Here is an 896,682-nt window from a genome sequence, read left to right on the forward strand (position 1 = left end):
GGCAGGGAGATTGATAAAGAATTCCATTAAACGAAATCATCTTTTAAAAGCAGAAGTCTTTTAAAACTGATTGTACTTATTCAACATCTGGATGCTTTCTTTCATACCATACCTACTTGAAATTTGGTAGTTATGCTCAGTAGATGGCATCACCAAACCTTTAAAAAGATAGAAGCTGTCATTACTCTGTGCAATTTGGGACAAAAGTACATTTCTTTCTTCATTCCATTACGATTCCCGGATACTCCATTGCTAGCTACCACATTGATTATTTTGTAAAGTATCACAGAATAATAGTAATAAGAGGAGAGAAAAGAGCAAGTAAATTACTTGTCCTTCTGTCTGTAAATGGAAGATTACTTCTCTCAGTCATTTTTCTGAATTTGTCCTGCCTGGGGGATCCACGCTACAACGCTATTCTGATTTATCTGGGTGTAAGCCCTACTGGACTTAGTGGGACTTACTTCTGAGTAGACACATATAGGATTGTGCTGTCAGATGCTTGATGCCCCACTTTCCCCCTTGGATTATTTCATAGTTCTTGCTAGAAAGTCCTTCCCCTGCCCCCAAGGTTCAGTTTCCCAGTGCTTGTGTTTTCTATTGTGCTTGCTGCTGATGTAAATGTTGCCATGCACATATGGTGCCCAAATTAACACATCTATGCAATAAAAATAAAATGGCAATGTCTGGAGAATGAAGAGAGGCTGGATAAAATAGCTGTCGTAATTTGCATGTTTAGATTTGTGACTCTGTGGTGCGTTTTACAGCCAACCCGTGACAAGCTGATTTTCCCGGCCTGCCTTATCTGTGTTATGCCATGATAGTCTTGCCTAGCTGTGTTTTATGCTTCTTTTCTACCAGTCCTCAACTGAAAAAGAAAGGGTCAGGGAAGGTAATACATCCTGCCCACAGGGCTGAATAAAGCCAGGCTGACAGAACCAGAAATGGCCCAGGATATTCCGCCAACTGAGGCAGAAAATCCAAATAGGTCTCCCTTCTCCTTCAACACACCACTAATATAAGGATCGATCCCCTGTGTAAACTTACTTTAAATCAACTGTGTTCCTGTTCAATTTTTTACTTTAAATATTTCTTAGTTGCCTTGGAGGCAAGCCTTTCCAAGGGGGCATACAATACATTTAAGAATAATACAGTAAGACCGCGTAATAATGACTAAACAGCAGCAAAGGAACAACACAGCTACTGAATGTTTTTAGGCACCCCAATATATAGGACATCACTTGTTTCCATGGCATTGTAATCATAGTCATTTGCTATAAGGTTTATTTATTTATTCCCTGTTTCATACTCAGGCAAATCTTCACAGGTTTATCAGGAACATTTTTTTAATTAAAAAAATTAGCATTTCCAACCCTGGGCTAAGCTCACTTAGAATGTGTGACATCATATGGTGTGTTTTTCCCCAATTGGCAATGTAAATCAATGATGAATGTAGTTATATAATAGCAAAACTGAGGAGGGGGAGCCTTGATTCTACCAGAGGTAGAACATACAGGGCCACTCCCTGCCAAACTCCAAAGTAGGTCAGATGTACATTAACTGTTGCTGCATATGAAACTTGCAACATCTGAAATATTATTATTATTATTATTATTATTATTATTATTTGTTATTTAGACCCCCCAATCTGGCTGGGTTTCCCCAGTGACTCTGGGCGGCTCACAGCATATATCAGAACAAACTAAAACATCAAGCATCCAAACTTCCCAATACAAGGCTGCCTTCAGATGTCTTCTAAAAGGTATATGGTTGTTTATTTCATTGACATCTGATGGGAGGGTGTTCCACAGGGAGGGTGCCACTACCAAGAAGGCCCTCTGCCTGGTTCCCTGTAACCTCACTTCTCGCAGTGAGGGAAATAGGGAGCGGGACCTCAGTGTTGAGGCTGAACAATGGGAGTATACTCCCAGGAGAGTATACTCCTTCAGATGTACTGGGCCAAGGCTGTTTAGGGCTTTCAAGGTCAGCACCAGCACTTAGAATTGTGCTCGGAAACATACTGGGAGCCAATGTAGGTCTTTCAGGACCAATGTTATATTGTCCCGGCGGCCCCTCCCAGTCACCAGTCTAGCTGCCACATTCTCCCAGTCACCAGTCTAGCTGCCACATTCTGGTTTAGTTGTAGTTTCTGGGTCACCTTCAAAGGTAGCCCCATGTAGAGCGCATTGCAGTAGTCCAAGCGGGAGATAACCAGAGCATGCACCACTCTGGCAAGACAGTCCGCGGGAAGGTAGGGTCTCAGCCAGCGTACCAGATGGAGCTGGTAGACAGCTGCCCTGGACACAGAATTAACCTGCGCCTCCATGGACAGCTGTGAGTCCAAAATGACTCCCAGGCTGCGCACCTGGTCCTTCAGGGGCACAGTTGTCCCATTCAGGACCAGGGAGTCCCTAGGGAGTCATATAACAACAGCAAATCAAGCCCTGGGGGCTGTCATTACCTGAATTAAAGACTGTATGATACAGCGTAGTGTTTCTGTTACATCAAAACACGTGTAGGAACACAAAAGCTGCTGTAATCGGATCTCTGAAGACCTTGATGACTGTTCTGGTAAGTAAAGGAAAGTGACATTTTAAACAGCAGTTGTGGCAGTGTTAAAAGCCTTAAAGTGTTACATTAAAAATAGCAGGTATGCGCTGACAAATACAGTGGGAGATTTCAGTTTCCCTCAAGACTCCTGAAGCAGCATTTGTGTGTGTTTACATTGGAAGCACTACGTATGCTATTTTAATAGTGGAATAACAGGAATGGTGGGGATGATCTTCAGTGTGCCAACTGTGACAGAAGCAGGAGGCTAGGAGAACTTGCTTATGCTCTTCCTTGCAGAACTGCCTTGCAAGGTAGGCCAGTTGTGACTCACTATCTGATAATGCTGCCATTACACTCCCTAGTAACCCCTACAACTCCCAGGCAGGGTGAATTCTTTGAAGTGAAAGCAATTGCTTCTAAAGGGACTCTGAAATAGTGCACCCTGCACTTCTCAGCCAAATCCCTCAAGAACATCAGGGCTTGCATCCAGCTGCCTTTCGCACTGGGATGTTCAGTGCACACACGGGAGATTATGAGAATCCTAGAGTTTAAACACACTTCAGACGCCAACAGCAAAATTATATGAAATTTTATGAAGAGTAAAAGAGAGAGAGAGAGAAGAGAAGGCAGATTACAAAGCTGGATTTATTAAATAAAAGGAACCTGTAGGTTTAAACATATCTAACCTTGCCTTAGTTAAATATAGGATTCTGATCTCCCCATGAGCAATGCAGCCTGGGTGGTCAGTTGCAGTTTTCTGATGGCCAACAAGGGGTGAGGGACCCTGATGTCTGGGATGAGGACTGCATAACAACAGCTTTTAAGGGTTTTCTGCCCACATTAGGTTGAGTCATAGGCAGCAGCTTTTCAGCCAATCAGATCCCAGTTGACTTTTGCTCAGTACACACCTTCAGGGAAGTTGGAGGGCTGCCATGGCTGACCCCTTTTGGTATCTGGGGAGATGGTTATCAGTGGTGTAAATTGCAATTGAGATTCCTTCCTCTTCCTGTCATACAGAACCTAGGCTGTGTTTATGGGTTGGGAACTTTGTGGGAGGACATACCTGACTCCTTCAGGTGAAATGGACAGCAAGATGACACAACCAGTTACTTAGATTTCAACATCTACAATATAAGGGTGTTACAGAGCACCCTGTCTATAAAGCATTTGTAATAGCATTTGGCAATAAAGCTCTACTAGGACATTAGTGGGAAGGGGTGTAGCTCAGCAGTAGAGGAACTGCTCTGCATGCAGAAGCTCCAGAGTTCAATCCCTGGCATCTCTAGGTAAGGCCAGGAATGTCCGCTGACTGAAACCCTAGAGAACTGCTGCCAGTCAGTGTAGGCAAAGCTGAGCTAAATGGAGCAATGGTCTAACTCTGTCTGAGGCAGTTTCCTGTGTAGCTCCTGTTCTTCAGTGGATGAACATTAGGGTTTATTTGTGATTGGAAGTTGGGACAGGGGTCTTCTAGCTGTAATCTGTATCATCCTTATTTTCCCCATTCCCTTTTTTGTGACAAACCTTGTGGCTCTTTTTAGGAAACACTGTACTTTGATAGGACACACTTCTACAAACTGAACCATCTAAAAGGTACAGGGCTTCACTCAGAAACTCTGGACATCCAGCTGAAGAAAAACATCCCAACAGAGGATGCTGAGACATCTATCTGAGACAGAGTTCTGCATAACTTGAAAATAGCATTTTTATCATGGACTGACTCGAAGGATGATATTCAGCTATGTTTTACTCAGGGTAGACCCACTGAAATAAATGAAGATGACTAAGGTCATTTAAATGGGTCTTCTTAGAGTAAGGCTTAAATGACTACCACTCTAATAAAGGAAATATTTTTCTGAACCAATATATGTTTAATAATACTAATACTAGGCCTACAGCTATAAAACATGGAGCAAACGCTTCACAACATGGGCACAATTGTTTTATTTCTCATCTTCAAGACTGGTTCAAGACTTGGAGAGCCTGTGTGGTGTAGTGGTGTAGTTGTTAAGAGCAGTGGACTCGTAATCTGGTGAACCAGGTTTGCTTCCCCGCTCCTCGACATGCAGCTGCTGGGTGACCTTGGGCTAGTCACACTTCTCTGAAGTCTCTTAGCTTCCCTCACCTCACAGAGTGTTTGTTGTGGGGGAGGAAGGGAAAGGAGATTGCTAGCCGCTTTGAGACTCCTTAGGATAGTGATAAAGCGGGATATCAAATCCAAACTCTTCTTCTCCTTCCCCCTTCTGCCACACTAGCCAGGTTATGGCTTTCCCCCACATGAACAAAGGGTGTAGCCACAAAATTTGCTACACCTTTGTAAAGCCTTCTGGGCCAACTTCTTAGTTTGCATAAGGAAGAAGGCATGCCAGAAGCAACACATATATGATGGCCTAAGATATTTTGTTGTCTAGATCAGAGCCCAATTCCCTGGCCAGAATTAGAACGTTTGGTCTTCACTTCACTAGGCAGACATAAATTCCTGCCTTCATCCATCCTTCCCCCCCATTCCAATGCCATGGTGCCATCAGAAGCATGTCTTTATACCCTGCTATGTGGCAAGGGTAGCCTTGGCAATATGAACACCTGACCTACTTCTTCTAATATGGCATGCACTGTTTGGATTTGCTACCCTGGCAACTGCCCAGTCTCTGCCTTTGTGCTTTTCTTATCTTCACTACGAATTATATCATGATGTACACTAATATTGCACAAAGAAGAATGAAGGACAGACTTCCCTATTCCCTGACATCTCTCTCTCTCTCTCTCTCTCTCTCTCTCTCTCTCTGTGTGTGTGTGTGTGTGTGTTAGACAGAGAGGGATCCAGGATCCACATAGATTGCTTCACTGTAACAGAGATGCTTGTTTCTCCTTTGAAAAGCAGAACCAGAAAACGAAAACGAATGGCATAGCTATGGACTTGCAAAGTCAACTTATTGATTTTTATATGAGTCTCTAGAGACATTAGACTGGCAGAAAGATGTCATATCAAACACAGTGCTCATAGGTCTCTTAGACTGGCATGTTTCCACATTTCTTTATGTATCAGGAATGGCTGTGCTGTGGTTTTGCTGACCTAAAACGTAAGGCAGCGTTTTCTGAATAGAGGCATTTCTGTATTGTGCTTGGTGTGGATTCAAGGAGTTAAGGAATAACACATGGACAAGGTATAAATTGGGTCAGTTCCAGTATCTGCAGTGTTATTCCCGAATAACACTCTTTGTAAGACAGTTAAAATTCTTATTATTGTTTATTATTTCTAGGGTCTGCCCACACTGAGCTTTTTAAAATTAATTAAATGGGAAAACCTTCTGTAGATAAAGGTTCGGCACACCAGATCAGCCGGACTTGTGCCGCCACAAGGCAACTTGTGATAGATGACATGTTTACAGTTAGGCGGATTTCTCCCACTGGAGAGCCTGATTGCTCAGAAAATGTAGCCAGCAGGGCTTAAATGCTATGTTATGCAGGTCTTTTAATGACCCATCAGGTGGGTCTATTCAGAAAAGAGCCCAAGGAAGTGAAACAGTCTTAAGAATCTCAAATCCAAGACTACAACATCTGCTTTCAATTCTAGATCCTCCCCCCTTTCTCTCCGAAGAAAGGCCTTATGCAACTCTAGCCATTGCTCATGAAAAAGTAGCTGCAACAGACGTGGAGAAAGAATATTCTTGCCATTACATAAGTTGCATGGTCTCTATTGGATTGCATTAGTAGTCATCGCTATATGGCTTCTTATGTCCTCTTAAGGCAGGTGTGGGAAGCCTTTGGCCCTCCAGATGCTGATGAACTACAACTCCTATTGATCCCAGCAAGCATGGCCAATGGCCAGGGATGATGGGAGTTGTAGCTGTAGCAACTTCAGAAGGGCCAAAGATTCCCCACACCCATCCCAGGCATTAAAACCAAAGAAGCAAAATAGGTTTGCATGACAGAAATCCTTGGAAATACGTAACACAGCAGTTACGCCCCATTGCCTCAAAACGTAAGAATGGAAGGAAAGCCCTGCTGGATCAGACCAAAAACCTATCTAGTCCAGCATCCTACTTCCTGCAGTGGCCCACCAGGTGCATCTGTGAAGCCCACAAGCATGGCACAAAGGCAACATTCCTGTCCTCCCCACTTGCGATTCGTAGCAGCTGCTACACAGAGGCATAGTGCTTCTGACAGGGTAGGTACAACATAGCTATTGTGGCTAGCAGCCACTGATAGCTTCATCTTCCCTAAACTTATATAATCCCTCTTTTGGTGTGCTCCCTGCATCTTGTGGGAGCAAATTTCTTAGTTTAACCACATGATGGTCACCGACTTGGATAGCTTTAAAAGAGGATTTGACAAATTCACGGAGGAGAAGGCTCCCAATGGCTACTAGTCATGATGGAGGCTAAGTCTCTGACGACTGGTTGCTGGAGACAGAGGCAGGTTTAGGGCAGCGTGACTGGTTCCACCACATTGGGATTCCTGCATTGCAGGGAGTTGGGACTAGATGACCCTGAGGGTGCCTTCTAACTCTACAATTCTATGATAATGTTTGGATTACTATTCAGGATTAGCGCGGCTTAACCGGAGGCAGAACAATTGGTAAACCTGCTTGATGAGTAAGAGGGATTTCAGCAACCCCATCTCTGGCCCCTGTTAGAAAGAGGTTACTGCAATTCAGTCTATAAAAATTGTATGCTCTGCAGGAATTATTATCATTATTCATTATTATCAACACCACCACGCCTCTGCTCCCATAAAGTGAAAATGTATGACTTCAAGTTTAAGAGTTCATTTCTGAAGATACTGTGTCCCAAACACACCCTCTAAATTGAAATTAAGGAAGCAATTTATGTTGGAGTTATGTTCCGGGGGTTCACACATAGAGGAAGTTACATGGAGGTGAATATTTTATTTATTATTGTTATATTTCTATCCCACCTTTAATTCAAGGAGCTCAAGGTGACAGGTGTATATGGTGCTTCCTCTCCCCATTTTACTCGCAACCCAACCCTCTGAGACGGGTTAGGCTGAGAGACTCTGACTGGCCCAAAGTCACCCAGTAAGCTTCATGGCTGAGTGGGGACTAGAACCCCAGGGTCTCCCAGGTCTTAGTCCAACATTCTAACCACTACACCACACAGGCAATGTGCATGTTCATCTCCCACACTCTCACCAGAACCATGTTTAAATAAACTGCCTTGTCATGTTTGGCCTTGTGCTGCTGCTATCTGCACAGGAAGCCAATGCAAGTGTTCTGAGCCCATGGTTCTTCCTGCTCTGAGAGATCTCATTCTTGCAGGCCTTCCTACAGGCCCGCGGCAGGTAAGGTGGATGCATGCTTTAAGACAAGGCACTGCTTGTGATCAATGCTGTACATAAGCTGTGCTAAAAAGTGTCTACAAAATTTTATTTTTGCCTGTCTGTCCCAGGCATGAAGTACTCAGCTCAAAGCTTCAAGGCCCTAGATGGTTCTGTTTCCAGGTTTGCACCCAGCAGACAGAGGTGGTTAGGTTCCTGAGTACATTCCTTTTTATTACGAATAACACCTATAGAAACACAACTGTTCCCCAGCCATTGCCTAGCAGCAGCTATTCCATTAAGCTCCAGAGCAGAAGGAAGGAACGGATGCAGACCTACAGTATTCTATTGCCTCTGTTGAGATTATCAGATGCCTTTGGCCCTCCATCAACTGTTTCATAGCAGCTGATTTGGCTACCTGATCTGTTTCCATCCCACTTCACAATCTGGTGCCTGAGCTTGCCTTTGTTTTCACCTTGTCCTCCCTCCTGGTCCCCTTTTCCTCATTTGCCATGTCTTCTGGATTGTAAACATGAGGGCAGGGGCTTCCTACAGATTTGTAACGCCCCCAGGAGCCTTTTCTAGTCCTTCCCACTAAACTCTTGTCATATGTTGTCACTCCAATCCCTGCCAAAATATTATGAATGTTGCATGCACACACAAAATTAGTCTGGAATTAATTGAGAACGTATGCTAATTTGCGCAATATATTATTCATCGTGTATCATTTGCCATTATAATATAACACTTTTGTGCACATAGCCAAATTTGATCCATAAAACCTAGCTGAGAATATATGGAATCTTTCTATCTTGGGCTTGAGTCAAATCCTTAATATCCTTTTAATACAGTTTTAGGTGAATTATTTATTACGCTGATACTTTCATTGATGATCCCAGGCAACTTCCTCCAAAGTCAGTGGGGCTTTTGAGTGCAAATCAATAGCAGCATTTAAAGGTAATACTGTCATCCTTTGATGCATTGCATGTAAATCAATTCAAAACTAATTTAGATATAATTTAGATACTACAGCCTTTAAACTTTGTGTAAAACAGTTTTGTGTCTTTTAAAAAGAAAAGGAAATTGCAGTAGGTTGCTGAGGTTTTAGAGTATAATGGTGTTCAAGAATATACCTAGGGAAATGCTATTTTTGTCAACGTAGAAATTAGATTTCTGTACAATTTTCTGTAGAGAATACAATTTTGGCATTTTTTTGGTCATTTTTGTTTTATTCCTTATGGGGATACAGTTATGAGCCATACTTTAGAGCAAATGTATGGAACAGCGTTCAAGGAATTGTACAGTAACAAACAGCATTACATGGACCAAATCCTATGCCTCGATATTAAGGCTCTTTGGAGGTGTCAGTTAATTTATTAAGAAACTGAATTATTTTCACCAATAAAAAATACACCTAAAAACAACTGGTAGTCATGAATTGGCAGAACCTCTGCATTCGAACTGATGAGGTTAAACAAATGCTAACATCTGTCAGGTATAAATTTATGTGGCATTTTAAGGGCCAAGGTTCTGCAAGTTTCTTCTCCTCCCCCTGCACCATACATTTCCCCCTCTTTCAGCTAAAGCTTGGGTCTAGTGACTGGGAAGTGGGTTTAGAAAGAAAGATGTTACTATGCTTGGCCTAAATCCAGCACACAGCTAAGTGTTTCAGGCTTAAAGCCATGAAATCAATGGCTTTAAGTGTGCCCAGCCCTCTGTTAGATTAGGACATAGTTTCCTATGAGATCTTCATTAATGCTAAAATTCAGTGCATTTGTGCTGGGGGAAAATAGTTGTGGGTTTTGTAAGACGGCGTTGAAAACCAAACATACTATTTCTCTCTATATAACTCTCACAGTTATCATGTAACCGCTGTAGGATTGCTGCTTTTCCCAAAAAGGACAGGGGTATCGTGTGATATCCATTGCTCTTTTATGCAAGTTAATTCAGAGATGTGGAAACTTGCACTATTACTACAAGTCTCCTCACACTATTCATACTGTATATTGTACCTCCTAGATTCTCTTGGTCCAAATACAGTTTCAGCCTTTTAAACGTCAATATAAAAGGAAGTGCATCTCCCTTTTTCACGATGAAAAAAGACTTAACATTGAGTAACGTACAATCCTGAAATAATAGTACACACTTTGCTGAGATGGGAGATTTTAGGATAAATTTGTGGATTCGATTACAGTATTTCCGATTTTATCCAGCAGATTTTATTTTCACTTCCTTGTGAGGCGAGCTTTCCTGTCCTTTAATGAACCAGGACATTTAACAAAGAAGCCACCAAATTTTATGGGCACTGTCATATAAGACTGAAATCTGTCATACTAATTGCTAACATATGTCCTTTTAAATGTGTTTGTGGGAGGGATGTTATTGGTTTTGGTTTGGTTTGGTTCTTGTTCTTATTCTTATTATGCATTTTGTGTTCTCATTTTGTGTTTTTATGTTGTTAACCACCCTGTGATCTTCGGATGAAGGGCGGTATGCAAATTTAATAAACAACAACAGATTCTGATTACTTCTGCCCTCTAACATTACTGTTGCAATCCTATACCCACTTACCAGGAATAAGTCCCATTGAACTTGGTAGGGCTCAGCTTCCAAGTAAACATATAGGATTGCACTCTAGCCATTGTAGATCAATAGAAATGCATGATAGTAAAGGAAACTGTTTTCCATGGTCAATCCATCTGCTCTAGCCTATGTGGCTAAAGTAGCTGAGGCTGATGACAGCACCAGGTTAACAAAGGCTGAGATAAATTACAGTACCTTCTAAGTTAAAACAAAAAACTTGAAGCATCAAAACCCTGTAAAATGTTAACAGTCCTAGAAAGATTATTTTAAATGTTTGCCACCTTTATGCCTTTGAAATCTAGCCAGTGTCCAAGTAATGTCTTGTTTGCAATCACTCTCATTAAGCTAATAAAAAAAATATTTTCTCAATAGCTAGTCTGAGTGATCAAAAATAAAAGAGCGAAGCAATAAGGTTAACAAGTCAACGAGCCACTTCGTATTTGCAGTCTGTAGCTCCCTACATACAGTGTGCAAGAAGATTTAAGAATGTATGTCTTTTCCCCTCCCGCCCACCTTACAGTGCCCTAGGCACAAATGGTTCGTTTACAAGAATCATATCAATTTTAATAAGCCATTGTCTTATTTTATTGAAAGTGAGTCAGGGAGAAGGTCAATACAGCAAAAATGTGGGTGGGTGAGTTGGAATCTCCCGGTATAAAATCTTAAGGACATTAACTCACAACAGAGGAGTTTGTCTTATTTATTATTCAAGGTCGTTGACCAAGATTTACCTCCAAATAGAAACTGCTTCTAGCAGGGTTGGCCTATCCATGAGGTGGACTGAGGCAGCCACCGAGGGCATCCTGCCTGCCCCCGCTGGAGAAGCGAGAAGTGGCAGCTTCTGGGTTCCGGTGAGGCCTTGCAAGATTTTGACGGAAGCCACTGCTGCTTCTCCTTACTACTCTGGTCGCACCATGGGCGCTGCCATGCCACCACTGGAAAAGAAAAGTGGCTGCAGCAGCGGCTTCTGGTGAGGTTTTGCAGGGCTCTCGCAAGAGTTGAATCAGAATCCTTGCATATATTGTCTCACATCTTATCTGCAGCACCATAGGACAATTGCAGAAAGCAAACTGTAACAGGACACTGACTTTCTGAAAACTGAATCTGTGTTTGGTACAAAAAGGGTTTCAAACACCTAATCTGCACACCTCAACTACTGTTCCTGCTAACCTGCTCTGTTTCAAAATACAACACTGACGAACAGAAATTCAGCCCTAGTCACCCCCAAGTTAGGATGTAGACACATAAAAATAATTTTACAGTTGGAAGAGAATTTAGGAGTTGGGTGGAAACCAAATTACATCAGTACAGAGGCCCCAATAAAACAAACTGCATAAGCCTCTGGGTACAAAAACACAGAAGAGGCTTACGATCAGATAAGAGTCAATCCCACTGTTATCATTTCTGCATCCCTTTTCAGTGTAGAAAAGCCCTTCATAATTCTTCTTACTTTTCACAGAAATCCAGTAAAATAGGTTGAGATACAGTGATGTCAATGCCCCAAACTACCCATTAAGATTCATAGCTGAATCTTGCCCTGGCAAGTGGCAGAAGAAATATACCCGCATCTCTTTTTTTCCTCACCAGGTGCAGATTCCTCCCCGGGGGTGGTTGAAGAGACCTTTATTATATCAATTTGGCTAGCCTCAAGATGACTTTACTCATGATTTATTTAATGAAGCGAATACCTTTATCTCAACTCAAGAGAAGCCTCAATATTAATAAATGAGAGGCTAACTGAGCACACCGTAGCCAATGTCCATCAGTGCAGTTCACTACCAGATGGATCCCAGCTTAGCTTTCAGTTAGGTAAAATGAGGACACAACAGAATTGAATTAGGAATCATGCACGCAGCCCTAATCACAACCAGGGCAGTGGCAGCTTATGAGATCAGCCCTGGCTGGCCAGATGCCCAAAGTGTCATGACCCTCCTATGGTCCCTGTGAAAGAAGAGCATCTTCTGGGCCTGTCTGGCATCATGGGGGAGGAGAGGGGAGGCCACAAAGACTGACAGCTTTCCTTTTGAACTATAATTGTTTCATTATAACTGTTAAACATCTTCCCTATGACAAATTAAATTGCTGCATGAAACGGTGCCAATCAGCATAAGTAAATTACATTTTCAATTATTATGCTCCAAGAGTTGTGCTACACAGAAGCTGCTTATCGGGAGATTATGCTTCCCCTTTGCTCCTTGTTGTGGCAGAGGGGCCATTTCATCAATATCCACTGGGAGACCACTGGTGTCAATGGAAACAAGGAGCATGGTATTCACGCCAACCATGCTCAAGTTTGTGGTGACTTCCAGCACCTTTTTCTAGAAAAATAGCACTGGTTACTAGGGGTTCAGATGCCTGATGGAAGTTGAAATGGCATAATGGTGTGTTTTGAACTGGAAGAAAGATTCATTGGAGGAAAAGGACAAAGAAAGGAGCTAAAGGCACTCTGACAACTTTTGTTAAATATCTGGTGCCCCATCTTTGTCTTAACCTTACTGAAATAAGGTTGTATTCCTGAGATGAAAAACGTACTACAGTGCAAAAAAGGGTACTGTGTTATAGTACACTGGAAATATAACCCCCAGGTCCAGTCTACAGTGGGTGGCATTGTAGTATTCAAATGCATTCTTTGAAGGTATGTTTGCTAGTTCAGGGCTCCCAAGGCTACTATTGGCTTACCATCTAGAGCACAGCAAGTAAAAGGTACTGGTCTAAAGCCAAATCAGAATGCAAATCTTCCAGTATCTATTCCAGGCTTGACCAATCCAAAGGTTTCATACAACTTCCCAATTACTGGAGCTAGTATTGCCCATCCCTAGACAGGCAAAATCTCACCCTAATATTAATTTGCATGGGAAAAAGTCTCATTCAGCAAAAGTCCCACTTACCCTGGCTACCAGTCCTTTAATTAGTTGCTTCCTTCTCTTACTTAAATCAGACTTGTAATTAGTCAATTTCTGTTCCTTGCTGGGGTCTGTGTACAGCTTTAATTACTCATTTCCTCTTTACAGCCAAAGCAACTATTTGGTTTTTTTAAATAATGATTGCATTTGTGGAACTACAATAATAACAAATAAAATTTAGAAACTAACAAGGAATTGGCCTGGCTGCAATAATGATTAAAGGGCTGATTCAGGAATGCCATGGTCACAAGTGAAAGGAAACAGCTACTTAAAAAGTCAGTAGCTTCCGCTATTTTTATTGTTGTTTTGGTTGCATTCGAAATTGTATTTCTTATATTTAACTTATTGTGAGCCACCTTAAGATAGGATATGCCTGTAAAGTTGAGATATAAATTTCATAATAAACATGGAAAACAGTGGAATGCTAAGTTTGGGCATCAACAATGTTCATATTGTTGGTAAAAATTATTCCATGTGTATGATGGATACAGTATCTGATTTGTGCAATCCATTGTCCCTATGGTTCCTTACTGTTTCTGTTTCTCTAGTCTCTTTTTCTTTCTGTAATACTGTTTGTTTTGTCATAAAATCAATAAGAAACAAACCCTCAATGTGCCACCAGGGCACTGTTCTAGCAGTGACTTTTTAGCTCAGCATAAGCCAACATGGTGCCCTCCATGTTGTTGGATTTCAGCTCCCATCAACCCCAGCTAGCATGCCCAAGTCATGAATGATGGGAGTTGTAGTTAACAACATCTGAAAGGTTATCCCAATCTCAGCTGTGCTGCACCACCACCATTGCTCTTACGGTCAGTGATGGTTCTATGCTTTGTCTGTCCAGATGACCAGAGGCTGGGCTACTATATATACTCATCTCACCTGCTCCAGAATCTGACCCCCAGACCACTTTAAGCCCCTGCATCTGCTTCTGACCCCTTGATCCTTGTTTGCAGAACCTGACCGCACCACTTGCCTCTGGGCCTTGACAACAGGCCATTCATCATTGAGGAACATTTCACCACCCATGACCCCTAAACAATACTTGGCAGTGCTACTGTCTATAGTCACCATTAGGATCACTTCCATGTGTTTGCTTTACAACAGAATATGAAATGATATGCCATGTGTGACATACAAAGCTTACAATGTTAATTTATAAGATCCATAATGAAATCCTGGCTTTTGAAGTAGCTACAGCTCTCCCTTTCCTCAAGATTCCCAAATATAAAAGCAAAAAAAAAAAGTTATTTCTCAGCAAGTTTTGAACGTGTGTGCTTGTGAGGTGCTATTAATCGTGATTCATTTTAAAATAGCCATGGGCTAGTCATCTTCACCCCCAAGGTAACTTTTCACATCCTCTGCAATGATAAAGCATTTCATCAGTTTGGTGGGGAAAGCAAAACACTACCCACAGACTTGCAACCTCATATCATCCTTGCCTTGTGGAACAGTGAAAATCCCACAACATCCTTATCCACAATGTGTTATTCAAAGCAACATTAAAAGTCATTGAAGTGTCAGTTGGTGATTTCATCATGTGTCAAGCCTCCTACTTGTGAATGATTCATCTTACTTGTCGCAAAAAGGGGAAGGGAGGAGGAAAAGTCAGAAACTTCAGATTTGGTTAGCATTGTTCCGATAGCTTAATGTTCCAAACAAATGAGCATATAGAACCAGTGTTGGTTTGTGAAGTGAAGTTTTAATACACAGTAACATTTAAAAGCAAAAAGCATTTTAAAGCAGTTTTTTAATAAATGCAAGCGGCAATACAATGCTAAGGTTGGCTTGCTCTATAGCAAAAGCACAGAGGCCAAATGTTATCAGTCTGAATGTTGTAATTCAGGTGTCCCCGTCTCCTGCACTTAAATGGGGGTTACGTTCCCAGACTCTGTATATATATGTGAAACTGCATAAAGTGGGGAGGGTGCTGTTGAGAGAGGCTGGGAAGTGGCTCTCTTGGCAGATCCCATCCAACCCACCCACCTTCCCTGGGGGGGGGGGATGCACCCTTGCGTGTGCACACATACCCTGCCTGCCTCCAGTAGCCATTAAGTTGAGCTGGGGATCAATGGGTGGCTCTTAGTGCCCAGAGCTGCTGTGGACCTCTTGGCACTCTCCTTGTTGGTCTTGGAAATTGATGGTGGTGGTTTCTTTTTATCTAGTTTCTCCCCCACTCCCCCCCCCCCAAATAATGTTGTTGCCTGCTTGTAGAGCAGCAAGGGAGAGGGCAATGGCAATCAGAGGGACTCTCAGAACCTTCCCCAGGAGCAAAACTGACATTCGAGCGAAGGAGGGATGGGCAGGCGGGCAGAGGCATGGAGCACTCCCTACACAACAGCTCTGAAAACATTGTAGACCAAAGAAAAAACTTTAGGGCTTTTTAGAGTAATTAGTTGTGCTTGCTGAAATTAAACATATGATGTGGTTTATAGCTATCCTTACATTTAGGAATCCTATACTCACAAATGTGAACTGAGAAAGATTGTCATGCTGAGCACTGAAATCTATGGGTCAAATAATGCACTCAGGATAATGATGTTAGTTCCATTTACCAGTCAGCAGATTCTGCTTAAGATACTTCAGAGCCCCACTCATGTAGTTCACATAATCTACAGCACTGCAGAAATGTACTGTATCTTGGTCAAGATGACATCTATGTATCCCAAGGCTGTAGCGTTGCTCGTTTACATTTCTTGGCCATGCATCTTTAAAAAAATCTGGTGGATAGGTTTTAGTGGAATTGTGCAATTGGGTCAATAGCACAAGAGAAAAGATTTTATCAATCTTGAAACTGAAACTGAATCTCTTGAGCTTGTGATCTTTCACCTTTAAACCTAAGTGAGAGTAAAGATTAGCAGGTGAGACAGAAGTAAAACATAATTATTTGTCAACAGATAAGCATGTTAATAGCTTACAGTTGGTGCACATTCCATTTCTTTACATGACTTTAGAGTTTATAACAACCCAGTCAGCTGTAAAATTCAACCTTTGAGGTCTACGAAGCTGTGACAAAAGGAAGACAAATAACAGGACAATGAAATCTTGCTCTTTGTCCCTTTTTTCCAGAGAAAGAGATGAGGTTAAGAAAATAATTCTTTTCTAAATTTGGTCTTGTCAGCTGGAGCGATGGCCTTGGAACTGCAACAGCTAGAAGAAAAAGATACTTGCCATACACCTTTGGCCTATATTTTGGTTAAACAAGAACACCAAAGGTGTTGGCAACAGCCAATGAAAATACAGTGGCACACTGACTGAGCAGCTACTATTTATTCAGAGAGTTATATGCGTAGCTGCACTGAAGGTCACAATTCTAGAAGCCTGTTCATAATGTTGACGCTGCACTGACATGGTCAAAGCACCATATCAGGTACCTGTTTGCTCTAGTTGTTTAAATAGAGCTTACTCTAAAGTAAATCCTATGTAAAACATTTAGGCCTGAGAGTAAGCCTCACTGTGTTCAGTGGGATTTACTTCTGAGTAAAACAGGGTCAGCATTGGATATTTTACTGCAGAAGGTGGAACAGCAGATGCTGACCTCCCAACAGCTCCCAAGAGGGAGCAGGGAAGGCAGAGGGAGGGTTATCACAGTGCGAACTTACTAGCAAGAATGCCAGATTGACTCCACTGGTGTATTAATTGTACCGCACTGATCTCACCACCTTGCCTCTCCCCACCCTGTGAGCAGCAGTGAGTAAAGTGTTTGGAGGTTAGGTAAGCACTGCTTATCATGCAATCGGTTACTGGCTACATACTACCAAAGACCACTCACGCTCTCCTGTTACCTGAGGCAGGAAATCCCAGCAATGCTTCCTACCTCTTGAGAAGTAAAAATACAATATTAATAAATTAATGAACAGTTTGCTGTCATATCGTTTTAGGCTGAAACTAGTAGGATCTATTTCCAAAACACCTCACACTTAAGGTTGTTTCTCCCTTGCAATCCAGTCTTTGTTCTGGAAGTGACGTAGCTGCACCTGCAAGTTGCAGAATATTAGCTACAACTGAAGATTTATACTTGGGGATGCATGCATGACTTTGTGAGACAAGGAAAGAAATGATTGAAAATAAAATACATTGGAAGCTTAGCAGAGCAATCCCAACCATGTCTACTCAGAAGTAAGTCCTGTTGAAGTGAATGTGACTTACTCCCAGGTAAGTGGATTTAGGGTTGCAACCTTAAAAGAACTTATATCACAAACCCCCCCCCCCCCCGTGTTAAATCAGTAATGATAAAGCCTGGTATAATTTAAATATGTTTCTTTTAATCTACACATTTGTCGCATGAATCACTTATGCTTGCCCTGCTTCACAATTTAATTTGTTATGAGAAACAGAACAATCTGTGCACATTTTTGTTGACACCTAGAAAGTGCTAGATTCAGTAGGCACAGTAAATATATCAAGTTGCCTTACACTGAGTCATACCTGTGATCCGCACCTGTGATCCTGTCTTCACCAATGAGGGGGAACATTTTTTTTCTGCTACGGTGCTGCAGTCCCTTGACAGTAATCTGCCAGGGGGTGCATGTGGGCAGGGGCATGGAGGGGTGAAATACAAAAGTGGTCTGGTCTTACCTCTTTTCCCCAACTTCTCCCTTTCTCTCCTCACCCAGTGGACTGCTGGGAGAAGGTAAAGATCCTTCTTGCCAGAGGTCTGACAACTTTCAGAAGGTCTCATCACTCCTCTTCCCATCATTCCTCCATCTGCTTTGGTTCCTCAGGGCACTCTCCATGGGACTCCTTAAACTGCAAGGCATGAGGCATGTGAACCCAGAATTCTCACATGTTGCTTCCAGCCATTTCATGTGTCATGTGCAAATTGAAAATAGTGGCCTTGCTGGTGAGATAGGCTCTTTGTCATTTTATGGTGTAGGCAAAACCTGCACACCAGCCCTGGCAGGTTATGGGTACCAACCCCTATGAACGGAAAACTCTATGGACAGCCTTCTCCCTGCAATATACATCCCCTTATTATGCACACCCTCTAGTGCAAAATTAAAATAAGTTAAGAATAAATGTGGAAGAGGTAGCAGAAATAGTATGAAGGTGGGGAGGATAATTTACACAACAAGCAAAATCACCTAGTAAAGGCATTCCTAAACTAGGCAGCAGATGCAGTATAGCATTTATGAGTATTTTGATGGAAGCTTCTTGCACATAAATAACAAAAATAATGAAGGAAAAGCTAGAAGGTTTTTTTACTTGATGTGTTAGTTTTCCACATGCAAGGAAGTTGTTGCTGTTGATTTTTAATTGGAGTTAACGGGAAAAAACACACACACCATACTTCCCCACCTGTCACTGTATAAACTAGGAAGGACTCTACCACATGAATTAACTAACTATGTTATCTGGCTAAAAGATGGGAAGAATTCACAAGAAAACAGGTATTTTCAGGGGCACTGTTTAAAGCTTGCCGCAGCAGACACAACATACCAGGAAGTCAATTGACTCAGCACCTTTCAAATGGGAGGCCAGCCAACTTGCGCAATGCCTTTTGCTGTCCAATAGAGGAACAAATAAGTTATCTTTCAGACAAGACCATTTGCATCCTTTCAAGACCACATGAATGGATCGCCTTCCCAGCAGCAAGTACATGTTCTATTCCTCCTCTATACTTTGTTCATTAGAATAAACTTGCTAACTCACTTTTGAGGCCTACCACAATTAGTCTCTCTAATTGGCTTATGGAGAGTGCTGCATGAATGTATCAGGCTTTTTACTTAAATTGTTTGTTTTATTAAAGTCTTCATATGGATGACTGATCACAAGAAAAACGTGTTTTTCCAAGTCTGCTTATTAGGAAGAGAGGAGTGCAGAATACTGATCAGATCATTCCCGAAACAGAGCGCTAGTGCCTGCCTCTTCCAAAGTATAAAGCTGGGATCAAGAGGGTACACATACACCAATTTTTTTCCATGCATCGTGGACAAAATTAACCTTCTAACATGTTAAAAGCAGTTTACGATTCCACTGACCTAGCACAAATAGATTTCAATTAAATCACAGCTTTTTATTAAAGACAACAGTAAGATGCATTTGACAATGTCACCAGCTTAATCCAAAAGCAATCAAATGTTAAAATGGTAGCATAAAAATCTTGTAAAATTAGAAGCCCTGGGGGAAATAAAGTTAAGAAGCCTTTTAAGAAGACAAATGAAGGAGGTGCCAGGCCTATATTCTCCAGGGGAAACTGGGGTGTCCCAAACAAGAAGGCCCAGTCGCTGTCTGATGAAGGGATACTTGGAGGGGGACTTCTGAAGGTATTTAATTTGGAAGTAGGTATCCCTTTCCAAGGTTGCAGACAGCTCTTAAAGCAAGCCTCAGTGCGTGGAATTGTGTCTGAAATTGGCCTGCGAGTTAGTGCAGCCCTTTAAGCATCACTGAAATGTCTTCTCAATGACTAGCCCCTGAAGCGAATTGCAGTTTGAGAGCAGTCTTCAAAGGTAGTCCCTCATATAACTTACAGCTTAGAAAACTCCTTAACAGTTTTCTGTAGCAATTAATACCTTAATCATTTCTAGACCGGAGTATTGGAATGCTCTCTCTCTTTAGGGCTGCTTCTGAATAGCCTGGAAACTGCAACAGGTAAAAAATGTGTCTGCTGGGGGATTGACTGCTGCAGGGCAAATAAAGCATATAACAAGGGTTGCCATATGTCCAGAATTCCCCAAACATAGCTGGGATTCGGTTGTCAGAAACGGGGATTCAGTTGCCAGAAAAATCTGGACGTATATATTTTGGCAGATTTCATTTAAAAAAGGACACATTCTACTCATGTAAAAACACATTGATTCCCGGACCGTCCGCGGGCTGGATTTAGAAGGCGATTGGACCAGATCCGACCCGCCGGGCCTTAGTTTGCCTACCCATGCCATGCTTTAAGTCCTAAATGGTCTAGAGACGCAGGATACCTTAAAGAACACCTACTACGCTATGAAACTAATCACATGGTGAAATCTTAATTGGAGACCTGGCTTAGTGTACCCACTGTTTAAAGTGTGGCTGGTGGTAATGTGAGACAGGGCCTTCTTTGTGGTGATGCTGAAGCTATGATATTCCTTCCCTAAGGAAGTTCTGAGTAGACATGCATAGGATTGATTTGTTTGGAACAAGGCCTATAAATGGACCCGCAAGATGAATTAGACCATGATAAAGAAAGCAAGAGGCCAAGTAAGTGCCAAACTTATGGTTTATAGCAGGAAGAGACTAAAATGATCCTTTACTGACTGCCATATTTATTAAAGGTGTTTTTGCTATCCATACCAATTTTATTTAATTGTTTTATCTGAGATTGCTACTATGGAGCGTGTTAAAACTGGTAGCAAAAAGCCCTGGAAACTTATACATAAATACATTCATTAAAATATGCCCTTTCCACTGGCCTGCCTGATACAAGCTAAACACACACACAATATGATACAGCAGGGTTTCCTACAGCATTAGAGAAAGGCGGAGGGCTATGACCTTAGAATACCTTGGAGACATGTTGAGCAAGTTTTCTATAAACCAGGCTTATTGTCCTGAGGTAACACCGGCTGGAAACCCAAGCTGTAGTCTCCCAACAACTACTTAGCAACCAGCAAGAGGTATTTTCTGTCCAGCTTGTAATTTAGATAAATGCTCTTTTTATTGCTGCTTTTTAAAAGGCAATGTAATCCCTATTTTCCCAAGAAAAAGCCTGCCTCTAGAATGTGGCCCTTTTGGGTTTTCCCCTTCTAGGAAAAGCACATCCTTCTTAGACGATTTTCTCTCTCCTCCTCCAGTCAAATAAGACCCATTCTCTGCCTGGGCCACGGTGTGATCCTATGCATGCTTCGTTCCAACTGGAGAGATGAGGGGCGGGGGCTCAGGCTGCACATATGGATACCTGTCAGTTTCCCATGGCAACTCCATACCAACGCCCCCCACCCCACCCTATTATGAACTTTTTCAATTTTTTCCTCAGTTCCTCCATATGCTATCGATGATTCTTAGGTTGCATTTCCTGCCCTTGATCTCCTCCTCTGCGCCCGCGCTGGCCTGGCCTCCTCTTTTTTCCATAGCCATCCAATCGAACAGCCCACAACTCCCTCGCCCCTTCTGTCTCCAGCATCCCCTTTACTTAAATCGCATGGACGCAATACGAAATATAAAACGAGAGAGAGAGAGAGAGAGACACTCTCTCTCTATATATATATATACACACACATATACAGTATATACATACATATGCATATACATATATATATATATATGTATACATATATACACACACATGCATATGCATATACATATGCATATGCATTATGTATATTAACCAGGCAGCCCCGTCTCCCCTTGCCTGGCGCCTCCTCGCCGAAGCCACGACCTCGCCGCAAGCGCAGCCGGACTCGTCACGGCGCCGCACGCGCGCAAGAGCCGCCTCCGCTTGCGCCCAGGCTTGGCACCGAAAGGGGCGGGGCGGGAGGTGAAAGAAAGGTGCCTCGAGGACAATCCCTCTCCCGGCGCCCAATCAGGCCATCCCTGCCGCAGCTGCGCGCGCCGCCCAGCCTGGGACTTGTAGTTTCTCCCTGCAATTATTGTAGCCATTTTGTGGTGAGGGGACTACAACTTTTCCGGAGACCAAGGGCGATTCGAACGCACCCGTGCGCGGAGCTGCTGCTGCTTCTGCTTCTCCTCCTCCTCCTGCTTCTCCCCCTCCTCTTTCTCCTTCTCCCTCTCCTCCTCCTCCTTGCTTCCTCCCCTCCCGGGCACGCGAGGCAGAGCCCCCCCCCCCCCCAAGGACCGCGACCCGGGCCCTTTGCGCACGGAGAGCGGGAGATGTAGCCGGACGAGGAGGTCGCATTTGCTCGCCAGGCGAAGGGGGAGGGAGGGCAAGGGAGGACAATTAAAGAGCTTTGCAGACATAGAAAGGAGAAGAGCTGGCGGCGGAGCGTGTCGCGGACGCAGGGATTGTCCTCAAATTCTGCACCGGGATTCCTCGCCCCGGCGGCATCAGCTGCGCTCGGCGTCTCCGGCTGGAGAGCGGCCCCCGGGTGGGTGAGGGCGGAAGGACGACCGGGGCACGGCTGCCCAACGGCACGGCACGGCTGGGCTTGGAGCTGCGGGGATGCAGCCGGAGTGATCTCTTTGCGGCTGGGACCACGTTAAGAATTGAGGCGAAGCCCTAACCCTTCTCTCTCTCTCTCTCTGCCGCCCCCTCTCCCTCATTCCCTCCCGCCCCCCTCACTCCGGTCTGCCTGCCTGCCTGTCTATCTATATACATAATATAATATTTTTTAAAAATCGGGCCATTTAAAGTTGCTGCTGGAGAGCTAGCTGCTCTCATTGGTGGGGCGGAGGGGGAAACTGAAGAAGCAGACTCCTACGGGGTGTGTGCGCGTGCGTGTGTGTGAGTGCAGCCTTCAGTGCTGCTGGAGTTGTCTGTGCTGCAGCAGTAGAAACGTGACTTCCAACATTAAAAAAAATACCTTCCCCTTTCAAATCTTTTCTCCGCTCTTCAAGATGTAAACTACGCCTCGGACACTACGGGCCTACGGATCGCTTTGGTGGCCTGGGAAAAAGAAAAAGAGGACATCAAGGGCGGTTTTGTGTGTCTGTAGGGTGTAAAATTTCCATTATGAATCTCTAAAGTGATTTTTCTTTTTTTGGTGGTTTGCTCTACATTTGTATTTTTTCTTCTTTTTTGACCCCACCACCCAACATATTGGATTTATTGCAAGGAGGATTGTATTGTGTGCGAAGAAAATCGGATTACAAGAAACCACTACAAACAAGAAACAAAAAAAGGGATTTTTTTTTCCTCCAAATTGGTTGCGGCTTTTAATTCATGAAGCAATTTCCCCCATTTGCAATCAGAATCTGGATATCAGAATGAGCAAAGAAAGACCCAAGAGGAATATAATTCAAAAGAAATACGTAAGTGGTTATACCGGATCATTTATCTCTTTGATTTTTTTGGAAATGTTCATGAATGTCAAGTTTACAGCTAGCGGTGGCTTTAAAGAATATCTAGAAATGTTGGCTTTTCGTCCGCTGGGAATTGGGGGGGGGGCGGGAATTCTCAAAAGCCTCTTTTAACTGTAAAGCGGGTTTAAAAACGAGATTCGTGTAGCGATACCTCAAGTGAATAAATGTATTGACCTCAAATGACACAATCATAATCTAGTTTTAGAAGATGAAAGACACGGTGCTTGGGGGGCTGCTGCGATAATGCAACTAAACTGCTTTCTCAAGCGGATTTACTAATATTTCACTTTGCATGCAAATGATCACATTATTATAACATATATTTAGGGGTTTGAGAAGGCACTGTGGTTGTTCGGCGAGACTGTTAACTTGAAATCTAATATCTGGTTATGGCGTGCTTGCTTCTACTCCCCCATCAAATCTCGTGTATGTGATCGTTGGCTTATCTAGCTTGCAATAGAACCAAGCCAGTTGGGGATCATGTTACAAGGAATGTATTTGCAAGGCCTGACTTTAATATTCGGGGAAATGGCTTGGAGTTTTGTTAATTTGGTGTGGGCTCACGGAGACATTGGTTTACCGTTCAGAAAGATGCTTTGAAATTTGAAGAGCCAACGATCTAGCTAATGGTGTGTGCCTTCGTATCGTGTAGTCAGTCACGGGATAACCTTTTCCAATTGTAGAAATGTGTAGAAATTGCTGAGACGGTGCCTTTTTTTCTTGGCTCTAGCCATGGTTTGATTGGGATGGGGAGTTATTTTAAGTTTGCAGCAACAGAGTGGATTAGTCAGATGTGCAGGCAGTCCTAATGGTGGTTTAAAAACAAAAACAAATGCGGCTTTTACTCTGGTTAGAATACCTTTCTTGAATATAAGTGGCTCAAGATGACAAAAAGTTGCTTACAGTATAGTGTGTTTATCGTTTGTAAGCAGAACATTTGTTATGGGGCGCCTGTGACCTGATGGTGGGGGTGTTCTTTTGACTTCCCCATTGATTTTAATAAATAAATAAAGTCACAGTAGACTTCGACAGAGTTTTTCCTCCTATTTTTGACGTCTGGAAAGGTATTTTTTTGAGAAACGTGACTCCAGATAACAATGGGTAACTTTTAAGAAAATTCGCCAACGAACTTGCGAATTAGAAATACATCCGCATTGCAGAGGAACTGAGAATCTGAAGCAAAAGTATTTTTGTCCAAAAGGGATTGTTTCTGTAGGAAGCCCCCTGATGAACACGCGACTTGTGACTTGTGCCTTGCGCACGTTTCCAGTGCAGCGAAACAAAGCAGGAAAAGGGGTGGGGAATTCGCGGCGTGTTTTCCTTTTTCCAAGCCAAAATCTGTTTTTAGTTACTCTTACGTCTGCACGACTGAACAATGCAACTCTATCGCGTTCATGAGGCTTGCTGTGGAAAAAGAAGTGGTGCCACTCCTCTCTCTCCAGGACCTGTTTGGAAAGACACGCTATACTGGAAAAGCCAGACAGCGTTTCGTGTGTTCACACAAGTTCCAGGCTTGTCATGTTACGAGAGCGGGGTGGCGGGGAGGGAGAGAGAGAGAAGAGGGCAGGCTAGTGGGGAAAGCGAGACCCGGGAGGCTCATTTGGCCATGGCAGTGAATCGCGGCCGCAGACAGCAGTCATGGCTGCTGCTGCTACTGCTGCTGCGGCCCTCGGCGGCGCGTGCTGCTCCTGGTTGCATCCGTCCTCTCTCCGGCGGCAGCAACAGGTTAAGCGGGATGTCAGCGCGAGCCCCCGGGTTTCCGGCCACTCAGCTCAGCCCAGCCGGGGCCAGGTTCTTGTTGTGCTCGTGACGTCACAAAAGGAAGGGCCTGGGCTCGCCGAAAAAATCTCCCGTCTCCTCAGCGTCCCGAATGCCCCGCCCACCGGTCTGACGTCATGCGCGAGACCCTGTGCGGGCGGACGGATGAGGGAAAGCGGGCTGCTGAGGGGACGGGCCGCTTTGCCAGAGGGGGCGGCAGCAGCGAAGGGCGGCTGCGGAACCCGTGGTGGCACCGCTGGCTTAGGCCTCCCTGGCGAGGTGAGCAGGTGTAGCAAGTATTCACATACCTCTGACGTGTCCCTCCGCCTCACCTGCCTACCAGGCTGTCTGAACTGGGCCGGTTATTCTGCTTTCTCCCTGCAGACTTTCTGGTGAAAGGAGGATGGCTGACCCCATTTCCTTTTGCACGGATGCTGTGAGGAAAGCCCACTCTCCTGTGCTCACCTTTCTCAAAAGTAAGGTGCTTGCACCTTCCACTATCGCATAAATAGCATGTAGTGGCAGTAGCTGATTCTTCCTCCCGAGTTATGGGCCTGCTGGAATTTTTTGGGTGCATGGTCCTACCATTTTTGTTAGGTGCCCCCTGGGACGGATTGAAATGCCAGTTCACCTGGCTGGCTTTCAACCTCCCATCTTAGTCAGCCTTTTCCTATGGCCTTCTTGTCCCAAGCACTTAACATTGAGTCCTTCGTTGCTAGGCCACTAAAAGGGAGAAATTCATGGAGTACTGTATGCCAAACAGTTTGCTTGAAAAGCGTTATGAAAGACTGCTAGAATGTTTTGCCCACATCCACTCCTCAGTTCAAGAATTCTAAAAAGACATGTAACTCACTTGCATCACTGTCTCGAACATCATAATATTCCTGTGTAACCAGTGTGTGGATTGAATCTAGTCATTCAGTTGATCTTTCAGTGGGAGAAATCACTGATGAGGAATTCCAGTATAGAATTAATGTATTTCAGCTTGAACAATGGTCCACCTAGTGTCTATATTGCCTCTGTTGCTGACTGGCTTATGACAGAGTAAGTATAGACTTGAAGTGGAAGTTTAATGTATCAGTGACTCAAATTCTGTAAAGCTAGATAGTGCTGGAACTCACCAGAGCTATTTTGTCAAATGAAAATGTTTCCTGTTGATGCAGAAATTAGAAAGTACAGTATAGCTGTGTACTGTATAGAGATTTTCACCATTCATCAAGAGCCTTTTGAAAAACGCTATATAGTGATCCCCCCACCCTTAGCATGTATTTTAAATGTGAATACAGGCATCAACAAAGATGCTTCTCGCATGATTTGCTGGTTTTACAATGGCAATAAGCAGTATGCTTCAATTTGTAGTGCATTAATAGATTTGTAATAACCCATAAACACAATACATGGGTGTATTTCACTTTCGTTATTTTTTTTCTGTCAAATTTCTCTTGAATTAATTAGCTGCATTAATTAGTTCATTATGGTGGTCTGCTGTGCTCTATTTCCTAAGTATTTTCCCACATGAAGTAGTCTAATTTTGGCTTAAACTTGAAGGAACCAATATCCTCACTTGCATACAGAGAACTTTGTAGTTCTTCAACAATATTGAAGTTCTAAACCTGACTTTCATAGATGCCAATTCCTGTATTGTTCTTGAAGATGATTAACCAACTGTTTTAAATTCACCATTGTACCTACAGCTGAAGAAAGCATCTTCTCTGGGAAGTCAGCACATTGTAGTGAACAAGGCACTACACTCTGCCCTGGGAGACCTGTGTTCAAATGACGGTTCAGCCATGAAGCTCACTATGCAACTTTAGGTTGCAATTTATCAGTCAAACCTACTTCATAAAGTTGTGGATTTGGAGGAGAGCTGTGAGCTCCTTGGATGAAAGACAAGCCTACAGATGTTTTAAAAATAATTAATAAATTAAAATGCACACAGTTGGCTGATTCTATGAGCCACTGTGCCAGCAAATATGTAATACTAGTGCTGTAACTTGATGGATGTAGCCATTAGAATTCCTGCAGGAGTTGTTGCAGGGCTATGTATTTTACAAATAGGATGCAGGAACAGAGGACTCATTTTAAAATTATGTCTGTGGCAGAATTTGAACCCAAGGCCAATCTGTCACGTCATGGTCTGCTAGACGAAACATGTTCTTGTATTGTATGATATTTTCTTGCCTCTGCAGAGGTGGTTGTGGAGGATCCATCTGTGTACAGTGATGGTCAGATCCTGAGTAGCTGGGGTTTATGACACTGTTCAAGTTTAGTGGAGTTCTTAAGATATTTTATAAATCTTGTTAATTTAATGTGGTGTTATTTAATGGCATGGGAGCAGAAGACATTTCGCATGAGAGTCGCATGTCTTGCAGAATGTTAAAGCACTAAAAATATGTACTGGAATGTGCTTTGAATTTAGCCTAGAACCATCAGCCGTATCATTTCTGTGGCTGAAGAGTGGAATTCATCTCTGGTTGGCACTTGAGCCACTCCTGCTAAGTGAGATCAAGGCTATTTTCCTTATTGTGGTGGCATCCACTGAGGAAGGAGAATTGTTCACTCTTTGGCTACTGAATGTGATTTATATCCGTTTATGAGCTGTCTTTTTTATTGTTTGGAAGCTAAGCCTAGGGTTTCACTCTTTGAAGGGGCTGGACTTCTGAGAATATACCCATGCTCCAGGGCTTGTACTGTATTCTAGTAGCATTCCTGGTACAAATTGATGTGCTTAGCAAATCCCTAAATAGCTTGAGCCATACATAACTTGTAACTACTTATTATATCCTATTGCAATTCCTAAGATTGCCAGGAGTATTTTCTTTAGTATACCATGATTGCCTTGGGCTTGAACATCAAAGACAGCCTTCTCCAACTTGGTGTAGTGACTGGAGTGGTGGATTTAGCCTGAGTTCAAATCCTCATTCAGCTGTGGCATTTGGTAATCACACTTTCTCAGCTTCATTTCACTCCCCTGTGTAATGGAAATAACAAAAGTCCAAAAGAGATCTGCACATCCAACATAGATCTTCCCATTTATTCATGTACAGTAGTCATTCCAAGGATGCTGACTGCTTCACTTTTGACTTTTACAAAGCCATTTCTGGTGCAAATGTGGGACAGGGTGCCGTATCCATATCTGTGTGGTGTCTCCCAGCCCTGGGAATCCTCAAAGTAGTGGAGAATTCTCCAGATTGGGAAGTGACCATACTAAGTTCTAGTTCAGTGGTTTTCAGCTATGTTTAAGAGGCTTATTGGGGGTTCAGGGTTCCACAATAAGCAAATATGAACTGGTAGACTCTGGGTGGGGCCCCAACTCACCCTGAACAGCTAAAAGGCTTCTGGGAGGCCATTGGGACAGCTCTTGGTTTGCGGTCCCTGGCTAAAATGTTTTAAAATGTTTCTAATTTTGGTTCCTCTGTTTAGCTTTTGTCAGGTTGGTGTTAGTTAAATGTTTAGTTGGAGTTGTTGGTTACTGTATTTTAATTTGATTATAACTGTAAACTGTGTGTTGTTGTTTTTTATTGATTTATTGGTCTGTTTGTTGCTTGTATAGGATATTTTGTTTTTCTAATGTTTGATGTTTTGTTGTGTTTTTATATGTGTTGTAAGCCACTCGGAGTGGCTGGAGAAACCCAGCCAGATGGGTGGGATATAGATTAAAAATTATTATTATTATTATTATTATTATTATTATTATTATTATTATTATTATTATTATTATACAAACCTCTGAGAGCTTGCCTGCTACTACTCATCTTCCCATTGCTTGTGCACTAGGCCTAGGAGAGTGTTGGATGCTATCTAGGTTGCACTGTTGATTCTTTTAGGACAGTGGTGAGGCCCAGCAGGCTTTGAAAGCATCCTGTCACAGGCAACTCCTCCCTCCCCCAAACACTTTCCAGAAACTTCTATAACATACAGGAATTCCTTAGCAGACATGTTTGTATGGAAAAGGGTTCCTTGAAGCGAGAATGTTTTGAATGCCACAGCTGCAGAAAACTGACGGATCATTCCTTTTGTTAGAAATTACCCCCCTCACACACCCCGCAACTGGAAATGTTGCCATTTAGGAATCAAGCTATTCCTTTAGCTAGCCATTTCAAAATCTCAGTCAGTGGCAGCAAGTCAAAAGTACTATAAATGGGTCATTTTTTTTAGTGTTTTTGGGGCCTCCTTGCTGCTTCCATTGGTCACAGTCCAACACAAAGGCACACTTTATGCATGCCTAACTCAGCATTGAATTGTAGCCCATAAGTTTTGCTGGTCTACTGATTTCTTCAAATGTAAACAGGCTTTTCGCTAGCAGATTTGCAGATAAGAATCTGCGGTACATTTGAACTGCAAAAACAATTCTTTGCTTTGTCATACAGACTACACACACACACACACACACACACACACACTCTACAGTGCTACCTGTATGGCATAGACTTTCCATTAGCTTCACAGGCCATTCTACACCATGCAAAAGTTTGTTTTTCTGCCTTGCAAGATGTGCAGCACATTCCCATACATGTTTACATAGAAGTAAATTGCACTGAATTCAATAAGTTTTATTCCCAGGAAAGTGTGCTTAGTATTACAGTTTAAGGCAAAAGATTTTGCTGTTAGGTATCTGTCTTTAAATCAGGCAAACTGTTCTTTTAGAATCAACAAGAGTTCTGACATTAACAATATTTGTCATATGCACCTGGTGGTACAAAAACTGCCTGAGAAGGGAAGGAGTTTTGTAGCCAATTCCACCTCTATTATCTTGAGCAGGCATCAAATCGGGTGCTATTTAATTCTGGGAACTGCTCCTAATTTTAATTGACCCATCTGCTGGCATCTTCTTAAAACTGTAATGAAATTTCCCAGGCTGTATTTTTGAGGAGGAGCTGAACTTTGCTTTAGACAATCTAACCTGCATCTATTTTTAAGGTACTTTTGATGGTCAGAATTTGGACTTCTATATATATTGGTGTTGAGCTACATCATGTATTGAATTTGGCATTGGAAGTTGAGGCTTTCAGATGTGCAAAGCAGCAAGCATAACTTTTCAGTCCAATGTATGTGCCAAGACAATTAACTTTGTTGAACTGCAGCTGAGGAAAATTTTTTAGGACTGCTCATATTTCTGTGTCAGAAATACAGAACTCCAAGCCAAGTTTCAGTTCAAAAAATTCCTACTCAAATTAAGACAATCCTCTCTGTAGTTTTAAGGTTGGTCAGTAGTTAGGCCCAGAACGTTCAAGTGCTTTTTGGAGTGGCATTGAATAATTATGAAAATGTATATTACTTTTTACCTCAGAAGGAAGATAATACTTGTGTTTGTGAAGCTGAAGCTGTAGTTGTCTGGGGATCAATGGTATTCATTCTACATAAGCTGCGATGGTGAAAGTTTCATTGTTTCTGAGAGGCGTTGAGGCAGTAATTTGTTGCCCAAAATGTGATTTAGGTGTGATTTAGAGCAATCTTATCTAATATTTGGAGGTTAGCTTGTTTTTAATCTGTATCTTGCAAGTATATATTGTTGAATTGCAGCTTGCTTCTTTGTGGCCTGTGTTACACAATCAAATGAAGTGAGGAAAGATCTAGAATGACTACTTAATTATTGGCTTAAAAATAAATGCGAGTTAGAGATAGATAAGAGAGGCAGGGCCAGAAAGTGACCTTGCTGCTCCATCCTGCCCCACAGCCCCCTGAGCTCCCTCTCCAAATGTTTCTTCTTCAGGGTAGGGGGACTCTGCTGAAGGCACTGAGGGGGAATTGCTGAAAAACTAGGCCAGAGGCGCCTTATGCGCCTCAACACTTAATCCATAACCATATTGCTTTAATATACATTTTTTGCTATTTAAGTTACACTTGTATATAGCACACTTTAGCACTTGGGAAATGCAGCTCATATTTTATGAATAAATAGTATCTCATTAGGACTTTGCGATCCATCTGTAAAAATGCATCTAGCGAGTAAGTTTGATGTTGCTCTGTGTTGCTTACTGTCTCACAATTCAGTCCTACACATATCTGCTGAGAAGCAAGTCCTGTTGAGTTCAGTGGGGCTTGCTCCCACATGTGTGGGGTGCAATATTGTGGTCTACATTGACAATGTTTACAAAGGAAAGTTACATCAGAAAGGCAGGGATGCAATGTGACTTAATCAGTTTCTGTGACACCTTAAAATAATTACCATTTTTATTGTGGCATAAGCTTTCTTGGACTAGAACTCACTTACCTGTAACTGCACCAAAATTGTTACTCTTTATAGTGTCAGGACTCGTGTCGAGCTTCCTGCAGTGAGTTAACATGGCTACCTGCCCATGACTTGGTGCTTGTCATCCAGTATACCAGGGCTAGCCACTGTAGTATCCTCCACATGCTGTTGGACTCCAACTCCAACTACATCAGCTGGGGCTGATGGGAATTATAGTCCAACAGCATCTGGAGGGCACTGCCTGGATTACAAATTCAGCTATATAGATCATATTGGTTATATCAGGCAGGGCCAAACTTAGCCCTCTAGCTGTTTTGGGACTACAATTCCCATCATCCCTCACTACTGGCCCTGTTAGCTAGGGATGATGGGAGTTGTAGTCCCAAAACAGCTGGAGGGCCAAGTTTGGTCATGCCTGGGTTACATGGTCTCTTTTAAATCATTGCATTGGAGCCAGAGATCCTATGATTGACTTACTCATGAAGCCTCCTGTGAATGAAAGTGGGTGGGAGGTGATTTTAACTGATTCCCCCCTTGATCCATTGGAATTTCCAGAAATCTGCTCTGAACAGTTGGAGGGCCCTCTGGGAAGAGTATGGAAGCTAGCGTAGGAGAAGGGGAAATTGGCACTGTTATTTTTGCTACATTTCCCAGACATGCTAATTCACATATTTTATAGTAATTGAATATAAAATTATTTTTCCAGGAATGTCTGGTGATTACTGTTGAAGGCTTCATATTAAGTTTAATTATCTGTTTGAGTTTTCTCAGTTTAATTTTTATAAACTTGTTACAGCTAAAAGTCTTCACTTGTTGATTTTATAAGAGAAGGAAGGACTGGAAATCAGAGTTTGATATTGCATATTGGTGGAACTCTGATTTATAGTTCTGAATTTCCCCCCTACAAACCATAGTTTCCCAGTTCAGAAGTAACTGTTGCAAATCAAGAGTTGCACAAAAAACAAGAAACAAGGACATTGTTAATCCATACAAGCAGGGAGTGGCAGGGTGAGTGCATAAACACAGGACTCATGGTACTTCTGAACTGACTTGAATGAGGTCATAGCGACTACAGCATCAAGTGACAACTTGAATGTGTGCAAAATGCTGTTGCAGATCAAGCACAGCTCACAATATGGTGGAGAGCCTACCCCCCCCACCCCTTTGTCTTTTTTACAGGCCAGTTGCCTATTCTCATCCTGTGCTTTCTGTAGAATGCAAGACAACACTTTCCCCCCCTATGATAGGCAGAAAGGGAACCAGTTAACCACAAAACAGAAGGTGTGGTTACTGCATATTTTGTGCTACCTCAGAACTCCTAGAGAATAAGGCCGGATCTCTGGCCTATTGACAAACACACAGCTTTTTGCTGGTTGCTGTTAACACATTCAGCACACAATCCATCAAGTGATGTTTGTGCATGTGCAAATCAGTCCACAGTCTGAGTAATGGATTGCTTTTGAGTAACGGAGTGCTTTTCCCCCCTAAAAAGATATTTAGGGGTGCTGTCATTTTGACTCAAGAAAATCACCGGGAAAGGAAATGAAGCCACCATTGGATTCACAAAATGTTTAGGGGTATGTGTCTCCCTGCATCCCCCCAGAAAAAAGCACTGCCTATATAATTGCCTATATTTCCATTTATTTATTTTTAATCCTGTAGTTTTCCTCCCTCTGCTAGGGTCAGTTTCATTTATAGTGCTATAAATGTAGCAGTCTACTGTTTGCATGGCTTGTGTTCCAATGCAATTTCAGCTCTAAATCCTTCACTGGTCTCCTAGTGGTCAGGGATTCTTCTTAAATTGCGGTGACCAGAACTGGACACAGTACTCCAGGTGTGGTCTGACCAAGGCAGAATAGAGAGGTATTACTACTTCCATCGATCTGGACAATATACTTCTATTGGTTCAGCCTAGAATAGCATTAACTTCTTCTTCTTCTTTTTTTGCTGCTGCTGCATCACACTGTTGACTCATGTTATGCTAGGGGTCTACTGAGATTCCTAGATTCTTTTCACATTTACTACTGGCAAGCCTAAGAACACCTAAAGCCAGCCTACTGCTTTGCAATGATGGGGCATAAATGGAACAAAACAATCATTTTACCAGAAATGGCAACACTGATTGTTCAACCCACATTCTTCAGAGGCAAAAAAAAAAGAAGAAGAAGAAGAAGAAAAAAGAGGATCTCCTGGCTTGTTTGTTGTAGAGGCAAAAGCATTCAGTAATTGAATGTTTTGAGACGTTTTGTATTCTTATATCGGGAATTAACTGTATTTCCTCTCTCCATAAGATATATTTCTCTTTGAATTTCCCTTTAAAGAGTATGTCCAGACAAGGAATATCCTGACCACAATCCCTGGTTTACCCGATGTCTTTTAAAGTTATAGCTAAATTACAAAGATATCTCAGATGTGGGTTTGAACTTCCTTCCATTCCATCTGCCACAAGCCTCCCTATTTTGTGGCTCTTTGCCTTGTTCCCCCCCTCCCCACCCCCAGCCAAGAAAGAAAAAAAGGTAAAGAAAAGTTGTATCTGAAAAAAAGCTCTGGAAGATTAGCAGATCTAATAGCTTAAATATTAAAATCTTTATTCATAATACCACTGCATTTATGTTTCATGTGTGCCTCAGATCCTGTTAATAATGGAAGGTCCCCTGAGTCCATAGTTCCTAGGAGATTCAGCCGAATTCAAACCCTGCATGTAGTACATCTGGATGTTATAGAAAACAGGTTGATGGATATAACCCAGCAGGGTTGCTCTTGCCTTATTACCTGCTAGATATCCTAATGATGCTAAAGCTTTCTGTTCTCTCCTCCCTTCTCCAAAACATGCACATAAGACAAACATAATGCCAATAATGTCTTAGTTAAATGGCAGTTTAGTCTTAAATACACTTACCAGGGAGTAGGCCTCTTTGAGCATAGTGACCCTTGCTTCTAAGTAAACATGCCTAGGATTGTACTATATTTTTCTGAGTTGCAGGAAGTTCATGCGGAGTCTGAGGCCCCACACACAAACAATTGAAGTTTACTTCTTAGAAACAAAAAAATTGCAGCAGTTGCTAGATAACCTGAAGGCGTGAAATGGCTAGAATTGGTCACCATGCTGTGAATTGACATGGAGATTGCCTCTTTTTGCACTTTCAGGCAAGAAACCTCTAATTGTGAGCCAAGGTGAGGTGCTTTTAAGACATTTCCTTACCAAGAGGAGACTAGTGCTAGCCATTTAATTTTTTTAAATTGGCTCCTCAAGCAAGTTACAGTCCACAGAGTGTACATTACGTTAGGGATATAATATAGGTGAAAGGTGGTTTTTTTTCAGTTTTTGCCTTCTGGTTACCGGCAGTTGATGTCTGATCCAGGTTCCAGTCTCTTCCACAGGGAGGAGGAAACTGCAGGTGGACTCATTGACTGGCTAATGTCAAAAGATGCCAACCCACAGAAAAAAGCCTTGAGATCTCCAGTGCAATTGCCTGAACTTGCTCTAAGCCTGCCTTTATAAGCACAGAGGGTTCCATTAAGCCATTGCCGTGTGATTTCTCAGGACCAAGTACATTTAGATTTAATGTACCTGGCTCAGGACACTTCTCTGTTTAATCAAGCGGCTGCTTATTTTGGCTGATTTTTAAGGTGCTGTTTGTTAATTGTGACATTTACTCAGCCCCACATGGGTTAGCCAGTTCCTGATTATCATTCCATGTTAAAACTGTTGAAGGAGCCGCTGCGACTCCTAGCAGAGACTCCAGGGGCGGAAACCTTGGTGTGAACAGGCTGCAGCAGGCTAAGGTCCCAGCTATGCATTACATGCACATGTGTGTTAACCAAAACCTGACAGCTGCTTCCTCGGAAAGCGGTTATGGGGCTGGATGTGTTTTGAGTTGAGAGAGCAGTCTTTTGGGGCCAGAGGAAGGCCGAGGTGCTTAACCCGTATATATCTGGAAGGAAAGGGTTTCTTACACGCATTGGCGCAAGCCATGCAGTTCTTCCTTCAATTGCTTGTTGCAGCCCCTCTCCACGAGAAGCAAAACGTTTTGTTTATTCATTCATGGCAACCTACATCCATCCCTCCATCTGTGCACAAGGGAGAGTTTTGGCGAGTAGTGATATTTCAGGTATAATGCAGAATAAGATGGAGGATTCAGCTGCAGAAGCCTTAAAAATGCTGGGAATCCCCTGTCAACCCTTTCCATGTATGCCAAGAATGGAAATTTCTTACTTATATAGCACACTAAATGATAATCTTTCTTGCTGAATGCTGCTGCTTGGCTTTTGGGGGTGACAGTTGCAATGGGGGGGTGGTGGGAATATCTTGGAAATCTGTTTCATATAGAAGTGACCTTTATCAAGAGGTTTTTCCGGCCTGTTTTTTCATGTTTCTTGTCTTCGGAAAACTGGGATCTGTCTATCTATACCTCTCTTTTCAGTTGATCATTCTGCTGAGATGGCCAGCTTTGTCTTTCATATCCTTGCAACGTGAAACTTGTAATCAGCCCAGGCCGCGCTATCAAATTTGTTTTTAAATATATTAAAAATGCTTACAAGAGCTAATTTTGTAGGGTGTAGTTCTCACTCTGAATGTCATGTGGAATATTTTGCAATAATGCCTAGGTTAACAATGATAGTCTTGCTGTATTGTGGAGAAAAAAGAAGGCTTCTGTTCAAACCCAGCTGGATTTCAGGCTTAATTCATTGCTCTATGGTGGGATCTCCACAGCTGCTATGGGGGCCTTTACAAATGCAAAAAAGCTGTCAGTGTTTGTTTTATCCAGTGCATAAGCGATGAGGCCAAGTTGAGGAATCCATTCCAACATGCAGTGTACATGCTGTAGGCGTTGTTTTTATAGCATTGCTGTTTTATTTTGAACTTTAAAATAACTTGACACGCAAGGGGTTTGAGGGTGGGTTGGGGGAAACAGTCTTGGGATGGGGAAAAATACAATTTAAACAACCTCTGTCATTTTCTTTCTTTTCTTTTTCTTTTTAGGATAACCACCCAGCACAATTAATTTTCAGTTAATGGTTGTAAGCGGACATGAAATTATTTGGGAAGATTCCGAAATTAGTATCATGCTTGAAATCAGTGAAGGGCTGTTTTTAGTCATATATTGGTTTCCCTCATTTTATTAGTCTTCCTAATGTGGGTGTGGGCGTGAGAGAAAGAAAGAAAGAAAGAAAGAAAGAAAGAAAGAAAGAAAGAAAGAAAAGGCCTAAAGTGATGAAGCTGTCATAGCTTCCTCCTCCTCCAGGAATCCTGGGACTTCTGTGAGCAGGTTAATTTACCTCTAGCAGAATTATTAGTGTCTTCAAAAACGTTATAATCCCTTGAGAGAATTGAAGACAGTGAAAGATTTTTAGGCCACATATGCCTTGAGCTGTAGTAGGTCTTTCTATAGTAGTGACTAAGGCCACACAGGCAGAAGCAACAGAGGTGTATTGGCACTTTTATTTTTTGGTTGTACAGTTAAATTTCTCTCTCTGTAAAATAAAACTGAATGCAGTTTGTTTTGCTTTCAAGTGGATACAATACTTCATCCCAGTGACATTGGTGTCGACGTTGTTTTTTCTTTTAGAAATCCATCTGAGTACTTCTTTCTCTACTTTCCCTTCTGTTTGCCAAATACTAAGTAGAACTCCTTCCAGCCAATTAAAGAATAACATTGATTCATTTCACACATTGCTGCTTAACAATGCAAGTCATGGCATTTCACTTGGGGCTGAGATTTTTTTTTGCCTCCGTTTGACATCCAGTTCTTTTTAGCTCCAAAAATACTGGGACTCTTGCCTGGAGTTCTCTGCACCATGTGCCAGGCTAATGTGTCATATATTTACAATATCATTCCTTGCCCATTTCCTAGGTCCCCCCCCCCCATCAGTCTTTCTCCAGCTATTAATATATATCAGTTTTTATTTTTAATTTGCACCTACAGTGGTAACTGCAGGCCATGGTCCAGGTGTGGACAATCATGTGGTATTTCCCCCATCCATAGCTTATCACAGTTTTGGATTTCATTGCCTATAATCCTGTCTTTAAAACTGGATCATAGTTTTGACATAGTTTGTAGGTTGTAAAATGGAAAATAAGCCTCCAGATGTTGAAAATTACAGCCCGAGAGTGCAATCCAGGGAAAGTAAGATACATCTAAGTGTGCAATCCTGCATCCTGTTACATGGCTTAAATCCCATTGAAATTTTAAGCAACCTACCTCTGTGTGTAGGATTGCAGCTTCCAAATCCACTGAGGTCTGAGTGGGTCAAGTATTGAATTGTATACGCCTGTTTTCTCTGGGTTGTACCACCAGCCTCAGCTATTCATGTTTCTTCAAATCCCAATAAAATCAATACGTGTTGGGATAATTTTATCTTTACTTTGGGGTGGAAACTGTGTGGTGTGGGTTTATGGTTTAGGAAAAATGTTTGCAGCTTCTGCCCAAGGGAAAGTTACCTCCATATGAATTTCCTCAAGGGTAACTGGAATGGTGTGGGCAAATCGCTGTGAACTTGGACTAGTAAGGAATGGCGTTCCCTGCAAAATGAGCACTGACACAATCTGAGTAACATCATATGTGACAGAGTCTCAGAATGACTCTGGGAGACTTTAAAAACAACAACATAGGATCTGACATAAGTTTCGTTTTAATGTTTATGCTCAATGAAGGCAATGTAGTTCAAGGAGTCTGTTGACTTCTAAGAATTTCTAACTAGTCTTCTCCACCTCCACCCTTGAAAATGGCTGAAAGGCGTGGGAAACACATTGTTCAGTGGTGACTGACTTGTACTACGTGGTGCTTAATTTCTTTTTGTGTTGACATTTTAAAAACAACAACAGTGTTTTAAAAATGCATTTGTGGATACAGTACAGGCAATTGACGAAGTGCTTACTTGACACCTACTCCTGCTGGCTAGAATGGGAATTTTGCTTGATTTCCAGGAATATACTTCTGCCGCAGCCACTTCTGTCCTCTTACCTTGTGGCTTTTCGTGGTGCCATCTGTGATATTAATGGTTTGAAGGGGGTGTGAAGTGTTTGTTCAATCAGGAGTCAGTGGGAGTTATTTACAGGGAAGCTGGAATCTGTAAAAATGGCTGGTTTCCTTACGAGATGTTTGCCTTTATAGGACCCCCCCCCCCAATCCCCACTCAGGGAGCTGACCAGTTCATTTAGGCGTACCTGTGACTGATGGTTTCAAAGTCAAATATTACAAGGATGTGAACTGAACACGCTCATTGTTTTTGTTTCACTCTGAGTTTTATCACTAAGTTGAATAGATCAGGATTTCCCCGCTTGGGTTATTGTGGGCAGAGGGAGCCCGTTTCAAAATTTCCATGTGAATTTGTGGCATTTAGGGCAGCCCCTTGAACTGGGGAATAATCAAAACATAGGTTTTATATGTCTGGAAAGACAGGCTGGACATCTGGTGACATTAGTGTATTACAGTTGTTAGACTTAGAAGTATATTTGTTCTAGAGCAGCTGGTGACTGCAATAAAGACTCTCACCAGTTTTAAAGGGTTTGCAATGTTGAGGCTCTGCTGGTGCAACAGGGTTCCTCTCCTGACCCCTCTGGGTGCCCTCAAAAAGGTGGAGGAGAGGAAACGGAAGTCCTGTTGTGCCAACAGAACTAAGTGCATGGAGCATTGGGTGCAACTCTAGATGTATGTCCTGCCCTTCCTCCCTAGGGAGTCCATGATGGCGGACAGCACAAACAACAACAACAACAACAACAACCCTTTTAAACTAAAAACGTTTTTATGCTTCTGCTTTTTTAAAACCCCTAATGACAGAAATATTGATATGTTTCTGGAACGATGTCTTCAGTAGGACACAGTTCTTTACCTTGTCCCATCTTGGCATCTGTTGGAAGTATCCCTACTTCTTGTGCAGGTTGAGAAGGTTTCCTTCCACCAGCAAGAGGAGGAAGAAAAGCCTCTTTAAATTAACACATGGGTAAGAAAGGGCATGACACACCCTGCTTTGTCCTTGCATGCATCAGGGTGTGTCAGCAGATACTAGGGGTGTGCTGTCTTGCGGGCAGGTGAAGTGCAAGGAGTGAAAGGTAAGCAAGAGGTGGAAGGCAAGGCTTGGCAACACCTACTTTATTCACGCCCCAGAAACTAAGCTATATAGCAGTGGAGTTAAAAGAGCAGAACATGGTGAATTTGGATAATTATGGTTTTTATATCCTGCGGTGGTTTCTGTAACTCCTAGTTTATTGTAAATGTGCAGGGACTTCCAAGAGGTATGTGGACTGGGCTCTTGATTGTAACAAAAACACATTTTCATTCCTTTTCATGCCTCCTTCAAATAAGCCACAAACAAGTAAAATTAATTTAATTAACCACTTAATTCTGACAGTCATATGTTTCAGCTGAATCTCCCTCTGATTGCAGGTCTGCCTTTTATGCTTTCAAAGCACTGGATGAAAAACTGATTTTTGTTTCATGTGGCATTAAAAATTCCTAACAAAGTTAGTTCTAAATTAGGATGAAAAATGGATATACTTCCTGTTGGGGGGGGGGGAGGCACAAAAAAAGCACTTATCTTTTCATCTTTAAAGAGATAGTCATAGCAATAGATTTCTGCTGTTTCTGAACTACTTTTAATGGCATGTCTTTTATGTTTACTCCCGACTTATTTTTGTTCATGTGTGCTAACTCAGAAGGTCGGTTACACCTCCAAAAAACACACACTGTTTTGAGATAACAGTGATATTTTCTTAACCAACTCTTTCAAAAATATTAAAGTTCACAATTGACTAACTGTATTTGTAATTGCTCTGCATGCGTTTACATTGTTAGGAGGAATGGCAGCCAAGGTTAGTTTCCATTAGTACAAGGAGGGAGAAGCCAGTGGCAATGAGGGACTGGAATGAACACAGGCCTTGCTGAAGGGACAAGTTTAACATTAGTCTCAGCCACTGAGCTGCAAGCTCCTTTTGGTGAACCTTGTTCATTGGTCCCAATAGAGCATTGGGCACTGGCAGGAAGCTGCCTTGTATCAAATCAGACCATGGGTCAATCGAACTCAAAGTCAGTCTATTCCATGCTTTCTGGCTGCAGTTCTCCAGGGTTTCAGATGGAAGTCTTTCCCAGCTCAACCTGGAGATGCCAGAAATTGAAGTTGGGACCCTTTTGCATACAAGGGTTTGCATACAGTGTTCTGTCACTGAGCTATGACCCTTCTCCAAGATGCTTGCCTTTTTGCTGCCCATCTCTGACTCTTCTGTACAGGGGGACCAAAATTGGGCCCAGCCTAGCTTCTTTCTCTAGTCTGGAGGAAGGTTGGTGTGACTATATTGTGTGAGTGAGTTGAAGAGGAGAGTAGACTGTGCCTCTCCTTACTTTTTAAAAAAACATTAATAGAACCACAAAACAGAAATGGAAAGGTAGAGACTTTCAGAACTTGGAGTCAAGTATAATTAAAAGCCAAGGAAGTTCTGGTTAAGGGTGCTTCATCTTTTTTTGTATGTTTTTTTTTGGGGGGGGGAGACACATCCTCTTCAAACATGAAATTTAGCTGTTTAGACTCTCAGATGAAAAACGCAAGCAGTTGTGTACATGCATTAAAGAAGTCTTTAATTTTGGCGTGTCCACCTGTATTAGTCCACAGGCTGCCTTAATGAGCTCAGTCTGGAGGTGTGTGCTGATGTCTTCAGTTGACAGTTCTGCTACGAGGGAGAGAACATTAACTTCGGTTGTGTGATCCCCCCCTCCAAATGTCATGTTATGACAAATGAAGTAATGCTCATAACTAAGCACCCAAAAGTTCAAAGGAGCACAAAGGGTCTGAATTAAGCTATGAGTACCGGACGGACAGCATCTACAACAAAACTAAATAAAGGCAAGAATCCATTCACTTTTGTCGCTGGAGTCAGTCAGCGCCTCCCCCCCCCCCCCCGCCAGGTGGGGAAAGGACTGCAAGGCAGATACCAGGTCCCTCAGGGCTTACAGCAATCCTGCTGCACATCAACTCTTCTGTTTCAATCACATGAAATCTCTTTCCATTTTACTGCATGCTAAAAGCAGCACTGGTTTTTTTAAATTATTTTTGTTTTATTAGGAGCTGTTGCTTTTTGTGTAAGCATTAGATGATAGTCAGCGGGTTTGTTTTCCTCAGCATATGTGTCCTCCCCCCTTTTCTTTTTGGAAAGTCTTTACCCGTCATGCTGGCTTCTGTTCTCTCTCTTTTTTTGTTTGCTCGTGTTCTTTTTGTTAATGGAATGTGTTTTCTGCCCCCACCCTTGAATACCGTATGCGGGGTGTCATTTTGAATTCGTTTTACAAAGTGATTATACAGAAACTTTTCAAATAAGAAAAGCACATGTTCTTAGAAAGCAGCAGCAGCAGCAGCACCTGTCCTGTTTCATTGCTCAAGCAATCTAGCCAGCAAGATGCCATTTGATGCCTGTGATATCCAAGCTCTATTGATGTGACTTAATTTCATGGGCGTTTGAGTTCCAATTTTCAGGTCTCCCATGTCCTCCTTAGCACCCTGGCTTAAGGCTGCCCAGGCCACACTGTCCCATCAGAGCAAGTAAGCTAATGACAGTCAAAGGCGTTATGCCCCCCTGTCTGACTGTGATATCAGGGAATCAGCCAGTGGTAGGGCAGGCAGGCAGACAAGACAAGGCTGAAGCTGAAGGGGCTGTTGCAGGAGTGGATACATCAGAGGAAGGGGTCTTTGGGGAGAATGGAAAATGCAGTACTTATGGGTCCTTGGCTAGTATCTAAATAAACTGTCCAGCTCTTTTTACTTTTAAACTGCATTTATTGAATTAAATTAAAAATGCTGTCTTTTGACAGAATATCTAGAGCAGCTCATTCAGTAAAGCATGAGACTCTCTTAATCTGAGGATTGGGGGTTTAAATCCTACGTTGGGGGGTTGGACTAGATGAGCCCTGTGACTCCTTTCAACGCTACGATTCTAAAACTAAGAGTGCTTAAGTAGGACTGTGAAACCATTTTAATAAGATGTAAGGTGTGCCTGTTTCAGAAGCCAACTATACTGCCAAAATTGTGCATCAGCACGTAATTTCACTGTAAGTGTTTCTCTCCTTCCTAAACAAAATCTAAACTGTCACATCACCTGCATTTTACTCTTCTGTATGATACATGCTAAATGTACTTTCTTAAGTAATAATATTTTCCGTTTTATCTTTGACTGTTGGCTTTTATGAGCTGATGTGAACATGGTGTTTTGCATGGTCAGTTTCATTATGCAGAACTATGTGGGACTGGCATTTTCTAAAAGGCTGTCATTTCCAGAGGATGATGGCTCTGTTCATGCATTAAGCCAGATGATAATAATAAAAATCAGTTAGCATGCCAAATCATGGCTTGCTGAACTCATAATTTAGAACCCAGACAATGGTTTGAGTTTATTAACAAACAGGCAAACCATGGTTTGTCTCATGTTTTAATGGTTTCTTATTCTATTTGTCTAATTTCATTTTCTGTTGTGTTAGCACCTTAGTTTTTAGCTATGATGTCCCCCAAAGGTGGTACAGCAGCTACAACTGGCTAAATGAATATATGTACCTTTTGTTTTGGGAGCGTTGTTTTTTTAAAGATCATTAAATCTGAACTATTCCGGCTATTAAACCATGATTTCGTACACTGAGGATGAACGTTGTGTTTTTTTCTTGGGTACCTTAATGAAAGACAGCTAGTGTTTTGTTAAACCAAGGTCAGAATTCAACACTCAAACCCTGATCAATGAAGCTCCTTTGCACCAGTCACTGTCTCTCAGCCTAACCTACCTCTCAAAGTTGTTGTGAGGATAAATGGTGAGCAGAGGAACCATGCATACCATCTTGAACTTTGGCCTTGAGGAAAGTTGGGATAGAAATGTAATAATAAGCAAAATTGGGGAAAGGACGGAATGGGAGACTGTGGTTGAATGAACCATGACTGATGTGCTGAAGCAAGATTTGTAGTCGGAAGTGGAAATATAAAGCAGCATAGAAATTCAACCCTCTTCTGTTTGTGACCCGCAGCAGTTGCTATTTGGAGGCAGTGGTTCTGATTTATTAGACTCCTTATACAGTATCTGAATCAGGCTAGTGAACATTCTGTTGTCATCCAGAGCTGATACACTGCTGCTGTAGAATTCCAGTTTTCCATTTGTATCACTGCCTTTGGATCGTGTGACTGGTACCAGAGAGAGAGTTTGACTTTCTGCTCTGTAGTGTGAGGTTCTAGAAGTCAAATAACATAATGCAGTCAATTTCTCTTATTACTTCTCTCAGCTTCAGAGAAAGAAAAGTCTATTGTGCTTCATGTATTTAACATTGCATCACATCTGTCAGCAATTTAGACTTAGACAGTGGCAACACCATCTTCCTGACATCAGCTTACTTAATACTGCTTAGAAAAGAAAAATACAGAACCAGGTTATTTCTGGTGAAATGCAAAACACACCTTTAAAGCATGCTATGTGCACATTAGGCTGTGTGCAAATAAGGTGGGATGTCGACAGCTACATCGAGGAGAATAAATAACTGACTAAAAGGAAGCCTTTGGGATTTTCATTTTTGTTTTTCTGTCCATAGTGACATGGAACGGTTTGCAAGTAACAGTGCTGTGGCGTTGGCTGTTGACTTTGCATGGAAGTCGGTGCAGCTTAAGTCAGTGTAGAGTTGTTGAGCTGTCGACTTTATTATCCACTTAATCCCAACCTTAACTTTCCGAGAGTGTTCAAAATTTGTCAGGTGCCAGGCCCATTTTGCACTTGGCTATAGACCATTTGCGACCAAGTGAAGGTGCCCAGTCGCCAGGATGGCACCTGACATCCCTACCATCTGGAGGGGCATGCCTGAGGATCCTTGGATCTTGCCTGCTTTCACATACAAACAGCACATCTTGTAGAATTCTCTCTGTGATATTTTATCTGTACAATCTAAACAAATTTCAGGAATGAAAAGGTGGTATTGAAAAATATCACTTTCGAACCGTCTGGCTCTAAAATGGTGACCAGACATTCCGTCCGGGTGACTGTAACCCTGGTTTAAGGAGCCATTTGGCACCTAGTTTATATATCTGAGTTTCTAATACTGCTTTCCAACATCAGTGCTAGGTAGAAGTGTGGCTGCATGACAGTGGATCTTTGTGTTAAGAGCAGCACACCAGAAGTTTTCAGTGTATGGGTTTATTGGGATTTATCTAATGATTCATGTGGTGCTGAATCATGGGTTCACCTTTTGGATTCTGGCTTAGTCCTGTGGGTATGTGTGTTTATGTATGCACAAGTAAGCTTGTTGCTGCACAATCATTTTAAAAGTTTTCTATGCATCCTGAGGGTGTAACGGGGTAATAAACCAACAGTGCTGTTTTATCAAAACGAGAGCAATTACGTTTGGCAGCAGATGTTTTTTGAAGCCAACTTTTGTATTTTTATGGTGTGTCACCTCCCTTTGTAAAAACATATTTTCCTATCCTGACGATTGTGTAAGGGTTCTTTGTTCTACCACCAGGCATAAAGGCCAGCCCAAGGATTTCGGGTAGGATTTAGTGAGATGATGATTGATTTATACCCACTGTTAAGCATGACTAGTTTTCACTTCATTTCTTAATTTACCCTACCCTGCTTAGCACCTTTTGGGCCTTGTGCATTTCCATTATCAAGAACATACCATAACAGACACTGACAGCTTGCTTCAGTGGTGTAGACCTCACTGAAAACGTGCCAAAGGGCAACAGCTAATGTGCATCTTATCAGTGCATGTAATCAAGGGCCAGAGGGGCACAGCTAACTTCAATATTATGAACAGAACTGCTTCTTGCTTCCATTAACTTGCACAAGGGCATACTATGGTTGCTGAATACATTAGCTACTGTAAATGTTCTCAGTTCAATGTACTATCCTTGAAATATTCAAACCTTGACTCAAGCTGGAAATATTTGTTGTTGTTGTTAATAAATAAATAGCAACAGCCACCAAGAAGAACCCCTTGTCTCCTGGGTATTTTCTGAAAGGTGGCAATGGCAGCCTGAGATAGCATTTCATTTGTCCAGCAGCCAAGCTAGCATCGGTCATGGACAAGAGCAGGGTGGGGAAGCCATGTGATTAGTTCTGGGTATATCACACTAGAGATTCTACGGTGTGTTCTGAAGTGTAACACACTGGATCAATATGATTAGCCCCTAGATCAAAGTGCTTAGATCAGCCTTGCCCAACCCGATTCCCTCAATATGTTTTTTTAACAATAGCTCCCATCTTTTCTGACTGTTGGATATGCTGGCTGGGACTGATGGGAGTGTTATAGTCCCAATGTGGGAACCAGTTGGGTGAAGGCTGCCTTATCGCGTGGTTGTTGTGAAGATAAAATGCGGGGTAGAATCATGTACAGCCAACTCTCAGCTTACGCACATTTGACGTGCACAAATTTAGCTTTACGTGCTCTGCCTGGGGGGGGGGGGAAGGGTGTGTGTGGACGTCCACAAATAAAACTGTTGGCAATCCCACCCACCATTGCACTCACCCTGGGAAAGTGTTTGGAAGTTCAGGGAGAGTATGCTTTAACCGTCTGTGATTTTAGCGTTACGCGTCATTTCCGGAACGTGTAAGTTGAAAGTCAACTGTATACCAGCTTGAGCTCCTTGGAGAGAAGGCAGTCCACAAATGTGACAAACATATAAACAAGTGGGACTGCCGGGGGCAAGAGAGGCAGCCTTGCTGTAATCTCTTAAATATGCAGCCGCTGCCTGGCCCTCGTGTTTTAATCCAGCCTTTTCATTTTGTATTACGGAATAATAGAATAATGTGCTGTTGCTCCTGCTAGCACTTTAGCTGTAATAAAAAGAGAGTAAAAAATCAATGACTAGGGTATGAACTGCCAGAATTAATATTAGCATCATATCAAAAGTGATAATGTAGCTGTTCCCTAGATTTGTTTGCATTTAAGCTAAAGCTGGGCCAAGCCGAGAGATTGATTTCTCATCACTGCTAACTCCAGTTCCAAAAACGCTGTTTCCCTTTTCCTCTCATGCTATTGTAATAACACATTGAGTTCAAAGAGTCTGGGGAGAGCCCTGTCTGGTGAGAAACGCCTGTGACTCAGTGAGGTGCCCTTGGGGGGGATGTTAGTGAGGTTTAGCATCCTTTTCGGTGGCATGATCTGGTGTTAGTGACAAAGCCTGGAATGCTTTGACCTGAGATTGTGCTGCAGTTTTGAGTGGCGATGCAGGGGGAAGGCAAGAACCTTTGGAGCAACTCTTTGGTGGGAAGAATCTGGCCTGCCATCTGCAGCTGGTTAACTCTGCTGCCTGACATCTGGATTTGTTTCAGGATTTGTAGACATGATTTTGGAATGTACTGGATTTGTGTCTAGGACGCTGCTGCATTAAAATGATAAATTCAGAAATATTTAATGGCTTGTGTCATATGGGAACCAGGCAGGGGGATGCGGTATATAAATTTGTAAGCGCACACGTAGATAAAAGGATATATTTGGAAGCGGTTTGGTGTTGCGTCTCCAAATAATAATATTTGGAGAGGCCACGCTAGTCAGTACTTTAAAGGGAACCTTTACTGTGTGTAATAAAGAAGCCTGCAGCAGTCGTGATCTCCATTACAGTTGTGATCAATATGCATGCTTTTTCTTCCCAGTGCACTGCATCCTGTTTTGGCTCATCTAGTCCCTAGCCTCTCTCTGAAGTGTCCTGGGTGGGAGACTAGATAATAGTCTCTGAACCCTGTCTTGTGAAGCAGAAATAACCTGTTGTAATTTGTAAAAATGTGCACTATTTCTCCAGACGCATAAAATGTGTTTGAGCTGTAAGGCTCTATAAACATCGAGTCAGTCAGCCTTTCCCCCTTGTGGTTTGTGTGCCATCATCAAGAATTGCTCAATCTCTTCAGAGCCTACAAATGTTTGCATAGCCTTGTTGCTCAGGTATGTATTTTTTTTTTTATCTATCTCATGGAAGCCTTAAGCGAGAAGAATGCTTTCTAGAAATCCTTGATTACAGTAGACTGCTACCCAATATCTTGTATTAGGGTCTGATTAGGTGGCCTTCTGTTCCTCTGTTTCCAATATTTCCTAACTGAGCAAATATCCAAGGTGCAGGGAAGATGTGGCGACAGACTGCGTGCTTATATATGTTATGAATTCAGTCACCAATGAGTGCCCTCCCCTATCTAGCAAGAACCCAAGTACAGTGCTTGCTTTGGGAACAGAAGACACCCCCCCCACACACACATCTTTTTCTCTGCTTTCCTGCGGGATTTTTGCATTAGGCAGCAGCAGCAAGATGTTTCATGCATGCTCTGCTGAGGCCTGGTGCCAAGGGTAAATGTATCTCCCTTTTCCAAGTTCTCTGCACGTGCTGCGGACAATGGGTCTGTGTCTACTGCAGATAATGGATTATATAGCAGAGTTCATGCTAGTGCACTTGGCTTCATTTAAAATGCAAAGCAGCTTTGGGAAGTGCTAGAGAGGAGATGTGGCCCAGGATGACTCCATTCAGGATGCACATGAACACTCTCTGCACCTACATGCAGCCCATCTGCTGCTGCTTTGTTCTTTGCTTCATGTGAGTGGCCAAACAAGCCACAGTTAACCATAGTTTTCTGTTATGTGTGAACTGGGAACTGTGGTTAATGGCTTCCAAACAAGCCAGGATTTGAACGCCAACTTTAAAAATCAGGATTTAATTCCGCAAACATAGTTAGCTTGTGTGGCTTGTTTTGTTTGTTTATGGCTTTCTCCCTTCCAGCCAGCTCCCCCCCCCCCCCTGCAAATAAAATCACCTTTCTTTTTTACACCTTGGAGTTCCAGATGCATGAACATGAGAGTGAAGCATCACCACCTATGCCCTGAAAACTTCAGCCTTCCAAGACTGCTTTGCATTTTTTTTAAAAAAAAATACCCCAAAGGAACTTGAATAATGACAAATTCACTGTTTCCTGGTAAATTACAATGTTGGGTTTTGTTGACGCTGGGAAATTGTTGTTTGGGGGCTGTGTGATTTTTTTGGAGGAAACCTCATGTACATTTAATAAGCCAGGCCTTTATAGAATAGGTAATTAGCAAGATAGTTTGGGCTAGTTTTAGTCCTTCCTACAATATATTCAGTATGCCTTTGTTGATGTGTATCTGTAAATGCCTGGAAGTTGTATGTGAGCATGTGAGTCAACTCTCTCCAAAGCCGATACATGGGACATGTGAAAGTTCTCTAGCCAGGATGGTTATGTGAATTAAATATTATATATGTGCCTCATAGTCCTTTGGCAATTAAATATAAACAGATGGGGCTGTATAACTATGAAGGAATACATTATTGCCTCTGCTAGATTTTGCCCTTAAGTCTGGTTGACAAAAAAGGCTACCTTTAAATAAACAATGGATTTGAAATCTTACGAACCTTTCTGGCATAAGGTAATGTACCTTGCAACACAATGGATCAGTTTTCTTCCCTCCCCTTCATAGACGTTCTTCTCTCTGCCAAGAAGCAAAGCTTTTGCATCTCTTTCAGACTTGGCAGTTAAATGAAGGTGGTGCGCTCGGGAGGAAGTGGCTACAGGAAGGTTGTGCGTGGTGGTGTGTGAGAATCTGCCAAAGGTGACCCAGCTGTACGGCTATTTTTGGCTAATTTGATGCACTTAGTTGGAGCCTGCGTTTTAATTAAAGGGGAAAGGTATATTTAATGATCATTAAAGCTCCCGTTAAAAAGTCTGCTCCTTGCTTTAAGTAATAGGAATGGTGGTGGAAAAAAGGAAGACAAGAGGTGGCCAACTAATCCTGACTTTTGTCTTTTTACCCAGAATGCACGGGGGTACCCTTGGCTTTGTTCTTTTGAGGATTTAATGCGCACTTTGAGTAAGTTGGGTGTGTTATTACAGTCCACCTACCCCATTAGTTTTGGCTTTTGTGCTCTGTGATAGAAGATGGTGCTAGCAGAAGTATTCAGTTGAAGCAGGGGTGAGCAGAATCTGTAGATGTACACAGAGAGGCCGGGTTGGGGGGCGGCGGTCACATTTATGATAACCAGGTGCAGTTCTTAAAGTTAGCTTGCATTTATATGGGCACATTCTATGGTATACAGCTACCTTCCGCAACCCTGTTTCCTTCAAGATTTTTTTCTGGACTATGTAATGCTGCTGTGTAGTATTGTAATTAGAGCTGAGTCACAATGACTTCTGCCATCAGTTTCCAGGCTCTAAATTTGGAGAGAAAGCATCTTGGTGCTTGAGGGGGGGGGCACAAATTGCTGGGGAGGAGGGGAGATTTGAGCAGAAGTGAAGTTTCCCCTTCAGTGTCAGTGGTGATCGCACCTGCTGCTTCAAGCTGCCATTTCCCCCATTTCCTTGCCTATTGGATACCAGTGTGAGGGCAGAAAATATTTTCCCTTGGTCAGCTTTTACCAGAACAGTCAAAATCTGTTTTCTGCAGCATGACGAAGCCAAATCCAAGGGCCGGGCAATGTTTCTGCTGTCAGAATAGTCCGAGAAAACTTTTCATCTGAGCCTTAACCATAATGCATTCACGTGCACCACAAAAGGACTGAGGATAGCATTTGCTGAAATTTAAAGTGGAGTGTATCATTTGATTAGAACGTCATTGTTTTTCAGAGCTTCCTTCCATCCAAACTTGGCATGCATTGGGAACTGATTGGGTCCCTCAGTATGAGAATCAGTAATTGCTTTGAATGACAGTTTGGCAACTACTTGGTGGTCTTCCCCTTGCGTTGTGGAGCCACAGGAGTTGAGTGTGTGTTTTCAGCAAAGCCCAACAGACCTGGCCAGAGGATGAGTCAATGCGAAATGGGTTCCCTGGAGCTGGAAAGTTTAGAAAACTACTGGATTAGAACATGAGCTTTGGCTGCAAAACAAGCTGGGAAAATGTAGAGCTTTTTTTTTTAAAAAGTGCTAGTAAATATTGCCTGCCTATCCTCCTTATTACTGTACTGTTCCGTCAGTTGCCCTCGGATTACAAACGCCCTTTTTTGTATTAGGTGATTTGGCAAACATTCTTATGCCCTCTGACATGAGGATAGACAACTCAAAGCACACAGAGTAACACTGTTAAAAGCTTATTTTTTATTTTATTTAAAAAGGGGGCCATTAACAGCTTAAGCAAATAAACAAACTAAACTGGTCTGTCTGTCTGGCAGACAAGGCTATTCATAGAATCCTAATCCCCCTTAATTAATATACTTTCGAAAAACGGTCCTCATAAGGCCCCTTTTCTCTGTGGAATCGAATGCCTCTGGTCTCTGAGGGAATGAAACGAAAAGCAAGAATAATTCAATTTTGGAAAACGACTAACGAGAGTAAAACTTGATAGCCTTAGTTGAACATGAAACGCAAACTAGTACAGAATGTTTACTTTTAAATATTACAGTTAAATGACTGGAATTGTATTCTGATAAATAACTTGCTCTAGGGCTGAATTGTATTTGAGCAGCTTCCACACAGAAGGGTGAGGTTATTCGTTCAGTAGCCCACCGAATGCTACAATTCCAAGAAAGCAATGCTTTCTGGGAGACTTTAAAAAGCCCACAGTGTGCTGTGGGAGGATTGTTTGCCTGAGCCATCTGCACATTATATTATTGACCTCTGCCCATATGGAACCTGAAACATAGCCTAATGGATTTCCTGGCATCCCCCCCCCCCACTTTTCTATTTTTCCTCCTTTTTTATTAATAAAAAAAGAGAGAGACTGCTTTCATATGATAGCTGGGGTGCTAACCAGACGTTTACTTCCTGGCGCAAGAATGTCTTTTTTAAAAAGAAACAACAGCCCAAACTCTAGGTACTTTCAGCAGTTGGGGGACTCTTTCTGATGTTCACCAAGATTACATTTGCGACTGTTGCTTCTTCTGACGGATTCCTAGAAATTAGCTCGGAATTCATTACATCAGTTTCTGCACAGTTCTTTGTTGATGGTGGCACTTATCGGGGGCATGTTTTGTGCTTCAGTGGCCAAATTTGCATGTGATGCTAAACCATGTGCATGATCCCCAGGCTCACATTCTCCTCCTCACAGCACTTTGAATTGGCCACAAGTTAGATTGGAAGCTTTTGCTTCCATCTTCAACTAACTACAATTTCTCATTGGCTCCAAACCCAAACTGTGGTTAGGGTTAAAAGGTAAAGGTAAAGGACCCCTGACAGTTAAGTCCAGTCGCAGACGACTCTGGGGTTGCGACGCTCATCTTACTTTACAGGCTGAGGGAGCTGGCATTTGTCCACAGACAGTTTTTCTGGGTCATGTGGCCAGCATAACAAAACCACTTCTGGCAAAACCAGAACAGAGCATGAAAACGCAGTTTACCTTCCTGCCGGAGCGGTACCTATTTATCTACTTTCACTTTGGGGCATGCTTTCGAACTGCTAGGATGGCAGGAGCTGGGACTGAGCAACGGGAGCTCACCCTGTTGCGGGGATTCAAACCGCCGATCTTCTGATTGGCAAGCTCAGGAGGCTCAGTGGTTTAGACCACAGCGTCACCCGTGTCCTACGTGGTTAGGGTTAACTATGGTTTATTGAAACAAGCCAGCCAACATCAATCAGTGACTACCAATCTTGGCTTGCTTCAGTAAACTACAGTAAAGTTAACACTAGCCACAGTTCCCAGTTTAGACATAACTAATAACCACAGTTAGTTCAAAATGGGAGCAAGACCTTCTGATTTCTTCCAGAGGAGACGAGGGGCATGCACAAGCCTGAGATTTGTAACCATAATACAGAAATGATGCTTTATTACTATCTGTTAATGTAGACAAATGTACATTTCGGGCCTATGTTAGAGGCAAAGTACAGTTTGCTGCACGAAGCAAGGCAGCTTTTTTTTTAAAGCACTCTGACCAAAATGTCACCATGTAAATTAGAAATGTCATTAAAATGGCAGTTGGTTGTTAACAGCATTTAATTTAAAAAGTTTTACTTCTGCTGGACTCCAGCCATCAATTCTAGCTATTTATCTCCAAGATCACTATAGGAACTGTATGCACTTTTTCGGGTTGAAATTTAGCCCACGAATAAAATTAATGGTCAGCTGCATTTTGTCGCATGCTGAAAATTAACAGAGACAAGCTCTCAAAACTAAGTATCAGTAGTGAAGTCAGATTGGTTAACCCTTTTAACAACTTTTAATTTAGGAGAAGTCAAACGCTGTTATGACTGACAACAGTCTGGGTTCTTCCTCCATATTATGTTCATTGTTATTGCTTAAAGATAGAAACAGTTGAGATTGTGGAAATGGAACCAGGGCACAATAGCACTGAAAAATCACTGGTGTTTGTTTTTTTAAAAAAAAATAAACATAAAGTACGGATGCATAGCTTTCTCAGAGATACAGCACTGGGTACGTGTTAATTGGAGCTGTTTTTCCATCAGGTCTCATCCCTAAAATCTGTTTTCAACATGGTGGCTAAAATCTAGAAGTAGGCAATCAATAAAGAAATACTTCTGAGCTTGTGCAGAGTGCCTTCTCCCTTCTCTGTTGCAGCAAATCAGGATAATGCAGCACCTTGGGCATCTTCTCTTCAATAGTGTTGCTCTCAGACAGATTTGAGTCTCAGGCTGCCACCTCTTTTGAAATTATGTGGTTGATGCGATGTTCTGGCCTCTTCCTAGTTGCTCAGAAGGGATTAATGGGTGGGAGTGAGTGTGGAAATTCTCAGTGAAGTCTTGCACATTTCCCCTCTTTGCTCTATCCTCCCTTTCATCTTCCACCTTCTCATTTGCACTGCAATTTCAAGTGGCTTCCACAACCACCCCTCCTCTCCTCATAGGTCTCTCTCAATTTTCTTGCCACCCTGGCTTTTTTCTGTGTCTTGCCTCTCCATTTCGGCTTCCTGGCTTTTTCTTGCTTGCTTTGGATTTATTCCTTTTTTTTTTAACTTCAAAGGGACATGCTCTTTCCCACCCCTCCTCTGACTGCCTTCTGATTCTTCCTCATCCTCAGAGCTCAACTCGCCCAGCAGGAAATGAGTTTGATGGATACTGAGGTTGCACTGCTTAGTGTTCCATTCTTGTTAAAAAAGAAAAGAAAATGCCCCTCTCTTTCAGCTCTGCTTGATGTGAGAGTTGTTGATTAGTTGGTTTTTAAAAGGGGGTGGGACTGGTGAAGGACGTTTTTTAAAACCTGCCAGCTTTTAATGGTGGCTTAAAACATTTGCGCTCTGGAGTCTAGCAAGTGCAGGCTTATAAGCCAGGAAGTTTGCTTCTTTTACATGCAGGAAATGCACAGAAGATGCATCAAGAGTCCTTTCCCTTCTAACTTTTGAACCTGGAATGCTGGCCTACCAGATGATGGCTGCCCAGTGGTACAGCATCCACAGAAGATCCCTAGTTCATTCTGTGGCATTTCCAGGAACGGCTGGGAATGTTCCCTATCTGAAAACCTGAAGACCCAACAATGGATGGGGCAGACGATATAAACCAGATACCTATGCTTGTGTGCAGATGAAAGATGCATGGTGGCAATGGCCATCTCAGAAGTGGTATTCACACACACTCTCTCTTGTCAGGCTCTTGCTGCCAAGCACAGGGTGGTATTCCCTCCCCCCCCCCCCCCATTCAACTTGCAGAAAGGAAAGTGGGGTGGGCAGCTCCCAAGAACTTGTGTTCTTGTAATAGTGAGGCAGCCTGCTCTATCATGCTTCCTGGTAAAGCCTGCCAAAGCGTAAATGTGCTGTGTTTAGATTTGGCCCTTGCATTCAGTCTGTGTTGAAGAGTTGGTATGGGCTGGGTTTTTTTCCCTGCTGCAGGAGTGTTCTGTTTAAATTTAATGGGGATTGATATGCCCTTCAGCATAATAAGAACTGAGCAATTTGCATGGAGAGCAATCATGACTGTAATCTGAAACAGGTGTTTTCTCTGGCCTTGCAACTACAACTCAGAGCTTGTATTTTTTATTATCTGGAAGCTTCTCCAATATCTCCTATGTCTGTGGTGAGATAGCCAAAAGTGGTTGTGTACTTTGTTTCTGATTATAGGATCTTTACATGGTTTCTGCACTGTTTCCATTTATTATTTAAATCAGTAGTGTTGGAACACAAAACTAGTCTCTCTCCCCCCCCCCCCACTGCTTTATGCAAAAATAGAAATGAAATTAACCTCATGTTAATGTGTTTTTCCTCCTATCTCTCTGCATTTCCAGAACAAACTCCTTATTTCTGCTTACAACTGCTGGCATTTCCATTTATAAATGTGGTAGCAAATGTGCTGTGTTGCTGTTGTTGTTTAAAAAGCAACACACTTTTGTGTAAGCTTTCAAAAACTTTTGAATGTTTTCCGCAATAGCTAAAAGCACGTATGAAGACCTTTTAGTTTAATTACTACATTTTTTCTTCTTTTTTTGTCCCAAAAGAATTTGACAGAGTCCAGAAACCATTGTAATTTGATATTAATGCATAACAGCAAAGTAAATGTACGAGTATTAATGATTACATGATATTTTATGTTCCGGTTTTTGTGTGTGTGTAGCAAAGAGTGGTGTTTCATATTTCAATTAATGTTTTGTGAATGTGTTTCCTTGTTTTTCCCCTCCCCCTCCCCCAGCTTTTTGGCTTCCACTCATTTGCTTTCTAATAATGAAAGCTTCCCTTTCAAGTCCCACAGAATTGTCTAAATGAGCTGAACGAAAGCCATGCCCGGAATTCCTTTTGACAATAACACTGTGCCTGTAAGATAGTTTTGATCCCTGCTCACTGAGCAAGAATTGGGGCAGGTGTTGGGGATGGGGATGCGCTGAAGGAGGCGGAGGGGATTGCGTGGCTTGGCAATCCTGGATTGCCTGCAAATTGTGTCACTTTTGATTAACTGACCCATTGGTTGCAGAGCTCTGGATTCAGCAGTCATCTCCGGAGAGGTTTTGGTTCTGCTCGGGACTTGTGGAGGTATAAAATTAAATACACCAGTGATTCGGGCACTCAATATACCAGACTCTCTCCTCTTCTGAAACTGCTTGCTGAACAGGAGAGTAATGACAAATATTTTACAAAGGCAGATAGTTCATTTTAACCCCGTTCCATTTCAACTTATGAGTGAAATTTATGAGCCAATTATGAGATGGTGGAGTCTGTTTGAACGGCTAATCAGCCCCATGTTCTCCTCATAGCAACATCCCCCTTTAAACTGGGGAAAAACAGGCCCCCTTCTAGTTCCCTTGTTCAAAGGTTACATAGGATCATATAACCACATGGGAGTCTAGCAGTGCCTCCTGTAATTAACAGCACAAGGTCCACATTCTCAGCCTGGAGACTGTTTTAAGCAAAGGTTAATGCTGCCCAGGCCTGCTAGGAAATGTACTGCTTAATAAACTCTTCTGCAAATGACAGAAATGCATAGGCATAACAAACAGAACATCGGTGATTTATAAAAAACAACCCCTAGTATTCATTATGCTGTATGCAGTTTCCAGATCTGCGGGACTACCACCAACTTGGTCTACGCTATTCCTAGCAGTTGCTGGACTATAACAAGAATTGAATTTTCATGATGGGGGCAGGGAAAGTAGGGTGTGAAATTGGATTAAAGCCTATAAATGTAGATTGCATTTTGAATGCTGCCTTTCTTGCACCCCACCCAACTTCCCTTTCTGAACTTTTGTGAACACATGGAGCTCTAATTGCAAGGAGGCAAGAACAGAAACGTTTTGTGCTGCTGGTATGGCAGATATGTTCTGTTGGTGCCCAAATAAGATAATTTTAATCGTCTCGCTCCAGTCACGACTTCAAGGCTATCACTTTCATAATAAGCTTTCAGATGGAGAGGAAAGTATCACCTCCAACCTCTTAAACGAATGCAACCCTAGATTGCTGATGTGCAGTTGTTCAGGAACAGAGAAGTTTGGTCTCGGTCTTACCTCTCTGTGTGTCTTTTATTTAATGGCATTTTGGTGGCATGCCAAGTTGCAGAGTATTTAATCTTTGTACTAGAAGTTTCATCCATACTGTGTACTATAGGCTTGTAAGGGCAGAGCTAAGTCTGCTATAGGAAATTTCGGTGTAATTATCCCAATGACTATGAGACTTGGCATTGATACCAAGGCTAGGCATTTTTAGTTTAATGTAGCTACTTGGTCCTCTCCAAATATTACATTTTAAACAGTATATGTGTTGGAAGCTGCCCAGAGTGACTGGGGCAACCCAGCCAGATGGATGCGGGTATAAATAATAAAATTAATATTGTTATCATCAGTGGTGATGGGGAAATCAAAACGTCCAGTTGAGATTGCATAGGGGTTAAATGGAGGCTAGCTTTGATGTTTCTTATGTAAAAATAGCTATGGAATTTTGTTGCACCAGGCAAGATTTTGGCCACCAGTTTAGAAGGCCTTAAAAGAGAATTACCCAAATTCATGGAGGATAAGCCTTTCTGTGGCTACTGTGCCTGTGTTCCACCTTGCTGAGGATCACAAGTGGGAGAGTGTCATTATGCTCACACCTTGCTTAGTGGATGACTTATTTGGAATCTAGTTGGCTACAAGAAACTGGGCTGGAAAAGCTTTTCCTCTGATCTAGCAGGGCTCTTTTATGTTCTAGACTATTTTAGATGCTTTCAACCGGAACTTGTTTCCTGTGGGCTGTATTAACTTCTTGGCCTCATTTCAGGCAGCTCATTGATATGGGTTGATGCACACAGGAGGGAAATAGAGTGGGAGGGAAATAGAGTGGGAGAGAGAAAGTTAGGCAGTATTGCAAACTCTGTCCATTTTCAGCTCTGGACCCCCCTCCCCCACCAGTGTGCTTTGTCACATGCGTTGAATGGTCATTGCTCATGGGTTTATATATGCAGGAAGTGGTGCTTATCAGCCGGGTTGCGCATGACTTGTGTCACGTTTCGTGTCTATGGGGATGCTCTGGGAAGAGGGTTTATGAGTGACTGAGCCAGCTCATAAAGAGTCTGAGCTTGTAAGGGAAACAGGTGTGTAGGGTGGTGGTTGCCAGATTGTATCTGCATAGAGGAGACAAAGTAATTATGAAGTTTGTGTGGTTAGCATTAAAAAAGTGTAGATTAGCATCTTCACACTTCACAGTAGGAAACCACCTTAAGGCAAGAGACCAGAGAACACCATTTCCTTATGATGCAGTCATCTTGGGACTCTTGCTCCACAATCCATCTTTGTCTAATCCTCTTTTAAAGTCATCCAAGTTGGTGGCTATCACTGCCTCCTATGGGAGTCAGTGCCATTATTTTAATAATGTGCTTTATGAAGAAGTCCTTTATTTTATCCATCCTGAATCTCTCAGTGTTCTACTTCATTGGATGTCCACAATATTATGAAGGGGGTAGAAAAATTTCCCTGTTCACTTTCTTCATACCATGAATACCGTATTTACTCAAATCTAATGCTCACCTTTTTTGGCAAAAATGTCACAAAAATTAAGGTGCACATTAAATGCGATGGGACATTTATACATTCACCAGTAAATACTTTTTTTGGTTTCAAGGTTCTGAAAATTGAGGTGCGTATTAGATTCGCAATGGAACATTAGACTCAAGTAAATACGGTAATTTTATAAATATCAATCATCTCACCTCTGACATCTCTTACTAGTAAATTCCTGAGACAGGGCTTGCCCTTAGAGAAGCCATGCTGCTCTGCTTCAGCAAGGCCTGTTCTTCTATATGTTAGGTTGTTTTGTCTTTAACAATACTTTCCACCAATTTTCCAGGGACTGATGTTAAGCTTCTAATCCCCTATCTCTGCTGGCATAAGCATTTCATAAGAACTGGCAAGGTTATGTCTTTGAAACTTCCAGAAATGTGTTTCTGTTTTTCTCCACTGCTGAGGATGCATTGCTTGTATGATGCATTGTTTTGGTTTTGTGTAATTTTAAAAAGATCTTGTTGTTATGTGATGTTAGCTGATCTGAGGAACCATTGTTGTTGGCACACACATTTAAAACAAAAATGATGATTATGTGATTAAGGAATACATGGTGATTCTCTCCCCCACCCCCCGTGAAAACTGTGGCTTCAGCTTATTAGTTTTTCCTGTCGTATGCTTTTGATGGTCTTGTAGACCTTTCTGTACAGCAACAGTTATCCAATGGGAAGCCTGAAGGAAATCCAACTTCAGCTTTGCATATGCTCTGATGTAACAATCAAGGGGTTGAATACGGTTGAAGGAGAGGCATACAAGTTTTTAATTAGGGACTGATTCTAAGTTTCTTGATTATGTTTAAGGCATGTTGTGCTCACAGTCGCACATGCTACACAGTGTTCGAAATTCTCAAGGCACGTTTTGCTACTGGCGCAGGTCCAATCGCATACTTGGAGATTTCTGGGAGCCCCATTGGCGACCACAGTTTTAAAACCTCTGCCTTATTCCATAATTAATATCATTTCCATTTCCACTGTGTGTTCGCATCCTTCTTGCATACTGGGACAAGTGGTTTGTAGTAAGAGCAAGCTATAGCCAAGCAGTGTAGTTGAGATCATTTTGAGAATTGTAGCATTGGAAGGGACACTGAGGGCCATCTAGTTCAACCCCCTGGCGAAAAGGCATCCCATTGTGGCAGCCATAACCTAGATCTAAGGTGCAATCTGGTGCCTAGCTTATATATCTTAAGTTTCCAACACTGATGCTGCATATCTCACGGAAAGTTATGGATGCAGCATCTAAGGTTGCTTGGGCAGCATGTGTTAACTAGCCTGTGGTCAGAATAGGAGGTGGGTGGGGGACCTCAAGCCCAAATGGAGCTGGCTCTCAGATCTGTCCCCTCTCCAGGCCCCACACCTTGCGGTCCCTGTTTCGTATCCTCTCTGTTTTTGCCTGGCTGGAATGTGTCTTTGAACTCTGGATAATGTATCTTGCTTGTCTGAATGGTGGATAGAGGAATGTGTGCTTGTGCGTGTGTGTAAAAACTACCCTGCCAATTTTATATTTTTTGCCTTCGGCCCTATGTACCCTCACTGGCATGTGCCCTTTGGAAGATTGTTCCGAAAAGAACACAGCCCTCGGGTTCTGTATCTTTGAATTATGGACTACTTCTGTTGGGTACAGTACATATGATCTGTGTGGGTAATTGCAGAATTGACTGCTGATAGCCATTCCAAATTATTGCTGTTTAGAACCTGATGCAGGACTGTATGAGCAAGACCAAGGAGTTCAGTTAAACTTCAGTTTAATAACTCAAAAAAAAGAAAAGAAAAGAAACTTTGGTATCTTATTTTTGAACAGACTCTTAAGATTCTGTGCTGCTGCTTGTATTTCTAGATTTATCTTCATTTGTTAAAACAAATGTCTGAGGCTGATTGTTATACAACTTATTTAATAATTTTTATAGAGGATGAATGTTCTTAAAATGAGGGTCAGGAAGGTGCTGTGAAATGAGCTTAAAGGTCACAAGGTTGGATAGTGGAGGAAGAAATCAGATTGAAGCTAACACATGATGAACCTGATGGGTGGGATCTACATGGTGGTGTTGTGCTCGTGTTATTTTGACCCAGCTGGTATCTGTACCAAAGGTAGAAGAGAAGAAGCAATTCCTTCTATCTCTCCTGCCCCCTTGGATGTAGAGAGTTGGGAGACCATCCAGAACAGGGTGCAAATGGGCAATGCAAGGGGAAGGTGGAATGAGCAAAAAGCATCTTTCATGAGTGCAAGGGCACCAACTGGATCCCCCCCCCAAGTTATTTTATAAGGCTTTGCAACCAAGTATTGTGTTTTTGCTGTCAACTGTTAAACTGCTTCTTCTTGCAACATTTAAAGAATTGTTCTGAAATAAAGCTATTTTTTTTAGCGCATTCCTGATAAAAGCAGTTGTAATAAATGTTGTTTTAAAAGTTTGAGATTGTGGGCAGCAAAAAGTTTTTCTCGGAAGTGCTACTCTTCATCCTTCCAGTTTTGAGGGTAAAAATGCTTAAAATAAAATAAAACTTAAGCTTGCAATTCCATTGAAGTCAGTGGAACAGTAGGATTCTGATTTAAGTGTGGTTGTAGCCTTATCCCATTTCCCATGTAGGGAATTGCCACTTATTCCAGATGTATTTTCTTGTGAATCATCATGAACAGAATTCATCCAAATGTATCATTTGAAGAAATATCTAAAATAAGTATTCATATAATGCAGATTCTTTGTATGCCTTCTGTCTTCTCTTGTTGTTTGCTCTGTATTTGTATGACACATTTCCTTGTATTGTTTATGACAATTATTATTTCCTTACAAGTACTACAATTCCTTGGAGATTTGCCTAGCCAACTATTGTGCTCTTTTAACCCAGCTACTGAAAAATGCAAGTTGAGTTGACCATGAAATTAGCAGGTCATTTTGGGAATTTAAATGAAGGCTATTGGCAGCCTGCAAATGACTGTTCTGCCCAGTTTGGGATCTTCAGCTTTTGCTGCCATCGGCTGCATTTATTCCCTTACTTCTTTTCTAAGGATTAACTCATAATAAAATTCAGGCTTCCCATGTGAATGATTCTCACAAGCTTGTATATCTAGTTTGCTGAAATGTCATTCTTATTATTGCGCTTTCAACATAGGTTGGACGATAAAGTTAATACCAAAGAAGATTGTGGTTACCTTTTATATATGCCATGATTAGTATAAGTTTGTATATAAAATTGCATGCATGGCTTTTTTAAAAGCAGAGTTTTATGCCACTTTAAAATCTAGCAAGTTTATTGTTGCATAAGTTGTTATCAGCTAGTGTCAGCTTCTATCAAATGCATGAGGATACCAGAGAGTTTTCCTATCTTAAGGCAGCTATATGGATCTGTGCCTCTCGGGCCTTTTCACCAAGACAACTCACAAACAGATTTTTGTGTCTGTCTTGAAACCTGCATCTGGGTGTTAACTACTGATGCTGAAGTAAACTCTCCCGGCTCTTTGTGCACTATTTAACAGAGGGAGGCTGCAGTTCTCTGCATCCTTACTTGGGAGTAAGTGCCATTAAACTTAGTTGTACTTACAAGCAAGCATGCAAAGGATTGCCCTGTTAACCTTACGCTTTCGTGCCAAAAGGTGCAGGGGGTCACAAATTTTACTTGACAATGGACCAGACTTTCCCAACCTGATTTGGAAGCTGTTTTGGATTACCAGTGTTAGAAACTCAGATATAGAAGCCAGGATCCAAAAGGCTCCTTAAACCAGGGTTACAGTCACTGAAAGTAAATGCCTAGTTCCCATTTTGGGGCCAGATGTCTCGAAAGTCATATTTTTCAATATGACTTTTTGGTTCCTGAAGTTCATTCTGATTGTGCGGATAAAATCTAATGGATAGAATTCTACAGGATGTGTTGCTAGTGTGTGAAAACAGTCAAGATCCAAGGATCCCCAGGTATCCACTCCGGATTGTGTTGACGTCATGTGCCATGCTGGTGCCCAGGTATCTTCACTTGGTTGCAAGCGGCTGATAGCTAGGTGCAAAATGTGCTTGGCGAATTTCGAATGCTTGATTGATATAGTGGTTTTGCCCATTTATAAATATTATTCCTCTTCAAATCCTAGGGTACTTTTGGGAATGGGTGGGTGAGGATTACTTTACTTCCACAATTCAATGAATACATGTACAAACTAAGAAGCAGGAAACATCTCTCAATACACCATGTGTCATTATGGACTGGCAGTAGTTGGTTGGCTAGCATATAAACAACTTACTATTTTTTCACATTGTTCCTTAAAAGAATGGAAGGCAAATGAAAACAGACAATAAATGAAACAACACTATTTTTTCCTAGCCAGCAAATGTATGGCTGCACTTTGAATCAAAATGTATGCATGGTCTTTCTGGTTGCAGGGTGCTCTTTAACAAATTGAGTTTTGTGTTTCTATCCCTTGGAAATTTCTGTCCAAATAAGTTGAAAGATTGGAGAAAACACAAACATTTTATTCCTTTATTTTATCTTATTTTATATGGCATACAGTCATTCATTTCCTGGTTTGCTGGAACTGCTCTATATGTTTGTATTCTCATTTGTACATTTGTTTGTTTGTTTTTTAAAAAAAACACCCAGAATTTATCTTGTTTAAAAAAAGGGGGGAGGAGGGAAGCTGGGAAACAATAAACTTCGGAGCGAAAGCAGTTGCGAGTCAGAGCTGCATCAGCATATACGGTACACTATATTCTGGCTCTCACTGCTGTGTTTAAAGCACATCTGAAAATATTCTGCAAACCTGTCCCTCATAGTTACTGATATAATTTTTTGGATCTGGGGCAGATATTTCTTAAAATGCTTTTTCTTTTGGCGGTCGACGTTTATTGCTTTTTCTGTGGATGTTAATTATTATATATTGTGGTGTTTTTTTAAAAAAAAATCCTTGCTTGTAAGGTACTCGCAGACTATTTCTTGATATTTAGAAAATAAATAAAATAGAGCGAAAACCAGTATTCCTAACTTGTGTAAAGTTGCTCTCTCTCCACTTTAAAAAAACGAATTCTAGGCTGTGTGCTTCTTTTAAAGGAGAGCTTGTACTTCTTGAGCATCCCAGGGCGGAGGAAAAGCCATGTTGCTCTTCCCCTGCTTTGCAAACATTAATAGCCATTTGATAAGGTCAGTGCAGAGTAAAGTGGCTATTTGTTCTGTTTGTTTTTTAAAGCTTCAAGAATGAGACAAGTGTCGAAAGGTCAAATGTAACAAACAAAAGTAGTCCCTGGTGGGATGAGCAAATTGTGTAACCACTCTTTTTATGCCCTTTTGGAAACGTCTCCCTCAGATATTTTAGCGTGGTTTTCCCCCCCCTGGCAGTGTTGATTTCTCCAGACTATTCGTCTTTCAAAGCTTTCAGGTGGTCTTCAGGATCTCTGGAATCAGGGTGGCATTGCTAAAGGTTTCTTGTCTTAACTACATACAGAAGGGTTTGGGGTGGGCAGTTCGACGTCCCTCTTGACCATAAAGCTTTTTCTTTTTAAGTCAGGCCGTCCTTCAAATGACAGAAGACACAACACGGCTTGACACATATCAGAATTGATATGGGTCATCCGCATGAGCCTCTCTGTTGAATATGAAACTGATAATGGTTGGGTTGGTTCTTACGTCAATTATGGAGCAAAATATGTTATCTGGGATCCAGAGAGCAGTGTTAGATAAATTCAAGGACTTGGGAATGCCAGGAGTGAGTTCTCTAGACTACAATTGCATTGTAAAAATCGTTGCTGAACTTTGTCTTTTTCTTTTAATGCTAGTTTATTTTGATGTCCTCACTGCATGTTTACAAATCAGCTCTTTTTAAGCAAAGTTTTTAATTAGGGTACCATAAGTAATTGGTTCTCCTTGTAACTTCCTTCTGATGTTGGGAAATGAAAGGTTTATGCCTCTCCCACCCTTTCAGCCTTTGTTATTAACTTGTTTCATGTACAGTTGATGTGGGATCAAGTGGCTAGAACTTAAAGGTAAAGGTAAAGGTACCCCTGCCCGTACGGGCCAGTCGTGTCCGACTCTAGGGTTGTGCGCCTATCTCACTTAAGAGGCCGGGGGCCAGCGCTGTCCGGAGACACTTCTGGGTCACGTGGCCAGTGTGACGAAGCTGCTCTGGCGAGCCAGCACCAGCGCAGCACACGGAAACGCCTTTTACCTTCCCGCTAGAAAGCGGTCCCTATTTATCTACTTGCACTTAGGGGTGCTTTCGAACTGCTAGGTGGGCAGGAGCTGGGACTGAAAGGCGGGAGCTCACCCTGCCACGGGGATTCGAACCGCCGACCATGTGATTGGCAAGCCCTAGGCGCTGAGGTTTTACCCACAGCGCTACCCAGGCTAGAACTTACTACCAAATAAAAAATTTAAAAGTAGATATAAGGGCTTGCCGTGAATTTTCTCAGTTCATGCAGTAGCCAAGTAGTTGAACCAGCTGGTGTTGCCTTGCTAGTGGGGAGTGAATTTGAGTGAGAGTTAGGGCCCCTTTTGAGCATTAAATCCTCCAAAGGAAAAAAAATAAACATTGAGGATTTAAAGCATACCACTGGGCCTCAACTCTGGGCAAAACGACTCTTCCAAAAGCTGTTCTCATTTATCATTAGCCACCAGGTGGCTTAATTGACACTTAGAGAGAAATTGGAGATCACATTTCTTCTTGAAACTGTGTGCTTCCATTGGTTTAAGAATTCCAGCCTCCTTGTTCTTTCTTCTACAAGGAAACTCCCTATCTTCCCCATGTTTTCTCCCAACTGTCTGTCTGTCTAACCAATCAAATGTTGATGTCATAATATGCTTCGAACAGTTTGAGCCCACTAATACGAATATTGCTGATTTCTTGAGAAATTTCTGTTCCTTTTTCTGATAACTTTCAAGTCCTTGTTTCTAATTAAATTTGTTGATAGTAGGCTCCATGAGTTTGGCTCTACATTTATTATGTGGTGTATGGAACTGGTTGAAGCAAAAGCTGAAGAGGTTGGCCCAATAGCTTTCTTGAGAAGGAAAGTTTTTGTAATATTCAGAGAACGGAGAGCAAGTGTATAGGACTTGCTGAAGGCATCTAGAATAGGATATGTGAGATATGTACTTTGTTGTTGCTGCTGAAACTACTCAGCTAAAGTGTACTTCTGTCAAAGGCATTCTTGGTAATAGGATTTATTTAACAAATTTCCTCCACTGTGTAAACTTTTAAAATGTCATTAAGTATTTTACTCTAGGAGTCTAGGAATTTCTTCCTTCTTAAAAATGTATTGTGGCTGGACTCCGAGGAACAATAAATGGAGCTCTTTTCATTTCAGTCTGGCAGATAGTCTGAAGAAGCCTTCCTAATCCTCTTTCTCTCTGTTATACACGGCTACGTCTAGAAATATAAATGCTTTTGAGATGGCCTGTCATCCAAAGAAACATTAAACATTTTGTGTATTTGTTTCCCTCCTGAAATGTATTTACCTCACTTCTGGAATAACAAGGAATAAAGAGTACTCCAGTGTGCTTTGGCATTTCACAGGGATGCTGTAGGAACATAAATAGTACGTAAGGTATGCAAGGAGGTCAGGGATAGGAGATGGAGACGGAGCATAAAGCTGCAGGCCTAAACTTTCAGAAGGGCCTTGCCAGATTGATTTCATTGAGAGCGGAGGTATAAGATTGGTTCTGAATCCGCATCTTGCACAGTAATGCGGGGTTGGCAACTTCTTCAAACGGTTCTGCTCTTGTGCCTAAAGCACACAGGTTGGTTTAGCAAAGCTGTTCCTGGAATGGAGGTAAAGTGATGGGAAATGCTTCACCACCCTAATTTTTGCATCTGCTTGCTTTCATAATGCACACGAGTGAGTCCAATAGAAAAACTGGCCGCCCAGCTTATCAAGCAAATCTGTGCGCATTTACAAGTTCATGTTACCAAGCGGCAACAGTGCTAACTGACAACTTAATGATTATATAAAACACTTTACTCTTTTAATTCTTATTTGTGACAGAATACTGTCACAATACTTTGGCCCTCCAGATGTTGCTCAGCGACTCCCATCATCTGCTAGAAGCATCTGATGGGCAAGAGGTTCCCTACTCATGGGAATAGACTTAAAAAGAATATGCCATCCCCTCAGAGATGTTGGAAAACAAAAAAGTTTATAACTGAAAATATTACGGTGTAGCCATTATCAGGACTAAGTAAAATTTTAAATATCACAAGGAAAACAAGATTTCTTGTTTCCTACAAAAAAGTAAAAGAGACTTTTGATGATGAATATTAAATAACTATCTCAGTATTGGATGCCACACTAATATTGCCAGTAGTTATTTTAATCTTATTTGTCACATTAGCGACAGATTAATAACACTTAGAAATGTTTTTTTAAGGATAGAATTCCTTTGCTTCCCCTCCACATGTGCTACATAACTTGAGCACTATTTGCAGGCCACATGATGGCTTTTAATAAAATGCTTGGCAAGCAACAACCCAAACAAGAAGACTTAGTACCACTGCAAATAAAGCTGCTATTCCCCCCCCCCCCATTCCTGCTATATTTATGTAAAAGGGAGTGGGGCAGATTAAATGTTTCCTCATGCATGTATTTCATTGTGCGACACAATATACAAACCAGTGCTTGTTAAAGCTAGTGATTCTCCGTAGTTTTCCAAAATGGATGCTCTCCAAGTGATGCAGACTAGCAAAAAGGGCAGGCCTGTTTGCTAATGTTACAAAAGCAATGGAAAATTGTACAATTGTACTATTCTGTAATACAGTTTACTACTGTTTCTTTATAAATTATTACATGCTTTGCAAAGTACAACATCCCCTACTATAATAATAATAATAATAATAATAATAATAATAATAATAGTAATAGTAATAATGTATGTCAGAACCAAATGGGAGAATACCATTCAGACCTCAGCCCTACCACAAAACCATTTAAACAAGAATGACCAGTATAAGTTGCCTCGGTGTGTGGTCTGTAGAGTTATAGTAGCTTTTGTTTAACTTATGCCGCACACACACTATGCAGAGCACCCTTTTAAAAATGCCCTGTTGAAAGAGGATTGGAAGCAAACGGACAGTCTGTTTATTACACAGTTTGTAATGTACCCAAACAACTTCATTTCTCTCTCTTTGCGGTTGTGACTTGTCATTTCTATTTGGCAAATCCTAATAATGACAAGACAGAAAGCAGCTATTATTGGCTTTTTTCTGAGCCTGATCAACGATAGCATAAATTAGGTGTCCGTTCTTTACGCTGGCACTGCATAAATCAATTTTTGCTTAATTAGGGACTGGCTGTATTGGTTTATCTTCAGAAATGTTGGAACCTTCTGTACAGTCTTATCTTTACCCATTTTGATGTGAGGAGTAAGGTGCATTTTCAGTAGACTTTTTTCCCTTTATCGCCAGGGGAGTCACAGAAGCACAAGTATTTTCCTGTTCATGCACAGAAAAAAACAACAATTGTTTTGTTGAAAATGTTAATTTTTTTGCCTGTGTTTCGGTCAGAAAGACTCAAGGCAGCTAACAGCAAAATATAATAAAGCAGCAATTAGAAACATGAAAACCCGCGTCAGGAATGAAACTATAACGAATAAAGATCTGATAAAGAAGCAGGTCCATTAGCAAGAAACCAAAATGCATGCTGAAATAATCACTTATTCTCTGCATGCTGACAGGAAAGTAGAGATGGTGTTGGATGAACTCCTTTGGGAGGGTTCTCCAGAGGTAGGTTATGGTAGATGAAAATGCCTTGGGGTCAGCAACCTTTTTCAGCCGTGGGCCGGTCCACCGTCCCCCAGACTATGTGGTGGGCCAGACTATATTTTTTTTGGGGGGGGGGGGGAATGAACAAATTCCTATGCCACAAATAACCCAGAGATGCATTTTAAATACAAGCACATTCTGCTCATGTAAAAACACCAGGGAGGCCCCACAAATAACCCAAAGATGCATTTTAATAAAAGCACACATTCTACTCATGTAGAAACACGCTGATTCCCGGACCATCCGCGGGCCGGATTGAGAAGGCAATTGGGCCGCATCCGGCCCCTGGGCTTTAGGTTGCCTACCCCTGCTCCAGTACGTGCATGCTGCACCTGAGATGCTGGGGGGTACGCAGATCAGGCCATTTGATAAGGTCATAGGGAAGGAGGTAGTCCCAGACCACTTAGAGCAGGATTGGGACCCTATATCTCCCCAGCTGTTTCCTTCCATGATACAGCTCCCATTATTGAGAGCCAGTGTGGTGTAGTGGTTAAGAGCAGTAGCCATGTAATCTGGGTAACCGGGTTCGCGTCTCCGCTCCTCCACATGCAGCTGCTGGGTGACCTTGGGCCAGTCACAGTCTCTCAGCCCCACTCACCTCACAGAGTGTTTGTTGTGGGGGAGGAAGGGAAAGGAGAATGTTAGCCGCTTTGAGACTCCTTAAAGGGAGTGAAAGGCGGGATATCAAATCCAAACTCTTCTTCTTCTTCTTCTACAGCTCCCATTATTCCTGACCATTGACTAAGGTGGCTGAAACTCATGACTGAAACGCCTTATTTTAAGGTGGTTGCTGCTGCCCACAGTGTCAATGAATACTTGTATTTTAACTTTCAGTCAAGCTGCAGATTTGTTAAAAAGTGTTTTATTTTAGATTAATTGCCCAACAGCACAAGCTTTTAAACACAAAATGCTTCTTTCCATTGTGGGTTGATAAATATCCCAGCTAGATTATATTCTGATTTGCCATATATGGTGTTACTTAAATTTAAAGGAATGTTTATTCCTGTCACTCTGAAAAGCACCCGATTTTTCTTATTCAGGCCCCGGGAATCGGCAGCTATTCTTAATTAAAAGACCTAGTTAGTTATTTAAAGAGTGGTGTTTGGGGGCACTTTATCCATGTTTTGTCCTTTGCCACAAAGGAACTATCAGCCTGAGGGGATTCTGTTGCTTCCCTGCTGTAGCTCTGTGGAGTTGACATTGATTCTGAAGACCTGTAATCACCATTGTTCGCAGCCTTCTCTTGTTTTATCTCCAACCAAGTTTTCATTTTTCAGGAAGGTGGGGCACAGAACCCAATGGGAAAGCTTCGTATTTTAAAGTTGCACCCTTCTTTTAGGTTTTGATTTTGACGTGCATTTCACAAGTCTGTAAAGCTATGCCTGAGCTCACTTGCTCCTTGACTATGAAGCCTTTACCGTTAACAAGGCACCAATGCACTTGGCCCTCAAAACACTGTGGCACCAAAAACATTTGTTGTTGTCGTTTAGTCATGTCCGACTCTTCGTGACCCCATGGACCAGAGCACGCCAGGCACTCCTGTCTTCCACTGCCTCCTGCAGTTTGGTCAAACTCATGCTGGTTGCTTCGAGAACACTGTCCAACCATCTCGTCCTCTGTCGTCCCCTTCTCCTTGTGCCCTCAATCTTTTCCAACATCAGGGTCTTTTCCAGGGAATCTTCTCTTCTCATGAGGTGGTCAAAGTATTAGAGCCTCAGCTTCACGATCTGTCCTTCCAGTGAGCACTCAGGGCTAATTTCCTTAAGAATGGAGAGGTTTGATCTTCTTGCAGTCCATGGGACTCTCAAGAGTCTCCTCCAGCACCATAACTCAAAAACATCAATTCTTTGGCGATCAGCCTTCTTTATGATCCACCTCTCACTTCCATACATCACTACTGCGAAAACCATAGCTTTAACTATACGGACCTTGGTCGGCAAGGTGATGTCTCTACCAAAAACATACTAGCTGGTAATTTGTGATTTAGGTAAATATTAACTTTCTTTGTCTTATTGTCATTGCATTTCCATGGGTTTACCAGTTCAGATCTCATTGTAGGGATGCAAGGGCATTGCTAGGTCCTACTTAAAAGACTTTGGGCACGAGGCCATGATGATACAACTTTGTCTCTGGGCAAACAAAGCTGATGGGTTACAGGAGGTCTGGGGCTGGACAAGTGCAAAAGGCATGGGGCTCTGGCCGCATAGGCCACCCTTTTAACAGTGTCCCTAGTGGGAAGAGTCAATTTCAAGTACTCAGGGGCATAATTCACAGCAGTGTCCAAAGGCTTGCTTTTGTGTGTCCAAAATATTAAATAAGGGGTGGGGAGGAGACTGCTTGTGTGTATGCTGAGAGCCATTTATTGTGGTTACACTTTTATTCCTCATAATAACTGTAACAGTGTTATCAAAACAGGTCAAAACAGTCACCCTTTCCCCGCCCTCTTTTGTAAACTGCACTTGTAAAATAGTTTTATGGGTGAGAATTTCCCAGACAGCAGGCAGTGAGATAATGGAGTCCTACCCCGATTTTTACAGGCTCTAGCTACTATCTCATTTTAAGTCTTTAGGAGACACTTCCTTTTGCCAGACTTGCTGGAGTATTTTTCTTCCTGGCCATTACTGTGGCAAGAGAAGCCCCCCTTTTTAAAAGCTTGTTGCATTCCCTTATTTCTGCTTCCAAGCAAATGTTTTCTCTTTTGCCCTTGTAAAAAACACCAGAGCTGCATTTGGACATCTTTCTGCCTGAACTGTAAATATCCCGCCAGTTTTGTGTAATGGGTTTTTACATTGTATGAGCTAAAGACTGTTGAGTTATAATTTTTGCTCATAAGTGAATGGAAAAAATATTTATTTGCACAATGCTACAGCTTTCATTATCCTCCTAGCAAAAAGTCCTTAAGCAGATCTGTGTGCTAACTAGATTAATCCAAAAGACATCAAAGTATATTTATCTTGCTGTAAGCAGCAGGGGGTATCTGTATGAATGAAGCTATGTACATAGGTGTTAACTTTGCTTTCCTGTTTTTACTCCCACCAGCTGAATGGTGTAAGTAGAAGTGGAGACGGCTTTACTGTGCCAGCACCATTTCTGGTCTATCAAGTTTATTTAATGGGACGTCAGTTTAAAGATGTGTGTGCTCTATAAAATTGTTGCTATTATAAAGCAATGGAATAAACCTGGGTCACATGCCAGCTATTTACTGATTCTCCCATTCCTAGCAGAAAATAAGCTGTGGCAGGTCAAAATGTCAAAAATAAAAGGAGATTATGAAGTCGTGAGTTCCTTTCAGCCGAATGTTTAGAAATGTAGCACTGTGAAACAAGACTCTGAATGATAGCAACAAGACTCTCTTTGATGACCAGTTGGAAACACAACACAAAAAAAGCAAAATACCCAACAAATTCACATTCTTGGTCCTGGTGGATTGAGTTCTATATCATCCGGCATAAGTTCTCACTGAAAGAAATTGGGAATTGTGGAAGAGATGGTTGGGTTCCCATGGGTCAGATTTTTTTGTCTCTCACTTCATTACCTTTAATGCCATCCCAAATATTCTGCCTGAGGCCATCATTGCCTTCCCTCTGCTGGTCCATATTTTGCCATACATGTGTGCCTGAGAAGGTGGAATAGTTAGTAGCAAATCCGGTGTTTTCATTCCACTTCAGTGACTACTTGGCATAATTTAAATACCGTATTTTTTGTTCTATAAGACTCACTTTTTCCCTCCTAAAAAGTAAGGGGAAATGTGTCTGCGTCTTATGGAGTGAATGCAGGCTGCACAGCTATCCCAGAAACCAGAAGATCAAGAGGGATTGCTGCTTTCACTGCACAGCGATCCCTCTTGCTGGTCTGGCTTCTGAGATTCAGAATATTTTTTTTCTTGTTTTCCTCCTCCAAAAATTAGGTGCGTCTTGTGGTCTGGTGCGTCTTATAGAGCGAAAAATACGGTAGGTTTCACTGACAATGGCAACAATCCATGTCCTATTTGAAAATAATATAAAATACATTAATAAATGTGTAAACTGGAGTGGGATAGAATATGCAGGCTTTAATCAAGCAAAATGTAAGCACATTGATCCTATTGACTGGACAGGTTTTACACATGTGCACTCTCTCTCTCTCTCTCTCTCACTCTCTCTCTCTCTCTCTCTCTCACACACACACACACACACACCCTGCCCCCCCCCCCTGATACTGCTAGCATTTAAAGTGCTTAATTTTAGCTGAATCAAGTTCATAGTGTAATTTGTTTTGATATTTACCTGATCCCCATTGCTGCTCATGTGAGAAAATCAGAAATGCAGTGTTAGAGATTTGGGGTAGACCCTAAAATTAATAAATACTAGGATTTTGGGTGATAGGAAGGGGATTCCTGGGCTGCCTTAGGCAAGCCAGTCTGGCTGGCTGAAGGAAGAGCAGAGCTGTTAGCATTGCAATAGAGAGCCATTGAGGGTCCTCAACAACTCTTTGTCCCAGGTGTGAGCAGAGACTGGAGATATGGAAGGTTGCCAGGGTAGCTGCTCGGGGGAAGGGCATAGGGCTTTTGAGAAGAAGCAAGGGGGAGATCCATCTTGTCTAAAGAAAGGACTGCCTGCACTGCTGTGGACCATGCTGTAAGATCTTGACCGCCTCCATGCAGATGGAAGGTGTAAATAGGTGAATAAATCTTATTTCTTAAAGCATGACAGCCTCCAATGTGTCTTCTATTCTCAAAAGGGACACAGACACTTTGTGGGCACCTGAGATCCCATGCGCTGTTGCAACGGTTTGGCAGCGAGAGGGACAGGTGCCAGGCTTTTGTAAAAGCAGCTTTTGTGAAGGACCTACAATTCCAAATCTAATTGGGGAGGGTGTGTGTGGATTGGGAAGGATGAGAACAATGGTGACATTTCCGGTAGCAACAGTAAGTTTAGATTTTGTGACTCATACCACAATAATTGCTAACTAAACCTACAATTTGTGGTGATTGCTGATTTAGCTTTGCCCAGTGTGAGCACTCTTAAAGTCTACAAGGCAGATATTTCTGAATGTGTGCCTGTCTGGATGATATAAAAATCCGTACATACACCAGTAATCAGTTGACTTGACAATATTTTGTGCTGAGAAGTTGGTGAGAAATCTAAGCAATTGCAGTGAGTATGCTGCAGTTTTGCTTCTCATTTTAAAGAGATGCTATTTGTGATTATCAACTGGGTTTTTTGGTATTTCTGAGTAAGAAAGAGGAAAAGCTAGGGGAGTCCAACAAAATGAGGTCCTGTGGTATTTTATGCATTGTGATTTGCTGTTATATTTATTGATTGTAGATTAGTAATTCTTTATTGTAATTGATAGGTATAAACTGTTTAATTATTATTTGCTGATGTTTAATTTTACTGTTTTCTATTAGATTCTAATGGATCATTGAATATTGCTTTTTTGATATAAGTTATTTATTTTAAAGTTATTGTGACTTTTTAATATTGGATCAGATTGTTACTATTAATGTTTGATGATGATGATGATATGTGTTGGAAGATGCACACTTTGGCTGTGGCAACCCAACCAGATGGGTGGGGTATAAATAATAAAAATTATTATTATTAGTCAAGGGTAGATAAATGGTCTGGAGGTACATAGTTCTATAACATCATTGGGGCTAAGCTGGTGTGAAAGCTCATTGGGGATAAGTAGTTAATAATGGGAAAATGGTGAGCCAAGAAAGAGTGAAGGACCACCTTTCCCTGCTGCTTTTCTGTGCCCAGTCTTCACCAGAAGTAGTCTTTTAAAAGCCAGAATAGCTGTTGGACCACCATTGCATGCATCTGCATATACAGTGGAACCTTGGTTGTCGAACATAATCCATTCTGGAAGACTGTTCAACTTCTGAAACATTTGACAACTGAGGCACAATTGCCAGTTGGCAAAACTCATTGCAGAAATGGAGAAACGCGCCTCGGAAGCCGTTCGATTTCTGAAGCGTGTTCAAAAACGGAAGCATTTGCTTCTGGGTTGTCAGCATTTGAAAGCCTAAATGTTTGACTTTCAAAGCTTTCAACAACCAAGGTTCCACTGTAATGGGTATGGGGTGGCCACTTACACATCACCAAGAAAGGAAATGCACCTCCAAAACAAAAGGGACATAGATTTGCATAAAAGTTGGACATGCTAATTTATAAGTATGAATGCAAATTTAGAAAGAATTATAAATTCAAGACTCTTAAAAATGCAAGACTGTGACCCGTGAGAGACCTGTGTGCTTGCTCAGTTTGTTATCCAGATGTACTTACTGCGGATGGGCAACTTCAAGACTCCTGCTCTTGTCTTACAATTCTTTGTGTTTTAACTGGACTTGGACCAGATAAACATTCAAATAAGAGACTGTCCTCTATAACACAGGGCATATGGCATCTCTAAATATGTCGATTGGCCTAAATCCAAGAGCTAGTTCTTTAATTCTAAGAGAAAAGTAACTTCTTTCTGGTTATAGAGCAAGAAGAGTTCTGGTACTGTTGTCAATAAACTTCAAAACAAAAAGGTTTCTCTCTTTTTGGCTGGGGTTGCCTTACATTTGTGAGAGCCATTAGCAAAACAAATGTTTCCTATGTACATAGGAAGCATACCTTTAAAATTAAATACAGCCCTTGCTTCTGGCTTTTTCAGACTTGGAGGAAAATTGTATGTAGAGATAATATTCAATTCAAGGTATCTGATTCGGTGCTACAGTTTGCACTTTTAGGGATATTTTCTGAAAGCATATTGTTACAAGCAGAGATCCACAAAGCAGTTAAGGGGGATTGAGAGAAGCTGTTTTGCAGAAAAAGCTGTGCTTAACAGGTTTGGGAATCAGTCTGTATGTGCATGTTAAGATGTCTTCTTATATCTTTCTGCTGTATCGAAGTGTTTCTGAGATGTCAGTAAAATACGAAGTTATTTCACAGGCAAAAATAATACAGTGAAAAATTCACACATCATTTTGCTATTTTGCTTTTGCTCTGGGTTCTGTTTCGGCATTGACAATGAATTTATAGCAGAAATGGAGGTGCATATTTGGAATAAGCATGTTGTTTGTGGTGTTTTTGTTGTTGCTAATATTGTTCCCAGAGGAAACTCAAGAACACTGAGAAATCAGTTTGGCACCCCAGTATTTAGGCCAGCATCTTGCATTGGCAGGGTAATGTCATGTTTTGTGGTGCTGTGCTGGCACAGCAGTTGGCATGCCCTGGCCTATCCATTTATTTACTGGCACAGTAGGTGTGAAGATCAAGCCTTTAGTATATTGTATTTGAACTGGCTTTTTCTATATGCAGTCCTGCTGTTTAGATAATGGCTTGGATTTTTAAATGTCTGAGGAAGAAATGAAACCATGCATATGGCTATAAATATGCGCATCTAGGAAATGAGTGATGAAAACCATCACAGGAGAGTTTCCTGTAAACATGAAGGTTTGCACCTTGAACATTTCAGCATTCAAGACCAAAAGGATTGCTGCACTTCTTTGGTTTTGTTCTGCAGGATTGACAGAACGATTAAGATTTTGACTTATATTATTATGTGTTCTCACATAGGACATCCACAAGATCACTAATAGATAAAGAAATATGAATTTACATCCCACAACAGTTTGTAAGAAATTGGAAATTGCTACTGTACACTATATGGTCATTTACTTCACTAATACTAAGTAATAATATAAAAGCCACTGTTTTGCTGTCATGCATGAATTCAGTTTCTAAGCTCTCTGAACATGTGTGTCTGCCATAAAAACAGCTAGGTATTGTGGCACTTTCAAGACTTAACACATTCATTTTACCATGAGCATTCATGGACTAGTCCACATGTAGTTAAGTAGATTACCAGTGCCTAGATGTCTGTGTTATCATTTCTACTGCTTTTGGAATGGTCACTGTAATAATTTTAAGCTTTAACTTAATTGTCACTGTCTGTAGTCTTTGCACACAAACTCACACACCAGTACCATCTTTTTCGTCTTTAAGGTATCACAAGACTCAATGTTTTTGCCATAGCTGTCAACTTACAGATTTGAAAATAAGGGACCAGCAGCCTTGAAAATAAGGGACCAGCAGCCAAAATAAGGGGCCTGCGGCCTCACCTGTTCCAGGCACTCCAGTCTTCCTGTCCTCCTGCAGTCTGGTCAAACTCATGCTGGTAGCTTCGAGAACACTGTCCAACCAACTTTGTAACCAGAGGTTCAACTGAATAGAATCTGAATCACATGCACCACAAGGCCTATGCAGCCTCAACTTAAGATGGCTCCCCGGCCTGGCTTTGCACTGCAAAGTTTGCAGCAGCACATGCAACAACATGGCATCCAGCATTCAAAAAACCCCTCAGCTTGCATTAACTAGCCACACACAAGGCATGCAAGCTCCACCCCCCCCCAGTTGTTCTTAGACTTCTTATTGGGTGAGCAACACAGCCAAGCAACACAATTGGAGCCTCCCTCCTCCCTGGCCGGCAGGGAGGGAGGGAGAGGAGCTGCTTCCTTTGAAATTTAAGGAACATCATTTAAGGGACATTTAAGGGACATCTATCAATAAGGGACAGCAGCGGGGGCATGGCACTGGAATAAGGGACTCTCCCTTCAAATAAGGGACACTTGCCAGCTATGGTTTTTGCTGCAGCAGACTTACGGTACACAGCTACAGCCCTGGAAGCGCCCATTCATAGTTACATTTTAAAAATAAATAAATATTGGAAGCAATTTGCTGTAATTGCATTTTCTTCTACTAAATGCAAAATAAAAGCTGCTGAGTTTGTGACATAAATGAAAGTGACCGTAAATGTCAGACAGCAGAATTCAAAGACATGGGAGAGAAACTGCATATAGAGCAAGTTCTTGGAACATCCGCTGCACTTAGCAAATACTCATGTTTTGAGTCTTCCTCCTTCCCAAAAGTGACTTAAAATTAGAATATCTGACTTGGAAAAACTCTGTCCTAGTGTGCTTCTGGGAAGTAGAGAATGGTTACAGGAACCACAGCCTCATGAATGTAGGTGTAAACAAACCTTTCCTTTCAACACAAGGCTTTTTGGATAAATTACTTGAAGAACTGGGAAGGCGGAAGCACTTGGTCCTGTCCGTGCATTTAAATCCCCTTCTGCAAGCAAGCCTGCCTCCTGATTATAAACTCATAAACTTGTAGTACCTTCATTAGAAGCAATAGACTTTAAAAGGGGAGCTAAGGAGGAAGCAATGTCTGCTGGGATTCCTAAATTGCTCAGGATGTTGTAAACACAAGTGCCTTTGTTTGATCTTGTGCTGGTTGGGGAATGAGAGATGCAGCAAGTTTGACCAGAGGATGTTAAGAGGCAAGTAGCTAAAATCAGCAAGCCTCCAACTCCTCTTCTGTTCCCTGGCCCCCTTGCTTCCCTCCACCCACAGCCTCCTGTTTCCACTTCTTCTTGCTTGCAGCTGGCCTAATTAAGAAGGTGTAAGGAAGCAACCCAGACAGGGCTTCCCTTTTAGCTTTTATGGGCTAACTAGAAAAATGCTTTTCTTTTTTAAAAAAAGTCTGTAATTAAAGAAAAAAGCTTATTTTCATCACAAGACAGAGTTAGACAACTCTTAGAGACAGAGGGCCTTTTTGCTTTTGCTTCTTTTTCTGACTTGCGGTACCTGTTCTCCTTGTGGCCTTGTGCATTTTGGGAGAAGAAACTGTGCCAGTTATTTCTAGACAGAGGATTTTCTTTCAGTGCATATGCTTTTCAGTTGCAAAAGTCATGGAGGCCACCCATATTCAATAGTAAAGAGGGGAAGGCTGCAGTTCTAAGCATATTTAGTTAGAAGCAAGGTCTATATTGAAACCAGTGGGGAGTGCAAGAAAATCGATGTACAATCACAATGTTGTATTGTTTTTCATGTTTTTTGTGCGCTACAAATAAAATACGTGCAGTGTGCATAGGAAGTTGTTCATATGTTTTTCAAATTATAGTCGGGCCCCTGACATTGTTTGAGGGACAGTGAACCAGCCCCCTGTTTTAAAAGTTTGGGGACCCCTGAGTTAAAATATAACATGCTTAAAAAATGCTGTTCTGGTTATATCCAGCAGTTTTACATTAGGCATTTTTATTATGCTCACTTGTATAATAATCTAGGTTAGGGGTTATTACTAGGTGACTCAGAGACCAAATCCTTTGCTGTTTGGGCCTCTGGCATGTACCCAATCCCGTTGTAGGAAAAGTAACATGAGAGGGGTGGATGCAAGACTCTGGAGTATTCCCTAAACCCCTCTGTGCTGCACCAACTTAATGCAATGCAGTAGCACCAGACGAATCAAAAGCAGCATAGTAGAGCCTTGTGTACTGCTTCTGAAACGGCCCACGGTCCCTGCCTGTCCCTCTTATCTTCTGCTACCCATGCAGAGTGAGCCAGGGTCACATCTAGGTGTTGGCATGCAGATCTCTTTCCTGTTCCTTAACTCTGACTCTGGAGTGTCTCAAGGAGGGTTGTGTGCTCTGTTGCATCTTTTCCTCGTGGCTATTTCCTCAATACTGCTAGCAAGGGTTACCAAGTGTTTGAAGCTGGTTTCAAATTGTAATAAACAAAATCTGCCCTTATTCCCTTATGGGGGGACGGGACACAAGAGCCCTTATAGAGTCCTTTGTAGGTTCTCCATTGGTAGGAGAAAATAACAGAGGCCAACCAGAGAATACTGAGAAGCAAAGCAGCTAGTAAGCCTGATCTTTATTGAACTGTTGCAACAGGGTGCTCCCCTCACACACAGGAAAGGAGGAGGACTCAGAACAAAGGTGTGCGTGCCCTTGTATAGACATTTTAAATTGCCCGCCCTGGAGTCCAAGACCACCACTAGGAACATCATACATACATCACAGAAAAGGTGGTCTACAACAGAAATCTGAGTGTGTTGTTTATCTCCTGTCTGGCAGGTTACCTGTTAATGGTCACTTGATTGGATACCCTGGGGAGCCTGGCTAGTCTTTTGTAATGATAAACACTTAGTTCCTGAGCCAGGTCACAGGCTCACCCTATTCATACACAGACATACCCTTAAGACAGGATTTGTGAACAAAAAGACAATGAGGAGGCTTTTCCATTTTCCTTCGACCTTGCAGAGAAATATTTGAGGTCAATTTGGGAGGGACAAAATGGTTTCAGGACTTTTTCTGTGGGGTTTCAGACATGTGGTCCACATATCTATGTAAGTGCTTGGTTGGTACATTTATTATATATATAAGACCTTAATTTTTTTATTTCAAAATCCTGGATGAGGAACAAAAGCTTATTAGCTAAAGGCTAATATTGATGCAGATGTAGGGAAAGATGGGGAAAATTCACTCCAAAAGGAACATCAATCTCATGGCCTGCTCAGTGTTCCTTTAACTGTGAGAAGTAATATATCTGTATTGGATGAAGTCCAAGGGGATATCGGTGACAGTGAGTGTTCATGTGAGAGATGTTTTATGTAGTGGATGACAATTAGCTGGCTTCTGAGAGGGGAAGAGTGGATCTCTATTTAAGTTCTTAGAGCATAATTAATTAATTCCCATTCCATGCTAAGTCTGCATGCTTCAAAATTATCTTTCCTTAAAGGAGTGTGATAAATAATAAAAGAACAATAAAAGAATAAAACATGCATTTTGGTCACTTTTGTTGCATTTAATGTTTTCCAACCTTGTAAAGAAGGAAAAGAACCGATCCTAAGTGAAATTGGGGATATGAAGGGAATGTTACATAAATGTGAAAAAATACTTTTGAACCATTAAGCAGAGAATATATAATGGATGTTTATTTTATTTTTAATGGTGGCGCTTGTGTTTTATAGCTGTTGAATTTTCTCCCCAATGGCCTGCATTATGGTGCAGTTACTAAACGAGATACAACCATGTAGCTAACATTTCCTGCTTTAGTTTAATCAGAATTCCATCTTGAGTTCCTGGTTTAAACCACCACACCAAAGAAAATGCTGGAAACAGCCACTGAATTTTTTTCCCCTTTTGGCAATTGGCCATGTGAATGCTTTCATTTCCTAGTTTCTCTGGATAAAAGTCCTAGTGGTATTTATTTTTTTTAAAAAAAGATTAGATCTCAAGTGCAGAATATCCCCATTAAATGTACCATAGAAAGTATGTGAAAAATCTTCCTTTCCTTGTTATCTGGGTGTTTTGGACAAAAAGAGTAGAAACTGGTGATATTTTGCTGATTTGGGATATACTGTCCTGCATTTTGCAGTAGATGGGCAATGGTTAAAGTTTAGCAAAGAAGAAACACATTTTTTCCTTTTCCAAAAAGCATATAAAAGAAGTAGGAGAAGTCTCCCAGTCCTTGTGAGCGATGGCAAGAATACTTGAAAGCACAATTAGGTGGGGAACCTCGGTTCCAGACATCAAATTTGGTCCCCCAACCCTCTCTGTCTGGCCCCAAGGACTCTTTCAAGACCAGACCCCCTCTACGGGTGTTTTTGCCTTTATGGAATATGTCCTTGTTCCTGGTTGGAGGATAGAGAGGTATCTGTGTAGAAACTAGCCTCCTGTACAAAAGTAAGATTTAAATACATTTGCTCTGACCACTTTTGCCTCTGGAAGGTTGATTCTTCCTAGATTGAAAGAAAGTACACAGACTCATATGGAGTGGGTAGGATGTTCCTATAAATATGGTTGGAACAAGTGGAAAATGGAAATGGTTTTGTCACCTAAAGCGTTAATGGAAAAGTTTCAATTATTTTATCCTAAAAATGTGCATGTTAGCGGTCTAAATTGTGTACTTGACGACTTTTGTGTATGATATTAATTTTAGAATAAAAGGGAGTGGTGGTGGTATGTTTTTTTGAAGGGCCTCTGAAGCCAGGCAGAAAGTACCCTTGTGGATTTCCTTTAATCTGATTAAAATGATGTGAAATGAATGCCTTGTGAGGAAATGATGTTTATTTCCGTCGCTTGTGCTCTTTGTTTCCATAACTTACGACGCTTGACTGGAACCTTGACAGAGGAGGGGAGCGGAGACTCTGCCAACCATATCCTCTTGGTAAACTGATCCTCTGTCTCAAACCCCCACCCCCGGCAGCAAATGCTGAGGAAAATCTTACCACACATTTCCACCTGGTCAGAAAATCTGGAGAAGCCGTGGCATGATAGCAGATTTCCTCACTGCATGGCAGGATGTTACCAAGTATAGGGAAATGGCTGTTCTCATTTTTGTTTTGTCGACTCCCCCCCCCCCCCCCCCGTTCCCCATTTATGCCTTGTTGTTGTATCTGCCTGCAACCTCTGATTTATATGTCTGGCTGCTTACAGTTACTGCAGGGAGGGCAGAGAAATCTCTGCGGGGCATATCAGCTGGCAGTGACCGCGCAGCAAAACTGTAGTGTGGGAGCCGTTCCGAGGCCTAGCGATGTCGGCCGTTACGGTTTTGTGGAGCTCTTTCTTTTTCTTTCAGAAGCCGAAGAGCTAAGCATGATGTGCTGAAATAAATTCTGTTATGATGATGACAGCACATTCTTGAAGGACTTAACTGAAAACCACAGTTATGTGTCTGTGTCTCTCTCTCCCCCCCCACCCCTTTTTTGTATAAGCAGATTAGTTAATGGCTGCCTTCTCCTCAGCGGAGGCTTTTCATCCTTTTAAATACCAGGGCTAAACTGAATTTAATCTGTCCAGATTCTGTGAAGGTCAGGCTATATAATTTTAACTTGCTCTTGCGTTGGGAAAGTCTGCCTGACCTTGTGGGGTAGCGGTGTGAACTGAGATCATCTTTTTGCAGAGAGCAGAGGTTTGTTCCCATTATTCTCTCCCTCCCCCCCCCCTTTCCCTTTAGAGGCTTATTGTGCCGCATTGTAGTTGGCGCTTGCCTCCCTCCTCCTGCTCAGCCAACCGCCCACCTTCCATTTGATGATATTAGCGCTTTTATGCACCTCATTAAATATTCAAGTTTGAAAGTGGCAATGTGGAAGGGGAAGTAGGATATGTGCACTTTCTGTTCCCAGTTAAGATACCATGGAGCGACTTAAATGGGCAATAAAACCCTTCTCTTGTCAGGCCTTGCTGAAAGGGGATGCAGTGAAATTTAATCTCAATACCCTCTTATTCCAGGACTCTTACTATAAAGGAGAATTTGAGCAAGAACCCCCGCCCCCCCGCCAGTCAAGCATTAAACTGATTGTATTACGAGTAGATAATCTTTTTTCCCTTTTCCTCTTTCCTTTATAGTAGCCTCTTCCTCCTCGATACGTCCAAGTAACGTTGCTCCCCATTGTGACTGGCTAAACTGAACCTTTGTCTGACTGTTACTTATTTCAAATTTTTTTTAAGTTCACCATCTGGTTTTGAACCCAATTTAGACTGGAGTGTTTTTTCAATTATTTTCCGCTTGTGTGGTCAGAAGGTAATTTGGTCTATCGAGAAGTACATTTTGAAAGGTTTTCTTTCCTTAATGCCACTTGGTGCAAAATGGGCATGAGGACTAGAATAGTTCATTGATCCACTTGTGTGGCCATCTGTTGATAAGGCACCACGGCTGGAATGCGGACTAGGCCACTACAGCAGAGTACGCAAAGTACACAAGGCTTCTGTTGCGTTTCGTTCTTCCAATACTCGCTGTTTATATATGCATTTTGAGGCTTGGCTCAAACTGCAAGTTTAAGTATATATTTAAAAGCAAGCATGTTTGCTAGGTTTTTTCCCTTGCCCTCCACAATTTTTGTAAGACTGCAAGCAAATTGAAAAAAAAGTTAAGTTTAACCTATTGAGTAAATGGCAGCCATTTACCATATATGTATGATAAATAGATTTCTCAAGCAAGAAGCTTTTTTGTTTTTGTTTTGATATGATGCCATAGCAGGCATGTTGTGTATGTGAGACGAGGGAAATGTGTCTTTTAAAGGTAGTGGCTCTTTTAAGAAGCTGGATGTTTATCCGTAGTTCTTATGAACCCAGTATTTTTTTAAAAACCGATTTTAAAAACCTGCTTTCTGGTCAATCCAATACACTTCTTTAATCATTAAGTAATAGATAATAAAAGTGTGTGTGTGTGTGTGTGTGTAGATTAATTAATTTACCATGGCTAGTAGCTGTGCCGGCTGTGAGCAACCTTCAGTATTGGAGGCAGTTTGCCTTTGTATTCCAGTTGGTGGGGAGAGTGCTGTTATGCTCATGTGCTGCTTGCGGACTTCCCCAATGCATCTGGTTGAACACTGCGAAAATGGGATACTAGACTTTTGCAAAACCATAGTTCTGATTTTATTGTTCTTAAAAAACACTTCACTTGATAGCAAGCAATGGAAGGATTGAAGGAGATTTTGACAGGTACATTGAGGGGAACAAGGGGAGGTATGGCAGGTGACTTGACTGTAAGAGAGGTTTCACTATAGAACAGGTCATCATCCCTGTTCATTGACTGGGCTTGCTGGGCCTGGTTGGAGTAGTGGGATGTCTCCTGTAATAAAGTAAACCTTCTGGCATCATACTGATATTGATGCAAGGGGAGGTTTTGGCTTGGTTTTGTAGCTATAAATTTGCTTTGATTGCTGGAAGAGTGGCAGATCCTCCTCTTTCCTTCTCTGTCTTTAGTTAAGTCACAAAGCAGCATATTCTGTGAGGCAGCTGAAGCAAGCTGCCAAAATAGACAGAAGCGTCAGCCTTGTTTGGTGGCCCTGGGCCACTACCCTAATGATCACCACAGGGCTACCTTGCTTGCTATTGAAGCTATTATTTTCCAACATCTCTTCCCTTCTACTTCTTTACTACTGTACTTGTTTACAAATGTCATTTTGGAATCTGGATACGGTGGTTGTATTGAAGATTATATTTCTGCTATTCTGAACCTGATTCCATTTTATAGAGAAAGCAGTACAAAGAAACACATCCTCTGACATAATGAAAACAACACGGATCAAACTGAAAACTGAAAACAGGAGACGGGGGGGGTTGTAACTCACATTAGGAAAATGGCACCGGGGGGGGGGCTTAGAAGCTGCCTCCACCTCCGCTAAAGCCACAGTCCAGACCCAAATTGTGCTCCACTTATACCAGGTTATCTCCATTTTAATTCACATTACCTTGCATCGTCTAGAACTGTGCACAAATGGCCTCTTGAAATTCTCCACCCTATTTGTGGGCAGAGAAGTTGGGAGGACCATCTCACCAAACATATCCAGAGTGGGTAGGAATTGATATATCACTTAAGGCAGCAGAGTTACTACCATAGGTATTCACTTAGTTCCAAACATTAGACTCAGTCTGTTGAAGCTCAAATAGCTTTAAAAATAATACTTCTCTATCTCTCTCACTGCCCATCAGAATTTCTTTTTCAGAATTAAATTTTACTCAATTTTCCTGCAAAATTGCCAGTGTGAGTTATATGCAATTATACTAGGGAGTGAAGGTGGGGAGCCAGGACTGGGAAAAAATCCCACATGAACATTTAAATATTTTGATGCTGGTGCCTAGGAATTTGAAAAGCAGGCATGCCTCCGAGATATTGCATGTTCAGTTCCAGACCACCGCAATAAAGCAAATATCTCAGTAAAGCAAGTCACACAAATGTTTTGGTTTCTCGGTGCATATAAAAGTTATGTTTACACTATGCTGTTGTAGTGTATTAAGCCAGGTCCCCCTGGCTTCAGGGGTGGGAGAGGAAAAAAACCCAGCTCCAGCCCTAGCCAGCTCCCATTTCCGTGGCCAGAAGATGAGCAGGGAAAGGAGACTTCCTTTCCCTGAAAGTGGCTGAGCTGCCTGCAGCTGCACCCGTGTCCTCATAAGGAGCAATATCTGCGGAGCGCAATGAAGTGAGGTATGTCTGTACTTCTTCACTGCCAGATTGGCACATCAGAATGTGATATTTCTTTTCTAGATGTGTGAGGCTCATGTATTGAATCTAAAACGTGTGTGTCCCCCCCTCCCCCCAAGATAGCACATTGTATGTTTTATGTGAGGGAATTTCTTTTTGGAAATTTTGGATTTCTGCATTAAAGGCGTTCTTACCGTTTTTAAAATTCAGCTCCGTTGTGTAGCAGTGGCTGTCTCCAGTGTGATTTATTTTTCTTGGCCTTCGTTACATGAGCACTTATAAAGCACTGCTGGATGGAAAGGGAGAGAAAAAAGTGTGTGTTGGAGGGAGAGATTAACAGTGTCCAGATGGCAATTAAATTTACAACTGAGTTTTGGGGAACACAAACTTGGAGGAATGAGCTAATTGGAATAATGTAAACATGGATAAAAGAACAAAGCCTGGATTCTAGAAAAAAATAATTTATAGGATGGCTCATTTGTGTTCAAATTGTAGTTGAGCGAGAGTTGACTGTTACATTTTCATAATGTAAGTTTCATGTTGTGTAATGGTCCAGATGTAGTAGAGAGATAGTGATGGTTTGAAGATTGTGCAATTTAAAAGCCAGTAAGAATCCCTTAAAAAAAGGTAAAGGACCCCTGACAGTTAAGTCCAGTCGCGAACGATTCTGGGGTTGTGACGCTCATCTTGCTTTACTGGTTGAGGGAGCCGGCGTTTGTCCACAGACAGTTTTTCTGGATCATGCGGCCAGCATGACTAAACCACTTCTGGCAAAACCAGAGCAGCACACGGAAACGCCGTTTACCTTCCCGCCGGAGCAGTACCTATTTATCTACTTGCACTTTGACGTTCTTTCGAACTGCTAGATTGACAGGAGCTGGGACCGAGCAACGGGAGCTCACCCCGTCGCAGAGATTCGAACCGCCGACCTTCCGATCGTCAAGCCCTAGTCTCAGTGGTTTAGACCACAGCGCCACCCACATCCCTATAAGAATCCCTTATGATGGCATTTATTGCTTTGTGTAGGTTTAGAAGGCAAAGTGAGGTTACTGGCCTGTTTGTTGTTTTAAGCAGTAAGTGGAGTTTCAGGTGAATTGTGAATTAAATTTTGAGGAGTTATGTAACTTTTTACAAAATGTGTGGGTTTTGTCTTCTTTTTTTGTCCATTAGGTAGCAGATGTTTCTCGTGGTGTTCGTTTTCACTATCTCTGTCAGGAGCAGGATCTGCTTAACATCAGAGGTTTAGATTAATGTACATTGATCTTGGCAGGAACAATATAAACTCATCGTGCCTACTAATGCAATAACAGAACTGCAAATTGTTGAATTCACAAAGCGATTAATTAATAAATCAGAACTCGGCATAACCCCTGAGGCGGTTTGCAACAATAATGTAGTCTCGCGTATACAAAATGGGTACTGCTTTCATATCGGACAAAAAGATACTTGTTTTTAAACAAGCAATATTTAAAAGTGTCCATTTTTCAACCTCAGGTGCTTGATCTGATGTGACAGTTGTCAGTAGTAGAGACAAGAGAGACTTCCTCTTGCATTTTGACCCTGATAATGATGTTGCTTTCATAACTAGTGCGGGATTTTCAGAAATAGGTTAAAAGCTTCTCTGTGCCAGAAGGCTACTGCAGGGCTTCTGCCAAGGTGAAGCAGTTCTTGATGTGTATCTGACTTGAATGCTCTGCTGTGAAGACATCTGGGAACGAATTGGCATTGGTGTGCTATAAATCTGGCTTGGCACTTTTGAAAGGCAGACTTCCTTTCTTTGGCCTATCGTGATACTAGGCTATGCATAGTTTTGAAACCAACAATCAAACGTCAACCCCAAGACTCTGATATCATGGTTCTTCTGTTTAGGAAAAGCCAGATAGTCACTGTGCTTATCTTGTTTGTCTGCTGTAGTTCTCCATCCTATTCCCACCATCCTCAAAAAAGTATAATAGATGATCTGTAAAAAAGCAAAAACTGGTAGCTTGTGCAGTTGCATCAGGGGATTGTTGGGTTGTTGTGGTTTTGGAAATACAAATCCGCATTTATTCAAGGAGAATTAGAAGATGAAATAATCTAGGAAGGCATTCAACAAATAAAGCCTGTCTTCAGGGCTACACAGGAGTAGCAAGGGTGCCAGCTACCAGTTACTTAGCTATTCTGCCCTCTGTGTCTCCTGGCTTCATTTGCAGACTCGTGTGTGTATGTGTGTGTGTGTGTGTGTTTTAGTCCAAACCCCTGCAATGCAATGTCCTGTACAGGAATCAAACCTGCAACCTTGGTATTATGAGCACCTTGCTCCAACCAGCAGAGCTATTCATATTTTGCCAAACACTGGTACTTTTGTATCTTTGTGTCCTTTTGGGTGTCCTATTTTGGGTCTGTCTTTGCCTTATCACCTGCGATGTTACAGCAGGCCTTTGGCTGCCTGATGTTGTGATTTGCCACTCCATATTTTCTTGTTAATAAGTAATAGAACATGGAGGATGCTGTGTTTAGTAACAACTACATGGTTCTAGTCAATTACTTAGGAATTCTGCCTCTGCCTAGATTATTGGAAGTGAATCTTCTTGCAGGGGTCACCAACCTGTTTTAGCTCATTGGCACATGTGGGTTTTTAATCAGGTGCTGCGGGGGCCTCTCCCTCTGCCCCTTACCCCAGATCAGATTGCCCCCTAAGAGACAGAGAGTGGACATGCCCCCACAAACTTCACTTTTCCAAGGAATCTTGAGTAAAAGTCAGATTCAGTAGAATTAATCTAGTTTTGCAGAACACACAGAGGTGAAAGAGGAAGTGAGAGAAAGTGTCACAATGTCAGCTTCCTCCTCCTGCTGCTTTATGCACTCTGTGTACCACATGACCAAGGGGGCATTGTGTGTGCATGGGGGAGAGAGATAAACCACAGATTTGTGGGTACTAGGGGAAGACCTCAAGAATAATTTTCCACACTTCACCCAACAGAATATATTTGAGTTTCCAAACTTAGGAATTTTTTGTTCTAATGGCAACTAATAGAAAAGAAGAAAATATTTTTTATTCAAATTTATATTAGCATCAACGTAATAAAAAACCAAAACCATGATATCCATAAATGAATTCCAATATGAAAGCAATTGTCTAAATAGCAATAAACTGCAACACTGTAACTGCAGGGTCTAAATCACTAGGTAGGCAGGCAGCTAAATACTATAACATTTGACTTAACTGTGATAAAATGTTTGACTTGTGCATTAAAAGTTATTTATTCCAATTTCTGCTCCATTATTTTTCAAATGGGTAGTGGAAGGTCATTAAATCACTTTTTGTGTTGCTTTGTTGTAAGTACTTGCATCTCTCTGCTCTTTGTAGCTTTCAGAATCTGGTTCCAATTAGAGTGATGATGGCATGGCAAGCAGATTAACATGCTTTTGTTGCAACCAGCCCCCCTCCCCTTACTTCTTTGCTAGCCTGCTTCCTGACAGATTTTTTTTTATGCTGCACCTGTATAGAGCACGGTGTGAAAAGGCTGCAAGTCTCTGCTTTGTAATGTTGAATTAAATCTTTAAAAGTTGAAGGTGCAGTGTGAACCTGGGTGAGTTCCTTGTGAATTCCATTTCCAATATTTATTCTTGGGAGCATTGGCTCAAACTTTCATCGCCTGTGGTTGTTTTAGATACTTAATATATATTGCTACCACATTACTATTATTAACCTTTTTCTCACAAGAGGGGACCAACCTCAGTGGTGTTGGGATTATCCAGGTATGTTTCCATCACAAGCTAGGAACAGTGTATGTTTCCATCACAAGCTAGGAACAGACCTGATTCTGTCTCACCGCTTTGCATCCTGGTGCTTACGACTCCTTCCTGTGGCACAGTGCTCGTAGTTTTCTTCTCAATGGAATATTGGGGGGGGGGGGGAGAAGGCTTGTGGTGATAATAGCTGATTTTGGTCATGTGATCAGTAGTGGATGGTGCTTTAGACTAAGGTTTTGTACCTGAGGTACAAACAACGAAGCCTCCCCTCTCACACTTACACACCCTTCACCATTCATCTATTCTTCTGAAAGTTTATAAAAGACAAGCAAAGGGGAACTCGAACCATTCTTTCACTTTATCAGTGTTTTTGATCATGTATATGAGTTCCGAAAATGAGGTGATCAAGTGGACTGGTAAAGAACATGGAAGGTATTTATTTGCTTGGGAATAAATTCCTATTAACTTAGCGGATCTTTCTTCTGAGTAAATGTGCATATGGTTGCGCTGTAAGACTTATGATCATGCTGTGTGTTATATTCATTCCTTCATTTAATTTCCCTTTCAGTGAGAGCTGAGTTGGGATTAAAGCTATTCTGGAGCTTGCTGTATTGAGCAGCTGTAGCAGTGGCTAAAAGAGTGTGAGCTCCAATTAAGAACTCCCATTGCAAACTTCCCCCTCCCGGCATATAAGGAACACTCTAAATAGCTATAGCAAAGCCACTGTCCTTTAGACCCTGCCTCTGATTAGTAGTATGTATACATATGATTGTGTGTGTGTGTGTGTGTGTGTGTGACAAAATTTATACACCACTTGACTGTAAAAAAATAAACTTTGTCAAAACAGATTAAAACACATCAACACCTACATATCTGGAGGGGCTTTCCTGGGCAAAAACATTTTTAGCAGGCACCAGAAAGAGTTCAGTGAAGGCACCTGCCTGGTGCCAGTAGTTCCAAAGTGTGGATGTTTCCCACATTTTGTGTAGTCTTATCTGTCTTGCAGGGCTCTTGTAAGGAATTACTGAGAACAGCTTGGATCCTGAGAAGTTCCTTCTCATTGCAGCCCATTCTGTTCTCTAAAAGCCACTCCCAACACGATTGGGGGCCCCGCCAATGTGGAATGTAGCTTGCAATAGTGGTGGCGTTGCAACTGGAGGGGGGCAGTGGCTGGAAACTTGCACCACTGCAAGTGCCTTTCTGCTTATTCAGCTGGCGTCCTATATTGAAAGTGGTCCAATATGTACAAAGCCTTTTTAAACCCTCAAAAATGTTGTATAAAGCTTTAAGTAATATTATATGATACTAGGTAAGTTAGCATTGTAAGACTGATAAAGCTAAAGATCTTACAAAATGGTGTTGAAGAAATTGCTGTTTAAGCAAAGATGAAGCCAGTTTTATAATACTTAATGTTCTCCAGTGGCTTTGCTTTTTAAAGAAACCAATCACAATCACACACTCTTATTTTCATGGCCTAACAAAGCAATGCCAACAACTTGCATAGAATTGAGGTTTGCAAAGGAAGACCTCCAGAGCTATAGGATATTTGGTACATTATTTTCTAAATTGTCCACCTCATAGAGTGGCTTGTTTTATTAGGAGTGCTTTAGGGAGGAATGCTTTTGATATTACGTTGTCAGATCATTATAAATATCCTGCTACTTTGAGTCATATTTGTTTGCTTGCTTATTTGTTTGTTACTTCTATACTCCGCCTTTCCATAAAACGCATCGGGTGGCTAACAGCAATAAAATCCACAATGGAGAATGATTAATGCACATAACTTAGTAAGCAATAATACAATGAAAACGGTATGAAATCAGATAAGAGCAGATAAAATGGTTTTAAAAGACAGTTTTAAACACACACACAAATTTAAAATACAGATTAAAACAGGATAGCAATGAACAAATTAGCTCAGTAGGCCAAATGCTTGTTTAAATAAGGTTTTGCCTGCCAGTGGACTGCCATCAAAAGGCGTCCCTTTTTGCTGGAAGGATGATCACATTTAAGGTTGTGTGGACTGATTGCTGTGGAGATAATGTTCACATTATTGATAATTTAAATTTTATTTTCTCTGTTTATATGCCATCTTTCCTCCAAGGAGCTCAAGGAAGCATACATGGTTCTCCTCAACCTCTCTATATTAACCCCACAGCAAACTCTGTAAGCTGGGCTAGGCTGAAAGATGGTGAGTGACCCAACTTAACCCTGTGAGCTTCATGGCCAAATTGAGATTTGAACCTAGGTCTCCCTGTCTCCAGGGTAACTCTAACCTCTGCATCACATGGGCTTTCTAGTTTATCTTGATGAAGGCCATCTGTTTAAAACTTAGTTATTCTGAGAATCCAAAAACTAGGAATCTCACACTCACTTTGATCAAAACACCAAGTTCCAACATCAGTTTACTAGAGGGATGGAATGAAAGCATGCCTCTCTCTTTAAAATCATTACCAATATGAATAATATTATCACTTAACTTGCCCAAAATTATGTATTTGTTTCCAATTCAAATTCCAGCATGCTAATTCTTATGGCAGTGCTGCATATATAACTTTCCCAGAACTAAAGGGCTAGATTGGCAGTTTGCCAGGAGCCTTAGGCTTTCATTGAATTTGCATATAAATTTACACAGGATTTTAATTGGAGATAAATGCACGTCTTTTATTTATAGAGCACATAAGTGTACATAGTTCCATACATGGGGTGGGGTGGGGAGAAGGGAAGGCAAAAACCTGCTTTTAAGTACCAATGGATTAATAGTAAAGGAGGCCCTAACCAATACAATCTGAATCAAACAAAGGGTCCTAACAAACCAAATATTTTTCTTTTTGTAAAAATTGATTATTTGACTCTACCTAGCTTGTGCTTTTGTAATTTGGATGGTGGCCCTCCACTCTCCAGTAAAGAACTGACAATTTGAGCCAGGAATCTCATCCGCCAAGAAATAAGTTATTCAGATCCTGGCAAAAATAATATAGGCTGAACTCTTTGTTTGTGAACTGTGTTGCAGAGCAAGATTGCTTGTTATGCAAACTTTTCTGTTTATTGTATGACGCAGGGCTGGTGCTAAATTTCATGGGCCCTTGGCAGGATGCAACCAATGCAACACTACTCTCCCCCGTCTCCTGGACATGGGGGGTTGTTGGTGTCACTTTAGAATGGGAGCCAAGCTCAGCTCCCATCCATAGTCATCTCCCGCCATCTTAACTTACCCAAAATGCAATGCCCCAGCCTATAGATCAATGTAATCTAGATTTTGTAGGTACATATAGATCTATAGGCCAGGATACTGCATAAATGTCCATGGCAGGCAGGCACTTCAAATGTGGGCTCATTTACCACCCACCCACCACAACAGTGGCCATCCAGGGGTCCAGCAGGGAGGGTGGCCAGTGGCAGCATGGCTGGGTCAAGCCTGTGAGGGGCCTTTCTGAGCCCCTGGGCCCTTTAGCCAGTGCCTGATTTGGTCAATCATTGGCACTGTGCCTTGAATGCTGACATTTTGTGCTGAGAGATGGATCTTGCTTCAGTTTCTCAAGCACTTATTACACCAAGCCCAGATTGCCACAATGCTTTCTACATAGGGCTGCATTTGAAGACTGCTGGGAGATTTAGAATGGTACAAAATGCAGCTGGTAGGATCCTCGTAAGAGCAAGGTTGTCAACTCATATAATGCTGATTCTGTACCAGGGTAGCTTACAGGATATACTTGGCTGACCTAAAGCATTTCAGCAGGAAATCTCCCTGCCCCCAGGAGTCAGCTTGCATAATACCTAAGACTTGTCAAGTTATTCTTTCACCTGTAGCAAAAAAAATCCTGCTGGCTCTGGTCTCCATCCTCCTGGCAGTAAAAATACAACAATACGTTAAGTGACTAACAACGTGCTACTCTTTTCATGATGCTCAAAACCACCATCTCACTCTGTGTATATAGGTAGGGTTGTTCTTGAATCTGCTTTGCATGTTGTCAACACCAGGCTGGTGGTTTAGCTCTAACCAGACTAATCAAAGTTTGTCCTATGGTTTATGACTCATGGTTTGTGTGTGGCAGAAACCATGAGGCTGGGTTTAGGCAACATTCTAAGGCAAATCATGGCTTAACTTAGTGCTGTGCACCAGCAGAACAATTGGGAAGAACTGAAGTAGCCAAAATCTCCTCTCTGAAAGCCTGCACACTCATGCTAAACCATGATTTGGCTCAGCATAATGTTCAAGCCAGCCAGACCTGCATAAAACAGATTCCTGCACAGCTATGATCATAATGCTATTGTATTTGGTGTTTTCAGAAGGCAGTATCAGCTAGTCTGTCATTCTATGTAGATATGTACCTGCAGCTTGAAAGAACACTTCTGATGAGGTGCAGTCTGCAAAAGCTTGTTCCATAATAAATGTGTTAGTCTAGAAATTGCTGCAAGACATTTTTTTTAAATTAAGTAAACTGTAATGCCTTCTTATTTTATGTTGCCTTGTTCGTGTCCAGATTAGATGAAGCTGAAACTCTTTTCTTTTAGTGGTAGTGGTTAAATAATTATCATGAGTTATCCACATTTAACTTATTATATGTAACATATTGGACCCTCTGAGAAATAAACCAGACAGTACATTTTTTCTTGTAGTTACAGTTTATCCTTTCATCTTTTATTATTACATTAATCACTGCACCAATAAAATGATTACATATAATCCATATAATGGATTTTTGGAATATTGGCGTTTTAAGCTAATTTTGTTTAACTGGATTTGACATGAAACAAGTCTGCAATCTTGCATGTCAGTTTGGCAGTCAAAGGCTTATTTATCCTGATTAGGGAGACATCTCAGATGAATAACTATTTTTTCTATAAACAAAAGGTATTGAACAGGAGACTCTAAATTTAGATGAGGGCTTATGTTCTGGGGAAAGTTCATAAAGCCAAAATTGTGTATAGTCAAAACACATTGGGTTCAGCAATGGGTGGGATTGCCAAAGTTTTTTTTTATGGATAAGCCCTGTGTGTTTGGGAGAGATAGCCCAAAAGCTTCCTAACTACCTAGTTTCCACCTACCTAGTACACGTGGTGATCTAAAAGTGTTTTGTCCTTGTTGTTATCTTTGATCTTTTCTAACACAGAAGTGTTAGAATTTCAGATTGCTCAGGTTGTTGGGATGCCTGGATGTTGCTAGGACCTGTTTTGGCAAAATATTTTGTCATACCTGGTGTTCAGCATTTATTGTGTGTGCTTTCAGTCTTCCACTAGTTCCGCTGCGGCTAGCACAGTGCTTCACGTTTGGAAAGATTTCTCATATGCCTCAGGGAGGCCTCTTTTTTCCTTTTCCCCTTGACTTCACGTGTGCGTCTGTGTGTTTTCCATAATGTTGCCACTTACTGAACAATTTTATGTACAGTTCAGAAATGTGTACTGCAAGTTTGTTAAAAAAAAAGTAATTCATTCCAGAAGTGGAAAGAAATAGCTAGAAATACATTAAAGTTAAAGTATTCTTTCCCCAAGGGGCTTTAATAGCTGTTGATGTAATTATTTCTCTATTTTGCCTCTGTATTACATGTATCTTTTGTCACAAGGCAGATTGCTTCCATTATGTACCAGATTCCTGAAATGTTTTTGTCTTTCGCCCTATGCTAAATGATCTAATGTTTCTGTAACCTTACACACTGTTATTTTCAAGGGGCTATTTTTAGCTTCTCATTATTGGACCTCACCAGTGTATCATAGTGGAGCTATATTGTGGTGGAGCTTAATAAAAAAAAAAGTCTATTCCCTAGTCAGAGGTGGGGGTTTTAGATTTTCTTTCTTTCTTTTGAAAGGCACAGGAGCTAAATCTTAGAAAGATATGTTGGTGCTAAACCATACATTAGTGAGAATTGTTAAATAAAATGATTTTAAGGATTGCATTTCTGTGGCCTCAGTTACAGCAGAGGGCAAAGAAAATGCTTTAAAAAACCCCAATCCTTTTTATTTTAATATTTCTGTAGATTGAAATAAATTCTTGAGCTCTTTAAGTCCTCTGAGATTCTGAAGAAATTGCAGCTGCATAAAGATGAGAAGCAGCTGTTGATGGAAAGAAAAACAGACTTAAAAGTCTAAAGTAGTTAATCAGATCACTTTCCATATTTTGAATTTCGGCTTTCAGGAAATTACCCCCTAGTACACCCTCCTCCTTTCAGGTTGGCTGTATAGTAATATAAATATGATACTAATCAACATGGGCTCCATCCCTGGAGATAGCCATGAAAATATAGATCTCACCAAAAGAATGTAACCATTTGAAGAAGAAAGCAAACTACCCCAAAACTTGCCACTAAACAGATAGACAGTTCAAATAATTCTAGTGAGCCAGTCTCTGAGTCTATATTCTTAATACTCTTACCAGCACAGGACTTGATAACATTCTCACACCTGAAAGTTATGCTCCTTCTTGGTTCTGTTGTGATAACCCATAGAGAGTTATTCTCCTCATTATGTAGCAACCCATAGATTTGGAGATTGAAAGCAGGAAAACATCCCCCTTCTTGAATTTACTCTCATGTCTCATTGTAGGGTTGCCTATTTTACTTGCATCTTTTTTCTCTCTCCCACCACACACCCTTTCTAAAATATGTGTGCATTTCAAATATCCCTCCCCATTTTTCCTGAGTTTTGCATGGGGGAACCCAAGCTGTTGTGCCCATCCCAATCCCAAATTCAGGAATGTTGTAACATTGTTTGTTGACAGTTGTACTGTTTCATTGCAACTAAGGATTGAAAAGGTAGCTTGCCCTGCCCTGTGATAGTCTCTCTCCCCCCCCACCCCGCCAACCTGCAGTGTCTTTAGAACCGAGAAGCATGTTTTGACAACGAGTGGTGTGTGCAAGCTTAATATGATTTATTTCGTATATTTACATACTGCGTAATTCTAAGACCATCTCTAAGCAGTTAAATAACACACACACACACACACACACACACACACACACACACACACAAAAGCACAGCCATGTAACCGAAAAACTGGGGCGGGGGGGGGGGAGGATAAAGTCCCAAAAGCAAAAAAGAGAGGGGGGGGAATACCACACATAGCAGCACATTTGGAAAACATCTTAAGAGGGATCCCTTCTCCCTTTACCCTCCTTCTTGCAAAGGCACACGCTGACTCGCACTCACACAGACAAATCACCCCCAGATTCCCCGGCTACATAAACACAAACCATGCACTGTCCACTGCTCATTCAGCACTGGGAGATGGGGAAGAAGAGGGCACTTTGTGTGAAGCCAAAATAACAGTGCAGCATCGCGTGACTTTCTTTATGGCCCTTCTGGCCTTTAAAAGACAAGGGAGAATGGAGACAGCTGTGTTTGCAGCCACATGCTGTGCAGTGTTTCCAGGTTTGCCAGTCCTAGGTTATGGGGGGGGGGGTCGGAGGAGGTCAACACTCTGTAATTTTTATTGGTTTCAATCAGCATGGCCGTAATCAAACTGTCACGATATATGTTGACAATCTTCAGGAGATGTTAAAACACAAGTACAGGGAAGCTGCCAATTCACATTAATATCTCTGCAGTTAGCCCCCCTTGTTGTCAACATACTTCTTTCTCTGCTTCCGAACTGTTGCTACAAATTTGTCAGCTGTATGTATGATACACTTCCCTTGATAAGAGGCGTGTGTGGGACCATTGGCATTAGGCATGCCTAGCAGCAAGTTCAAAATAAAGGTTTTTTGTCATCGTCATCGTCGTTGGTTCGCATGCCACCTTTCCATAGCTAAACCATGCTCAAGGCGGCTTGCAACATCAAAAGAATCTGTACAATGTAACAAAATGTAACAAAATCTAAGTAGTCATGACAGATAAATGGAAATGTCACAAAGGGGATACAATAATCCCCTCATCATTCATAGTAAGGTCTATCAGTAAAGATTCAGAAACGTAACGCGCCAACAATTAAACCTCTCCAAAATTAAATATTGAGCCCAACAAATTGTTGTTGTGCTGTTGTTTAGTCGTTTAGTCGTGTCCGACTCTTCATGACCCCGTGGACCAGAGCATGCCAGGCACTCCTGTCTTCCACTGCCTCCCGCAGTTTGGTCAGACTCGTGCTGGTAGCTTCGAGAACACTGTCCAGCTATCTTGTCCTCTGTTGTCCCCTTCTCCTTGTGGCCTCCATCTTTTCCAACATCAGGGTCTTTTCCAGGGAGTCTTCTCTTCTCATGAGGTGGCCAAAGTTTTGGAGCCTCAGCTCCACGGCCCAACAAATAAGCAATACCCTACTCTCATAGTTTCTAGGCACCCTGAGCAGCAGGTTCTGCAGAATTCAGAGTAAAACCAGCATTTCAGCAGCTCCTGAAAGGCCAGCTCCATCTGTCCTCCTCTTCCCTCATCTGTCGCATGGCAGCAGTCATTCCATCAGGCTGTGTCAGTGGCAGAGATGGGAAGCGGCACTCATTCCATCAGCTCTGCGTAGAGACGAACACTTCTCCCCCTGAACTCTTTGTTGCAGCTTGTCATTATAAGAACTACTATTTAAGCTTAAGAATTGGTGCCTGCGTTTGCATTTTCCCTCTACCTTCCTTATCCTCTCCCCCCCTTTTGTGTTGTGTCTGTTGGCAAGGACATATTTTGTTTTGACTGATTGTATGTTAGCTATTATGGGAGGCTTTGGGCTGAAAAGTGGGTTACAAGTGCTCCAAATAAATAAAAAGTAACTCATAACTGTTGACTTGAGGGCAAATGGCACTCACCACTGCGAACTAGATAAATGGCAAATTGCAAGGTTAAGGTATGTGCTTTGTAGCACTGTGACCGTCAAGAAAGCATAATTGTGCAGTAGGGAGGAACTTATTATTATTAGTTGTTAGTTATTAATCTGCCCTTCAGCTGGTTCCAGTGTGGATTACAATAATTTAAAATTCAGAATTAAAAACAGTTACCTGTGAAGTTGCTTATTAATCCTCAAGAAAACACCTTTTAAACTTCTGGTGACCTTTTAAAGATAAAAACCTGATTTTAAATAAAACTATACAGGCTATTATTGTAATATTATATATCTCAACCTTAAGTTATCACTGAGCAGGAAGCAGATTGTCAGCATTTAGATATGTTTAACCTAGTTTTGGAGGAGAAGTCTATCAATGTCTTCAGTGTTACAATGGTTACATGCTACCTCTAGGATTTACCTTGCTGGGGAACAACAGTGTGATGAAACTATTGCCCTCATGTCTGCTTCTGGGTGTCCCCAGAGACATTTGGTTGACCGTTATGGAAGAACAGGATGCTGTACTATCATGATGATTGTGGAAAAGAGTTGCCTAAGCAGTTTTTTTTTTTTTTTTGGTCTTAGTGTAAAAGGAGCCAAAGTCATGAAAATGTCACATGGCTCCTTTGCTTATAGGAAAAGGATGGGACAATAAATTAGGAAGTTCTAGGGTCTGCTGTTAAACCTTTTCTAAGCACAGCAGATTTGGAGTATTTATTCTCTTTCTTGTAAAGCAACACTCCCAAGTTTTGAAGCAGTAATGTTTTGGACACTGAACAGTTTACTGATAGGAAGAGAGTTCTTTTCTATTTCTAGCAAAGTAAGCAAAGCTGGGATTTGGCACTGTCAACTATATAGTTTTGCCAAACATTTATGTATTGCTTTTGGCATCCCCTTCTGATATAGTAGGAGTTCTGGAGGAGAAGTGAATAAGAGGAAGGATACCATGAAAGGAAATTGAACACCCCCTGCCCCCAGTTCATATTGTCTGTATAAAATGCACAAAGGAACAAAGGAAATCAAATGGTCAACAGTCTTCTACTTCCACTCTGGTTTTCATCTCCACTTTCCTCCCCCTTCCTTAAGTCTCTTTTTCCTTTGTGTTTATCTGTCAACAGAATGAAGTTTATAAAGTGTATCCCTATCAGCAATAATTCATTTCCATTTACTGATATATTTTAAGAGACCCAGGAAGTCTCTCTCTTTTGTATCCAGAAATAATGCCCACTGTTCTGAGTGGGGTTATTTGTTGTTTAGTCATTTGGTAGTGTCCGACTCTTCATGACCCCATGGACCAGAGCAAGCCAGGCACTCCTGTCTTCCACTGCCTTCTGCAGTTTGGTCAAACTCATGTTAATAGCTTCGAGTGGGGTTATATGGGGGTTTAATTACACAGGTATTAACTTTGATGGGTATCAGGTAATCACACAGTTTATCAGAAATTTAGAATTGTGAGGTAACTCTTGACATAAGAAATTTGTTGAGAAGCTGTTCCCATGGTGAAATTGCCAAATATAGCATATACATAGTATTATGCATACCATTTGTGCTGCCATATAGTTCACCAAACATCAGGACTGTTTTTAAAATTGCACTCCTACTGTACCTATATTCAAGCAAGTAAATCAGTTTATGAATGCTTTCCACATTTACTTTATTTCAGACCAAATACAGTACCAAATCAAGCTCACACTGTAAGAATGTTAACACCCTCTGGCCAGCAGCATAGCAAGCCACTAGGGTGCCCGTGGCGGGTGGGCAAGCCTTGTGTGTGTGCCCTGCCCATGGAGGCAGACGTCCCTCCTGGCGCATCGCCCCATGCTCCATTTTCCAGCAGCACTGGGCCCACTGGAGGGAGACCATGGCTGAGTGGCAGGTGGCGGCTGGGGCGCCCTGCAAGCTGCACGGCACCTACGTTCCGCCGTTGGGCCACCCTCTGGAAGCTGCCACCCAGTGTGGATTGCCCTCCCCACCCCCCTTAACTCTGCTACCGCCTCTGGCAGCTTATCACTTTGAGAAAGTTTATGTTTTAAATGCTTCTAGAACTTGATCCTTATGTGATTTTAAAGTTCATTCTTTGTATGTGCTTGTTTAATATAATGACCTGACTCACATCTAACACTAAGCCATGCTTTGTTTGATTGCCTCTGGAAGAGCTAATAGTTTAAATTTGTTGTTTAATGATATGATTATAGGATGGTTCCCTGTTCTGGTGCCAATCATGTAGGGTAGCTTGGTAGCCCTAAGGAATCTGCCCTAGCCCTTTCTCTTTGCAGCTACCACCTGTGTATGACTCACCTTGGGCCAGTGGCACAGGGCTCCTACAGCCTTACAGTGGTCTCCTCAAGAGTAGGGGAAGAACCAGCTGAATTACAACGGTCAAATTGAACTAAATAGTTGCACTAGCAGCCAACTCTTTCTGCCAGGTAGTGTGGGATAGCAGCCATGGCATCTTGGTGGCCTTGTAAACACAACACAAGCATAAATGGGCCTGGTTTGTTAACAGCTGAACAACAGGTGTCTGGGTACTTTGACTGGGATAACCAATGTCAAAAGTGTTGGAGCATAGAATAGGGAATAAAGACAGGTGTACATGACTTTGGCCCGAATAAATGTGAAGGGTTGAGTAGATTTATCTTTCTGCAAGCTTCTTGTAATGTTCTAGTAGGAAGTGAAGAAGCCATAACTGTGGATCTTTATATAACTTTATTATTTAGAACGGAGGGGGAGGAAGTGGTGTATTTCAGTGAAATATGGACATGTTTCCCCTTTTAGTGAATTATGAAAGGATATTGAGAAACATGTGTCTCTGAGGAGTGGGGGTCCCCCCTACACTTCTGGAAACTTGATGTATGCAGCATGAGTGTTGGGTTTTTTTTCCAGATGGGAAGAAAGTGCCCTGTCCTTAGTGAGGCTTGTTTTGTCTTCAGCCTATTCAGGCAGCATTCTTCCTCCCCCTTTAGGGATTTCCTGCTGTGAATCTCCCCCCCCCCCCAGGTGAAAAACCTGCACTTCTGCCCAAAATTGATTCTGAAGACTGCCAGGAAGAGTTTGTGCACTGTGGTGTAGCAGGATTGCCAGAGCGTTCAGGTTTAGAAGTGTTTCATATTTAGGGTGTTTTCTCCTGCAGAGTGATGAAGACTCGCTGTTGCAATATGTACCAAAAAGAAGAATTAAAATAAAGCTATTACACTAATACTGCAGTGGTTTGGAAACTGCAAATGTGGCTATAATGGCACTCTTAAACCATTACGCCTTGGTTGCCTCTTGAGCTTCTTCAAATGCCTCCTTAGATTACTCTGGGAGATTGTGGGGACCAGGGGCTATTTAAATGAAATGTTAAACACATAGCCGTTTCTCTTAGGTTGCTCTTTTACTTTAAAATAACAGCCGCAAGGAGGTCCTGAATTGGCACAGAAGATAGCTATCTATGTATTGACCTGCTTATGAACTTCCCTGGAGCATCTGCCTGCCTTCCTAATATAGGGCGATGGAGTCCTGGGCTCATTGGTTCCTTGGTCTAATCTAGTGTGGCAGTTCATCTCTTGATATGTAGGCACCTATTTCAATTCTCCCCCCCCCCCCCCACATTTTAACAGTGTTTAAATACATCCAGCATAGGTCTGGATTGCAGCCCAAGGGTTACTGCTTTGCAAAGTTCATTAAAAACGTTGTGACCTAATTGGCATTTGGTCAACATGCTATGTATGCCATATGATATTGTTGTTTCCTAGCAGGCATCCTAAGCATTAAGTGATGCTGTGGGCCACTGGATAAGATGGTTGGACTTCAACCTGAGAGATCAAGGTTTTAGTCCTAGTTCATCATGGAATGAGGGAATGATTTTCACTTCTTGAACAAACTGAAAATAAAACGGAAGAGCAACCTCTCTCCGAGCTAGAGTGAGGTTTAACACTCAAGGTAGAGAGAGTACTTTTGCAAGATTGAAGCTTCCTGTTCATTGGGTACATTGTCAGAATTCATAAGCTCTGAAGTATATGATTTTTATGAAATTCAGCATTCTCTAATTTATAAACACACACTAAAAAAAGTGGAAGGCTTGTGGTTTTTCAAGAACACTAATATCAAAATTGAAGGCAACACTGTGTTCTTCACAGCCGGTTTAAACTTGTTTGCAGTTGCGTCTTGTTTTCAGACTACATGTCTGACAGGTTTGGAATAAGAGGTACTATTATGTTGGTTCTTCAACACACTCAAAATTAGTACATTTTAAGTCTAATTTAAACCTACTTTCTAATTAGTCTAATTTTGTGTGCAGTTGAGAAGTTTGTCAATACGCGAGGAAAGCTTATAAATATGCAGTCGTAACACAATATCATATCGCCATTTTAAAAACTTTAGTACAAGCCTACTGTCAACATGAGGTTGAATGAATTCCCTTACATCAAATTGTATTTGCTGTCTCCTCACGTACAGCACAGTCAATTGATGGCATGCCTCTTGAAAGGTAGCATACACCTTCCACTCTTTTCTTTTTGTACTTCCGGTGACATCAGATTGTTTGGGGCAAGGTCTTCCAGGAAACTGTAGAAGAGTAGATATTGTTCACAGAATTCCTTTTGCCAAGTTACTCTACATTCTGTGGTAAAAATATCACACTCACCACTGAATGTCGCTAGACTTGTACCATCAAGTACAAAAAGAAAAGAGTGGAAGGATCTGTGTTGAGGCTGGAATTAGGGGTGAATAGCAACGACATTCAGTGGTGAGTATGACAACCTCAGCTTTAGTCAGTTCCTTCTAGGCCAGGTGGCGAAAGGCCTGCAAGGCAGGAAGCAGGTCTTCCGTGTCTCACAGCCAAGATTAAGACTAAATGAGACAGAAGCCACTTTTTGATACCTGCAAAACTGTTCAAAGTATGTTTAGTGGATTACTCACCCTTATTAATTGATCCTGTTTGCATTGTTGCCATGGACCTACAGTTTTATGATTTGGTTGGCGGGGGGAAGTGTTTTGAGAAGGGGTGCTAACTTGAATTAAATATTGGGGCAGCCAGGTAAGCCCCTCCCCACATAATCAATCACATTATGCAGCACGCACACACACACACACCATTTGAATGGCAATGCCCATTAACTTTGAGGGCCCTCAATTTGGGGGTGGCGCCAGCGAAGGGACCTTGGTCCCTATGAGTTGGCTCTTATGGTTTTGAGAATCTAATTTATCCACTCTTACTGAGTTTAATTTTGAATACCCAAAGGCAATGACCACTTAGAAGGCAAATGTTTGATTTTGACCACACAACTTTAAAGACTTTGAAGAAAATGTTTGCACTATAAACTTCCAGCTAATAAACTTGTAGTTGGATAAGATGTGCCTTGTGTAAGTACTTTACACAGTAAAATCTAGTATCCTATCTGAGAACAAGACTGCATGCTCACTAGAACCTTAACACAAAGCATTTTCTCTCTTGCTGGCTAACCTAAATCTCTTTTTGCCCAGCTAATGGTATTCCATTTGTGTTGACCATCACTGTGCTTAATCCACAGAATTGTGTTTTTCTATTCTGGAAAATATAAAACAGGGCACAGATTGTATGAAATCCTCCTTTTACTGTGAAGTTACAATCCCAGGGTATTTTTGTTCAATTCCTACCTTAATAGCCTTTTCTTCTGTCATGTTATTTAGCAGCACACTGTACTTTGGCATGTTAGCAAAATACTGTTGTGTTGCAGTGCGACCTGTGAGCTCCTCATGGCATAATGTTCAACTGCTTTGATGTTTCAAAGAGTCTGTTAAATAGAAATTAAATGATGCTCTCCTACTTGCCCCACACTTTACTATTGCCATGGTCTTGCAAGTTTTGTTTTCAAAGGTGCAGCCATGTCTTCTTCAAACAACAGCGACTCGGCAAAATTCAAGACTGCAGCATTTTTGGCTATCCAAAGTAGACTTAGAAAACTGTGACGTGAGATACCTGTGATTAGCGAAAATATCTTTGTAGAGATGATGTTAAAGTGGCTCACAAGTATAGGAGATGTGGTTTGTATGCCGTTGGTTTCAGGTTCAATGCCTGGCATTTCCAGGTAAGACTGAGAAGAGCTGTGCTTAAAACCTCGAAAAGCCACTTCCAGTCAGTATAGCTAGCAGTGAGCCAGATGGATCAGTGATCTGACATTGTATAAAGCAGTATCGTCTGTTGCTAGGGGAGACTGCATCTGAGGAGAAGGTTGAGAAGAGAGTGTAGACCAAACAGTCTGCTGCTGATTCAACTGATCATTGTTATCAGGGGGAAACCAAGGAAGAGAAACCTGAAAACAGAAAAACTAAACCACGTGAAAGCAAAGCATTAAGTGCAGTATTATGACCTAGGACAATAAAACAAGATGATGCAGCCATCCATAAAATAACAGTTATATTGGAAATAGCACATTAATGAAACCCCCCATTAATAGCAAATTAAATTCAAATACAGGAAGAAAAGTCCACTTGGTGGGACAGCCATGCAGATAACCTATTACTCTAAAAATCTTGCGAGTTCTCGGTGGGCCAAATTATTGCAAGCAGTATTTTTATCAAGGACAGGGGACATACCGTGTTGCATGTGATAACCTCTATGCTGTGTCATAATAAAAAGTAGTGCATAATAGCCATGAAATAGCTTAATCAATGGTGGTGTCAAAATAATGTCAAGGAACCTTTACTTAAAAACAGTGGGTGGTATTCTACTAACTTGTTCCTTCAGTGCAAAGATTTCCGCTTGCATAATGGAACTCCCCCTCCCCAAACCACTTCGGCAAGATTGGGTGAACCCCCAAAACCGGTTTAAGGGGTGAGTGGGGAGAGTAGGGAGAAAGTTCCATTGCACAGACAAAAATACTTGCACTGATGGAACGAGTTAGCTAGCTGCTGCTCGGTGAACACATGCTTTGATGTGAGCAGCACTGAAATGAATAAAGAATTATTTGTTTAGCGTACATGGTGACAGATACTTTGGGGAAAGTGTTGAAACCAGAGTTAGATTAGCAATCTTTAGAAAAGTCGGTGATACTGTGGGTGATAGTATTGGTAAATATTGCATTACTCATTTGAAGTTACTGAAAATACTTGTGTTGCTCTATTACAATCGTTCCATCAATTTCAAGTATTTCTGCTTGCTAGACAGAACCATTTCCCCTGTCCTGCTCCCATGCTGCTCTGGGGAGGGAGAGGTGTTCTCTCTCTCTCTCTCTCTCTCTCTCTCTCACACACACACACACACACACACAAACACACACACACACACACACACACACACAGAGAGAGAGAGAGAGAGCCAGTTTCAGAGAGAGGCACAGATGCCCCATTGGTCTAACAGGACGTTGCATTTGTTGTGACTGGGGCATGTATTTATTTGAATCTAGCCCTCTGTCCAGATGCACAATAAAGAAACGTTGCACAGGGTCTTGATTATCCTCAGAGTAATAAAAGCCCTTCAGTCAGCAATGGAATGAAGCATTGCCTCTATATTTTAACAGATCTTATAGATCTACATTGAGCCATAAACATGGATGTCATACAGCACATGTGCATATGTTGACTATTATATTAGATGTCTGACATAACCCCACCCTCAAAGAGCAGACTTGGCAGCTGTTCAGTTGATTTTGTTTGGCTAAAGCCTCTGTCAGTGGCTAGATACCCAGACGGTCAGAACTGTGCTTTGTAGTAATTGTGGGGTTTTTTGCTGCATTTTTAAAGAAACAAAGGTTGCTGTTTTCAAGGTATGTTGGCAGTATTCAATCTTAAGATATAGAAAGTCACATGAATTATTTTATTCAATTTATTTATTTAGATGATCAGGCCCTCTTGATTATTTTTTGTGTGGCTCGATTGGCGGATTTACACCTAGGTTTTCATCTCTATGGCATAGGATGGTTTGGGGGCAGGTTACCTTGCCGGCATGTGTAAAATAGAGCATTGTGGACACACGCTAAATATTTTGAAATGCTTTGCATGCATTCCAGGTTGATTAAGGATGGGGGCGATGGGGTTTATAAATAAACATATCTGCAAACGCAATCTTCACAGGGATTGTGCCAATTTTCCTGAAGATCACTTGCTTGTCCCAAAGTGGCAGAGCAGTTGTGGTGCAAAACCCCCAGCAGTGATGGCAACATCTCCCCCCACCTTTCTGTTTGCATCTTCTCTGGGAAATGCTCCCCACCTCCCTTAACACTTCATGTTCAGTACTGTTATAGAGAAAACAGTTACTTGGCATACCCTCAAAATGTGTAAAAGGTAGGACCTTTCAGTTACTGTGCTTTTATTTTTGTGGACAAACCAGGCATGATTCAAATCCTTGTGCACAGCAGTTTCCTTTTCCTTTTGTTTGAAATGAAATGTACGCTTGGAGATTCCCTGTTTGTGGAGGTAGAAAGGAATGGGAAAGCCCCTGTAGGTGTGGGACTCTGCTTCTGAAACACATTTGGTGTGGGCGTGTATTATCTATATCTACACACACACATGCTCACAGAGCTGCTTTCTTTCTGGATGATTAATTCATTAGATTTCAAAATAACAATTCAATTAGCTGGTGCATTAGGGAAGTTGCTGAACTCAAGCTACTGTCTCCAGAGGAGAAACCTTTCAATTTTAATCCTTTTCCCTTGATGAATGGGGAAATGTCAACACCAGTTAGTCTGGATTTACTGTTTGGGTTAAGGATTTTTTTTTTACAGTAACTCGCTTGAAAAACCTACAAGAAAACCACTGGCATTGTGTGCCTTATTTTATAAATATCGGGCGCACATTAACTAAAGCAGCCTCTTCACCTAAGCCTCATTCTGGAGAGCTACAGTCTACAGTCTCTCTTGGATATGCAGTCTGCCCTTTTATTTGAATAGAGGGTTCCAGTCTGTGCATGTAGGAACATATAAAGATGCCTTATTCCGAGTGAGACCAAGTTATTAAATACATGCTGTCGATTCCTGACTGACAGCTGCTGTTCATGTTCTTAGGCAGCGCTCTTTCCCAGCCTTGCTACTTAAGCTCTTTTAACTGGAGGGCCCCAACACTGGAGGAAATTTTATACATGCAGAGGATGTACTTGACCTATAAGATTCTTCCCACATGTTTCTCTGTGTGTATGGATTAGGAGTGTCTGTTGAAATGAATGAACAAGCTTCTATAGTTGTTGCTTCTCCCGGTGTTCTTCATATGCACCAGGATGTGGCTCTACAGCTGTAAAACTAATTATAGTAACAGTTGAGCATGGGTAGGACAACCGTGTTTCTTCTCCAGCAAATAGAAGGTTTAAGTTCCACTCCTAGTGTCAAAACGAACGGCACAAGACCTTTTGACTGCATTGTAAACATTTATATCATTGTATTCTGCAAATGTTAAGGAACTGGTTCCTTCTTGCTATAAATAACAGTATATAACAGAGGAGCTAAAGACCATGTGAGAAAGGGATTTGGGAGACTTCTCAAAGTCCTTGTATTTGGTCATCTACCTAGAGTAAACATCCTTTAATGTCAGTAGTTGTGAAAATAAAGGAAATTCATTTAAGACTTTACATTTATATTGTACTTTACACCACTACAACTAAAACCATATATAACAAAACCCACCTCCCCTAAGATAGAGGAACTATGAGGTTATTTGGTACCCACATACATATGTGGTGGACCTGCCCAATCAAGCAGAGTTTCTGGAATCAAATGTTTGCAAACTGCAGAGCAGTCATGGGGTGGACTGTGAATGCTGTGCTGGAAATTGCTTCATTGTCAGAGGCCCACTTTGCACATAACACTAAGTTAAACCGTGTCTCAGTATTAACCAATAAAACAGCAGTATAGAAACATATACAAGTAAATTAAACAGAAATTCAGAAATTACTCAAACATGTAGGGCGGGGTCCAATCTTTTGCGTCAGGGAAAGCTGGTGCAAAAAGATATGCCTTCACAAGACATCTGAAGCAATGGATGGTTGCTGCTTTATGCATGGCAGAGTTGAGGGCATCCCACAGTACAGAGGCAACAACAGGAAATGCTTGTTTTGGGGTCACCACCCTCTGATACTGTCTAGGGTGCAGTGCCACAAGTAACATTTCTGCAAATGATCTAAGGATAGAGAGGGATGTGTGTGTAGTAGCTAGCCTACTATACAACAGGTAGATTTCAGAATGGCATAGCTGGAGAACAACAGCAAAGAGGAGCAAAGAGGCCACGATCCAGTCTCCCCAAACCTGGTTGTTTGTGTGGTGTGTGAACCATTCCGATGTAAATTATGTACTCTGAATACGCTAAAAAGCATTTCACGAATTCTAAGTATTATTTTTAGAAGTGGTAGTGAGAATAAGGGGAGGGGGGAAATCCCACTGGGCACATGCAAGACCTTGGGCATGCCTGAGCAGCACTGCAGATTCCAGCCATGATACATCCATTCATCTAAGGAAAGGCAGCAACTGCTTTAGGCATGTCCAAAATGTGTGTGACTGCACACACATCCTTTGCACCAAACCCAGTCGTGACCCAAAAACATCATCAAAAGGCGGGGGTGTGTGTCTGCAGGCTTTCAATGGGTGTTCCGATTATATGCGACTTCAATAAGCACACAGTGCCTCAAAATGTAATCCCTGCACAAATAGGTCACTGCTTGTAATGTAGCTTTTGAATGTAGATGCTTCCTTTTGTTCCAGCTGTGGATGTACTCTCACCCACAGGTAAGAGACTCCAGTTACATTTAAAAATGGCTTTGTGGGAGGGGAGCAGAGCTTGTTCTTCTTTAATCCCAAAGGTTAGGTTTTTCACATGCAGTGCAGCTTTTCCTGTCAGGTTTAGCATGGAAGGCTGGAAGCATTTTCCCTCTCTGGTACTTCTAGTTCGGTGTGTGGGAGGGCCCTTTGGAGACTGCACTAATATAAATGCTCATTTATTCAGTAAGCGCTGTGCTCAGCCTATTCAGAGAGGTGATTACAAACGCTCATTTTATTTTTGTTTAATTTTTGTCAGGGGTGATTCTGCTGTCTGAAGACCTGGCACGAGAAATGGGGTCAGGAGGTGTTTGCTTGGGAAGTCTCTAGGAACAGAACTGGAAACTTGCCAGACAACACTGAGTCATAATATACATGCTCCAAGCTATCGCAGTACCTTATGAACTCACTCTTCAAATAAAATAATCACTGTTGTCAAGCTGTATACATACAATAAAACAAATAGCCTAGCTTCTCCTCTAGAGGTTCTTTGCTACATTGGACTCTGGCTCCTGTTTGCTGAAGGCTAGTCTTAACCTAAAATCTGCTGGTGTGTTTAACAGGAGGAAACTAAGGCAGAAACTCGTGGTCTTTTATGTCAAGTTAGCACAACACAGAAGCATGGTGCCAGAGCAACATACAAAGTTTAAAATACATTGTCACCAGCCTGATTTCTGGCATGCACAACAGAACACCACCTTGAAGATCTCAACTGGCAGACAGTATCATACAATTGGAGAATTGTAGAGTTGGAATGGACCACGAGGGTCATCTAGTCCAAATCCCCTGCAATGCAGGAATCTTTTCCCAAACATGAGGCACGGACCCACAACTCTGAGATTCAGAGTCTCGTGCTTTACTGACTCAGCCATTTAGGGTTTTAAAAGTCAGAACCAGCGCTTTGAATCGGGCTGGACACGAATCAGAAGTCAGTGCAAGAATGATGTGAAGAGTGCAAATGATGTGAAGATGCCTGGCAGAAATATGGGAATGAACTCTGCTTAGCAGTACTTGAGTGTGAAAACATACTATTAGAAGTGTGTGTGTGTGAAAATAGTAGGTGTTTGGATGGTGGAGTTAATTAAAATTACATTTAAATATATAAGGCTTTCAAAGTGACATACAGGAAAACAAAGCAAAATGAAAACACACACCACAATCCCACCCCCACCCCACCCCCCAAAAAAACACCTCAGTGATAAAACAGGAAAATTGCATTTCGGATCTAGAGTGGGAGCTAGATTAGCTGAACTTGCTTGTATTTTCCAGATCTGATATTACATAGATTTACACCACCAGGAATTATATCATCTTAGCAGCTGTATTTTCCAGTATCTACAGAAGGGGAACCAGAAATAATCTCCTTCTAATTCAACTTTTAAATGACAAATTGTCCACAACCAAGGCAAACTGTATGTCAGAAATACCTTTCACTTGAGTCTCCTTTTCAGTGTCCTCTGTGTTAGACTGATGACGGCGATGTCCCAGAAGATGGATTGTACCTTTCGTAGGTCACTAGCTCTGCTGCTCAGTGTGTGCCAGGAATAATTTAAAAATTAATCCTATCAGCAGAATTCACTCTGTCAGTGAAAGAATACAAACGGCTGCATTTTCTCTCTTCACGTCCTAATTAATTAGATTTTAGGCTAGTTAATTAAATTGTAGGTTTCTTGCTTTCTGCTAGAATTCTACGTGAAACACATCTTAGATAAGCATGCATTCTTTTTTCAGATACCGAAAAGAAAAAATCGCTTTCACTGATGTGTAATCATGATTGCAAACTTTTATGAAGACCCTGTCCATATAACGTTGCTAATCTCCCTTTGCTTCGTCCTCATCTCCCTGTGCCTCTGCAGTATTTAGATTGCAAGCATGTGAGCAGGGTCTTGTCGTTAGTTTTCATTTTTGTGTGTGAAGCGCCTGAAGCATTACACAGCTTTAATAGGAGCAGATATGTGCTTTTTGCGGGGGGGGGGGGGACAGAACGACTCATCTTTGAGCTTATTTCAGGTTAATAGCAAAAGTGGTGTGTTGTGCTCTTTCAGCCGAGAAGTAGAAATTATGAAAAGTATTGTGTATGCTTTGTTTTCATTGTTTTGTTTTTGCATGTGGTGTGTATATCTGGGCGTACACACACACACACACACACACACACACACATACATACATACAAACAAGCAAGCAGTAGTTGCACACTGGGTCAAACAAGGTACACCTCATGTTTCCAATTTCTTAACCGTGAATAAGGGATTGGGAGCAAGTTCCAGCATCATGTATCACCCTTCCATGGCCTTTCGCTGACTTAATCATGCCAAGCATTTCCTAACAGAAATGGACATTTCCTATTTTGATTGATTTATATAAGTGCTAACTTTAATTATTAGTTAACACTAAGACTTACTGGCGTGGTTCGCATAACTTGGTTAGCCAAGCTCTGACTTCAGACTACTGGCCATCTGCTCCTCCAGTCTTTTTTTTACTTCTGTGCACACTAACCACCTCAAAATTAGCGAGGAGAGAGTTTAACCAGAAGCCTGGGTTTGGACAACACACAAAATTTGACTTAGCTCAGTGCAGCAATAAAATATGTGAAATACCCTATTAACATGTCTCATATGGATGTGACCAAGTTGTGACTCTGATTATCATTAGATTTTGAAAACCTTGGACCTGACACTTAGGTTATTTCAACAACAAGGCAACCACCACAACAACAAACCTTCCAATTCCGTGACTCCTAACACTGGGCAGCTTTAATCCAGTTTCCCAAGGACTGATGTGATGTGGGGTGGAACTGCAAGGTGGGCTTCTCGTGTGGTGCTCTGGGGCTTCTTCTATGCCACCGCTGTAATAGAAGTTGCTCTATAGCCCAGTGGTTAGAACACAGGCCTTGTAAGCCAGGGGTGCCAAGTTCGATCCTTGCTGGGACCTGAGTGGTTTTTCCCCTTCCTCTTTTGGGAACAGCTGGGATAGCTCAGTCAGTAGAGCGAGAGACTCTTAATCTCAGAGTCAGGGGTTCAAGAGCCAATGCTGGGCAGAAAATTCCTGCATTGTAGGGGTTGGACTAGATGACCCTCATGGTCCCTTGCAGATCTGCAATCCTCTGATTCTAAGTAGTGGGCATTTGTGGTTTAATTCTTTAGTTTCTATTGCATACTTTATGAATATTCAAGGTTATTTGCTGGGAAGGGATTGTCTTTCAGATACCATTTTTGTCGTTATTTTCCCCATTTCCGTGCTCGTGATGAACCTACTGGTGGGGGCTGGCTGCGTGCAAGAAAATAAGAAACGTTCTAATTTTTGTTTGGGCATGCTTGCCTTGAGAACGCTTCCACAGATGCTGTCGTTCTGGCTCAAATGTGCATATGCTTCATGTTCAAAGGAATCTTAGGCATAATTTTCTCCTGTTACTGTGCAGTAGTGTTTCCCCAGTGTATAATGATCGTCTTCTGCCAAATTGCTAACTTGCTTTGCTATCACTACTATTTTGCTGCCTGTTTTCCTTTTCAGGCAGTCAAGTAATCTGTCACAGAACTGAAAGCAAACATTTGGGCTCAGTGATCAGAGGATTGCTTTCAGCCTTAAGTATCCAGGATGTATCTCGCTCAAAATAGGGTTTTGTTTTTGTTAAAAAAATGTTGCAGTCTTATTGACCATACTTGTCATGCAGCGTGTAAACTTTCTTACCCTCTGGAATGGATTATTGATACTGGTGTTTGGATTTCTTACTGAACTGTGTTAGTGAATTGGCTCATGTTTTCCGAAATGAAGGTCATCCAAAAAACTCTAATTTTCTCACTTGGCTGTGGTGCAGCCCTTGAGAAACTCTAGGGCAAAGAACTGTTTTCAAAAAACATGTTGGCAGAATGGGGAAATTGGAACACAGGAAACATGATAGCAAAAGATTAGTATTTTATATGGATTGTATCCAGCTAAATTCAGTTCAGAATATGCCCATTGAAGTTAACGGGCCTGTTAGTCTACTCCCCCCCTTTTTAAAATTTATTTAATAATTTGACAATAATTATGAATAATCAACAAAACCCTGCTCCAAAAAATACTTTGCATCACAATATTATGCAAGTACGTATGAATTAACATAAAATTACAGCCTTATTCTTACAAAACCTAAAGACCTATTTGAACTTGCTTTTGCAGAGATAATTATTGGTAATATTGTAGAAGGCAATCAGTTTCCCCAGAATTTATGTCTGCATTTACTTGCAGTTGTTGTTATTAGATAAGAAGGGTTTTTTTTGGCCATCATAGCCAAATCCCCAAGTTTGTTAAACCATTCTTTCCAGGGAGGCAGTAATGTAACATGTTTTCAGCCAATAACATCCTTGCAGATGTTAACAAATCGGGTGGAATTCAGTGTTGCGCTATTACAATTGTTCTGTCTACGCAAGCATTGCAGTTTGCCAGATAGAACAACCCCCCTCCCCATGTGCTGCCCCAGGGGTTCTCCCACACAAACCCAGCCAATTTCAGGAGGTGCAGGAACACATGGGGGGCGGCAGAAGTGAAGCGGGGGGGGGGGAAGCCCCATTGCGCAAGAGGGTGTTCTTGGCAGGGCTGCCACTGATGGGGTTCATTGGGTGAATTCCGCCCATAGGGGCGTTTAAGTTTGTTATCGTCCTTCTTTTTGGTGGTGATAAGGGAACCTCATATTTCAATGTTTCTGTAATTATTCTAATAATCATCTTCCAGTATTTTTGTGCTCAACTAAATGTCTGCCACATATGGTAAAATGTTCCATTCTCCTTTTTGCACCTCCAGCAAATTTTGAATATGACTTATTTATTGCTCTCTTCTATTAAAAATTAAAGCCAAGAAAACAGAAGTCTTACATTTTTGCGTGTTTCATTTTATTTGCTTATTTCTTCAAAAGAATGTTTTTTTAATCCCATCCATTATCCTATATACCTTACAGTGGTATTTTGTCTTCACAACAACCCCAAAAGTTTGTTTTTTGAAAAAGCTGAAAACTCATTTTGGCAGCCAGAATAACGTACATGTGCATGTTTTGAAATATTAAGTAAAATGTCTCGTTTCTTTTTTTTCTTGTCCTATTAGGATGATAGTGATGGGATTCCATGGTCGGAGGAGAGGGTGGTACGAAAAGTCCTTTACTTATCCCTAAAGGAATTCAAGAATGCGCAGAAGAGGCAGCATGGGGATGGCATCAATGGGAGTCTCAAAGGCGTGAATGGTAAGTCTCTTGGCGGATCGTCTTTGCTCCAGCTCTGTGTGCTATGTTTGGGAGTCACAGCAGAAGTTTCTTGGAGCCTGCTTTCCCCCTTCTGTTTCCCTGTTATGTGTCACATCATACAACTGTGTGAGCAGTCAGTTCATTGAGGGGGAAGGAACTTGCTTTCCATGTTTCTGGCAACCTCTTTTGGAAGCCTGTTTCTTCCTGAGCAAGATCACGTCTATGTAGTCTAGCATTGCAGTCTCTCACCATGATCGAAAGACTAATGGAGAATTGATGTACCGGTTTTATGATGAAGAGAAGTGCACTGGTTTGGAAACTCGTGGAAGCAGCGGAGTGGTAAAATTGTTTTTGTTGCATGGAGAAGTGATACAGATGACTGTCTTCTTGCTGCAGTGGTCATACATTTGCATAACTTAAATAACTTGCATAACTAAAATGCCCGTCTATATTTGCTCATGTTTGTGTATTGCATAGGCAATCGTTAAAAAATTACCCTTTTCAAATTAGTTGAGCCTCATGCAGAATATTCTGGAGCATTCTTTTAACAAATATTTTCACTAAACGAAAGGAGGAGAAATGTCACTGTATACCTTCTTATTTAGCTTTCGTTTGACAACCACAGCAGTTACTTCCAACCTATCTAGAGTATTTCCCAAATGTCTGCATAACTGCATGCTTACCAGCATATTACAACAGCAGCTGGCTGCTTGTGTAGTTTTCCTTGTGCTTGTACGTTGCATCATTTCTGATGCGTCATATTTCAGCACTTACTCATTGAGAACTTGGGTGTTTGTTAATAAAGATACAAGGATGTGAGCTGTTTATCTACAGAAGATCTACTGCGCGGTCAATTTATAGCATCTCACATCTGAAAAAGAAACTCCCTCAGTTTTCTCATAAATACCAATCTGAAAGATAGTCACGTTTTAGCAGCAAACCATACCAATTTTCCTGGGCAAGTACACACAACAGCTTCAGCTTTCTATATGGCTCTGCTTCGTTGATCTTCCGTCAAACAGTTTCTTTAAGGAAGGTTTCTTATTCCATTGTGTGTGTTTTTACTCTGTAGTCTACAGGGAGCAGAAAAGGCCTTGAAGGCGTAATGCACAACAACTGTATGTTGGGAAGCTTTGAGGGAGTGCCAGGTTACAGAGCATGACTGAGATTTTATAGTGTCTGGTTTCTTCCAAGTAAACTTGATGAAAAGCGGGTTAACCCAGTTTTCATTCTCAGAACAGCTCACACACAAGGGAGTACACATCTACATCAAGAACTGAACTCTGAAAATACAAACTGCACCAGTGAAACACAATGGGTCTGGCCTTGAAGTGTTACTAACTGGCAAAATGTAGGAAGGTTTTCTTAATTTGCATAACTTTGCTAATTCTGCATGATTTCAGCTACAATCCTGTACTCACTTAACGTGAAAATAGGTTCTCTTGAACTCAGTGGTATTTACATCTAAAAAGACATACATAGATTGCAGAGTTAGAATTACTTTAAAGGTAAAGGTAAAGGACCCCTGACAGTTAAATCCAGTTGCGGACAACTCTGGGCTTGTGGTGCTCATCTTGCTTTACAGGCCGAGGGAGCGGGCGTTTGTCCGCAGACAGTTTTTCTGGGTCATGTGGCCAGCATGACTAAGCCGCTTCTGGCACAACGGAACACCGAAACCAGAGCAGCGCACAGAAACGCCATTTACCTTCCCACCAGAGCGGTACCTATTTATATACTTGCACTTTTTTTTGGCGTGCTTTCGAACCTCTAGGTTGGCAGGAGCTGGAACCGAGCAACGGGAGCTCACCCTGTCACGGGGATTTGAACCGCCAACCCTTCTGATCGGCAAGCCCAAGAGGCCCAGTGGTATAAACCACAGCGCCACCTGTGTCCCTATAGAATTACTTTAGACTTCTGTGAATAGAATTGCACTATCAGTCTGAACCCTTATGAAGCAGAGAGGTTTTTTTTAAGGAATAGTATTGTGGGGGAAATTTGATGAGTGAGGTAGAGTATGTGTTGCTGTATGTCCAGAGGAATGTGATACAAGGCCTTGAACAGCAACATAACACACAGTCTATTTACCCCATGGAAGAACAGTGGAGCCTTTGACAGACACTGGCTGAAATCCTGTGCACAGAATCTCAGGACTGTAAACACATGTATTAAAATCATTTGCTCCCAACTTCCCAATGCCTGATGAAACAAGAACATGTTCACTTTGTGACGAAAAGCTAGCAGTGAGGGGGCGCAGTCATATTTCTAGTGGGAAGGAATTGTATAACCAGGGTGCCACAGCAGACAAGGCTCTATCTTGGGTCACTGCATATTGCAGTCATAGGAAGGACCATGAGGAAGACCACTCTCACAGATCTTAAGGGTCCGAGGTGCCAAATGTTGAGAGAGGTACTCCTTTGATTATGCATGCCCCAAACCATATAGCACTTTATAAACTAATGTCAAAATTTTAATTGGGCCCAGTAGCAAATCAGCAGCTGGTCCAGTTCCTCAAGAATTCATGCCATTGCAGTTCACAATGCCGCTCAGTAGCCTGGTGGCCACATTCTACACCAATTTCAGTTCTTCACTATCTTCAAGGGTAGCTGCATGTAGAGCACATAAAGGGATGGTCTTTATACAAGGTGCTTAGTGAAGATTTTGCCATTTTCTTTCGACAACAGAAACTTGAGATGAATTAATTAAAAACAAGGAAATAGGCCCTTGACGAAGGCATTTTGGGCCAAAACACGTTGGGGCCATTGTATAAATAATTGTATAAACTCATCAGTTTTTTGGTGCATGTGAGATTCATTTCTCTTTTTGAAACATCAAACCATGGTTTGGCATTATGTCTCAACAAAACCCATGTCATCTTCTCAGCTGTAGGGATTTAGAAGGATGAAATTTAATAAACAGATGAGTTAACTTAGCTACATATTTTCTTTACTAGGTATTTGCTTTGTTGCCTCTGGATATTCACAGGGTATAGAATGACCACTGTCCTGTTTCTACAATGTGCCTTTGTTCGTTTTGTTTCTGTTCCACCATGTGGGAACACTAAAATCAGAAGGGGATATTTTTGTGTGATGTCAGGAAACCCTTTGTAGCATTCAGTGGGAGTCTTTCTCACTCTGGGAAACAGGATAACACATCAGCAAGCCCAAGGGAACATGTGCTGTAATTTTGAATGTTACTATCTGGTATTTCAGCAACGGTTTTAATAAGCCTAGGCCTTGGGTTTGAGATCGTGATAATCAGTTTTTCAGAGGTCTCTTTGAAAGAGAGAATCTCATTCTCACGGGAAATAGCTTTCTTTCTAATGCTGCTTTAGACATGAAATAGACTGCTGTAAAATTGAAGTATAGAATGTAACCATCCTTGGCTTTTATTCATGAGGCTGTATTTTGTATCCTTCAGCAAAGTTGCACATAAAACAAGGCATTTTTCCTTAAAACGAAAAACTGCTCTTGAAAACACATGGGCATCACTTGAGTAAACAACAAAAATACTTAGATAACGGGCATAGATATTACCCACATTAATTTCCTTGTGCTCTCTACGTTCATCTTATGAAAGACATTGACAAACCATGGTTTGTACAAGCCATGGTTTTAGTCCACAACCCATGACTTGAGCTTTCAAATAACTGGCAAACTGCAAGCCACGGTTTAGAGTTGGCTAGCTGGGGTTTTTGTTTTGTTTTTGTTTTTTGGCCTGTTTAGTTCTCCTTTCTGTAGATTTAGTGGCACCTAGAAGTGGGATAACAACTGCAGCTATGCTTTGCTAATTCAGGCATTTGGCCAAAATCGAAGTTAATAGAAACTGTAGTTTGCAGACCACTTCAAACCATAGTTTCTGAGGGTTTCACATAGAGGATATGTTTTGGTTTTTCTTTCTTGTGCTCAACATCTAACCTTATGGAGCTGGACATATCTGTCCCATTCTCCTCTATATACCGGTAATTTGTGAGAAAACAATTGTCTTCCCATTTGTTAAATTCTCATTAGTCTTATGAGGTCCAGTGTTGTGATCTGCCATTTGGTGTTGCAGTTTGGCCCTATAGGTAGAGGGCCATTTTGTGACAATACTAAAGCTGTGCTGTGCAGTTCTGCACACCTCTGGCTAGCAGCTAGTGAATAATTTATTTTATTTTAATTTATTTTGTCATGGGGGTACTGTCAGTTAGATATAAGCCTACGTATGCTAGCAATGCATTTTGACATGGAGACAATGATGACTGGCAAAATAATTTCAGAGTGACTCCACTACTGTATTAGTATTATTTTATTATTTATTAAATTTGTTACTTGCTTTATCTTGCCCAAGGCAACTCAAAGTGTCTTACAACCACACTACCCTCCTTCCCCAGTATCCTCCTTCCCCTCCCAGAAAGATCTTACACCAACATTTTTCTCAAATTGGCAATAGTAAAAATGCTGACATGTAATGTGAGGCAAATAGCATTTTGTCTTGTAATCTCACTGAATTTTTCCATGCAGAGAAAAGGTAGCTTATATAAGTCATGGTTGGATTTCTGGGTGGCCACCACACTAATGATTACAAACAACTTCTGAGTGTGCTTGTGGGGTTCTTGGTTATGTGCAAATATGCCATGATATGGTGCTGAAACCCAAAGAACCATCTGTGCTGCTTTCAAAACTTCCAGTTAAATATTATCCATTTTTCTATACACCAGTTTTCATTCAGGGTACTTTGTTTCCTGAAAGGATATTAAAATGTAATTATTTGGAGAGCGTTTCATTTATTTTTAAGATGAGCTAGTGGGATATAAAAATACTCAAAGGCTTAAGCAATAATACTACCCACATTTCAAACTTTCAATCTCAAGTTTATGACCTAAAGCCAGGGATAAAAGATTTCACACAAGTCTTCACTTTTTATTAAATGGGAACAACCATAGATAGACTATTCCAGTTTTGAAATGAAAGCTTTTAAATGTATAGAATTCTAACAGAAGTCTCATTTACCTCAGTTTTTAATTACTGTATCTAGGAAATTCAGGAATAATAAACAGACATTTATAAATGTGGGTTTTATAGCAAGGCTCTAAGGGATGTTATCACAGGTTTTTGGTTTCTGATCTTTTCTTTTTCTTTTTGTGGGTAATATGCAGACTGAATGCACACCTCCAAGCCACTTTCAGAAGATTGCTGCACTAAGCAGCAGTGAATATAGTACTATGGTGGTCCAGGAAAGGGTTTTAAGAAGCACATTTAACATAACAGTAGGAAGAAACTTACTGGATAAAGGCTGGGGGAGACTTACTGAAGCATATAGAAATTGCATGATAGAAGCCAGAGGAAGAAGTGGGAACAGGGGACAGAATGAATTGATATACAGGCTGGCCTGGACAAGAAAGAAAGATTGTGTGGATTCATATTCCGTTAATTAAATAAACAATCTTATTACAGTGTTAGAACTTATTACAATTCTAGCCCACCCTCCTTCAGCTTTGGGCAGCACCCATTGTGTTGCTTCATGAGAAAAAGTGGCAGGACAACAAAGTGACTTCTTCCTGTCACCTAAAGGTATATATCCATATGTACCCCTCGGGTTGTGAATGTTCAGGTAAAGGTAAAGGGACCCCTGACAATTAAGTCCAGTCGGGAATGACTCTGGGGTTGCGGCGCTCATCTCACTTTAAAGGCCGAGGGAGCCAGCGTCTGTCCGCTTCTGCAGGCAGTTTTTCCGGGTCATGTGGCCAGCATGACTAAGCCGCTTCTGGCGAAACCAGAGGAGTGCACGGACACACCGTTTACCTTCCCGCCGGAGCGGTACCTATTTATCTACTTGCACTTTGACGTGCTTTCAAACTGAATGTTCAGACTTCTCCTCAAACTAATTGCAGGAACATTTGTGTCACTTTGTAGTGAGCAAAAAGCTGTGGAGTTTTTCTCCTCCCTCCTTTTAAAAGCAAGCAATCAGTTTTCTAATTGCCCCCCACCCCACCCATTAAAACTAAGTTTTAGTGAATTCTAGTAGATTAAATATTAATATGTAACTTCATATCAGGGGCCCGGGATAACAGAGAAAAAGATGGGCCAGATCCCCTTTCCAAAAAAAACCTTCAGCCCTGGGCTACAAGGGCAGTCCTGGTTAGTGCCTGGGTTAACTTTAATGCAGGAGAAGGAAGGAAGAAGAGTTTGGATTTGATATCCTGCTTTATCACCACCCGAAGGAGTCTCAAAGCGGCTAACATCCTCCTTTCCCTTCCTCCCCCACAAACAGTCTGTGAGGTGAGTGGGGCTGAGAGACTTCAGAGAAGTGTGACCAGCCCAAGGTCACCCACATGTGGAGGAGCGGGGAAGCGAACCCGGTTCACCAGATTATGAGTCTACAGCTCTTAACTACAACACCACACTGGGGACAGACTGTGAGCCTCTCTCATGCTCATCATCTCCTAACCATGATGAGGACATTGGAAACCTTAAAAGTAAATCTTCATTGTTGCACTATGGGTGTGGGATAGTACCACATAAGGTCCACATGACTTTTCACCCACCACTAGGCAGCCTGTGAACCACTCCCACCCCCCACAGTTGCCTCACTGCCAAAGAAAGATGCATGCTTACGCTGACTAAGAGGAGAACTCTTTTTATCCTGATGGCCCCATTCCCTCTTGGGCAACCATCTTGGGGCCACATGCCCATTGTGGGTGAGGCCAGAATTGCATGTGGATGACACAACAGATGTGACTCTTCCTTTTGTAAGAGACTCTAGATGTGTGATGAGAGATAAGGACTAAGGAGAATTCTGAGGGCTGCATGGAGAGAGCTTGAAGGCCACACAAGGCCCTTCTTCCTGAAGTTCCCCACCGCATGGACAAAACAATTCTTGACAAGCATACCAATCAATAAAGGCCAAAGATGCTCAGAGTGATGGTTAGAGAGAGTGGTTCGATTCCTAGCCACTTGGAATGTGGGCTCGTCTCTTCACCCTGCTTACTATCTCCCCTTGCTGACTGGGCTGATGCAGAGGAACAACCGGAAGAGTGCAACAGCTTGGGACATATGAGCGATGATGGGCTGCATTGACAGAGTGCAAAGCGGCTGTTCTTTTTTGTCTGCAAGGAAGACTCACATTTTGCAGCTAAGTAGGGATGGTAATGTACTCCGCAGCATCTGCAGATCTTTATGGTTCTGTTTTCCTGCTTGTACTCTCCGACATATGTACTTGTATCTCTTATTGCAGGAAGAGTCCCAAGGTAACCTTGATTCAAAAAGAACAGGTGCGGGAATGAGAAGTCTAGACTCTAAATGAATAATTTTGTTGACTTTTATGGTTTTTGGCTGCCTTCCATTCTCTTATCCTGACAGTGACTTCTATAAGCTTGTCAGGTTCTGGTGCTTTTTGGGCAGATTTAAATAATCTTTGGTACCCCATTTACTGGAGAACACATGCATAGCTATCTATTTCCCCATAAGGAATTTGCTTTCCTGACTAGTCTCAGCAAGAGGAGCTTGTGGACCTTTGCTTGACATGTGATGCTTATTTTCAAGCTTGGCTCTTTGTCCTAGAACCCTAATATAAGGAAGCACCTGAACCCTAATGTTGTAGTTTGTTGAGTGGAAGGACCCTAACAAGTTTACTTTGCCTGCCCAGCATCCGTCTGAGTCCCAAGTTTGTGGTTGAAAACCTTAACACTATGCTGGGGACAAAAGTTGTCTGGTTGCTGTTCTGAGACAGAGGCACCTGACTGTGATGTTTCTCATTATTGCTAACATTGGCTCCTCATATTTGAATATTCACTCTTTGCAGACCACAGCCAACCAGCTCTGCTTTCAGATGAAAATACTAATAGCAAGCGAGGAAACCAGTCATAGCAAACTTTCACCCCACTTTGTAGTCCGCATGAATGTCTAGTCTCAAAAAGGAAGTCTCTTCATTGGTGTTCAATGACTGTAGTGCCAGCTGTCACTTTTGGTTGGACTGAACTTAATTTGGGTTCTGCTTGTTTTGATAGTAAGGCTCTGCTGCCTTTTCTCAATGGACAGGACTAGAGGTTGGTGTTTTAGTCTCATCTAGTGTTCCCCAAACTTGCGTCTCCAGCTGATTTCAGACTACAATTCCCATCACCCTTGACCACTGGTCTTGCTAGCTAGGGATGATGAGAGTTGTAGTCCAAAAACACCAGGAGACCCCAGTTTGGGAAACACTGGTCCCCATAAGGGAATAAGCACACTTTTATGTGTCCATCTTAACAGTGTTCTTGTAGCTCCAGGGTTTTTAATAATGCTAGAAATAAACGGTTGCGGCAACAGCAATGTGATGTAGTGGATGGAGAGTTAGTGTCAAATCCCTTCTCAGCTACGTTTCTCACTGGTGATGTGGGGCCAGCTGCTCCCTCTCAGCCTAACCTACCTCACAAACATTTGGGTGAAGCCTGATTTCCACATTGCTAGCCTTTGGGAAAGTCCATATTCACATTACATGAACACCGATCACCGGTTGTGTTTAAGTTCAGCTACCGTGTGTGTCTCAAGTTATAGTTGTGAGAAAGAGCATTGATATCCTCTTGAAAGAAGTGCTGCTAAGTATATGGAAATATGTACACATGTGAGGAATGGCAGCTATTGATGTGAGAAATGCTGCTGTTTTACATAATTTAACTGCAAACAGTAATCTAGGGATTCACTCTTCTCAATATCTAAGTTGCATGTACAGTGGTACCTTGGGTTAAGTACTTAATTCGTTCTGGAGGTCCGTTCTTAACCTGAAACTGTTCTTAACCTGAAGCACCACTTTAGCTAATGGGGCCTCCTGCTGCCCCCGTGCCACCGCACGATTTCTGTTCTCATCCTGAAGCAAAGTTCTTAGCCTGAAGCACTATTTCTGGGTTAGCGGAGTCTGTAACCTGAAGCGTATTTAACCCAAGGTACCACTGTACTGAATCTCCCGCATGACAGGCAGGCTCAGATTTCTTTCCTATTGCTTTATTGCGTTTAAGAGCTTTTCCTTTCTGCTCCTTCTCTTCATTTTGAAGTCCATAACCAGCATTCCTGATGCGTACAGTTCCACCATCTTTGATTGTTCCAAGTATGCAGCGCAACATGGAATTTGACATATTGGGCAGGAAATGGTTGCTCAGTCTTTTGCTGCAGGCATAACTCTCTCTGGCAGTAGCTTGGTGGGATCCCTTCTTCCTGTATAAAGTATCATTTTTCAGGTTTAAGATCCTTCCTTGCTTCTGAAGTTAGGAAGTATAAATGAAAGCAAATGGAAAAAATGGTCAGAACTTGGGTTTTATGTGTATTCATTTTACTTACTTGAGTTTATATGTATCCCACATCCTCTGTGCTGGATAAAGCCCCCTTAAGCATCTCCCAAAATGCACATGAACATAAAATTATATCTAAACCAATAAAAAGGCAAGACAATAAAAACTAATAGATCATGCTTAATTTTTAACATTTGGGAACAGCATTCCTAACTCTTTACTCTTGGGTCAATTTATATTTTATTGAAAATAAATTTTACTCTGACCTCTAAAGTTAGGGTGAAATCTGTGCAATTTCACACATTTATATTTTGAGGCATTCAGAGTGAGAGCATCAAGGAAGCACATAAGGTTTCCTTCTTAAATACTGTAAGTTAAGTGTTTTTGTTTGGGGTGTAAATAAATTATTCATTAGGCTTTCAATTTGGTCTGATTTTTCCTTTGTCTTTCATTGTCAGCAGATTATTCCATGTGTTATACAGTGTAATTTCCCCCAAGATGTTTATATTTTGAAGTAAAATTAATTACTCCCGATCGGAGTTCTGCAGGCAATTACGAAGGTGCTTTTGTACAAGCCAAGCAGAGCTTGTAGGAGTAGAATGTATCTGGATACAGCTGGGGGGGGGGGGAGTGTTTGGTTTTTGTTTTGAATTGCTGTGCTTAGCAGAGGATTAAATCTATTGTCAGATAATGCTTGCTCTGGAGGGTCAGCACCCCATTACTGGGTCATGTGTTACCGCTGTAAGAGGCCTCTTCAGAGCATGTGTCACATTGGAAAAAAATATTTCTTGAGTCTGTCTGGAGGGCTGCCCACGCTTCAGGCAAAAGCCATGAAGGGCTGTTCTGAATGACATGCATTACAATATCAAATGAGGTTGCACAATTGGAAATATGCCACAGCTTTTTGCTTTCCATAGTCAGATATTTGAGCTCCCTGCAGGAGCATCTATGCAGCCATGCTGCTACGCATAGAGACATGCAGGCCTCTCAGTGAAGGGAAGCATTTTCTGTTTCCCTGCCATCTTAATTCATTCAAAACACTTACCAGCTATCTTGCAGTCGCTTCTCTCTCTGATTCTAGGTTTGCGTTTTCTTTTCTTCTTAAAAAAATAGCTTTCAGATTTACTTTGCTGTTCCTTTATTTCTTTTACACTGAATTCTTCAAGTCATTGATTCCAAAATGGTATCTTTTTCTTCAGTTGAAATTGTTTATTGTCACATTTTGCTTTCAAAGCTGTAAAAAGTAACTGCTTCAAACCGGTTTTGGACGATACATTGTTGTATCTGTTTGATGCCCCTTGTGCTTTTCCCCAAAGAGATCCTGTGTGTTTTGCCTGTTGTGCTAAATCTGCCTTCCTTGGTACACTGGTACCTCAGATTACATATGCTTCAGGTTACATACGCTTCAGGTTACAGACTCCGCTAACCGAGAAATAGTGCTTCAGGTTAAGAACTTTGCTTCAGGATGAGAACAGAAATTGTGCTCCAGCGGCACGGCAGCAGCAGGAGGCCCTATTAGCTAAAGTGGTGCTTCAGGTTAAGAACAGTTTCAGGTTAAGAACAGACGTCCGTAACGATTTAAGTACTTAACCCGAGGTACCACTGTACAGGCATACTTCAGAGATATTGTGGGTTTGGTTCCAGACCACCATAAATCAAATATCGCAATGGAGTGAGTCACACAATTTTTTTTGTCTCTCAGTGCATATAAAAGTTTTGTTTGCACTATACTGTAGTCCATTAAGTGTGCCAATGGCATCATCTTTTTAAAAACAAAAAACATTTGCACCCGCATCCTCTTAAGGAACCTCAGGAGCTGCTTTGCGGTGGGGACAGGCTCCTGCAGCCTCATCTCCAACCCAGCAGCAGTTCCTCCAGTCCTTCAATTTGTAAAAATCACAGTATCTGTGACGCACAATAAAGCAAGGTATGCCTGTACTTACCGGTATCCTGCACAGACCAAACAAAAAATTGTGTACAGTACTATATGCTTAGCAGGAAGGTAAACGGCGTTCCGTGTGCTGCGCTGGCTCGCCAGATGCAGCTTGTCATGCTGGCCACGTGACCCGGAGGTGTCTCTGGACAGCGCTGGCTCCCGGCCTCTAGAGTGAGATGAGCGCACAACCCTAGAGTCTGGCAAGACTGGCCCGTACGGGCAGGGGTACCTTTACCTTTACCTTTACCTTTACTATATGCTTAACTCCTGGTGAGAGCAACCTCAGAAGATCCCAGCCTCTATTACAGAGGTCTTTTCATTGACGTTGATATCTGAGGCCTACTTTAGAGGCTGGCTGAGGATACAGTGTGCCTGAATGAATGAATTTATTGAAAATACTACCCACAGTGAATTTCTAGAAGACAAATGCAGCACCCCATTGCCTCTGACATATCAAAGCTTTTTAGGCTGTCCATGATGCTTTGGATTGCAATATGAAATCATAGTAAGAAATGATTATTTCACAGTTTTGCTGTTTTCCAGATGGAACTGGGGGGTGGCAACCTAGCTCTACATAAAAATGATTGTTGATTTCTTTCTCTTTATTTTACTCATTTCTGTAGTATTTGAAATGGTATTTTCCCACTTCATTCCTCTTCCCAGGGGCGGAGGGGACAAAGTAATACATATTACCATATTGGTGTGGGAGTTGCTTGCCTCTTACCAGTCTGGTAACATGTTCATGAAGGAGGCCATGTGTGTGGGTCAGTGACATGGTTCTTTAGCATATACGTTCCTGGAGTGGTGTGAGAAGAAGCCACAAAAGATGCATCTTTCATGCGGTAATACATTGAAAAAAACAACCTTAGTCTGTTTATCTAAGAGAGGAAACTTAAAAAAAGAAATTAACACAAAGGCTGTCTTAAAGAGAACTGAGCTTGAAAGGCTAAATTAATCTGTAGAGTTCATCAGTTCATTGATAAATAGGACAGTTTTTAGGAGAAGAGAAGGCTAAGGAGTAAACCCTGCGCAAATCTGACATGAAGTCCCTAAGATGGTTGGATAAACACCTCCATCCAGCCAAGATGGTGCCAAACATATTGCTCTACAGTGGTACCTCGCAAGACGAATGCCTCGGAAGACGAAAAACTCGCAAGACGAAAGAGTTTTTCGTTTTCTGAGTTGCTTCGCAAGACGGATTTCCCTATGGGCTTGTTTCGCAAGACGAAACATCTTGCGCCTTTTTTTAAAAACCGCCAATGCATTCCTATGGGAAACCGTCAATACACAGTGGTGCTTCACAAGACGAAAAAATTCACAAGACGAAAAAACTCGCAGAACGAATTAATTTCGTCTTGCGAGGCACCACTGTACTTTCCTTTGGACCACATCAGTGAGGCCGAGGGGGGGGGGGGGTCTTGTCATACTTCGTAGGCTTGTGCCATGGGGAAGTCACTGCAGTGCTGCTAACACAGGGATTTGACTTCATCCCCAAAGTCCACTGCCTCTTGAGACAGACAGATGCCAACAATCAAAATAGTGTGTTGTTCTGGAGCTGGCTCTGGAGATGTGGTTTGTGCAAGGATTCATTTAAACGAATGGGAAATGTTTTAGTGGGGCTTATTCAGAAGAAGTACTTTAACGTACTTTCATTAATTTAAGTAGTGCTCCACCAACTGAGCTCTACGTTTAATTAATAGTTTACTTAATTGTAGCTTAAGGGCTGGCCCTATCATTAGGCAGAGTGAGCCAGCCACCTCAGGTGGCAAATGCTGGGGGCAAGAAGCAATAGGTAACCCCTAGCATTTGTCACTTGAGTTGGCCAGCACAGTCTGCCTAATTATAAGGCACAACTGAACGTGCCTTGAATCGTACTTTGTACCTCCCACTCCAAACTTGAGAATCCTGCACTTTCCCTTAGGTATGATGGACAACACTGTCCCATTTTCACTGTGGAATTAAGATTCGGTTGCCAGTACTCTCATCTTCTGTATGTGGAATGTGTGTGCCATCTTGTTCTCCATCTCAGGAAACAAAATGTCTCAGGTTAGCCATGTGAGGCTGAGAGACCAGATACTATGGCACTGTGCTTTGATAATAATGATAATTTTTAAAAGGTCCGCTGGACACAAAATGGCTGCTTGGAACGGTATCATTGCAGCAGCTACTGTGTGGGGAACTGTTCCTATGGAGCAGCTTGCCATGAGAACTGGCCCCCAATGTGTGTCGTTTGTACTCATGCCACTGCTCAAAATTCCCGTTCGTGTTCAATAGCCGCACAGAGAAAACTGCACGGCAGCAGCTCATTCATGTCTCAAGCCAGTACACACAAAAGAAAGCATTGCACAAAGTGACCAAGCTGTGATGGTTATTCCAAGTGAAATGGGCCTCAAAGATCTGGACAAAATGTTAATTTTCAGGCTGAGACAGGAAAAGGAGGAATTGGTTTAGCAAATGTACCTATCAGTGTTCAGTTGGAGCTTATACACCGAAGTAATGCGAAATGAAACATGCCCCCGGTTGCTTGACTTTGTAACTAGTTTGGATCAGGATGAATGTAATCAGAAGGGCAATGTAGGTTTCCTTCAACTGCATGATTAAGCCAATTCCGTTTTGCTGATCTCTTCCTTTTGACAGCCTCACAAAACCAGCCTGTGCTGCAATGTCATGCATGCTTAGCTTCCATAGTAATGATGTGTATCTACATATATAAAATCACTCTTCTGTCCATTTACAAAGACTGTAAAAGCTATGGACTAATACTTTTTGGCGTGACAGCAACAGAAAAGCATATGCATGTGCTAGGATTATCAATTTAATGCCCAGTAGCTTGTCATATGTAAAAGCCAGTGGTTACTCATGTGATGGCCACAAGGACAGTCACATTTGTGACAGCCACATTTCTGTTTTAAAAGAAAACCAGTCCATTTTAAAATAATTTTAGACTAGTGTCCTAAATTGGAATCCTTTACAACTTCAAGCCTTTTCCCCACTGTACTCAAGATAGTACATGAGTACAACAAATAAGGACTGAGCATAGCAGATATCACATCACAATGAAAGACTCTAAAATATGAGACAGGTTAAGCTTTTAAGTCCTCTTCAGGAACTCCGGTTAAACAAACACATGAGGGGGAGCTGCAGGGACAAATGTTTTTGCTCCACCCCACATCGTCATTCTTTCCCCCAAAATAACTTGGAGGTCGCTTGTCTGAAGCAGGGAGGTTTCTGTACTCATGGAAGTTCCCTGAGTATTTGTCCCTCTCTTTGTTATCAGCCCAAAGGTAACAGAAGACAACATGAGAAATAGGTACTTTGGTTGACATTGTTGCAGACCAAATAAGAGGTTGAGATTTTGGCACAGATCGTTGTGTTGTCTTCTCAAAATGGCTTTCTAGGAAAGCTTCTTGCTGACCAGGGTTGTGATGTTAGGGGTTGTAATGCTGTTGTCAGGTAGACCGATTTGATTTTTTTTAAAGGTTCTTAAAATGGTGTGAAGCTGAGGTCCAGAAATACGCCCTTGTAAAGAACAATGGAGCGCTACATATACTATTGCAGTGCAGTTCGGCAGAGGAGCTACAATCTGCCTGGCTGGTGTTACACAAATTGGTGTAAGCTATTCACATTATGTTGAAGGTTGTTAATATAATATATTATATTATGTATCTGGCATACAATTAAGTCATTTAACTATGTTTGACTTGTATGCACTGATCAGTATTAATGGTACATAGCAGTAACTCTTGTCTGCTCCTTGTGAACTAGATAACAGAGGTGAAAACATTGGCGCATCTATTTCCCTCTTCCTATCTCATCGCAGCCTGATAAATTGAAGTGTGCAGAAATCATTACTGAGTTTCTTCCATTATCTAAGAGAGAATAGAAACCCTCCTGCATTTTGTGAGCTGTACAATGAATATATGTAGTGATTTCCCCCCCTGAAAGGCCTCTTTGGGGGGGGGGGAGTGTTCCATTTTCAAAAGGAACTTCTTTTAACTATTATTTTGAATTCTCTTGCATTGTGCCCCTTAGTCAGATTGTTCCACTGATGGGGTCCCAAAGGTTATCTTTTAGCTGTTAAGTAGTTCATTTCCCCCCTTTAAATCCTCAGCATCCCATGCCATAGAAATTATATCTTATGATTCCAGTTATATCAGCATAAATCTTGCCCTTTTGTGTACTGAAAAAGGAAATGTAAAACTAAAGTAATTGTAAAAGCTGCTCTTTAAATATATTGTCCTTTGCATATATTTGTAGCATAGACTTAATTAGCCTGCAATGGCTTTATTTTTGTTGTGTGTGTGAGACTATGACACATGATGTTTGGGGGGGGGCTGTGTGTGGGACTATGGCATGTACGATGGGTGTGACTGCCTCTGTATGTATGTATGTGGCTGCGTGTGTGAGAGGCAAGAGCATCCATTAGTACAATACAGTAAAAGGAAATTTTAAATAACTCTTTTTTAGAAAATGTGCATCTGAAGATTGACAGTGCGATCCTAAATGGGGCTGAAGGAGTGTGAAGTGGTGGTTCATCCGCCACTTCCAAAACCCTGCTGGTTCCTGCCTGTGCAGACGTAGAGCGCGCGCGCACACACACACACACACACACACACACATTTTGTATTTTTGAATTTCCAATGGAGGGAACTTAGTTGCACTGCTGACAGGCTGCCATAAAAGGGGAGCCTGATCCTAGTGCCTCCCCAATGAACAAAGGGGCCTTGGTTCTAGTAGGACCAAGGTTGCCTCTGTTGCACCTGTGGAACTCCCTGTTTGGGTGCCTTTTGCCAGTGAGACATCCATTAGTGGTAGCCCTACGCCCACAGAGCTACTGTGGGCATGATGAGAGTCCCTATAGTGGTCATGGTCCTCTTTTCACTGGCAGAGAACCACCCCTGCACAGTGTTCTAACCCTCTCCAGCCAGTAGATCTGTAAGTTAGGTTTGCTCTGCCCAGATCAGTTTTCATTTATTTGGTAGAACCAAATGATAAAAGTATTCTGGGACTGTATTATTTCAGGCTGCAGAGGGAGGAGTTTCATGCATGTGGCTGCTTGTGTCATGGTGCGGCTTCGTCGTGATAAGATAGGCCAGGGGTCAGCAAACTTTTTCAGCCGTGGGCCGGTCTACTGTCCTTCAGACCTTGTGGTGGGCCAAACTATATATATTTTTTTGGGGGGGGGGGGAATGAATGAATTCCTATGCCCCACAAATAACCCAGAGATGCATTTTAAATAAAAGCACACATTCTACTCATGTAAAAACACGCTGATTCCTGAACCATCTGCGGGCCAGATTGAGAAGTTGATTGGGCCTAAGGCTCCCGGGCCTTAGGTTGCCTACCCCTGGGATAGGCTACACACAAGTACTTGACTTACGATCAATGCAACTATTAAGGACCCAGTAGCCCTCTTTCGATGACCCAACTATGGCATTTCCTTCCTAGGGAGGCATGCCAGAGCACTTTCCTCTGTTCCATAAGGTGTCTTGTGAAAAGCTCAATTGCCAAAGCAGCTGTATGGTTTAATCCAGGGGTTTTCAACCTTTCTGAGTCCACGGCTCCCTTGACCAACTACCTTCTTTCTGCGGCATCCTTGTGGGGCTCAGGAGCCCAGTTATGTCACCTCTTGCCTGCAGAGCTGGCAGCCTCTCACCCTTTTTCAAACACCCTCCCTTGTGGCTTCCTCTCCCCTCTCCTTGGGAGTCCGCTGGGCAGCTGCTGCTGCTGTTCCTGGTCTCTGAGCTGCCCGCCCCAAAGAAAAGTGGCTCCTCACACTGCCCCACAGGGGCCTGGGACTTGTCTGACCATTGCCAACAGCAAGGTCTGGTGGACTGGCTGGGCTCCCTCGCCTGCTTGCTTGCATACTTTGAGGCTGCCTCAGCTCCTGGCAACCAGCACCCCCTGGCCAGCCCCAGAGGCACCATTCACCTGCGGAGCCTGTAGCCAGGGCTGCTGCAGCAAACAGCTGTGCAAGCCTTTGGGAAGCAGAGACACGCAATAGGGCATAAGAGGAGGGAAGGAAGGAAAGGACAGAGGCCAATGTTGCCTGCAGCACCCCGACCCATCATTCAAGACAGCTCAGGGTGCCACGGTTGAAAAGCCACTGGTTTAATCTGCCATGAACCTCCTTTTAAGAAGAAAGGCAGAATATAATTTCGTAAGTATAATACACCCAACTTGAGATAAAATTTGAATTCTGGTCTCGGGTTGCTTTTAACAGTGAGAGGCAAGAATGTTTTTATTTTGCAGACTGACGTGAGCGGAAAATGAGAATAGCTGCATGTCACAGGATTATTTTTACCACATAGCTAGCTGTATGGAGGAGTATATTTGGTACCTTCATTGTCTTGAGACCCCCCCCCCCAATCCTCTTGCTATAACTCTTGCACTTTCCTATACAGTCAGCATTCCCTTCTCTGTCTGTGGAGGTGAGGAAGAGAGAGGTAGTCGTTCAAACTGACTTCAAGGTTGTTTTGTTTAACGTTGGCTACTTTGCATGGGCTACCTTTTAAAAACAACAAAAAACCAACCCTCTCCTCTTAGTTTGGTTTTGGTTTTTTTGGTATGAATTATATCCTGCATGTAAATCACAAGATGGGCATGTACAGAGCACGTGAAGCAGTATAATTGAATGACCAGAGAATCTTTTTTAATATATTGAAAGCAAGCATCCTCCTTCAGACCTGGATGCTCAAAGGAAATAATAAAAGCAGATGCTTGCTGCGCAGCCTCATTCTGCAGACACCATGCTAATTAAATTATGGCTAGGCAATGCTGAGGGATTCGAGTTACAGAGTTCCTCTGGAGACAAAGCAGTAAATGAGAAGTTTATGTTGCCTCTGGCAATAGAACAATGGGGCAAGCAAGGCATTTTCCACGCTTTGGTAACATTTGGGTCTCACCCTAGGAAGACCTACAACAAAACACAAATAGTTAACTTTTCTGAGATGGAAATTCCCGTTCAGTGGTTTCTAAGTGACAAATTTGTTTGATTTACTGAGGATACGAATTTGAAGTGGAGTGAAAGCTGTTTTCTAAACACAAGTGAGTGAGAAGGCAACAGGACTCTTTCCTTGACTTCATACACTTCACATGGTTGGGTTTCGAGTGTGGCAGTTCTCCAGAACAAATATTACTCTTGAAAAATATATATGCAGTTCTGTCATAATAGTTACCTAACTAACTAGAGCGCCTCAGTTATATGCTTGATCCAGACTTCCCTGGAGTTTGGTAATTCTAAATTTAATCAACAGAATTAAAAAAAAAAACCCACCCCGCACATAATACAAAAGGAAATAATTAGTTAATGTCAAATGCCTATGTAGGATACTGCCAGGAAGACAAAATTAGCTTTTTAGGTTCACTGAAGATATTTCCAAATATTACTCTGCTTCATGAAGAGTTTGGTGTAATGGGCTACAGTGGGTTTGGTGTAATTTTTAAATGTTGAGCAAGGTAAGTTTTAGTGAAAGGGGAGGGGCTTTGAATATGGGGCAGTTGATTTATTTGCATTAGGAATCCACTTTACAGTCCAGTTAGTGAAGACAAATCAAAATTACTTTTGTGCAAAACTTGGCTCTTTTTATTTTTGCTTTGCAACTCTTTACACCGCAGAGTATCAATCTTCCTTTATTTTTCTCAGTAGGGAAATTTGTTTCTTTTTTTAGAAGGGTTTTTAAAATGGATTTGTAGCCAATATGCATGAGCTTTCACTCAGAAAGAACTGTACTCTACTGTCTTCTAAAATAAATGACTTGCAAGTAAGACTTTGAGGGAAAAGTAGGTAGTTGGATAGAGCCCTTGAGTTAGGTTACTTGCTAGAACTATAGCCAGAAGTTTCAAAATACCCAAATTGAATAAGAAATAATGTTTTCTCTGTTTACTCAGAATTGATAAGTGACACTGAATTAATTGAAAATGGCAGCTGCCCCCAAACCATATTTGGTGGGTAAAATTTAACTTTTGAATTTATTTACATTGTGGGGGGATTCACAGGTTATACTCCTATTTATGATTAAATACTACTTTACAAAACTCAGAATAATATCTCACCAGTTGCAGATTGTGGGTTGAAATCTGAAGGTTGCTTGTGAAGGAAGCACTGGAGAGAGCTTCATTTGGCTTTATATCAGTCTGTAAATGCACCCTAATTGTGATCCCATTGATCCACCTGGTGTGTCCTGGGCAAATGTTGTAGCTGCCTAAAAGCTGGCAGGCCTACATTTTTTGTGCCTCACCCTCTTTCAACAGAAACTTAACCATATTGCCAAACAGGATGGCATCATCAATTGTAATATAGTGTTGGCAAAAGTTCATCCGCTTGCCACATTGTAATGCTGTATCTTTTGCAATATGTTTGTGTGTGTGTGTGTGTGTGTGTGTGTGTGTGCATATGCACATCATTGTGTATTTTGGAACTGTGGAGAACAGAATGGTATTTTCCAAGATCTGAATCAAATTGCAAGGATTACGTATTCAAAAATTCTTAGTTAAATTAAGTATGTCATATCTTAGACTGGTGGTGGTGGTTTTTTTAAAAAGATCTTTGGTGCAGTCTCTGCCACAAGTTTAATATGCCCATAAATGTTTAATGGTTTTAATGTGACTTAGCAAACTGTTATTTAACTGCTATTCACTCAGTCTAGAGTCAAATCTTACACTGTTACTTCTGCGTGAGAGCACAATCTTTTGTTCATGCCATGGTTAGGGTTGCTACCCAGCTGGTTTGTTTTATGCCCTGGCCCCATTTATTTTTAATAGCCTATTATTTAAGGACTAGTTAAAACAGAGAGGGAGAGAGACAGGACAATTTAAAATCCATGTGATACTTGATCTATAAAACTTAATTGTGTCTTTAACCCTAAATAGATCCAACTAAGTCCCACTATAAAACCCAGAGATGTATTTCACAATGAGTTCAATGTATTGTAAAATATGAACTTTTATTAAGAATTAATGCAGGGGGACAATAATTAAGAAATGCCATATAGGGTCTTTAACAGCTTTAGCTCCTGATACAGTGCCAGAGAAGCCTGCGGTACTTTAACTCTACACTCTTTTCAGTACAAAAATAGACAAAAAGACAACCTACTGAAAGGTTAAAACTTACTTATCTTAAGTTCTGCATCAACATAAATATGAGCGCCCCCGCCCGCGCCCCCTGGCTGCTAAATGGTTTAAGGTCATTTGGTTCCTCATCACCTTGGGTATGCAGTAGCCTGGTTCATTTTGTTTACAGTGTTGTTGTTCATAGTTAATCCATTTTGTCCTTCTTAATTACAGGACTGCTCAGTAATGGCCAGTCTAAAGGATTACGACCTGGGTCTGAGCACCTAGAGAACGAGAAGGACGATGCCTCGCAAGTGTCCTCAACTAGCAACGATATTGGTTCTTCAGATTTTGAAGAAGGGCCATCAAGGAAAAGGTAAGATTCTCTTAAATTCCAATAGTCTAGCGGAATATAGTCTGATAAATGAAGTCTGAAAAAAGGTGCAGTTCATGCTAAAGTATCTTAGTATGCCAGTGTAGTGCAGTGGATGCTATATGTAAGGATGTAGACCTGTCAGAAGTTGGTTCAAATCCCTGCTTAGCCATAGTCTCATTGCATGGCCTTGAGAAACTCATTAACCTCACAACCTTGCTTTCTCAGACATAAAAAAGGGATCTGTCTGAAAGAGTTGTTGTGAAAACAGACAAGATCAAGACCAAAGAGGACTCGGGTTGTTAACATTGTTGTATGTTTCTTTATTATCTTCTTTCCCTTTCTTTTTTACAATGGATGCATCTTACATTTCATACGGTTGTGAAAACAGTTCCCATGTCCTGATCTCATCAGCTTAAGATCCATTTGAAGCAATTGCCCCTTGTAAGGCTTTCTGTGGTTAGGTTTCATTTTTGCAGCGGTTGATTGGTTAAACGAAACATTCAGTCATACTATTTATTCAGATCTGTAAAGGTAATTGTCCTTGTCACTGTATAGTTTACATACAAATAATGTAATTTCACGAGAGAGAACCGTTAGTGTCAACACGTTTGATTTACATGGAATGGAGCCAAAGGACAATAGTTTAAAAGGCATAGATAATCAGAAAGTGCTGCCTGTATTCTGGGGGCTCATTATAGAGATGCTGGTTATTGTCAGTAGGGGGGCTACTCTGATATAATAGTGTAACGATTTTGCTCCTGTCTCATAGAAGTCTGTAAAGAAATCCTTGTTGACTCTCATTACACTGGAGTCTGAACCACTCCCTATCCTTTCAACAATGTGAACTAAAATGGAGCACCTTTCCCCACCAATTTCTTGTAGAAAATATGCCGAATGTGTGGAGTGGGTTATGAGGATTTTGTTTCTTGTATTAAATTGCATGACTGGGAAGAGATGAATTACTTTTAAAAAGAAAGAAAGTAAAAGCTATGCTGCAGCCTTAAAGCAAGATTACCTGAAAACACAAAGAATTTTCTGAAGGATTTTCTTAGGTTTTCCATATTGCCTTCATTCAGTTTCTTAAGACTAGGTCTGTTCTTCTTTTTTAATATTTATATTTTATTTAACCTTTTCAGTGAGGAAAGAAATGAATGAAAGAAAGAAAACAAAATACTTGAAATGGTGATACAATGTTATGGGTGTATAAGTAATACAATTATTCCAACAAATGTGACATTATTAACAAGACATCATACTTTTTATAAATGGAATCCAAATATCCTTATATTTATCCATACACAATCTGCATCTAAAAGCAATCTGTTCATATGGTACAGGAGTTGTCATGCCTTCTATCCATTGATTGAAGGGAGCCATGGTATTATCTTTCCAATGAATCAATATCAAGTCTTTTGGCAGAAGTAAAGGCGCAAAGAGTCGATCTACGCTGACACATTGTCAAACCCAATATAGTTGGTATATAGTTTAACATAATATTACCATCTGAAAAAAAATTCCCCCCAAAGTAGTATTTATGCATCCTGGTACTTTCCCCCCAAAATTTGTAAGCATCAAACATTTCATAAACGTAAGTTTCAAATAAGCATTTTCCTTATTACATCTCCAGCAACATGTTGTCATAGACAGTCCCTTTCTGTACAAACATAGCAGAGTCCAATAAATTCTAAATATTATTTTTTGTTGTATAAAACATAGTTTATAATCTAATGACACATTTGTTACAAAAGCTAAAACGTTGTCCCACTGCTTAGGTAAAATAGGAACCTCCAATTCTTTATATTCCATTCGCTTCTCAGATATGGTGCATTTCATTCATTTCTCTAGCTGTAGGAACCCAAATACATTTGTAGTTGTGTATAGTAGGGTGTGCCCATGCATGCATGTGAGTGTGTATGACAGAGATAGAAATTACCAAACGTAGTGCTACAAAGCATTTAAACAAACAAAAGAGGCTTGATACATTGAAACACCAGATACATCTAAAATAAAAAAATAAACATGGTAAAATATACCTTCTGAGCTTATTTTCTCATTCCAATACCATTTCCTTTTTAGTCAATTCTTTTCTGCATTTCCATTCAGCAGTTCATTTTCCCTGAGGCTTGCTGGTGCTATCAGTTGTTAAGATAAATAGTTGCTAACTCACACAGAAAGTCAAGGTTGCTGTATTGGCCCATAAGAAAAAGAAAACCACATTTGTGCAGTTCCCTTTTAGGCCAGCTAAATATTACAAAATGGTGTGCAAACCTTTGAGTTCTCCAGACCCCTTCATCAGACTAGATAGTAAACAAAGCAATTTTACCAACAGCCAATATTATATCTCCAGTTCTGTTGCGTAAGTGGTTCTTTATTAACAGAGCCCTTGCTACTAGGGAAACCCATTTTTTGTTGCTAGTGCTTGAGTTCTTAAGAAGGGAATTAGCAGTGTGGCAGAAATGCTCTTCCAGGCCCAAAAATGCTGTTTGGAAAACAGGATTGATATATATAACAACCTCAAAAACCAAATCAGCATCAGATAAGTTGGGAAAGATTTCTCAACTCATGTGCAACTGAATATATCAAACCTTACAACCACAAAATACCAAAACCAAAAACATTAAAAAATAGATAAATAAATGTTTATATATAATAAACACCTATTCATAACAAATGCCAAACACATTTAAACCAAATAGATTTTTGAATTTGTGTCTTTAAGTGTTCTTTTGAATTTAGATTGGGTATTATGTAAAGATTTTTTTAGTGCTGCTCAATCTTGCCTTCTGCATGAGTATAGTTTTTCTGTGGTCACACCACTTTTCCGTTGTTGTATTATTTGGCACATTATGAGAGTCTTGGTTTATTTTGTCCATATGTGTATAGGATAATTTGTGCTTGATTCCATTGCACCACTGAAGAAGGCCAATGTTTGGTTGAAACAGGTGTGGTGTCTGTTATACAGCGTCTATCACATATAAACACTACTATGAAGTTTATTTTTTATTCATCTAAGTATTTGCTTTTAAATTGTTAGGTTATAAAGCTTCATATATTCAGTTGCACAGTATTTGAGAAGCCCTTTTACATAGTAGATTTGTGTTTGCTGCTGTTTTAAAAAACAGCAGGGCCCCAAATAAAGCAAAACCTGACCATCTCACTTTTAATCTCTAATGGGTTCAGAACTTGTACACTGTACTGAGATAGTGAACAAGGGAATGTGCCTAAAACACTCTGGAAATCCTCCTTCAACCCTTCCCTTTTTTACACACCAGTGGCATTTCTCATCAAGTATATACGATTTTGCTTTTGAATACCTTCCCTTCCTTCTCAAATGTCATGAATGACTCTTTCCCCACCCCCCTTTTGGGGTATATTTGTGTGCATCCAAAAATATGGTATGGGCATACTTTGTTTTATTGTGCTTCGCTTTATCGCGCTTCACAGATACTGCTTCTTACAAGGCCACGGGTGCAGCTGCAGGCTGCTTCCAGGAGAAGGCAACCCTGCCCCCCCCCACCTCTGCCCATCTTCCGGCCATGGGATTGAAGCTGGCTAGTTTTCCCCTTCCCACCCCTGCAGCAAGTGGGGCCTGGCTTAATAGACCTACAGTATAGTGTAAACATAACTTTTATATGGGAAGCAAAAAAAAAAATTGTGTGACTTGTTTTCTTGTGACATTTGCTTTATTGAGTTGGTCTGGAAACGTACCTTCAGTATCTCTGAGGTGTGCCTGTATATAGATTTTGTAATTTTATTCTCAAGATTGCCTGTATTTTATATTTATCTACATTTTAGGAAGTTTTGCCCCCTAGTGGTTAAAATTTTCCTGTTCATCTCTGAAGCAAGGCTGGATGGCGTGCTGCCAGTTGAAATATGCATTTAATCAAGAGCATGCCAAACTTAGGCTATCAATGATTCTCTCACTCCCATAACTAGCATATGCATTGGTTTTGGTTTTCTACTAATGCCACATGTGCTGTATGTCTTGTTGCTATGCACACTGGAACAAATCATAAGCTTTGCGCAGATAATGAAGCAAAGACCTTTGAGGTCCTTGTTGAGTAGTAAATCAGGCTTGGGAGACGATAGAATCTTGCTCCTAATTAAATTGGCACCTAACTTCAGCCGCTGGAGGCTATTTCATATACTTCAGTGCTACTCCATAGGACTTCTCCTACAAACCAATCCCCTGAGGAGAATAGTTATGCTGGAAATAGTTACATCCATGTCTGCTCAGGAGATTGTAAGTTGCATATGCATTGCATGCTAACATCCAGGAGCGAAAAATAATGTCAGCAGCATTAGTCTGGGATGAAAATAGTGGACTGTCTTACAGGATTGTTGTAAGGATAACTATGTATGTGATGTGCTTTTTGAGCACTTCGAGGAAAAGCTGTGCCCAAACAGTAATAATTCTTAAGAAAATTATGTTCTGGGCACTGGAAATATTAAGCATTTTATTTGCCTTCTATGTTAGACTGACGCACGGCATTTAATGAGTTTTTGGATAGCTACTCATTTTACAGGGCAGATGTTTAGTTTGAATCGGTGTTTCAAGGGAAATTGGATTCCTGCACCAAAAGCTTTGTTTGGCGGTATAAAGGTTTCACGCCACTTGCTCTCTTCTAGGAGAGGTCAGTACACAGGAATTTGTTCCTGATCCACCAGAAAGAGCAGGAACATCAGAGCAGAGCTCGTCCCTGTCTCAGAAGGACCTTCATTCGATCATGGGGCAGGCATTTAGAGGACTGCTTTCAGCCATTTGCTATTTCAATATCAGACTTCATCCCGTTAAAAGATGGTCTCCTGATTCACACGTCCTGCTCTGTTCCCAAGTAGAAAACAAATGTTCTTTTAAGTGACCTCTCTGGTCAGCAAACCATTCCAGGTGGCTCTTGCATGGCAGTAATGATCATCCCTGCACAGTAGCACCTCTGATCGGTGGCAGCATATTGGAGGACAATATAATTCCACTTTGTTGATGTAGGCCAGGCATGTCCAAAGTCCGTTTTGGGGGACTAATCTGGCCCACTGGTCGGTTTAATCCGGCCCCTGTGGCAGTTTATTTCCTGGGGTAAAATCATAAAAAAAGCTCAACAACTCTTCAGTCTTTAAAAAAGGTCAACAATTTTTGTTGGCCCTTTGGTTGGCCCTCACAGCCCTTCACTTCATCAAATCTGTCCCTCTTTGAAAAAAGTTTGGACACCACTCATGTAGGCTGATTTGGGAATGTCTAAATGCTATGATGCAGGCCTGTAACGTAATATGGACACAGGACAGTCCTGGAGATAAGTGCTAATAATATTTTCAGCGCCTCCCTCACATCTTCTATTTATCCTGTGGCAGCTTGCCTAGAAGAAATTACTACTAACAGAGGGTGAATGGCTTAGTCAGGTGCAATGATGGAGGCAAGCCATTCCTGGGAGTTTGGTTTCCTTCATTTCCTTGCAGCTTAATGTTGTCCACCAGTAGAACATCTTTATTTTCCGGATATCAAAGTACTTTATGAGCTGTTAAACCTCACTATAAACCCTGTAGGGATTACATATACAACCGAGGGATTGTTCTATCAAATCTTCAAATGTCAGTCTTCAGCTGTGCAGGTATGGTGCTTAGAAAATATTCAAACTCAAAAGACTTCTCTACAGTCAAAATAATGATTAGGAGTCTTCCTCGAGGACAATTTGTCTTTGTAGTTGAACAAAGATTGCTCACTTCAGCACTTTGAATACCTACAGCATGAGCTATAAAGTGGTTTAATCCTTTATAAGTGTTTGTCTGGCATTGTTGACCAGGAATGTAGCAAATTATAAACAACCAAGTGTGTAAATAATAGGCCTTCGTTCATTTGGTTTGTAGGGTGGATAAGGCTACATAAAATATCTCATGTAATGTTGAGAATCACCCCCTCTCTCCGTTTGTGTTTTGGGGAGGGGGGAGGGATGTACAGTTGATCACATTTTCATTAGGAGTCACTTAAATTTAAAACTTAGATTTAATTGGTTTTAACATGCCTGGGGCATTATTACTGAATTACTAGACAGTAATTCATAATATTTTTTCCCATCAAAAGATGGAAACTCCATGCAGAAATGGGGCCATTTAGGGATTGTACTGAATTCTTCTCCTCAAAGTACAGTACAGTACTTTCCTGTTTCATTCCAGCCAACAAAACTCTCTCTCTCTCCCTCTCTCTCTCTCTCCCTCTCCCCTCCCTCTCCCTCCCCCCTCCCCTCCCCCTGGAAACTATATTAGCACTTTTAAAATGCATTTAATATTTGCATATCAATTAGAAATGTGCTACTGATTAAAAACAGCAATAAAGCATTTTCCAGCAATGTTACAGGAATTACTAAAAATAAAAGCAGCTAAAACTAAAAGCACACATCTTCAAGACAGGCCCAAACTTATTTGTTTATTTGAAATCTGTTAATAAAATAAAAGCTATTCCTCAAAGTAAGGGCATGAGTAAATCTTACCTTAGAAATATTTGTGGTATGTGAATATTAGATTAGGTTGAGATCTCTAAAAATCTTGTAGCAAACCATTTAATCTAAAAGAAATAAATGATAAGAGATTGTCAAGGACCAGGATCCAGCATATCATTATATTTAACAGTTGGTGCCCTTCTTACCATGAACTATGAATCCCTAAGTTAGGGATGGGGAAGCTGTGGCCCTCCATAAGTTGTTGGACTCAAAGTCCCATCTTCCTCCCCCAGCATGGCCAGTGGTCATGATGAGAGACGTAGTCCAACAACATCTGCAGAGCTACACGTTCCTCATCTCTGCCCTAAGTGAATAACTCTTCCATGGCTAAACAGATTGCACCAGTGCTACACAGTTTGTGAGTTGTTGAGCTGAACGTAATGTGCTGAACGCAAAGGTTGCATACAGCAGCCCACCAGGAGCTTGATGGGTCTCTAGTTTTGGAAGCCTGACCAGGGCTGCAAAGCTGGGGTGGGGAATGTTGAAGCACCTAGCACACTGCACTGAATGGCTGGTTGCCCACATCTGCAGCTCGGTAGAATACAGCTTAGTTGTGTGTTGTTGTTTCGTCATCTTAGTCGTGTTTGACTCTCCCTGACCCCATGAACCAGAGCATGCCTTGGAAACTCTCACTTTCTTCTCAAAGCTTCTCCTTCTTATGTCCATGGAGTTTTCTTGGCAAAATACTGGAGTAGTTTGCCAGTTCCTTCTCCAGCTTAGTTGTGTAGCGCTCTCTTAATCATGTATGAAAAGAGCATTTCAGTCCAACACTGTGCTTCTGCACCCAAAGGTCAGACCATCTGTAGTACCCATATGCAGCTGAAATTACAGGGTTCAAATCACAGCATGGCAGAAAAAGAGAGCAGAGTAGCAGCCACATTTGGACTCAAACTTGCCAGTGTTGGATATCTAATGTGTTTCAGGAGGTGGTACCTTCATGCACTACTAAATGTTTTCTCCACACCTCTAAAGAAGCAGAAGATCAGGAGTGCCTTTAAGCAACAGCACCATTCCCTCAGAAATGTGCCGTCCTCCACATTTCTGGGTCATGAATACCAACTCCCAGACAAGCCTTAACCCCAGCACATCTCTGTTTACAAATTAAGCACTGAAAGCAGAGTGTAATACTTAATACTCTCATTAGCTGAGTCAGCTTGGCAGGGAGCCTCCACTCCTGTTTTTTTTTGTCTTCAAAGTCTGCAGTTCTTTTCATCAGTCTCACTTTACTTGTAAATGTCTACAGTGGACTCGGCCATACAGCTGCACATAAAATGTTTTAAGTGTGTTGGAAAGTACAGTATACAAATGTGACACTAGAGGGCAATGGTGAGCTATGGCAAATTCACTATGTTTTTCAAAACATTTTTAAAAATGCATTTTCACAGCATTTTTTAATATGTTTGCAGATTCCACCAGTGTTCATAGTTGGCAAAGACGTACTACTTTTGACCTTTAGCTGTAGTGTCCATCTGTCCTCACTATGATGTTTTTGTTTATTAAACTGTCTATACCGCCCTTCATCTGAGGATCCCAGGCCAGTTTACAATCTAAAAGCCCCCAAATACATACCATGTTAACCTAAAGATATGTGACAAAGATGTCAAGTGCCTCCCTGGGGAGGGCATTCCACAAGCAGGGAGCCACTGCAGAAAAGGCCCAATCTCAGCCACACCCAATCTGGCTGAGCACTCTGACCATTGCACCACACTGCCTATTTACTTGGAGGCTTGAGTCTCACCTTTAAAAGTAGGTTAGTTCTGCAATTCAGCATTCTCCCTACAGTATTTAAAGATATACATGCATAAATAGGCTTAGCCTCACATGAGAATAGGAGTCTGGATTATTCTCCAGTTACATTGCTATAGCATATGTTTTGCTTTATGCAGAATGCTCTATATTAATAATCCTTCAAAGGAAAGTAGCAGTTTATGACTATGAAGTAGATATTCTAGATTGTGACCTTGATTGTACCATAGCAGGTCTGTACAAATCTAGAATTACTCCATGTAGGATTGTTGCCTTTTTCTCCATAACTTTATAGGAAATACTGTTTGAGGTTGTCTTCATATTTTGTAAATAAAATGGAAGGAGCATAAATATAAATATTTTACCAGCATTTAGTCACTGCTGGAGTTTTCTATGGAAGCACTAAAATGGCACTTAATCAGAATAAAAGGTATATTTAAACAAAGGTCAACATTTTTTTAAAAGGCATTTGAATCATGGTCTTAGTTTATTTGCGAGAAGTTGTTTGCACAAGTAAATGGGAAGCGTAATTTCCTGAAGTGGCAAAACTTTTATGCGAGACATTTATTACTAATAAGATGGTTTTATTGCCAAAATGAGTCCAAATTGGATCTGATGATGGGATTTAAGGAAAGCTTGTTGAAGCCATTCTTCCGTGGTTTGTTTAGAAGCTGCTTTGACAAGCAATTTTATGGTTGGCATGTGCTTTCATATTGAAAAAGAGGCGGGAACATTCTGAAGTTGAATCATGAAAATAAAAAGAACACTCAAGTAATGTTTTTGTGCCTATTGTATGTCCAAAGCATTTGAGCACCAACACTGTAGAGGCTTTTAAGAACATAATTTATTTTACTCCTGAATCTGCATTAATATGAGAGGTTGGATACTGACTGTTGCTCAGATTGAAGGTTTTGGATTATACCGTGCCAATAACTGTTGGAATACTTGTACATTGAAATTTAGTTTTCAACCTGGGATTAGGATGCAAACACCATTTTTTTAATTCAAAGTTTCTGCTATTAATTTTAACGATTACTTGAAAGTTTAACAAAAATGGCTGAGTCTCAGCAGATGTAATACTTCTTCCTGTTTAAAATTCTATCAAAATAGTCAGGAATTGATTGCTGCTGGATTGGAATCTTTTAGATAAATATTTTTTCTTTTCCCCATTTCCCAGAGAATACTAACCAGTTAACCAGTGGCAGAAAGGGAGGGGGGGGGGGCTTGCATCAACTGACATTGGCTATGAGAGATTCAGTATGAAATGGAGCTACTTACACCTTTATAATAGTTGTATAAAATGGCAAATTTTGGCTGGTGCAATTTCTCCTACAATGGCAACGCTATGAAAGCAGTGCCTAAAATGTATACAGGTGGTCCCTCCTTAGCTCAGTGTTTCATCAAATTGGAGGTGCGGTGTTGGCACAGTCATAGTCACTGCTGTCATTCGCAATTACTGCATCCACACTGTCTTGGTCACTTTTGTGAGTCTGAACATTCATGAATGAGTTGGAGTTGGGGATGAGCACTGAAGTCACCAAGTTTGTGGGTAATTCCCAATTCCTCAGAATGGTGAGAATTTAAGTAAGCTACAGCCCTCCAAAGTTATTGTTGTTGTTGTTTAGTCGTGTCCAACTCTTTGTGACCCCATGGACCAGAGCACGCCAGGCACTTCTGTCTTCCACTGCCTCCCGCAGTTTCATGTTGGTAGTTTCGAGAACACTGTCCAACCACCTCGTCCTCTGTCGTCCCCTTCTCCTTGTGCACACAATCTTTCCCAACATCAGGGTCTTAGGATGCCCCCATTCCCTCAATCCCAATCTTCCTCTCGTGAGCAGAAAGTCTGAAGGGAGGTTGTAAACATACTGTTCTCCCCATGATCAGGAAATCATGATCAGTGTTCTCAATAGTGGGAAGACTTGTAAGCATGTTCATCCCCAAAACATTTTGGGATCCTGCCCCTCACCCTTGGGATCCTTGAGGAGGTGGATTTGGCATTGATGTTTAGATTAAACATTAGTGTAATACTTCTTAAAACATGTGTATGCTACAGCAGAGTCTTGGCATGAGATATTTAGTTTTATTTATGTATGTTTGTATCCTGCCTTTTATATCCTGCCTTTCTTCCTAGAAGCTATAGATAACTGTCCAGCATTTCCTTGGAAACATTAAAGGAAGGAGATTTCTAGAGGTTAGGCAGGTTACTTCATTGTCTTACATGTATAGGAAGGCTTTCCTAATATTTAATCTCCCTTCCTGTAGCTGAGAGTGGTTGCTTTTGTTTGAGCTCTTTAGGTTTCAAACAGCAATTCTCTAACTGGTGGAACCAGAATACTTTGATTTGGGGTATATTAGACTTGAATCGTTTTGTTTGACCTTTTGTTAAACATTACCTTGTGGACGCCAAGTACCTTTTACTGCTTACTTTAAAGGAGTTACTCTCAAAAGCCAATAAATTAATAATTGTAGCTCCTACTGTTTTTTACACACACACACAGAGAGAGAGAGAGAGAGAGAGAGAGAGAGGGAATATAAATCAAGAAACATTAACTGCAACACATAAGAAGCACTCCTATCTGGAGAGTCTAGTTTTAGGGAAGTAAAATTTCTTCAAATGCTCTTACTGGTATTGCTGTGACTCCCTTAGATAAAATGGAAATATGAACATTCCTACTGATTAAGTATTTTTTATACTCCAGAGTCTTCCATATTATGATCCATTATTTTGGAAAAGCAAAATTATGACAATTGAGGTTATAGTCTAGAGAATCTGGAAACAATTCATTCAGATGTTTGCATGCTTTTGAAGGACTAAACACAGCACTTTGCACAGTGATGTAATAGGCTATTACCAGGTCATGGCAAAATGCATGTCTGCACAAAACCTTTTGTTTTGTGCAAAGTTGAGTAATTCCTGTGTAGTCATGTGTTCTCATATCTATCCACTGCTATATAAAGACCCTCAAAAGACCGATTCGCCCTTATCCCCATCTCATTGTGCTGTCACATATAGTTCTGGCTTTCGCATGCTGTGAAACCACAGCCAGTCATAACCGTTAAAACTATATTTATATGATGCGGACTAACTTTGCTATGCTTTTTTGTTTTATCAGTTGTGTACTACACTATATGGCCGCTAGTGTTAGGGTTTTTTCTGGTTTTAATACATGTTTTGGAAAAGCATATATATTAAGTTCCTTTGTTAATCTGCAGAGGGAAATTAACAGGGGTTGCAGCCTTTTGTTTCTTGACCATGATTACCATACAGTTTTGCCTTCCTTTTCTGATGGAATGTGAAGAAATTACTAGGACCCAGATGGTGGGAACCTATTAAAAGGACCAATGAGCTGCTGCAGATATCTGGTTTCTAGTATGCTGAGACTGCAGACAGTAACCTTCAGGAGAGGTTAAGCTGCCCTGAAGCAAACTGACCTTGTGACTTTTATCACTTCCTGTTGCCAGACAGGGAAAATTTACTCAAACGGATAGGAATTAATGAAGGAATTAATTGAACAGGAAGTCTTTCAACCCTGGAGAGGATGGATGTAATAACGTATACAGCATTGCTGTTATTGTTGATCTCTGGCAGACTTGGGGGGGGGGTGCACATTCATATGTGTGTATTTGGGGGAGCTGATACATGACAAGATTTATCTGTGCTTGTTGAAATTGAAAGCAGGCATAATAGAAAGGATGGAAATCCTCTTGTGGAAACCCAGCCCTGGTGTTTGTCTGTGCTTCTGTTTATGCTTTTTAGCCATGCTGTTTTTCTAGAAAAAGAGGTGCTGGAACTCACCATGAACACTTCCTTCATTCTCTAAGAATGACAGTGGCACCCACCTGAGATGTGCTGTAACTGAGTTCTGGCTGTAAAAAAACTCTGCTTTTTAGTAATGGGGTTTGCAACATGGTCATGTGCCTATTTTATATATATATAAAATTAAAACAACATTTTTTTATCCCACCTTTCTCTGGCAAGCAGGCACAAGGCGGTTTACATCTACCAACTAAAAACCACCTAAGAACAGAATAATTTAAAATGACAGTGGAATATCAGCTGTTTAAAACTATGACAAACAGACAGTAGCAATAAAATGAGTCTTACAAGGTTTCAGTTTAAAAATGCCCACTTAAACAAAACTGCCTCAGGGAGCAAAAATACCTTTCTGGGGAGATAATTTCATAATTTGGTTCCCACAATCCAAGAGCTGCACTTTCTCTTTCTTGTTTTGTACCAAGCAAAACTCTGCTACTGGCGGATCGATGAGTAGGTCGCAGAAACTGAGCAAAGTTCTTAAACAGAGGTGAATGGAGGTGATTCCTGAGATAACCTGGGCCCAGAACATTTAGACTTTGGAAGACCAAAGCCAGTGCCTCAAATCGAACATGGAAACAAAGGGATAGGCAGCCACAGCTCATACAAAACTAGCATAAAATGTTAGATCCAGATAACAGTCTAGTTCCCACATTCTGGACCCATTGGCATTTTTGGACTCTATTTCATGGCCCCAACCAAGACCTGCTCATAGGTAGGCTAAGAGCAGGACAACAGTTGACTTGCACCTAGTGCCTGACTAGTGCCCTTATATGATTTCACCTGATATCCCTTCCTGAAAATGCTCTACCACCCATGCTGAGCAGACTCAATCATAGCAGAAAAGTATGAACCCTTCACTGCCATCCACCACCAACGAGATGGACTGTAACCTGTGTTTGATTGAATTAGATCTCTTTTGAGTCTTCTGCCATTTGCACTTTAGCCGTCTCCCAGCTTAAGTTCAGCCAGCTCCTCAAAAAATCAAGGAGAGGGTCCCTTGCTACAAGACAGGCGAAGGATGTCTTAAGAGTAATTGAGTTAATTGTCCAGGTCACATCCAAATTCCAGAGGTCAAGCAGGTTACCAACAGGCCCACAGGTCATATCAGATGGGAAACCCCCAAAAAACATCAGGAAACTATCTGCCTCTATCAGCCTCCAGGTGCAGACCATTCTGATAGGCCAGGGTCAGTCTGTTTCTGCTCCCAAGCAGTTTCCCCTCTTTTGTAGGCTTAGCATTCCCCCTTTCATATGCTGAAGTGCACATCCATGGAAACCTTTGGGAATAAAGGGGGAAAGGGGAAGGGAGGAAGACAGTTATTCTCCCATGTCCCTGATGGCACATTGTCCCTCCTTGCATCCATTACTTGTAGGCTGTATTTAACATGATTGCTTTTTAAATCGGGGCTTGTGGGACTGTCATGCCAAGTTTAAGATCAGATACCTTGGAGCACACTTGGAATCGATCATTTGGATACGTTCCGAGTGTATTGTGTGTTTACATGCTCATTTAATTTGTACAATATTCTATTATAAAAATAAAAAGTAACATCACTGAACATAGATGAATTAATCTAATAATGAATAATAAACAAACAGACAGAATTGGGGGGAAACAAATAATAGTAAAGACTATTTTTTCAATCAATAGTAAAGACTGTTTCAGTCATACTAACTCAATAAGTGGTTGAGATTTCTACGACGATGCTTCGGGAACATAATAAAGCTATAGCAATTCTTTTTATTAAAGATTTCTTAGTTTACAAAAATACTTTCATTGCCTCTTTTTTGAAGTTGTGTTTTCTACAGATCAGTTTCATTTGTTGTGAGACATTAGTGTTGCATGCAGTATTAGGCTGGGAAGAAAAGAGGGGGAGGGGGGACAGTGGGTGGGATGGGATGATAATGCTTCTATTCTTCTGCTTAGTGTATGTGTGGGGTTTTGTGTCAGCATCACTTGCATGGGTTCTCTTACTATTCGCTTGATGTATTTCCTTGGTGGTGAGAGAGGTGGTATAGTGGTTTGCATAGCTATAGCAATTCTGACTTCAGTTATATTTAGCTTCCCCAGGTTAAGATGAAACTGTTTAAAGTGGGCAGGCTTCTCAGACAACTGTGGGTACTTCAGTTGAAACCTGATGCTGTGTCTCAACTGGTGTTAGAGTAATTAAGTGAAACAAAATTCAATAAAGTCATTTTTCACAGTAGGTTCTCTCCTTGCTTTCCCCCCTTCTCTTTTACTGCCTCCCATCATGCACATGTTTCACAATGTGCCATTTACCAGACTAAATTTCAGGTCTTGTATTTCTATCAGGCTAAGCAATTTGTTTCCATCTACCATGGGTGCAGTCACAGAATTAAAAGACTCCTGCTTCTTGGGAGAAAAGTGATGACAAAACTAGACAGCATCTTTAAAAAGCAGAGACATCACCTTGCCGACAAAGGTCCGTATAGTTAAAGCTATGGTTTACCCAGTAGTGATGTATGGAAGTGAGAGCTGGACCATAAAGAAGGCTGATCGCCAAAGAATTGATGCTTTTGAATTATGGTGATGGAGGAGACTCTTGAGAGTCCCATGGACTGCAAGAAGATCAAACCTATCCATTCTTAAGGAAATCAGCCCTGAGTGCTCACTGGAAGGACAGATCCTTCAACAACAACCATGGGTGCAAATTGTGGCCTTCCAGGTGTTGTTGGATTACAACACCCATCATCCCTGACCCATTGGCTATGCTGGCCAGGCTGATTGGAGTTGGAGTCCAACAGCACCGGGAGCGCCACAGGTTCATCACCCCTGCTTTAAACAATATTATTAAACTTGCAAGTTCTGTTATTTCTGTCACAGTGAAAGCACTCCAGGCCTCTGCTAAAACCTTGGTTGATCAGTGGTTTGTTGTGTAAATGTTCAGGCTGCTATTTGCCTTCACCTTTGCGGCTGACACGAGTTACAATTCAGCAGTATAAAAGCACATTCTGAATGTTTTATCGCACTGAATGCAACCCAGAAACGGAACCCAGGATTGATCTGTGCAGACAGAACCAGGCTCAGCTTTCAGTGACTAGGCATGGACTACAGGGTGTTAAGAGGAATATCTTTACTTTCCATTATGGACAATCATCGTGATTTCATCCTCAACGGACAGCCTTTTTTGATTCCCTTCTTCTGTCAGTTGTCTGTATTATCAGGTAGTAAAGGGAAAACATTACTGGAAGAAATGAAAAAAAAAAGCAGGTAGCAGACTCTTCAGCTACTTCTTAGAATAGTTTTATAGTTCATTGCAAGTAAACATTGCGTTTTAAGCTATTCTGTGGTACAAGGTTGGAGAGAGTGGTAAAAATGTACTAAATGTTTGTGGGTATACCCATTCCAAATTGAAAAATAGCTTTCACACAGCCACACTTAGAAACAACACAATATAGCCTAACTGTCAAATGACAAAGCAGCTACTGGGGTCTTTACTAGGAGATTGAAACTCTGCCTAAGCTCCATTACTAACCACTTACGTCCTGACCCTTTGAACTGCATTGCTAGATGGCTGCCACCTTTCTTCATCCTGTGTATATGCAGGTGTGGATGCTGGTCAGTTTCTGCACTGTAGTCAGCAGAAGCTGTGTGCTACTCCGGCGTATGGGTGCCCGCTAGTGACTAAACCATTTATGTTGTTATATGCTATAAATATCTTCATGGTACGAGAGCAGAGCTGATCCTGCAGCCTGATATAATTTCATAGTCCGAAGGCCACCAAAGAGGCCATTTTAATCATCCAAGCTAACCTCCTGTGCAGAATATATATTGGCTGAATTAGATCATCTATTTTAAATCATATTGTCTTGATAATTCCAGACTGTTGCAAAGGCTGTCCATATTTTCCGTCTGCATAAGATCTTGACTCTGGCGTTGAATCTGACTTCTTGAAAACATTAGTTTATATTTTTAATATGTTCATAACACTTTTCATAAACTAGGCTGTGTCTCTCAATCATTCAGAAAGCAAATGTTTAAGGAAAGGATTTTCTATTTTCATAATTTCACGGCCCCACTTTCATTTCTCCAAGGATTTATTGATTTAAAGGGATACATAATTATAATGTAGGTGATTTTATAATGAGGATTTTTCAGAGTTTTGGTTCTGTGATGAGAAACTAGTGTGCTGGATGAGATTAATTGGCTTATATTATGCTTAATAGAGGTGTAGGATTACTGTTTAAAGGTATGATTTGTGCATTATAAAGTTTTTTTTAAAAAACGGAATTGTTTAATAATTACTGACCATATATAATAAAAACTATTATGGTTTGTTTATATGATGGTTATTGTTTCAGTGCCTCTGGAAAAGGTATTATTAAAATTTATTTTCAGTACCATTTTGAGTTCTTAATTTCTGTATTTTTGCATACTTTCCTAATCATTAAATTCTCCTGAAATTATTATACTCCTGCTTCATTGCTACCTGCTGCTTTCAACAGAAATTTATCGATAGTCCACAGACCTTCAAAGTCCAAAAGCAACCGGGGGGGGGGGGGGCTGCATGCCGGTGAGTAGGTGGTGCCAGAGGCAAAATGTGGGTTAGCAGCAGATGTAATTCGTACCCTTTTAACGTAGGCTACATTCCAGGCACAAAAGTCAAGCATGTCTACACCCCCTTCACACATCTCCACACAGACAACCAAGAGGTATTATCCTAGTTTAAGGATAAATGTCAGCAAGTCAGTAGCCCTCGGGGGGGTGGGGGGGGCACAGAGCAGGGCTGGTGAGCCGTGTGGCCTTAGGAAAAGGTGTGGTTGGGTTTAGGACTGAGGTATCTGAAGGCCCACTTTCTGCCTTATGAGCCTCCCAGCCAGCATTCCCTGAAATATTCTTGGATGGGACCAATGAGGAGCTTTTTCTGTAGCTGTGCCTAAGTTCTGGAACTACCTTTTGACAGAGGAATGTTGCCTCACCTTCTATTTAATAGCTTTCTAGAAGCTAGTAAAAACCTTCCTTTTTCAGCAGGCTTTTGTTTTTAGATGGCTGCTTCATTGTATTTGTTTTCATAGGCTTATTTGGAGGTGGAGACTTTTTTCTGCTGCTGTTTTCCTTTTTAGAGTGTTAATGTTTTTGTAATTGATACTTTGAATTTTATGTTTTCAGGCCCCCCCCCCCCGGGCTTCTTATGAGGAAAGGAGGGTACAAATGAAGAAATACCTCTCCCTGTATCAGCCTGTTCTGATCCTTAAGGGGAAATTAATGAGGTGGTGACATAAGATCAGGCCTTCTCAGTGGTGGTGCCCTGATCATGGAAAACCCTCTTGCTTGAAGTTTGACTAGTCCTGACATTGCCTATTTGCTTTGCCCTGTACCCAGACCTCTCTGGCTCCATCACCGTGGCACATTCTTTACGCTGGCAGGGTTGAGCTCTAATTCTGCTGTAATTCCTGGTAATATTGAAGCTTTTGCCCCTTCCCCTTTTGCCTCTCGTCTTTCTCAATAGCCAATGTTTCACCTCTGTGATTCTTAGGTCTCTCTAGCACAGGGGTCTGCAACCTTTAAGACAAAAAGAGCCACTTGGACCCGTTTCTGAAGAAAAAAACACACTGGGAGCCGCAAAACCATTGCGACATTTAAAACAAATATATCTCCGGAGCCGCGATCTGACAGCGGGCGGGAAGGTGACGTCGGGACAGTGTGCGACTAATGCACGCACTGCCCCCATGCGACGTCACAGCCAGTACAGCACCCGCCACAGTGGGGAGTGTCGGGGCGCACAATGCGCCTCCTCCCCTCGCTAGTATCCGCCCTGGAGCCACGGCAAAGGTGTAAAAGAGCCACATGCGGCTCCGGAGCCGCAGGTTGCAGACCCCTGCTCTAGCACAAAACCAAAAGCACAAACCATAACCTTCCCAGATTCATCATCTGCTTAACCTCCAGGTGTTTGTGGGGAGGGAACACAAAACATTATGTCTTAAATGGGAAACAGCTAGGGCATATTTTGTGCCCTAAGAAGCTTTCATTTCCTCCCACCCTTTCTGCCCCCCTACCCCTCCTGGCCTTTATCCTCCTGTGCCAGGGGAAACTTGCATGTATACTTGTGAGAAAATTGGTTATGCTGTGGAGAACTGTGGTTGATTCTTGATATAAAATGCAGTATTATGGGAAGGGAAAAAATGTGAATAAGCATGTGTTAATTCTCACTAAGGGTGTACGAAGGGACAATCTGGGAGTGTTTATGCAAATGACAGCAGCTTGGCGGGAAACCAGCAGAGCGTTCATTTTCGGCTGTTGAAATGACATGAACTTGGCACTGGTTTCAGAGATGCCGCAACTCTTACAAAACCAAAGGCGTTAGCTAGTCGAGGAGCGTAGACTCTGTAGTCATCCTGTAGCTAAGCAGGGACACATAATCCAATTGAATTGGGTGAGCTGTAAAGGGAATCTAGTTTGAAGGAAGGTCTTCTGTGGGCCAAAGGTGGCACAGAGGACATCGCCAAATTACCTGTGTTTCTACCAGGATCTAATTATTCATATTCTGGATCAGTTCAAATGCATGGCAATATTTATCCATCATTAATGAACTGTCTTCCTGGGAACTTAACAAGATTGCCCCACTGTGAAGGTTCTGTGTCACTGTCATAGATAGGAACGGTTCTTGCATTACTTGAGTGACATAGTTGCTGCTTCCATGTGGCCATATCCTTCCATGTGGCCATAGGCAGTGCATTCAGTATGCCTGAATGATGTGGTATGGAAAGAAACCATGTTGTGTGCCCTTCCAGAGTGGTCTCTGAATTTCAGATGATGCCACACACTCACAGAATGCAGCCACATGGAATTATAGAAGATACAACCATGTGCTTTGAGCAGCTTGTCTTGTTAAGAGAGGTGTGATTTTTTTTCTTCTTCTTCTCTCTGCTCATGTGTATTTGAAAGGGACAAGAGCCTAAAAGAGCATATGTTCACAGTGCTCAAATATAATGTGCAGCTCATGAATTTTGTACGTGCCCATTGTCTCAGAATACAAAGAAAAAAATTGAAGGGGCTCTCAAAGGAGTTTATGAATCAATTTCCTATTCAGTGAAAGGCAGTGCTGCTATTGCTAAAAAATGGAAAAGCACATGCCATTGTATTATTATTATTATTATTATTATTATTATTATTATTATCTAAAGAAAGTTTACTTTTTAAATATATATAGCTCTTGCATGTATTCTGCTTTTGCCTAATATTTCTCATCTTTCTGACTTTTTTTATTTGTTTCCAAGTATTAAAAAATTATGAGTTTTATATCTTCTCCATATAAAAATGGGTGTGATATTCACAAAGTATTAAAAATTGCTGTTTATTTGCAGTTTTAATTCTCCTTCTCCTAATGAAACCTCCCTTGGTTATTGTGGAAGCTGTTTTACAGGGTTTTTTTTTTTTTCTTTAAAGCAACCTGATATTTCTGTGAGATTTATAACCAATTACAGTGCTCAAAAATATACAGAATTGGCATGTTTATAAGACGGCTATATTGGCATTAGCTTAAAATCTTGCCCTTCACATTGACTTAATTTTTGCTACTCTTCAGCTGTCTTTCCTTCCTAATTGCATTTGTTTTCCTCTGTTTTTCTTAGGCCAAGGCTGCAAGCACAAAGAAAGTTTGCTCAGTCTCAGCCAAACAGTCCCAGCACAACTCCAATAAAGATAGTGGAGCCATTATTGCCCCCTCCAGCTACACAGATTTCTGACCTCTCCAAAAGGAAGCCCAAGACAGAAGATTTCCTTACATTTCTCTGCCTTCGAGGTAAGTGTGTCCCCTATCCCAGCATACCAATGTAGGGAGGGAAATGAACTTTTAAAATTTACACTCCAGATACTCATTTCTTCCCCATTACATCATTCCAAAAGTGTTCGAAAAGAGCATTTTGGAAGAAGGGAAAGTTGGGGGACACGGAAGAGGAAGAAGGTGGGGAAAATCCGTATTCCTCACTGCAGAGTGCACCTTCTCTGCTTCTGACTTAGAAGCAGTACAGTCATACCTCATGTTACGTTTGCTTCATGTTACATTTTTCCAGGTTGCGTCCCGCGGTGACCCGGAAGTACCGGAAAGGGTTACTTCCGGGTTTCGCTGCTCACCCATGGGCAGAAGTGCTAAATCGTGCTTCGTGCATGTGCACAAGTGCCAAATCACGCCGCGCACCTGCGCAGATACGGCGCTTCAAGCTGCAGGCTTTTCATGTTGTGAACAGGCCTCCGGAACGGATCCCGTTCGCAACCAGAAGTACCACTGCATTATTTCATAGAATGTTTTCTGCAAATAATTTGATGAATTTTGCCCAAAATTTCCTCTCAGCCTTTAAATACTGTCTGATGGCTGAGGACAGAATTCCATGTCATGTGCGTATCCGTGGAACAAAATCCTGACAGCTGCATTTCCTAAGAGAAGAACAGCCACTCAAGGAATTTTGAGTGGAGATGTGCAAGGTTGAGGTTTTTTAACTTCCCTCCTGCTACGGATTGCCCCTGTTCCACATTGATCTTTCACTGACTCCATCCCAAGTGTGAGGTTCTCAACATGTATTAGAGGCACAGAGGTTAAATTATGATACCTCCAAAGGTAAAGTTAAAGGTACCCCTGCCCGTACGGGCCAGTCGTGTCCGACTTTAGGGTTGTGCGCCCATCTCACTTAAGAGGCCGGGGGCCAGCGCTGTCCGGAGACACTTCTGGGTCACGTGGCCAGCGTGACATCGCTGCTCTGGCAAGCCAGAGCCGCACACGGAAACGCCGTTTACCTTCCCGCTATAAAGCGGTACCTATTTATCTACTTGCACTTAGGGGTGCTTTCGAACTGCTAGGTGGGCAGGATACCTCCAAAAGGCATCTTTAAAATAAAGATTAAAAACCCATGGGGACTCTAAATCTGTTTTTGAGGGCAAATACATATTTGGAACTTTTTTAGTTGGAGCAGAGAAAGATCTGAATGTTGGGGTTAAAGCACCGAAACTTACAATTTCCTTGCTGCTAAAGCTGGTTTTTTATACAGAGTTTAGTTAGCTAAGTGTACAACCCTACAAAATAAGCATAAACATGCCCTATAGGTATGGGGTTGGATCCAGACTTTAGTTAGTCATTTATGTTCCATTATTTCAGTGGGTCTACTTGAAGCATGACTAAGTCTAGAATCCATCCCATAGTCTCTCCTACTGCATAGTTGATCAAGACCTTTTGCTAGGAGTGGGATTATAGTTGATGGATTATATAGTAGACACGCCTAAATCTTCCTTTACCGTACGAGCTAAATAGCAACTGGATCCCCTCTTATCAGAATAGAATTTAACTTCCAGGTACATTTTCATTCAAGTTGGTTAACCCCAAAGAGTGCTGTTTTTCCTGAGTTGTGTATCACACAGATAGAAGATGTTTTGAGAATGGCAGCTAGTGCTACCCAGCCACTGCTCTTCCTATGTAAACTACATGAAGAATTACAATTGACTTTCAACACTTCAGGGAATATAGAAGTGTGTGTGTGTTCTAACCATAATAACGAACAGGATGTAGCCAAATGGGTGGGGAATTCCGAGCACATCACTTTTAGAAAATCAATCTTTAAAATGGATTATTTAATTTACACTGAAGCACTTTTTTTATTTAGGTACGTTTGCATGCTTACTTTAACTTTAAAAATAGCCCCAAAAGTATGTTAGACTCATTTTTAAAATAGCATTTTTAAAAAACACAGTGACAGCCAGAAAGCAGCATGGTTTTTTCCAGTCTTTTTTTTTAAAAAAAAAAATGTGCTAAGATACTTTGTCCTAAAAAGAGATAGCAGAGTTTGTTAATATATCATAGTAAAGTGTTTTTTTAGTGTTTGTTGTTCTTATATTTATAAGATTTGTTTTAACATAATCACGTTACAATCTAAAAGCTCTAAAGTGAGAAATCTGTGGCCCTCCAGATGTTACTGAGCTACAACTCCAATTATCTCTAGTTATTGACATATTGGGGGGGCAAGAGTTCCCCACATCTGGACTAGACTGCTTGACACTGGGTAGAATAAGGGCTGCACAGTGTTAGTGTGTGACCTCATGGAGAAGAGGAAGTTCCCCTGTGACAACCCCATTTCTTCTATTGCAGCCAAATGCAGAAGTCCCTCACCATCCCTTCTTAGTGTAAAGCAGAAGGGTAGAGACAAAAGCTCCATTGCAGAATCAGGTTCCTCCTAGATAATGGTAGTGGTTAAATTCTTGTCCAAGACTTGTAAAAATTGGGGAAAATATGAGCTACAATATTTATTTATTTATTCATTCATTCATTCATTCATAAAATGTATTACCTGTCTTTCACTATGAGGTCCCAGGTTGGGTTACAACAAACATAACTTTAAAACAAATAAATAGAAATATAAAATAATATAACATAAACATAAAACCATTCCAAAATGGAACAGAGGAGTGTAAATTGGGCAAAGGAGGCAGGTCGCAAACAAACCCCTAAGCAGACAGTAGTGCTGAATCGTGGGTTGCTGGGGTTCAGAAAGGCAAACTGAAGAATTCCTTTCCCCAGGCCCTTTCCAAATCAGGCCAAACCTCCTTGAAGTTGAGGCCTGGTTTCAGAAGGCGCCTCATTCAGTGCCCTTGCCAGTTCTCTTTCTTGCCAGGCTCAGACTTATCAAGGCAGAATGGCTGGAGTGTTTTGCATAACATTTGCATATGCTAGATGTAAATGTATATTTATAGATGCAAATTTAGAAGTAATCACTACAATTTAAATAGTAATAAAACTCATCTCCCCATCGTGAGAAAGACTACAATCAGGTGACCTATCTGGCTGCACAGGCTAACAGGTGCTAACTGTTGATGAGTAACTTCAAGGCGACTGCTTGTTTTTCTTACATTAAACTGGGTTTGGACCAGATAGAGGGCTATCCTCTGTAAAATAGGACATTAAGTTAAGCCTCATTAGTTACTGTTCAAATGAACATTAAAACTATATTAAGCACTTTGATTTCCAAGGATGTTAACAGTTTAATTCTGTGCTTATTTGACAACCCAACTGCCCAAAAACATGGATGGCCCTCCTACCTTGCTCAACCTCTGAAAGGTCATGCAGCTTAAAGCATTGTATCCAACAGAACTGTACACAAAGAATTTCTCAAGCCCATCCACTCCCCATTCCTATCCCCAAAAGGCCATAATAATAGCCTCCTTAGTAACACTAGGGTCTCTCTTAAACTGCATTCATTTTGGGCACAGGTTAAACAAAGCTGAATAAGCACATTCCAAAGCAAACTACATGTTTACTGATGTGATCATGAAAAGGCTGCTTGAAAATGCAATCCAGGAGGAGAGGAATGAGCTCCTGCTTGCTTCATGGCCTCAGTTTGTCTGTGTGATATGTACGGAGGGGGGGGGGGGGAGGAAAGCTGACCCCACACTACATAATCCTAATTCTCTCCCCCACCAAATCCCAAATGGGCAATATTTGAAGTTCAAAAATGCCTCAAAATTTCCCATATTCAAAAGGAACGAAGCAGTCTCTTCCTCTCAATAGTAATAAATCTTGACACCTTTCAGCTACTCGAATCTTCAGATAGGCAGCCTGCCTATAGTTATTTGATTCAGGATTTGCCTTTGATGATTTTCGCCACAATAAATCATCAGCCTTTGGTAGATAGCAGAGAAAAACTGGTATTCAAACAGAAGACTCAAACTTTAATCTGCATTAAAATACTGTGTAGTAACAATTGGCTAATTATGTAGTTAAATAGGATTATTGATTGACCCTAAGCCTTTGATAGCTCTAAGTTTCAAACCTCTTGAATCAAGAATTCAGTCCTTGGATATATGTAATAATAAGAGTACCTCTGTGCATAGTCAGAGTGGCCTCTTCAAGTATTTATTTTAAATTTAGTTTTAGTAATTGCAGCCAGTTTCTGTTCTTCTGGGAGCTGCACACCATTTATGTATTTAGTTAATGAATATATAGAGTTGCTTAACATACAGAACTAATTGAATTCATTAATTTTTGTATTTGCGTCAGCAGATTTATTTGTTTAAATTGTAGACCGCCCTTTATCCAAAGATCTCAGGGCGGTTCACAGCATAAAAATACAAAATAAAAACACAAAATGCACAATAAGAATAAGACACCCATAAACCACCCACCCCTCCCACAAACACACTTAAAAGGACATGGAATGTTAATCAGCCAAAGGCCTGGTTGAAGAGGAATATTTTTTCCTAGTACCGAAAGATGTCTAATGGGGTGAGTGTTTAAAAGTTTGGTTGCTATCTGGTAGGCTAACCCCAGGCAAATGGCACACTGTATAATGGGGTCATTAGGGATAAATTTCTAGCAGGAATTCATTTATTGACCTGTGCATGTTTTTGACTTCATCCATCTGCTTTTTATGTACTGATCTTTCCACGCTCCACCTTCTCAATCATTGCTCTCCCCACTCTGGCCTCATCTGATAGTGTCCCCATTTTCATCTCTATAAATTGCTTGAGGGTGGAAAGTTTACTGATTTGTGGGTGCTGCAAGGTTTGTGCTCACGTGCAGTTTTTCTGCAATCATATCACCAGTATATTTACAAGCAATGCAGGAACCAAGTGCGTGAGACTTTAAGCATTTAATCCACATTGGCTAGGAACATTTTTATTATGAAAAGAGATTTCTCTCTCTCTCTCTCTCTCTCTCTCTCTCTCACGCACACACACACACACACACACACACCTACCTTTCTTATAAATTTGTTTGCACAGTGACAATAGTTCTGGAATTCAGAAATGAAAGAAAAATTGGCTCTGAGTGTTCCCAGATTATTGTTCAGTTAAATAGATCGAGGTGCTTTGATCGTATCCAGACTAAATGTCTCTTCCCACCCTGCTTCACCTGATGATGATGATAATTTCAAACTTGTTTAAAGTTTTAATTTTACTTTCTTCCTGATAATGCCATTCACTCCCTTGTCCCCTCTGTGAAGAGGGGTCAGGGGTCAGGAATTGGGTCTTCTAGTGCAAGATTCTTGCTAATCAATTACTCCACCCCCATCTCCAACAAAGAATAAACAATGTCTTGAGTTTCCCCCCCAATTTCTTTCCCATAGGATAAACAATTGCCCCATGCTCCGCTGCTTTCACTAGAGCTTTAAAGGACCGGGCGGGGGGGGGGGCAGGTAAGAAAATTGGGCTGTATGTCACAGCCATAATACCAGGCTGTTCATGGTCCACTAGTGATGGAGGGCACATGCATTGAAGGGCAGTCTGTCTTTCTGCTTCTCACCTTGCATGCAGACTTTTAAATTGACCCAACCACCCACTTCTCCTGTTTATTGAGGCACCAGCAAACTCTGCCCTATGTGATTACTTCTCAGAGAGTAACAGTGTATGTACAGTCGTTCTTTTCCCTTGGAGGCTACAGACCAGATTCTCACTTACACTACGGGTCCTTTGCATCATGCTGGCAAGTATAAAACCAGCCTTTAAATAGATCACATTCTATTTACACTGAGGCCTTGGTGCCAACGTAAATGTGAGTCAGGCTTTATATCCTGAGTGCTGAGGTGCAGGCAATGCAGCTTATGCAGGATTTTCCACCTATATATGTACTCATGAAATAGAGCCTCCTGTCAAAAGGCACTGGGGGGGTGAGGGGACCCTAATTCTTCAGAAATGTAGCATTTGGCATACCATGTGTTTACTCGGCCAGGCTTAAGGCCCACATACCTTGACCTGACTTCATCCCTAAATCACTGTGACGGCTTAAATTGTTTTCGTGTTTTTCAAGTGCACAGCTGGGCTGTGTTTAATTGCAAGGAGAAAGAGAGTATCAGAAAAGGGGAAAGGAGAGAACCACATGATTTGCAGAGAAGAATCCAGTTTTTCCAGAAACCCACAGCCCAAATTACACAGAACGCTCTTGGGCTGAAATGGTTTCTGTGGAGGTTTAATGTCCCAGTTTGATTTCTGTGCAGATGAAAACATTTAGTTTTCACTTCAGTAAATAGTGCAGACACTCTGCCAGGTAATCCTGGAAAGCAGTGAAATGCTGCTTTTGGCAAAACAGATGCTGCCTCTACTGTTGATGGGCTTGAGGCAGTTTTCTTTTTTAAATAACAACCTATATCAAGCCGAGAGGAAACAAAATTATTCTGGAGGCCCTGAAATGTTGTGGTATTTGTGATTTTCTGTTAAAGTTGCCAGTAACAGCATCACTTCTTAACATACCTGCTTACATTTCCCCTTTTGTTTTATATTTACCTGCCTTCCCAGTCAGCCTGATAAAGAATTCTGTTTGACTTGAAAGCTTGCCCAAAGCTCTTTCATTACATAGTTCAGTCGAATGTGCAGCGACCTACTTCATGTGCTGTCTCTGCCATGCTGAGTGTTGAGCTGTTGCATTTGATTTGTCTCTGTTGTCTGAATAACTCTGTGGGTAATTGTTTAGACCAGAGTTGGGGGAACCTGTATGTTCTTGAACTCTTTACTCAGCTGCCCCAGCCAACATTTAAATTGCTTAATCTACTCTTGGATAACTTTTAATGGTGGTTACCAATTTCCACAACACGTTGGAATTTGTATTATGACACCCCTCCCCCCCCACCTCTCCTGTAAGCTATCTTGTGAATGTGTTCCAGATTGAGAAGCAGGGTTTAAAAAAATGGTTCAAGTTGCATGTCAACTATAATTAAATTGAAATCCACAAAGCTAAAAGAGCACCCCTCATAATTCGGTTCACAGAAGCCAAGAGCTGTCATATCTAACTACAATCGTACTTTGGAAGTCGAACGGAATCTATTCCAGAAGTCCATTCAACCTCCAAAACGTTCGGAAACCAAAGCACGACTTCTGATTGGCTGCAGAAAGCTCCCGCAGCCATTCGGAAGCCACAGGTGCCCCATCAGACGTTCGGCTTCCAAAAATAGTTCACAAACCGGTGTTCTGGAGCCAAAACGTTAGAGAAATAAGCTGTTCGAAAACCAAGGTACTATTGTGTTATTAATGGAGTAGCCTGCAACCACCTGGGTCTTTAATGTTGCTGTTTTAATCCTGCAATTATGAAAAATTTAAGGAAGCAAGTTCTAAGCTAGAGACTTTCTCAGAGAAAAAACATGTTCTCTCCCCATAGATGATATTGGGGTCAAGCCTAGATGTGATGGGGCAGTCATTCAGTTATCTGTCCTGTTCCCATATAAAGCACTGTGTCGTTAAGGGTTAAGAAGGGAGCACACAGAATGTGGGCTGGTTGTGTGAAAGAGAGCCTGCCACTCTCACATGTAATTTGGCTTTTAGCTGCATTTGTGGGCAGGCACCATTATCCACAAACAGAAAGGGCTAAGCTGCCAAAGTGCTGCTTAAAATGGGTTTAGCAAACACACCCAGTGGTTTATGTGAGCAAACTATTACCAGTGCTACATGAGAAAAGAGATTCCCAAACCAAATAGGCATCTTTAATAGGTAATTGGCTCCCACCAGTTAAAAGAGCGGAAGCTGTAAATTTCCCCTGCTGAATGTTGTGTGCCGTGCTGCTATTTATGAAAGAGGTGGGAAGAGACGGGGAAAGTGGCACCCTAAACCCCCAATGTGCTCATCAGCCGTCACCCACCCACCACAAGTCCTAAATGATTGCTCATAGCCCATGTTTTAACTGAGGTTAGTAGTTGTGTGCAATCAGATGATATTTAATGCATTTGTCTTGGTATCAGGTTCTCCTGCCCTGCCCAGCAACATGGTATATTTTGGAAGCTCTCAGGATGAGGAGGAAGAGGAAGAAGAAGATGAAGAAGCAGAGGACACGAAGGTGACCACAAACAATGCTTCGTCTTCATGCCAGTCGACCCCCAGGAAAGGGAAAACACAGAAGCACGTTACAAATGGGCATGGTAGGTCCTTAAATATAGAACTTCATTTGACAGTGATGAGTCAGGCTATGTGTGCTTAGAGTTAAAGATGGCATCTGAGGGCTGAACTGAGGTCTCTTCCAGTCACTTTGTACTTGTGCAAATAGTATGAAGATTAAATGTTAGCATCTTGCATTGTATTCCCACCCCACCCCCTCTTATCTCTTGGGGAATGGAGCAAATATCAAGCTGTTTAAATGCTCGTGGAGATGACTGGCATGCAGATACGATTTATTTAGAGCCAGTGTGGTGTGCTGGATTAGGATGTGGGAGACCAGGATCCTGATCCCTCCTTGGGCCAGCCACTATTTTTCAGACTAGCTTAACCCTCAGGGTTGTTGTCAGGATAAAATGAAGATGGGTATCGCCTTGTTCCACTTGGAGAAGTGGTGGAATTATAAATGCAATTAATAAATAATATTTTCTTAAGAGTATTGAAGTTAATCAGCATGATGATCAAGTTAGACCTATTGATTCCATTGTGTTTACTCTGAGTAAAACTTAGCTGAGTTACTACCTAATGAATTTAGTTTCATAGGAAGCTGCTGTATGTCAGATCTTGAACCCATCTAGCTCAGTATTGTCAACTCTGACTGGCAACTCCAACTGCAGTATTTCAGACAGGGGTCTCTCACATCTGGAGTTGTGAGGCATTGGAGTGGTGGCCCTTTGGAAGAAACGCTGGTGCTGTGTGGCTGAGCTTTGCCCCTGCCCCATAGGCCCCCAAATCCTTTGCCTAATTCTGTTGGCTTCAGCCCACACTTAATGTTTTCTCTATGTGTCCTCTTTCCTTTCTTTTCTGTTAAAAACAAAACCCACAGTGTGAAGCCAGGGGCAGCAAGACGTGTGTCCTGTAAACAGCATTATTTTTCCTCTCTCTTATTTGGGATCCTGTTTTCCTAGTTGCTAGGTTAATACATTAGCACTGTCACTAATGCGGCATTTTTGTTCCTGTAGGATCACATCAATTACTTTCTTGCAAATCAGCAGAGCTGCCTGAGTCACAATGTATTTTCTTCACACGGCCTTCATGTCATATCCAGATAAATTGATCAGCGCCTTGTCAGTAGAGCCTGAAAAATGTATTCAGCACTGAGTAGCTTGAAGCCCTAAGCTCTGATAGCCAGGATGAAAAAATACCTGGGCTCCCATACCCCCACCAAAGTCATACATATTCTATTGACATTGGCAGCACCTTCACAGTAAATCAGTTCTACTTTCTTTCCCTGGGACTCAATGATAAATTCTCTTGCCATTCACGCCCTCTTCTCCCTTTGCTGTGTCCTGTAGGGGATGCCTGGTCAGCGTGGCTTAGCAGAGGGAAACATTTCTTTATTTGCAGCTCCTTTTGCATGGAGGCAAACACTGACCATGGTTCAGCTTTCTCTGACTGAAGTAAATGAAAGTAGCAGGTGAAAGCTATACCTCTTCCCGGTTCCATTCTGCAAAGGAGGGTGGGGTTCACCCTGCCCTTGTGAAGAACTGCTGACAATAACCACTCTTTCCATATATCCAAATGCTTCCCTCAGTTAACTGAGACCATAACAGGAGATCTGCCTTGCCCTATCTTGTAACAGGATATTTCCAGTTGGAAGGAAGAGGACAGTTGCATCCATGACCTGCCTTTTATTAAAATAGTATTATTTTAACATTACATGTTAATATTTAATATTTGAATACTTGAAGAATAGTTGTTTACACTATATCTATCTATCTATAGTCATAGACATACATACATTTATACTTAAATGCCTCTTCCTTTCTCTCTTCCTTTTTTTATCTGAGAGCTTTGGCTATGACTCATTTCATTTCAGGTTCAAGCCTGATTTTGACACTGAAACAGGTTTGATCCCTGCCAGGAGATGTGGGGCGTGTGTACACAATTCAGTTTTCTTTTATTTCTTAGCAGTGTTTAATACCATTGACTATGTTTAGCCTAGTGGACCATCTCAGTTGGATGGGTGTACAGGGCACAGTTACATGGTCCCACTCTTACCTGTAGTATTGGTTCCAGAAGTTGGCATTGATGGGGCTCTACTTGACACCATGGCAAAAAAGCCACTGAGGGATGGGATCATTCAATGAATTGGAGTGAAGTGTTATCTCGGTGCTGATGATACTCAGCTGTCATAGACTGGCTAGAGGCAGAGGAGTGGTGGGAGGCACCAGCTGGGGAGCCTCCAAAGGAAGAAGGCTCAGAGCCAGGGGATTGGTGATGGGACAGTCAGAGGGAGAAGACTGGGAGAAGGAGATGTCAGGAGCTGAAGACATAGCAGGGTTTAATGAGCAAGAAGAGTCTGTGGCAGAGTGCAGTCCAGAACCGGAGGCTGGAGAGAAGTGGAGCCAACAGGCAGAGATGAGGCAGGCTGCTGAAGCGGGCCTCCCCCTCCTGCTGCAACCAGCTCCCTCTCCCCTGGTCTCCAAGAACCCAAAGAGGTATGCTTAGGAAGGAACCAGTAATGGAGTAGCCTTAGGGAATTGTGGGAACTGGGAAGGCGAGGACCTTCAGTCCCCACAACTGCCTCATAGGGGCAAGATCTACCAAGAAGAATTGCTGTGCTCTCTAGGCCTGGCCTCCTGAGCTGTCTTGTTTCTTTGACTAAAGAGTTAATTTCACTGACGCCGTGTGAGTTATTGCTGGCCTGCTCCTGGCACCCGCTCCTGACACCAGCTCTTGATTCTCTCTGCCATTTTAGTCAGATGAAACTGTGCAGATGCTGAATTGGTGCCTGGCCTGGATGAGTGCCAGTGAACTGAAGCTGGATCTTGGCAAGGCACAGGCACTGTGGGTAGATGGTTCCTGGATTCCTGTAATTAGTATTTAACCTCTTCTGTGCACAGTTGCACTCCCTGTAAAAGAGCAGGTTTGCCACTTGGGAATGCTCCTAGCTCCAGCTTTGTCATTAGAAGCCCAAGGGTTCTTTGAAGCATTAGCTTTGGCTGGTTTGCCAGTTGTGACCATTGCTGCACAAGGTATTCTTGGCCATGGTGATTCATGCTCTTGTAACCTCCCAGTTGGACTACTGTGATGTGTTCTATGTGGGGCTGCCCTTGAAGGCAACATAGAAGTTTCATCTAATGTAAATGAAAAATCTAATGAAAATGGCTGCCAGAATTTTAACTGGGATATCCATACTACACTAGTCATATTATACTAATCGAGAACGACAACGGTTGCCTGTTTATCTCAAGACCCAATTTAAGGTGCTGATACCCAAATACTGGAAGGAGCACCCCTTCCTTTACTAGCCTGCTTCTGTTTTGAGATCTGCTGCTGAAGCTCTACCCTAACTGCCTATTTAATTGGAAGAGCTGGAAATAACAATAAAGGAAGATGGCAGGCACCTTGGTTATGCAATCCCCTCCCTTTAAGAATTGTGCCTGGCCCAGACAGACATTACAACTTTTTCAGTGCCAGGTAAAGACACTTCAGTTTTTCCCATTTATTTTTACTTGTGTGATGCCCTAGACTTCTATATGTTTTTAGCTGCAGCTTCAATCTTGTGGTTTTTATTGCATATTTTACTGTTTGTGATAAATATAACAGTGCTTTTTGTTCACTGCTCTGGAATCTGTTGGTAGTAAAAAAGCACTTTAATTAAATAAATAAAACCAAGAAATGTGCATAACATTCACTGCAGTTGACATCTGGCTAAAAGAAAAGGGAGGGAAATAGTTAACCACCATATTATTGTTGCATGATTATTGCTCAACCGAAAGTGCACTGTTTGGGAGCCTGGGAGCAGTACTGATCTATATTGCAACATGAATAAGACCCAAATGCAGGGTGTGATAATTTTCGTGGTTAAACTGTTTTCTGAGATAATGCTGTGGTTACCATGTTGGGAAAGTGGTGGGGCAGGTTTGTTTTTTAAAACATAATTCCCATGTGACATTGCCTTGTAGTATTTGACTAGCTCATTAGTTGGCCTAGGCCAGGGTAATGACAGTGTTGAAGTGTTTTCATTTGTTTTCAATCTTTAGAGCTCAGAAGCTGCAAGGCATACACAGTGAGCCTGAAATGTTAATTGTTTGTTTTTGGCCTTGTTTTTTAATATTTAGAAATTCCAAACAAACATTACAATACATTTTTCCCGTGCTTTTTTTTCTAGAAAGAGGTGCCGGAACTCACCATGGACTCCTCCCTTGTTCTCTTATAATTGCAATGGCACCCACCTGCGAGTTCTGGCTGAAAAAAAGCCCTGCATTTTTCCATTCCATCATCATTCAAAGCGTTTTTGATATCTTCCTGCATACCTTTCCACAAAAAGATACTGTTGTGGAATGAGCATGTACTTACTGTGTGACATCTTTATAGAAACTACTGCTGCTACTCAAAACTTTGTTCCTTGTCATTGCATCATGCATGTCGAGTAGGAAACAGTTGGCAGGCTTCTGGCAAGTGCCACTAGCTTTGTGTCCTCATGAGTGCGCCATGAAACCATTGGCGTTCCAGCTCCCCCCATGCCCAGCTCTGTTTTAACAGTGTGGACTGGAGAAGGATAGTCAGTTGTGTTTGTGGTGGGTTTTGGCAAATCTTCTCTTTTCCTCCTCTTATCAGTGTGAAATGCTTTGATACTTCATGTTCTCCTACAGCTGCAGAGCTAAAGTCCCTGAAGAGTGTTTGTGTCCACAGACCAGAAGTGGCGTCACTAAAAGCATGAGAGCTATACTCTTGCCCTTGTGCCCCCTGTGATTCTGCTGTCCTTTGGACATTAAGCAATCTGTTGTTTGAGAAAATGTTTCTCTCAATGGGGCAAGTAGGGACACAACGGGGCCAAATAGAGGGTTGCGCCTGCAAAGCCCTGCCCATAGTACCCTGCAAAATAAAGAAATTCCTTCCAGTAGCACCTTAGAGACCCAACTAAGTTTGTTATTGGTATGAGCTTTCGTGTGCATGCACACTTCTTTCACACGAAAGCTCATACCAATAACAAACTTAGTTGGTCTCTAAGGTGCTACTGGAAGGATTTTTTTTTTATTTTGTTTCGACTATGGCAGACCAACACGGCTACCTACCTGTAACATCGTACCCTGCCTTAGTCTTCTGTACACCGAGGGCTGCAGAGAACAGTAAACAGATCTTTGAAGCTGATTGTTGGGATTTCAAAGCACCACATGGGATGAAAATGGGCCACCTGATACCACTGCCCACCTGTCAAACTTGGCGCACAGATGGATGGGGAGGGAAGGATTTGGTGCCCGCCAGTCAGATCCTGTTCCCCAGCCTTGTTTTGTAGGATTGTGCGTTGTCAGAGATAGCCAATATGATGCCCGCCAGATGTTGGGCTTCAGCTCCCAACATCTCTGGCCATTGACCATGTTGGCTAAGGCTACTGTTATGGATAGAATGCTAACTTTGCTACTCTCCTGAAGCTCCCTCACACCATTCCTCCTGGTGTTAGGGAAGCATTAGACCAAGCATCTCACAGCTGCAAAGTTTATTTTTCTTGTGCCAGAGCAGTGCAGGGGCTATGCAACTGCGCAATGTCTATCTGCAAGCGGAACGGACTTCCACTCTCATAATGATACTTCCACTTCTCCTCCTCTCCCCTGCAGCTCCCCAGATTTGCTCTGAAGGATTGGGGGACCATCCAGAGCAGATTTGACATTGGGAAAGAGAGGAAGAAGTCCTGTTATGACTTTGGATATCACCCAAGTATCAGCTTGTCACTGCTGCTGCTTTTGTACTGTTGTTTTCAAAAGGAGTCTGAACTGGAATCTGTGCTTGTCTTGTTCTTTTCTACTGCTTCTTCTGCTCACAAATGTTTCTTCTCCCTTCATAGTCTTCAACGGATCCCACAAATCAACAAAAGAGAGAGAACATCAGAAACACAGAGTCAAAGACACAACACCAGGAAAGGATAGAAATGGCGAACACAGGACTGAGAGTCGCAAAGACCAGGCTGCTGCTAACCACCATTCTTCAACAAACATGGGCTTTTCCACAAAAGGGCTCAATGCTAACAACCACCACACCCTTCATCGATCGGCTCAGGATTTAAGGAAACAGGTAGTGTGTGGTGCACCAGTTGGGACAAAACTGTCCAAATTTATCTTGAGATGTTTTGAGGTGTATTTAATGCTAGTTCTACTTAGGTCGCCTGTTATGTTGTTGTATTGTAAGGAGACACACACTTTATTACCGTGCCTTAGTTGCATGAGGGTTCTTCTTACACAGTTTTAAAACATCTGTCTGATTGGTTGTAAGAACGAATTCACATGACCGTGTTATTCTGTGCGACCAGGATAGCCCAGTCTTGGAAACTTGAGTTCCATATAGGTTTCCTTGAGGACAGGGTCTTTTAAAAAACCTATTTATTTAACAAATAAAAGAGAGAAAAGAATTCTTAAAACAACAGCAGTACATTACATGGCACATGATACTTACAGAAGATTCCCTTCCTACCCCAAATACATTATAAGCAAAACCTGTTTCTGGGAGGCAAGCTCAGCCATGATTAACATATCACACCCCCAGTTGACAGCAAAAGATTGAATGGCTACAGTTAATAAACACATCCTCAGTTTATTTCAAATTTACCGAAGAGGTTCTGCAGGAAAACTGCTGTGTCTGCGCTAAATTTCAGCACCTCAGAGTTTAGAGGCCCTTATCTATACAATGTTCCTCCTGCCTTTTGTTGTGCTCTCAATATCTATTTCTCTCTCTCTCTCTTTATGGTAATGATTCTTAGATATAGTGCCAGAAATCTCTAGTACCTCCATGAACCAACAGAGCCTAAAGCAAGGCTTTGTTTGGCTGATGTTTATTCAGCTGGAGAAGGCTTGGAAAGACCTGAATGCTTTTGGCTGTTTGCCTATTGGCACTCCTTGAGGTAACTTCCCTATCCATATTTAGCAGTTAGGTCAGGAACCCCCAAGCCATGATTTGCCAATATGTGCCTGCCTGATTTAGATCTTTGTAAATGTAAACCAATAGACACCCCCTTGAGATTTGCAGGCAGAACCAGAAGGGCTAACACAGGTGAGATTGACTTATAGATCAGGTTCAGATGATCTCTCTCAGCACTAAACATGGTTTATGACGCCAGAAGTGAGTGTTGAGACTGAGTGGCCCTGCTTTGCCTCTCCACCTCCTCTCCTTAGGCATCAATTTCAGTGCTCTTCTACTGACTTTCATTAAGCCAAGAGTTTCCTGTTATGTCTAAACTAGAGAACTGTGGCTTAATGTTAAGTTAACAAACCAGGATAATAAACCAGGGTCAGGTCTTGGCTTTTTACCCTGGTTAATTGAGAGTTATTAAGCTCCCCAGTTTGGACATTACAGGAAACCTCTGGCTTAATACAGGCCTGTGAATGAGGTGGTGGAGCTAGCATGAAAGTTGAGGAGGGGTGGGAAGAGGTGCTGGACAAGACGGTTGGTCCCTGTGCTCATGGTTTATGAAGCTAGGAAAGATTTACCAAACCTGACCATAGTAGTAATATCACCATTTATTCCATTTGCTTCCTAAAATTTATATACCGCTTGATTGTAGAAAAAAACAACTCAGCTTTCCCTGTGTTCATTTGAACAAGTAGACTGAGCAGAATATGAAGATGGAGGTTCTTCGCCATCCGAGAATGAGACAGCATTAGCAATATGATCAGAAATTCCTTATATACACACATATGTTTTCTGGATGGTCCACAAAAGCACAGGAGATGTGACTTGACACAGGTATTTGTATGCTGTTAAAAACAGCAACAGGAATAGGGCCAGCATTGCAGTGCAAACAGGGTGGAAGCTTAAGAAAAAAACAGGAAAATGATTCCAGTACTTCTTCCCTCCACATGCCCCCTCAGTTTCCTGCAGATAATCTTGCAAGCCACCTGTGTGAAAAGGTTTTTTGATGGCACTTCTAAAAGTGTACTTTCCCCCCTTAACTCTTAGTCTTCTCATACAATTGTATCTCTCTGAGATAGCAACATCAGCACATGCTAAACATAAACAGAACACTCACAAGCATAATACTGTAATGAAATAGTGGGGCAGACAGATCATTAAAAACCCTTTCCCAGGCCAGACAAATTTGGTTAATGTTGCTCTATTAAAGGGATGAAATATCTTCTGCAATTTCCCCAAGTCAATCCTAAAAGTAGCCTCCTTGGTCACTATTATTATATGAGTCTATAGATAAATTTACTGTAGGGGTGAACTCCTGTAATGAAAATCCTGTTTTCCCAATATAAAGTAGAAGTAGGCATATAGAAAGATTTACAACTCAGCATTAGATCACAGCATTATATTTTATGTTCTTAGGACGAATGTCAAATTATTAGTTGTGCCTGAAAGGAATAATTTTGTTGCCCGAGTCTTCGCTCCATCCCCCTTTCTACTTTTCTATGATGTCTTTCCTGTTTTGTAGATCTACACATTTCCCTCTGCTGTGTGTGCTCTGCTCTTTCCCTGCTTTTTCTGCTTTGCTCTCTAGCTCCTTTCTCAGTTACTTGAAAGGAGAGGAAACCTAACTCAAGGAGGCCCTCTATTGATTATGCAAGAGAAGGTCATACAATTGATGCAAGATTATGAGCTGGCCCCTTATATTAAGGGTTCTTTTCTTTCTTTCTTAAAAAAAAAAAGGTTTAAGAGAACGCTTAGCTTTTACATTCAAGTGTGAGAGTTGTGTGAAGAATGTTTTCCACTTGTCTGGTTGGAGAAAACAAAAAAGATCAGTTGTGTGTGTGCGCGCATGTGCTTCTGATTAGTTTAGACTATGTAACAAGTGATAAAGCCTAATGTTTGATCACTGTTACTTCTTCTTAAAATTAAATTGACTTCTTTCTTGTGTGATCAGTGTAAGCACTGCCTCGCGATGGAACTCTGGGACTAGAACCTCTATGGTGATTCTCCGCAGCCAGCAGTGCAGACATTTAATAGACTCACTCACAAAGGTTGTGTGTTTTTGGTTAATGGGGGGAGACATGTCAACAGTAGAAAGGTAAGAAACTGCGTACCGCAATTTCTTTTGCTCTCTTCTGCACCTGGGACCCGAAAGGCTCTTTCTTCTAAGGCAATTTTATGCAAAATAAAGACCATGTTAACTGTGTGAAATCTAGAAACTAGACTAATATTTTTCTTCCTTAATATTGATATGCAATGGACTTCATTTTTGGAGAGAGAGTAAAGTATCTGAAAAAAAATTTCCATAGTAAGCAGATGGGGAAAATCACCAGCTGCTAAGTTGGTCCCAGTATTGTCTCCTTCTAACGTCATCACTTGGTTGAGGGGAACATTCTGTTTGGAAGCAGAGATGGAAAATTGAGAATGCACAATGTGCTCTCAGATACTGATGTAGAATCACAGAATTGTAGAGATGGAAGGGACCATGATGGTCCTCTGCAATGAATTATATCTTTTTGCCCAACGTGGGGCTCAAACCCACAACCCTGAGATTAAGAATCTCATTCTCTACCGACTGAGCTATCCCCACAGTCTTCCTATGTACTGTTTTAGAAGCTTGAAAAGTGTGTATTTGTAAAACATATGCACCCATGCAGTTTCTTAGCTGGCTCAGAAGGATCTCATTTGAGGTTTTATTGAGGTACTTTTCTGCACCTAAGTGGTCATGATGGTTTGCCGTTTCTAAAATTCTCTATGTAATATCAGAAGTTTCTGTCTTGGCAGTTTTTATTAGAGTTTACAGCTGGTAAAGAAATTAAGTGTGAGAGAATGCTTAGGTATGTGCATGTGTATGAGAGAGAGAGAGACAGCTTTCCAAGTGTCCAAACTAGTTATGGAGATTCTGTCACTATATAATCTTACCCTATCCAGAAGTCTTTTCTTGAGGCTACAGCTGGGGTTTTTTGAGACTTCTACGCCTACTTTCATGTAAATTCCTTAGAGGTTTTTGATTATTAAGCAGTATATATATCCTTTTAAAATTTTAAAAACATATACTTTGCATTGGTTTCAGTCATAGGCCAGTTAAGACAGACACAAAATTTGTTTCAAAGGAACCAGTATGCAGTCCTCCTGAGAGTTTTATTCCCTCCATTTCAAAAGCAAGATTATTATTTTTAAGGGGGACCTACCTCCTTGTTCACAATTTAGAAAATTTAATTCCCTTTACTTCACAACTGGTTGCTTGCCTCTCTCCTTTTCACTGTTTTTCCAAAATCATGTGCAGTATGCTGCTTGCTTGCCTGCCTGCCTGCCTGCCTCCTTCCCGTCTTCTAATGTTGCTCTGACACAACCTTTCTCTGAGATTAAGCCCTTTGCTCTTTTCCTTCAAGGTGCTTACCAAGATCTTCGTTTCCGTAACTTACCTTCCTGATCCAGCCTCGTTTCACCACTGCTGTTGCTTGATTCTCTGCTGAGTGCTGACCCTTCTCCCCTGACCTCGTTCTTCCCCTCTTGAACTGTCTGTCTCTTCTTGTAACCCCCTTAGATAAGAGCAGCATCACCTCTGACTCTAAATATGTGTCAAATGTTTGTCGGAGTGTGTTTTTAAAACGTGTGTTTCTGTGGTCATGTCACCAAAATGAAGAAATAGAGGGGGGAGCCTGAAACAATAGTATTTCATTAGGGGGAAAGTTATGTTTCCCAACTGCTGAAGCTTTGTGAGAAGCAAACTAACTGTGCTTATACGGTTATTGGATCAAGCTGCCAGGGGTAAAGAGGGAATTTTTATAGAAATGCTGTGTGTGCAGCCCTACGTGGGAGTGAGGATGTGTCTTTTTAGGAGCTGAGGCTGGTGAGTTTTTAAGCCTTCAGTTCTGGCACTGGTTTATAGAATCATAGACTTGTACAGTTGAAAGGGACCAACCCCCTGCAGTGCAGGAATATGCAGCTGTCCCACACAGGGATTGAACCTGCATCCTTATAGCGTTATCAGCACCCCGCTGTATTCAACTGAACTATCCAGGCTCATGTTGATGTGGGGTAAAATATGCTTGAGTCACGGGAGTATTGGAAGCTGTCTTAAACTGAGCCCAGGTCATTGGTTTTCCCAGCCCTACTTGGAGAAATGCTGGGAAGTGAACCTGGGACCTTCTGCACTCAGAGCAGATGATCTGCCACTGAGCCACAGTCATTCCGAAGCTATGGAATGTTATGTGACGTCACATGAAGTCTTCCTATGCCGTCGTATCATGCACCCCACATTTAACATATGTGCCGAATACGGACTGTTCCTTATATTTTAGCAAAACCTGACCACACTTTCATGAAAGATAGCTGTGCTAAGGTTCCTGCTTAAACCATTTGCATCTTGTAGGAGATAATGAAATCATGATTGTAGCACATCCAATGTAAAGGGCATGAATACTAGGTGCCTGTGTGGTATTAGGTGTAGTAAAGCTTACAGAGGAGGAAATGCAAAGCTGTTTATAAACGGGGGACCACATACAGAATTGTAAAGCAGTGTTAATTTAAAATCTTTTTGATTAGCTGTGGCTTCCCCTTTCTTCTTTAAATACAGTGGTACCCCCGGTTGCGAACAGGATCTGTTCCAGCGATCTGGCCGCATCCTGAGGAATTTGCAACCGGAGGACCACTTCTGCACATGTGCACATTGCAAAACCCAGAAAAATACTTCCGGGTTTGCCGCATTGGCATCCCAGTTTACGTATCCAGAGTGATACATAAGCAGAGGTATGACGGTAGTCTGTTTGCTTTAACTGCTGTACATTGTGTTCTAACAAGTATCCTATCACCTGACTCTTTGAAGCAAGCAAACTTGCTGTGTTTTAAGAGTGGCTTAACAGTGTGTTTCAATCCCTTCTACAGTCTAGGAATACATTCTAGGCCTTTGTGTCCTGTCCTAATGTGCTGTTCCTCATCGGCTGGAAAGCAGAGTTTTATGCATTTACAGATGTCTACTTCTTTCTAGGTAGCCCTTCTGAGTAGCTTTACTTGCTGAACAGCATCCTATTCCAAATAAACACAAGTGAAATATGTGATTAGGATTGCAAACCACTCCCACAGAGACAGGAGTGTAGGAAGGGAGGTGGTGGGGGCGGTTCATCTCGGGTGCCATCCCGGGGGGGGGCGGTGACAAAAAAAAACTCTGGACAGATTGCCACTGCAGCAATTGCCCCCCCCCCCGGTGGATCAACCAGTGGGCAGACTGCTGCCGTGCTGATCAGCCCACTCCCTGGGCAGATTGCCCCCATGGGTGGATTGCCCTGCCCCTGGGTACACGGCATGTGTGCCGCTCCGGGTGCCCAAGCAGTTAGCTCGGCCGCTGCTCAGTAGCTGCATGGCAGGAAGAAATTTGGCAGATGTGGCTTCTCATCGCCGCAGAGGTGCTGTAGCTTCCACACAGCTTCATGCCACTGAAGCTGTCCCTTTTGGGAGGCACTGGGTTGCCTTTCTTAGCGCTGGCAACAGTAGGAAAGAGCACAGTCTTTGGAGAATAAAGGTTTAGGTTTATGATTCCTGGTGCCACTAAACAAGAAATAGTACTTGAGGCTAAACATTGCATGTGCTCGCTCACATTAATTATTGCACACTCATTCAGCTTGGTGCTCTGTTGACCGAATAACAAGCACAGTTGGAAAGATATGTTGCATGGTTGCTGTATAATGTTTATTACGCCACTGCATTTTTTGGGATATCTGTTTGCTGTCTCTTAAGAAGTACTGGGCTTCAGCAGTTATATAACACAAAGTTGAAACATGTAAACCTGGTTTTTCTCTCCCCATAATAAATCCATACATTTACAAATTCATAATTAATAAATTATACAGTTAATAAATATTTGGGGAAATTCAACAAATGATAAATTGCAACAAATTCCCATTGAAATCAATAAAACTTGTTAGCTGTGGGTCCTGTCATTTGCAACTAACTATTTCAGGAACTTGCTGTTGAATAAAAACAAAACTGCCTAGACATCAAACTTCTTGTGGGGGCGGATATAGAATCTGCACATAACTACTGAATTACATTTTGTACCTCCTGGCTATAATATAATTCTGGAAGTGGGATTCTTCAGAGCCACGCTAATCTTTTGGGTGCATATTGGATATAATTGTGTGCACACTTGTGAATCTTACTATTTTATCGCAGTAAAATAGTGAGAGATTCTGGTAATTTTCCGTTATTAGTGGTTATTAAGTTTGCTTGTGTTTAAGTTCAAATAAGTTTAGAAGGCAAATGAGTAGACACCTTGGTAGATGGGAATTGGGTGGGGGAAGGGGGTTAATATTGGAAAAGGAGGATTGGTTGAAATGAGAAGCGAGGAGCATCCGTTCCCATTGGGTCCCCAGTGGGGCTGTGTGCATGTGGCTCAAATAGACATAGACCGGAATAATTCCAATATGGAATATGGAAACTTTTGCCCCAAAACAGATTTGAGAATTTGGATCCACCCAGTTGTTGTATCGTTTGCTGCTGCCAGGCTTCCTTACTTTTGCCCCTGCCATATTTTCAAGCTGCGCATATTTCTGAACAGTGACAGTTTTAAGACCCCAACTGCACTATACCTTGAAATCAGTATCATATAACTTTAAGCAGTTCTGGGTCCCGTCCCCCCAAAGAATCCTGGGAACTGTAGCTGGGAATTGTCCTGAGACTCCTGTTCCATTCACAGAGCTACAATTCCCAGAGTTCCCTAGGAAGAGGGATGGACTGTGGAGCCACACTGAGAATTGTCGTTCTGGTGAATAGAGGTCTCTTAACAATTCTCAGCGCTTTTAACAAACTGCAAGTGGCAATGATTTTTTGGAGGAAGCTCTGGCTGTTTAAAGTGGTATGACACTCCTTTAAATATGTAGTGCAGATGGGGTCTTATGCATCAGCAAGCACGCACAATACATCTACAGAGCCAGAAAAGTTCAGAAATGGGAAGCAGGGACAGAAGTGAGGAATGGCAGCAGCAAGTCCAGGGCCCTGGGAGAGGGCGGCAGGCCCCTCCCAGAGTCAAACCACAGAACAAGCCATCATGCACAGCCTCATGATGAAGCAGAGACTGGGTATAGATGCACTCTCACTCAGAGTAGACAGTATCAGATGACTAAAGAGACACCCACACTTCAAAGCCTTGTTTTATATTTCAGTCTTTATTTGCTTTAAAAAGAGACTGATTCTGCTCTCCACTGAGTGAAGTCCAATACATTGTATAATGTGACTTAATGTTGTTGAAAGGCTGCAAGGCATATATTTCCCTCTCAGATCGGTTTTTAGAGGGCCTGAGGCTCGTTGTGAATTTTTACTAATTGGTTTCCCCCCTCCTGTTTTGTCTCTTCTTCCTCCTGATGGTCCTGGCATCCCTAGGTTTCAAAGGTCAATGGTATCACTCGAATGTCATCTCCGAGTGCAAACACAGCCAGTGCCAAAAAGATGAGAGAAGTCAGACCTTCACCGTCCAAAACTGTGAAGTACACTGCAACAGTGACAAAAGGAACTGTCACATACACCAAAGCCAAGAAAGAACTGGTCAAGGAAACCAAACTAAATCACCACAAGCCCAGTTCACCTGTCAACCATACAATCTCAGGGAAAACGGAAAGTAGCAATGCAAAAACCCGCAAACAGGTGCTATCTCTTGGAGTGGCCAAGCCCAACAATACCGCTGTTAACGGTGTCAAGGTCAATGGCAAGTTGAACCAAAAGACATGCACTAAGGAGGTAGGGAGGCAGTTGAGGGAGGGGCTGCGCAATTCAAAAAGGAGACTGGAAGAGGCAAACCACATAGACAAAACACAGTCGCCGACCAAGAAGCTAAAGGGGCCAGTCAGCGTGGCTGAAGCCCCAAGCAAAAAGGCGCCTGCGGAGAAGCCTTTGCTGAACGGCCACGTGAAGAAGCCTGGGAGTCAGGAAGTGCCACAGAAAAGTCTGGAAAGAAACAGGCCGAAGAGAGCTGCTGCTGGGAAGAACATGCCAGGGAAACAAGCACATAGCAAAACTGAAAATGCCTCCTGTGAAAATCATTCTACCTCTCAAACCGAGTCCTTGCACAAGCCACATGACTCAACGGGGAAGCACGAGAAGGTCAGCGTCAAGTCTGGGTGGGCCATGATGGAGGAGATCCCTATCTTCAAGCCTTCCCCAAAGGAGTTCCATGACCCCTTGATATACATCGAGTCGATCCGTGCTCAGGTTGAGAAGTATGGGATGTGCAGGGTGATCCCTCCTCCCGACTGGAGGCCGGAGTGCAAGCTGAATGAAGAAATGCGCTTTGTGACGCAAATACAACACATTCACAAGCTGAGCAGGCGCTGGGGGCCCAATGTGCAGCGGCTGGCCTGTATCAAGAAGCACCTCAAATCTCAGGGCATTACAATGGATGAGCTTCCACTCATAGGTGAGTCCTTTGTTGTGTTCTGTTTGTTCTTTTCCAAATTTATCGCAGGTCCCCATTTTGAGCATCAGTTCCTTCTCAGATTGACAGGCCTCCTGTGAAAACTGCAGGACACTAGGCTTCATTCATAGCTGATTCATAAGCCAGGTGCAGTGCAGGTGCATACTGAGCTGTTTCCCTGTTATGCTTGACTTAAACATGTTTATCCTTCTTTGCTGGCTATAGAGAAATGTTGTTTTATTTCTCCTAGAGCAAAAGAGGCATATCTGCTCATGTTTCAAGGCTACCTCACATTATGCCTAAAGAAAATGGTTTAGTCACGCTCATTGAAGTGTCCCCAGTCTTCATTACAGTAGGGTTTTCTGGTGTTTTCCTAGCAAGGTGTGTGTACCAGTGACGCACAGCGGTGCAAACAAGTTAACAATTTGGTTTAATAACTCTCTTCTCCTTAAACATTCCTCACACACCACCCCAGTTAAGTGGTTTCAGTTTGAATATCTAAATCACCCAAATTACAAATTTTCAACGATCTTCAGGCATTTAACAAATCTTGGATGATAAGCATTGAAGTGTAGTTTGTAGCAAAACAGCTAAACTTACTCAGCAGGTACCTCTGCTGTGTTTGATTATTTAATTGAATTGGTTTGCTTTCTGCCATCAGATAGGATGCACATGGTTGTATGTTTTTAAAAGTGGCATACTATTTGGTGAAACAACAATTCCCTTTAGGATACCCTTTATTCTTTGGAAGAAGGTCCCTTTTAATCTGCTCTTCCTAAGCAATTTTAAAATTTAATAAATTTGCTAGAGCTCCTGTTACAGTTGCAAGCTTTAATCAGTGTGATTGCAGAGGTCAATTGTAATTGATGAGGTCAAATTTTAATTGCTAGGGCTGAGAGATGGCCACAGTTGTTTTATTTTTGAAGCTGATTTTCATTCTGCAAATTAAAAAGAAAATAGTGAAGATGCATATTTTCTTCCAGGAATAAGAAATAGTGTTTTAAATTAACTGGCAAGTTGTAGTAAAAATAAATTGTAATTGGCAGCCTTTGACTTCAGTGGAATGTAAGCAGCCTAATGATATGTAGGATTCTAGCCTTTATGATACAACATTTCCTTTAGTAACTCCTTTAGCATATTGATATTTTGGTTGTATGAAACATTTATTAAAGCTAATCAATAAGATAATTTGTTAAAAGGCAATAGATGATAGTTGTAGTTGTGAAACTGACCTTGTGTGTCTGATTAAAACTTTATGCATGTGTATATTTAGCCACACTACAGATGATTTAACATTAGAAGAATGAGTGAGTCTTGCGCTCACACTTTCTTCATCCTTCTCTAGCACAGCTTTGAGGAGGAGTTTGGAAAGTGTTGCTTCTCTTTTACAGCATCTGTTACTTGATATGTAGTCTGAGACGAGATAAACTGAAGTTATTCTTAATTACCGATTCTTGAAACAAGCAAACGTCAAACCATAGTTTGTGAAGCCAGCTTGTTTCACCTAACAGTGGTTAAGATTAACCTTAGTTTGTCCCAAGTTCTGCCATTAATTTCAGATGGAAGTGGAAGCTTCTGATGTTCTGCAAGGGAGCATGTGAGCTCAAGACTTACTGAGCGTGTTCTATATCCAACCACTGAGTTAATATAAGGATTCTATAGCATTACTATTTGAAATGCTGTGTAAATGCCATTCCTTCTGACATTTTTTATTTTATCTAGGTTCAAAAGAGGGTTATTCCCCCCTTCCTTGCAAAGTTGAACTCAAAATAAACTTCCATTCCTTATCGTTATGGTTCATATATAGCAAGCATGTTATGAAAGAAATCCAGTCTTACAAAGTAGAGCTGTATTAATAATGTCATGAGTCAAAGAATTGTAGTAAATGCCAAATTTAAGAGAATGAGCTCTTTAGTGCTTTTATATACTGAACAGCCTGACACTGTTTGAAGCTTCCCTCATTGCAAGGACCAATGAAAACAAATTAAAATCTTGAAATCATTGACGGTGAAATATCAGTTTGCTCATTTCTCTGTCAAATAATCTGCATTCCACCAAATCTCATAATTGGATGACTAGAAGAACCAACTTTCCAGCATAGAAAATAACTCATAAATGAGTTCTGAAAGGATGCATAAATTTTGGATTTTTCAGTGTAAAACTAACAAAAAACCACTGTCAGAAAACAGCAAAGGCTAGCCCTGGAAATTGTAAGCACCTATGTCAAGTGTTTGAGGACTTGACATGGAGTTTGCTGAGGATGTCCTCCAGAAGCTGCTTTCAGATGTTTTCCTGGTTCATGCATTTGCCAAACTGGTGATAGCTTCTATATATGGCAAGGCACCAGGCTTGTCCTAATGCCCCACTTATAGAATACATTCATATACACCCTAGGATGATGAATTTAATACCTTAATTGCAGTATAATTGTACACATGGTCCTGATGCTCCACTGCATGTGGTTTCGATGAGCTTGGGAACCAGCCCTTGCAGTAAACACTTGCCTCTATCTAGCTCTTACGCTGTGTGCAACGTATCTTACAAACGGGCTGCTTAGCCAACATGCACATACATTGCACTGGAGATTTGCAGTAACTTTAAACTGGGGCTTATACTTCAGTTTGTAATTCTGAAGACTGCTTGGTATGTGTTCCCTGGTACAGAGTTATCTAAGCTGCAGTGTTCATACATATTTCCCAAAGCGACCTTTTCTCCTTAGCTTTTAACCACTTAAAACCTGCAGAATTGAAAGGGGTTTGAACCAACAAGGCAGCTAACAAGCCTTCAGCAATTTATGCAGCGTGGTGTCTTCTTTTTGTGTGTGGAAAATTAAAACTCAAAACAATTATTATTTATTTCATTTTATCTTTAGGCCAAGGGATGCCTTGGCCTTCATTCTCGCCTCAGGCAAGGTGGTATATCTGTCTGTTTAGGAATCATAACTAGGTAGCAGTACAGACCTTTTGTGAACTATGATGTTCATCAGATTCTTGTAAAAAGTGCTACCTGTTTTTAATTAAAACTAGAAGCTCGAGCGTTAGATTGGACATTTGTAGTTTTCCATCATATCATTTGACTAATGAAATGATGCTGGAAGGGACTTTCTTTCCCCCTTTTCATACAAAACCTTCAGGAAGGTTTCTCAGATTTTTTCCTATAGAATATTACAAGTGATTAGCTAACATGAAATAAACACTTCCATTACTCTTTTTATCCCAGCCTACCTCTGTGCAAGATGAATCTTAATAGATAGTGATGTTTTAAACAAATTATGGCTGCAAGAAATCCTTCACCACCACCTTAAAATGTAAACAAACTTCAAGCAAGATCCATAATATAAAAAAAATTCTCACAGCTTTCCGTGTACTTCATACCTGAGGAACAGTTCTGTATAGCTCCAAAGTTTGCCTACTGCATTGCTACCTTTGTTTAGTCTAAATAAAATGCTACTTTGCTGATGGCACACCAAATTTCAGAAATGTGTGATAGGTTTGTAACCCGTGTTTCTTTTAAAAATCCTTTAGCGGTGTCCTAATTAAATATGAGTTGTTAGCCTCATCAGTTTATTATCTCAGATACTGTCCTTCTGAGATGGCCTTTGGTTTTCTGTAATCTTTATGGCAGGTAGAAAGCTATGTATTTGTCTACCCCTTGCCAGCAGATAAAGGGGGTTTTATGTAGTGTGTGTGTGTGTGTGTGTGTGTGTGTGTGTGTGTGTTTGTTTTTCTCCTTGGCTCATTCCCCTGGGAAAAAAGGCTTTACCATTTTGCTGATCTTGAACATTTTACAACGAGCACAAAATCCGTAGCAGTCGCCTCCTTTTCTTAAGGGTCAGATATCATAAAATTGCTCAAGAAAAGCTACCAAGCCTCATTAAACCCAGAGTTGTTTTGGCCCTGTTTTTGTGTTGCCTGAAAGCACACACTCCTTGACAAAACATGGAACGGCTACTTTCACCTGCAGCAATCAGGCCACTCTCTGCGCCTCCCCTCCCTGCAATGACTTGCCAAAGTTGAAGCATTATTCCATTATCATATTTTGTCAGCTTTCTAAAGGCACTTTGACATCAGATAATGAGCACAAATTAATTACTCCAGGGGTGGGCAGAAGATAGGTCTGCAGGATCTATCGCTGAATGACTTGCTGTTAAATAGATCAGCAGCTAAGTAGATCTGGCAAACAATTGACTCCCAAATGTTTAACAATAGTAGCAACAAAATGATGCCTCACCCCACCCCCAGCACCAAAATCCTAAATTATGCTGCAGAAATTAAGATAGCTTGGGGTAACCAGAAGTGGATTTTTGTGTGGAAGAACTGCAAACTCTTATTTTAGCTGTGATACTCACAACAAATTTGGAGGCTCAGAATTCTTTAATTCCGAGGGTATGTCTTTTGTACCAAGCTCCTGTTAGTGCATCTCCCAGCACCACTTAAAAGCAAAACAGATCCCACTAACCTGCTGTCCACCAACCTATGAATTATCCTTTTGATAAATCTGAGCTTCTATGGACAGGTTTTGGGCTGGTGTATGCATCACATGGCTGCTTGATAAATGCAGTAACTACAGATCGATCCTGGATATTGCATAAATGCTGATCAAGAAACCGTAATATCTTTAGATAGGAAACAGGGGGCACAAAGCACATTCTGTAGAGTGTGTAGCACAATATTAATGGTTACCACAACAGTGACCTCAAATCCAGTTTGAAGCAGATCTGTGTGGTGCAGTGGGGGCATTAATTTGACTGCAGACGTTTATAATGGCATTTGCACAAAAGAACAACTCTTTCCTTTTTTTAGCTTTAAAGTGCCTTTAAGGCTAGGAGAAAAAGAAAGCAATATTCACATGATTGGGGGGGGGGAGCATCCTATGTGGCACAGGCTCAGTTTGCCATTTAGAAAGATACCCAAAGGCAGTTGAAACTTAATGCAGGTGGGCAGGTGAGTGGCAAATCACAAGGCAAGTGCAGTAACTACTACGAAAGCCCAGTGATTTTGCAGTGGCTTAATTGATTTCAGATTCCCTTTTTTTAAAGACGGATGGTCCAGAAATAACACTGACATCTGATTTTCTATATTGAGGGGCTTTATTCTTCATTCGTTTGCACAGATTTGTTTTCAGTCTTGCTCCTATTTACAGTCCGAGGTGATGCAGCCACTTCCACAACAAGCTGGCCTGGATTGCATACGGTCTGCTGTCACGTTTTCCTAACCATGTTTTTTCTTCCCCCTGTATGTCCTCCTTTCCCTTCCTGTCGTTCCACTTCACTGACACCCAGGAGGATGTGAGCTAGATTTGGCCTGCTTTTTCCAACTGATCAACGAAATGGGGGGCATGCAGCAAGTGACTGACCTCAAGAAATGGAACAAGCTGGCAGACCTGCTGCGGATCCCCAAAACTGCACAGGACAGGTTAGCCAAGCTGCAGGAGGCGTACTGCCAGTACTTGCTCTCCTACGACTCCCTCTCTGCCGAGGAGCACAAGAGACTGGAGAAGGAAGTCCTCTTTGAAAAGGAGGTCCTAGAAAAGAGGAAAGGCCCCCTGGAGGTACATTCGGAGAACAACTACGAATTCCAGTCTCTCCCCCGGTATGAGCCCAAAAACGGACTCATCAATGGCGTGGTTCATAAAAACGGCTTCCGGAACAAGGCGAAGGAAGTCGAAGTCCCACAGAAAACGGGCCGGCGGCGACTCTTCTCTCAGGAAAAAGAGACCGTGAAGGAAGAGGAGGAAGACAAAGGCGTTCTCAGTGACCTCCACAAGTGTGTATATAAGGTAAGCAGAAGCCTTGCCGTTGGCCCTGCTTAGAACGTGCAACTCGAAATGCAAACAGTATTTTTGTCTGCAGTTGCCAGCTCTGATTTAGTGCAAACAGTGGTTTGGAAGGCTTATTCCTCCTGACACTGAGCACATCCATTTGCAGAGGAATGTTGACTCCCCCACTCAATTTGATTTGGCAGCCTCCCCACTATTAAGCAGGAGCTGGCAACCGCTGCTTGCTGTGTAATTGTTAGTGAGGTTGGATTTAGTGAGTGAGGCTGAGCTGCTAAGAGAGAAAGAAATATGGTGTTTATTACGCTGGTGCCTGTGCCCGGCACACACTGCTTTTTCCATCACTGCTCTTTCTCCTCTCGCTGCAAAACAGGAATCAGGTGCTGCCTGAAATTGGCAACTTCTGGTGCCTCTGTGCAGAGGCTGTCAGTCTTCAAGAATTGAGGCCTATCTATACATTCCTGTGCCAGATTCTGTTTACTTCTATATTAACCGCATTTGTATTCCTGCCTTTTTCCCTCAAGAGGTCTGGGCAAAGGATTAATTTACTTTATCTTCTCTGCAACCCTGTGAGTGAGGTGAGCCTGTGTGGCTGTGACTTGTGCAAGGCCACCCAGCAAGTTTAATGTCTGAGTGGGGAATGGGCTTGGCTTTCCCGTGTCCAAACACAACACTCCAGCCACAACACCACACTGTAGGCTCCTGACATTTGCCTGCCTAGGATCAGCTCAAACAGTCTAATTTCCAGGGCTTGCAACAGCAAGCAGCGGAGTTAAAAATCGCAAGAGTTCAGACCTTGGAAGAATCTGCCCCCTCACCCCATGACAGCTTTATAAACTTAAATACCAGGTTAAAATATACACTCAATTACCACTTGGAATGTATTCATTATGATTTAATGTCATTTGATAGCTCGTGCTGTAATATGTTTATCCGTGAAACAAATTGGCCTGTTGCTCTTATCAACACCTTCTTCCTGACACCCTGCAGTCGGTCAGGCCTAGAAATTGGCTGGGTCATTGGACGCCATCACCCCATCACCTGCGACCTGACAGTCCTCATGACTGGCAGCTGCATTTCACAGGACTAGAGTGTGTGGAATAAGTGAGCAGAGGTTAAGGCTACTTAACTAAGCCTATGCTTCCTCTTACAGAGTCATTTATCGCCACTGAATATTCATTCAACACCTTTATTATACCAAGGGATGTTACAGGAGTGTTCCTAAGTCTCTAAAAGATTACATCGTGAAAGTAAAGTACTGTAAGAATGAACACAATGAGCACGGCCCTTTTATCAAATTTGTACATATTTAGTTAGACCCATTGAAATTAATGGACCTAAGTTTGATAAAACCTTAGGGTGGTAGTGGGGGGGTTATTTATGAAGCATTTTCCTTCAGATCTCTTCAGTTTCCTTGTGGATGTCTAATTGAGACTGGGGGTTGTTGTTTTTTAATTGAATTAAGGCCTTTTAGTCCACAATCAGTTTGACAGTATAGCTTATATGTAAGCTATGATCTTCTACTTCTGTTTGAAAGTGCATATTTTTAACTCCAGCCAGAAGTGCTGCCACTGTCAGCAAATTCCATAGGAAACTAATACTGCAATTGGAGTCAGTCTTTCACTTCTGCTAGAGGTAAAAAATAAATCTGCTCAGTCAAATTATTTCTAGTCAGACTACAATAGCTTTGTTTTGTTCTGCTAAACTTATGCAGAAAAAGAGAGATATGAACTAAATATGTGGTATTAAAAATCCTTTGTACATTTACCTGGTAGTAAGTCAGGTATTACTTATGAGTAACCACACAAAATTACACTGCAAATCATGATCAAGCCATATGCTTGGCTTCCCATGTAAAGAATTTTTATTGTGTCACAAAATGAAGGGGATTCATTATTCTATCTGGCAATAGATATTTTTTTTTAATGGGGGTAGGCTCCCAGTTTTCCTAATTCTCCTAAAGTCATGGGTTGGATCCCAGACTAAGTTAGTTGAGCTTTGTTGTTGTTTAGTCGTTTAGTCGTGTCTGACTCTTCGTGACCCCATGGACCAGAGCACGCCAGGCACTCCTGTCTTCCACTGCCTCCCGCAGTTTGGTCAGACTCATGTTTGTAGCTTCGAGAACACCGTCCTAGTTGAGCTTAGGTCACATGAAATAAGTGAGACAGTGTATGCAAAGAATCTGTAATCCGCATATATCAACGAGGAGAAATGTGAAGTTAAAGTCTCCTATATAGATTCCTCCTGTTGCCTATCACTCCTCTCACATCACCTTTTGCCTCTGGGTTATAGTTTGGATGGGAGTCAAGCATCACCCCTTAAGGGACCAGATTTGGCCCAGGAGGTTCCAGTTGCTAAGTTATTTAGAGGAAATTCTCCGACAATGACTCCTCCAACCCACAAGGACTGGCTGGCACTTAACGCTAAGCAAAAGCTGTGGTTTGTTTCTTCCCAACTCAGGGCAGGGTGGAGCATAGTAGAAGCAATTCTTCAGTGTGCCGTAGCACATTCCTAACCATGGTTTGTTTCTTACTGTGGCTTAACATTACATGTGAACTGGGACAGGTATTTGGTTTTCACTTGGGGAATTCTTTAAATAAGTGTGCAGGTGTTTTGAGATGAAATCAAGGAAGAAATATTTTGCAGTGAAATGATGACTATTGCAAATCTCCTTCACAATGTTGTGTTCTTTTGAACCAAACAGATAAAATCAAAGTGAGAAAAATTTCTCCCAAATGAATGTAATTTCAGACAAAGGCTGGAAAGTGAGTTTTCCCTGGAGGGTGCTTTATGCCCAGAGGAAAAATTTAAGAACTAATAAATCGGATCAATTATGACTAATCTTTTTTATTAAAAAACTTGAGAAAACTTCTGCCCTGAGGTAGGGTTGCCACCTCTCTCCGATAGTAACCAGTTCTTGGTGATAATTTCTGCCTTTATTTGTCTGGCAAAAAAAAAACCAAACCCCACAGCAAGCACTCCTTAAATCTAGACAGCTGTTTCTCTGTGCTTGTGAGCAGTCTTTGTAAACCCTGAATTACAGACGCAAATTTGATGGCTGTTGAATGGCACTTTTGAAGGATGTTTTTTTTGTTAGACTACCCCAATAAATGGTTCACATGGGCAGTAAAAGAGGAAGGAAATTGCTCATTTTATTTACAAGCATGCAGCTCTGACATTTAAGAGTGTCTTAGCTCTCCTCCCCTGATGGGCACTTGTAATAGCTTAATTGCCTTGTGTTCATTTCGCATTTTATTTTTTATGGGGCAGCTCAACATTTTTGTGTAGTCAGTGGGCCTGAGCTAAGACTTTGATTGGGGGGAAATATTTGGTAGTGTCTGTTTTTGCTCTGGGAGAAGGAAGCAGAAAACTACTGAGAGTTTGACTCTGTAGTTTGAACTAATTAACTTAAAACTTTGGGTAACACATGAGCCTTCTCTTTACCCCCACAAAGCATATTTTCCATCCCCCAACATGCACCATTAACAGGTTGGGGTCTGGGATCCAGCCAAGTGTTGAAAATCAGGGAAAACCTTCATTGCAGAAGTGCATTGTAACTGAAAGCACCTCGAGTCTTTCTGTTCTCAATGAATTGTGGAAAATATCTCTAATCATCAAAACAAAATAGTGGTCTTCATATTCAGAGAGAAAATGATTATATATTTTAAGACAAATAGCTAGCTTCCATTTGTGCATGTTAAAGCACTGTGAGACTGCAAATTTTAATGTTAAGCTCACGGTGTGATTATTACTCCCCTTACTGAATGGAAAACCATACATGATCACCGCACCTTTGCTTGGTTGGAAAAAGGCACAGTTGAGTTATATTGATGTACTTCTAGTTTATGAATTGGAAATGTTTTTTCATGATTCTTTATTGTGTTTGTGTGGTTTTTTTAAAAAAAATCTGATTGAAATATTTACATTTTAGTATTGTACTGGCCTATGGCTAAACGCTAATCAACTTTTTCCGTTTCGTTTTGGACCTCTGGGGTTAGTCTTTCTTTGGCTACCCAGTTTGAAAGTTCATCTGGTGAAAGATATTTTATTTTCTAACATGTCTGCAGTTGTTTCCTACAGCTGATTCCAGCTTGTGAGCAAGGATCAACACTACTCCCTTTAAAAATAAGCCTAAATTGGCATCTCAGTTAGCCGCTGGTCCTTAAAATGAGTCATTCTGATTTCTCTTCCTTCCCTAGGCAGCAGTCTTACACATAGAGGACAACTTTCTCAGGCAACGTGAAGTTAGAACAGAACGCAGGACAAAATGTATCTGAGCAAGCCCATTAGAGCATTTACAGTTTCAGTCTGCAGTTAGTGATGGACAACTTCAGCGTCTCATTTTTCTGATCTTAAGCTCAGTTTGCCCCATTTCCACACCAGTTTGTGATTTTCTTTTTAGAGCCAACACTAAAAATGTGCGTTTTTGTTCACAATTCTGCCTCATATACATATTTTGCAGCAACCCCCCCCCCATATATTATGCGCTTCCCCCACTTTTTCTTAATAACGTTGTGCATATTTTTTATTGGTGCTGCCCATGCAATAGATGAGAGAAATTGCAATCTGGAACATTGTTGGTGTAATAACCCTGTGTCATGATGTATCTATATTTCCAGCCACTCATATCTGCTCTTCCTTTATTCATTATTATTTTCATTATTACTGTTACTAATGATGGAAAACAACTACCACAATTTCTCCCTTTTTATGCTTTGGTTCACAGGGAAGGTCTGTTTCTTTAACAACCTTTTACCGAACAGCAAGAAACATCATGAACATGTGCTTCAGCAAGGAGCCGACGGCAGCTGAAATAGAGGTGAGGGGTTCCGTAAAGTCAGGGTAGTTCTTTAAACTAGCCACTAGAAGATGATTTTCTCCCCGTACACACTAGAGATCCAAACCATCCACAAACGTGCATTTGCCTAGGTAATGTAACATGAGAACTCAGCAGTTAAGCCCTGTAACAATTCCCATGATTACAGCAGGTGTGGTGTTGTGTTGTGTTTTGTGTTGTGTCGTGTCGGTGGGGAATTTCTGCTGGGATCCAAGAAGTCAAGGAAGAAAAAGAGGGCAGCTGCAAGAAGCACACAGAAAGGCAAATTTTAAAACGGAATTGTGAAACAGTTTATTAGAAAGAAGAACAAGGCTTGCTGAGGAAGAATCAGCATGGCTTCTGCAAAAGAAAGTCCTGCCTCAAGGACATCAAACATGTAGCCCAAATGCTTCACTGCACTATCTTACCTCTTATGTGAACCAGCACTTTATTCCAAAGGCTTTCTTTTCCATGCGAGGAATAACCATCCTTGGGCAAATGCCAACCCACTACATAAACCAGGCTATCCTAGGTACAGCCATTGGTTCAGTGGCAACAGCTCATGGTATATCCTTAGCAGAAGTTATGCTGGTTGACACAAAGATATTTTATAAACCATTTCCCCTTTGGAGGACCACTTACTCTCAGAACGGACCAAGCAGCAATTTCTAAATGGATAGTAATATCATTTTTTATAATTCAAGCATTCACACTTATCAGGGCTTAGTAATAACATCAGCTAAGAAATTATTATTTGTCGGAAGAGCTATACAAAGCTTGCTTTTGGTGTATTTTGAAATATCCGGGGCCCGGTTTCTAAGGAATGAGAATTTGCCTAGAAATGGAACTGCACTCTCCTCTAATCTTAATACGAAAACTTTATTTTCCTACAGCAAGAGTACTGGAGGTTAGTGGAACAGAAGGACTGCCATGTAGCAGTGCATTGTGGGAAAGTGGATACCAACACCCACGGCAGTGGCTTTCCTGTGGGAAAATCAGAACCGTTTTCAAGGTAATGGGAGTTCCAAGACACCTTTCACCTCTCCATAGAGCACTGGCGCCTCTAATTTGTTTACTAAGTTGCAGGTTTCATCACCATTATTGGGTATAATGTTGTTTCATGCTCAGTGTATTTGTAGCAGCTTGTGCTACCCCGCCCCAGTTAGCAGCAAAACAGCCAGCTGCAGAATAAGGGTTGTTACTGACAGGTAAGGTGGGGGGTGGACTTCGGCTGCTAGAATTATGGCTCATTCCAGGTCCAACACGTTTTGGAAAATTCCTTCCTTGGGGGCATATGAGCAGCGTACATAGGAAAAGGGCTAGCAAGGACAAAATATATCATTGAAAACTGCTCCAAAGCACCTTCAGCCTTACCAATCATGCTTTTTGACAGCTTTCCATTTTTAGGGGTTGTCTCATTGGTAGAAAGTCTGGTTTTAATGTGGTTTTGTTAGATACGTTTGCATTAATATATACGTCAATACATTATTCAGCTTTTCTGTATTTTCTTTTGCAGAATGCAACTTGATAGCTATTATTCATTTAATGTGAGATTATGAAGTTTTGTGTTTTATTACGTATTGTGTTTTATTATGTTTTGTAATTATTATCCATTTTCCTAGTTATGCTGTTCATATATTTATAGTGTCCCCAGAAGGAAGAGTTTCGTGAAATGGTCAGGCCTGGAGTAAACCAGAAATGTAGCACTGGGTGTTTCCCTCCCCCTTTTTGCACACCCTGCATTAGCCAAAGGATTTCTAAAACTGTACAATTGCACATTCATTACACCTTTTGCATTTCTTTTTAAGTTCCAAGGGTGAGGATCTTCTTAAGGGGGTGCAGGCAGTTGCTACAGGATCCTACCATTCCTCCTTTAACTTTTCCATCCAGTTCCAGTTAGTTGCTTGAAGGAGCCACAGCATTAACATTTCCCCAACCAACCAGTTCAGCATAAGCATCTTAATGGGTTGTGTGAATGCTGCAACCTCTTATTTGGTGGGCAAGGACTTTTTTTGAATCCACACGATGCCTTATGCTGTGCACCCAGATGCATGTACGTTTCCCTTAATGTTCACCTTGTCTGTTCCTGAGTGAGCAAGTTAATGACGATGCGTTTAATGAATTAACCACAACTTAGTTTGGGTGGAAACAGATGGTTAGGAACCATACAGTAGCTGCTAAAATGTGTCAGCTATGACCCCATGGAAAGACAGTCATCAGTCCCTGCCAAACTTCTCCTTCCCACATAGCTATAAAGATCCCTTCAGATTGGGAGTCAGACAATTACTGGGTTTTTTGTTTGCTTGCTTTTGCAAGGCACCTAATTGAAACAATAACATGGTGCATCTTTGTGAAGCAGCAAAAAGAAGAAAAACAAGTTGTTTTATGTTTTCACCATTTCAATTTATTAATCGTGTTTATTTTTTTAAAAAATGACATCAATAAATTTAAACAAGAAGTCTCAAGTTCTTGTTAGTCACTAGTGCCTTTGCAAGGTTAACCAGAACACAAAGGCAAGAGCATGTGTATTGAACAACCATGTCTAGAATGCTGCTTACACATTTGTTAGCATAAAGGAAAGAGCTAGAAGTTTCATTTTTAAGCAGAATTTTACTTTTAAAACAAAATCTGGAATTGCAGCAAAGAGGCCTAGAGCATTCCTCCTTTGGCTGCAGTCCTACACAGCAATGCAGAACCCCTAGCAAGTAGGTAAATAAAACAATGATTAATGTGACATTTGATGTTTGCTCATCACGATGTGCACCACTTAATTTCAATAGGCATGGGTGGAACCTAACAGTCCTTCCTAATAACACAGGATCCATCCTGCGACATCTTGGTGCTGTGCCTGGTAAGTCCATTTATATTCTCTATGTTTAAGAGACATACTCTGTTGTGGAATTCACACAGAGTGTTGAATAAATCATGTTTTTGCCACCTCCCTGGAGCCGGGCATCTCTACCTGCTGTTTAAAAATGAATTAATATTCAGTAAGCTTCCCATCATGGTGGCATTTATAATCCTGTTTGTGTCTCTGATGCCCATTGACCCCTCAATCTGTTCAGCACAGATGGACACACTTCTATACACTTCTATCCTAGAGAGGCTGAGAAAGGTGCGTTTTGTATCTTAACAAGCCAAACGCAGCAGTTAAGCTCTGCGTCTTGTATTACTGATTTTTTTAAAAAGGAAAGAAAGAAAGGTGAGAGTGAGACGGAGGGGTACGCATGTAGTGCAGACCATCTCTACCTTGGGCCATTTACTTCTCCCAGTTCTTCATCATTATTCAGTAGGCTCATGATAATGTTTTAGTGTCAATATGGTGAGCGATCAGCACATGTAACTTCATTATTTGCAGTCTCCAGGGAGCAGTGCTGTGCCAATAAATTTGCAGAAATTCCTCTGGTTCTTCATTAAGGCTCTTCAGTGATTTCTACCTGATAATGGCTGGGGGGGTTAGATAATCATTTTACAAACAGCTGAAAGTGACTGCTGTTGCTCACTCATTTCTTCTAAACTCCTCTCCCCCCCCCCCCCGATCTCTGGTCAAACAGGTCTGGCAGGATTTTGAAGCATTTTTACAAAGACCTGTAAATAGAGATGATAATGAGATACCTATGCTTACCTGCACCATTTTCAACTTTCTGGGGGGAAATGTTTTCTTCCTGCAACCAGTGTTCATGAGCCACACTTGTCCAAGCAATTCACCATTTAGAGCCTGCCCATGTTAATACAAGTGTGCACCCAGAATATTTGCAGAAAGCAAAATTTATATGCACGTGTAATCGGCAGCATAGTGATGCCATGAAAAAATAGGAGCTTGGGTGAAAAAATGTATCCAAATAATCAGATTAAAGACATCTCTTTTGTTAACTGTGTAATCTTATTTCTGGTAGAAATCAAAAGATTTTCAAGTATCAGCACAAATTACATGTGTGGTTTTCAACATACCTTTTCCCTATTAATTGTGTTTTGCTTCTGATCTAAACTGCTTTAGGAGTGACAATTCCTTGGCTAAATATTGGCATGGTCTTTTCTACCTCATGCTGGTCTCGAGACCAAAATCACCTTCCATATATAGACTACTTACACACTGGTGCTGACTGCATTTGGTAAGTGAATCCCAAGTGAACCTCTTTGCTCTTCTGCACTGTTGCTTTCAGGAAGTTGCACGTCAGCTTCTATGGTGATCCTGATGCAGCGTCTTACTCTTACTGCCTCAACACCATCGCAGTTCATGGCACCCCAGTCTGTCCAACTACAACCTTCTTCTATAAATATTATTTTCCTAAAGATTCTAAAACTCTAAAAAGCCAGAAAATACCAAGTTAAGCAGAAAAAGGTCAAGTTGACCCTTGTTCAGCACACGCAACCTAGAAATGGGGCAAAGAATCCATTTGGTGCAAATGCCGTGCAAATAAGCCTCCAAAGTTAGGTAAAGATAAAGGGACCCCTGACCATTAGGTCCAGTCATGGCCAACTCTGGGGTTGCGGCGCGCATCTCACTTTATTGGCCGAGGGAGCCGGCGTACAGCTTCCGGGTCCTGTGGCCAGCAAGACTGAGCCGCTTCTGGCGAACTAGAGCAGCACACGGAAACACTGTTTACCTTCCCGCCGGAGCGGTACCTATTTATCTACTTGCACTTTGATGTGCTTTCGAACTGCTAGGTTGGCAGGAGCAGGGACCAAGCAACGGGAGCTCACCCCGTTGCAGGGATTCGAACCGCCGACCTTCTGATCGGCAAGTCCTAGGCTCTGTGGTTTAACCCACAGCGCCACCCGCGTCCTTCAAAGTTACTAGGCCGTAAAAAATGTTTCCAGCATGCACTCCCTATAAGTAATCTCTTGGATCCAAAAATCCTGTTCAAAGAGTAGAATGCGTTCTCTCGTACTTGGGTAAGGAGGCACCAATCCTGCCCCCCTCCATCTTCTTCCCCTCTGCCAAACTGGCTTGAGAAGATCAAGAACACCCTAAAGAGCTTTTCAGAGGGTTAAGAGGGGTTCCAGATGCAGTGCAGATTTGTAACATGTGGTACTCCCTATGTGAGAGGCAGCATTCTTCTATTGCACCATAAAAACGTACACCCATCTTTTCTAGCCTAAATGGAAAATAAATGTGTTTGGGGGGGAAACTTCCTGTCTCATCACTAGGAGGCAGTTCTTTTTTTCCCATAGGCAAGGGAGTGAGTGGTAGTTTGTACAAGCCTCAGCTTTAAGATGTACTTCACACATACATCATCTCAGTAATTACAAGGATGTTGTATTATTATTGCAGTGATCCAGTTGGAAGGCTGAGTGTGGCTTGCCCAAGTGCAAAGTGCATGCAGGGCTGACATGAGATTTGAACCAGAGGCTACCCAGCTAATGGCTCTTGCCAGCTCAAATAGAAGAGTTTCAAATGTCCTCTGGGAAAAGTCCAAAATGTTGCACAGCTTCAGGAGAGCAAAGGCCTGCAGTTCGGAGTGGCCATGAAGAATACTCCTGAATGTGTCTTTGCTATTCAGACATGGTGTACAGATGATATTTGTCAAAAAGGAGCTTTTGATATTGGGGGCCCACCACACATTCATCTTTTAGGTGTACATTGGGGTTGTTGTTTTTAGCATACCCTTGCAAGTCGGTCACACAAATGATAAAATCCAGTCTTTGGAAATGTGTGCCACGCAGGTATTCTCTTCCAAAGAGCCAGGATCAGCTATAAATCCCGATCTGTTCTTGGGTACTTCAGCAGCATGCCCAAGTTTGCTGACATGGAATGTGTGGGACAGCCCTTATTGGTGGTTATGGGATGTTAAAAAGCAGTCAGGTGTCAGCATTAGTTCAACCAACAAAGGATATGTTGGTTGTAGTTTCATTAGGTGTGAGCTTCAAAATATTGTGAGTTCAAACACAGTTCTATTTCTCCCTTTCCTCAGCCCCAATATTTGAGAGAAATGCGTCAGATACATGTAGATATGGCAAATCCTTTAATGCTCCAATCTTTGATAAAATATTCAGTGGTTGTAGCACCACAATTATTCCTTGCTGTGTTATTTTGAAGTTGGATCTTGTTTTCAAATCTGCAAACTCTTGGTATATTTTGCACACTTGCTGTTGCATTCAGCTCCAGGCTTGCTATACGCATCTGAGAACAGGATGCTGGCCAGAGGGGCCTTTCGTCTGATCCAGCAGGGCTCTTTGTATGTTCTCATGTTGCTCTCAGCTTTGGTGATGTCGATTTGGGCAACATGGAATAAATACTCCCTTTGTTTCCCCCTTCTGTGTCAAAAATGAACAGGTATTGCATTCCTGCTGCAGAGGAGAAAAAACTTGACAAAGTGGTACACACCCTGCTGCAAGCCAATGGCACTCCAGGGCTGGAAATGCTTGAAAGTAACGTCATGGTGAGTCGCTTTATGTTTTCTTACTAGGCAGTTTCTTTTGCGGTGTCATGAATAGCAATACATTTTATTGTGTAAGCCAGGGGTAGATTTCCTTTCTAGATCCAAGGGCCAAACCTTGGTTAACCATCTGGGAACTGCATGCCATTGGTAGATGTCCACACACAATCCTTTCCCGCTGCCAAACGCACAAGGGCAAACACAGGCACACAGCTCCCCCTCAACTGACCTATGTGTATTAAGGGTGGAGATGGAGGATTATTGTCCAGCTTTGATTTATTTTCTTACTGCTTTCACTGGTGAAATTGGTAGGAGCTTCCGGCCAGAGTGGAAGCTCAGATTTACTGTTTAAGCAATACTTAGAGGGATGGATGTGGATTCATATGTTCTTAAAGGGGATAACCCAGTCCTATATGACACAAGGAGATATGCCTCCCCACCCCAAGGCTCCTTGGTCCTGCTGAGGTTTGTTTCCCTTTAAGCCAAGCTTAAGAGTTGGTTGGTTTTACGTAGTTGGCAGCAGAAGGATCTGCTCTGGGGTTTGTTTCTGTAGAAGCATTTAGAGATTCAATATGACTTTTGCATGTTCTCCATGGCAAGTAGTAAGAGGTAAACAAATGGAGCTGCCAAGAAAGGCACCCGCTCTAGATTTCCCCTGCTTCTTTCTCTCTCCCTAGATCTCCCCAGAGGTGCTGTGTAAAGAGGGGATCAAGGTGCACCGTACTGTACAGCAGAGCGGGCAGTTTGTTGTCTGCTTCCCAGGATCTTTTGTGTCTAAAGTGTGCTGCGGCTACAACGTTTCTGAAACTGTGCACTTTGCTACCACCCAGTGGACAAGCATGGGTTTTAAAACTGCCAAGGTAGGAGCTTGTGTTCTTAAAAACCCACCTCTGCAAACAGAACACCTCTGGTCACAGGGTGTGTAGTGTTGCTTGATGCATTCATTAAACCTTTTGGGATATGGGTGGGGTTTTTTTCATACATAAAGCATCTAGACTTTGCCTTTTACCACTCAGAACTTGAGCAATCTCCATTTCAATGAAGACTGCATGGACTGTGTCACATATAACCATTCATAGGACATGTCCTGACTCAACTGTGATGTGCATCAGTAACTCCTTTTATGTATGACTCGTTAGTTGAATTTGTTGCTAGGACAGCAGCAACCATGCCTACTAGGACCAGTTGGGTTGTGTTTTGCAGGAGGAAGTCTTGGGGAGGTGAGTTGCACTTTGCATTTACTTGCACTTGTGCCCAGGGCTTAATTGAGAAGTTAAGGGACAGCAGGAATTGCACACTGACACCTGGAGAGCCAATATGAAGTGACTGAGATCGCTCAGGAAAATGTTGTGTTTCACACGTACACTCTTTTGGTCAGGAAATCCTTGTCCCCAAGGATGATGCGTTAATGGGGTATGTTCATTTTTCTTTCCAAAACGAGTTATTTCATTGTATGTGAACTAACACTCTGGAATTTGTCAACGCAGGAGATGAAGCAACGACGTATACCCAAGCCATTTTCAATGGAAAAGCTGCTCTATCAGATCGCAACAGCAGAAGCAAAGAAAGAAAATGGGTCTTCTCTTAGTACAATATCAGCACTTCTAGGAGAGCTCAGGTAGGTAGACTCTCTTTTGTTTTATCCTACTTCCTTCCAGAGTAGCTCTCGCGGAAAGTATAGAGAGTGTTGTGAGACGTCCAAGAGCATTGCTGTCAGCTGCTGAGCCAGCCAACCTGCTTGAACACTGCCACACATGGGAGAAGAAACTTCCATGGATGGTTTGCTGTCAAAGCACTAGAGGACAGAGCAAAGTACTCCATACTACTAGCATTAGGTGATGACTTTTTTCTCACCAAACAAATGAATCCATGTTTCCCAGTGTGCCTAATAACGTCGAGAGTTTTAAAATCACTGGCTAAGCCAGGAGTTCCTGTGCTTTCGGAAGCAGACCGTGTAATCTGTCTGTAGCATGAGGACAACTACACACCTTTTTTAAAGACACTGAAAGACCTGTTTTTAAATGCTCCCCAGCCCCTGTCCAAGGCAGGTTTGAAAAGCAGGGAAAGCTGCCATGTTTCATATGTAATGCTGTTCTCTTTTATTCTCCTACTATGTAGCACTGCTACCCACAACAAGTGTGAGACAGCTGGGTAGTGCTGGTCGGTAACATCTCGAATAGATCAAGAGAAAATCTGATGGCTGGAATCTACAAATTGTATTTAACAAAATTACTGTGTTAATGTGCAAAGAACCGTTAAAGTCTTCTCCACTATATGTCTGCCCTCTAAGTGGAAGACTTTTGAGGCTCTGCATGGAGCTTCTTCCTTTTTGGAGAGTTGATATGCACTTTTCCCTTTAACAAAGGAAAATTTGCAAATATCAAAAGAGCTGGTATTTTTACATCCATCCATCCGAGTGGTTCTCAAGCTTGTTCACATTTAGGTTGCTTCGTTTAAGAGGGAGATCTTCCAAAGGATATTTCTCCTTCTAAAGCCTGATCTTTGCTGCTGGAATAACTATGTTTTTTAACTGCAAATGTCAGCCTACTCTTTCTATTTGTCCTTTGCTTGATATGTGGTACCACCTTTTCCTTTCCTGAGCTCAGTTCTCATTTACTCACTGCTTTGGTACATGATGTTCCATCTCTCTTCCTGTCTGCTCAGTGTTTTGCTCAGTTCCCTTTTAAGTGTCATAGCAAGTCAAGACTTGCCAACTGAGGGAGGGCCTACCGTAGGACAATGTTTTTGTCCCACTTCTATCTCCTCCTGTTTCCCTCCTTGGCTATTGGGTATGTTTAGCCTGGAGAGAAGATTGTTAAGGAGAGACATGGCAGCAGTCTTCAAATTTCTGAAGGGTTGTCATATGGAAGATGAAGAAGGCTTGTTCTCTGCTGTATCAGAGGGCAGGACTAGAACCAGTGGGTGGAAATGGTGGTGCAACAGATTTGGGCTAAACATTGGAAGAAACTTTCTAATGTGTAGAGCTGTTCAACAAAGGAAGAGACTGTTTTGGTAGGTGACGGGCTCTCCTTCACTGAAAGTTTCTAAGCAGAGGCTAGATAGCCATCTGTCAGGGATTCTGGAGTTGCATCCTGGATTGTTGATCCTGCATTGAGCAGGGTGTTAGACAAGATGACGTTCCAAGTCCCTTCCAACTCAATAATTCTTTTTTTCTACAGCGAGTGGGGCTACTTAAAATGGTGCTTGGTCTCCATAGGTAGTAATATCTCCTGGCAAATCACTTGGCAGCCATGTTTGCCAAATAATTTGATCTGGCCCAAGGTTTTTCTGTATCAGATTCTCTGTCTGGAAAACTCCCAAATTGTATACAGTGGTCAGACAAAACCTTAGATGGGATTTAGCCCATCATAACATGGCAATTGTTATTAAAATCTCAGGCCTACATTGAAATGTTGCCTGCTGCTTCAAGGCGTTCCTGTGAGAGGTTGCTGTTTTCTAATTATTCCTCATGTCCACAGGGAGACAGAGCTGAGGCAGCGGCGGCAGCTGTATGAGGCAGGCCTCCATTCGTCAGCTCGCTATGGGAGCCATGATAGCAGCAGCAGTTTGGGAGTGGATGGGAAGAAGAAGCCTCGAAAGTGGCAGCTAGAGACGTCTGAGAGGAGGTGTCAGATTTGCCAGCACCTGTGTTACCTATCTATGGTATGGAAAATCCCTAGAAGCTGGGAGTTCTCACCATGTTCTCTCCCCCCCCCCGCCCCCCCGCAAAAAAAAAAAAAATCTCAATTACTGCAGTGCTAAAAGGCCAAAATGCATTTGGCCAAAGCAGTGTATGTATTTCAGTAAAATATAGGTTGAAATCTCTTGTGAAGCACTGTTGTGTAGGAGACTCAGGATAGTTGAAGGTTAAGGAACATTAGTGTTAGTGCTTTTTAAGCAATATTGGACTGAAACATAAAACAGGAGAACTAAAAGCTTGATGATTTGTTTTGAAATTTTTATTGTCATTTCATAGTTTTCAAATCTTATTCTGACGCCTGCCAAGGAAACTTGACATGCTCTAGAGAATTTCTGATATGTTCTAGGATATACCATTCAGTTCAAGTGAGGCCAGCTGTGCTTCATATCATCAGTTCAAAGAGGACAACAACTGATGTACAAAATATTCCAGATTCTCCAGCAGTTTGCACATTGCACTGGATGATTGACAGTGGTGGGCAGGGGCTCTGCAAGAGAAGATTCTCTGGTATTTTCTCATGGGAGAACTCCAGAATTACCTGGAACACCATTTGAAAATTGCTATTGTACTACAGTATGTCAGTTGTAAGCAGAAGCTGGTGATTTTTCACTTAAAAGAATGTGTGCCTCACTTCAGCTGTCTTCAGATATTCACTTTGGGGCCTGCAGGAACCTGTGGCTTACCTCCACTCCCTCATGAGATCACGCATGCTGACAATATTCCAAATCCAACATGCAGTATGCTGAGTCTGAAGGAGGCCACTTCCACCCCATGTAGGAAATCCTATGCACAATGAAGGTGTCTTCCTTCTAATTCAGTCAATCACAAGTCAAATCAAGAGTCATGTCATTGAGGGGGAGGAGCTAGAGCCACACTTTCCACAGGCCCCTTTGCATATTCAGAATAAGTGAAGAGGGTTTTCTGGTTATCAAGATTTGTCAAGGAGGTAGTTCAAATGGTTCAGTAAAAGGGAGCCTATTACTAGAAGAACTTTAGTAATAAACTAAAAGACTTCTCATTGCAGACCAGCAAGAAGTTGCAGAAAATAGTGCATAAATAGTGAATAAAGCTATCGTCAGAATTTAGTACCAAAATAATTGGCTTATGGGACTAATAAATTAAAATCATGACTGAAAATGTATTTTCAAGCCCAAGGTAGCACTAGTGCATATATGAAGGCCACTTTTGAATGTCAGCGTGGGATAAGCCATTTATGTAGAATTACTCATTTACAAATAGAGTGGTTTTCTGCACACCACTGCAAACTACCAATACATTTTGAAAAGGTCTGCAGTGGCAGAGAGAAAATGTGCCGTCAGTGAACCATGCCACATACCCATCTCGCCAGATGGTAGCATCTGCCACAATTGGGATTTGATTCTAAATAGGTGTGTCCATAAACACTAACAAAGTGATTGGACATATATATCAATTAATGATCTCACCATGGTTATTACATTTGCCACACCAACAGTAGTAACGAGTGGTTTCAACGTTTGAATTTTAAAAGTGAATTCACCCACAGGCTTAACAAACAGGGATCACAGTTGTGTGAGACTTCCAGGTTAAGCTTCCATATAGAATTAGGTTGTTCAGGAAATACTGATCTGTGGGTTATTAATGCTCTTGACCTTTTAAAAAATGTTTGCAGGTTGTACAGGAAAACGAAAACGTTGTCTTCTGCCTCGAATGTGCCCTGCGACACGTAGAAAAACAGAAGTCTTGCCGAGGACTAAAACTAATGTATCGCTATGATGAGGTTTGTATAATAACTAATAGCTCATAGGTTGGAAAAGTTTACATTTTTGAAAATTGAAATTTGATCTTACAAATAATTTCAGGTATATTGGAAACCTGCTTTTTGAGTTTCAATTTTATGGGCACTTTATTCTTGCATTTAAAAGGCGTCCTTAAATATGTAGTTTTTGTCCTGTATTCCATCATTATATGAAGACTAGTAGGTATGTAGAAATTTCAATAACATGGTTTGAAATAGTTATAAATATCTCCTTTTTTTAAAAAACAAAGTAAATGTTAACCATAGACACAAGGTTAAGTGAGGACTTTTTGTCATTAGCAGAATGCAAGTACCGTATTTTTCGCACCATAGGGCGCACCGGACCATAGGGCGCACCTAGTTTTGGGAGGCGGAAAACAAGAAAAAATTATTCTGAACCCCAGAAGCCAGAAGAGCAAGAGGGATCTGGCTTCTGGGATACCGTGTGGCTGTTCTGGCTTCTGGGGTAACCGCGCCGAGCCTCTTCAGGGCAGCGGGATGAAGGCTCCCCCTGCCCAAAGAGGCTGCGCAGGGCTAAAGCAGAAGCCAGGACAGACGCGTCGCTGAAGGGGCATTGCACCTTCTCTCTCTCTGTGCAGCGCCCCTCCCTCACAGGAAAGGCGCTGCGCAGAGAGGGAGAAGGCACAGCGCCCTTCAGCGAAGCTGGAGAAGGAACAGAAGGGTCTCCTTCTGTTCCTCCTCGGGCTTCGCTGGACAGGCGCGTTGCTCAAGGGACACTGCGCCTTCTCTCTCTCTCTGCGCAGCGCCTCTCCTTCACAGGAGAGGCTGCACAGAGAGAGAGAAGGCACAGCGCCCTTCAGCGAAGCTGGAGAAGGAACAGAAGGAGACCCTTCTGTTCCTCCTCCGGCTTCCAGGACCGGCGCGTCGCTGCAAAGTGGGAGGAGGAACAGAAGGAGTCCCTTCTATTCCTCCTCCCGCTTCGCATGACAGGCGCGTTGCTCAAGGGGCGCTGCACCTTCTCTCTCTCTCTGCGCAGCGCCTCTCCTTCACAGGAGAGGCTGCGCAGAGAGGGAGAAGGCACAGCGCCCTTCAGCGAAGCTGGAGAAAGAACAGAAGGAGACCCTTCTGTTCCTCCTCCGGCTTCCAGGACCGGCGCGTCGCCGCGGAGCCAAGGCGCACCTAGTTTTTTGGGGGGGAAATAAAGGGGGGGAAATTATTTCCCCCCCAGGTGCGGAAAAATTATTTCCCCCCCTCGAGCTTCCCCCGACCCCAGCCCACAGAACAGGCAACTCTCCGCAAGCCGCGGGAGCCCAGCGTTGGGCTCCCACGCCTTGCCGAGAGCTGCGCCAAGCCTGGGCGCGCTGAGCTCAGCGCACACAGACTTCAGCTTGCAGGCAACTCTCCGCAAGCCGCGGGGAGAGCTACCCAAGCTGAGAGCTACCTACCCAAGCGCGCCGGGGCTTCGGGATAGGAGACAGCCCTCCCGTGGCTTGCGCACAGCTACCCGAAGCCCGGGCGCGGCTGCTCAGCGCGCTGGGGCTTCGGGATAAGAGACAGCTCTGCACAAGCCGGGGGAGCCCTCCCGCGGCTTGCGCACAGCTACCCGAAGCCCCCACGCGACTGCTCAGCGCGCCCGGGCTTCGGGGTGCAGGCAGCTCTGCGCAAGCTGGGTGAGCCCGGGGGGGACTCCCACGGGCTCCCAGGGCTTGCGGATAGCTTCCTGAAGCCTGTAGAGGGAGGGGGGTCAGTGCGCACAGACCCCTCTCACTCTCCAGGCTTCAGCGAAAGCCTGCATTCGCCCCATAGGATGCACACACATTTCCCCTTCATTTTTGGAGGGGAAAAAGTGCGTCCTATAGAGCGAAAAATACGGTAATCTGTGGTTCAGCATATATGAATGAGCTCTGGGTTCATGTGTTCTCCCTTATTTCTATTTTAGATTAGTTTAAACAGCATGTCAAATTGTGATTAAACAGGGTGGATTGTTTTTTTAAAAAAGCCAAACTTCATAAAGCACTGATTCAACAAGTTAGTTAAACAGAATTGTTCCATTCCTCATAGTTGTGCTGGACGATGTGAAAGGAGTGTTATATCTAGTGCGTGGCCATTGTTGGAGCTTATTTGCCACATTCTATTAAGGCTTCTGCTATCTAAACTCCTTTTTCTTTTCCTTCTGAAATAGGAACAAATTATCAGTTTAGTCAATCAAATCTGTGGAAAAGTATCTGGCAAAAATGGCACCATTGAGAACTGTATCAGCAAGCCTACACCAAAAAGAGGACCTCGGAAGAGAGCAACAGTCGACGTGCCATCATCAAGACTTTCATCCTCCAGTTCATCCAAAAGTGCTTCAAGTTAATCATGAAGATGCCAACACACACTCTCATTTTTGTCAATTTTATATATATTTTTTGTAATTATTATATCATAGTTTGGAGTACTTGCTGTAGAATACAAGCTGTCTTTGCACTAGCTCTAAAGAAGATTTTCTTCTGGTTTTAGAGAACTAATTTTGTTTTAGCATTAAACTGTTGAATTTTATTTTATTTTTATTTTTTACTTAGGGTAGTTAGATTACAGCAGGATTTTTTTTAACTGCTGTACATTCAGTTTTGAGAGCAGCAAGGGGCTGATGAAATTCATTTGTATTTGTCCCTCTGTCTGAAGCTACAAAGCCTTTTTTTCTTTTTTTGGTAACTGTGAAAAGGCTTTTAAACTCTTTTTTTGATAGGTTGAAGTTTGGCGTTTTATAATTTGTTCTCCAAGTCATGTCAACAGATTTTTTTCTAGAGAGAAAAGGGATAGGAGACAAAACTTGAAAGAAATTGCTATACTTTTGGCTTGTATTCTGTAACAGGCAGGATGAGTTTTGTACCTTTTTAAATTGGAGAATACACACTTTTCTTTGAGAGGTTATGGCAGCTGAAGATGGACTTAGTTTTCTAACTGTAGGCAAAATGGGAGATTTGGAGAAATTGTTCTCTGTTACCAGCACTTCACTATGCATCTGTTCGAGGAGGAGAAGAAAGAGAAGAAAAAGACTGCCTGCCTTGAGGAGTCATGTGAGCGAAAACTGTGCCTGATTTCATTAGGAAATCCATTCTGTTATGTTTTGGTGCTGTTGGCTACTTTATCAAAAACCCTTCAATAGCATCCTTTTAAAATGATTGAAGCCATAAGTGCTTCTTGTCATAGACGTGCAATCTTTAACATTCCATTTCCATTCCACTGCTGTTTTTCATACCTTTTCACAGTCAGCATTAATTTTGTTTTGAATTTTGTTTTGTTGTTTGATCACATTTAGAGCCACTAGCAGATTTGCATATTTCTTTTGAATGTGAAAAATGCATTTGCTCTCATCTTGTCTATTTTTTTCCTTCATGTTGTAACAAAAAAGAAATCATACCTTTTGTACATAAGCCTGTAAATTGTTTTAAATACTTGAGCCTTTTCTTGGGAGGGTGGGGAAGGGTGGCAAAGAGACAAGATGAAGAAAAGCCTTACGTTTCACTTTCTTCATCGGATGGATTTGGATGCTTACAGGGTTTTTCTTGTAACATTTATAAGTGCTGCTTACATCACTGAACAACAACAAAAATAATAATGGAGTAGTTGTTGCCCTTTTCCAGTTGTGTGTACAGTATGTGTGGAATAAAAAAGGGAAAATGTTTTCACAAACTCTTTTGTTTCATAATTGAATTCAAGACCGTAGAGCTACCCATATTGCACTGAGCTTGCCAGTGGTGACTGTCAGGAAAAGTCTTATAAAATACATATTGTCGGTTGTTGCAGAAGACGAATTGTTTTGGAATATTTAACAATAACATACAGAGTCGAGTGTTTTCCAATGTGGTTGTCCGGTTTTTATGGCCTTGCTGTGTACTTTTTCCTTCTTGACAGTAAACTTCTGACTATGGCTTACAGTTTGACATTTAATTTATTAGCGCTGCTCTGCTCTCTTTCCTTGTAAGGAAAGACTTCATGTTTATTGCCAGTTTTGTTTACTTTTCAGGTTTGTAATACAAGGTTTAATAAAAAAACCACACTTTTTGGACACTTTGTCTTTCTTCTGAAAGAGCAGTAGAGATTAAACTTCAAAAGTGAGGACCATTCTTGTTAGGAAAGATGCAACACATATAGCAGATATTCCCAACTTTCATTTATAGGTACATTATTCCACCGAACTCAAAGAGAAATGGGCTTCTGAGACTTATTTCGAGTAGTCAACTATTTGGGAATAGCTGCTCATTTAGAACATGCCCATAATCTCTTACATAGGGATAGCACAAGCATGTTGGCCTGATGCTGTGTGCTACAGGTAGTAAGTAGAAAATTTCAACAGTCTTAAAGTTAGAATAGTGCACTTCATCAGTCTTTCGGTATCTATTGTGAAGTGAACAAAGCAGCATGCTTCTACATCCCTTATCACAAATGAGGCTTATCCCACTAAATGTAGGACAAAGCAACAACAGGACAGGAGCATGGAATCAAAGTTCACATACTTTTTCAACTATTCAAGTAGTGCTGATCTTTTTCTGCTCGTTATTTATAGGTATGTAAAACATCAGTAAGAAAGCAAATAGATTTGTTTCTTACATCTGGAAGGTCACATAATTGGAGGCTATTCTTCTGTCTAAACAACAAACATTTACCAGTCTTTAGCCACAACAATTAAGACATGCACACTGGGACAACAATCATGGCTTCTGTGTTATGTTCCTATGGAGGATTTTAAAAGGAACCCTTACAACAACTTGTTCATTGGATAACCCTTTATATACAAGTTTTACTGTTCCAAAGCCAACACTTTATTGCTAATGGTGTGCTTCAAGAAATTTTTAATAAAAATCAGTATTTTCATGACTGTCAAACTCAAGTTTTATATATGGTAATATTTTTCATGATAAGATCGGAGTAACAAAAGCAAGCTCAAAATACTTCTTTACTCACTCATTCATTCCAGGGTCCTAATTCCTTTAGAGCACCATGATAACTCAATTTGTTTGCGAATCACTCTCATCACTAACATCAGAAGGGCCTTTCATTTCAGTATTTACAGCAACAAGGGCAGTGTCTACTTGCACATCTTCCTCATCGGACTGGATCACAGGCGATTCTCCTTCACTGGCATCTTGGCTGGCAGAATCAGTCCAGGCTGAAGTTGAGGAGGACAACTCTCTCAACGCTGACTGGGTGGGAACTTGAAGACTGATTTCATTTTGACCAGTACTGTTGTCTGATCCTTCAAAATAACAAGAGAAGTCAGTGAGCTAGGCTTATTCATTTGTTAGAAACCCATTATATTACAACAATTGGGAGACTATATGCTTTAGGTGTTTTGTACAAAATAGCTGAGAGAAAGTAAGAAAGCATTTAAATACGTGCTCCAGAAATGGCACTGAGTTTCTCAGGGTGAAAAAGAAAGTGAAGAATAGTTGCATACTAAAGCATAAAAAGCTGTGTGCACCACTCCTTGTAATGCCTGACTAATAATCCAGAACAAATGGAGCACATAAACCTCCGTCTAAGACATAAGATGTCAGGAAAGTAGCCACAATAAGAATCTCTGTTTTATGAAAGTATCCTTGAACTAGGGCTCTAGTTCAAATTAAGCCTCCAATTTTTTGTGAAATGAAAGATGTGGGCTTCTTGCTGCATCTTAGTGAACCTGGCTGGTGATATGTATATTTGTTCAGAAAACAAATGGGAAATGTGATTGAAATCAACAATTTATGGTAGATCTTTTTTCTTGGTGATTTAAATCACCTAAATTTAATACGTATCCACCCTGCTCGAAAACATCAATAAGTACTATTTCTTTTTATGCCAGTGCAACCAGATCAAGAATGCAAGAGTTCATTTTATACCTATCACAGGAGATGACATAGTACTGTCCTCTCCTCCTGAATTAAGGAAGACATCTAAGGCTTCTTGGTCAGACATATCCACAAGGTCCATTTGTTCCAACATGTCCACATTTACTTCCATAGAAGACATGCTTCCAATCGGCTCTGCCATAAGAAAAAGGTAAACAAGTAAACTTGAAAATCTAACCCATATATGATCACTTTTGGAGAAAACGATGGCATGAATTAAGCATACTGGAAGATAACATTTATGGTTAGTGAATAGGCATCCTTTTACCTTTTAAAAAAAAATAAAAAATACTTGCACTGGATTTACAGCTTTATTTTCTGAAATTCATGTAATGGAACTACTTCGGACTTCATACCCAAACTCAGGATGATGCAACTTACTTTTTAAAAAAGATTTTATCATTATGAGACAGGTAAGTAAAACTAATCATAACTGCCATTACAAGAAGCTAACATCCCAATCTCAAACTGCTATTAAGAGGTGGCTTAATTTCTCCAGAATTAACCCGGAGACTAACAGAATGTGCTAAGTTGTGATAGAAACCCCAGAAGTTTCAGGCATTGTAAAAGTCCTTTGTACATGTGTAGGAAATCCTACTGTGACAACGAAGGTGCTGGAACCAGGGCACTTGAACTGTGGAAGATCAACAGAATCCAGCTGGAAAAGTCTTAAACCATTAAACTCACTTCAGAACCTACAGCTTTCATACATCTATACAGTTGCTATACCACAGGCCTTCGGATTTGGCTTATGTTTTCTTCCATACAATTCATCATTGTGGAGGAAAACAGCAAAACTGCAATCTGTCACTTGTTCATGTGGAGCAAGCAACTGCAATATTAGAATTTATCAGCCCTCATCCCACCCACTGGTGCCATGCTATTTCCAGCTGCAGCGCCTCAATCGCAGTCCTGCATATAGGACAGTCCTTTGCCTGCTGTTACATTCTTAGAAGCTAAGTGGGTCTCATTCTGCTCACTGGTTGAAGAAGAGAATGCTCAAACAAGCAAGCCAATATGAACTTATACATGAAAGAACAGGATAGAGATGTACTGAAGGAACTAAAATCCTGCTTCCTATTAGGATCTAGCTCAAAAATTACACAGAACCTTTTCAGTACTTGCCTCGTCTTTCAGTTATTTGCAGATAGCCTGTGGAGAGATACTGTTCCATGTCCTGCTGAAAAGCTTCTTCAAAGAACTTTTGCCGCTCCTTTAGCTTCATTTGCTGGGTATGCTCCATAGCCAACACCTTCTGTGCATGCTCTGCATCAAGCTCAGCTGCAGTAGAGAAATATGCATTAAGCCTGAAAGATTCTCATTTCAGTGTTTTCAGAAGCATTTATGTTTTATGCATCCTGCTTCCCAAGGAAGTAAACTCTGCAAAAAAACTAAACCCAGTTGACAACTCATTTTTAAAGTTATTTCCTTAGGCATTTAAGACTAGTATTTTTTTCCATTAAAAAGAAATACTGAAGAGCACTTGCTTGGTGAGGAGCTTCTGAAGAACACAAATGCGCATCCCAATATATTATCTGTCTGTGGCTGTAAGGCAAATGAGTTAAGGACTTCAGAAATTAGGGACAAGCCATTTTGTAGAAAGAGTAAAACTGAGAAGTAAACACACTCTTCTTTGCCATTGTGTTATATAAGCCAGTAGCGTCTGTATTATTTTACGTAGACTAAAAACCACAGAGCTTGTCCCATGTAATGAGCAAATGTTAGTTCTGCTATGATGCAGAAAGGCAATTCTATTGTAATAATAGGCCAGGAGCTATTACTAAGTATAGAAATCTATTTATTTGCCCCTAATATTGCCTGGCAGTTTTGAATTTTAATGGCAACATCCATTTTCTTCTATCCCCGAAATAGACATAGCAGCTAAGCAACAAATGGAGTTTATGTAATATTTTACCAAGCCTCTCTCCACTCCCAGTTAGCCTTTTATGTTTAAATTGATAAAGAAGGTTGCTGTCAACTTTGCAAGTCTGTTGTTGTAATCGATTCTATAGATTGGTGCCTATGGCATTTATAGATACATTCTTTCCGAAGTGTGTTATGAGGACACACAGTTCACTTGTGTATTCCCCCAATGTGATCTTTGGAATGTTTTGATTGTTTTATATTGGTTTGTTTTAATGTTTCATCTATAATAAAATATTTTTTAAAAAGCAACTGCTAAACTGTCAACAGTATCCTAAAATGTAATATACAAAGCCTACACAAACAGTATGTGGGATTTACCTGACTTTACCATTTCAAAAACATTTAAAATGATATTGTGCCATTTACATACATATAACGTAATTATAAAAGTTGCACAACTAAAACAGTATAATAATCATGAGTTGCAAATACCACCAATCAACCAACAAAACCTGCTGCTCACTAACTGAGCAGCCTATGCACAGCCACCACATTTCACGACTACATGAGTAGGAAAGAAATAGTTACATGAAATACTTCATTACTGCAATTTTCTCTCACTGTTTTGTCACCAGATACACCTTTGCCTTGTCTTGGTGTCAAGGAACTCTGAGGAAATTTTCTGGTTTGGTTTTTAGAGTCAGCTTTTTCTTAGCTAATTCTCTGTGGCACACTCATTCAACTTATTCATGTTATATTCTGTCCAGAGTCCTATAGCTTTCTACGTTTCAAGTTGCTGAGGCAACTTCTTCCTTCCCCACATATAAGTCTGCATCATAAAATATGATTATTTAGAATTGCAACACAGCCAGAAATATATGTAGGCTCAGATGGCATATACTGCCTCACTGACACTCCTTTGAATAACACCAGATAATTGTTCATGGGCTAACATTATCAAATGGCACTGGGGAAGACAACTACTTTCCACCAATTTTCCAAGGACAGGCTTTCAGCTAATTAGCCTGCAATTTTCAGGATCCTCTGATGAACCCTTTTAAAAAATTGGTGTTAACACTGGTCACTTTCCAGTCCTCCGGTATGGAGGTTTATACTGGGGAGAAGTTACATATTTCCATTAGAAATTCCATTAGAGTTTCACAGCTGAGAACTCAGGACGATGCCATCCAGAATCAGTTATTATCAGTTTTTATTTTATCTATTAGGCCTAGAATGTCATATTTCACCAATATTTTGCCTCAATTCTTCAGACTACCTTCCTTCACAGGTTAGTGCAGGAATGCAAATAATTTGTTCAGCTTCTCTGAAATTTCCTACTTTAGCACACCTTTGACCCCCTTTCTTATCCAGGGGTCCAAGCCTCCCTAGACTATCTCCTGTTACCAATATATTTAAAGATTTTTTTGTTGTTGGCCTTAGCGTGCTCCTCAAATTCTTTTCTAGTGTCCTGTATTGTCTGCTTTTGCCAAAGTTTGTTCTTCTCATTTGGGCATTTTTTGAGGGAAGCCTTTTTCTAAGAGCTTCCTTGAAAGTGAATCATGCTGCTATCCTGGTGCCTCTAGAAGTACATTCCAATATATAGCATGAACAAGTCTAACCAGTCAGTTCTCTATGTTCTTTGCGTATTAAATCTTTTCTATAGGTTAAAATGAAAAGTGTCAAGCTGAATCGCTATTGCCTAATATTTTCTCCATTAATTTTCTTCCAATATCCTTCTGCACAGAGGTATGTCTACCACATACGGCAGAGATCTCATTTTAAAAAATGTTTCCAGCAAATAAAAATGCAGTTACTGGTTTTACTCATGGTTACTAAAGTAACATACCATCTAGTTGCCATTTTATATCAATTTCCCATTCTGTTCACAAATACTCCAAAAGCTCCTACTTGGATATTATCTCCTACATCTTGCGCCTATCTAATCTTCAAGTCTGCAGCTTATTCCACTTCACACTCCATTTTTAATAGAATTGTACACATTTTAGACAGTAACAGTGAAATCCTGTATATGCCTAGTCAGAAGCAAGTCCCATTGAGTTCCATGGGGTTTATTTCCAAGTAAGTGTGCAAAGGACTGCAGCCTCTGGGTGAATTCCAACTGTGGCCACCACTCGTGTAGCAGAACTTCCTATGCTCCCCTCTGCAACTACCCCACCATGCACCAAAGTCTGCTCCAAAGACTTGGAAGACTCTTCAGAGTAAATTGTGGGAGGGGAGGGAATGGAGAGGAGAAATATTGTTGTATGAGCAGAAGTCCACTCTAAATGGTTTTTTCATATTACCACTGTTTCCCATACTGTGTCTTTTTTTCAAATGATTGAGAAAATCATCTGATATAAGAACTCTACGTTTAAAGTACTTAAATTATTGTAAGATATTTTACCAAATGCATTTTTACCCTGCTCTTCAGCCAAAAATGCTCCCAGAGCTACTTACAGAACAATAAAAATCAAAAAGGTCCCTGTACTCAGGCATATAATCTAACAGACAGAACACAAAAAAGGGGGAAAGATGAGGGAGGAAGCAGCAAACCTAGCACCAGTTCTTAACACAACAGAGTTCTTATGTAATGACCAACGTGAATAGGAACTGCATAGCTGCAAGAAGAGCCAAAAGGATATGCTCTCATAGCACTGCCGATGAAAGCTCACATCTATTTTTAATTTCATTACAACTTAGCACTCTCTTGTATATTATTAGATATTTATATCTGTTTGTATCTCTCTGCCAATGATATCTAACTGAGCTTGTTTTTAATGGTGAGTGCAACAGTTTCAGTTAAACAGACAAAATTAAGAATCTGGACAATTGCCACCATTAATTGTCTGACAGAAGAGAAGACCAAGAAAGCATGATGCTAGAAAGCAGCCATACAAGAATTAGCAGCCAAGCAAAAGGATCATCCCAACCCAATTTCCCCTGATTCTCTGAATATTTAAAATAAAATAGGACACGCTGTAGCAGATGCATTATTGCTTTTCAGTAGTTAATCCCATTTTTTCATCTGTACAGAGGTGAAACAGTTCTGATTTTTTAAGTGCACCATGATCTTTCTTCTATAGAATTTCCTTTACACACAGAGAGTGGACTTGTCACTGTCCCGTAATTTGATCCTACTATAAATAGGAATGCATTTGCAATAGCAGGGTACTGATCAGGCAGAAAAGATCCATGCAAGTGTGTGCATTAAGAACCAGACAGGAACTTGATTCCTCATTGATTAAGCTTTCCCTGACCAGTAAGAATGGGCTGCTTTGTGTGTCTGAATTCCTGAAGGTATCGTGGTGTTTTTAATATGCTTTTATACTACAGTTTTATTAGTTTTATGTTGTATTTTTCTTTTAACAATATGGTATATTTTATATTGTACACCACCTAGGTTTTTTAAAAAATAAGCACTTTATAAACACTTTTAAACAAGCAAATAGAGAAAACAAAATTCCACACAATTACTCTCACTTATGTAGTTGCCTAATTCAATAATTCAGGTGACTGAGAAATGGGCTCATACTATAACCTCAATAGTGAGTAGGCTGAGCAAGCTGTGTGTTATGACAAACTTGTTGTATACTAAGAAGAGACAACTTGAACATATTGAGCATCATATGAAACAGCTGCCATCTCACAACTACAGTTACAACCTTGGGAAATGTTTTAACACCTAGCAGGTTTCTTTGATGCATAACGATCTGCACTGCCCATCCAAAATTGACTGTTCAATCATTTTAAGTACAGAAAAATAAACTATGCAGCATACATATTTAAATCATTCTCCTTCCACCAAGCCCCATGACTGGGCTGTTTGTTCTGCTCTAGAAATGCACATTAGCAGTTGGGTTGAACTCCTGCTGATTCAGGGAATCATTTTCATACAAAACTGAACTGTTCTGTGGCAAGTTGCAATGAAGCAAAAATATCTTGATTAAGTGAGCAGGTATTGGTGGTACAGCAATTGAAACAGCACAGGCAGCTATACACATTTAAAAAGACTAATGTGTAAGAATGTCATTAAGGCCTTTTGCCCAAAGCACAATGAACTGCTTGCTTGTTTGGTGGTGGAAGGTAAAGACAAGTTGATTATTTAGCTGAAGCTGTACAAGTAATAAATGCAAGTATGCTGTCAAAATATTGGTGCAGATATGAACAAACAATTCTCCAAGACTTGTTAATATCTGGCAGTATAATGCCAACTGTAAAACATTATGAAAGAGCATTCAACTTCAATCTCACTTCATTTGTTTATGACATCTGTATGCCACCCCTTAATATAAAGTTCTCTCAGTGGTTTCATTCTCATGCCTTTTCATGGAGAAAGTCATCAATCATTAGAAAGATAATAAGAACAAGACCAACTGATACTCTGTTCCAGCACTGCCTAGACAGTATGTTAGGCAGTTGTCTCTTTTGAAGCAAACCGTCTTCTGTCAACCAGCAATCAGGTACAATTAATGTCCCTAAGGTCAGTGCTGCCAGGCTGCAATCTGGCAATCTTTCTCAGCAGGCAATCGCACTCAATTTCCTCTTCCATGTATATTTAAAGAAAGCTTTCCTCCTTAACAAATTTGTCTCTCTCCGACATGAAAATAGTTGCTCATTCCCATTCTCCAAGCAAGCAATTTCATCTAAACACAACTTCCCTGTGTGAGTTCTCTCAACATGTCACTATAACCTTTATTAAGCTTGTCTGGGGACAATGGAAGGTCCTGCAACATGGGCATAGCCAAGGGGGGCAGGGGGGCAGCTGCACCCCCAGATCAAGTAACTCAATAGAAATACTTAACTAATTGATCAATAATGTCAGTTCTGCTCCCCTAATGAAGTCCGGCCACCCCCCTAAAAAAAATCCTGGCTATGCCCAAGTCCTCCAACTTAGTATATAGGGAAATTCCTTGCACACAGACTGTAAACCTTACTAATTGAACTTCTATGTAGCATCAATGGGCTACATCAGTTTAAGTCAGGATGCAGATGAAATTTACCTGCTTCAAACTCCAAACATTGTTTGAATGAGAATTAAGAGTTTTTAGCGGGAATCATCCAAAATAATTACAACGTGATAGCACTGAACCATACCCAACCAAAAACACTAATATTTATAGCCATCCTATTTCTTGAACACAACACACAAAACACAAAGTTCAAACTCAAAATTGCTTTTCAACACAACACAGCTTTTCCCATGAAACTAACTGTAACAAAATAGCAAGCACTATTTCCACCTGAAAGCAGTCACGACTCACAACACATCTGTGAAACTTACCCTCTGTAACATTACTGTTCAAGATATGAAACAACACAATTGCAAAGAAGTTCTCCTTGTAGTAAACATACTACTTTTAGGTAGTTCCCTACACACCTATTTACTTACCTATACTAATAACATCAAAATGTTTTACGTTGCTGCAGACCACCAGAATCAATACCACCAGTGAGCACATCTAGATACTTTACTTTGCTTTGTAAAAGCAGCTGGAGGAAGCCCATCATTCCAAATGCACTACCGGAAATATTACTATAGTCAAGCGAAAACAAAGCAGTCAAGAACTAAAGACACTAAAAAAATGTAGTAAGTGCAGAGATTAAAAAAAAGCATCTAGGGAAAGATATTAAATTCAATACATTTAACTTTAAAGTATCAAACCTCATATGTACTTTAGATATACTGGTAGGTTAATAATCCAGTGCTATATTTAAAATCTGAGACATTTCCATGAATTCTGTCTTTGTTTTTGCAGGATGGGGACAAAAAAATATCACATAACTTTAAAGTCTACATTAAGATGCAGCTGGTCTACAAATTTATGTTTCAGCAGCTGCTCTCTGCTCCCAATGACCTCACAGACATTTTGTATTGTTCATCCAAATGACAAAAGGTATTGTGTAATACTAGGAAAACCTGCAGTTCCTAGAATTTGAGACTTCCTTCTGCCACATGAAAATATATCTTCTATTTTATTGAACTGAAATTGAATATTTTTTTTAAAAAAGAATACAACTAAAGGCTCTGTGGTAAATGTAGAAGGGCCACAATCTTCTAGGCTTCGGCATCAAAACACTCTGACAGGTGTTATGGTGTCAGTTAGAGGGAGTGGGCAGAACACAAGGGAACAACTTCAGTCAAAATTACTCACAGGACGTCTCCCATTTGATTTTTTTTCCAGTTGGTTGTAATTCTGCACAGGAATAGATATGAACTGAACTTGGCCACAGGTTAATAGGATTGGAATCAAACTGTTGTTGAGTTCTTGAAATTGGGGGGGGGGGGCGCTTCTTCATAAATGTTTTGAAGAAACATTGTATGGTGTTAAATGTCTTTATCATACTGGTTCATGTGGGATAACCAGCCCTATATAACGAACATGCTTAAGTCTAATTAATGCTTAAAGGGTTTAATACCAGTAAACTGTCCTGTCAAGCTTAGCTAAGTCAATTCAATCAAGCCTATTATTATTATTCTCCAATCTACCTGGGAGGTTCAGTGTGTGAAGAGGTTTGAGCTGGTTGCTCAAGCTCAACCGCATGGCTCTCACAATCCGCTCCTGAGTTCCTATAACCAATAATTTAAGAACTTTCACCACTTTGGAACTAAACTAAGTTTTATTGCCTGTGGAACTTTTCTGAATGCTGGATTGAAAAGCACATGAATCAGACCTTTGGAGAGTTTGTAAGTAAACCATTATTATCTTCCCAGACATGGTATTCTTCTTTGCTAGGGGCAGAGGGAGACTTTGGAAAGCAACATTTTAAGGGGACATTTTGGAACTCACTTGGAGGGGCATAGTTTAACGGTCTAACCATCCTATATTTCCACGCTGTTGCATATTCTGTGACTTTAAATCTTTAAATTCATATGTTCATACGTTTAGCAAAGACTCTGGAACAAGCAGAATGGTACACTTGCAACCCTAAAGATGACAGGATCTAATGCTACTACCTCAGTGGATTTGACTACCTAGAAAATCATCAACTGACAACGGCCTCTATCTTGAGCCAGTTTGCTCCCAGTCAACTGCACAGTAACTGCTATAATTTTCTGTTTTCTGTCATCTATTTATTAAAATGTTTCAACAGTTTTTAACAACTGCATTTTCTCGCTAAGTCTCTCCCAGCTCCTATTGTTGAGGTACAAATTTAATTACTGTGATGCATTACGACCTCCTCAGAGCTTTCAAAAGGATTTTGTGCATGTCTTTCCATCACTCCCTCTAGTGCTACTGCCACCACCACCACCAATGAAAATCTAAAAAATCCCAAGTTTTTGAATATATTTTTGTAAAAAGAAGCAAAAAAAACTCTTGGCAGAGTTGTCATTAAAGCCATTTAAGTCTCCAATAATGTTTCACTAGCCTTAAACTGTCGCGGCAATTAAAGCGAGATGAGCGCTGAAACCCCACAGTCGTCCGCGACTGGACTGAATGGTCAGGGGTCCCTTTACCTTTAAACTTTAAACTACATCAATTATTCAACAACAAAAAGTACACAAATTATCTATTAGCCAACATATTACTTTCTGGAATGATATTTTTGAACTAGATAGCATTAGCTGAGGCAAGAACACACATACAAATTCTAAGCTCCATCTGTACACCTATTTTGCCTTAGGGTATACAGTGTACCATATGTCATAGCATAAAGAAGCCACAAAGTGATATAAACACTTTCCACATTTCTTACTGACCTATGTCTAGAGCACTCTGTCCAGTTCTATGCCCTCACTTTTCTCAGAATCATTTTGTAAATACTGATATCATGAGCATTGGTATTTTCCTTCATTGATGATTCATTGTTATTTATCATTTCAAGAGTTTGTAGACTGCAAGCACTTTGGGCTGCAATTGATAATTGACCACACAAATGGCAACGAAATCAAAAATATAGTGGATTAAGAGTTCAGGTTTAAGTTTCTCTCTGACTGCGTGGAAAACAGAGATAAAGCAGAAGATAGGCTACATCTTAGGCACTCTCCTGTAAAAGGCATCAACTTGCAAAAGAATCAGCCAGCCATGAGATTTCAAAGCTTTACCTACTGACTCATAACAAACACATTCATCTAGCTACTATTCAGCAGCTCTCCGTTCTGTCAAAGAACTGCAAGTTCTTTCCTAATCAATACAAACAAGCCTTGCACAATCTTGTTAAGATGGGGTTTTCTCCACAGTCCATCTGAAAAGATGATTTGTCTGTAAAATCTGTAAAGAATAGTCATTAAAGTCAACTAAAAATGTCAACCCACACTTTCCAAGTCCTCACTGATAAGATATCTTACTGTGAGAAGTGTTACTGTGAAACAAACCTGTCTCCTAAGCAGTGTCTGTTAAATGTGAGTGTTAGCAAGATTTTAGCTGTCTTCCACATGTTTCTCATTCCCCTTCTTTTTCCCTTCTGTTAAAATACCTTAATACATAAATTCCCTTCAGCTTTTAGATACCTCTAGTGAACTGGGCTACAACCCCAAGCACTCTTATTAGGGAGCAAGCTCAATGGACATATTTTGGATGTTGCTGTTGATCATTCCTCTGACATCCCCTTCAGTCACAGTCATGACAGACACCAAGAATACCCTTGAGTATTCTTATGTTGTAGTAGTTTATGTTTACAGTAGTTTATGGTAACTTAAGGCAATGAACACATCCATGCAAGTGGCTATGCTGAAGAGGCACCCCTCTACCCTAGCTTTTGACATCTGAGATATGTTTTCTCAGGACCCACCCCATTCATGTGACTGCAATTTGTTTTAACTGTTTTTATTATTGAATTTTAAATTGTTGTAACCTGCTCTGGGACCTGCTGATGAAAAGGAGACAATAAATTGAATCATCATCACCATCCTATAAAGAAAGGATGGAAGTCACTCACATTGTGTTAGTTGCAGATAATTTTTTGAGGCTCTTTGGTTCTATTAAAAATAATTTCTAGTCAGATTGTAGAAAGAAATTAGAGTATGTGTTCACAAAACTCAAGTAATCATTTGGAAGATCAAATTTACTCATTTTCATGAATTCATTATGTTTCACTAATTTTAAGAAGAAGAGAAGAGTTTGGCTATGATATCCTGCTTTATCACTACCCGAAGGAGTCTCAAAGCGGCTAACATTCTCCTTTCCCTTCCTCCCCCACAACAAACACTCTGTGAGGTGATTGGGGCTGAGAGAAGTGTGACTGGCCCAAGGTCACCCAGCAGCTGCATGTGGAGGAGCAGAGACGCGAACCTGGTTCCCCAGATTACGAGTCTATCGCTCTTAACTTTAAGAGTGTGATGTTAAGTTTTCTCATTTATGGCTAATGATTCCATAGCACTCATCACAGAATACTCATTTACAATACAAGTGATGTCAACTCCATGAAATAAAATTAAATTTAACCATGGTCCTCTGGGTCAAGATGTATTAACAACACAACCTCCTGTTCTTAACAATTTGTACATTCCTACTGCGGGTGGCGCTGTGGGTTAAAGCCTCAGTGCCTAGGGCTTGCCGATCGAAAGGTCGGCGGTTCGAATCCCCGCGGCGGGGTGCGCTCCCGCTGTTCGGTCCCAGCGCCTGCCAACCTAGCAGTTCGAAAGCACCCCCAGGTGCAAGTAGATAAATAGGGACCGCTTACTAGCGGGAAGGTAAACGGCGTTTCCGTGTGCAGCTCTGGCGAGCCAGAGCAGCGATGTCACGCTGGCCACGTGACCCAGAAGTGTCTTCGGACAGCGCTGGCCCTTGGCCTCTTTGAGTGAGATGGGCGCACAACCCTAGAGCCTGTCAAGACTGGCCCGTACGGGCAGGGGTACCTTTACCTTTACCTTACTGTCACCCTCATCAGGCAGATGAGAGAAATAAGAACCCATTTCTGAAGAACAACACTAGGCTTCACTATCAGTAATGGGACAGAATACACTTTTTTAAATGACACACTTTAGAGAAGGATTAAAGCAAGCTATTATTAACAGAAATATATTTTGAATTAACAAAAAGCTTTCCAGAGAAACCAGAACTAAAGAAACATAAAAGATGTATAGGTGAAGATCTGTCAACATAATAAAGATTCTATTTGAGAAACTTACTTTTCTATTTCAGTTAAACCTCACCTGGTTATCTGCATCCAATTCACTTATTGTAAAACTAGCTTTTCAGTTTTTTAGAATAACATACTGCAATAATAAGATGTACACAGCTACATTTGTATTTATAATTAATTTCCCCAGAAAAACAATTCTAGCAATTATTCTCAAGAGTAGAACTCATTTCTTCCATCACAGCCCAAATGAGGTGACCTATAGAGCACACTGTAAACTACATCTGGTCTCCCAGCCTTTTCATGGGAGTCGGGACTCAGGAGAACTAATTTGATACTAGATGGATTTAAAAGGGCAGCTTTGGATTTCAGCTAGAGATTTGATTATTGTCATTGACCCAGAGAGCTTTTTAAAGATAAAGTACTATGAATGTTGAGATTTTCATATATGTGTTATATTCTTAACTGATAACATAAAAACAAAGACGATGCACAAAACTGTTCAATGTAATGAACTAAAAATATATCAATACATTTATAGTAATTGGAGATTTTCAAAGTCACATGAAAATTGTCAAAAGAGCATACTTTTGCTCAAGCAACAAGGACCACCAGCCTTCTACAGCAGATTGTGGGAGTACACAGGAAGTGCAAAGGTGAGGAAGGGGAAGTCCCATTCCACACATTCCACTCCACTAAGTGAAGTCCGTTCCACTCATGGAAATCCCATCAGATGTCAAGGAAATAAGCAACTATCTGACTTTTAGAAGACATCTGAAGGCAGCCCTGTTTAGGGAAGTTTTTAATGTTTGACCTTTTATTGTTTTTAATATTCTTTTGGAAGCCGCCCAGAGTGGCTGGGGATGCCTGGCCAGATGGGTGGGGTATAAGTAATAAATTAAATATTTATTATTGTTAGTAGTAGTAGTAGTAGTGGTAGTATTGACAAAACTGGATGTCCAAACGGAAATTAATATTAACTTCAATTTTATCAAGCATTCCACAAAAGGAATTATGACGACTTTGGCAGTGTGTATCTCAAATGATTCCGAAGCACACAGTTGCCTTACTATACAAAATTGAGCAGTATTCACAACTTAAATAGTTATACTTGTTCTAAAGCTATCAGGCTAGAATTCTCAATCCTCTGTCTGGCATTTTTGTTAGATACAGTGGTACCTCGGGTTACATACGCTTCAGGTTACAGACTCCACTAACTCATAAATATTACCTCGGGTTAAGAACTTTGCTTCAGGATGAGAACAGAAATTGTGCTCCGGCAGCGCAGCAGCAGCAGCAGAAGGCCCCATTAGCTAAAGTGGTGCTTCAGGTTAAGAACAGTTTCAGGTTAAGAACGGACCTCCGGAACGAATTAAGTACTTAACCTGAGGTACCACTGTACTTTGTAACCCTAACAAGGAGGCTTCAGGCCAGGTGGCAAACCATATAGAACACAAACAAAATTTAATAAAATTACACAGAAGGCTATCACCCCTCCATCTATGTGCTTATGCATGGTGAAGAAGAGAAGGCAACTGAACTGACTACTTAGATCAGTTACTGAAATGAAGTTGAACTAGTGAATAAAATATGTCCTTATTATGCTGGATTTCACTAGTCAAAGATTACCGCTCTGAGCAAGGTAGTCTGTTTAACTTCAAGAATGGCTCTGCATATATCACACCTGTCTGGAGTTACAGTAATGTGTTTCTAGAAGGCACAGACCAGGTTTCAACATCTGGAAGCAAACCATTAAGAAAAAAGTAATTACCGATATTACCATGAAGGGAGACATCTTTGTTAATAATGATAAGCTTGAAAACCACTGAGGAAACCATGGTAGTTCTGAAACTATTGTGAGTGGGAGGGGGAAACACACTAGGAACTGTGGGAACTGCCGTAAAGCCATGCTGGGGGGACAGATAGGAGGAATGAGGTCAGGACATATTAAGTGTCTGCTAATGAGTGTACTTTGTTGTGAAAGGAACTGGCAGTTGATGGTTATGATGGTGGTGCTATCAGTTTCCCCTCTGAAGCCATGAGACCTCTCAAAAACCAAGTTGGGAGATAAGTGGGTGTGGAAATTCTGAAAGCTGAGAATATCTGCTGCACAATGAACTTGTAAGCAATACCTACCCTTGTTTCATCTTTGCAGTCTAGTCAAATATTTACAGGTTAGTTTTGTCAATGCATTAGTTAAGCTATTTGATTCTGCCTTCAATAGCTCACCCTTAAGGCTATATGAAAGCTCTCTGTAGGGAATCATCTTGATACAGAAACTAGCTTTGACAGGACTATATTTGATACTTCAACTGTCATGCCACATTTTAAATCAAAAGGAAGTCACAAGATACTGTAGGATTTACATTATATCAAATAGACTCTGCCTTAAGAGTTCCAAAACAAATAGCCCTTACTTTAAGCAAGTATTTCCTGTTGAAGGACCATTTCATGTCCAAAAAAAAGACAGCAATTTCAAACATTGTAAGTTCCCTTGTTTGGGAAGCATTGACCTGGAAGTTTTTGCTCTTCTTAGCTAAATGCCAACAGTTCTTAAATTTTCAGATAGTTGAGTGTTTTTCTTTTTGCAGAACTAGTGCCTTCAGCCTCTTTGAAAAGCAGTAAGATAGCGTGAATGGCTTGTATCAAACTAAATTCAACTCAGTGTAGACCTACCAAAATTAATAAACCCAAGTTAGTCACATTCATTAATTTCAATGGGTGGGATTCACCTAAACAGTCCTGTTAGAAGCCCTATACAAGAATTTCAACTTGCACAATGGGTTTCCCCCTATTCTCACCCTCCTCCTCCCAAAGCAGCTTGAGCAGGTCGGGAGAATCCCCAGAACAGTGTGCAGGGAGAGGAGAGGCGAGGTCATTCTATCTGGCAAGCTGCAACAGATGGAAAAACTGAAAATTGCAATGTTGAATAGGTCTGCTCTAAGGAAGACCACCATTGGATACATCCCAATCACCCAGTTATCTTGATAAAATTACATTATTTTATGTAACTTCTCTTGTAATAAGTAGGCTTAACCTAATGTTCTAGTTGCAGAGAGCAAGGTATTTTCTATTTGAGTCCAGAAGATAAAAGCAGACCCAAATAACTCCTTAGTCTGAGCAGCCTTCATAATTATTTATTTTGCATTTAATGCATTACTCTTATATGGAATGCATTCATTTGAAACTTAACTTCTCAGCGCATTTCTTTCAACTTTGGGTTGAGGCTGGTAGGGGGAAAGACCACAGAGATCTCAAGTATAGGGCTGGGCAAGGTACTACTACCAGATAGGGAAACTAGGCTTCTTTCTGATATCAAATACAAAAATGAGCATCCAGCAACCAAGCTGGCTGTTGGGCACTTTGGAAACACTGAAAAGGGGACTCTGACAGGTGGGCAAGGCAATGTACCTATCAATCATCTAAAATCATAATGTCAGATGACTCACAAGTGAGTTGTCCAAAAGGTTTGTCTGCAGGGGTGGGGACAGTGAAGAATCTGACCTGCTGAGCCAAAAAGATTCCCCATCCCTGCTAATAAAGTAATGTGGCAACCCATCTAAAACCAAAAACGCACCACCTAACACCACCAGGAAAAAACATTTAGTCTAACATACTCCCTACTGTGCTTGTTTTCTACTGGTAGGAAGATTACACATGAGCACATGCGTGTACAAAAATTATGGCACAGTGGCCTATTAAAATGGCAATCCCAGAGCTGAAAGCGTTCCAGGCATGATCAGATCTATAGTCAATCAGGAGTCAAGACAAGGAAAACAGGAGTGAGATAGACTGAACCGGAAGGAAAGCTGTCCAGAGACCTCTATTGTGAGCTGTTGAACAGCCAACTCACCCCCTTCCTACTTACCAGATGCACTTGGGGAAGCCTCCTATTGAGTAGGCCCCTCCTGGTCAGTAGACCTCTGCTTTCCTTAAAGCCAGGCAAGAATTTCTCATCCATTATCTGTCTCACACCAGGTCTGTCTCTGTCTTAGCTCCTGGGGGCTACAGGGGAAGAGGGAGAAGCTCGATCCATGGTGTGGTGTAGGGAATTAGACTGATGAGTTAGACTGCTTAACAGATTCTTCAAGGCATTCCATGGGGACAAAATTCCTTGGACAAAATGCCTCCAGTGTCTAGGTCAGACTAGCTCTTGACAATATATTTACATACACCTTTTCATTCATTATCTAACACCAACTTCCTTGCAGCCCTGTTTAGGGAAGTTTTTAACGTTTGATGTTTTGTTGCTTTCTTACATATTCTGTTGGGAGCTGCCCAGAGTCACTGGAGAAACCCAGCCAGATGGGCAGGGTATAAATAATAATTATTATTTCTGTATCAGGTTATGAATCACTCATTTCTACTTCACAGCTATTTGCATCTGTTCACTATTTCAGATGCACTGTAGGAAACAATCCCTCATGCTAAATCTTCCAGCAAGTTTTATATTAAGCTTTCAGCCTCCATTTATAATGGATTCTACATAAGCATTTCCAAGTCTAGACTAAAATCAAAGTTCTAATGTGAACACATCCCAAGCACTCAGAATACTTAGCTTTATTTATCTCTCTGATGTATGACCATCTATTCTCTAATCATCCAGCTCTGCAGCCTCTAAGCATATGGAAACAAGCTGTTCTATAAACCATTTGCGGGCAGAGGTCTAAGAGAGCTTGACTCTCTGTATCAACTTTCATTTTAACGTAACATCTTTTGTATCTTGCTTATTGATATCAACGTGGCCCTTCCATGTTACTAGGGTCTAATTTGGATTTTGACCTACTGAGGCTGCTTTCTAGGACAGATTCAACCAAGTTGTTGCCCTAGCAGAAGCCAGCAAATAAGTCCTGCTAAAGCAACAGGACTTTCCTCCCCACTCCACATGCCCCCCCGAACCCTCCCCAAATGTGTTCACTCTTAGTTTCTTCCTACCTTCAGTCAGCTGTCCCCTAAGCACTTCAAAACCAAACTAAAAATTCAAAGTTAGTTGTAAAAGCCTCTTAAGTTCATTTATATTATTGTTACCAAGCACTCTGATCACTCAAACTTGACTGCTCAATTTATTGTTTAAACCCACACTATCATCTATATTGTTGCATGAGAGTATGGATGATGATCACTCATGAAGATTAGCATAAACAACTCGAGTGGTAGAATATTGTCTGGCTAGCTCAAGTAATAGTCAGCTTTTCATAACATCTAAATGCATGAAGACTGATTTTCAGTACAAATACCGTATTTTTCGCCCCATACGGCGCACTGGCCCATAAGGTGCACCTAGTTTTTTGGGGGGGAATGAAGGGGGAAAAAATATTTTCCCCCCAAGGCGCGAGGCTGGAGCGGGGGAAGCCTGAGCTTCCCCCGACCCCAGCCCCCAGAACAGGCTGCTCTCCGCAAGCCGTGGGAGCCCTCCCGCGGCTTGCGCAGAGCTACCCGAAGCCCCGGCGCGACTGCTCAGCACACTGGGGCTTTGGGATAAGAGGCAGCTCTGCGCAAGCAGGGGGGAGCCCTCCCGCGGCTTGCGCAGAGCTACCCGAAGCCCCGGCGCAACTGCTCAGCACGCCGGGGCGTCAGGATAAGAGGCAGCTCTGCACAAGCCGGGGGAGCCCTCCCGTGGCTTGCGCAGAGCTACCCGAAGCCCCGGCGCGACTCCTCAGCACGCCGGGGCTTCGGGATAAGAGGCAGCTCTGCGCAAGCCGGGGGAGGGCTCCCACGGCTTGCACAGCGCTGCCTCTTATCATGAAGCCCCGGCGCGCTGAGCAGTCGCTTCGGGTGGCTTTGGGATAAGAGGCAGCTCTGCGCAAGCAGGGGGGAGCCCTCCCGCAGCTTGCACAGAGCTACCCGAAGCCCCCGCGCAACTGCTCAGCGTGCCGGGGCTTCAGGGTGCAGGCAGCTCTGCGCAAGCCCTGGGAGCCTGGCGGGAACTCCCACGGGCTCCCACGGCTTGCGCAGAGCTTCCTGAAGCCTGGAGAGTGAGGGGGTCGGTGCGCACTTTCAGCGAAAGCCTGCATTCGCCCCATAGGACGCACACACATTTCCCCTTCATTTTTGGAGGGGAAAAAGTGCGTCCTATAGGGCGAAAAATACAGTACCTTGCTCAGAGCAGTAATCTTTGACTAGTGAAATCCAGCATAATAAGGAACGAAACCTTCACTGTGATATCTGTGCTGCCAATCTCTTAAAGATTATCATTGTTTTATTCACCACCATCACGACTTAGGTGCTTTCCCAATGGAGCAATTGATAACAACAAATGTATTTTGTTTCATTATTTAGCCATACATCATGGCACAATCTTATTCTGAAAATTTGCCAGTTAAGGATCTATAAGATTCAGCAGAATATATTGGTAGAATACCAGATATGATACTGCCCGACAGATTCACCCATTTATCTGGCATCTTCCACCAGTATAATAGCTAAAGCAGAACACATGCTGTATCCTATACACATTCCAACAGTGGAACTTCATATCAGCCCCAGACCAAGTGCCAAGAAATTTCTCTCATTGACTTCAATGGGGGGTATTGTTAAAAACTGCTGCCTCTCTATTGATAACCACGCTACCCATGTTGCCACAACAGTGTGTAACATATGGTATAACGGTAAACGACCCCGGATGGTTAAGTCCAGTCAAAATCGACTATGGAGTGTGGTGCTCATTTCTGCTTTCAAGCCAAGGGAGCCACCATTTGTCTGCAGACAGCTTTCTGGGTCATGTGGCCAGCTTGACTAAACCGCTTCTGGCGCACAGGACACTGCAACAGAAGACAGAGCACACGGAAGCATCATTTACCTTCCTGCTGTAGCAGTACCTATTTATCAGGAAAGTTCCCTGTTCAGGGAAGTTTTTAATGTGTGACATTTTAATGTATTTTTAATCTTTGTTGGAAGCCGCCCAGAGTGGCTGGGGAAACCCAGCCAGATGGGCGGGGTACAAATAATAAATTTTTATTATTAAATTATTATGATATACTCATGCGGGTATGCTAGGTTGGCAGGAGCTAGGAAAAAGCAACGAGAGCTCACCCTATCACACAGATTCAAACTGCTGACCTCACGATCCACAAGCCCACCTGCGTCTCATAACATGTGGTGTAACTCAATACCAAACCACAGCATATCATCACCAATATATTAACCACATGCAGGGAAACCACAACTCAAGGTAACAGGGCATGCTACATGCTGCTACATTTCTCTGGTCCCACGCCATACACACTTAAGAGCTTGCAAGGACTAATTCTAGCAAGGGTCACTGTCTCCAAATTACTCATAGAAAACAGTGTATTGCTTCTCTGCCTAGAACCCTAACAGGTATATTATCTTTAGAATCCAGATACAGATATCCAACAGCAAACCTCACTCCAACAATGAGGGTGCCAGGATGGAGCACCCCACACAGGTAAGCAAGAGATCAGGGGCAACCATGACACAATGCAGAATTGTTCCAAATGCTTCCCTTGTCTCCCATCCCTACAGCAGCCATACATGAACACCGTGTCTTTCCTGAACCACATTGCTGTTAACAGTAAAATGTACTTTCAGCAGAAAGTAATACTTTCCACATTAAAGTGAAGCACTCATCCCAACATTGCAGGCTGTTAGCAAAGGCCAAGCACTCAAATTCAACTACTGCTCTTGAACCCCATTATCCCTAACGCATTGCAAGATCACACTCAGACTTCCACTGCAACCCCCAAGGATGAAAAAGGGGTGTGTACTCACAGTCACTGCAGGAGGAACACATGAGCACTTGGGTGGTACCACTCTCCCTTGTCTCTTTCTGCCTTTCTACCTATTCTGCATCCAGATTCAGCTACAATCCAGCTGCTGCCTACTACTCATTACTCTTGGTCTCCTCAGGCTGACTCTTCCGCAGCTACCACTGTAAGCTCCATGGCAGACAGTTTTGCAACAAGTGAAGATACTCCTAACATGAGGCAGGTAGGGCTGGTGCAAAGAACAGGACAAGTACCCTGCTGGAGTGGCATCTTGGCAATCCCAAATGTTTGCCTTTCCCTTGCAGGATTTACTGAGTTCTACCCCACCCTAGATGCTGATCAATCAGGGCTATAACTGCCACATGTGTTGTTTCCTTATTCCCAGAGATTGATAGATAAGGATTGCTTTTCCACACTCTAGCATGATCTGGCTTCAGCTGGCCTCAGGATGGAAATCACAGAGGCTGAGAGCTTGAAGGGTTTAGGAGTGGCCCTTCACACCTGTTCAGTCAAGGATCCTTTACCATGAGGTTAGAATGCCTCTTAGGATGTACAGCAGGGAATGAAAATAAAAGCAGGCAGTGAGCCCTGCACGGTACTATCCAGCAGAACCAACCTATCAGGCAAAATAGCAGGGTATGTAATGGATTGATCACATAGGTTGCCAGGAGTGAGGCAAACAAAAAGGACTGTTGGCCCATACACAGGCTGAGTTATTGGTACCATGCAGCACTCTTCTGATTAGCTCAGATGTGCCTGGTATGGAGTAATACTCAGATTGAAACTTGGGTCCTTGCATGTAAAATGTGAGCTGTTTCACCCAGCTAGGATTCCTTCTACATTCCTGGCATCTATGCAGGTGTTGAGGTTGGCAGAAGAGAAGACAAATGGCTCATTATGTGCTTGATTGTTGTCAGCTGTTATAGTATATGGTTTCAGGCACTGCTCCATGGTGTTTGCAGCATGACTTCCAAGTCCTGAAATCACATTCTCTTTTGCCTGACATGACTTTAACCAGGCATACAAAAGGGGGGGGGGAGGGCTACATTTGCCCTTTTTTCTGGTGGACCTGAAACTGCCACGTCCTGCTTCCCAGTCCAGTATTGTATACAGTGAGCCTCTGGAGGTTGATGCTGTCAATGCCTTTTGCTGCATGTGCTGACCCCTGGGCTGTGGAGCAAGAGTCTTTGTGTCACCAGATGATATTGAACCTTTGTCCCAGTAGGGCTGCATGTACTCTCTGCCTATATAGCTATGATGGTAACATACTGTGCAAGGTTTCCTTCTTTCATTGAGACTGTATGTTGTACTCATACAATAGTAGGTGTACGACACAAAGGGATTTGAACCCCTGGTATGCCTACAGACTGGCAGGGTCATTGCATGCTGTGCCTGGAGCTGATGGGGATGCAACTGGGGTTGTGCTCCTCTCATGCATTAATTGTCAATGTCTGTACAGGTGCAGGGGAGGCCAGCTCACAACAGAATGACTATGTGAAGCTCTACCTTGGGCCTCCAAAACAAACCCTAGACAGGGGAAGCATGTGGGCATTGTCACTGGAACAGTTTCCCCATGGTAGTGTGATGGGGGCAGTAATCTAACAACATCTGTGAACTCAGTACTGGAAAAGGCTCTTTTAGACTTCAGAGAGGCTTCAATGTTGGCTTAACTAAACACACACACACACACACACACACACACACTAACATGTAACACAGGACAAAACAAAGCAACGAAAATACACCGCAAGAAGAGTGAAGACTATAAAGAATAACACACAAAATTCTGAGTGCCAACTTGCAGAAATGTGAGTTTATGCCTTTTTTTAAAAAGCAAGAACTGTAAAATGGAATTCTCACTTTGGATAATAATTTCTGCCATTTTTGAATTAGCAGAATATTTATTTATTTATTTATTTTTAATAGTGGAAATAGAGTAAAGTAATAACATTTTTTTGATAACACTAATCTGGAAACATTGCCCAACTGCATGAAAACATATTCTACACTAGGATTTATACAAAGCATATATCTTATAGCAAGCATATAGTTTAATCATGCATAGACTACCGGTATGTATTTGAAACATTAAAAAATCAAAACTGCATCTTTCATATGACATTTTAGTCAAAACTTTTAAAAAATTAAAAGTGATTTTGATTGTTTCATTCTTCACATATGTGGGGAAATGCTCTTTTAAAAACATGGCTTTGCAATGACTGCTTTAAAAGCAAAAAGGAACACATCAGAAACCAACCTCTCATTTAAACATTACTAGCAGAAAAAAAGGTTCTGGATTGGTATACCACTCTTATACCACTCTTTTTCTCCAATCTACCAAATATGAAACAACCTGCTTCATGTTAAAACATGCTTGTAGTAAAGGATGCCAGCAGTCAACATTACAGAAATGATTCAACAGAAATGGATTCCTGACTACTGTTCTCTAATATCATATTTAATTTTAATGATTTCTTTTTTAAAGAAAGAAGTGTGTACTAGGCAAATTTTATCCAATGCCTGGCAATGCACATTTCTATGAACTCTTACATAATTACAGACCTAGATCATCATCAGCTTAGATTCATGCCTGCAAAATTTCATTTTATAATCAAGGCAAAGGAATAACAATGCCTGCTATAAATATGCAGGGATATTTTTTTTCATTTACTCTTCTCAGCTACATAAATAAGATCTCTAGCTATTCCACTATCAGAATACACAGTACAAGTCAAGCAAAACAAAAGCTCAAAAAAAGCTTACAAATTACTTTAACTGGCATTTTAATACAATAAGAGCTTTAAAGATGAAAACCATTAATAAACTTTCACCTACAAGAATTCTTCCGATTATTCTCAGTGGTTCCTGGAGAAGACATGGCAGAGAGAAACAGGCAAGTAAACAGAAGCACAGTGCTGATCAAGTGAAACCTCCAATTACTAAGCAGCTCTAGTGATGTACATCTTTCCCGTCGTAAAAGAATGATACTACACATCCATTCCCCCACTCGAGAACTACACAGGACAGACCACATCAACTGGTCATTCACATAAAACTGAAACAAACAAGGACAAATTCTTCCACTGCTGCTCCATAAACTGAACATAAGCTGTCAGGAGATGTGGTATTCCAGAATGCATGCCTATATCTGGGAGCTACCACATGCCGTTTGAAAAAGGGGTGGTAAGTGGTCATAAGGAATACACTAACAGCTAATACTTGATTGTCTAACAAAATGCAATACATTATTCAATTAAGCCACTGATGAACAGAATTCAATTTAAATAGGAACAGTTTATTTGGCTCTCACCTCCCAAAATTACCAATTATGATTGTGTTTAATAACCCTTCAGAACAGATTATGTACTAGTCTTGCTAGAAATGCATTTCCCCCCTTTTGCATGTGTGTGGTGTGCGCACACACGTGCATATACAGAGAGAGAGAGAGTCTGAACTTGAAAACACTGTGCTAATGTGCGATACACACATCACACAAATTATTCAATCACAGCTTATTATGATTTGCTCTGTTAAGCCAAATACTCATTAACATTCCTCTGCCTGATAATCTCAACAATGTGAGTTTTCACAATTTAGAAATGCTTTCTCAAGCAAAAAGCAAAAAACTTGATTTAAATGCAAGCATACAGTTAAACCTGTTTGTGCACAGTGGGAGAAAAAAGGGGGGTGCAAAGTGTTCTCTCCCAGATTTTAACTGCTCTTTTTATACCTTATCCAGTTGTACATTCTGAGCTACCCAGTATCATACATGCAACATTGTAATTGTGGGAGCATCATACATTTACACAGGAGCATTATGTTCCCTCTTTTTGCACTATTTTAAGGCTGCAATTTGAAGCTAGTTTCATTAACAGAAACATCACCTGCATACCCTCACTCGTCATCATCTGCTCAACAGGCAACAGTAAGGAATACACTGCGTATCTCAGTAAAGACATACAGAATAATTCAACATCATGCTATGCCAATCGTTCTGTCAGGGCATGCATTTCTACTTGCCATATGGAATAGCACTCCTCCCCCCCCCCTCACCATTCTAGGAGTTCTCCCAACTCCCCACCCCAAAACAATTTCAAGGGGCAAAGAGGGCAAGGGGGAAGCTCCATTGTGCAAGACACAAAGTTCTTGTTCAAGCTTCTACTGATGTGTCTCACTTGCTGAATCCCTGCCATACAGTATAATAATAATAATAATAATAATAATAATAATAATAATAATAATAATTTATTATTTGTACCCCGCCCATCTGGGTGGGTTTCCCCAGCCACTCTGGGCGGCTTCCAACAAAGATGAAAAATATATAACTTGCAAAGTTCAGAAAGAGGTTAACATTAAAATTGTCATTAAAATTATCCAAGATATCCCTACCTCCCACCACCAACCTAGAAAAAAAAACCACTAGAAGTACAGTTGAAGGCTCATGTCACTAGAAATGGAGGATATAAAACAGAACTAATCATATATATCTCAAGGCAATTATATCGGATCTTATAGCCACCAAGACCATATAACACGGGTCCTGAAAGACCTACATTGGCTCCCAGTATGTTTCAGAGCACAATTCAAAGCGCTGATGCTAACCTTTAAAGCACTAAACAGCCTCAACCCAGTATACCTGAAGGAGCGTCTCCACCCCATCGTTCAGCCCAAACACTGAGGCCCAGCACTGAGGGCCTTCTGGCGGTTCCCTCTCTGTGGGAAGTGAGGTTACAGGGAACCAGGCAGAGGACCTTCTCAGTAGTGACACCTGCCCCGTGGAACGCCCTCCCATCAGATGTCAAAGAAATAAACAACTATCCGACTTTCAGAAGACATCTGAAGGCAGCCCTTCCTGCTTAGGGAAGTTTTTAATGGTTGAAGTTTTATTCTGTTTTTAATGTTCTGTTTAAATCCGTCCAGTGTGGCTGGGGAAACCCAGCCCGATGGGCAGGGTAGAAATAATAAATTATTATCATCACCATTATCACCATCATCAAGTGTTTCCTCTTACCACAAGCTTTTACTGAGAGTTTTAATTAACATTTTAGTTTATTAATCAGCAGGTGGCAATTTTAATAGTAAAACACAGGGATTGTGGTTTGTTTTGCTCCAACCAGGATCAATAAGCCAAGAACATAGCTGCGCTACAGATCATGGTTTGTCAGGAGCACAACAAACTAAGATCCTTGGTTCAGATTTAACACTAAGTCAGGGATAATAATTTGTTCCCTTCCAGCATGAGTAGAAAAAAGAGAAGCATGTACAATTCACTAACGTACAGTAAGCCATGATTTATGGCTTACAGTGACATGCAAATGCAGCCAATATATTTGCAGCATGGTTAACAACCTCAATCTAGTCTAGTGATGTTTATCCCTGCGCAGTATCAGTAACACAAACAAATACAGCATCGTGTACTTTCCCTGCCAGTATCGTACTTTCAATGGGGGGGGGGGGATGAGTGGCAGCCATGTTGCAAATAAAACCTTTAATTAGATCCAGGATTCATAGAAAATGGTTAGGACTTCTCAGATACATCTACTCCCTCATAGACAATTCTGGATCACATCACTATTTAAGACATATTTCAAGACCAGTTCTCATCTCCACATGAAACTGTTAGAAAATATTGAAAACTTTATTACAATTTTTTTCAAAAGATCTGAACGGGGGGAGGCAGATTTCAGCTGGCATTGCCTATTCTACTAAAAATATCTGTAGCTGAAACTCATATTGCAATTTAGAACAAAGAAATAATCATGTATGCCTTACAGCTGAAATGGAAGTGTCCACTTGAATACATACATTTGGAAATCACTGACATTTTATGGCAGTCAAAATTAGTTTTTCAATAATTACAATAATTGCTTCACAGGAGAAAAAAAATTAACTATTATATGAAACTGGGAAGTCAGAAATATATATTTACTATTCATCATCATTGTAGTTTACAACAGAGCTGCCCAAATACACACAGTTGTACAACTTTATTAATATTAACTTTAATTGCTAACCCTTTCTATATCAAATGATCTAAGAGCAAGTTATAATCCATAAAATAACATAAACGACAAAAATCAATACAGTCGTAAATATAAATTAAATATAAATTAATCCTTGGAATATCGAAAGCAACCAATTCCTCCAATTTCTATATTGAGTTTTAACATATGCCAGTGACGCCATTCTCCTCTTGTCAGGGACTGGTACATTCAGACAGCAACCAGGACATCCCAGAAGACATGCAAGGCACTGAGCAGTCGTACCTCAGAAGCCAAATGGAATCCATTCCAGAAGGTCGTTCGACTTCCAGAACATATGGAAACCAAGGCGCAGCTCCTGCAGCCAACCAGAAGCCACGGAACACACACTGGACGTTCAGGTTCCAAAGAACGTTCGCAAACCGGAACACTCACTTCCGGGTTTCTGGTGTTCAGGAGCCAAAACGTTCGAGTCACAAGGCGTTCAACTTCCGAAGTATGTCTGTACTGATTTTTGTTGCTGACAAATTTTATGCAAACAGCTCAAACAGAGCTGCAGCTAATGGCCCCCAAATACTTGAGTGAACAGCCAGGTCTTAACTTGGTGCCAACATGAAACTAATCGCAGTGCCAATCAGGCCTCCAAGGGGGCGGGGGAATTCCACAACTGGGGTGTCATAACAAATAGGCCATCTCCCACAACTCCACATAATGCCCAGCTTTCAGAGGTGGGATGCAGAAAAAAGACCTCATTCCCAATAGACCTCTCTAGGCTGAAGGGTATAAAGAGAGCACACTCCAGGAAGCATCAAGGTTCGAAGTTCTTTAGAACTTTGATGCCATCACTAACACCTTGAAATCAAATGGAAACATACCAGGTCCTAGGACAGATAATTAAACAGTCAGCCTAGGAGCACTTAGAAAAGGATGCTGTGATTACTAACAGCAAGCATGGGTTTACCCCAAAAAAAGTCATTCCAGACTAATCTTATGCCTTTTTTGTTTGGATAGAGTTACTTGCTTGATGGATTAGGAGAATGCTGTGGAAGTAAAGCATATTGATTTCAAGTAAGGCTTTCAACAAAGTCCCCCAAGATATTCTTTTGTAGGAGCTGGTAAAATGTGGGCTAGACAATGTTACTGCTAGGTGGATTTGTAGCTGGTAGACTGACTGAATACAAGACTGCTCACCAATGATTCTCTGTCACCCTGGAAAAAAGGGGACAAGTGAGGTGCTGCAGGGTTCTGACCTGTGCCCAGTGGTTGTTACAACATCTTTATCAATGACTCAAATGAATAGAGGAAATCTGCAGATGGCACCAAGCTGTGAGGGGTTGTTGAGAGAATCTTTATTGCAGTCCAAAGACCCATAGAGTAATTTCAGAACAAAATACAGTTAGGACAGCCAGCCACACAAGAAAGAGAAACTGAGGCGGTCATTTTGTTTTGTCTTAAACATGATAATCTTTGTTTCTTATAACTTCTGAAAGAAACTTTGCCACAGCCAGTGTAATATCATTAGACCTGTCATCCAAAATATATTTAATATGGGAGGCTTCCGATTTTCCTGGCAAATTTGCTAGTAGGGGTTTAATCAGTTGGTCCCTTGCTTGCTTGTACTGCCCACAATGCAGTAAGATATGCTTCATACACTTGACGTCCTGAGAACATAAAGCCTATTCTGATAAGGGATGCTTCTCAGTCTACCATTTAGCACTTCCGATAGAAATACATTTAGTCTGGCTTTGGTAAATAAACGCCGATAGGTTGGTACAGACAGGTTCCCAAGATATGAGGATATCTGAAAGGCGTACCCATATTGGATTCCTGGGGGGTAGCTAATGCCTCAGAAATAGAATCAGGATTGAATGCGTGCTTAACAAATTAAAGAAATGGACTCAAACTAACAAAATGAATTTCAATACTCAGTCCTGGGATCCTCCAGCACTAACTCCAAGACTACCTTGGTCAGGAGAGAATTCTAGGCAGCAGGATGGATGGTACTGCAACAGTATCCCTATTATCTCTCTATAGTTCAATGTGAGGTACAGACCCACATAACCCTTAGCAGAATGGATGTGTCTCCTCACAAGAAAGATAGACTCACTGTGGATTCCTGTGACACACACCCTGACTAACCCTCCAATCTGTTTTGAGGCTGAATTGGGTACCCAGGTAGAAAGAGCTGAGCTGGATCAATTCTATTCAGCCTGTCCATCCAGTTCTCAATAATACATGTCAGGTCAGCCCCCAATGGACCTGACATTTAGCTGCAGCACTAGATCAGAGGGCAGGTTGAATATATAAACACGCTAAATTCTATGCAACAGAAGACAGCTATGATATATGCCACTGACTTTCAAAACTCAAACCTAAAAGATTTTTTTTAAAACATAGTTTATATTGTTCACTCTATAATGCAAGGATTAATAATAGCACAGAATTACATTTACCTACTCTTTGGCCATCTACTAATGGAGCCTGAGTTTAAAGCTGTCATGACAAACAAGACATTTTCAATACCAAGCTAAAACAATGTGGCATTTTATATAACGTGCCACTTGTTATCTGTTGAAGTTAATTGACTGTGTTATGCAATAATAAAATCACTCATTTAGCTAAGCAAAATCACACATTTAGCAATTGCTAACAATTTTTAAAATGGCAGGTTAATACTTTGTGCCTCATACATTTTGTCTCAACAAGGTGTGCATCATAAGGGCCCACAACAGCAGGAAACACAATGCCACACTATGGACTAGTAGTCATCCACCATAGGCACAATGCCCACATGCAACATTCTTAACAGCATTCAACATCTCAGGCCAGTTAGGAGGATGAAAAGTCTGTACACACCTCCTATATCCCTTTCCAGCCTCCCCTTTTCACTCAGTCAAGGAGTTCAAACTGTAGGATCACTGTTTATTAACTTCACTACCAGCACAACAGAGCATTACTTATTTACTTCAACAAGAAACATACATAGCCAGGAAGACAGAGTAAGACACTTGTTTGCATTATGATAGCTAAAGCTGATCTGCAGAACTGGTCTGCCAGAAGTTAAGCAGTGCAATACAGAAACAAATGTGAAATAGATATCTTTTGTTACATTTGATTTTGTAAAAGTTGTCCGGGGGGCGGGGGGGGGGAGAGAGAATTTGAATTACCTTTGAAGATCTCAAGTTCTTTCCTGTAAAAGGGGGGGAGGGAAACAAAACAAAATGCATGATCACAAGTTTAGCTGCACAAAATGTTTTGTCAGCAACAAGAAAAGAATGTAAGGTTGTGTGATTTTTATAAGTACAGTGGTACCTCGGGATGCAAACAGGATCTGTTCCGGAGCCCCGTTCACACCCCGAAGCGAACATAACCCGTGTCCGCGTATCACGTTTCGGAGCTTCTGCGCATGCCGTCATTTTGACAGCCTGCGCATGCGCGTGCAAAACGCAGAAGTAATGCGCTCTGTTACCTCCAGGTCGCTGCGGAGCGCAACCCGAAAATGCCTAACCCAAAGCGTATTCATCCCAAGATATGACTGTATGTTCAGTATGTAAGACTGCTTTTCATAATCAGGGTGTGTAAAACAGCATTATTATACACAATAAATTCATCTCAAGTCAATCAATAGTTGATATATTTTATTCCCACTGACTGCAAAAACAGCTTTGAATGAACAGTATAACCAATTAATCTGTGCAAGAACTTAAAAGCAAGTAATTTGAAATAGTTTAAGTATGTTTATCAAGTTCTAAAAAGTGCTTTCAATTATTGGCATTACTAATTTGGAGACAACAGAAGTCATATATCCAATCATATTAATAAAATAAGTATAAAGACTACTCTAAATGAACTTCAGAGTTGAAGGATTTAGTGTAATTCTACATTTTAGCATTTATTACTTGTAGAAAATTGTATGCATGATAAAACTGTAACAGAAATTGCTTGGGGGAAAGATGAAGTTCTAGAATATAAAGAACGGCAAAATACACAGTATCTTGGAGCCAAATGTACCTGGATGGCTACATTCAGAGAGATGGAGAAGCAATAGTCTATAAGGGTGCTGATTTCTACAAACATCTACCAAAGAAATGCTTTTTCTCAAACCAAGATCAATATTAGCAATGCTTAATCAAGGGCACAGTGGCACAGTGCTCATTTCTACATAATAAGGTAAACCTTTTCCAGTGCACCCTTTCTGATTAATTGTAAATAATTCCAGCCTGCTTCAAGTCAATATATAACATACAACATTCTTTGACAGAAGTAATCTGAGGAGCACCCATTCTTTCAAGAAAAATCTCAAAGGAGTTACTGGCAATTAGATTATATAAAAAAACAAGGCTGTGTCTTTCAACAAGCTGGAATTCCTATATTTAGTGCAACACTGAAAACTAGCATATATTGACTCTGGAGCAATGTCAAATCATGAATGTTGCCAATAGGCACAGCTGGCATTAGCGAATGTCATCTTCAAGGGAATGGTAGTTTTTTAAGCAAGAAAAAAAGGTTCAAGTCAGAAATGAATATTGAAATGAATTTAGCTATGTGATATATTTAAATTCTTTTGTTTCACATGTACAGTTAATATAACAGGACAGAGGAACAATGATAGGTGGTTTGGATTTAGGGTGACTCAGGTTCTAAACCCTGATTATTCACAAAGGAAATGCATTAAGTATCTCTCAACCTAATCACAGTATTGTGGTGAAGGTTGGATGAAAGTCCAATATAAATCACTCTTAGGCTGGGAATTAGGCCCCTTGAACTCATGTGTGGCTTCAAGGACACTTACTTTCTCCTTGCCTTGAGCACTTCAGGTAAGGGTAGCTTCTCTCCTTTGGGTAATTCACATGGATAATGAACACCAGAGAAGGATTATATACTCCTGCTCAGTCACCCTAAACTGGTGCTGCTACCTTTCAATTTCTTTAAATAACATACATTCTCCTGAGTAGAGGGGTGGGCTCTCCTCATGCCCACAGCCTGCTGAATAACAAGGACAAATTTTAATCAGTTATGCCACCTCAAATTTATTATGGCATAACTTTTTGTACACCACTTCATCAGGTGCATGGAATAGCATAAAGTTCTCTTTGGTTTTTGCTGCAACAGACTAACCTCTGGAAATGGTAAAACTACAGTTTCCCTGCAATGTTCAAACCTGAAAACTGTGATTTAAGTACACCGTACCAACTAGGATTGATCAGGGTTCATATGCAGTACTTGGCAGAACGAATTTCCTATGGGCTTGCTTCGCAAGACGAAAATGTCTTGCGAGTTCCTGTGATTTTTTTTCGCTCCCCACCCCCTTTTTCTAAGGCACTAAGCTGCTAATAGCCTTTTAGCAGCTAATCCGCTAATCCCTTAAGCCTTTAATAGCCGCTAATAGCCGCTAAACCGCTAATAGCGCTAATCCGCTAATGGGGTTGCTTCGCAAGACGAAAAAACCGCTAGACGAAGAGACTCGCGGAACGGATTCTTTTTGTCTTGCGAGGCACCACTGTACTATGTTCTTTCTTGAATGGCAGTTGTTAATAACATTCTGACAATAATGTATTCCATTAATTGAGTTCTCTCTCAAATTATTAGAACAGAAATTGGTTGGTAAGTCTTTGACAATAAAAGGCCTTCCTTGTTCTGTACAGTAGTACCTCGGTTTAAGAACAGCCCTGTTGATGAACTATTTGGTTTACAAACTCCGCAAAACCGGAAGTAGTATCCCAGTTTGCGAACTTTACCTCAGTCTAAGAACGGAATCCGAATGGTGGAAGCGCACTCGTGGTGGGAGGCCTCATTAGGGAAAGCGCGCCTCGGTTTAAGAACGGTTTTGGTTTAAGAACGGTCCTCCGGAACGGATTAAGTTTGTAAACCAAGGTACCACTGTATAAGTCATTTTTCACTCTGTTATCCTCCAATTTTGTTCATCTGGTTGCATCTTTAGATTTACGCGACAACAGCGGCAAGAATTTTGATTGCTAGCTATTGGAAAGAAGACAGCATCCCAACAAAGAGAGAATGGTTGGGGAAACTTTGTGAGTACCTGGAACTAGCAAAACTGACGGATATAATAAGGAGAAAATCCAAAACTATGGTTATGAAGCAATGGGAGTTTTTAAATGATTATTTACAAAAACAGGGCTTGACTACAAAAATCTGGTTGTGTTTAGAATAATCTTGTGCGTAATATAAAAAATACAAAGTGAGACATTAAAGAAATCCAAAGGGAAAATATGAAGAACAGAGGATCTGACGAACGGATTATCAAAAACGCATGAGGCAAACGGTGGGAGTCTTTTTTTAAAAAAAACCACTTTATTTAAGGTAGATAAGGACAAGATGAAATTATACAATAGAATATAAATATAGATGGGAAAGGCTATGTATAGTGAATACTTATCTATAAATAACTGTAAATATGAAAAGAGACAAAGTATTCTCTAAGTTTTTTCCTTGGTTATATGTATTTTCTTTTTCTTTTGTATTTTCTTTTGTTGTAAATATGTATGTTTTCTAATTTGTACTTCATAAAAATTTGTTTTAAAAAACACATTTTTCCTCCAAAAGAGTTCACCATCTTATTTGGTGTAAATTTAACACATAATTCCAGTTCTTTTCTTCAAGGGTATAAGCCCTACGATGCAAATCACCTCACTAATGTGTCTCCAGAGTATGTCAAAATATGTCCTTTAGAAATCAAATAGCTTGGCTGCAATTCTAAATCCAACTGGCCTGCTAATTAAATTAAACCAGACTAAGTCATGATCACTTGATCCAAGTTTATTCCTAACACCATTTATCTTATCCTCACTATATGTCAGCAGCAAACCAGACACTACCTTTTCCCCCAAGAGGTGAGTGACAACTTGATGAACCAATTTATCATTTAGCTCACCCAGAAATAGCTGGTCCCTGCCATTGCTAGAAGCATTTGTTTTTTCATCTGTACCAAAGAAATGGAGTCCACAATTACTATGCAATGCCCTTTACTATGAATCAGAGCAATGTTGACAGAAGATGACTAATAAGGCAGATCAAGTCACTGCAATTAGTAGAAGACTGAAGGCCTAAAATACCCAAAGTGAAACTTTTTCTAGCACATATTCAGCACAATCTTAAGCATGCTTACTCCATTGGGGCATAAGACTACAAAGGGGCATAAGACTACAACCTGAATCTGAAAGCCAACTGCAGGCAGATAATTCCTTTTCATGAAGGATTCTGGGACCTCAAGTTTCCATTCTCAGACAAAAAGATATTTAAGATGAACATATATATGCACAGAAAGAAGGAATTCACAATCAATAATATAAAAAATAAACCTTTAAAATCATAATAAACTCACCGTTTAGTCTTTTTGTAATTTTCAAGCTGTAGTACTTGCATATGCTTGTATCTTTCCAATTCACACTGTCCACAGAGGTCTTCAAGATAAAGTAAATGATTTTCCATTTCCTTAAAATTTGCTTCCAGTTGGACTGTGTAACAAGATATTCAAATACCAAAATAGGCAAACCATTAGGAACATAATTTGTGGTGATTTTAAAGAAAATTTTGCTTATCTTGGCAAACAAGTGATGTCTCAAAACTAATCACACTGACTGGGGATATGTCCAATGAGGAAAGAAGGTTCTTCTTCCCTCCTTTTCCCTTCCCACCAACACTCTCCCTCAATACTGGCCTAGGCTTCACTGAACAATCACTACATGAAAGAAGATCCATGTAGAAAAATCTAGTGACTTTATTCCATAAACGTCCTAAGGTGTAATATCCTATGGAGCACACACAGAAGGACCCAGTAGCCACCCATTATAGGGAGAAATCCCTTTCCACTCCACAACACTGATCAAGATGTTGTACGGAGAAAGAAGCAACACAGACTATCTGTGTCACACACACACCAACAGCATTAAACAAAATTTGGTGCTCCGTTATTGCCTGCCCTACTCATGTGGTTGTGAAATATGATGAGTGTTCACAGGCTCTTTACAGCATGCTACAGTTGTATGGTCTATGATGATCATCCTTGTTTTTACCAACAATTCACAACTCCTGATTATTGCATTGTTTTACTTGCACAACTGTAAAACTTTATATCTATGTTAATTGTACAATATGTTTTTGTCTATTCAAGGAACTGAGGAATCATTTAAACCCCACATACTGTTTGAGTAGGTTTTTATACTTACAATGTAGGGTATTTGATTATTTACATTAAACTATACCATTCAACAGGAAACAAGCAGTCTCAATAAAGGCAGGATCTTCTAAACTTGCATGCTCCACATATGCTGTGACACACACACACAGCCCAACACACACCATGGTTAGGTTGGAAAAAAAACACTTCAATAGGTTCCAATGAAATGAAATCCAATCAATTCCAATCAAATGAAACCAGTTGGTTAGGTTGTTGTTAATCTTAGTTGCTGGGGGAGGACACAATATTCATGGAGAGTGCAGCTTGGGAGGGGGGGGTGTTAACCCTACAAACCGCAGCTGCAATCCCCATTAATATCACCCCAAGAAATTAGACATAAAGCTAAAATGATTTTTCCCAAGCCCAATTGTTTTTGGACGGGGTGAATAGAAGCTGGCCTTTATGTGGTATGTGCTGATGAGTCACACTGTATGCATATAATATATGCAATGGTGCGGGGGGTACATGCAATATGAATTCTGGCCAAGCTAACTCTTGTTTTGGCCCCACCCACCACTGGCATGCAGTCCCAGATGATTGGCCAAGAGGGAACGTGGTCCTCAATGCTTCCCTCTTCCTCATTCTAGATAGTGATTTCTGGAAAAGTAGCAATCAAGCACCCCCTAGTGGAGACTTTACAAAACTCCAGATAGTTTACATGACCAGGGGTCCCTATTTTCTTACTACCTACAATGAATTTACAAATGCCAAGCACCTGCCAATTTACTTTTACTCTTTTTTTTCCAATTGTGCTTTAGAGAGCTTTCCAAATAGGAGAATAACAACTTCTCAAATACTAAAATAATGGCACCAGAGAAGATATCTTATATGATAAAAATTAACAAATGTACATCAATTAACCCCAAGAAGGTAGCAGAAACTTGGAATCAGTGTCTTCAGGCAATACTGAATGAGAGGAAGATTAACAGACTGAAGCTTAATCCAGACAACACAGACATGCTGTTAGTTTGGAATCTATCTGATTTGGATGGAGATATATAACCTGTTCCAGATGGGGCTGCACACTTCCTGAAGAATGAAGTAGACAGCTTGATGTAGGAGAAGTGGTTCTCCTGTATCCAATTTTAACAATAGAGGCCTATGTGGCATTTGCAGCCAAGACTAGCTCTCTACATTAGACTTCCCTTAAAGACAGTTTAGAAATTGAAATAGCGTGACCACATATTTGAATCTAACACTGGTTATCAATTTGTGTCTGGACTCAATTGAAGAAAGACTCTCCTCCCTGGAAGAGAGGGGAGTGGTTGTGGGCGGGAGCCCGAGCCCCGCCCCCTGCCTTCCCTCTTACCTGGCTGGTGCCCACGCCCATCAGCAGGCAACCAATCAGGTGCCGCTGAGGAGCCGTGTCCTCCAGCATATATGCTGGGCGCCAGCCCCCTCCCGGCCTCTCTTCTCGTCGATCTTCGTCCCGTCGCTCATGCTCTGGGACACGACTATTTAAAGAAACACCTTTGCCCACATTCATACATGGAATTAAATATAATCTTCCAAGTCTTGCTCTTTTATCTCCCAGGGTACCAGAGACAGGATCTTTCTGCAGCAACACCTCAATTATGGAACTTTCTGCCTAGGGAAATCTGGCAATCCTCCTCCTCCTGTACCTTGAAACATTCCTTAAAAGCATTATTATGAATAGTTTTAATTTTTGTATGCCAATTCTTATTATTATACCTTTAATATACCATTATTAAATTTTTAACTGTGATGTTTTAACATTTGTATATTCATAATTTTCAAAACTGCTTAGGGGAAAGCGTCCTAAAAGGTGGGACAAATCTTTAAATAAATAAAGCAGAACACACACACTTACTCAAGCTAGTGGTTGTAGATTCCAAATCTGCTAAAAAACCTGGAATTTGCTGGAGCTGTTCCTGAAGGTCTAGGAGACTGCTTCTCTTCTTCTCCCAGTGAGCAGAAAGCATCACAACTTCACTATCCACCAGCTGCAATGTTTAAAGCCAAGGATAAAACTAACATTATTAAATTTATTTTAACTCTCCAAACCTCTGATAGGGCTCATGAGTCAGCTGCCAAAGCCTTAAATAGCTACATATTTCAATTCACAATATTTTCAGTGCAAAATACAGATGAAACAGAGATTTCAAATAAAACAAAAATACTATTCAAAGTTATGCTAATGCACTATACTAAATATTTTTCCAAATTTGCAAAAGTATTCTTCAAGACATACACCTGGCCATGGTCTCTCCAAAAGTGAATGAATGAATGTCATTTACTTTGAAATGCAAATTCTGATTATGATAAACTCTCAATTTAACATTAATTTTAACATGTTGCATTACGTACTCCAATATCCCATAGTCTATTCAGTCAACTCTTTATTACTGCAGGGATGGGGAACCTTTTTCAGCCTGACGTAACATTTGCTCGCAGGCAACCTTCACAGTGATAGGTGAGGCAGAGCCACAAATGTGACTTTTATTCTACAGAATAATACATTCCATCCATGCAAGAGTTAAGTCTCTATACACACACACACACACACACACTTTTGCCTTCCATTCCAGCAAGCAAGAGTCATTATCACAGTACAAAATACAGCCAGGCAAAAGCACTTAAGGAGATGCAAAGAAGGGCCAGTGAGATACATGACCCAAGGGAAGGGGGTGTGAATGTCGGGGGGGGGGGGTTCAAGAGCCACATTTGGCACCTAGGCCTGAGGTGCCCATTAACATATTCATGTCTTTCCTTTTAACAAGGCAAACCTTTGCAGCTGTACAAGTTGAAAGACAACTTTTTTTTGAAAAATATTGGAACAATATATTTTAACTGAGAATACAATTGTAAATTCAGGTATCAAATCAAAGTTTATGCCAATTCAGCAATTATTCCTGCTACACATTTTAAAGTTTATAAAACCTTCTGCTGAAATTTCAGTTAGATATTTGGTATTCTGTAAGTATCCAAGGCATGCCACAGCTTAGAAAGCCAGCAAATCATGAACATGGAACTCCTTGATGTTGTCATCAATACTGTAAGATAGGTTTAATTCTATAATATATTTTGACATTTGAAGCCTAATATATTTAACAGGAATATGCCAAAGAAAAGTATATTTATGTACAATTTATTTGTTTTACTTATATAATGCACAACTAGTTTCTATTTGCAAGTAATCAGATTGATTTGAGTTCTGATTTGATGACATGTAGCTATATTCCTATTGCTCTTAAACCAGTTCAGGAAGCAAATATATATGAATAATTTGAACTTTGTTGGTGATCATCTTGAGTTTTGCAAAGGTTTTGAATTATTACATTAGAATCCTACCCTTCCTCCAAAGCTCCCTATTAGTATTAGTTATATGAATTTAGAAGCATGCTGAAGATTTACAGCTATGTAGCCCACATGCTCCCCAGAAATACAGACATATCAATTTGCAGGAACCTGTATAACCCCATTATTCTGTGAGTAGCATGCCACTTCAATTTCCCTGCCATGTACATTTGTGTGAACATAGCCAAGCACTTCAGTGGAACATCCATCAAAGTCAAGTGAAGGCAGAACATTTAACTCAAGTGAAGGTGTGGAAGTGCTGGATGGTTGCCTGCAATTAATAATGTACTGGATGTGGGGGATGAATAAACTAGGGCTCCTCCGGGTAAAGCATGCATGTTGCAAGCACGTGTTTTGTCTGGGCCAGTATAGAGGTAGAGGTGGCTGGGTGATTTTCAGCTGACACTGATGGAGCTGCATTCTACATAAAACACCAGGTTCCCAGTTAAGGAATGCTGATCAATGTTCAAGATTCTTTCAAACAGATGGTACATGGTGAATTCTCATTTATATGAGAGAGATGTGTACCTTCCTAAATGCAAAATACCTAAACAACTGCAAAGTAGTTTTTAAACAAAATGTTTGTATGTTAGTTAGTTAATGTTTTACCTCTCCAGCTTTTGCACATTCTTTTGCTCCTCTGTGAAGAGTTGCCCAAGTATCTTCATATCTTCACAAAAGAAAATAGTGGTATCATTGGACTTATACTTAAGGTTAGGGCCACAAGCTCACCTAGCTGTCCTGAACCAAAGTGCTTATTTGCTGTAAGAAAATATATATATAGCTACCAAGAAAAACTGTTTATAATGTATTAAGTCAAACAATCTTGAACTCAAAGCACTCGGGTTGTCAAGACTTAGAAAGCAAGCATTTTTTCAGAATTTTGCAGAGATTAATTGCACAGTTCTATGCACATCTATTTGGTAGCAAGTATTGTGGAGGATTCTGCAGGATTGCAGCTTAAGATCACAATATGAAAACATGTTTATATTTAAAAACTCCCGTTAGCACTGGAGCCTTATCCAGATTCACATTTCTTAAGCTCTTAGAAACCACAAGGTCTAAAACCTGGGCCAATAACATAACTTTTAAATGAAAGCCAAATTTCTTAGATAAGCAGTTACCCTACACAGCTAAACAAGGCTTAGAGGGGTTCGAGACTGCTGAAGAATTGCCAGAAACAAACCACACATTCACAAATAAAACATAGAAGAATGAAAAATCCTTAATTTTCCTTAAAAACAAGGATATGGTTTCCCTATATTCATCTTAGCCATGCTTAACCAGGCTGCACTACCAATAGAGTTTGTGCTCATCCCCACTGAACTCAATGGGACTTATGTTTTTAGAAATGCATACTAGGTTTTTTGTTCTACTTTAGCTCCATATAAGTAATCAAATGCTAACCATACTAAGGTATCAATAGGATCAATGAAAACACTTTTTTAAAAAAATATTTTTTTGCTACTGAATATTGAAGTAAACAAGGGGAGCAAGGCAAAGTGCTACAGTATCTCTCCTTACTAACTACATCCATGCCTCTAGAAAAATAAACAAGAATTATAAATAACTGAAATTCAACAGGAGTTTAAATGACAGAATTTACTTGCTCAATAAGAGTAATCCAGCAGAAAACTCTGGTGAACACTGTATAGTCCTGTAATAAAAAATAACAGAATGTGTTAGTTAAGTGTTGAAGTCCTACAGTACTTTTCTAATTAATATTTAGATCACAAAGCTACATTTTTTTTTACATTGCTGTTGCAAATATTAACAATTATACAACAACTTATACTGAAAATTTGCAAAAAAATAAACAGAAAACCTGCTAATATAAGCTTCTTAATGTTATTCAACAGAACAGACTACAGATTTGTTATGCCATGTAAACGTCATGCAATAATTTGAATTTTGCTTATGCAATTTTTATAAAGCATAATTTAAGAATATCCAACAGCACCTCTGCTTGCTTATTTTAGCCTCTCTTGATTTGTCGCTCAAGGTCTTCAGCCTAAAACACACACAAAGGAAAAGCAGTGAGGCTCAAAATAAGGCAATTTATTAAGGTTTATTAAGTGTTTCCCCCCTCTTCTGCATTTCTCCTGCCACCTACAAACCTCACTGGATAGATCAGTCCAGCTCCTCCACCTATTTTGATACTTCTCCAGCCCCCCATTTCTCTGGTATCATATAACTCCATGCCACTTAGTCAGCTTAAACCATGGAGCAGGGAAGGACTGTAAATAATTAAAAGTAAATAAATAAAAATGCTTAACTGACAAATCACATCACAGATAACTCAGTTCTGCCCTACCTAACATAAAGCTTGCCCCCCATCCTGGCTACGCACATGAAAGAGGGCCTGTCACATTATAAGCTTGGTGGAAATACTCATGCTAGCCATTAGTGAAACAATTATTGTTATGTACCCAGGCACACTAATGACTCAGGCTTGGGTATACTAGCAGGCATACTCCAACTGTCTCATTATACTTCAAAGTCAACAAGAACATAGCTCGATTCCACATATGAACAAGAAGAGTGGTAGCTGGTGGTGCTCACTGGTTCTGGTAGGGCAGAGATCAGGAGACCAGAGGCATAGCGTGGGAGGAGTCCATGGGGGCCATGGCCCCAGATGTAATTTTGTGAAGGGGTGCAAAGAGGTGCCCCCACAGCAGTCCCCTTTGAGTGAGAAGCTGAGCCTGGCCGTAGCTCCACTCCTGGGTCATGCCTGACCCAGGGGAGGAAAGCATGAGAATGGGTGGCAGTGCTGCCGCCTAGCTTCCTCGGCCACAGCGCATCTTGCGCCTGGCTGCAGCAGCTCTGCCACTGCGTCACGTCTGACCCAGCAACAGAGAGCTACGACAGGGCGCGTCCAGCCACAGCGGTTCTGCCACCAGGTCATATCTGACCCAGCAGCAAAGAGCAGGAGAGTGGGCAGCAACAATGCTACCCACCCTTCTCAGCCGCAGAGCACCTTGCGCCCAGCCACAGCAGCTCCACTGCCAGGTCAGGTTTGATCAGGCAGCAGAGAGCAGGAGTGTAGGCGCCAATGATGCTGCCCACCCTCCTCGGCCAAAGCGCACCTTGTTCCTGGTTGCGGCAGCTCTGCCGCCAGGATAGGCCTGACCCAGTGGTGGAGAGCAGGAGGAGAGTGGGTGGCAGCTTCCCCAGCCCTATCCATCCTTGGACTGCGGCACCCGGTAGGGCACCCTCTGCCCCCCGCAGAGGTGCACTTCCGCATCTGCCCTGGGCAGTGCGGGCATACGCTCTGCCACTGCAGGAGACCAACAGTAGGTGGAACCACAGCCAACGCCTGACAGAGCCTATTAATAATACCCCCCCTTCCTAATGAGTTCCCCAAGGGCAACACTGAGACTGCAGTGGAAGAAGCTGACAGGCAGTGCTACCCCTTGGCCTGATTGGAAGTAAGAGGGAGACAGGTGGGAATGAGGACAGACTGAGACTGGTGGAGCAGTGCCCCATTCACCCAAATGAATAGGGACTCCCCTGGTAGCATGGAAAACAGCCCTTATAAGCAGCTCAATTGGAAACTAGTACTTCTATCAGCCTTTTTAAAAAGCAGGCCAATAAAATCACACTAAGTGGGGACTGGAAGGTGGAGGAGTACAAAGCATTGCCTGCAACTTGTGAGTCCCAAACCTTTATCATTAACACACACACACACACACACACACACACACACTATATATATATAATGCATTTTTTAAAAAGGAAATGGGTCCTATTGGCTGGACTCTTGTTCCAAAACGAGCTTACCTTACAGGTAATGTACTCTGATAGGAAAGCAATCAGTTGCAAGCTAGCAAAAGCTCCAATCCCTTTTTTTAAAAAAAAACAACACCGCACGATCAGGTGATAAGCAGCCTGAGTGATTTTTTTTTTTAACAACCCCGAATTACCAAGTCCAAAGTTCATTTAGAAACGTTGGGAAGGAAGGCGGGACATGGGAAGTGACTCTTATTCAGGGCTAAAGTAGCCAAGAACTAATTGACAGCGCGTGGTTTTCGTGCAGCACCCTTGGTGCTATTTGCGGCAGCGTATTAGAAAGAAGAAAACCCGAGGCGGGACACGCCACACGCCCCATCCTCACAACACGCACCTGGTGTCGGTAGTTAGCAGGCAATCCGCCCATAAACGCGAACGCGCTTCTTACACCGCCACACGACGCGCGTTTACTCCGAAGTAAAGCCCCAGTGAATTCCACCACGGGGCTCGTTCCCAAAGTACCTCAAAAGTCGCCTCCTTCCTAGGGGGTGTTTTAACCGCAACTTTCCGCGGCAAACCCTCAACGCCCCACGGCGCGTCCCTCGTCAGCGGAGCCCCAAAGGGCAGCCCCTTACTCGCCCCGCACGCGGGCTCTCCCTTCCCTCAGCACCTCAGGGACTTTCAGGAACTTTATCGCGGCAGCGGAGGCGGCAGTTAACTCACCCCGAGGTCAAATCCTGCTGGACGCTCAGCAACCGCTCGCGCAGGCTCTCGAACATCTTCTCCTCCTCCCTCCCCCTCTCGGCCCGCGCGACACAACAAGCGGGAAGGAGGACTCCTCGGAGCCCCCCCACTGCGGCACCCGGAGAAGCGCGGGACGCGGCGGGGAGGGGGGAGAGGCGGGGCTTCCCGCGAAGGGGCCCAACGGCCACACAGCCCAACCGTCGGCGGTTCCTCCTCGCCCTGTGCCTGTCAAGAGAAGCCCCGCCCACCCGAGCCGCCCAAACCAACCGCTCGCCGGGGAGAAAAGGGAAGAATTGAAGGCCCGCTCGGGTCGCAGAGAGATATACATAGGTATAGATACTGTGTCTATGAAAGAAAAATAGAGAGTGAAGCGTCGTCTTGTCAGGATAGGGAGTTTCCGGGTTTCCATCAGAGAAGTCGCCTTCCCCGGGACGGAAGTGAGAACTGCCCCCCCCCATCTATGGACAAGTTTAGAATCAGGAGTGATGTTATGTTGCTCTAAATGAATGTATACTTTACATTTTACTTTCTTTGTAATTTTTTTCCTGGCTGTTTTAATGTAAACCGCTTTGAGGGGTTTTCCCCTTAAAAATATAAACTGGCATAGAAGAGATATTAGTAGTATTATCATTGCTGCTGCTGTTAATAATAATAATAATAATAATAATAATAATATTGCACGAGCTTTCACGGGGCCCCACTGCATACGGTGGTTCCCTCCGTTCTTCCCACCCCAAAAAAAAAAAAAGCAGTCGAAGACTGAAGTTCCTGCTGTTTCAAATTCAGATCTTGTTTGTGTGGGAAATCTTGTTTGTTTGTTTATGCGAATATTCCAGTCCCAATAATACGTTTCAGCTCTGTCTCAGCGAAGGGGGGGTTGGACGGGACGGACACCAGTGCATAATGCAGAAGTTGGGGCTACGTGTCACTCAACCGTTTTTATAGCTCTGTCGGCGAGATGGAGCGATCTCTTTCACATCACGCGCGCGGTGACGTCAGCACGTGACTCGTTCTTACTTAAACCCGCAGCGTCTCGGTATTTATCGCAATTGAATGAACAGGCGCGCGTGACTGAGGCGTTTTAGGCGTGCGCATAGCAAATCGACGTCCTAGGACTGTTGCTAGGATTGGCTGAAAGGGTGTAAACGGTGGCAGATGCTATTAATTGGAGCCGTTTGATGGGGAGGCGTTATACCGTTTACTGGTTTTGTTTTTATGTCTAACCTAAATATTCAGTAGTATTCATCTTGTTGCAGCTCTCTGGCAGATGAAAACGAAACCATGGAAATGGTTAGATGAGAAAACTGCCTAATATTAACACCTTTGGCCGCTTGCTCTCCGGAGTTTCAGGCATAAGTTTCCCAGCCCGTATAGCAGAGGAGAGTATCAGACTATTTGATAGAGTTACCCTTCATCAACGTGAAGGGTGGAATATATGGGTTTGCACAAACATACAGTTTTGAAGAATATTTGGCATATAAGCACAGTATAACAATAATAATTATAATAATACTGTAATACTCTGCTTTCATGAACTACCCTCAGCTGTTCAAAGTTTTATTTATTTTACATACTTTATTTCAGAAGTCATTAAATTACTCCTATGAAATAAACCAGTATTATTATCCTATATTACAGGCCAGAGGATTAAGGTGTAATCCACACTGCAGCACCTTTCATTTGTGAGGCAGCATTGTGCTGGGTTTTTGTTTTTTGCTAATACAACTGCTGCTAATGTGGCACATTGGAATACAATGTTGCATCTTCTCAGTTTATGATAGCTTTCCAGAGTGTGTGCCATTGTAAAGTGCAATAAAAAGTATTAGTGTCTTAAGTCACTTGTACTGCATCTTGTATCACGCAATGTGAGAAGTGCTTGAAATGTCAATTTAAAAACCAACACCTGCGTGAAATGTGCATAAGCAGTTAATGCAAGTTAATGGAGAAAGCGATCTATCCACCAAAGGAAGAATCTTGATCCTCAGAAATCTGGTGGGGATAGGAAATAACACTACACAGCAAGGGCAGGTAATGGAAAGTGGTTGTCTTACCTCAAAAATAATATTGTAGAGATGAAAAGTGACAACCAAGGTGATCAAGAGGCTAGAACATTCTTCTATAGGAAAGTTTACAACATGTAGAGCTCTTGATTAAAAAAAAAAAAGCAAGTGAGGGAAAACCTGATGGAGGTTTCAACAATTATGCAAAGCCTGCAAAATGGCTAGAGAGAGAATTTTATCCCTCTTATAATACTAGAACCCAGGGACACCCAGTTAACCTTAATGTTGGAAAATTCAGGTCAAATAATAGGAGGGACTTCTGCACATTGCACACTACCACAAGATGCCATGATGGCCACCAACTTGGACAGCTTTAAAAGGGGGAGAGCAGACAATGGCTAATTATCTAGCTATCTGGTTAATTGGCACACAAATGCCAGTGTTACAGTGTTCTGTAAATGGGTCCTAATATCTGCTTTCACAATAAAACAGGCAAGTCCCTCTTGGAAAGGGATAGTAATAGCAAAAACCACTAGAGGGCAGAGCAGAACCAGGAAAATACCTGATCTTGAGGAAAACTTAAGGTTGGACAGTGTTCTCGAAGCTACCAACATGAGTCTGACCAAACTGCGGGAGGCAGTGGAAGACAGGAGTGCCTGGCGTGCTCTGGTCCATGGGGTCATGAAGAGTCAGACATGACTAAACGACTAAACAACAAGAAGGAAAACGAAGCTCCCTGTGGCTTGAAGTGGGGGGCAGTGGTCCTAAGTTTTAATTACTGTAAACACTTTAAACTACTTGGAATTAATGTGCTTCTAAACCCTGATTTTAATTGGTAATGTTTATTGCTGATTTTCACTAATAAACGCTGCAGAACATTGAGCTGGTACTGAATCATGCACTCGGAGGGCATTATGCAATTTAAATATTTCTTCATTTGGTTTCGGCCAGCTACGAAGACTGGACTCCAAAAGCTTCTGCTTTAGCCCCTTGTGAGTTGAATATTTTTATATCTATCAGAGTTCACATTTTCAAGATATTGCTGCAGTGTAAAACTAGAGTAGAATCTGGTGTTTGTTTTAAATTGAGATTCTGTGACAGAATCAGTGTGCACATGTTCTGCTAAATTCTGCTTATTGTTGCTTGAGATTATAGGCCACTTGCACTTCTCTAAACTCAGATATAAAGAAAAGGTAACAATGCTCATCTTTTGTTTTTCTTCTTTTGTATCACTGATTTTTTTCTGATTTTTGATAGCCATATTTCAAGTAAATCCACTGAAAATGAGTATGACTTAGTTGACTGTTACCCTTTTTTATTTGGCATTAACCTTGTTTTCTTGTTTTGTTGTTCTCCAGGCAATCCCTTGCAGTTTACACAGAACATAAAGCCAGCTCTCCAAGCCTCTGCTTCCCCCTGAGAATAGGGCAGATCCCTGGCTTTACTATTCTGGGCTTAGACTTGGAACCCAAAACAAATTAGCTGCATGGGGATTCCTGAATTCTGAGGGTGGCAATCATACACTGACTAGCCCAGTTGTGAAACCTTAAAAAGAAAACTTTAAAAGCTTTAAAAAGCAAAGAGATGTCTAACATTTTTCCTACAGTCAGGACACTTCCAGAGTCCCACAGTCAGTTTAGTTCCAAAGTACCCTTCCACTCCAATATCGAGCTCAAAAGGAGTGGGGCAATCTTCAGGTTTCAAGCAGAAGACACAGCACTAATTGGCCAGCTCCCATGATGTCACCAGTAAAACTTCCTGCACCAAATCCCAGAGCAGTTTTGAAAAAATTTCCTTTCATGAATCCTTAGCTTATTCTAAAGAATGCTACATGCGTATTGTTTTATGAGCTATGCTGTCTTGTTCTTTCAAGACAAAGCTCTTTAGCTTTGGCATAGTTTTTAGACACTAGCAAGGAATGCTAATTAATGAGCAGTCAAGGCCAGCTTGAAATGCAGATCACACTTGAGCTCTGCCAATGTGGGAACGAACTAGTGTGGCGAAGAGGGCTGAAATAAACAGTTTTGCCCTTTGAATGTGGAGAAAAGAGTGAGAAAATGGTCTGGGTTTGGAGCATGTTGGGGAAACATTGCCAAGCGGTTTCTGGCTATTTTAGCAATTCATGGGGCTATTGAAGAGCTGGGCTGATTTGCTCAGGGATCAGGGATATTTCCACCCTAGGCAATTACTGTAAACTAGTACTTCTCAAACTTTTTGCAGTGGCATAAGCCTTCACATCGAACAAAATGTCAGGGCAACCCTTCCAGCAAATTCTTTTAAAAATAACTTTTCAAATGCCTACTGCTAATGGCACCAAACAACATAATGCTGATTTAAAATAGTGTTTTCAGATCGATTTTATTCTGAATTTAACAATATTACAAACACCTTATGTTTGTGATAAAACCATTGTCTTGCTTTCCACGTGCTTGTTTCTCCTTCAGACCACAAAAAATTCTGACTTTTTGTTGTTGAAAAAGTACAATACGTAGTTGCGTTTTCTTCACAGGTATAAATTTACATAGTGTTTATATACATATATGCTGTTCTGATTGTTCCACAAGTGCCAGCCAGAATGATAACCCCTCTCCTAACCTAGCATGCTGTTGTGGTAGTTCCCCTGACACACACACACACATGAAATTATGAGGGGCTCAAAGAGGGAGGAATGGGGCGATTGTCTCACTGTAGTCTCAGAAGACCTTGTGCTGGCTTCTGCTGATGGGACTCATTAAGTGAATCCCATCCATTATAAAGATTATTCTAAACAAATAAATATATAATGGATTCATAGATAAAATAATCATATTTACTTACAAACCCACATAAATTTTTTGAAGAAGAATCTAATAGTTCATCATAATTTATTTGGAACACTTTGATTGTTCTACTTTTTTGAGTACAAACAATCCTATTCAGATATACTGGTAATGTTCTTCAGCTATACAAAGAGTGTTATCACAGGATCTCTTGGGAGACCATATTTCTGTCAGAACAGATTCCCAAAAGGTCCTGACAGTTGGCCATGCCCATGTGACATGAAATATGTTTGCCTCAGGGGTCTTACAGTTTTAGCTTTGGTTCCTAGCCCCTGGGTACATTTTATTCAGTCTAGCAAGCGAAAGTCAGATTGTCCTCCTGTTTTCCCTGTTCGTCTTTCTTTTCAGAACATTTAAAAAATCTGACAAACACACACTCTCTCTCTGACAGAATGCAACAGTGCAATCTCCACAGGTGCAAATCACTAGAGCACTACTCTTATGCCTTTTAAAAGAGGCATAGTGGAAGAGCAACTGGGCAGCCCTAGGAGTTGCCAGTCCAGAACCACCCTAAGACTACCGTATTTTTCGCTCTATAAGACGCACCAGACCATAAGACGCACCTAGTTTTTGGAGGAGGAAAACAAGGAAAAAATATTCTGAATCTCAGAAGCCAGAACAGCAAGAGGGATCGCTGCGCAGTGAAAGCAGCAATCCCTCTTGCTGTTCTGGCTTCTGGGATAGCTGCGCAGACTGCATTCGCTCCATAAGACGCACACACATTTCCCCTTACTTTTTAGGAGGGGAAACGTGAGTCTTATGGAGCAAAAAATATGGTACTTATGTGTGTCCAGTTCTCTGCTTACTTAACTTATCCACTTGTAAATTTTACAAAGGCATCCTAAGACCCAAACATGGTGCTCAGTGCTAAAGTGAATGTTCCATCAGTGCAAGGATTTCTGCTTGCGCAAAGGAACATTCTCTCCTACCCACCAGCACAACAAAAATAAATAAATCTGTTCTAGGATTTTCCTTAACCTCCTGGAACAGATTTGGGGAGAGCACAGGGGGTGCGTGGAGGGAAGAGAGGAAGGGGAAATGCTTATTATTATTGGCTGCTGTCAACCTTCATCTCTCTTTGTTTCTGGGCTCACATTCTGCTTCATTAGCTGCTGCTTGTGAAATGGAGAGGAAATTGAGTAAGATAGCATCTCATCATGTGCCTTTTCTTTACATGGCAAATGACCCTCTTGAGAGTGTCTTGTTCAAGGAGGTGGGGAGCTTTAAACAGTATTATATAACCCATTTAAGTCAGGACTCAGGAGCCAAATGAGAGGTGGGGAGATGAATACTGGTTATGTATGGTAAATGTTCACTTTCCCAATAAATATATGTTTTAACTGTGGGAGGCAGTGGAGGACAGAAGTGCCTGGCGTGCTCTGGTCCATGGGGTCACGAAGAGTCGGACACGACTAAACAACTAAACAACAACAACAACAAACACTTGACTCTAACTTCTTTAGTCGGATACGACTAAACGACTAAACAACAACAACAACAAACACTTGACTCTAACTTCTTTTAATTAGTATTCCTTTGAAATTACTGGGCACTTGAGGAATGACCCCCTGGGCAGCTTTTCTCCATCAGGAAGTGGCAACTGGAAAGGGCTCTGCTAAAGTGTTGCCCTCACAGTTAATTGGGACTTAAGTCTTCATTTGTGCAATTAAATGCTGCATATATGCTAATAGTGTTTTTAAAGCTCTTCTATGCTTCAGCAGCGAAGAGGGTGATGAAAAAAGAAAAAGCTAGTGCTTTCTGCGACTTTCTACTGGTTAAAAGAGCAGCCCCATTCAACTTAAGGCAATATATTGGGAAATTAGCATGGAACAAGGGAGAACAGAATGAGCTTTCAGAAGTAACTGGAATCTGATTTTTATCATTCTACCCTGCTTAGCTTCCATAAGATACCACTTCAACTATTGAACTTGATCCTCTGCTTATCCTGCAGTAGTTGAACTGAGGATTAGGATCAAATTCCTGGTGGAAATAATTTGTGGATACTGGGCAGCTGAAATACTTCCAGATCTCAAGCTTGACAGTATTCTCAAGGGAATCTTTTGTTCCTGTGATTCCCCCCCCCCCCTTAAGAAATAAGGATAGTGAGCTACAATTATGGCAAAAGCCCACACAGAGGTGGTAAAAAACTATTTTTAAACACAGTTACATAAAATGAAAATGTAGGTGAGAAATATATTAGTTCAGAACATTTATCAGTTTTCTGCTGCTTGCACTTTGATTTGCTTCACATTAATCTTCACCAGAATAGTTTTTGGTTCTCAGTTAATTGTTTTCAGCACTTCATTGATTTTATTTAAGAACCCTGCAATACCTGAACCCAATCCACACATTTTTATTTATATGAATGCTCACAGCAGTTTTATAACAGTTGCTTGTGTCAGTCCAAGTACTCTGGTTTCAGGTTCATCATTCCACCATGTCCTTAGATTACCTTTGGCAACCAGCTCATGAATGCTGCTGAGCTTATAAACAAAGGCCTCCTCTATGCTTCAGCCATACTAGATGCTGCCAAAAGGAGGTCCCATAGTTTCATTGAAATGTGCATGCTTTATATGCATACAGTCAAGGGTCCAGTTACTGGCACGGTCACTTAAAATAATTTCAGGAAAAGCCTATGTCCTAAGACCATGGAGAGCTTTGGCTAATCAGCATAGACAGTATAATATTGGACAAGATGGATCTCAAATATTTAAAAAGTTGAAATGTCACTTTTGTTATATTGCCCTCTATATTTAGAACTGCTTTAGTTTTCCCATTGTTGATCCTTTAGCAACTAATCAAGCCTTGGTATCTATTATCATGTTGGTTGTTCCTAAGCCGAATATCTAATGCCATTAAATAATTTCTCCTGAGGAAAAAAACCCCCTCTCTCTGATCTTGTTTTTCACCACTGAGTTGTAGCCTGAAGGCTCTGGCCTTGCAACCTCATCCATATGCCATCTCTTTGATCTCAGCCAGGTTCACCCTTCTTCTACAGCTAAATATTTATCATCAGCATTTCTGAGTTCTTTGGTGTTCAAGTTAATAAAGCTGAAGATCAATTTACATGGAGTGTGAGTTGGACAGGGATTTAGCTGACGGGATGGACACACTGCCTAATGTGTCTTGAGGTCAGGACAGTCAGCCATTTGGCCATCCTGGTGTACCTTTTCCTTCACATACATCCATGTTTAATTGAAGCTAAAGGTTAGCCGTATCAGTCACTTGTAATTAGGGTTCCGAGTGAAACGTGATCATTGGAAATCCATGCAAATGAAGAACAATAATTTATGGAACATGAGAATTCTCTTTCCATAATGCACTCTGTATGTGATCTGTGGGGAATAGATCTCTCTATTGCTACTAGGGATGGAAGGATCTGTCAATTTTGATTCATTCAGTTTGTAATATTTTCCATCTTAAATTTGATTCTATACATTTCTGCGCAATTTGTGGATTTTCTTTTCTTTTTATCCTTATGAAAATTCACCAGCATTTTAGTGTGAATTTCTCCTAATAAACTCATTTTTCCACACAGCTTTAACTAACAGACACATTTTTACATGTTATTTTCATGAATATGTTTATTTTTATGTACACTTTTACTTAATATGTACTTTTTTGTAAAGATTGGTTAATTGGAGAATTGCATTGCAAAATCTGATGGAAGTATGGATTTCAAAGAATGACTGTTTTGGTTCTCTATTATTTGCGAAAGTACAAATTTGAAAAATTCAGCTTCAAATGTAAATCTGAAACAAGTTTCTTTTTCTTTTGCTTTGATCACCTTTTGATTTGGAGTCATACATCTTGACATTTTGCCAAATATCCATATTACTTGTATTAAAAGCTGAAATAGATCTGGTTTGAAACATCTTGCTAATAAACAGTGCTTACTTCTTAAGCACTGCTGGATCAAATTCAAAATAAATACAGCAGTATTTGCCAGGCAGAATTTGTCTGGAAAAGGTTTCACTTGGTCCTCCAGTTAGAATCTCTTCAAAGAATTGTTTTACTAACATGACCCTGAAATTAGGAGTCTTGTGCTCTACCAACTGAGCCATCCTCTGCTGAGTATTGCGCTCTCCAAATATATCAGACTCTTCTAATACTATATGAGGTTTATTTTGTTGCTTAAAAGGGTAAAGGTGAAGGGACCATTAGGTCCAGTCGTGACCAACTCTGGGGTTGGGGCGCTCATCTCGCTTTATTGGCCGGGTACAGCTTCCGGGTCATGTGGCCAGCATGACTAAGCCGCTTCTGGAGAACCAGAGCAGCGCATGGAAACGCTGTTTACCTTCCCACCAGAGCGGTACCTATTTATCTACTTTCACTTTGACATGCTTTCAAACTGCTATGTTGGCAGGAGCAGGGACTGAGCAATGGGAGCTCACCCACTCGTGGGGATTCAAACCGCCGACCTTCTGATCGGCAAGTCCTAGGCTCTGTAGTTTAACCCACAGTGCCACCCATGTCCCTATATTGTTGCTTAGTTCACCAATATTTTAATGGCAGATATAACTGTTCTCTGTTTGTTGTGAGAAACTGGGACATGCGTGAACATTTCAAAATTTAATATTAGATTGCCCTTTTTATATATATATAACCACTTTAACGTCTATCCTGGCTCCTGCCCCAAACACCATGACTGAGGCTCTTCTGTGTGAGTAGGAAAAAAGTTTATTCAAGGCTAGGTATGGTGCAGGTCAGGCTATAGGTGCAAAGCATGAAAGGGGTGGCTAGTGAGTTCAAGAACCGTATCAAGAGTCTGAGACTGGATGAAAGCTGCAAAGATGTTTTGACAAATGGAAATGTCCCTTCCACCAGCTTTTAAAGGCAAGACGTAGCTCGCTCACTCGTGACACTCCCCCTAAGAGTTTACTTGGAAGTGTGATTTTCTCCAAGGGACCTGGGTCTGTTCCCTAAAGCAGAGGCAGTGCTGCATTCTTGGTGGTGGAACGAAGGCCAGCCCCTCGGTTTGCTCCTCCACCTGTCTAGCCTTCCCTTCTGGCTGGTCAGCATTCAACCTCATTGCTAGGGAATTTCTCCAACCCATGGAAGGGGCAGGACAATGAGCCAGCAGACTGCCTCCCCTTCCCTAGTCTCCGCAGGCGAAGGGGCAGGACCTCTTTCCGTCCTCTTTCTTCCCACTCTCCCATTAAAAGCCAGAAAGAAAATGTGGAAGGAGAAATGCTAACATGTGTTACCTACAACACAGTGTCCGCCATTCTGTACAGTTTCTTTAGGCAAGTAGAAGGCATACAGAAGGTGGTTTAATTCCCCGCACTCCCCTAATATAGACCCAGCCACCCACTATCTGCTTTTGAATCTCTCCCAATAATGTAACTTCTACATGTGCATTCCAGTTCTCACTAATTAACAGTTTCACACCCAGAATTCAACACATTTTCAGCTAGGTATTTTTAAAATAACGCCTCATGTGTTAAGCACTTTCAGTAAGGAAAAGTTTGGTTTTTAAAGGGCTTGTTCCCTCCGCCTCCCGCATGCAAGACAGTTTTTTCCATGCAACATTGTGCTGCATCTCTCCAATCTAAGAAGGGGAATTCAACAGAGGAAAAGAAAGTCCAAGAGGAGAGGAAACGACTGGGCTTGATTGTGAAAACATACGTCATTAAATGGTTGCGAAAATAAAAAGGGGCAATCTCCTGAGTTCTAGGGTGGGGGAACAATTACAAATGTTGTTTCCTCCCTCCCTTCTCATGACCTTTTCAGACTGGGAAGGAGTCCTTTGGCATTCCTCTGCCAATCAGATTAGACAATACTGAATTAGTTGAGCAATGGTCTGACTCAATAGTCATAAATTTATTCTCCCTCCCAAGACTCTTCTTCAGATTTCTCCTCCAGTTGCTCCCTTGTTCTCAGTGTCTCCCCCCCCCCCAACCACACAGAGAGCATGACCTGGCATGAGCAACTAGAAGGTACACCAGTGGGGACTATCAGTTGTTGAGGTCATTCCTATATTCCAGCTACTTAGCCTGGAAGGAAGTTGATCATTGACTGGGAGATTTCATTCAAGGATGGCCACTTAGGCATCTCCGAAAGACAACAGGACATATTTGCAGAATTGCAGATCAAGAAATAATTGCTATCATTTAAACTAGAAATATAAGACATTTCATCATAGTGGAGACAATTGTAGCATGTAAAGGTAAAGATAAGGTAAAAGACCCCTGGACAGTTAAGTCCCGTCAAATTCAACTATGGGGTGCGGTGCTCATCTCCGCTTTCAGGCAGAGGGAGCCGGCGTTTGTCCTCATACAGCTTTTCCGGGTCGTGGCCAGCATGACTAAACCACTTCTGGCACACAACTCCATTCACCTTCCTGCCGCAGCAGTACCTATTTATCTACTCGTGCTGGTATGCTTTCAAACTGCTAGGTTGGCAGGAGCTAGGACAAAGCAATGGGAGCTCACCCCATCGCACAAATTAGAAATGCTGACCTTCTGATTGGTGGTTTAAACCACAGCGCCACCCACGTAGCATGTAGGCCAAATCACTCTGCTGTCCAGGTGCTGCGTGGCAACTTTGAAGTCCCTGCTTTCCCTTGCCATGATTTCATCTTTAAACTGGACTTGGACTGGGTAGCCCTTCCAATAATGCACCCCTCCAAATACAAGACTGTCCTCTGACAGCACTTCTAATGGAGAGAGGACCGCCTTCCGCAAAGTAGGGCAACTGACCACATTGCCCAGAATACTGCCTTCACCAACGTTGGTCTTGTGGATTTCTGCCAATGCACTTGAAATTAAAAATTAAAACAAATCTAGCTCTGGAGGAGGTAAACAGCACCCTCTCTGGAACCTGCTTTCTGAACCAATTGATTCACTTTGCTTCATACTGAGGCCTGTCCTGCAAGCCAATTTACTTTCACTCTCATTCTCTCTCTCTCTCTCTCACTCACACACACACACACACCACCTCCTAGGAAACACTGTCATTCAGCCTTTCAAGCCATTCAACCTTTTACCCACCTTTGATATTTAATCTTCTCTTCACCTTCTTAAACAAATTCAAAGGTTTGTAAAGAGTGCAAATGACATTTCAGTAGACAAACTTAGGCTATCCTTGGCTGATATAAATTAAACATGGAGGCCAAAAAGGGAAATGGTGTACTGATTGAAGACTTGTCTTTTAATTTGTCCTCATCCTGCGGGTTTTTCAGACTGTACCTGCATAGCTACAATGTGCCCCCTTTATAACAATGGTGAATATAAACTGAAATCTGCCATCACTTTAGCTGATGTCTAGGCTGTTCCTTAAATGGTTAAAATTCTAAACTTGTGCTATAGATTAGGGAATCATTTCCTTTCAGTCTTTGTTCTTTCTAGACGATCTCTTACCTTCCAGGACTAAATAAAAACCATTGTGACTAGCGAACAACTGATCCCCAATTCAGTAGTTAGCTGAGCCTATCAATGTGCACGGCGGGAATAATGTAACTAGAAATTACTTACCGGTATGTTTGTGGGTAGACTGGCATCATCTACAGCAGAGAGGAGGAACCCGTGGCCTCCATGGACAACAACTCCATCATCCCATTGAACATGCTGGCTGAGGCTCATGAGGTGAATTGGAGTCACCTAGAAGACCAGAGTTCCCCACCTTTGACCATAGTGGAATTACTCCTAAATAAGCATACATAGTACGGGATGCTCAGTCTTGCTCAGCCATTACCTTTTCATTGTGTTATAAACATCTGGAGTTCCATATCACATGAGTGATGGTTCACATCACTACTTCCAGCAGTTGTTCTACCTGCTCAGAGGTGGTTGATACTGGTGTGGGGAGCAGCCATGTGATTTGGGCAACCTGTGTTAATGCAGCTGTCCAAAAGTGGAAATGTGGAAATCAAACACATGGGAACAACTACTTTATTACAAGGTTGACATTTGTCCAGGTTGAAGTGAAGACTGACCCAAACGTGTCAATTTCACAGGTAGGGTAACTATGGGTCAGTTTTTCTGAGGCAAAGAGACTTCCACCAGGTGTCAAGTTCTTGCCCTGTCTGCAAGGTTCAAATTCTCTCTCTCTCTCTCCAATTTGTATTTAAAGAAAAACAAATCAGTACCCCACAGGAAATGGCACAATCTTCAGCCACAGGATTTCTTTCAAGAGGAATACTAGATCAGTTGTAGAGCACATTCTTTGCATGCAAAAAAAAAGTCCCAGTTCAATCCATGGTATCTCTAGGCAGGACTGGAAAAAGGCTCTTGCCTGAAAGCTGAAGAGCTGCTGCATGTCGGTTTGGACAATGCTAAGTTAGATGGACCAATGATCTGACCTGGTACAAGGCAGCTTCTTCCTCTGTTTACTAATGAGCTGCCTTTTCTCATGGGAGAAAGCATGGAGAAAAGACAAACAAGCAGGCTGGACAGATGGGAAAAACCCTGAAGGCTGCAAAAGGCCCAGGAGCTTGCTCAGCTACACTGGTGTAGATGAAAGCCTGGCTTTTCTCATCCCTGCTGTGCAGCTCTTACTCATTCAACCATCATTGGACTTAAATCAATGACATGTTAATCAATAGGAGATCAACACAGCACATTCAGCGCTAGAACAGATGTGTTCTGCTTGGCAGTACACCTAGCGGCAGGAGTTGTGTTTAAAAAAAAACTACAACAAAGGTGTTAGATCTCTGTGAAAAAGTTTATGCTATGGGTTACATCAATGGAAATGTCACATTTTGCAAGCAACCCCTCACACCAACCTTGTTACTCTTTATTATGCAAAAAGTAAATATCTTTCCCCCCCATCTGCTTCAAAGTTATGCATTTAAAGCAGCCCAAATGTTTCCAGTACTTAGCAATAGGACTTGCTTCTGAGTAGACATGCATAGGATTGTGCTGTCATTGCCTAGGATATGGTTTAGTGCTTCCCAATTCTCCAAGCAGTGAAAAATTCCAGGGCAGCTTTTCCATAGCTGTCAACTTACAGATTTGAAAATAAGGGGCCAGCAGCCTCGAAAATAAGGGATCAACAGCCAAAATAAGGGGTTTTAGTCAACCAGCTCCTTTCCTTTCCCCCATAACAGACAATCAAAGGAACCTCCAAAACAAATCCAAAAATCCCCCCCCCTACGAGATCGCTGCCTGCTATTGTACTCAACCAGCTCCTTTCCTTTTCCCCCACCATGTGCCCCCGCTCCAGAAAGACCTTTTCCCCGGCAAGGGTGAGTGGGCAGTCGATAATGTATCCATCCGATTCCGAGCACAGGTATGTTCAACTTCTGAGCCCCTCCGAGCCAAAGGCAGAAAGCCCAGCCAGCAGCCAAACGAAGCCTCAAGTGGTGGTTCCCACAGCGCAGCAACCCGGCAAAGGGGATGTAGCAAGGAAAACCACTGTCACCTCTCCGCTGGGAAGTGCTGAGCAAAGGCGAGTCCCCAGGCAATGCGGCCGGGCACAAGGCATGCAAGCTCCACCCCCCCAGTCATTCTTAGATTCCTTATTGGGTGAGCAACACAGCCAAGCAACACAGTTGGAGCCTCCCTCCTCCCTGGCCGGCAAGGAGGGAGCGAGAGGAGCTGCTTCCTTTGAAACCCGGGAAATTTAAGGGACATCATCAATAAGGGACAGCAGCCAGACACAGCGCTGGGATAAGGGAGTTTCCTGCCAAATAAGGGATGGTTGACAGCTATGAGCTTTTCCTAGATTTCCCAGCATTGGAAGAGACTGATAGCATTTTATTTTATTTTTTGTCAATCTACAAATATACAACTAGAGCCTAGGTGTGCAGGTGCACTCTTGGCAGTCATACAGTCTGTTATCTCACCTCAGATCTCAAGAAAGAGGTGAGGCATCTTCAGCTCCAGGTGCTTTTTGCCTTCAGATCAGGCTCTGCTATCTCTCTGCAAAATAGAATATAAAAAACTAAGCAAAACACTCTAACACCAGCCCCTTCCCTTTATATGCAGGGAGGGGGAGTCAAGGGATGTAGCTTCTTCCAAACCTCCCCCCATTTAAAGTGCACAAAGCCAGATCTCTCAACTATTTCCTGACCATTAACTCCCATTGAGGAACTAGCTATCTAGGCCAGTCTCCGTAACAAAGGAAGATTGTTCAGTCATATAACAGTTTTCAGCCTTTTACAAAGGCATGCCTAGGGGCAGCACTTGTCTGATGATGGTTTGTGAATGCAGCTCATCACCATTCCCCAAGGAAGCACAAGGGCATTAGGAAGTATAGGGAAATTGACTGCTGGGTGAAGATCACCCTCTTTCCCAAGGCGTGTTCGGAATTTCTGCATATTCCAATTTTTATTTTTATTTTTTAGATTTTCGGGTTTTTATTTTCCTCTTGTCATCTTGTATTTTGTTGTGCTTTTATTAGTTTTAAAATATATGTTTTGTGATTAGTTCTATTGACATTTTTGTACACAGCCCTGGAATATTTTAATGAAGGGCAGTTAGGAAATACTTTCCAATAAATAAGTAATCTGTTCCTCCAAATCAAATATAATTTGTCCCTTCTCTAAGCAGCCTATGCCTGATAAGTGCCAGTTCATGGAGGCTGAGGCACTCTGGGGCCCCCAGTTGTTGTTTTTAGGGGGCAGCCCCCCTCAAAGTTCAGAAGGCGTTTGGCTCCGCCCCCTGGCTTCTCGCACATGCGACCTCAGAACGTCGCATTGGGCCCCCTCAATCATCTTGAGAAGCTGGAACCTCTGACTGATGTGAGTTTAGCATGTTGGATCAGGCCATAGGCCTATCAAGTCCAGCATTCTGCTCTCACAACAGCCAACCAAACATCTGTGAAAAGCTTACAAGCAAGATCAAGAAGCAACAGTGCTCTCCTCATCTGCAGTTCTCAGTAACTGGTATTCAGAGGCATACTGCCTCAGACGATGGAGGTAGAACAACATGACTAGTCATTATTGATAGCCTTACCCACCTCAGATTTGCCTAATCCTTTCTTAAAGCCACCTACCAACATCCACTTCATTGGTTGGCCCCAAGTACTTCTCCTCAACTACTTTTTCCACACTATGCATAATCTTATAAACCTCTATCACCACCACTACCCTATGCTCACCTTCTTTCTAAACTAAAAAGCCACAAGAGTTGGTTGCATTTTTCTCAACCTTTTCCAGCTCTGCAATAACCTTTCTGAGTGAGGCAACCAGAGCTTTACACAGTAATCCAAGTGTGCTGGCATCATAGATCTGTTTGATGGTGTTATGATATCAACAGTTTTATTTTCAACCCCCTTTGGGGAACCATGGGGCTCAGATACCAAGATTTGTATATAGGAGGGGTTGGGACATCTGTAGCCCCCAAGATGTGCCTGAGTTACATGTCCCATCTTCCCAAACCATCTGCCTCTTTGACTGGAGCTGGCTGGAGTCCAGAAACATCTGGAGGGTCACAGATTTCCCACCCTTGGTACATAGGATGTAGAGTTCTGCATTGCTGGAGAATGTGAGATGATGATGATGATGATGATGATGATGACAATTGATTTATTACTTATACCCCACCCATCTGGCTGGACCTCCCCAGCCATTCTGGGTGGAGTCCAACAGAATATTAAAAACAGGATAAAACATCAAACATTAAAAACTTCCCTAAACAGGGTTGCCTTCAGATATCTTCTAAAAGTCAGATAGTTGTTTATTTCCTTGACATCTGGTGGGAGGCTGTTCCACAGGACGGGCGCCACTACCGAAAAGGCCCTCTACCTGGTTCCCTGTAACCTCATTTCTCACAGTGAGGGAACCGCCAGAAGGCCCTCAGTGCTGAACCAGAATGATGGAGATGTTCCTTCAGGTATACTGGGCCAAGGCCATTTAGGGCTTTAAAGGTCAGCACCAACACTTTGAATTGTGCTCAGACACGTACTGGGAGCTAATGTAGGTCTTTCAGGACCGGTGTTATATGGTCTCGGCGACCACTCCCAGTCACCAGTCTAGCTGCCACATTCTAGATTAATGGTAGATGTATTAGTACTTTATTTTTGCTGTGATCCCTAAAAATATCAGATTTAGCTGGTATCAGATTTATTATGGCATAAAATGTTGTGCCTAGGTCAAATACATGAAGTGAGGCTCATTCATGATAGAACTGGAGATCGTTTTTTTTAAAAAATAAGCTGCTTTCATTGTATTTTAGAGCTTCTACTTTTTGCTCTTAAAATCCTGGGGTAAACATTTCAAGGGCACATTAACATGTTATTAATGCAGCTCAATTTTAACCTAATGTGATTTTTCAAATAGACTTGATCATACTGTGAAGAAGGTAAAAGGCATTTAGCAGACTACAGGCACCTGTAGTAATTGATGGAGTAGTGGGATAATTTTCCTTTTCATCTCATTAATGCCTTCATGTCAAAGGTGCGTGAAGTAATCCGTTTGAACATGAGGCTGGGGTTATAACTCTTCTGGAGATCTGTATTTCTATCATGGGCCATCTGCTTATGAATGGAGTTCAGGTAAAACATAGTTTCATGTAGGTGAATGAAATGTTTTCTGCAAGATGCTATTTTCATTTATGTATTTTGGTGCACTCAGCTATTTTAGTTTCTCCTATGAGCTCCCATGGATGACATGCACCTATTAGATGATAATTGGACATGGGCCCCAAACATAAATTTGGATCTTCATATTGGACCCTTTCTATATCATCATCAACAACAGCATCATCGTTGCCTCTATTATCATACACTGCATATTCCCTCAGCACTTGTAAATATTTAAAATATTGTGCTTTAGCTGGGTAAAATTGTTTGCCCCATACTAGACATAACTATGCTGTAGATGTGATTGTTCTTTGGGTTACTTAACCATTTGGACTGTCAAGTCAAGAGACTCTATGGTGGTGGCACCATGGCACCTCAAAGGTCTTTACTAGTGCCTCTTAAATGCTTTCAGTGGGACACGGGTGGCGCTGGGGACGTGGGTGGCACTGTGGTGTAAACCACAAAGCCTAGGGCTTGCCAATCAGAAGGTCGGCGGTTTGATTCCCCGCGAAGGGGTGAGCTCCCGTTGCTCGGTCCCTGCTCCTGCCCACCTAGCAGTTCGAAAGCACGTCAAAGTGCAAGTAGATAAATAGGTACCGCTCCAGCAGGAAGGTAAGCGGCGTTTCCGTGCGCTGCTCTGGATTGCCAAAAGCGGCTTAGTCATGCTGGCCACATGACCAGGAAGCTGTACGCCGGCTCCCTTGGCCTGTAGAGCAAGATGAGCTCCCCAACCCCAGAGTCGTCCGTGACTGGGTCAGGGGTCCCTTTACCTTTTTAAATGCTTTCAGTAGCTCCATTCCATAAACATAGCAGATACCAAGCTTGTGTTCATATTAAATGCCACCCTCTTGCAATGCTATTTTGGAGAAATTAGTGGTACCCACAAATATGAAATGCATCACCAGGTGCTTGAAAAATAAAGATGGACTTAGAAATCCTGAAAGTGAAGGAACAATGCACTTTATCTTTTTGCTTACTGTATGTTTTTGACATTTTACCAACTTTTTTGTTACTCCATTTTAAATTTTTTAAAATTTATCTATACGTAGACTAGAACCCTTGAACCTAGCCATGTTCAAGGGGTCACTATTAGTATACAAAGCACTCAACAGTTTGCGTATTCAGGAGGAATGGGGAGCCTTGCACCCATAATGTGATGTTGGTGTCACTCATCTTGGTGATTCTTGAGAGATGTGTGTACCCATCCCTGCAAAGTAACTATACAAACATTTCCATGAGAATCCAGAGGATAGTCTGGAATGCAATATAACATCACAACTTTGCATGTTCAGAACATGCAAATTGGTTCAGGCTTCATACACAGGAGTTGGGTCACCGATTAATAGAGCTCAACGGCTACAGGCTGGCCACAAATTGAACACTGCTGTGTACTGGCTAAGCAATGCTAAGAAAGTAAGGCAAAGCATCACAATGATACAGAGGCATAACTGGCTCCATGTCTCCCACTATCCACACTAAGTTCCTGTTCCTTAAATGGCAGCTTTCAATTGGATAAAGGTAAAGGGTAAAGGGACCCCTGACCATTAGGTCCAGTCGTGACCGACTCTGGGGTTGCGGCGCTCATCTCGTTTTACTGGCAGAGGGAGCCAGCGTACAGCTTCCGGGTCATGTGGCCAGCATGACTAAGTCGCTTCTGGCAAACCAGAGCAGCGCACGGAAACGCCGTTTACCTTCCCGCCGGGGCGGTAGCTATTTCTCTACTTGCACTTTGACGTGCTTCCAACTGCCAGGTTGGCAGGAGCAGGGACCGAGCAACAGGAGCAAACCCCGTCGCGGGGATTCGAACCGCCGCCCTTCTGATTGGCAAGCCCTAGGCTTTGTGGTTTTACACCACAGTTCCACCCGCGCCCCAATTTCAGTTGGATACTGCAGTCCAAAATTGTGACATGTGCTATTTCAGTTTTTTCTTAGTTCTTTACTCACCAGCATTCGCAGTTTTGCATTTAAAAGGCTTCAGAGATCAAGAACACCAATCCAGATTCTGTAACATTCCTGGAAAATAAAAGCATGTTTTTTAGCCAGTCAGTCGGTATACACCCTGTTGCCACACACCCACAGTTAACTTTTCTTATTGACTTTTATCTTTCTTCAAGAAAAGCTTTGTGGATTGATGCCTGAGTAATTGTGGCCTTTATTGGCCTGGCATATTGTTAGGTTTGTGGCTAATGAATAGAAATGTAGAGCTGATCATTGTGAATCTTTCAAAGTGGTCAGCACAACAGCCTGGGGTCTGCAGCGATTATTACACTCAAGGAAATAAGCCAGCACAGTATTGATTTTCTGGAGAAGGGTTGTGGCTGGTTTTTTCAAACATGGCTATGCAATGCATTAGACAGGGAAGCAGATTTTTCATGGGTTGCTATTACCAAGCAGTACTGGATAGCTTTACATAATGCCATTCTACCAAGAGGCAAACACACTGAAGAAACTGTAATTTTTTTAGAATGGTCTGTAATTATACTAGCTTTCATTTAGTGAACAGAGTCATAATTGCTTTGTGGGGGAAAAATATGGTTGATCTTATTTAACTATAAATCAGGTTTTTTTTATCACAATTAGCATTCAGTTTTGAGGTCACACAAAGACCCTTTATCATGTTTTAAGATAATCAAATCTCAAGTGCTCTTCCAAGAAAAATTGTATTTCAGTACACATGCTTTGATCACTATAATTTCCTTCGTATTATTTTCCAAGCTAAAGTGTAAATTTTGATTTTCTTTCATACATGTTTTTGTTTCATGCACATAGCAAACCCAGCACCTCCTGATGTTAGGCAAATAGTACTTTTCAAGCTGGTTTCCTAGGAAACAAATATAAGTGGCAATAGTGCACCATTCATTAATACATCGAACAGTTAAATAATAATTCAGATTTATTCCTGTCTCGCCCTGTCCTGAACTGAGGGCAATGAATACAGTTTTAAATGATAAAAATGTGGCAGAGGTTTCTCAATAGAAGCAGACCATGTTCATGGAATGAAGGCAGAGGGGAAAGAGGGCAAATGTAGACAAAACATAAATTATAATATTGATCTTCACAAAACAAAAATGAACATATGGAGAACAGGTGACTTTTCTGAGGGAGGGGCACTGCACATGGGGTACCACTCAATCCATCCACCAGCAGGTCTATCTTAAAATGGTGGCTGTGGATGTTTAGTTCGGTTTTGTTTCCTTATTTGATTGTTTTTAATAAATATTTATATTGCTTATTTTGCTCATCAGTGATAAATGCTCAATGACAATTTTAAACATTAACAAGTAGAATTTGCAATTTACCTGAATCAGTGTAAGTGATCATTAATTGATATTGATAATTTAAAAACCCACTCCTAACTGCTCAGGTAAATAAATCCCCCCAGAAAGAGATGTGTGAGATTTGTGAGTTGCCATGTTCCTTTATAACCATGCCTTTGGCTGATTAAACAATCTATGGACTTTAAATGTTTTTGTGGTACAAACGATTATTGGTTTCTGTTGTTGTTGTTGTTGTTGTTATGATGCATTCTGTGTTCTTATTTTGTATTTCTATGCTGTAAACCACCCTGTGATCTTTGGATGAAGGTTGGTATAGAAATTTAGTAAAATAAAAAAGTAAATTGTGATGTTTTTCCGTTGACATAGGTAAGAAAGGGAAACCAGGTTTCAAGAATTACAATTGCCAGTCTGCGCTGATGGGTAAGCTTTTCTGTCAAACCTGGTTGCCAAATCATGGTAAACCATCTCTGTATCATGTAACCTTGGACTTCCAGTCCCTTGCTATTTTCTATCTTATTAAAAAGTGGATACCTATACATCTTTATGACACGTAATGAGTCTTTCTGAGGAACTTTAACACTAAACAGCAGAGCTGGTTCAAATTAATAGGATACTTCATGGTATCTGATTTCCCCCTCCTCCTTAATATTTGTACCTTAGATGCAGGAACCGATAGCCACAGCCACTGCTTGTGATATAGGGCACTCCCCCTTTAATAAGAATTAAAGGAATTCATTACATGAGGGTTTTTGTGTGTTTTTTAAATACTGTTCCAAATAAAATACAATAACACAAAAGATTTGGAGTGGCCATTGCTAAAGTTATGCTTAACTATGATAGATGCGAACAAGGAGCTGACATGATTTCTCTCCACTTACTAATTACATTTAAGCTGGATCTTAGCTTTCATTAAACACTCATCTTCTTATTTGCTGCAGGGCAGATCTCTTGAACTGCCATGTCAGTATTTCAATGGTTTGTTTTTCTACTTAAATATGCTCTCTCCTTCTCTCTCCCCACCACTGCCTTGGTTCCTTTGTACAGCTACATTGTACACACACACACAAAAGAGTTGCACCATAGGTCCAATGACAAAATTTGAGCAATCATTTCTATGCTGACCAAGTAAAGAGATACTGGTAGCAATCCATATCCATTCTGCTCAATAGCAGTAGTTGGACTTTTTTTCAGTGGGGGGTATATTGCATCCAATCAGCTTATTATCATCTCCTTGTGCTCTGCTGAAGAAGAGACACTATCTTAGGAACCTTTCCACTTGGATGCTCTGTTAGTCCCCCTATGACCAGCCAAAGAAATGATGATCTTCTGATGCTGCATTCTCCAGCGATACAGGTCATCTCTATATCTCTTTTTTCACATCTATATAATCACCTCCTGACAGAAATTCCTCATGACAGGAGGCAAAGAAGCAGCAGCTACAATTACCATATTTTTTGCTCTATAAGACTCACTTTTTCACTCCTAAAAAGTAAGGGGAAATATGTGTGCGTCTTATGGAGCGAATGCAGGCTGCGCAGCTATCCCAGAAGCCAGAACAGCAAGAGGGATTGCTGCTTTCGCTGCGCAGCGATCCCTCTTGCTGTTCTGGCTTCTGGGATTCAGAATATTTTTTTTCTTGTTTTCCTCCTCCAAAAACTAGGTGCGTCTTATAGAGCAAAAAATACGGTAATTTTTTTTGTATTTAAAGAAAATAGGATTTCACTCTTCTTCATGGTTGGCCTCAACAGTAAGGGGGGGATGCTTGAAGTGAATTTTGAATGCTGAATTTTGAATGGAAGAAAGAACTACCCTCAGAAGTCAGTAGGAACACTTACTGTTTTACCACAGCGGTGGTTGAGCACCACTGTGTCAAACCCCCCCCCCAAAAAAAAACACCCTCAAAGCTAAAGTGAAGAGTTCCTCTTCTAACTCAGTTCTCATTTATTGTGAAACATTTCAAACATAACCCTGCCTGTTATCATTATTATTCTATTTACTGTATAACTTTTTTTGTTTGTTTCTCATGTTATTTTCTAAGGAAACACAAAGAAGCTAACAGGTTAAATAACAATACAATACAGTATAAAACAAATTACCTTCAAATCATCTATCATCCAGGTGCTCATTTAATGATAGCACGCAGTACAATAAACCCCAAGAATGAATTATTTTGAGAGAGTGTGCTTAAGAGGGGGGGAAACCAGCATCATCTACGCTATGATAGTTTTCATTTGCAAGGAAGAAACTAAGATATATGGACTGTGCTGAGCATCCCTCTAGAGGAGTGGATGTTTCAAGTAACAGACCATTACTTCTGCAGCGTAGAAAGAAATCAGTTACATTTAGTATGAAATGCATGGAGTTATACACACTCTTATTCATAGTTTTACAAAGTGCACACATTTAATGATGTGTATTGTAAAGGGTACTAAAATATTAACAGAGTAGAAAATCCACTTGGAGGCACTTTAGCGGGGCATTTAGCACATACTTTTTCCAGCTTGTGACAGGAAAGGTTTGTCAAAAGAATGTACGAGGAATTCTTAAACAAGCTCAGGGTCTCATCCAAAGCTGCACTTGACATGAGAAATGGTGGCAGATAATCCCCTGGGTTACGTGCATGCAAGCATGGCCTCTATTGGCTGATGCAAACACATAACATCACTGCTGTGAGCCAGCATCTGCCCTATCATTGCCAGGTGGTAACATACTGTGGGTGCCATCGGATATGGAATGGCCGTTTAAGATGTTTGTTGTGTTTTATTCATTGTAATAGCTCATGTACATTGCAAAGCAGGACAGAGAACCAGAAAAATAATAATTAAAAATCAATATCCATGACGGAAATTAGTTTATAGTTAATTTTGTATTTTTGTATTTTAAGGTCTGTGAGGAAACCTGGGATTCCATCAATTTGCAAAACAAGAAAGCAAGCAATTTTGTATTAATTAATGTAGAATGGTATAAAACATATTAAATTTTGTCACTTTGGTATGGGTGGGTGGGTGTTATTTAACAATTATTCTTATACTTTTAAATATAAAAACAAAGTTAAAAAATGCATATCTGTCTTGCTGACCTTCAATTGAATTTTGCATAACCTTCAACAGAATTCTGCTTGAATCAGTTAGAAATTGTTGAAAGTGCATCTCAGGTGAACAAAGTTGTTGCCTTTTCTGAACCTAGGAGTTGCATCACTGGAAAAATTCATCACTTTGATTCTAAGGCAAGTGTGAGATGCATAGCTGTCAACTTTCAGATTTGAAAATAAGGGATCAGCAGCCTCACCTGTCCCGGGGACAGTACGGGATATCTAACAATCCGGGATAGCAGCAGGAAGCAGCGAGAAACAGTGCTGGAATAAGGGAATTTCCCGCAAAAAAAGGGAAGGTTGACAGCTATGGTGAGATGTCTGACTTATTCTCCAGATCAGGTCTCTTTCATTTAAACTATGCCATCTTTCTACCTAAAGTCTCCAGCTCAGCCCGTCACCAGCCTGGTGCCTTCCAGATTTTTGGGACTACAGTTCTCATCAGCCCCAGCCAGTTGAGTTGTAGTCCAAAACATCTGGTGTGAAAACAAATTTGGAAATACAATGTGTGAATGTGGAGAGCAGGGATTAGTGAGCTAGTTTTGTCTCCCTTGCATTGCTGTTTCTGTCTCCAATGAGTTGCGCAGACAACTGTCTGAAGTGGGGATTCTATGTCAGATACCTGGAGCTTCCATGAGCAGAAGCTGCTGCCTGCTTCAGAAAGTCTCCCTCCAACTTGTAGAGGGTGAATAAAGTCTATTTTGGAGTCTTGTAACCGTGAAACAGATTTGTGGAGACACCCACCTGCCAATCACCTGCTGTAACATTTTTTGAGGTGCAATGCCAGATTCTCCACCACCTCTGGGGTTTTTTTTTAGCTGTACCCATTTAGTATAACAAACTGTAACACTTGGCTTCACTCTCGTGGGACTCTTCCCAATGTCTCCATTATCAGATTTGCTTTGAGCTCTATTGTCCTGACTTGTCTCCACCATCAAGCTTTCCCTCCATACCAGAAATGTTTAGTTCTAGAGTTAGCAATCCTAGTTTCAGAAACGACTCAAACAAATAAGAACAACTCTCTAATATAAGAAAACAAAACCAACACCCCACAATTCAATCAAGCACATTAATCACTGTGAATAGAATTCTAACTATAATCTCTTAATTGGGATGATGCATTGTGACACAATGTATTCCATTCATGGTTTTCCATTAACTTCCACGCGACCTATTTCTCTACCTTGTGACAGGTTCGTATTTTGCTGTGAACCTAAGAGGATGCATTGCAGTTTGTTTTCCAATCTTCACGGATGAGAGCTTCATTAGAAGAATCTTTTCTCATTAACCACTGAAATAATTTATGTGCAGGGGGTTGTGTTTTTCCCTTCTTGTCTGCCTTTGTTTTCCTGCCTTCTCTAGGTATTTGAAGAACTGTATCTTTGGAAAGCAAGGAAGGGACATGTAGTTTTTGGTCCTCAAAGTCGATTTAATATGACAAAGCATGAAAAAAAGAACAGTACGGTTTTACTTCCACCTTCTGGGTTGCTGAAAGGTAACAGCGGCCCCTCTCATATAATATGCATGTTGGATATGCCATGTCCCAAGTGTCAAAACTCTGCCTTAGAGGTGAGCCTGACTCCACATGGTCACACCTGATTGGTGTTGCTATTTGGTAAATCTAGTGCAACAGTACGCAGAAAGAAATAGTCTGGCAAAGCTGCTGGTTGTAAAGACAAAGAAAACTTAAACTTCATTAAGGCAAACAAAGCCATTTGAAGTGTAGGTTTTATACTTGGCCAAGCTAGAACCAAGAAGTAAACACTAGCACATGCTAACTTGGAAAAGAAGCAGGAAGGAAGTAAAGCCTGAGAGGAAATGATCCACTTTACCCAGTGTCGTAGCATTGGAGGGCCACAGGGGCGGTTGCCCCAGGCACAAAATGGTTAGAGGCAAAAAAATTCAACACCTCAGTACAGCTGCATGCTTCCCTTGCTGGGCTCCATTGAAATGACTTCTCCATGCAAACCAGGAAGAGACCTCTCCAGAGAATGGAACAGCTTTTCTTTTCTTAACTCTGTGGCTGGGATCTCCTGGGTAATGTAGACGCTGTTAGGCAGTTGAATGTGGTGTGTTGTTGTTAGTCGTGTCCGATTCTTTGTGACCCCATGGACCAGAGCATGAATGCGGTGTACCCTTTACAATACTCCACCTGTTTCTCTCCCTCCAACCCACCCCTCCACGCAGCCCCAGGCACTAGCAACCCATGCTACGCTACTAACATAACCAACTAGTAGTTGCTAAAAAGAGAAAGAATAAGTGACAATGAAGAACAGCCTTCTTTCTGTTTATTGCCCACCCATGCTTGGGGAGCATGCTGGGGAACTAAGAAGTCATTGGATTTTTGATATTCAAGCCTTCTCCTGGTCTTCTCCCAAACTGTGCCCTTTTTGGCCCATCCAATGTTTGCTCCTGGTAGTGGGCAACTGGACACACCCCAGAGGAGGAGGAGAGCTGGGAGGTACTGGAGACTGGGAGCATGGAGGATGAGCAAAGGGGGAAAACAATAGGTACCCCAGCACAGAGCAAAGACAGGGTTCAGATTTGTAGCTTCACCATAGGCCACGCCTGACAGTCTGTCTTTTGACAGTCCACCAGCCTCTCCTCCCACTCCCAAAACAAGGCGTTTGCTTCACATAACAGAATAGAAAGTGAAGCAGAGACGGAGAGGGTCCCTTGGGACTCACCACAGACATAGGGAGGGACCTGACTCAGAGGGAATACCTACAGCAAAGGGAGAGGTGCAAGACAATGGCTTGCTATAATAAGGGAGTACCGTATTTTTTGCTCTATAAGACTTACTTTTTCCGTCCCAAAAAGTAAGGGGAAATGTGTGTGCGTCTTATGGAGCGAATACAGGCTGCGCAGCTATCCCAGAAGCCAGAACAGCAAGAGGGATTGCTGCTTTCAGAATATTTTTTTTCTTGTTTTCCTCCTCCAAAAACTAGGTGCGTCTTATGGTCTGGTGCGTCTTATAGAGCGAAAAATACGGTATATTTCATGAGTCTCTGTATGTTTCCTGTTTTGATTCCTTAATAAATCTACTACCTGCAAGTGAGCTGCAGTGGCCTTATCTTTCTCTGAACTGTGCTGAACTATGCAACATGTCAGTGCTCTCGTGACACCAGCACATACACAGAACGGAAAAGGTTGTGGAGGAAGGAGAGAAGGAATTATGGGGAAGGACAACAAACTCAAATATTCATGTTGGTTTTAGTTAGTTTCAGCTTATTTGTCCTACAGACCACTGTAGGACAGACCACTGTCCTACAGAATACATTATAGGCTTATCAAAACCATTACAGCAGACAAAAAACACAATATACATGTAAACAGATTGTTCTGATTGTGCCTTTTAAAATACACACAATTCATGAACAATCTAAGAACTATCAGAAATAGTTAAATAACACAGACAATTTTGGCTCAGAACTTATCTTCCCTTTTTAATAATTATGGCCTAACATATTTATGTGCAAGATTTTGGGTTTGTTTGTTTTAATATTTAAAATTTTTAAATATTATTAAAAGTGCAAGCATTTTTGAGTTGCACTGCATACTGCCATTTCTTGTTGCTTCAGGAAAACAGTGCCTGACAGACCATTTCGGAGGGAAGATTGTTGCTTAGCGTTCAGCATAGTAAGAGTGCCTAGCAAATTTTTATGCTGAGTGTGAGGATAGTTTCCATGAAGAAGCGGCCAGCAAGAAAAAGATTGAAGTCAGTGAATTTCTGATAAATGTGACAGAAAAATTGACAGACTGCTTTAGGTCCCTATTGATCTGCTCTTTATTGAAATAAATTGAGCTAGATACTAACTGCTTTTGAATCGGTTTCCAGCAATTCTCACTTTTCCTGCTCTCATTTCTTAAGACGTTTGGGCGAAGGTGAAAGATGTGGACTGGGTACATGTAATGACTGTTTAAATATGTGGAGGGCGTTCTATATAGCATAATTGCTTCCACGTTCATATTGATTTATGTGCTTCCATGCCCTATTGTAACTGGGGCTATAACTAACCTAAGCATATGTAACTAAAACAACCACATATTGCTTCCCTATTTATACCTTCTGCCCCTCCTCCCCATCCTCTGTTTCCTTTATGCTGAATTTTAAATGGTAAACCTCTCTGAGAAGAACCTGCCCTCTTAAATGGTAACTCACTGTGTGATTGATTGATTGATTGATTGATTGTATGTGCATACACACAAAATGACAAAATACTACCCCACAGGTTGCCAGGAAAAAATATTTTAGCTCCTGATGAGGCAGCAGAAGTGGTGGGCATTTATAATTCCTTGCCAGCAGTGTAGACCAATGTAGCTTCCGTTGCTTATCACTGATGCCAAGTCATTGATCAGCCTTATAGAATTGCCCTTGTATACCTTGTTGTTTAACCATTAATACCATTACATTTGCCCCAACTTTTCCGAGCAGTGAGAAGCTTGCAGAGCTGAAAGTGAATTATTTGCCTCTTTTTCTATGTCTCACTCAAACCCGCCCCCCTTTCACAGATAGAGAAATAACTAGATTAGCGGGGTGAGGAAAGGATATGCAACCTGCCCACCTAAGAACTTAAATAAGACCATAATTAAGAAGAGGCCTGCTGAGTCAGACCAAAGACCTATCTAGTTCAGCATCCTGTTTTCACAGCGCCACAAGCAGGACCTGTTTGTGATTTCCAGCATACTGTGTCCGACACTGAAGGCGGAACACAGCCACTGTGACTACCGGCCATTGATAAACTTATCCTCCAGTAATTTGTCTCTTCTTCTTCTAAACCTGTCCAAGTTGCTAGTCATTACTACATCTCGTGGGAGCGAACTATGCCTGGTAAGTGCCTTCTTTTGCCTGCCCTGAACCTACCACCATTTTGCTTCATTGAACGGCCTCAAGTTCTAGTACTATAACTGTTAAGTTGTGGGTGAACATATCAGACGACACAGCGATTCTTCAAACAGCTCTTGTTTATTCAGAAGCCAGAACAGAACTGAACTGAAGGGCTCAGTCAGCCTGCTTATATAGAGCTCCAGTACCTCGTTACTGTAACAACTTTCTAAAACTATCCAATCACTGAACGTCACTTTCGATCCTTCATTTGTATAACTATCTACAGTATCCATCCAATCACTGAACGTCACTTTCGATACTTCATTTGCATACTATCTACAGGATCCCCCTGCTGGCCCAGGGTGAGAACTTCAGTACGTAACAATAACAGAGGGAGGAAAACTGCCTATCAAGTCTGTCCACTTCCCTGACTGCATTTTCCAACTCAGATCATTCCAGAGTGATCCTGCATGAGCCCTTGTGGAAAAACACCTGAATGCATGGGTGCCAACTTGACTAAAATATTGTGAAGCCCATGTATGCCCTGCACAATTGATCACATGGCACAGCACACACACACCATCTGAATGGCAATGCCCATCAACTTGAGGGGGGCAAATATTTTATGGGGAGGCAAAGGGACCTTGACCCCTAGGAGGTGGCTTCAATGCCTGAGATAGGGGGTTCACAATGAAGAGGAAAGCTTACAGAGCCCCAACTAACCTCTTCAGAGAAGGCATGAAGGGTCCTTACCTCTTTCAGCAGAGTTTAGGACCCGACTCATCATAGGGATCCTCCAGGGAGCTATAAGTATAGGTGTAGGGGGATTTCTCAACAATACTAAGACCTGACCACGTTCCCCATCACTTCCTGCCATTCAGCATTAGACCATCTTGCTTCTGATCTCTCACCATGGCAGCACCTCTTGACCAAGCTATTGGCGTGCTGGTTGTCATCTTCCACAAATACGCCAGCAAGGATGGCGACAGGAACACCCTAAGCAAGAAGGAATTGAAGGAGCTGATACAGAAGGAGCTCACCATTGGACTAAAACTGCAGGAAGCAGAGATACAGGCATTAATGAAAGATCTGGACCGCAATGGGGACCAAGTGGTGAACTTCCAGGAATACGTCACTTTCCTGGGTGCCCTGGCAATGATTTACAACGAAGCTTTGAGTTCGTAAATGTACACCCCGATGGGGCGAGGTGTCGTGGTTCGGGATTATACCTCTGTAGGCGGTTTTGTAAAAATATATATACAGTATATATACTAATACCTTCTTGGGGATCCCCTAAGCCTCCACCTTATCACCTCCCTTGCCTTTGCTCCAGTGCTGGTTAGTGACCAGGCTCCCAAAATCTGGATTTCTGCTGACGGCTCTCCCTCCTTCCTGTCCTCTTCTTCTTCTGATGAACTGTTCTTGCAAGGTCCCCTTTGCTGCTCTCTCCCCACCAGCACCTCTCCTCTTTCTGCAGTCATGAGTGACAGGATACATGTCCAGAATCTGCTGCAAAACTCCACTTCCAGCTTGTTCACATCCACTGCCTTCATACATCCCTATCTGTACAGTTCTAATTATTGGGTTGGAGGTTCCAGTGCAAATTAAAGAAAGAAGCATTTTGTGGATATAAAGAACTGCAAGTCTCACTAGGAATAGAGTACTACTGATGGATTGATTCAATTTTCTAGTACATTTTAATCATTACATTGGCAGGATTATAAAGTGCCTACTAGGTGACACCCATGGGGTTGACACAGTACCCATTATGCTGACAAATTATTTTTGTAGGTAAAGAATTATTGAAGACTAGAGTGAGGTTCCTTTACAATATCAAAAGCCTTTGTCCAACTCACAGTTACTTACACTGAACAATTTCCTGTGTGAAAGCTGCAGGAAATGAGAATTACTTTGGAACCTACAAAGTACTGAAATTAATTTGTAATCAGGACAGCACTTACTCTTAGTTTTTAAAGCCAAGACACAGCATTCACTTTCTGTGCCACACTTCCTCAACCGCAGCCCTCCAGATGTTTTGAGACTACAATTCCCAGCATCCCTGACCACTGGTCCTGCTAGCTAGGGATCATGGGAGTTGTAGGCCAAAAACATCTGGTGGGCAGAGGCTGAGGAAGCCTGTTCTATGCAGACCACACATGTACACCATCTTTATGCGAGGTTGGAACAGAAGGGGATAACCTCTGTCCCAGTTACCTGAACTATATCAGTACAATAGCATTAGCATTTAAGGCAGTTCATTGTCTGCATTCTGGGTTCACATACTAAGAGTGCAATTCTATACATTGACTTATTTATGGAAAGGGTTCCCAACATTTTTGGGCCCAAGTAGCACATCTGGAAATCTAAGAAACAATGTTAGACACCACAAAATATCAATTTCACAGAAGAAAAATCTGAGATGCGCAGAAACCACCAATTTCAGACAGACAAAACACCTACAACTACCCCAAAATAAAGTAAGCACACTCAAAAAAGCAGGTAACGCCTTCTCCCGCAAAAAAGAACAACTTGTAAAAAAAAGAGAGAGCCAAAACCACTAATTTAAAAAATAAATAAATGGGAGGGGCTCTGACTGGTGCCAAGGGCTGTGTCTGAGAGTGCCATGGTACCCACCTGCACCACATTAGGACCCCAGATTTAGGGTTTGTGTATTATATACATCGGGTGGCATTGTGGGTTAAACCACAGAGCCTTGGGCTTGCCGATCAGAAAGTTGGTGGTTCAAATCCCCGCGACGGGGTGAGCTCCCATTGCTCGGTCCCTGCTCCTGCCAACCTAGCAGTTCGAAAGCGCGTCAAAGTGCAAGTAGAGAAATAGGTACCGCTCTGGCGGGAAGGTAAACAGTGTTTCCGTGCCCTGCTCTGGTTCGCCAGAAGCGGCTTAGTCATGCTGGCCACATGACCCAGAAACTGTACGCCGGCTCCCTTGGCCAATAGAGCGAGATGAGCGCTGCAACCCCAGAGTCATTTGCAACTGGACTGAATGGTCAGGGGTCCCTTTACCTTTACCTATTTTACAAATAAAAGTTTCAAATTGACTTAACAGCAGGAAAAAATATAAGTGAAATCAATTGCAAACCAAATAAAAAGAAAAGAACATACAAAATAAAAATGTACAAACATCCAATCAACAATGGTTTCTTGGTTCTTCACAATTCAAAAACAATTAAAATATAACTACAGTGCAATATTTTTTTTAATCAGTACAAAAACAGACCAACACAGAAATTAGCCTGAAATCATAATGAGGCAAAATAAAAACACCATAGCCCAGCCAAGGGGAAGTACAACACAACCGAAAAATATTTGTCTGCTCAGAAGCAAGCCTCACTGAGTACAATGGGATTTACTCTTAGGAGAGTGCAGCATAAGGTAGAAATCCTTAACTACCTGGGAGAATAGGTGAGAGACCACAGGATGCTGTGGGCCTCCCTTTCTGCCTTCTGAGAAGTTGTTGCTGCTGCTGCTGCTGCTGCTGCAAGTCTGTCTCGCGTGGCAATGAAAATCTCCACCATCATTGCTGTTCCAGTGGTGGTGGTTCTCCAATGGCAGTGTGGCCAGGAATAGGCACGTCAGGAAAGGCAATAGATCCATAGGATCCTATGCACACTCATTCCCCTCAGACACCCCTCCCCAAAGCTTTAAACCAATGGAATTGTCATATATCATACTTCAGGGGGTGGGAGAGACATCAAAAGGTAAACTGACCACAGACAAGTACTTCCCAACTATCCAAACTGCTGTGAGCTGGCAGGGCTCTGGAGGTGGTGGCAGTGGCTGTAATGTGGAGCTCCCACCACCATAGATAGGATCGCTCGGTCAACCTGTCTGCCACATCACACTTTGCTCTATGTAGCATTTAGAATTAGCTACTTTTCTATACTACCTGCTGAAGAGTTCTGTATGGCCTAAAGATGATGCAAAAAAATAAATAAATGCTTTGCTTTTCAGAGACCAAAACAGCAATTGAGCATTATACCAAACAGAATTAAGAGGAGATCTTCTGCAGAATAGATTGGTCATGCCCATATCATTTCGGATTTCAACTGTATCCACTATCATTCATCTAAGTATTATCGCAAGTATATGGAAATGCAAACACATTGCACAGGCAGAGAGGGTAAATCTCATTTGATAGAGCCTGTGAATATGAATTATTCAGTGCTGCTGTTGTATAGCTATCCCAGTTCTGTGTAACAAACCCTGCATTAGCACAGACTTATATTTGGGGCAGGTTTTTAGGAACACAATTGTTTTCTGTACAGTGCTATATTTTCATGGAAAAGGCTAGAACTTAAAGTGAAACAATACCAAAGCTGCAGGCTGGTGCAGATGGTCCAGCCCAAAGGCAAATCTATTTGCAACAAAGAACCAAGCAGAATTTTTATTAATTGCTGCCAACACAATAATACCCTCTGTTGGAATGTCAAAGAATATGAGTTACTTTTTGGGTGGTTAAATATACATGGGCTTCTGGACCAGAGGTGGCATGCAAGTTCACTGGTTCAATGCAGCGAAACAGCAAGAGGCATTCTTATGAAATCCATTCCAGTAACAGATTGTTTTTCTGGTCCTATAATTTATTTTCAGTACAGAATTCTAAAATGTCTGTTTATATTGGCATACCCATATCCACAGTATATGAGTCTGTTCGTAGAGTATGGGGACAATCCAAGTCCCGCATGGGAAGGGGCTTACAGTTCTGTTCAGTTAAGGAGACAGTGCTTTCCTGTTAATGTAAAGCACACAGAACATTATCCACTTCCGTGACGACTAGATGACCTGCTCCTGAATACACAGACCTCTTCATGTACTTCAGAACAAAAGCACCCTATAGACCTTTCTATCTGGCCCTCAGGACTCCTCCTCCTTAGCCATACACCGCTCTCCCAAGGCCATACCTCTCCCTAGCCCGACATTGCACTCCCTGAGTGTTTTTGCCTGGCTGGAATGTGTCCTTGAATGCCAATAATACCTCTCGCTTGCCTGGACAAAGGACAGAGAAGTATGGATGAGTATGTCTAAAACCAGCTTACTGTACACTTTTGCCACTGGCCCTGCCCAACACTGCCATGTGGCCCCCAGAAGGGTTTGCCATCGCTGTTATAAATGCTATGCAGAAACAAGTACCACTAAATTCAGTGGGACTGACTCAACGTAAGCATGCATTAGACTGCAGTATTAATCATTTTATGAGGACATTAGTAGATAATTCCCCTTTGCCCACGATGCCGCCCCCCCCAATTCAAAACTTACCTGTACTCTTCTGTTTGACTTTTGACTACATACTTATGCAGATTTGTTGGCCCATATGTAGAGACCATGATGAGCTGCATTAAAGATGACCCTTTCTCAATTGACAGCCCCATCTGCTCAACCTCAGCTTATACATATTTATGAGTGCCTGGGGAAACCCAGCCAGATGGGCGGGGTATAAATAATAAAATTATTATTATTATTATTATTATTATTATTATTATTTATTATTATTATTTATTCTCTCTCTCTCTCTCTCTCTCTCTCTCTCTCTCTCCCTCTCTCCAGTTGTCTTCAGGTAGAAGACACAGAACTAAGGTCACACCGACCCTACAACATTATTGTTTTTCATACTCTGGAATTGCCCAATAATGCTTCAGGAACATGTATATAACAAAGTTTAAAATGGTTACCTAATGCTTCTTTTTGCACACTGAGCCTCTAATCAGCTCGGCAGGAACACACAGTGTATCTTTGGAGTCAGTTTTCCTGTCAAACAAAGGAGGGAAGGCAAATATATGCATGAACCCATCTCTCTCGACTGCATTTAATGCCTGTGCTTAGTCATTCCGAACAATTACTGCCTCTTGTGACAAGCCGCAAAAAGAAAGAGTGTGATTCGGCCACATTACCATGCCTCTTCAGTGAGGGTGCCAAAATGAGAATCAATTTTGTCCTGTTGTGTGTGATTCCCTCCCTATATCTGTGTAAGTAACATCCAGGCTACAGAAGTTGTGTATATGATTGCACACCATTTAAGAATCCAGTTGAGACCCCCTGTAACCTTGGATGGGGAACTGGATCTGTGCCACGGGCAAGATCCAAAAGTTCCAAGTTCATAAGTTTATTGTTCTGGCCAAATGCCATGACAAACTTGTATTAGGCAATAGAAATAGTACAGAACATCCATCCATAACATATAAAGACATAATATAAAAAATACACTGCCAAGTTCCTGAGCATTAAAACAGTTTCCCTTGTGCATCTTTGACAGTTCCAATTCTAGTATTATTTTGCCTTTCTAAAATCCAATTTGCCAACATCCATTATGCAAGAGAGAGAGGTTACCAGAGACACCAAAAAACTCAAATCCAGCTTGATTTCAGATTAAACCCCTGAATTTCTCTATGAAAACAAACAGACAATTCGTCTCTTTGAATTGCAACCCCTCACCTGCTGGCCCCAGTCCATCCACCTTCCTTGGTGCTCTGTTTTATTTCAGTTCATTTTGTAATTCCAAAACTATGCAAACGTTGTAACAAACCAAACCAAAATGCATGCGACCACTCATTCCCATTAGATGACATTTACATTTCCAATGAATTTTGTATCACTCCACTCCTAAATTCTCAGCCCTACTGAAATGAAGCCTCCTGTAGGTTTCCATGCATTTGAGCACCCAAAAACATCTGTCTACACAGTCTGCAGGCATACTACTTTTCTACTACTTTATGTTTTTATTCTTTTTAGCTATCCCTTCAGCAAAACATGTAGGGCAGTGTATAATGAAGATATAAAATCACATATAAACAGACAACAGAGGAGCAGCTGGTAAATTCGGCACTAAACTTTAGCAAAGCAGATAAAAACATAGGCAAATAAGGCAGCAAAGCAGGCACCCAGAAAGCCTCCCTGGGGTAGGTACTTCAAAAATGGAACTATCAAATTGTCAATATTCCCCCCCCCCCCAAGAATCCTATAAATTCTTGAGGGCCTTGATTTTTCTCTTAAAGGTCTGTAGCCCCAGCCACAGAACTACAGTTTACAGGGTTCTCTGGGAAACCAGTTCGCTCAAGTCTATAATATATCCTATGACAAATATTTTGTACCTGGGAAAATACCATTGGCATTGTGATTGTTGTGCCACATTTCAAGCCACAAGTGTCACAGGTACTCAAGGAACCCTGTGCCAGTTATTTACATGTTCAAAGAATCCATGTGGCGCATACCATACTAGATCTAACAGCAAAGTGTAGAATTGCAATGCTGATGTACTAGTCTTGCAGGCAGCTGAGGTAACATGCAGGTCAGCTTACTGAGGAATGTTTAGGCAGAAGTCAGGGCTGGTGCCAGATTTCCAGCAGCCCTAAGCACAGTGCCACTGAAAGGCCAAGACACATACCCATAGCAACAACTGCCCAGTATTATTTCTTCTTGCGTTGCTCCTGCAACAGAAAAACCACTCAACACCCTCTCTGCCTATAGATTCCATAGATCTACAGGCTGGAGCATTGCATTTTGAGTCAATTAAGATGGCAGGAAGTCACTGCAGGTGAGAGTTGAACTGTGCTTCCATTCAAAAGCAGAACTGCTGTTCTGCTGAAATAGTCATCGGCGAGGGTGGAGGTGGCAGCGGGGACAGCAGTGTGTGATAGCATGAATGTGTCGGGCTTCTACTGGGCTCCTGGGGCCCTCAGCTAGTGCCCAACCTGACCCATTGGTGCCCACTAATGCCCACTGGTGTTGGGCTTGCCTGTAGTCTCCACCTGACAGTTCTTGCTCTCTATTCCAAAAGAAAGGATGGCACTGGCAGAGGCACCAAGGCACATTTGAGCTAGATTGCCTTTTTTAGGCCAGAGCACCATACCTCTATTCTTTGAACAGGCCAAGTCAGAAGCATATAGGCACAATTTAGCTCCATTACAACCCGCCAACGTTCCTCCTTTGATTTCAGTCAGATTGCCCCCTTGTTTTGGCCTCCTGTAAAAGCACGAATCTCATTTTGGTTGAAATATGATCCTGCTGGGTTTAAAAAATAATCACCGTAATTTAAAAACAACAGCACAACAACCCCTAGTTTCAACCTAATGGAATTTCTAAAGGGCCTAAACATTTTCCCTTCGCCCAGAATAATAGCAGCCTCTGCTGTGCTATAATAGCCTGATGCTACTTCTGAAGTATCAATGTAATTGAATCAAATGTGTTTTCAGCAAGGAAAGTGAAGTACAAAGGGGCTTTAGCAGACCCTTTTTGGCTACAATGCATCCTTTGTTGCTAAGGAGAATGCTATCAGATTACTCACATATACAAAAGCCTACTCAACCTCTTTGATATCAGATGGCTCTGAAGGACGACTAATGGCTAGATTCTCTTCTATTTATCAGACAAGCCAGCTTTTATTTTTGCTTCATTTTTATATGCTTTGCAGGGCCAGCTCAGGACATTTTGCTGCCTGAGGCAAAGGTCAAGATGGCGCTCTTTCCGAAGGCAGCTACAGAAGCCAATTGTACAGGAAGTTGAATGTTACTCCAATACCTTTGTTAGGACAGTGTCCTCCACTGTACTTGAAGGCAGCAGGCTACTGTAAGGGGTACAGGCCACGCACAGCTCTGGCCACTCCCTCCCCCCTCAGCTCCTGCTGCCTCAGGCAGCTACCTCAATCAGCCTCATCGCAGGGCCAGTCCTGGTGCTTTGAATTAAGATGAACTACTCATAGGTAGTGCAGGTAGTTGATTAATATGAATCTGCATGGCTTCTTAATACTCCAGTGAAACAGTCAACCAGCCTTGAATGAAAAGACATTGACCCATGTCTTTGAGATCTATCCATCTGTCAGACCTTTCTGACCCATTTGCCAGCTGGAGTGGATGTAAAACAGCAGATTGCTTGGTGCTGCTCCTCCCATCCTCCATCTTGGAGTACCAGTTTCCCCTACTGGGAAGTCATGGTTAACACTGGGAAGCAAAGTTAACAAGGGCTAGGACCAGTGTGTTCTAGAAAAAAATGTTTAGGGGTACTCTAATTTTCCTACTCATATTGAAATACTACCCCTCAATGAGGCCAAACTTAGATTCACAAAATGTTTAGCGGTATGCGTACCCCTGCGTCCCCCCAGGAAAAAAGCACTGGCTAGGGCTAACCTATATTTCCTCTTAACCTAGCATATGAAGCCAGGGATTTGAACTTATTTCATGTACAGTGGACGCTCGGGTTGCGAACGTGATCCATGCGGGAGGCATGTTTGCAACCCGCAGCGGAGATGCAATTCGGCACTTCTGCACATGCACAAAGTGCAATTTAGTGCTTCTGCGCATGTGCCAAAACCCGGAAGCAACCTGTTCTGGTACTTCCAGCTTTGGCGCGGTGCACAACCTGAAAACATGCAACCTGAAGCATCTGTAACCCTAGGTATGACTGTACTGATTTAAGCAACAACTCTGGTTAGCCCTAACTGTAGAATGCTGCTGCCAATGTAGCACTGAACCAGAATTAAGTCCAGGGAGTAGAATGGATGCTCCAGAAGGAAACAGGTGGAGAGAAGGTGTGGGACCCTTAGTTGAATACAACCAGTGCTTTTTTCTGGGGGTATTCATGGGTATGCAGTAGCAGCCCCTTTATTTCTAGAAGAAAAGCACTGGTTAAAAGCATGGCACTTACTGTAGCAACTCCATGCTGAGTACCAACACCTTTTTTCTAGAAGAAAAGCACTGAATGCAACCTTTTATCGAACAAATTCAATCACCTGCATGGATAATGAATGAGATTATTTCACCTTCTCCTTCTTTGAAAAAAATCATATTGATATATTTTTTTAAAGATTTAAATGTTATGTATTTCAGCACCAGTTAGATTCCTGTTCCTAACAACTCACCCATTATGACTGCAGTGACGTTTATTACCTTGATTTATTTTCTAGCCAGGTATCTACCATTAGTTTTAAAAGCATGTAGCATACTTTATAGACAAAAAGCTGTGTTAAAATGGCACAGTGTAAAAATGATATTGTCAAAGGAGACAATGTGAGCCTTTTCCAGCATGAGAAATGAGGAATCAAAGGATGAGGGTGTTGTTCGGTAGGCTTTTGAATGAGCTTTTACAGAGGCTCATGCAACAGCTTCTTAGGAAATCTCCTGAGATTCAGTGAATATGTCAATTCTGTTGCCATTAAAGTGTTTTGTTCTCATTTTCTGAATTTAATTGGGATACTTGTATCATGTTGTGTATTAGAAAGTAAGATTCCCTGTATATGTTAAAAACAAGGGGCATGTTTCTGCAAAGGAGGTACCGGTATTTTCAATAAGATTGGAATCTTGGAAGAGAAAATGATTTTAAATGTTGGCTGCCTCTGGCCTGTGAGATGATTAACGCAGAGAGTTTGTGCTTTAATTAACGGCTGAAGTTCATCATGTGCAAATTGACAACCAGGGAACTGTTGCTGTCAGAGACTTCATCAGAAAAAAGTATTGCTTCATCCACATCAAAAAGGTTTAGTCCTGAGGGAATTGAACAGCTGTGGAAAAAAGATCTAGTTGTTCAGATTCACCTAGAATTCCAACATGACATTCATCCGTTTCTTTGCCACTTTGGTAAACCAATTGTTTATTGATAACAAGTGGAAATGGGGCCTTGCAGGCAGGATTCAATAACTGAACAGCATGTTATCTAGAAAAAGGCCATTAAGGCTCAAGTTATCTATCCAACCATTAGTACATAAGGAAATGACAAAGTGCAATGTCCTGTAACATTACAATGATGCCACATAGTATGCTGGAGGCATTTAGAGACCCACATTTGACAATCACACGAGTCACTAGCCTTATGAAGGAATTACACAGGCCGTTATTTCATTCTTTTACAGATATCTATAGTAATAGCCTAAAAAATGTCAGCACTGCACTCCCCCCTTCACCCAGATATAAAGGATTAAAAACTCTTGGTCCCGACTCTCATACTTTCCAGCCAGATAACACTTGAAGTTTAATAAGTTCTGGTTAGAGATGGGCAGATCAGTCAATTTAGTTTCTTTCAGCTTTCCAGTCTCAAATTTGGTTCTCCACATTTCCATGTCACCCTGGAGATGTTAGACAGACATTTCCCATACAAAAACATAAGAAGAGCCTGTTGGGTCAAGCCAATGGCCCATCTAGTCCAGCATCCTGTTCTTACAGTGGCCAACCAGAAGCCTGTGGGAAACCTGCAAGTGGCATTTGAACACGAGCACCCTCCCTTCCTGTGGTTTCCAGAAACTGGTATTCAGACACATCACTGCCTCCAACGTGGAGGCAGAGCATTGCCATCACAACTAGTATCCTATATACCTGAAGGAGCGTCTCCACCCCCATTGTTCAGCCCGGACACTGAGATCCAGCGCCGAGGGCCTTCTGGCGGTTCCCTCATTGCGAGAAGTAAGGTTACAGGGAACCAGACAGAGGGCCTTCTCGGTAGTGGCACCTGCCCTGTGGAACGCCCTCCCAGCAGATGTCAAGGCAATAAACAACTATTTTACTTTGAAAAGACAACTGAAGACAGCCCTCTTTAGGGAAGTTTTTAATGTCTGATGCTGTACTGTTTTTATTATTCAGTTGGAAGCCACCCAGAGTGGCTGGGGAAACCCAGCCAGATGGGCGGGGTATAAATAAATTATTATTATTATTATTATTATTATTATTATTATTATTATTATTATTGCCTTTGATAGTCCTCTCCTCCATGAATTTGTCAAAACCTATCTTAAAGCCATCTAGGTTGGGGGCCACCACTGCCTCCTGTGGGAGCAGGTTCCATAGTTTAACTGTGTAGAAGTACGGTACTTTCTGTTCTCAGTTCCCTGAATTTTCCAACATTTGACTTCATTGGATGTCCACAAGTTCTAGCATTAAAAGGAGGGACATTTCTCTATCCACTTTAACCATGCCATGCATAATTTTATAAACTTCTGTCATTTCACCTTTTACTCGCCTTTTCTCTAAACTAAAAAAAGACCTAAATGCTGCAGTTAGGAAAAACAATCAATTTCTACAAAAATGGAGTTCTTTTTTGTACCACAGGACCTAAACACTCTACCACTGCACTGCCTGCCAGAACACCCTGTCTTGTCTGAAGCGCAAACAATAAAAAGTGCAGATGCTGCACTCAAAACTGTAGCTTCCAACTTTGTCTGCCTGTGATCCTTTCCCAGTTTCTCTGGGATGTGACCTGACCCCAAGCAGTTGGTTGCTGAATCTTGAAGGCTATAGTGCCATGTTGTCAAAATGAGCATTAAAGAGAAGGGTTTTTTCCTCCCTAATGTTAATTGCATTGTTATCTTGATAACAACTCACCCTTCCCCATGCTTGCTATTTAATTTAAAACCACACAAACAGAATTTCTAATTACACCCTTGACAGAGTGACTTTAGGTCCTCACCCTCTAAAGTCTAGCCAGTACACTCTGCCCAAATCCCAACACCTTTTGTACATTGTGCCAGGCACAGTGTGGTATTAAAACTTTTTTGCTGCAAGTATTTTCAATGTGCATTTTAAAACAGCTTCCACATAAAATATCTGATTACCCATTCATGGTACCAGATGTAAAAACAACAACAACAACAAAACAGCTCCTGTGGTGTACAGGTGCTATTCTACAAGATTAGAAGCTTATCCACCCAGAAACATTGCTACTTTCCGCCTGGTGGTGGATTTAATTAGTCTTATCTCTCCCTTTTGACCGGTGAAGCTTGAGAGGCCTTGCCAATAGTATATGCTGCTGCCAGCAAACTCCTGAGGTCAAAGACTCTCACGAAGCCTGGGTCTCCCAGATCCAATCCCAATGCTTCATCCACTGAATATTAGATAGGCTGTAAACAGAATGAGCTGAGCATTCAAGTTTTGTCTCCCACTCACATGCCATGGTACAATCAGATACACTTGAGACATGCCGACACATCCTTTCCCTTGGCCTCTTCTTGCCCCTCTGAGATTATAAATGTTCCTCTGCAGCCTCTGTTTTATTTATTATTTTCAAGTTTGATTTTTATTTTGTGTTATCCAGGGAGGCAGATGTGCACAGTCTGACAGGAAACATTAAGCTCAATGAAGATTTTTCAGTTCACAGATTTCCTCCTTTTGGACTGAGCAGATTTCTGAAGGGAAAGGGTGAAATGGACAAGGACAGAGATGACCTTATGAGGCAAGCCATAGAAACCCATGATGCAAGCATATTTTCTCTTATATCAAGAGCCCTCTCCCTCTCCATTAATAGAGATTAATAATGCTGCGAATACAAATGAGTTGCATGTTGCAAACTAAAAGTAGCACAGTAATTAATCACTGGCGTCATCATCGCCTTCGGGAAAAGAAGAGCCCCTTTGTTGTCTCTCCTGCCATGCAGTTCTGCTCTGCCATAACCTGCCCCTTTAAGATGGATTGGAAACCTCTTCTAGCCAGTGGGCCTGATCATTATTTCCCCACTCTTGCAGTCCAAAAATTGACAGCCCAGCTACCTGTTAATCACTTGACATCAGGTGATGCTGCACTGTGAAGTCCTAGTTGTGGGAATTTCAAAGTGTCACATGGGCTGATTTAAGAGTACTTTTGCAAGCAGTTTCATGCTTCTCTTTGAACCAGAGGTAAGTTTGTTGGGACAGGAACCAGCCTTCTTTGCACATCTTACACTGTAAAGTACTGTGTGCATTGGCAATATGATACAAATAATACATTTCTAGTCCTTTAAGTCTTTCGTAAGCACTTTCTGGACTTTGAAGATCACCCACTGGCACATTAGAGTCAGCACATCACCTGCAATCTGCACCAAGCAAGGTCCACTTCCTGTAGACACAGTAGCAAGGGAAAACTTCACCCACTGAACTTCTGCTATCCGTACTGGACATTAAAGGCATGAGAGCTGTGCCAGACAATCCTACCCCATAAGTCTTAATTATGGTCAGACATTATTTTTTATTCCAGTGTTGTGCAATTACTTTACTTCACAGTGAACATGTAATAATAATTAAAAAGTTGATTTTATATGTCTTTGAAGTGAATTGACCCCCCTGTTCTCCAGTGACCTTCCCTCTCTTTTTAAATGTATCATTTCCCCCTTCGTCTTTAACAGACTTACCACATTTTACTTCATGCACCATTAATGCAGTCAGATTGCTAAATTGATTTTTACAATTCACTTTTGGCCTCTCAGGTTAGAGGCAGTTAAGATGTGACCATTTTTTAACAAAATAGGAATTGTCAGGAAGCATAAAGCTCCGAGAGAAACATCGAAGCATTCAGAAGGGAATGGGCTACATTCACTTTTGGTGCCTCATGCCTGGGATACTCCAAATTTCCCTCATCCAGTCATCCACTGTAAGTCGCACTTCATTACTTCTCACATTAACCATCCATTACCTCTTCCTGAAGAGGAACTCTGTGAAATTGGAAAGCTTTACAAAATATGACCAGCACATGAGTCCAATAAAAGGCACATCATAACCAAGGGCCAGTTTAACTCTTCTAGGGGGAAATATGAAATATTAGAATGGTGATCATTCTATGTACCCCAATTTGGAGATCCACCTCATCTTTGGACTTGTAATACACTGGGCCCCCCAAAAGCCACTTCTGCAACCTGCATTCCCATACCATCCTTCCTTCTTCAAGGTCACTCCCAGGCAACTTGCTTAAGCTTTAATCATTTGCACAGATGTTATACAACTTCAGCTGTTTATTGAGCATTCATTCTGATTTGCTTGTGAGGAGTTTGTACAATGTTGAATTAAGCAAGCAAATGTTATCCCACACTTTCCAGTGTACTTTCCCACCACTTTCCTTATTGCAAAGTGTCCGGTTTTGCAGTAGGGGATATGGGTGTGTTGCACAAGAGCACCAAACCAAATTTACTTGTGCAGCCTTAATTTGCCAAGATGTGATTGAATCCCATCCAAAAATAGCAGCAGACTGTACGTGCCCAAAGTTTCTGACCTTTCCATTCCATCTTCCTTTTTGAATGGCTATGTATTAATGGATGACGTGCATATCCACTTCCACTGGAAGCCTCATATATATATAACTGTACTTGGCAAATGAAAGGATATATGGGGCTGTCTAACATGATGAGAATTGATCAACCAGGGACTGAGGACTTTGAGAGTTTAAGATCGGAATGTGGAAAATATGAGAACAACAAAAAGAAAGCTGAAATTATAATTGTATGAGATGATCGCTTCAGAGGTCCAGAATTTGGGAAGTCCATTTGAAATTTAATAATTAATAATTTGGTTGTAATTTGGTCCCCCCACCTTGATTTGGATTAGGACTGGATTTGATTTGTTATTAATTGGATGTATTTAATGGAAAATTAAAATATATATATTTTAAAATAATAATAATGTATTTTTAATCTCCTGTTGGAAGCCGCCCAGAGTGGCTGGGCAAACCCAGCCAGATGGGTGGGGTATAAGTAATAAATTATTATTATTATTATTATTATTATTATTATTATTTGGAAGCAGAGAATTTAGAATGGAGAAATGATAAGAGAAAGTGGCGACATTTGACCTTTCCACTGTCTGCTGTTTTTCTATTCCAAATTACACTGTGACTCACCGCTCTCTGCCCAGGTTTGAAATGCACTGAATATTAGCACAAAGCACTATTACAAAAGAGAAGACACTGCCAAGATGGCGCCCTGACTACAATAATCCTGCAGTTGAATGTATGAAAGTGCTCATTTCACAGAAGAAAAACTGCTGTTGCTTAGAAGCACCCCTCTCCCACACACAGAAGCAAAACACCTACACCCATGTAAAAACAAAAAAATAATTCCCCAAAAGAGGAGAAATCCCCCCTCAAGCAATAACAAACCCAACACCTCTTTTTTTTTTTTTTTTTAAAGAATTGGAGGGGCAGGAGGAATCAGCTAGCACCAAGAGAGTCATCTATTGCACCATGATGGCTGTGGACCACATTGGGGGAACCCAGAAGCAGTTAGTGTGCACAGATGATAGCAATAGGAACTCCCCTGGGCTTAAAAGCAGCTTGGAGAAAGGTGTTGGGATCATAGCATCTTCCCCTATCCTGGCACACCACAGTTCCAATCCTGTTTGTTCCCAATCCTCTACAGTTATTTACATTAAAAACAACAAGAAGAACCCTGCACTTTAATTGTTTACTTGCAATTAATGACACATCTGTTTTGACCCTAATGCTTGTACTGCAGCCACTACAGTCCATTCATGGGATTGGACTGCTCACTAACTTCCCTCCAATAGTATGAGCAATTTAATATGAAAAATTCATACTGGTACTGAGAAAGGTATAAATAGCCCTTCAAATGCTGTTTTGTAATCTTGACAATCCATTCGAGTTTCCATTAATAAGAATGACTTAGGCATGGTTTTGATGAAGTGTCTTAAGTGTTTTGCCTTGACTGAATGCACTGTGTTTTTCTCCCTCACCAGTTTCTTACAGGGCTGATTATTCCACCCGAGGCTTTTCGAGAACAGCCACCAGGATCTGTTTTTGAGCTTATTAAAGGGCTTTCTTTACGATGACATGTACAATCGCTGATCAATGAGTGTCTGGCAGCAGCACACTCAGCTGCTTTGTGCAGGGCGTGATATTAATGCTGACTGCATGCATGCTGACAACAGAGGAGGTCCTGGTTCATACACAAAACAACTAAGAATAGCACTCTGGGGAGCATTTCAACGAGGAAGGGCTACACAAAAACAGCATGCAACAAATCTCCTCAGAGATTTGACACCGTGTAAAGCTGCAAAGAGTTGTCAAAAAGACAAAAAATGAGCAGGTTGGTTATGAGCCTGTGAAAAATACAAGGAAAATTGTGAGACAAATTACCGTATTTTTCGCTCTATAGGATGCACCGGACCATAGGACGCACCTTGTTTTAGAGGGGGAGAACAAGGGGAAAAAAATCTCCCCCTCTCTGCTCAGCGTCCCTTCAGCGAAGTGGCAGGATAAACGGAGCCCCTTCCATTTCTCCTCCCGCTTGGCTGAAGGGGCGCTGCACAGCTCTCCCTCTCTGCTGAAGCCAGGAGAGTCTTGCTCTCCTGGCTTCAGCAAAAGGAATCCAAAGCCTGCGGAGCGCAGTGGGAACTCGCGCTGTGTTCTGAAGGCTTCAGGCGGCTATCCCTGAAGCCTGGAGAGCAAGAGGGGTCGGTGCGCACCCCAGGCTTCAGCGAAAGCAACGCGAAGCCTCCGGAGCACAGAGGGAGCGCTCCCTCTGCGCTTCGGAGGCTTCGCGTTGCTATCGCTAAAGCTAAGGAGCCTGCATTCGCTCCATAGGACGCACACACATGTCCCCTTACTTTTTGGAGGGGGAAAAGTACGTCCTATAGAGCGAAAAGTACGGTATGGTAAACATAGCTAGGTGAGTTTGGGAAGCATGGCTTGATTTTCATGACTTGATTTATCATGAAGGTTATTAGGGCTCAGTCCCAGGACCTGTTTTCATAGTCAAAGTTCCGCCTTCCAACATAAAAATAAATAACAAAGTACCTCTAAGGATAGGCAGAGTTTTTGCAGCCTCTACTTACGTATGAGATATGCGTGGGACTCGGACATCAGAATTCTGTTCTGAAATGCAAAAACATAATCCATGGCATTAAAATTCCTATCTTTATTGCATATATAAAAAAATAGTGCCTGGAACAGAAATCTTCAGTTTGTAGGCCACTGAGCCTTATATTTTGCCTTCCATTGATGAATAGATCCCATTGTTTGAAGTATGAAAGATGGTGTGACTAGACCATGCCTGCAAGCTCTCCAATTGGAGAATAGCCTCTACCAAAGGCGTCATGGACTTTGAAGAAGCACAAACTCAGGACGAAAGGGAGAAATGAGCTAAGAAGAAGGCACCTTTGACAAATCCTCACCGTGATCAATTCTGCCCGGAAACCTATGTCCCCATTGTGGAAGGATGCGTGGATCCAGAATTGGCCTCCACAGTCACAGACACACCATTAAGACCATATTCATGGAAGACAATCTTACTCAGCTACGAGTGATCACCAGAGAAGAAGAAGGTATCTGCAGTGATGCAAATATTGCAGGCATGACTTTTCCACTAATTGCGATGGTCTCCTTCTAGTCAGTAATTAAAGGCTTAGGAATTCTCCTTGGATCAGAATTATATGAGAGGGTGGAAGGTCACACTAAGGCTTGCAATTTGGTCTAGAATGTCTCTCTTTTCTAACTGGAGGTATATACTATATTAGTATGTAGTGTGTGTGTGTGTGTGTGTGTGTGTGTATCTTCCTATATATAAAAAAATGTAAGGCTGTCATTGCATAGCCACCAATGCAGAATTCGTTGTGCTGCATCACAATCCTGGATTTGCATGAAGTCAGGGGAGGGGAGGGGAGGAAAAGAGAAGGCAGAAGATGGAGGGTCACAGGTTATAAGGGCAGTTTCAAACAACAGCAGAAGTTAGAATAAATCAGGGTTAGAGAGAAACTGAGAGGGGGAAAGTAGCAATTTTAAACTAAGGCAGAGGTCTGAGTAGAGCGAGCATAGGGGGACACTGAGGTTGGGGAAGTAGCAGTTTAAAACAAGGTTTGAGTACAGTAAGAAGGGAGCTGGTATTTGCATCTTGCTTTTCCACACAGGAACTCAAAGTTGTGTTCATTTTCCACCCCTCCCCCTTTCATATTTGCAACAGCCAGGTGAGGTAGGCTAGATTAAGTTAATATATATACATAAGCAGCAGTTCTTGTCAATATACTGCAGGGAGCCCAATCCAGATACAGTGTACCAGGCTCAGGAAATCCTGGTCACATCCCTGGTAACAGCAATAAGAATTGTGAAGATGGCATTGGGAAAGAAGCCAATCCCCTCTCCCCAAGAACTGCCTTTCTCTGGTCCAAAGCTGTTACATTTAGTCTTTTTTCTTTCTCTTTCTTTCTTTTAAAGTGGGAGATCCAAAATGGATCTCTTACAATCACCGTTAGTTTGGCCTAGAAATCTTTTTTTATCTGTTAATTGCTTTGACCTTTTTTGTGTTTACTTCCAGCATGGAAATGTCTAAACTGTGTTCCCTGGGGACAGAATTTCAACAACAAACAAACATTGACTTAACCTTTTCTGGTAACAATTGCCAATATTTCTAGTCTATCTCTGTTTGGAAACGTGACTTAATCCGCAGGCTGAACAGCCTTCATTTGTTTGCTAGCATGCTGGGCATTATTGCAATACCCCTAATTTGATACCCTTAATTATGATTAGTTTGTTTCATTAGAATATAGTGGTGGTTTTAGGAAAAGTTTAGAATCAGCTTCTTCAAAGGTGTCCCATTTAAAGAAGATTGGCAAGAGAAATTAATGGAATATGCTGAAATGGCAAAATTGACTTTGAAATTAAAAGGAAGAGATGATGATGCATTTAAAGAAGATTGGAAAGACTTTTTTGCATATATACAGAAGCAATGTACACAGGTTAATACATTAGCACAATTTAAAAAATACTTGTAAAGATATTATGACTGGTCAATAATTAATTGTAATGATTTTATAATTTAAAATGGACATGCGGTATGATGATAAACAATGCAACCAGGGAAGGAAATAGGGGGAAGTCAACTCTATTTTTTTTCTATGTTTGAATATGTATTGTTGTTTTCAATTTTTTGTTGTTTTGGAAAATTAATAAAATGATATTCACACACACAAATAGAATCAGCTTCTTCGTGTCTCTGAGAGCATTCTTTTTTCATCTGTTATCTAGGACATCAGCTAAAAAGTGGACCTCTCTTATTGTCCCTAGCTAACTTTAGTGCTTCATGTATCATCACCAACATTTTCTGCAAACATCTTCCATGCCACATGCCCATTTGCTAGCTTTCTTCAAAGACTTTTTGCTGTCAGGAAAGTGATGGAGAAATGTTCCAAAAAATGTGAAATAAATGACTGATTAACAGCAAGACATATAACTTCCATGCAAGCAAAGTAGGATGAATGCTCATTGAAAAGCAAACACCATATAACCTCTGCATAAGCTTTGTGCAAGCTTTGTGCCACTCACATGAGTGACTGATGCTCCATACCAAAAATTCAATGCAGATTGGAAACTAAACATGCTTCCAGATGGGGCTTTATTGTGGGATTGGTGCTTTTTTACACAGGCAGGGTTGTTTAATTGTTTGTTTGTTGCTGCTGTTTGCAGAACCCACATGGCATAGCTGTCATCAAGCTTGCTCATGCATGCAAGTTTTTCCTAGCATCCATACACCATGCCAGCCCATATTTCCAGGGTCTACCTATTTATCTAATTTATCCTTTTATATGGAAAATTTGTTAAGCAAAAAACCCAAAAAACCCCATTGCCTCTAAAAAAAAATCCTAAGAGGGAATACATTACCAGAATAGAGGACACCAATTTGCATATGCTGATTTGTATGTATTGATACCTATTTAGAGGTGGGAAATGCTATAAATTAGAAATACATCACCCCACAGGGGGTAAGATGACCATTATCAGGTGACCTGTGTGTCTGGCTTAGTCTGCCGTCCAGAGGACAGACCTGTATTTGAAGAAGTCCTCTGAAGGCTTTCTGGTCTAAGTGCAATATGAAGAAGCATAATAAGGAAGAGCAGAACCCCAGAAATTGCTTGTCAATTGCAGACTGAGCTGACAGATCACCTGCTCACAGTCTTCCTCACTATGGTGAGATCTTTCATATTTCTATTAAAATTATAGGGCAATATCCAACACTGCTGTTGAAATAGACTTCTGCTTGTGCACTGGAACTTCCCTTCCTCCCCACCCCCCGCAGCCCTTCCCTCAAAGTCTGCTCCAAAGGGCTGGGCTTGAGATGTCCCCGATTTTCCTTTGCAATAGGTGTGATTGCCAAGAAAGCTGGAGCCCTGGCACACATTGCAGTAGAAACCAAGCACTGCCTAGCTTGCAGCCCATCCCTTTAATAGAAGGTAATCTTCACAGTACAGTCAGATGCACGTTTACACAGTCTTCTCTGCAAAACAGTCGGACTTACAGTCAAATAAAGATGTATTAGAGTACACTGTTAGTCAAGTGCAACTGATTAATGACTGAAATACCTATTCCCATGGAAGTAATTTAAATCCCAGATTTCCAAATTCCTTTTAATCTCTTTCCATACCGTGGTGTAATTCTCCTTGAACAAATTAATATTTTTTTCTGATATCCAAATTCCTAGAGATATATATAGATACAGGTACAGATACAGATACAGATATATAGATATATGAAATCTTTATTAAACATATTTCACAAAATTATACAACAATATATTGTATTACAATTTATATCTCATACCATATAACAAAAAATTAAAAAGAATACAAGAAATTTTAAAAAGACCTAAAGTAGACTTCTGAAAGTTCTCAAAAAAGCTAAATTACACTTCTTATATTTTTACACAGTGTCATATTATTATATGATTTTCATGAAACCTTTTGATAAAGAAATCAAAAAGAAAAATTAAAATTAAATAGAAACATCAAATTTACATATATTATCTGCACATTGCAAGACTCATTCAAGATCTGCCAGGAGGTTTTTGCTATCAGAATAATTTTTCAGATATTCCTTGAATATAATCCATTCTTGATTTACTTTTTGCATTGAATACCCTCTTACCCTCCCTGTCATTTTTGCCATTCACAGATATTCTAATAGTTTAACTTGCCATTCTGATTTTGTAGGTATAGTTTCATTTTTCCAATGCATTGCAATTAAAATTCAGAAGTGGTTAGTCATGCTGGCCACATGACCCGGAAGCTGTACACCAGCTCCCTTGGCCAATAAAGTGAGATGAGCGCCACAACCCCAGAGTCAGCCACTCTGGACCTAATGGTCAGGGGTCCCTTTACCTTTAAAATGGGAATGGTTTGAAATAAAAAGATCATTTTTGGTAGAACATTCATCTTAACTGCCGATATCCTATCTCAAAGGAAGAGGTGAAGTTTGCTCCAAATTTTTCTTAATTTCATTCCATGATTTTGTATAGTTTTCTTGATACAAGTCTATGCATTTAGCAGATAACCAAATTCCTAGGTATTTTACTTTGTTCTTGATCTCTAGATCAGTGCTATCTTATCAATCTTTCTTCTCCTCTAAGCTCATGTTCTTAACCAACAAATTAGTTTTTTTATAGTTTGATCTAAATCCTGCTTGTTTGCCAAGTTCATTGATTAATTCTTTTGCTGTGCTGATACTCTCTTTGGGGTTTCAGTTATTATTATCAGATCATCCGCATATGCTCTTACCTTATATGTTTTTTCTCCTAGTTTAATTCCTTTTATTTTTTCTTCTCTTAATTTTTCCATTAAGATTTCTAGCACCATAATGAACAACAGGGGTGACAAGGGGCAGCCTTGCCTTGTACCTTTTCTAATCTCTGTATTTTCTGTGGTAATGCCGTTAATAATCAATATTGCTTTTTGGTTTGTATAGACCCACTAGTTTTATCATCAGGCCAGTGTTGTTTTGTAGTTCAATTTTGTCTTGTTCCCTCATATTCAAGGTTAGATTACTGCAATGCATTATATGTAGGGCTGCCTTTGAAGATGGTTTGGAAACTTCAGCTGGTGCAGAATTCAGCAGTCAGGTTGCTCACCGGAGCAAGACGGTCTGAGCACCAGTCCAACTGCATTGGCTACGATTACTTTCCGGGCCCAATTCAAAGTGCTGCTTCTGAGTACACATAGAAGGGATTGTGTTGTGTGTGATTTCCTTGTTCTTCCGGAGTTGACTCTTCCGGAGTTGTGGTCAGCAGCACCACACCTTGTATGTTGCCATCTAACACCCACTGCAACTTGGTTGCTGAGAAGTTGCTCTCGCCACCAACCTCCCCCCTGAACATGTCAAGGGGCTCTCTGGAGGGCCTTCTCGGTAGTGGCGCCTGCCCTGTGGAACACCCTCCCAGCAGACGTCAAGGCAATAAACAACTACTTTACTTTTAAAAGACAACTGAAGGCGGCCCTGTTTAGGGAAGTTTTTAATGTCTGACGCTGTATTGTTTTTAATATTCAGTTGGAAGCCGCCCAGAGTGGCTGGGGAAACCAGAGTGGCTGGGTATAAATAAATGAATAAATAAATTAGTAATAATAATAATAATAATAATAATAATAATAATAATAATAATCCGTCATCATTGTGGAATTTTCCATGTGCTCTATTTCTGCTGTACCAAGACTGCTCCATTCTGAGTCACTTCCCTGGACAGACATAGGAGAGGAAGGCGTTCACCTCATTCTGGACAATGACCTTGCCAGGATGGATGTTATCAGGCAGGTAGTGGCAGGAGGTCATGGCCCAGGCATCAACAATGGCCACTTTCATGCCTGCAAACATGGCACGAAGGATGTTGTCCAGCTGCAGGGAGAGCCAGTCACTGCCATAGACAGACTTGTATCCTGTGTTGGCTGACTTGATGACAACGGTGGTCTGGGGGCTGCGGGCCAGGAGCTGAGCCACAGCCTGCCGAATGCTGTGCACCCGCCGCACATATACACCCACGGGGAAGGTGGTGAAATGGGCCCAGAGCGTGAAAACTACCACCATATCCGGGCCCCCACCAAGTGCATCCAGCTCATTGGCCAAGTAGTGCATGTCAGCCATCTTGGACTTCACAGTGCGCAGTGGAACGCCATGGGAACGCCACCTCAGCACAAGGCCCTGTGCTGGCTCCACGGCCAGCAGGGGGCCAGACTGATAGGTCACGTGAAGGTCTATGTGCTTGACTGCTACACAGAGAAAGAGAAAGACAGAGTGTGTGAGAGACTCAAGAGTTAGAGTCCCAAATGGACAGCTCCACACTCCAGTCATCCATCAAAGGTTCTCATGTGCTCTGATCCATGATTTGCATACCCTTACACATGTGTAACAGGGAGGGAGGAGCTTCCCTCACTGTTCTCCTAGCCCAAACCTTCCTTCTTAGTTCTCTGCCAAAGCCAACCACCCCAGCCAACACAATTCTCACCACTTCCCACACCAACCTCTGTTTCCTTCATTCTGGTTCTGAAGCTCAACCGTACCTTTCTTATACATCTATCCCCAAACCAGGACACCTGTCCCCCCAAACAATGCCCTTTCCACATCCAGACAGTGACTTACATGGAATGAAGGCCAGCAGGAATTCCCACCACTGGCGGAGTGTGGAGTCTCCAATCATATGGACTATCTTGCCTTGCAAGCAGCCGAGTGCCAAGTCAGAAGTAGGGAAGGTCCGGCTAGAACATCCCAAGGAAACCCACACATCCTTGTAGTAGAAACCTGAAGGGTTGGTGAGGGCAAGGCCTGGATGGCATGGGAGCGGTGGGGAGGTGGCTACAGGAAGACAGGCAAGGGATGGTCACAAGTGCCATTCTCAAGAATATAAACACAGAGCCAACTGACTTCCCACCCTCTATTTCCACTCACCAACAGTCAGCTGGTGGCTAGGCAGCACTTGGATGATGGGCACACTCCCAGGAATAATCCGGTCTGCCGCAGCTCTGTGTGAACAGAGAGGAATGAAGAACAGGGCAACTTGAGCTGCATCACTGCTGAAGTGTGAGTTTCTTCTTTGAAGTTCATCACTTCGAGGGAGACCAGGAGGTGTTATAGCACATCTGAGCAATCCTACAGTGGGTTCTGTTGCTTACTGGTCACACTAGCACACCTTCTACAGGCAATCTCTGAATCTGTGTTTAATTTGATTTAATTCAGTTCTGGTGCTATTGCTTTTCTCAATGTGTTGGATTTGGGCCCAAAGTCCCTAGACAATATTTCCCACAAATGTGATGTGGAGTATGATGGTGTTTAAGGGCTTCTGTTGGGGCCAAGGTTTGATTTTGATGCTGTATTATTTTTGCTCCTTTTGTAATTACTTTGTATTCTGCTGTTAGACCCTATTATGCATTAGAAGAGGGTTGTTTAATGTAATGGAATATTATTCAATGAAATGGTTTCATGAACATCACTTACATTTGGTTATATTTTGCACTAAGGAGTGCCAGCATGCGAATGATAGTGATGTATGTCTTCCTGGGAATGCTAGGAATTGTAGTTTAGCAACAGCTGGAATGCCAAAGGTTCCCTACATGGTGTGAAAGCTACTTCTAGAATAGGTACTTCCAGGAAGGCCCTAGAAAAAATCCCATGGTTCCCATAAGAAATCCTGGCGTTGCATTGCTATCACCTCGCCATATGCTTACCTTCCCCATTCCCAGCCATCTCCAAAGCACTCACCCACTAAGGAAGACGTTCTCTGCTGAGGTGAGCACACTTTTGTAGATCCCAGCAGAGTGGTACACAAGGTCATTGCAGGAGTGATGCTGAGGCCTGGCACAAAACCAGTGCTCCCCAGTGCCAGGATCCACGTACTGGCAGGTTGGGCCTGAGACTGGATGCACGTTGCATTCAGTCACTTCTTCTTTGCTCCCCTGGCCTGGGTCCACAAAGTAGCCCCAGAAGGCGACTGTGGAGGGATGGGAGTCACGGATGCGCCGAAGGAGGGCCACAGTCTCACTGGAGTGGATGAGACGCACAGACACCTGCACCGCACCTGCCCACAGAAGCGGGAAAGTCAGTGTGTAGGTGCCATTCTTGTGGTCCTCCACTGTCCCTGCCACACTCGCCTTCAGCTCTGGGGAATGCAATTTGGCCCTCAAGAAGTCTCCGCCGTAGTGCTTTGGCTGCCCACTCTGGTCCCGGGCCTCCAGCGACACCAGGAGCATGTTACCCACTGTGTAGTTGCTCTGGGACTGCAAGAGCCGGTAGTGGCTCTTCTCAGCACTGGTGGAGGAAGCAAAGGCTACAGCATCCTCAGCTGGAGCTGGCCAATGGAGCAGCTGGAGCAGCGCCTGCAGTTCTGGAGACTCTGTTAAAGGAGTTGGGCCTGGCTTGGCACCCACAGGGGATGGAGGCACAAGTTTGTCTCTGAAGTGGTCAAAGGATAGGAATCGGTAGATCATCTGGGGAGTCAGAATAACACAAAAAAGAAATGGGGTGAGGCTTTATGGGGGGAAATACAAGGACTATGGCCACATTTGCACCTGTGGGAGCCAACTCCACAGAGCCGAGGTCCCTTCAGCCCCCCCAATAAAATATTTGAGAGAGCCAGGACCCCACAATGTTGATGGACATTACCATTCAAATAGTGTGTGTGACACATCTTGTGATCAAGTATTTTTGGTGGGGCTTACTTGGCCCCCATTCCAATATTTTATTCTGCCCGGCACCCAGTCTACGCCATATATTTAAAGCATACCCAAAAAAGAATATTGCGGGGTTTAGCAATAAGTCTACAACTCTTCAGCAGGTTAGGAGCCTGGTAGTAATGCTGCTGGGAAAGCTCAATTTCTATAGGGGAAGGGACTTCAGAAGACCACCCAGTCCAGCCACTTGCCCAAAGAAACGACCTCACACACCTCAGACCATAGGACTGGGCGCCCACAAAGTCAGTCAAAAAAGCCAGCAGGTGACAGTGCTGCAGCCTCCGAGAGAGAAGCAGTTCAGCTCCACCCTCTGCAGCCGGCAAGCAAGGCATCCTTTTCCAGGGGGTGGGGCTCAGACACAGAGGCATGAGCCCCTCCCCATGGAAAAGGGCACCTCACTGGCTGCAGATAGGAGGAGGAAGAAAAGTTGTTGCCGGACGTGCAATGTCACATGCACACCCACAATCCTGAGGTCGAGATAGCACCCCTGTCTCAGGCAAGATCTGAAGCCAGGACCAGTGGTGCAGGAATTTCCTCCAGAAATTTTTGAACTGGGAAGTTCCCCTACTGTATGCCAATTTGGGTAATTTGCATCAGAAAGTGTTTCACTTTCACAGGCAGGGGTGGGGGTGGAAATCTAATGCCTTGGAGAGTCGTCTAATTTAGCACATTTCTGTTCTATGTAGTAAAGAAAACTAAAAAGTCTGAATCTGCCAAGCATGCCTAATACTGTATTACTTAAATACAATAGCATAGTAATATCATAGGCCTCCACTCATAGTTACTAATGAAAGTATGAAATGGGGACAGGGATGACCAAATATCAAAGCAATAGAATAGTTTTAGTATGGGAAAAGATCCACTTCATATTTCTAGACAGGACACCCTTCTGTGTGGTGACAATTTGCCAGCAAAACACTTGCCACAGCCACCAGCATAAATGTGTAATAGACAATCCCTGGAGAGGTTGTGGTTGTGAGGCTGGATGGGATTCCTGCTTTCTTTGGGAAAACCTATATGAGTTTGTTTGTGGGTTTTATATTGTAATTTTGTTTTGTGAACTGCCCTGAGATCTATGGATGAGGGACGGTATACAAATTTTAATGATGATGATGATAAGTTATCTACAAGTCATACAGGGTGTTTTTCTAAGTTCCAAAGCAGTGAACAGGAATGGAGAGTCCCTCATGCGATAGCCCAGTTGATAAAGCATGAGTCTCTTAAGGTCAGGGCTGTGTGTCTGAGCCCCAGATTGGATGCAAGATTCCTGCACTGCAGGGGTTGGGGTTGCATTATCCTTGTTGTCCCTCCCAACTCTACAATTCTATGGTTCTATGTTCCCGGCTCTTGTTGAGGCTTTCAAGAAGGGACCCCAATTGCACATATGACCCACACCAGAAGGCAAGAAATGGCTAATGGACAATGAGGGGCAGGCCCCACAACTGTAGCGCCCAACTATTGGCTCACCCTGTCGGAGCACTGAAAACATCTCAGCCCTACCATTGCTCTTCACCTACATGCCTTTCACTCACATGACTAAATCCCATTTCTCCTAAACACACACGCACTTCGTAGGGGAGAATGGGCACAGGAAAAATACTGTGATCGGTCACAAGCACGGAACTGCACAAAAATAACCCTCCTGAAAGAACATTTCCTCTCAAAATTTATCTAAAATTGTGAACTCTCATATTCAATTTCTTTCTTTCGTTTTTACAAAAGAAAATCTTTGGAGAACACTTTACTCACCGAGGTAGATTGATAACTGACCCTTTGAACTTACCCCTGCTGTGAATATTAGTCCAAGACAGAAAAGTGGAGCTGGTCTAAGACCACAAGGAGCCATCACCATCCGTCCCACCTGCCTTTTCTTTCTCCTTTCTATATTACTTTCCCTGTCGACCGAGATAATAAAATACACATTTTATGAGCAAAATTGCATTCTCACCTTGAAAGTGAACACACCAATGAGGCAAAATATACAAGAGCAGGACAGCAGAGGAAGTCAGTGGATTATGTCTCATAGAAGCACAGCTATTGAAGCTCTGCTGGCCCATGAAGTGAATCTGTTGCAGCAAGGCTACTCACAGGGCTCGTAAGGACTCAGAATCTCTCCTTCCTGCCCAAAGAGTCGTGAAGTAGGGAAGATGGGGTCAGTTCCAGAGACTTTGCTGCCTGAGGTGAACAAGAAAATGTGCCCACCCAACTGGGGCCAGGAATTGTGGTTTGTTAAGAGAGCTGGGTTAGAGGATGGATAGGGAGTAGTCTCAGGGGCCAAATAGATAGGCTGGAAGGGCTCAGGCTGTGGGAAATTGCAGCCACACATGAGTTCTAGTTAGTGAATTAAGGGGTTAAGACAATAGAACTAGATTCCTAGACTCAGCTAGGTCACGCCCACTCTTCTCTGATGAGGGAGGAAGTGAAGCTGATTCTTTCTGTTCCCTTTCTTTCCCTGCATTCTGTAACTGACCAAGGAAGATGCATCAAAACAAGCTGCAAGTTTAGAGCATGTGTTTGAAACTATCTTTCTGTATCTTCTACTCAAGAGTATTCTATCTGTGTTCTCCTTGCTGCTGCTTGGATAAATATATGAATGGGACCTTTGGAACATTTTGTAAGTGAATAATTTTAAACATACTTAACAGTGTGTTGTCTGTTCATTGCAAGAGGGTTAGAAAGAGAGGAACACTGGTGGTAAGAACTCTAGAGTGTTAGTGAAGAGTTGTGAAAAACAGAAAAATAAATCTACAGTTCAATGCATCTTGAAACAAGATGGAACCAAAAACTTTTCACCTGAGAATATTTGTCAAGAACTTGCTCCTATTCAAGGTTAGAATCATTCTGTCCAATCTTCCTCATCAATCAAGACTACAAAATGTTTACCTTTATATTTGTCAATCGAATCAAACACTTCCTCCATAAATTAGTTGCCCTCAAACTGATGTTGTTCCCTGCAGAAATATCATAGATCCAATTCTAATATCATTAAGTGTCATAGAATTCTGTAGGGGTTCGGCATCCTCTCTTACAATCATAAGTATTTTGAAGGCCTTTGACTGTTTGGAGTGGGATTACTTGTTGGTACTATTGAAAATGTTGCAATTTTGCCCTAAATTTGGAATAAAAAAAATTCAGAAGCTATGGCTATGATCAGGATCAATATTTTAGAGTTAACATCTGTGTTTGGCTGGGAATAAAACAAGGCTGCCCTTTCTCCACTTTTATTTTGGTGTTAGAAACTTTAGCAATTTGAGAGGCTCCAGATATTATTGGAGTAGAAATAAAGAAGCAACTGTATAGGTTCTCACTAAATGCCGATTACATGCTAATCATGACACCTGAGCCAATGATAACCTCAAGGGGCGGAGTCCATGAGCTGTATAGCTTTGGTCTAGTCTTGGGGAAGATATAGCTATAATTGATATTACTTGCTTTCCGTTTGATGGTGATTTATATCCACCGACAGAGCGGCCTTTTTAAAATAGCACTGGCAGCTAAGACAACAGCAGATAAAAGTTCTGAATAGTGCAGCAGGTTATTTGTACAGGTCTAATAACATTTTACTCTGAATTTTATTTTATAACCTCCAGGCTTTATAAGTCAGGCTTTGTGGTGTGTTCTAAAGCCCAATGGCAAAGCCCAATAAAAATGATTAGAGTAAAAATTAAATTGTTCAGAGCTGACAGATTGAAGGTGCAGATTAAGGAGGATCAGGGCCTCACACCCACACCCATGCCAACCTATTATTCTGGCTTCCATCCAAGCAACTCCAGCAGCCTCAGGGAGGTTCAAACAAATGCTACTGAAGTGTGGAAATGGTTTAGGTATTTGTTTAGGGTATGAAGTGTGTGGAATGGCAGTCAAATAAAAATCATCTGATCAACTGGGTGTAACACAGGGGAAAAAAGAATAGAGCTGGGCTGCTGGTCAAGAAGGTCGTGCAGATAGCTCCACAATTATTTTCTCCCAGGTTTTGTGGGCTATTAAAACCAAAATCAGGGACACGGGTGGCACTGTAGTCTAAACCACAGAGACTATGGCTTGCCGATCAGAAGTTGGCGGTTTGAATCCCCACAATGGGGTGAGCTCCCATTGCTCAGTCCCTGCTCCTGTCAACCTAGCAGTTGGAAAGCCCGCTCTGGTGGGAAGGTAAACGGCGTTTCCGTGTAGTGCTCTGATTCGCCAGAAGCGGCTTAGTCATGCTGGCCACATGACCCGGAAGCTGTACGCTGGCTCCCTTGGCCAATAAAGCGAAATGAGCTCCCCAACCCCAGAGTCGTCCATGACTGGACCTAATGGTCAGGGGTACCTTTACCTTTTTAAACCAAAATCGGTCTGGGTGAGGAAGGGCTGGTTCCAGACTTCAGAGGGCCCCCAGCATTGTGCCACCCATCGCCCATCAACACACGTACACCCAATGCATCTTCGCCTGTGAGAAAAAAATCAGCCCGGAGAGGATAATCTGAGCTGGGGGAAAATGAGCGGAGAGCAAAGAATTAAGCAGCCTACCTCACCCCACCACGCCTCGCTTTGTTCTTAATTGCATCTTATCTAAGTCATTTGGGTTTAGCAAGCTTGGGGAAGGAAGGTTTACAGAACACCTCACTTTGCTGATTCATTGTCCAAAACCCACAGGGCAATAAAAAAAGGAGGCTCCCAGCCACAGCCTCGCCAAAGAGAGAGCAATGAGGCTGAAGAATTGTAGACAGACAGGTAAAGCCAAGGCTTCCACACCCTGCTCTTGGGGGGGTTGGACTCATGAATCTTCAAGGGTATTGCGGGGGGACTATGCTGAGGCAGCTATGAAATAAGTTCTCCTTTACCTCCAGCTCTCAGGAGTTCCTGAAAGTATCCCCCCACTTTTTGAGCCATGGGACAAGCAGAATTGTGGACAAACCCTTTGAAAAGAAAGAAGCGCCACAGGTAGTAATAATTCATGAGGAATGGCATCCTCTGAGAAGAAGCTAGCAAGAGCAAGCAGGAAGCGAAGGGAAGGTCCAGCTCCAGACAGGGGCAAGGAGGCAGAAGAGAAGCAAGTCTTGTAGCTATCTGGTCCCGGGGAAGATTAGCAAAAACACACACACACACACACACACAACCCGCATAAGTGTTAGCTGTGTCATTAAGTAGTATGCGTATCTGTTGCAGGTCATTTTCCAATGGCAATTTTGTCCCAAGAAAACAACAGTTTTAAGGATGCAGGGGGTTGCTTCCCATTTTTGTCCCCCTTGGCAACAAGGTCTGCAAGTCTTCAACAAGTTAGAGAGACATGAGAGGAGAGGAAGAAGAGAGAGATTGGGGGTGAGGAGCAGGGGAAAGAGAAGGGGAAAAGCAACAAGATTCAAACTCAGACAAGAATTCTGCAGCAAGCACATTGGCCCCAAAGGAATTGGATGAAGAAATTTCTGCCTCCTTTGGGAGACCCTAAAAGCCTCAGTCGAAGGACTACCAGGGAGAGGTGAGCACGTGGATTAAACAAAAATTGCAAGTTCCCTTCTGCCCCCTATAAGTCAAGCCTTTAGTGAATTTATGTTTATTTCCTGGTAAAGGGAGCCACTCAAACAACCAGGAATTAACTCTTCAAAAGCAAAAGATTCCCCCACCTGTTCTCTGAGAGGGGGCTGTAATGCTGCTGAAAAAGCTGGATTTCTACAGGAGAAGGGAACTCAGAAAACCATTCGTCTCAGCCACTTGCCCAAGGAAAGGACACCCCCACTCCCCAGGATCTGAATCCAGGGCCAGTGGGCAGGAAATTTCTCCAGAAATTATTGAATTGGGAAAGCTCCCTATGCCAATTTGAGTAATTTGCATCAGAAGGTGTTTCACTTTCATGAGGGGTATGTGTGTGTAGATCTAATGCCTTGAGAGAATTATCCAATTTAGCATGTTTATTTTACTGCTATGTAGAAAAAAAGCTAAAAATCTGAATCTGCCAAGCATACTGAGTAGCTTTGTCATTAGGTGCTTTTCTAAGAGCCAAGACACTCAACAGGGATGAAGAGTCCCCTCTGGCTCCTGTTCAGACTTTCAAGAAGGGTCCCTGGTTGCACATCTAGCCCACACATCAGAAGGCATGATATGTCTCAGGGAAGCCTATGGCAAATGGACAGTGAAGGGCAGGCTCCAGAACTGTAGCACCCAAACTCTCAGCTCACATTGTGGAATGACTGTAAGCATCCCAGCCCTACCATTACCCTTACACCCCTTCACTCATTCACATGCACATGTCTAATAGTAAACCCCATTTGCCCCTAACACACACACACTTCCTATGGAAGACTGGGCATAGGTAAAATATTGTGATTAGGAGCAAGCATGTAACTGCACAAAAAAGAACCCTCCTGAAAGCACCCAACATTTCCCTTCAAAATTTATTATAAATTATAAAATATCAGTTCTTTCTTTCTTTCTTCCCCCAAAGAGGATCGATAGAGAGCACACGAATTCATTGAGGCAGATTTATAACTGACTTCCTGGACTCACCCATGCTGTGAATATTAGTCCAAGACAGAAGAAGAGAAGAAGAAGAGTTTGGATTTGATATCCCGCCTTTCACTCCCTTTAAGGAGTCTCAAAGCGGCTAACATTCTCCTTTCCCTTCCTCCCCCACAACAAACACTCTGTGAGGTGAGTGGGGCTGAGAGACTGTGACTGGCCCAAGGTCACCCAGCAGCTGCATGTGGAGGAGCGGAGACGCGAACCCGGTTACCCAGATTACGTGACTACCGCTCTTAACCACTACACCACACTGGCTCTCCAGAGAAGAGGAGCTGCTCTGAGACCCCAAGAAGCCTTTGGCATCTGTCTCATTTGTCTTTTCTTCCTTCCTCTTGTATGACAGGTACTTCAAGTCAACACATCTGTGAGGCAAAACACACAAGAGCAGGGCAGGGGAGGAAGTCAGTGAACTAAGTCTCCTGAAGGCCCAGCTACTGAGGCTCATCTGGGACATTAAGTGAATCTGATGCAGCCAGGCTACTCACAGAGCTCATAACATGGGCGTAGCCAGGATTTTTGTTGGCGGGGCAGGCTTTTGTAGGAGGGCCAGAACCTCAGATTTGTATTGATTTAGGGGGTGCAGCTGCCCCCCTTGGCTATGCCCATGGCTTATATGGACTGAGAATCTCCCCTTCATGCTAAAACAAGTGGACAGGGTCAGCCCAAGACACTTTGCTGCTTGAGGTGAACCACAAAATGCCCGGCCAGGAATTGCCATTTGTTAAGGGGTGTGGGTTAGAGCAGTGTTTCTCAACCTTTTTCCGTGGCCCCCTTCCGACCTGGTTTCCTTCTTGTGTCCCACCCCCCATCCTACCAGTAGAAAGGTCGCTATTTAAATGTTTTGTTTGTAAATAGAACATGTTTTATTTATAACTGTTATAATTTATACAAAATACAATTACCTAACAATTCATACTTTAAGTATTTCTTGATCAATGTGACCCTTGTGCTTGATGACCAGAAACAAGCTTTTTAAAATACAGTGGTACCTCGGGTTAAGTACTTAATTCGTTCCGGAGGTCCGTTCTTAACCTGAAACTGTTCTTAAGCTGAAGCACCACTTTAGCTAATGAGGCTTTAACCTGAAGCACTATTTCTGAGTCTGTCACCTGAAGCGTATGTAACCTGAAGCGTATGTAACCCAAGGTACCACTGTATCCGGTTCTGTTGCTGTGAGAGATAACCGAAGGTTACCTCTGCCTATTATGTTAACACGATTCCGCGATAGGCTGTGTAACTCTTGCATGCAGCAACATGCCTCCTTTAGGAGTAATGCTTGTACAAAGAAACAACACCCCCTCACACTAACGCTGCTGCAGCCACACACCTTGCCCGTGACATACAAGATGCGGACATCTTGGTGCATGCAGCGGTGGGGTGCGGAAGTTGGAGGGAGAAGCGGAAGCGACATTGCAGCAGAGTGTGCATGGCAATCCATCCACTGGGAAGCGCGGTCATTTCTGTTTTCTATTTTCTTCACTTTCTGTTTTCTTTTCTCAGCCACTTCTCTGTTTTCTTCACTTCTCACTTCCTTCTGTGGCCCCTAGTCTTGTGCCATGACCCCCCCATTTATGCAATTTTCACCCATGGCCCCCCTGGAATTTCCTGCCCCCCCCCAAGGGGACCATATGGTCCCCAATTGGGAAACAATGGGTTAAAGCACTGATAGGAAATATCAGTCTCAGGGACCACATGCAGCCCTCCCAGCCTGTTGGGACTCAGGCCACCCCTCTCCAGTTCTGCTTTGATGGACTGAAATGTTTCTTTGGATGAAGAGAATGTACTGTGGTGGTGAGAGAGTGCTCACCTCACCCCCCCCTCCCTGCCCCCACGAAACACACCACCTCTTTCAATTCAGCAGTATGCCTTTGCATACTCTTTGCCTTTGCATACTCTTTGCCTTTGCATACTCTTGCCTTTGCACCATGGCTTACTTTTTGGAGACAGAAGCTGCTCTTTTGCAAAGCTGGGAGCCTGCCTGTCCGGAGACAGCTATTACTAGTCTCCAGTAGTACTGTATTCTCGTAATGTACATTCTAAATGGTTTTTGCTTCAAGTTTATTGTTACAATCCACCATGGCAAAGTGAACAAATTAAGTATGAGCTCAAAAGCAAAATAATGAACAAATAATATTTATTCTTTCAATTCCATTTTCTATGTAAAACACTCAATACACAAATACAACAACATTAGAATCATGGCCACATTAAAAAAAAAATTAAAGCTAGATAATCAAATGCTTTTTGTGTTCAAAAGAAGGCACTTTCAAATTGTAGGTAAGTGATTTATATTTCACACTTTGAGAAACTTTGCTTTGGTGTATGTGTGCTTGAATGCTGTGCCTGTATGTGTACACACGTATACTCTGTAGTGCTGACACAACAAAATTTAGCACACTTCATCTGCAGTGAGCAATTACTGCATGTTATGGATGCAAACCTGAAATCTCCCCTACATTCATGTTCCCTAGTCAATACTAACAGTCAGGTAAGTAGCCACCAGGGCTTTCCTTTTACGTTCAAACACAGTGCTTATTGGAGGGTGGAAGAACAAATCTCTGGAGCTGTTTCAGGCTCCAATCCTATAGCCCTCTAAGGTGGAGGAATGTCCAACTGAACTTGACCAGACATGCTTCTGATTACACATAGAAACAATTGAGGCATACCTAGGTTCTCTTGAACTCTTGGCAAGGAGCTGTATCAGTGCATCCAAAGCCAGGAGAGACCATGGACTGGAAACTCAAAAAGCTTATTTTCATCTCCTTTAGTACTCTACCAGAAGTGGCCTGTGAAGTGTGAAGATAGAAGGGTGGGCTGCACGATTGGCAGGGGTCAACCTAAGCACCCCCTAAGTATGCCCTTGGGTGTGTGTGATTTCTCTGTTTTGCCACAGTTGACTTCCTGTCACTGCCCCCATTCAGTGCTCACTGCAGCTGCCCCCCCCCCCCCGCTGGAGAAACTGCTCTAGCCACCCCCTTGCACATGCTAAGGTGGCTGCCTAGCAGTAATGACAGCATTGTAAGGGACCAGGAAGACAAGTGGCCACTAAGCTCCCTGGACAATTACAGCACCACAGTCAGCTAAGCATGTTTGCAAGTGTGAGGGGGAGGCTGGCAATTTCCCCCACACCCTTGTGCTCATGCATTGGCAGGCAGGCTTACTGGTGGTGATTCATTACAGAGCTGGTGCTGCTCCCACTAGGGAAACCAGCTTGCAAGGGGGAGGCTGTCCAAACCCTTTGTGTAACTGAGCTTCCCTGGCAGAGGCAGCTGTTGGGCTCTCCAGTCCATTACAGCGCTGCTGCCCCCAGGGCACACTGTCCAGGGCGGGTGCACTCCCGAGGGGCGCGGGGCACAGAGGGTGCCCTCCCAGGCATGGGATAGCTGCTCAGGTGCACAGAGCAGTGTGCGCGCCCTGCAGCCAGTTGGGGAGCCAGCCGTCGATGGTGGACATTTGGTGCACCGCGTGCCCACAACTCCCAAGCCTCCCCCAGCTGTCAAAATGAAGGGGGAAGGGGGGATGAACCCAGCAAAGCGGTGCAGCTCCCTCCCTTCCCCCAATGTTTTGGGGTAGGCTTGGGAGTCGCGGGTGGGTGGCGCGCCAAATGTCACGCCCTGCAGCGAAGACACCTAGGATGGTTCCCCACCACCACACACCCTTCCTCCACCCCTGGCTGCCACACAAGCCTTCTCACATAAGAACACAGTTTGGGCTGGGCCTCATTCCCATCAACAGTGAAGGTCTCAAGTGCAAATGTGGTCCAGTGGAGGGACACTGCTGTCCAGGGACACCCAGCCCTGTAGATTCATCTCAGAGAATGATGGACCCATTTCATCTCACCTTAAACAGCAGCCCTTTTTCTGCAGGAAGAAGCCCCAGATGATCACGTCTTATTATTCCGTACTGTAAAATTCCCACACACCCAAAACAGGTATCAGCAAGTTCTTCCATAAGGAAGCATTCATCTTCCTCTATATCTTCTGAGAGACAGAAAGGTCTGCGGGATTTGAAGAATGACAAAAGGGTGTCCCACCCTCATTGGAAATTCTCTGGAGATCCCCTCTTCCTTGTGGAAGTTTTCCATGTACTCTGCAGAAATAGAGTGCCAAGTCTCCTCCATTCTGAGTCACTTTCCTGGACAGACATAGGAAAGGAAGGCGTTCACCTCATTCTGTACAATGACCTTGCCAGGATGGATGTTATCAGGCAGGTAGTGGCAGGAGGTCATGGCCCAGGCATCAACAATGGCCACTTTCATGCCTGCAAACATGGCACGAAGGATGTTGTCCAGCTGCAGGGAGAGCCAGTCACTGCCATAGACAGTGTGTCCTGTGTTGGCTGACTTGATGACAATGGTGGTCTGGGGGCTGCGGGCCAGGAGCTGAGCCACAGCCTGACGAATGCTGTGCACCCGCCGCACATATACATGCACAGGGAAGGTGATGAAATGGACCCCCAGCGTGAAGACCACCACCATATCAGGGCCCCCACCAAGTTCATTCAGTTCATTGGCCAAGTAGTGTATGTCAGCCATCTTGGACTTCCCAGTGCGCAGTGGAACGCCATGGGAACGCCACCTCAGCACAAGGCCCTGTGCTGGCTCCACGGCCAGCAGCGGGCCAGACTTATAGGTCACATGAAGGTCTATGTGCTTGACTGCTATACAGAGAAAGAGAAAGACAGAGTGTGTGAGAGACTCAAGAGTTAGAGTCCCAAATGGACAACCTTACACTCCAGTTATCCATCAAAGGTTCCCATGTGCTCTGATCCATGATTTGCATACCCTTACTCATGTGTAACAGTGAGAGAGTAGCTTCTCTCACTGTTCTCCTAGCCCAGTGATGGCCAAACCTTGCCCTCCAGCTGTTTTGGAACTACAGTTTCCATCATCCCTGACCACTTGTCCTGTTAGCTAGGGATGATGGGAGTTGTAGTCCAAAAACTGCTGGAGGGCCATGTTTGGCCATCACTGTCCTAGCCCAACCATTCCTTCTTAGTTCTCTGCCAAAGCCAACCACCCCAGCCAACACAATTCTCACCACTTCCCACACCAACCTTTGTTTCCTTCATTCTGGTTCTGAAGCTCAACCGTACCTTTCTTATACATCTATCCCCAAACCAGGACACCTGTCCCCCAAAACAATGCCCTTTCCACATCCAGACAGTGACTTACATGGAATGAAGGCCAGCAGGAATTCCCACCACTGGCGTAGTGTGGAGTCTCCAATCATATGGACTATCTTGCCTCGCAAGCAGCCGAGTGCCAAGTCAGAAGTAGGGAAGGTCCGGCTAGAACATCCCAAGGAAACCCACACATCCTTGTAGTAGAAACCTGAAGGGTTGGTGAGGGCAAGGCCTGGATGGCATGGGAGCGGTGGGGAGGTGGCTACAGGAACACAGGCAAGGGATGGTCACAAGTGCCATTCTCAAGAATATAAACACAGAGCCAACTGACTTCCCACCCTCTATTTCCACTCACCAACAGCCAGCTGGTGGCTAGGCAGCACTTGGATGATGGGCACACTCCCTGGAATAATCTGGTCTGCCGCAGCTCTGTGTGAACAGAGAGGAATGAAGAACAGGGCAACATGAGCTGCATCACGGCTGAAGTGTGAGTTTCTTCTTTGAAGCTCATCACATTGTTAAAGACCAAGGGATGTTGTATCTATAGCATGTCTGAGGAATCCTATGCTGGGTTCTGTTGCTTACTGGTCACACTGGCTCACCTTCTACAGGCAATCTCTCAATCTGTGTTTAATTTAATTTGATTTTCATATTAATGGAAAAAGTGTATGTCCAAAGTCCAGAGGACAATGTTACCACAGATGTGGAGGGGGTAGTGTTTATGGGTTTCTGTTGGGGCCAAGATTTGATTTTGGTGCTGGATTATTTTTGCTGTTTTTGTGATTTGCAATTGTGATTTTTGCAGTTATTATTTTTTTGAAATGTGCTCATGAACATTACTAACATTTTGTTATCTGATCACATGCTCCTATTGCTGACATTTTTGCTTTCATTAAACCCTCCAGACCAGGCATAGGCAAACTCCAGCCTTCCAGATGTTTGGGACTACAATTCCCATCATCCCTGACCACTGGTCCTGTTAGCTAGGGATTATGGGAATTGTAGTCCCAGACATCTGGAGGGCCGGAGTTTGCCTATGCCTGCTCCAGACCTTAGGCATTACAATAAACTATCCTCCATGCCCTGTGAAAGACGGAGTGGCATTTCTCCACAATGTGCCTTCCTTCTGGCTCCTCCCAATTTAAGTTTCAAAGACCTCTCATATTGCACAACTGAATAAACTGAACAAAGGGATTTATCTTCACATACCCAGTTATGTTCTGTACAGGAATTAAGCACAGAGGAAAGTATAGGAAATAAAAACACACACACTACATTCTTCTGCTCCAATGAATGGCAGCCCCTTCTTGGGAAAGGACATAATTTTTGATGGTATGAAATAACCTTGAAGATGGGAAAGGTAGGGTGTGTAACACAGGGAAGAGAGCAGAGTGGTTCCAGGAACAAACATAACACTCCAGACCCCAAGAGACCATAAGTAGACTTGACACCATCTCTATTTCCAAGGGCCTAGAAAAACTCCCATGGTTCCCATAAGAAATCATGGCATTGCATCGCTATCACCACGCCATAAGCTTACCTTCCCCATTCCCAGCCATCTCCAAAGCACTCACCCACTAAGGAAGACTTTCTCTGCTGAGGTGAGCACATTTTTGTAGATCCCAGTAGAGTGGTACACAAGGTCATTGCAGGAGTGATGCTGGGGCCTGGCACAAAACCAGCGCTCCCCAGTGCCAGGATCCACGTACTGGCAGGTTGGGCCTGAGACTGGATGCACATTGCATTCAGTCACTTCTTCTTTACTCCCCTGGCCTGGGTCCACAAAGTAGCCCCTGAAGGTGACTGTGGAGGGATGGGAGTCACGGATGCACCGAAGGAGGGCCACAGTCTCACTGGAGTAGATGAGACGCACAGACACCTGCACCGCACCTGCCCACAGAAGCGGGAAAGTCAGTGTGTAGGTGCCATTCTTGTGGTCCTCCACTGTCCCTGCCACACTCGCCTTCAGCTCTGGGGAATGCAATTTGGCCCTCAAGAAGTCTCCGCCGTAGTGCTTTGGCTGCCCACTCTGGTCCCGGGCCTCCAGCGACACCAGGAGCATGTTACCCACTGTGTAGTTGCTCTGGGACTGCAAGAGCCGGTAGTGGCTCTTCTCAGCACTGGTGGAGGAAGCAAAGGCTACAGCATCCTCAGGTGGAGCAGGCCAATGGAGCAGCTGGAGCAGCGCCTGCAGTTCTGGAGACTCCATAAAGGGATCCGGGGGTGACTTGGGACCCACAGGGGAAGGAGGCATGTGCTTCTCTCTGAAGTGGTCAAAGGACAGGAACCAGTAGATCATCTGGAGAGTCAGAATAAGACAAAAAAAGAAATCGGGTCAGGCTCTTAGTAATGCTGATAATCTCTTATGTTTATGACCTGATATAAATGTGATATAAGTATGAAATAATAATATTACATGTTTGTTTCAAATGGCTGCCTCTCCCTCTCTGCTTTTTCCACTCCCCTCTCACTCACTTTCTCTTTAGTTGCCCTTTTTCTTAACTGAAACATGTCACAAAGGCTTTAGCTCTTCGTTGAAGGGAAGGTGTTTCAGTTCCTTATAATTTGATTTATTTGCCTCCCATTCTACACTGGGGGGGGGAGGGGGGAGGCAGGAACTGGAGCTGTATGCAGAGCTTAATGAGACTGTGGATGGATCTACACATCGGGGGTGGGGGGAGACCCCTATAAATAAGTCAGAAATTAAATTATTATAACAAAAGAGAAAAGCCTTGTGTTATGGAGCTGGTGAGCACTCATATCCCAACAGAGAACGCTATAAATAAGTCAGAAATTAAATTGTTATAACAAAAGAGAAAAGCCTTATGTTATGGAAAATCACATATAAAAATTTATAACACATTCAAATTGTTGTTTCTTTACTAATGTAGCTGAGTCCTGTTCAACAGATTTACCAGTATATACAGTGGTACCTCAGGTTAAGAATTTGTTCTGGAGGTCTGTTCTTAATCTGAAACCTGAAGTACCACTTTAGCTAATGGGGCCTCCCGCTGCTGCCCTGCTGCTGCCGCCGCCACACAATTTCTGTTCTCATCCTGAAGCAAAGTTCTTAACCTGAGGTACTATTTCTGGGTTAGCGGAGTCTGTAACCTGAAGCGTCTGTAACCTGAAGCATCTGTAACCCAAGGTACCACTGTAAAGGCATTATACTGGTTGAGTTTCAAGTCTGGCAGCAAAAATAACTGAATCTCCCAGGTACAGCTTCTTCAAAGACCGATTGTCAGAACAGTGGGGTGAAGCCAGGACTGCCACCTACCCACAGCCTGCTCTATGGGGAGCTGAGCTTATGTGCCTGCAAGAGTATCAGACGGAGTAAACTATTTTGAGACAGCTACAAAATGAATTCTGCTTTACATTCAGCTCTCAGGAGTTCCAGGAATTATCCCCCCCCACACACACACACACTTTGAAAAGCAAGAAAGGATGGGCCACAGGCGGTTATAATTCATGAGGAATATCATCCTCTGAGAAGGAGCTAGCAAGAGCTAGCAGGACGAGGCAGAGGGGCCCAGCTCCAAGGAGGGTGAGGAGGTAGAAGGGAAGCAAGACCTGCAACTATCTGGTCTGGAGGGAGATTGGCATAAACATGCACACATGCACACACTAGCCAGTGTCATTAAGTAGTATGGGTTTGTTTGTGTGTCTGTGCGAGGTCATTTTCCCATGACAATTTTGTCTCATGTGAGTAATAGTTTTAAGGATGGGTTATCCCCCCTCCATTTTTATTTTAACTCCTGATTTGGACTTCAGCAGGTCAGAGAGACGTGGGACGGTAGGAATAAAGAGAGGGTGGGGACAGGAAGAGAGAGGAGAGAGCATCAAGATTCAAAATGGGATAGGAATTCTGCAGTAAGTATGTTGGCCCCAAAGGAACTAGGTAAAGAAACTCCTGTCTCCTTTGGGGGACCCTGAGAGCCCCAGCCAAAGCACTACCAGGGAGTGGTGAGGGTTGGAATTAAGCAGCAACCCAACTTCTTTCTGCCCTCCAGGTGTCAAGCCTTTTTGCCCAAGGAATTTGCATTCACTTCCTGGTGAAGCAGGCTACCCAAACAGCTAGGAATTAACAATGCAAGAGCAAAAGATTTCCCCACTTGTTCTCTGAGAAAGGGAATGTGCAGAGCTGGTCTACCCATGTCGTGGGGAGAAGCACCCACCTGGTGGAAGTTCAAGATGTGGCACTGAATCCGCCCACTGCTTCGGCCATTGAGAAGGAGGCATTCCTGTGTGCAGGTTGCTGACTGGCTCCCCACCCCCCAGCAGAGAAAACATGAAAGTGGCAACACTTTGAGGAGGGTCCCATTTCCCAAGAGCCAGCACATGGTGGCAGTGGAAGTGGTGTGTGGTGTGGTGGAAAGCTGGGCTTCTACAGTGCATCAGAAAGTGTTTCATTTCCACTGCAGAATAAAATATACTGCCTTAGAGTTTTCTAATTTAGCACATTTATTTTATTGCTAGAAAAGAAAGTCTGAAACTGCCAGGCATGATTAATATTGTATTAATTAAGTAACATTGTTTTACTATTGTTGCCATTCACATATAATTACTAATGAACATATGAAATGGAAAAAATAAAGCACCGTTATTATTTCAGTTTTGGGAAATTTCCCACCCCATATTACTGGACCCTTCAGTGCAGTGACAATCTGCTTTCTCAAATATTATCCAGCAAAACATTTTGCCACAGCAACCAGCATAAATGTGCAAAAGACAGGCCTCAGCTACGGTAGTAAAGAAAAGGCGTTTTATATGTGTTATAACACTGTGACATCAGATGGCCATCTTTCGCCAACATGATTTCCCATTATGAAGTTTACAACGCATTTTCCTGAAACATTTTATAAATATTTTTAGATCCAGCCACAGTCCCTGGAGACATCGGGGTTATGGGGCTGGATAGGATTCTTACTTTCTTTGGGCAGTACTGAGAGACCTCGGTGAGTTAATTACAAATCATATAGGGTACATTTCTAAGATCCAAGGCAGTGAAAAAGGGATGAAGAGTCCCTCATGCTCCACAAGCTTCTGTTGAGACTTTCAGGTAGGGACCCTAGCTGCACATCTGGCCCATGTCAGAAAGCATGATGTGGCTCAGGGGAGCCAAAATCCCAAGGCTCCGCAACCGTTATATACAAGCTCTTGGGTCACACTGGAGGAGGACTGTAAGCATCTCAGTCCTACCTTTGTCCTTCCACCCCTTCACTCACTCACTCACATGCACATCCCTAAGAATAAATTCTGTTTGCCCCTAAACACACACATACACATTTCCTAGTGGGGGTTGGTGGTGGTGGAGACACTGGGCACATAAACAGCAGGCATGGAACTGCAAAACACACCCCACGTGAAAAAAAATCCAACATTTCGCTTCAAAATTTATTGGCTCTGATTCTTTTTTTAATATACATAGAGGATCTACGAAGAGAGAATAAATTCAACAAGCAGATTTATAAGTGACCTCCTGGACTCACCCCTGCTGTGAATATTAGTCCAAGCCAGAGAAGAGGAGTTGGTCTGAGACCCCAAGAAGTCTTTGGCATCTATCCCCGACAATAGCGATACGAAACAGGTACTTCCAAGAGCAAAATCACACTCTTGACTGGAAAGTCAACACACCTATGAGGCAAAATACAAAAAAGCAGGGTAGGGGATGAAGTCAGTGGACTAAATCTTTTAGAGGCACAGCTACTGAGGCTCGGCTGGGACATGTTTTACTCAGGCTACTCATAGGCCTTATAAGGACTCAGAATCTCTCCTTCCTGTCAAAAGACTTATGAAGAAGGGTAAATAAGTTGCTGTGAATCTGTGATGCCATAAACCTAAGACTACATCAAATCCTGGTAATTGCTTACCACAGTGGAGCATAAACTTACCTCATTGTCTATCTGTACCTTGGGAATGATTCTTTAAAAGTGGACCTGTTGATGCCATGCCTTAGAGACCCCTTCCACCACACAAATACAACTATTATGTGCACCTTGGTTCACTGAGCAGTGAGCTGTTTCCAGGGATGCAAGCACTTACCTCGGTTTGATTTCCTTTGGAAGGAGGTCACAGGAAACTTATAGCAATTTGTAATATTTGGATTTTATTTACAAATGTAAAGGTTGACCGCAGGTGTAGCTTCAACACACCAACAGATGTCCCAAAAGTCCACTGCTCCCTGAGTAATTTCTTCAAGGAGACAGCCAACTCCCCCAGCTGCTGCTAGCTTTTTCTACTCTCTGACTCTGTCTGCCTCTCCAGTTGCCTGCCTATTCTCTCTTTCACAGACAGTCTCCTTGTTTACATCATCCTTGCTTACATCATCCCCAGCTAGAAAATGGGAGAAGAGACATCTCATTTCCAGAAAAGCCTCTGACCACTCCCTGAACAGGAATGGAAAATGTGCTGGTACTTAAGAAAAAAGTACACAACTGAACGATATTTTTGGGACAACAAAAATGTCACAAAATCGCAAGAAAGGTTTTGAGCTTTCCAGAACTCATCATCAGGAGAAATATACACACAAAAGGTATTACACAGAGCAGGGAGTGGAGAAGACAGATGGGGGATCTTCAAACAGAAAGCTGAATGTTGTAGCCATAAAATCTACATTTAAACTCTATCTCAAAATGAAGATGGCAGGCTGATTGAATTAATCTTTGCTACCAGAGAAAAGAAAAATGAGGAAATATTAAATCATATAATTAATAATGAAAAGCAGTTAATAAAGAAACATGGACCCTGGACAGCTCCGTGGTTTTCCACAGATCTGAGGGCAATGAAACAATCGTTGAGACGGCTAGAGCGCCAGTGGCGGATAACTCATTCTGAAGCTGACCGGACACAGGTTAGAGCTCAATGTCGAGCCTACCAAGTGGCGGTAGTTCCCTCATCTATGCAATGAGAAGTGACCACATTCTCAAATCCTTCCCCATTACTGAGGAGAATCATAAAAATGTTAGCTGGATCTGAAGAACATTTTATTTCTACAGTTCCACCCGAAGAGGCAACTTCCTGGGCTGGCCTGGTTCATTACTGTAAACTTAGCCTGGTTTACCCATGATTGGTACAACTTAATTAAACCTTACTAAATTCTAACTTTTACTAAATCCAGGAATTATAGGGAGCATCTGGCAGCCAGGAGTTTAAAGGATCCTTTCCCCCTCAAAAAATATTATCCACTCTTCCCTCAAAAAAAACCTCTAAAAGAGTTTCTGCTCTTGTTAACACATTTCTTCTTTAGTCTGAAGAAGACGAAGAAGAAGAAGAGTTTGGATTTGATATCCCGCCTTTCACTCCCTTTAAGGAGTCTCAAAGCGGCTAACATTCTCCTTTCCCTTCCTCCCCCACAACAAACACTCTGTGAGGTGAGTGGGGCCAAGAGACTTCAGAGTAGCCCAAGGTCACCCAGCAGCTGCATGTGGGGGAGCGGGGAATCGAACCCGGTTCCCCAGATTACGAGACTACCGCTCTTAACCACTACACCACAAAGATCTTGCAGAGTCAGGCCCAAGCTGCACTGGCGGCAGCAACAAGCAGCTCCAGCTTGCCCAGCCCTACCGATTGCCATCCCACAACGCACTTACCTGACCTGGGGGTTTTGGCTCTACTGGTCAAAACAGGAGCCTCAGCAATTGCCCTCTCCTGCCAGAAACAAACCAGGACAGCTCCAAGAAAATGCACATGGCAAGAAGGAGCTCTAGATCCTGGTGGGCCGCCCCCTTACCCGCTTGTGACTGGCGAAGCGGATAGGATTTTTAAAAGTAATAATGATTTTTTTAAAAGAACACACACACACACACACACAATTTTTTCCTGCACTTCTCACTTCCCTCTGTGGCCCCCTAGCCTCATGCTGTGGCGTTCCATTTATGCATTTTTCACCTGTGGGCCCCTTGGAATATCCTGGGGACTCCCAGGAGGCCATTAAGCTGTACCAATCATGGGTAAACTAGGGTAAGTTTACATATGGATCCCAGTTGGGAAATACTGCTATAAGCAACATGCTCAAGTAACTCAAGAATACCAGAGATGCCCTGCAACAGTCTCACTTGTTTCTCAATAATTGTAATGCATATTGAGTTCTGGATACTGAAGTCATTATATAGTTAAAATTAACTGTAAATCTAATCAGTTTTCTTTCAAGCAGTCAAATTAACCGGACCCTGTCATGTTATGAAAATTCATATAAGGTTAGATTAATTTCCTAGCTTGCTCTATCACAATCAATTTGCTAAAAAAGAATTCAACCAAACGGAAATGCTAACATCCAAGATTCCCACTCTTGCTCCCACAGCATGCTTTCGTGTGTGTGTGTGTGTGCGCGTGCGCGCGCACACACACACACACACACAATCATAATCTATTGACCCAGTTTGGATGCCATGCTAAACCAAACCGTGGCTCAGTAAAAATATCTTGAGATATTGCTGCTGCTTTGTTCCTACTCTGCTGCTGCACTGATGTGAGCTAAGCCATGACTTGGATTCATATGCTGTCTGAACATGGGCTTATAGCAGGGGTCAGCCACCTTTTTCAGCCGTGGGCCAGTCCACCGTCTCTCAGACCATGTGGTAGGCTGGACTATATTTTGGAGAGAGAAAATTAACAAATTCCTATGCCCCAGAAATAACCCAGAGATGCATTTTAAATAAAAGGACACATTCTACTCATGTAAAAACACACTGATTCTCAAACCGTCTGCAGGCCAGATTGAGAAGGCGATTGGGCCACATCCGGCCCCTGGGCCTTAGGTTGCCTACCCCTGGCTTATAGTGTGTCTCCTCCAAATAAACAACCAGCTGTAATCCATAGAAGAAACCTAGGCCACAGAATGCAGTGTTTGAAACGAGACAAACCACAAGCCCATGTCTGGATGAACCTCCTTTGAATATTGACAGGTGTCAGTCACCCAGCTTCATCATTACATCAGGCCACTGACAGGTGGGCAGTCCCACTCACCTATCAGCCGGCTCTTGGGGGTGGGAGGTTCTGGTCCACCATCTGGATCCAATTTCCTACCCCAGCACAGCAGTAGTAAGACGGGAAAGGGAAGGACCTTGGCTTAGTGGCAGAGTACCTACACTGCCTGCAGAAGGTCCCAGGTTGAATAACCAGCATCTCCAGGTAGGGCTGGGAGAGACACCAGTCTGAAACCCTGGAGAGTCACTGCTAGTCAGTATAGGCAAAACTGAGCTTGATGGACCAGAGGTCTGACTTGATATAAGGGAACTTCTTGTGTTCTTCTCTCCAGAAGCTCACAGATCTGTGTGTTTGCACTAAGCCATGATTTGGTTTAGCATTACATGTGAACTGGGCCAGTGTCTTCTTATGAAAATGCAGCCTACTAAGGGGTGCTGCTTACCAGTCTGCAAACTAACAGACAACCCTGTGATTAAGAAACTGGGCACATCTTTTGTCTATGCTCATAACTGCTTTGCTAATATATTCACGCTCCTGGCTGGAGACTTGTAGCTGCTGATATTACTCAGATTCTCACCCCTTCCCATCCACATAACCATGCAAAACTTTAACTGTTCCCTCTGAAGTAGTACTGCAAGCTCTAGTAAAAAATTGCATTGCAATGTGAAAAGTTCAGGAATTGCAGTGATCCACTGCTGTCAACCCTAAATTGATTTTCAGTTTCAATATTGCAGTGGAAAGTGAAGAAAAATGCATAGAATAAGAAATCCAAGACTAATAGCATTCCCCTTTATTGGTATTAATATGAGATGAGATGCTGGTTAGAAATATTCCACTGAAACACGGCCCCCAAAATAACCAGAATGAACAAAGCATCAGCTGCAATGCTGTAGTAAGATCTTGACCACAATAGGGAATACTGAATCCAAGTTTAAAAAAGCAAGCCCATAATAGGACATAACAGGCATTACAGAGCCTTGTATGTTTTGAATTTGGCTAGGTTTATGCTCCTAAAGAGAGGCTTGCTAAACGACCCTTATATTAGGAGAAAAATCACCAGTATCTGAAGACATTCAATATGTTTTCTATCCCCATTTATGCTCTCCTAAAATACATATGCATTCTTCATTCCTTATGAATCCCATATATTACAGTAATAGAGCTGTCCCAAATATGTCTCCCATAAGGATAGTTTAATATCTATTGAGCTTTATGACAGTAACCCACAGAAAAGTCCTGTTAAGGGAAAAAAATGCATGAGAGGATGAAGTATGAGTAGCAAACATTTCTTCATCTCTCTGATTTGTTTTCTTATCCTTATACATGGGAATGGAATAGAAAAGTAATGTATTATTGTTGTCTGAAATACACTTCCCTTTTGCTCTGTATGGCTCTCTGCTGTGGATTCCCTTTGAAGATGCTGATTACCTATCACAATCAGGCTGGAACTGAAGTCTTCATGGGAAAAAAGCATGAGCACTTTTAGATGAAAATGTTTGGAGGATGGGAGCTGCATGATCTCCACCTTTTCTTTTTTGCTTTAGAGCTGAAAGGAAACGGTCTTTTCCTTTTGTTTATTTATCATTGTAGGAATTCTCATCTTCACTTACAGATGTCACAAGCACTGAGGTATATTACACGAGAAAGCTGAGCCACACTGTGCAGAGTAACAGGTGCTGTTCTGGTTGCAGCTAAGAGAGCTTTCAAGTAACAGATTTTGCTAGAATAGCAGCTTTGTGTGGGGACTTATGCTGTGTACACCGCATATATTTCAAGCACATTTCAAGCACATGACTTCCCCTAAATAATCCCAGGAATTGTAGTTTGTTAAGGGTACTAGTGAGCGGTAAACTATATTTCCCAGTATTCTTTGGGAGAAGCACTGTGTTTTCAACATATAATGTGCATGCAGACCTAAAGGAGAAAAACATAGATGAAGGAAGGGACTTAAGGAGATAAGCACCTCTGGTGAATACTAGAAGTGTGCACTACTCTTTTAGAATGTACCGTATTGCCCCAAATATAAGCAGCCCCCGAATATAAGCCACACCTTTAAAATTCAAGGGGTAAAAAGCAAAAAAGACAATACCCGAATATAAGCCGCCCCCTTAAAATTCCTCAGGCACTCACACCTGTTCCGTTTTACCATATGTCTGTTTCAGCAGTGATATCGTAAAAGCCAATTTTTGTAAGGTCACAGATTTAAGCCACACTTTAACTTTACATGGTCGGAATTTGGGGAAAAAGTGAGGCATATATAGGGTATCTAAATAGAAAGCACTGAGTTTAGCTGTGCTGGCTGAGACTGATAGGAATTATAATCCAAAACATCTGGAGGGCACTGTGTTGCCAAAGGCTGGCCTACAAGGGCATTGCAGAGGGCCTTCTTGGTTGTGGCGCCCACCCTGTGGAACGCCCTCCCATCAAATGTCAAGGAAATAAACAACTATCTGACTTTTAGAAGACATCTGAAGGCAGCCCTGTTTAGGGAAGTTTTTAATGACTGATGTTTTAATGTATTTTTAATATTTTGTTGGGAGCTGCCCAGAGTGGCTGGGGAAACCCAGCCAGATGGGCAGGGTATAAATAAATTATTATTATTATTATTATTATTATTATTATTATTATTATTATTATTATCATCATCATTACTCAAAGCCATGAGAGGGGAGCAAAAGGAAGTATTCTGTCCAAGAGTGAAGCTAACCACAAAGCCTGCAACTACCTCTGACTGCAATAAAGATTACCATTTGCTACAACCAAACTCCAAGTGCTGCTGAGATTGTGGCTGGACTAAGGGAAAGAGGGAACCCTGCAACCCTCAGGTGACATGTGCTTTCCTAGTGGCAGTCTCACAGTTTAACAGGAACACCATCCCACAGGAAACTCAGCGACTCAACACTTCCACCTGCTGCCAAGTGTTGCAAGTTTTATCTGCTTTGTAGACTCAAAATTATGTCATCATAGGGTTGTGAGTGTTTAAGATATATTTTCATGAGAACATCGTTCTGCTTTGCTGAAGGTTTTGAAGGTATTGTTTTGCTTTTGCGAACCACTGCAAGACTATAGGAGAGAGCAAGGCTATACTTCTAAAGACAAAGGAAATCTTTTTATTTGAGATGTACATTTCGCATAAGACAAAATGCTAGACTCATTGTATAGCATAGAGCGGGGGGGGGTTTCAACCTTTTTGAGTCCATGACTCCCTTAATCAACTCACAGAGGCACCATTTGCCTGTGGAGCTTATAGCCAGGGATGCTGCAATAAAAACCTGTGCAAGCCTTTGGTTGTGATGTGAGAGGGCAAAGATGTGAGAGGGCATCAGAGGAGGGAGGGAAGGAAAGAGGGACAGAGGCCAGTGTTGCCCACAGCACTCCTGGCCATCATTCAAGGCACCCCAGGGTGCCATCGCACACTAGTTGAAAACCACTGGCATAGAGGACCTTTTATAATGGTGGGCAATAGGCTGACAGTGTGGGTGTGTTGAGAGGGCAGGGGGGAGAGCACATCTGTGGAAATTAAAGACACTCCTGACATTAGTAGACATTCCTTCTGCTCATGCTAGGGGCTGTTTGGATCCAAACCAGTTTTTTTTCCATATAACACATCTAAGAAATAACTTTAAAAATGGATTATTTCATGGTTTCAAGTTTAATATTTCAGGCTTCGTATGTTTAGCCATCTCATGATCTCTCTCTCTCTCTCTCTCTCTCTCTCTCTCTCACACACACACACACACACACACACACACACTATAAAACTAAGAAATGGTTTATGGGAAAAGCTGGATCTCATAGGAAACTAGTGACGTCCAGAAATTAAATGTAACTTTTTAAAACAAGGACTTTGACCTCAGTCTTAATGATATTTACTTGGAAAATAAATCCCAGTGATTTCAGAATTGCTTAGAATTGCATTTGCCACACTATAAGCAAAAAAAAAAAAAAAAAAAAAAAAAAGATGATAAAGTTGTAGTTTTATTCTGAGTGCAATATTTGGGGTTTACAGACTTTGAAGTTCTTTTATTTGGCCTCAAATGATTTAATGGGAAGAGAAGATCAGCAAGGCATAATAGCAGAATTAGACGGGAGACACAATTGGACGTTCCAAAAGAATACTGGGCAGCCTTGTAATGTGGACTGTACATTTCCAAAACCATGACAACTAGAAACTGTTAAAAGCTGAAATTGTCAAGAGTCCAAATTCTGCAGCAGAAATTAAGTCCTGTATGGAGGTCACCATGTGAAGAATGTCTATTCTCATTGCACTCAGGATTCTTCAGTCTTAAATGGTGTCAGTGTAATGTTCAAGATTTTTACTGGGAAAGAGCTCATCTCCTTTTTCTTTTATTTATGTCTGATGATAAGTAATGATGTGTTGTAGAAAACAGTGGATGTTAACTGGCAGCATGAATGAGTTAATACAAGCGTATTTTTCAGCCAGATAGGTTGCTGCCAGAAAGACTCTAAGACTTTGCAGACCAGTTTCTTCTAAATGCAAACTCCTGGAAATACTTGAGGGGATATAGCTTTTCTATCCCTGTTTCTGTTTGGAGAAACACAAAGAAACTTTGTGTTGCTTTCAGAGGAATCTTTGCCAGGTTCTGTGGGGCCTTTGCAAACAGAGGCCTCTAATGATTAAATAAACACGTCAACCAAATAACTGCAAATGGTTTCAAGGTTTTGAGGACAAAAAGAAACGCTGACACTTTATGCTGTTAAGACTATTTGATTGACTTGGCAGAACTGGAGGTTGAAACCTGTTAGTGTAAACTGTAAAGCAAATATTCAAAGGGCAGCACAGATTAAATGGAGCTGCCAGCACTATTGCTGCCAATTCAGTCTGCCAGTTTACACTTAGCCTTTTCCCTCTTTGTAAGTACCCAAGACCCTTTTCAGCCCTAACCTGTCAAAACAACTCAGCATCATGGACAGCAATAAAGTGCCTGCCTTTTCATCAAAGGCACCAATGAAAGATAAACAAAAATCTTGATCTGCTTGGAGATAACTCTGGGAATAGAAAGGCGCTCCTCACTTTTTGGTAGTATTTTGCACTGACACGCAACTGAGATTACCAGATTGCCTTCTGGTGCCTGTCCGGACAGATGATTGTAGCTGCCAAAGAAAGATTGTCTTCTTCTTGAGCCATATGTTAGGATGATCTGCTCAGTGGAGGAAGAGAGCCGCTAACTTTTAAAGAGATGAGCCAGCTATATTTACACAACCTAGTCAGGCTATAATTAATTGTCCTATCCTTAGAGAACTCTTTGTTCAAAAAGATAGAAGCTGCTTTTTGTGCATGTGCATAAACATGCATGCATGCAAAATAAATAAATGACATACATTATACATCTTCTCCATCACCTTCTCTCTCCAGTTATACAGAAAGATGGGAAGCTGTCTTATGATGAGTCAGAGTATTGGTCCATTAGCTCAGTATAGTCCACAACAAGAGAAACCGAATGTGTACCACCATGTCAGAGTACAGAAAAAAGAGGAGACAGCTGCATCCCTATAAACACTGACTGTGGTATAGTGATTGCCGGTGTGAAATTATTACAAGGCTATTATTACCGTAGCTGTGAGAGCATTAACAGAAAAGAGGTCGAGATGAATGTTTTAAAAACAGGTACAAGCAAAATAAGACATGCTATATTCCCAGTACCCAGTTTCTCTCCTCCAAATGAGTAATTCAGAATGACTAACAAAACAGAAAAAACAAACACTTGGATGAAAATAGCAGTTTATCTAGCAAGTTCAATTGCTTTTGAAGAAGAGCTTTTACTCAAAACACCTCAGACTTTGACAAGTAAAATCACTTTTCGGTAAATTATGTCTCATTACCTGTTGTTCACCACTCTCGTTTTTCCCACTCACTGGTGTCACATTGTTTACAGATTCTGATGGTGTATCCCAGAGGTTGTCAACCTGGTCCCTACTGCCCACTAGTGGGCGTTTCAGGGTTCTAGGTGGGCGGTAGGGGGTTCTACGGCACAAGCTGAATCCTCCTTCCATCGAGCACTGGTGGGCGGTAAGGAAATTTTACCATCAAGAAAGATGGATTAGTGGGCGGTAGGTATAAAAAGGTTAACTACCCCTGGTCTAGCCAATATTACTTACTAAATCAAATTTTCTGTGAAGGGGGATAAAGGGATTTAAAGTGCTTCAATTCTGGGGCAACTTTACAGAAGAAAATTCAACAAATAACCACTTAAAATAAAATTTACTGGTATATTATTTAATTTTTCTTTTGAAATATATAAAAGAAATAGTCACCATCAAAATGACAAAAAATGGTGGCAGTTTGTATATTAGCTACCAAATAGTGGGAAAAGAAGCAGGTGCCAGCAACCAAGAAATGGGAAATAGCTTTGCCGCAGGGTACTTAGGCATAAGATCACATACTATAGATTGTTGTGTGAAGATGCAGCAAACACACAAATAAATATTTGCCTTAGAACCCTAGTATAAGTTTGTTATAATACTGTACTGGAATGACAAATCTCAGCATAATGTTTGAGCAGCAATACTAGAGATAACTTAATTTGAATTAGTAGTGGTAAAATGATACTGTCAGATAAAATCTAGAAACACTTAAAGATGTAAAATATAATTTTCTGTATCACTTAACCTTTAGAAATGTAGGACACATCTGTGATGCAATTGTTAAAATATGCCTATATTGTATTTTGACTTAAGCATTAATTCTGGGAATTAGTATTGGTCAGATTTTGTTTTGTTTTAAAATAATTTAGGTGTCTCCACCAGAAAATGGAAATATGTGTCAGTATCTTCATATGGGACGTGGGTGGCGCTGTGGGTTAAACCACAGAGCCTAGGACCTGCCGATCAGAAGGTCGGCAGTTCGAATCCCTGTGACGGGGTGAGCTCCCGTTCCTCGGTCCCTGCTCCTGCCAACCTAGCAGTTTGAAAGCACGTCAAAGTGCAAGTAGATAAATAGGCACCACTCCGGCGGGAAGGTTTCTGTGCGCTGCTCTGATTCGCCAGAAGCAGCTTAGTCATGCTGGCCACATGTACGCCGGCTCCCTCGGCCAGTAAAGCGAGATGAGCGCTGCAACCCCAGAGTCAGCCACGACTGGACCTAATGGTCAGGGGTCCCTTTACCTTTATCTTCATATTGTTGTGAAGACTGATGAGAAGAAGAAATATAGTGTCTGCTGAGAAGCTCAAAAATATAAATAGGGTGGTACCTCGGGTTACAGACACTTCAGTGTATATTCATACTCAGTATGAATATATTTCACCAATACATTTGAAGAGAAGAACAATAATAGTTGCAACTACCTGCTGAGTATATGAAATATAAAAATGGATTCATTCATGTTCACCCATATTCACCTAAAATGATGTGGTGAGGGAAAATCAAATCAGACGGTAGTTCCTGATAAAACTACAACAAGCTGTATTGTCAAGGAGCATTAAACCACATGGCTGGATTCTGTTGCATTTAGGTACCAGAAATAACATACATTTAAACCTTAGAGGAACAGTCTCTTTTCCTCCTGATGATGACTTACTGTGGAAGAAGCAAGTTCCTGGGTGCATGCCTGTCCTGGCATTAGCAGGACCCTGGCAAACGTGGAGAGATACCTGGGCCCCTGCAGAGCCCATCAGTGCTGATGTCTGCCCTGGGTGCCCTACACTTGGTGGTTACAGCAGCTGGCAGCCATTTAATTTCCCATAGTGCCCTTGACCTAGCATTGCTCCCTGGCAGTTGTTGGGTTTTATTATTATTTATTATTGCTTTTCTTTGCCAGATAAGCCCACTCAGGAGGCCACTTTGTCAAGGGGCCCCTTAAACCTTGAAAGAGATAATCTTGCTTCTGAGTCCCTTATCTTAAATGTAGAGAAAGGAAATATATATATATTTTTAGTGAGAGTGGGGATTCTGGCATCTCATGGCTAAACTACACAAGAGATCGATTGTACAATCTCAGACTTTCTGAAGTTTCTGAAGAGAGCAGTGTGGTGTAGTGGTTAAGAACAATAGACTCGTAATCTGATGAACCGGATTTGATTCCCCGCTCCTCCACATGCAGCTGCTGGGTGACTTGGGCCAGTCACACTTTTCTGAAGTTTCTCAGCCCCACTCACCTCACAGAGTGTTTGTTGTGGGGGAGGAAGGGAAAGGAGATTGTTAGCTACTTTGAGACTCCTTAGGGTAGTGACAAAGTGGGATATAAAATCCAAACTCTTCTTCTTTTTCTGTTTCTAGTTGAAAGCAGCCCCTCTCTCTTTCTCTCTGCTCCAATTATGGCATTGGGAGAGGAGGATGTAGTATAGTATTGTCCCCTACAGGCCAAATAGTCAGAGAGGGGGTGATTTAGATCATTAAAACACTGGGGGAAGTTTAAGGGAGGGAGCACTGCAGATGCTCCAGTAAAAATCAGGATCCCTTATGTATGCTTTTAACTAAAAATGCAACTGTCTCTAGAGATCTAATCATGGATCTCTATTGTCTTTTGTAATTTGATGCTCACGCCCAACATTTTGCTTTTTGTTAATTCAATGTCTTTTAAGAATTTATTCAGATTCTTTCAGGTTCTGACATAGCAACTGCTGTTTATGTAACCCTGATGCTAAATTACTGTAATGGGCTATTATGATTATTTATTTATACAGCACTATCAACGTACATTGCGCTTTACAGAGTAACAGTAAGTAGCAAGGACAGGTTCCTGCCCCAAGAGGCTTCAAAGATGCATTTTGATGGCAGGGAAGGCGAGAGAGAGAAAAGAGGAAAGGGCAGGAAAAACAAAATGAAAGAGGAGAAATGGGAGAGGCAAGGACTGAAAGGGAACAAAAGGGAATTGGTAGGGAAAGTAGCTAAGGAACTAGGCTTCGCTGAAAAGAAGGGATTTGAAGGAAGATGGGAAACTGGTTCCACATGGAAGCTCTAGGAAGGAGTTTCAGGCATACGACATGGGGAGGGGAAATTAATGGAGCCATTTAAGGACCAGAGGCTGCTCTTTACCTCTTCAGAAAGGGCAGGCATGACCTTCTTTGTGAGGTGGACCGTGTCTTTCAGAGCATGCACTGCATTTATTTACTTATTAAATTTATATCCTGCCCTTCCTCCCAAAGGAGCTCCCCACATGGAATTCTCGTCTGGCGCCATCTGTAGGACAAACCTACTGTGGAAGAATTTTGTATTACAAGGAGATGGGTTACTTGGTTTGTACAATTCTTCTTCATTGCTTATTGGCACATCCTAAAGGGTTAAACCCTTTAGGACTCTCAAGAGTTTTTGGTTTGCTTTATTAACTTAACTTGCTGCCTGCACTTCAGGGATAAGTATTGGCAGGGAGGATCCACTTCTGGGTCAGCTGACGGCTGAGTGTCAGCCAGCAGTAGTGCAGCTGCAGGGTTTATTACCTATGCTCTATTAGCCTATCTCACCTGGCCCATGATGTAAACATGCCTCACACCATCCTGTTAACAGCTTCTGGAACAGGTGTGAGGCATTTGGATATCAGGCCAGGCAGCACATAACCACTAAAGGTATAAGGCAGCCTGCCACTCTCCAGACCTCTCATGGAGGGAGCACACAAAGAAGGGCATCAGATGAACCATCTTCAAAGGCAGCCTCACATTTAATGTGTTGCAGTAATCTAAACTAGAGACAACAAGAACATAGACAACAAAACTTAGGCAATCCTTGTCCAGATGGGGTGCAGCTGGGCCACCAGCTTAAAGCTGATGGAAGGCACTCTGCACCACTGAGGTCACATGAGCCTCAAGCAACAGCAATGGATCCAGAAGTACCCACAAGCTAAGTACCAACTGCTTGAGAGAGAGTGTAACCCCATCAAAAGCAGGCAACCATCGATTCATCCAGTCTGCCCACTAACAGTGTCTCATTGTTATCTGGATTGATCTTCAGTTTACTAGCTGTCATCGAGTCCATTCTTACCAAGGCAAAACAACTGTCCAGCACATCCACTGTCACACCTGGAGATGTAAAAGTGAAGGAGAGCTGTGTGCCATCTGCATATTGCTGACAGCATATTCCAAAACTCTGGATGTCAGGGCTGGAGTCAGATGCAGGTCAGTATGAAAGGCACAAGGCTCTTTTGTCAGTTAACTCTTTATTCAAGGAAACAGCAGACAACACAGCAACACTTCTCAGCAGGTCCTGCCTCTATGGAGCAGTTTCCAGGACTAAAGGTCCCTGCCTTCAACCCTTTCTAAGACTCTTCCTCTTCTGGATGTTTCCCAAGCAGTCTCAAACTGTGTCTGTGCACCTCTGGTCTCTGTTCTGCCCTCCTCATTATTCAGTGCCTTCTTGGAGACCAAGCAGGAGGGGAGGCTCATCGCAGCAAGAGAGAGAGAGAGTCCTTCCTCCTCCACTTCAGCCTCGGAGTCTGAACTGCTCCCTGTCAGTGGTTCTTCCTGCTCAATAAACCCTGTTGCCCCTTCAGCATCCATCCCTTCCTCCCACTATTCTCCCTCTGACCTCTCGTCAGTGTTCCAACACCAATCCCCTAGCTATGAGCACTTCCTCCTCTGGGGTTTCCCTTGGGAGTTCCCCGACTGGTGCCTCCCACCACTCCTCTTCATCCAGTCAGTCCCTGACAATGGATGACCGCACTTAGTGGTTTCATGTAGATGTTAAACAGCATAGGAGATAAAATCAAACTCTGAGGAACCCCACATTGAAGACTCCATGGAGCCAAATAGCACTCCCCAAGCATCACCTTCTGGAAGCAGCCAACCAAATAGTACTGTAACCATTGCAAAGCAGTGCTGCCAACCCGCAACCTGGACAGCTGCTCCAGAAGGATACCATGGTTGATGGTATCAGAAGCCACTGAGAGGTCCATGAGAATTAACAGTGGCACATTCCTGTGTCTGTCTCTCAACAGAGATCATTATACAGGGTAACCAAAGCTGTTTTTGTGCCATAACGGGACCATACCCCAATCGAAATGGCTCTAGAAAATCAACTTCCTCCTTGAGCACTTTTAAATGTTTTTAAAAGTGCTTTCGCCCACCTGGAGATTCAAACCCTTCACCTGACATCTGGAGTGCGCCAGGAAAACCAGTAGACCCCAGGTGAGAACTGTTTTAATCCTGTTTTTTAAAACTATGGTTGTCATTTAGATGTTTCTTGGTTTTGTTTTATGCTGATTTTAATATATGTCTTTATTGTACATTGCTTTAAGCTGCTTTTGTAAAAATAATAAAACTAATAAACATAAAACTAATAAAATTAATTTAGAATAATGCACTATCAGCATTAGAAGATGCAGGAAATAAAAACAAAAATTACTATAAAATGCAATCCAATGACACATGGAGCTTTTTATTTCACTTTTTCTATCTAGCTTGTTTGATATGCAAATAGTCAATGAGAGGCATTGGTGAGTCATCTTTATTCTGTCAAGAATGAAGGGCTGGTTAATGTGGGTGGTTCTATGTGCTGTCGGCCAAAAGGTGTGAAGATTTTCTATATATCCACACAAAGGCTGATAATCTGAAGATCTGTGAGAATTTTGCCCAGGCTTGTATTCCCTCCCCTCCCTGCATGTTTTGGAATATTTTAATCAACTTAGTAATAAACCCATTCGACTGCAATTTGTCAGATTTGCAGAATGCAGCCCAAACACGTTTGTTTTCCTTACAAAATATGGAGGCAATTTTTCGGGAACATTTGCAAACTTCTTTTCATGTAACAATATGCAAACAGTTCAAAGTTTATTTCAGTAACTCAATGTAATACACATTTTATGGTAATTTTTACAAGTGTGGGTGTGGGGTGTGTGCATTTCTTTGGTGTTTCCAGAAATTCCTAATCTATTTTGTGGTATTTCAGATTGCATCCAGATGATAACTTACAGTTTGTATAATTGAGGACCTATTTATCAAGTGAAAATGCTTTTCCTGGATATCAGGCCACAGGTGAGAATACTTCTCCCCACCCAGCCCAAAAGTCACTATACACAGAAAATTAGCATATAAGAGAAAACATGAAACATTCATACATGCAGCTTAAATTACTAGCAACCAGTAAAAGGTTTATCTTTTACATTCATTGTTGAATGTCTCTTAACTGACCCTGACAAAGCAGAAGTGCAGAAAGTATTTTTCCCAACCCTGAAGTACTGTATAAGGCTGCATGAGTTTTCACATAAAAACTCCTGCAGCGATTCCTTGCTTGGACTGTGTCCAGAACTCGCACCAGATTTTGGAGGGCCCTTAGGCAAGATACTTTCAGGGAGACCTGTCACTGAACAGGCCTGTTTGCCTCCCTTTCTCTTTAGGAACATTGTCTACACTGACTGGCAGCAGCTCTCCAGGGTTTCAGATGGAGTCTGTTATGTACTGATGTTCTCCCCCTGGGCCAACAGGGGGATACTGTAGATAGTTTTCACTCAGGTCCACATCAGTTATTTTAGGTGGGAAACCCTGGGTTGTTGTTGATACAATGTTGACAGCCGGCTCCTATAAAAGCAGGCCGGCTGAGCTGTTTGCGGTTCAGTTCTGTCCAGCTACAATAAAGAGCTGCTCTGGAGAAATCACTGTGTCATCTACTATGTTCGCCCACAACTTAACACTGGCGACGAAGGTGGGATCGATGGACATCAGAGCACAGCCAGATGCAGCCACCCTCTGAGCAGAGCTGAATCACTGAGCTGAATCACTGAGCGAAATCACTGAACAGAACCAATTCAGAGCTGACTGTTCTGGCTAGAGCTCGGTGTTCCATCCATCGCCCTTCACGCCGGCATCGGAACCATGGCTTCACTTGTGCCTCTACCGCCATTTGCGCCAGCCTCTGAATCATGGGACTCCTACCTCGCTCGGTTCGACTGCTACCTCCAAGCCAACGAGCTGACGCAAGTATCACAGGAGCGTAAGCGGGGCCTCTTCCTCAGCCTCTGTGGGCCTGAGGTGTTTGAGACGGCCCGAGCATTGGTTGCGCCTGAAGCAGTCCAGGCAACACCGTGGGACACGATCCAAGAGAAGCTCCGCAACCACTATGCACCAAAGCCGTCCAAGATTGCTGCCCGCCATGCGTTCTACCACCGGAACCAGGCAGAGGGGGAGTCAATCAACAACTACACCACCGCCCTGCGACAGGCTGCAATGCACTGCGAGTTCCGAGACTTAGACGATGCCCTGATGGATCGAATCGTCTGCGGGGTCCGGGACATCCATCTGCAACGGCGTCTCCTCGCCAAGCCCAGACCTCACGCTACAGAAAGCCATTGAGGAGGCTGTGGCCTCAGAAGCTGCTGAATGCTCCGCCCAGGAGATCCGCAAGTCCAGCAGCCTGCGTCTTGCTAGGAAGCCAGTTCCAGTGCATCACGAAGAGGCCAGCAGTGATGAGGCATCCTCCAGTGAAGACGATGACGTGCACCAGACAAAGCGGGAGCGCAGGAAGTTCCAACAGAAGTCCAAGGGCCAACCGGAATGTGCCGGCTGCGGGGGCAACCATTCCCGTGCCAAGTGTCGATTCAGAGACGCCATCTGTAGGAAGTGTTCCAGAAGGGGCCACATCGCTAAGGTCTGCCGATCGGCTCCGTCTGACACCCCCCCTTCACCAACTCGCAAGTCCAAGTCTTCACTCCAGTCTGCCAAGGAAAGCTGTTTCACTCTCACCAACTGCCGCTGCCCGTCTGGAGCCACGATTGGCCAAACCTACTCGCCTACGCGACGCAAGCTGAACGTCACGGTGCTCATTGAAGGAGCTCCATGTGACATGGAGATCGACACCGGGTCTGCCCTGTCCATCGTGTCTTGGAGCACCATCAAAAGACTGGTACCCAGAGTGTCCAAAAGGCAACTTGACTCTCACCGCGTACACCTGAGAGACTACCAGGGAAACGACATTCCCGTGGTAGGCGTTGGCCGGTTCCGGATCGCATTCAAGGATTTTTCGGGCCTGCTCCGGTTGGTGGTGGTCGAAGGCCAGCGGCCAAGCCTCCTAGGGCTAGACTGGTTTGATGCCCTCGGCCTGGAAGTCACCGGCATCAACTGCATCTCTAACGCAGAGACTGAGGGTCTGATCAAAGACTTTGCCGAGGTTTTTGATGGCACTTTGGGGCAATATACAGGTACGCCCATCTCCTTTAGCCTTGATCCACAAGTCGCCCCCATCAAGCTAAAGCCACGCCGGGTTCCCTTTGCTCTCAAGGCTAAGGTGGACGAACAACTGGACAAGCTGATCGCCCAAGGAGTTTTGGAGCCGGTTGACCACGCCAAGTGGGAAACCCCCATCGTCACGCCTGTCAAGCCAGACGGGTCGGTGAGAATCTGCGCTGACTACAAGTGCACGATCAACAAGGCACTTCAGCAGCACGCTTATCCGGTTCCTGTTGTCCAACACCTGCTGCATTCCCTGGGTGAAGGTAAGGTCTTCGCTAAGCTGGACCTTGCCCAAGCCTATCAACAACTGCCCGTCGATGATGCCACTGCTGAAGCCCAGACGATCGTCACCCACCGAGGGGCATTCCGTTGCCGCCGGTTGCAGTTCGGGGTGAGTGTGGCTCCTGGCATCTTCCAAAGCCTTATGGAGCGTCTCCTGCAAGGGCTTCCGGGCGTGGTACCATATTTTGATGACGTCTTGGTGTCCGCAGACTCACACCAGCAGCTGTTCGAGCGCCTCCGTGCCGTGCTGACCAGGTTCCAAGAGGCTGGGCTCAAGGTAAAGAGGGAGAAGTGCCAGATCGCCGTTCCACAGGTGGAGTTCCTGGGCTATCTTATCGACGCCTCCGGACTTCACCCAACCACATCCAAGATCCGCGCTATCCAGCAGGCCCCCATCCCAAAGAACAAGACGGAGTTGCAGGCGTTCCTGGGGCTGCTGAACTTTTATAACATGTTCCTGCCCCACAAAGCCACGGTGGCTGAGCCTCTTCACCGACTCCTCAGCACAAAGACGCCTTGGTCCTGGGGTCATCGGGAGATGGCAGCCTTCAACGCGGTCAAGGCTCTCCTTTCATCGGACAGTGTGCTGGTACAGTACAGTGAATCCAGGCCGCTGGTCCTTGCCTGCGATGCCTCACCTTTTGGCATCGGCGCTGTCCTTAGTCACTGTTTTCCAGACAGAAGAGAAGCACCGCTCGCCTACTTTTCCAGGACGCTATCTCAGACGGAACGGAATTACAGCCAGCTCGACAAGGAGGCACTGGCACTTGTGGCTGGAGTGAAGAGGTTCCATGAATACCTCTATGGCAGGACTTTTGACCTCATCACTGACCACAAGCCGCTCCTGGGCCTCCTCGCCGGTGATCGTCCAACTCCACCGTCCTCTCGCCGCGCATGCTGCGATGGACTGTTTTCCTGGCTGCCTACCACTACCGGCTCGTCCATCGCCCGGGGAAATCGATGGGCCATGCTGATGCCCTCAGCCGTTGCCCTCTTCCAGCATTTGTGGAAGACCCGGCTCCAGCTTCATCGCTCCTCCTGATTGAGGATCTTCCGAAAGCGCCTGTATCGGCTGCCACTGTGGCCTCCGCATCTGCCCAGGATCGCACCATCAGCCGTGTGCTCAACTGGGTGTGGAGGGGGTGGCCACAAGGGCCTTTTGCATCGGAGTTCCAGCCCTTCACAACCAGACAACATGAACTCTCGGCTCATCGCGGCTGTCTGCTGTGGGGAGACCGCGTCATGATTCCCCAAAGACTCCGTCAACGCGTCCTGGAGGCTCTGCACGTTGGCCACCCGGGAATTGTCAAAATGAAGGCGTTGGCTCGGTGTTACGTCTGGTGGCCTAACATGGACGATGCCATCACTGCCTGGGTGTCCGCCTGTCAAGCGTGCCAAGAATCAAGGCCTGCACCACCGGCAGCTAAGGGACACACCTGGGAGACGCCAAAGACACCCTGGTCGAGGGTGCACATCGATCTGGCTGGCCCCTTTCACGGCCGGACCTTTATGGTAGTGGTAGACGCCTATTCCAAATGGCTGGAGGTGGCCCTGATGCCCTCCACCACTACCGAGGCCGTCATCCGGGTGCTGCGAGGACTCTTTGCGACGCATGGGTGTCCTGATGTCCTTGTCTCCGACAACGGACCGCAGTTCACGTCAGGCACTTTTGAGCGGTATCTTTTGGGACTGGGCATCCGCCATGCCCTAACGGCACCATTTCATCCATCCAGCAACGGGCAAGCAGAGAGAATGGTGCGCTCGGCAAAAGAGGCACTGGCGCGCCTGGACCGGGGAGACTGGCACGAGCGGGTCGCCGAATACTTGTTCGTGCAACACATCACCCCTCATGCGGCCACAGGGCGGAGTCCTGCTGAACTGCTTATGGGCCGCCGCCTCAGGTCACCGCTCGACCGGCTGCACCCGGACTTTGCCGTGGCTGAACCCCCAGGCTGTGCCAACGCGCCACGGTCTTTTGTTCCAGGAAACCAGGTCTTTGCCCGGAACTATGTGGGGGACATTCCTTGGGTGCCAGCCACAGTAGTGGGAGTCACTGGACCTCGCTCGTACCAGGTGGCACTCGAAGACGGACGCTTGTGGCGCCGGCACATAGACCGGCTTAGGCGCAGGGTTGGGGACTTGGACACTACCGTGGTGCCCCCAACTGCGCTCGTGGCTCCAGAAGAGAAACTTACAGATGGCGAGGCTCCACCTACACCTCCCTCGCAAACTGCCAGCGTGGAGCCGAACCAAGCCGCTTCAGAGGGTCTGCCAGACTTACCACAGACTCAGACCACTCCACTTGCGGAGGCTCCACCCACAGCAGTGGATCCAGGGGATTTGGGTTCAACGCCACCTAGGGTCGCACCACAGCCTCAGCAAGAATTGGGTGGCCCTCCGGACTTGGCTACCAGTCCCCGGCGGTCTGGCAGAGTTTCCAAGCGCCCAACTTATTTAAAGGACTATGTTGTTGGACATGTATCACTGTTGGTTTAAGTATGGGAAATGTAACCGATATGCTTTTGTGCCTAATTGAACCATTACGTGTAGTGCTGTATATAAGGAAACCATTACGATTGTAACTAACACCTTATCTCGGTGGGGAGGGGTGTTATGTACTGATGTTCTCCCCCTGGGCCAACAGGGGGATACTGTAGATAGTTTTCACTCAGGTCCACGTCAGTTATTTTAGGCGGGAAACCCTGGGTTGTTGTTGATACAATGTTGACAGCCGGCTCCTATAAAAGCAGGCCGGCTGAGCTGTTTGCGGTTCAGTTCTGTCCAGCTACAATAAAGAGCTGCTCTGGAGAAATCACTGTGTCATCTACTATGTTCGCCCACAACTTAACAGAGTCTTTCCCAGAACCTAGACCTTCTGCATGCAAATCAGATTGTCTATCAGTGAGCTATAGTCCTTCGTCCTTTGGCACAATCAGCACAGTTGCCCAGAGGGGGAAAAGGCAAGGCAAGCAGATGCTGCTGCTCCATCTTCTCACTCTTCTCACTGCTCCCTTGCTTTGAGGGGAAAGAATAGCAAAGCAGAGAAGCAGCAAGGCCGGGCAGCTGAAGAGGTTGACAATGGGCCCCTGTAGGGGTATGGGCTTTGACAGATGCCCATTGCCTGCTCATGATGCCAGCACTAACTGTGCCAGCCATGCCAGTCCTCCTAATCCCAGTTTAAGATAGGGATCAGTGTGGTGTATGCGCTGAAATGAATACACTAATGCACTGAGTTGATGCTCTGACAGCAAATTATATTCCAATTCTGTCTGGTTTTCATGTTTCCTCTGGAATGGTGGTGAGAAGTAAGATGAGTGGTGAGTGTTCAATTCACCGCAAAATTAACAATTTATTATGGTTTGAAACGCCATTGGTTAGACCTCTTCTGGGACTCTGATGATGCTCCATTGTCATGGTCCCCTGGATTCCACAGGGTTGGTACTCTGATGTCCCCATTTTAACTGCTCTGTTGGAGTCTGGCTAGCTGCCAAAGAGTTTTAAAAGTTAGAGAAACCCACAATCCGAATTCCAGGTTTTATGCACATCTCCTGAAACTAAACATCCCTATCTATGGCATTACATTGGGCTTTCACATAAGGAGCAGATAATTCCAGCTGCTTATACAGTAAGGATAATAGATGGGCAAACTTCTAATTCTGCAAGAACATAATAGCAACATTGTCGTCAACATTGTTTTCTCTAGGGAAGCATGTTTTCATCAACTCTGCAAACTGGAGTTCTCATTAGTTCCCTGGGGATTTTGCTGGTGTTTCATCAGCAAGATACAAGATAGGATTCTGATATTGAAAGTTTATTCAGGACCCAATTAAGTGCAGCGAGCCATTCATGTGTATTGGTTTGTTACATTTATTAGTCCCACCATCTGGCTCATCCCAACACTGGGATGTCAGACTGCTGTTTGGACTAAGTAGCAGCGCTCTGGAGACAAACCACACGATGGTGGCGGAGGGCAGGGGCTAACCTGTGCACTGAGCTCATACACAGAGTTTACTGTGTGGAGCAGCTCTTTTGTAAAAGCAGTTTTGCAATGCAGTTGCCATGTAGGGTAGTATTAAATAAAAATCCAGGATTTAGAATTTATTAAATGGCTGGTTCACACATGAGATAATTGCCTTACAAATCTCTTTGCCAGGTTTATATGAAGAATAACGCACCTTTATTTCATAAAATGCCAGGTAGTGTACCAGGTAGTGGTGTCTTATCCAGGCACATTCCTGATCTACTTGGGTTCAGCAACATTGCTGTGTCATGTACCTTCAGCTCAAGCTCTAGAACCTGGGCCACTGTTGCCTCAGTTTCCATGGTGGAGGAATCTTGAAAAGGTGACAATGCCATCATAAGAATGGGCACAGCCTTGCTTACAACATCCCTGCACGTGTTACAAACACGTGAACACCATTTCTACCCATCACAAACATCTCCCTTTGATAGTAAACCAGGAGTGTGCCTGGAAACAGCACAGCACTTCCCACAGGTCTTCTCTCGTGTATTAACTAGTCCCAGAGCCCAACTATGTTTGTGTGTTGTTAAAAAATTAATAGATGATGGAGGGAGGTTATTTTTGTCATGACTGAAGTGTACTGGTAAGGAAGGCTTTACCCCCCCCCCGGTGTGCCTGAGAAAAATCCCATTTATGGGGCCAGTAGTTGTGTAGAGGAGGAGGATTTTTTGTTCGGACTGTGTCATGAGGGGGAAAACTTAAACCTCCCTGTGCACAACAGTCAAGATGAAATTGAGGAGTCTGTACTGCTATGCTTTGAACACAGACAGAGATGTTGTTACTAATTATTTGTTTAGTGTCACATCTAGTTTGATCCTAACATTCAGCCCTCCTGCAAATGCCACAGATATTTCACCCAGGAATATTCAAGCTATTTTTGTACTTACTTGTGTTCTCTAGAACTCAGTATTATCTACATGTTAATATCCAGAATCCATTGTCTTCCCTCCCAACCTCTGCCAAATTGAAGCAGCTCAATAAACAACAGAGCAAGGTTCTTTTTTATCCATATTTATTTAGGTTGTAGGGATCCACCACTGATCTGGAAAGCATGGTTTCTAAGGGGAACTCTGATGTTTCTAGAGCACAGCTATTTCTGTGGTTTTGCCATTTCCCACCAACAGAGGGAAGTGTGCTGAACAGAGGATCTTATTACATGGGTAATCAACAGGTGCTGCTTGAAAGAGGGAAGGATTTCAATAAAAAAACTGCTGCACAGCACCCCCCCCCCAAAAAAAAACTCATTAGCAATTTCCATCAAACTATTGACCTATGATGTACCCCTTCAATAAGTCTACCACATAATGATCAACTTTACATAATCTTGATTATTAAATATGCAAATTGAAAGCAGTTAGGTGGCTTTCTGGAAAATATCAAATTGTACTAAGAGTTACAGTGAGTGTCAAGAAAATCAGGAACTATGTTCTTAGCAATGCTATGCTTTTGTCCTCCTGTGTCTCAAATGTATGGAAAACCACTGAAATGCCATGACCAATAAAGTATTCTGCAAGAAGTATTCCAGACGTATTATAATTCTTTTACAGGTAGGAGCAGTTTTCTGTCTGCTCCACTGCTTCAAATTTGCTTGTGAGTATAAGTGCAGTATTTGATGTGTTGAGAGAAGCCTTGTGGAAGCTTTTCTGGGCCCCAGGTTCCTGCTTAGCACATTTCCATTATTTGTTACCCAGCTTTAAAAATTGCAACATCCACAGGAGCAGTTCTTTTAGCTTGTCTGTTAGCTGTACAATGCCTAAAATCGTCAAGTGGAACGTAGAGCTATACAGTGGTACCTCGGGTTACATACACTTCAGGTTACAGACACTTCAGGTTACAGACTCCGCTAACCCAGAAATAGTACCTCAGGTTAAGAACTTTGCTTTAGAATGAGAACAGAAATCGTGCTCCAGCGGCGCGGCAGCAGCTGGAGGCCCCATTAGCTAAAGTGGTCTTCAGGTTAAGAACAGTTTCAGGTTAAGAACGGACCTCCAGAACGAATTAAGTACTTAACCCGAGGTACCACTGCATTTAAAAAGCTTCCCTGCTTCATTTATTCTGCTTATAATGGGTTAGTAAATGAGACAGCATTTCACAAAACTAGTACCCACAAAATAATATACAAGGTAACTTTTACCTTATTAGTTGCCTGAGCAGCGAGAGAGTTGTGTTATTGTTTGTTTACATAATGAGTAAATATCATTGGACTTCTTCACTTAAATTCTATAGCATTAAGTTCTGTTCTGTAATGGCAACATGATTCCTGGTTGTTTAAAATGAATTCTGGGAGTGGGGAGGTGGGTACTGTACAGCACATGCAAGTTTATAGATGCTTTAAAAATAAAATAAAATTGCAGGGATGGGAACCTGTGGCATTGCAGAAGTTGTTGGACCATCTTCCTGACCAATGGCTTCACAGGCTGGGGCTGAAGGGAACTGGAATTCAATGACAAATGGAGGACTACAAGTTTTCCATTCCTGACATCATAGGAGCCAACTCCAAGGGGCTGTGGGTGCTTGGGCACAAACAATAATATAATTGTGGGTGCCGGACATCCACAAAATCCATGAGAAAAGCCGTCAGGTGGCAGTGGCACTGCCTCTGAGAGCAATAAGTTCAGCTCCAGCCTCCACAGCCAGCCAGCAAAGTACCCTTTTCGGGGGGGGGGGGCTCGAACGATGAGGCAGGGTGCCTCACTGGTTGCGGATAGGAAGAGGAAGAGGAACAGCTCTTTTCTACCGCAGGCATGTGAGTGGGATGTCACACGCCCACGTTGTGGCAGTGGGCACCCACAATCTTGAGGGCAAGTTAGCACCCCTGCCTGATTTACTGTTTAGCTATATAGTGGTGAGGAAATGCACTGGCTTTCAGGGCCACTGGCCTGATCCAGCAGAGCTGTTCTTATGTTCTTTTGTAATTCTTGGGCTTTCAGGTCTACATACAAGACTGTTATACCAAAATATATATTCAACTGCCTTATGTCTATTCTAGTCTCCTCTTCTTGTGTTCATACTGTGCCTATAAATGATTTGATTTGGCAGCCAAGCTCTGATAAAATTCTCAGGACAAGCAATGGACTTAAATGCAACGTAAGATAGCCTTCCTAGTCTGGAGCATCTCAAATGGCTCCTAACTTTCACCATCTGTGAAATGCTCACTGCTTTGAATGAATCTTCTTTATAAATGGTGAGCATTTCACAGATGGTGATAGCTACTGACTCCAGCTAAGATAGACAGAATATCGGATTCAAGAATGTTTTATTTCTGACCTATTGCTTAGAGTAATGTTATGTCATGTTTCATCAATGCATGGCCCATTACACTTTCTGTGATATGGAGTGCTGTATCTTAGTATTTTCTTTAACAGAGCAATACCAGAGAAATTAGATATGTCCTTTTAATGCACCACGGAGAACAGGGAGGCAATAATGTCAAAATTTAATGTTCATGATTATTATTCTGTGCATCAAATAAGTCCTAATTACATTTACTATGTAGTGAGCCCCACTGAAATCAATTGGTCTTCTGAATGAACAGTTAGGGCTGTGCTTTCAGTCACCTTTTTAATGTTAATAGATACTATAGGACTTTAACAAGTGAAGTTCAAGGTGTTTCACGTAGTACACTTCCCATACCAAGTGGGCTACAACAGTACTTTGACACAAAACCTGAAGACTACACACTGCCTTGTTGTGTTGGGGGGGGAGAGGCCATAATTCAACAACACCCCACCCCTACCCCCAGTCCTTGTGCTGTCTTCCCAAAGCTGGCCAAGCGAGGCGTCTGGCTTTGGGAAAGTGGGTGCAAGGTTATGGTGAGACTTATCTGCGATGGAGAAAATAAGAGGGAAATTTGGCTAAAGTGTTTTAACACGGTAACTAACTGCTTCCTTAAGGATGTCTTAGTTCAACATTAATAGTTGAATGGAAGCTGGTAGAATTTAAACTGACAGTAACAAGTTAACAAGGCATTTGATCATTTAAAGTACGGTACTATGGTAACCAGATAAGCTTGTGCACTTAATAATATTTTAATAAACAAATATGAATACCTTGTTAAATATAATATCTGTATCTGACTGGCTTTATACCACTCCTATACCCCACAGTAACTAGGTTATTGGGAAGTTAAAGGATCAGAGGAAGTAAAAAAATGAATGGTAGAGGTGGTAGGGGTTCAGGAGAACCACTGGAGCAGGGAGATGGGCTTTGCCATTATAGAGAAGTAAGTAAAGACACCCCCCCCCCCACGTTCCCTATAAGACTTAGAACACTGGAAGACCAGGGATCTAAATCAGACCCTAGACAGAGAGTTAAGGCTCCACACGTCTGAAGTTATTCTGCTATGGGTGGGTGGCTAGGAGGCAACTTCATGGGTAGGCACAAAAGCAGCCCTTGGCCCTGCAGCCCTTCTGTAACCATGCAGCCCTTAGTGCTAGTAAAAAGTGGGGAGGGCTACTGTGTTACCAAGATCAAAGCCACTTCATTCATATCATATTTCCAGCAATTTGGGGGGGGGGGAGTAAAGTGGGTTTTTAGTGGAGCTTTTTTCTTTCCTTGACTGCATCAGATGCTTAAGATTCGTGACCTAAAATTATGCATGGAGAGACTGTACATGGTTCTTTGCATTCTTGTCAGTCCTAAGGGAGTGTAGTGGAATCACATTATGAATTTGAAATCCCTAATGGAACATCTCATCCATTCAGAAATGCAGGGTAATGTTAATTTTATTCTGTGATAGAGTGTATCTTTGCTTTTCATTTTCAGTTAACACTAGGCTGGCACCATCTGACCTGTGTGTAGCTGACATCTGTTACAGGGGAGAATATTCATTTTCTGTCATCCCCCCACTCTCTTAAAAATCTAAAACTCAAGCCAATTTATTTCAGGCTTAGACATCACTATCACCTGCAGGTGAGTGACATACTACACTTGAAATGTACACAACAATCATATTTATAATACATGAGCCAGAATAAGATCCAATTTTTCCTCCTGTAGCTATGTTAGGTCAGCAGACTATGACAGAGAAGAGTTCGAACAAGAGTGGCTAATAAGAGAAGGCAACCTACATTGGCTCTATGAAAGAAGTACAGTCACAGGCATACAATATTCTCTTCATGCGTCTTTTCCAACTGGATATTGTGACTGCCACTTCAACTAGGCAGAAGATTCCTATATTGCATGAGTCGGCAAACTAAGGCCCGTAGGCCGGATGAGGCCCAATTGCCTTCTGGATCCAGCCCACGGACGGTCCGGGAATCGCCGTGTGGATCGCAGCGCCCGTGTTCTTTCCTTCTCCCTCCCTCTCTCTCACATGGCACCACTGCCTTTCCCCTCCCTCCTCCTGGCTTCTCCCTGCCCTGCCTAGAGGAGGAAGGGGGCTGGGCTTTGTTTGTGCCAGCAGCAGCAGTGCTCGAGCGGCTGCTATTTTAAGCAGCCCCTCTCCGGAGCCCTTTCACGTGCTGCTCATCGTCCCCCCCGCCGCCGCCGCCAGCCCCTGCCAGTCGCAAGACACAGATAAGCAGCCACCGGGGCTCGTGGTGCTCTTGTGTCATTTTTTTTCCTTCCAAAATATAATCTGGCCCACCACAAGGTCTGAGGGACAGTGGACCGGCCCCCTGCTGAAAAATATATTGACCATTCAAAATATTGGGATATGTAGAATAACAATTTCTTTCTGGGACAGGTCACAAGTGCTAAGCGCACAGGTCTCCAGTAGTAGCATCTCTTGCCTTTCTGCTGCTACGCAGCACCTTTCAATCAGTGCTGTTGTTAAAAGGCAAGAAGACCTCAAGCCAAGTCTCATTCTCTCCCCACTTCTCCCCTCAGGCAGGTCAATAGCCACTTAGTACAGCTTCTCCCACTCCTGAAAAAAGAAGGCTGGTGGTAGTTTTCAAGAGCCAATAGCAAGCTTCAAGATTTTTCTGCCCACCCAGCCATTTGGTATCAAATGTCAGTATGAGGTGGTGTCAATAAAAAACAAACACTCCTGCCAATAATAAAAATATTGCTGGAGGTTGCCTGAATGAAATATTCTGAGTTCCTCACAGTGTTTGAAGTACAAGAAGAGCCCTGCTGGATCAGGACAAGGGCCCATCTAGTCACAGTGGCCAATGAGATGCCCATGGGAAACCTTCAAGCAGGACCAAAGCAGGACAGTGCTCTCTCCACCTGTTTGACTCCCAGCAACTACTATTCAGAGGTATGCTGCCTCCAACAGTAGTTGGGAGAACCTGGCTATGAACATGTGGCTCAGCTTCTGTATTATTCATTTGAAGGTTTTGTAGAATGGTGCCCTTCCACTTTATGGTTTCTACATCACTTGCAGGCAGCAGTCACCTTCCTGGATGAGGAAATGTCAAGCTAACCTTATTACCACATGTGAGAGGCATTCATTTGAAAACAGAGTAAAGTGTGGTGTGTTCAGAGGCTACAAGCTGCTACGATTTGTGATTAATATGTATCAAGCCAACTGAAGTGAATTCCAATATAAATTTCCCTCTTGTATAATCTTTTGCTGTCAAATGTTTTATAATACCAAACTTACAGCAACAATAAGCAGGAGAGAAAAGGAAGGCTGTGCTAAGCATACTGCAGATCTGTATCATATAAAAACAAACCAGGCTGTTATAAATGTCCTGCTTATCTAATAAATGATACATTTTGAGCATTACAAAATATGGGGTGGGGAAAATGCAAAGAAGTCACAAAAGGAAACAGCAAGCATTGTAACTGTGGGTAACTTAGAGCTTCTCTGTAATGTAGTTAGAGAGAACAATGGTCAATATCCTGTCTGTGTCATTACATAAGAAAGGCAAATTGTTACACATATTACAGTGGTACCTTGGTTTAAAAACAGCCCTGTTTATGAACTATTTGGTTTACGAACTCCGCAAAACCGGAAGTAGTGTCCCAGTTTGCGAAGTTTACCTCGTTCTAAGAACAGAATCCGAATGGTGGAAGGGCACCGGCGGCGGGAGGCCTCATTAGAGAAAGCGCGCCTTGGTTGAATAATGGTTTCGGTTTAAGAACGGACTTCTGGAATGGATTAAGTTCATAAACCGAGGTTCCACTGTAGTTGAATCTATGTGGGATTAATTTTAATACTTAAATTTTAATAACTTAAAGCAGGCAGATTTACTTTTAGACACTCAAAAGTTAATTTTGCAGTTTGCCTGCCTTGCATGGGTTTGAACACATGAACAAAGCCAAAGTAGCCCAGGATGATGTCACTTGGGCATGTGACTAAAGTATCAGGTGTGCATAGGAAATAAATGTTCCCTGGCACAATTTTTCTTATGCTTACCCCTGAAAATGTGTAAATAGACGTACAGTGGTACCTCGGGTTAAGTACTTAATTCATTCCAGAGATCTGTTCTTAACGTAAAACTGTTCTTAACCTGAAGCACCACTTTAGCTAATGGAGCCTCCGCTGCCGCCGCGCCACTGGGGCACAATTTCTGTTCTCATCCTGAAGCAAAGTTCTTAACAGGAGGTAATATTTCTGAGTTAGCGGAGTCTGTAACCTGAAGCGTATGTAACCTGAAGTGTATGTAACCCGAGGTACCACTGTATAGCCTAAATTCAGCAGTTTACTGAACAGACTTTCCTTTTCTGTTTCTCATTGTCACCAAGCACTGTTATCAATATAATGAGTTTAGCAAAATATATGTAATGCCTTGTGGTTTATTAAAACACACCAGGATTCAAATGCATGCATTAAATCCTCAACCTTCTTTATAAAAATAGCTTACAGGGAAAGTGTAATAATACACCTTTTGAAATGATTAACGGTAACATAAGCTCAAATGCAAATATGTGCAAATAAAGGAACTTGGAACGTATTGATGGCTTCAAGGCATTTTTAAAGACAATTTCCTGATTTATAGGTTGCAAAAGAGGCCTGCTTAGTACATCACTGACAAAAACCGGTTTACCGTAGCTTTCATGTCGTATCTTAGAAATGGATTAGTCATTTCACTCATTTGGTGTTTGTGGAAAGCAGGCCCCTCTAAAAAGGGACTAAAGTGTTCTGAGCACAGTCAAATAGTTTGACTTGGTTATTACTAAAGTGCAAGACTAAGAAGGAATATATACAAACATTTGACTTTTCTACAATAAGTGCATTTTTAAGGCCTGAGCCATTTGACCAACGCCTACTGTACCATATGTCAATGTCATTTTAAAAAATATTTGCATAACTGAAGGATGGGAGCGAGGAAAATGCTCATTTAGTCCATATATATTGATGTCAGAAGCAGTATTAAGATGTTATGTCTCTAAAAAGTCAAATGCAAACAAATTTTAATTCGTTTGTCTTAGCGTTCCCATATCCTATGCTAAACATATTTTATCTGAAATAAGTCAATTTAGAATAAGTATTTTTATATTGAAAGCATTAGACAACCATCTCTCTTAAAGTCACACATGAGCAGAGAGTATTATCTACTCACAAGCTGAGAAGGTAGTTCTATTGTATACAGTGGTACCTCGCAAGACGAATGCCTCGCAAGACGAAAAACTCGCAAGACGAAAGAGTTTTTCGTTTTTTGAGTTGCTTCGCAAGACGAATTTCCCTATGGGCTTGCTTCGCAAGACGAAAACGTCTTGCGCCTTTTTCTTAAAACCGTCAATGCATTCCTATGGGAAACCATCAATGCACAGTGGTGCTTCGCAAGACGAAAAAATTCACAAGATGAAAAAACTCGCAGAACGAATTAATTTCGTCTTGCGAGGCACCACTGTACATGCCTTTAAAATAATTAAAAACTACATCAATATTACAGACGGGATTTTGCAGGGGCCCATTTTGAGAAAACGTTGGGTGGTAGCTGTCACAAAATGGCTGCCATGGTGGAGACCCAGCCAGTCACAAAATGGCTGTCTCAGGGAGGGGGGAAGGGGGAGCGGCGAACAATCACAGTATTTAATATTGCAGCAAAGCATCCATTATACAAAATGCAAACTGGTGAGGCTAGGCAATAAATATATTGCCCAAGAACCTTGATCAAAGGCAAGAGATGTGGTATATGAACCTCCAACACAAGGCCACTCATTTGAACCCCATTTGCTGCTCAAACACAACACCTATTTTACCGAAGACAAGCCAATTAATTCCCCCAATTCATCTCTAAATAAAAATTACAAGCCAATTAATTCCCCTAATTCATCTCTAAATAAAAGTAATGCTACATACACACTTTTCCTCTCAGGATTACACCTCTGGGCCCTCCATTTTTCTCCCCACCTCCATTTCCTACCTTGGTTCCACAGAGGCACCGGCACCGCCATTCATTTACTATCTTTGTATCTCCTCTTAGCCCATCTGTTGGTCTCTTTGTTGGCTGTGTCCATTTTGAACTGTTCCCACTCTTCTTTTTTCTGTATCTGCTGGTCAGTCAGGAGCCTGGCACTGAGGGGTACAGAGAGCCTCGTGGGGTATGCAGCCAAGTCTGACTACGTGGTTGGACTGGGCTTTTGCTCTTCCTACTGCCTGCCATTACTTCTTCTTGTCGCTCATCTTGTGGCGCCAAAAGGATATTAGGACCTATTATGGAGCTTGTTTTGTGATTTTCCCCATTAGGTTTTATGGGGCTCAAGTTACCTGAATTCAGGGAAGGGTTGTTTGTTCTTTGAAAGCATCTTATACCTATTGTCAGCTGGGAAAACTTTTTACACACACACACACACACACACAATCTGCCCTTGGACTTAAAATCTGAAATGACACAACAGAAAAAGGAACAGGGAAAGTAGAGGAAAGCTCAGGCATCAAACTTGATTTTTCAATGACCAGCTTGGATGGAAATGAGCAGCTCACAGTTCAAAAAGCAGGTCTTGGCAGCCTTTCAAGAATACCCTAGTGACCCAGATGTCCTGGAAATGGCTGTAAATGCAGCCGATAAGTTGCTGGTTTTACAGTGTGAGGCCTTGGCCTTTGGGGGCTAGCTGTAATCATCCGCTGCCTTGTCAGCCCCATCATGGCAGGTAGGTCTCACAAAGGTTCTGTTGATACCATTGCCTCAGAGCGTCTGGTCCTGCTGTTCCTCCTTACAGGACAGGTGGGGCGGATGATCTTTGTGAGGAGAAGCAGAGGCTAAGCCCAGCTGCTGAGAGAAATACTGAGGGAGCCTGGACATTCCTGTGTGTCTCGTGTTTCTGAGAGTTAGCAACAAAGCTGTGGGCTCTTCATATTTGAGGCCTTTGGTGTAAAAGGCCTATGACAACCGTACTCAGTGCTCCCGTTCAAAGGGCCCTGTCTGGTTGGCAAAATCCTATAGAGTTGGTTGTTATCTGCTCTAAGAGATTCTGTAGAGCTGTAACATTATGAGGCAGGGATGGTGGGCTCAGAAACTGGCAGATGCCCGCTGCATTATATTTTCTTTGAACCTTCTAAATAATTGGTGGGTCCTCTGTGGTGACAATGAAACAACTCTGCAGTGCTATTTTTCTGGAAAAAGAGGTGCCACAACTTGCCATGAACGCCTCCCTTATTCTCTTATAACAGCCATGGCACCCATGTGAGATGTGCCGGAACTGAGTTCCGGTGAGTTCTGCCTGAAAAAAAGGCCCTGCAACTCTGCATGTGATTTATGAGACACTAAGTCAGGGGTCGGCAAAAATTTTTAGTCGTGGGCCGGTCCACTGTCCCTCAGACCTTGTGGCGGGCTGGAGAAGCGGCACTGGGGGGGGGGACTGGAAGAAGAGGCGAGGGCGGCAAGTAGTCCTCCCCCCACCCCATCCCCAACACCTGTGCTTACCTTCCCAGGGGCTGCCACCACCACCGCTGCTTCTGCTTCTTGTGGGTAGGCATAGCAAGCTCGTCTGCTCTGCTCTCTGGCCCACAGGAGCGCCAGGACGGCGGCAGAAGGAAGATGAGCAGCATGAAAGGGCTGGCTCCAGAGAGGGGCTGCTTAAAATGGCGCTCAACCCAGCCTCCTTCCTTCTCTAGGCAGGGCAGGGAGAAGCCAGGAGGAGGGAGGGAGGAGGCACCGCCGCAGTATGTGTGAGGGAGAGGTGGGGAAAATGGAATGGCACAGAAAAAAATATGGCGCAGCCCAAACGAATATAATCCCCACGTCGATCCACAGACAGTCCGCAGGACAGATCCTGAAGGCAATTGGGCCTGATCCAGCCCGCAGACCTCAGTTTGCTGACCGCTGCACTAAGTAATGGTGGAAGTGCCCCCACAAGAAAAAGGGTTTCCAGGTAGACTTGGCCATAATGTTTGTTGCTAGACATTAAGAAGCCCTGCTTTATGCTTGGAGATTGCACCTTAGAAATGCATCCTGTGCTAGTAGCAGCAAACCTATATCTTTAATTGTGTTTCTTCCACAGTGGCATATAAATTGAGGGATTGGGGTGCACAGTATGGAGAGCCAATTCCCCCCCCTAAAGGTAACACAGGCAGTGGCGGGGCTGCATGCTCCACTGCTGGGGGCTGAGAGCAGGCAGGGGTGTGGCTGGTGCCCCAGGGGGGCGTGGCGTGCATCCTGGGGGGCGTGGCACACTGCCCACGGGGGCGTGGTACGCCGCCCGCAAGGGCGTGGCACACGTTCTGGGGGCGTGGCGCCCAGTGCATGGGGGGGTGGCGAGTGTTGGGGGGCACTGTGATGGCACCCTACCAGAATTGTGGTGCTGGGGGCGGTCCGCTGCCTCCGCACCCCTGTTCCTCCATCAGTGAGCACAGCATTGTGTTAGAATAAATGTAAAAGTGACTTCGAAATTATTTTGAGCTGCATATTCTAGCTCTGGAGAAGGAGCCTTCAGTAGGAAGGGTAGTGAGCTTCTGCTTATGATGGAAATGAAACTAGGCCCTTTTCAAGCCAAGAAAGCTACTGCTTGTCAACAGCATCCAATACAAGCTTACCCAACACTGTCAGACACTCTGCCCTCTCCCTGCAAGGTCTTAGGATTGTTTCATACTCCTAGTTCAGAGCTTTCCAAACTGTGTGTTGCAACACATTAGTGTGTTGCCTGCAGTGTGTAGGGGTGTCACGCAAATACTCCCTACGCTCCTCCCGGGGCTGGGAAGGGGTTAGTTTAACCTCCGTTTTGCTAGTAAAACTGAATTACTGTGTTGCAAAATGATGCATGTCTAAAAAGTGTGTCACCAACATGAAAAGTTTGGAAAGCTCTGTCCCAGTTGAATGAACTGCAGGTTGGGGCAGGGCGGAGTGGGAGACTCTTGTTTTAAGATGACCTTGTTGTTGTTGTTTAGTCGTTCAGTCGTGTCCGACTCTTCGTCGGATTCATGGACCAGAGCACACCAGGCACCACTGCCTCCCGCAGTTTGGTCAGATTCATGTTTGTAGCTTCGAGAATACTGTCTAACCATAAGATGACCTTACAGTAGTTGTTGTTTTTTGTAATTGGTACCACTAGGTGGCGGTTGCAAGCAACAATGACTGAGGATAATATAACACAGTCCCCCACAGTAACCAAGGTAATAAAAAAGGTTCCCCACAATCTGCAGAATCTATCATATGCAGGATGAGAGGATGGAATTGCATATAAGATTGCAGGAGAAAATGAAAATAGGCAGAGACGGAAGCTCTTTTTTTTGCTGTAATACAGTATTTTGAAATAAACTTCCAGAGGGGTAGTACATCAAAAGAAACAAGGGAAAATGTGGCAAATATATAAGCTAGAGTCCACTTGATCAGATGCATAAAGTATAATCATTGGCAGGTAAAGGTGTATGTATGTGTGTGTGTGTGTATGCATGCTGTGATATATTTTTATGATACAGTGGTAAATATTTTTATAAATAAATAATGTAATAGGTGAAGAGCAAGAAAATGCAAAAGTATAGCCTGTGACCATTCAAATCAGAGCTGAAATGTGTGAAAAATAAGCAGTAACTTTTATGAAAAGTTATTACAGGGGTAATAAATTAGGGTTGCCATATTTCAAAAAGTGAAAATCCGGATACAAAAGTTTTGGGGTTTGTTTTTTTGTTTGTTTTTGGGCAAAGTTGTTGAGCTTTCTTAAATGAAATGAACACAAAATCTACACTACTGACATGGGCTGGCATACATCCAGAGATTCCCGTACATTTAAGTGATATGTCTACTCAAAAGTAGTTCAGTGGGACTTCCTCTTACACAAGTATGGATAGGATTTCAGCCTTAAAAATACTTTTCTTTGGATTTGCCCCTTAATTTATTTATAGAATATCTATACTGCTAATTCATTAAAAATCAGTGCAGTTCACAAGAACTGTAAATAAATTCTTACAATGAAAACCAAATAACGAAGTTAAAATAAGAAATCAGGTAAGTAACTATTGTGGTAAATATTCAGGTAAATATTATTCAGAAGGTCATTTCCAGTTAGTGCCTAGCACTAACAGGATAAGCCTTCCTAGTATGTGCCTGTTAACAGAAATTGGGAAAGGGCATATATAATGGAAGTGGTGTCTACATATGATGACCTTGAACTAAAGACTTGCTTCCTGGGTGCTTTAAAACTAAGCTTTATCTCATCGGGCATCGTCACTCTATGCCACATAAACCGTGCCTGTTTCCCTTTCACTTTTTTTCACCGATTCCTATTCTATTCCACCCTTCTTGCCCCGCACATGGAGCTCCTACGATATGCAGTCGGAAACCTCAAATTCCCTCTGCCAACCTCTATGAGGCTATCTTGGCAATAACAAACCGCCACCCCCCCTCCCCCGCCGCTTCGGTTGGCTGGGACGGCTGCATGTAAATAGAGCAGCGTGCGCGCATTGGTTCGCTTTCGTTCGGAGGGCGGGGGCTGAGGAGGGAGGGGAGCGCGCCGAGGAGAGATATAGGAGCGCCAACTGCCGCTCGCCTCAAAGCACGATAAGGTTTGAGCGCAGGGGGAGGGCGCGGGCTGGCGGGTGGTGGTGGGCAGCCGCGAGGCAGCCGGGGCTCTTCGGTGCGCGTCTTCGCGACAAGGCAGCGGCCATGCTGTGCTATGTGACCAGGCCGGACGCGGTGGTGATGGAGGTGGAGGTAGAGGCCAAGGCCAACGGCGAAGACTGCCTCGACCAGGTGAAGAGCCGCGCGCGTTCGCTCTCTCTCGCTCTCTCCCCCCCCCTTCCCGCAAACCCGCCGTTGATTCATGAATGGTCGTTGAAGGAGCTCGCGACCCACGAGCCGCGACGGGGCTGCTCTCGCGCGCTCTCTGCTTCGCCTCGAGATTCTCCGAACGAGAGCCGCCGCCTTTTCTCCTGCTAGGTGGGACTGGACACACAGCAGCTGGGGATCGGGATGTGGGGGGATGCAGGCAAGGGGAGGGGGATGCAACGGCCTCGGAGCTGCGGAGCCTGCAGCGACGCTGCTGCTGCTCTGGCTGCCTCCCACGCGTTGCTTACTGAGCTGCGGCTCCCCCCCCCCCCGCATCCCACATCCTGAAATTCCCCCCTTTTACTAGCATTAGCTACGTGGCACTTTGCAGGGGCGATGGCAGGTGACTTGACTGCCCCCCCCCCCAAAAAAAAATGTATCGCCCCTGCATGAGGAATACTGTGCTTGGCAAGGCATGTGGACTAATCGTTAGATTTGTTGCGGCAGGCAACTGAACCCTGCAAGGCTCTAGTTTTCGTTGGCACCACGTGGTGTAAATGTACATGGCACATGTGAGCGTGGGATTGATTGAACAGTCTGCTTTCAACCTGTGCATGGAGAAGTTCAGGGTTTTATGCAGTGGTCCAGCTGCGCCCATTGTTTATGCTCATTTAACCCAGAACGTTCACCCAACTGTACATGTTTTTGGCAGGAGACCCAAGTCTTTGGATTTGGTGTTTACAACATGGTGAATGTTCTTGCACAGAAGGGTCATTCTTTCTACAAGCTTTAGGTATGAGGTGTTGGTTCTGGCACCCTAAGAGCAATCTGATTTAGCTTGTCATTCTGTAGTATATGCTTGTTTATCAGCCCACCAGTATCAAGTGGCATATTGTTTTGTGGACTTCGTGTAGTTTGTTAAACAACGTCTTGCCACACTACTTCATGATGATTCTTGTACTAACTTTTATGATGCTCCAATTTTTAATCATAGGTTTGCAGGCGATTGGGCATTATAGAAGTTGATTACTTCGGACTCCAGTTCACAGGCAACAAAGGAGAGAATTTGTGGCTGAATTTGCGAAATAGAATATCCCAGCAGATGGATGGTCTGCCTCCTTACAGACTGAAACTACGTGTCAAGTTCTTTGTGGAGCCCCATCTCATATTGCAAGAACAGACAAGGTAAGAAAGAACTCCCAGTGAGACCTCTTCATACTTTATTTTCAATATATGCAACTCACCAGTAGAAGTTTAGAATGTGACATGAATGTGTCTGTAGAACTGAATCTGAAGCTAAGGTCTTATTGTAAAATAGTATTTGTTATGGGGAATAAAACATACCATAGCAGTGTATGTTCATATATAGGCCTGGGTAGTACCTCCTGCAATTACAGGAGCCTTTCTACAAGTGGAAGTAAAACAAAGTGTTTGCCCGATAGTAACCTCTTAGCAGTGTTATTGCAGGTCGTTTTTAAATGTTCATAGCAGGAAACTGTTCCACCCAGTGTTTCAGTTTACAGAGCTCTGATATCATATTACAGTAATGTTTCAAACAAGTTTAGGCCCTTCTTCAAACCACAAAGAGAAAACAGCTGGTTTCTCCCTTTAGGAAATATGTAGCTATCTTAAGCTTACACTTGAATTCAAACACTGACAAAAATCGTGTAATTACACTTTTAAAATGCACTTGGAAGACTCCACCTTTATTCCCTATGGGGCTTATTTAGGTAGCCATATAATTCTTAAGATGAAATGTTTCAGTAGCATGGTGAGATTTTATTAAAATACATTTTCTTGTAGAAAAATGCTCACTTCCAAACTGTAGCCAAACTGTAGATGGTTGCAGATAATCACAACTCTTCCATGAATGCATTTATGCTGTTCTCATGCTTTCTACATAATGTTATTCTAATGTAACAATGAATTAACTATTTGTTAGGCAGGCAGCTTGCGAATCTGGATGCTGCTAGGTTCATGGGATGGCAGGGCTGCTAATATTTTATGGACTAAAATACTTCTGAAATAATCCGTACAGCTTTTTAATATTCAGGCTGCATCTTCTTTTCTTTTCTTTTTTAAGTGCACAGACCTCCTGTATTGTGTATCATGTTTTCAAAAGCTTTCATTGCATGTGATGGAACAATATTTCTTACATGAATCACTTTGGTTAATATTTTACTTTTAAGAAAACAATGCTGTGCATTATAACTTGGGGATATTTTTCATTCTGTTACAGTTACTGTGCAAAATCTGGCTTACAGCTGTCTGGGACTTTTAAACCTTAACACTCACACATTTTTTGTGCTAGACTTGCAAAGTGAAGACCAGGAGTTCGATCCTGTCATATGTTAATATAGCAACAGTTTTCTGAACTGCCTTGAAAGGCTATGAATGTTGGCAAGTTCCAAAGAATGAGAGTACCAGTGTGGGGGGGAACCCATTCTCTTTGTCGTAGTGTATAGTCCTCCAGGCTTAAGAGAGTCAATGTTGACGTTTCATCCTCACTTAGTCTGTGCCATTGAAAAAGAATAGGCATCAGTTTGAGAGCAGTGACAGGATCAGTTCCCTTGTATTTGCATTTTGTTTGTGTAGAAAACAGTGTACTGAGATTAGGTTATTCTTTTGAAGTATCAACCATTGTGTGAATATGTATTTGTAAATGGAAGTTTTGTATATGTGTGAGAGAGATGTGAGAGCTGGCTATTATAAATTTCAAGAGTTCAACCCTAGAGCACTCTCCACATAAATTTGAATTAGATTGGATTTTGAAGACGTAATGGTCTGTTTTGATTTGACTTGACCCATGAAACTGCTTTTAATAGGCTTGAGAACATGACATTAAGTGTGAAACTGTGATTGCTGTTCTGCTGTTTTACTTAATTAATAGGTTGAATAATTCTTCAAACCTAGATTTCCACAGTAGCAAATCATTGTTATTACATTTGCCCATATTCTACTGTAGTAATTTATAACCAGGAAAAGAAGCCCAAACAGTGTGTCAGCTGAAATTTCATGGTCTTAAATATGAACACCTTTATTCCAAGTCCATGTGCTAAGTTGAAATGCTTCAGAATACATAGTTTTTACAGTATTCTGGTACCTGAATATTGTAAAAAGTGGGGGATGGGGAGAAGAAACAAAAAAACTTTAATTAAGATGCTCCTGTAATTACTTTAACTTTTAAAAGGAATTGTGCCAGGGTGTTGGGAAGCCATCTATATAATTGGAAATTGTTTTGAGTTTGGATTTATTCCAGGGAATTGAGGGAAGCTTCATGGAGCTGCCTGGTAGTTTGTTTTTAGGTAAAAACAGGATAGTAATCGAGAAATCCAAGGTTCAGAAATGAGTTGCAATGAGAAAGTTTAGTCTCAAAACTTATTCTGGGTGTGGCTGTGTTTTACTCGCTAACAGTGAAGGCAGCAGTGAAGGATGTGTGGCGGCTGCTCTAGAGAAGCAACAACAATGTAACTGTAGGTCATTGACTGAAAGTAACCCTTGTTAATAGCTGCCAGGCTGTTCTATGGAATCGGTGACTGCTGCATTGGAAGAAAGCCGAGTTTCTGGGGAAATTGGACTCCTGATTGGTCTGAAATGGTTGCTTCAGGGAAGAAAGTTCTGCTTTTGTGGTCGAGGCTTTTTGTGAAGAAGTAACAAGTCTAAACTTTTGTCTTACTTTTGGAATAGTAAGCATTGTTGACGTTGAGTAAATATGTGAAACTTCTTATATTAAATTTTATCCTTTAAAACTTCTTGTTAAAGTTCAGTAGTAATGCATTTAGAATACTGGAATAAAGTAACTTGTTTTTTGTAGTGAGTGGTCAGAAATTAAACAGCTACTATAATTAAGGACATGACAAAACCATTAATTCCATTTTACTTTCTAACATCTAGTGTATTAGCTTTTTGGTTAAGAACTAAAGTTCAGTTTGATCTCCGAAGAGATAAAATCAGAATTCTGGCCATTCTAGTGAGCTATTTAAATTTGTTTCAAACAGCTTGCTGCATTAAAACTGGCTTGTTGAATTTGCATGTACAGTACAGTTCACACTTGTAATTTGCAGTCTAAATATATTTTGTCTAGGTAAGTGTTCTGTCTTGCCCAAGTGCAATTAAATCTTGTGGTGGTTGCTGAAAAAAGTGTTGAATCCATATAACTACATGAAGCTTTCCCCTCCCTTATCAATCGACAATGATGAACAAAGCTTGGGAATCTTGCCGCCTCTGCCATTGTACAATATGACAGTAATAATAGTTTATTACCCGCTTTTCACCCTAAGGTCCCAGAGTGGGTTACAATAATTAAAACACAATGTTAAACACAATTTAATACAATTTACATGGCTAGATACCTGTGAGATTGCCTTACCGCATATATGCCCACTCAACCATATTGACAGAAATGGCACTGTTATAGGTGGGTGCCACATAGTACCCATTCCACATTTATAGGAACTAAAATCTTTTAGTGGAAACACCTACATTTTGGAACTCCCTGCCTATTGATGTCAGGCAGGTGCCTTCACTATACTCCTTTTGGTGCCTGCTGAAACATTTTTGTTTAGACAAGTTTGCCCTAATGTTTAGAAAATGTTTGTGAGTTTTAAGCTGTCTTTAGCCTATTGTTAATTTAACTTTTTGAAAGTCTTAAATTGTTGAGGGTGATTTTTCTTCTTGGCAGATTTATTGTTTTACCTTTTTGTAAAACGCTTTGAGGTTGTTGTTTTCTTTACAGTTAAGCAGTATATAAATTTTAGGAAGTAAATAAAAGGTATTGTGTTACAAACCACAGTACTCTCCACCTGCTCAGATTCTTGCACATTGATCTAGATAAATCTTCCTTCCTTTTGTTGTTGGCATCCATGTGTCTCAAGAGACAATGGAGTGTGCCTTCAAACAGCTGTGTTAGCACCAAAGTGACCTTCCCAGGGTGCAAGCCTGGGCAGTGTGTATGGAGGGTCCTGGGCTGCGCAGAGGTCAGGACCCCTCCCTTGGCCTTGCTGATGTGGTCCAAATGAAAGCAGAGCAAACCCTGTGGCACCAGCGGGTGCAGGAGTTGCCAGAAGGAGGCGTACAAGGTGCCATCGGCTTCTGTTTCCCCCCATAAAGCTGAGGCATTCTGCTCAAACAGTGGCTTACTGCCTCAGTGCACTACTAAATGTGCATTGGGGGGAGCAGTTGGCAGTCCCGCCATTCCCATTCCATTCTACTCAAAAGGGGCCGCTGGGCTCTGGGGTAAGGTTCAGGGGGAGGTTCAAGGGGGAAAGAAGACTCAGATTGTGATCCATGTATTTTAAACTTAAAAATTGGTTTTCTATTTTACTGGTAAACTAATAAAAACCTAGCATTATTGACAAGAGTTATTTGCACAGAAGCTGGCATCTATTTTGTACTATAACTCCCTCGCAGATTAGTGGGCGATTGTCTTACCTGCAGTCCTATGAGTTATAACCAATATTGGCCAGAATATTCAGTTATGATTTTAAAAGGAATTATAAAAAAGGATCTTAACTCTGCAACAGATCTTTCCAAGAGAAAGTCCTCACCACCATCTTTCCACTTCTGAACTAGAAGGAGGGCAAGATCTGATTCACAATACACTTATATATTAGTAGGTGCAACAGTATTTCTAATTTGATATGTGAGACAACTACAGTAATGGTCTGTCACCAGATACTTAATAGAATATTATACACTCATAACCAGTGTTCGAAACAACCCATTATTTTAAGCACGTTTTGTGAAAGGGAATTTCATTAATGCAAGCAGTGTCTGAGCTCTGGGTGCAGTACTGAGCCTAAGATTTCAGATTAAAACTGCCACTACTGGAAGAAAAGGGGGACCTTTTTTCTGCCTCCCCACTTCCAGCCATTATCTGAAGACTGGAGAAGAGACCCTCATAAGAATATTAGGGAGGTGGGCAGGGGAAGTATGGCTTTGTTTTTTGTAGTCTTCAGGTGAGGACTATACCATGAAAAATTAACTTAAGATTTTAGCTGCAGTTCATTCATTTTCAGCTTTGTATTCTTGTTACAAAAAAAGCTCACCTAGGCACTCCATTGTGGCACCCACAACCTAGGTTTAAGGTGCCATTTAGTTCCTAGCTTTCATATCTGTTTCTAACACTGCTCATGACAGATTTCTTATTCCCCTCAGCCCCATTTACACTGTACATTTAAAGTAGTATATCACTTTAAACAGTCATGGCTTCCCCCAGTGAATCCTGGGAACTAAAGTTTGTTAAGAGTTTTGAGAGATGTTAGGAGACTAATACCCCTTTCATAGCACAGTCTCCTGGGAAAAGGAATAGGGGAAGGGAATAGGGATCTCCTAACTAGTCTCACTGCAGTTTACAGGATTATTTGGGGAGGCCATGATATTGCTTTGGGGAAGTGGTATGATACTGCTTTAAGTGTATAGTGCAGAAGGGACCTCCTTAATATCTGAGAGACACTCAGTACAGACAAGCCAACCTCTGCCAGCTTATGTGTGTTCGGTATGTGTTGAACTGGCAATGCAGCTGTGATGGTGGGGCAGTTCAAATCTTTGCCTTTCTTTACCTTAAAGCCTTCAGTTTGCTATGCCTTTAAAATCATTGATCTTCAGAGGAGGTATCCTCAACAATTCATAGTGGGTTTTATTGTGCCTCATGATTGTAAGTTGCCATCATCCTTCAGTAATATGTGAAGTCACATGCAAAGGACCTTCCCCTGACTAAACTCCTGTTCCTTCCTGGAAATAAACTTAGAATAGATGCTGTTCTGTTCATTCACTTCGACTAAAACTTCATCTTTAATACTGTCTTTCTATTTCAATGTCTCAAGATGAATCAGACTTTCAATTTATTCTATATCACTGAGGTATTCTGTAATTTATTTTCCAATTCTTACAGATAGGGAAATCAGAACAATATCTTGTGAATTTTAAAAGAAGGAGCAGACCTATTTCTGTCACATATTTTACTAAATATGACTTAATACTTTTTAAAATTAATTTCCTTTTAGGCACATGTTTTTCTTGCATATAGAGGAGGATCTTCTGGCTGGTAATCTTCAGTGTTCTTCTGAACATGCAATTGAACTTAGTGCACTACTTGCCCAGTTGAAGTTTGGTGATTATAATCAAAATACTGCCAAATATCATTATGAAGAGTTCTGTGCAAAGGAGCTTACCACTACTGTTTTGGACAGGTAAGAGGGTTTGTTTCCTAAGAACATTACCATGGCTGAAATAATTGTTCAGATGCATATTATTGGCAAAACCACTGCAGTTGCAAACCACACGTTTTTATTTGCAGGATTTATGCTAACACAGTCATATCTAAGACTTCTTCATTTTCTGTAGTACTCATGATATTTAAGGATTTTAATTTTGAATCTATATGTTACCCGTGTGTTACCATAATATATTTTCCTGATTCTTAGACTGATTAAATAAAATATTTTTTTTTAAAGGCAGGTCTCAATAGGAGAATTTGAAAATGTTTACATCTCCTATTGAACTGAGTAAAGATTTATAATTGTTTAAGTGTGGTGAGATTGTTCCTCAATTAGTGTTTGAGTTTTTTAAAGCATAGTTCATTGTTCAACAAATTTTTTAATTTCGTTTTTCTCAAAAGGCACCCAATCTTACCAACAACTGTTTAATGTGTTACCATGTAAAACCTTAATTCTGAATATTATGTAATACCATACTTAGTTACATTTAAATAAAGACAAAAAATATACTTAACAATGTATCATTACAAATAAATCTATAAAATTCATAACATTTGAGATCTTCTTGATAAAAGCCAGTATTAAAATCTTGTAAATCATTAAAAGTTATAAAATGTTCATGAAGTTGATTGAATATGTCTTTAAACACTGTACCTTGCTTATGCATGGCTGAATGATTAACCTATTCTCAACTTTTTGTTACCTACAGTATTACTGCAAAGCATAAGGAACTTGAAGGCCTCACCCAAGCTTCAGCAGAGTATCAAGTTTTACAGATTGTGTCAACACTGGAGAACTATGGGGTGGAATGGCATTCTGTTAGAGACAGTGAAGGGCAGAAACTTTTTATTGGAATTGGTCCTGAGGGTATTGCCATGTGTAAAGATGACTTCACTCCCATCAACAGGTAATAAATGCTTACTAAACTGCATTAAAAGGTTCAGAAGAGTTGTGGGGGATACACCTCTGTTGTGATTCAACCATTGCTACCTGTTGTTCTCTATGATTCACGCTCAACTTCACCTGGGTGCACTTCTCCAATAGGACTTCCCCTTCGCCAACCCCACACCTCCCAAGTGCCCAGCAGTCAGGTGATCCTCAGCCATTTGGGTCTTTACAAGCAGCAGATTAATAGTGCATGCAAAGCCCCATTCATCCAAGCACTGACTTTACCTGCTCTTAACTCATGTCACATATATGGGCAGATGGGCATCTCAAGGGCCAAATGGCAAGGACTGCCATGCCTAATCACGTCCATGGGCTCGAGATCCCCCACCCCCGTGTGCTATAGATTAAGCTGTCGAAATGGTTGTAGGTGGCTTTGTTTCTTTCCAGTAGTGCATGATGTGGAACCAGATTGCTTAAGAGATTGCCTTGACGCATATATCATTACCTAACAATTGCATTCCTCCAAATGGGCATTGTTAAGGATTTGTTATGCTCCAGAGGTCTGCCTGACATGAACTAGAAACCAGGCCTGTAGTGTTGTGACTCCAGCTTTATGGAAACAGCACCTAACATTTTTGCTTTCAGATGACTGTTGAAAACTTAACTTTTTAAGTGGGCTTTCTCTGAAGAGTAACGAACCATTTTACATTTTATACTACACAGGATCTTGTAATTTAATGTTTTAAAGACCTTTTTATACTTGTGTATTTATATTTTTGCTATTTACGTTGTTCTCTTCATAATTTAGCTTTACGCTTTGGAAACACTTGTTATGTAGGTTATATATTATTAAATAAATAAATTTAAAGAGCTATATTGTTCTAGCTTAGTATTAACCTTAAATGTACCCTGCTAAACTATAGCTGGCCTGTAGTTGTTCCTCAGAGTCTTTTAGGCTCTCAGTACAGGACTTGTTCTTTAACATACTTGCCTTCCTTACAGGATTGCATACCCAGTTGTTCAGATGGCAACGCAGTCTGGAAAGAATGTGTACTTGACTGTCACAAAGGAATCTGGCAATAGCATAGTTCACCTTTTCAAGATGGTCAGCACCAGAGCAGCTAGTGGACTGTACAGAGCGATAACAGAAACACATGCATTTTACAGGTTTGTATTTCTAGAAAACAAATCCAGTTTCAAATGCATCAAATATTTCCTGCATAAGTGCTTAAGTTTCTCTTTTTAGTTGATATAACAATAGTGTAAACTTTAATATTTGTGAAATAAAAGGTTTCATTTTATTCTGCTGCCTCTGGAGTGGATTTAATTTTTTTGGTTAGGAATATTCTTTTATATCTGAAGTGGGAAGAAGTGCTTGAAGAAACCTCTTGTATGAACACAAGATAAAGTTAACACTTCCTAAACATACCATTAAATAAATTTCTCATGCAACTGGTTTATCAAACTTGTAACAACCCATTTCAAACTATTCTCTTTTAGGGAATGGAAATATTCAAATTAAGAATGCCGTTTTGTTTTTAGAATAGTCTTCCATGTTCTCATTGCAATTACAGTATTAGAATTATTTGAATAAACAGAGCCTGTTATTTCACCTTTGTGTTCAGTTTGACTGAGTTATACTTTGTTTTCCCCCCCACTCTGATAGGTGTGACACTGTTACTAGTGCTGTTATGATGCAGTACAGTCGAGACTTAAAGGGCCATTTAGCATCCTTGTTCCTGAATGAGAATATTAATCTCGGCAAAAAGTATGTGTTTGATATTAAGCGGACATCTAAGGAAGCTTATGATCATGCAAGGCGAGCCCTTTACAATGCTGGCATTGTGGATCTTGTTTCGAGAAGCGACCAGAGCCCGCCCAGTTCTCCCCTTAAGTCTTCAGAAAGCAGTATGAACTGTGATAGCTGTGAAGGTCTCAACTGCCAACAGATGAAAGCTCTTCAAGAAAAGTTACGGAAGCTTAAAGAATCCCTACTATGTATGGTATGCTGTGAAGAAGAAATAAATTCAACATTTTGTCCATGTGGTCACACCGTGTGCTGTGAGTCATGTGCTGCACAATTACAGGTAATTATTAAGTTAATTACAACAACACTGAATCACATATTAAATTATTGGTCTGATTTTTACATTACATGAAAGCATAGTATAAAACAACTGTGGCTTAATGTGAGTGAGCAGTGGGCTGTTACATAATACTCTAATCATGTTTCTCCTCCCTTGCTGCTGCTGCATTATTTTTATCAGATTTATATACCGCCTTTCATCTCAGTATCACAGGGTAGATTAGAGTATAAAAACACAAAAATACATAGTGAAAGCAAACAAAGCAATAGCCTTCCCCTGTGCGTGCACCCACCCACCCACTTTTTAAAAAGTCATAGATTGTTTAATGAGCCAAAGGCCTGGGAGAAGAGGAACATTTTTGCCTGATGCCTAAAGATATGTAGTGAAGGTGCTGGGAGAGCATTCCACAAACAGAGCCACTGCAGAAAACGACAATTCTCTCTCTCTCCCTCCTTTTTTAAAAAAAAAATTGAAACTTTTCAGCATATGATACAATAAAAAAATTAATCTAAAGAAAAGAAGGAAATACCAAGTCCTCTTTCAGAGATAAAACTTAACCCTTGTGTCACATAAAAGTGGACGGACCCTCCCATCTCTCACCTGGGAACTTTTTCTTCCAGCTTCCCACCCTGCGAGATCTTCCATTCCTTGCCTCTAATACAGTTTTTCGCTTTCCATCCATCACCTTCCTGTTCATTCCCTCATTAAGCCAGAGTATAGGACCTTAGAAAAACAAATCCAAATGCAAAAGAAAAGGCCCATTCTCACGTTGCCACCCTCTGTACCTCGTGGTGAGGGCACATAAAGAAGGGCCTCATACGGTGATCGCAGGGTCCGGCCCAGTTGCAAAGGAACAAGCCAGAGCTTGACTTGTGATTTCCAAACTTGGGCTTCTGGCTTGTTTGGCCAAATAAACCGTAAGTGGTAAGCCAAAAACAAACACTGGCAAGCCCAGGTTTGGACCTCACAGCAAGCCATTCTCTGACTTGTCATATTCGTAGCATGGTGTCACAGCAGTAGTGCACCAGAATTCAGTTCATTTCTGTTAAGCCTTACTTGGCTTTGAGCTATGCTATAATGTGATGTGACAAAGTATTTTGCTGTTCTCCATACTTAAAACAAATTCTCAAACCAGTTGACAAAACAGACATAGAAGGGAACATCGGTTCATAGCATTTAATAACTGTGTATAGCCTTAGACTCTTTGGCATACTGTTGAGAGAAGATGGAGATAGTAGTAGTTAAAACACCCTGTCAAATGCCTAATTTGACCTACCAGGTAAGTAACACAGATTTTGGTGAAATTGCTGAAAATATTAGGCATAAGCTTGAAATTCTTTGGAACTTCACATTTGTCAACATTTTGTGGCATCTTGAAATTAAACAGTACTACTTACATGGAGATCATATGATTTCTACTTTAGATTCTGGAGCATATATATGAACACATTCGTATTAATCTGCTAAGGCTTGCTTTTGTGACAAGTATTTTTAAAACTTAAATATATATCAGCAGAAAAACAGTGTTAGAACCTTCAGGCTATGTGAACTGATAAACCCTTATATTAGCCATAAAGTTGTTAACAACAGTGAATAAATGTTCCAACTTTTGTTTTTTTCCTTCTAGTCATGTCCAGTTTGCAGATCTCGAGTAGAGCACGTCCAGCATGTGTATTTGCCTACCCACACCAGCCTGCTTAATCTGACCGTAATCTGACCTCCATGTTATCACTGGACGATGTACACTATACAAGCTTCTAAACTATCTTGTACTTCCAAAATACTGCACTAATGTTTTCTCCGACTCCATTGATGGTGAAGGTGAGCAGTCACTTCAGCATCTGCCAGCAATTATAGTCAAAACGACCGCAACAAAACTATGGGGGGAGGGAGGGGAGAATAGGGAGCGATCTCTGTTTAGAGAATTTGTTTTATGGGTATACTGTGAATGACTTGTAGACAACCTCATGTCACATGAAGCAACATTTATTTATAAAATGGCAATATACAAAAAAAATCTGAGAGGAGGAAAGATGAAAAGTTACTCCGTAGTATCCAGCAAAGGCAACACTGCCTGTTTTTGCAATTATAAATATTGTTTTTAAAGTTACTTTATTTAGCATGATCACTCCATTTATCTTTTAGGAAAACTAGTTTTTTAATATCTACATCTGTTATTTCACAGTAACTTAGTTTCTGCTTTTAGTCTCACTGAAGAAACTATTTTTAAATCTTTGTATTTAAGAACCTAAGATTGCAAAGCTTTAAGCAAATAGTTGTATTTGTTTCATCAAAAATAGGTAACTTGCAAAATTTACTATAAAGATTTGAGTAAATTTGGCAGCCTGTTGGGCACCTCCTGAGAAGAAAATGCTGAAATACTTACATTAAAAAAAGTAACTTTGAACATCTGTGAAACATTTTTCTCTTGCAAGAGTCAGTTGTTTCTCTTGTACTTGTTTCTGTTTATCTGCCTTGTGTTGGGAGAAATGTATTCTCAAACAGTATAATATTAATATGGTTTTCTAAAATGCAGCTGTGTTAAATTATTCTTTCTTAAAACCGTCTTACCTTCTACCACAAACCCTGTCCCTGGGCATTTTGGACTTTGGTCAGCTAGTGAATGCTCCAAAATATTGAAAACTAGATGACCATGTTTGGGTGCAATACTTGCTAAAAAGAAAGCTAGAAAAGTCACTTTACTGAGACTTTCTGAATATACTTTTCATATTGCCTTAATGTAGCAGTAATGTGTGTATGCATTTGTTTCTTTGCACAGACATTTTGTCAAAATATTAAAGCTCTACTTTTTTATGGCACATTAGCGTATAAACCTTACTCCAAAAGGTATTTATTTTTTCACTTTGTAAAAAGTTTTCTTTCCACATGAAGCAAGAACTCCTATTATGGTAGACAACTTGTCTTTTTTATATATTCAGGTTAATAAAGGACTTTTTTATATACAGAATTTTGCCGTACTTCTTCATTTGCATGCCTTACATACTAATGCTAACTACAAGCAAGATCAAGACACCAGCAGACACATCCTGGTTACCTCCATCCATGTGCAGCCTCTCACAGGGCAGGGGGTGGGGAGAGCTGCAGACAGTGGACAGAAGTTTATTGTGGAAGGGATTTTATTTCTGATTATTTAATTAGATTTTTACATACATTCACGTGTGACACAATGACAAAAACATAACCATACTACATAGCTTTTAGGGTTAAGCATTATGTTTAATTACACTGACACTATGCTTCCTTACATTCATTTTGTCAATATTTCTCCAGTTTAGATATTTCTATAATAGCCTTCCCGTGGTCAGGAGTCAGTGTACAACATATTAACATGTATCAATACATATTTCTAAAGCCAATGAAACATCAATACAAAGTAAACGGCATAAAAAGAACAAAAGTGTGCATATGATTGCACTTTAAAAGGACAAATTCATGAAGTATCTGTAGCTATTGTTCAAGCATGGTAGTAAGATCCTGGAAACTTTTTCCTATCCCCATTTTATTTATTCTCTACATTCACACCACACTATTGCTTGATGCAGGTGAAGCTTGCATAAAATAAGGAGCAGGCTTCTGTCTTCATTTGATGTTAATATGAGATAATCACATGCACGACTCGATCCAAATGTCATTGCTTTACAGCTCCCTCCCAGCTAGTCGCTCTTTGCTCTTGGACAGTGGAAAAGCCTTGGAGGATCCAAAAGAAGGTGCTTGCAACCGGTTAACTTCATCTACCTGTAACTGCCAGAAATTGAGGGTGTAAAATAGAATAAAAGAGGATGGGATGGGCATTAACAACTAGAGAACTGGATTTTGTAAGCTGCCTTAGGTGAATCCGCCATGGTGGAGCTAGGCTTTGTGGGTAGATTCTGAATTATAAATTACATAGGCTGTTTTAATGGCAAAATGAATCAGGTTTGACAATGATGTTTACCTTAGAAAGTAGCTGGTCTTTCAGCAAATGTTTAAAAACACCCAATAAAAGCGAACTAGTCTTTAGGATAAAAGGAAACTTAAATGCACTCAATGCATATTTTCCATACTGAGCACAATCTAGTTGATAACCTATTGATAATGTTTAGTTTTGCCCCCTTGCCCTGCAGTGTGATTCCATCAACTAAGTCAAAGTAAAGTATATGGTAGATAAAAGTGTAAAGGTTAAGCTAAATGCAAACTTTATTCAGGAGCTTGGAGTATTTGATAAAGACAGTTTAACCTTTTGTGCAAGCCTTCCTAAGGCACAGACAGAACACGAATATGCAACCACAGGACCAATTACATTTTTATTTTTATTTTTTGCATTTTACCCAATTTCAAAGCATGGGACAAATCTGTAAGATATTAGGAATAGCGAATCTCTGATCTATTCAGGTTTCAAAGAAAGTGGGTGAGAAATGGCAGGTGTTAGCAGCAGTTTAAATGTTGTAGCTAGTAGAATTATATACACTGTTCTATTTGCCAGCCGCTAATAGCTCTCTGAATTTTGGGAATAATTTCAACCTCCAGTCACAGCACTTGACCAAGCCTTTGGTTAGATGGAAAATTAACTAGTTTTAACTTGTGAAGTTCCATCGATGGAGGGGAGGCTGTGCAGTGCATGCTCTTTGGTGCTAATAAAGCTACACTTGGAAAGAGAATGTAGCAATGTCATGGTGAAGCCTACCAAAAATTTAGGAGGCGTTGCTTGGTTGTTGCAGTGTTACAAAACAGGAAGCGCACGATACTGCATCCACATACGCAAGTTAGATATGTTCAAATAGAAATAGGAACTCAGTGCTAACTTTTGGAAGAGTGATACTCAAATAGGGGAAGGGTAAATTCATCCTATCACATACTGACAATGCAAGCAATGTTTTTCATGACTTTCTTATTCACAGAAATCACAATGGCAGCAGCTCTTAGGAGGCAAAGTACCGGTAACTAGGTGAGGTAAAAGTTTACTGCACCATCCTGGCAACACATGTAAAACTCAATGTGTGGTGGTGGTGTTTTCAAAAACAACAACCCACAGGCATTCCATGATAACTAATTTAAGAAAAGACTCATGACTTGGAAATTCAGCCAAGTACCTAACAGCACGGAAATGATAAGTAAAAGTTCCTTCCTGTACTGCTTACATGGCACAGAAGTCCAGAGTCTAAAATACTGCATTCTTGTATAACGTAGATACCATATGCACCTAGGCTTTCCCTTGGTCTTTGAGCCCTGATTGCTTTCCTCTGCAGCTAAGGACAATATTGAAACTGAGGCGAACACTAGGTCAATGTTTAACAAGAGATTTGGTTATAAATTACGGACTTTTAACTCTGACAACCGAGTTATTTCAAAGCTTATCTTAAGTGATGCAGCATGTTTAACCAAAAGTTAAATGGCAAAGCAATGGTGCAGGCATTATCAGAACATCAGGCTTGCTCCATGCTGGCTGTAAATAGCTGGTGCATGTTTCTAAGTTCAGGACTCTCCATCTCCTTTCTCTTGGTAACTTGCGAGCTCATGATATAAACACTTGTTCTGATTTCCTGCTGCTTCCAGTCTGGAGTCCTTTTTAACCATTTGCATCTCTCAACTTTTCCAAATATTACCTACTACTGCTAATTCGTGCTATTCTATCCAAACCCAAAGGAAGTAGTTAAGAAAGCCAGTGGTCAGGGCATAGCTGGCTACCTACAGCCCAAGTGGTTAAAAGCTTCAGTGTTGCTTCCAACTTGAAAAGGGAAAAGTACTGGGACAAGAAAGAATGCAAGGAGCATAAATTGCAAGTAAACATCACATAAGAGACTGTAGGACTTTGATGTTGTTTATATGGTACATAAATGAAAGTGGCCTTTAACTTAACAGCTTTGGGTACTTTGATCCTGGAATTTACCCTGTAACCTTGTGTAATTTATTAAACCAATATTACAGATAAAAATTGAGCAGATAGTAGAATATATGAATAACGCATGTAGCCATTTTTAGGGGAGAAATTGCTGTTTCCCCAATTTACAGTAATTCTACAGGAAACCTTACAAATCTTGAATTCTCTGTGAAGCAGACGATATTTTGCATTTTCCACATTTTGTGTCCTGTACTTTGTGCTGCGACAATTACTTTGAATTACTGCAGTTGGCAAGGGCTATTGTTCTGAGGTTAGTACATTGTGGCTTTTGAGCAAATTGTTCTTCTTTTTAAAGGGGTATTGATCTAAAAATAGATTCTATTGTCTGCTGAGCTCTATTGAGTAGGCATAGCAAAGGTACATGTAACAACACTGCACCAAGCATTTGCACCGAGAACGGGGAATCTGTGGCCCTCCATATGTTGCTGGACTACAACTCCCATCAGCTCTTAACTGTTGGCTATGTTGGCTGGGGTTTATAGGCGTTAAGAGCCCAATCGTATCTGCTGGACCACAGATTCTCCACAGATGTTGTGCAAGTTCAAGCACTAGAAGTCATAAAGAGCCATCTGGGACTGGATAAAAGGGAAATACAGGACCTGTGGAGTTAGAACCAGGCTACAGGAAGCTGACAAGTTTTTGCTGATACAGTATTAAGAGCCACTTGCAGCCATTTATAGATGATGTTACTGAGAGATTAAAACTGTTCCCAACAAATTCTTCTTTGCACATAATCCATGTTGAAAATACATATAACCTAATGCACACTGGACTGTATTTTCCACTACAGCAATACTCTTCAACTTTGGATCCCAGCTGTTGTAAACTTCATCTCCCCTTATCCCCAGCCAATTTAGTCAATGGGCAAGGATGATGGGAGTTACAGTCTTACAACCCAAGGCTGAAGAACACTGCACTGTGTAGAAACTGAAGTGGAAGGATATGGGAGTCGCTGCTGTTATGCTCCAGTGCCAATCTCTCTGCATCTGGCACAGAAGCAGGAGGAAGGGATGATGCAGAAGTGACTCATACATCATCTGTCTATGCTTTGTCCCTCATGCCAAAGCGGAACTTGTGTTTCTCCATGATGATGAAGAGATGTAGGGGAGAGCCCGAGTTCTGCATTTCTGCACAGTGTATGCAAAATAGTAAGCATAAGGCTTATTCTGAGTTGCAGTTAGAAAGCAACTAAACGAAAAATTATGTATACTAAATTCTTCATTAAAAGCAAATGAAGTTCCCTTTAGAAATGCATACTTCTCTTACTAGGTTCTAGGCTAATTTCCTGATCTGAAACTGCTCTTAATAAAGTTTTGTGCACCTAAAACTAGTTGGTGGTACGGAAGGCAGGTCATTTCTCTCTTTGCTGTTTGAAATTCTTTATTCTAAGTTGGTGTAGTTCAGCCTTTGTCAGCTGGGTGCTATCCATGTGTTCTCAATCCTGGCTTGGTCTGACAGCAATTGTATTCCAAACTTTCTGGGGGGCACCAGGTTATTGAAAGCTGTTGTAGTTTAACATCATGACCCAATGAAGAGTTTGGCAACTAAGCTCATATATGCCTCTGCTGGCATTTTATTTGCCAATATGTTATCGAGCCTTGCAAAGTACTTAATAACTGACACTCAGCATACTTCATTATATTAGCAAGGTGTAGGCACTTAGGTGTATGGTTCATGCTTTGGAAATGTTGTGATTGATATAAGCTGCTTGGTATGCCATAAGGTCATCAATAGAATGGTTAAGGAGAAAGGACAGCAAAAGGAAGTACTTTTCCACACAAACACACATATGCACACATACTTAAATGATGGAATTTGCTGCTGTAAGATATAGTGATGGCCAGCAGCTTAGGTGGGCTAAAATGAGACTAGACAAATTCATGGAAGATAAAAACTATCAACAGCTACCAGTCTTGATGGCTGTATGCTACCTCCTAGATCTCTCTTGAATACCAGTTGCTAGGGAACAACAATGGGAGAGTGCTATTGTCCTCGTGACCTGCTTGTGGGCTTTCTGTAAATACCAGTTTGACTACTGTGAAACACAGGATGCTGAACTAGATAGCCCTCTGGTCTGATGTAGCAGGGCAGCTCTTACTAGTTACCATGGAGGAAGCTGGGGGCCTGTTTAGTGTTGCATAAAAAAAAGAAAAGCAATGCAAAGCACCTCTTTTTTCTGAGAGATCTGTTTTCAATAACCATACCTTTTTGTAGTGCTTTGGAAAACTCGCTCAGCCAGTTGAATGACAGAGTTTAATGAATATATTAGTGGGGGATCAATGCATTCATATGGCTGGCTTACTGCACCCAGAAATACACCTCCAGAATCAATTCGGAAACATGAAGGCATTACTGGGATGAGTGGGACCACTGTCCCAGCTTCTGCCAACCTAGCAGTTCAAAAGCACACCGGTGCAAGTAGATAAATACGTAGGTACCACTGCAGTGGGAAGGTGAACGGCGTTTCCGTGTGCTCTGGCTTCCGTCATGGTGTTCTGTTGCACCAGAAGCGGCTTAGTCATGCTGGCCACATGACCCGGAAAGCTGTCTGTGGACAAATGCCGGCTCCCTCGGCCTGAAGTGAGATGAGCGTCGCACTCCACTGTCGCCTTTGACTGGACTTAACTATCCAGGGGTCCTTGAACTTGACCTTTTCAGAAGCTGGAAAATATAAATAATGGCCCAGTAATTGTGAACAGTGAAGTTATGTGATTAAAATGCTCAGCATGTTCATTCTGGGTCAGTGGTAAAATTACTTGTGAAAGATGTCCTAAGTTTAAAGTTATTGCATTTCCTGCAGCTCACACTTCATAACTCCTCTTCTGCCCATTGCAGCTTGACATACCTCTATTGCAAAGGCAGCTCCTATGCATGGGCAAACCTGGAGAGCCACTTTACCCATCATGCTTAGATTTTTCCAGGTCTAGGCAGGTGGATCCTGGTGCAAAAGTGATTCACAGTTATTGGTACAAACGTTCCGCGCTCTTTCCTGTTGCAGTGGTGGTGCAGAGGTTCACATACTTTTGTGAGAAAATAGGATTACAATGGTACCTCGGGTTACAGACACTTCAGGTTACAGACTCCTCTAACCCGGAAGTAGTATCTCGGGTTAAGAACTTTACCTCAGGATGAGAACAGAAATTGCGTGGGGGCGGCATGGCGGCGGCAGCAGGCCGCATTAGCTAAAGTGGTACCTCAGGTTAAGAACAGTTTCAGGTTAAGATAGGACCTCCAGAACGAATTATGTTCGTAACCAGAGGTTCCACTGTATTATTCTCTCCATGTCACAACATTCTGGTCAGGCAGAAGTAGTTTAGTCTAGCTTTCCCTCAAAAGATGCTAGCTTTCTGTATGGAGGGAGTTAGGGCGGAACATTTAAAATACAACCCCCTATCAGTGAAGTGGCAAAGTGCCAGAAGTGCTGAATCATGTGCTTTTTATTCCTAGAGAAGTTAGACTGGCTCCCTCCTTATTGTCCTGCTGCCAGGTGAAGACTTTCTCATTCCAACAGGCTTTTGGGAACTAATGTGCTCGTGCTGTGATGTTTTCATTGTAATTATCTGTATGTTTTATTAGATAGCTTTAATTCGATTAATGCTCAATTGTTTTAATGATCCCCCTACTATGTTTTTGCTGTTTCTATTTTATCGGTAAGCTGCCTTTAGACCTTTTCAAGGAAAAAGGCAGGATATAAATAAATAATAATAATAATATTCCAAACGTGTAAATTAGTCCCCAATCTGCATTTTTCCAGTAATTACAATTAATATGCAAGCAAACCACACAGGTTGTTGTTTTTTATTTTTAAAAAACACCATACGCTAGGTTCATCCTGAGCTAGTCATATGGCACCATGCATATAATTTTCGTACGTTTGGTAAACCTTACTTGGCAAAACCTACTTTATGTGACAGCAAATCAAATATTGTTTTGATATATCCAGGCAATTTACAACTGAAACATTGGCAGGGGAGCTCAGAGAAAGCACTCCCTCTTAAAAAAAAAAATGTAGTTGAAATAATTGAGCATTTCAAGTTTGTCTGGTTTTCAAGGGTTTTTTTGTTTTGTTTAGTTTTTTAAGAAGAAGTTGTTTGGTACACTATTTTTTCTGTTTGTTCTTTTGGAATGAAAGGACTTGGCTATACAGTGGTATCTCAGGTTATGAACTTAATTCGTTCTGGAGATCCGTTCTTAACCTGAAATGGTTCTTAACCTGAGTTACCACTTTAGCTAATGGGGCCTACTGCTGCTCCCGTGCCATCACCGTGCAATTTCTGTTCTCATCCTGGGGCAAAGTTATTAACCCAAGGTACTACTTCCGGGTTAGCGGAGTTTGTAACCCAAAGTGTTTATAACCTGAGGTGTTTGTAACCCAAGGTACAGCTGTAAACAAATTGTTTTAAGGGTGTTTTAGGTGCAATATACAATGTGACACTAGATGGCAATGGTGAGCCTTATGGAAAATTTAATGTATTTTTAAAAACGCTTTTTTTAAAAAAAAAGCATTTTCAGAACACTTTTTATATGTGTGTAGATTGCACCATATAGTTATTTTCCCTCTTTCAGAAGTAGAACATCTGGTCGCATGGCAAGCATGTTCTGTAATGTTGCTAAAAGCAAAGAAGTATTCACAGGAACAAAAAAGTATTATTAGCCATGCCCACGCTTAGATTGTTAGGTAGTTCTTATCTATGATGCAACTCTAGAACTGACAATTATTGTCCTTGACACCACCTACAGAAGGGTGGGTGTGTTTATCTGTTATATAGTCCATGCAGCTTTGATCATTTTGTGTTCTAAAAAACAGGCTTAAAAAAGTCTTTTACCACACAGATTCATTCCTTCTTTGTGAGTCCTTGAAGTATTATAATTTGGAACCCTGCTCATGCTTTGGTTTTGAAAGCCTAAAACAACGGAACAATCTTTGTCCAACTGAAAATGGAAGGAAATATTAGATCTCAGTGAAGATCTCCTTTCAGTGGGATTTTAGCTAAGGTTTGGTTAGTTAGGGGACTTGTTCCACTGCCATGTCATCTGGCTCCAGGTTAGGCAATCCTTGGTCCCGCCATGTCACCAGAAATGCTTGCCAGATTTTGCTCAGCAGAATATTGGATTCCTCTACGTCAGAGAAAGCAAACCTGCTGCCCGTCAAACTCCAAGTCCTTTCATCCCTGACCACCCGCATGCTGGGTGGAGCTGATGGGATTTGGAGTCCAACAACAACTGGAAGACATAATGTTGCCTACCTCTTCTCTAAACCTTGACTTCTTTGTTCTCTTGGCCTTCAGTTTTATCTTTACATGCCTGCTCAGTTTATTTATTTTATTGTTTATTTTATTTAAGGGATTTATAACCCAACTTTCCCATAAGCCTCAAAACAGATGATATTACAATACGATAAAGATTGTAAAAACAATATTAAAGCAGACGATTGAAAGGCAATGATCAGCCACTAAATAAAAATAGCACCCAACTCAAGCTGAAAAGATGCGTTGTTGTTATAAAAGACACCATCTGCTATTAAAAGCTTGGGAGAACAGGGCTGACTGGCACCAAACAAATAATAAGGAAGGTGGAAGGTGAACTTGCCTGGGGAGGGGCCAACACAGTTTGGGCACTGCCGCAGAAAGATGCCTCTCTCCAATAGCTAGCTACCTGCAGGAGAAGGGTCTCTAAAGAAGTTCTTAATTGACCAAAAAGAAGGACAGATAGCTCTCCCTGTGTGGTTGGACTCTCAAGATGCAGCTAGTATCACCATCAGGGATGATGGAAGAGAATATTGCCCATCTGGCATGGCCTGCTTTGTTTTATGCTTCTAACATGGAGACCTAGTTCCATAGGGGTGAGTGAATGTACAATCTGCCTATGTAGGTGATCTTTCACTTGCCGAAGCCTCAGCGTTTATTACCTGTGCAATTACATCTTTTAAATTGCTTTTAGACAGGTGTCAGCTCCTGCCTATTGTTCCTGTTCCCTGCACTGTCAATCTTGGAGCTCCTGTTGTGAAAGTAAGAACCTAGGTTTCAAGTTTATCGGGAACATCATGAGATTGCCACAGTAGGGTTCATTTTTCCAAACCCCTCTCTCTTTTTCGGAAGAAATGGCAAGTGAGTTTTTAACTTTGGGGCAGTGGCGGATTTGGGCACCCCCTCCCTCAGTCTTCACACTGCCTTTCCGAAGACGGATAAGGAGGCACCCAACTTTGGGAAGGAGGGGTGAGGCTCTGGCAAGGTCCTAGACCTCTCCCATTTCCTTCCCTAAGCCGGGAAAGCACTAACTAAGCTTCCCCTCTTTGGGCACTCCTCTTCTATTTATCGACATCACATACATTCCTCCTGCCAGTAGCTCATGTGTTCTATTTCAAACTCTGCTTCACAGAACTGCATTAAGACCTTTAGCAGCCCTAAGCACTGAAAAGATTATGGTGGCCCCCATATGTAATATATAATAAATAACAGAAAGAAAGAAGAGGAGTGTGTTATGGATTGTAAGAAAGCTTAACAAAGTTCTGATTTTAACATGAGAGCTACTTTGATGCTTAAAGAAAAATAATAATCAAATGTTAAATTCTTTAAACAGACCCCCCCCCCCAAAAAAGTGCCCCTGCTTTGCTGGTGCCCTAAACACATGCTTCGTTTGCCTATTGAATAATCCAGCACTGCTGTTTGGAATCTGCTCTGGTGGCTGCTGTACTGTCTAAATTACAGGCTCCAATTCCTTCTCAACATGCAGATATGTAAAAAGAACACAAACACTGCAAAGGCGGCTGCTGTGAAAATGGGAGAGCGAAATACTACCCTGTCTGTCTCTCTATGTAGGCTGAATTCAGTAAAAACGGAGAAGTTTCCAAAAAGCAGTGTCTGTCTTGTTTGTTCTTAGCTTTTTTTAATTTACCGTATGCCTCTTTGTACATGTAGGAGTTTTCTGTTCAGTCTCTCAGAGGAAAAAAGCACGAGGTTTACATTCTGCCTTGTGTCTGTGGAACATTAACGTAAGTGTTTGCATTTTAATGAGGTGTTATGAGGGATGGAATTATAATGGCGTCAAGTTAATTATCTTTGTTTTTCACCAGGAGGGAAAGTGGGGTGGTTTTTTTTAAAAAATAATGTTTTTAATGTAAATGGTTTTTGAAATGACTGAATTTTTTTAATGGTGTTGTACATTGCCCTGGGCTCTGAACTGAAAGGAAGGGCAACACAAAAATAAAATTATTATTCTTAATAATGAGGATGATTTATAGATTTTGCTTTTGATTATGTTTTTTTAAAAAATAATAATTTTATTACATATATATCACAACTTTCTTCCAATGAGCTCAAGGCCATGTATGTATTTCTCCCTCCATTTTAACCTAACAGCTGCCCTGTGAGGTAGGCTATACTGAGAGCCAGCCAGAGGATGAGTGAACATGCATTTTTCTAATCCAAGTGGCCCAGCATTCAAACCACTATAAAGGCTTCTAAGAACCATATTCACAGTGCTTTTTTCTGGAGGGTACACAGAGGTACGCATACCCCTAAACATTTTGTGACATTTGACCTCATTGAGGGGCAGTATTTCAATATGAGTAGGAAAATGAGAGTATCCCTGTGGCGTTTGCCCGTTCCTTTGAAAATGTCTGTACAGGGGGAGAGAAAGAGTTAATAGGTAGACCAATAGAAAAGCCAGAGGCGGAGCTTACCTGTTTATAAAAGGGCTTAGCCCGAGGTTTGGGTTGTGGGTAGTTAGGTAGTTGGTTGGGAAAGGCAGTTGGGAAAGCAGTTGGCAGACAGTTGGAAATAGAGAGACAATTAGTGCAGTTGGTTCTTGTGTGAGGGGAGGTAGAAGAGTTAGAGACAGGATAAAATAAGACTAAGAAAGTAAAGAGTAACAACGTTTTGAATGCATTTAAAGTTTATTGGTGTTTGCAATAAACTACACTCTTCTTTGTTAACTTAAGAACGTGACTGAGGAGGACCAGGGAAGGACCTGGTTGGTGGCAGCAGATTAGTGGTGTATGGGTCAATAGTCCGTGAGACGATCGGGGACTCCGTACGAACACCACAACCCCTAAACATTTGTTTTTAAAGAAAAAAAAATAACTGTACATTCATATTCCATCGAAATTAAGGATCCCAGAACATCAGTTTGGATCAAAAGAATTTATTAAGTCACCAAGGGACTGATGTGTTAATATTATAGGGTGCTGTTAAAATTATAGGGCAGGCTGGTATTTCCATTAGGTGGATAACTTCTTGCAGGTTTTACTGTTTTGTTTTATATTTTGTATATCTGCTGTAAGTTGCCTTGAGTCTTTTTTTTAAAAAAAATAACAACCTAACAATTGGTGGCGGCGATCACTGTTATTTTTGTAGAAAAAGAGGTGCTGGAACTCACCATGAACACTTCACTTGTTCTCTTATAATGGTAATGGATCCCACCTGAAAAGTGCCAGAACTGAATTCCGGCTGGAAAAAAGCCCTGATGATGATATGACATGAGGAACGTAGAAGAACAATTTTATCCTACTATGCTAAGGGTACTATGCTAATAGGCCCTTTAGTATACAGCAGGGGAGTGCTTTTTTTCTAAAAAAAAATAATGCTTAGGGGTACTCTCATTTTCCTACTCATATGAAATACTGCTCCTCAATGAGGCCAAACTTAGATTTACAAAATGTTTAGGGGTATGCATATCCTTGCGTCCCCCCAGGGAAAAGCACTGTAGCACGTTTTGTTTTGTTTTGTTGCTCCACTTTGATCTCTAGACAAAGCTGGTGTCACATGACCTTCCACCTCAAGTTTTCTTAGTCACCTCTTTCCCTGGCATATGGGCTGGTACTTGCAAGAAGAGGCACTCTAGTTTCTAGCAAATGTCATCACCACCTCCACCCCACGCACAAATTAATATTTCAGCTTAGCACTGCACTACTTAAGAGTTCAGTCACCTTATGGAGAGAGTGGCTTGACTTCTGCTCAAAACCATAAAGGAACTTTCAGTACAGGGCTGGCTTGGGACATTTGGCCGCTAGAGGCAAATCAGAAAATGGCCCCCCTCCTCAACTGTGCACCCACTGCGCACCTGCTGCCACACATATTCCCACCACAGTAGGGGCGCAGTGGAGCAGGCAGGGGCATAGCATGGGGAGGGCAAGGGGGCTGTGGCCCCAGGTGCAGATTTTTTGAAACGGTACGAGGGGGAGCAACCAGGAGCCCTCATGACAGGCTCTGAAATATACTCGGAGAGTGGATTTCATGCTCTTATTCAGCTCATAGTGGTGAGGAGGAATGGAGGTTCCCCCAGAATGTCTGCTTTATATACATTATTTACACAATGGGCCCCACGTGATTGGCTTATTCCGGGATTCTCCTGTAGGCCAATCAGGTTGCGGATTCACTTCGACCTGGAGCTGGATTGGATGGCTCCTGTGGACTAATCAGACTGCTGGATTCTGAATCCTATTGTTCTAGGACCAATCACACTGCTGCATTTTGGATCCTATTCAACTCAGTACATAACGGACTCCCTCATTTGTCAAGCCATGCCTGGGCCGAGCCTTCATGACTGGGGTAGCCGCAGGGCCTCCTTCCCCTCATGCGCCCCATCCCTGGGCTGGCAGAGAGGAAGGGGGGTGGAAGGTGCTGCTGTCGCCCACTGAAGAGAGGCAAGAGGCTCTGGCAGTCGCCTCCTCCTTTGCAAACAGGACACCACAGCCCTCAGGTCTGCCCTCATTGCGGACCGTCTTTCTCCCTCCCCTTGCCTCCCTCGCCAGCGGCTCAGACTGCTGTGGAGTCTGGCGCCTGCCACCCTGAGGCCACTGCCTGTTGGGATTCGCAGGATACTGAGTAAGTCTGCAGGCTTCAACAGGATGATGCAATACTCTGTGAAGTGCTGGGTCAGAGTGACTCAGCAGGAGTGTGATTAATGTGATTGGCTATCACCTGTTTTAAAAGGAAAGCCTGTTTAACAGTAAGTGTGGTGGTTGTGCTGTGGTGTGGTGGTGCTGTGGTGGAGAGTACAGTGGTGCCCCGCAAGACGAATGCCTCGCAAGACGGAAAACCCGCAAGACGAAAGGGTTTTCCGTTTGCAGAGGCGCTTCGCAAGACGAATTTCCCTATGGGCTTGCTTCGCAAGACGAAAATTGACGAAAATTTATGAGGGTTTTTTTCGCTCCAAAACCCCTTTTTCTGAAGCGCTAAGCTGCTAAAAGCATTTTAGCAGCAAAACTGCTAATCCCTTAAGCCTTAAAAAGCCGTTTTTAGCCCTTAAACTGCCAATAGCGCTAATAGCGCTACTCCGCTAATGGGCTTGCTTCGCAAGACAAAAAGACTCGCGGAACGGATTCTTTTCGTCTTGCGAGGCACCACTGTATTCGTTTGCCTTAAGGAGCAGGTACTCTGTATGGACTGTTTTTGTAAATACTTGTATATAGGTCACATTAAAAGGACTGCACTGAAAAGAAACCTGGGACTCTGAGCGTTTCGCTAAAAAGCGCTGCGAGGAATTCGCGACACTGCCTTGTCTTGCCTCGCTTTATGGGCAGACCAGCCCTGTTTCAGTAGATATGCTGGAGAGAGAGGATCACTGAGGCAGTATGCTGGGATTTTTGTGTGTTCACAGAAGGAAACAAAAAGGCTGGAGTACTTATTTCATGTTTCCTGAATTTCCCAGTGCTTTGCATAATACCGGTCTCTCAAGAGGGACCAAACTCTTCAGAAGAGTGCAAAGCATACTGGCAGGGATCATTTGCTTGGTGTTTCTCTGCCAAAAATGGAAAATGTGGTTTCAGAATAACAAACCCTGTTTCATGAATAAGCCTAAGATAAGATGGAGATAGTAGCATTGCAACAAGCAATGAGGATTCGTGAATGTTATACAACAGTATTTTAATTGTTAGATGCAGATATTGCTGAGTGGTTGTATTGTACCGAACATTTGGGAATTTTGTCTATATGCCAATGAAGGTTTGAGAGTAATTGAATAAGCCTAATTTTAGTTTGTATCCTTCCATGGCTATCAACTGGGCTATAAGAATAGCAGAAACTTATTTCTGATGTTCTGCAGGAGGACAAGAAATGGGACACACAGTTTTATTCTGCTTTTGCTAGATATGATAGACGGGCAAGGAAGCTGGCTACCTCATGAAAAGGTACTTCGTGTTTTAAAAACTTTGTGTTTTCAAATACTTTTTCCTTCACTGGCATTGTACGTTGGGGTACACAACATAACCAATAGAACAATAATAGCACTAAACAATGAGTTGCCATTCATGAGGATGCCTTTGGCATTTATACTGCAACAGAAAAAGTTCTGTAAAGGGACTGTAATTCAAAAGGACTGAGCAGAAAATAGATTTGTATACGGATGATGTGTTGTTTTTTGTAGATGACCTACAACTTAAGTCCCTACCTTTATTTCTTTATAAATTTTGCTACCTCTTAGGACATATCTTCTAAGAGAAAAAAATATTCTCCAATCCATCTTCCAGCCTTGGAACTTCAAATGGTACCCTGCATTTCCAACATATTTAAAGAATAATGTGCCAGCTCAATAGGGATTGTGGACAATGCAGAATCCGTTAATTATTAACAGACTAACTAGGCCTAGACAGGTTTACACCACTTCCTATGACAGTTGGTACAGCTTGAGACTACCACAGTCTCAGGGTTGTGGGTTCAAGTCCCATATTGGGCAAAATAATTCCTGCATTGCAGGGGGTTGGACAAGATAATCCTCGTGGTCACTTCCAACTCCACAAATTCCATGTGGCTGGAAATCAGCATGATTTAAATGAATGCCCTACTCCACTCAAGTCTCCTACACTTTATGAGACATGTAGGTGATCATATGCTCACCTAGATACACTTTATAGGTTTACTTGTGATTTTATAGAGCTCTCTACCCGATAACTAACTTGTCTTGACGACTGGTCACAAAATATCTAGCCTGGCCCCTGCATTTCATGCATAGAAATTCCTAGTGTTTTCTAGGAAACAATAATGCAATGTTTGCCCTGCTCCAAACAGTGAGGCATTTCTGGAGCGTAGCACATCATACCTGAATTGGTTCCTTTGGAAGAAAGTCACTGGAGGCTTATGGCGTTATGTAGTATTTGACTTCAGTTACATTAATAAATGTATAATTTATTTGTGTGGTTATACAGGCTGAGCATAGGTGAAGACACACAGCCTAAGCACTTCAAAAGCAAATCATGCTTCCCCACATGATGATCTCCAGAGAGAGGTAGCCCAGTCAGGTGGGCGGTATATAAATAATAAATTGTTGTTGCTGTTACCTACTTTCTGTAGTTTTCTTCTTGGTTCTCTTGCTGTTGTTTTCCCTATTGATCTGTGCTCAAACCAAGTTCACCTCCCACCCTCACTAGAGAGCTTGAGATTTCACCAGAACCTGCCAGTGTGGTTACTGCTTCATGGGCAGTGGCAGATGACCTAGATAAGGGAAGTTTTGGCTGGGGCGGGATAGCACCTTACCATTTCACATCAGGCGATGAAACAGGGTGCGCTGCCCCTGGTAGAAATGGAAAGGGGATGGAAGGAAGAGTGCAGTGTCATGAGCTAAGAAAGCGGAGCCTGAAGGAAGGGTAAGTGGAGAATGAGATGATGGATATGGGAGTTCTGGGAAGTCTGTCAAGAGGTAAGCAGCAGTCCCATTCTTATGACATGCGGTTCCACCTACTGTATATTGAGTAACAGCATACATTTATCTGATGGATTTTCACAATGATCCAGTGAAGCAAGTCTTACACAAAGGACCAAAGTAGAAGTTGCTTAGGAGATCTGTGGTTAGTACTTCCCACTTTTCTCCCTTTCCCCACTCTCAGTTTGGACTGAGGCTGTGGTGCAGTAGTGGGGAGAGGTCTGCTGCCTTACCCCCCTCTTCCATAGTATTGGATCCAAATCAGCTCCCTTTTCCAACCAAGAAACGCAAGCTGGCTAGCAAAAATAATGTAACATCAAATTGAGCGTCAGGTAGGAGGGCAATGGCTAGGTGGGCAGTTCCAGTGTTTTAGAAACCATCTCACTATTACTGGCTTTCAATGCTCAGCTTGAAAATATCTACTCTCACAACTTGTGTCGTCTGTCTGGGTGGCTGAGGCTCACCCAGGAAGCAGCAAACAGACCAATTTTGGGGGCTGGGATGGGGTGATGATTTCTGGACTCTTCCCATTTCCTCTCTTCCCAGACACATCTTAAGGGACGTAAGGAATTATGGAATTTAAACAGCAACAACAAAAATCCCAAATTTAAAAGCACACAAGTTAAAAAGCAGTGAAAAGCAATTCTAAATAGTTTAAACAATTAGAACAACAAGTACTTGAAGTGATGTCATATAACGGCCCCAGCAAACAAATCGGGATGACTGCTCAAGAAATAGGTTATCTGGAAGCAACCAGAGATTCGCTCCTAATCCTGCAATCTAAGATTTACCTGAAGATACGGGGGATAGAACCTGAGGCTTTCTGCATGCAAAGCACAAATTGTATTATCTGCATGCAAAGCACAAACTGTACTGTCCCTGAATTAAATGGAGGCACTGTTGCATGCCTGCATAATTTCTTTTGAACCTGGATGATAACTCCTACACAGACAAATTCCCAGGACACATGGGAATACAAATCCTTCTTTGCGTTTGTGACTGCAAGCCACTATACCACCATTTTTAATTTTGTACGTATAGTGTTTTAGCAAAATACCCTAAACCAACACCGGATACCTTTCTAGAATGGCAATAAATGATGCCACCATGAGGACACAATTGTTTTACACATGCTGTGCACTTATCCGCTTTAGTTTTCTGATGCCAATTATGCCAGAGAGCAACTTCGATCCCAGAGGACTGCATTTCACCTGTCTATTTTTCAGCCTTCAGCAGACAGCAACATATCAAAACGTTGGGAGTGTAATCAATTTGTTGTTGTTCTTGATGCTGTGGCTGCTATTTTGTTTCTTTAATTGAATTTTTTTTCTGACAGCACAATTGGTGCAATCAGTTTAAGTGATTCAGCTTGGCCAAATGAATCATCAAGGGTGATTTGTAGATTTTCCTAGGCAATGCCTTGTTTGCCCAAGTTTAATCAGAGCGTGTTGAGAAGTGATAGCGTATTATTCAAACTGTCAGCCATTAAAACCTTCCTAGCACAGAGTTTATAAGAGCAACATATGAGCTTGACATCTTGAGAGACAAAGAGACAGAAGGGGCAAAGACACCGTTCCTTTTCTGTGACTTTGAAAAAATAATTTAATATGGCTGACAACAAGCAGGGTGTACTCTGCACTTTGAAAAAATACCAGCGTAATGTGCCAAGAAAAGCATAATTATTTATTGCCACATACTTAAAAAAATATATTGGCACCCATAAGTGTAATAGAATGCCACTCAGAAAGGCCTATTGGCTCTGTTGCTGCTAACCTTTCATCACATGGTTGCTGCACGATGCCTTTGGTGGCAGAGCAACAACTGCTTTTGATTTTTGATTCTGATCAGTGGTCTCTTACTGTTAATGGTTGGCTTTTGCTTGGGGAAGGGCTGAAGTTCAGGGGCAGAGCATATTGTATTCCTGTTTAATCCAGATTTACTGCTTCTGTGGGAAGGGTCTGTTTCCTGCCAGTGGCAGAGCATACGCCCGTGCTGCCCGGAGGGCAGGGAGCGCTCCCGAGGGGGTGGGGCCATTCAGGTGCACAGAGCTATGCATGTGCCCTGCAGCCGGGGGTGGAATGAGCCACCCATGGTGGACATTCAACGCACCGCCCGCCCGTGACTCCCCGGGTTTCTTTGCTGAGGGAGAGTGACATTTGGCGCATGGCCCGCCTGTGACTCCCAAGCCTCCCTGTCAAAATGAAAGGGAGGGGGGAATGCTGCTGGCAAAGCGACGCAGCTCCCCCCATTCCCCCGACAGCGATCCGCCCCCATCGCCCCCCCCCCCTTCCTACACCCTTGCCAACCGCATAAACCTTGAATCCCGATTAAATGAAGGGGGTGAAATCATGGGGTGATGATTGGATGAGGACACACTGTATGATACCACTTTAAACATATAGTACAGATGGAGCCCTAATTTCAGCAGGGGGAAGGGAGTCTGCAGACAGATCAGGCCCAGTCATGAGGCAAGTGAGGACGCTGCTTCAAGTGGCAGAAGCCCTGCCATGACACACACCTCGTTCTGATGCTTTTCAGTTTAGGACAGAGTTGGGAGAAAGTGAGGTTGTAATGTCTTCATGCTCTATATTGCTGCTTTCAACTTGGGGCACCCGATACCTATGGGCTTGACATGAATTTGGTGTCATAGGCATCTTGTGGAGAATGTAGCAAGGAGTTGGACACACTGAGAACAGCTTGCCAAAGGATCTTGCCTAAACATGGATCATTTGAAGCGTTTAAACTGGTCCTGAGGATGTTTTTTGGGGGGGCGGGGATGAATAGAGCCATTACAGGAGATTCTCATCTCATTCTGAACCTTCATGAATTGTGACGGAACCAGAATATAGAAGTCACTAAGAAATTCTATTTACAGTTTAAAAGATGTTATGATTTTTTGTATCACTTTACCTTTCTCAGTAATGCAACAACTCTCTAACAAATAAAATTACTCTTCAACTAATGCTATAACTCCTAAACTACCACATGCACAATATCTAACTCCCTTCAAAGACCTGCTCTAACCAAAGACCTCTGGCAAGTAATCCTGCAAGAGGCCATGTCACAAAGGAGGACATGTCACTGTTACCTAGCAACCTTACTCAACGATGGGCATTGTTCCTCTTACTGTTAGTTTTTTTAAAGCTTTCAATGGCTTAAGCTATTTAATTTAATTAATTTTTACTATAAAGAAAAAACTAGGACACCCCTTGTCCAGGGGATTCCAGTGCAGTGCCCAATCAAACTTTAAAATACAATATAACAAAGCAACATGATATTTTTCAAGCAAGAATAAGATCGAGAGGCAACAAAAACACAAAACTATTGAAGTAGAACAGAGGTCATACACTCTCTGGGCCAGTAACAATTTTATAACCTGGTGCCAGAAAGCCTGTAGTGTAGTTGTTATGTATTTTATATGTGCTTTACTGAAGTTTCTGAAACGTGGAAACCAGGATTAAAAACCTCCCCCCCCCCCATCTCTTACTAGGAAAATTAACAAATTTACAGAGCTGTTAGTTCATAAAAGAAAGGAGGATACAGTATTTTGCTCTCTTTTTGGAAATGTACAGTATGAAATGTGAAACAGGAATCAATATAGGATAATAAGAAAATGTCCTCATTTTTTGTCATGCTTGCTCATGGAAAGAGGAAGTGAGCAAAATTTTATCCCCGGTCTCTGCACCTTGCTGCAGCTGATCCCTTACCTGCATGTAAGGTTACCAGATTTCCCCCCCAAAGAATCCGGGGACACTTTTTTTTTTTTGAAAAGAGAAAAAAAAGTTATTTTAAAAAAGTTATTTTTTTATTAAAAAAAATAAGTAATATCTTCTCTTCTGTGGTTTCCTCTGTTGCGCGGCCTTCCTCTGGGCCCTGGTCTGCTCTCTTGGAGTGCTAGCCACCATGGAGGAAGCTCGGTAGGTCCTGGACTTGGCCACGTATCCTTGCCCTCGCAGTGCTCTCGTACCTTGTACCTCTCCTGCTCAGTGGTGGCGGTGGTGGCGGTAAGGTCGGGGCTCCCCTCTTTTTTCTCCTTCCTCTTTCTCTCTCCTCCTTCTCCTTCTCCTCTCCTCCTTCTCCCTACATTGGCTCCGGGGTTTTCCCAGCCCCGGAGCGCCACCGGGCAGTCAGCCAGGTGGCCGAGTGTTCTCACTCCTGGCTCAGTTTGGGTCACAGGGGGAGGGGGGTCAGCGGTTCCCCCAGTTGACACACCGGGTGTCCCCAGTTCCCCATTGGCAGTGGCGGTGGCAGCGGCAGTCTCAGCATCCCGGAGCCAGCTTGGTAGCGCAGTTGGCTCTGGCTGGCTTCAGGAGCTGCTGTGGAGCCCACCATTTTGCTTTGCCAGAAGTCTCGATATAATGTGTCTTGTGCCGGTGAACCAATCATGCAACATTCATTCCTTACTAATAAATCTACAACACTTAAAATATAAATCCGGGGAGATTAAATGAAATCCAGGGACATTCCGGGGACGGATTTTGTCTGGGGGCAGGTTTGTAAATCCAGGGACTGTCCCCGGGGACATCTGGTAACCATAGAAAATGTTGTGGGTTGGTTTGTTTTTGCACTTTAGTACACTGCAGGTATTTTCAGGGCCACAGAGATGCCTTATATTCCCTTTTGACATAATAAGCCCAATGTTATCCGGCCACCCTACTTGGTAGCGTGAGTTTTCATACAAGAGTAGGTAGAGAATTTCCAAAATGAAGGTTCTGCGTTATAATTTTTAAAAAATAACATTAATTTTACTTTACAGGAAATCAGAATTCATGTGTCATTTAAATAAAAGAGGAAGAAAATACCTCTAAAACAGGCAAAAGGACCTTGAAAGTAGAAACACACCAGTCTCTGTAGGCAAATGCTTTTGTGTGCTGGCTGGCAAACAATGGAATTCTGGGTCAGAGACAACTTTATTTCAAGTCATTGTAAAAGGTTTCAAAATGGAGTCAGCCACCGCTTACATGGGCCTGGCAACTCAAGGCAAACATGCATCCCACTGCGGTAGGTATCAGGTAGAGAGACTTGGCTTTGTCTCCTGTGGTTTAAATTAGGATAAAGTGTTGTCGCTGTTGCTGTTTTTATCACACTACATGTGTTAATTGGTGTGCTATTGCTGAAATGTCTGTGTTATCCACCAACAACTTTTTTTGTGAACAGCCACTGTTCTTAATTATCATTTTCTGTACTTTCTGCATTTAATTACCCTCTGCTTACATATGCATACAACAGCTGGAATTCAGGATGACACATGGTGCATCTGTTGAAAAGGACTGTAGCCCCTGAAAGCTTTTGCTGTAATTTCTTAGTCTTTCAGATGCCACAAGACCCATTGCATTTGCTGCAACTGGCTAACACATTGCCCTCTGAAAAATATCATTATATGTAAATGGAGAGAAAGTGGAACTAGCTGAGAGATTTGAGAACTGCCTTTTCTTTCTTTTTTTAAGAAAGAACAATCAGTGAAAGCCACAACCACTTCCCTGGTGAGAAGGGCCAAAGAACTGCTGACATGCCTTGAAAGAAGCAGTAAAAGAACAGGTTTGTTAAAAGCCAACAGGAAAGGAAAGAGGGGGGAAAGCAGTCTACAGTAAAGGAACACCTCTGCCCATCAACAGTAGTATTTGCAATGGTGGGGCAAAGTAGATTCCAAGATGCAGACAGAATTCACCACACCTCAGGGCAAGGCCAGATCAAGGGAGAAGGTACAGGAAACTCACAACTTATGCACATTTAAGTTGTGCGATTCTTAACTTTACTTGATGGACGGCTCACCAGTTGAAATTGCACAAATTAAACACATGCAAAATCCTGCGCAAAAAGAGTTTTCTCTCCCTTGCTTACTGGGTTCTCACAAGATCTTATTCCCTGCCAGTATTATCTTGCTACATGAAGAATGTATGAGTCTAATAAAATTATTGTTCTCCTGGCTTTGATGCCAGCCGCCCATCTTCTACTGAAGGCCAGAGAGCTCTTGTCACACTTTACTAACCTAATAAGGTGAAGCTAGAGGCCCATGATGGGTGTAAAAAGACAGAAATGTGTCTTCTTTTCACTAATTGGGGGTGCAGGAATAATTAGCAAACTGTCAGGGCTTCAGACTAGTTGGTCTTCTTGCTCTTTTGACGCCTGGCAATATTAGAATCGTTTTGCAAAGCATGAAAGCTTCTTATATGAGGAAAGAAACAAATGTCTTATATTTTCAATAAAAAGCATAAAATAAAGTAAGAAGCAGGAAGAAACAGGGAGACATTGGGGCTACAATCTCACAGGAGGGTAAGCACAGGAGGAGCTGGGCGATGCTTAAAATCTCTCTGCCATGCTCCAGAAAGTAAGGACAGTCACGTAGGGATGTTCCAATGGCTTATTCTGACTACACAGTGGTACCTCGGGTTAAGAACTTAATTCGTTCAGGAGGTCCGTTCTTAACCTGAAAGTGTTCTTAACCTGAAGCACCACTTTAGCTAATGGGGCCTCCCGCTGCTGCTGCGCCGCCGGAGCACAATTTCTGTTCTCATCCTGAAGCAAAATTCTTAACCCGAGGTACTATTTTTGGGTTAGCGGAGTCTGTAACCTGAAGCGTCTGTAACCTGAAGCATCTGTCACCCGAGGTACCACTGTATGCAATTTTGGCTTTATGCACTATCCCCAGAATGTAGTCCCTGCATAAGCTTCCTGTATACCAGAGCACCCAAGGAAATAATACCAGGAAAACACTGAGGGCCAACTGGTGCTGCTGGTGACTTAGGTATAAGTCCCACAGAGTTCAATGAGGCTTACTTGCAGACAGTGCTTTTTTTCTAAAAAAAAATAAAAATATTTAGGAGTACTCTCATTTTGACTCAAGAAAATCAACATTTTATAGTTCAAATCAGGAAAAATAAATACAGTACAAAGAACATGCATCATATTACACAGCTGACAGCTCACAGTTACTTCCACATTGGCATGAGGTTGTATGCACTAACATCTTCCTGATTCCTTTCCGGGAAAGGAAATGAAGCCGCATCGGAGGTGGTAACAACGAAACTGACCAATCACCGTGCTAGATTCCTACTTCACACATTAAACACTCGCTTCTGTCCAAGACTCAGGAAACTCTGTGACAGGAAATGAGGCCGCCACCAGGAGTAGCAAAGGAACTGACGATTCACCGTGCTAGAGAAGAAACTAATTTATTTAATTTTAAATAGTTTCTTGTCCCATTACATTCACAAAAAAATTAGGGGTATGCGTACCCCTGCGTACCCCCAGACAAAAAGCACTGCTTGCAGGTAAGTGGGTACAAGATTACAGCACAAATTGACCAAACTCTAAAAATCTGGTCTATATGGGCATGATGTTAATTATGAGTCTCTTTTCCCCCAGAAAGGTGAACTCAAAACAACATCAAAAACAAGTGTGAAAACTAGAATAAAAAGCAACCTAAAATTTCCCTTGTATCATTGCAACACGATTATTTCCAAGTCACACTGAAACTAGGAATTAAATTATTTCATTCAGTTGTTTGTTAGAATTGCCTGTAAACTTTACTTCTTATACACTAAAAGCTTTGGGGGGGGGGGAAGGTTGTAAGAGCAAACTATGATTATAAATATAAAATAGCACTGGGGAATCTGTGGCCCTTCAAATGTTGCTGGACTACAACTCCCATCACCCCTGGCTTGGCTGCCTGGGGTTCCTGGTCCAGCAACGTATGGAGGGTTGCATGTTACCCCCACCCGGATTTAAAACAATAGTGTGCCACAGCTATTTGATTCAAGGCTTTTGAGCTGCTTGCAGGATGGGTGGACACAAAGCTTACAAATCACTGGTTTCATTTTGAAGATAACAGAGAATTTTTTCCTCTTTCCCTCCTCCCCCACTGTCCATTTTGTTTTCCATTCTTGGAGCTGCTCTATTGCACTACGCCTGAAAGGGAAACTATACTTTTTTGGCTCATTGGAGACATTCTGTCGCTCTTGTTCTCAAGATCATTCAGCCTTATTTCAAGCCTTTTTCTCACTGGAGCACTTCAGAGTATTGTGTTGTGTATTGGACCCTCTCCACAAGCCTCATTACTAAGGGTTTATTTAGCAGCTCTGGCATGTTATGAATGGCCCTTTACCTTTCTAGCATCTGGTATCAAGGCTGGTACTTAAGAGTAGCCTGCTGCAGTCAGACAGGTTTTGAATATTTTTCTCTAGATCACTTTCAAGCTTCTGTTGTTTGTTGTTCTTTTGTGCTTTACGCTTCTCAAATGTCATGTGGTATCCTTGCCAGCTTGTACATTTCTTGGGAACCATCGTATGCAGATAGCCTGTCAAGGAGATATCTTTCTGAATAAACTGTGTGTGCTTGACAGAAAATATACAAGGCTTTCTTAGCCTTGTACCTTTCTTAGTACAATATCTGTTTCCAGTTCTCCAAGCCCCTTCTAAAATATTTCACACACTAAGACACCTTTTTGATCCAAGGTAGAATGTGGTTTTGTTTAACTTTTCAGGTTATCACAATGGACATCCAGAATCTAATTGTACAGCTTAATTGTTTCCCTTCCCCCACTTTAATTTTCTTAAGTTGGGTTGATTTGTATCTTGAGTGTTACAACTGTAGAATTTTCCCACACTCCAACAATTTTCAAACGGTTGATCTGGGTATTCTGAGGGGTCCTCAGTGAAAATAACAGTCATGACAGAACTGGGAGAAGATTGCAAAGTTTAAAGGCAATTGCTGAAAAAATTGAACGCTATCATCAATTTGTTCACAAGACTCTTTTGTTTCAAACAATACAAAATTAAGTCTCTTTAAAGGCAAATTTTAATCAGGTAAGTTAAAATGTACTACTGTGTTTGAAGAACTATTAAAAATATTAGGGCAATTTCATTAATCTATACCACAGGGCAATTCATTGGATACTACAGAACTGAATATATTAAGATGGGGAGGGCAGAATTAGGCAAATTAACTCCAAAAAATGTAGGGGCATATTTGTGGAAATATGTTCCTATGTGTTAAAAAGATGGGAAATTATCATTTAAACAAAGAAACAAGCAGCTGCACTATACTTATTTGGCAATTAAAAGCAAATATTTCAGTTGAGAAACACACAATAATACATGTAACCTTCAGATGGGCATTGTTTAATGTTGAGCAGTAATAATTCTACTTTCTTAAAAGCCAGAATGCTCAGTGCATGCTCAATTCAACAGTAGATGTAAATCTGCCCTCTGCTGGCTCATTTATTGAAGTACCCAAATTCTCTGTAATTCCTGTAAAAGAATAACAGAGTGGTAAAACAGCTGTGACATATATCAGCATTTATTTCCCACAATTTCCTTAGCACTTAAGCAAGTAAAATACATTCTATAGGGAAAATGCAAATAATACAGAAAAACCTCTTGGGTCAATCTAATCCCAGTCCATGAATACCTGCCCAAATTAAAAAGAAGTATAATTTCTTTCAAGGACTTATGGTATTGCTGTACATAATTTTATCCGATGCTGTTTTTATTACATTATTTATCTAATTCAACATTTTCTGTGTAAGCTGCCTTGCTCTAAAATAGTCAATACAGCTGCCCTTCTATGTTGCTATGCATGTATTTATTGACTTGGTGCAAGATACCTACATTATTTACATTGAAAAGAGCTTTCAAAATAAATATTACTGACGGTTTATTACAGACTTTAGCACAACTAATAAAACATTTCATTTAAAGCCAATGCAAAAACAAGTAACTAAAACCGAAACATTACAGGAGCGGTTTATTCATGAATCCAAATAAATTGTACAGCTAATGAATATTTGATAGAAATTACTCTACTCCATCATTTATGACGGCATCCAACCTCCAAAGCAGCAGAAGACCTGGAAGTAAGAAACTGTCAGTCCATTGTTCCACCTAACTCAATATTGTCAACTCTGACTGGCAGATGCTGTCCAGAATTTGAGGAAGAGTCTTTTCCAGCCCTACATGGAAGGCACCAGATTGAACCTGGAACCTTTGGCTTGCAAGCATTGGTTGTACCAGTGAGCTCTGTGAAGCCATTACCTATCTTACCTGCTTCACAGTTCCCATAATGCTATAACACCTGTGTTAAGTGATTGAAACGGTAACTTATCTGGTCAGAATGGATACACACACATTTTTTGGTTGTATGGGCAGCCATCTGCACATGTTCATTACACTGTTAGCCATGTTTGCAGGGATCCACCTCCAGGGGTAACAAGAGTAATGTAGCTGCAAAAGATAACCCTGGCTCTGTTTGCATGTGACACTAAACCAAAATACGGCTTTGTGTGGATTCTGCTATTCAGGGCTAAACCATGATTTTGCTTAGCAAGCCATCTGAATCCAGGTTCATGTTTTGTCTCCTCCAAACAAGCACAGGAAGTAAATAAAGAACAAACTTTGGTTACAGCTCATGGTCTATCCATAGCAAGTTTGAGGAACCTCCATCCCACAAGCCAATCTTAACTACGGTAACCCAACAGGTGGGCCAATGTGGCCTGCAATGCCATTTTCTCCCTAAATCATGTCTACCTGCTCATCACACCATAACAAAAAAATATATGGAATTGCCATCAACAATGCACCTAATTTCTCAGTACAGCTCTTTAACATTGTGTGCAAGACTTTATTCAGATAATGGGAATAAAATATTAGCAGAGGCAGCTGAGAATTATGAGTAGAAGGTACAAGAGTCAGTTGCACTGAGCACCGCGGTTTTCATTATAAAGTCAAACTAATGTAGCAATGATAATAACTCTGCCTGGAGCAAAGGCTTGTTTTATTATGGAGATTTTTGACAAATTAATCTGTGGTGCCCAAGATTAAAGCAGGTATTATTATTACTGTGTGTCCCGAGAAAAGCACATGAATCACCCTTCTCATCCCTCACTGTCCCAAAGCCCTTTCTGTGTGTGGTTTTCAAACATTACATCGGATTTCCCTTAAATGTAGCCACCTGTGGAGTGAGATAGGAAGATGGTTTAACATTAGAATAGCATTGCTTTAGAACAGATAAGGCTTGGATCCAGAAATAGAAGGAGCAGGGGAGTAATTAAAATAATCACTTTACCTGGAAAAAAGAACCACAAGCTATATTTTCTAGTGTCTCTCTTAGCCATAGCCAGTGTGGTCTCCTCCAGATGTTATGCATTACAATTTCCATCACCGCCACTATTGATCATAGTCCATAATGTAAGAGTGCACCATGTTGACTACCCTTGTTCTCTTTGATAAAATAAAGTAGGTAGCCAATTTTGTGCTCTCCAGATGTTGCACTGCAATTCCCACCTGCCCTAGTCAACATGGCCAATGGTCAGGAGTGATGGGAGTTGTAGGGCAACATCTGGAGGGCACCACATTGGTTATCCCCGAGATTGTTACAATAATGTAAAGCACAGGGACCTACAGTATATGCTATAAAATTTTAAGAAGTACAAGCACACCTTTTAAAGTCCATTAATTGTGCTTTTAAAACTGATGGCAGTGCTTGTAACCATGTTGCTACCACAAAATCAATAACAGGCAGGCACATAAGTTTGTTTATTGAACCCATTAATCGTCTAAGAGGCTGACTATTGAGTTGCAGAAACAGAAGTGGTATAACAAACATTGCATCCTACTGATAACCCAGGAAACAGAGCGCCTTCCTGGTACCCAAAGCCCATTTAAGAGTTTAAATCCCACTCTTAGCTGATACAGTCAAATAAAATCACTAACAATGTATAGGGAACATTGTATTGACATTTTAGTGCAGATAATTCCAACAGAGCTCTCTGTTACTGTGGATCATTATTTCTACTTAAGTTTTAGCATGCCTCTGCTGCAGCATAACAAACATTCTTACCAATGTCACAAAAATATGATGGTAAAAATGAAATTTTAAACATACCCCCAATCCCACTAACAGCACAATCACTCGGAAATCCTGTAAAATTCAATGGGACTTACTCCCAGGTAAGTGGGCTTAGGATCGCAGCCTTAAGCACCTTCTGTAACACCTTGAACATCAGGAAGCACGATACAAGAAGGAGCTCAAAAGCTAGAATTTGTATCCTACTCATCCATTCAACAGTACTACCTATGTAATCGAAATAATCAGTCCCTGGATTTCTCCAATAATGGGCCCAATCAGTGTTGCTCTACTACTGCTGCTGAAGGGAAATAGATGGAAATAGATAAATGTATCTATGGCATATCAGCAGATAGAGCCAAATTTATGGCATGGAATCAATTTGCTCACACATAATTACTTCTTAATTAATGGTAATTTCATTTGTCATGCTTCATACCAGCAGATGGTGCTATTGGGCATGGAGAGGAATATTTTGTTGATCACTCAAACGGTAGCCTGTAAAACCAAGTAAAGGGCTGTAGCAAATCACAGAAGTTGGAAGGGATCCCGAGGGTCATCTAGTCCAACCCGCTGAAATGCAGGAATCCTGCCCACAACCATCCCTGGGTGGGCACGAACCACCAATCTTCTGGTTAACAGCCAGAGGCACTGACGCTGTGAGCAGACAAATAACATTTCAATTAATATGCAGTAACACACATTTTCCTCACAGTGAGGAACATGCCACTACTAAAGACAGAATCTAATTTACAGTAATCAGCAGATCTATTAAATTCCAGAGGTTACTTTTTTGTACAGTAATTACTTTCCTATCGTTTTTCTTTTCAGCAAGAACATAAGATGAGCCTGCTGATCCGGCCAATGGCCCATTCACAGCCTGTGGCAAGCTGCACATGAGCGCAACGGTATTCTGCCCACCTGAAATTTCCAGCAACTGGTATTCAGAAGTTTAGTGTCTCTGACAGTGGAGGCAGAAAATAGCCATTATGGCTAGCCGCTGTTAATAGCCTATCTGCCCATCCTTCCTAATCCTTTGTCTTTCACATTCCCCCTACTCTGAGTGAATCAGAGAACGACAGTGGACACCCATTCACCTGGAATTCCATTGTGAAGGCCATGAGGTTGTGCCACAACAGCACTCTAGAAAATAATGTATGTACTATATGAAACTGCTGAGATGTCATCACAGGTTTTGGAGCACAGTTTCATCAGTATGTGGATGACACCCATGACCCAACTCTATCTTTCCATTCCATTTGTGCTGTGTGCTGTGGGAGTGCTCTGATGGTGTTTCCTGCTTGGCAGGGGGTTGGACTCGATGGCCCTTGTGGTCTCTTCCAACTCTATGATTCTATGATTCTATGAATGCTGAAGTGGAGGTGCTCTTGGTAGGTGGTTTCCATGTCAAGGAGTTGGGAAGATGACATGTTCTGGAGTTTGGATCTGGTGTAATTTTACACCAGCTTGCTTTATGACGGTTTCTGGTGCATAGGACTGTTCTCTTAATCTGTGCTGTTTTAGTGCTCCACATTCTAGTTCTGTCATCTTGGCCTAGGGGCTACTGGCATTAGTATATAAATATAAAGTACATTGTGTCCCTTTCCAAATGTCATTTTGATGTTATTTCTCCCCCTCCCCAAAAAAGAAAACTGTTTGTCTCATCAGACAGCTGTTACTTGGTTCTCTATGATGCTGACAAATTCTACCCTATGCCCACTGAGGGAACCCCAAATATTTACACCATCATTCCTAAGGGATGCTATTGTGAATTGGGTACTTTTAAGCTTCTACCTCGATGTTGTTGTTGTTCATTCTTCTGTGTTAAATCACTTTTTATTAGGGAAAAGGGTCATTTTCCTATAAAAACAAAAAGCTTAAATCATATAAAATGGTTAAAAATATAGCATTATCCAACAAAGTTCTATTGAAAGTAGATATGTAAAAATTAATGGTCATGGTTAAACATGCCAATTAATTTCAATGGGTTTGCTCTGAATAGAGCATAGTTGGATGTAACCCACAGCACATAAACAACTTGTGGAAGATACAGCAAAATTGTTGTTCACAAGAACAGTGCCGTAAGATTGAATTAAAATAAAGGCAGCTAGACATTAGATTGTGTCAGGATTCTTCATCTTCAACTCTGTAAAACTCATAATTAAAGCATAATGGATAGTTTGAGAAGTTGAACTAAAAATAAGGTGCTCAAGTTATCAGGACAATGCCACAAGTTGCTGACAAAACAGGGTTGTGCCTACAATACTGCAAGGAAGGGACAGATAATGCCAGTACAGGGCATGACTACAGAAAATCAACGGCTTATCATTTATCTTCAGCTCTCTATGTCTGCAAAGGGGAGTCTTGCTCTGCTTCCCAGCTAGGAGCCTTCCCATTTTCCATGATGGAAAGTAAATGGCATCTCTACACTGTCTTTGACGGAAACAAAAGGCATCACATTCTGGCCTCTTTTATCATTTTTTTAAAAAATTGCATAATGCAAGTTAACAGAAAATGGAAAAGTAGCAATGAGAGGCATGTGAGTAGACTATCCCCCTGCTTCTTACCTGACCTTTGTTTTGCACTACATCCATTTATTGGATTTGTTTACTAGGAAAATTGAGTTATGTAAGATCAAAGTGGGGGAGGGCAGGACATTTTTGGCCTCCTTGCCCTGTTCTCAGCTCTCACAAGCGACTTTTCCTTTATGTAGGTATGGACAGTGGACCTTTTTGATGTAGAACTATTTGTATTAGCTTTTACCCCCTTTCAAAAACTGTGCTTATTCTAGATTTCTGATTGAGAATTACTACAACCAACAAAGGTTTTATTGGTATAGCGGAAGTGGGAAGGAAAACTCTAACTTTCTACAAAATTTCCCCTAGGATTCAGCTCCTGAGCTTTACATTTCTGGAAGATTATCCTTCTGGAATTTAGTTCTTAGTGCACAATGTACTTGTTGTTAGGATTGCCATACTGCAGTTCCCAATATCCAAGTGACCTATTTGGCATATTATGTAAATTATTTGCCATTTATGCAAATCATATTGTAGGTTGGGAAGAAAGTTTAGCAACACCCCCTATAAATTTGAAGTTGGAGATGGGAACATAACGTTTTAAGTTACCTCATTGCTTTTTTTGTTCCAGAAAAAGATTGATGTAAGCAATTCATATACAGTGGTGCCCCGCAAGACGAATGCCTCGCAAGACGGAAAACCCGCTAGACGAAATGGTTTTCCGTTTTTCAATGAGCTTCGCAGGACGAATTTCCCTAAGGGCTTGCTTCGCAAGACGAAAATGTCTTGCATTTTTTTTCACTCCCCACCACCTTTTTCTGAGCCGCTAAACAGCTAATAGCCTTTTAGCAGCTAATCCGCTAATCCTTTAAGCCTTTAATAGCCGCTAATAGCCGCTAAACCGCAAGACGCTAAACCGCAAGACGCAAGACGAAAAAACCGCTAGACGAAGAGATTTGCAGAACGAATTAATTTCGTCTTGCGAGGCACCACTGTATTCATTTTGCTCCCACCTAAACCCTGTGGAGCCTACCTTGTTCCTCGAGGTATCTTCCTTCGGCCGTTGCTCTTTCTCTCCGTCACTGGCTTGCGTCTCCCCTCAGGAACGGGATGGTCAGATCTCCTACGCAGTGGTAGGTGCGCGCTTGACCTGCCAAAGCCGAGCTGTTCGCCTTTGCAGTGACGCCCTGGACCTTTGTCCCTCGATCTCGGGGAACGTGCTTTTCCTGGCCTTGAGCCTTTTTAATCCATGGGTAGGAAAATGTTGCACCCGAGCAGGGACGAAAGGAGCCAAACGACACCAAGGGAAAGAGACATCCAGAGAAAGAGCTTTTATTCTGCCCTCCCGGGTGGGCAGAGGAGCAAGTGTGATAAGTCACAAACAAGCACGAAGTTCACAGCCATTGCACATAGTTTATATCCCCTTCCAGTTCCCTCCCCCTTTCTCCTCCTTCTTCAAGAGTCCTGCCCATGAGTTCCTCTGAGCATGAACAGAAAGCTCCTGTCTTGTTCCAGTTGTTTCATTCTTGTGCTTTGGCAAGCAATGTGGTTTTTTAGCAAGGCCAGAAGGCATGAGAAAGGCCAGAGAAACAATGGACTGTTCTCTACCTTTGTTGCAATCTTTTTTAGTTACAGCAAGCGGAATGCTTAGCTAATGCTTTTTGTCTTAGAGGAAAATGCAGTTTTAAAAATGCTCAAGGCAAGCCCTGGCTGGGGGGGGGGGGCGGAATTCACAAACAGTTTTTAGGGCTTTTTAGGGTAACCCTAACTAACTGTTCCCCTTCACCCCCTTTTCTGTGGTAGCAGCCAAGGTGGCTTGCAGCAGTACATATATAATAAAAATATACAACTAATATACGATCAAGATATACAATTTAAAAACATACAAATAAAAAATAAGTAGATGAAAAAAACCAATAAAATAAACCAAGAGCTAGTTAAGGCCATTTAAATGTACTACAACAGAAGAAAACTGGAGAACTCATAGACCAGGGGCAGGCAACCTGCTGCTCCGGAGCCGCATGTGGCTCTTTTACACCTTTGCCGCGGCTCCGGGGCGGATACTAGCGAGGGGAGGAGGCGCATTGTGCGCCTCGACACTCCCCACTGTGGCGGGCGCTGTACTGGCTGTGACGTCGCATGGGGGCGGTGCGTGCGTTAGTCACGCACCGTCCCGACGTCACCTTCCTGCCCGCCCGCTACATTGTACGCTGGTCACTGCATTGAAAGGGGGCATGTACGCTGGTCACTGTTTTGAAGGGGAGTGAAGAACACACACACACAAAAAGGTAACTTGTTAATTTAACGTTTATTTCTATGAGGAGCAGTAATTCTGAGGGGTCAAACAAAGAAATAATAAAAAAGTGACAAAAAAGTTATTTTTATAATGACGAGTTTTGCGGCTCCGTTTTTTTTTCTTCGGAAACGGGTCCAAGTGGCTCTTTGTGTCTTAAAGGTTGCAGACCCCTGTCATAGACTAATGGTCCATTTACTGAAAAAGTGTTTGTCTATCAGCAGCCATCAGTAACAGGGCTAGACAGGCTCCCCATGGCCATAAAACAATAAAACTATTGGATATTATGAAATGTGTGAAGGACAGAATATTGTTCCTGAATTGATGGCAGGACATTATACCTTTCTTTGCAAAAAATTTACTTCTTCAGATGGTAATGAAGGAAATTCTTGTAGACTTTATTAAGTTAGAACTTTGCACTGCTGTAAAGTATTAGGTTACACAGAGGCATGCTGGATTAAAAGAGACAATGAAATTAGAAAAAATACTGTTGTTTTTCAGATAACGTCATAGAAAAACCCAGTAAACCTTTTTTATGTCTCAGTGCAAGTCAGCAAAAGTGCATGGCTGAAAGTTGGCTCATCCGAAGGTTGGATGTCTCACACATTCTAGCCAATGGGTTTCAAACCCTTGGTGAGTTAGGGACTTCCCCTGCAGGAGAAGACATGCTTGGGTAGATTGAGCAGATGAGACCAATAGGGGTCCAAGAAGGCAGCTTCTATTTCTGCTTAATCAGATAACTGCATCTTTTCCTAGGAGCAGAGCATGTATTGCATGCAGTGCTATTTTTCTGGAAAAAGAGGTGCCAGAATTCACTATGAACACCTCCCTTGTTCTCTTAGAATGGCAATGGTGCTCACCTGAGAAGTGCCGGAACAGAGTTCCTGTAAGTTTCCCCTGGGAAAATAGCCCTGGTTGTATGGAATTGCCACACCAAGCTGCCTGTGTTGTAGTCAAATCATGTCTGACTAAAGCTTTTACAGGTTGAGACACAGCATTAACTCAAAAGATCCTTCCTGAAACACAGCCTACTGTTTTCCTTCCGATATTCACTTTTGCCAGATAATTTCTTGGGGCCCAAGTTGCTGGAACTCTTAGCTTTAGGTAAGCCAGGCTTTTTAGTGACATAAACCTTGGTATGTAATTAATATGGCAAAATTCCACATACTACAGAAGTAGGTGTGAGCTCCCAAATGTGCAAAATAACCAGGGAAAATAATCTGTGTTTCTGCATCCTTGTCAGGGCGATGGTAGTGACTAGAACTCAAGTTCCCATTCACACCATACAGTTAAAGCACTATGATATCATTTTGATCGGTCATAAGAGCTGTTTAAGGGTGCTGGGAGTTGGAAAGAGGTCCCTATTCCCCTCACAGAATGTCAATTCTGAGTGGTTTTTTTCTGGGGGAGTACGCATACCCCTAAACATTTTGTGAATCTAAGTTTGGCCTCATTGAGGGGCAGCATTTAAATCTGAGCAGGAAAATGAGAGTACCCCTAAACATTTTTTTTTTTTTTTTAGAAAAATGGGTTTAACAACCAATCCCTCTTTGCAGCAACTCCAGAGTTGCAGCTCTGTTAAGTGCAACAGGGGCCTCCTGACAACGCTCAGCATCTATAATGAACTACAGTTCCCAGAATTCCTTGGGGGAAGCCATGAGTGCTAAAAGTGCTATCATAGTGTTTTTAAGTGAATGTGGCCTCAATAACCCTCACAGCCCACGAAGCTTGGTGAGTGGTGACAGTCAGTGTCTTAAGTCAGTGTAACGTTCCTCACGTGCTCAATTGATAATACTGGGGTGGGGGAAACTAGTATGGCCGTGGTTTTGCCTGCAACTGTGGTCTATTTCTTTAATGAGAGGGGGGGGGGGGAGAAAAGCTGTTTCATAACTGACTGGCAGAGCAACAAATGAAGAAAGCTGGAATTAGGGTGAGGGATCCCCCCCAAGGAGCTAACACACAAGAAACTGGAGCAGGCTGAGGGTGGGGAAAAGAGAAAGGGAGGACGAAGCACAAGTGCATAAACGCAGAAGATTTGGGGAGGGTCACATGGCCGCGCGCCGTTTCCTCTGCCCTTGGCTTGCCCTTAATTTCCCTCCTCCTCCAATTTGGAGCTGCGTTCGCCCACTCCGCTTCTGCCCCGGTGCCTGATTCCCTCGCCTGAAAGGTCCCTTCTCCCCCGGCCGCGGCCTTATCGATCACGTTAATGGTGCTGCTGCTGCTGCAAGCTGCAGCTGCCGGCGCCTGGAAGTGCTGCAGCGTCTCCGGCTCGCCTGCCCTGGAGCTGCATTGCTGTAGCAGCGCGCAGGCACCCACAGAGCCACGGAGCAGCCGGCGAGCCGAGGGGGGAAAGGAGCCGGGCGGCGAGGCCACCTGACCTGCCCCGCGCCGCCTGTGCACATTCCAAAAGCAGCCCGTTCCTAATAAAGAAGCGATGGGGATCCGGCACCGTCTCGCGCGCCTTCGGCTCTCCCTATAAATACTCGCCCTGCAAAGAAAACAAGCTTCGGTTGCTTCTGTCCTGCCCGCCCCAGACTCGGGCTGACCGGCAAAAAACCCAAAGCAAACCTAACCAAAGCAAAACAAACAAAAAGAGAGCGAGAGCCGCCGCCGCCGCCGCGGGAGGTAAGAGAAGCCAAAGCAACTGCAGCCCGAGAGCCTGAGGCGAGGAGCGCCCCTCCTGCACCCGAGCTGAACCGGCGAGATGCCCCGAGTAGATGCCGATCTCAAACTGGACTTTAAAGATGTACTGGTTAGACCTAAGCGAAGCAGCCTCAAAAGCAGAGCAGAGGTGGGGGCCTTTCCAAACGAGCATGCTTTTTTCCCCTTAATGCTTCGCATCTAACTCCGGTAGATAACCTCTTTTTCTCTTGGTTTTTGCATTTCCCAAGTTAACGGGTTAATGAGCGCTGTCTGTCTGCTTCTCTCCCGCCTCTTGTCTTTCCCGCTGCGGCCCCGAATAAAGCAATCCAGACACCCCCCCCCCCAATTTGTTACCTCACGGGTGAGGTTAGGTGGACTCTTGCGTACTAAGATAAAATTACACGGCAGGCAGCACCCCCCCCCCCCAGTTTCTCCTTTGCAAGAGCTTTTGCCTCCTTGCAAGGAAAGAGCCCTTGCAAACGTGAAACGTGAGCTCCTCGCTTCCCCCTAAGAACTGCTTGTGCTGTCCTGATAGGGGCATTTGCCTAAAACGTTTTTAATTATTGTTGTTGTTGTTCCTGCTGCTGCTGTTACTTTGCAAGAAAATACAGTGGATGGAAGAAGGTGACCTAGAGTTGTGTAGAACTGTGCTCGGAATTGTTTTGCAGAGAGGCGCGGAGAAACTGCCGGCGTGACACATCATTTGCTGGCTAATGGGTGGACAGGAGGGGGGGGGCGATGACTCAAATTACAAGCCATGCATCGCAAGCCTGCAGTTTCCAGGGAAAGTAATATCAGGGAGAAGCTGTTTTGTGAGGACAAGGCAGGTCAGGACACACATACACAACGGAGGGGAAGGCAGATACTTTTGTGTTTTTGTAAATTGACAGCCAAATTAAAAAAGCGTCCATTTTTATTTATTTTTTGAAACTAGCATGAACTTTTAGCTGTAGCTGTGTATGTATGTGTTTGAAAAGCATCAGTTTATGGGATGTTCGACATCTAAAGCAGATTTAGTTAATAAACTTTTAAATATAAATTGACATTTAAGATCCTATGTTAAAAAAGACTTTGAAAAGGGTGTGGGTGGGTGGGTGGAGGGGAAGAATAACTCCATCTGTGAAGAATAGGTCTGCAACATAGATCTTGCCATGGTGGCTAAATGGAACTTCCATGCTCACGGAAGGAGTGTGCCACTGAATGCCAGTCTCTGGGGGGCAACAGCTAGAGAAGGCTGTTGTGCGCCTGCCTTGTTTAGTTGCCCAATTTGGGTAGCAGGATGCTAGGCTTTGATGATGTGCATTTGGTCTGATCCAACGGGTTTCTTAATGCACACGCATACAGTGGTACCTCGGGTTACATACGCTTCAGGTTACAGACTCCGCTAACTCAGAAATAGTGCTTCAGGTTAAGAACTTTGCTTCAGGATGAGAACAGAAATCGTGCTCCGGCAGCGTGGCGGCAGAAGGAGGCCCCATTAGCTAAAGTGGTTCTTCAGGTTAAGAACAGTTTCAGGTTAAGAACAGACATCCAGAACGAATTAAGTACTTAACCCAAGGTACCACTGTACTCAGGTTTTCTGCTGGGGGTGGGTGGGTGGGAATAGCTTGGTCAGCTGTCAATAAAAGCAGCAATCTTCTTCTTTCTTTATTAGAATCCCTGCAATCTAGTTTGTGGTTGGATAATTCACACCATCATATTGGAACGAATGCTTTGTGACTGCAGGCTGTGTAGAGACATCTGTTCTCTGACCAGCAACCATTGCTACTGGTAAAGGCATTTTCAAAAAAGCACTACAGGCATTATATCTCTGTAACCAGAATAGTGTTGTAGGAAATCCCTCTGGAATTTGGAGTTGCATATCTCTTGACCCAATAGGCTTACCATGACCTACATGGTATGATCTACCTATCAACTTGGAACAACATTCCAAAGATAAGTGGCACTTTTGTATTGCCTATTCCATGGGGTACTGTAAGGACTAAATAAAAGTACCCAGTTGTTGTTTTTTAAATGAGAAAAATAGCTTTAATTTAAAACCAACTTTTTGTAGCCATCGTTAACATAAATTTCAATGGAAGAAAGTTTAGGCTGCTTTATGATATACATGCCATCAGGTGTTTTGTATCTACACCCAAAGTATTATATGTAATGTTTCCAGCTGCGTATATCATACAAGTAAACGAGCCAACAGCATTTTCCTGCAAAATAAGGCCACATGCTTGTTTATTTTGGTGTAATGGGTAGAGCGGTTATTGCATCCAAGTAAGAATTCAGTCTGTATGTATTTACTTTAGAATAAGGCTTCAATCCAACCCCTATTAATTTAGGCCCTATTTCATTTAGGATTTTCTTCAGAGTAAACATGGTTAGGACTGTGCTGACTTACTTAGAGCAGATCTTTTGAAATAATTTGTGTATGTTAGTCATGACCTACAAGTCCATTGATTTTAATGGGTCTACTCAGTATGATTTAGTTGGCTACCAACTTATGGGTTGTAATTGTGTATAAAATTGGGTGGCATGTTTGTTTAGGATTGACTTCTGTTTTGCTTGCCACATTCCGTTCTGAAACAAAGGAGAATATTCTAAATTAGGGGATATCTGGCTGCCTAGTTTGACCGTACTGCTTATGGTAACATGCAAGTTGCTTTCTTTCTTTTTTTTTTAATGCATTTTTATTAAAGATTTTCTTGGTTTACAAAAGTATTTTCACTCTCTCTCTCTCTCTTCCTCCCCCCCCCCCCCATAACATTTTTTACAGATCAGTTTCATTTGATGAGACATTAGGAAGAAGAGTGGGAAAGAGGTGGGGGGGGGAGGTGAGTGGGGGTCGGGTCGGGTGGCGATGCTTCTATTATACTTAATATATTTGGGGTTTTGTGTCAGCGTTGCTTGTGCAGGTTCTCTGCTATTCACTTGTGTTCCTTTGGTGGTGCGAGAGGTTGGGGTTGGCCTAGGGTGTGGTTGTTTGTTTGTGATTGGCTGTGGTGATCTTTGTTTTCATGTGTGAGTGGGGTGGGTGGGTGTTTTGGATCAGGTTAGCCGTTGATTTGTATGCTGTTGATGGATTTTTGTCATTGTCTTGTTGGGCTGTGTATGTGATAAAGGGAAGCCAACAATTTCACAACGGTAGAAGGTAGAGAAAATGTGGGAATTTAGCCACAGAAGTTATGGGTAATTAGAGTAACTCTGAATATGCTGCTTCTCTCTCAGGAAAAGGAACACTAGCTATTGATTATTTGTATAATTCATAGGAGACTCTTTATGGTCCACAAGCTAGCTCTCAGATGTATGGGATAAGAGTGGGGAAGGCAGGTGTGATCCTGCTCTTAGTTCAGGCATCCCCAAACTCGGCCCTCCAGATGTTTTGGGACTACAATTCCCATCATCCCTGACCACTGGTCCTTTTAGCTAGTGATGATGGGAGTTGTAGTCTTAGATGTTGAGTTGAGGATATTAAAAGGGGAGAATGCTGCAAAGCAGGGACCCAAGAGCTTGTATATATATGTGGGTAACAAATATTTTAAACCTTTTCAACTCAGCCATTTATATTTGGTTGGCTATTGTATTAATTCTAGGTATCACTTTACTCATGAGTTAAGAGGGAGGCAGACATTATATCCCCCTCTGTGACTTCTGTTTTCTTTTAATTCCTGACTTGTAAGGATGAGCCTAGGTTGCTGCCAACAAAAAATCAGAGAGGTTGGGGAGACATTGGATACAGGTTCTGCTTGTAATGAATGAGGTCCAGCATTATACAATTACCTATTAATTATTTATTTGGGAGATGCATAGTCTGCTTATCAATACACTGCTTTTCAAGGTAGAGAACAGCAGTTAACAGAAAATATAACAGTGTTTTCACATCATCTTGGCTAACAGGCCGGGAAGCGATAACAATAAAACCATCCCAAAACTGAGGCAGAGCAACAAACAAAACCATTAGGCATATTAAACAGCAACAGCCTATTTAAAAAGACAAACCTATAAAGGTTGTTTAAAAGAGGCAATGTCTTGTATGGAACAGGCAGCTGGTTCTATAATCTGTGGACCACCAGGCTAACTGATGATTCAACTGAGCTGGATTTTATTAAGTACATATGGAAAAGATGCTCTCTCAAGTTACCTGGTGGATGGAGTATAAAGCGGGATAAAAGTAAAAAATTGAATTTATCCTGATAGTAAATTGGCAACCAGTGTAGCTCACATAAAATTAGTATTGCTTCCTGCATCTAAGCCTTGTAATCGAACGTGGCTGTTGTATTGTGGACCAGTCACAACTTGTGAACAGGCTTGAAGTACGGCTCTCTGTATTGCAGTTTGGATGGAAGGTTACTAGGACATGCAGTATGAGGGTCAAACAATTCTCTTTCATGAATAGGGGTAAGCTATTGAAAAGGCCAAGGCTGATAAAATGCATTCCTGGCCAGTTTAAGCATCCAGAAGGAGACCTTGATCCCAAAGCACTCCCATACAGCAAACAGTCCTAACTGGGGAATGCGAACCCTTTGGTAGCATTTGCTAAGACCCCTTTGGTGTCTGTGTGTTGATGATAGAGCTATGCATTAAAGGCCTTCGTTCAGCCCATTTGTGGGCAGGGAAATTGGGGGCCGTTTCACCAAATTTGTGTAGAGTGAGAAGAAATATTGCAACAATTATTGGGGATGGAGCTTACCATTAGTGGTGGCAGTAGCACAGCTTTATTCCTTTTTTCCTAAAGGTTTGTTGTTGCTACTTTTCATGCTCCGTAATGACATTGGTCTGGTGATTCCAGTACATTGTGTGTTGGAGTGCCAAGTCTCAATTAAAAAAAAAAAATGGTGAAGAATATTTGGCGAAAACTATTCAAAGTGGGCATTTCCAGCTCAGCTCTAGGTGACTTTGAGAATTTCAGGTCCTTAACTTACATTAGACCAGTCAACAGCTTAAATGGGATGTAGTAGAAAACTAGAAAAAAGGAACTTGATTTGACCATCTTGAGGACATGTTCCTAATTGGATAAGCATTAAATCTGGGATTGGCTTACTTAGAAATACAATTTTGCATTTCCTTCCTTTTATATTTACAATCTTAGGCCTCAATTCTACATTTAGTGAATCCCGCCCCCCAACTGAATAGCGTATTAAAGCTGTATTTCTTTGCTGGTACAAAAGACTGATTAAAATATGCATTTATTTTTTTACAGGTGGATCTTATGCGTACTTTCACATTCCGTAATTCTAAGCAAACCTACACTGGGATCCCCATTATAGTAGCAAATATGGACACCGTAGGCACTTTTGAAATGGCACAGGTTATGACTAAAGTAAGTGCTTTTTAATTCTCCTGCAAAACTGAAAGAAAAATAAAACCCTGAAGTGTGTTACCTGAGCTGGTCCATTGTTTCCAAAACAAACAAACAAAAAACATATTCGAAGCAAAATAATTTTAGCTTCCAGTTTTCTTTTGACTTGCATGTCTTGCAAATAGGCAGAGTAGGAGCAAAGTCAAGTACTTCTAAATATCTGTTAAACCATGGATATGACAACAGTGTCTCATACTGAATGTAAACAAATTGAGAAAAAGACTACAAATTGAAAGTGGAGACACTATATGTGCTTTTCTTTATTTGCTTGTTTTGTTACACAATAAAATCTTTAATAAAAACTAATTTAAATAATAATAAAAAAGATCCCATAACATATTCTTGCTTTGTAGTCATGTAGTCTTTTTGTGTGCGTTGCTGCCTGAGATTGTAGGGTAATACCTGCTTTCTTTTTTTCTAGTATGCAATGTTCACTGCAATTCACAAGCATTACTCTCTGGAACAGTGGGAGCTGTTTGCAAGCAATCACCCAGAATGCCTAGAGGTATATTTTCACACTATTAATTATTAAGTGCATTTGCTGCTTTCTAAACTTGGGAGTTTGGGGAAAAACTGCACACATACAAAATGGAAAGAGAAGAAAACAACATGTATTGGTTGCAAGAAATGGTTTTGTAAGGGGAGCAGTGTCTTTCTTAAAATAATTGTGCTAAGTGGTTTATTCAGCATTCCTATGGGGAATATAATATATATAATAGAACCATTACAAAGAAAGCTTAGCTGTAGAAAATGTTCATAGAAGTTAGGGGGAAAGTGTGTTAACAAAACTTTCTCCAGTAAACTAAGAATGAATGCATGGGCATAGCCAGGATTTGTGTTGAGGAGGGGGCAGGACTTCTGTTAGGGGGGCAGGACCAACATGTTTGGTCAGTTAAGTATTTATATTGTTTTACTTGATGGGGGGGCAGCTGCCCCCATGCCCCCCTTGCCTACGCCCATGAATGAGCATCTTTGAATAACATTACAGCAAGGGGGAACAGTTATGAGATTTTTAATAGAATGTTGGCAGTGAAATGGAAATGGAAGAAATAGGTATGGTTGCATTTCAACAAAATTAGACTGGAGCCAAGGAACATAATTTTGTAAATTCAAACCAAGACTGGCAAACATATATTTGATGCAGCAATTTTAATCAGCCCAAATGTCATTATGATAGATTATGAAATTCTTTCTGAAACAGCATGCACTTTGAGAATTAGGGCCCAGGCAATAAGATAGAAGACAGATAACAGTGCGAAAGAAAGATTCCCTGAAAACTTTAGTAATACTTGTGATAAAATACTTGGGGGGGGGGGGTGGAGAATGGGATGTTCTGGGACATTTTTTTCAGAGCAGGAGTGAAGATACCATTTGCCAGGGCACCAGCATCACTGAAGTGAATGAGGTGATAATGAAGTTTTCAAGTTTGTGTCAGATTAGCATAGAGTAAGTTAGAGAGTGAGGAAAATAACCCAGGCAGGCTAGATATGTATTTCATTTTATTTGATGGCACTAGCCTAGTGAAGCTGCCTTATACTGAGACAGGCTGTTGTTCTATCTAGCTCAGTATTGTTTACCATGACTGGTTCCACTCTTGTTTTACTTCAAGTTGTTTTTTAAATGCCCTCTTCCAGTGAGTAGGATATTCAATTCCAACTTCAGTTTTGCGTGATGGTGTGTTGAGGAAATAAGAGGGCTTAAATCCTGTTGATCCATAGCTTCACCATCATATCCCAGCACACCCTTGAATTGCCCAGTTTTCCCCAGTGCTGACAAATGAATATTTGAGGCAGGACTCCTTCTGAAGTCTTCTGCTAGGGAGACCTCCAGTGGTGCGAATGCCATCCTGCTGGTGGCCTCCCTCCGTCATGGCAGAGCACCACTTAACACTGCTGCCAGTGGCTCCATAGCTGGCCTTTGGCTGCCTTTTGGGTTGCTATGATACCCATCTTTAAACTGTGGCTTAATATTCTGGCTTATGGGTATGCTGTTAACTGTAGTTTGCACATAATGTGAAGCTATGGCTAACTTACAAGCCAAATCCTGGCTTGTTTTGGAATGACAGAAGTGGCTAGAAAATATGCTTGTTTGCCGCAGAGGGAATATTAAAAACAGCTTGAAAAGAAAACTAAAATAGAAAACAGTGTACAGTATTCAAGACAATGTTGTAAAGGACCAGGGGAGTGGGAAATGAACTAAGAAAGAGTTTGGATATGGGACAGAAGCTACCAACAATTTTTCTTTGCCAACATCACTGAACACAAACAGGAGTTTTTATAGATAGAAAAATTTTAAATGGGAAAGAAAGGAGGACAAAGTGTTACGTGCTCCAGAGGAATGAATATCATGCATAGATTAGCAGACTGCCTAACTAGGAATGGAAGATTTTGATTAATTCTCAGACCACAGTTCCAAGCTCCAGAAACAAATTCCAACTTCTCTTACATTGCACTCGATCTTCAGATTTGGCCAAATCTCTTCCCCCAGCCCCCCAGGTATACACTAATATTTTATGGTCCCAGTTGGCTTCCTCTCTCAAATAGATGCACAGAAAATGCTCTTGACCTCGTTTCAATAAAAGCTGATGATGATCCCTCCCTCCCTCTCTTTCCAGCATGTAGCTGTGAGCTCAGGCAGTGGCATGTCCGACTTTGAGAAGATGACCAGAATCATAGAGGCCATTCCCCTTATCAAGTACATTTGCCTGGATGTGGCCAATGGTTATTCAGAATACTTTGTGGAGTTCGTGAAAGCTGTCCGCATCAGATTCCCCAAGCACACAATCATGGTAGGTGTGATGAGGAAAGTGGAGAGATGGATGGGTTTAATGCGGTGAGATGTTTTCTTGATTGAAATAAGCGTGTTTCATGGAGGATGGCCTGGTGAAGAAGAGGACAGGCTTCCTGCATCTGTAATAGTTGTATAGAAGAAGGAATTTCAGCAAGTGTAGCTTGTCACCTGGCCACTCCAGTTTCAGGCCATGCAACTACTGCAGTCCCACTATTTCCACAGAATTGAATTCTTTATGCATCCTTCTATTAAATATCACTATTGCTGTCATTCCCATTCCCAAATGGGTTCCCAAGATTAGAGCGCAGAAGCTATGATCCAGCAATGTGACTTGGAGAAAAGGGGCTGTAGCTGGAGTGTTAGAGCAGATGATCTGCATGAGGAAGCTCCCAGGTTCAATATCCAGAACCTTGGAGAGCTGCTGCCAGTCGGTGCAGACAGTACTAGGCTTGATGGACCAAGGATCTAGCTTCCTAGGCTGTTCAGCCATGTTCTTTTTCAGCCCATGCCCCCTGTTGAACTGCAGAGCATTATTAAACTCAAGGGATTTTTGAAAGCTGCTTCTTGGCAAGAGGATTTGGCAATGGGGGAATGCTACGTTAAACTACAGTGGTGCCTCGCAAGACGAAATTAATTTGTTCTGCGAGTTTTTTCATTCTACGAGTTTTTTCGTCTTGAGAAGCACCACTGTGTATTGACGGTTTCCTGTAGGAATGCATTGGCGGTTTAAAAAAAAAGGTGCAAGAATTTTGGTCTTGCAAAGCAAGCCCATAGGGAAAACCGTCTTGCGAAGATACTCAGAAAACGAAAAACTCTTTCGTCTTGCGAGTTTTTCGTCTTCCGAGGCATTTGTCTTGCGAGGTACCACTGTACAAAGTTTATGCATAGTTATGGATAATGATGTGTTGTAGGTTGCCTAGAGTGGAATTGCAGCATAGCGCTAAGGTAGATGTTCCATCAGCACAAGGATTTCTGCTTCTGAAATGGAACATTCTCCCTTTCCCTTCTCCCCATGTGCCGCCTAAAACTGTTATAGGTGCCCCCCCCCCAGTGTCCTCAAGGAGCAAAATGTCTTTGGTTGATCCAGTGCATAAGGTCAAGGTAAAAGGTACCCCTGGCCGTACGGGCCAGTCGTGTCTGACTCTAGGGTTGTGCGCCCATCTCACTTAAGAGGCCGGGGGCAAGCGCTGCCCGGAGACACTTCCGGGTCACGTGGCCAGTGTGACGAAGCTGCTCTGGCGAGCCAGCACCAGCGCAGCACACGGAAACGCCGTTTACCTTCCCGCTATAAAGCAGTACCTATTTATCTACTTGCACTTAGGGGTGCTTTCGAACTGCTAGGTGGGCAGGAGCTGGGACCGAAAGACGGGAGCTCACCCCGCCGCGGGGATTCGGGGTTTTACCCGCAGCGCCACCCGCGTCCCAGGGCATAAGTTGGCACACATATCCTATTACAGTAATCACCCCCCCCACACACACACTTTAAATGAGTGTGGTTGTTTCGGAAATAAACTCAATTTCTTCATATAAACAAAACTGTGTATGGACTTATTGAATAACAACACTAATAACAATAATCCCGTTAACCCAAGCATTTGTTCAGTGTTTCTTTCAATTTTGGATTGATGTTCTTGCCTGTGTTTCAGGCAGGTAATGTGGTGACTGGAGAGATGGTGGAAGAACTTATTCTATCCGGAGCAGACATTATCAAAGTTGGAATTGGACCAGGTAAGCTGATTGGCAGTGCACAGTGAGAGTGTAGTTTTATATTTATGTGCCTGGGATGCTTGTTTCTGCATTCATGTATATTTATTCTCTGAGGATTTATTTATTTTCCTATAATAATCCTGTGGACCTGGGTAGCCATTACTCACCTTGATGCTGGTATAGTCTAATCTTACATTCCATAACCGGGTGCTCCTTTTTCCATTTGAATATGGGGTTCAGAGCAAAAATGATGAAGCTACAGAGAGTTTGGGTTGAGGAGATTGTGTTCCGCCTGCTAAGTTGCCTTGATTGTCTCCTGCCAGAAGTTTGATTTGCCCAATAGCGCTTGGCAGATTGCATCTTCTGAGCCTTAGATCTCTATATGTGAAATGGAGCCAGTAGTATCCTGTTTTGCTGGGTCGCTATAGGATGAATAAAACAAGGATTGCCATGTACTTTAAACACTAAAACTGCCATAGAAATGAACGAATGAGAATAAATAAATCACCACCAGTGATTTATTTATTCTCATGTGCCCAGTGATCAAGCTGTGCTATAGTGTTTCAATGCCATGAAATAAATTGCCCATCTTTCAAAATTAAAAACACCTTCAACCAGAGGTTTTCAACCTTTTTGATTCCACGCCTTCCTTGGCCAACTATATTCTGGGCTCAGGAGCCCAGTTATGTCACCCCTTGCCTAAAGAGTTGGCAGCCTCTCACCCTTTTTCAAACAGCCTCCTTTGTGGAGTGTTCTCCTCCTCTTTTTCCTTGGGAGTCCGCTGGGCAGCTGCTGCTGCTGCTGTTCCTGGTCTCTGAGCTGCCCGCCCCAAAGAAAAGTGCCTCCTCACACTGCCCCACAGGAGCCTGGGACTTGTCTGACCATTGCTAACAGCAAGGTCTGGTGGACTGGCTTGGCTCCCTCGCCTGCTTGCTTGCATACTTTGAGGCTGCCTCAGCTCCTGGCAACCAGCACCCCCTGGCCAGCCCCAGAGGCACCATTCACCTGCGGAGCTTGTAGCCAGGGCTACTGCAACAAAGAGCCGTGCAAGCCTTTGGTAGGCAGAGACATGAGAGGGCATCAGAGGAGGGAGGGAAGGAAAGAGGGACACAGGCCAGTGTTGCCCATGGCACTCCTGACCATCCTTCAAGGCACATCAGGGTGCCATGGCAAACTGGTTGAAAACCACTGGCTTAAGCTGTACAAGTTAGCCATTTTTTGGAAACGGCTACTCATCTACCCAGACCTCTTCATCCATATGAATTGGAGGGGAAGCCTCTTCCCTGATGTCCTATCATTTTTAGGCAGAAATTAGTAGGCTCATCTTTTTGTTTCACTTAGATTGAAAGCCTGTGGTGAGCTAGAGTGACCCCAGTGCCCGTTTTCCTGCCTGTAAAAGTCTTTAGAAACCTTACTTCCTTAAGCCCAGAAATAAGACATCAATGTAAGCCAAGCATGGCTTACATTGCCATTTAATTTTGAGCTGATGTAGGCTTAATACTTCCAATTTATTAACCATAGATCAGGAGGAGGCTGCATCTTGGCCTGCCCCCCCCCCCCCACATATCAATTTCCCTACCCTTCCATTGCCAGCTCTTACAAAATCATGCGTTCTAATGGCACTTGCAGGATTAAGAGGGAACTCTGGTTAGCATTAACCACCAGTATTGCTGACACAATGCTTAACTGTAGTAAAAGCTTGCAGAGGAAGGGCAGAGGGATTTTGTACAGAAGAGGGAAGGGGATGTGCAACATTGTGACCTCCTGTCCATTTCTTAAACATGGCCGAGACGTTGGGGGGAATGCAAAGCTTTTGGCAGGGTTCTCCGTTATATTTGGTTTAGTAACCTGTTTAAATGTAGGCTAGATGATGCCACGGTCAGGTGGATTAGCAGCTGGTTGGCAAACTGGACATGAAGAGTGGTAATCGGTGGTTCCTCATAAAACTGGAGGAAGGTTCCAAGGGCCTTTTGAATTCTATTGGGCACCTTCTGTGGAGTCAGGTGCTTCTCCTGCAAGTAAAAATTTGGTGTGCCAGTTGAAAAGGAAAGAATCTTGCAGCTGTGTGGGCTGTCATAATGACAGAGCTGCTCCCGCAGGGGAGAAAGACACCGGTGGTTTCACCTGCCCTAATCTACAAGATACCATAGCTTTGGTTTCATCTTTCCATCTGTTTGTTTTCAATGTCTAGGATCTGTGTGCACCACTCGGATAAAAACTGGTGTGGGTTATCCACAGCTGAGCGCAGTGATTGAATGTGCAGATTCTGCTCATGGACTGAAGGGGCATATAATATCCGTAAGTATGATCTGCAGGAAATGCCATAAATAAGGCAGGGTTATAGAATGACATCCCAACAGGAAGATGTTAAGGAAACCCTTTCCGCAGTCATCTCTGACCTCTTGAGACCTCTTGAGCTCAGGGGTGTTTCAAAGGCATGAGTTAGAAACTCTGGCTCCTAACTTCCATCTGCTCAGAAATAGACCTTTGAGTCATGCCTTTGTGTCCAGTAGTTCAACCCCGTTTTGTGAACTGACTCCTTAGGTAGCAAAATAGTCTGTGAAAGTGCATATCTAATTTATGCTTTCCAAGAGAAGAGCGATGTGTAGCAGCTTGGTAAGGAAAAAGAGCCTTAGTCAAAAAATAGTGATATGAGGTTGAGGTGCCATGAAGTTGACGTTCAAGGTTTTGATGAGTTCCAGTTTCCCAAGGAAGTGAAATATCTTTATTTTCTAAGGAGCACCCATGTTCTAAGTTGTCAAGCCACCCACAGGGACAGCGCACCCCGTTTTGCCACTGGAGGTGAAATGGGATCTGCTTCCCCACACCACCCTGCCACTCACCCTGCCTCTGCGCCACCTGCCTCTGCCAGCGCCACTGCTGCACCACCCGCTCCGCTGCTGTGCCACCCTGCCGGCGAAGCTGTATTGGCTCTGATTCCCTCTGAGATCTTGAGAGATTTGGGTGAGATCTCACCGAAAATGGCACCAATGCCGGCACCGCTTCTCCAGCAGAGCAGGTGAGGCACCTGCAGAAGCTCCGCTTTCTGTCACCTGAGGTGGCTGCTTCATTCCGCCTCATGGCTGGCCCTGGCCACTCACAATTTGAATTTCATATGGAAAGAGTGCTATTTAACAAACACAGCACATTACACATTTTAAATAAGTTTCCAAGACTTCTACAATATGTCTTTAGGAAGAACACCAATTTATGCTTAGGTCTCCCAAAGGCCTTTTCCCCTTGGTTATCTGGTGTTTGCAGTAGATGAAGCTCTGGTGTTGTTTGGTTTCTTCCTGAAGTTATTTGTGCCCGTTAATGTGTCTGTGATTGAAATAAGACTAAACAACTGTCTCCTCTTAATTTTCTGCCCCTTTGAAGCAGACACAACTGAATCTCCTATTTCATAAACCCTGCTGGTTTTTAGCACAACAAAAAAGATAATTTTTCACAAGTTCCTATTTCCTCACCTGAGCTAGTTTTCCATGTCAGTTCATATTTTTGCAGATAAATAATATAAGGGCCTTCATACCCTTTTAAAATGCCAGATGAGGAGCCAAATCTTTTACGTATCTCTCACAATTGTAAAGATTGTCTCAAAAGAAGAATTGGTAACTCTATAGTTGCTTTTGTTGTAAGTGGTTGGACTCTGATGACTGCTTGGGGCATTCAGATCCCCTAACAGCCCACTGGTAGAATGCATGATCAATCCCTGGCATTTCTAGTTAAAAGAATCAGGTTGGATGGAGGTCATGGAAAACTAAGAGACCAGTCAGCTTTGGCTAGTCAACAGTTGAGAATACTAAGCTAGTCAGGCAGATAATCTGGTCTAGTATAAGGCAGCTTCTTGACATATGAGAGATATTTTCTTCTGTTACTGACTGTAATTTTTGCATCTCATTGCCATTCAACTCCCACTTCATATTTTCTCTGTGTGCATGTGTGTCTATATGCATTGTTACAAAAGTAATGTTCCACCCCCACACTCTGCAAGATTCCCGGGGGGTTCCAGACACTCACCCAGGGTCTGTGTTGTTTTGGAGAATAGAGACGTGGCGGAGACTGTTGTAGCTTTAAGAAATATGGTTTATTCACTTAGTTACACCTTCAGCATGCGTGGAGGGAGTCCAGTTCTCACAGTATGGTCATTTCAAGAGGGTCTTGTCCCCTCAGTGATGCAGCCCTGGAGTCCAAGGCATCTCTCCCAGCCAGCCTTCACAAGATAGATCCCAGTCTTTCTTCTCCCTCTCTTCTTCCCAGCACACCATGCTCAAAACTCTCTCCTGTCCCTTCGAACCCACACCCCACCACTGTGGCAAGTTGGCAACTTCTGTCTGCCCAGGCTCAGGCTCTCAGATGGCCTATCAACCCATTTTGTCATGTTAATGCCTCTATCTCAGGTGAGGCCCTGGCTTGGGAAGCAATCTTAGCCTGTACTTTTCCACTGACCTCCAATCTTCCCCTCAATACTCCAGATAATCAAAATCCTACCATTTATTAATTTCTAGTGTTTGGGGGGGGGGTCGCCCAAATCTATAACAGTATATATTTCTGAATGAAGTAGGCTTTAGTTCTTGAAATATTTCGCATGCCATAGGGCTCTTTGTGCCGCAGCAGACTAAGCCAGCTACCCTCTGAAAATGTTCTTCTGTGATGATCTGTTATTTGGTCCAAACCTGTAGCAAAAAGCCAGAGTAATGATGGAAAAGCTACCCAGTTAGTTCCTATTTGGTTTCCTCCTATGGCAGCTCAGCAAAGAACCAAGGAGTCAGCCGTCATACTTTGTAGTGAGCCCCAGCTACTTAGGCTGAAAGGACAAATTGCTGGAGACGCGTGACCTGCTGTGGAAAAGAGGCAACCTCAGGGTCCCTGCATCTTCTAGTAACGTGTCTTAGAGCAAAATATGTTCATGTCATTGTACTCTAGTATTCACCATCTCTGCTCCACTTTCAGTGTTCGAAACTCCCATTGTTCTAGGCGCATTTTGCGACGGAATTTCATGAGGGCGAGCATTTTCTGAGCTCTGGGCACATTACTGAGCCTAAGATTTCAGATTAAAACTGCAGAGTGGAAGGAAAGGAGGACCTTTTTCTGCCTTCCCACTCCCAGCTACTCTCTGAAGACTGGAGAAGAGACCCTCTTAAGAATATTAGCAGGGTGGGCAAGGGATGGACACTAGACCATGTGAAAAATGAACATAGTATTTTAGCTGCAAGTTCATTTATTTTCATCTTTGTATTCTTGTTATAAAAAAATGGTGCCTAGACATTCCATTGTTGCGCCCATAACCTAGGTTTAAGGTGCCACTTAGCTCCTAGCTTTCATATCTGTTTCTGACACTTTATAAGGAAGAGGAAACCTGAGGTGTAATGGTGTCGTATTACATATTTTGCTTTACTATATATTATTAGGGAGTGAGGAACTGCTGCAAGGATGTTGGAGTAATGGCTAAACTGGCTTTAGTTTAGAAAATGCGAGAGCCAATTCCTACATGTCTTTGAGGCCTACTAAAATCAACATGAGGCGACTTAACTGTGTCAGTTTGGGAGACTGAATACCGTATTTTTCGCACCATAGGACGCACTTTTCCCGTCTTAAAAACTAAGGGGAAAAGTCTGTGCGTCCTATGGAGCGAATGCAGGGGGGAGGCAGGCAGGAAAAGCCCCCAAGAGCCCCACACAAGCTTCGCGTGGCTCTTGCGGGCTTTTCCCCAAGAGGGAGAAGGGACTGACACCGCCAGTCAGTCCCTTCTCCCTCCTCTAGAAAAGCCTTGCACAACCTCTCCAGCCGCGGGAGGCTTCGCAAGTCTAAAGAGGAAGCCAGGGCAGGGAGCGCGATCCATCCCGTTCGCTGCCCTGGCTCCCTCTTTAGACTTGCGCGCCTCTCCAGCGGGGGTAGGGTGGGGGAGGCTTCTCAAGGCTAAAGAGGAAGCCAGGGCAGGGAGCGCGATCCATCCCGTTCGCTGCCCTGGCTCCCTCTTTAGACTTGCGCGCCTCTCCAGCGGGGGTAGGGTGGGGGAGGCTTCTCAAGGCTAAAGAGGAAGCCAGGGCAGGGAGCGCGATCCATCCCGTTCGCTGCCCTGGCTCCCTCTTTAGACTTGCGTGCCTCTCCAGCGGGGGTGGGGTGGGGGGGTGGGGGAGGCTTCTCAAGGCTAAAGAGGAAGCCAGGGCAGGGAGCACGATCCATCCCGTTCGCTGCCCTGGCTCCCTCTTTAGACTTGCGCGCCTCTCCAGCGGGGGTAGGGTGGGGGAGGCTTCTCAAGGCTAAAGAGGAAGCCAGGGCAGGGAGCGCGATCCATCCCGTTCGCTGCCCTGGCTCCCTCTTTAGACTTGCGCGCCTCTCCAGCGGGGGGGGGGGTGGGGGGGTGGGGGAGGCTTCGCAAGACTAAAGAGGAAGCCAGGGCAGGGAGCGAGATCCATCCCGTTCACTGCCCTGGCTCCCTCTTTAGACTTGCGTGCCTCTCCAGCCGCAAGAGATCTACCAGAGGTTGATCTTAACCCTTGCCTCACCTGGGAGCTTCTCTGGGCAGGAATTCCCTCAGCTTAAGTGGGGTGGGGGATGTGTGGCAGGTAGGGGGGTACCTACCTAGACACTGAATACATCTCTCAGATGAAAATTGGGAGTGGGCATTGTGTGAAGTGGCTGTGGTTCTCCTGCTGCAGAACTGTAGTATAGAGTTGGGAGGGCCACCCGAGGGTCATCTAGCCCAGCCCCCTCACAATGTAGGAATCACAGCTAAAGAATGCCAGGCAGATGGTCCCCCAACCGCTGCTTAAAAGCCTCCAGTGGTGGAGACCCCAAACACCTTCCGAGGTCATAGAATTGCAGGGTTGGAAGGGAACCCTAGGAGTCATCTAGTCCAGCCCCGGTGGACAGCGGGCGCAATCCATCCCGTTGCGCAAGACTAAAGATGCTGCACAAGGCTAAAGAGGAAGCCAGGACAGCGAGTGGGATGGATCGCGCTCACTGCCTTGTCTTCTTCTTTAGCCACGCTGGAGAGGTTTAGCTCCTGGCTGGAGAGGTTGCGTAGCTATGGATCCCGCGCGCTGTCTTGGCTTCTTTGCTCTTTGGGGCTGGTGGGGGAACCCGGGCTTCCCCCGCAGCCCCGAGAAGCTCTGGGAGAAGCAGACAGGCTGCGCACAGCCTGTCCGTTGCTCTTTGGGGCTGGGGGGGGATAATATTTTTTTCCTTGATTTCCCCCTCTAAAAACTAGGTGCGTCCTGTGGTCCGGTGCGTCCAATAGAGCGAAAAATACGGTATATTTTGAAGTGCCCTCTTGTGGCAAGAGCCAGTATTTATCATGCCAGACGGGAGTCCCAGCCAGCATTGCTTTGGAATAGGGTACATTCAAACAACCTGCCCTTCCAGCTGAAACCAATTTGATAACCATTTTGTGGAGGTTCCACAGTATCCAAAAGTAGCAAAGCCAGCTTCAGGCCTGGGGAATATTATAGAACCAAGAGATCCAAAGAGTTTAACTTCTGGCTCAGAAGTTGGAATTGGCTCTGCATTCTGTTGATGGGTCCCATTTAGTGGTCTAGTCTGGTCACCACTTTTTAAAGGATAGAAAAAATGAGGAGTATTTATAGGATTTGGTAGAACGCTTATCTGCTTCTTGTATGTCTCTGCATTAGTATTCAGATCACTGTCAGATATTGGTTAGATGATAGACTACGTTAAGAGCAGTGCCCCCTGCCATCACGTCTCCGGACTGAGTATATATTCCTGCATTTTTCCTCCCCACAGTTGAAGAAATGAGAATTTCATGAAGGCTTTAGTTCTATGAATGTTGAATAAACTGAATAAAATCAACCTGCAATGGGACAGTAAAATTGTGCCTCCTCCCTCCCATGTAGATTCTTTAACAAATATGCAACTACCTAGGAGGCAAATTAACCCGTGTCTGAAAAGCAAAGTATTCCATCCCTCCCTATTTGAGGGTTAAGTATCACATATTATAGGGTATATGCATGTAGCAGCTGATGGATGGATTTTGCCCAAGGAGCAATTTGCCCAAGGAGATCTGTGCTCAAGCAGGGACGTTTTCTTGGTCCCCTCCTCCAATGGCCCTCTCTGATGAAAAAAACCCAAAACCATTTATGTCTGAACATAGTGGCCTAATCCACGTCTTTTGGCAAACCATGGTTTATGGCTTAGGGTGAATGGGCAGCTTGCTAAGGCCACAACTGCCCAATCACTCCCAATTTACTTCTTCTCTGGGGTGAGTGGAAGCAGCAAAGCCTGGGATGCCATGTCTGAATCTGGAATTGTGGTTTCCGTCCCCAAAGAAACATTGATCCTAAAGTCAAAATCTGTTCTTTGCTTTCTGATCGTACTTAATTCAGGAGAAACAAACCATCGTCCTTCTAATATGGCTTGTTACTCCCACTTGCGCCAGAGGAAAAGTGAGGTGCCTGCCACAAAACCCTGCTCATTCATGGTGAGCCACAACAGGAGTGTGGGAACTTTTTGGCCTGGGTGGGCCAAATCTTTATCTCCCTGTTCCCATGGGCCAGCTTAGACAGGTGCGTGGTCATTTCATTCCAAAGAGTTATCTATTGATATTGAACCGTTTGTGGTATCGTTGGATACAACTATTGGGCTACAACAAATGCAAACTTCGACACTGACTTCTCTCCCTCTTTTATGTAGGATGGAGGATGCAGCTGTCCAGGAGATGTTGCCAAAGCTTTTGGTGAGTATTGTTTGCTGCTTGAGAAATGTGAAGAGCATTAGGACCCCATTTATTTCACATAACTCAGAGGAAGCAGATTGGAAACTACTTTGCAGACTGAAACTGGCCTAGTCCACACGTACTAATCCATACCATGGCTTAGCTCAGGAGTGGGACACTGCATCTGGCTAGTGAGCTGGGTCTAGAACTGCCCCCACCCCTTGTAGGCTATTTTTGATAGGCAGGTAGAGCTGCCCACCTGTCAATCATCTGGCTTCATGTGACATCAGGTGATCACACTTCAAAGGAAAAATCAGGAGTGCATTCAGAAGTGTGCAGTCATGAGTGTGCTCTTCCATTCTAATTAAAGCTGGGACTGCTTTGCAGCCACAAGCCACAGCTGCAGAAAAGGAATATTGCTTTCCTGGCTGAAAATGGGGAAGGCGGCAGATTGGCTTTGCTGCTTCGTTTCCACCATCCTGCTTTCCCCACCACCTTGCCCCTCCATGTAAGCAGCAGTGATTCGGCTGTCAGGTCAGGCAAGTGCCGCTGCTCCACCAAGCCACCTGCTGTTGGTTGACACAGGATACAAGCTACATGCAGTTACATGATCTTTGTGGAGGTGGGATAATGATGCTCACTTCTGAATCTGCTGAATGTGTGCCACCAAAGTGCTGATTCTGCACCCTGCTTTCGGCTGCAGTCCTAACCCGCCTTATTTGGGAGTAGGCCTTAGTGAAATTCAATAGGACTTCTGAATACACATTGTTAGGTATTGCACTGTTAGGGTTTATCGACAGCTCTTGTCCCACTGCTTTTCCCTGGGGAAAACTGCTTTTTAGTGCTCAATTGGAGCAAATGGCAATTCGGGTTTTCCCTGGATTAACATTTCCTCCAATTTAGAGCTAAAGAGCAGGTTTTTCCTGGGAAAGGAGTATGACAAGGGGGAAACCACCCAGACCCATGCTTTCTAGGCATGGGACAAGAGGTAATGAGGATGAGCCCTCAGTTTGGTTAAAATCCTCCCATACCAGAATAATTCAATTTGGTGCTTCCCCCATGTTGACATCACTCATTTCCTTAAAGCTATAGCTAAGGCTATTCCAACTTCTCACTACGTTTTAAGCAGGCAGGGGGACGCCTTGCTACTAGAAAAAAATGGCTTTATTTCAGTAGGAACCTTTCCTGGAATTGGGCAAGCAAGAAACTACTTCAAGCGGTTCCACTGTTTTACTTTCTTAAGCTTTGTTTTCCCGAAACATAATCTAATTTCATCTAAACGCAATGAAAATTGTGCCACCTCCCAAATTGTATGGAAATACAGATGTTAGATCTTGGCATTTGACTACAGTAATCATCATCATCATCCAGGAACAGAGTTTGCCCTTGAAGAGGTCTAGCTGCAGAAAATGGGGAGAAATGCTAGAGGTTGGGATGATAGCTGTCTTCCATTGGCGGAAGGATTCTAGTTGAACATGAACGACAAAATTGTTACGTCTTTCTTTCACACAGCCTTTATGATGGTGGCATGGAAGCTATTTCCAAATGGTGAGGCAACCACATTTAGCTGCTGAGATGGGAAGTTTCACTAGTCTCTTATTTGGGCCAAGGAACACAGGATTCTTGTTTCTTCTGATCACGTTCTTATGTACATGCAGATACATGCCAGCAACATTTCATTAGTCTGGATAGCTCAGTTGGTAGAATACTGCTGATAATGCCAAGGTTGCAGGTTCAATCCCCATATGGGACAGCTGCATATTCTTGCATTGCAGGGGGTTGTACTAGATCCCTTCCAACTCTACAATTCTGTGATTCTCTGCTCCTGGTTCTCAAAGTGTGAAGAAGGCCTTCCTTAGGAAGCAGTTGGGTAGAAAACATATATGAGCATTTCTGAACCAATTTCCATATGCCCTCTCATGTAATCCAAGTCCTACTTTTTTAAAAAGATAAAATTCCCATGAATGACTAGGTTTCTTTTATTGATACATCCTGGCCAGATAGGAATTGCATTTCAGCTATGCTCTCTTTTGGCCTTCTTTCCTGCACACTCAACTCTTAATACCCTCTTTCTTTCTATCACAGGAGCTGGTGCTGATTTTGTGATGCTCGGGGGCATGTTTGCAGGACATGACCAATGTGCTGGAGAGATTATTGAAAAAAATGGCAAGAAGGTGAAGCTCTTCTACGGAATGAGCTCTGACACAGCCATGAAGAAGCATGTGGGAGGTGTTGCAGAATACAGGTACCAGCTGCACTCAGAATTTTGGCACAGAATTAAGTTCCACTCTTCCAGCTCCCTCATTTTTGGATGTTGTCCCTGGCAGCAAACAGCGGAGATCTAAGTGCAACCTGTTATTGCCAGCAGGCGCCATGGCTGTATCCCTAACTGTCTAGTACAAGGGCAATGAATCCTCACTTAGCAATCAGTCTGGAATTCAGACCAGTGTCTTGTAAATTGAGGCAGCCTGATTATATGGAATGGCCAATCCAATGCAAGAGAAATGAATGCTTAAGCCTAATGGGTTTTGTTGTGCCTTTGTGTGGTATTGTGGCATCTGGCTTCTAGTTTATTACAGAATGGATTAATTTTTTTCTCTAGCAACACACACCGCATCCTGTGCAAAGCACAACTGTCGGACAAGAACCATACACCCAGTTCTGTTTACTAAATGGGAATAATTTAAATTAAGAAAATCAGTATTCAGGAGATAGCATCCTCTGGTTTCTTTTGGATGTAATAGGGATCTCAGGGTGCAATAACATGTTTGGGCCATCAGTAAGCTGTCACCTGTATTTCCTTTCAAAGCTTGTCTTTCAAACAAGTGAAAGAGCCCTTGTCAGATAGTCCAGACTGCCCTAGAAATTCAGACTATATAATTTTGCCTCCGTTTCAGATTAGTGTTTCATATTAACTATACTGAAGATGCATAATCTTTTCCCCTACCTGACTGGAAGAAAGTACCTCAACAGAGGCCATGATATGCTCCAGTAAATGTGATTTTCTCATCCTGGAGCTGTCAAGGAGATTGGATCAGCTAATAAGCATGTTATGAAGGTTTTCATAAGTATAAAAAACCCTGTACAGACTTAAAATTACTTTTTGACAGCATTTTTAGAAAATCGCATTATCAGTTTTAATTTTGTCTCCTCTCCCCACCCCTTTACACAACCACCACCAGCACAACACCTTGCTAGGGTTGCCTTACCAATCTAATCTTATTTGGGCGGTGGGTCTTGTACAAGCAAATATAACTATTATGTGTTTGGAGGCGGCTTGTGCTGTTGAAAGGCCCACATCCAGTGCATGTTAAGGAAAGCACTTTTTAAAAAAAATCCTAGAGAAATTTGATTTTTGTTCATTGAAAAGAATGACTCCTACTAGTGCAAATCAATCTGCCTTTACCTTCAGAGCGTCAGAGGGCAAAACGGTGGAGGTGCCTTACAGAGGGGATGTGGAGGATACCATTCGTGACATCCTGGGCGGCTTACGGTCTACCTGCACCTACGTGGGAGCTGCCAAACTCAAGGAGCTTAGTCGAAGGACAACTTTCATTCGGGTAACTCAGCAGCACAGCACAGCTTATTAGCCAAAGAGGAAAAAGCTGTGGGGCTGTAAAACGTGCTGTCTGTTCTCCCCCTCTTCCATTTTTTGGGCGGCAAGATGGCTTCTTGCTGGCATACTTCAAGCTAGAAGAGGAAGAAGGTTGATTGCCCCCCCACCCAAAAAAAAGTTTGTTGTAGTGGTGGGGTTAAGCCTAAGGAGGTCAAGCCATACACTTCAGCTATGTCCATGATGATTTATTCTTTGTTCAAAATACAGTAGCACTCTATTTAAATGAGAATTCTATAGTTTGATCTAGTCAGATCTTCATTCTGTTGGAACAGTTGTTACTAATATGAGCAAATCCACCTAAGCTTTATACAGTCAACTGACCGGTTTCTTCTGCTCCTTTAACATGGTGCAGAAGTCAGAAAAGCCAGGAGAGCAACTGTGAAAACTAGAAGGTGCTCATTGCCGGAGTGTGGCCCCAGCATGCCAACCTTCGGCCAACACCTCTAGAACTAAAAAAATAAAATAAAATGCTGCTTTTCTCTGTGACATTAAGTACTTGATTTTTAATGCGTGCTGATATATTCATGTTCTTAAAATTGTTGATTAAATAGTTATATTAATTTTATTGCAATGCTTTGCTGGCAGAGACATTCAAACAAAGGAAATGGACATGTCTTTTATATTCATGTAGGATATTTCCAAGATAATGGTGGTTGCTATATTTCTCAAGATTCCTTTGGTTAAGGACAGAGGACAAACATCGGCTTCATATATATTTTTTGGTTCCTACTGTTCAGGGCCTGATTAAGCCACCTCATTCCATTTATCAAAGATCAAGTGTTTCCAGACACTACAGAATACTTGCAGGGAAGTTGTAAGTGGAGTTCTGTAGTTTTAGGCGCCAGTCAGCTCCACAGCTCCTCATAACCAAGGCCTGTCAGATAAGGGGCAGTGTGGTTATGACCTTCAGTCTGGAACTGCCGGTTCACTGGCTAAGGTTTGTTTGTTTTTTGTCACGCAGGCCTTCTGCTGCTGTGACTTTTCCTCCAGTATAAGTGATGGCTGCCTGCCTCTAACATTAAAGTCCCAGGGTGCATCTGCTTCACTTTCTTACATGAACGTGAACAATTGCATTCATAGATAGACTGAGGGCAAAACCTGCCTTCCCTCCTGCATTTGACAGGGAGCTCAGAGGTGCTTCCTGCTTCTGTCTGGGAGTTTTTGTAATCCACTCCCTCCCTTGGAGTCATTAGCAGCCTTCCTTTGAAAAGCCAGTTTAAGCTGGGGTGGGTAGAAAGGTAGGAGTCTGCCAATGAAGAAATGTAATCTACTCGTCATTTGCTGATTATTTTACTTTCATAGATGATCTAATAAGTAAAGAGAGAAGCGAGCATACAAATGTACACACTAATTTCTGAACTGGAACAGTGTCTTAAAACCACAGCAGAAAAAGATAGCAGCCTAATTTGCTAGCAGGTTTGAATTTTCTGGGATATTGAGAGCTACAGCATCACATCTCTGTTGTACTTTTAAAGTACTCATTCCCATCCTGGAAGACACTGCAACCAACTATACTGAAGGTGTGTGGTCTAATTATATATTACATTTTAGGAACTTGCACTGGATTTTTTTAAAAAATGTCTCTTCATTCTCTCCAGTATTTCTTTATCTTCTAATCTTGGGACTTTAAGGTGCAGACAAATGGTCCTTTAGCAGTTGAGACAGAAAATTTCATATTACAACAGGTCCTTCCCTGTCAGCCCTATAGACTTGGCTGCCGTCAAGTCTTTGATAACTGGAGTAACGAAATTGACAGCTTGTACATGTGTGCTACATGGAACTTGACAGTGGATATGCGTAGTTGCTGAGCATTCAAAACTACATCATTTCCAAAGCTGAACACATGCAAGTGATCTGAAAGCACAGTGGAAGTTATTTTTTAAAGGAATGATTTTTAAACATCAAAACTGAAATCTTGAACCCACACTTACTGAAAAGTAAGTTCCACTGAAAAGTTAGTTTTACTGAAAAGTAAGTTCCACTGGAGCTTGCTTGTGAGTAGTCATTCATTGATTGTGTTTTGAAAAATAAATTTTCTCCTTTGGGTTGATTTAAATATAAAACAGGAATATAAAAACATACATTCTCTATTTGAAACAAACTATTCCTAACATTCCCCCTAGAACAAAATCACCTTTCCCATTGCATGGCAAAGCTTTGCAACACTTGATATGTTTGGATTTGGTTATGTTTCCACCATCATTCTAAAAGTGTTAAAAGTCTGCAGAATGGAAATTTAGGTACGCCTGCTCCCCCCCTCAAATTGGCTGGACATCTCTCATGACCTTGCAATGCAATGGTATTTTAAAACCAACGTACCTGCTTAAGACACTTCTGGTTTCACATGAAAGAGAACCAACAAGAGCAGCTGAAATGACCCGCTTAAAAAAATTGTTTAAACCTAATTGAATAGCATGTGGTGACATTGTACTAGATGCCTGTGCAAGCAGAGAATGGATGCCTTACAAATAATGCACATATATCTGTTAGAAATGTGCAGATACTTTTTAAATCAATGTAGAATATTGCATAGACAGGAAAAGCCACACCAGGGAGGCCAGTTCTTACATTATTGCAGTGGTGTGGGAAGCAATTGCCTTAAGACACTCTGCCCTATCACTCATCATAACCTAAGAAAGGGAGAAGTTTCTGCTAGTAGTAATCTTTGGCCTTCCCAAATGTTGAAGACTCTACCTCCCATCATCCCTGGCCACCGCCATTGTTAACTGGGGTTGAGGCCCAACATCTGGAGGTGGTTTTGAATCCCTGTTTAGCAAGCACCAGCCTAAACCCCACCTGAGGATATTGCAGTATTATGTGAGTGGGCCCCCTTACCTTGTGAGCAGGCCCTTAGGGAAGTTAACTCTGTCCTGCCTCCCTTCTTGGCATGGCAGCTGCAGATCCACACTGCACAGAAAGGTCTTGCTGGAAGTCATACTTGAAGCTCTGTGCTCTGCCAGTGACCTTACTGCTATAAACATCCTAAAGGAAATTGAACCATACAGCCCAACAATATCTGCACTCCCCTCCCCTTACCTCCATTCTTCCTTGATTTTAGGAAAGCAAGTCCTCAAGGTACATACAATTTGGATGCAGCCACTGAAATCACACACAACTGGATAAAATGTCAAAGTATCATATTCTTAAGGATGCATGAATACAAAGATAATTAATGGAACAGAATGAGCTCTAAATGAATTCAGAATGCGCAATCATACTATGCATGCATTAAATGACTAAAGTTCCAGTTTCTGAATTTGGGTGTGTGGCAGGGGACTGGAAAATAGAATTGAACTGTGATTTATATAAAACAGAATGGCAATTATATGCAATATGCATCAACTTCTGTGTATATTTTATTATGGAAAAAAATAAATATGTTTTATTATTCTATTTTTTAAGAAAAACCCTTCTTGTCACAAAGATGAACCTCAGGGTAAACTTTCATATGGACAAACTGCTATTTAAAAAAATGAAACAAACTGACTCCCACCTCTTTCTTAATTCATACACAACAAAGAACACTTATTTGCAATTGGCACTGTTATTTTTATTAGTACGAGTATACTGAAACAATAAACTTGTACTGGTATACAGACAATTTCTTTAAAACAATTTTGTTCAAATTTTGAATCAAACATTGTTTTATTATAATAATGAAATAATTTCTACCTAGAAAACCTGCAAGCACCATCAAAGAAAGGGACCATAAAATTCAATAAACAGACGCGAGTGTATCCTACAAATAGACACACCACGATTAGAAAATAGAATATGAATTCTTCCATTTTTTATATTTGTTTTAAAAAAGCTAGTGCAAGTACAATATTTTACACTGGAATTACAGAGAGTATGCACGCATATGGAAAAAGGTTCTCTTGTCACAATAAAAGCTCTTACCTATGTCTGTATGCACTTAAATTTTTTCTCCTCTTTTCTATAAGGTGCAAAACATTATTCCCTCCACATTTCTCCTCTGTACTGGCCATTGCAGCCCAATATGACCTCAGCATAAAGCTATGATACCCCTTTTCCTATGCCAACACTGGCAGGACATTGAAAGTGTATTTTTCAGTCATTTGAATAAGGGAAAGAAGCCAGTATGAACCACCTACTGACTTTACAATGCTTCTTTCCTCAAGAACTTGCTGGATGCTTGTAATGTTGACAAGATTGCTACCAAATTGAAAGTAAGGGCCTCAAAGTTCCCTATTTAGATGCATCAGAAAGACAAGTACTTAGTGATGTTACGTATATTTTTTTAAAAGGTATTTTTAGTATTGGCTGTTGGGAGTAACCAAAGATAAGCTTCGTATCCTAATAGAATAATTTGAGAGGCAACAGTTCTGGAATACAATAGAAAACATGAGAACTCCAACCAGCTAAATAAGTGCAGATATTTATTGCCCAGAAACAACATTTTGAGGCCTTTCAAGTACTTAAGGACTGCCTTCTGGGGTTAAACTTAAATAGACACAGAACAGTTTGCAAGTAAATCTAAACTAGCAGTCTACTTCTCAAGTACGTAGGCCAAATTCACATCCAGATCAATCAATCGGAAGGTTTTATCTTCTGCCAGCTATACAGCCTTAAAATGTTCGACATGTATCAGAACTGTTATCATTTCTCTGGGCAATGAATATCTGTACTTATTTTGTTCCTCCTTTGGCTTTGGCTTCAGGTTGGTGAAGATTTATTGGCAGCCATTTTGAAATGTAATTGCCCTCTCTATGGAGATAGCAATCTCAAGAGGAATTGCACATATATACACTGAAAGGCTTCTAATTTTCAGAGCACTCTCTTGGTGGCCAGCTCTTCTGCTGGTATAAGTTGGTCTCCCTCTACTAGTTTTATAACTCAACAAAATCAACACATTTGAAGGATGATTGCAGCCCCAAAGTTTCCTAGACTAAGCATTCAGTGGCTGTACAACAGTTCACTAGCCACCCCAAACACACACACACACCCCTTTGAAAGTGGCAAGTGCCTATGATCTGGACCTCTATAGCGTCACTTGTCACAGACCTCAGTGAAGGTGACTTGCAGTATTATACAGCAGTTCCAGCACCAGTGAGTTAAGTCCTATTGCAGACGACACCTCCAATGGCTGCCTATTGTATGGCTGAGGAAAAAGTGAACAAGAGCTTCAATCAAGCAAAAGGAAAATGAACAAACAAAAGCAACCTTGGGTGAAGCCTCTGATTCATTCTCAGTGGAAGACTCGAGTCCTTTCCGAGCACAATGAGAAAAACCACAGATTTTGCAATCCCCATTGTAGAAGCACTCCTTGACCAAATGCACTTCATTTTATTGTGTGAGAGGCCATCTTTCTGCACCTGAAGGGGCCATTTGAATATAGAATTATATCCCCCCTCCATATTTAATGCCAGAACAGAAACTTGGATTATTACTACAGACTGGAAGGGGGGAAGGGGAGAAGGATTCAGACAACTATCAATCAGCCCCCAGCCCCTTTTAAGGACTCCCTATTATAAATTAATTTTACACCTTTACCCCAGAAATATTTATATTCCTAAATTCCCTTCAGGTTTTTGTGTGTGTGCTAGTAATATATATTTTATATATCAAACCAAATGAAAAAATTCAAAACTTTCTGCAAAACTGCTAGAGTAACTTAAATCATGTCTTCAATACCTCCAAGCGCCAATGAGGTTTGCGTGCGTGCTCTGTGAGAGGTTATGTGGAATTATGGGACACAAATTGCTCATTCCTTCTTGCCTTTTTGTGGTTCAAGAACCCCTGGTGACAAGCACTTCTTGTTCAGTATTAAATTCTTTGGGTTCTTTTTCTTAAAAATAAAAAAAATAAAGAACAGGAAGTGCAGAAGACATATAGATCACCATCCCTAGAAGGAGTTAAGACTTCCTAATCAAGTTCAAAATCAAAATTGAAAAGGGGACAAATTGTAGCATGATGGTGAATCATTCTCCCCTGCCCCAACAACGGGATTCATGTAATACAAATACAAAAGTAAGCATAGTTGTCTTTGAAAAACCTGTTAATTAGCATTTCTTTCCAGCCAGAACCAATACAATCGGATCACCTAGACGTGAGAGTTTTCTATATACAAATAACATGTAACTTTCACCCTTTCTCGGCTTTTGTACTTTTATTTCATTTTTACAAACAACACACTATTTCAACATATCCATCGCTTTTCAAACACTGAATGAATCATTCCAACATTCATGTTTCTTTTGTGCAATTTTTTTTAAAAAACATTACCTGTACTCCTCTCAATGTGAGTGCTTCAAAAAAGTTTGTTTAAGCTTCTCATCAAATTAGGTTCACGTAAAAAAATATTCCCACGAGTTAATAGTGCTACAAGTAAAGATCCTATCAGTAAGGTAACACGTCTGAAGCGAGGTCGTCTATGTAAAAGAAATTGAACTCTGGAGTAGAAGTGTGCAACTTGTTTGGAATTTCCCTATCAACAGAAAAACAGAATACTGCTCTTGGAAACTACGAAAGAAATCAACAGAATAGTCCTGTGCTCTCAAAAAACAACAGTCACAATTTGGGACACTATTCATTTATCTTATTTTTCAGGAATTGCCAGGGTTAAACATAAAAAAAGCAAAAGCACTAACCACATTCTGCTTAAAAACATAAAGAACAATTTCCCTTATCTTCACGCTATCACAGTGCCTGTCCCTAAGTTGGACAGCACTGCTACCTGTGGCGATGGGGGCAGAAAAAGAAAGTGCAGGTCACATATTGCTGTTAACAGAGTTCAGTTCATAGTGGATGTGACACAAGAGGACTCAGTTTTCTTAAAGCAGATAAAAATCAGGGGAGGAATCCAATGAACTGTGAGCAAAAAAAGGAAGAGAGCCACTAGTTCACTTGTGCAAGCAATAGCAGAATTGTTCGTATGGGATGATAATAAGGTAGGTTCTATGGTCATTTGCATTCTTCTACTTGCATGAGCGCTGTAAAACAGCCCTTTCATGCACACAAAAAACATCTTCCACACGCAGAAGGGTACTTTTGGATTTCAACCCATGGACGGATGCCACCAAGCCAACAGTGTCAATCCAGGCAGGCAATTACTAGTGTGTTCTGTTACCTTTGCAGTTTGGGTCACATAACGGCTGCTTTGGTTGCCCATTTCGTTATTTCCGAACTGCTTGTGGGTAAGCCCACGCAGCTCGTGAGTAATAATTTCTCTGATGTGTTCTGAAAAAAATAAATGATAACCACACTGTTGCCGTTAAAGGTGAAATGACGTGCTTATGAGAAGGTTAAAAGTCACAGGCACCCAAACACACCAAAGTTCGGCGGGTGGCAACATCTGAAATAATGCACCCCAAGTTATGATAGCTCCAATGCTGCAAAGTGAGAGGGAGAGAGGGCCTAGCCATGAATTTAAAAGCATCGTTTTTGAATGGACTGGTCTAAGAATATAGTGTTCAGCGCAGATAGATTCAGGATCTCAAAAAAGATGACCCTACATATTCAAAGAATTTGGAGAACCACAACTACTCCCTTGTAGGATTGAGTCTGATGGTGTAAAGATTTGCAACACTGTGGCCTGGGTGTATATGGCATCGTTTTTATTTTTTAAAAAATGTTTAGAAACCAATGTCTGGAAACAAGAATAAACATTATGCGATTGACTTCAAGATAGCACTCTCATTTCCTACTCAAACAATATCATTGTTGTGATCCCGCCCCACCCCCCAATTGCTTGGCAACATATCAAAGCAAAACAAGCCACTGTTCACAGAGCAATTTTTTTTCCACAACTGAAAGCTACAGTTCACACTAGACCTGCTGCTTTATGTTGCAATCTACATGATAAATCTGGGAAGTTAATCCACGACCATGCAGGAAATCCAAACGTCTCCTTGGAATTGAACATCCCTACTCCAGAGCAGAAAAAGTGCTCCTTCTGGTCACCTCAGTGTACCACACGCCAGCCCCATCCCTGAGTAAGAGGTGTGAAAGGTTTCAAAATGTTCCTTGATTTAGGGAAACGAGTAGTGATGTCACTTCCTGGCTCAAAACTGCCCTCCTCCCACCAATTCAAAAGTGACACCAGGATTAAAATAGAGGGATAAGACATGCATTTTTTTCTTCTTCCAGGAAAGGGCAACGGGGGTGGGGAAGGAAGATGCATGGGAGGGAATAAAAAACACAACACAGAATAGTCCAGGTATAACTTACAGGATACGAGGTAAGTGACATCGCACTCTGAAACCCTCATGATGTAGCCCAAACAAACTGAAATGACATCTAAGTTAAACACTACAAGGAACAGTCATTTTATACATAGATATAGATATATAGATATAGATATATTTATTTAGAAATTCCTATAAAGAGGTTCTGGTTTTTTCTTTTTCTTTGCCCTGACTAATTTTATTGGTGATTGTATGAGTTTTGCTGTAAACTAAAACAGGTCTGGTACAAAAACAAAGAGGAAAGACTGGTGTCAGTTAATATTGCCATCTAGACACTGTACAGAGAGGCCTCTTACAACGAAATTAACCTTAACATGTTCTCCGTGCCCGCCAATTGCTATTTAATCCGTGAGAAGGAAGTGGGAAGGGAGCGATTCTGTGAATGAGAGTTTATAGGAGCAGCCCAATGGGGTTAAAATAATTTTTCACTTGAAATTAGGTGCCTTTTCCAAAACAAACTAAGGCACTTTAGAAGCCCAAGACTCAAATCCTATTCCAACTGGTGAGGAGGACAGAGGATTCAACAGAGCCCTCACTGCAGACATCAGCAGGACCAGAACTCACCTCGAGTCATTTTCAAAAATGCGGCACATAAAAACGTCACAGAACTGGCCCACAAATTATCCGTTCCTTACCACAACCAAGAAACGCAACTTGGGGTGTTCCAGCAGCCAAATGAGCTTTTTCCTTGGTCACGGAGAGTTAAGAAGCACAGTGTGCATGCGTTCTTCCTCCTCTGCACAGGGCTAAATTTTATCAACAATAAAGAAGATGGTTTAGTAATAGTTACGGGCATAAAAATGCGACATGGTGAGGCTGCAGAAGACTGCTGGCTTTCATCCAAGCAGTTTATAATTGCTTGTATTCACAGAATCTCTCCCACCTCAGGGCCATCCTCCCCACCTTTAAAGTCCTTCCAGGGAGGAATATTATCTATTTCCCGCCCCCTCTATCTAGATTTCCCACCCTGCTTTGAATGTGGAGGCCAGGTAGAGTAGAATCAAGAGCTGTCAGAGCCCTTGCTCCATGTGTGCCAAACCCAGAAAGGCTCTGTGCCTAACATGGAGGGAAGTGTAGGGCCCTAGATTTAAACACACACAAAAGGGGGGTGGGAAGGTCAAGCCATCACCGTGTGGGTGAATCTTAAATTGGCACATAAAATATTGCACATGCTAAAAAAAAAAAGCAAACAACAAAGGGGAACAATGTTTGGAAGGAAGCAACAACTGCAGGATTCTAAGTCTGCAATGCAAGCAGTGAACAAAATACATTCCTATTGCTCCAACCTTTAATTATTATTATTACTGTTGTTGTTGATTTTTTTTTTTTTTACTTGTTAGTGTTAGTTTTATAGATACGGTCAGTTTCATGATCCCTGCTTCCTTTTATGTTTGATGCTCTCCAAGTACATGTGAAAATAGTGGTACTGATGGGAACGAAATAGGGATTTTTTTGCCCCCTGTCTCTCTAGTCCTCTTGCCGTCAGAGGTTGAAACGAAAAACAAAACAACAAACAAACAAAAAAAGAAGCCAAAATAAAACTCCAATAAACAATAAATTGAAAGTGCCCTGAGCAGAGTTTATGGAAGATTAAGCAAGTTCTCTGAGCAGAAATGTTGAAAAAAAATAATTACAGCACTAAATAAGCAGTGTGATTGTGAGGATGAACCTGCTCAGCTATTTGGTAAATTACTGAGAGGTTACAATTCAATTCAATTCAAGACAGATTTCAAGCTACTTTAAAACTTAAACACATTTTTGGTGCACCCCAGAAAATGGTACAAAAATGATTAGTTCTGGTGTGAGCTAAGGTTCAAGTAACAAACAAAGAGACATAAGAATTGAAGGGAAGGGTAGAATGGTAGTTATTTTTCTCTCCTTAAAACGTATTATATTTAAGCAAAAGATGAGGAATGAACATTGGAGGAATCTGTTCATTCTGGGTTCTGTTCTGATATCTGTAATTTCGATTCTTGATCTGCAAGGGCCTCAGATTTGCAGAGGCCGAACGCAACCAGCAAAGCCACATTCACAGTCCAAGTATCGATCAAGGGAGATGAACTCCCGTTGGGCAAGTATCTCAACTAAATATTGGTTGAGCTGAGACTGAGGTCACAGCTTACCCTTCACCTGAGTGCCAGGGGTGTTCGAATTGGCCTTTTCTGCTTCATTCATTCCCCGGACAAGGCCGCTTTGAGGATAGTGGCTACCCTAAGGCATGCGGAATGATAATGGAAAACAAATCAGGGGTAAGCAGCCTCTGTTTACCCAGGCAACATGCCCTGGCTTTAGATTGCATCCAAGAATAATTGCAAGTGGGGAAAGAAGAAAACTCATGTCCACCCGCCCACCCCTGATAAGAAGGATTGCATCCTAAAGTAATTGCAAGTGGGGGAAGAAGACAATTCATACCCACCCACCCCTGAAAAGGAGAAAGCAACTGACGTTAATAACTTCTTATGCCATTTTCATACACAATGCTAAGCCCGTATTTGAGCTCTCATATAATATCTGTACTACATGAGAACAATGTTAACATGGATAGAACGTGCCAACATCAATTTTAGATTCACATTATAGACCAACTCAAGGAGAGCCCAAATTAAGCCTTGTGTGTGAAAATGCCCATAGTATCTCATCAGGAGATCCTAATTTTAAAGCTTCAAAAATTAATGCAGTATTTTAATTAACTGGACTTAGCTGTGTCTTTATTAATGTGAATTATTCATAGGCGGGTGTCATCAGATCACTTGTCTGTGAGTAGTCACTAGGGCATTCATGTGGCTCTGTCAGGAACTGGTTTCAAGATGGAAGCCACAGAAATCAGCAGGAGTTAGGACCTCTAGATCCACTCTTAAATTTGTTTCAGATTTGTGGGAACAGTAACACTGCCAAGAATAAAAGAGCTTAACTGGGTAAACTTTCTACCCATTGTCCTGTTTTGTACCAAACTTCTGACATCTACATTGTACTACTAATGGAAAAGGAAGTTCTTCAAAGTAACAAAGAGTAGTATTCACAATAATAAAATAACGAAGGATTAGAAGTAAAATGAAAAACCAAAACTTGCTTCTGTGTCAAAATCTCTCTTATGGAAACTGAGCAAATCTGAAGAGAAATTCTCAGACTTTGTCCTGGTTCAGGGTGACAGATATGGTAAGAAAATAAAAAGGTTGAAAGGAAACCTAACCCTATAAAAATGGCCTAGAGTTTAGGCAGGTTAGTAAGTAATTGCTACATTTGTTTAAGCTTCTTCAGTCCCTCTCCCTTTCCCAAAAATTATTAGGTAAAAACTGCAGGAATACCACACAAATGATAAACTCAAGATGTGCAAATTGCAAGATTCTTTAAAGTCCATCTTTTTCAAAAACACTGGACAATAATGATTTTTTTTCTTCTCTTTCTTTTATACTCTCTCTTACTCTTTTATTATCTGTCAGCTCGCATATGCCTTTAACTCTTTCACAAGCATTAAAGTTTTAAAAGTGCCTCCTATTAAGTAGTCCTCGTGGACAATGACTGTCACATACCAGTTCATAATTCACATTCATCCCTTTGAAACCACATGAAAAACTTTCAACATCTTGCTTGTGAAAAAACAACAACCCTCTACATAGCTTGCATGTAGTTTAACAGAGTTGAAGAGATCGGTTTTCTTTTCTTTTCCTCTCTCTCTCATTGAAGAGATTAAAATGAGATACAGTACTTGCTGAGTGTTAAGCCAAGATGTTCGGCAACGAAAGTGTGAAACAGCATTTTAAGTGCTTAAAGACATTCTATGTTCATCTTCGACATCCACTTCCTTGTGTCACACTGAAATTTGAAAAAAAAGTGGCACTAGTTGTCCATAGTCAGGAACTAAAAACAGTACTAAAGTTAAAAGACAAGTATTTGCAACCTAAAATGCAAACAACTGTTATGTCCACTCTCCCAAAGGGGCAGTGCATATTTACCTTGTGGAAGCAAATGTCAGTGGCAAAACTCTCTCTCTGACCCTGTACAGAAGCAATGATGATGAGCCCATGCAGGCGTCTCCCAGAGTTTGCTAGGCCTATGGCAACAATGTCCTACTTTAAAGAAATTCCCAGTGTTAGCAAAGCAAGGAGCGTTCGCTGCGCCCTTGCAATGCAGCTGTACTAGCAAGTGGAGATGAAATGTCTGTATGGCAGCCTCTGAGAACGATAATAAAAAATAGTGCAGTCAGGCTCCCATTGTGGGGCAGAGGATGTAGTTGGAGTGGGGGGTGGGGAGATGGGAAATATGTGGCAAACTTCGGAGGGGCAGGGAGGAATTTTTAAAGTGGTTTTACGGTACAAGCCTCAGAGTTTCTCTGATGTTTCTCTGATACTGCCTCTGGATTGGCCTCCCAACAGCTGCTAGCTGAGAGAAGGACCAAGCCACGCTGCCATGGGACTTCCGCCCTCCCAATGAATCAGAGATTAGTGTTTGTCTCTGGTACACTTCCCTCCCTTCCAAAGACAGCCAAGGCTTATTCTGCTTGAAGTGGTGGAGAAACAGGAGTCATGGCAACAACATTTGCTTCCACAAAGGGTGGGGATGAAGCAGATACTGCCCCTTTCTGTAGCTCCCGATAAAAATAATCACCAATGAACACTTGAGGGGTGTGGGGAGTATGCACCAGTCTCCTGCATAATACCAGCCGCAACTATAACAACAAGGTTATAACATAAACCTAAAATAAGATGATAACATGTAAATACTGGGTTATTTTAGCCTACAGTACAGTAATCTGGATAAAAATGACAAGGGGTAGCCTAATTTCCTTTTCCCTAAACAGACTTCACTTGCCTACATTGGATCGCCCTTCAATGCAAATCTTAACCTCCTGAGGAATAAAAGAAGGTTTGGGGAGAGTCAACGGTGGCTCCTCTTCTGACTTCTCTAATTTCCGTGTTTCGGGGGCAGACCACCTCCTCTTCCTCGTTGCCGTGGGCTTGCTGGGTTCTGATTTGGTGAGCAAAGATGCTGCAGGCAATCCTATTTTGTCTGGAAACTTCAGTTCACCATTCTCAGATGACATCTTTGCACTTCCCTGATCAATCCCGTTTTCCTGCTCTGCATACCTATGTCTACTACCAGTTAGACTGTCATTCTTAGAGTGCTTCAGCAAGATGCTAGTTGAGTCCATGGACTGGCCCTTTTTGACGGAGCCGTTCTTCAGATTCTTGAGTGTAAGTGATATGCAGACGTCCCCAACAGAGAGTTTGGAACATGGCAAATCAAAGAGCTGGCTTGTTCTCTCAGGGCAGCAGGATGACCAACCTTGTCCAAATACAAAAAAAGGATATTCTACCAAGACTTCAACACTGACCTGCAGGGATGAAGGAAATGAGGGTGGGAGGGGGAAGGAGGAGAGAAAAAGAAAGGGAGAGAAAACACATTAATCTGAAAATGTTCATCTGAATACCACAGCTGAGTTTGACCAAAGCAGAAGCCTCTTTTAAAGAGAAGAGGGGTGGGGCGGGTTCAGAGAGAGTTGGGGGTTATTTCTATTACTGCAAAACAAGCTTTGCAGCCTAACCCAGCCTTGACACTCCTCATACTAGACCGTAGCTCAAGTTGTGTTAAAGGTCCTAAAGAATTAATAGGTTTTCTTCTGACTGCGGCCCAGCAGTGGAAAAGTAAATCAGAACTACCCAGGAATCTACCATTTTAATGGTGGGTGGGATGTGGCCTTCTCAGAAAGACTTGCCTGCCCCACAAGATACTTCCAAAAGAGACAAGTCCAACATGGTGGAGCATCCATTTATTTCCCAAGGAAGAGATTTCCCATTACCCACTACTCAAAAAGATCTTTGTAGAGGTTATCTAAATGATTTTCTAAAACTGAAATAAGGGAACTCTAACTATGGAAAATATGTAATGCAATTACATGTTTTTGTTTTGCGAAAAAAATAAATTAAAATAAGCTTGAGGCCGGGTGGCGGGGAGAATGGCTGAAGTCACCTTTACATCAGTCTAGAAGGTAGTTGGGCATTTTTCTCCCAGCTGGCATAAAATATGGGCTCTATGCCTTTTGGTAAGCAGAAGGGGACAGTGAAGAAGCTAGGGACCAAACTGCCAATTTTTGCTACTCCTCTTGGGGAGTTTTTAAAACACTTCATCTACCTCCCTTGCATTTTCTTCAGCAGAGCAGTATCCAGCCCAAGGTACTCCAGCACACCTCACTCCTCTGGGGTGAAAACAGGCCCAGCACACAGTTGCGCAGCACACAGCTGCAGAAGCTACAGACCTGCGGCTGCTTCCCATGCTAACCAACTGCATTCATGAAAAGCAATTTCATAAGCCGCTTCTGTTCCACAGGGATTAATCCCAAGAGAGATTCTCTGTAGGTTAATTAATACAAGCTGCGGCTAGGGGATAGTTCAGAAAGAAGCCTAATTTTCGTCCTCTCCTGGGAAACACAAGCAGTTCCTCTCATCTAAAAGTGATTGTGTGGCAATGAACACAATATAGATAGTCTTGGAACCTGAATAAAACCTCAGTCAATTCTGTAACTCAAATGTGATTTTGGCGTTCTATTTATTTCAGCAACCAGTAAGCTAATGCAATCCTGGTATACATTTAGGTGGCAATCCTATACCCACTTACCTGGGACTTGGGAGTAAACCGCTTTGAACTCACTAATGAGTTGACATTCATTTAAATTCTTTATTTATTATTTTTTATTAATGAGTCGACATTCAAATAACTGCACTGCTCGCTCTATTAAAACACACAGGTTTTTAATTTTACTTTAAAAAATGCCCATAAGAAAGTGAATCTGCTATTACAGAACTGGAGAATAGGGGGCAAGGATGGGGCATTGGGCAACGTCCCCTTGCTCTAGAAATTCAGTTGCTTTTCCTATCCCTCTTCATTTTCCATCCCACCTTTTTGCCTGCCTAGGCCCTAATTTCTTATTCATAACAGAGTTCACCCAAAGTAGGTTAGGATACCATTTGTCTATGCCAGGGATAGCTAAGGTGGTTTTTGCTCTGGATGCTGTTAGGCTCCAACTCCCATTGGTCCTTGCCAGAATGGCCAAGACTCAGGAATTGTGGGACTTGAGATGCAGCAACATCTGAAAGGTACCACGTTGGTCAGTCCTGGTATATGCTGACTAAAAGACTCACTGCAGTCAAAATATGCCCCCTTTCAAAAACTGAATATATATTAAAAACCCCAGACATGTAATATATGAAACGCAGCATACTTTTAAAAGGAGGCTATCAAATAAATGGCTCCCAGGGAAAGTTTAATCATCAATGAATGTGAAAGGAGATATTCTGTTGTAGATATGATCAACAACGCTGCTCTCCCTCCTATACAACATATCAATAATGTGGAACATATGTATGCTTTAAAAACCTTTAGAACCACAAGCTCACAAGGGGGCGGAGAAGGAGGAAGGAAGAGAAATTCATGGTTTACAGTGCTACCTCGGGTTACAGACGCTTCAGGTTACAGACTCCACTAACCCAGAAATAGTACCTTGGGTTAAGAACTTTGCTTCAGGATGAGAACAGAAATCGCGCGGCAGGGGCAGCGGGAGGCCCCATTAGCTAAAGTGGTACCTCAGCTTAAGAACAGTTTCAGGTTAAAAACAGACCTCCAGAACGAATTAAGTTCTTAACCCGAGGTACCACTGTACTGAAGTCGTATTTTGCTTCCTGTAACGGGCTGTTTGACATCAAACGTCCAGGATGTAAGGAGCCTGGCATAAAACTGGCCAGTGAGGAGGGGAAAGACTTTAATGGACCAAGATAAAGACTCCCAGGGAGAGATGGGGACGTAACACAGGCACAGCATCTGAGTACTATTGCCCTGTAGGCATATGAGACTTGCTTAACATCTATAAGGCAGCAGCCATAGTTCCTGGTGGTACTCACCGGTATGCAATTCCGGCACTTTTTTCTCCAAATCTAAAGTGAGAGTATGAGGAGGGCGCACCTTTTCTCTAAATTGCAGGTGGCAGGGGAAAGGCTAAGGCAAGACACACCTAGAAGGCCACCTTAAGGAGCTCCTGGGCTGCAGCAGCATTTGAAATGGGCTTCCCGGCTCACATCCTTAGCCATTATGCAACAAAAATGCTGTCTCTCTTAAACTGAAAAGGTTGTGCCAGACTATGCACTCAGCAGACATTGCAAATTCAAACACAAGACAAAATAGCAATCTACCAAGTCGAGATTTCAACTAGTTAATCAAACAGTCAAACAAAAACAAAACAAACCACATCCACCAGGAGACTAGCTGCTACTACAGAAAACATGACTGATACAGAAAGGACCCAAAGCCCTAGAATCTACAGGAAACATAAATTAAACCCACATTTTAACCGTATCTCTCTACACGACTTGCTCTAAATTCTGGAAGCGTCCCTTGTGAGAAACACAGCTGGTGGAGTATTTTAAGTAAGATGATGTCAGCTAGATTTTGATAGGCTCCTGCATAAGGTGACACTTAAATGGAGGTCATCATCCTTTCTACCAGACGATGGCACTCTCCACTCCTGAAAGGAAAGCTTTCCTGACGTGCCACTTTTACTGATGGTATTTGTGAGCACGAAGAGAATACACCGGCATCTGCCTCCCCACCTCTGCTGCTGCTGCAGAGGTGACAGCATCAGGATGCTAGTGCAGCAACATTAAAAGACATGGAGGGGATGGGCTGGGCTGAAACTTATCGTATGGTTTTCACAGATACGGCTGAATTTTTGGTTGTACATTTCTCTGTAAGTGAAAACACAACTTTCCATTGAATGGTACAGCTTATTATAGGTCCAGGAGAAGAATTTCATACGGCGGCATCCTCATGAGTGAACAGGGCAAGTTCTGCAGCTGCTAAAGGGAGAAGAACTTATCTCTTGGGAAAATGTGGACAATCCTAATTTAGAGGTCCATCCACACACATTAAGGAACCTTGAAACTTTTAGTCACTCGGCAACCACTTCTACTTTGCAACATATGCCATTGCTCTTCCTCAGTTATTAAGCCACTGGAATGCCATTTTGAAAATCTCTTCCACACTACCACGTGCTAGCCCTTCTGGGCTCCTAAGAGACTTAGACATTGTGAGAAAGGACATCCAGTCAACTGAATAGCCCCTCCTTTCCCCAGCCCATTTATTACCTGTGCTCGGTGCTCTCCAACTGCAAACTGTATCATGGCAATGCCTGGAGTATGGCTGTCATCAACCCTTTCCACGGTGCTGGAGTCTATTTTCAGGTCACTGCTAATTTCTGCACTCTGTATAAAGTCTTCTGTTTTCAAATCTTCTACCTTCTTCAGCTCTCCGTTGGCCAACTGAATGATAGACCCTTTCATGAAGTAAGGAGGCAGTGTAGAAGGAGCAGCTGCTGAAGAAGGTACAGGCTGGATCAGGGGGAGGTGGATCTGGGCCTGCACGACGGCTGCCTGGTAAGCTGGTTGACTTGCTAGCGACTCGGCGTTGAAATTCTCGCTTTTTGGAATGGCGGTTGTGACAAACGTGTGAGGCACTGCTGCCAACTGGGGAGATGAAGTGGCGATAGCAGGAGGAACCCCTGTTGAGTCGAGATCTGCATTGCCTACCGGTATTAGGAGGGGCTGAGTGCCTGGGATCACCAGGTGCTGTGGCAGATTTCCAGGATAGCCAAAGGCTTGCTGTTGACTGCTTAGGTAGCCAATTACCGGTGGCTGAGTCCCAGTGTAGAAGGCCGCAGCGGGCAACCCAACGGGGAGGTGCTCTGAGGCGCTGTGGGTGGTCTGAATGACTGTGTGAGGGGACAAAGTGGCAACTGCTTTCACCCCTTCGTGGCCCATAGTCTGTTGCGGAGATAAAGCATAGGATCGGTGGGCTGTTTTTCCTAAGTGCAAGCTTCCCTTTTCGTTGAGGGCCAAGGGAGGTGTTTCTCTATTGGTGGCTTGTTGGACCTCCATGTCTGCAGTAGGTGTGCTGCTATTGGGAACAACCATAACAGAGGACCGGACACCGGTGGAATCGCGTGCAATATAATCAGCAGGACCCGAATGGACCACCACGTGCCTGGCCTCATAATGATGAGGAGATGGTTTATTGCCTGATTTGACGAGACTCACTTCTGAGGATGGCGAGATGCCGTAACGCCTGCTCTTCTCTATTTCCCCGTTCAGTATTTCTTTTGCTTGCATAGCCTGCAGCCTGCCGCTCTCGGACTTCTTGGAGGACTCCCGAGTGACAAAATGGCCGCCAGAATCTGCATATTGCACCACCACCTGGGAGGAGGGGCCAAGGGCAAATGCATGAGGAATCACTGTCTGGTGTGGATGCAAATGGACTGGGATGGCTGGAGGAGAGACGTTCCTAACTGAGCCTTGTGGAGAGCTGGAAATGTGGACGTACTGGTTTTGCTGGGTCGGTGGAGGGGACCCTGCTGTGATCAACCCGGGCGCCCGAACGAGATGCGGCTCAACTTTGTGCCCTTGCTGGTTTAGGCTGCTCATGCTGGCCAGCAAAGTGGAATAAGCCTCCAGCTGAGAACGCTGGGATGGAGTGGTGGCAACAGCAGTGGCAGAGGCCGCCGTGCTGGTTGCAGAATTGGCTGTCGGGGAAATCAGTGGGGAGGGGATGAATCCGGCGTATGGTCCGCTATACGGGGGCCCTACAAACTGGAAAGTGTGCTGCAGGTGTGCGTACTGCACTGGGGAGACAGGTGTCCCTGCCTGAGAAAGTGCAGGCGGGTAAACTGTGGTGGTGGTGGCTGGAACAGACCTAGGAGCGCTAGGTGGGGAATAATCTACTCCTGCAGACAGCGATTTGTGTAAACCTATTCCATGTTGTGAACCAGCTTCCGCCGAGGTCCCTCCAGGCCTGCCTCTCCCACCCAGGCTGCTCTGGCTGCTGACTGTGCTGGAGAGCCATGTTAAGTTGTCCGCTCGGTGGTTTTCACTGGCCAGAACTAACGGCTTCACGTCGGAAGGCAGGCTGGTGGCAGGGATCTCTCGCTTCTTGGGCGGCAGGCTTTCGTTGCTCCTCTCCTGGTTGGATTTCATTTTTCACCGGCCCCTGCCCTCCGCTTCTGTGGCTTCACTGCCTGGCTGGCTCCGATTTCAGTCTGCTAAGTGGAAAGTCACATTTGATTTCTGAAGGGGATCCAGAGACTTCATGAGGAATCATCTCCCTGTGAGCACACTCCGCCAACAAGCTGCTCTGGAGGGAGAGGGAGAGGAAGAGAGAAAAAGAAAGGGAGAAGGGTAAATCAACACATTAGCAGAAAGGGGAAAATAAAAGAAAATGAATATGAAAATCAGGAGCAGTGCATTTGTTCAGAATTTCAACTAGTAGGTCAACAGCCATGCCGTAAAAAACAAAACAAAAAAACAAGAGGATGCTGTATGCTGCAATTAAGACACTAGGTTAATCAAAATTTATTTCCCCCCTCAACACATACCTGGAGGCAGAATTTTCAAGGGTGAATCCCTTAGGATGCTATCCCAGGCACATTTACAGTAAACATAATATACTATCAGGTTATTGTCCTCTTCCTCATAAGAGCATAAGGCTATCAATGGCTACTAATATTGGTGTTGATGTATTAAGAAGAAGAGTTTGGATTTGATATCCCGCCTTTCACTCCCTTTAAGGAGTCTCAAAGCGGCTAACATTCTCCTTTCCCTTCCTCCCCCACAACAAACACTCTGTGAGGTGAGTGGGGCTGAGAGACTGTGACTGGCCCAAGGTCACCCAGCAGCTGCATGTGGAGGAGCGGAGACGCGAACCCGGTTACCCAGATTACGTGACTACCGCTCTTAACCACTACACCACACTGTATTAACTACACCAGTGTTTCCCAAACTTGGGTCTCCAGCTGTTTTTGGACAACAACTTCCACCATCCTTAACCACTGGTCCTGCTAGCTAGGGATGATGGGAGTTGTAGTCCAAAAACAACTGGAGACCCAAGTTTGGAAAGCACTGACCTACACAGTCATAGGCAGTTTGACTCTGAAGACCAGCTGCTGGGGATCATGTGGGGAGAGAGTGCTGCTGCACCTGTATCCTGCTTGCGGGCTTCCCACAGACACCTGGCAGGCCACTGTGAACACAGGATGCTGAACTAGATGGGACTTTGGTCAGATGCAGAAGTCCTTTTCCATTTTCACTCTCAGGAAATCATTATATACTCAACAAAGCATGTAGCCTAAATCTCTGGATTGCAGCATTATTCACATACTACATGAAGTGCATTAACGGATAAAACATGCACAGTACATGAACAACTATGGCTTTTAGTGTACGATATATACAAACAGATTTAGGGTAATTGGCATAATTTCATATTGAGGCACAGAGATGATGACGGTAGTGAAAGGAGTAAGGATGTACTCTGTAAAAAGTACCTCTCCTCAAACAATAAGACAGGTTCATCTTTGTGAAATTACCACAGAAAGCAGAGAAAGATGATGCAAACACCTGAAAGATCACAGCATTGTGCTTGAGTTAGAATTGCAAGTTTGCCATTTCTCTTTCCCTACAAACCTCCCCATTCAAATCAATTCCAGGATTCTTTTGGGCGGGGAGTGTTGAATAACACAGTGTGCTTCTGAAGTGGCACTGAACAGTCAGTATTCTACCATTCCTTCTGTTTCCATTAGTAGGTTTTGACTACTGTACACGCACAGTTATCTGTAGTTTTCAATAAACGTCTCTCCCTGTCCCCCCATTCCACAGTTTTACCAATGTGCAGAGGCACACAGGGACACTGATTTAAGAACTGCAGAAAATGAATCCTGATGTGATCATACAATAGCACAAAGATTCCTTTTTATGCAGTGTATGATGCACATGAAACTGATTCAAAAAATATTAATTTTTCATTTAGTAGACTTATTTCCTGCTCCCTCCCCAAGAGTACATATTTTTTAAATTCACAACTTTAAACTGGAAGACAGGCAGAACCAACCCATGTAGCAACAAAGTGAGAGAATTACTCTTATGAGCAGATAGCTAACATTATTATATAGCATAAAGTCAAGGATAGGTCTTTATTTATCAATATTTCAAATACTGGCTGCTACAGGTGCTGAAATGTCTCCTCCTCTTCCCCCACCTCTTTGGCATATTCACAGGAGAAGGGCCCTGACAGGAGCTTACTTTTGGATCCCTACAGTCTGCATCAGTATGCACAGGTCAAACTCCACCTGCATGGTTAGAATTACATAATATGACAAACTCCCACGTTCTCTTCCCTTATATCTTAGTAACAAATGAACTGTGCACTACAGATGCTGTGTAGATTGTGCTCTGCATAGGAGCAGGGCACTTACAAGGGACCGGGAACTGCTCTGCCCAAGGAAGAAGATCCAACAAATTTCAAGGGGTAAAACCACGTGATGCATTAGGACTAAAACAGCAGCTGTAAAATTCAGATCTGAATGTTCGCAGTTACGCTGGCATCCTCCCTTACAGGATGATTCTGTTTTCCATACTGTGACAGATTTGAAGTGTGGGATGGCAGAGAAAGACTGCCTGCCTCTCTGTGTGTGTTGGTATGAGTATCTTTCTGTTCCTGTGTACTACAGGCAAGCTGTAGTACATGGGTCAGACGAGTATGTCATAAGAAAGGAGGCCCTTTCTCTCAAGATCTCCTTCTCGGGGTTGCTTGTATATTGAGACCTGGCTTAGACTCAAGAAGCAGTGCTTGAATTACAGGAGGACAGAGGGGTCTTACTCTCTTAAGTTAAGCATTTTAGAAGAATACAAGGAGAGCATAATCTGGATAAAATTGAGGAGAGGACAACCCTTACTTCCCCCCTCATAATTTGAACACTGCCCAAAAGGACAGAGGGAAACACCCCGATAGTGATAAGTGGCAAAACTGGGGGTGGGGGGGGGATATCTACCTGGGGTAATGTTCCAAAGTGCAAATACATTATTTTGCTGCTTCTTTTGAATAAGCATTTTAATCACTTTTTTCAACTCAGAAGATTACTTCCCCTGTGTGCCCTTTAGATAACATAAGCTTCATTCATTCTTTAATTTCCGAACAAAATACATTCTGGTCCAATAACATAAATTCATATGCTTTTTCTTTGAGTGGCGGTGTGTATGTGCAATGTCTGTACCTGGAAGTTTATCCTTGTGGTGATCACTGCTTACTTAAAATTGAGGACCAAGATATTAAACCAGGTAATCATAGTTGACACTAGTACAGATAGGAGAATGCTCCAGAACTGAAGCATAATCCCTCCCTGTACATACACATAGACACAGCACTCAAGCTTGGGTATGATTTATCGTTTCAGCTTAGCATTAAACTAGAAAAAGTGTTTCAGGAAGGATATTCCATGTTACTGTCCTAAGTAACCTAGCATCATAGGAAGCCATCCATTCCAGTCTCAAGTCCACAGAAAAAAATAATACAGCTGATAGTTAAAGCATTCCAGATTACTGGATGTTAGGCTAACCTCAACTTGCTCATTATGGGTTTTTGAATGACTCAACAACTCTATGCTTTATGTTCACGGGTGTGATACACCTAATCAGTGGAAGTCTCACACAAAGACTGCTGCTTGCACAACAGGGCTTGGCCCCCTTCCCCATGCCCCCCTCCAAATTCATTCTGGGGAGGCTGGGAGAACCCCCCAGAACAAGGGGGGGGGGGAGAGGGGAATCAGTCCATCTGGCAAAGGCTGCAATGCTTGCGCAGATGGAACCATTGGAAAGGTATGATGTTGAATTCCTCATGATTTCCGAGAGAGGCGTAATATTCCCTATTTCTAAGTGACCTTGTAGGCAAGTCAGGGTTCCTCAATCATCAAAGGTTTATTGAACTGTCACTCTTGGAATACAGCAGTACGAGGCATTGCTCAGCCCAACCTAACCACATCTGCTGTTGCCACAAGTCTTACAATCAGTCTGCAATAAGCCTTTTGCAGTAGATTATGATAATCTACTGGGAAGAAAAAAAGACAGTTAAGGGTAGATAAAGGTTATAAGAATGGAGTAGGGTAACACAATGAGGCTGAATAGTTAAAGAAACATGCTAAAAATAAACCTTGGGATCAAGTATTTCAGACCATTTCTTGCTTGCTTCAGCAAATTACTGCTCTAGAAAAGCTTGTTTTAGTAAGCATGGGAAATCTATTACTACTGCTTCCTGCATTAAAAAGGAAAACAAACCAGCTAAGGTTGTAAAGAGTATTTTCACATTATTTTGTTAACCCTTTGTTGTCAGGTATGGTTAAACAGACCCTAAGAATACTGAAAATAAAATGAATAAAACTTTTGTCAACAGTCTCTCACAACTCCATGTTCCAGATATTCCTCAATCATGAGAGGGACCAAACTAACCTGTTGTGTTGTGTTTTTTTTAAGAGGAAAGGGCCTCTTAAATTCACTGAAAATTTGATATTATTTTTGCAAAATTTGGATTCAGTTCTACTCCTACTGAAGTTATGGAGAAAACTGAAAAAAGCATAAGCATATAGGTGCTGGGTCAAAGAGACCTTGCAAAGTGCTGTTTAATTTTTTTTTAGTTTTTCCTTGTGTAAAGATGCATACCCCAAACCTGTTATTCCATCATTTTGTGCCACGCTTACTAGTTTGACTTTTGGATTCACTGTGCCCCACAACTGCACCTGCAAATGTTTGCAAGCGATCTGCGCCCTCACCTCAGTAGGTGACCAAGGTCAGTGACTATCTTTAATCAAGGACTTTTAGATAACTGCATTGCTCTGTTCACAGAAAGGTATTTACAAAATGCATTGTTGAGTGTTTCCCACCCTTACTTATAACTGCAACCAGACAGTTCCAGCAACTCAAAATCTAGGCCCGACAGCAGTTGAGAAGCTAACAACACATTTGCACGGTTCCGGACAGAACCTAACAACTAGCTACAGGATTAGCTAATGAAAAAAAAATCCTGACTGTGGTTGCACATTGCAAAAAGTAAACTAGAAATTCCTCAATGCGTTCCTTTCCCACAAATCCAGAAATGTAAGCAGAAGCATTTTGGGTTTCTAAGAAGATTTAACACTTGCATAATATGTGCCAAAAGGAGGATTGACAATAACTCTCCTTTGTTCAGTGCATAGAATTTGAAGTCTCAGAGCACTCTTTATATAAAAGAACTAAAAATGGCATAGACACCTGTGCTCTGGTGGTCTTCCAAATCCATGGTCAATGGCAGTTTCCCCCCAAAGGATAGTGGGCAATGCCCATTTAAAAGCCTAAGTTTTTGCAACCAGAACAACCCACAACAGATAGAGCATCCCAAACAGACCTGGATCTGGAGTTGCTCAAACTCTGGGTTGAATCTAGAAACATAGCTACCTTGCCTAGGGTGTCAATAGGGTTAGTCTCAGAACTGATAGGGCATGCCACACCAGGAAAAGAAGAAAGTATCTTGCAGAAAATTTCAGCAGCATTGTGCTCTATGTAATAGTTTGTTTGACCTATGCAAGAGTTGTGAAGTGCGGCGATTCTGCATGGTGCCTAAATAGTAAGTGCTATGTTTGTAAAGTCATATGAAATTTTTGTTGCTGTTATTTATTTAAGTGTTTTAAAAATGTTATATGTATGCATGTCAGAGGTACAACATTTTATCTTATGTTTAAAGAACTGTGTGGTCATCCCACACCCTGTTCTTGGAGGTTTATGTACTTTACATAGTAGATTCCAATTAGCTGTGTACAACTTTATTGCTTACTGGAAAAGTTTTCAATGAAGGTATGGCTTGTTTTTTACCTGCAAATTCTACCGCACTTAATATATTCCTCTAGATGTTTCATTTTTATTGGTTCAAATATAGTAAATATGATCTAAAATCAGATAGATATAGTCAAGTTTCCTATCAACACAGGGTTCACAAGACCAGTCCATTCACTCTTATATTTGATGTCTTGATTTTTATTTTTATGTTGTGCTAAAAATAAAAATTGCTAAGCTACATTTGTACAATCACTGGTAGTAAACTTTAGACTATCACAGGATTTCTATTCTTGGCACCATATTTTGGCACATAACACAAGATACCTCTCAGGCTCAGAGAGAGGCATCTTGTGTAATGTGCCAAATGAAGGCAACAGGATGGAATAGTTTTACAAGTACGTTTACTTGAATATGCTGGGTGGCACATTGACATAAATAATCTAGAGTCTGATATTTTAGAGAAATGAAATACAGCATTCAAATAAGGGGGGAATTAAGAAGCACTGCTGATTCAAAGGCATGCTTTATGATGTAATAGTCATGCAGTGTCTCAGGATATGAGTTATGAGATTTTAGTAAAGCTGCATCTACTTACAATCTGATCCTATATCTTCTTGCAAACCTGTGTGAAGACACAATGGCACATTAAATGCCCTTGTGCCAATGTATGCAGTTTGTGCCATGTTACAGCCGTGCAATTCAAGTATCTTGCACTGGCTCAGTAATTGATTCATCTAGCCTATTACTGACTGTGATTGTCTCTCTCCGGTCTCTGAAGTAAGCCCAGCCTAGCCATCTGGCATCTTCAGACCACAGACGTCAGAAACCGAACATTGGACTTCAGTAGTGTCAAAATGTGCTCTGGTCCTGAATGATGCCTACTTGTAATGATCTCAACAAAACTGGCCAACATGCACCCATGTTAGTCAATGAGACCAAACTAGTAGAAAACAGAGAAAGTGGTATTGTGGGCCAACAAATTCCTACGTTTTCCATATACTTCTGGAAAGCAAAAAGAAGAGCAGGGGGAAGAGAGGAAAAATGGGAGCTGTCATCATTTGAGCTTGCAGTGGTCCCAAACAGAAGTCAGAATATAAGGAAAGACCAATGTATTTTCAACATGATTCTGAAGTATGAAATATTAAGGATTTATTTATTTATTTATTTATTTATTTATAAATATGAGCTGAAGTGTGACAAGAAGACATCACCTGCCCTTAGCTCTTGCAACAAGACATATGGGAAACAGGCAAAACAAACTAAGTAAATTTGGGAAGTTCATTTTTTTAAAAAACGTTTTATTAAGATTTGTCCTTTTAAATGCAGAAACAACTTTTTTGTTTTGTTTTAAGTACAACAGTTACCTAAAACAAAATTAAATTAAATTATTCCACCACCAGTTAAATTTATTCTATGGGGGGAAACAACAAAACAACCACTGATTTTATTTTATTTTTAAGACAGTAAGTTGTGACTTTTTCTTCCTTGATACCATATGCATCTTGTAAAAACTGCTTTGGAAATCTAGCAAAGTTACAAAATGGAATACAAAAGTTACAAAAGTTACAAGCTGAAGGGACAGACAAGTAACTTTCTACTTGCAGCAATTTTCAACTGAATAATCAAATAATTCCTGCAGCCTTCACTTATGGCTCAAAGCAGCAGAGTCTGGGTTTGTAAAAGCATAAGGCAAGTCTCATCATTTGCCAGACCTCCTGGAGCTCTCAGCAGCCAAGTAATTCCTCCCACTACTGGCCAAGCTTCATTAAGTTAATCAGGTGTTCATTCATTCAGTCATTCATTGAAGAAGAAAAGATGTATTTTTAAAAATACTTGTACCAGCTAGCAGCCACTAAAATGCACTAGCAAGGAGTGTGCCACACCAAGTCAACACTGAAAGATTAATTTGCAGAGGCCTTTGAGGCTGTCAAATAGGAATTCATTTCATATTTCCCCCCAGGGTTTTTATTCTGCACACATACTTCTTGCTACATATAGTCTGCCAAAAGGTGGTAACAGGAAAATTGGGGTGTTGGTGGGTGGGAAATAAATGTTCTGAATGTCATGAGCAAGTTAAAACACACTGCCATTGTCCATCCTGTTGTTGCACCCCCCCAAAAAAAAATCTCTTGAGTGCTGAGAAGCTCCAGGGGTTCCAATGCTCACCCAGGGGTCAGTTTCCTTGGAAGGCCAATGGTGACTGCGGTGGCTTTAAGCTATATGGTTTTATTAACACCTACATACAATCTGAAGGCAGGAGGGAGGGTCTCGCAGCGTTAACACACCAAAAGAATTTAATTATCCACTAGTCACAGCTTTGGATCCAGCACAGAGCTAGACATGTCTCTGAACCCACCTCTCACTGAGTCATTTCCCTGGCTTCCAGCTCTCTCTCAGACAGCAACTCTCCCCCCCCCAACACACCCCCCCCCCGCCTTGCCCTTTTGGTTGTTTCTCACTTAAATGTAACTACAGTGGTACCTCGGGTTACATACGCTTCAGGTTACAGACTCTGTTAACCCAGAAATAGTACCTGGGGTTAAGAACTTTGCTTCAGGATGAGAACAGAAACCGCGCGGCGGCAGCGTGAGGCCCCATTAGCTAAAGTGGTGCTTCAGGTCAAGAACAGTTTCAGGTTAAGAACAGACCTCTGGAACGAATGAAGTACGTAACCAGAGGTACCACTGAACTGCAACTCAGCTCATTCATTTCAAGTTCTCAGATGAGCACTAAAGTAGCCAGCTGGTCATCATCTTCAAAGAATCTTGCCTGGCCAGTTCCCCAACCTCCCCCAAACTCAAAACATTACTATTAGTGGTAGAAAATCAAAATACAAAACGAAGTGTGTCTTTTTATTTTTTAACACATTATTTATTGCAGTAACCTTCAACATTTTCAGGCAGCGGTCCCACCAAACATGCACTTGGGGCCCCATTTCTTCATTTTTTAAACCATATATGGGATAGTGACAGTGGTGCTGTTGGAACCCACCTTAGATCACTGGCATGGTAGTGCGTCTCAGCTCACCAGCTGAAGACCCATGTTTCACTGAGACATACAAAATCAAGGCTTAAACCTTGAGCAATTTAAAACAGTCAGCTCTGATCTCCCAGGGTGGAGGGTTTCCATTGGCTTCAGTGATTTAAAGAGACAACCAAGCATGTGCGCGCACACACACAAACACACACACAGTCTAAGTACACATATGAAGCATGTGGTTCATGGATTGGTGGTGAGCTGTGAGACCACAATTAAAAACAGAGACAAATGTTGAAGGTCACTTCTAGAGCAAACAGAGAAGCATGCTGAATTAAAGCTCAGGTGCTTCTGCATGCCGATGCAGCGATACTCAATATGCAAGGGGAAAGGGATGGGAAAGCATTATTAGGCAGCAAGTAAGTGTTGCTAGGTTTCCTCACACTCCATGTCACCGAGGCATTTGTCAGTCAAGAGACATTACTGCTTCACAGTGGTAAAAGGCTAGAGAAAGCCCAATCTCAGTAAGTGCTCATATATTCTTGAGTAGTCTTCGTACACCCATTAAAGCTTAAAGCTATTAATTGCCTTACTAAAAATATACCATTAAACATCTCACTTTATAACGGGGATAATCCTTTGCTTGGATCAATGCAACAGAATGTCTCCCCACACCCCCGTTCTCCTCTCAGAAGTTCAGTTTAAAAAAATGAGGTTAATAAACATTTGAAGTCACTGTAGTAAAATCGTACGCAATTAAAATCCCCTGTTGTATCTTATAAAGCCTGCGTGTGTGTGTGTTGCATGCACTTTACACAAATGCATTATGGGTGTCAACGGACTAAATTCTCTAACCGAAAACATGGTCACCTCAGTAGATTTTAAATATCTAAATGACTCCCAAAGCGTACAACTTTGAAATTTGTACTAGATAGATATTTCCAAAAATGAGGGTGCGATATCTCCCTCCTGAAAGGCTGGCAACTGCACTGCATGAACACATTGATGGCTTTCAAGAGGGACTATGCATATTTTTAGGAGATCACATCATCTCCTGCCAGAGTTAATTTGATAAAATACCGAGCTCTTTCAACATGCCATGGAAGATGGAAGACTGATGTATTAGCAAAGAGCTAGTCCCAAGCTATAATGAGCGCTTTACATTAGTATAAAAGCAAGATGATCTAACTGTTTCCTGGGAAACAGGCCTTCTTGATATATAGTGGTAAACCTTCTGGGAATAGAACTGCAGGTTTTCTTCTAGCAAAAGCTTCCAACATTACTTATTCAGCACCACTTCATGCAATACCATTATTCCAGTTGCAATTGTATAGGTAATAAAAGGAGGGGAAAATCACCAAGTGTGCTCATGACTTCTTGCCGCTTGTCAAAAAAGAAAAAAAGGGGGGGGGGGAGAAAAGCATACATACTAATTGCATTTATCTTTGTGGCTGCACAGTCTTGCCAAATCTATAAAAATCCAAACCAAAATGCTTTGACGGCGGGGTGGGGAGTAGTACCCGAGGAATCGATGGACAGGAACAGACTTTGAAAACTATCTGATTTATTAGCTTTCCTCATGCTTTAAAATTTGAAAGAAAAATGTAAACTTGGGATGAGTCCTGATAGCTGCGGGACACAAGCACCCAAAGAAGGATGTGCAATGGTTACAGTTAACACACAGGTGGATATTCAAAGCATACCCAAGAGAATCCTACAGTGGTAGCTCGGGTTACGAACAGGTAACAAACTTTTTGGATTACGAACACTTCAAACCTGGAAATTAGTGTTCTGGGTTGCATTTTTTTTGGGTTTACGAACCTACTCCATTCAGGGGTGCACTTCCGTTTTGAGTACCACACTTCCATTGTCCAGCAGCGGAGAAGGGGGTTGTCACAGCATTTCCCGGAGCCGCGAGGGAGCGAAGCTGTGCGCCTGCCCGCCATCTGGTTGGCGGGCACGCAACTCCCTCCCATGCCACTGCGGGAGGCATGAGTGCTCTAGGGAGCATTTCCCACAGCAGCGTGGGGAGGGATCTGTGTGGATCCCAGTTCAGCTACTGATTGATTGTCTGACTGCAGAGTTGGATAAAAGCCCCCCATCCAAACAGTGACAATCATCAGTGCAGGTAAGAATATTTTTTAAATTTTTATTTTGATCATCTACAATACTGTTTTATCTATTTTATAGTACAGTACACTGATTATTGCTTTCATTTTATGGATCAATGGTCTTGTTAGATATTAAAATTCATGTTACATTGCTGATTTAGGGGTTGTTTTTAAAAGTCTGGAATGGATTAATCCATTTTGCATTACTTTCTATAGGAAAGTGTGCCTTGGTTTAAGAACGCTTTGGTTTAAGAACGAACTTCCAGAACAGATTAAGTTCATAAACCAAGGTACCACTGTACTTTTTCCTACTTTCTGAACATCTTTCATACATGTGCTATGCCCAAAAGCTCATCTCTTCCCATAGATCTAAGCAACCCTTCAGTAACTTTGCACATAGAAGCTGCTCTTAGTCTACCGGATCTCTAGAAGAAAGGAGTTAGTTCCTTCTCACATGTGGTTGCAGCCAGAAACGATTTTGCTTACCAACTTGCCATGCCCTGTGCTCCACGGCAAAAGAGGCATATGGTTCCACACCAACCTGATGGCTAAAAAGAAGGTTTGGGGGGGGGGATGGGCAAAGGTAACCCTTGCTCTGATAACTGCTGCTGTTCCCCTCCGGCTTGGCTGCAAAGAAAAGGGTGTTTTGTATAGAAACTTTCCAGGCTTGTATCTGCTCAGATATGACCAACGTGCTGCACTAAAAGCCTAAGAGACACACAGAGAGAGCTCTTTGCAAAGTCTAGAGAACTAAATTCATCAGCTGCCAAGAGCCAAATCTTACCCAGTTCAGTTAACACGGCACATGATGATCGCACATAATTCAGAGTCAGGGTTCAATTGACTCCAACAAGTAACTCGAGGAAAGGAAAGTATATGTTAATGTGCCATTGCTAGCGTATAGTTTATCATAATCTCAGTGATGTTTCCTCATGACCACTCAGTATAAAAGCTTTCACATTTTCTAGACCAAGCTGAAATAATATTTCAACTTAATTCAAAGGGAAGACTTCTCCCTTTCCACTGCTTACTGATGCTTGTGAAGATGAGTCCACTAAGCATCTCTTTACTCATTGTAAATTATTCCAAATTACAATCTAGAAAATAAAAGAGAAAGAAAAACTTTTTTTCCAAACTAGGGACTTATTTCAGCATAAAAATGCACAGGAGTGCACTGTAATCACGTAAAACACCACAAAAAGGGGGACACACAAATAAATAAAAATACATGGAGGCTGCTGTTTTGAAGCACAAGCTATCTACACACAGTCTCACTCCTGATTTGTACTACCTAAACCAAACGTAAAAAAGTGTGTTGTTTCATCTGGGACACACACTGTATAACACCAACACACACAAAGGCATTACAAACAATTACCAGCAGTTTTGCTATCCTTAAATGACCCTGGCAGGTGGGTTACTCTTGTGGGGAACACACACTTCTCTTTCTCTATTAATAAAGCGTAAGTGTGAACAGCATGTGTGTATTATGTGTGTGAGAGCGTTCACTTGCAAGGAGAATAAATTATAGAGTTACTAGATTTTTAGCAATCACCCCTTGCAGCTGTGATAAAATACAGGAAAAACAAGGAACTTTGTCAAAGAACAAAAATGTTACATACAAAGGGTGTTAAAAACCCTGGCACAGGATAGCAATGGCCCTTAATGAGATATGAACAATGTACAAAAAAGGCCCGAGAATGCAGATGTTCTCAGACGACTATGCAGAACAGGCATAGGCAAACTCGGCCCTCCAGATGTTTTGGGACTACAACTCCCATCATCCCTGACCACTGGTCCTGTTAGCTAGGGGTGATGGGAGTTGTAGTCCCAAAACATCTGGAGGGCCGAGTTTGGCTATGCCTGATATAGAACAAGGATGCAGAATCTTTCTTCTACCATGGGTTGTTGAATTACAGAAAAATCAAGCAGGTTCCACAGATCTCTCCCATCTAAGCAAGGCTTTGAATTCTTGGATAAAGTTAGGTATCGGGCACCCCTCCTTGAGGGAAGGGGTCTTCTGGTGCTGACTGGCCTTGCACATGAGGGGCTATGTATCAGGCATCTCCAAAGAGAGCGCTTCGAAGATGTAAATTGAGCTGGCTATCAGCTGTCCAGTGCTGGGCAGCCTCTTGTAGGAGGTGGGACCCTGCAGACCAGGCAGCTGCCAGGTGGCTCAATCTGCACTTTCAAAGCTCTTCTCAGGTGGGCTGGATGAAATTCAGCAGCTGGATGGGCCAGACTGAGTCTGTGATGTTTTCGCACCTGTTTAGTAAAGAAGGGTGGGATATAAACTTAAGAAATATCTGCCGCCACTAGTGTGGTTTATTGGTTGCATTACTGTGCGCCTTCGCATTTCTCTGTGGAAATTAAACATCAGAAGCTGTTTGTTGTTCAGACCAAATTGTGAGAGGGGAAGGTAATCTGCTAGCAATTTCCCCCCCTTATTGTTCTTGAGAATGCTATAAAAGTATTGTTTTCAATCTGAAATTTCTATACTGTGATATGTGCAGCTAAACAAAGAAGCCCTCGGGGAGACGATGCACCCTTCTTTTGCACAGCCACAATCCATTCAGGGAAAAACTGATTCGTCTAACTTTGTGGGTGGTTAATATATCCAGGGCCCTTTTCCCCCAACCAGAACTCAGTTCTTGCACCTCTCAGGTGGGCACCATTGCCATTATCAGAGAACAAGGGTGAGTTCACGATGGGTTCCAGAATCCCTTTTTCTAAAAGAATAGCACTGAATATATCTAATAAAGTTTTACATGGATCACAACTTTTTAAAGCTCTCATTTAACATTCAGTGCTGGCTTCTATACAAGCTGCTATATTTAAATCATTAATCTAAAATGTTTCTGTTGGGATTTACTTTCCACCACAAGGTGATTTAAAAAGATCACCTCTCCTTTGCAAGTGTGTGGATGTTGGTCTTGGGAATTGGTCAGCACCATGAGTTCAGCAAATCTAAAAACTAAGCTGTACAGTGGTACCTCGGGTTACAGACGCTGAAGGTTACAGACTCCGCTGAACCCAGAAATAGTACCTCGGGTTAAGAACTTTACTTCAGGATGAGAACAGAAATCATGTGGCGGCGGCGTGGCGGCAGCAGGAGGCCCCATTAGCTAAAGTGGTACCTCAGGTTAAGAACAGTTCCAGGTTAAGAACGGACCTCCAGAACTAATTAAGTTCTTAACCCAAGGTACCACTGTACAGGTATTTGCGGGGCGGGAAAGAGAAGAGAAGGGATGCAAGTTAGACCAGTTAACTGTAGACCAATCTCCAACTTGATCTCACCCCAAGAAACTGTGAAGAGCGGGAATTAATTATAAAGTGAAAAGCAGTGGTAGCGTGGAAGTCAAAGCGTTTCTTAAGAACTGGTAGGCATGCTGTACTGTACTGTCTCTGTCATTTATGATCCACATACTACAATAAGATTTTACATTGTTATTATTAGGTTCTAAAGGACACGCCTTGCCATCACTTAAATTAATCACTTTATGAACATTTTGAAAGAGCTTTTGGAATAAGCCGGAGAAATAGGAGATTATGAAGATGCAAAGATGTCAGAATACAAAACAAAGGCTGCAGACCATGCCCCTGGCTGCAAGTGACAGTGCCCGATGGACAAGTTCTGCCCTCGCTGTATCTACAGACCTGCCCCTGCTAGCAAGGTTGTGACGTGTGGGAGAGGTATGAAAAATATGTTCCTTCACTGCATCAGCTCCCAGGTCAGTGCAGTAAAGAGGCCCAGATTGGGCCCACTGCCATCATGCAACAGCAGTGGGGCTGGCTAAAGAGGCTGAGGACCCTGTCCTAGTCCACCCCTTCCCCAAATGCCCCATTTCAGAGGCTTCTGCTAGCTACCATGAGTGGGGATACCTCGGACAGTAGCGTCTACCTTCCTGCACGTTGGGAAGCTTCTTGGTATTGGGAGTTGGCAGGAATGGACACAGGAATTCCCCCCCTCCCAACGCCATCCAGCATGGTAGGTCACACTTTGGACTAATCTGTAAGTGTTGTCTGAGGTTTAACTTGGAACAAGCCAATTTAGGAAATGTTTAGTCCTGGGGCTGATACAATCTTTGACCCCAATGTCCGTGTACATTAACAACCTAAGTGGGTTCTTATTCGCTCCCCTCTTCATTATCATTGTTATGTATTGAGGTTCTCACCCTGGCCACCAGGGGGTATTGCGTATATAGTTTTCACTCAGGTCCACGTCAGTTAATTTAGGCGGGAAACCCTGGGCTGTTGTTGTTACAATGCTGACAGCCGGCTGCCTATAAAAGCAGGCCGGCTGAGCTGTTTGCGGTTCAGTTCAGTTCCAGGTTACTTATTAAGAACTACTTGGAGAAATCTCTGTGTCGTCTGCTATGTCCACCCACTACCTAATAATCATCATTCACATGGCAAGTCATCATCTTCTCCCTCCTCCAGGCTTCTGAAAGAGTCAAGCGCGGAATGGGGGGTCTATAGAGTCTGTGGCCTGCAAATCCTTCTGCTTCCAAGGTCTTAAATTGGCATTAAAGGACAACATGCCAAGTCCTGTGCAAATGAGATGAACTGGGGAAACTGATGACAACTTTCATAGTGGGTACGGGTATAAAGCTGTGAAACAAAGCCTAGTTTAAAAAGGCGGCAATAGGCTTTTGCATGCCCCAAATCTGTCACATAAGGCCTCATGTCAGAAACTGGAGTGATGCTATAGGTCCAGTTTTACTCCAATTTCTAGGAGGAAAGTTGCTAGTGTGGGAAAAAAACCCCAGAACAGACTCCTCCATTATGGCCTGGGGCTTCTGATATAACCTTTGGGGTGCAGGAAAGAACTAAGCTAAGCTGCAAACAAAAATGATCTGAGAAGGGCCCCATAGTCCCTGATTTCACTGTGCTCTCTTAATTGTTTATTTACTTCTGCTTTTATTTACTACTTTTATTTACAAGAGATGGCAAACAAAACAAACACACAGCCGATACTAAGGAGAACTAAGGCATGTAGAGAAGGGAAAAGTGGTAGCCAACTTCTTGTCCTTCTTCACAACATAATGTTTTAAAGACCTCTGTTATATCACATGACGAAAACAAAATACAGATAAATAAGAGAGAGCAGTACTAACACAATGTTGGTTGTTGTCAAACTTCAAGCTCCCCCAAGCTATCAATTAGTAGCTATCAGCTTCTTAGCACCACAGCTCCTCTCAGGTTCAGAAATAGCACCCTTCGTTTCCCGATGTACTTTATTAACAAAGTCAACCTATAGCAAACAATTTATAATTCTCTGCAAATCCCTTGATAACACATCTCACGTTCTCATTCACAGCTTTTAAATGATCAGTTACATAAGAACTTTGATGCTGTTGAAGATGTTAAGTGCACCTGTAGCACATAACAATAATAATAATAATCATCATATCATATCATATCATGTCATATCACAGCTAACAGGCCAGGAATCAGAGAGAAAGATTTGTGAAATCTTATGATGAAGGCTGGTATATAAGTCTAATATATAAATACAAAATAAATGAATCAAAACTCAATGAAAACATCTTCCTAGTGCAAATCACAGGCAGAAACACGGTGGCCATATTTGGATGACCACCCAAGGCTTCATCAACCATGGACAAATACTCCTCCCTCACCACTCTCCCCTTCCCATCGCACAGATCCTGGCTCACATTTAACCAGAGTTCCCAATTATGTCCAAATAGGGTTTCTCTAACTTAGTGTTCGTTAACAAACCTGGAAAATGAGTCAGGATTTTTTTTTTTTGGTTTGTTCACTAACATTAAGCCAGACTTCCCTGGGTCAGATGTAACAGGAAACTCTCGACTTAATGTGAGCCAAGATCTCCATGCATGTGCAGAATGTGAGGGGAGGAGCACATGGCTATGCTACTCATCCGTAGCAGTTTTAAAAGCTGCGGAGAACTGACTGAACACAGCCACTAGACACTAGGCCTCAGAACGTTCTCCTGCTGTATTGTAAAATCTGTCTTTGAATAATATATTCCTCCCCCTACCCAAAACAAGCAGTAAAAAGAAAATCTTGCTCTTAATAACCGAGACAGATTATTTTTGAGTTTGTTTGCTGTGAAACATTTCCCTTCAAACCCACTGGGCTGGCGAGCTACACAGAATCCATAATTTCTAGGATATTCTTTTTCCTAGGAGGATCAGTTAAACCATGGTTTTAAGAGGCAAAGGAAGATTTTGAATCATTTGCCCTGGACACAGGACCCTGCTGCCCATCCTTCGTGTCCCTTTCAAAGTGGGAGAAAATATAATGTTTAGGGTGAGGATTTGGGCTGGGGCAGGTGTTGGTGGGCGAGAGTTCTTATCAGGGCTGTCTTAAGCATATGCGGTGTGGGGTGCAAAGTTCTGCCTGGCGGCCCCCCCCCTAAGGTTGCCCAGTCCCAGGCGCACAGGAGGGCGGAGCCAGCCGGCTGCCTCAGCATCTCACTGGCTTGGTCGCCTCCGAACTCACGGTGCAGAGCTGCCCACAGCAGAAGAGCCCGCCATGGTGCTCTGACTGACGGGCGGGCTCTTCCCCGGACTCAACTCTCGGGCCCTGGACTCTCAGCCTGGCACCCCTGAGAGTACTGTGTCCAGTTCTGGGCACCACAGTTCAAGAAGGACACTGACAAATTGGAACGTGTCCAGAGGAGGGCAACCAAAATGGTCAAAGGCCTGGAAACGATGCCTTGTGAGGAACGGCTAAGGGAGCTGGGCATGTTTAGCCTGGAGAAGAGGAGGTTAAGGGGTGATATGATAGCCATGTTCAAATATATAAAAGGATGTCACATAGAGGAGGGAGAAAGGTTGTTTTCTGCTGCTCCAGAGAAGCGGACATGGAGCAATGGATCCAAACTACAAGAAAGAAGATTCCACCTAAACATTAGGAAGAGCTGTTTGACAGTGGAATTTGCTGCCAAGGAGTGTGGTGGAGTCTCCTTCTTTGGAGGACTTTAAGCAGAGGCTTGACAACCATATGTCAGGAGTGCTCTGATGGTGTTTCCTGCTTGGCAGGGATTGGACTCGATGGCCCTTGTGGTCTCTTCCAACTCTATGATTCTATGAGAGCCTGGCACCCAGGTGCCCGGCACCCCTAGCACTTATTGGTAAGACTGCCCTGGTTCTTATGATACTAGATTTACCTGTGTTTTATTTTATAAATGTGATATGCTTTGTGCTTTTATTTATATACTATTATAAGTTTTTGGAAAAGTAGGCTATCTGTGCGATATAAAGCTGTCAGTCAAGTCCAACATTCTGAGAGGACTAACTGCCTCTATGTGGCAGGCAGTTTTGTCAGTTGGTTGGTTGGTTGGTTGCTGCAAGGAGTGTTAACTGGTAACTGCTCGGATGCAGTCTTCTCATGACTCACTACTATCTAGTATATAGTTTATCTGTTATATAACCTAAGCCTGCCTTCAGGAACAACTCTGTAAACCTGAATGAATCTGAATGTAAAGTAGTTTATGTTAATATGATTCAGATTCATGTGTGTTGTCTTTAAGAGGGACAGAAAGGGATTATCAACCAGGAAGGTATAATTATTGATAGGACTCAAACGAACTAGCAACCGGCTTGTTGCTGCGTTAACTCAAACAGGGGATCGTTTAAACTCTGCTAAATTATATAAACGTTTCCACACTATCTAGAATAAAAAGGGCCCTTCTAGTTTAAAGAATGACACTAACAGTAGACATTGTGCAATGTCTACTATACCAACAGAATGCTGAAAACTACATTTTTTAATTTTAAAAAATAAGGGAAGTTTCTAGTAATGACAATTTGGTATGAATAGATAATTTGGTATGAATAGACAATAGATTCCAGTACCCTAAGGCAAATCAGTATATAATGGATAATGTGGTATAGCCCCTCTGCTACTGCTTATTTTCTAATGAATATTTTTATTCATTTTTAGGTCAACAGGAGTATATAATCAACCAAGAACATCACACTATATTGGTCTTCACAACCTCTCCAATATCCGTTCAATAAATCATTCCACAAGCTCAACTCCTCTCCTATTGTTAAGGGTGACTGATCCTGCTTTAGGCAGTCTGCCTGCTATTAGGGTATACATTAGATTGGAATTTAGAGAGCTGAGAGACATGATACCCAGGTTCTTGGCACTTACTGGGTGGCCAAAGCTCCTCACTTTCAGTCAATGACAAAAGGAGAACAAACTTTCTTTTCCTGATGGAGGCAGCAATTGGATAAGAGGGGACAGCACCAGCTTACCTGGGCATCATTCTCTTCATCAACCCCCAATATAAACATATTCTTTCTTTCTTTGGAGGGGAAATGAGGGATGGAGAAAGGGATGTTTACTCTGACACCACACAAGGTCTTCAGGTTCATACGACCTTAGGTAGTAGCTGGCACTGCCATCTCTTCAAGTTGCCCATTTGCACACACAAATTTACAGCAACAGCAGAGATGAAGCACCTGAAATAAATTACCCTATTTTGGTGAGCAGGGAAGGAGAAGAAAAATGGTGAACTGTATACAGTATGCATAATATAAAGTTGATCTTGCCCAGATTGTTGGATCTCAGATATGGCAATTTTAAACTGTCACCTAAAACATAAGGATTCTTATTGCTTCCTCTTTGCTTTGGAATGAAACACCAAAGTACAAGAAAGTGAGGGCTTCACAGTTCTGGCTCCAACCAGCAAATCTAGATTTCTGCATATCAAAGCCACTTCTAGCTCACTGAACAAAGGCAGTCTGTAATGTTCCCTTTAGTGGCTATGAAGCAGAAGGAAGGAACAAGGGAGAAAGATGGTTCAATTAGGCTTCAGAACTTTAGACAAAGGTTACTCAAATAAGCAATGTACTGAAACTATGAGTAGCATTTCTGCTCTGTAATTTGTAATAACATGACACCTCAGCTTGCGCAAAAGCACCACAGTGTATACTAATAGCACCCTTATTATTAGATTTTCTGCATGGTTACATAAGCCCATAAAAAGGGGGAAAAATGTAAATGATTCAAGAAGATAGTGTTGCAGTTTTCATGAAGTCTTTAATAATCTGAGGCCTGAGAAAGATCCCTGCTGGCAAGAAACTATCAATTTTAATGCTTCATTAAAACTGTTCTTTTGAGTATTTTAAAAAGAAAATGCTGATAGGCAAATGAAGCAAACACATTTTTTAAAATAAGGGTTTTGTGCTAATTTCTGCCATTAGATCTTTCATGCTTATCCTGAAAAACTGTATGCATAATTCTTTGTCTGCCCAATAGGTCTACTTTGCCCTATAGGATAGTAAGTTTTGTGTGTGTGTGTGTACACACATAATATATATATGGGCCAAGTAAGGGCAAAAGAAAGGAGGATTATGCAGAGATTCTGATGATCAGAAAAGGCTAATTCCTTGCTGCATTGCAAATTCTAATCATTGTGATTCTTTCCTACAAACTGCTATGAAAGTCTAGTTAATATTCTTTAGACAAGAGTTATCTTCTAAAAAGTGTGGCAAAGAATACTCATAATCCTTAAACATTGATAAGCCCCACAGAATCATAGAATTGTAGAGTTGGAAGGGATCCTGAGACCCCTTTACTTGTAAAATGGTAGTGTCAATTTATTTACTTTTGAAAACAAGCATTAATATCAAGTTAATTTTGTCTAGACTGAAATGTCACCCTTGGAATTACATTTTATCTGCCACCTCTGCTGGGGAGGTGGCAGCTGTTAATACTGGCTGCTGTGCAGTAGTATGTGTTAATTTAAATACATGCAGATTTGCCATAGTACCATGCCATGAAAAGGGCTTTTGTTTCAACCACAGAGTGCACAGAGTATGCTCTATAGGAGACAAAAGTATGTTTGTGATGGCATGTCACCTTGGCCAATGACTGGTCCATATGTATGTCTTCAACATCAGTTTACAGAGCTCGTAAAGTATGCCTGTCTTCCCCTTACATTACATTTTGAGAGTGTGCACATTAAATGTAACATGTAAAGTAACCTCTGATCTGATTATCTGGTGCAAATTGATGGGCATCTAGGTGGAAGCTTACAGCAGATTGACACAGAAGGAAAGGCAAATTGAGGTATATGATTGAACTTCCTAGGGATAAGGCCTCCATGAGGAATCATCCTTGCCTTGCCCTGCCATTCGACTAGAATGTAGTTCCTTCCTCCTATTTACCATCTCATTTGCACTCAATTCTCACTCTCCACTTTCTGATATATGGAGGAACCCTCTGCATATTTGTGCGCATGCCACTACGTTGAATGACCACAGTTGATGCAGCAATTGCTGAGTCCAAACAGCAGGAGAAGGCTATTGTCCTCACATCCTGCTTGTGGCCCTCCCATAGACACTTGGTTTATCACTGTGACAAACAGGTTGATGGACTAGATAGGCTTTTGGCTGGAACCAGCAGGATTCTTAATGCTCTTATGCATCATTTTGCGACTGATTCAATACAAAATGAAAAAAAAGTTGTTAGAAAGGTAAATGCTGAGAAAAGTTATCAGTTGATAAAGTGTACACAAGTAAGAACAAGGGTCACTTTGCAAAAAAAAAAAGTGGTTAAATATTTCAAGATGCTAAACTTGAAAGGTTCATAGATCTGTTTTGTAACAAATGCCAGTTCATTCCACCCTGAATGAAATCTGATACCCAATGTAAACATAGATGAGTATCTTGCACACCCAATTAATCTTCCCTGCAAGTTCCCACAAAGATGAATCTGACTGGTTTCATCATTACCACAACTCTTCAATGGCACTTAATAGTACTGCATTAGACTGGATTCAATTGTAATTTCTTGTGCCCTTCCCACTCATGCTGATACCACACACAAAAAAGTCTCTTCTGTCACTGCTCAGGGCTGCTCCACACACAACTAACTTTCCTACGTGTATATAATTTCCACGTGGGAACATGCATTAACATGCATGCACTGCCACATGAAGAATGCACACATCTATTGTCCCATGTGCATACAGAGAAAGAAGCTGTAGTTGGCAATAGGTTCCCACAGTAAAATAAGGAGATATAAATTTGTGACATTGTCACTATAGGCATGCATAATTTACATATGATTTGGTTTCTTGAGAATATACTAAACTTTATGCTGAGGACAGTTTGGAAACTGCAGCTAGACAAGAACTGCAGCTAGACTGGGTGAAAAGTTCTTACCTTGCCTGCACTGAAACAACTACAGTTCTTCCCAGTGAGCATGACAGGCCAATTTGAAGTGCTGGTCTTAACCTTTCAAGCCCTACATGACTTAAGACCTAGATATTTGATGGATCAATTTCTCATATTCATCCACCACTGAGATCATTATCTGAGACCTTCCTCCAGATGTCCTCAGCATCTAAAGTGACCCTTTTCTGTGGTGGTTGCTCACCTTTCAAATGACCTCGTAAGCAGGCCAGCCTAAAAACATCACTGCTATAATTTATGCACCAGGCAAAAACATTTCCATTTCCCCAGGCTTTTAAGAACTGCTAATGGAAGCATTATTTAACTTGAACAGTTTGATTTTAGTATCTATTAAATTGGTCACTGCAGTTTTAGTTTTGTTTCAATTTGCTGTATTAGTGCGTAATAATAATAATGTTGTTATTATTTTTAAATGGTAGTTTTGTTCCTTACCACTCGTTAGCTGCCCTGGGAACATAAATCTATGTTGAGGGCTTAAGATATAAATTATGTACACAAACCAACAGCGGGTTAGGCCTCCATATTAGTATAGAAAGTGGATAATAGAGTTCAGGTCTACTAGACTGTATAAATGTAGACGGTTGATTCAGGATAACAACCCTGAATCAACAATATCCGTTGTCACCAATTATATAAACAAACTTTGTATATGCTTCAGAATGTGAAAAGCTGTGGCTTGCTGCCATATAATGTAGGAAGAGGTTTGTCTGAGCCCACAACTATATCTTCATATGGAAAGAAAAATACATTTTCAATAGTATTTTTGTGTGGATTTAAGAGAGGTTTCTTATCCATATCTCTGCCACTCATTTATTTTATTTTGGTTCATTTTCTTTTTCCTTAAGCTAAAGAACACCTTTGATTTCACGAAGGCACACTTGAAAATGGACGCAGTACCACATAATAAATAACAAAGTATACTGATCAATACCTTTCAGACCCATTGCTGATTTCTCCCTGGACTCTCCCCTATCTTAGAATTCTTTATTAAGAAACACCCTAAACTTCTAGAGCAAAGCAATACTGTTCAGCTCATTTGAGAATGAACTTGTGTGCAGGCTTGCCACTGTACAGGAATAAAAAAGCACACTATGCCTTGACCTCACTCAAGAACACACAGTTACTTGCTGTAAAGCCAAATTGTTCCAGTGAAGCCAATTTGAAGATCCATACAGTTAAGCTTACTCTTTTTACCCGCTGAAGCTGAAACAGCAGACAAAGAGACTGAGTTCCTGAGATACTATATGTGTGGCAGAGAAATGTTTCCATAGAGAGCTTCGCAGCACAACAGAATCGCTGCCTTTTATCAGATAAGCACACACTAGCAAAGCATCCAGCATGATTTTTTTAATGGCTAAATCCTGGGGAAAATGTGAAGAATGTCTGGCTAGAAACATGCTTTCCCAATGAACACAAAACTTGGCTTGTTAGCTGCAGGACTCAAAGGAGATTGTTCAGTGCAGATGCATTTAAGCAAAAGACAGAAAACAAGTGTTTTGGTACAAGTTTCCTTTAGCCAGACCTCCAGTTTACTAGACTGTGTGGCAGGAAGGTTCAAACCCTCAAGTATTTAGGTGATATTATATAAAACACAGCTCTTCTATGTTTGGTTTGAAACTCTTGTTAAGACCTTCTGATTTTTTTCTGGGATGTATTAAACAAGTAAATGGACCACAAAGTCCCACAAGCTTCCACGTTAGGACTTTCATGGTGACCAAGATTCTAACACCACACGTAAACCGTGCTGGTGGCAAGGTGGGAACAATGCACAACCATGAGAGCGATGAGTACTATTAACATTGCTGCAAGGATACATCATGTGATTTCCACTCTATCTTGGTATCTGCGTGGGTGTACGGTGATGCAATTTTACATGATGTCAGATTTCCAAGCCTACACATTTTTCCCCCTAGGAAAAAAAAAGCCCCTTGCTGAATTTTGAGTAACATAACACACATTATGTTTTGGAAAAGCAAACTTAAAATAAGATTTTTTTAAATGGCTCACAATGTTATTCAAGGCATCTGCATTTGAAACTGGAAAGTCAGCATTTCTGAAATAACCTACTGTACTAAACACCACTCGTTTCAGGCTTGAGCACTGCATTGAGGAAGTTAAGAAGTATCTGACTACATTTGGACTAAAGATCCACAAAACCGATTTTGTGCCTCATGTTATGGGCTGAAAATGAGGTAATTTCAGGTGCAGTGTTAAGTGGGCTATAATTACAACCAAGCTTCATACAAATATCCTGAGAGGTGTTTGTCACTGACAATGTTGTTTTGCCACTCCAAAAAAGCCCCTTTATCATAGCTTCACTGTAAAGCACAGCCTATTCTACCTCTGAAACTGTTTTGAGCTTGCACCAATCTGCTTGGCTTCTCTATTTCTGGGCGTAAACATGGTCAATATACTGCAGGAGTGTGAGTTCAACGCCATCACTTACAAGTTGTGTGGACAGAACCAGGAGCAATTATTGAGTTTCCTTGATGGTTAGCATCTGACAGATGTCTCAGAGTTATCAGTTTTAAAACTTGACAAAAAGAAAGCACATTTTGCTCTTTAACACAAACAGCCAACCTGCCACGATTATTCAGTTCACATTTATGCCAAGTATGACAGCAACCTTAAGCCATGAATTAAACTGGTAAAACTTCCCTCCCTTAATCAACTCAAAAGATATTTACTGCTTTCAGTCTGTGTGACGTGTGCACTCACTAAAACGAATCATTTACTCAATTTAAGGGCCTCTGCTTATACTAGTTGCTTTGCCAGTATAACAATAAGTGTCCAAATTGCCATTTGTGGGAACTAGTAACTTGGTCTTACCTTTGCATATTTCTGATGCACCTCTACTCCACCCCAGTCCTTTTGCAAGCCCCTTCTTTTTCCTGCAACATCCACGTCCCACAGAATGTGGGTGGGAGAAGAGAGTGGTCAAAAGATTTGATGCAGGAGAGCTGCTGCACCTGTGTTCTGTCTTAACGCTGTGGAGCATTGTACAGATATAAGCAGAGTCTCTTGTAACCTCATTCCTTTCGTGAGGGAACAAGAGAAAGCAAGATTATGTAAAATGCCACCAGCTATACACAAATCGCTTTTCCAAATTAACTGCAAAGACGAAAGCGAGAATGCCCAACCTGAGTATACATAACTTCTTGTGAAGACTGATGTCAGCATGGAAATTACAATGCAGAACATGCTGCCGTGTCTTGTGTCTGCAGTTGGCCAATCTACACAGTTTTGTCACATATACAGTAACAAGGAGCGCAAGGGGACTCCCATACGAGCCTGTATTTGAAAGGGTGGTGGACAGGAAAGACATCACCTCTCTCCGCAGCCTTCTGCTACCTGTTTTAATTTGAAAACATCGTGTCTTTTACGTCAAGAAAGGGGATGGAAAAGAATAGCCAGCAAGGCACAAGGTAGGGGGGCGGCAGTACAGTCAACAGATGAGCTTTCTTATCTTAACTACACTGCACTGCAGCAGTGTTTCCCAAACGTGGGTCTCCAGCTGTTTTTGGACTACAATTCCCATCATCCCTGACCACCAGTCCTGCTAGCTAGGGATGATGGGAGTTGTAGTCCAAAAAACAGCTGGAGGCCCAAGTTTGGGAAACACTGCACCAGATGGACAACTTTAATGAACAGTGGCCCCCACCTCCATGAAAAGGCATCCTTTACCTCCTGCATTTATTGCAAGAAGTACAATGCATGCCCCAATGGTAGGCAAGGGTATCATAGCCCAATTTCAGCATATTACATGCTACGCTCAAATGAATGTAGCAAAGGCCCAATCATTTTTTGAAATGGAATGCAGCTTTGGGAACAGGGAAATTCAGAGCGCAGGAGAAGCACCTCCCCTATATAATCATGGAGCAAACATGTTCCGGGACTTGGGGACGGAAATGAAGTGACTGTCAAAATATATTTTCTTACATTCATCTTCAGTTGTCCATCCTTGAAAAGTGCCACTTAAGACTGAGCAGGAAAATATTTTTTCACACTTTCAGCGCTTGCTCTTTCACATTTTAGCAGTATGGCATTTACAGTCAGAACAACTGCTCACTGCCCTGCCATCCAAACATCGCAAACATCCACAGCTCGTTCGCTCTGCACTGTTAAGTTTTCAAGTAGATTCTTGGGTGAGCTGGAGCAACTCCTAGCATTAATTTCGTTTCTCCCAGGGCCAAGTAAATCTGCCAAACAGCAATTTTCACAACATGCTTTGTAATGAAGCATTATGAACATCTTCTCTACACAGCCATGACTTTCTTTTTCACTCTGGGATATTGTCATTTCAGCACTCGGAGACAAACAGCTGAATGACAGCCTTGAAAATAAAAGCCTTTATAATGTGGCCAGGAGTATTTGGCAGCAGCTGCTATTCCTTCGCACACATTTCCCATCATCTTTCCAGGCCTAGAAGCAAGCCTCGTTTTCAATGAGCTACTCTTCCACCACTGCATTGATGGCTTCCTTTTCATAATAATCTTACTTTGTCTAAAGAAAACTACACCAGTCCAAAGACTATTACTGAGAACTGCAACAGTGATCAATAGTATTCTCAATGTGCACAAAGCACCAAATTATATAAAACAGAAACTACCCTTCCTTCAGAGGGACTGTGTTAATTAGCTGAGCCATGCCAGAATGTTTGTGTTATCCCCAATACTGTCTCTGCAGTTGTCAGTGTAACTGTTTTGCTTTCAGAAGAGGCTCAACCAGCAGAGGAGAGCTGCAGCAGTAGTTTCCGAGGGCAGAGTCATTGCAGAAGCACACACAGGTGAAAGGAAGAGGAAGCAGCAAGGGAGGGACTGTACAAGGACACCAGCAGTGTCAATCTGGTGCACCCACAGAGCTCCAACCTCATCACCACCTAGCCCCCCCCCCCGAAAGGCTATTGGAGTGGCTCCACCCTATAGGGCAAGCTGCTTCTGTTTCCTTTTAGATGATGATGCTCTCTGTTCTTTTCACATTTCGTTTTGCTCTTGATGATATCCCTCTCCACCTGCCCTCACCCATGTTTGCATATCAGAGACCAACAACCGTTTGGGGTCCATGAGCACATTTGCAAACTAGAGGAACTCTTAAGAACATAAGAGGAGTGGCTGGATGGAGGAATTGACCTGGTATGTGTAACAGAGACTCGGTTGGGCCTGTTCTTGCCGCTGCTTGTCCACCAGGTTTCTCTTATGCACAGCAACCCAGGTCATATGGGCATGAAGGGAGCGTTCCATTGATTTTTAGGAAGTCATTAGCTTGCACCAGGCATCCTACTGAGAAGACCCAGTTTTCTGAGTGCATATCCTGGAAGTTGGGAAACGGGCAGTACAGGATTCCTTTTGGTGTACAGACATCCCTGCTGCACCAAGGATTGCCTGCCTGAGCTGCTTTAGGTCGTGGCGGATGTTCTCCTGGAGACACCTAGTATGGGTGTCCTAGGGGATTTTAACATCCATGCCAACACGGACTTGCAAGGGGTCACTCAGGACTTCATGAAAAGCATGGCCTCCTTGGGCTTTCCTTGATAGCCCTCACCTCCATGAATTCTCTAATTGTCCAGGGTGGTGGCTATACCCGCTAACTGTGGGAGCAAGCTCCATCGTTTAATTATGCGCTGAGTGAAGACTTTTATCTGTCTTGAACCTTCCAAGATCCAGTTTTATCAGATGCCCATGAATTCTAGTGTTATGAGAAAGGGATAAAACTTTTCTCTATCCACTTTCTTCCTGCCATGCATAATTTTGCGAACTTCTACCATATCACATCTCGATTGCCTTTTATCTAAACCAGGGTTTCCCAAACTTTGGTCTCCAGCTGTTGCTGGACTACAACTCCTATCATCCCTAGCTAGCAGGACCAGGGATGATGGGAACTGTAGTCCAAAAACGGATGGAGATCCAAGTTTGGGAAACACTGATCCAAACTAAAAGGCCCAAACTCTGCAACATTTCTTCATAGAGGAGTCACTCCATCTGCTTGATCATTTTGGATGCCCTTTTCTGAACCTTTAAAACTCTATTAATATCCTTTTTGAGACGAGGTGACCAGAACTGTACGCAGTATTCCAAAAGATTTGTATAATGGCATTGAGAGGAGCGCAGAAAGAAGAAATCCCATGGTGCTCAACCACACACCTTCATCTGTCCCACAGCTGCAACAAAACATGTTATGACCGGCATACTGGGAAGGTTTCGACCAATAACATTCCTTACCTTTGTCAACATGGGGTCCTAAAAGGTTTTAAATACTGGGCAGTCCCATGTGCCAAAAATTATATTTGCTTTAGATACCCCATGCCTGCAAAAGTGATAATTGAATCTTAGACGTATCTTATTCAATTTAATTGGTGTCAAGAGACCATCTGGCTATATTTCAAATTCATGCACAGAATGCTCTTGTTTGTTTCTCCTCAGTGCAGCAAAGGCAAGAGTGTGGGAGGACTGAATCAGATACGAGTTGCTTTAAACCATAGTTTGTTTTAAGCTATAGTTTAATGCTGCATGCACCAGGTTGTTATTGTTATTACTATTTATTCAGCTTCTTCCCTTCCCTTCACCATAAGGTCTCAGGGTGGGCTACAGTAATTTAAACTCAATATTAAAAAGCAGTTTAACAGTAATAGGGTGGGACCTGAAAATCTCAGATTGTCAAGGGACAGGGTAAAGAGGTGCATCTTCAGCATATGACAGAAATTATATGCTGTGACCAGTCATCTTATGGGTCAGTATTTGGGTAAGCAAGTGGACAGGCTGAGATTAGTGGAAAATAATACTAAATGCTTCCAGAGTCTTCCCAGCCACATAGGAGGAGGAGAGGGGAAGGGGATCAATGAGTCAGAGTATTGCGCTCGTTCCAACTCAAAGGTAAAGGGACCCCTGACCATTAGGTCCAGTCGTGACCGACTCTGGGGTTGCAGCGCTCATCTCGCTTTACTGGCCGAGGGAGCTGGCGTACAGCTTCCGCGTCATGTGGCCAGAATGACTAGGCCGCTTCTGGCGAACCAGAGCAGCGCACGAAAACACCATTTACCTTCCCGCCGGAGCGGTACCTATTTATCTACTAGCACTGGCATGCTTTCAAACTGCTAGGTTGACAGGAGCAGGGACCAAGCAACGGGAGCTCACCCCGTCGCAGGGATTAAAACCGCCAACCTTCTGATCGGCAAGCCCTCGGCTCTGTGGTTTAACCCACAGCGCCACCCGCTTCGCTTCCAACTCATGTACACAGTGCTAAAACCTAGTTTAGTGGTACACACAAACTGGGTCTCAGTGTTTTCCTTCTGTCCCACATTCACTGTATTTCCACTTGGCTCAAGTGGTGTGTGCAAAACTCCAAGGTACCTTTAGCTCCATGTGAGAAAATGTTATGAGATTCAACTGGTTCCGATTATTTTTTTTAATGTCCCTTTCCAGCTCACAAGCCACTTGCATAGTTTGCATAGAAAGTTAATGGCAGGCCAATTCAGTGCAGAGAAGAGGGGGAAAGCCTGTACAGGGGCCCACTGAGTCAGTTCTAAAGATGTCTTGACATTTTTTCCCTGATAATAGAATGCTATTCTGGGAACTTGCAACTTCCACATTAGCTTCCTTAACTGCAGGAGTAACCAGCACCACTTCTCTTTATAGATCAGCTATGCAGGGTTAAGGAATATTTACAGGAACATTTTCCTAACTGGTTTTAGATACAGTACTTGGCAGCTATCTAAGTTCTTTTTAAGGGTTCTGCTTTAAGGCACTTTTTTCTGCTGAGGTAGGGTAGGTAAGGAGAGTGCTTCGTTATTTCTATTTGAGAGAAGCTATCAACAGAGATGGTTTTATGAAATATCCACTATTTTTGTCTGCAGCGTAAGTTAAGAGACAGCACTTGGCTTTGCCTCATCTGACGCCTATAGCACTCTGCTTTCAAGTTCATAAATAGCAGTGGAGTGCTGGTCTTCAATGGTGTTTTACTTGAAAGCACAGCCCATTGATTTTAGTAGAACCTGCCAATTAAGATTACAATCTTAATAGTACAGGTTAGTCTAAAACTGGTTTTAAACACCCCATCATTGTTTGCTTTAATCCTAGCTGAGGCATTTATGAAATAATCGTGCTGCTGTGAAGAGTCATTACATGTACATTTACAATCTGAAGTAGACCAGAGCTGTGTGTTATGCGAACATGTTTAGCCACTAACATTAATAGTTTCTCATGCATTTGCTGGGCAAGATAATTGCTTTTCAACACAAGTGTAATTGTTTTGGCAGATTTCTTGCTCATTCCATGTGCGTTTGCTTATTCCCTGGAGACTTATCTCTCTTAATTTTTGGGTTCCCATGAGAATGTTGATATTACAGCTTTTGATGGATAAAGTTGACTCCACCTCCGCTTTTGTTTTCAACCATGGATTCCTTTAAAAAAACCAAATCACATTATTAAAGAGCTTTAATTATCACTTGGGAAACTTTCTCTGCTTAGCTAACGCATATTGCAACTGTTTACAAGTACAATTTCTCCCAATTCGAATGTCGCCATACTGCTCTGCCCTGGGGTGGAAGAGTGGGTATTTATGTTTAAGCCTGCCCTTCCCTCCCAAGTCCTTCTCATTTTATCCTCATAAGAATCAAGTGAAATGGGTTAGGCTGAGAGATGGGTCAGTGGCCTAAGGTTGTACAGTATGTGTCATGGCTGAATGGGGAGTTAAAACCAGGTCTCCAAAGTCAGTCACTCTAATCACTAAACCATGCTGGTTCTAAAGAACAAACACTGTCCACTTGCTCATCCGGGGTCCATAACACCCTATGACTAGAAAGAAGATGGAGTCACACCATTTCTGTCACATATATTCTATCATAAGCTGAAGATGCACTTCTTTACCCTGGTCTTTGACATATGATATATTTTCAGGACCAGGCATGAATCTCACTTGGGCTCATTCCAGCTCATGGAAGTACTGTAGAAATCCAGCCTGAGTCTTTCTTCTGCCAATGCAGGTTTCAAATTCATTTTATATACTTTGAGCACCAATGCCCTGGATCACTGGAAGATGTTATAGTGCCTCTACAAGGGGACAAAGCACGAACAGGGCACAAGCTTGTGTCCTTGCCTTTCTTCTATAAAAGAGCACTTCCGATTTTGCACACCACCAACAGTAGTTTAGGCAGCACATCCCTAAGAACCTAAAGTATGACTCGGATGAGACATTGTTGTGCATGTGTATGAGATTTCCCCCCCGCAAATCTAGCCTGCAATGCACTCTGGGACATGCCAATATTCTGCCACGTCTATTCAAAAGACATGCACAAGAGCTCAGCTGAAAATGCCATGGAGAACCTGTTTTAGATGCCTGCCTCTCACTTTGTAACCACAGCCTCCGCCAATTGTTTTTATGGCATCATCTCCCCTCCCCGCAAAAACCCTCCTCAGTATTTCTGGCTGCAAACCTTGGTTTGATGTTCCCTGCATCTTACTCTGGAAATGCAGGGCTAAAAATAAATTGCCACATTAATCTGTGTGCAGCATATTTAATTTCAATGCAGCACAACTCCAAGCCATTTTCCCTTCAAATATTAATCTTTTACCATACCACACACATCTGAACTTTCCGGCAAAGCTATTATGACATAATTTATTACCCTCAAGCAAGTCAAGATTTGTATGCACTCTGGCAAGCTCTGGCTGTCAGACTTGAACTGAAGTAATTATTAGGATGTATGAAAGCAGGTGTCACAAGCTGCAAGATGGCTTTATCTTCCTTGTTGTAACATCAACAGACTAAAAAGCAATCCATAAAAGAAAATGTGGCGTGGCAGGGCAAGTACTTTAGAGTCCATATGAATAAAATGGAAGCTGCAGATTACGTCTCTCTCCCTTTTGTATGTAAGAATTTAGCATCACTAAAATGACAAAATTCTGAAAGCATATGTCTGCTCTCCTCTTTTCTTACTAAAAACCCACCAACCAACCAACCAACCAACCAACCAATTTTCATTTAGTTTTACAGCCACACATCAAACATTGAACCCTAATTTGCATATGGATTTTCAAAACAGGCTTGGCTGTAGTGAAAACGCAGGTGCTTTATTAAAGATTAGTTTGGCCTATTTGAGGCTTACACAAAAACTAAGTAGCAAGCTGCAGACTTTGGGACAAAGTGCGTTAAATTAGAAACATAGCTTTAAAAAACTATGTTCAACATCATCATTATAACCAATTTTATTGCTTATCACAAAAAACAGCAACAGATTCAATCAACTATGGATATTATTAATATCCCCTCCCATTCTTTTAAATGCAGTTATAAACCCCAATAGTACTGTATGCCAAAGCCATCTTTCAAATGGTCCTGGGATGGGATGAATTTTCTGTTTCCCTTACTTTTTCCTAGCAGGGTTATTTAGTTTTAAAAAGCAAAACTTTTCGTTTTCCATAATGTGCAGCAATTTAATTTGGCCATTTGAAATACCTTTGCTGCTTTAAACTGCTCAAAACTCTGAAGCCCTGAAATGTCATATTAACATTTCAAAAGGCACAGCATTAGAGGAGGTACACTTCTTTACGGCAAGCAGGCAGAGTTTTGTGGAGCACTTATGTGGGAAAGGTCAGGGCAAGATATGACCTACATTCAGGAGGAGAACAAAACTATGGCTCTGAATCTCTTATCTGAGAACGTACTGCCAGAGGAAAGTCCATTATAGGAATTGTACTGAACGTACAAGTTCAAAATTAAGAAAAATGTCATCCAACCAAACTAATTTTATCAGTTCATTATGACAGCAGGAAAAGCTGGCAAGTGTTCAAAAGAAAAGTTGTTTTCTTCTCAAACCCCCACAATATGCTTTCATAAAGTTGACAACAACATGCCTCATTTCAAGCAAATACAGAAATGCTTGTGCTTCCTTGTCTGCTATTTTTGCAAGGCACGACTAAAGCAGATTTCACAAGACTCCCAGACAGTCGAAGGGGAAATCTCACAGATCAGAAAGTGAGGTACTTCAGTGTAATGTACCTAACAAATGTTTCTTCAGTCCCTACTTATGGGAGACCTTTATGGTTCTAATATCAAGTTAAATCAAATTACTCACCTAATGTGGCTGTGTGAGAGACTATGTACTCTTACAGTGCAACCTTACTCATTTTTGTTCAGACAAAAAGTCCCACTGTGTAGGTAAGTGTCTACAGGATTGCAGTCTGAAGCAAGAAAAACTTTCTCCCTAAGACTTCCCTCTTGATACTCTTATTAGATGTATGCAACTCATTAATCACTCATTAGTCTAGCATTATACCTTTCAACACGGTGAAATTGAGAGACTTTTGGATTTAGTTTTGTTTTCATTGTAGATAAACAACTTTTCTGATGCAATTCACAAGACGCTGCTAATCATTTCTTTTAAAATGCTGCTGCAAAAGGAACAGGGAGCAGCAGCCATATCTTCAGCATGATGTTATTTTAACACTCCTCTCAAGCTTTTCAGGCTTATGATTTTGGGGGATAATCTGACCAGCCTATACCTGTTTATTTTCCTTTGACATTCCTAAAAAGCAAACACAATTGCAGGAAGAACTGAAGGAGCCTGCTCACATGAAATCATGGAATGAGCAACTGGCACCAGAGCTTCAAGGGGGTTTCTACTATGTATTTATACTGTTGCTATGTACTATTTGGCCCTAATTCTATGGTTTGGATAAGGTACGAAATAGCTGGAGCCCAGAACAAGTTAAGGAAGGTTGTAACCACAGGCTTTCGTTTCTCAGATCGAAAGCTGTGGTCCAAAAATGTGCTGGCTGGTTTCAGGGGCAGCTGCTGGCCAGATTCATACATTTCTAATTTTCTCCTTTCCTACCAGCAGTATTCAGCGGCTGTATGTATTTTACAGTATAGGACGTGCAGGCACAAAGACAACAAGAAGTTACAGCAGTATCTGCCTAGCCTGCTTGCTCTCTTTACAGCTCTGAGCAAGGTTATGTCTGGGCTTTCCCCTGAAACTTCCTTGAAATGCAACGAGACCTTTGATACCAGTATTATAACGTTTTTGAGGTGGTGCCCAAGGAAAGTGACCTTTTAATGGCACCTAAATGATGCCACCGTTTGGGGAACTGGGATGTGCTGTGGGCTTGCACACCTCTTCCTCCCCTTGCAAACTCAAAACCCTTCCTATTTGGTACAAACCAGCTTGGATAGCTCAGTTGGTCACAGTGTGGTGCTGATAACGCCAAGGTTGCAGGTTCAATCCCCAATAAGGGACAGCTGCATATTCCTGCACTGCAGGTGGCTGGGCTAAATGATCGTCAGGGTCCCTTCCAACTCTAGTATTCTATGAAACCAGTTGGTTTTTGCATCTGAACTGGGCAAGCAGTATGCAAGCAATTATCTGCCTCCAAATGAACTGAAAACCAAAGCAGATTTTCTCTCTCTCTCTTTGCAACTATAGTTTAGGACAGCCTTCTCCAACCTAGTGCCCTCCAGATGTTTTGAACTAACCCCCTGCACAAATGCTGGGTAGGCATGATAGGAGTTGTAGTCTAAAACATTTGGTGGGCACCAAGCTAGGGAAGAGTGGTCTGGCATTATGAAAGAACTAAGTTATTATGTCTTTCCCAATCTAGTGATTTGCCCAAAGCCTCCCAAGAAACGTTGCTGCTGACCACAATTTTGACTTTGGCTTTTCAACACCCAGCCCCAATGCTTCCGCGACTGCAGTGCCCTGGCTCTCAATATATAATTGGGTTATGAACAATATTTTCTTTTATACAGACAACATGCAGCACTAGGTTAAAAGATCAGACAGGAAAATGTCTACCCAAAACAACGTGGTTGCCAGTTACAGATCACTGACAGTTAAATACAGAGATTGAATGTGCAAGAAGGAATGTTTGCATACTTTCTCAGCACCATATTATGAAAATAAAAGGCCAGTTCCTATCCAACCCATGGATGCCTTAAATGCAAGTTTCAGATTAAAAGCACACAAATGTTTGAGCTACAATGCGACAGGTGGGCTTCAAACAACTCTGGGCAAAATGTCCCACAGACACACAGCTTTATATGGAAGAACAGTGTCTTTAGTATTGTTATTTTTTTTTGGGGGGGGGGGGGAGAATATCCAGAAAGAAAGGGAAGGAAAGATTCAGGATTTCTCGACTCCCCAGCCCCCTAACCAAGAATCACATTGTTAGAGTGGGAGGAAGTGTCTGCTCTTTGTGCTTACAAAATCTGAAGAAGAGCAGACTCAATACAGGGAATCCATGGCCATGATTCAACATAAGCAATTTATCCATGTGTCAGGGAACTATATGTGCAGGCAGAACTTTCTTTGGAAATATTCTCAAGAGCATGCCACTTCCTAATCCTGAAGAGGCCATTTGTCCTTCCATTTCAAAACTGACAGGAATTTTTCAGAAACCGGAATTGCTGTTAAGAATACTTAAAGGGAAGTGTAGTTCCCTTACTCACATGTAAGCTACTTCTACAGCCATAACATATAACTCATGCACGTTCAATAGAAAACTTTGGGTCGACGGGCACAAGTGCTGTGGGTACTACTGCCCCTAGTTACTTTGCCAGGTCACACAACCCCACATCAAACAGACAGAAAGAGAAAACACCCACACCCGGGCATATCTATGCTTTGCTTTACTGTGGGGTCTGGTTGAAATCAGATCCAGTAGAATTAAAATAATCTAGAATTTACATGGTTGTACAAGGTCCCCACAAAACCACCATCAAACTAAAACATACATGGGCAGACTGTACAGTAAAAATCGTAAGAGCCAGCGCTTGCCAATTACAGAAAAGCAATTGTCTAGGGCATGTATGGATCATAATGAAAATTTATAAATTTAAGTTTCATTCAGATACATTTGGAAAAAGGAGAGAGGAGATAGAAGGAAAGGTCTCTAGGCTTCCATTGTGCTTCTGGTTGCATCATTAGGAATGCAACAGGGTCCTTTTGGGCTGGGAATAACTTTTTAAAAAGATACTATTGTTTACTTTGTCAAACTAATATTTTTTTGGGAGGGGTGTTTTTAAAAGCAGCTGTCTATTGAAAGTCAGAATGAAGTATTCACCCATCACTATCCATCGGAAGCCTGAACAAATGTGAAATGTAATGGGGGGGGGGAGAATGGAGAATTTTGGGGTGGGATCTGGATTTTTTGTTGTTCTGTCATGAGAAGCCAGCAAATGTCACCTTAAAAGGAATAACAAATCCTCCGTATTTAGCTACTGCCGAGATACTACTTTGTCAACTACGTTATTTCTAGTAAATGACTCATGAACCCCTACACGGTTCTAATAACTTATTTAAAGTAGCATCGCTTCCTAAAATACATTTTAAAAAGAAAAGACGGACCTACCAGGATTGCTATTCAACTTGAAGTTGAAACAATTTGCATTCCAGGGCTTAACAACATTCCCTCACTTAAAAAAATAAACCAAATCTAGATGTTCCCTTCAACCTGATTTATTTATTTTTTTAAACACGTAGCCTGAGAAAGAGTTCTACATAACTTGAAGGTTCACATAATTGTGAACACTGTTAGATGGTGGTGAACATATTATTTTACTGACCTTGCTGGGCATAAAGTTCACAGCCATTAGATGCAATTCAAACCAAGTAAGATTCTAAAACATAAAACATGTCTTTTCTGGGCAGACCTCTGAAACAATGGATTAGTTTGTCTAATTATAAGTTGTTACTAAGAGGTTTGCCTGACAAATGACTAGGCAATAGGAGTATTCATTTCAAGAATGCTGTGATTTACTGTGTGGGTAATTGTAATAGGGAAACACGTCTAATATCTCACCCAGCGATCCAGTTAAATTAAGAGCATAGTTCTGCCCTCAAGAAGAACGCAGAGGATTTTCACTTAAGTCTGTGGCAATTACATCTATGTCTTCCCAAACCCATAATCTATCCAAAGCAAATGTATTCCACCCACACTTACAAATGTTAATTAAATTTGACTCGAACATTTTTATTTAGGATTGGATAGGGCTTATCAGAGGATCATAAAAAAAACCTGATGCAAAACATTTACAAAACTAGCTCCAGAAACTCCAGATATTGTGATGGAAACCAAGAGGGATGAGTAAAAATAGTGTGAAAGCCTCTGAAAATACTCCAGTTTGTATCAGAGGTGATAGTGTGACAGTGTAGGCAGTAATGTTCCAATTGCATATAGCGTCTAAAATCAAGTCATACAAGCTTTCCCCAAGACATTGTGCTACTGTTTCCTAATCTGTTCTTGTTCCAATAATCTATAATGAGTTACTGCAAGGGTGGGGGAGAAGAAGAAAGTAAAGATACCATTTCGATACCTCCCCCTAGCTTTCCCGATTTAGAAAACAAAGCGGTTCTTCATGGATTATGTTGCTAGTGTTTTTCATGCAACAGGAGAGGAACTTGGGTAACAGAATCCATGAGATTATAAAAATAATATTCCACTTAAAATAAAAATCACTTATTTATAGCAGTAGATCTAGTCCCTCTTCCATGGAAGCTAACCTTCTTTAACTTCGCATTCCATGCTGGGATTTATCTCCCACTAAACATAACATCCAGGTTCTTGCATCTGGTCAGAAAGATGTCAGTCTGTACCTGTGCAAGTTTCTTGGTGAGGTTGATGGACTTCATTTTATAGGGTATGTTCGCCACTTGCTACATTAAAAGAGGGCACACTGGAGAAAACAACAGCAATCCTCTAGAAGCAGGCTTTACACCTGCTGTGTGGATATTGAGCTTCTCGCCCAACGCGTGTAGCATTTTAAATTTGGGTGAAAAAGCTCTTAACACTTTCCCCTGTTAATGTCAGGAAATATGGTCCAGTGAAAGTACTCTGGGACTTTTACATAGGCCCAACTTCCTGCTTAGTCACAAATTGAGGGCGCTTTGGTTCCTTCTCTATAAAAATGGAAATAGCAGTGACTTGCCTTTGCCTGCCATAGGGATAATGAGAAAGTAAAGGTAACATATGCATTACACAAATGGCATCATGAGAGTAATAATAATTACTTTTGTGAGCTGTGTTGGACAAAACAAGCATGTTGCTAACTAAATGTTAGCACCACTAATCTACAGAAACCCTAAATAGGTGCTATACCATTTTCTGTTATTTACTCTAACACAGTCCAATCGAAAGACAAGATAGTAATGGAGGTTTGCTTTGCTATGGGACATGCAGCACCTCCGACAAAATTACTCAACTTAAATCTGACTGCACAGAAAATTCCTATAACACTTCTTTCTGGTACTGAATTTATTTACTTTGGAAATCGATTTGCTCTGTCACTATTTATTGCCGCATGCTGTTCAGTAATTCTCAGAAGCCGCATGAAAAATCACAATGTTGCACTTGTTAAATTGACCTGATGAAGTTAGGACACCGCTATATGAATCACCCCAAGAGGCAATTCTCCTAAATTCATGCTCTGCGCAACGCTGCTAAATCAGAAGAAAAAGCAAAGTTGGTTGTACCGTATGTACCCTGCAGAGTTTTCAATTGATTGTATGTAGTTCCGTATACAAAACATCAATTAGTTTTACTTTCCTGCTGCAGCTTATTGCCAAAATGAGATGTTTACGACCTTTTAAAACAAGGTGGATTCAGTAGTTAAAATGTTAGAAGACATAATTAAATACTCTCTGGGAAATGGAACAGTTTCTCAACGATATTCTAAGCGCGGCCTCAACTGGTCTGTAGAAGTGAACTGAACGTAAAGCATTGCTTCTGTTTCCCTTCTGAGTAGCGTACACCCACACACTTTCCCCAGTTTCCATATAATTGGAAAAGCAGAAGCATTTGATTGTAAAAGTTGTATGCCCTGACTCAAGTCAGTTGAGTACACATTTTACTTGCATCAATAGCAGAGTGGAAGGCTGCCAGTTTAGTGTCTTGGCTGGCATTCAAACATGCTGTTTGCTGAGCTCTTTAGCTTCTGAGTTCACTATAAAAAAACAGCACAACATCCCTCTCAAAATCACTTCTGATAGAGGCCTTTAAGCTCAGACTCAAGGAATGAAAGGATGCAAATGGTATTCAGCTATTTCTTTAAAAAGGTATGTTTTAAAATTGTGCTTTGGCTTTATATGCATTTACAATACAGAGTATAACATTTTATCCAGCCAAGCAAGGTTTCCATGCATACTTACAGCCAGAATTTGCTCAAATCACCTAGAAAGGTGGAGCTTTACATTTACATTTTTACATGTTACTTGTGGAAAAACCCAGATGCAGCAGATCAAACTGCCTGGAAAATTCATTCATGTTCCATTGGAACTATTTCATAGCACAACGTACAAATCTTTCACAAAATCTGAATATGTATTCATACTGCATATATAGTAGAGGCATATTTGACTACTTAAAATAATTCCCTGGATAACTAACCTCTGCACAAAGATGGTACAAATGAAGACTTGGCTCCTAGCTGAAATTATATCCCTTAGGGAGAGGTCTATGTAATATTTAACCACAACAGATAAACCTACAGCTTCTCTTAAAGTGAGTTACTAATTGCTTCAGTTAATTAATAACAGACTGGATTTACTGTACTCATCCTGGGAAACCGTAAGAGGAATTCTAAAGCAGCTTCAACACATTTAACTTTTCAAATATAGAAGTGATTTTACTTAGAATTTCTGTGTTACCATTACATTCAGCAGCTTTTGCCTCACTGATGATTAGTCTCTCACTGGGGATGATACAGTCCAGTCAGTACTAGGTAAGTTTATTTCCACGGCCACCCATCACCCCTGGCACCCTCCACCTAAGTTTTATAACCCCCAGGCAGGTGAGTTGGGGGGGGGGGGCTAACAAGGAAGATGACCTATCTAATTATTGCCCTATCTTTCAATTTCTGCTTAATAAAGGTGCTCTCTCTCAAACCTTATATACCTGTGGCCTTAAGGTGGGTTGGCACTAGGCAGGTTTTTTTTCTGAGAGAAGGTGAATGCTGCCCCTCCTCTTCTTGACGTGCTCTCTTGTTATCCGCAGGGGTGGCAAAGATAAGCACTGAGTTAGCACCCCCCAGACTGCCCCTGAAGTGTGAGCTAGGATGCCTACTACTGAGCAGAGATTTCTTTGGTAGGGAAGGCTCCAGCATACTGCTTCAAGTAACTTCTGACAGCATTTTGTTAAAAAAGCTCAGCAGCAAAGTTGGAATAGCAGCAACAACAACGATGATTAATAGAGGTGTTGTGTAGGATTAGGCAGCTCGCATGAGGCTTTTCATATTCAAAATGTTTTCTTTGTGCTTATTTTAAACCCTTATATTGACAATAGCAGGTTAATCAAGCTTTGAAAACAAAACAAAAAACCCAGTTATTTCTAAATTATGCTTTCATAGGGTTCGTTGGCACTTGAGTGAAAACATGGTCAAGCGGTAACCTCAGACAACTGTCTGGAGAAGGACATTTTTCCCATGCCTTCAATGCTATAGCATGCATTAGCCACAACTATTCAGTCTATCATTTTGTAGCTTACATTGTGATGACTTCAGTGAGAAGTGTGTCGTGTCTGCAAGCTGGCGTACATTTGCTGAAGTGAAGCTGTGCAGCAGTTCTTAAATCGAAAACATAATTTAGCAACACAGCAATTCTGTAAAATGGAACAAACTAATTTTGGTCAGAAAAATGTCTCCTAAGGAATGTTCTAGACTGACTAAAAGTATCTGTCAAAGAGATTTGTAATCAGATCAACGGTCAAATCCAGGGTGGCATACAATACAAAATGCAGTTGTGCAAGGGGTTAACACTCAGCACAGCTTTTGTTGTTCCTTTGCTAGGCTAAGAAGAATAGTTTAGCATGGTGTGTTGCCCTCTCCAGGAAGCAGCTCAAACTTAATACTTGTTTCAACAGGATACTCCTGACTTGTAAGTATAAGAGTCTGAGAATCCGACTTCATATTATATACTGCAATCCGTCTGCAAGTCAGTTTGAGAAGCCCTAGAGAAAACAATTCCCATTGCTCCTCTGTCAAGGAGTTTGAAACAAACAAGAGGAATAAAAGCATATAAAAGAATAAATGAGTGGGCTGGGCTCTCTTTTGTATATGAAAAGGCATCCGTATTTAAAAAGCCTTGCAGCAAACCTACTGTTCGAATGTTCTTTAAGAACTGCTTTCCACATCCTGATTTTAAAATACAGGAAATTTTTCACAAGCCACTCCTATGTTTCAAAACATCTTGTAATGCTTAAGGAACATAACTAGCACCTCCCCAGGTATAAATTAAGGCTTGTGCCTGGCAAGGATAAGAACCTTTGACACAAACCAAAGGGAGAGAGTGAAACAGCTTCTATTCTGAGGCTCTCCGTCAATGGTGAGCAGCATGAGATGCTGGTCGTGTGAGATGATGGTTGGGACATGGATTGACTACCGAGCTGCAGTGTCTGGAGTGACCCAAAGGCAGACCACAGATGTGGAGGGCTGGTGTCTATGGATGGCTTCCTTTGGGTGGACATTTGGGGAGAGCAGACTTGGGAGTCCTAGAAGCTCTGCTATTCGCTACTGTTATTGGTATTATTTGTATTGAATACGTAATTTTAGCATTTTCTATTGTATTTAGGTTGTTGTGCATGGTATTTTTCTTCTGTTTTGTAAACTGCTTTGAAGCAGAAATTTTAGCAGAAAACCAGGATACACAGTGGTACCTCAGGTTAAGTACTTAATTCGTTCTGGAGGTCCGTTCTTAACCTGAAACTGTTCTTAACCTGAAGCACCACTTTAGCTAATGGGGCCTCCTGCTGCTGCCACGCCGCCAGAGCATGATTTCTGTTCTCATCCTGAAGCAAAGTTCTTAACCCAAGGTAATATTTCTGGGTTAGTGGAGTCTGTAACCTGAAGTGTATGTAACCTGAAGCGTAGGTAACCCAAGGTACCACTGTAATGTTAAATCTAACCCAATCACTGGCTATTAGCTACTCAGTCATGAGCAAGATTTCAGTGCCCCTAGAGCTAACAGGAAGAAATTCATGGGAGCCATTTAGGGAAGAGAAAGAAGGCATCTACTGTATACTTCTGGTGAACTCACAGCATAAAATATATTAAAACTACAACAAAGTCTACTTATAAGGGGCAACCAATTTGGTGCTCTCAAGATGCTGTTGGATTGCAGCTCCCATCATTCCTGACCATTGTGTACACCCAGCACACATGGTGTCCTTTTTGCTACATAAGTGATGGCACTACCTCTGAAATAGGGACTAGAGGAAGTGATGGCTTTTTGCAATTTCCATAGTTCCAAAGGCAGCATAGCACTCAATATGGCAACAGAGGGAGAGAGCTATTGCCTTCATGTGTTGTTTGTGGGCTTCTCAGAGGCATGTCAGTGGGAAAGCAGAATCATGGGTTAGATGGTATCAGAACCAGTAATTCTTAGGTTACCCTCAATCAGATGTGGGGAACCTTTAGCCCTCCAGAGGTCGTTGAAGGACAACTCTCCTCATCCCTGGCCATTGACTATGTTTGCTGGGGGTGATGGGAGTTGTAGTTCAGCATCGTTTGGAGAGTCAATGGTTCTTCACACCTGACCAAGATGGACCACTGGTCAGAAGCAGTAAAAATGTTCCTGTAGAATAACAGTGACTTCATCAGTTTAGAGGAATATCAAAACTAGGGGGCAGAAGCGAAGCCTCACTTAGTGCCATTCTGATCCCAGTAAACAAGATGTGCACCAAACCATTTGTTTGTTTTATTGCAATCTCAGGCCTATAAATATACAGCTTGAATTATTCACTTGCAATCATGCAGATTGGTCACTAGATGTCTCTGCACCGTAGTTGGAACACCAGAAAAAACATCGTTCCTAAATTTAAACAAATGAACAAGGAAGTTATCTCCTGGTGTTTCATTGCTGCTCTTCCCCTCAAAAATGTGTTAAGAAAACACTATGGGCATTAATTAATAAGAATCTGCAAGCCAGATTTTGTGAGAGAAAGGTGCTAGAGGGAATATTCTTCCCATGGGAACAACTAGAGTGATCAGATTATCTTTAGACCAAAAAATTTGTAGCAGACTTCAGCCTACAGACTTTTATTGCCATATGGCCTAAATTTGAATTGACAGAGACAAATCCTGAACATTGCCGTAAAACCATGGTCCATTGAGTTTCTTTAACATGAACATTTAATTCTCCAGTGCAGATCACAAAGCTCTGTGAAGACACCACACCTAGCGAGCAACTTCACTGTAGCAGCTCCAGACCCCCTGATGCACAACCGCCTCACGCTGCAGGCTGTTGCACCTCTGCTATTATGTCCAAAGACAACCTGCGTAAGAAAAACTTGCAAGCTGGACACACAGGCAAAGCTTGTGGATCATTCCTACACATGTTCGCCTTTGGATAATACAGAAATTTTGAAACAACTCCCTCACATATATTGGACATAATGCCCAAAGCCACTGTGCTGCCAATCTAGGATCATTTTATTGCATACCCTCCAACTTTTCTCCAATGAAAATAGGGACGTCCTGTTCCATAATAATAATAATTTTATTTTTTTTATGCCTCACCCATCTGACTAGGTTGCCCCAGCCACTCTTCCAACATATATAAAAACATAATAAAACATTAAACTTGAAAAAACTTCCCTATATACAGTGCTGCCTTCAGATGTCTTCTAAAGGTTGTATACTTATACACTTGGCTCAGAGGTTGCATAACTCCATACGCTCCAACATTTCTCTGATGAAATAGGGACATCCTAAGGAAGAGTCGGACATTCAAGGATCAAATCAGAAACCAGGACAGCTTCTGTAAATCCGGGACTGTCCCTGGAAAACAGGGAGACTTCGAAGGTTTTTATATTGTGACATGTCACCATAAGTTCTCAAGAAATAGGCATTTCTGCTAAATGCTATGAGACCATTGTACAAATAATTCAATCTTTTCTTCTCTCCTCTCAGGCCTGCTTGCAACTACACAGAGGTCCATTATACCATTCTTCAACTTCCCTCAGAATATTTCAGTACAGTCATTAAACCTGGCTTGTTTGCTGTACCTTCACTATTTTCTCGCACCTGCCCCCACCCTATCTACTCATCCTGTCATCCAAAAATCTAGCGATTTTCCATAGCTTTGCGGCAGCTTTAACTGCTTTGGCCCAGACAACTGCTGGGTTGATCTCTGCCAAAACGTCCTTCCTCTGCCAATTTTTCTAGACTTTGATCCTTCTCATTTCGTCTGGGCCAAGCGGAGAGACAGAACTCATGCTAGTTTGTCAAACAGAATGCCAGGTAGCTGATTGTAAATATCAAAGCATTTATATATGCTTTCTTGGGGCAGCTTTCCTTACAGGATGAAGGGGAAGATGCAGAAATAGATCTCTGTGCTTATCTTTGTTGCACGGAATTGGGTAAGACATGCGAGAAAGAATAGCGTCTATTAAGCAGATATTTTTTTTAAAAACCTATACTTTTCCCCTGTTGAATGCAGAAGATACGTTGATGCTGTGGAGAGATACAGACCAACCCAATTATAGTTTTGCTGGTGATATTATGAAAATATGCACTAGCCTCATGCACTTACCATTTTAAACCATAGTTAAGCTAAACTATGGTTTCAATGTGAATGCACAACCTGCTGGGGTGCAGGCTGAAATTGTGCTGCTTCATTCCTCTCCCATTCATGTTGGGAACTATGCTATGATCTGGACTTGGGTTTTGTCTTTTGGTTTGCTTTCCCCAAATAAACCTTGGAGTGGGGCAGGAACAAAGTGCCTGCAATTTCAGCTGTGTGCAACAGCATGCTGCATGTTCACATTTAAACCATAGTTTAGCTTAACTATGGCTTGCAACAAGTAAACTAGGCCACTAAATAGAATCAACAAAACTGGCCAAGGTGGACAGATGCAAATGGATCGGGAAGGTGAAAGGGCCTTGCAAAATGTTACTGAAAGATCCAAAGCAGAGTTCTTAAGCTGAAAAATAATTACTATTGCAGCAATGTAGATTCTAAAAGAGGAAAGTATCTTGGGTTCAGGACAACACTTGCATATTTGTGTAAGCACTACTCAGAACCAAGGGCAAACATTCAAATGGTTAAGAGGCATCATAATTTTCAAAACATCCTGTATGCCTAAGGCTGGGGTGCAGGCTGAAGGCTATGTTCTAGTAAGAATGACTGAGCTCTGAGAAACTGGAAATCTTCCAGGGACAAGATGGCTGATTATTTTATTAGCAGAAAGATTAACATGTCCAGGCCAGAGATTGGAGATTATTCGCAAAAAGGAATATAACTCAAGACAGTTGTTCAAGAGGGTGGGGCATTATGGAACAAGATAACTGGGGAGGGGGGGGGAAGCCAAGAAAATGAGATGGAGGAGATCTAGAAGAACATGGGAACAAAAAATCAAACACAATGCAAGGATTTCCAGTATTCAGAGACTTAAAAGTACAGCAGTATTTCAATCTACAGTGAGGGAAATACAAGGAAGATAGGCATCAGATGTCAGCCTACAATTCTGGATGGTTTCCTGACATCTTTCATCTCCTCCCTGTTTGATCAAACCGTCATGTTCCCACATCCCAGGAAAACAGCTTTTCAAGAGATTCCAAACACCATTTCAGTCACTGGTGGGATTATTGCAAGGGAGACATCAGGGAGCATTTTAGCTTCCCTTCTGAACACTGCCCTGGTATCTGTGTTGATGAAGAACGGGTGATAAATATTTTTGCATAAATGAAATAAATAAGGAAGAGAAGGCAGAACTATGTGAGATAGAATCGAGGGACTCTGCAGGAAATGGATGGAATGAATAACTTCACACCAGAGGAAGCAAGAAGAAGCACAAGCTCACCTGTAGGTTGGTTTGGTATAAAATGATTAAGAAAAGCACAACCAGATTAAAACTAAGTAGGTTTCAATATGATTATTACTATTATTTATAACCTGTTTTTAATGTCCTTTTTCTTCCCCAAGGGGAGCTATTGCAATGTGTGCAGGGCTGTACAAACATAATAAATTTAAAGCATGCCCCCTAGGAACTAAGCTACAGTTCCCAGGACCAGTGGCGTAGCGTGGGTTGTCAGCACCCAGGGCAAGGCAAGTAATTTGCGCCCCCCCCCGCTGCACTGTCCCTCCCCCAGATAGTCCCTCGCTCTCTCTCCGCACCGCACCGCACGCCTGGCACCCTCCCCTCCACAGTGGGCGGCGACCCAGCGGTTCGGATCGGATTCGCACAGCCAGCACTGCAGTGAGAGAGAGTGAGTGAGCCAGGTAGGGGCAGAGAGCTGCAAGTGCGAGCGCCCCCCCCCCCATGTTGCGCCTGGTGCGGCTGGCCCCCCATGCACCACCCACGCTACGCCACTGCCCAGGAGTCTTAAACTACAGTTCCCAGGAGGGGTTGTGCTTTAAATATATGGAGTGTATACAGCCCAAGTTTCTCCAAGTCCTCAACACACTGCTCTCTTTTGTCTATCATATTGTACGAGTACTGAAAGCAGACAAAGTTACAGCTTTCAAGAGCAACGGCCTCCCTAAAATATAGTACAAATCCCTCAATAACACTGTTGTCACAAAGAGCATTGTTACTGTTCTGTTGTCAACTGTTGCAGCCGTAAACAGAAGGAAAATTGTGCTAAACCAGTTAACGCTGAACCAAAAGGCTAAAGTTTTGATGAAACAAATTCACACCGCTCAGAACAATACTTACAGAAATAGTGTTGTAGGCGGTGGTTATAACTGGAATGCTGCACAATAAGTGGATGTAACAAAAGGACTCAATGAGCTTTAGGTACGGCCACTGAAAAGCTAATTCCTGTGTGCTGGATGTATAGGAAGGTAGCTTAAAGTCAGAAATGACTAAACAAGGAACATCTGTTTCTACAGTAGGGTTTTCCCAACTTGGGTCTCCAGCTGTTTTTGAACTACAATTCCCATCATCCCTGACCACTGGTCCTGCTAGATTGGGATGATGGGAGCTGTAGTCCAAAAACAGCTGGAGACCCAAGTTGGGGAAACCCTGTTCTACAGCAATGCATAAAGCAAGACTTAGGATGAAGATAGGGACATGTATAGAAATAGAAAGCTGCACACCTGCTCCTTCAGAGGGAATGTTAACCCTATCAAGAGCAGGCAACCTCCCATTCATCCACTCTAGTGAACCACTAACAGTACCTCTGTCTTATCTGGATTGAGCTTCAGTTTATTGGCTGTCATCCAGTGCAATATCAAGGAAAGACAACGGTCCAGAACATCCAGTGCCACACCTTCAGAAGTAAAGGAGTAGAGCTATGCGTCATCAGCATATTGATTATGGTGTACTCCAAAAATCAGGATGACCCCACCCAGTGGTTTCTTGCAGATATTACACAGCATGGGGCATAAAATTGAACCCTGAGGTAAACCGCATGGAAAGCTCCATGGGGCTTTAGAGCAGTCCCCAAGCATCACCCTCTGGAAATGACCATCCAAGTAGGACCAGACCCACCACATAGTGGAGCCACTCACCCCTAACTTGGACAGCCAATCCAGAAAGATACCATGGTCAATGATACTGAAAGCTGCCGAGAGGTTGAGGAGAATTAACAAGGATACATTTCCCCTATCTCTCTTCCGACAGAGGTCATCAGGCAGGGCGACCAAAGCTATTTCTGTGCCAAAACTGGGCCTAAACCCCGATTCAAATGGGTCTAGAAAATCAGTTTCCTTCAAAAGTGCCTGGATTTTGTTATGGGTGGAAAGAGGCTTCCACTTTGAAGAAAGCCAACAGAATTATCAACTCCATGTGACGAAATCATCTAAACATCCCTGAGATTTCTTGATGCTCTGCGTATCTGGGAACATTGATAAGTTACAGAAAATCTGAATGCCATACAGTTCCTACACCTGGAGTGGTGGGAGGTTTCTTATCACGTCACCCTCCAGATAATGCATAATGGCAAATTGGGGGAAAGGAGATGATATGAAGTTAGCAAGAAAGAAAATAGTTTTGTTTTGACTTGACTGAGAGCTGCCCAAGAGTAGGAGGATTTAGGAGAGAAAGCTGCAGTAGTCAACAAGATGACTTGAGAGCTTTGATTTGTGTTTTGGGATGTCAAAACAGCAGTACAACAACGAACATAATACCGATAGAAAGCAATTTTAGATTCCTAGTAGTTCAAAATGAGATTTACCTATGCCTGTGAAACAGTAAGCTAACAATAAATAGCTAGGAATAGCATCTACTCTACTAGATAAATAAATTCATTTTCTAAAAAGTAAAATTGAAAGTATTTACAAAATATTGTCTTGCCCCTAGAACTTAGTAAAGATGGATATACAGTAAACCTTAAAGATAACGGAGCGGGGAGGTTGTTCTATTATTTGAAAGGTGGCTGGAAAACATCATTCTGGGAGAAGTGTGAAATAAGGGCATCTCCTTAAATTACCTAGCCTGCCTCTTCATTTCTACATGCTGAACAGCCAAAAGAGCCAAGAGCAATCAAGGTAGCTGCTTTCCTTTCTCTCTGCCTCCCTCCTGACCTCTGTGCCATCAGATCCCTCTGAAACATTATCAGCACCTGTAACTCTAAGCATCATACCTGACACAACCAGAAACATAAGACTCATTCTGAAGAAATACAGATAGCACCAACACCATCAAGTGTGCATGAGATCATCTAACATCCCTACCCAATGCACCCAAGAGTTTGCAGTCAGATATTATAAAGGCTGTAAACAGACCTCAAATGGATGTGAGCAAGCACGTTATTCTCAACAGAATAGTATTTCTCCTACTAGGTCTTCATGGACTTACACATCAATGCCATTGAACTTGTTTGGATAGGGACTCCTAACAGCAAACAGAGCATTTAGTTGGGATGGCAGGCTACCTGCCTAAAGATTTTATTGCCGTAGCCGTTTTAAACTCCCTGGAGTAAACACTACTATAGGGATGACAATAAGTTTCACTAGAATGTCAAACTGATTGGCACCCTCCCCCCCCCCCCCCCGATGAACACAATGTTTACAATCAGAATGTGAAACTGGTTTCTTTTCCTGGTTAGCTATCTACTTCATGTAGATACATTAACAGCTTACTGATTGGGGTGAAACAGCCATATAAGCAATGTGATATCCTTCCTTTTTCTAGTGTTTTGCTTGCCTTCATTTCTACCTGGGAGGAAAACAAAGATATGCAAAATACAACTCAAATTTGTTGGGTCTTAGGCCATATGACTGGTAAAGCTCAAAACAAATGAGAACTTCTGCTCCGTACTGGAAGCACAGGACACAAACCAGAAACCAGCAAACAAGGCATTCTGAGTTATTATTCACTTGGTGTTAAATACTTATGATTTTGGCAGAGATCTATTAGTCCCTTGAACCCTGATGTACAGCATGCCTACAGAGCTATGCCTATTTAAAGGCAAGCAGCAGCTGTCTGTGGCTCTTAATCAAGAATAATGCCTGAGAATAAATCACTGCCTTTTCAGAGACTGCGTTTTTCAAATAATTGCAATTCCTGCTCTTTCTGCCCCATCCCTAAAAATACGAGGTGGTTCACAGAAGAGAGTTGCTTACAAGAACAGAGACATATGGATGCACTGCCTCTCTCGGCAGTCTGCAGTTTCTGTTTTTTAAAAAAAGGCACGAAGTGAGCCTGTAAACAGATGCAAACAAGTTTAGAAGCAGACTAATTCAAAATTTCAAACTGTGTCAAAACTTTCCATTCATTCTGCCATGGTAAAAAGCCGACAGTTTCTCCCAAGAGACCCACAACATGCCATTCTCAAGGTCCATGGCAGGAGTACTTCCTGCATTCAAAACGCCTTGCAAAATGTGAATTAACACTTTCTTTTTTATGTCACTGCATAAAGATTTTTGCCATACTCTATTGGGACTCTATGGCTGCAATGCTGTACAAGTGAAATGGTGTGTATAGAAAAAATGTGTGCATGGCTCTCTGCCATCTAGTACAGGAATCAAACATGACACCGTCTATACCGTCATACAGCACATGGACTTGTTCAGTGACCGGGCTATCAGGGTAGTTCAGGGACTATCTACATTAATGTATCAGTGTTATGACAGTTCCCCCAAATAAGTCTGGAAGTTCTAGATCTAAAACTATAATTCACAGAGAAATAATTCCCTGGGGAAATGGGATATCGGTTAAAACAGTTTAAGTCCACGGTATAAAGTATAAGCTGAAGAGCCAGTGTTTGGGATGAACTAAATCAGTTTAGTGAAGTTCACTGAACTAGTTCAGAAATCTCTGAAGTAGTTGCCATAATTGCCAGGTGAACTAAAGATGAATTAAGTTTATTTTGGGGTAGAACTCTGAATGATTTCTAATTCAGCCTCACATTCACTCCCTCCCAATCCCCCCCAGCAAGCGGCCTGGACTCTTAGCTTTCATAAAATAAACTAAGTCAATCAGAAAGGAAGAAGAAAGTTAGAAAGCAAAACTAGAGGCATTATTCTACGGCTTATTTGGCAGGTGGGGGCTGCTGCTACTAAGGACGCTCACTTACTGTTGCTAAGCAATCCAAAGAAAGGTATGTGAGGCATTTCCTTATCTGCCCTGCTGAAGAGATGCAGTCTCTTCCAACAGGAGCAGCTTGCAGTGAGAAGTACAGGGACCAGGAACAAAGCAGACAATACCTTCTGCCTTTAACAGCTGTGTGGTTGGCACAAACTGAACAGCGTAAGCATTTTCTAGCATGAAAATACAATTATGGGGAAAGCTTCAAAGGCTGACATACATCTGTAATACATCTTATTAGTTACCCATAGCCCCTGATTTAACTTTTGGACCATGTACTTCAGTACAGCAGCTTATAACATTTTGAATACTGAAAATATTTTGCAAACAGTGAACTTTACTTTTTATGAACCACAAACATATTATGGCTGAACCTGATCTGAACTAGTTTGTTTTGTTAAAGGATGAGCAGGAACGGCAACTAATTCCTTTTTGAAAAGGATTGTCTTGAACCAGAACTAGTTCATTTTTTTAAATGAAATTGTAAGTGTTTAAGTGTCCACTTGTTTCATTGCAAAGTAGGATGATAAGGAGAGAATCAGAAAAGGTGCCCCCCCCCAACAACCTTTCTCCCGACAGAGGAAGAATACTGACAGCAGGGACCTAAACCAAAGTAGGGCACTTTCCAAATTTGTTAGGTGCTAAGGATTCGTATAGCGGCAATGCTTAAGTGTCCAGAGTATTTTTGCAAAGGAGACAAATGGGAAGAAAATCAGAACAACTGGTCATGAGCCATGGCCTCATTGGCCATGTCCTCAAGACTTCTTAGCAGCCCTGCCAGGTGCAGTGGACACCAACCATCCAAGCTAATACCTAGACATATCTTGCATGTATAAAAGGAAGCATAACACCATGTGCATTATTTTTCTAAATAAAATTGTGTTCTTCCTTAGCAGATGGTTGGGATCTCACAATGCTAAATTTGTAGCCAAATATATTTGCTACCATCCAAAAGAGAAAGAATGGAGGGTGTAAGTTAGAGGGGAAAAGATGCTGCTTTGTAAACAAATAATTTCTAGATGGATCTGGCTCCAAGCAGTATTTTAAAATGAGATTTGGCTCTGCATTGTGTCTGGTGGTGAAATGATGTAATTATAGGTAAGAGGCAGAAATGCTTTAGCTGAAACTGAAATTGATTGCATTCACCCCAGAAATGAAAACATCAGTCCAACCCTTAGCTATGGAACACCCTTTAGAAAAATTAGCAACCCCCATTTCATTGTCATGAATTCCAGATTTGTCAGCAGGATTAACCACTTAACAAGTATAATATGAACACATATTTCTAAGTTAAGAACTCAGATGCTGTATGAACTTTTGCCCATAGTTGTTGCTGTTTTAAATCACTAAGCTGTAAAATTTTAACAAATAAGGGTTTATATAGCAATGGTAAAATTTACAGCTTGATAACGAGGATGCTGAAAAATACTATCACTCTAAGAAAAAGAAGTCTAGCATTGCTCTGCCTTATAGACATTATCTAAAGAAAAAAAGACCACAATCACCACATTAGGTGAGACACATGTATCCTGATATGACGCATGTTTACTTAGAAGTTACATTTTGCTGCCTTCAATGACCTAAGTGTGCACAGGACTGCAGCCATACACCCTGATCCTATGTTTGCTTTTTTCAAAAGGAAATTCCACCGAGTTGAATAGGACTTATCCCCAGTAAGAGTATTTAGGACTGCACCATACTTAACTAGTAAACTCAATTCCTTGCAGGCAGAACTCAGGGAGACATGCCCCCAAATATATATATGTGAAGTTAGCGTTATTAGTCTCTAGACATAGAGCTAGATGCCAAGTGCTGCTGCCTTCTTGAGAGTCAGAGATGAAATTTATATACAGGCGGTGACCATTTTCCATGGGGGTTCTGTTCCCGCCCCCTGCCCCACTTTGGCGGAGCTCATATAAGTGTGCCCCACCCTCCTATGCCCCGCCACTGTTCTGACGTCTTCTGGGTCGAAAAGGACCCATGCATTGGCAAACATGTGTCATTTGGATGTGCCTATAATGGTTGCCGCCTATAAAATAATTATGCATATTTTAACAGCTAAGACAAACAAAACCTTCTTCATATATATGGCACTTTCTGGCATCACATTTTTACTGCTGAAATACATCTGCTGTATTATTCAATATTACGTATTACATCTGAATAAAATTTCAGTTCTTTAAGGAATCATAAATTGGCAGGTGTACCAAGACATAGAACACTTCTAGCTATCTGTTTTGTGAATCTTCGTACAGTTCCTATCTAAGAGATCGAGCTGGTTATTCACGTGTGGGAGAAATGTCCTCCAAGGAAAAGTGTTACAATGCAAGTGGAGGATTGAAAGGAAAACATGTCCATATGAAAAATAGGGAACACCACACACTATTACATCATTACGTTAAATAATTCAATAATTATGGTTTCAAGTAGTAATGAAGTGCATGGTGCTCTCAAAATAACTGAAAGGCACCACCAAATAAGTCTTGTGTGTCAGTAAAGCCATCCTCTTTTTATTGTAATTACTCAATGCCAACAATATTTACAGAGGAAGTATTCAGTAATGATTATTGCATAGCTTACTCACAACATTCACTGTCGTCAATTGGGAGTCCCAGATTATCCTTCACCTTGAAGAATTTGCAGGCATTGCTGGATTGTTCACAGGCCCTCAGTGGTGCTCTCTTTCAAAAAAAAATAGAACATTTTTTGAGTAAGAAAATCTGTATGCTGTACTTGACAAATTGTCAATAGGTTTCTATAAGCTTAAAGGAACAAATGTAATTAAGACTGGGGATCTCACTCCTGGCTCCCAAGCTTAATGACTGGCTGTGCTTGCAGTTTCGATTTCCGTGCCACCACAGCTGAGATGGGACTTGCTTGGTAAACACATAAAACACATATGGCTCCACTACAGCAAAGTAATCCGCAAAGGTGGGGCTTTATATTGTCACGATATCGGCATTATATCTGTGCTTCATTTAGTACACAGGGGTGAAGGGCCACCCACACATAAGCATGTGCATGGTCAGAGCTGTTATTTGGAATACGTCATAAGTCTGCATGGTACTGTACAATCTGAAGCAATAAGTGCACTGTACAATTCTGCAGTGCTGTGAAAATTTCCACTTGGCTATCATCCAGACCCACCCACTAAGAAAAACACTTACAGTATAAAGTGCAGCAGCAGTTAAAGAGCATTCAGTATGTTCACAGATTCCCAGCTTCAATCCCAAATAAGGAGGATTGTTATATTTTGCCTGAACCATGACCCTAGTTTGTTTTTCCGTATTTGTTATACTACCTCCCATATATGAGAGACACATATTCTGTGGTTCGGGAATTTCTGCTAGTGGATGTAAGGAACATGACAAACATGCAACTTCTAAGTGCCAAACTAGAATTCCACCCTCTGGTCATTGTACCAAATTACTCCCCTCCCCCATGTACATTATGTGCAGGTACATGACTGAAGTGTGGAGAAAAGTATAAATACCAAACAGTTTGTTCACTAATATTTTGGAACAGGTGGTGTGAGTTTATGGCTAAGGAAACAGCAAAATCTGCAGTTAAAATTCACCTAATTTTATGTCAGAATGTAAGAACCTTTGAAGTCATGTTATACTCTCAGATCATTGGTTCCACTGCAGTGCACTACAGAATATTCCGCAGGCACAGAATCCAACTGTGCTACTACTGCACAGAAGGATGGCCCAGCACAAAAGGTATCAAAGCGACTTACAATTATAAAAGCATACCTAATACAAACCTTTAAACACACACACACACACACACACAATTATTGACTGAAATGGCTCATCCATCACCCTTCAATGACATCTGAAAGCAAAATGTTTGCAAAGGAAGTGGTATGTGTGGCAACAGAACTTGCCGGCAGGCCACTTCTCATATTGGCCCAAGTGGTAAACTAATTGATGAACAGGACTGGGCCTTATGTATTTCCTCTACTGCAAGAAAGCTAACTAGTACAACTACAAAATTGAACCAGTTATGGTGGGTCTGTATCTTTCATTTCTTTATTTTAGCATAAACAAGTTTTTCAACAGTAATAAAATTTGATGGAACATACCATGCTTCAAATTATAATATGAGAGACCAATGTATTAACAGTTGGAAATGATGTACCAGCAGCACTATAGCATTTTCCTTTTCAAGCAAAAGTATTTTGCTATGAGGAGAAGGGAGCTCCTAAGCTTGATCTGAAAGCCAGACAGCTGTGCCTAACAATGCTCTACTCTCTTGGTATTTGCACAATACCTCCCTCTTTCAGTCCTGTGAGGTGCTCTGTAATTTGGTTGTTCTAATTCACAGTTCAGGTAGCACTAATAAAAATGCAGTTACAAACGCCAGCAACCATGTTCCCATTTAATTTTTCATATTATCTCATCACTAATCCTTCATTCGCTTGTATACACTAGTTCACTTCCTCTTCTCTTTTGCATGGAATAAGCCTTAAACAGGTTGACTCATGTTCCAGTGACACCAGGCAGAGATGAAACAAGGCTTTTTTCAAGTGCATGCCATTCACATTATTTAATATGCATAGTATGCATAATCTTCAACACATTTCTAGGGTTCAAAGTAGTGATAGATAACGAGGAACACTCGTTATCTGAAATTTCAGTTATCCAAACACAAAGAATTATATCTAAACCTTGCTACACGAATAGCTGATTCAGATACCCACACTACCTGAGTTTCCCTACTTCCTTGCTTATTTGTGTTTTGCTGGTTGGAGACAGGCATATTGGGCAAAAATCATGGCGGGAGAGATATCAGACAAATCAGGCAGCATGAGAGATCAGACAGGGAGTAGTTTGTCTTTTGCTGGTTGGCTGCAGCAGTTTGGGGCAGAAACCCAGGAAGGAGAGAGATTGGACAAATCACAGATTAGAAATATTCCCATAGAAAATAATGGAAATAATCAGCTTGTTATGTGATCGGTCACCTAATGAATGATTTCCTAGGAACGCACTGTGTTTAGACAGTGGAACCTGCATGTAGTAACTTAGTGTCATTAATTCCAATGGGCTTACTCCAAGTAGGACTTAGTTGACCACAACCAAATACATTTGTGGATCACTTATTTCTATTCCAAGTATGAAACACACACTGCACATCATTAATGCATAAGCTGCACTAAATTTAATTAAAAATTCCAGTGTTCACTCCACATCCCACTGCTGAAAGCCAAAGAGACACAGGGGCCACAATCCAACCAAGTGTTAACTGAAGCTTATTCATTGGGTTCAACTTTGCATTGCACTGTGGTCAGGGCATCTTATTACCTACTCTAAACACTGCTAGTACAATGATTATCCGGTCTCTATGATTAAGCAGTGTCTATTTATCAAATTTGTTAGTTGCTTTATTTTTTATTATTATTTTTTTTACCGAAGGGGAGGAAGGAAGTCCAAAGCTCAATAGAGCTAATGTTATGTATGAGATGTATTAACACAATGAATGTATTGGAATGTATGTTTGACGAAAACTAATAAAAAATTAAGTTTGGGGGGGGGGAATTTGTTAGTTGCTTTATATTGCCCAGGGCCACCAAAAGTGATTTATAACCAAAGAGGATTCCCAGAAGAGGTATGGATGCTCCCATCTGCCTAGGATGTAAAGGCTGCCATATTGCACAGTGCAGCCCAAGGTAGAAAACCCACAACCCTCAAGTTGTTGTTGGACTACAATTGCCATCAACCTTGACTACTGGCCATGCTAGCTGTGACTTCCAAACTAGGCTGCCTCAGTGGGCTGCTATAAAGCTAAGTGCATTGTGTCTCAGGAAAGCCACCCATTCTAAACTGAGGCCCCTCAGCATCTCATATTAACTGAGATATGAGGAGCATAAGACACATCTAGGTGGAGCCTATTAGACATAAACAACTTTCCTGCAATTTCTGGTTTCCGTTCGCAGAAGGGCTACTGACATGAAGAGGTGGTCAGAACCTGAGTGAGAGGTGAAAGGGAAGATGGGAAAACTGACAGTTGACTGTACCCTAAGGCTGCAATTCTGTTCACAAATAAGCTATTAAATCCCATTAAAGTCAATGGACTCTAAGAAGCCTCAGCAAGATTGCAGCTTACAATAACTTGTACCTTTTTATTGCTGGGGTCTGCTGTTTTGTTGACATAACCAGCTATTATTAAAATATCAGAAGTCCAATACAGGAAGAATTCAAAAACCTGAATTAAAAAAAGAACATTTTTGCATCCACCTACTCACAGTACTTAGCACTTTTTATACACTCAGACATTCTGCTGGGCTAGATAATAGGAGCTGTCAATTCAATTTCACACCGTGCTCATTCCCAGGAGTATTTCATTGTTTTAGCATTTTATTTTATTTTTAAAAAGAGATCTCTTATTTTGCTTAGCATTTTTTAAAAGTACTATTAATGGCCAATTCTAATCCATTCCCCTCAAAAATTAAAAAAGCCAAGACTTTCCACTCTGAAGTTAGCAGCATGATCAGATTGATTTGCATTAGGCAAGGATGCGAAACTGCTGACCAGCCGATAGCATGTGACTTTATGTTATCTGGCTGCTGTGACTATAGGTGCAGTGGGTGCTCCTTGCACAGAGAGGTCACCAGGCTCACAGAAGCAAGGAAGGATAAGCAAGCCAAATCCAGCTTTGCTGAGAGCTTCATCTTTCACCCTTTCCTCATCATGTCTTATTCCCCAAGCCTTGCATCATTATTTATAAGCTGAAATTTCAGGGCCTAAACAACGCCCTCCCCAAGCAATGTACAAAATTCAGAAAAATATACCGTATTTTCCGCTCTATAAGACGCACCAGACCACAAGACTCACCTAGTTTTTGGAGGAGGAAAACAAAGAAAAAAAATATTCTGAATCTCAGAAGCCAGAACAGCAAGAGGGATTACTGCGCAGCGAAAGCAGCAATCCCTCTTGATGTTCTGGCTTTTGGGATAGCTGCGCAGCCTGCATTCGCTCCATAAGACGCACACACATTTCCCCTTACTTTTTAGGAGGGAAAAATGAGTCTTATAGAGCAAAAAATACAGTAGTAATATACAAAATCAAAGTTAAAACCTCTTATTAAAAATGGAGGGCCAGCATTAAAACACCCCCCAAAGCACATGTTGTAAATAACAATGATAGATTTATCATAGTAATTTACAACATGTTCTTGGGGGAGATGTTTTAAGCTCTCTCTTATTGACACAGAGATAGGGGGGTCACAAGTCTTTCCAGTGGCACTGAGTATCCCATGCGGAAGGAACATTCCTCTTTTCTTTGACCTGGTGTCTTATTTGTATGCTTGAGTAATACCCTCCTCTTCCTTCATTCACCATGCCAGGAATATAATTCACAAGTGAGCACATGCCCCTCAAGGTTTGGAGTTGATGACAGGAGGACTTCTGCATCTATGTTTCTGAGTCCCCTTGGGCAAGATATCTCAAGTGGGTTCCCTCAAAATATGAGAGACAAGGAGAGAACTGGGTTTCTTCTGCTGCTTTCAGCCTTCTCTTAAAAAAACCTGGTACATTTAAAAAAAAAACCAACAACAACAACCCACCCCTGCTTAAGTTCCTGGTATTAAAGGAGTTTTAATTTGCGTAGAGTCTTCTACAAAACATGAGACAGAGCACCTCTCTCTTTCACATTCTTGCCACTCTTTCACATTCTGTGAACTGGATAAGACACTGAGTGCAAACTAATACTTCCTTCAGTAATTCTCCAATGTATAGGGGGGGCAGGGAGTATATGTCTCTCATATGCAAGAGACTGTCCATGTCCCACTCTTGAGTCCCCCGTCTTAACTTCCAACCTTCTACACCTCCAAACTCAGTATTATTTTCCACTTCCAATTCTTGAACAAAAGGTTATGTGACAGGTGTTGATAGCTGAAATGGAGGAACAAACATCTCTTTAAAAGATGTTTCTCATTTATTTCTAATTATTCTTGTTAGACTGCAATAAAAACTGCTTAAAGCAGATTACTTCTTCTCGAAAGCATGCCAAAGTGCAAGTAGATAAATAGGTACTGCTCTGGCAGGAAGGTAAACGGTGTTTCCATGCGCTGCTCTGGTTCGCCAGAAGCAGCTTAGTCATGCTGGCCACGTGACCCGGAAGCTGTCTGAGGACAAATGCCGGCTCCCTCGGCCGATAGAGTGAGATGAGGGCGCAACCCCAGTCGTCCGCGACTGGATCTTATGGTCAGGGGTACCTTTATCTTTTTACAATTAAGAATATTTCTGTAATCAAGAGATTCCAAATGTAGGAAATATGGAGAGAGAAAAATTGTCCCTCAATCTCAAGCAAAATTGTTTTGATGCAAATTCCACTGAATTCATTAGAATTAGAAACAAGAATGATCAACCTAAATTTAAATAGTATCAACTAATAATAGGTTCAAATACATGAGCACAGGCAACCATACTTGGGACTTGATAGGTATTATAGGAAATATAATATGACTACTTTTTCAAATAGTAGTTAACAGAAAAGGTTGGAAATCCAGTGTGTGAAACCTTTGATATATAAAGTGATGCAACAAGTGTTTTAGCTCAATGTCAAAGCAAAGTATAAGCAACAACAGTTAACAGACCCTGTTGCTAATTTACTACATGCAGCGACATGAGCAGAACAATGATTACTCTGTGTAGAGTATTTCCTGCTAAATACTCCACCCAACAGTCAATGTCTCATATTTAAACACAAGATTAACAGAGAGAGAGGAAAAGATGCAATAAAACGCACAGCTGGCATTTCTACTTTATAAACTAACTAACCCACATCAAAAGGTGTTCCCCTCTAGCGCTTCAGCAGGTAATCTTCGGATTTACTGCCAAGTGCTGCTCCTGATTCTTAGCGCTCATTGTTCGAAACCGCTGGAATTTATGGTAAAGGCAAGTGTAGTCTCAGTAACATCTTCAGTGTACATCACCTTGAGTTGGTTGTTTAGAAGATGATGAATCAGTGATGACAGCAATAATAGTACAGAGGATACTAGTGTTGTTGTTTTTAAAGGATTGCAAATGCATGTAAAGATTTGTGATGGTTACCTCTGAGAGCGACTGCCATAGGAATTCAGTGATTCACCCACATTTAGATTCAAATGAACCCATCTCTCCAAACCTTCCCCCCAAACAATAGGTGATATAGCAGTTTTGAGTTGAAGAAGGGAAAGGTGCCAAGCAGCCTGTCTCTGGCCCATTCCTTCCAATCTAATTTAGGCTGATTTTACCAAGGGTTGGGGGGAGACACCAGATGAAGTGGGAGAGAGGGAAAAACAGAATTTCATCTAATGTGTAATTAGAACCACAGGATGTCATCTTCATAACAGAAGTTTCATTCCTCAAATAATTTGCAGTTGGACAGGCAAATGCACTGAGTGGACTTATTATACCAATGAGGCCATTTCTAGCACTGGTACAGTCCTACGAAAATCAAAACAGAGCCCAAACACCAAGCAGAGCTCTTACTTCTTATCTGAAAAGGGACAGGTGGTGCTGGTTTTTCAGTGAAAGAATGTGATACATCCATTGTCTTTTCTTTTCTATCTTAAGCATCGAAATGCTTTTACTGTCCCTCTTTTTCCTATGTCCAGAAAAAAAAAGAAAGAAAGAAAGAAAGAAAGAAAGAAAGAAAGAAAGAAAGAAAGAAAGAAAATCTAGCACTCTGGAGTCTGCTGTGATATATAATTATAATTCATTTTAAAATACTAATTTTAAAAGTTCACTAAAAATCTGCTATGTCTATTTATTTGGAAAGCGTTTGAACTTTATTATAGGGTTGGAATGAGAGGGAGAGGGAGAGGGAGAGGGAGAGGGAGAGGGAGAGGGAGAGGGAGAGGGAGAGAGAGAGAGAGAGAGAGAGAGAATGAATTTCTGGGGACCAGCTTCTGTTTGCAATGCCATTCTGAACCTCTCCCCTAGTGACAGCTTCTGTTCGGCTGTGATCCTTTAAAAAAGAAGAAAAGGCAGAAATAGCAGCAAATCTTCAGTGAGAAAAGCTGCCTGCCTCAGAACCAGGGGGGGGGGGCAGTATGGTGTTATATAGGTATGACTTAGAAAAAGATCTCTAAGACCTAGGGAACGAAACAGGAAAGATGTTCCGTCCCCCCCATGAAATGGTGCTAATCAACATCATGGCGCGCGCGCACACACACACATATATTAACAGTGAACTGAGGTGGAGTATCCTGACAGAAGATATAGATGTGTGGCACTGTGAACAGGAGCAACTCATGCTAGAAATTTTTGTTGCAGGTCCTACTTGCATTCTTTTATTTTCCAGAGTCTTATGGCTTAGGTTTTTAATGTGGAGGGTGGGGAATGGCAGCCGGCAGGGTGGTGGTGCTTATTTGACTTCCCAATGCAGAGGTCACTGCTGGTAAGGGCAAGGCAATAGGGAGGTCAGTGCAGTGCGGACACAGCGACAGGAATGCCAAATTAGCTTTGTTGCTGTACTTGTACCATGCTGGACTCTTCACCACCTCCCTCCCCCCTCCTCACTGACTGCAACTCCATACTGGGGAGCTGTGTAGGCAACACTGCCCTATCCTGCTTTACCCCACCTGGGGAGGGGGAGAATATGTCAATAGTGTACAAAACACACACTCTGTTCCCTCAAAATGGTTGTCATAATGGATCTGAATATATGTGGTGATGTGAGGGCAGATCTCTGGTAACAGTAATAGTTTTTATACTTCCATGACTCTCTACAGCTGCTGTTAGAATAACCTTTTCTTTGTTATGCCAGTCAAGTAGTGAAAAGAATAAAGGATACATACAGCATGTCCTAAGAGGCAGGAGGACACACACGTAAGCAGAATGGAAACAAAATCTAATTTTGGTTAACAAGGAGGTTAGAATTGCCTCCTCACAAGAGGGAAATCCTCACTTCTTGCCAAATTATATAAACTGGCAAGCTACACATACTGTCTTTTCGAAGAATCGTAACACCCCAAAACTTCAGTGACTAGCTCTGGCTCAACTCTATCTACTAGCCTGCTGACTTGGCATCATCTTCTTTTGAATTTTTATCCTGACTGAAATTACTTCCTGGAAAAAGTCAGTGTGCCGTGATTGGATACACAATTATCAGCTTCAGCTATGTCAACTGTGCATAATGTGATTCCCACACAAGTTGCTGCTTTCTTTTCCAGCTAAGCTACTATGTATTTTAAGTAGCTAGCTAAACATTTTTAAGGAAACTATATATAGTGGTTATATTTTCAACCATCTCTGCTTCACTCTCCTAATAGAAAAGTAGGGCTCCAACAAACATATGTATGTGCACGTGTGTGCGCGCTTCTGTGCGTGCAGACACTCGAAAGAGATGCATGCTTTACTGCATAATGTGGAATCTGGCATTGGGTTGGCTCCTAAGAAAACTTGAGGAAGTTTGTGGAATACAGGTGTCCTTCCCTGCCTTCTCAAAGGAGCCCCATGGCAACTCACCCCACATTTGGATCCCCTTGACACTTCCCCCATCCCAGATATGGTTTTATTGGGGGTGGGTGCATAGGGAGGAGGACAGTATAGGAAGTCTTCCTTCCATGTACTTCCTTAACTTAACGTCTTACGATCCAAGCCACCAACATTTTGTTTTACTGCATATGATAACGATTAAGGAAAATTTACACAAAGAATCTGGTGGGGGAAAAAAAGTATCAGGATTCTAGTTTACCCAAACAACTAGCTGTTGCCTATTGCTCTGAGCAACTAACTGGGAGTACATAAAACTGGCAAATTTTCATATTTTTTGTAAGCATACGACAATATTTTGCATTTCTTACGTCCTTCCACATATTGCAAAAAAAAAAAAGAAGTATAACTAACAAGTTACTAAACTAGTTAATTGATGCAGAATGGTGCATAAAAAAATATCTAGGCTAAGGGCTGGAAGATACAATCGGCAGACTCACACATAGGTCTCTTGATGGGTTGTACCACTTCACATAGGTCATCAAATGCTGAAATGCTCCCCTAATAAACTCTCTGCATATACAAGGTGGCATGTCAGGGAGACTGCTGGAGGCGATTTTAATGAAATGAAATGTTTTTACAGATATAGTGACGTTACTGTTTAAATTTAATACAGCTCTGTGAGGACAATGTGTACACCTGCATTGTGAACCACTACAAAGCAGCGTTTTCCTGCTTTTAATCTCCTGCCACCAGCATATTTTATATTGGAAAGGACCATCCTTCAGAGAGAGAGAGAGAGAGAGAGAGAGAGAGAGAGAGAGAGCGAGCTTCCTTTTCTATAGGCATGCTAATGCACCTGTTCAAAACTACATTCATTTACAAGTGATCAAAAGGCATATTAGATACTATATGCAAATCTGGAACTATATGCAAATGTACATTCATTCCCAGCCAGTCCTTCAAAATTAAAATTAGTCTCTACCAAGTGCATTACGTAGCATATTACAGGCATTCACAAGGGAGCCTGATGCCACAAGAGAGGTTAAGAGATATTCTTCAAATCACTTGTAATTTGCTTCACCTCTCAGTTGTTGCATAAGGGGAATATGGTTTGTTTGTTTATGCTGTTCATATGCTGATTTTTGATGCATTTTCAAAGCAGTATGCAAAAAAAAATTAAAGTATTGTTCATGCCACTCCAATCTCTGAGCGATGCAAGATTCCAGGGGTTTCAGGTGCATATTTCCTTTTCAAAATGAGGCACAGCAAAGACTCTTGGTGTCTTCATGATATATGGGTTATTTACATATACCTGAGCCTATGGTGGAGGGTTCACAGCATTAACAACCCAAAAGGGTCTTATTTCTACCACAGCTGCAGCCTTGGATACAAGCAGAAATCAGCCATGGCTTTCTCTCTGCCTTTTTCAGTCTGCAACTTATTTTTCCCTTCTAGGTAAAGGTAAAGGGACCCCTGACCATTAGGTCCAGTCATGACCGACTCTGGGGTTGCAACGCTCATCTCGCTTTATTGGCCGAGGAAGCCGGCATACAGCTTCCAGGTCATGTGGCCAGCATGACAAAGCCACTTCTGGCAAACCAGAGCAGCACACGGAAACGCGGTTTACCTTCCCGCCGGAGCGGTACCTATTTATCTACTAGCACTTTGACGTGCTTTCGAACTGCTAGGTTGGCAGGAGCAGGGACTGAACAACGGGAGCTCACCCCGTCCCGGGGATTCGAACCTCCAACCTTCTGATCGGCAAGTCCTAGGCTCTGTGGTTTAACCCACAGCGCCACCCACGTCCCTTCATTTTTTCCTTCTAGGTCACATCATAACCAACTCTGCTGTAAACTCTGGCATTTTTCTTTCTAACTATCTAAGAGGGACCCCACCCATTTGATGTCTAGTACAGAGCCCCCTCTCCTTGCTTTCCTAATGGCCCATCACCTTTCCTTTTGTTTCCTTAATGGCTCATCACCCCATTCGATACCTCATGAAGAAGCTAGCCTGGCTTCTATTTTAACACTTTAAAAAGGGTTAAAAAGGTCTGGCACCCAGTTTAACACGCCAGGTTATGATTAAATTATAACACTTACCAGTTCTGGGAATTTAGGGGAGTCTGGCAGCCCCAAACTCACAGCACTACAAATATTAAAACAAAACCCAAACAACAGAAACAGCAGAGCTGTAAAACACAAAAATCAGAGCAACAGATAAAATGAAAAGGCCTTGGAAAATAAAAAGGTTTCAGCTCAATGCCAAAAACGTATGAGTTGGCAGTAGGGGGCTGGGTCACATTCCAAAAGGAGGGCCAATATGATTGAAAAGGCTCTCCCTGTAGTAGCCATGAGCCTAACATCCAAAAACAAGGGTGTCCAGTGAAGGATCTATGATTATGTTCTTGACATATTGCTGGTTGATGTAGGAAAAGATACTTCTTCAACCACCCAGCAGCTCTTCAGGTACCAGCACTTTTAATTGGGCCCCAAAATGGACTTGCACCCAGTGAAGCTGTTCTCATCAACTAATCCCAATAATCCAGCAGCTATGTTCTGCACTAAATGGTTTGGATAACATTGGAAATTGCCAATCAATCTACTGGTAGTTACCCTGATAATCAAATATGGTAATCTACTGGTAGTCTAACCCAGATAATCAAATCAGGCAGATGGTGAAGAGTGGCCAGCTAGAGGACAGAGCCTGCCTTTTCAAACCAAGAAGTATTTCCAGTAACACAGAGTCTGAAAGAATGAAAACAATGGCTTAATAACTGACCAGGGATGAAGTACTAACCCCTCCCCCAATCTTCAATATTTTAAAATTGCAATATGAATGGCTACCTTTTTGTAACAAGAGGGGCTAAAATCATTTCAAAACAGGGGGAAATAGGGTTGATAACATTCCCTAGAAGGCAGTAACTCAGATTTTGGGTCTTTTTAATTGGAAAACAATATGGGCTTTCTCGATACAGAGGGCTCTTCACTTACCGCTTTGCCATCCTTGGCATGAATTGCAAGCCAAGGTTCTGCAAACAATTAACAGCAATAGAATGTAACAATCCTGGCACAATGTGGCAATGTATGGAAAATGTCATCAACCAGGAGGCAATTAGCAGCCAGTCTGAACAGCACAAGCAGAAGGGAGTGGTTTCCTAACAAAACAGGCCTTGTGGGGGAAAAACTAAGACATTTTTCTCTTACAAAACACAGCATTCTTTGTAAACAGTAAGCTTATATTTCTTGTCGTTTTAAAGACTCCTGCGGATCTTTATGGAAGAATTACCCTGATAGAGTCAGACTTTTCTCTCTCTTTTTGCGTTTCCAGCAATGTCTCCCTCAATGTTAAGTTGCCAAGTAAATCCATTCAAAAGTATTCTTTTCTGTTGCTCTTATACCAGCTATATAAAACCTGTAAGAAAGTGTCGCAACCGAACTACAGGCTGCCATCTCTACATAGCTGTGCCTTTAAGGGCAGCGTTTTGGTTCCTCCCCCCCCCCCCCAAATGTGCCAGATCAGGACCACAGTGGTGGAACATGGGTGAGGATGGGAAGATTTAAGGCCTATCCCAGCATAGTTCCAATCCAGACTGGAACCCTTGTGCCGTCAATTTATGGAGAGAAAAACCCAGCACATAAAGGTACAGCTCCATAGCTAATGTAACATGTAGTTTGGATCTCAGAGTTGCGGTGTTTGCCTGCCTCTCTTAACTATGGAAATCTGTCGATGTTCTTCTCAATACTTTACTCTTCAAAATCACTGTGTGTGCGCGCGCTGTGAATTGGTGCACTTTAAAAGTTAACTGCTTCTCAAAGAACTGTTTAAAAACTGACATCTCCAACCACATTTCAAGTTCAAGGTTGGGGGTGGGGGGGTGGGGGAGAAATGCTACTTTACAAAGTCTCATCGGTTTCTACAGATGTGCTTGTCTCTTTCTTTTATTATACTTGACAGCCAATCTGTTGGAAATGATTTGTGCAGAAATTTAGTTCAAATTACTTTATAACTAGCCATTTATGAGAAAATGCATTTTTCTGTGTCATAAACTGAAAATGAGAGGCTTTTATCTCTTCTTCTTTAAAAGAAAACAACAGCTGGTATTAAAACAAATCAAAGGCTAGTAATAGCATGGTCTCACAATCTGAAGCTCCCTTACATTCTGTCAGGCACTCAGAATATTTTCAGACAAGGATGGATGGTGCAATGACCTTTCCTGTAAATGTTACTATAATTTTCAGATATTGTGGCAATATTTCCTTTCTTTGCTGTGATTCACCAGCGTTCTTGTTAGCTATGAGAAGTGCTTAAGAAATAGACTTGATTTCACACTCCATAGCTAACTTGAGTGTGGGGCAAGCATGTTGGGTTTTCTTCTTATCTCATGGAGAAAGGGTTAAAGGGAAGCGTGAGAGAAAGCTCTTCAACTTTATTATATCATAGATACATTACAGGTGGTGACCATTTTGTGCAGGGGTTCTGTTCCTAGTCCCTGCTTGCATTGGCAGAGCATGCGTAAGCAGACCTCGCTCCTGTTCCCCCTGCCGGGCATTCTGCCTTCTTCTGGGTCCCAAAGGACCCATGTGTTGGCAATCACACATCATTCAACTTGGCAATGGGTAGGATGAGGGGAGCAGAGAGAAGGCAGAAGATTTCCCACCATAAACCAAGAATTCCTAACTCCTGCCAATCCCTACCACCAGAGGGGGAGAAGTGTGATTTTCTGTCTGGTCCTCAGGAATGGCACTGCTTCCAACACAAAACATTACTATTAACAAGAATCAAAGAGATAACATGGAAGAAATCCTTACTGTAACTTGTTTTATGCAAAGTCAGTTGGCTGAGTATCAAAACAAAAGACTGCGCTGAGCAGTTTATTTTCCTCCTTACTACAATAAACCGATGATTTGTGGATAAAGCAAGCTACTTTTAAAAAAAAAAGAAAGATTTTACTTGTTCATGAAATTCTTTTTATAGCGTTTGTACTTTTGCTTTGGGTGGGAGGAAAAAAAACCTGATCTCAGATGTGCCCATGCTAACTGCACATTCAGCAAAGTCAAATGCTAGAAAGATTCTTCAGAAACAGAAGTTACGTCCTGTTAGTCAATTTGGTAGATGAGCAAAATGAGTCACAGACGCACTTGGTAAACCCTTGCTGTGTTTTGGTACTGACTCACTTAGCAGAGACTGCTTGTAGTAGGTCTATTGTTCTAGTTGCCTGGAAAGTTGCACATACACACAGAGCCATTACTGTACGCTGCTCTTTTCAGCTTCCAGTCACAGCAAGGAGTGGCACTCCTACCTAGAGTATTCCTGGGGGGGGGGGGGGGAGATACTAAATAGAAAAAAGTGCTGAAATTTGGTGCTGCTAAAGTTGGGTCAGACTGACAGGAAGGAAGTCCCAACCACCTGTCAAATCTGGCTCACAGAGGGTTGGCCACAATTTGCTGCCCAAAACACATTTCCTACCTCTGGTATACAATATTTTATGTGTGATTGCAACATGAATTTTCATAAAGGCACCTTGTTATTTTTAATCATATAATTAATTACCGTATTTTTCACCCTATAGGATGCACTTTTTCTCCTCCAAAAATGAAGGGGAAATCTGTGTGCGTCCTATGGGGTGAATGCAGGCTTTCGCTGAAGCTTGGAGAGCGAGAGGGGTCGGTGCGCACCGACCCCTCTCGCTCTCCAGGCTTCAGGAAGCCATCAGCAAGCCTGGGGAGCCCGCGGGAGTTCCCGCAGGGCTCCCTAGGCTGCGGATAGCAGCCTGCTGCACGGAGCGCGGGGCGCGCTGAAGCAGAGCGCCCCACGCTTCGGGTAGACATCAGCCAGCCCCACAAGCTCGGGGGACAGCGGGGAGGCGCAGCGCCGCCATACCGCTGTTCCCCGACCTGGTTTGGTTTCCCCGACCTGGTTTTTGGGGGGAAATAAAGGAATTTTTTTCCCTTTATTTCCCCCCCAAAAAACTAGGTGTGTCGTATGGGACGGAAAATACAGTAATTAATAAAACAGGTAGTTCCCACCACCACCACCAATATCCTTTTGTAATAGCCCCTTTAATTGAATTTGCTTTTTTTAAAAAAAAAATCTTACTGCAACATGGGGGTTGAATATTTAACTGAGGTATTAACTGTGACCTCAAGATGTCTTTATTGGTTAGCTGTTGCCAGTTCAGTTGCCAGTTCAGTTACGACTTTTTTTTGGCCTCAGCAAGCATCACTTGCCTGTTCAGTCTGAAGAGATCCTTTTGCAGTTCTTCAGTTTACTCTGGATTTTGCTATCCTGAATATTTGGAGGTCCTCTGCAAATCTGGCTATTTTACAGCTCAGCCCTAACTACAAATAACTGATAAAGAAGAACACTTTAACACTTGTTCCAATACAGATCCTTGAGGAAGCCGACTGTTTTCCTATCTCCACTGTGAGAACTGTTGCCTGTTCCTTTCTGCTCTTGCTGTATTCAACTGACAGCTACGGACTGTAGTTTTGTGCACACTACACTTTTATCTTTGCACACTGTATGGGTAACAAGCCCTACTAAATATACTGGGGCTTACTTTCGAGTTAATGCGCACAGCACTGCAGAATTAAACTGTTGTATTTTGCCATGGTAGCATGTTGGGACATACACTTGCTATTTGGATTTCTTGCCATAGGCAACAAAATGTCTTAGGCTGGTCTTGTCTTGGTATGTTTCAAAATAACACCTGGACTTTTATGACACAACTGAAGTGAGGCGTTTTAACACTACTAAAATACTCATTGTAGCAAAGAACTAGTATTAAAAGACCATCCCTTGAAAGATCCTTTAGGCAAATGAAAGCACAACCCTTTGGGCTTGGATACCCTTACAGAAACAACTTCCTCCTCACATCTTAATTCACCAGATAAGAATGCTGTGATACATGAAAAAGGAAAAACAGCACTAAGGCAGAATACTGAAATCACGAGGATAATTATGCAGACAGAAATAGAAATTGTAAGCAATCAGTATATATGAGCAATATATGTCTATTAGAAAGGAAAAGGAGAAAAGGAGGACTGTGCCTCTGGTTTGATCAACTGGCAGTACACACACACATCATCATCATTATTGGTTGTCATGTGTCCTTTTTCCCCAGGACACGTCCTCTTTTTCAGGGATAAAATTTCTGTTTCTGGCAATACTTTCTGGATAAGACATAGACGTAACTGGTGGTTGAAGGCTTGCTTTCCTCTTCTCTTTTCCTGCCCCCCTCAACAATATAGCACAGCTTCTATAGCCTACATATAATCAGGTTATTTAAAATGAGTGGCATCATAGCGTCCTCTTTTTTGCTCTTCAAAATATGGCAACCCTATCACAACTGCTTAACACATATGCATCAACAGCCTCACCTCTCATGATGTAGAGGTTGCCTGTGCCTGATTCAGCAACAACATTATCTGAAATATGTAAGCGACATTCCTGAAACTGAATTATCAGAAGGATTTGTATTACATGCCCACCTTCTAACTAGTTGCATGGCTGACAGGGGAATTGGGAGAATTGACCAGTATCATAAATACAGGCTTCCACTGAACGAAGGCAACTCATTCAGTTAATACAAAAAAGAGCTACTCTCACATACAGCTAGAAGATGCTAAACTGGTTTAATTCAGATGCAATGACAAGGCACAGTTTAGCAATCAGAAGTGCCCCCTATAGGTTGATATACTCCACCTTGCACTTCCGAGGTAGGCTTGCTATGCTTTCCAGTTAGTGAAACTATGCTTACAATTGGTGTCCAAACCACAGTTTGAAAGCATGATTAGGAGGAGTTTCCAAATGGCAATTTGAAGGTTGAGGACACACTGAGTAGCCCCACCCCTGAGGTTGTGCACTCCTCCTTTGGTGTCCATGCATACTGGGTTGCAGATTCCAGGAAATTCTTCATGTACACTACTCTGCATGCTAATACCTCTTCACTACAGACATTCATTCAATATGCAGAGATGTCTAGCAGAATGACCTGTGGACCCTGTACAACTACTATTACACAAATACAATTAAATTGTTCTATTATAATTATCCACATGAGTAACTGGTAAGGAATCTCCAATTCTAGTCTCCAATAACTGCTTGCTGTTTTGAAGGACACTGCTTCTAATCCTACTATCACAGAGTCAGATGAAGCAAGTAAGCTTAATCATCAATGGCTTTCCAGGTCAGGTCATTGATCTACACTAAAAATGCTAGAATCCTTTCAGCACTTGTAAATGCAATTCTATCTTAGTAATTAAGCTAAATACCAAGCTCACATATTTCTCTAATATGCCATTCTTGGTACAATAAATAATGCAGAACAGCAGAGATCTGGCAGTGGTCCACACCATTATATCAAATGCAACAAGGACTATTTTGTCTCCAAGTATCTGCACCGACATACATCTTCAGCAATGGAAATTTTGGCTTTATCGTCCAGACTCAGTTCAGCTGAAACTCTGCATGTGCCTCAAGACTGTATTATTTGGCTTTGCTCTGAGCAATGACAGCATCACTGTAGTGATCAAGGAAAGCCCTTGTGTTATCACCCTACACTAGTCAGCACATGCCAGACACAAGCAGGAAGGTGTACCTTAGCCCAATTAACTGGAATTTAATCCATAACTAAAACAAACAACAGTAATAATCACCATCATCAGTTTTAACTTCCCTTTGTTAGTAAACAGTTTCTAACAGTATCTAACCTTAATTAATCTGAAGTTAAAATGAATAGGCACAGATGCCCTAATAGGTGGGCTTGCACCCTGCAGCACCACACTTAAATGGCATGACTCAGTCTGTCCCAAGAAAGTTGCCATCTATTGGCAGTGTAATGACATTTAAGCCTGAATGCGAGACCTTTGTGAAAAAGCTCTTTCAGATTCAGACTGAGGTTGTGAACACCTTTTTTTGTAACTGGGTGCACAAGGCATCCCTAACCTGATCAGCTTTCCAGAATAATACCAGAAATTGTTTCCAGACTTGAACTGAACCCCAACCCCACCCCAGGTTCTTTTCCCACCATGAAAAGCCTTAGGAACAGGCTTAGGAAGTGAAGGCAGATGACTAGTATAACTAGTCATACAAACACATACAAAAAGGGCAGTGAAAGTCAGAGAAGGGGAAAACAGGCCCATACTGAAGGATGTCAGAAGCCTAAAGGCAATCCTGGGCATTTCAAAATTTGGACCACTACTTTAAAATATGACCAATAAAATGTTAGCAAGAATTACACTTCTGAGTGTGAGAATAAAGGCATGTATATCTGGTGGCAAGTTTATCTTTACTGAACAGCTAAACTTACTGCCAAACAAAACCTGAGGCTGAATTATTGTTTAATATTAACATAATTTGATCAAAAGATGCCTAAGATTATTTGGCTGCCCTGCACTGAAATCTCTTCCTGCTTTAGTTCTCATGTGAAATACTTCAAAAGGCTATTCTTATCAATAGAGAATCTTTGAACCTAACCTTCCGTTACGGGAGAAAGCCACATTTTGAATTCAGCATTTTCTGAAGAGAGAATTTTTCACTTAAGATTTTAGGCTGCCTGAGATCTACCAGCGATGGCAATGATGGAAATGTTATCAATCTCAACATTAAAATTACAAAAGCTTCATGTCAATTGCCAGGCAAATGCAGCTGTTATTTTTACATTAGCAGGAACCAAAATGCTGTATGACACTAGCCCATTTTGGCATGAAATTTTAACCCAAGTTCTGTACACGGTAAGATGTGTCACAGAGAAAACCATTATTCCTAGACTACAGAAACATATCCCCAAACATCTTAGCTGTGTTCAGGCGTTTGCCTGAAAACGTGGTGCTTAAAAGCACATGTACAATCAATCTCTGCCCCCAGCACCTCTGTTGCCTCATCCATTTATTCTCCAGCCTTCCCGTGCTGATAAAGAAGGGTGAAGGCAAGGGAATAAAAGCATACAGGGAGACTGGGGACATGGTTTGCATGTGCCCCCTTGCCCCCGTTCCCCCTTTTAAATATTTGTTTTAAGGCAAATGCTTCAACCCACCTTTTAGGTCCCCAATAATGTGCCTAGGAGACAAAGCAGGACAAACATAAACGCGCCCAGTGGGTATCATGGTAAGTAACACCATTCTTTCAACCTCTCTCATTTGTAGTAGCAAAGCTGAGCAGAAAACTAAACTCACTCTGTTTTTATTTACCCATGAAGCACAAAGTGCTTGATAAATTTTTATTTCCACCTATCAATCAATCCTTTTGTAAATGGAGCAACAATTCACAGAACAAAATGTCCAGAACTGGTCAGCTCATGTCCAGCAATATATTGGTGAACAAAGGGTTCCAGGATGAAGCTTCTAGTTATTGTTCCCATCTTAAACACAGTACAATGGTACCTTGGGTTACAGACGCTTCAGGTTACAGACTCTGCTAACCCAGAAATAGTACCTTGGGTTAAGAACTTTGCTTCAGGATGAGAACAGAAATCATGTAGCAGCAGCAGGAGGCCCCATTAGCTAAAGTGGTGTCTCGGGTTATGAACAGTTTCAGCTTAAGAACGGACCTCCAGAATGAATTAAGTTCTTAACCTGAGGTGCCACTGTATATACATATACATATACATATACATATATATATTCTCAAAGGACAAACCAAGGAGAAGACAGAAATGGCTGAGAAACAAGAAGCAACTATCTCCCCGACATCATTTAACTTGCCTAAGCAGGAACAACTGTGCAGTCAACACACACTATAACTACAGGTTCCAGCTATGCTGTAACCACAAAAAACAGAAAGATTGCTTCAAGTTCAGAAGGCAAGAGCATTCCCAGGAAGACACTGACACCCTAAAATTAAGCACATTACTTATAAAGAAGAGATTTTTCTTAAATGCATGTGATTCTAATGCCTCCCCCCACTTCTATGTGATATATAATGAAACTCACAATTGAATGTTCCTTCATACAAAAGAATATTATTATTTAATTTTTAAAATAAAAGATCTACAATTGGCATGACATAAGACTCTTTGTATAGACAATACTATGCCATGGTAAGCCACCCTCATGGAAATTTGATGTTACTGAATCTAGATAGCAGATTCTCATCTGCTGTTAAAGCCCTAATACCACTGTTTTGTTTCAATGGAAAATATGGATGGGCCACCAGTGGTTAGCACTGGACTGAATCAGAAATAAACTGAGCAACTCTAAATCAGATCTGACCCCCCCAGATTTGAGTTAGGGGTCACTTGAAAGCCTTAAAGATCCTTTGCCGTCAAGTGATAGCTTTATATGGTCCAGAGACATCTCTTCTAGCAAAACATTTGAGGTAAAGAGGCTGCACCCACACAGGTGATGGAAAGAAGTGTTCTCACAGAGGACTTTGGGCAAGAGAATCCTTTTGAGAATGTGGCTCTCTCCCCACCTGTGATTTTTGCCACTGCAGCCTCCTTAAATCTATCCCTACTCAAGCCAATGATCAAAACTCCATTACTCCATTATGTGGAATATGGGAGAAACTAACTCCATGAAAATCTCAGGTTGTAGAGAAAGTCCATCCTCTGCAGTAGATGCTGTTGCTCCAGAGGCTCACTGTAGGAAGTGGGCTTTCTCCCCCCACAAGAGGTTTTTGTATGTGTAGTTATCAGAGGCTGTCAGGCTTGTATGCTTTTTGTGGTCCCACTGGGTGCTGGTGGGATTTCTCCAGGGTATCTGAGCGCTTAGGTCTAGATGGGTGCAGTAACCTGGAAATTCTTCATCCCAGTGTAAAAGCAAAGACAGAAAATAATTCTGGGGCTTACATTTCTTGCCTCTTCTTCAATGCATGTGCCCATCACCAGCGTTTATATTGTATTATATGTATGTATGTATTATAAAGTAATACATTTAGAATCATGTCGAGCAATTCATAAGCACTCTTAACTTTACAGTACTACATAAGTAGCTCACTTATCGCAGCAATTTTCACAAAAGGAAAAGGCCAGGAGCTGACATGCTTTCTCCCTGCCTCATGTAATACAGAATGTTGTTGCTGATATTATTTATTAGCTGCTTTAATCAAGGAAATAACAAAGCAACCTACAAAAACAATAAAGATACTAAAAGCAATTACAATAAATCCAAGCAACAAAAACTAAAACCAAACACATCTATATGAATGGTCTACCACAGGGGTCAGCAAACTTTTTCAGCAAGGGGCCGGTCCACTCGCCCTCAAACCTTGTGGGGGGGGGGGACTATATATATTGGGGAGGGGATGAACAAATTCCTATGCCCCAGAGATGCATTTTAAATAAAAGCACATATTCTACTCATGTAAAAACACCAGGCAGGCCCCACAAATAACCCAGAGATGAATTTTAAATAAAAGGACACATTCTACTCATGTAAAAACATGCTGATTCCTGGACCGTTCACGGACCGGATTTAGAAGGTGATTGGGCCAGATCCGGACCCCAGGCCTTAGTTTGCCTACCCATGGTAGCAGATTCTGACACACCAAGAGAGGCCACAAATAAAAACCCTTCAAGTTAAGTACCAAAAACTTGGGTAATTGCCTAACACCTAAAATGACACCTGGATGCCAGGTGAGTCTCCATGGGGAGAGTGTTCCATAAGCAAGGAGTCGCCCATTGAAAGACCCATTCTCATGTTGCCACCCTCTGAATCTCACATGGAGAAGGACCTTGGATGACAATCATGGAGTCCGGGTCGGTTCATATGGGGAGAGGCGGTCCTTGAAATATTGGGGTCCTGAGATGCATAAGGCTTCAACAGGTCAAAACCTGCATTTTGAATTAAACTCAGAAACCAATTGATAGCCAGTGCAGTTGGGCCAAGATTGGTGTTATGTGCAATTAAATGGATTGTCAGGAGGTGCAAGATAATCTAAATGAAGTACATCTTCTCACTATTTACTTATGGAAATCATGGTCCCACAATGTGGTGATGGCCACTAGGGAAGATGATTTTAAGTATTAGAACAGGAGGGAGGAACCTGTGGCCCTCCAGATGTAGTTGGACTCCTAACACCCATTAGCCCAGTTACCATAACCAGTGTTAGAAAATGAGATATGAAAGCTAGGAGCTAAATGGCACCTTATGGGCGCAGCAACAGAATGTCTAGGTGCACTTTTTTTTAGTAACAATAATACAAAGCTGAAAATAAATGAACTGCAGCTAAAATATTATGTTCATTTTTCACATGGTCTAGTCCTTCCCCTACCCAACCCCCTAATATTCTCAAGAGGGCCTCTTCTCCAGTCTTCAGAGTAGCTGCAGTTTTAATGCGAAATCTTAGGCGTAGTACTGCACCCAGAGCTCAGAAACTGCTCATACTAATGAAATTCCCTGTCACAAAATGTGCCTAGAACAATGGGAGTTTCAAACACTGACCATGGCCAATGGTCAGGGATAATGAGAGCTGCAACTCAGCAACATCTTGGGGAAGGACATCAATTATCCACTCCTGGGTTACAAAAACTGAGGATAGGTCCATCAGCAGCTATTAACCACTACAACAAAATAGAACCTCTTTTCCCAGAGGCAGCATACCTCCAAATACCATGTTGGGGAGAAACAGGAGAAAGCAGCTTCTGGATTCATGGCCTGCTTGTCAGCTTCCAGAGACTCCTGGTTGGCTGCTGCTAGAACTCTGGACTAGATGAACTTTAAGAGCTGCTCTTCAGACTAATGTTCTTATGTTCATAACTTCAAAGTTAAGCAGCAATAAAGGTTAATAAATAATGGTGGAAGACAATTTGCACAAACTTCAACACTGCTTGAAGTTATTTTGACAAGAACATAAAAGACAGCATAAATTATACCAATTAATACTACACTGACAGAACTTTTAATGCAGAACAAACAGGAATTGTTTATACAGATTATTCAGAAAATAGAGAGGGTATGCTTAAAAGAACCAGCCATGCCCTGCTTAAGAAGATTATGAGAAAGTGTTGATTGCTTTCTGCATACAAATACCATATTAAGATCAGATGGTTGGCCTGGGTTACAAAGAGGAAACATTATTAGGTTATTATCTTTATACATGCTCTTAGGATTAGTAGAGATGTAGGAAGCAGCTTTCACCCAAGTCAAACTATTGGTCCGCCTAGCTCTGTATTATCCATGCTGACTGGCAATGGCTCTCCTGGGTTACAAAGAGGAAACATTCCCAGCTATACATGGAGATGAAGCTGAGACACTCTGCATGCAAATCAGATGTTCTACCACCAATAGTTTATTGCAAGAGGTCCTATACTGAGAACTATGACTTGATGTAGACAACGGAAAATGTATTTATGAGGTTTTAGCATTGCTCCTGATCAGAGCAGTTCATGCCCCTGAGGAAAATATAAAGGGGGGGGGGAGTCTGGTGATTGAACTCCTGAGTTAACGGCATTTTTGGCAATCAGCCATGAATGGGTTAAACTTGTATATATCAGAAGACACACAGCAAAAAACAAAACAGCAGCAGCAATGTGGGTCAAAAAAGCTAAGGAGAGGACACCCTTCAGGTGAGGTGTGTGTCATCACAGGAAAGGCCCTCTGCTGCACATCTCTAATGATGAGACACAGAGAAGAACCCCCTTCAAAGACTTTAAGGCACGAGCAAACTAATATAGGTAGAGGCATTCCATCAGGTATTGGGCCCCAAACTATTTAGGGCTTTAAAGGTAAGCAACAGCACTGAATAGGGCTCAGAAGTGAACAGGCAGCCAGTATAACACTTTCAGAATTGATGTAATACAATTCCACCCAGTTGAATCAATTAACATTCTAGCAGCTGCAATTTGCACTAATTGAAGCTTCCAAGTTGTCTTCAAGGTCAGTGCCAGCATGCAACATATTACAATAATTTAATTGGGAAATTACCAGACCATAGGCCTCTGAATCAACACTATCCCTTTCCAGGAAGAATTGCAGCTGGGGTACCTGCTTGAAGCTGAAAGAAGGCACTCTGCACTACTGTTTTGGGACTACAATTCCCATCATCCCTGACCACTGGTCCTGTTAGCAAGAGTTGTACTCCAGAACAGCTGGATACTTGAGTTTGGGAAACCCTGCTTTGGATAAACCATTAGTGTCCAACCCCTTCTGGTTCTAAAACTGACTCATATAGACACTTACAACATTTTCCCACTCCTAGGGTGCATGATCACATATGAACCAGAAGTATTTTATGAAGTACTTTACAGTGAGTTCCATGGCCACCAAAACTATTGAAGCAGTCATAGGAATCACTGCAAGGCAAACATGCATTGTTGGTTCACCGGGCAATTTCACACAACCACAGGGGCACATGTCCCCAAGCAGAATCCCATGGCCATCAATCTGTGGCAAAAATGGCCATGCAAAGCGACATGGCAGAAACATGGTAGATGTTGAGATTCATTCCAGCATGGCAGCCTTTTCTAAAATACCGTAACTATGGTGTTTTTAATGTTTGTTTCAACTCAATGGCACTACCCATCTTCACATAAAAGAACATGACTGCTAATGGATCTCAAAGAAATGAACTGATAGGTTGTGACACTTTTTTCAAATCTGCACGTCAACCTGTTCAGAACATGACATGGAAGAATGTTGTTAAAATGACTTTTTTTCCTTTAGAAATAGAAGAGAGAAAGAACTTTAACAAAAAATATATCTATGTTGCATACAAATATACGTGCTACATTTTCCTCCTAGCAGAAGTTGAACTTATTCCAAACTCAATGAAGGAATCTTTTTGTGAAAATATTAATGCAAAACCCATTAATCACTTCAGTTTCTCAGAAGCCATTCCAAAACCATTCTGATGGGATAAAAAACTCTGAAATGATATTATTCTGCCTACTCCCTTTATATTTATGTACAAAATGCATTTTCATTCAAAATAGAAGACAAAATTTTCGAATTCCTGTTCAAATGATCAGAGCTTCCAAATTTCTTTTTAGAGACATTTAGACATATTTATGAGGTGACAAGACTGAATGGAAGCTACACTGTACAAACAGAAGCCCAGGAGGCAAGCATAAGATTGGCTAGGCCGGGAGCCAATTCATATTAGAGATTCAAGAACTCACAATATCTCTTTAGTTACCAATGGGTCTTGAGCCAGAGAGCTTCACATAGTTCAAGCTGCAGGGTGCAAGACTCTTCTTTCCTACCAAGCAGATGGTCAGTGCTGAACAGAATTGGTCTGTTCCTAATGACCGAGGGAAGGATGCACTTGCAATCCCACACTCTAACACACTTCTCATCAAACAGATAATTAGCACCATCAATGTTGACAGTATGTACTCATAGACACACACAGAGACTCCACACACAACCCGTATCTACCACATTTTGCGTGCAGAGGACTCGTCTAGAAGGGAAATCTGTTCAAATATTGCCTATTTTGCTAGTTTAAAACTCTTTAAAAGTTGTCCTAGACCTTCTGACCTTTGTTCATCAAAGCTGGATGATTTGTAACCTCTCTTGAGAGGCCTAGAGACATCCCATGCATCTATTTACTCACCATGTCTGCCTGAATAATCTTCTACTTTATTTTCAAATATATCTGTATAACATCTGATCTTTTGACCTGCAGGAGGATGATAGTGAATATTCTCCATGATTCTTTTTTAAGGTTTTCCATTAAAAAACAACATTCCACCTTGGAATGTATTTACTTATGGAACCCCTATGGCTTTATGGTAGAACCTTGGTTCTCAAACTTAATCTGTTCTGGGAGTCTGTTCGACTCCTGAAACTGTTCATAAACCAAGGCGAGACTTCCAATTGGCTGCGGGAGCTTCCTGCACTCAATTGGAAACTGTGTTGGATGTTTGGCTTCCGAAAAATGTTCAAAAACTGGAACACTTACTTCTGGGTTTTCGGCGTTCAGGAGCCAAAACGTCCGAGTATCAAGGCATTCAAGAACCAAGGTACAAATGTATATATATATATATATATATATTTAAAATTATTTGGGTAATGTATATCCTGCTTTAAAGCATGTATGAATTTTCAAGTGGTTCACAATTTAATACAGAGTTATAACTACATTTCAAAAAGTCAACAGTACACCACTAGATGAAATAGCAAACAAAATGCCAAATAAAATCCAAGTTAAAAAACAAAACCATCTTGCTATCTGATTCATCATTAAAAGCACAGGAAGAAGTATATATCGCAGAAGTTATATCATTAAGCTCCATCCCTGTTTTTTTTGTTTTGTTTTGTTTTTTGTTTACTGATCTCTGGAACAATTATACTAATGACACATGACCAAAAAGCAAAGTAACTGCAGTGATGTGTTTTATTGGATGCTTTTTATTTGAAATAAACACTGCTGGTTTTCCATTAGTATTGCTAATACCTGCAGTACCACATACATCGCCAATAACTACAGTGGTTAGCTGTAATTGTTACATATAGGAGAATTCTATGCTACTCAAGAAGTGAGGCTACAGCACCAGTTACACAGCAAACCCAGTGCTATTTTTCTAGATAAAGAGGTACCGGAACTCACCATAAGCCCCTTCCTCGTTCTCTTACAATAGCAAAGGTGCCCATCTGAGAGGTGCATGAACTGGGTTCCTATTTTCCATATTTAATGCTTCAGAGCATTACTGGTCAGCGGTGTAGTTAGCTGCTTGGGCACCTGGGGGTGGGGTAAGCCGGGCGTGCTGCATGAAGGGTCGCCGCTGCCGCCTCCCCTTCAGCTTTATGGCGCATAAAAGGCCCAAATTCTTTTGGTGTGTGTGCACAAGGTAGTTTTCCAGCATCTCAAAGTTCAAAATCAGTTTAGTGTATGTACACATGTTGCAAGTCTGGTAACTTTACCCTAAAGCAACAGGAAGTCACAGCAATTTAGAATTATTGCCTTGAAGGGTAGATCTAAGGGCAGATCACCACTGCCCATGGTGAAACAGATACTCCAATCCGTGATTAAATATGAAAACTAGAAATGGTAATGAGTTCTGAAGTTATGGTATTTTGTGCATGTGATGTAGAACATTAAAAAATTAAAACTAAAGAAGAAAAAATACTGGTTCTTCCCAACAATCCAAATGCTATCTTACTCAGTATGAAACTTATATTTTGAATGCTGATTGAATTGCCTGAACTTCATTCTTCTATTAACTGTTATCAGTATAAGGGCATTTTAGCTTTTAAGATGCTTGTTTTGTTCCTAGCGATTGGCCATGATGTTCAGTCATCTGATCTCTCTCAAGGTCAATGTCTTCAGTAACTTGATAAAGATTACATCATTCCCCTCTATCCATCTGTAGGGCAATTACATCACTGATCAATAATAGTGGTCTGTGCTTACTATTCGCATATTCATATTATAAGAGTGCATTAAAAACGTAAGTACTGCATTTACAAAAAGCAACATATGTGGCTCACAAATAATCCATTTCTTTTTCAAAAAGAGGTATTTTACAACAAGGTAAAAATTATTTTGCCATTTGTGAATAAATAGGCATAAATATAAAACAGAATGCAGTTCGCTCAGAATGAATTGCCTATGGGCTTGCTTAATGATCCCAGGGATAACGAGAGTTATTTAAGAATATTAACAAGACTCAACCTTACGCCAGATTTATTTAGATGGGTGCGAGAATTCTGCAGCATTCCATCTGCAGTTCCTATTATAACTTTTTAAAAGAATTGTGGAACATGTATCTAATTCCATCCACATGAAAATTGTTCCCTCGCCTTACTGTATTAACATTTATACTGCAATATAACATAACACTGCTGGGTCTACCTGCTGGGTTGGTATGCAAACAAACCTGCCATGACTGTAATGAACGGCCAGTGATTAGTAGGATTTATCAGTGTGCTTCTGTGAGTAATCCCATCCTTACTCAGTCTCTTAGGTAGTTTTTTTCAAACCATTTACCAGATAATTTAAAGTAAGATTCTTGAGGGCTGTGGCCTTAGGAATCAAGTTCGCCTTTGACAAAATGTTTGAAACCAGTTTAGCATTACCCAGCCAACATTCTCACAGATGACGAGGTCTAAAAGGTCAAGCTTTAGATTCTTTAAACATTTTCCTATGATGTCAGAGTCTCCTCCCACTCCACAATGAAGCTTGTAGCTTCTTGACCCCAACCACAGCTTTCTTCAACCCACCTCCACAATAACCTGTTCATCACACCTTAGTGGTGTATCTTACTTTTCTCCCTTCAGTCACTCAGGCCCATTATAAAGGTGCAGAAATGGCACACACACTGCAGTCTCTCCCGGTTGCTGCACATCTGCAAGTGGAGAATTTCTTCTTTCACCATTTCCCTGTGGTAATATACCTGCCTGCACATGAAAGGCTAACGAGACAGGAAGAAGGTAAAGTTGAAATGGTTTCACTTGACACTGTAGCTTTTCATAGGAGGAAAACCTTTTACAAAGAACATTCAGATATATGATTGCCCTACCTGCAATCTAAAGTGGTAAAGTCCTAGAAGGTTGGTATCACATGTTCTACTTGCATATAAGATCTGTCCTCAATAATGACTAGAGATGGCTATTATGCTTTCTGACAATCTACTTGCTTGCTCACACCTTCAGGTTTATCAAAGCCAGGCAGGAAGAACCTTTGGTACTCCAGATTTTGCTGAACCAAAACTTCCACCAATCCTGTCCACTGGCCATGCCTGCTGGGTCTGATGGGAGTTCAGGCCTCCCACACCTGGTCTAAGAACCCACCAATTGCAGATCCAACCCTCAAGTCATATTTTATCTTTGCACAATAAAATAAAGTTGGGAGTGAGTGAGGAAATAACACAAATGCAGTTGGCAACAAGCCCCCTTTGCAAGTATTTCAAACCAAATGCTCAGACTACTTTTTACACTGCTAGAAATTTAATATAAGCTGGGAGGTTCTTTGACCCAACTTACGAAAGGCAAACTTCCAAAGCTTCAAGTGGATGTTCGCCAAGATCTAGCAATAAAAGATGGAAACCATTTCCTCTAGACAAGTCCTTCTGAGATTAGAGCAAATGTATTCAGGACTATAGAAATGGAGCTAACTTCAACTCTGGGGAAAGTATTGTGAGATGTATCCTTCAGAACTTTCTTTTTGCCCACAATGCTGCTGCTGCTGCTTCTTTAAAAAAACATATCAAAGTGAAAAGCAAGTTCCTCATAATTATAGGACATTATAAGGCAATTGCCACAAATAACCCGTCTGTGCAACATGTTGTATACTTCATAAAAGCAGCTAAATGCATTAAGTGCTACCTCCATTTCATGACTACTAACTCTTTATCACTGTCTCAGAACCCAGCAGTAGTCTGTGGAGGAGGAAACATGTCAGTGTAGCACATTTCAATCCTGGTGCAAACGAATTTATTGTGCCTGCTGCTGAAAAGCAAACTGCTACCTTCCTCTAGAAGCCAAGCCTTACTTGCAAGGTCTAACTATGTTTTCCTCCATCCCTGACATAGAAAGGAATACAACTGGAGGGATTGGTATCAAATAAAAAACTGCATCTAAATGAGAGATGAACTATTAAAACATTAAGGATAAGGTCAGAAGAACAAAAACTTGAAACCCAAAAGGAGTGAAGTTAAATATTTGGGTTATCTCATAGCAAGTAGGCTCATCCCAGAGTCTGCTAGTTATTTCTGTCCTCTACATCCTTAAAGAGACCTTTAGTTGTCTGCCTCTCTCCTATAGCTCATCATTTCTCACTTTTTAAAAAAAAAGTCTTTCAGAGAATTACATGGTTATATAGAACACTTTTTTAAAAATCTTCAGGGTCTTGCAGTCAATGGCTTGCACTGAAAAGTAATGCCTTTGAAGTAATATTAAGAAGTATGGCAACTCTGTCTGTGGCGTTTGATCTGTAATAGCTATTTCACACGAGCAAGTTGTCACCCAGTGTGGATCTCAGTGACTGATGATTTGTACTCAACGGCTGATGGTAGTGTGTAAACTAGCCCAAAAGGAACAGAAAATCCAAATAATTTCTGTATTTGGAACACAGCACTAAGGAAACAGGGACACGTTAGCTAACCACCAATCCTTGGTTTAATTTGGATTCCATGCCCCTCATATATCTGAGTACGATGATGGTTTATTCAGTACATATGGCTCCACTTCAAACCAATGCAACAAAGATGATGCAGCATCTATACCTATTCCCAATGCATTTCAGAGCAAATAGTGGAGGGTCAGCTGCTAGTGAAATCAATTTCTCACACCCTGACTCCAGAAAACTTATAATCAAAATTCTGAATCCAATAACCATATTCTGTACCTATGTGGTGCTAGGTAAAATCACAGAATACAAACAACTTTGGTAAGATCCAGAAAAGGGAAAGCTGTTGGGTGGGACTTCTCTGTGTGAGGTGGGTTAACTTCATATATACACTGAGTTTCTGTGGTAATTCAGTGGTGTTAATGGGAGTCTGGAGTGAGAGGCCAGATTGAAGGTGGTGATTCAAACCATCTATTTATTGTTGACAAAAGGAGTAGCTCTCTGCCCTTGCAGGGAGATGATTTTGTAACTATAGTACAGGGGTCAGCAATCTTTTTCAGCCGTGGGCCGGTCCACCGTCCCTCAGACCATGTGGTGCGCCAGACTATATGGGGGGGGGGGAATGAACGCATTCCTATGCCCCACAAATAACCCAGAGATGCATTTTAAATAAAAAGAGACATTCTACTCATGTAAAAACACACCGATTCCTGGACTGTCCGTTGGCCGGATTGAGAAGGTGATTGGGCCGCATCTGGCCCACGGGCCTTAGCTTGCCTACCTCTGCTATAGTATATGATCGAGCTGCTAGGAACTGAGTGCACTTTAATTTTTAACCTCTGTGAAAGAAGTGCTATGCACTTTATTTGTTAACACCGCCATGTACTAGCTTGCTGGTTATATCACTCTTACTATCCGAATGCACTGGAAATGTTTATCACATCTGATTATGATTTTATTGTAACTAACATTTTGATGATTGAAAGTTTATTTTACAATCAATTTAATATGTTGTAATATCCATATTATCAGAATGAATTTATTTATTTAGATGGCCATATTATGTTTTGCAATGAATTAGCATTGAGACAGTTATTGTGATGATGTACATGATTTGTATTTTTGCTGTGAGACGCTTTAGCCACATTTACATGAAAAAGCAACACACCAATTGACATAATAAAATCAATCAATCAAACCATGGTACTGTTGAATGCTAGTACGGTCTTATTTCCCTCTGCTGTCACATATTTACCTAATTATCAAGCGTCAACCTTCCTCCTCCTTACATGTGTATAGGTGATCCTCCAGACAATTCTTTGTAGTACCTGCGGTCTTGTTAGAATCCCCAGATTTACAGATTTACTCTTATCAAAGAGGTAAGAGCTTACTGAAGCATCCATTTCAGAACAGAGTTGATGCAGTCCACAAACTATCATTCAGCATTCACGGTGTTCATAAAAATGATATATGTACAAACTGCATCACTTATGTGCAACTGGAATATGAAAGTCAGCTTTAACTCTATCCTATGATATGCTTGTAAGGTGACCCTCGCAGGAATGAATGCTAACCATCAACCACACTGAACTATCTAGGAGCTTTCTATATATTTCTGTCCCTATATTTCTCTCTTCTTTCAAAATCCTTACAGTGTTGCTGATTTGCAACTATTTAAGAAGAACCAGTCCCAGAATATTTCAACTGTCACTAAAGGTGAACTTATCTCCAGTTCCATTCTTGAATAAGGAGCACCCCATGTGAGCTATAAAGCATGTTCAAAGTTAGTCAATGCGTTTTTGTGCACATGTAATTATGAGTTATTTGAAAGAGCTCTTATTTGCACGTCTTTATTCTACTTCCTAAGGCTCAAATTAATGAGAAGCAGGATTCATTCAGAAACCACTTTATCTTAGGCTTTGAACAAAAAAGGTGATTTTCATGTTGCTAATGAAGTATTCAGGCCAAGAATTAGCTTTTACATTTTTGAGGGTGCCAAGTATTTCTGAGACAAGTGAGATAAATTAAGTATCTGCGAGGGAGCAGAGCTAGTGCTGCAAAGGAAAAAAAATGGCTTTAAAAATGAATATATAAATAGATTTCATAGAAACATACTTTTCATATAACCAATACCTGTTCAGGGTATTTCATGGGTTATTCATGATTGGAAAAAGGTGAATAAAATGCATACCAAAGTCAGAACAGACTGTTTTATCTGTCCGCATCAATTATGTTATAAGCCCTTCCTGAACAGGTTTAGGTGTCTCTTATGTCAGTGAGGGCTTGGGATCATAGCTTTACACAGTGGTATTAATAAAGTATGAATGTACAGAACAGCAGCATCGCTGCTTGTCCATTCTGTCACTAGTCAGTTTGAATTGGTCCTTGCTTCAATGTGTTTAGGATTTAAAAATTGGGTCATGTACCCAAAACACTCAAATAACTATGGCTTCATTATGTCACCTAAACCACCCTTATATCAGCAACAATTCTTGAGAATTCCCCGCCTGTAAAGATAAAGGAGATTAGTTGGAACTATGTCTCATGGTATAGTATCAGGCCAAATTTATTATAGCTGAGCACCAGAGCCACTTTCAGACACAAAGCATGCCAAGTAATAAGGAAAAGTGGGTTGAAGTCAACTAAGGTTTATTTAGTGTATGCCCCATAGTTGGAGGGCCTGCAATGTAGTCAGATTTTTAAGAGCTGTGTTATAGACCAATTTGATCTATGTGCTATACTCCTGCATGTACATCAATGGAGCAGACTGCATAAATTTGGCCATGAAAACCTTAGCTTCTGGCTATTTCCATCAGAGTTAAAAGCATCTGTACTGATCATAGCTATTCAAGAAACATCATATTCCAACTATTAGGACCAAACTAGTAAATTTGGTGCCAGATTTTAATACGTTAAGCTAGTGTAGCTCACTTTATGACACAGAGAGAAAAACACGCTTGTTTTGGGCTGCTAGGATTCTGAAGTGGAGAAACTCATTAGTGGAAGCCTGGCAAAAGTCTGTAAGGATACTGAAGGTGAGGAATACAGGGCAAGAGTAAGCTGATGAGACCCAAGATACAGGCTCATTTGGGTGCCCTGTGAGGAAAAAGGAATGCCTGAGGGGAATGGACTTGGGGGCTAGGCAAGGATGCCAGGCAAGGATGCCAGGATGTCACTGTCAACATGGATATTTGTATTTCATGGAGGATAAGGTTATCAATGGCTTCTAGCAAGGATGACTACATGCTATACTAGGCTTCACACTAGCGGCCACTGTGGGAACAGGATGTTGAGATAGATGAGACTTCGGCTTGATCCAGCAGGGCTCTGCTTATGCGCGTAACAAAAACTGTTTCATGAATTACCACTGTTAAGAATGTAACTTATCACTGCCTGTACTTCTATGCATTTCATTTCCCCCTCCAACTTCATTTTCATTTTCCTCTGACTTCACTTTTTACAATCCTCCCACCCAACCATGTATGTACACCTGCAACTCAAGATGATGCTTCATTCATACAATGAAGTAGAGGCTGTAGTACATGTCATCAGAAATGTGTTGGTTTTTAAGGCTCCACAAGCCTCTTCGTTGCAAATGAAATAGTTATAGATGCATAGTTACCAAATGTTGACAAACTGACGAGAAGTATCAGATGTAAAATTTCACCCAATTAAAAATAAAATGAATTAAGTGCTTGTGACAGCAGCTGATTTTATGAGAAGGAAATTGCAGTTTTAATTTAAAGCCAGGGCCAGTGTGTTCAAATCTTGATTCAAAGTAATTAAGCCTGGATAACTTAACTAAATCCTGTACCCTCAATACAAGCCTGAAACTAAGCTATTGGTGCCAACTCCTAAGCAGAACTCGGCTTCATTATGAGAAGGAATCAGATGTCGTGAATAAGGACAGACCATGACAGATGCTCCTAAGCGCTTAGGGAAGGCAACAAGCTGTACTGAAGAAAACTAGAACAGCTTCACAAGAATGTTAGAATTTTCATTAAGAACATTGGTCACAAAACGCAAGTGTCAATAAACTGACTACAGTATGTTGACAATTCTGGGTAAGGAAATACTGTCATGAGAAAGAATGGAAAGGTATACACTAGAGAGTCTTTTTAAGTACACTATAGATAAAACAGGACAAATGAGATGAAACAGGATGATTTACAGGCCAAGCAAAATGTGTGCTTTAACAATGTCTTTCCTATACTCTGACAGCTTATAAATTAGCCTTGCAAATGTGTCTCCTCTGTTGCTCGACTCACCCGTCTGTTTGCATTTTGCAAGGTAAGTGGTACAACGACCAATATAAAAATGAAAATCAAATTTAAAGCTGCTAGCACCTTTGCAAAGCTAAGCACAGTCCGGTATGGTTTCAAATTGGATGGGAACTCACGTGTTGAGATTCCTGCAATGCATGGAGTTTGACTAGATGACCCTCGGGGGGGGGCACGTTGCTTCCAACTCTACAGTTCTACAATTCTATGATTTAGAAAGACACACCCTCTGTTTCTTGTGTCCTTTTAGCATGGTTTAGCTATTTACACCTTGAACCTATGGATCTGTTTTAGTTGCAATGGTACAGTAGCAGTAAAAACCTATGACTAGAAAGCAAGACAAACTATATTGCTCCATGCTGCCTCTTAGGAAATAGCAGCCTCCAACCATATTTTTTGCTTTTCCGGCCACTAACATCATTCAGACACAAACCCTGGTTTAGTTACAAGAATGAGCCTGTGTGAGCCCAACACACATCCCCTTAGTGTGGCCACAGGGAGGAGTTAGGAAGTTTTCACTAGGCGTTTCCAGATGTGGTAGGGAGATGACACACTAACATCAGGCAAAATGACCCCCAGTTTGCTGAACAAGTCTGTGAACTTGTTCCTGCCTTGTTGAAACACACTGTGGTTAAAACTTAGCATTATGTCTGAATGCAGATATCGCCTTTATGCAGTAGTTTGTATAACTGCACTTTTTTTACCCAGTTTCATATTGAAACTTTACTAGCTCTTCTTCATCAGGCTTTGCTCATTGTAAACAAGTAAATAATTCAAGGGCATAGTTTTTCCAACACAGCACAAGTGGAAAGGTTTTCCTTTGCAATTGTTAGCTCCAAATAAAAACAAAGCAAAGTTCAACTGCATCTTCAATGAAGAGACTTTTGATTAAATTACTGTAAACACTACAAACAAGCCACTTCAAAAATTCTAGACATACCTTGTTGCTGGCCCAAGTCATCTCCCATAATTCTAAAATAAAAATATAGTTTATACTGTTTCTGGATTACTCTAGGATACATCATCCCTTACACACACACACACACACACACACACACACACACCAGTTGTTGCTGGTGGATTGCATCTGCAGATAATATGGTGAAGTATATTAGTATTTTTAAAGGATTTGGACTGAAACAAACTATGATTTCTGTTCTGGATGAAATAGATAAAATTCTATGTCTGGGATCATGGTTGGTTTCTCCTCTGAACTAGCAGAAAGTGGTAAAGTGGCGATGATTGGCATGTGCACAGTAAACTATGGTTTATGGCTTACCAAGACGCGTGAATGGCAGCTACTCTCTCTCTAAACCTCAGCCCCTTGGGACAAAAACTGTTTATGTCAGTTGTAGAATTGCAACAAGATAATGTCTGCAAAGCACTCTGAATATTCAAAAGCTGCAGCCAGTTCATTGAGTGTAACACCTGGATGAGCACATGCAGTATGATGTCTGTGCTGAGAAACTGCACTGGCTGCTGTTCAGCTACCACGTTCAAAGTTTTGTCAGTGACATATATAATCTCAGCACCACCTTACTTGGTAGGCTGCTCAACTACTTGGGTCATAGAAGAAACACTCCTGGTGGTGCTGTACCCTACAGATTGTTGCATGTCGAGGTCCTCAAGCCACCCCCCAATAACTCACACATCACACATCAATTTTGGTTTGGGTTTTTGGCACGATTTTGGCCACAACTTTATTTAAATACATCCAAGTGAGTGGTTGCTTAGGCATTGGTTCCGACTATCTGTCCTTGCCCAGGGGACAAAACTGGACTTCCGGATTCCAGCGAAAACCAGTGTGGGAAACAAATTTTGGGGAGAAAATGAAGCTGGGCCTCAGTCCCTCACTTCTCACCCTCATGCTCCTGGTGGCTTGCACGGCCCAAGTCCGATGCCAGGGACAAGGACGAAAAGAATGGCAAGCCCCTGGATTCCTTTAACGGAATTCCCTTTCCGCACCACCATTGGAGGGGTAGGCACTTACCCCTCCACCAACCAATTTGAACCAATGCCTAACCGCCAACCTTACAAGTTGTGACGATTTGCTATGCAAATTTGGCAAAACCAAATGGCACTAGCCAATCAGCCAAATGGACAAATTCCTACCAGGCCCCTGCCTCAAAGCAGACGACCCCATGACAGGCATAGCAAGGTCAAGCGAACAACCCCCCCAATACAGAGAGGGTGGGCGGGTGATCCGGTGCAAGCAGCCAAGCGAACGCTCAAAGTTGGGCGACCAGTATTTAAAACCTCTGACCCCTCCTTCAAAATTGGCAACAAGCAGTTCTCCCCAGCGACCCGATTAACCAATTCACTGCCTGGATCCCTCCACAAATCCACCCAGCAACAATGGGGTGGCTTGTATCCCCCACCGCAACACGCGCTCTCTGCTAGGGAGAACACGTTATATAAGGCAAGCAAGCATTTTCTATGATTGTCCTTGTTGTCTGGATCCCTCTTCCACTCAATTAGCAAGTTGCCATCAGTTCTGCCTCCTGAAAATGTATTTTTTTGACTAAGCCTTTCCCAATACCTAAGGTTTGATTTTTTATCTCCATATCTTTGCACTTCGGTCACTGTTTTTTATTAAGTTATGTTTTTACGATGTGTTACAATTTTGTACCATGTTTGGGGGGGGGGGGTTGGTATGCTGTAGGCAGCTTAGATTTTTTTTTAATGTTAAGCCATCCAGAAATTTTCTAAATAAAGACTTTATATATAAAAATAATGTTAAAATTACATTTTAAATAATATGCACCAGTTACTAACAGATACATTAATCAGGTCTGATTTTGAACACTAGCCATTAAAAACATTAATTACTGTATGTTGATAAAGCAGTTGCATTAATTTGCCAAAATATCAATTACAGTAGCAGCTTGTGTGGTGGGGTGGAACTGCTCTGCAGTCACTGAAGCTTATCTGGGTTGGGGCAGGGTGATGGCAAAGTCATAGCAACACGGACACACCAAAAGAGCCAATCCATTGTGCACCAGCTACTATGGATCAATTACATCTGTTTCCACTATAACTCCCAGAGAATAGCAGAAGGAATACTGGACATGAAGATCCTTGTCATAAGGAATAGCATTTGTTTCAACTGTAAAAACACCAGCTTGTTCATTTTTGTCCTTAACTCAGTAGATTAAGGATCACAGATTTAAACTGCATCTTATTTTCCAGAAACAGTAAAAATGAAATTCAGCTACAGTTAATCTCTCTCATTAGCTAATTTTACCTGTTAGCTAGAATTTGCAAAACAGTCTCTCATTTCTTATAATAGTAGACCTACAATAACTTTTAAAAGCAACGACTCTGACAGCGCAATCCTATTTATGTCTACTCAAAAGTAAGTCCCACTACTGAATTGGACCTTCTCCAAGTTAGGTATACAGGTTGCAGCCAAAACAGCTTTCTTGACACCTATTGGAATCTCATGAATTCTCTCTCTTAGCCAAAGTATACTAAGGGTGGAATTCAATATTGCACTATTACGATTGTTCTGTCAGCGCAAGCATTTCTGCTTGCCAGAGGAAACCATCTCCTTCCTCCTCCACCCACACACTATTCTAGGGGTTCTCCTGACCTTGCAGAGCAGATCTGGGGGAGGCGCAAGTAATGGAGAGGGAGGGAATCCTTGTGATAACCATTCAGCTAGTGTGAGTCCTTGTGATGGCTTCTGATAGTGCACTAGGTTAGTTGAATCTGGCCCATACTTTATTATTTATATAGCTATTTATGTAAATGTATAAAGCTGCCCAACACAAAAAAAAAGTTCCCTGGGCAGCTAATAAGACAGTATTTTAAATACAATATATAATCATTATAATTGACATGGGGAATCTGTGGCCTCCAGATACTGTTGGACAACAGCTTCCATCAATCCCATTCAGAACGTCTGTCAGGGATGATGGAAGTTGTAGTCCAGAAAGATCTGTAGGGCCACAGATTCCCCATTTCTGATATAATCATCAACAAATAATAGACAGCAAAAAAAAAAAATCCATTTTCTTGCAACAAAGACAACTTATACAGTGTACAGTCTGAATGAATCTACACTAGGTCACAACAGTCTAAGATAAATTTGAACACAGTTTTAAAAACTGGGAACTGGGTGAACTAAAAAAGGTCTCCACTTTAAGCAGAGGTTGGATGCTCATCTGTCATGGATGCTTTTGTTGAGATTCCTGAATTGCAGGGGGTTGAAATAGATGATCCTTGGGGTCCTGTCCAATTCTATGATTCTATACTGCTGAAAAAGGCCAAGAAAAGTGTTAAGTGAGCCTGCCGGGGGACGTTATTCCACAGCTAGAGTGCCACCACCAGAAAGGCCCTCTCAGTGGTAGTCTGTCTCCTCACCACTGGGTGAAGGCACATGGAGCAGGGCCTTAAAAGAGGATCTTAGGGTTCAAGTAGGCATGGAGATTATATTTCAGGAAACCTGATCCCAAGCTGTTCAGAGTTTTTAGGTTAACTTATACCTAATGCCAGAACTATAAATTGGGGCCAGAAGCAATCTGAGAGCTAATATGTTCCAAAGAAGCAGAAACCTGAAATATATTCCAATTAGTTTTTGTGCTACTTTATATTATTAAACAACTAAATGCAAATTCCTGATGCCATCACAAAATTTAAAAGGCACACACACTTCTCCACACACACATATACTAATCACCACATCATGCACTCTATTTTTAAGAGTAAAACACTGTAGAAAGGAATTTTATTTTTATACCCACATGCCACCCACTTCTAATTAACATCAATCTGTCTTCTGTGAACAGTACATGTTGCAAATATGCGTGGCCTTGTCTACACTAGGGTATTTTGGCAAAATGTTCCGCAGTGTCGCTAAAAATTGATGCTGTTTTACCCACTGCTGCAGACACTAAATTAGGAAATGCACAAATCCTCATTCATATATGGCATTGTGGATTAGCAATAAGATGGTTCTACCTTTCTGGTATTGTTTATACTTATGGACACAATCCTATTGTGATAGTCCCCTGCCCCCTTCCAGGTGCAAGTGCCTCTCTGCACTAGCTGGCTATTTTCAAGAAAAGAGCAAAATAAATACACAGTGATTTATACGTTGCTGGTCCAAATGCAAAGGAGGCAGTAGCTAAAAGTACCAAGAGGACACCCTAAAGAGTTTCACCAGAGGGAGCAGAACCACGGTGTGTGGCAGAGAATAAGACTGAACTGCACACTATTTGTTAATATGACAAAGGAGGTACTAGCAGGCTCTTGTACTCGTATGTTAGGTGCCATGAAGTACAAGAGCAAGGAAGAGCTTAGTCAAGTGTCCAAAAAAGAATTTCAAGCAGAGATTCTGAGTCAGCGTAGATGGAGTGCTAGAGCTGGATTGTGGAGTCCCAGTTGCAAATCCTTGCTCAGCCATGAAGCTCACTGGGTGATCTTAGGTCAGCCTCTATCACTGGTGTAGTGTGGTTTGCCAGCACCTGGGGCTGATAGGCTGGAACAAATGGGCAACAGCTTGGCAACCTACCTGAGTGGCAGTTGTGGTGCCCTGTGAGCATTGAGCACGGCGGAGAGTGGGACAGGGGATTGGTAGGAGCGAGTATCTTTCTAAAACCCATGCAAGGCACCCTGGCAACCAGCCATTGCCCAAATCCGCTCCTTAGTCTGCCCACGCAAACACTGGCAGATTTTCTGTGTGAGGGGCAGGGTGCACTATTTTTTATTTCTTTTGTAACTACTTCCTTTATTTCTTTTGTAATTTTGTGCCCCTAAGAATTTTGCACCCAGGGCAACCGCCCCATGGCCCCACCCACGTTATGCCACTGGTCTCTATGTCTCTCTCTCCTCTGTGTGTCTCTTTCTCTCTTCCAGCCCAATTTACCTCACAGCTTTACTGTGAGGATAAAAGATAAAATAGGGAAAACACATGTATACTTCCCTGAATGGATGAAGCGTGAAATATAAACATCTCAGATATAAGTATCTGATTCTGAGTATACCTTTAAATCACCACACACACACACACACACACACACACACAATTTAAAACAGTACAAGTTAACAACAAGGTAGCTTTACTACATTGCAAAATCACCAAGTTTTGTACTGGAAGAACATTTACAGGAACAGCCAGCTTAGTGGTTTATTATTACCTAGTAAATACCATAACCGACTCCAGATGTTGACCTTGACTTTAAAGCATTCAGGCCACACCTCTTTACATGCACACTTCCACAGAAGAAGTGACTAGCACTGTATCCCACCAAATATTGTTTAGACTTGGATGCTTTAAAGTAGAGAATCTCAGTCTGTCATATTGTGCTTCCCAAATGAAGATGGGAAAACTATGCTCTCTTAAACTTCACCCACTTCAACATTTTAGCACTGTGATGTTCATTCCAGACTAGGGAAAGGCAGACCTTGTTGATCTTCTAAACAGAGCATAGATTCCTAAGCAGATCCAGTTTAGAGGATTGTTTTCTAGCAGCCTTGATGAATTACCCATTTTGGTTTCACAATGTGCACCCAATGAAATCATTCCATGTGTGAGCCCCTGGACTCAAAGCCTTACATACAGAATGACCCAAACCCCAATGAATTTAAAAAATAATAAACCCTGGAAAATATCAAGGGCTTTCCCACTGGAAAGAAAACATGGGCCATCTGGCATTAATAGCCTTTAGCCTTTTTAATTTTTCCCACTGATTTTTCTGGTCTTCATTTGAAAGATTGTTGACTGAGCCTACTGGGTTAGTAATGATGGTAAACTGCAGTAAAAAGCAACTGAGTCACTCTTACTACTTGGTGAAGATCTGCTGTATTTGAAATTTGAAATTTCCTCAATTAATATTATGTATAATGCCTACTGACATACACACACTCATATTCCATTAACTTAGTTTTACAGGGTTGCTGCATTATTTATATTAGAGAAATTTGGGACACTTGGATCTATTCTCTTTCTAAATTTTGTACAAGATATAAATAAAGATTACTAAAAACAAAAGTAAAAAATGTTAAGACCATCAGATAAGACTTGTAACTAGGCATTCTCCGAGTCTCTTGTTGCAAGTATGAATTTCTTCCCAGTGATTAGGTAAAGAATGTCTATGAAATATGGCTCCACATCCCCCTGCCTTCCCATATGAGGGAGGGCACACAAAATAAAATGTTACAGGCTACTAACTTTGGCTGACTTGGTATTGTAAGTTAGCCAAAGTTACTATAACCCAGGCTTCCTCAACCTTGGCCCTCCAGAAGTTTTGAGACTACAATTCCCGTCATCCCTGACCACTGGGTCCTGCTAGCTAGGGATCATAGGAGTTGTAGGCCAAAAACATCTGGAGGGCCGAGGTTGAGGAAGCCTGCTATAACCCATAATATTTTATTTTGTTTGCCTGCCCACATGCAATGGCAAGGTATACAAGCTATATAAGCTTATACAGCTTATATATCTTATCTTAAAACTGAGTTGCAGTTGCCTATTCGCCAGGGGGTTGGAATAGATGCCACTCAGGGCCTTAACCCTTCCAACCAGGGTTTTTTTCCAGGGGTAACACACAGGAATCAGTTCCGGCACCTCTAAGAGAATGAGGGAGGGACTTACGGCGAGTTCCAGCACCTCTTTTTCTAGAAAAATAGCACTGCTTCCAACAACACCATTCTATGATTCTATGATCTCAACTACATTGTTTGACTGTAGCTTGCTCTTACAACAATTCACTTGTCTCAGTATGCAAGAAGGAGAAACACACACAGTAGAAATGGTATTGACTATGGACTAAGGCAGGGATTTTTTAAACTGTGGTCACCAGCGTGGCAGCCAGAAATCTTGACAATTGGAGTTGCAATTGGTAGCCTGTAGCAAAATGCACCTGGTGAATTTTGAACACTGATGGCAAGGTAGACAGAAAAAGGCTATCAGGGAGTTTCACTTCATATCTTCCTGAATCCCACTCCCCCCCCCAAAAAAACCCCACCAGTATAATTTTTCCTGTCCAGTGTGATGTACTGTATATGCTACTTGCTTAATACTTTTTTTTTGGGGGGGGGGACAGTACTACAGCAGTGCGCAGAGCTCTTGGAATATCTGGAATGAAAGTGCATATGCCCCCGTTGCCTCTTCTCCGCTACAGCGATAAAATACAATTTCATTAGAACTTCATTAGGTTTACTAAGTCTGCCAAATCTATCCCCACAAGGACAGCAGCACTTTGCATACTACAGTGGGACTCTTCTCCGATTCTTTCGCTTTTCTCATTTGCATCAGGCACTTCCTTCAAGCTCAGGAAGTCGTTTTCTAAGGTGGAAAGTACAGCTGTTTGTGGTTTCTGCATATGCAAGAACTGCCATTGACTGTTCAGACAACCTATGCCTGGTTGTAAGAAGTACACCTCAAAAAACCCTCCCCACCTACAGGGCTTCTTATTTGGAATGCTACTAGGATAACAACACAAATTAAACAAATACAAAATAAGCTTGCACAAACTGATGTTTCTCCCAATGTGGACTCCTCAGATTTAGACTTGGGCGTAACCATTTCACTCAAATTGAAGATGATGTAGCACTAAAGTATGTGGTCTATCAAACAGCCCAACACCCACGGCTTACTATAGGAAGAGATATGATTCCAAATGGGCAAAAATGATATACTCCCCAGTTGTTACGGAACTTCAGTGAGAACGAGAGCAGGAAAAAGCAGGAGCTGGAATCAGAGTACTAGAATTAGTATGGCCAGCAATTCACTCTAAGAGAGGAGAAATAGACACATTTTCCCTCTAAGAAGCTAATTAAAGAGGTAACTAACAACAAGGGGGAGAGAGAATGAAAATTGTACTAGTCATAATAGTGCATTTTACGTAATCTTGCACTGTGCTCAAATTTGGATTTTCCTTTGATTTTTCCCTATTCTGAGTAAATCTGTGCTCACCTTACTGAAGCAGGCATAGAGCAGCTCTGAGAAATTAATGACTTGGCAGAAGTCTACCACTGGCAGCAGCTCCCTAATCCCAACTCATTTATCTTCCTTCCACCTGGGCAATAGCTGCTGGTCTTATTCCTCAGAAAACCTCTTTTCGAAGAGGACAAATGGGAGATCAGGCTACAAGTTTGAATGTGCTGATAATGGATCTACAAAGTCCAATGTGGGAAATATTATGTTTTCTGCTTCTAGTTTCATTGTAATTTTAAACACAAGTGTACATATGGAAGTGCTTCTTATTTGAAATAAAAAGTAGATTTATTTCCCCCCCCCAAAGTAAAATGTCCCCCCCTTTTAACGGCAACAGCACACAAAAATAAGATACCTAGAAGCAACAAGTGATCCATGGGAAAGAAAAAAAGCAGGGGTGGGAATTTAGTCCTAATCAATGACACCTGCAAATTTACATCAACAGCTGAAAGATTACCACTAATTTATGCACTAAGCAAGCAAATATACATTAAATGAACATTATAATTGACAGAGTAGTGGTTCTCAAAAAAAATTCTCTGGGCTTGCGCCGCATCAAATTTTCTATCAATAAGAAATACTGTACATTGGAAAGCAAAAAGAAACAACTCCTAGAAGTGCTTGATTTATAACATAGAACACAACTACTTTATAATATGAACATGGGACATCTGGAATGTATACAACAACGCAGCTACATAGGGGCATGAATCATTCCAAAAATATAATACTGATTGTCCTTGAATCTTCCCGTTACTCTTGTCATCCTCTCCTGCCACACCAGTGTGGCATGCCACATCCTTTGAGATCTGCTTTCTTAGAGGTTGTTGTTTGCAATTACCATATGACAACTGAAACGTCCACTGCTAAAAAATGTACACTCATAAAATGTATGTACTTAAAAAAACAACTAATCAGTCCTGTATATAAGCAAAGGATGCAAGCCTTGTCTAGCACTTTACTAGTCTGCAGTGCATACACAATACAGCAAGTTCCCTCACACACAATCCAAATCTTCCAGAATGGTATTATGAGAGAAAGGAAGTGGCACAAATCCCATACTTTCACAATTATGACACATGGGCAATTAAAGATTACTATCCCAGTATGAACAGGCTTCTTTAAATTTTCCTTTTCATTGCTGAGTCCTGGAGCCCAATTCATAATTTATCTTAATTATCTCAATCATTGAGCTACAACCTTTTTTTTAAAAAAAAGATGAAAAGGAGGTATCCATCACTCTGACAGTTCTGATTTAGTGTAGCACAGGGGCTGGAAATCTGTGGCCCTCCAGATGCTATTGGACTACAACTTCCATCATCCCTGATCACTGCCCATGCTGGCTGAAGCTGATGGGAGTTGGAGTCCTGCTAGCTCTGGAGAGCCATATATTCCCCATCACAGATGTAGTAGTTCATAATGGCATGAAGTACAAGCTACATGCCCTGGGTTATATCTCAACAGTCATGAATTTACTGGATAGCTTTAGGCATTCAGTACTCCAGACTTTTAGTGCAAGCTGGTGCATGTTTACTTGGACTTAAGTCCCACAGTACTGATTGATCGCTATCTAGTAAATATAGGTGGGATTGCAGCCTTAGTTGCCAATTTTAACAGCATCAGTTTACTTATACTCTCCATTTCCATGTTAAATGGTGCCTTAAAACAGCTCACAATAACAGTGAACAAGAGGGGAAAATCAACATGGTGCCCTGCGTAGCTTTTGGTCTACAACTCCCATAATCTCTTACCTGTGGCTGTGCTGGCTGGGGCTGATGGGGAGTTGTAATCTTAAAACATCGGGGGGAGGGGGGGCTGTGTTGGCTACCTGTGGAGAACCACCACAATACATACAAGGCATACATATAACATTCCAATACAACATTTATATATTTAGTGATTTCTAGCCTGCCTGCCTAGTGCCTATGCACTACCCAATTCATTAATGACTCTGTTCAAAACATAATCAGCAAAATATAAGCAAACATAAAATGAACATTTCAAAAGGCCCATCAAAACGTTTCATAATGATAAATTCCAACACTGCAATGAGACTGGAATAAGAATCCACAACAGAACCCTGCAATAATTTCAGAAGCAACAAAATAAAGTGTCAGCAGACAGTAAGCTCCCTTCTGTAATCTAGTGATAGTTGTCCTGTAATATTCTAAGTTGCAACTGAAAGCTATAAGCAAAAGCAGGCGTGTCTCTAACTCCAATTACAATTGTTTCATATTCAGGAATTTCTGATTTTTCACAATTAGTCAAGACCACTTAATTTCAGAGCTAACCACAAAAGAATCCCTTATGCAGTTATTTCGGTCCACCACCCAGTTGCAAATTGAGCAACTGGCACCCAAGAGGAATAAAGAACTGTTTCTACCGTCGAGCTGAGAAACATTCAGTTCAGTATTTCACTATGCAGAGACACGTTGAGATAAGGATCACAGCAAGAGATTCACTGAAAATGGAAAATGTTAGCACAATTTAGAGTGGACAATATATAGAGTTTACACACACACACACACACACACACACACACACACACACACACTTTTCTTTTCTCTTTGATGCAGCCCCCTACCCCCTGTGCACCCTTGAGAGCAGACTGAGGTTGCATGGGGAGAGTAGAGGAAGTGGAAGTCCTGTAGATTTCTCCATGTGCTGGGCTGGATACAACCCACAGCACTAGACACCCAAGGTATTTCATTTCCAGCTATCCCAGGGGTCAGCAACCTGTGGCCCACAGGAGCAGTTTAACTGGCCCACGAGCCACCCCTGATCTGGTCCACGAAGACATCTCCGCGGGACTTGACCGGCGCAAGCAGGTAAAACCTCACCAACCCCATTGATCTTAAAAAGTTCTCTAGGTTCACTGTCAAAATAATGAAGGTTTTAAACTGTGGTGATAAATGTATTAAAAGAATTAGAGAGTAGAAAAGAAGTTCCACATCATTCTGCATTTCAACTCATACAAGTTTTTAAAATCACTATCAAAACTTTCACATATCACAACTTTGCCATGCCAGATAAAGAATTTCTGAATAAAAATGGTGTGCTGCATACATGCAACTTGCCTTTAGCTGCAATTTTGTGCCTGACATTCAGTTAAGAAAATATATAGTTTAGACATGCTATGTCTATGTCTTTCATTCATTTAAAATAATCAATCACTAATTTTTTTTTAAAAAAAAACCTGTGATGCTACAGACTCTTGCTATATGGATAGCTGTTCATTAATGAAAACATTTGTACCTCAACTTTCCTTTAAGAAGCCCAGGATGGCAATTATGTGACTCCCCGTTCAACAGCCCTGTGAAGCCGATTAGGCTGAGAGACGATGATCCAAAGTCACCCAGTGGGCTTCAGAACTCAGTGGTGATTTGTACCCTAGTTTGTCAGGTCCTACTAGTCCAACTTTTTAACCATTACACTACTCTGGTGCCCAAGTCAAGGAAAGCTGGAAGGAAAATATGTCCATTTTGAGCACGGTATCCACAGTGTTGAGACAATTAAAAGCAATGCTGGAAAGTTAGAATTCACCTCTTTACTCCCTGGAAACAAAACAACTCAGCTTGTCTGGTAAGAATTCTTCTTTTCCCCAGGCTAGCTGCCACCTCTATAGGATGCATATGGCTCTACACCAATAAGGGGTGGTGAGAATAACTCTTTCATACTTGATCTGAAAGTGATGAAACAGCCAACTCCCAAACTTCATTTCCCAGACAAAAGAGATGAGTCAGAAAGAACCACAAGACAACTTATCAGGCAAATCCTCATACCATAAAGCAATTCATGAAAGACTAGCCTTGTTTATTTAAGGCCAGATGTTAACCAAATCACAAAATTGACAAGGATCTGAAACACTCTCACCAACATTTTAGATGTGGCAATAATGGAATACAACAGTATGCACAAACATTATAACATGAGAAACTATTGGATCAAGCCACTGTTGACTAGCTAACATCACATTAACATATTCTAGCAACTATTCACAAGAAGAGCGAGAATTGGAAGGTCAATGCACATGCTTTACACATCCACATATACTCAATACATATGTGCTCCAATCCAGAAAGTCAAACTGTAAGGAAGAGCTTTCCAAACTTTTCATGTTGGTTGACACACTTTTTAAACATACATCATTTTCCGACGCAGTAATTCAGTTTTACTAGCAAACCAGAGGTTAACTAACCCCTTTCCAACCCCGGGAGGAGCACAGGGAGTGTTTGCGCGATACACCTACATACTGCAGCTGACACACCAGAGTGTCATGACACACAGTTTGGAAAGCTCTGCTGTAAAGCCTTTGCAGCTAACGTTTGATGACCCAGTCACCTTAATTATTACTATCTGTTGTTGTTTCAAATTATGGTTTATAGTGTTCACTGCCTTGGTAATATGGCAGTATAGAAATGTTTTTACAAATAATAAATAAATAAATCAGCAGAGTTGGGCGAAGCAACCACCCAACAAATGCCTCTAGGCTCAAGGAAGCCTTAGCTGTGGCTTTTGTGTCACAGCAAGGAGCTACTAGAGGATCGAATCCTGGTGCACATGTGTACAACTAAATGTGCTTTTTGGATTGAAGCTACGGATTCTTTAGGGAATGATATCTTGCCTGCCAAATGGAACAACATATTTACCAACTTTTCATTTCTACCAGCTGTTCTTTGTAGTTCTCACCATTTTTCCTTTCAATCAACTCTACATCAATACTCTGCATGGTTCATATTCCAAGGGTATACACACACTCTCAAACACAGAGTTTTGCCTACCATACTGCATTGCCAGTTTTAAATCAGTTAAGGTCCAGATCCTGCATGAAACACTTTAATCCTTCTTCAATTGAAATGCCAATGAATCTCACATCACTCCCAGCAGGCTCATAGCCAAAGCTAGTAAAGGGCTTTGTGGCACTTTAGAATTAAAATAGCTACAGTTTAAGTCTGTAAAAGGTATTGTTATCCTGGAATTAGCTCTATCAGAGTACTAAGTGAGCAATGAGAAGATAGGGAGTGCATCTGAGTTCAAACACTGGAGAAAACAGCAACAAATAGACTAAAAAAAAACCCCTATTACAGTTAATAATCTCAAAATTCACCAGGATGAATATGTCTTTTAAAGTATTATTCTTCTGTTAAGAACTACATGGCTGACAAGGCAAACATATTATGAAGAGATATGTAAATGAATTTAGCCAGCCTCTATCAGTGCTTTTAGTTCAGGCATTATCTAGAACTACACAAGAACAAAAGATATACGTACAAATATGGCAACTATCATTACTATCCCACAAAAAATTGCACTAGTCTGCAGGATTACACGTTTCCACATTTGTGCCTGCCTCTCCAATAATTTTTTTAAAAAAGCTTACTTGCCTAGTCAACTTTTAGACAATTATTTGCTTGGCAGGGGGTTGGACTCGATGGCCCTTGTGGTCTCTTCCAACTCTATGATTCTATGATTTACCACAGGCAACCAGAACATTGCTATTTACAAGCCTCTGATGAAAAGTTACAAGCAAACATACACCTTGGAAAGCATTACTGAACCAACAGAGACTCGATAGCATTTCGTTATTACCAGTAAAATCTAAAAGGGATAAAGTTTAAGAAGAAATGGGCCAGACATGTGGGTCGGGATGCATTTTCTCCAAAATGCCAAGGAACCTGGAAGTGACAAAAGGTGGAAACACTGCTTCTGGACCTGTTAACATCATAAGAATACAAATCAGCACCGAAGTGCACATTCTATCTTCTTACTAGTTGGTTATATGCAGAACTGATTACAAATTTACTGACCGCTGAAGAAGTATGTACACAAGTTGGCTCTTTTTCCTGGGCCATGCCCTGATAACAGCTGGTACACACTTCACAAGTCATTCCTATAGCGAACCTAATTAAGGTTCCACATTCATATTATTTTCTTGTAAGAAACAGAGCACTATTTCCCCCCTACGACAGAAATATTTTTGGATACCCATGCTCCATTTCCTATTATTTTCTTTCCTTTTCTTGGGATCACACGAAGGCACCATTTAAAATCACTGAGAGATGAACAGTTGACAATGTAATACGAAATGTATGTGTATTTTCTAAATACACCAAAGAACAAACCAAAATAATCTGAACTAATGTACTACCCATCTTCAGGTCTGTCTGCCTTTTGCTCCTGAACTGCTTTCCCAAAATTGCTTACTCCATATGCAGAGATTCTGTTCCTGGTCCCTGCGCGTGTAAGTGAAATCGCATAAATGGGGCGCTCCCCCCATTTAATAGGAAGGACATGTGGGGAGAAGAGAGATTCACCCTGGAAGTTCCTCGGGGCCCTTGCTCAGCTTGTCCCAGTCCTGGCTCATAAAGGAATGCAACTCGAAAGCTGAAAAAAGTTCCCTACCTCAGTCCTAAGGAGACTTTTCTGATAGATGTTTTGTTCTCCACCAACTATGGAGGCAGCTCCCATGCTTAGCTCATGCTAGGTTCCCTACCTACCCTCTTATCACTCACCAACAGCAAGAGAGAAAGTCTAAATGAAACAGAGGGGGATAGTGTGGCTTAAGATTAGTTACAGGGCACAGCATTTGTGAGAAGGGAAATGTAAGCTGCAGAAATATTTAGCAACCATTTCCATTAGGACCAACTAGAATATTCACCCATTTAATATTGTCCTTTACCAATCCCATTTCCAACATCTAAGAATAAGTGTGCATTACCTGCCTATGCAACATACCATTTGTGTAAGTGCACCCGAGTGACAAAATGCATGAGGGCCACAGATTCTTCACCACTGTTTAGAGTAAACACTTTTGTTTGCGTCCTTCCAGTTTCTGCCATCATCTGAAATTCCTGAAGTCAAATAGCACACATCCATAGGAAGGGGGGAGAGATAGATTCTTCAACATCCTTTTCCAGAGAACATTCAGGAAACCAACAATGGACAAAATATTTGCTACACTGACAACGAAAGGGCCCCTGCTAAATGCCTATGAAAAAACGACATTCAAGACAGCAGCTTAATTCAAATATCATACCAGAATTCAGTTTATAACCCAAACCATGGTTTAGAGCTTGCCTGTTTTAGTTTTTTGTCCTCTATGCATTCCACTTCATAAACTGACTTCCATCTCCATTATGCAGCAGCCTCTGAGGCTAGAGCAATGGCCATAACTATGATTTGCTACTTTAGATATTATGCCTCACCACACTGATCACAAACCATCTCATTTCAAGTCATGTTTTTTTTCATTCTGGTTTGTCACACAACTATTTATACATTCACCAAATAATCATGAAATTTCCTTAAGCTTAATCCAGTTGTTGTCTCAACAGATGCAATATAATTCATAGGGAATTCGTTTCTCATTGAGCCACAAGACTGCAGTTTGCACAGTCTCCCATGTTTGCTTCGTTCTAGATTCCTCTTTGTGAAGCTTTATCAATGAAGAGAAGAATAAGGGATATTTTGCTGGGCACTCTGCAGAACTTAAGGCTGAACTTGGTCTGTCCACTGTTACCATGAGAGCATTTTAGTGCAGGAAATTAAAAAGGCCTCACAAAACAAAGAGCTGGACCCAAACTGACTTTATCAGAATACTAAATGGTTACTATTATACAGCACAGCCCTTTCCAGTTACCACAACTGTTCAACAGTTTAAGCAGTGCTCTTTGCAACAAAAGATTTTTTATCGAGGAAAAATTGCCAGTTTGAGTTCTCATCAGTTATTGCTACTGCCACACCTTTCCAATTGCCCTTCCAGCCTGTACAAATTTACAATCAGTATGTCTTCTTCAAAAATAATGCTTCTCTCTTGCTTCAGTGAAGCAGCAAATGTGGTGTGGGTTTGCTTGTTTTATGATTCAGCAAAGAAGTTGGAAAAGCACAGAATAGCAACAGCATACCCCATAGTACCAAGCTGTGAAAAATTGGGAGCAAATATCCCAAACTTTGACCGTGTCACTTGTGTTGCTATCCTACCTGCTGCTTAGACTATTAGGGATCACAGGACAGAAATTGCCGCCGTTTCATTGTGGTTTGTGGGTTTCATGCATCAGAGCCAGCATAAGAGATACTGGGCTGAATAGTAAGTTTGAAAATATTACAATCAGCAAGTTAATTTGGTAGTCTTTAGACTCTCCCAACCAGACCTGTATCACATGGTTGTTGTGGAATATGATTACCCAATGTATGCAGTTTTGAACTGTGTTAGAGCCAGTGTGATGTAATGGTTAGAGTGCTGGACTAGCATCTCAAAGGTCAGGGTTCAAATCCCTACTCAGCCATGAAGCTCACTGGGTGACCTTGGGCCATTCACTGCCTCTCAGGCTAACCTACCTCACAGGATTCTTGTGAGGATAAACTGGGGAGGGTGAGAACCTTGAGCTCCTTGGAGGAAAGTGGGCAGAAAAATACATGATAACAATGAACTATTTGGAGAAAGAGTGGGATACAAATATAAAAATTAAGTAACTGGAAGTCCCAAACTGCCCAAAACATTTATAGTTGTGATTCTGCCAGTATCTGGAAAGAGAAAATAGTGGAGTGCATATGCAATTATGTGGTCCACTATTATTATTTTTTAATTGCACCATATAGTCTTCAAGAATTCTACTTAGTATATTAGTATCATAGGACTGGTTGCAGCTAAGCACTTCTACATACATAAGAGGTGTTATACCAAGTGTACCATGTACTGGGAACAGGAACGACAGAAAAACTAACATAGGGCCAGCATTATAAACTAGCAATAGAAACAGTGAATGTGTTTGCCTTCTGTCAAATCAGCTAAAACAGAAACAGCTTCAGAGCGCTGCTTTAGATTAAGTATGCTATTCTATAATAACATTAACTCTCTCTCACATACAAATGTAAGATAAACCTTGATGGCTAAAAAAGAGAGTATGCATTCACTTATTTAATGGAGTATACTTTTATTCACCGACTACATTATCTTTTCAAGAAAATTACCATACTTGACTAAAAGTATTTAATGAGGCACTAATTAGTACTCCTATTTTCCCCTGTTTAAAATTCCTTTGAGAAATAAGGTCAGGAACACGTGATGCACCTCTCTGAAGTTTTGGGGGAAAGGTATTCACATGCTTCATGCACTCATTATTTTTGAAAAAGGGAAGCTCTTTAATAGTAACACAGGGCCCACGCAAGAATAAATCTAAAGGTGTCATTCCCTACTGCAAGACAAACGGAAAGTGAACTGAATGTTGTAATTAACAAGCTGAAGAGCAGCAACTTGCTGTTGGGGTCTTAAATGTTTCCATATCTACCAGACCGCCTGCAAATGAGTGAGAGAATATCTCCTCGCCTTTCATTTGCCCATACAAAGACTACCTTTCCCCATTTTGGTAAGTCTTTATGCCTTGTTGGCAGTCCAGCTTTTCAGAGTGCTGCTTGAGCGGATGGCTATGGAGTGTTTGGCTTATTTGCAAAACAGCTCGCTCTTGTCTTATATCCATCAAATGCAGTGAGACACAGGAGGCAATGCTCAACATTCCTCTGCAACAAAGTGCTTGACAGTTCTGTGGCTCCTTGCCATCTGCTTGAGCTCTTGCTGTTCTTTGCAAAAGGCGTGGCAAGCAAATTAGAGGTTATGAACACCTCCGACAGCAGGAAAAATTCCTTTAGAACTCTAACTCGCTAAAAGAATTATGCCAGGCAAATGGAAAGAAAAGAATTAAGTGGAGTGTAACTTTGTAAACTACAAACGTCCCAAAAGGTATCAGGAAATATAAGCAAAGTCACCCATGTGCTTCATTGTTAAACTTGTTCTGGACATAACAAGGACTGTAATTATTTAGAACCTGCTCTGTCAAGATATCGGAAGGGAGGTGGTTTCCTTTTTTAAACTACCTCTCTTTCAAGTTCAAAGGGTACATTTGGCCTGCAGATACTGTGCACAGAGTTCATTAAAAGGGAGGAGAACAGGGGAAACAATTAGCATTATTTAAGGCATATTCAGTGGGTACTTTATTGCATCCAAGAGGGCATATTGGTTCTAGGCTGTGTTATAAAGGGAGCAGGGGAATAAGCAAACTAAAGACTATTAGGCTGGAAGCTACAATCTCACAGCTTTCAGATGGTATGTAGTCATCCCATGAGAGGTTTTCATATGATTAACTCCATTCTAACCCTCACCTGCAAGATCACAGAGAAGCCTTATAGCCAGAAGCTGTAAGATAAGCAGCACAAGCCCACACCTCTTCCTTTCGTTTCTGTATCAGGAATATGGGTGTAGAAGTTTTGGGGGTTCCTGTTCCCTGGGAGTAGTCTATCATTCAATATGGAAAAAAACCCCATGCTGCTTTCTAGCTCTAGGGACACTGGAGCTCAGCCAAATTGTAGCTATTTCTGGCATATAAATACGAGGAATCTGTTTATAAATAGCAGAAATGCAAATGCAAATATTAGTACAAGGAATGGCCATAGAAAGAATGAAGTACCCTAACATGATGTACAGTCCTCCTCTTCTTTAGTTCATAAGATGCAAGATAAAGCCTTTTATCTACTGATATTATAGTTAAGAGGTCAGCAGCTAATGGCCTCTGGGTCACATCCAGCCCAAAGAAGCCTATAGACCTGACCCTTCAAAGGACTCCCAGTCACCCTTAACCCTGGCCAGTCCATAACTGCAACTTCAGAGTCTGCTTTTATTGGCATTCAGGCCTTTTCCATGAAGGGCCGTGGTGCTGGGACTTGGTATGTACAGCTGTGGTGGCAATGACTAGATGAAGAGAAAAAGAGAAGGGGTGGCGATTTCCCGCTCTCCCTCCTGCTCCCCCTTTACAATGTTTACTTCTAGATTACACTGGCAGCTATCCTAGTGGCCAACCAGAATACCATACAGACATTCTTAGCTCTACACAGAAGAATTTGGGTATAAGCCAACGCCATCTAGGAGCAGGTTGTAAAATCAGCTTAAGTTATATTGGAAAGTAGGTCATTCAAGATTCAGAAATAAGGACATTCTTAATAAGCAGCTGAACTGCAGCCTGGAAATTGCTCAGCTAGCAGTAGGCACATCAACAGTATAACCCTGTATGCATCTACTCAGAAGTAAGTCCCAAGGAGTTCCACTGGTTATATACGACTGGTACCTAAGTACCCAGCAATCTGTCACCTGCGGCTTTGTCACGCTTGGGCTCATAGTAACGAGGTTTCAGAACTAGCACTCCAGTCTTAAATATTTGCTCCCACATACCTGTCTGCAACACAGGTGGAACTTTTCAGCAACACCAGTGTAATCTAGAAGTTCACTGCACTGCATTGACGTTGGCAGTTCACACTCTCCACCCCTACGGCAGTTTCTCTCCCAGGTACTTTATTGTGTTTATTGGCAGAAGAGGTGTTAAGACTTGGACAAAAACCACCCCTTAAAATCATCTGGTTGCTTTGAGAATTTTGCTTTCTCTACACCCAGACACATACCTTTAAGATTACAAGCTCCACTACTCTTTGTCAATATTAAATCAAATCCTCCTCCTCTTTAAAAAATGTAGGGGGTAGTGGTTTAACTATAAAGCAGAAACTTCCCAGGCATCCACAATATTTGTGTTATTTTTGTTGTGAATGACATTCCTGTAAATTCAGAAGCCTACAAAATGACAAATGAATTCAGATTACAAGGCAGAGAGTGTACAGAGCGCAAGGTCATTAGATACCATTAGGAATGGCATAATGTCACATGCACTTAGAAGATAACATAACCCAGAGGACTGTATAAATCATGTTCAGTCATCAACCTATTGCCTTCACAGTTGCAGGCTTGCTGCACTGAGTGCTTATTCCAACTGAGTCTAACTAAAGCAATGGTACCACACAAAGCAATTGGTGCTTATTGTAGTGTGAAGAATTGTCAATTCTTCAGCTATTGCTCAAAAACAGAGGGAGAAAAATTCAGGCCTAGAACTGCATGGCAGTAATGGCTCATTCTACTGCTGGTATGGAATATGCATTTTAAAAATGTTAAATATATATTCCCTGTGTAGTAAAAAGAATAGGAGAGAATATGACTAAAGGTATTAATGGATTACGTCTAAAAATACAGAAAAGGGGAGCGGAGCGGAGGGAATACAATGGCTAAAAAACAATGAGCTTCTGAAAGCATACATCTGACAACTACTGCAGTTGTAATTAGTGCTTGTGGTCAATTGTATTCTTGTCTATTTGCATTTTTCCATTCCTATTATTTCGTGAATTGAACTATTTATTTTCCTGCGTGGTTCAGGAATGTTACTCCATAATTCAGTAGGCATTTATAAAAGATATGTTGGTTTAAAGCACACAAACCCTCCTCCACACTTAGTGGATATTACTAGCCTTAATGGAAATCTGACAATTTTGTCCAGTATCCACTTAGTATAAGATCCACACATTAAATCTACTGCCTTCCTGTGTATCCATGCAAGTCACCTGTATTAGATGTACATGACCACACACATACCCTTTCCACCAATAGGAAATTGCTGCTGCGGCTACATTCTGTGAGCCTGACCAGGACCAACAACAAGAGTAGAGCCCACTTAAGACAATCACTACAACAGCCTTGTTCATCTTAGTACCCCCTCCAGATGTTCTGGACTACATCAGCATAGCTGAAGGGCAATAGGCTGTGGAAGGGTATTCCTTGAACTAGGAAGGGGAGTGAGCCAGCTATAAGGCAGGGCACACACAGCTTGTTCTTAAGAGGAAGTAGCTCTAAGGCTAGTCAAAAGAGACAGTAATCCTATACACATTTCTGGAATAAGCCCAATGACCACAGCGGGACACACCTCCAAGCAAACATGCAGAGGATTGTGCCATGACAATTCTGAAATGCAGTCATCCCAAGTCACTCCTGTGTAAACACAGTGTTGTTCTATGGCAGCCCTGTGTGAGGCGCCAGCCCTGTATCAGTGGGGAGGTGTCTGGCAACCTAGAACTGGATGTTCCTTGCCACAGGTGACCAAACAAATGCTAGGTGGCATGGCACGCCTGTTTTCTAGCTTGTTGTCTGTTCAATGGTCCCTCAAGCAATTCCAGTAGCACATAGGCATGCACAAAAATCCTTTTGAAGCCATCCAAAGCCTGGCAAGCAAACCACACCTATGCATTGTGTAGGAAAAGGCTGAAGACAGAGACAAAATAAATGTCCCTTTTGATACAGGAACTCATGAATACAATGTAAGGCAGAACTTTGTGAGCAATGCAAATGGAAATCATGCAAAGTAGGTAATATGTAGCTAGGTCTTTGCCTACTTGGTAAAGAAATCTTGCAAGAAGGGCATAAATGATTCCCTAATCCCGTGTTCTGAGAATCGAGTTATGAAGTATGCATGAGGACACAATTCAGCCAAACTTCCACTGCTGTTAATGGGTGTTTTCCACTGAAACCAGTGGATCTAAGAAGCACACAACTGTGACTCAGATGGACTACACTTTAGTGATTTCATTCAGTCGAATCATCATGAGGACTGAACACTGGAATAACCAGGCCCTTACATAATTTCATATTATAGACCCCTTTGTGACATGCATCTATATAATCAGCCTCTGATAATGCAGGTTCTGATAATTCATAGATAAATATTTGTGTAAGACACAACTCCTATCACACTGTTAACTCCAAGCAAAGGCAGTATAATATTTACTCTGAAATTTTAAAGCCACTAGATACTATGAAAAAATCAAATTAGTCTGTCAAAGAATTGCATGCCCTTATTCTGAAATCACAACACATTCTGTCCACGTACTCTTAAAACATTGTTCAATGCTACTGCTATGCAATTATGCCATAGCATGACAGCCTCAATTATAACTCTAAGCAGCATAATTCAGATGCGTAGTAAGAATCCCATGTAAAACCATCATTTTGGTATAAATGTAATTTGCTGCCAATTCAGGCTACTAGTTATTGCAAGAGCCAATTCCACTCACTGAGTAATATACTTGAGTTGGAATTAAAGATTCCAATAACATATTCAACAGAGAAGGATAATTGTGTCTAGATGGGCCATTAAATGTGGGTACAAACCATAGATAGGATAACTTTGAATTGCAACACTATCATATTTAATAATGAAAAATGAGTTGTGGGTATTAAGCAAATGGATATGACACAGGTTACTCCGGCTCTTGCATTCCTCTCATCCATCCTACAAAGCTGAATGAACTGGAATGGGGGGATCTGCATTTGAAAGCAGTATCTCTGAAAGAGGGCTATAATGCACTGGGCAGGAGATACTGCATTCAGTTCAACATGGTACAGCCCAGTTCATCTGCCACTTTCACAAATGAGGTAAGGAAGAAAAGGGTGCATAAAAGTCATACTGGAGTAAGAATTATGCAATGCCTTTACATAACAAATTTGCATGCTTTGCATAAAATATGAGTATCTGTATAGGTTTGTTATTTATACAGAAGCATACTTTTATTATATTTCTGTTATGTGAAATATCACATTAAAACATAAATATCAAACCTCAGTAATCAATAATATGTTACCGAGATTGTGCCGATTTGCTTACTCGGGTACAAGCAACCCATGAAAACAACCTGTAACAGACTGCAAATATTAAAATAATTTAAGCCATGTGCACTGATAATGTAACATGCTCCAAGTCATACCTACTTTAACCAGAAAATAGTTCTCTATATGTACATTTGTTTATCAGATGTGCAACTTGTCCTTCTTCCAAGGAGGTCAGTGGCATGTATCCTCATAACACCCCTGAAAGTTAGGTTTAGTTGAGAGATAGTGACTTATCCAAGTCCACATACAGTGCATATCAACCACCTGAGACCTGCATATAGCCAGAGGGTGACTTCCTTATACCTCACAGGCCCTTTCCCTGCTGTCTAGCTGACCTGTGTGTGTGTGTGTGTGTGTGTGTGTGTAGGTAGGTAGGTAGGTACAGAGAGAAAGGGAATAAGAGTGAGTGTAATGTCTATAGACATCCATGTAGGAGGGGAACCAGAGGCCCATACCATGGCAGGTCCAGTCCCAAACACCATCATATGAATTCTTGAAATCAGTCTTTCCAGTCCAAAGCCAACACTCTGTTAACTGTGCCACACTGGCTCCCCAAACCGCCTGCTATTGTGTATTGCATATCATCTGCTCATAAAGTCTACATATTTACCTTATTTCCCTCATACCTCACATATGAGCTAGTTTACTCTTCTATTTTATGAAGTTTGATTCATTTAATCTTTTCTGTGATAAAAAACATCAGGAGGTATTTCCTATGACTACTGTCTGATTGTCAGCGAAAGTGCTGGCTATCTCTGGGGCATTCAGGGTACAATTCCAACCAGCCTTTTCCCTACGCACAAAAAAAGAGGTAAAATATTTCTATAATTCTATCTTTGTGATAGTCTCATCAGTGTTGCTTGTGCAGGTTCTCTGCTGTTCACTTGTGTTCCTTTGGTGGTGAGAGAGGTTGGAGTAGGCCTAGGGTGTGGCTGTTCATTTGTGGTTGGCTGTGGTGGTCTTTGTTTTCATTAAAAAAACACCCGTTTGCAGGATTATTATTATTCTGTGCATCTCCTCTTTAGTCCAAAGACATTCAGTTTTGTCTTTTGCTAGCCAGGTAAAGGTAAAGGTACCCCTGCCCGTACGGGCCAGTCTTGACAGACTCTAGGGTTGTGCGCTCATCTCACTCTAGAGGCCGGGAGCCAGTGCTGTCCGGACACTTCCGGGTCACATGGCCAGCGTGACAAGCTGCATCTGGCAAGCCAGCGCAGCACACGGAAACGCCATTTACCTTCCCGCTGGTAAGCGGTCCCTATTTATCTACTTGCACTCAGGGGTGCTTTCAAACTGCTAGGTTGGCAGGCGCTGGGACCGAACGACAGGAGCGCACCCCGCCGTGGGGATTCGAACTGCCGACCATACGATCGGCAAGTCCTAGGCGCTGAGGTTTTACCCACAGCGCCACCCGCGTCGCTTTTGCTAGCCATCTCCCTTACAAACACTTTCCAAATGCACAAAGAAAAGCTGAGTATTTTATAGGCAAGGTTATTCTTGCATTCTCTATCTACAAATGATCAGCCTGTAATATTTGATCTACCCATTGCTATCTGAATCCCAGGCAGTCTAGCCTGCTCACTCAGCTGAAGAAACCCACAAAAGGTACACTGGGTGACAGCGATGAGCTATAAAAGGCACAAACACCAGGGGAATATACCTTGTATTCTGGCAAGTCAGACTACATTTTCAGCCCTCTTGTCTTCCAAAATTTGGTGGAGCAGAACTGTAGTAAATTACACTGGTTTGATTGCCTGCCAGCACAAAGAGGCGGACCAAATCAAAAGAAGCAAGAAGGCACAGAGCAGCCACTTGAGAAAGCAGAACAGCAAAACAAGGAACGTGTCTAGTCCCAAGAGATTCTAGGACATTTAAGAGCAACATATCCCAAGAAAACCTCAGGGAAAAGTTAGGTTAATGAAAACTCTGGAGAACTTTTGGTGACATCACCACCCAAAGAAGCAAAGCTCAGATGATTTGTTGCCACAAAGTGGGATTTACAGCAAGGTATCTATTTTATTATAAGCTTATCCATTATTATCTTTTGGCCTTAAATCTGAATCTTGTTTTTTCAATTCAAAAGTAAGCCATTAGCATTATTACAGATGCCACAATAATTTTGTAAGGTACATTAGAAATAATTCCTAATGATACTGAGCTTTTCCATAGTACTTTCAAGTGCACAAAGCACTTTACATGAGTTATCTAGTGGAAATCCTTACAATGACCCTGTAAGTCAGTACATTGCACATTGAGGAACTGAGAGAAACGCCTCCTAGTGAGCTCATCACAGAATAAAGAGTCAAACCAAGGAATTCCTAATCATACTTTCTAGCCCCAGAATACCAATTATAATAAATCAGCACACAGGTTCTGAAACTACAAAGTTTAATGCGGATGAAAATTCTCACTTTGCTCATAATTCAGAGGCCTACCTTTCCATCACTCTTTAATTATTGCCTCAACCAAATCATCTTGAAATTTGATCTCCACACCATTTTTTCCTTCCACAGTTTGCAGTCACTCTGACCAAGTTAGGCAAACTATGGTTTGCATTAACCAAACATTGCCTCTAAAGCAGAATCTGAAGCTGTTATTTGAGGTGAGGTTGCAAATCATCCCCTACGGATAGAATGCATTAAGATGTGCCAGATTTAATGCTAAACTATGGTGTGGCCATGAGGAGGTTATTGGAAGCTTCTGCTTCTAATACCCACCTTTCAATGTGTTATCCAAAGCCTTAATTAGCGTTAGTTGGGGGCAGGGCCAGATTTAGGTTTGATGAGACCCTAAACTACTGAAGGTAACGGGGTCCTTTAAATGTCCAGCTGTCCTTTGTCAACAACAAATTGTCGTTTTTTGTGTTGAATATACCGTATTTTTCGCCCCATAGGACGCACCGGCCCATAGGACGCACCTAGTTTTTTGGGGGGGAAATAAAGGGAAAAATTTTTATTTCCCCCCCAGGTGCGCTGTGCTAATCCCGAAGCTTGGGGCATGCAGAGCTCAGCGCGCCCCAAGCTTCTGGGTGCCGGCAACGTCTCCGCTAGCCCTGGGAGAGCCACGGGGCTCTCCCAGGGCTAGCGGAGCGCTGCGCCAATCCCGAAGCTTGGGGCGTGCGGAGCTCAGCGCGCCCCAAGCTTCTGGGTGCTGGCAAGGTCTCCGCTAGCCGTGGGAGAGCCGCGCGGCTTTCCCACAGCTAGCGGAGCGCTGCGCCAATCCCGAAGCTTGGGGAGTGCGGAGCTCAGCGCGCCCCAAGCTTCTGGGTGCTGGCAAGGTCTCTGCTAGCTCCCATGGCTAGCAGATAGCTTCCTGAAGCCTGGAGAGCGAGAGGGGTCGGTGCGCACCGACCCCCCTCGCTCTCCAGGCTTCAGCGAAAGCTTCCATTCGCCCCATAGGACGCACACACATTTCTCCTTCCTTTTTGGAGGGGAAAAAGTGCGTCCTATAGGGCGAAAAATACGGTATGCTATATGGTAATTTATTTTTTTCTCTTATATTTTGGAAATGTACATCCAGTTTTTTCCTTTACATTTTTTGGGAGGCCCCAAGAAAGTGGGGCCCTAAGCTATAGCTTGTTTAGCTTATACCTAAATCTGGCACTGGTTGGGGAGGGGGGAATCAGCTTCATAAACTATAGTTTAAAGTTCGATTGTTTCAATTAAGCATTGTGAAGACTAATCACAGTTTTTCCAGGTTTGGATGACAGAGCAAGTGTTTGTTAATCTAAAAAAGAAACAAAAATTATCAAACTCTTTGTGGCCACATCAGAGGATGAGGTGGTTGTGCATGCTCACAACTCACTGCTGTTTATTACTGTAGCACCAAACTATGGTTTTACATTACTGGTCCATTCTGACTTCATTGTGCCAGATACAAATATCCACAAGAAGCCTCAATTCCTTTCTGCTCCACAACCAAGATTACAAGGACGAAGGACCTCACCACCATCACCACCACAAGTAAGCAAAGATGAAGACTCACCAGGTAGAGGAAGATTATGTGTCAAGGGAGGACTCAATTGCTTTAATTCACACCCTAAGACATGCAGAACATCCAAACACACAGTCACTTCCACCCCAATTCCTGCAATATGGGTAAACTGCTTACAGGCTTAAGAACATATCATACTCAAAAGGCTGCAGCTGTGTCTCCCAAAAAGGAGAAAAGGGATAAGGAGCCACAAAGCACAAACTCAAGTTACCTACCACCATGCACCACAGAATATATTGATGCCCTAAGAGATGCCGAACATTCAAACACACAGTCACCTTCACCCCATTTCCTGCAATATGGGTAAATTGCTTACAGGCTTGACAAACCCAGCGTATTCAAAACTGCTGCAGCTGTGTCTTCCACAAAGCAGAAAAGGGATAAGGGGCCGCAAAGCACAAACTCAAGTGACCTAGCACCATAGAATATAATCTAGAACACTGCCCCTCACAACACTGCAGATCAACTTCACTCATTTATACTGCCGACCTCACAATCATCATCTATCCTTCATTGTAGGATCAGAGCCAGGGCATATGGCAACAGAACAAATAGCAGCAGAAGAGCTCCTGTGCAGCTACTTCTTTTGGTTAGAGTGGGGTGCTTATAATACCAAGGTTGCAGGTTCAATCCCTGAATGGGACAGCTGCATTGCAGGGGGCTGGACTAGATCAGCAAACTTTTTCAGCAGGGGGCTGGTCCACTGTCCCTCAAACCTTGTGGGGGTCCGGACTATATTTTTTTGGGGGGGGGAGTGATGCAAGAGCACCACGAGCCCCAGTGGCTGCTTACCTGTGTCTTGCGAGCAGCAGGAGCTGGCGGCGGTGGCAAGATGATGAGTGGCCCGCGAAAAGGCTCCAGAGAGGGGCTGCTTAAAATGGAGGCCACTCAAGCGCTGCTGCTGCTGGCACCAACAAAGCCCAGCCCCCTTCTTCCTCTAGGCAGGGCAGGCAGAAGCCAGGAGGAGGGAGGGAGGAGGAGGAGGCGGCGCAGCCGCCACTTTGTGAGGGAGAGGAAGGGAGAGGGAAAGAACATGTGTGATGGCGATCCACACAGTGATTCCCGGACCATCCATGGGCTGGGTCCAGAAGGCAATTGGGCCTGATCCGGCCTGCGGGCCTTAGTCTGCCGACCCATGGACTAGATGATAATCAGGATACCTTCCAACTCTACAATGCCATGATTCTATGATTCTACCTACAACCATAGTTGTCAACTTACAGATTTGAAAATAAGGGACCAGAAGCCTTGAAAATAAGGGACCAGAAGCCAGACACTCCAGTCTTCCTGTCCTCCTGCAGTCTGGCCAAACTCATGCTGGTAGCTTCGAGAACAATGTCCAACCAACTTTGTAACCAGAGGTTCAACTGAATAGAATCTGAATCACATGCACCACAAGCCTATGCAGCCTCAACTTAAGATGGCTCTCCGGCCTGGCTTTGCACTGCAAAGTTTGCAGCAGTACGTGCAACAAAATGGTGTCCAGCATTCAAAAAACCCCTCAGCTTGCATTAACTAGCCACACACAAGGCATGCACGCTCCACCCCCCAGTCGTTCTTAGACTTCTTATTGGGTGAGCAACACAGCCAAGCAACACAGTTGGAGCCTCCCTCCTCCCTGGCCGGTAGGGAGGGGGGGAGAGGAGCTGCTTCCTTTGAAATTGAAGGAACATCATTTAAGGGACATTTAAGGGACATCCATCAATAAGGGACAGCAGCGGGACATGGCGCTGGAATAAGGGACTGTCCCTTCAAATAAGGGACACTTGGCAGCTATGACCTGCAGCAGATCAGTAAATGTTGCCTCAAAAAATTGTCTCACAACACAGGAATTGTCAAAATGTGACTCCTAGCCAAATGTATACGAACTGTGGAGTGGAAGCCTGGTATTCACTTGTACATATGTAACATGATTCTTGAGATGCAGTTAAGTCAGGGGCAAAGTGCATTGAGACCAGTGCATGAGAGGACATTGGCAGAAAGAGCAATGTGTATAACCACCATTCATGTTTTCATTCTCTATTAAGACATAATGCCTGAAGAGAGATCACACTTTTGGGCTAGGAGTTAAGAGTGCTCTAATTCATAGTCCAACAATGCAATATAGTTATCATGGTTAAAAAAAGGGGGGGAGGTAAAAACCAAAAGGCCTTGCACATATAAACTTTATAATTATCTATTTCTTAATTCATTTTCTATTATGTGCAAGCACTTCTCTCTCTTTTTGCTTTCCCTTCCAAAGTCTCAAGTTCGTGGTTTTGTTTTTCTGCTGTGCCTGCTTATCATGATACACACCCAAAATAGTAAATGGCTCTCAACAGCCTTTTGTAGCCATTTAGGTATTTATGATGTTTATCAATGCAAGAAAAGGATACAGAACACCTTGGCAGATAGCCAGCTGAGGAAATGATTTAACAATATTTTGCTTCCAAACATATTTGTCTGCAGGGCTCACTAATTCTTGCAGATGTATACCGTCAGCGACTTAAGATCTTGAGCCAACATTAAAATCAAAGAGGACTGTGTTCATTTTTTTTAAAGCATTGTCAAGCAATGTAATGCTTTAAGTCAAATTAAAAATTATTACTACTAATAATTTCTATGTAAGTTTAAGGGGTTCACATTACATTAGCCATGTCTACATAACATTACAATGACTGCATATTGTACTACAAGCTTGCTCTTGGTTAGTTCTTAGGGCTAGAACTAATTGCAGTCAAACTATGAGCAAAGCCTGTGTTTATACAGTAGCAAGCTGGAGCCAATTCAATATTTTTTTTCTGGTTTAAGTTGTCCCCTTCCCATCTATGTCACTGAGAAAGATTTCTTCATCAGCCAAACTAAAACGCCACCCTTTTCAAAATTATTTTTATTCTCAAGAAATGCACCATTGCAAGCTTTACATTGCACAACTTTGCTAGAATTGTAAAACTATGCAATAAACAACAACAATAAAACCCAAATAGGCTTGTGTAGTATATAATCAAACCAGGTATGCATCTTACCTGTTGGGTAGCAATTGCTCCTAGGATGAATAGTTAAGTGGCAAACTTTCCCTACTTCCCTTCCTCTCCCCAGGTGGTTGCCCTTTCAAAATGCATACTCTTCTTTAACTCTTTAAAGTCAAGAGACTATGAAAGTGTCATGTGGAACATTCAGCAATGTCACACAAGTAGAGGGCTTGAAACCCGAGCCCTCTGGACCTATATAGCATAGCCAGGAAAACTCTCAGGAACGTGAGCAGAGTGTGTGTCCTTGAAGACTCATTCACATAGCACCAAAATATGGTTTAATGTTATGTGTGCACATATTTTCCCGCAACAGGGATCTTTATGTGTGGACTGGGAAAAAAACACCACTGTCTTTGGATGGAGAGTTGTGAAATCAGTGTACAACATGGACAGAACATGATGGGCATACATTTGCACAGTCCAGATATGTCAATAATTATACAGAGCACAAAGCTTACATTTGGTTGGTGACAAGATGAACCAGCTCCAAGACACTAGATCCATTCTACCGCAAATGTTTTGCCAAAGTTCCCTGGCGATTAACAGCCTTAACAACAAGGGAAGAAGAAATCTGAATTGTCTTTGCTCATGTTTCTTTGTTAAAAAGACACATACAGATGAAAGAAATGTTTGGAAACCCTCCAGAGTTTTTGGGAGAACATATGTCAAAACACTTCACCTTCTGCAGTTGTAGGCACAGTAGACAAACATTACTTCAACTTCTAAGTTATCTAGACTTATGTGTAGGCTGAATACTAAGAAAAAATTCAAGAGTTACAGCTGATTCTGAGAAACATACATGCATGCGCACACAACAAACACAACTCTGGTTGCCTTAGTAGAACCTCAGAATCAAATGTGGTAAAATAAGAGCATCTGTGCTAGCTTTTTAATTATTTCTTGCTGATTATGTAAACACTTCAAGAGCAATTATCTACCACCTTCAGAGGCTAGGAAGAGAATCTGCAGCTGCAGGAGACACACGCCACCATTACGTGACAATGTCACCACACCTGTGTAACTCATAATATTACATATCAATGGTGATATGAGAGAACATCTGGTTGAATCTTTCTGCACCTGTCAAATGTAAGAAGACACACTGGTGGGTGATGGAAATTCTTATGGTAGTGCATAAGATAATAAGCGAAGACAAATTGCTTCACCAGGGCATATCAAGCACCACTGAGAATGTTGCATACATCTGAAAGCACATTTCCCTACCACCTATAACACATACTGCTTACACTGGAGACACTCTTAACTAGGGACAAGGGAGGTATTCAATTTTGTTTTCATTTAAATTCACACCAAATTTTATGTTGGATGTCTCCAACCAAAAGACATGTGCAAAAATGCATACATTAGAGGTGACTTTGCATACATTAACAAAATAAGGAAAAATGCATTATATTAGATAAAATGACAAACAAAAATACTATTGTGAGTTTGGGGTGGTGGGGTTAGTCTGGGTTAAAATCCAGTGGAGGATTCCACTGTTGAACTAGCCAGGCAAGTTCCTTTGTGATACAGTTTGTTTCCAAAGTACCGCCTAAGTTTGGTTGTTAGTATACTGCCCAAACAACATTCCAGCTAAAGATCAGTTAATATATGCTCTTTAACAAATCTGTTGTTGGTTTTTTTAATGTTAAAATTGTGATCAAATGTTTATTACATTAATACAGTCAGGACTTTTGACAGGTTGTGCTAATTACAAGTCTCAGTTGCATGATCCGATCAATGCCTGAGTATGGCAATCTATACATATAGCCCCCACACCTGACACATATACCAGTAGTAGATCAATAGGGCTGGGAGAATCTCATGTGTGGTGGTAGAATAGGGAATGCACCTATGCACTAGATCAAGCCAGTTTACTGTTATGAAACAATGGTAGCTACGAGCATTATACAAATATAAATATGTCACAATAATTCAAGGCACTGAATTGCTCATTTTGGTTTTTATTTGGGAGCCCAGTGATAGCCCAAAGAGTTATACTATTTTAAAATAAAATGAAGAGGGGAAAAAATCAACTATAAAATACAAAAGTAATTTTGTAAACGTAGGTGGTGATCCTAAATGAAGGGTGCAAATATGTTTATTATCATAATTTTAACATTGCTCCCCATCACTCCCCCCCCCACAAAGGATTGCTCAAAGGATCATACAAATATAAAAGCAAACATAAAAGAGATAATAATCCAACCATTAAGACACCATTTTCAATTTAACACAAATACATCCAGATTTCTGCAGACCTGAGGAGCAAGGCTTGGGATCCCCTCACTTTGCCTTTGATATCAGATGACATCGCGGCACATTTAAAAGGTGTGCTGCCACCTTGACTTCATGGAATATATGACTATGGACATATACTATAACTGATATGCCAACTGATATGCCAACCAATTCTGAGCTACACAAACTCTCTCAATGAGCCATTAAGAATCATTCTGTACAACTCAAAAACCTACTAACAATACATCAGTCCAACAAAATGTATTTCATTGACTCTTTGGAATAAGCACAGCAAAAATTCTCCTAGTTAAAAATGTTAGCACAGGATTATGAAGGCATGGTAGAAACAGGTCTCATGTGGTATTTCAGCCTCTCTCTTGAAGCATGGCATTTAGGTACAGGTGTTAAAAGGGGAGCTATGGGTAGTCACAGACCACACGGCTCTGAAATGTGGCTTTTTAAAAACATATCTTTGTATCTAACACAGGAGCTAGGGGATCAGAGATTACAACAGTGGAGACTCTCCACGAAAATGAATGCTGACAACAAAAAATGGCTCTGGTTTCTGCCCCCTGCCCCCAATTTTCTCTCCAAGACTATTGATATTTAGGCCTACTGAGCCACTCCACACCTCTTTCAAGGCAAATAATTTTCGCAGATGCTTCATGGAATGCCCCCAAAACAGTGAAGTTGGTGCTGGAATTCCCCAGAAACAGTTCTATGCTGTGCTGAAACCAAATGCCTGTTTTCATTCTATGGCTATTCCACGCTGCCAAATTAAAGCAAAAGCAGCAAATGCAGTGATCAGAACAAAATAGCTTGCAGTGATTTCTATTATTTTGCCACGTGTGAAAGTAACAAGGCACTGTGTTTCTAACAAGGGAAAAGCCTGCAAGGTTTTTGTTTCTCTCTTCATTATCTTTCAACAATTGTTTCCTCCCAGGCCATGTAACAAAGAAAGATGAAGAGGTCCCCAGTTTTCTAATGCAATAAAAATAAAAGGACAGACGATGGAAAGGGTGAAAGAGGTGAAGCATTTCACTACAATTCATATTGAGTTGTCTTTTTCTGTTTTTTAATTACGAAACCAAAAATAGCACAATGTAGTCTGAGTCACGTAGCTGCTAATTATGCTACTATTTCAAACATTCCAGTGTCATTCACAGCCATGGTGCAGAAAGAGGACTTTATTTTGTTCTAACCATGTCATTTAAAACCTTTTGTCATGAGGAGAATAGTACGAGCACAGTCAAAATATGAATACAGAACTGACAAAGACAACTAAAAATTCTGCAAGGATGTTGATATTTTGATAAAACAATTCCAATAGCCACACAATTGCAGAAGAATATGTCGTTATAAGCCACCAACTTTTCTTGAAATCCTAGTACTCTACAGATGCATCGCTAAGCAACGTGCTCCCCTGGCGTCGTTCTCCAAACCATTAGAGATTGTGTAGTCAGCTACCACCAATAGTAGGGCCAGGGTCAGTAGCTGCTGTCTTTGGGAAGCTACCATGGTCCCATCACCTTGATAGGGCCCACCCTTCCTGTCCACAATCTGGAACTCTGAGCAGCAGCAAGTAATCTGGGACTAGCCTCCATAAAAAAACAAACAACTTCCACAATGCTGTTAACATAACACTGATTAGAAGCATTATGGGAAATTTGCAGGGTAGCCCAGCACTGTTAGGAGCTTGGCTGTTGCCTGCCACCAACAGTTAAGCCCAATGTGGGCCACCAGTTAGCACTTTGCCAAACCTCCCTCCAAATCTAGAAGCAGCCCTAAACCAAAAATCAACTCAAGCACAACAATTATTATATGTTACTTCTGCATAGAGTACAAGACTTCTGTTTGCAAAGGCCCCAAATACCTATTTCCTGAAATAGCTGGCTTCAGCTACCCCCAGGCTTGTTGAACATCCAGCCTGAAGGATTCTCAGAAAGCTTGCCCCCTCATTTTGTGACATTGCTGTTAGTTTTGATATAAGTATACACCTACTGTGATTTTTAATGAGGGTTTTTTTAAGGTGCCTATATCTTTTAAAATAATGTTCTATATTTGAGACTTGTATCTTATGTACCGATAGGTAATAGTAGTAAATTAAACAATTAAATGTATAGCACAGCATTGCTCTTTGCAGTGCGCAAGAGGGCAGATCCCTTGCAACTATGACGGGGAGAAAAATGGAGACAAGGGTAGAAAGGGGGGAAATGTGCAATTGTTTTGAGTTCCATGTGTTGAGTCTTGGCTATAGGCTTCGTTGCAGAAAAGCATGTTCAATATAACAGCTGGCTCTTTGCAAAGCAACCAAGGAACAAAATGTATTTTTAGGGCAGAGCTACAAGGCAATTGCTCAGTTTGCTAAACTGGAAGTGTGGGAAGCAAGTGCCATGTTGGGTTTTACACAAGCCTATTCTCTTGATTCATAATTCACTTATTCCACTATTCTTGGTGTGGTTAGGAAGCAAGGAAGAAGCAGGGATGGTGCCAGAAGCTGATTAAGTCAAGTTGCAATGTCAAACTCCCTTGCTTGATTTCCATTGAGTAAATCTGATGCAAAGTGAAAGACAGTGCTTCTCAAAAAAAAATCTCTACATACTCCCATTTTTTCATGGGAAAATGCAGGGCTTTGGGCCTTGAGCCAATTGGTATAACTCTTGCCTTAAGCTCCTTCAAGCCTGGAACTGGTTCTGAATTTGCATATCCCTGCCATGCAAGCTATACATCCCACCTCCGCCCTGCTGTATGAATTATCACTGATACGTTCTGGCTTGCAGAGATGGACATATCCCAGCCCTGAAAAAAAACTCCAAGTGGACATGACCTAAATAAAACTCTTGTGAATCTGTGCACAAGCTGTGTACTTCTTTCCTAGCCCAAGCTGCTTTTTGAGAGACAGACTCAAACAGGACATGAAGGCAACAGTTCAGTGCAGTCTGATTTTCATAGCAAAAGAGGAACATGCAAGCAGGGAGCTGCTGTCACTTTCCTCCTTGCAGCCCCCTCTCCCCAAGTGCCTCCCCTTCCCAACTGAGCTCATTTGCTGTATCAGGAACTTGGTCAAGAGAAAGGGAGAAAAGGCACCTGAAGGGACAGGCCATAGGAAAGTAAGCTGTGGTCATGGAAGTGTGGTGAGGACCACCTGTCCATGCACTTCTTTTGCTGTTAAAAGCTGTCCCTCTTCCTCACATCCTCATCCTACATGATTGGGAAAGGCCAAAGTTCAACACACATAGGCTTGCCACAATCAAATCTAACCCTCTAATTGATCCTTCTTCTCCATGCATTACAGAACATCAGCATAGCCTCTGAGACACAAAAACACCAATTAATATATAAAGCATTTGCAATTTCCCTTGTAACAAAACTACTCCCATTACTTACTTCAAACAGCAGGAGTGTTCCTAGGTGCAGCCTCCTTTGGCCAGGTGCTGCAGCACTTTCCCCTGGAGTCTGTGCATTAAAGCTTGTTCATTGTGCTCAAGGATGCTAGAATTAAAAACAAAACAAGAAATGTTCAGAGAAGAAGTGTCACTTCAAGTGGCTGGCAGGGAAACCCCTGCACTATCCGCGCAATGTGTTTCTGATAACTTTAAGTAAGCTAGTTTTGGAACCAGAAGTGGGGAGAAGAAGTGTGGTCGTTTTTGTGGATTGTGCCCTTTTGTTATCTTCACAGCCTAAATGGATTTTTTCAAACCCTGCCTGTTAGCATGGTTGTTAACATTCTTTGACGATCAACTGCTGATTAAACAGACTATGAACCCATAGAAAACAGGAGTAACCACAGAGAAATCTGGAAAAATAATCACTCTGATAAGCGACATGGATGGTGCAGTAAGAAGGTAAATCAAATGAATTACACAATCTTCGTTCCCCAATCTAAAGGTTACCTTCACCCTCCTCACGCCTCTGCTGCATTCAACACCTCCTTCATGACCACATCAAAGATCAGCTTAGCAAGCATCAACCTAGAGTCTACTCTTCTTTACATGATCAGTTTTCTGCAATCCAAGCAGTGAGAAAGGGGGCTCTTCTTCCTGTGTTGATCATTTAACACTATACTGTCACCTACCACTGTTTCTTTAGACTGCCAAAGAAGTAAACAGTGTTCTTGAAAGTATTTCAATCTTTCTTCTATTCCTTCAGCGCAGGGTGAACTCACACACTGTACCCTTTTTGCAGTTGCACTGGGGCTTACCTAGACAACTTTGTGTGTGTGTTCTGCACACACTTCTTAGCTGTTGCAGGAGCTCCAGAAAGTTTCCATCAAGGGAGCACAACCACTGTAAGGAAATGTCATTTCCCCAGAGCTCAAAACACAGCAAATTGTTGCTTGGAAAATATTATCTCCCCACCCCAAACCAAGTAAACACTCATTGCCTTATCAAATAAAGCATGAAGTGTTGTGATATGTGTATCACAGGTCCCTATTTGATGGCATCTGGGATACAACAGGGGTGAGACAAGAGTTGGGGGCACTCTTTGATGGCAGTAAAATCATTTCCCCCTTTTGGAAGCTTTTGGGGATAATATCAAAAGAGTGTGCAGAAAGGTTCATCTATTCAGACTACGGGCAATGCAATGCAGGAAGCTTTGCCCTTGGCTGCAGTAAACACATCGCCAAAACTGATGTCATATAGCACTGCAACCTTGGAAGGCAAATGAGGCCACCACCTTGCTGAAACTAACCAGTTCTGGCCAGTAACGGGCAATATTTTGGCTCCTACAAAAGCACAATGTGGCATTCAAGTGAAGTTTTTTTTGTAATTAGGAAAGTAGCCTCTTTAAAATGAATAAAGCCATAAAATAAGAATCAGTTCACTGCTATATTATATGAGAGATCCCCCCCAAAGCACAAGAATTAACTTCAGTAATAAATGTTGAATATTTACATCTCTCTTCCTTCCACCCTTCCTTCTCCGTTATTCTTCATCTCTGCATTTTGCTCTGCCCCCCCTCCCCGCCCACCACAATTATTCCTTTTTATCTACCGACAATTCCAGGCCCCCTCTTCCAGGACGCACCATCTTCCACCTGGGTCCTGTCAGCGCAAAACTGTTTTATTTGGTTTCCAATTTGTCAGTACAGCCTAGAACACAATCTCTTTTCATCACTATTTGCTTCAGCTCCTCAGAAAGTTAGTTCAAGCACAACAATCTGCCCGTCTGTCACAGTGAAAACAGATGCAAAGAACTTCTTCAACTTTCCTGCAAGCCCTTTCCCCCCTTTTTATTGATTGTCCGTACAAACCCTTATCATAAGGTCCACTTTTGGATGTCACTGTACAAATTATCAGGGAAAGGAAATCAAAACATCTTTGCATTGTAATGCTTGAAGATTTTTAGGTTAATGGGGCAACTGGTTCTTTTCAGTGCCTGTCCAACATGCAAACATTTGCAGTTGTTCTAGATCTTCTGCTAGATGTATCCCCCTAGACAGATCACTTATAACCTTGGGGCTGTTTATTGGACTCATTAGCTTTGCTTTATTGTACACTCCTTTATCTTCCGGCTTGATATCTTTCTAGGGTATAGTGTCTTACATTTCACAATGAAAGAGCATTCAGTTTCAGCTGCCTTCAATTGATAGATCAATCCTCAAAGAGAGGTTGACTGCATCTTCAACTGAATTCTTGCTTCTTTTCACCTTATTCTGAAACCACATGGGTGTATCCAACTAAATCATACTCCACTTGGACCTGTCAAAATCTATGACTTAACTGGATACCATCTTATGCCTATACGGATAAACACACATCAAAATGCTAGCTGCTGTTCATTACCCTAATAAATATTGGCAGCTCTCATGGCTTTCTTACAGCTGAATTATATTAATCCACATATTCACCCACTCAAAGGAAAAGCTTCAGTCTAATGCTTAATGAAACTGTTAAAAACATTTGCTGGGTCATGCCTGCATTTTCTCTACATGCTTTCCAAAACCCTCATAACAAAACTGTTCTGTGGGAAACTGAATGAATTACTACTGTCATGGGATCATTTTACAGCTCCTAAATAAGATATAGTATAGCTGCCTCACAGTTTTACTACCTCGAGTGCTATGTTTGCATATTATGAAAAGTAGCTTATCAGCAGGAAGCATAATTTTCGGTTACCTAATTTGGATTGGTCAATATTTCCTCTCCCTGCAACTCAGCATTGGGTCAGCAGTCTCACTCACCAAATCATCCAAGTTCCCTGAATTTCTTTACACCAATTCTAAAACAACCGATGCAGTTAAAGGTCATGTTGATTTATACGTACTTGTCAAGTGATATAAATGATAATTATTCCACAATCAAATAAATTACTCGTAACAGACAATTAGCAGCTTTCAATGTGTCTCATTCTACAAAAAGGGAATATGATGTAATAAAACTGGGATGGGGACTGCATTGATGAATGCTCCCCCACTTTTAAAAAAACCAAAAACTTCCTGCAGAGGCAAAACCAGATATCAAGGATAAAGTAGGAGCTGAAACCTGAGGTAAGTTCCTAAATGACTGTGCTTCACAGTGTCCACTACTGACATTGTGTGTATTATAGTATTTTCCTCTTTTCATTTGCATTCCCACTTCTACACCATTATTTAATTTAGTACCACAATATTCATGAGCCCTGCAATCCAGTGACTCAACTGATGGAACAAAAGTGTGTCACCTGGCAGAGAAAGTCACTAGAGGGTTCCCTAGGCCATGCACCATCTTTAAAACAGTTGCAGTATACAAATAATGGGGGGAAATTGCAGTACATCAGTAACAATGGAAATTCTATTTAAAAGTTCTCCTTGAAATTGTATCACTGACTTTTCACTTCTCCACTAACCCCAGAAATAATGCCTACTCCTCTTCCCCAATTTATTTTTCCCCTCAGTGTATTAATACAACAGCAAGCCACAATTCAAGTTAAGCACCTTACTATCTACAATATACAACCTACAATATACAATATACTTCTGGATGGAAAGTGCTGCCCTCCAGAATCTCTTAAGGGAATCATCCTATGAGATGGGGCAGGGTGACCCTGCCTTGTCCCTTTCTCCTAAGTAACTGGCTCAATACCTCTCCTACCATCATAAGTTATGACAATTACTATGAGGTAAGCAAGAATGCACAGGAACAAAGTTAATCTGCCTGTGGGCAAAATTCCTCCCCAACCCTAAAAAACAGGGACCAACAGTTGTCCATAGCAATGTCATTAGATCACAAACCCTTCCCTGATGGAAGCAAGAGGTAAAGTAAACAACAAAGGGTAGGTAGTTTGAAAAGTCAATTGAAGCAGAAGTGGAGCAAGTAGGCAAGGACCACCTTTTATGTCCCAGGAGCAGACCAGACAGAGCCAGCACAGACTTTGGTCTGGTCCACTTCCAGACCACACACCCCAGGGAGCCTAGAATGATGCTGATTGGCTCTCTGAAGTCTTGCCCTGTTTGTGTCTTCCTGTGCAAAGTGTTTCCCAGCCACGCTGGAGTCTGAGATGTTGGCTGCTCCCCTGCCACCATGCCAGGCTGCAAATGGGTAGCTGGGTTAATCTGTTGCAGCAAACAACAAAATACTGTGGCACCTTAAAGGGGTGCTACAAGACTTTGTTGTTGTTGTTTTCACATTCTAAGTAATACTACATGATGTATCAAGGAGGCAAGGTTGGGCACAGTTTACAATTTAAAGAAAAACATACAAAAACACACAAGAAAACCACCATCAGGACTGGGATTCAATGTCCAAAAGGGGTCAAACTACACATTCACTAGATACAGAGCATGCTGCAATCCATAAGCTTTTCCCTGAGGAATCCTCTTTGGTAAAGCAGTCCATGGGGAGGGAAGGTTCATCTTTTTCTTTTCCAGTACAATTGACACACACCTGTTTGTATGGCTAGGAGTATTAGAGGGAAAAGTTCTCGTTTTGTATTAATTTCTTCGTTGTATGCCCTCCTATGATACAGGAATGCTCTCCATGAAACAACTGGAAACATAAATTCATGGGAGGAAGAATTCCATCTTTAAGGAAGAAGAAATGACAAAGTGAACTCAGTCAACCCACTGAAACACACCTGGGAAGTACACCAGACTTGAAATCAACATGGATATCTGGTTCCCATGGGCGGTATCCAACGCGGTAGTTCTCTTAGCAGAATGGTTTTTGTTTGTGCCTCAGATCTCCCCATCCACTATGGATTTGGAGAGGGGTGCGAGAGGAGAGGGAAGTTCCAGAACTGCTTCCTGGGTTATTGTCCTGGGAAGACAGTAGTAAGTTTGACAGCAGTCCTGAAGAGGAAGCTGTTCTGACAGAATTGGCTATATACCCCCAAGGCTAGCTTAAGGTCCAACAGTCATTTCTTTCAACGACGACAGCTATTTAAAATACATGAAACATCTTGTTATACAAGACTACCGTAGCTCCCAATTATGGCTAGATCTTGGTGTGAAACAGCTCATGTATATGGAAGAACATAAGCAAACAATATACATTATTCAAAGGGATATGTAAGCCACAGCTCATTAAAGAGAAATATCAGCCATCTCCACCTTCTACCCTAGCACTTCACCCTTGTCTCCTGAAAATATCACCCTCTCATGCTGAGCTGTTTATGTATTTTGAAAACACAAATTATGTCATTAGTCATTTTTTAATGTGACGGTAAACTGCAATTACATAACTTCAAATGTTCACAGAATATACCTGCGGGAAACATAGCCAAGTAGCAGGAAGGGGATTATCCATAAGTAATTATTTAAAAAGAAAGAAAATGAGATCAGTGGATTTCTTACCCACCAACTGCTCCTTTTCTTCAGTGGCAGCTGCTGACTTTTAGTTCATGGTTTTTAACACTGGTCCCATTTCCCAAACCAGATCTCATAAGCAATTTAAGGAAAAGGATGCCTTTAAACATAGGCAGAACACCATAGTTTTATTACTGAGAAACATACATTATTATGTATGTGGCCACAGGCAGATGTTGAGACTTCCTTGTGACAGGGGAAGAACATGACTTCCAAAGTTGAGCTGTGTCACAGGACATACTGAATTTGTACATTTGTTGTTGTTTTTAAAAAGGAAGATATGCATTCCAGTTGCTAAAAGTCAAAACAAGTACATCAAAACTTTTAAAATATTGGGCAGATTTTCATATGTTAGTCATATTAGGCAGAAGCTTTAGACCACATTGATAATATTATGGGTTTAATTTGAGCCAGATGCCCCAAAGGTCAGTGTGAGGCATTATGTAAACTCATGACATAGAAAGGTAAAGGAAAGCAAAACACATTTTTCACTCCCTCTTCAACCTCTAACCACAGCCTTGGACTTAGCTGCCTAGTAATGGCTTTGGGACTGAAGGAGAATTTAGAATCTGCTCTTCTGCCCTTTAAGCTGTGCAGAGTAGAAGGAACATGCTTATGAAAATTGGTATTGAGAGACACTAACCACGTGGTATGCACCTCCGATTCCATTTTCCCCTGGAATATCTTAAATTGTAAGTGACCTGTCTTTAAAAAGGAATGAAATGTACTTCATTAACATAAGGAACGGTTTGCCTGGAATGAAAGTGATTTTATAACAATAGGTAGAGTGCCTTGCACCACTAAATAATCTCAGCCAGTCTTCATAGAACGGATATTAAGGAGAATATCTTCCAGGTTGGGTTAGGGCAGTGGTTCTCAAACTTTTTGCTAGTGCCACACCATTTTTTAAAATCTTTATTATAAAGGGGTCTTCTCCAGCACACAGTTCGAATGGCGATTCTGTATCACAACTAGGATTGCCCTCTCCTGCCACACCAGTGTGGCACACTACACCCTTTGTGAACCATTGTGTTAGAGGGAAAGGGAATCCATCAGTCTGACATCCACAGCTGACATACAAGAGATATGATCACTTTCAATGAAGAGGAAGACTAAAATAGAGTTTTATTTATATACCAATGCGCATTATCCATATTTTGCATACAAACAATTTCAGGAGTTCACAAGTGCAAGATCTCTCAGGATCTCCTAGACCTCCTACAAGGCCTCAGAGAAGCTTGGAAAGCCGTGGGATGTTAAACCTCAGCAGTAGTAAGAGAGATTCCTCATATCATTCTCCAAGATCCTGAGATGGGCAGGATCAGATTCACTCACATGACCCAGCCCACTCATCAGAACAGCTGCAGAGGTCCAGCTCATGTGCTCACCATCAAGATTGCTGGGCACAAGCAATGGGGCCTTCACAGTTACAGAACTCCCTCCTGAATGAATTACACTTGGCCACTTCAGTGCAGGCTTTCAAGTGGCCCTTAAAACCACCTCTCTTCCAGGCTGCCTTTCCTTAATATGTTTTCAGACAAAATTCTGAGCTGCTCCTTAATTTGGAAATCATAAGGCTTTATCAGGCCTACAAAGTCTAGATGCTGTTTCATGATAAAGTGTGCCCATCAGATGGTATAAATCATCTCCATATCAGTGTACGCTGCTTTGTGAGGGCATGGCCCCGAAAGGTGGTTTATGAAGCTGTTTAATCGCTTAACTTCTACTTAATTATGTAGAGGTCTGGAAAGTAATAAGACAAGATGAACTGCAAATCTTGCCATAGTTCAGTGCTTACATCATCAAACTCTGCCACCTTCATCTTGGAATTGGGGAAGTAGGGTGCAAGTTTGCCTCTGCAATTCTTCTTGAACTTTGGAGACACAATGAATGGACCCCTGTATATTTCTATTTAGGTGGTTTTTTTCTGTAAAATCCTTTGAAAATCTGTTAGCAATACCAGGTTAGCACAATCAAATATATAAAGGTGAACCATTCCTGAAGCTACTCCCCCTTCTGCAAAGTTTACATTTTCATGCTACAACCTGTAAAATAATTTTCTAAAGGTGTTTCCAATCTCTTCTTGTTAATATGACACCACCATTCATTTTCTTAAAAAAAAAAGTAGCAAAAATATTAGACACACTTAAGTCTTCAATTTGTCCACCAGAAGAAAAGCAGCAAAAATCTTACTTACATTACTCAAATCCCAATTTTAAGATATGTATTGTGACAACAGCTTCTGCAATGGTATATTTAATCTAAAGTTAGCAGAATGCTCCAAGCTACTTCAGGACTGTTTTTCAAACTACAGCAACCAGCACCTTTTGCGTGACCACCAATGCTGAAATTGGAATACAGGGTTTTCCCCCACCTCCAGAGATGCCAGAGTTCATGTGGCCAAGGTTTTCTTCATCAAATGAGCACAAGGCCAGATGACTATCAGAAACTCAGGGAGGTGGGGGAAATCCCACAATCTTCTCAGGGTTTGTGGCTACATATAGACAAGGTTTCTGAAACAATAACAGCAACCAAAAACACTAACGTCTTTTAGAATAGCAGTGACAGATATGCCAATACAAAATTATTATTTATGGTGCATTAACTGCTGGAAACACAATCAGCCTCCACTTCATGCAAGTGATGAACAAAGTCATGGAGTCACAGTTAACCATTAAGTCTCATTGGATGTAACCAGAAAACTATGGGCAATGGCTTCCAAACAAGCCAGGACATGAAGCCATGGTTTAAAGTTGGCTTATGACTCCTGCTTTGTTTGGAAGCTGTGAACCATAATTCCCAGTTTGTAACATGAGACTATGGTTAACTGTGGCTTCCCAGTCTGTTAGCCCAATCACACAAGAAAGAGGTGGCTGTGTGTGGGTACATAAAACTCTTGCACATCCTGGCTTAATAAACCAAAATTTGATCATGTGAAAGAGATGTATACAAGGCCGCAACAAAAGGCATTTTTACCTAGATATTTAATTGAACAGCTCAGCTTCAAAGAATGGGAAGATGAAGGGTTCCAAAATAAAAGCATTGCAACATACCCACAATTGTCATCATCACTTCCAGGATTTCGAGCAGCAAGAAGGCACTTGAATTAAATTACCTAAATTAAAGTTGTAATTCCATCTTCAGTCTGTGATGATACCAAACACCCTGGTTGAAATTTCAGACTTATTATGAAGTGGAATACACTACAGAGAGACAGTAATGAACAGTAAAGTTCATCGCTGAATTATTGCATATAATTAAAAGTATGGTTTCTGCTATACCCATTCTTAAAGTATGTTAATAATAACCTAAGAGAGAACTGCCACTTTAAAAACACAAACCATGCATTTCCATACCCAATGTGTGGTACTGCATCTGTTGCTGTTTTAAAAAATTATACAATCAGCACCTGATAGAAAACTATGCAACACTTGGTGGAACCCAACTGCTACGCTGAATATAAAAGACCCGGAGACACTTAATCAAGGATGACAGAAGTCTGCAAGGTAACTGTAGGCCATTGCCATGGACCAAATATCAATAATAAAAAACTACAACTGCAATTCTTAGCACACATTCTAGGAACTACTCAATAGGCTTTACTTCTGAGGAAGCACTTTGAATGCATAGGCAATACTTACATTTATGACTAAGATATAATTTGTGATAAACTAATAGCCACACAGCAGAAAGGTACAGTACACAAGTAAGCTAGCATTTATACACATAAATCAAATCAACACACACGTGTTCCAAGAAAGAAAAACCAAACACTTAATATTATTGCTTATTAGTACAGCTCACACACTTTTTCTGATGCATGCACAGAGTTCACTTTATAAGCAAGACAAAGATGTACTCTACGTGAAGTTTCAGAAGCTGATGCAAATCAAGATGCACACAGGGTATACAGTCTCAGTTTCTCAAAGTTTCTGACTTGTGTAACTTGTGTGGAGTAAGCACTTTGCCCAAGAGAATATCAACAAGGCTTTGAAGACTACTAGAAAGTAGTTCCTATAAACCAAGTGCCAATATACATATATTAAACAAATGTTCATGTTGAATTCACACAAAGCATACTAGGGAATAAGGTCCACTATCCTAGAGGAACTTAATTCAAAGTATATGTATCTGTGTAAGGACACAGTCATTACATAAAATGCCCAGGAACTGGTTTCCTTACTTGAAAAATTAAACAAAATTCAAGATCAGTCCACACAACTGAAGCCCAGCATTACTGGACTTGATCACCCCTGACTTCTGGCTCTGCTTACTGGGGCTGACAGGAGTTGTAGTCCAACAACATGTGGAAAGCACCATGTTGGCTACCCCTACTCTACAGCACCAAACCAAGTTAGGAGCCAGCTGCTCCATTACAGAAGAAGAGAAAGAATTATTTCAGGTATCTATCATGGGTGATACAGAGCATGGGCAGGAATGCTGGGGCAAGAACTCCCAAGATGGCCACATGATCAGGGATTTAACAGCTGACCATCTGCCTGAATCTACACTGGGCAACCTACCAGCAGGTTTAAAATACGGGTTACAAACATGGCACTTAACAGCTAAAAGAAGCCAGTAAAGTGATGCATCCTGTGAGAGATGTAACACAACCTGTCCTCCCCACATTACTGCTAGGGCCTTTGGAACTGCATACACACACAACTGATTGGTACCCTGTCTGTAATAGAGAATATGGCTAGCTAAGGGTGGGGGGCATCATTGCTTTTTGCCCCATTTCTCCATTCAAGCTTTACAATTTAACGAGATGAATCCTCTCATTCATCTGACATCAGGAAGCATCATGTGCAGCATACTAGTCACAGTTTAGTAATTAATGCTTCGACTATTAAGAAAAATGTTTTAAGATTTTAAAAAGCTAGCTAGGAACTTTTACACAATGCATGGAAGCCATGAACTGTAGCAAAATAAAGATCCACAAAGCAAATAAAGTGAGTGTGCGTGTCAGAGAGAGAGAGAGAGCACATAATCACCCTGGATACTGAAAAATCAGAAGGTAAATTATAACTATTTAAAACAAAACACATAACACCGTCTTGGGCGAAGCTGTGAGCATCAAGCATACCAATTTCAAAGGACTAAGAGAAGATGAGTAAGTATGCAAACCAGGTTCTACAGCAATGCTTTTAGTTGTCAAACCACAACAGAGAGAAAATGTGTTAAGAGGAGACTGTTTCACTAGCAATGAAGACAGCTCTTTAACTGAAGAGAGGTGCATACTTCACAGGGCTGCTGCTAGGGAAACTTACTAGCAACAATAAAGTCAGATACTGGACTTATTCCCAAGAGTAAAGTACACAGAAGAAGAAGAAAACAGACACTGGTGGTATAGAAGAGCTGCAAGAAAGTAGTATACATACACAAGCACACACAATATTCTGAAGGAAACTCAAGAGTACCCTAGAAGCTCTGGATGGGGATTAAGAGGAAGAAAGTTATTTCTAGTTGCCAGAATCAAATATAAGAACAGCTTTTTGAAGTGTTATTTATTAAATTTGTATACTGCCCTATGCCTGCAGGATAAAATCACAATATAAAAACACAAAATACATAATCAAAATAAAAGCAAGGACAACTCAATACATATACACGTACATATCATATTTACTCGAGTCTAATGCGCCATCAAATCTAATGCGCACCTCAATTTTCAGAACCTTGAAACCAAAGAAGTATTTGCTGGCGAATGTAAATGTGCCATTGAATCTAAAGAGACCTTAATTTTCACAACGTAATTTGGCCGAAAAAAGGCGAGCATTAGATCTGAGTAAATATGGTGTGTGTGTGTGTGTGTGTGTGTGTGTATACACATCCAGTATAACCCTTTTCACCCTATCTATGCAAATCTCCAACATCTCACTACATCTGTACAAATGTCTAACATAGATCTGCTTTTGCACAGGATGGATCTGTCTGCAGAATGTTAAAGTCATGCGTGCACATACACATGAACAGATCAATGTATTAGCTTCATTAGAGTATTTACATATTACAGACTATGTTAGCAAGGTCCTCTGTGCTGAAAACCTACCAAAGGTTCGGGCTTGTTCAAACATTTATGGTTTTATTAAAAAATGTCTGGGCTGCCATTCCAAGAGTTAATTACAGCGTTTTAATGCCACATAGCTGAAACACTACAAGTTGATCTCTAGAGGAAAGGGAGGAGAAGGAGAATTTACCGTATTTTTCGCCCTATAGGACGCACTTTCCCCCCTCCAAAAATGAAGGGGAAATGTGTGTGCATCCTATGGGGCGAATGCAGGCTTTCGCTCTCCAGGGTTCAGGAAGCTCTGCGCAACCCTTGGGAGACCGGCTCCCGATGGCTGCGCAGAGCCGCCTCCAGTCCCGGGCTCAGCGCAGCTCTGCGCGACCATCGGGAGCGGGGCACGAAGTCCCGCCCGGCTCCCGATGGCTGCGCAGAGCCGCCTCCAGTCCCGGGCTCAGCGCAGCTCTGCGCGACCATCGGGAGCGGGGCACGAAGTCCCGCCCGGCTCCCGATGGCTGCGCAGAGCTGCCTCCAGTCCCGGGCTCAGCGCACTTCTCCCCATCGCCAGCCCCATAAACTCGGGGGACAGCGGGGAGGCGGAGCGCGCCTTCCCGCTGTTCCCCGACCTGGTTCTTCCAGCCCCGCACCTGGGGGGGGGGAATAATTTTTTTTTCTTTATTTCCCCCCCAAAAAACTAGGTGCGTCCTATGGGCCGGTGCATCCTATGGGGCGCAAAATACGGTATATAGTGTGCTTCAATTGTTCTCACTACTTGGCAAACAATTCAGGAATGAACCAATCTAATTCTGAAAACAACAAGCCATGATACTGTATAAGCAGCATTATTGACGCTTTTTGTAACAATACAGTAAAACAAAACTTGCATTGGTCAAGGACAATTGTAGGAAATAGAATATGATTGAGACAGATTTAAACTTCTCAAGAATAGTGGAGAAAAAGCTGACCTGTCACATGAGAACCTGGTTTTCATTTTCAAATAGTTACACACCTTGCATTTTTGTCTTAGATTGACAATTTATGTTTATAAAATACAATGGCCTGAATTATACATTTCTCTTGATGACTTCTCTAAAAACAGCAGTTCCTGATCCAGAGAAACCAATGTTGCAGTAAATGTCATTTATAATGTAAACCAACTCACATAGATGAGTTGCTGCGATATTATCTGCTAAACCACTTCTGGGGATACACCCCGTCTTACTCCTGGCACAAAAAAGTCAATTCACCTAGTATAAAAATTAACACAAATCTGTTAGTGGCAGATGACATGTTGATCTGTCAGAAATGGAAAAAAATTCCATCCCACCATCTCTTGATTTCTGGTTAGTTGAAATATGGGTAATGGCTTATGGTATATGGAGAAACATACATTTCATAACATTTAGTCACAGCAATCTCCCCATGTTAGGAGCTAGTATCTCTTCCCTCATAAAATGGGCAGGTGGCTACTGTGGCAGCCACTTCTCTTACCCAAAAGCCCCCTTACCTCGATGCTGAATAATCATGTAGCATTGTAGCAAGGGGACCTTTGGGTAAAAAAAGAAGAAATGTTGATGTTTAGGAACAGTGCTACCACTGCAAAATAGATGGTGATGATTAGGGTGCATTTCATTCAGGTCTTATACTATGGGTGGTATCATCGTTTACTCCCAGGGACAAACCTAAGAAGCATAAAAGAGGCTTGGAAACATATGTTTTCCTACAAGAGATCAAGCTGCAGCTTTTTTCAGGCTTGCATAAAGAAGGATGGAGGGATGCTGATTTATTTTTAAGTTGAATTTATCTGGACTTTCATCATATGAAAAACAATCACTGTTCATTGCTGTCCTCTTCCATTAATCACATTAGAACAACATTCTTGGACATGTTCTCTTTACATGGCGGCCTCTCCTTCCAAACCCACTGGCAATGCCTTTAACACAGACAACCTATGCCCCACTTCCCCGGGTTTGGATGTCAACAGAACAGTTGGCTCTGAATGAAAATCATTACCTTAGAAGGTGGCAGAAGATCTAAGGAAAGGAAAGCTGGATGGATACTCTTCTCATCTACCACAGCTTGGGCTCAAACATTTTCACTGTGTGACAAAACAATTTAAAAACAACAACCAACCACTTTTAGAGCCCTGAACATTTTTTACTTTTACCCCCTGTGCTAATGTTGCTTCCTGAAGAATGCTTACATAAGACACATGACATTTAGTAAAGGAAACGGCACTGCTTTGTGAAAAATGTCTGGCAAGAACCTTAAGCACTGACTGCGTTAGCTACTCTGTCCAATCCATCCATCTTATTTACAGGCATCCAAAGACAAAAGCGAGATTATCTTCTCAGAGGAATGCATCATGCTGCACTAGTATAGAACCTCTTCAAGACTTCTTTGAGGAAGAAGCACAATTAAATATAATTTTAACAAAAATACTTCCTACAGACAACAAATGAATCGTCGCTGGATTTCCACACCACAAGCAAGAGATGATGGGAGCAGCAAAATGGACTGGTGATTGTCCTGATTCTGGATAAAGGGAATAGACATGAAGGTCACACTACATACTAGAAACGGATACCTTGGGCTCATGCATCTGACCTTACGAAGGCCTCTGACCAACTCCAGAAAGCCAAAGTCCCTAAGACAAGTTAAGGGCTAGTTTGGCTCATCTCTTGTCCATTTACACAGGAAATAACCACACTCTGCTCGTTTCCCTAATCAGAACATCAAAATATAGTAACCCTAATGCATATGTTAGTTCCAATGATGAAGACTAAATTTACTCAAATGGCTAGTTCCTTGATGTATACAGATATTATTAAAATCTGAAGCAGGCAGGAATGGGGCAGGGGGAGAGGAGAGGAAGATATGGACAGCAGCATATCCTTAAGTCTTGAAAAGCTGGTAAGCGAGGAAGCCCTGCTGAGAATGTGTTGCTTATATTGTGGAGCAACGCACAAACACTGTCGTCATTGTGGCCGTATGTTTTTAAAACGAATCATTGTCTGTGAACACCTCTTCACAATTCAACATAAAATGAGATGTGTAGTTTCTCAGAACCTCAGTTTCTGGAACACTTGCTTCTATTTTTGTGGTACTTTATTGAGAATAAGTTACATTGTCGGCAGAAGTCTTCTCAATTTACTTTCACGTCTTTATACTGAACTGATAAGTCTTTCCTAGTACAGTCTGGAGAAAAATAACTCCAAGCAAACAAATTCACCAGTGGGAGTGGGTAAATCCTCTTGCATAAAAATACTTAAAATACATTAACCGTCCTCAACTAACAGCCGGAATGACGTTCATGACAAAAGGCAGCTCCTATTTCCTCTGTTTAGAGAAACTATATGCAATAAAGGCTGATAGATAAGAGCTAGCGTTTTTCATGAATGGTCCACAGGACGAGGAAAATTCAGAGAAACGGGTTCTATTCTAATCTACAGGGATACTGTGCTGATTATCTGGCTCTATGAGACTCAAAACTCCCAGTTCTTATAATAAAAATCTGTATTTATCACAAACATATAGATGTTTTATTACTCTTCAAATCATACCTTCCCCCTCCCCTGCCTACTTTACTCCAACTTTCGCTGCTGGAACAGAAAACGATCAATATTGTTTGCAAAAAGAGCTTACAATTTGAACCTGTTGTTCTTTCTGTTTGTTGTTGGTGTTGTTATTTATATGCCACCCATCTGATGGGGTAACTCCAGCCACTCTGGACAGCTTCCAACAAATTAAAACACAATAATACATCAAACATTAAAAACTTTCCCATACAGGGCTGCTTTCAGATGTCTTCTAAAAATAGAATAGTTTTTTATTGTTCAGTTAGGGCAGGAGCCCTCTATAGCAGCCTGTCTACCAACCTCTGATAAAGGTAAAAGTAAAGGTAAAGGACCCCTGGACGGTTAAGTCCAGTCAAAGGGAACTATGGGGTTGCGATGCTCATCTCGCTTTCTGGGTCATGTGGCCAGCATGACTAAACCACTACTGGCGCACACAGGACCGTGACAAGTGCCAGAGCATAAGGGAACGCTGTTCACCTTCCCGCTGCAGCGGTACCTATTTATCTACTTGCACTGGCGTGCTTTCGAACTGCTAGGTTGGCAGGAGCTGGGACAGAGCAACAGGAGCTCACCCCGTTGCGGGGATTCGAAACGCCAAACTTCTGATCAGGAAGCCTAAGAGGCTCAGTGGTTTGGACCACAGTGCCACCTGTGTCCTCTGATAAGCCTCTGTGTACTAAGCATGGGAAGATAAGCATCTTCTCTTCAGTCTGACTTCGCCCCATAAAGTTACAACCTGGTTAATGCTGACAATGAAAGAAAGGAGGAAATTCACATGGGAAGAAAAGGAAAGAAGGGTAAGGGAGCCCATAAACCCACATTCCACTCCCAATCTCAAAGCCATGGTTGAAAGACTGGAAGCATTATGCCATTAACTAGGCCTGAAGACCAACTGGAGATGAAATAATTTTTAAAATACTCAGGTACATTAATACTGTGAGGCTGCTGGATCTACTGAAGTTCAAGATCTCAAGAAGGGGAGCAGCAAAAAGTTAATTTGAGGGGACTAAGGTTGATTTGCGTAATTTTCCTCCAGGTTAGCTTTTCAAACAGGTACAGCAACATCAGTTTGTTAGAGAAAGTGAAACAGTTTTAGGCCTGTGCTCATGTCAACCTTTCATGTTTAGGAGGGGCAACCTCTAGACTTCAGCTGCTTTGCGCTTTAATAATAATAATAATTCTTCATCATCTTTGCCAAAATAAGCTCTCTCTTCCAAAAAGATTTCAATGGAGTTAGAAGGCGTGTCTTATTTTTCTTCCACAAGCCTCCTTATTTATAGATTAAAATGTTGGCAGGTGTGCTCAGGAAAAGGAGCTGCAGGGCTTAACACGCTGTGAAAAAGCAACAGATTTGTTCTAACAGATTAACAAACTGAAAGGCTGAGAAAAGTTGTACTTTCGCTTCCTTACATATGGTTCTTGTTTGTCAAAATGCAGTTTTATGGAAATAGTGACAACAAGGGAGTGCACAAAGCAAAATGAAGCATCACAGCCAAATCCACTAGAACAGTGGGGATATGCCTAGGAGCTTATACTGAACACAACAAATGCCCCAAATCAAGTCTCTAGAAAGGGAGTGTGCATTTCTAAGGACGTTGCACACATTAGGACAGGAAGGTGCTAATTTTCATGAAAACAAACATAATATTTGTCACTGCCTATCTTTTTGAATCTTGACTGATGGCTGGTAACTTCCTTTTTATGTCTTGGTTCTGGGGAAACTTCTACTTCACCAATTCACGGTGTGGCTTCTTTAGCAAATTTAATGGGCTAAAACTACTGCTGCACCTCGCCCTGCCCTACAGGGGGGAAATGACTTTTAACAGAATCAACAGCACCAACAAATTACTATGCAAACCTTGTAACTTGTTGGCCATATGCATTACATCAGGCCACCCCTCTGGGTGGAATGGGGAACATGGGATTTCTTAAGATATGCTCTCATCATAAGCATGTGAAGACTAGTAGTACAAAAGTGCTTAATATTTTTGCTTTGTTTTCTCCGGCTCCTCAACAATGGATGGGAAATATGGTATGAAATCAAGAAGTAAGCCTATGTCAGTGGTAGAGAATCTGCCTTGCACACAGAAGCTCTGGGGTTCAATCCCTGACATCTTCAGGTACGGCTGAGAAAGAGTCCTGCTTGAACCCTGGAGAGCTGTCAGTGTAAACAGTACTGAGCTAGATAGGCCAATGATCTGAGCTGTTCCCATATTCCAACTACAAGTGATCCACAGAACTTGTTTCCAATATCTAGTTCACTGCCGCAAAGTGAATAGCAACAAGGGGTGTGTGCAACAACAAATAGCATTGTATCCTCATCCCTTTATCGGTGCTCCTGTTTACGGTCTAGCCAGCCGGACAAGTGGTGTAGCGTAGGGGGCACAGGGGCAGTTGCCCCAGGCACAACATTGTTAGGGGCACAAAATTTCAACACCCAGTGCTGTCTCATTACAGCTGTGCACTTCTGTTGCTGCGCTCTGTTGAAAACAGTTTCTCCATGCAAACCAGGAAATGACGTCTCCACACAATGAAATAGCTCCTTATCTCTGCGGCTGCAATCTCCCGAGTGATGCGGATGCCGTTGGGCAGTTGAATCTGCATACCTACACACACACCCCGCGTGGCCCTGGGTGCTGGCAACTCTCACTACGCCACTGAGCACAGACATACATACCCTCCTCCAAAATATGATAAAACTTTAAAAGGAGTCAGTCAGATCAATTCATTCTTTCTCCACAGTCCATATCCCAGTTTCCTGTTCCTGTTCTGTGATTTCCGGAAGCTTCTAAGTATGTTGTCCTCATTGGGTTACTCCTGGATAGCTTTTTGATGCTCTGAATGTCTGTATTTCTCAAGGTTCCCTTGAGTATATCTATATATCTCCTTCCATTTCTGTGAGCAGGGAAGGGAGCATTAAATTCGCAATCTGAGAGAGTGATGATGAAGTTGATATTCTTGCTGAAAGATTACCGCATCTCAGCTCTGGCTAGCTTCTTTTCACACTTTGAAGAGTGTGTGTTTTGAAGCACACATGAATGACTTTCAAGCCTTAACAGAAAAAGATGTGGTCTCCTAGCAGTAACCCGTCTTTTTCTGCAATGTGTAAAGTGTCCCTTTTCTGCAAAAGATAAACTAGAATATATTTTACTAGCTCAGGGAAGATTCTCTGCAGGTAGGTTTATAAGGAAAGGAAAGTTTCACAACTACAAAAAAAAAAAAATGCCTGTAGACAAAACTCTATGTATTTCTAAAAGGCAAACAGAATTATTCTACTGACATCACTAAGTAAAATCTGTATTAGATGATCTCGCCACAGCTATCCATGCTTTGGAAAATGTGATTTCTCTAATATGTTAATCTAAGAAGTGTCTGGAAACTTCAAATGAACCAAAATACCATAGTCAGGTAGTCAGCAAAAACTACCACATTTCCTGAATTTTAAAGAACTTCAGTGGCTTCCAGTTTGTTTCTCAGCACAATTCAAAGTACTAGCTTTCAATCCATAAAGCCTTCAATGATTTGGGTTCATGGAATCTGAAAGGACTTTTTTCTCCCATATGAACCTGCCTATTAATTCAGATATTCTGCAAAGACCCTTCTAATGGTCCCCTACCTTGAGAAATTAGGTGGACAGTCAGGAAGAGGCCTTTTCAGTGGTGGCACATAACCTGCAGAACTCTGTTCCCAGAATATTGAATATAGCATATGCACACCTTCTAAGATGGCACACAAAGTCTATCCTATTTGCCTGAGCTTTTAACAGTGGTCATGGTTTACCCAAGTAATCTGATTCTATTGTCATCTCTGCTGCTCTTTTAAGTATACTTTGATTATCATTCTCTCTATTTCAGATTCTAATATTTGTGTGCACAAATGAGGCTAAAGCAAGCAATACGCACATGCAATAGGAAGGTATTAGACAACCTGAGGTAACCCTGAGATTTATATTAGGAAAAGAAATTAGATAAAAATCCTAAGGAGGGGACCCACAAAAAAGTTCAACAATCACGGAGTTCTAGCCATCTAAGAGAAAATCATTAAATATCAGGCAGCCACACAGCAGATTAACAACTGGCTATTTAATATAAGTGATTGCCCAACAGAAGTCGGGCAGAAACAAAATCAATAATTCTCAAGAGTTTGTTTATTAGAAAACTGAAATGCATGAGAAGCGTACAGATAGTATAGTATTCTGTAAAACCAATTAATTTAAATTGCCTCGGCTTCTCTGGAAATCAATTAGTACATAATTTCAAACACATATGATCAATTTGAAAAATCTATTTATAGCAATAGTCATCTGAAGCATTCCAGTAAGATTTGATATATATCAGCAAAAAAAAGGGGGGGGGCAGGCAGAACAAAGGGAAGAATATATTTTGTGCATGTCAGCTATTTATATGGCTACTGACACACTGTTCATCTACTCTGGGTGTCAGTATCACTCACATTTATTGTTATACTGTGAAGTCCACTGCTATTTTGGATATGGTATAGGTTTCTTAAGCAACTTCAGGTACAATTTAGCAGAAATGGAGCTAGACTAGACTCTTCTGGGGATGCTAGAGGATAGAGGAGGGGGAGGGAATCAGATAAATTGCTCTTCCTTCTCTTCCACTAGCAGAACCCCTGTTGGAGCAATCAAAGCAAGGAGTACCATTTGGATTCTACCCATAATACACAGGAACACAATCCTCCAGCCTAACAGTATTGGTTCTTCCTCTGCTCCTTCTTGCTGCCCAGTTACATGTGATCTGTGTGCCAGTTTTCTGCCATCAGAGGCATCATAGAGGAATCAGCAGCAGGTGGTCTTAAAGTATCTTAGCCCAAACAGAGTCTGTGAACAAGCTGAAAGTTCACCTCTCTGAACTTTTCTAGAATAAATCCAGGAGACCACCCCTGTGTTGTTGTTTTTCAGATGAGCAAGTTGAAGCTAGATGGAAAGAAGAGCCACACATTGTTGTAGACAGAGTTTGTCTGAGGAGAGAGTGAGTTGTGGGAAAAGATGGCTAGGTACACAGGCTTTTTGTCTACACAATGGGGATGTTTTAACTCCGCTTTGGAAAAATCAGCTGCTCAGCCTTTCACCACAGGATTTGCTCTGTTTGAGTGGCTGTGTTGCTCTGTGCAATGTCTTACATTCTCAAAGTGCAAAACAGAAGCAGCCTAACTAAAGTACCACAAACTATTAGTACAGATATTACAGAATCGGAACACTTGCTTCTTCCCACTTTTTTCTCTGTTGTCTTCCCCTTCTCATATTACTCTCTGGCTTGTGGACTTGGTTAGATATTTTTTCCAGTCAACAGACCAATGTAGATTTTAAAATATTGCCTTTCAGTACTTTCATTTTGACCTGCCATTTACTTCTGAAACTAGCACATGACAATGACTCAAAACTGCCAGCAAGCACTATTCTGGCCAGACAGCCTCAAATGGCAACAGAGATACTCATTGACTACAAAGATATGAACCAATATGTCTGAGATTCCAAAACTGCAGGGGAGCCGTGTGATAAGTAAGTAAGAGCTGTTCGACAGTGGAATTTGCTGCCAAGGAGTGTGGTGGAGTCTCCTTCTTTGGAGGTCTTTAAGCAGAGGCTTGACAACCATATATCAGGAGTGCTCTGATGGTGTTTCCTGCTTGGCAGGGGGTTGGACTCGATGGCCCTTGTGGTCTCTTCCAACTCTATGATTCTATGATTCTATAAAGTTCTAGGCAAGAAGGGAATTGTGGAGCCTCCTTTTTGAGAACTGGGTAGGTTGAACATTAGGAAACCTTTCTTGATCTACAGTGATTTATGAGGAGGACATAATTTCCATTTAGCCATACTCTCAAACAGATTTGGTAAGAAGAGAAATCATGAAGAGTTTATGCTTTGTTCTTATGTTTAACTGTGTGTAGTTTTAGGAAGGGTCAGAGTCCCTTGTCTTGTCCCTCTGCATGTGAACATTTCAGCAAACTCACCTACAGAAGAAATGACTGTTGCCAGATTGGAAGGGAATGTGTTAGGCAACAGGTAGAGTGAGTTTTGCAAAGTGGCTTATGCTGAAAAAATGTGAGAAATACAGAAGTAGGATATAATTTCAAACCCTGGAAAGTTTGTTTTGTGTTGGCTTACCTTGTTTGCCATTGACACAAATCACTCTCCACTTTTAGGTACATCACAATTTAGATTATCTAAAAAACCATTAACCCCTCACATCATAGAGTCACAGAATTGAAGGGATGGAAGGGACCCGAGGGCCACCTAGTCCAACTCCCTGAAATGTAGAAATCTCAACATAGGGTCCCCCATCCAATTTTAAACCATACCAGAGCCTGCTTAGCTTTGCAAATGCACTAGCATTTTTATGCTGCACCACTACAGAGAAATAAAAGAAAAATGTGGCCACCATTTGCTCTCTTCCTCAACCATATAACACCAGGAAGGGGATCAGCAGTGCTTCCTATTGGCCAAGAGGCTGCTGTACATTGCGGGGGAGCAGATCTGGTCTCCAAGAAGCATGTTGCAGCTGTTGCTGCCACCAAATCAGCAGGTGCTGCATTCACTGGGAGGATGGATATGCCGCCCCTGTGGATTCTGCCGCCTGAGGCAGCCATCTCACGTTGCCTCATGGATGGGCCAGCCCTGTGTAACACATTCACAATTGCTAACATCTAAATGTTCAATACAGTAAGGAGGCAGAGGCAAAAGTGGCAGGAAGACCCAGGAATAAAGAAATAATAGCAGGCTTCCCTATTAATGTTGGTCCAAAACCCACTTCTCCATCCGCATAACAAGTGCAAAAACAAACAAACCCACCTTCAGTTTGCATGTTCTAGAAAATATTGAGCATTGCTGTACCAGGCCTCCACAGGACTGAGCACATTTCTGCTATACATTTTGCCTCATCAGTGTTTCCATAATGGAAAAACCCCACAGGGGTAGTGCATCTGCATATAGCAGAAAAGTAAAGAGATAGTGATTTATGTCCTAATTTTTACTGGATCAATAAAATCTCATATTCTTTATCCATGATAAACAATAGGCAAGAAATTCCTGTCAATAAATGTGAAGCTACTATTGATTGGTGCATTAAAATTGAATTAAAATAGGGACTAATAAAATAATTTAGTGAGTTTTGAAGAAGAAACTCAAATTCTCCATAAGCTCAGAAAACAGCAACTATGTCACCAATACCCTGGCTAAGTAATATAAATAATTCATTTTATGTTGAAAATGAATATATCTAGTACAATATCAGCAATCTGCTGCATCTGCTTCATATGCATAGCAAGCACAGGTTCGTAATTAACCACAAAAGAGCACAACCTAACTACGTTTGAAGCAACAGAAGAATTTGTTCTCCTCCACAACCAATCTCACAAACATAAAGGTTTCAGTTTCCAAGTTCTCAGTCTATTTACCTGCAGCAAAACTCAAGACTACATACTATTCTCTATGTGACAGTATACATAGCCTTTCCTGTATGAAGTTTTACCTCCTGAGCAGGAACATATCATGTATGGACAGGCCCCATTAGAAATGGTATACACAATGACACTTATTTCTGGAGACCCTATAAAAGCTGCAGCCAGATTGGGTTTAGGTTCGGCTCCGCCTGGAAGTCAATGGGTCAACAGCTTGCAAAAATAAATAAACAATTCAAACAGTAAGCTGCTGTCTTGGCTCCTCTCTATGTTTTTCATTTTGCCTTTATATCTCACAAGCAGTCATATTTTTTTAGTCCAGAGAGCAAGTATCCTAGCCAGCCCTTGAAAATCTGACAACTGCATCCATTCATATTTCAGAACAGTGAAACATTAGGGTTCATCTCTGAATAAACAGTTCTCTTTTATCACAACAAAGCAACAACATGAAGTACATAAAGCAATCCTAACAGTCCTCATATTTGAACTTGGGGCAAGTTTACAGAAATGTTTTCGGCACGAAAAGGCAACTACATTGTGACTTTTCTCTAGCAATGCTCCAAAGACAAGATTTTTTAAAAAATGATAGCTCCTCTTGGCACTCAAGGCTTATTTATCAGTTTACAGTGGTACCTCGGGTTAAGAACTTAATTCGTTCCGGAGGTCTGTTCTTAATCTGAAACTGTTCTTAACCTGAAGCACCACTTTAGCTAATGGGGCCTCCCGCTGCTGCTGCGCCGCCGGAGCACAATTTCTGTTCTCATCCTGAAGCAAAGTTCTTAACCCGAGGTACTATTTCTGGGTTAGTGGAGTCTGTAACCTGAAGCGTCTGTAACCCGAAGCGTCTGTAACCCGAGGTACGACTGTATTACTTTATCCCTCTTATCTGCTGCTTTTCAGGGCCAAGCCCTCACAAAGCAACACAGAGAAATAAAAACAAAATATAATAATGTAGAACGCGAAGCATTGAGTGGATACAGACAAATAGTTGCATGAAAGAAATGGAATCAGATCGTCTAGGCTTTTTCGCATTCCAGAATTGAAGGATCCAGGCAAACATTAACAGGAAGAGTTTCCCAACTGCAGAGTTCACCACAACAAAAGCCCCTATCTCATTGCTGATCAATACAGCCAATTTCACTAGTGGCCGATTGCAAGCATGGTCATATATATGGGTGCAGACAGCCCTTTAGATAAAAGGGCTTCATTTTGCACAAGAGAAGCTGCATTTTGCACAACAGAAGTTACTAAGCTGCCTTCCAAGGCACCCAATGTAAACACTTCGCACTAATCCAGTCTGGGTCATATATAAAGTAAGGCTAAACAGATTATTTGGCTACACAAAATCTGAATGGCGGGGGGAAAGAAGAGTAAAAACTTGCAATAATTTTAAGGGAGAACTTGTTTTGAACACATCAACACTTGGTTTATTTTAATCTTTAACATCCTCTGAAATTTCATTTTGCTGCTGCTGCAAAGGATACCATCAGAAGCTGCTTCTCAGTTGCTGCCGTTGTTCCCCATTTTGATGCCCCTTGGAAAGTTACTGCGTCATGTCAAATAGTCTTAATGAGGGATTCTGGGAGAAAATTGTTGGCTGTCATCCTTCACACCTCCCCAGAATCCCCATCAGAATAGTATTATATCGCAGTGCAGCATTATGCCAATGGTCGTTGTGCAGGGAAAATATATGAAGTCTGAGAGGACAAAAATGCCGAAAAAGCAGCGTGCTGCCAAAGTAAGTCTCCCCTCTAAAACATTTGCAAATCCTACCCCTAAAAAATTTCCCTCCAATTTGCCGTTCCTATAGCACAGGCATAGGCAAACTCGGCCCTCCAGATGTTTTGGGACTACAACTCCCACCATCCCTGACCACTGGTCCTGTTAGCTAGGGATGATGTAGTCCCAAAACATCTGGAGGGCCGAGTTTGCCTTTGCCTGCTGTAGCAGCAGTCACTTTTTGCAGCAGGCCATTTTTGAAATTAGTTTAACAAGTTGCTCTGGTTAGCAAGAAAAGGATGCTTTCTGCAAAGAGTGCTGTCTGGTACTCATTTGACAATCCTTTCAATGCCAGGCAAAGACCCCCCCCCCTTAAATGTCTTTGATTAGCTACTATGGGATTTGCTCAATCCAATGGGAATTTTGTTTGAGGAGAGGATTCTCTCATTACTTTGTTGGTTTGTTACGTTGTACTTATTTTATATGCTGCATTTCTTTGTATTTCATGTTTTTAATTATGTTATTGTACATTGCTGAGATTTTGGCATAGGCACTCAAAATTCAGCATTTGATGAACCACAGTTTTACACTTGCATTCCACCCGTTATCCTTCAGATTCTTACCCCTAGTTCTCTCATGAACAAAAGGAGCTGAATAAGCTCTATTTAAGGAAACAGGCAGTTGGAAGTGATCATGTCAATCACCTAAGCTTAGAGATGAAATTTCTGGAAATTTTGAAGACACAGGCAGGAAAATATTGTTTTTCGTTTCATTTAAAAAAAAATAATACAGATACAGAAGCAATACTTAATTGCTTTTTAGCATCTTTTGCAGAGCAAAAGTCACTTTGTTACTTTAGGAACATAAAAAGTATTATATATAAATTGGTTTGCCATTAAATTATCATGTTTATACAATCTCTTCAGTCAATATTTACAAACTCTTTTTACTTTTTGTTACAGATGAAAACAAGCTGCTAGACTGCAAGGAACCTAACTTCTCTTTCCTTTTGCCATTTTATAAGGGGCAGAAAATTATGATGGGCTGCAATCAACTAAGTCCTACTCAAAATAGACCCACTGAAATTAGTAACCTTGAGTTCCTTATGTCTATTCACTTCAATGGGTCTTACTCTGAGTAGGATTATCACTTAATATAATACTATGTCTCATTCAGTTCTCCACACTGTCAAGCAGGCATAAAAAAGAACTGAGAAAAAGGGGGTCTCAATGAATGCTACATAAAGTTTTATCAGTCTCATTTTCTGAGCTATTGCTTTCTGTTTCTGCTTCTTCATATTTGCCATCTTATCTATCATGGACTTCTAAAAGCTGAAGGTTTGAGTGGATAGAAACAAGCCTCTGTATCCTTTCACACGCCGTAGTCTAACATTTTCCCAGTTTTTGCAATTTTTCAGGGGAAAAAGGCTTCAAGGGAGGGGGGGGGGCCTTCACATTTTAGGTAAAACCACCTCCACAATCCACAAAGTGACCAGGGCATTAATAGGGACACCAGCCATGCCATGTGGAAACTCCTTGAAGGATTCTCAGAAATTCATCCAGATCTATCTGCCTCCAAGGGCAGACCATTCCAACTGGTACCTCACCTTTGCAGCAAGCCTAAATCTCACCAGAAAATGATCTGATCACAATAAAAAAGTGAAATAGAAATTCGCCACATCCAGATAAACATCAAACCCACCTGATTAAGTGATTCAATGGAGGTATTTGCCCAACTACTTCTTAAAATGACCCCATGGTTACGCTGGCGGAGGAAGAGGAGTGTGGGGGGGAGCACACTGTTCCCAGAGCAATCCTGGCAGGGTACCATCGCGGCTGCCCCCCCCCCAGCCTGCGCTGGGCACCCCACCCCGTCCCCTGCAAGCGGCGCACCCCGCTCCTAGGACACGCGCCAGCCCCACCCCCGCCTGCTCTCTGTCCCCCCAGTGCCAGAGCATGAAGCTCTGCCACTGGATAGTTTACATGGCACCTATGAAATCTTGTTTTATCACAATGGTTTGCCTAAAGTGAAACAAACCACAGTTGTAAAATCACGCTAAACCAAGGAACATGGTTTGTTTCCTCCCAGCTGTTGCAGGGAGGAGCACAGTGGATGCAATTTGTCCCTGCATGAAAAACCATGGTTTACAGTTTATGGCGACATGCAAACATGGCCACAGAATAAAGCATTTCATGTGTACTTGTTTTGGGGCCTCAAAGCTATAATGCACACATCAGATGCAAGCATGTTGCTCTTTTTTTTCTCCATGTCATGAACTACAAGCAGAAAAAGTTAAACATAAAAAGTCTTACTTAATAAATGCACAGATCTTCTACTTTTCTTTGATGTAAAAATCCACTGAGTCTTGAAACATCCAACCAGGGTGCAATGATTTTCTGCTGAGAAATAAAGCGATATCTTTATGAAATAGAGAAGATGCAAAATTGTAGACAGGCAAACAGATGCACACACAAAACCCATTAAAATCAAATCAAATCAGGGAATGGTCTCTCACCAATTCTAATAAGGATTCTTGTTTTCAAGTCTTTTCATTGGTTTAAGATTAGGGGATGTACATAGTTTGCTTAGCTATTTGATGTAATGTGTTTATTTTTATGTAATGGTATTATTTTACTACTGAGCACTCCTAATATAGTTCTTGTTCACTCCCAGTGATGAAGGCAGCAATATACCAAAATAAATTGAGCACATTATATTATTACATAAATTATTTGCACATTAATTTTAGGCTCCTTTTTAAGCTCCTTATCCTTTTTCTTTTGAGGCTCCCTACCTGTTCACTTACTCTACTAATAATAAAAAATAATGTTTATAAATTATTACATTTAACTGTCGCTTTATAATAAATAAAATGTTTCAAAGCAACTCGACAAAATAAAATACACCACCATAAAGACAATGTAGAACCAGAAACACTTAAAAATAAACAATACAAAACACAAGGCAGTCTCTGCTTGTGTTCAAGTCTCCCACACCTGAGACATGCCCCGCCCCGGACACTCCTTGCTGTTGCCTCTCCTGCCACACCTCCCTCCTTGCCTTCCGGCCTTCATGCCAGAAGATAGAGAGAGGCAACTGTTGTGCTGAATTTCTTTCTTGAACCCAGGAATTCATATTAAGTACTGGGGGCAACTGATCCTATTCCCATCCAATGGGAGGATGTACAGAATGACAAATACCAATAACCTCTCTCCTTGGATACAGGAGAAAAAGTGACGATGTCCCAATTAACATCATTTGAGGCCATGCACACAGGACTGTCCGCAAAGGGTTATCAGAGACTTGAGCGCACAGACTGAAACGACCAGAAGAAGACCTAGAAGAGAACTACTAGCTGCAGAACGTCTGGTGTTGTCTTTCATTGTACTGAGGCACACTTGCTATCCTGGCTGTTTTTATTCCCATTATAATCTTCCTACATGTGCTATCATGATTGAGAGGTAATTCACTAGATTCAGTGAGATTTTCTATTATGACAGACTTTCCCCTTATAATGATGCAAATGAAGCAAAGAACATGACCTCTTCACTAGTTTAGTTCTTTGTTGATTTGGTTGATAGTGTCTGGGAATCAAGAGGAAAGTGGATCATAGCTTTATACTGAGTACTGTTAATCTTCCCTTTGCATAATGCTGGTACACTCTGGCCCAAATACTGGAGATTTATTTGATGTGCACACATTTTCAAAAACTAGTAAACACGTTGGATTCTATTACGAAAGAACAGCTTTGTAGCTCTTTTCAAGCACTATATTTATATACTGTATAGGTACTGTCATGTGTTTCAATTTGCATCTCTACAAAATGTTGAATTTTTTTTGGTTCCACAGAGGCGGGAGGAAGGAAATCACCCAGCTATTTCACTCATTTTGCCTGCATAAAGCTGTGTCACATGCATTCAGAACTCATTTTAGCATATTTAGCTACAATGATACATATTTCATTTATTCATATGCAACCAATCACATATGGAATCATAAAAACAGACACCAAGAAACAGTAAACATACTTAAAAATGGGCTGTCTTGATCTATATAGTATATATTTTAAGGATTTATATGCTACCTTTCAAAACAAAAGTTACCCCATGGCAGCTTACAAGCAGTGTTATAAAAACATTTTAACACCTGCATTTAACAATTATTTAAATCAAAAACAGCAGCATAAAATCATTCCTATTTCACACCAGACTAAAATGAAAAGCAAAAGCAAACAGAGAAGGAGTCACATGTACCTCCCTTAAGAGGGAGTTCCATAGATATAGGATATAGGTATAGGTTCAGCACTGAAAAGCCCATTTCTTTTGTTTCAACCAAGACCAATCTTAATTGTGAGGACTGCAAGAAGGGCCTCTGTGGATGATCTTAAGGCCTGGGCAGGTCCTTACAGGTATGGTGGCTCTTGAAGTAACCTGCTTCTGAATGGTTTTAAATTGAGGCCAGAAGCAAATAGATAACCAATGCAGCAATGTAAAATCAATGTAATGCATTTCCAACACTTGACCACCATAAGCATCTTGGCTGCCTTATCTTGTACCAACTGATGCTTCTGAACAGAGGCAGTCCCCACAAAAAGTGTGTTACACTTATCTTGTCTGGGTGAAGCCAGGGCATGAATAGCAGAGGCAAGGCCAACTGCTTCTATATAGGGTGGTGGCTAGCTCACCAGCCTAAGCTGGTAAGCATATTTTAAATATACTGGGAGGAATTCAATGCTCTTTCTCTCCCCTTCCCCCACATGCTGACCCTGGGGTTCTCCCAACCTCCCAAAAACCCATTTCTTGTGCGTGGGGCGGAAGATAAATGAAAGCCCTGTTGCACCAGCATAAGTCCTTGTGTGTGCTTCCACTGAAGGGACTCATGAGTTGGATCCCACCCACTTATTCCCAGCCATCAACAGAAGGTCTTGCAGCATTTCCAGAAGACCCTCAGACTTGGTCTGTGGCAAGCCTTATGTGGAGGGACGCGGGTGGCGCTGTGGGTTAAACCACAGAGCCTAGGACTTGCCGATCAGAAGGTCGGCAGTTCGAATCCCCACGACGGGGTGAGCTCCTGTTGCTCGGTCCCTGCTCCTGCCAACCTAGCAGTTCGAAAGCACGTCAAAGTGCAAGTAGATAAATAGGGACCGCTCCGGCGGGAAGGTAAATGGCATTTCCTTGTGCTGCTCTGGTTTGCCAGAAGCGGCTTAGTCATGCTGGCCACATGACCCGGAAGCTGTACACCGGCTCCCTCTGCCAATAAAGTGAGATGAGCGCCGCAACCCAAGAGTTGGCCAGAACTGGACCTAATGGTCAAGGGTCCCTTTACCTTTAAGCCTTAAATGGAAGAGGAGTTCCAGAGCTACAGAAAAATCTCAGATGACCTCTCAGCAGGCCAGACTTCTCTGCAAGCCATTGTTCCAACTTATCACTTAAGCAGTATATCAAAGTGAGTCACCTACATTAAACCCCTCACCATGACCAGAAAGGGAGTAAGCACTGAGTCTGCAGAACCTGGATCATATGTAAAAAAAGGTGAGCTGGATGTCATTTGTTTACTGATGTTTACTGTTCTGACACCTTATAATCATCGCTTTTATATCTAATACAAGCCCTAGGAATCCCTAACATCCTTGCTGATTTTTGTGATGTATGACATTCAGTTTCAGCCCATGAGATCCAGCAACAATGCACTGTTTGATTTATTGCGGCTTAAGGTGTATTCATTCTCTCAGTCACTAAAGTCACAGTATGGCAGATTATGATCTGGCTATACAGTGGTACCTCGGGTTAAGAACTTAATTCGTTCCGGAGGTCCGTTCTTAACCTGAAACTGTTCTTAACTTGAGACACCACTTTAGCTAATGGGGCCTCCCGCTGCTGCCTCGCCACCGCCGTGCAATTTCTGATTCTCATCCTGAAGCAAAGTTCTTAACCCAAGGTACTATTTCTGGGTTAGCGGAGTATGTAACCTGAAGCATTTGTAACCCGAAGCGTCTGTAACCCGAGGTACCACTGTATGTTGGAACATTCACACAAAATCAACAGTTAATAGTTTCAATTTCATATACTTGGCTACTTCCTATGAAGTATGTAAAAATGCAAATTTTGATATAAACTTTCTCAAAAATGGTTTGATAGCATTTTGGGTTCATCTCTGAAGTAGAAGGAGCTGTTTGTTTATGAAAGTTGAACAATTTTATCTAACTAGAGGGGGGAAATAGCAGTGTTCTAAGAGCCAGGAAGCCATTGCAAATTTTAACATAAACTTTTGCATAAAAGCAAATATCCAGAAAAACAAGTGCTTTAAAAAAAACAACCCTGTAAATAATGCTAGCACAATACTTCAGTGACTTTAAGAGATGTGATACATGACTGCATAATAAATACAAAATTCAGTTACTACATATATGCAAAATGCTTTCAAAACTATACAAAATGTCATAAGAGTATGAAGATACTTTTAATCACATTCAGAGATAACATTCAGAGATAAAGAACTATCATTTTACTGAAGTTACAAATGCAAGCAGGATTGGGGCAAACTGAAAATTCAGCTTGAGCAACATTATGCTACGATTACTTTTCATTCAGTGTTGCAAACATTTTTTTTTAATACATTTATAGCCCAATAAAATGTTTTCTTCTCTCTTGTTATCTGCCAAACCACCACCATTTTACTCCCACAATAGTTTCAGTATTACTTTAGTTCCGTTAACATTCACACAGCTCAGCTAACATTTAACCACTCCTGTTTTTCACCAATTTGACCTCAATACATACTGTTAAGAAAAATGATACTACTGCACAAGGCATAGAGCACGCTGCATTTATAAATCGTCCCTATAACTAGTTAGAAAGTTACTGATCGTGTTGTTTACCTTGGGATATAGAAGACAATATAACCATCCAGAAGTTACTTAGCTAGGATTACATGTTTTTTTACAGTGAATTCTCATCATGATGTGAAAAAAGCTTGTTCCATGTATCAGAATAGATGTAACCACTGAAAAAGCTCTTACTTCATGTTCTTTAAAGTTCTGAGCAGACAGGACAAAGCTGTATTGCGAACGGTGAAAATCTGCTGCCTGGAGCAGTAAACTCCCACTCCCCACAAAAGCAAAATCTATTAGGCCCCAATTCTTTACTTAATTCCATTGTGTAAACCATCAAATGTGGGCATTCAGAAAAAAAATGCTTTCACAGAAGCAGCCCTTGGGTTGGGGAAGAAACAGATTGGGAATAAGAATGTCTTCTATACTACAAGATTGAATTGTAAGTTTTAAAAATAGACACAGATGGGGGAAGCAAATGCTAGGAAAATACCATAGATTTGCAAACAAAGAATAACACACACACACAGAGAGAGAGAGAGAGAGAGAGAGAGAGAGAGAGAGAGAGAGAGAGATACATGGGAAGGACCTGCAACACATTCATTAACAAACACAGAAAATAGCAGAACTTAAAACTTTTGAAGTAGCAATCCAAAATTTACACAATTTTGGCTGTGCCACATTTTGGAACCATCATGACAACCTGTGTCAGCGAGCTCCAAATTAAACACCTAGAGCCATTTTTAATTCATTACAGCTACCAACCGTCACAAGCCCTGTTCGCTTTCTTTCTTAATTTGATCACTTTTGCAGAAGACTGATTTTCTGTTCCATGAATACGGAACCCTGTGCCTGCTCCCACTGAGTTCACACAATGCTGCGTAAGTTTGAGAATGAATTTCATTCAGCCAGCAAAGGCTGTAACATTCTATAATGATAGAGACAAACTCTATTAAATATGCCAGCTTCTAAGGTGTGTTTTTTTTAGTATGATGGGATTTTTCTGTGAGACCATGAGCTCGTTAATCCATGCTAAAAAATAATTAGCCAGGAGAACAATCTGCCTAGACTATGGTGGCAAGGGATTCTCTGTAACTCAGGATCTCCAAATCAAGTACTGGAACATATATTTTAACTCAACTGGAAATTACAAGGACAATATAGGAATAACTACCAAGTTCTATATCCTGCATTATGCTGTTACAATGCCAGACTCAGACATCATAATGGTCTCCTTATGGGTTTTAAATCTGAGTCTATGAATTATCTAATCCAAGCTAGCAGTTGCTACTTTATGACTAAGGCCTTGTTAGTGAACTGCAGTCCACAGAGACACAGCTACTATTAGTAAATGCTAACTAATTAGACTCTTACCTCTGACTCACATCTGTAGTAGCAATTCATATCTTCTACTTTTAAGACAATAATGAAGAATCAAAGCTTTGTCCAGTAGAAATTCTGTCAGCATGCCTCTCAATGACTGGGATGTAATAGCCTCAAGAAGTAAAATTTCATAAAATATTTTAATAGGCCAGGAAACACAACCATTTGTGAAGTTATTCTGGTTGGGAAGTACATTGCAAATTTTGCAAAGGAAATAGCAAATTTTGCTATTAGAATTAAAGCAACTCTTCACAAGGCAAGGATGGTCACTACCATATGCACTGAGTTCATAAGGACCTTCTATCCCAAGCTTGAGATCTTTTAACATGTGACTACTTTTAATCAGGGGCAATATATCCTATGGCACACATACACACTATTTGAAAACTGGAATATATGGAGAAAGCTTTCCAATTTTTGATAGGTGTACTGTATTGCTCCCACTACAAATAACCTGATGCTATGAAGCTGGTGTGTGTCATGTGGCAAATGCTTAAAGCTAACAAAATAGTTAGAGATATTCAACTAAGTTTTACCCAGAGTAGATCCATTAAGGGTAATGAAAATGACCAAGTTAGTTCCATTTGCTTCAACGGAGTTACTCAGTAAAACATAGTTGAATGCCATCCAATGTTTCCAGCCATCTCATCGTGTTTCCCCTCCCCTTTCCTGATTGGCTGTGGCAATAGTCATGCCATTATTATGACTGGAGGCTACAGGCACCCAGATTTCAGGAAAACCACCCCAAAGCAAGCTTTCAACTGGCTGCCAAGCAGCAAAAAACCTCCCCGTCTTTTTTAAAACTACATTGAGGAAATTGTATTGTACAAAGTTTCTGATTTTTGTTTTTAGTGCAGCATGTAATTCTGCGAAGGAAATAATAAATTATAGAAGGGAAGAAAGTACTTGTCACTCCTTCCCTTCTTCAATTATCATTGCCCAAAGAAAAAAATTAGAGAAATGCAGCCAGAGAAGCATCTTCGGGGAAGGCATCTTTTAACCACACCCATCTCAAAAACAGTATTTGAAAAGTCTACAAACCTCTTTGTGGCAAGCTAAAGATAACAGCAAATGAAAAATACTGGTTGGGGTAATTAGTGCTTATTCATCGTTTTTCCAAAGAAGCATATCCAGTTGAGGGTGCAGGAGGCAAAAACAAATTCATGGTTTTACTATATATTTTGTAGTTTCTTCAAGTGACAAAATGATCAAAAATACAGACAACTCTGTCATAAAATGATACTAACTTCACCTAATCAAAAAGGTCTCCTTTCCAAATCTTGCTCCAGCATTTCTTTGTGGTCAAAAGGTTTTGGTATTAGTATTAATATTTAAATGTCAAGTATGTGAGAACACATTTCCTGTGCTATCTAAAGTATTTGGAACAATTTTCAGTGAAGCAGTAATATTGCTCCTGACTTGCAATTTCAACAACCCTGACTGGAAAAAAGCAGCTCTTAAAACATCTGTATAAAATTTCTTTTGTGTGTACCCCTATAATACTGTTCCTCTTTCACCTTGAAACAGTTTATTCTAGTTCCCAGCTGCAAGACATATTTATTCTTTTCATAGAGTGCTATTCATACTGGGATATCAGTTGCATTTAGAGTGCTTAAGGTGATGCATTTGTTTCATATTCACATTACATTTGATAGCCATTTTAACCATCAGGTCCCTGTATGTTTTATGGAAAAGCAGTTATTTGTTGCAATTTCTTCATTATTATTATTTCCCCCCTGAAAAAACCATACTCAATTTTAACATTTTACTAAGATGGTACACAACAGATATGGTTATCTATGTAGTCCTTTTAAATTAAGTTCTCATGCTTAGTTAGAGCTGTTATTTTTATTACATGTGGGTGTCTTAATAGTAATGTGCTGTGATTGTATAGCTGAGAGCTTGCTTTCTCCTACAAATCTATACAAGCTTTCAATACAGCAGCATAAATAGTATGCGATGAATCAAAAATACACAAATGGGAGTTTCGGCTCTCTGTATTCTGCTGTAGTCTGGTAAATGTGTTTTGAGAATGGACCACATCTTTATGTTTGTTTTGTATTTTGCACTCTAGCATCACAGAATTGTACAGTTGGAAGGGACCCCGAGGGTCATCTAGTCCAACCCCCTGAAATGCAGAAATCTCAACTAAAGCATCCATGACAGCTGGCCATCTAACCTCTGCTTAAAAACCTCCCAGGAAGTAGAATCCACCACCTCCCAAGGGAGGCCTTCCACTGTCCAACAGCTCTTACTATCAGAAAGTTCTTTCTGATGTTTAGTTGGAATCTCCTTTCTTGAAACTTGAAGCCATAGCTTCAGGTCCTACCCTCCAGAGCAGGAGAAACAAGATCACACTGTCTTCCATGTGACAGCCCTTTAGATATTTGAAGGTGGCTATTGCATCTCCTCTCACTCTCCTCTTCTTCAGGCTCAACATACCCAACGCCCTCAACAGTTCCTGATAAGGCTTGGTCGCCCTCCTCTGCACACAATTCAGCTTGCCTAGAACTGGACACAGTACTCCAGGTGTGGTCTGACCAAAGCAGAATATAGCAGTATTATTACTTCCCTTGGTTTGGACACTGTATATTTCTGTTGATTCAAGCAACTCCTTTTTGAGGGGAAAAGCAGAGTATACGTTTATGTAATCAATGAGACATAATAACCAAAGTAGTAATAACAATAATAGTAATAAAATTTTATTTATATCCCGCCCTCCCCAGCCAAAGCCAGGCTCAGAGCAGCTAACAATAGTAAAAATAGCACAGTTTACATAAAATCACAGTCAATTAATTGAAATACATTGTAGCAAAGTACTTTTCCTTTCACAGAAATCATTGCCTTGTCAAATTTAATCTCTTCTATCCCTGCATAAATATCAGATCAAAATCTTAAAAGACCACGCCTCACATGTCATGTCTCTTCCTCTATAAACAAGCGTAACAAAATGCCTTCATGAGTTCAGCAGTATTCTTTCCACAGGTAGTGAACTTGCATGTAATGTGAAATAATATTTTAAGGTACTAACCCAGAATATGCTGCACAATCTCGAACAATACTGCTGGTCAGGTGGTGATATATAACAATCCAGGCCTTTGTTTCACTTCTGTCTACGACCTGACTACATACTTGAACAAATAAGCTAACATGCATACAGTGCACTTACATGTTTTGTAGACATACATTTCCTTTTGCATAGAGAACCTTATGGTTGTAAAACCTATACAGACAAGTAGTCAGAAGGGAGTTTATATCTGAAACAAACAAACCAAAGGAACAGAAATGGCCCTAATATAGTATTTAGACAGGGGGGAGGTGGAGCAGAGAAATAAAAAAAAAATTAATGTAAGGAATGCAACATTGCTCATGTCAGGGCTGCTGTTGGGAAACCGCCCTGATGCTGCCCCCGCACGCACATCAGGCAGATCTGAGCCCCCGCTTGCCCCAATGTTGCCACCAGCCCCACCACCGCAACATCGCCTGTGGCTGTGCCCACAGCACAGAAGCAGCAGTGAGGGCACAATGGCAGTGGCACAGTGGTAGCATCATGGGAGAAGCCTTGGCAGGGCTGGCAGTGGCACAATGGCAGCGGTCAGATTTGCCACCAGTGGCAAATTGTTTCACTGTGCCTTATTGATGGGCTGCCCTGGCTCACGTGGCAGGACTTCACCGCCTTGTCTTCAATCAGTGCACCTGCAAAATCTGCTCCAAAGGATCCTCCAGTGTCCTGGGGCAGACTATGAGGGCCTGCAGAGGGCTGCTGGGGGAAGAACAGGTTGCCCCCGCTGCAAAAGCAGACAGCCTCCTTGGATGCAAGCAAGACCTATGCCAGCAGCCTAAACACCTGGAGAAATAGAAGGCTTGGGTTTAAGTCAGTGGCTTGCCGATTGCAAATAACCGCAGCTGTCCCTAACCAAGCTACTGAGAGTCAAACAGGAAAAAGCATTTGTGTGTATTCAAATCCCAATGGTCAGAGGCAATTTGTAACAGATTGAAAAAAGGGTGGACTTTCCCCCCTCATAATGTTCTTCTAGATGTGTGTTTGCAAAGTAAACACGCAACTGGGACACTCTAGATGGGAAAAAGCAGTTTGGGAGACCTAAAATTGAGGAGGCAGCTGAAAGGGAAATGTTTAAGCACATCCCGTACACCCCACTGTTTCCCTACGGGGTTATGCTGACCTGATGCTGCTTTGCAGTAAGGAAGCTCATCTGCATGTAACATAGACCATAAGTAGCAAAGCACCCCTGCCTGTGGCTCCTTCTACTGCTTTCTACTGCATTTTCTAGGTTGGAAAGAAAAGAAAAGCACTTTGACAGACCTGTTCTTTGCTAGTCTTTTGACTGCTACCACTTAGAAATTCCTTCCAATTTATTTACTATGGGGAACAGTGTCCAATTTGGGTCACCACACCTCAAGGCGAATAAAAAAAATTTGGGGGGGTGGGGAGAGAGGACAGTCCTGGAAGGCAACAAAAATGGTAAGAAAACAGCAGACAGAACTTGGGTGCACTTGCAGGCATACACACAGTGAATGCAGGGGTGGGAAGCAGAACAAGACAAACGTGAGACATATCTGGGATGGAATAAGGCCGCAGTTTGATTGACTGATTAAAGAAAAACAAGTTTGGCACAGCCACAGAACATGGATCCAATGATCAAGCAGCCCAAGTGCTGGTCAATACACCGTCATACCAAAAGGGGAATGTCTAATGTTTAGGGTCCACTATAGCATGAACTGATGTGGGTGGCGCTGTGGGTTAAACCACACAGCCTAGGACTTGCTAATCAGAAGGCCGGCGGTTCGAATCCCCACAACGGGGTGAGCTCCCGTTGCTCGGTCCCTGCTCCTGCCAACCTAGCAGTTCGAAAGCACGTCAAAGTGCAAGTAGAAAAATAGGTACCGCTCCGGCAGGAAGGTAAACGGCATTTCAGTGTGCTGCTCTGGTTCGCCAGAAGCAGCTTTGTCATGCTGGCCACATGACCAGCTGTATCCCTTGGCCAATAAAGCAAGATGAGCGCCGCAACCCCAGAGTCAGTCATGACTGGACCTAATGGTCAGGGGTCCCTTTACCTTTACCTATGGAATGAACTATTTTCAGGGGAACCCTTAGAGACAACATGGTAGGGGGCACTATGGCCCATCAGCCCCCAAGCTGGCCTTCTGGTCAGACAGCACCGTCCTCCATGTTCCCATAAAGAGAACTCCCCTTGAGATGGGGTCGGGTGTCTTTCCGCAACATCCCTTCTATGGATCCAGCCCAGTGCCCCTTCTGCCCTTACAAAGCTGTGACATAGGATAAATGCAGCATTACAATTTTGCTATGAGGTAGGCAAAAACAAGCAAGTAATGTACTACGGCCATTCCATCAGTTAGTTTAAAAAAAATCCTGCCTGGTCCTGTGGGTGAGGGTAAGCATGTCTGGGCCCCTTAATAAACCCTAGGAGCAGACCTGAGCAGAAGTCCTCACTCAGATCTGCTTTCCAGGCTCCACTCATGTAAGTCGGAGTATGCGGGGTAAAGTCTGCTGTTTGTCCCCCAATGCCATGAGCAGCTGAAAATCGTGGCTCAGTTTTCCTTTAGACGTCACCGAAGCCGGGAAGTGGGGGGGGGGGCGGTCTTGTTGTCTGGGCAGACCAGGACCTCCATGCACCCTGCACAGGCTTGCAACTCCTGGAGGTCATTTTGATTCTGCCAACACAGAGGCTTGACTTAACCACCAGAGGTGCACTCCATTGGAGAAAGAGAGAGAGAGAGATGGATGGATGCCAACAACAAGGATATGAGCTATAGTCTTTTGACAAGGGTACAGGCTTTGGGGAGTATTCTCACTTCTGTCAGGGAGTTAATGTCCCTTCCAGCTCTCAATTATGTAACAAACATCTTCCAAACATTTTCATAATACCTGGGACAAAACTATTGAAAAAGACCATTTGTCAAGGAAACAGGTCACCAGAATAAAATACAAAAGTGAGAAAAGGCTTGTGCTATTTAAATACCATAAACACTTTGCTAACCACTCGCAGATGGAAATACAGACGCTTTTGCCAGATGCCCATCTTCAAAAACTTTGCTCAATTTTTCATTATTTTGAAGACGCAATAAAGCCTGTTTGCTAATTAAAAGGACACTGGCTTTGAGAGAGAATCTAGTGATATGGTAACTAATAATGTTTTTAAAAAACCTTAAGTATTTTCCAGTATTACACCCATTGGCCAGGCCAAGGTCTTATTTCTTCCTCCCCAGAGAAAACGTATAATACAGGCAATAAGTGAAACCCAAACAAAGTGCTATCAAATGCAGAATGCAAACAAACTGGGAAAGGATCTTTTCCTCTAGTAATTTCTATCTTGTAGTAATTGTGTGCAGTAATTGCGGCAACCAATTTTGAGAATGACTTTTTAAATGTATGAGAAATCCTTGCTGTTTTGACAGGTGCAATTTACAAGTGCAAAATTATTTACATCATTTCTTCCCTTCTTACCCTCGCCATGACCCTGAGAACTAGAAAACTATTTTCCATTTTACTGAAGGGAAACTAAGGCCACACAAGAGTGACCTTACTGCAAGCTGCCAGTGGTTGAACTGAAGTTGCTCAGGTTTAGCACAAAGACGCCAGCTTCTGCATCGCATTATCCTGGGCTTTTAAATGCAGAATTTGCAAACAAGTCTTACTGAAATCAATTAATAATTTCCCTGAAAAAGCATTTTTGTTAACTCCTCTGTTTTTGTGCATTTTGGTTTAAATGGAAAAGTGAACGCTAAACAGGCAAGAAGATGCAATCCAGCATTGTCCTATACTATGAACCATTAGGACACTGTAGAGCACAGGTGTCAAACACAAGGCCCGCGGGCCGAATCCGGCCCGCCAGACGTTGTCATGTGGCCCGTGTAGCCGCCATTCTCACTGCTGTTCTCGCCCATCCAGTGCACCATCGCCTGGTTGTGCGCCGCGTCGCCTTTCAGCACGAAGGTGGAGGTGAGCAGAGAGGCTGCTCCTCCGCGCGCCCCGGAAGCCGCTGCTGGTGCCATGCTCGGCCTCCGCTGTGCCGCCGCCGGGCAGGGATGCGAGTCTGGCAGGCGAGGCGCGGAGGCGGAGAACGGGAGGGAGCGAGCCGAGATGGAGGCGGGAGCGCGACGCGAACGCGCGGCGTGGGAGACAACGTGCCAGCAGGGCTTCCACGCCCAGGCGAGGCGCAGCGCCGCCCTCTGCCGGCGGGCCCCACCGAGCCCCGGAGCCCGGCCGCCTTCCCCGACGGCTGCTGGCAGCTGGCAGCAGGGCTGCAGCGAGCGCACCGGAGCAAGTGGACGGAAGCCCGGCGCCTGGGCAAGCGAACGTCCCCCTCAGCCTCGGCTTGCCACGGAGGGCAAGGGAGGCGGCTGCCTCAGGCAGCAGGATCCACAGGGGCAGCTCGGCCCGTTGTGGAAATGTGCTTCCTCCACCAGCACCAGATTTGGGGCCGTGCGGGCGCCTTACCCGCCCCGAGCCAAGGGAGGACAAAATAATGATAACGATGCCTATTTATTCTATGGGGGGGGGGGGCACCAAAGTTTGTCCTCACTCAGGGTGGGTGCCATATTACCAAAGTCCGCCCCTGCCCCCCCTCAATGGGATTTGAAATCCAGGGATTTGAAATCCAATAAATTCCTAGGAGTGCCCCTGTCCGTACTGAGTAAGCCCATCAGCCCCTAAAAGCAGACGATACCAACTTTTCAACATTGTGATAGTGATGTTGTGATACGGTAGCGATATATTGCAGTGTTGAAAAGTAGAGGGAAGAACAAGCAGCATTGGCCCCCGTCAGAAACTGGGTTGCAACCGGCACATCTCCCCCCCCCCCCCCGCCAGCACCTGGCACAGGGAGGAGGCAGCACCAGGCGGAGAAGGAAGAGAAGGCGTAGATAAGCCCCAGCCACAAGACGCAGTCCAGTAAAGGTGCCCTCAGACTGGGCCTGCACAATGTTATGATACATCACCACAGGGGCAGACTTTAGTAATCTTTCATAACAGGGGTGTCAGGCTGAATAAAATATTGAGGGGGGCAGGTAGGCCCCACCTCACATCATCATCATCATCATCATCATCATCATCATCATCATTTATTACGGGTCAAAGACCAGCTCGAACCTCACATAATTTATCACATGCCACACACATCCCATTTAAATGTCAAAGCCCATCAACTTTGGGGGTCTCAGCCTGCTCAAATATTTTAGGCCGATACAACCGGCCCTTTGAGGGTGACCAAACTGCTGATGCGGCCCCCGATGAATTTGAGTTTGACACCCCTGCTGTAGAGCATTTCAGACCAGGCAAAAATGCCACCAACCAGAAAAAGCAACAAGCCTGAGTTTGGAAATCACAAGGCTGATTCTTGCTGCATCCAGATCTTTCTGCTGTCTGCAGAACTCCCTGAACTGTCGAGCCTCACTGTATTCTGCCATGTTCCTCCACTGTGCAACATGTGAGTTATGGACTTCCCCATCCCCTGCATACATTCTCTGCTATTTAGCCACTGGGATGTAATTCAGCAAGTGCTCAGATGCTTCATGTCCTTGGTGCTAACTGTAGCCCAACTGCACATGTTAAAATAGCAACCAATTTTTCTCTGTTTTTGATTTTGCATTAATATTCCACTTTTCCTCCAAGAAGTTCAAGGTGATGTACATGCTTGGCTCCCCCTTCTGATGTTAAGCCTAACAACCACCCAGTGAGGTTAATCTAAGAGGCAGTGATTGCCCTAAGGCCTGGCAATGACTACACTAAGGTCCAATGCCCTCCTGTTCTTGTGTCAGCAGCGATGGGGAAAACCTCTGGTCCATGGGCCTAATTATGCCCATCAGGCCATTTTGGCAAAGCCAGACTCATCTGCCCTACACCTGATGCCATAAATTATGTCAGATGTGGGGCAGGGAAAAGTGGCAGCTCGGCCAAGAGAAGAGATTTCACATCAGAGAAACCACCACCTACCAGAATAACCCCTCTGAGTCTGGCAGTCACATGATCCAAGAGAACCAATCCTACGCCTCTGCCTGTCACATAGCTCCAATGCCTATACACCCTCAGTCTGGAAAACATCAGAAAGAAGCAACTAGTTTACCTGTAGCTGCTTCCAGATTTTTCTGCTGCCTGGTTCCACTCCTCCCCCCCACAAGCAGCTGGTTGTCAGGGTGTGAAGAGAGCCCAGAACAGCCAAAATACCAACAATCAGCTGGGAATGGCAACATTGGAGAGTTTTCAATGTTTTCTAGTGCAGCCAAGGGGGCTGGAGAAAGAAATTTGTATTCAACTGGAGGGAGTATGTTAAATGCAACCTGCTTACTCTGAGAAGAAAATGCTCTGGTTTTAGGAACATTTCCCCCCTTCAAAAGGACTAACTGTCAATCAGCTGGCCAATGGTCCCAGGGAACCTCTTTGAAGACGCATTCCTAGAACCAATCAGATGATTGGCTCTGGTAGCAGGTCTTCAAAGGGGGCTGCTTTAAGAACTCATGAATAACTTTGCACTTTGAATAACAAGTGTGAATCATCTCATGTCCATCACCTGGCATCATAATAAGAAGTCCACCTGTCAAAGTTGGCCCGTGAGGGTATGTGGGGGAGATAAGGACCTGGTCCATAGGCTGGATCCAGTTCTCCACCCGTTACACAGGGAGTACCACTGCTGCCTCTGCCTCTTTCAACATCCATGCTATAGCTGGTCCATGGTCCATGTTTTTTCATAGGAAAGCCTATTGTTGCTGCTTCTGGAATAAGAGCCACTGCTCAGAACACTTGGCCACCATGAGTTGCTTCCCATCCACCAGCTAAGTTTTAACCAATTAGGTTTCGAACTTCCAAATTGCTAGTGAATTAAACGCATGACTCGCTGGTGTGGTACTGATACAGAATGCATGTTGTTGTTGTTGCTGCTGTTGTTTAAAAAAACACTTATACTGTAAAAGACACGTTGTACTTAGCAGCCACATAAGTGGAACAAAAAAGAAAACTGGAACAGAAAGAAAAGGAAAGAAAAAGTCTGGAAGGATGTGCAACATTTTAAAAATCCCAGCAAGTTTCAGAGGAATGTGTACGTGCAAATATAAAAAGCTTTTCCCATGAGTAAAGTGGGAGTGGCAAGGTTCCTGGAATGAAAGACGAATCGTATGAAATGCAGACTTGGAACTCCTTTATTGCTAATAAGGAAAGCAAGCAGTTACAGTTCTGCAGAAATGCTGACAGCTTTACAAATCCTTCAGTTAACCCAGGGCCACAGACGAGGCCATGTATATGTGCGTGCACTTGAACCACACTACGAAAGTAATGACCCTGAAAAAAGTAGAATTTCTTCATCATATGTCTGTATACAGTGTCCGTATCAGCAAGGGAAAGTAAGTTATTAGCAATTAGATATCTAGTGTGGAAAAGGGGAGGACAGGATAATAAGATACGACCTTATGTTTCACCCAAATCCTTCTTCGAATAGTTTTGCCAAGTTAAACAGAAATATCCTCCGTATTAGTGGCCCAGAGAGAAGAAAAGATACTCATCATTATCAGAGAATAAATTATTTTCAAGTCACCAAGCATAACAGCGGTTAATTTGCTTTGCCTACAAACCAGCACAGCCCTGACTCCCAGCAGAGATCTTGGCTCAAGTGGAGGTTTGCCATTCCAGCAACCCCACCTCACTTTACAAGCATGGTTCCTTATAACTCACCAGTGTGAACCTGCAGTACTTCATCTAGCTTCTGCATTTAACTTCTGCCTATGAGCGTATTATTTTTTTTAAAAAAAAAGATATACAAGACACATTAAGAAAAATAAGGAGCATAAGGCTCTGGTAGGTACAACATATGCAATGCAAAACTACTTGTTAGAATACTCGTGCAAGCAAAAGCTATTTTAAAAAGCTCTAAGCACTTTCCAGTATGCCTGGCTGTTATAAATGTTGGTGAAGTGTCACTTGGTTTGCATCTCTCCCATTCCTTTTCTCCTAAATAACATTCCACACAAGCTGTATTTTTGACAAGGGAGTATATTGTCTGGCTCTGTTTAATATAAGAAAAATGCTTTTTCTATGTCTATTTCTGTTATTAAAAACATATTCGTGGCTTCAGCTTAATATACACAGTGCTATCTGGAGGGAAACGTAACACAAGCCAATCATTTTAATTTACTTCTCCTGCATTTTTCTGAAACACACCAAAGATGCACAGTATAGCTTACCCCACAAGAGAGGTGGAGACACACAAAAGGAAGTGGCTTGCCCTGTTCTAGAAACTCCAGAGCTCTGTATGTTTGGAAAGACTAAAGGCTCACTACTTACTTTGATACCGGGGAATATTTTAGTTATCAAAAGCACAAAATTTATTGTGCACAGCCATTATGTTTCTGTAAACTACATCTGGTTAACATTTTTGCACAAGCTCTTGAATCGCAAAGGCCTCATATCCATCGCTGTCTACCCATGTTTCATTTTTTAACTCCTGCCAGGGGTGCATGCACAACTAAGCAGCACAGCCACAAGCTACCCATTTAGCACTTGTGCCAATAAAAAAGCCCCCACCAGAAATAATGTTTGTGTTGGTGGATGGTACTTCTTCCTTGCCCACCATAAATGCTTCCGTGAGCATGGTTACACCAAGTTGTTTCATGCATCCAGGTTGGTGGTTGCTTAAAAACAGACCATTTATGCGGAATCTGTGTTAACTGGGTTTCAGTTTAGATCACTAGGTTAGTCTTAAGAATGCAGAAAAAATATCAGTTTCCATCTGTGCTGTACACTTCTGATCTGTCAAATGATGCAATGCGGTATAAGCCAACTCACAGAATATGCTTCTTGTCTGTATTGAGTAGTCAAACTATTTCTGATCAAGAAAAATGTAAAAACTCATCTTTCTTTTTTTAGCCAATCACCACATCTGTACTTTTTTTCACAAGAAAGCACTGCAAAAACATACCAGATTATTATTTTTTAACTGTCTTGGCAAATAGTCATAAAAATGCTGAACTCATGCTCTCTGCTCTGCTTGCATGCAATAAGAGACCCTGAAAACCATGATTCACTCCTCAAGCAGAAATGAATCTGACTGGCCATAACTGTCAGGAATGAGGAGAGAAATGTAAGGACCAAAGGATAAAGCACTGCTGAAAACTACAAAATGCTGGAGTAAGTAATATTTTATAATGATCTAACACAAAGCAACCAAAATGTTGCAAAACATCCCAGTTTTCCAACTATTCAAGGGCAGAGAAACAAGAGAAATGGGAATCTACACGCAGATGGGTGCAACGCTACAATTATTGCACCATTTTTATTTCTAAAATGTACAAGCATTGCGACTGCTTTTAGCAGAATCAACTCTGAAGATCAATGGGGTGACAGATGTCACAGCCAGATCGCCCTCACATCCTTATGTACTGAATTTTACATGGCACCTATTTAACACACAGGCAAAACAGAAAACAAAATCCATAGTGCCAGCTTTGATTTAAGAGACGGGGCACTCATTAATAGCATTATTCACTGTTATCAACTGTTTACTTGCCTTCCACCAGTTTACGTATTCTCATGGCAAGACTAAACAGCATAAAAACACATAGCATGATATCCCCAGACCCATTCAGAAGCTTCTGAAGCTCAGATTAAAGGCAGTCTGCTCAACAATCCCGTCACTATTAAGTAACTCATCAGAAAATAAAGAGGGAATTATCAAGTGGGAATTGAGAAGTAATTATTTCTCTGAAGCAGAGGACACTCCACTTCTAAGAGGAGGGGCTTCTCCTTAGCCACATGTGAGAACTAGAGCCTCCTAATCAGAAAATAAAATACTGTATATGGTTAGATGTGCACCATTTTTAACTACAAGAGGCATGTTGAGAATAAGCTTTAGATTCAGTTGTATGAAATAATGCAACACAGTGTGTTACCATGTAGAATTTCCCCTAGATCCACTCTACCCACAACAGAAAGCACTACATCTAAATTCTTAATATTTCTAGCTCTGTTTCTATCATGGATACCTTCCCAGAATTTGAATCCCGGGGGGCATTAATATGACCTCCACAGCACACATTTATGGGCATGGCAGAATATCATTCACAAAATCAGGTCACTGGATCATTCGTACGGACCTTATGAAGAATCTCAAGTTATCAAGGGCCTATCCACTTTATGAGCGGCTGGTAAACTCCAGTCACTCCTGGATTAAGCATATTATCTGAAATCATTTCAAATCACAGGCCCAGGCTTGGGACAGAAACTCCCTTGGGTTGCTCAATGGGATAATCTTTGCCTTGAGATAGACAGGAAGAGTGTGAATGTGTTGGCTCTTTTGGACCACTCAGTGGCTTTCAGTAACATCAAGGGTTGAAGGCCTCCCCTTTGTTCTTTGCAGAGTGGTGCCTATGTTTGTATCATTTATTATTCTTAGGATCCTTGTCTATAAAACCCAATAAAAAGTTATTTAAAAACAAAAATGAACAAACTGAAAATCAATCCAGACAAGACTGTGGTACTGCTGATGGGTGGTTCTAAGAGAACAGCATTCAACCGGTTCTGGAAGGAGTTACACTTCTCCTAAATATTCCAGTTCACAGATTGGAGGGGGGGAGGGCTTTTGGATCCAGCATTGTCATTAGAAACTCAAGGAGGATCTGTGGCCAAAAGCACCTTTTATTAGCTTCAGCTAATATGCCAGCTCCATATTTATTTAGTTTTTTGCTTTCATTGTTTTTTGCTGATTTTAATTGTGATATATTGTAATTTTTTTTAGCATTGTTTTGTTTGCCTGTAAGCTGTCTAGGTGATATTTCTTGCTGGGCAGCTATATTAATTTGCTGCAATACTACATATAACATTTCATTACTGTAACAACAACAACAACAACAACAACAACAACAACAACAGGGGTTAGGGGTTTATCTCTATGCCATAACTAAACCTAGACCCTATAGGTAAGAACCCATATCTTGGCTACGAGATTTCCAGAAGTGGGTAATTGAAATATAGGGGCACAAGAAGGCGAGAGTGAAGATGTAATTAATTGCAGCCAGGACTGTGATACTCAACAGAGATGTGCACATGCAAATATGTCACTGTGGTCAGCAATGTGTGGCAGTGATGCAGTTTGATGGTAGTGATTATTGGAAAAGGAGGTGAAAATATAACTTAGTATCATAATGCTCTTATACAAATCTTTGATGCAGCCAAAACTGGAATACTGTTTGGTTCTGATCATACCATTTCATAAACTTTATTGAAGAGTTGAAAGAAGGGCAGGAAATGGCAAGCAAAATGATTATGGGGCTGCAATAAAGAAATGTTATGAGGTTTAGGACTTTTAGTTCAGGAAGAAGTTGAGTGCGGGTGGGAGGGGAAAGATTTGTTAAAGGTTTATACAACTATGCAGGATGCAGAAAAAGTGGGTGGAGATAAGTTATTCTTCTAATATAATAGTAGAATTTGGTGTCATCTAATCAAACCAATTGGAAGTGGATTCAGGACAGACTAAAGAAAGTAATTTACATAACACATTACAGAATTCAAAGCCTAAATATGTGGTGATGGGCATTAGACAAATTAATGCAGGATTGCTCTGTCAATGGCTACTAGTCATTATGGCTTTATGCAATATGCATTTTTAGGGGAAGCATGCCAGTGAAATCTAGTTGCTGGAAGGCAACAATGATGGAGGGCTATTGCATTCCTGATTCCTAGTTGTAGGCTTCCAAAAGGCATCTGGTTGGCTAGGGTAAGAAACAGAAAAGTGGACCTTTTGATCTGATCTAACGGGTTTCTTCTTAGGTTGTTAAATTACAATGCTGTAACAGACGTAAAACTACAACAAATATTAAACAAGTACCTGGAATAAAATGGCCTTCACCTCTAAAACAAAGGCTCAAAATACCGGGAGAACAGTCAGTCAATTATTTTATCTAGGTGGCTTAATTTTACTTTTCAAAATCACAAAGTGTAGGGAAACATATAAACCAAATCTAGCCTCTAAAGGCTTTGAATTCGTAAAGTAAATATAAGGTTCTCAAATATGTCCCACTTGTTAAACCATTCATGATCAGGAATTGAGTTCATGAAGTACAATATTTCAACAAACAAGAGCCATCACTGTCAGTTCTTCACTCCCAACTACTACATTTATTCTTATAATTCAGCAGGAAACTCATTAAAAAAACCCACACACCTCTAATTACTATCTATTTACACAGAAGTCAAATTTGAATTTGATTCTTCTGAAACTTTCAGGTCTATTTTTTTTTTAATCAAAATTGTTTTCCTCCTTCCCCCTTCAGGTTATGTATTGTACATTGAAAGTAAAAGACATTAACAAAAACATTGCTGCTAAGGACAGCAAATGCTGCTCTCCAACAGACAGCAGGGGGCACTGATATCTTCCCCACAATTGCAAAAACAAAAACAAAAAATCACTATTTTAAATATATATTCTCTAACTCACCATACACACATTTAACAACTCCATGAAAACAAGCTGCATTGGTAAATATTTACAAAAAGAAAGCAATAGCTACAAAACCAAGTCAACTAAATTATACAATATAATTTGTTAAGCATTACACGTTGCCAAAATGCCCAGTATCTCACACAGAATCTTCTTTGAACAACAAGTGTAAAGCAAAACACTAAGCCATTTGCCTAAATTATCATCATCAACTACATCAACTTTCCTCCAAGCTCAAAGCACCATCCAATATTCTTTCCTCTCCTGCTTATCCTCACAGCCACCCAGTGGAATAGGTTAGGATGAGAAAGTGACTAGCCCACAGTCAAGTAGGGATGTGAACCTAGGTCTCCTCACTCCTAATGACTACGTTATAGTGGCTCTAAATGAGAAATCATGCGTACTCTTGGAACTATAACATCAGCTGTGATTTTTCCAGTCCAGGTTTCACAAATCTTACACAACATTGGGAAAAAGATATACCTATACCTTTATACAGCAGCCCAGGGAGCAGGCTTATAATAGTTACTGATCTACTTGACTGAAAATAAATAAAAGCACAAGTTCCTTCATTGTAGATCAAGTGTTCTACAATAGTCAGCAGAGCAGGAGGTGGCTACAATTGTTTGTCCCAAATGACCCCATTGTCCCATGGCCAACCCTCTGAGTCAAATACCAATGCTGAGTTTGGCGAAACTGGGTGTGGCCACCCTACACCCTGCACTCTCACAAACTTGCACACACACAAGCAGACAGATCATGACCAGGGTGGGGGTGTTTAGCATCCTCATCACAACATTAGGCTCCGCCTTCCCTGGCACTGTCCAGGTTTTTTTTTTATTGACAGCAAATTAAAATCAGTGGGGTCATGAAGGGACCAGAAAAAGTTGCTCTGGAGACTACATCAATCCCTCAAACTGGGAGTGAGGTACATCTGTAGTTGATCTTGTTAACTCAAATGTTAGTTCATAAACGCACGACAGAGTAAATAATGACTATAGAATTTGAGCTTAAGAAAATCAACTCCAAAAAGTACTTAATATAGCCATCCAGGCCCTTCATGCATGAAAAGAATTCAAGATGTTCAGTACTCACTGCACCACTCAGATAATGAAGGGAGAAGGGGTGAGGGTGAGAGAGAAGAGGTTTCTGGATCAATTGCCCTTAAACAGGTGAGCTTCAGTGCTGAAGCTGTCAGTGCCTACTGTCTGTTCAGCATAAACATACACAGTCCCATTTCAGCAAAGCTTCCTCTCAGGGTACTCTCCAACTACAGTGGTACCTCAAGTTACATACGCTTCAGGTTACACACTCCGCTAACTCAGAAATAGTGTTTCAGATTAAGAACTTTGCTTCAGGATAAGAACAGAAATCGGGCTCCGGTAGCGCGGCGGCAGCAGGAGGCCCCATTAGCTAAAGTGATGCTTCAGGTTAAGAACAGTTTCAGGTTATGAACGGACCTCCAGAACGAATTAAGTACCACTGTACGTTCTATGCAGAGTAAACCCAATGAAATTAATATTTACATGATTTATTTCATTGGGTCTACATTACAGTGGTACCTCAGGATAAGTACTTAATTCGTTCTGGAGGTCTGTTCTTAACCTGAGACTGTTCTTAACCTGAAGCACCATTTTAGCTAATGGGGCCTCCCGCTGCCGCCGTAACACGATTTCTGTTCTCATCCTGAAGCAAAGTTCTTAACCCGAGGTAATATTTCTGGGTTAGCGGAGTCTGTAACCTGAAGCGTATGTAACCTGAAGCGTATGTAACCTGAGGTACCACTGTATTAATTTACATGCCTGTTAATGTCAATGGATCTACTCTGAGCAGAACTAAATTGGGCAATCTTCATTATTCCATTAAAAAAAATATTTTAAGCATGCTGTGTGCACTTTTCATCCGAGTAGATCAGAGCTTTGCAAAGTTTGCAAGAATTATTATAGACTACCCAGAATGGTACAGGGCAGTACTATATTCTTGTCAGGCTTATGTAAAAGAATTAGCAAACAAACATGAATGTGCCTAGATAAGCAATTCCAAGTCCACCCACCTTCTCCTTAGAAAAGCCACCATTACCACTGATGGGTTTGCCCACAATATTCAACTATCCCTGCAAAATGTTCTCTTAATGTTTACAATATTGGTTTAAGATGCAGGAAATGGAAATACTAAATGTTGTAATACATTTCAAACAATGAACTGCAGGCTTTCACAAGTCACTTAGGCTTGATTAATATTAGGAAGAAGAAAAAATTTCTATTAAATATGAGGCTTCTCTACGCCAGACATCGTAACAAACAAAAACACTGCTACGACAATTAAACACAAATATGTAGTGCTCCAAGCTGCAGCAAGCAGTGTAGTAGTGCAAACTGTAAAATCTCAGCTGGCACTGTCAACTGATTGGGGAGTTGAGAGGGGATGTGCGAAAATTCACACTGAGTTTTTATGGAAGCCTATGGGAACCTGAACCAATAGCACTGCCCTCCTGTGCACACTGCTATAGGTATCCACACAAGAGCAGCATTAGCCTACCTGCAGTGTGCAACACAGGGGTATCCCAGTCACCCCCAGGAGCACAGCAGTGATAAGCAACTGGCAAGCGCAGTTTATGTCAAAAACACACTGCTGCTGGCTCCGAATAAACATTAACACTACTACAGCACAGCTTATCCCACCTGATGATCTGTTATTCATTGTGCAATTTTCCTTCCTAAAACAATGAAGTGTATTAACGTGAAAGTATCAAAGTGTTCTGTCTGGCATTAATCATTCAGAAAGAGTAATGCTTCTAAGTGGCATGATTTAAATACACCTCCTCCATCCCAGCTACATACCATGGACCGTAAAGTGCATGTCTTTACATGCAGCTGGTTGTTGAAATGACTCTCCTTTAAAGAGCAACACCCCAGCTCACAGCCACAATAAAATGCAAATTATGCACTGTGTAATTCAGTAAGACATTCTGCATATTTTAAAAAGCTCTTCCAATGATAGCTTTATCAGATTTTCACAAGAAGACTACTATAGTCATGGGTTTATACAAGTTCTTCACACTTCACCACTTTGAATTGCTTCGCACCATTCTAATTTTTGAATGTTGCTTATGTTAGTTAAACCATATTAAAACAGTAATGGCTGTAGAAGGGAGGTACTTCAGTCAACAGTAACTGATATTGTGATATTATAAACCAAAAATATAACATTTTAAAGCAAAGTCATTAGAAGACAAAAATAGGAAGCTGGAATCATTCTGAGGGTGTGATATTCACACAACTTAAAAGCCAGTAAAATGCAAACAAGAGTTCTGTTATTTATGCTTCACCTGATACAGGTCAAAATGCTGCTATTTTTTCATTCATATTCAGTATTTGTGGTTGATCAGGTTTCTAGACTAATTTTAAGGTCACCGCTACTACAGAGGGTGATTTTAAACTCAACCTCCAGGAGATGAACTAACAAGCAATTTAAAACATGAAATTAAACCTTTAAGTTTATACATTTTAAAAGAAATTTCCTTCCCCCCCCCCCATCAGAACAAATGACACTACCACTTATAGCAGAAATCAATGGCAACAACAAAATCATAAAGGGTGAATTTTGCTTGGAAGAATCAGAAAGTGGGAGGAAATATTAAAGATTTCAGATGCTACAGTTTGTGTGCAACTCCCAGGACTGAGTAGTAAAAAATATTTTATATACAAAAATCAAATGAATAGGAGGTATATAAAAAGTTAACTATGTCCACCTCAGTATAAGGTTATCTATAAGATATGTGTGGCACATTAACATAAGATATTTAAGATTTTTAATTCTCACCTTATTTACATAGCACCTTTCAAAGTTGAAGATATATACTGTGGTGTTGGATCTCTTATCAAGGAGGCCGAAGAAACTCAGAGCTTAGATTGTTGTTGTGGCTGTTGATCCAAAAACTGAAGAGAAGGGAGGAAAAAAACAACCGTTAATTCACCCACTCATGAATAAAGTGCAAGGACACTTCTAGCAAAAATCTGAGGCCTGTTGTTGACTGTGCAGAATAACTTTTACCTGATGAAATGTGCTGCAGAAAATGTATGCCACTGTAAATATAACAGTCTTAAAGTGCCACAAGATTCTGCTATATTTGCTGCAAGAGGCTAACACTGTAACTTGCCCTCTGGAAATTGAACTGACAGGGTTTTTTGCTGCTTAAAAATGGGGCCTAGACATTTGTTCAAAAAGGAATCCGAACATATTTTTGGAAAACAGCTTTCTGTCTCTTGGAAAGGATACTGGATTCAGTAAAACTTTTCAGACACCAACCTTAGAGAGCAAATACCTAAGTTTTCTAACAAAGAGTTGCAGAAATTTGCTTGAAAGCCAGATTCCACAAAACCTTATGATTTAAGACTCCTAAAGCCAAATGAAAATAAAAATGAATCATACGCAGAACTCTAGATTCATTTTTCATTTCCTAACTTTTACATCACTCCTGTTTTTAGAAGCATGACAGACTCTCTTTTTTTGCACATTTTATTTTATTTAGCCTGATTTTAATTACATTTCAACACAGCTCTCTCTTTCTAGCTATAAAGCCTTGATGATATGGTGCAGCACAAAACAATGAATGTCCTGCAAGTCAGAATGTAACCCAGTGGGAGAGCAGACGACAGTCAGCTGCACTTCTACTAAAAGAATGCAGTAAAGTACCACAGAAGCTATACATGAGCAGTCACAAAGTTTTCGCAATGCTTCAAATGTAGCACTGGTTATCTACTTTGGAGCAGCCTGACCCGTGGCATGTGAAAGCCTCTGTCCAATGAACTATTACCAGAAAATAAGCATTTTGGATATACAAAACGCTCAGATATGTCAACACATGGTGATGAATTGTATTGGCATGGCATAAGAACAGCCTATATTGTCAGATGCCACACAGCAATGGCATTCAACCCTGTGGAGAGGGCAGCATTAGGCAGAGAGGGCACAGCAGATATAAATGCAGGGACAATTCACCTACACATTCTCTTTAAGGCATTTTGGCCATCACAGAGTCAGCTGCATTGACCTATTTCTACCTGACTAGTATCTGTTAGCATCCAGTCACGGATCAAAAATGACAAGCGGCCTAAGAGGACTTGTACCAGCTGCATGATGCTACTGCAGTTACAGCACAATACCAGCTAAAGGACTAGGATGGGGCAGTGTCTCATCTTACAGAACAAGGAATGTAGGAGCCACCCCTTTAAAACAAAGAAAGTGTCAGAAAACAAGTCACAAACAAGTGGATTTGTACTGTATACCATATATATTTTTAAGTTCTCTATACATATTAATATTGTTTTTAAAATAAACCATACACTACCTTATCTCAAAATATAATTAACACACCCAACAGGAGAGCAATTTTTAAGTAATAAAATGTCATTATACATTAAAAGGTTTACTTCTCTGTTGGGATGCACAAGCTTTCGGATGAAACCCCCTTAGGGAGGGTTACAAGGGATCAAATCATGCAAAACAATCCAACAACATTTTCACAACTGTACAACCCCTTATTTAGAATTAAGTATACAAGTCGTTTTGTCCATCTACATTCTAAAATATAGACCACTGCTGTTCATCAGAGGTCTGACAAAGGCTGGGATGCCACCACCAAGGCTGGGATGCCACCACCAAGGCTGGGATGCCACCACGAAGAATTCCCTGGCCTACCCCAAGTTCTGGACAACTGGATTTTTATTGGTGATGGCAGATCTCAACTCACAGGCAGGAGAGTGTATGGCGAGGTCCTCTTTCATGCAATTATCAGAAAACTGCATGAAATAAATTATATTTCAGAAAATTATATGAAATAAATTGCATTAATTATCAGGAAGCAGGTATGTTCCTTTTTCTACCACACTATTTTGCAAGACACACACCACTCATGTTTCCCTGCACAGCAAAAGGAAGAGCTAAACTTTTTCTTATAGAAATTGTGGGTCTATCAACCCGTACACACCTCCATATCTTACACACAAGATGGGAAGACTGTGGCCTTTCGATTTCCATTAGCCGAAGCCAGCATGGCCAGTAGTCGGGAATGATTGGATTTATGTTCAGTAAGTTCTGGAAAGCCACAGGTTCCTCACCTCTGCCTTACACCCCTCATTTCTCTACTTAATTTGGATGAATTTCATATGGAACCTTCTACAAAATGTTTGTCTGTGGAAGCCCCATTTAAATAAATTTGGGGCAAAAGAAATGTGCTGATAATTGCTGTTTCTTGGTGGAATTACATTGGAAAAGATCCAATGGATCATTAAATCATTATGACCGTTTTCTTTGTAAAAAAAAAAAAAAGTGGAATTAATGCCACCAATGTCAATTTTAAAAGATACTCACATTAGATAGTATCTAAATTGATACTGGGGAGCATGAGTAAAAAAATCTGAGTTTTACAAACTCCCATGAAAAAGTCTGCATGTGTTAAAAATGTTTTAAACACTTGTTTTTAAACTGTTTTTTATAATTTTAATATTTCTTGCAACCTGCTCAGAGGTTTTATTACAATCAATCAGTAAAGTATACACATTTTGTTATTTAATGAAATAACATTGTGGTTTCACATGTAAAAGTTTATTATCTTAAACAAAACAAAATATGAATTTAGAATGGCATTTTTCCATGTCATATTCCAGACATATCAACGTAATGTTGATATTGTGTATTTTGACACATAGATAAAAGCAGCCCAAAAGCTGTAACTGGAAAGGGTTTGGCGTTGTTGTTGTTTACAATTTAAATATCACAGTAAATCTCCCTTTGGGGATAATAAAGTATTCCCAGCTTATCTCTGTCACAGTATGGTGGTGGAGTTTCTATACAATTCACATTTGTCCCCAATAAAAGGCCCAGCCTACAGCAAAATCCTATACTGATCTACTTAGAAGACGGCCCTAGTCATTGATGACTGCTCCCAAGTAAGTGGGCACAGTATAGTAGTCTCCCTGTTATTTGAACTAAATGCACAAATTGCATTTAAACACTTAATCACTCAACAGCTCATAAGTCCAGTGAAGAACTCAAGAAAATGCTCAACATGTCCCACAGACAGAGCCTCTTACCGAATTATGCTTCAAAGCTAGCAAATATTTCAGACAACATTCACTATTATGGCAGCAAAAGAAAGGAAAAGTGAGGTCTGCTCTTGCTCCCACCGACACCAAAGTAAGTATTGCCTCTGGCTGTCAGCAAGCAAAGAACCAGATCATGTGTCACATTTCACAAGATAGCTTGTTCTACTGTAAAATACATTTGATGTGATTTAAAAAATAAGTTGGGGAGCGGTTTTACATAATATCCTTTAAAATAAAAGCCCTTTTGGTTAATGTTTCCATAATGAGCTCCAGGGGGGAAACATGCAATTGGCTTTCCAGACATCTCAATCACACATCTAAAGCATTCCTGGAAGCACATAAAGCCTCGCATTATAAACAAATCAGCATACAACAAGATGTACCAATACTCCCATTATGCAATACAGAGACTCACATTCTGTGCCATTAATTCTATACGGCTGTTTCACTTTCCATACTACATTCTTGTCCGCCTTCTGTTTTCGGTCTAGTGGCTCGGACACACTGGCCCAAAACAAAAATTGAAGAGAAGGTGGTCAGACTGGAAACTACATGCAGCTTTCCTTTATAGCACTGCCCAGGCTGGCTGGCTGCATGAAAGATTTGGGCCTTCTCAGTGTGAGAAACTGCTCCCAAAAGCCAATCAGATGAGGCTTGGCAGACAAAGTGAAACCTGCCAGTTCAGCTGCACTCCATCAGAGACTATGAACATATTTGTAGTACATGAGCTAAAATACTGGGGGGGAAAGGTACTACATTACAAATATTTCCAATCTTAGAACTATTAATGGTTTATATTACTTGGATGTTTTGTTTTGATTTTCTTTCCATCTTATCTCTGAACAATTTGTTTGATGGCACAGTAATTCAACTTTTGAGTGTGGTAAAATTTGTCTGTTAAATATATCCTGGAAATGGCAATGTGAAAATATAAACCATTTTCAATACTGAAGTATTTTTATTTTACATTTTAAATGCATTAACAGTAAAAGGCCTTTGCTGTTTCCTCCATTTAATGTTATCATTAAAAAAGTGAAACTAAATTTTAAACAAAAAACCACTGACCTAAGCACTAACAATAAAATAATTTGGAGTTCAAGTTGGTTTTATTTTCTCTAAACTTTTTCTCGAGAGGACATTGGAAATATCCCATAACAAAATGAAGTCCCATTCGTGCCAGTGCTTTTAGCACTAACGTTAATTTATTAAGTTCTGTCATTCTAAGTTGAAAACTTGCAAACTAAAAAAAAAACCCAGTCTCCTCAGCTTCTAAACACTTTCCAAGCTTTACATGCAACTCTTGCCTTAAAATAGTTTAACACTCAACCAAAAGCACCAGACTGCAATAGAAATGTTTCAATATAAATTCTGAAGCAGCTTTAAGAAGCACAAATATTTCCTGGCTCACTTAACACCACACACCCATGTTATCTTTATGCAAATTTCATTGTCTATCTAACCAAAATCTATTTGTGGGAAAATGAACCGACATGATTCAGGATTAACTTCCTTACGTTTTCGGGGGTTAAAAACAAAGACTAGAAGCATGTTATCAAAGACAATTAATTACTTTTAAGACTATGCATTATTGTCAAACTTGGTGAAAATTTCAGAAACTGGGATGTAAAAGTCAGTCATATAACAGCATGGCCAGAAGACTCAGTCCAGGAAACAGCAAGTTCATACTTCTGCACCTTTTTTTTAGGACTGGAACCCCTTATGTTCCTGCAGTATTTGGATGCTTTGAACTGTTTATACATAGTTGTAATGCAAAGGTGCATAGCTTTTTACAGGTGCACACAAGGTACAACCATTCATACAATAAACATATGATCAACATATGTTACACACATGATCAACATATGTCTCAAAAGCATGTAGGAAATCAATTTCAGCGTGGGAGCCAGATTCCTTTAGTCCCTAAAGGATCTAGTTTAAATCCTAAAAAAAGAGGGTTTTATGGGCAGGAGGGAAGAGTTCATGATAGAGAGGACAAAAAATTTAATCTCACATTTTAAAGAAAATCCTGTTCTTGCTGTTTTCAAATAAACAACTGTCACATTTTTAGTCGTCATTCCAAGCACTCTTGGGTGGCCCACTAAACAGAAGATGTCACAGAGGGTTCCTTACTTTGAAAATACCAAACTTCACACACAGACAGCAACTGTGGTTGGAGAGATAAAGAAGCTTCTCCACGTTTTTAAAAGGTAATAGGGCATGCTATCTATCATAAGCAGGCCCTTTAGCTAACCTATTACAGCTGCAAAGGGAACTAGCTGTCCCATACACCTCCCAAAGTTGATAGAGGAAAAAGCCCCCACCATCCAGAATTTTACAGGGCAGGAGGTGGAGCAACAAGACCATTTCTCTCTCTGAGGTTATGTTCACTACTAAAGTGTTAGCAAACATCTCAAATAATTACTAACCATCTACAGAAAAGCTTAAGAACTGCAACTTCTGACTCAAAGTACAAACTGCTACTGATATGACAGAAGTGCTGTTACGTGCAGCAGCAACTGACACCTTCCATTTCAAATCACATGCAAATTATGTAAATCAAATGCAAAAAAAAAAGCTGCAGCACACAAAACACACAGCTTAACAAGTTGCTCATCCCTGCAGTAAAGGCACCATTTGAGGTATCCCAGTCACTAGAAAAAAAACGCACCTGAATGGACGATGAATACTGTCTGTTACCATGGCAGCCCGATCTAATTACATGACTGATCAGGGCTAGAGTGAGTGCACTGAAAACCTACACCATTGACATGTCTCTACATGATCACTCGCGTGCGCGCGCGCACACACACACACACACACACAGAGCAAGCTGTAGAAAATCTATCAGTTTTTTGTCCTGCGTTACACAAGTGATGAGGGTAAAGTCATCTATTTAACAAAACTGACCTGCAATTTTTTTTAAGGAAAGATAAAAATGACAGCCTCGTATGAAAATGTATGCTTCTTAGTTGCTCAAAATAACTCTAGCAATACAGCCTCTCTCTCTCTTTCAATTATCTCTTCCTCATTCATAACCCCTGTTCCTGAGAGCAATAAAACTAGGCTGTCCTCACCAGCCAGACAAACAAATCCACAGTCACAGAGGAAATCTGAATTTGCTGTTAAGTGTTTCATCAGAAACTGAAACAGGACTGCCTAAAATGTCAGCAAAGTAACTGTCTATATTCAAACATATGTAACTAACTCTTAGCGGCATAAAATATATAAGAGGAACCACTAAATATTTAATTACCTGTATTGTGAAATATTTTCTATCCATATTGAAAGATAAGAGGATCCACAAACTCAAGGGATGCATCTGCACAATTGCATGTGTAAGCGAGTGCATAAACAGATAATTGTGCAAAGCAGTATTTTGCATAACATGTCAAGTTGTGGGCTTCTGCTCCCCTCCAATTGTACCATGGATTCAGAATCACAGGGGAGAAATATTATTTTGGAAGAGTCCCTATTGCATACCATACGGTAAACAAAATAAAAATAGCTTGTTCTTGTTGTCCACATAGTGTGGCATTATATAACAAGCTTTGAATTTGCTCTTTTCTATCATTGCTCTCTCATAATTTTACCTGCTTTTTTTAAAAAAAAACAAAACCCCCAAACATATTCAATACTGCCTTTTTAATGTTATTTTCCTTGCTCGTATTCCAGTAGCTGCCAACGTATCTAGAAAAAAACTCAACCGCTTCTTTAGAGAAATACAATTATGCAGGCAGATTGTTCATGCTTTGAAAAAATTAAAGCGAGCTTAACTTTTTTAAAAATACATATTTTTGAACGAGACGGAGAGGGCAGCAGGGCACTGGAGGCATGTAACAAATTGCAAACAGTGTCAGGCTCAGAAATCTATCTCCCCCCCTCCCTCCCCCGATTTAAAAAGGGGAATCTTGCCATGTCCAGAGATGAACCCATCCGTTCCTGGAAACCAGAAAGAATCTCGAGAGAAACCTCTTGGAGAAACTGGACTGTGCGTATTTTCTTTGCCGGGAAAGCCTGGAGGAAGGCAAGAGGAAAACAGCAGGAGCTGCCTTTTGGAGGATGGTGTCAAGGTGAAGAGAAGGGGGAGCGCAGGCCCCCCCGTCCAAAGGACCCCCTACCTCCTCTCCGGGTGCCCGGCAGTGGCCTTCACTCACTCAGCGACTCCTGCCTGAAGTGCCCGGAGGAGTCTGCAGCCGACCTGGGCCCTGAATGTAGGAGCATAGTGGAAGAGGAGCTGCTGCTGCTGCTTGCTGCTGCCGCTGCCGGGCACATCCCAGTCCCAGCGCCGCCGCCGCCTCCTCCGCCTCCGCCTCCTCGCTTCATTCACCCCTCCGGCAACCACCCAGCCCCGTACTACACAGTGCAACGAGGACCGGCCCTCCCTACTATGAAGCCAGGCGGCGGTGGCGGGGGGAGAGGAGAGGGAGGGCGCGCAATGCTCCGCTCGCCCACAGCAGCTGAGCCGGCCTTCAGGAGCGGCGGCGGCGGCGGCGGCGGCGGCAGCAAGAGGGGACGCAGCTCCAGCCAGACAGCGGCGGCGGAGGAGGGCGTTGCTTCGGGACACACAAAACCCAGGCCCTGTGTGAACTCGGCGCACTCGCCCTCGGCCGGGCTCTCTCGCCAGCGCCTCTCAGGGCGCAGCAAACGCAGAGGCAGGCGCGCACAGCTGACACCAGTGCACACGCAGGCAAATACACTCGAAGGGAGCGAGGAAAGCAAGCCGAATACCGGCGAGGAGAGGGGGAAGGGAAGTGAAGAACACTTCTTTCGGTTTGCTTGCATAAGCGGGGTGGGGGGTTCATTTCTCGCATATACACCGACTCCAACCAGCGGCACCGTACCCTCCTCCCCACACCGGCCGCCTCTCGCTTGCACACACAGCACGCCGATCGCTTCCTGGCCTGGCTTCCCCTTCCTCCTACACCTCCAGCCTCCTCGGCACGGGATGGGGGGGAAGATGCGGGGACCGGGCTCGAGCAAAGGGAGATACTTTCAGGGTGACAGCGCACCGCAGTCCCTCCTGTCCCCCTCTTCCAACAGCGTATCTCTTGTGTCGGTGTGTTTTTCCTCGCCGCCACCCCCCCTCCCGCCCCCAAGCTGGAAATCTCTGGAGGTTTGCAATCGAGGAGGGGTCAGGGGAGTGGAGAAAGAGAAGCGAAAGCAGAGGATGGTCTTTTTTCCTTTAAAAAGCCACTTACTGTAAAGTGTCAGTGGGGTTGGAGAACGGGACGGACCAAAAAAAAAAAGGACTCACAATATCTTGCCAGCTGATCGCAAGGGCTTGGGGGTTTTGTAATATTGAAAAAGGAGGAAAAAACACAACAACAACACTCTGCTATTTCTCTCCTCCCGCGCTGTGACACAGATGTCTCCTCACCAACTGTAGTAGAAATGATGTCTGCGGTATAGAAGCTCGCTCCTCTCTTCTCCAGTATGTAAATGTGTAATAGAAGCCAAATATGGAGCAGTTGGCTGCCTCTGCATCAGCTCAAGGATCCTACTTCATGCAAAGGGGAGGAGGAGGAGGAGGAGGGGGGGGGGAGGAGAAGGAGGCAACACTTTGTCAGGCGGCCAAGAGAGCCACACAGATTATTGCATACGCACAACAGAGCCCGGCCAAACCAGCCTTAACCCTTTCCAGGGTTTCGTCTCAGCTTCCAGGAAGGGATTTGGATTTTTGTTTTCACTACAATGTACCTTGGAGGTTATCTCCTCTCTTCACCACACCACTCCACACGCATGCCAAATTATGTGCACAAACAAATCTTGTGCCACTCTACATTTTTTTCAGTTCTGGAATCTCAAAGCTCTTTGGTTCCACTAACAGATGCGAGGAAACGATTGAAGTCCTTTCCAGACATTTCAAAAGAAACTGGACTTTTAAAAAATTAGTCTTACAGCCTGATCCTATGCATATTTACTCAGAAATCTCATTGAGTTCAACAGGCCTTGCTTCTAGTTGTCTGGAGCCCGTTCTATACTCAAGCTACGTCTGAAGGAGAGCTCACTCTCTAACCAAGTTTTAAAAAGAAGAGCAGAACACATTTTAAGTGTTTGCAAACCAGCACAAGCATGAAGGGAGAGATTTAGTCACATGCCATTAGTGATATCAGAGGCACACAATAGGTGCCCACACCACATACACACAAGAAAACAACAACACTACACTTCATTGCTGTGATTGATATGCTTTGTAGGGAAAGAATAAAAATTTCCCAGCAAAATGTTTATGTTTGACCTATGGGGAAATGTGGTATTTGTTCCCATAATAAAGAGCTTCCTTGAGGAAAGACAACAAATGAGAAATAACTGCACATCTATTGATGCATAAGGTGATTTTTTCCTTCAAATAAAAAAAAGGTATAGAGGTGAAATTATTATTATTATTATTATTATTATTATTATTATTATTATTATTATCATTAAATTGGAGAAGGCCCTAATGATAAAAGGGGGGAAAGTTGAAGCCTATTGCCCCTTCTAAATTACAATGTAATTGGGAGGCAGTTGCCCCTCAAGTTTTTTCTGTTACCGAAAGAGGCGGGGGGATACCACCTTGGCAGCTAACGATAGCAACACTTTAGGGCTACAAAGCTATTTTAAAGTTACTTATTCTGTTGCACTGCCATCATTTAAAATTAAGCCTTAACCAAGAGTCAGAGATGAGAACCAACTCCCTGTGGTGAACTAAGGGAATGACTGTCAATTAGCATTTTTCTGTTACAAACCTGAGGCACTCTATTCAAGCCCACTGACAAAATGCTTTTTTAAAAAAGATATTGGAGCCTTGTAGTCATTACAAAAGGATGGGCAGCTTGATGTACAGCCTTATGCAATAACTGTCAGGGAGGAAATGTATGGTGCTGACCACCAAAGTTGTATAACATAGCAAAATTTGCTCGTAATCCTGTTTTTGACATTTTTCCCATTCCCCTGGGCAGCCAGTTAAATGGCTGTAAGCTTATAAGCTCTTCGGTTCTGTCAGTGCTGCTGAACCCATAGTGTCTCTGTGATACCTCAAGACCTTGCATACAGGGTGCTTCCATATCAGAGCTTGTCCTGGAATTGGTGTTACTCATGCATGCAAGTTTTTCATCGCATCTACACAATACTGCCAGGATCAAAATGCCACAAAGTATTTTTAACTCCTACTTAATCCAGATTTCTCACTACCGCAAAAAAAGAAGTAAAAATAACCCATTATACACACATCCACAGTCACCACTGGTATAGAAACCTAGCAATGTTTTTGTGTGACTGGTTTTGTCACATGTATGCTCACTGTCACCACACCCCTACTTCTGTTTGCTCATTACCGGAGTGCAATCTACCCATTTTTTTTCCTGACAAACCTAATGATGCAAGTAGGTGTAGTTCTACCAACTGCTGCATGCTAGAAGCACATTCAGATTGCAGCACATATATCAGTATGTTGTTTTTACTTTTAATAGCGGGTGGCGCTGTGGGTTAAACCACAGAGCCTTGGGCTTGCCGATCAGAAGGTCAGCGGTTCGAATCCCCGCAACGGGGTGAGCTCCCGTTGCTTGGTCCCAGCTCCTGCCAACCTAGCAGTTCGAAAGCACGTCAAAGTGCAAGTAGATAAATAGGTACCGCTCCGGCGGGAAGGTAAACGGCATTTCCATGCACTGCTCTGGTTTGCCAGAAGTGGCTTAGTCATGCTGGCCACATGACCTGGAAGCTGTACGCTGGCTCCCTCGGCCAATAAAGCGAGAAGAGCGCCACAACCCCAGAGTCAGCCACGACTGGACCTAATGATCAGGGGTCCCTTTACCTTTATTGTACTAGACTGCTTTTGAGCAGGCCCTTTTGAGCAGGCCCACATATTTATTCTGCCACATGAAGGAGGAGGTACCATTTAAAGCAATTCAAACTTGCATCACCAGTGGCTTGTATCCTAAGTTAACTTAAGGAAGTCCAGGGTGGGGGAGTTGTGCCCTTTGGTCCCCCTTCAGCCATCCAAGCCCACCCCCCCCCCGTCTCTCTCAAGTGTCAGGGGGCCCATCTAAAATGTTGACAGCAGCAGCAAATTGGACAAACAGGAGGCAGTAGAGACATCATGTTGACTGTCAATACTGCGGCGAGTCAGGAACTGCAGAGCAGGTGAAAAAATCAGTAGAGACAGCAGTACCACCACCACAAGCATGGTAAGCTATTAGGCACTGGCAAGAGGAACTGCTGCTACTGCAGCAGATGATTAAGCCAAAACACATCCTGCTCCGAGATTCTGGAGAAGTATGAACCACAAGGCCAAAGTTCATCATGCGGCGTATAATATTGTTATCTGTCCTCGTAGCCTAGTGCGAGGCTAGAATACCAGTAACAAGGCAGCACCTTGCCAACTTGATTCCAGAGAGAGGGCTGAAGCCCTGGAAGTGGGGAAGACCTTCAGAGGAACACAGGAAGCTGCCTTATCCAAAGTCAGACCCCTGGTTGATCTAGCTTAACACTAACAAGCAGCAGCACTCCAGGGTTTCAGATGCAAGTTTTTCCCGGTCCTATCCGGAGATGCTAGGAATTGAACATGGAACCTTCTGCATGCAAAACCGATACAGTACTTTACCACTGAGGAGCAACTATGCTAAGAGATTAAAGGCTGCACCTCTTGGAACAATAGTCCCCACCACTGAGGTGAGGGATCCCCTGTTTGGGAGGGGCCTGATCGACAGGACCCTCAGATATGGAACCAGTGATCTGGATTTCTCTGGACTCCATCACAGAAACCTGTTACAGTTTCTCCAAGGGTGACTGCAAGTAGACTGTTGCCTGATCAACAGCAGGAAACTGGGTGGAAGCACCGCTGCACTGCTGACACTGACAAAATACCAGTCAACAAAGAAAATCACACATACAAAGTAGGAGAAGACTGATGAGAGGAAGAGAAAGGAATAAAAGTATTACTTTCCACCTTCCTCTGAAAGAGAGCACAACCCATATGGGGAACTAAACGAATAATATTCTGTCTATGAATTTCCTTAAGTTCCACTGAAGTTAATAGGATTTCTTTTATAAGCAGACATGTATACAATTGCAGTCTTAGGGTCCAAGTCAAAATGTTTTCTTTATGGTCCAGAATAATTCAGTTAGTTCTCTTGCATATTTCAGAAGTCATTCATCATTTAACTGCCCTATTTAAAGAGCTCAGAGTGGGCAATGTGTTTATTACCAGACATTCACTTAAATATGCAATAAAAACAGAGTTTTAAAACACTCAAAACTACAAAGAGATTCCACTGTGTCCCTTAGATGTGTGTTGTATATTCTGGCCACTACTACGAAATAGTAACCGGGAAGAGCAAGAGCACAGCTGAAGAAGTACAAAGTAATTTTCACAGCGGCCAAAGCAAACTGTTAAATCTCACAAATGCAATTCTGCATAGTGCTATGCTACAGGCCTCCTTGACAATGCAAATTGAGGCCTCCCTTCTTCAGTCTTGACTTGACTTCATGATTGTAACTGGAAAGGGTACAGCCTTTCTGTCCCCTTGTTTGCTGCTTGGTGGTGGTGGTGATAAAGAGTGTGTAGCCTTTATAGATCACAACTGATAAGTTGTATCTGTCCTTGGGGATTCTAGCAGGATTGAAAAATGGGCTGAAAATTAACTGAAATGTAAAGGTCAGTCTACCATGAAAATTTTCCAAATAACGTACTAATGGCTGGCCATCAAAAAGCTAACCAAATAAATTTTGGCATGCTCATAGTTAGAAAATGGCAAAATTTCAAAGGAAAGAAATTCAATAATTATTGAAAGCTGCTGAGATATTTTACTACATAAAGCTGGTGCCTTCCAGATGTTTTGGACTACAACTCCTATCAGCCCCAGCCATCCTGGCCATGGATTTTGTAGGGTTGATGAGAGTAGGGTTGTCCAAAACATCTGGAGGACTCCAAGTTAGGGAAGGCTAACCTGGAATATTCAAGTAGGAAAAATGCTGCATGCCGTCACTTGTGATGTTGGGCATTTTGTCATGATATGGGTAATGTTTATTGCTATTACAAACTTGAGATGCACATCCTTAGAATTCTTAAATTATCACCTTGAGCAATTTGGTGCTTTCTGTGGAGCTGCTTCTGTGCATTGGTGCTAAAATGAAGATGCAGAAAGCAGTATCTTCCAGCAAAGAGTTGCAAAGATGCAGCTATTTCTGTGCAACATTCCCATGTTGACGGTCCTATTCTTAGTACCACCACCATTCTCCTGTATGGATCATTAAAACTCCTTTATGGTTATGCCTGGAGTATATAGATACCAAGTGGTGGGAAACATAAAAAAACCCTGAAACTTGGCCGGAGCAGAATGGCTCCAACACCACCCAAAACTCAAGTGTGATGTGTAAACTTGATCTGTAACAGCATGTTTTGGTGAGAGTACTGGCAAAGGTAAACCTACACCTTATGGGTTAGAGGCTCAACACAGGCACCACAGCCTTTATTCCAGCAGTTACTTGTGCATGACGATGACAAAAGTACAGAATTTAGGTGCCAGAAGTCAAATGGTTAAACATTCATTTCAATTCGTTCATGTCACAGAAGGCTTAGGAGGAACACCAGTTGACAAGAACGTGATGGTCCCACTTAGACAAGAATATAAGGAGCACAGGATACTCCTGATTCCACCCAGATACAACTAAGTCCTGTGCCACCAAATGACTAAGCTATATCATGATCCTATGCAGAGAGTTTATTTGCTGTAGGCAATATAGTATTATAATTATCTGCATGAATTTATGGGCATAAACTATGACCCAGATGGACATTCTAACTACACACATGTTGTCCAGAAGGCACTCCACTTTGACACAGGGAATTGTGGTGCATTATTTACTTAATAAGTTGGCTAGCCTGCTGCCTGCTGGCCACATCCACTCCCTCCCATGTTCACTGATCACTTACACAGGTCCTTGCTATGATTCTATTATGGAGAAATGCTTTGTGACCCCCTCACTCCACCTGCTCCAGCACCCAACATTTGTCCTTTAAGTTAGTTTTAATGGGCCACACTCACTTTTTTACTTCAGCCACACTCCTTTTGGCATATGACACCCCACCTAGGCTTGACCATGAGTCAACATGGCCCCAAAATGGCCTGATGTATTGCATATTGCCACTGTCACAAAGAGAGATATAAAAGAGCTTTTACATTCAAGTATCCTTACCAGGTCCTTCAAAATGATTTTTTGCCAATTACTTTCCACAGAAATTATGTTCTAAAGTAGCTGATGATTGCCTACGTTTCAGGTCTCTACATTGTTTGTCTCACTACAGCCTCTAGTGGACAAATGCAATCCATTCTCAACGCTTTCACTCAAGCTCTGCCTCCTTTGTACAGGAAGCCCAAAGCAATCCCTTTGGACTACTCAAGTTACCTTTGCAATAGTTCTACTTGGGGCAATTCACACACCAATTACTTTTATTTTAGGCCACCACCCTTGAGTTCAACTGTGGAAGGTTAGTCCCAAGTCTATGCTGTCAGCATTTGAGCATATTCTCTGTTTCCCTTTCCTGCTTCAGCGAAAGCAGGCCTCAGAATGTAATATTTCTGCTATTAATACAATAGCTACCCTCAGGAGATTCTGCTAACACCAATACAATCAGTTTCATTCAGGTTTTCTTTTTTAGCTTTCGTCTGCTGGAGGAGAGGAAATTTGTTTGTTCTGGATTCTTACATTTATTAAATGAATTTACATTTTTAATTTTACTGAACTATCCTATAAATGTCTTTTATTCAGAAAAAACAGATCCAGGAAAAGTTCTGACTGGAAAGATACGCACAAAAAGAATATACTTACTGTGAGCTTGAAAGGGATCCAATAGGTCACCTTGGTTCATCCCTTTTATTGTAACATCTATTGTAAAAAAAAGACATAATTTTAAAAAGGAGGTTTCTTTCCTAAGCAAAAACCACACTACATGCTTCTAAAGACATGCACCATCGCAGAAAGCTTTGTTGTGGCAGTGACCCGTCCAATTCAAATCTAAAAGACATCTCCCTAGCTACCTGGATTATGCACATACTGTATATCCCCAGCTGAAATACAAACTGCAACTTTAAAATGTATGCTACACACATGGCTCCAGCAGCATACATGGGTCTCATCACCCAGCAATCACAGGTAGAGCTCTGATCAGGAATGCTGTCATTGTCAGTCATTATACTACCTGTAGTATAACTTTATAAATGGAGAACTAGCTTCTTTTCACCACTGCTGATCACCAGGGTGTGTGGAGCAGTTCACAGTAAACCATAGCTTGGGTTACAGTTACCAGGCCTAGATGCATTTAAGGCACTATACATTAGCACTATTAACATACTGCTTTAAATTGTCATGGCTTCCTGCAAAGATTCATGGGAAGTGTAGTTTGTTAAGGGTTCTGAGAGTTGTTGGGAGCCCCCTATTCCCTTCAGAGAGCTATCATTTCCAGAGTTTCCTTTGATTGCTCAATAACTTTCACTGCCCCTGCTAACAAAAATCCTGGCTACGCCCATGCCCTAATTCAGCAGAATATAATGCTAAAATGGCTCTAATATAGAGATGAAGAATTGGAGGCATAGTTTCTAGAGTGCTGAACTAAGACATGGGAGATCAGGGTTCAAATCTTCACTCAGCAGACTTTAGGCCAATCACTGCATCTAAACCTACCCTACCTCACAGGCTGCAGGCTGGGCAGCTGAGAGACAGAACTGTGCCTGATTTCTGCTGAATCTAAGGCTGTGGGTATGGGAGAAGCAAGACCTTATTGGGGTTTTAACACTGTGACCCCCCTCAATCATAGGCTGAGGTTGTATATATGTGTAAATAAATCATATATTATAAAGACACTACAGTCTCTGCTGTTGCTCATTCCAAGGAAAACCGAACCTTCTAGAATCTCATAGCACTCTGAGAGTAGAGTGCCATGCAACAATATTATACTGCACATTTTCAATCACTGCAATAGTTTTACAAATCATAGTTCCAAGCACTTGAAATCATGACAGGCTAGCCTTTCAAAAAAGAGCTATAGTATGCAATTACAAGTTACTGGACTTTAAACCAGACTTATCAAGTGAAGTTCTTTGACCTGTGTAATTATCATAACAAGGATTGTGATTCCATCACAGTCAAAATTCTGTTTTTCATGGTAAAACATCCTTAATTCATAGCCCAAATGTATCTATTTAATGGAATAGATTTTTTAAAGAACATTTTCTTTAAAAAAGGATTCCATCATTTTCAATGCCACCCTATCAAACATCAAACTGGATCCAAGGCAATGTGGAGTTCAGGCTGGACTCTAAGAGCTGCTCCAGTAAGGAACAAGCTGAAACTGAGCCCTTATATAGTAATCGCAGCAGGTGCAGCCTGATTGTTAAGTATACTGCATGATGCTGCTTGATTGAAAGGGCTCCGTTCTTCTCCAGTAGTCCACTACTGAGATGGAGTAGAGGAGGCTTGGGTCTTCATTGGAGTCAGAGGATGGCAGTGCCATGGTGGGCAGCACTGATCCCACAGGTTCTTCTGGACCTGCGTGCCTTCCCCCTTCAGGTTTGGAGTCCTCACCTGAATCACCTGATGAAGAGGAATCCTAGTCTCTGTCAAAGGGTTGCTGTATGCTGTTATGACTGAAGAAGTGCGGAAAAACTGGTGTAATAGTGGGTTGCATTCAGTGCAGCACTAGTGAGGGCATTCCAAACAGCATTTCTTTTTGCCTGATGGAACAATAACAAATCTCCCCTTTCCTCTTCCCTTATGCCATTCTGGGATACTCCCAATCCACCAGAGCAGTTTTGGGGAGGTGATGAGGTACATACAGGTAAGAAGTCCCATTGCACTAGCAGAAAACCTTGCACTGGCTTCTGCTAGAATAAGGTAGTTGAATATGACCCAGTGCTTCTGCTTGCTTCCTAATGTGAGAAGATTTTCTTTCTTTCTAATTTCTAGCCGGCTTTTCAAGCCAAGATGTGGTGCCTTGCGTTGAATTATGGTAGTGGTATATCTGCCATACCTTTCCATTGAACAAGTCACCTCCAAGCTGGCATGTAGCAGCTTGGCACTGAGTTTGTGGCCTTTCTCGGAAAACCCAGCAACATAAGTTCTAGTGATTCTGATGCTGCGTTATGCAATCTGAAAGGAAACAGAGAGTCAGTCTGTGGTTGCTAGATTTCTCACACACACACATCACATAGCAGATCTATGAATAGGCTAGATGTAGCTCAGCCTGTCAAACTGAGTCCCTTCTGCTGGAAGTGGCGCTGTAGATTCAGAACAATAGGATGGAAATTGTATATTATAACAATTAAGCCTCTTCCTGCCTGAGAATGTGTGTTAGCAAATAACTGAGGCAAGAAATTGGGTACCTCAGACATAGAAGATGCCAGAGAATTTATAAGGTTCTCTTCATCCCCACTTCCCACATCCTTAATAACCTCATCAAACACAGGGTATGAGAAATTACCTCAGAGTCAAGTGGCAACTTTACTGATAGATTGGTTTCATTTATTTATATGCCATCTTTCCACAGTGAATCCAAAGCAGCTTCTAACAAACAATTTCAATTTGCAGGGAGGTTGGAGGGGACAGTTATAAGTGCCACCACCCTACTCCACCGACTGCTGTGGGATGTGAAATATCTCTGAAGATCCAGGGGTGTTTGCTAGCGAAGTCAAGGGTTCCTTGCAAGTTAAAAGTTATCTATTGGTCAAACGTCACTGAGTTGATAGTGTTGAGGGATAATAGTACAACCCTTCTCTTGCCATCAAGCCCCTGCTTTTCTCCATGCTTTTGACTATTAACCTTACTATAAATGGAAGCTTTCTTGCCCTTCCCCATTTGATACACCCCCCTGCATTACTACAGACATACCAGAGGTTGTAGATGGTGATAGAGCAGGGAGAATAGTGGGTCACACATGGGCTGTACAATTCCATTCAAGAGTGGCTGATGCCATGAAGCAGTGTGACATGAGCATGACTGCCACTTACTAGGGTAGTGTAGAGTGGTGGTGAAATTGGGCCATGCAGCCATATCATTTGAGGTAATCTGGCACTCCCGTCACTCTGGTTGCCCAACTCTGCCTTGCCCTGCCCCCGTACTGTCCTGGTAAACAGCAGCAGTGTTGGGAGAGAGGCTCAACATCATCACCAAACTGCGGTGGTCACTGCTTTTTCTATTACTATCTCCTGAGGCAGACCAATCAACACTCTCTCATTACCTCCCAACTTCAACACCTTCCTTAAATTCCAATGCCAGGTCCTTCCATGCACGTTCTTGTTCTCACCATTCCACCTTTCCGGCGCTGCATCTCATTCACCACGAGTTCCTTCGCCTCAATATTTTGAATGGGGAGTGGTGGAATCCGGAGTTTCCACGAAACTCTTTCGTACATTGACATGTGGCACTGAGGAAACAAATGGCCATTGTAAATAGTAAGGCTTACTTCCAAGTAAATATGCCTGCTGCACACAATTTCACCATCTAATTCAGCCTGACTCAAACACCATCACCGTGAAAGGTGCGTATGGATAAATTCCCCTTTTGTAGTTTTTACAACTAGTTAACAAATCTGAAATGAAAAACAAATGCCTTTGAGTGATGAATGGTGGCTTGTTCCATTTAAGATCACATTTTATTTGTTTCTCTTTTTTCAGCAGCGGATTTTCTTTACCAATGAAAAAAAGTGTATTTTTATTATTGGTCTCGTTTGCACCACACTATAAACCGTAGTTAATGGTTTATAATGAATGCACTGACTGAGGCACCTTTGACCAGTATCCTTGTCTTAGCATTAAGGCCAACCTAAGGATCATGGCGGGATGCGGGTGGCGCTGTGGGTTAAACCACAGAGCCTAAGGCTTGCCGATCAGAAGGTTGGCGGTTCAAATCCCCACGACGGGGTGAGCTCCCGTTGCTCGGTTCCTGCTCCTGCCAACCTAGCAGTTCGAAAGCATGCCAGAGCAAGTAGATAAATAGGTACTGCTCCGGTGGGAAGGTAAACGGCGTTTCCGTGAGCTGCTCTGGTTCGCCAGAAGTGGCTTAGTCATACTGGCCACATGACCCGGAAGCTGTACGCCGGCTCCCTCGGCCAATAAAGTGAGATGAGCGTCGCAACCCCAGAGTCGTCTGTGACTGGACCTAATGGTCAGGGGTCCCTTTACCTTTACCTTTAAGGATCATGGCTGTTTCACTTTAAAAACTACCCACAATCTTTAAGCCAAGAACAAACCTTGACTATACAGATCCTGCTTTGTTTGTGTTACTCCAAACCATGGAATCCTATTCAGACATATTGCTAAACCAGGGTTCATGGTTTGTTTCACCTGCACACATAAACAATGTTACATTTAAGTAGCCCCAATTGCATCCCCCCCCCCCCCCAGATTACTTCTCTCCTTGCCAAATAGAAGCCTTCCTTAAAAAGGGATTCTTTTAAATTTTGTACTCATTTTGTGTAATGGATATATTTTTGCCACCAGAACTACACATTGAGCACCACATAAGGCTTTCCCTGACATCCTTATGCACATAAATCAATAATTAGATTAATCTGTAGTGCACACAGGTGGGTGGTTGTTGTTTTGTTACTATGGATGAGGATGAGACAAGGTGAAAACAACACTGGAGTTCAGTGAATGTGTGGGATATTTATCTTGTAAGTTTTAAATAAAACAACAAATAACAAAACCCATTAACAATAAATGAGAGTGAAAAGACAACAATCAAAACACAGATTTCTCATCCCTAAAGCAACCACATACATGGTGCCAATTAACTGCTTTTGAATCTCTATACATAGACCTGTATTAGCCATTCCTGTTGTTTAGTTCACATTTCCTCTATTTTCGGATGTCACGCACCAGGACTTTTCTTCTTTCTTCTGCCTCAGGCCCCTCTACATCTTTATTGTCTGTTTCTTCTCCAACTGCCATCAACAGACAATTTCCCCATACTGTCTCCAATATTTTACGTTCCTTCATCATTCCAGCCTTTATGATGCAATAAGAACAGGCACCACAGATCCAGGTTTATACATTTATTTAGGAAGTTTTGATACCCAGATGGTGAGGAAGATGAAGTATAATTACTTCCATCATTATAATGTCATTTTTGACAGAATATCGCAAAGGAAAAGCTAGTTATGTTACTGAAGAATTTAGACTAACTTTCAATCTAATATTTCATAAAACTCTGTCTTAGGACTTACCTGAAGTATCATGGGTAGTGATACAACCAGAATGCAGCAACCACTTAAAAAAAAAAAATTCCTGCTTGCATCTCCAAATATATTGTTTCTCTTGGAATTATCCTAAAAATTCAGCACAGGAACAAGATGCAACCACTGGCAGAGGAAGAGGAGTGCGTCCCTGGCAGCGCAATCCCAGTAGGGTGACATTATGGCTGCTCCCCCTGCACAGGGCACCACCCCCTGCAGGTGGCATGCCCCGCCCCCAGGGCACACGCCAGCCACGCCCCCGCCTGCTCTCCGCCCCCTGGTGCCAGAGTATGAAGCTCCGCCACTGGGTGCAATGTATTTCTAAGTGCTTGCAGACTTAAATGGGATGGGATGAACTGGGATAGAGTCATGCATCTATAGTCCCCATCACTCTGGAACACTGGATGTGTGGGCTGGTGCAAGAATAGAGGGAACCATGCCCAAAATAGTTAATGTGGCCCAGTCAGTCTTCACTTGAAAACTTGAGGGTAGCTGCTGTAATGACCATACTCCATGTTTTTATGTGATAAATTCTGCAGCATTGATTCACTTCACAGAATCATGTATTGCACTGACTGCTTGAACTGTTCAGAGGGTTTATTCTTCAAAGGCTGATTGTATAATCAGCCTGCTAGTGTACCAAAGTAGCATGTCTTTTTGCATTGTCTTTGCCTTCACTTGTGGGTCCTTTGGTTAAATTTTCACTGGCCTTTCAAATCCTCGCACAATCTGGCACAATCCCCACATTTCATTGTTTTTTTCAATCAATAATGAAAATGCAAAACAAAGCCTTCACTGTTCTTATTATCTTAATGCATATCCCTTGTCAAGGTCATGTTGCTGTTTACCTTTACATTTCTTTTCTTACACTACGTTCTCAAAACACTGTGTCTTGGGACAGGTTTCCTATCACCATTAAATAACTTCTGGCTGCACCAGTTTACATTTTCTAGTATTTTTTAAAAAAACACATTCAATGCTTGATTTTAATTCAAACATATTTCACTCCTCTTCTTTTTTATATTTTCTAGGTTTTATATTTTCTAGGTTTCGCATTATTATCTGACTGCAAAATGAACACATTTTCCTCCATGACCTTTCACATTACATGCACATTATACTTCCTCTTAATTTTCTTTCCAGTAAGCTGCAGTTAGCGCATGACACACTGCAAAGCTCACAGTTCACAGTGCCTCTGACAACTTCTCTTATTTTCTGTCACTCTCAGCCTGGGACTGATTCAAATCTTTTTCCAGTTAGCAGGATCAACTTCCCATTCGCTCAAAGCAAGCTTTGAATGCAGAGTTGCCATCTTATCTGGTTGCCTCTCTATCTATAGCAGAATTAAAATGTTGGTTGAGGACTATTGCTCCTCATATCAGAGCCCAAAGACTGAGAGACATGGGAGTGGCAAGCTGTGCCACAACATGAGTAGCAGTAACTCATATCCATCAACCACCTTACTTTAAAGGCCATAGCTCAGTGGTAGAGCATCTCAGTCCTTTAGCATCTTCAGGTAGGGTTAGGAAGGCCCCCTGGTTGAAATATGGAGAGTCACTGTGGACCAATACTGAGCTACATGGTCACATGGCCTGGCTTTGTAGCTCCCTACCTTCCTGTTTTAGTAAAGGAAACATTCCCACTGCCTGTATGCTGGTCTTTCTCTGGCAAGGTCCAAGTACTCTTTAAGAATTCGATATCTTGATCCCACTTATGTATTCCTGTGCAGATGGGGTTTTAAAAAAATGCCCTGCACAAACATGATTGGGATTATGGGGATCCAGAGCTTCCTCATCCACAATGATCCCCAACAGATGTTTCTCCTTTGCTCTCCCGTTCTCTTATCCTTTCTCAAATAATTGTACCTTTACTAGTTTTCCATTGTCAGATGCTGCTTGCAGGCAGCAGAAATACATTTGAAACACAGGTACAGTGGTACCTCGGGTTACATATGCTTCAGGTTACATACGCTTCAGGTTACAGACTCTGCTAACCCAGAAATAGAACCTCAGGTTAAGAACTTTGCTTCAGGATGAGAACAGAAATCGTGCTCCGGCAGCGCGGTGGCAGCAGGAGGCCCCATTAGCTAAAGTGGGGCTTCAGGTTAAGAACAGTTTCAGGTTAAGAACAGACCTCCAGAACAAATTAAGTACTTAATCCGAGGTACCACTGTACAGTTTTCTTGCTTCTCTTTAGTGTCACCTCTCTATTGATTAATGCTCATAGATACCAATATCTTTGCTACAAGGAGCATTTTGCCCTGTTTCAGTCATACCCAAAGCATAAATAATAACCTCCTTCGTTCAGAAGCAATCTGCTTGGCCTGTTTCCCATCCTCCATACATTTGTGCACAGCCACATAAAGCACTTGCTTTTCTTATTCTTTCGCTGTTTGTTATGTGTACGTGAGATAGATAGGCGGACACACACACACACACACACACACTCCTTTGCTTTGGTTGCTGGAAGGACATGCCATTAATACGGATTAATTTTATCTATTGTGAGTGAGTTAGTTTGCTCCTAGGCTGCAGAGAGCCAGATTTCCTGCTTGCAATTTGTTACAGCTCAGTAGCAAGTCCCTGAAAATAGGAATTTCAAATGGAAATACTGGAAGGCCTCTCAACAGTGCTATAATAAGAAGGGTGTTTTCTTCTACATACTATATGTTGTTACACAACAGCAGCACACCAGAATGTGCGTGGAAAACAAAACGGCAGTCCTTTCTAAAACTGGGCATGCACAAGATGGAAAGGAGAGCAGAAATACGGCAGCCCAAGATCAACACTCCAAATTAAGACTCTGCTGTTAAACATTTCAGCATGGGCGCAGAAAGCCTAGAAAAGCATGCCTTTGAATTTGCTTGTTTGTTTGCCAGGTCATCTCTCCATAATAAATGGATGAAGAATATGTACAATTTTAATCTTGGTAAATGAAGCTGGATCAACAGCATCAGCAATGCAGAGAAAAATTATTCAGTAAAGGTCTCACTGCTCCAAGAAGGGCTAACCTGTGTTGTTGGTTGGACTGCCAACTCCTATCTGTCTTAGCCAGCATGGCTGGTGGTCAGGGATGGTGGGAATTAGAGCTAGAAAGAACAGAAATTCCTTGTCACAACAGATCTACTAGCTGACAGTTTGTTTTGGGAACAGTTGCATCTGTTCTAATGTATGCTGTGAACCAACCTGGGTCCTGCACTGCACTGGGCGAAAGGTAGGGTAGTAAATAAGTAATACATGGCCACTCCCGCACTACACTCATTTTTATAGGGACTACAACCACCGTATGGCAGGATGGAATGATAACCACCCCAGGGTGCTCCTAACCACTTGCCTTACTCCCCTGGACAAGCCTCCTATGGCAGCCCTAAGTAGCCAGGATGCCCAAGGTTCAAGCATTCAAGTGACCACTTTCACAATTGCAAGGAACATGCCTACATCCTTAGGTTGCACAAAGCAAAATGTATCTATAAAAGGACAATTATTCTTCTCCACCCAAGACTGACTGAAATGCAAACAAAACTACACGTGAAAACTCTTACGCACAGTCGCAGAAGGTACAGATCACAAATGAAGACTATGGAAAGTGATCTAGATAACTTTGGCCTCTCTCATGTGTGTCGCTCTGCAAGAGTTCAAAGTCTGTACAAATGTCTGGCTGTGATAAATCAGATGAAGCTGGTTGCTCGACAAAAATGCTTTCTGGTCTACACATGGTGGATTGAGCTTCCACCTGCAGTGCTAGAGACAGTATCATGAAAGGTTTTGACTATGTTGTTTTAGCAATACAAGCTGCAGTCATGCTTGAACTGTGCTGCTGAGAGGACAATCCCAGATGATCAGTAATCTGGGAGCATCATGTAAAAGCAGTATACAAAGTCAGCATTACTGATCAGGTCTTCAGCAATGCTGGAACGTTTGTTGCTCTCTGACAATTCACTAGATTCCACCTGCAATGGTAATCACGGCAATGAAAATATCTCAGGCTACAATCTTATACACTTACCTGGGAGTAAGTCCCACTTAACTCAATGAGTTGACATGTATAGGACTGCACTCTCAGCCCATGGAGATGCAGGGTACAGTTCTGAAAGGGACGAACATTTTGTACAATAAAAACGTAAACAGAAATCACGCACATCTGGCTACAATAGCTACACACGGTATAAATCCCCACACCGCACCATCTACATTTTATTGTCCCAGTTTCAAAAGACCAGGATTTGTAGATTTCAGGTCCTTTTTCTGCTTCTACATTTCACAACTGTGCAATATCAGGAACTGGCTTAATGAAAAGCAGGCACGATAAAAATGCATCAGTGCGTAATTCTCACAGGAGATTTAAGAAGAAAACACAGCATAAGCTAAGAGGATGGCAAAAGCCAAACCTTGGACTAGATGACCCTTGGGAGTCCCTTCCAACGCTATAATTCTGTGATTCCATGAACAGCAACACGTCTTTAGGGCATTCTCACAAGTGACCCCAAGGCCTTTTTAGTCTTTGTTGAATGTGTTACATATGAATGTTAATGCGAGGCAGAAGAAAAGGGAGCCGTTCCAAAACTTAATCTACATTCCCATTTAAAAAATCTACGTTTTTTTTTAAAGTGAGCTTTTAAAAATCAATTAACAGATGCAATACTGAAAAAAGAAAAGCCCAACAAACACTGATGTAAGTGGCACCAGTGAGTACAGCAATACTCCAGAATAACCAGAAATACTTGGGTGCATTATGGGGAATACTGGAAACAGCAAACAGCCCGTAAAGGGGGAGGGGTGTTATAAGGAATGTGAACCAAGAGAATGAAGGAATCTGCATGCTGCTGCTTGTTTTAAATGTAGACTAGCAAGTGAAAGTATGGGTAATGGACTTGGTGTTTTAATATACCAACTGGTAAAATACTAGTTTTATTTTGTCTGTACGTATGTTTGAAAGTTAGGGACGTGGGTGGTGCTATGGGTTAAACCACAGAGCCTAGGACTTGCCGATCAGAAGGTCGGCGGTTCGAATCCCCGTGACGGGGTGAGCTCCTGTTGCTCGGTCCCTGCTCCTGACAACCTAGCAGTTTGAAAGCATGTCAAAGTGCCAGTAGATAAATAGGTACCACTCCGTCGGGAAGGTAAACGGCGTTTCCGTGCGCTGCTCTGGTTCGTCAGAAGCGGCGTAGTCATGATGGCCACATGACCCAGAAGCTGTACACCGGCTCCCTTGGCCTGTAGAGCAAGATGAGCACCGCAACCCCAGAGTCGGTCACGACTGGACCTAAAGGTCAGAGGTCCCTTTACCTTTATGTTTGAAAGTTGTTGTGCCCAAATTATCCTATAGTGGAGTTAGTGGGGAACATGTACCAGAACAACTTGTTACTATTGCTGCTTGCCACCCCAATCTCCAAGTGGTGCAAAAATCCAGGGGTTCCAGGTTGTTTCCTTGGAATGATGGACAGCGGAGACTGTGGTGTCCTTGGGATCTCCACAGCCTTGGATTCCAGCAGAAATCAGGCACTGTTCTATCTCTCAGCCTGCAGCCTGCTTCTGGCTTCTTGCTCACACACCTCAACTCGGGTTTTGTCCTAACTAACGGCTAGTTGAGGGATGAGGGGCTTCCATTTTTCACTTCCTCTGTTACCTTAACAACCCATACTTAGGGGTCATGACTAAGAAACTTACCTGGCTATTCCAGCATTGGGGATCCTTAAGGGATCCAGAAATTAGAAGGGAGCTCAGGCATACAGCCTGCTGCCCCACCCCCACCCCCGAAAAGCTCACAACACTATTATGTTTTAATTTAAAGAGGGGTTTGGGGTCCACGACCCATTGGTGGCTGATGCCATTGGCACTGGTGGGGTGGAAAACAGAGAGACCAGCAGTATGTGGAGCCAGAGCCTATGGCAGGCAAGAACCACTCCATGGCTTAGTGTAAGTAAGATGGCAGCCAGGTAGAGACTGGCTGTGGGCAGGTTGAGGTTGGTGGAGCAATGCCACATGGAGAAACATCCACTCCTGTGTTCACTGATAGGTTCAACCTGAAAAGGTTGAACGTAACTGCATCTTAATTTTAAAAAGTATGGGAAACATATGTGCAGCACTCAACATTGTACTTCTGCCCATCTTGAGCCTTTTGCAAATTATGTGTGCTTGGGCTCAGCTCCAGATAATCAGGATAGACGCAGTGGCACGTGAATGTAACTGCAAGAGTTAAACCACTTACAGAGCAGCAGGCAAGTTCATACAGAGCATCCTAGAAAGTTGTGCAGCTTCGTAAGGTCACTCTCCCACAGATACTAAGTAAACTTTTGAGCAGCCTTTGTTAACGCTGCTGATAACGTTGGCTGGCTAACGTCGCTGGCTTGATTTATTTTAAGTCTGTAAATGCAAAGAGACACCGATTGCAACAGATGCTTTTTGACAGCATAAAATAATAGGATGCCAACTTAAAACTGTAAATTACAAACAATCCTTCCCTAAGTAGAAAATGAATGCAGAGAACAGGGAAGCTTCATCAACCAGGCGTGTTTGTAAATCAAATGGAGGAAAACAAATGACTGCCGAAAGCAGAAGAAGAGGTGGTGGTTGCAGAATCAGGGCTGGTGGGGAAGGCTGGCAAGGAGAGAGCTGGCACAGTTCATAGTCATCAGACCGAGGCCTGAGCCAAGTGGAGAGCAACTGTTGGGCCAGAGAGTCCAAAGGCAAGAGACCAAGCTGTAAATGAACAGAGTGCCAGAGAGGCAAAGCACTAGAAACAGTGCAGGTCCAGGCCAAGGGAAACATGAGGAAGCAATGGGATTTTTTCCTCCCCTAAGTGCTGCATGGCCAGTGGAGGAAGGCTTAAACCTCCCATCCCTGTGCTGATTACAAGTAGAAGAGTTTGGATTTGATACCCCGCTTTATCGCTACCCGAAGGAGTCTCAAAGCAGCTAACATTCTCCTTTCCCTTCCTCCCCCACAACAAACACTCTGTGAGATGAGTGGGGCTGAGAGACTTCAGAGAAGTGTGACTAGCCCAAGGTCACCCAGCAGCTGCATGTGGCGGAGCGGAGACGCGAACCCGGTTCCCCAGATTATGAGACTACCGCTCTTAACCGCTACACCACACTGGCTCTCAGTGTGCCCTCTCGCCCCCTTGAGCCTGGGATTAAATTAAAAAGCAAACAAACCACAATGTGACTGCTAATCACATTGCTAAAGTAATGTTAGGACCTAAGAGAAGACAACAAAGGGTATACTTGGATATTTTTCTTCAGGGGGGAAAAAGATAATTTGTGTTTGGAGCAAAGGGCTCAGGAAAGGAAGGGTCTTCGGCCACAGGGCACATCCAGATTATATCGTCACTGCACACTACGTAGAGTTGCTTTTGGAAAATGCTTGGAAGCGGCATCTAGTGCAACATGCAGTAGCCAGGGTGGCCTGACTATGGCCTGTACTTCCAGAGCACATGACTCCAAGATCGTTCAGTCTTCATTGGTTACCATTTTGTTAAGAAGCACCATTCAAAAGTACTGATGGTTGTGGCCTAGGAAGCCACAAATGTTTTAGAACCAAGATTTTGAAAGTCAGCCTTCTCTCACATGAGCCTGTCTGTGCATGACTGTGACCTTAACTGGAGACCCTGCTTTGTGTCCTGCTGCCGTCAAAGATCTGTTTGGGTTATGGGGTAGGGCTTTTTCAGTGGTGGCACCCTACCTTGGGAGCAGGGAATGGATGGATCTGTCAACTTCAGTTTCAATCAGTTTCTCGTTTTCCCAATCTGCAGTTCAGTTCTCCGTATTTCTGCAGCAATTTGCCAATTTTTTTAAAAAAGAAACTTACATTTTTATGCATTCCTCACCCCACGGTATGCCTATCTATACGTATTGCATGGGTGGAGAACTGCATTTCAAGATGCAGGGAAATGTGAATTTCCAAGGATGGAGGTGTGTTGGTTTGCATATTGGTTCAGAAAATGTGGATTTGGTAGGTTTGTCTTTGAATGCTAATCCCTACTTGGGGAAACTCAGCTGAAACTCCCTCCTTTGGCATTGGCTTTAGTGGTGTTTTTATGTGCTGCAAAACCTCTTTTTGTTACATACCTTTGGTTTAGATACCTAGCTCTCCTTCCCTTCCCTTTTTATAGGATCACAGAATTGTAGAGTTGGAAGGGACATTTGCCTTCTGATCTCCAGCTTGATTTTTCCCCATTTAGTTTTCTTGTGCTAGGGATTTGTATTGTTTTAATTGTGAACCACTTTAGAGATCTCAGGAAAGGCTAAAAAGTGGTCTATAAAATAAGAAACATAAATAAAAATCCACAGGACCAATGGCCAATAGGCCTGTACATTGATTCTTAAGGCTTGCTGAATGGGCTTATAGAAATACCAAAGAGCTTGGAAGGTGGGGGTCCAGAGCAGAGGTTATTGCTAACTGGTGGAAGAGACCACTCCCTTTATTGTGGGAGAAAATGGAGAGAAAGATCACAGTGTCTGATATTTGTGATGCCTAACGCTGGCATCTGAAACAGAGCTGGAGGCTGAGTTGTGAAGGACTCCTCCACAACTGCAGAATTTTTTTTCCTTCAGAATTGTTTTTAATTTTTCTTAATTAATCACTTTATACACGCACACATAAATTTTCAAGAAATGATTTCTTCTCTTTAATTTTTCTCTCAGTAGCCTGCATTAGCACTGAATAATGCAGAGCCACGAATAAACTGCAAGAAATAAGCACCAGAATAGAGTGGCTATGTGGGGTTCCATGCTAAAGCTGAGTTTAAGGCACTCGTTTTTGCACTGTGCATCTACCAACCACAGAGGGCATTCAATGCATGAACCTGTTCTGATCTTTTAATGACCCTTTTTCTTCTCCTTCTCCCTCAGGAACTCCTTCAGTTGCTTTCTAATTTACTGGAGGCTTTACAGGAGGATGAATTCTGGGTTATTAAAATACCCTGGATCCCAAGGTTCATAAATGAGACTTCTGGTATTTGTGATGTGAGGTGCCCAAACAATGTTAGGTAAGTCAGGAAGTGCATAAGGAGAGATTAATGGAAGGAAAGAAGCTATCATAGTCAGTAGAAAATGTACACACACAGCCCAATGGACCTTCCCTGAGGTCATATCTATGGGCTACTAAAGCATTTCCCCCCTTTCTATTATGTATATAGGGTGCTAGTTGTCTTGATTCCCTCTGACTACTCTGATTCAGACAGGCACTTGAGAAAGAAAATTATGAATGGGGGGGGGGGGGTGAGATGGCAGAGTGGAAGCCACATGACACAACTCTTCCCTCCACCTCCTGACATGCCTGGCTCAGCTGTAGAAGCCAGAGTCCCAAAGGCTTCCTCTCCTTCCCCAGGGGAGGAGAGGAGCCTGTCAGAGACTGGGGAGGTTACTTCCCTGCAGTGGGAAGAATTCAGAGGTGGAGGCCAGTCTGGTGTTGTTTATCAGGAAAAGCTGGCATCCAAAGACAAAAGAGGGGACACATCCCTCAAGACACAGGCCAGGAATTCTCACAGGGATAGGGTTCCTTGTGTGTAGCTGGGCATTCTCTGTCTCTGCTCAAAAGCTTGGCGGGGAGACTACGAAACTTATTGGTGCAACCACAGCTCTGTGCAATCTTCGAACCCTTACTTCTAACCTTGTTCTCAGACTGGACTTATTGTTGCTACTCTTTTGCCTTGTAAGAACACCTGGACTAGATTGTGCTCTTTCCTAGGAGCTGAGTCTGTATCATTAGACTGCTATAATAAAAGTTTACTTCTTTACTTACAGGTGAACATCTCTGTGAAATGGGCTTGGCAGGGAGCCAGGTCACTTGTAACTGTTCTAATCACAACCAGCCCTTTGCTTAGAGCAGAACACTAGGAAGAATTTAAGCTTTGTATGAAAGGAATAGACTCCATATTTGTATCTATAAAATATACCGCATTTACTCAAATCTAATGATCACCTTTTTGCGCCAAATTAAGATGTGCATCGGATTTAGATTCGATGGCACATTTACATTTGCCAGCAAATACTTTTTTTGGTTTCAAGGTTCTGAAAATTGAGGTGCGCATTAGACTCAAGTAAATACAGTACATAATATTTAAGAACCAACTAAAGCGCAAGCCCCAGCAGAATAATTCTCATAGTGATGATAATAATATCTAGCATTGACAAAGTACTTTCATAAAAGTTTATATATATATATATATATATATATATATATATATATATATATATATACCTCACAACAACCCTATAAAGTAGGCCAATATTATTATCCTGATACAGCAGAAGAGGGAGACAGAGGTAGAGAAGCTTGCCTAAGGTCACCTAGTGAGTTCCTAACTACACTGAGATCCAATCCCACAGCAGTTATGTCACACCCACTAGAGTGAATGGAACATAGTGAGATATCCATATGAAAAAAGGGCAAGGCTCCATATAGTGTGGAATGTCACTTGCAATTTTGCTTGTAGCTTATGGTGGAAGAGTAATGATTGTGTAGTATAAGGAGCCACTGATCTGGAAGCAGCTGGTTAAGAGAGAGAAAAACTTTACAAAAGTAAATGCAATACTGGGTATGTTTGATTTAGTTCAAGGGCTTAGAAAATGTTTCATAATATGATTCTGCAGGAATATAGTCTGCCACTGTGTTATTATGCTACATGCTCTTGTCTGCAGTGCAAGACTGATTATTTGAATCCTGATGAGAGGCTCTCTGAACATTAGCCACGCAAATTAATAAGCCTCAGTGGCAGAGTGATCTCTCATGAAGAAGATTGTCTTTTATGGAATGCGAACAATGCTATGGTAAAGCTACGGGTTGCTTTCCTTCCCTGGTTCACATTCTGTTAACCATCTGATGTCACCACGGAGATGTGAAGTCTTTATAATTACAGCTCAAGGCCCAGAGAAAAAGAAAGAGAAATTAGGTTTCATGCATTAACACAAAACTACCTGGGATGGCTTTATGGCTGGTTAATTCTCTTCTGCCGATTGGAACGCTGCATGAATTCTGAATCCAGATCTGGTTTTATGAGTGGCATCTTAATTAATTTTCCACCATTTTTTAAAAAAAAGTAATAATAACAAAATGCCCTTTGTCACAAACAATTGCTTCTTGCAGTCCTGCTGAGTAAGATGTAAAGAAAGCCAAGAGCCTTCGCTGCAGCGACCAGTGTCCTACTAAGCAGTGGGGCTTGTTTCTTTCATCTTCCCTTGGAGAAAGAATTCAGGTTACGCTCTGCACAAAATTAAAGTGTTCTGTTCAGTTATGTACACGAACAGCTTTGTAACTGTTCCTTGCTTCTAGGTCAAGGGCTCTCCCTATGGCAGGGTGCCAGCTTTATCCCTGGGCTCTCATAATCCCTTGAAATAAATCAACTTTCCATTGAAATCCTCTGCAGTTCCACTTCAAACTGCTGCCTCCAGCATGATGCTCTTTTATACTTTTGTGGAATTAAAAATAACCGGGAGGAGGAACAGGAGAAAAGGAAACAATGCAGCCATTGTAGGCTGGGTATAGAGTTCCAAATATAATCCAAATTGTGTGTATTAAATGGTATCTTTGTACGCTGCCTTAACTCCAGATTTCAGCATTTATTATTAGACCAAATGAAAGTGCCTCGGATTAGAGGTATGATCTGATTGGCTGACAGAGTTACTATGCTATAGGTATATGTCTCTGCAGCTAAACTTCTGCACAAATAGGCTGAAAACCTGCTGCCCTCTTCTAGGTAGCAGGGTAAATTCCAAGAATTTAAAGGCTATCCCAAACACTAAGCAGATATAGCTAGTGAAAACTAATCTCCTGCTCCCGTGCTCATATTTGAACATTTAACACGCATCTGCAAATATAAAGCTTGTATTCTTTGAAGACCTCAAAGATTGAGATTCGTTTCAGAAAACTAGAGTCTTTGAGTGAAATACTGAAAGGACGTTTTGTTCGTACAAGCAGGGTCCCAAAATAAAATGTTGCAGCCTGTTTGTGAAATAAATAAGAAGGGAGTTGAAGAGAACAGGGATTCAGAAGAACACAAAAAGAGCTGAGCTGGATCAAGCCAATGACCCATCGAGTCCAGCATCCTGTTCTCATGGTGGCCAACCAGATGCCTATGGGAAAACTTCAAACACAGAGTACTCTCTCCCCCCCCCCCCCCGCCCTTGAGTTTCTAGCAACTGGTATTAAACATGTACACCTTCTAATGTCTGTATGACATAGTATTTTAAACGGCATTTTTTTGCTGCTACCTTTTGAGCTTGGGGTTCATTTTTTAAGGAATAGGGTGTGTGGGGTGGCTACACTGCTGCTTAATCCCAGCCACCTTGAAATGTTCCACTGATTTCTGTGACCAGCACCCAGTTCCATCCTTGGGCACAATTAAAAAATAGCTTCTCTGTGTGAACCGGGAAGTGACTTACTTAGAGGTTCTTTTTGCCCTTCATATCAGGGATAGGGTTTCTTTTTCCTCCCCACCTTAGAACCACATTCCCTCTTGGGGGAGAGCATTAAGGTCCGAAGGGCCCATTCCAGCCAGGCTAAAACAGCAGGGCCATTGTGGGGTGTGACCCCAGGCGAAGTCATGGCTTGCAGATAGAGCCAGAAGGACTGACTAGAGAGCTGCGTTTGGCTTCCAGCCCTGGAGGTCCCCATCCCAGTGAGGGATGTGGCTTGGGTACCAAAGGCCAGAAAGAGAGAGAAGGCTGGAGGGTCCATTTGTGTTGCAGAGGATATGCCACATTGCTTGAAACAGGACCCAAATGCAGAAACCAAGTTTAGAATATACGGTATTTCTACTTCCTAAGAGACTGAAAAAGAATCAGGAATAAAAACTCGCCACCAGTTTTGCAACTGTTCAGGCAGGGGCTCGCTAACACCAGAAAGAAATGTGCCACAATTATGTTCAAGGGTACATTTGTGCCACAAGGCTGTGCGGAATCTATACAGTCGTACCTCGGGTTGAATGCGCTTCGGGTTGAGCGTGTTCGAGTTGCGCTCCATGGCAACCCAGAAGTAACGGAGTGCGTTACTTCCGGGTTTTGCCGCTTGCGCATGCGCAGACGCTCAAAATGACGTCACGCGTATGCGCGGAAGCAGTGAAAAGTGGCACGCGCATGCGCAGACGTGCCGTCACTAGTTACGTTTGCTTCTAGATGAGAACGGGGCTCCGGAACGGATCCCGTTCGTATCTAGAGGTACCACTGTACTAAGGTTCCCAACCAACTGCAGCTTCCATAGCTCACTAAAGGATTTGCAGAGAATGTAAATAAAGCCAACGGTTTTCAGGCAGTCCGTGTAATGGTATGTTTTAGATTTTAAAGTCAAGTGATGGTATGAAGCTTTGAGTCAATGCTACGTAACGTAATTTTGTAGTGGAAGCAGAAAATTCAGAGTATTAAAAACTATGTTCAGAACACTCTTGGCTTGCTGCCACCTAGAGACCAAAATAAGTAATGCGGTAGATTTCCATTGGAGACCTTTCGTTTTCTCTGGTCTGTAAGTGGCCACAACTTGGCACAGTAACAGCTTCTATATGCGTTCAAGGATAACTGATGGGCTTTTAATATTGGATATTAAAGAAGCAGCAAGTCATTACTGGGAGCCAGGCTGTGATGGGCTGGCGAGCCAATCCTTTTGGGTTTCAGGAGTGTAATGGTCTCTTGGTGATAAGAGGGCATGGCCCATTTTCTTCCACAGTGGATGATGTAATGCTGTCAAGTAAAACAAAAATTATTGTGGGTTAAGAACTTAATTCGTTCCGGAGGTCCGTTCTTAACCTGAAACTGTTCTTAACCTGAAGCACCACTTTAGGTAATGGGGCCTCCCGCTGCGCCGCCACACGATTTCTGTTCTCATCCTGAAGCAAAGTTCTTAACCCGAGGTACTATTTCTGGGTTAGCAGAGTCTGTAACCTGAAGCGTCTGTAACCTAAAGCGTCTGTAACCCAAGGTACCACTGTATTACCACCATCTCCCCTCCCCCCGAGTTGTAGTGGCCTGCAATTGGTCAGAAGAGGGAGCAAATAATTTCTAGCTATAGTGCAGTTGTCTGCTCTTTACTCTGCTACTAATGCTATTCCATGTCTATGTGGCCTTCTGCTTTTCTGCCAGAGTGAAAGTTGTAGAGAATAATGTTAGACTCGGGTGAAATCAATTATATATGCATATTTATGCTGGCAATAATAAAAAAAAAATCTCTTGATTACAAGGTCTCGTTGTAATCTGTACACCTGTACAAAATATGGTTCTCCTTGAATTCTCTAAAATGTTTATCCATCCTCTTCTTTAGACATCAGTACCAATAATAAATGTTTTCTTGCAAGCTAGACAGCTTTTGGTCTATGTGCATATCTTTCCATTTCTGCTGTAGAGACACAGTTCACACGTATCTTTAAGGCAATAGACCAAGATGACAAAAGGTGAAAAAAAATAAGTCAGGCAACAATTAAAAAACAGCACGTGCCCACTCAAAACAAGCACAAAAATACAATAATGAATATATATATATATATATATATATATATATCCCAAGACAAGCTGTTCAGAGCATAAAAATATCTCTCATGTACTTTCTCCAAACTAGCCCTGCAAATCCATCAGCATCAAGTACGAAGTGAAAAGGCAATTACCGAGAACCCAAGAAAAAAAACTTCACTAAGCACAAGCAACTCCAGAGGCCTCCTCACTCTTCCCTACTAGAATTAAAGGATCTAGGGGTGGCCAATGCAGTGCCCTCTATATGCTGGTGGACTGAAAGTCCCACCAGCCCCAGCCAGCATGGGCAATGGTCAGGGACAGTGCAAGTTGTAGTTCAGCAGCATCTGTTGGGTACTCCTGGGTTACATCTACATGGGGGAAGCGCCATGGAGAAGGGAGGAACAGAAGGAAGGTAAGAATGAAAAGTGGGCTGGAGGAATTTGGTAAGTTAATGAATTGTGGGGTGAGAATGTGACATGACTTCTGAGATCAGTGCAATGAGTTAACCAGAGGCAGTTTGCAAGAAACATTTGAGTTGTGTTGTATTGTATTCCCCGCCCCCCAGTTTTCCAGTTTGTAGTCTCATATTCAGTGTGCATCTTTTGTATAATTTTAAGTTTTGAGTCAAGTTCCGGTTCAAATTGTTTCTTTCAGGCTATGTTCAGTTTCTATCTGCTGCTTGCTTCACTTTTTTGTCATTTAGAGTGCTTGGTACATTTTGGTGGTTTCTCTGATCTGGTGTGGGTTGTGGCTTGGGCACTCTTGTGTCAGTTCTGACAGGATGTCATGAAGAATTTCACTAAAGCCAAGGAACACTATAGTGTTGATGTAGTACATCAATATACTGTGTTTTGGGTCTAAGGGAGAATAACAAGTGCTGTCTCATGCTAGAAGCTTAACTTTGGAGATGGAAGGATTAGTGCATTTGTAGTTGGGTTTAACATTAATCTTGAAAATAAAAAAGTGTTTTGCTTTCCACAACCCCATGCATTTATTTGTGAAAAGGAACTATAACATTATATTGGACTGCCCAATTAATTCAACACAAATCTCACTGACAGCAAAAGTTTGTGGCTGGTATGTTGGAACTGAAGGTTCAGATTTCATTGGATAAATATCAAGGTGGGATCAGGAAAAGTGTGGGGAAAGTGTGCTTCATTTGGGGGGCACAAGCTGCTGTTGGATTACGGTGACTGATGTTAGTATTTGTAATGTAATTTCATTGGGAATGTATTTCACAAAAAACAGATGGCACTGAGTAAAGGAGGTGGCAGTTGGAAGTTGGTAGTTGACAACTGGCAGTTGGAAATTACCGGTAACAGTTGGGAGTTGGTTGGTTATACTGTTAGTTCTATCTTGACTGCAAAGGTGAGAGGTATGGGGACTTCATGCAGACGCTGTCTGGAGGAGTTTATAAATAATACTTGTTCAAATGTTGCCAGCCTGACAAGTGGGAAGATTTATCTTCAACTATTTATGTGAGGCATATTTTTTAAAAAATCACAGATAGCTAACAATTGATTCTGTGGCACACATTAACCTACTGAAGTGTGCAGAAGTGTGCTTGTTCTGGCTGCAGCTCTCAAATACAGTACCGACTATCAGCTTAAGGAAACCTGAAAGCTTTATTCAAGTAGTCAGCATGTGGTCTAAGCATTAGCCCCACAGTACAGGATACATGATTCATAAGTCTACAGCAGAGCTCTAAGACATATGACTAAGAAGTAGCTATAGATGTTGTCTCAACACCTGACATGTCCCTCCCACTCCACTTTTAACTGAGATGGGTGGGACCAGTCATTCATGTGATTCTCATCCCAAGTGAGAAGACTGTGCTTTCAAGTGTGAACTTCTATTGTGGTGGGGTGGGGTGGGGTGGCTGGGTCTGTTTACACCAGTGCAATCCTTGGTGCCAGGACCTTGATCCAACCCTCTAACTCTCCCTCTACTTAGACCAGCCATGCTGGTTTGCCAGCCACCTCTTTGGTTACCATGGAAATATCACCGGGGGGGGGGGTGTCACAGCGGAGACTGACTCAGGCGCTTCCCTTCCCCTTCTAGATGGTCTGGCAGTACCGCAACAGATCCCTTCCCCAAATCCTTGCTCAAGCTCTTCTCACCTCCGGTTCCTCCTTCTCCTCCACTGGCAGATCTTGCCCTTCCTTTGGGATTACTTATTTTTTTTAACTTCCCATCAGCTGCCAGAACCATGGGATATTTTCATTGCTTCGAAGCTATCAGCGTTGCTTGTGTCTGAGCTGTGACAATTACGAAAGTAAATGGGGTAGGCTGCAGGAGATAAGGTGTCACGGAAATGATCGCAGTATTAAAAAATCTGGTATTAAAAAATCCATGCAAGCCACTGTGGAAATATAAATCTATTGAATCATTGCAAAGTTTAATTCCTTTGAAAACTGGTTCCATTCAGAGAATCAGATTTCTTTAGATGGGTATGCCTAACAAGATCTGCTTCTGCCATCAACTCTCCATCAGGGTAACATAAATTGGCCTCCCAGTTATATCAGAACATCTTGCTGTGATGTTTCTAAGAATATTTATAAACTTCTGGAATCTCCCAAACCAAAATGGGCAGTTTCTTTGGAAGAGTTCAATGTAGCATATTTTCTTAAGAATCATTTTGTAGCCGAAGTGATCCCACCCACCCACCCCCCCGGCAAAGAAATAGTGTTGTTTTCAGAATAACGGGCCATATTTTGTCAGAAAAATAGATAACGGTGAACTGCCATCTAGCTCATTAATGTTGGCATGGTCTCCAGGTCATAAGACAGGAGATACCATATCTGGAAATACCAAGGTATGAATTTGGAACAGTGTTCTCGAAGCTACTAACGTGAGTTTGACCAAACTGCGGGAGGCAGTGGAAGACAGGAGTGCCTGGCGTGCTCTGGTCCATGGGGTCACGAAGAGTCGGACACGACTAAATGACTAAATAGCAACAACATGTGAAGCATATGCTGTGAATATGAGCTACAGTCCTTCCACTTAAAGCCATAATTGTTACCCTATATATATATTCATAGAATCATAGAGTTGGAAGGGACCACAGGGGTCATATACTCCAACCCACTGCAACGCAGGAATCTTTTGCCCAAAAATAGAAGGTTGCTGCCCTTCACTTACCAGACACAAAACAAAGTAAGTTGGAAGCTTTTCCCATAATTGGTACAGACATCACATCACTTTAGGCACACTGGCTTGTATCCAATGCAGCACCAAGCTAGCATCCTATTCGTATAAGGATTTATGCTTGCACAATGACACTCGCCTTCCTCTCCTTCCCCACAGTAAAAGGTAAAGGTAAAGGGGCCCCTGACCATTAGGTCCAGTCGTGACCGACTCTGGGGTTGCAGCATTCATCTCGCTTTATTGGCCGAGGGAGCCGGCGTTTGTACGCAGACAGCTTCCGGGTCATGTGGCCAGCATGACTAAGCCACTTCTGGCAAACCAGAGCAGCACACGGAAATGCCGTTTACCTTCCTGCCCGAAGGTATTTATCTACTTGCACTTTGACATGCTTTCAAACTGCTAGGTTGGCAGGAGCAGGGACCAAGCAACGGGAGCTCACCCTGTCACGGGGATTCGAACCGCCGACCTTCTGATCGGCAAGTCCTAGGCTTTGTGGTTTAACCCACAGCACCACCCGCGTCCCTCTCCTTCCCCACATGCATCCCCTAAATCTACTCTGGGGCTTCTGTTTTCTTTGGAAGGTCCTAGTGAATCTCCTCATTCAACCTGTCCAGTACTGGTTTCTTTCCCTATACAGTATTCCCCTGGTATACTTGGTTCCATGTTTATTTCTTAGGTTGTAAAACAGCGTGCTCTAGATGTGATTGCAAGCGTGGGTTTCTGCAGAAGATTCAGGACAGACAAAAGAAAGCATTTCTTCACCCAGCACACAGTTAAACTACTGTAAGAGGTAGTGACAGCCACCAAATTGGGTGGTTTTAAAAGGGGGTTAGCTAAATTCATGAAGGATACAGCTATACTGTATAAGTGTACAGTGGTACCTCAGGTTACAGACGCTTCAGGTTACAGACTCCGCTAACCTAGAAATAGTACCTCGGGTTAAGAACTTTGCTTCAGGATGAGAACAGAAATCGCGCAGTGGTGGCGCGGTGGTAGCGGAAGGCCCCATTAGCTAAAGTGGTACCTCAGGTTAAGAACAGTACCAGGTTAAGAACGGACCTCCGGAACGAATTAAGTTCTTAACCCGAGGTACCACTGTATATGGTTCTAACCATGATGCTGTGATCCACCTCCACTGTCAAAAGCAGTATGCTTCTGAATACCATTTACTACAGTTCAGGAGAATGTCGTTACACTCAGATTCTGCTAGCGGGGTTCCCATGGACACATGGCTGATCACCGTGAGAACAAAATCCTGGACTAGATGGGTCTTTGTCCTGATCCTGTGGGACTCTTTTTTCTGTTCTTATATGAACCCACACCCTGGGATAGCTCAGTCGGTAGAGCATGAGACTGTTAATCTCAAGGTCATGGGTTCGAGCCCCACATTGGGCACAATATTCCTGCATTGCAGGGGGTTGGACTAGATGATCCTTGTGGTCCCTTCCAACTCTACAGTTCTATGAGCTTGCATTGTTCATAGAATCTTCCACCTTGAAAACTTCCACACTTTTCACTAACTGAAGTTGGAGAATAAAAAGTATCCCTTTATATATTGTCTCTCTGTTTTCCTGGGATTTTTAAAATATATATACAGTGGTACCTCGGGTTAAGTACTTAATTCGTTTCAGAGGTCCGTTCTTAACCTGAAACTGTTCTTAACCTGAAGCACCACTTTAGCTAATGGGGTCTCCTGCTGCTGCCGCGCAGCCAGAGCAAGATTTCTGTTCTCATCCTGAAGCAAAGTTCTTAACCCGAGGTACTATTTCTGGGTTAGCGGAGTCTGTAACCTGAAGCGTCTGTAACCTGAAGCGTATGTAACCCGAGGTACCACTGTATATAGATATATATAAAACCTTCAACAAACAATTTTCATTAAAACGTACACTGCCGCCTGAGACTTATGAATGACCCTGCCAGGCCAAGCTGTCAACAGAGTGGCAATTTATATTATTACATCTGTTCAGCTAGAATACATTGCAGCAGAGTGTCTCAGCAAGTTGTATTGGAGACTGGTCAGCCAGTGACAGCAAAGCCCTCTTGATCCTGGGCCAGTCGCTTAATGAGACAGACCATCCGAAGCCAAGCTCCTGTTTCATATCCTCCCCTCCTTTCTCCAATGACCTCTGCGAGGCTTTTAGCTGCTGAGCAAACTGGCAAAGGCACTGTCCCTGACATGGTAGTGTCAATACTGTCTGAAACAGATAACCCTCCAATTGTAGAATTATTAAAGGTCTTTTGTCTCAGTTTCCCCTATTTTTAAACCACCTCAAATGCTTACCTCTATAAATGCACTGTGAGCATGCTACTAAATGGATGTTCACAGGAAATGGTCGGCTTCCAATGATGATCTTTCACTTAAGAGGATTGCTTGCTAATGGTCAAGGCTGACCAGCTGATATTTTTTCAGTGGCAGATAATGACTGGAAATGCCCCCCTATTGGGCAGTACAACTGGATTCAACAAATGAGTCCCATTAGCAGAATCCAGCCAGCACAATGTGGCTTCCCCCACCTGCTCCTCTCCTTGCACCTTCAAAAATGAGCTCTGGGACATGACAGCGCTTGGAGGCAGGAGAGGGGATCATTCCATCTGGCAAGCTGAAAAGTTTGCACTGACAGATCGACTGCTATAGCACTATGTTGAATTTCTCCCTCAATCTGCAAGGTGTTCTTGTATGAAACTCTCACCATCTTATTCGGCTGTGAATGAGATTTTATCACCATTTCATGATTATTTATTTATTAACAAGCTTTATTTGAGGGTCACTCAAGATGTCTTATGGCAGCAAAAGATGAAAATCTGTCCTGGAAGTGACAAGAGCATGAATAACTTTGGCTGGACTTGGTTTCTCCAGGAAAGGGCACAAGTTGTTTCAAAACAACTAGCTACAACTACTACCTGAGCATTAAGCAGGAGGTTTAAATTCAAGAGCACTCCCAAACTGCAAATCTACTGCTTCAGGGTTAGTGGACCAAAAACAGGAGATAACACACAGAAATAAAAAAATGTGCAAAATATTTGTGAGTGCTAAATAGATATATGGCTTGGTTTTCATTTAATTATGCATATAAACTGCTGGCCTTGTCACTCAGCATAAGGTGGAAATACTTTTGCTTACCTGCACACACATAGCAACAGAATACTTTCTTGGATATACAAAACTGCATATATTGATTTTAGTATTACAAAAACACTAGACTGGAGCATGACATTAGATCTCATGGAACCAGCCCACATATTGGACTCACCAGTTATGAGTCTTGTTTGCTATGCTGCTAAGGTTACTACCTTTTGAAGTAAGAAGAAAATCTGACACCTGGGTAGAGCCAGGACCTGAACTTGAGAGAAATTGGGGAGGAACCTGATAGATTCTGGTGGGGAAAGAGCAATATAATGTGCTTAGAATGTCAGACCAGGACTGCAGAGAGCAAGTTACATCCATACTCAGCCTTGAACTCAGTGGGTGACAACAAGCCAGTCACTCCCAACCTAGCCTACCTCACAGGGTTGTTGTGAGGATAAAATGGAGAGAGCAGAGGGAACCATATGTTGGAGATTCATTCCCCGTGTCTGCAGTCATGGGATTGTTGTCTATCACATGATGGTGTATGTTTTCATTCCACAGTGTAGGAAGTGACGGAGACAGGATGTTTGTGTTACTGTGTTCCATGAAGTGGGACTATTGTCCTTTGTTCTTTTCTCTTTTTGCTGTCTGATGAAAAAGAGGCAGGAGTTAAGTCAGAATGCTCTGAGTGTATTATATGTAAATAAAGTAGATTAGCCAAAATGCTGTGCTATTGGTTCTGTTACGCAAACTGCGAACATTCTGTGAATCCCTAAGTGTGCTGATACCTTTTGGCATCAGTCGCTGTAATGTTCGGGCGGAAGAATGCTTTTGTAGCTCCCAAACGATCGACCAGGAGGGAGAGAACATGCCAGTCGGGCATGTGTCTCTACCAGGGTCCTACACGAGAGTAGGACGCTCCTAACACCATATACCATCCTGGCTGTAAGTCCCAGCAGGGCCCTGACTCCAGCTACAAAAGCTGAGTCTGCTAAACAGACCCTTGAACTAGGATGTTGTTTGGGGATTAGTGCTGAAGGGATTGTTTTTTATATATTTACTTTAGATCTGGATGTGCCTTATATGGAAACTGTTCAGCTTGGTTGCATATTTGTTACATGTTTTAATTATTATTACTATGTTTGTTATGTTGCAGTTATGTGGTTTTTTGCCTGCTGCAAGCTGCCTTGAGCATGGTTTGAATTGTGGGAAGGTGGCACACTTTATCTAATGATGTATGTATGTATCTTGAACTCCTTAGTGGGAAAGCAAGGTATATAAACCTTTTTTAAAACATAAAAACAACCTTCAGCCCCCTCATTCCCATCTGCAATATGAGAAATCTAATACTGAGCTACTATATAGGATTATCATAAAGATTACTGAGGTAATGAATATGAATTGCTTTGGATACTCACTGCGCAAATGCCAATTATTGTTTTAAGTCTTGAATGTAATTTATTTCTAGAACAAAATCTTCAGAAAGGCTCAAAATGCCATGGCATATTTTAATGTTGTAAGGATATAAATGAAAATATATTTGCATTGTTAATTTATTATGGAGTTTTTGACCTATAGAGATAAGAAAGGATTTTTCGCTCTCTAAGAAAAGCAGCTTGACATGCAAGCTTGTTAATTCTCTTGATGTACAGCATCGCTGCCCTTTACAAATACAACCACTTTACCTTGTAGCTTATGATAATTATCTGATCAGATAAGCAAACACAAACGGTTGCCATGTTCTGTATGAAATGTCTTAAGACACAGAAAAGGGGAAGGGAGAGAAGTTTCTTTGCCAAAGTTGATTTGCTGCTCTAAGGAAACTCACATCACCCTTAAATTCGACGCAAACCGTCTGCAGAAGCACAATAAAATTCACAAGAAAATAGGAAAATACAATCACTTTGGAGCAAGCAAGATATCCAAGTGCTCTCTTCTGATAGACAGGAAAATCTCAGCAACAGAGAGCAGGACACACAATTAGGCAAACAGATGGACTGTGTTATAATATTGATTTGAGAGATTGCACCAGATACCACTAACGTAGCACAGCTACTGCCACAGATAGGTAGGCAGCTGAGCCTGAAATCCTGTAGTCATTTGTACAGTATTAGTATTTTGGCTTTATGGAGAGGACCTGTGTTGTCTCGGCATGAGGCCGGCTAATTTTACAGGGCTGCGCAGTAAATCAATGTGCTGCAAGGATAACACAGAGATAATAGGTTGTCAAACCAAGGCCCCGTGAAAAAGAATGCACACATTGCATCTGGAAGGACACAGAGCAGTGTGTGTGTGTGTGTGTGTGTGTTGTTTTATTTTGTTCTGGCAACGCCTCCTGGATGACTTCTCTTTGCACACCAGCTCCGTGGCATGCCTCCAAGGTAATTTGTGAACCTTGGTTCACACCATTTTCAAAGTAGGTCATACACGGTAATCTCAGTTGAGGAGAGATACCCCTGTCAGCAGCAGTCACTAGAGGATGCAGGGAGGACGGCAGCCTCGACCAATCACAAAGCTGGTATAAATAAATAGCATGAGAGCTGTGGAACTGCACACGCTCCAAGGCCAGCAGCATCAAGGTGCTTGCCTTGTTCAAACAGCTGACAGACATGCTCTAACAGACCCAGAGCTCTCTCCCTCCCTCCCTCTGCCATTTATAGACTATGAGGACCAACTGTTCTGCTGAGCAAACCAGCGGCAGGGCTTAAATATTAACCATAATGAAAATACAGAATAAAGGGAAATCTAACCTTTACTCAGAGCCAGAATCTCAGCTAATGCTGACATATAAGATTTCCAGGAAAAGAAGTTATTATGGGCTTCATATTACCATGCCTTAATGAGCCTCACTTAAGCATTCCTCGTTCCTATGTGAATCACTGCACATGTTATACACTTTGTAAATCAGAAATGCAGAACAGTGCACATTCTTACAGAATGTAACATTTGCTATAAGGTTTCGCTAGGAGTTTAGGATATAAAGAACATGGGTTTATAAAGAATGTAGTAGGCTATTAACATCTACATATGTATTAGGATAATAACACTTTATCAATTTGTAGAAGAATGTAAGGGAGTATATTACATTGCATTTTTGTGTATATATTTTTTCTCTTATACACATCTTTGTTCTCCCCCCTCACTTCCCTTCTTTTTTTCTCTGTATCACTTTATTTCTTTATAATTGAAATTTTTAAAAAATAAAAATGTTAATGTTTTTAAAAGACATATAGGTCTGACATCTCGTTTTAAGATTAAAGTTATAATTAAATCCCAACATTTACTAAACCCAGGCATATAGAACCCTCAAACTTACAACAATATAGATTTCTACATGCAGAGAGTTTATATATATTTACTGTATATACTACATTCAGTTCTCCAACTGAATCTCCATCTGAAGTTCAAAATTGTACAATCTAGACAGATGATTCCCATCTAATATGCTATTTGACTGTAACTGAAAACTAGGAGATAGGCTTTGTTCAAATGAGTAACCATGTAAGAAAGTCTTAGGTCACAGGGAGTAACTGTTGCTGGCACTTAGAAATCTGTGGGTGCTCCCTGCCCAGGGAGTAAGAATCCATAGGGGTCAAAGGTGTCATATGGTCTAGTTTCACTTTCCATCTTTATAGTTCTACTTTTGTCCAGCCAGACCCTGCCCTGTTTCCAATATCATTTTCACCCTCTTATGCTGGGTGTCTTCCAGCTCATTCCACTGGTGACTTAGGATAAAACTATACCAAGCTTGGTGATGCATTGTTTGAGAGAGTGAGTGGTCAGCATATGTGGAGAGGCACAAAGGTGGCCAACATGGAAGTTGCCGGAACACACGTACACAGGTCTTCCCTGATCCATCTAGGACAGGCTTCCTCAACCTCAGCCCTCCAGAGGTTTTTGGCCTACAACTCCCATGATCCCTAGCTAACAGGACCAGTGGTCAGGGATGGTGGGAAATGTAGTCCCAAAACATATGTAGTGCCAAGTTTGGCCATGCTTGGTCTAGAGTGTCCCATAAAGGTTGACCAACAGTTTTCTCGCAATGTCACCACAAGGAGTGCTTAATGCAATGATGTACTTAGTGAACAGCCTACAATTAACTAGTGAATCAACAATGTTAGTGATGGGGTGGGGGGAAAGCTGATGGAGATGAACACTGAGGAAAGTCAGGATGACACAGTAAGAGTCTATCCCTTTACCTATTACCTGTAAATGTTGAATGATCACCATTCACAACCAATATGGGAGACTATTCTTCTGAGCAGCAGGGTATTCCTGCCAGTGACATACATATAAGAATGTACTTTTGTGGGTGATGCAAGGAAAAGGTCTAACCTTGATGGGCTAGAACTGGCTGCAAGAATTGAGACTGGATTGGCAGCACATTTGTTTACTCTGCTTGAGGTCATTGGAAGAACTCTTGGAGCAAGCAGATCTTTACTCCAGTACTGGGAATACTAGATGGGGTGGCAGCCAAGATCCACACGAGTCCAGATGTAGATCTTCAGTTTTTGTTCAGTTCCTACTAGTGCTGCATGAGACTGTACAATGAAGTAGGAAAAGAGATATAGTATCTGGAGAAAGAAGGTATTCTGGAACCAGTCTAGTTTTCTCACTAGACCACTCTGATTGCACCAGTGGTTAAGGGAAATAAATTTGTAAAGGTTTGCAGAGATTACTGAGGGACTGCCATTCAAGATCACAAAGCTGAATTTATATTCCCTGTCCCAAAATTATTTGCCTTCTTAACTGAGTAGACAGTGTTCTCCAAACTATAGCTTCATACACAATATACCTTTAAAGCACACTGGAAGTGCATTCTTTCCCTCAAAGAATTTTGGGCACTGTTGTCTGTTAAGGGTTTATGGGAACTGTAACTATGTGAGGGGTAAACTACAGTGCCCATAATTCCTTCAAGAAGGACTTTAAAGGTATAGGATGTGTACATAGCCTTCATAGAAGTCGAGCTTATCAACAACTGCTTCTTGATGAGGAACTACTAAATGGAGTGTTATTTAGTTATTTCAACTTCCAGTTTGAAATAATAGAATCAGAGAATAATAGAGTTGGAAGCAATCCAAGGGTCATCTAGTCCAACCCCCTGCAATGCAGGAATCTCAGCTAAAGTAAACAAGCATTTTGGTTTCCCTTTGAATGTCCCGGTCCTCAAACACTCTGCATTTCAATAAGAAGAAAACTGCCCTTGCAGAGCTCAGGCGATGCTGGATTTCAGCATCAATATTGGCCCTTGTGGAAATATAAATGCCCAGGTAGGAGAAGTGATTGGCACTTTCCAACTTTACACCACTGAGTTGCAGAGGGGTTGTTTTGTGCTTGTTGGTGCAGCACTTTGGTTTTTTGGATGTTGAGTGATAGGCCAAGCTTTTCATAAGCTTCTGCGAATATATTTAGGATGGTTTGAAGGTCATCCTCTGAGTGTGCACACACTACATTGTCGGCAGCATATTGAAGCTCTATGACAGAAGTTATCACAACCTTACTCTTTGCTTTCAGCCTACTCAGATTAAAGAGCTTTCCATCTGTTCAAATACCCTGGTAAGGAGTTTCCCTTTTACAATGTGTAGGATCACTGCAATGAAAATAATAAATAGATTGGGGATGATAACACAACCCTGTTTAACACCTGATCCCACTGTGAATGGTTCACTTTGAGAGTCATTGTTGTCTGTGGTTGTTACTGTCATATTATCATGGAGGAGCCAAAGGATGTTCACAAATTTATCTGGGCAACCAATTTTCAGAAGGACAGTCCATAGGGCATTACAATTTACAGTGTCAAAGGCCTTAGTCAGGTAAATAAATGCCATATACAGGGGTTGGTTTTGCTCTCTACATTTTTCTTGAAGCTGTTGAGCGGAGAAAATCATGTCCACTGTCCCCCTAGAAGGTCAAAAACCATTTCGCTTCTGCGCATGCGGTGAAACCTGGTAAAATACTTCCAGATTTGCCGCGTGCACATCCTGAAGTTTACGTAAACAGAGGTATGACTGTATTGCAACTGAGAACATTGATCTTTACCTTAAGACAGTGGGAGCCAATGCCACTGGTAGTATTTATAACTTGCACTCATCAAAAATAGCAGGGTTTTTACTATGGGGCAAGCACAGCCTTTTCACTATGGGGCTGCCTAGCTATTGAACAAGAACTTTCAAAGAGAAGTTTGTTTTGCAGTGAAGAAGATCAGAAAAAGAAAGCTTTAAAATAGATTGGTCTGTTTTAGAATGCCTGGATTATATTTAGCTAAATCCTACTCTGAGTAGACCCATTCAAATTAATGAAACTATGTCAGTTATGTTTATTAACTTCAGTGGGTCTACTCTGAATTGGACTAGCTTTGAATACCATCTTTTGTCACTGTGCTGGTTTGTGCTGGTTATGTTTTATTTTTTGTTTTTAAACATCCAGTAAGGATGCTAAATACCTTTATAAGGACTAATAAAAAGTAACTGCAGGACTCTTCATGCTCAATGTTATGTCAAACAAAAATAGCAAAAGTAGGATGAACCATGGTGTATTTTAAGAAACGTCAAAAATGTAATTTCAGAATTAAAATAGAAACTTTTCTTTCATGACTCATGAGGTTGTATACGTGCAATAGGAACATAGTATGTGTGGGGGAGGCAGCCTATGTTACAAGTTTGTACTAGGCACAAAAATATGGTGTTTGGACCTTGCTTGCATTCGCCCACATAGCCATCTCTCTTCCACCCACCCACCCCCACTGCATCCAAACCCTCTTCCATTGATACTCCGGGAAAAGGGGGAGCACTGTGCTATATTTCCCTGCCTGTGTTTCTTTATTATTACCCAGAGGATCCCAACATGGCTGTTGAAAGAACTGCGGACTTTTTCTGGCCTTGAGGAACCTTCTATCCTCAAATGTTGCACTTTCCTCTTAAACATTTTTGTAAGGAGTAAAAAAACATAAAAAACATAAAAACCACAGCAGGTTTAGGAATACTTATAATAGTTGCACTTTTGCTTTTGACTGAGTCAGCAGGTAAATCTGTTTCCTTTTAGAACTTCATAAATATCTAACAAAACCTACTGAGAGTAAGGTATCAGAGACAAATGTAAATGCCTCTTTTTTAAAATAGCATTCTCAATCACTGTAATTATACCATGAGTGTGTTTTTTAAAAGCATAGACATTTTGAATAATGTTCCAAATGCAGTTTCAAAGATTCCTGCGGGGGGCAAAATTGGCTTTCTTTCACCTCTGAAGGGGGAAAAAAAACAAACCTGGAGCGCTAGATTTCATGGAAAGAGACAGATGTACTTTAGTTTGGTGTATATAATAGCAAGATAATATCTTGTTTTGTACTGATTAAATGAGAGCATAAATAGCATTCATATTTCCCCGGTTTGTGTGTTTGGGAGGGAAAGCACATTACATTCTTGATCATGTAATGGATGGGGAAGGAAGTTTTGCTTCAAAAGCATAGCTATTTGCTACTGAAAAACAACATTTGCTTTATTCGTACCAGTTTTAGAGAGGAGGCGTGCAGAACTAAAGAAAACACATTTAAAAGATGCCAACAGTTAAATAAACTAGTGGTGTCTTGTTAGTGTATTACACCTTGGGGTGGGTGGGGAGGCCGGATGAGCTACCTGTTAAGTTGTGGGCGAACATATCAGACGACACAGCGTTTCTTCCAAAGCAGCTCTTTATTTGTAAGCTGGAACTGAACTGAACTGAACTGAGGAGCTCAGTCAGCCTGCTTATATAGAGCTCCACTAGAATGCAACAGTAACCATTTTCTGTAACTATCCAATCACTGAACGTCACTTTCGATCCTTCATTTGCATAACTATCTACAGTATCCCCCTGCTGGCCCAGGGTGAGAACTTCAGTACATAACACTACCCACCAGAAGCGGTAGTGCAGCAAGAGGGTGCTCAGTCTCTAAGCAGGGATGAGTAACCTGTGGCCCTTGAGATGTTGAATGGGCTCCAGCTTCCATCAGTCCAAGTCCGTATGGCAATGGCCAGGGATGATGGGAGTTGTAGTCCAACAACATAAGGAGCGTTGCAGATTCCCCATTCCTGCTCTAAGCTAATTTAAAAGGTCACACAATGGTTAGTGTAAATCATGTGTGTGTGCATAAAGGGCCTCAAGCCTCTGCCCATGAATCAGGAGACACTCAGAGCGGTTGCGAGACCTTGTGTTTCCATCATGAGTTTCTAAACCTTGGGCTCTTGCCCATCAAGGTCAGTACCTGAACCATTTAATCATAGAATTGAAGAGTCGGAAGAAACCCTAGTCTAGTCCAACACCCTACAGTCCAGAAATATGCAGGGTTTTCCCCTAGTCTCCCTACCCCCACACAATCCCCAAATTTGCTCTGGATGGTTAGGATAAGGTTAACAGACATCCCCGCTTCCCGGGGACAGCCCCCAGATTTACAAATCAGTCCCCATACAAAATCCATTGAAGTTGAAAAGTTTCCCCGGATTCATTGAAAAAAAATCTGGTAACCTTAGGTTAGGGGAACCCCTAGAACAAATTTAAGGGATGCTTGAAGGGAGATGAGGGGGGAAATATTCTATTGCACAAAAAGAAATCCCCACACTGACAAAAGTGGTATGCAACCCAGGGCTTCTTTTCAGCTGGAACTCACTGGAACTCATTCCCAGCGCCTCTCAGGTGGGCGCCATGTGCTATTATGAGAGAAAAAGAGGCGTTCATGGTGAGTTCTGGCACCTCCTTTTCTAGAAAAATAGCGCTGCCCGTGGTATATACACAACCTTAGTCTAGATGGTAATCCAATTAAATGTTATCTATAGTAGGCGGTATCTGGTTTTCAACATCACAATATATCACCAGCTAAACATCACAATCTCCTGCCAACCTAGCAGTTCGAAAGCACGTCAAAGTAGATAAATAGGTACCGCTCCGCCGGGAAGGTAAATGGCGTTTCTGTGCACTGCTCTGGTTCACCAGAAGTGGCTTAGTCATGCTGGCCCCATGACCCGGAAGCTGTACACTGGCTCCCTCGGCCAATAAAGCAAGATGAACGCCGCAACCCCAGAGTTGTTCATGACTGGACCTAATGGTCAAGGGTCCCTTTACCTTAAACACCACAATATTTTGATATATCACAATGTTTGAAATAAGGTTGGAACTATGTAGAGGTGAATGTGGTAATGCCCTGGCAACTGCTACTACTTATGGGTCTAACTCTAAAACTGATAAATTTTTACTTACCATTAACACATTGTTAAAACTGTTATGTTATAGCATATTTTCTCTAAACTTAAAGCTGTAGAAGTAATTCAGTAGCATAAATATCAAAGGTAAGTTGAGAGAATGTTTCCTAAAAAATTAATTACATTACTAAACAAGAAAAAAAGCCAATTCACAATTGTTATGTATTATCACCATCACACTTTTAGATATTCAAATATATTTCACTATTGAGTCTTAGCTGAATGTGTGCATCCCACAACACTAGTTATTAGACTGTTAGTTAATACCAACACAGAAAGAAAAGAATGGATACATTTTAACAGAACAAAAAATTGCTAAATAAAATTACTATTTTAATGCCAGGGGAATTTGCATTTCTATTATAAACCAGGCCAAACCAGATTTTTTTTACAGAATAAAAAAATGATTAAACAAACATATATTTTTGCAAGGAAAATTTGATGCAGTTAATTACTCAATGAAATAAAATTTACTCAGTGATAGCGTGCTTCAGCTATAACATTACAGATTTCTGGAGAATATAGAAAATAGATTTGCATTCTTATTTTGGTTAACAAAAATAATCCATTTTCCCTGAGGTGTTTCTTCAATGAAAGTTTGTTATGACGAAGTTTAGGTCCCTGCTGAAAGCCTGAAGTCATCTACTCAATAAACGTAGTTATTTATTATTACAGTTACATCCCACCTTTCTTCCAAAGAGGTCAAGCTGGAGTACATGGTTTTCCCACTCTCCATATTATCCTCACAACTATTTATGTGCTGGGTTAGGCTGAGGGACTGTGAGCTTCATGGCTATGTAGAGATTTGAGTTCTGGTCTCCCAGGGCCTAGTCCAACACTACTGCAGCACCTTACACTAAACACATAGTGGATATCTGGAATGATTGGCTTTGAATATCAAGCCCCCTTGGACTGTAAAATCTCTGGTACCCATAAACACCAGGAACTGGTGGGCTTTGCCACAGGCGCTTCATGCGACACATTACCTTTCTTTAAAAAATACAGCTGTTTTCTACATTAGAAAAACTAAATATAGTCCTGGTCCTGGCAGACTACTTTCCCTTTTAAAATGTGTGTATTCTAGTCAAGCTTCTTGCCTGAATGTCCTTTTACCTTTCTGTACTTTTCTGGATATTCACCAAATAGGAAGCAAATATTGACAAGGTAGGTTACGGATTTTCCAAAAAATGTTGCTGGAGCCTTCTGCCTTCTGCCATGCACTGCCTCCCTCATTTATCCAAGCCCACTATTTATCTAAACTAGATGCATGCCTCCTCCCTATCCAGATACATGATCCATTCAAGTATCAGCAATCTATAATTAGCGTGAACGGAGGACTGCAAGAGTTATTTAGCATGTGTGAGTACAGCTTGTTGGAAAGTATTCTAAAGCTGATAGCGCCCTCCAACTCCAGCTGCCCAGTCAAAGTCACAGCCACTGAACTGTACAGTGGTTATGTACTGGATCTGCAGATGCATGACTAGCATGAGTGTGCTGTTTCTTTAGATCCATAGCTCTCTTCTGTTTCTGCATGCAATAACCTTGAGGTCTCTTTCTAAGGCCTAATAATACATTGCTCTCCCTTTGGGTTGCTATAGTGCTGATGGTTTCCATTTTCAATGTTTTTAAATTGTTGCACACACCTCAATCCCAAAGCAGGGGTGTCTGATTTTTTTATTTTATTTGCACAGATGTACAACCTGAGCAAAAGACAGAAGAACTAAAAGCATTAACACTCCAACAGATCTTGCTTCCCCATTAGCTGTTGGGGAGGCAGGTCCCAAAGCCATAACTTTGGATTCAGCACACAGAGCAAATTAAACTTCCATGTCTCTTTCCAGCTTCCTGTTCATAATAGACAAAACAAAAGACTAGACTTTGGCCTATTGTTCTCCTTCTTAGAGCCTGGTGAGGGGCTGGAATTATCCCATTCTTCTGGAAGCAGCATAAGCTATTTGTTCCTAAAGCAACATGGTCAATTCTTTAGTCATGCAGATAGGGTGCTTGTCCAGCTAAGGCCATTAGTCAGTCCACTTCAGCAGTCCCTTCTACTATAAACTACAGTCACAGAGATATAAAATCACAGGCTTGACTAAGATCCAAAGGCATCATCCAATCCAACCTCCCAATCCAATAACATTCTTATTTTATTTTTAAGTATTTGACAACTAACAGAAATATATGCTTAGGATAGAGTTGATTGCACCTCGGTTTCTAATACTGGATATATTGGTAATTTTTGTTTAAATAAAAACAGAAGGTTGTATGCTTTTCAATTTATAGCTAGGATGGGGAGCCTATGGCCATCCAGATTTTGTTGGACTACAACTCCCATCACCCTTGATCATTGGCCATTCTGGCTGGAGCTGACGGGAACTGGAATCCAACAAAATCCCCAACAAAAGCTTTTAGGCACATCAAACGGTACTTTTAATGTCCCCAACCTAAATTTATAATCATCTGATACTATACTTTTCTCATTGGCCTTGGTTAGTTTGGCTCTGCTTTATTCCCATTGGCTTTGGTTTGTTTCTTTTAAATCATGGTGCATCTCTGTATTTCCAGCGACTGACAGAAAGTAGAAGACTAAATATGAAAATGTTGAGAAAGGACATACAGTGTGCCTAACTCAGCTTAAGTCAGGAAATAGTAGAATTCCCTCTGGGAGAACTACTATGTCTGATATTTCCACACTAAAGGCAACTGGATAAACAGTAGAGATGACACAGACTACTGAACGTTTAGTGGACATATATAGACACTACTTGCTTTATTTCTGCTGCGGGATGGGTTATCTGATTAATTTAAGTAAGTGACTCTTCATGGAAACACCCACCCACCAGATAATCTGCATCTTTCCTGATGCCGATGAAAGTAATTAAAGAGGGCAACAATTATTCTAAGTATGCTGTCTTAAAGGACAGTTACTTAGAGGTAAACCTAGTAAAATTAATGGAATGTCATCCCAAGGAATAGTTTAAGGATCAGGCTATCAAATACAGAACTAAAGGAAGGTGCCTAGATAAGAAAATTGCAATGATTTTATTGAGAATGTTCAGTACCTCAAAAGATTCATCTTGTCGTATACATAACAGTAACTATTAATTCCAGGACCATTTGGTAATCAAAAGTCCATCCTAGCCTTATTATCATAAATTCTAACTTATTTTATGTTAGAAATTGTACAGTTTAGATGTTTTGTTTTTAATAGGTCTGTGATTGCAGAATACATTTGACTGATGAATTGATTGACTGCCTTTGCTGGGGCCCTTCCCTCGGGACAAGGAAATTGGGTGGGTGAGAGAGAGATACAGCTAACTCCACAAGGGCATCACAATGGGCAAACTAATTCTGCTACTCTATACCTTATCGCCAACATCCATAGATGAACCCTGAGAAGACCAATCAGAACATTTTCTCCATCTTCATCACTTGACCTGTCAGGGATTTGTGTCTTGTTCCTTATACGAGCCACTATCACCATCTCAGGCTAGAACTACTCTCACCCAAGATTCTCATAAAAGCCTTTCTGTAATGAGGTCTTCCTACTTCAGACAGACAATTCTCTAGCAATCCTCACATTTTAATCACTTCAAAAATCTCCAGTGTGTGTGTTTTTATAATCTGTTTGCTACACTGAAATCACAACCATCCTCCAAAGACTCAGAGCAGAGTTTTAGCCTTACGACAACCTGACTTGTTCCAGACTACTGAAATGAATTTACTATTTTTTAAAAAAAAATAGTTCTCTGGTAGTTCGCAAAACTTGAACAAACATATGTACCACTTACTTATGCCTACTACACAAAACTAAGAACTGAATATTTATTTAGCTGAAGTCTATATGGTGTAAACCTATATAAATTTATACTGTGCTAATTTATGGAATGCAGTACAGAAGGCTGAGAGCAAGTTGTGTTGCCTTTCTTCCCACGTTTTTGCTGAAATATTCATCTCCAGGTTCTCCACCCCACCCCCACCATTTATTCCCATGTTTTCTTTAGCACTGCCACAGATGTTTGGGCAGCTTGTGTTAGAAGATATTATGTCTTACCAGAGCGCATTTGTACATTTGCGGCATGTAGGTGATCAACATTCCAACTTGAGCAAGTGGCTGTACCTCAGTACAATTAATGCTCTTTGTGAAGAGCCGTTACAGGTTTATCCTAGGCAAGCTGAAGAACAGCCAGGCATTGCATCACTCCACCTTTAAGACAGACCTCCTCTGTATACCAAACAGCTGCATCAGAGACTGTGAACATTGTGCACTTCAGAAACATTATAATCATGGCAGATGATGGATGGGTGCCACTACATTTTATTTATTTTTAAATTTATTTATATCCAGCACCTTCAGCCCTAAAAAGGATATTCAGAACAGCTAACAAAACATATACAAAAGCAACAGTTCCTATTAAAGCACCACACCACAACTAGTAGACTTCATAACTGATCCTGCACCTGGGTAGGAAGAAACAGGAATGTGTAACATTTATCCAGTTCTTCATATTCATATTTCATTCAAAAGAACCAAGAACTATTTCATCATCTTTTTACCTTAGCAATCAAAGCAGGTTGCTCACCCGTAACTGTGGTTCTTTGAGTGGCTGTTGATACGGTTCTATAAGTGTGTGTGTTTGTGGACCTGTGCAAAGTGCGGAAACTTCTAGAGTGGGGTGTTTAAATGTTTTGGTGGGAAGTCTGCTCCCATCCCTCACAACACATGCTCAAAAGCTGTGGCATTCACCTTCCCGCCCAGTTCCTAAAAGATCATTTTAGCAGCTATATAAGAAAGCACTCAAGCGAAAGCTAGTCATAATGGCCTCCGCAACAGGGAAGGAGGGTGAGTTGTGTGACTATATGGATCACTGCTTGAAGGACCACAGTAAGGAACCAGTTTTTCTTCTTCACAATCTCTGTGCAGTCCCACATATGGGAGAATAGCAAGCTAAGAGGCAGGACACATGACATTGGGTGATCACTGAGCTCAACACAGCCTATCCAAAAAGGCATCCACTCAGGACAAAATATACAAAGCATAGTGCCTGACAAATGTCAATGACTGCAACCATACAGCATCACAACATGCCTGAGATTCCTCTTAGGAAGTGTGTTCTCACCTTGGTGAGGGGTCAAAACAACTAGGCCCACCTTATACAGAAATGACACCTCTTGATTGAACATCATGGCATCCCTACTAAGTATGGCAGGTCCAAGCAGAAACTACAAAGTTCACTAACTTATATTGTAGACATGATGGGCAGTTAATTTTCTTGTACTAATCTTCTGTAAAAGGAATTCAGGCACCAAGCACTGTCAACTGCAGTATTGCTTAATTCAGGACTATTGTGTAAGGATAAATATCTGAGTAAGGATATTTATTTCCTTACTTTCAGCATTTTTATACCACCCATTAACAATATGGTTTCTGGGCAGCGTAATTTTTTAAAAAACACCATTGGAAATAAAAATACAAAAGAAGAAAAAGTTAAAACAACATCAGAATAAAACCACTAGCAGAGAAAACAATAGCATCCAAGTACTATTCACTATTCTTCAAGAGTTTAAGATCCACACATAGATCTTGTTCGTCTTTCCCACATTCAGTTGATACAGATTTTATGCTGCATTCCAAGAACAAGTTCCTGCACTGTTACTTGGAACCCTGAGCACAAAAGCAGAGGAATGGAAAAATGCTCTCCCTCAGCTGCTAAGGACTCTTTTCCACATAACAACTTGCATTCGGGAGAATGATCCCATAAATGGCTATGTGAGTGCCCTTTTGAAAATCCTGTTCCTGGGATTTTGTGACCAGGCACGGGTACAAATCCTCCTCGTGTTTCACTGTTCACAGGGTGAGTAGCCTGCGTACCTTGGAAAGCAGCCCTGACTAATGTCATAAGATGAAGGAGTATAAAGACTGAGCTCTTTTAGCTAGGACTGAGGATGCCTCAGATTTACCTGTTGCTGCCCAATGTGGTAAGCTATCAAGATGCCAGGGTTGGGCATCGGGCGGCAGTCTGAGATGAGCCAGCAGCCATGGAGCAAACCAATAATCAAGTCAGGACCAAAGTAAAACCAAGAGGCAGGATTGAGGAAGAAGCCATGATTCAGCCAAAGGATATAGGAATGAACCAGGGCTCAAGAAAACCTTGCTCCTTTGCTAAGCCTTAACAAAAGCAGGAAGCACTTTTATACTCTTTTCTGTCTGAGAAGATCTAATAGTCAACCTGGAATGGCAGGGTTAGTCCAGTGCCTAAGGATACTACACTCCCACATCCAAATTCAGTGGCTCACCACATGGGGCAGCCACACACAAAACCAAAGGCTCTCAGTTTATGCCTCAGTATTTCCTGACATATGGCACAGATCCTTGGGCAGTGATGTGGCCTACCATTTGATTTGCCTTTGTCCACCCAGGCAGTTCATTGGCTTCCTCCCCACCCCTCAAGGTTCTCAGAGCAAGCTGGGACTTGTGCCTGGTTAACAACAGCCTCTCATGTGTTTGTCCCTTGCCTCTTGGCACAGGCTTGTAATTTATTGAGTGTCAGCTTTGATAAAGGTAGACAGGAGGCTCCAGAGGGTCAGTTCCCAACCAGAGCCCACATAGCTGGAACACTACGACTGATACAACCTGGCAAAGATATCAATGCCCTAACCTCATCATTAAGTAACAAGAACATCTTACAAAGTAATATTTCTTTGGGAGAAGGTTATAGGTTTCAGCAGGAAGAGTGAAGAGGTAATCCTCAGTGAGTGTGTCCTATTTGCTAACTGAGAATTAGCAAAAACTAGCAGTCAAGTGTCTGCAAGGGATTAATCTGAGATGTGCCACGTGTATTGACAAAGGAAATAAACAGGGAGAGGCATATCTTGAAACCCCACAAAGAGCCTTTGCCATGTAACATACAAGACAAAACATAAAGCAAAGCAAAACAAGCTGAATATAAAATGTACTTTTTTGTTAAACTTCTTCAGAACACAAAGTTTGAAACCACACATACAACAGAATGGAAACTGAATTTATAAAAATGTGAGATTAAGCTACAGCATTTCGAGACATGTGGCATCCTTCTCAGCGAAGTTAGTCATGTCACACATTCCCTCCCCCCCTACTGAGGCATGTCACAACCCAGAGAAGAAGCCACAGCCAAAACTCAAACTTCTATCGTGCTCTTTGTTAAACCAAGGCATGGCTGCATATGTCAAAAAAAGCAAATCCTCAATCCTTAGATGCTAAGACTTTCCCAAACTTTATTGGCCCAGAGTGTATGCAAGCACGAGAGTCTAGAATACAAGAACACAACAATATGCCATGAGATAGAACTGGCAGCTGGAATTCCTAATTAACAGCTTGGATCCTCCAAAAGCTCAAATGGCAAGAGCCCTTTGATGCAACAGCAAGATTGCAGCATTTCACTTTTAAAAGAAGATGCCTCCTTGGGATCACTCGTGTGTATTAATAGAATGCCATCTGTGTGGGATGGCCTTGCTTGCATTTCACCCTTCCCAACTCAATCACCAGATGGAGGTTGGGTCAGTGTGGTGAAGCTGCATTTTGTACAGATTATAGAGTTTTCAAAAAAAGATTATTTGTTGGCAACAAAAATGATACATGGAAATCAAAATCATGTAGCGCAACGTTTAGCAGTGGAATGATGGTTTGCGCTGAAGAACACTGGAGCAGGCTAATGATAAAGCTGATGTGCTTTAGCACACCCTGCCTTAGAGTCCACCTCACTCCTTCTGGGTTAGGAGAGGGTCTCCCCTTTAATGCGGGTAGAAGGATGGGAGTAGGACTGGTCTAGGTATGTCTGGGCTGTTTCATGAGAGTGGAGCCTTTCAAGTACCATTTTTCCTGCCACTTCCTCCTCCTCCATTAACACCCCCTAACTGTCCACCATTTTCTAATTCAAACACTGAGGACAGGTACTTCTGCTTTTTAAAAAAATTAAACTTTGCACAATTTCACTACCTGGCAAAATGCATTATAGTCTATGAGACTTCATAGTCTCATAGAAGTCTATAAAATTCAAACCACGTTAATTAGAAATCAGTTTTTTTAATTAAAAAAAATCATACAGGGTAGCAGTAGCATCCTGTGATTTTCATAGATAAGGAAGAAGGGTGTTGGCATGTGCTCACTCTTTCAGCTGATTCTGTGGATGGTCTAAATTAGTCGTGGTTAATATTTGCTTCTTATCATGAATGTCAGGTAGTAATGAAGATGGCACGTTTAATCCCAGATCTCAGTTGTTGTCACAGCACTAACCAGGCTAATCACACGCCTAAAACCACTTGCACCAAAATGGTCCTCTTGACTTCACAGTTACTCCAGAGCAGGGATGTGCAACCTGGGCACATGTGATCCTTAGTCTAATTCCAGGCAGGTGACCTGGAGGGAGAAAAACAAGAAGAAAAGGGGGGGGGGCAGAGAGAAAGGAGGGTGGCTCCAACCCCACCTCCCTTTCATTCCAACACTACTAATTTCTGCCATGAGCCTCTTGGAAGGTTACCTCCTAAGGAATGCAGGCCCCAAAAGTAAAAAGTTTGTTCACCCCTGCTCTAGAGTATTGTTGCTGGAAAAAGGGTCAGAATAAGGCTTCAGAAGCCGCACAAATAGAAGGGGTGGCTCAAATGACCGCTCTCTTTTTCTGAACGCTGTATTTGATAATGCCATTTTGACTAAATCAAGGCCAGCACTCAAGAGAACACTATATCAAGACCAGCATCAGAGAGCTCACTATCAGTATATATCAAAGGTGGGGAAACGTTTTCAGTCTAAGGAAAAAGTGGGCAGGGCAACAAATGAAACAAACATTTTTAATACAATTTTTTTTAATACAATGTTCCTTTTTCTGACTGACGGTCGAATAAAAGGTTGATGATGATGATGAATACAATAGGCAAGTCTCTGCACACATTCATATGCCTCTATCCTCCATACAAAAGCATCACCAGAGTTCAATGACACATTCCAGCCAGGCTTGGGGTGTGAAGTAGCAGTGTGATCTGAGGAAGGCAGGGGTAACCTGGGATGGGTTCCAGGGGCCAGACAGAGATGCCTAGAGGGCCACATTTGGCAGCTAGGCCTGATGATCTCCATCCTTGCTATATATGATAGTAATAAATAATACGCTAATAAATGACTGTCCATAATTCTCAATGCCTGCAACACAGAGCATGAAGGATCTGAAATGTCCTGCCCCAGCGACTAAATTTAGAGTGTGGTCAAGTGCTTGCACTTTCCCTGGAGCTATTAGGAACACAGCACACGAAATGGCTTATCACTAACTCTTGGGATTCTTCATAGCTCATTTACTCAATATACTCAGAAGCTTTCTGTTGGTAGAGCGGAATCAAACCCTTGAAAGGTAAGGCTTACTCAGGGCCTTATAAGCTCTGGCTTAACGTGAGGTATAGCTAGCCAGTGTTCAGTCTTGACACTAGGACTTAGGCCATGAGAAATGTTGTTTAATGAATTTCATGTGTACATTTTTCAAGGTGGCCTGCATAGCTCATATCCAGCCACTGATATGAATCAGACCTACTTCAGAAAGGTTTCTGGATCGTGTTCCTGCAGATCATAACTGTGGTTCATAACAATGAAGACAATTCCATTAAGCATCTGCCATGATGCAGTGGTTCCTCCCCCCCATTCTAATATCTGGCCAAGGCCAGATACCAGAACTTGTTGTGAATGTCTGAGTCCAGTCCTGGAATGTGTGAGATAAAGTGACTGCTCTGAGCACGTATAAAACGTGCTTCCCTCACTGCTGCAGATGTAATACCCAGTTTACATATTTATGAGATTACACATCTGGGATTTGTGTGAAATGGAGTGAGGACCCCTTGGTCAAAAGATGTGATTTCTAGGAATGCCTGATTCAGGCTGGCACCTCTCATTTTGAAAATGGAACATTAGTATAAGTACATCTCAGTGATTTGAAAAGCTCATTGTTTTTGAAAAGCAGTCCAGAAGTCACTTTCTGGCCTTGCTTGGTTTTAGTTCATTAGGGGACACCGTGGTAATTGTATAAAAGCTGTGAAAAGACATGGATAAATTTACCCAGCACCTTTCTTCCTCAATGGTTTCTTTATTCTGATGTCAAATATTTGATTTTCTTCTATTTCAAAGTATAATAATATTCTGTTAACATTTTTTTTACTGTTAATTTAAGTGCCATTAGAAACTTGAGAGCTTGCCTTTTGAAGGAATTCATGTCAAGGCTTTTTGATAACTTACTCTGGATGTGACAAGCCTAGGAATCATTCATGGTGCGCTTGCTCCTGAGTGCTTACTGCAGTGTCTGTGTTTTGCTACAATCTCCCTGGGTTTCTTCTCGGCTTACCCATTGTGGTTTGTCTCTCACATATGAACACAGTTCACTGGCTACCTAATGGGACTGTCATCAGCCACAAAATGGCTACATTTGTACTTAATACTAAACCAAGTTTTAGCATTACATGCATGCATAGGAAGGAGCTGCCACAAGGCTCAAGCTTCCATACTCCCCCATCTCCTTCTTCTGTGCAGCCACAATTGCTGGTTTGCATGTAACAAACCAGTTTTTGTGGGAACTGAAATGAAACCCTTCTGCATGGGAAGATGAGGAGGGCATGCAGGAGCCAAAGATCTATGGTGACTCCTTCCTGCTTGTGCCCACAGTGCTAATCCATGGTTTAGTGTTACATGCAAATGTGGCCATTAACAATAAAGGAAAATATTACAGCAATGCATTGCAACAAAAAAGTTTATTTATAAAAAGGGGAGAAGGGACATGAAAAATGATGTACAAACATCCTTTATTGCTTTTGCATTGTACTAGTGAGCAACTGGGAAGATGTAACTAATTGTCTAGCAGCCAACAGTGTGATGCCCTCAGTCTACTCCCAGCCTTGAATAAGTTTCATGTCAGCATGTGGACAGTTGAACCTATCAAGACAGGCCAATTGGTATCTTTAGACTGTACAAGTCCATGCTGGATTTCTGGTTTAGTACACTTATTAGCAGTTATTTAGAGCGAAAATCCTTTATAAACCGGAAGCATTGCTGTACAACATACAAGGCCAAAAGGTCCGTGCAAATTCATATCTGGCTTTTAATTCATGGGCTAGAGCTGGCAAAACTAAACTGACAATTGGCTCCATATATGCCCCAAACTCAAAGCAATTAGAATTCATCCAGAAAACACTAACAAAAATCCTCTCCTTCTATGCAGGGGAAGCAATCTTGGAAGGTGATTTCAACCTAAATCTGAGAGATATTCCACCTACAACCCCATGGGCTACCTTCCTCCAAAAGATACCCCAAACGACTAGATATTCTTAGAAATTACTAAAAATGCTAAAACAGAGGGCTATACGACATCTGAGGCAAAAAAACAACAACAACCAGGAGACACCAGCCACACATTCCAGGCGCCATGGCACAACACCCAAACTGGATAGCATTCTGCTCATGCAAGTCCTGATCCTTTTGGTTGAAACAACAAACATTGGTAACATTAAGGTAACAGACCACAAACACCTCCCTTGTTCTCTTATAATGGCACCCACTTGAGAGGTGCCATAACTGAGTTCCAGAGAGTTCTGAGTGAAAAAAAGTCCTGTCTGTATATTTGGGGTTTCTGTGGCAAATGCTTACAGCAGATCAAGGATCTGTTAGAATCATAATCAACCTCTATATGTGCATTGATGTTTACTTTCACCATTAAACGTTTTCACATTATGTAAACACAGGCCTCGTATATGCTCTGATACCCGTCTATCCTTGGAAGAAGAGACTGACAGGCCCTAAGTGCTGTGGGATTTTCTTGTCAGTCTGACTGACAGCTTTCAAGGAGACAGCAGTTCATTCGACTTTCAGATGTCATCTACATGAATAATATGAAAAACAACTCAGCTTTTTGTATTTCCCTAATACTTTCTCTTGGATTTTAGTGACAGCTATAAAACTCCAGTGCTTTGGATGAGGGGAAATACTTCCACCAACTCTCCAAGCTCTAAAGCTCACAATATACAAAAGCTTTACAGCTCAATACCTTGCAATTGTTTTCTTTTATCATTCAGGCACACAACACAAATCTCTGCAATGTTTTAAAACATACAATATACTTTTAATGCCTCAGATGCATTACACTCTTTTGACAGCAGCTGGCATTTCACCACTGATATTATTTTAGTCATTTGACCATAATACACGCACAACAACTTCTACAGCGATTTCCACGTGATCGCATACCACTGGTGAATAGGCAACAGCATCAGCGGTTTGAAGGGCTTAAACCATTATAGGATTTAAGATTACAGACATGCTTATTCCACCACAAGGATGCAATAAATAATCCAATCTATATGTCTGTGTAGGGGGGGGGTGTCCCTGCCCCCTCGTCTCATAAAACACTTCCACAGATCATCTGCCTTTCTGCAATCCAAGTCAGAGTTGCTCCCACTTGAATCAGTCCCTGATCCACCTGTGATCAAAAGTGTCCAGCCAACTTTTGCTCAAATGTGGTTTCAAAAGAGCCTTTTCTGTCACCATTTAGGCAGGGGTGAAATGCAGTCCATTGGGTAGTGAATATTCTTCATGCCAGTTCTGGAGCAATCTGAACAGGGCTCCATGGTTTGTTTTGCTCCATTAAAAAGATTTTCTTACCAGTATTTGACAAGTGCTATCACATCTTCTCCAGGCAAAACATTCCTGGTTACTTCAAACTTTCTTTTCTAAGGCCATCTTGTTGCCATCCTCTGACTTGTTGCCATTCTGACTGATGCAGAATAAAGAGGAAATGTTTCTTACGACTTGGAAGCTACAGTTCTATAAATGAAGCTAACTCATGTACAGCTTATGTTTAACTAAATTCTGTTGCTCTTTACACAAGTATTACTACCAAGACAAGTATCCCCCATCCTGTACCTACACATTTGATTCCTCTCACCTGCCACCCATTTTAGGGTAGAACTTTGCAGCTGATTCTGTTGAAATTTATTTTGGTCATTGCAGGTCAAGTCTTCCATTCAATCAAGGTCATTTTCAATTTTATTCTTTTCTTCCATGGTGCTAGTTATCCCTCCTGATATTGTGTCATCTATGAACTCAATAAGGAACTCCTCCTCTACTTCATTTTTTTTTTATTTCATTAAATTTATATGTAGCTTGATAATTATTCTGAAAAACCCCAAAACAGCTTATGAAGAGAATGAAACAATAAAATCATAAAACAACTTTAAATAATTCAAAATTAACAGTAAAACAGAACACATTCTACACATCTCGGTAGGCTTGTATAAACAAAACTGTTTTTAGCAGGTGCCAAAAAGAATACAATGAAGGTGCCTTCATGATGGCAATAGGCAGGTAGTTCCACAGTGAAGGTGCTGTCACACATATAAGAATGAATGATTTTAAAATGTTGAAGAAGAGTATTGGGCCTAGATCAGAGGTCTGTGACACCTACTCAAAGCCTCTTTCCAGTTTGATGAAGAACCATTTTTGAATGTCCTTTGAGTGTGGTTTTCCAATCAGCTGCATATCTGCCTGAGAGTATTAACATCTAGGCCTCATTTAGACAGCATGCCAACCAAAATATAATGGGGATAATTCACAAATGCTTTGCTGAAATCAAGATAAATTACATCCACAGCATTCCCACAATCCATTAGGCCAGTAAAAAGAGAGAATATTAGTCTGGGATGATTTAAAAAAATAAAATAAAACCATACTGAGCTCTACATTGCTTGAAACTAGCCTAAGCAACTTCTTATAGGTAATATGCAAGTACTGTGCAGTCTTTTCAGAATTATTTGTTGTAGCTCAACTCTTCAGTCATGTTTACATGATTTCTTTAATAACTATTACTGCTAGAAACTGACTTTGTTTAAAGTGAGATCCAGGAAAAACAGCATGCATACCATATGGCAAGCACACCTGTTTTGTGTACAATGTTATGCCGCTGAAAGGCATGAATATTATTTGAAACATACAGTACCTGAATGTTTCTTTTTCTGATCTTAGTTTTGCTGTTTGCAGTACAGTATTGATTCTTTGGCCCTTGTGCACCAATTAGATAATACCCTTTGATTGCTCTGATTGTTGCATTTATTTCTAGGTAATTGCAACTTTAACTCTCAAGTCGTGATGGAAAGGAAAACAAATCCAATGATGAAAGTTTAAAGGAATTGGGTAGGTTTGGCCTGGAAAGAGCTGAGTGGGTTGTCCACGACAGCACTCTTCAAATGCCTGGACGTCTGTCACACAGAGGAGGGAAAAGACTTGTTCTCTGCTGCCCCACAGGGCAGGATTTAATCTAATGCAATGAAGTCACAGGAAGTATAGAGTTGCATTAGGTGACATGTCTTGATGGAAAGAGAAGCACAACAATGGAACTAATCAGCTAGAGGGGTCTGGGTCCTCTTCTCATTGGGGGGCTATGTGCACACTATACATTTCAAGCACATGACTTCCCCCAAAGAGTTGATACAATTCCCAGTGTGCTCAATAAACTACAGTTCCCAGAATTCTTTGGGGGAAGTCATGTGCTTGAAATGTATGGTATGTACACAGACAAGGTCTTCAAGCAGAGGCTGTATGGTCATCTGTTGGGGATGCTCCGGCACTGTGTTACACTGAGCAGGATATTAGATGGCTTACAAGGTTCTTTTCATCTCTGTGATTCAATGAAATTCTGCCCGTTGTGTAGAAGCAATTTATCTGTCAGCAGCCCCCACACTGCTGGGAGAATGTCTGAATGATCCAAACACAAAGGCGGTGCACTGATTACATAGACCTGCAGACTGTCCCGTTCTGAGGAGCAAATGTGCAAAGGGCAATACGGAAAGAACCTAAGGCCTAAGTTGGTTCAGGGGAGAAAGGCCTTTCTAGTCCAGCATTCTCTTCCGCAGAGTGGCGGGTGAGAAAGCCCACCACAATATGTACAAGACATGTAAATACGTTCACATGCCTTGCTGAGTCATTTAATTTTTTCTTCTAGCCACACAGGACGGAGCTGCTTCTGGAAAGAGAGTCCCTTGTGGCTGAGAGAACTTAAAAGCTCTTCAATTCCAAAGCAGGGTGGGAGGGGGGATTCCAGGCTTGCTGACTGCCAAAGCCACCCACTCTTCATCCCCTGCCATGAGCCTTTGTATCCAGGTGCTAGACACATAGCAACAGCATCCTAATCTCATCTGTGCTGAGAACCATTGAGAAGCAGCTGCATGAAAGGTATAAGCAGCTATTTTCCTGACTCGGGTGAGTATTTTCCTGGCTTAGGACCAAATTGGTGGCTGTGGCATGCCTTTTTCTTTCTTTTTCTTTTTTTAGTTGGCTTGAGAACAACGTGATGAGCATGCCATTTAATTTTTCTGGCCTGAGTTCATGTCGTTGAGCAAGCTGAGTGTCTAGAAGTTGTACTGAATGCCTTTTGTTCTCTCTCCTTTCCTCTTTGTAATAACTCCTTTGCAAGACTGTTTGCGGGCAAAACCCATAGGTTTTTGTCTTGGAAAGCACTCAGGAGGTGCCCGAGTGAGACATAATAAAAAGTTTCTTCTTCAGTCACAGTGGGATGTAAACTACATTTTCTTTTTTAAAAAATAAAAATAAATCAAAGATCCTTACAGATATTTTGCTGCCTCAAAATATTTGGCTGCAGGCCTTGGGGTAATAAAATGTTGTGTTTATGCAAAAAGACAGTGGAATAAAGAGCAGGCAAGAGTTGAAATTATGAGTTGTGTCCAGTGTGGGACCAGTGGGCAATCACTGGAGCACTATTTCCATTTCATCAACTCCCACTGTGCACCCCCAAAATTTGCCCCAGGGGGTCCCCAAATCCTCTGGATCTGATTTGAAGAGTCATGGCAGCAAGAGAGCATAGAAGGAGAACAGAAAGCCCCACTGCACACATGTATGCCTGCTGCACCAGCAGAGCTGCAGCACTGGATAAGGCTCTTTGTCATTTGGAAAATCTTAGCTCAGATGTGAATCTGACACACATCTTGGGAAGCTTCATGTCTCAGGTGAATTTTACCAGGCTTCACATGTTTATATACTGAAACAATATTTGAACCTGAGTCAAACAACTGCTGGGCTGTTTGCAGAATCTGGGTTTGATTTCTGGTGTTTGCTACACACACCTTTAAAACCAGGGCTTGCAACTCTGTGCTGAGCTCACTATTTATTTATTATATTTCTATCCCACCCTTTCTCTCAAAGGAGCCTAGGGCAGGAAACAAACAAGCAATAAAGCAAAACATCTTAAAGAACAATTCCAATACAGATGTAGGCCGGGAAAGATCTCTACTTAAAAGACTTGTTAAAAGAAAGTCTTCGGCTTGTGCCCAAAAGGCAGCAGAGAAATGCCTATCTAATATTTAACAGGGGGGAATTCCAAAAACCGGCCCAACTATATTAATAACCATGCAGTAATTGGAAGTTTGCAACAGTGAATCCGATGGTAACATAATTTTCCAAAGTAAAATGATGTGCTTGTTTTCGAATGGATTAACAAGCTTGCTTCTGTAAAAAAAGTTAAATAATGTGTGACTTTTAAAATGCAAATGAATACTACTAGTGCTTGTGTAGTTTCAGCATAGCTACCACTCTGATGTTTGTTGGTAGAATACAGATTCCTGAGATGATGTTGGCATTGTGAGACCATTCTAAACCTCCTGAGAGTCTGGGCAGGGAGGGGGATAAGTAAATGTATGTTTAAGATTCTAAGAAAGCTGAAGTCTGATGATAACAAAGATGTGGGAACTCTTGACACTACTCCAGCTGAAGCAAACTTTCAGCAAACTCTAGAGAGTTTCATTCAACAGGATGAGCTTACCAAGAAAACAGTCATTTCTGGCTAGGTCTCCAATACTAGCAACAGCTGTGAGTTCAGCTGGTAAACAGTTTTGTTTTCTGCTTGTCAGTGAGCTTCTAGAACAGATGCGGAACGCATAAAAAATAGGTCACTGAAATATAAAAAGGAATGCACCAAGCTGAAAAGCTTGTAGTGCTCGGATATTGCTGCAGAGCTCGTAATGTCAAATTGTACACTGCATGTGGTTGTACTATACATCAGACTGTCTTCAAATGATAGGATTACCTAGAAATTTCACCAATTGCAGCAAGAAAGCTTATCAGCAAATAACGTAGGTAAGCTCCAATTCTTATGTTTTGGAAGCCACATAGTTTCTGCCCTTTATTATATTGATCCCACACTACAAAGCAGGACAGAAAGAAAGAGGAACCAGCAACTCATCCTCCAAGCCATTGTTGCCCCTCCCACCCACCTCTGGGCAAAGGAACACTGGCACGGAAGTAACTACATCACCAGCCCCTATTGGCACACAAATGATTCCTAGAATTGTAGAGTTGGCGCTCAAACCCATGACCCTGAGATTAAGAATCTCATGCTGAGCAAACTGATGGGATGCTTAGAATGGTACAAATAGGCAGAGAAAGGGCTTGTAATAGGCACAGTATACGACCTTCAACTTCACAGCAAAACATGTGCAATAGTTGTGCTCGGTGGAGATATAATCACTGTTTCCCTGTAACTACAGTTATAGACTACTCATTCTCACTCAGAAATGTGCATACCCTCAAAAATATTGTGACAAAAGTGTATCATACACCAAAACACCTAGGAAGGCCAACTCAATCATGTACAAAACAGTCTCCCAGAATCAGCCCCTGGGGAAATTACCCACACCGCTTTTATAGTGTTTTCCATGCTCTGTTTTGTGTTTTGGAATATATGGCAATCTTACAATAGTGTATTTTTTATTGCTGATAGCAGTTATTGACCATTTGTGTACTTTTGAATTTTGGTATGTTTTGTGTCAAACATAATCCAGTTAGGCGCTTGACATATTTATCTAAACAAAAAGGAGTATCAGCATGCATGTTAGCATGCATGTGTGATATCATTCATTATGAATTCATCTAACTATCCAAGGGATGGGGGGAAGTCTATGGGTGAATGACTTTTCCTTCATTATTTCCGAGGAAAGTCATTGCTAGGGTTATGTTTTACATATCAAAATGTGCAAAGAAAAACCACGCTCTGTGAGTTTTGTTCAGAGACGTAATATCTAAAACAATTCTATGGCATTCTATGTCAGTGCTCAAACTCTGATCTTTATTTTGAGAAATACCTCATTACACACAAAGAGTGGGTAGGGAAACACACTTCTGTTTCAATAATATCTGTTTCAATAATATCTTAAGTGGATCTCCACTTAAGAACATAAGAAGGACAAGCCGGATCAGGCCAGAGGCCCACCTAGTCCAACATATTGTTCTCATAGTGGCCTGAGGGAAACCTGCAAGCAGGATTTTAACCCCAAGGGCAATCTCCCCGCCGGTGGTATTCACAGAAGCATAGTCATCAGTAACCCTTTACACATTCACTTTTCACACAGCAAACCAAAGTTGGAAGACCATGACAATTAATCCACCCATCAATCTGAAGAGAACAATTTTCTTCGTTTGTCCCATACGTTCAACTCAACACCCTTTTTCCAGGAACCTCTCCCACACAACTTTGCACGCAGGTACATCCTTACTCAGAAAATTGCTGGTGTGCACCAGCCTACACCGGTGAGGGAAAAGGCAGCCTAAATGGTAGAGATAGTTCCCGGCTCTCCATATACACAGCCTGCTGGATATTAACCCTGCTGCTATATATATATGACCACATGAAGGGCTCTGACAGTGTCATCTGACCTGACCTGACGGGTCTACCAATGATGACTCAGAGGAGAGACAAGAGGATCTGCAGAAAGTGATCTGTGGTGGTTGGTGCCCATTGCGACTGGCAGGGCAGGAGGCAGGGAGACCAACGGTAGACGCAGAGTCACCCTCTGACTGGTGGTAAGTCAAAAGGCAGCCAAGTGGAAGGAATGGGGGTCAGGCTGAGGTTTGTGGGGCACTGCCCCAATTGCCCTAGGAGACCAGCTTAATGACCACAACAGAGGCACCAAATTAAAAATTCTAAAATGTCCTTCCTAATCCAGTTCTTTTTTTCAATCCATGTGGCTGTTTGTCATCTATACATACAGAAATTGGGGTGGTGGTGGAGGAATTGGGTTGGATATAGTCCCTCCCTGCTCTGCCCCTCTTCTCACCAAGGATACAAAACACAGGTAGCTGATGCACCATGGAGCCCCTAATCAATGGCCTGCGTTAAAAAGTGAAATGCTGTAATAAAACATTATTAAGCTACATTAAAAAGCAGGTTGTCAAATGAAAATGCTCACTAGAAACTATTGGCAAACGGATCTATAAAAGGCATTGGACTAGGAAAACTAGCCCTCCAAAAGGGGAAATTTTTCATATGACGGCTATGTTGTCTGTGGTCACAATAGTGAAAGAGCTCCATCTGCTGGCAGAGGTTAGAGAGCTCTTTTCAATGTATCGGTTCCTCTACCCCCCACACCATGTTTATAAATGTCTTCTCAACTTATGTGCATGATTTTATTTCACAAAAAATACTTTTACTGCAAGAGAGGTTGGAGGAGGCACTATATAAAGTTATCATTAGACAAATTGGATAGCTTGTATTATACCTAACTTCATGCAGTGGAACTGGCATTTCAAATGGGCCTGTATTTTCTCACTAGAATTGCCGCCCTTTTGGATAGATCATGACAAACCTACTTATTATATGGAAAAAATTGCCTTTGAAAGCCAAGCAACATGAAGTCAAAGCACTATACAGTTTGCTTCAGGGCACATGTAACCGCAATCACAACGTGATGAAATTTCACTAACAAAATCAAGGCCTGCATCTGCTCCATACATTTAAAGCAGTATCATACCACTTTAAACAGTGGTGGCTTCCCCGAATCACTTTTCCCCTCACGGAATTATCATTATCAGAGTGATTTAACAGTCAATTCCTCTTCCCAAGGAACTCTGGGAATTGTAGCTGCGTGAAGCAAAGTGGGGTCTCCTAACAGCTTTCAGCACGCTTAACAGATTTATGAGAGAGGTTCTGAATATTCACACAATTCAAATAGTATTCTTAGCTTTCAGCCTTTCACATGTGAATGTTGCCATTCTGCAAATTTGGAGCATTCAGTGCCCCATCTCTATATATTGGCTACTAAATATTTCTAAAGTGCCACTCAGTGCCACTCTCCATGTGCTGAGTCTTTAATTAACCATTAACCAGGTGCTCACTGGAAGGACAGATCCTGAAACTGAGGCTCCAATACTTTGGCCATCTCATGAGAAGAGAAGACTCCCTGGAAAAGACCCTGATGTTGGGAAAATTGAGGGCACAAGGAGAAGGGGACGATAGAGGATGAGATGGCTGGACAGTGTTCTGGAAGCTACCAGCATGAGTTTGACCAAACTGCGGGAGGGAGTGGAAGACAGGAGCGCCTGGCGTGATCTGGTCCATGGGGTCACGAAGAGTCGGACACGACTAAACAACAGCAACAACACATGAACCATTCAACTGCTCCTTGCCTTAAGTACAGTTAAAGTAAGTTGCAAGGCTACCTCTCAAGTATTTGAATATCAGGAGACATGGGATTTGCCCATTTATCCCATGCCTTGAACTCTAGCTTAGTTTTGTAGCCTTTGTCCTAATACACAGAAAAGTGGACTTGTCAGCCATCAGAACAATTGCATGTGCCATTTGAAAGGTAACATTCCCTGACAGATTGAAGTAATCAGTTTGACTATGCCTCAGAGTCTGAATTTGTCAGATGAAGGTCAGGGAGGGCACATGATGTAAATACAGTGAATATAGTTTATTCTTATCACAGCAAACCCCTGCCATATGTTTCTTTCTGCTGGAAATGTCCCTTTTGAAGAAGGCATTTTGAACATTTCTTTTAGAAGAGAAAGGAGAATAAGGCTTCAATCCTAACCACATCTACTAAGAAATTAAATCCTACTGAATTCAACAAAGGGCTTCCTCACAGGTAAGTGAAGCTAAGATTGCAAGGTGTTGTGTTTTTTTAATGTATTAATTTTTTAATCAACATCTGTTCCAACAAGCATTTACTCCTCACACAACAGCTTATAAAATCCCAGCGGGGTGCAAAAAAAACTGAGGTGGTGGAGTGTTTGGAGAGTGGTACTTTGACTAAGTTCACATCTGCACTCAAGCCACTCTGGACCAATCAGTTTCTCTCAGTCTAACCTACCTCACAGGGGTGTTGGGAAAATAAAATGGGAACAGTATGCTGCCATAAGACATAATGTATTGGGGCATCCTCAGGTACTGTAGGAACACAGAAAGCTGCATTTTACTGAGCTAATTGGTCCATCTAGCTAAGTACTGTTTGCACTGAACAGAAGCAACGCTTCAAGGTCTAGAGCCTGTGGGCACATCTGGAATTTTGAGCATGTGCTGTAGACATTGCCCACCTCCAAGGTTGCTACTCTAACCCCAAGAGCTGCTAAAAATGAAAAGAAAGTATGCATGCGTATACATATACACATACCATTTGCTTTAGCTAGTAATGGAAGCAGATAATCTTGAACTTGCATTTTCATACAGACCCCCTGGCCCCCCTCAAACCATCTCCGAACTAAACATAACCTTGGTAGACTGCCCAGTTAAAAATCACAGATCCAGTAATTACTGGCATTGCAAAAACATCACTCCAAGGCACTGATCCTTGTGGAACTTGGTGATCTTTAGATGAGGTACCAGGAAAAGTGCCAACAAACAATGCGACACATCTCTGAGCATAGTGGTAGCCTATGTTTTTTTATGGTGGCTTTAAAGGAGTCTCTGTAAAAATTATGAGGATCCATAAGGATCACTGTTTTGGCACCATGGCCGTGATGGGTCAGAAAACTTTATGGCTCAGTTAATATGTGATCTATGATTTATGGTGGTTAGGGAACCCCTGAACAGGGGGGGGGGGTAGTAATTTCTAGAGCAGGCTTCCTCAACCTCAGCCCTCCAGATGTTTTGAGACTACAATTCCCATCATCCCTGACCACTGGCCCTGCTAGCTAGGGATCATGGGAGTTGTAGGCCAAAAACATCTGGAGGGCCAAGGTTGAGGAAGCCTGTTCTAGAGGATCATTTATACTGGCTCCAACTTGTTTGTGTATGCTCCCCCTCTGCCATACGATTTTCTCTCCCCAACTTTCACTCTTGGCTTCTTAAGTCACCCCATTTTCTTTTAAATTGTCTATCTGAGCCTTGAAAAGCACACAGAGCTGAAAGAAGACATGGGAAAGTGAGTTGCACTTCCAGCTCTATGTACTTTTGAAAAGGGGTGGGAAGACAACCAACACTTTGTGACAAAGGCGCTGGGGGTGTCCTTGGAACAAAAATAAGATCCGTTGTAAATACTGGGCAGTTTTTGTTTCCCCTTTTCAATTATTCAGCTCAATGGAGATTTGAATTTTCTGGTTGCTTATGCTCTGGGGAGTAAAATGGGTATATTTAAATATATATATATATTTATCAGTTTGGCTCTTTGATTATCTGCTGGCATGCATCCTTATTGGCTTGCAATTCTGTTTGTAGTTATGTTCATTTAATGATTTCCCGAGGGGTTTTCAGAAACGAGGCTACAAATTAACGTTTACTATCGGCAGCAGGATCTTACACTAAATGTGTAGCTTTCACCAATTTATGCAAAAACAAGAACTGAGAAATTTGCTATGCTGCAGATGTCAATGAGAACAAAGGTACGTTTAACCATAGATAAATAAATATGGGTAGCACATATGGTCTGGTCTTTGATCAGCGATTTTAATCGCTAATGTACAGTTACTCAGGAAAATAAAATTCAAGCATGTTCAAACATCAAGTTTGGAGTTTGGATAGAAATAAAGCTGGATAAAATAAACCCAGCATGTTTACTAAATTTTGTTTCCAGTTTTACTAACAATTACTCTTGTGTTGGCTCTCTGGCTTATAAGGCTTCTGCAAAGCCCAAATAGTCCTGGAGAAATGCCCTGCAGCCTAGTTATTGTACTGAATTATTTCAGTGCTGCACCTCCAGGGAATTGTGTAACTTGAATCACTCTAAGCAGAGTCAGTATCTTAAATGTAACTGATCTCTGAGCCTGAATGTGAGTCTCAGCTGGGTCTCGATGAGGCTTGGCATATATATACGACAAAGCCTAATGAGCACTTAGTCACTTGAAAACTTCTGTTGATTTTAAAGATTAAATTTTTCAGTAAAATATATAATCTCACAATGTTTTATTCTCCCAAAATGCCATGGAAGGGGGAAAGTTTTGTACTTGCTCTGTTGAAAGGATTCAATGAGTTTTCCAAACTATGTTCTAGGTTTTGGAGGCAGGCAAGCGTAGCTCTAGTGACTCTTCCCAGCTAAGGCTGAGTCTGATGTCTCAATACCATGGGCTAAGGAAAATCTCATCACGACCAGACAATAGAAGTCTATCTCTACATGGGATGTGAAGTAATATCATACATGAAGGAAAAAGAAGGGGCTTGCAGAAAGCCAATAATATAGATCTCAGTATGCCCTTCAGTAGAGTGGGAATCGGCCCTGAATTAAAGCAAAATGTGTTAAAATTATATTCAGAGACATGAGTAGAACGCCGAGGTATGATGTACCAGGATTATATAAAAGGGCTGCAGTGATGTCAGAAGAGTCAATTTATCAGATTTGTAGGAGCTAACTATGAATATTTATAAACACATGCCTAATATGAATCATAGTACAGATTAATACTATATGCGGGTTTTCTACTTAATCACTTGTAGGAGTCTTCTCCCCCACCCCCAAAGTAAAACATATTTAGCCATTTACTCATGGCTGCTATTTTTATCCAAGCCTTTTTCAGATTCAGTATTAAAATACACATCTTTCAAAGGAACTGTGCAGCTTTCTGTACTTCAAGTCTACAATGTCAGGAGCCCTTTATAAACTGTGCACCTGAATATGTCATGTTGACAGCTTTCAGTTTTAGAACCAGGGGGTTGATTAACAGAGTTAGTCGGCTTGACACTGCACCTCCCTTCCATATTAATGAGGTAATTTGGGGATTTAGATCAATTTAGGTGCAGGATAGTGAATATATGTGAACCAGCTGCCATCCTAAACCCATTTACCTGGGAGTAAACCCCAGTGAATTCAGTAGGGCTTGCTTCTGAGAAGACATGGTGAGGATGGCAGCCTAAAACCCTGAAGATTGTTGCTGTCCCCTTGGAACACTTCAACAAGGAAGAAACAAGTGGGAAAGGTGTGCAACACCAGGTTATGTATGGCCAGCCCCCAAGTCATTAAAACAAGCAGCAACAACAGAGAAGAGCAAGGTATGACCACAGGGTGATATTTTTGGGTGGGGGGACAAAATGTTGAAGGACAGGTACAAAGGACTTCTCCCTGTGAGCAAGTATGCTGGTGGCTAATGTAGTTTTGGGGTTTTTTTCCATTGATGGGGAAGCTGGTGCCCACACCATTGTGTTCCCTTTTTTTTTTTTTTTGTACTTTTGGATGTGGCAGCCATTTTGTGACTGGTACCACGGCACTTTCTGAAAATTCCAAATGGGCCCACTGGCCCAAAAGGTTTGCAGCCCTGTTGTATTAATTCCTGTTTGGCATGATAAGCTTTCAGCTGGATACACACATAACAGAATCTATAAAAAGGATAACTGTCTTCTGAAAGGAAAGAAGAGTTGGGGGTGGGGAGGGAGTATCCTGCAAGCAGTTAGCAGAGATGAGACAGAAAATTTTCATAGAGTTCCCTGGGAAAGAAAGCCATTTAAAAATCTGTATCGTTTTATTGACATGTTCATTTTTATGGGATAACTAGGCTAAAATGAAGCTTAGAGTACATGACCTCCAGATTAAGGTGCCTTGACTCAGATGGGTGCAAAGAGTATTGATTTACAATTCAAATAATGGATTATGTATTTAGAGTTGTATTTTCAGATTTCACCGTAGATGCAAGTTTGAATCATAGCCTGTTCTGAGCTGAATTGCCTACTGGGTTTAAGGTTGCTACTTCCTCAGCAAGAGGTTGAGATATTCATAGCCATATGACATGCAGTGATTCAATGGGTGCAGATTTCCACACACCAGGGAAATTTCATGTTGGGAAACCACCTGTTGAATTTCTGCCTGCTATGTTGTTAAAGGTCCAAAGCCTGTGTCAAGGGGTGGGGGGGATCTGGCAGCTCTGTTACTAACCAAAAGCTCGGGAACATAGTTTCTTCTGCTTACAAAAGAATTAGTGTGTTAACAGATTGTATCGAAATACTACTTATTTGTTAATGAGCAAAGGGAATGCAAGAAGTAGAGGTTTTATATTTAAACTGCATATTTGCCTTCTACTTATTTTCATTTGCAATGGTAACAGACTGTTCTTTCTCTCTTGAACACACACACTGCTTTTTACCAATAAGTGCACTTGCAAAATCTGTAGTGTAGACAAAACATGAGTCAAATTATCATTACATGAGCACAGAAGTAATTCAGAAGACTGAAAACATTTCAAGTCTTAAATAATCCTCTGTGGACATTTAGAAACTATTTTTTATAAAAATATTTTTATTATAACATTTCAGTGTAGGTACTCCACTAGAAAAATAAAGCATATAGTTCTTCAAAGAGAGGTGTGACATAATTCATGCAATGAGTAATTGTGTGATTTTCAAAGCTGTAAATAGTAGCTGTAGGGAGCCCTGAATTAGGACTGTGTCATGTAAAGAGAAAGCCTTAACCCTTTGTCTCTGTTACAATACTGATCCAGATTCTTCATTGCCACTGCACTAGTGCACAATGCACTCTTTGCATTGGGTAAGAAGTTCTCGTTGGCAACAACTGAAGCTTCTCTTTCAAAGCAAATAGCAGAGAGGAGGGGCATGTCAGGGCAAATGGTTAAATTCCCTCCAACCTCCCTCAAAAATGATCCTGATCTAGATCAGTATTCCATTGCTTCTACTCATTTTAAAAATACTAAATACGATTGCTTCCCTTGACCTGGACACTATACTTCTGTTGATGCAGCCTAGAATAGCATTCGCTTGACTCATGTGAAGCTTGTGGTCTATGAGGATCCCTAGATCCTTTTCACATGTACTACTAGCAAGCCAGGTGTTCCCCTGATCTTGTAATTCTATCTGGCATGACTTGTTTTTGAGAAACCCATACTGGGTCTTAGTAACCACTGCATCCTTTTCTAAGTGCTCATACACCAACTATTTAATTATCTGTTCGAGGACCTTTCCTGGTTTCTACAACAAGTTGACTAGTTGGTAGTTACCTGGGTCTTCTTTTCCCCGACTTCTGAAGATAGCGACAACATTTGCCTGCCTCAAACCCACAGGGACCTCACCTGTTCTCCAATAATTGTCCAAGATTACACAGAGAGACTCTGAGATTACATCTGCAAGTGCCTTTAGTGCCCTTGGGTGCAGCTTATCAGGTCCTGGAAATCTGAATTCATTTAAAGTAGCTAGGTGTTCCCTTGCCACCTCTTTTCCTATCTCGGACTGCAGCTCCCTCCTTGGATACTTTATTCTGTTATCACCAGGTTCGCCAGTGCTTTCCTTTTGGGTGAATACAGACGCAAAGTAGTTTTTGAGCAGTTCCACCTTCTCTTTGTCACCCAGTAGCATTTCTCCTCTATGCAGAGGACCTACTACACACAGGACACCACAGGGATAGCCAGTGTGGTGCCATTTAGATTTTGTAGCCCAACTCCCACCATACCTGATCATTGGCTGAAGCAGGTGATGGGAGTTGTACCACCATCTGCAGTAAAGCACATTGGCTACCAGTGCCATAGCACTTAAGACACTGGAAACCAGACATTCTGGTTGAGAAGTCAGCACTGCCTATTATATGTACTGCTAAGACACCCACTGTTTACTGAAAAGATCAGATATGCTAGAAAGCTCATGTGATCCCCTAAATCAGCACCGTCTGGAAGTTCCCCAACTCTCTCTTATTAATGTGTTTGTAGTGTTGTTGTATCTGATTTTTTTCTGACCGTTACTCAGCATAGTCTCTTTTGTCTCCTATTTCAAGATGATTCAGACTCCTATTACATTTTTTTTATCTGATCCCCAACTACTCTGATCAGTCATTTGAAAACATGTTTCAGATGCAGTTGCTGTGAAATGTTGCTGTGGGATTTAAAAATAGCCACCGCCTTCCATGCTAGAGGCGGATGCTTTTCAGAGGGGGGAAAAGCAAACTGATTTCTCTTCTCTCTATGTATAGAACAGCATCGTACAGTTGTACCTGCCTACTCACCCTGGTTGAAATTCACATTTGTGCACAAAGGCACTCTATTCCTTCAATATTTTGTCCTTTCAGGCATTTTATTTTGGTGTTTCCATGGTGCTTTATATGCTGCCTCAATTTTTTCCTCCATTTCAAGGTTGTGAAGTCTCTCTTATTTAAAAAACAGATTCTGCTTTCAGGTATTTTTTTAATATATAAGGGATACCCAGGGAGTCTTGGGTGATGTATACTGGATTGCATTCCATTTAACTTTCTATCAAGTTGTTCAGGCTAAGATGGAAGGGCCTCTCCAAGGCATCCTACCAGAGAAGACACTACATGGCTCAGTGGAGAGCTAAACTCATACAAGAAACATCTCCAGTAATAACAAATGACTGCTCCATTAGACAAACAGAAGCCATTCAACAATTGGGAGTGCAGAAAACTGACTTTATGATTTGTATCCACTAAGTCATCTTCAAAGTAGACCCATTGGCCATGGCAAAATTAAGTCAAACTGACTTCAATGTGTCTACACTGCAAATGGCTTAGCGGGAAGTAACCCTTTGGTTGAGATCCAATGTGTTCAGTGCAAGAGGATCAAAAATAGGCCTTGTTGTGTAAGCACTAGCACACAAGCTTAACTGTCACCTGCTGTAATTATAGCCATGGTTTGCTAGGACGACAGGGAGAAACGTGCTAAGAGGAAGGCACGCTTGGCAAACTCACCATGATCAACTCCTGCCTGGAAACCTATGTCCCCATTGTGGAAGGATGTGCGGCTCCAGAACTGGTCTCCACAGAGACGCTCAAATTGAGTTTAATCCAACAGCAGAAATTGGGGGGGGGGAGGCCCAGTTCGTCTTCTCTAAAAGTGTAGTAGTAGTATTTATACTGGTCAACTCAATGTTGGGACAACGCCCAGGTGCTTGATATGACATTTCACTTATTCTTAAAATTGAAAAAGATTCTAGGAACTTTGAATAAACAATTTGGTTTTTAACTGCTTATATATTATTTATGTCTATATAAATTATTTACAACCTGCTCTTCGTGGTTCACACAATCCCAGAGAGAAAAACAACATCAACCTACAGTAACACAATGATTCATTTAAATACAACTTAATATAAAACTAGTCAATATGCTAGCAAGATAAATACATCTGCCAAGCAAGAGGCGCCACTTTAGTCCGATGCTTGGCTGAATATCCATGTTTCTACCACTTGTCAAAAATGTGAATAAATAGAGATTTACAAACTGATTTTTTTATATGACACGGATAACACCTGCCTGCAAATAATACAACTAAGTCATGAAACGGGTTCCCAGGGGAATAAAAAACCAACATGTTCAAAAATTATAGAAATTGAGACGACGCTGAAGCTGCTCTTGATCTGGGGTGTCATTTCATCATGGTAGCCCTGAGTCTAAATTCCCATCAGCCCTAGAGTTTTATGAAGCACCCAAAGCTAAGAGGTGACTTAAGAAAGTTCCCATTAGCACCAGAGGCTCATCCTGACGAACAAGAGAGAGTAACTTTATAAGAGATTTACATTCTAGTTTCATAAAGTACCCTGAATCTGTTAGAAATGCACCAGCAAACATTTGCCTGCACCTGACTGGAATGGGAGCTCAAATTGTGTTTTAGAAACCACAAAGCTCCTGCCATTGTTCTCTGCTAGTGAATATCTGTTGATATCTTATAGTCCTTGGAAGATGAAACTGCACATTTCTATCTGAATGGGGATGTGCTTAAACGTATTTTTAAGCATTCAATCAGATGTATTATTTATGCCTTTTAAAAACCCAGTACATGGCATCAGGGTTACCTGACCCTCTTTTTAATATTACGCTTATTCCAATATCATGGCCAAAATTACTATGTGACATAAACAGTACAGTAGTGCAATTGTTAACATAATTGCAGTGCAATTCTTGTTATTATTTTTTTCAAATGAGATACTGTTGCCCTCTGCTGGCTTTTATTATGTATGCAGACATTAAAATAACCAGAAAATGCCTAGCAAAAAAAAGGCTGCACTCATATCTCAGTACCAGAGATAGGATGTTCATGTCACTGTGAGCAACACTCCCTCCTAGTCTTTTGCTACTGCAAAAGAACTATTACTATTCCCCACAATACCAGAACCCCTTAATACATGCAATAAATCCTTTCTTCCTAGAAATAATTGTGTGTGGGGTGGTGGAGAATAGTCTACTGGTATGAATTTCGCCCTCGTGTTTTATTTTCCCAGCATTCTGCTATTCTGAGATCAGCTTGGGTAACATTCTTCTTTTGGTAGTTCTGAATCTCTGGGCTGGCCTAAGGTTAGGCAGAGAGCTCTCAATAAAATCCTGGTATTTTCCATAGCAACAGGGCTTACAGGAACATGGTATCTTTTAGTATCATTTCAGATGAAGACATGTGCTTGCAGCCAGCAGGAGATCTGCACACTCTCCCATACAAAGCACTGCTATGTTCTGCCACAGGGATGAGAAATCAGTGGCCTCCCACATATTGTTGTGACTCCCCCTGCAGTGAAGCACCCAGAGCAGGCAAATGGGTTTAGCTACCCTAAAACCATCTCTGTAGGAGTCCTGTCCTCATTTTCACATGGTCACCCTACATGAAAATTCGGGAAAATAATAGTCTCGGGCCAAACAGCAGCTAACTGATCATACTTAGAGGATAACTGCTAGCCACTTCAAGTCAACAAACAGCTAGCTTGTAAAAAACATTACACTTCAAGAAAACTAATGTCTTGGCTGCCTCTTTTATATGATTTTCCTTTCCTTTTCTGTATTTTCATGTTTTGCATGACTGGAGCAAGAAATTGAGTTTTCTTTTCTTTTTTTTTAATGTATGAAGCACAATTAGCAAAGGAGGGTGCTGTGTGAAACTCATTGTAAGAAATGGTTTACACACATGCATTTTAAAAAGCTTCCCTAGCAGTTGTTGTCATCTAATCCCCTTATATATTTAGGGTTTCTGTCTCTGATGTTTTATACCAATGGAAACCTAAACAGTTGCACTCTCTTGATGAACTTTCCATCGTTCTTAAAAATGATGTTGTTACCATTATTTTGCAGCTACAGCAAAGGAATGGGATGCAAGCTGATGCAGGAAAAAGTTCAGCGTAAAAATGTTCCTTCCCTCCATAACTGGGAAGAATCTACCAATATTTCTTGCTGCCTTTCTGCTGTTCACATCTGACCTGGGGCAATTGTCCATGCTTAGGCAGGGTCACCGAGGCTTAAGATGCAGAGTGCTACAGTGTGCTAAACGCTAGACAAAAGCACTTTGCTGGGCGTGATTTATTGTAGCAACAGGCCTTGGCAACAGCTTAAGTCCATAGTGATGGTTTCTGTGAAAAACAGGAGGCTGAGCTCCCTGTTCTGCTTCCAAAGAAGCACTTGTCACAACATGGGTTGCAGCACTTCCAGCAGGACAACTGTCGAGGAACCATCATCCAATAATCCACATCAGAGCAGAGAAGTCAAAAAGCAGGTAATACGTTGCTTAGATTTCTCTACTTCTACAAATGGTTACTTTCCAAGATCAGTGTTGCCACGCTTTGCTTCCTTTAGATGGGAGATCACTAGAGAATGGTGGTATCTCTACAATGTCTGCCTTATTTACACATACAGTGTAGCACAATGGAAGCAAATAGACTCCTGTAGGAGGCAGCAAAATCTCAAGGACCACCTCTACCCACATGAACAAGTCCAGGCCCTGACTTCAGTCTTCATCAGAGGCCCTTTCCCACATGCCTCATCTGAAGTGCAGAGGTGGCAACATGAAAATGTTTTTTTTACAATGGTGGCCCCCCACCCATTTACCCCTTTACTGTGCCACTCATCTTTTTAGTGGGGTTGGGTGGGATTTGTCCTTTTCGTTGCATTGCTAGGTGAGCACTTTAGGAAATTTTGGTGTTGTACTTGATTATTTTCTTCGGCTTTTAAATTGATGCTACCTGTCTGCAGTATATCTTGTTAAGTCACACAATTGCTTTATACATTAAATGTCTCAAACAATGATAGTAAACAAACACCCCTCCTGCATCAGCAGTAGAAGACAGATTGGTTTGCCTCTATTCTCTCTCACGGCGCAGGCTGAAGCCCAGACTGCCACAATTACAGCATTGATCAACACTGAATCAAAATGATTTGAATCACCTGTGCTGAAAATGTATAGAACACAATGCAGGTGCTACAGGAAGTTATGTTTAACGTAAGAACATGAGAAGTGCTCCACTGGAACAGACCAAAGGCCTGTCTATTCTAGGATCCAGTTTCCCCTAGTGACCAAACAGATGCTATGGGAAGAACAAATGCAGGATGTAAAAGGGATAAACGTTCCTAGTTAATGTAACAAAAACTGATTTTGGAGAAATGAACCCTGTACCATGATCATGGGTGCTATCATGCGTTAGGCATGGTGATCCATTTTTCTAGCCTCCTTTACTTCCAGTATTTTCATGCATCCCCACCCCCAACTTGGTCTTTTCTTATTTTTCCTACTGTGAAGGGAGTGTGGGGACAGAGGAATGGACTGTTATGCAGCGTTGCATGTAATCACTGTACAGATTTGTGCAGTTCTCTGCAAAAAAAAAAATAAAAAATAGATAGCAGTGCAGCAATGGCAAGACTAACGAGCAAAACCTATGTCAATAGGAGCTGGGTTTGCCTGTGTGGCTTGGAAGAATCTACTGCTGCATCAGCACATATAATTTAGCTGCAATATATGGTCAAAGACAATGCTCTGCTGTCCAGTGCGATGCACGTTTGCAGTGCAAGCAAACCAAGCAGGCCAGGATTAGTGAACGGGGGCTGCAGTGAAGCAGCCAAGTTTACAACAACCTTGATTACTTTTACAACTATCACCACTGTCATACCAGGGCAGGGGGCGCTAATCTTCCTCAGCCCTTCTCTCCCTCCGTGGCAAGCTTCAGGAGAACAGAATAGACTTAAACAATTGTGCAAAGAACACCAGTAAACTCAACAACTGGAGTTTGTTTTATACTGTATAAATTTTGTGCAGATAAATGCTAATATCAATTTTTCCCCAGGCTGAAAATGATCCACTTACTGGAACAGTTCACACTGTCTCCCAAGGTGGGTCAGTTGCTGAATATTATTCCAGTGAAGGAAGGCTGCCAGACAGCGGTACAGGAAAGCTACCACCAGCTAATGAACAAAATACAGGTATGAATTACTAGCATCTGAGTAACACAAAGCAGTGTTTTGTGTTTGGTAGCAGGTAGAGAATGGCTAAGAGCCACAGAGCCTAGGGCTTGCCAATTAGAAGGTCGGCAGTTCGAATCCCCGCGATGGGGTGAGCTACCGTTGCTTGGTCCCTACTCCTGTCAACCTAGCAGTTTGAAAGCACACCAAAAAGTGCAAGTAGATAAACAGGTACCGCTCCAGCGGGAAGGTAAACAGTGTTTCCGTACGCTGCTCTGGTTCGCCAGAAGCAGCTTAATCATGCTGGCCACATGACCCAGAAGCTGTCGCCGGCTCCCTCGGCCAGTAAAGCGAGATGAGTGCCGCAACCCCAGAGTCATTCGCGACTAGACTCAACGGTCAGGAGTCCCTTTACCTTTATGTTCAGTGCACATTTGCATTGTGTCCACTGATTTTTTTAAAAGGCCAGTTCTTGCCTAGATGTTTCATCTGTTTATTTTCTTTCTGGTTTACTTCTTCTTGCTCGCACTCTTCATGCATATACAGTGGTACCTTGTCTAGCGTCTGCCTCATCAAGCACCCATTCCATTGAACGTCCGTGGCAAACCTGGAAGTCCAGCGTCCTTTTCAGCCAGCGACCGGGGCTCCAGAACGGATCCCCGTCGCAAAACAAAGTACTACTGTACAGCTCAAAGTAGCAAGGAGCTGCTCATGGATATGAATAGGAATACTGGAAGCTGCCTTCTACCAATTCAGACCATTGGTCTAGACTCTATCTAGCTTAGTACTGTCAACACTGATTGGCTGTGGCTCTCCCCAGGGTCAGACCAAGAAACTGTGCTGCCTGAGACAAAGGACAAAATGGTGCCCCTTTCCCATTTTTATGTATAGAAACCAACGTGGTAGTGTCTTTCACCACACCAGAGGCCCCAGGAAAGGCCATATGGCAACATAGGGGATTGGCTGAGGGACTTGGGAAGAACTGTAAACTTGGGACTTGGGAAGAACTGCTACTACCCAACAGCGTTCTGAAGTGCTTTCCTCATTCTGCCCAATGGTAGGGCCAGTCCTGAGCTCCCCAGGGTTTTAGTGTGGAGTCTTTCCCAGCCTTACTTGGAGAAACTATGGTTTGAACTTGGGACCTTTTGCATGAAAGGGTGTGTTCCTATTTCAGCATTCTTATTGAAATGACCACTGGAAACAATTAGGAGTGCCTAGCTGTCAGTATTGCTGAGATGAACTGTTTGTGTATAAACTGAAAAATTCAGAAAGATGTGCACTAGAATGCACAGGAACAATGGGAGGAACTGAAAAGAAATCAGACAAGGAACAATGATGTGGGCACTAGTTGAAATATGCAGCAGGCCGAACGCATTCCCATTTGAACCAAGGTCTATGGCATGACATCATATCCTGATATGTTTTGCCGTACAAACCATGCTGATTGGAATGGGACCCAGGACAATAACTTAGGATAACAATTATGTTCATAATCATGTCTTGCCTGCAGAACCTAATAGGCATCTGATTGACCAATGTGAGAACAGAATGCTAGACTAGGTCTGCTGATCTGACTCAGCAGAGAGCGCTCTTCTTGTGTTCAGATATAACAGGGGGTACTAGAAGCAGGAAAATGGAGGCTGATTCAAAGTATGGCAGATTTTCCTCTTGCTTAAATTTAATAGAAGCCCATTTCAAAGGAAGCCAAGATAAACTATAAATAGTTTAAGAGGATCTATAGATAGAATATGAGTCCACAGAAATTGAATACCATGTGCAGGCTAAATATTTTTGGCTGGTTGAAGATGGTGTGAATGATGCTAACTTTTTACTGTCATAACAGAGTTGCTCTAAAGTTTCTAGATACATGCAGCTCCCTCTTCACTATGTGAAAATTCACTTATCTGAAATGAGGAATTAGTACTCAAAACTCACCATACATACCATAGATTCAGCTATCTGAACAGGGAGCATTTTTTACTTTCTCACTTGCCTTTCGCTGGTTGGTGGTGAGGGCAGGAATGGAGGAGGGGAATGATTAGACAAATCAGAGAGCATTTTTTCCCTGAATTTTCCCAGGGGTATTTTGGTTTTTGAGGGTCAATATACCATGGTTGGGAACACATTTGAAATTTTCCCATGCGAATCAATGGAAATTGTCAACTCATTATACGAACACTCACCTAATGAACGATTTCCAGAGAAGATACTGCGTTCAGTATTTTGCTTTAGCAGATTTAGGTTATAGTACACAATTCTCCCCTCCCCCAATTTGACTCCCCTGTTCTTCATATTATGGACCTTATAAAGCAAAAATATGAATTAATTCAGAGGACTGAAACTTAACAACAACATTTAAAGAAATGCCCTTGTGTTGCTTTTTATTATGCTTCTAAAAATAAAACCTAATTTAAAAACTGCTGTCATATCAAAAAAATAATAATTTAACATTTATGTTTGTGAAGACATACATAGAGGTGGACTTTCCAAGAAGCCAGTGAGCTTAACGGAAAGAGAAAGACAGACATCATCAGACATATTGGAGGAGCTTCGGATGCAAGGAATAATCAAGACCTCAAGTGCAAACTCTAATAACAGAACAGCAGATGATGCCACAGTAAGTATATGTCAAAACTAACAGAAATACACTTTCCAGTCTGAGCTGATATTTCTGCAATGAACTATGGGTTACTCCTGCAATGGCTCTTTCTTGTGGAATTGAGAATTGATTTAATTAAGCTGTTTATGTAATGTCTGAGAAATAATATATTATATTATAGTAAACATCCCTGTGACTATCTCTGGTGAAGGTTGGTATAAAAAAATCTCTACATAAATAAATACATTTATTATAATTATTTCAATCAATTTATTTCTGAAGGTCTTCTAACCCCTTTCTTCTTCGCTGCCCCTTATAGCTAAAACTCCTTCCCAAAACACCCTCAAACCTTGTGGGGCTTCTTGTAATGATTAGTCAGTTTTTTCTTTTCAAAAAATGAACTCAAAGTGACTTGCAAAAGACACAAGATGAGAAAATATAAAACAAGAATTAAAGCAACCTAAAATACAACAAATATACAAATCCAACTCAACCCCATGCCACTAAAATATGCAAAGAACTAAATTCCAGAAACCTGAGTGAATAAAAATGTTTTTACTCGGCACCTGAAAACAGATAGTGAAGGCACCAGGTGTGCCTCTCTGAGGAGAGCATTCCACAACCGGGGAGCCACCACTGAGAAGGCTTGTTCTCATGTTGCCACCCTCTGCACCTCCCTTGAAGGGGGCACACAGTGAGAGACCTAAGATGAAGAATGCAGGGTCCAGTTGGTTCATGTGAGGAGACATGGCACTTGAGGTATTAGGGTATTTTTTCCCCTATTTGGCATTTTAATCCAAATTGGCTTTCATTGACAAAAGAAATACTCTGTATAAAGTTGACATGAACTGGAAAAAATGCAGGAGATGGCATATAAGATTCAAAAATAGTAGCAAACAAGTTAAATCCTAACATTGGAGATAACATTAGCAAGACTCTGAGAACTGTATGAACAAAAGTAACATAAACACAACCAAGTAACTATGCATGTCTACTCTGAAGTATATTGTAATGTGTTAAAATAGATTCTCATTATTTCTCTTTCTGTTTGGTTCTTTTCAACATTATTTCAAATACTGTGATTTAATTTATTCACATGCATGCACAGAGTAGAATAAGGTAATTCCCCTTTGAAAAACAGACTTCCTTCACGGACATATATAAAATTTTACTATTTCTACAGTTGATAGATACAGGAAATCCACCAAAGAAACCACCAGCCAAACTGGAAAAGCTCGAAATCAAAAGGAAGCACATAATTTAACAATAGAGGACTCTGAAAACAAGCCATGTGTTGAAAAGAGAAGAATCCACTAATCTGACTACATCTTTCTAGTATCTGAATACCTAATGATCAATAATGTATGTAACCTCACAACCTATCTTTGAATTAGGAAAGCTTCTGTTCCCCATGTTACTACTGAACTTGGCTCTTACTGAAAGAGGTATTTCTTAAAAAGTTTACTGACAGAGGCTAATTTTGTTTTTGAAATTTTCTGCCTTCCTGCCTTCCATCCTATGATCTGATTAAATTCAACATGCATCCAGTGAAATAGACTCTAGTCCCAAACTGTAGTGCCACAATAAGTGTTGGGTCATTAAGGTGCCACAAGGCTTTTCGTTGTTCCTGCTTCAGCATGCAATGTACAGTCATAGCTTGGTTTTCGAACAGCTTAATTCACAAACAACTTGGAACTCGAACGTCGCAAACCTGGAAGTAGGTGTTCTGGTTTGCGAACTTTGTCTCAGAAGCCAAACAAGCAGTGCGACTTCTGCAGCTTCCAACTGGCTGCAGGATGCTCCTGCACACATTCTGTTCGAAAACCAAGGTACAACTGCACTGATAGAGCTGTAACTCTGACAGGAAGGTCAACAGCTTCCAACGACAGTCTTACTCGATAGTCTTAACGTGGGTAAAACTCATGCATGGGGCTGGGGAAATCAATATTGCTGTGGTTGACCATGACCTTCACATATTCAAAGTGTGTGTTTTTTCATGCTGAGAATGCATGCATACAAGTTCTATGCAAATAGGCTGTCTCCATGCACCCTTCAAAATAAAGGGTACCGGATTATATATACAGGGCCTATGCACCTATAAACAGCGTTTGAAACTCCCATTGTTCTAGGCGCGTTTTGTGACAAGAAATTTCATTAATGAGAGCAGTTTCTGAGCTCTAGGCGCAGGACTGAGCCTAAGATTTCAGATTAAAATTGCCACTGCTGTAAGAAAAGGACGACCTTTTTCTGCCTCCCCACTTCCAGCCACTCTGATGACTGGAAAAGGGACCCTCATAAGACTATTAGGGGAGCGGGCATGAAAAGTATGGCTTTGTTTTTGCAGTCTTTAGATGAGGACTAGACCATGTGAAAAATGAACATAATATTTTAGCTGCAGTTCATTCATTTTCCGCTTTGTATTCTTGTTATAAAAAAGTGCACCTAGTAGACACTCTGTTGTGGCACCTATAACCTAGGTGCCATTTACTTCCCAGCTTTCATATATCTGTTTCTATAAATTGTATGCCTGCAAGCTCTGTGCTAAAAGCAACGATTAGCACATTGAGGTAAGGGCGGGGCCTACCTTTGCAATAGCCATCTCTCCCCTCCACATGTTAATTAAAGGGTAAAGGGTAAAGGGACCCCTGGCCATTAGGTCCAGTCGTGACCGACTCTGGGGTTGCGGCGCTCATCTCGCTTTATTGGCCGAGGGAGCTGGCGTACAGCTTCCGGGTCATGTGGACAGCATGACTAAGCTGCTTCTGGCGAACCAGAGCAGCGCACGGAAACGCCGTTTACCTTCCCGCTGGAGCGGTTCCTATTTATCTACTTGTACTTTGACGTGCTTTCAAACTGCTAGGTGGGCAGGAGCAAGGACATTAAGAATTTGTTTGTGGTACTAGCCTATGGTATGCATGTCTCTACAAATGTTGTATCCCTACCTCATTTAAAGAGGCATCTCTTTTCAGACAAGAGAAGAGCAACTGAAAAAGGAATTGCTGACTGACAGACCATCACCACTAACCTCCCATGAAAGCAGAACTACAGGGAGTGACATAGACTGTTCAGCTTCTGAAGTTGAAAAAACTTCTAATACTTTTCAGTTGCTTTCCTTAAATCTGGGTTCAGGAAGCTGGATAGAGAAAGAAGATTGGGATGATAATGTAAATGACAATTTTGAAGGTTTCAGTATGGTGGAGTCAGATGTCACTTATAATATGGTAAATGAAGCATTTTAAACAGTACAATTTCTTTCAAAGATATTTGAGCTATGGAAGTTAAATCTCTAGGTTTTCACCTGCATTAAAATAAATGTACTAAAAACCAAACAAAAACATTTGATTATGGTTTAATTTGATAGGATATTTTCAATTTCTTTCCCCACAGACAAATATGATGTAAGAATATGATGTAACTCATTCTAGCAGGATTGTTTATTATTTTCAAATACGAAGAAACTGATACAGTTTGTAAGTGAATAAATATTCAGAGTTCATGAAGCAGAATAACAAACTTGAAATAGACCTTTAAAATGGTCTCATTGTTGACTGTTTCCACTTTAGAGCAAAAGAAAACTTTGCCATCCTAATCACTGAAGTATTGATAAAAGGAGGGATAAACAGTGCAGTGTTAGCACTAGGGCCACCAATGAACTATGTACCGAGAACATCAGTTAAACAATTTAGATTTTAAAAAGATAAATTTGCTGTGAGCCCCAGAGGAAAGACAGCAAAATGAACCGATAGAGCAGAGTCTTTCCCATTTGTACATAACTATTAGCTCCATTATTAGCATAATCAGCCTTACTTCATGTCCACTGGTGGCTACATTAACAGAAGTTATCCAACAGTTGGCTGTTCTAGAATTCAACGTGAAAGCAGGCAAGCCAGTGATGTTGATCCAACGAGGACAATGCCTAGGAGGACACAGGCCTCTCTACCCCCTTATTGTCCTTCTTGATGCAGCCTTGCTTCTACAAGGGAGTGGGAGGTGAACGTCTGTATTATCCAGGATAGCATGTCCAGCATACACTGCTAAATAAAGATGCACTGCTGTCAGCAGTGCCAGGACCAGTCACGGTTTGCTGAAATTGGGAGATTTGTTCCTTTCACAATACCAGGAGAATTGTGTTGTTTTTTGTCATGGGGTGGGTGGGTGTGTCTGTCCCCACTACCTGAAACATCCCCATTACACCATGGATATTGCTTAAAATGCAAACATGTTCCACCCTTAACATTTTTCTGAAAAATAATGCTGGCGGACTTGTGAATGTTTTGTAACTTTTATGCTTCAGATATAAATCTCTCAAGCAATAAATACATGCAAACATGTTAGCCCAAAACAATTTCACAATCTTGAATCTGCAATCTGGGATCGTCAGGAAGGAAGCAAAAGTGGCACAGTGTAAGAAAAGGAAACATCAGTGAGTGTTCATGCAGTTTATTGCAGAGAACAGTAGATGGAGCCCTGGTGAGCGTCAGCACTGAAAAGCTTACACTCAAGTCAAAACTGGAGCACCAAAGATGTCAGGGACCTGATGCAATAACAGCCTTCATCAAACTGGTCCCTCCAGATGTTTTTGACTTCCATTTCCATCAACCCCAGACATCATGCACTGTCTTGAAGCTCAACATTTTTGAAGGCTTAGTTTCAGGTTTTTGTGAGTGCTGGATAAAAAGCAAGAGTGTTTTTTTCAATCCAAAGGTGCTTGGATATGAATCTCTGATCTTGCCCCCCACTGCCACATAACTAATTATTGGGCCACCAGCTCCTTGAACAAAACAAATATTATAATAATAAGAAGAAGAAGAAGAATTTATTTGCAGCCTACCCATCTCACTGGGTTGCTCCAGCCACTCTGGGCAGCTTATATGGTTTATAACTGTTACTGACAGATACTGACACTCATTTCAGACTCCTGCCAGTTACCCACCAGCATAATGTGGCCTGATGCTGTGAAAAATGTATAGGATCAAAAGGTATGTTCAGATTAGGGCTGAGAGACAAATCACAACCGTCCTTTGAAATTTGTACAACTTTAAATCTTGCCATGCAGTTCTCTAACTGAGCAATGTGTGCAAAAACACTTATAATGAACTGAAGTGCAGCTTCATCAATGGAAATAGCACGCAACACAATGGGGAACCTGTGGCCCTCCAGATGTTCCTGGACTACAATTACCATCATCTGCTGTCTGTGGCTGATGGGAAATGGAGTCCAATCAATGTATGGAAGCAGCAGGTTCTTTACATACAACAAAGTAATGTATTAGTGGGAAATACTTTGGGGGAAAGGAGAAATTTGCACTAACATGCTGCTAAATTTTCAGGACAGCTTATAAAAACAAATTTGCAATATGGAAAACAGAATTTAAGATTGGAAGAATTAGAAACTGAGAGAAACCAAAACCCACACCTAGTTCAGGTTCAATGAAATTCAAACCAGGCTCCGTGCTTCCTTGCACACTGCACTACCAAGATTGTCAGAAGTAGGTATTGGTGAGTTAGGATCAAGATGAATCACCAGAGTCCTGAATCCCCCAGCCTTAAAAACAGGGGTCAGCAGACTTTTTCAGCAGGGGGCTGGTCCACTGTACCTCAGACCTTGTGGGGGGCCAGACTATATTTTGGGGAGAGAGAGAAATAATGAATTCCTATGCCCCACAAATAACCCAGAGATGTATTTGAAATAAAAGGGCACATTCTACTCATGTAAAAACACACTGATTCCCAGACCGTCCACGGGCTGGATTTAGAAGGCGATTGGGCCAGATCCGGCCCCCGGGCCTTAGTTTGCCTACCCATGCTTAAGAATAAGGCAACCATCACAGAGCCAGTCCCTTCAGATACCCCTTGTGGCTAAGCAACAGAGGCACGGATGAGTTTGTCTGTTTCTGATATATTCTTTATGCCGCTATGGTTAACAGATCTCCCGAAGAGTTTCTTGTTCTTTCGTGCTATTATAATGTATTATATTACACCTTCAATTTGTGATGTCATTAGACAGATTTACCATGCACCTTATGCTTCTAAATTATAAACTAGCTAAGCAAAAGTAGTTGTTTCACCACCACTACACTGCATTCTGAAATAGCTACCGGGGGGGGGGGTAATCTATGGTTGAAAGTAGGGGTGGGAAACCTTTCACAGACCAAGGCCACATTCCCATCTGGGTGACCTTCCAGGAGATGCATCCCAGTTATGTGCAGGGCCAAAGGGAAAAACAAACCAAGAACTGTGTGTAAATTTTACCTTTCTATAGCAGTCTGGTTTCTGCACACATTCACACCCCTTCTCTATCCTTGATTCAGGCAACTGAGAGGTATTATAAGAGTCCAAGGACACATTCAAGCCAGGCTTCGCCACCTGCATCAGATTTCAGTTTGAGTTTATTTGTTGGTGCTTTTAAAGCACCAGTCGAACAAAAGCTTTAGACTTGAAAGTAGCTAAGTTATGTCTTGCATACTGCACATTTTGTTTGGCAGATAAGGCAGGACTCCTACAATCCGTGCATTTCTAGTCTGCACTAATTCCAAAATACGGATTTCTAGCCTGACTTAAAAATAGACGTAGAAGAATGCTTGAAATAGTTTACATTCCTATCAACAAGTGATAACCAACTAACCTTGTGGTGTTAAAGCTCAGGCAGAACACTGGTCTAGAAAGAAAGACATTAGATTACTGCGCCTTCGGTGCCTGAGGTTGCATCCATACTTAGTTACAATTGCTGCCCCATATTGCTAAAGCACGATGCCTTTAGGAACCAATCTGGGAAGGTCAGTATGATTCCAGCTAAAAGCCAACATAGTCCCTTGCTTGGGAAGGGAATAGTTTTTTTAATAAAAAAAGAAATAGAATGAGTAGGGCAGTTTTGAAGTTCAGGTGGAAGAAAAATGAAGACTGAGAACCTTGTGTAAGCCACACAAATCACATCTGAGCATCAGGATCTGTTCTTCTCAAGTGTTCAGTCTAGCAATCCTTTCAACGTGCTTGTGATGCAGGACAAGCTTTTATTAGCTACACAACGTGCATTTAAAAAGCACAATATCTAATCCTGAACAGAGGGAAAGAGGGCACTGTGACATAACATTTTCCAACAGCTGCCATAACAACATGCTCCTTGCCAGACAACTGCAGAATGCTGGAGACAGGCCTGCACATTTCCAGCTCCAAGTCTAGCTACGGTGTTTGAAATATCAAAGCATAAGCCACCACACCAGTCTACATTGCAACATATCCTTTTCCGACTCTGTCAAACCACAATAATGCTTCAAAACGTTATTCTGGTGGCTAAAAGGGGTGTTCCTAGGTCTTAATCATAGAATCATAGAGTTGGAAGAGACCACAAGGGCCATTGACTCCAACCCCCTGCATGGTAGCAGGGAAAGGGGCAACATATTACCAGAGCATGGGGATAGTAGAAGCTGAACGCAGAGAACCTCTTGCCATACTGCTGCTAAATAAATTCATATGCCTGGGGAACTAATGTTTGGCCTGTTTTAGGCAAGAGTTGCACTTGTTTACAGACCAGGGGAGGGGATAGAGCCATCTTGGTCACTAAAGCAAGTACTGGCATGTATCTGTGTACAAAGTGGCCTCCATCAGCTGAGACCGGTGTATCAGCTACAACCCCTCTAAGACAGAGATAATCTGTCCACAAATATCCATCAGCCAGACTAGGCTACTACTATGTATTATGTAGGGCTGACTTCGAAGGCTTCTCAAAACGTCATCAAAATATTGCTTCAAGCATACGAAATGAAACTCATCTCATAGCTTCAACAACCATACTGACTCCCTTTTCCAAGCAAGATTCAAAGTGCTGGTGTTTACTTTCAAAGCTACATGTAGCTTTGGACTGAAGGAGTGCTTCTCATGCACAAACCTGCCTTCTTCAGGTGCTCCCAACTAAGTAGCAGCCAATGAAAAATATTTTATCAATTATGGCATAGGACCTTTGAAATGCTTCCCTCCCCAGAGGCCCACTTAGTACCTGCTCAAAGGTATTTTTGGCATCACACAAAGGCTTTTTAAATTTTCCTGGGCCCTTTACCATATTGGTCAAATTGGGTTTCATTCTGTTCCAGTGGTGTGCCTATTGTTTCTGCTTTTTTGTTGTTTGATATAGGGTTTTCTTGTTGTTAAGTTGTTAAAGGGCAGCTAACAGAATATTCTGGAGTAGGATTACTGAAAAAGAGGACATATTTCTTAAATAACTAAATGAATGTGAAGTCACCAGCTGGAACCTTTAAATGGTATCCAATGTTAGTCTTACTCAGAGTAGACCCACTAGACATTACTAACTTACACTCATGAATTTCAATGGGTCAACTCTGAATAAAGAGTCAGATACAACCCCTAGTTGTTCTTATTTATTCATAAGAGCTTGGATTTAGAGGTTGCTATTCACAGAACAGTGGGGCAGTTTTTGCCTATGACCTCTGCAGCCTGTACTGTCTCATTTCTCATGCTGTTCAGTCCTCAACTTCACATGTTCTCCAAGCATTAAGGACCGCTTCTCCATATATGAACCAACCCAGACCTTGCAATTGTCACCTGAGGCCCTTCTTTGTGTGTCCCCTCTCCAAGAGGTCCAGAAGGTGGCAACAAACGAACAGGCCTTTTCTGTGTTGGCTCTCCATTTGTGGAATACTCTCCCCAGGGAGGCTTGCCCAGTGCCTTCATTACATACTTTTAAATCGCAATGCCAAAACATTTCTCTGCAACCAGGCCTTGAGCTGATTAAACAACTATGGCCTTTGAAATGTGTTTGTAGGAGGGAGATTATTGGTCTTTCTTTGTTTGTTTTTTGTTACGTATTTTGTGTTCTTACTCGTAATTTTATGTTGTGAACATCTTTGGATGAAGGGTGGCATAATTTAATAAACAATAATAATTATAATAACAACCCCTCTGGAGCAGATTTTCAGAGGTGGTGGTAGAAATTGGGAAAATTCACTCTCCCTGTCCCTTCTATAACATTCAGTGAGTGGAGTTCCACTCACAGGATTTCCGGATTCAATACTTTGAAAAATATTACTTGGTGCTTATATAACATTTCTCTTCAGTGCTCCTAGCATGTTATATTCATTATCACACACAAAACAAGTCCTTACAATACCACAACACTGTATGCTGGTATTATAATGCCCACATGGCAGAGGGATATTTGGGGGCGGGGGGAGAGCTGTTCAGTCATTCTTCTGAACACACATTGGGGCAGGGAGGAGAGCAGGATTGCACCCACTCAGGGCCCTAGCTTGCCTCCTATGCACTTTCTGTGCAAAAGAGCCGATAGTCATACAAACTGAATGCACGTAAGCTCTGCTTATTACACAATCAGGGATCCTGCCCACTCAGCATTTCCCAATTGTGCTGATGGAGCCTATGTGCATAGCTGGAATAGTGCTAATGACTTGCCTAAGATCTCCCACTGGGTTCATAGTTGAACTGAGATTTAAAGTAAAGCACTTTCTAGCACATTTGCATTACAAACCAAACTAAAGCAAGAGCCCTTTTAAACCTCATCTATGGAAACTCCATTAATTACATGGCTACTCTCTCCTTATAGCCAATAATTCTAGTATTTGGTTCAGAAGAGGATACTCATTATTTCTTCCAATAGTCAAACCTTCTTAAATAATTCACCCCTTGCATTATAATCTGTAACTTTTGCTTGTATTAAATATTGAAGCACCATAATTCCTTGTAGGGCGCGGGTGGCACTGTGGGTAAAACCTCAGCGCCTAGGACTTGCTGATCGCATGGTCGGCGGTTCGAATCCCCGTGGCGGGGTGTGCTCCCGTCGTTCGGTCCCAGCTCCTGCCAACCTAGCAGTTTGAAAGCACCCCCGGGTACAAGTAGCTAAATAGGGACCGCTTACCAGCGGGAAGGTAAACGGCGTTCCGTGTGCTGCGCTGGCTCGCCAGATGCAGCTTGTCACGCTGGCCACGTGACCCGGAAGTGTCTGCAGACAGCGCTGGCTCCCGGGCTATAGAGTGAGATGAGCGCACAACCCTAGAGTCTGGCAAGACTGGCCCGTACAGGCAGGGGTACCTTTACCTTTACCTTTAATTCCTTGTAAGTTTATAAAGAAAGAAAGCTGAAGGACAATAAAGTGTAAATTCAGTTGTCACAAAATCCAAATGGCACACTTGAGAACTAAGTAGACTCCAGCTCATTCCTAAAATCTAGTATTCGCAAAGCTGCCATCAATAAATAAACACCATCTAGTATACAGTTGCCTTTGTTCAGTTTATTCCTGCTGATTTATTAATGGCTGTATCTTATTTCCGAATTCAGTTTCACAAGTGAAATTGTAGATTAAAAGAATAGAAATCAACAAGAAAAGCGTATTGTCATGTACACAGGTCTTATTCTCATGTAAGTGTGCATATGACTGTAGCCTAAAGCTGCAGCCCTATGTGCTCGTATGTGACAGCACACCCCATTGAACTTAATAGAACTTAATTTCAAGTAAACATGTGTAAGATAAGGCTGCATAATTAGCACATAACTCAGTGAAGTTTTCTACACTTTACTATGCTTCTCTTTGTACAAAAATATCAAAGTGCTCACACCTGTTAGGGATTCCATGTGTGCTCAGCTCTAAATAGCTTTCAAATTAAATTTGCTGCCATATATCAGTGTTAAACTTGTCCAATTATCAACAGGTGCCCATGAGCTATACTCTTTATGTTTACTACCTTGATAGCATATCATTTGGGACGACTTTAAAGTCTCTATAGCAGGCACTGTCTTTATTTTTGTAATGTAAAATGCCAAGAAGAACATCTGTGCATTATCATGTTACGCTTACTATCTCAATCTTGGCTGTGACAGACAGAGCGGATCTGTTTTCCTTAGGCCTGAAGGAATCTCTCTCGGAATAAAACTAGTCTTAGTGATACTACGGTCTGCTCCTGAAGCATGCAATGTATTTTCTGGAGTACTTCGCTCTTAGCATACTCAGGAACCAGAAAAGGTCGTCAAAAAGGGAGACAGGCACATTATACAATCAGCAATACATGATAAGCACTATGGCAAGAGGTGTTAAGAGTATTTAGGGTTTTCCAGTAGGAAGTCAAATGATACCCCATATAAGGTATGCCTATTTCAAGTATTTCATTAAGAAAACTTTGCTCAGAGTGCAACCATTAGTTAATAAAGCATTTTCTAAGAGCGCACAATTTCAAGCCTTTTTGAAATCACATCGAAAATGCAGCTCTCAGGAGCCAAAACTGTTTTTAATAGAAAAACAGATTATTTAATGTGTTTGTTTTTATCCCGGCATGTGAACTGAAAGCTTTCTGATAGCTCCATCTTCATTTCAAATATCAGAAATACAGTGCCGGATTAAACCCTGTGGAGACCCTGTAGGCAGTCAAAATATCTCCTAATACGTTTTTGTAATTTCCTTCAAAATCAAATCAATATTATTTTGATCTGTTGTCGCGGGGCCCCTAAAAGGCTTGGGCCGGTGCCTACTCTACCTATTTGCTGATCCAGAACTGCAGAAGTAACCTCGATTTAGGCTAGAGATGTATACACACTTACTGAGGAGTTAAGTCCCATGGACCTCAGTGGGGCTTGCTTCCGAGTAGACATGTATAGGATTGCGCTGTTGTTGAAGTCATAATACCCCTCTTCCAAATGCCTTCTGGGTCATTATCATATGCTGAAATAAACCATTGGGAGGAATAAATAGAGTGGAATATAATCGGTGGGCCTTTGTTGTCTTCAGCAGCCTGCTGAATGACTACATGACATCCCCTGCTCTCTGACATGACAGACATCTGGTGCGTATAAATAAATAAAAAGACTGACAATACTGTTAATGTTAATACCACCGAATTCAGTAGCAACCGGTAAGCTGGCAAGCTGTCTGCTCATTGCTACCCCTGACAGGAAGACTATAATAAAATGCATCAGTTAAAACTATTCATTGTAAGTGATAGTCTGCTTCAGGGAGGCTATATTATAGTATCCCCAAAAGACACACAGGATGGTCTTCCAATTTATATTCTTTATGGACACTGATAATTTATTTAAAAGTGCAGTAGGAAATAATCCTTATTCCTTACACTGCAGCATTTGTATGAAAGCCCTTAACAACACAATCAGAAATGACTTGGGTTACTTAGGAAGTCCTAGATAACTTCGCGGCATTTCAGAAACGCGTTGTTAGGACACTTGAAATCTCAACCTGTCAGAATTCAGTTTTTTATTGTAACAATGACTGTCAATAACCAAAATCTCTCTCTAATCTGTTGAGAACTAACTGCACAACTTCTGACAACAGAAGTTGTTATTTCTTAGTGCTGCATTTTTAAAGCACATTTGACAAGTACATTATTCTCTCTGGTGATTTGGTCACTGAAAAACTAAATACTTAGTCTCATACTACTATGCTCATGATGACATCAGAATTGTGAAGGTACTTCCACAGCAGATAGAAAGCTAGAATCTAGTGCACAAAGGGTCCAATATACAGTGGTACCTCGGGTTAAGTACTTAATTCGTTCTGGAGGTCTGTTCTTAACCTGAAACTGTTCTTAACCTGAAGCACCACTTTAGCTAATGGGGCCTCCCGCTGCACCGCTGCTGCACGATTTCTGTTCTCATCCTGAAGCAAAGTTCTTAACCCGAGGTACTATTTCTGGGTTAATGGAGTCTGTAACCCGAAGCGTATGTAACCCGAGGTACCACTGTACCCTGATTTCTTTTTTTAAAAAAAATCTGAAAAGAGAATTTTTCTTTACCTCTGTCTTGAAACTCAGGACATGAAGGTGCATCAGAAGTCACAAACACTCCAGGGCAGAATAAGTCAAGGTACATGCAGGACCAACACTGAGCTGCAGAAATTCCATAATTGGAGCACCCTCAAGACTGTGGGAGACAGGATTTGCAGTGGCAATTAGTAATATAAATATGAAAATGGGACAAGCCGTACATGTGTGATGCTTCCTCAATCACAAGCTTTAAAAATCCAGAGTTTAGAAAAAGGGGGATTTTGAATAGCACCTATTTAAATATATGCATGTTTTCAAGAATGCATGTTATATTTACAAATGTGGGACATTTGATAAAAATGTCAATCTTGACCAAGGACAGACAGCTAGCTAGCTGCCTGTGGGCCAGATATGACCCTAGACCTCCACTCCAAATTTTCAGATTTTCACTCTAGGCCTTCTCCTTGTGAAGATGCAAGTAAAAGCATGCAAGCAGTGAAAGCTCATAGAGAAGTAAATGTCACCCTGCTCTCCAGTGTGCTGGCCAATGCATGAGCTAAGTAGCTACCAGTATGCCTGTATGTTTAATTGCATGAAATAAAATTGCCCTGCTCCTTTAAGTCATCATACCATAAATGTCCAGGCAACAGGCCTGTCCTAGACAAATCTTAAACAAGTTGTGGCTAAGGGTTTGCTCAAAGGACCAGTGCAATCCTAGGCTTGTCTACTAAGTCAGTGAGCAGCAATCATGAACATAATTACTAGAAACTAGTAAATATAAATGAACTCAGATGGACTTCTGAGAAAACAAGCCAAGGACAGCACTATGACATAATCTACAACAGTGGTAGCTAATTTATGGTCCTCCAGGTGTTGCTGAACTGTAACTCTCATCACCCCCAAGTATTGAGCATGCTGCCTGAGACTGGGGGTTCTGTACTACAGCAACATACTGAGGACCACAGGTTCCCCATCCTGAATCTAAATCATTACATTTCTCTAATATCCCACTTATCGCAATCTGCCTGAAAAGGTTCATGTACAAATGTAATCATTCTGTATTTTTTAAATCAAATGCTGCAGATGCTATACAATCCTTTCCAACATGGCGCATTAATACAATTAAATATAATAGCAACCTACAAAGAAGTCTAAATAAGAGCATAGTATGCTCTAATAAATAATACTTTATGGTTTAAATGAATATTACAAGGGATGTTCTATAAGTTATGTGTGGGAGGGATATAATTTAACAAACAGAGCAAAAACAACCTGATAAGATACCAAATTGAATCTGCAACATTGACACCAGACATTATAAAAACTCATCAAATGTTAGAATATTTAAACTCCAAAACATTCAACTATAATAATGCATATAAACTTCAGCTTTCTTTCCAGTCAGGATTAGCAGATATCCAGTATCCCTGGATCCATCTACCTTTTTCTTGACATAGCACAAGAATACTTTTTTGTTTTGACCACAGAGGTCCTTCATTGATGGCTGGTTGGCAAGAATGGTTGGCATCTGTTTCCTATTACTTACGGTAAGTAGAGCAGCACACACAGTTACACAACTTAAAGGTCATAAACAATTGCCTTTTGACACTTAAAACATTGTGCCACCAGTTGTGCAGTAGCTAACACTAAACAGCCAGCTTTACTATTGTGAGGAGCAATTATAATGTAAATATGGCGGATATGAACCTTATTGATTACATAAGGAAGCAATGATGCAAAATAAGTGTTCCACTAGTAACTAGCTCAATGCACTAGAACCATAAATTATATGAAATATAATACAATACAATACAATATTGTGGGTTTGAGCCCCACATTGAGCAAAAGATTCCTGCATTGTAGGGGGTTGAACTAGATGACCCTTGGGGTCCTTTCCAACTCTACAATTATATGATTCTGAGTCTCAAATACTAGTTGCTAGAGATCAATAATGGGAGGGTGTTATTGCAATCAGGCCCTGCTTGTAGAGTTTCCGTAGGTATTTGATTGACCACCATGAGAACAGAATGTTAGATCAGATGGGGCTTTGATCCGATCCAGGAATCTTGTTTTATATATACCGGTATATGCATTTCTTAAGTTGGAACACGGCTTTCATTTGTCCATCACAGATACATTTGTGCGCTAGAGGTTTGCTCTAAGATGCCTTGAAGCTAACCTCATAAAGCAAAGTGATTGTGTTGTTTAATGGTGATTTAATTTCAAAAGAACAATTTTATGCAGCGAAGCAAAAGCTTCAGAATAAATATCTGAACCATGTTTTCCTCTAGCACACTGAGAGCAAAGTAAAATGTGCTGGTGAAACACACGTTCTGTTTCAGCAAGTGCATACCCGTGTAACACTCCATAAAGTATGGTTTTGCAAGCCACACTGGGTGAACAAACGACAAACAGTTTCACGTAATGTGACATCCAAACCTGGGATTGTGGTTTGGTTAATCCTAACAAACCATGAATGCTAGCCAGTTTTATTTGCTTAGCAATCATGGTTTGTTAGGGTGAAACAAAAGTACAATCCTGGGCTTGGACATCATGCTAATCCAAAACCTTTGTGGTTTGTCTTTTTCTTCATGCACTCAGACCGTGTGCACATTATTGTGTATTAAACCATACTTTATGCCTTATAGGGTAAAGGTAAAGGGACCCCTGACCATTAGGTCCAGTCACAGACGACTCTGGGGTTGCGGCTCTCATCTTGCTTTATTGGCCGAGGGAGCCGGCATACAGCTTCCGGGTCATGTGGCCAGCATGACTAAGCCGCTTCTGACGAACCAGAGCAGTGCACAGAAACGCTGTTTACCTTCCTGCTGGAGCGGTACCTATTTATCTACTTGCACTTTGCTGTGCTTTCGAACTGCTAGGTTGGCAGGAGCAGGGACCGAGCAACAGGAGCTCACCCGTCGCAGGGATTCGAACCACGGACCTTCTGATCAGCAAGTCCTAGGCTCTGTGGTTTAACCCACAGCGCCACCCACATAGTACCATGAAACTTTATGGCTCTTGCTCTCAGATAAGTGGATTCAACTAAGATTAGGTTTCTCATACAGAAAAAGTGGAGTTCTAAGGGGGAAATATTTTTAAGCCCTATTGGTAAATTTTGAGAGAATTTTCACTTAAGCTTAAAGTGCAGTTAAAAGGAGGGTGGGAGAAAAGAACTTTGCTTGCTCCTGGCAGTGGGGAAGACTTGGCATGGCAAAGAAAGTAGCAAGGCTTGAACCTGAATCAGGGAGTCAAGTTATTTGATCTATACTGGTTGAATAATCTTTATAACTCAATTCAAGGTGCTGACTCTTACGAGCTTTCCAGACAGGTGTTTTGGGGTTTTTTGCAAGTGTATTCTGCAACATGTTCCTGACACAATAATATTATGTTAATGGTGGATTTATTCTGCTTTAGTTTGTTCTGCAATGCTTCTTCAGGGCTACCACATTATTGCTGTCCACAGGGGCTGTAGTGCAATGAAAGTGAGACACTAATAAACCAGAACATTTATGGTATAAAAAGTTACGAGATTTCAGCAAGAAGCAATGGGGCATGCAATGACTGGAAATGAAGAAGGGTAACCACCCCAAAACTTCTGCAGGCGCAAACAGGATTAAAGGGGGGAACCGTGTGTGACCAACCTGATAACATCACAAGCACAAATCACAATGAATGCACAGTTTTAAAAGGCCATCTAGAGCCCCAAAGGACATGAAAACAAACTCTAGTCATCTCTCCTGCACTACTTTACTGGGGGAATTCAAGCAAGCAAATCCTCTAGTTTAGTCACCCTCCATCTCAGGGTGGCACTGAGTATTGGTAAAGTGGTATTTGTTAGAAATCTGGCTGTTGCAGCTTTGAATCATTTGTCTGCCCTCTCACACTGGGGCGGGGAGAGCCCTACCTGCTTGCATACTTTCTTTGGACAAAAAGAGCTCAGCATGCTTGCCCAGAGTAACTGTGAGGACAGACAGAAACCACCAGCCTCCTCTGCTTGCTCACCCTGTCTCTCTTTTGCTGATCCTATTAAAAGCTCCTCTGGATCACACAAACTTAGTCCACATTCTGTTCTCACGGTGGCCACTTGAGTAACTATGAGTAACCCACAAACAGGACCCAAGGGCAATAGTTCTCTTCTGTTAATATGCAATCTGGCAATTGGTGTTCTGTCGAACATCTGGAGCAATAAGGGAGGATTAGGCTTGCTGTACCTAATTTATGCTACTGTGGCGCCCAGAGGAAAAGTGGATTTGGGAAAGCAAGCAGGTGAGATGAATCCTACTTCCACCAACAGCCAGGACCTCTGTCCGCTTGCAAATCTACACCACCCCAGTGGTGTAGTGAGGCAGGGACAAAGTGTCATCATATTGGCACACCAGGGGAAATGATGTCACTTCCTATTTACAATCCTCTGCATGCCAAATAAGCTCTCCATGGAGCAAAATCCACACAATGTGGTCAGGAAACGGCAGATTAACTTGCATACCCGCCAAAGAGTTAAATGCCACTTTCAGTTTGAAGAAATATTGAGTCCTCTGTAATTCTTCATGAGGAGGACTGTTAACCAGTGAAGGGAGAGCAAAGGCTAAGAAAAAAGCAAGGTTGGTACCAAAGGCATCATGTCTGCATCGGCCAAAAAATTGTTTATGTTGCCATCTTATGAAGGATATGGCTATGGAGACCACCCCCAACCATCAACTTGGAGGGGGGGTGACCCCCTCAAATATTTTACTGGGGGTGGTCGCCGAAGGGCCATAGGCCCCTAGGAGGTGGCTCCTATGATTTGAGTTCACTATCCCACTGACCTAACCATGGACATAGCCAGGATTGGGGGGGCAGGCCTTTTGTTGCGGGGCAGTACCTCAGTTTGCTATGTGTTTCTATTGATTTAGGGGGCAGCTGCCTCTCTCTGTCCACCCTTGGCTACGCCCATGGTCCTAACTCTCAAGAGGCGGCAGGTCACGCTCTCGGCAGCCCCACGGAGCCCCATCTTCCACCCGCGAAGAAAATAAAGCGTGCTGCCCTAGGAGGGGCGTTGGGCACCAGCCTCTTCTGCCCGTTTGCTCTCGCTCTCCCGTCTCTGGGCGGAGGAAGCTTGGGAAGCCACGAGCTGCTTTGTCTGAGGGGCGAAGGAGATGCACCCTCTCCCCCAACCCGCCCCGTGGGGCTACTTCGGTACCCCCCCATAACCTAGAACCATAACCTAGAACCACCTGACGCAGCCCGCCTGCGGGAAAAGAAAGAGCAAGCGGGGCTGCCTGGAGAGGTTCGGTTTCGGTGCGCAGTGGCGCCAAAGTGAGCAGCAGTGCGCGCTGAGGGAATTTCTACCCGTCCGCACCTGAGAGGCGCTTTCGGTTCTCCTACGCCTCTCGCGCTCGGCTGACCAGAGCGAGGCGAGGAAGGGAGGGAGGCGCGTGTGCGCGCAGAGCCCGAGGCCACCTTCCAGCGCGCACGTGGATCCTCCCAGCCCCCTCCTCCTCCAGGCTCGCTTCTCTTGAGGCGCGCACACAGACACGCGCGCGCGCACACACAGACACGGCAGCAGCAGCTGTTCCTTTCCAACGGCCGGGTGGCAGCGGCGCGCCGAGGAAGCGGCCAATAGCCGGGCCGGCCCCGCCCGGCTCCCCGCCCCGCTTTGCTGGAGGGAGGGCGGAGCAGCGGGAGTTGGGGAGGTCGCGCCTGGCGGCTTTTTAGAGGAAAGCCAAAGGCGGCGGGAGGCAGCAGAGTCGCCTGCGGCTGGGCCCTGGTGCGTTTCCTTGCTGTGGTCGCTGCCGCCACCTTCTCCGCCTCCTCGTGAACAGCGTCTACCTCAAGGCAGCTCCCGAAGCCTCCTGCCTACCTGAAGGGCAAGGAAAGAGCCGGCAAGCCAGAGAAATACAAAACAGGGCAGTCTCTGCGGAAGGTGGGAGAAGTTGGCTGGAAGTGAGCGGCACGCGCAAAGCCCACCCAACTCGCCGCGGAGTCTTTCCCCTCCTTCTTTTTTGTACTTTTCCTTTCTTTTCCACCGCCGCCACCAGCAGCCCTCGCTTGCGCGGGGCTTGTAGCTAGAGGAGAGCGGCGTCTTTTTGGAAGATGCACACGACGCAGAAAGATACCACGTACACCAAGATCTTCGTCGGGGGTCTCCCCTACCACACCACGGACTCCAGCCTGCGCAAGTACTTCGAGGTCTTCGGGGAGATCGAGGAAGCCGTGGTCATCACCGACAGGCAGACGGGCAAATCCCGGGGATACGGATTTGTAAGTGCGAAGGGTGCGGGGATGGGTGGATCGTGTAACGTGTGGATGTGCGGGCGCGCCTGGAGAGCGGCTAACACAGCTACCTAAACCCAACTGGCAGGAGGGGGGGGAAGGGAGAAAGGGAGACACTCGGCGATATTTTTGGATCTCGTGTCGTCGTCCTCTCAAAAAATTAAAAAGCGTGGAGGAGGAGGGGAAGCGTGATCGTCAGGCGACTGGGATGGGTAGAGCAGGTGAGCCAACTGAACTTCCTGGAAGTTAATAAAACTTGTTGTGAGCAACGGATTGGAAAAGCAGCTGGCTGATAGGCGCAATAAATACTGACATGAACTACGAGGTGTCTCCTTTTCCCCTGTCGACGGGATTGTGTATTTTGACCACTTCTTTCTTTTCTAAAGGGTAACGAAAGGAAAGGAAACATTGGGGTAGGGTGGGGGGAAGCTGTGTGCTGTGCCCTTCAGATGAGATTTGCATCATAACTTGCATATGAAAAGTTGCTAGTGAAATTTTGGCATCCGATGGAGCCAGCTGGTTACAGGCTGATATGACACGTTCGTATTTTTATCTGCTGCAGCACATGCTACTGTGTCGGTGGGTGTTCGGTGCCTGCAAAATTCCAATTCCGTGCTCTGGGAAATGGCAAACGCTTCAAATATAGACTGATTTTTGTGCGAGAGTAATTTGACAAAAAAAAAAAAAAAAAACACACACCCCATAACAAACCTAAAGTTGCTGTATTGTTATAGTAGTAGCGTTTTCATTTGGGTAAGTTCTGAGAAGAACCTCTTGGAAATGGTGTTCCATTTCACATTGCCCCAGCTTACTGTACTATGAGTCGTGTCAAATACATGAGTTCTGATATCCTGCGCTGTTTATTGTCAAGGTAACCATGGCTGACAGAGCTGCTGCTGAAAGGGCCTGCAAAGATCCTAACCCAATCATTGATGGCAGAAAGGCTAATGTGAACCTAGCGTACCTAGGAGCAAAACCAAGGATAATGCAGCCAGGTAAGAACAGTCTCTGTCCTCCCTACCTGGCTTCTTATCAGCCAAGCAGAGAATGAAAACTTATAAGCTTATCCTATTTCAGTGAAGCTACTTCAGAACGAATAGCTTGAGGATTGGGTCCCGATTCCTGGAAGGAGCACAAATCTTACAATTAAAATGCCTCCCCCCCCCCCATAAGTCTTCCTCTCATGCTGGCCAAGACATGTTAAAGATAGCTTGTGCCAAATGTTGTGCTAATGCAGCCTAACACAAATTTGAATGCTGAATTTGTCAGAGTGACAGTACTGCCCTTTGAGCATAAAACCATGGGGTCTCCTATGAGTGTTTGTGGTGGGAGACATAAGATACTTCCATGAGGGTTATATGCTAGAGCTGTGGAAGTAATCCCCTACTTCCAGAAGCTGTGCTGTGGCGGGGCTTATTGTCTTGTGAGTGTACACACAAAACAGACAAACACACTTTACTATCTAATGGAAAAGGGGGGCTTTGCTTGGTAAAATATTTTTGAATATCCTTTTGTCTGGATCTGCAAGTCATTGTGCACATCAGTTGTGTTTACAGGGAGCCTTACACATTTCCTCGCAAAATAAATGTTTTGGTAAGAAGTTTCCCAGAAATAGGGGTACGAGTTCAAAAACCACAGCCTTGAAGTATAATTTGTGTATGTGCTGAAAATGTGCATTATTGGCATTTTCCTCATATTAAAAACTTGCACCTTGGTCCTATGTAAGCTTACTTGTAGTTAGGTCTCACTGATGCATTGTTTCCCAAATAAATGTCCGTAGGATTATACCCATTATCCACATAAATAGTAGATACATAGGACTAGGTACACACTCGATATTTTTCTGCATGTTTTGAGTGTTACATTACTTAAATGAATGTCCTCCTTTGGAAACTTTAAGCAAATTAAAACAGTGGCACCATTGTTTATTCGAGATGAATTCTGCTATTTTATATGAATATAAATTTCTGGGTCTGAAACCACCTGTTTCCAAGAGGACATGCTGGAGGCTTACTTGTACAATGTGCTCCTGTAATGTTGGACATATATAAATTTAATAAATATTTTTTTAAAAATCGTGCAAATGCGCACCTGCTACGTGGTGCAACAGGGTGATGGCATTGGCAGTTGCCGCCATCTTTGGCAGACGGGTGCCAACTTTTTTGCCCAGTCTAATCAGAAGTGACCACCTGGAATGGCTTCCCATTATTTGTGAGGCCAGATTCCCGTTTTTCATTTACAGAAACATACTTTCCCATGTTGATAAGAAAAACCAGAGTGTATTATGGGCTTCATGGTCTTGCTCAACTCAGTTTTGGTATTCATGGGATAAAAAGCTACTTGGTTTTGTTTTCGAAGTAAAGGTTGGGGATAACGTGGGCTGAATCTGAGCTACAGTTTAACCTTGGAAGCTGTCCTTAGTACGTACCAGAGCTCAGCCTTCGAGTGTGTGCATAATATTTTTTACAGTCAGCCGCCACACATCTCCATATGTGGAATTAGTGCAACGGGTTCCAGCATAATGCTTCTGATTTTAGAAGTTAAAGGCTGGAGATTTTTATTTAGGGCTATTAAGGGAATGTGAATAATTGGCATAGTAACTACCAGGGTTCCTAAAATCCAATGGCTGAGCTTCAACAGAATTTCATGCTCCCTCTAACCCACCAGTCCATTCTTACAAACCTCTTCCACTGCAAGCATTAAGGGTTGTTTTATCCCATTGTCCCAAACACCTCCATTTTAACCATTCTATTACCACCAGTGGGTCCTTGATAGTGGTATTGTGTAGAAATCATTCTGAACTAATCTGTTAACAAGGTGGCCAACATGGTTGTAATGTTACAGTAACTCCTTATTTATCTGAGGTACCAAGCAACTGCTTGTTGTTTTGGATTACTGTATCTTGCTTACACACTGGAATCCATAGGAAATATCCTATAACTCTTAACGGGAATGTATGTGAGCCTCCGTTGCTTCTCTACAGTGCCTCAGTTCAGACATCATGCTAAACCATGCAATTGTCTGGTAAAGCAGAGGTGGAAACCTCGGTTTTGAAGTGGGTTTGTGAACTGTAATTTGTACGAACTATGAATTGGCAAAGTCTATAAATTGACATATCATAGTTGCTGCTGCCCTGTAGAATCAGCTTATAAGAGTGATTGCTGAGAAGATGGTAAACACAGGCAGCCAAACGATGTGTTTAAATACTTGAGTAAACAGTGATTAATCAGACCAGCCCATTTCAGATATAACACTAAACCATCCGTTAGTACTGTGTGAATAAGGAGAAATGAGCCTCTGCCTCCGCACTCCCTTCTCATCTGGTATGGCCACAAGCAGGAGATTGAAAGCCTCCATGTCATGTTTGAGCAGAAGGGAGGCTCAGCTTCTGTACTCCTTTCTCAGTTTATTGTTATGTCCAAACTCAAAAAGGGGGTGGGGCTCTGGTTAGTTTAGACTGTGGTTTGTATAATCAACCAGGATCAAACCAGCCTGGTGCAGTGAATCAGCAGTGAATCGCGGTTAGGAGATCAGGAGTGCGCAACTGACTTGCAAGTTCCCCCCTCACTCTTGCCAGAATGCCTCTCACTTCCATGGTTTGTCTTAACAGTGTGACGTTATCTCTGCATCAGCACTGTCTGGATTATCTTGATTAGTGTTGACCATAGGGTTAGTGCCAGTGCAGGTATATAACCCTGTACCATGTTTAACTCAAACCATGAATGGCAAATTTAAATTCATACAGGAGAGGGGCATGCATCCAAGTTTAGAAGACGGTGAATGTTACGTTTGCTCCAGGTTACAGCAGTTTGCCAGAAGTAATAGCTCATTAATTCTACATTATAATGCTCGAGAGAGAAATACTTTCGTACTCTATAAAAAGCTGATCTTACCAAGGTATTCAAACCATATGGCATCAGATCACATTTTTTGTCTGATTTGTTTACCTAAAGTCAATACTGCACAGTTTATTAAGACAGTGACCTGAGAGTTACTTCTGAGTATACATGAGTAGGCTTATGCTGTGACATATTCCTCTTCACTGAGAATGATCGCAGGGTGGTTATTAGAATTTTCCCGTGAAGTAAATGAAATGCTCACCTAGAGAATGTGATGTGTTTTGTTGTTAGGTTTTGCCTTTGGTGTTCAGCAGCTCCACCCAGCATTAATACAGAGGCCTTTTGGGTAAGTCTGCCTTAAGCTCATATTTGGGGGTGGGAACAATATAGTGTGTACGTCTTAACGTGACCGTTGGAAATAAAATTATATTTTTCAAATTTCCAGATTTAAAATGCCATCACTTCATTGATAATTCTCTAAATAAATACTATATCCGAGTCAAGTGGTGTAAGATGCATGCCGGCCTTGCACTCAAGCAGCCCCTATGCTCGTAAGATCATGTGGTAAACAAGGTGTGCCTTTTAATAAGCCACTGTGCCCCATTCGGTATTTTTCTTCAGGTTGACTCAATGTTATTTATCTCTTTCTAATCTGACAGGGATCGTTTACAGTTAAGATAACTGATGAGAAGGATATGATGATAAGAGGTGGAATAGTTCTGTTTGGAATTAAACTCTGTAACCAGTAGACTCAAACACACAAACCAAGCTAAAATGGTGATTAACGATGCATGTATGTTTTTTTTTCTATATAGTCAATAGATATCCGTGTGCTTTTTTATTTATTTATTACAGTAATGAAGTGGTGTTGATAGCTAAACTGTGTGCTTTTATTTATTGAGAGGGCTGTAGTGAAAGTTTTTGGTGGTCTTTTCATTTTGGTTTTGTGGAGAAGTGTTGACTTTGCCATGGGGAGCGAAGGGACTTTTTTTCCTCTCTCTTGCTTTCAAGCTGTAGCCTGTGACTTCTTTTTTTTATATTTATTTTTTAACCGTACTTTGTAGTGAGTGCTAAATTTGTGTGGTTTCTTTTTTGATTTCTTTTTTTAAAAAAAAGAAAAATCAACATTGCTTGCATGTTACAGTTTTGGTTTTGTTCCTTGGGAAGGGTTTGGCGCTCCCTGTATTAACAATGTGCGTCCACGTGCACTTTCCCATTAGATAATACATATATATATAGCCTTCCGCAGATTTACTTAAACATATGCTATTCCTAAAGTTGCTGTGCATTTTTATTCTACAATTAAGCATCAAAGTTGGAGGTGACATCTGCTTGCTTGAGTGTCTTGTAGGCTGTCTCCTCTTTGATTCTTGTTGAGTAAGGCCCGTGACAAAAAGTTAGTTGAATACTTAACAAAAAAAGGAGGGGGGTAAACTTTAAGCACACATGCTTATTTGAGAATAGTTTTGAAAAAACTATATATCTTGAAATGAGCCATTAGCAACCACGTTGCTGACTGCCTAACCCAAGTCCAAAGTATACATTGCATTTATTTTTATTTAATGAAATTTATACTCCACTTTATTGTAATAAAAACCTCCAAAGTGGTTTGCAAAAAGGTAAAATCAGGAAAAAGTTCCAATACATTAAAACATATAAGATGCTAAAATGCTAAAACAGATTAAAATCCACACCGGCATTTCCAAGCATCTGGGTAGGCTTGTCTAAACAAGAATGTTTTTGGCAGGCGATGAAAAGAATACAGGGAAAGTTTTCCTGCTTGATATCAACAGGCAGGAAGTTCCAAAGAGTAGGTACTGCCACACTAAATGATTGAGTTCTTACAAGTGTGGAGCAGGTATTTTGTGGCACCTATAGTGGCATATAACATTCTCCTGGTATTTTCTTAAACCAAGAACAGAGCCCAAGAGCCTGCAAGTTTATGGAGCAGAGCTGGGCAGGGTTTTAACCCTTTCCTCTCTCACTGCAGTCTCAATTAAAATGTCCCTCCTCTAGAAGATGGCTTCATTGGCGTCAATGGAAGCTTCCCCACAAACGGGAGGGTTGTTTAATCAAGAACACAGCATGGGAGGAAACGGTAACACACACATACACCCCTCCTGCATGCTCTTATCCTGATCACCCCCAGCTGCTATTTACATATTTAAAAACTGGAAATGTTAAACACCCAGTTTGTTCTTTAGCTGGTCTATTAAGATGGTTGGGCTAGCAGACACCAGCTAAAGAGACTAATGTCACAGATCCTATACATGCATACTCAGAAAGGAATCCTACGGAGTTTAATGGGACTTACCCATAGGTAAGTGTGTGTAGCAGGAGCGGGGAATGGAACCTAGCTAGCGAATCAAATATTAAGATTCCCCCACCTGTAAAGTTGAAATATTCTCATGGATCAGTGGTTATGGCAAGTCCTTCTGAAGTCTATTTCCAGGTGCCGTTTTAATCCCAATGGTGAACTCCTTAGTACAGCTGATGCTGGTAGGACTTACTATGACCACCAGTCAGCTGTCAGCAAGATCCGCTTGCAATGGAATAACTGGGAACTTTTCAAACAAGTTGGCAATTGTTCCTTGGTAGGCACCCCTGTCCTTACATGTCCTGTGATGCTGCATGTGACTGCACATGCAGTATGGTTTGGGGTAAAAGCTTTGAGGGACCTGTGCTGGACCTAGTTAGGCTCATAGGACTTGGCTTCTCCACCCCTGATTGCAACCTAATTAAAGCCCAATCCACAAACAAGATATGTGAGGAAGACGTAAGTTGGATATTTCATCAACCGATATAAGGCTTGTTTAGCCAGCACATGATTTTTTCCCATATAATTGTGTCCCATCCATTTCTTAAGAGGGTGGAGCAATTCCATGTAAACAGCATTTTGTTTTTATCGAGTCACTTGATGCCTTGGTAGTGTGTGTATTGGAGGGGAAGACTTCTTCTGAATATTAGAGCTCCCCCATTCAACTGGAGTATCTGGAATGAACAAAGACATTCACCAGCACAAAAAACTTAGCAATCAGATCACAATCGCAGTCAAAGTGACCAGTATATAAACTTGAACACATGTAACTGGAACGCGTAATTGGAATATGCCCTAATACTCAATTTCTGAGACTGGCTACTTAGAAGTATCTGGATAGCTGAGATCCTGCTGATATTATGTCCCATCAAGGTCTGTGAGTATGCATGGATAGCATTGTGCTGTACGTAAAACAATTTTAAAGTAGCTTGTAGGGCTATATTGTAACTGAACGAATAAAAGTCTTATTTGACAGGTTGTGCATATGAGCTACACTTTAAAATAGATTGAATATGCAACACTGTATTTGAACCCAGGGCTTGCCAATTTTTGGGGGCTCATGGGCACCTTTGCAAACTGGAGAAACTGCCATGGGCACCAGACATACACATTAACGAAGCACATATTGCTAGCCATTATATTGTCCATTATAGAATGCTTTTTTCAAAACTACGGTAACTTCAGTGAGAAAGGGGACCTCGTGGACACCAACAAAGGTCTCTCTCAGCACATGTATGCCTGTGGGCACCACACTGAAACCCTTGATTTAAACTTTTTAATTCATTAAAAAAAAGTGTGCTGTGTGTTTTATCACTTTTTCTGTGGTGTGCAAATCTGCAGGATTGTTTTTAAAAAGACTAAGCTGGTCATCAAAAGTCGCCATTAAGTAACTTCCTTCCAATGGTCACATAGATTTTCATTTGAAAACAGTACAAATATATGAGGTGGTAGACGTGATGAATAGTGAGGAAATCAGACCCCAAGTGGGCATTTTGAAAAGCTTTTTACTGTTTTACTAGGTAAGGTTTTAGTAGGTAAAGGATCCCTGGATGGTTAAGTCCCGTTAAAGGTGACTATGGGGTGCAGCGCTCATCTCTGCTTTCAGGCCGAGGGAGCCGGCGTTTGTCCAGACAGCTTTCTGGGTCATGTGGCCAGCATGACTAAACTGCTTCTGATGCAATGGAACACAGTGACGAGTGCCAGAGCGCATGGAAACACCGTTTACCTTCCCGCCGGAGCAGTACCTCTTTAAGTACTTGCACTGGTGTGCTTTCGAACAGCTAGGTTGGCAGAAGCTGGGACCGAGCGAGGGGAGCTCACCCTATTGCGCAGACTCGAACTCCTGACCTTCTGATCAGAAAGCCAAAGAGGCTCAGTGGTTTAGACCACAGCGCCATCCGCTCCCTTCCACTGTTTTAGTATGGATGTACAGTATAGTAGTATAGTGATATTCCCCCCCCCCCTTTGGTATTTTACTTTTGGAGGGGGGGAAACACCTCAGACTTCCTTTGCTTTTGAATAGCATTTTTTGCCTATTGTTACGTTAATAGGTAAATGTCTTCACATTTTATGTAAAGGTCTTAGTGGCTGTCCCTACTAATTTATAATGAAAGTTTTCTTTCCTGATATTCTGCCATTTCCAGAATGCAGGCCATTGGTACTGATAGAAAAGTGAGTGCCTGCTGTATTTTGTCCTCAGCTACTGTTAGTCGGATGCAGTGTAATTTAAAAGGTGTGTAGAAGAGAGAACCAGGTTATGCTTCCATAAAATTGCTTCCCTATAAAGCCAGAACTCAGTGCCTTCTGTACTGTCAGTTTCTTCTCCTCCAACTGGTTGTGTTGAGTTCAAAAACATTTGCTTAATTCATTTCTTGGAAATCTTAGTATAGCTAGAGTGTTGGTTTTTTTCACGTAAATTTTGGTACTTGAAACTCATTTTTAATATAAAGTATGATGATCTGGTGATGGCCAGTTTTGAAGTTTTTACTTCCCATATTTCGTATGATCCATTGTTATTGCCACCATAATTAGCTGGTGCTATTTATATATATGCAGCCTCTTCTGGGATTTTATTTTTTTAAGTGTATACAGTACAGTAGTTTTAAACAGTAACCCACGCCCCTGGGAAACAGAACACAAATGGTTTTATTGGGACCCCAATCTAAATTCAAATGTTTCTCTGGGTAGTACAATGTCACATAGCGAAGCCATGTGTATTGTGTCAGAAAAAGAGCACTTAGGTTTGTTTCCATGGACCAATTTTTGTTTGAAAAAGCCACAGGACATTTTGTATGTGTGTAGCAAAAAAAGAACATAGTCCCAGACAAGAAATAGGGTTTTAAAAAAAATAAAATATCTTGGAATATTTTCTTTGTCCTACGCTCTTTTTGGTTTTCAAAAATAAACCTCTGTCTGGGCATTGCTGCATCACTGCTTCATTTCGTGTTAGAAAATGTTTATGCACACGTTACATTGGCTGCGACAAATAAGCACTCTGTGTGTAAAATTCAGTTGGTTTTTTTGAGATTTATTTTTATCCCAGGCAAAAATAAATAACAAAAGTACTAAATTAAGAGATGCCTAACCTGTTGCTCTCCAGGCATTGTTCACTACAACTCCCTGAGTATTGGCCATGCTACTTGTGGCTGATGACACTTGGGGGTCCAACAACACCTGAGGCTCCCAATTTAGGCAACCCTACTCTAAATGGAGAGTGGCTGAAATTTGGGGACATTATTTGTTACCTGCACAGTTGTAATGTCCTACATTGTAGGCAGGGCTTTTTTCCTAGAAAAATAGGTTGCTGGTACTCACCCTGAAGTTGTTACCGTAAGTGCCACACTTTTTAACGACGAAAAGAGGCTCCAGTACTGCATACCTTTGAATACTCCCTGAAAAAAGCACTGATTGTAGGAATACCTGAAATGAAAAATGTACCAGGAGTGCAATTTTACCCCAAAAGGTTTGGGTTATGGGTAAGAGAAAAGAGTGGCCCTATGGCTCATTGTACCCACTGCAAACCTCATTGTGTGCCTGCTAAAAACATTCCTTTCAGTTTATTTGGTCTACAGACCATAAAAAATAGTTACAACTATGGTGTCAAGCCAACCGCAGCAGAGAAAAAACACTATACATGAACACAAATTATACAGTGATACCTCAGTTTTTGAACGTAATCTGTTCCGGAAGACCGTTCAAGTTCTGAAACGTTCAAAAACAGAAAACTCAGTACGGAATCCTCAAAATGGAAAACTCAATACAGAAGCCGTGTTTCATGTTCGACTTCCGAAGCAAGTTAGAAAACCAGAGTGCTTACTTCCAGGTTTACGGCGTTTGAAAACCAAAATATTCGTCAACAGAGACATTAAAAAACTGAGGTACCACTGTATAAACGTTTAACTGAACAATCAAAAATACTTCTAAAAAGCAATTTTGACTCTGGATACAGTGAGGAACTTGGCTATATTATCTAAAACATTGGAGTTGGAGTCTGCCATTAAAATTGAAACATAAAATTAAACTTCATTTCCCAAGAATAGAGAAAATATTGGTGAGACTTGTATCCATCCCGTTGCTTGTAACCATCCTATCAGCACAAGGATTTCCACTTGTACAGCAGAACGCCCCCCACTCCATGGGTCCTTATAAAAATTGCAGTGTAGATAGGAGAATATGGGTAACTTTTTGACTGAAACGCTTTTGCAAGGGCAAACTTTCAAATGCCAAAGTAACCTAGTAAATCAATCTTCCATAATAGCTGATAGCAAAGCATTGAACCCACCCATTGAAAATGACTTCCTGTATCTTGGAATATTTAATGTTGCGAAATAGCTGGCCCTAGCCTTAAAAGATACAGTGGTGAGCAAATCCCATTTGCCAGAGCTAATATAGTTTGCAAGTTAAGATCTGGAAGTCTCTGTTTAATGCTGTTGGTTGCTTTTTCTAACTTTATGAATACTTGTCCTATCTTCAATTTAAAAGAAGGTGGAAAGGACACTGGGCCAACCAATTTACGTTTTATTATTTCCTGGAATGTCTGTAAGGGTAACATAACAATTCAGTGCTTCTGTGTTACATGCAGCTGCTGGGGAAAGGGCCTGTTTTCTTACCTATGTTTTACCTGGTGTGCAGTCCTATGCAGGTCTACTCAGAAGTAAGCCCTGTTTAGTTCAGTGTAATTTACTCCCAGGTAAATGTGTGTAGGTGTGTAGCTTATAAAAACATACATGTATGTATGTTTTTATCAGTAATGAAATGCTTTTGAATTCAGGCTTGATATCAGTGGTGAAATGTTTGTGCTTTTATGAATGACTATCAGTGACTTATCAGAAAACTCACATTCTTTTGTTTTTATTTACATTTGTCTAAGGCTTTATGTGCTTCTATTGAAATGCTTCCATTGTGATCAGTAGGGACAAAATAGGGCTTAATATAAGCTAACGTTTTTTAAAAAGTGGATGTGAGTTTCCACAAAACTTCCTTTACCAGTTTTAAGCAATTATACTGAGTGCAGTTGGGGGCTTGGAATGAATAACATGTGATCAAATATAGTATTGTGAGTAAAACGTCTGATTTAATGGGCATCTATGAATTGTTGAATGAAACAATTCAAAAATATTATGCTAGTTATACAATATCTTTCGCAGTAATTAAAGTTTGTGATTAGAGGGGGTTAGATTCAAAGGACTATTTTGAAGGTTTTTTAAGGGGACACCTGTGATATAATAAGGCTATTCCTGCTTCAGGCCTGAATGAAACTTGTTGTTGTTGTTTAGTCATGTCCGACTCTTCATGACCCCATGGACCAGAGCACGCCAGGCACTCCTGTCATGTTGGTAGCTTCGAGAACGCTGCCCAACCATCTCGTCCTCTGCCGTCCCCTTCTCCTTGTGCCCTCAGTCTTTCCCAACATCAGGGTCTTTTCCAGGGAGTCTTCTCTTCTCATGAGGTGGCCAAAGTACTGGAGCCTCAGCTTCACAATCTGTCCTTCCAGTGAGCACTCATGGCTGATTTCCTTCAGAATGGATAGGTTTGATCTTCTTGTAGTCCATGGGACTCTCAAGAGTCTCCTCCAGCACCATAATTCAAAAGCATCAATTCTTTGGCGATCAGCCTTCTTTATGAAACATGTTAGCTACCTCATTAATAATCTGGGTACAAAACAAAAACGTAGGCTATTAAATTTTGATACAAACTGTTTTGTGGCAGATGTATTTGTTTTCTAAATTATATTTCCATTTTCAGTGTCTTGTATGCTCTGTACAGACTTGTCCACAATATTATATGATACAAGTTGTTAGGTTAATATTTACCACAAAATTATTGCTTTGATTGCTTACCAAGTTTATTCAGCAGCAGTTACTTCTGAGTAAATCTGCATGGAATCAGACAACTCATAGGGAACCCAAAGCACGCTTGCTTAAAAGCAAACCACTGAAATAAGTTTCTGGGTTTGTGGCGCGATCCTATGCATATTTCCTCAAAAGCTAGTCTTACTGTATGCAGCAAGGCTTACTCCTCCTAAGCAAGCATATTAAAGTCATAGGAAGAGGTTTGTGTTATTAATGCTTATTTCTGGTACACCAAATGCTTGTTTCTAGTACATCAGAGTAAAACTATCTCCTTTCAATGAAGAAATCTAGAACAGTTTCAGTTGTTCCTACCAATATATGCCAAACAATAAGTTCAAAATAACACCCCTAAAGCCACTGAATAAAGATGCCTCTGCAGCGTAATGGGAAGCTGCTCTTTAACCTTTTGACCTTGCTGAGCATAAAAGGAGCTAGCATTTCAGTATCATGACAATCTCTGCATGCTGGCCTTTCCAACAGATGGAAGTTTACTTTGGCCTTATAAAGTCATTTTGCTCAGCTGGAAGCCCTTGTCGCATGACAGATGATCAAAAATAGACCCACTGCAGCTTGTCCTGTCAATCACCACGTGCAAAATGGCATAATAGTGGGGCGCCTGCAAGGAGTTCATGCATATTGTAAACCAAGAGGTTCTAAAGGGATAGTGTTTCATAATTCTCCACCTGTTAGTTGCTTGGCTTTAAAAGAAACAAATCACAAGAGCTTAAGTAGGAGTACATTCATTTATGCGTCTTTTAACAAGGATACAGGAGCCATGATGACTGTGCTTCTGTTGACATGTAGAAAAAGATAGAGGGTGGTTTGTTAGTTTGTTTTAGTTTTGTTATCTTTTCAACCAATAATATAAACTGAACTTCACATGATTGCTAAATACTGTCTTCTCTGTTAGATTTGACAGAAGCAAACCTCAGGAATAATCTGTGTTTAAGCAAACAGTATAAGCAAATCATCTTTTTGTGTAGCTTAAAAACATTGCAACAAGAATACAAAGTTATTATTTAGATGGGCCTTAGATACACAGAAGGTTCAGGCAAGTGGATTCAACATAAAAACTGATGAATCGCTATCACCATTAAAAAATAAATAAATCTGGAAAGGTCATTGATTAAGATTCAGTTTTGTTGCTCTGTTCTCATCTGTTTCTCCATGTATCACTAACTCTTTGCAGTTCTCCCATCACGGACAGTGGGAGATTGATGATGTAAATATATTTTTTTCTTAGTTAAACTTTTAACATTTCAATGCTTGAGGTGCAGGCATTGAAGGGGGAGTGATTAGTTGCTAAACAGGCAAATCTTCACTTTTAAAATAGTGGGGGGGGGGAATACTTTTCGAAGTTGGCAGCATTCTTCAGCTGAAAATATTTTCTTTCTTGGCAACTTTAAATGAAAGTAATTTTTATTTAAACATATTCTCATTAATCTTAACTATATTTATATAGGGTGACCAGGTGGAGCTGACTTGTGCAACAGCTGGAAAGGAAATCTTTTGACATTGCATGAGACATTGAAAGCTTTTATTCTGCATCTGGAGCTCTGTGTGTGTGTGCGTGTGTGTCTGTTGGATCTCATTAGAGTTGCACTTCATGTGGCTAGAAGGGTTCCCCCGCCCCCCATACAGTTTCAGTTGCAGGTCAAAACTTTGAAGGTGGTACCATTAATGTAAAAATAATACATTTTGGGTTTCCTGTGATATGAAGGATCCCTGTGTCTATTTTTTTATAACAGGTGGAGAACTGAGAGCTGGGTTGCTAGTGGCTAAGGAATGTCAATTGGAAGAGTCCATCTTTCAAATCTCAGCGATATATTTCCTTTGGAGTCTCTTAGGGAAATAATTCCTTCAGTTTCAGCCATACGTCCACAATAACATTGATCTGCCTTGCAGAGTGGTCTTGTAAGCATTACTGAGATGATACATGAAGCATGTTGCGTACTCAGTATGCTATGTAAATGCTGTATTTTTGAGTGCGGCAGCATTGCTACAAATATCAACATTATAGAATCACGGAAGAGACTCTGAGGGTCATCCAGTCCAACCCCCTGCGATTAGCCTGGTCAAAATTAGTCTGACTGTACTACTGAGCACGCGCACATACAAGAAGTGACATTTCACAATGTGGAAGATAATAAATAATGTATTTTAAAACGGTGAGGTTGTTCCTCACAATATTATTTTTTTCTGCTTTTGTTAAACACTAGATCTTCCTGAATATAATCCTGCCCTTACCCATTCCAAAGCATTGTCTTGTATAGAAATAAACAAGGTGGCACAAAGCAGGACACCAGTGGCCAGATTTGTCACAACAGGTTTGACTCTCATGGCCTTACCCTCTCCAGACGTGTGGTGCACATTTGCCTAGGGACCACTGTTGTGTATTTTAATGGCATCTATGTAGCTTCCCCTCAATGGCCTCTTGTGACGGAGTGAATTGCACTATAGTTCCGTTTGAAAAGTGTGATTCTTGCTGTGTTTACCACACTTGTGAACTTCTATTTAAACTCCTTTGTCGCCTGTGTTGTTGGTTTTTTTGTTTTGTTTTTTGTTTTAATAAGGGTGACTGAGGTTGCAGAGAAATTAATGTGTGCTGAGTCTGCATAGCAATTCAAGTAGGGTTGCCACGATACAAGATGATTTATTTCCTCAGATCCGTGTAAATGCCTACAGGAAACATGCAATGTAAAACTAAACATGCAACGTAACTACAAAAAAACCCACACCTGATAATACAGTTCATGGAGCTAAGAATTTTATGAATGCTCACTAGCTTTGCTTAGCAAGTATTGGGGGGTGGGGGGAACCTGTCAATTCCCATTGAATTTAAAACCCCAGTCTCATAGCTAGAAATCTCATTTATTCCTTCTTTTAATAGATGTCCTACACATCTCAAGGTCCCTCTAAGTATTTAAAATTATTAGTAACATGTTTCATAGTACTTAACTATCAGCTGCTGTTAAATCGGCACTAACACTGTGACACTGTGGTGGTGATTATATTCTGATTTTAGTAAGACCTTTCCCTTTTGGCTCTTGCTTAAACGATCAATTTGTCCATCGAAATTGGTTATTGTGGCAACCCTATGCGTATAACAACAACTAAATTTGAGTTTGTTTTTAAGTTCTGAAACTGGAAGTAAGGTTTACTTGTGAGATCTAACTTTCGCCTTCTGTCTTTCAACAGGATCCCTGCTCATTATGTATATCCACAAGCTTTTGTGCAGCCAGGAGTAGTCATTCCACATGTCCAGCCTACAGCAGCTGCTGCCTCCACCACACCTTACCTTGACTACACTGGAGCCGCATATGCTCAATATTCAGCTGCAGCAGCAGCTGCTGCCGCTGCAGCCTATGACCAGTATCCCTACGCAGCATCCCCAGCTGCTGCAGGATATGTCACAGCCGGGGGTTATGGCTATGCAGTCCAGCAACCAATCACTGCAGCGGCACCTGGGACGGCTGCAGCAGCTGCTGCTGCTTTCGGCCAATACCAGCCACAACAGCTGCAAACAGACCGTATGCAATAGCGGATGGACTTGTGAAGAAAGTTCTGTTTCTTACTCTTCCTATCTTTTTACCTTCAAGCCTTCCAGTAGAAATAGTTACAAAAGAGGCAATTAACCTTAACCAATACAGCTTTAAGGAAAGCTACAATGCAATAGTGTATTATTACAGAAACAGATTCCACTGTCTTTGTACAGCATGCATCCATATCATGGGTGGTATTGTGGGGTGGGTATCGTAATATCAGTCCAAGCATCATCCCTATCATGAAAGGATGGCAGAAGTAACAAAAAAAAAGCTTATATTAAAAACAAAAAAACCAGTAAAAGATGCATTTTACATTATCAGGGAAAAAAGTCCAGGTGAGCAATATGTAGCCTGTATCAAGTTGAAGATGACTATTATTTAAATGTTGAAAGCACTGACTGTCATTACTACTTTTCATTATGGCCTACAGAACTTTGTTTGAATGAGTAAGAAAAATGCTTTCTGACTATCTCTTAATGGGCATCGAACAAACTAAGGAACGTGGCCTTTTGGGGGGGAGGTTGGGGGGAAAAGGTGGACAGGCACCAAAGTTATTTTCTCATCTGTCCTCTGTGTGAATGGGACTATGGAGCAAGTGATGTGGAATTAATGGGCGCAACAGCTGTACAGACAATCAATAACACAGACCGATCTGGAAAGAACACATCACTTGTGCTCGTTTGATGAGCTTGTCACATTCTAATCCCTCTCTCCATCCTGTTTCACTTTTAGGAAACTTTGACTGCTGGTGTCAGCTATTCTGATTCTGAAATAGGATCAGCTCTTTACTACAACAGCCTTCTCCTTTTATTTATTGTATCTATTCATGGCTTGCGAATAAAGGCAGGAAGAAATTTGCTGAATTTAAACCTTTAAGAACTGTGTTAAGGGAATTTTTATTTTATTTTTTGGAAATGATTTATATACAATTTAATACCTATTTAAAATATTTATTGGGAATAAAGCAAAGGTCTCTCATGAGACTGCTTGTTGAGATTGCAGTTCTTCAAGGGTTAATGCTAAGTGGGTTATATTGTGCCTTAATTGTAATGCTATTTAAAGATATATTTATTTTGAAAGTTGTACTATGCTGCACTCTAAAGAAAACAACTTTAGATGTGAAACTGTAAAATTATGTATTCATCTCATGGTATAAGTTATTTAGTAGGTTTAGCTATAGTATACAAAATATTAACCTAATCAACTAAAATGCTGACATGGGTTTATTTAAATTCTGTTAGTACTCTTTTTATAAGGGTACTTTCAATACTTTTTTTTTTAAGGTTTTGATCTTAAAAATGCTAGTTTCATGCTTTTCCCGCGATCACCTTAACCATAAACCTTTTTTCTTGGAAGAAAGCTCTTGATTTCAGTCGAACTTTCCCCCAAGAAATCAAGGCTTGGCAAAGGATTGGGTTATAAAGCTATAATACTCTACACACTTGCTCAGGAGTAAGGTCCAAATAATGCATTACTGTTGTGCTGATAGGAACTGTTTCTGTGGTCTGGCCACACAGCTCACCAATAATGCCTCCAAATGGGAACCATGTAGATCAGGTGAGTGATGTGGGAATTGACCATGTGACTGTTACAATGTGATGGGTTCCTAATTATAGAAAGTGTTGGTAACACACAGGACTGGGCAACACAGAAACAGCTCCCGTGTCACAGGGGTAATATGTAAATGGGACTAAGTCCCTTTCCTCTGAACTTAATGAGACTTAGTTCAAACTAGATAAATGGAATACTGAATCTGAAGCTCCATTTTTAGATGTGCTATGTGGAAATAAACTCCCATGAAATTATCCACATAGTGTGTTATGGGTAGGTTGTCAGAATTTCCTCCTATCAAAAAAGGGGTAGGTTTCCCCCCCACTTTTCATCTCTTTGTAGAACAATTTTTATTCCTTTGCTAGGAAACGCTGCTTTACATTGTCCTGTGAAACTGCAATAACTTGCAATTTTTATTCTTGACCTAAAAAAGGAATTTAATATTTTACACTGTATTGGAAATCTTTTTATACTTGAACAATTTCGTACAAGGGAAGACAGGATAGCATTTTTATGGACTTTATCCAATGTCACTGGATTTATTTTAAGTATTTTGAGTACTAGCCAGTGTTATATAAGGTAGATAACATGACTCTCATGTGCATGTTATTTATTATGTATATTGCTTTATAATGTTTCAAATCTTCTAATCTATACACTTGTATTAAAAAAATAAAAATATTGTTGAATCCAACCTATTTAGTCTTGCCAAAAAAAAAAAAAAAAGTTTCTTTCCATATCAAGATGCCTCTGTTTTCTAAAGTTCCTCAGTTGTGAAAAGAGCAAGTTCAGTGATTTCAAATATGCACATCAAAAGACAACTGAAGCATTGCCTGGCTTGTTCAGTATTGTACAATACTGCGAATTTTAAGCTTTAAGGCTCAAGCGAGTACTGCTTCATACAATACATAATTAACTTGTGGAATTTATTATACAGTACAAAATGTGGCAGTTGCACCACACGGTAAAGGTAAAGGACCCCTGACAGTTAAGTCCAGTCATGAACGACTCTGGGGTTGCAGCGCTCATCTCACTCTATAGGCCGAGGGAGCCGACGTTTGTCCGCAGACAGGTTTTCCAGGTCACGTGGCCAGCATGACTAAGCCGCTTCTGGCGAAACCAGAGCAGCGCACAGAAACGCCGTTTACCTTCCCGCCGGAGCGGTACCTATTTATCTACTTGCACTTCGTGCTTTCGAGCTGCTAGGTTGGCAGGAGCAGGGACCGAACAACGGGAGCTCACCCCCTCACCAGGATTCGAACCGCCAACCTTCCAATCAGCAAGCCCTAGGCTCAGTGGTTTACACCACAGCACCACCTGCGTCCCACTGCACCACACGGTAGCAGGCTCTAAATACTATGATACTTTCTGGCTTAGTAGCAGATGCCCATTATAATTGACAAAGTAATCCTAATAGGGATGGCAGTGGCAGGGAGTGAAGTGGTGGATTGCCCACCCTTCCAGTCACACTACTGCCACCAGGCAGGGCAGGAAGTTCTGATTTTCTTAACAGCAACACACAATTTGGTTTCTTGAGGAGCCAGAATTGGACCAGCTTAAAGTGCAATTGAGGGCTCTGGCTCCAAAGCCACTTTCATCCAGGCCCTGAATGCCCCATTCTGGGTCCTACTGGCAATGGAGGGGGAAACACTGAACACTCTCACTGCTTGCTTCATTATTGGATTATTGAACCATCAGCTCCATATAGGCAAAAGAAGCTCAAGGTTTTCAGAAGATAATGCGGAGATATATTTTTTTTAATGCTACTGTGGTATATTTAAGCAAATAAAATAAGGTTGGGAGACTGGAATATCAATGATGCAACTTCATCCTAGGGGGCAGGAAGGGGGACCACTACAAAACACCAGAAGCAACATTTATTGAACAACTTGTGTTGGCAGAAAGTTAAAAGAACTATGGGAATAGTATACTGTTCTGAGGGAGTAGTGTTTCTAGGAATCTTATAGTAAATAGTTTTTCTGTGCCAACATCTGGAAAGGCACTAAAATAAATGAAAATAATAATTTTAGATTTACAGGAAGCAGCTGTGAAGTGTGAAAACAATTGTGCTTTTCAGTCTTCAGTAAGATGTAACTTATCCGCAGTTTTCTCACTTGTAAATGTTTAATTGTTTTCAGGGGTATTAACACTACATCCTCTTCTTCTTTTTAACTGTAGTGCTAGATCAGGCATAGGCAAACTTGGCCCTCCAGATGTTTTGGGACTACAACTCTCATCATCCCTAGAAAACAGGACCAGTGGTCAGGGATGATGGGAGTCGTAGTCCCAAAACATCTGGAGGGCTGAGTTTGCCTATGCTTGTGCTAGATCAGAAAGAAGGTGCAGTCTTTATTTCTGAAGGAGTCAATCCCCTGTTACCTGCCCCACTGAATGTGTAATTAATTCTACAAACTGCAGAAACTAATACTGGTGCTGTATACTGAGACAGAATAGTTAGTAATACACGTGTACCACACATAATGATTTTAAGGAAACTACAACTCATTTAGTATACTATAAAACAGGAGAGAGACCAAGAGGCAGGTGAAGAGTCACGGGTGTCTCCCCCTCCTGCTGCGACAAGCTCTCCTCCCCTCCCACTCTTGTCTCCCAGAACCAGGAGAGGCATGAGAAGGGAGAAGTTAATTTTACACAGGCGTAATTTCAGATTGCTTGGGGAAAACCCTAGAGAGGAGGGGATTTAGGCAGCTGTGGGGAGGTGGGAGCGTTCAGTCTCAGTAAATACTTCATGGGGGCAAGATCTACTACAGAGATAAGTTGCTGTGCTCATTAGGCCTGACACTCCTGTGCAGATACAGTTTTTGGTAATAAAGAGTTAACTGCAACGTATATGGTGTGATTTACTGCTGGCTTGCTCCTGCCACCAACTCTGGAAAACAGCTTGTCAAGATGTTTTAGATTTTTATTTCCCTGAACTGCGTTCTACTTTGACCTTGAATAAGTGTCAACTAAGGCATTGGCTCTTCTAGGTAGAATCAAAAAGGGACCTGCAAATAATTAGAAGCACCAAAATTTCCGCTTGGCACCCACTCTTGAGAACAGAGTATATTACAGCTAAGTTTATTTGACCAAACTCTCACCAGTTTCCTTAATAAATAATAATGTCTTTATTGAATTGCGTTTCCAAGTGATCCCCACTGCAGTTTGGGATGGCTGCTACAACAAGGTCCCTTATGCAGACAGACTTTGTACAGTGGTACCTCAGGTTACATAGGCTTCAGGTTACATACGCTTCAGTTTACAGACTCCACTAACCCAGAAATAGTGCTTCGGGTTAAGAACTTCAGGATAAGAACAGTAATTGGGCTCCGCTGGCACAGCGGCAGCAGGAGGCCCCATTAGCTAAAGTGGTCTTCAGGTTAAGAACAGTTTCAGGTTAAGAACGGACCTCTGGAATGAATTAAGTACTTAACCCGAGGTACCACTGTATTTGTGGTCAACCCCAGGTGGAAGACATCACACATTATCTGTTAGCCTGCCTCTTATATAGAGACCCAAGAAATCAAGCTGGATTTGAATTTGGTGTCTGAATTCAGCAAGGAATGTAGCTGTTCAGGTGTGCCAACTTGAATAAAATAATGTGGGGGGCCAGGTAAGCCCCGCCCCACATAATCGATCACAAGATGTAGCGTGCACACACCATTTGATTGATTATTTATTTATTTATTATTTTCAATGCAAAATTACAACAAAAATTACAAACATAAAATCCAAAAAAAAGAGCAAAAATAAAGCCTACCAAGAAAACAATGCCATCATAATAATCTTTATGTACATATACACATAATTGACTTCCATTTGAATGGCAATACCCATCAACTTGGGTGGACCTCCACCCCCTCAAATATTTTATGAGTGGGGGACAAAGGGAACTCAGCCCCTAGGAACTGGCGCCTATGTATGTAATGCTCAAGCATTGAATCACCTTTTGTTAGCAGACTGGACATGTTAACCTGTACCACGTAGCATGTTATAAACATCACACTTACTGCCCCAATGTGTTTAAAGGCTGCTCATTTCCCTTGATCTCTGAATGTCTTAGTCAGGGCACAATCCAGTTGTTCTTTTGCATCCTCAACACCCTCTCCTAGTGGCCTCAATCCCCTATCCCTGTGTGTAGCCTTTTCACAAATTAAAAGCAGTGTTTGTAGGACAGCTGTGTGCATTTAACAGCACATTTAAGGGACTCGCTGGGTCAAGCCTGCAATATCCCCCCAACACTTCAGGTTTCATACTATCTACTCAACCTTTGCCAGTAGCTTCATGTGGGGAAATGTGTTCATAATCCTGTTACCAAAACTGAAAAAGAGAGAGGTAGACTTGCTTTTTGGATTAAGGATAACTTGCAGCTCTGCATAACCATCAAGTGCTATCAATAATCCATGACGACATGTAGAACTCTATTAATAAGAAATGCTGTTATGTGGAAAAGGCGAAGCTGGTGTGGTGTCCTAGTTCCAAAGGAACTGAATACTCACTGTGACACAGCATCTTATACCTTCCCATATTAGATCATCCAATATATTTGACACAGAGGAATTATAACGTGGCATGGTCATACTAGTCAAATTCTGGAAGGTGGTCTAAACAGACATGAGCAATACATTCCCCAAGATATAAAATATAAGTAACCACTTTTTTAAAACCGTTCATAACATTTAGAGGATGAATCAGGACACAGGAAGTTGTAGGGAAGCAGTGATGCACAAAAATAATACAATTTAAAGTATGATTCTGGTTCTATTTCCAGAATGCTAGAATGAAAATTGCCTATTATCACCATGGAAGGAAAAAGAGTACAGACATGCATAACAATCAGAAGAGTGCGATTTCATATGAGAAAAGGCTAAAAAAGATTATGACTCAGTCCGACATTGTGCTGAACAGGTAAGATGTGCATTCGTTTTACATCAAATTGATAAAAATTTGCAACAAGTTCAATTAGAGGAACATAGTGGAAAAATCCAATATACTTTCAGTTATTACAGCAATAGGGGTTCTATTTTCATGGATTATATATTGCATAGCAATTTACATTTAAAAAAATACTTTGAGCTCATGGCACATGTCCTTACCATTCAGTTTGCAATGAGAAATATATCTATATAGCTCATCTCTTATGAACCTGATGGACTATCCACTGTCCAGTTCAAATCTATGTTCTCCTAATAGCTGGCTTTATTCTGTGAAAAGAGTAGAATACTCACACAAGTTGGTCATTTTCAAAACTGATGACACTTATAAGGAAACATCTTAAATCAACCCATAGCTGATGTTTTGTATGACCACTCACTTCCATATTATTGTATGCATTAAAAGCATATTTCCAGAATACATTGATAAAATAATCTGTTTTTAATTTGTAGATAATCATTAAAAGGCATGGCACACACAGCAAAAATTGTACCCATCAATACATAGAAACAGTCTGTGCATACATTACAATTTGTGGTGGTAGAGGGTAAGTTGTGTTCTGTGAAATATTAAACCACCAAATTCCCTTTAGCCAGTGGGCTGTATCCAATGGTGTCCTTTGCACTGACATGTTATAGGTGGTGGTGGGGAATCAGTCTAGAACAGGCATAGGCAAACTTGGCCCTCCAGATGCTTTGGGACTACATCTCCCATCATCCCTAGCTAACAGGACAAGTGCTCAGGGATGATGGGAGTTGTAGGCCCAAAACATCTGGATGGCCGAGTTTGCCTATGCCTGGTCTAGAACATATCCATGGGTCCCTTCTAGGCCAGTGATTTTGTATCAAGGAGGCTTAGAAACTAGCAGGAGAGGCCGCTGAACTAGTCAGACTTGTTTCTATGTAATAAAATGGCCTTAGCTAGCAGTTAAGTATCACCATTTACATGTCCAAAGAATCTGTCCTGTTGCTATGGAGACAAGTGGGTGGGCTTTTTCCCACTTCACCAGTCTGAATGCCACCTCATCCTCCGCAACTGCACCAGGCATTCTTAGCCTGTTCCTTAATCAGGGCCAGATTATCAATCTCCACTGGATAAACAACAACAACCTTGAAGTGCAGGGCCAAGTACAGATATTTAAGAACTTCTGATGTAGAGGAAAGGGGAACATTTTCCCCAGACCACAGCTCTTGGCACGAGCTCTCAGTTTCCCTTCCATAACTCCATGTGTCACTTCAAGTGCATGAAGTACAGCTATCTCCTCAAACAGAACGAGAAGTCAAAGGTCTGATCAACTCTTTGTTTTTTACTCCACTCCAGCCTACCAAGTGCAGTAGCAAAACAAGAAGTCTACACATGTCCTGTGCTGCTCTGTATTTTTTGAGGGGATCAGCTAAGTACAATCCTCATAGAGACAATGCATTGTGTATCCGACAAAAGGTACAAAAGAGCCCGTATCTGCGTGAACCTAAAGCCTCAAATGCAGAGTTTTTGTTGACAACAGACAATTTGCTGACAGCTAACACCTCATATAATGCCCTATTATTCCTACGCAGCCTGTATGAGGTTCAGAGCCTGTGCTTCTATAGCCAATTCAACATTGGGAGCTTTGATACACAGCTTCAAAACAATTATTTACCAAAATAAATAAATTAAAAAATTAAACACCTGCAATTTTCCACTGGAAAGCATGCCATGTTGGGTTGCTCAGGACTGGATTAAAGAAAGTGGTCCCCCTAAACCCCACTTTCTGATCTAGCAGTATTAATTCACATAGAAAATAGGATCACAGAACCCTCACTTTTGCCCGGTCTGGGTACTCCTGCATTAGCTGTACAAACTTTTATGTTCAAGGGTATTCTGATTCTTGCACGGGGGGGACCACAGCTTTCACGGAGGATAGTAGTCCTAAAATGCAGGGGATTTAAAAAGAGCTCGGTGCAGGGAGCAAACCGGGATTACAGTATTCCTGGTGGGAAATACCTGGACACTTTGAGTACTTTGCTCAGCTGATAGTAATGCTCAGTGGAATGGGGAGGGAAGCATTTTGTTGTGATCCCACCCCCCTCACCCTGCATCTACTCTAGATCTGCTAGAGAGTTGGGGGATCCTCTAGGACAGATTGAGGGGAACATGGTGGTGGGCAGCTACAGAGGAGAGGGGAATAAGTGGAACTTGCTTCTCTCCTTGCTCTGCTGACGGAAACCTTACTATCTGCTGAACAACACTGTGATACAAACCTTTCTGTGCTGCCAGGGCCTCTGTTTAACTGCAGCTTTCCAGCTTTCTCAGCACAATAGTTAATCCAGCTATAATGCCAATAAAACGATGCACAGAAAGGGAAGGCAACCAACCCCCTTTCCACCCTCTGTAGAGGGAGTGAAAGTATGATTGAGTGTTGCTGAGGGGAAAACCTTCCCTTTCCCTGATAAATCACTAGGGGGTGAAAGGAGGCCTTGAACTCCCTTTTAGTATATAAATATTAACTATAGTTAATCTTCATTATTAAAGTGTTATACTGGCATCCCACCAAGGGATTGTGAGGGAATACTGTATATAACCCATATTTCATTTTTTAAAAAATCACAATATACTTATAGGAATATAAGTAGGTGTGCTGAATTGTGGCTGCATATTCAGGATGTTCTTTATCTTGCTGCTATTACATGTTTTGCAAAATGTAGTTTTTGATGGTGTTTTTAGGGCATTTATCTTTACCACAGTACAGAAAGGAACATCTTAAGCTATGTTCCCCAGGCCATCACTTCATTTTAGGGGCCAGCTACACTGTTTCCTGTAGAAATCAGACCTGGGCTCCTGAGCCTTCCTGGATCAGGCCAAAGGCCCATCAGTCCACTATTCCATTCTACCACATTCTGTTCTCACTGATGCCTATGAGGAGCCCACAAGCAGGAGATGGGCACAAATGATTCTCTCACACAAGGCCAGTCCTTTTCTTTAGCCAAGCTGGTACATTGGTCTCTGGTGGTGCCCTCCCAGACCCCTGAACGTCATTGTCTGCCCAGCCCTGCTTCCATCACTGCCCACCAGCTGCTCCCACTCATCTAGCAAGGCTGTCCATCACTCCCTCCACCTCCTGTCTGCCTCATTTTAGGAAGGGCCAAGGGTGTCTTTTCTCAGAGCAAGGCATCCTGGATGACGTGGCTGGAAGTATGCCTGTGTTGCAATCATGGTTTGCTGCAGACGCTACAAATTTAGGGGAATGGCTTAGGTTATCAAATAATGTTTACTATTTGCTAAATTTAAGCAGCATTTCTTACTGCTGCAGTAAACCATCTTGCCCAGGATTTTCCACACTGAGGAAGGACTTTTTAAAGAGAATGACAGGAAGGAAGGAGGTCACAGAGAGCCAGTGGCATATTGTGGGTTGCCGGTGCCCAGGGCAAGGCAAGTATCCTTGGCACCACCTGCCGATAGGCTGGAATGAAGGGGTAGTAGCTTGGTGACCTACCTGAGTGCCAGCTGCGGTGCCCAATGAGTGTTGAGCATGGTAGAGAGTGAGAAGGGGGATTGGTCGGGAGTGGGTATATTTCTAAAGTCCATGTAGAGGGTGCCTTAGCAACCAGCTGTTACCCAAATCCCTTCCTCAGTCTGCCCATTGAACACTGGGATATATTCTGTGTGATAGGGAGGGTGCACTATGTATTATTTATTATTACTACATTCTATTTTTTTTCCTTTTAAATTTTGTGCCCCTAATAATTTTGCACCCGGGACAACTGTCCCTGTGGCCCCACCCATGCTACACCACTGTAGAGAGATTGCATTCTTACACTGGTTTTGTATGTTAAGCATTTAGTTTATTAAATGGTTAGATTAATTTATTGAAAACTCCCTATCATCAACTAAAAATGTGTCCTCAGGTAATCAGGAAGAAGGTATAACAAAATAAAACTACACATAAATGAGAAATCAAAGAGAGGTAGCTTTTTGTTTGCTGCTATTTAAGATTAGTCACTCTCACTGTAGGCGATAGCTATTTATGGGTAGATGGTGACCTGGCTACAAGCCCACACTGGGAAGGAATGTTTCATTTTATTCAATGGCAAACTGTTGGCAAGCCAATGACAGTTCCAGCAGGCTTCTGAAGAAGTCCAATATTTAGATCAGGTGGTGGTGGTGCAAAGTATTGGGTTAAAAATGATATTAGATTGTTAGGGTTCTGGATGATTGGGTGAGAAAGAGAACATCTAATTATAGCTATAATTTAGCATTATTATTATTTTCTCAAAAAAGAAACACATCAGAAAAACCTTCATCTGGGGGTCAGTGCATATTTAGCCACATTTATTCTTGATGAGGAGGCTAGGACACTATTACTAATGGCAGTAGTAAGAGTTGCATTTATCATTGCTGTTAGCATAACCCTGCCAAAGATATGCCTCGCAATTCATTACAGTAGGTGAGTTGGTTACATATTTTCAACTGAAACCAATGAGACTTTCAGTTGCTTAGGTTTGGCTTGTGCAGAAGGCCACTTACACAGAGGGGCTTTCACAACCATCCCTCACTGCACCCCTTGTGCCCGAGGTGCCACATCCTTAAGACTGCAGTTCTGTGCACTCTAGTAGGTGCTGTTTGGAGTGTTTCTGAGTAATAATAATAATAATAATAATACTTACTGTGTTGTATTTATGTTATATTTATTAAGCACCAGATATAAAGAAATGCAATAATAAAAGGTGCACCTTCAGAGCAATGTGTATATTATGCTAAAGATAAATTAGTTTTCTCTTTTTCTATTATTAAACATGTTAGTTCCTCCAATATACCTCCTTCTATTGATAAGCGATTCTTTTTCTGAACTACCAAATGCCAATACTTTAATGTTTATACATTTGCTCAGAATTTCACACGAACTGGTATAGCACATATTTCACAGGAGACTTACAGAATTTAATATCTGCATTTATTTGATTTACTGAAAACGGTTGTTTATTTCTGGATCATTCTTAATAGGTTTGATTGGTTTTGCTCGTTTTGTAACTGGATTTGTAATGGCTTTTAGTCAAATATAATAAATGATTGATTGATTGATATTTATAAATACCCAAGCTGTGCACAAGTAGACATATGTCTTTAAAATGTCAACACAGTCAAAATCTGCTTCTCAGATCTCCAGGAGACAGTCAGCACCCAAAGATGCTGTTAGCTTTTCCAGAGCTCAAAACCCAGCATTTTAACTCTAACTTCAGTCAGTGCTTTATGTGCACTGGCTTACATAATCTCCACCAAGAGTATGTGTGAGAGAAAGACATGCTTTTCCTTTCCAGAATAGTTGCTGGCTACTTTTTAGTCATCTCCTGTCCAAGTGGTTTGATCACTTTAGCAGACTCTTTCCCAGACTCCAACCTTATGATAATAAAATCACTGAGTTGGAAGGGACCTCCATCAGTACTATTAAGGTATCAAGAAAACAATATAAATTTTAAATAAAACAAATACTGTAGGTCATAATGACCAGATGGATTATTGGCAGATTTACATCAAACCTTTGAATAAATAGTTATGCCTGTTTTGCTTAATTATATCAGGCAGACTGGTAAGATGCTTAGCACCTAAAACAAAGTAAATATAGTACTGATACCAAAACCTGATGAAATTCTAGAATGATCAGAATCTTAAAGACCAATACCATTAATAATGACAGATTATAATGTTCTAAACTCTCTTTTGACAGCTAGATCAAGGAGTATTTTTAAAAATTATGCTAGTACAGAAGACAAAAATGGATTTATAAAGAGAATAAAGTCAAAGGACAGACTAATGTGGTACAAAGTATAAACTCTAATAAGAGGCTCATCATACTATACTTTTAGATGCTGAAAAGGCTTTTGACAGAGTAGAATGGGGTTTCTTAAAGCAAGTGTTGGTGAAGAACAGTAATTGGATAAATATATACAGTGGAACCTTGGGTTGTGAACGTGATCTGTGCGGGAGGCACGTTCGCAACCCGCAGCGTGTTTGAGCACGCGCGAATCGCAATTCGGTGCTTTTGTACATGTGCAAAGCGCGATGTAGCACTTCTGCACATGCGTGAGTGCCGAAACCCGGAAGCAACCAGTTCCAGTATTTCCGGGTTCAGTGCGCTACGCAACCCGAAAATGCGTAACCTGAAGCGTCTGTAACCCGAGGTACCATTGTATATGACAAACTAACCACCATAATTGCAGCAAATGGCTGTTTAACCAACTTCAAAGAGAGGTTCATAAGGGAACACTTTATTACCTTTATTTTAAAATTCAACTTATTTCTTGCTTCCACCACTAGCAGTGACAGCAGCCTTCATTTACTCTGCTCTCCCTTCCAACATGCAAAATCAGGAGTGGAAAGGGGGAGTGCAGGAAAGGGCTTGCAATTCTCCCACTTTCTTTGGAGGTGCAAAGGAAAGCCCTTTACGCTCCTCCTCCTCCTCCTGTGTGCCACTGATGATGGAGGGGCAAAGGAGAAGGCAGGATTACAAATAGTATTCAAAGCCTCCCTCAGCTTCTTTCTGTTTCCTATGTCCCAGTGTGTATCTTTTAACATCTACACATTGGGAAACGTTTGCTTAAGTAATGAGATAATATCAGATCCTCAGGCTTCGAACCTAACTCATCCTCTTAAAGCATGCTTACTGGTGAAACATGGATTCTAACTTGTGTTAATAAATACAGAAATGCAAGCTCATTATTATTTTGGATTGATACAGCGTACACTGGTGGCATAAGATAGTATGTGCACTAGCATAAACTTGCTTCAGTTCTGTATTCAGTGCTGTTAAACCATTGTATTTGGACTGATGATTCTATCGCTAGGACATTCTGTGCTACAGCATTCCGGATTTAGATGTCTGCTATAACTATCTCCCCCACAGTGGGTCTAGGCACTATTATTATAGAGAGATCCTACCTGTCGAAGGCTTTGTTTTAAAGGGAACGGAAATCGTGTTCTACCTGAGCTATAAATACATCATGTTTCTTTAGGGATGCTTGGCATTTGTTGAAGGATGGAAGCCAGCTTGAGTAAACCTTTTGAGAAAGAATGCAGGATATCAACGATAAAAAAGAAACAAAAATTGGGTCAAAGTAGACATGACAATAATTGTGTGAATGTGATTACTCTGGAATATTTATTTTGTTATGTTTCCCCTAGGATTTTGTCCTATAGGTAGGTCTTACGTTTCCCCAAACCTGCCCATGTGCCATTGATCTTAAATTGTTTAAGATACTGTACTTAAAAGGATGGAAAGTACTGTATTGATTGACAGGTTATTTTTCTAGTGTAATGTTAATAAACTGACAGCCAAGCATGTCTACTCAGAAGCCCCACTGTGCTCAACTGGACTTACTACCAGGTAAGCAGGTGTAGGATTGCAGCCTCGCGCGCTGCTTCTCCTGCATTAGCCCTGCTCCTTCTCTTCACTTTCCTCAAAATGTGAAATCCTTGCGTCTAATAGAAAAATATATCTCCTGGCAGGGCTGAGCAAAGCTGAGCATATGGGAGTTCAGCCAAAGTAACAGGGGAGCAAAGGTACAAAAGGCGAGGCAAAACGGCAGCGTGTGTGTGTGTGTGCCACTGACTCTGCCCAAGCTTAGGCTTCCTAGTAATTATGCAATGATATCTTTTAATTCTAAAGGATACCCCGAATCTGGTAACAAAACACCCCACCGAGCATCAGGGCCGTCTCTGGTTGCAGAATCGTCGGCGATGGAAACATGCCCTTGTGATGCATCCGTTGCATTGGCGAGCTACATGTTTGGTCCGGACTCGGGAGGGGCAGAGGGACCACGAAACTAAGGAATGGGGGTTCCAGATTCGACGGGGAGCCATAGGCGCGTGGGCAAACTTTGCCTTGGCCCCCTTTCCCCTGAGAATCGCGCCTCCCCTCTCCTCGCAACCGGCCCCTCCCCAGCCTCGGTTTCCCCACCGGCGCCTGTTCCCAAGCGCTACGCGACAACCAACCGCCGTCCCCCCCCCCCGCCCCATTCCTTTCACACACATCGGGGCTGCGTGAGCGGAGAGCTGATATTGCTGAGAGGCACCTTTCTCTCTTCCCCACCTCCCACCCCTTTCGCTTTCTTTCTCCTTCTTCGCCAGCGCCTCTCTTTCTCTCTTCCTCTCTTTTTCGCCCTTTCCTTTCGGACTTGCCTATATTTGGCGCGCCCGGAAACCGCCTGCCGGGGCTGCATCTCTTTCTTTTTCCCGCCCTCCCCCTCCTGCGCGGCTTTTGTGAGTGACACCAGCTCACATCGAGGAGGAGGAGGAGGGGAAGGCAGGAAGAAAGAGCGCGCCGGGGGGCCGGCAGGAGCGCGAGTGAGCCGCCACGGATTTTCCTCCGCGCGCAAAGAGAGAGAAGAGCGAGAGGCTCCCCGGCTCATCCGAACAGGTAATTCCAGAGCAGCTGGCGAGGGGCGGGGAGGGGCGAAGCGAGCCAGCCGTCTGTGGGGAGGCGGGTTGCCCCCCCCCCTCTCCGTCGCAGGCAAGGGATGGGCAGGGCGGAGGGGAGGGGAGCAGGGTGTTTTTGCGGGGAGGGAGGCGTGCAGGAGATGCGGGGAAGGGGCTGGCTGGGGCGTGAGAGAGACCCCCGCAGAGAGCGGCCTTGCCTGGTGGCTCTCGCCGCAGCCCCTCTGCTTGGGCGTGGGAGGCCGGAGGGGGCGGGAATCCGGAGCGAGCTACTGAGGGGGATTGATTTGGCGCGCTCTCGTGTGTGTGTGTGTGTGTGGAAGGGCTAATCTGGGTCACTGTCTCTCTCCCTCGTTTCCCTCCTCCCCCGCCCATGGGGAGCCGTGGCCTGCAGCTTCGAGGGGCCCGGTCGACTCTGAGGAACCAACCTGGAGGTTTTGCACTCCCCCCCCCCCTCCAGGATCGCATCTAGGTGTGGGTGTGACTAGCAGCCGGCTCTTTATTCAGGGCAAAACGCCACAGCTCTTAGCTGTACTGGCAATGGGTACCTGGCATGCCTCCCGGAGGGGGGGGCGGGGGAGGAGGATTGTTTTCCCCATCGTGGGCTTTGACCTGCCTTGGTCTTCAGCTCAGGCCTCAGGGACGTGCCTTGTTTCTTGCGCGCTGCTGTGATTTTGCTTCTATAGCCGCCCGCAGCAGCGGGGAGAGAAAACGCGTGGGCTTCGCCTTTTGGAGACCCGGGGTTGGTGCAGGGTGGCAACCTGACAGCGGAATTGCTAGGTCTGTGACTGATGCGTGCCTGCCTGCGTGTCTGATTTCACGCCTTTTAAGGCAACCACCTGGCTGTTTGCAGTGCTTAGGTTTCTGTTAAGGGATGCTCGTAATGGTTCACTTCGCCTAATTCTGTTTAGGGACAACACTGGACTCTCAATAAACTGTGAATCATCTAGGGCACAGGGTGGCAATGGGGCACTTGTGGGCGTGGCAGATAACCGCAAGGTGTCAACCTTCACTTCTCCCCTGCTGAAAGAAAACCTCTTTTAACCACTGGATAGCTCGCCGCCCCCCGCCCCCTTGCCACAGTGTGGGTGATGATTTGGGGAAGGTTTACAGCTGGGTGTTTTAGGAGAAATATATATGATTTTCCGTGGAGTGTCCAGAATAATCCCAAGAGTGCAAATATAGATAATTTTCAAATGTAATTTTATGAGCTGCAGGGATTGTTTGCAGGAATAGGATCGTGAGTCAGGTTCATTTGTTAGCAAATTAGATTCAGTTTTGGAGAAAGGATTTCTGTAGTGACTTCTATTAACATGACAGTATATTACAGGAAAGCCTTTGTTAGAGGAAAAAACCACAGTTATAAATAAAGCTTTGTTTAAGTCACCACAAGAAAAAGCAGGAGTGCTAGGTGATGTGATTCATTTTTCTATTAAATTACAAGAATTTATTTACTGTACTTGCATCCATTTTCCCTCCCTAATATAAAGCCAGTCATCCAAATTGTGGAGCACTGGGTTAATTCAGCTCCTTATAAAACTGCTTAATATCACATATAACCATATGGACTTCGCTTGCAAACACGTTTTTTAATCAATAAAGGGAAACTAAATTAAATTGTACTTTTAAATATTTGCTTCAGAACTTTAAAGTAAAGATTTAATAGAATAGGGTAGTATATACTTTTGAAATGTATGTAAGTCTTTTCCCTATAGAAGTAAACAAAATAAAGTTAGTTCCTGTGTCTATAGAATGGTCATCAGAGGACTTGTGGTTCATTCACTTCTTCCTTGAGTGCTGCTCTAAAGGATGTGTTGTCAGTGCTGGTACATGAATAAAAGATGTTCTCTTAATTAAATAAAAATGAAAAGGGGCTGTGCATTATTCACTACTGCACTAAGGCTAATGCATTACTGGCCTTGGGTGTCTAGCGTGGACCGTGGTTCTAGCAGCAGTGAAAGGATATACCTAAGGGACAACACCATTCCATATATATTATATATAGCCAATTGGAGTAGTCTTAGTTGATTGCTGGTTCAAATCAAGCTTTTGTAATAGAGCATAATGGAAGATTCAAAGCCCTGATTATTAGGTACTGAAGGTGTTGTGCCATTTGGAAAATGTGAATGATAGCAGCGGATTAGTTAATATAAGAACATAATAATAGGCCAGCTGCATCAGACCAAAGACATTATTATTATTATTATTATTATTATTATTATTATTATTTATACCCTGCCCATCTGGTTGAGTTTCCTTGGCCACTCTGGGCAGCTTACAGCATGTCTAATCCTGTTCTCACAGTGGCCAGCAAGGTGCCTCTGAGAAGCCCTCAAGGAGGTCCTGAGCTCAATAGTACTTCTGTCATGATCCCCAGCAACTGAGGCACGTGCCCTTGACACTTGACCATTGCCATCATGACTAGTAGCCATTGACAGCCTCGGTCTCTGTGATTTTGTCTTAATTCCCTTTTAAAGCTTTCCAGGCTTTCTGTCACTATGTCTTGTGGTAGCAACTTCCACAGCTCACCTGTGCACTGAGTGAGGAATCACTTCCTTTTACCTGTCCAGAATCCCCCAGCACTTACCTTCATTGACTGACCCTGTGTTCTAGTATAATGAGGGAGAGGGAGGGAAATGGTCTGTTTTTACATACGGTGCATAATTTTCCGTACCTCTGTCGTGTTCCCCCTTTCTCATCTTTTCTTTCCTAAACTACAAAGTCTCAAGGGGGAAACTACTCAAGCTCATGGGGGAGTTGCATCACTCTGGCTGCCTTTTTCTTCACCTTCTCCATCTGCAACAGCCTTTCTGAAGTGCAATGACCAGAACCACACACAGTATTCTGAGTCTGGATGCACCATAGATTGGTGCAAAGGCACCATTAGTTTGGAATGGATAAGAAGCTGAAGTGGGGAAGCCTTGACATGAGGGGAGAATTGACAAACACAGGTTACTTCCAGACAATGAGCATTTGCTGTAGTTCGTTCATGGGAAGGTTAGATGACCACAGGGCAAAGCAAGTGTTATCTTACACTTTCCAAGGCATTTCACCCATTGCATTCCTTTTCTCAAAAAGTCTGAGGGAAATAGGTTCTGCAAAACCTCCCAATCAACTAAAATAATAATAATAATAATAATAGTAATAATAATAATAATAATACTTTTATTATTTATATCCCACCCATCTGGCTGGGTTTCCCCAGCCACTCTGGGTGGCTCCCAGCAGAACACTAAAAGCAGAATAAAACAACAAATATTAAAAACTTCCCTAAACAGGGCTGCCTTCAGATGTCTTATACAAGTCAGATAGTTGTTTATTTCCTTGACATCGGATGAGAGGGCGTTCTACAGGGCGGGCGCTACTACTGAGAAGGCCCTCTGTCTGGTTCCCTGTAACCTCACTTCTCACAGTGAGGGAACTGCCAGAAGGCCCTCGGCGCTGGACCTCAGTGTCCGAGCAGAACAATGAGGGTGGAGATGCTCCTTCAGGTATACAGGACCGAGGCTGTTTAGGGCTTTAAAGGTCAGTACCAACACTTTGAATTGTACTTGGAAATGTACTGGGAGCCAGTGTAGGTCTTTAAGGACCAGTGTAATATGGTCTCGGTGATTGAATCCCACCTGAAAATACTGGCAGTCTGCAAGTGCCCACCATGGTCCCCTTGCTGGTCTTTGGAATATTCTTCATTCTTTTGCAAAAAGCTCCTGGAACATAGGATGCTTTGGTTCTCTTCCTGGATGTACAGCTGACTCAGTTCAAGGCCATTGGCAACTTGCTTATCGTTTATTTCCTTATGTATACAATGAGTTATACTGAGGTAATTATTTTGAGTGCCTCTTCTATTGACACACAGTTTAATTGAGATCTGACTACTTTCCTCCCAACCTGATTTGCCACTATTGTTTACTTCATGCTGAGCAAAATGTAGCCACCCCACTTTACTTGCAAATAGTAGTGAGTGTGGAGGTTGCCAGATTTGAACAGGATATTTTAGTCTGTTTTTCTTCAAGGAGAAAGATGCAGTTACCATGAAATGTACTCTTTACACTAGTTGTTCTGGGATTCTGGAATAACTTGTTGGATTGTCCAGCAATATGGAATGAACTGTGAAATCTACAGGACTAGGGACAAGTAATTGTGGTAGTCCTAAAAGTAATGTAAGATATATATGTGGAAGATAAATATTATTATTTGGTGGCAAATTGTGTATATATAGGAGAGGTGTCTCAATGCTTGTAAGAAGCAGTTTTAAGCTGGAACAGGTGTTCTGCTGATGTTTTTAGGCAAAAGATCATTAGCCTGTTTTTCCATATATGATGAAAAATAATTATAATAATTAATCATTCTGGAATACTATTCAAAATCTTTTTTAAAATTCTTAATTGTCTTCAATTCAATTAGATTTTCAAATGGACATTAGATTTACCAGTCCTCCTTCTTTGATCTGGTCACTTAAGTTTAGTATCCATGGTATAACATATATATGTATATGTTCCCATTATTAGAGTTCAGCAGGGCAATTTGCTTGCTTCCAGGAATTGGACTAGTGGCATGTAATTAAATGGATTACAAGCCTTTCAGAATGCTTAATTACAAGAAAAGGTCTGAGCTTAATGCATGGGAGGGAAAGGGTACTCTAAACTCTGCATGGCGATTGGTGGAGAAGATACTTAAAATGTTACACTTCGTTGGCTGCAAAGAGAAAATGAAAAGCAGCATTATACATCAGGTGCATGGACTAGCAAAGTTGGTTGCCTTGGTAACTTTAAGTCAATCATTCTAACAGAGACTGACAATCTGGTTGCTACAGTACGAGAAGTTATTATTCCTAAGTGTAAAAAAGCAAGCACTTCCATATGAATGCATTTACAAGGAATTGCTGTTCGAAAACAGAAGTGCCCATCACCTGCAGCAAACCACGTGGTTTGCAGTGTGTGGGTGCACTCATGCATGCACGGGTGGATGGAGATTTCCATTTAGTGGCTGTTCATTCACAAAGACTAATGGGACTAGCAAGAAAATTAAAACAACTGTCATGGTAAAACAGCGATGACAGGGTTGGTCACCTTTAACAGAGCTGGACTTCCTGTTTCCCTGCTATCGTTGCTGATGGGGCATCCCTTAGAAGCACTGTTTCAGCGAGTCAGTACTGTAGAAAAATTATGCACTCTTGAAAACAAGAGAGTTGGAAAAGAGTTTTAAAAAATACAATTGATTTGAATTTAATTTGATTCCTAAGATAACTATGCACCATGGGCCACAGTGCCTCAACTCTCCCATTTCTGGTTTAAAGATTAATCTAGCACCATGAACAAAAAGGAGAAAAATTATGGGAGCATCTTTCCTAAACAGAGATGGAAGAGTTACCATGGCCAACATGCAGCCAGGTCAGGGGCAGAAGTGCTGCTCCATTTTCTGAGCGGAAGACCCTCTGGTGGGATGGCATGTCCTTGGGGTCCTTGGTACACTCATGGAAAACACTCTGGGCATAAATATCCTGGTGAAGGTGTTCTGCCAGTGGCAGATCCTAAAATGTGGCATTTGGGGGGTGTGCATGTTGTGGGAGTCCATGGATCCAGAGGATGCTAAGCCTCTTCCTTCCCCCTACCCAAACAACCCTTGAAACTACATCCGCCCTAGAAATGACATAACTCATTTTCTTCCATTGCAGTTAATGGGTGGAGGGGTGGAAAGAAGAAAAGAAGAAACAACTACCTTCCTCCCTGACTGCAGTTACCTGGCCAGGTTTTGGACATGGCGGTTGCTCTGCTATGGGTTCTCCCCACTTTCACAATAGCATTTCCCTGTTAATGTGTTAGCCTTAGAGCTTAATTCTTGCTGTGCCACTTCTTCAGCTGAAAAGACTTAAGGGCTGTATCCAACTAACCCATTGCACTAGTGGAAGCCTGTACAAGGATTCCTACTATTGCATTGGGACTCCCCCCCCCCCCACTCCACAAACCTGCTCTGGAGGAGGGAGGAGAGGGGGGAGTGTTAGGTAAGCAGAACTGCTTGCACTGCACTGATAGAACAATCTACTTAGTGCTATGATGACCTCTCAGTATGATTGTCTTATTTTGTATTTTTTTTTAAAAAAAGTAAGAGTTCTAGTATTGCATAATTGACGATGCATAGAGACTTACATGTCTAGGTGGGATGCTTCACTTAGTAGGCTAAAGTGTTCACAACCTTACATTAAAAATGTGAAATGCGTGAAACTTGTGAAATAAGTTACAGAGGTTATAGTACTTGGTCAAGGCGGGATATTTGACTTGTTTCTATGTTATATAAGAGAAATCAAATGTTAACTGTTGGAAATCCTTTTTTAAAAAAAGCAACAACAGCCAAATATATTTGTAACATGATATTAAAAAAACCACAGAAGCCTTGATGATAGTACCTGTTAACTGTATGAAGGAGTTCCAGTTCTCTGAAATTCACACATGAAATGAAACAGCTAATATTATTTGTGTATTTCTTTAGCTTTTCCAGGATGGCAGAAATGGCTTTGATTGAGAGGTTGGAGAATGCTGTGGTTAGGCTTGAATCTCTGCTATCAGATTCACACAGGCTTGCGGGGATGGAATGTGGAACTGTCAATGGCGTCAATGGAGGTATGGTTCCGTCTTTCAAGAAGCTGTATTCATAATTTCGAATGTTGGGAACTGAACTACTAAATGCCATGTGCTGGTAGCATTTGTTCTAAAAGAAGCTGGATGATTCCCAGCCGCCCCCACCCAGCTCTTAAATTAGCAATAAGGAATATTTTGTGGGCTCAGACAGAAAATGGCCGATGTCAGCTTTAATTATAATTTAATGGACCACGGAAAAGATTTTTCTATTAAATGTGTTGTCGATGGATTGCATTTAGCAGTGTCCCTTGAGTTAGCAGAGACATCCATCAGTGGAATAGAAAGGCAGGCAATTTTTGATGGTACCCTCTCCTCCAGTGGTCTCCAGGCAGCTCCAAAATCTGCTCCAGAGGGGAACCCATTGGATCACCATGGGGACTGTAGGACGGGAGAGGGAATTGGGAAAACTGGCCTCCCCAGTCCATTGACAGAAGTCTTCACTAGATCAAAGAGTCTTCTGTCAGCATGAGGTACACCATTCGATACAACCCAGTGGTTCAAGTGTCTATTGATCTTTCAGTGTTACTGTTTAGATTGTTTTTTTAATAATGAATAACTGCTGAATCAGACAGAAATTAGCATAAGAGATACTGGTTCTGTTTTCTAACTTCCGGAGATTTGTTCTGTACAGTGTGTTCTGTATGTATTTAATGTTGCATACAAATGTAAGCCTCGTTATTATTTACTTTTATTTGTTTTGCTTATTCTGACTTACCACAGCAATACATTGGTTCAAAAGTTATTATAACTATCTTCCACATGCATTGATATGATGCTGTAAGCCATATTTTAGTACAATTTTCACAGCATTCATTCATTTGCCTTATCATAACAGTTTGTGAATTTACAGATGAATGTATCAAAATGTCTTTGTTCACTTTTTAAAGGGGAGACGCAAGAAATAACCAGGAAGTAACCCTGGGCTTAGAGCCAGGCCTGAGAGCTTTTAGCATTTCCTAACAGATCTCCTGCTCTGACTGTTACCCATGCAGCTCCCCTGAAATTGCACAAGTCACAGTCTCACTGCTGCTATCCAGCACTCCTACCTCTCAAAACCAAACTAGATCTATTAGCATATGTTTATTTAACACACAGCCTTTAAATAATGCACTGGCATCATTACATGTACATAGCTGGAGGGGTTGATCATTACTAGAATCACAGCAGGCATGGAGTGGTAGAATTTAACCCTTTCCTTCCCTGTTCCCATCCTGAGGCAAATCCCTCTTATGAAGCCAGAATTTGGTGGGTAGGGGATTCTGTGTTATTTTTAACCCACCAGTGCCACAAACTTGTGGAGGTTTGGGTATCTTCATATTCTTCATATTCTACCAGGCATCTCCAAATGTCAAGGATCTGGCTTACCAGTCTTTCCCCAAAATGTATTAAAATTCTACCTTGGTTCTTTTGGTTTTATATTTTGATTTTGTTCTGTGAACCGCCCTGAGACCTCCAAGTATGTAAATCCAATTATTATTATTATTATTATTATTAAGCCATACAAAAGTACATTTCTTCTTCAGTCACTCTACCCGAAAAAGGAAGAAGTGATGGAAATGAAATTATAACAAAAATAAGGAGATGAATGCAATGATAGGGAAACGGGAACCAGTGAAGAACAGAATGACAACAAGAAGAGGCATGAAAAGTCAAAGAGGAAAAAGAGTTCTGCTCAGCAAGTAAAAGGAAAAACAGAAGAAAAGAAAACATAAGTCTACACAGTATAGCAACTGTAGTAATTTAGAGACATTTCCTCACAAGAAGCATTGGGATGGGAGTTTAGAGATAATCCTGGGAAAAGGGGGTGAGGGGGTGGAGCCTGACTAGCTGAAGAACCTTCAGTGGAAAACTTGTTGTAACTGATAATTAATAAAACCACCCGGTTAACCCCTTTCTCAAGATATTGAGCCTAAGCTTATTGTATCTAGTGCATTCAGGCATCCAACATGCTGGACTTATGCCAAGGACACTCAACTGTGCTAAAGTAGAAGTAGGAATTAATGACAGAAAAATGTCAAAGAAGCAAAAGAACGAAGAGGAGAAGAAAAAGTGGCAGAATCTGTTAAGAAAGAGGAGAAAGCAAAGAGGGAAAAAGAGAATGCGATCAGCAGTGAGAAAGAAGGTCAAGAAGGAGAAATGTTTATGACATTTTTGGAACTGCTCAGTATCCTTGTTTTCTGTGACCTTGCCTCGTATATGTGTGGTCATTTTTCACAAACTGGCATACAGCTCTAACCACCGAATTATCCTCTTTGGTTTACCTCATTCTGTTTCCCAAGGATTTGATGAAATACAGCATCTTCCCTCTCTTACTTGAGTTAAAACTGGATTTAATTATAGAACCACAGAGTGGTTTATTAGAATCTAAAACATGCTGTCATAAATCAAGAAGTTAGTCCTGAAAGTGGGAAGCAGAGTTGGTAGCTACCATTTGAACTCACCGTGAAGCCTGCCACTTGCTTTAAAAGAAAGAAACAAAACATACACAAAATGGAAATTGTTTCGTTCAACATGAAATATCTATAGAGGAGGAGGATGCAAGGAAAGGCTATGCGAGAACATAGCATATCATTTGTCAGATAGATGGGAGCCCAGAAATTCTTTAAGCTTAAAGGTGGGAGAGAGAAAAGAATGATACAAAACAGACAGCCTATTCACAGGTAATATTGAGAGTCTGCAAGTGAAAAGAATGGGAAGCCATTGGTTATTGTCATTTGTGTTTTTATATTGTAAGCCACCCTGTGATCTTCAGATGAAAATAATAATAATAATTGGCATCCTATTTCCTTTTCAAATGTGTTGGGGGTTGTTGTTTTTATTTTGATTGTGTATTTTGTGGTTTTATATTCTGATTTTATTCTGTGAACCGCCCTGAGACCTGCAGATATAGGGTGGTATATAAATTTAAACAAACAAATAAATAAACATTTTACCCTCTCAAAATACTTTCTGTTTTACACTGGATCACACATGTTAGCATTCAAATACAGTTCACTCAAGACAGTACTCATGGTTATTACCGTATTTTTTTATAAGACTCACTTTCCCCCCCAAAAAAGTAAGGGGGAATGTGTGTGTGTCTTATGGAGCGAATGCAGGCTGCGCAGCTATCCCAGAAGCCAGAACAGCAAGAGGGATTGCTGTTTTCACTGCGCAGTGATCCCTCTTGCTGGTCTGGCTTCTGAGATTCAGAATGTTTTTTTTCTTGTTTTCCTCCTCCAAAACTAGGTGCGTCTTGTGGTCTGGTGCGTCTTATAGAGTGAAAAATATGGTAATCTAAGACTCCATTATGAGAAAAGCCCAGAAGGACAACTGTCTAATTGTTTGTTTGTTTGTTTGTTTAGCACATTTGTACCCTGCTCTTCACAGCCAAAGAGACTCCCATAGTGGCTTACATACAGTCAGTTAAAACAAGACAGGCCCTGCCTACAGACTTACTATCTAAAAGATGACACACAATGGAAGGGGGCCATGGGGGGAAGAGGAATAAAGCAAACTCAGGTGCCGGTTCTTAAATAGTAGCTCTTATAATGATCAGCCGGCATAGAAACAGTTCAGGGCCAAAAGCCCTAAGTAGTTGATCTTTCCTAGTCTGCATCTGTATTGGAATTGTTTTAAATATGTTTTTATTTTATTTTTATTGCTTTCTGTTCTCCACCCTAAGCTCCTTTGGGAGGAAGGGCAGGAAATAAAGTTAATACATACATAAATTTGATAAAATGAATGACTAAATAAATAAATGCCACAGGCCAGCACTCAAATCACACGCTGCTGTTTCGGTTTCTGATGTAGAAATGCTTCTATGAAACATCTTCCAGTCGTGTTGCATTTTAATCTTAGATGTAAAAGCATTCAAAATGTATGAATCTTCTCAGCCAGATCTAGTGAAGTTCTGTTTTCCTGCAGATGTAGCACCGCATGTCGAAGCCTTTGATAGGATCATAAAGGGGAGTGTAGCTGAGTTTCTAAGAAATAGCAAGATCCTTGATGGTGATGTGAAGACACATGTAAGTATTTCTCTTTTTACCATCTGATTGTATACAGCAACTGTGATTTTCTCAAAAAAATAAAAATAAATACAGGTCTGGCTCCATAAGCAAATTGTAGTGTTTATTGTTTATACATTTATTCCTATAGCAATGGCTGAGCCCAAAATCTTACTATTTCTCTCACACTGCTAATAGCTGTCAGAAACATAGGGCTGTAGCCAATGCTGGTAGATCCACTGAAGCATAACTAACTTAGGCACATTAATTTAAATGAGTCTAATCTTCCGTAGTTCTATGCAACCCTTATTCTTATTATTGAACATACATTTAGAACCAAAAGGTTGTTTGGACTTAAGATCCTCTTTTTAAAAAAGTGACTTGGGATCATTGTTTTGCTAAGTCAGAAGTATATTCCACATTTGTGTTTTTTTTTAAAAAAATACTGTAATATAAAAACACATGAATAAAAGTTCACAATGTAGGAATAAACTATAGGTAAGAATGTAAGGGACGTGGGTGGCGCTGTGATCTAAACCACAGAGCCTAGGGTTTGCCAATCAGAAGATCGGCAGTTCGAATCCCTGAGATGGGGTGAGCTCCCGTTGTTCAGTCTCAGCTCCTGCCCATCTAGCAGTTTGAAAGCATGTCAAAGTGCAAGTAGATAAATAGGTACTGCTCCGGTGGGAAGGTAAACGGCGTTTCCCTGCGCTGCTCTGGTTCGCCAGAAGCGGCTTAGTCATGCTGGCCACATGACCTGGAAGCTATCTGTGGACAAACGCTGACTCCCTTGGCCTATAGAGTGAGATGAGTGTGCAACCCCAGAGTCGTTCGCGACTGGACCTAATGGTCAGGAGTACCTTTACCTTTACCTTTTAGGAATGTATTATTATAGAAAATGACAAAAATAGAGAACTTGGCTGAACAATGCATATCACAAAGTTAGAGGTTAGGGTTGAATAAGTTGGAGCTGCAACAAAAAAGGGGTGATATGCTCCTGTTCATTGTTCAGTTCAGTAAGCCATGCTGCTCTGACCCTTGCATATCAGAAACTCATGGGGTCGAGGGAAACCAGTAGCTTCAGCACCATGGATAGCACCATGACTAGCAGCTATGGGCTCTTCCACACTTTGCCTGAGTCCAAGCAGTTTTCTGCTTGTATCGTTCTTTCTAGGCACAGATCTGAGGTGTTTTGTGTTTGTCCCACAGCTTTCCCCTGGAAAACACACCCTTTACCCCTGAATCAGAACGTCCGGCAATCTGTGAACAACCCGATTGTTGTCTGGTCCAATTTAGTGGTTGCAGGTGAACTGAGGCCTTATGAGTCTGTTCCTTAGATCCCCCTCTCGTAAGCTCCAACCCACCCCCAGTCTGAAGACTCTGGTTTCCAAAGGATGAAACCCCTAGCCTGAAAATATGAGCACTTCTTTGTCTTTCTGTGACCTCTCACCTGGCTTGCTCATTGATACCTTCTCCTTCTGCTACTGTTTTTGCTACTTAACTATTCAGCCTCACACCCAAATGTCAGACATAAAGGGAATGATAAAACGTTAATAACTTTATTTATAATGATTATATACCACTAAATGTATGTATACACACACACACATCTCTAAGAGGCTGAATTTGAAATAAGTATAGCATGGGAGAAGGATATGCATTTTTCTAGAATTTCTTAAATATGTAGTGCAGAAGCAGCTGATGTGATGCCCTCCAGATATTGTTAGACTCCAACATGCAGCAAACTTCAGAATGGTACCACATTGGCAAACCCTGCTGAGCTTACTGAAAATGGTGTGCTGTAGCTCATTTAGCATCCTCGACATTCTTGTTCCATTGCAAGAGAAGAGAAACACGGCGCTCTCTCTCTCATGCGCACACACACAAACTTACTTGTCTTAAGTCATAGGCAAGTTTGGTGAGGAAATTGGATGCCCTGTGCTCACTAAGTGGGTTGATTCTTTATCATTATTTTTGGGGGGAGAACAGAAATGAGAATCTCAAACATAATGGATCAGATTTGTTTGTCAATAACATAATTGAGGCACATCTGAAATGATAAATAGTCCTCTTGATTTAAGTAACTACAGTAAAGCCTGCACTCCCATAAAGACTTATATTTTTGTTTATTGCCACTCTGTCTTATTTCCAGAATATGGGGTAATGTTACTGATGCTTCGTTTTATCTATAAGTAAAGAGCACAATTCAGTCAGTCAATGTTAATCACTTCTGCCCAGTGGATTGTATATGCTTCATGACATTTCCCATCTCTGTGTGATGAATGGGGAAGCAGCCTTGTTACATAGAAGATTATAAACTACAAGGCAAATCCAAGTCCCACTTGAATTTGTTTTGTTTTCCTCCCAGTAGATGTGCACTGTCTATAGCAAGGACACAAAACTAAAGAAAACAAAATTTTAAAAAATGAAAAGGATGAAGGAACGGAAGGCCTGTGCAAGGAGGGGTATTTTCTTCCTGGTGTTTGGAATCTTTTTTTGTTTTTTTTTGTCAGTTTAAATGTAGGTGTAGCAGGGAAATAATGAACCCTTAATTGTTATTATTTTAATCACAATATTAACAAAACTACCTTAAAGTATGCATGGTGATTCTTGACTGGCAAAAAGATAGAGAGATGTGTCATGGGTCACAAAGTATACTACGGACACTGGCTGGTTGGTTCTTGAGACCCTCTGCCCTTTAAGGGGAACTGCTTTGAAATGGAGTTTTATGAGTCAGTTGTTGAAACTGCAGTGCCTTCCCATTGGAAGAAGGCAGTTGCATCATGTGACCAAACTGAAAACCACGAAGAAAATACTTGAGTATTCTATATAGGCACTCATGCACTGAGGTGTTGGAGGTCTCAGGGAAGGGGTAGAACCTCTGCTGAGGGACACATCATGCTCTTTCCTCGCCTCAGCTGCACAGCTTAATGAGCCACCCCCATTGTTTCTTGAGACGGACGGATGCCAACAGTTCATGCACTGGGGCCCCGAGTGGATTTCAGAAAAATGAAAGGTTGCAATATTTCCTCACCCAACAGGAGTGCTGCTGTTCAGCAGTCCAGTTATATCCAGCAACCCAGGATACTATAAGTTGCAAGGGACTTAAGCAGGTCATTCCTTGCCTTTCATGGTTTTTTGCATGCCCCTAGCAACTGATCCTCAACATTCTGTGTTCCTTCAAGGTCACAGAGCATGCTGAGTCCTTCCTCATCTGGCTGTTCTTTTTTGTGGGTTTTGTCTCCTATGGAGGTTCGTATTTGTGCCTATTTCAAGGATCACCAGAACAGCTGTTCCCTCTTGGTTGTTTTTTGGTGGCCCTGTTTTGGCTCCAATCTTGTCAACACTCAGCTACCCGAATTTGCTATTAGCGGGAACAATAATAATTTACATGTTTATTGTACAAAGCGTAGATTTCTGTTTGTGCTTTTCATCAGGAAGACCTGGGTTCAAATTCCCACTCCGCCATAAAGCAAGCCAGTGTTTCTCAGCCTAGCCTGCTTTACAAGAGGGGCTGTGAGGATAAATTAGGGAGGGGGAGAAGCATGTGTGCCGCTGTGAGCTCCTTGAAGGAAAGGCAGGATTAAAAGATAATAATAAAATAATGCGTAAGTTAAGAAACAAACAGTTAACTGATATGAAGCTTGAAATAGAGATCTTTTCCATTTCAACTCCCCCAGCATGCATTCTGATGCCAGCATCTGCGATGGATCTTACTTCCTCCCACGCTTCTGTAAAGGTTACATTGGAGAAAAAGTTACTACAAAGCAGGCAGTTCCTCAACACACTGGGTAATGTAGGTAGCATTAGATCTGCTCTACACAGGAGGAATAATGAGGTGGTAGGAGCCAGAGATGGTAGACTGTGCTGCAGCCATTCAGGCTAAAGGTGGGGAATGCTGTTTTTTAGTGCTGTTGCATGGGGAGGGGGGAAATCATCCTCACTTAAAAGAAATAAAAACAACCTAGCATCCCAGAAAGATTCTAAAGTTTGATCGCTGTTGGTTAGCCACTGTCACACTGCCACGAAGGGAATTAAAATACACAGAATTTGTTTACACTAATGTAAATGCATAGTTGTAAATTTAGAAATAACCAGTGCTTTTTACAGAAAAAAGGGGCAAGAATGCACATCCCTCAGAAGACCCACCCCAAAGGTATTTGGGTTGGAAGGGGGGTCTCCTCACCAGCCAGAGGCTTGTTGAGGTTGCTCAAATGAGACAAGAGGAGGCCTCAGCTTAGCAGCTGAACAAGACACCCCCTGCGCCTTTCCGGCTTGCGTGAGCCAGAGCTGGTTTTCCAGAACTCACAGCCAAGATGATCTCTGGCCTCTTCACAGCCTCAGCTTTTGTAGTTGGAGTCAGTCAGGGTCCCACCCTCCCAGGCCAGGCAGGAAAAGGCCTATAGAGCAGGGAGCAGGTCCTTCAGGATTTACAGCCAAGATGGAAACAGCATTCTGGGGCTTAGGGCTTGTGGAGGGAAGCAGCAGCAGAAAAAGCGAGGTTTCTCTCCATACCACACTGACATTCAAGGACCTACAATGTTTCTCTCCCCACCCCCAGTACAAAGAATGGATTTACACATCTCACAGGTAGGGTGTGATCCATTATCAACCCTACACAGGTACTATTTATATATGATGAAAAGTCTTTCTCCATGATGACTGAAAACAAGTATATCTTTTCTTCAGATTATTAGGCTGTTGTTGTTATTATTTATTAAATTTATAGTTGCATCTATTATGTGGTTACAGCACATCTCATGTTGACACGTTGACTGGGAGGGAACTTTATTCAGAAACAATATATCTGTGTTTGCACAGATAGCGTGAATCCACTTGCAATATAAAGCTTCCCTCAGGAAATTGTGAGAACTGCTGCAGATTTAACGTTGAACTACAATGAATAGCTTGCTATTGTTATAATTTCAATACAAATCTAGCCACTGGAGAATGCAGTTTTTCTTACGTTCATTCTGGTATCCTCATTATTGTATAGGCATAGTTGACATTCAGTAAAATAGAAATAAGTTTATGATATCCAGATTTGAACAACGTCTAGGGTAAGAAAGTTAATAGAGAAAGGCAAACAATGAATGGCTCATTTAGGCTGTTAGAAACAATTGGGGTGTGAGCATATCAACATAAAGCACTTTGTAACTTTCAGGGATTTCAATGACACATACTTAACACTCTAATTGAAAACAGTGACACCTAAAAGTGCATAATTTTAGTTGAATTGTGCCTCTGGAATGTAGCTGCCTCATTTACAATTCATTGGTGAAGTAATTGAACACCTTAGTTCAGCATGGGTGACGATCCTTATGAATATATATAGATTTACTGTTGTATTCATTACAAGAGAGTACCTCAGTTACTACGTATTATTGTTGTTAACATTTTTTTATCTCTCACCCTTCCTCCAATGAACATGGGCAGTTTAACATTTCTTCAACCCTTTTATCCTAGCAACAACCCTGTGAGGTGGCTTAGAAAAGTTGATTAGTCCAAGGTCACTCACTAAGCTTTGTTGTTGAATAGGGACTAGAATCCAGGTCTCTGTTGATGATTATTAATATGAAAGTATATCTGTGCATGTTTGCTAATGTTTGTTATTAAGGGGGAAATAATAATGAATTTAAAAAAAATAAAATGAATACTAATGATAAAATGTTTGTTATTTATAACAGATAATTATAATAGTTAGTTTCCATGTGTCATACTGTGTACATTTGACTTAGTTAACTTTTTCTGAGAGTTTACTGTCGTAATCTGCATTGTGAAATAGAAGCTACAAGATCTGGTGCTGCTCCAACATCTGTGCTTTAACAAGTCGGACAATGAATGTTTTTCTTCTACACATCTTATAGACCATGTGTCCTGTACATTATGATTGCAGCTGCTGCCTTGTTCACACAGAGAGAGTTGGAAAGAAGGTTGTATTTGGTTTCGGAAGACACCTGTTGCCTAGAAAACCCTCGCATACCTGAGTGACTAGGATAGTAATATGTGTGAAACTCGCAAGAAATCCTTAAATTATACATTGTCAAGGAACACATTTAGATTTCTTCACCGCGTTAATGCTAGAGTATATCAGCACAAATAGAAGTAAGCAAGGGCTACGTGTGAACTAGTTTTTGGAGGCTTTTGCAAGAATGCTGTTAAGAAAGACAAATATCTATAAGAAATGTCTGCTGCTGTGCCATGAGCATAAGAAGAACACTAGTATTCAGAAGCATACTGCCTCCATCTGTGGATGCAAAGCATAGCCATCAGAGTTCAAAGCCACTGAAAGCCCTATTTATCCTCAATGAATTTGTCTAATGAACCATCCAAGTTGGTGGCCCTCACTGCTGCTTGCAGGAGCAAATTCCATAGTTCAGCTATGCAATGTGTGAATAAGTCCTTTCTTTTGCCTGTTCTAAATCTTCCAACATTCAGCTTCATTGAATGTCCCTTTGATTATAGAATTGTAGAGTTGGAAGGGATCCTGAGGATCATCTAGTCCAACCCCTTCCAATGCAGGAATACGCAGCTGTCCCATACAGGGATTGAACCTACGACCTTGGCATTACCAGCACCATTCTCTAACCAACTGAGCTATCCACACAGTTTAAACGCAATTCACTGTATGTGGTCTGCTTACCTCCATTGTAAGGCCAGTTCTTAGGCATAATTGAGGCTGGTTTAGATGATTTACAGTGACTGCTGTTTTCATAAACAATTCTATAAACAGCAAGATCAATGTAATTGTTTATTGCTTTTATAAAGAGTAAAATCGGTAAAAATCCACAGTTCTAAATTAGTAACAAAGCTGCTAAAGTGTCGGAGAACATGGTCACAATTGATCTTGCTTCACTGTTGCTGCCATTATTTGGCAACTTCGTGATCCATCAGCAGAGCAGTCTGCTCACACGTGTGCCCATGTTGATCTGGCTGCATCCAAAGGCTGGACACATTGCTGACAGTTGAGTCAGGGCATGATGTCATTATCCCAGAAGAGAAAGGACTTTGTATCTGCACTTTTGTGAGGAGCATTTTCTGGCGTTTGAAAGTAACCGTTAGAGAGTGCAGTTTCCATTGTAGGGCCGTATACAATGAGGGGGGAAATAATGATGCAGAAGGTCTTTTGAAAGCCCACAAAAGAACATAATGTGAAGCAAAATGTTGCGATCGAGAAGAAAAATGGCTAATTCTTGGGGCTTGGTGTTGTTCAAGTGATGCTTCAATGGACCACATTGAATATTCTAAGGCAGATGTTGTGGAACTACAATGACTACTAGTTCTAGCAAGCATGATGGGAGTTTTTGTCCATGGCCAATGGCCAGGGTTGATGGGAGTTTTTGTTCAGTGACTCCTGGAGGCCCAAAGGTTCCCCCTATCTGCTCTAAGGGAATGGTTTTTAAATTTCTATGTTTTACAGTCTTCTATGATAGTCTCCATGAACCACTGTTAAAAGCATATAATTCCTGCTCCAGGTACAAAATAGGATAGAATAAAAAACCTTGTCCTTTGAGACTGTGTGGGAAATAATGGCAGTGTCCTTATTTACACACCTTGTTTTCTGTCGCTTGAGTGGCATCAGATGAGCCTGCATTATAGAGTAACCCACTGTGATCGCTACTCAAGCCTATGGGGTTGTCAGGTGGAATCTGCAGTATAAATGCATACTGGCATGTATACTGGCATGTGCCACAGCAGAGGGTAAAATATAGTCTTCAAAATGCCTCTTTTCCTTTTCCACATTCTATCAATTATTACTCCATGTTTCCTTAATTGCAAATACCCAGGAAGCCGTGAACTGGGATGGTACAGATGGCATGGAAGAAGCCATCATTCTCTGAAACATAGTTCTGCTATTTCAGACGGGCTTACTCATTGCATTCACCTGGTAATCCCGAAATGTTAAATCTGCACCTCCATCCATTGTGAGGCTCATACTAGCCTGCCTTACATGCTGCTGTAAGACTGACTATGTGAAGGGCTGCAAATAAAATTATAAAAATGAACAATGTGAAATTAGAGTAAAATAATAATAAATAATAATAATAATACCACAATAAGGATTTTGATAACTGGAATTAACAAATCAATTCAGATTTGGATAGCTTTATTTTTGAACCTATTAATGTCCTAAAAAAATAGTAATAATCACAAGTGAAAGTGTTTAGTGTTTACATATTTTAAATACTCGTAACTCGGTTTGTTGCCCTTTTTCCAGGCAGAAATGATCCGCGCAGCTTTCCAAGCACAGAGAGCATATCTACTGTTGACCTCACAGTATCAAGAACCTCAGGAGGTACGAGAAATGTGGGAGAGGTGGCTTTTTTTAGTTGGGTGACACTGAATAAATGCTTTGTTGACCTTTCCAAACTTTTCTGATCATTCACACCAATCATTTATGAGTGCTGTGCAGGTGTCATGGGCATGTGACCTGTTTGTAATTAACACAAAATAGGCAAACCACCCCTGGGCTCCTTTAGAAGGAAAGTCAGGACAGTAATGGAATAATTGAAAAGGAAAAAAGAAAACTTGCCACAAATAACCAAAATGCGTTTGCTTTGACATATCCTGAACTCAAGGACATAGAGCAAAGGTTGTTTGGGGTCGTATACAAATATATCAGTGTAGTTGTCAACTGTAGCATTCATATGGTAACCCTAGCTTCCTAGAGTATTACCATTGCTATTTGTCTAGAAAAAGAGGTGCTTGAACTCACCATGAACACTTCCCTTGTTCTCTTTTTATGGCAATGGTGCCCACCTGAGAGGTGCCAGCTATGAGTTCCAGCGAGTTTTGGCTGGAAAAAAAGCCCTGGGTATTACAGCAACCTGATGTGCACAGAATGGTCCAGAAGAGAGAAGAAAAGAGGCTCCCCTATAAATTTGTTTGCGGTGTCATCTGTGTTTGCCTCTGCTTATAACCTAAAACTATGCAGTCAGTGTGAAATCCAAACAGGAAAGCCCAACCATTAGTTTACTAGAACTCACAGAGCAGAGAAAAGCGAATGAAGGTGACAGCATCTCAGTGCTGCAGAAAAGCGAGTAATTGTGTCATTCTGCTGTCTAGACGGTTTGCTTTAGTAATGTAAAGCTGTGAATGAGCTGGCTAGCTGTGATCACAGCATAGTAGCTTTGCAGATATTCAGAAACAGCATTGTAGAGACTGAGGGGATTTGCCGAGTTCCTGCCGGGTTGGATATGGGGATGTCTTATTTTAAAAGAGGAAATACTGGTGGGGGGGATGTCTGTCCTCTGCTTTAAGAAGCAAGTGAACTCAGGAACAAAATGGAAAGGGTATTGCTGAAACTTCTTTATACTATGATCAACACAAAAGGGCAGGCAAAAAATATGGTATCTGGGATTTCCCCCCCCCCCCTTATTTCATTGGGTCACAAATTTTAGGGATTTATTCAGTATCTGTACCTAGCAAATCACAACCAAGTGTGCCTCCAGTGCAATTTAGATTTGCTTTCAGCAGTTAAGTTTACATTTTATTCCTTCTTGAAGCACTTTTCTTTCTGTATATGCAAAAATAGCAAGAGCAGAGAAGATCGTTCCAGCTGGCATGCCAATCCTACATCAACTACAATAAATTACTTAGCAGGGTGAATGTTATGTTACTTTTTATGGTCATGTTCTATATTTGTATGTGAAGTGGAAATGATCACATGACAAAAGCACCCTCTGATATTAGAGCTTATGTATACCAGCTAGTGGCTGCTGCCTGCAGAATCACCTTTTAGAAAGCCGTGATTGTTTCTGAAACTCATTTCAGTTATTTGGAATTCATTTCTGATTTCTTCATATCAAAGATTAAAATGGCAAAGTACTGTAAGTTGTACTTTAAAGTCAGGAAATAAGAGTGGAGAGTTGCATATATAAAGCATTTTGGGAGCTTTTCTAACTAATTAAGATAATGCGAGATTACTGCTAGAATCCAGACTCCTCTACAAGTTAAAGCATTTTGTAACATAGTTGTACATGCATGGATTTCAGGTTTGCCACTGATTCCAGTTTTCTGAAAATCTGTCAATGAAGCTGTTTTAATTCTGACCCTTGAAACTTACCTTTGGGACCCAAAATATTATTTTTCAAAACAGTAGTAGAAATATGTGCAATATGTTGAGAATAATACCATGAAGCTGCACCCAGACATGTTTTCCCTCCCCACCACTGCAGAATCTGATTTTCCACATATAGGAGTGTTGTGCCAGTTTCAAGTAGCAAGCAGTAAGAACTCTGGTTCAAGTTGCCTAATTGGATTCAAAGCAGATTAATGTTATATTCATCACAGCACATATTATAAAAATGTAGCTTGAGACATGTTACTGCATAACTTCCCTTTTACTGTTTTCTATTGCACTAACCCTAATAGAGCATTGGTAGCTTGAATGCTGGTCAGATGTAATAAGTTTATAAGAAGGATAACCCATGTGATGCCTCTTGGATGTTGTGGACTGTCACTCTCATTAATCCCAAGCCAGCATGGTCTACCCTAGAGTAGAAGAAGAATGTAAGGGTTGAGGGAGCCCCTTTCCTCCTGCCTCCCCAATTACAGTATAGTGGCTTCCAATAATCCTATACAAGTCTGTTGAATTGTGAATATAGGCTGTAGAGCATTATAAGCAACCTCTGATCAATTCCTATTATCATATTATTTTAAAAAACGCAAATGCGAATCCTAAAACTAGCTTCTAGAAGTATCTGCACAGGGAGAAGTTGGCTCCTTGCCAAGCAGTGCAACTACAGATAGTAAGATTAGTAACAGATGTTGCTGAAAATACAAATGGTGTTTTAAAAACCCCTCATTTAAAAATGTGTTGTTCATAGCTGTCAATAGCTCAGCTGGTCTGACGCTGAAATTCTGTAGACTGACATACCTGTCATTAATACACAGATTCTATATTCAAAACTCAGGATTCTCAATACAGAACAAACCTAAATCACAATGAAGTGTGTTTGTTGTGTTCATAGTCCATAGAAGTGGCACACTGCAAAAAGAAAAAGAAAAAAGGAATCAGAACAAATCCTACTACTTTAAACTATATGTTATGAATTATTATTATTATTAATTACCTGCCCTTCACCCAAAGGGTGAGTTACAAAAGCATAATATTAAAAACAATTAAAATCACCAAAATAAGGTAGGTCCCAATATATACATACCTCAAGCCAGGGTAAAGAGCAGCATTTGCCAGGAGATCATATAACTGTAGAGTTGTAAGGGACCCTGAGGGTCATCTAGTCAAACCCCTCAACGCAGGAATCTTTTGTCCAACATGGGGCCCAAACCCACAACCCTGAGATTAGGAGTCAAATGCTCTACTGACTGAGCTATCCAGGAATCCTGTATAATGAAGGCTGCAAGTGCAGGGAGTTGCATGATTTAAAGTCTGCCATAGACTTATGCAATCAGCCATCTGATTGGAAATAAATCTCAGTAAAAAAAATATGATCTAGATTTGGCCTGTGTGATTCAGGATGAAAGTTTCTCACTCAAGAATGTGTAAGTGCAACGTTATTTTCTGCTATGGAATTTCCTCTGATATTTATTCTGTGTCCTTACCCTCACTGCTAGACACTCTCTGCTCCAGGTTTGTCCAAGGCTTCAGTGCTCAAATCTGAATGAAACATAAGGCAAACTAAACAAAACAAGTTTCAACAGGTACACAAGAGGCAAGAGTACATGGTTAAGCACTAGTTAAACTGTTGACTCAGCAAATGACACCTTGCCTGCACCTTCCTTTTGAAGTAAGGGGTGGCACCACTATTTGCACAGTGAGTGTCCTGCACCCTAGGACCGGACCTTCCTTTGAACAGGCTGGCTACACAAGGCTCGTTTGCATAGCTGCTGTCACCATCACGTCCTTGGAGATGGGGGTGGCATCAGAGCTGGGTTAGCTCCAGACTTGTTCTCCATTGTCTCCCCCAAAGTGGAAGGCTCCTCAGGGCCAAGAGGTAGCACCATGGCTGGAAATATTGGACTAGGGTTGTCTGGATGCTCCTCCATGAATTTGAAGCAAGCCTAAGTGCAGCAGCAATGGCACTTAAATCTTTATTAGAAAGCTGCAGAACAGCTAGAGCCAAGAAGTGCCTGAGAAATGTGCAGCCTGGCCAAGCCACAGGCAATAGTGGAACCTCTGAACCCAGAGACCATTCGCCAGTGACCCACCTTGACAACTTGGGCTGGCTGTACAACTTTCTGACTCCTCTGCAGATCCGGTGTGCTCCTGTTCTGTCAGCAGTAATAACACTTCTTCTTTTTCTTTTTAATATTGCAGAGTGAAGTGACCATTCTTTTAAAACCAATATCAGACAAGATCCAGGAAATTCAGACATTCAGGGAGAGAAACCGAGGAAGTAAAATGTTTAATCATCTGTCAGCAGTCAGTGAAAGCATTCCAGCTCTTGGGTGGATAACTGTGGTGAGTTTTGAATTTTATATTTTTCTTTTTTTAAAAAAATCATTATTTTTGCCCAGCTAATGTCAAATTCAAGTTGCATCTTCTCCCCCTCCCTGTGTTTCAGAATCTTCATGCTTACATTCTAAAGTGCAGGGAAGTTTTGCCTTTTGATTTTACATCCTCTCACTCTTTGTCTTTCTCTTTCTCCGCTCTTGCATCATTTATGTGATGGTCCTCTACCTTTCCTTAGTCTCCTAAGCCAGGGCCTTATGTCAAGGAGATGAATGATGCTGCTACCTTTTATACGAACAGGGTATTAAAAGACTACAAGCATAGGTAAGTTACTAAAAAAAAATTTTTGGCTACATTTCTCTGGGGAACCAGTTTTATCAAGTTCTAAAGAATATTGTATTATTTTGTATCTATTACAAAAAGTATTTGAGAAATATGTGTTGTCTCCCAAAATCACAGATTGGATTTGGGCAGACTTAACTAGATTTGTCCATCCTGGAGGTGGGGTGGGATTTCAGTTTTGTATCTCTTTGCTTTTTGGTAATTGTTAATATACTGGAAATCAATAAAACTATATTTATGTTAAAGAAAGAAAGATGTGTTGTGTACAACATAACCAATATTGTGTTCTAAATTTAGCAATGCAATAACTTCAGATAGAGCCACTTAAAAATGTGTATTTATTCACATCATTTCACAAATGTCAATTCCGCTCTTAGGAGCTGTAAAAGAGCAGAACAGTGCTTAACGAGCAAGCTGCTACCTAAGGCAGGCTTCCTCAACCTCGGCCCTCCAGATGTTTTGAGACTACAGTTCCCAGCATTCCTGACCACTGTTCCTGCTAGCTAGGGATCATGGGAGTTGTAGGCCAAAGATATCTGGAGGGTCGAGGCTGAGGAAGCCTGACCTAAGGTGTATTGCAAGAATGCAGGAAGTCTTCAGAGAGATGCTTATACAGTAATTCTGTATTATTTTACTGTCCTAACTCAGCTGAAGATTTCATAGCCTCCAGGCCTTTTTTTCAATGGCTGGACCCTCCTTTGGTCCTAGCTACGCTGGCGGATCCCTGACGCTCTAGCTATGTTACATTGGTATATTCACCCAGCACAAAAGCCGAAGGAGAAAAAGCCAATGACAAGGATTCATGCATGATGATGGGGACGTGTTCCAAGCAGATGCCGCAGTCTCTGCTTTAACTCACCACTAGTAATGTTACATGTGCCTGTGAAACTAATGCAGCCACATTCCAGCCAGGAAGAGTGAGGAGGCTGGAGGAAAAATAAATATGCCAGTTCCACAACTAGTGTATTTTCCTTCCCTTGTCAGGAATATGTATGGGGAACAGGCTCGCTCAACCTGCCTCCCAAACTCTCCCTTCACCACTGTTGAAGAACTGATGGTAGGGGACTGGTGGCTGTTGAGCTTTCCACAGCTGCAGCAAGGAGACATCTGATGGTGGACCTCCTTTTCTGCTGGAATACCTCCTTCCTTGCAGCATCTGCAATATCCTGTTGGGCCTGTGATCCCAGGGATTGAAGGGTTGCCCTCCCCCCAAATAAATGTTTAATGCATGCACAAGTATTTTCCATTATGTTACAGTGATTTGCGCCATGTCGATTGGGTGAAGTCATTCTTGAATATCTGGGCAGAACTTCAAGCATACATCAAAGAGTATCACACCACTGGGCTCACATGGAGTAAAACTGTAAGTGCTTCATTAGAATTTCCTTCCGATGCAAGAAAAGTCAAGTAATACTTATTCTCTCTTACCCTGGATTCATTGTTCCCTCTGATCCTTGGAAATGGCTAATTGAGGATATTATATTACAGAAATTTACTGTGAGGAAAAAGAAGCTCCCAGTGAATGTACCATTACTTGCCCTCCCTCTTAAATGGGTAATGTAAGACCTGATAATGCTGGCAGCTGAATTCAGGAATCTGTGTCAACCCTAAGCTCAGTGATAAAGACCACATTCATGTCACACTTGTTAAAGTCAAGGGCTCTCTACGTGCTGCTGTAGAATGCAGACATGTTTAATGAAATAGAAAGTTTGCATTGAAGGACAGACGACGCGATTATTGTCGCATGCACTTTGGCCCCTGAGGCGTAAGACAGTACAGTCAAATTTCGGTTGTTGAACGTAATCTGTTCCGGAAGCCCGTTCAGCTTCCGAAATGTTCGACAACCGAGGCGTGGCTTCCGATTGGTTGCAAGAGGAAGCCGTGTCGGATGTTTGGCTTCTGAAAAAGTCCGAAAACTGGAGCATTTACTTCCGTTTGGGAGCTGAAACATTCCAAAATGGAGGCGTTTGGGAGCCGAGGTTTGACTGTAATGGCAAGGAGTAATGGCCGTGTACCTGAATTCCTGGCAGTGGAGTCACTTACTGGGAGGGGTGAAGGCAAGGGGATGTTAGTGCTGAGTAATCACACCAGTGAGAGCAGCAGATTGGCTCCACCAGTGTTCCTGAACAGCTCTGACATCGCTGCCCCCTCAGCTGTCCACCTCCCCCGTTAAGTGACTCTGCTTCCAGATCAGGTGTGTGGCAGTTCCTGGCATAAGACATCCAGATGTAAGCAAAGCGACTGGATGTGGTAGGTTGAAAACATCTCTTACGGGGGCGCAATTAGTGCCAGCACCGTTCGTTAAGAGTTTGGGTGTAATCTTCGACACCTCCCTTTCCATGGAGGCGCAGATTGCAGCTACAACAAAGGCGGCATTTTTCCATCTCCTCCAAGCTAAGCAGTTGGCTCCTTACCTCTCTCGCCCTGACCTAGCCACTGTGATCCACGCGACGGTCACCTCCAGACTGGATTATTGTAACTCGCTCTACGTGGGGCTGCCCTTGAGACTGACCCAGAAACTCCAGCGTGTGCAGAATGCTGCAGTGAGACTCCTTATGGGGTCTTCGCTGCGAGATCACATTCACCCGGTGCTATACCAGCTGCACTGGCTCCCGGTGGAGTACAGGATCAGGTTTAAGGTGCTGGTTTTAACCTTTAAAGCCCTATACAGCCTAGGACCCTCGTACCTACGGGACCGCCTCTCCTGGTATGCCCCACAGAGAAACTTACGGTCTTCAAATAAAAACATCTTGAAGGTCCCAGGCCACAGAGAAGTTAGGCTGGCCTCAACTAGAGCCAGGGCTTTTTTGGCCGTGGCTCCGATCTGATGGAACACTCTGTCACAAGAGACCAGGGCCCTGCGGGACTTGACATCTTTCCGCAGGGCCTGCAAGACAGAACTGTTCCACCAGGCCTTTGGCCAGGGCACAGCCTGACTACCTCCCTCGGCAATCTTCGCAGAGCTCTGGCCCAATGGTTGCCAGTGGCTTGAATTAATTAATTTTATAATGAATGATTTTAGAGTGTTGTTTGTGCTGTACTTTTGTACTGTTTTATTGTTGTTAGCCGCCCTGAGCCTGGCTTCGGCTGGGGAGGGCGGGATATAAATAAATTTTTTAATTATTATTATTATAAGAGTTAATTTTCAGGAACTTGGTTAGTTCTATGTGGCCTCATCCAGATCCTTTGTTTCTTCTTGTCTTCTGCGTGGTGCCAAATTGTAGTGAATATTTAGCATTTAGCAAGAAGCAGGTTCACCATCTAGAGCTGTAAGAAATGCCAGGTGTTTTAGTTCAGTGCAATTTACTCATCATCATAACTTGCCTTCTAAATGAAAGATGTCAAGACTTACGGCTTTTTAGCCATATCAGCTCACCACTAACAGGCAAAAATTTGTAATGAAAGAACTCTTTTAGAAAGTGGGAAGGAACTGTATCTCAATAATTATATTTATTTTAGTAGGGTAACGCCACAATTATGAGAAAGTCAGCATGTGAAAACAGCACTATATTCTTCCCTCCTGTGCTATAGAAACTGTCATGGGTGGTAGAGTTAATCACCAGACCAAAAATTGGCTCGCTAAACTAAATAGTGTGGCTAAATGTAACCCACACTGATGTACAGACAGCATGGCAAATCCACAACAGGTGATAAATGGCACTAATCTTTTTTTTCTTCTTAGATGGCTTCAGACAAACAGATAAACAGCCAAAGTGGATTAGATTTTTCTATAGAGGCAGCAATCATCAGCTGTTTCACCTTGTAACTAGCATATCATTGGGCAGCAGGAATGCTGGCAGACAGGTGGTCTAAATGTTGTAGTTAGGAGGGACAACGCTAGTATACATTTACAGAAGAAACACCTTAACAAAAGATTTATGTCTCCTCGTCATAGTCCACCTGTTCCTCTAGGCTGTTACATGATATTTTGAGCTTCACAATCCTCATCTTTGTCTGTGTGTGTATGTGTGAAGAGGACAATATGGAGCTCTGTAATCATATTAAGCATGTAGCTAGGATTATAAGAGTTTGTAGTGCTTGTAGCTTTTTATTAGGAGAATGAAAATTTCCCCTTTGAGACTCCCAGTAATTGGTTTCCTGGAGGGGGGTGGATTTTCAGTTCATTTATGTCATTGCTCACACCACCTGTCCCCCTCGTTCACAACTCAAATGTCTGTAGGCTGATTAGGCACACATCCACAAAATTAAATTAACTATCGTTAGCATTTGAAACATAATGGTGAAATTTGACCTGTGCTTGCCAGAGTTATGTTTTGAAGTTCAAATGCTCCATTTTTGTTCAGACTGTCTTTTAAAAGATAAATGTTAATGGGAAAGAATAAGGTGTTGTTATATGTATTATTGAATAGCAGCAGCAATGTACAGTTGAAAGAATAAGGTGTTGTTATATGTATTATTGAATAGCAGCAGCAATGTACAGTTTTCTGCTATGCGGTAGGTCTTTGATACCTTGTTTTACAGAAGGAAACTGAATCTCATAGTGTGGCCACCCAGAATTACTCCACGCCTAACCTGGGATCTGAACTTGAGCTGAAGTCCAGTTATTATCTACTGGACCACACACTGATTGGTTGAAAGGTGGAGTCATGAATGTAGGCATAAGGAACTTTTTTACAATTGAGTGAGGTAAACAGTAGTGGTATATGGACTCTTCTTTCTAACACCTATATCCCATTTCCGAGCTTGGTTCTTCAAATGCCACTGACTGAAGATGAAAATTAGGAGGTCAAACAACTGATGAGCAAAGAAAGTGAATGTGCATTTTACTTTAACTACCAGGGGGAGTCAATAGCAGTAGAAATATGTATGCAGGAGCCACCCCAAATTTTCTGTGTCCAGGGCAGCTGTCTTCCAGCTCTATCTGGTACACGGGGTGAGGCCCTACCTGCCCACAGACTGTCTCACCAGAGTGGTGCATGCTCTAGTTATCTCCCGTTTGAACTACTCCAATGCGCTCTACGTGGGGCTACCTTTGAAGGTGACCCAAAAACTGCAACTAATCCAGAATGCAGCAGCTAGACAGGTGACTGGGAATGGCTGCCGAGACCATATAACACCGGTCCTGAAAGACCTACATTGGCTCCCAGTACATTTCCAAGCACAATTCAAAGTGTTGGTGCTGACCTTTAAAGCCCTAAACAGCCCCGGCCCAGTATACCTGTAGGAGCATCTCCACCCCCATCATTCTGCCCAGACATTGAAGTCCAGCGCCGAGGGTCTTCCAGTGGTTCCCCTTACTGCGAGAAGTGAGGTTACAGGGAACCAGGCAGAGGGCCTTCTCAGTAGTGTCACCTGCCCTGTGGAACGCCATCCCATCAGATGTCAAGGAAATAAACGACTATCTGACTTTTAGACGACATCTGAAGGCAGCCCTGTTTAGGGACGTTTTTAATGTTTAATGTTCTATTGTGCTTTTAATTCTGTTGGGAGCCGCCCAGAGTGACTGGGGAAACCCAGCCAGATGGGCAGGGTATAAATAATAAATTGTTGTTGTTACTATTATTATTATTTATTGCTCAATCTTTATCTCAAAGGAGTTGACAAGGATGGGCCATAGTTTGGTGGTACAGCATCTGCTTTGCATGCGGATGACCCCAGGTTTAGTCCTTGGCATCTCCAGCTGCCTGGGAGAGGCCCTGTTTGAAACTCAGGAGAGCCACTGCCAGTTTGTGTTGTTGGCATCCGTCCATCTCGGGAGACAAAGGAGGAGTGTGCCTTTGGGGGTGAAGTCAAACCATTGGACAGTTTCAGCACCTGCTGTGGCTGTAGAGTTCCGCCAGTTTGTGTAGACCAGTATTTCCCAAACTCGGGTCTCCAGCTGTTTTTGAACTACAGTTCCCATCATCTCTGACCACTGGTCCTGCCAGCTAGGGAAGATGGGTGTTGTGGTCCAAAAACAGCTGGAGACCCAAGTTTGGGAAACAATGGTGTAGACCATACTAAATGGGCCAGTGCTCAGACTTGGCATAAGGCAGCTTCCTATGTTTGTCTAAGTTCAATAAAAGCCAGGGCCTCTGATCAACATCTTCCCTGTCCCCGACACACACACTTACCTTGGCCTCCAGTGTGTGGAGTCTGAAGCACCTGCCAGTGGAATGACACCAGTGTGGTTTCCTGTACCTGCACAAAACCCAGGTGGTGTCTGTCCAAGTGTGGGCACTCACAACTCCCACTTGCCAGAGGGCAAGGTAGTCATCATTGATCAGAGTTCCTGCAGGAATATCTCTCCCCTGTGTTATGTTGATCTCCAGTGGAAGGAGATGGAAGTTGAGGAGCAAAACCATAATCCTTAGAAAGCTTCATTTTGTATCTCCTGCAAATGTTAGGAACTTGGCCAACTTCATTCCCAGGGCAGGAGCTGGTAGCTCCCACACCCTCATCAACGCAGGATTTATTACCAATTACAGTAAGGCTAGTCTAGTATCTTTTCTACATAAATATTCCTCAGAAAACTAATGATACATTTGACATTAAAATACAATGTGCTTCCCTTCAAAAGCAAGTCTTTTTTGCATGCTTTTATAATCCGTAATCCTGATTCCCTTTATGTTTTTTGGAATTACTTTCAAACAATTCCACGGTTGGCAACAAATGTGTCTTATTTGCAAGTGAGATCAACCACCAACAGATACTTTGGCACAAATACTTTCGTATGTTACTTAACCAAACTATATGCTATAAGGGGCAGCAATGAGAGAGCAGCTGTTGCTAAGGAAGGCAGCTGACATAAACCTAGAAGACAGACGTCGTGACCATTTGTGCTAGTTAAATAGCTGTTTAAATGCCTTTTTATAAGGATACATTGTTATTAACATCTGCTCACACTTAATCTAAAGAATGGCTTGGAACAGAAAGCACCTGCTGGGTTAAGAGAAGGATGGACTTTTGAGAAACTGTAACACATCTTTCTTGTACAAGGTCCTAAGCTGAAGTCTGTGGATTCACAGTCCTGCAGCTCCCTCATGCAGGCACTGCTCAAATAGATGAGATTTTGTGAGGAAACAAAGGGGCTGGGACTGTTACTAAGCCCCAGCGTGGGCCACTGTGGCCAAAGAGGTTACTTGGGCATAACTGCTCCCTCACAGACAGTGCTCCTTCCAGAACCAGGAGGTAGAGAGGGAAGGCTGAGGCAGTGATAAGGTCAGCATAAAGCAAACACACTAGTTTGTCTCTCTTGGTGTATTTGCACTGTGCCAACCTCCCTGCTTCCTTGCCCCTCCTGGTAAGCAGCAGTGATGCAACTGGCTGAAGGTGACTGAGCACTGCCACCTCACTCAGCCATCTGCTGCTCCCATTACCCCATTGCTAGGAGGACAAAAAGCAGATGGGCTGGTTTTCAAAGCAGAGAAGAAAGGGCAAACCTGGATATGAAAGAGTTTTAAAGTCCCTCTTTGCCTCACCTTCCAGGTCTTCTGTTTTAGACTAGCCTCCACAGTTTCATTTTGTAAATGGGCCCAGACTGCACATGTGGGGTGGTGGTTTGAAAGCACCCACGTCAAAGCTCCCTATATAGAGGAAACCCACAATTTACGCTGGCTTTACTTATGCAAGCGCAACCTTGTGTAGACGGGATAAATAAGTAAATGGAGAGTCAGGGAAACCCACCATTCCCTGCTCTCCATTTATTTATTTCCTGAGCACCAGCAGATTCTCCTTGCTTGACAGACTTTGGGAAGGCGGCACAAGGACTCTGGAACACTGCCAGAGGCCCCTCACTGCCTTCCCAAAGCGGGGTGACCAAGGCACTGGGCTTCGGGAAGGAGGTACGCATACCCCTGGAACTGAATCCTTGCATAAGTGGCAGGCCTACTGTATAGCAATTTAACATACTGGGAAGATGTGATAGCTCAGGAGTCATTTCGAGCATGAAGTTTGATGCTGCATGGACCAGATTTACATAGGAATTTGTCAGTCTGTTCAAGTGTGGCTCCTCAACAGGACCCATGCTAATGGAGGTAACTTACAACTATTTCACTGGCAGGCAAAAGCCAACGGGCAGTAAAAGGAACTAGTCATACCTTGAACCCGCAATGCCTTGGTACTCGGACGTTTTGGCTCCCGAACACCGCAAACCCGGAAGTGAGTGTTCCGGTTTGTGAACGTTCTTTGGAACCCAAATGTCCAAAGGGGCTTCCACGACTTCCGATTGGCTGCAGGAGCTTCCTGCAGCCAATCAGAAGCCGTGCTTTGGTTTCTGAACATTTTGGAAGTCGAACAGATTCTGTTTGACTTCCAAGGTATAACTGTACAAGAAAAATACAAGAGAAAAAGCACACAATATTAACAGGAGGTGCTGCGAGTTACATTGCTGATTAACAGCCTGATGGTGTTTGTTTAAACTCCACAGACTTCAGTGATACATACTGTTAAATAAGAATCCGTAGGGTTGCACCTAACTTTTTTTATTCTAATATTACATTACATCTTGTCAGTCATTGGGATGGTATAATAAGTGACCCTCATTATCAGGTCGATTTTTTTTACCACTAATCTTTCTTTCCATAACATTTGGTGTAAGTTCACATATCATGCATGGTTTAGCTGAAAGTGCATGTCCTGGAACAAGCCTTGGAAGATTAATAGAAAATTCCACATCAGAGTTGTTAATTGTAAAGACGACTAATCAGTTTAGGAATATGAATAATACAATTTGGTTCCCTGGAAGAATCTTTTTTATTCATTTATGTATTGTATATTATTTGATGTAATACAGGTTGTAGCTTGTCTTTATGTTTTTCCTGAAACTATTTTGTGATGGCCAATGGTCGTAAGCAACAAAGGAGACAGAATTCCAAAATTGCATAAATCTAAACAGTTTATTTTTTTACAGGCATCCAAACCTATTATTTGTTTTCTAACTGTGACCACCTTGAACCTTTCATATAATCACTGTATTCTAGGTTGTTGTTGTTTTATAATCATGCATTCCACAATGAAATTATGGGATCAGTGCATAGTCCATCATACCAAAAGTATAGTGCAGAAGAGTTTCTCATGATTTGTGGCACCATTTGTTTATATAGTTCCAGACGCCTTTTAAAATTTTCCTTATAGGGTCCAATCGCATCAGCAGCATCTGGGCTGTCTACTCTAGCAAGCAACCAGGGTCCTCCTCCACCGCCACCTCCTCCACCTCCTCCACCACCAGGGCCTCCTCCTGTCTTTGATACAGAAAATGCAAAAGATGATGCAACTGCAACCCGCTCAGCCTTATTTGCCCAGCTGAACCAGGGAGAAACAATTACCAAAGGTGCCAAGAAAATAATACATTTGAAATTAGATAGTCATTATCTTTTTGTTCCTTCAAGAAACAAAACACCAAGCAAGCTTTCATTAACTGCCATGCGTCTTTCTCTAGGGCATAGAGCCACTGGTCAAGGAAGCGCAAAATGACATCCTGATTGCTTTCAGGACCCTGTGTACACAAAAGTACATCATTTAGAAACCTGATAGCACTCTTGTAACATTAATTTGCTGTCAGTTGATTCCGGAGTCTCTTTTGATGTTGCACGCCTTTGCATTTTGAGAAACATTAAGTGTTGTGCTCTTAATCAGACATAAAGCTCTCAGTTGGTAGAGCACGAGGCGCTCCATTTCAGGGTTGTGGGTTCGAGCCCCACATTGGGCAAAGGTTTCCTGCATTGAGGGGGCTGGGCTATATGACTTGTGGTCCCTTCCAGCTCTGTGACTCCATGATACTCTATAAATAGAATCAGGCATAATGCTTTTCTGCAGGCAAAGTTGCATTAAAATGCAAGTGCCTGTTGATTTATCGAACACAACACAACAGCAAATGTTGGGCCACCATATCAACCAATCTGACGAAGGCGATGCTTTTAGGTGCACGAAGCTGCTATTTTTGTACAGCTGCTTGTGGTTTTCTTAGGGCTTCGCCATGTCTCTGATGACCTGAAGACTCATAAGAATCCCAGTCTTCGGGCTCAGGGAACACCGATTCGATCTCCTACAAAAAGCCATGCACCAAATCTGACTACTCCCAAGCCTCCCCAGCAGAGCCACTGTCCTGTGTTGGAACTTGAAGGAAAGAAATGGAGAGTGGTAAGTTCAGCTCACCTATAAATGACCTTTACTAGAGTAAACTGACCTGGTTTACTGAACTTTCTCTGGAGTAAACAGTGTGCAAAAGGTGTACAGTCGTACCTCAGAAGTCGAACGGAATCCGTTCGGAAACCAAAGTGTGGCTGAAAATAATTATGCAGTCTTTGGGAAGAATCCTCAGAATTGCTTATTTGCAAATATTGTTAGAAAGTTGGGTGTGATATTAACAAATCTGCAGAACAAATATTGCTTCTAATCTAAAAGTCAAACAAAGGCTGCACTTTCAGTGCCGTTCCCTTGATGACGGGCATGTTTGACTTCTTATAACTGCAGGTAGTTTTCTCTTTAAAAATATTTAAATTTCACCCAAAATGTTTGGAAACTTCACCCAAAATTGGATTAATTTCATTTGTTAAAATCTCGAATAATTAAACTTCGGAAACATTTTAGATCACTTCGTCTAGCCCAAAGAAATTCACAAATTACTGATACCATGTATTCCTGTGTTCTCAAAACACTCCTGTGGGACTTGCAGCTTGGTGGAAAAGCAGGTGATACACCAAAAGAATGTAGCTGCAGGTTAGATTCTCACCCACTTTTTGTGAGATAATAGTAGCATTTGCACTTTTCTCCCAATCACGATCTGTTAAAGCTAACCTGTGGTTTGTTCCTTCTTTTCTTTCTTTTGAATGCAGGAATACCAAGAAGACAAGAATGACCTTTTAATTTCTGACACTGAACTCAAGCAAGTAGCTTACATTTTCAAGTGCAACAAATCTACATTACAGATGAAAGGAAAAATTAACTCCATTACAGTTGGTACGTGTGCTTATTTCTAGAGTGAAGACTAAGGCTGTAATCATATGCACATATACCTGGAATAAGCCCTATTGAATATAGTGAGACTTACTTGGGGGGGGGGGGATATGCACTGGATTGTAATGAACGTCCTGCAAAGCTTTCATAGGTGATAGCACTTTAAGACACAATTGTTACTCCTTTTGAAATCTGTGGGGATAAGAATGTGAATGAAATTAGCTAGGCTCTCTGAGTTAATTCCAATGTTAGTAATACTTATCCATTAAAATTAATGGACATGATTAACATAAGTCTGTTAATTTCAGTGGATCTACTCTGTGTAAATCTTAATTAGCTACACCCCACAAACACTTGCAAGTTGTAGCAGTTAAATGCTTTCTCATATGTTCAACAACAGATAGCACTGAATACATTTTGTGACTTTTTTATTTCTCCCCTTTTTTCCAGACAATTGCAAAAAGTTTGGCCTTGTGTTTGACAACGTTGTGGGTATTGTTGAAGTGATCAATTCCAAGGATATTCAGATACAGGTAAACATCCATTCATAACACTAATACAGGGAACAAGATAGACTTTCCTACTCCACCTGCTGAGGTTCCACTGATCATCAGCTTCCACCAACGGCTCCTCTTTGTAGTTTTAAAAAACATGCATGTAAGATGCATTTAACACCATGTCTAGTTGGGCCTTTAAGTTATATCTCTCTGTTGCTTTCATGCTCTACTTGTGAGCTTCAGCAATATTTACACTATATTTATAACATGGTGTGACTATTAATTCTTTCCATTTTATATATGCACCTACAAATGTGCTCTTTGTGACCTCAGGCAACCTTTGCTCTTTTATAGAGAAAGAAGGAGGGAGGGGAGAAATATCACCAGGCATTGCTCTTGACAAGCAGTGACTCAGCCCATCAATCTGTGGTGTCCTTTACATCTGTTAAACTTTCAGTAAGAGCTGGCTAATATCCATCTGCTTAGTTCCCTGTACCCACCGTCAAAGAAACATGCTTATTCTGTGGAATATCCTGCTTAGGGAGGTCCTCTTATCCACTTTCTCCTCTTCTTTAGGGGGCATGCAAAGGTCAATCTGTGCACAGGTGAGATGGAGAGGAGATAGGTTGTTGATGGATGACAATATTTTACAATCTAGGTATCTGAAGAACTGCCTGCAAACCTCTTTGATTGTTTAGGTTTTCCTCAGATGGATCTTGCTCCCCTTAGCTGACTGCCTGGCAACTATTCTGATGATATTTTCAATGCCAGGGGGGAAAAAATTGCCAGAGAGCTGCATGTCACCTGATTCTGCTTCAATGGAAGGCCTGTTGAAATTAAAGTGGGTAACATGAGAGCAATGCTTGGCGAATTTTTTATGCAACCATTCACAGTTGTTTATAACATTGTGGCAACGGACTATGGGGGCTGACTTGTGTATTGAATTACCATTGAAATTTTGTTGGTTTTAATTAAGCTCTGCCTGGAAAAAAAACCCCAAACACTTCTCTCTTGGTGTTAACATCTTTTTCTTTACTATTTTGATTTGTTATAAAGTCCTTTGATTGTTCTGCAGGTAATAGGGAAAGTGCCAACCATTTCAATTAACAAGACTGAAGGCTGTCATATATACCTCAGTGAAGAATCATTAGATTGTGAGATTGTGAGTGCTAAGTCATCTGAAATGAACATCCTTATTCCAAAGGATGGTGATTATGTAAGTGTAATATTTTAAAACTTTCTGATACAAATTTCTGAAACACACACTGAATCGTATACTGACAGCAGGTTGCTTTCAGGAAAACAGTCTTTGGGATTAAAGTAAATCGTTTCTGGAATATATACAGTATAATTAATATATACTCATTCTCTTTCTCTTTTTGTTCTGGTGTGGTGTTCTGTATCTAATGTTTAGGTTTAGACTTATTATAAGTTATTGTTAAGTTTAAGTCTGCTGCAACTGGATTTCTTTTGGACAGCACCAATCCTGAATGTACTGGATTTGTGACCATTGTGCTTATTTGCCTTCAGTAGCAGTAAAGCTCTGCTGGATGAAATATTAATTTTCCCTGGTCTATTTTTGGGGAATCCTGCAACATGTTTAAGTTTTAACTCTGCTAACTATACATTGGAATCTGCTCTGGATCAATATTGAGTAGAATTCCAGTGACAGCATTTTCTTACTTATTGGCATTTATGCTATCCTAACCTTATGTTCTAACCCTGCACATAAAAGATTGAGATGGTTGTCATCAAATTACATCAAGAGGAGAAATCACAAATCTACTAGTGCAACAAAAAATGAAAAAATGCCACACTTATTTCCCCCCCCCCCGAATGTAATCAAGAAGGTCCTTTATAGCATGACTGACTTATAAAAGCCTTCTCAGTCATGTGCCACTAACAGTGAGGGCATCAGTTTTCATAACAGCCACTTGTTTGACCAACTGACATTGTCAATCTTGTGTCCATATAGAAAGAATTTCCTGTTCCTGAACAGTTCAAGACATCGTGGGATGGATCCAAGTTGGTCACTGATCCTACAGAGATTGTGGGTTAACTTCCTAGGGCCGGACAGAAACCAATGACCACAATCTCCAAAGAAATTCATCTTAAAACAGCAGCATGAAGAAGTAGCACTGGTTTGTAATGAGTGATAAGCCTTCCAGCAGCTACTTTGTGTTCTGGAAACCATACGCTGTATTACATGGTATTTTTCCTCCACGGAGACTATCTCTGTGGAGGAAAAAAGTATACTGATGTACACAACTATGTTTGAGGGAGGCATGAACGTTCATTTTGCCATGACACACTCTGAAACCACTGCACAGCCCCTGTTCACTTTTTGTAGGCATCCTGATATTCTCAACATGTCCACAATTTGCAAATAGGTCATACACAATGTCATGTGAATGTATAAATATTTTTTAAATTAACTATTCAGGTTACTGGCTATTTCACTGCATACAGGAAGCCAAATGTCTGCATGATACACTTTTGTCATGTTTCAGTGCATTCCTTTTTTAATGTTTTGACCGGTTAAAAAAAAACCGTAGGAGGTTAAGATGTTCATTTTAGATTTCAGTTCATAAACCTGGAGCCCAAAAAGTCTGTAGTTCTTATATGTCTTTGTGCTTCTGAAAGTTGAAAAGGTAGAACTCTCAGCAATACAGCTGCTAATGGAAAAGAAAAGCTAGATTTTTTTCAATTTCTTATTTCCCTTAACCATCTATTTTTAACAAGGAGAGTTTGCTGTTTTCTTTGTTTCTGTTCAATTTTGTTGATGTTAGCTCAGAGATAATTTATAGAAAAAGTTATTTTAAACTTAAGTAAATCTGCATTCTACTGAGTGTCGTCCCCCGTCCCCCCCCCCCACTTCTTCCCTGTCCATTATAACATTTCCTTGTTTGTGGGCTTTACTGTTTACTTGGGTCAAACAGTATTTAACAACCTAATCTGAAAAAAAAATATTGATAACATAAAGGGTCTTAGCTGAATGTTAAGCATCGTTTCTCCTGGATCTCGCAAATGCTAATTATTCCTATGTCTGGAAGGAACGAGAAGACAATAAAATGCAGTGTCTTCTGGGGTAAGGCCAAAGTTTACTACTTGCCACCCTACCAAACATTAATGAAGACATGGTAAGAAGTTATATAATGGTATCAGACTTAAGTCACAATCTGAGACAGACCCACTGAAATCAATATACTTGCTATTACATTGTAACGTTAGTGCACTGATTTCAGTAGGTGCACTCTGAGTTAGATACTGCCCTGTTTTCCATTCAAGGAATAGGGTTTTGCTTCAGAAATGCTAAGAGCTATTCCACACTTGGATGTTATATGTCTCTTGCTGTTTTGTATGTAGTATCCCCCTCTGCCTGCATACATCCACTCTATCATTGTGAAGGCTGTGTTGCTGAATAGCACCAATTTTATTATACATCCTGGCCGCCATCTGTGAGAGTGCCAGCTTTTGCAATAAAATACACTTCCAGACCACTGTCTGGAGATTAGAGTGGCTCCTAATAATACAGAAGTTGGTTAACCTAGTTATATATCTTATTTTGTGTATTGGGCAAGGGCGTATTTCTGCTTCTATTTCCATTTGTAAGGTATGCATGCATTTATTCAAAAATGTACGTTAAGAAAAGCCATAGACTATTTCTGAATAAATTTTGAACTCAGACTAAAAGGATTGTATTTTGGGAGATGGGCTTGACTTACACGGTCCATATTTTTAATTTGTAACACTAATGTGATGTGCAGTACATGTTGTATGATTTCAATACATTTTGATTTTGATTACTTATACTACTTTGTAACAGTGAAATAATGGTAATATGCTTGCAAAGCTAGATCAGGATATAAATCGTGCCTATTGCACCTTACAAGATATGTAACTCCTTCATTTTTAAATTATATTTGACTGTAGTACTGTATAGATACTACAACAAATAGTGCTCACAGAATAAGATTTTGCTATCTGATGTTTGATCTGTATGTATAATGTTGTTGTGGGTTTAGTACATGTCATTTTTCAATAGTAAACCTGACATGACTAAAAATAAAATGGTAACTTGTTTAAATATAATGCATTGTAGAGGGTTTTTAAAAAAAATATTGCCTTTCATGTTCAAAACGTATGGGAGATTTGCGTATATAATAAGATGCATTTAACTCACAAGCACTTACATCTGGAACTGAAAAAGAAATCAGTCTTCTTAACAACAGATAAGCTGCACTGGGGTGAGTGTCCCAATGTTGCAAAGCCACAACTGAAAAGATCCTAAGCAGAGTATGAGCCGAGAGTCAGCAAATGGAGAGGCTGAGAGGAAGGCACTACACAAAGCAGCTGCCCTTGCCCATCTGATTTTTTAGTGATTTATTTACTTATATGTTGCCCATGTGTGTGGCACAAAGCACCATACTACAAACCCCAGTCCCACACCAAAGGAGCTTACCAATAGGAATTTTGGCAGATCAGGATGTGCAAGAGGGTAAGGAAGGGAAAAGAAAGTTAAAAGATATATGTATCCAATGCATCTTCAAATTTGCTCAAATTACATAATGAATGATGAGCATGTGATTTAAGCGGATTTAAGAATTGAGAACCTTGAGGACACACGCACTATCCAGTACCAATTTATCTACTTGCACTGGTGTGCTTTCGAACAGCTAGGTTGGCAAGAGCTGGGACAGAGCAACGGGAGCTCACCTGTTGCGGGGATTCAAACCACCGAACTTCTGATTGGCAAGCCCAAGAGCAGGGGTCAGCAACCTAAGGCCCATGGGCAGGAAGCAGCCCATGGAAGTCATTTACTGGCCCACGAGCCGCCCCTGAATCAAGTTGCCCGCTTGCGCACTGCACTGCACTAAACTGAAAATTGCGGACCGGCACGCTCATGCGTGCACACAATCTGGCCTAAGGAGGGATCTCCGTGGGAACGATCCAGCCCAGGCAAGATAAACCTTGCCGACCCCTGCCCAAGAGGCTCAGTGGCTTTCACCACTTTCAGCAAATACTCAATAAGAAAAGGCTTTAAAGAACATATGCTTGGGGAAATTATGTGTTTAAATGTGAATCAATTTGTGTTCTCACTTTGCAATTAAAAGCAGAATCTACAAATATGACTGTGAAAATAAAGCAAAAAAAGCAAATACAGTATACCTGACTTTTACTTATCAACCTTTGTTGAGATACTGACTCTGCATAGCCACCAGGTGGCAGAATAAGCACTAGAATGTAAACGATTTCCAAACACTCCTCAGAAAAAATGGGAAGAGCTACAGTTTTGAAAATATGTTTGTTAAATTAAAAAAGAACAAATGATACTGTTAATTTTATCTTGAAGTGGGCTGTGACATTTATATTATTAAAACCTGAAACTATTTTAGAATTCTAAGGGCAATCATTCAAATACAGGCAGAGAGAGGGAAAACAATCACTCAGGTCTCATGTCTAATTATTCGAATATTTGTGAATACTCACAATCAAGTTAGAGTTAAGCACCAAGGAGTACATATGAATAAGGAATAAAAAAGTTGCTGATCCTATAAGAGAATGGCAGGTTGCTGCTGTTCATCTCTAGTATGCAGGTTACACTGGTGTGCAATTGAATTAATATAATGTATCTGTCTTAATGTTATGCTGCAGTCACCTTTGACTGGTCTTAACCGTCCAGGGGTCCTTTACCTTACTTTTACCTGCTGCAGTGGCAATATACTGTTCCAGCAAACTTTCTTGTTCAGTGTTTGCATATTACAGTAATCCCACTGAAAATTCAGCCAGAGGTATTCCCAATTGCACAAAGAACTGCTGCTAAGTTCTAAGACTGAAAATATGCACATTTACTTGGGAGTAAGTCTCACTGAACTCAAGAGTAAATACTGATAGGACTAGGCAGTAAGACCTCTCTGCTCAACCCGAACGACAGTTTGAACTCAGACCTAAACACATTGACTTAAAAAGGAATATCCACCCATTAATCATGGAGGATAAGGCTGGTAGTCACAATGGTTGTATATTACTTCTAGTACCAGAGGTAGTTTGCCTCTGAGTAAGAGCTGCTGGGGATCAGGAATGGCAGGAAGATGCTGTGGTCATATCCTATTTGTGGGCTTCCCTGAGACTGCTCCTTAACTACTGCAAGAATGGAAAGCCAGGCTAGATAGGCCTATGTTCCTACCCAGCAGGGATCTTCTTATGTTACTATTATATTATTGGGGACTAGATTCTTAGAATGATAACACATTTGCTTTCTACACTGATTTTCTGAAGCAGCCCAAACTTGTAGCAAAAACTCTCACAATGAATGCAATACTTCACTCAAAGTCTGATCCAAAAATACTTAGAAATGAGGTCAAGCAGCTGAAGCCAGCTAAACACACGGACAAAGGATGTTACGAAATAGGTTTGGCCTTACAGCCAAGAGCTGTGCCAACTTATCCCAACACAAGGCATTTGTTTATCTCGCTGGCTGCCAGGCAAGAGAGGATAAAGGATCCCCAGAGGGTCAGGGAGCTGGGGACAGGTTGCTTCCAAGGGATCCTTGTTTGCTTCAGATAATCTGGGCGAGTCTTCAAAACATAAGTCTGGCATGGTCAGCAACGCTGTACAACTGCCTGTTGCTTTCGCTGAAAACCTTTAGTCCCCTCTTCTAGAGAACTTGAAGGAGAGGATGTGCAAGTTGCAAGTACGCCTGGTCAAAGCTCACAGGTCAAACACGTTGCTATTCTAAGTGCACTGGTGATTCTGGGCAGCTCGGCGCCTTCTGATTCCCACCTGCAAAGGGGTATGGCAGACCGCATGGGTTCGGGATGATAGGGACCCTGTTCCAGTGCAAGGACTTTGGCCGCCCTGCCTCTTTTCCTTATCGTACTCCTCTTTTCTCTGCTGCGGGCGGGGCGCAAGCCCAGCCCCAGAAACACCTAGCGGCGCAGCTGGGCGATACCATCTCACATAGGGTCGTGAAGAGGCAGTGGTACGCTCCAAACCGTGCCTCTGGGCCTGGGGCGTCTCTCTCTCTTTCTCAGCCCCGCCTCCGCCAGTGACGTCAGCGCTACGCAGCCGGCGCCGCGAAAGTTACGCTCGGCCTGTCACGCAGATATATATTATATATCCGGCGTACGCGGTCGGGGAGCGGGATGGCCCTGCAGCTGCGCAGTGAGGCCCGCGGGCAGTGACAGGCGCCGCGCAGAAGGCCGCGCACCGGGCCGGGGCCATGGCAGAGACCAAGGAGGTCCCAGGCGGCGCTGGCGGCGGCGGCCCTGAGGAAACAGGCGGCGCCCACACTGCCGCCGCCGCCGCCTCGGAGTCGCTGAGCGCAGGGGAGTACTCTCGGCGGGTGCACCAGTGGCTGTGGGACTCGTACTGCGGCTACCTGAGCTGGCAGAGCGGCCTGGCCGCGCTCATGGCCGGAGCCGCCGCCTCCGCCTCCCCGCCTCCCGGCGGCTACTACTACAGCCCCTTCCACTACCTCCTCGCGACCCCTCCGGCTCCCGCCGCGAGCGGCCCCGCCCCGCCGCGCGCGGCCCCGGCTGGGCAACCGCCCGCGGGCAGGCACGCGCCCCTGACCCAACGGGCCGCCCCCGCCGCCAGCTCCCTGAGGGAACCCGGCCGGCCGGCAGGTGAGAGGAGTTAAGCGGGGAAGGGGCGCCGGGGCTGAAGCGGAGAGAAGGGGGCGGGGGCGGCCTGAGGGTTGGGTTTCCATGGTGATGTTTACGGGACTGGGGGAGGGGAGGGGAGGGAGGCGCGCCGTTTGGCCTGGGGTGTAGATGCGAGAAGCAGCGCCTGGGAGGTGGGCTGCTTGTAATGAGTGAAGGGGAGAAGCTTATGGGCAGCGTTTTGGTAAATGCTGTGGCGCCCTTTTAAAGACTGCAACAAATCTGTTGTGGCAGAAGTTTTCCTTAACAGGAGCAAGAAACGGAACGTGGTTCTCAGTTGTTGGGCGCACACAAACACACTTGCACAAGAGAAGGAAATGCTGTCAGCGAGGGTTTGTTTGTTATTCTTTCACCTCGCCCTTCTTCCAGCTTGGAGCCTAGGTGGCTAACAACAGTCTTAAAAACACAATACAGATTTCACAAAACCGTAATTTAAAATAAATAAAACAGAATGATAACAGTGTTTGGAATGTAATGCAGAAGGCAATAAACCATCTGTTAAAATAGCACCAGTTTTATTCATTAAATACCTACCCCTCACCTCCGGGTGGCAACCCAGGGTGGCAAAATGTTTTAACTTTACACCTAGTTGTTGGCAGTGCTGAGGGACAGGGACAACTGAATCTCAGGAGGAAATGCCATGATGTTGGGGGCGGGCACCACTGAGAAGTCCCTGCCTTATGCCCCTACTCCTTGGTCTTTGCTTACTGATGGCATCATGAACAAGTTCTCTCAAGCATAGGTTGGAAGGTATCATCATCACCACCACCACCACCATTTTATTTGTATGCTGCCTTTCCATAGTTAAAACAATGTTCAAGGCAGCTTACAACATGAGCAGATTTACATAATTACCAACATAACAAAAATCATAATAAATAAAACACATCAAAAGGTACACAACCAAATGGAAAACAATTTCCACATAAATAATAAAATCTAAAACTAAAAAATACAACATTAATATCAATTACAATTTAAAATGACATAGATGGAAAAAAAGGGAGCCCTCTCTGTCAAGCAGCAGCAATCCTTTATGGAGCCTGTCAGGCCCCGCCCCAAGCCAGGTGGAGAGAGGCAGGGCTTCAGGCTCCCAGCAGGTCAGTCCTGGGCAGCAGCATCTGGGGAGGTGTTCTAAAAGTACTAGTGCCAGACACCAAACCCTACGTATATTAAGTAAAATAGAAACATCCCCACCCATCTTTCCCCCCCTCCACCTCTTTCCCCCTTTTCTTCCTAATGTCTCAACAAATGAAACTGATTTGTAAAAAATGTTACATGGGGGGGGGGGAATACAAGAGAGAGACATTGCACAGACTTTTGTAAATCAAGAAAATATTTAATAAATAAAAAAATAAAAGTACTAATGCCCCAGTCTGTACAGGGCCTTGTATGTCCATACTCTTGAACTGGGCCCTGTGCAGAGTTCTTCTTGCTACCCCATGTAAAAACATGGCAGTGGAATTCTTCACTAACTGCATCTTCTGGACTATACTGAAAGGCAGCTCCATGTAGAGTGTGTTGCAGTAATTCAACTGAGAGGTGGTAGAGTGTGTGTTGGTGGTCATTGCCACCAGGCTGTCTTGGTCCACACACGGCTGCTGGTTTCCATTAAAGTGAATGGGGGACAATATGAATGCCATGAAGCTGATTAGATGTCCTCCAATACTACTGTATGGGAGCAGTCCTTTAAGGATGACCGAGATTGTTTCAGTGCCATACCCAGATCTGAAGGCAAACTGAAATTAGGTTGAATAATTAATTTTATCCTGGAATGTCTGTAGTTGGCGAGCTGTCACACTCTGCTATCTTGCCCAGGAATGGGATATGTGACTGGGTGATTCAGGAAGGAATGCACTACGACTTCTAAGTAAGACATAATCCATTCCCTTGGTCCACCTAATCAAGTCCCTCCTTGCTAGATCTTAAAAGCCAAAATGGGCAAGGGTCAAGAGAGCATGTGGTGGGCCTGACATCTTCTATTGTTCTGTTGTCTCCTCAGGCAACAATAACTGCAAAAAATGACAATGCTCTAAGTACGTCTAAAGGCCTAATCAACTGTGGTATCAAGTTTGGAGCAGACATTGACTTTCAATGTGAGATTGGTCAATTTCCAAGTGGTTGGCCATTTCCCCTCCAAGGCTGTGCCTCACCAATTATTTTACTACTCAGAAAAACTCTGCTGAGCAGTTCATTGAGGACAGAGTGGAGGGGGAGGAGTAAGCTTGGAATGAAAGCAAGCCCATCTAGAGGGGTGAGCAGCTGGGTACACTTGTAGCGGCCCTTGGAGAGCTAAGTCGGCCAAGGGGCCCTGCTATCTTATGTAACCAGACTGGTTGATTTTTCGTTTGAGTTTACAACTTTATTCTAACAGGACCCCCACCCTGGCCTCAGACCAGCTGAGCCTGAAAAAAGCCTAATAAATTGGTTTGTGTTTTTAAGGGGCTGCAAGAGTCTTTGTTGATTTTGCTGCATTCTAAGTTCCATTGAGATGAGTGGAGCTTGCTTTCAGGAAATAGGTATAGGTTGGAATTCAACATGTCTACCCTTCTAGAAACTTTTGGTAAAGATAAGCATGGAAGGGCTTGGGTGGGGCCCTTTGGATAAGTGCATAAGGGCATTCCTAGACCTAATTAAGGTATTTCTTGGCCAGCAGCCGGTTTCCTACAATTGCTAGTGAGATGCCTCTGGAAAACCTACAATGTCACTCAGAAGTGCAGTTTGCGGTATGATACCGTTGCATTGAAATATTTGTCATTTCTGTAGAAACACCAAGTGCATCTAATGCAGAATGTCAAAATAAAATAAACGCAGAAGCTCAAATCTTGAAATTCCATTTTCAAGCATTGATTTTCATATTTATTTTCAAAAGGGAAATATGAAATTTGGAGTAGGAAAAAGGTTGCTTTCCAACTCAAGTGTAAAATGTATGTTCTTCCTCACTTGCCTCCCTTTTAAAGCACAAGGAAGCATCAGGACTAGTTGCAAAATAGTGGCATAAGGATTGATCATACAGCTTTCAAACTAGCTAGCAAAGCTGCAGTAAGGCCTCGTTAAAAGCAACCATTTAATAAGTGTATCTTACAGGTGAGAAAAACTTCAGTATGAGAGATAAGTGATTAGTACAAGACCAGCCATGGCGGAGAATTATTTTTGATTGCAGATTTGAGAATTAGATGTTGAGAATTAGATGTTGAGAATTAGATTACATTAACTAATTCTCATTAACTTAACTTGGAAAAAGTACTGTATATAAAGTGTATTGATTAGATCAGCATACAATTACATCTCATTTTAAAATATGTAAATAGAAATAGTAAAGTTCATTAAGAGAAGAAATAGAATTGAGTATAAGTAGAAATATCATTTTAAAAATAACCATTTAACACTGTAATTGTCAATTAAACTAAACACAAGTTCTTTATTAGCACATTAGTTTCCACACATGTAATTTGAATCCCTTGATCCCTACAAATCAGCCAGATATCTACAAATAGATCCAAAGTCTACTTTCCCTCCATCCCAACCCTAGATGATTCATGGCAAGGCCTCAGTTCTCTGTGAATAGCTCAAGTATTATTGCAGCAGACCTCATGCCAGGATAGCATGGCATGGGAGAAGACTATCAGGCAGTCTTTTTTGTTGCTTCTCAGTACTTTGTTTTCACTTGAGAACATTGGTTCACGTAGTAATGATTATATGGTGGTAAATTTCCATTAAGCTGGTGTGGTTTCCAGTTGTGTCTATGTGTTTTCGTGCATTATACATACTTACAACAATAATATTGCATCATTTGCCATTGGTTATGTAAAGTGAAGGGCGCTGTGGTCTAAACCTCAGAGCCTAGGGCTTGCCATTCGGAAGGTCAGTGGTTCGAATCCCCGCAACGGGGTGAGCTCCCGTTGCTCGGTCCCAGCTCCTGCCAACCTAGCAGTTCAAAAACACATCAAAGTGCGAGTAGATAAATAGGTACCGCTCCAGCGGGAAGGTAAACGTCCTTTCCATGTGCTGCTCTGGTTCGCCAGAAGCGGCTTAGTCATGCTGGCCACATGACCCAGAAAACTGTCTCTGGACAAACATCGGCTCCCTCGGCCAGTAAAGCATGATAAGCGCCACAACCCCAGAGTCGTTCGCGACTGGACTTAACTGTCAGGGGTCCTTTACCCTTACCTTTTATGTAAAGTGAAATATAATAAGCCTATCTTGTGCACATTGCACCTTTTTTCAAGCTGTTTATTTTGTATTAATACTATACTATTGAATACTCTTGTTTTTAAAAAACAGGTCGTGAATATATTATCCCATCCTTGGCTCACAGGTTTATAGCAGAGATGGTGGACTTCTTCATTCTTTTCTTTATTAAAGCAACCATAGTTTTGAGTATTATGCACCTCAGTGGAATAAAGTAAGTTTTATAATACATAGTATAGAAAATGTTATAATTTCTTCTCCTCTTAACTGTGCTCTTTTTTTCATTGAATTAGAAAAATGTATAACAGAACTAGTCCATTTCAAATTGCAGGTGGAGGCTGAATGACTGAATGTTCTTCATACCAAAATAAATCCCTGAACATAGAAAACATATATGTTAAAGGATCTAGCCAAGTTTCCTCCCTGCCATACTAGGTTTCTAGGTGTAGAACTATTTTTCCATGTAGGAACACTCATGAATGAGTTTTTTCAAATATTTTGTTACATTTTAATTTGGTCCTGTGGTTTAAAAAAATGTTAGTTGCTTTGAGCCAAAAAATGTTTCTTTATTAAACAGCAAACTAATATGATAATAATACTTTGTATAAGCTTAAATTTAGTTGTACCCTATTTCTCAAGCTTTGGAGTTGCAGCAAAACTCAAGTCATACTTCAAGATTTAGTAAATACAGCATTTGCTAAATGAGTGCTATAGTCCTTGGGTGTAGGTGACTTTTGACTTAATGAATATTGTTTCCTTATAGAGAAGTATATTGGAAAATTATCTTCATCTTTTTAAAAATTATAGAATACTTGTTTGCATCTCACCTAATGTTTTTTAACGTAACATTTTTAAAATAATTGTATAGCTTGATAAAAGTTGATAAGTTGGTATTGGTCGATATAAAATATTTAGATTTTTCAGATGGGGTTTCCTTACCTCAAAATAATTAACATAATCCAGCATTTTTGTACACTTTGAAGTATTTGTAACAGTTCACATACACTACCATATTTTAGACTGTACAACTTCCCCGTGTTGGAGGAAGTTTGGAGGAGAAGATGGAGTATTTTTATCCATGAATTTTGAGGCTGAGAGTGCCTAAGGTTACACTGTGAAGTTCATGACACAGGCAATATTAGTCCTGGGGATGTCCTACCATATACTATCTCTCATGATTTTGTAGATGTGGAATTGTGCTTTTAGATGCGAAATAAGCATATTTTCTACATGAATGGAAACTGTTGCCAAGAGCGAGTAGCATCCAGCTTGTGTAATCTAAATACAGTTGGGACTGGCTGAAATACAGACACAATTTGTCATGGGTGTAGTCAGGATTTTTGTTGTGGGGGAGCAGAACCTCAGTTATTTAAGTATTTTTTATGGATTTTTCTTTATGGAGGGGCAGCTGCCCCCCTTGGCTACACCCATGCAACTTAATTCTGATTCCTTAATCACTACTCAATTCTATTCAGTTAAAATTCCCATCAGGTGAAAACATTTGACAGGAAAGTGGGGATTGAATAGAAGCATCTATACTGTAGTGCGATATTGTATGTTAGTGTTATTGATTACTAAAATGATTTTTTTTTGGTGCAGGGATATATCCAAGTTTGCCATGCATTACATCATAGAGGAAATAGATGAAGACACTTCCATGGAAGATTTGCAGAAAATGATGATAGTGGCCCTTGTCTACAGATTGCTAGTCTGCTTCTATGAGGTATCTAAGCCTTAACTACACGTTCAGTAGTGAAGAGTGAGAACATATGTCTTAATCCTTAGTGAGCTTAAACTGACACAGATAATGAGAACTTTTGGAAAAGTCACCGATATACAAAATGAATTCCTATTTTATGTTACATTCTAGTGTGACCAAGAAGCAGAAGCCACTATCTGCATAGTCTCTAGGGTTATTGAGTTGCCCAGGACAGGGAGCAGGTTATCCCTCCCTCTTCAGTTATATCCCCAATTACAAAACATGTTTTGAAGTTCTTCTGGTTTCATCAAGTTAGCTTCATTTTTAAAGTGTTTGCATTTGGAAGGTTTTGCAAAGTAAAATATTGTTTCCTGGCGACAAAATTTGAAATGGCATTTATTTTCAGATTATTTGCATTTGGGGAGCAGGTGGAGCAACCCCAGGGAAATTTCTGCTTGGGCTTCGAGTTGTGACATGCGACACATCTGTACTTATTGCACCAAGTCGCGTGTTAGTGATTCCATCTTCTAATGTGAGCATGACAACGTAAGTTAACTTTTTTTGTATCACTATTATGTTGGTACAGGTAGTGGTTCATCAATTTTTTCTAGTTACATTGAATAAATAGTTATTTTTCCTTCGTTCAATAGAGCCTTTCGATAAGGTCTTTTGCCCACCTCCACTTCAATTTCAAGGTGGCATACAGCCTAATTAAACTTTATACAGTAAGATTTTTTAACAAAATAAGCCAACAATAGAGACAGCTGGCATTGAAAACAACAAGCACTATAAAGACATTTTTAAAAACCACATACATCAGTAGGCAGAACTTATTTTATTTTTGAACTAATAATAAGACTAACTTTTAACTTGATACTTTAGTGGGCAATCCTATGGCAAGTTCTGCTGGAATGACTAGCTTAGGATTCAATAGATTTCGGGCTTAGCTGGTTGATCCCTGGCTCAGCTGGTGTTAAGTCCCTAACCCTGAACTCTGTCGAAGATACACCAATGTAACTTGTTCATCCTAGTTCAGCCGGTGCTCAGATGGCACTCAACTGGCTGAGCTGAAGGTCATTGGGCCAAGGCTGGTGTAAGCCCCCAAAAGGGGGATTCCAGGGGTGTGGTGCGACCAGATTGGGGGGCTTCAGCTGGATCCTAAGCTCATTCAGTTCAATCACATGACCTGGCAACCCAGCATAGAAAACTATTTTAAAGGCAAGTTTTCCCTTTACCAGGCTTTGGCAGAGCAGCAGTATCCCTGCAGCTGAACAGGGTTTGGATCCAGTGTAACTTTGCATCAGCTTTACTTACACTGGCTTTCTTTTTGCCAGCTTCTTGTGCGTAGGATTGTTCCCTTCATTGTCATCTAACAATTTATGAGGAAGAAAGCTTGGTTATTTATAACTCCCTGAATTACTGTTCTGATTTTTATCCTTATGAGGTACAACAATCAGAACCGTACAGGGTATTCTATGGTGTGACAATGCTTGTCTTTGTATAAAGGCATTATAATATTGAATCCTTTACTAATGATCTCTGGTTGATTTTCCTGGAGAAACGGTGTTTGAATATTTAATGAATGGAAGAAGCATGTTAGTAAAACACAAAATACTAGTTGTACAGCAGTACACCAGCTGTGAAGGGGGAACATGGCTTTGGTGTGGCTATGTTAAGAGTGGATTCTTCAAACTAGGACTAATATCCTTGATTCTGAAGGTAACAATAGAAAATTTGTCTTAATGAAAGCTGATGTGTATCGGTTCTCAGAAATGGGAAATTATTCTGAGAGTGGGGTTGGTTTTTTTGGTTTTTTTAGCAGTTGTATGACTCTTGTCAAAATAACTCGTTTACAGAACTGCAGAGATGACATATAATTTCTTTTCTTTCCAGATCCACAATACGAGCTTTGATCAAGAATTTTTCTATTGCTTCCTTTTTTCCTGCATTCATTACCCTGCTGTTCTTTCAGCATAACCGAACAGCCTATGATATTGTAGCAGGAACAATTGTGGTAAAACGAAACGGTGTCAGATGATACACAAGGAAGCCAGGATTCTACTGTTCAAATGTGCTGATGACATCTGGTGGATTTCTGAATCTGTCACTCCAGAACAGTGCCAATGATGACACTGAACTTTTTTTTAAATTCCAGCAGTGCCATAAACATTGGAGAAAATGGCACTGATATAATTTGAGAGTATTTGAACTGATCAAGAGAATTAGTTATCTTCAAAAGCTATTGGCAGCCTATGGTCAGAGTGTCTTCTAGTGTATGAGAAATGCTAGTTTAACAGTGAGGGTCCTATAGCAAAAGAGAGACTTATTTTTCATGAACACTCAAAACTATTACAGGAGATAACCAAAGGGATTATAGTGTTTGTGGCAAATTGCTAGAAGTTATATAATGCTATGGTGGCAGACTTGAGTTGCCACTTTATAAAAGCCTTATCATGAATTTCTCATGCAAACATTGTATTTTAATACTCAAAAGTTTTCTTTAAACATCTTGTGTGTCTTGCATGATGAAGAGATCTTGAACACAAATCCAGTAACTGAATATGTGCTGTATCATGGAAGGCAGATAATTCTGGTATTGGTAAACTGGTATATATTGGAGTTCTGGCAGTATTACTATAGGGAATAGATGCAAATTACTTGTTAATCACTGCTTAGGATAAGGAAAAGTTTGATTTCTCTCTCCTCCCCCTCCCCCTTTGTAAGAGCACAGAAAACTTAAACTAGTGCAAAAAGGAGAAAAACAAAGCTTCAGATTTGTTTAATGAGAACCACAGTAAGTTTGAGATATGAGCAAAAGGAAGTTTATGCATAGCCTTTTGCACCATTTTATAACAAAATAATTTTTTAAAAAATAGCCAGTAATACTATCGCTAAAGCAATAGACAATTCGTGTGATCTTTGAAAAATCAAATATAAATAGGTGCACTTTCACTTTATCTGGTTGTGTGCCTAGATAATTTAAATTATCGTTATTGAACAAAGCATATTTTGCATGATTTATTTTTACAAATAGAATATTAGCTGAATAGCACATTGGTATCAAGTTTTTATGGCTTGGCAAACTTTAAAAAGTATTACCATTCTCCCTTAATCTTCTGTTCCCTTAAGATCAAATACTATGTAACCAGAACACAATGTTTCTATTAATTTGTTTCTGGTCATTTGATAAGGAACTAACTTATTGTAATGGGATATTGCTGATTTTTTTTAAAAAAAAACCACGTCTTTTAAAAATGTAATTATTATAACATACACTGGTGTTTTCAAGTTATTGCAGTATCTCAATTTAAGGAAGTTCACAACTGAGCCATTGGTGTAGTTTTGGAACTGGTGTACAATGGTGTCGTGAGATTCAGATTCTTGTCCATGTACATAAGCAGGGATCTCAAACTTGACAGACCATATGGCTACAGTGGTGACTTTCCAAATGTAACAGAGTATCATAAATATTCTTCTAATTAGACAAGCAGTTAAAAGGGAAGGGCTGCTGTTCAATAGGGAGCAGCAAAGAAATATTATTTCTCGCCTCACAGGAATTTTGAGAAGTCCTGTGTTCAAATAAAGATGACTGTGCGAGAGCCTCTTGGAGGGGAGATCATACAGGAGTAAGTACTTAACATTTCTCCTAAAATACATTTCTGGAAGGGTTAAAAGTTTGTGCCACGGCTGCTTCCTTAACTCGTCTCTTTCCATCTTTCTGAATGAATTAATTTTCAGGCTGAAAAATCTGCAAGTGGTCTTGCTTCTACGGTTTGCAGCACTGAACATAAATGCATGTTGAGGAAGGCCTACTTACAGGAGAGCACTGATGGATTGGGAGATTTACCACACCCACTTGTCTTATGGCAAATACCCTATTCCTTAGAACTAAAGAACCTATGAGCCAATTGGCAGGCAATGCTAAGCTGAACTAGTTTAGCATGGGTTTCTTGAAGAGATCTTGGCCACTGCACTTCTCTGCTTCTCCCACACCCTGCTAATGCATGCTTTGGGTATGGTATGTCATTCAGACCACAAGCTGTAACCAAGGTTTGTTCATGGTTTGGTTTAGCTTTAGGTACCTGCCTTCATTAATTATAACTTAGCACTAATTCAGTCCCTCTAAGAGAACTGCTGGGCTGACGAATCAATTAAGCTCTATGAATCAAGTAGTAAGAGGTAGCTCCACACAGCATTGCTGAATTATGTGCTACTGTAGTTTATCCTAGCTTAATTAAAGCTGATATCAATTGGGGATAGCATCTCTGCTTCTGGTGTGATAAGATCATTCAGTTACTTTCAACAGCAAGGGATAGCAGAATTGACTACCTGCAGAGTAGTCAGGCCCAGAACAGTGAACCATGTGGAAAATCATGGAGTGGAGCTCTGACTAGTGGAAGTCAGTCCATCTGGATGTGAAAAAGGTTATTACCAGTTCAAGGATTGTGGATTTTGACTTTGTTTGCACTACCCTTCTGTGTTGCATTTAATTTGTAAGGTGTTTTTTGCGCACAGTTCCATCAATTGAAGGGTACGTTTCTACACTTTTAGTTAAGCTGAGAGAGACACAGTAGTAGTAGTAGCAGCAGCAGCAGCGGTATTATCAGTTGTAGACCATAAAGGACACAAACTGCTTTGATCAACTATTTTAGTAATGAATACTGCAGTACTTGTGCTACTAGATATTATAAAGATTAATTAAGCCAGCATTTAAACTGCCTACATGATTGCTTTTTTATACTTTGGGTATGTGTCTTTATGTTGCATTTATCAAGTTGTTGCTTTGTTGCTCATAGCTGAGTATTACATATTTTAGGCTTTAAAACCCCACATTTTTCAGTGAAAGCTGCTAATTACTGACTGCTGGGGCTGATAAATTTATTATGGTCATATGTTATTTTAAAAGGTGCTTCATAAATTCATCTTTGTTTCTAGACCCTTGGCTCATAAACTAATAGTTTAGTTGCATTACTCTTGAGCCACCATGCTTCAAAAGGTCTCAGGAACACCAGAATGGAAAGGTTACGAGTTTTTTTTACCTGCCCCCAAGCATATACAAAAAAGCCAGCCAGACATGGAGTTGTGCATATTGCAAAAGCAGGTTCTACGTCACAAAGTAAATTGCCCACAACTGGCAACCGCTCCTTGACTTCTTGCCTCCCACATCCCTTTCCAAAAAGGAGTAAATGTGTTCAGCCACTTATGTTATTTTTCTTTAGGCTATCAAACATGCTAGAAACCCATCCCTGAGGACTGCTAGGATAAAAGCAAAATACGTGGGACAAAATGTTCTTTGTGTGTCTTGAGGACTTTGGCCCCTGCAGCAGAGGATTAGGGCAAGAGAAAACAATGGAGAATGGTTTGCTAGATGGTGATAATGCAAGCTGTTGGAAAAACATAGTTGAAAGGTGCTTATCCAGTTGTTGTTTTTTGAGGCATGTATATAAAACTAAAGACCTACCAGCCTTAAGATAGCAGGAAAGGGGAGGAATGAGCACAAACCTCCTGACTGGAACTCTTGAAGGGTTCTGTGAAGATGAGGACCTGCATATGGGACTGCAGACCGCAAAGAAGAAGAACCTCTTATAAACCAAGCTGAGACTGTTAATCAAGGTACCTGCGATCGTTTATCTTTTACTTGCTGCCAGTTACTTGGCAGTAACTATTTTAATAAAGACATTATTGTCCCTGGTTTATTATGTATTACTGCAAGGTAAAGTGTATTCAAATGCTCCAGACAACTGTGTTTAGCCCTCTGGGTTTTGAAGTTCAGGCACCCTGTTATTAGCACAATAACAGATGCATTTAATTTACATTGATCAGCATTTGTTAACTGTAAATCTAAGACGTATATCCTACTAACAGAGAATTTGTAGATTCTTGTAAGACCACGTGCTTATATTAAAATTCACCACAAACATATTTCCATAATTTTTATTGATGGCATTTATCCCATGGTTTAACATGTTAATTATACTGTAATAAACATGGCTTTAATATTAAACTTTTCCTTATTATCCAAAGTCACCAGAGTCCATTTCCGTAAATATAAAAATATATACTTAACACTTTGTACAATACTGGTTTTTGGTCCAAACAAAAATGGATCAGAAAAGCCAATAAACTCACTTTAAGAATTCCCAATTTTAAAGGTCTTTAATGGATTTAGGCAACTTTGAATAATGAGATTTACATAATAAAATCTGAGACAATACTAAACAAAAATTTGCTGTAACACACAAAATTAAAATTTCAAGTTCACAGATCTGTTATGTCAAAGTACATTGAGAAACTGAATTGTATTTACACATTTGTTTCATAATAAAATATTGAAAAAGCGAGACAGGTGATAAGGAGTAAGAATGAAAATAGAAAGAGCATCTAATTATTGAATGAAGTACTACTGATCTAACTAGTCCTTAGCATGGACCATTCTTTAATCATTCTTCCTCTATCAGAAAATTTTAGTGCACAATACACGCAACTCGCTCACTTCACACATACATCAGCACAAACTCCGCATAGAAACCACTCATTATCCACATTCTCTACTCTATACAGACTCCCCTCTGATATAATTACAATTTCGAGGTGTCAGTAAACGCAGATGAGCGCACAAAGTGGTGCAAACAGAGGTATTATACGAAGCCATTCGCTGTGCAGGCTATATTTATATCTATAGCCAGACCATGCCAAGTCAGTGAAAACTCTTGGATTCTAAAATAGTTTTGCTTAAGATCCTCCCTGCCACCAACTCTTAATTATTTAAAAAACCTAAATGGGGAGGGGAAAAAGCGAGCAGAGTTTAGGCAGACCTGGCTTCAGCTAAACCCAGCATGAGGTACAATTCAGTAATTGAACAATGCAGGGCAACCAGCTGTGGGTAAGAAAACTGCTGTCTGTAACAATCATTAATATTTTATTTTCTACGTCTAACAGCTGTCTTTATCTTCCGAACAGGCTGCGAAGATCCAGATGTGGAGAATATATTTTTCCCATTATTCCTGCTTTAGGGAGGAAAAGAATTAAACATGAGGAACTTAAAAGTGATAGTCGTATGTCTTAAAGCTTCTAATATTGTGGAACAAAAATGAAAATAAATAAATGATCCACTGCAAAAAAACAGGCACTTGAGTGAGTATCCCATAGATCATTTACTAAATACATCATTTTTTAGAGATTATGTCACTCAGTTAAGGAGTTGTAATCTAAACTTTTGTTTCAAGGATAGCTGCAGGCATATACCGTATTTTTTGCTCTATAAGACTCACTTTTTCCCTCCTAAAAAGTAAGTGGAAATGTGAGCGAATGCAGGCTGCACAACTATCCCAGAAGCCAGAACAGCAAGAGGGATTGCTGCTTTCACTGCGCAGCGATCCCTCTTGCTGTTCTGGCTTCTGAGATTCAGAATATTTTTTTTCTTGTTTTCCTCCTCCAAAAACTATGTGCGTCTTGTGGTCTGGTGCGTCTTATAGAGCGAAAAATACGGTAATTGATCTGAAAGGCTTAATGCCATCAGCTTTAAATATTCATTTCCAATATCCACAGTTAGATTGAAATTGAAATTTGCAGCAAATTTGTAGATTCAATTAATGCAAAGTTCATCCTGCCCCCCACCCCGGCACTGCTATTCAATAGTGTGGAATTCCCATAGATGTACCTGAAAATGATTCCCTTACATTACAACATGTGCATGGAAGCACTAGGAGATTGCACCTTCAATATATATACACCCTGCCACACTATCATGCCAAGCCTTAACCCCTACTTACCCTGGGTTAAATGATGAAGGCTGGGTGAATGAAAATCCGGAAGAGCCTCCTGCAGGCTGTGCTGGAGCACCAGAAGCTGCACCAAAGGTAAATACTCCTGGGCTGTTGCCTGTAAAGTTGAAATTAGTACTACTTCCAAACTGGAACACCGGACCTAAGAGAGCGAGATACAAAGACTTAGCCTCTTGGATAAAAAGCATTGCTTCACAATTATTTGTCTATGGGGGACTTCAATTTCTTAAGAAGCACTATTACAAAGGAGGAAAATGCAAGTATAGCAGTTCACAAAGCAACTACTGCATTGCTGGAGTGCACCAATAAGATATTCTGGAATCCACAGAGCTAGATCTATTAAAAAAAAAAAAAGCATGTTCAAGAGCACACATATTTATTTAACAAGACCTTCCAATGCTACATGGCAAAACTCTTCTGAAACGAATGCGACCTTCACAAGCAGTTTCTAATACAAAAAAGAAAAAAATCCACTTCGCCATGTCCAAATCCATTGGCACAGCTAATGTAGTTTTTTGTTTCTGGCTAACTTTCTCTCTCGTTTTCTGCTGTGTGTTACACAGTGCACCAGATAGCATATATCCTAAGCATTAGCTCTTTGGATTATATTTTGGCTGAAATGATTCATAAAGTACAAAGTACAAAATGTACAAAGCCATGGATCTTCAGAGGAAAAAATATTCCAATAAAGCAGATGTATCATACAAAGTATCACATCAGTATTCTTGGAAAAAAGCAGCTAGATCAAGGGTAGGCAACCTAAGGTCCGGGGGCCGGATGCGGCCCAATTGCTTTCTCAATCCGGCCTGCAGACGGTCTGGGAATCAGCAAGTTTTTACATGAGTAGAATGTGCCCTTTTATTTAAAATGCATCTCTGGGTTATTTGTGGGGCATAGGAATTTGTTGTTTTTTACCAAAATATAGTCCAGCCCACAACATGGTCTGAGGGATGGTGGACCAGCCCACAGCTGAAAAAGGTTGCTGACCCCTGAGCTTGATCTTTCAAAACACATTGTGTGTTTTTGACAATAATGTTTACCTGTCTCCATGTAAACATTTCACACTCCTATGTTCAGTATCCCACTGAGGTGTAATTTTATCAATACAAAACAAAAAATTCTGAGCACAGAGTTAAGAGGAACTCATCATTTATAAATTCTATGCCATTTGCATAAAGAATGTGTCTGTGTATAAGAGATTCTCAAACCAAGAAATCACGTGTGCTCCATGTACAGATGTTTTGACATTTGACTTGACATTTGACTATGCACACTATATTGAGGTAAGCACATATCACTTGAAGCATATCTAGATCATTTTCTGTTTCTAGTATTATAGCAATACTAAACTTTTCAAATCAATTGTTAATTTGCAAACAGAATTTGATTCAAGAAGTATTTTAAAGTGGCACTCATGATGCTAGCACAGGTTAGCATGCAAAGATGACTGAAAAATTAGGATGGGACAACCTAAACATAGCTCTGCTTTAGCAACACCACCAGCCTACAACACAAGATCTCTAGAGCTTGCACTTACCAGAATTAGGAGCTGTACTAGAGCCAAAACTAGGCGGTTGGGTAGCTTGTTGTCCAAAGACAGGAAGCTGTGTACTGCTTGACACGGAGCCAAAAGCTGGAGGTGCAGGCTGAGCACCAGTAGAAAATAAGGAGGAGGAGAGTGATCCAAAGGTTGGAGCAGGGGGCTGGCTGGAGCCTTGACTTTGACCAAATGTTGGTGTTTGGCTGGCACCAAATGCAGGACCAGTTGCAGGAGCTGAAGACCCAGAACCGAACACAAATGAAGAGGATGAACCTAGAAAAAGAAGTGAGCAGAATAAACTTGAGAACTGCTCTCGGTGGTTAAGACTCTAACTCTTTAGATTCTACTCTGGGGTGTATAGGCTTTTGCTTATTTAACAGCTGTAACACTGCACTCCATTTTTTGCAAGAGGAAACAACAATGGTGGCAATAATTGAAGGGAAGGTAGGCACACTGACAAAGGGAAAACAGAAGGCATCAAGAGACAGCTGAAGGCAAAGTAGCAGTAGGAAGAAGACTTCCAGTGAGTGCAGAGGAAAGCGTTATTTTGAACATTCACACTGCTACATTAAAACGTATTACAGCAGTATTTGATGCACACAGAGCCCATCAATGGAATGTATGTAGCTGGTGTAGCACTGCTAGTTACAATTATGAGCTGTGCAATCCCTGGTTCAATGTCAGCTCAGCCAACACCACACTGGGTAGCTTTAGAAAAGCTGGTCTCTCCCCACCCCCCCTTAGGAAGAACATTATATAAGTATCATTCAATTTGACCATGAATCTGTTGAATTTGTTATGGAACGTAACTGCCATAGCACTGATATGTTTGCCAAGTCAATCTTTTTCAAAGCTCTCTGTATGTTGTTCTACAGCCAAGTTTCTGGAAAACAAATCCCTCAGTAGATAGCCACAAACCAAATCTCTTCAAGTTCTGAGCATACCTGCAGGACCTGCTGTTGTGGTGGCTGCTGCAAAACTGAAGCCAGTGTTGGCTGCACTGTTAGTGGTGGCTGCTGTACCGAAAAGAAATGGAGCAGGAGCACTTGTATTGGAGGTGGTTGTTGGTGGCTTGCTCTCTTGGGAGAACCCAAAGGACTGGGTTGTACTGGAGTCAGAGGGATTACCAAAAGCAGAGCTGCTCACAGTGTTGCTGGCCTGTCCAAACAAAAAGCTTGGTGGGGCAGGATTTGAGGAAGAGGTGGTGCTGCTGAACACGCCACTGCCGCTGCCACCACCACCAGCACCACCAGCAGCAGCAACACTTTGCACAGCAGTGTTGGAGGAACTAGAGCTCAGGAAGCCAAATGTAGACTTTGCCGATCCTGGATCTGAAAGTGAAAGGGATTAACATTATTTTTAGAAAGAAATGAAGATGCAGAGTAAAGCTAGATCACAGAATCTGTGTTGGCTTGTATTTCAAAGATCCAGTGCAGGAATCCCATTACTATGACATCTCTGATAGGTGACCACCCAGCCTCTTTTTAAACGTCTCTGATGAAGGAAAGTCCAATAGCAGTTTGTTTCACTGCCAAACAGCTTATATTGTCAGAAATGTTTAGCTGAAATTTAGGTTTTTGTAATTTGCCCTTTGTTGGATTAGGGTCTACCCCATGGAGGCATAGAGAACAAATTTGCTCCATCATCTGTGTGATAGTTTTCAAATACAGTGGTACCTCTGGTTACAAACTTAAATTTGTCCCAGAGGTCAGTTCTTAACCTGAAACTGTTCTTAACCTGAGATACCACTTTAGCTAATGGGGCCTCCTGCTGCTGCCACCATGTGATTTCTGTTCTCATTCTGGGGCAAAGTTCTTAACTCAAGGTACTACTTCTGGGTTAGCGGAGTCTGTAACCTGAAGTGTTTGTAACCCGAGGTACCACCTCTTAACCATATCTTTCCCCGGGTAAACACAAACATCTCCTTCAACCTTTCCTCATAGGACCTGGTTCCCAAGCCCCTCACCATCTTTGTTGCCCTCCTCTGGCCTAACTCAAATTTGAGTAGAATGCAGAGCAGTGTGGTGACCAGAACTGTACATAGCAGATCAGGTGTTACCAAAATGACAACAGTCTCTGACCTCAGGCGTACTGTCTAGAAGTCTAGATAAATACAGATCTTTACATTTATCTTTTAAATTCATTTTGTTAGCTTTGGCTCAGTTCTTCATCATCTTGAATCCTGTATTTTATCCCTTCCTCAATAGTTGTAAAACTAACTGTGGATCTTAACTGGACAACTTCCACTTCTATTCACTTGCTGAGAAATAGAAAGCTAGATTTTAGATGCCGTAAAGGATTTCAAGAATTGTATGTAGAAATGTCCATGAGAAAATTCAACTAAGAATCCTACGAATGCTGTACCATGTTTTGCACAAATGGCATCACAGTTATGAGACACAATGGCCAGTCATTTCAGGTATGACAACTGCGGTCTAATAAATCATGATTTACTGAACTTGGGACAAGCACTATGCTCAACATGGTTTCTTCTCTAATGAGCCATAACCCAAAACTAAATCACAAACAGTTGCCCATTATATTCGCACCAGGAAAGTATGATTTAATTAATTAAAAATAAATGTTAAATAAAGTTAAATAAAAAGAAGAATATCAAACTTGAATTTTCAAAACCTGGTTTATAGTTGGGAGATGGGGTCACAGTTTCTCAGTTCAGATGTTACAGGAAATTATTGTTTTAACACCCCATAAAGAGGATGGGATGTGCAGGCACAATGCTCCTTCTGATAAACCATAGATAATTTAAACCAATATTGCCTGAAATGGGTCGGCACCATGCTTGCACCAAGGCACAGGACTGCTACACCAGGTTGATCAATTGCCACCCACTTTGCAATAAGATATCCTGATGTCAGGTGACATGAAAACAGGGTTGACATAGATGTGTTTTGTGTGCCAGAACATGATCTAAATAGCAAGACCCTGATTGAACCTTGCTGTTGTTCTACGAACCACATGCAAATGACAATGCAACAGTGGCAGAACTGCAGAGGGTGTCAAGTTTGTATTCTTGGTCTGATATTCCTTCTCCTTTTCACCTTGAATAAACCCTGGCCTATGTTGGTAAACATTTTTCCACCCAGCCTCTTTTCACTCTTCACTCTATTCCTTCTTTATGCTTCTCCTATAGCTCCGCTGTGTTTAGCTCCTATGTTGATCTTCTCTTCATCTTCACATACTGTTCTCTTGGACATACTCTCATTACTTCCAAAAAACCTTCCTCTCAACTCTCCCATTTCCTATATCATTCTATTTTTCTCCTTCAGCATGTTTCCAAAATTCTTCAGTGGGTGGTGCTTACATTCTCTCTTTCCTCTACTAGTACTGCTTTTGACTTGTTTAGCCTTCATTCCATTTTCATTGCTTTTACTGGGGGGGGGGAGCACTCTAATTTCAAATTATGTATGCAAAATGCGTTGAATACTCAGGGGCAGCTACATAAATGTGAAGTACAGTATCTTATTTTGATATCCCAGGATCTCCAACACCTCCTTCAAATATTCTATTTTTTTCTGTTTCCATTGTTTTGTCTGATCTTGGTTAAAAAGCTTGAATTGCAGGGGGGGGTTAACTAATGTCATTATTTTCCTCAACAGTCTTATATTTTGTTTTAATTTAGTAAAACTGTAGTAAAACTCTTTAGTAAGAGACTGATTCCTAGGACCTACAATGTTCTGTTACAGGTGTCCTATATAATCTTCCTTTTGCTTCCATTATCCATGTCTTTATCTTAAACTGTTTTTAACCTATTGACTTACATCTCCATTTCTCTGCTCATGATCTTGCCTCTTGTCTCAATAGTTCTAGATGCCTCACCAAATGTCTTCTCACTAAGCTCCTATTTCATCTAAAACCAAACCCATTGGTTTTGCCTCCTGCCTGTTCTTTCTCAATTCCTCTTTCACGAAATTATTTTTCCCTTTCCTTACATTTACTTGGATTATTTTCTCACATAATTCCCTTGTCTTCAAATCCAGTTTTTCTTCTTAACTCTAAGATCACTAGTCTCTTTCTATAATGGGGACACTTTTACATTCCCTTTTTGCAGACTCAATCATTGTAATGTTTTATATTCCTCCTCCATCTTAAAAATCTGTTCTCAATTCTTCTGTTCATTTGATGTTATGCACATTGCTTTGACCATATGATTCCCATGTCCAATTTCTAATACTGGCTTCCTTTTCCATCTTGCATCTATCATAAGTTGTTACTGAACTTTGTGTCTTCGTTCTCTTGCTCCATGCTATCTCTCTCCCCTTGTAATAAATAATAAAACAGTAATTATAAGACCCTGATGTTCTGTGGTTATTTCCCTGATTGTAATTTCCCCCCAGCTCCTATGAAATAATTCATAATTATCCATGTGCAAAGATTGTTACGTACAATTCTTGTTCAATTAATCTATTCATTTTTTCAAAGTATGATTCCTGTCCCATTTTCCTACTCTGAAAGCATTGCTTTCTTTAAGAGCTGTTGCTTAGTATTGGCTATTTGACCAGTAAAAAAAAACCCAACTCAGTGAACTTGATAGTCAAGCATTTAAAGCATTAATTTAGAAAAGCTATAAGAGATACTGATGCCAAGGACAAAATTTAATTAACTGATGAAAATTAAATCATTAAGTATTGTGAACTGTTATTTTTAGCCAACTATGTTATGCACATTAAATGTGCCAAATATGTTCAAAAGATTGAAGAGTTCTTCTTGGTTATTTGGGACCCCTAAGGCAGCCCACAAAATTTGTCATGGTTTATTTGATATTCACCCTGGAAACTGAAGTACCCACAAATACATTTTTGTTTAATGTTTTATAATCAGCCACTGTAAAGACCCACAGCCTGGTAATAAGTCATTCAACTGAACAGCATCCCAAACCTAATGGTGACAGCAGTTTCCAAAAGCTCGCAATTAAATGACCTATGCACAATCCTAAGGATTTAAAATCAGAAATGGCTGCTATTCCATAGCAAAAGAACATCTACAATATTCACTTAAAATTTTTAAGTGTAAATAATAGTCCCCTATACCAACTCTTCTAAAATAAACTCAGTTTCTCTCCTAATTAGGTTTGCTGTCAGAATAAAATGTTTGTAAGACTCCAATTTAGAAGATCAAATGGGCTGTTACAAAGCATCATATTTGTACCCTATCTACGGGCATGTTGCCTGAGCTGGCACTGAGCTTTATCGAGAGATTACAGGCCTACAGGAACTGCGTACCTTATTTGTATGGCTAGTTTCCCACTGTAGGCCTTAAGCCATGGGTAGGCAAACTAAGGCCCAGGGGCCGGATCCGGCCCAATCGCCTTCTAAATCCAGCCTGGGGACGGTCTGGGAATCAACGTGTTTTTACATGAGTAGAATGTGTCATTTTATTTAAAATGCATCTCTCGGTTATTTGTGGAGCATAGAAGAAGAAGAGTTTGGATTTGATATCCCGCCTTTCACTCCCTTTAAGGAGTCTCAAAGCGCCTAACATTCTCCTTTCCCTTCCTCCCCCACAACAAACACTCTGTGAGGTGAGTGGGGCTGAGAGACTTCAGAGAAGTGTGACTGGCCCAAGGTCACCCAACAGCTGCTTGTGGAGGAGCGGAGATGCAAACCTGGTCCCCCAGATTACGAGACTACCGCTCTTAACCACTACACCACGCTAGGAATTCGTGTGTGTCCCCCCAAAAATATAGTCCAGCCCCCCACAAGGTCTGAGGGACAGTGAACCAGCCCCCTGCTGAAAAAGTTTGCTGACCCCTGCCTTAAGCTATCCAAGGGGTATTTGCCTTTTCCAAGAACACTTCCCAAACATTTCAAAATAAAACACTTCTGTAGGCTTTCAGCAAGTGGTGTTCATTAACAGTATATTTCCGAAGCAAAAGGACAACAACAGAGATAATATTACAAGACTCTATCATTGCTCTCAAGGTCTCTTCATTGTTCAGTTTCTTAAATCACCGGTCAAAAAAAATCCGTTTCACAACATGATGGGATGAATTATAAGGAATTTTTGTACCTACCTGCAGTACTTGCTTGTGCTCCAAACATAAAAGCGGGCTTTGCTTGTTGTTCAGTTTCTTTCTCTGCTGGTTTTGCTAGGCTGAAACTAAATCCAGATTTTGCTGTGCTGTCATCTTTGGTTTGCTCTGCCTTTGCAAATGGAAACATGGGTTGTGCCTTTGATTCTTCATTTTCTGCTTTCTTTCCAAACACTGATGGATAGGAAGGGGCAACAGTGTCCGGTTTTTCATCTGTCCTTCCCAAAACAAGCTGCGGGGTGGGTACGGATTCTACATTACCAAAAGTAAAGCCACCTTTTGTTGAAGGGTTTTCATTTTTTTTCTCCTCCACTTTCTTAAAGGAGAAGGGAGTGACTGAAGTTTCCTTTTCCTCTGTATTACCAAATTTGAAACCGCTTATTCCAGTTTTACTCTCAGGTGCAGCTACAGAGGCTGTGGAACCTGTGCCGAAAGTAAAGCCGCCTCCGGCAGGCTTGCCAAGTCCCTCTTTCTTCTCTTGCTGTCCAAGGTTAGCTATTCCAAACTGAAATGATGTAGAAGGCGTACTTTTAGCCCCAGAGGGAAGTCCAAAGTTGAAACTACTATTGCTCTTGCCATCTTTCACATTGTCCTCCGATTCAGATTCCAAAGGAAAGTTTCCCAGTTTGGACCCTTCTGTTTTCGAGAATTTAAAGCCTCCAGTCACTGTGTTTGTTGATGATCCCAGCTCTGATGTAATACCAAATTTGAATCCTGTTTGCTCTCCAAATTTGAAACTCTTTTCTGCATTTCCCAGTGTCTGAGGAAGCTCTGACGTTGATGACTGAATACCAAATTTGAAAGAAGTAGTAGATGGGACTGTAGAAGCAGCAGCAGTTCCAAAACCTGAAAAAAACATAGTACACCAAATGTGTTACAAACCCAACATAACCTTTTTTTAAATAGACCTGCCAAAGAAATTAAAAAATATTTTTATGTATGCGACAACGGCGGCAAGCGTCTTAATAGCACAAGGATGGAAGAATGAGGAAATCCCGACGAAAGAACTATGGCAAGAAAAACTGATGGACTATGCAGAATTGGCAAAGTTGACACACAAACTACGTGACAAGGATAACTGATTTCAAAGATGAAATCCTTTTATGAAATATTTGAAGAAGCAACAAAATGAACTGGACTCTTTGGCAGGTTTTGAATAAACATTCACAAACTCTTTATTGTAATAAATAGATAGATAATTTGAGGATCTTTACAATTTTATAATATGCAGACAGAAAGATGTCTTGAGAAACCAGAGAAAGGAGCTGAGGGAAGTCTGGGGGGGAGGTTGGGTTTTCTGTTTGGGGGGGGGAATGGAGGGGGTAAAAACAATGTGGATGATGTATTTTTGTTAAAATCATTGTGTTGAAATTTCTAATAAAAATTTTATTAAAAAAAAAGGAATGGCTAAGCTTAGGCCTAGGACAAATGCTACTCTCTAGACCTCTCTACCTAGTCCTTGGGATTTCCCCAGGCAACATACCCCTTTCTGGCCCTGCCTTGAACCCTTGAGTTATTTTGTCAGCTGGACTGCATCCCTGAAATCAGACAATGCCTTTTGGCTGCCTGGAGGAGAAAGGGTTGGGTGGGCAATTAGACCCAAAGCTTCCTTAATTTGAAAGGGTGAGGGGACCTCTTAGAGTTTAAAGGATTAGGGAATAAATTGGAGGTGTATCCATTGGAGATGTGATCTATATTGACTCCTTTGCTTTCTATGAATGTGCACTTAACATAGATTAGAATATGCATCTCTCATCCACATTGAGATGTACTTTTCAGGTACTTTTATCTGACTTAGCCGAGCAGCTTTGGATCCAACAAGTGACACAACTGCAGAAAACTGATTCTGGGCATGGCTCTCCTTATTTATAGGTGAAAGCCTGAGTAGTGGGTAGAGGGGGAAATTAAAAAGGAGGAGAAAATTAAGGAGCAGAATACGCACACATGATTTTTTTGAGAGAGCATTTATACTCTTTACATACCTTTGAGTTCAGTCTTGCTGCCTGGCTTTGAACTCTCACAAGCAACACACTTTGTGGCATCTGCTTTGTTTTGTACTAAGCATGTTTCGCAGTCCCAGCTTCCCTCCGGCTTCTTGAATTTGTCTAAGCCTAGAAATCCTCCAGAAAGAGCAGGTAAAGAGGAAGCACTGCTACTCACCACAGGCACTGAACTTCCTAGATAAGGAAACATAGCATAAAGTAAACCATTAGCAGTTCTGCCCATGTAGACCAAAAACAAAGCTGAAAATACCTATTTGAAACTTGCAAGAGAAACTTAGAATTGAGTTATCCGAACTGCAATAATTGCCCTTAGTCAGAGTAGGAAAACTTGCTATGTTAAAGCAATCTAAACCATCTAAATTAAAATGATTTATACTCCTAGAATTTAGCATTTTTTCCTGCTCTGTCCTAGCAAGTGCTATTTGTGTATTCTTCATCTGAAGCAACAATTAAGGTTGCCCATACTTTTTAATTGTTAGGTATTCCAGTTTATGACATTTTCTATGTCTATATTTTTATGGGGAAATGGGTGATATTTTCTTCAACATCTTCATAAGAGATCTCAGGTGACGTTGAAAGGGAAAAAACCAACTAGAGTATTTTGAAATCACCAGAACCATAATTTTGACAAGGGAAATGATCTTCTTAAATTCAGTACTATAGTAATAACCTCATGAACTTTAACTGTTCAGGGTAACATGCAAAATAGTTTCAGAAAGCTATAAAATCCCATTTATTTCATGAATAACTGGGAGAAAATTACTGTTCTTATATTTTCTTTCCATTTTAAGGACACAATATAAAAATCTGCATTGTTTTACCATCAAAATAAAATCCAGGTAGGAAAGGTAATAAAAAGTAATTGCCTTGTCCTTCAGTTTGGGCTTCTAAGAGATCAGACTTAATCAGAGTGAAACTAAAGTTCATAAGAGCCTATCTAGTTTGCTACATGAGTACAGAATTTCAGGTTAGGGTGACGTCTTAGTCCTAGTGTCAAGTTTATTTCTTGAAGTCACACGGATGAATGAACTATCAGTTATAAAAATACAGAAAGGAACACTTTACTTCAAACAAAAGGCATTACTACATTATGTAGTAGCAAAACTTTGATATTGCCCAAAGGTGTCAATAGGCTGAGACACTATTTATAACTGCTGACCACCATGTTAGCTTGGTTACCATACCACATTGTGACAAAAATAAGGGTTGAGAACAGGGACTTTAACTATAAATAGGTAAAATGGGGGTAATATCCAACTAGGTTCTACTCAGTGTAGACCCAGTAGGTGGAACTGAGTAATGCACTATTACAAATGTTCTGTTTGTGCAAGTGTTGCAGCTTGCCAAATGGAATAACTACCCCTGCCATCCATGCTGTCCTGGGTGGGGGGGGTCCTCCTGAAACACCAACCCCTGAGCCAATTTCACGGACATGAGGCAAGGTGAAAGCTGAGGTCGTTGTGCAGGGCTTCTGCTGACAGGGTGCATTAGGTGAATCCCACCCACTGAAATTAATTAACCTGTTAGTCTTGCCCCCTAAATTCAATGGGTCTACTGCAAGTGGGACTAGCACTGGATATAACTCAAATACAGGTGGTGACCATTTTTAGTTGCGTCCAAATGACATGCAATCACAGACACGCGGGTCCTTTTGGATCCAAAATGAAGGTGGGGCACTCTCCGCTGATGAGCGCAGGGGCCAGGAACGGAACCCACGCATGAAATGTTAGTCTGTACTTCCCATATGTTCTTACATATTAAAACTCCAGTAAATATTCAGTGGTGCCCTCTATTGTTTTCTTTTCAACATAGGGTTCTTCACACAGCACAATGCCCGTTTCCTCAAAACTAAGTGCCATGCCGTAATAAAGTAGTTTAGGATTATAGCTGGATATGTCCCACCCTAATCAATGACCAAATATGGCAAACTCACCTGGTTTATCCGACTGACAGGCAACACATTTGCTATCCTCTGCCTTATTTGACACTAAGCACACAGAACATTCCCAAGCATCTTTTGGCTTCTTGAATTTGTCTCCAAATCCAAAACTGACTGTGAGATCAGTAGAGCCAGAAGAGGAAGTCACTGTTGTTACATTGTCTGTGACTGCAGGAAACACAAAGGCTGGTTTTACTCCTGTCCCAGGTTTTGGTGTCTCACATGCCACACATTTTGTAGCCTCCGGTTTGTTCTGCACCAAGCAAGTATCACAGTCCCAAGTTCCAGCTGCTGGCTTAAACTTGTCTCCAAAGCCCTGTGTCCCCTTTGTAGAATGAGCTGCTTTCAAGGCTGAGTTAAACTGAGTACCAGTCTGCTTAGTACCATCTGACATCGGCACTTTAGCGGCTTGGCAGGCTACACATTTGTTATCTGCCAGCTTGTTTTGCACAAGACACGTATCGCACTGCCAATGGGCTGACCCTTGTTTCAAAGCATCTCCAAGTCCTGAAACAGTTCCGGAGAAAGTACTTATTGCAGGCCTTGTATAAACTACTGTGCTTGCTGTAACAGGTGGCGCGGCTGCTGATGAGTATGTGGTTGAAGATGCAAAGCCTAAGAAAGAGAAAAGGAAATAGTCTGAGTTCCTAACAAAGACTCTACTTTTACAGGAAAGCCAAGCAAATGATTTTAAAACAGAAGATTCATTGATGAACCATACTGCGCATATGGTTATGCAGGCACAGAAATAGCTGGGTAAGAAGAATGGCTATCACAGTATGGTAAAAATCACTGCACATAACATGAAACCCTTACACAAATATGTATACATATTGTTGGCACTTGCAGTCTCTTTTCCAACCAAATTATTGAACAAAACAGAAATTTATACCGAAAACTGAGTTTGAAACCTTTGTAATTAATACCAAACCAATGAAAGGTCCACATTCTAAAATTTATGTTATCCAGATTTATCTTGAGTCTAGCAATGAGAAATGTAGGTAACAATGGAAATTGATTTGAAATTTCCTATTCCTAAAGAAAGCTGGCAATATATTTGAAAGTTGGAGACAATACTCTCTCTCAATGTGACTATTCCTTTTTTCAAAAATTGGCATTATTGGTATTATATATGAGACTGGATTAAGAAAATATATAGAGGACCAGATTTAACTGCCTGATCCTGCTAGCAGAAGCCCATACAACTACTTCCATCAAAGCAATGAGGCTTTCCGCCTCCTCTCCCCCTCCTGCTCATTTGGCTCTGAGAACCTGCCCCCCCCCCACCAGAGGAAGGAGAGGGGAAATCATTCCTTTGGGCAAGCAGAAATGCTGGCACTGATAGAACGCTTATTACAGTGCAACATCCCTACAACTGTTTTCTTTAAAGTGCCATATAAATCATAGAATCATAGAACTGTAGGGTTGGAAGTGACCCTGAGGATTATCTAGTCCAACTCTCTGCAATGTCAAGACTCAAAACCAAGGCCCTGAGATTACAGGTCTCATTGTCAGTTATCATTTAACACTAAATGAAACCTCATCAACCGACTCACCAGGACTCTTTAAAATATCCAGCACACTTCCTTCTTTCAGGACTTTTGCAGGCTTAAAGGGACCATCATACTCATGATCTCTCTTACTGCTGATGCTATTGACCGCTGCAGGTGTGAAGAAAATAATAGTTTTACAAGGTTCATGGCTCGGACCCTGTTGTGTGTACTTATGAGGATCCACCAACACACACAGGAACACACACCTGTCTACACAGAACCCATCTTAAAAATTTCCATAAGGTAGCTTACTGGATGAAGCACAAACGACTTGCTGTCCATAGAAGCTAAATGATATATTTCATTGGAAGTCAGACACATACGCTTGGATAAGGTTCTATTTAAACTGGATTGTACTCAGAATGGAGGCCGGGAATACATTTGCTTCTGATGTCACACAGAATATAAAGTTTTAAAAGCCTAACCAAAATTCAATCTTAATTCCCTGCCTGGAGAAAATGTTTGCATTAAATGCGAACTTAATTACCTGCATTACTCTGAGTCAATACTGGGGTATCCTTGGATCCTGAAGGATCAGATGATTTTGCAACAGGAACACTAAATTTGAATGCACCAGCCTGGCAGGAGATAAAATTTAGAAGTCAAAAGAAAACAACAGCCTAGTTTACATAGGCTCATAAATGTGAACTGCAGATTTCTGGTCCCTAACACTGAAGGTGAGTATTAAACATATTTTTATCTCTATCATTCCTGTCATTCTTCTGTCACAAGTTTTACTTATGCATTTTTTACTTACAGACACTGATGGCAGCACTTCTGCTTCTGTCGATTTTACAATTGGAGATGAAAATCTGTACACAGGACTGCTAGCATTACTGGCTGGTTGCACCTAATTATTTAAAAGAATTGCATTTTAATAGCTTGAATGAAGTGAATTACAAGTCACTGGTTAATAATGCAAAAACAAACGTGCTCAAATTAGAAGGTGACTTTTGGCATGGATCCAAAGCAACCCATTCCGTTTCTCAAACAGCAGCTGTCCTTTTCTCTGCCTATACACTATACAACATATGACAAGATGTTTAGAAGACTGAGGAGAGTTTCAAAAGCAGTTTGTAATAAGACACAGCAATTGTGTGAATGTTTATAGCAGTAGGGCCACATCCACAGCATACCCTGAAAGCACTCTTTCTTACACTACTTTAACAGTCATGGCTTCCCCCAATAGATCCTGTGAACTGTAGTTTGCAAAGATTGCAGAGAGCTGGTAGGAAACCCTTAACAAACAATCGCTTCTGGGATTATTTGGGGAATATGGCTGTTGTTGACAATACCCATTCTGTTTCTGAGCTCCCAACTTCTTAGCTCTTGTAACTGCCAAAGGGGAAAAACCTACAAAGAGAACTGAAGCCTTATCTCCATAAAGCCTGCTGCGTAAACTTTTGACAAACTGTTGCACTGAACAAGGCCACCCCCATAAAGAGCTTGCTATGCAGCAGCTCAGAGTAGCTGACACAAGCATAAAAAGCCAGTTTTTTAAAAAGAAAAAGAAAAAACATTTGCCTTGATATCACCAATATGGCAACCATGTTACTATCAACAATCACTTATCATGAACCATTACCACAGGGGTGCTACAAAGCCCAAAGCACGAACTGCCTTGGGACAATTTTTTTACAGATCGCACGCCAGTGAAGGGCTGGGACCAGAGACAAAAGCGGGCGAAGCAACCAATGCAACTCTTACATCCTAGCCATGCAGAAGTCAGAGGCACCCTCTCTCCATCCAGGCAAGCGGCATTCTCACAGTTCAAGGATACATTCCAGGCAGACAGACACACTCAGGGTGGGCAAAGAAGGGGCCAGTGAAGGGTGGGGCTGTCCTTTAAAGGATTCTCAAATAGCACATGGCTGAAAATTAAAGTCAGGTGAATAGACAAAGAGTTTGGGTGAATCTACGGGAGAGAACAGGTAGAATATGCAAGCAAAACCTTGATTCATGCACAATTTACCTTTTTAGCCACTGATTGTGCAGAACTGACAGGCGTAGATGAGACAGTAGTACTGCTAGCAAGCAGGCCAAAGCTGAAGTTTGGCAAAGATGACGTACTGATGGGCAAAGATATTTCTGGTAGCACTGGCATATCAATTTCCTAGAATGGAACAATGATGCAATTATTTTCCAAGTTCCACTGAAACCTACATCAGCCTATTTCGGCAGGAAAAAATGAAAGCAACCCAACAAGTAATGAAACTGTTGTTGAACTTCATCAATGAAACCCTAAAGAACTAAACAAAAACAACCCCACACCAAAAGTACATACAGGGTAAATAAAAGCACCACAATAAATGAAATTTGGGGTGATACAGGATTTGACTGTTTTATAGCTCATGTGCCCTCCTATACCTGCAGACAGAGCCTTCCTCAGTAATAGCTAAAGCAATATACCATGAATTGTACCTATGTCTCAAAACATGGGAAACCCAGCCAGATGGGTGGAGTATAATTATTATTATTTACAAACCTAGGGAGCTACAACTTTCTGCTGTAATTTGGTGCTGATTAGCGCTATACACAGCCACACCCAGCCACCTTGCAGAGTGTGCCTATATCATTAGAATATTTCCCCCCCTCTTCCATTCCTAAATTGGAGTATTAACCCTGCATATAAATCCTATACTCTGCTACAAAGCAGAGCATAGGCTTGGAAAGCTGTCTAAATCTAATGGACAGTATTCTACTAGTGAGTCCTGTCAGTACAAGAATTCCCACTTGTGCAATAGAACTTTCACCCCTCCTCATCCTCCACAAATCTGCTCCAGAAGGTTGGGAGAAGTCGTGGAACAGCTTTAGGGGTGCACAGGAGGAAGGTGTTCCATTGCACACAGAAAAATCCTTGGGCTGCTGAACATTTGCCCTATGTTGGATTCCATCCAATGACTAAAATACTAAGTTTGTCCATTCAATCAGGCTGTGAATAAACAGCTTTGAAGCTCCAAACTACTCCATAAACGAGTACTTCAATTTCATTCATGCATACACATTGTTCTCGTTCTCTCTCTCTCTCTCCCACACACACACACACACACAGAGTGTAGTTGAACAAATAATCTTACCTCCTCTTGTGCAGGTTTTGATACATAGTGGACACCTCTTTCCCTTCTCATTTTGCCGCCACCAACTCCTACTGAAGGAGGAAGCCCATTGGTTGCAGAGGAACTGAACCTGGGGTTTGTGACGCTGCTGAAAGAGAATCAAATATATGTTATATAGCTTTTTGGGGTCCTACAAACAAAGCAGCAACAAAGGATGCATATGCAAACTGATAATAGTGATATATCAATATATATTGGGGGGAAGGGACAAGCGACGCTGCCCAAAATGGCAAAGTGGCAAAAGTTAGCAAGCGGGGAAAACGAAAGCAAAAAACTAGGGGGGGGGATTACAGCTGACTTGCTGAGCTGAGCTTAAAGGACCAGGGAGGAAGAAAGCAGGTGCGATATCAGCAGCTAGCACATTCACATTAACCCATGGTTTGGGAACAGCGTTAAATGTGAACTTCTGTTTCCTAAGTAAAAACAAATAAGAGTATTGCGGCACTTGAAACACTGACTGCACTTCTTGCATTTCCATTTCCTCTGACCTCACAGCCTTCAAATTCATGCCCTAGTGTGTATATAAACTTGAAGAATTGTATTGCGAATGAAGTGGATTCTAATCCATGCCATACTAGCACTGTAGTCTTCAAGGTGCCACAAGACTCTTTACTGTTTTTGCAACACAAAACTAACACAGCTACCCCTTTGGAAACTTTTTACATAAACATATCTCTGTTATTATGCCTATTATTTAATTGTCTGCTTTGCATAAGGGACAAATGAACAGGGTACTAATGAAAAACCCATAAGAGCAATTATAATATGTCTTTTAGATTTAGGATATACATCACATACCTTTCTGGTGATTCTATCTTCTGCTCTGCTGCCAGATTTTTCTCTTGTACTCCCTGTAAAGGAATAAAAAATACTTTAGGTTTTAATACTTTTTTTCTGATTCGCTATTCCTAAAAAAAAAAAAAAAGACTAAACATTGGTGCATGTAACAGGAAGCCACTGATCCTTGTTTACGCAAATGCCTTTCTCATGTACACTTAAGCTTTATATGGCTTTTTGCAGAAGTACTCCTTTACTGCCCCCTGCTGCCTGAAGTTATCCAAATAAATCTCTTCCACCACAAGCTGTATTTCTTGTGAGCAAGGTTCACGTGACAATGCCTGTCTACAGCAATTACCTACTCCACAAAACATTCTGCAGGATCACAGAGATAGGGCTAGGTCCAATAGCGGCTCTGCAGTAGTGGAAGCACTTCGGCAAGGTAGGACACCTGATTTTCACCAATTCCCTCCTACCCAGTGCAGCCCTGTTTCCCCCAAATTTCTGGTCAGGGTTGGGAGACCCTCCAGAACTGTATGGGTAATGGTGCAATAGGCTGCAATTGGTAAAGGGGTGGGCTGGCAGGTTCCCTTTCACAAGCAGAAGAGCTTCCACTAGTGCAAAGCTGCCATTGGATACAACCCTCAGAAAATAAGCGAGTTCATTTATTTTCAACAGGAAAATTAAGTACCTATGATTGAATATTGTAGAATGAACTTAATTTCTCTGATACATTCTGAGATACAAAATGCAGAAAATGTAAAAAGAATTTCCTTTTCAAAAACTTCTGCCAACTTAAAAGCAAGCTAGTGTGGTTTTTGCAACTTGAAATATTTGTACAACCTCATTAGTAAATCTTACCCATGTCATACTCCATGAACTTCTCAACAATTATGGGGTCTTTTGTTCTAGGTTTCTTTTTCCTCCCTCCTTTTCATTTTTTTTAATAATTTAAAAAAAACATTCAACCCTAATCCCATCAGGAGTCCAATCTACCGTATTGAAATAAATGGAAAGGTAAAGCTGCAAAATACCTAAGCCTTTTCTGTCATCAGCAAGTTCTCAAAATAACCCTGCATTTTCTCTGCATCATAAATTTCATTTTTTGTAGTTCTATCATTTAAAGAGCACTGGCTTATACGTTTTCAGTTTCCATAAAATAATTCTGAACATTTCTGTGTATACCCCCCCAAACCAAACCCTATTACTAAGCACTGTTCAACCCCAGGTGTAAATTTTATCCTGGAGGTTAATTCTGCTCCATTAATTCTGCAAGTTGAGTTTATCGTGATGCAGAAGTCTTCTTGTGTAGTGCAAAGCTGCAACCCTGGATTCTAGTTTGTAAGTAAAGTAAAGTAAAGTAAAGTAAAGAAGAAGAAGAAGAAGAAGAAGAAGAAGAAGAATAGGCTACTGGGGTTCTTTGGACTACTGTGATTATTTAGTTTTGAGCATAGTATTTCACCTATTCATCTCTCCCACTTTCTCCTCTAGGGCTTCCTGATAGCCCAATGAGGAATTTCAAGATAACATTGTGCCCTAGAAGCTTCTGTGTTAGACTGTGTGTTTGGAATGAGATACCAATAAAATGTCCCATCCCCCCCATGTTGAACTAGATTAATTGTGAAATCAATTATTAACTTTTCATCCGGCTACAACTTTTAAAGGGATCCACTGGAATCCTAGTTATCAGACTGATACTGTCATAAGGAAGTGTGTGAGCGTTTAAACTGTAAAGCAGCCATTGGGTTGCCCAATCAGATCAGGGTGTGATGGTATTGGGGAAGAGGGAGGTTGTGGTTAAAGATGGTGTACAGTCATACATACCTTATGGTTCATCTCTATTCTCTGTCGAATCTTGCCTGATTCAGTAGCAGATGGTAGAGATGGTTTAAAATATTGTGAACGACTCATTGACAGTGGAACGGTCTTCGGAGTCACAAGCTTCTGGACTGGAGGATAATGGGATTCAGCCTTTAAATGAAACAGCGTTGAGTTAATCAAAACCAATTTGAATAAAGCTGGGCAATGCTATGTATGTATGTACACCCCCTATGTCTGTACATGAAAGGTGGTTATGCACATGTTTCAATGGTCCTGAACAAATAAAAATGCATCCCTTATTACCAATTTTATTTAAAAACAAATTATGGTTACCCAAGACTCATGAAATGTTCCCATTTAGTTGGGGAGCTGCTAGGAAATTTCCGCAAACCTTGCCATCAAGAGGTTAACTGTCAGACCTGAACTGAGATGTCTGGCAAGGAAATTAAGAGAGTTCCAGAAATTTCTTTTGCAGAGATAAGCTACATGCATGGCTTTTTTGTGACAGTACTCACTAGTAAAGTGTCGGCACCTTCTTTTCTTTTTTGCTGTAATGTCAGCCATGTTGTGTTGACACTCATGGCACTGTTATCAATATACGAGTACTAGCTCCTCTATTTTTACTAAGTAAAGCCTTGCCTTTGTGTATCCCTTTCGCCCTAAAACTGTGGGAAAGGAAGTCTTCAAAGCCATACTGGTGAAATGGATCAATACCTGAATTCCTGTTTTACAAAGTGTCTACTTCTATGCCTGGGAGCAGATAGTGTCTCAGGTCTCCCACCGTGGAACGGATACAGCTTTTAATACAGTGAATGTATTTTTACTGTAGGGAAAGAGAATACTGCACTTCTTGTGTCAAGTTCCTAATCTGCATGAAGGGTTTCCTCCCCACCCTGGAGAAGTGTTTCTTACTGCTAGAGGGAGTTGTGGGGGTAGTCTCAGGCTGTAAGGCAGGGTTTCTCAAATTTGGGTCCCCACTGGGGATGAAGGGAGCTGTTTTCCAACAGCAGCTGGGGACCTACTTTTGAAAAACCCTGCCGTAAGGGTCTCAGTCAGTCCTAATTGGGCAAGAGGATACCCATGTTTGATCTTGCGTCTTTGTTGCCAATGGCTGCTGTCCCTTTACAGTATTACCTCTGGTTACATACTTAATTCGTTCTGGAGGTCCGTTCTTAACCTGAAGCACCACTTTAGCTAATGGGGCCTCCCGCTGCCACTGCACAATTTCTGATCTCATCCTGAAACAAAGTTCTTAACCCGAGGTACTATTTCTGGGTTAGCGGAGTCTGTAACCTGAAGCGTATGTAACCCGAGGTACCATTATATTATCCAGGAGCGTTCAAGCATCTCTGGAGTTATTCCCTGCTTGCTGTGTCCGACTGGAGAAAGCTCTCTTCTACACAGGACGGCAGTTAAACATCTGATTTGCATAGCCCTGTCTGTTGGGAGTGAGTGGGCGGAACTATCTTTTCAAAGGTAAGTAAGTTCCTTTTCTACAGGAGATGGATGTCATCACAAGTCCAACACTCTGCTTTCAGATGTATGGTTTTAGACAACATTTTAAGAAGGTTTTTTAAATCCTGGCATTCTACTAATATCTCTTCTGCACATTTTTTAAAATAATAATAATAATAATAATAATAATAATAATAATAATAATATATCTTTAATTGTCCTTAGGGGACAACGAAATTACTTATTTTGATTGGTGCAAGGAGTGGGTCATGTGCACCAATTAGGTTAGGTCTATAGGGGAATCTGATATCAGGTGCTGACAAACTAACATCATCATGGTCAACTTTTGTAATTCTATGGACTTTCCACATGAAATAGAGCCTAATGGGAGTGTGCAGGTGTGAAAGGGTGTTGTATGCAGACACCAGGCTGGATGCAAAGGTCCCTTTTCATAGACTGAAGTGCCTTGGACCAGCTGTTCTACTAATGGAAGGGGGAAATTCCCTCCAGTGCCACTTTCCTTTCTGCTAATGTCAGCAGCCTTTCCAACACTGTTTTGCAAGGTCCCCCCAACCCTCAGGGGGAAGGAAAATCCAGGACCCTTTTGTGATTTTTCTAGCACATCCCATCACCATTATATTTATAAACCAAGCCTGTGGTTCTTAAAGGGTGTGGCATACCATACTGGTGGGGCAGAAGAGGATGGCAAGTGTGGAGGGAAGATTCAAGGACAATCAAAGAAAGACTTAAAACATTTCAGTGTAGTATAGGATAGTATCAAAATGTATTTTTCTACTTTGCATAATATGGATAGATTTCTTTTCAAGATGAGAGCAAGAGAATATATATATATATATATATATATATATATATATGTATATGTATATGTATATGTATATATATATATATAAAATCAGTATGGCTTGAGAAAATTTTTATTCTGAAAGTGTGGCCCAGTGGAAAAAAGTTTGAGAACCACTGAACTAGACAAATGACTACTATCTAGTATTAATCCAACATTGCAGTGTTGTATTCAGAAAATAGCAAAACAAGTCCAAATTTTTTGCTTATCTTTACAAGTAGTAATGATCTCTCCCCCTGCCCTCTACAATAAAACTGGTTTGCATCTAAATATTATTTGTTCAGAAATAGTGACAAAAATTTTGAATTTTAAATGCTATTTTGATAGAAGTAGGCCCTGAAAGTAATGTGTAACTTCCAAATGATGTTCACAATAAAAACTCTGTATCACTGTTTGAACAATTCAAGGCATTAAAAATAAGTTATAATTATCTGATTAATGCAGATAAGTTCCAGATTGAAGACCCAGGTCTTTAGAATACCAACTGTACAGACATCTGTAACTGTTTTACTCAAGAAATTAAGTGGACTGTTGACAGCCCACTCACTTCAGTGGCAAATCACCAGCAAACCTTTCTTGGCCAAGAATTACTGCTGCCAACCATTTACTACAGTATGAATAGACAATTCCTCTTTTTTTCACTTAATGACAGCTGGGTACAGAGTTTTCTTTCTGACATCTCTAGTTTCTGTTGCCTGTTAGCTAGTGTTCCATGTTTCTGCACAAGTGTGAGTCAACAACCTGCAAATTTAAGCTGAAAGAGTGCTTGCTTATACCTGGCCAATCCTGCAAATAAATGATTTTTAAAAAAACTGACTTCATTAGGTTCTACCCACTATTCACAAAGAGATACCGTTTCCTAAAGTCTGTTACACTTAGAGTAGGGCCTCCAAAATGGTATTTCCCCCACAATGATATCTTCAACAACTCTCATTGAGGACAGAAGATCTAGCAGACCATGTGAAAGTTTTGCCTTATTCCGCTAACTTTAACCTTACATAGGGCACCTCTAGCATGTAAACATAAGCCTCTTGTTTTCTTCTTGTTGCACATTTTAGTCTGGATGACACAAACAGATCTGATAGGTATATTAAAGACAGAAGATACAGATGTAGTGCAAGTTATGAATTTATTCATTGACTACAACACTGGTTTTATAAAAGCTTAATTTAGCATTCCACTAACATTTGCTCTAGGTTCCAAATTTCAAAACCAAGTAAATGGATTTTTTAAAAACACAAGTAAGCAAATACCAGCAGCTATCTATAGTAAAATCCATAGGCAATTTCATGTCTGCTGCATATCAAACATAAAATATAAAACAGTTCTACACTACTTAGAAGCAACTAAGACATGGAAGTTAACTTACCCTTTTCCTTGGTGAATGGAAGTCAGTGATACTCTGCATACTTCTTTCCGCAGGCTGGAAAACAAAACACCCAAATTAACAAGCGTGATTAAAACTACAACAACTCCGTGCATTAAAAAAGTTTGAAGACTAACTTACAGATGAAAATGAAGAAGATGGGATTCTTTTAGCATCCTGTTGGAAAAACAACACTGAAGTAAGTTAAACTATATGTATTCAAAGCAAGAGTTTGCCTAATGCAATACAGGATTAGAAAGCTTCATGTTATGTACTGAATAAATAACTTTTCAAAGAGAGAAATTTACCGCTATTGGGCTTGACATCTTCTCCAGAGACTGCAGGATGCGCCGTGCAGTAGAACTTGTCACTCCGTAAGATTGTGCATTCACTTGCTTGGCTTTCATCTGCCTTCTTACTGGTGTCTTAAAAAACAAGATTATGGATGTTACATTGTGTGATTTGAAGCTTTGGGTCTACACACTATTACAGTCAGTTATCATGTTGATCTCCGAAGGTCTAGAAGGGATTTGGAGAGAAAGGACTCAAATATACTCAACGTGGCCCAGGTAGCCTAATGAGAGTATTTTCTGTAGGTCTCATACATACTAATATCCATCATATATACATTATCAGTGAACATGGACTTCAGGTGTTTCAGAGGGAACAGATGACAGGTCCCTGCCCACAAAGAGTTTACAACTTATAGTTGTTATGCCCTCACACAATGCAAACTCAAGTTTCACCATGACACATTCTTGCAGTGCTTTATTGTCACATCCAAATTCAGCAACTAACCTGCTTGGACATTTGCAAGTCATGCTAAGCCACATTTTACCACTGCTCTGGTTCACATGTAACACTAAACCAGGCTTCCTCAACCTTGGCCGTCCAGATGTTTTGAGACTACAATTCCCATCATCCCTGACCACTGGTCCTGCTAGCTAGGGATCATGGGAGTTGTAGGCCAAAAACATCTGGAGGGCCGAGGTTGAGGAAGCCTGCACTAAACCCAGTTTAAAATTATGTGCATGGGATAGAATGAGCAAAGTTTCAGGCTCACAAACTCCATCCTTCCCTCTTCTCCTCCTGATTGGCTACAAGGAAGGTCGTTGCTAAAGTTTATGTTTCATTGCGCAAAATCATTTCACATACGATGAAAACAAGTGGCTTAGGTACACAAGGCAGCTTCGAAGACCATGGTTTAACAATGACTTGTTTAGAAACTGAATAGTTATTTTAAGCCATGATCCCTTCCAAAATGGCATTCCCGCCTTTTCTCTTTTACAGTACACAGAGCTGCCCGCAAGAGTGACCTGCAGTGAGGCTGGTGGTAAGTTGAACTGGCAAGCAGATTGCCCTGCCCACCAGGTGTACCCTCTAAAGAGTGAATTTCTGCCAGTGGAAAGGTGGGTGGTGACAACACAGAGTTTCTGGCTTGACAGTTCCCCACTCCTCTCCCCCAGCACGGCCACAAGGAGACAGCACTCATTTCTGTTTTTTAAGTAGCCGTAGTTTAACGTTACGTATGAACCAGAACAGGCTGAGATTCGTTTGTATTCCAGAGCTGCATCACTAAAGTTATTGTTACCAAAACAATGAAATACTTGTATGCATATACTATGGAAAGTACAAAGTGAAAAGCTCTATCAGAATTATTAATATAAGTAGCTTCTTCTTTCACATCCTCCATAGATCACCAGCACTTCTGTTACCTGATAAGGAGTAATCCGTGCTTTAGACTGCCTTGCTGCTGCAGCTGCACCACCATACATGGTTTTTCCAGGATAAAATGGAGAATTCCCAAGCTGGCTTGTCTTAAAAGCTGATGCATTACCAAGTGACTGCAAACACATATTGATATCTAATTAGCAAAATGGATACAGAAGTAACATAGTTAAAGCAAACGTTGCGCAGTACTTACAGGGGAAAGTGCTCCAAAAGCAGACAGATTAAAGCCAGGCTTTTTAGAGCTGGTGGCTGAATGCTGAGAAAGGGAGACAAGTCTTTCACTCTCAGAGGACCAAAGAGGTGGTACTGAAGCAACTTTTGAAACCGTTATATCTAAAAAGACAACATGTGTACACAACTGCATCAATGCCTTTTTTATATTATAAAATAGTGATCATTAATACTACGATAACCACAATATTAAAATTTTGTCCCCCTACATTTCCCATTTTGCAGCATCACTTGAATGCAGCCCAGAAATTATTTGAAAGAAAATACACTACTTTTCTTTATCTAGCTCATGGAAAGAAGTGAGGGATGGAGGGAAAGAAGTGAGGAATGGAGTGAAAGGAGGAAGGGTTTTCTCCCCTCTTCCTTTCCCAAAAGGAAAACATATATAATTTAAGAAGTGGGAATTCATGATACATAGGTCTTAACAGTTCTGATCTAGTAGGTTTTCCACACACCCCTTGGCAAAAACAACAACAACACTGGCCCTTAATGGTGGACACCGTCCCAATGGGCTTTTAAAAGTGCCTAATTTCTTTTTCTAAGACTAGTTTGTGATGGCTGACTCCTGTTGTTACTGTGTTCTTTTAAAAATATACTGCTATGTTTTATTAGTTGCTGCTCTCATCTGTTCCTATTCTTAATTGTGTGTCATGTTGTTTGCAAGCTGCTTTGGGGGTCCTTTGGGTGAAAAATAGCAGAGATATAGTAACACACCTATTTGGCTCTCTGCATCGAAGGACCATGGGATAACTTCCTTTCCTCATACTCTGCTGCCTCTCCCCACTCCCCCAAAATAACATTGCATTAATAACATCAGAGTCTTAAAATGCACAGTTAATATCTGCCATTTGTGCACCATCTCTTCTAAAGTGATGTCAGTATAACAAAACCTAGTCACGTTATGGAATAATCATACAAAAAGATCCTAATGATTCTGGTGAACTTTGTTACCTTTATCAGACGCCCTTGAAGAAAAGCCACTTGTAGTTGAGATGTTGTCATCATCATGCTGAGAGGTAGAATCTTTCATTTCTTTCCCAAGTGAAAGTCCAGAATTACTAATTGGAAATGCAGATGATGTGGAGGGTTGACAAAGTGGAGGTGGGGAATCCAAGATGTTGAAATTAAGATGACTCCGGTGGAGAGAGGGTCTTGTTAAAATATCTGTGAAGCTTAAACCAGATCTACTTGTTGAGGGCTCTAAAGAGGAACAAAGCAGCACAATCAGAATTATCTTAAGTTGCAGGTATGCATATGGAACAGTCAAAAGCTATTTACTGTCAACACTAGTTCTATTGCTAAGCTTCAAGTGTAAAAAATAGACGATAAGCTAAATTTAACCTGTGCCACATACATGTATGGTTTCATCTATCCATCTGAGAATAGCTACTACATTTCTTCCAAGTACTACATTACTACAACACAATATAAATGATAGCACTGACAGTGAAACATTAGTTGCGATGTTAAAAACAAAACAAAAGATGATCCTGGGTATGCCAATCTATACTCTAGTGCAGGGGTCTGCAACCTTTAAGACAAAAAGAGCCACTTGGACCCGTTTCCGAAGAAAAAAAAACTGGGAGCCGCAAAACTCGTCATTATAAAAATAACTTTTTTGCCACTTTTTTATTATTTCTTTGTTTGACCCCTCAGAATTACTCCTCCTCATAGAAATAAACATTAAATTAACAAGTTACCCTTTTCTGTGTGTGTGTTCTTCACTCCCCTTCAAAACAGTGACCAGCGTACATGCCCCTTACAATGTAGCGGGCGGGCGGGAAGGTGACGTTGGGATGGTGCGTGACTAATGCACGCACCGCCCCCATGCAACGTCACAGCCAGTACAGCGCCCGCCACAGTGGGGAGTGTCGGGGCGCACAATGCGCCTCCTCCCCTCGCTAGTACCCGCCCCGGAGCCGCAGCAAAGGTGTAAAAGAGCCACGGGTTGCAGACCCTTGCTCTAGTGCTTAAATAGATTCCTAATAATAACAACAGAATATTTTAACATGACAAGTTAAATCTAAAATGCAAGGAATACCACCCTGAGTAATTTGAAAGCCACAAAACAATTGTTTGTCTATCCATGTGTAAATAATTATAAAAAAGTTTTGCTACAAGTTCAATTGTATCAGCTCTCTAGACTATAAACTGCATTACTCACCTATCTCTGGGAAAGGGAACTGCATGACTAACATTTTCTCTTTCCAATAATCCTAATGGTAGGATATTAGGCTGTCTGTCAATGTTTTTAATGAGGTTTTTATTATTGATGTTCTGCAATGTGTTTTTAAACACCCTGGAATCTTTTGATAAAGGGTGGTATATAAATTGAAATAAATAAATAAAATTATAATAATATAAAAAAGAGGCTACCCATCCAATGCAAAGAGTTACCAGTTCAAAGCTTTGGTTCCATTTGGAAAAAAATATATATTAGTAGTGATCAATGGTAAGCTTATCACTTAATTGTTGACGATTAAATTTTTATTCCACAGCAACATTTCAGACTAGGAGAATGGATGAGAACATGAAAGACTAGCACTTAAAAATCTCTCAGCTCAGGTTTGGATGCCAAGTCCCTACTGTGCAGAAGTTACTGAACATCTACATCAACTTTTGGGGGGGAGTGGTAAAGCAATCAGAGATACACATCTCCTTATCACACAGCAGGATCATCTATATTGCACTGAATTTAACACACAAGACAGGGATCGTGTTTGTTCATCTCTTGCCATACTAGGTATACTAAAAAATGTTTTAAAACCCCAGAATTATAATTGAGGACTAGTGCAATGCTTAGAATGCTGGTCTCAAAAAACAGTGCATGGTAATGCTAGTAGGTAAAATGGTGTCGGCCGAAACATTGTGTCCAACATTTCACAATAATGCTGAAGTAACACACACCAGAGCAGGGTGGGCAAGATTTTTGGCAGGGGAGGGTGAAGAAGACTTTTATTTCTCCCATTATTTATGATCTTTTAAAAGAACTTTTTAAAATGCTTTATTATTCGTTTTCCATATATATACAACACAGTCATCTTTATTTCGATCAGTCCAATAAAGATAACAATGTTCACAAAAGATACATACAATTTCAACCATGTATTTTCTACGCGAACCTATGACTTCCCATCCTCTCCGTATTTTCCTTTATATTAAGCATCTTGCTTTAGTTTATCATTATTGTTTTGTGAAAATTCTCTTTTCTATTTTGATATTGTTTTCCTTCATATGTACTATTTACAGAAATAATTCAAAGGATGTAACCATGCTTAAGTTACAGCTGCTTTTCAAATAATTATTGAAATTATACCATTCTACAATGAACTCCTGTCTGGGCTTGTCTCCGATTCTTTCCGAAAGAGATCGTAATTCCGCATATTCTGTCAATTTGAGTAACCATTCAGCTCTTGTAGGGAGTTTGTCCTTTTTCCAATATGTCGCAATAAGCATCCTCGCAATAAGCATCCCTCAGTTTGCAGTTAAGAAAACCATTAAAATGTTTTGATATTTGTAAATAGATCTCTAGAACAAATTGTTAGACACTAGCTGTGAGGTTGGAGAAGATATTTAGCCTACCATCTAAAGTAATTCTTGTTGGCTCGGGAGTAATTCGTCCATCAATCTCAAGGGTATTGTCAGCATCATCATCTTCAAAGGCAGGATGATAGTTTACATTCTCCTCTAAGCTCCTTTGTTCACTTGGGGATTCCTCTTCGCTTTGCCTGAAATATCTCTGAAGCCAAGCTGGAACAATACTCTTCACAGATTCCTTAACGATATTTACAATTCCCTGTTTTTAAGAAAGAAATAATGTTTTTAAATTATATCTAGAATAACAAAGGCCCAGTTGACAAAGTTATTACTAGAACCTACCAACAGGCTGTTGGTAGTTGTTTACAATGGTATGAAGCTGCCTGAAATAGCAAATCTGTTATAACTTCTGTTCCAATTATATTCATGTTCCAAACAGGTGCTTGCATTCTACAATTTACGCTTTAACCCATGATTCCTCAGTGTAGTCATCTAGCACAGAAACATCCCCAATGTGCAGCCGTCACCTCAGTTCTGCTACTCAAGAACTCAATATGATGCACATGACCAATCCCCATCTTCCAAGCTTGGTGGTGGAACAGGCAACAGGCATCTTTCCCAGAGTGTTCAAAACACAGTGCAATGAAAGGGACAACCCCTTTTCGATTTGTTCATTTTGGTGCCCTGCCGCCAAAGTGCTTTGAGTGCATCAGTAACACAGTGCCAAAATAAAAGTTCAGTCTCAAAGGCATGCCATGAGGTCAGAAATTATATTTCTACACTTTAGGGGAGGAGCAAGGCCCTGGAAACTACATGTTTTCGGTTGGTCCCAAGGCCAGGCTCAATTTGTAGAGCAGGGGTAGGCAACCTAAGGCCTGTGGGCCAATCACCTTCTCAATCCGGCCCAATCACCTTCTCAATCCGGCCCGCAGACAGTCTGAGAATCAGTGTGTTTTTACATGAGTAGAATGTGTTCTTTTATTTGAAATGTATCTCTGAGTTATTTGTGAAGCCTGCCTAGTGTTTTTACATGAATAGAATGTGTGTTTTTATTTCAAATGCATTTCTGGGTTCTTTGTGGGGGCACAGGAATTTGTTCATCCCCCCCCCCAAAAAAAAGTCCAGCCCACCACATGGTCTGAGGGACGGTGGACTGGCCCACGGCTGAATAAGGTTGTAGAGCCTTGCTAATGAATCCTTTTGAAGTGAACAAGAGAACCCAGCTCCTAAGTGATGTCAAGACATACAGGGAAAACAAAAGCCAAGATTTCGCTCCCCAAAATTATTCAGATCTGCAAGATTGTTCAACCTATGAAGCAGTCATCTCTTTCACTTTGAGAAAATAATCCACACATTTGACTTTTAGTTTGTTTCCTGAAATGAACACAATTGCCTTTAACATACACTTTTGAAGCACAGAAATTTTACTTAAAAGGCATACCCCCCCCCCGCAATCCAATCTAATTCAATGTAAATAGTCAGGATATTAAGAGTAGCATACATTCAGCAATAATCCAAGGATTAAAAACCACTGAGCCAAAGGAAACAAGGTAATTGCAAACAATTTCTGTTCTACCTTCAGTGAAGGAATAATTATATAACACAACAGACTTGAAACCCGAAGTATATTGTTCCACACAAACTGACACCCCCACAAATGGATAGGCTCCATAACTCCATAACAGACGTTGGCACCATCTAGGAGTAAGAACTTCAAATTATCAGAACACATGTCTTATGGCACATCTGAATCATTACATATAAAATATCACAGATGTAATAGTAAAATGTGGATGCTAACACTTGTAACTTCAAACAATGAGGGGCAGGCTTATATGAGAGGATACAGTTCTTTAAGTATTAACTGTACAGGACTTAAAAAGCTAGTCAACACTTTGAAATGGGCCTGAAGTCAGTGAATTGTTGCAAAAGGCAAGGGGGCTATCACATGCATTCCTCCAAAAACTAGCTCTGGTCAAACTTTTAGTTGCTGCATTCTGGAAAAGCAGAAGTTTCTGAAGAGTTTTTAAAAACAGCTCCCTGTAGAGCAAATGTCCACAATCCAACTGACAGAACTAAGACATGTGTGTCAGGGTAACTCAATTTTTATGATGTTTCTGTTCTACTAACTTTTAGCAGTTGTGGTGTATTGGGGTTTGTTTGTTTTTAAATTGTGTAAGCCCTTCTGGGAGCCTTCAGGTTGAACAGGAATCTATTAAAATTTGTAATTTATCATTTGCCCAATCATTAAAAGACCAAAAGGTAACTCACAAATAAGTCTGAGAGTAAAGTTGATTCACTGTCTGACTTCTGCCCATAGTTTATTGGCAACTTTGCAATTCCAATGTAGGTCACAGTTGTTCAGGTTCTCCACATTTCTACCACTTGGCTTTGTCGGAGGCATTAAGCCTGATCAGTATCACTGGAGAACAGTGTATTCTTTATAATACTTTTTTTTTTTTACTGTTATGAGTCTGAACCTCAATCAAGTACTGCAGTTTGTGGCCTTCTGACTGGGCTAGTTTTATGGTAAATCCTGATTTCTATTTTCCATATTTAAATGCATTAGGCCTAAATGGAATACAGCTTTTTCAGTAACTTGACCCTTTATGTTAAGAATGCCAAGTTTAGTCGCCAATTGGTTAGCAAAGTGTGGAAAACAGCAAATTAGAACACCTATGTTTAAAGACAAATTTGAGATTGACACAAATTACAGATAAATTATAAAATTATGTGCAACAATAATGATTTTTGACCATCTAAACTACATATAGTCAGAGTGTTACGAATTTTAAAAGCTTAAAAATTAAGACAGATAAAGCTATGCTTTTTATCAGGGCTAACCTATTACAGATACTTTTAAAATTACCATCTCTGTTTTTACTTCCTATATAAGGCAGCTTTTACTACACTTCCAGGCTAGTCATGGATTACAATATTCATTTCAGAACAACCTGCTGTTAATGTGTTTGTGATTAATAAATTCATTTAAACTTCAGAAAGGGACAACTAAAATGTATTCAAGGTCATGATCACAGAAAGGAAAGCAAGCAGTAGTGTTCTAAGCCTCAAGGCATCTCATTACTGAGTAGTAAAGAATAGTGACTCCTCTTCAAGGCAAGCATGGCTTTAAAAACCATCATCATCAGACGGTCAAATTGAGAATCTTTTAGTTCAGATCCACTATATCTTTAGACAGATTCTTAGGGGACAGACTTTAAAAAAATGTAGTCCATTGGATCAATAAGTGACATGTAACTATTAGCTCTTCTAATAATTGTTATCCTATTGAGATGGTACTTTGTGAGAACAACCTCCCTTTGTTGCATATAGCAGAGGTGGGGAATGCCTGGCTCACATGCCAATCTTGCCCTACCAGGCTTCCTCGTTTGGCCCTTGAGGGCATTGTGGTTGGGACTTGACTGGAAGGTTAGGACTTGTTCAATCTCTGCTTTGTGCAGCTTTCAAAGAACCAGACAACCAACTGGTTCCTGGGAGCCTATGAAGCACTGCACAAAGTGAGGATTTAGGCAATGTGAAGGGAGAGTGGTGGTATTGCTTTGTGCTGGGCTTGGGTGCATAGGAGAGCCCAGTGCTAAGCAGGATCACTCCCCATGCATCAGTATCTAACTCAGGGGTTATCAATTTTGAGTTTTGTTTTTTTTTAAAATGATAGCAGAAATGCCTATATACTATCTATGATGAGTACAGAATAAGGGGGACTCAGTTAACAGAAACTAGGGTTAAAGATAGCTACCAGTAATAATCACTGCCCAAAACAGGAGGAGGGTGCTCATTTTTAGGGTAACATTGCACAATGGGGGCCAACTATTCTTTCATCAATGATCAGATCCATATCATACATTTAAAACACTTTAAGAATCATGGTTTCTCCCAAAGGATCCTGGGATGTGTAATTTGTTATGGTCACTAAGAGTTATTAGTAGACTCCTCATACACCTACAATTTACAGGCCAACCACTGTAGAAAAACTGATATGAGAGCATGCTATTTTGGTGCAGAAATATTTGCAAGATCCAGACAAAAACTTCCATTCTTGTTTTTCTTCAGGGAAACTAACACACCGCAGATACTTCCAAAAGATAATTCTCAAATATACAGAATGCAAGGTTATCTGTTTCAGAAAAGAGCTTATTACTAAGTATAATAGAACATTATTAAAACGTTCCACATCCAAATTGGATCTGAAGTTGTTGTTGTTGCTTGTTTTTATTGTTGATATTTTTATTGTTATTTAGTTTGGGATGTATCATGCGAAGCAAACCATAGATAAATAAATAATGCTTGAGTGTGGCACACATTATAATTTAGTACACATTTTTGATAATATCAGTAAGATTACATTTTCATGGTAACTGCCATGTTTAGGTGTTGTATCAAACTCCACCAGACTCAGAGTAGACGCACTGAAATTAATAGAAATAAGTTGGTCGGGACCATTAATTTCAATGGATCTACTCCAAACTGAACTACCAATGACTACAACCCTGGGATTCAAAGTCTGAATCCTTCTTGGGGGTAGGTTTTATCTAGATCACTGACAGCATCAGCGGTACTAACACATATTGTCATTTAACCACATAATATTTTGACACCAAAGTGACCTGCAGGAGGATTCTCCCACCATGAAAGCATAACATAAAAAGCATTTTAAACACAAATACTTTTATTCTGAATAAAAACTATTATTTTCAAACTCTCAATTATTTGTGCATTAGTAAAATGATTATATTTAAGAATGCTCCTAAGTGTTGTTAAATAGACTACTATTTATTTTCTAGTAAATAAACAATAGTCCTATTTCTATTATTTCATTTATGAGTCACTTCCTTTGAGGCATCCTGAAGCAATTTACAACAGTATATATAAAACAGTACATAAATAAAAACTTAAAACAACTGCACATAGGTTTTTTAAAAAAAGTATTAGAAAGATGAAAGAGTTTAAAATGACAGCAAGTACAAAAGACCACTTCCAATCCAAAACAGGTACCAACCTGGATATAGATTTTAGGGGTTTGTTGAAAGAGGGACATCTTTAGCAGATGCCAAAAAGGCAATAGAAAAGGCACCTGTCTGATATGCAATGGAAGAGAGTTGCAAAACATAGAAACTATTACAGTTCTTCAAGAATGTTCGTATGACTTTTGGCACCTTGGGACCTGGCCCACAGCTGTCCCTCCTTCCAGCAATCAAGCTAACAAAAAAGATACTATTTACATGACTGGGACTTTTCTCTATCTTATGTTTCATTGCAGGACAAAGGGCTTTTCAGCGGGGAAGTAATGGGGATGGGGGAAGAGGTGTGTGAGAGAGAGACAGTGCCAGAGAGAGGGGTGGTAGAAAGAAAACAGGTGACCTACTATTAATTCTGGCCCTGGCCCTTTTTGGTATCAGCCCTGCTCACCACCAGTTCTGGCTATGTCAATGCCCGGAGTGCATCACAGATATATTTCCCATGAGTGGGTGAAACCTTTGACATAGGGAGAGGTTCCCCACCCTTTCTATAAGCAGTAGCCATTCAAAATGTCCCCTACTGCTGACTGGGGTATCTAACATATGACTATCACCATTCAAACTTCTTTTGAAATCAAATGAAGCAGAGTCCACAGGCGCCTGAACAAATTATGCTGTGGCAATGTAGCCCTTATGACATACTACCTTTAAAATGCGCATTCACTGTGGCATATTCCAAGTTTTTCAGGATCAATGCAACGTCTTTGAAATGATTCAGAGTTTAACATAAAGCACTGACACAACTTTCAGAAATCGAGAGCATAGCAGAAAGAGCAAACAAAATGTTTCCAAAAGAATGCTACTCTGACAATTTGGCCTAAACATGTTTGCTCAAATTCCAATACTTCAAGGGGATTTTCTCACAAAAATGATTAGGATTAAACCTAAATCCATTCAAGCATACACCCTTAAACCAAAGCTTAAACACAACCAGAATAATTTTTTTGCAGTTTTGTGTGTGGCTTTCTTAGAACAACTTTAGGCACACCTTTGCCATATCAGAAGTTATTATATGAGCAACACTCAGTACTTCCTAGGCTTCTCCACTCTGCTTAGGCATACACTTCAGACATATGTTTGTATGCATGGTATCAAGAAACATCTTAAAAAACAAATACACAAGCAACTTTAAATCTTCCTCTCCCTCACCTGCTACCTGGTAACAGCCATTCTTGCAGGCAGCTTCAGTGGGGAGATGGAAAGCAGGCCTCATTCCTTCAGCAGAGCTAATGGCGACCCTAGTTACCTTCTCTTCCTCTACTGTAGACCAATGGATGGCTGCTTCTTCTCTGTACACATCTCAGATACCCATTCTTTTTCTCTTTCCCTACGCAAAGGTATCTCTACAGCTCCATTTTTGTTGCTTACTATTCATTCTCTACTCTTTACAGACCTCTTTACACCTTCATGCTACCCCTTTTTGTACCTTCACCACATAGCAATATCTTCTTTGAACCTCTATCTTGCATCTTCTTTTGTTTTCCCATTCCATATGTCCTTCTATATGCCCATGCCTCTGCTAATCATTTTTCCTACACTCCATAGGTCTCCACACTATAGGTCTCCGCTATCCCCTTTTCCACATCCCTCAGGTATGACTGCCTGCACTTCCTTCTTCTCCAATTTCCATAGCTCATTCTGTACCATAACAGGTCTCTCTGTACCCTTCTCTCTTAAGAGACCAAAGGGGGGGGGAGTTAGAAACTATTTTTGATATACTTTCTCAATTTAATCTCAATTTGTTCTCACTAATCTTAGCAGCAAGGCCTCCAGGAAAGAACAGATGGATTGTGCAGTATGGCCGAATGCAACAGGCTGGAAAAACTGGTGCAAGCTCCACCATGTGTCTCTAAATCCAGCGACGGATGTTCGGGTTCCAAAGAACATTTGCAAACTGGAACAATCACTTCCAAGTTTGCGGCGTTCGGAACCCAAAACATTTGTCTTGCAAGTCATTCAAGATCCAAGGTACGACTGTATATGAAATTACACATACAGAACAGACCATATACAAATTATAAGGGATTTCCTTTCTTATGTAAGGCAATATAAAATAGTGCATAATAGTACTGAGAGCCTTGAATACTGTGGATGGGAAATGGACAGTAGGCAGATGTAGATTTTCCATTTGTCTTTGGCTCTACATGTTTTTGCATTAGTGAAATTCGATACAATTCCAACAATAAAGAGATGATTTTGTTAATAGAACAGTTTTGAGAAGTCTAAGTAGAAAAAGATACCTCTACACCTCTGACTTCACTTAAAATGTATTTAGTTGAACGGAAGGGCTTCTTCCGTTTGTGAATGGGAATGCACAATTCAGCCCGTGCTCCCAAAGGAAGGATTTTTTGTGACAACACCCCTACTTCTCACTGCAGACTGCCATGCCACATCTTACATTGTTCTGGGTGTCCCCCATCAAGCAGGTACCCAGGCAGCTGATGGGGAAGAAATGCTGAAAATCACCTTCTGCCCACAGGAGTGTCCAATTAGCAGATTTATGTCAAATACCCATATCTAATAGGGCTGGGCGATGTATCAATACATCGTCCAAAATCAGTCTGAAGTCCACATTATGGTAACAGTTTCATAATATAATCGTACCTTGGAAGTCGAATGGAATCCATTCCAGAAGTCCTTCTGACTTCCAAAACGTTCAGAAACCAAATCATGGCTTCTGATTGGCTGCAATCAGAAGCTGCGGAAGCCCTGTCAGATGTTCGGCTTCCAAAAGAACGTTTGCAAACCGGAACAATCACTTCTGGATTTGCGGCGTTTGGGAGCCAAAACGTCCAAGACAACCAAGATGCAACTGTATACAACATGGTGATATATTGTGAATTGTGATGTGCACATGTGCTATGTAAAAAAATTGTGATGTGGATAAAGAATCATAGAATTGTAGAGTTGGAAGGGATCATGAGTGTAGCCAGTCATCGCTTTTCTCATAATTCCTGCAGCCTCTGTTGCTCTGTACTTTAAAATAACAGTTGTACCAATAAAGGTAAGTAAAAAATGTATCCGATTTAGACCCCTAAGTAGTAGCAGTTGCCAGGACATTACCCCATTCGCCTCTACATAGTTCCATCCTTATTTCAGACATTGTGATATATCTGTGTATTGCAATGTTTATCTGGCAATATATCATGATATTAAGAACCAGACATCGCTCAGCTCTAATATCCAGCTGATAGAATTTTAATATATAATCAGCTTTAAACAGCAACAATGTTATTTATAAATACACGATTAGAACCAGACTAAATTTGTTGAACCTGAATCTCACTGAAATATAAGGGACAAGTTAGTCAAGATTAACTTGTCCCATATATTTCAATGGGATCCAAATTCAGTGTGCTTATATCGAACACCTATTGCTCTCCTTCCTAATCTGCACATTCAGCAGGCAAAAGAGGAAGGTCAGACCTGACAGAAGAATAGAGCTGAGCAGAAAAAACACCTTCACGCAATCCAACCCTCCTAACAGCTCAGCATAATGTGGTTCGGGTGTTGGATTGCTGTTAATCTGGATCCAACCTACATCCGAAGGCAGCCCTGTTTAGGGAAGTTTTTAAAGTTGAATGTTTTATCATGTTTTTAATATTTTGTTAGGAGTTGACCAGAGTGGCTGGAGAAACCCAGTCAGATGGGCAGGGTATAAATAATAAATTATTGTTATTATTACATGCTTTAAATTGGTCAGGCTAATATCTGCTCCCAAAGAATCTCAAAATCAAAGTATTGAATGAGATTGCGCTCAAGGTACAAAGATATCTCAATCCACTACTGATCAGAAAGAACTTACTCCAAGCGGTTTCTCAACTTGAATAATATATAGCCTCTATAAGTTACACTGAAATGATGCTTTGGTGGTGGTTCCATAAAAAGAAGCAGCTTACATTAGGATAATTTTTATTGGACCACTTTGCTGGCAAACATGCAAGAATGTGCTTAAAGCAAAGCAAAATGTTTCATTAAAACCGGTAGAATCTGCTTGTATATTGTAAACATTTGCAAGAGAAAAGTCCAGAAAAAAGCAAGCAAGGAAATTCCTAGTGGTTGTCAATTCACTTACATTTCATAGGGTTTTACAAAGTGGAAATCCAGAAAATTAATAGGGTTTACACACACACAAATCTTTATGTATTGCTTTTTTGTGTGTTCAGAAATACAGCACTATTAAAATCCTCTCACAAACATAATTTGTAAAATTCCCAACAGGATTAAGGATACTAAATTTAATCTTAAAACAAGGTTTATGAGGCTTTAGGCTCCCAAGATTTATACATTCTATTAACAAAGGCCAAAACTAACTAATTGGCTTTAGATGACAGTTGCATAAATATTAGGGCAGAACAGAACTGTGTTGAAGACAAATCAACTGCTGAATTGGTCTTCACCACCACAGAGGAGGGAATCTCAAGAAATCTATTCCCTATATAAGTGGATTTTTTTTAAGCTTCATTTCCAAAGCTGAACATTATTATAAAATTGAACTGAAACAATTACAAAAGATGTATGGAGAAATAGCAACACTGTTGGGCTTTATGTACAGGCAAAGAGAAGATGACAAAGATCATGCCCATAACTGCTCACCTGTTTAATCCAAATAGTGTAATGGCGGTAAACTATATGGACTGTATCCAACTTTAGTAATACCCAGAGCAGACTCACTGACATTAATGGGCATGGAGTAGGTTAATTTCAAATAGGCATACTCCAGAATAGAACTTAATCAATACAACTCCTTGCTATAAATATATAAACAATTACATTCTAACGACTAAATATGTCAAAAGTACATATACCAGGGTGAGATCATGCAAATGACAACAGTGATCTTTAATAATTAGTTAGAAGATGGAATTTTGGTAGTCATGGTTTCTCACCCCTACATAACTAGCTTCAATTATCTGAAATCACTTCTTCTACACAATAATTAAAAGGTATAGGTGTTTGTCCTACTTTCTGCTCACACTAGTAGCTGTAACCTAACAGCTATTCTAATCTGACAAATACAATAAAGGAAGCCACTTTTCACAGTGTAATTTTATTTATATTTCTAGTTAGCTTCAAAAGCAGTGTTTCTGAACACAGCATGAATTGTTTTTGATCAAATGTTATATTCTTTCACATTTTACCTACAACTTCAGGCATTTCTCACAACAGCTATATTATTTTTGGTTGTGACCTAAAAATAACATTGAATCAGCATATTCTGCTTCACCTATTTGTTTCATTAGTATCTCACCTTTGTCCCATCATGGGGAAAAATCCATGCTACAAATCTGATTATGGCTACAACAGAAACCATGCTTACCTCTCAGTAGACATGATTAGAACTGCAGCCAAAATGCACAGGATCATTAATGTGTATCTGCAATATAATTTAACCCCTTCCATAATATATATTTTTTGTAAGTCCAGTCAACCATTTTCACATATTTTAAATTTATCAAAATAAAAATTTAGAACACAATGAGTTTTATCCCATTTTAATTCTACTTAGAGCTGGCCCACTTACATTAATGGACATGACTAAATTAAGTTTCTAAATTTCAGTAGGTCTGCTCCGAATAAACTTCACTGAATACCCAATATTCCAAATCTTACACGTCTGCATGAGCAGCAATTTTTAAATGCTGTCATTTATAAATTGTTAAACAAAACAAATTCATGTGTCACTCATAAATTACTAACACTTAAGTTCTTTCTAAAATATATTAATGGCTGATTTGGTTCCTGTGCTAGCATTCAAATAGCACCTGAATACTCAATTCGTATTTTGCATGCATTTTCATAAAAGCACTAACATAACCAGATTTGCTTTAAAAAAATGTACTACCAACTATGTCAAAAGACAGGTTTTGAAATCTCAGTGGACACTGTGCAGACTCATTAAGTATAACCCCAATATTCCAATCCTCACCATTTCTACCCAGAAATAACTCCTACTGAATTCAATGGGGTTTACTTCCAGGTTAAGTGGGGGCTAAGGCTGCAGCCTAAAGCCTGGAAAGGGGATGTGTGATTTGTGCAATGGTTAAAACCCTACCCCTTTTCGGCGTTACCTTTAAAGCAAGGGATCCCGCTAAAAACACTTGCTTGAGACATATCGCACAACAGCGAATCGGCGCCTTGATTCGCAGGAGGCACGTTTTCCCCTTTGCCTGCCCTCCCCTTCCTTCCTTTTCTTCCCGCCGTAACAGAAATCCAGGAAGGGGAGAAATCTCATGGAACCCAAGCGCGCGCCTCAAAACCGGAGAAGGGGAATCCCAGCCCTCTAAACACCCCCCCACCCTGCACTTGAGTCATTCATATCGCTGGGATCGCCCTCGGAAATCAACGCTCCCCCCCCCCATAGACCCCACACACTTCCCCTTCTCTCCCCCTCAGAAGAAGAAGGGGGGAAAGGGGGGGCAGAAAATGCTTTCTCTTCCTCCTCGAGGTACCAGGTAGTTCACCCACCCAGAATATGGCCTGGCCATTTCTCAGGCCGACAACGGCGGCTCCCAGGGGGCCCGGGAGGGCAGAGCCGGAGCCTCGCCGGCCAATTCCGGGGCTGGCGGCGCCGCTTCCTCCATACAGATATATTGTGCGTCCAGCCGCCGGTCTCGCTCACCACATGCTCCCCCGCTCGGCCTCCCTCACCTGCTTGTTTCTCGGGTAAGGCTTCGAGGAGGCCGCTGCCAGGTGGTATCGCCGCGTCCGGATCTTCCCGCCGCCGCTTTCGTAGCCGCCGCCGCTGCCGCTTCCACCACCTCCTCCTCCTCCTCCTCCTCCCGGAGCTCCGCCGCTTTCCCCCGAATCCATATTGGGACCTCTCCCGAGCCTTGCCGGCCTCCCTCCCACCCACCCGCAACCCGCCCGCACGCACGCACGGCGCAGACAGAGAGGCCCGGCCTAGCCCGGCCACCCCCTGTGCGCGCGCCCGCGCGCGCGCTTTCTCTCCCCCCTCACGCTTCTTTCCCTCCCTCACGCTCCTCTTGGCCCCCACCCCTGGCCCCAATCCCGTTCTGTGCTGTCACTGTCTCTATGGCGATGCCCCGCGCCGCGCGGCCTGCCTCGCGCCCTCACAGGATGCCTGCCTCCCTCTCTCGCTCCCTGGCTAGCGCGCGCGCGCGCGCCGAGGCCGTCCCTAGCCGCTCCACTTCCCCCTCCCTTTCCTACCCTTTCTCTCCCCCCCCCTCCACCAACACCGTCACCGTCTAGCCCGCCCGAGATTCTCCCCCTCCTTCCTTTCCTCCCGACCAACCAGAGGACACCCGCCCGGACAGCTTGGCGTCACCAAACCGCGCGACCCGCCATCCTGCCTCATTCCAGTCGCCCGCCGACGGCCCATGAGCGCCCACGGGAAATGTAGTTTTGGAAATCCGAGGCTGCGCAGAGAGCATATGGACACACTCCGCCCTCTCGCGGGGTGGTTGCCGATCTGACGCATTGATGCGCCACAGAATCTCGCGATATAAGCCGCAGCGAAGGCCGGAAACTCGCTATTCTGGAATGAACGTGATTTCCAAGGCGCCTTTTTTAACCCTTACAGGGCCGGAGATTACATGTTCATGGAAATCTAAACCAAAATACATTGCCTCACCCAATCTAAAGCTCTTTTCTCCTTGCGTTAGCAAAAATTCAGAGGAGAATCTATTGCAGCTATCAAATTATGGGCTGATTTAACCCAGCCACTATCTGAAATACTTAACAGTGGTAATTTGGAAAGTCTTTCTCTCCATAGGACAACTGGATCCAATAAACTAGTATCTTGTTAAAGAGGTCAGCTTTGACAAATTAGCTTCAACTTGTAACAAGGAGGCTGGTTTACCATTTAGTACCTGAAATGTTCTCAAGTAATGATTTTGAATAGATTCAGTCCTTTAAATCCATGTCGCTGCAGAGCTGTGCTCCACAGAAGAGCTGTATCACTGGAAAAGGATTAAGAGAACTCTGTGTTCACTATTAAGGGAAACTTGTGGCAAAACTAACGAGTTAGTTATTGATAGTTGCTGGAAGTAAATCATAAGGGAACATGAGATGCATAGGATTGCACTGAAACGTGTATGTAGCCCAATCCTCTGCATGTTTATGGCTTGTCAATTTCCACTGTAAGCAGAGTTACAACCATGACATGGAGCAGAAAGTACTTTCATTATACACTTTAACTAAGGATATGCAGCAAGGCAGATTTTTCTAAGTCAACTACACATTTAACATTACACACGGGCAAGTAACACTATGGACACCTATTAGCATAAATGCCTACCAGTTAATTAAATTCAATCATCTCCCTCACATTGCAAAAGTCAGAGGTGTTGTAAGAGTTTTATGGAAGAGTTGTATGAAGCCAATAACAACTTAGATCTTGAATGGGGAACCTATGTTCCTCCAGCTGTTGGACTCACCAGTTATTCTGGCCAGGGCTACATCTTCCTCAATCCTTATTATAAAATATTCATTATCCCTCTGAAACACTTAAAAAGAAAAAACAAATTCCAGCCTGCTTCGATATGTGGCATTTGCACACAATATTTTTTTTGGGGGGGGGGGGGAGAAAGGTGCTTCGTATAATGAGCACAATCTCCAAAACAAGTTGATCAGTATGGCCTCAGGAACAGTGTCACTTTGTATTTTTGCAGAGGAACAAGGAAAACTGCTCCACTCAAATCTCACATTCTCACAATAAGAATAAAGTAGTCTTACTCCTAAGGTAAGGACCTGTAATGTGAATATTTTTTTCATCTCTTTGCTTTTGATCTTTACTGGCAGATTCACTTCCACAAACACACAACTGCTTACTCTTGAATGAATGGTGAAATCACGAAGGTTCGCTTAAAACTGTATCAGCTAGCCAATGGGATTTTCATGTTGAAAAGGCAGCCCAACTCTGGTTAGTATGTGGACTAAGGGGCAACAGTTATCTCCATCAGGACCTGTTTGTAAATTTTGCCCTAGAATCTGGCCAGCCACCCTGGAGACAGTATGGGACTACACTGCCCTTTGTTCTTACTCAACAAATAATGCATTTCCTTACATCATTAGGAAAGATTATGCAAACTACACAACAGCAACAAAATAAATCAAAGACCTAAGGTCCATCTAGTTCAGCACTGTCACCAGTCTTGACCAGCCAGGTAAAGGGACCACACCCACAGAAGCCCCAACCCTACATTTTGGAAACTAGATCACATACTTAGTAAGGTAATGACAGGTTCCAACTGACATGTTTGCAGAAACAAAGTTTTATTATTTACATAAGCAAGTCTATCTTTAGACTAACTCTTTACATTTCCAGAATATTTACATGATTTCAAGATACCGAGTGATGAACAAAATGACAAAGGCCATCAAAGCATAGCAAAACAAAATCCAACACCGTGCTTAAAAACTTAGGATCCAAAGAAATGTTGAAGAAATGTCAATTTAGCACCTTGGTCATAATAGTCATGCTATGGTGTTAACATAAGACACTTTTAGAAAGCAGTAGGGATCTCAGAAGTGACTGTATCCAGAGGTTGCCAATGACAGCTCATAAGTGTGTCAAAGAGTTCTTCACTTCTCACCATAAATTCTCTGTTCATTCTGTGAACGTCTATGTTGAGCTGTGGATCTGTTTAAGCAAACAAAACATCAGTGAGCAAGGAATCAAGTAAAACAGCTACTATATGGGGGGGGGACTTTGGAAAACAGTGTTCTCTGTCCATTTTCTTCTGTTCATTTTTTACAGAACAGCTTAAAGTACAGAATGCATTCTTATCAAAAGCTCCATAAAATGATTTTTAAAGAGTTTAATTTTCATATTCTCTAGTTATTAATGACTTTTGTGTAATTTGTGTTATGTTATTTCATAAAAGGGATAAACAGGGTTTTCTTGACACTGAACAAAATTCAGAGATCATCTTTAAAATAGCAGTGGGCTTCCACATGTACACTAGAATACTTTTAAACAAAGTTAACGTATTTTTCGCCCTATAGGATGCACCTAGTTTTTTTGGGGGGGCGGGATAACCCCCCCCCCAGCCGCGGCTTCAGTGCACCCCGCGCTCCGGGCAGCAGGCTGCTATCCGCAGCCTACGGAGACCTGCGGGAACTCCTGCGGGCTCCCCAGGCTTGATGATAGCTTTCTGAAGCTTCAGCAAAAGCCTGCATTCGCCCCATAGGACGCACACAGATTTCCCCTTCATTTTTGGAGGGGAAAAAGTGCGTCCTATAGGGCGCAAAATATGGTATATAAAGAAGGAGACATTGCATATTATGTTGTATCCTGAAGTAGCTACATTGCTGGAGAAAAATTCTATACTGCATGCAATCTTATTTTTATGATGCTCATATTCAGTAAATTTCCAACAAAGCTTGGCTGCAGTGCTATACAAACTTACCTGGAGCAAGCTCTGTTAAACTTTTTTCAAAGCATGAATGCAAAGGATTGTGCTTATCACGCTGGAGTGGGGAATCTGTTTCAATCTGAGGGCTGCATTCCCTCAAGGATAACCTTCCTGGGACTAAATAGTGCTAGCGTGGCAAAAGGCAAACAATGGCGATGGAGTAATAAATATGACACTACAGTACACTACTTTCCAGCTTTGCAAAAGCCAGAGGTTCCCATGCTCATCACACATCTCTCCATCCTGTGGCCAGATAAGCAAGAGACAGCACCGTAGTTCAAGGACACATTGCAACCAGGCAAAAAACACTCAAGGATAGTACACAGCCTCGGAAATTCCCAAGGCCAAGGGCCTAAAGCAGGGGTCAGCAAACTTTTTCATCAGGGGGCTGGTCCACTGTCCTTCGGACTTTGTGGGGGGCCGGACTGTATTTTGAAAAATATAAATACCCTGCAAGCCGGTTCCGCAGCTGCCTCCGGACCTAGAGGAGGAACGTACTCTGCACGCGCTCAGGAGTGCGTCTCGGCAATGGCCGCTCACTGGCATTGTTGACAAGCAGCAGCTGCTCCATCGGCCTGTCTCTGTGGAGCTCCCAGGCAGTGTGCACCATGCGTTGTGGCCCATCGTCCAAGGCCAGGTCAGTGGGCAGGCCACGCATGCAGAGCGCCGGGTAGGTGGCATGCAGCTCGCCCTCCAGCGCAGCTGCCGAGCGCGCCAGCAGCAGCAGCGCCAAGCAGGGCACTAGGTGCAGCGCCAGCAGGCGCGCCAAGCTCCACCTGAAGCCTCATAATGTGCCCGTCACGATGGCCATGGTGCAGCCCAGACCTGCCACCCACTGGCCTCTCTGTCCATGACCACGCCGGGTTTACCTCAGTGCGCAGGCGGCAAGGCTTCGGATTGGCTGCAGGAACTTCCTGCAGCCAATCTGAAGATGCGCCCGTGTCGCTGCCCGCCCAGAAGCCATGCCAGTGTTGCTGAAGTCAGTCCCCGCACAGCAAGACGTCTGCAGTGTGTGAGGACTGACTGGGTGGGCAGCAGGGTCCGCAGGCTGGATTTATGAGCCCGGGGGGGCCGCATCTGGTCCCTGAACCGTAGTCTGCCAACCCCTGGCCTAAAGGACCACTTTGATTCACGGGAGTTTCCCACCCCTGCTGTAAAACAATATTTCAGATATTTTCTTTGGAGAGCAGTACATTTTGCAGAATGAAAAAAAGCGGGGGGAGGGGGGGACAACATCCAATTGTTATTTCCACTTACAGTGAGACTTACCCTTCCTCCACACACCCCTGCATACCCCTGAAATCTGCTTGAGGGTTGAGGGACCCTCTGGAGCAGACTTGGGGTACAGGGGCTGCAGAGGGAGATAAGGAAGAAGAATTCCATTGCAACTGCTGACGCAATGTTGGATCTTGCCTAACTAAGATGAGCATCAAAGTCCACTTGCATGTACTAACAATATCAAAATTACCTTCTGTTATTAGATCGTCATTCATAACCATAGCAGAGGTCTCCTGGGGGAGGAAAAACATGAATCATTTCTCTAAAGAAAAAACATCTATCTGCTATTTTTGAAAAAGGAAGCGTTAAAGCACAATTGCTATAAACATTGCAACCTGATCCTCAGCTTCTTCCTCCACCTCCCTTTTTACTTTAAAGTCACATAAAGTTAGTGATTTAATGCAACTGAGCTGAGCTATATTTTGAGTTTATTGCATTTCAGTATAATGGTGGACAAACTCCAAGGGTTTGTCTCGTCTGAATCTTACTCATGTTAAATAAGGACAATCAGTTAAAGAAATGAATCAAACAGAAACATGATCCATGAATACAGTATAGCTATAATCCTATATGGCTTGGGACCAAGTCTCACTGAACTGGACAGTACTTCATAGTAAACCTCTATACGATTGGTTACAAAAGTTCTTAAAGCCTAGACCTAGTTCAGCCAGCCCTCTCACTGTGTGTGTTTTAAAACAGCACAAGTTTACAATTACAATCATACCTCGGGTTAAATATGCTTCAGGTTGAGAGTTTTCAGGTTGCATTCCGTGGCGATCCGGAAGTTACTTCCGGGTTTCACCGGTCGTGCATGTGCAGACGCTCAAAACGACGTCACGTGCACGCACAGAAGCGGCGAATTGCGACCCACACACGTGCAGACGTGGGTTGCGTTCTGCTCAGGATGCGAACGGGACTCCGGAACGGATCCCGTTTGCATCCAGAGGTACCATTGTGTTGACAGATGTTTAAAAGCACCCAACAGCCATATTTAAGGTATATAGCCATTATTTCTACCAATGACCTTGTAAAAAGCATGTAAGTATGCTCAAGTGGATACCTGAAATACAGCTGGATTCATAGCTTGCTGTCCCATATTTCCACTCGGTTGCATCCTTTCGTAAGATGCATAGCTGTAGTTGTAGTCATTATATTCAGCATTATAATCTCCATATTCAGCATTATATTCTCCATATTCAGGGTAGTCACCGTAGCGGTCGGCAAAACGGGAACCAAAGCGCTCAGCATAACGTTCAGGAAAACGGTCCCCAAATTGTTCAGGGTAACGTTCAGGAAAACGGTCCCCAAAACGGTTACCTCGTTCAAAACGGTCAGGACGTTCATAGCGATCAAAGCGTTCATTTCTCTCATAATTATACTGGCGATAGTAGTTTTGATAGTCTTGATAATAATCATTATAACTATAGGGCTGGTACCGCTGAAATTCTGCTTTCAATCTAAAACACAAGGCAAAAAAAAAAAAGTACAAGTTATCTAAAGCATGAAATAAAACCAATCATGCCATGGAAAGTCTAGCAAAAACCACATTCCCTAGAAAAAGTTAACCTGAACACAGGGTCGAATCATAGTGCTAGGTCTCTCCTTCCATCTGTTCAAGGATTTTTCCTAGCGCAATGGAACTTTCTCTCCCTCCTAATTCCCCATGCCCCCAATTTGTACTGGGGTTCCTCCAACTTACAGGAACAGATTTGGGGAAGGTGCATGGTGTACACAGAGGGAGAAAAAGGGGGAACGTCCTATTGTGCAAGCGGAAACCCTGAAAATACTTCAAGAAGAAGAAGAAGAAGAAGAAGAAGAAGAAGAAGAAGAAGAAGAAGAAAGAATCATGGCCTGTTTATGTGGTAATAATTATGCCGATTATTAGAAAGAAAAACACAAAGATGTTGACAATTATGCAAAAACAAAACAAAAATAACCCTAGGCTCCAAAGTAATCATATGCAAATGATGTGTTCGTAAGAGATTAGTAAATTTCATGAGTTACCTTTTAGAAATTCCTAAAGTCAATCGGATTCGTTTTCCACCTAGACCAGGCGCATTCTGACAATCTTGCAATGCTCTCATCATATCACCTTCTTCAGAAAATCGGACAAAGCCATAACCCCTAAATAGTTTTAATACACATTTTAGTACATGTTCTAACACTCGCAAAGAAACAGAAAACATTCTATTAATATTCAATTCAGCAATTTAGTGCTGCAACTCATCAAGTTTACCATTTCTTTCCCTTGGGTGTTCTGACCACTCTTCTGGGATATCCCCCCAGGAATCTTTTACAGAATGATTTGGGTTTGATGAAATAAATCAGAATGCTATTTCTTTCAAATTTTATCAAACCCTAACATCAGGATAAACTGAAATTACTTAGCCTCTAACAATCATGTTTTTTCATAGGATCTTCATGCTTACTAAGTTCAATATTATCTAAGTAAGTCACCGGTCATGAAATGACACCCAAAAATTTTGTTACTGCATCACTGGTGGACTCCTTGATTTCCAATGGTCAGTCAAATAAATTCCATTCCAAAAAATGTTAGCTGCAGACTACTTCTCTTTGCTACCTGTAAACTGGAGACATCTTACCATTCTCCTTACACTTGATTTTGATTAATGTTATCTTCCTTTCCTTATTAAATGCAACATGTGCACTTAAGATATGCAACTTCATAAATAGGTCAAGAAACTACTCTCGTTTGTTACATGATCATATAGAGCTATGACGTATTAAATCTGGATCCTATCAGGTTTCTCAAACTACAACAGACCTCTCTATGTAAGTGTAAGCAGTCACTAAGCACTGCAGCTCTGAATTTCCCTCCCAAACATGCTACTTTTCGATTGAGATACCAGGTTCACACTATGAGAAAACTGAACACCATTAGTCTATCTTCTCTCTTCTTATTGGAGAATCCACATTTGTTTCTTGATGTGCAGAGCTCACTACATAAAGCTTTTGAGCGCCTCAGTTGTACACTGTTTCTTACCACCAATGCTTTTTGTTCTGTAATAAGTTACCTGGAATATCCCAGCAGATCTGTGGCCACTTTGCAGTCTACAGAAGATGGATACCTTTTGAAAAAGTAGTCATAGAGCAAGAAATCATCCACCTCGGGAGTTAACTCTCCTACAAATATTGCAAATTCTGGCCTTGTAAATTCTGGCCTAACAAATTCTTGCCTTGGAAATTCTGGCCTGTAAGAAATTGAAAGAAAAAATACAATTAGTCCTCTTGCAGTAAAAGCCTCAGGGCCCTGTTTCCACTAGGTTACTTTCCAGAGTGTATGCCACTCAAATACCTACCTAGGATTGATCCAGCCAATACTTGTTTGTCCTTGTCCATGGTGCATTCACGGGCACCATGCACAGAAGCAATTATCTTGATCATGTCTGAGCAACAATCCTCAAACCATTTTTCTGAAACTCTGCTTCAGACCAAACTGTCCGAGAGGCTGCTCCCCCAGCACAACCATCTTTCCAAACCACCCAAGTGAAAAATATTAAATCCAGGAAAGAGGACAATTGCCTCCTCCAAAATAAAGTTAATCAGTACTTTTAAGCAGCTTGTGGGTTTTTATTAGCCTTCTCTGCTTACAGAGTCAAGATAGCAGTTCTCAAAGCTTAGTCCAAAGCAACCCTGCTAGCGTCCATGAGAGAAAATAGTCAATATTTTGGGTGAAATTCACTCTAGCACCAAACAGAATGTTGTCAGCACAATCATTTATATGTGTTTTGTTGGGCAAGCTACACTATCCTCCTGCCGTGTGCTGTTCTGGGGGTTCTCCAGACCCTCCAGAGAGGATTTAGGGAAGGCACGGGGGAGCAGCCATGTTACACTAATGGGAGTCCTTGCACTGGCTTCCACTACCAGAAGGGGCAATTAAATCCAGCCCTTTATTTTCTTCACTGTTACCTCACTGCCATCAAGAGACATCAACCTTACAAAATAATGTGATTCAACTTATATGGCCAAGCAGAGGCACATATTCAACTGATGCAGAAAAGAACTAAAATTAAGCAAGTTTTTCTGCAGCTCGAACTAGTTATTAATTTTATCTATTTTGTTATTACTGTTGCCTTCTCCCATAGCTGTGGCTTGAATCATTTGGAGCCTTCTGCTCTGCAAGCGCCTTTCATGTTCTCTAGCTGGGTAATATGTAAAGAGGGCTGATATCTAGGAAATCTTGCATAAGCAGCAAAAAGATGGACCTATGATTCTGCTTCTTCTAGCTCTAGAACTCTAATCCTAAACTCTACATTTATATTCCCAGTTTAGAATGGTTAAACTGAAGCAAGAAATAGGGAGAATGAACATGACGGAAACATCATAAACATTAGCGAGCATGGATCAGGCAAACAACTCCCCCAAATGCTGTAATATTCAGCATGAGTTGCTTTGAGCAAGTGGGGCATATTCTAAAAAAAATTGCGCAGCCCTTTTTCCAGCAACATTTATCAGAGAATGCCAAGACACTCTACATATATCGTACCTACATATATTAGTCAAAAGCTAAGTATGAAAGAACCTTCAAGTAGCTTTATAGTTATCCTGACAAATGGACACCAGTTGCAAGTATTTAACTAACTGTGGACAATACTATCGTAATGTAGTTTGGCTCTAACTACAGATCAGATTCTCTCTTGTTCTATGACCTCATTAAAAATAAAACTGAATTTGTGGAAATGAATGGGGCTTGCCTATATCCCGCGGTGAGGTGGGCTTCAAATTTATATCCAAAGTGTAATGCTATTAATGCTTTGTAGTGCCAGGGTACGTTTACTGCCTCTCTAGCCATTGAGATGGCTGTTGTGATTTTATTCAACATGTGCCCTCCAAGATGAATACAGTACATGGTAAAACCTTAAGCATCAAAAGGTAAACATGGTACAAAAGATAAAGCAGATCTCAAATGACACTGAGAAAGCATAATCAGAAAACCTTTTGAGAAGCAGGGAACAAACCAACAGGGTACAATACTTGTGTATATTCTGGATGTCTACCATCAGACGTATCAGCTTTCATGCTGAACACAGAATTCTCCCGATAGTCTTGGAACCGTTGCCTGAAGCCTTTTAACTTGTTTCACTTTAATTACAAGTTCATATCCATTGGGCCTTTGAAAGCTACTAAATAAACAGCTCCATTAAAACTGGCTTATTTCTTTATTTAACTTTACAAAATATTTTTTTTCAGAACAGCCTAATGAGGTTTTTTTGTTAATTTCGTGCTATTTGATTTAAATATTATTATATGGACAAGAGCCGGCTTTTTTCTTGTCAGTTTCAAGGTTTCTTCACCTGCTTGGAATACTAGTAAAATCTGGTCTTCCTGCTCTTGCTTTACTCTTTTTCTTCCGTTTTTTGTGGGGGGATCTCCACCACAGAGGCAGGCTTTCTTTTTTGGCCTTTCCCACTGTATCCTGCTAGAATGAAAAACAGTTATACAGTATTTCATCTCAATTAAATGCCTCCCTCCCTCTCCCGATCACCACCTTGGTGATTTCCCCATATTCACCTTTCCCTTGACAGAAGCCTGGGGTCCCATCTCTCCCTCCGCCTCCCATGAGGGAAAGCAGCCTCTGGGGAAAATGCCTGGCAAAAATAACAGAGCCAAAGGATTGTATGAAAAGCCATATTCCCCTGACTTGGTCAAGCTGGCTATAGGAGTAACTGCTTTTCACGCCAACATTTTGACTCCCCTCGGTTTCCTTAATTTAAAAAAAAAAAAGTTAACCATTAGAGGCTGACCAAGCATGAAATTTAGGACTTGCTTTTACAACAGGACCCTGCTTTAGATCTCTCCAAGACTTGCCCAGAGACGCTACAGCAGGAAGAGGTCCAGTGTATGAGATGCAGGGCCAGGTCACCAATTATTATTTTTAACCTAAAAGGGGTCTTGGGCTCTTCTCTGAGATATTGATCAACACTGCCAGGTATTGGCCACTATCTCAGGGCAACTGTCTGGGGTAGACTGAATCTAAAGCGCAGCCAAAGGAGCTTACGTCAAGTTTTTACACTAGCAACATGCAAGTGAAAAAAAATGCCACATCCAAAAAAAGAAACCAGCAGAGGCAGTTATATGGGAAGGAAAAGGGAAGGAGGCGGCAGTCGACCAGATAACAAAGGCAATATCCCTCAACCATCGGGATAGAGATTAAACATTTTCATTTAAGGTTTACTTACATGGATGGCATCATTTCACTTCTAGCGCACCAGTTCAGGCATCCTAAATAGTGTGTGTTATAGGAAAGTCCCACCACAAGATCTCACTGTGCAACAGTGCAGAAAGCAAATCTCCTTGTTCTGCCCCCAAGCTGCTTCAGTTGACGTGATTAAGGATTCCACAGCAGGGGAGAACAATCTGTCAGAAATTCATCTGAGGAAAGCATAGGGCTAAAACCCACCACCACCGCCACTCCTCCCCCAGAAATCCTTGCTTAAGTTTGACATTTGCCAATGGCTCTGACCATGGCTAATGTCTTCCCCTAAGGAGCTATGAATGTGGTGTCATTCTCATAAAATGGTCTTACCTGGCTAGCCATTGTTAAAAATTATCTTCAGAAGAAAAATACGCTGCGGCTGCTCTTTTCGGTGCTCTGTTTTTTATAAAAAAAGAAAAGAAATGTGTAAGGTTTTTTAAAATGAAAAATAATCTGCCTTTAATTGCAGGACTGCTGCAAATGTAACCTAATGACCACTTAGATTTTGTGGAATTCCTTCCTTGAGGAATATAACTGTGACCAAGAAGAATAGTAGGTACAGGTGAAATTCAAATCCAAGTTCATCAACCTTCTGGAACAGATTTTCCAGACACATGAACAGGGAGGAGCGGACGAAGTCACACTGGAAAGTGGAAGCTAATTTTTGCTGGCAGATGGACACTGTTAGAATATCACCCAATTTGTTTAGATTTTGTATATCTTGGCCTTGACATTGAAAAACAATTTGATGGAAGAGTATACTTTTTTTGAAATGAGTAGTTTACCACAACACTTAAGGTTTATTAATTTTATGAAATTAATAATTTCTCTACCAACTTTCAACACTATAGTGTATTTAAGGAAACTCATAATAAAACTACAATTAATAAACTACAAAATCATGAATGAGGCCTAGTTGGACTTTTCCTGGTGAGGACACAGCTAGTATACTAGTTAGAGAAAACCCACCAAACCCACGAGTGTCTAAGAGAAGTACCAGATTAAGAAGCATCCCTAAGATGCAAATTTGTTGCTTCAAGATGAATGCAACTCTACATGGGTATAGTCTCCTCCCAACCTGAAAATTAAAGAAAAATACATGTCCCTTTTTTAGGGTATGCTGTGCACTTTATCTTTTAAAAATGCTGTGTTTACCAAATTAACCAAAGCAATATAGTTATAAATTATCCCTTTATGTGCAGTGTCTACATTAAGACAAAATTAGTTTGGAAGTACTATATTCTATGTCAAACTGTAACGGTAACTTTGTTCCCAAGGTACAAGAGCACATCAAACCTGTAGATTAGCAATGCAAAAGGTAATGTAAAATATGCATTCAGGAAGCTAATATATTGCTCTACTTACAAGATTGCTGACAGACATAACATCTTTAAAGACATGCAAATAACATGTTCTACAACTAGTTCTTCAAGCTGAATAATTTCAACTTACCAGTCAGTGTCTACTACACAAACTGCCAAATAAAAATAACTCTGGATGCAGAAGATGGAGAGTACCAAAGTAAGGTGTCATCCAATGTATTTCGGGTTCCAAGTATCTTATGAATTCACAACTATTTTTGGTACTTTCTTTCTCCACAATTGCTATGTTTTCACTACAATACAAGGAAAGAAAGAATTAGACACACATGATATCAGTTTCATAGCAATAGGACTTATTTTGACCGAAGGGAGAACTGGGAGCCTTTTTGCTGTTTTGTACTGATATTACAAATCTTTGGTGAGAGTATACTAAACTGGGTAAGTCTCAATGAAATCATCAAAACTTGTTTCCGTAATACTTTTCCAAACACAAAGTACACCACATAATTCTTACAGTCAAGGATCATGCTCATAACATGTATTTACATAGATTTTTAGAAGAATACATTCCCTAGGTAAGTGAGAAACCCCAAGTGTTGCATCCTATTATATCTGCACATGAGTGAGATGAATTTCTGTTAATGCAACAGAACTTCACTTTCCTCTCACAAGAAAATATAAACCCTGTTGGATCAGGCCAAATGATCACTTAGTTCAGTGTTCTGTCCTTACAGAGAACAGTCAGGTGTTCATGGGAAGCCTGAAAGCAGTACCTGAGCACAACAATTCGCAGAACTGCCACTGACAGTAGAAAAAGAACAAAGCTAATTTGGTTTGTTGCTATTGATAGCCTTATCCCTCCACGAATTGTCTAATCCTCTTTTAAAGGCATCCAGGTTGGTGGCCATCACAATAGGCTGCAGGAACTTAATTCCATGGTTTAATTTCAGAGCAAGATTTGAGGGGGCACATGGAGGAAGGTGAAAAACACTCACAAAGAGTTTAACAGATTTTGACTGCACCCTAGTAGTTTGGGCAAAATATAAAACAGAAAATAATTTCTGAAAAAGACACTTTCAAATTTTCAAATCTGAAAAATCCAAAATAAAGTAGTTCCCGCATTTTCTGTAACAGATGTTCAAGCGGGGGGGGGGCGGCAAAAAGTTGTGTTTCCCAATAGAAATATGCCTGTGTAATACAGTACCGTGATTTTTAAAAAAATCAAAAAACCACCTTACCAGGTCCTTCGTTTTTCAACTGAAAATTTGATTTCGTCAAGAACTGTATGTTTAGCAAAATATATCTGACTATCTAGAAGGCGTCTCTGTCTCCCTTGAGTTTTAAGAGTTTAAAACGGCGGGGGGGGGGGTGCTTTACATTTCAATTCTAGACCCGCCTGTTGGGGCTTTTTTAAGTCCCATTAATCCAACGCGGCTCACTTTCCCCTAGAGACGCTTAAAAGTGCAACGGGGCTACGTCTAAAACGAAAGCCTTGGGCTGAGCCTTTGCAGAAAGCCCGATCCAACGGGCCCCCAAGGTTCAGGTGTCAGTCGCAAGCGGCACAGCCTGGACTAAGCGCGCCCAGGAGGATTGCGCAGCCTTGCGAGGGGCCAACCCGACAGCGCGCGAGCGGGCGGGAGAAGCGAGTCTCCCGCACGCGCCGAGGCCTCCCTCACAGGGGCGGGGCTGGAGAAACTCCACGAGAAGAGCCGGGGGAGCCTGAAAACCACCCCCGGAAGCGCCGGAGGGAGGCCGTTAAGGAATGAGAAGCGCCCGCTCGCCACCCGCCAGCGCCACCCGCGCTCCCTCAGCCCCTCCGATACTAACGTCTCCGGCCTTCCTGAGAGCCGCCATAACGAGGAGTTCGGATGTCGCAACGCTCCCTTCCGCCGCCGCCCCGCCTTTTTCCTTCTCCTCCCGACGACTTCCGCCCAAGGCTGCCCCGGTGACTGCCTGTTTGTTTTACTTCCGGCCGCTCTTCCCGCCCCCCCATACGAGGAAGTCGAACGGGAAACGCCAGTCAGTGAGGGCCGCGGCGCACGCGGGAGGCACAGTCTTCCGGCTCCTGATCAGGCGGGAGAAATAGACAACCCCACGCCGCACAGCTATTAAGGACCCCCGCGTCATTAGGTGCCGCCGAAAGGCTGAGAAATGGAGCTGTTAGGGGGCTGCTACGAACAGGTACTCTTCGGGTTCGCGATACAGCCGGGTGAGGTAAGAACAGTATTTAAAAAAAAAAACCAAACGAAAGCGGGGGGCGGGGTTGGAAAGAGCAAAAAGTGGGGCGCTGTGCACTTACAGCGCGAGGGCCGCATGCGCGACGCACGCCACGCGAGATGCGACGCGCACGAGGGTCACGGGGGAGCTTCGCTGGCTCGCCTCGTCTTGCTCAAAGGCTTCCTTCCCAGAAGCCTTCACGGCATTAGCCACGCGCAGCTCCCGCCCTTGTGGGTTCGAATATTGCCGAGAGGTGGTAGCGAGGAAAGGGCGTCTTCCTCCTGCCCATGGGAGGAACCACGAGGGTCATCTAGTCCAACCCCCTTGCAATGCAGGAATACTTTTGCCCGACGTGGGATTCGAACCCACGACCCTGAGCTTAACAGCTTTGTGCTCTACCGGCTGAGCTATCAAATCCTCCAACATTTAGGGACGTCCTATTCTGGTGGTGGTGTTGTTTATACCCCGCCCATCTGACTGGGCTGCCCCAGCCATTCTGGGTGGCTTCCAACATCTATAGGAACAAAATAAAATACTATTTAAATACTTACCTCTACAGCCTTCAGATGGCTCCGGGGTCTTGTTAACTCCATACCATCCAACATTTCTCCAATGAAAACAGAGACGTCCTGAGGAAAAGCAGGACATTCCAGGATCAAATCAGAATCCGGGATGATTTCTGTAAATCCAGGACTCTCCCTTCAAAAATAGGGACACTTGGAGGGTCAGTTATTCCCCACTTTCCTCCAACTAAATGAAATCAAGGCGGCACCCCCATTTATCCTCACATCAAGTCTGTGAGGTAGAGATTATGACAAATTTCGATTGCAACAAATTTTGCAGACATTTCCTTGATTGAACATGGAATGTTTTGTGTGCTCTGTGCACATTCTGGTCTTGATCCCAACACAGTTCATCCTAGCTAAGTCCATTTTAGAACTATGACAGTTCGTCACTCCTATAATTCCATTGCTTTCATGGAACTTGTTGATGAATAGGATTAGCTGCATCAGGCCCTCTGAAGATTAGTTCCCTTTTTCTGTTTTAAAAATTGGGATATCATTAGCAAATAACAATTGTTCTTTTATGTTTCATCTTCAGAACTGGTCAGCTCTTCCTGATTTCACCCACCATGCTCACACTGCTTCACTGTCCGCAGTAGCTGTGAATGACAGATATGTAGTCACTGGCAGCAAGGATGAAACCATACAAATCTACGACATGAAAAAGAAAGTAGAACATGGGGCACTGATGCAACACAATGGTAAGGGGCTTATCATTCTTGTATTAGTTGCAGGGATTGGGAGTGAGATATGTATTAGTGGGAGTTGGTTCTGAGCATGACTTAAGTACAGAAATATATGAAGAAGCTGACAAATATTTGCCCTGATCCAGAGGCTACTTGCATGAAAGGTTGCAAGCATAAAGGCTTCCTGATTCAATTCTGTTGTATTAATAAAAAGGAAAGCCAGCTCCAGCAGGTGCCCCATATGCATGTTGAAGTGCCTGTGGGATTCTGGATCAAGGGCACAGCCTTTAATCCAGCACATGGTAAAATGCACATGCCAACCTTATTTCAAGGGTTTGTTTCCAATTCTAAGCAGCATACACAGAAATATTTTTCATGGATTTCAGTGGACTCAAATTCAAAGTGGTACTGAGAACTGCAGGGCTCCTATACACCAAATGATAGCCATAAGCTTCCAAACATAGTTTAGCATGTGCAGTTTTGCAGGGCATATCTAAATCTGCTACGCTTCAATATTATCATTTTGAAATGTAGAAGACATGTTTTAGTTCAAGATACATTAAATGTAACTGATTTGCATGGGTTTTCAGGCACTGTAACCTGCTTGGAATTCTATGGAAGTTCACATCTATTGAGTGGAGCTGAGGACGGTTTAATATGCATTTGGAACACAAAAAGATGGGAGTGCTTAAAGTCCATTAAGGCACACAAGTAAGTATTGTTTTCTTCTTCTTCTTCTTTTAAAAAAAGTGTATGGCTTAATTTCAGAGTTGCACGAGAAGCTTTCTTATGCTCTCTTCCCCTGCAACCATTCCAAAACAACTTTTCCAGAGAATCCAAAATGGCATGGTACAGAAGGCTATGGTGGGTGGTGGACATTGGATAGGAACACCTTGCAGAAACTACATCCCATGCTGTTCTGGAGGGTTTCTTGAAGCTGTTTACAAGCCTATATATTTATCACACGTGTGCGGTAAGCAGAGAATGCAGCATAAAACAGTTGTAAAATATCGTTATGAAACAATTGTTATCAGAAAAATGGTATCAGAATCAAGCAACAACCAAGACAGCCTAAGTTTGTTACTGCCCCCAAACTCACCTAAACAACTAAGAAAACGCAGTAGTTGCAGGTTGGGGCAGGTTTTTCAATTAGGGAGTTCAAGTACTCCACTGAAGTGTAACAACTGAGGATGCTCCAGGGGTAGCCAACCTTTTTATACCTATGACCCACTAATGCATCTTTCTTGATGGGAAGGTTTCCTTACTGCCCACCAATGCTCAATGGAAGGAGGATTCAGATTGTTCTTTAGAACCCCCTACCGCCCACCTAGCGTCCTGAAACGCCCACTAGTGGGCGATAGGGACCAGGTTGACAGTCCCTGCTCTAGTCTGAACTGTCATTGATACTATTTCCCAAGGTTGTAAAATCTGAATACATCAGAGTTGGGAGCTTCTTGTTGTTTTTTTAAGCTGTTTATATCTCACTCTTAATCAAAAAGATCTCAGGGTGGATAACAGTCAAACTAAAAATAATAATATCAATATATAACACCCCCCCCCCAAGAATATATATAAAAACACAATATATCCACCATCTCTCAGCTGATAGTTAGCATTAGTTTTCAGAAGCCTGTGCAGTCATGCCATGTTTTAAGCCAGTACTTGAATAACAGTGAAATTGCCAACTGGGTTGCAGGGGGCAGGGGGTTCAAAAGCCAGGGTGCCACTACAGAAAAATCTCCCTGCACGTCACCCCCACAAATATAGTTCCTAATGGCAGGATGCAAAAGACAGCCTTAATTCATAGGCAGCATTTAATTATTATTGCTAGTGAGTTGACGGGAGTAATGAATCTTGACTTTCGTTTCCTCTTTTATCAGGGGACATGTGACATCTTTTTCTATTCATCCTTCTGGGAAGTTAGCTTTGTCAGTAGGAACAGACAAGACGTTAAGGTGAGTCGGAAGGTTGCAACTTCAGAAACATTCATTTTAGTTTTATTTAAAACTTTAGATCCTTCTTTTCTGTAAACTCAAAGCAATTAACAAGTGATACAAATTCAAAAAGAAGTCCCAGAGGGGGGAGAAACATTAAATTGTTCGTTTTTTAAAATTAGTTAATTCTTCCCTCCAAAATATGTTAAGCATATTGTTTTTCAGAACATGGAACCTTGTAGAAGGAAGATCTGCATTCATAAAAAATATAAAACAAAGTGAGTATATCCCCTTTGCATTTTGTCGTATTCTGTAATTATAGAAATGTTCGTGCATTGCCAAATACCATGAGTGTCTCATTTTTTAGTTCAGAGTCCGCAGTTATTGTGTCCTTGGATTTGTGATACAGCCCTGAAAACTCTGAGAATCTCTATTTATTACACAAATGTTTCAATGTCCCCATTGCCTCATAATCTCCATTGCCTCAAGATCACATTGAACGCTATTGTAAGTCACCAGCCTTCTCACGGGCAATTGTTCCTGGCAGAAACATCATTCCCATCCTGAGTCCTATCTCTCCTCTGAGCCCTTCAAAGCCCCCTATCAATCTATGTTAATGGCTCTCAAGTTCTTAGTCTCCTATATTCTGGAGTTACCTGCTGAGTGCCTCCAAGCAGTCTTTCTCGCTTCGTGCCTTTTTCCCTTCAGCATAGCTAGGATTTGGTTTTTCTGTTAGGAGTGCTTCTAATGTCTTTGCCCTGGTGGCATCTATGAAGGCAAAATAGTTAAACCATGCTCCCCAGCACACCACCTAAATCTTCAGAAGGTCCTTCAGACAGCATGGGAGATGAAATGGGGTCCTGCAGGAAATCATCTCCTTGACAGAAGCCTCTGCTGGATGAGAGCCTTCCTTGAACACAAGGAACACCACTGGCTACATGTTTTCCAAAGCAGAATCATTAAGGAAACTTTGGTTTATAGATAACTAATATATTTGCCTTTTTTTATATCTTTATAGCCAACATTCTTTTAAAAGACGCAAAAATTTTACATACTGGGGGGGTATATGTAATGTTTCGTACTGTGAATAAGTATTTGTAGAGCATCACATTTGAAAAGAATCTTTGTCTAAGAGAGATGTTCTAGCAATATTCAGAAGGGAACTAGGAGGGGGGTCAGTAGTTTAACAATGTCCAAGATGTTTCATTTCTCTATTTGGCTTAGATTGCTGATAACATTCAGTATTAGGACTCAGCTACAGTGGTACTTTGGTTTACAACCATAATCCATTCCGGAGGTCTGGATGTAAACCGAAACAGGTTGTAACCCAAGGCGCACTTTCGCCAATGGGACCTCCAAAAAAATGGGTTGTAATCCAAAAAAAGGGGGACACACTTCTGGGTTTGACATGGTTGTAATCCAAAACGGTTGCAGACCAAGGTACCACTGTTTACAGCTGTAAATAAAACATTTTAAATGTGTTTTAAGTGCAGTATACAATGTGACACTTTATGGCGATGGTGAGCCTTATGGAAACTTATTTGTATTTTTAAAAACACTTAAAAAAACATTTTCTGAATGTTTTCTATATGTGTGTAGATTCCATCTTAGATTTCCTTATTTTGTTTGCAGTAAAGTGATTATTTGGTGTCTATTTGAAATTAATATTTTATAAAATCTGTATCATTTTTCCTCTTAACGTAGATGCACATCTTGTTAAATGGTCACCCAGTGGTGAGGTATACGTGGTAGTTATAGCTAACAAAGTGGATATATACAACCTTGAAACTGCTTCTATTTCTGGCACCATTGTTGCAGAAAAGAGAATATCTTCAGTAAAGTTTCTTACAGTAAGTAGTAATGCAGTGTTAAAGTAAGTAAAGCATTTTAAATAAATTAAATCTGATTTATGTTTTCTTCACCTTTTCTTTCAGGATTCCATACTTGCTATTGCAGGAGATGAAGAATTTGTACGGTTATTTAATTGTGAATCTCAAAAGTGCCTTTGTGAATTTAAAGCTCATGAAAAAAGGTATTTTATTTCTGAAACATAATAGAAAGGATATTATGCATGCTTTGGCTCAACTTTTAGGAGTATATAATAGTCAGTTTTTAATTTTTTATCTTTGGATTCTTGTTTTGTATTTTCATTATGAGTGTGCCATAGTTTAGCACTTCAATTTTTTTAACTGATTTTAACATGGAAGAATGCATGTGTTTAAACCAGTAGCACTTTAAGTGGTTAAATATGGCTGAATTGTGTCCTATCGCCAGTTTTCTTAGTGCTTGCTGCTGTTTAATTTTTACCGATTTTATTGGGATATTTCATACCAACTATTGATCCATAGAGTAAAAGAGATCTACACTTTTGAAATGGAAGGCTTACATATTCTGGTGACTGCATCCAGCGATGGATACCTTAAGATGTGGAGTCTTGATCTTGAGAAGGTTTGTATATTACAAAGCTAAGTGCACCATTCATGGTTGAATCCTAAATTCCAAGAAGTGCAGTCCTAACTTACCGTATTTTTCGCCCTATAGGACGCACCTAGTTTTTTTTTTGGGGGGGGGAATAAAGAAAAAAAAATATTCCCCCCCCCAGGCACAGGGCTGGCGTGGGGGAAGCCCAAGCTTCCCCTGACCCCACCCCCCAAAACAGCCGGCTATCCGCAAGCCTAGGGAGCTGCGCCGGTCTCCCCAGGCTTGTAGAGAGCTGCGCGAAGCCCAGGAGCGCTCTTTAGCGCGCCCCAGGCTTCGGAGTGCAGGCAGCTCTCCGCGCCCTTCGGGAGCCGTGCCGGGCTCCCGAAGGTTGCAGAGAGTTGCATGCCGCCTGGGAGTGCAGGCAGCTCTGCGCAACCCTCAGGAGCCCGGCGCAAAGCCTGTATTCGCCCCATAGGACGCACACCCATTTCCCCTTCATTTTTGAAGGGGAAAAAGTGCGTCCTATAGGGCGAAAAATGCGGCATTTCATTGGCGTTTAATAGCCACAATCTCAGCTAGCCATGACGTCAGTGGGAAGTGTACTTCTGAGCAAACACAGCTAGGATTACATTACAGGTGTGCCTATGGCAGCCAAGTGAAAAGAGAAGACACAGCTTTTACACCTTTAAGAGTTGTGTAGAAGAGGGCATTTCAGCAGGAATCTACTTCTGAAATCCTGTCACCAATACAAATATTAATGGTGTAAGCTCTTCTCTTTTTTTATCTGGCCATCCAAGTTGTGACCATCCTATCTTGGTTTGTTTGAAGAGTCATTTTGCTATTAGTTTCACAGGGTGCGGATTCAACCTATGGGAACATATGGAAGATTCCTTATAGTTAGTCAGCCCATTGGTCCATCTTGCTTAATAGGGTCTAATGTGCACTGCTTGGCAGCAGCTCTCCCAAAATTCCAGACAGGATTCACTCCCAGTCCTACCTAGAGATGCCAGAAATTAAGACTTAAGCACTTGGAGTTTTCTCCGTTGCTGCTACAGAACAACATGGTTTCTGGGATTTACATTAACCATTTCTTTTCCCCTCCCTTCAGATTAATAATTCCCCGTCATTGCTGTGTGAAGTCAATACTAAGGCCAGGCTTACCTGTTTAGCAGTTTGGCACAAAAGAGATTCAGAAGCCAAGAAGATCCCCAGTGAGGCCACAACATCCTCTCAAGGTATCATAAAGCTTTCTTGGACTTTGGTTAAGTTTTCAGCTGTAGGTAATACAGCAATGACTTGTTTAAAAAAGGGTTAATCTATATTAACCAGATCCTACCATAAAGTATGTTTACAACGTTTTGGGGACAAGTGATTTTGGCTCTCATCAAACCAGTTCTCTCTGCAGAGTTGAAAAATGCACAAGTCCAATGATAGTTTGATTCAAGTTATTATTTAGACAAGGGTGGTCATGGAGGTTGCTGTTCATACATTCAACAAAAAAACAACAACTGGTTATTTTGTAAAATGTAGAGTTGACTCCAGTTTGTCCCTCCATTCATCTTTGCCCCAGAGATGCTTCTGTAAGTAGTTAGTGTTTGGGGCTGTTTTCTCTTTTCCTCTGCAGTTCTAGAGAAGTAGGGGAACCTTTGGAATGGATGTGGGTAGCTGCAGGAGAAATTTGTGAAAATATTCTCTCTCTGCCTTCCGTTCATGGAAGCCTCCCCTGGAAGAAAGAGCCTTCCATGTGTAGAGGGACACACTTGAATACTTTCCAGTGTATTTAAAGCATTACATCTTTAAATTTAACAATGAATAACTTCATTTTGTTTCAGCGCATGAAGAGGAGCAACCATTGATAAAGAAAAAGAAAATTGGTTGGGCTGAGTGTGATAAGTCATCAGAGGGTGATGGCCAAGAAACCCTCAAGAAAGGAAAATCGGCTGGTGTACAGCAGAAGAAGAAAAAGATAATGCAGAAATTAAAGTGAATATGTCACTACCATTTGCAATTCTAATCCTATAATAAATTGCCACCAACCACTGTACACTTCATTTCCGGCACAATTTTTTATTTAATTGCAGTATTATGGCTATGCATTCATGGCAATTTGATCTGTTAATATTTATAGAAAGGAACCATTTTTATTTAAGCTGTGAGCATTTCCAGATCCTATGACCAAATGTTTTTACAGAGGAGGAAACATATGTTCTTAAATAAATATTTTATATAAAGCACCTGAAACGTTCTATTGCAGTGGTTGAATTTGTAAGTTTTGGAAGAACAAGTACAGATAACTTCCTAGTATGAAAATACTTTTTAATTATTAATATAGGGTGATATGCTTGGATTCAACTTCCATCTTAGTTATGATGAAGTTATTTTGTGGTTCATTTATATAATGTTTTTTGGCCCAAAGGCCCCCAAAGTATAAACAGAATATTAATGCAAATTACAAACCTGATAGAAGTACAATAAGTAAAAAAATAAAGGTAAAGGACCCCTGACAGTTAAGTCCAGTCGCAGATGACTCTGGGGTTGCAGCGCGCATATCGCTTTACAGGCCGAGGGAGCCGGCATACAGCTTCCGGGTCATAACTAAGCTGCACAGAAACACCATTTACCTTTCTGCCAGAGCGGTACCTATTTATCTACTTGCACTCTGACGTGCTTTCAAACTGCTAGGTTGGCAGGAGCAGGGACTGAGCACACCCCATTGTGGGGATTCAAACTGCCGACCTTTGGGTTGGCAAGCCCTAGAGGCTTAGTGGTTTAGACCATAGCGCAATATAAAAAAGCAAAACCACTGAATGCCCACCAATCATACCGGAGATACATTTATGAGTCATTCATGCTCTCGCCATAGAGACAGCTCCTCCGCCCTCTCCTTGGCAATTAGAAGTCAGGTTAACACACACACACACTAGGGTTGCCATATTTCATAGATTCAGGACAAAGCGCTGCCTTTCGGAAATTCCCCATATGGCAAACGTACCACACCCTGACTCTTCAACTTGGGAGCAATCCCACTGACTCCCCACTGGCATATTTTGCTTCCTACTAGACCTTTTGATGACAGGTTTCCTTTTGAGTAAAGAGGCATAGGGTTGCACTATGGACAGAACTAGAATCTTGCGAGCAAAGCTGCATAAATGTAATGGCCTATTGGGATTCTTTTCTGGTGTCCTTCGATTGCAACAGTTGTGCAGCAACCAACTTCCTATTCTTATCTGACTGCCCAGTTCATACAAGCAACTTGTTATCTAACTGAAGCCATAATAATTTTCAGGGTCCATTTAGCTCACTATTGCCAGCACTGACTGGACAGTAGGATTTCAGGGAGGAAGTCTTCCTGGACCTACTTGGAGATGCTGGGGATCGAAGGTGGGACATTCTGCATACAAAACTCCAGCAGTGAACTAAGGTCCATGCAATCCTAAATTTGCCTACTTACACAAGTAAATCATACTGAGTTTAATGTGATTTATTCCCAGATAAGCATTTATAGGGTTGCAGTCAAAGGCCAGATCCATATGTTTAAAATACCTGGCTTTTCCCAAAGAATGCTGGGAGCTGTAGTTCTGTGAAGAGGAAACTACAGTTCCCACGATTCTTTGGGGTCAGTCATGTGCTATAAATGTACCACTTTTACCACTAATAAATAAATAAATAAAAGTACAGGGTGTAGTGACGATAAAATTAAATAAATAAATCAAAGTATGGTGTGGACCTGCGCTTAATTTCTACCCAGTAAATGTACTTGGGGCTGCAACCTGCCTTAACGAGCCCTGAAGATTCCAATGAAGGTTTTTAATTTGTTGCAACGTTCGGTGTGGATTTCAGGGTTGCAAGAAGCACCCCACACCCTTGCCCCTGTATAACAGGCTAGCTCGCTCTCTAATATTCCAGAGAAACTAAAAAGGAAAGTCACTGTTTAGAGCTCGTCTCTTTTATGCGTGCAAAGGTTAGTTTTGGATGCAACCATTGGGGATTGCACCAGCAGGGTGGAAAAACGCTTTTGCAATGGCTCAGAGGAATGTTCTGATGCTTGGTCTCGCCTTTAATGAAATAAGGCCCCCCACCCCACCCCCGGCTATGGTACGTTTGGGTTGACGTAGTAGCTTTCTGTAAGAAAACCAAAGGGCAAGTCGCTGCTTGGCCACGATTTTGCAAATACAACTCGGGTTGTTGCTCTGCTTGGCCCGCGGTCACGTGCGTTGCTGTTTTGTAGTTCTCCCATTGCCCGGCGGGTTCGATATTTGCACGGCTCGGTTTTGTTCTGTTCCTACGTTGTGACTCTTCTTCTGCTGCTGCTCCTGCAGAGTAAGTGACTTTATTCATGGAGATCCCTGCCGCGGTTTTTCTCTTCTTTGCTTAGAATAAGGCAGCAGCCAGCGAACTGGCTTTGTACTGAACCTTTTGTGAATAGTAAAGGGATCCTGTGCGGACATAGATGGAAATCGGATTAATATCAGAGGGTAGTGTTTCCCCCCCATTACGGAAATTCAGAGTTTTAATAAAATAATGCCTTATCGATCTAAATTGGAGCTTTTGATTAAGAGTGCAGATTCACAGAACTCTTTCTAAGCCTGAGTGTTCCAAGATTTCAAAACAAAACCAGAGAATTCTCTACTTCCAAGAAAAATTTCCTTCCAACAAAACAGATATCTAAATATGAGTAACATGTGCGTTTATTTTGAAAATAATTTTCAGGGAACTCTTTGCTGCTAATTAGAAGAACTTTTTATAGACTGACCTGAAATTAAATAAATTACTACATTTTGAATTCCACCATTGCAAGGAGTATAGGGTATAGTTTTAGCCTCACAACCACACAGTGAGTTAAGTTCAGACTGAGGATTATGTATGTTTTCCTTTAATCTGTTTCCCTCTCCCCCATAATTTCAAAATTTAGAAGAGCATGCTAAGGAAATGTAACTTTATAAGTCTATTATTATTTAAGTCTGCAGGTGTTTAGCAAACCAATGTATAAACCCAACATTAAAGATGAGTCTGTTGAATTCATTTCATATTTCTGTGTCCATTCCTGGTAAATGTACTTACAAACACATCTTACATTGCTCTTTTCAGCAAGTGTTTTACAATCCTTACTTCATTTCTCTCCTCTACAGTTTCTTTTGAGAGGTAAAGAATTGCTATTTGCAGGGAACACCATTTTCGATTGGTTTCTCCAAAACCACTCAATAAATCCAAGACCAAGCTAATCTATTTTTTTTCCTTTTGAAAAAGTGTTTTCCCCCTTATTATTTCTTAAATTAATATACTGCTCTCCATCCAATGATCACAAGGTACCTTAAGGTATAAAAACACAAAAATACATAACCAAAATCCCCCCACATTTAAAGGCCCATAAATTGGGGGTTTTCTTCTAAGCAAGTGGGGTTTTTTCATGAGCTCTGTCAAAATAATCCAAAACAATGGAGGCTGTGAGCAGGAATATGTTAAATTGTCATTTACCTGCAGTAATCAGGCATGGGAGAATTTATAGAGTTCTAGTCTTGTCTTCTATATTTTATAGTTGCCCATATGCCTGAAACAATTTAAATTGGTATTTGGTGGGCAGGCCAGTAACTTCTGAGACCTTATTTGCAAGGCTGAGAATATGACAAATGCTGTGTCCTAGGAAGAACAGTCTACAGTTTTAGCACAAGGTTCAAAAAGTCAATTTGTATCCGATTTCCATTCGTTACAAACATTTACCACATACATATCTCTATTGCATTCCAGAATGGGGTTGGACTGGATTGGTTTTGCCTACGCAGCTTTAGTGGCTTCTGGCGGGATGATTGGCTATGCAAAAGCAGGTATAGTATTGATGTCTTCTCACAGTCTTGTTTTCTGGTGTTAAATAGCCATTCCAAACCTGGTGCCCTCCAGCAGTTATTGGACTCCAGTTCCCATCAGCTCTAGCTAACAGAACCAATGGTCAGCGATAATGGGAGTTGTAGCCCACCACATCTGGAGGGCACCAAGTTAGGAAACACAGAATTATATTCTCTGAAATGGAGGTCTCTCTTGTAAAAATGGAAAACTTCCAACTATGCATTCCTACTATCAGTCAATATACAGATATCAAGCTGCTGTTACTAGTTTTTGCTGTAGGGTGCTGATTAGCAGTTGTAGGGAACTGATACCCTTCCTATGAGAAAGTGCTTTAGAATGATAAGGGCACAGGCAGAGCTATGCTGATAATCTACAGTCTCAAGACCCAAAACGTTTGCGTGTTGCAAGCCACATTGTTTTCCCCTGACTTGCGCACAGTGCCCATTGAGGTGTTACATATTCACTAAAATTTTACTCAGAGTAGTACTGAAATTAATGAAGATTAGGTCCAACAATTTCCATGGGGCTACATGAAACTAAGTTGAATACCACCCATGGTTATTTGAACAAACATGTTGCTCTGTGATACTAGCATTCAGATTTTCACCTCTGCAGCACAGCTAAACAGTGTATCTTGTGTTGCAATGGCATATTGTTAGCATTGACAGAACTTACCTACTCTGCCTAGAAACAAGAACTTCCTTAACGTTTTGAGGGAAGCAGAAAAACACCTCAGAAAAAAACAATAATTTGTTTGAGGGAGTTGGAATATATGTAATATGTGTTTTCTTACCAAACCTAACACACGCATGCAACTACCTAGGCAGCAAGTAATGTATTTTGTGTTCATAGAGGGAAATAATTGTGGGGTTGTTTTTTCTCCCCATGTTTTTTTTTTCTACAGATGAATAATTTAACAAGAAAGGTCTCTCAAGAACTGACGGTAGCAGTTCTGTAACAATAGCCGTTCGGGGCATATTTTTCTCTGGGCTTGCATGTATAACTTCCATTAACCTTGATGGAAAATCGATGTATTGATTTGTGATGATACTCTTCACATGATGAGGGGCTTCTTACAGGATTCTTCTTGCAGCATTTTGAGTAGTTGGAATGATGGTTAGAAACATAATGGTTGCTGAGAATAAGTGTCAAGGTGGGGGGGGTGAACCCAGATGGAAGAATTTGGGGGGGGGTTCTTTTTCCCTTCATTTTACCTTCTCTGTGGCTGGAAAGCAAGCAAATCAAAATTTAAAAGAGGGAAGCAGCAACCTAATGCCACGTTTTTTAAGATATCTAGGAGAAGAGATCTAAGTATTTGAATTCCAGGACTGGCTTTTTATTCACAAGGGCATTATGAAAATGACAGATCACACACTGATTATGAGAATAACAAATCATTGCAAGTCATTTCAGTGGCATGATGGAAGGAAGGCAGAATGCCTAGACAGAAAATACTCAAGGCCGTTTTAACAGTGCCCTTGATGCTTCAAGTCCAATTAGGTTTGACCTGCAAATGGAACAAGTGGTGTTAGAAATCGGTGCTGAGTGCTCCCTTAAGCCTTATTAAAGGGACCATTCACCAGTAGCCAAAGGTGGTGACATTTCATCAATTTCGTTTGCAGGTCACCTCTTTATATATAAACTGATAATGGGAGTAGAAGCAGCCTCCTGAGGCCACTTTCCTAGAATAGTGCAGGATTATCCTTTGCCCAGAGTAACTGTACTAAGGGCTCATTTAAAAGGACACTAAAGTGAATGTTGAGTTACACCAAAGTAAATATTGAGTTTTACTATGGGGAAGTTGTGAGGAGACAACAGAAAGAACAGGGGGTATGTGCTTGTTTGCTTTTTAAGGTAAATTTCTATTTCTGGTTTGTAGGCTAGCCCGATGTAATGTCAAACTTCGATGTGATCAAACCATAAAGTGAGAGAGGGAATCAGAGTGCATGAGAGAAGGAGCGAGTATCTATGTTCAGCACCTGGACAAAAAAAAAGCCATGGTTTGCTGTTATATGTGAACAATGTCTTCATCTTTGAGTAGATGAACAATACTACTAGCCTTTTTTATTATGTGAAAAATATGTTCATCCTCAAAAGGGGAAATTTAAATAGTTGGGGTAAACCTTACCTGTTTCCCAGATGGCACATATCATTATGAGATTAGCATAGTGCACTGGTCTTCCATCTGGTGGGCTGCAGCCTGATTCAAAGTGGGTTGTAATAGGAGTTTTAAAAATGGGTCCTCAAATGCATGTTTTGATGACAAGTGGGTTCTTAGTCTGAATAGGTTGACAAGTGGGTCCTTAGTCTGAATAGGGACAGCAGATATCACATATTTTGTAAGGCACCTACTTTTCATGTTTTTCAGACCTAGGATTCACTTTGAATACCAACATTGCACCTACTTAATTTTTATTTTATTTTTTACAATATACAGTCATCTTTCTCCTCTGTTTTTAGCATGCTCTACCTTCCTTTGCCTTCACTTACCAAAACCTTCAAAGAAAATGGTGGTCCCTCTGGTGCGACCAACCTTGGTGTGCCTTACATGCGGATCTGACCCCACCAGTTCAGTGCTTGCACTATAAAGCATCAGGTCAATTCAGATATTAAACATTTGAGCAATGCTCTTTTTTAGCTGAAAATTGCTTAGAACAGAATAAATTTTGTTGGTTTGGTTTATATACCCTGTTTGTACCTACAGCTTAACAAACATTACTTGTTTTATTTATTCCAGGTAGCGTCCCATCTTTAGCTGCTGGCCTTCTTTTTGGGAGTTTAGCAGGACTTGGAGCTTACCAACTTTCTCAAGACCCAAAAAACATTTGGCTTTCACTGCGTAAGCATAACTGGGGAAATGTATATATGTGAATCTCTTAACCACAACCCTTTGAATGCATCTGATGCATTTTATTTCATTGGTGTACTATAACAACAGCAACAAAACCACTTGATACAAGCAGCAAAGTTAAATACCAATTTTATCAGGAGGCTGATTTGGAATAAATGTGGGGTCCTTTCATGTGTAGTGTTGTGTGTTGTACCAGGAAGCTGATTCTGGAGCACACATGCATAGCATCATTTGATGAATTAAACCACATGTGTCAGTTAAAGCAATCCTAAACACACTTACTAGGGAGCAACCCCATCCCAACACAGTAGGACATCATCAGGGATGATGGGAGTTGTAGTCCATCCTCTGGAGGACAGCTGGTTCCCCATCCCTGCTCTGAGATATATCCCATGCTCCCAATTGTGTGCTGTGATGCAACTTGTAATTAGGAAAGTGCCTCTGAACATTCCTTAAGAGTACAGTTTCGCAACTGCTTAGCCCAATTGCACAATGCTGGCTTTATCACTACATTTCTCTGTGGTTAGATTTTAGGTAAAAGTAGATTATTCATCTTACAGTTCATCATTTCTGTCTGGCAATAATAATAATAATAATAATAATAATAATAATAATAATAATAATATAATAAGTTGAACTTGGTGTAAAATTTCTGGAGCATTTTGTTGATTAGGTGGTCAACAAATTTTCAAAATAAATATTAAATAATTGTTTGGTTGAAGTTGTTACTAAGGAGTGTAAAACGGTTACATTGGTAAACATCTTTGAGCTGTGTGTGTCCTTGTTTGTTTGCGCATGTGACATAATAAAGTTGATAACTTGGCTTTTTTAATCATTGCCCTCAAGTCGGCAGAAACACCCCTGATATAATGCTGCTTCTGTTTCTATCTTTCAATTAGTTGCTTCTGGAACCTTAGCTGGTATTATGGGCATGAGATTCTACAACTCGGGGAAATTCATGCCTGCAGGACTGATTGCTGGTGCAAGGTATTATGCTGCATGTTTATTTTATTTATTTTGCTTTTGACATTAAGGCTGCATTCCTGTTGCATACATGCCTGTTAAAATCAATGGGACATACCAGTACTTCTAAACAGTTAGGATCAGGCTGTAATTTTAGTTTTATAAAATTGCATTCTAGAAACGGTATTGCATAACACTTTTTTGGGATAAGCAATTTCGTTGTGCATTTCGGTACTTTTTATTAGATAAGATCATTTTATTAAGCAAGATCTGGTTTAGGTTGACCCATTCCATGGCTTTCAAGACTATACATGCCAGCCACCTTTCAAAACCTTCTCTTCTCCCCCTGCTCCATCTCCCATAATCTATATTTCCACTCATTGGCAACCAAAGCCTCCTATTAGCCATCCCTTCAGCCAATCAGCAGTTGACTTGTTGATAGCTTAATTAAAATTCTTAAGTCGCCTTTCTTAAACATGTCCCAAGATGAGTTACAGATATACAAAATACACAACATTGTAAAATGAAACAGCAGTGAAATCATATAATACTAAAAGCATGCATTCGATAAAAATTAACGAAACAGAACTGGTGTACTCTGAAGCTAAATCAACCTGGTGGCTACGTCTGCATTTCTCCAGGAAGGGAGATTTTCTCATTTGCACTGTAGACCCCTTGGGAGAAATGGGGGCACAGACTGTCTTAGCACTGCCAAAAAATGAGACAAGCATTACCTGGTCCTGAGGAACTGCATGGTTCCAGTTTGGGAAGGCTGAGAGTTGGGGCTACTGACATAATGGAGAACTACTGGACAACATGTTTGCTTTCTCCCATTTCTGTCCCAGCCTCTGAAATAAAATAGTGGAGGTGTGTTGCACATGCAGTGAGTCAGAAGAGCAATTGTGTAGGAGGCGGCTTCACACAGTTCTGTCATATAGATAAACTTGACTACATTTTCCTTTAAAGCCTGCTGATGGTTGGGAGACTTGGACTGAAGATGTATGAGAAGCCACATGAAGAATAACAGGACCTCACACGAGGATTGAGACACATGGATAAGAAGACCGAACACCAGGCACCAGGATGAGTGTGCTATGGGAAAGAGAAGGACAAAGAAAGAGCACGCCCTAAATATTGAGGGTCCTAATTTTTAAAAACTTATGATAGAGGTCATTGACAGTGTCTTATTGTGTACAGAAATGTTTCCTTTTCACATTCTAGAAGTAACTACTGTTTATGCTATGAAATTCAGTGTGGTATATTTGTTGTAGATGAAGACAATGTGTGTTGGCTGGAAAGGCAAAGGCAGGCTTTTGGCTTAACCGATAAAGAGATTATAAATTATAAGGCAGCAGGGAAGGCGTGGCTGAATGCAGTTTTTATCTGTTCTGCTGCATGGAAGCAGCAGAGAACAGGGTCGGCCTGGCTTCCACCATGGCCCATATTGCTTTATTCTAAAAGCTGTGGGAATAGTCCCTTATGCTGGTGTTCTGACGTAACAGTACTCTTCCAAATTCACGTAGTAATAACATTTACGTGGATGTATATAAAGGCGAATTTGATAGAGTCTGAGAGCCCTCACCTTACCTGCTTCTTATAGCATGCCCAGGGAGCCTTTGTCGCTTCAGATGTTGTTGGATTCCAACTCCCATCAGCCTCAGCCAGTAGGGTCAATGGTCAGGGATGATGGGAGTTGTGATCCAGCAACCACTGGAAGGCCACAGCATACTCACCCCTCTGACATATAAGGATGTTTTTGCAGCCATTGTAAGTCGCTGCAGATGCCATCATAGTTTCAGCGGAGGAGAGGATCACCCTGATGGAGTTTTCAGCTAGGAGCTTGCTTCTATAGAAACATAAGCGTAATATTTTTCTTACCATGTTAAGTAAAATGCTACTGGTTTTTGTTTTTAATTAAAGAGATAGAATTATGGTAGTCAAAACTATGCTTTACTGGATTGGTATACTTTTGTGCTCTCCTTTTTTAGAACTTATTTTTATTATTATTTTTGAAAGATGCAGTCTTTGATCATATATCCATGTCTTATCTTTTTTAATATAATGAATTGGTGGGAAATATTGAATTCAATCCATATATGCTATTTTCTTACAGCATTAAACCCTATGCAGATGACTTGACATTTCTGTTGTGATTGATTTAAAGGTAACAATTGTTTTCATAGTGTTTGTAACCAAATGGGGGAAAAAGTTTTCATAGGTATTCAACCAGACATTTTCACATCTTTGAGAATAATGGTGCAATGCCCAAAACGTGGGAAGCTATTCAAATTGTGATTTGTATACTGGGTGTGACAGGGACACCGACGTTTTAGTTAGGATAAACAGGATAAATAATTGTGTGATGCATCCATTAAGAGTGGAGGCTCAGGCAAAAACCTTAGTCTGATTGCCAGTGTGTAGAATGTGGACCTGTGCTGTGTGATGGACAGAAATTCAGCAGCGATCCTTTCCTATCACTGTGGTCCTATGATGAAAAACGCTTTGTGCACCTCTACCAGCAAAAATTAACAACGTTGTTGGGACCCCTGCCCTGAAGAAGAATAACTGAATGTTAGCAACAAACACCTCCCATTCAGTCTTGTTAGGGGTTTGTTTCACTCATGACTCAACTATGTATTGCAGAAAATAAGAATGGTTAAAATTCTTTGGTTTGCACTATTACATGGGTGCTAAAACCAAAGGATTTATCATGTGGTTGGCAGGCCACAATGTCTGGCTAGTGTGCTACCTTTAGTCTGGGGGAAGCAGGTGGACAATTTTGATAGCCTACTATAGATTGAACATGCACATATAGCACACAGTGTCTCTGTATGATTGTACTGATGACATGAAATGATAGGCTAAAGCCGCTTCTGCATTTGAGGCAGCCAGTGTGAATGGATAACAAAGGGAAAGGTAAAAAGTGATGGGGTACAACAAGCCTAGGGGAGGAGCCCCCAAGCAGACCTCTCCAGAGACAAATGTATGGCTCTGGTTTGAACAGACACATTAAAATAATACGTTGTGTGTGGATCGTATCTGCATTAGCATTTGCAGGTTGAGACGACAGAGGGTGCTAAAAAGCTTTGCTATCTCAGATAGGATTAATATGGAATTTAAAAAAACACACAGATGAAACATAAAAAATTAATGTAAATCTAAGCTTCAAATTCTTGGATATAAATTGTGCTGTTACGATAAGACATGCTTGTTGGCTAAAGAAACTTGTACATGAGAACGGAATTGAATTTCAGGAATGATGGTTTGCAACATATACTCTTGAGTTCAACATTATGGGAGCTGTTGTCCTCCAGCATTTGGAGGGCTACAGGTTCCCTAACCCGGACATACTCCCATCTGATCTTCAGGAGCCACTTCCCTGTACAGTGGTCCCTCGGGTTAAGAACTTAATTCGTTCTGGAGGTCCGTTCTCAACCTGAAACTGTTCTTAACCTGAGACACCACTTTAGCTAATGGGGCCTTCTGCTGCTGTGCCACCGCTGCCACACAATTTCTGTTCTCATCCTGAAGCAAAGTTCTTAACCCGAGGTACTATTTCTGGGTTAGCGGAGTCTGTAATCTGAAGTGTCTGTAACCTGAGGTACCACTGTACTGAGAGAATTAAGAAGCTCTCTTAAACTAGATTACCTGAATGAGTCAGGGAAAGGTAAATCCAGTGATGACCAACTGCAGGCTGGTTCCTGAACTTTCTCATTTCAACATGAGATATATATATATAGAGAGAGAGAGAGAGAGAAAGAGTGTGTACAAAACATCACCCTCCAACAAGTATTTACATGTGAAATATGCTAACAGACAAGCACTATTCAGATCAGTTTCATGGCCAGCACCAGAAGAGGGTACAGAATCCAAATCCGCTTTGTAACCTCAAGTAAGGAATCCTAACACTCATGCAGGAAAGGCAATTAGCTGTCTAAGTAGCAGAGCCTCACTGGAACAAAGGTTGTAATGTTCCTTCAAAGGCACAGGGGACTTGTTTATCAGGTGCACTGTAGAAAAAGAGATGGAATTAATGTTATCCCTTAGCAGGGCTGCAGGGTCTGGCAGATTTATTAGTCCCTTCCTCTCATAAACATGTCATCCTCAGGAGTTGATTCCAAATTCTGTTTTATTAGCGTTCAGCTCCACATCAAGAAGAGCATAAACAGGCTGCTGAAGAACAGTGGGGAGAAAATGCATTAAATGTTTCTAAGACAAAAATTGGCGCAGTTGAACCTTGGATTGTTAGACAATGCTTGGAAATGCAGGATTATGTTCTCAGGGCTGTGAGAACTGTGTTGTCTCAAATTACTCGAAGCTGCTTATCGTGGTTAAGAGTGTGATCCAGGGAGTTCCAGGTTCAATCTCAACTTAATTCACCTAATGAGCTATTGTTCAGCTCCCTTCTAATAATTATTATAATTATTATTATAATTATTATTTATTTATACCCCACCTATCTGGCTGGGTTTCCCCAGCCAGTCTGGGCAGCATCCAGCATATATAAAAATGTAATAAAACATCAAACATTAGAAACTGAAAAACATTAAAAATCTATAGCTAGGCTTGTCAACTGATCACAAAAAGAGAGTCCCCACTGGGTGGTGGTTGTTTTTTAAATACCTCTAAGATGGTTGCTAGATGTTTCTGTGCAGAGTCTCAGAATCTGGACCATTGCTGGAATTTTTGAGTAAAAGCAGCATCATGTTCACATGCACTGAGGTACCCTGTCATTAGAGCTGAGCATCCATTTAACTCACTGCTCCATGTAAGGTTGCTCCATGCATATGGTTCTTCCTGAACCACTTCTTATAGACTCTGAAAGAGGTGCAGAGGTCCAGAAGAAACAGGGTGAACATTGTGGCGGCAGAACAATGCGGTAGTGGTTGGATATCCAGGTGGAAAAGAGCACAGGGACCCTGCACCCTCAACAGTTGTGTAGCAGTGTTTCAACTGATGTATCTCCATTACTCACTAAGCCACCCTAGGTAATAGTGTGACATGCAGTAGCGGAGATTGCTCTCATACTTGCTTTGCTGTCATAGAAACTAGGAGCACACAGTCTATTACACTTTTCAGAAGCAAGGAGATTTATGTTTTGCTATTTGCTCTGCTCCCAAATTACTGCAGTTTGCCAATCTGGACCCCCCCCCCCCGCGGCCACCTTACCAAGTAGTGTGAAATGACTGCCTCAGGTCATTAAAGGGAAAAGGAAACTATTAACAGCTTCTGCTCCCTGCTTGCCCCCAAAATCAGCTCTGGAGGGTTGAGAGGCATGGAGGAAGAGAGGAAACGGAAGTCCCATTGCGGCAGCACAACTATGCACAGAGAGCATTGGATACAACTCATTGTATTTGTACTCCAGGGAGAGGCTTTGTTGTTTCAGGCGCCAAAATATATGTAATACAAAGCTACTAGTTGCAAGCATCACTGAAAGAATGGATATAATGCACACTGAACTACGCAGAGATGGTGTACAATATTGTTTGGAGTTTTGTTGGCATTAATGTCATCTGAGTACCTAAAAAAATCTGAGGCCTGCAGCTTCATATTCTAAATATTTTTCAAGCCCTAACCCCTAGGTAACATTTAGCCATGCGAAGTTATTGCCAGTGTATAAGTACTGTAGCTTGTTGTCACAAGTATGATTTGTTGCCATTATTTTTGCCTAGAGAAGAATCTGAATTTGTTACTGCAAGGTGGAAGGGTGTTGGCTCAGAATCCCAGATAGTCTTCAATTTATTGCAAGGCTGACATTACAAGGCGATCAAAATAATTACAACAGTACCAGCTCCTTCCTGTTTCTAAAGGGCAATTAAAAGAGAAAGAAAGAATTCCTCTGTATATCAATGGAGAATGAGGCTGAAGCTAGGAAAGAAAAAGGATTGGCCAATTAAACAACCTTATTAAATGAGAGCTAATTATGTTAATCTCTCCATTTCTTTCCTACCCCAGGCTTAATGCAGCCGCAATGAAGGGAGGTTTGGACAAAGGCAGCTCACAAAGGTCAACCTAGCCTTAATTGTCTTGTTTAAACTTATACTCTCAAAGTATAAGTTGCTGTCTTGAATGAAAATGTAGCATTGTGACACTGAAAAACTAGCTGCATTACGAATTATTCTTGGCTTCAGAGCTCCATTTCATGGGATTAATTTTTTTCAAAGTGATATAAGCAGAGCTAAAATGTTAGTATAGCATCAATCTTGTTTAAGATATTTATATTAGTTGGAGTGTTTGATCCACCGCTGCTTCTTTCTGTCACTATTGGTTTTTTGGATTTTAGTGTTGTTTTAATATGCTGACTAAATAGTAAACTGCTTTGAGCATTTATTTAAACAGAAAGGCGGGATAAAAATATTTAAAAATGAATTGCAAAATAAATTGAATAAATTTCACAGCCAACATGCTGAATTTTTACACAGAAGATGTCCTGATGCCAAGGCACAATTCGGTGGTGGTGTAGAAGAGGGAATTTCAGCTGGTGTAACTTGTGTGTCTCCTGACGGACCGTCATTACCTGCCAAAATTCCCCCCTCTAGAAAGCTAAAGGTCATTCCGTCATTCTAGCCCAGGTTTGTCAGTGCAGTATGCTTGGGCACCAATGTGCCCAACAGTGCCTACAAAAGCTTTTGAGTAGCTGCTTTTCCCACTCAGTTATGTAGGAGAGGTTGACCTCTCCTACATAACTCCATGGTAGCCATTTTGTGTTCTGCCACACCTGCATACCAGCCATTTCATTACTGGCCCCATGGCACTTTCTCAAAATCCCAAATGTGCCCACTGTCTATTAAATGTTTGGGAAAAGTCAGAAGCCCAAGGCAGTATAAGTTCCTCAACTAAGTTTATTCAGCATTTGTCAGTGACAACAGCTTACTCATAGGAACACAAGAACCAAACTGACTGGACAACACAATAATAATCCTGAGCATGAACTGACCGTTGACAGTTGACAGTTGAAAGAGCATACGCTTACTTGCTGTTAGAATGTTTGTCTACCAACGCTTCTATGATTGGTTAGAACGCACCTTGTAACATAAAATGTGTTAAACCCAGTACATAACACTCCTCCCCCCAACCTCCTAACAAAAGGAACAAACATAGTCATCAAGGTTTGCCAGCCTTTTCTGCTCCTGCTGGGACCGTCATGGTTCCTGTGCCCAAGTGGGTGATCCAGGAGGTTCCTCTGTTACCTGCGGTCCGAGTGGGGTGGTCAGCAAGGCCGACTCTGAAGGGGTCACTGCCAGTAGAGCCACTGAGGAGTCTGGCCTGAAGTCGCCCTGCTGGGGTAACTCAGTCACCGGCAACCTGTCTGGTTCCCACCCTGGTCTGGGCACAGAATCTCCCGAAGTACCCATTTCTCTGTCCTCTGGTTCCGCTTGAAGTTCCGTGTTCGGAGGTGCCCTGGCTGATCTGGTCAAGGTGTCTCTTCCAAACCAGTTCCCCCTCCAACCCTACCTTGTAGGAAACTGGAGCTGTACAGTGGACAATGATACCAGGGACCCAACCCTGTCCAGGCTTATAGTTTCAAATGTACACAGTGTCCCCCGGGGAGAACCCTCCTGGAGCCCCCCACACCACAGTGGATGGCCGTTGCTCAAGAGCCCACTCAGGGTGCATACGACCAAGGAGGGTAGTGAGCCTCCTCCCCATAAGCAACTCTGCCGGGCTCCGGCCAGTCACTGCACTTGAGGTGATGTGTTGGGCCAATAAGAACTCCACTAACCGGAGAGTCTAGTCTCCATGAACTATGCGTCTAAGTGCATCTTTGGTAGAACGGACCATGTGTTCAGCTTGGCCGTTAGTGGCCGGGTGAAAAGGAGCGGAACAAATGTGGCGGATTCCATTCTTGGTTACAAATTCCTTGAATTCCGCCAAAGTAAAAGTGGTCCCATTATCACTCACCAGTGTGTCTGGCAAGCCGTGTGTTGCAAATAGCTTCCTGAGCGCGTTTATATTCACTCTAGCAGACACAGTTGAGGTCGGCACCACCTTGAGCCACTTGGACTGAGAATCAACCACTATTAGGAAGTGTTGGCCCTGAAAAGGCCCTGCTAAATCCACGTGCACCCGAGAGCATGGGGACTGTGTGGACTCCCAGGACTGTAGGTGGATCCGGCCAGGAGACCTGGCAGGGCTCGCAATGTTTCACCCAGCCCTCTATCTCCGCATCTATGCCTGGCCACCACACATAGCTACGGGCCAATGCCTTCATCTGGACGATCCCCGGGTGAGATGCATGCAGCCCTTCTAATACTTTTTTCCTTAATGGGGGGTGGGAGGACTATGACATAGCTACCCCATAGCATGCATCCTCGGTGAGTAGACAGCTTGTATTTGCGGGCTGTGTAGCATGAAAATTCTGGACCCGGCTTCCCAGGCCACCCCCTCCCCACCCAGTCCGAGACGCGGGACAACAGCCTATCCTTTGTGGTTGCAGCAGCAATGTCCTTCACATGCAAGGGCTGGTCCAGTAAGAACAGAAGAACCAAACTGACTGGACAACACAATAATAATCCCGAGCATGAACTGACCGTTGACAGTTGACAGTTGAATGAGCATGCGCTTACTTACCATTAGAATGTTTGTCTACCAACGCTTCTACGATTGGTTAGAACACGCCTTGTAACATAAAATGTGTTAAACCCAATACATAACACTGTCCAAATAGCTTGGCAAGCCCTGATCTAGTCCAATCTAAGAACATCAGAACTGTCACTCTGTGCTAGAGCAGTCGCCCGATGAGCTCAGATCCTTGCCTGCTGGAAGATGCCTCAGATTCACAAAACAGGCTTTATCGATGCATAAGGAAGATTCACAAGGCAGGCTTCATCTTTATTTTCCTCCTCAGCTGTTAATTACCAGCATCCGGTAGTCAGAGCCCTCTTGTCTTTGCATGCAGACAAAGGATGCCCTCGTCACTAACAGCCATCAATAGATCTGTGTAGCGTGTAAGCGTTACTCACTTGGAAGAGTCAACATGAGTACAAAGCGGTGTGGGGCCATAACTTGAATGCTGCTTCCATAATCAGACTAGCTGCTTGCATGTTTGAGTTTAACTTCTGCACTGGGGAACTTTCTCTACTCGTGTAGACTTCCCATGTGATTTAGATCCCCAATCTTCCCCTGTTCTAAATTGTGAGGAAAAAGGTTCCCCGCAGCAAAAGTGCTGGGAAGCGGGCCCATGACATTTTGCTGCCTGAGGCGAAGGACACCCCATGCCACGTACAGTACAGAAGCTGAAGGAGCTGGCAGGAATACAGGAAGCTGCCTTATACTTAGTCCATACCTTCTGACATTCCTTGGATGAAAATAGGGACATTTCTCACCCTGCCAACAGGGGAAATAGGGAGATTCCAGGATCAAATCAGAAGCCGGGACGGCTTTCGTAATTCCAGGACAATTGGTACACTTGGAGGGTATGTTAGTCAAACCAATACTGAGCCTAGCTCACTATTGTCTGCACTGACTATTAGTAGCTCTCCAGGGTGTCTGACAGAGAATATTTTTTCGTCCTACCTGGAGATGCTAGGGATTGATAGCAGGGACTTCTTGCATGCAAAGCAGGTTCTCTATCACTGCACTACAGCCCTTTCCCCCTGAAGGGCGATTCCAACATTGCTGATTGGACGGTGTCCACCATTGCCACCACTGAAGGCTCCATAGAGGGCAACAGGGCAGGCTATGCTGCCATTTCTTCCTTCCCCAACCTCTGCCACTCAGGGCAACAGTCTCACTCAGATGGGAGGGCTGGGCCTGCATAAGAAGCAGGCCATGTTGGGAGCAGGTGTCCTTCTGCAGCCTCTTTCTGCTCACCTTGCCATTCACACAAACAACACCTGAGTAGAGCTACTGCCATCTTGTCTTTTCTTTCTTTCTTCTTGAAGAATAAAGCTGTTTACCTTAGCAGCCATCGCATACTTCCAGTGGTACAGTGAATATTGACAGAGAAATGTATGTTTCTCGAAGAAATGAAATACTTGTGGACATATCTGCATTTAGAGCTGCAAGTTAAACAAAACAAAAAAACAAAACAAAAATAGGATTCTGGTCTGCAGCGCCACTGACTCAGACAGAGACACTCAGTGGCACCTTGCCCGGTTGCAGAGGTCTGTAGGACTGGTGTCAAAAGCCGTAAGGAGAAGGGATCGATATACAGCACATCATAATTTAATGACCCAGGCTCTCAAGATCAACCTTCTTTTGTTCTCCGGTTTGTTTTAATGCTTCACCATTGTTGCGCTCACAAGGTACTAGAATTTTTGATACCGTATGTTTTGAAAGTTTTCACTCATCCAGGGAGGCTGTTGATGGGTTTGGAAGTGTGTCAATAAGCTATTCGAAGTTATTGAAAACTTGAAAAGGGATTTATCTGATAAACACTGTAAATTTATGCTGAATGCCAATTACTTATGAATGGCTGAGATAGGCTTTTGCCAGTGCTGGGAATTGTAGTTCCATGAGTGCTGGGAATTGTAGTTCTGTGAGGGATTCTCCTAACAACTCTCAGCACCCTCAACAAACTACAGTTCCCAGGATTCTTTGGGGGAAGCCATGGCTGCTGAAGTGGTATAAGAGTGCTTTGACTGTGTGGTGTGGATTTGCACTTGTGCAGGAGAACTTCTCCTTCCCCGTGCACCCGCTTAGTCTGTTCTGGGGGTTCCCTCAACTATCCAGAGCAGCTTCAGGGAGGATGAGGGAGGAGGAGAGGGGAGAGTTCTGTTGTGCAGAAGTAAATTATTGTGCTAATGCAATGAGTGCATTGGATACCATCCAAAACCTGCTGATACACAAACTTTTATATATATCAGTGATTGGGAACATGTGACCCTCCAGATGTTGGACCTCAATTCCCATAATCCCAGACAGTAGACTTTGCTGGCCGGAGCTGATGGAAGCTGGGAATCCAACAACGTCTGCAGGGCCACAGATTTTCTAATCCCAGAGATAGATCGCAGGGCATTCTCGGAAGTGTTCCATAATGGTTACTTGGTGGCCTCTGATTTCAAATCAGTGTGCGTTTTTATTCTATACAGGTAACTATTCTATACTGTTTTATTCTACACAAGTAACACGCATCTTATGCTTATTTTACTTAGGGTGGTACTCAGAGTAGACCCACTGAAGTTTAAATTAGATAAATAAAGGCCTGTCTGCCAATCTCTTCCCAAGCCAGTTCAATCCAGCACCTCTCTTGACAAGCTAAATACAGGAGAGGCGAGACTAGGGTTACCATATTTCAAAAAGTGAAAATCCAGACACAACAGTTTAGCTTTTTGTTTTGTTTTCCCCAAAGAAGAAGAAAAAGAAGAAGAAGAAGAGGAGTTTGGATTTGATATCCCGCTTTATCACTGCCCTAAGGAGTCTCAAAGCGGCCAACATTCTCCTTTCCCCTCCTCCCCCACAACAAACACTCTGTGAGGTGAGTGGGGCTGAAAGACTTCAGAGAAGTGTGACTAGCCCCAGGGCACCCAGCAGCTGCATGTGGAGGAGCGGGGAAGCGAATCCGGTTCACCAGATTACGAGTCCACCTCTCTTAACCACTACACCACGCTGGCTCCGCTGAACTCATGTTCTTGAACTATTTTAAAGTAAATTTGCCAAAATTTAGGCTTCCAACAGGGGCTGCCATAAGTCCGGATTTTCCCGGACATCTCAGCCTTTTCCACCTGGGCACACTGTTACTGACTGCTGTATTCCAGCAGCGTTCAGGAAATTTCAGATGTATGGCAACCCTACTAGACTGAATCCTGCCATTGTGAAGTCTGAACTGCACCATTGAGTCCTGGCACAAGGCTCAATGTTAGCCACTATTCATTTGAGTTTATAATGAGAAAATTGAAGCTGCTAATTACGAAATTAATACCTATTATTCATCACTCGATAAGCATGTGCGTTTAGATCTGCCGAACCTAATAATTTCCCCATCATAAACACAGTTATTGAGCACTCTGCAGGTACATGCAGAATGTATAATCCTTTGCAATAGGACACTCTTGCATGCTGGAACATTTAATATAATACAATACATGTTAATAGCTGTTCTATTTACAAGACAGAACAATAGCATTGTATGGTGTCCCTACAGAAATGTAGTCAAAGTGATATTGAAATGAACAGGGAGATTACAAAAAGGAACAGATTCCTTTTAGTCTGAAACTGAAAGCTTCACGGAATCAAGGTCTCAGCCTCTACATCCTTTGTAGATGCAGCAAACATTATAACTAACGGTGACTCAGTAAAGTCTGTATGTGGGAGAACCAGACAGATCTGAATCACCAGTTTCTCTATCTCTGAATCACAATTAGTGTCATGTAAAAGCCACGGTTCTCGGGATTGCATAAACTCAGGCAAGATGATGAGAAACCATGCAATTACAAACTGGTTTGCAACAAAATTCACTTTGAACTGAGGGATGCCAGCATGTTTAGACATGAAATTTAGCACATTATTGAATTCCAAATAATTCCATTTGCTCTAATTTCACCCGTGTCTTCCAACTAGCTCTGTGGATTTCACGCAAACTGCCATCTTTTAAAAGCTGCAGAGTAGATTATATAATACTATGTGCCTGTTGTTGAAAAAGATTCTAGGTGAGCTTTAAGAAATAAGAGATACAGAAAGTAGTGCGATAAGTGTGATACGTGTCTCTCTCTTTCTAGAGAGAAATGCATTTTTTAAAACTGTACCCTCATCAAATTGATCTCATCAACATTTCCCTTTGAGATCTTGATGCGCTGATTGATGCATGCAAATAAATAAAGTATTTTATGGGTTAAACTTAAAAGTGAATTTTGATTGCTTCTGGACAGGTAACTCCTAGCCACTACCATTGTAAACTTTTCCACAGCAAACTACAATCAGAATTGCAACAGAGGCTGTGTACACAATACAGGCTTAAAACACAGATAGGTCATTCGTTTTCTCAATCTGGATTGAACCTCGTTTGTGGGGGAAACACATCAAAACACAGTTTTTCCTAAGATACACCAGGGTAGATAGGGATTGTGTACACCACTTCTGAACCAGCCGTGGGAGTGCACAAGATATAGAGTAGCAGAGGTGGGTTTAGGGGAGCGCAATTGGTTCGGTCTCACTGGGAACAGAGCCTTGGAGTGCCACAGGGGGCTCCATAACTATGAGGTAGAATAGAAGTGGTGTGACAAATTTTGGCATTGCAGAGGGTGCCACTGAAATTTGAGACCCGAAGGTCCGCCACTGAGATTAGACAGGAGTGTGTACACAGCTTGACTTCCTACACTATTGGAAAGCGTTTACATCCCACTATATTCTGTCCATTGGGACGCAGGTGGCGCTGTGGGTTAAACCACAGAGCCTAGGACTTTGCCAATCAGAAGGTCGGCGGTTCGAAGCCCCGTGACGAGGTGAGCTCCTGTTGCTCGGTCCCTGCTCCTGCCCACCTAGCAGTTCGAAAGCACGTCAAAGTGCAAATAGATAAATAGGTACCACTCCGGCAGGAAGGTAAACGGTGTTTCCGTGCACTGCTCTGGTTCACCAGAAGCGGCTTAGTCCTGCTGGCCACATGACCCGGAAGCTGTATGCCGGCTCCCTTGGCCAATAAAGCGAGATGAGCGCCGCAACCCCAGAGTCGGTCACGACTGGACCTAATGGTCAGGGGTCCCTTTACCTTTATATTCTGTCCACACCAATGGGTGTGATGTCGTTGCTGTGGGTTGGGTCATTTGAAAGCTCGGTTCAGGCATTACTCTTCATGCAATTGAGTTAACGTGGAGAGACAGTGGGGTCATACATGCCCAACCTGTCCCTCCACCTCCTGCTTTCCCTTGGTATGAAGCAGAAAAGCCAGCTGGCAGTGTGTAGGCTGCCCCTCTGAGCTGGACCTTCCAGTGCTCAACTGGTAATTGAGAAAATTGTGTTTCATCAAGTTAAACCTTGGTTCTTCGTTTTAAGGATTCAGTGGAACCACGTCAGTGCAGTTGACTATAAAAATGCTCCTAAGTTTAGCTTAGGCTGGAAAACATGGAATGGGTTAAAGAGATTCCTTTGACATGTGTAATCGTCTACTGCTTGTTTTTACCTTGTCCAAAAATGAGGACAAGAAAAACTAGCTCATGCTATTCATAGGATTTGCTTGTTTGAATTGCTGTGAGATTTATTTCCATATATTGAACTTTTTTTGGGAGTCACAAGCTTTTCTATGGCACACCTCCAATTTACTAATACAGTAAAGTATGCTAAAGTTTGCAGTGCCATGCATAAAAGCAAAAGGAAACAAAATAAAGTTGCAAGGATAATTTATTGAGCTGGGATGGACAGTGGCAAATAGAGAAGCAAATTGACAAGAGAGTTTTCACCTTTCATTTTTGATACTATCCTAGTCTACCTAAAAATGAAATTATATTATTTGGTCAGTTGACCTCTACTTAATATGTAGTAAAATGATTTGCTATACTGTAATAAGAAAAAGAGAAAAAAACCTGGTGACATTATACTGACAGAACAGAATGAAAAATCAGAGACATCGCATTACTTCATTTTTTATGTCCTTGTATTGGTATGATGTTAAAATGTGAGCACAATTGACTGAATATATTTGGTTTTGCTTTTACCTTCTCATGATAAATTATTTTATATTATTTAAAGGGCAACTGGCCACGGAATATCTGGGCATAGTTTAGAACAGCCAGTTAAAATAGAGTGAGAGGCAATCAAGTCATACTCAAAGTAGACCCATTGAACTCAATAAATTTAAGTAAGCTTAGTCCATTGTGAAGACCCAGGGGGGAAAAAATATTCCCAAATTTTCCAGTTCCTCCCTGCCTAGTCTTTCACATCTTTAATAGCAATTCTGAGAGTCACACCTGTCAAAAAATAATCTAGGCTAGAGATTGTGGAAAATTCCTTAAGAAGTTGGGAGGAATGTCTAGAGCTGCAGTCCTATGCTGCATACTTACTTGGGAGTAAGTCTCACTGAAACAACTATAAAGATGCTTGGGATGAGGTTTTTGAGTGGAGGTAGCTGATGTAACATGGTGTCTAAGAATCTAAGAGATTGAGAGCCTCTGATTCAAATCTCATCCTTGGCATGAACTAACCAAATAGCCGTAGGCAAGCTGCTCTCTTTAAACTTCAGTTCTCCCACCTGCAAAATGGGGCAGGAAAATTCTGATTTACCTTACAGGATTATTGTATGCTTACAAGAAGAAAATGCATGTGAAGTGCATAGAATTTTAAAATGCTGTACGATGGCTCCCATTATTATAAGGATTTTCTGTTACAACAATAAACTATAAAAACTTTTAACAAACACTGGAGCACTGGCGTTCTTGTCACGTTTCCTGTTTTCCTCCTCGAGTGCACACTTCTGTTGCAAGACACCGAAGCACTAACAAACTTCTCTCCTTAGTGTACCATGTACAGAAGGTGGGATCAATGCGGGGGCACCTTTGCCAACATACATTATGAAAAGCATCCAAGTATCTGCAAATCTGTCCTTCACTTTAGGTTCTCTGCTGGCTCTCTGGTGCTGCGTAAGCATCTTGTGTAAAGTGTGCTTGGAAAGCCAAACCTTTACTGAAAAGCCTGCTGTCTTCCAGCATCATGCCATTTCTGCTAGAGCAGCTACCAACACAAAACACAATCAGATCTTCACGCACTAGTTCTCCTTTTTGCGTTTCTGAAAGTGACAACAGTGCTGGTGTTGGACCCATAACAACCATTTGCCCGGTTACCCGTGAAGTTAAATGCTTCCATCCAGAATCTGTGGATGCCCGGGAAAGTCCACAAGTGAAATAAGAGTTCCTACTTCCTCGCACTCCCACCAAACTTTAGACAATATGCACTTGTTAATATAATGAAGCAGTACTAGTGTCAGGTGCCATTACCTTAAGAGAAGGTTCCTTAACTCTTACCAAGTTTGAATGCAGTGGCTGCTGAATTCAGTCCCCCCACCCCACTGCCTGTCTGTCATAGAAAAGTCCAGCTCCTAGTTCTGCTCCCACACTATCTGGGTTCTGTGCTGCTCACTAAATTTTGTGATATCAAGACCAGGGCTTTTTTTCAGCTGGAACTCACTGGAACTTAGTTCTGGCACCTCTCAGGTGGGCGCCATTGCCATTTGAAGAGAACAAGGGCAGAGTTTATGGTGAGTTCCAGCACCTGTTTTTCTAGAAAAACAGCACCGATCAAGACCTTATACACGAAAGGAGATAGCCCTCTCAAAATAAGATGACATAATGCATGTGTTTTCGAACAGTGTTGACCTGTCCAAAGACATGCCTCTGTGCATTTTATGGGCAAATGAGATAATCTGTGCACTCTGAATTCCTAACAGCGCCTTGTCTTTAAACACTTCTTCACAGGTGTGCATGCACTTACCTGATACAAGGTGATCTTTCAAGCACTCCTTCCTTGCTAGGCAATAATTGTAGTGATGTGTGTTGCATGGTAAAGACAGTACACGTGACTTAAACCTCTCCTACATTTTATTATGTTTCCTAACGCGTGTGGCACAGAATCAGGTTATAATCAAATGAGATTACATGTTTTATTCCGTTTTATACAACATGAACCCCAAGTGGTGATTGGATTTGTGAAAAAAACCACTAGTGATGCCTTGTAGGTAAAAGGGCCTTCAGTGGGGATTGCCCCATAGTTGGCCGAGAAGCAGAGGCCTTGTGGAAGCAGGGATAGAGGCCTAAGAGGAGTACCATGAAGAGGGTTTAGATCAGGCATAGGCAAACTCGGCCCTCCAGATGTTTTGAGACTCCCATCATCCCTAGCTAACAGGACCAGTGGTCAGGGATGATGGGAGTTGTAGTCCGAAAACATCTGGAGGGCAGATTGCCTATGCCTGGTTTAGATGAAGTGGGAGGCTGAGAAATAGCTTCTCACAGGTTCTGAGGGGATAGGCAGATATGTGAGCTGCTGTAAGGAAGGCAATGAACAGGTAAATATGCTTTGTGAGGTAGCTTGCTAAAGTGGCAAAGAGCTGAACTGCCCACATTTATTGGAACCTACCAGTCACATTCCAGCATGCCTTTCATGTTAGAATCTAAAAATATTTCTGATGTAGTGTTTCAATTTTTAAAAACTAGGAATTGCACCTAAATTTATGGGGTGCTTCCACAGGGGTTTACTGTTGAGACTGGTGCTCCTCATGCATGCAAGATGGTTGTTGTATTTGCAGCAACCATGTGACATTGTTGTCATAAAAATGCCAGCCTGCATTTTACTTCTCTTCCCTCATTTAATCTGGATTTACCATTTTTGAGGGAAATCTGCTAAGTCAAAGAAGCCTGTTGTCAATAACCCCTTTGCAATATATCTCAATTAGGTAAAGGTAAAGGGACCCCTGACCGTTAGGGCCAGTCGCAGACAACTCTGGGGTTGTGGCGCTCATCTTGCTTTATTTGCCAAGGGAGCTGGCGTTCAGCTTCCGGGTCATGTGGCCAGCATGACTAAGCCGCAGCGCATGGAAACACCGTTTACCTTCCCGCAGGAGCAGTACCTATTTATCTACTTGCACTTTGATGTGCTTTTGAACTGCTAGGTTGGCAGGAACAGGGACTGAGCAACAGGAGCTCATCCCGTCGCGGGGATTCGAACTGCCGACCTTCCTGTTAGCAAAATAAGCTCATATGAGGAAGCATCCATTATTGTTAAGTGGGGTGGGGGGCAGGAGGAGAAGGGAAATACAAAGATCACAGCCACTTCAAATTGGTAACATTGCATCTGGATTAACAGAATATAGTGAATTTAGAAAAGTAACTTATTCCTGACGTTTTCTAAAGGCTCCTTCCAATATTACATTTTCCTACCTGCATTTAATAATAGGAAGGTGAGAAAATGTGTGTCACTGGTCTTTTTAAGTCAGAAATCTCTGATTCCAGAGCCTGAGAATTGCATGAAATATGGAGCAGGTTTTGCGAGTCCCTTTTTTGCAACAAACACTCCCATCATTACAACGATGCCCATTTGTGACCAATTTCTGGTTACTTCCAATATGGTGAAACTGGGTTAATTTAATGACAGGATTCTCCAGTCTTGCCTGAGACTAGAAATTATCCTCCTTTCATTGTTTAATTGCCCTCCAACGACCCTTCTGTGGGCATCTTACAACAACAACAAAAATACAACTATAAATCTTAAAAACAAGAATAAATAATGCAAAAGCAGAGAGAAAAACGACAACCTCAGACTTTCAAGAAATAGCACTGAAACTTATTTTAAAACAACCGTAAAGTTGTTGTTGTTAAATTACAGAAGGCCTGGTGTTTTGTTTTGTTTTTTAAAGGAGTCTTTTCACCTTATTCCAAACCACGGCAAAAAAAAAAAAAAAAAAGGCGCCAAATGTTCCTCCGCGG

At 41.8% G+C, this 896,682-nt stretch overlaps 16 protein-coding genes and 5 long non-coding RNA genes across 93 annotated transcripts; 12 read left to right on the forward strand and 9 right to left on the reverse strand.

The window, feature by feature from the left end:
* Window positions 1-21,733: 21,733 nt before the first annotated feature.
* Window positions 21,734-202,234, forward strand: JARID2 (jumonji and AT-rich interaction domain containing 2). Of its 2 annotated transcripts, none has more exons than XM_083449301.1 (18): window positions 21,734-23,210; window positions 112,255-112,390; window positions 132,850-132,991; window positions 152,635-152,804; window positions 160,708-160,884; window positions 166,689-166,915; window positions 175,121-176,150; window positions 181,429-181,925; window positions 186,649-186,741; window positions 187,632-187,750; window positions 189,519-189,589; window positions 190,736-190,850; window positions 193,016-193,121; window positions 193,796-193,978; window positions 194,606-194,736; window positions 196,598-196,781; window positions 198,470-198,577; window positions 200,739-202,234. In XM_083449301.1, exons 1-18 carry the CDS (start codon window positions 23,166-23,168, stop codon window positions 200,913-200,915), a joined length of 3,711 nt encoding a protein of 1,236 aa, XP_083305427.1. In that variant the 5' UTR covers window positions 21,734-23,165; the 3' UTR covers window positions 200,916-202,234. The 2 variants fall into 2 exon arrangements, with proteins under 2 accessions (XP_083305427.1, XP_083305426.1); XM_083449300.1 differs by lacking the exon at window positions 21,734-23,210 and adding an exon at window positions 25,168-25,298.
* Window positions 202,235-202,474: 240 nt separating this feature from the next.
* DTNBP1 (dystrobrevin binding protein 1) lies at window positions 202,475-246,950 on the reverse strand. Of its 2 annotated transcripts, none has more exons than XM_083449528.1 (10): window positions 245,994-246,950; window positions 243,502-243,552; window positions 243,148-243,198; window positions 242,151-242,211; window positions 240,055-240,187; window positions 237,369-237,501; window positions 233,194-233,216; window positions 205,558-205,713; window positions 204,424-204,567; window positions 202,475-203,798 (listed from the first exon to the last, which is right to left on the reverse strand). In XM_083449528.1, the coding sequence occupies exons 1-10, from the start codon at window positions 246,470-246,472 to the stop codon at window positions 203,551-203,553; spliced, it is 1,479 nt and encodes a 492-aa protein (XP_083305654.1). In that variant the 5' UTR covers window positions 246,473-246,950; the 3' UTR covers window positions 202,475-203,550. The 2 variants fall into 2 exon arrangements, with proteins under 2 accessions (XP_083305654.1, XP_083305655.1); XM_083449529.1 differs by having other exon boundaries at window positions 243,152-243,198; window positions 245,994-246,035.
* Window positions 246,261-269,810, forward strand: LOC310681717. Its single transcript, XR_014513545.1, has 3 exons — window positions 246,261-246,344; window positions 266,943-266,996; window positions 269,461-269,810. It is a non-coding gene; the product is annotated as an uncharacterized lncRNA (long non-coding RNA).
* Window positions 247,042-249,818, forward strand: LOC310681691. Of its 2 annotated transcripts, XR_014513516.1 has the most exons (3): window positions 247,042-248,042; window positions 248,889-249,006; window positions 249,373-249,818. It is a non-coding gene; the product is annotated as an uncharacterized lncRNA (long non-coding RNA). The 2 variants fall into 2 exon arrangements; XR_014513515.1 differs by having other exon boundaries at window positions 248,889-249,818.
* LOC310681708 lies at window positions 255,431-276,407 on the reverse strand. 2 transcript variants are annotated; one of them, XR_014513534.1, is made up of 4 exons: window positions 275,774-276,407; window positions 265,243-265,311; window positions 260,621-260,696; window positions 255,431-258,017 (listed from the first exon to the last, which is right to left on the reverse strand). It is a non-coding gene; the product is annotated as an uncharacterized lncRNA (long non-coding RNA). The 2 variants fall into 2 exon arrangements; XR_014513535.1 differs by lacking the exon at window positions 275,774-276,407 and having other exon boundaries at window positions 265,243-266,934.
* LOC310681638 (protein S100-A6-like) lies at window positions 275,335-275,739 on the forward strand. Its single transcript, XM_083449726.1, has one exon. It carries the CDS (start codon window positions 275,408-275,410, stop codon window positions 275,678-275,680), a length of 273 nt encoding a protein of 90 aa, XP_083305852.1. The 5' UTR covers window positions 275,335-275,407; the 3' UTR covers window positions 275,681-275,739.
* Window positions 276,408-297,568: 21,161 nt separating the features above from the next.
* On the reverse strand, window positions 297,569-312,346 carry LOC310681546 (NXPE family member 3-like). The gene is made up of 6 exons (XM_083449495.1): window positions 312,330-312,346; window positions 302,442-302,553; window positions 299,691-300,415; window positions 298,881-298,954; window positions 298,575-298,787; window positions 297,569-298,204 (listed from the first exon to the last, which is right to left on the reverse strand). Coding segments are annotated over exons 1-6 (1,662 nt in total). The 5' UTR covers window positions 312,332-312,346; the 3' UTR covers window positions 297,569-297,668.
* Window positions 312,347-312,810: 464 nt separating this feature from the next.
* Window positions 312,811-350,354, reverse strand: LOC310681607 (NXPE family member 3-like). The gene is made up of 3 exons (XM_083449637.1): window positions 348,881-350,354; window positions 317,770-317,914; window positions 312,811-314,579 (listed from the first exon to the last, which is right to left on the reverse strand). The coding sequence occupies exons 2-3, from the start codon at window positions 317,836-317,838 to the stop codon at window positions 313,851-313,853; spliced, it is 798 nt and encodes a 265-aa protein (XP_083305763.1). The 5' UTR covers window positions 317,839-317,914; window positions 348,881-350,354; the 3' UTR covers window positions 312,811-313,850.
* A 3,018-nt stretch (window positions 350,355-353,372) lies between these two features.
* On the forward strand, window positions 353,373-366,816 carry MYLIP (myosin regulatory light chain interacting protein). Of its 2 annotated transcripts, none has more exons than XM_083449556.1 (7): window positions 353,373-353,641; window positions 354,651-354,841; window positions 360,661-360,846; window positions 361,583-361,780; window positions 362,764-362,928; window positions 363,428-363,848; window positions 365,476-366,816. In XM_083449556.1, exons 1-7 carry the CDS (start codon window positions 353,555-353,557, stop codon window positions 365,563-365,565), a joined length of 1,338 nt encoding a protein of 445 aa, XP_083305682.1. In that variant the 5' UTR covers window positions 353,373-353,554; the 3' UTR covers window positions 365,566-366,816. The 2 variants fall into 2 exon arrangements, with proteins under 2 accessions (XP_083305682.1, XP_083305683.1); XM_083449557.1 differs by lacking the exon at window positions 353,373-353,641 and adding an exon at window positions 353,845-354,449.
* On the reverse strand, window positions 365,590-379,517 carry LOC310681765. The gene is made up of 2 exons (XR_014513597.1): window positions 377,429-379,517; window positions 365,590-372,408 (listed from the first exon to the last, which is right to left on the reverse strand). It is a non-coding gene; the product is annotated as an uncharacterized lncRNA (long non-coding RNA).
* A 21,121-nt stretch (window positions 379,518-400,638) lies between these two features.
* On the forward strand, window positions 400,639-427,200 carry GMPR (guanosine monophosphate reductase). Of its 5 annotated transcripts, none has more exons than XM_083449599.1 (9): window positions 400,639-400,764; window positions 406,865-406,984; window positions 407,445-407,528; window positions 409,638-409,811; window positions 411,460-411,541; window positions 413,712-413,818; window positions 420,170-420,212; window positions 422,277-422,436; window positions 423,604-427,200. In XM_083449599.1, the coding sequence occupies exons 1-9, from the start codon at window positions 400,654-400,656 to the stop codon at window positions 423,779-423,781; spliced, it is 1,059 nt and encodes a 352-aa protein (XP_083305725.1). In that variant the 5' UTR covers window positions 400,639-400,653; the 3' UTR covers window positions 423,782-427,200. The 5 variants fall into 5 exon arrangements, with proteins under 5 accessions (XP_083305725.1, XP_083305728.1, XP_083305726.1 ...); XM_083449602.1 differs by lacking the exon at window positions 400,639-400,764 and adding an exon at window positions 400,857-401,883; XM_083449600.1 differs by lacking the exon at window positions 400,639-400,764 and adding an exon at window positions 400,860-401,824.
* A 135-nt stretch (window positions 427,201-427,335) lies between these two features.
* ATXN1 (ataxin 1) lies at window positions 427,336-721,369 on the reverse strand. 45 transcript variants are annotated; one of them, XM_083449365.1, is made up of 14 exons: window positions 721,183-721,369; window positions 720,331-720,401; window positions 715,872-715,998; window positions 714,667-714,787; window positions 642,279-642,359; window positions 636,342-636,461; window positions 635,070-635,188; window positions 632,873-632,929; window positions 617,781-617,896; window positions 592,598-592,684; window positions 566,169-566,273; window positions 496,005-496,101; window positions 441,146-443,183; window positions 427,336-437,346 (listed from the first exon to the last, which is right to left on the reverse strand). In XM_083449365.1, exons 13-14 carry the CDS (start codon window positions 443,024-443,026, stop codon window positions 436,816-436,818), a joined length of 2,412 nt encoding a protein of 803 aa, XP_083305491.1. In that variant the 5' UTR covers window positions 443,027-443,183; window positions 496,005-496,101; window positions 566,169-566,273; window positions 592,598-592,684; window positions 617,781-617,896; window positions 632,873-632,929; window positions 635,070-635,188; window positions 636,342-636,461; window positions 642,279-642,359; window positions 714,667-714,787; window positions 715,872-715,998; window positions 720,331-720,401; window positions 721,183-721,369; the 3' UTR covers window positions 427,336-436,815. The 45 variants fall into 45 exon arrangements, 43 of the variants coding, with proteins under 43 accessions (XP_083305491.1, XP_083305493.1, XP_083305492.1 ...); XM_083449367.1 differs by lacking the exons at window positions 635,070-635,188; window positions 636,342-636,461 and adding an exon at window positions 641,284-641,361; XM_083449366.1 differs by lacking the exons at window positions 642,279-642,359; window positions 720,331-720,401 and having other exon boundaries at window positions 721,183-721,325.
* Window positions 698,477-706,448, forward strand: STMND1 (stathmin domain containing 1). 3 transcript variants are annotated; one of them, XM_083449678.1, is made up of 5 exons: window positions 698,481-698,836; window positions 700,398-700,533; window positions 702,978-703,129; window positions 704,295-705,737; window positions 705,987-706,448. In XM_083449678.1, exons 1-4 carry the CDS (start codon window positions 698,687-698,689, stop codon window positions 704,373-704,375), a joined length of 519 nt encoding a protein of 172 aa, XP_083305804.1. In that variant the 5' UTR covers window positions 698,481-698,686; the 3' UTR covers window positions 704,376-705,737; window positions 705,987-706,448. The 3 variants fall into 3 exon arrangements, with proteins under 3 accessions (XP_083305803.1, XP_083305804.1, XP_083305805.1); XM_083449679.1 differs by having other exon boundaries at window positions 704,295-704,473; window positions 706,081-706,189; XM_083449677.1 differs by lacking the exon at window positions 704,295-705,737 and having other exon boundaries at window positions 698,477-698,836; window positions 706,081-706,448.
* Window positions 721,348-739,894, forward strand: RBM24 (RNA binding motif protein 24). Its single transcript, XM_083449681.1, has 4 exons — window positions 721,348-722,084; window positions 722,968-723,091; window positions 726,227-726,281; window positions 737,303-739,894. Exons 1-4 carry the CDS (start codon window positions 721,917-721,919, stop codon window positions 737,643-737,645), a joined length of 690 nt encoding a protein of 229 aa, XP_083305807.1. The 5' UTR covers window positions 721,348-721,916; the 3' UTR covers window positions 737,646-739,894.
* A 12,007-nt stretch (window positions 739,895-751,901) lies between these two features.
* CAP2 (cyclase associated actin cytoskeleton regulatory protein 2) lies at window positions 751,902-791,404 on the forward strand. 3 transcript variants are annotated; one of them, XM_083449535.1, is made up of 13 exons: window positions 751,902-752,524; window positions 759,028-759,158; window positions 763,083-763,183; window positions 771,381-771,458; window positions 775,443-775,586; window positions 775,816-775,901; window positions 777,177-777,282; window positions 784,995-785,190; window positions 785,827-785,999; window positions 786,695-786,818; window positions 787,266-787,348; window positions 788,388-788,528; window positions 789,288-791,404. In XM_083449535.1, the coding sequence occupies exons 2-13, from the start codon at window positions 759,038-759,040 to the stop codon at window positions 789,369-789,371; spliced, it is 1,437 nt and encodes a 478-aa protein (XP_083305661.1). In that variant the 5' UTR covers window positions 751,902-752,524; window positions 759,028-759,037; the 3' UTR covers window positions 789,372-791,404. The 3 variants fall into 3 exon arrangements, with proteins under 3 accessions (XP_083305661.1, XP_083305662.1, XP_083305663.1); XM_083449536.1 differs by lacking the exon at window positions 763,083-763,183 and having other exon boundaries at window positions 752,323-752,524; XM_083449537.1 differs by lacking the exons at window positions 751,902-752,524; window positions 759,028-759,158; window positions 763,083-763,183 and adding an exon at window positions 769,064-769,267.
* Window positions 791,405-791,671: 267 nt separating this feature from the next.
* Window positions 791,672-806,889, forward strand: FAM8A1 (family with sequence similarity 8 member A1). The gene is made up of 5 exons (XM_083449616.1): window positions 791,672-794,940; window positions 799,261-799,381; window positions 800,767-800,890; window positions 801,273-801,412; window positions 802,760-806,889. The coding sequence occupies exons 1-5, from the start codon at window positions 794,535-794,537 to the stop codon at window positions 802,902-802,904; spliced, it is 936 nt and encodes a 311-aa protein (XP_083305742.1). The 5' UTR covers window positions 791,672-794,534; the 3' UTR covers window positions 802,905-806,889.
* Window positions 806,787-849,431, reverse strand: NUP153 (nucleoporin 153). 6 transcript variants are annotated; one of them, XM_083449290.1, is made up of 22 exons: window positions 848,318-849,431; window positions 836,676-836,889; window positions 834,045-834,293; window positions 833,056-833,195; window positions 832,847-832,975; window positions 831,440-831,556; window positions 831,273-831,308; window positions 831,135-831,188; window positions 827,452-827,598; window positions 825,649-825,701; window positions 824,812-824,935; window positions 823,707-823,847; window positions 822,492-822,584; window positions 822,222-822,312; window positions 821,738-821,842; window positions 820,176-820,796; window positions 818,222-818,416; window positions 816,222-817,085; window positions 811,135-811,521; window positions 810,188-810,463; window positions 808,639-808,792; window positions 806,787-807,870 (listed from the first exon to the last, which is right to left on the reverse strand). In XM_083449290.1, exons 1-22 carry the CDS (start codon window positions 848,477-848,479, stop codon window positions 807,786-807,788), a joined length of 4,437 nt encoding a protein of 1,478 aa, XP_083305416.1. In that variant the 5' UTR covers window positions 848,480-849,431; the 3' UTR covers window positions 806,787-807,785. The 6 variants fall into 6 exon arrangements, with proteins under 6 accessions (XP_083305416.1, XP_083305415.1, XP_083305414.1 ...); XM_083449289.1 differs by having other exon boundaries at window positions 806,787-807,873; XM_083449288.1 differs by having other exon boundaries at window positions 824,812-824,938.
* LOC310681779 lies at window positions 840,873-843,737 on the reverse strand. The gene is made up of 2 exons (XR_014513612.1): window positions 843,123-843,737; window positions 840,873-842,848 (listed from the first exon to the last, which is right to left on the reverse strand). It is a non-coding gene; the product is annotated as an uncharacterized lncRNA (long non-coding RNA).
* A 1,455-nt stretch (window positions 849,432-850,886) lies between the features above and the next one.
* LOC310681880 (tRNA selenocysteine 1-associated protein 1) lies at window positions 850,887-862,770 on the reverse strand. Of its 10 annotated transcripts, XM_083449858.1 has the most exons (11): window positions 862,690-862,770; window positions 860,993-861,155; window positions 859,871-859,936; window positions 859,524-859,654; window positions 858,856-858,932; window positions 858,639-858,763; window positions 856,359-856,535; window positions 855,328-855,447; window positions 854,384-854,780; window positions 853,514-853,556; window positions 850,887-851,270 (listed from the first exon to the last, which is right to left on the reverse strand). In XM_083449858.1, exons 5-11 carry the CDS (start codon window positions 858,883-858,885, stop codon window positions 851,134-851,136), a joined length of 1,029 nt encoding a protein of 342 aa, XP_083305984.1. In that variant the 5' UTR covers window positions 858,886-858,932; window positions 859,524-859,654; window positions 859,871-859,936; window positions 860,993-861,155; window positions 862,690-862,770; the 3' UTR covers window positions 850,887-851,133. The 10 variants fall into 10 exon arrangements, with proteins under 10 accessions (XP_083305984.1, XP_083305986.1, XP_083305982.1 ...); XM_083449860.1 differs by lacking the exon at window positions 859,524-859,654 and having other exon boundaries at window positions 858,639-858,760; XM_083449856.1 differs by lacking the exon at window positions 859,524-859,654.
* Window positions 862,771-862,934: 164 nt separating this feature from the next.
* On the forward strand, window positions 862,935-870,924 carry PAK1IP1 (PAK1 interacting protein 1). 2 transcript variants are annotated; one of them, XM_083449854.1, is made up of 10 exons: window positions 862,935-863,076; window positions 864,181-864,343; window positions 864,919-865,039; window positions 866,209-866,283; window positions 866,488-866,540; window positions 867,967-868,112; window positions 868,197-868,294; window positions 868,611-868,710; window positions 869,792-869,918; window positions 870,516-870,924. In XM_083449854.1, exons 1-10 carry the CDS (start codon window positions 863,014-863,016, stop codon window positions 870,668-870,670), a joined length of 1,101 nt encoding a protein of 366 aa, XP_083305980.1. In that variant the 5' UTR covers window positions 862,935-863,013; the 3' UTR covers window positions 870,671-870,924. The 2 variants fall into 2 exon arrangements, with proteins under 2 accessions (XP_083305980.1, XP_083305981.1); XM_083449855.1 differs by lacking the exons at window positions 869,792-869,918; window positions 870,516-870,924 and adding an exon at window positions 869,320-869,529.
* A 1,890-nt stretch (window positions 870,925-872,814) lies between these two features.
* LOC310681908 (transmembrane protein 14C-like) lies at window positions 872,815-880,472 on the forward strand. The gene is made up of 5 exons (XM_083449953.1): window positions 872,815-873,003; window positions 874,429-874,505; window positions 877,262-877,363; window positions 878,275-878,362; window positions 879,305-880,472. Exons 2-5 carry the CDS (start codon window positions 874,430-874,432, stop codon window positions 879,360-879,362), a joined length of 324 nt encoding a protein of 107 aa, XP_083306079.1. The 5' UTR covers window positions 872,815-873,003; window position 874,429; the 3' UTR covers window positions 879,363-880,472.
* Window positions 880,473-896,682: the final 16,210 nt, after the last annotated feature.

The sequence above is a fragment of the Podarcis tiliguerta genome (genome assembly GCF_965153285.1).
Source record: "Podarcis tiliguerta genome assembly, chromosome: 7".
Taxonomy (NCBI): Eukaryota; Metazoa; Chordata; class Lepidosauria; order Squamata; family Lacertidae; genus Podarcis; species Podarcis tiliguerta.

Excerpts from the sequence above, each read along its gene's own strand:
- ATXN1 (XM_083449365.1), bottom strand. The coding sequence starts at position 443,026 with ATGAAATCCAACCAGGAGAGGAGCAACGAAAGCCTGCCGCCCAAGAAG. Across the intron at positions 437,347-441,145 it reads TTGGAGAGCACCGAGCACAG|GTCAGTGTTGAAGTCTTGGT; the intron begins GTAATAAATGGG and ends TCATCCCTGCAG.
- MYLIP (XM_083449556.1), top strand. The coding sequence starts at position 353,555 with ATGCTGTGCTATGTGACCAGGCCGGACGCGGTGGTGATGGAGGTGGAG. Across the intron at positions 362,929-363,427 it reads GAAACACATGCATTTTACAG|GTGTGACACTGTTACTAGTG; the intron begins GTTTGTATTTCT and ends CCACTCTGATAG. Across the intron at positions 363,849-365,475 it reads CATGTGCTGCACAATTACAG|TCATGTCCAGTTTGCAGATC; the intron begins GTAATTATTAAG and ends TTTTCCTTCTAG.
- CAP2 (XM_083449535.1), top strand. The coding sequence starts at position 759,038 with ATGGCAGAAATGGCTTTGATTGAGAGGTTGGAGAATGCTGTGGTTAGG. Across the intron at positions 763,184-771,380 it reads ATGGTGATGTGAAGACACAT|GCAGAAATGATCCGCGCAGC; the intron begins GTAAGTATTTCT and ends CCCTTTTTCCAG. Across the intron at positions 787,349-788,387 it reads CCAAGGATATTCAGATACAG|GTAATAGGGAAAGTGCCAAC; the intron begins GTAAACATCCAT and ends ATTGTTCTGCAG.
- JARID2 (XM_083449300.1), top strand. The coding sequence starts at position 25,185 with ATGAGGGAAAGCGGGCTGCTGAGGGGACGGGCCGCTTTGCCAGAGGGG. Across the intron at positions 187,751-189,518 it reads AAATCAGAACCGTTTTCAAG|GCATGGGTGGAACCTAACAG; the intron begins GTAATGGGAGTT and ends TAATTTCAATAG. Across the intron at positions 193,979-194,605 it reads TGGGTTTTAAAACTGCCAAG|GAGATGAAGCAACGACGTAT; the intron begins GTAGGAGCTTGT and ends TTGTCAACGCAG.
- GMPR (XM_083449598.1), top strand. The coding sequence starts at position 402,390 with ATGGGTGGACAGGAGGGGGGGGGCGATGACTCAAATTACAAGCCATGC. Across the intron at positions 411,542-413,711 it reads CAAAGTTGGAATTGGACCAG|GATCTGTGTGCACCACTCGG; the intron begins GTAAGCTGATTG and ends TTCAATGTCTAG. Across the intron at positions 420,213-422,276 it reads AGATGTTGCCAAAGCTTTTG|GAGCTGGTGCTGATTTTGTG; the intron begins GTGAGTATTGTT and ends TTTCTATCACAG.
- DTNBP1 (XM_083449528.1), bottom strand. The coding sequence starts at position 246,472 with ATGGGGGGGGGCAGTTCTCACTTCCGTCCCGGGGAAGGCGACTTCTCT. Across the intron at positions 205,714-233,193 it reads AGAACTTGAGATCTTCAAAG|CTGAGCTTGATGCAGAGCAT; the intron begins GTAATTCAAATT and ends TCTCTACTGCAG. Across the intron at positions 203,799-204,423 it reads TATGTCATCTCCTGTGATAG|GATCAGACAACAGTACTGGT; the intron begins GTATAAAATGAA and ends GTTATTTTGAAG.
- STMND1 (XM_083449677.1), top strand. The coding sequence starts at position 698,687 with ATGGTTTCTGTGAAAAACAGGAGGCTGAGCTCCCTGTTCTGCTTCCAA. Across the intron at positions 700,534-702,977 it reads AGCTAATGAACAAAATACAG|ACATACATAGAGGTGGACTT; the intron begins GTATGAATTACT and ends ATGTTTGTGAAG. Across the intron at positions 703,130-706,080 it reads GAACAGCAGATGATGCCACA|ACAAGAGAAGAGCAACTGAA; the intron begins GTAAGTATATGT and ends ATCTCTTTTCAG.
- RBM24 (XM_083449681.1), top strand. The coding sequence starts at position 721,917 with ATGCACACGACGCAGAAAGATACCACGTACACCAAGATCTTCGTCGGG. Across the intron at positions 723,092-726,226 it reads ACCAAGGATAATGCAGCCAG|GTTTTGCCTTTGGTGTTCAG; the intron begins GTAAGAACAGTC and ends TTTTGTTGTTAG. Across the intron at positions 726,282-737,302 it reads TTAATACAGAGGCCTTTTGG|GATCCCTGCTCATTATGTAT; the intron begins GTAAGTCTGCCT and ends GTCTTTCAACAG.
- LOC310681908 (XM_083449953.1), top strand. The coding sequence starts at position 874,430 with ATGGGGTTGGACTGGATTGGTTTTGCCTACGCAGCTTTAGTGGCTTCT. Across the intron at positions 877,364-878,274 it reads AAACATTTGGCTTTCACTGC|TTGCTTCTGGAACCTTAGCT; the intron begins GTAAGCATAACT and ends TCTTTCAATTAG. Across the intron at positions 878,363-879,304 it reads GGACTGATTGCTGGTGCAAG|CCTGCTGATGGTTGGGAGAC; the intron begins GTATTATGCTGC and ends TTTCCTTTAAAG.
- PAK1IP1 (XM_083449854.1), top strand. The coding sequence starts at position 863,014 with ATGGAGCTGTTAGGGGGCTGCTACGAACAGGTACTCTTCGGGTTCGCG. Across the intron at positions 868,711-869,791 it reads GGAGTCTTGATCTTGAGAAG|ATTAATAATTCCCCGTCATT; the intron begins GTTTGTATATTA and ends CCCTCCCTTCAG. Across the intron at positions 869,919-870,515 it reads GGCCACAACATCCTCTCAAG|CGCATGAAGAGGAGCAACCA; the intron begins GTATCATAAAGC and ends ATTTTGTTTCAG.
- LOC310681546 (XM_083449495.1), bottom strand. Across the intron at positions 300,416-302,441 it reads GACTAATATTCACAGCAGGG|ATGATCTACCGATTCCTATC; the intron begins GTAAGTTCAAAG and ends CTGACTCCCCAG. Across the intron at positions 298,205-298,574 it reads CCTGCTGGCCTTCATTCCAT|CAGTCAAGCACATAGACCTT; the intron begins GTAAGTCACTGT and ends TTCTCTGTGTAG.
- LOC310681607 (XM_083449637.1), bottom strand. The coding sequence starts at position 317,838 with ATGCCAAAGACTTCTTGGGGTCTCAGACCAACTCCTCTTCTCTGGCTT. Across the intron at positions 314,580-317,769 it reads GACTAATATTCACAGCAGGG|ATGATCTACTGGTTCCTGTC; the intron begins GTGAGTCCAGGA and ends CTGACTCTCCAG.
- NUP153 (XM_083449287.1), bottom strand. The coding sequence starts at position 848,479 with ATGGATTCGGGGGAAAGCGGCGGAGCTCCGGGAGGAGGAGGAGGAGGA. Across the intron at positions 821,843-822,221 it reads ATTGACTCAGAGTAATGCAG|CGGTCAATAGCATCAGCAGT; the intron begins GTAATTAAGTTC and ends TCACACCTGCAG. Across the intron at positions 810,464-811,134 it reads CACAACAGCAGGTCCTGCAG|GTTCATCCTCTTCATTTGTG; the intron begins GTATGCTCAGAA and ends TTCTTTTTCTAG.
- FAM8A1 (XM_083449616.1), top strand. The coding sequence starts at position 794,535 with ATGGCAGAGACCAAGGAGGTCCCAGGCGGCGCTGGCGGCGGCGGCCCT. Across the intron at positions 794,941-799,260 it reads GGAACCCGGCCGGCCGGCAG|GTCGTGAATATATTATCCCA; the intron begins GTGAGAGGAGTT and ends TTTAAAAAACAG. Across the intron at positions 800,891-801,272 it reads TGCTAGTCTGCTTCTATGAG|ATTATTTGCATTTGGGGAGC; the intron begins GTATCTAAGCCT and ends ATTTATTTTCAG.
- LOC310681880 (XM_083449856.1), bottom strand. The coding sequence starts at position 858,885 with ATGGGACCCCAGGCTTCTGTCAAGGGAAAG. Across the intron at positions 855,448-856,358 it reads GATCTGCTGGGATATTCCAG|GGGTTATGGCTTTGTCCGAT; the intron begins GTAACTTATTAC and ends AAAACTATTTAG. Across the intron at positions 854,781-855,327 it reads ACTTTAGGAATTTCTAAAAG|ATTGAAAGCAGAATTTCAGC; the intron begins GTAACTCATGAA and ends CTTGTGTTTTAG.
- LOC310681638 (XM_083449726.1), top strand. The coding sequence starts at position 275,408 with ATGGCAGCACCTCTTGACCAAGCTATTGGCGTGCTGGTTGTCATCTTC.